General features: G+C 40.3%; 1 protein-coding gene and 1 pseudogene across 18 annotated transcripts; both read left to right on the plus strand.

Moving 5' to 3' along the window:
- The first annotated feature begins 107,388 nt into the window (after positions 1 to 107,388).
- LOC126354708 (MAP kinase-activating death domain protein) lies at positions 107,389 to 792,155 on the plus strand. 18 transcript variants are annotated; one of them, XM_050004532.1, is made up of 38 exons: positions 107,389 to 107,431; positions 188,687 to 188,751; positions 285,348 to 286,009; positions 288,257 to 288,419; positions 322,897 to 323,095; positions 342,300 to 342,326; positions 357,783 to 357,940; positions 369,118 to 369,259; positions 377,381 to 377,539; positions 381,107 to 381,238; positions 381,325 to 381,395; positions 408,634 to 408,760; positions 419,060 to 419,092; positions 424,851 to 425,255; positions 436,205 to 436,363; positions 436,875 to 437,082; positions 457,582 to 457,683; positions 476,067 to 476,389; positions 481,885 to 482,118; positions 491,435 to 491,668; positions 497,479 to 497,553; positions 504,727 to 504,927; positions 515,429 to 515,633; positions 516,557 to 516,661; positions 517,225 to 517,358; positions 539,421 to 539,579; positions 543,255 to 543,464; positions 554,804 to 554,933; positions 568,270 to 568,418; positions 571,703 to 571,867; positions 623,223 to 623,367; positions 623,502 to 623,631; positions 634,340 to 634,556; positions 660,117 to 660,389; positions 670,007 to 670,186; positions 773,498 to 773,570; positions 773,896 to 773,942; positions 787,313 to 792,155. In XM_050004532.1, the coding sequence occupies exons 3-38, from the start codon at positions 285,712 to 285,714 to the stop codon at positions 787,457 to 787,459; spliced, it is 5,919 nt and encodes a 1,972-aa protein (XP_049860489.1). In that variant the 5' UTR covers positions 107,389 to 107,431; positions 188,687 to 188,751; positions 285,348 to 285,711; the 3' UTR covers positions 787,460 to 792,155. The 18 variants fall into 18 exon arrangements, with proteins under 18 accessions (XP_049860489.1, XP_049860491.1, XP_049860504.1 ...); XM_050004538.1 differs by lacking the exons at positions 107,389 to 107,431; positions 188,687 to 188,751 and adding exons at positions 281,224 to 281,428; positions 774,077 to 774,188 and having other exon boundaries at positions 787,313 to 787,400; XM_050004534.1 differs by lacking the exon at positions 342,300 to 342,326.
- LOC126357165 (5S ribosomal RNA) lies at positions 389,442 to 389,559 on the plus strand (annotated as a pseudogene).
- Positions 792,156 to 1,153,433: the final 361,278 nt, after the last annotated feature.

The raw sequence follows: 1,153,433 nt of genomic DNA on the forward strand, positions 1-1,153,433 counted from the left end.
TGTTTTATTTTGTCATAAGAGAATGTAGATTCTATCTGTAGCTCTCTAAAGTGCGTCGCTAGGATCGCGCTTCCACAGATTCAAACACAGGACCCCTCAAACGGCTGGTGCAGAGGAGGCCACAAACTGCAGAGATGAGTTCATTGCCAAGAACCAATTCGAAATCATCTGTTACCTGTCTCCAGCTGAGCAGTCTGCTCTTTCCTTTGCACGAGAACAACATGACCACAAATGATTTTACAAGCACTCTCTGTCCACCAATGGCGTAACTGCTTCTTCAACAGAAACCCTGCCAAGAAGGTGTGTCACTTAAAAACTCCAGTCACTTCTCTAACCTCCCCACTTCTCTAAAAACTTCCCTCTGCGTGATCTGGCCTCGTGTCATCACACGTATCTTTACCAGTCTGCATTTTTTGCACCCAGCAGCTAGCCTCATTCCCCAGTCTATGGGAAAGTTAAAAAGCTTAGGCCAGCAATGTAACTTTCTCCTAACCACTATACCTTTGCCCAACTGCGGCCTGGCCCGTCAAACTCTCTCAGAAAAGCAAAGGTCAGTCCCATGCAAGGTTAAATGGGAAAATGATAACTAAGAAAACAAGTTACTAAGAATTCAAACATACAGTCTCTGCAGTCATATCTACTCTTCAAAGTTATTACTGTTAGATCCTACCTCATCACTAACTTCTAGTTGAAATTGATTACCTATTGAATGAACAGTGACAAGCTAAATGGCTTGCCGCCTCTCAGCCACTCTATTATATGGTGGTGCATTGTTGGCGTCAGTGCATACCAACCACCTTTTTTTTTTTCCAGCAAACCAGTCATTGATTTTGTGTAATATCTTCCAGCGAAATCTCTAAGCATACAAGTGTACCGATGGTGTGGCAAGGTGTGTTAGGCAGTCGGTGCTATGTTGTTCTAGAAAGAGAAGGTGGCCCAGCGTTCTGAAAACAATTTCCTTCTTTTAGTTGTGTAAAAGATATGTAACAGGGAAGACAGACAATAGTTCAGATTACCTATAATTATTATTTATTTATTTACATTGTTTAGACCCATATACGATCACATAAAGCAAATTATGACCTGCGGCTGTTATTTTTCTTGCTCTTCCAGAACTGTTTCATCATCTCGCTATGCTTAGCACGGCGTTAATCTGACCAATTTCTTCTAGGTACCTTGATGAAATTTTCCAGCTATAGACCTTATGTCTGAAGACGATTCGATCTTCGATGCCAGTCGGTGAGATTTTGGCATTTTTTAGATCAATTTGGACCTTTCTTACCCAGACTGTTGTCGTTTTCAGCTTCTGTAAGCACGTCAAAATTTTCTTTGTAAGTCGGTTGTCATCTAGTCTCACGATGTGTCCGTAGAATTTCAGTCGTGGTTTGCTGAAATCGGTTTCGATGTTGGAATATTTTTCTGTGGCTGTGTGTAATGGTAGACGGTATCCTTTCGTCTGTGAATTTTGGTACAACGATTTTTCGAATGATTTTTGTTTCAACCTTTTTGATATTTCGAGGTCTTCTTTATAATTAAGGTTTAGAGTCTCGCTGGCGTGTTTCAAGTTTGATAACAGTCGTGTGGTGTCGAACTTTTGTGTTGGTGTTCATGCATTTTTTTATTGTAGACTTCTCAATATGCTTTCCGCATTTTGAGTTCCCGTGTTTTTTGTGCTAATCTTCCTGTATCTGTAGGCTCAACAATTTCTCCTAAGTACTTGAAGTGGTTAAACTTGTTTACTGTGCCACATTTTGTGATTAAATTTTGTGTTTTGGTGTGTTTTGTGGCCATGATTTCGGTTTTAGAAAAGAAATACGCAGTCCAACTTTCTCGGCACATTATTTGAGGACTTCAATCTGATGGATTGCTTTTTGTTCATCGCCAGAAAGGATCGCAAGGTTATTAGCGAAGTCTAGGCATGTGACATCGATGTTATCCTTTTCTTTTCCTAGCCTGATGGGTCTCCAGATGTTTCGATTTTTCAGTTCTTGTTCCCATTCTTTGATGACTTTGTTTAAAACTATGTTCAAAAGTAGAGGAGCGAGGTCCTCGCCCTGCGAAGGCCAGTCTTGATGGAAAAAGGTTGTGAGATTTTTTCGTTGAATTTGACTTTCGAAGTTGTGTCTCTTAGGGTTTGTTGGACGATTGCTTTCTCTGAGTATATTAAACAGGGATTGTCGGTCGATAGAGTCTTAAGCTTTCTTGAAGGCGACAATGTGCAGATGGTTGGAAGATTTCGTGTAGCTCGAATTTTCAGTGTAGACTTCAGGTTGCAAATTTGTTCGGTGCCTGAGTTGTATGGTCTGAACCCTGCTTGATATTCACGTATTAGGGATTCGAGTTGTTATTCTGTGCGCTAAGACGCAAGCGGAGAGGACTTTGTAAGGAACGGAAATGAGGGAGATACCTCTGAAGTTATTCACATCAGACTTGTCTCATTTTTTGTGAAGTTGTTGGATGAGTGCACTTTTCCAGTCGCCTGGGAGTTCTTCACTTCGGCAAGTATCCTGAATGATCTTTGTGATTTCCTGTAATGATCGTGTTCCGAGATCTTTAACTAATTCTGCGGTGATTCCAGTTTCTCCTGATGTCTTCCCGTTCTTTAGTTTTGTGATGTGGTGTCGCATTTCTTCTTGTGACGGTGGATCGACGTAGGGTTTCGCGTGACTTGGGGATATGTATGGGAATCGTTCGGATGGTTCAGGGCAATTAAGAAGGTCGGAAAACCAGTGTGCCAGTTTTTTGCAGTTTTCTTGGTTGGTGAGTGCGAATTTCCCATCTTTTTTCTTGAAGGTCAAATTTTGTGATGAGTGCCGTTAGCGGAAGCTCTATAGAAATTTCTGCTGTTATAATTTTTGACGTTGTCCTCAATTGATTTGAGCTGTTCGATGGTGTAGTTGCGTTTGGGTTTCCTGATGGTTCTGTTTGTCTCTTTGCGGATATTGAGGAAGTGTTGTATGATTTCCGGCGATTTGTTGCTGTTGTATTTTTGAAAGGTGATTCGGCGATTGATGATGGCTTGGTCGCAGTTGGAATCCACCACGGGTGTTTTGTCTTTTTCTTAAGTGGGATTAATTCTTTTGCTTTTCTGATTATTTTATTACAGAAGTCAGTCCAGTTGTTTGTCGGTTCTTTTTCCCATTCTTCTGTGATCTTTGTTTTGTTGGGTTCTATATGTGTCGAACTTTTGAATATGTGGTTTTTTTTATGTTGTACGCTTTTTGGAGAGAATTTTACTTTAACTCGGGTGAGGTAGTGATCCTAATCGATGTTCGCACCTCTTCGGACTTGAATGTCGTGGATGATTCTGTAGTGAGCATAGAAGATGGCAACGTGGTCGACTAGCTGTTCACCAAGATATTAGATTGTGGATCGCCATGTATTATGCTTTTGTGGGGGTTTCTGAAGTGGGTGGACATAACTTTGACGTAGAATCGTTGGAATATGTCAATCAGACGTGTGCCATTGGTGTTAGTGTTTTGGTGCGCAGAATTTTTGCCGGTTAGTTTCCGATGAGTCTTTTCTTTCCCGAGTTGAGCGTTGAAGTCTCCCATTATGATTTACACGTCGTGTTGTTGAATTTCGCTCAAAGTTTATTCGAGCTAGTTCCAAAATTTGTCGACTGTTTCGGGATTTTCCTTGTTTTCGATATGGGTGGGCGCATGCGCATTGGTGATCGTATATATTTGATTGGCACTCTGTATGCGAATGGTCGTGAGTCGATTGTTGATGGGTGTGATTTCTTTAACAGAGTTGATGATGGATTTGTGTACAAGAAAGACCATTCCGAAGACTGATGCGCCTTTCGCGACATTCTGTTGTGTTTTGCTCTTGAAGATGCGGTAGTTTCCGAAGTCCATATTTTCACTGCCAGTCAGCCGTGTTTCTTGAAGAGCAAGTATGAGAATACTATTTCAGTCGATTTCTTGAGTAAATTATGTAATTTTCATGTTTGGATCTGTGTATTGATGTTTAGTGTTCCAATGAAAGTTTTCTGCTTGTAGGAAAGCTTACCAGATTTTATTTGCTGTGGTTGTCAGGACTCCCCAAACTCCGAAGGTCCATTTGCTGTCTGTCGTCGGGTGGATTGTGTACCACCTGTGATAAAGTTGAATTTGTCTGCACAGTTCACGTTTTCTCGCGTTTATTAGTTTGGCCTCATCAATATCAGGGCCGGATAGGACCAAAAGTTGTTGAGCCCTTGGGAACATAATATTTTCAGCTGAGCTCACTGAGCTAACAGATGCTGACCAGAGTACCGGTGATTTTCACTCAGACGTTTATGTTTTCATTCAGGTACGTGAGCAATTCTTGAGCGCAGTGGCGACGTTCTTTGCAAAAGACGTAGACTGGACCGTAATTTTTGTTATAGTTGGGTAATGTTTGTCTCTGATTAAGGCAGACTTGAAGGCCTGCGGCTTTGGGAGGGTAAGTTGATTTTTTACTGCCACAACGCATCTTCTGTGAAGCAAGTGCTGCATTTACTTTTGTTCCTATAAATTGCATCAACTGAAGAGTGTCCCCTTCTCAAAAACTGGTTTGGTTGACATGAATAAGCCAGCGTGACACCAAAAATTCTCAAAACTGTTCCTCATGAAGAATGCATTTAATTTATGGCGAGGCAAAACGTGTTGCGAGGGCAGGTGTACGAATTTATCGAGAACGCTTCCCACAAAGACGACTTCCTGCACTAAAGACATTTGCTGCTGTGCACCAAAAATTTGTGACATTGTAATTCTCTACTTGTATGCGATTATTATCCATTTACATCGTAATAAAGTACAGTAGTTATCTGCACCTCTGTAAATTTACGTCCGTATGCGAAACGTATCTTCTGTTCTGATATGCGCCGGCCGCGGTGGTCTCGCGGTTCTAGGCGCGCAGTCCGGAACCGGACGACTGCTACGGTCGCAGGTTCGAATCCTGCCTCGGGCATGGATGTGTGTCATGTCCTTAGGTTAGTTAGGTTTAAGTAGTTCTAAGTTCTAGGGGACTGATGACCACAGCAGTTGAGTCCCATAGTGCTCAGAGCCATTTGAACCATTTTTTTGTTCTGATATGCTTTCTGTTTTTGTTACCTCATGACAGAACACAACTGACGAGTACGTATTTAATTTCCTTAGATTGAGAGATACTGGCTCTTTTCTGCCCTGCACAGAAAGCAGAGGCCCACAACGCGCCGATCGTACATTGGACGCTGAGGAAAGAATTCTGGACCGCATCCAGGAGGATCCTTCTCAGAGTACTAGAAGCATCGCCCGCCACATGGGTATATCACACAATGTCGTTCATCGCACTTTGCAAGAGGAGCGCCTGCCGCCTTACCACATTCAACGCGTGCAAGCATTGCAAGAACAAGATTTCCCTTAACGACGTGAATTCTCAGAGTGGTTTTTGTTACACAGTGCGCAGCATGATTTTGTCAACAAAATATTCGTCACAGATGAAGCGTGTTTCACTCGCGACGGAATAACTAATTTCCATAACATGCACACATGGAGTGTACACAATCCACGCCACGTAGTCTCAACACATTTTCAGCGACGATTTTCCGTAAATGTTGGGCGGGTATGCTGGTTAATTACGTTATTCGCCCATATGTTTTACCTCCACGTTTGACTAGTAACTATTATCGAACGTTTCTAGAGGAAACATTGTTACCAACGTTGTTAGAAGACACTCCGTTAGACATACGTCATAACATGTGGTTCCTCCACGATGGTGCTCCACCCCACATTGGTCACAGAGTACGCAGATTTTTGGATAGTCGATTTCCAGGACGATGGATCGGGCGTTCGGGTCCACGTCGATGGCCAGCACGCAGCTCTGATTTAAATCCACTGGATTTTTACTTTTGGGGCCATATGAAGGAACTTGTTTATGCTGAGCCAGTAAATAATGTGGACGAATTGACGCAGAAGATTTTAGATGCTGCCAATACCATAATGGCCAATGTGCATGTGTGTGAACGAGTGCGACGAAACTGGGTTCGCCGTAATGAAGCTTGTGTAGAAGCGAATGGTGGTCATTTCGAACATTTATTGTAGTATTGGTGTAAGAGGAAAAGAAGTAATGGGTTTTCTTTTCGTTACGATGTTTCTGTACAGAAGAAAATTAATGCGAATTTAGTATTCGTTATGGCATTGCCGTAAAAAGCTGAAACAGTTGATTGTAATTAATGTAAAACTATCTACTTGGTGATTGATTGAATTTGTACTAATGGAAATATATTGTGTTTGATATTAGCTTGCCATTACTACTACGACCTTCGTCATCGGCTTGTTGAGAAACAGACTGGTTGTATTCAATTCACGTAAAGCGAATTACACATTCTTGACAACCCAAAAACCGTTTACATTCCTTTTTTCGGTACCACCTGATTATCACACCACGTCGTTGTACACGTCTGGTCGGCTCGTTGCATTTCTCTGGCCGCCCCGTCATTGTAGGCAATAAGCTCAGTACGCCGTGTACTGTCGTTTGACTATGTAAACAGAAATGCGTATATTATCTATCCTATGAACATTAGGTTTTAATAATACAAAAATAAAGTACATGATACAAGAAAAGTCATTAGACTTTTTTTTTTTTCAAGCACACCGAGACGTACCATCTGTATAATTTTGGCGCCTTATACCTTTTACACCCTATATATTCGTCACATTTTGACATGTCAGTAACGCAATGATTTTTTTTTCCGTATTGTTATTCATCCCCTCTTGGGAGGGGGGGGGGCGGGGGGGGGGGGGAGGCTGACAGCGGAACAGTTAACAGTTCTCCGCTCTTCAGCCAAGCGCATAAAAAAAATTACAGTGAGAAATATAAACAAAATTTGGGGCTGTTTGCTATTTTAAATTAAAACACATAGCAGGAAGGTGAAATTCTTCCAATAAAAAACTGAAGCACTGCACTTTCACTCAATATCTGAAGAACGTGCGCTAGGGTGGGAGCTATTGTCGGAGGAGAGAGTACACACCATAGGATTTAGGGGCGTGGGTAGGAAGATAGGTGTTCGTTAGGTAGGTAAAACTATGGAGATGAGGCGTGGGAGCTGAGGTGGATATTGGGAAATACAGAGGGTAAGGAGTAGTGGGTTGTGTGGGTAGGGCAGTGGTTGCAAGAGAAAAGGAATAGGAATGGATGGAGAGGGAAAGAAGAGAGAAGCCGTGTTGCAGGGTGGGATAGGTGGGGAAGAGTTGGTAGGAAGGACAAAAATCAGGGTGGATCTCATTGTTTGGGAGAGAGTTGGTTGAAGTTGCGTGGGGAGAGGACGTGGAGTGTGTGTAGGAGTAGAGATGGAGGGGTGTGTTCGTGCAGCAACGTACCAGGGTTGGCGATCAGAGGGGAGACAATGGGGTGATTGGAATCTAGTTTGGGACAGTATAAGAGATGTGGAGGTGTTTGATGTGGGTGAGGATGGTTGGAAATTTGATGAGATGATAGAGGCTCCAGGTGGAGGGACGTAAATGGATGCGGAAAGTGGGATGACTCCATGGCGTTTGAGGATTTGGAGGGATGTATAGAGCTTTGGTGGAGCGGAGATCCATACAACATTTGCGTAGTAGAGGATGGGTCAGTCAGAGTTTTGTAGGTGTGTTAAATATTGGAGGGGTGTAATCCCCAAGTTCAGCTTGTTAGTAGTTTTAGTCTATTGTGGGCTTTCTGTTGGATGGTGAGTAGGTGAGGTTCCACGTAAGTTGGTGGTCGAGTGTTAGTCCTACATATTTTAATGTGTTAGTTAGTTGGATAGGAGAGTTGTAAATGCTAAGGTAGAAGTCATGAAGGCAGAAGCTGCGGATGGCTCACCCTATAACTACCACCTGTGTTTGGAGAGGTTGATCTTGAGGATCCATTGGTTACACCAGCAGGTAAACTGATTGAGGTGGGTAAAACCTGGAGTGTAGGGTAGAGGACGAGCAAAGTGATGTCATCAGAAAACTGAAGGAGGTGGACTGGTGGGGGTGGTTAGCGTATAGGAGATAAAGGAGACGATAGAGGACAGAGTCCTGGGGCACTCCTGCAGTGGAATGTAAGGTAGTGAAATTGGTATTATTAATAGTAACAAAGTATGGGCAATTGCATCTACATCTACAGCTACATTGTTACTCTGCAATTCACACTTAAGTGTCTGTCAGAGGGTTCATCGAACCATTTTCATACTACTTCACTACCGTTCCACTCTAGCATGGCGCATGGGGAAAAGGAACACCTAAATCTTTCTGTTCGAGCTCTGATTTCTCTTATTATATTATGATGATCATTTCTCCCTACATAGGTGGCGTTAACAAAATATTTTGGCATTCGGAAGAGAAAGTTGGTGACTAAAATTTCGGAAATAGATCTCGCTGCAAAGAAAACCGGCTTTGTTTCAGTGACTGCCACCCCAACTCGCGTCTCATATCAGTGACACTCTCACCCCTATTGCCCGATAACACGAAACGAGCTGCCCTTCTTTGCACTTTTTCGATGTTCTCCGTCAATCCTACCTGGTAAGGATCCCACACCGCGCGGCAATATTCCGGCAGAGGACGGACAAGTATAATGTAGGCTGTCTCTTTAGTGGGTTTGTCGCATCTTCTAAGTTTTCTGCCAACAAAGCGCAGTCTTTGTTTCGCCTTCCCCACGATATTATCTATGTGATCTTTCCAATTTAAGTTGCTCGTAATTGTAATTCCTAGGCATTTAGTCGAATTGACAGCCCTTAGATTTGTGCGATTTATCGTATACCCAAAATTTATCGGATTTCTTTTAGTACCCATGTGGATGGACCTCGCACTTTTCTTTTTTTAGTGCCATTTGCCACTTCATGCACCAAACAGAAATTCTCTCTAGATCATTTTGTAATTGGAATTGATCGTCTGATGATTTTACTAGAAGGTAAATTACAGCGTCATCTGCAAACAATCTAAGGGAGCTGCTCAGATTATCACCTAGATCATTTATGTAAATCAGGAACAGCAGAGGGCCTATGACACTACCTTGCGGAACGCCAGGTATCACTTCTGTTCTTCTCGATGATTTACCGTCTATCACTATGAACTGTGACCTCTCTGAGACGAAATCACGAATCCAGTCACACAACTGAGACGATACTCCATGTGCACGCAATTTGATTAATAGTCGCTTGTGAGGAAGGGTATCAAAACCATTCTGGACATCTAGGAATATGGAATCTATCTGAGATCCCTTGTCGACAGCACTCATTACTTCATGGGAATAAAGAGCTAACTGTGTTGCACAAGAACGATATTTTCTGAATCCGTGTTAGTTATGTATCAATAATTCATTTTCTTCAAGGTGATTGATAATGTTCGAGTGCAATATGTGCTCCAAAATCCTGCTGCAAATTGAGGTAAGTGAAATGGGTCTATAATTCAATAGGATAATCCTATTTCCTTTCCTGAATGTTGGTGTGACCTGTGCTACTTTCCAGTCCTTAGGAACAGACCTTTCGTCAAGTGAGCGTTTTTATATGATTACTAAGAAAGGCGCTATTGTGTCTGCATACTCTGAAAGGAACCTGATTAGTATAGCATCTGGACCGGAAGACTTGCCTTTCTTAAGTGATTTGTTTCGCAACACATGAGACATCTACTTTTATGTCACTCATGCTAACAGCTGTTCTGGTTTCGAATTCTGAAATATTTACTTCGTCGTCTTTCGTGAAGGAATTACAGAAAACTGTATTTAGTATCTCCGCTTTAGTGGCACCATCATCGCTAACATTTCCATCGCTATCGCACAGTGACGGCATTGACTGTTTTTTGCCACTAGTGTACTTTACATACGATCAGAATCTCTTTGGGTTTTCTGCCATATTTTGAGACAATATATCATTGTGGAAACTATTAATAGCATCTCGCATTGACGTCCGCACTGAATTTCAAGCTTCCGTGAAACTTAGCCAGTCCTGGGGATTTTGCGTTCTTCTGTATTTGGCATGCTTTTTCCATTTCCTATGTAACAGTGTTCTGACGCGTTTTGTGTACCATAGTGGATCAGTCCCGTCTCTTATTAATTTATGCGGTATGAATCTATCTATTGCTGTCGATTCTGTATCTTTGAATTTGAGCCATATCTGGTCTACACTTACATAATTAGCTCTTAGGAAGGCATCAAGCGAATTTTTATCTACTGTTTTAAACTGATATATTTTGCGTGGTTTTGGTTGATATGGTTTTGAGCCTCGCTACAATTCCCTTGTGTTCGCTAATCCCTTTATCCGTTAAGACGCTGTCTATTAGTTCAGGATTCTTTGTGGCTAAGAGGTCAAGTGCGTATTCGCAACCATTTACAATTAGTGAGGGCTCATGAACTAATGGTTGAAAGTAATTCTCAGAGAACTTGGCTTTCTCCCCGTCCTTAGCTGCCATATCCCTAAGGGTCTCCATGTTTTCTGTCTACCACCGGCTTTTAACATGTATTTTCGCCAACAAATTGAGGGTAGATTGAAGTCTCCACCAATTATAACTGTATGAGTGGGGTACTTATTTGTAATGAGATTGAAGTTTTCTTTGAATCATTCAGCTATTATATCATCTGAGTCGGGGGTCAATAGAAGGAGCCAATTATTATTTCTGTATGGCTGTTGAGTATAACTTCTACCCATAGTAATTCGCAGGAACTATCTACTTCAACTACACTACAAGATAAACTACTACCAACAGATTCAAACACACCACCATCTACTTTATTTAATCTTTCCTTTCTTAACACGGTTTGCGCCTCTGTAAAAATTTCTCTCCGGCTTTAGTCAGCTTTCCGTTCGTATAACGATGTCAGCTTCAGTGCTTTCTATCAGCGCTTGAAGCTCTGGTACTTATCCACCACAGCTTTGACAATTTACAGCTACAATACCGACTGTTGCTTGGTCGATTCTCGTCGTTTATTTGCCCTGTACCCTTTGAGACTTGAGCCATTTTTGATCTTTTCCGGGACAGTCTAATCTACAAAACCGCCCAGTCCACGCCACACAGCCCCTGCTACCCGTGTAGCCGCCTACTGTGTGTAGTGGACACCCGACCTATTTAGCGGAACCCAAAACCCACCACGCTATGGCGCAAGTCGAGGAATCTGCAGCCTACACAGTCGCAGAGCTGTCTGAGCCTCTGATTCAGACCCTTCACTCGGCTCTGTACCAAAGGTCCGCAATCGGTCCTGTCGGCGATGCTGCAGATGGTGAGCTCTGCCTTCATCTCGCTAGCAAGACTGCCGGTCTTCACCAACGCAGATAGCCACCGGAAACCAGAGAGAATCTCTTCTGATCCATAGCGATACACGTCATTAGTGCCTACATGAGCCACCACCTGCAGTTGGCTGCATCCTGTACCATTCGTGGCATCCGGAAGGGCCGGTTCCACATCTTGGATGACTCCCCCCGGAGTGCACATTTGGCTTTCTCCCCGTCCTTAGCTGCCATATTCCTATGGGGCTCCATCACCTGCCTAACATTGGAGCTTCGAATGGCAAGCAATGCCACCCTCTGCGCTTGTCTGGACCTCTCAGAAAGACCGGCCACTGCCGCAACGGGTGAGGCAGCCCTTGATAGCTCAAAAGTACTTTCAGCAGTGGGCATTTCCTGAAAGCTGTTACAAAGGCGTAAAGGTACAGCCTTGCGGCGGGCAGCAACTTTTGCCTTCCGCCCAGGGATTCACGACCCCACCACGGTTCAATCACAGTCAGGCAAGTGTCGACCGGCAGGGACTTCCGAATCCGAGATTGCAATGGCATCAGAGATCCCTCGCAATGCTACAGGTTCCCGAGGCACCAAAGCGCTCGCCTCAGGTGACCCAATGTCACTGTGGCCCAGGGCAACAGCCTGGAGCGTGTCGACCATGGCCAACACACCTTCTAGCTGTTTACGGACAGTGGCCAATTCCCCCTGAATCCGTACACAACAGGCACAGACCCTATCCATCCCTAACAATTTTTTCCTCTCTTTTATCTCACAAGCCGTTCAAAACAAACAGATGACTGACGACTACGCGAATTTACACTATAAGTATACCAAAACGCGATGCTACAGCTTTCAAATACTATAATACGCCCCAAATTTTTGAATTAAACTATGCAAGTACCCAAAAACACACAAAAATTAAGAATTAAACTATAAAACAAATAAGGGAGCTAAGAGTGCTACTTGCTGCTCGCTACTGCTTATCCTATGGCGGCAGGGAGCTAGAAAGGATGCAATAATATGGACATTGTTAATTGGAAGTGCATATTCTGGAGTTTGAAAACGAGACAAGAATGCCATACACAGTTATAGGCTTTTTCTAGATCGAGGGAAACAAAAATAGCGAATTTGCAGCAATTGAGTAATGGGTTAGCAGATGGGTCAGATGCTCGAACTGGTCATCAGAGGAGAAGTTGGGACAGAAGCCACAACACATAACAGGAAGAAGATGGTGTTGGTTCGAGTGTTGATGGACGCATTGGGAGAGGATGAAATCGAAGACCTTGCTAAACACTGAGGTGCAGCAGGTAGGGTGTTAGGAGAAGTTTTCAATAGGTGGTTTGTGGGGTTTTAGGAAAATAAGGGTTTTGGATGTTTTCCATTGTTGACGATAGTAGCCTGTGGAGAGAATAGTGGTGTAAAGGGTTGCAAGAGTGACGAGAAAAGATAGGGGGCCCATCGTAAACAGCGTTGTCAAGAAGATATGTCATAAAGGTCTGTTCGAGTACACAATAGTCCCTGTAATTTATCTTCAGAATCTTCATGATCGTCAAAGGAGCTGTGTCACTAAAGTTGTGTACTTCATTTCAAATGCTGGTAATTTTAGCTCCTGCTCTTGACCCTAATCTTTTCAGCCGCTGTAACTGATTATTGCTATTAACGTTTCCCGTGTCAGACATCGTGAGGTGCCAAAGTAGGACCCTGTTTCATAAACATCTAACAGATGGCAGCAGCAGTCATTAAAACTCTACAGCCCTAAAGTAAGGCCGTCAGTCCGTTAAAGCGTCAACCGAGCAGCTACAGTAGCAGTACAGAACACAATCATGGAATCAGCTGGGTTTATTGGGAAATGGTCGTGCGGTCTGTGGGCAGCATGCGGCCCAAATCAAGAATTCATGACACCTGCGGTTCTCAGCCTATTTTACACTGAGGCGACAAAAATCATAGGATAGCAATTTGCACCAAACAGTGCATTTGCGGAGCTCTCATTAGTACTCAAGAGATTCGTGTGAAAAGGTTTCCAACGTGATTATGGGCGCTCGATGTGAGCTAACAGACTTTGGACGCGGGAGGATGATAGTTGGAGCTAATGCATGGGACATTCCATTTCGGAAACACTTGGGAAATTAAGTATTCCCAGATCCATAGTGCCAAGAGCGTACCGAGAAGACCAAATGTTAGGCATTACCTCTCGCCACAGACAATGCAGTAGCCGACGGCCTTCACTTAACGACCGAGAGCAGCGGCGTTTGCGTAGAGTTGTCGGTGCTAACATACAAACAAAAACCGTGAAATAACGCTAGAAATCAATGTAGGACATACGACTAACGTACAGTGCAGCAAAATTTGGCGTTAGTGGGTTATGGCAGTAGACAACCGACGCAAGTGCCTTTGCTATTAGCATTGGCATCGCCTGCGGTGCCTCTCCCGAGTCCCGATTTCAGTTGGTAAGAGCTGATGGTACGGTTCGAGTGTTGCGCAGCCCCACGAAGCCATAGACCCAAATTGTCAACAAGGCACTGTGCAAGCTGGTGGTGATTCCACAGTGGTGTGGGTGTGTTTGCATGGGATATACTGGGTCCAACTGAACCGATCATTGACTGGAAATGGTTACGTTCGGCTCCTTGGAGATCAATTGCCGTCGCTCATGGACTTAATGTTCCTAAACAACGACTTTTATTGATGACAATGCGCCATGTCACCGGGCTACAATTGTTTGCGATTGGTCTGAAGAACATTGAGGGCACTCCGAGCAAACGATTTGGCCAGCCACCGAGCATTTATGGGGCACTATGTAGAGGTCAGTTCATACCCAAAATCCTACACCGACAACACTTCCGCAATTATGGACAGCTACCGAGGTAGCATGGCTCGGTATTTCTGCAGGGGACTTCCAACGACTTATGCAGTCCATGCCACGTCGATGTGCTGCACTATCTCGGGCAAAAGGAGGTCTGACACGATATTAGGAGATATCCCATGATTTTTGTCACTTCAGTGAATAATTATATACATCTAGCAACTAACAGCCAAATCCAAAAATGTCAGCTACCGTTAAGAGATTCTTAAGAGCGTATTTTACTGCTGTAACAAGGAAAAATACTTACAGAGATAGTAACATGTTAAAATGTTCTTAATTTTAAATGACGTTGGTAAATCCAGCCATGAGATAAATTAAGTTCGCCGCTTACGTCAGTGGCTGTGGAATAAGTAGTGCAGCCACTGTGGGGTATAGAGTGTGATAGGGAGGTACTGTCTCTCTTGAAGTACTGACAACTCACGAGCGTGCTCGACTCGTATCGTTCAGTTGCTACGGTATAAATTTTGAACCGGAACTACCGCAGATTCGAGAATGCGCTTTATAGAGACGGTCGTCCTAAAATGTGGTGTTTATCTATAGCAAGGAACATTAAATTAATTTATAATGTTCAAGAGGGAACTCAAGACTTACGTATTAGGGACGGTATAGCCACCATTGCAGTGCCCCTCTCATCTCTTTCTTTATCCTCTCCATCATAGCTTCAAATTTTACCATTCCATTTCTCTTCCTCTAACCTGTCTACCTCTTCTATATCTCTTTCACCCCATTCTATCGTCTTATGTCTCTGCTTGATGAGAATAACTCACAAGCTGCAAGAATATAACGAGAAAATTCCCAACTAGCAACAGGACTGACATTCATAAAAGAAAAATATGTTTACTTTCATATACATAGTCATTACTATTATTATTATTATTGATTGTTATAATTATTTTTTGATTGTTGTAATTATCGTTATACTACTTTTATAATCTTTATTTTTCTTTCTTTAACATTAATGCTGTATAACATGTTTTATGTCCTTAATGTTCTGTAGAAACTGAAATTTGTTGAATCTGAGTATGCCTGGTTAGGTGTAAGAGAGGGCCTGAAGGCCCTAATCTTGCCAGGTAAAATAAATGCATAAATAAATAAATTATTAAATAAATAATACAACTCAATGAGTAGAAGAAATATGACTTTTAAGCATTTAGTAAACATTCTGTGATTTTATGTCATGTCGCACAATGCATTTAAATATAGGAAACTTTACTGTTATTACTCAGTTAATCATCAGTTCACACAAACCATGCAATAACGTGTCGTCAGGCAACCACAACTTTGAGGTCGCTAAGTGTGGTAGCAACCTGAAGCAGAACAGTCAACATGAAGTGTTCAGAGTGATGCAGATTTTTAACGATCAGTACTTCAGTGCCGCCGGCAAACTTTTGTCTTCCTTACGACAGCTAGATTGTTGAGGGCTTGTAAGATACTGATTTGTGTAGGTACCAATTAATAACAAGATCTGTACCTATGCGGTCCGAAGTGTCGCCCCACAATGTCACTATAGGCTCTTGAGAAAAAAAGTTTGACGAACGCTGGTTTCTTGCCGGGCATAACAAATCACTGAACTGAGCAACACTTGGTATTACCACGTGAAGTGCATCAAAAAATCTTAGTGTCACAGCAATAATGATGTAAATTTTCCCGAGGTTCGGCTCCAGTTTTGTGTCATGAATGGCAGCAACAAGCTACGAATTGCAATCTGACAAAACTCTTTACTTACAAATCGCAGAAAATATATAACGCAAGAGTTTACAACAACCATACCTTAAAAGTAAGCTTTACTAAACCAGAGATATAAATGTCTTTGACTATATCAATTTACAACATAGGGCTCGATTTCGTGATTCGTTTTCTTCACAAGGTTTTCCGTGATTTAGAAAGTGAGTTACATTAGAAAAAAAATTAAGGACTAATTAGAATCTCTATCACTTACGACAATAACTGAAGTACGAGCTGAACTTTGAATAATGTTTTTACTACACAGAGTGCCAGGAGGGATGATCAGTACTTAAGGGTATGAAAAGAACGGTCATTCGACGCAAAAAATAGTAAACATGGACTCTAAAATGCATACGTAAGAGCCGTGAGATGTGTTTCGCAATAGCAAAGACACACATGTGCTCATAACTCTTAAGCTATGCACTTTAGAGACAACGTTTACCGGACATTTTTTCCTGTTCTGATCGATATTACCACCATTCGAAATAAGGAAGACAAAGAGTTTGCAGTAGAAGAGATTTGTTTCACACTATCGAAAACGAAGAAGTACCCATTGCTCATAAGGTATGCACTTTAGACTCCATGTTTACTAGATTGTTTTGCCTAGAATGATCGTTGCTGGTTTAACCCTGAAAATAAATCATTCTTCGTCTTACACACTATATACTGTATGGTCCCATTCTTGTCATACATAACAGTTATACATTGACAGTCAGTTTCTTTTGCTTCCCTTCCTGAATGAAAAACTTCACAAAAGAAAAACTGAAGCTAAATTTCAATTTTCTTAGTGATATTCGTTATCATCTCAATGCAACTGATAAGAACTAATTAATTTCATGCAATTTACGTTTTCCTTCCTCCCCCCATGAATCATGGACCTTGCCGTTGGTGGCGTTCTACGGATCGGAGCGTAGAATGTCAGATCCCTTAATCGGGCGGGTAGGTTAGAAAATTTAAAAAGGGAAAAGGATAGGTTAAAGTTAGATATGGTGGGAATTAGTGAAGTTCGGTGGCAAGAGGAACACGACTTCTGATCAGGTGACTACAGGGTTATAAACACAAAATCAAATAGGGATAATGCAGGAGTAGGTTTAATAATGAATAGGAAAATAGGTATGCGGGTAAGCTACTACAAACAGTATAGTGAACGCATTATTGTGGCCAAAATAGATACGAAGTCCACACCTACTACAGTAGTACAAGTTTATATGCCAACTAGCTCTGCAGATGACGAAGAAATTGAAGAAATGTATCATCAAATAAAAGAAATTATTCAGTTAGTGAAGGGTGACGAAAATTTAAGGGTCATGGTTGACTGGAATTCGGTAGTAGGAAAAGGGAGAGAAGGAAACGTAATAAGTGAATAAGGATTGGGGGAAAGAAATGAAAGAGGAAGCCGCCTGGTAGAATTTTGCACAGAGTACAACTTAATCATAGCTAACACTTGGTTCAAGAATCTTAAAATAAGGTTGTATCATGGAAGAAGCCTGGAGATACTGACAGGTTTCAGATAGATTATATAATGGTAAGACAGAGATTTAGGAACCAGGTTTTAAATTGCTAGTCATTTCCAGGGGCAGATGTGGAATCTGACCACAATCTGTTGGTTATGACCTGTAGATTAAAACTGAAGAAACTGCAAAAAGGTGGGAATTTAAGGAGATGGGACCTGGATAAACTAAAAGAACCAGAGGTTGTACGTAGTTTTAAGGAGAGCATAAGGGGGCAATTTACAGGAATGGGGGAAAGAAATACAGTAGAAGAAGAATGGGTAGCTTTGAAGGATGAAGTAGTGAAGGCAGCAGAGAATCAAGTAGGTAAAAAGACGAGGGCTAGTAGAAATCCTTGGGTAACAGAAGAAATATTGAATTTAATTGATGAAAGGAGAAAATATAAAAATGCGGTAATTGAAGCAGACAAAAAGGAATATAGACGTCTCAAAAATGAGATCGTCAGGCAGTGCAAAATGGCTAAGCAGGGATGGCTAGAGGACAAATGTAAGGATGTAGAGGCTTATCTCACTAGGGGTACTTGAGGACAATATTAAGGAAATGGAAGAGGATGTAGATGAAGATGAAATAGGAGATACGATACTCCGTGAAGAGTTTGACAGAGCACTGAAAGACCTGAGTCGAAACAAGGCCCCGGGAATAGACAACATTCCATTAGAACTAATGACGCCGTTGGGAGAGCCAGTCCTGACAAAACTCTACCATCTGGTGAGCAAGATGTATGAGACAGGCGAAATACCCTCAGACTTCAAGAAGAATATAATAATTCCAATCCCAAAGAAAGCAGGTTGACAGATGTGAAAATTACCGAACAATCAGTTTAATAAGTCACAGCTGCAAAATACTAACGCGAATTCTTTACAGACGAATGGAAAAAGTAGTAGAAGCCGACCTCGGGGAAGATCACTTTGGATTCCGTAGAAATGTTGGAACACGTGAAGCAATACTGACCCTACGACTTATCTTAGGAGAAAGATTAAGGAAAGGCAAACCTACGTTTCTAGCATTTGTAGACTTAGAGAAAGCTTTTGACAATGTTGATTGGAATACTCTCTTTCAAATTCTGAAGGTGGCAGGGGTAAAATACAGGGAGCGAAAGGCTATTTACAATTTATACAGAAAGCAGACGGCAGTTATAAGAGTCGAGGTACATGAAAGGGAAGCAGTGGTTGGGAAGGGAGTGAGACAGGGTTGTAGTCTCTCCCCAATGTTATTCAATCTGCATATTGAGCAAGCAGTGAAGGAAACAAAAGAAAAATTCGGAGTAGGAATTAAAATCCATGGAGAAGAAATAAAAACCTTGAGGTTCGCCGATGACATCGTAATTCTGTCAGAGACAGCAAAGGACTTGGAAGAGCAGTTGAATGGAATGGATAGTGTCTTGAAAGGAGGATATAAGATGAACATCAACAAAAGCAGAACGAGGGTAATGGAATGTAGTCGAATTAAGTCAGCTGATGCTGAGGGAATTATATTAGGAAATGAGACTATTTGGAGAGCAAAATAACTGATGACGGTCGAGGTTGAGAGGATATAAAGGGTAGACTGCCAATGGCAAGGAAAGCGTTTCTGAAGAAGAGAAATTTGTTAACATCGAGTATTGAGTTAAATGTGAGGAAGTCGTTTCTGAAAGTATTTGTATGGATTGTGGCCATGTATGTAAGTGAAACATGGACGATAAATAGTTTGGACAAGAAGAGAACAGAAGCTTTTGAAATGTGGTGCTACAGAAGAATCTGAAGATTAGATGGGTAGATCACATAACTAATGAGGAAGTATTGAATAGGATTGGGGAGAAGAGAAGTTTGTGGCACAACTTGACCAGAAGAAGTCATCGGTTGGTAGTACATGTTCTGAGGCTTCAAGGGATCACCAATTTAGTATTGGAGGGCAGCGTGGAGGGTAAAAATCGTAGAGGGAGACCAAGATATGACCACATTAAGCAGATTCAGAAGGATGTAGGTTGCAGTAGGTACTGGGAGATGAAGAAGCTTGCACAGGATAGAGTAGCATGGAGAGCTGCATCAAACCAGTCTCAGGACGGAAGACCATAACAACAACAACAACGTTTTCATTGTTTCACAATGCTACTTGGAGTTCTTGTGTTGTGATTTGATAGTGCTGATTGTGGTATAACTTGATTGTATTAATTGTGATGTAAAAGATCACCCTCATAGCGTGAGTATCTGTAAATTATACAAACATACGATGTGCCAGGAGAAGCTCAGATTTCGCCCTGTGGAGGCTTTGTGGTACATTTGTATGATAACCACCTTCGAATCTCAGATTTCGCCCTATGGAGGCTTCCTGACACTGCTGTGAGATGACTGCCTCTGAAGCTCAGATTTCTCCCTGTGGAGGCTATCTGACACTACATGCATGCATCTTCTACATGCATGACTACTCTGAAATTCACATTTAAGTGCTTGGCAGAGGGTTCATCGAACCACAATCATACTATCTCTCTACTATTCCACTCCCGAACAGCGAGCGGGAAAAACGAACACCTAAGACTTTCTGTTCGAGCTCTGACTTCTCTTATTTTATTTTGATGATCATTCCTACCTGTGTAGGTTGGGCTCAACAAAATATTTTCGCATTCGGAAGAAAAAGTTGGTGACTGAAATTTCGTAAAAAGCTCTCGCCGCGACGAAAAACGTCTATGCTGTAATGACTTCCATCCCAACTCGTGTATCATATCTGCCACACTCTCTCCTCTATAACGCGATAATACAAAACGAGCTGCCCTTCTTTGCACCCTCTCGATGTCCTACTGTGAGATGGCTGCCTCTGAAGCTCAGATTTTGCCCTGTGGAGGCTTTCCGACGCTGTTGCGAGATGACCACATCCAAAGTTCAGATTTCGCCCTGTGGAGGCTTCCTGATGCTTCTGTGAGATGACCACCTCCGAAGCTCAGAGTTTCCCCTGTGGAGGCTATCTGACACTATTGTGAGATGGGCACCTCTGAAGGTCAGCTTTCGCCATGTGTAGGTTTTCTGACACTGTTGTGAGATGACCATCTCTGAACCTCAGATTCGTGCTGTGGAGACTTTCCGACACTGTTGTGAAATGTCTACCTCTGACTTTTCGCCCTATGGAGGCTTTCTAACCCTGTTGTGAGATCACCACATCAAAAGCACAGTTTTCGCCCTGTGGAGGCTTTCTGACACTATTGTGAGATCACCACCTCCGAAGCTCAGACTTCCCTCTGTGGAGGCTATCTGACACTACTGTTGGAGGCTATCTCACACTACTGTGTGATGACTACCTCTGAAGGTCAGATTTCGCCATATGGAGGTTTTCTGACACTGTTGTGAGATGACCACCTGTGAAGGTCAGATTTGGCCTGTGGGGGTTTTATGACACTGTTGTGAGATGACTACATCCAATGCTCAGATTTTGCCATGTGGAGGCTATCTGACGCTACTGTGAGGTGACCACCTCTGAAGGTCAGCTTTCGCCCTGTGGAGGCTTTCCGACTCTGCTGAGAGATGACGAAATCCGAAGCCCAAATTGCGCCTGTGGAGACTTTCCAACACGGCAGTGAGATGATCACCTCTGATAAGAAGTTTGGCTTATCTGTAGTCTCAGAGTTTCTGCAGAGAGTTCTTTTATATAAGATGAATACTGGCTACAATTAAGATCATCGCAGTAAATAGTCTGCTAGAGAAAAGAAGTGACCTTCATCACTGGTGCTTACTTATGGAGGAACACTTGGTGAGCTCTTCTTCGTGTGCCTTTATTCAATGACTGACAATTCAGTGGGAAGAGACCAGAGAGAGGCCTTAGGTCGACATTCTGAAGGGTGTGATGGAAAATCATATTATTATTCTCTTGCTGGAATATGCAATTTCCCATACTTAGCAGTTTCTTTAGGAACTTACACTGTCTATTATAGTATAGATTGATGATGACACCCAAGCTGAATTCACATCTCTGTCGGGTCTTCAGAATTTAAGTTTTCCGCAGTTTCCAGTGCCAACATCAGTGTGGAGGCACACAAAATTCTATACCGTGCACTGGGAGAGTAAAACTTCATTCGGTAGTAAGTTTAGGTTGTGATAACTATTGAACTTTATTTCTCTATGTCATAAATGTTATCGCTTCTCCTAGAAACCATATGGACTTATTTGAATGGCATATTTTGTGTTTCACTTACAGTGTCGTTTATACTGTCTGACTGAACTGAAGCACCTGATACCACTGTCTCCTGGAAAATCTTATTGCCGTAGAAAATTGAGTACTTCGACCTGATTGCTGCATGATGCACTATGCATCAAGAACTTTTCCAATACTTATTTTTCGTTTGGAATATACCTGTAATGCAGTGTTCGGGTGTCTGCTGATTGATCAGTGTCTTCATTCAGTGGACCAGTATAACGATTTTTTGTTTCATTAACAGTTGTTCAACGTAAGATAACATGGCCAGATTTGTTATGATGATTTTCTCAGTATGGTGCTTTTTACTTGGATTTGGGCTTTAGATTGATGTACATTTCTAGTTGAGTACTGAAATTTCATTCAGTATATTCGCATAGTTTTTCCGTGATATCTGATACTAATAATAATACTTAGTCATGAGAATGCCTTTAGGGAGGAATTTACTTTCTGATCGCCCATATCTTTGAACACTTTTCACTGTACTTTTACCATTAGAAGAGTTTAGTTTGTGACTGTTTCCTTCGTTCGAGAAGAGATGCGTGCTAGTAAACTGTTCTGACTTGGCACTAGTTGACTAGATTGTCCACTACAATGTAAAACTGTAAATAATAACTGTGTGTTCCGAGTTTCTTGTTTCAATATTTAATCTTTGGGACTAGAAGTAATAGTTTCCCTGGTCCACAGCGCCTAGGCCAAGAAGTATGAATACACTCTTTGATGAAAAACATCCGGAAACCGCTGTGCCCCGCTGACCTGACTACCAATCTCACGCGAGGTGGTCCCGTCAATGGAAAACAAGACGGGGAGTACTGTGTTGTCAGTAGAGAATCAGTGACAGCAGAATAAGTCAGTCAGCTCAGCTCAGTAACGTGCACTAGTCATTGGAACCTTACTAATAAATTCTTCAGGCACTTTCCAACACTTCTAAAGCTGCCCACGTCGACTGTTGGCGATGTGACTGAAGTGAAAGCGCGAAGGAACAGCCATAGCCAACACAAGATGAGGTAGACCTCTTGTAGTGACACACAGGGTCAGTGAAGCATTGTGGAGGGCTGTTTTGCAAAATCGCATGAAATTAGCCGAAGCGCTACCAGCAGCCCAGCCAGAACAATTACTATGTGTAGAGAGTGAAAAACAACAGCGTACAATGGCCGATCAGCTCCTCGTTAGTGAGCCGTGTGGCTCGTATGGATTGCGATCGGTAGACTGTATTTGTTTTCCCTCTGGTTTCCGGGCTGCACTCTTCTGGTTGGAAATGTTCGCGAGGCGGGCGAGTGTGGAATGGGCGGTCACCGTGGCACGAGAAGGAAGGATGTCGGTTGGAGCAAACGCGTGTTGTCACGCGCTGGTTGATGGTGTCTTGACCGATTCGCTCTGAAGGGACCGTTGCAATGGAAACGACTTTGATTATGGTTAGATGATTTTGGTACGCTTTCAAACACCTGTGTCCTGTTGTCGAGCTGTGTTGGGTGATCTAGTTTGAAGACGTTGGCTCGCTCTGTTGATACTGCCCTGGCTTATTTCATGCTTCCCTGCGTTGTGAATTTATGCTTTCCGGGAATTTTAGATCTGGCTTACTGTGGTCTTTATCGCTTATAGGAAGTGTTTGAGTCGGCCCACCTCTGTGTCCACTGAGCGTCCTATGTCGCTTTCCTGAAAAGTAACCTAATTGTGATCCCCAGGTGTGACGATTGTGGTGACATACCAGGTACACTGCCGGAGAGGTGTGAAATTTTCTGTGTTGGCGTCCTTGGGCTCTGTAACGCGAGATTTCTTACTTGATTCTTAGAGTGGGCCGGCGAGCCGTCTTATACAGGTATTATTAATACAACCAGGATCAAAACTGTTGTTTACAACTCATTTAAACTATGTTTGTAGATTGGTTATGTTAATATGCTTACTCTTGATACTCGCCAGTATTTAAATTGCACTATTCATAAAATTCTTAGTTTAATATGTTAATCGCTGCTTGACCATTCACAACAAATGACTGAGATTTACCAAGGCAGAACAAATATATCTACTGATTATATACTGAAATATTTTTTGCTAGATTTTGGCACACTTCATAGGTACAAGCTGCAGCTGACTTTTATAAGGAACTGTTAGACACTAGAATATAACTTTGGATGTACAGTCTGCTTCAATCAGATACTAGTATGTATTTTACTGTTTGTGCTTGTGTGGGGTTGTCAGCTGAGAACTGTGATTAGTGTCACGGAGTCCGCTTCCACATACCTTTCCCACAACAGTGACATAACTGCAACGAGCCAGAGAAAGTTTATGGCAAGGACACTGTGAGACATTGTGAGATTACTACTGCCATATGTGAATGTGCGTCAAAAATGTAGGACTTGTGTGATACAGATTCTTCCTGTGCGCTGCATAAACAGTGTAAATCACCGATATTACTTACTACAATACAAAATTTTACACACAAATTTTCAAAGTAGCCCTGTGCAAGAACGGTGTCATAGACACCATGAAACATAACCTACCTGTGGTGAATTCTGTTGTTACTTCATTCACATGTTGTTGAATTTTGTAGAGATTTTTACTTATAGTCCTTTAACTCATTAACATGTACAGCTATTTTTCTCTTAGTATTTATAACACGTTTTGTATGTTCAGAATTTTATCCTCATCCCATTCTTTCCAAAATGACCCATTGTGCACAATTCTATTCGGAGTAGGTGAACGATATGTAAGGTGGGCATGTCGTTTTGATTTTTGTAAGTTATCGATGTGCACGTCAGCGAGAAAGCAAGTTATGGTACTGTCAAACAGTGTTTGGCCTTGTTGTGGCACAGCCTTTGCCTCTGTGCAGTCTGATACATTCTTAGTTGAAGGGTGGTAGGTTGCAGTTCTGCGTTGACTTGTGATTGTATCTGTTAGATGGAGAAAGATTGATTGTAAATGACAACAACGATGAATATGATATACATACACTATGTGATCAAAAGTATCCGGACACCGGGCTGAAAATGACTTAAAAGTTCGTGGCGCCCTCCATCGGTAATGCTGGAATCCAGTACGGCGTTGGCCTACCCTTAGCCTTAATGACAGCTTCCACTCTCTCAGGCATACGTGCTCAGATGCTGTAAGTTTTCTTGGAGAACGGCAGCCCATTCTTCACAGAGTGCTGCACTGAGGAGAGGTATTGACGTCTTTCCGTGAGGCCTGGCACGAGATCGGCGTTCCAAAGCACCCCAAAGGTGTTCTATAGGATTCAGGACAGGTTTCTGTGCATGCCGGTCCATTACAGGGATGTCATTGTCGTGTAACCACTCCGCCACAGGCCAAGCACTATGAACAAGTGCTCGATCGTGTTGGAAGATGCAATCGACATCCCACAATTGCTCTGCAACAGTGGGAAGCAAGAAACTGCTTAAAACATCATCGTAGGCTTATGCTGCGATAGTGTCACGCAAAACTACAAGAGGTGCAAGTCCTCTCCATGAGAAACACGATCACACCATAACACCACCGCCTCCGAATTTTACACTACACACACTGGCAGATGACGTTCACCGGGCATTCGCCATCCCCACACCCTGCCAGCGGATCGCCACAACCTGTACGGCGATTCGTCACTCCACACAACGTTTTTCCACTGTTAAATTGTCCAATGTTTACGCTCCTTACACCAAGCGAGGCGTCGTTTGGCATTTACTGGCGTGATGTGTGGCTTATGAGCAGCCACTCGACCAAACAATCCAAGTTTTCTCCCCTCCCGCCTAACTGTCGTAGTACTTGCAGTGGATCCTGATGCAGTCTGAAATTCCTGTGTAATGGTCTGGGTAGATGTCTGCCTATTACACATTACGAACCTATTCAACTGTCGGCTGTCTCTGTCAGTCAACAGACGAGATCAGCCTGTACATTTTTGTGCTGTACGTGTCCCTTCACGAGACGGAAGTTTCGGAAACAGTGGACCTAGGGATGTCTAGGAGTGTGGAAATTTCGTGTACAGACGTATGATACAAATGACACCCAATCACTGGACCACGTTCGAAGTCCGTGAGTTCCGCGCAGCGCTCCATTCTGCTCTCTCACGATGTCTAGTGACTACTGAGGCCGCTGATATGGAGTACCTGGCAGTAGGTGGCAGAACAATATGCCTAATATGAAAATCGTATTTTTTTGGGGGTGTCCGGATACTCTTGACCACATAGTGTATTTCCTGAATATGTTTTATCGCACTAATTGACCTGCTGATATTTCTAAGCATCTCCTTGTCGTCTGAGGTTTACTTTACGAGCGCCCTACTGTTGCCTGATGGGTCACTTAACGTTTCTGTAGTCTAAATGTGCAGTTGGCCGCGCCTAACAACGGCACGACATTCCTGGAAAACATTTTGGATTCGCTTCTGCTGTTATCTTGTGTGAAGCAGCTCTACGGCGCTCTGACTGCTGTTTAAGTTTTTGTTCTCTGGTTCGCGTGGCCTAAATCTTTTCAGAGTTCGTGTATTTTTGTCTTTTGGCTCGAAATGCTTTTGGTGGTGTGCCGGGCCATTTATGGCCTCTGTATAGCTTACAGTAAATTTGTCAGTTCTCTTAAAGTACCAGATAAAATTTTGCAATGTAATTTGAAGCCATTCTGTTAACATGGACATTTAAAATTGTTTAAAAGCTGTATCTGATACTAAATTTGTGCTAGTTGATGTTAAAGGTGAGCTTCAAAGACACGTCTGTGATTTAAAACCATTACGTTAGCTTAGGAACTTAAATTGATTAAGTATTTAACACGTTACAAAAACTGCGCCAGTTATTGTTACATTTGATGTTCAAAAATTTTGATTTGTAATTAAAAGCATTTTGTTAACTTGGCACATTTAAAGTGGTTTGAACATTTTACCTATACTAAATTTCTGATAGTTGTTGTTACATTTGACCTTCAAAAAATTTTGCTTTATACACTCCTGGAAATTGAAATAAGAACACCGTGAATTCATTGTCCCAGGAAGGGGAAACTTTATTGACACATTCCTGGGGTCAGATATATCACATGATCACACTGACAGAACCGCAGGCACATAGACACAGGCAACAGAGCATGCACAATGTCGGCACTAGTACAGTGAATATCCACCTTTCGCAGCAATGCAGGCTGCTATTCTCCCATGGAGACGATCGTAGAGATGCTGGATGTAGTCCTGTGGAACGGCTTGCCATGCCATTTCCACCTGGCGCCTCAGCTGGACCAGCATTCGTGCTGGACGTGCAGACCGCGTGAGACGACGCTTCATCCAGTCCCAAACATGCTCAATGGGGGACAGATCCGGAGATCTTGCTGGCCAGGGTAGTTGACTTACACCTTCTAGAGCACGTCGGGTGGCACGGGATACATGCGGACGTGCATTGTCCTGTTGGAACAGCAAGTTCCCTTGTCGGTCTAGGAATGGTAGAACGATGGGTTCGATGACGGTTTGGATGTACCGTGCACTATTCAGTGTCCCCTCGACGATCACCAGAGGTGTACGGCCAGTGTAGGAGATCGCTCCCCACACCATGATGCCGGGTGTTGGCCCTGTGTGCCTCGGTTGTATGCAGTCCTGATTGTGGCGCTCACCTGCATGGCGCCAAACACGCATACGACCATCATTGGCACCAAGGCAGAAGCGACTCTCATCGCTGAAGACGACACGTCTCCATTCGTTCCTCCATTCACGCCTGTCGCGACACCACTGGAGGCGGGCTGCACGATGTTGGGGCGTGAGCGAAGACGGCCTAACGGTGTGCGGGACCGTAGCCCAGCTTCATGGAGACGGTTGCGAATGGTCCTCGCCGATACCCCAGGAGCAACAGTGTCCCTAATTTGCTGGGAAGTGGCGGTGCGGTCCCCTACGGCACTGCGTAGGATCCTACGGTCTTGGCGTGCATCCGTGCGTCGCTGCGGTCCGGTCCCAGGTCGACGGGCACGTGCACCTTCCGCCGACCACTGGCGACAACATCGATGTACTGTGGAGACCTCACGCCCCACGTGTTGAGCAATTCGGCGGTACGTCCACCCGGCCTCCCGCATGCCCACTATACGCCCTCGCTCAAAGTCCGTCAACTGCACATACGGTTCACGTCCACGCTGTCGCGGCATGCTACCAGTGTTAAAGACTGCGATGGAGCTCCGTATGCCACGGCAAACTGGCTGACACTGACGGCGGCGGTGCACAAATGCTGCGCAGCTAGCGCCATTCGACGGCCAACACCGCGGTTCCTGGTGTGTCCGCTGTGCCGTGCGTGTGATCATTGCTTGTACAGCCCTCTCGCAGTGTCTGGAGCAAGTATGGTGGGTCTGACACACCGGTGTCAATGTGTTCTTTTTTCCATTTCCAGGAGTGTATTGTCAGGTATCTTAGATGACCGTTATAAATGTAGGGTCTCTAATTTAAAACTATTGTTAGCCGAGTTTCATTTTGCTATCCTTGTTAAATATTCGGTCTGCTGTTCAAAAACATTGTGTTATCCAGGTATCATTTTGCTATCATTTTTGAGACGTTTGTATTCCTTTTTGCCTGCTTCATTTACTGCATTTTTATATTTTCTCCTTTCATCAATTAAATTCAATATTTGTTCTGTTACCCAAGGATTTCTAGCAGCCCTCGTCTTTTTACCTACTTTATCCTCTGCTGCCTTCACTACTTCATCCCTCAGAGCTACCCATTCTTCTTCTACTGTATTTCTTTCCCCTATTCCTGTCAATTGTTCCCTTACGCTCTCCCTGAAACTCTGTACAACCTCTGGTTCTTTCAGTTTATCCAGGTCCCATCTCCTTAATTTCCCACATTTTTGCATTTTCTTCAGTTTTAATCTACAGGTCATAACCAATAGATTGTGGTCAGAGTCCACATCTGCCCCTGGAAATGTCTTACAACTTAAAACCTGGTTCCTAAATCTCTGTCTTACCATTATATAATCTCTACAAAATAAAGAATTTGAAAATTAAAAGAGAAGTTACAGAGATAACAGCAAAATTAATATAACGTAAAGTGCGTGCTGTGGTTCAATCTCATCATTGCACCAAACGCTTTGTCAGTTACATACATGAGGAGGGTCCTGTGTATAAAAGCTAATTCCCTGTTGGGCTACTAACAATCCATTAGCTACTGAAATACTTCAGTAAAAATATAAAGGGCATATATAAGTACTTTGGTAAACAAGAACATTATATTATTAATAAGAAAGAAAATATAAAAATCCTGACAGAACTGGTAAGAGAATACATTTGGACACACTCGAGGAATTAGAAATTTTTTATTAAATAAAAAACCTTATTAAATTGCTAAATGAGGACAATGAATCCACAAGACGAATATGTCGGCTACGGTTCAATATTTCGGACGACATTTTAGAAACAAACATCATTCCACCTGTCACCTGACGCCGAATGTCTACGATGAGTGGACAATTCCTGCTGCTACTGCTTCTGTATAAAGCCGTCCTTACATGGGACATAAAAGCATTCGTGGACAAAGATCTGGTTGAGTGTTGTGAAGCCGCAGTGTGAAACTTTGCGCTCCACAGCATTCCATAGCTTGAAAGACTAATAAGACAATTCAGATTTTTGTCTCGTGGAGAGGAATGTGATAAGCGGGATGCAAAACTGTGTTCTAAGTAACAAGCAGGACTTAAGAGACGCTATATTTAATTTCGTCGTGTTGGACTGCCCATATCCGGTGGGTTTACTATTGTAACTTATTTCCCATGAATATATGCTGTTTCAAAGAACCAACACATTGAATGTGTCGTTTTTGGTACGATTTTTTAATAAGAAAAACGACGGGAAACATTGTGTTGATGGTTAAAGAATTTTTGTATTTAATTGTTTCATATTGCAACTTACGTGTTATGGAAGTACACCGTTTTAAGGTAGCAGCACAATGAAAATTTATCAAAAATGGTTCATTCTGGTATGTTTTGTTATAATTAAATGTCAGTTATTGACACATCTGACGATTAAAACAGTCAGCTTAGTAACATCGATGATATAGTTACACATAAAACCAGTTCTGCATAGTGTAGTGTACAGAGGTGTGGTGCTGTGAGAACACAGGTGGGTGGATCGCGTCCTACTGACCCTGACTATTCTTTATTAATTTTCATGTTTTGTAGAAGGTTCTGGGTCTTTCTTGTTAATTCAAGCATGTTCTGTAATATTCGATGTTATGTATAGACAATGATGAGCCAAAACATTGTGACTACCTACCTAACAAGCGCTATTTCCACTTTTGGCATGGATAAAAGCTGCGACGCACTGTGGCGTGGAAACAGTGAGGCCCTGGTAGGTCGCTGGAGTGAGTTGGCACCACATCTGCACACGCAGGTCACCTAATTCCCGTAAATTCTTGGGAGGCGGGCGATGAGCTCTGAGGCCACATTCAGTCACATCCCACATATATCCGATCGTGTTCAGATACGGCTTGCTAATGGGGCATTGCATCAAAGGAACTCGCAACTGTTTCCCTCGAAACCCTCCATCACACTCCTGGCCTAGTGAGATGGTGGATTATCTTGTTGAAAAATGCCACTGCTTTCGGGAAACTTGATTGTCATGACGGGATGTACGTGGTCTGCAACCAATATACGGTACTCCTTGGCCATCATGGTGCCTTGCATGGGCTCTACTGGATCAGTGGATTCCCACATCAATGTTCCCCAAAGAATAAGGGGACCACCACCAGCTTATCTCGAACCCACAGTACAGGTGTCAAGGACCCATTCCGTTGTTCCCCTCCCATCTGCACGATGTAGAATGTATCGGGATTCATCAGATCATGCCACTGCGCCAACATCCAATGCTGATGGTCACGTACCCATTTCTGTCGTAGATGCCGATGTCGTGGTGTTAGCAACGGCGCATGCATAGGTCATCGGCTTTGGAGGCCCATCTTTAGGAGTGTTTGGGGCACTGTGTGTTCAGACACACTTGTACTGTGCCCAGCATTAAAGTCTGATGTTAGTTCCTCCACTGTTCGCAGCCTGTCGTGTTTTACCAGTATGCCCAGCCTACGATGTCTGAAATCTGAAATTGGGTGGCCGACCAACCACACAGTGTCTGGGCGTGGTTCCACTATGTATTGAAGACACTCATCTCAGCAAACCTCAACACCCAACAAGTCGTGTAGTTTCCGAAATGCTCGTGCCTAGCCTCCGGTGGGCCGTCACAGTCTGCCCTCGGTCAAACTCAGATAGATCGCATGTCTTCCCCATTCTACACACGGGCAACATGCTCACTGATACTACATGCACCTTGTGTTTGTCTGATTAGCAGTCATTCATCGCCAGTTGACACTGCTATCGTCTGGACGGTTTTATATCGATAGTAGGTCGGCTTTCATAACGTTCTGGCTGATCAGTGCATAACAGCACACTATCTCAAAACTGAGTTTCGCCAATTTTGAAGACATGCACAGGAAATGTGGACCAGCGATTTGAAAGATTACTTTCTGCATCACTGATCGATTCGATGACAGTTCAGTATTTATTTATTCATCCAAAATACTTTCCACGTTGTGTGATACATAATTCATTTACAAATAATGTGTATGATTGTCTGACTCAAAACACACACACACACACACACACACACACACACACACACACACATACACACACACACACCACTTACGTGAAATGCAAAGAATTTCACAGTAATATTACAGTAAGTAAACGATTTTTCTTACATTATCTTCAAAAGAGATTGTACTATTTGGAACAGAATATTTTGCACTTTGTTGTTTAAAGCCTTCTATTTCACATGTTCTAAAAATTCGCTAACTTCCTTACTGTCTGAAGAAGCAACTTTCCTTCTTAGCTTATTTCATGTTCTTCTTTATATAAATCACATACAGAACATTGCAACAACAAGGGAGGAAATGTATTATTTAATAGACCTGATGTAGCAATTTTGTGACAAAACTGTGACATTTGCGAGACAGATACAGACGACAACGAACGCTGGAGAGCGCTGCATTTCGAAATTACGATGAAAAGCATGTTCCATGCGATGCATCAGCTCGTCGTTTCTGCATATGCACCAGTCCCTCTGTAAACCATGAATGATGCACTTCATGACGAGAAACAAGCGCTGTGAGAGGACAGCTTAAGGATGTACCAAGCTTGATGGGAACCATAACTGGCATACATAACAATGAGAAATATGTCCAATTTGAAAGTGGCTTAAGAGTGTACCACACGCAATGAAAAACCATGTCTGGCGTGCTTCAGGATGAGAAAAACTTCTTGTGTGAGGACCGTTAAGCGTGTACCAACCATAATGAAAACCACAACTGACATGCTTCCTGATGGGAAACACAACCCGTGTGAGTATGTCTTTTGCATGTACCAACAATGATGACATTGTCAAACAAGCTACACTATGGGAAACACGTCACATGAGACTGTGGCTTAAGCGTTTACCAATATCGACGAAAACCACATCTACCACGCTTCACAGTGTAAAATATGTCCCACGTCAAGACGCCTTCAGAGGGAAGTAGCCAAGATGAAAACCAAGTCTGGGGTGTTGCAAAATGAGAAATATTTCCCGAGTGAAGACGGCGAAGAGTATACCAACCATGATGAGAATCACATCTAGCGTGGTTCATGATGAGAAACATGGCCCTTGTGAGAACAGCAAAAGCATGTAACAACCACAATGAAATCCAAGTATGGGGTGCATCATGATTAAAACGTGTCCCATATGAGGGAGGTTTAAGCATGTTCCAACCATAATGAAAACAACGTTTGGTGCCTTTTGTGGTGGGAAACACATCACATGTGAAGATGCCATAAGCATGTAGCAATCATGATGAAAGCTTAGTCTAGGATGTTTCAAAATGAGAAACATATCCCATGAGAGAACCACTTGAGCATGTACCAACTGAAGAAAGCCACACCTCGTGAGCTTCACAATGAGAAAATGGCTTAGGTATGTACCAGTCACAATGGAAACCATGTCTGCAAAGCTCCTCCATGTGAAACATGATCTATATGACGACAGCTTAAGTGACTACAAATCATGATGATGAAATAAAATTCTGGAATGCTTCACGATGGGAAAAACGTGCCATGTGAAGTCTTAACCATGTGCAACTATAATGAAAATCCTGTCTGGCATTTATCACAAAGCGAAACACAACCCATGAGAGGATGGCTTAAGCATGTATCAACCACAATGGAAATCATGTTTGACATTGTTCGTTACAAGGAATGTGTCCTATTTGAAGACGGCTTAAGTGTGTATCAACCACAATGAGAACCCTTCTGGCACGCTTAACGATGAGAAGCACGACCCTCGTGAGGACGGCTTCAGCATGTAGCAACAACAATGAAAACCACATTGGGTATGCTTCGCAGTTCCCCGTGTGATACCTTTAGCAGTACCACATCTGGAGTGTTTCCAAATGGGAAATTCGTCCCATGTCCCATGTACAAATGATGATGAAAACCACATCCAGTATGTTTCACAACGGGAAACACGCCCCATGTGAGGACGACTTTAGTGTATGGTTTACCACTATCGAAACCACGTCTGGCGGTGTCTCATGACAAAAAGACATCCCTTGTGAACATGCTTTCAATGTATACCAAGCATAATGAAAACTGAGTCTGAGTTGTTTTGAGTGAGAAACATGGTCCATGCGAGGACGGCTTAAGGGTGCGCCAACCACAATGAAAACCATGCCTGAGAGCTTCATGATGAGAAAACATGGCTTGTGCAAGGATGGGTTAAGGCATGCACCAGTGACGATAAAAACCACGTCATGTGTGCTCCTCAATGAGAAACACTTCCCATGTGAAAACGGCTTGCGAGTGTACCGACAACAATGGATACCACGTCTGGCGTGACTCGCGATGTGAAAAACGTCCCGTTGACGACGATTTAAGTGAGTACTGGCCATGATGAAAACCATTTCTGGCATGCTACATAATGAAAACATGTCCCTTGTGAGGATGGTTTCAGGACGTACCAACCACGATGAAAGCCATGCCTGCCATACTTCATGATGAGATCCACTTTGGCTTGATGCCATAAGCGTGTATCAACTATAATGGAAACCACGTCTGGTATGCTCCTCTATGCGAAACATGTACCAGGCGACTGCTAAATCTTGTACAGTTACGATGAAAACTATGTCTCGCGTGCTTCTCGATTAAAAACACGTCTCGTGTGAGGACGGTTAAGTTGCGGCGACCGCGATCGGAAACTACGTCTGACGTACTTAAAGATCAAAACAGGGTCTGTGTGAGGTCAGCTTAAGTGTGTACCAACCACAGTGACAGCCACATCTAGTTTGCCTCACCATGAGAAACACGTCTCATGTGAGGCGACTCCAGTGTGTACCAGCCACAATGAAAATCACTTTTGGCGTCCTTAACCATGAGAAACAGACGTTGGGAAGTACAGTCCATGCAAGGAAGCTTTAAGCATGTACAAACCATGACGAAAGCCACTTCTGACATGCTCCATAATGAGAAAAACGTAGCAAGTGAAAATGGTTTAAGCCTGTACCAACTTCGATGAAAGTCACTTCTAAAGTTTTACAGCCAGAAGCATGCCTTATGCGAGGATTGCCCGAAGTAATTAACAACCACGATCGAAACCATGTCTGGTGTGCTTCACAATGAGGAGCACGTCCCCTTGCAGATGTGCTCCAACCACGATGAGAATCACATCTGGCGTGCTTCACGATGAGTTGCATGTACCGTGTGAGGATGGTTTAAATTCGAATCAACCACAAGAGAAAGCATGTCTGGCACACTGCAGAGTGAAGGATGCTGTAAGTGTGTACCAACTCCAATGAAAATGCTTCTAGCTTCCTTCCTTCCACACGTCGTATATGAGCACAGTTTAAGCGAGTGCGGTTTCAACAAGGAAATGAGTGTGAACCTGGCGAGCAGGATGGTAGGCTTCAGTTCCCTTTGATGGTTAGAAGCGAAATTTTCTGTATCATAGAAGCCAGCACCGTGAAATTTTAAAGATTTCTTTTAGAAAATATTAAATGCCAGTGTTCTAAACATATTAGTTGAGAGCTTTACAATTTTACGTAATGTATCTGCTTGTGACAAATGTATCACATTTGTATTATAAATTACGATAAATGCCGACTTTTCAATGCAGTTTTATGCATTTCATTGACTAAGTTACTTATGTATGTGCTGTGAAATTTTTACTGAACATTCTTTATTTAAATGTGTCAACATCAAATGAATAATTACTCAGTAGCCCATTAGTAGATGATCTTATTTATACCAGATTCTCGGCATAAATATTCATAACAACGTCATTTCCACTGTTCTGTGATTGAAACAGATCATGTAATTTCCAGTATGGCATCATTTTATTTTGCGCTTCCTTGCAAAACTTATGTACGAAAGTAACTTACACATAATATATCACTGCCAAGTAGCATGTTATGAAGCTTGTGGCATACATAGAAAGAACAGCTAAGGTATAGTACAGAAAGTAACTGAAAGAACTATTCAGTGGCATGAACAGAAATGAAACTTTATTGATAGACAGTAATTTCACTGAAGTCACCCTCATATGTGATAGTCCCCTGGACATTACGAAGGAGGGGCATGGTTCCTACTAGGGTGTGTGGTCACCACGGACGGTAATGCATGCTCTGTAATGTGCCCCCATTCTCGCCACAAGCTTGGTATGGAGTTTTTGTGGTAGGTTGTTCCATAGTTACATCAGTGCGGTTGACAACTGGTAGATGGTCGCTGGTGCCTTGGACCATCTGCATTCCATCTCACCAACGCAAACCAAACATGCTCGACGGATTTAAGTCAGACAAACCTGACCATTTGCGGAATAACCTCTTCGACAACGCTGGACATATCTTCATATGGGGACAGGCGGGAACGAACATGATCGTACAGACGGTCCAGGTGTTATGGTGTAGAGAGGTACAGGATTTGTACAAAAAGTAATGAGACTGAGCTTGTGAATCAATATTCATTGTAGATATCGCTACAACCACTTAGTACTCTTCAATGTATGACCCTTGAAAGTCAACAACCTGCTGCGTGCGAGATTTCCAAGCTTCAAACGCTGCCACGAACGCTGAGTGCAGGATGTCCTTCAAAGCCCTCGTCGTGGTGGCTTGGACCTCCTCCAGGGTCGCATGATGGAGACCTTTCAAGGAAGTTTTTAGTTTGGCGGACAAAAAAAAAGTGTGCTGGGGCCGCATCGGGACTGTAGGGGGGCTGGGGAATCGTTGCAATCCCTTTCTTGGCTTTAAGTCTCTTGAGCACTTCGCAATAAAAAGCACTGTTGACAGTTTGGCCTTGGGTCACAAAATCTTTATGAACCACACCCCTGACATCGAAAAACAATCAGCATGGCTTTCACCTTCGATTTGCTCATGCGAGCCTTTCTTTGACGTGGGGATGCTCCAGCTTACCATTCGGCACTCATACTCTTTGTAATCAGGTCGTACTGAAGCACCCTGGTTTCGTCTGCGGTGATAACGTTAAAAATTCTGGATCAGCTTCAAGGCTCTGGAGACTGTCTTGGCAGGTGTCCACACATGCTTGCTTTTGAACACCTGACTAAATCTTCGGGACCATCTTTGGGCAGATCTTCCTCATCGACAATTCTGTGGTGACGATAATGTGCACCGTCATTTTAACAAGTCGATGTCGTCTATTATCATGCTGACACTCATCTGCCGGCCAATGTGGTGGAGCAGTTCTAGGCGCTTCAGTGTGGAACACCGCGACTGCTACGGTTGCAGGTTTGAATCTTGCCTCGGGCATGGCAGTGTGTGACTTCCTTAGGTTAGTTAGGTTTAAGTCGTTCTACGTTCTAGGGGACTGATGACCTCAGATGTTAAGTCCCTTACCGATCAGAGCCATTTGAACCATTTTGACACTCATGTGACAGTCAGTGTTCAGTAAAATATGCACACAGTCCATGTTTTCGTCAGTTGATGGGCGTCCAGAGCGTTCCTCGTCCTCATTGCTGTGCTGGCCCTCTTTAAAGCTCTTCACCCACCTGAAAACCTGGGCTTTTGACAGGCAATCATCGCCGTAGGCTAGCCGACATATAACCAACGTTTTCGTACCCGATTTTCGCAGTTTCTCGCAAAACTTCATGGCGTAACGTTGCTTGACCGTTTAATGCATGTTGCGCCACGACTGACGACTTTGCGACATGTCCACTCAACGGACGATGCTGCCAAGACAGGGATTAGCCGAGCGGTCTAAGGCGCTGCAATCTTGAACTGTGTGGCTGGTCCAGGCGGAGGTTCGAGTCCTAACTCGGGCATGGGTGTGTGTGTTTGTCCTTAGGATAATTTAGGTTAAGTAGTGTGTAAGCTTAGGGACCGATGATCTTAGCAGTTAAGTCCCATAAGATTTCACACACATATGACCTTTTTTTTCTGCCAAGACAAGAGCCCGCAAGCGACTGGCACGCTGCGCGTTTTCGGCCAGTCACCCCCACCACCACCAATCCTCCCGGGCGAGCGCGGGGTGCGAAGTACAGTCGCGTCAGCAAAAAATCAGTATCATTACTTTTTATACACACCCCGTATAAGGCTGCATGGACGTACTGACCTACAAATGCTCGAACATAGTACACTGAGCGGACAACGTTATTGTGACAACGTACTCGTTTCCCGGGTGCGTCTTCCAGGGGTGCATTCGGCCTTGACTTCATTTTTATGGATGGCAACGCCCGACCGCGCCGAACAGTGCAGGTGGAGGAACTCCTTGAACGAGAGGATATTTGGCGAATTGACTGGTGTACCCGTTCACCCGACTTGTATCCTGGCGAGTAAGTGTGGAATGCATTGTGGAGACATATCGCAACACGTCCACATGCATGAACGATTATATACCAGTTGTCAACAGTGTTGGTGGAGGAATGGAACAGCATATCACAAGAAATCCTTACCAGTCTTGTGGGAACATGGGAGCAGGTTGCAGAGCATGCATTGGCATCCACGGTAAGCACACAACCTGTTAAGAACCACGTCCTTTCTTTTGTAATGTCCAGGGGACGATCATGCTTCATGCTGACTTCTGTGTAATTATTGCCTTCCAATAAAAGTGCCATTTCTCTTCGTTTCTCTGCGCATTTCTGCCAGTTAACTTCTGTACCACACTGTAACCGTTCTTTCTATGTATGATCCAAGTCACTGACCTCCTATACCAGGCAAAACAGAAGTTACTTTCGTCTTTAAGTTTTGCACACCAGTGTACTATATTTTACTTTATTTTAATTTTGGCATAGTTTCACACAACTTTTCTTTTAATTTTTAATTAGGAATGTCTCATACCGACCGCAGTCAGTAATAACGTTTTAAATCAATGTGATTGTGTCGGACAATAAACCATTTTCAGAACAAAGACTGTCCACAAAATCTTGTCAGTTCACTTGCACCGTCCCCTTCGTATTAGAAGACGCTTGTCTATTCTCTAACTCACAAAATTACATTCAAAATTCAGCTCAGTGGTGTAGAACAAAATCAGATTCGATTTCTGAGGTGTTGTATCAAACAGTCTCGGGAAGAACACACATCTATACAAGACAACCACGCAGCACAGGTCGATCGCGTTTTGGGAGCAAACGAACGAGATTTTAGCCCTTAACTATTTAGACGCACACAGAAGTTACAACATAGACTATTACTCTGTTGAGAGGCACAACAAACGATTTATTTCTTCACAGAGCCGTATTACAGGGCGTAATGCATACCGGAAGTAGAGTATATAGTGGTGTATATCTAAAGTTTGTATGTGCTGTAGCTTCAGAATCCCACACTGAGAGTGTGAGCAAACAAATACACACCAGGAGCTGTGAAAGATTCGTGGCAGGCTTTATGGATCAGGAGAAGTGCGGCACGGAGCACAGTAGTTTTACTTTGGAAAACGTGGAACAAAGAAGCCATTGTGACCTCGAATAATAGCCGCTGAAACTGCGCGACTCTTCTGGAAAGGGGTGCAAAAGCATCTCTCCGCCTTATTCTGCTAAGAGAGATAAAGCTCGCCACGTTCCAGACAGTTGAAGAGAGAGCCTGGCCTGGCCGCACCTGAGAATACTGAACAGAGATTGTCTAGCGCCGCCATTCCTGTGTGGCTAGACGGGCAATGCCGTGTTTAAGCCGTGCCGCAGAAAGGCCACGCATTATTTTCCGCACTCATATTTTGTAGCTAATTGTTCTTCATTCTGCAGCCCAGCTAGAATTTCTCCGATTTTTATGTTACTGCCGGTATTTTTGAAGGCTCTGCCCTACCACCTATACTGTTCAACATCTGCGTGGATACAGCAAAGGCTGACATGGAGACAGCACATTCGTGGACTCTCCTTTACGCTTTGCCCAATAAACACAGTTTCGCGGACAGACTGCCTGCAACACGTAGAAGACTGAATACCTAGAACTGCCCCACCTCCAAGCATTGGTACTATCAGAATCATATCAATTGAAGACATAAAGTCTGAAAATGGGTCCGTGATCATATTTTTGGCACTTTATTTTACAGATCCGTCTTGACCACATAAATTTTTACTTTTCACTGTGACTGGTTTCGGCTACTGCCATCTTCAGATCATAAAATATTCCGATGTAGTATCAACGTCAAACTAAACATCTAGGTACATAGTAAGTGAGCACTGTTTAGTTTGACGTTGATACTGTCACCACTGTCTCGAATATAATCGCGAAATGAAACAAGGAAAGACGAGTATTATGGTGTGAACATCAGCTTTCTGGGACAGCATAACAAATGAACCTACCGTAATAAAGATGTTGGAAATCTTAATAAACCATGGCGGGTTCGGCGCTCCATTCATTAACATCTCGTAGGCCATCTCATCCACCAGAATTGGAAAACGTTGAGAGAATGTGCGCTTCAAGGAATAACATTGCAGACTCTGAATAACAAATGAGTATATAAGGACTTAGTGGGCGCCGGGAGTCGAACTTGGCTGTGTGACACCAAAAAACCTCATATCACAAGCTGGTAGAAATCGTGGAGAGCTGTAATTGCGACCGTGGTCTTTGTCGAGTGTTTCTGAGATATGTTACATCTTGTCGGAATGGTGGAAATGTCTACTTTTATTTTCTGTATGAATATTACATATTTCTTGAAATGGGGGCGAAACCGTGCTTTTTCTACCTTTTTTCGGCTACGAAGCATAAAAATCAGACCGTAGAATTGAGAAAAATTTCCTTTGCACAGTTTAAAGATACAACCTTGTTCCATTTAAAGGCGGACCTTGGTTATTTTCTGATGACTCGTTCCATTGTTATAATGTGAAACGCATGACTCCGCGACTGAGCTTACCGCTGTAGCCATTGTGTCGGAGAAGGCACTGATGCTAAGCTTGAACTTTGGTTGGTCTCATCTCTTTAGAAATGAATACTCCTCGCGTTTGTTAGTTAAGATTTGTAAGGCAACTGTGTTAGCAGCTGCAATATACAGGCGTGGTCGTGGTGGAACGTAGTTGTCACCCTAGCGCGCCTCCACTGTTGTAATGCGCCACGAGCGCCTGTTCATCAGCGAAGAACGGCAGCTTCTTAGTCGTACTGCAGTACAGCATTGCCACATTCGGTTTTTGTTGAGAGTAGAGGCAAATAATATGGGAAATAGCAAATAAATGACAGAAATGCAAGCAGCTCACACCAAATGAGCATTTGTATAGCACATTTCAACAGCAAATGGAAAAGTCTATTCGATCGAATAAATTTTGCAGTAAAGAATAATTACTGAAATAAAACCTACCTTAATCGCTTTCCCTACTGTATGAGGTCTTGCTTCTGCTACTCCAGTCGTCTACTTGGATCAGCAACGGTTCTATTGCTATGTCAAGATAGTGGGCCCTTTGGACATAAATGTTTTCAAGTTTGTGTACATGACTCACTGAATTCCTCCACACTCTTTGGGCAACACTTTCCAAAGCGGAGCGACACGACTGTAAATTATCATTTCTTTTAAAATTCCTGTTCTCCTTCGCTACCTTGTTTTTGACAAATGCCCAAATAAGTTCAATGGCGTGCTATTCATAGTGCTCTACAGGCGACCACAGAAGTATAATTTTCTTGTCCACTGATCATAATATACTTTCCAAAAGGTATTCCAGCGCCCTGAAGCGCGGTAGCGCATCTTGCAGCAGGCCAGCTTTAGTGCATTCCTCATACGATGTGGCACTAGATGGAAGCCCTACGGTACTGTCTCCATCAATTCAATAATACAATCCTTTCGCCATTTCGTAAATGGATTTCGTGATACTGGATTTATTATTGTGTGATATGGAGCCTGATCCAAAACAATGGCGGCTCTGTTTGGTAAATTTTCGAGAAATCTCCTAAACCACTCCTCCTAGTGTCTGGCATTCATTTCAGAATGATAATCTTCGCCTCTTTTTTGCCCAGTAAAACATAAGCCAGCATTTTGCACGAACCCAGCTTCGTTCCCAATGTGGCACATTACAATCCTTTTTAAAGAACCGGACGGTGTTTTATTCTTCCTTTCCAGTCATTCCGCTCTTGAACACTTCCTGTGTGCTTATCGTATACACTTTCTAATGCACCAGGCATTTTCTGGCCCTGCAAATCAAACTTTCTGGAATGATTCTCACCGTGCCAGTGTAATAAATAGTCCATCCAGTGTTGCGTTAGTTTCGTATTTCCCGCAAGAATTAATCTCTTTTAGCAACTTTATTATTTTCCATCAGCACCGGTTTTTTGTTGAACTTTTTGTATCTGAAGCCCAATTTTCGAATAGCATACCATAAGGTTATATTACTCATATCAGAAAAATCTTCACTTTCTGTCTTCAACTTTTCTAACACGGCTGCTAGTGTTGGAAACTGATTTTTCAACATAGTAGACGTGGATTTTCTTCTTATGATTCCTGTCACCTGCCGGAACTCTAGTTTGGTGATACAAGAGTGAAGTTTATCTATATTCTCTCGAAATTCGCTTGACTGTTGTTCCACTATTACCGAGACATTCATAAGTACTTGTAGACTTTTCACAACTCTGCAAATCGCAAATCACACAGATACTAGGCAACTAATAACGTTTGGACCACTGTCTAACTCGAATACACAACAACGAATGGGAGCACAATTGTTCGCTATCTGACGGCAAGCCGCAAAATAAACACTGCAACAATAAAAATGAAGTGTGAATCGCAAATCATGCACGGTTTCACACAGTTACTAGGCAACTAATAACGTTTGGACCACTGTCCAACTCGAATACACAACAACGAATGGGAGCACAATTGTTCCCTAACTGACGGGAAGCCGCAAAATAAACACTGAAACAATAAAAATTAAGTACAAATAGTGTTCAGAGGTCCGGCAGCAAACTGCAAGCGAGCAAGCGGCGCGTAAAAACCAAAAACAAAAAAATTAAAGATGTGATATTGGCGCTTTATGCAGATTTACGTGCTCAAAAACATAACAGCCGTGACACCCAACACAGAGATTGCATTTACACTTTTCATCCTGTTAATATGTATCACCGTTAGGTGAATTGCAGCAATCTAAGCCCACCATTATTAAGATAAGACGACTAATTGGAAGGCAACGACAATTGCTCTGGAAGTTAAGTACGGTTGCATCTTTAAACTGTGCAAAGGAAATTTTTCTCCTACTTACTCTTACTTCTGTAACTCCTCTAATTTGACACTCGCCAAAAAATGGTCGAGAAATCACATGTTCCCTTAAGTGTTACCGTAATGCCGCTCCCTTTTCAACTAAAATGTGATACTCATACCCCAAATGAAAGAAGAAATTTAATTTTTTTTAAAATTCCAGTCTTAAATCACAATATGAAGTCCTTCGACGATGACAGGTTTCAGTCAGTAACGACCACCTTCAGATCTGTTATACACCATGTCCTAAGATCTGAATATGGTCATTAATGACTGAAACCGGTCACTGCTGAAGAACTTTGATGAAAAACTGGAATAAAAAACATTTGACAGTACCTGGATCACTTTTTGTATTGACGACTATGTCGCAGCTTGTAAAAGTACACATTTGCACGATTCCAGAAAGGTATAACACATCGATGTACGTCATGCAACGTGACCAGACTATGACCTCAAAGTTAAGGGTCAATCATTATGAAACAGATAATGGGGCTGATGGGTACAGGAAAAGCAGATCCACGGCGTCCTTGCACGTGGCACGAGTCCACAGCGTGCGAGAGCGAGATTGGGAGAAGCATAAGTAGAAGCTGTGAGCAGAACTTCCAAGCCTATGTGGTAACCATGGACGACGCAACGCAGAAGACAATTGGACAGAAGTAGTAGCTCAAGAAATACAATTACACAATGATGAATCACGAAGATCATCAAAACGGCGAGCCGAGAGACAGGTGGAAAGGGGAAAGAAGAGGAAACAACGGATGAAAGAAGTAAGAGGTGTTCGACAGAATGAGATACCACATACATCGTGTTCGTACTAAAACTGGGAACGAAACTCATAGAAACAACTCTGCTAGCAATAAAAAAGGATCGTTAGAGGCAAAAATGGAGATCCAAACTGAGACTACAGATGACAAAGAGCGCCGTTTTCAATAGGAGACAGAATCGAAATCCGCGGAAAACCGCGGGGCTGCTACGGTCGCAGGTTTGAATCCTGCCTCGGGCATGGATGTGTGTGATGTCCTTAGGTTAGTTAGTTTTAAGTAGTTCTAAGTTCTAGGGGACTGGTAACCACAGATGTTTAGTCCCATAGTGCTCAGAGCCATTTGAACCAAATCCGTGGAAGTGAAAACAGCACAACACTTAAAACCGAACCACAACAACGAAAATGAAACACAGAGAGACAGAATATAGACAAGAGCCACGGAGAAGGTGAGACGGAACAGACAGCCCAAAACCAAGACCAGCCAAACCCAAAGGATGCAATAAAAAAATGTGTGTGAAATCTTATGGGACTTAACTGCTAAGGTCATCACTCCCTAAGCTTACAAACTACTTAACCTAAATTATCCTAAGGACAAACACACACACCCATGCCCGAGGGAGGACTCGAACTCCGCCGGGACCAGCCGCGCAGTTCATGACTGCAGCGCCCCAGACCGCTCGGCTAATTCCGCGCGGCAGGATGCAATGTAGCACCACTTTTACAACGCAAAAAGCGCAATGAAAACGACACAGGAGTTAAGAAATGTGATCATCGGCAGCCTTAGGGCAGCCTTAGGGCAGCCTCTAATGGAAATTGTTTTAAATACTATAATGAAACAGTAGAATACAGAAAAATGTTCAAGTGCTGGAAGACAATTACCAGGCCTACCATACATAACATCTAACATTCATGGTGGTGTCTGTTAGTTCTTTATCGTGTCTCCCTACCACTTTCGCGCAACGACGCTCTGAGCGTGTTTTTTAGGGAACTGACTAGTTTGAACCTGGGACCTGTTGCTGGTAAGGAGAAGCCAGACCATACATGACATGTAGAATTCAGAAGAGTTCAGTGAGACTAGCGATGATATAACCAAATACTTAATGGTTTCAGCGTCAGCTCCACTGCACTCCCTGTAAAAGAATCTTAATACTAACTAAATTTAGTGGAAGGCGTTCAAGGCTTTCCTATTTTTAGTTAGCTTGTAAAATAACGTCGAAAAAGTAGTTAAGTTTACCATTGGATATTTTATTCTACTCACAAAACATTGTTTATAAATTGCACTATTGATAAAAGGAAATGTTTTAATACAGGATGGTAAAAACCAACTGCGTTCAACAAAAATGTGAACGAATATTCCCTGAATGGGTTTCCAAGTTCTACAATAGATTGAAGGATGACCTGTGCCATATAACATCTCTAATCTAGGTTTAAATTAAGTTTCATAAGAGAGAAAACTATCAAAATGGTCTACAGTGACCCTCAATTATCTTTAATTACTTATCTAACTTGTAAATTACAGTGGCTGATGTGGCTTCTCAATAACTATATAACAGAGAAATCATCGCGTTTCAGATTTTTACTTCAAGTGGCAAATGTGAACACCATGAGCTTTAATTGACGATCGACACTAGTATTACGCAAAAAGGGGTGTAACAGATGAGACTTCTGTAATTCTGAGTGAAGTTTTATGCGCTGTTATGCGGCATCGCGTGCGTTCATTACCTTGTCGTTGGTTAGGCAGCTTCAGGGGGGGGGGGGGGGGGGGGCAGCGGCCGGCGCAGCTCCGCTCACCTCGTCATCTCGGAACCAACTCTCGTCTCCTAACTTCTCCTTACTACCATTTACCGAAGTTGGTTTAAAAAAAAATTATCTGGCTGTGTTTTCATCTGACCAATCAGGGTCTCAAAGTTAACCTTAAGCTCCGCCTACAAAAATTCTGTCTATCCAAAGAGAAACGTTATACTTTTCGTGGTGGGGCAATGTTTTTAAAGTTTGCAACATAACAGAGACGCGAAAAAGTCTCACACTAAAACTTGCAGCTGGTGTGTTCCTTTTAGCGTTATCGTAACATTTATACTGTTCTTCTGCAGGGCTCTATCTTTTAACATGGGCTAGGGGGGGGGGGGGGGTGGTCCTTGACGTAACAGAGACGCGTAAAAGTCTCACGCTTAAACTTGCAGGTGGTGTGGCCCTAGTGGTTAGCTGGCGACGGGGGTGTCCAGTCTGTCCCTTATCGTAGGGCCTTCTAGCTTAACACGGTTCTGCTCTCGGCTTCCGTTCTCGTTTCTCCCCTCGGAACTGCGTCTGTCTCACGATGGGAAGGTATGACATGCGTTTAGTCATTCTTGTGTTAGTCTGTGGTATTCCATTTGCTCACTCGTTACTCGTATTACTTTGGTTAATTTAATGTCACGATTTGGATTTGCTTATCATGTCAGGGTTGTCACAGAAGGTGTTGGATTTGCCTGACACCTTACAAACATGATCCAACGAACTAAATAAGAGAAAGTGGTTAGCAAAGATCTGCAGCCGACAGTAAGAGCAGAATAGGTAACCATGGACTTAAGAGGACAAGTCTACGATGTATAAGATGTCCAGCAATTCAAATGCAAGGATGCAGCTATTGGAAAACTCAGACCACTCACAGTCTTTGCAATAACAATACGAAACTCACTGACGTCCGACACATGTTTCGTTGCGTACTTATATTTACTATAAGGTGCGAATCAAAGACTACTAGCCACGAGCTGAACCAGGACAGTGTAAACGTTGCCGGCGATGGCCACATACAACAAACTAATATTGGCTTCCATCACAGTGTGACAAATATGCAAAGGAACACAATAGCAAAGAATGTATGATACCAAAAGAGGCCCCAGCTCAATGCGAAAATTGTCGACAGAACCACCCTGCCACCCACCGACGATGTGGATTTTTCCAGAGAACTGTTAAACCGCCGATGAATCCTACTAAACAAGAAGTTATGCCAACATCACGAAAGTTTCAAGACAACGAACAAACGGAACTGACGAGAGACACATCGATGCAAGACAACCAACAAAATTAAGCTCCAACAGAGCTACAGAAACAATCATTGACAACGAGGACATTACAAACTCGACGATCTTACGCTAGCATAATGGCAGACCGCACGGGGCAACAACTACAGGGGATTCTTATGGACGCCGGCGTGACTTGAGTCCTTGGAGAGATCATGTCGCTCATCCAGACCATCAAAAATGGAAATCAGACCGGAGAAAAAAGAAAGAAATGATAAATTGTCAGAATTTGTAATCTTCATAGAATCACTTGGGTTCAGAGTGATCAGTAGTCCAACACACAAGAAAATATGTTATAACATGCAAATGGGGTAACGAATAGAAAAGATAGAACATCAGCTTGCAATTTTACATGTATGTAGGGCAGCGATTTGGCTCAGGATGTAACTTTACATGTATGTAGGGTAGCGATTTGCCTGCCTGGAGGTGGTGTGATGGGAGGTGAAACTGATGTACGGCTGAATGCTAGCGGACCAAAGGCTCAGGGGGTGCGGCGGCAGGTCTGGTTAGGTGACCGGAACGGGCGAGTCCTCATACAAAGACGAACAACGTCGCTGGGGAAGGGTAAATCCCAAAGCTGGGAATTTGGACGTATGTTGCTCGCATGGCTTTTGTGCAGGAGATGTACCAAAAGTAATGGTGTTAGACAAGCTTGTAACATCATAACTCTGTGGATGATCATACATTTTCTACTTGTTTTGCGAAGTTTGCTTTATTAGTTGTGCTGAATATTATTGTTGTAAATATGTTGTCAGATTACAAATTCTATTTGTTATTTAAGAAAGGGACTGTACATGGAATGTTAACATTTTGTAAGAAGACTTGCTGGCGTAGCCAGGGAAAAGCTAATGTCAAAGAGTGTATATGCATTATCGCTGGGCCTGCGAGCGCGCCAAAAAGTAGTAGCAGTTGGGAGCCGCGAGGAGACGACTGGTGTCGTTGGTTCTGTGTATTCGTCGATGTGGCTGTGCAAAAGTGTGGAAACAATAAGTTCGTTTCCGAAGTGCGGAGCAGTGAAAACTGAATAGTTGTTTCGACGGATGTTAATGTGGGCAAGCCATGGCTTTTATTAGGCACAATATAAATGCAACAAGAAAAATAAATTCACATATCAACAAGAGTACTGTGGACCCTAATTATTGGCTATGGTTTGGCAAGGATTTCTACTAACCCTCGTCTTTTTACCTACTTGATCCTCTGCTGCCTTCACTACTTCATCCCTCAAAGCAACCCATTCTTCTTCTACTGTATTTCTTTCTCCAATTCCTGTCAATTGTTCCCTTATGCTCTCCCTGAAACTCTGTACAACCTCTGGTTCTTTCAGTTTATCCAAGTCCCATCTCCTTAAATTCCCACCTTTTTGCAGTTTCTTCAGTTTTAATCTACAGGTCATAACCAACAGATTGTGGTCAGAGTCCACATCTGCCCCTGGAAATGTTTTACAATTTAAAACCTGGTTCCTAAATCTCTGTCTTACCATTATATAATCTATCTGAAACCTGTCAGTATCTCCAGGCTTCTTCCATGTATACAGCCTTCTTTTATGATTTTTGAACCAAGTTTAGCTATGATTAAGTTGTGCTCTGTGCAAAATTCTACCAGGCGGCTTCCTCTTTCATTTCTTAGCCCCAATCCATATTCACCTACTACGTTTCCTTCTCTCCCTTTTTCTACTACGGAATTCCAGTCACCCATGACTATTAAATTTTCGTCTCCCTTCACTACCTGAATAATTTCTTTCATCTAATCATACATTTCTTCAATTTCTTCGTCATCTGCAGAGCTAGTTGGCATATAAACTTGTACTACTGTAGTAGGTGTGGGCTTCGTATCTATCTTGGCCACAATAATGCGCTCACTGTGCTGTTTGTAGTAGCTTACCCGCATTCCTATTTTCCTATTCATTATTAAATCTACTCCTGCATTATCCCTATTTGATTTTGTGTTTATAACCCTGCAGTCACCTGACCAGAAGTCTTGTTCCTCCTGCCACCGAACTTCACTCATTCCCACTATATCTAACTTCAACCTATACATTTCCCTTTTTAAATTTTCTAACCTACCTGCCCGATTAAGGGATCTGACATTTCACGCTCCGATCCGTAGAACACCAGTTTTCTTTCTCTTGATAACGACATCCTCTTGAGTAGTCCCCGCCCGGAGATCCGAATGGGGGACTATTTTACCTCCGGAATATTTTACCCAAGAGGATGCCATCATTATTTAATCATACAGTAAAGCTGCATGCCCTCGGGAAAAATTACGGCCATAGTTTCCCCTTGCTTTCAGCCGTTCGCAGTACCAGCACAGCCAGACCGTTTTGGTTATTGTTACAAGGCCAGATCAGTCAATCATCCAGACTGTTGCACTTGCAACTACTGAAGAGGCTGCTGCCCCTCTTCAGGAACCACGTGTTTGTCTGGCCTCTCAACAGATACCCCTCCGTTGTGGTTGCACCTACGGTACGGCTACCTGTATCGCTGAGGCGCGCAAGCCTCCCCACCAACAGCAAGGTCCATGATTCATGGGGGAGGGGGATAACAGACATAATGAGAAAATGAACTGAAAATGAAGTGAACATTAATTTATTAGATTATCAAAACATAATTTTTCCAACTTTTGGACAATTATGTAATAATGAAATATTTGGTTGTAGTATGAATAATGTCAGAAACAGAATGATGCAAAAGTCAGTATTAATTCATTTGCTAAAAATATAGTAACTTTCATAATAAAAAAATTGATAGTAAAACTTTACGTAACTTGGACACTGAATTTCATTGTCAAAGCACAGTTCTAATTTATAGATTGTGACATAATTTGTAACTTTTATTAAAAGAAATATCAAAGTAACAGCTAAATTCAAACAATCTTTTTGCTTGCTACAATTACGACAGTCAGTATTACGGTGAGTAATGTAACAAAAAGTTTCTGTCCACAGCCAGTAAACATTCTTACTTTATTCATCTTTCAAAATTCATATGATATGTTGTATGTGTGTGCTATTTGATTATTGTCTGACTACTGTGACATGTGTGGTGTGAAGTACTTGAAAGTGTGCGTTAGATAATATTTCTACCTCATGACGCCAATAACTATTCTTACATAAGTTTGCTGACGAGTATAAAGTTCAGTTTCAATTTAATTATTCTTGTTCCAGTCAGCAAAAGGCGACCATTGGTTATTTCACTAATGACATACTTTGAAATCTTTTCTTCCAAATTTTTCACTAACTACTGTTAATTATTAAACTAGTTTACATAATTAAAAATATAGAAAGTTAACCAAACTTTGTTTCTAATCGTCACTTCTAAATTACTGAGCACTTCCAGTTCTGTTATAGCTGCATCTACTTCTCTCGAATTTGCGTTACTCTTCGGAGTAGATGGCTTTTTCCCCACAGATTATGGACTTTAGTTACACTATCGTATAGAAAAGCCTAATTAGCCGGAGAGGTAGGAGGGTTATAAGCTGAATGATGACTTCTTACAACTCTTTGAGAATCGTTAGTAATTTACACCCAAGTATTAAAACAAGTCTGAATAGATGTGCGATCTCAGAAGAAAGTGAGGCATATTGAACGACACAACAATATTTTAAATATATTCAAAACTACAGAAGTTAACATCTCTTAGTGACTAAACATTTTCATAGTGAACCCCTGGATTAACAACTTTTAAATGCTTCATGCAATTTCATAAACGATATCTCAGATGATAGCATTGCACAGTGGCTATCATCTCAGAAAGCCACTCATCTATGTCTATTTTATTTATTGGCTTATGACGTCTTTTAAAACCTTTTATTAGACAAATGCTTGTCAGAATTTCATAGAAATATACAGCATATCGATATAGCATGAATACCTCATATCTTGACATACATATGTAGTTATTTAATGACCAGTTTACTATTTTCCTAGTAACTTTATTTTAATATTGAGTGCAAGTGCCTTTAAAAAAATGTGCTATTTAAAAGTGGTCAGTTCGATAAGGTAGTGGACACCACCATCGGAAAGTGAACCATAAGACACTTGTATCAAGAAGGCATAAGGACAATTCGTTGTCATTTAACGTGAGTGCACTTGTGCAAGAATATTAGCTTACTTGTTAATGAACAGACCATTCATTATTTGTAAATATTGTCAATGATCTTAATGTGACCAAATATTTGTAATATTTCTATATTTAAATACTTTTGTAATATATTTGTTTAGTCTGGGAAGTGGTAAAGTTGAGTCAAATCGCGTCTGTGGAATTTAAGAGCAATGTATTTTTGGTGGAGACGGACTTCAACCAATGGTAAAGCAGGCAGTAGCGGAACACTGTGGTAGTCAAGTGGAGAATGGGACTTTCTGAATGAAGAGTTCAAGCGAGCGATTCCGTACACTTGGATGTTGATGCTGGAAGAAGGCAGACCTGCCCGTGGTATTGGGTGATTCTGATCGAGTGGCTGATAAGAGTCTGGGCAGTAAACTGCCACTAGAGACTTTAATTTTTGAAGATATTTTATGTGAAGAACTGATGGAAGACTGACCTGCCCTGAGGTAAAGTTTGATATTCAGTTGTGCTGGTGATAGACTCAGGGTAGTAAATAGTCGCTAGGATACTCTAACTTTTACAGGGACTTAATATTTTGAGAGGTCTGAATGACTCCAGAGTAGGATAGTAACTTTTTCCACATGTATTACGGAACTGAGGATAGACAGGGCAAGAGTTTCTACACGTCATATCACATGTATTAATTTGTAAATGATCATGTTAAACTACGAATTGATTAGAAGTGGTGACTATTTTTTGTGCTGTTATTACGAAATGGACTTGGTTTTTGCTTGTTTTAGATGACTGTTTAGTTCGGGATTTTGCTACCATACTTCTAAGGCATTAAACACAACTTCACTACATTTGATAACATTATTGTCTGCTGCGTTTTAACTGAATATCTTAGGACCAGCCAAGGTCTAGAGATTGATTGCTAACCAAAACATCCTCGGTCCCGGGTTCGAACCCTGCCACCACTTAAATTTTGAATAAAAATCGTCAGGAATGGTGGCCAAAGACTTGTGGTATGAGAAGCCATCCTCATTCTGCCAATGGCCTTGTCAAAGAAGGCAGAGATGTGGGCAGAGTTTCAGGGCATTCTCTTGCGTTTGGGGTGGGAAACTACCCCTAAAGTAGGAAGAATCAGCAATGATCAGTGGTATGAGAATTCAAAAGGTAATGGAAACCACTGCTTTAAAGACACATACAGTGTATTCACAGGACATGTGACATGTAATTGAAAAAAGTGTCAGGATGATCTTTTCATTTGCAAAAATTTCTGGAATAGACCCCATTCGGATCTCAAGGAAAGGACTGCCAAAGGGGAGGTGACCGTGAGAAAAAGACTGAATAACCAACAAAAAGATAACGTACCAGTATGGGCGTGGAATGGCAGACATTTGACCGTGGTGGGGAAACTAGGAAATCAGAAAACGAAAATGCTATGGCTCAGTCTAGATGTAAAGGGGGTCAGTGAAGTGAAACGGAAAGAAGAAAATGATTTCTGGTCAGACGAGTATACGACAATATCCACAGCAGCAGAAAATCGTATAATGGCAGTAGGATTCCTTATGAATGCGAAGGTAGCCACAGAGAGTGTTACCGTGAACGGTTCAATGATAGGTTTTTTCTTATCAAAATCGACAGCAAACCAACAGTGACAACGATAGTTCAGGTATACATAAAAACGTAAGCAAAAGAAGAAGAGATAGAGAAAGCATATGAGGATATTGAATGGGTAACTCAGTATGTAAGGGGAGATGAAAATCTAATGATTATGGGGAACAGGAATGCAGTGTAGGACAAAAGGTAGCAGAAAGGGTTATGGGAGAACATGTGGTTGATACTAGGAATGAACCCCCCATGAACCATGGAACTTGCTGTTGGTGGGGAGGCTTGCGTGCCTCAGCGATACAGATAGCCGTACCGTAGTTGCAACCACAACGGAAGGGTATCTGTTGAGAGGCCAGACAAACACGTGGTTCCTGAAGAGGGGCAGCAGCCTTTTCAGTAGTTGCAGGGGCAACAGTCTGGATGATTGACTGATCTGGCATTGTAACACTAACCAAAACGGCCTTGCTGTGCTGGTACTGCGAACGGTTGAAAGCAAGGGGAAACTATGGCCGTAATTTTTCCCGAGGGCATGCAGATCTACTGTATGGTTAATGTTGATGGCGTCCTCTTGGGTAAAATATTCCGGAGGTAAAATAGTCCCCCATTCGGATCTCCGGTCGGGTACTACTCAAGAGGACGTCGTTATTAGGAGAAGGAAGCTGGCGTTCTGCGGATCGGAGCGTGGAATGTCAGATCCCTTAATCGGGCAGGTAGGTTAGAAAATTTAAAAAGGGAAATGGATAGGTTGAAGTTAGATATAGTGGGAATTAGTGAAGTTCGGTGGCAGGAGGAACACGACTTTTGGTCAGGCGAATACAGGGTTATAAATACAAAGTCAAATAGGGGTAATGCAGGAGTAGGTTTAATAATGAATAAAAAATAGGGATTCGGGTAAGCTACTACAAACAGCATAGCAAACGCATTATTGTGGCCAAGATAGACACGAAGCCCACGCCTCCTACAGTAGCACAAGTTTATATGCCAATTAGCTCTGCAGATGCCGAAGAAATTGAAGAAATGTATGATGCAGTAAAATAAATTATTCAGATAGTGAAGGGTGACGAGAATTTAATAGTCATGGGAGATTGGAATTCGGTAGTAGGAAAAGGGAGAGATGGAAACGTAGTAGGTGAATATGGATTGGGGGTAAGAAATGAAAGAGGAAGCCGCCTGGTAGAATTTTGCACAGAGCACAACTTAATCATAGCTAACACTTGGTTCAAGAATCATAACGAAAGGTTGTATACATGGAAGAATCCTGGAGATACTAGAAGGCATCAGATAGATTATGTAATGGTAAGACAGAGACTTAGGAACCAGGTTTTAAATTGTAAAACATTTCCAGGGGCAGATGTGGACTCAGACCACAATCTGTTGGTTATGACCTGTAGATTAAAACTGAAGAAACTGCAAAAAGGTGGGAATTTAAGGAGATGGGACCTGGATAAACTGAAAGAACCAGAGGTTGTACACAGTTTCAGTGAGAGCATAAGGGAACAATTGGCAGGAATGGGGGAAAGAAACACAGTAGAAGAAGAATGGGTAGCTTTGAAGGATAAAGTAGTGAAGGCAGCAGAGGATCAGGTAGGTAAAAAGACGATGGCTAGTACAAATCCTTGGGTAACAGAAGAAATATTGAATTTAACTGATGAAAGGAGAAAATATAAAAATGCAGTAAATGAAGCAGACAAGAAGGTATACAAACGTCTCAAAAATGAGATCGACAGGAAGTGCAAAATGGCTAAGCCGGGATGGTTAGAGGATAAATGTAAGGATGTAGAGGCTTACCTCGCTAGGTTTAAGATAGATACTGCCCACAGGAAAATTGAAGAGACCTTTGGAGAGAAAAGAGAAAGCCACGGCTGCAAAATACTAACGCGAATTCATTACAGACGAATGGAAAAACTGGTGGAAGCCGACCTCGGGGAAGATCAGTTTGGATTCCTTAGAAATGTTGGAACACGTTAGGCAATATTGACCTTACGACTTATCTTAGAAGAAAGATTAAGGAAAGGCAAACCTACGTTTCTAGCATTTGTAGACTTAGAGAAAGCTTTTAACAATGTTGACTGGAATACTCTCTTTCAAATTCTAAAGGTGGTAGGAGTAAAATACATGGAGCGAAAGGCTATTTACAATTTGTACAGAAACCAGATGGCAGTTATAAGAGTAGAGGGGCTTGAAAGGGAAGCAGTGGTTGGGAAGGGAGTGAGACAGGGTTGCAGCCTCTCACCGATGTTATTCAATCTGTATATTGAGCAAACAGTAAAGGAAACAAAAGAAAAATTAGGAGTAGGTATTAAAATCCATGGAGAAGAAATAAAAACCTTGAGGTTCGCCGATGACATTGTAATTCTGTCAGAGACAGCAAAGGACTTGGAAGAGCAGTTGAATGGAATGGATAGCGTTTTGAAAGGAGGATATAAGATGAACATCAACAAAACCAAAACGAGCATAATGGAATGTAGTCGAATTAAATGGAGAGATGCTGAGAGGATTAGATTAGGAAATGAGACAAAGTAGTAAAGGAGTTTTGCTATTTGGGGAGCAAAATAATTGATGATGGTCGAAGTAGAGAGGATATAAAATGTAAACTGGCAATGGCAAGGAAAGCGTTTCTTAAGAAGAAAAAATTGTTAACATCGAGTATAGATATAAGTGTCAGGAAGTCATTTCTTAAAGTATTTGTATGGAGTGTATCGCTGAATGGAAGTGAAACATGGACGATAAATAGTTTGGACAAGGAGAGGACAGATGCTTTCGAAATGTAATGCTACAGGAGAATGCTGAAGATTAGATGGGTAGATCACGTAACTAATGAGGAGGTATTGAATAGGACTGGGGAGAGGAGAAGATTGTGGCACAACTTGACTAGAAGAATGGATCGATTGGTAGGACATGTTCTGAGGCATCAAGGGATCACCAATTTAGCATTGGAGGGCAGCGTGGAGGGTAAAAATCGTAGAGGGAGACCAAGAGATTAATACACCAAGCAGATTCAGAAGGATGTAGGCTGCGGTAGGTACTGGGAGATGAAGAAGCCTACACAGGATAGAGTAGCATAGAGAGCTGCATCAAACCAGTCTCAGGACTGAAGATCACAACAACAACAACTAGGAATGAGAGAAGAGAAAGACTAATCGAGTTCTGCAATAAATTTCAGCGATTCAAGAGTCAGAAGGGGAGGAGGTGTACTTGCAAAAGGCCGGAGATACAGATTTCAGCGAGTTTACATCATGGTAAGGTAGTGACTCCTTAATCAGAGCCGGCCGCGGTGGTCTCGCGGTTCTAGGCGCGCAGTCCGGAACCGTGCGACTGCTACGGTCGCAGGTTCGAATCCTGCCTCGGGCATGGATGTGTGTGATATCCTTAGGTTAGTTAGGTTTAAGTGTAAGTTCTAGGGGACTTATGACCACAGCAGTTGAGTCCCATAGTGCTCAGAGCCATTTGAACCATTTGAACCTTAATCAGATACTGAATGGTAAGGCTTATACAGGAGCTGGTATAGTCTCAGATCACAATTAGTAGAGATGACGTGTTAGCTGAAGTTTAAGAGACTAGTCACGGAAAATCAACACCCAAAGAAGTGGAATATGGAAGTACCAAGGAATGAAGAGATGTGCTTAAAGTTTTCTGATGCTGTAGTTTCTGCGATAAGGAATAGCTCAGTAGGCACTACAGTTGAAGAGGATTGAACATCATTAAGGAGGACAGTCACAGAAGTTGGAAAGAAAAGCATAGGTACAAAGTAGGTAACTAAGAAGAAACCACGGGTTACAGAAAAATACTTCAGTTGATCGATGAAAGAAACAAGCAAAGAATAATCATGGAAATTCAGGAAGGCAGAAATACAAGTCACTTAGGAATGAAATAAATCAGAAGTCAACGCAGAACTGCAACCTACCACCCTTCAACTAAGAATGTATCAGACTGCACATAGGCAAAGACTGTGCCGCAACAAGGCCAAATATTGTTTAACAGTGAAATAACCTGCTCTCTCTCTCTGACGTGCACATCGATAACTTACAAAAATCAAAACGAGATGCCCTCCTTACACATCCTCCACCTTCTCCGAGTAGAATTTTGCACAAGGGGTCTTTTCGGAATAGAATGGGATGAGGATAAAAATTCTGAACACTATGGATAGGAACATACAAAACACGTTATAAACATTAAGAGAAAAATAGGTGTACAAGATGAGTTAAAGGTGTACAAGTAAAAATCTTTGCAAAATTTAGCAACATGTGAATGAAGTAACAACAGAATTCACCATAGGTAGGTTATCATGTTTCATGGTGTCTATACTACCCTAAGGACATCACACAACACCCAGTCATCACGAGGCAGAGAAAATCCCTGACTCTGCCGGGAATCGAACCCGGTAACCTGGTACAATCTATTATTGTACCTAATATTTTCAGTAATTGGCATACTATCTAGTTGTATTTCATCCTTTTGTGTGTGCTCCCATTAATCAGTTTACATATAATTTCATCACACTTCTAACAAGAGCAACTGTTTACTTTATCTCTTTTGTTCTTTCTTTCATACATTCTTATAAGTTCATATTATTTAGTTCCTTTGCCCTGTGTAACCATTTGTCATCTTTGCCCTACCTATCTATTTCTTACGTTTGTCTTACTTAATCGTACTTCACCTGATATATACCCTACCTAATCATTCCATCTCACAGGTCATTATTCACAGTGTTGAGAATGGCTGTAATGTGGGGTCTGGGTTGGGCACAGTCAAATGGTGGGTGCCAAAGTGATCAGTGGTGGGGCCACTCCTGTTCCTTATTTACACTCCTGGAAATGGAAAAAAGAACTCATTGACACCGGTGTGTCAGACCCACCATACTTGCTCCGGACACTGGTAGAGGGCTGTACAAGCAATGATCACACGCATGGCACAGCGGACACACCAGGAACCGCGGTGTTGGCCGTCGAATGGCGCTAGCTGCGCAGCATTTGTGCACCGCAGCCGTCAGTGTCAGCCAGTTTGCCCTGGCATACGGAGCTCCATCGCAGTCTTTAACACTGGTAGCATGCCGCGACAGCGTGGACGTGAACCGTATGTGCAGTTGACGGACTTTGAGCGAGGGCGTATAGTGGGCATGCGGGAGGCCGGGTGGACGTACCGCCGAATTGCTCAACACGTGAGGCGTGAGGTCTCCACAGTACATCGATGTTGTCGCCAGTGGTCGGCGGAAGGTGCACGTGCCCGTCGACCTGGGACCGGACCGCAGCGACGCACGGATGCACGCCAAGACCTTAGGATCCTATGCAGTGCCGTAGGGGACCGCACCGCCACTTCCCAGCAAATTAGGGACACTGTTGCTCCTGGGGTATCGGCGAGGACCATTCGCAACCGTCTCCATGAAGCTGGGCTACGGTCCCGCACACCGTTAGTCCGTCTTCCGCTCACGCCCCAACAACGTGCAGCCCGCCTCCAGTGGTGTCGCGATAGGCGTGAATGGAGGGACGAATGGAGACGTGTCGTCTTCAGCGATGAGAGTCGCTTCTGCCTTGGTGCCAATGATGGTCGTATGCGTGTTTGGCGCCGTGCAGGTGAGCGCCACAATCAGGACTGCATACGACTGAGGCACACAGGGCCAACACCCGGCATCATGGTGTGGGGAGCGATCTCCTACACTGGCCGTACACCTCTGGTGATCGTCGAGGGGACACTGAATAGTGCACGGTACATCCAAACCGTCATCGAACTCATCGTTCTACCATTCCTAGACCGGCAAGGGAACTTGCTGTTCCAACAGGACAATGCACGTCCGCATGTATCCCGTGCCACCCAACGTGCTCTAGAAGGTGTAAGTCAACTACCCTGGCCAGCAAGATCTCAGGATCTGTCCCCCATTCAGCATGTTTGGGACTGGATGAAGCGTCGTCTTACACGGTCTGCACGTCCAGCACGAACGCTGGTCCAACTGAGGCGCCAGGTGGAAATGGCATGGCAAGCCGTTCCACAGGACTACATCCAGCATCTCTACGATCGTCTCCATGGGAGAATAGCAGCCTGCATTGCTGCGAAAGGTGGATATACACTGTACTAGTGCCGACATTGTGCATGCTCTATTGCCTGTGTCTATGTGCCTGTGTCTATGTGCCTGTGGTTCTGTCAGTGTGATCATGTGATGTATCTGACCCCAGGAATGTGTCAATAAAGTTTCCCCTTCCTGGGACAATGAATTCACGGTGTTCTTATTTCAGTTTCCAGGAGTGCAGATAAATGATATACCCTCTAGTATTACAGGTAACTAGCTTGGTAGTAAAGGATGTTGTGTGCAAAATTGGCTCTGTTTGAAATAGTGCAGTCCATGGTATAATTTCATGGCTTGTAGAAAATAAACTAACGCTAAATCACAATAAGACTCAGTTTTTACAGTTTCTGAGACACAATTCAAAAAACCCCCACGTTTTAATTTCACTGAAGGGCCATATGATTAGTGAAACTGAACATTTCAAATTTGTAGCTGTTCAGGTATTTAAAGCCCACGTTCAGGGTCTTCTTCAGAGACTTAATGCTGCCATTTTTACTATTTGAATGGTATCTGAAGTAAGTGATATCATTATCATCATCATCACCATTTAAGACTGATTATGCCTTTCAGCGTTCGATCTGGAGCATAGCCCCCTTATAAAATTCCTCCATGATCCCCTATTCAGTGCTAACATTGGTGCCTCTTCTGACGTTAAAACTATTACTTCAAAATCATTCTTAGCCGAATCCAGGTATCTTCTCCTTGGTCTGCCCCGACTCCTCCTACCCTCTACTGCTGAACCCATGAGTCTCTTGGGTAACCTTGCTTCTCCCATGCATGTAACATGACCCCACCACCTAAGCCTGTTCGCCCTGACTGCTGCATCTATAGAGTTCATTCCCAGTTTTTCTTTGATTTCCTAATTGTGGACACTCTCCAGCCATTGTTCCCATCTCTTAGTACCTGCAATCATCCTAGCTACTTTCATATCCGTAACCTCAACCTTGTGGATAAGGTAACCTGAATCCACCCAGCTTTCGCTCCCATACAACAAAGTTGGTCGAAAGATTGAACGGTGCACAGATATCTTAGTCTTGGTACAGACTTCCTTCTTGCAGAAGAGAGTAGATCGTAGCTGAGCGCTCACTGCATTAGCTTTGCTACACCTCGCTTCCAGTTCTTTCACTATGTTGCCATCCTGTGAGAATATGCATCCTTAGTACTTGAAACCGTCCACCTGTTCTAACTTTGTTCCTCCTATTTGGCACTCAATCCGTTTATATTTCCTTCCCACTGACATTACTTACGTTTTAGAGATGCTAATCTTCATACCATAGTCCTTACATTTCTGATCTAGCTCTGAAATATTACTTTGCAAACTTTCAATCGAATCTGCCATCACAACTAAGTCATCCGCATATGCAAGACTGCTTATTTTGTGTTCACATATCTTAATCTCACCCAGACAGTCTGTTGTTTTCAACATATGATCCATAAATAATATGAACAACAGTGGATACTGGTTGCAGCCTTGTCTTACTCCTGAAACTACTCTGAACCATGAACTCAATTTACCGTCAACTCTAACTGCTGCCTGACTATCCATGTAAAGACCTTTAATTGCTTGCAAAAGTTTGCCTCCTATTCCATAATCTCGTAGAACAGACAATAACTTCCTCCTAGGAACCCGGTCATATGCCTTTTCTAGATCTATAAAGCATGGATACAAATCCCTGTTCCACTCATAACACTTCTCCATTATTTGCCGTAAGCTAAAGATCTGGTCCTGACAACCTCTAAGAGGCCTAAACTCACACTGATTTTCATCCAGTTGGTCCTCAACTAATACTCGCACTTTCCTTTCAATAATACCTGAGAAGATTTTATCCACAACGCTGATTAAAGAGATACCTCTGTAGTTGTTACAATCTTTTCTGTTTCCATGTTTAAAGATTGGTGTGATTACTGCTTTTGTCCAGTCTGATGGAACCTGTCCCGACTCCCAGGCCATTTCAATTATCCTGTATAGCCATTTAAGACCTGACATTCCACTGTATTTGATGAGTTCCGATTTAATTTCATCAACCCCAGCTGCTTTATTGCACTGCAATCTGTTGACCATTTTCTCCACTTCCTCAAATGTGATCCCACTTCCATCATCATTCCTATACCATTCTACCTCGAAATCTGAAACATTACTGATCGTATTTTCACCTACATTGAGCAACTCTTTAAAATATTCCCTCCAACTGCCCAAGGCATCCACAGGATTCACCAGCCGTTTTCCTGACCTGTCCAAAATACTTGTCATTTCCTTCTTACCTCCCTTTCGAAGACTACTAATTACACTCCAGAATAGCTTTCCAGCAGCTTGACCTATAGGCTGCAACCTGTTTCCAAAGTCTTCCCAAGATTTCTTCTTGGATGCTGCAATTATCTATATGGCTTTGTTTCTTTCTTCAACATAACTCTCTCTGTCTACCTGAGTTCTAGTGTGTAGCCATTTTTGATACGCCTTCTTTTTCCTTTTACAGGCTGCTTTGACTGTGTCATTCTACCAAGCTGTTTGCTTCATCCTACTTTTAGACACTACTGTTCCAAGACATTCTTTAGCCACTTCTAGTACTGTGTCCCTGTACCTTGTCCATTCCTTTTCCAATGACTGTAATTGACTACCTTCAACTAACTGGTACCTTTCTGAGATCGCTGTTATGTACTTGTGCCTGATTTCTTTATCCTGAAGTTTCTCCACTCTTATCCTCCTACATATGGACCTGACCTCCTGCACTTTCGGTCTCACAATCCCAATTTCACTGCAGATTAAATAATGATCAGTGTCATCAAAGAATCCCCTGAATACACGTGTGTCCCTCACAGCCTTCCTGAATTCCTGATCTGTTATTATATAGTCAATGCCAGATCTGGTTCCCCTGCCTTCCCAAGTATACTGGTGAATGTTCTTATGTTTAAAAAAGGAGTTTGTGATTACTAAGCCCATACTGGCACAGAAATCTAAGAGTTGTTTCCCGTTCCTGTTGGCCTCCATATCCTCTCCAAATTTACCTATAATCTTTTCATACCCTTCTGTTCGATTTCCAATCCTGGCATTAAAATCACTCATGACCAGAATACTGTCCTTGTCCTTTACTCTAACAACTACATCACTGAGTGCCTCATAAAAACTATCCATCTTATCTTGATCTGTCCCTTCACAATGCGAATATACTGACACAGTCCTAATTTTAATGCTAGACACTGTCAAATCTATCCACATCAGTCTTTCGTTTACATACCTTATTGCAACTACGCTGGGTTCCATTTCTTTCCTGATGTAAAGCCTTACACCCCATTGTGCTATTCCTGCTTTGACTCCTGGCAGGTAGACCTTGTATTCTCCCACTTCCTCTTCTTTCTCACCCCTTACCCGAATGTCACTAACAGCTAAAACGTCCAGCCCCATCTTACTTGCACCCTCTGCCAGCTCTACCTTCTTCCCAGAGTATCCCCCATTGATATTAATAGCTCCCCATCTCATTACCATTTGTTTGCCAAGTCGTATCTTAGGAGTCACTGGTTTGTCAGTTCGAGGTGGGACTCTATCACCTCCAAAGGTCAGAGGCATTTTGCTCTGATTGTTGTCAGCATCATATTTAAAGTACCAAGGAAGCAGGTTGCTAGCCTTACTTGCCCCGAGTCCCATTGGGTATTACCCCTAACGGTTGAGGGTTCAAAATGGTTCAAATGGCTCTGAGCACTATGGGACTCAACTGCTGTGGTCATCAGTCCCCTAGAACTAAGAACTACTTAAACCTAACTAACCTAAGGACATCACACACATCCATGCCCGAGGCAGGATTCGAACCTGCGACCGTAGCAGTCGCACCCGACGGTTGAGGGACTAACCGGTGGATTTGGTAGTCTTTGCCGTATGAGCACAAAGGTGACCACGACTCAGAATATGTCCGAGATGCCCAGCCTTATTCCAAAGTAACTGGTATCCCGACTGTCGGGACCACTTACTTGGCCACTCATACGTTGTCCGTGGTTCATGAGCTAGGACATGACTACAGGAACCCACACCATGAACCACAAGTAAGTGATAATTCAACACAAATGTAATCTAATTTGCTTATTTTCATTCGCTTATGTCGTATGGTATTATATTTTGGGGTAACTCTTCCCACTCTCAAAGGATATTTTTGGCTCAGAAAGGGGCAATTCAGGCAATAAGTGGTGTAAGTTCGCGAGCCTCTTGTCGACTTCTGTTCACTAGTCGGCGTATTATAACATTGGCCTCTCAATATATATATATATATATATATATATATATATATATATATATATATATATATATATATATAGTCTATACGGTCGTTTCTTGTTAACATTATCAGCTTATTCCAAAGAATTAGCAACTTTTCCTCAGTCAATACTAGACAGAAAACCAATCTGCATTTGGATCGCTCTTCCTTGACTCTCGTGCAGAAAGGTGTGCAGTATACTGCTGCATCCATTTTCAATAAGCTACCACAAGAATTCAAAAAATTCCAGCAGTAATCCACGCGCTTTCAAATCGAAACTAAAGAGTGTCCTCATGGGTCGCTCCTATTCTGTCGAGGAATTCCTTGAAAATTAAGTTGTTATATTGTTGACTGGGTATACTTAAACTTATGGCTTGTCTTATTTGGGTTGATAAACATTTTATTTTATTTGTTATTACTTTTATGTTGTAATTTCAGGTACTGACACATTCCTTGACCTTGAAGGTTTGTTCCTCAATTTGGTCCTTTGAGACTAGACGCGTAAAATAAGTAAAAAATAAAGAATTCAGTAGACGTTAAATTTCGCATGTTTGTAGGTACATAAAAACCAGAAAAAAGTCGTTTATCAATATATTCAAGAAAATAGAGACCACCAGAAAGAAAAATCACAAGAAGTTCAGTAACAAATGCTAAAAGAGTATGTTACAGAAAAGAGTAGCAATCAATGCTGAGCCAGATCTTTGCAGAACCTTTTTTGTGCACAAATGGAGACAAAACTGCACAATTCTCGAATTACTGTAAAATTTGCGTAACACTTACATGTTGTGTTGTCCCAATGAAAGAAAAAAATGACACTATATGTTTAGTAAAAGGTTGAATAATTTTTATCAGATGATAATAAACTCCACATCAAAGAAATAACTGTGTTGTCTTAAGTGACGTTACCTTCATTCACTACTGTCATCTAGACACATCTTTTCAGAAATTTATCTTTTATGCTTGCAAACACGGAGTGATCCACACGGCATCAGAATTGTCTATAACAAGAAACAAGATCCCTATGACCCAGCCAAAACTCACTCACGTTTTCTCAAGATTAATGATCAAAATCATTGCCTCATTATATTATCATCTCGTGTACCCAACCAACATAGATCTCGGTATCTTATTACAACATTAATTCTTTTCACTGTCTTCGTCTCAACATACAATTCAAATAATAATTCCATGCCCTGCTTTCGTCCATTTATTTCCACATAAACAACACCTCATAGCTATAATTGTAAATATTTCACATGAATAAACACAACTTCACTACTTCACAACAGATCCTGAAAAACTGTGTATAGCCAAAAAATATTTCTCAAATGAACAACACATTGGTGATAGCCTGTACTTTCTCTCAGCACTGGATTAAAAAATTCTGTCAATGTTTATTTTAACAGAGATTATTTGTTCTTATGTGGATTCTAGGTGATGTTTCGAAGTTCTTATTAGCTGTTTGGCGTTCGCGTTGTGGTAGTAAATCGCGTTAAATGAGGTTTGTTGCGCGACAAAAACCTTAACAAATAGAATTATTCTATTTTTTGCTTGGTTTACGAAATATGATGAAGTCCTTTGATCTTGAGTGTCCGAATAGTTTCAGTTTCCACAATTTCCACAAGATTGTTGTGTACAATTCTACGAATCCTATCACATCCCTTACATACAAGAAAGAATTTGTGACTAAGATGCTTGCTTTTACGTTTCGTAACATTATAATGCTATGGTTTACCCGATCTTGTGTGGCGTGCAACCAGTAAGCTGACAAAAATGCTCGGTAGAAATCATTTACGCTTTGGCAGCCTCACTACTGAGTACATTGTCACCGCAAGTTCTTTTCTAAATAACCACAGAGAAATTCTAATTTATGTTCGAGTGGCCAATTTGCTGGTAAGGAACAGGAACTGATGAATCCAAACTTGGGGGTGAATTTCGTTACTGTAATTCCTGAAACACTGAATTCACGTATTGTCAAAAAGCGTTTGTAATCGTAGTTCACGTATTGTCAAAAAGCGTTTATAATCGTAGTTACCAATTTTGAGTGAACCAAGTTATTCCCTACCGTACCACATCGACGATTCAGTGAACGTATCTGAATGTGCGGTACTGTTCTCGAGGCAGATCACCTAACGCCACAAATTTATATGGTCACCAAAGTTCTCTGTAAAGGGTCAAATTCGTCCTACTCGTGTTAGCGGTTAAGGTTCCTTTCAATGCGCTCGACCTTTTTCATTCACAGTGTTCCTGTAACACATATCTACCTGTTTCATTTTCTCTTAGTTGCCTTTAAAATTTATCAATGACTGATATTCTGCTGTGTCCGAAAACAGTACTGGCATTGTGTCACTTGAATCTCTAAGTGTACTGGTTGCTGAATTTGCGAGCTTTGGGGCCCAGTCATCCATCCTTTCTTTAACCGTTCTTAACTCTTTCTTTGGTTCTCCGGAATTAAGTGTGAAGATTTCCATACGTTTGCTAATTTCATTAAATTTTATGTCAAGCTGACTGCACATGCCACAAGGCCAAAGATTGTTTAACAGTAACATAACTTGCTGTCTCTCTGATGTGCAGGTCGATAACTTATAAAAATCAAAATGCTCGTATATATAATAGGCAGAAGGAACCGGCGAGGAAGTGAAACGGACATTTTCCTCGGCCAAATTGTAACTCACAAAGTCGAAAATTTGCCTGGAATACAACAACTCGAAGCCACTGAAAGTACGGTTTGGACGCGCATGGGGCAAGTAGCCTTCGTCAGGACGCACTCAGGACCCAACGCCGCAATGGAAGACCAGTATTTTCGACAATCATTACCAAAAAAATTCTAAACTCCGTCCGAGGAGGCCTCGGAAGGTCCAGCGGGTACCGACCGACCGCCATATCATTCTGAGCCAACAGGCGTCATGGATGCGTTACCAATTACAACAAAGTTATTATTAGTAGTGACATTTAAGCGAAGCACCCATGTTGGAATTCGTGATATATCAGTCCGCAAGGTGCACAGTTGGGTGGACTAGAAAAACAGCTACACATTACAATCTTTGGTCCTGAAGCACAGACACAGATCTAAATGCTGGCGCGCCACCGTCCTGATGTCCCGCACATTATAACTACCAAAACTGTTGAACAGGATCCTGAAGTCAAAGCACTGAATGATCTCACTTTGGATCACCATGCAGGCCTTGATGTAACAGATGGAGACACAATGATTTGGACCAAGAAAGAGAGAAACAAACTGGGTCCAATATCGACGTTATCTGAATGAAATTCCTGTCCAACGAGGACCGTCATCAAGACAGATGAGACTCATGCTGCGATTGACTACATAACACAGAGAATCAAGAAGGCCAACCAGTTGGCGTCGAAAGTTTTAATCTAGGATTCAACCTCCCAAGATGAACTACCTCCTCTGGTTCAAGAATAATAATCCAGAAAAGAACCATTATCGCAATTTATGATAGGAAATGCAAAATCCACGACACTGCAGACAAACGCATCTCCTGAGACGGGAACCTGGGAACAGTTTCTTGCTAACATAGAAGACGACTGGCGACTGATGAGGAAGCTACATGACGAGAAGACATAGAAATACCCTATGAGTAATGTACAATGCCTCTCTGCGGACCCTCTGACCAAAGCAGAGGCGTTTGCCACGAAATGATGTGTATTCGCAGTTGCGAGTATGGACTACCATCAGCTGTATAATGGGATGAAGACAGTGAAAATTTGTGCCGGATCGGGACTCGAACCCGAATTCCTCGCTTATCGCGATCGGTCGCTGTACCATTAGGCTATCCGGGCACGATTCAGGGCCAGACCCAAACTTCCACATGTCGTAAACCATATGTCTACCTACAACCCGTACTCGTACATCTATTATGTATATCTCCATACTTGAGAGTCGTTTTCCTGGTGTCGGCGAATAAATACGATACTGCAGTGCCTGTATTATTTCGAATTACGATGCAAAATTCTCTCGGACATGCATGCCACCATAAGGATATGTCTCTGTTCTTCAGGACCAAAGATTGCAATGTATAGCTGCCTTTCTAATGCAGCCAATTATACACCTTGCGGACTGATGTATGCATTCATGTCCGGAGGAACTTCTCCCCGTAATTCGGAATAATACAGGCACTGAAATATCGTATTTTGTCACGACGGTTGAGGAACAAATATCACTTATACAAGAAACTCTTAACCAACAGAATCGCTGAGTGCATTCGTATTGAGGCACCAATTGTTACACCAAGACGCGCAACGTCATCCAAAGAGAGAACCACTCTCAAAAAGACAAAAATTGCCAAGGCCCTGGGCCCGGATAAAATTTTACACTTGCAATTGAAGAACCTCCTTCGAAAACTATAGTGTCACTAATCCAGCTTTACAACGCCTGCTTGCCGTCTCAATACTCCCCGGACAAATGGCAAGAGGCAAAAGTTATTCCAATAACAAAGGTGACAATAGACGTTAACATTGCGACTAATCAATACCCAGTAAGTCTCATACACAGCTTTAACAAAGTGTTGTAACGGAGGGGACTGACGACCGTCCTCGTCTTAGATGAAACAGTACGACCTGAACACTTCGGAGTCCAGACAAAGGTCTCCACATAACTGCAGCAATTTAACTCAACTAAATCAACAGCCACCGTCTTCGTGGACCCTGAGCGTGCTTGCGACAGCCTGTCAAGAGAACGTGCTCAAGAAAATCCCGGAGTCCACGAGTACCCCAGACAGTTACAACTGTCTAACTGCCAGCTTTCCTCACAAAAGACGCTTAACAGTTTACATCGAAGACCACACGCGAGACGTTAAATTTCCTACCACAGGCCTACCACAAGGATCAGTTCTGTCTCCTCCCACGCTTACAATTTGCATCCATGTCACGTCCAGAGCCCACGGGTGCAAATCCGCCAGCGATAAGGTGTTCTCCTACACCGGCAGAATGCTCGCGACCATCATCTGTCAAATCCAACGACAACTCCATTCGACTAGCGGATGGTAAAACATGGAGTGAAGTTCAGCGCAGAGGAGACAATTGCTGTCTATTTCAGTTTAAATGATCAGCGTTGTGGGACACGTTACTATTGACGCTTCTAGTATCAGAACTGGCCAAAACACTAAGGGTATATTTTTCATTATGGATGAAACACATATGAGACAAAAGAATGATGATCACAAACGTTTTTTTTTTCTTAGTTATATCCTTAATGCTTAAATATTGAAGTTCTACTATTTTGCAAAATCTGATTCACAATGACCCTATTTTTTGATAATTTAAGTTTTATCTTTGCCTTTTTTGTTGAAATTTTATTTAATTTTACTCGTTTTTGATGAAACTATACTTCTTTAAACTCTTGTGAAAAAGAACAATTAAACGAAAATAAAGTGACACGTAATTACTTTTCTTTATAGCAATAAAAAAAAGTATTTCAACATAAACTGGATAATAAAATATCAAGAAGAACATCAGAAAACTGAGGAGAACACGGACTAGCATTTTTCTGACTAAAAGTTTGTAGTTCACTTAGACCATGAACTAGTAAAAAGAAAATCACCTGCAAATAACAAGTATGTTAATAGTATCATTATTTTGATAGACACTGTGGACACATATTGAGTAACAGTGTCGTTTTAAGTCCTCAATTTGCTATCATATAGACTACAATATCAGACAAACCGTTGATGTATACTTTGGATACAGTGCTGGAACTCTCATTACCAGTGCAAGCAGTCATCACCGTTCTGTTATTTCATTGGGGTCGTCATGATACTAGTAAAAGAAAACATTTATTATTCTTACCACTCTCGCTTTCGTTGTTGTGATTTCCACTTTGTGGTGTCTCTTGATCTCTTTCTTGCACTTGACCTGCGGATTTCATCTATTGATGTTTCCGTTGAATAGCACAAGGTACGAAATCCAGGTTTTCAGTTCACCGCTCAAATAAATATACCGTGACACCACAAAATAATGAAAAAATACAAGCAGACAGGAAATAGTATTGCTGTCGCGCTAATCAGGTAAGAAGCCTGCGAATGCGGAAATTATTGCAAAAGATTGGCGTTGCCGATGTAGAAATTAAATATTATAACTTCAAAGAATATTCAATATGAATAATTTTTTGCCTACTGATATGGTCACATTGCTGCGTAATCTAACAATAAAAGATTCGAGACAAAAATGCTACGACATGAAGGTAGTTGCTCGTTTCTTGACATGGCCGGTCCTGAATTCATTGCCAGCAAAAGTTGGCCCAAGGAAGAATTTAACGCTTTGAAACACGAGGACATGGGCGATGTTAAACCCTATTCTTGTATCGCTTGATACTCCTACTTTAAATTGACAACATAAATTCATTCCCGTATATTTTGTGACATGGTCGATTTTGAGGTCAGACGCCTCAGTAAACTGTAAGATAAGAACATCTCATAGAGTCCTACTATCCGGTATCAGGGAGTATTTCTGAACCAACACTATAACAGTTATAATCCTTCGACAAACATACAGAGGACTTTCAAACGAAATCACAAGCAAAGGCGAAGAAGCTCCTACCCCTCCTCCCGAGTAACGAAATAAGAATGGCAACCAAATTTCGGCTATATAAGGGTATGATGAAATAAAAGAAATTATTCAGATAGTGAAGGGTGACGAAAATTTAATAGTCATGGGTGACTGGAATTCGGTAGTAGGAAAATGGAGAGATGGAAACGTAGTAGGTGAATATGGATTGGGGGTAAGAAATGAAAGAGGAAGGCGCCTGGTAGAATTTTGCACAGAGCACAACTTAATCATGGCTAACACTTGGTTCAAGAATCATAAAAGAAGGTTGTATACGTGGAAGAATCCTGGAGATACTAGAATGTATCAGATAGATGATATAATGGTAAGACAGAGATTTAGGAACCAGGTGTTAAATTGTAAGACATTTGCAGGGGCAGCTGTGGACTCTGACCACAATCTATTGGTTATGAACTGTACATTAAAACTAAAGAAACTGCAAAAAGGTGGGAACTTAAGGAGATGGGCCCTGGATACAGTGAAAGAACCAGAGGTTGTACAGAGTTTCAGGGAGAGCATAAGAGAACAATTGACAGGAATGGGGGAAAGAAATATAGTAGAAGAAGAATGGGTACGAAAGCAGGTGTTGACAGATGTGAAAATTACCGAACTATCAGTTTAATAAGTCACAGCTGCAAAATACTAACGCGAATTCATTACAGACGAATGGAAAAACTGGTGGAAGCCGACCTCGGGGAAGATCAGTTTGGATTCCGTAGAAATGTTGGAACACGTGAGGCAATACTGACCTTATGACTTATCTTAGAAGAAAGATTAAGGAAAGGCAAACTTACGTTTCTAGCATTTGTAGACTTAGAGAAAGCTTTTAACAATGTTGACTGGAATACTCTCTTTCAAATTCTAAAGGTGGCAGGGGTAAAATACAGGGAGCGAAAGGCTATTTACAATTTGTACAGAAACCAGATGGCAGTTATAAGAGTCGAGGGACATGAAAGGGAAGCAGTTGTTGGGAAGGGAGTAAGACAGGGTTGTAGCCTCTCCCCGATGTTATTCAATCTGTATATTGAGCAAGCAGTAAAGGAAACAAAAGAAAAATTAGGAGTAGGTATTAAAATCCATGGAGAAGAAATAAAAACTTTGAGGTTCGCCGATGACATTGTAATTCTGTCAGAGACAGAAAAGGACTTGGAAGAGCAGTTGTATGGATAGCATCTTGAAAGGAGGATATAAGATGAACATCAACCAAAGCAAAACGAGAATAATGGAATGTAGTCGAGTTAAGTCGGGTGATGCTGAGGGAATTAGATTAGAAAATGAGACGCTTAAAGTAGTAAATGAGTTTTGCTATTTGGGGAGCAAAATAGCTGATGGTGGTCGAAGTAGAGAGGATATAAAATGTAGACTGGCAATGGCAAGGAAAGCGTTTCTGAAGAAGTGAAATCTGTTAACATCGAGTATAGGGTTAAGTGTCAGGAAGTCATTTCTTAAAGTATTTCTATGAAGTGTAGCCATGTATGGAAGTGAAACATGGACGATAAATAGTTTGGACAAGAAGAGAATGAAAGCTTTCGAAATGTGGTGCTACAGAAGAATGCTGAAGATTAGATGGGTAGATCACATAGCTAATGAGGAGGTATTGAATACAATTGGGGAGAAGAGAAGTTTGTTGCACAACTTGACCAGAAGAAGGGATCGGTTGGTAGGACATGTTCTGAGGCATCAAGGGATCACCAATTTGGTATTGGAGGGCAGCGTGGAGGGTAAAAATCGTATAGGGAGACCAAGAGATGAATACATTAAGCAGATTCAGAAGGATTAGGTTGCAGTAGGTACTGGGAAATGAAGAAGCTTGCACAAGATAGAGTAGCATGGATAGCTGCATCAAACCAGTCTCAGGACTGAAGACCACAACAACAAGGGTACGGTGTTATCGAAAATACTGTAAGGTCTTTCGTTTTGGCACCTATCTTAATCGTTACGGTTCTGGAAAAGCATCTAGTCCAAAACAAATGGTAACAGTGGATTTTGAAAGGAAATCTTTGAGAGTAATAAAATTACTCCAACACGACTCTCGCGAGTAGATTCGTGGAGCCGCCAGACAACTGAAACAAATAGGAACAACAAATCCATGCCCCCAGTATATACATAGAGTTCCAACAGCGTTAGCTCGGGTGGTGAGAAACGAATCATTTGGAACAAAACGGTCGGAGGTAGGCTTAGGAACCCGCCTGTGGCTCCTCCAATCCTCCCCCAAAGTGTAATAAGTAAAGTGCAACAAATTCTTCTGGTTAGAGCCGAAGCACCGAGCACGCGTAACAGCTCGCAGCTCCTGAGGAAGATGACTGGTTCGTTCGTCCAAATATTGTGTATACAATGTAACCAACATCTCGTCCGTACACACACTAAAGCATGCGTCGAGGAAGCATGAAAGATTGCAGACGATTTATCCGTATCCCGAAAGACGCACACTGTGTAAATTAGGTTGTTAACTATATTCAAAGCAGTGGTAAATGTAGGTAACACGTATTTTTCACATTTCATTACGCCTCGTATATCTCTGAGAAATGAGAAGGGACTTAGAACATGGAACGAAGATATCGAAAAAGCAGTCGAGGAAAATAAGAGCACATCAGATATATTTACAGGCGAAACAAGAAAATAAAGAAAAGCGAAATAGAGTAAAAATCATTGCAGGAAAACAAATGAAGAATCGTGGGATAATTTTGTGAGCAGAATTGGACTCGATATCCATGAAAGATAATCTATTGCTTACAAGATGATAAAGCATTTAAATAAAACTGAGAAAGAGACAACAAATGTAGATATAATACTAGAATATAAATGGATTGCACATTATAAACATCTCTGATGTCATGAAAACCAAGCATTAGTCGAAGACCCACCCGAAGTGGATAAACCATATGATGGCGATCTCGTAACGATCCAAGAACTAAACGAGGTCTTGAATGAAACAAAAAGCCGGAAAGCAACGGGGCCTGATGGCATAAACGCAGAATTACTTAAATATGCGGTCATTTTTAAAGCTTATACTTCATTTACACAGTATGTGTTGGAAAAGAAGTCAAATGCCGAAACCATGGACAGTTGTAGATGTCACATAAATTTTTAAAAAAGGTAAACGAAATGAATGCAATAGCTATCGTGAATCACATCAGTGGCCACAACGTTTAAGATTTACGCCAAGAGAACAAAACAAAACGTCTACAAATTATTGCCGAAAATCTTTTATCCGAAGAACGAAAGGTTTCAGAAAAGCGAGATCCTATACTGATAATGGTTTCACACTTCAGTTATAGAGAAACAAAGAGAGTTCGATGGGGAACCACACCTATCAGACCAACTAGAATTTTAAAAAGAGTGAAGGGCTGCACAAGATAAACCAAGAGACGAAGACATAATAGCAGAGCTTGGGATATATGCTGCAAATGAGAAGATGAAGTCTAATCTACGAAGCTGGCTAGAATATCTACAAAGAATGTCACATTCTAGATGACCAAAAGAAGCCTTAAATTTCAGACCTTTAAGTACGGGATCCATAGGTAGACCAAGATAAATGTGGCTGGATACTTAGAAGACGGAACAGGCCTATGGCTTAGACAATGATGCGAGAAGGAGAAGACATTATGCCTCGTTCCACTCTGGAAGTGATGCATTACTACCAGGGCGTATTTTACGCGAAATCTGTACTGAAGCCTTCGCTTATGCCATTATTGGCTTGCTATCGGACTGTGGTTTTAACTAATTCTTGAACTGCAGCTTTTTGAAGACTGCTTTTCGTAGCTCAGTCATGCTTTAAGTTTTTTGTGTTATGTATCACTTTCCCTATTGGCAATGTCACTTTTCGTGTAATCTCAGGTAAGTATCTCAACATATATGTTGCATTACTTTCAGTCGAGGACTGTCCTTCATCGTATGTTTTGACGGTAGCGCCATGGCTTAGACAGTAGTCTCGTATTCAGGAGGAGGAGGTTCAAAACTCAGTCTAGTCATCTACATTTAGGTTTCCTCCGGTTACCTTAAACTTCTTCGTGCAAATATCGTAATATTTGCTTCAACTGGCCACAGCCCGTCAACCAGTTATCCGATTTTAATGATCACTGCAGCAACGAGACGTTACTTCTAAACTTTTCTTCGCTTATTTCCGACGTCTCTGCTTCATTCGTCGCCTAACAATTTTCTTTTTCTTTTGTTATGGGCAGAACTTAAAAATTTATCCCAATTATTATCGACACATCTCAGTTGTTTGCAACGGAGTTTAAACAATCAGAAAGCGGTGATACATACTGACAGAATTTGTAGGTCTCCTGGAACTCCGCCAGCTTATTTTGTGTTTGATGTGGGTCAGACCAGGTTCTGATTGTGTCTTGCTTAAGACAGCACGAGGCGTTGATTTCAGCTGTTGCAACGTGCCGCCACAGCGAATTCTCGCCAGGCCGCGTTGCCGTCAAACACACATACGTAGCCGACTTCTACGGACACTTCTATTTTAGCAATCTCTGTTAAACATTGTTGCCAGGGATCAAAGTACACGGTTCCATTAGTTGCCTTAAGGTGCCAGAAAAAATTTCTACCCGCAAATCCAGATTTTTACCGATTATATATAGCACATGTAGCACATTTAGTGTGTGCAGGTTTAAGTGCTTGGACTTGTTTTCAAATATGTCGTTAGTGACGGAGTGTGTCCGCAACTCGTGGCCTTGCGGTAGCGTTCTCGCTTCCCGCGCACAGGGTCCCGGCTTCGATTCCCGGCGGGGCCAGGGATTTTCTCTGCCTCGAGATGACTGGATGCTGTACGATCATTTCATTTCAGTGACGGAGTGTGTCTCATGTAGTTTACAACATGTGCTACTCAGCAAAGGCTCACATTAAATTTACTTTCCACCTAGACGAATTGTTAGTGATAGAATCGTATTTATCTCTAACACCAATTATATTGTGAGCTAATAAGTTCGTTTTTTGGCAGGGCTAATGTGTAAAATGCATCAAATTATACATGATGACGAAGCTACAGGCTTCCTATAATACATAAAATATAAATGTAACGGAATGCAACTGCGTTAAACATTTTTAATCAACAGTCACGACAATGGATAAATGAAAAGCGAGTATTATTGCGGGTTGTCTTTGAGGGGGGGGGGGGGGGGGACACAATCGGCGGATAGTTCGTTCTACAATTATTGAGCGGATTTATTGCGGGTTAGAGCGTTAGACACCTGGTATTTCAAAGGCTATTGAAATTGTTATGGTGAAGCTGAAAATATCAAAGAAGACAGAATGCCTGGATCGAGCCAAGGAATAATGTGTTGTTGACATACCGCAAAAGGTGATTTCGGAAGGCTTGGGTATCAAAGTTGTGTAAAGGAGTTATTGTGGTGGCGATAGGGCGGATGACTGAGCACACATTGGACTAAATGGAACAAGCCAAGGTAACGGTAAGATATCAGAGGCAGTGAGACATAAAGAAAAAACAAGAAAGGCAGTGCGACAGAAGAAGACAAGCAGTCGACCATAACTGACAGTAAGCTCTAATGTTTGGAGTTTAAGTAGGAGACCGAAAAGCTTTTTCTAGATCGAGTGAAGCAAAGATTGGCAGGTAAGCATCTGTTTATTCGCTGCGTTAGTGAATTGTTGGGGCTGAGGATCTGGTCGGCGGCGGAATTGCAGATTGACGGACCTTGCAAAAGAGGAATTTGATAGTAATGGGGCGTTGGGAAGGAGAAAGGTGCTGAGATTGAACATGACCACGGCATTATTTCGTTCAACATGGCTGATCATGTGATGCAGCTCACACTAGGAAGAAGTAAGCACACTCTCGATATGGTGGCTCCACCAGCTTGACGGGGAGGTCTGATGAGCTCTGATGTTCTTTAATATACGTATCCATCAACAGAGAAGAGTTTAGTGTTCCTGCAATTTTCTGCTTGAGCCCAAAATAAAGCAACAGAATTAAACATTTTATTCCCACTGCAGAAATTGGTGGCTTCAAGTGTGTTCAGGTTCTCGGTTTGGAGGAACATAATGTCTTCAGGAAAGCAACTGAGTTCATTAAGATTTTGATTGAAAAAGACTGTGTTACCACCAGCAGCATACATCATTTCTCGGAAAAACGCATAAACTCTAATATTAGTAACAGATGTTGGTCAAATGGAAAGGGAGAAATAATTCAAGGACAAGGGTTTGGATAATATTCTCTAGACGTAAGGATACACACGATTGACAAGTCTATGGTATCAAGGAAAAGTTTATCATCTATTGTTGTTGTTGTGGTCTTCATTCCAAAGACTGGTTTGATACGCAATAGTGTATCGCATGTAAGCTTCTTCGTTCTGAATAACTACTGCAAACTTATATCCGTTTGAACCTGATTACTGTATTCACGCCCAGGTCTCCCTCTATAATTTTTACCCCACACACTTTTCTCCATTACCTAAGTGACCATTCCTTGATACCTCAAGGTTTGTCCTCAATCTAACCCTTATTTTAGTCAAGTTGAGCCATAAAAATCTTTTTTTACGAATTAGATTCAGTAATTAGACTTTAGTTATCTATCTAATCTTACGTGTTCTCCTGTAGCACCACATTTCAGAACCTTCCATTCTCTCCATGTCTCAAGTGCTTATCAACCACGTTTCACATCCGTACAAAGCTGCACTCCAGAATCCTTAAATTTACAGTATCAATTAGCAAATCTATTCTTTCTCAGAATTGCTTTTCTTACCGTTCCCAGTTTGCTTCTATCTTCTCTACTTCGGCCATCGTCAGTTATTTTGTTATCAAAATAGCAAAACTCATGTCGTACTTTTAGTGTCTAATTTCCTAATCTAATACCTCCAGCATCGCCTGATTTAATTCGACTACACCCTCTAGTTTTACTTTTGGTGATATTCATCTCATAATCTCTTTTCAAGAAACTGTCCATTCCTGTCAACTGTTTTTCCAATTCCTTTGTCGACACTGACAGAAATACAATGACACCGGCAAACGTCAAAGTTTTTATTGTTTCTCCCTTAATTTTAATTCTCTTTCCAAATTGCTCCTTGGTTTCCCTTAACGTTTTAAGGAGGATTGAATAACACTGACGATTGGTTACAATACTGACTAACTCACTCCTCAATTAATGTCTCCGTTTCTCGTCCTTTGGCACTCATAACTGCAGTCTGGTTTGCGTACAAATTTTAAATAACCTTTGGCTCCCTGTATTCTGTCCTTGCTACCTTAAAATTTCAAAGAAAGTAGTCCAGTAAATCTGTAAATACAATAAACGTAGGTTTGTCAAGGAGATGGCGCATATGCGGACAAGTGGTATTAAATTTGATCGGCAGAAAATGCATGTGGACACTACATGATACCACAATTAGTAGAAAAACTATGTGTACCTCGGACTACATACAGATGTAAAGGCTATTTTTCCAGAATTTCAGGGCAGAAACTCGACAATATAACACATAAGACTGCGCATACAGACGCTTCCAGTTCCAGACTGCCTTTCCAGATGGTTGTGACATAGCTTTATCTCGATAATTAGCTTCGGAGCTAGCGTAATGGAACGTCGCCTTTTTACGAAGGGATAGAGATTGCACTTACGCGGGTACAAAGAGGTGTAGCTTCCATAGTGGTGGAATAGGGGGGTGCATCAGTTTTTCACGGCGGAAAATTAATAACTGTTTACTCCCTTTTATCTCTGTATTCAAACAGTGGTATTTATTGTTTCCATTTTTAAGTGCGGTAGATTACGAACCGTAAAGACTCCGTCTTCAGACATGAAATTCGGAAATTAATGTGCAGAACACCGACCAGAGTATCAGCTTAACATGCGGCAGTTCATCCATCCGTCAATAGGTGCCCCACCTGAAATACGCAAATAGAAACGATACTGGTCTATAGTTATGGGGCTCAAGCACGTAGACATATCAGTAAGACGCTCCGCTGCATTGAACTGACTGCACCTGGCCAACATCGACAAAGGTGAATCCATAACTAGAAGTCCTATAACGAATAAAAAAGAAGAATGTCAATGTGACCGGGATGTAAGAGGTATTCCTCAACACAAGGGAACGGCAAGGTATGAACAGTGTAACATTCGTATATCCATCTTCTGTTCCGGATGGAAAATGGGACAACGGCTGGTCGCTTTACGAGAATTAGTGGTAACACCAGCCGTGTGTTTAACTCTCATTATTCAAGTACGACCGGTTTCTGTGACACACTGCACCGTCATCTGGCCCCTACGTACATCAAATGTGACACCAGCACGACTCGTCCAAGAAATAAACGCCATACTGGCAGACTAAATAGTACTAAATATTCTTATGTTGATACAGAATACGACAAATTAAACACTTAAGCAAATCTCACTATCAGTTAGATGAAGAAAACCAAACATTAATCGTAAGTAAATCTGTTCGGTAATAAAATTGACTGTAAACCACAAACAGCTACAAAATAGGTCTATTGCTTAATAATAGTCAGTCGTATATATTGGGTGGCTGTAAATTACGAACGGCTATATAGCAGGACTGTTGCTCAGTGGGAGTAGCCAAACGCATGCAATAAGTCAACCGTCACGAACATGTACAGAGAGCCTCACTTTCGATCCATGCAAACTTCACAATCCAAAAGTGCACTGACTGTCTGTGAAGTCCCACTAGTTGTGTCTAGTGCGGATAAAACGTAAAAAAAATAGTTCGTAACTAACGTCAAACGTAAAAATTCAACCTCATCATCAGCATGTTATATTTCGTCGTAGAAGCTCCCCTAAGTCTATTATTAAAGCGCAAATACTCTCTGATTAAAACTGAAGTGAAGCTTGCAGCCACTGTAAATTAGGGCCAAACTACAAAACCCCTCCATGATAACTATTAAAGTGCCATCTGTACGAAATGACCAATACGGCCCTCTCCATGATATATAAGACTAGAGCACACGAATCACGACCTGCTGCCGTGTGTTGTCTCACTGAACTAGACACCACTAGTAGCCAGATAAAACGCACGTAACGACGCCAAGCCTAATGATAGCCATCTATGTGGCAAATGCATAGTAACATATAATCATCATTCCAGTTACACAGACGCAGACGAATATTGTAAGACCCTATTAAATCTATGCCTATTCTGATGTGCGTAGGAAAAAAAAAGAGAGAGAGAAAACATGTATTTGGCAGTTAACAAGTCGCATGTAGTAATATAGCGACTGTAGTTCTACCTTACATTAACAGATAGCAAGCGAGTATCTAAAACAATTAACGTAACCACAATAGTTTCACGTCATGTTTGTCATTTAATTAACTGCCAATAACTGGCACGGACGTTACGGAACTTGGTGCATACATTATGGCACAACCATAATATTACATATATGTTTAAGGTAACCTACATCATCACACAGAATACTGAACAACTCATCCCCGCTGGTAAAAATTGGACCTATAACCAACTTGGTTACGTGATATGTTATTACTGAGTGTTTCTTGGTTCTGTGTAGGTATGCTTTGGAAATTAGTCCCATCGCTGTGTGCGACGACATAATACGTGTATCATAGACTGGTTACGTTTGGGTCGTGACATGCTAGCGTTAGAAATGATGTCGTAGAACACTACCCGTGTGAACGAAGAGACGTGAGTTCGACTGTGATTGTGCGTGAGGGCTCACGCTTCATATCAAACGTGTTTGATTTTCAATCGTGAGTTTGCCTCGTCTGTGGTTGTGTCAGATTACAACATCTAGTGCTACGAACAACAAGATGGCAACTAGTGCCATTAAAGGTCGTGTGATCAAGTTGTAAGACAGTAAAATATTTGAATTTCTGGAACTTTATACTGAGCAGGTCTTGTAAGCAGAGAAGAAAACAGAGACCTAGATGCAAGAATGGCTGCTGCCAAAAGAATTAGTGATGCACTCCAAATTCCAGGATTCGGACTGAAAGAAGTAATTGAGAAATTTAAAAGTTTCAGGAGTTCGTATTGTCAGGAACTGAAGAAAATAATCGAAAGCGAACAGTCTGGAGATGGCACTGACGATGTTTATAAACCAAAAATCTTCTGGTTTGACAAGATGAATTCTTTCATTGGCCCATTCGTTCAGCAACGACCCACACTATCAAATCTGGTAAGTTTGTTTCCATATTTGAAATTTTAAACATTTTCAAAATTGTTCCTTACATTTACATTATTACAACAGCTTTTATAATGATAATACAGAATAGTTGGTATATCATAGGAACTGTACCAGGTTCTTTTAATACAACAATATCTAGCACTGTAACAATAAATTCTTATGATAAAGTATATCTAGCAATGCATTTACTTTGTGACACGTACTAATTGAAGACAACCATGTACAAAATAACTGAGCACAATATTGACACTGATGTGCTCTACGGTTCTGTACTTGGAACGTCACCGAGTAGTACATTTTGCCAGGGCACAGCACGTTCATTATTAGAGTAATCACGGTACTTATCCCGAATTTGTTGTGCCTGTCGATGTGGATGTTTGTTAGCAGGTTCTGTAGGCCAGTAATTTCCTCTTGACTCCACGATCCAGGGAAAATACGATGGTTTTCATCCTCGAAGTCAACTAAACCTCGTGAGATGTAGGCGGGATTCGTTTTCCGCAGCCAGTTGTGCAACGAGCAGCAGCCTAGTACTACTTTGTCCAGACTGTATTTTTAAAGATATTGGTTTTTCAAATACTCTAAATTTACTCACAAGTACGCCGAAAGTATTTTCTACAACTCTTCGGCCCTCGAAACTCGATAGTTGTAGATTCTTTCCTGTCGAGACATGTTACGCCGACTGTAAGGTTTCATCAGTCTTTAGCGGAAACGCATCATCCCCTACAGTAACAAAATCACTTGGCATTACAAGGGAATTTGTCTCCAAAGCGTTGTACAATAAGCTGTTTTGAAATAAACCACCATCAGATTTCTTCCTTTAGCTCCTACATCAACATACAGGAAACAATAAGCGGAATCAGCTACAGCAAGCAATACAATACTGAAACTACTTTTGTAATTGTAATAATCAGATCCAGTAGCGGGAGAGGCACGAATGACAATGTGTTTTCCGTCCAGAGCTCCTGCACTGGCTGGAAAGTTCCATCGTTCTCTAAACCCATACTCTTTTTCCATTCATCTGAACTTGCCGGCGCCTGAAACAAAATTAATGTTTAGATTGCAGGTGTCGCCAATAAACACAAATGAACACTCACAACTGGAGAAGCCACAATCCCTATCTGTAGATTTAACTGCTGTTGACGATCTCAACGAGACCACGCCAAGCACATCACAGATTCCGGCAGAAACTGAGACACCCAGGGCAGTACGAAAACGAAAAGTGCCTTCAACTCCATCGAAGCCTGCATCATCAAAAATCGGCGAAAAAGTTCTGCACGACTCCCAAATCGGTTTTTTTTCACGTGCGATTGAGAAGTTACAAGCTATTTCAAATCGTGCTGCAGCAATGAACCAATAGGACTCCTACGACTATTTCGGTAAGTTTGTTGCGTCAATGCTACGCAGTATTGGCGTCCAATTGCCATGAGACTTCAAGAATCAATTACGTCACAAATAACAAATGCGATGTGTCCACCACCAACTCCCTCCAACCAATCAACGCTACCAAGTGACAGAGAATCAAATATGAGTGCTGATTTCTCAGATGACTATTTATTTACAAATTTATAGGTCGATTTTATTTTATTACTCAAACGATTACTTTCTTTCTATGCTGGTAACATTTTTAATAATCAATATTATTATGCTGATCAACCATTTTCGTATTATTGTTTATTTCTACTCCTTAAATATTTAGACCTAGAACACTCGTACATTACTATGTTGAAAATTCAAATAAAATAATAAACGAAAAAGTTGTATAATATATGTCATTATAATTACCTGTATGTATTCCATAAGTGCCTTGTGGACGGCTTCGCAGGTTTCAGGTATAAATTTACTAATTGTGTTCTTTGGAACACGAAATAAATATTCCAGGCTTTTAAAAGAGTCCCCTGTGGCTAAATAGCTTAAAGTTTCTTGAAGTTTAAATTTTGCTTTTACTGCTTGTCTCATATTTCTGATTTTGAAATCAGAGGTGAAACGCATTCCAAAAGGTAGTCAAACTGCGCCTGAGACATTCGTAATAAATTTTTGAAATGTTCAGGGTAATTGTTTCTTAGTTTCATGTCAACCAAATTATGTGCCCTCGATGTTCTTTGAAGTATCCAGTTCCTGGCCCACCATCGTCTTTTCTTCCGTTTTTCTTGAGGTTTCACCAACCGGTTCATTCTCTGTGCCAAAACAGTAGCAAAAACCTAACTCACCACAGCACAACTCTCGATAAGGATCTCGTTCATGGCCGGCTTCGCGCGATCAAAGCGAATCACGCTTTCGTTGACACTCTACTCCGTGTGAACTGTCCACGCCCCACGACTGATAGTTTCACTCCTGTCATGGTACGAAATCAAGCACGAAAGCGTGGCACACATTCGTGCTCACGCCCCGTGGGAACCCAGCTTAATGCTGGATTTGTTTTAATATGTGTGGCCTACGGTCACTACGAGGTTGTTGTTTTTTTTTGTTTTTTTTTTTTTTTGTTTTTTTTTTTTTTTTTTTTTTTTTCCCTGCCAGAAGTAGCGGACTATTGCCTCTGGGTCATCCCGCTACGCATATCGAAAAGTGCTTACATTTCAATAGGATCTTACATATTCCTCTTCGTCTATGTAGCTGGAAGTAATTATATTTTTTCTATGTCATTATGCATTTCCCATATAGATTGCTATTCTTAGGCTTGACGTTCAGTACATGTTACCTGGCTATTAGTGTTATCTTGTTTATGGACAGAACACCCGACTTCAGCTCACCATTCGAGTGTCCTTTTCTTATAAATCATGGACAACGCTGTACTAGTCATTTTTGACTAATGATACCATGACGATTGTCTTGAAGTTGTTTCGTCTTGTGGCTCTAATTTACAGTGACTGTGTGATTCACTTCAGTTTTGATCAGAGAATACTTGCGTTTCGTTATTAACTGGAGGCATGCTTCTAAGAGGAAATATACCATGTTGACACTGAGGTTAAATTTTTACGTCTGTTGTTACTTAAGAACCATTTTTTTTCGTTTTACTTATACTAAGCACAACTAGTGAGCGCTCTTTTTGATTGTGAAGTTTGCGCGAATTGAGAGTTAGATACTCTGTACATGTTGGTCGTGGTTGACTAAAGTACTCAGTGTATACGATTGGCTACTCCGACGGAGCGACAGTCTTGTTTTATACCCGTTTGGAATTTACAGTTATTGTTATTGCATACTCTCGATGATTAACTAACTTGATACATACGATTGACTACACCTATTAAGCAACAGACCTGTTTTCTAGCTGTTCGATTTTTAAAGTTATTTTTTACTACTGAACGAATAAATTACGATTAATGTATGCATTTCTTCATCTAACTGATAATGTAACTCATGTGTCATACTGTATACCAACATACGAGCATTTGATAGAACTTAGTCTGATAAAATGTCTTTTATTCCTTGGATGGCTAATGCTGTATATAGGGGGCTGATGACGGTGCAGTGTGCCACCGAAACCGGTATCATTTGAATACGAAGAATTAAACATGACAAAAGAGATGACGGAGTGTATTCGGCAAAAGTGAGTTCTTTTGTTCTCTGGAGAACATCGTTTTCAGCCACCCACAGTATGATGTGGACATTCGAACCTCGTACCAAGAGCGGCTCGCTGTGTATGGACAGTGTGGTCAGTGGCGATCTCATAACTGGTAACAGCGAGGTGTTGTACCTCAGTGTGTTAAACTGCAACGCTGGTTTCAACAAACAACACCAGCACCGGCATCGCGGCGCGAAGCTCAGCAAGTACCCGGTCCGGCCCTTCCTGCCGCGCTGAATCGGCGCCATTGCCCGGAGTCTCACCGCATCAGCTGACGCACTACATGGCGGTCGTAACACATTTGCCAAACAGTAGCATAGCCTGAGCTGAAATGTCCGCCATGTTTTTCCCAAATAATATTCGTACTCGTTTTACATGCGAGTCGCGGGTCAAATGGCTCTAAGTACTATGGGACTTAACACCTTGAGGTCATCAGTCCCCTAGACTTAGAACTACTTAAATCTAACTAACCTAAGGACATCACACACATCCATGCCCGAGGCAGGATTCGAACCTGCGACCGGAGCAGCAGCGTGGTTCCGCACTGAAGCGCCTAGAACCGCTCGACCACAGCAGCCGGCTGCAAGTCAAGGTGTGAGTGGAAATTTCTGATTAAATGTACTGAAGAATTCGTCGTAATACGGATTCCTGCTCAGCTGTCAACTGCACTAACTATTGCAAAACTGGTGTTGGCATGTTTAGATTTCTTAATGACCCTGAAAAAAAAGAAAGTCCACAGACTGCCAGAGAAACAACTGGAAACCATCTAGCGCTCAGTTGTGTATTGTAAATAAACGCTAATAAAAGTAGTTAACATGAAACCAGTTCTAAGCAGTTGCATTTCTTCCCAGTCAAAAATTACACTGAAGCAGTTCTCCTCAAACTTTTTCGATTCCTGATATTTTCGCAACTGGCAAAGTGGAGAGGAAATTTTCGTGTATTTATATGTCTTACCAGAAACATATATACACAGACTGAATACTACTTAACGTCATTTCTTATATAGGCACGGTAGACCGAGTGATAATTCGGATATTTTTATAGCGAATTGGACATTGTGAGGGAGCCTTCACAAGTAACGTAACCTTCCGAGAACAAAGTTTTTTCCACAATTCAACAAGCAACAAACCTATCATGAAGTAGGGCCTATAAAAAATAAATACTGGCTAATTGTTAGATGAAACTGTTATTAAAAATCCGTTTTACTGTGAGCTGAAACTATACTCTCCCCCACCTTTCTACAACAAAAAAGCAACCTGTCTTAAAGTATCTCCTTTCGAATAAAAAAGAAACACCTCTTTTACAAATGGATATGCACAGACAAAACTAATAAATAGTCACAGGTTGTCACTGCATAATACCCATATTTGAAGATATTGGTAGAACGTTTTTAACTCATTACAACTAATATTTACAAACTAAGACGCAAGTTCCGAACATACGTTTCTACGTTTCTCTAGCCGTGTAATACTAGATATCAGTTTTTCTGTTATATGAAAACGGAATTCTAAATATCTGTACAACTTTTTGTTCCACTTCATACATGCAATGTCTAATATTTTATAATAAATACTGTAAAAAGCTGCGGTAATCGATTAACTTTGCTGAATCACCAGTGATCAGGAAAACGCGGCGGACGATTCAGCCAATTATATAGTAGCTCTTCATTCGCCAGTCATTGGGAGGCACATCAAAGACTGAGCAATGACGCTCAGCAATATTTTATCCCTATCTTTTCGAGTAGCTTGTCTGGAAGTAGTATCAACCTGTCATCAGTTAATCATAGGTGCAGTAGTAATAGTAGTAGCAATAACAGGTCATTAGTTTAAAGCAGAACAGCACGGACGAGCATGCGTGGGACTGTCTCCAATTTTACAGAGACTAAGACTATACTGTATTCTTTGTAATACTTGATTACAGAAGTGGTATTTAATTTATTTATGCGTTGCACTTGTAGACGTGGCAGTACTGAATACACTGAAAGTATTTAAACGTCTTCAGTCACAAATATTTGTATTATATTATAATAAAGAAGAAACTGCAAAAAGGTGGGAATTTAAAGAGATGGGACCTGGATAAACTGAATAAACCAAAGGTTGTACAGAGTTCCAGGGAGAGGGTAAGGGAACAAATGGCAGGAATGGGGGAAAGAAATACAGTAGAAGAGGAATGGGTACCTTTCAGGGGTGAAATAGTGAAGGCAGCAGAGCAGAGGATCAAGTAGGTAAAAAGACGAGGGCTAGTAGAAATCCTTGGGTAACAGAAGAAATATTGAATTTAATTGATGAAAGGAGAAAATATAAAAATGCAGTAAATAAAGCAGGCAAAAAGGAATACAAACGTCTCAAAAATGAGAGCGACAGGAAATGCAAAATGACTAAGCAGGGATGGCTAGAGGATAAATGTAAGGATGTAGAGGCTTATCTCACTAGGCGTAAGATATATACTGCCTACAGGAAATACAAGAGACCTTTGGAGAAAAGAGAACCACTTGAATGAATATCAAGAGCTCAGATGGAAACCCAGTTCTAAGTAAAGAAGGGAAAGCAGAACGGGGGAAGGAGTATATAGAGGGTCTATACAAGGGCGATGTACTTGAGGACAATATTATGGAAATGGAAGAGGGTGAAGATGAAATGGGAGATATGATACTGCGTCAAGAGTTCGATAGAGCACTGAAAGAACAGAGTCGAAACAAGGACCCGGGAGTAGACAACATTCCATTAGAACTACTGACGGCCTTGGGAGAGCCAGTCCTGACAAAACTCTACCATCTGGTGAGCAAGATGTATGAGACAGGCGAAATACCCTCAGACTTCAAGAAGAATATAATAATCCCAATCCCAAAAAAAGCAGGTGCTGACAGATGTGACAATTACCGAACTATCAGTTTAATAAATCACTGCTGCAAAATACTAATGCGAATTCTTTACAGACAAATGGAAAAACTAGTAGAAGCCGACCTTGGGGAAGATCAGTTTGGATTCCGTAGAAATATTGGAACACGTGAGGCAATACTGACCCTACGGCTTATCTTAGAAGCTAGATTAAGGAAAGGCAAACCTATATTTCTAGCATTTGTAGACTTAGAGAACGCTTTTGACAATGTTGACTGGAATACTCTCTTTCAAATTCTGAAGGTGGCAGGGGTAAAATATAGGGAGCGAAAGGATATTTACAATTTGTACAGAAACCAAATGGCAGTTATATGAGTTGAGGGGCATGAAAGGGAAGCAGTGGTTGGGAAGGGAGTGAGACAGGGTTGTAGCCTCTCCCCGATGTTATTCAATCTGTATATTGAGCAAGCAGTAAAGGAAACAAAAGAAAAATTCGGAGTAGGTATTAAAGTCGATGGAGAAGAAATAATAACTTTGAGGTTTGCTGATGACATTGTAATTCTGTCAGAGACAGCAAAGGACTTGGAGGAGCAGTTGAACGGAATGAATGGTGTCTTGAAGGGAGGATATAAGATGAACATCAACAAAAGCAAAACGAGGATAATGGAATGTATTCGAATTAAGTCAGGTGATGCTGAGGGAATTAGATTAGGAAATGAGACACTTAAAGTGGTAAAGGAGTTTTGCTATTTGGAGAGCAAAATAACTGATGATGGTCGAAGTAGAGAGGATATAAAATGTAGACTGGCAATGACAAGGAAAGCGTTTCTGAAGAAGAAAAATTTGTTAACATCGAGTATTGAGTTAAATGTGAGGAAGTCGTTTCTGAAAGTATTTGCATGGAGTGTAGCCATGTATGGAAGTGAAACATGGACGATAAATAGTTTAGACAAGAAGAGAATAGAAGCTTTCGAAATGTGGTGCTACAGAAGAATGCTGAAGATCAGATGGGTAGATCACATAACTAATGAGGAGGTATTGAATAGGATTGGGGAGAAGAGAAGTTTGTGGAACAACTTGACTAGACGAAGGGATCGGTTGGTAGGACATGTTCTGAGGCATCATGGGATCACCAATTTAGTATTGGAAGGCAGCGTGGAGGGTAAAAATTGTAGAGGGAGAGTAAGAGATGAATACACCAAGCAAATTCAGAAGGAAGTAGGTTGCAGTAGGTACTGGGAGATGAAGAAGCTTGCACAGGATAGAGTAGCATGGAGAGCTGCATCAAACCAGTCTCAGGACTGAAGACACAACAACAACAACATTATAATAAAAACGTATTTCAAGCCCCGTGCGCTTATCCTTAGTCGTATCTGTGTAGTTAAATTAAGTTTCTTCCTCTAAAGCGAGATTGATGCTTCAGAATAGTGCGTTCCTGTTAATACAAGGTTAGACATAAAATTTAGAAATCCGAATGAGTGCGAGTGGGACTCACGCGTCGAGGGTTTCGTACAGACAGGATATAAATACTCCATCCATCTCGTTGATTTTTGCTTATTTTTGATACAGATTCTGGCAAGACAACAGTCCCAGTAATTTCAAGACTTAAAAGAATAACAAAAAATATTGTTTTCGTGTTATATAATTACAAAGGAAATTTTTTTTAGGTGTTCTACTTTACTTGTGCTGCCAAACCTTGCTTCTTGCTATGGGTTTTCATGAGTGAGTTTGCTAGTATCAAAATACGGGACATAAATGGCCGCATCTTTTGATTGCATTAACTTAGTATCTCACAGTTAATACACCGCCTAAGACTATAGATCTTAATATGTTCCAAGATGCTGCTCCTGGCGGGTGTAAAATGAATTTGCGCAACGGAAATGAAGAACGTTAAACTGAATATTTGGTCCTGTCTGACTACACCCTGAAGCAGATCTTAGGATCTCTTATTTCTATAAATTACAATCTAAACATAAATGAATGATGAAGGCAACGAATCCTACTAAATGACAAACATTGTTCATGCTTATATATTTATTGTAGATAAAAACCCCATCATATTACAAAGTTTACATTTTCTAAGTAAAGTTACTGATCAGTTGCCCAACTCTGCCCCTTATTATGACTGCGCGGTCTAATATCAATAACGCTAAATGACTGACATCATCTACGTACCAAACACTAGAAGACACTACTTTCAAAGATGATCTACGGTGGTGTGGAAACTCAGTGGATATCAACTAACGTGATCACAGATGTTTAGCGTTTATAGCCCTAATAAACCGAAGCAATTTGCGATATCACCGTATGTACTGCGTCCGGTGCGTCGAAGTGATGGTTCTCGTACTCGGCTGTGACGATGGAAGACCTCCGGACACAAATAAACTGTTTCAGACAATGGGACGGCAGAAGGCGGTCCTCTGACTAATATACTCTAATACTGTCTTTTCCTCCCTGTGTTCTACAGACAAGAATCGCGAACTCTCGACCCTAAGGACGGAGTTCAGATAACGTCTCAACGTAAGTATAGGCAGAGGAAGTACTCTCAATTACTGAAAGCTGTGTGCTCAACGACGACTTCCAACCTGGAGGTGAAATCAAGAATCGTATAGGCTCGCAACAGTGCAGTTCCTATCTGTTCTCACTATAAACTCTACTGAGATCAAAGACAGGAAGTCCGTCCATGCCAACAAAGCTGATATCGAGCGACCGTCACACACAGGCGCTCACAACGAAAGACTTCGTCCCTCCACCGCTGGCCTCCGAGCAAGGCTCGGCTCTCCACCCTCACAATGCCGAAAACGAATCATATTCCTTAAACCACGGAATATTCTCCCACTCTACAGATTCTTCCGAACGCCGACCAACCATACTTTTGTCTTTTGTCGTCCAGCACGGAAGTTTGCGAGGAAAAACATATACTCGTACAATGGTATGCTTCTGAGTAAAAATCCTTGGAAATATCCCAGCCTGCGTGGTTTCCGAGGAGACGCTTCCTCTCAGCTGCGTCCAAGATTTTTGTAGCTTCGAAGTACACTCCTGGAAATTGAAATAAGAACACCGTGAATTCATTGTCCCAGGAAGGGGAAACTTTATTGACACATTCCTGGGATCAGATACATCACATGATCACACTGACAGAACCACAGGCACATGGACACAGGCAACACACCATGCACAATGTCGGCAATAGTACAGTGTATATCCACCTTTCGCAGCAATGCAGGCTGCTATTCTCCCATGGAGACGATCGTAGAGATGCTGGATGTGGTCCTGTGGAACGGCTTGCCATGCCATTTCCACCTGGCGCCTCAGTTGGACCAGCGTTCGTGCTGGACGTGCAGACCGCGTGAGACGACGCTTCATCCAGTCCCAAACATGCTCAATGGGGGACAGATCCGGAGATCTTGCTGGCCAGGGTAGTTGACTTACACCTTCTAGAGCACGTTGGGTGGCACGGGATACATGCGGACGTGCATTTTCCTGTTGGAACAGCAAGTTCCCTTGCCGGTCTAGGAATGGTAGAACGATGGGTTCGATGACGGTTTGGATGTACTGTGCACTATTCAGTGTCCCCTCGACGATCACCAGAGGTGTACGGCCAGTGTAGGAGATCGCTCCCCACACCATGATGCCGGGTGTTGGCCCTGTGTGCCTCGGTCGTATGCAGTCCTGATTGTGGCGCTCACCTGCACGGCGCCAAACACGCATATGACCATCATAGGCACCAAGGCAGAAGCGACTCTCATCGCTGAAGACGACACGTCTCCATTCGTCCCTCCATTCACGCCTGTCGCGACACTACTGGAGGTGGGCTGCAAGATGTTGGGGCGTGAGCGGAAGACGGCCTAACGGTGTGCGGGACCGTAGCCCAGCTTCATGGGGACGGTTGTGAATGGTACTCGCCGATACCCCAGGAGCAACAGTGTCCCTAATTTGCTGGGAAGTGGCGGTGCGGTCCCCTACGGCACTGCATAGGATCCTAAGGTCTTGGCGTGCATCCGTGCGTCGCTGCGGTCCGGTCCCAGGTCGACGGGCACGTGCACCTTCCGCCGACCACTGGCGACAACATCGATGTACTGTGGAGACCTCACGCCCCACGTGTTGAGCAATTCGGCGGTACGTCCACCCGGTCTCCCGCATGCCCACTATACGCCCTCGCTCAAAGTCCGTCAACTGCACATACGGTTCACGTCCACGCTGTCGCGGCATGCTACCAGTGTTAAAGACTGCGATGGAGCTCCGTATGCCACGGCAAACTGGCTGACACTGACGGCGGCGGTGCACAAATGCTGCGCAGCTAGCGCCATTCGACGGCCAACACCGCGGTTCCTGGTGTGTGCGCTGTGCCGTGCGTGTGGTCATTGCTTGTACAGCCCTCTCGCAGTGTCCGGAGCAAGTATGGTGGGTCTGACACACCGGTGTCAATCTGTTCTTTTTTCCATTGCCAGGAGTGTATAATCCTAGAGCCCGGCTACTACCTCGGCCGGTCGCGACTGTATTGTGTCCCAGCGCTCAGGTGTCAATGACGTTTGTCTAGCTACTTCCTTTGTTTAGGCAGGACCAGCACCTGTGCGGGCCTTCCACCCAGAGCTTGAGTTCTGCCTGCCGTTTCACCTCCACTGACGTTCCAACCTCAACTAGTAAAGGCAATCATTCATTACACCATTCTGATAATAAAGACACTCCATCACCTTTCATGCAATAAGAGTTAACAATGATTTAAAAGTCGTACGAGACAATGTCAGTCTCCTTTATATATTCATGTATACGATGTACAACCTATCACATGATACCTAATTGTTTTTGTAGATCACGACAAAGTATGAGGGTGGGTGCTTGTAAGGTGCCAAATTATAGGCACCTTACAATGTGACGTAAATGTCAACTTGATATGTTTTCCCGTTCCTGAGATAACGGGGTCTTAACTGACAGATGGACAGACCGACGGACTGAAAGATGGATAACAAAGTGACCCTGTAATGGTTCTGTTTTTAGCGACTGAGATACGGAATCCTAAAAATTAGGATAACTAAGAAACCATGTGAAACGTGACTGAAGAACTGAGTAAAATATTCCTGGATGTTACTGTTAGTTAGTTATTGTCATTTCCATTCGTTTACTCTTTTTTCTCTTTTCGCGATTTCTACATTTAACACATCTTCTGACAATAGAAACGCACTATTCTGAAGCATCGTCTCGCTCAAGGACATGAAACGTAATGTAACTATCTAGATGCAACTAAAGAAATTCATAGTGTAATGTAATAACATATACGCACTTCAGGTGCATAAAAGTAGTAGCCTAGGCAAGCCGATAGTAGGGAAAAAGTCTATGATATTTATTTATTCCTACATTAGCATTAGTATACGGAAATTCTTGTTGATAGTTGTTTTATGAGTTTTAGTGTATGGTCCAAGGCATATTTCTTCCCCTAACTTTTCACCTCTTAACACTAGAGACATCATCAGAGGCTATAAAGAGAGACGTCATCAGAGGCTATAAAGATTCGGAAAGTTGGCACTGTTTGCTTTACATCCTCTGTTTGTTAATTTCACTCCATGTTCTTTTCTGTTTAAGTAGTTTTTGTGCTTCTAAATTTCTGTGACCTCTCTGAACCACAATAACGATTGGATCTTGATAAAACCACAGTACTGGGGAAACAAACCTGGAAGTTTCTTGTTTTTCCTAGTTTCTATATCATCTTTAAATCCATTTTTCGTTTAAATAGTACCTTCACACCTCTGAAATAATTCTAGAGGATGGTTCAAGCGGGAAAGCTTACGAAATGAGGCACAATGTACGTGTGATACATCCTCACTACTGTGCTTGAGAAATCTTGGTCTTTTGTTACACCGCTGACGTTACGACGTTCTGCTAACGACCCATTGAATCTGCATTAGCATATACTGCGCTCTACCGGTAGGTATCAGAGTCTGTATTGCAGGATTCAACTCGGCTGTAACCAAAGCTTTGCTGATGGAAGTAAATGAAATGCCATAAGAACTACATAGGAAATACTTAACCTTCAAATTACTCTTGAAACGATTTCACTTCTAAAATGACAGTTTATTGACAAAGATGACAGATCTCATTAAAAGTGCTATCCAGGCAGGTATTGGTTTAAGAAGAAACTACCGCCCTAAGCAGAAATTTACTTCGATGCTTCGTCTTTCCATGAATACGTCGCCACCTCCCCAAATTTAAGCTGCTTCAGGACGCTCTGCCTTATCACCTTAGGAAAGCTGAATATAAGACGCACCTTCGAAGGTGCAATGAATGTGAAAAATTTTGCTGACAATCTAGCAGAATGACCATCCTCACGACAGATACCCACAGATGGGTCCAACCAAAAGGACGGGGCAGGAAGTGCATTCATAGATGGCAAAACTAATCGAGGAGGCAAATTCAAGCTTCTCGAAGTTGCGTCCATTTCAATGCACAAGTTGTTGCGATTTTAGAGGGCTTACATACGCTGAAGAAGTGCAAGAAGAACCTATCACAGTTTTGTCAGACTCGCACTCAACGATGATACTGTTAAAATGCAACTATGTCAACAATACCGAAAATTTTGTAGTCATCAGCATCATCAGCTAGTTAGATCACTTGGTGATCTGGCTTTTTTGAGTCGGCGTACAACGTAGTATCCGTGCAGATTCTACCATTCTGCCGCTCTTGTGCTTCCCGTTGCCAGTTCACTCCGACTACCTGCCTTGTGTCTGCCCCATCTGTCCCCTTGATCTTTCTTGGTAAATTGGGCTCTACTCTACTATTTGTTTTGACCGCATACAATCTTTTCATCGAGCGACATGACCAGGCTTCTGCCGTTCAAGCAAGTCACTCTTTCCATTATGTCACTAACCTTTGTTGTCCGTTTCTTCAGCTTACTCTACTAGACTTCAAAACTGAAGCTTGCCAGTCAAATTTAATTCATAGAAATATACTGTTCCCCTTTGCAGATCTGTATTTCCAACAGATATATTTCCCTCCCGTGTCTAGTCTATCGCATTAAAGAAGAAGTGTACGAACTGCCTTAATACTGTAAAACGACCATCATGTTGTGGGTGAATGCGCGCAGCGGAATAACAGGAAATTAAAAAGTAGATGCTCTGGCCAAGGAAGCCGTATGCATTGGTTCATAGAAATATCATAAAGTACCACCAGACGATCTTCTTCATACCGTAAATCCGACGATCTTCTTCATACCGTAACGACTACATCCGGATGGAATGAAAACTTGCAACGGTCTTACGAAATTAAAGGGAGAGCCGCAGTAGTACCTAATCTCCCATCACGTCCCTGGAATCAAAGTTGCAGAGGCAGTACAAACATTCTAGTGACTACAGCACTACTTCGATTCAGTCACGGAGATTCCGGCAACATCTTTACCATTTCAACACGATCGCATCTTCTACGTGTGAGCGGCTTTGAGGAAGATGTTGAGCACATTTTCTTCGACTGCCACAGGAGGCATCATGAAACAAAGAAACTGTGGGGGCCTGCTCAAAAACAGTGCCTCCGATTATGTTGTGTGAAAACTCTTAAAGTTTCTTTAAAAATAAAACATGCGTTATTAACATTCTACACCTTTATTCTTCACGTCTACATATTTGCAGCCCTCTTCTGCTAGAGGGCTCCAAACTATAGCGTATAACAAGTTGGTGTACAAAGTTAACTATGTCGGAGCAAGACAAACATCGTGTTGTAACCCAGTTTCGAATTCGAAAAGTTCACCTAACAAAGAGCACCCTTTCCAGTAGCACGACAAAGCGAGATCACACACGAGCGTTGCAACATATCCAGCAATCCGACGCCTTCGGCCCACTGTCATCGGTCACCCTCCATACAGTCCCGACTTGGCCACATCCGATTGTCGTCAGTTTCCAAAACTTAACCCTAGGACACCTAAGGGGGGGAGTGCGAGTTCACTGAACCCACAATTTTTTTTTATGTCCCCTGCTTTTGCGCAAGTAACTTTCATACTACATATTCCATTTGAATTGTTGTTTGTTGGCTATTTTATGAAACGTCAGTGTCAGTATATTTTATAGAAAATTCCTGCTTTTAAAGAAAAAATAAATAAACTTATTATGGGTCCACCAAACCCCTCCCTTAGGCTTCCATGCTATAGAAAATTTCCCTCAATAGGATTTCGTATTTCTCATCTCTACAACAATGCAAGTTAGTTTCTTGTTCGGTGATATTCTTGATATTCACAACAGTCGGTTTCCTTTCAGAGGAAGTGATTGTTGATGTCAGTCAGCTGTTATTTTTCTTTTAAACTTGCAGTGAGTTAGTGTAGTTCCCAACACGTAGGCCTCCAGTAACTTTGGTGTCCTACACAGGAAAAACGAAACCAAGTAAAAACTTACTGATGTTGCCAACAATGTACCAAGATAAAGGCACTGTTGGAGCAGAGAAGAATAAAATCGAGATAAATGCATATTATAATTCGACAAAAGCTGGAATTGATACCATCGATCAAATGGGGCGTATGTACACCTGCAAGAGGGGAACAAAGAGATGGCCTCTATCTATATTTTACTCCTTCATCGACATTTGTGCTATCAATGCAACCACCATGTTCATCCAGGAACATCCAAGATGGAATGAAAAGAAACACAACAAACAGAAACTTTATCTTCTGCAAGCTAGGATGGAACTAGTGAAATTGCAGGTGGAAGAAAGAAGTGCCAATGTAAGAGGGTTATCTAACCAAATTGTTCAATCAATGTTGACTATTCTACAAAATAGAATCAAAGAAGTGACAACAGAAGCATGTCAGCCGCCTGCAGGGAAAGGTCGGTGCCATATTTGTGTAAGAAAAGCTAAAACAAAGAAGCAGAAGTACAACAATCCAAGTAAACCAAAACAGTATTGTGGACAGTGTCATAAACATGTGTGAAACACACATTCAGAAAAAAAATGTGAAGTGTGTCTCTTGCCTTGAAGTTGAGGACTCAGAGTAGTCTATTGTTTATGAACACATCTGTATTTTGTATTTTAATATGTCCATTTTTTGTTCACTCAATCCAATATTTATACAATTAACAACATTTATAAATCGATGCCTTAGTTAAAATACGTAAACCATTTTGAAAGTTCTAATTTTTCGTCAGTAAACTTATTTAATACTTGTGGGCTCGCCGAACCCCCCCCCCCCCCCCCCCTTAGGCATCCAAGTTAGAATAAAAGGCTTAGGGGTCCTAGGGTTAAAGAACACCTCCGAAAACTTCACTTTGATAGTAATGAAACGGTCCCAGCACAGGTGAGGTTGTGGCTCCGTCAACAAACGTCCTACAGTGACAGTATCAACAAACTAGTGTCGCGCTGTGATAAAAGTGTTTGTCGCCAAGGTGACTAAGTAGAGAAATTGCATGCAGACATGAAGAATGAGGATGTAAATGTTAATAATATTCGTTTTATTTAAAAATCTTTAAGAGTTTTCATATAAAAGAATTCGGAGGTGTTACTTTCCAGTATCCCTTTGTAATTCAGCTTTTGATGACCAAGATATATTAAAAGTCTTTTAGCAACAGAAGACATAAAAGTGTACAAGCTGCTATATGGTTTTATAACAGCGGGTTAAATAATAATATGAGAAAAGAAATTTTCTTACATTACAATATAGTAAACAGGACTTCAGTTCAGTTTACATGGATGTAACAGATAATTGTTGCTTCTTATAGTCTGAAGCTGGCTGTTTTGGGCGATGCCCAAAAGCCATTAATAAAATAAAAAAAATAAAAAAATATGGGTACCTTGAGTCTGACGTTCTGTGACTGACTACTGGAGTTGATGGGAGTCAGCGGATGTAACCAGTAGCACTTTGTGTAACGGAGATGAAGCAAAGGTCCTCAGTCTATTAGTTGCAAAGAATATTTAATGAAACAACTGCGTCAGTGGAAGTAAGACAGCATTTTATAACATGTAACAAGGATTGTAGGTATTAAGGTCTCATTTTAGAATAATCAATTTTACAACACATATGAAGTTAGAAAAAAACATAATCATATGGATTAGGATACTGCGTCTTATTAGCTTCCGATGAAGGCTATGAAGAGTTGCTACAGCAAAGATTCTCTTATTTTTTGGGCTTGTTCATTATATGAGACGAGTTACCTTGTTACAAGCATGGAAAAAAGACCCTCAGGCGCACGCAGAGGTTCATTCTAGGAATTTGTCCAATGTTCCTTGCATCACACTGGTTGCGGAAGGAAGATGTAGAACGCAATGAACTACTGCAAAGGCTATTATTGTGAATAACTATCGAAAAAAAATTGTTCTTACTCGTATAGCACAAACGCTAGGATCCGAGGCTGACTGGAAGCAGGCTGCACGACCAGTTGCCTTATTATCAGGGAAAGATTGAAATCATACATTTCCGTGTATACGGTGACCTACTAACCTGAAACTTGAGGAACCAAGAAGAAAAAAACACATATCATCAAATTGTTGAGGCTTTCACGGCAGCTTCCTGACGCTCGTCTCGAGACAATAACCGTCGGCCGTTGGGTAGTTTTTCTGACGTTTCGACAGTGCAAACCAAACATTCGCTCTCCATTGCAGGTGACGGACTGGAATCGATTCTCCAGCCGGAGTTATACAGGGTGTTTGTTTTAACTTGAAGCAACTAAATATCTCGAAAACTTTGCTGGGAACGAAATAAATGTTCTCGGTGAAAAACTGATATCCGTGAAGGGGATGTCTGTCTGTGCTACAACTGGCCAGCTAATCACCACAGCTGCGTGGGTAGGGACAACTTTGTATTTTCAAGTGGGAACCCCCAAATTTTATTGCGTATTCGGATTCTACGTCTAAAAAATACATACGCTGTACTCAAACTATTGTTTTGCATTCGTAGGAGATGGAGGGGTAATCGACAAAAAGCAAAATTTACAATGTAAATGTAAACCTTTCTGTTCTAACGCTTGACAATGATATTCAAACGTTACTTCCGTATTGCAAATGCCATTGTACAGTACAAATAATATGGCTAGACACTGACATTTTTGGCATATATGCTACTTAGATGGTAATATAGTTTTCTGTTCCCGACGGGATTGATTGCGGTGACTCCCCAAACTATCGGAATGACTCACCGAAATCAAGAATCCCCAACTGAATGAGGCAAAGGTACTCACCGAAAAGAAGCACTCCAACTGTGAGAGGCAATAGGACTCACCCATATGAAGCCTCGCGATGGCAACTGGAAACTATTACAGCCATGTCGTTGTTCCTGGATCACACTAAATGTAGCTTCTAACCAGACATTGAAAGAGCTAACCGTATTGTAATGTAAATCAAATTTACAACACTAAAGTAAATTTGAAAGATAAACATCAAACGTTAAAACATAAGGTTTACATTTACATCTTAAATTAAATGTAGAACCGAATGCGTCAGCACTTAATTGTAAAAAAAAAAGGCACTCTTGATATTTGTCGACTACAGCGCCATCAGCCACGAGTCTAAAACAATGGTTTCACTGAACCGTACGTATTTTCTGGAGTATAATCCGAATGTGCAATAAAATAAAGGTTTCCCATTGGAAAATACAAAGTTGACCCCGCCCACGCAGGATGTATGGGTAAAAGAGGTGGCCAGTTGTAGCACAGTAAACCTCCGTATGAGCTTTAGTGTCTCTGATTTGTCGTTGGGGTAATTTCGCGAGAAGTGTATGGGAGGAATTAATACGTTGGCCGAGTCTTCCTGGAACGTAATCTCTCGGAACTCCAACAGTAACTACCCTTGACAGTCAGTGTCTCCCTTATAGCGTCTGCCACTGAAGTTTGTTGAATATTTCCGCGCCGACTAAGCGCTTCCGTAATGAAACACGTCGTCTATAGTTGGATCTCCACCATCTCTAGTCCCAGACTGATATGCAGTACTCAATAAAAATGGGAATAAAGCGATCGGTTAAAACCGATACCGGTATTTTAGTTCTGAATAATCGGTATTTGTTTGGTCTCGGTTACAACAAAGTTTTTTTTTAAATTAATAAACGAGTAAAGAAAACCGAATATCACTTAGTCATTGTCGCACTGCTACATTTTTTCGTCTTTAAATAAATCTTTTTTGAAAAAAAGAGTAATTTTTATTCATAAAATTTTCCTTGGTTTGATACATTCCGTTACTATAGAAAATGGAACAGCGATCAAAGCTATTTTAGCCACAATGCCAACAGAAAAGAGCAATAAACACATGCCACAAGAATTGGTACAGCATTGTTGAGACAATAACGTCGCTGCTGCCATCTGGCTTAACCCTCAACTCGCGAGGTGACATTTCTGTAACGTGGACCACGAGGTGGGTCTCTGGAACCCCTACGTTTAAACAGACATTTAAGGCAAAAATCATTTGGAATTTTTAATTTATGCTATATAACATTTATTTTCACAATTATTTAAGTGTTGTTTAAATTCCTATAATTTATTTTATTGCACTAAACAAAGCCTGCAGCATTTTGCTATTTATCACACAAAAGCACATTATATAATACGGTTCTTTTAAATAGTAAACATAAATAGACCGTCAGAGTACAGAATTTTACATTCTGAAAAATTATAGTCTCTGTAGTAAATAAATTTCGAAATAAAACTAAACTCCAGGGTCTAAATCTGCACATAAGAATTCCACCCGATAGACACAAAAAGAAAGTCTGTCAAATTGACATTCATTGCTGGGAACTACATTTTTATCACGACTCAGAACACATTCGATTTTAACAGACACTTTAAGTACGGTGCTTCATTGAAGAAACAGACAGATCCCCGTCAGAGCTTTCCTGATGTTGTTCCGCTGAATGATACTCTTGTTCGATAGCAGTAATGTGATCACTGATTAACGTAAAATCGTCGTCTTTTTCGTTTATTTCTTGATCTATGTCACTGACACCTTCCTCCGTCTACCGACTAACAATTTCATCAAACTCGGGAAAGTTAAAAACGACACATTCTTGCCAACACATTTTGAGCTATACGGAACCATATTGAAGAAAACAGGTACGTAGTTCACGAGGTGTGGTCTAGGAGACTCCTACGCCAATAAGTAACACATGTCAACAATAAACATGGAAGGCGATAACGCAACCGACAACAATACATCGTAAGCTTGGAAATTTCAGGAGGGTAGGGGGAGTATAGAAGCATTCCACCACAACAGGCCTCAAAGAGCGAGTTCGAAAATTTTCGCGCCATTTGAGAGACCACACCTCGTGAGTTTAAGGTTTGGTAGGTGTGTAGGTGTAGTGTGCAAGACTTGCCCCCACCTGGTCTTTCCGGTAGTTTCTCACTGTCCTCGCCGGACATCTGTTGTATTGCAGAATGATACCAACCCTAGTCTGCAAATATTTTATAGAAGTGACGTAGCGATGAAGTACAATGCTTCATTTGCTTTAAAAAATTGAAGATTTGTCTGCCATTTTTTATGAAATAACAAAAGAGGTAGGATATTATGGTAACTAGCATAATTCTCATTAGTTGTTCCTTCTCAGTTGCACATTTTTAATTAGATTACATGTTTCGATCACTCTGTACCATCTTCTGATCAAAGTAGCTCCTCAGAACCACATATCAGGGTACTGTACTCTGACATGTACTTCTGTGTAGACAAGACGGTTTGCTGACGCAACTACTTATTTATGGAGATGACACAGAGTAAATGAAACGTATAAAAATGGTTCAAATGGCTCTGAGCACTATGCGACTTCACTTCTGAGGTCATCAGTCTAGATCTTAGAACTACTTAAACCTAACTAACCTAAGGACACCACACACATCCATGCCCGAGGCAGGATTCGAACCTGCGACAGTAGCGGTCGCTCGGTTCCAGGCTGTAGCGCCTAGAACCGCACGGCCACTCCGCCCGGCGAAACGTATAATCCAATTAAAAATGTGTAACTGAAAAATTAAAATAAATGAGAATTATCTTAATTATACAAATAGTTGCTGAGTCGCTGAAGACACTTATGTCACTACTGTTGATTACGGTGATAAGCTAGAAATTTAAAAATAGTTTATTCACAGTCAACATTTTCTGAGGCCTTTCTCCCAGTTCAACGCAGGGTCGCTCTGTTACTCTGGATGTTTTGATGTTAGTATCAGAGGGTGGCCAGATGCCCTTCCTTTTGCCACCTCGAACCCCCCCCCCCCCCCCCCCCCCCCGAGTCTAGTGTAAGCCATGAAATAGCGCGAACGTTTTCAAATGTCTGCGAGTCGTGTAACTGAGGCGGAACATGGGGACCAGCCCAGTATTCACCTAGTAGGATGTGGACAACTGCTGGCTAGCATACCGGCCCTCGTCTTTAAACCGCCGAGCGGATTCGATCCGGGGTCGGCGCGCGTAACCGAGTACAGGGAGCAGCGCGTTAGTGCCATCGGCTGACCTGGCTGGCTAAAAGTAGTTTGATCATACAATGTATGTAGTTTATTCACAGTATACAATAAAAATAGAAAGTAGCTGATCTGCTGCCTGTATCTACTTCATACGCCTTTATCTGCTTGTAGCACTTCAAAACGGACAAATTAACACGAAAAACAGTTCTTCAACCCAAGTTTTCGCCCTTTAGGGTTGACTGTTCGTAACGCCCTAATAGTGGTGTGACCCCTCATTTCAACACGATTTTTGAGCAGAGTTTCAAAAAATTATAATCATTTGGATAACAATGGCAAATTTTCTTGTAGCATTCAACCACTTATCACTTTCCGTGAAAAGTAGGGAATGGTGGACGGAGTAAGTTTCCTTTTATTTGCCTAGTTAATTTAATATTTTGATACTATTTATGTTGAAACTGAAGTAGCCAAAATTTTTCAATATTTGTTCGATTTCTACTTTCATTATAGAAAAAAATAACAATGAAAAACCGAAAATCAGTTATTTTAGAAACATGTTATTCTGAGCGGATTTAACAGTCACACTAAACTGGCGTGGAAAATAAACGATGAAACCGGAAACCGGTTTTTTTCAGCAATAGCTACTCACCCTAGTACTCAAGAACCAGTCGAATGAGTGTTCTGTAGAAACTTCTTTTGAAGGTGAATTACATTTCCTTAAGATTCTTCCAATAGAAATCAGCCTTACATCTGCTTCTCCTACATATTGTGTTGTGAGCCGACGAAATTGCTTTTGACTGGCCAAAACTGTAGGCTCTTTGATTGCTCTGTGAGAAGGCTCATCGAACTGGAACTCATGTAATACTAGCTTTCCTTATTAAAGAAATGAATAAAAGATTTCCTTAACTTTGACGCAGTTCTTTGCCACAGGATTGAATAGTAATTTACAACTGTCACTGACTATGAACACAGCACTTGATGCACTTATTAACAAACTGTTCTCTTGAGAAACAATGTTGGACATTTAAAACAGTACAAGTTCATCAGAAACTTTAACAACTCGTTGGCCCTACACTACGCTGTTAACTCCGGTAGCTGAGGTCACGAACTGGGGGAGAGCTCTTACATGCTCGGCTCCATACTGATCTCCGAGCGAGGACGCTGGTGCGCTGAGAGGGGAGGCGTGGTCTTCAGGAGAACATCTGATTCGTCGTTGCTGTTTTCAGCGGAACTTCGCTAGCGTCTGTAGTATCAATATGCGTTGGCGAGTTTCGTGTTACACTACGATCTCCGAACGACATCACGTGGTCGTTCTGGGTTGTTTACTGTTTTACTTACTCCAGTGATTTGTCGTCAATGGTGTGATCAAACGATAGTGGATTTCTTCACTTACTAATGAGCATTTTTTTTGTTTTTAGTCATTAATCTCTTGACTGGTTTGATGTGGCCTGCCACGAATTTCTCTCCTATGCCGATCTCAGAGTAGCACTTGCAACCTACATTCTCCATTATTTGTTGTATGTATTCCGCTCTGTCTTCTTCTGCAGTATTTACCCTCTACAGCTCTCTCTTGAACCATGGAAGTTATTCCCTGATTTCTTAGATGTCCTACTACTCTGTCTCTTCTTCTTGTCAGAGTCTTGCATATATTCCTATCCTTGGCGATTCTCTAAAGAACCTCCTCATTCCTTACATTATCAGTCCACCTAATTTTCAACATTCTTCTGTAGGACCACACCTCAAAAGCTTCTGTCCTCTTCTGTTCTGGTTTTCCCTCAGTCCATGTCTCACCACCATACAATACTGTGCTCCAAACGTTCATTCTCAGAAATTTTTTACTCAAGTTACATGCGATTCTAGTAGACTTCTCTTGGCCAAGAATGCCTTTCTTACCAGTGCTAGTCTGCTTCTATATCTTCCTTGCTCCGTCCCTCATGAGTTATTTTGCTGCCTAGGTAGCAGAATTCCTTAACTTCAGCTAATTCACGATCGCCAATTCTCATGTTAAGTTTCTCCCTTCTCTCTTATCAGCTACTTCCCATTACTTTCGCCTTTCTTGGATTTGATCTCCATCCATATTCTATACTCATTAGACTGTTCATTCCATTCAGTACGTCCAGTAACTCTTCTTCGGTTTCACTGAGGATGGCAATGTCATCAGCGAATCTTATCATTGATATCCTTTCACCCTTAATTTTAAACCAATTCTTGAACCTTTAGTTTATTTCCGTCATTGCTTTTTCGGCGTGTAGATTGAACAGTAGGGATTACATACTACATCCTCGTCTTACATCTCTTTTGATTCTAGCTCTTCGTTACTGGGCTTTCAGTCTTATTGTTCCTCCTTGGTTCTTTCACATATTACGTATGACCAGTCTTTTCCCTGAAACTTAGCCCTGATTTTCTCAGAATTTCGAGCATCTTTCTCCATTTTACATTGGCGAACGTTTTCAGCAGGTAGTAAGTCCTGTGAAGATTTCTCGATTTCTCTTCAGTCTTGCTTTCATCATCAACTGCAACGTCAGAACGACCTCTCTGGTGCCTTTTCCTTTCCTGACGCCAAACTGATCGTGATCTAACACATCCTCAATTTTCTTTTCGATTGTTTTGTATGTTATTCTCGTAAGCAACTTGGATGCATGAGCTGTTAAGCTCATTGTGCTTTAATTCTCGATCTTGTTGGCTCTAGCAATCTCGGTAATTGTGTGGATGATGTTTTTCCGAAAGTCTGATGGTACATCGTCAATTTGACACATTCTGCACACCGACGTGAATAGTTGGTTTGTTGCCACTACACCCAATGATTTTAGGAATTTCGGTGGAATGTTATCTATCCCTTCTGCTTTAATTGATTTTAAGTCTTCCACAGCTCTTTTAAATTCTGATTCTAGTACTGGACCACCTAACCCTTCCCTATCGACTCCTGCTTCTTCTTTTATCACATCATCAGAGAAGTATTATCCGTCATAGAGGCCCTCAGTGTACTCTTTCCACCTATCCGCGCTCTCCTCTGCATTGCACTCTTAGGTTTCAAACGTTTCTTTTAATTTCACGGAAGATTGTTTTGATTTGACTTTGCTATATGTCGAGTCAGTCCTTGCCACAATCATTTCTTTCTCGATTTCTTCACATTTTTCATACAGTCATTTCGCCTTAGCTTCCCTGCGCTTCTTATTTATTTCGTTCCTAAGTGTCTTGTATTTCAGAATTCCTGAATTGCCCTGCATGTTTTTGTTTTCCTTCTTTGTCAATCAGCTGAAGTATTTTTTATGTTTTTCATTGTTTCTTCGCAGTTATCTTTCTTGTTCCTATGTTTCTCTCTCCAATTTCTGTGATTGCCCTGTTCAGAGATGTCCATTCCTCTTCAACTGAACTGCCTACTGAGATATTCATTATGGAAGTATCTGTATCCTCAGAACTTCAAACGCATCTCTTCATTCGATAGCATTTCCGTATGCCACTTCTTTGTGCATTAATTCTAGTCTTCTAAACTTCAGTCTGCTCTTCATCATTACTAAATTATGATTTGCGTCTATATCTGCCCGTGGATATGCCTTACAATCCAATATCTGCTTTTGGAATATGTCTGACTATGATGTAATCTAACTGAAATCTTTCCGTATCTGTAGGTCTTTTCCTAGTACATCTCCTCTTCGACTGGGTGTTGTGTGTTGTCCTTAGGTTAGTTAGGTTTAAGTAGTTCTAAGTTCTAGGGGACTGATGACCATAGATGTTGAGTCCCATAGTGCTCAGAGCCATTTTGAACATCTCCTCTTCTGATTCTTGAACAGAGGTGCAGTTATTAATAAGGTCTAAGTCCGTGCCCTTGTACCAACCATGGACTCTCTGCAGGTCTTCCTGCAATTTTCTAGTTTTCTGGCGTTTCCACCTTGCTATAGACAGCTGCGTTGGCACTGATTTTTAATGCTGCTTTCAGTGCATGTTGGTGAACGTAAGTCTGTCATTATTTTAGCTATGTGCGGTAATGGACAGAGTGAATGTCGAATTCAGTACGTCTGTCGAAAGCTAAGAGGACATTTTGAAACCATATATTTTTTCAGCGGACGATTGACCACTGCTTCTTATCACACGAACAAAATACAATTACTAACATCGTAACCACGGGTCACTCGTTCGCAGTTTGGTCAGTCGCAACTGGGCAGCACCACGCTCTTTTCTTTTGTCATGAGTCTAATTTTATTATGGACTTACCTCCGTCGACCATGTGTCATGTGCCACTTTAGTTTAGGCCGGTGTTACACTATCAAATTATCTTTGACAGAGAAATTTGATCAAATATTCTTCATATTTCATTGACATAGGTCTGCCAAGTGACGCGCAACAGGAAGTATTGCACTGTCATCGAATATTTCGTCATGGTTCCTTCACACCGCGAGCGCCAATGTCAACGCGTGTTCATGCACTTCGCGGCCATATTTATATTTATAAACACTACGTTAAACGACAAACAGCTGCACCGATGCTAGCGCTCCAAGCGGTTACGTTTCTCGATGCAGTAAACAGAAGACAAATCGAAGGCGACGCTCTAGATTTGATCAAGACCTGACGTTGAGAAAGTTCCTTAACCAAAATTTATTTGACAAAATTTTTTTGTCAAAGAGTATTTGATATTGTAATACCGGACTTAGCGACATAGACAACGGAGTATGACCTTCTACCAAGAACTGAAACAAATTCTGTATCATTACTGCAGCTGCTGTTTTTACGTGCGGACTGCTCGCGGAGAAATGCGTGATAAGAGCGTTTACGTCCCAGGCGGATTTCCGCCAGTGCTTCCCGGCTGCGGTCGGCGCATGCGCCTGCCGCTGCGTGTCGCTTATCGTCACAGGTAAGCTCTGCACACATTTTCGTCACTGGCGCCACCAGCGGTGTCCAAATAAAAATTGGCCGGGTGGCCTCGCTGCCAACGAGACACGTTTTTCCGTGGTGCGCTGCAAAATTGTTTGCTGTGTTTCACATTGACACGCAATCGCAACGGACTGGGCCTAACGTGGCTACATATTGGGCGGGCGGTGCACAGACATTACGGTTATTACCATATTATGCTGAAAGTTCGAAGATTTTAATGCAGCTATGAGAAGAATTTTTTGTTTGTTTTCGTTCTGGGACAGCAGTTTGGACTAATCTCCATGTACACTGTGCAATCTTGAGCAGTTTCATGTGATTTCTGAAGACAGTTCTCGTGTGCTGTAAAAAAACACTTAGGTTACACAGCGGTATGACACTAGACTCGCACTCGGGAAGACGGCGCATCTTATTCCCTGTAACAACTAGCTCACACTTCTTAGTAAATCTCGTTTCATTCAGTCCCAGTAAATAATGTCTTTGACTATGTATTCTGTCTCTCTATCTCTTAATAAGATTCACGATACGTTGAAGACAGTTTTATAGTTATCAATGATTTATTTTACATCTTTTCACACCAGTTCATTGGTGTACGACACTGAACAGTAATTTCCCGCATTGATCGACTGTTCCGTCGGTCCTTGGTAGAACATTTTATACATATGAATGAAAACACATACTGCACTGGTGTAATATTCTACAATATGTATTATTTATTTCACAAAAAGGTTTCGGATGTTACGCCATTATCAGGTAAAAAGATAAGTGTGTGGTGCAGTGAAATTTTTGTAGGATCAAAGATTTTAAACTAGTGCATTTACGGAGAGTCTTGGTTTCAAAAGATGTTTCATTTAGAACTAAAACGAAAGGAAAAAATTCAGTTAAAATGCGATGAAAGATTATTTAACTAAGATAATAATGTGTCACTTTAACTAATGAATTATATAACAAATTACAACAACTGTACTTAGATAAAAATAAATTGAACAGTAACCTTTGGAGACGTGTCTTCAACACGTCCTAAATTGCAAAAGGTAAGATGTACTGGTGAGATTATACAAAGTATTTTTTTTAAAAGGCAAGAGAAATTGTAGTAACTGAAATAATGAAAAAAACGGGTCATACGAGTAAAAGGCTAGATCTGAAAATTCTTTGCCAATTGGACACGTAGCCTATACGAATTATTGTTTCATATGGTAAGTTAGGTGTGAAGTAGTGGGTGTGGTGTATCTTCACGACCTACGTCTCTTAGGCTACATATTTCTTAATCCACTTTCCTCTTCTCTTGAGGAGTGACGATCATCCTAATCGCAAGGGAAGTAAGCATACTCCGCGTAGCGTTGTTGCACTTTCAACAACACAGCAACTACTTTATGGAAGGAAAATTTTTACCTCCCACCGACAACGAGGCCATTTTAGAGGGGGAGCTCTGTACATCTAAATCTACATCTGCCTCGCTACTCTGTAATTCATACTTAAGTGCCTGGCACTTCTTCGGATCACTTTCAGACTATTTCTCCACCGTTCCATTCTCTAACAGTGCTTGACTCTTTCTGTAGGACCTCTGATTTATTTTATTTTATTGCGACGATCATTTCTTCCTATGTAGGTTGGCGACATTAAAATATTTCCACATTCAAAGCAAAAAGTAGGTGATCCAAGTTTCGTGAAAATATCTCGCCGCAACGAAGAATACCTATGTTCTAACGATTGCCACCCCAACTCGCTTGCTGTACTCGTGACACACTCTCCTTGTATTTCGCGATAATACAGTAGAGCTGCCTTTTTTTTTTTTTTTTTTTTTGGACAGATCAGATTGAGGAAAGGTGGGGAACAGAATAGGATTTATCATTTTCGGCTTTTAACTCAGGCGATTTACGTAAGTCTCTGAAACCTACATCTCCTCGACCAGTCGCGGTTTGAACAACTGTTCTACCGAACATTATGTCACAAATACGCCACCTCTCTTTGGGAAAATTGCCCTATAATCGTGACATAATTTGCCGTTTAATTCACGCTACTGCAATGAATTCAGCGCGCTACCAAAGACTTCGTAACTCTCTGTAGCCGTTCAGATGAGCGCAACTGAGACGGAGGGTGTTTTATTTCTACTGTGAATCAATACATACTTGAGACTTGTTTCCGACACATACGTAAAAAGAGGTTTACCCGATAGTCGCGTAAAAAGGATTTGTTTGTTTTCATCACTGATTAAAACCCTTTAACAAAACCACGTTTTATTTGTAACGTGTTTTAAACGGTGTTTTTAACACGTGATTAAAAACACTTTATTTGAAGCATGCCAATCCTAAGTGGTATTCGGACGGACAGAGACAGACGGACAAAAAGGCTCAGTGAAAATTCACAAATTAATTTATCTTTAGTCGGCATATTATATTCAGTAAATGTCACTGAATCTTAACTTGCTTTCCAGATGAAAGATAACATTGTTTGTACCTTCCTCTGAGAAGTATGATTCAGTAGATTTTCAGTCTCTTGACATATTTGATCACTAACAGAATTCTCTTTGGTGAACAAACGATTAACTTGTTGCTCGCACGTGTGTTTCGACTTACTGGCGTGCCGCTTAACTTACGCATGATATAAGTTTTGATACAGGTTCATGTTAAACACAATGATATCGGCTTCATATGCGTTGCAGACTATCACGATTGACACACACACACACACACACACACACACACACACACACACACACAGTGATTTCGACCGGCGCAGCAGAGAATTTCCCTAATGAAATCTAACATTTTTGTGGCACTTCTTTCAAATCGTGGAATACAGGACACATGTTCAGGTAAAGTCTTCAAAGAGGCCATAAGACTGATGGGCACTTAAATATTGACTATGCTTGGCATTAATTACATAAAACAAAATGTTATCCGTTATAATACATATTCTCTCAACTAATAAGTTGGCGTGACATTTTTATAGTCGCCCCCCCCCCCCTCCCGCTTTAAATGACATTTGGTGAGATTTTGCCTCCCTCTCATCGCCCCTATTTTGAGCTCACGTAATTAATGGATGTCCTCTTAATGCTGATGCGGGCGTTGTTAGTTGTTGCGGTAAAACATCTGCAGCACTCACAAGAGAGTAGACCATCTCTGGAATTTGCATCAACGATCTAGTCAGTTGCATTGAAAACCGACAGACCATGGACAGGATGAAAACACGATACAGTTTCAAACTCGGCGCAGCGTATACACATTTCCCGCCACGCGCACCGTCTAACCACGTGTTCAGCCCGCAGCGTGCGGAACCGACTGTACACGTAGGGAACAGCTGTCAGTACGCGGTCAGCTGTCGCCTCGTGTGCCGTACGCGCTGCAGGTACGTAGCACGCCTTTTGTTCGGGGACTCGCGGGGGAATGTGTGGTTACTGTCCGCGTATGCTCTCGGTGCGATATAAAGTACCGACCACTCCTCGAGGATATGACAATGTTCCAAGTAAACAGCATATGTGATTATATGCACATGCTGGTTGTTCTCATGCAAGCATCACATGTGAAATAGATAGTGCATGAGACTAAGCAAAAACCTGCTAATTCCATTAACGTGAATTCTTAGAACAGTAAAAGTTATCATGTCGAAGGAGAAGCTAAAACCATTATATGAATTACAAACTACGAAAGAAAACAGAAAAAGACCTGCCCGTATCCTATATCATCATTTTTTTAAAATTAGTTAAGACACCTGAAACGAATTTGTAATAATTAGCGTTATTCCACTAGGAATTCATCAACGCTTTTTAAAATGTGTGTTGTTGTGTGGAAAGCAGAGTATTTAAGTAATTGGGGCTGGTATTTCACTTTTTTGCAGTGAACTGAACCTTGATGTAAACTTGTTGAAAATAAACCGAAGGATTTTTAAATGCCTTATTCGTTTTTCCAAGCATCCAAAGGAGCGAAACCTCCATTTGTTTGTCAAATAATTTACATTATATTTTCGTTTTGTAATAAGGAGTTACTTTATGAGGCAAATAATACCTAACGGCTTATTAGCTGTTCTAGAGGGAATTAGTTTCAAAACTTCTATCCAGAGCCGTACAGCAGTGTTTGTGCCCTTCCGGCTGAGCTGCAAAGCTGTCACCCGTAAAACTACGTTCCTGTAATTTTTCCGTGCAGATTTAGCAAATTTTATAGTGCAGGTAGTAGGTTTGATAGAAATGGAGCTTTATTGAACACTATTACTTAAATGAACAATATTAAAGAAAAATATGGCTCACAGAAAATCAAGTTAGCCCTTATAGTAAATAAATACCAATAGTATAATCTCTCTAAAGATATTTAAACGCAAACAAAATCTATATCCTATTGTTTATGACAGGTGCTATGCTTTGGTTTTATTAGCTTCTTCTGTTATTAATAGAGCATTAATTATTAACTAGGAATAAAAGAAAACGAGCTATAAGTAAGAATTGAGAAGCTATCCGGTTCTAGGACTTCGTTTTATCATAATTTTACTTTGCACTTCCCTGTGAGTGTGGCCGAGCGGTTCTAGGCGCTTCAGTCTCGAACAGCGCGACCGCTACAGACGCAGGTTCGAATCCTGCCTCTGGCATGGATGTGTGTGATGTCCTTAGGTTAGTTAGGTTTAAGTAGTTCTAAGTTCTAGGGACTGATGACCTCAGATGTTAAGTTCCATAGTGCTCAGAGCCATTTTTGAACTTCCTTGTTAGCAGCAAGAGTATTGCCTGGAGGGTCAAGCAAAACAGTGAGTAACATTTCCCCTCCACATTTTTTGTTTTCTTCCTCCACCACCGAGTCTCCCTCGAGCCCTCAGTCGGCAGTATCGCAAGTCCTCGGTCAAGTTACGTATTTCCTTCAGCAACTGCTCGCCGACTTTTGAGATCCTACACTACCTTAGCAGTAAGAACCTCATTGTTGAACATGAGCGAACTGTGTAGGCGGCAGCACTGTTGCCATGTAAACTGTGTAAACAAGCCGTTGCGATACCTTTTTGTTGGCTGGTAGTGGTTTCTTTATGATGAGACGCTGTAGAAATGACACTGTGACATCAGCATTAAGTTTATTGTCGCTGGCTGAGGAAAGGCTTCGTCTCGTAGACAGAAAATGGAGACTCGAGAGATTAATCCTCTTACCTTGACGCTGACCTACCCCGTCGGTATGGCCCTGCTTCCATCACAATTATGTTATGTGTATTACGAATTCACCGGCCAAGTAAGTTAAAAGCATATCAAACGAAAAGATTCCAATAAATTTTGCATTAGCTTTCTCACGTTATTAGTAAATCAAAACGTCCGTGAGTTACGAATAGATTAGTCTATCTTCATTTTTATCTTTTTTCCGTCTTTCCCTTAGTTGCTCTAAATTCGGGGATGTATGTACCGTCTATGCAACTAAATGAAGGCAGTTTGTTTATTGCCATACGCATTTCGCTTCTTTTATTTGGGACGCATTATCAGTGACCTGAAATACATGTTTCTTTTTATACATACAGTTAAAATATTAAGTGATAGGTATAATAAGCTGCTATATTACATTTTGTCGTGTTCTTCTCTTACTTTTTAGTTTAGAAGCAACTTTTGTAACACAAGTTTGTTTGTTTGGTGTTAACGATTTCCAGCGCTGTTAATACGTGTGTGGTCCTGGAGATGCATTTGTTAGTCTTCATACTCCAGGTGGTCGATTCCCGGCGATCTTACAAGCGATGTGACAAATATGGATGGAAGAACGCCAGGAACCGGCCAGCTGGAGTGTGAAGACTAACAAATACATCTCCTGGACCACACACATGTGTTAACAGCGCTGGAAATTGTAACACCGAACGGTACATTCACAATACGGAACTTGTGCTGTAAAAGTGTCTTCTAACCTAAAAAGCAAGAGAAAAACACGGCAAAATGTAATATAGCAGCCTATTATATTTATCACATAATACGTTAATTGTAGGTATAAAAAGAAACATGTATTTCAGGTCACTGATGATGCTTCCCAAATAAAAGAAGCGAAACGAATGTGGCAATAAAACTGCCTTCATTTAGTTGCATAGACGGTACATACCTCCACGAGATTAATCTTTATAATGCGTGTAGCGAGGAAATGCTATACTTATGACCGGTATTGTTTGTAATTACGTCACGTTACTTTTACGGAGCGGTTAAGGATGCCCATGTGTCAGTTCAGAGAGCACCATAAAATAGATCTGTTAATAGAGCTACGAAAATGGTGTGATGAGATGTCACACAAGCGAGCCCGCTTCAGTCTCTGGATCTTTTTGGTGGTTAAGCACACTGACTTAAGAAATTTGGAAAATAAACGTTATTTTCAAAATGTAACAAAGTAATTATATCTCTACGCGCAACGACCTTGTGATTGAACTGTATTTCAGTTTTATCCAGGTCAGTAAAATTTTTACCGAAATACCTAAGAAACTGATACACATGTAGCTCGTATTTATCTCACCGAAAGGCTCATGAGATGTCAATGTACGAGGATTCCGTCGCACTACTTGTAATGCACTCTTGCACAGATACGAATGAAACTGATAACGGCTAAATTGTCACCGTCGTGTTTCAGTTCGGGGACACTTGTACATTGTTGTTCAGGCAATAATATTTGTATAGTATCACATTCTTGTTACCAAAAATCTAGGAGGAGGTCATGAGATGTTTCTAAAATTATGCAATGTTTGGAAATAAAACTGCTTACTGATTCGCATGTGCTTCGTTTCGGAATCTTATTCTCTGACGCAACAATATTTGCACAGGTATCGGTAGCTAATTGTCTGTACAGTTAACAGTAGATCGTTTGTGTAATGTGAACCCTAGTGGATCACTATAACAATTTTTCTTTTTAATGTTGTCAGGGTGGGTAATGTTGGTAATGGACCTTGCAGCTAACTTGACAAACAGTATTTACCTGAGTGTTTCTAACAAAAGACCTGAAATGCATACATGAGTGCGCCGTATATTTAGGTTGGTACATAATGTCGTTGCCTTCTTCCATAGTTTAATAAACACGACAGATACACGTAACAGACTTGAGCCATCAATAACATAGCGTCCTACAACAGTCTGCCAACGCTACGGTAACTTTTCGACTCCGCGCGTATAGAAATTATGTGGTTTTGTGGCGAAGAACTTTTCGAGCCATGTTGGGAGCGCATTTTCGTCTGGAAAGGAAGATCATTGAATGTTGTTCGATAGAGAGCGGGAAAAGTGAAAATCTGAGGACGCAAGATCAGGTAAATAAGATGGATGCAGAACAACTTACCAACTCATCTCCTTTGTAGTGTTATTCGTCAATCTAGCAGAGTGCAGACGTGTATTACCGTGCAGTAACAGCACTTCACGCAGTTCTCCTAGTCGTTGTTCTTGGATTGCTTCTGCAAAACGTCTCAGCAGTTGACATTAAATGTCAGCAGTGATGGTTACAGCACGAGGAAGCAATTCGTAGTACACCACACCGCCGCTGTACCACAAGATGCATAGCATAAACTTTTTTGGATGCGCCCAGGTCATTGTATGTGGGGGTTACTGCTTCGTGTGGGCTCAACCATTCCTTCCTTTTCCCTATGTTAGCACAAGGATAAATATCACCAAATGGGAATTTGTAAACTAAAATAGCAACAGTGAACTAAAAATAAAAATGTACAGTCGATAAATAAACCCACAACAACCGGAATTCCAACATGCAAAATAAAAAACGCAACGAACTTACGCACCAACCTACTAGTAGCACTTTTATTACAAGGTTCCCCAAGGGTCATACTCTCAATTGAGATGAAACACATACATTAATGCGTTAGGGCCTAAGCCACCTTTAGAAATATGTGAGATATGAGAGTAAAACCGTACTGTAAAAAAAAATGTTTAAACGGATTAATGAACTGTCCTAGAATAATACCTCAAAAATTGGCCGTCGGCAATTGCAGCCAGAGTTAAAGTCCTGAACAGCCTTGAAGCGAATTGGATGGAACATGTCAGTTTTTCCATTTTCATTGGGAACACCCAGAAGAAAAGAAAAATCTACAAAAATTACACGAAATTGGCCCTGTCAGCACTCTATCCGTTTCAAAAAGATGTAATTATTTTTATGCTAATGGAATACACTGTTATTTATTCTCATTTCTTAGTAACTACATAGAAACTGTTCTTCTGTCGGTGGTCTTTCCAGGTGAGAGCTCATCGTCTATACTTATGGAGACAGTACCAGATTCAGCTTAAATTGCGTGTGTTTTTCATGACGAAATAGACACATTCTTGTGGCCCAGCAGTTACCTGTCAATGATGCCTTCCACTGAACTGCAGCTACGTATTCATTTACGTACATACTCCTCTGATCGCCATACGGAACGTGGAAAAAATACTGCCTGTATGCTTCCGTACAAGATCTAATTTCTCTTACCTTGTCCTCGCGGTTCGTACGTGAGATAAATTTTGGTGGCAGCAACATCTTTCTGCGGTCTGTCGCAAATGCTGGTTTTCTATTCTCTGTAGCGTATCGCGAGAGGACGCCTTCTTCCGTCCAGAAACATCCATTCGACTCCATGGAGCATTTCCATAATACTCAAGTGTTGATCGAACCCCCGCCTCAGAATTTCTTCGATGTCTTCTTTAACCCTGCCTGGTGGAGATCGCTAACAGTTCCGGCCTGGAGTGCAAGTGTTCTCTACGTGGTCTCCTATACAGGTGAGCTACTTTTTACCGACAATTTTGCCAATAATCCGAAGTCGACTTTCGCCTTCCCTACAAGCGACGTTGATGCTCCTTCCATTTCATGTCGCTTTTCAACGTTACGCCTTGATATTTAATCGACGTGACTGTGCCCATATCCACACCACTAAATTCTGTAATCTACTGTTATAGAATTTTTTTATACTCATCTCCATGAATTTACATTTTCCACATTTAGAGCAAGTTTCCATTTATGACAGCAAAGATAAATTCTGTTCGAGTCATGTTGTATCCTCCTACAGCCACCTAAAGGACAACATTGACCTGCACTCAAGAGCGTCATCAGCCAATAGTCACAGACTGCTGCTCGATCTGTTTGGTCACGGTAACATGAAGACTGCGCTAGTGCTGCCAGAATCGACACCGTTCGAAAGATATTCATTTGTCTGCGAGTGCTTCCGACGTACGAGGTGCATTCAAGTTCTAAGGCCTCCGATTTTTTTCTAATTAACTACTCACCCGAAATCGATGAAACTGGCGTTTTACTTCTCGACGTAATTGCCCTGCAGACGTACACATTTTTCACAACGCTGACGCCATGATTCCATGGCAGCGGCGAAGGCTTCTTTAGGAGTCTGTTTTGGCCATTGGAAAAGCGCTGAGGCAATAGCAGCACGGCTGGTGAATGTGCGGCCACGGAGAGCGTCTTTCATTGTTAGAAGAAGCCAAAAGTCACTAGGAGCCAGGTCAGGTGAGTAGGGAGCATGAGGAATCACTTCAAAGTTGTTATCACGAAGAAACTGTTGCGTAACGTTAGCTCGATGTGCGGGTGCATTGTTTTGGTGAAACAGCACACGCGCAGCCATTCCCGGACGTTTTTGTTGCAGTGCAGGAAGGAATTTGTTCTTCAAAACATTTTCGTAGGATGCACCTGTTACCGTAGTGCCCTTTGGAACGCAGTGGGTAAGGATTTCGCCCTCGCTGTCCCAGAACATGGACACCATCATTTTTTCAGAACTGGCAGTTATTCGAAATTTTTTTGGTGGCGGTGAATCTGTGTGCTTCCATTGAGCTGACTGACGCTTTGTTTCTGGATTGAAAAATGGCAGCCACTTCTCATCCATTGTCACAACCGACGAAAAGAAAGTCCCATTCAAGCTGTCGTTGCGCGTCAACATTGCTTTTCAACATGCCACATGGGCAGCCATGTGGTCGTCCGTCAGCATTCGTGGCACCCACCTGGATGACACTTTTCGCATTTTCAGGTCGTCATGCAGGATTGTGTGCACAGAACCCACAAAAATGCCAACTCTGGAGGCGATCTGTTCAACAGTCATTCGACGATCCCCCAAAACAATTCTCTCCACTTTCTCGATCATGTCGTCAGACCGGCTTGTGCGAGCCCAAGGTTGGTTCGGTTTGTTGTCACACGATGTTCTGCCTTCATTAAAGTGTCGCACCCACGAACGAACTTTCGACATACCAATAACTGCATCACCACATGTCTCCTTCAACTGTCGGTGAATTTCAATTGGTTTCACGCCACGCAAATTCAGAAAACGTGTGGTTGCACGCTGTTCAAATAAGAAAAACAACTCCATTTTAAGTATTAAAAACAGTTCTCATTCTCGCCGCTGGCGGTAAAATTCCATCTGCCGTACGGTGCTGCCCTCTCTGGGACCAATTGACAATGAACGCGGCCTCATTTTAAAACAATGCGCATGTTTCTATCTCTTTCCAGTCCGGAGAAAAAAAAAATCGGACTCCTCAGAACTTGAATGCACCTCCTAGAGCTGCCCCTGGACGTGAAGTATTATGAAGACGCTTGTGTCCAGTAATGAATAACTTCTGTAAGCAATTACTGAGGTGTTTACAAAAGAACAAAATCTTAGTGGACTTTACTTGTTAAAGTCAGTGGGGCAAGTTTATTTCAGAAGCTTTGTGCAATTACTTGTTGCAGAAGTGTAGTTTTTCTTAGAAAGCAAAGCAGCTTTCACTGTTGTTGCATTGTTACTAATGAATAAAAATCTTGACGAAACATAAAAATTAAAAAAAATTGAAAAAATATTAGACGATGGTATATTGAGGTTACCAAAAAACATTATTCAATTAACTAAAATCAGAGCGTTTCACTTACATTAAAATCTTTCAGTATGTCGTATGCAAATTTCGAACATCTGTTGTTATTGTATAATTAAATATTTGGTAACAGGAAATGTGGCGCAGTATCTCACGAAGAGACTGTCATTTAGTTACTCTTCCATTTTTGTAAGCAATGTTTACTACTTTTATCATAAATGTAATATATTTACAGGGTGTTTAAAAAATGACCAGTATATTTGAAACGGCAATACAAACTAAACGAGCAGCGATAGAAATACACCGTTTGTTGCAATATGCTTGGGACAACAGTACATTTTCAGGCAGACAAACATTGGAAATTACAGTAGTTGCAATTGTCAACAACAGATGGCGCTGCGGTCTGGGAAACTCTATAGTACGATATTTTCCACATATCCACCATGCGTAGCAATAATATGGCGTAGTCTCTGAATGAAATTACCCAAAACCTTTGACAACGTGTCTGGCGGAATGGCTTCACATGCAGATGAGATGTACTGCTTCAGCTGTTCAATTGTTGCTGGGTTCTGGCGGTACACCTGGTCTTTCAAGTGTCCCCACAGAAAGAAGTCACAGGGGTTCATGTCTGGCGAATAGGCAGGCGAATCCTCGCCGCCTCCTGTATGTTTCGGATAGCCCAAAGCAATCACACGATCATCGAAGTATTCATTCAGGAAATTAAAGACGTTGGCCGTGTGATGTGGCCGGGCACCATCTTGCATAAACCATGAGGTGTTCGCAGTGTTGTCTAAGCAGATTGTACCACCACAAATTCACGAAGAATGTCCAGATAGTGTGATGCAGTAATCGTTTCGGATCTGAAAAATGGGCCAATGATTCCTTTGGAAGAAATGGCGGCCCAGACCAGTACTTTTTGAGGATGCAGGGACGATGTGACTACAACATGGGGCTTTTCGGTTCCCCATATGCGCCAGTTCTGTTTATTGACGAAGCCGTCCAGGTAAAAATAAGCTTCGTCAGTAAACCAAATGCTGCCCACATGCATATCGCCGTCGTCAATCCTATGCACTATATCGTTAGCAAATGTCTCTCGTGCAGCAATGGTAGCAGCACTGAGGGGTTGCCACATTTGAATTTTGTATGGATAGAGGTGTAAACTCTGGCGCATGAGGCGATACATGGACGTTGGCGTCATTTGGGCCGCAGCTGCAACACGGTGAACGGAAACCCGAGGCCGCTGTTGGATCACCTGCTGCACTAGCTGCGCGTTGCCCTCTGTGGTTGCCGTACGCGGTCGCCCTACCTTTCCAGCACGTTCATCCGTCATGTTCCCAGTCCGTTGAAATTTTTCAAACAGATCCTTTATTGTATCGCTTTTTGGTCCTTTGGTTACATTAAACCTCCATTGAAAACTTTGTCTTGTTGCAACAACACTGTGTTCTAGGCGGTGGAATTCCAACACCAGAAAAATCCTCTGTTCTAAGGAATAAACCATGTTTTCCACAGCACACTTGCACATTGTGAACAGCACACGCTTACAGCAGAAAGACGACGTACAGACTGGCGCACCCACAGACTGCGTAGTCTTCTATATCTTTCACATCACTTGCAGCGCCATCTGTTGTTGAAAATTGTAACTACTGTAATTTCGAAAGTTTGTCCGCCTGAAAATGTACTGTTGTCCCAAGCATATTGCAACAAACGGTGTATTTCAATCGCTGCTCGTTTAGTTTTTATTGCCATTTCAAATAAACCCGTCATTTTTGAAACACCCTGTATGTTATGGTAAGATTAAAAAATCAGCTACAATTTAAAGACGCCTATACTGCCATTCTGCTTTCCTTCTGGTGAAACAAACTGATTGATAAACTCATTTCGCATTTCATTGACTATTAGTGCCAATTATATTCGCTTAAGTGTTCCAAGATCTTTCTTTCTGTCATTCTCATTTTCGACACTGCCATTTCTGTGTCGGTACTGAATACATACAACTTCTGTAAGTTTGAGGAAAACTTCCACACAATGACAAATTCGGCAAGTACTTGCAGCAAGATGCAAGAACGTGGAATGAATTTTCACCCTGCAGCAAAGTGTACACTGATTTGAAACCTCCTGACAAATTGAAACAGTTTGCCACACCGGGACTCGAATCTGGGGAACCGGCCAGGCGCACAGGTTTGGTTTGTCAGGAAGTTTCATGAACGAAACTGCTTTCACTAACTTGCGAATTTCCTGATGTTGACGAAACTACCGGATGTCCATGAAGGGGGTGGGAGGGGGGGCGGTATTCCAGATATGGTGGTTCCTATATTCAACCCAGTTCTGTGACTGTATGGATAATGCGCAGTACTACAGGAGGAAGTTAGACAGAAAGTGTAATAAATACGATTTCAGTATTATGATGTTAAGGCTAATTGCGAGAAAAGCAAAGCGACTGCAACGTCTCAGTGAGGAAGACTGAACTGTTGTCTAAAATAAAAGAAAACAAACCCACCTTAACAGCGTATGTGGTGGATAAAATCGCCGAGAGCGGAGGCTGTAATACGAGGTGCATGCAAGTTCTAAGGCCTCTGATTTTTTTGCTAATTAACTACTCACCCGAAATCGATGAAACAGGTGTCACTTCTCGATGTAATCGCCCTGCAGACGTACACATTTTTCACAACGCTGACGCCATGATTCCATGGCAGTGGCGAAGGCTTCTTTAGGAGACTGTTTTGACCACTGGAGAATCGCTAAGGCAATAGCAACACGGCTGGTGAATGTGCGGCCACGGAGAGTGTCTTACATTGTTGGAAAAAGCCAAAAGTCACTAGGAGCCAGGTCAGCTGAGTAGGGAGTATGAGGGATCACTTCCAAGTTGTTATCACGAAGAAACTGTTGCGTAACGTTAGCTCGATGTGTGGGTGCGTTGTCTTGGTGAAACAGCACACGCGCAGCCCTTCCCGGACGTTTTTGTTGCAGTGCAGGAGGGAATTTGTTCTTCAAAACATTTTCATAGAATGCCCCTGTTACCGTAGGGCGCTTTGGAACGCAATGGGTAAGAATTACGCCCTCGCTGTCCCAGAACATGGACACCATCATTTTTTCAGCACTGGCGGTTGCCCGAAATTTTTTTGATGCCGGTCAATCTGTGTGCTTCCATTGCGCTGACTGGCGCTTTGTTTCTGGATTGAAAAATGGCATCCACTTCTCATCCATTGTCGCAACCGACGAAAAGAAAGGCCCATTCATGCTGTCGTTGCGCGTCAACATTGCTTGGCAACATGTCACACAGGCAGCCATGTGGTCGTCCGTCAGCATTCGTGGCACCCACCTGGATGACACTTTTCGCATTTTCAGGTCGTCATGCAGGATTGTGTGCACAGAACCCACAAAAATGCCAACTCTGGAGGCGATCTGTTCAACAGTCATTCGACGATCCCCCAAAACAATTCTCTCCACTTTCTCGATCATGTCGTCAGACCGGCTTGTGCGAGCCCAAGGTTGGTTCGGTTTGTTGTCACACGATGTTCTGCCTTCATTAAAGTGTCGCACCCACGAACGAACTTTCGACATACCAATAACTGCATCACCACATGTCTCCTTCAACTGTCGGTGAATTTCAATTGGTTTCACGCCACGCAAATTCAGAAAACGTGTGGTTGCACGCTGTTCAAATAAGAAAAACAACTCCATTTTAAGTATTAAAAACAGTTCTCATTCTCGCCGCTGGCGGTAAAATTCCATCTGCCGTACGGTGCTGCCCTCTCTGGGACCAATTGACAATGAACGCGGCCTCATTTTAAAACAATGCGCATGTTTCTATCTCTTTCCAGTCCGGAGAAAAAAAAAATCGGACTCCTCAGAACTTGAATGCACCTCCTAGAGCTGCCCCTGGACGTGAAGTATTATGAAGACGCTTGTGTCCAGTAATGAATAACTTCTGTAAGCAATTACTGAGGTGTTTACAAAAGAACAAAATCTTAGTGGACTTTACTTGTTAAAGTCAGTGGGGCAAGTTTATTTCAGAAGCTTTGTGCAATTACTTGTTGCAGAAGTGTAGTTTTTCTTAGAAAGCAAAGCAGCTTTCACTGTTGTTGCATTGTTACTAATGAATAAAAATCTTGACGAAACATAAAAATTAAAAAAAATTGAAAAAATATTAGACGATGGTATATTGAGGTTACCAAAAAACATTATTCAATTAACTAAAATCAGAGCGTTTCACTTACATTAAAATCTTTCAGTATGTCGTATGCAAATTTCGAACATCTGTTGTTATTGTATAATTAAATATTTGGTAACAGGAAATGTGGCGCAGTATCTCACGAAGAGACTGTCATTTAGTTACTCTTCCATTTTTGTAAGCAATGTTTACTACTTTTATCATAAATGTAATATATTTACAGGGTGTTTAAAAAATGACCAGTATATTTGAAACGGCAATACAAACTAAACGAGCAGCGATAGAAATACACCGTTTGTTGCAATATGCTTGGGACAACAGTACATTTTCAGGCAGACAAACATTGGAAATTACAGTAGTTGCAATTGTCAACAACAGATGGCGCTGCGGTCTGGGAAACTCTATAGTACGATATTTTCCACATATCCACCATGCGTAGCAATAATATGGCGTAGTCTCTGAATGAAATTACCCAAAACCTTTGACAACGTGTCTGGCGGAATGGCTTCACATGCAGATGAGATGTACTGCTTCAGCTGTTCAATTGTTGCTGGGTTCTGGCGGTACACCTGGTCTTTCAAGTGTCCCCACAGAAAGAAGTCACAGGGGTTCATGTCTGGCGAATAGGCAGGCGAATCCTCGCCGCCTCCTGTATGTTTCGGATAGCCCAAAGCAATCACACGATCATCGAAGTATTCATTCAGGAAATTAAAGACGTTGGCCGTGTGATGTGGCCGGGCACCATCTTGCATAAACCATGAGGTGTTCGCAGTGTTGTCTAAGCAGATTGTACCACCACAAATTCACGAAGAATGTCCAGATAGTGTGATGCAGTAATCGTTTCGGATCTGAAAAATGGGCCAATGATTCCTTTGGAAGAAATGGCGGCCCAGACCAGTACTTTTTGAGGATGCAGGGACGATGTGACTACAACATGGGGCTTTTCGGTTCCCCATATGCGCCAGTTCTGTTTATTGACGAAGCCGTCCAGGTAAAAATAAGCTTCGTCAGTAAACCAAATGCTGCCCACATGCATATCGCCGTCGTCAATCCTATGCACTATATCGTTAGCAAATGTCTCTCGTGCAGCAATGGTAGCAGCACTGAGGGGTTGCCACATTTGAATTTTGTATGGATAGAGGTGTAAACTCTGGCGCATGAGGCGATACATGGACGTTGGCGTCATTTGGGCCGCAGCTGCAACACGGTGAACGGAAACCCGAGGCCGCTGTTGGATCACCTGCTGCACTAGCTGCGCGTTGCCCTCTGTGGTTGCCGTACGCGGTCGCCCTACCTTTCCAGCACGTTCATCCGTCATGTTCCCAGTCCGTTGAAATTTTTCAAACAGATCCTTTATTGTATCGCTTTTTGGTCCTTTGGTTACATTAAACCTCCATTGAAAACTTTGTCTTGTTGCAACAACACTGTGTTCTAGGCGGTGGAATTCCAACACCAGAAAAATCCTCTGTTCTAAGGAATAAACCATGTTTTCCACAGCACACTTGCACATTGTGAACAGCACACGCTTACAGCAGCAAGACGACGTACAGACTGGCGCACCCACAGACTGCGTAGTCTTCTATATCTTTCACATCACTTGCAGCGCCATCTGTTGTTGAAAATTGTAACTACTGTAATTTCGAAAGTTTGTCCGCCTGAAAATGTACTGTTGTCCCAAGCATATTGCAACAAACGGTGTATTTCAATCGCTGCTCGTTTAGTTTTTATTGCCATTTCAAATAAACCCGTCATTTTTGAAACACCCTGTATGTTATGGTAAGATTAAAAAATCAGCTACAATTTAAAGACGCCTATACTGCCATTCTGCTTTCCTTCTGGTGAAACAAACTGATTGATAAACTCATTTCGCATTTCATTGACTATTAGTGCCAATTATATTCGCTTAAGTGTTCCAAGATCTTTCTTTCTGTCATTCTCATTTTCGACACTGCCATTTCTGTGTCGGTACTGAATACATACAACTTCTGTAAGTTTGAGGAAAACTTCCACACAATGACAAATTCGGCAAGTACTTGCAGCAAGATGCAAGAACGTGGAATGAATTTTCACCCTGCAGCAAAGTGTACACTGATTTGAAACCTCCTGACAAATTGAAACAGTTTGCCACACCGGGACTCGAATCTGGGGAACCGGCCAGGCGCACAGGTTTGGTTTGTCAGGAAGTTTCATGAACGAAACTGCTTTCACTAACTTGCGAATTTCCTGATGTTGACGAAACTACCGGATGTCCATGAAGGGGGTGGGAGGGGGGGCGGTATTCCAGATATGGTGGTTCCTATATTCAACCCAGTTCTGTGACTGTATGGATAATGCGCAGTACTACAGGAGGAAGTTAGACAGAAAGTGTAATAAATACGATTTCAGTATTATGATGTTAAGGCTAATTGCGAGAAAAGCAAAGCGACTGCAACGTCTCAGTGAGGAAGACTGAACTGTTGTCTAAAATAAAAGAAAACAAACCCACCTTAACAGCGTATGTGGTGGATAAAATCGCCGAGAGCGGAGGCTGTAATACGAGGTGCATGCAAGTTCTAAGGCCTCTGATTTTTTTGCTAATTAACTACTCACCCGAAATCGATGAAACAGGTGTCACTTCTCGATGTAATCGCCCTGCAGACGTACACATTTTTCACAACGCTGACGCCATGATTCCATGGCAGTGGCGAAGGCTTCTTTAGGAGACTGTTTTGACCACTGGAGAATCGCTAAGGCAATAGCAACACGGCTGGTGAATGTGCGGCCACGGAGAGTGTCTTACATTGTTGGAAAAAGCCAAAAGTCACTAGGAGCCAGGTCAGCTGAGTAGGGAGTATGAGGGATCACTTCCAAGTTGTTATCACGAAGAAACTGTTACGTAACGTTAGCTCGATGTGTGGGTGCGTTGTCTTGGTGAAACAGCACACGCGCAGCCCTTCCCGGACGTTTTTGTTGCAGTGCAGGAGGGAATTTGTTCTTCAAAACATTTTCATAGAATGCCCCTGTTACCGTAGGGCGCTTTGGAACGCAATGGGTAAGAATTACGCCCTCGCTGTCCCAGAACATGGACACCATCATTTTTTCAGCACTGGCGGTTGCCCGAAATTTTTTTGATGCCGGTCAATCTGTGTGCTTCCATTGCGCTGACTGGCGCTTTGTTTCTGGATTGAAAAATGGCATCCACTTCTCATCCATTGTCGCAACCGACGAAAAGAAAGGCCCATTCATGCTGTCGTTGCGCGTCAACATTGCTTGGCAACATGTCACACAGGCAGCCATGTGGTCGTCCGTCAGCATTCGTGGCACCCACCTGGATGACACTTTTCGCATTTTCAGGTCGTCATGCAGGATTGTGTGCACAGAACCCACAAAAATGCCAACTCTGGAGGCGATCTGTTCAACAGTCATTCGACGATCCCCCAAAACAATTCTCTCCACTTTCTCGATCATGTCGTCAGACCGGCTTGTGCGAGCCCAAGGTTGGTTCGGTTTGTTGTCACACGATGTTCTGCCTTCATTAAAGTGTCGCACCCACGAACGAACTTTCGACATACCAATAACTGCATCACCACATGTCTCCTTCAACTGTCGGTGAATTTCAATTGGTTTCACGCCACGCAAATTCAGAAAACGTGTGGTTGCACGCTGTTCAAATAAGAAAAACAACTCCATTTTAAGTATTAAAAACAGTTCTCATTCTCGCCGCTGGCGGTAAAATTCCATCTGCCGTACGGTGCTGCCCTCTCTGGGACCAATTGACAATGAACGCGGCCTCATTTTAAAACAATGCGCATGTTTCTATCTCTTTCCAGTCTGGAGAAAAAAAATCGGAGGCCTTAGAACTTGAATGAACCTCGTATAGTCCGTTCAGCACCCTACAACTGCGATCTGAATCCGATGGAAATGGCGTGGGCCAAAATAAAACACAATTTCAGGGTGAACAATGTCACTGGTGACGTGTCAAAGAAAGATTGCAGAATTTCGTTAATGCTACTTTCCTTTCAGTTACTGCACAGGACTGGCAAGGTTAGTGCAGGTAAACGCAGCAGCTGGAGCAAGAGTATTGGACACGAGATGGAATAATGGCAACGGCCATCGATTAAGTTCTCGTCAGTACCACTTTCTCAAGCTATAGTGATGATGATGACGATGATGAAGACGATGATCTTGAATCAAACACTAATGACAGTGATGTTCAGTGACATCATTTTGACAATTCTTTTAGGAACAGTTAATTAGACTTTGTAAACATTACTGTTGTACTGTGTTTAATAAATGCTGTGTGCAAACAGATTCCAAAAGTCAGTTTTTGACTTTCGATTCATCTACTTTCTTTTTTTCATTATTTGCGATGGATAAATAATAAATAAGTTGCAGGCAAAACTCTCGTCATTTAAGTGGTCACCATTTCCATGAGTGCCGCCTCCGATTTCGTGTTAATCACAAAACGCGGGCAACGGTGTCAGGCAGCACTGCTGTAACCAGCCGACGCTGCCTTTCCGTCGGAAGCCGTACCGCGGGGGCAAGGCCGTTCCCGACAGCCACCGCGTCAAATTATCGTGGACAAACTGTACACTGGTGTCCAAAATTAAAGCAACAAACTGCTATTTCCCCGTCCTGTGTCTGATTCACGATATAATCATACAATCAATCTACAGATGTCGTCACGGTCTTGTTCTGCACGGAAGACGCCATTCCGATCAGCAGAGAGCCACGCCTGCAATGACGTCAGGGCACCTATGTAGCGGGCCGGTGTTTGCAGGCTGGTCCCACGTCCACAATCACTGTGTGCACAGTGAAGACGATGCAGTATGGCGCAGAAGAGACGCCTGCAGACGCTCTGGAGTGGAGGATGGAAGCAGGATGGTCGCAAACTGATGTGGCTCGATGGCTTAATGTGAAGTTCACTGAGGCTTTTTGCAAATGATGCTGTGGTGTATCGAGAGGTTGTGGCAATGGAAAATTGTACTGAAATGCAGGAGGATCTGCAGCGAATTGACGCATGGTGCAGGGAATGGCAATTGAATCTCAATGTAGACTAGTGTAATGTGCTGCGAATACGTAGAAAGACAGATCCCTTATCCTTTAGCTACAAAATAGCAGGTCAGCTAGTGGAAGCAGTTAATTCCATAAATTATCTTGGAGTACGCATTAGGAGTGATTTAAAATGGAATGATCATATAAAGTTAATCGTCGCCAGACTGAGATTCATTGGAAGAATCCTAAGGAAGTGCAATCCGAAAACAAAGGAAGTAGGTTACAGTACGCTTGTTCGCCCACTGCTTGAATACTGCTTAGCAGTGTGGGGTCCGTACCAGATAGGGTTGATAGAAGAGATAGAGAAGATCCAACGGAGAGCAGCGCGCTTCGTTACAGGATCATTTAGTAATCGCGAAAGCTTTACGTAGATGATAGATAAACTCCAGTGGAAGACTCTGCAGGAGAGACGCTCAGTAGCTCGGTACGGGCTTTTGTTAAAGTTTCGAGAACATACCTTTACCGAAGAGTCAAGCAGTATATTACTCCCTCCTACGTATATCTCGCGAAGAGACCATGAGGATAAAATCAGAGAGATTAGAGCCCACACAGAAGTATACCGACAATCCTTCTTTCCACGAACAATACGAGACTGGAGTAGAAGGGAGAACCGATTGAGGTATTCAGGGTACCCTCCGCCACACACCGTCAGGTGGCTTCCTTAGTATGGATGTAGATGTAGATGTAGATGTAGAATCGTTATGTTGTTTCTCGGATGTGGTTACAGTTTATAGAGATCGAAACTGTATCGTAGAGATTAGGGCGGGGCCGACCACTTGTGATATCATAAAAAGAGAACCATTATTTGGCTGTAAGGGCACGACGGTACTGCCTTAGTACAGCACAGCAACTGGTATCTGACCTCGCAGCATTCACTGGACGAGTGATGTCGAGGCAAGCAGTGTCCAGAAGGCTTCGGCAGAGTGTCCTTTATTGTCGGAAACCTGCTGTATGTGCACCAGCATCTTTACAGAAGGGAACGTCTAGTCGTCAACATGCCGCGTGGGCGGTCGAACAGTGGGGCAATGTTCTTTTCGCAGATGAGTCCCGCTTTTGTCTGGAGAGCGATTCTCGACGGATTCTCATCTGAAAGAAACATGATTGCGGAAACCAAATATTGTAGAAACAGACCGATATCGACGAGGATCCCTAATGGAGTGGCAGGAATTATGTCGACGACTAGAACACCTCTTAATGATATTGCACGGATGAATCAGCAAGATTTAACTGGTGTCAGGTACCACGAGGAGATCTTGGGATCTCAGGAGCGATTGTTGCGAGGAGGTGTGGGCCTAGACTTCGTATTAATGGACGATAATGCTCGACCTCATAAAGCGTAGGTGGTTGATGATTTTTGGAAACAGAAGATATTGCACGCATGGTATAGCCTGCTCGCTCTCCCGATTTGAACCCCATAGAGCATGTCTGGGATGCACTAGAGATATGGGTTGCATCACGTCAGCATCCGCCAACACCTCTTAAAGACTTGTGAGCAGCTTTGCAGAAAGAAAGGGCGTTATTGCCTCAACATGAGATTGATGACATCATTCAGAGCATGTCTCGAAGTTGTCGGGGCTATATTGGTGCCAGATGTGGTCACAATCCATACTGAGCACATTAACTTGACTTGACTTAATTCCTTTGGCCCTTATTGGGGCATAGGGCACCCAGGAGAACTCGCCATCCATCTCTGTCTTTGGCCATATGCCTCAATTCTGCCCAGGTCTTGCCAACGCTTTTTGCTTCCCCTTCCACTGTCCTCTCCCATGTGCCCCTTGGTCTCCCTCTCTTCCTTGTTCCCTGGGGATTCCATTCCAATGATTTTTTTTTCTGGATGGCTCCATCTGGTTTTCTCAAGGTGTGCCCCAAGCAACCCCACTTTCTGTTTCGTATCTGGTCTTCTATAGGCATCTGGTTTGTTATTCGCCAGAGCTCCTCATTACATATTTTTTCTGGCCACCAGATATACAGGGTGCATCGAAGACATCTATTTATGAAGCTTTGTAACTGGGCTGTTATCTTTTTATCCATTTTCCAGCTTTCACTGACATACACAAGGACAGCCTTTTGTATTAAAAATACAGATTTTTGTTTTGTACATGATACTTCTATTTTCCATATTGGATACAATTGTATGAAGGCAGCATTTGCCTTTTTAATGCGGTTTTTCACGTCATCTCCAGCTCCACCATCTTCTGTCACTATACTTCCCAGATACAGGAATGAGCTGACAGTCTCCACCCGCTGTTCACCTCCTTGTTCCCTGAAATTACTCTCATTTCCTTTGTTTTGCCTGTATTTATCTTGAAGCCAGCAGTCTCTGCCTCTTCTTTCAGCAAGTTTAATTTAGCTTACATATCAGTTAGACTTTGAGCTAATAAAACTATGTCGTCTGTAAAATCCAAACCCTCCAGACGTTCGTGGATCCCCCACTGGATTCCTCGTCCCCTGCCTGCTGTGACTCTTCTCATAACAGAGTCTAGAACAAGCACAAAAAATGTTGGTGACAAAATGCAACCCTGCCGGACTCCAGTTGTTACTTTTATGGGCTCTGTCATATTTTACTTGTGGAGTACGAAGCATTTGTAGCCATCATATAGATCTTTTATGATTTTTAAGATCTTCTGTAGTATGCCATACTTCCGCAACACCTGACAGAGCACTTTGTTTCACGGAATCGAAGGCCTTCTGAAAAAAAAATTGAATGCCAGGTACATGGTTGTATGGAATTCTTTCCTTTGCTCTAAAATGTTCCTAAGAGTGTTAATAAGATCAACACAAATGCGTTGTGCCCTAAAACCGGACGTCCTTCACGCAGTCACTTTTCAAGGGATTCCTTAATTCTGTTTAAAATAATTCTGGTGAGGTCGTTACTGGGCACTGACAACAATGTAATACCACGCCGTTTGTTACAGTCTGACAAATTTCCCTTTGGAGATTTCTCTTCAAGCCAAATATGTTTCAGCGAAGGATGAAGCATTTTAACAGCACTTTCAATATCGGCTTTTAAGAGCTCCGGTGCCACGTTGTCTAGGCCTAGAGCCTTTGTATTTTTTAGTGTTTGGAAGGCAATCCTAATTTCGTCCATTGTGGGACACTGCAAATTTATATCTTGATCTTTTTCGACCTCCTCTGGAACATCTCTTACCCGTTCCTTTTGGTTGTCTTCACAATTTCGCAGTTCCTTGAAGTGCTCCTCCTATCTCTGTAGCTGTGCTTGTTGAGTTGTAAGCATCACCCCATCCTTGCTCTTGACTGGTCCTTCATGTCTGAAGTTCTTCATTGACAACCGTTTGGTAATATTGTAGAGCTCTTTCATATTTCCTTCTCTTGCTGCCTCTTCTGCTAATTTTGCTTGCTCATCTATCCATTTCCTTTTATCTCGACGTAGCCATATTTTCACTTTTTTGTTCGCCTCCATGTAGTCTTTATGCGCTTTGCTCTTCTGCGCTCTTGTCTTACAAAAAATTAACTCAAGCTTTAGTTACTTCCTGTTGCTGATTTCATTCCATGTAGCATCGGAGATCCATTCCTTCCTTTGATGTGCCTTAAATCCTAAGATTTTTTCTCCCACATTTAAATAACTGTCTTTGATTTTTTGCCAACATGTTTCAATTCCTTCTTCCATAAAGTTTTCTTCAGAGAGGACCTGGAATCTGTTTTGTAGTTCAAGGGCAAATGTTTCTTTGATCTGTTGGTGTTTTAACCTTGCCACATTTATTTTCTTACACCTGTGATTGAGCTTGGCTCTATTTGTCAGTATCTTCAGTGTTAATTCCGCCAAAACTAAGTGGTGGTCACTCCCAACGTCTGCACCTCTTCTATTTCTGACATCTAACAGAGAATGTCGAAACTTGCGGCTTATGACTATGTGGCCAGTTTGATTTTCGGTAACGTGGTCTGCAGAAACGCGCGTTATCTTATGGCAGTTAAGATGTGGAAACAATGTGCCTCCAATGACTAGGTCATGTTCAGCGCATGTATCTATCAACAGTTCACCATTTACATTCCTGATCCCCACGCCATGCACACCCATGATATGTTCAACCCCTTCATTTTCTGAACCAACTTTTGCGTTCAAGTCACCCATTACCATTTTTATGTCTGTAGAATTTGTTTGTCTAAGGACTCCTTAAGCACTGTATAAAATGCATCTTTTAATTCTCCTTTAGCTATTTCAGTAGGTGCATAGCATTGAATTACAGTGACACATCGCACAAATGTTTTAAAGCGTGCGGTTATTATCCGTTCTGAGACTGGCTTCCACTCCAGTAATCTCTTCTTGCTGCTTTTAGATAGTAAGATGCCAACACCATTCCTATGCATCATGTCCTCACCTGTCTGACCCGCATACAGAAACACTCCACCATTTTGTGTTTGGAATTCCCCAGATTCTGGCCACCTTATTTTACTTAGTCCCAATATATCTAGTCGATAGTTCTCCATCTCTTTTTCGATCTGTCTTGGCCTCCCTGCCTCTCTCATCGTCCCAAAACCAATACAGGTTTTCCTTTTCAGGCCAAAGGTCATATCCTTAAGATCCATCCGGCTGTTTCTCCTTTTAGTTTCTGTGATATGTGTTTTTTTGGTGGTGCGCGTTATCAGCCCACAGCCCCCGAGTGTCCTGGTGGGGCTGCCACCTCATGGCCTGGACACCTGCCAAGGTTTTTTTCAGGGCCTTACCCCGTAAATAGCTTGTCTTCACCACGACTATAGAACGCTACCCATCCCTTCGCAGTAAGGCCCATGTGCAGCAACGTTGTCCTGGTTTCCAAGGATCTTCTGCTGTCCACATTGGGGGACTGTGTCTGCTGCCACACAATCGCAGGGAGGAAAAGGAAAGGAAGGGAGTGTATAGGATGGGACAGAACAGAAAAGGATAGGATAGGACAGGACAGGACACTAGACGGGACGTTGTGAGACACACATTGTCTGGAGCCTCTATGGAGACATGTCCGGCTTGGGAGGCCCTGCTGGTAGTTACACCACCGCCGGCATAGCCCTCCACTTCATTGGATCACACAAACACCCTCGCCCACACGGACAGTGTTTCGTTAAGGCGGTGTCTCCTGAGGGGGTCAGAATGCGTGTGGAAAGAAACGAAGAACATTTTTGTCTACCGTTATACATGTTGCAGTTGATTACGCTCTGTATTCGTTACATTGTTTCTACTTTACTGTCACCTGTTTGTACTGTTTTGTAGCAGAATAAATGCCACATTGCAAAATTTCCGTTTGTTGCTTTAATTTTGGACTCCAGTATGTAGAGAACAAGAGCGTTCCTATTACACTTCCCTTGGACACACCTGATGATACCATGATGAACACTTCCCGCGCAGGATAAAAAGCTGAGTTCTACTATTTAGAAAGTCTTCAAGCCACTTACATATTTGGGAACCTATTCCGTACACTCCGAACTTTGTTAACAGCCTGCAATGTGGCACTCTGTCAAACTTTGGCCGGAAATCTAGGAATATGGCATCTGTGTGTTTCCTTCGCCCATGTGTTGCAGGATTAGAAAAGCCCTAGCTGAGTTTTCCAAGGGCAATGTTGTATAAATCCGTATTGGTTTATGGATAGAAGCTTTTCTCTCTCAAGGAATATTATAAATATTCGAAATTAGGAATATTATACATACTCTTTACTATGATGTGAAGCTAATTTCCCACAGTGGAGGCCGGCCAAGGTGGCCGAGCGGTTCTAGGCGCTACAGTCTGGAACCGCGTGACCACTACGGTCGCAGGTTCGAATGCTGCCTCGGGCATGGATGTGTGTGACGTCCTTAGGTTAGTTAGGTTTAAGTAGTTCTATGTTAAGGGGACTGATGACCTCAGCAGTTACGTCCCGTAGTGCTCAGAGCCATTTGAACCCAAAATGGAAGTGATGGTCTTTTGACTGTGCATTAAAGGGGTCACTTCTACTGGCAGGTATGATATACTAAATGACAAGGTGTTTGGTGTTAGCTCGCCCAAATGAGATGGTTCTGATCCTGCAAATAATAATAATCAACAATAGAAACAGTATAAAATAATAATTTAAGCCTGTCATAGTCTAGCAGAAAGTTGAAGATTATCAGAACTTATTATTGAGTTAGTCTACACAACAGCAACACTGAGTACTTGTATGACTGAAGTTTTGTTCTGGCAGTTTTGATTTGGATTAAAGAACACGAGAAATATTAGATATAACACTTCTCCAGCGAGTTTTAACTGACAGAGCACGAGACTGGTATCATTAAGATAGCGATACACAGGTGCCTGGAAAACTTTCTCATTGCTGTATCGAAGGCAAAGACGTATCGTATTCAGTGTTATGATTATATGAAAAGTTCTAACATATGTACGAGTAGAACAAGCCAGAAGTCACTCAGTGCTGGTTCAGGGGAATAGGAAGCCTGAAAAACCACAGCTGTGCCGTGTTTGGCCAAAAAACTCTGAATTAATTGAGAATGATGAGCAGGTGCGTTGTTGTGGTGGAGGTGCCTATTGCCTTCTGTCAACAAGAGTGGCCGTTTGCGTCTCAATACTTCACGAAGGTTACGCGAAACTCGTGGTAGTACTCCCTATTGACAGTAGTACTTTCTGGAGCGTGCTCGTGATGGGCCACGCCTTTGGAGTCAGGAAAGGCGGCCAGCATGACTTTCACAATGCTGCGGACCTGCGTCGTTTTTTTGTGTCTCAGGGATGGTGGATGCTTCCATTGCGATTATTGGAACTTTGTTTCTGGGTCGTAGCCATAAACACAGGACTCACCACCAATGATCACTGTCTTAAGACTGTTGAGATCACTGTCCACAGTAAAATGTTCAAATGTGTGTGAAATCTTATGGGACTTAACTGCTAAGGTCATCAGTCCCTAAGCTTACATACTACTTAATCTAAATTATCCTAAGGACAAACACACACACCCATGCCCGAGGGAGAACTCGAACCTCCGCCGGGACCAGCAGCACAGTCTCATGACTGCAGCGCCCCAGACCGCTCGGCTAATCCCGCGCGGCTGTTCACAGTATCCAGCATGCACTGTGTGATCTCCGAACGAAATTTTTTCTGCTTAGTTGTTAACAGCTTCGGCATACATTTCGCTGGGATCCTCCTGAGGTCGAAATGTTTCGTTAAAATGGAGTGAATGAAACCAATACTAATTTCAACATCGTATGTAAGTTCTCCAATCGTGATTCGTCTATCCGGCATCACCAAGGCCCTTCTGTGATCAATGGCAACCTTATTTGCGGATGTTGAGGGCCTACCTGAACGTACGTCACTGTTCACTGATGAGCGGCCATCTTTGAAGCGGTTGTGCCTTTCCTTTACCTGTATTGTACCCGTTTCTTCGACCCCAAACAGTTATCGAATCTTGCGGATTGTTTCAACTTGAGAATCGCCAAGCTTAAAACATAATTTGATGCAATCATGTTTTTCCACTTTTTCATTACGATACAACTTAAAAATATAATGAACATCCGGGTAAAGCAATCGGGAGAATGGATAACTATTCCAGTATTACAAGGCGAAAAAATTTAGAAGAGAAACACCAAGTATATGCTACCCAAATGGTAAAATTACATTGTCAGCACTAAAAGTACCTCCATCTGAGTTCTTTGAATATATGAAAGGCGAAACATTAATATCAAAAGACTATTTGAAAAAAAAACTGTTGTAACGCATGCTTCCAAAAGACATCATTTGGGACAACAGCAACAACAGAGGAGCAAAGAATTGATTCCGTGTTTAGAATCCAAGGACGATTGTATCATAAAACTGTGTCATTTTTACCATTTCCAAATGAAACACCGAACTTTTTACAAGTTTACTTTGCAGGAAACGAAGATGATACAGACGACAGGCGCTTTTTGAATATCATTGGATTTAATTATGCCACAAGATGGGAACCCAAAAATCACAGAAATTTTGAAATTTTGTGGTAAGTTCCTATGGGACCAAACACTGCTGAGGTCATCGGTCCATAGGCTTACACATTACTTAATCTAACTTACGCTAAGGACAACATACACACCAATGCACGAGGGAGGACTCGAACCTCCGACGGGGGCAGCGGCGCGAACCGTGGCAAGACGCCCAGACGGCGCGGTTACGTCGTGCGGCAAAAATGACAGACTTAGCTATTAAAACAAATCTTTTTGCGTGTTAGCATACAGTTGTGAAAGTACATTTTCTTCAATGAAGTACATTAAATCTGCTCAGCGTCATAGAGTGTGGAATGAGTCGCTGGAACATCACAAGTCCGTTTACTACAATGCAAACTGATAACGAACTGCAGAACTTCTCCAGACCAAAAATAAATCCAACCTAAATATTTATATATCTCATTAATGTAAGTATAAGAGTTTGAGACAAATAGCTAAATAAAGATCAACGTTTTGGTGGTGTATATCTTTCGGTGTTTACGTATACGGAGCTGGTATTACACATCTTATAATCCACGACGACTAACAGTCTTCCAGCGTGGCCGTGTCAGGGCTACGATGTCACCAGAGTCGAGTTGGAGGGGAAAGATCTCGCTGGAGGGGTATGGTTAGCGAGGCACGCTTTGCCCGGCCTGATTAAGATGATGTGACATCTGACCACTCTTGAATCTGGTACACTGTGGTGTGGTTAGGAAATCGTCTACCATATTCTCTACATGCAACAGCAGCGTTTGCGTTTCAGAACTTGTACACAAATACCATTAACATTTGTAAATACGTGTGGCATGCTTAACCCTTCTAATACCGAGTATTTTTTGTTACACGGACTACCATTGGGGTCTTTAGTGACCCCAAAGGTATTTGGTTTTTATTAAGGATAATTTTAATAATGGTAGAATAAAATTACATTCCTCATTTTTTCCTCAATCTAAAACCTAATTTCAGTGACATTACATTAAATTAAAATGCATATATTTTTTTAATTATGTGTGTTGTTGTTGTGGTCTTCAGTCCTGAGAGTGGTTTGATGCAGCTCTCCATGCTACTCTATCCTGTGCAAGCTTCTTCATCTCCCAGTACCGACTGCAACCGACATCCTTCTGAATCTGCTTAATGTATTCATCTCTTGGTCTCCCTATACGATTTTTACCCTCCACTCTGCCCTCCAATACTAAATTGGTGATCCCTTGATGCCTCAGAACATGTCCTACCAACCGACCCCTTCTTCTAGTCAAGTTGTGCCACAAACTCCTCTTCTCCCCAATCCTATTCAATACCTCCTCATTAGTTGTGTGGTCTACCCATCTAATCTTCAGCATTCTTCTGTAGCACCACATTTCGAAAGCTTCTATTCTCTTCTTGTCCAAACTATTTATCGTCCATGTTTCACTTCCATACATGGCTACACTCCATACAAATTGTTTCAGGAACGACTTCCTGACACTTAAATCTATACTCGATGTTAACAAATTTCTGTTCTTCAGAAACGCTTTCCTTGCCATTGCCAGTCTACTTTTTATATCCTCTCTACTTCGACCATCATCAGTTATTTTGCTCCCCAAATATCAAAACTCCTTTACTACTTTAAGTGTCTCATTTCCTAATCTAATACCCCCAGTTAAATTATTTATTCCCATAAAATTTACAAACGATTGTCATGAAACTACAAACATTTTTTATTAAATTCCGAATTGAAATTTATGGCGCTACACTTACAGCAATAAAATGCAGAGTGGTTTTTACACACAGAATATTTATCGGTGAATTTTCTATCCTCAGACCTTTGTCTGTACTGTTGATGGAAGTGCTGGGGAAATGATTTTGTCTGGCTTTCTTCCGACGAGCTGCTTTCCTAATTCTATGAGAAATGCCCGTCTCTTGTAGTTGGTCCTTTCTGCCCAGTCTAGTGTAAGATGTAGCCACATGATAAATGCATTTAGTGCACTGATATCAGTCATGTTCTAAAATAATACCATTGCCCACCTTCTGCTCATCCACTTTGTAGTGTGCGTTCTAACCAGCTTCTCCATGGTATCTACTCCTGATTTTGTTTTATTATAATCCAGAATCATTACTGGCTTCCATTATTCACGATCTTCCACTTGCTTCCTTGAATGAATTGTACTGAGCAAAGTTACAACTTTTCCCTTTTTCGGACAATATGAAACAATTGAAGTATCCTCTTGGAATCCAAAAATAGATGAATATTTGACTCAACCTTTGGTCTGAGTGAAAGCTTGTGGTAGTTCTCCTTTATTTTTTCTAATTGTTCCTAAGAGTGTGAGATTGTTTTTCATAAGTTCTCTTGCCAAACTAAGGCTAGTGAAAAAACTGTCAGTTGTTACATTTCTGCCAATGTTTTCTAAGCCTTTACCATATCTAAAGCAACTCTTTTGCCTTGATCAACTTCACAAGATTCATTTTCTTGTCGACCAGTGTAAACCTGGAGATTGAGAACGTAAGGCGTTGCACAATCACATACAGTCCATAATTTCAACCCATATTTTCCTGGTGTTGAAGGAATATATTGCCGAAATTGAGATTTACCACGAAATGTCGCAAGTTGTTCATCAATTTTTACGTTGCTGTGTGTACCCACATTTCAAATATTTCTCTAATGGGAGCCAGCTTGTCAGGAGCACAGTTGTGATGTCTCACAACTGCGTCATCAAATCGGATGCACCTTGAAATTTGCATAAAGCGATTTATAGCCATTGCTTCACTAAAAATGGGTCTACCATCCTCTTTGTTCCACAGATGTGTAACTGCTTCGTTATGGGCCTTGTAAACACCTGCTAGGATCAAGACACCGATAAAGCACTTCACACTTCAGTTCAATGGCATCTACTGGTTTCCATTTACTACCGTAAACAAGACTACCCTCTTTGTTAGTCCACTTTAGAATTACATCAACAATGTTTCTCCTAAGAAACAACTGAAAATCTCATTCTATGGAGTTTATATTTTTCACTGCGAATTTTGAATGCACAACTTGAACTTCGAAACAAAAATGATAACGGACACGCAACCTACAGCAACTGGAGACCAACAAATGAAAAGAAAATTTGTCTGTATCTCTGTAGCCAATAAAAATTGGGTACTTATTATATTGAATGTTTTACTCGGTTTAAGCTTTGCTAACAACGACTAAAGCGTTTACTACTCCTTCTGAAACAACTTGTACACATTCTCCATGTAAAAATCATTCGGTATCGATAAAACACATTTACTCGCAAAAGCAATTAGCAGTAGCAGGTACTGTAGACGATCGGCGTTCTCTGCAATGCGGAAGCACTTACGCAGTGGCTGCTCCACGATGTCTAGAAGGGAGATCTTTCTCCGGAGCATGAAGAGTTCAGATACTTACAGCATACATACTAAATAAAGTATTAAAAAAGGTTAGATTTTGCTTCTGCTTGTAAATCTATCTATCGTGTTAAATGCTCTCCTGCATTTGATGACAGCATTGTGCTGAATAGAGTGGCAGTGTAACAGGGCGAGTTGTCTTTGCAGGTGTAGCTGATGACAGTAAGTGATTCACGACATACTCTACCTAGCACTGAGTGAGCCACTTTATTCGCAAGTGCTGTCATCAACAGCTATTTGTGATTGTGTCATTGCTTTGTGGAAGAAGGGAGTTTGCATGGTATGTTCTGAGTGCACTACTAGGCGATGGATAAGTCGATATCGAGGTCTGTGGGAACTGGAGATCGGCATGTAACCAAAATGGTGCATGTTGGTGTTTAGCTGTTTTTTTTCGGATCCAATTAGTACTGTGTTCGATACTCAAAATAAGCATTCTGCTGAAATCTACAGCAAACTTAAGTGATGGTGATCTGAACGTCAAATAAATGTGATGCCCAAGTATAAAACATCACATATGCCCTCGTTTGTTCTGTGCATTTTTATTTTGTGTGTTAGGTGTAGATGAGGAACCATCTGATTTGAGTTTCATTTCACCTCCCTGTCAGTCTGCACATTTCATTGTTCATCTTTTGGATGAAAAGATATAGCTGCCGCCAAAAATGTGAGAAACTGTACAATGTGTAAGTTTTGTTTCTTCAGTAAATATAGCCTGAAGGCGTGAGCAGAGCGATCGTTATGTCAGCTGTGTATGTTTGGCGTAAAGATAGATCTGCCGTAATTGTTTAAATTCCAGAAGCCACCAATGTAGTCGGTTAACAGTCAGTGTGTGTGTGCATGCCGCAGTTGTTTGCCACTGTGTGCTGTCACTTCAGTTGTTTAAACAAAGTTATGTGTTACAAAGTATATGTGTACAGTGACCAATGCTTGTCGTCAATGAATTATCTAAAATAAAATGGACATTGCACAGTTGTTTAAAATGAGCATCCTACTCTCCTGCCATCACATCTAGCCTAACTGTTTGTTGTAGTGTACACAGCTCCAGATTTTTTGCAGAAAGGGGGCCGGGGTGGAATATCCGTAGGTGAGTGCTCTGCAATAACTAAGCTCGTGTGTGTAGTCTCCTGTAAGGGTGCTGAACCCTATAGGCCAGTTGCTCTATTAAACGTGATGAATGTGCAATTGTTTACCGACATGCAATGTTGCTGCAATTGTTTAAATGACTGTCGTGATGATGGGACATATGTGGGAGTGTGAATAACATCGAAGCTTGTGTGTGTATGTGTGTGGTGTCATTGTTAATTGCACTTCGTTACTGCTGTGTACTGTCGCTCCAACTGTCCTATGGTGGTGATTATTTGCTTATTAAGTGTGTCGAAATTAGTGAAATTGAAGAAAATTAAAAAGGAGGTCTTGAACCCAGGAGCTTCTAGGTCAGCTGCACTAATGGACCCTCATCGGCACTGATGTAGGCAGTGTGGGTGTAATTCTTCACACAAGTGAGCTACACCGCCATCTTGGATTTATGGGTAGAGAGTGGAGTGGGAGAGTAATGTAAGAGGTATGGGGTGCAGTTAAGAGCGTGATGTTAGACTGTCCTGTTCATTTATTCTTTACAACAGGCAACACATGACCAGATTTTTTACATGTCGTATCGAGCCTAGACAAAAGTTCTAAGTATTTAACTTCTGGAGGACGTCGAGTAGGTGCTATAGCGTATAATGGATATTGGATCAGTTTCAGAAAACACTTTAATGATAGTTACTTAGTTTTGGTAGAAATACGTATCCATTTGAGGGATGATATACATTTGATACAATCGCATAAAACAGTGATAACTGTCTTTGTCTGAATAATAATACTGCACAACTTTGGTAAAATGTTCTAACAAATGATACTAGCTGGTTCCTGGCCCTGAACCACGATGAAGCCCCTATCAGCTGCGTGTACAAAACGTCTTGAGGGTGTGTCTTCGTCGACGTGTCTCGTTCGTGGCTCCATCTAGCAGTGACTGCCTTTTGGTTTGTGGCTACGTCGTGAGGGACCAACTTTAACAAGGGACCTCGTTCTTCGGACGACACCACAAAATGTTTTTAGTGAGTCAGAGATTCGCAGAGCAACAGTCCAACACAGTCTGTGTCACGATAGGTCGGGTTAGTGTGGGAAACATGCGCTCTTGCGTTGTGGTGGGACTTATAAATTACGAAGTTTAAATCTACCCCGAAGACTGCTGTGCCGTTCTGTTTGGTAAGCACTTGACAGACTTCCCTCGGGAAAAACTGTTGAAACAAATATCCTGGTTCATGTTCACATTAACCTGTATGAGTTGGCCCAAGTGTTGGCACGAAAAATACCCCACGAGGAACCCACAATCTACCTCTCATTGGACCGTTGGTGCTCGACACATCATGTGAAAAGACACACAGTTGTCACGTGTCGGACCAAACCATTCGCACTCTGTCGACTGTTGTCCGGCTTCTGTGCTGTTTCGTCTACTGAAGACGTGGAGATTTACATGCAGCTATGAGCAGTAGTCTCTCTCGAGGCACGCAGTTACCTTTGCAGTGTTCCCTAGGAGAAAATGTTGAGATGTACCTCCACTCATGGACGGCAGCAGTTCTTGTCGGGCTTGAAACCAATAGCCATTGTAAAGGCGAGACTGTCGTTTGCTGTCCATGACAGGATCTTTTTATGACTGTTGTCCTTACGCCGTGTTACTGGTATACATGGTGGGTAGTATGCGTTAATATACCAACAAATCAGGGAATTTCATTCGTGGTTTAGCCACAGGGCATCCAAACACGATAGCTTCTTTCTGCTATTCTGTCATGTCTCCACGTCGACTCATCTTATTGCATGGCTCATACATCACACTTCATTGTCAAGATTTAGACTGTATAGGAAATGCACAAAAACGTAAAAGAAATTCCGGAAGAATTAATTTCCTTTACCATAAAAAAAATTCTTTTTCATTACCCAAAAAGATGCATTTTTACTATCTGTAATATCCTAATTACATAGTATGTAAGGTTTGCAACTCCACCTTTATTCTATCCCATCTTGTATGCTTGACAGTTGCAACTTGTAGATGGCGCTAGATCGAAGATAGTGCGTTGACTGTAAGTCCACAGGCCAAAGTTGCTGTAGGCAGGGCTACACAAGGTAGAAAGTTGTATATTGTGTTAAACAAACTTACAAATTTTTCTCATGTAGCCGTATTTATAAATTAGTTTGCGATGTGAATGTAAAATGACTCGTTCCACATCATTGTGATTTATCGCGGAAATGATCCATGCACATGAAACTAACAAACGACAAATATGTACACAGTTAGAAGTTGCTGCTTTACGTAGATAGTGGGAATGGAGCCTTGATAGTGATATCGAAGTGCATCGTTTTCTTCTCACTTTAACCATTTAAAGAATGGACTTCATGAAAACCATTACAAATGGTGGAGTGGATACTATTATTGAGAACAATGTTAAATATAAAAAAGTAGTGTAAAGTGTCCCACTCTATGGGAAGTGTTTCACTAGAGCAAGCAGTGTGCTCCTACGCTGCCAATTTTAAAGGTAAGCTGTAGTACAGTTTATATTTGTGGTAGCGATATCTAATATTTTTCTGTAAAGGTATATGCAGTATTGCAGTAATGAAAATAGGGTGTTTTGAAAAGCTAGTCTGGCGACTTATGTTGGCTGTAGAGGTTCACATGACCGACATGTGCCACTTATGCACCCGCTCCTAAGCGACCGCTCTGCTCTTTTAAGGGGATCATTATATTTTATCTGGTGAACTGAACTCGTATTCCTTAGAAAATTTAGGACAGTCATTATTTTAAAAGTTTGGTTCAGATGGCTCTGAGCACTATGGGACTTAACTTCTGAGATCATCAGTCCCCTAGAACTTAGAACTACTTAAACATAACCATCCTAAGGACATCACACACATGCGCGAGGCAGTATTCGAACCTGCGACCGTAGTGGTCGTGCGGTTCCAGACTGTAGCGCCTAGAACCGCTCGGCCACCTCGGCCGGCTTTAAAATTTTGCTCTATTGTATTAATAATGACTGTTGTTATGATAAAGGTGTTTGTGTGTAAATTTTTCGCTAATTACAGATTAATTTTTTTGTGATTTGAATAAATTCACAGCATCTGGGTATTCCAGCTGTTAGGTGTTATTACGCAACAGCTCTGTATGATGTAGGTGTTTTTCGCAGATCATTACCGCCCAGTTGTCGTTAACCCGTTCCCTGCTAGGTAAGGTATTAACTCAAATAAATACGCAATGAGACAAACAGAAGTCATACTTTCGTTAAAAGACAATAAATACACCGAATCCACTGTGATTCATGATGGTCCACTGAACATTACAAAAGGCGAAACATTGTTCTTATTAGGGTGTGTGATCACCATGGTTAGCAATGCAAGCTTTGCAACTAGCTGCCATGCTGGCCATGAGGCTGAGAAGGAGTTCTTGTGGAATGACGTTCCATTCCTACACCAGCGAGGTTGACAATTGCTGGACAGTCGCTGGTGCATGTGTATGTGCTGCAAGAGGTCTCCACGTCGCATCCCACACGTGCTCAATGGGGATGAAGTATGGGGAACGAGCAGACCAGTCCATTCACCGAATACCCCTTCCTTTCAAAAGTTACCCCACCTGCACATCTGCACTGTTGGATGCTGCCGCTCATTGTTATCAGTGTTCAACGATTTGTAGGGAAGTGCCCATGCAACATTATGCTTCCACACACTGTAACATCCGAACCACCAAAAAGATCATGTTCGACAATGTTCTTGTCTGCATTACGTGTTCTCACCGCTCGCTATGTCAGGGTACGTCCAGAATCACCTGTTCCAAACAACACAACTCACTTAGTCTCAAGGAATGTCGGATGTTAAGATAAATATGGTTACACATGAAGGCGTCATATCTACATGTAGTTCAAATGTTCCTGAACGTACCTCAGTGTACATTCCTATTTATTTACAAAAGCGAGGGAGGTCTAAGATACGCACAGTCCATGTAGACAGCCCAACAGTCGCTATACAGCGACGATGAGGTAGCTCTCAGCAAATCTTCATCAGATGTCTTCATCTCGTAGTGCACTTGAAGCTTCTTCAGGCCCCATACCACATACATTCAACTCTAAGGAAGATTCTCATTATGGTACACATGCGGAAGTACTGAGTACGCAGCCCAGTAGAAGGACCAGTCCGGTTGTCAACAACACACCAGTCAGTGACGGAGGGTTGTTGTGCTAGGGTGGAGGGTAACAACCGCTTTGGTCTCCCAAGGACATTGCCACACCTGGCCACCCAACTATACAGCCGTAGAGGGAATGAACATGCCATTGACATCGGGAGGGGGTGTTCTTGGGATTGATAAACATTCACTGTTAAAAACATGTGGTATTATGCCTTTAGATACGTGAACTTAAAGATATAATGGTAAGAGGTGCACTTTTTACGGTTTCAATTATATGAGAAATGTGCTGTTTCTTTGAATCTGTGTATCTCGATAAGTATCTGGTGCAAAAGGCCAAGTATCTGGTGCAAAGGGCTAATTAAAGAATACAAATTGTATGAAATTTAACGCTATGCAGGGAAAGTCCAAGCGATCTTTGCCGTTGGAAATAAGGGAAAGTGCCTATGGAGGGAAAAAACTGGATAAATTGCTCCTCCCCTCCCCCACCCCAGTTAGCAAAGGGTTCTCGAGATGGAAAACTTGGATTCTACATCCTATATGTAACATACTAAAAGTTCAGAAAATTCCAACTTTTGTAACGTACCTCCTTCTCTTCTCGATTTCCTAACAATTGGCCAATTTGTACAAAGTAATTAAAATAACTTACTTTACATTCACCTTCTTTCTGTACCTGTCGAATGCACAAATACGGCCGTTTTCTTCAAGTGTGCCGGTAGGTGGATCCATTCTTCTTACTTCATCCTCCATAGGAAATCTGCCGCCTTTCAATCCACTTTTCATTCGAATGACATGGTCGTTAATAGAGGGACAGTGTTCAACATCTCTCAAGTCCCATGCACCAAATTCCGCTCAGAAAATTTTAACAGATGTACTACAACACTCAGCAGTCATATGTGTATGGTGGATCTATGGATTTACGGCCTTTGCCTCTCGAGGCACCACTGTCACGGCTATCATTTTTCAGTGATTATATTGAGAAAGTTTAACACTACGTATTTTCAGGCATCCATTACGCCGAACGAAATACGGATTATTTACTACCTTCTCGACAGATAGAGATTTGCGCCCATTGATCATCCACATCATCAAGCACTATCTTCTTGATGTACTACTTGTTTGGAATGTCGTAGTAACAAAAGATTTTCTCTTTGACAAACACACTACCTACAGAGGGAGAAATGTCACTTAACATTTTTCTGTCATTTGTTTCTATACCGAGAGAAGGCCTGCAGGCTTCCTCACTTCGCTGTGGTTTTATAGACGTGTGCAGCTTCAAGGTGCAGACAGGTGCACAGAATCCTGTCTCTGATGTATGAAGCCCACAATATTTGTCAACTTGTGGCATCTGAACTGCAGCATCATGTTACTCGGTGAGAGCGATGTGTATTGTCTTATGGTAGCGCTGAAGACATCTACTCAAAGCACTAACGAACTGGCAGCGTATGGTATCGTTGGCCAGGAGGCCCCTATTCGGGGAAGTTCGGCCGCCAGGCGCATGTCTTACTTCATTCGATACCAGATTGGGCGACTTGCGCGCTGGTGATGAGGATGAAATGATGATGAGGACACCACAACACCCAGTCCCCAGCGGAGAAAATATCCGCCCCGGCCGGGAATCGAACCCGGGCTCTCTTGCATGGGAGGCGAGCACTGTACCACCCAGCTAAGCAGGCGGACAGCCGTCGACAATTGCTCCCATTCGTACTTCTCCCTTGTGTCTAAGCGTTAAGTGATCCATATCAACAAGGACAAAAATTTAAAGAAGCAGCTCGAGGTTTGCTTAAGTGTGTACGGGGAAGCCACGCACAGAAGTTGGTAATAACGCGTTTAGTAAGAGCCCCATGTTGTAAGCTATTCCCAGAACTTTTTCACATGTGCAATGTAACGGATGTGGTATTAGCAAAAGTTGTAATTTACACTTTATATTCACGGAGCATGGGGCGCTGCAGAGTACTGGAGAACTGTTGAGAAACGCGCGGTGGTGCCGGCACTTGCACAACACTGACCACGCCAGCGCTCGTGTCACACGGGATAGTTCCGTACCTGCACGGAGAACGCCCCGCGGTGTGACGTGAGGGCTATCTTATCCGCACTTTGACGCTTACCTCGATGATAAGCATGTAATGGGGACGGGCCTGCATACATGTACTCCTAAATCCTACGTTATAATGGCATAAAGTGAACGTAGCTCTGTTCAATTTAGTCGCGCGTCTGTTGGTGCAAAGAGATTAATTTGTGTGCGTGACAGACAGATAGCGCTGTTATCAAAGATAATTTCTGTTTCTCATCTACGAGTATACAAATAAAAATATAAATAATCATTTGTTCAGAACTGTATATCTCCGAATTGTCTTCACCGGTTCCTTTGAAAAGTTGACGCACTGTTGTATTCGAATAAGTGCCTGTTTTTATATACCAGCTGGGACGCCATGTTGGAGCGCCATATGGTATGTAAATATATATATACAGAGTGTTACAAAAAGGTACGGCCAAACTTTCAGGAAACATTCCTCACACACAAATAAAGAAAAGATGTTATGTGGACATTTGCCCAGAAACGCTTTAATTTCAATGTTAGAGCTCATTTTAGTTTCGTCAGTATGTACTGTACTCCCTCGATTCACCGCCAGTTGGCTCAATTGAAGGAAGGTAATGTTGGCTTCGGTGCTTGTGTTGACATGCAACTCATTGCTCTACTGTACTAGCATCAAGCACATCAGTACGTAGCATCAACAGGTTAGTGTTCATCACGAACGTGGTTTTGCAGTCAGTGCAATGTTTACAAATGCGGAGTTGGCAGATGCCCATTTGATGTATGGATTACCACGGGGCAATAGCCGTGTCGCGGTACGTTTGTATCGAGACAGATTTCCAGAACGAAGGTGTCCCGACAGGAAGACGTACGAACCAATTGATCGGCGTCTTAGGGAGTACGGCAAATTCCAGCCTATGACTCGCGATTGGGGAAGACCTAGAACGACGAGGACACCTGGAATGGACGAGGCAATTCTTCGTGCAGTTGACGATCACCCTAATGTCAGCGTCAGAGAAGTTGCTACTGTACACAGAGTGCTACGGGAGAACCAGTTGTTTCCGTACCGTGTACAGCCTGTGCAGGCGCTATCAGCAGCTGATTGGCCTCCACGGGTACACTTCTGCGAATGATTCATCCAATAATGTGTCAATCCTCATTTCAGTACAAATGTTCTCTTTACGGATGAGGCTTCATTCCAACGTGATCAAATTGCAAATTTTCACAATCAACATGTGTGGGCTGACGTGAATCCGCATGCAATTGTGCAATCACGTCATCAACACAGATTTTCTGTGATCTCTTGGGCAGGCATTGTTGGTGATGTCTTGATTGGGCCCCATGTTCTACCACCTACGCTCAATGGAGCACGTTAACATGATTTCATGCGGGATACTCTACCTGTGCTGCTAGAACATGTGCCTTTACAAGTACGGCACAACATGTGGTTCATGCACGATGGAGCTCCTGCACATTTCAGTAAGTGTTCGTACGCTTCTCAACAACAGATTCGGTGACCGATGGATTTGTAGAGGCGGACCAATTCCATGGCCTCCACGCTCCCCTGACCTCAACCCTATTGACTTTCATTTATGGGGGCATTTGAAAGCTCTTGCCTACGCAATCCCGGTACCAAATGTAGAGACTCTTCGTGCTCGTATTGTGGACGGCTATGATACAATACGCCATTCTCCAGGGCTGCATCAGCGCATCACGGTTTCCATGCGACGGAGGGTGGATGCATGTATCCTCGCCAACGGAGGACAGTTTGAAAATTTTCTGTAACAAAGTGTTTGGAGTCACGCTGGTACGTTCTGTTGCTGTGTGTTTCCATTCCATGATTAATGTGATTTGAAGAGAAGTAATAAAATGAGCTCTAACATGGAAAGTAAGCGTTTCCGGACACATGTCCACATAACATATTTTCTTTCTTTGTGTGTGTGGAATGTTTCCTGAAAGTTTGGCCGTACTATTTTGAAAAATTTGTAATTCTCTGGGCCTCGTGTGTAATGAAAATTTTTCAAGGACACAATAAGTTTTGTATAAGCGCTATAGAAACAACGACATTGCATGGAAGTCACGACCTGAGAACATAACCTCATGGCTATATAGCGAAATACGCGTATAGTTCAAATAATATAATACTCATAGCCAAAGAAAGTAGGTGTTGACATATGTGAAAATTACCGAACTATCAGTTTAATAAGTCACAGCTGCAAAATGCTAACGCGAATTCATTACAGACGTATGGAAAAACTGGTGGAAGCCGACCTCGGGGAAGATCAGTCTGGATACCGTAGAAATGTTGGAACACGTGAGGCAATACTGACCTTACGACTTACCTTAGAAGAAAGATTAAGGAAAGGTAAATCTATGTTTCTAGCATTTGTAGACTTAGAGAAAGCTTTTGACAATGTTGACTGGAATACTCTCTTTCAAATTCTAAAGGTAGCAGGGGTAAAATACAGGGAGCGAAAGGCAATTTTCAATTTGAACAGAAATCAGATGGCAGTTATAAGTGTCGAGGCGCATGAAAGGGAAGCAGTGGTTGGGACGGGAGTGAGACAGGGTTGTAGCCTATCCCCGATCTTACTCAATCCGTATATTGAGCAAGCAGTAAAGGAAACAAAAGAAAAATTCGGAGTAGATATTAAAATCCATGGAAAAGAAATAAAAACTTTGAGGTTCGTCGATGACATTGTAATTCTGTCCGAAACAGCAAAGGACTTGGAAGAGCAGTTGAACAGAATGGACAATGTCTTGAAAGGAGGATATAAGATGAACACCAACAAAAGCAAAACGAGGATAATGGAATGCAGTCGAATTAAGTCGGGTGATGCTGCTGGAATTAGATTAGGAAATGAGACACAAAGTAGTAAAGGAGTTTGGCTATTTGGGGAGCAAAATAACTGATGATGGTCGAAGTAGAGAGGATATAAAAAGTAGACTGGCAATGGCAAGGAAAGCGTTTCTGAAGAAGAGAAATTTGTTAACATCGAGTATAGATTTAAGTGTCAGGAAGTCGTTTCTGAAAGTATTTGTATGGAGTGTAGCCATGTATGGAAGTGAAACATGGACGATAAATAGTTTGGACAAGAAGAGGATAGAAGCTTTCAAAATGTGGTGCTACAGAAGAATGCTGTAGATTAGATGGATAGATCACGTAACTAATGAGGAGGTATTGAATAGAATTGGGAGAAGTTTGTGGCACAACTTGACTAGAAGAAAGGACCAGTTGGTAGGACATGTTCTGACTCATCAAGGGATCACAAATTTAGCATTGGAGGGCAGCGTGGAGGGTAAAAATCGTAGAGGAAGACCAAGAGATGAATACACTAAGCAGATTCGGAAGGCTGTAGCTTGCAGTAAGTACTGGGAGATGAAGAAGTTTGCACAGGATACAGTAACATTGAGAGCTGCATCAAACCAGTCTCAGGACTGAAGACCACAACAACAACAACAACAGCGTAAGTGGTTATACAAAATTTATTGCAAATGAAAATGTAATATATATCACACGGCGTTGCCGAAGGTATATAAAAACATGTGCGTATTCGAATGCAATGTTGTGTCAGAATTTCAAAGACCTTTAGTAGATTTAAGAGTTTGGGCAAACGAACATATACATCTATGTAAATAAAAATGTAAAAGTTCCTCTGTTCAAAATCGTTTACCTCTGTTCCGAGAGTTCTGGAACTGTACAGGAATTGGAAAAGAGAGCAATATAAACATCATTTCCACCCTTTTTATTTGTCATGAATACCATACATTGCATGTTGTACCACCATACAGCAAGACCTTCAGAGGTGGCGGTCCAGATTGTTGTACACACCGGTGCCTCTAATACCCAGTAGCACGTCCTGTAGCATTGATGGATACCTGTATTCGCCGTGGCATACTAACCACAAGTTCATCAAGGCACTGTTGGTCCAGACTGTCTCACTATTCAGCGGCGATTCGGCGTAGATCCCTCAGAATGGTTGGTGGGTCACGTCAGAGTAGTGGTATCCATGAACAGCCCTTTGCAATCTGTGCCAGGCGTTTCCGATAGGGTTCAAGTCTGGAGAACATGCTGGCCACTCTAGTCGGGCGGTGTCGTTATCCTGGAGGAAGTGATTCACAAGATATGCATGATGGGGGCGCGAATGGTCGTCTGTGCAGACGAATGCCTGGCCAAGATGCTGCCGATATGGTTGCACTATCGGTCGGATGATGGTATTCACGTATCGTACAGCCGGTACGGCGCCTTCCATGGCTACCAGCGGCATACGTCGGCCCCGCATAATGCCGCAACAAAACAGCAGGGAAGCTGCACCTTGCTGCACTCGCTGGTCACTGTGTCTAAGGCGTTCAGCGTGATCGGGTTGCCTCCAAACACGTCTCAACCGTGCGAAGACGGTCAATACAGCGTTTCGATCACACCCGCATTGTTACTTTGTGCCAGGAAGGGCTCTCAACAAGGAAGTGCCCACGCGTCTCGGAGTAAACCAAAGCGATATTGTTCTGACATGGAGGAGATACAGAGAGACAGGAACTGTCGATTACATGCCTCGCTCAGGCCGCCCAAGGGTTACTACTGCAGTGGATGTCCGCTACCTACTGATTATGGCTCGGAGGAACCCTGACAGCAAAGCCACCATGTTGAATAATGTTTTTCGGAAGCACAGAACGTCGTGTTACGTCGCAAACTGTGCGCAATAGGCTGCATGATGCGCAACTTCATTCACGACGTCCATGGCGAGGTTCGTCTTTGCAACCACAACACCATGCAGCACGGTACAGATGGGCCCAACAACATGCCGAATGGACCGCGCAGGATTGGCATCACATTCTTTTCACCGATGAGTGTCCCATATGCCTTCAACCAGACAATCGTCGGAGACGTGTTTGGAGGCAACTCGATCACGCTGAACGCCTTAGACATAGTGACCAGCGAGTGCAGCAAGGTGGAGGTTCCCTGCTGTTTTGTTGCGGCATTTTGTGGGGCCGACGTATGCCGCTGGTGGTCATGGAAGGCGCCGTACCGGCTCTACGATACGTGAATACCATCCTCCGACCGATAGTGCAATCATATCGGCAGCATCTTGGCCAGGCATTCGTCTTCATAGACGATAATTCGCGCCCGCATCGTGCACATCTTGTGAATCACTTCCTCGAGGATAACGACACCGCTCGACTAGAGTGGCCAGCATGTTCTCCAGGCATGAACCCTGTCGAACATGCCTTGGGTAGATTGAAAAGGGCTGTTTATGGACGACGTGACCTACCAACCACTCTGAGGGATCTACGCCGAATCGCCGTTGAGGAGTGGAACAATCTGGACCAACAGTGCTTTGATGAACTTGTGGATAGTATGCCACGATGAATACAGGCATTCATCATTGCAAGAGGTCGTACTACTGGGTATTAGAGGTATCGGTGTGTACAGCAGTCTGGACCACCATCTCCGAAGGTCTCATTGTATGTTGGTACGACACGCAATGTGTGGTTTTCATGAGCAATAAAAAGGGCGGAAATGATGTGTATGTTGATCTCTATTCCAATTTCCTGTACAGTTTCCGGAACTCTCGGTACCGAGGTGACACAAAAATTTTTTTGGTGTGTGTATATAGTCGATTAATTTTGCTAACTACGCTAGGCCCATGAAGCACAAAGAAACAGAGCTATAGCGCAAATCAGGAGACCATGCGTAAACTTCATCTTTGCAAATGCCAAGAATTTCCTTTAAAAACCTGAGCTGTAGCTTTTGTCACGTGAGATACATTGTTTAGTGTTTGCCCGTACCGTGATTGTCGTCTCAGATTCTCACTCTTTCAGTGGGCAGTGAAACAACTTTTTTCTCTCTCCGCTGAGCGCTTGTAGTTTGTTGGACAATATCCTGCGCTGCAAAAAATGAGGCCCCAAGGAACTAAATCCCTGAGTCTAGCATTGCTTCTCCGACATGTGTGGTCACAGTGAGTTAACAAAAAATTTAAAAAAAAATTTAAAAAATCACGAAATCACCTGCAATGCGAAAATACCGTCCTGAGCGTTATTTTTCGATCTATACTGTATTCAAAGAATAAGTAAAATTTCGTTATTAGCAGTGCTTCCTGATGTGTCAACTTTAATGACCTGTAGTACAGTTAAACTGAAGAACCGCTACACAATAAGATTGTGTGCTTTGGACTACTGACAGTGAATAGAATGTAATCAAAGGTCAGCGAAGATTTATAAGGAGTGCTCTCCTCCATGTTCAACAACTAAGAAATGAGCAGCTGCATAGAAACGTTATCGTATTTTTCTCGAAGATGAACTACGAAGATGACGCTCCAAAACTGGAGGCACAGACGAAAACGTCGGGAAGTGCAAAATACGGCAATGGAAAATTGGCGATTACAGATGCAGAAATGTATTAAGTAGCTGATACGTATACTACGAAAGTTGTTCAGCAAATAAGGCAACAAGAGTAATATGAAAAGTACAGCATTCGATGGTAATATGGGTGATTCGTCACCCCAGTGTTTTATTTTGTTAATTAATAGTAACATTACAAAAGTTTTAGGGCCTTAATTACCTTATTGTTAGGTATTGCCATTCATATGAACATATAAACACTTCAGAGTAATTAGTAAAGTTTATTAGAACATTGTGTTTTAAGAGAAATAAGATATGAAATTTATTTTCTATGGTCACAACATGCGGGCCTACCACGTTTTACGTAAGCTATTTCCACTTTTCTGTCTTTGTCTCTAGGGCACAAATAGTGGGTCTGTTGTTTCAGTTGGCGAAGTTAGCAGCTTACTTCTTTTTGAAGTTGAAGCTTCAATCTTAGAATTATGTTCAGATTATATTTCTAAATTATCTTCCTCATTTGAAAATAAGTCATGTTCACTGGTAGCGTCGTCTTCCTCCAAAACTCTTCTACACAGTCCTTAAGCCTCGGATTATACACAATTACAAATTTCATATTGGAAAAGCTTCTAAACGCCAGCAAGGCTGGTAGTAATGTATGTGGTAGCTGGGTTGACTTACAACCTCAAGGATTATTCAGTCTCAGTTAGCGGCTCAAGGCAACTGTTTAACAGCACTACTGGCCAGTATGTTTTTTGCGCAATAATGACAAAGGAATAGCTAGGTGCGACGGAAAAGTAAAGCTATTGTTGCCACCTTTATAGAAGGAACAAACTATTGCTGAGGTGACACGTCACCCCTGTTACCATCAGAGGGTTAAATGCCATGTCTAGATAGAAGAAATGACATTACAGAACACGGTACATGGTGTTAGCTGTGCCCTTGCACTTCGAAACACCGTTTCCAAATTGGGAGTGCTAGCAAATTCATAGTTCACGACTGAAATGCGAACTGTAATAAGATTTTTGGATTTGAAGGAAACCGCCTCAGGGCTCAGTTGCAATTCTTCTCGAATTAGAGGAGCAAGTGTAATGACAGAAAATCATGAGTAGTTGCGGCGCCAAGAATTTGATAAAGACCAAACAGATATACAAGATGAGCAGGGGTCAAAACGGCAAATCAAGCCCAGCTGAGATGACAACGTATGCTGTGTCTTTGGACTGATTCAAGCTGAGACAGATGGCACACAAACTATCAGACGAGAATAGAGCCAACCAAATGGCATCGGCTCTCCATCACTTAATGCTGCATAAGAAGGAGGGTGCTCCCTTTGTGCACTGTATCATCTTAGGAGGAGAAACACTATCCAGTCATATTAATGTGTCCATCTGCAAAAAGCATGAATAACTATCTTTTGCGACAAGGGCCGCTGAAGGTCGTACAGGAAGAGAGTCTGACATCAGTGCTGTGACCAGCTGCAGTAGGTTTCTTGGGTGAAGAGCCTGAACGAGGTGGTCCCACAGATTCTCGACTGGGTTTAAACCCAGGGGATTTTGTGCCCAAGGGAGTATGGCAATCTCATCCTAATGGGATGCATACTTGTACTGAATCATTCTGCCTTTCAGAAATACGAGATCCAATGAAACGAAGAAAAAAAAAAAAGCTACAGCACTGCCACCAATTACAGATAACTAGACTGCAGAGGACTGGCTATACGCCAGCTATACATGTCCACCGTGCATCAAATCAGGGAAAAAACACTTCCACTATTTTGCTGCGAAAACTAACGATCACCGCTGAATGTGCTCGCTATTTCGAAACCGTCTTCAGAATAAAAAAAAAGCGAGAATGTAAACTCCAAAGAAAAAAATCTATATTAAACAATGTCTTTCAGTTTGATGGACAAATTACACGACGTGAGAGTGTGTCTCGCTTTCAGACCAGTGTCTGTAAGTAAACTCTCATGCAGGTGTGTATCACAAACATCTCGGACATGCGAAATGACATTACAGAACACGGCCTTTCATGCCATTTGTTCACATGTCGGAAAAAAAAAATCATTTTACATTCGATAACAACAAGCCATAATTCAAGAAGATGTTGCTGTTTTGTACACTATGGCAGGACCCGTTTACCAGTGCAATGCTATATGACACTGATGTTTACGATACAGATCGTGAGACCTCTGCGTCTATCTCTTCTGATACATCAAAACCAATTATCGTTTGCCTGATTACATTTGACATTTTTGCTCCATAATTCCCTTCTGCCGACCTGTCTGTAAAGTTTCTCTCATACAACGGACAATCATTTGCAATAGCAGCAGATACTTGTCTTCTAGTTTTGTAAGAAATTTTATCATCACAGCGTATTTCACATATTCTACTCACATATCGAGGAACGGCATTATCACTTTGAGGTTCCATAATAGGGCACAATTCATGTGGTGTCTATTTTATAATTAGAGATTATGAAGTATGAAATAACATAGGACTTGCGGTAACAAACTGTTTTTAAACATGCAGTTGTGAAGACAATAATAAAAACATTCAGGATTCAGTGCAATAGATACATCCGACTTCTATTAGTTTTGTGAGCAAATTTGGTGTAGTTTTGAGTGAACTATATGCATACAAACTTTAATCACTTGTACCATTCCATGTAAAACGACCTTCTATAAGATTTTACCAAATCTCTCTTCCGATATATCGAAAAACAAATACCATCTGTGGTTCAAATGGCTCTGAGCACTATGGGACTCAACTGCTGTGGCCATCAGTCCCCTAGAACTTAGAACTACTTAAACCTAACTAACCTAAGGACATCACACACATCCATGCCCGAGGCAGGATTCGAACCTGCGACCGTAGCAGTCGCACGGTTCCGGACTGCTCGCCTAGAACCGCGAGACCACCTTGGCCGGCATACCATCTGTCTGTTCACATGAAGCATATTAGATACGTACATATTGTGCCACTGGACAGATAAGTTTTTTTGTCGACTACTGGAGCAAGACCACGTCCCACAAACTATCAGTCACAAGAGATGGTGCCTGTATTGTTCCTTCATAAGCAATTTCATACATTGTTTTTTCGGCTGTAACACATCCTAGCATTGTACGACTACAGCTTTGTACACTACCATACCCTTTGATTTTCTGTTATGAAATAGAGATCTGTGTCAGGTTCTAAACCATCATTAGCATGTTTCAATCCATTGACCCTTACAGAAAGCTGAACATTGCAAGGTGTACACCATAAAGCTCTCACAATACACAGGTTAGTAGAAATAAAACACAGAGTTGGTGTTTCTCATTGACAAATTGTGGAAGAGATAGCAACATCTGGAAGTTGGAAGGGTAAGCTGCACTGTAGAGCATTTGCAACAGCCATCTGAAGGTGATGACCTATACACTTAAACTCATCTTCCACAGAGACAGGCTAGTGGATCTCGATGTTCTGTTTCGAAGAGCATTGTTCCTTCCTTTTGCAGTCATGTACGTGATTACTGTTCAGTGTTAGACCATCGCTGTCAGGTGCTGTTCACAACAAGCAAAAGGCAGTAGAAATAAAAAGAGGTATTGTTATCTTATTGGTGAAAAAAATATATGGAGGGCATTTCAGCAAATGGAAATAGGACGAGTCTGCAGCATTGAGGAACATCCGAAGGTGATGACCTCTACATTTAATCCTCTGCTTCACAGTGACAAGTAGCAAATATCCAGTGTTCCTCCAAGGCTCTCTCCATCTCAACCAAGTGGCGTCACTCAATTATTATGTGATAATCTACACTGTACCACTAGATGGGTGGGATGGGAAAGACACCGTTGACATGGGACAATGTACTGTAATATGCACTGCAGTTGATAGTGTGATCATTTTTATCAATTTTACCAGTTGTTCCATAATTTCAGTAACAGTCAGTGACACAACAGATTCTTTGCAATTTCTGTATCTTCGCTAAATAACCCCTCCACTACAGTGCAAGTAACATATACTAGATTGCAAATTCAGATAGATGATCATGCAGTACGTCTATTTGGCCTTATATATCAAAGTATACCAGACAGCTTGATATACTGATGCGATTAGGTTATCTACATATTTCTAACACATCGATCATAGTGCAGAATTTATGATTACGACTGGCTGTCTTTCCCTGTATACATGGGTATCACAGAGTATTCTTGCTTTTGTAGGGTAAAGTCAGAGATTACCAGATCCATCCCACATTGTCTTTGGCCAATCCTCCCTGAAACACAGTCTCTAATTTAATCTTCAATTGACCAGAAGTATGAGGGTCCTACAGCAACTACTTTCCATGTCTCGTGAAGGAACAGAGCGAGCTATATCCTTAACTGCTGTGTAGCAAAGACTGTTCTGCACCAGTCTTACCCACGACACCCATCTAAATGCACAAGTCCTCTCCAGATGTGTGATGGTTAAGAAGAAACATGTGATTTATACATGATGGAGCTCCAGGTGGATGGCTTTGAAACATTTCACGTAAATCAACTGTGGTATCAATTCTGCAGTATTGTTTCAGTGTCTGGAGTCAGTACCAGGAAGGTACCAGAATGAGAGAAATTATCATACAGCATAAACAAACACTCCTATGGCTACATGGTTCTGCACCTAAAATGCTATATTGTTAAAGCCATATGGTTTCTGAAGTGTTAATAATGTGGAATGCCACGCTATTAATACTCTAATGCAGAGTATGTTTTTCCAACACAAGACATACAGCCACCCTGCAAGTTTCCTACTACAGTCACTACAGTGACAAACTTTAAAATTGTAAAACTACTTCCTTCCACACTATTCTGGTGTCCCAGGAAGGCATCATCAGTGTATATCCGCCACTCGAGCTGCTTTAAAGCCACTTAGAACGAAGTCAGGAGAATGCTGTCATGTCTCTTAGGTAATTAATCCATTTAATACACTATTTAAGCCGGAAACGTATGTATGTTCAAACACACTTCCTGCATCAGCCATGCATATTATTAGTAGTATTGGTTTTGATGGCTGTGGCTATGTCCCACTACAAAACAGAGAGAGGAAAAAATGACATGAATATTTTCGCTAGCTGATACACTGAGGTACAACTAATGCCCTGCTGCACACAGACTCTTCCAGTTTCCATATGTTGTGATGTCTTCCACATTTCTGTCAATGAGGAACATCACCTTTGTGTTTTATTTCTACTGACTTACGCGTTGTGAGAGCTGCATAGTTTACACCATGTGATATTCAGCTTTCTGTGACACCCAATGGATCAAAACATGTTAATGTCAGTTTAGCACCTCAAACAGACCTGGAAGTCATGCTAGAAAATCAAAGTGTATGGCAGTGTTCAAAACTGTAGTCGTACACTGCTTGGACGTGTTACACAAAAAAAACCAGTGTATTAAACTGCTTATGAAGGGGCAATACGGGAACGCTCTCTTGTGATTAATACTGTTTGGAATATGGTCTTCCTCCAGTACGGTTGACAAAACTTTGCCCAGATCTGTGCAAGTGACTTCGACCTCTGGCCTTCAACTCCAATGGCGCAATAAGTTTATATGTAATATGTTCGATGTCGACACGCAGACAGTATTTGTTTTTCAATACATTGGAACAGACGGAGAGAGAGACTTGGTAAAATCTTATAGGAGGTTCTATTACATGGAGTGATATAAGTGGTTAAAATTTGGAAGCTTGTAGTTCTCTAAAAGCTACATCGATTTTTCCTATAAAACTAATAGAAACTGGATGTATCTATTCTCATGGAATCATGAATGTTTTTATTATTATCATCACGATTGCATGTTTAAAAATATATGTTACTATAAGTCTTATGTTATTTCATACTTCATAACCTCTAATTATAAAATAGACACCACATGAATTATACGCTATTATGGACTCTCAAAGTGGTAGTGCTATTCCTCGATGTGTGAGTAGAATACGTGAAATACACTGTGATGATAAAATTTCTTATAACACCAGAAGACAAGAATCTGCTGTTATTGCATATGATTGTCTGTTGTATGAGAGAAACTTTACAGACAGGTCGGTAGAAGGGAGTTATGGAGCAAAAATACCAAATGTAAATATGCAGACAGTAATTATTTTTGATCGGAAGAGATAGACGCAGTAAAATCGTATAACAAGTTCTATTACGAGACAGGTCTCTCGATTTGTATCGTAAATGTCAGTGTCATACAGCATAGCATTTGTACGAGGGTCAGTCAAAAAGTAATGCCTCCTATTTTTTTTTTCTACGTTTGTCAGGAAATTTAAATGCAATTACATAGGTTGAAAACCACAACATTGAGGATCATTTTGTCATTTTTCAATGTAATCTCCGCCCATCTCTACAGTTTTGGTCCATCTTTGAACAAGGGCATGTATCCCAGCACGGTAAAAATCACAGCTCTTCTTCCTAAGACATTGACGCACGGATGTGTTGACGGCCTCCTCATCTTCAAAATGAATCCCACGATGAGCTTCTTTTAGTGGCCCGAACAGATGGAAGTCTGATGGTGCCAGGTCAGGGCTGTATGGGGGATGAGGCAAAACTTCCCATCCAATTTTGACAATCTCGTCAGAGGTGTGACGACTGGTGTGTGGTCTTGCATTGTCATGCAAAAGAAGAACATCTGCCATTGATTTTGTTGGGCGAACTCGCTGAAGACGTGCTTTAAGTTTTTTGAGGGTTGTGACGTATTGAACAGAATTTATTGTGCATCCCTGCTCCAAAAAATCAACCAGAATCACACCCTCTGTATCCCAGAAAACTGTTGCCATAACATTCCCTGCCGATCGCACAGTTTTGAATTTTTTCTTCCTCGGCGAGCTTGTGTGACGCCACTCCATTGACTGCCGCTTTGATTCGGGTTCAAAAAAATGCACCCATGTTTCGTCCCCGGTCACAATTTTTTTCAGAAACTCATCTCCCTCCAAACGGAAGCGCTGCAATTGTTGGGAGGCTATTGTTTTCCTTGCCTCTTTATTCTGATCGGTTAACATTCTTGGAACCCACCGTGCACAAACTTTTGAGTACCCCAATTGTTTAATAATCGTGATCACACTGCCTTTACTAAGAGAAATAATGCGGCACACTTCATCTGCAGTCACTCGATGGTCACCACGAATGATGTCATCAACTTGCTGAATGTTGTGTGGAGTCACTGCACTCACCGGCCTGCCGCTCCGCTTTTCGTCAGTCAACGGTGTTTGCCCTTCAGCTTCCTTACAACGACGAACCCATCGTCTAACAGTGCTGACATCCACTGTCACAACACCATACACCTTCTTCAGTCTTTCATGAATGCGTATGGGCGTTTCACCTTCTGCATTCAAGAATTCAATCACACAACGCTGTCTCAAACGAACATCGATGTCGGCCATCTTACAAACTTCTGCTGTGCTGCCACCTGTTGACACAGAAAGTTACTACTGCAGTGGATTGCAGAAGAAGGTTTGAGGAATGGCGCCAAATTCAAATTTTTCACTTAACTTAATTTTTTTAAGTAGAAAAAAATGGGAGGCATTACTTTTTGACCGACCCTCGTAAAATGGGACCTGCCTTAGTGTACAAGACAGTAACACCCTTTTGAATTATAACTCATTCTCGTTGAATGTAAAATGAATGCGTTTTTCTGGTATGTGAGCAAATGGCGTGAAAGGCTGTATTCTGTAAAGTTATTGCACGTGTCCAAAATGTTTATAATACCCACATGCATGACAGTTTATTTACAGACATTGAACTGAATGCGAGCGATGCTCTCAGTCATGTAATTTATCCATGAAGCTGAAAGACATTTCTTAACGTAGATGTTTTTTCTTTGGAGTTTAAATTCTCACTCTTTCTTCACTCGAAATAACGAGGACATTTGGCGGTGACCAGAAGTTTTCGTAGCAAAATACTGGAAGTTCCCCCCCCCCCCCCCCCCATTTTATGCAGGGTGGACATGTATAGGATGGCGCAGTCTCGTTATATGTAATCGGTGACAGTGCCGTAGTTTTTTTTTTCACTTCATTGGATGCTGCAAAATAATGAGAAGCGAATTATATCGTGCAAACGAACGTAAAATTGTACCGATTTTGTGCTCATAAAACTAAAGCAAAAAGGACTGCATCCATTTTCATGAAAAGAGGACATTTATTATTGACGTGATTGTGTTTTCCTTTTGAATAGATGCTCACAAGAGATATGTTGACAGATGTTCTGCGTCACAGAGCGGCGGGCGCATGTGGGGGCGGGCGAATGTGGGGGGGGCAATGTGTTGGACAGTCCACTGTGTGTGTGTGTGTGTGTGTGTGTGTGTGTGTGTGTGTGTGTGTGTGTGTGTGAGTGAGTACATAACGTGGATTGAGAGTAAATCGAAGAAAGCGAAAGTAATTAGATATATCGGAAATGAGAACAGCGAGAAACGAGGATAGGAATTGGTGATCTCGAAGTAGAAGGAGTTAATGAATTCTGCTACCAGGGCAATAAAATAAGGCATGGCGGATGGAGCAAGAAGGACAAAAAAAGGGCATTCCTGGCCATGTAAAATCTACCAGTCTCAAACATAGGCCTAAACTTGAGTAAGAAATTTCTGAGAGTACTCTTTTGAGCACAGCGTTATATCGTAGTGAACCATGGACTGTGGAAAAAACGAAACAGAATAGAATCGAAGCATTTGAGATGTGCTTCTAAAGAAGAATGTTGAAAATTAGGTGGATTGATAAGATTAGGTCTGAGTAGGTTTTCCAGAGAATGGTTCAAATGGCTCTGAGCACTATGGGGCTTAACATGTGAGGTCATCAGTCCCCTAGACTTACAACTACTTAAACCTAACTAACCTAAGGACATCACACAACACCCAGTCATCACGAGGCAGAGAATCTCCAGAGATTCGTCGAGGAAAGGAATACACGGGAAACACTGACAAAAAGGCATCAGGGAAAGGCTGCATGATTCTAGAGTGTACAGGGGAACACAGAGTGTGCAATACAAGCAGGAAATAATGGGTTTCACGTGCATCAAAAATGTTTCAAATGGCTGTGAGCACTATGGGACTTAACTTCTGAGAGCATCAGTCTCCCAGAACTTAGAACTACATAAACCTAACTAACCTCAGAACATCACACACATCCATGCCCGAGAGAGGATTCGAACCTGCGACCGTAGCGGTCGCGCGGTTCCAGACTGTAGTGCCCAGAACCGCTCGGCCACTCTGTCCGGCGTTTAACGTGCTGCTCTGAGATGAAACAAATGGCACAGGAGAGGAGGAATTCGTGATGAGGTGCATCAAATCAGTAAGAAGACTTATGAGTCCAAAAAAAAAAAGAGAAACCTCGCAAAATTCCATTGCTCAACTTCTATAAGAACAGGCCTCGGAAGGCCCAATGGTGATGAGCGACCACCGTGCCATCCTGGGCTGAGAGGCGTCACTGGAAGCGGACATAGGGACATGTTGTCTGCACATCGTTCTCCCTCCCGTTGTCAGTTTTCTCAAGCGCAGCAACTACTTGTCAGTCAAGCAGCTGCTCAACTGGCCTCACAAGGACTGACTGCATCCCGCTTGCCAACAGTGCTCAGCAGACCCGAACAGTCATTCATGTAAGTGCTTGCCAAGTCCGACAGCGCTTTAACTTCGGCGGAGGCCTAAGGAGACTGCAAACACACTTCGCCGGTACATGTCTCCGTAATAGTTTCACCGTTCAGCCGCGATTCCGTAAAAAGCGGTACAGACGTTGTGAAGTATGATGGTCAAGCATTCCCGCCCTGTAAGCTGCGTTAGTTAAGAAGACTTCACGGGTTATCTTAATGAATCGCCACGTAGCATATTTCCTCCTAGCTGCTCTCTGTGAAGCTCTCCTCCATGTTATCCCTGAAAGCAGCTTTTGTGGTGCATTTGATTCTTTAGATGATGGAAGAAGGCGACCTATGTTTCTAAGTACTGATATGGGTAGCTGATATATTTGAAATAAGTCCTGCGATGCCATGACGATGCTTTTGTTTGCGAACACCGTAGAATAGTTACAGTTTAGTGCCATGAAATGATTGCTTTTAATAAGTTAATTAAGTCCGAGAGCATGGTAAATCCGAGTATCACATATGAACAGGCTCCGAGCACATCTTAACACCGACTGGCGAGCTTGGCACCCGACTGAAATTCCTTGCTTGCATCGTAAAACTATGTAGTCCTTCGTAAATCTTTGGTAAGTCAATAATATCCATTTCTGTGCTGACTTTATTAGTTTACTGCACAGTATTGCTGCAAAAAGCCTTTAACAATTATTAGTAATTGTTGAAGTAAAACCAGCGTTTTTCCCCACGTTCTTACTGCTTAGTAAAATGTGTTCTCAAAGTTCACGTTCCTCTCCCCACTGTCGTAATTCAAAATCGCCCCATTTGGTGCAGTCGCTACCTCAGCCTCCGTGGGAACAAGCCCCCTCTTATGCTGCAGTACGGCGTAATGCAGCGAATTGACTTTGGCTGTTTGCCGAGTTCTAGGAAACGTAAAATTTGTAAAAATAAATACCCTTAAAAATAGGGGAAATCTCATAAGACATTCAATATACAGTGGGTAGAGTGTGTATTTCAGACCAGAGATGGTTTAGTGATGTTTCTGGAGTGTTTCTCATACTATGGCTCGAGTCCAGATAGACAGGCTATGTGAACACGACCCAAAATGATTATCTTTCAACATTCTCGATGACCATTGTTGTCATTTCTTCTACCCCTTCAGGGTGAGTATGGTGCGGGTGGTTTCTAGGATGAAAACAACCGTCTTCACAGCCGGCCTTGTGGCCGAACGGTTCTAGGCGCTTCAATCTGGAACCGCGCTACCGCTACGGTCGCAGGTTCGAATCCTGCCTCGGGCATAGATGTGTGTGATGTCCTTAGGTTAGTTAGGTTTAAGTAGTTCTAAGTTCTAGGGGACTGATGACCTCAGATGTTTAGTCCCATAATGCTTAGAGCCATTTAAACCGTCTTCGCAGGTCAGCATGCACACGTTCATAGTTTGATGATCACTAACGCACCTCGACAGACCCGCTATATCACCTGATCTTACTTCCGCAGGAAACGTCTGGGACTTCTTGGAACAGCAGGTGGCAGTAGCAGTTGACATCCCCGCAATCTGGCAACTCTACAGGATCTAATTATCAGTTAGTGGCTTGAGGTGGCTATGGCATATCTGAAGAAACTTTGTGGAAGGGCAACAGCGGATTCCATATTCCTACATTTCCGAGAAGCATTTGTTACGGTGTCCCACTGCAGGCCGTTAACGAAGGCACGAGCATACGGAGTAGGCTTCCAGATATGAGGGTACCTCGAAGACTTCTTGACTAACAGAAGCCAGTGCACTGTCCTCGACGGCGAGTGTTCGCTAGAGACAAAACTATCGTTAGAAGGCCTCTGGGAAGTGTGATAGGACCGCTGTTATTCTCTAAATACATAAATGATCTGGCGGATAGGGCGAGAAGCAGTCTGCGGCTGTTTGTTGATGATGCTGTGTTGTACGAGAAGGTGTCGTGTTTGAGTTACTGGGGGAGGAAGCAAGATGAATTAGACAAAATTTCTAGTTGGTGTGATAAAAATGTAAATGGCGTGTGACACTAGGGTCTCCCGTCGGCTTGACCATCCGCCGGGTGCAAGTATTTCGAGTTGGCGCCACTGTGGCGACTTGCGCGTCGATGGGGATGAAATGATGAGGACTAGGACACCCCAGCACCCAGTCCCTGAGTGGAGGAAAATCTCCGACCCTGGCGGGAATCGAACCCGGGCCCTTAGGATTAACAGTCTGTCGCGCTGACCACCCAGCTACCGGGAGCGGACAGTTGGTGTGATGAATGACAGGTAGCTCTAAATGTTGAGGATTGTAAGTTATATGGATGAGTAGGAAAAATAATACTACATTAACAACTCTCAACGTGAGCGGCATCGCTTGTGTGGACTGTGCTTAGGCGGTATTCGCTCTCCTACCGCACATTAGCAAAAGTACCTGGTCTTATTGCCGCCACACACATTTGCTAAATCAGCCACACAAGAACCATACACTCGTTCTTTCACAAAACCTCACAGATATACCTTCAGTGGGGTCATGTCCGCCAATCGTTGTGGCTTTAGCGTCGGTCCGACTCTCCCAATCGAAAGCAAGATTTTGGTGCAGCCAGATTAGTCTTTAGTCTCTATAGATTCCTACGGCTTTGGCTTGCCTCCCACTAGGGGAACTTTTGTTACAGCTAAGACACAAAAATAGCAATGTAGGGCAATTTTCGAAATTTTATGTAGCTGAAACTGTCAGCGAACCGAAGGTTAGTTTAAACACCACGGCGCTTTGCTAGGCATGGTGCTAGCGGAGGTGGTATGTTATCATTTACTCTGATCTTTGAACTGACAAGCCTAGCAAGTTATAGGGTTACTTACAGCTTAACACATACTCCGAACCATGGTCCATCTTGCCATTTTTCACTGTATCAAATTTTTCCGTAGTCGAAAGTGATGAATGACAGATAGGGACCCTATAACTGACAGGGAATCCAACATGAAACTTTTGCATCGGTTGTTTGTCACATTAGCACTGAGCCAACAATAACGCAACACTTTAGGTTTACTATTTAATTGCATAAAATATTCCTATATGGCGTATGATTTAATGAAATTCTGGGATTAATAAAAGAAAGCATTTGAAATCATAAAGGTATTCAACAGGAATTTTTAACATCGCCATGACCAACCATATTTTCTTAAACAAAGGAAGAAAAAGTTGAGATTCATGTTCATGCAAATACCAGTTTTAAAAATAATATTCCAAGAAAGATTTGAACTAATTTTTGGACTGCGCTTGTCTTTTCCCTTGCGTCTGGGCCTGCACCCCTGCATTGTTTACTAGGTTAACATGATGGTTTCAAGCACCACTTTCAATTTCACTGATAAGACTTCTGGGAACTCTGCTCATGACCTGAGGCAGTGGTCTTGCGCCTTCAAGCTCACGGGGAATCCCTACATCCATCCCTCCCTTCCATTCCCCTCCCCCTCCCTTTGAGGTTCGCCGATGACATTGTAATTCTGTCAGAGACAGCAAAGGACTTGGAAGACAGTTGAACGGAATGGATAGTGTCTTGAAAGGAGGATATAAGATGAACATCAACAAAAGCAAAACGAGGATGATGGAATGTAGTCGAATTAAGTCGGGTGATGCCGATGGAATTAGATTAGGAACTGAGACACTTAAAGTAGTAAAGGAGTTTTGCTATTTGGGGAGCAAAATAACTGATGATGGTCGAAGTAGAGAGGATTTCAAATGTAGACTGGCAATGGCAAGGAAAGCGTTTCTGGAGAAGAGAAATTTGTTAACATCGAGTATTGATTTAAGTGTCAGGAAGTCGTTTCTGAAAGTATTTGTATGGAGTGTAGCCATGCATGGAAGCGAAACATGGACGATAAATATTTTGGACAAGAAGAGAATAGAAGCTTTCGAAATGTGGTGCTACAGAAGAATGCTGAAGATTAGATCGGTAGATCACATAACTAATGAGGAAGTATTGCACAGGATTCGAGAGAAGAGAAGTTTGTGGCACAACTTGACTAGAAGAAGGAATCGGTTGGTAGGACATGTTCTGAGGCATCAAGGGATCACCAGTTTAGTATTGGAGGGCAGCGTGGAGGGTAAAAATCGTAGAGGGAGACCAAGAGATGAATACACTAAGCAGATTCAGAAGGATGTAGGTTGCAGTAGGTACTGAGAGATGAAGAAGCTTGCACAGGGTAGAGTAGCTTGGAGAGCTGCATCAAACCAGTCTCTGGACTGAAGACCACAACAACAACAACATGCTACAGTGGAAGGATCATTAGCGGTAGTGGTTCCTACTTAAAAATGGAGCCTAATATTACCACAGTATACGACCTAAGACACTTTGACATTACATTATGTGGCTAAATTACTATAAATTAATGATGTCATGTCATTTTACTGCATTTTTCTGTGAGTAGCCCAGCAGTAGGTAAGTCGCGTCTGTGCTGTAACGTCTGCAACCTGTGTCGGTATGTCATAGTTTAATGTTTAACATTTACCATCATGCATTATTATTTAAAATAAACAAATACACTCTTGTTTCAAAGTGGAACTGGTCAAAGCAAAAATGTCTGTTCTAATGGAACATTTTTCCACATATATATGTAGATACATAATTTTAAATGTTTAACAGTTACAACAGCGCATTATTTTAACGTCAATATCCTGCATTAAGCAGTTTCCACACTGCATTATTTAACAACAAATACACTCTTGCTAAACCTTCTGCAAGTACGCTGACATATGACCACATCCCACTACTGCTAATTACAGTTTGTATAATTTTGTCGATTCTCAGTCAGTATCCCAAAGACATGCACATAAATCATAGACTGATCAATTACTACAGTACGATATGTAAACAATTATGTCGAGATCCTGCACAAACACATAGCACGATGTACATGCACATCCCCAAGTTAAACAAATAGTACACTGCAAAAAATACATACCAAGTCCATAAGGAACTCGTCCCTACGTTATTCCTGTGTTAAAAAACGCTGATGATGTCACTATGGAGACACCTTAGACGTGTGTGACACTATAGGATTATAGTATACTTGTAATAATAATGACAGAAAAATGCGAGTGTGTACACCTACAACAGATCGCTAAATTCACACTCTAAACAACAATTACCCCACAGGCATAGCACGGGAACAGGATAGACGAGCCCCTCATTAAAAAACTAACAAAAACTGTGAGGTTGTGTTCCGCACATAACCGTCCACGTGTGTTGTACCTGATATCTTGAATGGCTGAGGCGACACCACCAAGTTCTGAAGCACTCCTCCAAGTCGTTAAGTCGCGTCTATGCTTCAACGTCTGCAAAATCGTGTGTCGGTATCTCATAGTTTAATGTTTAACATTTACCATCATGTATTACTATTTAAAATAAAGAAATACACTCTTGCTTCAGACTGGAACTAGTCAAAGTTAAAATGCCTGTTCTAATGGAATATTGTAAGAGTCATGTAAATGATACATGTGTCATACGTAAGCACCATATTACTAAAAAGCTTGAGAAACAAATTTGGGCTCCATCTACACAACACCATCCTACGCATTATGAGGAGCCAAGGAATGCATCTGCATTTGAGCAACTAAGGAGGCTCTCATACAGTCATACAGCGTAATAAGAAGCAGAATAGCTAATGATTCTTTCATGAGCACATGGCTGGTGTATTTCAGAGTTTGAACAACTCAGTAGAAAGTTTTATGTATGGAATACGAGAGTTAATGTATACACAGACGAGTTCACGGATTTTTGGTGTAGAAGAGCACCTCCCTGTCAATCCAGACCCATTAAAAGTTATGAACTAATATCTGTCTGTCTATAGTTTTTATTATTTAAGTTGGTAATCAGTTACACTAACTCATACATTTGATGTTCTTGTATAAAATAATATACTCTGTGATGTTTACTACGGTGGACGCTTAAGCATCGGTAAGGTGAGGTGCAAATCAGTTGTGTTCTTCTGAATAAGAGCTCCCTGGTAAGTCTACTAACCGTACAGCAATACCCTAGATGAAGACAAACAATATTAGTTGTTAGACACAAATGTTTCGCAGTCTTTGGTCTGCTCTTCCACATGACCTAGACGCTGTTGTGTAGGATATGGTAGCACTTCTTGCAGCATATGGCTGAGCTTACTCACAAAAAAGACAGCACACACCAGTGTGTGACTAATGTGCCACCACCATTTTATATATGGTGTAGCGATCACAAGAGGGATTATGGTATGTGCAGTGCCATATAGAGTATCATTTTTCATCTATCAATATCATGGAGTGGAATAGGAACGAGAATTGATAATATTGCTACAACGTACGCTCCGTCATGCACTGTAAAGTTGCTTGCAAGGTTTTTGTCACTGATGTCTTTTAAATGCAAGATGTTACTCGAGAGCGAAAAGTGCAGCCTACCCAGGCTACTGTGTAGAAGAACTGAAATGAAAAATGTCTGGATTGCTTTTCTGCCGTTTTATGTGAACCAAGACGAGTGTTTTTTGACAAAATAATACAGGCAACGTAATCTTTGTTGCAAAGATGAAACTTATCCCCTCCCCCCCAAAAAAAATCACTTGAGGGAAATCTAGGACTGCATATTTATTAATTTATTGGGATCATCTTACATTGTCTCTCAATGTAGCTCATTGTGCATGTTTCAACAGAAGAGCCGTTTGCAGAGTTAGAAACTCATGTGCTAGCTACATTCGACTGGTACATGTTTGATAAATGCAGGATGTCGATCTATTTTGCTAAAATAAAGCACTGCGATAATAGTTAAAAAAATTTAAATCACGTATTTACATACATTTTAGAATGGAAACGTGGATATTTGGAGAGTAAAATTACACATCATTTCAGTGGAAGGAGGGTACGCTTACAGAAAAGTGTCGTGACATTAATTTATAGTAATTCAGCCACATGCTGAATGTCAAAGTGTCTTATGTCATAAATTACGTTAATATTTACCGTCTAAATTATAGGAATTCAGCCACATACTTTAATATCAAAGACTCTTACCTCATAAATTATGGTGTCCGTTTTTTAATTAGGATGACTCTGCTGCTAATGATGCTTCTACTATGGCGTACAGACCACGAATGATAACCTCACACAATTTCTCCGGTAACAAAATGGGAAAGGAGAGATTTTTATTGGCCTAGAGAGGAAAAGAGGGAGGGGGGGGGGGGGGGGTGAGGAAGTGATTTCCCACCATCTAACTGGCCGCGATCACTGGGAGAGGATGGCCTTGAGCGTACCAAACACAAGTGCCAGATATGAAGGGCTTACCCAGGGGAAGAAGATGGTAGTTGCCCCTAATCTTGAAGATAACAATCCCAATTGCCTCACGTGCTTGGGCAGAGTTTCCAGAAATATTATCTTATCTTACCAGTGGCTTTGAAAATGGCGCTTGAAACAGTCCAGCTACCCTACTTTTTGTTTCCTAAGTGATTCCTTCCTCGCACAGTCCACGTTTTGCCAGTTTTTAATTTTACTTTTTTCTGCGGAAGGTGTTGACGCATATCCTTCAGTCTTGTCCCTGCTTCTTCCAAATCTTTTGTATCACGCTTCCTTGGTTTTCTCGTTGGGGAAGTAACGGTAGGTACGTTTTCTCAACTTTGTAGGACTCATCCGGGCAATGTAGCTACAGGAAACAATCCTGTCTGTGATCTTTTATGCATGTGAATAAGGTTCATGGCATTAATATAATTAGTACAACCAAACAATATAATTTTTATAAAAATACATTAATATTTTTTAAACACATTTAATCTTTTGCATTTGCCAGTAAAACATTCACAGTGGTCGCATAACCTTACCATGAAAACGAGGTTCAGTAAGCCCACTTTCAGACGATGCGGTCGTTAAGACATCTTGTATGTTTCCTGTAATATCTTTTTAACGAATTAAATTAGCGGAAAATGGTTTGCTCCAGCTTCAGGGGGTCAAGAATCCGCGTCTGGCGACAGAAAGTAAAAACGTTTGTGGATCCTGGTTCGGGTGGTAAGGAGAAAAATCCGTATTACACGAAATAAAACTCACTACAAATTGCCAACATTCTAAGAACCGTTATTTTAAAATCCTTGACGATATTTCCAGTTGAAGTGGTGCACGTTTAATCGGGCACCAGTGTGAATTTGTTGGAAAGGACCACAATGAATCTTTATAATAAACTACTATTTGAGAGCCATTCTATCACGGATTTTAATATCAAAGTTCTCAGGTTCTAACTATGATTTATAGAGCACTATGAAAGTTCACGGAAATATCTCCACGCGATTTTGAAGACAGTGAGATAAAAGCTCAGAGTGTCTCCACGTGATTTTTGTATCCTTTGAGATTGAATATGAATGTTCCCCTGGACTGATTTAAACTTTAGTTCACTTTTGATAATATGAAATAGCCGCTCATATGAACAGCATGGTGTCTACCCTAAAGTTTGTTCTAGACTGACTGATGAGTTAGCCTAACTGTTTCGCACCTGCCCACTCAGGACGCGTTTGTGATTGGTTGGTTCAGTCCCCAATGGTTTATAACGTTGAATGAAATCTTTAATTAAACTTTCAGCGTGACTTCATAGTTATCGAAAACATAATTAGAAACCATCAATGTGGATAATCTCATCACCCCAGTTGGAACTCTGCACAAACATTTAAATATAGGGCAGCAGAAAGAGTAAGTATTAGGTATATTCCACGCTACCAATGCCGCCCACGTCGAGGTCTATTAAAAAACCCTGTGAGTTCCCCTTGCCAACTGTGCAAAACCTATAGCCCTGTATTCCAAGGGAACTGCAGTTATTATCTGAGGCGAAATCCGTTGTTAGAAGGTGCGTAGCGCGTGTTGTAAAAATACTTACTCCAGTTTAAGATAGCTCTCATCGCAGTTTTATATATTTTGAACTACATTAAATTATGCAACGATCTGAGTTGCAATGTAGTAAGAAAAGCCGGGTTGTGAATGAAGTCAATTTGGTGCAATGGCTGTCACTGGTTTCATTACATCCTTTTCCTTTGTAATCAGCACTATTAGACAGTTTCGGTTGTGTAGCCATTTCGAAGTGAGTCTAAAATACACAACCTTGTAACATAGTTAAAATATAAAACAATCATTTGTTCTTTTGTCGAAAGAATTACAAAAATATATGACAAAGTACTCTCATAGCATAACCAATCAAACGGACATATAAAGGTTCCAGTTTAAATGTTTATCTAGTCATACATTGTTAAAATGTAGTAGTTTGGCTTAGTACGAAAGAAACTTAAAGCCAAACAATTTTTTTTGTTAGGCACACAATGAGGCAGTATATCGTATAATAAAACATATTGCCACATTAATGAACGTTAAAAATAAAAATATAACACCGAGTGTTTCCTGAGTAGCAGTGGCGTGACATGAGTGTAGCAGAGCACTGGGCTACGTAGAGTGCTTTACATTAAACCTGGCTGTCGGCTGGCCACCCAGTCATTCATTGAAGATGCCAATAAAACTGGTCGCCTCTCACAATTTTTAAGTCCGGTCATCTGCAAGATTTGGCAACGCTATACAATGCATAAGGCGTTACCGTCTGCTTGAGCTGTTACTTCCTTTATTTCCTTTGAAACCGGTCGTGGAGTAAATTACGAAAATTCTAGCAGCTGAAGCGGATTTTTACTCTATAAATATTTAATACTGCGCATTTCGTCTGTATGCTTAAATATCGATTTGATGGAACCTCAAAAGATAATTTACTCCACTTTCTAACCCACCAGTAATAACAAAACCTTACAGAAGCATTTTCGTTAAGGAGTTTGTGGCTGCGTCAAGATCAGAACACATATCCGAGTTTGCTAGCCACCCAGCTGCCACCAGCTGCCTGACGGCAGCCGGCGTTCGCCCAAATGAACGCGATGCGATGCAACTTCGGAACGTTTGTGCTGTCCCATTCTCAAGCGTGGAATTGCTTATTATAGTCATTCAGTTTTCCGTACAAAATAACTTCGATAAATCGAGTGAACACTGTGCAGTTACGCAACGTGTGTAGGTTGCTACGAGTGTGTTGTGTGTTTATTAAATATCGTTTTTCATTTGAAGTTCTAGTATTTGTTGTAATCTAATTTAATAAAAGTTTAAATTTATTATATCTGCTTTGATTGCTTTTAATAAAGTAACGTCAAAACAAAAAAGAAATAACTCTAATAAAACTACGAACAGTGCAACGTAATATAGCCTGACGCGGACCAGCAATCAGCAAGCTAGCTCAGTACTCAGGATTTTTACGGGACCATAAATAAATTGTCTCTCTCCTGAATCCTCACATACACACTATATATATATATATATATATATGGGATCTGGATAAGCTGAAAGAACCAGAGGTTGTACAGAGTTTCAAGGAGAGCATAAGGGAACAATTGACAGCAATGGGGGAAAGAAACACAGTAGAAGAAGAATGGGTAGCTCTGAGGGCTGAAGTAGTGAAGGCAGCAGAGGATAAAGTAGGTAAAAAGACGAGGGCTGCTAGAAATCCTTGGGTAACAGAAGAAATATTGAATTTAATTGATGAAAGGAGAAAATATAAAAATGCAGTAAATGAAGCAGGCAAAAAGGAATACAAACGTCTCAAAAATGAGATCGACAGGAAGCGCAAAATGGCTAAGCAGGGATGGCTAGAGGACAAATGTAAGGACGTAGAAGCTTATCTCACTAGGGGTAAGATAGATACTGCCTACAGGAAAATTAAAGAGACCTTTGGAGAGAAGAGAAACACGTGTATGAATATCAAGAGCTCAGATGGCAACCCAGTTCTAAGCAAAGAAGGGAAGGCAGAAAGGTGGAAGGAGTATATAGAAGGTTTATACAAGGGCGATGAACTTGAGGACAATATTATGGAAATAGAAGAGGATGTAGATGAAGACGAAATGGGAGGTAAGATACTGCGTGAAGAGTTTGACAGAGCACTGAAAGACCTGAGTCGAAACAAGGCCCCCGGAGTAGACAACATTCCATTACAACTACTGACGGCCTTGGGAGAGCCAGTCATGACAAAACTCTACCAGCTGGTGAGCAAGATGTATGAGACAGGTGAAACACCCTCAGACTTCAAGAAGAATATAATAATTCCAATCCCAAAGAAAGCAGGTGCTGACAGATGTGAAAATTACCGAACTATCAGTTTAATAAGTCACGGCTGCAAAATACTAACGCGAATTCCTTACAGACGAATGGAAACACTGGTAGATGCGGACCTCGGGGAGGATCAATTTGGATTCCGTAGAAGTATCGGACCACGTGAGGCAATACTGACCTTACGACTTATCTTAGAAGAAAGATTAAGAAAAGGCAAACCTACGTTTCTAGCATTTGTAGACATAGAGAAAGCTTTTGATAATGTTGACTGGAATACTTTTTCCAATTCTAAAGTTGGCAGGGGTAAAATACAGGGAGCGAAAGGCTATTTACAATTTGTACAGAAACCAGATGCCAGTTATTAGAGTCGAGGGGCATGAAAGGGAAGCAGTGGTTGGGAAAGGAGTGAGACAGGGTTGTAGCCTCTCCCCGATGTTATTCAATCTGTATATTGAGAAAGCAGTAAAGGAAACAAAAGAAAAATTTGGAGTAGGTATTAAAATTCATGGAGAAGGAGTAAAAACTTTGAGGTTCGCTGATGACATTGTAATTCTGTCAGAGACAGCAAAGGACTTGGAAGAGCAGTTGAACGGAATGGAAAGTGTCTTGAAAAGAGGATATAAGATGAACATAAACAAAAGGAAAACGAGGATAATGGAATGTAGTCAAATTAAATCGGGTGATGCTGAGGGAATTAGATTAGGAAATGAGACACTTAAAGTAGTAAAAGAGTTTTGCTATTTAGGAAGTAAAATAACTGATGATGGTCGAAGTAGAGAGGATATAAAATGTAGACTGGCAATGGCAAGGAAAGCGTTTCTGAAGAAGAGAAATTTGTTAACATCGAATATAGATTTATGTATCAGGAAGTCGTTTCTGAAAGTATTTGTTTGGAGTGTAGCCATGTATGGAAGTGAAACATGGACGATAACTAGTTTGGACAAGAAGAGAATAGAAGCTTTCGAAATGTGGTGCTACAGAAGAATGCCGAAGATTAGATGGGTAGATCACGTAACTAATGAGGAGGTATTGAATAGGATTGGGGAGAAGAGAAGTTTGTGGCACAACTTGACTAGAAGAAGGGATCGGTTGGTAGGACATGTTTTGAGGCATCAAGGGATCACAAATTTAGCATTGGAGGGCAGCGTGGAGGGTAAAAATCGTAGAGGGAGACCAAGAGATGAATACACTAAGCAGATTCAGAAGGATGTAGATTGCAGTCGGTACTGGGAGATGAAGAAGCTTGCACAGGATAGAGTAGCATGGAGAGCTACATCAAACCAGTCTCAGGACTGAAGACAACAACATATATATATATGTATGTGTGTGTGTGTGTGTATCAAAAGTATAGTTAAAACTCATGTGCTTATAGCACCAGATAATATTTCGTATGCCAGTTCAATTTGAAGTAATAAAATCCGTAACTCCATATCGTGGTTTCGTCTCGAATACCAATATAAGATAACAAGCGCATTCTTTTGCAGATAACATCTCATATTAGATCTAGAATCCTATGACCAGGCCTTTCTGCCTGGGATACTATCTCGAAACCTTGAGAAAATCTGAAAGTGAAGTATATTAAATTATTCGTAGTGGCCACATAGCTCGTATAATCTGAAAGTTAAGTGTCCTAACCGGCGGCACGTCTTTAATATGAGCTGAAACAAAATTACTAATTATTTTCTAGTATGGCGCTTAACAATGGTCAGTATTCCGTTAAGGCCACGTCTAATCAGGATAAGTAAGGTTGAAGAATATACATTAGTGAATACCCTACACAAGTTTTAAGTTAAGAACAAGTATATTTTTTATTCGTTTTCAACTTAGACTATTACTATGAACTTCAGACAGTCGTTCTTTTCTCTTAAAGTCCAATAACAGAAGGAGACGACAAAAGAATAGAAGGATCAGACACAGAATCTCGAATGCCCGTGGAATTGTTATATAATGCATTTGTTTACTCGCTGGAAATCTTCACCAGCTATTCATACAATAATTATCGATACATGGCATTTACACACTTCACGTTCATGACCACGTCTGGAGATACAGTGCATTGTCTAGTTGTAGCGTATTGGATTTCGCTACTTGAATCTCGTGAATATTGTCCAAGCGTTATAAAATCGAGTCGCAAGTAGAAAAAGGTCTAACGTTTGCGACATATTGTTTGCTTTTGGTTTGATAGAGGACTGAAGACAGAGGGGACAGTTCGAGACATTTATATTTGTGATAATGCATTTATTTAATTAGGGAATTACGCTGTAAATAAAAATAAACCCTGCGTCCTGATTTCTTGTTTGTGTCCGTGACGAGAGTGGGATGGAAATTACACAATATGGTTCATACTGTACAGAAATAATTATGGGCTAGGTTAATCTTAAGGCAACGTCTTTCACGCTGTAATTACTGACGGTTACCAGGTGGCAGTAACGATTAGAGGAGTTCCATGGTTTAAACAAGACAATCAGGGAAGGTAGTTGGTGGTTAGGACCTGCCGGTAATGGCAGCTTAACAGATCTGCCGAGCTCCCTCACAACTCGTTGCCGTTTAGGGCGTCAATAGAAAGTATGTAGTGCCTGGCCTGGCAGCCTTCTGCTTTCTTGCAAGGATCGAGTTTTTAAATAGGATCTAGCAGGATCATCCAGCTTCACTTTTGTCGGTGTTTTGGAGCAGTTAGCACGTAACAATATGTATCCCAGAGGACCTCGTGGACAACCATCAACCACTGCCGGTTCAACACGGCGAGATGCTATCGCGTACAGACCAGGTAACGCGCCATAGTGCTCCACTGTTGCTCTTCATTATTAACATTTATCTGTTTCACTCGTCTCAGCCTTATAGGGGCTTCATTAATTACATATTTGTAACTTTTATTTTAATTTCCGCTTGATAGTATCTGTATATGATAATTAACAATGGTGAACTCTTTCCTTCCGGCCTCAGTGCTTAATAGATTTCTGTTGCCTAGCAAATCTTGAATGTGGAACACATCTCAATTAAGGGGTCGAATTTGGGCTCTTGCCATTGTTATGACTATGGATCTGCCCCTCCTGTTCACCTACATCCTCACATCGCTTTGACTAGCTGCAGCTAATGAGTGTTCAAAGTAGGAACGAATCAGATGCTACCAAGGCTACACAATATAGCGTCAACTTCGTAGATTTTACCCCGGGGTGGGATAAAGGTAACATGAAGTATGACACAGCTACGTATGACCTACACTTAATGCCATAATCGACACAGGGCGAATAAGCGTCTAAGTTAATTGCAGGCATAAAGCATGCAATGAATCATGAATCATGGTTCCTCAGATATTTCACCCAGGTCGCTGTCGCTAGTCAGAGAGTTTTCTCTCTGCGGCAGCCGTTGTCACAGGCGGGCTCCCACAGAACACTAGGGGAATAAATAGACGGGGAGCGCTTCCTTTGTGATCGTCTTCACGCCTGTGTGCACGACCAACCGCACCATGGCCTGCTGCAAAGGCGCGGTTGGACCATTTCTTGTTGAACATGGCGAAGGGCTCGATAACTTCGATCCCATTCCGTGGCATATAGATGCTATCCGGAGCAGTGCGGTGGAGGTTGGCGAGGTCGTCCGTAACGAGAAAGATCGATGATGAGTGTCGACGGAACGGGGCTAAAGCGTGAGCGTGGTGAAGGGGCAGACGCGGTGACAATCCGTAGGATTGGCTTCAAGCCATCGTGATGACCTGGGGACCGTGACGGTGAGGAAGTCTTCAGGCGAGAGTCATGATATGGTTGCGGCTGTGCCCACGTCACTCAGTATTTTGTAACTATGAGAGAAATGTCGGGTGATAAGTATGTTCTCAACGTAACATTCCTCTAACGATGAAATCATTGACTAGTTTGACCTAAACGTGGATCACCAGAAAGCGCTGCGCGTCTAGTTTGAACATGAAGGTATTGTCGGTGTTCGAACCGGGTGACGTGTCGTCAGACTGAAGGGACCGCGTCAATCCGAGTGGTTTATACGTCGTTGGTACGGGTGACGTCGCCTGAAGTCCAAGTTGGTTTTAAGCAGTTGATCGCCACAGAGGTAGGCTTACCACGAAGCAGTATGTCCAAAGTATTAATGGCTCGTCTGATGACTCTGCAGGGATCGTTATATGGCGGCTATAGTGCAGGGCAGATAGTGTCATCCCAGGACACGAAGTAGACTCAGCCTGACAGTGCATTTCGGACGAAAATTCTTGGAGAACTGTGCGGCTGTGGAGGCGGTGCCCTAAGCCGTGTGGATGTGCTGTTTGACTTGTGTGACGATGTAGGGGAGTTCCGAGGCAGAACAAAGGCTACATGCAGAGTGAATGACGCACCAAAGAACACTTATGTTATTGCATAGGCTTCCACGGCCAGATAACGTGACATAAAATAGTTCTAAATATCGTACTCCGTCATAATGCAAAAAACTATTCTGGATAAACCAGCGTTTGGGCCACAGTTATACTGGCCCTATTCTGAGCCTACGCCAGTAGCCCAGAAGGAGGCCACAGTAGACCCGGAAGGAGGTCACTGTAACCGTGGCCGAAACGCTGGTTTTTCCAGTATAGTTTTTTTTTACATTATAACGCGTCACGGAACTCGGGAAACTTTTGTCGTAGAGGAGTTCTGCGAGGGATCTATGGACATGGTCTTTGTTAGCGTTGCATACGGCTAATAACACCCAAGGTAATGCCTCCGTCCAGTGGCCGCCTTGACACATAAGGGCGCTTTAGGTGTACAGTGCCACCTTTCCACGAGACTGTTGCTTTGTGTATGGTAGGCCGATGTCCGGAAACGTCATACACTGCAGAGGTTGCATAATTCGTTAACAAAGACTGATCAAACTGTCGTTCACTATCAGCAGTTATAGGGATCAGACAGTGGAATCTCGATATCCATGTGTCGACAAATGCTCTTTCTGTTGTCTGTGTCGTAATGTTCTTGGGAAGAATGGCTTCCACCAACGTGTCACGCGGTCGATGACGGAGAGTATATAACGATAGCCTTGGGACTCAGGAAGAGAACCTACCAGGTCGAGGTAGACATGTTGAAATCGAACTGTCGGAATAAAAAACGACCCAGCGGCAGCTTTGCATGACGGCTCACTATGCTCTGTTGGGCAAACCGTGCACATACGTGTCCAATCACGGCAATCCTTTCTGATGTTAAGCCTTATGAACTACGCTGCGACGAGTCGTGTAGACGTGGTTATGCCAGGGTGCGATGGATTGTGGAATTGGTCAAAAATAATCTTCCTCATTGATGTATACACGAGACGTCTAATTCTTATTTGCTAAACGTACTTGCTTACTTGCCCAGGGTTGGATACTGTTCTATACATAAGTTGATTGTAGATTCTTGAAGGAGCAAATTGACGAATTTGGAGTGTCGTCCAAGAGGTTATAGGTGATCAGATGCACTCAGTGATTGCGAACCACTTACCTGGGTGGTCAGGTGGTATGGAGGCTGCTTAAATTGTGAAGCAGTATCGACGGTGGAGTCGTTGGTGCATGGTTGTGCTGATGACTAGGACGATGTCCTGAAAAACACGACAGATAAGTTCATAGTATCAGTATGCGGCACGGGCTTAAGTTCTGTTGCAATGTCCAAACATTTTCCAACTACACTCCTGGAAATGGAAAAAAGAACACATTGACACCGGTGTGTCAGACCCACCATACTTGCTCCGGACACTGCGAGAGGGCTGTACAAGCAATGATCACACGCACGGCACAGCGGACACACCAGGAGCCGCGGTGTTGGCCGTCGAATGGCGCTAGCTGCGCAGCATTTGTGCACCGCCGCCGTCAGTGTCAGCCAGTTTGCCGTGGCATACGGAGCTCCATCGCAGTCTTTAACACTGGTAGCATGCCGCGACAGCGTGGACGTGAACCGTATGTGCAGTTGACGGACTTTGAGCGAGGGCGTATAGTGGGCATGCGGGAGGCCGGGTGGACGTACCGCAGAATTGCTCAACACGTGGGGTGTGAGGTCTCCACAGTACATCGATGTTGTCGCCAGTGGTCGGCGGAAGGTGCACGTGCCCGTCGACCTGGGACCGAACCGCAGCGACGCACGGATGCACGCCAAGACCGTAGGGTCCTACGCAGTGCCGTAGGGGACCGCACCGCCACTTCCCAGCAAATTAGGGACACTGTTGCTCCTGGGGTATCGGCGAGGACCATTCGCAACCGTCTCCATGAAGCTGGGCTACAGTCCCGCACACCGTTAGGCCGTCTTCCGCTCACGCCCCAACATCGTGCAGCCCGCCTCCAGTAGTGTCGCAACAGGCGTGAATGGAGGGACGAATGGAGACGTCTCGTCTTCAGCGATGAGAGTCGCTTCTGCCTTGGTGCCAATGATGGTCGTATGCGTGTTTGGCGCCGTGCAGGTGAGCGCCACAATCAGGACTGCATACGACCGAGGCACACAGGGCCAACACCCAGCATCATGGTGTGGGGAGCGATCTCCTACACTGGCCGTACACCTCTGGTGATCGTCGAGGGGACACTGAATAGTGCACGGTACATCCAAACCGTCATCGAACCCATCGTTCTACCATTCCTAGACCGGCAAGGGAACTTGCTGTTCCAACAGGACAATGCACGTCCGCATGTATCCCGTGCCACCCAACGTGCTCTAGAAGGTGTAAGTCAACTACCCTGGCCAGCAAGATCTCCGGATCTGTCCCCCATTGAGCATGTTTGGGACTGGATGAAGCGTCGTCTCACGCGGTCTGCACGTCCAGCACGAACGCTGGTCCAACTGAGGCGCCAGGTGGAAATGGCATGGCAAGCCGTTTCACAGGACTACATCCAGCATCTCTACGATCGTCTCCATGGGAGAATAGCAGACTGCATTGCTGCGAAAGGTGGATATACACTGTACTAGTGCCGACATTGTGCATGCTCTGTTGCCTGTGTCTATGTGCCTGTGGTTCTGTCAGTGTGATCATGTGATGTATCTGACCCCAGGAATGTGTCAATAAAGTTTCCCCTTCCTGGGACAATGAATTCACGATGTTCTTATTTCAATTTCCAGGAGTGTAGTTGGACCATGTCATACGATACCAACAGGTCGATCGAGGTTGTGCACAGCACTGTAAGCACATCTACATCGGTGAACATTTGAGAATTCGCATGTCCAAGAAACTGGAGTAAAATATTCGAATTATAAGCATTGCAAAAGGGCTTCCCAGTGAAACTTTTGCAGCCTACTCGAAAAAACTTTGGCAACATTTGGGTAGGAATTATCCTGCAACAGAATGATGCCGTTCGTCAACATCCTGGGCATTTGTGCTTTTGAAGGCGCATTTCAGTTTTTGTAAAGAGTTCATGTACCACTGTACATTAATTGTTGGCGCCATGTTTCAGAAAGTCAATCATGATTTTCCTGCAGCTGGCGTGCCTGTTGTTTTGACTACGCTGTCGAAGTTTCACTGATAAGCCCTTACACTTCTCCATATAGTCCCGATCTGTCCTCATGCGATTTTCATACACTGGGAACGCTGAAGAAAGAAATTTGTAGCCGTCGATTTTGCTTCTGGCGAAGAGATGCACGGCTTGGAACAGTCGTAAATTCGTAGGCGACCTCAAACATTTTTCATGAAGGTATTGACCGTTTTGTCTCACAGTGGGATAAATGTATAAACAGGCGATTACTTTTGAAATATTAAACAGTTTACTCATTTTTCTTTCACTGCCTCTTATAATAAAGAAAGCAGTGTCAGTTATTGAATCTTCCAATGACTTTCTATAGTGGCAAATTCAATTTCCATCCCGACATTGATCTATTAAAACTGTTTTCTGTTAAAAGACTACTTGAAATACTATGATAAAATCAGCTACAACTGTACAAATTATTTATTTCTTAAAAGGAAAGCATTGCCCAGTTTTAGGATATATGTCCCGGCTTAAGGAGCATCTGAAAAAATTTAAAAGAATAATAATACCTACCCAAACAGAACCAACAAAAATTGTAAGGAGAAAACCTCACTATACGTACAAGGATGTTTACCTAAGGTTAAAACAGGACTTTTGATGTACGTATAGTCGGGGTTCATACTTAAAATTTCTGTTGGCTCTGTTTAGCTTTCATTATCTTAACCAGGTGTATAGTTATTGCTATTCTTTTAAAATTTTGCAGGTCCACCTGAATGGGGGACATTTCTCCTGAAACCGAGCAGTGTTTTCCTTTTTAGGAATAAATAATTTGTGCAGCTGTGGCGGATTTTATCATTGACAGCGAATAACAGTGTGGATGCCTCGTGAAGAGAAATGTGTGTCGAAAAATGGAATCTGAGGTATAATGTGCACAGAACGAACTGAAAACATGAACAGTACACACTAACGCCGTGTGGCTCGTTCACGAACCTGTGTCGACACCTCAGTAGATAATTTTGCCAAACCGTCAATACTCGACCTCTCACTCGCAGTACATATTGACAATATTGAGAATATTTTTGAGGTTATCAATACCGCTCATTAATATTTCTAGTACTGAAAACACTCCAATAAGCGCCCTCAGACGGTCAGTACAATGACACTTTGACAATATTATTGAACATGTGAGGGCCACCTGATTTGCCCCTTTGCTGGTCCCAACTTTCAGTAGGTAAGATAAAATGTTCAAATGTGTGTGAAGTCCTAAGGGATCAAACTGCGGAGGTCATACGTCCCTAGACTTACACACTACTTAAACTAACTTATGCTGAGAACAACACACACAACCATGCCCGAGGAAGCAATCGAACCTCTGGCGGGAGGGTCCACGCAGTCCGTGACGTGGCGCCTCAAACCACGCGGCAGCTCTGCGCGGCTCATCTAACAACAGGCTGAACCCTCGATAACAAACGTATGCCTTGCCACTGGTCAACAGCCGTATTCCCCAATCATCTGGTAGCGTAAGGCCACTGGAAGTAGGCTTTACGTATATTTAGAGTACTTTTGTTATCATAGCGCGAATGAAACTCTCACATATGTCAGTGGACCGCAACTCTGAAATTTCTTCGCAATCACTGAGCTGTACTTTTATTTATTTATGTATATAATGTTCTTTATGCAGACGATGCCTGTATAATTATGTTTTGTTACAAGGAAGCAATTACGTCATCGGCAGAATGGTATCATTTTAAGAGGAATGATTGCCGAGATATTTGGCGGGAACAGGTGAGCAGTCAGTTTGTGGGAAGTGGGGTACCGCAGGTGTAATAGCAGAATACTGACACACGGTAGAGACACAATTTCCACACTATTTATTGCTAAGCACAATATATACTCGTGTAATTGTTATAAGCGTCCAGAGCATACTAAACTCTCCTTGCCTCCTTTTCTCCAGTCAGAGATGTTACGTCACCACAAGTTCTTTACTGACTAGAAATTTGGATTTCGTCTCTGTTCTTAGCGCCGAACGCATCGGTGCGCTGAAGGCAACAGCAGACTGTATTGGAGAGTGGGGCCCATTTTTAAGTCCTCGGCAGAGCGGTTCTAGCGATGTACGTGATGGCAGCCAGACACGGAGTAACGGATCCGCTTATTTTGCACTAACGGTATTGGTGAGCGTAACTTGAATGTTAGGGACCATCACGAACTATAAATCGTGTTCGGATTCAGTTTCCCACGTTCGTCAGCGCGTTGTCAGATGCATGGACTTCTTGGTTCCTCCGGTCAGACAAACAAGTAATGTAATTGTGTAGGCATGTCGAGTTAAATTTCACAATCTCAGGTATATGCTCATGAACCAATTCCTATCTCCACCAATTAACTTCGCCAACCAATAGTTCACTTATCATAGTTAATATTCTTTGTTTGTAATTTTCGTCATTTCATTCTCGTGCCTTTTTGTAATAAACTAAAGAGTTTACTTAAATAATGTCTTTGATTCAAGTAGTCTCTCCCTGGTTATATATAATATTCTTCAATGATAAAATGCGTGTTCCACACTAAGTGTAAGATTCACTCCTAGGGCCACTACCCTTCAGAGCATAAACCATTCCGTTGCCTACATTTGTTCCAGCGTTGTGTCTTAAGGGTGTGTCTACATCACAATTAATTTTGATACAGTTAACTTCACTTTCTCTCTCTCTCTCTCTCTCTCTCTCTCTCTCTCACACACACACACACACACACACACACACACACACACACACACACACACACACACACGCGCGCGCGCGCATGGGGTTACCCAAGATATCTCCCACTGAGTCCAGGACAGCTGGACATCTCGTCCAGTCAACAAAATTATACGATTAAGAGACAAATTATCTATGTCCTGCTTATTGAGAGACTGCAGGAATTTTGCGCCAAATTGCTTCTCTTTATAGTCTGCATTGTTACTTCTTGATTGGTGATCCACAAACTTGTGAAGATACATTACAGGAAAGCAAAGGATACAAGTTAGTCATATATGTGGTGTGTTGTCTAGAGTGAACCCATTTGTAAAACAAGAAGTAAAAACAATTCAAACGATAGATAATGTGACCTAGTGATTTTTGTTCATATAGTTATGCTGTTAGAAACACATAAACATACACTGATGAGCAAAAGCATCACCATTTTACTTAACAGTGTGTTGGTTCATGCAGTAGAGTAGCAACTGTGCGTGCTGTGCGTGGCATGATTCTACAAATCTCTGGCACGTTTCCGGAGGTATGTGGCACCAGATAACAGGATGATGGTTTGTGAGTGCGAGCTAGTGGCTCATCGAGTTCCAGATATATTCCACTGGGCTCAAATCAGGGCCGTTTGATGACTAAGACGCAAACGTACTTCATTATCACGCTTCTCAAAGCACTGTAGCACAATCCTGGTCTTGTATAGTAACTGGAATTGGAAACGGCGAGGAGACATCGGCCGACTGGCCGAGGGCGTCTGCGGTGAGTCGCCGAAAACTACAAAAGACAACAACAGTGATTGACGTGCAATAAGATAATACGACAGAATGACCAGTCTGGAGTGTAAACCAAATCGTGAACCTAGACGTAGTAATACCTGGAACCAAGCTACACTGCGTATGAGGAACGATACAAGAGCGCAGTGGGTACACGAGTGAGATCAGGGGCCTTTTTTATTTCTTTATTTTTGGTAGTTTACAGCGTCACCGGTGTACAGTGGCCTAATTGTGTTGGTGTAGGTGTAAAACTTTTGTTTCTTAGAATGACATCACTCTATTGGTCATTGAAGAATGTGTGGTGGTGGGACTTGAGGTCCCGTAACACCCTCCGGTCAGAGGTGACACGACTAAATAGGTAGTTGTAGTGCTTGTAGTACCAGGGATCGTACATGATGAGTAGCCATATCAAAACTGATGCCAGGATCTTCGTTATCCATGGTCCGAATCCTAGTCCTCGAGCATAGTAAGAGGAACAGGGTGTCAGTGTCAGTGCCAGAGAGTCATTGTGCCAATGTGTTACAAGCCATTGACCATGTCGCATAGGGCGTCCACTTTGTTGTAGAGTCGCCTTGCCTTCTCTTGAGTGGGCGTCTTTAGAAGGAACATGTTTGTCTCCTCATGAAGGTTAACAATCCTCATGACTGGAGGGACATGCAGGTTCCACTGAAGCACCTTGTTCTAAAAGCGCTGGGGGGTCTGCATCCGGGAGCCACTAATCGTGGCCCATACAGGGAGCCATAGGCGAGGGAAGGGTGAATAACCATTTGGTATCGTCGGAGCATGATGTCTAATTTCAGTTCCTTGCTGTTTAAGAGCAGGTGCAGTGCTTTTATTAGCTTCTGCTCCTTTTTCTTTTTGGGTGGCATATGTCGGTAGAAGAGCAGTTTGTTATCCATCCAGACACGTAGATGTTTTGTATCTGGGAACCATAGGACCTAGTCACCTGCTATAGTAACGTTGTGGCAGAGGATAGGGCGCCGTTTGGTGAAGTAGACTGCGGTAGTTTTGGCACAATTGAGGGCCATCTTGTTTGAACGACGCCAGGTGACTGATACGTCCAGCTGCCTCTGGAGAGGAACAATGAGCTGGTCAGTGTTGCGGCCGGTCATATAGGGTTATATCATGGCGGAAATGTCCACGATATTGATGTAGGTTTCTGGGGTGGTCGTCTGCGTCAACATTTTTGTCCTGGCAAATTCTGTCGTAAGCGTTTTGCACGTCCAGGAAAACCATTGGCGTCGACGTGGTGGAGTTGAGCCCTTGATAACATGTTCTGTGACCCTAAGAACTTTAGAGGTATGAAGTGAAACCGAAATGTTCTGGATGGATACTCCCGGCTGCTGCCAGAGTATGGCAATCAGTTTGACCTGCTTCCTCTTTGGGGGGAGGTTAGTTGTGAGACAACGGTTCAGAATGTTTGTGAATAAGGCCAGTGGCTTGCATGGGAGCTGACAGTGGTGTTCATTCCAGATGCCATTCAATCCGGCAGCTGACTGTCCACACTTCATCTGGAGGATCCGTTGGACTTTGGCCTTCGATGTAAGTTGAGGGGCCGTAAGAGGTGGTCTGTTTCTGAAAGCAGTAACGGCTGGCAGAAAATCGCATTCATCCTGGAGTTCGTTTGGCAGGAGTTCCTGGACGAGCAGTTAATTCTGGGCCTCAAATTCATTGGCCAAACTTTGCACCACACTTAGGGCATCAAAAGTTAAGTCATCCATTGTGCAGACGTAATGGTTGGTACTCACCATGGAGCGCCTGAAGGCTTGGACAACAGCGTGTTCCGACTTACTTTGGAGGAGAAAGGTGAACATCTTGTCCTGTCATTGTTCTGTTTTCCAGTCGGCGAGGCAGTGGCAGAATTTGCGTGGAGACACCTCATGCAGTGCTTATTCCAAGGGTCACAAAACTGCTTCCATTGTTTTCAGTAGCAGTTCTTTTGGATTTCCAGTTCCCACAATAGGGGAGACAAGTCATCCAGTGGGGTTAAAGCCCTGGATACAATGTGAGTAGAGGGACTTCACTCCTCCTGGTTTTTTGTGGTTAGATAATGAATGGTGCTGAGCAGACTGGCAGGCGTTGTCAGGTTGTGGTTTTACCAGATGGTGTTGCAGAGGACTCTGGCAAATTTATCCCAGTCCCTGGTGGTCAAGGGAGAACGAAGAGGAATCTGCCCTTGTGATTAGCGAAATGAGAATGTCAAGCGAGATGCTTGGCACTAAGGTCAGCCCTAACAATGAGTCTGTTAAACGAAGCCAATGTGAGGAGTTCTGCTCCGAGAAGTGGCAGGTTAGGGCTGAAGTACGCCACAGCAGAATTGATGGCTCCAAGGCAGGTAGACACAGTGACAATGTGGCCTCTATATGTTCTAGTGGTTGGACAGCTCTGTGATTATGGACGAGTGTCTTATGTAGGAACATTGCTGTGCTGCCACCATGATGATAGAGCTGGTCTGTGTGATAACAAACTATGTTGCGAAGACGAAAATCGTCTACCCATTTGAGACAGAGTTTATGTAACAAGTAAAATGTCCACACAGTGATTGTAGAGGAAGATGTTTAATTCAGTCTTGATCTGTTTAATGCCATTAGCATTAAAAATACTGATGACTGGATCCCAAGAGTGCTAGTGGTTGTGTGGTGGGCAATTTCCCATTATAACAAAATCTGGCTAAGCCCTTCAACCAAGTTCATTGTGAGCCCATCCTTCGACCGACAGATCTTCTGAAGTATTTCGTGAATGACAGCTGGGGTTGCATGAATATGGAGATGACCTGGAGGATCTCTTGCATGTCACCCTGAAACGAAGCATTTGCCTAAATCATTGGGAGGATATCCTAGATGGGCAGCTTGGCCCTTTTGCGGTCAATGGTGCATGTTGTGACAGGTGGAGAAGGTGCAGCAATGGAGGGTAGGGCGCTTCAACTGGTGGGCATGAGGAGGCTGCAGATGGCCTTTCTGCTTGGTGAGTGTTGGTATTCGTCACAGGAGATGGATGAGCAGGAGGAGACTGAGCAGCAGCGACAAAGATAGTCATAGGGGATGGAGCTGGAGGAGGTCCCTGTGTCACAGATGTGTTAGGTGTTTGGGAATGTACAGTTTGATGATCGTTGTGTTGGCCCTGTAAGATGGAGAAAAGGGTGCAGTCCCATGGTGACGGTTGCGGTCAATTCGTCCTTGGTTTCCTTCTTGGAGGGGAAAAGACTTCATTGACTTCTGGTATTTAGGACAACCTTTCCAGGAGGCCAGATGGCGGAGGTCGTGAGAGGACCCCAAGCATTGGGCACATGTGAGTTTTTCTGAGGCTTGGAGTTTGCTGTCTTCCGATGCATGTGGGCCGGCACACTAGACACACTGCAAAGGCAGTGAGCAGTAATTACTGGAGTGCTGCAATCATTGACACCTACAGCACATGGGTGGTCCATTGCAGCCTTCATACGGTTCAGTACAGTTTTTGGTGCACAGGGCATATGTTTGATGTCTTCTCTCCAATTAAGGGAGACAACATGGATTAGGAAAGGGATTAACTTTTGGGTCTTAGGATCCAGAAACTTGAGACAGAGTAATCCATGACTGACATCTGTTTTTATAACTTTGGAGGGAAGGTCTTTGATCACAATTTTTATTCTTCCATTGCCAGAACCCCAAAGTGTCTAGTAATTCATGACCATCGACTTCATAAAGTTGATGACTATGAGGTAATCGTCCTTTGTGTCAAGCAGGTACTTAATTTTGTCTTTCTAGTAAACTGCCCACATTTGACCTGTAATAAGGCTTTGTAGTTCAGTATTCATTTAATGTAATTCATGGGACTGTAAACAACAATAGTAGGTATCTTGTCCATCTTCAGTGGGGTTGGCGATGGATGCTGAGAAATGAGGTCGGGATGGGAATCAGTGTCCTGGTTCTTGGCACCAACATATGCCCCTGGTCTGGAGGCATCAGAACCCAAACCATAGCAACTGCAATGGGCACGAGTGGATGACCATTTAGATGTTCTGCCTTGGGGGGGGGGGGCGGGGGGGCAACAGGGGTAGAGTCCCCAGAAGGCTGATGGGATGACATAGACATAACAACACTTGATGGTGTGTTGACATGGTGGTTAGTTGCATCTGTGTTTGGTGCTTACATGGTATGACAGTCAGTGGGTGAGAGGTCTGTCACCAGGCAGCCATGGAAGTCATCGGATATCGGATGACTAGGTGAAAGATTTGTCGCTTACCTGGCTGTGGAGAAGGGTCGCGTGAATTGATGTCACTGTCACTGTCGTGACTTGTGATGGGAGACACAGCACTCGTTCATTAGCCCATTCTGTGGTACAGATATCGTCGCCTCTGGCATCATGCCATGATGGACGTCATTCGGTAGGTGTCAGATTGCTGCATGGAGGGGCAGTGGAAGATTCGCCTAGCTGTGGATTCCTGTGCTTCTCCCTATTCATGTTTAGCATCGACCTGACCCATAGCCAGGGCTCCAGCCGACAAATACCCTAACTCCTGCCATCTACAAACCCCAGGAAGCCCGGGACACTTACCAAAAGTAACAGCACCTTAGAAGGCATGTCGCAGACTTCCTGGGGTTTATAGGCGACAGGAGCTAGGTTATTTGTCGGCTGGGGACCTGGCTACGTCATTCAGGCCGAGCTAAACGTAAATAGGCCCAAGGTCAGGCGTCTCATCGGGCTGGGATAACAGTCTTTATCACATGTATAATTATCATGCTGGAAGGTGCCATCACTACCGGAAGAGACACTAAGCATGAAGGGATCCATATGGTCTGGAATAATTTTTCCATCGTTCATAACTGCCATGGCGCCTTCGATTACAACCATAGGTCACGTGGGATACCAGATGAGTGTCAACAAAATCATCTATCAGTCTGCAGCCGTGATGTGGTGGGAGGCATTTGCCTAGATGATAGCGTATCCAGGCTTAACTATCAATCTGATGTAACAAGAAACGTGACTCATCTCATTGGCCAACATGTTTCCATTGATCCACAGGCCAATTTCAATTATCCCTCACCCCTGCAATCGTAATTTATGCCGTTGGGTCAATATGGAAAAAAGTAGTTCTGTGGTGCAGAACCGCTTGTTCAACAATATGTGCTGAACAGTGTTCTCTGAAACACTTTTCCCAGTATCAGCATCTTGCTCTGTCGCCAGATTTGCCGCAGATCGCCGCCTATCGTACTTAACAGAATGCACAAACCGCCGTCCCCAGGCTCTGTAACGATGTTAGGCGTCCAACACCTTGTCGCCCACGTGTCATTTCACTGCCCTTAAACTAGTTTCCATTGATGCTCATCCGAGTAGCACTTGAAACGCTGACCATCTTCAGCGTTTCCGAGATGTTCGTTCCAAGACACTGGGCCGTAACATTCTCCATTACATCGCTACTAGGCTGATCCCCCATTCGTCTCTGGTCTGCTTGTAAAGGGTGATTCCTTGATGATGTTATGGGTTTTGAGGAATGATGCTGAAGAGTAAATGTATCAATTTGAGGTGAAGGACCCTATTACAGATTCGATTGAGTCGAAAGGTATAAGCGAAAATCTACTCCATTTCCGCCTTAGCCTCGCACGGCGTTGAAGCTAAGGGGTCCATCTCCTGAATCCTGATCATGACGTAAAGAATCCCGCTACCCAATACCCTCAGATAATTTCCCCTGTTGATGGGCTAGTAACGGTACATGTAACTTGATGTCAGAGAGACCGAAAATCATACATAAGTATACAGTACAGAAATAATGAGTTAAATTTGTCTGTACAAGTTTCACAAGTTGCTACATTTACAGCAGTTGTTCTAAATGGCGTCTCCCAGCGTAAACGTATGTACAGCATTGTCGCACGAAGTTCTGTCGTACTTCTTTTAATATTCCCAGAATCGTTCGAACTGTGTCACAATGAGAAGTCTTGCCAGGAGCTTCTTTTCAGTCTCGACAGGCATCCCGTACACAAGAACTTTTCACATGGCCCCACTGGAAGTAATCAAGTGAGGTGAGAGCAGATGAACGTGCTGGCCACGAAACAGGACCTCCTCTGAGTATCCATTTTCAAGGGAATGTCTGACCCAGGTGTTCATGGATCCTCTGTATAAAGTGAGTTGGGGCTCCGTCATCCTGGAACCACATCCACGGACGAATGACAACAGGAATATGTTCCAGGAACCTGGGTAGTATGGACTCGGATAAACACTGTGTACACTGGTGCATTTGAGTGGGGAGGAAGAAGAAATGGGCTTAGTGCTCGATCACTGACTATGCCTGCCCACGCGTTGACAGATAATTTGTGTTAATGCCTCGTCACAACTGTAGCGTGGAGATTCTCTTCGGTCCAGACATGATTATTGCGACTACCTAGCCCTCCATCTCTGATGATACACGCTTCATCTGCGACATGTACATACTCAGGAAAGTGTGGATTGACTGTAAGCCGCTGCAAGAACCAACCATTGGATGAATACGACTCGAGCTCCGAGTCAAAGCACGCACTTTCTGGAGATGGTAGGAATGTAGCTGCATTCCCCGTAATATTCGTCACTCAGCACTCCTCTGCGGAACATCCATTTTACTTGAAACTGTTCGAGTACTGATCACAGGCGCCTCATCCACGCGAGCAAGCGGTGCATCTATTAAGTCTGGAGTCCGTGTTGTTCGTCGTTCCTTCTCGGACGCTGTACTGTGGTACAAATAGAAACCCAATAGCCTGCTTAATCGTAGGAGCAATCTTGGAATCCTGGTTGAGCCGATTGTCTTCTACACGATATTTGGTCTCTTACAACCTTTCCGCTTCTCTACTGCTTCCATTTTCTTGCCCACACATGAAAAACGTGTCTGCACGTTCCGTCACTGGCTACAAATCCATTTGGTTATAGCTGATCGACGTTAGTATTTCAGCTTGTAAACACAGACTGCAGTCTATCACTGTACAGTAATTAAACTTTCACAACTTGAGCCACTATAGACGGAAAGCCATTTACCTTATGGGTACCCAACTACCCAACTTAACAGGAATGATTTTTCAGACTGCGCACCGCAGGATTTGCGTTGTTAGTAGTGTTAGTGTCATGATTTGTAATTAGGCGCCGCTAGTGGTACGGCGACGTAGGATTGAAAGGCAAGCATCAATGTGCATTATAGTTGCAGTCAACGTTGGTCTGGACAAGTGATCGGGGCTTTGTTCGTACCTGGGTTGAAGAACATATTTCGGAAGTTCGAATGAACCGGCAATTTGGGAATTGCTTGCGGGAGAGAGCGACGGCCAATTGTAAAATAAATTGCTGATTGCTGAGCTGATGGGCGAGAATGCTGGACGCAATGTATGATCTTCAAGCAGTGCACGAGCTGTGTCACGACAGCTGAACATTCCATAGTCCACAGTTCGAAAAGTGCTGCGAACAATTGTGAACTGGAATCTATAGTACGGTTCCAGGCTGTCGTGGATTGTGCAGAGATGCAACTCGTCCTCACATTGAGCAACATTTGTAACCTGGAATGTAAACTTGGTACACAATTAACAAATGTTATCCTCTCATGTGGCAATTAAGACGTGTTTCCTTCAATGGTTCATTCGTTATTCCTCTTCCGATCATGTTCTTAAAAATGTCTCCCACAAAGTTTCATTGTCCTACGATAGCTCGTTTCCCATGGGAGCCCTCTCATGTATCGTAAATTTAATTACAAACACACTGTACATCAGGATTGCTAATGCCAGTAAACAGTACGCCCTTTGTATTGGAGTCGTAGAGGTTCTTATCCCATCTACACCCAAGTGCTCGCCGTGGTTGCCTACCCTACAACTTAACCAACAAAAGTACCGTTACATGTATTCCACGGTGAGCGGTATTAGAACGATTTTCGCTAATAACTGTCGACTCGGTATTTTCGGATGGGAGACACTTACCTCAAATTGATACATTTCCCCTCCTTCTTCATCCCAGAGAGTTTGTAACATCATCATGGAATCACGCATTATGTACCCGCAACGCCTTTCAATCTCACGGTGGGCTGTGGTCATAACGTTTCAGCTCGTCTGTCTTTCATCCGATGAAACGGTAATTTTATTTGCGTACTTGACATAAACACGAAGTATTTTTTTCTCTCACATATGTCTAGGAAGGACCACGAAATATAGTGTCACACAAAATATAAATATGTAGCACAAGAGGTAACGGTCGAAATTCGTGGTGAATAACTAAACTATTTACGAAATTAATTGTATTGTTCGCTTGTTTTACAGGGATCAATTATGAGGAGAGAGACGTCCTCGAACGGTTGATCCGATACAGAAACTCAGTGTTTTTGGTAAGTTTCTAATACTGAATTTGTTCATGATTTCTTTTTGTGGGCAAGCTCTGGAGTTTGCAATTACTCGGAGCGCATATACGTTTGGTATTGAGCGGTAATATTGCTCTGCTGACAGCTAAACGGGATTGAAACGTACATAGACACAAAAATTAAAGAGTAATAGCTCGACAGTATGCGTTTATTGAATAGCTTTGATTTTAATCATCTCGGAATATTGGCGAGGTTATATTTTATGATACAGTGCTTACTTGCTTGCTTCGGTAGCGGCACTTTCGAGTCATGGGCCATGGCCTCTGCTATCCTTCAGCATTCGTCTTTTGGTACGATTTTTAGGTTTACAGTTTTCGCATAACAACCATAGCAAGTCACTCGTGGAAAATGTAGCTAACTGGGCAGACGAATGGTCTTGCTTAAGAGACTATCGGTCATACGTTCACTTCGAATTCACAACTCTTACAGATATTGGCATCCTTCCCTGTAATGTATAAATTACTATGAACTGTGCGGCAGCGGGTAATATTTTTATTATAGAACACTACACAAAGAAACTGGTTTAGGCATGGGTATTAAAATACAAACAATGTTGGCAGGGTGAGTACGGCGCTGCGGTTGGCACCGCCTATATAAGACAGTAAGTGTCTGGCGCAGTTGTTAGATCGGTTACTGCTGCTACAGTGGCAGGTTATCAAGATTTAAGTGAGTTTGAACTTGGTGTTATAGTTGGCGCGTCACACGAGCGATGGGACACAGCATCTCCGAGGTAGCGTTGAAGTGGGGATTTCCCGGAAGACCATTTCACGAGTGCACTGCGAATATCAGGAATCCAGCAAAACATCAAATCTCCGATATCGCTGCGGCCGGAAAAAGAACCTGCAAGAACGGGACCAACAACGACTGAAGAGGATCGTCCAATGTGACAGATCTGCAACCCTTCCGCAAATTGCTGCAGATTTCAGTGCTGGGCCATCAACAAGTGTTAGCTTGCGAACGATTCAAAGAAACATCATAGTCATGGACCTTCGGAACCGAAGGCCCATTCGTGTACCCTTGATGACTGCACGACACAAAGCTTTACGCCTCGCCTGGGCCCATAACGCCGACATTGGACTGTTGATGAGTGGAAACATGTTGACTGGTCGGACGAGTCTCGTTTGAAATTGTATCGAGCGGAGAGACGTGTACGGGTATGGAGACAACTTCACGAATCCATGGATCCTCCATGCCAGCAGGGGACTGTTCAAGCTGGTGGAGGCTCTGTGATGGTGAGGGGCGTGTGCAGTTGGAGTGATATGGGTCCCTGAAACGTCTACATAGACAGGTATGGAAACGAGCATTTGGCGTCATTGGCCGGGAGGCCCCTTGCGGGGCAGGTCCGGCCACCTTGGTGCAGGTCTTATGACATTCGACGCCACTCTGACAGGTGACACGTACGTAAGCATCCTGTCTCATCACCTGCATCCGTTCGCGTCCATTGTGCATTCCAACGTACTGAGGCAATTGTAGCAGGACAATTCGACGGCCCACACGTCCAGAATTGCTGCTGAGTGGCTCCAGAAACACTCTTCTGAGTTTAAACACTTCCGCTGGCCACCAAACTCCCCAGGGAATATTTGGGACGCCTTGTAACGTGCTGTTCAGGAGAGATCTCCACCCCCTCGTACTTTTACGCATTTATGGACAGCGCTGCAGGATTCATGATGTCAGTTCCCTCCAGCACTACTTCAGACATTAGTCGAGTCCATACTACGTCGTGTTGAGGCACTTCTGCGTTCTCGCGAGGCCCTACACGATATTAGGCAGGTATAACATTTCTTTGGCTCTTTAGCGTATTATTATAGTTTTTACTGAACAAAGCTACGAGGTGATACTCTTCTTGTGAGTCATTGACCTGTCGTCCGATCATTGCTTCACTCACTAGCTGAGGCGTGATTGCATCGCTGGATGACAACTTCAGGGAATGACATGTAATCAGCACACCGTCGTGCTCGTCATTAATATCGGATTTCACTACAGAGTCGTCTGCTTTTTCAGGTAGCTCTTTCTTTTACTTCTGAGGAACTCCCCATTTGTCTTCATGGCACTAAATGGACCCCTTACTAGTCCTTGCGGCAGGGAAAAAAACCATAACTTCTTTAGGTAACAGGTCGCCCACCTGGCAGATAGGCGTTGTCTTAAGTATTAAATCATTCCGGGCTACTTTGTCGTAGTCGGGTGAAATTCTTCTTGAAACCCTGCCGCGTCAGTGAGAGACGTCTTCAGGGGAGGTTGTAATTTCTTCGAAGGTCCGATGAACACCTTGGCTATGTACTGACTGCAATAAAATTTCATTTCCACGTTCTCCCATATAGTGTGGTGACATCATATGTTTTGAAAACTCGAGTGCGATTGGCTGTTGTCGATTGCTGTCGCCCACTGTTGCTGTCATCTCACGGTGGTACAATGGTATACAGATTCTTCAGCACCGGAATACACATTCTATTTAATTTCACACACTCACCCTTCTGATTAAAATTACTACGGTGTTTAGTAAACTGTATGGCTTTTTATAGTGTGCAGTTGTTAGTTGCCAGCATCGGATGCTCTGAGTCTTATCACATCGAATACGGTAGTCTCCGTTTTACAAAGCATGCGCCGCAACAGCTGATCAGTTTCTCCCTTCCGTTCTACAGTTTCTTTTGTGTTCTTGATTGTTCTTTTAGTAGTACCCACGTGCGTATCTCTCTTTTTAGACACAAGAGAAGTTTAGCGTTGTAAGGCGCCTGCAGAATTCAAGGTCTTGTACGCCCAAATACCTAAAGCTGATCTGTAAGAAGACAACACGCAGTCATTTTTTTTAAATAATTGATACTGATGTTTTATGAACCCTAGTGTGTCTTGTACATTGTTATCTAAGATGTGGATGTTTCTGGGTTGAAAGGATCAGTCTTCGTTCTATGAAGTTCCCCATGGTACGATCGTCTGTTTTTATTTTTCGTGTATCCCAGTATCGTCAGGTATCGATCGGGAACGCTTGTATAACGCAAAATATCTAGGGGTGACGCTTGATATATATCTTACTTTCATGAAGCGCTGCATGAAATGCAAGCCAGAAGTTTCAACCAAAAACAATCATCTATAGAAACTGGCCGGATCACAGTGGAGTAGTCAAATTGAAACTCTGCAAACCTCTGCAATGGCACTATGCTATTCTGCGGCTGAGTATGCCTGTCCCTTGCGATATAATTCAACGCAAACCAAACAGGTGGACGTAGCTCTCAATGACACCTGCTGGATCATAACAGGTTACTTTAAATCCGCTCCAGTCGAATGGCTTTACCACCTCCCAGGAATAACAACATCACCTCCTGTTTGAAGAGAAATAGCTGCAAATCAGCAAATAAAAGAAGTGGAGTAGGAGAGAACGCATCCTCTGATTGGGCACGAACCGCATCCACAACGACTGAAGGAGGAATTTCCTTAGAACATCGGCTGCACTTAGAAAAATGGTTCAAATGGCTCTGAGCACTATTGGACTTAACTTTTGTGGTTATCAGCCCCCCCAGAACTTAGAACTACGTAAACCTAACCAACCGAAGGACATCACACACATCCATGCCCGAGGCAGGATTCGAACCTGCGACCGTAGCAGCCGAGCGGTTCCAGACTGTAACGACTAGAACCGCTCGGCCACTTCGGCCGGCTGCACTTAGAACCACTGCCAGAAAAGCTAGGTTGCAACTATGTATGCTACGACACATCGCCCCCCCTCCCTTGGCTGTAAAAGAATTGGAGAAATTCTGTCGCCTGGATATGATGAGTAATGGACGACTTGGAAGTACCTGGATAGGCTGAGGTCTCGAGTTGGCAGATCAAAGGTTAATTTGGGAAGGTAGGGCAACACTGATCAACACGATATTCAAGTGTGACTTTGGAGAAGACCAGACTGTTCAACATATGCTTCAAAGCCGAATGTGCCACCCTCCTGCACAGAAGATGAACTTCATCTAGGAACAGAAAATGAACTGGAACTGTCCAAGTTTTGGGCAAAGGTGTTATAATTTTATACTATATGTAAGTTTCTGACACGAGAATAAATAAGTTGTCGTTTAACGGTGGTGTCACTCCAGGGTTAAACTTGAGATTAGTTTCAGGAATGAGCAGGTCACTCTTGACGTATGGTGCCCTCATGGTGCAAGTAGTTGGTCGTTATGATCATCACATGAAACTCGAATCCATATCCCTATAGGCCGAAGTCATCACGGTACCCGTAGGAAACACATAAAGCTCTTCGGAAATGATGCCGCTCTAGACATAATCACCGAAGCCGCCAAACACATAGCTTGTCAGTAGTATCGTATTCTTGGGATTCACCACATTAATAGGAGAATCGTTCTCGAGGCTAAACTAAGATTCATCTGTGGCAGGATGATAATACTCTCTTCCTGATCTGTTCACCGAGGGTTATGTCACAGTGCTGAGCCACTCTTACCTTTTTGTGGGACGAATTCATTCAGGAAGTAGCAGAGCATGCAAAGCAACCTCTTGAATCCGACGATACACAATCTGGCATGAGATGTGTGACCAGCAGCTGCTGCTAGATCTCTTGGCCACGGCAAGCGCTGTATTAGTTAGTCGTCTTCAAGCACTTCCGGCAGCAGATGGTAGGGCATGGCCGCACTGTTTTTCCTGCCTCCAGGTTTTCTCCACAGTCGCGAAAAAATTGGTGTGGATGACGTTCAACTACCGGACAACCCTGCTTGGATTTGTGCTCTCCTCTAATGCGGCCACACGTAATGTCATCCAAGAGTGTGTGTTGTATCATTCAAATGTTCAAACGTGTGTGAAATCTTATGGGACTTAACTGCTAAGGTCATCAGTCCCTAAGCTTACACACTACTTAACCTAAAATATCCTAAGGACAAACACACACACCCATGCCCGAGGGAGGACTCGAACCTCCGCCGGGACCAGCCACACAGTCCATGACTGCAGCGCCCCCCAGACCGCTTTTTTTAATTTTTTTATTTATTATTTTTTTTTTCATTTTAGGGTCTCCCATCTCCCCTTCTAGCCCTTCCATTCTTCGGCGAGCTTCAGTGCCCCACCTCTTTTTGTTTTTTCCTTTTAAATGGGTTATGAAACTGAATTGCATGTTGAAGACAATGTTAGAAAATTGTAAATTGTAATCCGAAATGATTACGGTGAAAATAACTCTCTCTATAATACTATTTACTGCATTAACGAAACGCAAAATATTCTTCCATTAGAATCTAAACAAAAATGAGAGAGAAGCAAAAGTAAAAATTAGGAGAGGAAATTAAATTTCTTCAGTGATGCACGTCTTTTGCATTAGAATAGTTTTTCCCTGCTATTCTTGTGCTGTGGCGTGACTCCAGTTACTTCTTGGGAAAACATGCTTTTTCGAGGTTCTGTTGGGGCCTTCACGGCTACCGTATCGGTCCTGGGGCACACGAAGTCCCCACCGCACTTCGCCCTCAACAGCAATCCCCTACTTTGGCAGTCTATCTTGTTCGGTCGATTTCATATTGTGCCTTGTTTCTGAAACAAAATTTGCATCATATTTCCGAACTTCTTTTTATGGTCTTTGTTGCGGTATATTTTGAAGTATTCGCCTTTCATATATTCTCGATATTCTTGTAGATTGTCATTTCCTTTGTTGTTAACAACATAACTGACAAAATATCCGAATAGCCACAAGATGACATTGTTTTTTGGTGGTGGAAGGGAAATTTCTTCTGGGAAGAGTATATCGTTTAGCGTGATTTCTCTTCCATCGGTCCGTTTAAGAAAAGCGACAGTATTTTGTTATTTCTATTAGTCCATATTTTTCCCAGTTTTTGTTGGGATACTTCAGCTCCATTTTATTTTGGTTTTCGCGTGATTTTAACTTCTCTACTACTCTACGGTTACAGTTGGTGGGTACTTCAACCTACCCCTCGGTATGTTGGCAAAAATACTTGTTCAAAACCGGTGGTAGGCAGAAAACGTCTTCCGAGATTGTCCTAAATGCTTTCTCCGAAAATTATTTCGAGCAGTTAGTCCACGAACCCACGCGAATTGTCAATGGTTGCGAAAACACACTTGACCTCTTAGCCACAAACAATCCAGAGCTGATAGAGAGCATCATGACTGATACAAGGATTAGTGATCACAAGGTCGTTGTAGCTAGATTCAATACAGTTTCTTCCAAATCCATCAGAAACAAACGCAAAACAATTTTATTTGAAAAAGCGGATAATGTGTCACTAGAAGCCTTCCTAAAAGACAATCTCCATTCCCTCCGAAATGACTATGCAAATGTAGACGAGATGTGGCTCAAATTCAAAGATATAGTAGCAACAACAATTGAGAGATTCATACCTCATAAATTCGTAACAGATGGAACGGTTCCCCCGTGGTACACAAAAAAGGTCCGAACGCTGTTGCAGAGGCAACGGAAAAAGCATGCGAAGTTCAAAAGAACGCAAAATCCCGAAGATTGGCTAAAATTTACAGACGTGCGAAATTTGGCTCGGACTTCGATGCGAGATGCCTTTAATAGGTTCCACAACGAAACATTGTCTCGAAATTTGGTAGAAAATCCGAAGAAATTCTGGTCGTATGTAAAGTACACAAGCGGCAAGACGCAGTCAATACCTTCGCTGCGCAGTGCCGATGGTACTGTTACCGACGACTTTGCCGCTAAAGCGGAGTTATTGAACGCAGTTTTCCGAACTTCCTTCACCAGGGAAGACGAATAGAATATTCCAGAATTTGAAACATGAACATCTGCTAGCATGAGTTTCTTAGAAGTAGATACCTTAGGGGTTGCGAAGCAACTCAAATCGCTTGATACGGGCAAGTCTTCAGGTCCAGATTGTATACCGATTAGGTTCCTTTCAGGTTACGCTGATACAATAGCTCCCTACTTAGCACTCATATACAACCACTCGCTCACCGATAGATCTGTACCTACAGATTGGAAAATTGCACAGGTCGCGCCAGTGTTTAAGAAGGGCAGTAGGAGTAATCTATCTAACTACAGACCTATATCATTGACGTCGGTTTGCAGTAGGGTTTTGGAGCATATACTGTATTCAAACATTATGAATCACCTCGAAGGGAACAATCTATTGCCGGCCGCGGTGGTCTCGCGGTTCTAGGCGCGCAGTCCGGAACCGTGCGACTGCTACGGTCGCAGGTTCGAATCCTGCCTCGGGCATGGGTGTGTGTGATGTCCTTAGGTTAGTTAGGTTTAAGTAGTTCTAAGTTCTAGGGGACTGATAGCCACAGCAGTTGAGTCCCATAGTGCTCAGAGCCATTTGGAACAATCTATTGATACGTAATCAGCATGGCTTCAGAAAACATCGCTCTTGTGCAACGCAGCTAGCTGTTTATTCGCACGAAGTAATGGCCGCTATCGACAGGGGACCTCAAGTTGATTCCGTATTTCTAGATTTGAGGAAAGCTTTTGACACCGTTCCTCACAAGCGACTTCTAATCAAGCTGCGGGCCTATGGGGTATCGTCTCAGTTGTGCGACTGGATTCGTGATTTCCTGTCAGGAAGGTCGCAGTTCGTAGTAATAGACGGCAAATCATCGAGTAAAACTGAAGTGAAATCAGGTGTTCCCCAGGGAAGCGTCCTGGGACCTCTGCTGTTCCTGATCTATATAAATGACCTGGCTGACAATCTGAGCAGTTCTCTTAGGTTATTCGCAGATGATGCTGTAATTTATCGTCTAGTAAGGTCGTCCGAAGACCAGTATCGGTTGTAAAGCGATTTAGAAAAGATTGCTGTATGGTGCGGCAGGTGGCAGTTGACGCTAAATAACGAAAAGTGTGAGGTGATCCACATGAGTTCCAAAAGAAATCCGTTGGAATTTGATTACTCGATAAATAGTACAATTCTCAAGGCTGTCAATTCAACTAAGTACCTGGGTGTTAAAATTACGAACAACTTCAGTTGGAAAGACCACATAGATAATATTGTCGGGAAGGCGAGCCAAAGGTTGCGTTTCATTGGCAGGACACTTAGAAGATGCAACAAGTCCACTAAAGAGACAGTTACACTACACTCGTTCGTCCTCTGTTAGAATATTGCTGCGCGGTGTGGGATCCTTACCAGGTGGGATTGACGAAGGACATCGAATGGGTGCAAAAAAGGGCAGCTCGTTTTGTATTATCACGTAATAGGGGAGAGAGTGTGGCAGATATGATACGCGAATTGGGATGGAAGTCATTACAGGAAAGACGTTTTTCGTCGCGGCGAGATCTTTTTACGAAATTTTAGGCACCAACGTTCTCTTCCGAATGCGAAAATATTTAGTTGAGCCCAACCTACATAGGTAGGAATGATCATCAAAATAAAATAAAAGAAATTAGAGCTCGAACAGAAAGGTTTAGGTGTTCGTTTTTCCCGCGCGCTGTTAGGGAGTGGAATAGTAGAGAGACAGTATGATTGTGGTTCGATGAACCCACTGCCAAGCACTTAAATGTGAATTGCAGAGTAGTCATGTAGATGTAGATGTATTTACTTGTCCTCTTATTTTTGTCTGTTAAAATGCGCGTCAAGTAGCGTAATTCTACATAAAAATCCTCAATATGCTTTAGGTTGTAATTTATGCTGTGAACATCTACTGGCGGCTGCATGCTTCCGGGTTTGAGAAGGTCAAATAGAGCGGCAGTTATGCTGTGCGGCTGTGTCTCTATAAGTTTTAGCGTTCTTTTAATGAGGAGGGCAGTGTTTTTCCTCCGAAGGTCTGTCAGCCCCAGGCCTCCGTTTTTGGGTCTCGATGTAGTCGTTCCTACTGCTACTCTAAAGATATGGCCTTTCCATACGTCTCGACAGATTGTGCTCATTATAGATTTCACTATGTCTGGAGGTGTTGGTAAAATCTGAGCGACATATGCAGCTTTCGAAAGAATTGCACAGTTTATTAGTTTAATTCTTTGCTTGATATTTAAGTCTCTCGTTTCATGCAGTATTAAGCTGCCTCTGATTTGTCCCAACACCTGTTTCCAATTAGCAGCCGTTGTTCTTAATGGGCAACTGTAAAAAATTATGCCCAAAGCAGTGTGACGCTCATTGTCAAGCCCTGTAAATTTAAAAAGGAACTTTTCGTTTCATTTATCTTCACACCAGTTGTCCTGCTATAAAGCAATAATTGTCCGTTAGCTGGGTACAGTCATCATCGCTCCTTACTAGAACTCCCACATCGTCAGCGTATGCATTTGTAACCGTCTTCAGCCCAGTTATTGTTATGCCTTCTAAGGTTGTGTTCAAAAGCCGTAAAAGGGGTTCCAGAGAAACCACATAAAACAACATGGACAGGGGACTTCCCTGAGGAATTCCACTATATATCAATACTTCATTAGTATATTGTCCATTGATCGAGATTTTGGTTCGTATGCCTCAGACGATGTTTATTAAAACCGCTAAGTTGCCATAATTGAAACCTATGTTTTTCTAGGTTCTGAACAGATATCCGTAGTTGACTCTGTCAAACGCTTTAGCAAAATCAATGAAGGCAATGCCGCCAATGACGATGATGAGAAAATAGAAATAATGTCTCGATATTCACATACAGTCTTAAAAATGGTACGTCGAGGGAGACATGCTGGTGGCATCCAATGACTTTTTCTAAAATCGGTCCCATTCGTTCTTTAATTACACGTGCAACTACCTTTAATCTGAGTTCATTAGACTGATCGGCCTCATTTTAGTAATATCTTTCGTGTCCGTACTCCTTCCCTTTGGAAGTAGTGCAGTTACACTTTCCTTGAAAGCAGCAGGAATTTCCTCTCCCCTCAAGACGTCATTAATTACTTCCGTGAATTGGGAACCTGTTAGGTGCCAAAAGGTCCTATAAAACTCCACAGGCAGGCCGTCTGGGCCTGGAGACTTACGTGAAGGTGAAGATTTGAGTATATGAAAAACCTCGTCATTCGTAATTTCTAACGTTAAACCTCTGTTCTCCTCCTCTGTAACAACTGCCTCTATTTCGGAGTTCTGTAAAAACTCTTGTACTGAGTTGTCGTCAATAGCATTTCCAGAATATAATTGCTGAAAAAATCTATGTGCTTCATTTAAGATATCCCTTTGTTCTGTCAGAACGCTGTTATCTTCCGTTCTGAGGCTGGCAATAAAATTTCTTCTTCTGTTTTTTGCATGTTGTATCAAGTGGTTGATGGAGGTATTTTCTGCCTCCACCGTCGTTCTAGTGTGTGATTTGATTTGTAATCCCTCCAAATGTACCCTCTTGATACTTATCATTTTGGCTTGAACTTTTTTAATATTCATAAAGACGTCTTGAGACATTGGTTGGTCGTAAAGGTCTCTTAAGCAAGAGTAGTAAAACTCTATCGTGTGTCTTGACCACATTGCCCTTTCTTTGGCGTAAGATATCAGCGCTGCTCTTATCTTTTTCTTAGCGGCCATAGCCCACCATTCAGTAGTTGTTCTATATTTAGTACGCATCCTTAAAACAGACTGCCAAGTTTCTTGCATTTTTAAAGCTAGAGCGTTTTCAGAGAGGGTATTGATATTTAATTTCCATAGTGGGCGACCCCAATATGTCTTTTGCCTGGTTAATTTGATGTTGCACCTCACTCCGAGGTGGTCAGAGAAGGCAGCTGGTATCACCTCCATACTACTGACTTTGGTGGCTAAAGTGTGAGTGACATATATTCTGTCGATTCTGCTCTGTGTAGCACCAGTGATATAAGTGAAGCGAACCAGCGTCGGATATTTTATTTCCCATGCGTCAAGCCACTTCATGTTGGTGACCAACGCCTGCAGTTCTTGGGAGAAGTTAAAGATTGGTCGCTGATCCTTTTTATTTAAAACGCAATTAAAATCTCCACCAATGACAATTTCTGCAGGGTTTTCTTGGAGTATAAATAAAATGTCACTTTTAAAAAGGGTGCCCTCTCTCGTCTCACATTGTTGCCTGAAGGTGCGTATAGGTTTATAAAAGTGGTGCTAAACATTTTGCAGCTAATTCCCCTCCCCGACTCTAAAAGGCACACGTTTGTCATCTCGATCCCTTCTTTAGCAAGAATGGCTGTTCCACACGCGTTTTCTGGAGCCACATTCAACACCTCTTTGTACCCTGAAACATACAATTCTTTGACATTAACTTCCTGCAGGAAGGCGATATCTGTATCTGACTGATACAGAAAGTCCTTCAGTGCAGCTACCTTTTCTTGACTCTGAATTTTGTTTATATTTAAAGTGGTCACGTTATATGTATGTTCCACTGTAAGACGCTACAAGACAGTAAACAGAGGACACGGTATTGGAGCCGCGTACAATAACTTCGGGTTAGATATATATAGTGTTATTTTATTTTACTTTTATTCCATTGACGGTTTTCCTTCTTTTTTCTTTTTTTCTTCTTTCTTTTTAGAGTTCGATGTGACAATTTTTAATAACAAAATTCTTCCTCAAATGCCCCTTCCGCCCCCACTGCATCGGTCTGATCCTCCTTTTCGTCCGCCCAATTAAATCGTGGCTCGGTGATGTCGTGTCCATGTCCTTATCCAAGTCGGGTTTCATTGTCCATATCTGATGTCGGATTGTCATGCAAGGGTTCAAATGCTCCGTGTGGCGTGTCAGCCCGTACTTGTCTCTTGTTCCGATCCGAAGACTCGTCGACCACTTCCTTTTGTGTATCTTCGTCCTTCTTTTCGGTCTCCTGTATCTTCCTCAGCCGCTCTCTTAAAGGAGGGGCCAAATTCTCTGCAGCTTGACGTGCTCTTCGTCTCTTTATTTTTTGATGATTTTGGTGAAATCGTCGGTGAAACCTTTGGTGAACTTCCTGGCGACTCCGTGGAAGGTCGAGGAGAAGTCACCTGTCCCGCCTTCGTGGCGGAAGATTTTTGAGCTCCGTTAATTTCGGATTCGGCTGTTGATGCTGTTTCTACGACACGTGAGACGGGTGGTGTCATTGGTTCGTCTTCTTGCGCCCCTTCTTTTCCTTTGACGTTTCCTGAACCTGTCTGTAGTGTCCTGTCATCTGTGTGTTTGTCAGTTGTCTGCTGTATCACTATGTCCATCCACTGTTGTTCCCTCTGGGATGTTGGCCCTTTCGTGTGTAACTACCGCTTCGTACTCTTCCATGTCTACATAAGGTATTATCGATGAAGCTTGTCGCTCTTTGGAAGAGTTGTCAGACTCAGGGGGCAAGCGCGGTGCGTCCTCAGTGACGTCATTACTGGCCAGATCCTGATTGTCATCGTTAGTCAACCCCGCGGTGCTTCGCGTTTCCGTGCGCGCGTCGAAAGGTCCAGTCTGCTGGGCCATATTCTGTTGATAGGGGGCCCGGCTAGCTGCCGCGGCAGCGTGCGTCACTTGCATACTAACAACTTGTCCTGGGACAACCGCCTCGTTAGTCGGTAACTGAGGAACCCGCCTTCTACTGCACTCACTTCTGACGTGCCCTGTGGCGTTACATAACGCACAAGTCCGTGGCTGCCCATCATAAATTATGAGAGCGCGATGGCCACAGATATTCAAGTAAGAAGGGATATGTCGTACGAGCTCAATCTTAATCTGTCTAACTTCATTCAAAACCGGAAACATATACTGCTCCGACCATTTTTCTGCAATATTATAAATAACCATACCATAGGACTGAAGAGCAACATTGATTGCTCCGGCAGGGACCTCGAACGGCAGTTCGAAAACTCTCACTGTTCGAATGCCTAGCCCAGCATGGGAAACAAGAACGTCACTAACGGTTCCGTCTGCATGATTCAATTTCATTTTGCCACCACACTTGTCAACTATCGAGGAGCACAAATCAGAAGAAATCAATTTCAAAAAGACAGAACTGGAAACAAAAGAAAGATGAACGCCAATAATTTCGTCTCCTGTGATCTTAACTGTATCTGAAAGCCACCTTTTGATCTCAAAAGCCTTTGGTGTTTTACAGGTCCAGTCAAAAGCGAATCTAACCGTATCTCTTCTTTCACGGTTAATTTCGTTCATTTTGTCATTTTAAAGCACGGAAAGATGCAAAGTAAACAAAGCGCTCTACTGACCTTCGTAACAGCCACACAGCCGCTGTTTACGCCAGCCCTCCTAGCGCTGCCGCGACAGGTCCGTCCGGGTCGGCGGCCGAGCAGCGAAAAGGATGACGTTGAACTACCGGACAACCCTGCTTGGATTTGGACTCAATGCCTCTAATGCGGCCACACGTAATGTCATCCAAGAGTGTGTGTTGTATCATTCAAATGTTCAAACGTGTGTGAAATCTTATGGGACTTAATGCTAAGATCATCAGTCCCTAAGCTTACACACTACTTAAGCTAAAATATCCTAAGGACAAACACACACACACCCATGCCCGAGGGAGGACTCGAACCTCCGCCGGGACCAGCCGCACAGTCCATGACTGCAGCGTCCCCCAGACCGCTCGGCTAATTCCGGGCGGCCTGTTGTATCATTCTGTTTTCTTATCGTATACAGTGTACGAAACACGAGCAGCACACTGTAAAACCAACTGTACCCAAAATCCCTGTTCATACAAAGTTGTAGCGTCTCCGCACAGGTGTGTTACGTTTTTCACATGCTTCAATGTTGCGTCACCAATTTTTAATCCACTCAGTGCTACCATGAAACAATGTTGTTTTTTTTTCATTCCGTAACTTATGGACGAGGATGTATAACGGGTTTTGTTTTTCTTGGAAGCGTCTGCCAGCAGTTCTTAATAACATGAAAATAATCAAAAGTAAAACAAGAGTAATGCAATGTAGTCGGAGCTGCTGGAGGACTTAGATTAGGAAGCGAGACACACAAAAAAGTAGCAGATAAGTATTGCTATTTGGGCACCAAAGAATTGACGGTGGACAATGTAGAGAGGATGTAGGCTGTCTACTCACATTAATGTGACCACCTGCCAGTTGTCTGAATAAACCCATTTTGCAGCATGGTCCGCTGAGACTCGAGCAGGAAGAGTCAGTGATGTTCTGAAAGGTACCGACCTGGATATGAAACCATGCCGTGGTCGGCCGCACTAGCTTTCTCTGTTGAATGCTATAACACGATCCTTATAGTCCGACAGATTCTCGATTGTGTTTCAGTTTGGGAAGTTTGATGGTGAGGGGAGTACAGTAAACTTATCCTGGTGCTCTTTGAACCTGGCACATACACTGCGAGCTGTGTGATATGTTGCTTTCTCGTTCTGGTAGATGCCGTCGTGCCGAGGAAAAACATACTGCATGAAAAAAAAAGGCTCTGAGCACTATGGGACTCAACATCTGTGGCCATAAGTCCCCTAGAACTTAGAACTACTTAAACGTAACTAACCTAAGGACATGACACACATCCATGCCCGAGGCAGGATTCGAACCTGCGACCGCAGCAGTCGCGCGGTTTCTGACTGAGCGCCTAGAACCGCGAGACTACCGCGGCCGGCCATACTGCATGAACAGGTGGACGTGGTCCCCAAGGATAGATGCATAGTTGCGTTGCTTCATTGTGCCTTCCAGAATGACGAGATCGCCCACGGAATGCCAAGAAAAAATTCCGCAGATCTTAGCGACCCTTCCTTGTTATCTTTCAGACGTTTCACAAACGGCCATCCGTCCAATGGAGCATGAAACGCAATTCATCTGAAAAGGCCACCTGTTTCCACTCATGGATGTCTAGTTGCGGAACTGCCATGCAAATTCCAGCTTTCGTCGCTGATGGAGAACAGTAGCATGGACGCACGAACCAGGCGCCTGCTGCAGAGTCTCATACGTACCAACGCTCGCTGAACTGTCGTCAAGGAAACACTTTTGATACCCCTTGGCTCATCTGGACGGTCAGTTGCTGCACATACATATCTCCATAACCATCGTTCACCCTGCAGGCTTTCTATAATTACAACGCACCCTCCGACTCAGAATTGCAATATTAAAAGTTTTGGCTGGTTTCGTTGTCTAGGGGTTGAGATACGTAGTTGCCGCACTTCAGGCCAAATACTGCTGAGTCTACAGTATACGATAAGAATATACACATGAATTGAATGGTCGAAGGTTCCTATCACTCGCAAAATTGCGAATTTTATAAATGAAAGATTGCAATTAAATAAAATCTGCAGGTACTATCTTAACGACTTTAAATGATGAGTACGGTAGTTGTAGTTGTTTTGAGAATGCGGTATATTTCTGCAAAACACTTACTGGTGTCGATGGCCCAGCAATTAAATAAAATGTAAGTTGAATAACAGGGAAACAGTAGATTCCTAAAGCACGTAAATAGTTATGAACAACAACACAGCTCGCGAAACATTCACTTATAAAAGCACACTACGTCTTCACTGCAGAAACCACGGGAATCTCACAAGTGCACAGGTTGGCACTACGAAGTGTTTCTGTCTCCCGCGACCACGCTCAAACTGCTCCACTCCAAGTCTTTCCCGCGACTCTCGCGCCCAGCACTTCCCGTGTCCTGTGCGACTGTCCACAATTGCCGCGCTCCCAGATCTGTCTCGTGACGTCTCCGGAAACTCTCTTCCATCCAGTCTCCCCATTCACGAGCGTTGTGATTGGCTAGAGCGCTCGCGTCATGTCTTCATGCCAACGCACAGTCACAAACATAACGAAACATAATGAGATTTTCACTCTGCAGCGGAGTGTGCGCTGATACGAACTTTCCTGGCAGATTAAAACTGTGTGCCGGACCGAGACTCGAACTCGGGACCTTTGCCTTTCGCAGGCAAGTGCTCTACCATCTGAGCTACCCAAGCACGACTCACGCCCCGTCCTCGCAGCTGTACTTCTGCCAGTGCCTTGTCTCCTACCTTCCAAACTTTACTGAAGCTCTCCTGCGAACCTTGCAGAACTAGCACGCCTGAAGGAAAGGCCGAGGTCCCGAGTTCGAGTCTCGGTCCGGCACACAGTTTTAATCTCCCAGGAAAGTTCATAACGAAACATATTCGAAATACTGGATCTACATTTAAATATTTGAAATTAAATAAATATTCCTACGGCTGGACCATAAACACGCTCTAACACACATTATTACATACATAAACAATTAAATAAACATATATCAAAAGAAAAGAAGCAAAAGGTAGGCCAGTAGCGTAATGTCTCTGTGCTTTCTAAAATACAGTAAATATTTAACCAATTTATTCATGAATAGTATATATCGGATATAAACAAAGACATAGATGAATAAATATATATATATATAAGCATGCTGCTACCGTTTTTTCGTGTAACTATGGAGTACTTATGGCCTGACGCGATCTATAGTAATGGGTCACTTCGACCTCCAATAGCTCATGTATTATTTAAGTTACATGCTTGTAATTCATACCAATTTAGGTTTACACTAATAGCTTCCTAAAGACACGGCGATTGACAAAATCGGATGAAGCGTTTATACCTTGCAAATTCGTTGCTGTGTGTTACATGTATAATTTACCAACAGATACTAAACTTTAAACTAATAAAGATATAGAAAATCTGATTACACCATCAGAATCGTCGTGCAAATAATAGTAATTTACATGTTTCTTCTTGAGGTATCATGATTCATCTGGCTACTATAAATTTCTATACGAACTGTAAAATGTCTGCCATTAAGGTTTCACAAAGTCTGCCACCTTTGGTACTCCCGGCGCACAGCGTCACCATAAAATTCCCAGCCACGTGCTCGATGGACCTCGTGGTCCGGTCCTTGTGCGGCATCACGCGCTTGCTAACGAGCGGTGGCCGCCAATTCTGAACTTAGGAGTATTTCCAGGGCGCCACGACTCGCCCGTTACCTCACAACCCCTGTCATCTGTGCCCTGTGGTGCACCGCAGTTCTGGATAGCACCATTTTGCCACGCTTGGTATATTATAACCACGGATGTACGCGAACAGTCTACAAACTCAGCCGTTTCGAAAATGCTTCGACCCTTGGCCCGAAAGACTTTGATCAAGCCACTGTGGACATCAGATGCATCGCCCTTTTTCCGTTTACAACAGCGACTGAACTGTTCGTTGCGTCACCCAGACACGCTTTATATTCCTTCCACTCCCAGTGCTGCCATCTACCAACTATGAGTATTTATTGGACGTTGATGTCGAACGTAGGACGTGGTCACACTGACTGGACCGTGTAAAAGCCAAACTTACAGTAGGAAGAGAAATTATCCTGAAAAAGAGAAATATGAACAGTGATATCTAAAATAAATTTTTATGAAGTCTTGCGTGGCGGTATTTGTCTGGAAAGTAGTCTTGTACGTATGTGAAACGTGGTCGATATGCGGTTCAGACAGAACAGAGTAGAAGATTTTGAAATGTGGTGTTACAGAAGAATGCTGAAAATTAGGTGGATAGTTAGGATAATTAATGAGTAGGTACTGAATAGCTTTGGTGAGAAAAGAAATTTATGGAACAACATGATCAAAAGTAGGAATCGGTTGTAGGATACATCCTGAAGCGTCAAGGAATCATCAGCTCGGTATAGGAGGTACGAGGGAGAGCTGGGTTGCAGAGAAAGACCACGCCGTAATTACAATACTGTTAAACAGGTTTAAATGGATGTAGGATGCAGCAGTTATAGAGAGGTGAAGAGAATTGGGTGGGATAGTCTAGCATGGAGAGAATTGGGTTGGATAGTCTAGCATGGAGAGAATTGGGTAGGATAGTCTAGCATGGAGAGGATTGGACTGGATAGTCTAGCATGGAGAGTCTTCAGACTGAAGACCACGGCAACATCAAATTTTTCTTTTGTCACACTGCAGACAGTTCGTATACATAGTTTCAGTTTCAGGTAGTACAGGTATGGGAAGGGAGGCTGGGAAAGCTTATAGGTGACAGTGTAGTGGGTGGTGGTGGGAACACTCATGGAAAAATTCCTGTAGTAGTTGGTGTTAGAGGTGCAACTTTTTTACATTGAAGTCAGCTGATAGGTATACCTCCTCAAAGGAAGTCCCTCTAACTAAGGACTCACCTTCATATGACGTCATGTTTCCAAGTAGAGAAGGAATTAGCATATTTCATCAAAAAATAAGAGGTATTAGAAACAGAGTTAGTGAACTCCTTATAGACGTTGAAATTATTGGTATGTCGGAGCACCACTTAAATAATTTGACAATTCAGAGGCTTCCTTTACCAGGATACAGATTAGCTGGCTGTTTTGAAGGAGTTCCTTGCGGGGTGGGGGAGTGGCTATGTATGTAAAAAAACAGTATTCAATTTGAGTCCATAGACGTATACGGCACTGCACTGAACAGATATTTGAATGTTGTGCAGGGGAAGTTGAATTTAGTGAAACTAAACATCTAAATGCAGTTCTTTATAGGTCCCCTAACTCTGACTTCAGAGCATTTCTGCTTAAGCGAGAGAGGGCTCTTGATTCGTTTTGTAGAAAGTACGAGAAATTAGTTGTATGTGGTGACTCCAATATAAACTCTGTGTACGATGGTGCAACAAAAAGGATGTTGGAAGATCTCCTAAATTCATATGATCTGATCCAGACCGTGTGTTTTCCAACTAGGGTGCAGGGGAACAGTAGCACAGCCATAGACAATATTTTTATTCATTCTTCATTACTAGATGGGCAATCAGTTAGTAAAACGGTGAACGGCCTTTCAGACCATGAGGCACAAGTTTTAACACTAAAAGGCTTTTGTACTCAAACAAATGTCACATGTAATTACAAACTATATAGGAAAGTTAATCCAACAGCAATAGAGAGTTTTTTAAACCTCGTCAAGTAACAAGAGTGGCAGGATGTTTATAGCGCTGATAACATAGATGACAAATATAATACTTTCCTTAACACATTTCTCATGCTCTTTGAGCTCAGCTTTCAATTTGAACATTCTAAACAGGGTACTAGTAGTAATAGGCAGCCCATGTGGCTGACTAGTGGGATAAGGATATCATGTAGAACAAAGTGGGAGTGATATCAAACTGTTAGAAGTAGTCACAATCAAGCTGCAGTAGCTCATTACAAACAGTACTGTAAGGTGTTTAGAAATGTTATTAGGAAGGCAAAGAGCATGTGGTATGCAAATAGAACAGATAATTCACTGGATAAAATTAAAACCATATGGTCAGTTGTGAAGGATGTGTCTGGTCCGCAGCAGAAGGTCGATGATATATAAAGCCAGCTCGTAGTAAAAATAATTCTGTTACTGATAAGTCAGATATATGTACAGTATTTAACAATCATTTTCTGAGCATTGCTGGTGAATTAAACAAAAATTTACCTTCTACGGGGAATCATATAACTCTCTTGAAAAACGCCTTTTCGAAATTGATGTCTGAAATACACCTGTGTGATACAGAAAGGGGGAGATTGAGTCAATAATTAAATCACTGAAGGCTAAGGACTCTCATGATTATGATGGATTGTCTAGCAGAATATTAAAGTACTGTGCTCCACACGTTAGCCATGTATTTAGCCACACTTGTAATTTTTACTTTAGGAACGGTCAGTTTCCTGAACGATTCAAGTACTCAGTAGTGAAGCTGCCTAATAAAAAGGGAGAAAGGGATAATGTAGACAATTTTAGACCTATCTTTTGCCATCAGTGTTTGCTAAAGTTATTGAAAAGGCCGTATATGTAAGGATAATCGATCACTTTATATCGCACGATTTGCTGTCATGTGTACAGGTGGGCTTTAGAAGTCGTTTAACAACTGAAAATGCTATATACTCTTTCCTCTGTGAGGAACTGGATGTGTTAAACAAAAGGTTTCAAACGTTAGGCATATTTTTTTTATTTAACTAAGGCCTTTCAAGAAGAATATAATAAATCCAATCCCAAAGAAATCAGGTGTTGTCAGATGTGAAAATTACCGAACTATCAGTTTAATAAGTCACAGCTGCAAAATTCTAACACGAATTCTTTACAGACGAATGGAAAAACTGGTAGAAGCCGACCTCGGGAAAGATCAGTTTGGATTCCGTAGAAAAATTGGAACACGTGGGGCAATAATGACCTTACGACTTAATCTTAGAAGAAAGATTAAGGAAAGGCAAACCTACATTTCTAGTATTTGTAGACTTAGAGAAAGCTTTTGACAATGTTGACTGGAACAGTCTCTTTCAAATTCTAAAGGTGGCATGGGTAAAATACAGGGAGCGAAAGGCTATTTACAATTTGTACAGAAACCAAATGGCAGTTATAAAGAGCTGAGGGGTAGGAAACGGAAGCAGTGGCTGGGAAGGGAGTGAGACAGGGTTGTGGCCTCTCCCCAATGTTATTCAATCTGTATATTGAGCAAGCAATAAAGGAAACAAAAGAAAATTCGGAGTAGGTATTAAAATCCATGGAGAAGAAATAAAAACTTTAAGGTTCGCCGATGACATTGTAATTCTGTCAGAGACAGCAAAGGACTTGGAAGAGCAGTTGAACGGAATGGTCAGTATCTTGAAAGGAGGATATAAGATGAACATCAACAAAAGCAAAACGAGGATAATGGAATGTAGTCGAGTTAACTCGGGTGATGCTGAGGGAATTAGATTAGGAAATGAGACACTTAAAGTAGTAAACGAGTTTTGCTATTTGCGGATCAAAATAACTGATGATGGTCGAAGTAGAGAGGATATAAAATGTAGACTGGCAATGACACGGAGTGTTTCTGAAGAAAAGAAATTTGTTAACATCGAGCATAGATTTAAGTGTCAGGAAGTCGTTTCTGAAAGTATTTGTATGGAGTGTAGCCATATATGGAAGTGAAACATGGACGATAAATAGTTTGGACAAGAAGAGAATAGAAGCTTTTGAAATGTGGTGCTACAGAAGAATGCTGAAGATTAGATGGGTAGATCACATAACTAATGAGAAAGTATTGAATATAATTGGGGAGAAGAGGGGTTTGTGGCACAACTTGACAAGAAGAAGGGACCAGTTGGTAGGACATGTTCTGAGGCATCAAGGGATCACAAATTTAGCATTTGAGGGCAGTGTGGAGGATAAAAATCGTAGAGGGAGACCAAGAGAGAAGGATGTAGGATGCTGTAAGTACTGGGAGATGAAGAAGATTGCGCAGGATAGGGTAGCATGGAAATCTGCATCAAACCAGTCTCAGGACTGAAGACCACAACAACAACAAAGGCGTTCGATTGTGTTGATCATAAAATATTGCTCCTGAAGTTGGGCCATTATGGAATATGGGGAGTAGCTCACAATCGCTTCACCTCTTGCGTTAGCAAGAGACAGCAAAAGGTCATTATTAACAGTGTTGAGAACGGCTGTGATGTGGGGTCTGAGTGGGGTACGGTCAAGTGGAAGGTGCGCCCCAGGGATCAGTGTTCAGGCCACGTCTCTTCCTTATTTATCTGGTGTTACAGGTGACTCTAAAATATTTCTGTTTGCTGATGACACTAGCTTGGTAGTAAAGGATGTTATGTGCAACACTGACACAGTTTGAAATTGTGGAGATCATAACATACGTTCATGGCTTGTAGAAAATAAACTAACGCTTAATCACAGTAAGACTCAGTTTTTACAGTTGCTAACACACAATTCAACAAAACCTGACATTTGAATGTCACAGAATGGGAATATGATTAGTGAAACTGAACAGTTTAAATTTCTCGGTGTTCAGATAGTCAGTAAATTGTCATGGAAAGCCCATGTTCAGGGTATGGTTCAAAGACTTCATTCTGCCATTTTTACTATTCGAATGGTATCTAAAGTGAATGATCGTTCGACACGAAAATTAGGGTACTTTGCTTATTTCCTTTCGCTTATGTCGTATGGTATTATATTTTTGGGTAACTCCCATTGTAAGAGGATATTTTTGGCTCAAAAATGGGCTGTCGGGCAATAAGTGGTTTAAGTTCACGAACCTCTTGTCGATCCCTGTTCACGAGTATGGGTATTTTGACATTGGCCTCTCAATATATATATTCCTCACTGTCATTTATTGTTAACAATATTACCTTATTCCGAAGAATAAGCAGCTTTCACTGAGTTAATGCTCGGCAGAAATCAAACCTGCATTTGGAACGGACTTCCTTAATTCTTGTGTAGAAAGAAGTGCAGTATACTGCTGCATCCATTTTCAGTAAGCTACCACTAGAATTCAAAAATCTTAGGAGTAATCCATGCGCATTCAGATCGAAACTGAAGAGTTTGCTCGTGGGTCACCCCTTCTATTCTGTTGAGGAGTTCCTTTGAAAAGTATTCTGATTCTTGTTGTGTTGTGTCTACTAACACTTATGAACTGATTTTTATCGGGTTCATAAACATTTTATTTTTATCTATTATTACTTTTATATTGTAATTTCATCTACTGACACGTTCCGTGACCTAGGATATTTGCTCCTCAATTTGGTCTACGGAACTTGACATGTAAACAAATAAAATACAACAAAAATGGTAGAACCAGACTGAAAAAATGTCTTTATTGGCCCTATCTTGCACAGACCACTAAAAGATTTACGATGAATATTTTTTGATAATTTACTTGTTGAAATTATTATAAACAACAGACTCCTCTGTTCCGTGTGTGCTCTACGAAAAAGGGTAGGAAAATTTGGGTTTAACTTTCCACCGACAATGAGGCCGTTAGAGATGGAGCACAACCTCGGTTGGGTTCAAGGAGTGGGGAAGGAAATAGGCACTGCCCTTTCAAAGGAACCATCCCAGCGTTTGCCAGAGCGATTCAGGGAAATCTCGGAAAATGTAAATCCGGATGGCACGAAGCGGATTTGAAACATCGTCTTCCCGGATGTGAGTCCAGTCGCGTTAACGACTGTGCCACCTTACTCGATATAAGAGCTACACTTATTACTGTAGTTGTAACACAGACGGGAAACAAAAAGCTGACGAAGTAGTTCTTATAGAAATGCATCATGATTGTGCGATTTCCTGTGTTTTTCATGTATAATGGCTAGAACATGAACGGTAATTAACTATATCCAACTGATCAGCCAGCCTGGCGTGCTAGAGGAACACGCCAAACAACACACGTCTTACTGCTTGAGCGGATAATACACCGACGAGCGAAAGCAATATGACCATTGAGGCCTTGTAATTTTTTTTTAAATTCTCTATTCAAATTATTACAACCCACTACCTAAGTAAATTAGTGGGTCCTAATTTCAAATTATTTTACCTTTCTACAGCTTAATTTTTAACACTACAGGTACAATACTATTCTTCCTACACCACTACAGGGATCTCTAGTCTACTGTTATTAATTTATGCATGTAACTAAGTGCTAGTTGATTTTAGTTCCTCTATAACTATTAATGTTAGAATGCAACTTTGTTTACCCTATTGGTCTACACTACCTGCAGCGTTACAGGTGTGCCAGCACTCTACAAACCTATGCTATTGTGGCCTTGCCTACCGAGCTAACCCCAGTGTGCGTGTACCCATGGCACTGCGCTGGCCGTTGACTTTGTTTCGCTCCTGTACTATCCTCATAATTATTTTTCCTTTCTAATTCTACAACTAACCTATTTCTGATATCTACTGTCATAGTTGGTGTGTGTCATGTTCGGCTAATAGTGTACACCCCCGCCTCCCTAATCCAAGACATGGCAGATCCCAGCCGTAAAGTGGCTGGCCAAGTCCAGGCCCCTGTGGAACAGGGAAGGTACACGGAGTCTAAGTTGGATTTTGATTATCTATTGATTGTTCTGTAAAAATTCTGGAAATTTCATCTGAAAGTTTGTCCAAGATATAAAATGTGTCCTCTTACCTGAGCAGGTGGTGCGTGTCGTAGTTAGGAAGTTGTTGTCTAAGATGATGTGTGACATCATGAAAGAGGGGGCACTCATACACCACATAGTCTGGAGTGCCTTGCTCAGCGCCACAGTCTCACGTTGGTGTAGTCTGCTTCCCAAACCGACACAGGTATGTTGGGTATGGTCCATGTCCAGTAAGGAAGTGCAGCAATCCTCTAGATGGTTTGAAGTGTGTTAGGCTTAAGCGTTCCTCAATGTTCGGCACAACTCGTAAGTTGCCACAGTTATATCCCTTTTCTTTTAATTCCAGGTTTATCCCCAACATAAACCCCCATTATTTCCTCTATTTTCTCCCTCCTCTCCTTCTTCACCCAGTACCAGGCAGCCTGTTCCCTAATTTTGATGTCCAGTGGGCAAAGCCCCATAAGCACTATAAGTGCCCCCCCCCCCCAGGAGTTGTTCTGTATGCTCCTACTGAATGCAGGAGCATGTTTCGCGGCACCCATGGCAGGTATAACCATCATGAGCCTGTGTGCCCAGACCCCTGACCCATATCCCAGGATTGCAGTTAGGATGCTATAATGATATAATTTAATTAGGTCAGGTGGGAGATGGAAACGTCTGTGACCAATTCAGATAAGGTTATTTAGCTTATCAATGATCTTTGTGATATGGTGTCAATAGGTGATGCATACTTCCACCTCTCGTCGACTACTACACCCAGATAATGGCCCTCACGGCGCCAAAGAACTGGTGAGCTGTTTATTCTTACAGTTGGGTTCTAACAAGTTGGCCTTTGAGTAACAGATATTTGGACTTACTAGTCGCAATAGACATTTTGGCCTTGTGGTACCATGTAGTCAGCATAGTTATCGATCTTTCTACTTTTGGTTCTAAATCCTCGCAGCTACGACTGCCGTCCTGCAGGAGGAGGTCATCTGCGTAGACTATGACCTCTAGCATATCATCACTTCTCTTTAGATCATCCAGAAAGGGTTCCATATTAATGTCCCAGAAGAGAGGCCCCAGGACAGAGCCCTGAGGACACTCTTTGGTTATCTTCGTGCTGACTTTGCTGCTAGGGACTAAGAGCCAGATCTCCCTGGCATCACAATTGCTCCTAAGACAGCCATATAGCAGCCCTGGACAGTCGTGCCGCAAGCAGGAGGAGAGTAAGGGCCACCACATGTTGTCGAAGGTGCCACTGATGTCCACCATGATGCCAACGATGTACCTGTGTGTGGCAGAGTCACAGACATCCACAGTCAGGGCAATTGCGTCAGACGCCGATCGCTCTGACCGGAAACCAAATTGTCTGTCACTCATCCCACAGAGCACACGGTGTGCTGTTAGTCTGCCAGCTAGCAACCTCTCAAAAAGTTTGCCCAGCAGGTCCAGTAAACAAATGAGTCTGTATTATTTAACTTCCGCAGGGTCTTTTTCTGGACCTTTTTTGATTATAACCATATTTGCCTTTTTCCAGATGGTAGGAAATTTTCTGAGCTGTAGACACTCATTATATAACTTAGTGAGAGGTGCCGCCAGGTGGGGGGGGGGGGGACGAGAAATTGCACCACCTCCACAGTAATGCTGTCTGGGCCAGGAGCCTTGCCCTTCTTAAGGGCCTTGATTTGGGCAGCTACTTCCTCTTCGGAGAAGAGATAGACGATGTTGTTATTTTTGTAGACCCGTTGGTCTTCTCTTCTAATTCTTTGTTGCCCCTCCAAATCGTCATACTCTCTATCAACAGGCAACAGGACCCAGAGGAGAAACTCGCCTCGCCAGGTCTCCGTCATCTGGTCCCCATCCCTGATGGTAGATAGCACCATGGGTGATCTTATTTTTTCCGGTACTAGCTTCTATGGGACACCCCAAGGGTTAGTAACCAATCGGCTTTGTACTTAATGGTCCCAGCTCTTCAGTCTGACTGTCCTGAGCTCCTGTTGGAATTGTATTTCTGGTCTCTGTACACTTGCAACCATTGTTGCTTTTGTCCCCAAATGACACTTCACTAGTAATACCTCTGTGCTCTCCTTACAGCCTGGTGGATCTGCCCCAGTTTGGCTGACCATGGTAAAGCGTTGGTACAGCTCCCCTAACCGAACTGGTAACTGCTTGCATCTGTTCTTCGGCCTATTTCTCTATGTTTACATCACCATCCACCAACATCGGAATGTCACACCCCCTCGTCAAGCGATCTCAATCAATCTTGTTGTAATTTAGCTGGATCTCCCACCCCATGCCCCAGTGGCACTCCCTGTCCCCTATAGAAAAAGTTATTACATTGTGGTCACCCGTTGTAATCTGATCCCATACTGTCCAGTCTTTAATCCTTCTTGCAGGGTTTGGCATTGCCAAGGTAATGTCATTGCACCCCCCCCCCCCCCATGCGCCGGAGTAGGTGGGGGGGGGGGTTTCCCTTGCTTGTTGACGACCACTACTTGCAGTTGTTTATCCTGTCTTTTCCCCTCGATCGTCTTGAGTGTTACTGAAGCACAGGAGGGACTTGGCATTTATATCTGTGGTCACAATGAATTTGCGCTCCTGCAACGCCGTGGCTACTTGAGTTAGCTTGTCTAGGAAATCGTCTATTCCTCTGTTGTATTGAAAATACGTATTAACGACGTAAAGCACTCCTACTGGCGATTGCAATTCCACGACGTTGCTGTGGTCATCAGAGAACTGTGTGAGGACAGGAGCTCTCAGTGCTCTGTTAGCAACTATAACTGCAGCCCTCGGTTCCGCTCCACTATAAATTAATTGCCAGTTAACAGCCATGAATGGGATCCGTCCGGCTTGAGAGTATAGCTCCTGCAGACAAAGCACATCTAAACTCTTCTTCTCCACCATTCTCCGAAGTTCCTGCAGGACTAGTTTGCTGTTATGAGTATCTATCCGTCCCATGTTTAAACGGCTCACGTGGAAAGTAGGTATGAATATGTGATTCTGGCCAGTTCTTACTCCAGTCGTGTGCTAGACTTCCATTAGTGATGACTGATTGATTATACAGGTCATCGATATCGAATTTCTCCATACGTCTTTCGAATACTTTTTGGTCCCACAGGACCCGGAAATCTATGGGGAGATTCATTGTCTTAAGTTGTATTCTGTCTACAGTCTCCATTACCGGAAAGGTGATGTCTCGTCCGTACTCGTGCCTGACGCACACCACATGCCTTAAGACTGTAGTGAGGACAGCCGGCTCCTCTAGGCGAGCTAATTGCAAAGCATGCTCCAGGTTGGGGTATATCCTAGCAGGATCGATTACCAGCCCTTTTTGAGGTGGTAAGCCTGTTGGCGAACTTGAGCTTACGGCATTGACCTGTACTTGCTCTTTGATAATTGTTTCCGTATGCTCCTTCACCAATAAACTCCCTACCACAGGACGACCATGTGGTCGTGTGTGATCTTCAATCGACCTTAGTCCCCAGTCTGAAGGAGATGGAGCATCTTTCTGACCACAGGGGTCTGTCTGAATACATGCGTCTTTCATTACTACTGTGTGAAGATTCGACTTTGTAAACTGTTGAATAAATTCTCTGAATTTACTGGCCCTCGTAGCACCCTCAACCTCTTGCTCGGAGACTTCCTCTTTGGCTTCCTGTGTTCAGGTATAGCGTCAGCCATAGTCAGTTCGAGCAATGAGTCTTTGCTCTAGCATCCTGTATGTAGGGCAGTTTCTTTCAGTGGTGTTACTCGATTTCTTTCCTCTTTCCGTGCAGGGGACACACATCCCAGCTTTTCCGCAGTTCTTTCTAACTTGATCCTCTGCCCCACACCCGAAGCAAGTGGGCTTTCTTTCATCGCGCTTGTGTACATGGTCCAGGTCGCCACAAGTGTGGCATCATGGGACCACTAAATAGTCACAGACATTTATAGCATGAAATCCTGTGTGTATTCTCCCCATAGTGGTGAGCTTGTGCCACATTTTTCCAGAGACCTCGGCAACTTGATAGACAACATCCCATTCTCGGGGCCTCGTTTTAAAGTGTAGCTTGAACTCGTTCTTAAACGTGTCCCATTCCATGTCATCAAAATTTTGATGGTATATAGTCTTTTAGTGCTATTGGCACATCATAAAGGATAACAAGCAGGTTTCGCTTTTTTGGTGGTTCACATTTCAAGGCTTTTTTCAACTTGGTTTTATTCAGAATTTTGTCCCTGCCTTCTTTCATGGCTACGTCTACTACTACATTTTTTTTCGCATTAACTTTGTTCATTTTGATCTTGTCCTTCGTAGGGTCTGTGGTGGTGGCAAAAGTCTCCTGCAGCTTCTTAATAGTCTGACCAGGCAGGGGTCTCAGAAAGACCACCATGTCCGGTCTTGTCGATATTTTTGCAATAGTCTCTTTCATTGTTTGGGTTTCTGTGGCTGCTTGTGCTCCCACTTCTTTAATTGCCATGACTTCAGCTGGCTGATCTTTCGATTTTTGACGCTAGTGTCCAAAATCTGGCTGATTCTCATATGCCTTTCTAGGATATTTTTATCATTTTGTTCCCCTTCTTCCTGTGAGGTAGGAACAACAGACATCAATGCCCTCGAGATCACACTAGATTCGCTCGTCTCTGGATCAGCCATGTTTGTAAGACGAGTGAAAGAAATGAGAGCCTGTCTCTTACCCCAGACTGGCTTCTCTGGCATGGGAGGGGGGGACTGCTGCAGCTTGCCCACCGGTCTCGCCCCAAGGCCAAGAGCTTTCCTGAGCTGCCAGGTTCAGCACGCCATCGCCAGTGTACAGGTCCCCCTCGGTGGCCCCATTATCTATGATTTCCCCCTCGGCAAGTGAACCCCACACTCTGGAGAGGTGGATGCACCTCTCGTCCTTCGCCGCCTACTAGCCCGAGGTTCCATCTCTTGGCCAAGGACCCACTCCTATTCAGGTGGTGGGCCAGTCACCCAGTCGTTCAGGGGTTTGGACGCATATAACCTGGTCTAGGCGATGTCACCACCTCCTGGGTTTGGCAGAACACGCCCCGGTTACCCACGGGCGCGGCGAAGCGCCTTTGCCGACTCGCGCCGAGATCCCATGCCGTCAAACGAGGTAGCTGTCATGCAGAGCACCTATTGGCCTGTGCTCTGCAGAAAGAGAGGGAGAGGAGCAGCAGCTGTCCAGTGCGGAGGGGTCGCACACTAGGTGAAGAACACCCCCCCCCCACCCCCACCCCACTGCTTAGCAGCCCCGCTCAACTCTCCCCCCCTCCCCTCCCAAGGGACAGATCTTCGGTCCCTGGACACGGCTCTCCCTGTGCCACGCATCCTTCGCTTTCACATTGTGTTGGGTCGCAGCTCTCCCTTTTCACGCAAGGCAACACTCGGGCGGGCCCAAGAAATGCCGAACTTGACGTCTGGCACCACGGGAAGGTGGAAAGAGCCACTTGGGAAGGAAGGGGCTATGTGTGATGCATCACTTCCCAGTGTGAGGCCTGTCACGTGCACGCCCAACCAGAAGCGATGCGCCATGGTGCGAGATTCCGTGCCTTATGGCGCGCCGCCAACGTGCAGGCCAGCTCCAAGCGCACCGTCAAGCAACCAACGAACTGCAGGCTTGCGCACCCGCTCGACTCCTTCGATCTCACGCCAGACGAGAACTTGTATTTGCAAGTCGGCTGATGTCACTGCAGGCACAAGACAAGGTAAGGAATGTACACAAAGAAAGCGAATGGGACATCGTTCTCGCGAGGCTACAGATCGTAAATGGGAAAATCTGCCATAAGCGACTTTGAGACAGGGCAAATTGCGATGGCCCAACGTCTGATAACGGCCGTCTCGTAAATGCCGAAACTGATCCGCAGTTCGCGTGGTACTGTCGTGAAAATCTGTGGGAAGTTGTTGGAGGACGATGACACCACGAGTATGAGACAAGGTGTTGGATGTCAACGCCTCATCATAGAATATAGATGTGTCAGGGTTCCCTGTTTGGTAAAGCAGGATTGGTGGTGAACAGTGCGGTCAGTGGGAGGTCTGATGACAGATTACAATGCTGATGCAGGCACAAGTGTTTCTGGGCACACCGTCTAGAGCACATTGTAGAACATGGGGCTCCACAGCAGACATCCCCTGCATGTCCCCAAGCTGACCCAGTGATAACGTCTATTACTATTCCAGTGGTCAAGGGATCATCAAGACTGGACAGTGGATCAGTGGAAACGTGTCGTCTAGTCAGACAAATTACGTTTCTCGTCACACCAGGTCGACAGCCGTGTCTGGATACGATGTCGTCCATGTGAACAGGTGCTCAAAACATTCACCGTGCCACGGAAGCAGGCCATTGGGGGAAGTGTTATACTATTGTGGACATTCGCTTGGGATTCCAATGACCCTAAGGTAGTAATCGAAGGCACCATGACAGCTGTGGACCATATGAGCATTATTGCGGACCACATCCATCCTTTCATGCTTGATGTCTTCCCCGGTGTTGATTGCAACTTCCTGTGGGTATTTGTCCGCCTCAAGGCCAGAATTAAGCTACACCTTCAAATTCTCCCTGTGTGAACCCAGCGGAATACATCTGGGCAGCCATCGGGTGCCAGATCCTTGCTCGCAAACCACCAGCCCGTAATTTATGGGAACTGGGTGTCCTGCATATTGACATCCAGTGCCAGATGCCTCCGGAAACCAGCCAGCGACTTATCCGGTGCATGCCACAGAATCTGTGCAGTACTGCTTTCCAAAGATGGACAAATACGCTATAAAACAGCTAGTCATATTGTCTTGTCTCGTCAGTTAGAAAATCTTCACAGGGCCGCAGGTTTCACAAACCCTGACTCATGTAGGAAAGCCCATGAACATACCGAGAAGCTAAAACAAACCTTTGATGCCCGTCACTCAATATTTGGCCTAGAGTGTGGCCCCAGCAGACTCAAATCCAGAAGCCGTTTCCTAAGTTGCGCCTTAGATAAGCCCCCCATCTACTATCCACTAAGCGAGGACCCACCAAGCGGCGTCCCTGGTGATTGGAAAATCTGGAGAATGCTTAACCGCATCAGAACTGGGGTGGCTCTTGTGAAATCTAATCTGATCAAATGGGGTTTGTTGGACGAAAATGACGACAAATGCTGCTGCGGCACTCGACAGGAGATGGAACATCTCCTACAATGCCCTGCCTGCCCCCACAGATGCACCCTCGACGATCTATGGCTGGCTAAAGAAGAAGCATTGGACATTGCCCAATATTGGGCAAACAAATTGTAGTTTCCGGACACGATAAAGTAAAGTAAAGTAAGTCTTGTCAGTGTTGAGCTTTCAATTTATATGGACACGTGGAGATGTATCTTGATCAGTCTCTTATCTGATGTGGTATTTAAGGCTACTAAAGTTACCCATATGCCAAAATTTAAAATGAGCATTTGGAACATACAGATTAGTTTCATGCTCTTAAACTCAATTTAATTCAGTACAGTTGCTTATAACACTTTATCAACATTATTGACTGTTGAGCTTTGTAAAGGGGCAAACGAACTAGAAAATGAATGAATAACAAAAAGAACATGCATTATGTCACTTCCAGGGTAATACAGCTGTTTAATATAACAATCCGGTTCTATTTTGAATAAGAATGCAGAAACAAAGTCATATTATAGAAACACGACTGATGAGATAACAGCTCGATTGAGAGGATATTTAATAGTTGCTGAATAACGCAGTCAACCACAAGTACTTTTAAATTGTTCATTTTATTGCCATAACAGGTTTCGGGATACCATGTCCATCTTCAGATGGATAACATTTCCAACTGCATTGATGTTTTGGTAAGCAGCGTGTAGTAATAGTAGTAGTAATAGAAGTTGTAGAAGTTTTATTCATCCGTAGACCCTTTTTACGAGGATACTGCATATGTCGCCCTGTTCTTGCACTGCACTGCACTAGAATATTGGAATATTTAGAGCCACTATATGCTGTTTCATTAACAAAAACATGCTAATGTGCCTGCATTTATTTAGATGCAGTTGTATACACTCACCCTACATATGTTACAGTGGATGGCGATTTGTTTAATTATGGCCCTTATGGCTTTACATGTCGATGTGTAAGCTGTTGCGTCGCAAATTGTAAATAAATCAGTGGCACACTTCCTAATATTCTTAATGGTATTAAGGGAGTCACATATGTGTTTTACAGTCGAAGCCTTTGTTTAAGATGCAAAGGATATCTGTTACATCTACATATACATGATAACTTTGCATTTCACTCTTAATTGCCTAGCAGAGGGTTCATAGAACCACCTTCAAGCTTTTCCTCTATCGTTTCACTCGCGAACAGCGCGCAAGGAACATGAACACGTAAATCTTTCTGTGCGAGCTCTGATTTCTATTATTTTCTTATAATGACCGTTTTTTCATAAGTAGTTGGGCGCCAACAAAATATTATCTCATTCTGAGGAGAAATTTGGTAATTGAAATGTCATGAGAAGATCCTACCGCAAAGAAAAACGCTTTTGCTTTAATGACTGCCACGCCAATTCGCGTGTATCATATCCGTGACACTCTCTCCCTTATTTCGTGATAATTCAAAACGATCTAACCTTCTTTGAACTCTTCCGGTGTCCTCCGTCAATCCTATTTGATGCGGATCCCACACTGCGTAACATTCTCTTTAGCAGACCTGTTGCATTTTCTAAGCGCTCCGTCAATAAATTGCAGTCTTCGATTCGCTTTTCCCACAACATTATCTGTGAGATCGTTCCAGTTTAAGTTATTCGTAATTATAATCCCTAAGTACTTCGTTGAATTCACAACCTTTAAATTTGTGCCATTTATTGCCTAACCGCAATTTAGCGGATTCCCTTTAGTACTCATTTTTATGATTTATTCCTTTTCATTATTTAGGTTCTAAGTGCCACGTTTCGCACCAAACATATACCTTATCTAAACCGTTCTGCAAATGGTTTTGATCACCTGATGACAGTAAAAGACAGTAAATGTCTGTATCATCTGTAAACAGTCTAAAAGGACTGCTCGGATTGTCTCCTAAACTGTTTACATAGATCAGCAACAGCAGAGCGCCTATGACAACTCCTTGGGGAACGCCAGATGTTACCTTCGGTTTCCCCGTTGACTTTCCGCCAGTTACTACGAACTGTGACCTTTCTGATGGGGAATCACGAATTCAGTCCCATAAACGAGATGACACTCCATAGCGACGCAATTTGACTAGAAGTCGCTTGTGAGGAACGTAGTCAAAAACCTTCTGGGTATCTCAAAACTAAAATCAATTTGACAACCACTGTCGATAGCGCTCATTACACTGTGAGAATAAAGAGCTAGTTGTGTTTCGAAAGAACGATATTTTGTGAATCCCTTTTGGATATTTTTCTATAAATCGTTTTCTTCGAGATGATTCATAATGTTCGAACACAGTACATGTTCCAAAATCCTACTGCAAATCGATGTTTAGCGACATGGGTCTGTAATTCAACGGGTTAATCCCATTTCCTTTCGTGAGTATTGTTGTGATATGTGCAACCTTCCAGTCCTTAGATTTAGATCTTTCGATGAGCGAGTGGTTGCAAAAGATTGCTAAGGATGGAGCTATTGTATCAATACACATTGAAATGAACCTGACTGATATACAATCTGGACCAGAGGCCTTGACTTCATTAAGTGATTTAAGCTGCTACGCTAGCCTATACCGAGGATATCTACGTCTACACATGTTGGGAGTTGTTCTTGATATGAATTGTGCAACATTTACTTGATCTTCCTTGATGAAGGAATTTCGGAAAACCATATTTAATAGCTTTGCTTTAGTGCCATTGCCATTGGTATCGCGCAGTGAAAGAATTGATAACGTCTTGCGCCTAGTGTACTTTACAAACGACCAGTTTTGTGCCAAATTTTGAGTCAGAGGTTCGTTGTGGAAGTTATTAAAAGAGTTTCGCATTGAAGTTATTTCTAAACTTCGAACTTCTGTAAGAGATCGCCAATCTGGGGGATTTTGCTTTCTTTTAAATTTGATATGCGTTTTTCGTTGTGTCTGCAATAGTAGTCCGACCTGTTTTATGTACCAGGGGGATCAGTACCATCTCTTATTAATTTATTAGCTGTACATCTCTTGAATGCCGTCCATACTATTTCTCTGAATTTAAACCACTTCTGATCTATGCTTACGTAGTTAGATGGGAATGAGTACCGACTGCCTCTCAGAAAGTCGTCAAGCGACTCTTCATCTCCTTTTTTCAATAGATGTATTTTGCATTAAACAGAGACATAAACGTAACATTCATTTTCTTTTGTGAAAAGATGTAAACAGAGCAAGTAATATATGTGGAATGTGCAAATGTTAATAACATAAAAATGCTTTCACTTTCTGAGTGAACTTATTATTAATGGACTATATGACAAGTTGTTTTACTAGGTTTTTTCGCAGGAACAGAGAAAGAAAATTTTAACGAAATTTTATAAAACCAGCAAATTGTATATTATAATGTGTAGCCATGGTTATATGTATACAACTTTTGATGATCGTTAGAAGTTAAAATTAAAAAAGTTAATTATGGACATTCTTATACAGTTTTCTGACTGTCCGGGGTCCATGTTCTGTTTAATTTGCGTGAACAGCCCAAGAAAATTCTATAGAAATTGTTTGTCAACTAGCTGCACTTGCTTGTTTAGAATGCATTGTGGTAGTCCATTTTCCTGGCTTTGTTAGTAGTAGGTAATATCTGTTTTGTTGGTTGTGTGTAATATCCGTAAGTTAACTTTGATGTTGGAAACAGAGTGTCCATGCTGATCCACGTGAGTGGCTATGACAGATTTATTTAAAACTTTTAGTCTAAAGGCATCCATGCGTTCACAGTATCTTTTAGTGAAGAACCTTCCGGTCTGGACAAGGTCAAAACTGAGATAGTTGTCTCAAACAAGCTTGTAAATTCGGGTGTTAAACACATCTGTGACTATTTCATTACGAGTATTATGAAGTGTGTCAGTGTGAATTATTTACAATATGTATCTGTTTGCAACGCAAACCTGGAAAGCCCTAAAGGACCATAACAAAACAAATCGCCATCCATTACAAGATATGTAGGGTAAGGGTATACAACTTTTTCACCTTGTATCTAAATAAATGCACCCACGTTAGCATGTTTTTACGAATGAAACAACGTATAAAGTGGCTCTAAATATTCCACTATTGTTAGGCAGTGAAGGAGCTGACGACATGTCTAATATACTTGTAAAAAAGATCTACAGATTAAAACTACTACTACTATTACTACATGCTGCTGACCAAAACATCAATGCAGCTGGAAATGTTATCCATCTATAGATGGACATGGTAGCCCAAAACCCGCTATGACTTTGAAATAAAGTGTTTTAAACGTATTTGTGACTGGTTGCGTTATTCAGCAACGATATTAACATTCTTCATTTTTCATGTCTACATATTTATTTCTCAACAGAATCACCTTAACAGCATACGCATTTCTCCCAGTGAGAGGTTAATTTGATGATGCCGTCACTGTAGAATGTTTGTTGACGGACCACATCATCACCTCTGTTTTTGTCACTTCTTCACCATGAGAATGAAGTCCTCAAAGACGTTCCTTAAGTTTCGGAAACATATGAAAATCTGATGGGGCAAGTTGGTGACATTCCATCTGTGTTCTTTGCTTCAACTCCTATATTTCGTACATGTATACGTTATCAGTCCGTCTTTAGTATGGATAGGAAGAGTTGATGCCCCTCGCTCGCAGCTCCAGGTGATCAGTCACGTCGTTTTGAGTCTGTTGGTAATTGGCATCATAGTGTGTGTGTGTGGGGGGGGGGGGGGGGGGGGGAAGACATCCAGTAGGACCCATGTGTCCACTGGTCAGTGCACTACTGCCGTCACCCTGAGTACTGCCCCACACTGAGACTGATCTCTCACCTGTGGTCGAGTGGGAGATCGTTCAAATATGTGGCCAGCAGCGAAAGACCTTCCAAGGGGTTGATGAGAGGGCCTCCCCAGTTCATCTGACGAACAGGTCTCGGATACTATCAGTGGCTGATGAAGTCACTGAGTCAGATGAAACCTCTGTCTGCAGGGTCTGTTCATTAACAAAGGGTGGGATTACTGGTAGTTGGGAGCTACAATGTTAGGCGCATAATGGGGTCTCTTAGGGATATGGATGCGAAGGAGGGGAAGGAATCCAGTGTTCACTTTGTGTGTATACCGAGAGGAGTCATTCCAGATGTGGAACGGGTACTTCTGGATGCCTTGAAGAGCTCAAGGTGCAGCGAACTGTAGGTGGTGGTTCATATTGATACTAATGCTGTGTGTCGCTTTGGATCAGAAGACATTATCTCTGGTTTTGGGTGGCTGTCTGAAGTAGTTAAGACTACCAGTCTTGCTTGTGAGAAGAAAGTGGAGCTCGCCACCTGTATCATTGTCGACAGAACCGACTGTGGTTTTTTTAGTATAGAGCCGAGTGGAGGATCTGAATCAGAAGATCAGACGGTTCTGAGGCGTTGTAGATTGCAGATTCCTCGTCTTGTGCCGTAGGCTGGTGGGTTTCCGGGTTCAGCTAAATATGTCAGGAGTTCAATACACGTAGAAAGCGACTACACGGATAGCGGGGGCCGTGTGGAGAGGACTGGGTATTTTTTTAGGTTAGAGGGTGTCGGGAAGTACAGAAAGGGCTTGAGTTTCAATGAGTGCAGGACGAACACAGGAAGAGGGTAGACATAGGAGCAATCAATACTGTAGTCGTGAACTGTCGTAGCTGTGGTGGAAAAGAACCAGAGCTCGAAGCGCTGACAGAAAGCACACTGAATCTCAGATCGTTATAGGTACGCAAAGCTGGCTAAACCCGGAAATAAGTTCAGCCGAAATGTTTACAGAGGACCTAACCGTGTTCGGAAAGGACAGATTAAATATAATTGTTGGTGGAGAGTGTATTGCTGCCAGAAGTAGATAACCTTGTAGTGAAATCGAAGTAGATAGGTCCTGTGATTTAGTATGGGTCGAGGTTATATTAGACAACGGAATACATTATTAATTACTTCCTTTTACCGACCCTTCGACTCAGATGATACAGTTGCTGAACAGTTCAATGAAAACTCGAGTGTCATTTCAGACCGGTGTCCACTAATATAATTATAATTGGTAGTGACTTCGATATGTTGGCAAAAATATATGTTTAAAGTCACAAAAGCATCGTCCGAAATCGTAGTGAATGCCTTCTCAGAAATTTATTGTGAGCCACTAGTTCAGGAGCCCATTCGAAGTGTAAATGGTTGCGAAAACCATGAAAAATAAACTCAAAATATATTTACTTAAAAAAGCAGATAAAAATTCGCTTGATACCTTCTTAAGAGATAGTCTACACTCCTTTTAATCTACGAGTATGGCAACTGAGAGATATGTGCCAAATAAATTAACAACAGATGGTACGGATCCTCCGTGGCACACACAACGGGTCAGAACGCGGTTGCAGAAGCTACGAAAAAAACATACCAAATTTAAAAGAAAGCCAAATCCCCCGGCTTGGCGAAGTTTTACAGAAGCTGAAAATTTAGCGCGAACTTCATTGCGAGATGTTTTTAATAGTTCCCACAACGAAACTCTGACTCGAAATGTGGCAGAAAACGCAGAGAGATTGTAGTCGTATGTAAAGTACACCAGTCGCAAGACGCAATCAATGCCTTCACTGCTTTATAACAATGTTGATGTTATTGATTACAGTGTCACTAAAGGAGAGTTATTAAACACGGGTTTTCAATATTCCTTTACAAAAGATGATGAAGCAAATACCCCCGAATTAGAATCAAGTGAGAAACTTAGACGTAGATGTACTCGGTGTAGCGAAGCAGCGTAAAACATTTAAGAATGGCAAGGCGTGTGGTCCAGATTGTATACCAGTCAGGTTCCTTTCAACAACTCCGTACTTGGCAGTGATATAGGACGGCTTGCTCGTCGGGAGATCCATAGCTAAAGATTTGAAAGTTGCGCAAGTCACACCAGTATTCGGGGAAGGAAAGGGGAGTAATCCGCTAAATTACAGACCCATGTCACTAAAGTCCATCTGTAGTAAGATTCTGAAATATATGCTGTGGTCTAACATTATGAATCACCTAGAAGAAAACAATTTATTCACAAATAGCCCTCGTATTTGTGGTTTCATGCGTTATTCATCTAAAATCGTTAACGGCTGCTTAGTTCACAAGATCCATCATGGAGAAAGTGATGATGGATATTCAGTAGTTGTTAGAGTCACGCGGTGCCACCACAGCTTTCATTTTTCACGTGACCAACACTATACAAAAGTAATGCCACCTCCGAGTTGTACTTTTAGAACTGGTAGTTGTTAGGTTGGTGCATAAGTTTGTACGGTTTTTGTTGTACATTTTGCTATTCGCGTTCTATGGGTTTATTTGTCGATTGTCATTTTTTATTTGTAGCTCGCTGTTGCTGTTTGAGTTTACAGATTGTCATTTGGGGATAGTGAGTGGCGCCATGGACGCTAGAAAACGAAGTGAGAAGTGGAGAAACTGGAACGTTCCCGACATATTTTTCTGTTTGAGTCCAATAGAGGGATAAAAGCAGCGGGGTCAGCCGGAAACATTTACGTCGTGCATGGGGAGTACGGCAAGAAAATGGTTCCCCCGTTTTAAGCAGGATCGCTTTGACATTCGTAACTCTCCACCTTCAGTAAGACGTTCGGGATTTGATGAAGATCGTTTAAACGCATCAATCCACAATGATCCAGTCCCGTGTACTCGAGAACTGGCAAATGTGATGAACTGTGATCATTACGCCACCGTGCGACATTTGCTTGCATTGGGGAAGATTGAAAAATCGGGTACATGGTTATTGCATACTCTAAGAAAGACTGGGTTGGGAAGCTACCATGTTCCACACCCTCATTATTCATCTCATCTTGCGCCCTCAAATTTTCACCTTTTTCACATCGAACAACCTTCATGGAACATACAGGGTGGCGCACGAAATGTGTTACCAAACGTTTCTTTCACAATTTACCACGCACATTAGATATCCCGCTGGGATGTCTACAGCAGAACCAGCAGAGCTTGGAAAAACAAATGAGTTACGAAATGACGTGTAATTTACGATACTGCCGCTAGGAGACTAGTAAGCAGCAATAGCTGGAAATGGAAGACTGACGACACAGCAATAGTGTTACTTTTTCATGAAACGAAAAGCCTTGTTGTGACTCAGAGGCGTTTTCGACAACAGTTTAAAACACGATGGGTCCCTTGCAAGAAAACTATCCACAGGTTGTACGATAAATTTGTACAGGAAGGAACAGTATTGGAAGCGAAATGACCTCGGCCTAAGCCAGTTTGTTCGCCGGAGAATATTGAAGCGGTACGAGTTGCTGTACAGAAAAGTCCCGGGAAATCGCGTAGAAAGGCAACAGTGCAACTGGGAATATCCAGACGCTCCGTTCAACGCATTCTTAGAAGTTACCTCCATATGTACCCATACAAGATGACCTGTGCACAGAAGCTCACTGAAGAACACAAGCAGCAGAGACTACTGTTTGCTCAGTGGGCGCAGGATAGGGAAGAAACTCTCAACAACGTTTGGTTTTCAGACGACGCGCATTTTCATTTAGATGGTGTGGTTAACAAACAAAATGTACACTTCTGGGCCACTGAAAACCCACAAGTGCTTCGTGAACGACAAGATCATGCTCCGATGATTACAGCGTGGGCAGCAATTTCCAGTCGCGGACTTATTGGACCCTTTTTGTTTGAAGAAACTGTGAACAGCGAGCGTTATTTGAGCATGCTTCGCAATAGCTTCATTCCACAGCTTCTTGCTACTGCCTTGCCCTTCAACACGCAGTGGTTCATGCAAGATGGAGCAAGGCCACATACTGCAAACACTGTGTTGGAGTTTTTACACGAGCATTCCGACATGCGGATCACTTCACTCAGGTTTCCAGGTCGCTTCAGTGACGGACAAAATTGCTCCCCCAATAGTCCAGATCTCAATCCACGTGACTTTTTTCTTTGGGGGTACCTAAAGGAAAAAATTATCTCGAAACGTGCACGTGATTTAATGGAACTCAGAAGACTTATTCTTCAAGCTTGCAGCGAAATTACGGAAGACATGTGCCGTAGGGTAATCACTAACTTCAGTGTTCGTTTGAAGGAAGTTAGGAAACGAAATGGTGGACCTATTGAGCATGTGCTGAGTTAGAACAAATCTCCATGGACGGCTCGTCGTTGTAGTATATGTTCCTTTCAGATTGTATTGACAATAAAGTTTATATTCAAAAACAAAATGGTAACACATTTCGTGCGCCACCCTGTACTTTCCGGATGAAAATGCGCTCTGAATATGGTTCGACAAGTTCTTCGCCTCAAAACCAGAGATTTCTAGAGTCACGGAATCGAAAAGTTACAGCAGCGTTGCCAGACTGTTGTAAATAGTGAAGGAATAGCTATTATTGAAGACTAAAGTATCTGTTACGTGTATGTGTTGTGTTTATTAAACTTATGGAGAAGCGGTAGACTCGTACAGCTTTTGGCACACGCGTACCTCTAGCCTTGCATTGCGGGAGGGTGAGCAACGTGCCGTGTGGCCAGGATGAGAATTCGAGGGGCGGGCGGGCAAAGGCGGCTATCGATCGCGCGTGTTGGAAGGGGGCGGAGGACGGACTTCGACCCGTGCACAAACATGTGCCGCGAGCGTACAACAGCTGCAGGCCGTGGCGCCAGGCCGTCTGTCGCGAGTGCTCCCTCGTGCCGCAGCCAATGCCACAGTCTAAAGCGACGGTAGCGACTCTCCGTCTCGCTTTTGTTACTCACTAAGAGAGCAGCGCACCGAGTAGTCAGCAAGTGACACTTCTCAATAGAATATCGGATGAGTGTGAATACCATCTTTTATATTGATTTGTAGCATAGTTTCTATAATTGGGAGCGTTGTGGTGCCATAAAAATCGACAATAACTAAAAAATGACACCTTATTTGCCTTTCTTTAGTTTCCTAAGGATCCTAGGACGTATGAAACGCTACATACAAGACAGTTTTTTTACGATTCTCTTGTAACATACAGATATTTACTGACGAAAGTTGTACTCTTTTAAGAAAAAAAGCTAGTAAACAGCAGAAGAGCTGTCCTTTTCCAGAAAAAAACATCGTAGATCTATCCTAACACGCTAAGTTTTGTTCGCTACACTTACAGCCAAATTAGTGAGGGGGGCACGCACGAAACCTCTAAGTAATTTAACTCCTGCATTCTATAACGTACCAAAGACGCCATCACCACTATTTCTAAAGGAAAAACCCCACAGACGTGATGATAAAACGTCAAAAGCAAGAAAACTGTTCCCCAACACAGAAGAAACCAATTCCACAATTTCCGCTAAATCTGATCCACAAACTTAGTATTAAGAAAACAGTCTTAATCGCGTTTTTTCTTAATTGGTGCCGACCGGTTTCAGCCTATCGCAGGGGCCATCTTCAGGGTGAACATATGGTCACGTCTACCAAGGTGTGGCAGGAGACTGGACGCGGCGCCACCAGCAACCGACCATATGTTCGCCCTGAAGATGGCCCCTGCGATGGGCTGAAACCGGTCGGCACTAAATAAATAAAAACACGATTAAGACTGGAATGAGATTTTCACTCTGCAGCGGAGTGTGCGCTGATACGAAACTTCCTGGCAGATTAAAACTGTGTGTCCGACCGAGACTCGAACTCGGTACCTTTGGCTTTCGCGGGCAGGTGCTCAACCACCTGATAGGAGACGAGATACTGGCAGAAGTAAAGCTGTGAGTAGCGGGCGTGAGTCGTGCTTCGGTAGCTCAGATGGTAGAGCACCTGCCCGCGAAAGGCGAAGGTCCCGAGTTCGGGTCTCGGTCGGGCACACAGTTTTAATCTGCCAGGAAGTTTCATATCAGCGCACACTCCGCTGCAGAGTGAAAATCTCATTCTGGAAACATCCCCCAGGCTGTGGCTAAGCCATGTCTCTGCTATATCCTTTCTTTCAGGAGTGCTAGTCCTGAAAGGTTCGCAGAAGAGCTTCTGTAAAGTTTGGAAGGTAGGAGCCGAGATACTGGCAGAAGTAAAGTTGTGAGTACCGGGCGTGAGTCGTGCTTCGGTAGCTCAGATGGTAGAGCACCTGCACGCGAAAGGCAAAGGTCCTGAGTTCGAGTCTCGGTCGGGCACACAGTTTTAATCTGCCAGGAAGTTTCACGATTAAGACTGTTTTCTTAATACTAAGTTAATTTATATCAATCGCTGTTACTCCACAGCAATGTTGCCCAGCCGGCCGGGGTGGCCAAGCGGTTGTAGGCGCTACGGTCTGTAACTGCGCGACCGCTACAGTCGCAGGTTCGAATCCTGCCTGGGGCATGGATGTGTATGATGTCATTAGGTTAGTTAGGTTTATGTAGTTCTATGTTCTAGGGGACTGATGACCTCATAAGTTAAGTCCCATAGTGCTCAGAGCCATTTCAACCATGTTGCCCAAACATCTGAGCCACAAACGACAAGAAGCAGGTCTGTTGATAAAATATCGATATATAGACATTTTTTCCAAAAGATATCTATGTACAGCGGCGATACCTTTCCAACCGATGTATCGGTATCGAAATGACAATATCGAGTGCCAGTATTTTTGTTTTAAATTTTTTCACAATTTTCGATAAATATGTGAAGCTGTTCTTTTGAATTTGCAATAAACATAATTTTACTTTCACTGTGTGAAAAAGTCCTTTGCGTGGAACAAGTACTCGTATACAGGGTGTTACAAAAAGGTACGGCCAAACTTTCAGGAAACATTCCTCACACACAAAGAAAGAAAATATGTTACGTGAACATGTGTCCGGAAACGCTTACTTTCCATGTTTGAGCTCATTTTATTACTTCTCTTCAAATCACATTAATCATGGAATGGAAACACACAGCAACAGAACGTACCAGCGTGACTTCAAACACTTTGTTACAGGAAATGTTCAAAATGTCCTCCGTTGGCGAGGATACATGCATCCACCCTCCGTCGCATGGAATCCTTGAAGCGCTGATGCTGCCCTGGAGAATGGCGTAATGTATCACAGCCGTCCACAATACGAGCACGAAGAGTCTCTACATTTGGTACCGGGGTTGCGTAGACAAGAGCTTTCAAATGCCCCCATAAATGAAAGTCAGGAGGATTGTGGTCAGGAGAGCGTGGAGGCCATGGAATTGGTCCGCCTCTAACAATCCATCGGTCACCGAATCTGTTGTCGAGAAGCGTACGAACACTTCGGCTGAAATGTGCAGGAGCTCCATCGTGCATGAACCACATGTTCTAGCAGCACAGGTAGACAGGTAGAGTATCCCTATGAAATCATGATAACGTGCTCCATTGAGCGTAGGTGGAAGAACAGTACATACTGACGAAACTAAAATGAGCTCTAACATGGAAATTAAGCGTTTCCGGACACATGCCCACAGAACATATTTTCTTTGTGTGTGAGGAATGTATATGGCAGCAAGAAGCTGTCCGATTGCACTGATGGGTGGTGGTGTGAATGGAATAACAAGATATCCGATGTGAAAAAACTGCATACTAGTGTGCTATTTCTTCACATCGGTGTTCTTCAAAACCCAGTTGCTGACACTGATGAACAGACATCTAAATGACAAGATTGGTCTTCGCGATGAGCAGAGACGTGTGAGGGGAAGTGCTGACGTAATCGGCGCTCGATGTTACCAACAGAAACTGTGAGTTTAACTTCACCACGCAATTTTGACACTGCAACTGCTACGTCGCTGGCGTTTACAGAAATGAAAAAACAGGGAAGGTGACATGAAGTATCCAGACAAATCCGATATGTAACAAAACCGAACGACGGACGCATCGGACACCTTTCTTGTACCACTTCAGTGCAGTTACCATTGTTAGCAAAGTGGTTATCGCCAATCGTGAACGTGCATTGTTTTCCTTTCAATTCTTGCTCGAAGGGAGATAAGCAGGTTACTAGTTTCTTGATGTTCAGAATATCTAATAATAAATAAATACGTAGACAGTATACCTCTAAAACTGGCAGTATATTTACAATGTGCAGCAGATATTTTTATTTTGGCCCATACATCGATATTCGAGGGCCGATTTTGTTATTTATTTTAAATATAACACGGCCACTTTTGAAGCAAAAGAAGTTACATTCAGAAAATTGTTCATGTATTAGGAAGTCAAGTGAAACATAAGAATAGGTGAATCATTAGACTTCATAAAAAATTTTACATGTCAAGGAAAATGCCTCTCATAATAAGAACGGACAACAACAAAAAAATTAAACTTCTCATGCTTGAAATCTGTGTTTATATTCTCTTGTTGTCAGCGATATAAGCCACAATTGCACACGTTTTCGAAAATATTTCTTCATAAATAACTTGTGGCTTATGTCACTGAAGCTGTGAGATGTGGCCGTTTCTATACTACTTATATCACGATAATTCATGTCTCTTCGTAATTTCTAATGCATGGAATGCAAAAGTATAACAACGATTTCGTTAATTAAGTGGAAAAATTATTAAAAATAAACGTTATACTAACGGCGCACCTCATTGTCTGCTTTCTCATCGCTTGAAGCGCTTAATGTCGCCTCAGTTGGCAAATGCTAGCAATTTTCGCACCAGAGAGAGCCGCGAATGTACATTTTAGACTGTGATCTAACACAGTGGTAGTCAGCCTGTTCGCACTAGGGGGCGTTCCAGTTTTCGTGGAGGCCCAAGGGCATTAGATTTTCATAAAATTTTGACTGAAAGTCGTTGGTTAGTAATTATTATTGTACGCTTTAACGTGCTACAACTCTTCTTTAAAAATTTTATGAAGTAAAGTAACATCCTTACATTATAAATCACGATTACTGTGGCGCTGGTAGGTAGTTCGAAAATTTTAGTACTAACAGAGATACGAAAGTGGGCGGTAAAAAATATTGACTACCTCTGGTCTAATGTTAGATTGTGGCCGTACCGAAATGATCTTGAGCCCCTGGCAGAACTGCAAAAGACATGCAATTAGTAGACGAATAAGAACAACGTTATTTCAACATACCCCGAAAACATTCATGTCGAAATATTCTTCAGAAATGGGTGCATAAATGAAAAACAAAAACAAAATTAATAACCGTGTTTCGAATGCGGAGCGCAAAAGTGTGAAATCGATACACTAGCCGCAATGCCACCGCCTCGCTTGAACTATTTACTCGCAAAAAGGCAGGTAAAGTATCTTGAAAACTTGTGACCGCAGGGCTCCTCTTTCACTGAGCGAAGTTTCTGGGAAATATTGTTATGGTACTTAACGCGTCCTCCTCTCAAGTATTTTACTGTGTTCATCCTCGGCCCACAACTCAGGGCATCCTTTTGCCATGCCATTTTCGATAATTTTGCCAACTTATTGTGGCAACCCAAGCGGCTGCTGACCAATGGCAGAGCATACGTTTTAGCTTATTGTAAGATAAACAGAGTACAGCCGTCTACGCGCACAACGGTTATTAATTCCCGTAATAATATTAATCATTTACCGAAGACTAATTCTTGAATTCTTTTTTGTTTGCACTGCTGATCTTACCACCGGAAACTTTGGACCAGCAAAGGTTTGCTGGAGGAAAAAAAAAAAGGCTCTGACACAATCAACAATACTGTCAAAGCGTCAAGGTATTGATCGTCTGAGGGCGCGTATTGACGTATTTTCAATGCGGGAAATATTAATAAGTAGTATTGATGGCCCCAAAAATATTCTCAGTATTGTCAATATGTACTGCGCCTGTAAAGTCGAATATTGACGGTTTGACAATATTCTCCATTGAGATGTTGATACAGCTTCGTGGACTAGCCGCACGGCGTTAGTGTGCACTGTTTGGTTTTTGTTCGTCTTTGTGCATGTAACACCTCAGATTCAATATTTCAAGTTTTCTTTTAACAGAAAAGAGTTTTTGTAGGCCGTTGTCGGGTACTCACTAAATTTTACCACTTTAGAATGTACTCGCTAAATTTTACCACTTTAGGATGGTTGTCGGAGGATTCACTATCGCACTGCTTTCTTTACTAATTTGAAAACGTAGTATTTTCTTGTTGACTTACACTGCAGTGTGGATAAATGCACCTTCTTCGAAGAGTACGTCATATACGGAGTGAATCAGAGCTCGACCGATAAAATTTCAGTGGTGGTAGTATGGGCCAAACCGAGAAAAGAAAAACCGTAAAAACGCCTCCACAATGGATACCTTGAGGGCCATGAACATTTGTTCATCTTCGATGCCGTGGAACACATTTCTGCTGCAATCTCTTTGCTGTCCGTAATTTGGGCGGAGTTAGTATGAACGAAAACAAGAAAAAGATGTCTATCATAAATGGGCTCTAAAATGCATATCTGAAGAGGTGTGGACACTTGTTCTGAAGAAGGGGCGTGTTTCACAGTAACGAAGATGAACTAGTTATCATAGCGCTTAAGCTATGCCTCTCGCTAGAGACCTCAAAGATACTTCTAGTCTCTCGTCCACTGCGATTGCCTCTCTCATTAAGATGTTTTTGATCTCAGTTTTATGTCATATCAACTGTACAATGCAGGACTTAGCCGAAAATAATATATGAAATCTTTCAGGTCCGTGGTTATGATTTGTCAGCAAATTAACATGCGATCAGCGACCAGTTGGTCCTTCGCAGCCATTCCCGGATCCATTTCCTGTTTTTCGTTGTTTTCTGTTATTTCCTGCTAGCTGTAGGTAATAAAGTCGCGGCGCACTCTTCATTTTTTTTTTTGTTCGACATTATTCTTAACTTTTTTAAATCGTGTTGCCAACTGACGTCTGACAATATTGGTAATGTAGGAATCAATTCGATGTTTTGAAGCTTTGGTAAACTTGTGATGTCAATAAGTGAGGTGTCTAATATCAAAAGCGGCCAAGTCAGAGAATTCACGATAATGAGTTTGAGCTATCAATTAAAAGTAGAGGAGTGTCACCATCAGGTGAAAGAGATTGTAAATCGTGGTTTGTAGAACTATGTGCCTGGTAAGTGGATTAAGGACGGAAAAGACCAACCGACGATGGAATTCGGAGAATGCTAAGGAAGCAGAGGCTGTTGCACTGTCGGTTCAAAAGAGAACGCATAAATGAGGAGAGGCAAAGGTTAGTTGACATCCGTGAGTCTGTGAAAAGATCAGTGGCGTATTTAAGAGGGGGCTTTTGACCCTACGCCATCCACCCGAAATGTGAAATTATAGACATGTCTTTTTTTTTTTTTTTACACATCTGCACACAATATAGTCAAACTATTTCAGCCGTCTTTATTCCAAAAAGAATAAATTGGTGATCCCTTGATGCCTCAGAACATGTCCTACCAACCGATCCCATCTTCTGTTCAAGTTGTGCCACAAACTTCTATTCTCCCCAATCCTATTCAATACTTCCTCATTAGTTATGTGATCTACCCATCTAATCTTCAGCATTCTTCTGTAGCACCACATTTCAAAAGCTTCTATTCTCTTCTATTTATCGTCCATGTTTCACTTCCATACATGGCTACACTCCGTACAAATACTTTCAGACACGACTTCCTGACACTTAAATCTATACTCGATGTTAATGAATTTCTCCTCTTCAGAAACGCTTTCTTTGCCATTGCCAGTCTAAATTTTATATCCTCTCTTCTTCGACCATCATCAGTTATTTTGCTCTCCAAATTGCAAAACTAATTCACTACTTTAAGCGTCTCATTTTCTAATGTAATTCAGCATTATCCGATTTAATTCGACTACATTCCATTATCCTCGTTTTGATTTTGTTGATTTTCATCCTATATCCTCATTTCAAGACACTATCCATTCCGTTCAGCTGCTCTTCCAGATCCTTTGCTGTCTCTGACAGAATTACAATGTCATCGGCGAACCTCAAAGTTTTTATTTCTTCTCCATGAATTTTAATTCCTACTCCGAATTTTTCTTTTGTTTCCTTTACTGCTTGCTCAATATACAGATTGAATAACATCGGCGATACGCTACAACCCTGTCTCACTCCCTTCCCAACCACTGCTTCCCTTTCCTGCCCCTCGACTCTTATAACTTCCATCTGGTTTCTGTACTAATTGTGTATAGCCTTTCGCTCCCTGTATTTTACCCCTGCCACCTTCAGAATTTGAAAGAGAGTATTCCAGTCAACATTGTCAAAAGCTTTCTCTAAGTCTACAGACACTAGAGATGTAGGTTTGCCTTTCCGTAATCTATTTTCTAAGATAAGTCGTGGGGTCAGTACTACATAGTAGTATTATATATTTTGGCCGGCCGCGGTGGTCTCGCGGTTCTAGGCGCTCAGTCCGGAACCGCGCGACTGCTACGGTCGCAGGTTCGAATACTGCCACGGTCATGGATGTGTGTGATGTCCTTAGGTTAGTTAGGTTTAAGTAGTTCTAAGTTCTAGGGGACTGATGACCACAGCAGTTGAGTCCCATAATGCTCAGAGCCATTTGAACCATTTTTTGGAATATTATATATTTTCAGTTTTCTTTTAGTAACAAACACTCCTGGAAATTGAAATAAGAACACCGTGAATTCATTGTACCAGGAAGGGGAAACTTTATTGACACATTCCTTCGGTCAGATACATCACATGATCACACTGACAGAACCACAGGCACATAGACACAGGCAACAGAGCATGCACAATGTCGGCACTAGTACAGTGTATATCCACCTTTCGCAGCAATGCAGGCTGCTATTCTCCCATGGAGACGATCGTAGAGATGCTGGATGTAGTCCTGTGGAACGGCTTGCCATGCCATTTCCACCTGGCGCCTCAGTTGGACCAGCGTTCGTGCTGGACGTGCAGACCGCGTGAGACGACGCTTCATCCAGTCCCAAACATGCTCAATGGGGGACAGATCCGGAGATCTTGCTGGCCAGGGTAGTTGACTTACACCTTCTAGAGCACGTTGGGTGGCACGGGATACATACGGACGTGCATTGTCCTGTTGGAACAGCAAGTTCCCTTGCCGGTCTAGGAATGGTAGAACGATGGGTTCGATGACGGTTTGGATGTACCGTGCACTATTCAGTGTCCCCTCGACGATCACCAGAGGTGTACGGCCCACACCATGATGCCGGGTGTTGGCCCTGTGTGCCTCGGTCGTATGCAGTCCTGATTGTGGCGCTCACCTGCACGGCGCCAAACACGCATACAACCATCATTGGCACCAATGCACAAGCGACTCTCATCGCTGAAGACGACACGTCTCCATTCGTCCCTCCATTCACGCCTGTCACGACACCACTGGAGGCGGGCTGCACGATGTTGGGGCGTGAGCGGAAGACGGCCTAACGGTGTGCGGGACCGTAGCCCAGCTTCATGGAGACGGTTGCGAATGGTCCTCGCCGATACCCCAGGAGCAACAGTGTCCCTAATTTGCTGGGAAGTGGCGGTGCGGTCCCCTACGGCACTGCGTAGGATCCTACGGTCTTGGCGTGCATCCGTGCCTCGCTGTGGTCCGGTCCCAGGTCGACGGGCACGTACACCTTCCGCTGACCACTGGCGACAACATCGATGTACTGTGGAGACCTCACGCCCCACGTGTTGAGCAATTCGGCGGTACGTCCACCCGGTCTCCCCCATGCCCACTATACGCCCTCGCTCAAAGTCCGTCAACTGCACATACGGTTCACGTCCACTCTGTCTACCAGTGTTAAAGACTGCGATGGAGCTCCGTATGCCACGGCAAGCTGGCTGACACTGACGGCGTCGGTGCACAAATGCTGCGCAGCTAGCGCCATTCGACGGCCAACACCGCGGTTCCTGGTGTGTCCGCTGTGCGGTGCGTGTGATCATTGCTTGTACAGCCCTCTCGCAGTATCCGGAGCAAGTATGGTGGGTCTGACACACCGGTGTCAATGTGTTCTTTTTTCCATTTCCAGGAGTGTATATCAGATTAACATCAATGGCGAATTAAATACAAAGTTTATGAGGTCAGTCTTAGCATATTATAGTCCCCGCAAATGAACGTTAATGAATACAGAAACGATCTTCATTATAGAGGTTGTGGACACTTTGTGAGAACAAGCGTTGACTAGGAAATGTTCTAGTTTGCTTTGTACACGATTCTGTGCGTTAGCAGTTGTTAAATTGTTCATACGACAGTATTTGAAAAACCCGTGTTACTGAAGGTAGAGTAATGAAATCTTGATTTTTAAGAACTAAGATATTGCATCGCGAAACAAAAAGTGGAAACATTTTGAACTACTTCTCCAAAACATCACGATTAGAAGAAACGATTATCTGTCAGGAGGGAAAGTGGATGATCCACCACAGTTGCCGCGCTGCAGTTTTCTAACAATAGAAGCATTATTGTCAATTCAAAGTCACCCTGGGTCCTTAAGCGAAATAAACATCTTTCATTGTCACATCAACCTCTTACAATCCACCACAAGGCTGTAAGTATGGCATAAGTGCTTGTTTGTTATGAAACAACGAAATCGTTGACAACCTTAGGAAGCTACGTTTCCAAAACCTTTTTGTCAAGTTGCATGGGGAAATATTTTTGGTTAGTATACTCTTCCAAAGAGGACGGTGCCTTCTGTAAGCATTGTGCGTTTTTCGCTAAGACAAGTTAGAGTGAAGGCAACTGGAGCCCTGGTAACTTCCAAGCTTTCGAAATGGAACCATGCTCTTGAGTATTTCAAAGTCCATGCGAACAGCGCTTACCATGAGGCTGCTGTAATCGATAGTGACAACTTTGTTCACATGACGATGAACAAGACAAAAGATATGAACATTGCCATGATCATGGCTTGGTGGAGGCGGTGTAAAAAAAAAAAAAAATAGAAAACGTATACTCCCTATCATCGTGGCGCTGATTTTCTGTGGGCATCAGGAGATTGCGTTAAGGGGACATAAGGACATCGGACCTACTGAAGCTGACAATAAAGATGACAAGAACATAGGTAACTTTCACGCCATTCTAAAATACCGTGACGAAAAGCTACGAGCAAGTTTGGAAGTAACTGGTAAACGCAAGTACATTGGTGCCCCAGTCCAAAATCAGATCATCAGCCGCATCAGTAACCAACTCCTGGGAAGGACTGTTCAGCACGTTAATGATGCCAAAGGTTTCACGGTCCTTGCGGTTGAAACTGCTGACGTTGCTGTAGTAGAGCTACTCTTTGTGCCCGTACTATTTCCCTAGATCTCAAGATTCGTGAAGATTTCACGTAGTTTGTTCCAGTGTTTGATGCAACTAGCAAAGGCTTAGCATCGATAATTGGAAAAATTGTTAAAATTTGGTTTTGATGTGAGTTTTTTACAGTTACAGGGCTAAGGCAGTCTACATCACGTCAGAAAAAGTCTGTGGGGCTCATGCATTTATACAATAGGATTACCTCCCAGCTGTATATTCTCATTGTGCAGTTCATAATTTTAATTTGGTAGCCGCCGAAAGATGCAGCATTCCATTTATCAGGCATTCAGGCCGCGGTGGCCGAGCGGTTCTAGGCGCTTCAGCCCGGAACTGCGTGACTGCTGCGGTCGCAGGTTCGAATCCTGCCTCGGGCATGGATATATGTGATGTCCTTATCTTATTTAGGTTTAAGAAGTTCTAAGTTCTAGGGGACTGATGACCTCAGATGTTAAGTCCTATAGTGGTCAGAGCCATTTGAACCATTTTTTCAGGTATTCACTAGGAACACTGGAAACTGTCCGTCATTTCTTTGGGCCACCAAAGCCTAGAGAAATATTAAATGATGACCTTGAATCATAAACCGATGTTAGGCACATGCTTGAAACGTACCACACTCACTAGATGGATTGAGCGTTTTCACAAGAGGTCGAGAAAATGTATGGTTGTGTCGTTTCGTCTTTGACATCCTACGATCTCATGAAACTGTTTGCAGCCATCACCAAGGCAGACTTTGTCGTCTGCTCGGTTATACTTTCTGAACTGTTTGCACTGGGTGAGACCATCTGTCGTCAACTTGAGCCAAAATATAGATTTGTTAATCAACACTATCAAGCATCTCAAAAGGGAACTGCTGGCAGTGAGAGAAAGTGTTGCTGATACTTTCAGCTGGCTTTTCTTAGAAGCCAAGGAATTAGCTTCGGACAATGGAGTTAAAATCAAGCAACCACGCCTTTCTTCCAAGCAAGCACGTCGTGCAAACTGGTGTCCCGGTGATGACGCTGTATCTGTGTTCATTCCCTTTCTGGATACCTTCATTAGTTGACTGCAGGATATGTTCTTGGGATATTGTGAACGAAAAAAATGGCTCTGAGCACTATGGGACTTAACATCTATGGTCATCAGTCCCCTAGAACATAGAACTACTTAAACCTAACTAACCTAAGGACGTCACACAACACCCAGCCATCACGAGGCAGAGAAAATCCCTGACCCCGCCGGGAATCGAACCCGGGAACCCGGGCGTGGAAAGCGAGAACGCTACCGCCATTGTGAACGGTTTAACAGCTTTAATTGTCTTGTACCACGAAAAACTGAAGACATAAAGTGTCATTGATGGATTTACGAAACTCCATTTATTTTATGCTTCAGATCCATTAGTCCCTCCCCTCATGAACCATGGACCTTGCCGTTGGTGGGGAGGCTTGCATGCCTCAGCGATACAGATAGCCGTACCGTAGGTGCAACCACAACGGAGGGGTATCTGTTGAGAGGCCAGACAAACGTGTGGTTCCTGAAGAGGGGCAGCAGCCTTTTCAGTAGTTGCAAGGGCAACACTCTGGATGATTGACTGATCTGGCCTTGTAACAATAACCAAAACGGCCTTGCTGTGCTGGTACTGCGAACGGCTGATAGCAAGGGGAAACTGCGGCCGTAATTTTTCCCGAGGGCATGCAGCTTTACTGTATGATTAAATGATGATGGCGTCCTCTTGGGCAAAATATTCCAGAGGCAAAATAGTCCCCCATTCGGATCTCCAGGCGGGGACTACCCAAGAGGATGTCGTTATCAGGAGAAAGAAAACTGGCGTTCTACGGATCGGAGCGTGGAATGTCAGATCCCTTAATCGGGCAGGTAGGTTAGAAAATTTAAAAAGTGAAATGGATAGGTTAAAGTTAGATATAGTGGAAATTAGTGAAGTTCGGTGGCAGGAGAAACAAGACTTCTGGTCAGGTGACTACAGGGTTATAAACACAAAATCAAATAGGGGTAATGCAGGAGTAGGTTTAATAATGAACAGAAAAATAGGAATGCAGGTGAGCTACTACAAACAGCATAGTGAACGCATTATTGTGGCCAAGATAGATACGAAGCCCACACCTAGTACAGTAGTACAAGTTTATATGCCAACTAGCTCTGCAGATGACGAAGAAATTGAAGAAATGTATGATCAAATAAAAAAAATTATTCAGATAGTAAAGGGAGAGAGAAATCAAGAATAGGAAAAGGGAGAGAAGAAAACGTAGTTGGTGAATATGGACTGGGGCAAAGAAATGAAAGAGGAAGCCGCCTGGTAGAATTTTGCACAGAGCACAACTTAATCATAGGTAATACTTCGTTCAAGAATCATAAAAGAAGGCTGTATACATGGAAGAAGCCTGGAGATACTAAAAGGTATCAGATAGATTACATAATGGTAAGACAGACATTTAGGAACCAGGTTTTAAATTGTAAGACATTTCCAGGGGCAGATGTGGACTCTGACCACAATCTATTGGTTGTGACCTATAGGTTAAAACTGAAGAAACTGCAAAAAGGTGGAAATTTAAGGAGATGGGACATGGATAAACTAAAAGAACCAGAGGTTGTACAGAGTTTCAGGGAGAGCATAAGGGAGCAATTGACAGGAATGGGGGAAGAAATACAGTAGAAGAAGAATGGGTAGCTTTGAGGCATGAAGTAGTGACGGCAGCAGATGATCAAGTAGGTAAAAATACAAGGACTAGTAGAAATCCTTGGGTAACAGAAGAAATATTGAATTTAATTGATGAAAGGAGAAAATATAAAAATGCAGTAAATGAAGCAGGCAAAAAGGAATACAGAAGTCTCAAAAATGACATCGACAGGAAGTGCAAAATGGCTAAGCAGGGATGGCTAGAGGACAAATGTAAGGATGTAGAGGCTTATCTCACTAGGGGTAAGATAGATACTGCATACAGGAAAATTAAAGAGACTTTTGGAGATAAGAGAACCACTTGTATGAACATCAAGAGCTCAGATGGAAACCCAGTTCTAAGCAAAGAAGAGAAAGCAGAAAGGTGGAAGGAGTATGTAGAGGGTCTATACAAGGGCGATGTACTTGAGGACAATAATATGGAAATGGAAGAGGATGTAGATGAAGATGAAATGGGAGCTACGACACTGCGAGAAGAGTTTGACAGAGCACTGAAAGACCTGAGTCGAAACAAGGCCCCCGGAGTAGACAACATTGGAACTCCTGACGGCCTTGGGAGAGCCAGTCCTGACAAAACTCTACCATCTGGTGAACAAGATGTATGAGACAGGCGAAATACCCGCAGACTTCAAGAAGAATATAATAATTCCAATCCCAAAGAAAGCAGGTGTTGACAGATGTGAAAATTACGCGAACAATCAGTTTAATAAGCCACAGCTGCAAAATACTAACACGAATTCTTTACAGACGTACGGAAAAACTAGTAGTAGCCGACCTCGGGGAATATCAATTTGGATTCCGTAGAAACACTGGAACACGTGAGGCAATACTGACCTTACGACTTATCTTAGAAGAAAGATTAAGAAAAGGCAAACCTACGTTTCTAGCATTCGTAGACTCAGAGAAAGCTTTTGACGATGTTGACTAGAATACTCTCTTTCAAATTCTAAAGGTGGCAGGGGTAAAATACAAGGAGCGAAAGGCTATTTACAATTTGTACAGAAACCAGATGGCAGTTATAAGAGTTGAGGGACATGAAATGGAAGCAGTTGTTGGGAAGGGAGTGAGACAGGGTTGTAGCCTCTCCCCGATGTTATTCAATCTGTATATTGAGCAAGCAGTAAAGGAAACAAAAGAAAAATTCGTGGTAGGTATTAAAATCCATGGAGAAGAAATAAAAACTTTGAGGTTCGCTGATGACATCGTAATTATTTCAGAGATAGCAAAGGACTTGGAAGAGCAGTTGAATGGAATGGATAGTATCTTGAAAGCAGGATATAAGATGAACATCAACAAAAGCAAAACGAGGATAATGGAATGTAGTCGAATTGAGTCGGGTGATGCTGAGGGAATTAGATTGGGAAATGAGACACTTAAAGTAGTAAACGAGTTTTGCTATTTGGGGAGCAAAATAACTGATGATGGTCAAAGTAGAGAGGATATAAAATGTAGACTGGCAATGGGAAGGAAAGCGTTTCTGAAGAAGAGAAATTTGTTAACATCGAGCATAGATTTAAGTGTCAGGAAGTCATTTCTGAAAGTATTTGTATGGAGTGTAGCCATGTATGGAAGTGAAACATGGACGATAAATAGAAGAGAATAGAAGCTTTTGAAATGTGGTGCTACAGAAGAATGCTGAAGATTAGATGGGTAGATCACATAACTAATGAGGAAGTATTGAATAGGATTTGGGGAGAATAGAAGTTTGTGGCACAACTTGACCAGAAGAAGGGATCGGTTGGTAGGACATGTTCTGAGGCATCAAGGGATCACCAATTTAGTATTGGAGGGCAATGTGGAGGGTAAAAATCGTAGAGGGAGACCAAGAGATGAATACAGTAAGCAGATTCAGAAGGATGTAGGTTGCAGTAGGTACTGGGAGATGAAGACGTTTGCACAGGATGGAGAAGCATGGAGAGGTGCATCAAACCAGTCTCAGGACTGAAGACCACAACAACAACAACAACAACATCCATTAGTCGACGATTTAACAACGACAATGGCTGAGTTAAAACTCTTTCATCACCATCTGAGTTAACTGAAGCAGTTGTCTCAAAACGCAATGGGCGCTCTGTCTATCCGCGTCCATCAGATCTATCCTAAAGCGTTTTCGTTTCTGCAGCGCTTCGCAACTCTACCAGTGACAGCGAATGAGCGCAGTTGCTCCACGCGAAAAAGCACCAAGACGTGCCTAAGGAGAAGTAGCGAGACACGTCTGAATGGTCTCGCCTCGATAACAATTCATCGAGAAGAAAGGACTGGTGTGCAAACTGCGATACGTGATGTCGCAAAAAAGGACTGACATCTTCACTTTATACTTTAAATTTCTTATAAATGGATAAATCATTTGTTCTATTTATGTGTACTGAAGTATCAGACAATAGCAGATTTTATACACTTAAAAGTAAATTAACACGGGTCTAAACTATAAAAATATGCAATTAATAGAATCTCTTAGCGACTGGATTATTTTCTATTAAAATTATTCAAGTCACATAATCTTATAAAACTGATTTCATGATGTAATTCATAACCTCAGTAAATCCCTTTCGTAATACCATTAGTCTTCTAATTAAACAAATGTAAACCAATGATCACCTTATTTTTATAATTTTGGATATTAAATTAGTATGTATCAGTACAATTAATTTTCAGTTTGAGCTACTGCCCCTAAACACACACACACACACACACACACACACACACACACACACACACACACACACAATTTCAGTACCATCGTTTTCAAGGATTAGACCTTTTGGCGTGTTCACCCTCACGATATTTCTTTAAGGAACATCCATCGTTTCTCTTTCCTATTTGGTTATATAACATTGCTGCGTAAGTTGTCCTATTGTTAGATAACCATTAGGCAAGGGCTTTCCAGTTCAGTCTGTATTTTTCAGTTACAGGTGTAATGGGTATGCCGGCCGCTGTGGCCGAGCGGTTCTAGGCGCTTCACTCCGGAACCGCGCTGCTGCTACGGTCGCAGGTTCTAATCCTGTCTCGGGCGTGGGTGTGTGAGACGTCCTTAGGTTAGTTAGGTTTAAGAAGTTCTAAGTCTAGGATGCAGGTGACCTGAGATGTTAAGTCCCATAGTGCTTAGAGCCATTTGAACTACTTTTTTGAGGGCAAGAGGAGGAGAATGTGTACCCAAAATATTATTGTCCGCCGAGGTGATTAGCAGCGCGTTGTTTATGTTGCTCGCACACCGCGGCTGCGTATTCACTTCGTTGACGGCGGGGAACCATTATGCCGGAAGTCTATAGCCGTCCTTTCTACTGAAATTAGCTGCATACTTGGAAATTTCAACCGCTTCTCGGGTCTTTCTTCTATAAATGTTTGTTTCCTTAGCCAGTACACGTACGTTATTACAATCGATGTCAGAGCCACAGTTCTCATGCTTTCCGCTACTGCAGACTTACATGCATTAGACATGTTAATGTATTGCGTTTTTGATGTTTCCATATTTCTGTTCCTTCCCCCTCTGTCCATCACCTGCTCCCTCCTCCTAAGCCAATCTCCTCCTCTTTCCGTCTCTCTCCATCTCCTCCCTTTCTCTTTCTCTGTCCATGTCCTCTTCTTCCCTTTCAGTCCATTTCTACCTCCTCATCTCTCTGTGCCTCTCCTCCTACCCTCTTGTGACCATCTCCTCCATCCCTCTTTCTATCTAGCTCCTTCCCCCCTTTCTCTCTCCAATTTGTCACTCCTACCCCAAAAGGAGGCTGCTGGTTCTTACCCTCACAATATTTCTTTCCAAACAGTACGTAGTAAATGTGCCAACGGCCTTGCTGCGGCTACACTGGATCCCGTGAGATCACCGATGTTCAGCGCTGTCGAACTGGGTTAGTACGTGGAAGAGTTTCCGTTCTGTCTGCCGAGCGCTGTTGGCAAGCGGGGTACACTCAGCCCTTGTGAGACAAACTGAGAAGCTACTTGATCGACAAGTAGCGCCTCCGGTCTCGTAAACTGACATACAGCCCGAAGAGCGATGTGCTAACCACATGCCCCTCCATATCCGCAGTGACGCCTGTGGGCCGAGGGTGACAAGGCGGCCGCTCGGTCCCGTTGGGTCTTCATGGCCTCTTTGGGCGGAGTTTAGTTTAGTTTTTAAGCAGTACGTGTACCAAATTTGGTTGAAATCTATCCAGGGGTTGAGGAGCAGCTTTTTGTCCGTGGCTTTGTCCGCGTACGCACATTTCACATATATTCAAGACATTTCACACACACACTATGTGATCAAAAGTATCCGTACACTCCAAAAACATACGTTTTTCATATTAGGTGCAGTGTGCTGCCACCTACAGCCAGGTACTCCATATCATCAACCTCAGTAGTCATTAGACATCTTGAGAGAGCAGAATGGGGCGCTCCGCGGAACTCACGGACTTCGAACATGGTGAGGTGATTGGGTGTCACTTGCATCATACGTCTGTACGCGAGATTTCCACACTCCTAAACATCCCTAGGTCCAATGTTAGATGTAATAGTGAAGTGGAATGTGAAGGGACACATACGGCACAAAAGCATACAGGCCGACCTCGTCTGTTGACTGAGAGAGACCGCCGACTGTTGAAGAGGGTCGTAATGTGAAATAGGCGGGCGTCTATCCACACCATCACACATGAATTCCAAACTGCATCAGGATCCACAGCAAGTACTATGACAGTTTGGCAGGAGGTGAGGAAACTTGGATCTCATGGCCAAGCGGCTGCTCATAAGCCACACATCACGCCAGTAAATTCCAAACGACGCCTCACTTGGTGTAAGCAGCGTAAACATTGGAAGCTTGAACAGTGGAAAAACGTCGTGTTGAAGGGCGAATCACGGTACACAATGTTGCGATCCGATGGCAGGGTGTGGGTATGGCGAATGCCCGGTGAACGTCATCGGCCAGCGTTTGCAGTGCCATCAGTAAAATTCGGATACGGTGGTTTTACGGTGTGGTTGTGTTTTTCATCGAGGGGACTTGGACCTCTTGTTGTTTTGCGTGACACTGTCATAGCACAGGCCTACATTGATGTCTTAAACACCTTCTTGCTTCCCATTGTTGAAGAGCAATTCGAGAATGGCGATTGCATCTTTCAACACGATCGAGCACCTGTTCATAGTGCACGGCCTGTGGCGGAGTGGTTACTCGACAATAATATCACTGTAATGGACGCCTGCACAGAGTCCTGACCTGAATCCTGTAGAACACTTTTGGGATGTTTTGGAACGCGTACTTTGTGCCAGGCGTCACCGACCGACATCGATACCTCTCCTGAGTGCAGCACTCTGTGAAGAATGGGCTGCCATTCCCCATGAAATTTTCCAGCACCTGATTGGACGTATGCTTGCGAGAGTGGAAGCTGTCATCAATGTTAAGGGTGGGCAAAAACCATATTGAATTCCATCATTACCGATGGAGGGCCCACGAACTTGTAAGTCAATTTCAGCTAGGTGTCCGGATACCTTTGATCACATAGTGTATTTCAAAACAAAGTTCACGTATAACTCTAGCGAATTTTGCCCTCTAGTTTCGGTTTCATGCTTCTCAATGTTCGTTACTTCACATCTTCTGAACTATGTGTCGTACAGTAATACAATTTTGTTGGTACATTCAACGTGATATGTGAGTACTGTCCGCGAAATTCGTCGCGAATACCACTAGTTGTAAAACAGCAATAAATTAAAACGTCATACCTGACGAGGCAGTTTTACTGTGTAAAAAGGGAAAACGTAGTAAGCTATAAACTTCTTTTTTCTTTCATCGTTTTGCGGAAGGTTGTCAGTGACAGAAACTTTGGTTAAGGTTTGAAATTATGTGTAAAGTTTGTTGCGAATCACTAAGTGCTCTCATTCTCAAGGAATGGATGAATAAAATCTGGGTATTCGCATGTCTTGTGCTGCACCTTTTTTTCGTCCAACCCCTTTCATAGGTATGTGGTTCCTACTCCAATGATGATTCTTTCCAGACAGTAAGTGATATGTGTACCAATTTTGGCGAAACCAAGGTGAAACCACGTCCAGCCGTCGTGGGGTTGGGCGGCCACCCCTCATTACTGATGTCAGACGTCGTAGGCTGGACAGACTGGTAAAACAGGGCAGGCGGCGAACTGTGGCGGAACTAACATCAGACTTTAATGCTGGCCAGAGTACAGGTGTGTGTGAAAACACAGTGCACTGCACACTCCTAACGATGGGACTCAGCAGCTGACGACCGATACATGTGCGAATGCTAACACTATGACATCGACAACTATAACTGAAATGGCCACGTGACCATTAATACTGGACGTTGGCGCAGTGGCAGAGCGTTTCATGGTCTGATGAATCCCAATAATTATTCCATCAAGCCGATTGGGGGGGGGGGGGGGGGCGCTAACTCGTCGTCTTCCAGTGGAACAGCTCCGTGACACTTGTACTGCGGGCTGGAGACAATCTTCATTATGCTCTGGGGAACATTCACATGTGCATCCGTGGGTCCAGTGGAGCTCATTAAAGGCACCGTGATGGCCAAGGATTATCGTATACTAGTTGCAGACCACGTACACCCATTCACGACGACCATGTTCCGTGACAACAGCGGCATTTTTCAACAAGATAATGCGCCATGTTACAAGACTAGGTGTGTGATAGTGGTTGGAGAAACACAGTGGCGAGTTGCAACTGATGTGGTGGTCGCCCATCTCTCCGATCAAACACATGTGGGATGTGATTGGACATGACGTCAGAGCTCACCGGGCCCCTCCCTGGAATTTACGGGATTTAGGTGACGTGTGTGTGCAGATGTGGTACGAGCTCCCTGCAGCGACCTACCAGGGCCTACTGCTTCCATGTAACGACGCGTCCTCACTGTTACCCGTGCCAAAGGTGGATATACTAGCTAGTAAGTAGGTGGTCACAATGTTCTGGCTCATCAATGTACATATATACATTCTTATAATACCGAGTGATCAAAAAGTCAGAATAAATTTGAAAACTGAATAAATCACGGAATAATGTAGATAGAGAGGTACAAATTGACACACATGCTTGGAATAACATGGAGTTTTATTAGAACGAAAAAAATACAAAAGTTCAAAAAATGTCCAACAGATAGCGCTTCATCTGATTAGAATAGCAATAATTATCATAACAAAGTAAGACAAAGCAAAGATGATGATCTTTACAGGAAATGCTCAATATGTCCACCATCATTCCTCAACAATACCTGTAGTCAAGGAATAATGTTGTGACAGCACTGTAAAGCATGTCCGGAGTTATGGTGAGCCATTGGCGTCGGATGTTGTCTTTCAGCATCCGTAGAGATGTCGGTCGATCACGATACACTTGCGACTTCAGGTAACCCCAAAGCCAATAATCGCACGGACTGAGGTCTGGGGACCTGGGAGGCCAAGCATGACGAAAGTGGCGGCTGAGCACACGATCATCACCAAACGACGCGCGCAAGAGATCTTCCACGCGTCTAGCAATATGGGAGGAGCGCCATCCTGCATAAACATCGTACGCTCCACCAGGTGTTTATCAGCCAGGCTGGGGATGATGCGATTCTGTAACATATCGGCGTACCTCTCACCCGTCACGGTAGCAGTTACAAAACCCGAATCACGCATTTCCTCGAAGAAAATGGCCCGATAACGGTAGATGTGGTAAATCCAACCCATACGATGACTTTCTCGTCGTGCTATGGAGTTTCCAAGACAGTTCTAGGGTTTTCGTTAGCCCAAATTCTGCAGTTGTGGGCGTAGACAGACCCTCGGAGCGTGAAATGAGCTTCGTCGGTCCACAACACGTCACTCAACCAATCGTCTCTTCCGCCATCTTTTGAAACGCCCACACCGCAAATGCCCTCCGATTCACTAAATCGCAGGTAACTGTTCATGATACCTATGGATTTTGTACGGATAGCATCGGAGGGTACGCCTCAGTGCCACCCAAACAGTAGTGCATGGAATGCCGGTGCGACGTGCGACTGCACGAGCGCTGACTTCCCCGTGCATAGACGAACCCGCTACAATCTCCATTTCTTCCTGAACTGTCAGAGCAGCGTTACGCCTTGTGCTCAGTCGGCCACTACGGGGTCTATCGTCTAAGCAATTCGTGGCTTCAAACTTCGAAATCATTCTCGCCACAGCTGCATTTGTCAGCGGACCTTTACCCGTTCGAATCTCCTTCATATGGTGATAAGATCGTAACGCTGAACTAGCTCATTCCCCATTCTGATAATACAGCTTCACTAAAAGCGCCTTTTCAGGTAACGTCAACATGCTGCGACTGCTGGCGCATCTGATTCTCTCTCTCACTACAGTTCCTTTTATACACGATTGTCATGCGCAGTCACTGAATTTTCGCTGTCCAGCGGCATCTGTCCGACATTTTTTGAACTTTTGTCTTTTTTTGGTTCTAACAAAACCCCGTGTCATTCTAAGCATGTGTGTCAACTTGTACCTCTCTATCTACATTAGTCCGTGATTTATTCAGTTTTCAAATTTATACTGACTTTTTGATCACCCGGTATATACAGATACGGTGTCGACATTGATGATTGAAATTGGCTGTCAGCTGTCATGTTCCGGGCTCGACCCACGCGCAAAATTTATTTCTGCATCCTAGAGATCACATTCCAGCTGCTGAGAAGTGAGCAGGGGCAGGAGGCGTCTGCTATCTTGAGCATTGGAGCAACGCACAGGCGTTTGTCGGCCTGAGCCTCCCCTTCCTCTCCTGCTGTTGAACAACACCAAAGCGTGGTTCCTATTCGTCCTCAGTCGTTTCGCCAACGCAATACATAAATAGTACATATTTACTCTGTTCGTATCTACACTATTCTGTGACTTACAGTACTGTATATGTTGTGTCATTGATCCCTGAAAGCAGTGTCAAAAAGGAAGTTTTTATTTGATGCGTCAAAATAAAATAGAGGTTAAAGTATATCGATAAAATCTTTATTTATTATTGTAGTATAAAATTCAGGAATTTTGTTTCTTAAAAATAACGTAATTTAAATGCAATCCAACACACCTACGGCATTCACTTAAACGATAAACAAAATTTTGCATGTTGGCTCAGCATATAGACACTGGGACGGCTGCCACTTCAATACAGATATTTTCTTTCAGTTGCTCTAGAGAAGTCGGATTACTGACTTGTACTTTAGATCTGACATATCCCCATAAGAAAAAATCCACGGGGCTCAAATTTGGACTGCGTGCGAGCCAGTTATGTCACCCCTCCTAGAGGTCAATTTGCCAGAGAAAATTTCACGAGCTCGAAATTTAGACGCATTGGACGTGTGTGCTTCGGTTACGTCTTCTTGAAACCATGTTCTTTGTTTACAACCAGGAACTTTTTACAGTTCAGGCACCAAAAAGTTTTTTTTAACATCGTCACTTAACGTTCCGAATTCACTTTAACTGCTCGCCCGCTCTCGTCCTCGAAAAAGTGCGGGCCAATTATTCCTCGAGCTGACAGCGCAGCCCATACATTAACTTGCTTCTGTTTAGGATTCGTTGCACTCCAGTAGCAGCAATTTTGCTTATTAACGTGACCTTCACGTGAAAATGAACCTCGTTATAAAAGGAGATGTTGTTAAAAGAAGGGCTGTCACCTCATTAACAAACTGCAGCCTATGTCTGCCATCCTGAGACTTAAATTCTTGGACCCATTGGATTTTGTAAGGGTGCAATTGAAGGTCTTTTTGCAGAATTCGTTGAAGTAACGAACTATGTACGGTTAAAGAACTTGCATACTTACGAATGGAGAGGTTAGGTTCGTCACGAACAGACCCAGCGTCCGGAATTCGGTTTGGCCAGTGCTGCACCGGTCTCATCAAACTTCTTAATCCATTTCCGAGTAAGGAGAACACTTGGAGCGTCATTCACATTATGCAGCCCACAATCACTGCAAAATTTCCTCCGTGATACAGTTGCCGAATCCCCGTTTTTCTAAAATTCTCGCACACAGAACGCGCGGTCCGCTTCCGAGAAGTGCACTGTATGGACTGAATTGTTACATTGGTTCAAATAGCTCTGAGCACTATGGGACTTAACATCTGAGGTCATCAGTCCCCTAGAACTTAGAACTACTTAAACCTAACTAACCTAAGGACATCACACACATCCATGCTCGAGGCAGGATTCGAACCTGCGACCGTAGCAGTCGCGCGGTTCCGGGTTGAAGCGCCTAGAACCGCTCGGCCACCGCGGCCGGCACTGAATAGTTAAAGTACAAGCATGCGATGAACGTAACCCCCTCCCCGCCATAACTCTCCACCGATTTGTTGTGCGTGTGCAGAGAGCTCGTCAAATATAATCTTTCTTTTTAGAACCTCTGTGTTCCGAAATTTCCGTAATGACAATAGTTTAGTCATGAACGATAAGTGGTAGTTTTTTCTTATTTGTTGCAGTCAGGTTACCAATACTGTGACAGGGGCATAGCTTCGTCTGATGAACCTAGGGAGACAGACGTCGAATATGAAGTTAGTCAAGAAAATTTAAAATAAAAGTAAAGAAATTGTAAAAATTAGAGGACCGGACATTTATGGGATAGTAGACTGTATATGTGGTTGTTATATCACAAACAAATTGTACTGTTGCACAGCTAGAGCACAGTATTTTAGCGAAACACAACATTAGACAACAATTGGACAGACACTCAGTTGAAAGTAACAATGAGAAAATTTGTAAAAATCTTTACATACTCTCTAAAACTGTATATTATATTAAATTTTGTAGTACCTTTGCGCTCTCACTTCTTGGAAATCCTGAACGCAGAGAGCCATCAAATCTTAGAATTTTCCGCTGTCTTGTAAATGTCAGTGCTGAGAAGTGAGCTTCATGCTGCCCAGCCATCACCTTTCGAACCGTTTCAAAGGAATGTATTCAAAATGGTTTACTTCCTTGCACGCTGGAAGTTTTCATCACCGAGTAAGAAAGGCAACTGCTGCTGATTTTGTGTTAGTTATCAAAGATTAAATAAATGAAATTTCAAAAATTTCACAGTTTGTCGTGTTTGTGAAATAAGTTAGTCTGAGAGAAACCTGTAGAAATATTTTGGACTTTCCTTTTGGACTCCTTGTGAACATTGAAGCAGAAACGTTAGCAGAATCGTGTAAAGTAACTTTGCTGGATTTTGTGGATAAGTCAGATAAATTTACTTCTCAGAGCTACGATGGTGCATATGCTATGAGTGGTTGTCGTTCAAGTGTACAATCTCTTCTCGAAGAGCATTTCAAACTTCTTCATTTTGTCATTGCCACGCTCAAAAGTCCAGTTTGATTTTAGTTCACGCCTTGTATCTGGACACGGACAGTAGAAATTTTATTTTGGAGTTTGTGAGGTACCCAGTTTTTTCTGCAGTCCTTCACAACGAACATCTATGCTAACTGACATAGTGAACAGGAAAGTCCCTTCTGTATCCAACACAAGATAGGGTTTTAAATCGAGAACTGCGTAAGTTACGTACGAAAAAAGAGGGTCTCCTGTAAAATGCCAAAAGCAAATTGATCTTACATCTCAGCAATCTAATGCAAGTGTTCAATCAAGGGGGCTTCGTCTGGAATTAGAGCATCCAGAATTTCAGTTTTGGTTGTCTGTATTCAATCATATTATGCCAAGCCGGCCAGGGTGGCCGAGCGGATCTAGGCGCTACAGTCTGAAACCGCGCGACCGCCTTGGGCATGGACGTGTGTGCTGTCTCTAGGTTAGTTAGGTTTAAGTAGTTCCAAGTTCTAGGGGACTGATGACCTCAGACGTTACGTCCCATAGTGCTCAGAGCCATTTGAACCATATTATGCCATATATTGACGTGCCGTACAGTCAATTACACAACGATCAGTTGACCCACTGACTGTATAACAAGGGAGAGAACATTTCGAAAGGGCCATACGCAGTATGCGAGGAAGCATCAGTGACACCATTCCCACATGCACAGAGCTGCTCCGTTCTGTGAAGACGCAGAAGCAGGTAAATTCCACAAACTGCCTCTGCAAAATAAGTGTGTGATAGAATTATCCCTCGAGCTGGTAAACGCATTGACTTCACAGGACATCTCGTTGCTGCAACTTTAATTAATTACAAAAAGTTTGATTCGTACGCAAGATGATTTCCACAAACGTTGCTGCGGAGATCTTTTGAAATACGTCCCTTCCTTGAATGCAATAAGCTGAGAACGGAATTTCAGATAATACACACGGGGAATTAGTTTACCCTCTCACAGGTGCTGTCTCATTTCTAATATTCTTGCTCGAAAATAATTTGCCTTTTCGTGAAACAATGGAACTCCTGAAAACGAGTGTTACCATACCGATGACAATGTCTGAGGCGGAGCGACATTTCTTCGCTCTCCCGCGAGTAGGACATCGTACGCAGCGTCATAGATTTCAATGAATGCGTCATTGACAGACTCTCTTGTCTTAAAGAGAGCAGAATGGATTTTTCATACAATATTCATCGTAATGTAAGCGTATTTCCGTACAGCAGTTATTTTGTTATTTGTTCTTAGCCTTTTTATGTTAGTTATTTGGAACTTCATAATTCATCTCCCAGTGAACCCGCTAGAGAAGGCTCCCAAGAACCGCCACTGAGCGAAGGGCAAGGAATTCTGTAAATTACGAGCTACGTTTAAACTGGATACTTTTCAGTTGCTTGTGTAAGGGTCTTCCCACGTGGAAGGGCCAAACACCTTATCGGTAACTTTCTAGCAAGGTAGAGTCGCATATTTTGAGGCTGCGCGTACCTGCTATCAACAACAAATCCTACACCGTTCGTAAGTTCAAAGGGGGAAGCGACAAACGAAAAGAAATGAGAAAAGACAGAAAAGGATAGGTCCTCCTCCCCTTTTTTGTCATCCGTCTTCTGACTGGTTCGACGCCACCCTCCACGAATTACTCTCTTGTGCTAATCTCTTTAACTCAGAGCAGCACTCAGTTATGTTGTGTGATTTCCAATCTCAGTCTTTCCCTTCAGTTTTTACCCTCTACAGATCCCTAGCGCACCACAGAATGTATATTCCATGTCTCATCCTGTCCCTTCTTCTTGCCAGTGTTGTCCATATGTTTCTTTCCTTGTCGATTCTTTGGAAAACCACTTAATTTTCATCATCTTTTTATAGCACAACATCTCTGACGCTTCAGTTCTGTTCTTTTCCGCTTTTCGCAACCTCCATGATAACTTACTGTACACTTTGCTCTCCAAACGTACACTCTCAGAAATTTCTTGTTCATATTAAGCCATAAGCTTGATACTAACAGATTTATCTTGCCCTCTTTGTCTGTGCTAATCAACTTTTATGTTATCTTGCTTCCTCTGTCATGTGTTATGTTGCTTCCAAGATAGTAGAATTCCTTACCTTCATCGGCCTCATAGTCAACAATTTTGACGCTACGTTTATCGGTAATCTCAATTCTGCTGCTATTCATTACTTTCGCCTTTCTTCAGTTACTTAAAAACCATATTCTACATTCATTAAACTGTTCATTCCACTCAACACGTCCTTCAGTTCTTCTTCACTTTAACTCAGGACAACAATTTCATAAGTGAAGCTTATCAGTGATATTGTTTCACAATGAATATTATTCCCACCCCAGACACTCCTTTTTTCCCATCATTGCTCAGAGCCATTTGAACCATTCTTTAATGTCACAATCCCGAGTAGTAACCTTCAATGTAACAAGGTGTAAGAGCTCTTTCACCATCTCCAAGTGATTTGATGCGTATCTTAGAAATATGGTAAGTTGCTGTTTGTCTTGAATATCTGTAGATGCCTCCAAAGATAGACTCATTGCTGAATAGTCACTTCTATTTTTTTGCAAGTTACTTACAACGTCATCACAAACACCAGAAGCTAGCCTATTTATTATACGTCTAGAAGCGGGCATTTGGTCACCTAGTTTGTGTAGTTCCTTATTTTCGGGGACCGAAATAGAAACAACTCGTGCAATAATGACTTTTACAAACGCGCCCTCTCTGTAAGGTTTCGTTGATTTTGCTGTGTCAAAAGCCAAGCCAAGCCAAGCCAAGCCAAGCCAGCTGTGTTTGTTAAGCCTGTTTCTCTGGTAACCAGGGTCATAACTGTGTTCTGCTCTTGAAATGTTGCCTTTAACGACCACAATTTACCTTTCCTCAACTGACAACCAAGAGGGAAGTCTTTCCCGAAACCACTGTGGTACGTGTCACCATTGTGTATGAGATTAAGACCTTGTACTGTGTCAGTGTTATTTGACACAAAAGACGCATTAGTTTACCGTTCCTCTGCGAAAAGGAATTTATATAAAAATTCAAATGGCTCTGGGCACTACGGGGCTTACCTTCTGAGGTCATCAGTCCCCTAGAACTTAGAACTACTTAAAACCTAACTAACCTAAGGAAATCACACATCCATGCTCGAGGCAGGATTCGAACCTGCGAGCGTAGCGGTCGCGCGGTTCCAGACTGAAGCGCCTAGAACCGCTCGGCCACGTCGGCCGGCTGGAATTTATCCTCACACTCTTTATCCTCACACTCTTTAAGTGTTAGGATACCAGCAGCAATCTTAGCACAGTGGACTCGCATTCGGGAGGACGACGGTTCAATCCCGTCTTCGGCCATCCTGATTTAGGTTTTCCGTGATTTCCCTAAATCGTTTCAGGCAAATGTCGGGATGGTTCCTTTGAAAGGGCACGGCCGATTTCCTTCCCAATCCTTCCCTAACCCGAGCTTGCGCTCCGTCTCTAATGACCTCGTTGTCGACGGGACGTTAAACACTAACCACCACCAGCAGTAATCACAAGTTTACTTAATGTCGGTGCACAGAGAGAAGTAACCAAGTTATTGTGCACGAACGTGACAGGCTACTGGTTGCCACACCTCTATCGGCCCATGTACGGCGCGGTGCGGGTAATACTATCAGATCGACAAGAAGGCTGTACAGTTGACTGGTTAAGCAAGGAATCGCTTTTGTTCTAACTGCAGGCTAAGCGTAAATTCAGACGCATATAGCACGTTTGACGTGACACGACACTACAGCGCGACACGCACGTTCCGCACATGTTGCGCTGGCCCTGCGCATACTGCGACGCGTACAGGTACTGCACTCGACACCCCGGAGGTGTCGCTGTGCTTCGCACACGCCGACGCTCAGCGCTGACAGAACGGTTTTGCAGAAACTATTCACTGAAAATATTTCATTTTTGTCTTATTTGTAGCGTTCTAGGTCAGCTTCTCGGAGAAGTGCCCACCATCTAGCTATTGGCCATGCTTATTGTGATGTACACATTTAATTAAGACACTACGCAAAACTCAAACTATTTGCAACAAAAATTAGGGGTCGCTGTGATTTGGTGTTTGGTGCGTATTGCTCAATATGTTGCTGGGTATGTGATTTAGCTAACATATTGAATTTGGATTTCTGAAGGGTTCTGATATCGAAAAGGCTATTTACACCTACAGTGAAAAAGGTATTTTCTGTGATTTGTCAAAGGCATTTGATTGTCTTAACCACAACATCCTTTTAAATTAACCAGAATTCTAGAGTGTCACGGGCAGTGCTGCAAAATGGTTAAAGTCATACCTCGCTAACAGGAAACAAAGGGTGTCAGTGCAAGGGACTAGTGAATTAAGTCATCATCAGAATGGGAAGAAATTACATGTGGCGTCCCACAAGGATCCATCTTAGGGCCATTGCTTTTTCTTGTGTACATTAATGATCTCTCATCACTTACACTGCCAGAAGCAGAGTTCGTTTTGTTTGCAGATGACACAAGTATTGCAATAAATAGTATGTCGAGTGTAGTTCTAGAAAGATCTGCTAATGATATTTTCAAGGAAATTAATATATAGTTTAAAGCCAACTCACTGACATCAAATTTCGAAAAGACTCACTATACGCAATTCATAAGTATGCATAAAGTATGAAGAAGAGCAGATAGAAGAGGCTGACGGTCTTAAGTTCCTGGGATTACAACTTGATAATAAATTCAGTTGGGAGGGGCACACCACAGAACTGCAGAAACGCTTTAACAAATCTGTACTTGCAATTCGAGTGTTAGCAGACAAAGGGGACATAAAAATGAAAAAGATGGCATACTTTGCCTACTTTCATTCCATAGTGTCATATGGTAGAATATTTTGGGATAACTCTTCAAATCAAACAAAAGTTTTCAGAGTCCAAAAGAGTGTAATACGTATTATTTGTGGAGTAAATTCACGGACGTCCTGTAGAAACCTCTTCAAAGAACTGGGTATACTAACTACTGCCTCTCAGTATATTTACTCCTTACTGAAATTTGTCCTCAATAACATATATCTTTCTTCCAACAAGCAGCTCAGTTCACACATACAATACCAGGAACAAAAATGATCTGCACAAGGACTTAAAAGCACTTACTTTAGTTTAAAAAGGGGTCCACTACTCAGGAACACTCATCTTCAATAATTTGCCAGCAAACATAAAAAATTTAGTTACAAATAAAGATCAGTTTAAAAGGAGCCTGAAAGACTTACTAGTAGCCAACTCTTCTACTCCATTGATGAATTTTTCAATAGAAACAAATGATTTATTGTATATACTAATACTATTAGTATTGTTATTTCAGCTTTAAAAAATGACATCTTCCACATCCATTGGGATCTCCTCAGCACGGAACTATGGAACGAAAAACTAATCTAATCTAATCTAATCTGCTTAGACTGTCCCCGATCTCAAGAAAATGGATCCTATGTAGCTCATTCACTCCCGATCACATGCCCAAGGGAATGAAATATTCTTACATCTTCTAAACCGCTAGAGACATCGAAACGATATTTTGGCGAATTATGGTACACAAGTAGGAGAGTACTTTTCCAGTTCGTAAACACACTGAACCTTCTTATCTATGACGATATATCAGAAGTTGTACTTCCTATTTTTTTCATTCCTGTGACTGTAATTCTTTAGGAGTTATCGACACCTAGTGAGACCAGACCGACACAACGAGGCTCTTCGTAAGCTGTTGACCTCTCTGGTCGCCAGAGACACTGTGTTTCAGAATTCTGTCTCAATAGCTGCTGCAAAAAATGAGTTTGTGCAGATTATATTGTGTTTTGGCAAAAGTACCATCAAACCTGTCAATAAGAGAAATGTGGCCGTTACTAATAAATGGTGATGCTTCTTCGAATTAGAAACGGTTAACAATTCACACTAAAAAAAAGGCCAATTCTGTTAGAATTTTGGTCGAATCCCATAACCCATCGTATTTTGAACACTGAGCGACTGGAATGGAAACTTACCTAAGGGTTTTATTCCTTTTCTTCATCTGAGCAGAATAAAAGTATTGATGAAAATGTCTTGTGGCTAGGGCGGGCCGTCTTTCGATTTGACGCCACTTCGGCGACGTGGGCGTCGATGGGGATGAAATGATGATGATTAGGACAACACAACACCCAGTCCCTGAGAGGAGAAAATCTCCGACCCAGCCGGGAATCGAACCCGGGACCTTAGGATTGACATTCCGTCGCGCTGACCACTTTTTTTTCCTTTTTTTGTTTCTTTTTTTGTAATAATTTGTATTGAAGAAACTAAAAGTACATATATATTCACTATGCAAGAGTTCTTCAAGGTACCATTCCATTTAAACATACACAAATGACTGTTAGTTAAGCAAAAAAATAAATAAATACGTTAAAAAGAAAAAAAAAACATTAAATACAACAAAGTATAACATATTCTGTCTTCTTGCTTTTTTTAAATTTTTGTTTTTTGTCGATGCATGGGAACGTGGATAAGGGTGATGCATCATGTGACAGGTATGCATGGTACACCCCAGCTTTGAGGGGGGTCAAGGAAGACGCTGCGGAGATAACCGGCAAAAGTTTATCGGTAAGATGGTTTTCGGGTGAGGGTGCTATGCGAGGTCACACCTTTGTACCAGAAGTCAAGGACTGTATGCGGACCATTTTGAAAGAGGTATTCTAAAGCCAGTCCTCGAAACCAGATGAGAGTATGGTGCTTAGCAAGAGGGTAGTGAAATGTCTGGGGCAACAACAGGAAATCCGGGGTACCGTCGTTGGCGGGGCACGGAGGTAAAAGCCCACGATTCGTTGGATGAGGAGCCATACGTTTTGTTTCAGGGGGCACGTAAGACACCGCTACCGGGGCCGGACAATGAGCATACCCTTCAGCCGGAATGTCACGCACATACCTGATGCTGGCTACTCACCTACACCTTGCCAAACTGACAGTGCGTGATTCGTGGATAAAATAGTTGTTATTGATAAAAGTAAACAATTGATATGTGGCACAACACAATGGCCAGAGTTACGTCAGCAGCTGAGAATAATGCGCGCGTCAGGAATGGAGAAGTGTGCTTCGTGAGAGGAAGAGTTCACGTCGTTCGAAAAACATTGTCATGAAAGTAAATCTGCCTTTGTCAGCAATACATTTCAACAAATTAAATAAATCAAACCACCACACACTCTCACGATACTCACACTTTCATCATAATACCAAACACTATTTCATTTGTGTAGCCTGTTGTGTTACGATATTAGTTTATTAATGCTGATAGTGTGAAAGCAACCAGTGAAATGCTTTTTCTAGGCGCGACGATCGGATTAAAACGTTGTTATTCATGAGGGGTTCTCGACTGTTTCTAGCTTGCAGTGGAAAAATGATGTCCACATGCACGTAGCATAATGTCTCTTATTACATCCATATCCAAGTAATGATAGTGACACTTATGTGCTTCATATCTTGGACGCTTTTTACCAGGAGCGTTGTAGAGATACGCCGGCATACCAGGCAGCAAGTATATAACCTTGTTCTACTTTCCTGCCTTGCTTCTAGATCACATGATTTTATAAAATTCCTTACTTCCTTATTCACTACCCTCGCGATGAATCGTCTGTCCCCTCTTACGAAATATACTTCCAGTAGCTAATGTTCACCAGTTATTGAACTGTGCATTGTTCTTGACAAAAGAATAAACAAAATAGAAAGAAACACTACTTCAGGAGCTCTGCGCAAAAAACGAATAAATTCCGCGCAGTGTCGGCGCATCAGGGGAAATACGAGGTGCATTCAAGTTCTAAGGCCTCCGATTTTTTTTTTCTAATTAACTACTCACCCGAAATCGATGAAACTTCTCGACGTAATCGCCCTGTATACGTACACATTTTTCACAACGCCGACGCCATGATTCCATGGCAGCGGCGAAGGCTTCTTTAGGAGTCTGTTTTGACCACTGGAAAATCGCTGAGGCAAGCAGCACGGCTGGTGAATGTGCGGCCACGGAGAGTGTCTTTCATTGTTGGAAAAAGCCAAAAGTCACTAGGAGCCCGGTCAGGTGAGTAGGGAGCATGAGGAATCACTTCAAAGTTGTTATCACGAAGAAAATGTTGCGTAACGTTAGCTCGATGTGCGGGTGCGTTGTCTTGCTGAAACAGCACACGCGCAGCCCTTCCCGGACGTTTTTGTTGCAATGCAAGAAGGAAGGAATTTGTTCTTCAAAACATTTTCATAGGATGCATCTGTTACCGTAGTGCCCTTTGGAACGCAGTGGGTAAGGATTACGCCGTCGCTGTCCCAGAACATGGACACCATCATTTTTTCAGCACCGGCGGCTACCCGAAATTTTTTTGGTGGCGGTGAATCTGTGTGCTTCCATTGAGCTGACTGGCACTTTGTTTCTGGATTGAAAAGTGGCATCCACGTCTCATCCATTGTCACAACTCATGCTGTCGTTGCGCGTCAACATCGCTTGGCAACATGTCACACAGGCAGCCATGTGGTCGTCCGTCAGCATTCGTGGCACCCACCTGGATGACACTTTTCGCATTTTCAGGTCGTCATGCAGGATTGTGTTCACAGAACCCACAGAAATGCCAACTCTGGAGGCGATCTGTTCAACAGTCATTCGGCGATCCCCCCAAAAAAATCTCTCCACTTTCTCGATCATGTCGTCAGACCGGCTTGTGCGAGCCCGAGGTTGTTTCGATTTGTTGTCACACGATGTTCTGCCTTCATTAAACTGTCGCACCCACGAACGCACTTTCTACACATCCATAACTGCATCACCACATGTCTCCTTCAACTGTTGGTGAATTTCAATTGGTTTCACACCACGCAAATTCAGAAAACGAGTGATTGCACGCTGTTCAAGTAAGGAAAACGTCGCCATTTTAAGTATTTAAAACAGTTCTCATTCTCTCTGCTGGCGGTAAAATTACATCTGCCGTACGGTGATGCCATCTCTGGGACATATTGACAATGAACGCGGCCTCATTTTAAAACAATGCGCATGTTTCTATCTCTTTCCAGTCCGGAGAAAAAAATCGGAGGCCTTAGAACATGAATGCACCTCGTAGTTCGCTGGTGCGCAGCTCTATTTGGCGGCGTTTCCCGTTTCCCATTTTATTTCAATACCGCCCGTTATCAAGACAGTGTCTCCTGTTATTCTCATTATGACGTGGAAAAGCTTCGTAGTTTTTTTTTATTATCTTTGCTCTTTAGGCCTTACAAACTGCAAGACTCTTTAATGTACAAAAAAAAAGGGGGGAGTAATAAAAGAAGTTTGTAAATTTCCTGTACTTTACAAGCAGCCTCCAGAAAGTGTCATTTTTTACCAATTTTGGTTATAGTTTGTTTAAAAGTTGACAGAAGGTGTGCTGCGTCATCTTAAAATATTCATAAAACTTTGTTTTACCATCCATGAGACGAGGAAATAATATTCAAAACTCTCCCTGTACTGGTCTTGTTTTCCAGACAATGTGGACCCACATTTTTTTCTTCTTCCTATAAAGCAAGTGCTCCAATTCACTATTACGAAAATTAGTGGATATATTTACAACTTTTACAAACAGAAACGCAGACCACCATTTCCGAGTCACTACTAGGAACAACAGACATGCGGACGAGCCATGGTTAATCGGGAAAGTGTTTGAGCTTACAGAGGATTTTCACACTGCATCATGTCTGTTTCACATGGCATCTTGTTTGTGGGAAGTTAGTAACCTCTCTATGCGAAAGAAAATGTCCTGTGTGACAAAACTGATTGACTCATCATCGCCCAGCCCAGACCGCTAAGGACAGAAACTGGAAATGTGGAGAAGCTAAGGAGTCGTGGAAGAAGAAATTTTTCGAAATTACATCCCTAAGGGGTAGGGAGGCGAAATTTGGAATGAAAGTTTTATGAAAATTCTTTGTTATAGTAAAGAATACTTAAAGCTATATCTAAGAAAACTGTTGTTTGACTTCTGAGGAAATATGTACTAGAAAAACAAATAAAATATTTACAGACTATACAGTCTATGCGGTGCTACGCTAGTTCCGAATACAAAAATCACAACAAGAAGTTGGCTAAAAAATATTACACTTCAATGAATGGTGTTGAAAAAAGTATGCTGTCGTTTTACTTTCAACGCCATAAATAAATCACAGCCAAAACGAGGACCTTCCACAAACAACTTTCCACCACCGTCTCCTCTTCAGATTTCTCTCACTGTTCATTATTTCACTGCACAAGCTGCGATCCCAACAAGGTCAGCCATATTAACAAATTTTGGGGTACAACGCATTCAGGTGTATGCACGAGGCAAAGTATCTAGACTACCTGTATACATTGTGTGTCTATGGATAGTCCCTCTAATCCGTCTGCAGACAATCGCTCGATTTTGTGTACAACTTGTTCTTAAACTACACACAGCAGCAAACTGCGCTGCTTTGCTCCGGTAAGTGCTGCTCTGCGCCACGCATTTTTCTTTTTCTTTTTTACTGTTTTAAATTTTCTTATTTTTGTACATTATTTACATACTTCAGTTCAAGAGCCGCGTGCAACTTGAGGGCCTCGTTGTGGCCTGTCCTGTTGTACAGTAATGATCTTGGAGACAATATTCCTAGCAACCTCAGGTTCTTTTGCACATGATACATTTATTTCTAATGAAGTACTGTCTGAAAAAAGGCTGCACAAATGTTCAGTCAGATCTTGCTAAGATTTCAAAGTGGAGCGAAGATTGGCAACTAGCTTTAAATGCACATAAATCTCAAATTATGCACTATAAAAAAACGTAACATCGTATGACTCCAGTGCTCATGACGTAATGCACATTTAGAATCAGTCAACTCATACAATACGTAATTTGTAGGGAGGGATACGAAACGTGTCGCTGGTAAGACTGGTTGCAGACATCGGTTCACTGGAAGGATACTGGGAAAATAAAGTCAGTCTACAAAGGAGACTACTTGCAAATGAGTTGTGCGTCCCATTTTTGAATATTGTTCAGGTATGTGGGACCCGTATCAGATAGGGCTAACAGGGGATATTGGACATAACGATATACTAAGAAGGAAAGCGCAAATGGTCGCAAGTTTGTTTGACTCGCAGAGGAGCGTCACGGAAATGAAAAGACTGAATTGGCAAATTGTTAAAGACGACGTAAATTCTCCAACGAAAGTCTACGCACAGCATTTCAAGTGAAGAATTTAAGTAAAGAATCTAGAGACTTTCTTGAGCCACCTACGTATTCCTGTCGTAGGGACTGTGTGATCCTCCGAAACAAAATTAGACTAATAGCAACATCCAAAAAAAGAGGCTACCAGCGTATTTTCCATAAAAATCATTACCGGAGTGTGCGGGGGGGGGGGGGGGGATAGGAAGGTGGGGGGGCAGTGTACTTTCTGCCACACAAACAAAACAAATTGAAAGAAACACAATCTGTTAATTGTTGCTGACATATTAAAAATATACTTTTTAAAGAGATACTGATGTGTTAAGTAAGATCCAGAACCTGAAAATATATTTTAGCACACACTTAGCAATATCATTTCATTTTCAATAACATGGACTATCAAGGGACACTTTATGCTTAAAAAAAAACTAGAAATCTAAATTTCGTTTACTGTTGTTGACTTTTGGTTAGAACATACTTTTTAAACGAGATATTGATGTGTAAGTAAAATCCTGAACCTGAAATTATTGAATATGACATTCACTGTGGAAGTGACATCTACTACTAAGATTTAAATTTGGGTTAAGTTTAACTGAAAAATTTAAATCATTTATGAAATCTGGTAGAAGACTTAATTAAAAACAATAAATACTTTTTTCCATATTTTAAAATATCAGGTAACTGACTATATTACAGTATTTTCAAAGGGTGGACATAACGTGCATCGCCTACCTCGGTATTGCGAGGGTTAAGCAATCATTCTCCCCACGCTCAATTTGCGATTGGAACGAGAAGAAACCCTAACAGGTGGCACAATGCTAAGTACCCACTGCCATGTTGTTCATAGTGGTGTACAAAGTGTGGATGTAGATTTCCTGTGATAATTAGGCCTGTACTGATCGATGTCCTAAGTATGGTACACTCCTGGAAACTGAATTAAGAACACCGTGAATTCATTGTCCCAGGAAGGGGAAAATTTATTGACACATTTCTGGGGTCAGATACATCACATGATCACACTGACAGAACCACAGGCATATAGACAGAGGCAACAGAGCATGCACAATGTCGGCACTAGTACAGTGTATATCCACCTTTATCAGCAATGCAGGCTGCTATTCTCCCATGGAGACGATCGTAGAGATGCTGGATGTAGTCCTGTGGAACGGCTTGCCATGCCATTTCCACCTGGCGCCTCAGTTGGACCAGCGTTCGTGCTGGACGTGCAGACCGCGTGAGACGACGCTTCATCCAGTCCCAAACATGCTCAATGGGGGACAGATCCGGAGATCTTGCTGGCCAGGGTAGCTGACTTACACCTTCTAGAGCACGTTGGGTGTCACGGGATACATGCGGACGTGCATTGACCTGTTGAAACAGCAAGTTCCCTTGCCGGTCTAGGAATGGTTGAACGATGGGTTCGATGACGGTTTGGAGGTACCGTGCACTATTCAGTGTCCCCTCGACGATCACCAGAGGTGTACGGCCAGTGTAGGAGATCGCTCCCCACACCATGATGCCGGGTGTTGGTCCTGTGTGCCTCGGTCGTATGCAGTCCTGATTGTGGCGCTCATCTGCACGGCGCCAAACACGCATACGACCATCATTGGCAACAAGGCAGAAGCGACTCTCATCGCTGAAGACAACACGTCTCCATTCGTCCCTCCATTCACGCCTGTCGCGACACCACTGGAGGAGGGCTGCACGATGTTGGGGCGTGAGCGGAAGACGGCCTAACGGTGTGCGGGACCGTAGCCCAGCTTCATGGAGACGGTTGCGAATGGTCCTCGCCGATACCCCAGGAGCAACAGTGTCCCTAATTTGCTGGGAAGTGGCGGTGCGGTCCCCTACGGCACTGCGTAGGATCCTACGGCCTTGGCGTGCATCCGTGCGTCGCTGCGGTCCGGTCCCAGGTCGACGGGCACGTGCACCTTCCGCCGACCACTGGCGACAACATCGATGTACTGTGGAGACCTCACGCCCCACGTGTTGAGCAATTCGGCGGTACGTCCACCCGGCCTCCTGCATGCCCACTATACGCCCTCGCTCAAAGTCCGTCAACTGCACATACGGTTCACGTCCACGCTGTCGCGGCATGCTACCAGTGCTAAAGACTGCGATGGAACTCCGTATGCCACGGCAAACTGGCTGACACTGACGGCGGCGGTGCACAAATGCTGCGCAGCTAGCGCCATTCGACGGCCAACACCGCGGGTCCTGGTGTGTCCGCTGTGCCGTGTGTGTGATCATTGCTTGTACAGCCCTCTTGCAGTGTCCGGAGCAAGTATGGTGGGTCTGACACACCAGTGTCAATGTGTTCTTTTTTCCATTTCCAGGAGTGTATTTACGCGAATCTAATGCGCACATTTTTAACCATATTGAGTATTCAAAATAGGGATATGCATAAGATTCGATGGCGCATTACATTTAGTTATTGTTCCTTTCGTCCCAACGCATTGCTGTAATTCTGAACTTCGTTACATTATTGTTGGCCTATTACTGGATAGTATGTTTGCATTAAGGTGGTCTGGTCACATGTCGGGCCGTGTGAAGACCGAGCTTCGGACAAATGACGCCAGTGCTCTGGCCGTTCCTCTAGGAAACACACACAACCGAGACTCGTAGCATGTCTGTTGCTCCTAGTAGTGTCTCGGAAACGGTGATCTGTTTGTTTGTAAAAGTTGTAAATATATCCCCTAATTTTCGTAATAGTGAATTAGGGCATATAACACTTGAGGGCTAGTAGAAATCCTTGGATAACAGAAGAAATATTGAATTTGATGAAAGGAGAAAATATAAAAATGCCGTAAATGAAGCAGGTAAAAAGGAAGTGCTAAATGGCTAGGCAGGGATGGATAGAGGACAAATGTAAGGAGAGGCTTATCTCACTAGGGGAAAGATAGAGACTGCCTACAGGAAAATTAGAGAGACCTTTGGAGAAAAGAGAACAACTTGTATGAATATCTAGAACTCAGATGGAAACCCAATTCTAAGCAAAGAAGGAAAGGCAGAAAGGTGGAAGGAGTATATAGAGGGTCTATACAAGGGCGATGTACTTGAGGGCAATATTATGGAAATGGAAGAGGATGTAGAAGAATCTGAAATGGGAGATATGATACTGCGTGAAGAGTTTGACAGAGCACTGAAAGACCTGAGTCGCAACAAAGCTCCGGGAGTAGACAACATTCCATTAGAACTACTGACAGCCTTGGGAGAGCCATTCCTGACAAAACTCTACCATCTGGTGAGCAAGATGTATGAGACAGGCGAAATACCCTCAGACTTCAAGAAGAATATAATAATTCCAATTCCTAAGAAAACAGGTGTTGACAGATGTGAAAATTACCGAACTATCAGTTTAATAAGTCACGGCTGCAAAATACTAACACGAATTCTTTACAGACGAATGGAAAAAGTGGTAGAAGCCGACCTCGGGGAAGATCAGTTTGGATTCTGTAGATGTATCGGAACACGTGAGGCAATACTGACCCTACGACTAATCTTAGAAGCCAGATTAAGGAAAGGCAAAACTATTTCCTAGCATTTGTAGACTTAGAGAAAGCTTTTGACAATGTTGACTGGAATTCTCTATTTCAAATTTTGAAAGTGGCAGGGGTGAAATACAGGGATCGAAAGGCTATTTACAATTTGTACAGAAACCAGATGGCAATTATATAAGAGTCGAGGGACATGAAAGGGAAGCAGTGGTTGGGAAGGGAGTGATACAGGGTTGTAGCCTTTCCCCGATGTTATTCAATCTTTATATTGAGCAAGCAGTGAAGGAAACAAAAGAAAAATTCGGAGTAGGTATTAAAATCCATGGAGAAGAAATAAAAACTTTGAGGTTCGCCGATGACATCGTAATTCTGTCAGAGACAGCAAAGGACTTGGAAGAGCAGTTGAATGGAATGGATAGTGTCTTGAAAGGAGGATATAAGATGAACATCAACAAAACCAAACAAGGATAATGGAATATAGTCGAATTAAGTCGGGTGATGCTGAGGGAATTAGATTAGGAAATGAGACACTTAAAGTAGTAAAGGAGTTTTGCTATTTGGGGAGCAAAATGACTGATGATGGTCGAAGTAGAGAGGATATAAAATGTAGACTGGCAATGGCAAGGAAAGCATTTCTGAAGAAGAGAAATTTGTTAATATCGAGTATAGGTTTAAGTGTCAGGAAGTCGTTTCTAAAAGTATTTGTATGGAGTGTAGCCATATATGGAAGTGAAACATGGACGATAAATAATTTGGACAAGAAGAGAATAGAATCTTTCGAAATGTGGTGCTACAGAAGAATGTTAAAGATTAGATGGGTAGATCACATAACTAATGAGGAAGTATTGAATAGGATTGGGAAGAAGAGAAGTTTGTGGCACAACTTGACTAGAAGAAGGGATCAGTTGGTAGGGCATGTTGTGAGGCATCAAGGGACCACCAGTTTAGTATTGGAGGGCAGCGTGGAGGGTAAAAATCGTAGAGGGAGACCAAGAGATGAATACACTAAGCAGATTCAGAAGGGTGTAGGTTGCATTAGGTAGTGGGAGATGAAGAAGCTTGCACAGGATAGAGTAGCATCGAGAGCTGCGTCAAATCAGTCTCAGGCCTGAAGACCACAACAACAACAACACTTGCTTTATAGGTAGAAGAAAAAAAAGTGAGTCCATATTGTCTGGAAAACAAGACGAGTACTGGGAGAATTTTGAGTATTATTTCCTCATCTCATGGATGGTGAAACAAAGTCTTTTGAACATTTTAAAATGACGCAGCTCACTTTCTGCCAACTTTTAAACAAACTATAACCAAAATTGGGAAAAAACGACACTTTCTGGAGGCTGCTTGTAAAGCACAGGAAATTTACAAACTTATTTTATTAGTGTATCAACATTCTTTTGGGCACAAAACAGTCTTGCGCGGTTGCAAAAGCCTACAGAACAATTCTAACATGGCGTCGTCCTTCGCGTAATAAATGAAACACAACAATTTCCACCCGGCACGCTCTCGGTTGCTTGATGCCCCTCGAACACATTCCGGTCATATCTGGACCGGTACATTTACTGTAATGGTGTATTTCGTCCTCCGGGTGACGGCCGATACCCGAATGTGTGTCAGCACGGACATGGCCCGGACGCGTGTGACTAGACCCTTAGGTCATACACTTTGGCGGATAAGACGACCTTCGGATAAGACGAAGTACAAATTTCGTCAAAGATACGTAGTTTTGCTGTATGCCCGTCCTATAAGACTATCCCCAAGCTACCAACGGCCAGAAAATTTAGTTTAGAACAGTGTTCATCTGGATAATAATACACGCACTGAGTTGGGTAATAAACCGTATTATTTATAAAAGCGTCGGTCAGGTATATAATAGTGTTTTCAATCATCATCCAGTCTGGGGTTTCAGATAGCGTAATCCAATCAAATACTTGATATTTTAAAAGAAATGGTCGATTTCTGTAAGTGGTCAAATCCTATGGCATAGAAATCCATTGTCTCTTCCTCAAATTACAAAATCAAATTAATTATTTTTTGGTTGGTGTTCTAATTCTTTAATTTGTTCATATTAATCTTGGTTTGCATGCCCATTAAATTGGCAGTCTCCCTTTCACTCAGACTTCTGTGAGTGTCGATTAATATATTTCTTATTTCAATTTCCGAGACTTTATTCTTCTCCACGCTTCTTATATTTATTTTCAAACAGAGCCGAGTTTGACTGTAGAAACATGATCGAACTACTGAAAAAACTCGAAATTATTTTAGGTGGCCTGTCTTCGGCGTCAAAAATTGTTTTAATCGAATCCAAAGCTCAAGTTCTCTTCAATCTTTCTTTAGAGAAAGTGGTTCGAGAGAGTAAGTTACAGTTATACAATGGTCTCCAACTCGAACACAGTGAAATAAAACTCCTGGAATACGCAGGTGATCTAGTGTTACTCAGTAAAACAGAAGAGGAGCTGAAGGACACGTACAGATCTCTCAGGCACAGTGACAACAAAATGGAACTTTTGATAAACCAAGAGAGAACGGAATATATGGAAATAGGTCGAGTCATAAACCAAAATCCTCACTTTGAAATTGACCACCATTCTAGATTCAGAAAAGTTCATCAGTTTAAATATCTTGTATCGCGCTTCAGCAGTAAAAATATCATAACACTGGCAGAACAGTTCTAATGGCTCTGAGCAGTATGGGACTTAACTGCTGAGGTCATCAGTCCCCTAAAACTTAGAACTACTTAAACCTAACTAACCTAAGGACATCACACACATCCATACCCGATGCAGGATTCGAATCTGCGACCGTAGTGCTCGCGCGGTTCCAGACTGTAGCGCCTAGAACCGCTCGGCCACTCTGGCCGGCAAATGACAGAATAGCCTCAAGGTCAAGATGTCTGTACACTCTAAGCAGCTCACTTAAAAGTAATATATATAACACTATCGTCTGCCCAGTAGTACTATATGGTTTGGAAAGCTGGACACTTGCCAAGAAAGAAAGAGAAAAACTGAATATTTTCGAAAGAAAAGTGATGAGAAAAATCTGGGGCCTGTGTTGGAGAATTACACCTGGAGAGTTCGAAAGAACACTGAAATTTATCAGTTAAATGTAGGAGGCTGCAGTTGACTGGGCATGCAGCTCGAATGGAAACCAGCTGAATTCTTAAGAAGGCATTTGAGGGCATTCTCCCGGCAACAAGATCATTTGGCCTATCTCGCACACGGTTGATTTATGTCGTGTGACGAGGGCCTTCCGCCGGGTAGACCGCTCTCCTGGTGCAAGTCTTCTGATTTGACGCCACTTCGTCGACTTGCGCGTCGATGGAGATGAAATGATAACGATTAGGACAACACAACACCCAGTCCCTGAGCGGAGAAAATCTCCGACCCAGCCGGTAATCGAACCCGGGCCCTTAAGCCTAAACCGTACACCTATGCACCAACGCCCCTAATGTGCATACCTGTAACTACAGACTGGTTCACTTCCGACCTATTACGCCATCCACGCGGGATATACCTAGCACCCATGCGCAGCAGCAGACTGTACGAGCGAAAAGAAAATAGATCTCTTATGTCCTGAATTCTTGTTAATTTGTTCGCCCTACCGCGCGCAACTCAAGGGCGACTGTATTATACACTGAAGCGTCATACGTTCAAATTATTTATGAACTCAAGGTTCCTGTTTATAAAGAAATTGTTTTCTACCATTATGTATTAAGTAATAGTTGTTCTCCAATGTAGGTTAGTACTGTTCTGAATTACAGACGCAACAGTTTTATATTACGACACATGATTCCACAGGTCTATGTATATCGAAATTTACATTTACACAACATATTGCACATGGAGGATCCACTTGTTTTTGGAGCTATTGCCCTGGCAGTGACAGTAAATCTTCGGATTAGGGCAGAACGGCGACGAAAACGAAAAGTCAAACGTTGTTGGGATCGACCCTGGCTGACAAGGAGGGTGGAAGACAGGGAAATATATTCACTGTTAATGAAAGAACTGAGGCCCGAAGATCCGCAAGAATTTCGGAACTTCGTTAGGATGGACATGGCCTGTTTCGAGAAGCTGCTGTCTATGACAGAAGATGGAAACAGAAAGTGTGACACAGTCATGAGGGAGGCTATCTCACCTCCTAGAGAGTAAGAATTATATGGTTATGTTTTGTGATCATACCTGCCTAGATCACAAATAAAATACCGGTGAACGCCCTGTTATGTTGCTGGCTGGTTGTAACACTACATTTCCTGGCGCATGGGGAATCTTTTAAAAATGTGGCTTTTAGCCACAGAATAGCACAGCCCACTATTTGAAAAGTTGTTGTGGATGTATGCACTGCAATTTGCAACACATTAAATGACCAATACTTAGGTGACCTTGTATTATTTTTTCCAAGTTTGGACTATATTCAGAATTTTGCAATCCTCGTCTGTCGCACTGGGCAAACTGCAAGGACTTTCTGCTTTTCAGTGCCAGTTTCTCTTTTCTGGCATGTTGAAATCAAGCAAGAGGTGCAATCAAATCAAACCTGAACTTTCGTAAACTAAGGCATTACGATACAAATCGAAAGTCACCGTATAACGTTATATGCATATTCCTCAGAAAGAAACGATTTCCGACTACCTTATTATGATACAGTGGTTCATACATACACCTTTCTTCGCTGTATGTCTGATTTCAGACGCTTAATTCCTCTCTGCTCCATTTCATTTCTAGAATACGAAGCTATCAATAGAAAAAATCCTTTCACAAACAGCTAGTATATAAGAGTCTACTGCAAAAAAAGTTTATTTTCTGCATTTGTGAAACCTGTTTGCTGAAAAAAATGCAGAAGAACCCCAACGCGAAAAATCCCCAAAACGAATGTCTGAAATTAGCCACTAGACGCCTAACAAAACCAAAGAAGCAGAAATCACCATGTTACACCCTTCTGCGCATGCGCGAATTATCGCTACCTACTGCGCATGCGCAGATTGACGGCAGTTTAGAATTAGTCTATCGCGCTGACCACTCAGCTACCGGGGGCAGACCTCGCACGCTGTGTAAAGGTGACATAGAGGACATCGCAGCATTAGGAATCTCCGCAGCGTAGATAGCGACAGATAGAAGATGGAATCAGATTTAGGGACCTCCGGAGCGTAGAGAGCGACAGATAGAAGATGGAATCAGATAGTTGATGCAGTACGTGGTCTACGCGGCCTGAAAAGAAAAAGAAGAGAAAGCTCAAGAATTCTCTCAGCTGCGGGTGTTAACGACAGCCCTTTTGTTTTTGAGTGAGATGGAAGCGTCTGATGATGTACATCAACATATAAACAGAACTCTGTTTCTCCATCCTTACCGTCAGAGACAGCAAAGGACTTGGAAGAGCAGTTGAACGGAATGGATAGTGTCTTGAAAGGAGGATATAAGATGAACATCAACAAAATCAAAACTAGGGTAATGGAATGTAGTCGAATTAAGTCGGATGATGTTGAGGGTATTAGATTAGGAAATGAGACACTTAAAGTAGTAAAGGAGTTTTGCTATTTGGGGAGCAAAATGACTGATGATGGTCGAAGTAGAGAGGATATAAAATGTAGACTGGCAATGGCAAGGAAAGCATTTCTGAAGAAGAGAAATTTGTTAATATCGAGTATAGATTTAAGTATCAGGAAGTCGTTTCTAAAAGTATTTGCATGGAATGTAGCCATGTATGGAAGTGAAACATGGACGATAAATAGTGTGGACAAGAAGAGAATAGAAGCTTTCGAAATGTGGTGCTGCAGAAGAATGCTGAAGATTAGATGGGTAGATCACATAACTAATGAGGAAGTATTGAATAGGATTCGGGAGAAGAGAAGTTTGTGGCACAACTTGACTAGAAGAAGGGATCGGTTGGTAGGACATGTTCTGAGGCATCAAGGGATCACCAATTTAGTATTGGAGGGCAGCGTGGAGGGTAAAAATCGTAGAGGGAGACCAAGAGATGACTACACTAAGCAGCTTCAGAAGGATGTAGGTTGCAGTAGGTACTGGGAGATGGAGAGGCTTGCACAGGATAGAGTAGCATGGAGAGCTGCATCAAACCAGTCTCAGGACTGAAGACCACAACAACAACCGTGTACATTGAAAGATAATTAAATATTTTCGTGGTGATTATTTCAAGCCGACAGTTAAGACTCCAGCAGCGTTTGATCTAGCATTGAGGAGAATGTGAGTAAGGTATTCAATTCCTTCTACATGTTTTCCTAGTTCTTCTTTAATTTGGTGAAACACATTCCACTGGCTGCGTCGAAGGAGCCCTCCATTCGGTTAGTATTGGTACCGGCTCCACAAAAAGCGACTAATTTATCTAATGAAGTTTGCAGTTCTCATGAGTTTCTGTTGGATTCCATCAGTTTCAGTAAAGTATTGAACAACTAAAGGAAACAGCTTTTCAGCCCTTTGGTTCGATGCATTGGTGCCTATGCCGTAAAATGAAACTTCTTGCAAATGTTTTATGCATTCGGACTCGGGGTGAGGTGCGAGATTATTTTTAATAATCGCTGTCTCAGGTAGCACCTGAAGAAGACAGCGAGGCACGCTGTTGAAATATCGTGCGTGAACGACACGAACATCCGGCTGGATTCCCGAATATCCAAGATGCCAACAGATCGACGGGAAAGCATGAAGAATTACAGCTTTATAAGCTGTTATTAGTTAAGCCGCAGCAACGAGCAGTTCTTCCTGGGTATCTTCTTTAATCATGAATGTTGAAATAGGCTTTGTTATCAATGCTACCGCTGATCTTTTTGTATGGTTTCTTGTAGAAATGCGATGCCTCAATCTACCTTGCCTCCGTGAGTTACTGAGATGAAACAGCTACAAATCTCACACAGCCAGCCCTGATCCGTACGTCCTTTCTTGGCAAAAGACCACTGACCACTGTCTCTTTACATCCTCAGGCATTTTCGTAAGCTATGACTTGATAAATCCATTATACGCAAACAATCGCCAATATCGCTTTAGTCATCAAAGTACACGCCACTCATTACACTTAACTTTCTAAATACCTGCACTGAACAGACTTCAAACATTATATTAACTTGCACTCGTTCGTAGTACGTTTAGAATGAATCATTTTATCACATTGCTACTCAAATGGGAACTGCCCGATTCTGCCATGTGGCCCTTCAGCACGGTTCTTGAAGTTTGGTATTTTCTCGAATAATGGCGCTACACCTAGAAGATAAGTGCATTGTGGATACAAGATGCCCAACATGCAACGCCGTCAGTGAGACATTGTCAACATACACTTGTTGACATAAATAAAATTAACTGTGGCTGCGTTTACATGTTGCGCTAACAGATGGCGTTACTTCAGTCAGGCTTGTAGCAGTATTTTACAAAATTGGGTCTTGTCGGGACAAGAAAGTCTACAACTATGATAGCTCCGATATTTCGGGACAATTGGCAACCCTATGAGAATACCAAAAATCACATAGCACGAAGCAGTACTAAGACTGCTGTTTTATCGGGGTAGTTTGACTTCGATGCTGCAACCTTTAGGCGTCCCTCTGAATAAACCATTCAAAGACCACATGTTGGCCGATGGAACAATGGGATGATGAGTGGCGAAAAGTCGTTTCCGATAGGTGGAGCTATGCAGGCTGCATCACTTGATGTTTTGTGCGGTTTCGTGATCAGATTTCGGAAAAAGCGAAGGAGGTAGCGGTGATCAAACCATTCAAGAAGTGTGGGATATCCAAGGCTATGGATGGCACTAAGGACGATTTGTTATGGGATACTATAGACGAAGCGGAAATCGATTCACAAGGTGCCGAATGGGACCCAAATCACGGGCTTCTTAAAAAATTGAGGATGTACTTGAGGAGCTCCTTTCCATAGATGTCGAATTGTATTTTGCAGCGTTTTGAATCAATTGGTGAGTGTTTCATTTAATTCTATAGTGGTTTTAATTTATATAAATTTCAATCTATATTTTACGTCTGTCTTATAAGACGACCCCGATTTTGGGTGCATTTTTTTTATGCTGCGACTATCGTCTTAACAGTCGAAATATGCGGTAGTCACGAAATAGAGAGCAAGCAGACAACATCGTATGATGCTACTTACAAGCGCAAAGTAATTCTCTTTACTGAAAAATGCAGTAACAGGAGGACGGGACGAAATTTATGTTTAGTTGAGAATAATGCTCGCTTGTGGAAGAAACAGAAATTGGCATTATTTGCAACTACCACTACTAGAAAAAAAAAATAATAATCACTGGCCCTCGCAAAGGAAGACGTCCTAGCGTTGAAGTAAAAGTTTTGGAGTCTGTCCGTGAAAGGAGCAAGAATGGGCAATCTGTGATTTGTGACAGCATAGAAACAAAGCAAAAGAGATGGTAGGAGTTATCAATATACCAAGGCAAGAGTTTTCAAGGCTAGCGTCGGATGGGTTGATCCCTTTATGAAACGTCGGCCTTACCTCCACCACGCCGCACAACAGTATGCCAAAAGCTATCATACGATTTTGAGAAAAAACTTTGATAGTGTCAGCGGTATGTCATCACACTTCGGAAAGAGCAGGATTTTTCGATGGGCCGAATATGCACGTGCCACGTAATTACATGACTGATGAAAGCGAACAAAAGAAGTTACCAGTAAAATATCAGGTGTAAAAACCAGGGCATAACTGTAATATTGGCAATCACAGCAGATGGACGCAAATTTCGCCCTTTCTCAAACTTTAAGCGGAAAACAAGCCCAAAGACCCCTAAAAAATGAATAGTTATTCCCATATGACATTAACATTCTAAATCAAGAGAAGGCATGTTCAAATGTGTCTGATGAACTCTTAGGTCATCGGTCCCTAAACTTTCACACTACATAAACTAACATATACTAATTTATACTAAAAACCACACACACACACACACACACACACACACACACACACACACACACCTATGCCCGAGGGAGGACTCGAACCCCCGGCGGGAGGGGCCGCGCACTCCATGACATGACGCCTCAAACCACGCGGCGCGAAAAGGATGGGTGACAGAACTTTAATGCTTTACTGGCTCCGAAACGTATGGGAACTCCGTCCAGGTGGGCTTACAAACCTACCATCAGTGCTTTGTGTTGGTGCTTTTTGTGGTCATCTCAGTGACGACGCAAAAAAAGATCCACGGCCAAGAAAAGTACGAAAAATGGTTTTGCCAGCTAAACCATGAACCGACTCCGACAGGAAAAATTAAGCTTGCTGCACCCCATATAATTGCACACTGGGTTTCAGCTGTCTTGAAAAGAATCGAAGCGCCAACGAGCGTAAAATTAAGCAAGAAGTACTCGGCAATGTATTTCAAATACTCTGGACGGAAGAGAAGATGTGTTCTGGAGCGGCATCGAGGATCATTGTGGAACTATTATTTGTTTCGAATGTGGACACTGCTCCGAGCATACGAGCAACGATGTAATTAGCAACTGATGATTAATAATGTCTGTAATTTACGGGCTGTTTTTTTTTCATGTATGACTAACAATGTGTCACTTAAAAGTTGTTGTTTTGATAAATCATTGTTGTATAAAATAAATGTAGCCTATCACTAACGCACCAACAAAATCTTTTTTTTCTGATTTTAATTTTTAAAATTGGGGTGCACATTACACTCGATGACGCATTAGATTCACCTAAAGTAGTAGTACAGATGTGCGGATTCGGTTTGTGGCAATATTAATATCTGCCTATCATATCCCCCTGATGTCACGCCTATCCCTGTGCTTTGGTGCAGGAGGGACAAAGTTATGGTGCCTTGATCATTTTTAAGACCCTATCTTTAAGAAAGTTCCAGATAAATCATCATTTGCTTTTCTCTCGAACGTAGTGCCCTAACTGCAGGCACATCCGCAGTAAGTTCTGGGTGTGGAAGAGAAGTTCTTTAAGCTGTTCTTTATACGACACCATCTGCCTGTGTAACATGAAATAAATTTCTTATCACACAGCATAGTTGTTTGTGGTCTCTCAAAACTTACAGTTAAGATCGTATTATCTGCGCGATGAAGTTCTTATTTGCAGACTCATAGGTTCATGCGTGTCTCTAGTCACTGCAATGACTACAACACTGGTATATGTGCTTATTTTCAGTCGCTACGATGCAAAGTCGTTACGTACCTGACAATTAAATAAAACTGCCACAGTTGTGGAAACGCATCAAAATGTAAAACACGAACAGCAGTCACACAACGTAAATACCAGAGCAGTGTCTGCAAATGTAAAAGGACCCCTTGTTTTTTGAACAGCGAAAAACTTTTTTTTTTTTTACTGCGGAGTGAATAAGGCATTACATGAAGTGAGTGTGGAAAGGAAAGTTTTATGTAGAATTTGGCAAACATCTTTCAGTGGTGACGACTCATGCAAAAGGCCAAATGAGCAAGAGGAATCGTCTCTCATTGCTGTGAAGCTGGAATAGACATTGTTAACAACTTACAATTAGTATCAGAATAGTGGCAGTAGTACTCATAAAGTGTTGTGATAATATAGCGACTCTGATCACTTCAGAGAGGTAGCAGGTATAGTTTTTGGATTATACTTGCTGCCAGTAACTTAATTTGTCTGGTATGGGGGTGGATGCCAATGCAGTTTGATCTTTATACACAAATTCATATTTAGAGAAATTACGAAAACAGTTTTAAATTGCACTGTGAAATCTATTTGACAGTAACTAGACACAATATTGGCTATGGTTTTCTGTATGACATTACTAATCCATTGTAACAGTGGCATCAGGCATGAGGTTTTGGCACTCACAACAGGAATAAATGAATGCAGGAGCCTATATCAAAACAATGAATTAAACCTGTAGTACAGGTATATTTACAGCACAGAACATACCATCTTGTAAAGAATTAATGTATATTAGTTGATCATAATATTGTTATAATCATTATTTATTCATCTGTTTTCATTTATTACATACTTTAAGAGCAGGACCTTTATTGATTATAGGACAAGTCCAGTTTAAAATGTTAGACATTGATGTTTGTTGTATACTGTTATAAGAATGTGTACCACTTCTTTTCGCATTTCATGTGATCTGGCTTTCTCCTACATTCCTTCCTATTTCTCGCCCCCCCCCCCCCCTCCCCCACACCCATCTTTTTTCGTTAAATGTTGCAAAATCACAGTTACATTATGTTGAAGGTGGAGAATTCAAATTGACTAGGTCTGTGTATAAAGTGCTGGTTTAAGGCTCAAGCAACACAAGTGGCCACTTAGGGCACCAAGCTGAGAGGAGCACTTGTATTACCCCTAGTTCAAAACTTATGCACAGGGTTTACTGTAATTAGTAATGAAAACAGCCAATTTCCAAACTCACTAGATTAGATTTTTAAAGATCTTACCAAGAGCCCAAGGAATGGTAACCTAATGTCTGAGGGAAGAGAGGGGTGGCAAATGATACTTCACATGTTTGGAAAAGTGAAAGGCGAAGGCAAAGGGTGCCAAATGATGTGATGCATGTGTGGGAAACTGTTGTCAAACCAGCTGTGTATGTGTATCATCTGTTGGTAGATTTTGTTACTGAACAAGATATAATCTACAAATTAAAGAAGAATAATTGGATCAGTAAATTTACAATGTGCAGGTGTTAAAACCTCCCAGTTTTAAACTAAAGCTCTTTCATAATGCAGTTTTCTTATGATGACTTTTATTTATTTATAAGATCACTATGTTAACACATTAGTAGAATGCAAGCTTTGGCAATATAATTTGCTATTGCAAGTCTATAAAAGAAAATATGGTCCGGTTACAGACTTGAAGCAATATAAAAACACTGTAGGGCATTCACAAAAACTCAAAGTGAGAAAATTACTTACCCATAAAACTGTCCAGTGCAAGTTACATTGTAAAATGATTTAAACCACATCACCACAAGAAAAACATACAATGTGCTGTCAGATAATAAGTCTCATAAAATTCTGTTCATATGCACAGATGCAATCCAAAGTTCAAAATACAACAATTAATATACCTAATAAGTAAAATTAAATAAAAACATACCATTATAAAGTAAAAGCATTACAGCAATATGCCAGATGTGCAATCATAATGTATGTACAGCTTCGAATTTGTAGAATATGAACAAAATAGATACATGGCATATAATGTCGTTTCATGGGTTTGCTGCTACGTTGACTACAACAGAGTAACTGAGATCCATATGAACAGAATTTTATGGGATTATTATCTTACAGCACAGTGTGTGTTCTTCTTGTAATGGAGGGATTTAAATTATTGTGTGATGTAACTACCACTGCCTGGTTTTATGGGTACATAAATTTTGTTATTGACTTTTTGTGTATGCCCTACTGTGTTTTAATATTGGTTTAAGCTTGAGCCTTGGCATTTTTTCTTTTATAGATCTGAAGATGGCAGTTTATATTGCCGAAACTAGTAGACCACTGATGTGTTAATGTAGCAATCTCGGCAAATAAATGAAAGTTTTCATAAGAAGATTCACAATATTTATAGATTGCCTCCTGCACAAACTGATTATGTCAGGTAACCACAGTACAGGGCTGTTCCATTTGTGATACACACACATGTGCAAAACTATGGTCATTTAATTAACTCACCTGCAACTCAGTTGTTATTTGTGGGTTGGTTTCTCATTTCCAAAGAAATTAGTATAAGATGGTCAACTTCAATTAGAGAATAATTAATTTGGTGGACTCCCATGAAGCATGAACAAATATAATCTGAAAAGGAACTACTTAAGTTCCTGGTAAATGCCCATACTTTCTCTTTGTCATGAATATTTTTATGTAATTATCCTAAAAATGTTTTACTATCTGATAAGATTCTTGCTCATTACTCTTAATGAATAATTATTACTGTAGTAATATTATAAGTGACTACAAATAACAATTTATTCATTTTGCTATGGCATTTATATATAAGAAATGTTCTCGAATTGCACCTGGCTTTAGTTCTACAATATTTTCCTTAATTTACCTCAGTTTACATTTTCAATACTGTTTAACACATTGTTATGTGATGAGATTATAAATAAGTAGCTTTGTTTTTAAAAATGCATGTCAGATGTGCTGTGTGCAGTGGATCAGTACTTCAGCATGCAAGAGAGCTGCAAGCAGAAGCTACCAGATGGCAGCATACATTCCAGCCCCAGATTGTATTGATTGGTGGATAAAGGAGCAGGCTCAGAAATGGGTCAACTCCCTGATGCCTCCAGTGGCTCTCGGGCACTAGGAAGGTTGTCATGTCTCCTGGTATTTTCTCTGCAAGACATATATGCCTACCTCTTCTTTTGTACAATTGTACTTATCTTTCTCCATAGTTTTGCATTCATAAAGAGAGTGAAACATTTATATAATCTTATCTCAATTGAAAGAAAATTCTCTTTGAAATTTTAGTGGAAACCTATGTGTAAGTATTAAGAATCTTCTACTGTGCTGCAGAAATAACTATAAATTGTGCTAGAACTCAAGTGTGTAGTCACGTATATTTCAAGGTTGCTGTATTAGCTGTTGACTGTGTTTTGGAAATTTGAACATAAAATTAGTGCAGACATAAATAGAAATTTTTTTCCCCATTTGTGATTTGGTTTTTTTTCCTCCTTTGGCTTAATTTTTTTCTGTTTGATCAATTTATTTCTAGTTTTGCTTTTTTTTTTTTTTGCATTCTGATTTCAGTAAGATTTTTTATGTGGTGTTTTGTGGCTCACATGATGCCAGTAACTTTCTAAAATTTGTATTGTGCTTTAGTTATTTGTAAATGTACCATATTTATCGATTAAATAATGTATTAAATAATTATCTTGAAAGTGGTACTCATTATTGTGCTTTATACTTATTGGTTTGACTTTCTTAGTACTTATATGGTACACAGATGATTTTCTCCATCATTGGATGGCTAGGGATTCAGCTGACTCCCTCATTAACTGGAGGATTTACCAGTTGTTGGACATTTTGTTGCCTTTCCTTGAACTGGCTAACTGTGTGTTTTCCGATACCTTAAAATGTATGTGTTGTGAATGTTTCCAATTAATTCATTCAGCCCTGATTCTGTAAGATTTTTCTTGGCATTTTCAGAAACAGTAGCAGTACATGAAATATCAGTTCATAGCATCAGCAGTGTTACTGAGCTCTTCATTTCTCTTGGAAAGGGAGTTTTTGAAATGATGGTCTGCCATATTAAAGAACATAACTAATCCAGCAAAGAAATACTTGAAATATAAATAACAGACACTCAAATTAGGGACTAACCACAGCTGCATTTCTCCTTCTGCCTCTCTCCCACCCGTCTTTCACAAGTAACATACATAAATCCAATACTAGTAGGGAACATGAAGTCAGAGTGAGATAGTTTGGGGGTGCCATAGAGAGAGAGGGAAGGATGGGTGGGCGGGGAAATGATTCTGTTTATAAATTTCCCAATTAAATTTTATTTTCAACTTTTTAGTGTCACACCGCTGTTCACAAAAAAATCTTTTACAGTAAGTCTGTGCGCTAGAATTCCCAAAAAGATCTAACTTATTCCTTACAGTTTTTTGGTTTTTCCATCCATTGTGTCTGCTATATCTAATTTATGTTTATACCATTTTGGACAGCTGCAATTAACAGATTGTGTTACCTAATACATAACATGGAAGTTGGTGCTTCATTTAGAGTGAGAGTCTTTGTTTTTAATATGGAAATTTTAATGCAAAATAAAAGTTGGATTAATTTGGTACAAAGAATTGTGCAATCTATAATATCTTGTGACATGCTTTCAAGACCAATCTTTGCAAACTGCATGAACATTTGAAGCTTATGTTCAAACCAAACCATTACCTGACGATTCCAAGTCCAAATATTTTCCTATTTCCAATAAAGTGCTTCTCTGTTGCTTACTTTGCAAATGTATGGCAGTTGCAAATTCCAAAGATATCTGGACCAGTTGTCTGTAGTCAGTTGTGAATTCTTCTGCCATTATGTACTTAGTTGATATATATTAAGACTTCAATACATGTTTGTGCTGGTAGTTGGGCATATTAGACATAATTGTATAATTGGTGCAATATTTCAGTTCTTTTGTGTTTCATTTCTTGTAATTTTCTTCGAAGGAGCTTCTTAGCTAAAAACTTCCTTTGGATAATTGAAGACATTTTCACTGCTTTCATTGGCAAGGAATTTGTAAGAGTTGAGCTCATTGCTCTGAGGTCCCTATTCTCAGGTATTAGAATGGATTCCTTGCTTTTGAACTACTATCACAAGAAATACTAGCATAAGCTAAAACTGGTCACTTCATAGTTGTGTACAAAGTTAAAGGAGTGGTATAATGGATTCCCCACCATTTTCCAGCTATTTACTTCATAACTACCAGTGACTTTTGTGTTTTGTTCATAATGTATCTGTTATTTTCATTCTGAGTAGATGTAAAAAAATTGAGTACTGTATAAATCAGTTGGTGTGTGTGTTTGTGTTTGTAGCTTTATCATAGGCATACTGCAGTAACCAGAGCAAAGAACAATTAGAATTCTCCTTCGAGTTGCTCTTTGAGGTTACCTTTGCATCAGTATTCCGGCACCAATCAATACATTTTTGTATCTAACTTATATTTTTCTCTCGTAAAAATAACTTGATGCCAAAGGCAAGGCAGTTAGGCAGGTTGAAGTTTATCAGTTTTTATAATAATATAAGAATTACCATGCTTTAGTAGTCACCATCAAATAATGGTGACAGACACTGGATTTCTGACATTGATGATTTATAAATTGTCCTAGGTACCTGTGCTCTTTTGGAAACCATTTTGGGGTTAGGACAGGAATCTTTGTGTTTCCAACTTGTTCATTATGTCTTCAAATACCTCTCACAGAGGGATTGTGAGAATAGGATTAGAATAAATACTGCATGCACAGAGGCACTCAAGCAACCGTCTTCCCACACTCCGTATGTGAATGGATCAGGAAGAAACCTTAATAACTAATACAATGGGATGTAGCCCCCTTTCATGCACCTCCTTGTGCTTTGCAGATTGTAGTTGTAGATGCAGATGTTTCACCAAAGCAGGATGAAAGTGCTAGAAATTTACACAATTTTGTGTGTTGTAGTTAGGTTTAGGAATTGTGATTTGTGAGGTCCACTCAGAAGTCTTCCTCTTTCATCCAAATACTAGTCATTCTTGTATGATGGGGACGAATTGTGTTTTAAATGATGAATATTATCCACACTAGGCAATGTATTTGTAATTGTTTTCAGCAATTTCTGAATGTTTAAATTTTTATACAAAAATTTATCAGATTTTTTTGACGTGTGCTAAATTTTTATATGCTTGGCAATATGAGATTGTCCACAGAATTTTCTAGCCAGCTATCATCAGGTGGTATCTGATTAGCTTCCAAGTACAAGAAACATCTTTTCATCTTCTTTGCACATTTACTTGCAACAGAAATTCAAATTCCTACCCAGTCCTGACAGAATTTCAGAACTGCTTATTTCTTGTGTCTACTTCATAATTGTTCATGTAGTTTGTTTCTTTTCGAAATGTGTTGTTTCTGAGTGCTAATCTCTAGCTTGCTATTGCTTTAAAGTAGCATAAATTACACCATCCTGACAAAGTGTCTTTCTGAGTTAGTGTAATATATTGTACAGCTCATTGAATGGCATAGTTTTGGATTGACTAGAGTACTCACACTTTTTCTTCTACATTGCTGTGCACACTGCTACAATATCAATGCCTCTAAACAGCTTACATTCAATTGGCTTGTACCGTAAGAGGGTTTCATTTTTTACAAACAAAGAAGTGCTGTAATTGAAGGTCTTCAGCTTTGTTGGCATCCTGCTTATTTGTAAAAGTTAATATGATTCTTCAGTTTCTCCTGGTGTACTTGTTAATTGTAACACTCTTGAATGCACTGCCAGTTAATAGGGCCTAACTGGTGCAATATTTCTGCAATCAGACGTGTCATCTTTGTCAGATGTGCTGATGAACTGTGCACCTGATAATGGTGACATGTCTTATCACTGAAATATTGTGCCTGTTGTATGTTATGACCTGGCAGTACACCCTTGGACAGTTTGATCATAAAAATTAATTGTTATAAAGTCTCAAGCAACTTTAGATCTAAAATACAACATGTGAAATGAGGAATATAGACTGCTAGAAATGAAGGCTGGCTTTTTGAAATTTGAGCACAACTTGATTAGAACACCTTGTGCTAATTTCAAAAATTTTATAGTATTTGTATTATTAGCTTCTCAGTGCTTTAGTTACTTTTTCTAATTATTAATTAATTCATAAAAATGTAATAGCAAACTCCTTTCTGTTGTCTTTGGTAATAAATAAAAACACTTTTTTTTTACAGTGGCATGAAAAAGATGGAACTGGCAACACTAGACATCATAATCTGCTGTCTGACTGAAGATTTTATGCACCAGTGCCATTAACAGCTCACTTTTGTGCTGTGAAATGAATCACAGTTGTGATTATCTAGTTCACAAAAGTTGCAGAATACTCAGTAAGAAAACACTTTGGATTTTAAACCATTTCTTGAGAACATTAAGATGACCAGGAAAAGTGGAGATTTAATGTTGCATATTAATTAACAACATCCTCTTGTAAATAATAGAATTAACACAATCATGTGCTCATCGCTGCACTGTGCTGTCATACAAGAGCTCCGCCATCAAAAATTTAGTCAACAAGTGACGTGACAAATTCTGTAGACAATGTGTGACATTCAAAAAAAGTTTCTCTGTCCCCGTTTGGTGGACTACCTCGCCATTGTGGGAGCACGCCCACCAGGTCCGGGTCCAGGCTCAAGAGTGGGCTCCAGTGGCAGTACTCCTGCAGTGCAGACTCCAGAACTGTTGCGCAGGTATCCAATGGAAGACCACAAGGATTTCCCTTTGCCTCTTGACATGGTTTACTTTTGTCAGCCAGAAGGCTGTGTCTCCGTGGGACCACGCCGTACTGCTCTACGGGAAGCAACCTCTTTTGTCTTCACGTTAACTGAGAAGGATTCAGGTCAGTATTAATCTCCTGGTAATGTTCTCAAGATTTAATTCCATAAGAGTAAAAAAAATATCACTTTGACTTTGTGTTGTAATTTCTATATAACGCTAAAAAGGTGCTTGAAATAAGTGGGATATAGATGAGTGAATTGATGTTTCCATTTTATCGAACTGGTTACTTGTCCATCAGTTTTAAATTGCAGTTACAGGGCATATTTGTGGCAGACTACATACAATTATCTGTTCTGTTGTATTGTTCTGAACATATTAATTAATATCTCAACACTGAAGATTAGCCTGCATGTTGCAAGCTGCATGTCTTCTGAATACTAATAAAACAATGGGCTTTTAAGAAATCTGTAACTTTCAGAAATAACTTGCTTTGACAACATTAACTATTTTTCATTATATTTTCAAATTAGGGATTAAATCTTGAAAGATAATTTTAAAAATGACAAATTTTGTTGATTATAACAATAATGGAAATTCCTAAATGGAACAAAATGTAAAAATAAGGATAAAAATAAGTGGATTGATGTGTGGAGCACAGAAACACATAATAGAATAAGTATTCATAGTAACTTTCAAGAACTTGCTCTGTTTTTAGTAAAAGTACCCACATTCACAGAAAAAACCACACTCGTACCCAATTGTGCACTCCCATGGCCTGAATCAGAAATCCCCAAAAGTAATATCTAGCATATTGCCTTCAAACTGCATTTCAGTTAAGTATGTATTGTGGTGCACATTAACATAGAAAAAGATCAACTGCTTCTCTGTAAATTAGGCTGAAGCAAAAAGATTGGCAATCTCTTGTACGTATTATTTACAAGGATTTTGGGGCAGTGTTTTATTACTAGCACATAAGAATCACAATACTTTCAATAAAAATAAAACTGAAGCTCTGAAATTGTCCACCCTAATAATCAGGCTTTTGAAGGCTCAGTTTTTACAGATAAAATTGTTTTGTGTCTCTTTTAGGCTTCCATGTCAGTAATTACTAACATTTACCAGATGCTTATTTTCCATTTTTAATTTCCCCAGCATAGTTAGGATGCCTGGCTGACAGCCTAACCACTAATCGCAATAATAATTATAAATTTAAAACTGTAACAATATGGAGAAGCATCTGCACTGGTTGCCTGCCAGTAAACTGATTTGTAAGCTGCCAGTGCAAATGCTTTCACCTGCAGTGAGTGGTGAGGAATTCCTATAGAAATAGTCACATGGATGCTGCAATGTAATTAGCATCAGGTCATCTCCTCCAGTATTATAATAGCATGAGAGCACTCGTTCATAGCTACTTGCTTGACTTGCCTCTGATCTGACAGTGACCCACCTTTGCAGTCTGTCTAGTATGTGCTACCCAATGTCAGTTAATCACTGTGGCAGACCCAGTGCTCTTCTCTCAGCCTCACAACACCAACCACCATTTTACTATGAGAATTTGTTGGTTTAGTTGTGACACACAATAATTTTTATATCCATTGCTTTCTCTTTTTCATAAAAAATTTCTTTATAGTACATTTTCCATATTTTATAAAAACCTACATTGGTTGTAGCATAAAAATATGTTTCTCTGTGAACTGATTTATTTAGTGGCGATTCTGACAAGAGTTTATGAAAACAATGTTGAGTCACTTATCAGTTGAGATTTCTGTTTAAACACTTTTATAAAATTCATTAGTGTTGCAGTTATTGTCTGACAGTGGTGAGGGAGAACAAGTAGAAGAAACACTGGGGAGGGGGAAGAGACAGGAGGAGTGAATGGGAGGGAACTTCAGACTAATGTATCCTGATAGAATTTACACGTCAGGCATCAGATTACCTAACCTGGGAAGTATGTACTCCAAATTATTCTCAAATACATTTTCTCTGATAATATATATTTGAAGATAAATGTTTACTTTAATCTGTATTGATCAATTACTTTTTATCAAATTGTGCAATTTCTGGTATAGCAATTTTTTGCTGAATTTTTATGAGCAGTGTACATTTGTTGCCATATAAACCTGTGTTGGACTGATAATAACATTTCTGTAGATTATATTTCAGATAAAGCCACTCTATGAGTAGTATGCTAGAAACAGACTATATTAAATACAATGCCACAGCTACTGATGCTCAATAACTCCGACCTTCCATTTATGCAAATACACACCAAATAAACTACTCAAAAGGTTCCTCATGATGTTCAAAAAAATATTATGTTTTATAAACAAGATATGGACATTCATCAGTGATCCTTTTACTAATACAGGCAAGAGTCGATATGGAATCTGCGTTAATTTCTACCGCCCAATGGAACGTGTTGCACCACCTGCTGGACTTGGTGGTTCTCGCCGAGACCGTCGCTCGTCAGCATTTAGGAGAGAATCATGGAGAAAAAGTGTTGAGAAAAGCTCAGATTCAGCTTTTTCTAGGTGTGTATTGTTACCTTGTTGCATCTACATTTTAATAAAAAATTTGTCATTTGTAACTGTTGGATACATTGAACTAAAAGATGTTTTTTATGTGTTGCTCACTGAAATAAGCTTGTGTGAGCATGTTAGTTTTGGTATATGTGGTACAATAATTATGAAACAAAAATTTATGTTTCAAGCCATATTTTCCATGAGAAACAGCTTATTGACTGTGGGTATCAATTACTTAGTACAGTCTTCAACAGATTTCTAAATTTTCATACATAAAAATAAACCTTTTCCGTACAGTACAAGTAGCAAGGGTAAGTAGTGCAGATCTTTGCACTTAATTATTTATATAAAGATCCATAGGCCACATGATTGACATTAATAGCTTAATTTAGTGTTTGAAGTGTATCTTCGATCATTGATTAGTAGAATTTCTCCATGAACTAGCATATAATTTTTCTGTGTGTGCCACCATTATACGCACCAACACAAACAACTTACCGTGAAAAAAAAATAAAAAAAATAAATAAATAAATAAAAAAAAATTATGTAATTACTGAACATGCAAAAAATAATTGATTTGATTGCACATTTGTAGCGATATCTGATGGTAATATTTTTGACAGTTTGCCAAGAGGACTCTTGTTTGATTATCCTATGTCCATTCTTAGTATAGCTTCTAATCTTTTGCAACAAAATTATGTTCTACGCATATTCCACAAAAAATATGGTATAACCTTAAAATTTTGGTAGAACTGCTGGATGTCTGCTACTTGCTGCCATGGTATTTCAGTGCAGAGTCTTCTGGCCACCTTCAGGAGAATACTGACAGTTAAGGGACTGAGATTTTATATTTAAGACCCTGCCAGCACATGCATGTGCCAGTGGGATCATAAATATGTGAGTTCAGTGCTTTTTCTGTCAGTATTTAGCGGAAGAGGGCCAGAAGACTGTGCCAAAATATCGTGGCAGCAAATTGCAAACATCCAGCAGTTCTCCTAAAATTTTATGGAATGATCTATACACCAGGAAAGTTTTAAATCTCACATGATGTAACCAGTTTCAAATGTTGTCTACCAGTGCTACTTTCAGTGTTCCATTTCCTAATCTAATTTCTTCAGCATCACCAGATATGTTCTATTCCTCTTTTTTTTACTTTTGTTGGAGTTTGTATTATAATCACTTTTCAAGACACTATCCATTCCATTCAACTGATCTTCCAACTTCTTTGCTGTTTCTGGCAGAATTACAACACGATCAGCAAAACTCATAAAGTTTTTATTTCTACACTCCTGGAAATTGAAATAAGAACACCGTGAATTTATTGTCCCAGGAAGGGGAAACTTTATTGACACATTCCTGGGGTCAGATAGATCACATGATCACACTGACAGAACCACAGGCACATAGACATAGGCAACAGAGCATGCACAATGTCGGCACTAGTACAGTGTATATCCACCTTTCGCAGCAATGCAGGCTGCTTTTCTCCCATGGAGACGATCGTAGAGATGCTGGATGTAGTCCTGTGGAACGGCTTGCCATGTCATTTCCACCTGGCGCCTCAGTTGGACCAGCGTTCGTGCTGGACGTGCAGACCGCCTGAGACGACGCTTCATCCAGTCCCAAACATGCTCAATGGGGGACAGATCCGGAGATCTTGCTGGCCAGGGTAGCTGACTTACACCTTCTAGAGCACGTTGGGTGTCACGGGATACATGCGGACGTGCATTGTCCTGTTGGAACAACAAGTTCCTTTGCCGGTCTAGAAATGGTAGAACGATGGGTTCGATGACGGTTTGGATGTACTGTGCACTATTCAGTGTCCCCTCGACGATCACCAGAGGTGTACGGCCAGTGTAGGAGATCGCTCCCCACACCATGATGCCGGGTGTTGGCCCTGTGTGCCTCGGTCGTATGCAGTCCTGATTGTGGCGCTCACCTGCACGGCGCCAAACACGCATACGACCATCATTGGCACCAAGGCAGAAGCGACTCTCATCGCTGAAGACGACACGTCTCCATTCGTCCCTCCATTCACGACTGTCGCGACACCACTGGAGGCGGGCTGCACGATGTTGGAGCGTGAGCGGAAGACGGCCTAACGGTGTGCGGGACCGTAGCCCAGCTTCATGGAGACGGTTGCGAATGGTCCTCGCCGATACCCCAGGAGCAACAGTGTCCTTAATTTGCTGGGAAGTGGCGGTGCGGTCCCCTACGGCACTGCGTAGGATCCTACAGTCTTGGTTTGCATCCGTGGGTCGCTGCGGTCCGGCCCCAGGTCAACGGGCACGTGCACCTTCCGCCGACCACTGGCGACAACATCGATGTACTGTGGAGACCTCATGCCCCACGTGTTGAGCAATTCGGCGGTACGTCCACCCGGCCTCCCGCATGCCCACTATACGTCCTCGCTCAAAGTCCGTCAACTGCACATACGGTTCACGTCCACGCTGTCGCGGCATGCTACCAGTGTTAAAGACTGCGATGGAGCTCCGTATGCCACGGCAAACTCGCTGACACTGATGGCGGCGGTGCACAAATGCTGCGCAGCTAGCGCCATTCGACGGCCAACACCGCGGTTCCTGGTGTGTCCGCTGTGCCGTGCGTGTACAGCCCTCTCACAGTGTCCGGAGCAAGTAAGGTGGGTCTGACACACCGGTGTCAATGTGTTCTTTTTTCCATTTCCAGGAGTGTATTACTTGAACTTTAAATCTATTCACAAGTTTCTCTTTGACTTCCTTTGCAACTTGTTCAATGTACAAATTGATTTAAATGGGTGGACAGGGAACTACTCTGTCTTAACTCCCTTGCCAGCTACTGCCTCCCTATTCTGTCCTTTCTCTTAGTACAGTGGTCACCAAACTATGGCCTGTGGACTGTATCCAGCCCACAACAGCTTTTCATCTGATCCATCGATGGTACCTGAATTTGCTTGATAAAACATGCAGAGCATGAGACATGTCTTCCCTAGTACTGGTCTTGCTAGTACTATGAGCAGCAGTGAATCCTGACAATAGAGCTTGTGCAGCACAATGTGTGATGAACTACTGTCACTCCCTTTGGTATTTTTTGAGTAACAACTTATCTAGCAATCACAAGAACCTTCAGGTCAAGAGTTCCATCTGTAACTTTTGCCTGTTGGTGGCATCCTGGCAGACAGAGCTGGATATCTTTGCACACAAGGATCTACAGACATGTTCTCATGTCATGTTTCATACAGAACTGTCAAATCACCATTACAAATGCCATTCAGGGCTCTTGCCTGTGTCTAATTCATTCAGTGACATACACTCATTCACCATCATTTCCAGGCTTTCCTTGAAGAAACTGATTCTGAATTCTGTGACTTGGTTCATCACTCTGCAGTGAGGTGACTTAGATGTGGTAAAGTCCTTCTTTCATTCTAACGGTCTTTGAAACAAAACATATGTTTTTCTTACCAGAAAAGAGAGCTGATCCGCAGCTGTCAGATCCTGCGTAGCTTTCAAAGTTGTCATTTTTGATTGACATCGAGTCCCACCTGAATGAACTGAATTTGAAACTTCAGGTAAAAGGTAACCTATTCTGTGACCTCTAAAGTATGATCAAAGGATTTCGGTGAATGCTGTCATCATTTGAAACACAACTGGGAGAAAACTTTTGTCATTTTCATTCCCCAAATATGTCAACTTAAAAAAAAAGAAAGTTATCTGTGACTTGCTGTGACTTGAAGAAGCATTTTGTCAAGAGATTTTCAAGTCTTGACAGCATGGGGAGTGGAGTTCTTCTGTTCCACAACCCATATGGTTGTAACTTTGATGATGTGTCTTTTGCCTCTGTTATAGGATCGGTATTTGGAACAACTTATGCCTATGAGCATACATTTTCCAGAATGAAGTATATGAAGTCAGCATAATGAATGATTATGATCAGAGTTTGGCACAAATTTTCATTGTTGTCATTCCATTATACAGCTGATTGTTATCAATATTCACAAGTGTGAATACATTTAATGCATAACGAATGAGATTGACTGATGGACGTTTGAAAGCAGTTCTCTTGATTATATTCAGCAACTTCAAGCCAAAAATTGATGATATTTTGAAATACAAATGTCAGTTTCACAAATCACACTAACACTGCTGCCTCATTTGTGTGATTAAGTTATGTAACTGTCTTTTTGTTAACATCACCTTCTTTGATAATGTTTTTAGTAAATAAATAAGTTGGCTGTCATTCGTTTTTATCCTTTGCATGCCACTTGCCTACAATTAGCATGAAATAGTGAACTTAATTCCTCGTCTTTTTCCCAGAGTTTTCTTTCTGACTTGCAAGTATTGTACAGAATGATGATGTGGCCCACACCCATCATTCGTCAGTTATCCAGCCCACTGTGAAGAAAGTTTGGTGACCTATGACTTAGTATAACTATAATCAGATATTTAAGTTGTAGATAACTTTTTGTTCCCTGTTTTTTAACCCTGCCACCTTCAGAATTTCAAAGAATATATTCCAGTCAGCATCATCAAAGGCATTTTCTAACTCCACAAATGTAAGTTTTACATCTTTCAATCTACCTGTATGTCTGAGGTGAATTGTTGGATCAGTATTGCCTCAGGCATTCCTACTTTTCTTCAGAACCCAGACTAATCTTCCGTGAGATCTGCCTCTACCAGTTTTTCATTTCTTTTTGAGTAATTCATATCAGTATTTGCAACCATGACATGTTAAGCAGATACTGTTGTAATATTCAAATCTGTCACCATCTGGGATAATTGAAATCTGAAGATATTTTACTTGCCTCTTATATCTTGTGTATCTGGCAGAATAGTTTTGTCATGGATGGTGGTCCTAAGGTTCTCAATAATTTTGAGAGAATGTCATGCATTTCAAGTGCAATGTTTAACATATGAGGTGTGATTGGAAAGTTTTAAGAATGGGCTTGTAATTGTAGAATGGTGGTACTTACATGCTACTGTGATGTATCTCCTTCAGAATAGTCCGCTTCTTTCTGAACACACCAACTCCAACAACATTTTCGCTTTTGGAAACATTCCTGGAAATTCATTTCCTGAAGTGTGTTAAGGACGCTCTCCGTATTTGCCTGGATGTCTTCAATCGAGTCAAATCGCTTCCCTTTCAGTGAAAATTTCAGTTTAGGAAACAGGTAGAAGTCCTCAGGGGCCCAATCAGGGGAATGTGGCGGTTGTGGAAACACAGGAAGTTTGAATTTGGTAAAAAATTCAACAATGGAGAAGGCACAGTGAGCCAGAGTCTTGTCATGGTGTAGCACCCAACTCCTGTCTTTCCACAATGCAGGCCTATTCTTCAGCACCTTTTCGCACAAACGCTCGAGGACACAATTGTAGTATTCCTGGTTATCTGTCTGTCCTCCAGGGGTAAATTCATGATGCACAATACCAATAGTCTTGAAAAAAAAAAAATCACCAACATTGTCTTCACCTTCAACCAACTTTGCCATGCTTTTTTCGGTTGTGGTGAACCTGGAGTCTTCCACTGTGAAGACTGCACTTTGTTTTCAGGATAATATCCATATACCCATGATTCATTACATGTAATTACCCTATTTAAAAAATCTGGGGCATTTTTAGTCTGGTTAATCAGTTCTTGGCACATTTCAAGTCAGTATTGTCTCTGATCACTTGACAAAACTTTTGGAATGAATTTTACGGACACTTGACTAATGTTCAGATCTTCAGCTAAAATAGACTAAACCGAATAGAAACTTAAATGAAGCTCATCAGCCATTTCCCTTATTGTAAGTCTATGATCAGAGCACACTAAGTTGCAAACTTTCACAACATTTTCATTCGTTTTTTAAGTGGAAGGATGGCCAGACTATGGTTCATCTTCAAATGATTCGCAGTCATTTTTAAATCCGTTGAACCAGACAAAAACATTTGACTGGCTCATACAATTATATCCAAAAGCTGTTTTTAATAGTTCATAAGTATCAGAAGATGATTTCCCAGTTTTCAAACAAAATTTCATACAAACTCATTGCTACATTTTTATGTCCATTTTCATGCAGACAGAATTCGGCAGCAAGCCCTAACAGACCCGCACTCAACCAGCTGCCACAACAAACTAAATAAAGGAAACGCAGTTTCCTGTCAGAGGGCATTCAAGGACAAGACAATGACTCACTTCCCACCCTCCATGTACCTGCCCGCCAAACCAGTAAGCAGTAGTGTATCCATTCTTAAAACTTTCGGATCACACCTCGTAGGTGTTTCAGTGCCATGTTAGGTACTTCTAACATTATCCTATCCCACGTCTCATATTCATTTAATTCATCTACCATTTCCATAATGTTATGTTTAAGTTGATTTTTGTTGTGTATACTCCTTCCACCTTTTAGCCTTCTCTTCTTTGCTTTGGAATGACTTGTTATCCAACCTGTGGTCTAGGGGAAGTGTCTTTGATTAGCAATCCTCAGTCATGGGTTCTAAATCTGTCATTGCTTAAATTTTGATTAATAATCAACATTGGTGGTCGAAGGCTTCCCTTATAAGAAGTCACCCCATTCTGTGAACGGCCTTGTCAAAGATGGCGGAGGAGCGGACAGAGGTTGAGGGAACTCTCTTGTCCTCAGGATGGTAAACTGCCCCAAAGGTGGAAGAATCAGCTATGATCGACTGGATGAAGATGCAGAAGGCAATGGAAACCATTGGGTTAAAGACATGTAACATGTATCCACAGAACATGAGACCTTTAATTGAAAAAAGTGTCATGATGATCTCTCCATTGGCAAAAGATTCCAGAGTAGTCCCCCATTTAGATCTCTGGGAGGGGACTGCCAATGGGGAGGTGACCATGGGAAGAAAACAATGAATAACCAACAAGAGGACAACATTTTACAGTTCGGGGCATGAAATGTCAGAAGCTTGAACATGGTAGGCAAGCTAGAAAATCTGAAAACGGAAATTCAAGGGCTCAGTTTCGATATAGTAGGGGTCTACATCTACATCTACATCTACATGACTACTCTGCAATTCACATTTAAGTGCTTGGCAGAGGGTTCGTCGAACCAAAATCATACTATCTCTCTACCATTCCACTCTCTAACAGCGCACGGGAAAAACGAACATCTAGACCTTTCTGTGAAGTGAAATGAAAAGAAGACAAGGATTTCTGGTCAGATGAGTATAGGGTAATATCAACAGCAGCAGAAAGCTGTATAATGGGAGTGGGACTCGTTATGAGTAGAAAGATAACACCCAGAGTGTGTTACTGTGAACTGTTCATTGACAGGTTTGTCTCGTCAGAATCGACAGCAAACCAACACTGACAAAGATAGTTCAGGCGTACATGCTGACATCACAAGCCGAAGATGAAGAGATAGAGAAAGTATTTGAGGATATTGAGAGGGTAATACAGTACATATATAGAGATGGAGAACTGGAATGTAGTTGTGGGGGATGGAATGGACGAAAAGGTTACATAGGAATATGGGCTTTGGACAAGGAATAAGAGAGGAGAAAGACTAATTGAATTCTGTAATAAATTTCAGCTAGTAATAGCTCTGTTCAAGAATAACAAGATGAGGAGATATGCTTGGAAAAGGCTGGGTGATATGGGAAGATCTCAGTTAGATTACATCATGGTCAGACAGAGATTCTGAAATCAGATACTGGATTGTAAGGTCTGTCCAGGAGCAGATATAGACTCGGATCAAAATGTAGTAGTGATGGACAGTAGGCTGAAGTTTAAGAGATTAGTCAGGAAGAATCATTATGCAAAATAGATACAGTGGTAAGGAACAGCTCAGTAGGCAGTACAGCTGAAGAGGAATGGACATCTCCAAAAAGGGCAATCACAGAAGTTGGAAAGAAAAACATAGGCACAGAGAACGTTGCTCTGAAGAAACCATGGGTAACAGAAGAAATGCTTCAGTTAATCAATGCAAGAAGGAAGTGTAAAAATGTCCAGGGAAATTCAGAAATACAGAAATACATGTCGCTGAGAAATGAAATAAATAGGAACGCAGGGAATCTAGTAACTGGAATCCGACATGACTGTGAGATGCAGGCCAACCAGCCAAGGCCATCGATGATGAGTTGCCAAAACCACAGAAAGACAACACCTATTGGCAACAGTGAAGACAACAGCAACAGATATTGTTGGATACAGCAGTCTGCAAGTCCAAAGAGTAAATAAAATCTTGAGGCCAGACATAGGAAGATGAGGAACCAACAACAATGTGTACGATGAAGAACACAAGAGCACAATCGGAGCATGACCAACTACTGAGCCCCTGTGCTACCAGCTTTATAGGGCCCCTGTGAGTGCTGATAAGCTGGTACGGTGGGTGTGGCTCTTGCCCAGCACTATGGTGGCAACAGCAGCGCTCGCAGGTTATAGGGGTGCCACATAGCAGCTGTTATCTAGGTCCACACATTCTGGCAGGCTGTCCAGATTGTCAGAATGGGACACCAGAAGGAATCTAAGATGAAATGGCTGCTTGAATAATATGAAAAAATTGAAAAAAATGGTTACAGAGAAGATAGGTAGAAAGAGTACATTGAAGGCTTCTCTGAGGGGAAGATTTTACTGATGTGATAGAAAAAGAAACTGGAGGTGATTTAGAAGAGGTAGGTGATCCAGTATTAGAATCAGAATTTAAGAGTGCTTTGGAGGACTTAAGATCAAATAAGGCAGAAGGAATAGATAACATCACATCAGAATTTATAAAATCATTGGAGGTTCACATAAGTGTGTAGTTAGATGACAATGAGTTTGGCTTTACAAAAGTTAAAGGCATCAGACAGGCAATTCTGACATTTTGGCTGATAATGGAAGCAAAATTAAAGAATAATCAAGAACATTGATAGGATTTGTCGACCTGGAAAAAGCATTTGACAATGTTAAATGATGCAGGATGTTTGAAATTCTGAGAAAAATAGGGGTAAGATATATGGTGAGACGGGTAATACACAATATGTACAAGAGCCAAGAGGGAATATAATAGTGGATGACCAAGAATACAGTGTTCATATTAAATAGGGTGTAAGACAGGAATGGAGTCCGTTCAGTCTGCACATCAAAGAAGCAATGATGGAAATAAAAAAGGTTAATGAGTGGAATTTAATTCAAGGTGAAAGGATATCAGTGATAAGATATGCTGAAGACATTGCTATCCTGAGTGAAAGTGAAGAATACCTATGAAATGGAATGAACAGGCTAATGAGTACAGAATATGGATTGAGAGTAAATCAAAGAAAGACTAAAGTACTGAGAAGACGCAAAAACGAGAAGAACAAGAAACTTAAATCAGGTTTATCATGATCAAGATAAGAAATTCTGCTACCTAGATACTAAAATAACCAATGATAGGTGGAACAAGTAGGACATCAAAAGCAGACTAGCAGTGGTAAAAAGGGCATTCCTGGCCAAGAGAAGTCTACTAATATCAAATATCAGCCTTAATTTGAGGAAGAAATTTCTGAGTATGTACTTATGGAGCACAGCATTATATGGAAGGGGAACATGGACTATGGGAAAACTGGGTCAGAATAGAATCAAAGCATTTGAGATGTTGTGCTACAGAAGAATGTTGAAAATAAATTGGTCTGATATGGTAAGGTATGAGGAGGCTGTGCACAGAATTGGAGAGGAAAGGTATATGTGGAAAACACAGACAAGGATAAGGGACAGGATGACAGGACATCTGTTAAGACATCAGGGAATGATTTACAAGTACTAGAGGAAGCTGTAGAGGGCATAAACTGCAGAGGAAGACAGAGACTGGAATACATCCACCAAATAATTGAGGATGTAGGTTACAAGTTCTACTTTGAGATGAAGGGTTGCCACAGGAGAGTAATTTGTGGCAGGTTGCATCAAACCAGATGGAAGACTGAAGACTCTCTCTTCTAGGAAATCTCATATCATGATAGAAGAATCAGCAGTAAATTGAACAATCAGTTGATGAAATGATGGTATTTTTATGACTTACTTCATGATATCTGTAAGAGAATGCTGACGATCTTGTTGGAATAGGAGAAGTCTTTTGGAATTAAATACTACAGAAGTGTGGTCATGATTGTTACAACTACAGAAAGGAGAAAAGTCTGACTTTATAATAGCAAGATGGGTAGACAATAGGGTTGTACACCTATCTAGGTCATCCTGCAGCAGTGAATACATCAGTGCTGTGAAAAGATGGAAGTCTGTAGAGATGAAGAAAACTGATGTCCCATGTCCCAGAATTGTAAGACATTATAACAGATACATGGATGGAGTGAACTTAGCTGATATGCTTTTAGAACTGTACAGAACACCATTCAAATCAAAAGACTGGTATCTGTGCCTTAAGGTTTGTATTGGATCTTCATGTTATAAATGCTTGGCTTCTATATTGTTGGGGAAACTGGTGATGAGAACACATGTCTGAAGCTGTTCTGAGCAGATATTGCTGATGGTTTGATTCCGAGAGGAAAAGATTGATGGGCCACCACTGAATGCAACACGATCTGTTGAGAAGAAGAAAGAAAGAAACAGCTCCTTTACCTGCCCAAGACACTAGATATGACAATGTAGACCACTGTCCTCATTGTGGAGCTAAAGGGAGGTGCCAAGTTGGTCAACATGGATATTCAACAGTTAGATGTGGTAAATGCAATGTGTTTGCTTTGTTCCACAGCGAAATTGCTTTAAAGTTTTCCAGGAGAAGCAGTGAAATATTTGTACAGAACTGTAGGAAAAGACAGATTGCTACTTATCATAAAGAAGACACGTCAGGTTGCAGACAGGTGTGATTAAAAGACTATTACTTAGTAAAGTACTTATGAATTACAGTGAGAAAGGAGAATGGAATACAAATTATTGCTGCAGTGGCTGTGTTGGCAAATCTGCACCTCAAATAGGCAATGTTGCTTAAAAGCAACAACTTGTATTTTCCAAAAATGAAAATAAAATTAGAAAAACATCATATCACATTGTTCATATGGCAACATGCAATGAAATTAGCTGTATAAATAATTTTTCCTATAGGTGATTGTGGTTTGCTAATTAGAGGGTCAAACCAAGTGTTTGCAATGATTAAACTGTGTTGTGTACAAAATTTTACCAGATAGGTTTCCCTCTGCATCCATACCTTTCCCTCAGTCCACATTCTCCTGTTCCTTTTCCCACTATAGAGTTCCAGTCCCCACCAAAATTAAAGTTTATCTTTTTATCTTCCCAAACAAACTGATTAATTTCTTTTACCTCATTATACATTCCTATTTGAAGTTTCATCATTTTGTGGAATTAGTAGACATATACACTTGTACTTTTATAGCAGGTGTTGGCTTTGTGTTTGTCTTGGATATGATAATGCATTTACCATGCTATTCATCCCAATTCCCACTTCCCTATTTATTAGTAGACTGACTCCTGCAGTACCCCTATTTGATTTTGTGCTGCTTGCCTTGCACTTGACAGACCGGAAACCTGTTTTCCTGCTGTCACACTTCAGTAATACCCACAATATCCCTAACTTCAGTCTATCCATTTCTCTTTGCAAATCTTTAACCTGCCTACCCACTCTAAAGTGACCGAACATTTCGTGCTTGTAGAATGCCAAATTTGATTTTTTTATTTCTACAACATCCTCCTAAATAGTCTCCGCCCAGATATCTGAAGTGGGTTCTGTTTTATCTCCAGAATATTTTACCAAACAAGATATCATCATCATTACGCCAACAAAATGGAGCTACAAGTATTCAAGAAGTACAGTGGCTTTAGTTTTCCCTTGATTTTAGTCATGTGCAGTACCAACAAGGAGGCTAATGTTACAATTGGCTAATGTTACAAGGAGAGATCAGTCATACATGTATATCATTATTCCTGCAACTACTGATAGGCTGTTACCTCTCTTCTGAAGCTATATGTTAATGTGGACTCCCCACAGATTCCTCTCTACTATGGTTCCACCTATTTGTGTATTTGAGGCATCTGTATATGTTTGATTGACACATCTTAAGTTGCTCATAACTGTTCATATCATTGTAAGAAATTTTTCTGTATCTAAATGAATTTTGCTGTACACTTTATAGATGCTGACACTTTGCCATAGTCATTACATCTGAATTTTTCCCTAAGCATTTGAAAAGGTTCTTTCATTCCTTGAGGTCATTTCCAGTGATGCAACTATACTTAATTTGCAACAAATGTGAGGAGGATACAGATATTTTCATTTCTGACCCCTGTTCCACTGCGGTACATAATTTTGTTGTCACCATTCTTTACATGTTTGAGATAAGAATATTCTCTGTATGAACATGTCAGTCTGCTCTTGACCTGAACGTCCCTGCAACAATTCTTGTGACCTTATGTAACTGTCAGTTTTGTGATTGAGGTTATAGAAGTGGTAACAACAGCTCCATAAGTTTTTCTGGAAGATGTTTAGAAATGTTGGTATTTCTCAATGTTTGTGATTTAATAGTTCAGCAATAAGAAGCTACAGTGATCTGGGTTTATCTGTCTGTGTAAAAGGTAGAAAAGTAAAAACTAGAATTAATGTTTCATGCTGAAGGATAATATTTATTGCTAAATAATTTTGTGAGAGATGAAAATTTTATACCGGTCTTCACTTGATCCACACCCTTTCTTTTCATATGTGTTCCTCTTACTGACTGAGTTACCCAGGCGTGTCCCATTACTCAAGTCAAAGCTTCAGTTTGTCAATACCACTTCTCTACTTTCCAGCCTCAAGAGATACTCTCCAGGGTGGCGATTCTTCTGGAAAACCTGGAATTGTCAGGGAATTACATTTTACTTGGAAAAATCAGGGAAATCTCAGGGAATTTCAGGAATTTCATAAAATCTCAGGGGATTCTATCTTTAACCCAACATTGGAATTTAATTTTATTGAGCTTTATAAATCACAAATTGTAAAGTACTGCTGTAGATGCTTCATTTTCTGTTTTGTGGATTTGCACAGGCTCCAAAAGACCGTGCTCAGCATGAGACACATATGTGTCAGTGCCCAAATCTGGTGAAATGTGGCGCACATCGTGCTTGCCGTTTGCCTTGTTGGCACTATTTTCTTGTTTTTCACATGAGCAAATGGTGAACATCTGTACAGTGTGTTTAACACTGTGCCTGTATTACACAGTACATCTGAGGTGCATCCCAAGCTACATGTTTGAAACTGCAAACTGGTTCTTGTTGACGGATTACATAGTACATGTGGGATATTCCTTTGTACGAATCTGCGCATGCATGCTAGATGGAATAATGCTTGAAAATCGAAGGGGAATGAGTGATATTTTGTAAAGTCATTCATTTGAATTAAAAATGTCTGACAAATGAGAGCTCAAGGCTCCTATTTTTTAAAGTAATTGTTGTTCTCTTATGTAGCCGTCACAAGATTAAGTTACTACTGATCTGAATGTTTATTTTGCATTATGACACTTGTTTGCTCAAGGATAAATTATGTAAATTTATAACAGTAATGGAAGTTCCAAGACAGAGCAATACATAAAAGAAGGGAAAGGCAACTACTCACCTTATGTGTAACAGATTGACATGTGGAGTATAGAAACACTTAAAAGAAGCAGCATTCATGTTAGCTTTCGATTATTTGTTCTTCTTCCCTCAGTAGTACACAACACAGACCCTAAATTTTCATGCATACAGCATTTTGCAAATGATGGACATTGTTGTATTTTGAGTATTTCCCTGGCAGAGTCTGTAACGTTTAGGATTAAGGCAGGATGAAAGTGACAATGACTCACACTTGCAGCTCAATATTTTACAAGCTATGAATCTGATAATGTTTTCATGGAGGGAAGTGAGTGCTGAAATTTTTAGAAACTGTTTGGAAAAAGCAGGATTCCATGAGATCACAATAGTTTCTCCTATGGAAAAAGCTGGATGTCAATTGCAGGATCAAAAAATGTTGTGTGGAGGTTTCACTGTACACAATAATTTTATTAATGAGATATGGCCAAGACAGAACATGGAGGGACTTATTTGCCATTGCAGTGGACCTTCAATAGTTCTTTTAGTCCATAATTTAGATTTGGCCTTTTCTAAATGCTCTTCAGTTGTTAAAAATAATTATTTGTCTCCTAAAGAACTTAGTTCAATGACACTAAAATAACAAAACCATCAGAATGGTCTAGAGGTGCTTACATACGGTAGAATGTTGCTAACAGTGCTAAAGTTTTAAGCTCTGGGCATGGGAAGGCAGTGGTTTGAATTTTTGTGCTTCTGTCTGTTTCGGAATCAGACAGGGAGGGTGGGTGGTGGGGGAGTGATAAGACAGGTACTTTTCAGTCTGGTGGGATATCAAGTACTTTCTTTGCATTTGACAATAATTTTCTATTGAAATGACTTCTGTCTATACAACTGCTTCATCTGCAAAGAGCCTCAGAAAGTTTTTAGCAGTAGTAAATTATGGGCAACACTTTTTAAACTATGGGCAACACTTTTTGTAAAAAGCCAGTTTCTTGATGGGTAAAGCTGAAACAGAGTAAAGAAGCAACTTCTGTATGTTCAATATTAATTATATAAAGTTAGAAAAGTATTACTGTTGGTCTCAATGTTTTCATGGTACACTAAAATATTTTTCACTAGTCTGTCCATAAGAGCTGCAATGAGTGAGCTTTGTAATAATTTTATAATACATCACAGCACAGGCATATTATCTTAGATAATATACGTAAAATAGTTTTCTCTTCATAGCAGTGATCTAGTTTGAAATAGAAGGTAAATGTGCTATTAAAGGTTTGTCATTACACAGTTACTTATAGTAATTGATGTAAAAGACTTATGTTAAACATTTCAGCTCTTAAAAAATACTGGATATAGAATCTGTGTATATTGGGAAGATGAAGATTCGGTTTAGTGTTAGTTTGAAAATTTATATGAGCACTAAGTACTTATATGGAAAATTGCAAAAAAATGAGCACTGAATACTGATTTGGGAGGGGAAAGAAAGCTCAGTGACATTGTAGAGTACAGAAGTGGAGTGCCTTCTTAGCAGGCAATGAATGAATCACAACTAGAGCATGGCTGACAGACGTATTCACTTCATGGGCAATTGAATTAGGTGTAGATGTTTCCAAGACTAATGGAAGAGTTGTGTGTGCTATATTAGTAGAATTTTGTCTGTCCTTGTACTGATCCCTGGTGTGATGGCAGATGGCCAAGATATGCGATATCTATTTATTTACACATTGCCATATTGTGGGTGCCCAGTGTTTGTTTCACTACAACTCTTTTGGTATGCAGGTGTTGGACTCTTCAAGTGACAATTGCGAGATAGTGCAGCGTGTACCTCAGTTTGCAGATAACCACTGCTGTTGCTAATGAAACAATGGAAACTCAAGGTTCAAATATCAACAATATAAGGAAAAGATAGATTGCTGTTTACTGTAAAAATGAAAAGTTAAGTTTCAGACAGGCACATCGAAAAGACACTTAACATTATCTTTTGGCTGCAGCCTTTGTCTGAAAAGGAAACAATCATTCACTCAAGCAGTGCCGTTCCGGTCCATGCTGCCGAAGATGGCAGTTGTGTGTGAGCAAGGTGTGTTTGTTTGAGTGAATGAATGTGTGTGTGTTTCCAATTGCTAATGACAATGATTGCTGCTAACAATCACAAGTTATAACAGCAGACAAATGGACCTAATGCAGGAAACCACTTGCTAATTCAGTTCTAGGTACTAGCAACTGGTAGCAGCAAAACCATTCAGAACAATCTCCATATGTGGAGACAGATTCCCCTTGTCCACCTCCCACCTTCCCCTCAATCACGTACCTGCTTTCATCACACGTCCTGGAGCCAGAGCTCTGCATAGGCTCAGGAACATTACCATTGAGTGCTCAAAGGATGCAAAGAATGGAGGAGGGTCACCTGAATTGATGAATTACAATATATGTTCATACCTCTAATGGTATGATACGACTGGTGAAAACCAGAAGCCAAGAATCTTCCTTGTCAACAGGATAACGTTTAAGCTGATGGTGGAAGTAATCAAGTGTGATGCATATTGACATGGAGTGAAATGAGGCCCAAGATGCATCTGCTATTGTCTCTAATTGACAAATATTTGGGAACCCACTATATAAACATGTGCATATGTTTGTTTGCCTACAGCAGGGCTTCTCAAACTTTTTTCTCCTTGAGCCCCTATCAAACAACTGCTTTTCTTTGAAACCTCCAGTCACTGTTACAAATGCCATTAGTCCTAACAGCATATACAAACAACCAATAAACTAGTTTACATGAGTCTTTTTCTGCATTAACCCTGTCTCAATATCCCTCTTTATTGAGATTCTGATGGATTAAATTCTTATGTGAGAATTCTATTTGAGGGGAAAAAAAATTAAACTAAACATATATGTCATTAAGGAGCTACATTGAAATAGTGGATTGGACATCAATAATGAAATGAACAAAAAGAAGGACACGATAAAATTTAAAAAGACACTATTAATTAATTTATCGCTTACAATATTAACATAACATATAACATATTTTATAGAAGGCTGGAAAAGGATAAATTTACCTTTAACACAATGGATGTGACTGCTAACTCTGACACATCATCTTGAAATGTGACTAAATGTCCATCACTGTTGGTCTCATGCCAATCTCAATGTTCTGAACACTTGAGTGATATTTTGAATTAATGGCCATCATTATGAAAATTATTCACTCAGATAAGTGGAAGAAGAACTGCCATTGCTAAATCTAGCAGTACCCCAAATCCTACCTTAACACTAAGATAGATATTGTTCAACTACATATTTGAAAGTTGCAATTTATGTGAGAGATGTTTCACCTGTTTCATTTTTATGGTAAAAGTCTGGCTGAAGTACAGGTAGAAAATTATGTTCACAATTAAGCCCATCAGACAAAACATTAGTCTCACCTTTTGAAGAGTGCACTAGCCGCTTTGGAACACTGTAGTTGTGGTACTGGTACTAGGTGGTCTTGTGCTTCCCCACCATTGACATTAATCATGGGTGTGAAATGCCTTATATTTGCCTGTTAATTACACGGGATAAGCTCAGTAAAAAGTGTTGCTGTGGCGACATCACAGAATGGCAGCCCTGTGAATGAAGTTGCCTAATATGTTGGTATATGAATGTGATCTGTTACATGTTTATACAAGGAATAGTGTAGCACTCACACTCATGTAACATAGCATAAGAATTGTCATAGTTTCTTTTATATATATTAAAAACAAAGATTACAAGACTTACCAAGCGGGAAAGCGCCGGCAGACAGGCACAATGAACAAAACACACAAACACACACACAGAATTACTAGCTTTCGCAACCGATGGTTGCTTCTTCAGGAAAGAGGGAAGGAGAGGGAAAGACAAAAGGATGTGGGTTTTAAGGGAGAGGGTAAGGAGTCATTCCAATCCCGGGAGCGGAAAGACTTCCCTTAGGGGGAAAAAAGGACAGGTGTACACTCGCACACATACACATATCCATCCGCACATTCACAGTCTGGTGCCAGTGTAGGAGATCGCTCCCCACACCAGGATGCCGGGTGTTGGCCCTGTGTGCCTCGGTCGTATGCAGTCCTGATTGTGGCGCTCACCTGCACGGTGCCAAACACGCATACGACCATCATTGACACCAAGGCAGAAGCGACTCTCATCGCTGAAGACGACACGTCTCCATTCGTCCCTCCATTCACGCCTGTCACGACACCACTGGAGGCGGGCTGCACGATGTTGGGGCGTGAGCGGAAGACGGCCTAACGGTGTGCGGGACCGTAGCCCAGCTTCATGGAGACGGTTGCGAATGGTCCTCGCCGATACCCCAGGAGCAACAGTGTCCCTAATTTGCTGGGAAGTGACAGTGCGGTCCCCTACGGCGCTGCGTAGGATCCTACGGTCTTGGCGTGCATCCGTGGGTCGCTGCGGTCCGGCCCCAGGTCGACGGGCACGTGCACCATCCGCCGACCACTGGCGACAACATCGATGTACTGTGGAGACCTCACGCCCCACGTGTTAAGCAATTCGACGGTACGTCCACCCGGCCTCCCGCATGCCCACTATACGCCCTCGCTCAAAGTCCGTCAACTGCACATACGGTTCACGTCCACACTGTCGCGGCATGTTACCAGTGTTAAAGACTGCGATGGAGCTCCGTATGCCACGGCAAACTCGCTGACACTGACGGCGGCGGTGCACAAATGCTGCGCAGCTAGCGCCATCCGACGGCCAACACCGCGGTTCCTGGTGTTTCCGCTGTGCCGTGCGTGTGATCATTGCTTGTACAGCCCTCTCACAGTGTCCGGAGCAAGTATGGTGGGTCTGACACACCGGTGTCAATGTGTTCTTTTTTCCATTTCCAGGAGTGTATATATAAAAGGAAAGACCACCAGTTTGGTAACTCTAGGGGATTTAATCATCAGTGCATGGCTCCAGCTGGAATGCCATATGAGTTCATTATCAAGGTTAGAGTTGACATTACACATATAGCGAGGTGCCTCTAGGCATTGTTTAATCTTTTGTCGGGTGTGCTCAGTTTACTGTGTTTTACCAAATCAAAATCAAACTTCTTTTCTACAATAAGGTCATCTCTACGTGAAAACATCTCAAGCAATTTATTTTATACCTTATACTTAAAATGAAATTTTTTCAAGAGTATGAATTTTGTTTCATTGTAAACATATTTCTGTTTTTCCCTGTTGCTCATGATTTCCTCAAATATATCTGATAAATACCATGATTTTCACATCCAATTTTCCACATGGGAGAAATTGACATATTCAAATTTATTTAGAGACAAAAACAACATTACTTAAATTTTTGATTGTCCCCTTTGTGGCCATCGTACTCCGTGCATTAAAAATTTACTGAACCTTGATTCCATTTTATCGTGTTAATTTAGAAAAAGATGACTAACAAGTGCTCAGATCCTGCATATGCTGTTATCTTGTCAGCATAATATGTGGCATATGTTGCCATTAGCTGCTGATACTGGTCGCTGCTAATTTCCAGAATGTGTTTACCTCTGTTTCATTTCACAGGAGCTTTTTTTTAAAGTTAATTTGCAAAATGTGAGTAATTTCACTTATTCAAATTGCTACAAATAAAATGAGGTCTTTGGTATAGTACATGATTTCATATCCTTTAAAATTAACTGAGTGCTTTAATAGCATGCTAGTATCAACCAATATATGGGATTAATGGACTATTTTACATTTTCAAGTATTCCAGTAGCCCTTTGAAATTAATTGGGAAGTTTAACAGCATGCTCTTATAATCAGTACATGGGATCCATAGACTGTTTTAGTCTTTTGGAGATCCCAGCAGCCATTCAAGGAGCTTTACAGGTCTAATGGAATAAGAAATATACTCTGCAAGTAGATGTACTTTCAATTTTGCAGGTTTCAGGTTTTCACTTGCTAAGTGTTTATTGTCCTTTTGAGATTTAAGTGAGAAGTTTCATAGGATGATCTTATTAACAAATGTATATGACTGATAGACATTTATTTAGATTTTTCAGAATTCCATTAACTGTTCAAAAAACATAACAGGTGTATTGCAATGGAAAACATGTTTTGTAAGTAGATGTCTTTTCAGTTTTGTAGGTTTCAAGCTTTTGCTTGCTAAGCATTCATTACTAATGAAACACATGCCTCTGTCTTCAGTAATTGCAGAAATAGAAGTATCCATATTGCAGAACTGTTTCAGTGCATTTTCACTTTTTTGCCTGCAAAGGCACAATGTCTGCAGTTTCATCCATCTGCACATATAATTTATAGATGGGTGGTTCCAGTGCTGCAATCTGTTGCTTCAGTGTTATCTGTTGTCCTTGCTCTCCTACAGATTTAACCATGTATCAATTGCCAAGATAATTTGGATAATTTGTGGCTCTGAAACAATGCCAACCTGTTGACTGATGTTATTCACATGGTTAGTTCCATCATTGTATGCCAAAGTTGGTAAAAACACTGGATTATCTTTTATAGAATTCTATGTGAATGCACAATACTTCTAAACAGATAAAGACAGAAACTGAGAAAATAGGTGGCTGATGGAACATAGCAGGTTACAAACTGTTCCTAACCATTTGCACACCTGCTGTAAACTTCAGCACAGATACTCCACAATTGCAGTTGTTAGAACTGGATGAGATTTCTTCATACACTGAGAGTTAAATGTTCACCAGAGTAGAGGCAACAGGGTGACCAAACACAACAACAAACGAATTTCAAAATTTATCATTACTGCCAACAGTGACTCCATGCAATAAAATACAAACCAATATCTGTAACCAGTGAGTGATACAGTTTGTGTTACACTACACAATGGACAGTGTCAACACTGTTATCTACAGCAAGTGATACAATTAAAAAAGAGAAAAAACCATTTTACCCAGCTTATTAAACACTCCCAAAAATTGTCACTGGTCCTCCAGGTGGTGCCTCCAAGAAAACAGTTTGCCACCTAACCATTCATGAATTGTTTTATAAAGCTTTGAGGAACTCTCCCTACACATACCCCTGAGATACCTAACCCCTACTTAGTACACCTCAAAGAGCATCAAGTGAGATAGTGAACATCAGAGTCAGCTACAGTCAATGCCTGTGACTTGTGGGGAGTAGTTGAGTAGTCATAGCTGAGAGTGATTTCCCAACGTTTTTGTTATCTTGTGGAGATCATGGTGTGACTTGTCGCTATTGTCACTGGGGTTAAAGGGTTGCTGTAAACTATTTAGTTAGTGTCTCTAATTCATTTGCCCATGAATGTAAATAGAAAAGAAATATTCATTGAAATTTAGCTCTCTAGACTTCTAATCTCAGCTGTTACTGTAGTCAGTTCTTTATGCATCTAATTTTTTGCTTAATTTTGACTCTATAGCTGTGTATCCTTCCACCTGTCACCAATGTGTCTTCCCCACAACTTTTTCTGTTTCCTTCTTCCCTTAATGAAGAAACTGCCTAGAAATTTAATGATTAATTTATTTACTCCAGGGAAGGTTTATGTTATGAGAATTGTATCTGTTTTGAGATTTTTCTGTTTGTGTCTTATCAGCCCTGCTCTGATTGTTCATATTGCTGCATATGATAAATGGGTATTCTGCACCTATCTCAAACAGTGTTGATTTTCTTATTTCAGATTTTGAAACTGTAATCTTAATATTTATCAGATATTAGGAGGATTATGTTTTTGAGGTAGTAACTTTCACCTAATTGTTTGTGCTGCTTGTTTCTCCATGACTCTTAATATGTTTTATTGATATTTTGGTTTAATATATGTATGTGTTGTTTCTATTCTAATGAGACACATTGTTTTTTTAGTAACAACATTTCAGATTTATTTCAAATAAATGATAAGTTTCACAAACGCAGTTCTGGTTTACCAGCAACTTCATGGAGACACATTCAGGTTAAATCACCAAGTCACTGCTCCACTTCTGAGCTAGTCCCTGTAGTAGTGTTCTATATCCTGCATTACAGTTTAATTCATCATCTTGAAAGTTGGCTTGCACTCTTTGTATGTCATAGCATTTTTGCACAAAATAACTGTGGAAATATGAGCCATGCCTGATGTCACCAGCTTGCTGAACTCAGCTGTATGGTTGGCCTGCTGTTCCTGCATTTGTTTGCATACCTGTCCTATTTCTGAAATGGCAATAAAGATATATTCCCATAATGTCTGAAATAAGGTTTCCATAACTTATAGTAAATGGATGATGTTATCAGCCTGATTTCATTACTCTCTTCCAGTCTCTTTGTTAGTTGAAAAGTTATGCTATATGTTTGTGTTATGAGTAAATATGAACAACTGTAACAGAAGAAGCTTATATTAACTTTTGCCTGTGAAAAATATCTACATTATACGCTGAAACACTACAAGAAAAAATATTTTTATTTCTGGTTTAGAATAGTCATCAGCACATCAAAATGGGAACAGCTGCTGTTTTTATAGTTAAATATTGTGTTATTGGGTGCCCTTAAAGTTATAAATTAAAATAAGGGTCAGGCCATAAGTTTCTTTGTCTACATGTTTATTAAGTAGCATGCACTAGTTGTTTGCATAGTGATGTAATTTTTATGTTCACATTTTTCTTTCATAATTTTATTCTTGAATTCAGGTGACTGTTTTCAATGTCATTTTATAGTGTTTTGATATTTTTAAAAACATCAAGTGGAAGATGAAATGAAAATCACTTTGGTTTCCTTGTGAGTAGTGAGTATTTCATATTTCCAAGGAGGATTAAATACTATAGTAAACAGTTAATAGAATTCACAGTCACGTGAAAATAGTGCAACCTGTTTTGTGTTTAAAATTCAACAATGGAAAAACCTGGATGGAATGTAACAATATTATGAAAAGGATAGTTGCTACTCACCATATAGCGGAGATTCTGAGTCACAAATAGGCACAACAAAAAGACTGTGAGAAAATTAGCTTCCAACAACAAGGCCATTACAGGCAACAGAACACACACATACACACACACACACACACACACACACACACATATATGCAAATGCAACTCATACACATGACCACAATCTCTGCCTGCTGAGGCTTTGTTGGCCAAAAGTTCGTTTTCTGACAATCTTTTTGTTGTGCCTATCTTTCTTTGATTCAGCATCTCCGCTATGTGATAAGCAGCAACTATCCTTTTCATAATACTGGGTTCATGAGAGTTTTGAGAGCCCCTACAGAAATAACTTGAGTTGTTTTATGAAATGGAGAGTGAATATGCCAACCGAAATTTATCGATAACAAAATGGCAAAAGTAGTCAAGCCGAAGCATCTCCTTTTAAGAAGAAAAATCATCAGAAAGTGCTGTACTTTCAGGCTACTGACAGTTATTTGTTAAACAACTTATAGTTATTCATGATATTTTACTGGCATGCACAAATTTACCACCAGGAAAACTAACTAAAAATTGAAACTAATGGAATTTAATATAAATAAAAGTACCAAGTGTGAAAATTACGGTTTTTCATGTCTTAATACAGATTTCATGCCCATCTGATTTGTGGTGACAGAAATACAGTTGTCTCATTAAAGTACATATGTATTCATATGAAGATTACATAAGCGACTACCATGTTGAACTAATTACTATCGATACCTTTACTGTCCATATTTGATTTGCATCCACATATTCTTCAATCCACTATACTGTGCCTGGTTGAGGGAATTATCATAGTTGTTCTCTTTGCTATTCAAATCACAAATGGAGAGATGGAAAATGAATGCCTGCAAGCCCCTAAATGAGCCCTTATCTCTCTTATTTTGACCTCAACATTCCTTACATGAGCTGAATGTTGAAAGTAGTAGAATCATTCTGCAGTTTATTGGAAATACTGTTTCTCAAAATTTCTGGAATGGTATTTTGTGAAAAGGTTGTCTTCTCTCGAAGGATTCCCATCTGAGCTTACAGAGCATTTACGTAACTCCCTCATGTTGATCAATGTAACTAGAAAAATCTAATTGCAAGCCTCTGAATTGTTCTGTGTCTTCCTTTACCTAATGTGGTGAGGATCACAAACACTCAAGCCATACTCAATAATGGTTCTGAGTGTGATCTTCATAGGTGCACTACACTTTCCTAGAACTCTCCCAATATATACACATTTTACTATCATGGTTTTTGCATGATTCTGTGTATATCTGCTTATTATGTGGCTTGGACACTGCTTATACCCATTTGAAATTCAGAATAATGGCTCTGTTTATGCCTATTTGCATTTATAATATTTGCTTGAAAATTATGAATGCCCAAAATTAAATCACAGTAAATAAAAATGTGTAACTGCGTCAGCTGGTAATCCCATGTTTAACTGCTAAAACTGTGTCCTGAGCCAGAAGTTAGATCTAGAATTTTGTGTCTCAAGGACAACGTCCAAGCATTGGAGCTGTCTTAGTATACATGAGAAAATGACTGACTCAGTATTTGCTCCTACCAGTATAAAAAAGTACTGTAGTGTTTAAACTTTTAATCTATCTGCTTCAGTTATATGGGAGAATATTCCTTGTGAAAAGCAAGTTCTGATTCAACATCTATAAGGATTCTAAACTTTTCTCTTCTTACTATTTTATTGCACTGTGGCTATCCTTGTTAATTTGTTTCTCGTATTTTTCTTAACTTTTCCCTCAAATAATGTTTGAAACTTCACAATCAGTTGGCATCCTCCCTTAACAGGTACCCTACATTTTTGAATTATGAATAGTTGTATTCTAATTGTGTGTATGCAAGTAGTTGTTGGTGATAGGAGAGCGCAGTGATAGATCGCGCATGGAAGTGACATTCTATGACTATAAGTCATATCAGCGTCTACTTTATTCTTTCTTGTTGTACTAGTAAAGTTTTTAACTTTGTGGCTTTTCCTTGTCTTCTTTTCACAATAATGTAGTGAACTTGGCTGAATTTTCACAATTTAATAGAAATTTTGTTAAGTGTACGTAGAACAGTGGGAGGGGGTCATTTGTCCCCTGGCATAATTCCTTTTTAGAATATTGCTGTTCTCATACACATGACTGTATTTTCACTGCATTTTGCTTTGATGAACAATCACTGCCTTGAATGATGATACGTTGCTGGAAGTGTTTCCATTCTGGACACTGTAGTGTAATTTTTCAGTCATATTTCATTTGTTGCTGTAGTTACTTGCCTCATCAGCTTGGTAGATTTTTTAAAATATTTTTTATTTTACATGCATTTTCAGTTATGTCACATTAGTGTGGTACTGCTAATGAAAAGATTTGTGTATTCTGGAGAACTCAGATATTGAGTCAGAAAATGACTTATCAGGTTAGACTGATTTTCTGCCACAGACAGCTGACAGTGAAGCTAGTGAGAATGAGAAGAAGTTACTGTCAGTGAATATTTACCCTCCTCAGTTCTTTCCACCACTGTCTAAGGAGTCAACTGTCACAGCAGTGAAGATATCAGCTCGGGATGGGATGGAAGGTTGCTGACACACCATCACCTGGAAGAAGGGCTGCTTCGAACATCCTGAAGGAGAAAGGACAACTCACTGCATGTGCCTGCCACCAAGTGGATAATTCCATCATCACTGCCATCTGACTTCTTTTTGACAATCACTGCTTGAAGTGAAATAAAAAACGCCACTTGGACTGTATTGTTGGGGAAATTGAAAGCAAATGATTAGTATTTTGTACACCAGAGGTGTTTTTGTGCTAAAAGTGTTTCCTCGGATGACCTTTGATCACATTAGTTGCAGGCCTAATGTTAGCAGAGGTAAAATTACAAGATACAATTCTGCAAACTTTTCAGGTTCTTCCACTTTGGTGACATGTCATCTCAAGTTCAATGGAAATATGGAACTAAATCATGCAGAACTGCTTCCACTTTTACTGCAACTATGAAAATATTAGAATTTATGAACAGTTACTTCCAAGCAAAACAAGGTGCAGGAATACCCAGTTAATGTGAAAAGAAACTGACAAATATGGACTGAGGTTATGAATAGTGCAGACATGGCATCTAAGTACACTTCCAGTGGCTTTCCATACCTGAACAATGAGGAAGGATGATCAGACAAACATCTATTGTGAAAGTGTGCCATACTTCACCTCATGGAGCCATTCCTAAACCAAAGAAGGAAAGTGACAACAGACAACTTCACATCACTTCAGCTTGCCAGGAGAATTCAACTGATGAAAATACCATTAGTGAGAACAAGGAACAAGATTCACTGAGAAATCCCCATCTGTGTGAAGAAGAACGATTCGGACTTACATTCCACCATCATCTTGAAAAAGACTGATTAGCCGCAATACACCCTGATAGAGAACCAAGGAAAAAACAATAAGAATATCATCATCCTCAGCATGCTACATCCAGGTGTACCACTGAATGAAGATGAAAAGAGGGAGTTAGAAACTGTTAGTTTCTATAATGCTGTGAAGTGTAGGGTGGACATCACTGATCAGATGATTAGTAAATATTCAGCTAAGGTTGCTTGCAGGAGATGGACACTACATTTCCTGTGCAATAATCTAACAGACTCAGCAGAAATAAATGTGTGGATCATCTACAATCAAATAACCAAGAGTAACCTGAAGAGGAATGCGTTCATTCTTCAGCTGAAAAATTAACATAATAATGAGAAACAAGAAAGAACAGAACAGGTGTAAAAAAGCCAATACAAAGAGGAAGCAGTGATTAGAATGGAGAAATTCAAAATGGAAAGAAATTACAACTTGGAACGTGCAAAGGAAATGAGACGAATGACATCCGTGAGAAACCCAAGACAGTTTCCTGAGAAAAATGTGTACAGAAATCTCCAGTAATCTGCTTAAAGGGAGACTGTAATATTTAGAAACAAAAAAATGAAATAAATGAAGAAATGCTAGGAACTTATGAACTAGGTCACTTTTCTGGGTAGGCATGCAACGTTGTGTATCCAAAACAGTAGTGATGCGAATTTGATGTATACCTTTGACTGAAATGTGTACACAATATAAACATGAATGGAAAAAAATTAACTCTTATTTAACTATTGTGAATTTTTAATTCTAATCTCATTAGGGTTCAAATGTTCCATTGCCACTGTTCTGGAGGTATCACATTTTCCACTGTTCTGGTGTTAAAAATTTCTCAGTACTACACTATGCCAAACGACTATGTCAGTTAAGGATGTGTAACAGACCATTTAAATATCGATGCACCTTTGTAGATTTGAGTGTATCTCATTTGTTTTGCGCTTATGAAAACATTAAATGGGGAGTGGTATGAACATATGAATGTCATTATGTGCATATAGTAGAACAGTTCAGAGACGATGATTGTATTAGCTTAAAAATGCACCATGTCGTAAATCAGCATCTTTGAGGCAATGGTTTGTGGACAGCGACATTCCTGAAATGGGCTGGCCAGCCCATAGTACAAACCTATACAAAGTGGAACACTATTGGGGTGTTTTAGAATGTTGCCGTTACTCCAGAGCCCAGCATCCAACACCACTACCTTTTCTGGCTTCAGATCTTTAGGAAGAATGGGATCTCCTCCAATGTCATTCAGACACCTAGCTGAAAGTCTTCCAGGCAGAATTCAATCTGTCATAAAGGTGAAGGGTAGGCACAGCTCATATTAATGTCCGCTAATAGGTGTCCAGATACTTTTGAGCAGATAGTGTATGTTAACCAAGCAAGATGCAGCTTCAAAGCCTGTTAATAATTAACTATTATAAAATGCCAAACACCAGTTTATCTATGTAGGCTAGATTTAACAGAGTAAATTTATCAGTAAAGCCACAGCATACAAAAATTAATACTGCTATTCACTTGTCTTAAATAGGTAAACTTACAAAAATTGATACTACTATTCACTTGTATTAAATAGGTTCTATTTATCTACTTTTGCTTGCATATCATTTATATTCTGACACTGATATTTATCAAGAACAACAAATACCTCATTCTCTAAGGCTGGTGTTACACTATAAAATTTCTTTGTCAAATATCTTTGTCCAATATCTTTGTCAAAGATATTTGATGGTGCAATAGGAAACTTTGTCAAATGTCATCCAATATTTAATCAAATCTAGAGCCTTGCTGTAGATTTGATCAAAGAAGTTGCTTGTCTTCTGTTCACTGCAATGTGACATGTTACCACATGGAGTGCTAGCATCGCTGCATTCTTTCGTCTGTAGTGTTTTTATAAACATTGCCGGTAAATACAATTGGTGTGTGCCGACAACTACAAAATTAATAGAGATGTATGAAGCTGATGAGGTGCTTTACAACGTGAGGCATGCTGAATACAAAAATAGACTACGAAGATTGGAGACCTGACCCAACCCAACCCAACCCAACCCAACCCAACCCAACCCAACCTAACCTAACCTAACCTAACCCTGTTCTGTAGCAAGAAATCAGAGTGTTACAGTGAGCCTGTCTTCTGCAGATGTTGCAGTTCTTAAGTGAATATTGTGCTTTGTGATATGAGGATACACTTCATTGAGCACATACATAAATGTATGCTCATCCATTCTTAAGTAATTGATGTACGACTTGACATCCTCCACTATAAGCTCACGTAACAAGTTTTGTTGACTGCTTTTATTGTGTCGTCATAAAACCCTCGGCTTCACCCAGGTGTGTTTCATTTTTTCCCCCGCTTCTCTTCCACTTGCGCACACAGTGCAATTGTGGAACATGCAACTGCTGCGGTTAATAACCAGTTGTTGTCAGGCATCGTGAACTTTGACGAAAAATATGATGACAGTGTAATACTCCTTCTAGCACTATGTCAAACATCTTTGTCAAATATATTTGACGGAATATTTGATCAAATCTTTGACAAAGAAATTTGATAGTGTAATACCAGCCTAAGGGTAGAGACCTATTCACAATAAACACTTCCTCTTGTTACGGAGCTAACAGAAATCATCTGTCTTTGAATCTATATAAATTGAATTAATTGTTGAATGAGTGAATAATAAGGTAAAATCAAACAATGGAAAATCCAGAATGGAATGTAACAACATTATGAAGAAGATAGTCACTGCTCACCATATAGCGAAGATGCTGAGTCGCAGATAGGCACAACAAAAAGATTGTCACAAAATGAACATTCGGCCGACAAGGCCTTTATCAAAAAAGACAAAACACACACACACACACACACACACACACACACACACACACACACACACACACACGACTGCAGTCTCTGGCAGCTGAAGCCCGACTACAAGCAGCAGAGCATGATGGGAGAGGTTTCATGTGCTGCTGCTCATAGTCTGGCTTCAGCTGCCGTAGACTGTAGTCATGTGTGTAAGTTGCATTTGCGTCAGTGAGTTTGTTTGTGTGTGTGTGTGTGTGTGGGGCGGGGGGGGGGGGGGTGTTGTCTTTTTTCGACAAAATCCTTGTTGGCTGAAAGCTCTTTCTGTGACAGTCTTTTTGTTGTGCCTTTGTGTAGCTCAGCAGCTCTGCTAAATGGTGAATAATAAGGTGTGCTTTTAATGTTCTTATGACTTTGCAGATATTTCTAATTTTTTGTTTTGTGTTTGATGTGTACTCTAAACTCTGTATCAGAAAGCAGAACTTCTTCATATTCATACTGCAAATTCCTTTGAAGTGTATGGTAAGGAATTCTTCCTATAGTACCATTTATTAGGGTTTCTACCTGCTCCATTTGCATTTCACTTCTTCAACACCTGTGTGCACAGTGTAATGAGTCTGTTGTTGTATTCTTGGTCCCTTTAGGTATGACACTTAAGGGTCTGTAACAGGTACCTATATTGCTCACTTGATTTCAGTTTTTGGTACTCTATAAGCAGGTTTATGAGGTTAGTTGGCATCTGTCTTAAAGTGTCTGCCAGTTCGGATCCTTCATCATTTCTGTGACTCTTTCCCATGAGCAAACAAACCTATCACCATTTATGTCCCCTTCTTTGTATATGTTCAATATCTTCTGTTAGTCCTATTAGGAGAAGGATTGAAAGAGGGAGGGGGGGGGGGGGGGGGGGGGGGGAGAACTCAAGTTTCTTTTACATCTGTCAGTGGCTCCATCCAAGATGACATGGTGCATCCTCCCTACCAAGATATCCTCAATCTGGTCACAGATTCCACTTGATAGTGTGTATGATTGTACTTTCATTAATATGTGTTGCTGTGGTACTGAGTTAAATGCTCTTCAGAAGTGAAGAAATACTGAAATTGCCTGTTGCCTTAATCCCTGACTTTCTGAATGTCATGTGAGAAAAGCACAAGTTGGGTTTTGTATGACAATTGTTTCGGAACCCATGCTGCTTGGTACAGAGGATGTCATTCTGCCTTAGATACCTCACTGTGTTTGAGCTCAGAATATCTACGTTACTAAGTGACTATCCCCAGACCATAGAAACCAGACTCAATTGGAGGTTGCCTGTCTAATGGCTTCCTGGGCCATGAAAAATTTGATTTTCAGTATTTCATAAAAATGTGACCAAATTTAAAAAATTAAAATGCTGACATATTCTACTCATTAAGAGGTACAATCTTATGTGGAAAGTTCAACACAGTAAGACAAGTATTACAGTTACAAGCTTTGTGATGTCTTGAGTCAGTGTAACTCCCCATGCGGAAATACCCACGCTGTGTTTATGCAATAATTGAGAATGAGAGCACTTAGTCACCTACAACAAACTATACACATAATTTCAAATGTTCGAAGCACTTTATCTTGCTCACACCCTCTCCCCTCCCCACAAAACAATAAAACATTTGGTTCATGCAGTACAGCTGCCACATCAGGCTTGACAATTTATTTCTTCTTTACTACTAACTTTAGTGACAACACATTTTGTAGACATTACTCACTCATACCACTGAATGTACCTGCAAAATTGTATCAATCTATGGCATAGAATTTAGGAGCTATGATGTCATAAACATTGAGATACTTGGGAAAAAAAAGCTTTGGCTTAAAGCAGAGCACAAATTACCCAGGATATACTCATACAATGTTTGATAATGAGAGTACTTAGTGGTTTCCAGTGAACTTTAAATATAATTTCAAATCTTTTCTAAACCTTTTCCTGCTGACATGCTTAATGTCAAATATTTTACACATTAACTCATTTGGAAAGTAATCAGAAGTTGGAAGCCATTTTAGAAACTGTTTGACTCGGTAAAAAACCAGTGTTTTACTGGTGTTATGAGATTCTACAACAGGTGGATGCCAAAGATATTGGATAGTAGTTAGTGGACCACTTAATGCTACCCTTCTGACAGATGGATGTAATCTGTGCCGCCATCGAACTACTGGAACACAACTTTTTTTCTCCCAGAGACCTATGGTGTAGTAGGATTAATAAAGGGGATAACTCAGCTGAAAATTCTGTGTATAATCTGATACAGAATCCACCAGGTTCTGTGTGGTGGGGTTTCTCCCATCATTACATGTTGTATATATATCTACTACTTGATTAACTATTCTCCTAAGCCTTAGGCTACATACTCCCTCATTCTGAACACTAAAGAAAGAAGGCGTATAAACATGGAACTAATATTTGTGTCTGTTATTGTGGTCGTATAAATCTCAGTTCACCTACAACACATTATTATCGGAAGTTAATACACTATGCAATGATTGTAAGAATTCCATGGTAACTGAAGAGACCTCTCTCTGCAAAGAGTGTGGTCACTTACTTTACACTATTTTCTCACATTGCACATGTACTGAATTATTACTTAATTTGCTGTTGTGGTATTATTTGAGAAGATTAATCATTAAGACAAGAGCAAGTTTAAAGTATACTGACACCATAAGGTCAAAACAGTAAGAAATACTTCTAGGTGAAAAACAAGCCAAACTGAGCTTGTTGATTAGTTTCTCTGTGTTGCTACATTTTAACTTGCTATCCAGCAGAAACACAAGAAATTTTCTAATTATGTCTCGATTATTGTTGTCATTAGTGTCTACCTTATGTGCTGAAAGATCAGTTTATTTGTTTGAAGTCGTATAACTTGTCATATAATATCAGTATTTGTGAGATTAGGACTTGAACTGTTTGGTGTGAACTAGTTATAGACCTATTCAGCTGTATTACTTGCTGTGTCTGGTATTGTTGGGTCTGATATGTGATCAATATTTTCGCCATTAGCAAGTATTAGTGTTTGTGAACTGTCTTTCAGAGTCACTGGAAGGTCAACTACTTATGTGGAATTAGGTAGCACATCCAGCACCAAGTGCTGTCAAACTTCATATGTTATGTTTCCACATTCTGTGATTAGTTTTATTCCTGTAGTGCGATTTATCAATGTGACCCACTGCTTTGTCTTACGCAAGAGGTAAATAGTGAGCCATTGTGTTGATAATTCACTGTGAGACTGATTTTGTGGTAACTATGTCCAGTTCACAAACCTGAACTTCTCAAATTCCTAGAAAGAGTTTCATTAGTCAGCCTTCTCTTCCTCTGTTCTGTTGCTCTCTCCACTACCATTATTTTATATGTCTCTAAATGTTATCCATTTGAGTAGAGTTGTGTCTCTTTTACAACTGTTACATTTGCTTGAGATTACTACTAGTTCCATGATAACACTGTTGTATACCATAGCTGTTCTTGGAAATTTTATTGTAATACAACAGTTGTGAAGCGCTATTTATGTCGCCTAACTTTTCATTATGATGTAATAGTGGTGACTGGTGCTCTGATGGAAAAGAACAGCTCAGTCAGGAATTTTATGCAGAACCTTGAAGCTATACAATTAGAATGATTTAATCATTACATCTTGAAAAAGTGCTTTTAGTTTAGGTTCTACATTAACATTTATAATTGAAATTCTAAGAACACTGAAACAAAACACATTTAACTGTGTGAAATATTTATTGTATTGTGTCTGATTGTGTCTCAAGCACATACGACAATAATTATTCTGCCTGCATGTGTTAAGTTGACAGACATACTGCATGAAACCTCGGAAGTTTTTAGAAAGCTTAAAAATTATGATTCACAATAACTCAATTCATTGTTCCCCTGTTGGAAGTATTCTTGGAATAGCGATAACTTAATATATGATTTGGAATTGTAACACATCCATGCTAATGAACATGTAGTAACAATTGTGCATTTTGTGAGTTATTGAAACAGAAACCTTTAATTTACTTGCATTGTTATTGTACATTCACTTTTTATTGATTTCTTGCGTCTGAAATGTAATATTCAGTTACCAACTTATTACAACAACAAAAAAGTGAGTAGAATTTTGCCTCTGGATGGATCATAAAATTTCAGTTTACAGACACTTTTTATTTATTTTATTTAAAGGTTATGTAAGATATGGTGAAAAAATTATTGTATACAATACATTGTGTAACTACTAGACACTTCAGATTAATCATGGGTAATCATGGGTAAACACAGCATTTATGTCATCTACTGTTAATATTCTGTGTTGACTTACTCATCAGGGAATTACAGTCATTGCACAAAAGTAATTTGTATCCTTTGTATAGACCAGAATATATGATGATACAAGTCACATTAAAGAAAATGACTGTGTATTTGTCTGATGCATTGGATTTTTATTGGAATGTAATGCATGCCTGTGTAACATGGATGTAATTGCTATGTGTAGAATATTATGCAGCTTCTTTTATCCGTGTGTCTTTTTAAAAGAAGTTTCTCCATTTGTGGAAATAGAAAGACACAAGTGCAGAAAATATGAATGAAATGGTGACACAATGAAATGTTATTCCAACTTTCAAAAAAACGTCCACATTCTTTGTTTGTCAGAAAGAACATACATGCATTTGCTGATGATGCAACAGTGACACAGGTCCATTAACAAATGTTATCAGTAGTATGAGAAACAATAGTGAAGATGTACTTTGTTGCTAAAGTTATCACTTCTGACAGAAGTTTCATCATAGTGATATAGTGATGATAAGGATAATTCACATAGAAAACTAACCTGTTCATTTTTTCCTGTTGAAGATTACTGTCCGTACGTCTTCCCCTCCTCCTTCTTCTTTCTTGGATGGGTCATTTAAGACTACCCAGTATCAGCCTTTGTTGGTCTTTGTTTTGGCCCAGTATTGTTTTATGCACACTGAATGGGTGTGTTTCCATTACTCCATCTAATCTATCTTTTGGTCCTTCTGACTTCTTCCACAAAAGCTTGTGTTTCTATGACTGATTGCTTCTTGGTCTTGTAAATTTGGTGATCCTAATTTTATAATGTCTTTTTCTGTTTGTTTGTACCAGTTGGACCTAGTGATCTTATTTTTCAAGACTGCATTAATCTGATTCATTAGCTCCTGTGGGTCAGTTTTTTCATAATGTTCCATGAATTGGATTCTTTTTATTCACATTATAACCATGATTTTATAGATTAACTTGTACATCACTGCATTGAGTTTTGGAAGACATATTTCATCTTTTATTCTTCATCCTAAGTTTTTTCTCCTGAGTTTATGTTCATTTGTTTCCAAATGCTTGGACAGTAAGGGCCTTTGATGTGTAGTGCTTCTGATTTGATCACAGTTGTATAACATTGGAATTTATAGTTCCAGGAAAGGCATCTATTGTTAACTGAAATATGGTTTCTATTTTCTGAAGTCTCAGTTCTGTGACTTTCTTTTTGTTACCATTTTCAGTGCTGCATTCACCTTAGTATTTAAATTCTTTAACATGGAATACTTTGCTATTGTCAGGCTTTGTCACCATTAATTTTGATACCCGTTTGTCTATAATATCACAGTTTAGATTATATTTATTTCTTAGTAGGGATGTCAAAATTAGTTATTGTGTGTGTATTACTTTGCTCTATACAAAGAGCTGTGAAATGGAGGGAAAACAAGCAAACAGATAATTGAAACACATCAAAATATGTCCTCCGATGAAGAGAATGCACTCCTTATTTTCCTTGGTAGGTTGTAGTACTGCCACAGCATGGTGACCTACCCTGTATCATTGAGCCCTGTTTTTCTCTTGAATTTTACCCAGGAATGTATTTGTGCCTCTGTATGTATGGGTGCATGGCATGCACCCTGACCTGAAGTGGAGAGCGCTGTGACGGTGATGTTTGTTGATGACAGTGATTACCGGAGCAGTCAGGTGGCCCCTAGTGACTCTGACCGGGATTGTCCCAGCAGCAGCAGGCGGGATTCTGACAGCCAGCATCCAGCTAGTCTGCGACTGGGGGTGGCAGGAGCTGGTGTACCTGGCGGGGGCAATGATTCGGAGAGTGGTGGTTCTCATTCCCCTTCACCTCGTGCCAGCCGTCGTGCTAGACAGGTACATTGCTGATCTCTCATTACTTTCGATTGTAAATTTCATTGTTGTACCTTCCAAATTATTTTATGTTTGTGCATTAATTCTTGTTGAGATACATTGGTAAAGCATTATTGTAGATAGCACTGGGATAACATTGTTATAAACCATATAAGTGTTTGGAAATATAATTTTCTCACTGTATTTTTGAATTCTTTGAAGATTTTTACGTGTGATGAGGTCATAACAGAACACTAGTGACAATGTAACATACTGTCATATTTTCATTGAATCAATATTTTTGTATATTGCTGCAATGCAAACCAAACTTTCTTGGAAAATGTATGAAGTAATCCTTCATGAAGTTTTACTTTCTGAACCCTATTTGTATGGCCTGCAATTCTATCAGATTTGTTGTTATTGGGCTGTGCTCTCCTGTGCACTGTAATGTGGCCTCTACAGTTTGTAATCTTTTTCCTGGTATGCATGGAAAATTGTAATTCTCTGTTAATTACATTTTCTCTGAAGGAGGTTGAATGAAATGTATTAAAATGTTGCAGACATTTGTAAGTATCATATAGAAGCTTGAGAAACAGTCATTACTCTTGTGTCTCTTCTCAGTTTATTGCATCTCACAAACAACATTTTGCATGGGAGATTCTTTATATCATGTTTGAATACTCAAGTCACAGTCCTAGTTTTACTAATTTATTTTATAATAAAAATAGTCATAAAGTTTTAATTATCACCTTGGAAAGCTAAACTGTGACCATGAAGTTTGATGATAACATTTATCACTCTCTTCATATTTACCCTTCACCCTTACACATTTTCTCAATGGTGGATTACTTGATGGAGACATTGGCTATAGATATATGCATATTTGTTGGGGAGTAAATGTCCCACCTGGAAAATCATCTTGTCATTATTCTGGAAATGCCTACTGTGCAATTTTTTCATCATATGAGAAAAGAACAAGGAATCATTAGGGGCCATCTCAGGAAAATATGGGAGAGTGAAAGAAAATGAAAGACCACAGAAGCTGCATGTGTGACTGTGTGCCTCCTACACATAACGAGTCGGGGCATTGTCATGGGGAAAAAACACCCCCTTGGACATCTTCCCATGCCACATTATCTTGACAGCCTGTGATAGCCTGTGATAGTGTCACAACATGGATCACCGGACCAAGGGATAAATAAATAAAATTAATAAATAAAATAAAATAACCTCATCAGGTGATTTCAGTAATATGCTCTTTCGACAGTTTGCAGGGATGATAATTAAAACTTCATGACTACTCCTCATAATACTATTTACCTCCTGAAAAATTTTTGTTCCATGGCAGAAGTTAAAGACAGATAATTAATTGAAAAGAAGAATTCTGTAGTTGTCAAAATTGGAAACATACATACCATTTTACACTTTAAAAAAAGAAAAAAAAAGAGCTCCACTCTAAAAATGAGCAATATTTGTTTCAGACAAACAAAACTGTTCATACTTACTTTTACAAATTGAATTATATATATGACAGTGTCTTTCTCTTTTAAATTATATGTAACTGCCTGCCTGTGTTAACTTTTAGTATGCTTGTGGTTTGCAGTTTTTCTGAAGTTTGTTATACTGACATCAGTTCTTTGTGTACTGTGACATTATAGTTGTAACTTCATTTCATTTGGTGTTTGCATGTAAACCTGTGATATATTACTGGTCACACAATAGTCTGTTAATAATATGAGAATTCTGAAGCATTCCCATAATACAGCATAAAGCAAAAATTATTAGTACCACAGGAGAAACAAGTTTATATTATCCATACATTGAAGTTTCTCACTAATAGTGAAGGGTGAAATGATTGACAGAAGGACACAAAGGATTTGAATTTAGATTCTAACTGAGTCATCACAAGAAATGTTAAATTTATATAAACTCTTCATAATGCTTGAGAATATTATTTAATCTTTGAAATAGCAGAAATTTCAGTTACAAAATTTCTTGCCAATGATAATGTGAATCATAATGTAGAAAATCATAACTTCTCGGTAACTGATTTAAGCTGCGTTGGAACAGTAAAAGAATGTAATGCTGTGTATATGAAACTTTATACAAATACAATAATATTTATTTCTTCTATCACTACACTGATTTTGAATGACTCTTCAACATACAGAGATCTCAAGATTGATCAAAATATTTACCATTTGATCTCCATTGGTGATTTTAATGCACAATTACATGTTTTTCTATTCTGTGTGGTGCACTGTTTGCATTTTCTGTAGGAATATTTCCACATGCCATTGCATTTTATACATACAGCGTACCATTTAAAATGTTTATGCTACAGAACACTAATTGGCGACAGATATGTAGACAGGATCTTGACATCTTTTGTTGAGTGTTCTTTACTCTACTGCAGAGTTATGCAGCATCTTATCAAAAGTATTTCAGCAGCATTATGTATTTCAAAAACTAACTGCAGTTGTTTTATTATAATCTGGGTCCTTCCTCGTGAATGATAATGGGCCATTCAGAATGCAGCAGGCAGTAAAATTGAAATCTTTAATTCCAGTTGCAATATATGTCACAAGGATAGGCTGAACACCAATGCTGGCGGCATATTTATTGCCATAAAGAAGTTAATTATCCCTAGTGAGGTTATTACAGCTATACCAAAATTGAAATAATTTGGGGTGATGAATGTGTGTGAAAATTGGATGAACATGGTAGTTGTATGCTTTTACAAACCTCTTTTCTCCAGAGATGTTATAGAAGAATGGTTTGCAGAAAAATTATAGAATACCATGTATAAATAACCTGATCATGCTATGGTAACAGAAGGAGTTTCAAACTTGCAATCTGCAGACTGGGAAACACACATGTTTAAATCAGGTGTCAGGGACAAGTTTGCTGTAACTGTCTTTTGTAATAATTAGTCAAAGAACAGAATCGTGAATGCAACATAGTAAATATCCTGCTAACTCATGTAGCTGAAGTTCCCAGTTCAGTTAATGTAAATGAGGAAGTCAGCGACTATAAGTTTGCTGTACTATCAATGATGACAGTTGTTAAGAAAGTTAGGAAAATATTTTTGCACATTTAAACACTATCAAAACCATATTAATAAACAAAAGTTGATCAGAGGCAAAATGAAGTTTTCAATGGATTAAAAGATAGACCTGATTGATCTAACAGAAAGTCCTACAAAGTTTCAAGCTTAAATTCTGAAAATGGATCAAAATCATTTATATAATTGTGCACCTTCTTATTTTTCAACACCCTGACTGATAAATTTTAATTTAGATGTGCGGCTGCAGAAACTTCATTTCTTCAATTAATATTTTGGCCATGTACAAGGTAGAATTGGAAATTTTTTGGACTGGTGCTGTCATCTGGAAGTGGGAGTAGTAGATCTTTGCACCACTAGGTGGCGAGAGCTGCGTATCTGATGAGTCAGTGTGTGGAGTGGCATTCAGCTGGGAGGACGTGTTGCATGCCTGCAGTGATTTCCATAATACTCTGTGTTTGGTGTGTGTCGATTTTATGATGGATCCACGAACAGAACAGCGTGTGTGTATCAAATTCTGTGCGAATCTTGGGAAAAGTGCTACAGAGACCCTTGCAATGATTCAGCAAGTGTTTGGGGGACAGAGCATGAGCCATACGCATGTGTTTCAGTGGCATGCTTGGTTCAGGGCTGGCTGTTCAGACGTCGACGATGATGCTCACACTGGAACGCCCATTAGCCACACAGACATTGTTGTCAAACTTCAAAAATTGGTTCGTGCGAATTGACGTCAAACCATTCAAGACTTTGCGGATGAAGTGGGTACTGGTTATGGGACATGGCAACAAATGTTGACTGATGAATTGGGCATGCTTCGTGTCACTGCAAAATTTGTGCCAAGGATCTTGACTGCTGATTAGAAGGCAGAGCGTGTTGAAGTGTGCACATACCTTCATCAGACCGCATCTGATGATCCAACCTTCTTGTTATGGGTAACCATCGGCGACAGGAGCTGGAGTTATGGTTATGATCCAGAGACAAAGCTACAATCGCCCCAGTGGTAGAGCCCGGGCTCTCCAAGACCCAAAAGAGCAATGATCATCATTTTCTTTGATACCAAGGGAATTGTGCACAAAGAATTTGTCCCACCCAACCAAACAGTGAATTCTGTGTACTACTGTGACGTTTTGCAACAGCTCTGTGAAAACATATGGTGACGACGGCCCGAACTTTGGCATCAAGGGAACTGGTCGCTGCATCACGACAATGTGCCCTGTCACATGTCCTTGCTCACCAGGACCTTTTTGGCAGAAAACAACATGGCGGTTGTACCCCACCCACTGTACTGACCAAATTTGGCACCTTGTGACTTTGTGCTATTCCCAAAACTGAAACTCAAGTTGAAAGGCTGCTGGTACGACACTCTAGAGAGGATTCAAGAAACATTGCTGGCGGTGATAAACACACTCAAAAAACAGAACTTCCAGAAAACGTTTGACCAGTGGCAGAAGCACTGGGACCGGTGTGTATGTGCAGATGGGAACTACTTTGAGAGTGATGCTGACCATTAGTCTGAAGGTAAGGCTTTCAACAGATGGCAGCACCAGTCCCGAAAATTTTGGACAGCACCTTGTACCTTTCAGCCAGCTTCAGACTGAGCTAACAGACTGAAGCTAAAGCACTTGCATCCATTATGTTAAATGTGAGGGCATTATCACTGCACTTGTGGCCACAATACACAAGGACTAGAGATGTTGTTCAGCAACAAAAAGCTTTGTATGAGTGGAAAGACACTCAGTCCATACTGGGATATTGATTCATCAATAGGATCTGCACTGTAGTGACCACTTTTTAAGTTGGTCAAAGAAATTGCTTTGTCCAGGCTGTAAGCCCTATCTCTACGAGTCAAATTCTTTCCGACATGAATTTCAACTGCTTCTTTCACCACCGAGTTCCAGAATGATGACGTCAGTGCTAGAATTTTGACATTGTCATACAGCATAAAGTGACTACTGTTGATTCAGTGCTTTATCATAGCCAATTTATTTGTCTGTAAAAGCTGGGTGTACCTCTGCTGTTTCATGCACCTCTCATAGATTTTACACGTCGTCTGCCCAATGTATAAAAGGCCACACTTGTATGGTATCTTGCAAGCCTCGGCATTGCTTAGGATCAAGTCATTCTCGATGGAACCCAGAAGTGCTGCTGCCTTTGGTGGAGGCAGAAAGATCACTTTAACTTTATTCTTGGTTATGATATACAGAAAATTCTCCCATTGCTGATCTATACATCTTATGAGTTCTTCTTATTTTTTCCTTTTTTTGTAATGAAAGAATTGCTTAAATTTTTTGTAGCCAGAGGTACAGCTACAATTGTTAATTTATGTGTCAGCAGTGATGATTTCCCGTTTGTCTCTGCATTTATTATATACCGCCCTTAGCACATCATGAGCCCTCAATGGCACTAGATGGCATTTAATGTCATGGTAGGCAGTGGAAATAATGTTTTAGCTCATCACTGTATATACAAGGGTTAGTATAAAGTTTTAAATTACAGCTTACAGGTGGATATCTGGAGTCCTGGAAAACATTGAAATCCATGGCCACAGTACTGTAGCAACTACTACAGGAGGCAAAACAGCATATCCCATTGATAAACTGGAGTATCATGTGGTAATTTGATTTTGGCTGCAGTGGAATGTTGCAGCTCTGCCAAGCTAATCCAGACAGCTAAGAAGTCGTCTGCATTGGTCTGACACTGTTACAAAATTTTGTTTTGGTTGCTGCAGTGGCATGCTATGGTACTGTGAGTTGAGAATGTTCATGTGTACCAGGACTGCTAACAAATACCTACAAACAAATGAAAAATTATGTTGCACTGGAAAATTATGCAAGACCGCTTACCTTAGGGATTTGGGTCTCTGTGACATCAAGATCAAAGCTTCTGGTTTATATATTCTGTGCACAGTTTTGAGTGTTTACTCACGGTTTACATAATTTCATGGCTTGACTGTTCACACTTATGCCTCCACCAAGTCTTGCTCCACTGGTTGATGTTGGTCACCATAATTGTAAACTATGCCACATCAGTGAATTTTACCCTACCATGAGCTATTTGGGTGTCAATGTATTGCATCTGCCAGTACTTACAACCCAGTCTTTGCTCACTCGCAGGGGGGGGGGGGGGGGGGGGGGGGAGGGGGGGGGGTTGTCCTAATCCCATAGAACCATCGTAGCCACCTTCCCCTGGAAGATTGTGTGGAAAATTTTAGTCTGTCCATTCATTCCATGACAACAGATCTGTCAACACTACTGACATTTTTCTATAGCCTGCAACTTTATTTTTTCCAAGAATAAAGAATAATACAATAATGTGCCTGCTTGGTCATTTTGTACACTTTGTGGCTGCTGTTGATGGGGAAGACAATCACTTGGCGTTTTTCTAGTATATGCATTCTTCATACTGATGCAGCCGACACCTATCTTCCCTTCAGTACATCTTTGCCAACATGCTCAACCTTTGTTTTACTCGTAAAGCATTGGCTGATGCCAGATGTGGTGCCAGAAACTTGGGATGGCATCTTATGTTGCATACATGCATAGCACCATTCAAGTGAGAGAGCATGTGAGAGAGGCTAGATTGCAGTAATGGCTGTACAGAACTGAGGTTACATTCCTAAATGTTGAGAGACTTTCTCATGAAAGTAATACAAATAAGTTTTTCAGTATAAAGAAAAGAAGTCTGATCCTGGTTTGATAGGTGCAAGTACAGATTCAAGTCCCACTTCACTCCTCCATTTTTAACAGACATGAACACATCTACTTCATCTCTCATAACACCAACTGAAGAATGTCAGGTTGCACTGGAGTTCAGAAACTGTATTAAACATCACATCCCTTCACTACCAACTGGGACAGATCCGATTTAAGTTGGCCCATGACAGTGGGGGAGGGGTGTGGGGTTATAAAGGAGACCCAGGCTTCATTCATGGTACTACCAGGGATTTTTCCTTTTTGGAAAAACTGGTATTGGGTGTATTCAGCCTTGCAATGCCAACTGAGGAGCTATGTGACATATTAGGAGCAGTTTAGATGTCACGAAACCCATCAACAACCAGGAGAATGGTGTGCTGACCAGATGCCTTTCCATACCGCATCCAATGACGCCATTGGCAAAGAATGACACAGTGGTAAGTCAGGCCTCATTGCCTCTTCCAGGGTCAGAAGCCACTTAAAAACTGTGGATTGCTTAGTTGGCAATGGAGGGATGCATGCTGACAATTACAGAAGAGAATGACAAACACACAAATAGATGAGAGAACAGACTGGAGTAGAGTGTAACTCCAATTACAATGAAAATTAAATGAAAGTAGGTGGCCACATAGCCAGAATGGTAGATGGTAGATGGATCTAAGAAGTTCTTTGCTAACATAATGGAAAGTGAATAGATGACTTTACAAAACATGCAGGAACATGGAAGTTGAAGACAATATTCAACTGGAAAGTCTATATAAGACCTTTATCAAGCAACAGATGTCAAACTGCTGCAGCTGACTATGATGATCAAGATATTAATACACAAAAAACTGACACCTCTTCATATAGCACAACTGGCTTTTTGACGTTCAAATCTGTATTAAGAAAGAAGGTAGCTACATTGTTTTCAGTACTGTTGCTCTATGTGATTCATCTCCATGTTGCTATTCAATTATGTGTGTCTTCACAAGTCAACTCAAGCTTAGTGTGATTGCCATTTATTTCATGACAGTCATTAGGGAAATTTGGTTATACATCTCCATCTACATATACTCATGAAGCCACAAGATGGTGCATGGTGGAGGGCACTTTGTATCATTAGTAGTCATTGCCTTTCCTGTTCCACTCACAAATAGGGCAAGGGGAAGATGACTGATTATATGCTTCCATACATGTTATCTTGTCTCACAGTCATTTTACAAGATGCAGGTTGGTGGCTGTAGAATCATTCCACAGTCTGTTGAATGCCAGTTTTCTAACTTTTCCCAATAGTGATTCGCAAAAAGAACATAATCTTCCTCCAACAATTCCCATTTCATTTCACAGGCAATTCTGTAATACTCGCATGTTGATTGCACCTACCAGAAACAAAACTAACAGCACACTTCTACACCACTTCAGTATTTTCCTTTAATCTGACCTGGTTGACATCTCAGACTCTTGAGTAGTACTCAAGAATGGGGACACACAAGTACACTTTCCTAAAATTCTCCCATTAAACCAGAGTCAAACATTTATCTTTACTATTATCAACCTTACATGCTCCTTTCATTTCGTGTTGCTTTACAATGTCATGCATCGATATTTAATCAACATGACTGCGTCAAGCAGCACACTGCTAATACTGTATTTGAGTATTACATGACTGTTTTCCTTCTCATTGGCAGTAACTTAGATTTTTTTCCACATTAAAACAAAGCTGCCATTCATTACCCCAAATAGAAACTCAAATCAGTTATCCTGTATCCTACAGTCACTCAACTATGACATTTTCCCATACATCACAGTGTCATCCGCAAACAGTCACAGATTGCTGCTCACCACGTCCAGCAGATCATTCATGTATATAGAAAAGAACAGCGGTCCTACTAGAGTTCTTTGGGGGCTTCTAACAGAATTTTTGTCTCTGATAAACATTCACTGTCCAGGATAATGTACTGGGCTACATTATCTAAAAATTCTTCGAGCCACTCATATCTGAGGACCTTTACCATGCGCTTGGACGTTCAGTAACAGTCCGTAGTGTGACACTATGCCAAATGATTTCTTGGTATCTAGAACAATGTGACAAGTTCTGAATTATGAGTTATGCTTATGATGTATTTTTTACTGGTGTATCCATGTCTCATTGAAGTACACAGTAAAGCACATAAAGAGAGTATTGTTCTCTGGGGGGAAAAAAGGAAGAAGAAGAAAGAGAGCCGTTATGATTTTGTGCACTCTCAATAAATATGTAACTCTCAATAAGTATGTAACATTTCCATAAAAACTGCCCAGAGAATTTCTTTGCCATCATCAAAGATGGTGGGAATGATTAGTCACTGTAAAATTCTCTACACCACACATAAGTATCCAAAATACGAACTTTTCAGATAATTGTAACTTGGCACCATTTGTGATCCAATACGGACCGCTGGATTTTGTCAATTACAGTTTTCCAGTTAAGTGTCATGATCGACAGCGGCCCCTGATGACATATGCCAGTCTATAGCAGTAGCCCAGGAATAGCAATATCATCAAAGCCCCAAAGTGTAAGAATTTTCTTTTGCACTCATTTAGCAGTGTACTAGAGATTCAACAATAATCATCTAACACTGCCTTTACAAGGGAAACTCCTCACTATGGCAGAGAAGAATCATAGCGTTGTCAGCATACACCATAACCATGAGGGTCGTACCAGTAACAGCAAAACAACAGTACCAGAGAGGGAAAAAATAAGTACATGGAATGCGGGCTGCCCTGGGACACACACCAACTAATCATGATCCGTGGCATCAGCTGACCATTAACAAGTATCTTTACTGAAATGCCATGAAAATTAGGAAAGAACTATAAGAACCTCAGGAATGAAACTAAGTATCTCTAATAGAAGGACCAAACAACTATGAGAAACACACTCAAATGGCTTATTAAAATTCAGAAATTCAAGAACGCAATGAACAGAAATGACTGAAGCAACTGAAATCACATCCTGGTACTTCACTGTTGGAGTCAAGTTGAGTGACCAGGAAGGCAACTCTGATGTTCTCTATTTACATTTACCAACAGAGAAGATAACCTGCTATTAATTGTCCTCACAAGAGTTTTATAATCAAAATTAAGCAAAGTGAGAAGGTAAAGAGAATCTACAATGACACAGCCAGAGTATTTCAGTATTAACACTATTGTAATCTCCTCAAAGGCTTTGGGCACAGTTTTTCCCTGAACAAACTTGTTTAACATTGCTATAAACATCACTCTCACGAGGGACCAAAAGCAGATATGAAACTCTTAAGGGAGACCATCCATACCAGATGATTTACAGGAGGGCGAAGAAGCAATAAGTCTAAAACTCCTCATTCATCTGAAAGGTGGTCAGGAATTCAACAAACATTCTGAGCCGGCATGATCTCCCCCACTTAGGATTCCATGAACATCATTGGAAAAGGGCCTTACATTTTTATTCACTGCATATAGTTCCATGTATTACTGGTGGAGAGCACAAACAACATCACGTTGTGCAGTCAGTTGGTGGCCTTCAGCATCTGTGAGAATTGTAATGAAGGAGTGACGACACCATGACTGATGGCAAAGCAGTTGGTACAAGGATGTCAGTTCCCTTTCAACAAGTGACCAGGGTCTAGATTTGACCTGAAAACCCTCCACCTGATGCCACTGGAGCTGCAGATGCTTTGCTATAACACGACAAATGTTTTGGATCTGTAGAAGGACCCTTATTTTGCTGGGACAAAATCACACCTGACAAGGTCTGTAAAACTGTTTCCAAATTTTCCAATTCCAAAAGTATGGACTGATCCTGGATGTCCAGTTATGTTGTTAAAAGAGCAGTTCAGTTGATAGGTGAGCCACCATGCAAGGATTGCCCTAAATGACACTGTCGTCCTCTTTTTACCAGATTAAGCTGCTTACAGTTGTGAACTTGGACATCTATGTCTCTGTACTCTTTTTCAAGATCAGCATTAAGGAAGGGAAACAATTCACAAACATGACACCAGAAATCAGGCAATTATTGTTATTCCAAGGCATGTGCTAGCTACAACAGGAAACCCCTATAAAGTAAATGCCCTCAAAAATTTTAACAAGCTGCCTCTCACTGCTCAATCCCTGCCATTAAAAAAATTAAAAATAAATTGTGTGACTGGCTGACAAAAAGCCCATTATATAATATGAAAGAGCTCTGTGATAAGGACAATATTGACATTAATATTTAAATTATAGCTGTATATAAGATAGTTAATCTGTATATGAATTGTAAAGGTCAATGGTAATAATTTAAGTGCTACTGTAACTTCATATGATTAAGATATTACCTATCCCCTGCAGACTCCCATCTACATCAAAGACACAAACCACTTCCTAGAACGCCTCAAATCCATTCCCACTCCCCTCCCACCTGAAACCTTTCTTGTCACCATAGATTTTACATCCGTTTACAGAAACATCCCACATACCCATGGTCTCTCTGTCCTTGAACACTACATCTCCCATCGCCCACCCGAAGATCTTCCAAATACCTCATTCCTTATCACACTTACCAACTTCATCCTCACCCGTAATTACTTCACTTTTGAAGGCCAGACCTACAAACAAATCAGGGGAACAGCCATGGGAACCAGGATGGCTTCGTCCTATGCCAACCTCTTCATAGGCCGCATGGAGGAGGCTTTCCTGAAGACCCAGCAGCTGCTTCCCCTGGCCCTTGTGGTCTGGACTCATGGTGAAGAAACACTCCTTAATTTCCTCCATAACCTAAACTCCTTTTCGAATCTGAATATCACCTGGTCCTTCTCCAAAACCCAAGCCACCTTCCTGGATGCTGACCTTCATCTTGTTGAAGCTCACATCCACACCTCTGTCCACATCAAACCCACAAACAAACAACAGTACCTTCACTTTGATAGCTGCCATCCATTCCACATCAAACACTCCCTTCTCTACAGCCTAGGTATTTGTGGCAAACGTATCTGCTCCAGTTACGAATCCCTCAACAACTACACCAATAACCTGAACAGTGCTTTCCTCTCCCACTACTATCCTGCAGACCTTGTCCACAAACAGATCTTCCGAGCAATACATTCCTCACCGTCCAACAATAATGTTCCTACCCCCAGATCACACATAAGCATCCCCCCTGTCACCCAGTATTATCCTGGCCTTGAATACATCAACAGATTACTCTGCCAGGGATATGACTTTCTCAAGTCAAGCCCTGAAGTGAGATCATCCCATGACAATATTCTCCCCACACCACCCAGAGTTGCCTTCCGTTGCCCCCCTAACCTCCGTAACATCCTTGTCAAACCCTACAATATTCCCAGAGCACCTTCTCTACCCAGCGGTTCCTACCCCTGTAACCGACCCCGCTGAAAAACCTGCCCCATGCATCCCCCCACATCCACCTCCTCCAGCCCTGCTACTGGTAAAACATACACTATACAAGGAAGGGCCACATGTGAAACAACATATGTCATTTATCAGCTGACATGCCTGAACTGCACAGTTTTTTACATCGGTATGATGACAACTAAACTGGCTGAGTGCAGGAACGGGCGCAAATGAACTGTCCGCCTAGGAGATATGCAATACCCACTAGCGGAGCATGCTGTCCAGCATAATTTTAAGGGCCTAGGAACATGCTACAGCATATGTGCCATTTGGCTTCTCCCACCCAACACCAGTCCCTCGGAACTGCGGAGATGGGAACTTGTACTCCAACACATCCTTTCATCTTGCCATCCCCCTGGATTGAACCTATGTTAACCAACCTCACTCTCATTTACCCTTCAGTCTTCTCCTTTTCCTCTCTCCTCTTTAGCCATTCACGCATCTTTTCATCTTACATAGTTGTGTTTAATACTATATACCTCTTTACTTCTGTATGCATCCTCTTTGGTTTGAAGCTGGCACAGTACTTAACAGTAGAATATCTTTGACTTCCCTCTGACAGCCATGCCTCCGTCCTTGCTACCCTCCCTGTTTACCTTTCCCTGTTGCTTGATAACCTGGGTTGTGAGTAACTGAATCCCCTTTCCCCTCTTCCCTTTTTTCTCATCTCTCCTCCCTGATGAAGGAACAAAGCTCCGAAAGCTAGGAATGTAAATTTTCTGTCCTGTTTTGTGTAACTATCGGCTGTACTGAGTAAAGTACTGGCCAGCTCCTCTATCTCTTTGTTAGTATTTGTTTCACATCTTTATATGAGATTTTCCATTAATCATTAAGATATTACCTAATATTATTAAGAAAGCCTATTCTACTGTATGTGCTCAATGACAATGAAAGATTCTGATTTTGATTCTGAGGGGCGACACTCACTTGTTTGTATAGTATATTTTAAAAAGTGTTATAAAATTCATAAGTTTTCCTAAAGTTCCTCGCTCAAGCAGCACAGTACGGTATTAAGGACTGATGAAGCTACAGCGTCGCTAAATCTGTCCAGCAATCCAAAAGCGAAGAGTAATTCACAGCAAAGTGGAGGCAATGCTTCCACACAATGCCAACCATATCACCTTGTGGGCTGTCCATGAGATAGGAGACATTCAGCATCCATTGAGTCTGAAACAGTTTCGTACATTGCTGTTCAAGGCTTACAGTGGCCCCCATAGGAAAGTGGTCAGAAAAAGAAATGGATATACTGTGAGCCACAAGAACCTTATCATGTAAACAATCAGATAAATAAAATCCATTGATATGCCTACAAGAGATGGGAGTAAAAAATGTGTTTGAAACTAAGGTGGATATTTCTGCTCCCACATGTCATGCAAATGCATTGAATGGACCAGTTCACTTAAATCACTGTAAAAATTATAATGTGGGGACTGATTGATAATATGTAAAACACAATTAAAATTGCCACCTAACATAAGACACCGAGGACTCTTGCACAAAAGACAGACATACTCTTCTTTGTAAAACTGCAAATGCACCACTGTATAACCCGAGCATATAAGACAAACTAGGTGAGCTCAAAAAGATGATGGGCATCCACCTCCCAGAATCATGCATTTCAATATCAGCAGTTGGAATACCCTCATGAAAGAAAATGGTGCCACCTATTGCACATTGAGTGACCACATTAAAAACAGTCAGCAGTCCAGGGAGAGCAAAACTGCTCTACAAAACTTCTTGTAGAAGTGCAATATTGGCACAAGAATCATAAATTAATTGATGTAATGAAGCCAAACATAGATCTGAGCCAGTTATACTAACATTTAGTGTAATTAAGGTGTAACCTTGGGCTATCAAACAAAATAAGAAACAGACAAAAATGGCAAAAAAGAAAAATGACTTATTTCAGCCCTTGATTATCACAATCCATCAGCACATCCATCGACGAATCTGAGGGAGAGCAGCTAGTGCTGCATCCTATCCAACCTTTATTCTTATGTGTTTTTCCTTGCAGCAGCATGGTGGAGCTGGATTCATTGTTTATACCAGCTGTGTGGCAAGTTATATACTGCCGCTAGTGAGGTGGGAGGTTCATTCACCACTTCCAAACCAATTGTTGTTGGGCCTTAATTGGAAGCTGTTTGCATAGGATGAACCCCCCCCCCCCAAGTGAAAGTGACTGATCCACATTGGGAGTACTCTACAAGGAACCAAGGGGCTGCTTCGTTTCAACAGGTTGAACAAATGGGATATCGACACCAAGTGTTCTGACCACTGGAGGGGTTTGGAGGAAACACCTGCAGAAAGCGAGGGAGCTCCAGAACACTCTGTCTGAACTCTTGGCTTATTAGTGCTGATTACATCCTCACTATACATCCAGAGGATCAGCAGATGCATAAGTTGTGGAGAGAGGGTGAGGGGTGCCGGACAGAGGGAACAATATCAGCAGTATCCCCATCTTGTGTATGGCACCTATTATTTTCAATCACTTGAGCTTCTGTGTGTCTTCAGTCATAACAGCAGAAAATCACCCACAATGAGATTCAAACACATCCAGTGGTCATCATTAGCCCCTGATGATTTAGGGGGGCAAGGTCCACAACTGTTAACTTATGCCACTGTTCAAGGGGAGACCACAAACAGAAGCCCTTTACGGACACTGCTTGTAATATGTATACAACAGCCACAGACTTCTAAATAAGATGGAATATTCTGTTTCACCTGCATTTCTATGGAATGAATCCTACTGTGCTGTCTGGACCATCATCAAGGGAAATGGTTTTGACCTCACAATACTTCAGCAAAATGTGTTTAAGGTAAATGTTATCTACCTTGGGAGGCAGGTTGAACATATACACATTTTTGTGTTCTGTGTCAATGTTCGCAAGTAGGACTGTAGTAATTGAGACATCTCTGTGACAGACAATAACTTGAGAATCATGTTTAAGCAGTAATTTTTCAACCTGTTAGGGATTCACAAATTTAACAAAGAAAACTTAGTGTTTGGTCTCAGAATGCACTATACATACCTGATCAAACATCAAACCAAAAGTATCCACCAACTAATCATGGATTTCCGTGGAGTAGACCTGGATGCCATGGGAAGAAAGAAGAAGACAAATTGCTACCAAGAGAACACTTAAATGAACACAAAGATGAATTTAACATAGTGAAGACTCTCACTAAACACAAAAATCATAAAATATCAAACTGTGAATACTTGTAGTGTTGTGACGGAGCGCAAGTAAATGGCATCCTAATCATACAGCATCATGAGCAGAATTGCTGCAGAGGCTGACTTACTGTAGTAGATATAGAAAAAACATCTTCTCACCAAGCAGTGCCAGGAGAAAACACACAAAAATATATGGAAATGCACAAGTTTTTAGAGCCAGTGGCTCCTTCTTCTGGAAGAAGGTTTAAAGGGAAAGAAAAGAGGGATGAAGGAAAAGGACTGGCAAGATTTGGGAAATGGGGAGAGTTATGGAAAAGTCACCCAGAACTCCAGGTCATGGAAGATTTAGAGGGTGGGTTGATAGAGAATGACTGAGTATTGGTGCTGGCACTGGGCTAAGATTTGAAAACCTGAGAGTTTAAAGGTGGGAGATAGAGTAGTACGCAAGATGCAGACTACTGAAAAAACATTGTGAAAGAGTAAATAACAGTGTAAAGATCTACCTGGTAGACAGGAGCAGGAGGAAAGTAGACAGGTCAAAAACTAAAAAATAAATATAATAAAATAAAAGTGAGCGAAGAAAAGTTGGGGTTACTAAAAATAAATGCTGAAACTACAGAAATTAACATAAATTTAGGCAGGTGGTTGGTGAGAACCAAGCACATTTTGTAATGGAGGTTCGCACCTCCAGTTCTGAGAAACTCGTGTCAGGAGGGAGAATCCACATGACACATTTGGTGAAATAGGCACTGAAGTCATGACTGTGATGTGCAGCATGCACTACAATAGGGTATTGTGTGTTACCAGTATACACCATCTGCTCTGCTCATTTGTTCTTACTGATAACTCGGAGGCATTCATACCAATGTAAGAGGCCAACTCGAAGGCATTCATACCAATGTAAGAGGCCAATCAGTGTTTGCGTAACAGCTGATACATGATATGTGTTGTTTCAGAGGGAGCGCTCCCTTTGATAGTATAGATTTTCCAAGTTACAGGGCTGATATAGACGGAGTTAGGAGGGTGCATTGAGCAAGTCTTCCAGTGGGGACAGTCACAGGAGTAGGCGTCATAGGGCAGGGAAATGGGTGCATCAAGAACACAGGGTCCGATCAGGCTACTGCGGAGATTGTGGGGGGTTCAAAAAGCTATTCTAGGAGGGGCTGGCAAAATGTCAGACAGAATGGACCTCATTGTACTGCATGATGTAAGGAAGTCCTAACCTTGTCTAAGTAGCTGATTAATATTAGGTTGGTCCACAAGTCTGTAGTGCTTTTGTTTTACATGTTGATGTTCTGGATGATGTGGGTTTAATTATCAATTGTCATTTCTTATTTGTAGTTCGCTGTTGGTATTTGAGTTTGCATATTGTCATTTTGTCATCTGGAGATAGTGAGTGGACCTGTGGATGCTAGAAAATGGGGTACCAAGTGGAGAAATCAGAATATTTGTGACATATTCTTCTGTTTGTATTCAATGTATTCCTACGAACTGCTTCCCAGAGTTGTGAGACTTCTTACAGATGCAATGCAAAAACAATGACCAGGAAGACTGCATGAAGTGATGCTACTCCATGATAATGCCAACTGGCATTCTGTTAGACTGACATGAAACACTATGCAGTAGTTGGATTGGGAAGTCATTCCATATGCACCTTATTCACCTTATCTTGTGCTTTCAGATTTTCACCTTTTCCACTCTTTATCAAATGAAATTCAAGGACCTTTCTTTCTGGATGAAAATGCATTCCAGATGTGGCTCAGTGAGTTGTTTGTCACAAAACCACATGATTTCTACAGTATTGGAATCAAAAAGTTGCCCAAGTGTTGGCAGACTGTTGTGAGTAATGAGGGAGAATATATTATTTGTGACTAAAGTCCTTGTTATGTGGATCCGTTTGTTTCTTAAATTTATGGAAAAATGCTTTGTACTTATGCACCAACTATGTACCAGGACAGTCCTGAGTGACAAAATGTATATTTCTAAGTTGTGATTTTTTTTTTTAAGGGATGAGTAGTACTTGGATAGGATGTGATGGCCTTGGGGCAATCTGCTATTGAGCTAGGCTATTGGGGTAATGGTACACAGTGATGGCTGATGTACTGCTGGGAAGAGTCTGCATCCAAACAAATATATTTGACTCAAATGCCAAGGCTGTATAGGTGGAAACATTTGATGCGAAAAAGGTGGGAACTGACAGAGTGTTAAAGTACTGTTGTTTACTTGTAGCATTAATTTGAAGAGAAGTGTGTAGCTTACCATCAGTGAAGATGTGGTTAACATCAAGGAAAGAGATGAGATGCTCAGAATAGGACTACATGACATTTAATTGGGAGAATGTATTTAGAGATTCCAAAGGTTTTGACAATTCAGCCTCACCATGAGTCCATATGGCAATGATGCCATCATTGTATCTAAACCAAACCAGAGACTGAAGGCTTATTGGTAACTGGAAAGCCCCCTCTAAGCAATCCATGAAAAGGTCGGCATAGGAGGACCATCGTCCATACCATTGTAGGGAGGAGGTTCAGGATGGTGGACATTGATTTTTTGTAGACTCTATGAAATGTATAACGAAATTACCTGGTATCCACATGATCATGTAGTATCACAGGGGGGCCTTTTGGTGGTATATGATTACAATTAAGACCTAGAAATGCACCTGAAAGTGTCATCCCTGCTGCATAAAGTTATAGTAACAGTTGTTACCACACAAACTATTGTTAAGTTGGATGTACACAAATCAGAGTATTTAATCTGACATATGTTTAGCTGGTGAGTCACGCTGCTGTCCATTCTCCTAAAATGTATATGGTGCTCTAGTCTCAGTTGAAGTATGGAAGAGGGGCACCTAATAACAGGATTCTAACAATTCTTACCATACTAATACTCTGGACTGTGTCTGTTCCATATGTATTACTCTGGCCACTGAAGAGCACCCTGATTTTAACTGCCAAGAAATATTTACTCCGCTGGAAGAAGTGTCATCCATACATAAGCTGGTTGTGTTGAAGCCTCTAATCTACATTCTCTTTGGGAGATAAAGAGGCCAAACTATATAGCACATCCAGAAAATAGTAACACAGCACAGTATATTTTTAAAGAGAGAATGATAGACTAGTCAGAAAGGTCATAACGAATCTTTTATCCAAAATATGAATGAATGAGTAATATATAAAGCATTAATATGATTGTTATAGGGGATATAAAGACAAGTATTCAATTGAGTGGTGACACAAGGACTTGAGATGAGAGTAGCTTCAAAATGGCCCTGAAAACACGGCTAAACAAAGGAAGTTTACATGATGACAGAAGATCACAAAAAATTCTTACTTGATATAACAAAAGCTTGTAAATTTACTTGAAGGTAGACTGTTGTTATTCTTTCCAACATTTGGCCAACAGCCATTATAAGTATATTATCTGCATGACTGAAACCTTTTTTATTTTAATAAACATGAGACAGAGGTCCAACTATTTGAATATTCAGTAAAAAGCTTGGGTGTCAAGTGTTATTTACTTATCTGTGCAATGTTTCTTAAATTCATAATTTGACAGACGTTTGCTACTTGCCTGAATTTGCAGAAACAATATCTAACTACACTTAAATGATCTCAATAATGTGCAGTATTTTTTTCTGTGCATTGCGGAAATAAAATATTGAACAATTCAATTTATGTAAAAACTGAATGAGGTGATACACAGTGGCCCATCACTTTGATTATGCTTTATAATTTCCTTTTATTTCTTATGTCATAACTTAATGACAAAAAATCAATCATTTCTATGACTGCTTAGTCCCCATACATTACAATATTACAGTCTTTAGTTTCATTTATTGTCACTGTGATTGATGTTTTGAAAAAGAAGGTTACTAATTCATATCTGGCTATTACCCATGCAAATTAGGGAATTTCAGGATTATACCCAAATTTGGTAAGTACCGGTGTTATGTGGTAGCTTTACAGAGAATGTTTCTGAGCACATTTAAAATATTATGCCAATGGCATATACATCTAGCAGTGTAAAGAGCTTATTTTGAATAACATCTTTGTTTTAGTGGTTATTAATGACCATATTTTACGGGTATTAAAGAATTTTCGTGGTCTTGTTTGTTTTGCATGCCTTGATAGCACTGATATTTCACTACGCATTACTAAGAAATTTTATTATGACCTTTGTTATGGGAACATTGCATTGATGTAATGCACTACACTTATCTAGTATGGAATATAGCCTTTAAATGCCTTCATTTGTGAAACTGAAAGAGATGTTATAATATGTCACAGAAGGAGCAAGTAACAAATTGTAATTGTATGTAGGGCCTACTCTCAAGCAAATATTGTTGCTGTTATGTGGTATGCGATATGTAAAAATCAAGGGCATCCCCCCATTTCCTCATAATATTTGATATATCAAAAATTGCAAGGTATTGTGCATGCATATGTCACAAGCTGTAACAGTTTATAAGAGCACAAGTATGCAGAAAGTATAATGTGAAGCAAAATTAAAAATGGGTGACTGACAATTGTATCTTGGTATTTGAATGTGTGATATTTTGCACTATTACTCTGTTATGATATGACTTAGCTAAGATTACATCAGTTCAGTTTTTATGGAAGCCTAGAGACAGCAGTAAAATTTTGTTGTTCCATCACTTTCCTTTGTGGAAACATTTCTTTTTCTGGTTTGTTAGCAAAATCACATCCATTGGGTTGTGCAAAACCATTATTTTTCATTTATTGGAGTCCATGTGAACTTAATTTGGATCTTTTTGCATCAAGAAGGATTGCTCATATAACTTGTTCTTACTATTGAGACTTTTCAGCCAGTGTGGCAGTGAGAGTTAAAGCCATAATTTGGCAGCACAATACCTTACTGTTTATCTTAAACATCAAAGCCTTGTTTACATGTGGATAAACAACACTTTTTTTGTTTAGTTAGGAATGTGATGAAATTTTATGGTGCAGTGTTGCTAGAGCTTTGTCACAGCATTTGAAGTTTGATGTGTGCATTCTCTAGGAATTAAAAGCAAATGTGTGACTCTAGTTGTTAATCAGAAATGACAAGAATCCAACAAGACCATCAGGTATTATTCATAAGTCATTGTGAAATTGAGAAAAAGTGATAAAATTTGGACAAGGTCAATAATAGATTTTTATTATTGTATTCGTTAGGTGCTCATGCACTCCATAATGTTTGGCTGATTTCAGTTTCTGTCTTTCTCTGATTCTCCCTCATTCACTTTTTAGTTAAGTATCATATATTTGCTCAGGAGAGTGATAACATGGAGTAACAGGTGAAGGACATTTGTGTATAAATTCTGGTGTTATCATTTGGAGTATGAATTTCAAGTGTACAAGGAGATTAGAAATCAGTTACCAGCATACTAATGCTATAGAAGCTCTTTCTTTTTTTTATTTATTCACTTAAAATAAAAAATAAAAACATAGGTGCATACAACTCAAAATCACAGGTGAAATGTGAATTAGTGTCTTTTTTTATCAGCTATTTTGTTTTTAATTTGAATGGAAATCATAAATTTAGAAGCTGGAGTGGTGATGATTCCTTGATAAACAAGAGTGAGAACATTGCTGAACTTTCAGATCAGTCTTTCTTTGGAGCAACAGAATTTGAATTGAAATCATAAATTTATAAGCTTAAGTGGTGATTCCTTGATAAACAAGTGAGAACATTGCTGAACTTTCAGATCAGTCTTTCTTTAGAGCAACAGAATGCATTTACAGATACACACTTACACCTGCATGGCTACATTCTCCCAGATGATTACATTGCTGACCACACTGCAGCTTGACTAGTGTGGAGTGAGAAAGTGAAGAAATGAGAGGGGGAGTGAGAGAGAGCTTTGAGAGAGGGTGTCTGATGGCTGGGATAGAGAGGCAGCAGGTGCAAGGTATAGGGATGTGGCAGCACACATTTCTTAACGCAGGCTGGGTGAGCAGTGGCCAGTCCACAATTTTTGTGGAGGAGTAGGCTGGAGGAGTGGGGGAGGGGGGCAGAGAACACAGGAAAAAACAGACTGCAGAAAGGAGGATGTAAGTGCAGGTCTTCGAAGACGGTCATTTCTACTCAAGTAAATTCCATCTTCTCTTAAGTCATTTTGGAGCTATGTTTGTTAGCTTAAATCCTATTGGGCAGGATAAGTTAGTTTTAAGGCAGACTAAGACACATTTTGAATTTAAGTATTTTGCTCAGCAGCACGCATTGAATGACTTCTTGTTTATAGGGGCACAAACCAGTTGCACTCTGGTGGCAGTTGATGTGAAATCAATTCCTTCACATCTGCATATAGAAAAAAGTTTAAAGGTATCGAGTCGGAAGACCATGCTGGCCATAAACAGAGTCCATTTTCTCTGTACAATACTTTCATTAGGTGTTTTGCAAATGTGCTCACATAACTTTGCTGAAATGCATTGTCATCTATGGCCCAGCATTGTAGGTACAAATGCAAACAATTACAAGTGTACATGCTATATGTCTTAAATGAAAACACAACAGTATGTTTGAGACAAACGTGAAAAATTCCATAGCAATACCCTGAAATCCATGCATTATGTTACAAAAAATTCTCACAGCTTCAATTCTACCATTGTGAGGACTTTGCAACCAAATAAAACACAAAAAGAATAGTTTGAGCTTCCTAAGATACAGTAGACATAGGCAAACATAAGGAAAATGACAAAAACACTAACTTTCCAAAATAAGGAATCTTTTACCTACAGAGAGGGCAAATTAAGTAGGGAAGTCATTCAGCTTATGAGAAGCACATCAGGTCATAACCCGATGGAAACACATTGCTTTTTCAGTTTGTCTTACATATCCTGTGGTTTTCACTCTTCTGCACTGTGTATGTGTGGGTAGAGAGCTAAATTACAAGTAGAAAACAAAGATTTGTTGGTCAGACAAAGATTATTTACAAAAATTTCGACCAATTAATTGATATTATTGCTTTGAGATATATAAATAGGAAATGAAAATTAGATCTTAAGTTGTTTCCCTTTTAATTTCAATCGATATAAGGGGTGTTCAAGAAGAAATGAGCCAGAGTCTGGAATGTACAAACTGATGACTGGGGGTAATATCGTGGCATTTGTAATGAGGTATGGTTCTGACCAGAGCATGGAAGTTCAGAGCCCATTGATAGAGGGCACGCATGCATGTTACATGACTATACAGAGCTAGCAGCAGCATGCATCAATCGTCCAATGCTGCTGGTCGCAGGTTGTGCTGACATTCTTCTTTGACCAAGATGGCCCCCTTCTGATTCACGTCCTGCAGCATGGGACAACAGTGAATGCCCAGCGTTACTCGCAAAACTTGCCCACCCCTTGTCAAGCGATCAAATCAAACTTACCAGGCAATCTCATCTGTGGGTTCATTCTTCTCCACGACAATGCAAAGCCTCATACAGCCAACACAGTCACGGCACTCCTGCAGAAATTCAAATGGGAGGTTCTTGGCCACCCTACATACCGTCCAGACCTCTCTCCCTGTGATTATGCCATTTTTGGTTCCCTTAAAAAGGCTCTGAGGGCATACGATTCACATCTGATGATGCTGTCCAGCTGTACGTGCGGAACTAGTTGACATTGCAGCCCCAGGAATTTTATAAGACAGCTATTCTTCACCTTGTCTCACAGTGGGACAAGTGCCTCAACAGCCAGGGTCAATACTTCTAACATACAGGTACTGGTTTCTGTAATTATGCTCCCGGCTCATTTATTTTTGAGTGCCCGTTATAATAAATTATCTTTTTTTTTTATTCTACTTAACACTGGACATTAGTTTACACAGAAAGAGTGTATTATAATGCATCATTAAATTTCACAGAAGGACAAATGCTGGCACTCTATTCCTAAATTGTATACCAGCTGCATCCTAAGTGTTTCATATTGGTAATGTACTTACTATAACTGTTAAGTACCTCTGCCATTTAGCTCTTATATTCATTTTTGTATGGTTGCAAATAATTTCTTATACTCTTGGGTGAATAAAATTGAACTTCAAGATTGAAATAAGGCTAATTGTCAGTTTGTGCAGGTACCAATATGAATCTTGTTAGACATATTGGATCATACTCTTGCAAATCAACATCTCTGCCTTGCTATAAGGTTCCGCACTATGCACAAGTTTTCAAGTTTGGGGGCATTGCATTGTTGTTGTCAAAGATATGATGCTGTGGCAGGTATCCTGCACATTAACAAGTGCTGGGAGTCATTCTGCAGTCTTCATAGGATATAAATATGTTTTCAGACAGCACTAGGCAAAGCTGGATTAAGTTTCACAGAGAAACTAACTGCAGCTACAGTTAAAATGTGAGATGTATAGCATTTGAGGAACTATGCCTGTTTGAAGCAGCAATCAGATAAATACAAATTTCATCACCATTCCACCATTATTGAGGCTTGTGAAGAGCATGGATTGTAGAACAAGTGTAATACATGAAATTCATAAAAGTATTTCATGATGACAAACTCCAAAATTCTCCAAGTCAGTATTTTTCATGTAATGGCCCATTGTTTGGGACATAATAAATACTTCTGTTGAATTTAAAGAACCTTTTGTTATGCCAGTTTCATGTGGAGTCTGATAACTGCACTTAAACTATGTATCAAGTACGCCACCTCCAACAATCTGTTGCCAATGTGTAATAAAAAAAGAAAGGAGTGAGTGTTACAGTTGGTGACACTTGTCTTGACTCATTTTTACTGGCACATATCAAGTTAGGTGAGAAAAATTTATGGTCAGTGCAAGAAAATGACCCAGACTCTGAGCTAGCAGCACAATCCCACAATAAGGCTGTTATCTATGTGATAATTAGTAATAAAATAAGTGAGTGGTTGGTGTCTGATTCAACTGTGGTGTTTAATGCATTTGAGATAAGGTGCTTACAATGTGTGCACATAATGTAGTTATTATTTCTGATTCTCTCACCACACACTATGTGTCTCAATAAATGACTGAAGTACTGTGATTAACCCTCGAGTGTATTAAGTGTGCTACTCACAAGTAACGTTTGTTTTGTACTGTTCCATTGTTGTTTTACAATTGTGAGCCCATCCCTTTTCCTTCATTATTGCTGTGGGTAACACAATAATACTTTGTATTGTCATACGTGCAAGTGAGTAGCAGTAATGTAAACAGCAAGTTAGGTGAGGGAAAAAATGTATGGTTAGTGCAAGAAAATGACCCAGACTCTGAGCTAGCAGCACAATCCCACAATAAGGCAGTTACCTGTGTGATAATTAGTATCAAATAAGTGATTGGCAGGTGTTTGATGCAACTGCAGTGTTTAATGCTTCAATTGGGTCATTACTGTGGGGTAACACTTGAGTGTGCCAACAGAGTGATACAATTGAAAGCTTTTTATTATTGTTTAATAATCAGTGATTTAGCTCATATGACATTAGTTTATTTTATTGATCTTTAATTAAACTAATAGTAAACTGTAATTTAGTTCATATACGTTTACCTTTGTAACATAAAGACAGCTATTCCTTACATGAACACAAAGTGCACTGTACACCTGCTCATGTCGTGAAAAATGGCACACCAGCTTGAGGGTTAAATATTGTGTGATTCAGAAATGTACTGATGTAAGAAGAGTTTACCCAACTTCAAATGAAATGTTTATTGCGCATTTTGAAGAATATGTGCCAAACGGTTTTCTAAGTCTCATTTATATGACAATTAATGATTTGGACACTTTCGATGTTTCTCATTCTGAAATAATTTTGAGAATATTTATGAAGTGGTTCTACAGTCAGGGGATACTGAAAGTTAATACTGTTTTCATGCCTTAATGATGGCAGTTTTGGCAACAAAATGTGGACTTAGCTGCTTCCATCTTGAATAAAGCATAATTCACAAAATGGGACACTTACAGTTTTTAGATTTGCCTTATGTCTTCCTGGTAGCTGGTGATTCCTCTACAAAATTAAACTATGATAAGTTTCTTTACATTTCTCTAGCGCTGCCTGAAAACACACTGTAATTCTGTCATAACTGTTGAATGAATGCCCTGTGCAAGCTATCTGCCACAATCCTGCATTGTTGGTTAAGGTCCACAGTGCTCCCACTATCAAAAACTGTGGAATATTTTAGGAAACTAGAGGTGTTGGGACATAAGATGTGATTCAGTATGTCCAAAAGGATTGAAAATAGTAGCCTTACAAGTTGCTCAGTGTAGTTGCATATTTTTATAAAATGGGCTTCTTACTTGTACAGTAAATAGTTTGATTTTGATCTGATTGAGAGCTTCACTCAGACTTGAAATATAATGATGTATTTCTGGATACAACACAGAACTGCTAGTTCTAAATCCTATTTATGTAGATGTGTTAGACAATTTGCAACTCTGGCACATCATGGGGTTCAAGAAAATACTAACAATGTTTAATATTATACAACCATTCAATTGTAATTTATAATTAATCTGTATATTTGAAATAAAACTCTAAAAATGTTTTCTTATTTAATTAAAGCATGTTTAATATTTTATTTTAAATATGAGTAAGTTTATGCAGCACATCCTTATGACATTCAGGACTTGTTACACAATCATTTTTTCCTCTGCACTTTTCCGGCCTCTCAAAATTTATTAATCTTATTTCCTTTTGTGCTGTATGATATAAGCATTGCAAGATCCCATTTTTACATGTTGTGTATGTTTATCGTAGTTTGCAACACTACCACCATGTGTACTAAATGAGAAAGTACTTCAGTAATTGCATGATTAATTGTTAATTTATTGATCTGTGTGAAATAATGAAATATTTGGTTGTTGACTGACATTTCTTATTGGCACCTCTGTAAATATATGAGCAGTTATACTGCAAGTATTGTATTGTTATTGCATGTTTTATATGCACCAAAATTTCCAATTATTTGTAGTATCTTGTCATTTCATTACTTATTTATCAAAAAACATTGCTCTATTAAACTTGATGAAATAATACATTCTGACAGAAATCTGCATGATATTGAACAATGAGTTAATGTCATAAAATGTAAAATTATCATTGTGCACAACAAATGAATGTTGTAACATTTAGAAATTACAATCACATTCCCGCTGAAATAATTTCCAAGGAGACATTTAATTTACTTTAAAATGAATTGTTTGTACTCTAATGTCACTGAACTGTTGTCCTCTTGAGGACAATGGTTCAGTACTGTCTCCTACGATCCAGATTTAAGTCTTCCATGAGTTCCTGCTCTAGGCAAATGTTGGAATGGTTCCTTTGAAAAGAGCATGGATGATTTCCTTCCCCATCCTTTCATAAGCCGCCATTGTGCTCTGGCTGTAATGACCCATTTTTGACAGGATGTTAAACCCTGATCTTCATTCTTCCTTTTTTCATCATAAAGATAATCAGTGAAGTATCTGTTTTGTAAGGATAAAAGCAAGTTTTAGATTTATTGCTTTATGCTCCTTCGTGTAATGTGTCTGTTCTCTTCTTGGGATTAGAATCACACAACACAGCATGATCATTTGTACCTTTACATAATCAGATCATATATTGTTTCAGCTGAATTAAATAGAAATGATAGTTCTGAAGAAAGTAGAACAACAGTGAGAATGTAATGAAAGTTCAGTAAAACATGTATTATAGGAAATAATATTGAAATGGATATCAACTGGTTGGGGGTGGGTGTGTGGCTGGTGGGGAGGTGTGGAATGTGAGTGTATGTGTAAATGTAAGCACTTTTTATGTGCTTTCTGTCGTTACTCAAAATAAAGGGAAAGTCCCATTCCAAGCCACAGATTGCCCACTCATTCGCAAATCATACATTTTGTCATATGTGGTGTTCTGATAGCTGTAACCGAGAAGCACTAAACACTGGCAGGTCTTTTCAACGGAGGAGGAGGTTCCTATTATGAATGAATGAAATTTTTCAGGTATCAACAAGACTTGACAATAATGAATTAATGAGCCTTTTGTATTCAACAGATAGGTAGCTCTATCCCTTACTTATTTTTGCATCCCAATGCTCACATTAGAGTAATTGCTGGACTCATTTCTGCCTGTAATCCAATCTTAGTCTAGTTGTATCATTATTTTTGTAAGTAATACACATATCATGAAGTTCTGAATTCATTTGTCATTATGATAACTTTTATGTCAAAGAAGATAAGCTTTTTACCTGGATATGCTGTGCTCTGTCCCATCTTTTTACTTTATCTTTTCCTTACATGGCTGAAATGTTTAAAGATTACTGTTACCATGAATCTTCTTTCCCTTTATCATTTTACAGCATTTATATTAGTAAGTTGCATTAAAATTCCATGTTAGCACTTAAAACCCTCCAAAATTAGACAGTAATGAAATTCATGCAAATACAATGTGAAAATACACTCAACTATAACATGATGTTGAAATTGTATTTTCTTCAAACACCTAGTAAGTTGATTTTTATAGAGACCTAAAACATTCAATACGCTCTTCAGCCACTGTTGAGATTTTCTTAGTTTAGAGTACTTTTATATACACATGAATTTGCAAAATGACTTTAAGTCCCTTAAGATAAATTTTCAAAAACAACAAAGACTTGTTTATTATCTTACTGAAGTGAATAGTGCACTAAATTATTATATGATATGTGTAAGTAAATTACATAAAACTCTCTTTAAAGTACATAACCTTGCATCCCTTCTCATGTTCAAAGTTTTAAAAATGGCAGGGCTTAAGCCAGTTTTCAAATTAACCTAAGTCAAGCTTCTTATAAATAAATTTCTGTTATATAAATGGATAAGATACACATATTGCTTTTTTAAATGTACATTCAGAATACACATAACAATAATATACCGGAGAAATTAAATATATAGAGAAAATTTCGAAAATTAAGATCTTTACACATTTATCTTTTTTCCCAAAACTACAGTTTTTTTTTTATAGATTGCAGTGGATGTTTATTGTTTGGAATGTATTTGAGGATTTTGGTTGTGGGTCTCTTTAACTTTGTTTCATTGATTGGACACACATGATTTGATTAAGTGTGTCTAGTAGGTGGGTCTGGGATATGTGGATATGTTGGCTTAGGGACAAGAGTATGTTGAATTCCTCCTGTAATGAGTTAGAATTCCATAAGATTGAAACAGTGTTTTATCTTTAGGAACATCCTTAATGTAAGTCACTATGGAATTGGCTTTTTTTTTTTAAAAAAAAAGAAAAAAGAAAAAGTGTGGCCATAAATGTAAAATTTTCTATGGCTATAGAGCAAACTATATCTGTGCACACATGTCTTTCATTGTGTAGAGTATGTGCAATTGTCTCGGTCTTCTTTTCTTCTTTTTGCTACTGCAAAGTCACTATCTGATTGCAGAAAGGAACGTCCTCTGATAGGGAAAAGAAGCCTGATGTTGAAAAAATGCATCTGAATGCATGTAGCCATTAAAAACCTGATTACAGTGTTTTTATTGTGGCCCATCCAGCTGTCACCAGAGTTATTTAATAGTAGGTGAAACAGACATTAAAATAATGGAGGAGACAACTTCATGCTTCATCTGGACTTTCTTTAGCTTGCCTCTCATGGTGGATATAGAAGGATGTTGTATTAGTTTTCTTATTACGCACAGAAAAAACTCCAACATTCAATTGATGATAATAATGCATGTCCTAAACTGGTATCTGATGTAACCATACATTTTGCATGTAGCCAGATGTTACAGAAAGAAAATCCTCCCTCTCAATGTATAACTTTATTGCATCTTCCAGTGTTGTGTAGAATGTTTTGCTGCAGCATTTATGAACTAGTGGTTCTGCTGCAGCTACACTTTTAGCATAATCATTAAGTGAATTGCTTTTCACTTCATCACTCAATTCTTCACAAGTAATGCATCTGTGTACACATGGCCTACCAAACCTTAAATAGACATGGTTACTGTAATATCAGTGATAAAAGTGGTAAGAAATATTGTTATTAGGTTATTTGTCAAGGAACATGTATTCTTCTGCAGTTCACTGTTGAAATAGTAAAAATCAGGGTTTCCATATTAGGTTTTTTTAGTTGGAAATGAGGCAGTATAAGTATGAATAAAAGCAAGAGTATAAGTCTCTTTTGCATTCCCTTGTTTATGTTTTCTACACTGGTCTTTAGGAAGCTTGCCAATAAGCAACTGCTTACATAATCTCTTCACCTTGGGTTTGGTAACTTCAACGTTTTGTGACAGTACTTGCAGATTGTTGCTGTAAGAACACATGTTATTCATTCTGAGTTGTATGCTCATTCATGGAATTAACTGCTTCTAATAATGTGTTTTCAGTACCGAAGTTGAAACATTTTATTCCTTCAAATGAAGAATAAGAAAATACATTATAAATAAAATAGAAAGAAACTTTCCACATGGGAAAAATTTATTAAAAACTAAGATTACATAACTTACCAAACGGGAAAGCGCTGGTAGATAGACACAATAAAAAATCCATACAAAAACACACACAAAATTTCAAGCTTTCACAACCAACGGTTGCTTCGTGAGGAAAGAGGAAAGGAGAGGGAAAGACAAAAGGATGTGGGTTTTCAAGGAGAGGGTAAGAAGTCATTCCAATCCAGGGAGTGGAAAGACTTGCCTTAGGGGGAAAAAAGGACAGGTATACACTCGCACACACACACATATCCATCCACACATATACAGACACAAGCACGTCTTAATTATTAATGTCATTACTAGTGTCACTAAGCTACAACAGTGTGTAGCTCTCTTGTATTGTGAACTCTTTTTAATTCCTTTCTTTCTTTTTATCATAGTTTTCTTAATTTTCCATAGCACTAGTATGTAAATCACTGATAGACATCATTGTCGTTTTGAACTTACCTATTGCAGCTCTACCACACAAAAAAAGTAAGCTAGGCATTTTACCTACTTAAAGGTGTCCATGAACACATTAAAAATTATATTTACCTGACAAGCAAAACAACTTAAGTCCTGGACTAAGGTTGTGTAACTGGCAAACATGGATATTCAGTTACTTGAAAGTACAGAAGATATGGACTAAAAGTCTTTTTGATATTAAAAGTTGCAAGTTGGACATTCGAATGTGGCTGTAATGGTCCTCAAAAATTTATTTATATTGGCCGGTTAACAATAATAGTGAACTACATATCTAAGAATTATAATTCAAACAATGGAAAATCCAGGATGGAATGTAACAATATTATGAGAAGGAAAGTTGCCACTCACCATATAGTGAAAGTGCTGAGACACAGTTAGGCACAACAAAAAGATTTTCACACTTAAGAGCAAGCAGTGTGGTTTGTAAGGTGACAAGAGAAACACAGGAAAGAAGATAGAGAAGATGAACATAAGAGTTTAGTGATGCAAACGAAAATAGTATCAAAGGAGAACAGCACTTGTCACCTTACAAACTGGACTGCATGCTCTAAGTGTGAAAATCTTTTTGTTGTGCCTATCTGTGACTCAGCATCTCTGCCTTCTCATAATAAGAGTTATAACTCAATTTCTGTTCCTATCTTGAAAGCTTCACAAACTTTTGTCTTTCAGAATACTTAGAATTCATTCATTAATGACTTAAGTTGATTTACTTGTGTATAATTTCACACTCGCACTCAAGTCATTAACACATGCAAGTTTCTGGAAATTGTAATTATTCATGTGTGGCATTGTCATTTTTACACATACATGTATATATAATGATTTCTGCACTGGATCCCAATGACTGAACAAATTTTTTCAGCCCCTACAGCCTTGACTGTCTAGACTTTACCCTCCACAATGAATATGATAGTCACTCGTAATCACCAGCTAGCAGAATATTTAAATGCCTTTGGTATACTTGACCTGAAAATATTAGTTCACTTTGTTATGAGCCACTAAGTGGAAATAGCCTATGTTGTGGCATGCCAACTTGCAGAGCTGATTTTAGATCCATTTTTATTGTCATTTAGACAAAACATGGAGAATTTAAATGCAGTGCCTTAATGTCCATTTCTTAACATGAGTATTGTGATAACCACTGACGCCACCTTTTGAGCACTTTGTTTGCTTCAGCTAATCTACCGACATCAATAAATCTAGACAGCACATAATGTATAACATACTGATAGACCAATGGGACCAAAATCTTTCATTCAATTTGTTTGGAATGCTGTGTTGTAATAACTTTATTTCAATGGTTTAATTACCTCATTGTACAATGAGAACATAAAAAAGTCAATTACTATCAGAGTATTTATGAGTATTTTGTATCATTTTTGTAGAGAAATGCAAATATTTCCTAACATTATTTAGAACGAATGGAGAGACGGCTTGACAATACTGGCATTAAATATATGTGAGACAACATATAAGCACTGTTTCTGCTCATGCCCATAACAGTAGAAATGATGTGGTTGTTATTAAAAATATAAATCAAATAAGAATGTCACCCATATTTGAGGAGACTAATATCTCTCTTTCATAAAGGAATTAAGTTTCTTTGTTCACCAGTTTTTGAAAAATTGTCAGGTTTATTTACTTGTTTAATCAAATCGCCCACAATCTGGAACCAACATTTTTAGTTTATGATACCTGTGTGACTTACCCATCAGGTTTTCATATAGTAACCCAAAGCAAACCCAGGATCTGATCTGGGAGGCGTGACAATCCAGTTCTGTGGATGGAGATGAGATGGAGAAAAAAATCATAATTTCTTATAAAATAAAACTCAAAACAGTTGACAAACAGTGTTTTATAATCTCTGGACATGGTAGTGGAGCAATTTATAATAGGGATCTACTACCTACATTGTGCTTAACAGAATGAATATAGGTTTCATACAATTTGTACATATTATTTTGCTGTCACCACATAACATTCAAATACATGCAAATACTTTCAATTTTCACATTGTTGTTAGTTTTTAACATTGATTGGTAACTCAGGAGGGGGACAATCGAAGGTACATTGCTATGGAAGCTTTTAAGATGTGGAGCCATCTGGCAATTTCAGGTTTAAGAAGAATAGTGGCAAACTGCAAAATAGTTTTGAATTTTAATGACAAGTGGTTCCTGGTACCCCTAGCCAAAACTCCACCACATGTTCTGGCAATTTTCAAACTAATATCCAATTGATACATCTGTCTGTGAGGCAGGGAGGATGTGAGATCAGTTTAAGAAGAGAGGAGCTAACCTCCCTTGCTTCTTACTAGATACATTCTTAATTGCAACCTTCTTGATAGATTATTATAATGAGTACTTGTGTAGTGTTGTGATTATGTTGTAAATGTGATGATAGAAGAGAGAGTTTGGAACCTCATGCTCACAACTAATCCAATGGATGGATCATCAGCAATATAGTACAGCATGCCTTTCACCTTGTTGTGGAGAGAGTTACAATTTAGTGCAGGATGTTAGCATAAAATTTGGTGATCAGGAATTTTAAATGGCCACCTCTCATGCACCTGCCAGACAGTACTGCCAACAGTTTTTTCACCACCAAGATTTTAACCAGCTACAGTAATGTGTCGAGCATCTCCACGTACACTGATCAACCAGAACATTGTTACCACCTACCTAATAGCCACTTTTGGCATGGATAACAGTGGCAGCAGGTCACGGCACAGAAGCAGTGAGGCTTTGGTAGGTCACTGAAGGGAGTTGGCACCATATCTGCACACCCAAGTCACCTAATTCCCATAAATTCTGTGGAGGGGGACGATGAGCTGTGACGCAACATTCAATCACGTCCCAGATGTGTTCGATTGAGTTCAGATCTGGCAAGCTGGGGGGCCAGTACATAAAATGGAACATGCCACTGAGTTTGTCAAATCACTCCATCACACTTTTGGCCTTGTGACATGGCAACATTATCTTGTTGAAAAATGCAGCTGCCATCGGATAGCATGATCATCATGAAGAGGTATACGTGATCTGCAACCAGTGTACAATACTCCTCGGCCATTAAGGTGCATTGCATGAGCTCTGCTGGACCCATGGATGCCTATGTGAATGTTCCCCAGAGCGAAATGTAGCTTGTCTCCATCCTGCAGTTGAAGTGTCAAGGAGCTGTTACCCTGGAAGACAATAGATTATTGCCCTCCCTTCGGCATGATGATGTTATCGGGATTCATCAGGCCATGCAGTGCTCTGCCACTGTGCCAACAGCCAGTGCCAATGGTCACATGCTCATCTGAGTCGTAGTTGCCACATAATGGTGTTAACTTTGGCACATCCTCTGGTTGTCAGCTGTGGCACCTATTGTTAGCGGTGTTTGGTGCACTGTCTGTTCAGACACACTTGTACTCTGTCCAGCAATTTAGTCTAATGTTAATCCACCACAATTTTCCACCTGTCCTGTTTTACCAATCTGCCCAGCCTATGATGTCTGACATCTGTAATGGATGGCTGCCCAAACTTATGATGTTTGGACGTGGTTTCACCTTGTTTTCACCATGTGTTGAAGAGACTCACCAAAGTACTCCTTGAACTCGTGACAAGTCATACAGTTTCCAAAATGCTTATGGTGCATCTTCGGGCCATCACAATCTGCCCTTAGTCGAATTCAGATAGATTGTGCACCTTTTCCATTCTAAACACAGACAGCACACTCATTGATACTACATGCACCATGTGTGTGTCTGCCTAGTAGTCATTCCTCACCATGTGATGATGCTGTTGTTCGGCTGGGCCTGTATCCACAGCAGGTCGGTGATCATAACATTCTGCCTGATCAGTGTACATGTATTATCACAGTACTGAAATTTCCTTCCTGAAGGAAAGTTGTGGCCTACAATTCTTTTTCACAGTTTTATAGTCTTCTTGAGTGAATTTTCCATTTCATACAGTTAAATATGTGATTTCAGACTTCGAATTTGAAATACAAGTATGTTGCTTAAGCTCACAATTTATGAAGAACTGAAAATTAAGTTAAAAAGAGGTTAAATATATGTTTAAAAATTACTTGCTTTATGACCTGTGTTCGCGAAGGGTGATATGCCTAGTTTGTTAATGTTTGTTTTTGGAAGAACTTATGTCATCTTGTGTGCCAATTATGTAGTTCATTTTGTGTGTTAACTGTGTTTTTTTATATTCAAGAGATCAATTCTTGATTTGTAAATGAAAGTTTAAAGCTAGTGTAGTGTCACTCCAAATGTCTATGGCACAGAAATGTGAAAACTTATACATATGTTGGTTGGCTGTCAACACATATGCTAATTTCCTGAATGACAGATTTCAGTTTAAGCTGTCTATCATCTACAAAATGATTACTTGTCACTCATAGTTATGCCAGTAATTTAATGAATTATTTCAGCAATCAGAATAATCTGGAAAATATTGACATGATCTGTATTTCATTTACTGATTTAGCTTACCCCTCAGTTAATTTTATTTGCTTAATGCTGTTTGTTTCTTTGTTTGTTTCAACAGAGGGTCCGGAATCATTCTCTGACTTCTTTGTGCCTCTTATCTCATCACCCATTTTTCTCAATATTTCGTGAATGTTTATTCATTCTCAAGAAACTCATAGATGCTTGTAATGAGAATACATCACCGAGACGTGTTGGGGCTTCCAGGCAAATTTCAAGGTACATTTGCAAGAAAAATTATTTTCATAGTTGTTCATTGTATTTCATATGTTCCATATAATTAAGCTGTGTCTCATTTCTGCTGTGGTTTCTGGAAACAAGAATAAAAAACTTCAAATATATGTTTGCAATGTGGCTCATCTAGGTAATTGTGGCAAGTGAAACCATTTTTTGTAAACACTGCATATCATGTGGTATGAAGCACAACAGATTTTTTGGACAAATATGTAAAGTAAGAATAAGGCAGCCACTCACCATTAGCAGATCAATGCATAGAGCACAAAAACGCTAGCTTTCAAGCATTCACTCTTTTTCTATAAAAAGTAGGCACATCTATGTGCATACATGGACGCGCGCGTGCCCACACACACACACACACACACACACACACACACACACACACGAGCAGAAGCACACAGAACAGACATCCAGAAACACACTCCCATGTCCATGGCAAGTCTGATTATTGATGCCTGAGGTGATGGAGATGGTGAGGGGTAGAAACCGATGCAAGGAGAGGATAGCGGTAAAAGGGAAGGTCTTTGGACAGATCATTATGCAGTTGCACAGTAAGATGAAAAGAATATGGAGGGTAGGGCAAAAAGAGATGTAGGAAGAGAGGAATTGGGGGGGGGGAGGAAGAGAGAGAAAGGTGAAGGTGAAGGTGAAGTGAAGTTGAAAAGGGGGAAGGAAGGGGAGAGAGAAGGGAGAGGGATTGAAAATGAGGGAGAAGTGGGAGAGGGAGAGGGGGGGAGAGCCTGTATGGGGGGGGGGGGGGGGGGTCAGTGGGTAGAGAAGACAGTACACAGTCTGGACAGAGTGAAGCCATAGAAACAGGTTAGTGTAGTTGAGATAGGAGGATTGTGAGAACGTAGGATATAATGGAGAGACAATTCCCACTGTGCAGTTCAGAGAAACTTGCATTGGAATGGAATATCAAAATGGTCGGCATTGTGAAGCAGCAGTTGAAGTAATTTGTGTTGTAGTGTACAAAATGTTCATCAAATGGATGATCATTTTTTAGGTTTGCCACAGTTCGATGGTGGTCATTCATCTCAGTAGACAGTTGGTTACTTGTCAGGACCATGCAGAATGCTATATAGTGATTGTAGCATAACTCTTATATAACATGGGTGCTTTCACACATGGCCCTTCCTTTTATTGGGTGGACTGTGGTAGGAGTTAGTAGGTCAGGTCTTGCAGCTGGTCTGACTACAAGAGAATGACCCATGGGGTGCAGGATAGGGAATAGGATTGGAATGTGGATGGACAAGAATATTCTGTAGATTGGACGGATGGCAGAAAATTATTTTGGGGAATGTGGATAGGATTTTGGGTAGGATATCTCTCACCTCATGGCACAACAAGAGGTTGTCGATGCTCTGGTGGAGTATGTGGTTAAGTGCTCTGACATGAAGAATATCCTACCCAAAATTCTACGTACATCTCTCAAAGTAGTTTTCCACTGCCCACCCAACCTGCAGAATATCCTTGTCCATCCAAGTTCTGATCCTGCTCCCAGTTTTGCAGCCCATGGGAAAAAATTGTGTTTCTCTGAATCTAAAACTATGTTGTGGTCAGCCCAGGAGCAAGACCTAGCCCACCATCTCTTACCAATGTCCACTCATGGGCATTTCCTATCCAATAAAAGGCAGGGTCACATGTGAAAGCACCCATGTTATGTAACAGTTATGCTGCATTACTATAAAGCTGTTTTTCTTGTTTTGTGGCCGTGGAGTCTTCTGACCAAAGACCTGTCTCTTTCCTACTACCTCCCTCCTTGCATCTTTCCCTACCTCATCCCCACTTCCATCAGCTTAGATAACTGCTTTCAATAATCAAGCACCAATAACCATTCTTGCCATGGACATGGGAGTGTATGTTTGGGTGTTTCTGTAGTCATATGTATGTAGGTGTGTGTACTTTTGCTAGAAAAAGAGTGAGTGCTCAAAAGCTAGTGTGAGTGCTGTTGTCTGTTACATGTTTACGTACTCCACCCATCAATAGGCTGTATCTAGTGGCTATCTTTCCCCTATTTTATGGTTCCCCCATCCAGGAATTCCCACTGATGTTATACGTCAAAGATTTTCTGGACACATTTTCATTGATTTTAAGACAGGTAATGAAAATAACTGTTGCTTCTTTGAAAGCTTAATCTGAATGTAAGTGTGTTGATGAGTCAAAGAGGCAGTCAACAATGACACATGGTATGAGGTGTGGAGAGAAGCCAGCAGAATTTTGTACAAGGAAGGGAAATTATCACATAAAATAAATAATTAGAATTATCGTGTATCTAGGTAGCAAAAATCGTTGTTCTCTGAATCTAAAACTATCTAAAAATTATGAACACAGATACTTCAAAAAAACTATTCACATTCCAGAAACAACACTGTCCATAAAAGACATGTATGCGAGTTCAAGTGTTAGCAGTCTGACCCATAAATTTAAATTGTTATTAATGTTAAATACTGTGTACACTATGCAAAGTGTAGGAAATCTTATCACAACACAAATATATTAATATAGAACACTCATTCTTACAAGTGGACCATAAAAATTAATTTATTAAAGGATTCTGATTCTAGAAATGAGCAATTTGTGTGTGTGTGTGTGTGTGTGTGTGTGTGTGTGTGTGTGTGTAGACAGACATCCTCTGAAGAAGAAAGAGAGTTTACTATCATTACAGTCAACAAATTTTCGTATGTCTGTCAGGTACTCCTCTTAAAGCTCAATGGTTATCTTTCCTGTGAGCTTTATTTATTTGTGAGGGATAACTTTTTATAATTGGCAAACTGAACCTAATGTTCACCTGACTGTGCTGTAAATTAATTAATACATCCAAGTAGTGCTGCTGTATCTTTTTTTTTTACACATCTACAGGAAAGTCCAAAATAATAAGTTGCTCCCAGAAGTCTTGCTAAAGGATTCATAAAGTTTAATTTGTTATCTTATTTATAGCCTGTTTACATAATTGAAACCTAATACAAATATTTCTCATGGGAAAACAGAATTTCTGAGTTTTATGTTCATTAGCATCTGTAGTAGAAAGTTCTGCTCAGATGTCAACAACATGACGACCTGTCATCAACGATCAGTCTCCTGCTTGTGTGTTCTGAGGTGTATTCGACAATAAGGTGCTTGTCTTTGTTGTAATTATGTTAGTAGCTGTTCCAGTTTTAATTGATGTTTATCATTAATGGTGGTCAGTTTTACCTGGAATGTGACTGATGTAGAATGTGAACACTTAGCTAACATGAATGAATCGTAGTGAACTGAGTTTGTGGATCATTTCTTGGATGGTGTAAGTGCTTATGAATCATCTTTTAGTGAGCATTCTATTGAGGATTCATTTACAGATGAGGCAACGAAGATGATAGTGATGTTTGCAGTTTAACATCCCAAGACCCACCAGTACTTGTATTCAGTAAGAAGGAAGGATAGAAATAAGATTTCAAAAATTGTAAACATTAATTCAAAGTTTACCCTGCCGGTAGGAATAAATTTCAGCTGTTGCTGAAATATTTTCACTTCTCAGACAAAACATTGTGACTGAATGACTGTATCTATGAAATTAGACCAGATGTTGACTATTTCAGTAGCAGCATGACACATAACTACATTTTATACAAGAATCTCTGCATTGACAAACTAAAAACTCTATATAAACTTTATTAATCCAATTACTGAATATCTCTGAATCTAAGATTACTCTGAATGCAGGATGATCCCTTTTTTTAAACAAGCAATTACAAAAAAACGTGTATACATGTACCAGGTTTATTTTGAAATCTTACAAATGGTTATCTTATTTAAGTAACAGAAGCAGACAGTGAAAGTACCAATACACAGAAAATAAAATCATATAAAGGTCTTCTAGTCAGATATAGATGCCTCTTAGTCCTCCTCACTGTAATGGTCCACAGAATACACAGTGTCACTGTCAGTGCCATGGTTATCTTGCATTTCTTCCCAAAGCAGATCATCTTCATTTGCATGTAATGCATTTGTTTCACAGTACTTCCTAAAACAAGTTCTCAATTCATGCACTGGATATGGTATCCAAGCAGTCTAGATCCATTATGCAGTTAGAGATATTGAACCTTCATCAACTTCCTGGTAACCAAAAGCTGCTTCAGATGGTCTTTCAATGGCTTATTCAACACTCCGTCTAGCATTTTTAGTTGCAAAGTCACATATCCTGGAATGACAACAAGATCTGTGTTTAATTAAAGATTTTTGCCTTCACTGCTAGTGCCTGATGCCCCTTCAAAGCATCCAGGGTCAGAATTCCATGATTCTTTACAGTAGCACCTGGTCTCCTGCTCCACACTGTGTGGAGCCAATCTATAAGAATCTATCCTTTTCAGTTGCAACAAAATATGGCACCAGGTGGCACTTTTCCCTTTGGCATAATTTTACAATTGAGGGTGATACAGGGTCACACCTTTGTCCATTTTGATGTCTCATAGTCCCTGCCTCTTCAACCTTTGTACTGAATGGCATACCAAAGTGAACAGGATTCTTGACAGTGTTTCCAATTTGCCATAATAGGTAAGCGTCTTCTTTTCTCAATCTCCTAATGCATCACTGATACTCGACTAACTTTTCTAGATGCAATGCTGGAAGATGCGGAGAAAACGATGTTCGACTGATATTCCTTCTTTAACTTTCTTCTGCACAAATGCCACGACTTGCATTCAAGTATTTTTGAAACCTCTACTGTGTGGGCCACAGAGAGCTTTCCTAATCAGCTTTGCATTTTTCAGATCTCCTTTGTCCTTTCGCCATCTACAAACATTGGCTTCTGTGACTTCATACTTACTCAAAGCTACACAATTGTTTCTTGCTTTTGCATGCCAACAACTATGATTTTTAAATTTCTACCATAGTAATGCCTGCATCATGTTGAAAAATTTGATGTTGAACTATGTTGTTCCATACTATGAGCCATTAAACATTTAACTACACATTTTTGAAGGGGGATCCCTGAAGTTAAACAGCCACAGATAAAACAAATTGTTGTTACAAACACTTCCTGCTATTGAACAACAATACTCAAAGCACATCCTCACATTCATGGTTAAGCAGTAGGTATGCCACAGAGTAGAGTTACAAATTACTGAAAGCTTGAGGTTGTATTTGATACAGAAAAAAAACTCCACATGATGTGCTGTGAATGTAAAATGACCCACTACTTCTGGGCATGAAATTTTGAGGAAAAACCTCGTCTTGGATTAGGAGGTATACAGTATATGGAACTCAAAATAAAATTCAACTGTGGCAAGTCCGGGGAAAAGGCAGAGATGGGTGATGCATCTGGATTTTGTTTTACATCTGATCGAAACCTACTCGAACAAAGCATATGAGCATTTTCTATTATCCTGTAGCTCTGACAAAACTGTTGCTAAGTTATGGATTGTGATGTAACAATAGAATATATAATCCAAAATTGTCAGTTACACGGAAACTGAGGAAATGTAAGGTGGTATTTGAAAGAAACAGCTTTGTAGTTTTTTGCAACTGAATGGGCAAAATAGAAGTAATGTAAAACATGTAAGTTGGTGAAATGTCAAGCTTTCCAGTCAGAGTCCAATAAAATCAGAGATTACATTAATGGCAAGTCACACATTGATCACTCTGATCAAGTACTTTCCCACTCTTTGGAAAACAATTATGAGAGCCAAAAAAGATTGTTCTAAAATTACAGTAATTGGAAAGTTTTGTGGTTTATTTTCCCGTTGGGGGTGATAGGAGTGGATGTTGAAACAGTCCAGTAGTCAATATGCAACTCATGTAATTTACTGGATTTTCCAGTTCTCTTACATTATCTGTTGGTCACTGTATGGTATCAGCACTGCAAGGGTCCTGTTATGCAGTACCCTTGATCTGTGAACCAGCTTCTCCTCCATGGACTTCGATCCACAGGCTTGATGATGCTGAAAAAGACTTTTTTCTGTCTAGTCAAATAACACACACAGAGAAATTCAACTTCATATTTCCTAGCAAACACAGTCCTAACTTCTTCTAATTGATAGACTACATAGGTGTAAAATCCTTGCTAGATGTTTGAACAAGCATGTCTCAGAAGAGACTCTGAACAATAGTAAAATCTGAACATCAGTGATCATTTCTTTGATGTGATACAGGTCATGTGCACTACTTGCCCTTCACTTGTGGCCCCGCGGAGGATACAACTCCACTGAGCAGGTAGAAGCGCCAGTCAAAAGCCATCATCACAGATAACGAAGGATTGGTACAGTTCTGATCTGCACAAATTATCAGAAACCTCCGAAAAGTGGGGTGCTGCATACTTACTAATTACCTTAACTCAGGAACATCTTTCATCGGCCACTTGCAATTGAGGACATGGCATCTATCATTCTACAAATGACATGATACACCTCAAACTGAGTTCACACAATGCACATCTGTCTTACATTTAAGTAACTGGGAACTGTATGAAGTCTCTATCTTTTAGAGAAAAACTTGTTCAGACATGGATAGGGATTAAGATGATAGAAACCTGGAATAAGTTTAGGATACAAGGTAGCTTTCATTATGTAGACCCCTTACCTGCTATGGAGAAGAAAACATAAAATGTAAAATGTAATTTATTCATCACATTACATACAGTTTTCAAACAATTTGATTTGTGTGTATGTGCTCAATCTTCTCTATGTCCATCTCCTCCTCCCCCTTCTCTGTGTCCATCTCCTCGTCCTCCTCTCTCTGGCCATTTCCTCCTCCCCCATCTCTCCCTGTCCATCACACCCTCTTTGTCTTTCTCTTTCCATCTCCTCCTCTCCCCTTTCTCAGTCCATCTCTTCCCTTTCTCAGTCCATATCTTCCCTTTATCTATCCATTTCCTCCTCCTCTTCTATCTGTCCAGCTCTCCCTCCTGCCCTTCCTCTGTCCAGCTCTTCTTCCTCCTCTTCTCTGTCTTTCTCCTCCTCTTTCGTTCCTGTATCCATCCCTCCTCCCCCTCTCTCGGTCCATTTCCCCTTTCTTCTTTTTCTGTCCATCTCCTCCTTCACCCTATCTGTGTCCATCTCCTCCTAGACCCTATATGTGTCCATCTCCTCCTTCCCACTCTCTGTCTGTCCATCTCCTAACCCCTGCTCTCTCCATGTTTTATCACTGTTACCCCAATAGGAGATGGCTGATTCTTACCACAACCGTATTTTTTTTTTTTCCATGTAGTAAATGGCATATTGAGATAGATCCATGAGTTTAGAGGGAACTTTTTACCTTTGGTTTTGCTCCACGCATGCACAAGTCACATGTATTTAAAATATATTTACCCTATCTCACATGTATTTGTGCACATAGTTCATGTGTATCTCTAGCAATTTTTGAACTGCAGTTTGGTTTTCACTTAGGTCAATGTTGATGATATCGTATCTCCTGAACAATGTGCCATACAATGATAGAATTTTATGTGCACATTTAGCAGTATATATGAATACTGTCCATGAAATGTATCATGTTAGAGTTAGTAGGAAAGGAGTAAAAAATTTAAACATTGTGCATGATGTGGCAGTTTTTCATGTATCTTAGTGTATATTACATCATATCTCTGGAACCATGTGTCACATGTACGCATAATTTTGCTGGTACATTGAGAAGTGTATGCGAATAGTCTGAAAAATGTGTTGTGATTACAGCTGGTAGTAAATAATTAGATCAAAATGTCATGCCTTAACAGTGAAAATGTAGTAAACAATAAACATTTCCCCTTTCATTATTTTGTGGGGCTTGTTAGAAAGAAAACTTTTTGTAACAGTTTGAAATAATGGGTAAGCATTCTCATTCTCAAATATGCATGAATAAATTGTGCATTATGGTCTGCACTTCTTTTGCAACTTGACACATACCACTTTTATAGATATATGGTTCTTATCCTCACAGATGTTCTCTCCAGACACTGAGTGATATGTGTTCGAAGTGGCAGTTAGCACTAAACAAAGAAAAGTATGAGGTCATCCACATGTTTACTTAAAGAAATCCAATAAATTTTGGCTATACAATAAATCGCACAAATCTAAGGCCCGTCAATTCGACTAAATACCTAGGAATTAAAATTATGAGCAACTTAAATTGGAAAGACCACATAGATAATATTGTAGTGAAGGTGAAACAAAGGCAGCGCTTCGTTGGCAGAACACTTAGAAGATGCAACAAACCCACAAAAGAGACAGCCTACATTACACTTGTCCATCCTCTGCTGGAATATTGCTGTGTGGTATGGGATCCTTACCAGGTAGGATTGATGGAGGACATCGAAAAAGTGCAAAGAAGGGCACCTCATTTAATGTTATCTCTCAATAGGGATGAGAGTTCACTGATACGAGACGTGAGTTGTGGTGGGAGTCACTGAAACAAGGGCAGTTTTCTTTGTGGCAAGATCTAGTTACAAAATTTCAATCACCAACTTTCTCTTCCGAATGCACAAATATTTTGTTGACACCCACCTATGTAGGGAGAAATGATCATCATAATAAAATAAGAGAAATCAGAGCTTGAACGGAAAGATTGAGGTGTTGCTTTTTTCCATACATCATTTGAGAGTGGTATGGTAGAGAAATAGTATGAAAATGGTTCACTGCACCCTCTGCCAGGCTTTTAAGTGGAAACTGCAGAGTAACCTTGTAGATGTAGATGTAGATGAACATAATTCATAACGACATTCAGTAGTAGTAAAACATTAATTCTTTGTATTGTCTGGAGATGATGATGATTGCTAGAATAGTTACAGATGTTCTGTACTTACCAATAGAATTACATTTACCTTTCACTTTACCCTTTTTGACCATCTCAAATCCTCACTATGAGACGTAAAATTAAAAATTGAAACCTCTACGTAATTTGAAATGTCACATGTAAAATACATATCATATTGTGAAATAATAAAATTCTCATACCCAGTTCCAGCACAGGAAGACAATGCATTGTCACTAACAGTGTTGCTGATTTTCATAGAATGGCACTGAAAAACAAAGATAAAATAATAACATTTGTATACAGTGCTGAAACTTGGTGGAGAAACTGATTATAATTTATATCTATATTGTGCAAACCGCTATGAAGTCAGAGGGTACATCCCATTGTACCAGCTATTAGGGTTTTTTCCTGTTCCAGTCATGTGTGGAGAGTGTAGGAAGAATGATTGTTTGAACGCCTCTGCGTAATTATTCTAAACTTATCCTCATGACCGCTATGTGAACAATACGTAGCGGGTTGTAGTATATTCCATGATTAACCATTTAAAGCTGGTTCTTGAAACTTTGTTAATAGACTTTTCTCAGGATAGTTTACATCTGTCTTCAAGAGTCTTCCAGTTCAGTTCCTTCAGTATCTCTATGACACTCTACCATGGAAGAGACAAACGTGTGGCCAATCGTGCTGCTCTGCTCTGTAAACGTTCAATATACGCTGTTAGTCCTGTCTGGTACAGATCTCACACACTTGATAGTATTATAGAACTGGTTGTATGAGTGATTTGTAAGCAATCTCCTTTGTAGATTGATTTCTCTTCCCCAGTATCCTACCAATAAACCAAATTCTGCCACCTGTTTTACCCATGACTGAACCTACATGATCATTCCATTTCATATCCCTACAATGTGCTACCCCCAGGTATTTGTATGAGTTGGGCGATTTCAACAGTGACTCATTGGTATTATAGTCATAGGTTAATATGTTTTTTTTTAAATTTTTGTTTTGTTTTGTGAAGTACACAATTGTACATTTCTGAGCATTTAAAGTTGCCAATCTTTGCACCACTTTGAAATCCAGTCAAAATGTGACAATATTTATGCTGCTTCTTTCAGGTAGTACTTCATTACAGATAACCGCATCATCTGCAAAAAGCCTCATTTTACTATTAATATTGTGTGCAAGATCATTAATACACAAGATGAACAGCAATCGTCCCACACACTTCCCTGGGTCACAGCTGAAGCTGCTTCTACATCTCATGATGACTCTCCATCCAAGATAACATGCTGTGTCCTCCTTACCAAAAATTCCCCAATCCAGTCACAAATTTCTCTTGATATCCCATATGATCATACTTTTGAAAATAAGCATAGGTGTTGTACTGAGTCAAATGCTTTTTGGAAATAAAGAAACACAGTATCTACCTGATTGTCTTGATCCAAAGCTTTCAGTATGTCTTGTGAAAAAAGTGCAAGTTGGGTTTCATGTGATTAATGTTTTCAAAATCCATGCTGGTTGGCATTCTGTTCAAGATAGCTCATTATATTTGAGTTTCTGTATGATAATTTTACATATAATATTGGTTGTATTGTAGTTTATTGTATCATCTGGATAGTTCATTCATCAAATATGAAACTAGTGCATTTTGCTTCAGATAGGGTGAATTTATTTACTGTTGACAGTATGTCTCCATTTTCTTTATTGATAAAATTAAATAAATATTTCTAATGACAAGATTTCAAGTACTGTATTTGATATGTGAACAATATTATGAAAAGGATAGACTGCTAATCACCATAAAGATGACACTTTAAGTTTCAGACAGGCACAATGAAAACACTATTACATAGAAGCTTTTGTCCAAAACCTGCATGTAACAGTCTTTTTGTTGTGCCTGCAACTCACACTGTCATCTTTACAGTGAGTAGCAATTTGTCCTTCTCATAATATTGTTTGTATTCCAAGCTGGATTTTCTACTGTTTGTAGTTAAACTAGCTTACCTGATTTTCTGTTTCTTACTATAGGCTTGTCCCTATTGTGTTAATTTGTGAATGAGATTTACTTAGGACTTCAGAGGTTTATGTTGCCTATCACTCTGTATTTATTTCTCATTTATTATTTGAGCCATAATGATTCGAGACACTGCAGTTGTCTTCATAAATTTTGCTGAATCAATGCTCAACCAGCCACATTTTCTGAATAAATAGTTTATTTCACTGTGGAAAGAATGTGGCTGGTTGCAGTTTTTTCTTCAGTAATATTTAATGTGTGTTATTTGTACATTCGTAAACTGTTTGCACCCATTCAGTATCTAAACTGCAAGTGGATCATGGTAAGTTTTTAGCTTTCATTTTTTAGCCTGATGTTCAGCTTTCAAACAACCACCATAATTCTTTCTTAGCCTGCTCTGTGTTGTAACACATCATTTTATTCACTACCGTTGTTATTATTTTGGTAGGGATTCGGTGTGGAGTGTGCTGACTGGTAGGGCCTATGATGGTACACCATCTATTGTTTTACATGATGTACGTGAAATTGAAACATGGATCCTGCGGTTACTGAGTGCACCAGTTCCAGTGCCTGGGAAGACAAGAGTGGAGGTAAGCATGTACTATATTTATTTCAGGTTAACTCAAAAAATACATGAGGAAGAGCTCTCTTTAAACCAGAAGCAGTGCAAAATGTAGTAGAAATATAAGTTGCAAATTGGAAAAAGAAATAGAAATAAGTTTACTGACTAAAGGATCGTACAAAAAGGCATATCCCTGATTGATTAAGAGCTTACAGGCTTTAATATTCATATGTAAAGCATAAAAGTCATGGTTTGACATTATATTCAAATTGCATCCAATTTCTAATGTTCCCTTGCAAACATGAGATATCATATTCAAATACTTTTTCACTTAGTACTCCACTCATTATTTCAAGTGGTAAATGGACTTAGAGTTCCCAGTTACATTATTTCTTTGCTGTGCAAGAACTGTGTATAGAAGCAATACCATACAGCTTAATAGGAAATGACAAGGAAGAGTGACCTTGATGGTATTCTTGACCTGATTTTCCTGTTTTACATTAATTTAAGTGGGTGTTTGCATAATTTTCTTTGGCCTTAAGGGTGAAGAAAATTATGTCTTGTGCAATGTGAGAGAATATGTCTGTCAGCTGACTTTCAGCTGTTGTACTGATGATAAAAATCGATCATAAAGAAATAGTACTACTGCTTCCAGAATGAGATTTTCATTCTGCAGCGGAGTGTGCGCTGATATGAAACTTCCTGGCAGTTTAAAACTGTGTGCCCGACCGAGACTCGAACTCGGGACCCGAGCAGTTAGTGACTTCCAAAAAATGTTGATCATAATTTCAAACCTTTTATAAACTTTTTGTTGCTTACAGACCTAACATCAAATATGTAACAGATTTATCCAATTGTAAAGTAATCAGAAGTCTAAAACTGTTTTATACAGGGTAGTTCAGTTCTTTAAAGAATTGGGTGTTTACTTGCTACTTAAAGTCTGAAAAGAAGCACTCTGGGGTTAAGAATCACCTACATCCTGCAGGGGTGGGAAGAAAGAAAGGGGCTGAAACTGAAGCACAACTCAGGAACTCCTAGAGCAATTTCAACCAAATTTTCTGGGCACATGACTTTTTATTTGCATAATAATGCTGCTGGAGTAAGACTCTTCTCTATCACTAGGAATGGAGTGTGAATGAGAAGGTGTGACATAAAAATGTTTGAAACTTTCCTGTTGGTATTTATTCCGTGTAGTTAGTTGATTGGACCGCTTTCAAAAGTATGAAGTTCAGTTTGTCTCTTGTTTGTGATGTTCACTGTATCAACCAAGTACAAGAATAAGCACCACAGCAAGCCAATAATTTTGTCACCATGTTTTGTAACATAATATCAAGCCATGTGGCTGAATAACACAGATTAATTTAATGCCCTTTCTTGGTTGTTTGGTATAAAGGAGCAAAGAATGAGACATATGTGTGCAATATATGTGACATACACCTATGTTCAACCTCTTCTCATAAGCCCCTTGACCGATTTCATTCAAACTTTGTACACATCTTACTAACTATCTGGAAAGAAACACTATGGGGTTAGGACCCATCATCATCCTAAAGATGGGGTTGATGGATAGAGAGAGATGGAGGAGGAAGTGAGTAAAGAAAGGGGGAGAAAACATGGGCAGAGAGTCGAGGGAGAAGGAGATGGACTACCCTGGGTTTCTCAGTTAGTATTGACAGAAGTATGGGAGCAGCTGATAAGGTATTTTTGTACTTTGTTTTTGAATATCCTGGAATTCTCAGTTCTCTGCCTGTTGTCTATCAGCACCCTGTTACAGACTTTTGCACTCAAATATAGAACTCCTTTGAACTGGACTATTTTTTCTTACACCTATCAAACTACTATTTTCACATAGTAGTTGCATTATATCCCCCCATGAACCATGGACCTTGCCGTTGGTGGGGAGGCTTGCGTGCCTCAGCGATACAGATGGCCGTACCGTAGGTGCAACCACAACGGAGGGGTATCTGTTGAGAGGCCAGACAAACGTGTGGTTCCTGAAGAGGGGCAGCAGCCTTTTCAGTAGTTGCAGGGGCAACAGTCTGGATGATTGACTGATCTGGCCTTGCAACATTAACAAAACGGCCTTGCTGTGCTGGTACTGCGAACGGCTGAAAGCAAGGGGAAACTACAGCCGTAATTTTTCCCGAGGACATGCAGCTTTACTGTATGATTAAATGATGATGGCATCCTCTTGGGTAAAATATTCCGGAGGTAAAATAGTCCCCCATTCGGATCTCCGGGCGGGGACTACTCAGGAGGATGTCGTTATCAGGAGAAAGAAAACTGGCGTTCTACGGATCGGAGCGTGGAATGTCAGATCCCTTAATCGGGCAGGTAGGTTAGAAAATTTAAAAAGGGAAATGGATAGGTTAAAGTTAGATATAGTGGGAATTAGTGAAGTTCGGTGGCAGGAGGAACAAGACTTCTGGTCAGGTGAACACAGGGTTATAAACACAAAATCAAATAGGGGTAATGCAGGAGTAGGTTTAATAATGAATAGGAAAATAGGAATGCGGGTAAGCTACTACAAACAGCATAGTGAACGCCTTATTGTGGCCAAGATAGATACGAAGCCCACACCTACTACAGTAGTACAAGTTTATATGCCAACTAGCTCTGCAGATGATGAAGAAATTGAAGAAATGTACAATGAAATAAAAGAAATTATTCAGATAGTGAAGGGAGACGAAAATTTAATAGTAATGGGTGACTGGAATTCGAGTGTAGGAAAAGGGAGAGAAGGAAACATAGTAGGTGAATATGGATTGGGGCTAAGAAATGAAAGAGGAAGCCACCTAGTAGAATTTTGCACAGAGCACAACTTAATCATAGCTAACACTTGGTTTAAGAATCATGAAAGAAGGTTGTATACGTGGAAGAACCCTGGAGATACCAAAAGGTATCAGATAGATTATATAATGGTAAGACAGAGATTTAGGAACCAGGTTTTAAGTTGTAAGACATTTCCAGGGGCAGATGTGGACTCTGACCACAATCTATTGGTTATGACCTGTAGATTAAAACTGAAGAAACTGCAAAAATGTGGGAAATTAAGGAGATGGGACCTGGATAAACTGAAAGAACCAGAGGTTGTAGAGAGTTTCAGGGAGAGCATAAGGGAACAATTGACAGGAATGGAGGAAAGAAATACAGTAGAAGAAGAATGGGTAGCTCTGAGGGATGTAGTAGTGAAGGCAGCAGAGGATAAAGTAGGTACAAAGACGAGGGCTGCTAGAAATCCTTGGGTAACAGAAGAAATATTGAGTTTAATTGATAAAAGGAGAAAATATAAAAACGCAGTAAATGAAGCAGGCAAAAAGGAATACAAACGTCTCAAAAACGAGATCGACAGAAAGTGCAAAACGGCTAAGCAGGGATGGCTAGAGGACAAATGTAAGGATGTAGAAGCTTATCTCACTAGGGGTAAGATAGATACTGCCTACAGGAAAATTAAAGAGACCTTTGGAGAGAAGAGAACCACGTGTATGAATATCAAGAGCTCAGATGGCAGCCCAGTTCTAAGCAAAGAAGGGAAGGCAGAAAGATGAAAGGAGTATATAGAAGGTTTATACAAGGGCGAGGTACTTGTGGACAATATTATGGAAATGGAAGAGGATGTAGATGAAGACGAAATGGGAGATACGATACTGCGTGAAGAGTTTGACAGAGCACTGAAAGACCTGAGTCGAAACAAGGCCCCCGGAGTAGACAACATTCCATTAGAACTACTGACGGCCTTGGGACAACCAGTCCTGTCAAAACTCTACCAGCTGGTGAGCAAGATGTATGACACAGGCGAAATACCCTCAGACTTCAAGAAGAATATAATAATTCCAATCCCAAAGAAAGCAGGTGCTGACAGATGTGAAAATTACCGAACTATCAGTTTAATAAGCCACGGCTGCAAAATACTAACGCGAATTCTTTACAGACGAATGGAAAAACTAGTAGATGCAGATCTCGGGGAGGATCAGTTTGGATTCCGTCGAAATGTTGGAACACATGAGGCAATACTGACCTTACGACTTATCTTAGAAGAAAGATTAAGAAAAGGCAAACCTACGTTTCTAGCATTTGTAGACTTAGAGAAAGCTTTTGACAATGTTGACTGGAATACTCTTTTTCAAATTCTAAAGGTGGCAGGGGTAAAATACAGGGAGCGAAAGGCTATTTATAATTTGTACAGAAACCAGATGGCAGTAATAAGAGTCGAGGGGCATGAAAGGGAAGCAGTGGTTGGGAAAGGAGTGAGACAGGGTTGTAGCCTCTCCCCGATGTTATTCAATCTGTATATTGAGCAAGCAGTAAAGGAAACAAAAGAAAAATTTGGAGTAGGTATTAAAATTCATGGAGAAGAAGTAAAAACTTTGAGGTTCGCCGATGACATTGTAATTCTGTCAGAGACGGCAAAGGACTTGGAAGAGCAGTTGAACGGAATGGACAGTGTCTTGAAAGGAGGATATAAGATGAACATTAACAAAAGCAAAACGAGGATAATGGAATGTAGTCAAATTAAATCGGGTGATGCTGAGGGAATTAGATTAGGAAATGAGACAATTAAAGTAGTAAAGGAGTTTTGCTATTTAGGAAGTAAAATAACTGATGATGGTCGAAGTAGAGAGGATATAAAATGTAGACTGGCAATGGCAAGGAAAGCGTTTCTGAAGAAGAGAAATTTGTTAACATCGAATATAGATTTATGTATCAGAAAATCGTTTCTGAATGTATTTGTTTGGAGTGTAGCCATGTATGGAAGTGAAACATGGACGATAACTAGTTTGGACAAGAAGAGAATAGAAGCTTTCGAAATGTGGTGCTACAGAAGAATACTGAAGATAAGGTGGATAGATCACGTAACTAATGAGGAGGTATTGAATAGGATTGGGGAGAAGAGAAGTTTGTGGCACAACTTGACTAGAAGAAGGGATCGGTTGGTAGAACTTGTTTTGAGGCATCAAGGGATCACAAATTTAGCACTGGAGGGCAGCGTGGAGGGTAAAAATCGTAGAGGGAGACCGAGAGATGAGTACACTAAGCAGATTCAGAAGGATGTAGGTTGCAGTAGGTACTGGGAGATGAAGCAGCTTGCACAGGATAGAGTAGCATGGAAAGCTGCATCAAACCAGTCTCAGGACTGAAGACAACAACAACAACAACAACAGTTGCATTATTACCTTAAGTCAATCCTGTAAATATCCCTGCACAGTGACTGCATGTTTAAGCACAGGAGCACAATTTAGTAGTAGTTGCGTTATTATCTTAAGCCAATCCTGTAAATATCCTTGCACAGTGACTGCATGTTTAAGCACAGGAGCACAATTTAAGTAACCAGTACAGACACTGAAGCACAAGTATTTCTCCAGCAAGAAAATCATGCATCCAAAAATTCACCAACATGTATATTAAGCACCCTAGACATGATTAAGCATAATGACTATTGTTCTAAGCTAACACTTGCAACATTAATTGCATAAATAAAAATATCAAATGTAATCCCCAAAGCTGTCTGTGGAGCACCCAATTCCTTGCAAGTGGGCAATGGTCCTACACTTACAGTGAAAGTACATGGTAGAGATAACATGCAAGCATCCTCAAGAGACAGTGTATCAAACACAGTGAGATTAATCTTGCCAACATGGACACAACAGGGCATTTGCTTGATTAGTGTCCAAGGTCTGTTTGAAGTTACAACTTATTACCTAGATAGATCATATGGTGTTTACCCCTAAAGTTGTCTGTGGATTGCAGTGTTTCACACAAGGATAGTATGTGTACACCTTCAATATATATGTGCTCTAGACTTAAGGCGTAAGTGTCTTAGGCAGTGGGTTACCAAACATGGGGTAAGTAATTTTTCCAATGCTAGTAGTGTGGTATTACTATGATCTGTTCAGTAGAAACTGGATAAGAATCTGAGGTAACTTTAACTTGAATGTGGGTAGGTTTCACTGAGTCAGACCATAGGGCAACATTCACTGTATAGATACTTCAAAGGCAAATCTTTTGTGTTGTTCCCCAATGCAGTGGTCAGCAGTTCTCACTGTTGGCCTATTCTGACACAGTGGAATTGCTTTTTCTGTGGGCTATTTTATAAGGCAGTGTGTAGAGCTTAATGGTGGATCCCGTGACTTAACTGCATACGAACAGCTGACAGAAGGCACTTTTGACTGCAGGCTCTTTACTCTCTAGGTCAGTGCAGAACAAAATATGATTCTTTGAAACAAAACAAATAAATGTCACTTTAACAGCCCAGTACATAAACAAATTAAACTCTATGTTTCGATACCTTTGTCTTTTCATTTGATCATAGGCTGTTGTCAGATAGTGCCCTCTCATGCGTTCTTGCCGTACTACATAACTGCTCCACTTTACCACTGTTTACAGTGTCTTACTTATCTTGATATTTGTAACTACTCTATGGAAAGCAGTGGCTTCCCAATAAAAACATTAAAAGAGACTGTTAAAAAGATTTATTGAAATTTGTAATTTTTTTGTTGTTTCATATACTACGGAGAAGCCAAAAGTCATTTTACTCATAATGGCCCACTTATTACTCAAAATAAAAATGAATCTTGTAGTAAACTTACTTGTGTAATAAAAAGGAATCTTATAGTATGCTTACTCATGTAATGACTGTAATATTTATATGAGTGGGCTCATTTCTCCTGTCAATTTAATCTCTAATTGCACCATACAGAGCATTATAAAAACAACACAGAAAATCATTTTTCTCTGCATTACCCCAACCCAACTGTAAGGTATTTTCTGTGTCATACCACTATTGGAACTTTTTTTTAAATTTGTGGTAAGTTCCTATGGGACCAAATTGAGACAAGGTGCCTCACACCACATGGCTACCCCACGCAGCCCCACTGTTGATAACCATTATGTGACAGTGATGATGTGAAGAGTAAAATATTGATAAATTGAGTACTGGGTTTCAAACCTTCCTTGAATTGAATTCTCAATCCCTGTTCATAAGCTTTTACAGCATCTGTATTTTCATGGACTCCTTAATTATGTTACCATAGAAACTTGGAGCATGTAAATCAAAATTGATCTTTTTGCAACTAATTTCAAGATTATACTCCACACAATATACAAATTATGGTTTAACTCTATAAAACAAAAGTGCATAAGATCACCTGAAAAAGATGAATGGGCTAGTAATGAAAATAATGTGAACGGAACTTGTCAACACAGCAGAAAACTATGAAAATCAATGAGACTGTTAAATCATCAAAAGCCAGTATTTATGTTACTACCTATTTGTAAATTACGTGAGAATGCTGTATCATGATATGTTTTATTATGACTAAGACTGTGTTTGAACACAGCTTGAATTGTGCAGACAGTATACATCACAGTTCTGGAAATCTCAGTATGAACAGTTTATGTCACAGTCCTGGAAATCGTGGGTTCTGTTTGAACTTACTCTCTTTTGTGAATATGGATACTCTTCAGACTCGTAAGTAAATTGACAGTATATTCTGCATTCTTTTAAGGTTAGTTGTGTTTCTGAGAAGTTACTGTACTGAACACTAGAACAGTAATAACTCACAAGAAGCAGTCTGATTTTGATGTGATACATGGCTTTTAAATAATTCATCTTTGTCTTCAGACTCGTAAGTAAATTGACAGTATATTCTGCATTCTTTTAAGGTTAGTTGTGTTTCTGAGAAGTTACTGTACTAAACACTAGAACAGTAATAACTCACAAGAAGCAGTCTGATTTTGATGTGATACATGGCTTTTAAATAATTCATCTTTGTCCAAGATAAAAATGAGAGAAGTTGTTCTACTTAAAAGTTGTGTTCTTCCTGTCTGAGACAGTAAACATATAAATGGGGAATTGAAACAGGATGGCTGATGAAATGAGTGGTCTTTGTTTGAAGACATTTGTTTATGTGTGTTCTGTGTGAGTGTATAAAATGGTAATGATAGTGAGGAAGATAACTGATTTCACCTGATTACATACACAACTTAACTTCCCCTTCGCTTCCATCAGTGGTATGACAACTAATTTTGTAGTGCACTGAAATAATTACACATTGAGTAATGCTTATTCAAATGATTTTGCTGGCATACTGTCAACTACTGCAATTTCACATTAAATTTGTCAGATTGTTTCTTTATATTGTTTTCACAGGTGGAAGTCTTGTCACCAAGCATTCGTCCACCACTCGTATTTGCTCTTCCTGATCACACACGCTTTTCCTTGGTGGACTTTCCATTGCATTTGCCATTAGAATTATTGGGTGTTGATATATGTGTGAAAGTCCTTACACTCATACTTCTTGAGAATAAGGTAAGTTGCAGTGAAATATTAATGACAGTGCAAAAAATGTATCAATTTATAAGCAACATGCAATTGTACCTGAATAATTTCCACGAAGTTAATAAGCACCAGTCTAGAATAACTTTTTAGCTTGCATTTTCATCATTGTCTTGGCTGCAGTGGCTGACTTAAGGTACTTTCAGAGCATGAAATGTACCCTGGGCGTCTATTCTGTTGATTAGTTTCATTTCTGTCTCAAGGATCTAATTTTTACTGGCCCCTGTAAGAATTATGAATTCTATGATAATGTAGCTATACTTATTCGTTGTTTTGACAGACAATTTTTGGACAGGTTTAAGACATTATTCAGCTTATCTGTCCCAAAAGAAAATGTCATTACAAAAAATGTGTATCTATTGTGTAACACTCTGTTGAGACTGGATATAGATTATAGTTGTATAAGCATTAGCTGAGTATCGTACATAGTACATACAGGGTGCTTTTTTTCTTTTTTTTTAAGTGCTCCATATTCTTACAGGAGATAGCAGAGATAGCACTGCTAACAAACTGAAAGAAAGGTTCTGTAAACACATGTTCATAAACAAATACATTTTTAAGATATGGATTATTTGATCCTATGATAGCCCCTGTTGACACTATAAGGAATAGTCAATGCAGTTACCCCATTAGAGTGTGATTTGTGCTTCCACTTCTTCACACATTTGTTTCACAATCATCTTTAACTCATTCTGCCATATTTAGTGTGTGACCTGTGTGAAGTCTACCATGATCCCCTGTCTTTGTTACAAATGCCCCTGTGCCTGCAAGTTTATAAGTGCTATGTCTGCCACCCCTGTGCATGCAAGTTCATAAGTGCTATGTCTGTCAACATCATCACAGTCAGAGGATTAAATAAAATCACAAACAAAAAATGAGAAATGAATGTCAGCAGAAAGATAGCCTCCACCTTTATGTTCCAAATACTCTCGACACAAGTGTAGTGGTCCATATCTCAGCAAATTTTTTTCCATACAAGTGTTTTTGTAACTCTTTTTGGGATATTGTCCAGTATTCTCTCCTGTAAGAATATGGGTCTCTTCTTTTTAAGATGCCTTGTATTAAGCACTTTTCGCAATGGAATTTTCTTTGGTGATGATGATCACAAAACTGAGCAAAGTGCTTTTTAAAATAAAGAATAATGACAAGTTTGTAATTATACAATGAAGTTTCTAAATTACCTAAAAGGTTTTCAGCAGCACCTAGATAAAATTTGTGAATTGTTTTTGGGCTGTCTGTTTCTTACAAGGTACAACAGATTTTTATTTTTTTATTTTAACACATTTTATTTGTTTCTCTTTCTGTTTGTGATTTTAGGTTTTTCCAGTGTAGGAAAATCTTGAATAGTTCTTGGGTATTAGATGACGTATCCGAGCACTATGCAAGATTTCTGTTTTTTATGACTTTGGTCACAAATCTATCTTGAGACTGTTTTGTTTCTGTAAACAACAAGAAGTTTGCAATTAATGCAGTGTCAACATTGGGCAAGGAAAAAATGTTTGCTGCATTTGGAAAGTAGATCATGTTGCAAATCTTTTTTTCTTGCCTATTTTATGTAGGTATTTATTCCCTGGATTCAGTAGTATCAAAGGAAACTTCTATCTAGGAAACTAATGTATATGAGACAGAACTGCTGGCCAGCACTTACCTTTTAGAAGGTGAAATGTTTTGAACTACCAGTAGACACCTGCGAAAGTAGAGCTGAAGACCTCATTCTAATTTTTGGAACTATTAGTTTCTTCCTCATGAGGGAGAGGTGCAGAGGGGGGAAGATTAAAGAGGATAGGTAGGTCACTCAGACCCCAGGATGAGAGGGGCACATCAGTAGTGAGAATGGGAACAAATTATTGAGTACTGTTGTTGACCAGAGTCTCTTACCAGGTTATTTTCACTAAGAAGAGAGAGAGAGAGACAGGCAGAGAAAATATTGAAAAAAGAGCTATTTTGTACCATAACAGAGACACTCAACAGATTCCTATAGGGGATTTTGCAAGAATGTCATTATCTTCAAGAGAATCTTACTCCCACAATGTTCCAAGAGCCTATGCTCGAGGACAAGTCAAGAAGCAAAGAAGGAAAATGATTATTGTAAATAGTGACTGCTTTACTATACGTTCTGCTGTGGCTTGTGGCAAGCAAAAGTAGTTATAAATGTTACCAGACTATGATATTATATATCATGCCATTCCAAACAATGGAAAATTTAGGATGGGGAATAGACAGTATTATTAAAAGCATTTGTTGCTGCTCACTGTGTAGAGGAAATGTTGAGTTGCAGATAGCCTACTATTCCACGAACACACCCTCAGTCTTTTTTCATCCTCCTCTATTTCTCTCCTTTTCCACTCGCCCCCCTCCTCCCCCCACTCCACCTCCTCCCATCTAGCCATCTAAATGTACCTAGCTGCCCTGTCTGGTACCCATTACATCCCTGCGTGCTCCCACAAGAAACACCATAACCTCCCTGACACTACCCTGCTATCCCTCTCCCTCCCTGCCTCAGCCTCCTCCTTACCCCCCCCCCCCCCCCCCCCCCCCCCACCAACCAGATTGCTTCTCCCATTACATGCAATTGTTCACAGTCCATCCTCAGAGGCCAGAAACAGGATATGGCCTTTTGGCCGAAAGACCACATGTAATCTAAATTGAGAACTGGTAATTGACCCTTGCACTCTCTCTATATGAAAAAAAGAATATTGTTTTCTAACCAAAGAAAGCAATGCCTCCAAAACAAACATTATTGACATTGTGTATCTTTATTCTTCATGTCTACATATCTGTTTCTCAACATAATCACCCTAGCGTTGAACACATTTCTTCCAATGAGAGACCAGCTTGTTGATGTCGTCATTGTAGAATCTTTGACATTGTTGATGGAGCCACACCCTCACCTCTTCTTGCACAACTTAGGCACTATCAAAGTGAAGTTCTCAAATGTGTTCTTTAAAGTCTGAAAATTGAATGGGGCCAAGTCAGGACTATATGGAGGATGATAGATGACAATGATCCCAAGGCATCAGATTGTTGCTGAAGTCACAGCACTTAGGTGTCCTGCTGAAGGAGAGTGTGCTCCATGTGCGGATGAACTCTTCAAATTCGAATCTCGATTACAGCATGCTATTTCTAACGCACTGACATAGTTACATTACACACCACCATGTTACATGCTTCAATTTGAAGTCCTCTAGTGGCAGAGGGCAGCAAATACGTAGATATGAAAAATAAAGATGTAGAATGTTAATAACATGTGTTTTATTTAAAAAGCATCACGAGTTTTCACATAAAAAAATTGAAGGCATTACTATTCAACACACCATCATACAATACAGTGCTTTTGGGGATGCATCCTGTAGCAGCGCATCAGATGTTAAATAACAATCAGTTGTAGCTTTTATTGTATATTCTGAAGCCCTCATTTTGAAATTATGTGTCAAGAAATGTAAATGCATAATAATAGCATTCTCTATCCTAATATTGTTCCCTGTTTGTTTAATTTTAGTGGTTTTGTGAATATTATCTAATATTCATTTTATCCTGCAGCTGGTGCTACAATCACGAGATTACAATGCCTTGTCCATGTCTGTGATGGCATTTGTAACAATGATTTACCCATTAGAGTATATGTTCCCTGTGATACCTCTCTTACCAACATGTATGAGCTGTGCTGAACAAGTAAGTTATAATCACATGTTGTAGTAGTTTGATGGTTAGTCTCTTTAACATATTCCTCTAGCTGACTCTGCACTGATTTATTTCAGCTATTACTTGCGCCGACTCCTTTCGTCATTGGTATACCAGCCAGTTTTCTAATGTACAAAAAGAATTTTAGGTAAGCAGAAAACTTATGTTAAATACTCTTTATGTTGAAATTTTATATGCTGAGTGATCTCTGAATTTTTATCAAATCTTAAGGAAGTGCCACATTTCATTTTATTTTCTTGCCTATATCAACAGTCCTATTTGACACTATTATAATGGTAGTTCCCTAGTAATCTTGTGGTATGTTTATCCAGGCTATGTAGAATGTGCCATTGATTTTCATTGTGCAGACAGGGACTGTTTCAGTGGCAGGCTGAGATGTTACACAGGATCTGATGAGTGCTGTTTGAGAATGAGTTGGAAAGTTCTAGGCTTGGAACACTGAAAAAGTGCAACATATAATACTGAGTGATTAGCTGGTGGAAGCTCTAAGATAGCTGATGACATAAGGTACAACAGAGATGGATTTTGATATATTTTACATAAAGAATCATCTCTAAAATCATCTCCAAGAAAGATCTACCGCAAATGGATGCCACGTTTAATAAATGATAATGGAACCCAACAGGAAAATAAATTTCAATTTTTGAAAGAATCCAACAGTTCTTATTCACTGACTTGTTACTCTAAATCATAAGTGGACTCCCCACCCCAAGTGAGAGATGAAACAGGACTCAAACAATAATAATAATAATAATAATAATATTGCACTTCATCAGGAATTTGCATCTACTTACAAATGTGCGCTGATAATGAGAAAACTAAAGGATCTGAAGTACAAATTGTTGGAGCATTCACTGTCTTCCCCATATCAGATATCCCACATCTAATTAAATTTGTGATCAGAAAACATTTTGAGTTCAGTGAAAAGGTTGTGACATAGCTATTTTTTAGACCTTCCAGAATCACACTTGAAAAATGGGATCTGCTCACTGGAAAAAAATTTTACAAAGTCTATTGACCTAGAAGAAAAGCACAGCCTCAAGGAAATAAATGTTTGTTTTTAATCAGAAAACACAGTCTTTCTCTACCAGATTGAGAATGTTTCACATTGGCCTTGTATATGACTGAAAGTTGATTGATGACAAATGCAAGACAAATCCGATGACAAGATTCATTGTTGTATTGAAAGGTACAATTGTTATTTGGCTCAAAGTCCTTAACAGCCAAATTCATATGGTCCATAATGAAATCACTGGACCAGAGTACGAGTTACGTGTTGGTCTGTATGCACCAGTGAACATCTCTCTTGCGCATACACACACTCATATGTGTGTTGTGTGTGTGTGTGTGTGTATTTGCACATATATTATTCTTTTGGAGATTTTATTGATTGTGTTAAACAAGTTATGAAGTGTAGAAATTCATTAATTTGTTTGTTCACACTATTTCCACCATATCAGTGTGATAAATGCTCGGCGTGTAGTAGGAGGAAACAATAGCGAGATATTGTAAGGTACAGAAATTTATAATACTGAAACTGTTACAAAATAAGATAATCAGCTGATGATTAGAGAGTTGGTGTCAATTGGCAGATCATTTCAAGTGAAACACTCACAAATAATTCCAGAACTTCATGATTCTAAATTTATGAATTGTTTTCACAAGTATCTTTGCAGTAAACAGTGTGTAATGAAAACACAGAGGAATAAAATGTGTTAAAGTGGGTGTGGATCTTGAAATGCTTTAGTTCCATGTTAGAATTCATTTTCTACTTCTCTTCATGATAGTCATTGTAGGCTTAAACTTATTTGTGCTCATTTAAAATGTTTGAAAACAGTAGGCCTATCATTGTTCAAAACAATTGTTCTCTGATTTCACTGTATAATAACATGAGATATGCTTATCCAGAATTTATCACTTACCACCACAGTCAGTGATGACAACTCACAACAAATGGAATAGAAGTTCACTAAACAACTCACTGTGAATACATCTGTTGCTCGCATTAGCTATGGCAGTCACAATAGAGTGCTCAGAACATGCTGAATGTCCATTGGCTGTTGGAGAATGCATGATGTAGGTGTGCAGAGCAAGCCTAAACTTGATCGTCATCATTCATGACACCAGCTATATGTACAGGAAGCTAATTGAAACCTGAAATTAATAGCAGTGAGATTTTTGGGGAAAATTTCAGTTTTGTGACAAAAAGATAGGCTAATAGGAAATGGAGGTGTATTTGTCACTGTAGATACGAAACTGAAATCCACAAAGATAGAAACTGTAGCTGGGTCCGAGATTGTGTGGGTAAGGCTAAGTATCAGAGGGAGGCATAAGATGGTCACTGGATCCTTCTAGTGCCCACCAGACTCACTTACTGATGTAACTGAAAACTTTGGAGAAAACCTCTGTTCACTTGTATGTAACCTCCACAATCATACTATAATAATTGATGGAGACATTAATCATCCAAAAATCGACTGGAAAAATTACACTTTTGTTGGAGATGGGTATGGTAAGATATCCTGTGAAACATTACTAAATGCCTTCTCTGGAAACTACCAAGGACACATAATTTGGAACCCCATTCATGATGGAAATATATTAGATCTAATGGCAGCAAATAGACTTGACCTCTTTGAGTATGTTCACATCAAAGCTGGTGTCAGTGACCATGATGCAGTTGTGGCAACAATTATTACCATAGTACAAAGGACAACTAAAACAAGTAGAAAGATACATACTGTATGTTCAGTAAATTTGATAAAATATATGTAGACTGATATCTCAGTGAGGAACTTGAAACTTTCAGCACAGCACAGGAGTATGTAGAGGAACTATGGCTCAATTTCAGAAGAATAGTTGACTGTGCACTGAATAGATGTGTATGACAAAAGGGAGGGATACTCTATGGTATACAGCCACTGTAAAGAAACTTCTAAAGCAACAGAGACTACTCTGTAATAGGTGTAAAACAAAGCATTGGGCTGTAGATATAAATATGCTGAATGAAACTTATTTAGATGTCAAGAGAGCAGTGCATGAAGCCTTCAATGACTACTGGAGCAGAATGTTTTCAGACAGTCTTTCACAAAACCAGACGAAAATCTGGTCATATGTAAAGACTGTTAGAGGCACTGAAGTTAGTGTCCAGTGACTTGCAAATGAGACAGGAAACAAAAGCTGAAATGATTAACTCAGTTTTCAAATGTGCCTTTAGAAAGGAAAATCCAGAAGAATTGCCCCAATTTAATCCTCATACCATTGAAAAGATGGGTGAAATAAGAGTTATTATCAGTGGTGTTGAGGAACACCTTGAATTATTAACACTGAACAAAGCCCCAGGGCCCAGTGGTACCCCTATCAGAGTCTATACTAAATATGTGGCAGAGTTAGATCCTCTCTAAATATTCTATTGTAGATACTCAAACAGAAAGCAGTGACCGAAAGCAGAGATCACAACCGTTTACAAGGAAGGTAGTAGAAGTGATGATTGACGAAACTACCATCCAATATCCGTAACATCAATTTGTTGGAGAATCTTGGAGCATATTCTGAGCTTTAACACAATGAGGTATCTCAAACAGAGTGATCTTCTCCATGCAAACCAGCATACATTGATCATGTGAAACCCATCATAGGGTATCAAGTGAAATTTATGGCTGGAGTGAGAATTTGTTGGTAGGAAGTTTTCTTGAATGGAGAGTCAACAGCAGATTTATAAATAAATAACTTCAGATGTGCTCCAGGGAAGTGTGTTGGGTCCATTGCAGTTCATCTTGCATATCAAGAACCTTGTGAACAGTGTTAATAGTAAGCTCAGACTTTTTGCAGATAATGCCATTATTGTCTGAAAGAAACTGCATAAATTTTGTCAGATCTTGATAAGATTTCAAAGTGGTGCATAGATTGACAACTTGCTGTAAATGTTCAGCAATCTAAAATTATGCACTTCACAAAATGAAAAAAAAAAAAAAACTTAGTTTCCTATGACTATAATGTCCATGGGTCACAGCTGGAATCAGCCAGCTCATACAAATACCTGGGTGTAACATTTTGCTGGGATATGAACTGGAGTAATCACATATGTTCAGTCGTTGGTAAAGCAGAGGGTAGACATTGATTTATTGGTAGAATACTGTGGGAAATATAAACAGTCTACAAAGGACATTGCTTACAAATCACTCATGTGACTCATTCTAGAATGTTGTTCAAGTGTGTGAGACCCGTACCAAATGGGACAGGGGTATTGGACATGTACAGAGAAGGGCAGTATTGGACATATACAGAGAGGGGAAGCACAAATGGTCACTGGGTTGTTGTACCCATGGGAGAATGTCAAACAAATGGCGAAGAATGGAACTGGCAGACTCTTGAAATAGATGTAAACTATCCTGAGGAAGCCTACTTACAAAGTTTCAAGAACCAACTTAAAATGACTACTCTAGGCATGTTCTACAACCCCCTATGCATCACTCATATAGGGGTCATTAGGAAAAGATTGAATTAATTACAGTGTGCACAGAGGCATTCTTCCATACTCTGTATGAGAGCAGAACAGGAAGAAGCCCTAATAACTGGTACAATGGGATGTACCCTCTGTGATGCTTGTCGTAGTGGTCTTCCTGTTATAAATGTGGATGTACATATAGATTTGCATTAATTATGGGGAAACACAACTGATTTGAATCATTCTTAACAAACAGAATGCAGAGAGCTATGCTCAGTAATTCAAATAAAGATGGAAGGAGAAAAATTTTTGTGATAAGGGCGAAATCATGAAGGGAATCCCACTAGCATCAGTTTTGGGTCCATTCCTAGTCTTTATTAAGAGGAATTGAGAAAACTCATGAAATTGTGCAGTCACATCATCAAAAAAGAAAGTGTGTCAACATTTGGGCCAGCATTCTTGGTCAGTGTTTGTTAGGGCCTTATGTTCTTCCACACAAGCTCAGCAGAGAAACTTACCATGTTTTCTTAGAGAATACTCTACATTGTCTGGTAGAACACGTGACTTTATAAGTGTGACAAACACCAGTCCATGAATGGTGGTTCCTCCTCATTTCAGTGTTAATATTTGCAGGCATCTAAATAACGGATTCCATGACAGATGGATAGGGAGAAGTGGACAAATTCCTTGGTCTCCATGCTCTCTGGACCTATACCCTCCAGATTTTTATTTGTACGGGCATTTGAGAGCTCTTGCGTATTGAACCCTGGTGCAAGACGTTCAGTGTTTTCATGCCCATATTGCAGAAGACTGTGAAACAATACACATTCCTCGAGGGATACAATGGTGCATCAGGGATTTGATGGCAGGTTGATACATGTAACCATGATAATGGAGGACATTCTGAACATTTCATCTGGGAAAGTGTTACATACTCTGATACTATGTTATTTTCCTATGTGTTTACCATGATTCATGTGCTTAAGAGTTGTAGAAGCTGACCTCTAACATATACAATAAGTATTTCCAGACCAGTGTCCACATATTTTGTTCCTCTGTGTGTAAAGAATGTTTCGTGAAAGTTTGACCATATCTTTTGGTAACACCCTGTACCTACATTTCTATTTTTATGTCATGGCATGAATTACCAACACTCTAGAGTTATAAAAGCCACTGAGTAATGAAGAAATTTTCACCAGTTACACTTACGGCAAGTATTTTTATTCAAATATTTGTTTATTTGTAGAAATTTTGGACCAATGTTTTTGCTGTATACAATGTTCCATGGCAGTTGTTTTGTACTTCAGTAATTACAACATTATCGGAGACATTTGTACAAATGCAATTCTGTCTCTAATAGTTATTTAGCCAATACTGACTAGGCTTGCCATGACTTGCATCATATTCACAACCTGAGTCCACTATCAAAGTGCACAACAAATACAAGTTTCCACCTTGCTGGATTCCTAGAGATAAGTGAAATTGTCATTGATAATCCATCCAAAAGCTTAGTCTTGCTGGAGTGAGCTGAACAGGTAGTTTGTGGTAAGGCAGTACTATTTACCTCAGGTCTCAAGAGGCATCGCCCCTGATGTGTGGTGGAGATCTCCTTGGAAGTAATGAAGAAGGCCATAAAAAATTAAATTTTGTAGTTTCAGTTATTATGCCAGCAATATGAAATTGTGCTTCAGTGTGGAAAAATCAAATATTAGGTTTTGCTTCCAAAAGTATCACTTGTTTAACATTGGCATTGCCCACTTCAATTTTATCTTTAACTGTTTTCTTGGTGGTATTCTGCTGTTTTACTTTTCCATCATTCCTTCTTGATCATGTTGGATTCACCAGTCAGTGAAATTATTTCTTATGTTCAGCAATCTGTTCTATGCAATTTGATGAGGTTCAAATGGTTCTGAGCGCTATGGGACTTAACATCTGAGGTCATCAGTCCCCTAGAACTTAGAACTACGTAAACCTAACTAACCTAAGGATACACATCCATGCCCAAGGCAGGACTCGAACCTGCGACCATAGGAGTTGCGCGGTTCTGGACTGAAGCGACTAGAACCACTCGGCCACCGCAGCTGGCTTTTGACGAGGAAAACACTGTTTCTTAGCAACACTTTTCTATTTCATAGTAATATACAGCTGTTATTTTCATAAAACAAAATATAGTCTAGGTAACATAATTTATGGATATTTGTTCTTTACAAGTTCATGTATAGCTTTTTGAAATTCAGGGAAAGGGATTGAATCTCCTCTTCTGACACCATGTCCTAATTTTTAATCAGCCTAATTTATTTGAGGCACTGTAAAGTTTTTTCCAGCTTTAAATGCGAACATTTTTAGGTTAGGCTTTACCGTGACTGTTATTGACATTAAATGAAACAATAAGTTTACTGTTACCAGTCACTGTTTATTTGTTTCCACGACGCGTTTCGAAGGTTTAAACCTCCATCATCAGGTGGATATACATCAGTTAATATGGCATTTGTGTGTATGTGTTGTGTTACGATTTCTTAGGAGGAAGTTGTGACACTGTCTAGTGGAGAAAACAAAACAGTATTTCAGAACTTGGTCTGTTTTGACAAAAATTGAACTTGTATCTAGCAGTAAACATAAATTAAGTAAGATAAAGTGACCACTGGAGGTACTTTATCTTACTTAATTTATGTTTACTGCTAGATACAAGTTCAATTTTTGTCAAAACAGACCAAGTTCTGAAATACTGTTTTGTTTTCTCCACTAGACAGTGTCACAACTTCCTCCTAAGAAATCGTAACACAACACATACACACAAATGCCATATTAACTGATGTATATCCACCTGATGATGGAGGTTTAAACCTTCAAAACGCATCGTGGAAACAAATAAACAGTGACTGGTAACAGTAAACTTATTGTTTCATTTTTTCCATCTATTGTTTCAACCAACTTGCCATACCCCTTGCTTCTATTGTTCAGTTAACTGTCTCATCTATAACCATCATGCACCACACTTTTTGGTGTCTAAAATGATTGTTTACTAGCTGATATTCATACTCAGTTTCAGTTTTGTGTCTAATGTCAGATTTCCCTCCATCCATTTTTCTTTAGCATTTCTATATGCCCAATTAATTTCACTTCTTGGTGACTAACATATTTACATTTTTGCTGTCTATTTATCAGTCACAATGTAGTACTAGTATGTCATCTGTTATCCAAAACTGACTCCTTTTGTGCCATTTTGAATCTTACTTTTTTTTTTTATAACACCGCTTGTAAACCCACTACATTAATTTCCTACAGCAATAAATTCTTGAAGTGTCATTACTTCTTTGTTACATGTTCTTGCAAGGCATCCTGAGCCTGTAGATCCTTGAATTTATCTACATTCCAAAGTTTTGGCTGCTTTTCCTTGAACTTTTTGAATTTCATTTGACATTTAATTAATTTTAGGTTATGAGCCCTGTAAATGTAAGCTTGTGGCAAACTCTCCTTAACTTGATCCCAGAATCGTTTTATTTCCCAAAGTATACTCAACTGAGTATCATTCTTTGATCTCCTGAAATCTTCCACGTATTCTTCCTTCTCAAGGCATTCTTAAAAAGAACATTTGTAATGTCTAACTAGTGCCAAATACCGACTTCTATTAATCATTCTCCATTTTTGTCACTTGGGGAGACCAATTTCTCCCTTAATTTTGTGCTTTCTACCTTTGTATTTCAGCCTCCCATTATGATTAAATCAGCCAATGGCCATGCCGCAGTGGTAACACCGGTTCCTGTCAGATCACTGAAGTTAAGCACTGTTGGGCTGGACTAGCACTTGCATGGGTGACCATCCAGTCTGCTGAGCGCTGTTGGCAATCGGATTGGACTCAGGCCTTGCAAGGCACACTGAGGAGCTACTAGGCTGAAAAGTAGCAGTTCCGCTCTCGTAAACTGACATATGGCCGGGAGAGCAGTGTGCTGACCACATGCCCCTCCATATGCGCATCCAGTGATGCCTGTGGGCTGAGGAAATGTGGCAGCTGGTCAGTGCCATTGGACCTTCCAAGGCCTCTTTGTACAGGGTTTAGTTTAGTTTTATTATGATTGAATCCTCACTCCCATTGATATATTTCATGACACTATTAATATTATCGCATTTTCTTTCAATTTCACTTCCATCAACTTCTGTGGATGGCATATAAATGTAACTTTTAAAGTGTCTGTTGAACATCCATTCAGTTCCATCATCAGTGTTCTTTCTGGTTATTGCTGATAATCTTTTGCTGTTCTCTCTATTCAGTACTACTACTACTTCTTCTCTTGTTCTACCATTATCTGATGAAGTAGGACAATGCTCTGATCTTCATTCTAAAACCCCCTTTTCTGGCCATTGCATCTCACTCTTTCCTACCACCATACAATTATTTAAAATGAAAAATTGCTTAAGCTTTGCTATCAGACCAACTGTTGCTAACTTCCAGCAGAAGCAGATTCTCTTTAATGGCTCAGTTGGGATGACGCTGCAATGGTGTCAGCCAACCATACACCATAATTACATGTGCTTTAGTTCTAATTATTCTTTATGTAATTGTAAACTGAGCTGAAGACCAGTTTCAACCAAGATTAGCAATAGTAGGAAAGCTCAAACTATGGGAGCTCCAGATAGGAATATCAACAATGTAGGAAAAAAATCAATTGCTAATTACCATAAAGAACACATATTAAGTTGTAGACAGGTACAATTAAAAGACACCTACACAAAGCTGTTGGCCACAGCCTTCGTCAGCAGAGGAGAAACATACACCACTCATACACACAAACAAGCACACCTCACAAACACACATGACTACCAACTGTGGCAGCTCAGGCCAGAATGCCGCTGAAACTGGTGGCCCTATGTGCATGAGGTGTGCTTGATTGTGTGTATGAATGGTGTGTGTTTCTCAGCCACTGATGAAAGCTGTGGCTGAAAGCTTTGTGTAAGTGTCTTTTAATTAGGCCTGTCTGAAACTTAACATGTCTTCTTTGCAGTAAGTAGCAATATATCTTTTCACTGTGAATAGGGAAAGCGTGCAGGGACTAGATGGGGCAAGACAAGACTGCCAGACACATCATTGGGCGGTTATGGGGTTGTGAAGCAGCAATTGAAATCAAGTACTTTATGTTCAGCTGCTTGATGTGCCATTGGGTGGTCTACCATGCTCTTGGCCAATGTTTAATGGTGGCCATTCATCCTGGTGGACAGCCGGTTGGTAGTTATACCAATATAAAAAGCTGTGTAATGATTGTGGCATAGGTAGTACATTACTTGGCTGTTGTTTTCACATGTGGCCCAGCCTCTGATGGGGTAGGATAGGCCTGTGAGAGGACTGAAATAGGAAATGCTGGGTGTGTGGATTGGGCAGATCATGCACTTGGGTCTTCCTCAGTGATATATTTCCTGTAGTAAGGGGCTGGGATTGGGAGTGGCATAGTGATGGACTAGGATGTTGTGGAGGTTAGGTGGGTGATGGAACACCACGTTAGGAGGGATGGGAGAAACTTGGGTTGGATATCCCTCATTTCGGGGCTTGATGATAGGCAACCAAAACCCTTATGAATCATTTGGTTCAGTTGTTCTTGTCCATGGTGGTGCTGGGTAACGAAGGGGCACTCCTTTGTAGTATGTTCTTGGGGGTTGTGGGAGGATTGGGGGTATAAAGGGAAATGCCACAGGAGGCCTGTTTGCGTGCTAGGTCTGGGGGATAGAGCCTGTCTGTGAAGGCCTTGGCAAGACCTTCAGCATACTAGGCAAGCGATTCCTTGTGACAACAGATATGCCATCCCAGATGGCCAGGCTGTATGGCAGAGTTTCTTTGGCATGGAAGGGATAGCATCTCAAAATAAAGGTGCTGTTGATGGTTGGTGTATTGAATGTGGATGGAGCCATCAGAGAGGAGGAGGTCAGCATCCAACATCATACTAGGTTGAGGGGGACAAGGTGAAGCAGATTGGAGAGAAAGTTTTGAGGTTGTGAAGGAATGTGGAAAGGTTGTGTTAGTCCTGAGTCTATATCAAGAAGATATCATTAATGAACTGAACCAAATCAAGGGTTTGAGGTTTTCAGAGTTTAGGAAGGTTTCCTGTAGATGGCTCATAAACAGATTGACATAGCAGGGTTCATCCAGGTGTCTAAGGCTGTGCTGCAGATTTGTTTGTATACCTGCCCTTCAAAAGAGAAGTATTTGTATCTTAGGATTAAGTTAGTAAGGTGTATGAGAAAAGAGGTAGTGTGTTTGGAGTCAGGAGTAGTACTCAATAGCAGCAAGACCATGGACATGAGAGATGTTGTATAGAGAAGTGGCATCAACGGTGATGAGTACGGATCTGGGAGGTAAAGGGGTGGGGATGGTAGAGAGTTGATGAGGAAAGTGGTTGGTATCTTTGATGTGGGAGGTTATATTTCAGGCGTTTGGTTGGATGTGGTGGTCAGTGAGGGTTGAAATTCTTTTAGTGGGGCAAAGTAACCATCTACAATAGGGTGTCCAGAATTGTTGCATTTGTGGATTTTGGGAACATGTAGAAGGTGGGTTGCAGGGTGTCATAAGGGTGAGTAGGGAAATGGATCCAGAGGAGAGCTCTGGGAAGGACTTAAGGCTCTAAACAGGGATAGGAGGTTATGTTGGACTTGCGTGGTGGGATCACTCTGGCAGAATTTATAATTGGTAAGGTCTTATGGGACCAAACTGCTGGGGTCATCAGTCCCTACAGAATTTATAGGTGGAGGAACTTGTTAATTGGCAGAAGCCTTCTACCAGGTAGTCATTTAAATTCATAATGACTGTTTGCATGTAGGATGATTAAGTCAAGATTTGTTTTGAGGTTGTGTCTGGCTGCCCTTCTTCTGCTGAAAGGTTGGTGTTCTTAGGAGGGAACTTATGGAAGGAAGGATGATGAGATGAAGTTGGAGATAAGGAATTCTTGTAAGATGACCAGCAGTTAGTTAAGTAGGAGGATGGAAGGTTAATGGTTGTATGGTGTGAACTGGGAGAGGCAGCATTCAGTGTTAGGATTACATTTGCTTTGCTTGGAGGGACTGGTGGGAAAGAAGTGTTTCCATTTTAGGGATCGTGAGAAGGAGAGTAGGTCTTTGATTGGTGGTTAAATTTGGGTATGGGGCTAAATGTGAGGCCTTTGGGTAGGCCTGAAATTTCTGTGGGGCTGAGGATTTTGGTGGAAAGGTTAACAACGGTGTTCCAGGAAGTATGCATCAGACCTAGTCAGCAATCGTCTCCCATGCCATTTTCCCACACGCTCCCAATCCTCCCATCATCCCCAGGAACCAGCTTCAAAGGAGTGCCTGCCCCCATCGTCACCCAATACCACCATGGAGTGGAATAAAGAACCACATCTTTCATCTTTGAAATGAGGGACATCCTACCGAACATCTTTCCTACTCCTCCTAAACTGTTGTTCCATTCTCCACCCAAACTTAATAACATCCTGTGCCAATGCCAATTCCAACCCCTTGCCACAGGGACTTTTTTCATTGTGGAATTCCCAGGTGCATGACCTGCCCAACATACCCATGCAGCACTTCCTATTCCAGTCCCCTCCAGGCTTATCCTACCCCATCGGAGGCTGGGACACCTTTGAAAGCAGCCATGTCATATATCAGCTCTGCTGCACACATTGCAAGCTTTTTATACTGGTATGACTACCAACCATTTGCCCAGCAGGATGAATGACCACAGCCAAACATGGACCAAGAGCATGGTAGACCACCCTGAGGTACAACATGCATTTGAATGTAACACACTTGATTTCATTGGCTGCTTCACAACCTGGGCTATCTAGGTCCTCCCCTCCACCATCAGCTTTTCTGAACTGCATAGAGGTGAGTTATCCTTACAACACAACCTCCATCCCCAAATTATGGTAACCTTTTGTCCCTGCACCCTCCACCCAACAGTTCCTGCGTCCTCTGTCCTATCACCTCTTCCCTGTTCACGCCCCCTCATCCTCATTGTGTGCTCCCAACTGCCAGTTCACTCGCTCATCTTTTTCCTTCCCTCCTCCTCTCCTTTCTCCTTCCCTGCTCCTCTCCTTTCCACTCCACAGTCGCATCCACCCCCCCCCCCCTCCCCTCCTTTCCACTCCACAGTCGCATCCACCCCCCCCCTCCCCCCCACCTCCCTCCCCGCCTCTTTGCTCCACAGCCTCCCAGTCATGGGTCTGACAGTCTTGTCATGCCTCATATAGTCCGTGCATCCTCTTACAGACAGTGCTCCTCCCTCCCTTCCCTCCCCACCTTTACTCTGCTATCTCTCTCTCTTCTCCACATAACTTTAGATTGTTGCTTCTGCTGAATATGACCATTGCATTCTGGTCTGAGCTGCTGGAGATGGTGATCATGTGTGCATGAGTTATGCTTGCTTGTGTGAATGTGTGTGTGTGTGTGTGTGTGTGTGTGTGTGTGTGTGTGTGTGTGTGTGTGTGTGTGTGTGTGTGTGTGTTTTCGTTTCCTGATATTCCATCCTGGAGTTTCCATTGTATGATTTACCCAAGATTAAGTAAGTAATCTCTTACAGGTAGCCAGTTCTGTTGGTGTGCCAGTATTGTTTATAAATGGCAATTGAACTGGGCTGATGTGAAGATAGGTGGGCTCAAAACATGCAAAAACAAAAATCTCTAGAAAATAAAAATTGAGCCGAATGTTGTTATGGTGCACATCAAGTGGCTGCATTCAATTTGAGGTGTATTAAACTTGTTTCAGATATTGTCAACAGAAAATATTTTTTATGTTATTATCTTTTCAATCAACTGACATTCTCTTGAATGTGAAACTACATATATAAATGAAAGTAGAAGAATGTCCTGCTTTGATTGAGATATCTATTGTTTTTACTCATGCAAGAATAATATTGAAAGGATAAACTGTTACTCAGCACATCTGCATGTCGCTCTATGGCTGATGATGACATGGGGCTGGTCAACATTGCTTGGACTGTCAGGGCCTGGACAAGGAGCTCATTTTCCATTTACTTTTCTCCCTTCCTCCCATAGCTCACTAATGCTGCCCTATGCTCTCCCTATCATGCCCTTGTATGCTCCCACAGGTAGCATCTTCCTCCATCCTTATCTGTTGTTCCTCCCTCTCCCCACCCTACGCCTCCTACTAACATGCATCACTGTCCACAACTTATTGCTGCTTAAATAGACACAATCACAATTGGACCTCAGCATCCAGAGACAGTAGAACTGTATGTGTGAGTGTTCTACTTCTGAGAAGGCTATGTATTTCTAGTATATTTTTCATTATACTTGTCTCTGAGTCAGTGTCTCCTCGATCTGGTGACTAGCAATCTATACTTTCCATATTGTTGTTATTCCATCCTGGAGTTTCCATTATTCATCCATTTGAATCAGAAGCAAATACATTAGGTTGTTATTACAATTCAAAGCAAATACTGTGAATCAGTGTGACCAGCCTTACTTGTGATGTTAAATACCCTTGCTGAACAGATGGCCCCTGTTGGTCCGAAATAATAATGAAAATGTCCCGTGTATGTTTAACTGAGAGAGTAACTGGCCACTTTAGATGTCCTCATGTTGAAGATACATAAAAAAACAGATACTGTTGCAGAGTATTGTCCCTTTAGACCTCAGTTGACAGAGTACCCCTTAAAATGTATACAGTAGCATACATTTGGTTAACATGATATTGTTTGGGACAAGAAAACTGACATTGTTGTATCCCTCCATTTCCATAATACTGGTATAGTTTTAACATCTCCTTAGGGCATTTCATAAATGCAACAGTATACAGGAAGTCTTTGTCCAAAGGAGCTGTTGAATTCATTCTTAGTAGTTTCATAGTGGTATGACATTTGCAAGGTCTATTCAAAAAATTCCAAAATGTCCCTAATTTTGCGACAGTGGTGAGTTGGAACAAAATGCCAATGGCATGCCTGTGCATGTCTGTGTTTCATGTGTAACTACCAGAAGTTTCATTGTTGTACGTCTGTTAATTATTGTTCAGTGCTGTATTGAGTAGAACATTGGGTCAAACATTTTGCAAATTTTGAGATGGCAAAGTTAGAGAAGCAAATGTGTCAGCATTAAATTTTTGTTGAAACTCATGAAAACCTTTACAGAGACACCCCAAATAATGCAGGAAGCCTAAGGTGATGAGTGCGTAAGCCATACTCAGTGTTGTGAATGGTTTACATGGTTTAAAAATGACCAGATGGAAGTTAAAGATGGCCTTCCTTCAGGCTGCCCTTCAACATCTACTGACAATGCTCATGTCAGGAATGTTAACGAAATTGTGTGTGCCAATCGGAGACTTACTCTCTTAGTGACTGCAGAAGAATGTAACATTTCAGTTGGATTATGTCATGAAAGTGTGACACAGCATTATGGAATGCACTGTGTTGCCATCAGTTTTGTCCTACAGTTTATGAGTCGAGAGTAGAAAGACCTTCACTTCACAATCTGTGAAAAGCTTTTGGATTGCCTCAATCAGAACAAGATGTTCCATAAGAAAATCATAACTGGTGATATGGTCTGGGTCTATGGCTATGATGTTGAGACCAAGGCTCATTCTTTTCAATGGGTTGAGAAAGGTTGTCTGTAGGCTAAAAAAGCTCATCAGGTTAGGTCAAATGTCAAAGCTGTGCTGACAGTTTTCTTTGACTTTGATGGATTAGTTGTTAATGAATTGATGCCACAGGGACAAACTGTTAATCGATGGGACTCTCAGGACTGTGTCGTGATGCCTGCAAGAAAACGTGAGAAGGAAACAGCCTGAAATGTGACGAGACAATTCATGGCTCTTGCATCATGATAATGCGCCTGTACATTCATCCCTGTTGGTGTGTGACTATTGCACAGAAAACAAAATCACTGTGCTGCCTCATCCTCCCTACTCTGCACACTTTTTTTATTTTCAAAATTGAAAACCCCATTGAAAGGATGAAGATTTGCAATAATAGATGAGGTAGTAAACAATTGACAGACGGCACTTTGCGCAATCCAGTAAGAGGCATATCACGACTGCTTCCAGAAATGTAAATGACATTGGGGGTGGTATATCAATTGTGGAGGAGAGTATTTTGAAGGAGACTATGCACAATAAGTAAAACTTAAGCGTAGAAAAATTTTGTGGACAAAGTTCCAGAATTTCTTGAACATATCTCATAATCATGTTGCTCACTTTTTCCACTACATTTTGTCTGTCAGCTTGATGTTTTATTGTGGCTCTTGGGGATTCATTAACTTATGGGAACAGATTATTTCATTTTTTTAATCTTCAGATTCTTTGAGATGCTACTTTATGGCTGTGCTTAAAACATCTGAATTTGAGAACATGCAAGCCATTCAGCATCCTTTTTCTCTTTGCACCAGGACATTTGATGTGAGCAACTGCAGTAACATTTTCTAGTGCATGAAGTTTTCATTTTGTGCCACCTCTAAACTGTGAATTTTAATATCTTATACAGAATAAATCATGAAGCCTTTGGCTTTATAACAGGAACTTTTAAAGGAAACACTGAAACAGCATTTTTTGGGGAATTAGTCAGCCATAAATTTGTGCATAATTCAATAGATTTTAAAATCAAGTGCATTCCACATCTATATGCCATGTGGTGTGCATGAGTGTTTTCACATAGAGCAGAAGTATGCTACCATCTGGTTACTCATAAATTTAGATACAGTAGCACCTTCACTCTGTGTTATGCTTGTAAACAAATACCTTTTACTATGTTCCTGAACTCTGTAATTGTGTTATTTTTGTTGCATTGATGGAAAAAGGTGGGACACTGTTATTAGCTGTGCTCTTTCCCCCTACAGTATATTCAAATGAAGTTACCAAATGAATGTATTGTATGTAGGTGGATCAAAACAAAATGTCCAGACACTCTGTGACCAAAATGGTACTGAAACAGAGGATGACAGACTAAAGGCCGAATTACTAAATGTCTTCTTCCAAAGCTGTTTCACAGAGGAAGACTGCACTGTGCTTCCTTCTCTAGATTGTCGCACAGTTGACAAAATGGTAGATATCGAAGTAGACGACAGAGGGATAGAGAAACAATTAAAATCGCTCAAAAGAGGAAAGGCCGCTGGTCCTGATGGGATACCAGTTCGATTTTACACAGAGTACGCGAAGGAACTTGCCCCCCTTCTTGCAGCGGTGTACCGTAGGTCTCTAGAAGAGCGAAGCGTTCCAAAGGATTGGAAAAGGGCACAGGTCATCCCCGTTCTCAAGAAGGGACGTCGAACAGATGTGCAGAACTATAGACCTATATCTCTAACGTCGATCAGTTGTAGAATTTTGGAACACGTATTATGTTCGAGTATAATGTCTTTTCTGGAGACTAGAAATCTACTCTGTAGGAATCAGCATGGGTTTAGAAAAAGACGATCGTGTGAAACCCAGCTCGCGCTATTCGTCCACGAGACTCAGAGGGCCTTAGACACGGGTTCACAGGTAGATGCCGTGTTTCTAGATTTCCGCAAGGCGTTTGACACAGTTCCCCATAGTCGTTTAATGAACAAAGTAAGAGCATACGGACTATCAGATCAATTGTGTGATTGGATTGAGGAGTTCCTAGATAACAGAACGCAGCACGTCATTCTCAATGGAGAGAAGTCTTCCGAAGTAAGAGTGATTTCAGGTGTGCCGCAGGGGAGTGTCATAGGACCGTTGCTATTCACAATATACATAAATGACCTGGTGGATGACATCGGAAGTTCACTGAGGCTTTTTGCAGATGATGCTGTGGTGTATCGAGAGGTTGCAACAATGGAAAATTGTACTGAAATGCAGGAGGATCTGCAGCGAATTGACGCATGGTGCACGGAATGGCAATTGAATCTCAATGTAGCGAAGTGTAATGTGATGCGAATACATAGAAAGATAGGTCCCTTATCATTTAGCTACAAAATAGCAGGTCAGCAACTGGAAGCAGTTAATTCCATAAATTATCTGGGAGTACGCATTAGGAGTGATTTAAAATGGAATGATCATATAAAGTTGATCGTCGGTAAAGCAGATGCCAGACTGAGATTCATTGGAAGAATCCTAAGGAAATGCAATCCGACAACAAAGGAAGTAGGTTACAGTACGCTTGTTCGCCCAATGCTTGAATACTGCTCAGCAGTGTGGGATCCGCACCAGGTAGGGTTGATAGAAGAGATAGAGAAGATCCAACGGAGAGCAGCGCGCTTCGTTACAGGATCATTTAGTAATTGCGAAAGCGTTACGGAGATGATAGATAAACTCCAGTGGAAGACTCTGCAGGAGAGACGCTCAGTAGCTCGGTACGGGCTTTTGTTGAAGTTTCGAGAACATACCTTCACCGAAGAGTCAAGCAGTATATTGCTCCCTCCTACGTATATCTCGCGAAGAGACCATGAGGATAAAATCAGAGAGATTAGAGCCCACACAGAAGCATACCGACAATCCTTCTTTCCACGTACAATACGAGACTGGAATAGAAGGGAGAACCGATAGAGGTACTCAGGGTACCCTCCGCCACACACCGTCAGGTGGCTTGCGGAGTACGGATGTAGATGTAGATGTAGATGTATTTTAGACAAGGCTCTGAGCAATCCTTCAAGCACTAGAACAGAATGGACCACCTGCAATAGAAAAATTGTGACTTGTCAGATCAACTGTCATTTGTGCCCAGCTTGGAACGTTCACTGGCATAGCCTTGTTATTTTGTGAAAGCACATCATAGTAGTTATAGTGACACAGAGAAAAATCAGCAAAAGATTGGCTTAGCATACCACCCTACTGATCATAGTTGTTTTCCATTTTAGTGTGATGTAATTTGAAAGTGAACATAATTTAATAAAACAGAATACTTGACAGAAAAATCACTTCTTTAATTGGCTAAGAATACATGATGCTAATTCTTCTCCTTATAGAACGCTGCCATATTGTCACATAGAGTCCAGAATCTAGTATCAATTAAGACAGAAGGATCATCATCAACTAACACTTCATACCAAAAGCGTATTTATCAAGCACACATGAAAATATAGATGGAGCTGAACTGCCTGCCACAGCACAAAGATTCTCTGAATTATACAGGGTGTCCATAATTAACGTTCCAGTTTCAAAACACTGTAGAAAGAGAGCCATTGCTCACATTGATGTATAATTTGAACAGTGTATTATTGATACACGAGGAAAGTCATGGATTTTTCTTTTTTAAGTATACAAATATTTTTCCACTAGATTGTGCTGTAACCGTCTTAATGTAAATGGGGCCGGCTGCAAATGACTAATGAATCACAATACAGCAGCTATGGTTTGAGATGCACATTACACCATCCGTAAAGTTGATTGGTCACTATTAGTTAGGTAAGACCACCATGGCAAGGTCATACTACATTGGACAGTAAGAATCTTTTTTTAATTGTGCTGAGGCAAAAATTGCTATGAAACAAAATGACATCAGTTTTTAATTGTCCTGGGACCAAAAGCTGCATAAAAAGCAAAATGACATTGGTTTCTAACTGTCATGAGACTGGCTTGTGACATGTTCATTATGCTGTCTACCGTTTTCTGCCACAAGTTGAAATCGATGAACGGCATATTCCACAGTAGATTGGAGTGTTTCAGGGGTCTTGTTCAGAATGCATTGCACAGTGCACACTTTCAATTCAGCTACTTTAATAATTGGAGCACTGAACACATCTTTTAGATGACCCCAGCCAGGAGCCACATGGATTAATATCAGGTGATCTGGATGGCCAGGCTGTGAGGAAATTATGGCTGATAATTCTAATATTTCTGAAATATTTTTAACCAAGACATCTGTGAAAAACCCAGGAATTTTTTTCCTTGTCCATAGATACACCCTGTATAATAAAGTTGTATAATATCCAAATGTTATGTGTAAGTGTAAAAATTCATACTAGATCCCCTGGATTATAGCTTACAATTGAATGTTTGGCATTATAATGTTCACAGTTCTTATCCTTGGGATGCAAGGTCTGTATTTGCGTCAACAATCTTACTTCTTCAGGCTGTAATGGAAACAAGGTACCTATCATTGTTTCAGTCTTTTTACAGCGTACTGAGAAAGCTAGTGCAAAACCTGTAATGTCAAGCTGTGCCCTATTGGATTTAAATGTACTGTGAGCATATCTTCCAGCATCTTATTAAAACTTCTACGGGACATTTTGCTTGCAGGTGAAAGTCATCCTGTAGTTGGTTTTGCATCATATAGTTATTTCAGACACCAGTCTTGCTTGAAGCACATGCCGAAAATCAGAGATCGTTACAGGTGGCTCTCCATGCTTCAAAATGAACTTTAATACAAGACACCTGTTGATTTCTAGAGCTTTGGCTGTTGTTACAATCTTCATGATGACATTGTAATGAGTAAGGCACAGAATAATCCAATTATTCTTGTCAGTTGACTTGGGTAACCATCCCAAAAGGTCATCTCCCACCCAGTGAGACGGAGCAGCTGCAAGAAGAGTTAGTACTAATTGTCCTGTTGCTAACTGAGGCACACACTAAACATCATTAACATTGCATACAATGACTTACACAATGTCTGACACATCAGTAGAGACCTGCCCAGTGAAACTTGCTTCTGGTTTCATCAGAAGCCATTGCAGATCTCAGATGAGCTGATGTTGGAGCTTCACAAAGACACTTCAGTAAATCTAACTCCAAATGAGCTGGGATGACAAGAAATTATTTCCATCCAACTGGTTTGTGATACCTTTTTACAATGTTCCAGCTTTTAATCTGAATTTGCCTTGGACAGATTCATCCTCGTGTGAGGCCTTTGTGGTCTTCTTTAATGCTGACTTTTCCTTTTGTTACACTGCAATTTTTGTTAGTGTAGAGATGACTGGGTTCTTGCCAGTGCTTGTGATTGTGTGTAGTTTTCTATACTACTGCAATGTAATATTGCTAAAGCTCTAAGGCAGTGTTCTATCATTGATATTCTCACAACACAAGTTACTATTGGCAAGATGTGTTGCAGCTTTCAGCACAGTGCCTTTAAATTTATGAACATAATCTATTTTAGTTGGCAATGACAACCAGTGAAAGTTATGGCCCACAATTTGCTCGTGCCTGTACAGGTTGATCTTTGGTGATGACTTCATGTGTTTTCCCAACATTTCAGGAAATCTCATCCATGGAGCATTTTCATCGGTGATGTCCCCACCTCCATATATTGTCGTCTCATTTATTTTCTGATTTTGGCAGTTGTGTGAGCAGATAAAACCTCTGTATGGTGACACTGAATGGCTGGAGACCTACCTTGACCAGGGTATGGCAATGAGCTCCATCCAGCAGATCGGCTGTAGTCTTCTGCAATTACATGCTATACATAAACTTATCTTGTTGTTTGATGTCTAGTGGGACAACAATTGTTGAAAACTCTTCTTGTCTCTCTATAGTTGTGTATAATGTACATAGAGTGTACGCAGTGGAGAGATAATTGTGCGTTTTCGACAAGTGTCAATTTCTCTGCTTGGTGAGAGAAGTGGTGTGGGTACCAGTTGCTTTTATGTTGTCGAGAACCTTGTGTGTTGTATGACCACTGCAACATAAGTTATAGAGTTTCAAATTTCATTCCTCAGTGTTGGCATGTCTTCTAGAGATTGAAGCAGATGATGAACAAACCTCTTCTTGAATTAGTCCTGGATTACAATCGAGTGGCACAACGGAGTATAGTGGAGCTGTGCATGGGGGAGCTGCCACACTTCTGCTTCATTCCCAGGTACATTGGGAGCAGGAAACAGTGCGGCAGCAGGCAGGCAAACGCACAAGCTTGCCAGTGTGTAGCCTTTCTCAAACAATTTAAAAGAAACTTCTCAGTAAAAACAAGTTTATTCCCACACATCTCATAGCTTTATTTTTCAGCTTCATGGTGAACTGCTTATAGTTTCATTAATAAGCATAGTTATTGTTTTATTTCAAAACCAAGCAAACCACTTTAAAGAAATCAAATAGTCTGCAATGAAAAATTGATGTCACTATGAAGTTTTGTTTGGTGCATGTTAGGTCATATGTTGCTATGTACCAGGTGTAGTTAACATTGAAGTATTCTTTAAGCTAACGACGGAGTCTTTAACTCCCTCCATTTTCAAGAAAATGGATTGTATATAGCACACTTCATTCCACTCACCTGTCCAGATGACAAAGCGAGAATGAAATACTCATAACATCCTTGTTTCTCATAAATGGTTTGCAATGTAGAAACAAGATTTTGGCAAATGATAGCACGCAAAGAGGAAGGTGGTTTGCATGTGGTTACTGTGTGTAACTTCCTTACCTAGTGCAATATAAGGTAACTGCAGATTTTTTCAACTTAATAATGTAATTTTTTAAGGGTCATCAACAGCTGATGAAATGAGGATTATTACAAGTTCATGGAAACCAGGAGAAGTTTTCAAGACATGGCTCTGACATTCACAGTAGGATTTATAACCATTCTAAGAATTGTGGAGTTGTGGAGTCAACTACCAAAGTACTGTGGGGTCGCCTCTGGCCACAATACATGAACACCTTCTGAAGATGATTTTCTAATTACAGTAAATGTTTTATATAACATACAAAATTTTCCAAATGCATTTGGTGATGTTGACAGAAACCACACTTATCTAAAATGCTCAGAAAATTCTGGTAAAATGTTTATAAAACATTTTCATTCTTTGATCCTACACCAGTTGCAGGTCCTCACAGGAAATTCATTATAATTAATGTTGGGTGACATGGGAAGGGAAACGAAAGTGATAGATTTCATTCTTATAGTGTATTTCAAGGCATTTTATCAACTCTTATAATCAATGGGTTTTAGATCCAAGGAAAGAATATTTCAACAAATTATTTTCTAGATTATAATGATTAATTGAATGTGCTTTACGAATAATGATTGCTAACTGGAGCATATTTTGGAAGCCAAAACAAACCTCACAAAAATTTGCGGACAATATTGTGAAATGTACATGTTCTCCACAACACTGTCATTGGCCTATAAGAATCCCTCAGTGTCAATAAGAAACATACAGTAGAAATTGAGTATTCAATACAAGGCACTTAACATACAATATGATATGTTAGCAGAGCTTCAAATGAAGCTGTCCACACGGGATAGTTTTGAAAACATTTTTCACATAATGAAACATGATTTTCAAGTGTTTATTAGCTGGGCTACTTCAGTTTAATTATTGCCTATCATTTTAAGACAATGAAAGAAATGAGAGAATAAGGAAATGCATTCTATACTTCTAGTTTGTAATACTGCTGCCACATGTAGATGTTTCTCTTGTTCCATAAAATACGCTGAGTAGAAACAGCTGCTATTATGGCTGTTGCTGATACTACTTTCTTAAACAGTACAACAAAAGAAACACAAGCACTAACAATAGTAGCGACTGTGCTACCTGGTGCAACAGTGAAATGCTGCTAGCATTGCCTGAATGCAGCTGGTCATCTCACTCACAAACAATTTTTTTGATTCACTCATAGCCTCTCTGTGCCACTCCTCTGTGCACAGTAGTGCCTGCAGCATCACAATAATCACATGCACTGAGCAGCACTGGTTTGGTTCACCAGTGTTGCTCTAGTCGCTGCACCATGCGGCTCTGATTGTGTCATGTGGCTCCACTATAACCACAGCTGTAGTGATGCTTCCGATCTGGCTGTTTTCAACAGTCAATAGTGCTGCTTCTGGCAATCTAATTTTGGTATTAGAAGATTGCATGAAATTTTATATCTCTTCTCTCACTATTTGCCATATTAGCAGTGCAAGTTCCTAAGGGTCTTCTATGATTGCCACCAGTACGACATCCAGAAAATTGTAGAATATCTCTCGGTCTACTCTGTTTTTCTGCTGCAGTCCCTCAGTGTACAGGTGCTTCTTGGTGAAGTCCTCTGCCATGCCCTTCATTAGGTGTGAAACTTTGACAACTACCATCATACTCAGTTTCACTGTGTGACACAGAACTGGAAACTGTGTATGTGACTTCATCATTTCCCTCTGGCATTAAGTTTTGTCCAGTTGTACTCATGCTATGTAGATCTGCTGCTAGTTGTTACCAAATGTTTCTTTTATTTCTAGCTTTGATCAGCTCTTGAGCTTATTCTTGTTGTCATGCCATTGCTGGACTATATCACCCAAGTGAAAGTAGACACTGGCAAAACACATCATGTTAATAACATGTTCGAATTCCTATAGTCATTTTTTTAGATTCTGGCCACCATCTACAAAAAATATAACTGAATTCCTGATGGGCCTCTGGGTCAGAAATAATTTTTTATCCATTGGTGCCTTGGTGATGCAGACCATAGGAGGAATTTACAGTTTTTGTTTTATTTTATTTAATTCTCCTCTCCCTGGGTTACTGCCAATGAAGCTGACAACTTTCATGTATTTTTATTGGAGCCATAGTGATGTCGATGTCAGGGCTACCTGGCATCTTCAGCAAACTGTCAGATATAATCTGGAATTGTGTTCCAACTATGATAGAATTGTAGTAAACAAGAGCTAACACTTCACACTGAAAGCATATATTGCAAGCAAGCATGAAAGTACAGACAGCTGGACTTTATAAAATTACTGACCTGGGTTTTACCTTTGAAGTAGTGATGCTACATGTTAATTTCTTGCTTCTTGCTATAATTTGGTTTTAATGACCAGTTATTTAATGACAAACACAACACTATTCTTTGACAGAGTGGTGTTATTTTTACATTAAACTTGACTATCATAAATTTGCCTGACTCACAAATTAATTGTACATTTCGACCGAGAGATGATATCAACTAGATTACTTAGTGCAGACTGCCATAGCATTTTTCCTGTCCATCAGCTTACAGGTGAACATGATAATAAAATTAAAAATTGTTATTAAACTGAAAGACAGTAAAATCAGTGTACAAAAATTATAATGAGCAGAAGAACTTCCTTTAACTATGAGTTGGTTTATAGGGAAATTAACAAAATTTTAGGATCTGGGTTGTAAAATCAATTTCTACCTCTTTGGGAATTACTGTAGCCCTCCAAAACTTGTTTAATAATGAAATTATTAAAATCAAATAATTAACAGACTAACAAGTTCTTCTAGTAAAAGTGGACATTTTTAGAAGCAGAGATACAGGGCTAGAAAACTATGGGACTGAATTTAGGGAACAATAACAAGTTAAGAATGAAACATTCTGGAACACAAAAACTTTAATTCTGAATAATTATTTAAATAGTAAGATGCTCGTTGAGAAGAAGAAAATGAGGGATTTTTGATGAGCTGTAGCAAATAACCTGAAAACATCTATTAAATCACGGCAGATTTCACCTGTATGTATTAAATCACTGCAGATTTCACCTGTATGTGTTTTTGACCAACTTTAAATTATGACTGCTTCTATAAGGCAGTTAAATCCAGCAAATTAATTATATTTTTATTGTTAATGTTTGAGAAAATATATCTTGAACAATTAATTCTGTTGAAATAAGATCTGAGTATGAATATAGCTTTTTGATAATATTATGAGAAAGATAGTTGCTACTCATCATATAGTGTAGATGCTGAGCTTCAGGTAGGCACAACAAAAAGACTGTCAAAAAGTAAGCTTTTGGCCAAAAAAGCCTTCATTGGAATTAGACAACACACATATATGCAAGTGCAACTCACCCACACATGACCGCAGTCTCTGGCTGCCGAGGTCAGACTGCGAGCAGCAGTACATGATGGAAGAAGCAACTGGGTGATGGATGTAAGGAGGAGGCTGGGATGGGGAGGGGGAGGGATAGCAGGGTGGGAGTGGGGGGGGGGGGGGGACACACTAGATTGGTGCTTGTGGGAACATACAAGGGACTGCTCCCAACCCCTTGCCACATGGGTCATATCCGTGTTCCATACCTCCTCCCACCCCCACCTATTCCAGCCTAGTCACAAGCATCACTTATCCCATCAAAGGCAGGAAACCCTGTGAAATCAGTCATGTAATCTACAAGCTAAGCTTGAACCAGTGTACTGCATTTTATGTAGGCATGACAGCCAACAAGCTGTCTGTCTGCATGAATGGCCACCAACAAACAACAGCCAGGAAATAGCTGGGCTACCCAGTTGCTGAGCATGCTGTCCAACATGCCGTTCTCCACTTCAGGTTTGACAGCCTATGTCATGTGGATCCATCCCACCAACACCAGCTTTTCTGAATTGCACAGGTGGGAACTCTCCCTGCAATATATCCTATGCTCCTGTAACCATCCTGGCCTCATCCTTAATTAGTCATTGTTCTTTACCTACCTATCCCCTTCCCTGTTCCAATTCCAGCACTACACAGCTCTCTGTTCCATCAACACACCCACACTCTTTTTACCCTTCCCTCATCCCCAGCCTGCTCCTTACCTCCACCACTCAGTTGCTTCTACCATCATGTGCTCGCAATCTGACCTTGGCAGCCACAGACTGTGGTCATGTATGTGTGAGTTGCACTTGTGTTCTGATTAAGGCCTTTTTGGCCAAAAGCTTACTTGTTTGACAGTCTTTTTGTTGTGCCTATCTGTGACTCAGCACCTCTGCTGTATGGTGAGTAGCAACTATCCTTTTCATAATGTTATCAGTATTCCTTCCAGGATTTTTTACTGTCTAAAATTAAATATTTTGTTTATTTGTCTCATATGTGTTGTTCACAAAATGTGATAAAATGCAGAAAAAATTAACGTCAGGAGTGATATAAGAACATGTGGGATGACACCATCTCACTATGTGACAACTTCTTGCCTCAGCAGAGTAAGTTCCTACTGACATTTGTATAGGATATTCTAGTATTTTGCAATGGGAATTAAACCATTGTCCTGCTCATCGCCAGCTAGCAAATAACTGCCACACTACACTGGATGGTTTACAGCATATGACAGTATAGTAAAAATCTCCTTTCTTCGTCAAGAGGGCTTAACACTGTGACTCTTGTGGCCTAGAACTTTTCACTGATTGTGTATGATACTATGACCAAAAAGGTAGCCAGTGGCTTGTCCTTCATTTTGTGCTACAATTAATTGAGGCATTTTCCCTCCAAATTCTCTTTGCTAGAAGTGCTTACTATATTTTTTAAAAATTCTCTTTACTTCTTTCAGTGGTTAGTCACAAAAGTGTTGATTTTGTAATTGCAAATTTTTCATTTTGTAGTCTTTTATCTGTTCCATTATGTTTCATTGCTGTGTTATTCCTTTTCAGTAGAGTCAGTTATTAGATTTATTACATTTGTTATTAAATATTTGCAGCATATGTCAGTGTTTATTTAAAAATCTAGAACTGCTGTGACAATAACAAACAAATTATGTGTGTCATAGGTTTAGTCATTAAATATTCACAGGTTGTATTCCATTACCTGAAAAAGTTAGGAGCACAAATAAATGTTTCACTGACTTCTTGCCATATCAGGTTTGTAAGTCTGTGAAGCATTTATTCAGTTCACAAGTTACAATTGTGTATGTAAATTTTTGTAATAAATGTTTTATGTGTGTATCTAAAACATAATTGATATGAGGGCCACAGAACAACTGTGATGTAATACCGATTCTAAAAATGTGAATTTAGTAAGAGATATGAAGCATTAACCTGAAGATAGTTGAAAGAGCAAGGAAAAGGAAACAGTATAATAAAGAACTGTCAATCAAACAGTGGGTCAGTTAATAGTTTCTTAAAATTATAAATCGAAATCTAGAAACAGGTTTTATAATTTGAATTTATTCTCACATCAAATATTTGTTGCCACTCTTAACTTCGTTTGGTTAAACATTATGGAGAGAAATTGAATGACATATTCTGCACTTTGTTCTCATTCTAAATTATTATTCCAGTCTGAATATACTTTTACATTGTTTATTGGTGCATTATCAATGATTGATTATAAAGGAAAGTATTAATCATAAATGTCATAGCAGATTTACAGAGACATTTGACTTTATGAATTAAAGGCTTCCTGATGACATCTGGCTGGTTGACTTGGACTCTAATAAGATAACACCACCATCTGGAGCAACAGATGAACTACCACCATTACCAGAACCTGAGGGGACAATTTTGAAAAACCATCTTAAACAGGTAGGAAACTGAGACAAATGTTAATATTAACAGCTTAACACACCCACACACACACAGCTTTGTACATATACTGACATATGAAAAGCACATGAAGTGTGTTAATAATTAATGAGAAGCACAATAACACAACCTTTTGCCATTTCCCAATGTATTTGTGAATGTTGAAGTATTGAAAAATAAATGAATAAAGGTAAAACTGTGCTCCAGAATAGCATGTACTGTTTTCAGGTTTTATTTGTACTTGACATACATAGAAAACTGTAATTAGGCTAGTGCATAATTGTAAGTTGTTATTGTTGATATACACATAAACTCAACGAAAGACAGACCTTGTACAAGTTATGTTGAGTTAGTGTTTATGGCTTGCTTGTACTCTTTGTGAAAGAAGAACCCATTCACTTATTTCCTGCATCAAACTATTCTTAACACAAATAGTCTTAAAATTTAATCATTTATGTTAACCAAAGGTATTATAGTCAGTGGAATGGCAGCTGCATAAAGAAGTGGATGTTTTAATTTGAGCTGTCACATATGAAGTATATCACTTAAGAATTTTAACAAGGTTAAAAAAAGAGTTTGGCAATGTGACTTGAAGAAATGGCATTTAGAGGATGTAAGGGTAATTCAGCTGTGTAGAAATCACTCTCTGATTTTGAGTGGCAAATACAGTAACACATATCAAAGAAAAAAGTACTAGGAAAGACATACATAATGGTACTTTTTACACATTAGTTGTAACTGATTGTGATACATATTTGAATTCACAATGTCTGTTGTTTGGACTCCAAGGTCATACTTAGAGTATTTCAATGACTGGGAGAGAAGGCTGCGATCAGCATTGCTAACAGAATGTAAATCAAGCTCACACTCTGGAGCACCATCCCTAGAACTGATATGGTTCCGAGCCAAACATTGATTCTCCAAATGTTACTCTACAAATTATATCACCTTCTAAATGCCAAAAAGCTGAGGTCTAGGTGCGTTACTGTTGAACATGAAAAGGAAGTGAAGTGGGAAAAATTTACTGTCATTTGACACAGGTTGATCTATAAATGCATGCACAATATCCGTGAATGTATTCAGCAGTGCATCACCACTAATGGCTACCAGCAGAGTGACATTATTGTTTAGAATCAGCTGAAAAATGTTATCACCAATAACAGAAAATAGTTATGTTTCTGTTTTGTATCTCCAGTCATTCCAAAAATTTTGTAAGTAATTTCCAAACAAAAGAATTCTTCTTACCCAGCCATATACAGGATGTCCCAAATTTCTACAATACAAATTATACAAATGGTAGACAATCCTACATGAGTATTTTGCAATGAGAAATTATTGATTAGAATTTAATGTTTAGTTTATTTTACATTCATCAGCCAATTAAATTTTACAGCAGCAACTTAAGCTCATAGCTGTTTTTCAGACTGATGATTACCAGTCTTTGGTTGGATTAAAATGGCTCATATAATTTTGATGCACATGCTCACATATACCTGTTGCCTGTTGTACAATAAGACAAACAGCTAGCACCCTGCAAATCTCTGCTGATTTTGCTGGGTTTTCATGACCTTCAACTTTTCATAACCAACAGGGGGAAAAAGCAATAGAAATGAGATCCGACGATCGCGTTGGTATCAGCCAAAAGCCATAGTAAGGCTAATTGTTGTTAGATGCTCCCACACATTAATAATAAAATGGGATAGTGTACTGCCATGTTGAAAACACACTATCTCATGGTCAAGAGATACAGTTCTAACAATTAAGCCCACATACCTGAAAGGAACATGAAGTATAGGTCACACAAGATACGGTGGCTGAGGTACAGTGACCAGTTTTTGTCCAAAGCTCTGGGTGAGTTCATTCATTTGTTCAGAAGGGGAGTTTGACAAGTGTTTGCAATCGCTCAGCCCGTTGGCAATGACAGAATTGCTGTGCAAGCCCAACAGTCTTACAATTTTAAAAAAACTATTCGGTAAAAAATTTAAGTTTTGCTTTACTTGTAGCTTTATATGTCAGGTTTATTATGATGTGCCTATCATTTCCTTAAAGATCAAAGTTATTGTGATATTTACATGGAAGTAAGAGAATGTGTGAAGTTTGAAAAAGTTTGCAATGAAAAACAGGGCTCATTATAATTTTGTGTTCGGTACATATTACATAATATGTTGCTGCGTATGAAATTTAACTAACATATTGAATTTTTAATTAGACTTCAGTGGAGGTCTCTGTCACCAGTCTTGAGAAAATTGATCTGATGTAGTGCACTCATTTGCAATCACACCATGCCAGCAATGAAGCCAGAGTGAAATATCCCCAACATTCCTCAAATTACATAATCAGATTGAGGGAATGAAATGAGATTTTGGCAAATGATGGCACACAAAGGGACAGTATTTTTTCATATGGTTACTATGCAAAACTTCATTGTCTACCTGTTATTCCCCAAACTACATTCTTTTCTGATGAAAGAATGCACTTTTTAAGGGCCATCAATACCTGGTGAAATGAGAAATGCTATGAGTTTTTAAACAACTTATGTGAAGTCATTACACATTTGTTTTATACCAAGGATGTGCTTTTTTCTCAGTTACTCACTTAATAAAGTTCATAAACTACTATTTCAGAATTCTCATGTAATTGCATCTGCACAACATGTTAGTGAGGTGGGACTCTGTAATGTAGGTTTTACTCAAAATTCCCCACTTGTGACACTTCTCTGATAGTTACAAATGGTAAACAAGCCAGGTGAAAATAAATCACTGTGTTTTTGGCAGAATTCTATTTAGATACTAACCAAAGAAGAGTGTCAGATCTTTTTGAATGGTCACCTTGCAAGTGTGGACATGAAGGGTCCCTATGTAAGATTTACAAAAACTGTGAGTGTAGGTTTCAGTTTTAAAATGACACTTCCCATCCTGGGCTTGGCACTTCCCCTATAGCACTATAACATGCATTATTCAAACAGTGTGTCAGCAAATACAGTCATTTTAGTTCACAGCGTACATATACAGCCCACAGCTTGATAGAGAATCAGTGCTGGTGAACTGAGATCATTGTGGCATATGGATTTTCATCGCTCCAGGTGTGGCTGTTGCATCAGTCAAAAACTTGCTTCTGATTGAAACAGGCCTCATCCCTGAGCTGTGTAAGCTGTATGAAGTTTGTTACTGTAGTACTCTGCTGGATAATCTATTATTGTAATGGACCTGTGGGTTCAGAAATATTTGGCCCATCATTGCCCGTATATGTTACAAATGATAGTCATGTAATTATTGCTCGATTAGTACTCTCAACCATGTTTTCTTTTTTAATTGTGCATTTAATAGACAAGTTTATGAGTATTTATTGATGAATCTTCTCCCACATAGTGCAACACCATGTCTTCAAATTCTATTTTATTAACAATTCCTTGTTGAGGACTCTGGCCCTGCGTCTGTGGCTTATATTTCTATTCATTGCAATTTTTTTCCACGTGTTGCAAAATTTCTCTCTGTGCATTTGTTGTCTTGCTGTGTACAGCATCTTATTGCCTTACACATTAAAATGTATGTCTATAAGCTCCTGTGATGAGTAATACTCCCATCTTCTGCAAACAGTGATTACTGTGAGCAGTGGTAAAATCTACTGTGGACATGTTACAGACAATCTGTATTGCCTTTGATGGTAACACTAACAACAATGATGTAATAGGAAATTGCTTGTTATGAAACATAAACATTTTACACTGAAGCACCAAAGAAACTGGTACAGGAATGCATATTCAAATAGCAGAATAGTTACTGCAGACAGCAATGCGTATGTAAGACAACAAGTGTCTGGCACCGTTGTTAGATCAGTTTCCGCTGATACAATAGCGGATTATCAAGATTTAAGTGAGTTTTAACATGGTGTTACAGTTGGTACATGAGCGATGGGACAGAGCATCTCTGAGGTAGCGATGAAGTGGGGATTTTCCTGCATGACCATTTTATGAGTGTACTATGAATATCAGGAATTTGATAAAGCATCATATCTCCAACATCGCTTTGTCCGGAAAATATCTTGCAAGAATAGGACCAACAACAACTGAAGAGAATCATTCAATGTGACAGAAGTGTGACCCTTCTGCAAATTGCTGCAGATTTCAATGTTGGGCCTCAATAAGTGTCAGTGTGTGAGCCATTCATTGAAACATCACTGATATGGGCTTTCGGAGCCAAAGGCCCACTTTTGTACCCTTGATGACAGCACCACACAAAGCTTTATACCTTGTCAGGGCCCATCAACACCAACATTGGACTGTTGATGACTGGAAGCATGTTACCTGGTCAAACGAGTCTTTTTTCAAATTGTATCGAGCAGATGGACATGTATGGGTATGGAGAAAACCTCATGAATCCATGGACCCTGCATGTCAGCAGAGGACTGTTCAAGTTGGAGAGACTCTGTAATGGTGTGGGGTATATGCAGTTGGAGTGATATGGGACTTCTGATATGCCTAGATATGACCCTGACAAGTGACGCTTATGTAAGCATCCTGTCTGTTCACATGCATCCATTCATGTTCATTTTGCATTCTGGCAGACATGGGCAATTCCAGCAGGGCAATGCAACACCTCACATGTCCAGAACTGCTAGTCCTAGGAACACCTTTCTCAGTTTAAACACTTCCGCTGGCCACCAAACTCCCCAGACATTAATATTATTGAGCTTATCTGGGATGCCTTGCAATTTGCTGTTCCGAAGAGATCTGCAGCCCCTCGTACTCAACGGATTTATGGACAGTCCTGCAGGATTCATGGTGTCAATTCCCTCCAGCACTACTTCCAACATTAATCAAATCCATGCCATGTTGTGTTGCAGCACTTCTGCGAGCTTGTGGGGACCCTACATGATATTAGGCATGTATACCAGTTTCTTTGACTCTACAGTGTACAAACCTGTTCCTCATTTGTATAGCTTAATCATGTCTTTGCACTGCCTGAAATTACATTTCCAACCATCGGTTCCTTATTATAAAAATAGTCAGTTTAGGATCCACAAATGTCTTTATAATTTTTACACTAAAAATATAAACGAAAGGGGTCTATTGGTAATCAGCCATGCATTGTGCACAAAGAGGTAACAGAAAGACAAAATGTATTAAAGGAAATAATATCATTCTTGAGTGGAGATAGTATAAAGTTGCAAACATTTGAGTTTACTGTGATGTACTGGAAAACAGACAGAGAGTAGATGGACAAGCAAAGTATGGGGCTACAAGCCAATGTTTCACTTGAAAGAATATAGTGGAGAAGCATAGGAGAGACTGAAGGGAGAAAGATGACAGGAATTGCTTTAAAAGCTATGAATATCATTTAAGAATATATGGATGACGAACAAGAGTCATGTAAAGAGAGACCTGATATGCATAGTGCCACTGCTTTGTTGCTGGGCATTATGTAGCAGAATTATACACTACCTTTTAGCTTAACAGGAGTGAACCAGAATTTCATAAGTATGCAGAGCTGTCGGACAAATGTGCTGTTTGCCTTGCGTTCATCTGCAGACTTCTGTGTTATTGTTACAAGCAGTCAGATGTGTGGTCTTGTTCGCTTCCTGTGTCTTCTGGTCAGTTTCTTCTTCCTCATATGAGTATTATGTTCTTTTTATCATTTATGTTTTTTTTTCATATAGCTCTTGCTACTGAGTGCAAGAAAAACTTTATCATGGCTCATATTAACAGATATCATGCCGTATATAGAAATGCTTGTTCAGAATACTTCTGCTTTATATCAAAGCACAGGTTTTTTGAAGTAGGACCATGAATCTCATATGAATGTTTCACCTCTACTCCATTTCTGGGAATACATTCCACAAATCAAATCTGCAGAAAAATAAATTAATTCCATCATCAGGTGGAAAATTCATGATAACAATGAGGAAAATAAAATAAATTTTACTTTCTTTTCTTTTTTTGTATGTTTACCCAAACGAAATGGCATAATTTCGTTATGGATAAGAAAAATTATTTAACTATGATGAATTAAAATAATACATTGGCATCTAATATAAAATTCTTGTTAACTATTGGGAAAAGATAGCTTCATGGATTTTTATTTATGTTGTAAGTAACTTAGGAGTAAAGGTAACAGCTCACCGAGTAGTAGGGAAACTGAGTTATCGACAGGTACTCGGACAAGACTGAAAACTACACTACCTTTCAGACAAATCCTTACCCTTACTCCCAAATTATTTATGTACTGCCAGAACTTTTGATTCCATCATATCATTTAAGTTATTTACTCTCAATCTACAATAATGTTCATAATAGAAAAATAATTTGTCATGAACATATGAACATTTGCTGCTAAGTGAGTATTTGTTTGTTAAAATTTGACAGTTCTTCTATGAAAAGAGAGTGAGACCTTGCTATAACTCTGTTATTACTTTCAATTGCAAATTTGTGAGCCATTATCAAGAGATGTATGACGTGGCTCTAAGGGCAGATTAGGAACAATAACTGAATTATTGATTTACCAGAGTGTCACTACCTACCCAGCTAGTTCTGGTGTTTAACTGCCAGCATCCAGCATATGGGGAGGTGCGTCAATCCTGGATTGAATCCACCTTGCAAGTTAATGATTTGGGCCAGTTCGCAGACCAACCTGGATATGGTTTTTAGGCAGTTTTTCACATCAACCTATGTAAATATTGAGCTGGTACCCAAATCTCACTTCAGACACACAATTAGTAAGCACTTGATGTCACATTTGACAGCGACATTGCACTAGATGCAGATACTTGTATACAGTTATGATCAGTTCTCCATGAAACTGGAGAAGGCCCATACCAGTCCTGTCCCAGTATTGGCAGAATACAGGTCACTGGAAAGGAAGGAAGTAATATCTCAGTAGAAATCACTGGCCACTGTAGCCACACAGAATCATTTTAAAGTGATAACTGTTATAAAAATTCCAATGAAGTATAAAGATACAGAAAAGGTAAAAAAGAAAGAGAATAGTAGAATTGATCATTCACCGTGTTTTAAGGAACAAGAAGTGGACATCTAAAGAAGCTCGTGCTGTAGACTATATTAAAGATAAATAGCATTGACAAAAGAGAGAGAGAGAGAGAGAGAGAGAGAGAGAGAGAGAGAGAGAGAGAGAGAGAGAGAGATTTTAGAGATTTTGAAATCAAATGATCTTCCTTAAGAGACTAAGAAAAAACAGAGTGATTTATATTAGATTAGATGTACTTTTCATTCCTATAGATCCTCCAGGATGCAGAGTGTGCCAGAAAAACAGTAACACGCAATAAATAATTACAAAGAAAAACAAATGTGCTAATGTGCCTTCTGCAGATCCCAAGTAGAATAGTCCAAATAATGAAAAAAAAAGCTTAAATTTTTTAAAAATCGTCATTCTTCTGACTGGTTTGATGCAACTCACTAGGAATTGTTCTTCTGTGCTAAACTTGTCGTAAATTATTTGTTGGATGTATCCCAGTCTCTTGTCTTCTTCTATAATTTTTACTACCTATTGTTCCCTCCAGTACCACGCAGGTTATTTCCTGATGTCTTGTCACGTGTCTGTCATCTCATCCCTTCTTCTTGTCATTGTTTTCCATGTGTTCCTTTCTTCGCCAGCTCTGCAGAGAACCTCCTCATTCCTCATTTTATAATTTCACCTATTTTTCAACATTCCTCCACCGCACTACTGTCCTTGATCCACCACCATATAGTGATGTGCGCCAAACATACACTCTCAGTAATTTATTCCTCAACATAAGGCCTATGCTTGATACCAGTAGACTTCTCTTGGTCAGGAGTGACCTCTTTGCCTGACTTTTTATGTTACCTCTGATTCACCCATCGTGGGTTATTTTGCTTTCAAGGTAGAAAATTTTCTGAACTTTGTTGGATTCTTGACCATTAATTTTAATGACAAGTTTCATGCTATTCTTATTTCTGCTGCTTCTAGTTATCTTTGCTTTTTTCTGACTTACTTTCAGTCCACATTCTGTACTCACTCTTCATTCTATTCAACAGGTCCTGTAATTCTTCTTCATTATCACTGAGGTTAGTAGCGTCATCAGTGAATCATCATTGATAGCCTTTCACTCTGAATTTTAATTCCACTGTTGAACGTTTCTTTTGTTTCCATCATTGCTTCTTCAGTGTGTAGATTGAATAGGAGAGGAGAAAGACTGTGTACCTGTCTTACACCCTTCTTAATTCAACCACTTGATTCTTTGTCTTGTAATGTTATTGTTACCTCTTAGTTCTTGTACATATTGTATATTGTTCATCATTTCCTAGAGCTTAATCCAATTTTTCTCAGAATTTTGAAAATTTTGCATTGTTTTACATTGTTTAACCCCCTTTTTTAGGTTGACAAATCCTTTGAGATTCTCTTGATTTTTCTTCAACTGTGATTCCACTATCAAGTGCAACATCAGAACTGCCTCTCTGTTGCCTTTATGTTTCTTAAAGCCAGACTGATTATCATCAAACAAATCCTAAATCTTCTTCTCCATTCTTCTGTATATTTTTCTTGTCAGCAGTCTGGATGCATTTACTGCCCTCGCTATATTCAGAAGGATGTAGATGATATTTTTCTGAATGCCTGATAGTACATCGTGAGTCTCATAGATTCTACATACCAACTTAAGTACTTTTGGTTGCCATTTACCCCCATGATTTAGTTCGATCTAATTTCTTCCAGAGCTGTTTTAAATTCTGACTCTAATACTGGATTCCATACGTCTTCTACATCTTCTTCTAGCTTGTCATCTCCTCCTCGTAGGAGCCTTCGATGTATTCTTTCCAGCTCTCCATTCTCTCTCCTCTACATTTGATAGTGGAATTCCCTGACCACTCTTAATGTTACCATCTTTGCTTTTACTTTCATCAAATGTTGTTTTGACTGTTCTTTATGCTGAGAGCTCCTGACGATCATTTCTTTTTCAATTCCCTCACATCTCTCCTACAACTGTTTCACCGTAGTAGCCATGAATTTAGTATTAATTTGATTCCTAATGGATTTATATTATTGCATCCCTGTCTTTCCCTGAACATTTTTCTACTTCTTTCCTTTATTGACCAGTTTTGTTTAAAAGGCAATAAATAACTCGAGACAAGACATGTAAATGTTTAGTACACTGAGGTGCATATTATAATTCTTAGGCTATTGTAGCCAGGCATCATTAACTAATCCAGCAAAATTTTTGTCAAGAAATAAACTAGAGAACAGTACAAAACCAGATCTATAATTTTATTATTTCATTACTAACCAATTAAGTAATTGATTAATCATCCTTAAATGTAGGGAAGAAAAACAAATGGTGAAGGAACATGAGTCAGTGGTAAAATATTGAACTTGTCTTTGGGATTAACTAGATTCATATTCTCCCCTAATTGCTGTGGTTTAGATTTGCCTTGGTTAGGCTAATTCTGCATCCTTCTCCAGTACCTGTCAAAGCTAAGCTAATGCTTTTAATAAAATGATTTTTTGTTAGTAGGAGATCAGACAGTAGCCACAGGCTATCAGGAGAGAGGTAAAGACTCTGACTAAACAACTGGAATTCTGGAACACTGCAGACAGTTAGCAGATTTTTTTTGGTTAGCAACATCATCACTCTGTTAACAGATGTCTAATGAGTACATGTATCAGTAGACATTAAACATAATAAGGGAAGATGATTATAGCATCTGGAACTACAAAAAGTGATTGATGCAATATAGGATGCCACCCAAAGAAAGGAGTTACAGTAGTTGGTCTTTGTTTATAATGTCAAAAGAAGGACTGTCCTCTGAAAGTGTAATACAAAATAATAACTACATAGAAATTTACATATTGCCTATCATATACTGTTGTTTGTTGTTTGTTCTACTGGAGGTGTGTGACTGATATGTTTGAGGTAAGATTTAGTGTGGAAAATGAATTTACTCTGTCTTAAAATTCAGATTTAATTTACTCTCTCTTAAAATTCAGATTTTTAAGTTGTAGCCATCAATTTTAATGAGTTAATATCATTATTATTTTCATTTGGTTGCATTTTATTGTACTTAACTTTATTCTTACTGTTATCTACTGTGTGTTTCTTCAATAAAATACTTTGATATTGATAACTGTTTATCATCTGGTGATTAAAGAATGAAAATAATATGAAATTAATCACTTATTGTTTTATTCTGTGAGATATAGAGATGTTTCAAACAATACATAGATTAGTATTTTCTTTTTGAATAAATGCAAAATGAAAAATTTTATCACTGAACTCCACCTGTCTTACCCTTGGCACAGTTTCTCTTTATCTCTTTCTTCTCTAATCTTAAAGGCTATGCAACTGATGGATCAAGTTGGCGCAGGCGTAAATATTCTGCTTATTTCATCTCTTGATGCTTTTAAATTTCATTCATAATCACATTTTTACAACTAAAGATGTAGTGAAGTGTCCTTGTTTTAAAACTTTATGAGTAGCAAAATTCCACTATTTTAAAATTTTAGGATCATTGATAGTTTGAGATAGACAGAGTGTTTTTTTCTTATATGCTTGTAGACTTTGAATGAGTTATGTATATACTTATGTACATTTGGCTCTTTTTTGTCATTAAAATTATTTTCCATATGGCATTTTGTATTACAGAATTTTGTTTAACTATTTTTGCAATGCAGTGGTGGCTTAAACATGCATGCTGCTGCTCGCCTCTAGAAAGAAATTGCCGTAGTGAATTCATAGGCATTTAATTAATGTCTTTCTCATAAGAGTGTAGAATCTTATTTGAATTGTTTGTAAAACCTCATTTAGTTCCACGTGGTTGTGCAAAGGGAATAATTTTTAGTTAATTTAGTGGTGACTAACTCAGACATATTCTGTTTTCTTATTATATAAATGTAGCCAGCATGTTTTTGTTTTCTCATTAGAACTGTCATGACCGAGTTCTTTTAGCCATATCATTTGTTCTCCATATTCATAAAAAAAAAAAACTTAATGTGGTTACTATACAAATCGTGTCGTCCATAATATTTCATTTGCTAAGATTCAATGAAAAGCCGGTTAAAATATTGTTACCTCATTAATTTTATGTACAGCTTTGTACCTTCATCTTTCTGACATTCACACAATAGGGTATATTTGATGAATCATACACATCACTGAGCTGCAGCCAGAGGGGGTGCTTATTTGAAAATGATTAGTGTGACTTATATATTTTTAGTTGTCTTGTGTATTTAAAATGATATGACTACACTATGGCTCTTACAATTATCACTGCTTTGCATACCTATTACTGCCTTTCCTGCTACTCTTTCTCACACATTATAAAAAAACTATGTGTGGGAGATGCTTTTGAAATTCATGCAACTCCATCAAATCGTGCAAAATTTCAGAAATGTGATTCACACATTGTCCTCTGTTTCATCAGCCATAAAAATAAAATCTTGATCATCCAGCAAAAATGTAAGAGTAGTTATATGCATAATTTTAACCACATTTTAGCAAAAATGTTTCAGTTTGTTCTTTGACATGTAAAATTCATGGTAATGCCAAAAATAACACATAAAAATAAGAAATTAGAGTTTCTTCCTTTTGGAACTTGTATATTCCTTATATTTCTTCCTCAGAGAGGAAATGGAGATGTGTTTAGGTTGGTTGAAATGAGGGGCTGATCACTTGGGCCATAGGTGAGAGGGACCCACCTTTTGTGAGAATGTCTTACAATTAACACTCCTCTTCTTGCATGATGTTTTATTCCTTTTACCTGAATTTTTAGTTTGCTCCATTTACTTCAGCTCCACAGATTTTTTGTCGTATGTATTATTCTTTCAAGTAGCTGCAATTATAGCAACAGGTACATTGTTATACTTTAGATTTAACAAATTGTGTTTAAAGCAATTGTTAGGTGTCACTTATTTGTAATAGATATGATTACAATGTTTGACATAATACTTGCAGGAGCTCTAGATTGTCCAATTTCAATTCATTATGGGTATCATTTCATAGAGGTTAATTGTGAAAGTATATTTCATGCACAAAAAAACTAATCCATTATGATAATCAGAGACTCACTCATGATGTAAACAAATTTTTTTCTCATTCCTGATTGTTTCAGGTTGTGTAAGGAATTTGATTTGTACTTTTGAAATTGTTGACACCTAATCCCACTCCCTGTCGGTATTTCATGATAACACCACCACCATTCCAACAGGCCTTAAAGGCTCAGTGGTACCATCCACCTGCTGTATTGTCCTCAGTCCATAGGTGTCACTGGATGTGGATACTGAGGGGCATGTTGTCAGCACACCACTCTCCCAGCCTTTGTTTATTTTTGTGACCACTGTCACTACTTCTCAGTCAAGTAGCTTCTCAATTAGCCTCACAATTGCTGAGTGCACTTGGCAGACCTGGACAGTGACCCAACCAAGTGCCAGCCAAGCCTGACAGTGCTTAACTTCGGCAATGTGAAGGGAACCAGTGTTACCACTGTGGTAAGGCCATAGGTGGTATTTCATGGTACAGGAAATTAAATCTACCAGGGATAACAAATATTTTACTCAAACTTCTCTGAATAAAAGGGGAATAAACAGAATTTGTTTTTGTCAGACTGGATCTGCTGGTATATATTTCTTGCAGTCTATTGGGTTTTTAGGTTCTTTGCCTTTAGACTGCATTTATAATGTGGGTAGTCCCAGCCTGTAAAGATAGGGCTATATTTGAAGTTTCTGAAGCACATGACATACTTGACAAATAATATTCAGAAAACCACAATTTTCTTGTAAATAGATCAAGCCATGTGTTCCCTCAAATGAATACACAGAACACCAACAGCACTTACATCAGTTAATATATTATACTGAGGTGATAAAAGTAATGGGATTGTGATATTCGCATATCCAGATTCCTGTAGTATGGCGCATACAAAGTATAAAAGAGCAGATCATTGACAGAGCTGTCATTTGTACTGAGGTGATACATGAGAAATGGTTTCCTATGTGATTATGGCTGCATGATAGAAATTAACAGACTTTGAACATGGAATGGTAGTTGGAGCTAGACAATAGGACATTCCATTTTGGAAATTGTTAGGGAAGATTCACAGTGTCAGGAGTGTGCTGCGAATACCAAATTTCAGGCATCACTTCTTACCACTTTCAATCTAGTGGCTGACAGCCTTCACTTAATGGCTGAGAGGAGCGTTGTTTACGTAGAGTTGTCAGTGCTAACAGATGAATGGCACTGCAAGAGATAACCACAGCAATGAATGTGGGACATACAACAAATGTATCCATTAGGGCAGTGTGGTGAAATTTGTGTTAATGGGCCATGGCAGCAGATGACTGATGCAAGTGCATTTACTGAAAGCACAACACCTGCAGCACCTCTATTGGGCCCATAATAATATTGGTTAGACCCTAGATGGCTGGAAAACTATGGCCTGGTGATATGAGTGCTGATTTCAGCTGCTAAGAGCTACATCTACATCTACATTTATACTCCACAAGCCACCCAACCGTGTGTGGCGGAGGGTAGGATGTGAGTGGAGCACAGACCCCATGAAGCCATGGACCCAAGCTGTCAACAAGGCAATGTGCAAGCTTGTGGTGACTCCATAATGGTGCAGGCTGTGTTTACATGGTATGGACTAGGTCATTTGCTTCAGCTGAACCAATTATTGACTGGAAGTGGTTATGTTTGGCTACTTGGAAATACCATTTGCAGCCATTCATGGACTTCTTGTTGCAAAACAATGATGGAGTTTGTGTGGATGACAATGTGTCATGTCAACAGGCCACAGTTGTTCACAGTTGGTTTGAAGAACACTCTCAACAGTCTGATTGAATGATTTGGTCACGCAGATTCCCTAGCACTAATCCCGTCGAACATTTACGGGGTATAATCTAGAGGATATTTCATGTAGAAAATCCTGCACCTGCAACATCTCCGCAGATGGATGGCCGTAGAGACAGCACGGCTGAATATTTATCCAGCGCCTTTTTGAGTCCATGTTACATCAAGATGATGCCGCATGCCAGGCAATAGGAAGTCCGACCCAATTTTAGGAGGTATCCTATTACTTGTGTCACCTCAGTTGGGTTGTTTGGGGGAAGAGACCAAACAGTGAGGTCATCGGTCTCATTGGATTACAGAAGGAAGTCGGCCGTGCCCTTTCATAGGAACCATCCCGGCATTTGCCAGGAGCGATTTAGGGAAATCACAGAAAACCTAAATCAGGATGGCCGGACGTGGGATTGAACCCTCGTCCTCCCGAATGCGAGTCCAGTGTGCTAACCACTGCGCCACCTCGCTCGGTGTGTCACCTCAGTGTATGTTAATAGTAACAGTGGACACATTAATAGAAATATCTTCATATAGGAACCTTTATACAGCACCGAAATGCTAAATATGAGTATCCCTTTATCAAACATTTTCTATATTTTCTTCTCTTTTATTTCTTATTATGTTAAAGAAGAATTGCGATATCTATGTGAAACATTTATGCAGTGCTGAAATTTTCTGAGTCATGGGAGACAACATATAGCTGTTGAAGAATTGCTATGCATCTTTCCTTTGGTCCATGTTCACAAATTACCATGAGTGTGATGAAATATTACTATTGTAAATGCAAATGTGAATACATATAGGTATAATGTAACCTGAAACTTGAAGTGACTGCAGGACATTGTCATGTAGGCTGCTGTGGTTTTAGTGAGTGTGTTATGTGCAGGAATGCACGTTAGTTTAGAATTTCTCATATACAGTCTTACTTTCAAGTTACTATGACAATATGAACATCTTTGAAAACTCAATATTTGAATTCAGTAGTATTTAATCTTCAGTGAGAGCATAAGTAGTTATTGGGATTTAGAACTAGTAATATATTTTTTACATTTAGTTTATTAGTTAACATAGCTTTGTAAGAAAATACATGCAATACATATTAAAGTATTTATAACTTTTTAATTACAGTATGTATAAAGTAACTTACACAAACATATACAGATGAGTGATCATGTCCACTTATAGTGACATTTTAATGTAGAGAAACAATAGTGATCTTTCAGACCCAGACATCTCATTTGTGCACTAATAAAAGGAAGAAGGAAAGGTAGATATTTGTAGAAATTATTGAATAAAGCACAAAGATCTCAGGGAGCAATTAAGATGAATGTAGTACAGCTTCAAAACTAATTACTGAAATGCTGTCATGACAAAGATGTAGTCTGAAAATTATTGTGTTCAAATAGCAGAAGGGGTAAAAATAACTCTCTCTCTCTCTCTCTCTCTCACACACACACACACACACACACACACACACACACACACACACACACACACACAGAGAGAGAGAGAGAGAGAGAGAGAGAGAGAGAGAGAGAGAGAGAGAGAGAGAAAGAGAGAGAGCTCTAATGATGTGCAATTAGTCTCTAGGTTCTCTTATTTGGAGATAAAAAAACTACTGCAATTCTGTCCCTGTGTTTGTGTTGTTGCAAAAAGAAGGATACAAAGTAAGATAACAGTAGAAGAATAAATTACTCAGAGTATGGAAAAAGTGAAAATAAATGAAAGACCCAAATACTGTAACCTGAAAACAAAGCAGTAATCAGAACTGAATCTCACATTACCTGAACATAAGTAGTGCATCAAGATGATACTGTTACTTGGCTAAGACTTCATTAATCTTGAATCTGTTCTAACAGGGTTGTGTGGTAGCTTTAGTATGCAATACCAATAATGAGTCTCACCCCTCATGAAGCAATATCTGCTGTCTCATTCATGGAATCAAAGTCTTACTGTGTACTTTCGATGTGTCATTGTTGTGCGTCATAGTGCACCATAGCATTAAGAGTATTTTTACATTTACAGAGTGGGTAAAATTTTTTGTGTTAGGACTAATAAGTTCCAGGAAATGACTTAATGGTTAAAAATTTAGGCTATGAACTTCCCATCAAGCTAAACATACTTAAATTTGAACATTTCTCAGCTGTATTTTGGTTATTTTTAGGCAAGATATTTGCATGATCCTTTTATATTTTAATCTCAGGTCCTTCATTTTTTCTGTCATTCATTTCATATTGTATATTAACTTTTTGCATAGATTCATCAACAGTTGATATTTTTCATTTGACAGGCACTGTCAAGTATGTCACTGGCAGCACCAACGGTAGTAGTTCCGAGAGAAGAATCCATAACCACAGAAGCACATCAGCAACATCCCTCTCAGGGCCAGTGGCAGGGTAGCTCTGCAGCACCACCCCAGCAATATTATCAGCCTCACCAAGTTCAACAACATCATCAACTGCAGCAGCAACGGCAACAGCAACAGCAACAGCAACAGCACCACCACCAGCAGCAGCAGCAGCAACAACAACAACAACAACAACAAATGAGCTCCATCCCTAGGCCAGGAATGGGGGCTCCTAGTGGCAGAAGAGAATCACATGTTCCAGAACCTTTACATGCTACAACAGGATTCAACCCATTCATATATGGAAATGATGTTGACTCTGTTGATGTTGCGACAAGAGTAGCAATGGTACAGTAACATTTACAATTCACTTCATATTAAAACAATTTAATACAGTTTTCAAAACTTTGCCCAACCATTTAGGCGCTCCTCTTTTGACACACAATATTTCAGTGTGTGAGATAGCCGTCTTCATCATGTGCTAATTGATGCTCCTATATGTGATCACTGTCTAGACTACAGTCAGACTGCTTGATATCCAGGCAACACATCTAAGGCCTTAACTGCCACATGAAGGTGTCTCAGTCAGTTGTCAAAATATTGGGCATAAAAATTAAATTGAGGCAGTAAGCACATATGAAGGGGTTTATGGCATAATGGTGGAAGTCCATTTTGCTCATTTTCAGAAATTGAACATTTTGTAAAACATTGTACAGAAAAGTCGGGAAAGATTAAAAGAAGTACATATTTTGTCATATAAGGGGTAGTGCTAATACTGGAGCATAAATCATGTGTAGCTGTATTAATATTGTTATCATAATTATTATAAATTCCATAAATTTCACTTTGAATTAACAATACTTGAGCACAATTAAGTGTAGTAATATTAATATTATCATCATAATTGTGTATAAATTGCATGATATTCAGTTTGAATTAACACAAAAACACATCTCAGTCATCTTCATCCTGAAAAGTTTCTTTCAGAGAATGAGTTCAACATTTTCCTTTTCCTTCAAAACACTGTCTAGTTGTTTTTTACTGTATAGTGCTTCCTGTTTTATAATGTTGCACTGGACTGGATGTCCCTTCTTTCCTCTTTGTATGGCCAAGGTGAAAAACTTCACATCAGCATTCATAGTTCTCTTCTAATGGTTCTTTGTAGGTTCAGCTCTTCTGTACTGCAACCACTGAATCTGTAGCCAAGATACTGGACACTTTAATTCATTAGTTTTGCAGTACCTGCAGCCTTCTACAAAGTTACTGTTGGTACAAATTATTCTTGCTTCACCTGTACTACTGTAAATGGCTACTTTCTTTGTGACTGGGCAATCATTTTTTAACAGTCTGATGGTGTGTAGATAGGTTTTCCTTTTACCTGAAGTTCCATAGAGTCAAAATCAGGATCATCTGGCAGAAAAATATGGTCAAGAACATTCACTTGAAGTAGAGGATCTGTCACAAGTTTCAGACAGAAAAGAGCCATTTTAAAATTTATATTTTTCCCAGGGATCACAGTAAGTTGTTATGTGTTTTCTTGTACTATCCACTTCTGTTAAGTTTTTCACTATGGATGATGAAATTTCCTGTGATCCTCTCAAAAAGCTATAGTTTCATTCCATATAAACATGAAAGCAGAGTCAGTTCTGAAGTCATGTCAGCTAAGATTATATCAATATACTGTAAGACCACAATAATCTGGCATTTGATATTCCAGCAGACCCAATAGTCTGGCACACATCAGAAATTTTCTCATATTTTTAGCTTGGCATGGCAGTATAGTCGGACACCTTTGAGGAACCTCAGAACTGGTTGGTATGGTGCCTTGTCAGTAACAATTGTCTGCTTCACTGGTCAAAGAAGTTCAGATGGAAAATGACACAAATGATGATCAATCATCAACTGATTGCTGTGAAACTGTACCAGTGATAAGTTCTGCAACCATTAATGAACTGAGCGCAATTTTCAGCAGAAGAAGTTGACGAATGGATTGGTATTGACAGAAATTCAGCTATCAGAGCACAGCTGACTGATGATGTGATGTTACAAAGTGTTTTCAACCCACAGGAGGCACCAGAAACCGAGAGTGGGGGAGAAGAAATTTCTACAACATACATCTCTTGAGTGAAGGATCCAGATGTGTTAAACACTATTATGAAATTTACTGAGACAGCCAACAAAATAACACTTCTGAAGTTATTGATCTGCACATCATACAAAACAAATTTTGTCAAAAAAGTTTTCAATTCAGGATGCAAGTTAGCATTTCTGCAGTGTTTCAGACAGCTCAGAATAAAACTTCGGCTTAACCATCAGTGGTAGACACCAGCCCACATATTCCACACCATGAACAATGTCAGATATCTGTGCTATTCCTAAAGACAGTGATTCCATTTAAACTGCACAGAATTCTTGGTAGCAATTTTTATTCATTACCTTGTTCTTGGATTTTTTCAAGTCAGTGGTGCTTGTTTTATTTTGTAACAGGCATACATAAAATTATTTATGTGTACTGAACTTTATTGTGACCTCTCCTGTCAGCTACCTGATTTTGCACATTAAAACTACAGGTCTAGCTTACAGCCCTGTTTTTAAACCAGGTTTTTAAAATGACGTTGATAATTTGGCATATTTGATAATATGGCATTGTCAAATCCCTGAGCATGATGGATTATCAAGATCCTACTGTAATTGTGTTTATAATACGCTACTATAGGTGAACTTTGGAAATGCCTCAACTTTTTCCAAATCAAATACAGAAGCATGAACATCTTCAGATTTAGACTTTGGTAATTCCTTATGCACTTTTATCGAATTCCATGCAGATTCAGTTCTGCTTGAATGTAAGTCATGTTACCCTTCTAATTTTTTTTCACCTTCAGCAGCTGATCACAGTATCTAGTTTTAACCACATATTGTGCATGTATTTCTTCTTGGCAGATGGAAATTTAGATTGAAATTGCGATTTTTCTATACAAAGCTTCATACACTGGTTTAATGTTATCTTCGCCAACTTTTTCTTTATATAAATTCTACATAACCCTGATGTTAAATTCAGGACTCACATAAAATCTCTTAGTGTTTCCTGATCAAGATAATGTGACTGACGACATAGAAAACTTTTAATGCAGGAATGAATGTGACTAGCTGTATCTTCTCGAGCTTTATTGCTGACCTCTTAAATCGCTGTCAGGCTCCTCTCATTGAGTGATCCTGCCATCAGAAATTTGAGAAGTTCAACAAAAATACTTTTCACAGGTTTTAACTGAACAATGCTGAACTTTAAATGGTATTTGTTAATACAAGCCTTTGAAGGTTGAGGTTTTGTTCATGGTCTTCTTGCTCCAGAGGATTCTGATTTGATTAGTCCTCATAGGCAGCCATTTTGAGAGTTAAAAGGTTCAATTTGCCAAAAACTGTTATAAATACCTTTGCTTTCTTCTTTGGTTGTTTTTGAAGCACATTGCATCCACAGTGGCAATCATCATTATAAAATATTGTAGCAGGAATTATTTTAACTTTTCTAGTGCTGTATGTTTTACCTTGATTCCTTTTCACTTTCACCTCTTGTCTTCCATCTTCTCCCAGTCATTTTCTTGTATGATTGCTGTTGCTCATCTTCTTCATTAGTCTCATGATATTCTGAAGTGCAATACAAAATTTCTCCCTCTTCATTCATGATTTCTCTAAGCCTATCTGAATCAGTCATATTATCAAAAACATAAGCTCATACAAACAGCAGTAACAACTGCCAAATAATTAAGCTCTTTGTTTATACAACAATGAAATAATAAAATAGTATAAAACTTGTCTGACAAAAGTTACATGAAAACAATTTGTTGGACAATATTATAATACAAAACGTTACATGAAAACAGTTTTGATAATTTTAGAATGAAAAAATGATCTGCAAGTTGTTGCTAATAATAATAATAACAATAATGATAATAAACAGGAAAACTTCCCAGTGGTGGAACAGAAAACGAATTTAGTTTCATGGGATTACGGCATAAGTCAGATTTATTTCACTTTGCCGTGAAATGTAAATAGAAAATCTAATTTTGTTTAATGGATGTTGTGGTCCATATTGGACGGACTTCATTTTACTTGTGATCCCATCTGTGATGCTATTGCACATACAAAGTCATGCATCACTATGCCATCCAAAAGAATGCAGTTTATACTACATAACATAGTACTTAACTCATTTTTGTTAGTATGTGACTTACATCATTATGTTGTAAATCCCTTCACTGCTCCCAGCATCTGATGAAGATGATGAAGATTATTGTGTATAAGTATGAACTCATCCCAAATGTACCACCTGTTCTCTTACTTATTATTTGTTAAATGTCTGTGTCCTCTTATAAAACCAATGAACCATGATTGGAATCCAACTGCATCTTGCTGCCCAATTTTATATAATCACAAATTGATGCTCAAAAATTCTAATCCATCAACGTGACTTTAAAAAAAAATTGAGCATGTTAGTGCACATAAACATCTGTTGACAAAAGTGAAGAATGAAACCATGAGTGCATCTGAATTACACCGCTGCAATAAGTTAGAAAAATTAACAAGAGAGATACTTTTGTTACAATGAATATGCAAAATATGGGTAGAATTGACAATACCTCCAAAACCTTCAACCACCACTTGCTGGTTTTTGTGTCTGTTGCTGCCTTGGGTTCCCCAATACTGCACAATATTGGTTGTACAATGGTTGCTGTTGTGGTTGTGGAGATATGAGTGTTTGATTGGGTTGTGCTCACCAGGACTTTTATGTCTCCTCTGCATCACAGTATTTTTCAGGGGAAGAATTTGAGACGTTCTATGTTGTTCTTAAACATTTAGGGATATTAAACTTCCTGGCAGATTAAAACTGTGTGCCGGACCTAGACTCAAACTTGGGACCTTTGCCTTTCGCGGGCAAGTGCTCTACCATCTGCGCTACCCAAGCATGACTCATGACCCATCCTCACAGCTTCAATTCTGCCAGTACATCGTCTCCTACCTTCCAAACTTCACAGAAGCTCTTCTGCCCGCAAAAGGCAAAGATCCCGAGTTCAAGTATTGGTCCAGCACACAGTTTTAATCTGCCAGGAAGTTTCATATCAGTACACACTCTGCTGCAGAGTGAAAATCTCATTCTGGATTTAGGGATATTCTCATATGTTCACAAATATTCTAGAATATTCCCAAATTTTCTAGATGGAAACTGAGAAGTGGCATGTATCATGATCCACAATCTGCTAAAATCGTCTTAACCTGAATCGTGCGACATAGTAAAGACAGAGAACCAATTCAACAAAAAGGTATTGTCACTAATGGATAAAAACTACGTAAATGAAGAATGGTTATGTGAGTAAACAGTTTTAGCAAATGAAGTAATTCAATAAGCAACTCATCGAATGCAGAATATGATTCCAGGGGAAGCAACACATTTAAATCTATTGATACAGCATTAACCAATGAAATTTCCAAAAGAGCTCTTACATTTGCACTATGTTCCTGATATGCCCTCAAAAAACAGCTTCTAAATAACATCATATGAACCAGAAAACAAAATGGCAAGTCAGTATTCTTACCACGAATTCAGTTCATTTCATCTACCTTACCATTCACTTTTAAAATCTCCCCATAAGATACTGATGGCACCACTTCTGATGATCCTTTGGCATGGCCACCTTTTGTTTATTTGTTGTTTATATGCAATTCAGTAGACTCTTCTTTGTTACTGAGACATAATAAATGTTGTACCTTTGTATTCCTGTGTCTGAATTTTGATTCCATGAACCTTAATAGGTTACAGGCCTAGTTTATTCACAAAATTTCAGCACAGAAGTTTATTATGTCTTTTGTTTGATATGTGATTCAAGTTACCTCATGTGTTATTTTTAGTACCATGTAGAATGAAGGAATTTCAAGAAGCCATTGTGAAAGTTGATAGATGGAATTTCCAGTAATGGAAATATCAAATCCAGGCTTTGTTTAACACCTACAGCATTTGAGATGTGGTGGACAGTCAGAGGGCATAACCCAAGATTTGATGACATCTACTGGAAAACTGTGGGTAAAAGACAATGCTTGTGCCATGTGTTGCATTTCACCTGTGATCGAGTACTTGCAACTCAAGTTTTTGATAAGGTGCACTACTGCTTGTGAAAGGTGGGAGAACAAACATCCAAAGTGAACAAACTCTGTGTTATGAAGAAGTTTTATGAGTACATACGAGTGATTCATTATTGCGGCATATTGCAAAAATCATGAACATTCTGAGCCATCTCAATTACTTAAAGGTGAAACTGTGTTGGACCCAGTGATTATGGCCAAGATCCTTGGAAGCCTTATGATGGAGTTTCATGCCATAGTCACGACCTGGGACAGTGTGATTCTGAAACTGCAAGAGTGACTCATCCCTGAAGATAAATGATTGAATTACTTGGAGGAGGTATCCATTATCCTGGCTGTAACTTCATCTCAAGGCTGGAAGAAAGAGCATACAGATGTGAAGAAGAAGAATCTGAATCAGGCAGATTCAAGGGGAAAATTTACTTGTTAGACATTTGGGAAGGAAGGCCATCTGTAGAGAAATACCCATTCTAATAAGAAAAAAAAATAGGGATCAAAGTAGAGGTGACATAAATGCATTCATTGTTACTGACAAAGGATCATGCAAAACAGGTCTGCATGATAAAGTGGTTTGTGAGAGTATGCTGAATGCTGATATGAGCAAAGTCTCAATTACTGACTGTAGGCGATCATTGCACATCATTTTTCAGTGAGAATGGTTCAGTGAAATTCATGAGTGTCAGAACATTGAAGTTTCACATGCAGGTAATGCTAAATGGATGTGAAGACAATCATATCAACTAAAATAAAGAAATTCACAAATGAGTATGGAGAAGATGGACAAACTGATAATGCAGTCTATAACCCAAAAATGAGGAAGAGTTTATTATCTGTCAGTATTTGCATGACATTTCTTGAGAGGGGGATGTGTCATTATTGAAGGAATAAAATATGGAAACAAATTTTGCCGATTGTTTTTTGTATCAAACACCCAATATGGTGTGAAATTATCATCCACAAATAACCTCAAAACTGGCACGAAAGATTGGGTCTTGTAAATGTGAAATTGATTGTGAATTTGATCAGAACAGATCTTATCAAGGGAATAAACATGTCTGATGCAGCATCATTCTTTTGTGAAGTGTGTAAATATGGAAAGTGTCATCGTTTATCTTTTAACAAGAAAATCAAAGCGGGAAATTTTTGTAATCAGCAATTTTATACACAGTGCTGTGTGCAGACAAATGGTGATTGAACGAGGTCAGTGGTGCATATTATTTTGTAACATTCACAGATGATTCATCTGGTTTTTGTTGTGTCTATTTCTTGAGGAATAAGTCTGATATTTTGTATCGTTTCATGGAATTTGGGATGACGATGTTGAACAGGCTGTCTAGAAGTATGAAGACCTTGAAGATTGATTGAGGGATGGAATACTTGAACAAGAACATGAAGAGCTATCTCATTGAATGTGGGATGGAATTTGAGACAGTGGAATTGTATACTTCACAACAAAATGGGAAGGAAGAACGCAAAAACAGGACCATCTTCGAGCCCACAAGTCCCATGCTCATTGGGGAGAAAATGTTCTGAAAATTCTGTGAGTGGAAGTGGTTGACACTTCTGTTTATATGTTAAATCTGACTTCAGTCAAAATGGGAAGAAATGTGACATCATACGAATTATTTTTTATATGTCTGCTTGTGTCTATGTATGTATGGATGGATATGTGTGTGTGTGTGTGTGTGTGTGTGTGTGTGTGTGTGTGTGTGTGTGTGTGTGTGCGCGCGCGCGAGCATATACCTATCCTTTTTCCCCCTAAGGTAAGTCTTTCCACTCCCGGGATTGGAATGACTCCTTACCTTCTCCCTTAAAACCCACATCCTTTCATCTTTCCTTTTCCTTCCCTCTTTCCTGACGAAGCAGTCGCCGGTTGCCAAAGCTTAAATTCTGTGTGTGTGTGTGTTTGTGTTTTATTCATTGTGCCTATCTACCGGCGCTTTCCCGCTTGGTAAGTCTTGGAATCTTTGTTTTCAACACTTTTTTTGATTCTTTGGACACCCAGAGATCTACATTTTAATTCTACCAGGATTTGGTATTATCTCACAAATTATATGCCAAGAAAGAGGGAAAATTGAATCATTTGGAATGTTAGGTATAGCTTATGCCATACTATCAGTTGGATTAATAGGATTTATTGTATGAGCACACCATATATTCACAGTAGGAATGGATTTTGATACATGGACATACTTCACATCAGCTTTTTCAACAAAAAACAAAGCATCAAATGTATGATAATTTATTTTGAGCAAGTTAGATGCTAAACTGTTAGGTGGTCAACATCCACATTTTTTTCCAATTCTGAAAATGAATGGAAAAAGTACCAAAGCCAAATTTGTCATTTTCGGATAGTGGATAATATTCTCTGCATGAGTGACTTTCTTAGGTCAGCTGTAAGAGGAAGCTACACATTTTGTATCAAATACAAAGTTTTGAAGTGAAGTGTAATTGCTGTGTGGTAATTTTTCCACTATGTGCAGTGGCTAGAAACTTACGAGGCCTCAAACCACTTGCTAAACCAACCATTTTTGTGAGTGGGCTTTTTATCACCATTAGACTAATTTTTGTGTGTCAGTTTAATTTCATCTGTTGATTTGTGTTTGTGAAATGATCCAGTGGTCTTTCAGAAGCATTTTCCATAATTAACCTAAGCTTAAACATATCTATTGTCATGGTCTTCATGGCTACGATAAGATGTATTTTCAGTTTATCCAATGTTTTTGAACATAGAGGGATGGAAATTCATTGGTGAAACCCTGCATCATGAAACAGCAAATTGAGATACCTGATCAGAGCAGAAGGTGATGACTGCAGCAGAAGCATGACTGCTCTGTTGACTTGGCTGATGTTGAAATCAAAAAGATTCTGAAAACTCGTATTCTCGCCTTGTCTGTGCTGCTAATTACCCAGGATTCACTTCCATGCAAGACCACACTCCAGACACTACTTCCTACTATCTCAGTTTATATTAGGTATTAAAATACTTCTCTTTTTTTGTAAATGTATTTCTCACCATCACCATTCTGCATTTTATATCCCCTCTACTTTTCCCATTATCATTGATTTTCCTGGCCCAATAGCAAAATTTATATATGATTTTAAGTCTAAGAAGTATTAGGAAGAATTTCCTGCAGGTATTTGTATGAAGTGCAGCTTTGTGCGAAAGTAAAATGCAAATTATAGATAAATTCTACAAACAGTAAGACAAAAGGGGCTTTTGAAATGTGATTCTGCAGGTGATTAGATGGTAGATCACATAATTAATTATGCAAATTTACTGAAAGAAAGGCTATGTTGATTTGAAACATCTGGAAGCATCAAGGAATAGTTTTTCTGATTATCAGGGGAATGGCATGGAGGGTATAAAAATTGTTGAGGGGAATGAAGGTTCAATTACATTAACCAGATACAAGTGAATGGTGACTGTGGTAGTTATGTAGAGATGACGAGGGGTTTCACAAGATATTAATTTCATTCATCATGATTGATAATTTTGGAAAGCTTGCAACTGTGTCACTTATGATTTAAATAATGAAAGTACATGAGTTACTTTTGTTTCCATCATTAGCGCAATGCATTTTAAGACATTATTCACATTGCCAAATGCAGTTACATACATGACTATTATATGAGGTGCTTGAATGTGTGCAATATAAATCTTGGAATTTGTGCTTATGTGCAGATTTCAAAATCAGCATTTTTATCTGTCTGCTTTCAGACATTGTGCCTAGTCCAGTATGCAGAATATCACACACATGCAGTTCATAACTCGCTGTTTGATGTTTAAGACAAAATATGTTGCAAAGAGATTATGACAGTATGGTTCCACAGGAAATTTGGATACAGAGGTTCTATATTTTCTGTGGATTACATTATTTATTTACATAAAGTTGGCACTTATAAAATTATTTTACCAATACTATTACTGACTTTTAAATTATTGACTATACTTTATATTTTATTTTGTTGCAAATATGGAGTAGAGTCTCAGAAAAAATTAGCAAATTTATGGAGTTTACCATAGCTGTTACATACAGGACAAAAATTTTCAAAAATTAATTGATTCACTATCTAGCTTGCCCCTGAGAATTTTTTCTCCGTGATTTTGGTGATGTACAAAAATTTTCAGCTCCTCCATTAAATACATTGTTTGCAATTTCTTAAAGTGATGGATTATCATAAGATCTTCTTCTATGTTTTTCAATGGATGGCCAGTGTTTGTGAATTGGTTATGTGTGTAACAGTTGATTTGTTCAGTACGTCCAGTATAATAGTTTCTGCCAGTTGTCCTTTGTGATAGCTTCATCAAGTTTTATAAGTGATTTTGTATATTCCTGAGCCTTAGGCTTTATTTTAAAGTATACACTAATTTCTGTTGTAGTTTGCTGAGAAATGTTACCTTCATAAGGTATGCTGGCCACACATTTGATTTTATTATTTGTGCCCTTTAAAGAGACAGGAACTTCTTTCTTTTTTTTTTTGCTTTTTCTGTATTTTGTCTACCATTGAGCTGGGGAAATCATTAGCCACTGCAGGTTGCTTAATGATGTCTAATTTCTTCTCACCGTTCTCTTTGTTCAGTGGAATTTTTTTTCTCTGTATATCATTGTTTTGTAAGCAGCTTTTGTATATGTGTCTGGGTGACATGATGTGGCAGGGATTATGGTGGTGGACATTGTCTTTTTTCTATAGATCATGAAATTGTGTCTGTTGTTTTGATCTCTTATGCACAAATGTAGGAAATTACACACTATGCTATCCTACAAAGTCTTCTCCAGAAAAGAAGGGAAAGTAACCACACATTCACACAAGCAGACAACACTTCCCATGCGCGTGACCTCTATCTTTGGCTGCTTTAGCTGGATTGGCTAAAGCAGTCAGAGATAGCAGTCATGTATGCATGAAGTTTGCTTGCTTGGTTTTAATCTGTGTGTGTGTTTTCCTTCCTTTTCTGAAGAAGGCTTTGGCTGAAATCCTACTGTGTAACAGGGTTTTCATTGTGCCTGTCTATAACTCAATGTGTGACCTTTACAGTGAACAGCAATTGATCCTTTTCATAAGTGTTAAATATATGTTGGTGCTGCATCACCCATAAACACAATTTCTATTGTGATAGGCACTGAAATCAAAATTTTCTAATGATCCTTTTAATTTCTTTGCAGGTGAGATTTTTCAACTCCCAGAATCTTCTAGCAAATTTTGCTGAACACACGAGAACACTGAGACTCTATCCAAGACCTGTTGTGGCATTCCAGATTAATAGTTTCTTGAGATCCAGGCCTCGAACAACACATTTTCTTAACCGCTTTGCTCGTACTCAGGTAAGATGTCTTAACATTATACTGTTGTATGGCTCAGATTTTCATGATTACTGTAATAATTTTAGAGTAAATATATGTGTTTAACAGTATTGTCATATATATGTCAACTTATCATTTAAGTACAACATATTGGAAATATGCAAGTGCATCAGAGGTGATTAGAACATTTTAGACTTTAAAATAGTGTGTTTGCTAACACCTGTTACAATAAAATATCCTTGTTTATATGCAGATGGTCTGTCTCATCCTGAGGTCTGTGTGACCCAACCTGCCTTTTTGTCCTTCCCTAACCTTTCCCTCTCTCCTCCTGGGGGTACTGACCAGCAATTCTGTCTCATAATTTATTAGTTTTCTTGCTTCAATATTCCTTTTGATACAATTCACTACATATTATCTCCCTGCAAGAACTTAAGAGCATTGAAGTATCTCATATGTATGAAGTTAGTTTTGTTTGAATAATTGAAGTTTATTTTGTTTGATTAATTGTATTTTCTTGGTGATTTATTTTCAGGCTGTGGAATTTCTGGCAGAATGGTCTCTAACTCCTAGCAATGTTGCATTCTTACGTGTGCACACTGGGGTGTTTGATCCTACTCTTATTGGAGATAAATCCAAGTGGTATGCACATACTCTGGAACCCATTTACTTCAGTGTGTGGGATGAGAGTAGTTCGCTGAGTGGGGCATTACGATCATTACGTCAGCAGGAGCAACCAACAGGTTAGGAGTGTTACAGAAGTTAATACAATGATAGTACTATACAACTATTTAGTAAGTACCCCTTGAGAATATTTGTCAGAGTTTAAAACTTTCTTTGAAATATTTCATTTTTCAAAAATGTTTAACTATTGGTATCAAGCCATCTTACCACTTAACACCTTTTGATATAATTAAGAGTAGCAGCATCCCTTAATATGAACTGCATGACTTACTTGACTTGACTTAGTTCCTGTTGTTACCTATGGAACATAGGGCCGTGAAGGAATTCCTCCACCTGGTACAATTTCTAGCAACTCTCCATTTTTTCCCACCCTCTGCAGCTTCTCTCTCTCTCCGTCATCCTTTTCCAGGTCTGTTTGGGATGACCACATTTTCTAACTCCTTGAGGGTTCCAATTCAATGCCACCTTTTCAACAGGGCCATCATATTTCCTCAATGTATACCCAATCCAGTTCCATTTTTTTCCCTTGATTTGTATATTGATTGGTTGCTGATTTGTCTCCCTCCAAAGATCTTCATTTGTCATTGTATCTGGCCATCTCACATTTAAAACACCTCAGAGACAGCAGTTGATAAAAACTTGTAGCTGCTTTTTGATGTGGTTAGTTACCTTCCAAACTTCACAACCCAACAACAGAATAGCCTTCACATGGCTATTGAAAAGCTGGAGTTTGGTCTTCTTTGCAATGTTCCTATTTCTCGAAACATGGTACAGTTGTAAAAACACACCATTTGCATTGCGGATGTGACTACGAACGTACTCCTCAGCACCTCCTGTAGTCGTTACTATACTTCCGAGATAGAAGAAAGATTGGACCTATTCTACGTCCTCACCATCAATGGCCAGCCTATTTGTGATGGTCAAATTATCCACATTTTTTTTGGTTTTGTGAAAATTTATCTTGAGGCATACAACTTCTGCCTCTCTCTGCAACCTGGTCAGTTTCTCTTTGATGTCTCGATATTGTTATCCCATTAAGCAGATGTCTGTGAAATCTAGATCTTCGAGCCTATCCCGTATCCCCCATCGCACATCTCTCTTCTGTTCCCCCATCACTCACTTCATCATGTGGTCCAATACCAAAAGAAATAGTGTTGGTAAAAGAATACAACCTTGTTGTATGCCCGAATTATCTTGGAAAGGCTCTGTTAGTACTTGGCACTCATAGTCTTCATACAACTCATTGATGATGTTAATAGTCTTCATTGGAATGCCATATTTGCAAGTGTATCCCACATGACTGTTCGATTGACAGGGTCAAAAGCCTTTTCAAAGTCAATGGAGGTACTGTAGAGGGTGTGTTGCCACTCTGCACTTTGTTCCAGAATGATTCTGAGAGTATTGATAAGGTCCACACAGCTTTGATGTTTTCTAAAACTTAGGTGAGTTGTGCTTACACAGAATCCTTAATGCAGTTTAGAATGATCCTTGATACTGACAATAGGGTAATGCCTCAGCAGTTGTTGCAGTTAGTAACATCTCCTTTTTTGGGTATTTTCATGATAATACCTCGTTTACAATCTGTTAGCTGTTTCTCCTCTCTCCATTTCTTCTTTAAGATGATATACAATAACTTGACAGTGGTGTCCAAGTGTGTTTTAAGCATCTCAGATGTTATTATCTGGTCCTAGTGCCTTCTCATTCTTGATCTGCTTCAGTGCTATCCAAATTTCTACTCTCGTGGGTGCATTTACACCAATACTGGGCCTAGGATCATTGTATTCCATTTGTTCTTGTTCTTCTACCTTACCCTCAAGATCTCTATTTAGAACTTTCATAAAGTGTTCCTTCCACCTATGTGATTGTTCTTCACGTGTAGTTACTATCTCCTCTTTCTTATTCCTTACTGGTCAGTTCCTCCTTTGAGAGGACCTTAGTCATATCATATAGTTCTTTTACATCCCTCCTCCATGCTGCCTGCTCTGCTCTATCAGTCTGTTCATCTATCCATCTTCTGTGGTCTCTTCTCACACTCCTTTTCACTTCCTTATCTGCTGCTCTATAATCAGCTTGTGTCTGCTTTTTTTTGCCTGGTCCTGCTCTGGTTTACTCTTCCCTTGGCCTCTTTTGTATGGGTGGTCTTCCTCCAGGTATGTTCAGACATCCAATCTCTCCACAGGCGATTTTTAAAGCCATGTTGTCTCTCACTCACTTGCACAAAAGTATTCTTAACTTCTATCCACATTTCCTCCATGTCCTTATCCTCAGCCATCTCTTGTTCCAGCACCTGGAATCTGTTCCGGAGTTCCAGCTGGAATCCCTCACTTATCTGTTGATCTTTCAGTTTACCTATGTTGAATCTTCTATTCCTTGGCTCGAATTTCTTTCTGGGAACACCCAATCTTCATTTGGAAACTGGCAGTAGCAAGATGGTGGTCACTACATGTGCCTGCTCCTCTTCTATTCTGCACATCTTCCAAGCTCCTCCTGAACTTCCTGGACACTGCAATGCGGTCAATTTGATTTTCTGTAATATGATCTGGAGACACACATGTTACCTTATGACATCTCTGATGAGGAAACAAGGTCCCTCCTATTACAAGGTCATGGCTTGTGCAGAAGTCACTAAATCTTTCCCCATTATCATTCATTTCACCCAAACCATGTACCCCCATTATCTGTTCCAAAACATCATTGTTATCTCTCACTTTGGCATTTCTGTCTCTCATAACAATGAGGATGTCTTTCTTGCTCACTTTCCTTACTGTCTGTCATAGCAGGTAATAGACCTCCTCCTCCTTCTCAACCTCTGATGTCTCTGTGGGGGCATAGCATTGGATGAGCGTCACATTTCAGACCTTCGTCTAAAATGTGGCAGTCATGATCCTACTGGACACAGGTTTCCATAGGTTTCCATTCTAGAAAGCTTTCCTTTGCTGCCTTGATCAAAAATAGCCCAACCCCATCCCAGTGTTCCTCTTCCTCTTCACATCCTGAATATAAAAATGTAATTCCATCCGATGTCTGCATTTCACGAAACTCTGCCCACTTCACTTCACTCAATCCCAGGATATGAAGCGCATAGTTATTCATTTCCCTTGTCACTTGTTTCAGCTACTCTCCCTCAAGATTCGTATATTCCAAAAACCAATTTTTGTTTTCCTTTTCATGCCAAAGGTTGTTACAAGTTTATCCATCTGGTTTTGTATTCTCATCTCAGTTTCAGTAATCAGGTTATTTAAGAAGGGTGGGTGACTGGCCCAACACTTCTAATTGCCTTTGTGGGGCTGCCATCTTATCACTCAGCCACTGATGATTTGCCAGATGTTCGGCATAAGGGCTTGGCATTTCCTCCATACCCCTATACATAATTTAACCACCAGCATCAGTTAAGTGGGGGAAATGGGAAGGGAAAGAAAAAGATTGGGCTAGGGATAGGAAAAGGATACAAGACAGGTTTTCGATAGGTTGTTGTGGGACCTACTTATGTTGGCTCCTCCCCATTGGCCTGTCTGGCATAGGTGGCCCTGCTGGTAGCTATGCTGCCACTGGCATAGCCCTCTGGACCCACAGCATGCAAGTCTCCTCACCTGCACAGACAGTGCTACATTAAGGCGGTGTCCCCTGAGGAGGATGAATTGCATGGAAACCAGATAAATCAGTGAATTTGAAGAAGTCTCTGTTAATATAAACTGTAAATACAAGAAAAATCTTCACAAAATCAGATTTTATCTTGGGAAGCACCACAGTAAAAGAAAGGCAGACTGGTGTAGGCAAACTGAAAATTTGTAAATTTACTCATTAGAGATATGCTAGAAAGAGAGTGAGATGGAATACAACTGTGTAATTCTGCATGCGCTCTTCTGTCTTTATGACCCTAATTTCCGTTTTGTCAGTGTTACTAAATTTTTACTTTTTGATCTTCTGTCTTTTCTATGCTGGATATAAAGTCTTTGTGAATTCTCTTTGTGTGTATGTGGTATCAATACCATCAGTTTTTCCAGAAAAATGTGAGTGTATATGTACATATATACAGGGTGGTCCATTGATCATGACCGGGCCAAATATCTCACGAAATAAGCATCATACGGAAAAACTACAAAGAACAAAACTTGTCTAGCTTGAAGGGAGAAACCAGATGGCGCTATGGTTGGCCGGCTAGATGTTGCTTCCATAGGTCAAACGGATATCAGCTGTGTTTTTTTTAAATAGGAACCCCCATTTTTTATTACATATACGTGTAGCATGTAAAGAAATATGAATGTTTTAGTTGGATCACTTTTTTCGCTTTGTGATAGATCGTGTTGTAATAGTCACAAACATATGGCTCACAATTTTAGATGAACTGTTGGTAACAGGTAGGTTTTTTAAATTAAAATACAGAACATAGGTACAGTCGTGGACAAAACGAGCGAGACCCCTCGCCTGTTCGTTATGCTGATCTGCACAGCTTTAAAGTCTGCTACACGGCATAACAGGCAAGGCGACCAAGTGCTACCAACATACTACGCACAGGTGTGAAATTGAAACACTATCCGAACTTTGTCAGACTGTTTTCAATCATGTGTAAGACTATACTAATGCTGATTAGTGTGTTAAATGCAACACATAAATATAAAATAGAAATGAAAGAAGAAACACTAATTAGTATGAACTGAACTAATAAAAATGAATTTCAACTTATCTAGTAAGACATAGTACCCTAGATCGTTATGAATTAGCAAAATATTTTGCGCATTTGGCCGCGAAATGGTTTGTGTCAACTTTCAGACTAGTCATTAGTGGATTACCATTGCTGACCTACCATGAAAGTGTGCAAATTTAGCAATGCGTGAAGATTCATAACGAAATTCAGTTAAAAATCATTCAGTGCCACACAATAGTCAATTCAATTATTCACAGAAGCGGAAAAAGGAAGGCAGTAACAAGTATGAAATTCTACAAGAGTTTCATATTAACATCAACAGGGTGCCAGTACAGAATAAATGTATCAATAAAACGTATTGGGGGCATGAGAATTTCTTAAAATTGCTTTACTGACAGTCTATCTGCTTCCGTCGAGATTAGAACCAAAAACAAACGCGACCCCCCTTGCAATAGCAAACACCTTTCACTACCCTAGCACACAACCCAGGCAAACAGCCCTCTATTATTACCTCAGACAAGAATAAGCCGGCAATTTCGCAATGAAAATGGCAAAATTATCAGCAGTTTCTATTGCATAGACTCTAAAATATGAATTTTCTACCTTTATGTCACCGCTTACGTGACAATCATTCAGGATGTTTATCGAAATAACAAAATACTGTTATTAGCGAGTAACGGCAACGGGTTCTCCACAACGCTGGTGACTACTTTGTAGGACAGTAACAGGTGCAAACATGTAACTCTTTTGTATCAGTTGTGAATAAGTTCCAACCCTCGTATAGCCTTACATATGATTGAAAACAGTCTGACAATTTTGGATAGTTAGTCAGTTTCATGCCTGTGATGGTATGTTGGTAGCACTTCGTCGCCTTGCTTGTTATACTGTGCAGCAGACTTTAAGGCTGTGCGGATCAGCATAATGAAAAGGCGAGGGGTCTCGCTCGTTTTGTCCAGGACTGTACATTTGAACATTTTTATTTCGGTTGTTCCAATGTGATACATGTACCTTTGTGAACTTATCATTTCTGAGAATGCATGCTGTTACAGTGTGATTATCTGTAAATACCACATTAATGCAATAAATGCTTAAAATGTTGTCCGTCAACCTCATTGCATTGGGCAATACGGGTAACGACATTCCTTTCAACAGCAAGTAGTTCACCTTCCATAATGTTCGCACATGCATTGACAATGCGCTGACGCATGTTGTCAGGCCTTGTCGGTGGATCATGATAGCAAATATTCTTCAACTTCCCCACAGAAAGAAATCCGGGGATGTGAGATCAGGTGAATGTGCAGGCCACGGTATGGTGCTTCGATGACCAATCCTCCTGTCATGAAATATGCTATTCAATACCACTTCAACTGCACGTGAGCTATGTGCCAGACATCCATCATGTTGGAAGTACATCGTCATTCTATCATGCAGTGACACATCTTGTAGTAACATCTGTAGAACATTACGTAGGAAATCAGCATACATTGCACCATTTAGATTGCCATTGATAAAAGGAGGCCAATTATCCTTCCTCCCATAATGCTGCACCATACATTAACCCACCAAGGTCACTGATGTTCTGCTTGTCACAACCATCGTGGATTTTCCGTTGCCCAATAGCACATATTATGCCGATTTACATTACGACTGTTGGTGAATGACACTTCGTCACTAAATAGAACACATGCAAAAAATCTGTCATCATCCCGTAATTTCTCTTGTGCCCAGTGGCAGAACTGTATACGATGTTCAAAGTCATTGCCATGCAATTCCAGGTGCATAGAAATATGGTACGGGTGCAATCGATGTCGCTGTACCATTCTCAACACCGACGTTTTTGATAGTCCCGATTCTCATGCAATTTGTCTGCTACTGATTTGTGGATTAGCCGTGACAGCAGCTAAAACACCTACTTGGGCATCATCATTTGTTGCAGGTCGTGGTTGATTTTTCACATGTGTCTGAACACTTCCTGTTTCCTTAAATAATGTAACTATCCGGTGAATGGTCCAGACGCTTGGATGATGTCGTCCAGGATACCGACCAGCATACATAGCTCATGCCCATTGGGCATTTTGATCACGATAGCCATACATCAACACGATATCGACTTTTTCCGCAATGGATAAATGGTCCATTTTAACATGGGTAATGTGTAACGAAGCAAATACTGTATGACTGGCAGAGTGTTATGTGATACAACGTACTTACATGTTTGTGATTATTACAGTGCCATCTATCACAAAGCGAAGAAAGTGGTCCAACTAAAACATTCTTAGTTCATTACGTACTACACGAATATGTAATAAAAAATGGGGGTTCCTATTTAAAAAGACGCAGTTGATATCTGTTTGACTTATGACAGTGCCATGTAGAGGGCCAAGCATAGCGCCTTCAGGTTTCCCCCTTCAAGCTAGACGAGTTTCGTTCTTTGTAGTTTTTTCGTTTGATGCTTATTTCATGAGATATTTGGCCTGCTCACTATCAATGGACCACCCTGTGTGTGTGTGTGTGTGTGTGTGTGTGTGTGTGTGTGTGTGTGTGTGTGTGCGTGCGTGTGTGCGCGCGCGCTTGCACACATGTGTGTGACTGTCTTCAGAGAATCAAATTATTCTTTTATTGTGTCTACTGATAGTGCTGAATTAATATCAGTTTGCAAAAATTCAAAGGGTTTAATTTTAATATTGAATCTTATTTTTTATTTTATAGTCGTAAGACTATTCTAGTGTTGGGAAAATCAAATTAAGCTATTTTTTGCATACATAACAGATGTAGAAAAATGTTTATAAATGTTTTGGAGACAAAATAAAAGCTAGTTTACTTGCACCATACAGTTTTAAGATTTTATGTGAAATATACTGTTTGGAGCAGAATAAATATTAACTGCAGTAGCAAAGCTATTGGACACATGTATGTATATATCAAGTCTTTAGACTGAATTATAAATAAAAGAGTTGTTTTATCTTGATAGTACTCATTTATTGCAGAGGTAGGCAAAAAAATTTGAACACACACCTTATATTGTGCATGGCCAACTTTCATGTCAAAAACAAACTGAATTCTCCTGTAAATATATTCTTATAAATCATGAATGTTTTTCAGTGAGTTTTATATGAAGTATACTGGGCTATCAATTACATTTCCAATAAAGACCTGAATGGGTTGAGAATATTCAAACCCAATTATTGTGGGTGTCAGAGAAGACCTGTTGTTTCACCCTCATATTCATAAAAATATTGTTGATATGTGCAGCCTTCAACTTCACTGTCATTATGGAAGAGGTGGTCCATTGCTAGGAACAATTTCTTCAAAACTAAACAGAGTCTCTGTATGGTGTACATAGAAACTTTTTATCCTCACTTGCTTTGGTGGGTAGCCAAACCACCAGGAAATGAATACATGTTGCTATAAGTCGGCAACAGATGGAGTTCATGCAGTGAAAGTCCAGGAGGTAGTGAAGTCGGTGTAGCAGTACGATGGTCTCAGACTAGTAACCACTCAAGACTAGAAACAAACTAAGTCCACTCAATTGTGCAGAGATGCTTTATGGACAGCTAGAAAGTACAGCAAGTGGTGTGGCATGCTATGAGCCCAGGCCACAGGCTCAGCAGCAAACAGTTGCTAGTGGGTGGCACCATGTGATTAGCTTATCTTGGTGGCAACTCCATGCCATTGCTCCTGTTGCTTCTCAATACCTGCTTCCCATAAATGCACTGGCGCAAAGGGCAGAAGGGGAAAGAGGAGGTCCAGAGGCTGGTTTAGTTTTGGGACGAGTCCACCAGTGCTGCCCCATCAGTGCCTAAGGAGGATTCAGATGTGGCATGTCAAACTGTGGGCGGAGTTGATTGCAGTGATGGACCAGGTGCTCCTGGCCAATCACCACCTTGAACATCTGTTGCCCCTATTGAAAAACATGATACCCTGGGTCCACTTGGTATTTTGGCTAAACATACGGCTCCCATCATGAGAGACAGCATGATAATACAGAGTGGTGTGGGAGGCATGGAGCCTACACTGGGAATGCAGGAGGTCAAACAATGTACATGGTTGTCACTCAAGCAGAATCTTGGCGGGGCTATGTCCGTTGACAAGGGTGGATCAATACATGGCCAGGCAGCTGGTGAGTTCATCCATTGACTTCGCCAATTTCAAAGTTTTTTTCGATTTACAATTTGAACATTCTGACCAGCCGCTTGGTTTCTGAATTTGATGCTGAGTGAAACAGGGAGGTGGTCAGGTGCTCAAAACAATTTCGCCTTCAGAAATCCTGGAATGCCAAAGCCATACATTGTGGTCATTGTCAACAAAATTCTAAAATTCCTAAGCCACAAATTGTGGGCCATTGTCAGCAACCAATGTAGCTGGGCCCCCTTCTATAGCAAAGATAGTAGATAAGGCACAGGCCTTAACCCTGGAGGATGTTGACATCTGCACTACATATGGGAAATTTGAAAGGGGTTGGGTGTCAGGATGGGGCTGTAAGCTAAAACGCTGTGCTGAGTTCAACACCTTGCAAATGCAATAGGTTTTTCATGCTGTTAACAAATTTATGTGACTGGATGGGACCAACACCACAGTCAGGTGCACCTGTGGCCAGTGTTAATTGTTCGACCGGTTGGAACGTTGCCTGCCTAATAAATGTTAGTAGTCATCCATTAACTACAAGCAAGGTTAATTGCTGAGCTAAGTTTTTGTACTTAGCTTGTATCCTGATTTGATCCTGCAGTAGGACCAACTGGCTGCTGTACGTCAAAACATTGTGTGGCGATCCACACAGTGGCAGGGAGCCAATGTGCCAGGAAGTATCCCCGTTAATTAGGGACACAGCTAAGCTGGTGTCCAGCTGGAAGTCTGCCATCACCCTACGGACATCCAGTTGCGACATGATATGCTGCATCCCATCTGCTATTGTCCCTGGCAGTGGCAGGATAGCATGCAGCTTGCTAGCAGCCAAAGTTGACACCTGCTTGCTGAAGCAGACACTCGCAAGGTGTTCAGGCTGACGACAAACAAAACAGATGATGTTGCAGTACAGGCAGTGATACTGTTGATGGTGAAGGCCACACTCTGGATATGATTTGACAGCATGGCTTGTGCTGGAGTTCTCATACAATGACGGAGAGGAAACTTTGTCAGGAGCCACTGCTTGTTTTGGGAGACATTGATGGTGAACAAATCGCTTTCAACTACTGAATATATTGGCACTAGGTGCACAAGAGTTTGGTCAACCAGATGATGACTTTGACTGAGAGTCATTAGTTGAATGACAAGTGCAAATGTGATTAGCTACTGAAGCCTGTGTCACCTGATTACTTGACACTTAGATGATGACCTTGACTGGGAGTCATCAGGTGATCAATGGGTGTGATGACAATTAATATTCCTATCAATGTCAAAACCATAACAATCTTCAATAAGAGCTTGTGCCAAGGCAGTAACTTTGTACGCCTTAGCAATTTTTAGCGTACCATTGAAGTTGAATGTGAAGTTTCTAAAACCTTTACACTACCCTCATGATCTGGGGCCTGGCAGATTATAAAGTTCCAAATTAACAAATCTGTGTAAGATGTGTCACACTTGTGGGAGGAAAAATCACACTTCTAAGCACCTTATAAATCAGCAGCCCATGCCTTTCTTTGCTTAACACAGCGATTCAGCTTGAACCTAGCTGCAATGAAATGCATTTGGTGACTGTAGTATTCAGTCAGCAAACTTCAAACTTCAGGAAACTTCAAAGTTCTGGGATCCGAGACTGTGTGTAATTTTTGCACCCTTTCATACAATTTACTACTAGATCACAGTAACAGTACAATGTGGCATGCAGGATCATAAGTTTGATTTGCTGTGCTGTGCAGTTCAAAACACTGTAAACAGATCGCCCAACTCTCACTTACCTCATCAAAAGAAGTTAATGGTAGAAGGAGAGGTGCAGAAACAGCAGCTGCTTCCTGTTGTTGATTCTGTAGAGACTGTAACAGCAATGTGTGCAGTTCCTGCTGCTACTGCTGCTACCACAACTTGACAAATTCAGGATCCGTTGTTCACTAAACGAAACGGTACGGCGAAAAATTCCTCATTTCCTGTTTTTTATCACGTGTGGTGTAGGTAGAAACATGTGTATCGCCACTTGGTCTGCTGGGTACACCGAACCACTGAGAAACAAACACACATTCCTATAAGCCTGTAGTGGACTGAGTTCATGAAGTGAGCGAAACACTAACAAGTCTGAGACATAGCATAGTTGATGTATCAGTACAACAATTACAAATTATTAACCATTTGAGACCAGAAACAAGCTAAATCAACTTGGCTGCACAGTGGTGTGATATGAACAGCTACAAATACAGCAAGTAGTGAGGGGAGCCATGAGCCTGGAAACAGGCTCAGTGCCAAACGGTCGCTACCAGCTGGTGCCACTTGACACTCATATCTTGTCAGTGGCTCCATTTATGGCAGCAGCCTGCAGCCGCTGCTAACAGCCTTAGTACCTCTACCATGTCCACATCTGTGCTAGGCAGGGAATCCAAATCACTGTTGGATTGAAAAACATTGGTCTCATAAATGTTTCTAGGTGACTTTCATGTAATGTGATTGCAGGGCCTCTTTAAAGAGGCTTAGTAGCTAGTGACAGCTAAAGTGAACAGTGGCTCTCTTCACATATTATTCCCAAACATTACTCAAATAATTGCAGAATCTTGTTCTGAAATTACTGCAGCTGTCATCAGTGACCAGTTTACTCAGCACTGCCTAGTATTTCTGTTGGGGGTTGTTGACACACAATTATTTCATAATAATTGATCTTTTTCCTTCTTGTGTCTACATTGTTAAAATTGCTAAATCATGATGGTGGGGTTGTATTTACTTCTATATCTACCTACATGCTCCACAAGCCACCACACAGTGCATGATGGAGAGTAGCTTGTACCACTGCTATTCATTTCCTTTCTAGTTAAATTTGCAAATGGAGCAAGCAAAAAATGACTGTCTACATGTTTCCATATGAGCCCTAATTTCTTTTACCTTGTTTTCACACTCCTTACAGAAGTTGTACATTAGTGGCTGTAGATTCTTTCTGCAGTCAGTCACAAATGTTGGTTCTCTAAACTTTTTCAAATGTTGTGGAGAAAGAATTTTGTCTACCCTTCAGGGATTCCCATTTGAGTTCATGGAGCATTTTCATAATAATTACGTGTTGATGCAACCTATTAGTAATGAATGTAGCAGCACACCTATGAATTATTTGGATTTTTCCTTTAATGTGACCTAATGAGCATCCGAACACATTAGCAGTACTCGAAAATGGGTCACACAAGTGTTGTATATGTAGTCTCATTTATAGATGAGCTACACTTCCCTAAAATTCTGCCAATTAACCAGAGGTGAACATTTGTCTTCCCTGTAATCAGCCTTCATGTTTCTTTGCAGTGTTATGCATCGATATTTAATCTATGTGAGTGTGTCAAGCACCACCCTCCTTATGTTGTATTCAAACATTACAGGATGTTTTCCCAACTCGTATGCATTAACTTATATTTTTCCACATTTAGAAAAAGCTGCCATTCGTCATACCAAATAAAACATCTATTCCCTGTGGGACCCATGACGATACCATTGTCTCCAATGAACACTCTTTTGATTTGATTTGATTTGAGTTTTTATTGGCCCAGTTTTCTCATATAGCACAAATAGTACAATTGATATTGGACAGGTCAAAGATAAGTTACAATAATACATATTATTAGCAATTATAATTAGGTACCTACTAAAATTAATTTTGTTACTTATTCAGAAATTCTCTGACAGAATAGAAACAGTGCTTTATTAGAAATGCCTTTAGTTTAGCTTTAAATGTTGGATGAGTAGTATTTTTTTTATTTCCTCTGATATCTTATTGTGTAGTTTTACACCAATGTTAATTATGCTCCTCTGATAGGTGGTTGTTCTGTGATATTTTTTATGCATATTTGATTCCCTTCTGGTACTATAGTTGTGTACACTTTTGTTCTGTAGCAGTTTGTTTGTTTTCAGGAGGTAGTCCCTTGTGAACAAGATAGTTTCATAAATTAATAAACTTGGAACATTTAGAACACCAAGCTCAGTAAAATGGGATTTACAGAACCCCATCTTTTTAAGGCCACAAATTATTCTTAAAGGTATTTTTTGCTTCCTAAAAACCTTTACACTATGAGCTGAGTATCCCCAGAAAATGATCCCATATCGGATCAGTGAGTGGAACTGTGCATAGTATGCCTGCAGTACTGTTGTTTTGCTTATTGTAGTCTTTAAAATTCTTAGGCCATAGCACACAGATGATAGTTTTCTATACAAGTTATTTATGTGTGTGTCCCACTTTAAGTCTTGCTGAACCCAAAGACCCAAGAGTTTTGTGACACTTACATTTTCTAGGGTATCATTGTTTAATTGGACTTGAATAGACATTTGATTAGCTGGAGGAATTAAATGAAAATCGACACACACAGTTTTTTTCCAGTATTTATAATGAGTTTGTTTTTTGTGAACCACTCAGAAAGTCTTTTCATAAAACTTTCTGCTGTGGACCGCAAAGTTTCTGGATTGGATCCAGTGAGCAATATGCTGGTGTCATCGACAAACAGGATAGTTTTTGTAGGACTCATATATTCAACTAAGTAGTCCACATAAATCAAGAAGAGTAGTGGACCTGAGATTGAGCCCTGTGGTACACCATATTGTATTGTAATTCTCTAGAAAGAAAGGAGTTGTTTCTTGTTTTATTCATTTTGATGAATTCATACTGAAGTGGTACCTTCTGCCTGTGGTTTTTTAGATATGAACACAACCACCTACGTGCTACACCTCTTACTCCTCGTCTTTCTAATTTGTCAAGTAGAATGTTATGGTCCAGGACGTCAAAGGCTTTTGATAGATCTAGAAAAATACCTGCAGCTAATTTATGTTGATCAAGGGATTTTAAAATGCAGTCTAAGAATTCGAAAATTGCTGTCTGTGTAGATTTAGACTTTCTAAAACCATGTTGTTGTACTGTGCTGGGCACTGTACTGTGTTTTATTACTTAGAATTTCTTCATGCCACTCACATATCTGTGAACTTTTAATGTGCTCAAAACTTTATTAATAGTCTTTAGTGTGGTGCTGGGTCAAAAACTTTCTGGATGTATAGGAATATGGATTCTGCATACTGTGCTTCATCCATGGTTCACAATATACTGGGCGAGAAGGGGGTGAGCTGAATTTTCACATGACTGATACTTTCTGAATCCATGCACATTTAAAAAAAGAAGACTTCTGCTGGAAACTGACATTAAGGATATTAATATATTAAGGAATTCTACTATTGCTTGGGACTGAGTGAGAAATTTTTTGGCTAGAGTGTAAGAGCCCTCCCTGTAGAACCAAACTGAAATCTGATCTGGATCTGGTGTCTTATTTGTTTTTAACTCTTTCATTCAGTTCTCAGTGCCATGCACATCTATTTCTGTCCCCTCCATGTTGGAGTCTGTGTGGCGGTCAAACGGTGGTGTATCAGTACAGTCCTCCTGTGTGAATGATTTCTTAAATGCAGAATTTAAAACTTTGGCTTGTATTGCCACACCAGACTGATTGATGAGTGGCTGAACTGAAGCCTACCACTTGCTTAGTGATTTTACATAGGACCAGGATGTTCTCAAGTTCTCAGAAAGATATTTTACTAATGTATGAAGGTGGAAGTTATTGTATGCTTTGCACATTGATCTTTTTATAGGTGTGCAGATTTCTGTTAACTTTTGTTTCTCAACATTTCTGCATTATTTTTTTAAGCAAGAGAGCAACAATCTCTGTCTCCTGAGCATTTTAATAATTTTGTTAGTAAACCACTGTGGGTCTTTTCCCTCCTTAATCCACTTACACAGCACATACATCTCCAGAGCATGATTCACAGTCCATTTAAACTTTGCATGTAAGTCCTCTGTGCCCATCATTTTGGAAGTATTAAATGATGCTTATTCATTGTCTAAGTAATAACTGCTTATGCTCTTTCCAACATAAATACTCTCCTGTTCTTGATTGATTTGTCCTGTCTCTATACTGTCACTGGCAAATAAGTTCAGGCCTGTTTGTAGCTACCAGGTCTAAAATATACTTTTCATATGTATTGTTGAACTAGCTGCTCAAGATAGCTTTCAAAGAAAATGCCCAAAACTACTTCACAAGACTGTCTGTCTTTCACACCTGAAATTAATCGATAGACTTCCCAGTGTATATTCGGTAGGTTAAAAATGCCTCCAGCTAATATTATGTGATTCAGGTGCTGCCAATGTTATTGACAGTTGGCTTTCTTTGAATGAGTCTACAGCTTTCAAAGAAAATGCCCAAAACTACTTCACAAGACTGTCTGTCTTTCACACCTGAAGTTAATCGATAGTCTTCCCAGTGTATATTCGGTAGGTTAAAAATGCCTCCAGCTAATATTATGTGATTCAGGTGCTGCCAATGTTATTGGCAGTTGGCTTTCTTTGAATGAGTATACAGCTTTTGCTGCAGCATTGGGTGGCCAATAAAAATATCTCATGACTAATTTGAGTTCTAAAAGTTAAATAGAAACAGTCCTGATTGCATTTGCAGATGTTTTATTTGTTAGCAACTGATTTCAGCCCTTTCCTCAAATGATCTTCAGGCTTTTTACCACTACTTTGGCTGCTGGTCTCGGCAGACAGAGTGAAATCAGTAGAAGTGACAACCGTAATTCTATGGATCTCTCTCCATCTGTCGCCACCAGCAGCCATAATGGTGGTAAAAAGTCTGAAGAAGGTCTGAGGAAAGGACAAAACCAGTTGCTAACAAATAAAATGTCTGAAAATATGATTGAGACTGTTTTTATTTGATGTTTAGCATTTTATACTGATCGCTGTGCTCCAGTCACAGAATGATTTCTAAAATTTCAACTCAAATTCACCTAGTTTGGTGACTCACACCCAGGTAACTTCGCAGTCAGACTCAATTTTGACCTCGGTAGATAATATTTTTATTGACAGCAGTGAATACTCCCCTTCCTGTGACATCTAACCTGTCTCTTCATTATATGTTTCATACCTCATTAAATATTTTGGAACATTGTACTTTGGGTCTGATCCAGTGGTAAATGCAGTGATTTCGGTATGAATATATCAGCAATTTACTGTTAATATCGTGACATTTGAGCTTTGCGATCTGATTTTGTTCTGCATTAATTGGCTGACCTGTGTTCATCAGAGGATGCCAAAAATGCACTTAGCTTAAAGAACTACCATGTGCATTTCACAAGTACTCTGCTACCTGAGTAGCTGCTTCTTCTGTGCAGTGCATCCTGTGCTCCTGTATTGTAGGGAACTCCTACAGTTCTTCACCCCATAACACAGGTCCATAAATCTGCAGCCAATACCGTTACAGAACTGACTGAGTTGAGACCCTAGATAAATTCTGTTTATGATACTACAGGTTGTAAGCTCTGCTTGCACCATATGGTCTTTACTGCTTCAATGAGCCACTCGAAAGAAATGAGGATGGCCTCAGAACCCAAGTGGCGGGCATCATTGGTGCTGGCATGAGCCATAACCTGCAGCTGACTATGTTGTGTGCCCTTGATAGACACAAGCAAGGCCTCCTCCACAGCTGAATGGTTGATATCTTAGAGGCCAAACAAATCTTCATAACTAATTATTCTTCTTGAGGGAATGATGAGTGGTAAATTAAAGTTCCTGGTTAACAAATCTGTAATAATGGTCACATTTTCCCATAGCGTCATATACAATCAGAGCAGAAATTGTAGTTCATGAAGTACCATCTGTAGGTCTCTCCTCGTACCATGCTGGAACATGCCTTACCTGTGATTCTTTGATTGCCCTCAGTAGTAAGTAGTCAGATATCTGTCATCTTGCTGTAATCTGGTTTTATAATGATTACTTAACTGTTTACACAATGCAGTTTTTAGTTAATTTGACTGGTTTTCACATTTATTATCACTCACAGAAAAACAATCTCCACCAAGTCTATAAGATATCATAGAACACTAGTCACAGGTAGACATTTCCAATAAACTATGGAACATTTGGACAGTTTCAAGATTTTTACAGTGCACTTTCATGAGTGAGTTCTGATGGATGAATACAGCATTGTATGAATAGAATTGTCAAACTGCTGTCACATCACAACTAACATTTGATTTCAACATCTTGACACCATTTATGATCTTAATAAAGCAGTGACAGTTACAAAACAGTCCACTAATGATTCAATATGGACATCTTATCAATCTAGACATACTTGAAAACGCCAACTAAGCCAAAACAGTCTCTCCAGTCTGTCATGAATAAAGATTACTTATTGTAAGCAGCTATTGATTGTATCTATTCCAACAATCACAAAGTTGGTTTTGATTATACAGTCTTTGAACACAATAGATTTTCTGATAACCATTAGCAATATGCTGATGTTCGTGTTGTTGACATGGAAAAATTAATAAAATAAACTAGAGAGACTTTATCTTAGAGATGATGACCAATTGATAATTAGGCAAAGGCAAGTGACAGTTTCCGACTGTGGACTCTCAGTGAGACAGAAACCACATGTTTAACATGAGAAATGATGCGGAGATGCTGCTGGACTGAATTCTACCTGTGAACTCTGACATTAAGAAGTTAATCAGTCAGGAGCTAAGTACAAACTCTTTACATAAAAGAGCAGATGCTGACACGAGATGTTAACTCAGTGAATTCCAGCTGCCTGAGGACTCAGTTGTCTGGAGGGAGAGTATGAAGACATTTGTATGGATATTTTGTAAAACTGGTAATTATGTTTTAGTTTATAATACTGCTGGCATCAGATATAGCAGTAATGTTGATCTTACCCCAACCATTGTTTGGTTTAATTGTATGGTAGATAATTAGAAAAGTATTAAAGTCCAATGTACAGTCAATTTTGGACGAGCAGTTCTAGGTGTTACAGTCTGGAACTGCGCGACCGGTGCGGTCACAGGTTCGAATCCTGCCTCGGGCATGGACGTGTGTGATGTCCGTAGGTTAGTTAGGTTTAAGTAGTTCTAAGATCTAGGAGACTGGTGACATCAGAAGTTAAGTCCCATAGTGCTCAGAGCTATTTGAACTATTTTGAACAGTCAATTTGAAAACAAAGTGGCGATTTACTGGGTTTTGTGTAAAATTCCTAAGTTAATAATTTCTCTAATTTAGTCAGTTTCTTAATTAGTGACTTATTTGAACAAACAAATGCATTATCTGATTCAGAAAACTTAGTTTAACAGAAGTATAATGCCAAATGTGAGAAATAAACCAACTTTAGGTCTGAAATGACAAAAATATTTTTTGCTGTGGCAAAACATTAATTGTGAATAATGAATAATTCCATCTTGCTTAATTCCAACAAACATGTACTCACTTGCACATGCGTGCACACGTGGTTGTACCTGTCCCTGTGTGCTCTGAACGTGTTTATGCATGCCACCTGGCCTTCTACCTGGTACTCTGAATGCATAGACACATTCAGAGTACCAGGTAGAAGGACTGGTGATGCGCGTAAACACGTTCAGAGCACGTGTGATAACTCATCCAGCACAGTTAAAGGGTTAATATCATAATAATACTTTTCCATGATAAAATGAAGATTAATTTATTATACATGCTGTAATTTCCCAAAGCTTTAGCAAGTGGCACCAGATACAATACTATGTGGCCTTTCAAAATGTTTTGTGCATCTTTCATGATTGTACCACATCTGAAATCACAGTTGTAAGATTTTATTGATACTGAATAAATTACCAGAACCCTTCTTGAACAAACGATACATGGAAGACATCTACCAGCACTCACAAACAACATTTAACACACTTGGAGAGTGGCTCTGTAGGCAACCCTGTGTTCTTTGTTTCGTTTTTGCTAATCAGACATTGAGAGTCTGTATATTGTTAAATTGCTGTTTTGTGTGGCCTTTGTGTTTTAATTAAAGAGTCCAAAATGGGTAATAAACAAAAAAATTGTTGTGACTGTGAATCATGAACTATGTACCGTAATGAGACCAGTTTCTGGGGTAGAACCCAAAACTTTTTCTTTGGAGTTAGGGGTAGGAAAAAGCACTGTTTGAGACTGCAAGAAAAATATTGCACAAATTGAGATATTGTGTGCTTCCCAAAGTAGTGGAAGTGAATAAAAATAAGGAAGACAATGTTGAAAGGTAAGCATAAAGGAGCTTTATTTTTGTGGCATGAATATTTTAGAGGAAAAGATGTGCTCATTACTGGTCCAACATTGCAGAAAAAAACATTGCAGTTTCAGTGCCAAATAGAAGGAGAAAATTCAGAATTTACTGCCAGTGATGGATGATTGGCTCCGTGGAAAAAATAGTTAACATTAACTACTGACAAAAAGGCTATGTTATTCTTTAAAGACTGTCTTTTAAAGTTAATTGACTAAGGGGAATTTATGGCAAACAAATGTACAACTGAAATGAGACTAGTTTAAATTATAAGATGCTCCCTATGAGAAGGCTTGCTTAAAAAAAGGATGCTGCAGCACCCAGATACGAGAAAAGTAAGAAACAAGCTACCATATTGGCTTGTAATAATGCAACAGGCAACCACATGCTTAAGCTTACATTAACAGGGAAATCGCAAAACCTAGAGCTTTCAAAAACCTGAAAAATCAGGAATCACTGCCCCTATGGTTCATTCACCAAAAGAAAGCATGGGTGAATTCAGAAATATTTTATACTAGCTGTAAAGAAACACTTGAAAGACAACAGTTTAGTGGGGAAAGCTCTGTTGCTTTTTGATAATGTGCTATTATGTCCTGCCAGTGACAAACTCAGAGGTGGAGATATCAAAGCATTATTTTTACCACCAAATGTGACAGCTCTTTGTCAGCCAGTGTACCAGGGCATTCTTGAAATGCTAAATTAGTAGTATCACTGCCGTCATACTAGTTTGCTGATATCAGCAATTGATAATAATGAAGACTGTGTAACCATTCTGGAGAGGATTAACTGGCTAGATGTCCCTAAGGTGGTCGGTGAAAGTATGGGAAGAGATTCTGAACATATCACTTTTAAGGTCCTGGAAAATTCTTTTAAATCATGAAGATGGACGTTTTAACTTTGAATTCATGTGTGAAACTGAAACCGGAGATGGAAGTGATGGTATTTTTATTGCTCAAAATTGTACCAGACTGTCAGGATGTTGATGCAGATGACCTTACAGAATGGACAGCAACTGATGAAGTTGATGAACTAACATGCAATGATATTGTAGAAACTGTGATGTATGGGTAAGTAATACAACAGGAGGAGATAAACTTAGGTGACAGGAGAATCCCATCCCAAATTCAGAAGGGTTCAAGACAATTGTGGTAGTGCTGCAGTACATTATTGATCAGGAGGAAGCATCGCCAGCTGATTTCATCTTTTTGTGTATGTGGAGGGTTATTGCACCACAGAAGAAGGCTGAAGGAGGGAAACATTCATCTGTTAAAGTCTTAAAAAAACACTAACCTGTAAGTTTCATCTTTTCTGTTAGGCCTGGCTTTTCACATATGTATGATCATTCATTCATACTTGCAGATCATTTTATGTTTCCCATAATAATTTTTGAAGGGTGCAATATGTACATAGCAAACATTGCTTGTACTATTATGCACTATTTTACTTTTTGGATGTGTGCTTGCAAAGTTGGTTCATCCACTTCATTTCCAGTTTGAGTGTTATAGTGAATTTGTTGGCTTTCATAAGCAGCTGTAGAAACAACTTGTTATTATACTACAATTAATTTTATTGAAATATTATCTAATATTATTCTCAGAGATAACACGACATAAGGAAAAAAAAACAACAACATAAAAACTGTATTATGTGATAGTTTAGTCCTGTCTCATATGTGCTAAAACTGTTTGTTTCAGATGAAAGTGGTTCTGATTCAGAAGGAGCTGAGAGCACAAGCTCATCATACTCTTCTCTCAGTGACTTTGTATCAGAAATGGTATCATCCGACTTATCACCAAGTAAGTGTGTCAACAGTTAGGCAACATTCTATACTTTCCACAAGTTGCACTGTGCATTATAAGTTTTAAATAAAGCCAGTGAGTGTAGATTGTGAATTTGATTATAAGTGTATGTGAGAAATATGTGTTTTACTAAAACACAGTTAAACAGAATGCTCATCTATTTTGAAATCTAAACTATCATCCTTATGTAACAACCAATCCAGTGATCTATAAGCTATTTTCAGTCTCTCTCTCTCTCTCTCTCTCTCTCTCTCTCTCTCTCTCACTTTTTTCTCTTTTACATACAATAGGGATTTATTTTTACTTTTAATCCAATAGTACATAGAAATATTATCAAAACTCTCCAGTCATAGAACTCTACATGTTTTATACATAGTGCTCCTCAATATACTCTTATTAAATTAACAAATTTGTAAGTAAATGATAATTGAAGTATAGTGAAACAGCTATGTATGTAAAAAGACCAATATACATATTAATTATTGGATTATGAAGATGTTACTGTACTTACTTCAAAACAACTTCCTACATACAACTTATACAACACCTCTTTCATTGCTCCCTTGTTGTCTTCTTTGTGTTTCTCCAGACCATTCTTCTTCCCATCACCATAAACTACATTAAGTTACTTCTTTCAATATAGACCATGCAAAAACATTACACAAAAATCCCCATGCCCAATAGTCCTGTCATCCTTTAGTCAGTTAGATATTTGCATGTCATTTGGATTTGACAACATACGGACTAGGTACACAATTTAGTAAGGCTTTCTTTTCTCATTTTTCTCCATGCATAACACCTGTTTTATGTTTAACTGTGTTCAATGTCTCTCTCTCTTCCTCTCTTAAAAACACACACACTCTTGTTGCAAGAAGACACACACACACACACACACACACACACACACACACACACACATCAAACTAAACACCTTCAGAAATTATTCTGTAAAACAGAAGTAATTTTCATTTGGATATGACTTCAGTTTGTGTTTCAAGTTAATTTTAGTGTCAATTGCATTCTTTACATCACTCTGTAGTTGGTCAAAGACTTTTGTGCCTGAATACCTCACTCCTTTCTGTGCTGCACTAAGGCTGAGTGATGGATAGTGTTTCTCGTCTCAGGTTTATATTGAGAATGTTACTGTTTTTTTCAAATCTTTGGTTAATCATTGACAAGGAACTTCATAAGGGGCACTTGTCAGTATGCTCAACAGTGTAATGAGCTGCCTGCGAAACATACTCTCTAAGGCAAAAAGATGGTGCACCATGGAGAAATTATCTGTATGGGATGGGAATCGGTAGATGTGATATACATATATAGACAAACAAATGATTGCAATTCAGAAATATTGGATGATTTATTCAAGAGAAAGAGCATGCCAGTAATGTGATGGTCCACCTCTGGCCCTAATACAAGTAGTTATTTGGCTTGACATTGATTGATAGAATTGTTCGATGGCTGAGGGATGTCGTGCCAGATACTGTTCAGTTGGTGCGGTAGATTGTCGAAATCCCATGCTGGTTGGAGGGAACAGCTCATAGTGCTCCCAACATTCTAAAATGGGGAGATATCCAGTGATAGTGCTGGCTAAGTTAGCATTTGCAGGGTGTATATGCCCCAGGACAACCAGGAAATCCATGAAAAATGTAGGAATTTTTTTCTCAGGGAGAAATCTGGGAAAAACTCTGGTTATCTTGTAGACTTCTGGGAGCTTTCCATTATTTTAGTTTTCAGTTAAATTTTTCTGATTTTGACAGGTAAGAACAGAGAACTCATACAAAAAGTTTTATTGCAGAATAATGGTGCAACAGTAAAATGTAAATGAGAGAATAACACCAAAATAAAACTTTAGTTGCAAAAAAATGCGCCATTTTCAACAACAAAACACAGTGCACACACAAGTGCCTGCTGACAGCAAAATGTGTCAAAGACTATGCATTACTTTGTAACAACAAACTGCTTTTGATGCATCTTTCTTGTGGGCCTTGTTTTGATGAGTGTGACATCACAACTGTTCACATTTGTAACAGGTTGCAGAAAAATATTGCAAATGGTGATTTGAAAAGTATTACTTTCAAAGTAAATTTCCCTTTACATGTGAGAATGTGTGATGAATTTCATAAATCATGGATTGTTAGCCTCTCATTCAAAACATAACATTGAGGACTAGCCACTTAGAAAAACTTCAGGCCCAGAAGACCAGCCATTTAAATTGTTAATTAATGTTTTACTGGTACATTTGTCTTTGGTACATCTTAAAGGATTACATGTTTAAAAAAGACCAGATTTTTAGGTTAGTTTTTCATATTTATTTTATTTCTTTCATAGATTACAGATTGTGCAGTTAGAATGACAAAAAAGTATTACATTCCTTTAAGTATGTGTGAAGTGAGTTCTTGAGCAGTTGCACATGTGATTGACTTTCCTATGGAAAACTCAAAATGCTTGATGGAACATTTATTCAGCCAAGTAACCCATGAAATGCCCATATGCAGCAGTGAAATTTATAATCATACTTAGGGGCCTGCCTAATCATACCCTTTTTTTGGGGGTGGGGGGGGGGGAGGGGGGGGGGGGGCAGGTAAAAGTCTTCTATGACTGATATTACATCTACATCTACATGGTTACTCTGCAATTAACAGTTAAGTGTTTGGAAGAGTTTCATTGAACCATTTTCATACTACTTCTCTACCATTCCACACTTGAATGGCGCATGGCAAAAAGGAACACCTAAATCTTTCCATTTGAGCTCTGAGATTTCTCTTATTTTAGTATGATGATCGTTTCTCCCTACATAGGTGGCTGTCAACAAAATATTTTTGTATTCAGAAGAGAAAGTTGGTGATTGAAATTTCGTAAATAGATCTCGCCACAAATAAAACCGCCTTTGTTTCAGTGACTGACACCCCAACTTGGTATCATATCAGTGACACTCGCACCCCTATTGATCGCTAATATGAAATGAGGTGCCCTTCTTTGCACTTTTTCGATGTCCTCCGTCAATCCTACCTGGTAAGGATCCCATACCACACAGCAATATTCCAGCAGAGGACGGACAAATGTAATGTAGGCTGTCTCTTTCGTGGGTTTGTCGAATCTTTTAAGTGTTCTGCGAACAAATCACAGTCTTTCTTTCACCTTCCTCACAATATTATCTATGTGGTCTTTCCAGTTGAAGTAGGAAGAGAAAGTTGGTGATTGAAATTTCGTAAATAGATCTCGCCACAAATAAAACCGCCTTTGTTTCAGTGACTGACACCCCAACTTGGTATCATATCAGTGACACTCGCACCCCTATTGATCGCTAATATGAAATGAGGTGCCCTTCTTTGCACTTTTTCGATGTCCTCCGTCAATCCTACCTGGTAAGGATCCCATACCACACAGAAATATTCCAGCAGAGGACGGACAAATGTAATGTAGGCTGTCTCTTTCGTGGGTTTGTCGAATCTTTTAAGTGTTCTGCGAACAAATCACAGTCTTTCTTTCACCTTCCTCACAATATTATCTATGTGGTCTTTCCAGTTGAAGTAGCTTGTAATTTTAATTCTTAGGTGTATAGTCGAATTGACAGCCCTTAGATTTGTGTGATTTATCATATACCCAAAATTTATCAGATTTCTCTTACTACCCATGTGGATGATGTCACACTTTTCTTTGTTTAGTGGCAATTGCCACTTTTCACACCATACAGAAATTCTCTCTAGATCATTTTGTAATTTGAATTGATCATCTGATTATTTTACTAAACGGTAAATTACGGTGTCGTCTGCAAACAATCTAAGGGGGCTGCTCAGATTATCACCTAGATCATGTATGTAAATCAGGAACAGCAGAGAGCCTATGACACTACCTTGCGGAATGCCACATATCACTTCTGTTCTACTCGATGATTTACCATCTATCACTACTCTGTGACCTCTCTAAGAGGAAATCACGAATCCAGTCACAGAACTGAGACAATACTCCATAAGTATGCAATTTGATTAATAGTCACATGTGAAAAACGGGATCAAAAGCCTTCTGGAAATCTAAGAATATGGAATCGATCTGAGATCCCTTGTCGACAGCACTCATTACTTCATGGGAATAAAGAGCTAGCTGTGTTGCACAAGAATGATGTTTTCTGAATCCATGTTGGTTATGTATCAATAAGTCATTTTCTTCAAGGTGATTCATATCATTTTCTTCAAGGTGATTCATAATGTTCGAGTACAGAAAATCCTACTGCAAATTGAGGTCAGTGATATGGGTCTGTAATTCAGTGGGTTACTCCTATTTCCTTTCTTGATTATTGATGTGACCTGTTCTATTTTCCATTCTTTAGGAACAGATTTTTTTCTCAAGTGAGCAGTTGTATGTGATTGGTAAGAAAGGCACTATTGTGTCTGCATACTCTGAAAGGAACCTGATTGGTATACCATCTGGGCCAGAAGACTTGCCTTTCTTAAATGATTTGAGTTGTTTCACAACATCCAAGATATCTACTTTTATGTCACTTGTGCTACAGCTGTTCTGGTTTCGAATTCTGGAATATTTGTTTCGTCTTCTTTTGTGAAGGAATTACAGAAAACTATATTTAGTAACTCTGCTTTAGTGACACCATCATTGGTAACATTTCCATTGCTATTGCACAGTGACTGCATTGACTGTTTTTTGTCACTGATGTTCTTTACATATGAACAGAATCTCTTTGGGTTTTCCACCCTATTTTGAGACAATGTTTCATTGTGGAAACTATTAAAAGCATCTCCCATTGATGTCCGCACTAAATTTCAACCTTCCTTGAACCTTAGCCAGTATTGGGGATTTTGTGTTCTTCTGAATTTGGCATGCTTTTTTTGTTGATTCTGTAACAGTGTTCTGACATGTTTTGTGTACTATGGTGGATCAGTCCTGTATCTTATTAACATACGCAATATGAATCTGTTTATTGCTGTCGATACGGTATCTTTGAATTTGAGCCATATCTGATCTACACTATACATAATTAGCTTGGAAGGAATGGAGACTCTCTCTTAGGAAGACATCAAGCGAATTTTTATCTGCTGTTTTAAATATATATATTTTGCATGAGTCTGTGTTCAGTAATCCCTGTATCTGTCTCGATGCCCTCTATTAGATCAGGGTTATTTGGGGCTGAGAAGTCAAGTGTGTTTTTGCAACCATTTACAATTCATGTGGGCTCGTGAATGAATTGTTCGATGTAATTCTCAGAGAAAGCATTTAGTACATTTTCGGAAGAGGTTTTCTGTCTTCCAGCGGCTTTCAACATATATTTTCCCCAACAAATAGAGGGTAGATTGTAGTCTCTACCAATTATATCTGTATGAGTGGGGTAGTTATTTGTAATGAGATTCAAGTTTTCTTTGAACCGTTCAGCTATTATATCATCTGAGTCAGGGGGTTGGTACAAGGAGCCAATTATTATTTTAGTATGGCTGTCTTACTGTTGTTGTCACCTATCAGCAAATGGCAGAAGCAAAGTTGTACACCTTTTACTTTCCTTCAGAGCTGTAAAACTTATCAACCATTTGAATGGTGAAGGTTTTATACACCAGCATAGAACTTTTCCGGCACTTTAGGAGACAAAACACAGCCAGAAACAACATGTTTTCCAAAGATCATGGTTGCACGGGAGCATTTAGATTATATACGTCCATATTATGGAAGTATAAAGAGGAATTCCACCAAATACATCTCAATAACTTTTGAAGTACTGAACTTGAGATTGTTGGCTAATCATAGTTCATATCTTATGATCTCACCAGGCAATGACACCAGATATTCAGAGCATAGGGCACATGATATAGACAGACAATAGCAACATCAATGTTAAGTAGCACAAACACACGGATAGGAAAAGTTAATGGTTTAAATTAATATAAATACAGAATAGTTACAAGAAAAAAAAGCTTTGTTTTGTAGTTTAATTGTTAATTTCTTTGTGTGTTTTTGGGTACCTGCATAGTAAAATGCACAAATTTCAGGCATATTATAGTATTTGAGAGCTTTAGCATCACATTTTAGTACCTGAATGGTGTACTTGCATAGTGCCTCCGCCACACACCGTCAGGAGCCTTGCGAGGTATGGATGTATATGTAGATGTAGATGTAGAAATTCACATAGTCATCAGTTATCTGTTTTTGTTTTGAACGGCCGGTGTCTGTTGGTCACAGCCAATGAGCTCCTTGCCGCCATTGGATAAGCAGCAGCCAGCAGCAAGTCACATTCTTAGCTCACTCATTTGTTTCATAGTTTAAATCTTAGTTTCTTTGCATTTTTTGGGTACTTGCATAGTGTAATTCACAAATTTCAGCGTATTATTATATTTGAGAGTTTTATCATCATGGTTTAGTACCTGAATAGTATAAATTCACGGAGTCATCAGTCATCTGTTTGTTTTGAACAGCTTGTGAGATAAAATAGAGGAGAAAAATTGTTAGGGATGGATAGGGACTGTGCCTGTTGTGTACAGATTCAGGGGGAATTGGCCACCATCCGTAAATAGCTGGAAGCTGTGTTGGCCATGGTTGACAGCCTCCAGGCCATTGCCCTGGGCCGTGGTGACATTTGGACACCTGAGGTGAGCACTTTGGCGCCTCTGGAACCTGTAGCATCACCTGGGATCTCTGATGCCGCTGTGCCCTCAGATTCGGATGTCCCTGCTGGTCGTCACTTGCCTGATGCTGATTGGCGAACCATGGCGGGGTCTTGGATCCCAGGGTGGAAGGCAAATGTTGGTGCTGGCCACAAGGCTGTGCTCTTACACCTCTGTAACAGGTTTGAGATACTGACCACTGCTGAAAGTACTTCTGAGCCAGCGTGGGTGGGCTTCCCTGTTGCAGCAGTGGTCGGTCTTCCTGAGAGTTCCAGACAAGCGCAGAGGGTGGGATTGCTTCTCATTGGGAACTCCAATGTTGGGTGGGTGATGAAGCCCCTTAGGGATATGGCAACTAAGGATGGGAAGAAAGCCAATGTGCACTCCATGTGCATACCGGGGGGAGTCATCCAAGATGTGGAAAGGGTCCTTCCGGGCGCCATGAAGGGTACAGAGTGCAGCCAACTGCAGGTGGTGGCTCATGTTGGCACTAATGGCGTGTGTTGGTATGGATTGGAAGAGATTCTCTCTGGTTTCTGGCAGTTACCTGAGTTGGTGAAGACTGCCAGATTTGTTAGCAAGACGAAGGCAGATCTCACTATCTGCAGCATTGTATACAGGACTGATTGCGGACATTTGGTACAGAGGCAAGTGGAGGGCCTGAATCAGAGGCTCAGAAGGTTCTGTGACCATTTAGGCTGTAGATTCCTTGCCTTCGCCACAGGGCAGTGGGGTTTCAGATTCTGCTAAATAGGTCAGGTGCTCACTACACACAGGAGGCAGCTACACGGGTAGCAGGGGCTGTATGGCATGGAATGGGTGGTTTTTTTAGGTTAGACAGAAGAATTGGCATGATTAGTGGGAGTGACACAGCAAGCCATTTCAAAACATCTCAAGGCTATGGGCCCAATTCAGAAAGAAGAAACTTGGGTCCTGTGTGAGCTGAAACCAAGAGACGTTGAACGGCATTTGGGTGTTTGTGAACAGTTGTTTCAGAGGCAAAACGGAAAGGGATTTTTGCATTGCATTGTGATGGGGGACAAAAAATGGGTTCATTACGATAACCCTAAATGCAAAAATCATGGGGATATCCCAGCCATGCTTCCACACTGACAGCCAAATCGAATATTCATGGCTCCAAGATCATGCTCTGCATTTGGGGGTACCAGCTCGGCATCGTGTACTACGAGGCATTAAAAACCAAGTGAAACAATCACAGGTGCTTGTTATTGAACACAATTAATGTGTTTGAGCAGAGCATTAAAAGAGGAATAGCCACAAAACAGTGAGAGGCACGATAAAGTGATTTTCCAGGACGATAGTGCTCGGTGGCGCGTTGCAAAAGAGGTCAAAACATACTTGGAATTGTTAAAATGTGAAGTACTACACCACCCATCATATTCTCCAGACATTGTTCCCTCTGACTATCACCTGTTTGAATGAATGGCGCATGGTCTGGCTGACCAACACTTCTGATCTCATGAAGAAGTCACAAATTGGATCGATTCGTGGATTGCTTAAAAGATGAACAGTTTTTTCGATGTAGGATTCGTATCCTGCCTAAAAGATGGAGAAAGTAGTGGCCAGCAATGGAAAATACTTTGAATGATACATGTATAACCAATTTGTTTCATTAAAGCCTCAAAAACTTGCGGAAAAACTGGTGGAAGCAAAGTTGTTCACCTTGTATGTTGTCATTTAACATGGAGAAAATATATTTTCACCAGGCTGTAGTGTACTTGCCCTATGGAAAAAGTGTATTTTTATGAGGCAAATCTGGGCAAAATCTATGAATTTATTTTTTCTTGTTCCCATTTACGCCCTGGGTTTGGCAAACAGGAAGACAAGCAGTAGACACTTTCGCGGTGTGCAGGCTGGCATTATCTTCCAGAAATGTAAGCCCAGGATGGCTCACTGTGAAGGGCAACAAAACAAAAATATCTTCGATGTACTGCTGTGCTGTAAGGTGCTGCAGATGACAACCAAAGGGACCCCGCAACGAAAAGAAGCTGCACACCACACCATCACTTGTGGTTGTTGGACCATATGGAGGGTGAGAGCCAGGTTGGTATCCCATCGCTGTTCAGGGTGTCTCCAGACAGGTCTTAGTTGGTCATCAGGGTTCAGTTCAAAGTGGGAATCATCACTGAAGATGATTCTGTTCCAGTCAATGATACTCCAGTTAAAAGACATGTCTGGAGATGTACGGACAGTGGTGGGATACCAACCTGACTGTTGCATTGGCCAGCAAGATTGTTGGTCCTCTTCCCAGTTGGGAACATTTGGAGTATTATGGGCAGGGCTCTCCAACCAGCTCGGGATTTTGACAATCTAACATGCCGTTTGGACAGAATTTGGCATGAGATCCCTTGGGAGGACACTGAACAGCTTCCATCAATTAATACGAAGCTGAATAACTTCTTGCATAAGGACAAGAGGCAGATCAACACATTATTGACTTGCTCAGTTCTTGGAGCTCTTTCTCCCAAACAAAACATACAATTTTTCTGAAATTGTAATCATTTGTTTCTCTGTACATAACATCTACCAATTTCTGCCCCATTTGTATAACTCCTTCATAGTGTAGCCTCCCCTCCCCCATTTACAGTGTATATGACATCCGAAGACTTTGCGAGTGAAGATGAAAATGATGAATCAACTTTTTAGCATTTCCATCTCCAAAATATGATATTAACTCTGATGCAAAAGTTGTAGAGCTTTTACATCTAAGAGGATCTGTAACATTTGACTTCCAGTTAAAGTTCATATCACTATAATCACCAAAGAGTTTAGAATATTCTGTTGTATTTACTGTACACCTGCACTAATATGTCTAATCGTGTGGTCACTCCCTTTATATTACTACATTTCATATGTAACTGAATACATTGCATATATTTCAGGATTTTAGCAGTTTACTTTATATATAATCAATTCTTTGAGAAATTTTGATTTTGAGAGTGTTAATTACATTCTAAATTTCTTTGACAGGGTAATTATTGTCATTCGCTTGTTTTTATGTGGAATTGGTTCTTGTGTATATTCTATTGCTGTATGGTTTGATTTCTCTGTACTCATCTTCTGCGCAACTTCAAAGGATTGCTAATTAAATACTTTGTCTATGTGACTGCTATCATTTTTATCTGGCTGTTTTCTTTAAAAATAATATTCACACATTCCTTAAACAAAAAAACTTGGTTTCTCTTGTAACTATTTCACATTTATATGTAATTTTATTACCAGAATTATTAATTTCACATGTCATGTAGGTCTTTTTATAGTTTTTCATTCTCTTTCCTTAAGACAACATGGTATTCCTTGTGATATGTAATCAGTCCTAATTCTCTGTTTTTCCTAACTATGCCAAACAATTTCCTTTTCCTTACACATGGTGCTTAAATTTCATTTGAAATATTAGATTATTTTGATGTCTTATTAGTGCCATACATTATTACTTTGTTAAGGCTTGCACTAGTTATTACAGTACTAATGACCTGATGCATTAATCCTAGTCATTCTTGCAACTGTTACCCTAGATTCCTCCCAAGGCTGCTTCCAAGCAGCAAGAGCTTTCTTTATCTGCTCAACTCAGTTTCTGATATGTCTTTTAAATTCTTATTAATGGTTTGGTGTGCAGTATTTCCTTCTACAGCAAAGTGAGGCTTCTCTCCTTCAGCAGGTAACAGGGTATGTCTGCCCTTTAACTCAACAGTAACAGGTCTGTCCAAAATTTTCCCCTTTTTGACCACTTCCTATTACCTCTTGCCACATTCCACTTTCTTTTTTGCTCCTCCATGTGCTCTAAATCGATTTTTCGATTTTTGTTCTTTGATTGTCCTATCTTTTACACAAAACCTATATAGTTAGTTGGTTAGTTAGTTAGTTGCGTGTTCCATTGATCAATTGATGGTACGCATATATCTGTATATATCCATGAGAGGGCCTCACTAAAGTGTCATACTTTTATAAATAATTACATAGTAAGATGCCTGCATGTGTTTGTATGGATTAGTGACTTGTTACAGTTGTTTTTATATTCACAGATATGCATAAACAAATTAGGATTACTGGTCACATCTTCTAAGATTTAATAACCTTACATGAACGTACACAAAACCAAATCTACATTAATTCCTGATCATGAAAACATAAGTTCTCTGATGCTTATTAGCCTTTTACGTAAAATAGAAACAGGAATAAATAAATCAGTGTGTTGTTTATCCCACTTTTATTGTAAACAAAAGTAAACCTGAGTGTGTAATATCCTTTTTTATCCACTTTCCACTTTTAATGGTCAGTGTGACTGGAAATGTGTAATTTTTTCTAATATGAAGTGGAAAGGGCAGTAGTACACTTGGGTGTCCAAACAATCCTCATTAATAAACCATGTGGCAACAGATATAGAATGAAAGCACTGCAGATTACTTGTTCAGAATCTAGGCACATGAGATCGTCTCCATCAGATATTAAAAGCAAATATTTATGGAGAAACGTCTGCTGAATTGAGCGCTTCCAAATGGTCCTCTCAGAATGAAACCTACATCAGTTCTCATTACAGCTAAAACTTGAAAGGTGGGCGGTAGTATATGTAGAAACAAATGTCAATAAAAGTTTAATAAGTTCATGACAGTATTTAAACCAAATTGAGGAAACATTTCCCCAATTAAATAATAAAAAAAACCCACAGGGTTAGATGATGAGATCCTAGTCACTATCCTGAAGAAATATATAAACATCATAAGAACACCATTAACAACAATAATTAATGAATCTTTCAGATCTGTCTGCTTTCCTGAATACCTGAAACAAGCAAAAGTAATAATAGTACTAAAATAATGGTGATCCAGAAAATGTAAAACACCACAGACCTGTAGCAAAAACATAAAAAAATATTTGCTAAATAATAGCTACTACACTGTAAATGAATATTTAAATAATCATAAATTGTAACTTTGTGTTCATGAGTATTGTACTGTGTAACAATTTTGATATGATTAGAAAAGTAGAAATAAGAGTAGGAGATATAAGTACTGCAACAGGAATGTTTATTTTAATAAGAAATATAGTGCAAACATTTGATGACATCCATACAATGTATATTGTTCTTCAGATGAGTAAATCAATCAGTCAGTCAGTGAGTCAATCAAATCAATCAATTTACTAAGTGGTATAGAAGAATATTAAAACTCAATTAACAGCTTCACAGCAACCTAAAATGAGAGCTAGCACTGAAAGAATATTTCAAGTCAAATAGTAATAATAATAATAATAATAATAATAATAATAATGTTTTAAGTCAAATAGTAATAATAATAATGATTTTGCCATTCTTTCTGAAAACCTAACAAATGCTGGAATACAAATCAATCTCTTAGGAGAAATAGCCAACAAAGCAGGTTTAAGAATATCTGTAGAAAATACAACATTTATGAGAAATATAAAAAATGCTCCAGAATCCCTAGCAACAAACATTGGCCAGATAAAGAAGGTAAATAAATTTAAATATTTGGGAGAAATTATCAAAGAAAATGGCTTAGAAAAATTCACAGTAAGTGAAGATACAGCTCTACAACACAGCAGTAAAACCAGAATGTCTTTATGTAGGTGAATGTTTAGTACTGAATTACAAATTACACAAACTTGAAGTCCTAGAAAGAAAAATCATTCGAAAAATAATTGGGCCACCAAAATATATAGAGGTATGGAAATTAAGAAGCAATGAAGAAGTTTATCACAACATAGAAAACATAAATGAAACACTATGAAAGAGGTGACTGCTATTTTTTTGACACTTATACAGTATGAACAGCAACAGGTTAACCAAACAGATTTTTAAATATCTTTTGGACAAGGGGTCAACAATAGTCTGGATTCAAGAAGATAGGAAAGATTTGCAAAGAAACAACCTAAGTGAAAAAGATGTAACAGAAAGAGATTTTCAAGAGGTAAGTGTTAAAAATGAAAGAATTCCAAGGCAAGAGAGAGGGAGAAGAAGAAAGACTCAAAATGGTCCGAGGAGAAACAAAGGATACATAGTGAAAATATGAATGAATACTGGAGGAAAAAGAAAGAACAACAAAGAAGGAAGCATTGAAATTTGTGCATGGTCCTTAGATGACCCAAACGAAGAAAGAAGAATAATAATTGGCAAGTTGTTAGTAGAACTTACGCACTGAGGGTTCTGTACAAACTTCATTATGTATATAGACAGTTCATCCACTCCATCTCAACCATTTTTGCCTATTATTGATATTGATACTCAGAGGGTATCGATCCCAGGGATTCTAAGGTTTTCGAGAATGTTTTAATTTCTGTAATATAAATGTAACATAAAGTCATGCAGGAGGCAGGTGACCATTATAATAATCAGTAGTTCTCCATTCAGGCTGACTAGGTTGCAATGGTAAAACTCGTTCCCTGCCTGATGTTTGACTTTGTTGCTCATATGATGCGTTTCGGAATTTAACCCTCATCAGATATGCAGGAGTGGTTAATGCATGTAGATATGACATTTCAAGCTGTATACGAAACAAACATTTGCAGACTTCACCACTGTGACCCTGTCAGTGTCAATGGAGAAGTACTGATAGTTTTAATTTCAGTATGATGGCAAAGAACAAATGACAAAAATATTTTTTCCTTGTGTTATAATTAAAAGTTAACAGTTTTCCAATTTTTTCCATTACATGCCAAATTTCTTCTTGCCAAATTTCATCATTGTAGATGTATGGGAAGTATGCTATAGGTTCTGATGAGAGAGTTTCCGACTACCAAAATATGTAACATAAATGGCCGTACCTTTTGATTGCATTGTCTTAGAAGCTAACATTTATTCTTCCACCAAGGGACCATAAACATTAGTATGTGGCATAAATTTCAACTTGATGTATATATCCTTTCCTGAGTGAAACAGGTCTTAACAGATGGATGGATAGACAGTCAGTCTGATAACAAATGACAATTTTTTTCATGTGATATAATTACAGATTTACAGTTTTTGGATTTTTTTTGGTTTGGTTGTACTATGAAATCTTCCTTTGGGCCAAGTTTCATTACTTTAGGCTAATGAGAAGTATCCTATAGATTTTGATGGGTGAGTTTGCATGTATCAAAATATGTGACATAAATTGCCATATCTTTTGAATGTGTTGACTTAGAAGCTTCCTTTTTTGTACACTGCCAGGGGATCATATGCCTTTGTGTGTGACATAAGTTTCAACTTGATATGTGTATGACATAAATTTCAGCTTGATATGTTTACTCATTTCTGAGGAAAAGGGTTTTTTATCAGGCAGACAGACAGACAGAAGGATGGACAACAAAGTGATCCTATAAGGGTTCTGTTCTTACCTATTGAGTTACAGAACCCTAAACATGCACCTTTTTTATGTAGCTCCATTTTAGGTTGATGCATTTTGTACAGAGTTTTTCTAGTATTCTATCATAGAATTGTCACTATGAACAATGTACTAAATACACAGTTATTGCTGCCATAACTACTTTGGAAACAAAACATTCTCCAGCAATGAGTAACATTAGATGTGGCAATAGGCCTACCAGATCTGGTGAAAAGGTCATATTTTTCAATAATTCATACTTCTGTTCCTTAAGTTTTTCCTTTCTCAAAGCACCTTTGAGAAAAAAATTATTGACCTGACAAATGTTGATCTTTTTTATACAAACATTTTTTTCTATCCAGTAAGCCCAAAAGACTTGTGTACCACTTGCCAGGTGTTGTTTTACCAGTGAACAGTAATCCAAAAGAGCAGTCACATTAGCATTCCAAAAAGTGATGACCATAACCTTATTGGCAGATTAAATTGGCTGTCCTTTCCTTTATGTAAGGTGGCCAGCTTCTGCCAACTGATTTGATTGTTGTTTCTTTTCAGACTTGTATCTGTGGATCCTTCTATTGTCCATAGTAACAAACTGGCACAAAAAAGCAGTTGAATTCAAATAGTCTGAACATAATAATAATAATAATAATAATAATAATAATAATACATTCAACTGGCTGAAGAAGTCAAGGGCATGTGGCATCAGGATAAAGTTGACATTATACCAATTATACTATCAACTACAGGAGTCATACCACACAATATCTACCAGTACATCAACGCAATACAGCTACATCCAAACGTATATATACAACTACAGAAATCTGTAATTATTGATACATATTCAATTACCCAAAAGTTCCAAATGCAATGTAACATATACCATACAGTTAAAAGGAAGTCACTCTTGATCAAGGTCTGCGTTACTTTCCATTTTCAACCAGACATAATGTCTGAGAAAGGAAAGAAATAATAATATTTATTCAACATTGAATAATCAAATACAATCCCTAGAAATAATACAGTTTCAGGACATCATACAGATTATTCTTCTGAATACATCAATTTATAAATTACAAACTAAAGATTTGTTTGTATTAATAAATTTTACATTTTGATGGCTTTTACATTTGGTAGTCTACAATCACAATACTACAAATATTGTTTTTATCAACATTATATTAGTTGTAGGTTACTTAAAACTGTGAGGCTGACATACCTATGAAGCACTTTTCATACAGATATAATACTTGTCTAGGGAAAAAAAAAGTGTTTTCAATTAGAATTCTTTTTAGCTGATCTTTTAATTTGTTAGTAGGAAGGGTTGTAAGACTTTTTGGTAGGGCATTGGCTCGCTTCAGCCCAGCATGAAGTGAATTTTTTTCATATAAAGCTGTTCTGCAGCAATTTACATGGTATCTGAACTTTTGCCTTGTATCGTACTGATGCAGGTCACAGTTGAAATTTGGATTTATTGTTTTCACAATCAATATAACTTTCAATGTGTATACACCTTTAATGGTAAGCACACCTAATTTTGGGAACAGATTCTGACATGATTCTTGAGGTTTGGCACAACAAATAATTCTGCTAGCTTTTTTCTGTAGTGTTAATAATGTGCTTGGGTTGACTTGAGTTGTTGCACCCCATATTTCTACAGCATTTAAGTTTGATGAGAATAGGGCATGATAAGCAGTTTTTAGTATGCACATGTCCTTACAATATATGCTAATCATATTTATAGCAAACACATTCTTTGACAGCTTACATGCTAAGGAATCAATATGCATGTCCCATTTGAGGCTGTCCTGAATTGTAATTCCCAAGAACTTTGTCCATGTTTCCTTTTTTACAAAGTCATTTCCTATGGATAATTTCATATCAAATTCTATTTGTTTCCTTGTGTTAAATTCCATCATTGCAGTCTTTGAAGCACTTACATAACTGATAAGTTCATCGTTTCATTTGTTTGTTGTCAGCTTTCAGCTAATGTGGCTATCATCTTCCTTAAAACTTTCTCATATTTAATTCTTCATATAAAAGGTACCTTAGTCTTTTTTTCTGATACCATATGCCCTTGACACTATTCTGTACACATTTCATCACTGATAGTCAAAATTAACCAGGATTTGTTGCCCAGTTCTTCAAATTTGAATGAGTTTATGGGTGTTAACCAGAAGAACACTGAAGTTAAGTGCAAATGGCAACTGCGTCAACATCAAAATCAACCATGATTGTACACAAATGTGGCAGTAATCAGTAATCATACAGCTTGACAGAGGCCAAGGAGAATCCACAATAGTCACATTCCTTACACAGCAAAAGTTGAGACATTCTGGCATCAATATAAAGTGGTCAACCAAAACATTATGACCACTGACCTACGATCGATATAAACCTGTCCAGGCAATAGTAACATCACCTGGTGAGGAACGACTGCTAGTCAGATACAATCGCGGTGCATGTACTATCAGTGAGTGTGCTGTCTGTGTGTACAATGGGGAAGGCGTGCAATCTATCTGAGTCTCGCTGAGGGCAGAATGTGATGGCCCGGAGACTAGGCACAAGCATTTCAGAAACTGCACAAACTGTCTCGTTTGTGAGGAGTGCTGTGTTGACTGTCTTCAGCACATGGTAAAACTAAGGTGAAACTATGTCCAGACATCATGGGGTTGGGCAACCATCCCCCATTACAGATGTTGGATGTAGTAGGCTGGGCTGGATGGTAAAACAGTACAGGCAGCGAACTGTGGCAGAACTAACATCAGATTTTAATGTTGGGCATGATACAGATGTGTCTGAACACACAGTGCACTGAACACTTCAAGCGATGGGCCTCCACCTTCAACGACCCAGGAATATGCCAATGTTAACAACATGACATCAGCAACTGTGACCTAAATGGGCACATGACTGTCAGCACTGGACATTGGTGCAGTGGCAGAGCAATGTATGGTTTGACGACTCCCAATAACATCTTCATCATGCCGATGGGAGAGCACTAATACATCATCTTCCAGAGGAACAGCTCCTTGATGCCTGTATTGTGAACGGAAACAAGCTGGCAATGGCTCCATTTTGCTGTGGGGGAACATTTATGTGAGCATACATGGGTCCAGTGGAGCTCTTACAAGGTGCCATGACAGCAAAGGCGTATTGTACACTGGTTGCAGACCACATACACCCCTTCATGACAATGATGTTTCCCGATGGCAGTGGCATTTTTCAACAAGATAATGTCACCATGTCACAAGGTCATGAGTGTGGTTTGAGGAACACAGTGACGAGGTCTAATTGATGTGCATATCTTGCAACTTGCCAGATCTGAACCTGATTGAACACGCCTGGGATAGGACTGAACAGGGTGTCAAAGCTCGTCGCTCCCCTCTCCGAAATTTATGGAAATTTGGTGATTCTAGCGTGCAGATGTGGTGCCAACTCCCGCCAACAACTTACCAAGGTCTCATTACTTCATGCCATGATGCATCACCACTGATATCCATGCCAAAGGTGGACACACTGGCTATTAGGTAGGCAGTCATAATGTTCCGCCTGATCAGTGTATTTGATTGTGCAATCCATGAATCACATGATAAAAGTCGTACTTACTCTTATGTTATTATTGAATTCAATACATTATCATATTTAGCAGGGTGTGTTGTGTATTCCATTTTCTTTACTGATTTCATATGAACTTGTTCCTTGCCCTTTGTCTTTCAGGATTTTAGTAATATTATTGTGTCATAAATTGTATGTAACACACATGACTGTAAAATAATTTATGTAACAGAGGATTGTGTATATTACAGAGTAATCTTCGATTCAGAATGGAATAATTCCACTCCTTTCTTCTCTTTTAAGATTTTTTTCTGGGATTCAGAAGCTCCTTCAAAATTGCTATTGACTTTTCTCCCACAGAGATGTATAAGCTCAATGCACACACAGTCAGGTAAAAGGGTAAACAGAATGCAGTAAATATACATGAAAGATTCTTAAAGTCTTAAATTTCTGAGTGAGACACTTCTTGTTCTACTAGACAATTCCTTCTTTTGTAAAATCGGCGTAGTATACACACTTCCACTTATAAAGTGTATCTTAATTAACTGATCTACACCTGTCCAAATTCTCCTTTTTTTGCTTGGATCTACAGAAGGTAACTTGGTGGTTGTAATCATTTCAATGCACATACTCAAGTATGTATCAGTGAAGTAAGTGATGAAATAATATTTAAAACAGTTATGACTGAATTACTTGATTTTTATTGAAATTTCATACAACAAAATAGGAAGATACATTTGTGCCACAGTTATTCCCTGTAACTGACATTAAGCACACATGATCTGTATTTACTATATACATCAGCCTCAGACACATGCTGTATAAGGTCAGTTTTTATATTGATGGATTCATTTGCACATTTTGCCTCTTATTACTACAGGTTTCCCGCCAACATCAGTTGATCGTACAGAGCCACCACCAGCTGCACTGACCATTCAGCCATTAGCTCTGTGTAGTGGCCTTGACCACCGCACTGTATATAATCCACCAAGCAGTCTGCAGTTTCCTGGTTCCATGATGCCTGCTGCCAGTGCTCCAGCAACATCACCTCCAGGCTCAACCTCTTCTAGCAGAAGTGACCTCAGCTCCCCTTCCCTGAATCGTGATTCTGAACTTGATTTTGCCTCTGCTGTTGCTGTTGCAAATAGTAGTCAGGAACAATTACCAGCTGAATCATTGCAACCTCAGCGACTTGGAACACTGGTGAGTAAAACTTCTTGGACATTCAGTGGTGCATTTAATGGTAGGTGTACAGGCTCTGCATGTGGGGGCCCCAACCACTGGAGTGAGGAAATGAAATTTTATCAGTTTTGTTCAAGGGTGACTCCATGATAACATACATAACAGTTGTACAATTGGCATTGAAGTATGGACATGAAAATAATAAAGACAGGCCAGAATATGAACAATAGACAGCCAATGTTTGATAAAGCAAGCTGTGTTCACTTGCCACTAAACAAATGAACAGGAAGTGATACAAACATAATTGAACTTTCACTTTTCTTGGAATAACTTTCAAATTTCTGGTTTAACTCAAATTAGACTAAACAACTTGCACAGCTTTTTCAGTGAAGGAGTGAGGCTGTTTAAAGATTACATAAAAGCAAAATGCAGTAAAGTATGTTTGCATGTTGCTTTTAAAATATTCTTTCACTATATTGAAGACTCTCTAGTCTTTTCCCTACCACCTTTGAGACTTGTGTTTCTTACCACAAAACTTTTTTTTACTCTTTCTTCAAATGCCACTGGTATATCAAATCATAATGTGTGCATGAAAAAGTAGTGCAAAATATTGGAGAATACGTGCATCTGTATTCCACAAACTTTGCAGAGGAGGGTTTCATTTCCCGTCCTTTCCTGCTGAAATCCTGAGTGACCCAGATGGTGGAGAGGAGGGGGGGGGGGGGGGGCAGATCAACTATTGGGGTGAGCCTTCAGATGAGTAAACAGTGCTACTGGTGCCTTTTAACGGGGGCTGTAAATATGACTGTTGTGAATGTATAAGTGGTCTTCAAGGTATGCAGTGAAGGAACTTCTCTTTCAAGTGAAATAATTCAGAAGACAGATTGTGAGAACATACCTGAAGAAAGGTCTTGAAATGAGGTCAGCTACGGCGAGACCAACAAAACTCATCTCACCTTCCAGGAGTAATGTGCCCATCAGAAGCTGCATGTCATCCAGAAGCATGAAAAGCAAAGGCAATGCCAGTATGAGAACTGCAAAGGAAAGCCAAGAACTTATTGTGGGAAGTGTAAAGTTATGTCTCTATGCAATACTTTCCCAAATATCATATCAGGCCTTAATGAAACGTCCATTTTGGAAGAATTTTTAGTTGAGTTTATTATTACCAATTTCTTTGTCCCTTGTCATTTTTCATAATAAACAGTGTAATGACAAAATAACTGACAACCACCCAGCATCCTCAAATGAGAATGGCCAAAAATCTCACATTTAGGCAACAAATGAACAAAATTTCTTCATATTTCAATAAAATGGGTCGCCATGACGCAGTTTTCCAAAAATACAAAATAAATGTTAACTAAAAATAGATTGAGTGTCAGTGAGTTAACTGAATCAAAAGTTCAAGCTTGTTTATGACTAGATCTGAAGTATTACTTCCTAATTACTGTCCCAATCATTTGTCTCCCTGGTAAGTTGAAATCTTCCCCCTGCTATTGCAATACAAAATGTATGTGCAGTCTTCTCCAAGTTTTCATGAAATGTTCCACCACTATGGCTCCTGAAGCATAGGGTTTATAAAGGCTTCTAGTTATCAAATTTGGCCTACTTGTAACACTTTCCTTCATTCAAATTATTTCACATTCAGAATCTGTACTATCCTCACTAAATTTTATCACAACATTGGAAATTCCTGTACAGAATAATACTTAAAATACATAGGAAGTGACCACTCACCTGTAACAACTGATGTGTGGTGCGTAGAAACCCACAACAGAATACAGTAAAGGGTGTTTCAAAAAGGACTTTACAACTTTAAAAATTCATATAAATATATTGAAAGAAAATATAGAGCTGGTTTTAGTGTTATTTCTACATCTACATCTACATCTACATCTACATTTATACTCCACAAGCCACCCAACGGTGTGTGGCGGAGGGCACTTTACCTGCCAATGTCATTACCTCCGTTTCCTGCTCCAGTCGCATATGGTTCGCGGGAAGAATGACTACCAGAAAACCTCCGCGTGTGCTCGAATCTCTCTAATTTTACATTCGTGATCTCCTTGCGAGGTATAACTAGGAGGAAGCAATATATTCAATACTTTATCCAGAAATGCACCCTCTCAAAACCTGGACAGCAAGCTACATCACAATGCAGAGTGCCTCTCTTGCAGAGTCTGCCACTTGAGTTTGCTAAACATCTCCATAATGCTATCACACTTACCAAATAACCCTGTGATGTAAACGCGCTGCTCTTCTTTGTATCTTCTCTATCTCCTCTGTCAACCTGACCTGGTACGGATCCCACACTGATGAGCAGTACTCAAGTATAGGTCGAATGAGGGTTTTGTAAGCCACCTCCTTTGTTGATGGACTACATTTTCTAAGGACTCTCCCAATGAATCTCAGCCTGGCACCCGCCTTACCAACAATTAATTTTATATGATCATTCCACTTCAAATTGTTCTGTACACATACTCCCAGATATTTTAAAGAAGTAACTGCTACCAGTGTTTGTTCCACTCTCATATAATCATACAATAAAGAATCATTCTTTCTGTGTATTCGCAGTACTTTACATTTGTTTATGTTAAGGGTCAGTTGCCACTTCCTGCACCAAGTGCCTATCCTCTGCAGATCTTCCTGCCCTTCGCTGTTCTTTTCTAATGCTGCAACTTCTCTATATACAACAGCATCATCTGTGAAAATCTGCATGAAACTTCTGACACTGTCTACTAGGTAGGGAAACACATAAAGTTTTTTTACCTTAAACTAAAGATGTTGTATGTAGCTTCCATTGGTTATCCTGCACACATCTCATCGGAAGTTATTTTCTTCCCAAGCTCGCTCTAGCATTGCAGGTGTAACTTGCTCAGTGGCAGTGTAAATTGTTGCTCTAATTTCAGGTAGAGAAGCTGGCACAGGAGGCACAAACATGATATCCTTGATTAATCTCCATAGAAAAGAATCAAATGGTGTCAGGTCTGGGGAATGTGGGGGCCATGCAATTGGAGCATCATGGCCAATCCATTGATGTGGAAAGCAGTCACTGAGAAAATCCTGGACATCAGCCAGGTAGTGGGGTGGTGCACCATCGGGCTTGAAGTAAACATTCATTCTTGGTCATCCTCGTAGATCTGTGGTATCAAAAATTGTTGTACCATATCCAGGTATACTATCCCGTTGATGGTTCTCTCACAGAAAAAAGGAGGCCATACACTTTGTTCTTGCTCAATGCACAAAAAATGTTCAGTTTAGGGGTATCACAAACATGTTCAATAATTGATGTGGATTTTCTGCCCTAAATCCTGCTTAAGTGAAAAGTTGACCCCTCAGAAAAGATGATTAATTTGTCCAAGAAATGTTCATCCTCATGTAATCGATGTAACATATACACACAGAAGTTCTTGTGAGCAAATTTAGCAGTGTGTTTTATTGCTTTTACAATTGTCAATCTTTATGGTTTCAATTGCAAACAGTTTCTCAACACATGCCAAAAAGTTGTATGTGGGTTGGCAGTTCATGAGGTGCACGCTGGGTTTATTTCTTAGGGCTATTGACAAAACATTGTCTCACTCACTCAACAATGTCGTCAGATGTGCTTGAATGAACTGATGATTTCCCGCATCTTACCAAGCAAAACATTTATACCACTCAAAAATTGTAGACCTACTAGGAGCAGCTTTAGCATACTTGGTTTGGAAATTGACACTACACTCGCCTATGTAGGTACTATGAATTAATTTATACAAATTTTCAAAGTTCTAAAGTCCTCTTTGAAACAACTTGTATTTACACTAGTTTTTGAGCACTTGCCCTTTCTCTAGCAAAAGTAAATACTTTCATACATACAGCCACAAAGACATCCAATTGCTCCCACCTGCAGCTGTGGCAAGACTGCCTGTTTATTATTGATTATTAGGGTAGTTGTCTGGGTCAATGGAGGTGGGGAGGGGATAGGGAAGAATGCACAAAGCAAGGATCGGGTTGTGGAATGGTGTGAGGTAGATCTCTGACAGAAGAAACAGTGACAACACAACAAGATGAAAAAATTTGAGAGGTTTGCTCATATGAGTGGTAGCGAGAGGGAGGGGGGCAAAAAGGAAGGGGATGGAAGATGATGAGGGTAGAAATGGAGGGAGAAAAAGGGAGGGTGAAAACTGAGGAGAGGGAGATGGTGAGAGAGATAGAGATCAGAGGAATAGTATTCTAGCAAAAGAGAGAGAGTAAGAATGTGCCTTGCATGGTGGAGGGGGAGAGGGAGGAGATGGCAGCATGTGATCTGGATAGGGAAAGAGGATGGAAAAGAGACAATTCCCATCTGCATAGTTCAGGGGAAACTAGTGCTGGAAAGGTACAGTAGATTCTCTGATCCCTTTCTGCCTCTCCATCTTCCCCCCTTCTCACCCACATTTTCCACCCCTCTCCCTTTCTCTTTTCCTTCCCTATCTCTCACTTCATCTTCACCTTTGGCTCCTCTCCTCCCCTTCCTTTCCACCACCCCTCCTTCTTTCTCTTACATGCACTACCCCCAGAACTCTTTTCCACTTGTTACGCAGCTCCTGATTCATCTGTTGAAAGACCTGAGTCACACCATCCCGCTACCCACTCCTTATCATGTGCATCCTTCCCTACCTCCTCAGCACCACCATGAACTCAGGCAACTGCATGCAGAAATCAAAAATCAAACCAGTCTCACGGCAGCTGCAGATGTCATCAGTCCCCTAGACTTAGAACTACTTAAACTTAACTAACCTAAGGACATCACACGCACCCATGACCGAGGCAGGATTTGAGCCTGCGACCATAGCAGCAGCGCGGTTCTGGACTGAAGTGCCTAGAACCGCTTGGCCACAGTGGCTGACAGCCTTCTTTAGCTTGAGATTTTTTCTATTACTCGACATTGCACTATGGAATACAGTGTGTGTGTGTGTGTGTGTGTGTGTGTGTGTGTGTGTGTGTGTGTCTTTGCATGCACTTACGTGCACATGTGCACATGTTTCTGTCTCTCTCCCTTTCTCTGTTATGTGAGTGTCACATTTTCAGTGCTGATTTTTCCACCTCCCTCTCTGTCATCTCCCATTACTACCTTACTTCCTCCCCCCTCTCCTCTTGTCACTTACATCCTATCCTTTCCTGGAGTCACATGGGCATAAACTAAATGTAAACAGAATGGTCAATGAACTGATCTACTCCTCAGAAAATATTTATCACATTGGGGTTCTCTCATGAAGTTGTAAGCAACCAATCCCCTTTAAAAGCCTGTCAATGTTTCTCAAGTTCTCTGTTGATATTGATAGAGGAGTGGCCAGTTCCAAATGGTAAAATCCAACTTTTGTATTTAATGTGTTGATATTCTGTGTTTTGTTGTTATATTTTAAAATGACTGTTAAGTACAAGCACTCTTTGCATTTTCAGTCTCTTCAGTTTTGATTCTGTAAAGTTGACCTACTTGTATTTGTGTCTGTTTTCTCTAAATGCCACAACAAAACTGTTTTTTTTCTTTCTTTCTTTAGGAGAAGGAAGATATAGCAAGCCCAGGTGGAGAATCGGATTCCAATTCGACGATGACAACAGCTACCCCTAAGACTGTACTAAGTCAACAGTCATCTATACCCCACCGATCTCCTACTCCCAGCCTTGGTAGTGAGGGCTCTGGTTCACTCTCACTAGGAGGTTCATCAGATAGAGAGAGAGATAGGCCTGGCACTCCAAGAGCACCTCATCGTCCACCACGACCTGCCACACCAGTGAGTCAAATAATCTGTTAAATGTGTAGCATTGTGGAATCTGAATTATTATATGCACTCAAAAGGTTATTGTGTGCTCTTTTGTAAGGTATAAATTTGTGGAATAATCATTTCGAAGCCTATTAGTTAGGTATGCTTTACACTGGTCTACAGTACAGTGTTTATTATTGATGTACAGTGCATCTTTTGTTTTACAGAAGTGACTGTAAAGACTCTCTTCTTAAGTGATAATCATTTAGTAAGTTTGTTATATAAACACGTCAGGAAAGTCAATTTTGGTCATGTGTAAAGTTGATTATTAATTTAACACTTTGACTACAGCAGACACCCTTGTTAAGTGCAACAGCAGATGCAACTGTTAGGTGCCACATTGAGTGCTGAATTGTAATCACCTAACCATGCTATCTCTGCTGAGAGTCTTGTATTGCATCTGCATTGAGTTTCTTCACCAAAACATATCTACTGCAATTATTTGAAACAGGTGCACAGTTGATGACTGGCTGTTAATTTGATTTATAAATGAACTAGCAGAGAAACCCTTTATTGCCCAGGTATTTATTTATAGCTGTGCATCCACACCTGTAGCATGCAGCATCTGGCCTTGTGCTTAATGTTCATGACATTGTATCTCCCTGAATGTATTTCATGCAATGATGTAATTTTATTGGTATATTCAGTGGCATATGTGGATACTGTCTGAAAAAGGTGTTGCACGTTGAGGTAGTAGCAATAGAGTAATAAATTTAAGCACCATGCATGATGCCACAGTTTTTCACACTCCAATTGTTTATGATGTCATATCTCCTGTACTTTGTAACATAAAGTGATATAAGTTTGCATTTACATTCAGTGGTATATGTGCATACTGTCTACAAAACATGCTGTGAATGTTGGTTGGCTTGATTTGGAGGAAGAGACCAAACAGCGAGGTAATTGGTCTCATCGGATTAGTGAAGGATGAAGAAGGAAGTCGGCCATGCCCTGTTGAAGGAATCATCCCGGCATGTACCTGAAGCAATTTAGGGAAATCATGAAAAATCTAAATCAGGATGACCAGATGCGGGATTTAACCATTGTCCTCCCGAATGCGAGTCCAGTGTGCTAACCACTGCTCGGTACTGTGAATGCAGTTAGTAGTAAAAAAAGTAATAAATTATAACATCATGGGCTTATGTGGTACTTATACCGCATGAACTGTGGAAAAGAAGTAAGCGATAAACATTTTTCCTTTTGTTATTTTGTAGGGACTGTCTGCCAGAAATTTTTTTTTTTTTGTAATGGTTTAAAATTGTGTCTGAAGTTTTTTACAAGTTGCTAAGTGCTCTCATTCTTAAATACGGGATGAATAAAGTTTGTGAATCCACCTCCACCCCTTTGATAGGTAGGTAGTTCTAGTGCCCATAGAGATTATTGCCTGAAATTAAGGTATACGTGTACCAAGTTTGGTTGAAGTCAATCGACTTGGTTTAGGAGGAGATGTGGAGTTTCTTACATTTTTATATAAAGGGCAAAAACATGAAAACAAGACAGATGGAAAAAGTATATAAATTGTTTAGCAATGAAAAATCCAGGATGGAGTGTAACAATATTATTATAGACCTAGATGCAAGACCTGTCCCACACATCCTTCAACCAACACCTACGCCAGTCTGGTCACAAAGATCACTTATCCCATCAAAGGGAGGGCTTCATGTGAAACAAGTCATGTGATATACAAGGTATGTTGCAACCATTGTGGTGCATTCTCTGTGGGTATGACAACCAACAAGCTGTCTGTCCACATGAATTGCCACTGATAAACTGTGGCCAAGAAACAAGTGGACTACCCGGTTGCTGAGCATGCTGCCAAACACGACATCCTTCATTTCAATGACTGCTTCACAGTCTGTGCCATATAGATCCTTCCCACCATTACCAGCTTTTCTGAATTGCACTTGTGGGAACTTCCCCTGCAATGTATCCTTTGTTCCCGTAACCCACCTGGCCTCAACCTTCATTAGTCATTGCCCTCAGCCACCCAACCTCCCTGCTCCTATTCCAGCACTATAGACCTCTCATTGCACCATCACACTCAGTCTTTTTACTTCTCTCTTTTTCCGCTACCCCCTCTTCCCACCTCTCCACTGCTCTCTGTCTAACCTTCCGACTGCACATAGCTGCCCTACCCTCTCCATCTCATCCCTGCACACTCCTCAGTAGCACTGCAAAGTCCACCACCTCTACCCTACTATCCCCCCCCCCCCCCCCCCCACCTCAGCCTCCATGTTACCTCCACCCAGTTGTCACTCCCATCGTGCACTGGTGCTGCTGCTCACACTGTGGCTACAGTCACATGTGCATGTGTGAGTTGTGTGTGTGTGTGTGTGTGTGTGTGTGTGTGTGTGTGTGTGTGTCTGTTGTCTGTTTTTAACAAATGCCTTATGGGCCGAAAGCTTTATTTGTGACAGTCTTTTTGTTGTGCCTATCTGCAACTCAACATTTTCACTACATGGTGAGTAGCAACTTTCCTTCTCATAATATTCTTAAGTAAATTGTTAATTATTTCAAAAGTAATTGCCATAACTGTTAATACATTTATCATACCATGAGAAAATATGGCCGGTGCCTTCATGTGAAAATGTTTGAGAAACCATGATGGTACCCAGACATAAATCTCTCTGTCTGAAACAAATCAATGGGCATGAATGTCTTTTTTCAGTGCTGCAGAAATATGTCAATCGCATGAGGAGAGATTGGTACTGTACGAAGATGTGTAAGGGATTTCCAGTAAAACTTCTGCAGTGTAGTCAAAACGACCTTGGAAACATGTGCAGGCCAGTGCATTAATAGTTATGGTGATTACTTTTGAAATAATAAACAGTTTAGTTACATTTTTCCAGCTGACTTATTTTCATTTAACCGCCTCTTATATATATGACTAGGCAGTACTAAGAGTTTTGACTCTTGGAGGTAATACTGGGCAGCCATTCTGTCTCAGAACATTATTTTGTCAGTAACTAGTGTGTTCGAAAAACATATTGGGACCAAATATCACTAATTTTCAGCCTCTTTACCTGATAAATGAGAAGGAAAATAGCAATGTGATTGGATGGATAAAAGATATACTCTCCAAGAGACAGCAGGAGAACACACATGTAAAAGAAAAGTATTTAAATTTGCAAGCTTTTGGCACCAGTGCTACTTCTCCTCACAGGATGGCTAAAGGGGAAGGAAGAGGGTTGAAGGAAAAGCTGTGATGCAGTTTAGTAAATGGGGAGAGTTTGGAAAAGTCACTCAGAATCTCTGGTCATGGACGACTTATCAGATGGTATAAGAAGGAAAGACTGATTGTTGAGGACTGCACCTGACAAGACTGGGAAGCCTGGGAGCTTAAAGGTGGAAGATAAGAGATGCTAGTTAGAGATAACTGACAAAGCATCGTGCATGAGTTAATGAGAGTGGAGAGCTAAGTGCATTGTATGCGGTAGAGCTGAGGAGGTGGATAGGCAGGTCAGAAAATAAAAGATATAGAAAATTAAAAGGGAATGAAGAAAGGAATAGCTACTGAGAAGAAATGCTGAGACCAAAGAAATTAATGCTAATTAAGGCCAGATGGGTGTGCAAGAGCCAAGGAACTAAGGCCATGTTATTAAGCCAATTCTCACCTACAGAGATCTGAGGAACTGATGTCTGGGAGAAGAGCCCAGATGGCACATGTGGCAAAAAAGGTTCTGAAGTCGCAACTATCTTGTTGTAGAGCATGCTATGCAACAGGATATTGTCTGTTGCCAGTATACATTCTCTGCCTATGCCCATACACCTTAACTGATAACTTGGTGGTAGTCATGCCAATATAAAAGGTGAACACTATTTACATAACCACTAGTACACAACATGTGTTGTTTTCCAGGTGACTCTCCCTTTGATTGTATATATTTTGCCAGTTACAGGGCTGGTATAGGTAGTCTTACGAGGGTACATAGGGCAAGTCTTGCAGTGGTGACAGTCACAGGGATAGGGGTCATAAGGTAAGGAAATAGGTGCAGAAGGAGCATATGGTCTGAAAGAGATGTTGTGGAGATTGAGAGGGTGACAACAAGCTGTTATAGGTGTTCTGGGCAAAATGTCTCATTTCAGGGCATGAATTTAGGATGTCATAGCCTTGTTGAACTAACTGATTAATACATTCAAGGCCAGGATAATACTGAGTCGCAAGAGGTGTACTCCTAAGTTGTTCCTGGAGAGATTAGCAGTCCAGGATTTGATGTGATGATCTGGAAAATCTGCTTTTGGTCTAGGATAGTGGGGTAATTACATCCAGTGCAGCTGAGATGGGAGTGGTTTTATTTTGCTGTAAAGAGTCTGCATCCAAACAAATACATTTGCCTCGAATGCCAAGGATGTATGGGAGGGAACACTTTACATGGAAAGGATGGCAACTGCCAAATGTAAGTACTGTTGTTTGTTAGTAGGTTTAATGTGGATAGAAGTGTGTGACTGGCTGTCGGTGAGGATGATGTCAATATCAAGAAAAGTGCCATGAGATTGAGAATAGGACCATGTGCAGTTTAATTGGGAGAATGTATTGAGAGATTCTAAGAATTTTAACACATCAGCCTCAGATTTGAAGAGTTGTAAAAGGTCAGCCTCACCATTAATCCATATTGCAAAGATGTCATCAATGTGTGTAAATGAAAACAGGGGCTGTATGCTCATGGATCCCAGGAAAGGCTTGTGCATCCCAGGAAAGCCCCCTCAAAGTAACCCATGAAAAGATTAGCATAGGAATGAGCCATCCTGTTTCCCCTGGGTGTGTCCCTGATATTTTTATATGTCTGCCCCTCAAAGGTAAAGTAGTTGTCAGTAAATACTAAGTTAATTAAGATGAGTAGGAAGGACATCATAGGTTTGGAATCACGTGGGTACTGACTGAGGAAATTTTCAGCTGCAGACAGACCATGTACATGGGGGTGTTGGTATAGAGGGAGTTGGCATCTGTGGTGACAAGCAGGTGTATGGTGTGAGTAGAATGGGCACATATTTCAGATGATCTAGGCAGTGATTGGTTGAGCAGAGTGGTTTGGACATAACATGAAAGAACCGTGTTTAAGCAAGGTAAGTGGAGTGTTCAAAAAAAAAAATTGATATCAAATTTGCAAATAAAACAGCAGAAGACAGTCAGGAGAATATTCTGTGATGTAATGAATTGCAAACAGAATGTTAGTTGCAAATTCATAAATAACAGTGGACTCATCTATGTGCACAGAAATCAGTACTAGGAAAGCTGTGGGGGAGGATGTTGGTCAATACAATAAACAAGCAAGCTAGCACATAAGCTAGAAAAGAGATGACAGTTTGTATAAGATAGATGACAATTAAGACTGACAAAGAAGTGGCTGATTAATACATTTGAGACCACAATAATATTGTATGATGAAAGGTGTACTACTAATTAATTTTTTGGAGGCTTCAGCAGTACCAGGATTGTATATGATGGCCTAAGAAATATGCTTGCATTAATTTCTTCAGTCTTAGGATTTCTTCTTAGTAAATATTCTCTTTTAATTTTCTATATCTTATATTTTCTGACTTGCCTGTTTTTACCCTCTCCTATCACCCCACCTCAGCCATAAACAATGCTCTTAGCTTTCCACTCTTACTACTTCTTGCACGATGTTTTATTGATAACATTGCTCTTGTGAATTACCCTCTCTTCGGCCTTTAAGCTCTCAGGTTTTGCAATCGTGTCTCAAGCAGTCCCCAATTATCAGTCTTTGCATCTCATCCTCTCAGATAAGTCTCCCTTGGTCTGGGGTTCTGGGCAACTTCTCCGGACTGACCCCATTTTATAAACCCCACTAGCACTTTTCCTGGGGTTCTGGGCAACTTCTCTGAGCTGACACCAATTCATAAACGTCACCAGCATTTTCCCGTCAACTCTGTTCCTTCCTCTTCAACCTTTCTGCCAAAAGAAGGAGCCTCTGGTTCTGAAAACTTGCAAATTTGAATATATTTATATGTGTATTCTCCTGCTGCTGATTGGTGAGTAGATTTTTATCTCTCTAATTACATTTTTTTTTCAGAAATTGATTTTTTTGTAGATATATTTTGATAATCATGGATTCACTAGTCTTGTGTAGTTGCCGTGGCATGTGAATAATGTGCATTAATTTGATTTGCTATAAATTCATCATATGTTGTATTAGAAATGACCTAATAGTTGACTGAATTCTTGTACCATTACCTAGTAGATACTTTCGTACTGAGACAAAATCATCTAATGCAAATAGAAATGTATGAAAATTACCTTTTCCTCTCAGTTATATGTGTCATAAAAGGCATGCTTTCTTCCTAGGAGATTCACAATCTCTCTTAGATTTTCAGGAACGGTCAACTTGATGTGTTTCCAGAATGAATTTTCACTCTACAGTGGAGTGTGTGCTCATTTGAAACTTCTTGGCAGATTAAAACTGGGTACTGGACTGGGGAGGTCAACTGAGGATTCAATCCCAGACCTTTGGATTTGTTGTCTGTTACTTAATGAATGTCTATAAAGCCTTGCACAATAAAAAGCAGTTAATTTAATTAATTTTGATTGAGTTAAGTTCATATTAAGAAGTCAAGATCATCTTCCAGTCTTCTTTTTATGGCATTCACTCCTACCACAGTAGTACAAGTTTATATGCCAACTAGCTTCACAGATGACGAAGAGATTGATGAAATGTATGATGAGATAAAAGAAATTATTCAGATAGTGAAAGGAGACAATAATTTAATAGTCATGGGTGACTGGAACTCGACAGTAGGAAAAGGAAGAGAAGGAAACGTAGTCAGTGAATATGGAATGGGGCTAAGGAACGAAAGAGGAAGCCGCCTGGTAGAATTTTGCACAGAGCATAACTTAATCATAGCTAACACTTGGTTCAAGAATCATAAAAGAAGGTTGTATACATGGAAGAATACTGGAGATACTGGAAGGTCTCAGATAGATTATATAATGGTAAGACAGAGTCAGGAACCAGGTTTTAAATTTTAAGACATTTCCAGGGGCAGATGTGGACTCTGGCCACAATCTATTGGTTATGAACTGTAAATTAAAAAAAAGAAACTGAAAAAAGGTGGGAATTTGAGGAGATGGGAATTGGATAAACTGAAAGAACCAGAGGTTGTAGAGAGCTTCAGGGAGAGCATTAGGGAGTGATTGACAATAATGGGGGAAAGAAATACAGTAGAAGAAGAATGGGTAGCTTTGAGAGATGAAATAGTGAAGGTGGCAGAGGATCCAGTAGGTAAAAAGACAAGGGCTGATAGAAATCCTTGGGTAACAGAAGAGATATTGAATTTAATTGATGAAAGGAGAAAATATAAAAATGCAGTAAATGAAGCAGGCAAAAAGGAATACAAACGTCTCAAAAATGAGATCGACAGGAAGTGCAAAATGGCTAAGCAGGGATGGCTAGGGGACAAATGTAAGAATGTGGAGGCACATATCACGAGGGGTGAGATAGATACTGCCTACAGGAAAATTAAAGAGACCTTTGGAGAAAAGAGAACCACTTACATGACTATCAAGAGCTCAGATGGAAGCCCAATTCTAAGCAAAGAAGGGAAAGCAGAAAGGTGGAAGGAGTATATAGAGGGTTTATACAAGGGCAATGTTCTTGAGAACAATATTATAGAAATGGAAGAGAATGTAGACGAAGATGAAACAGGAGATATGATACTGCGTGAAGAGTTTGAGAGAGCACTGAAAGACTAAAGCCGAAACAAGGCCCAGGGAGTAGACAACATTCCATTAGAACTACTGACAGCCTTCTGAGGGCCAGGCCTAACAAAATGCTGCCATCTAGTGAGCAAGATTTATGAGACAGGTGAAATACCCTCAGACTTCAAGAAGAATAAAATAATCCCAATCCCAAAGAAAGCAGGTGTTGACAGACGTGAAAATTACCGAACTATCAGTTTAATAAGCCATGGCTGCAAAATACTGACATAAATTTTTTACAGACGAATGGAAAAACTGGTAGAAGCTGACCTCGGGGCTGATCAGTTTGGATTCCATAGAAATGTTGGGACACGTGAGGCAGTACTGACCCTACGACTTATCTTAGAAGCTAGATTAAGGAAAGGCAAACCTATGTATCTAGCATTTGTAGACTTGTAGAACTCTTTTGACAATGTTGACTGGAATACTCTCTTTCACATTCTAAAGGTGGCAGGGGTAAAATACAGGGAGCGAAAGGCTATATACAATTTGTACAGAAACCAGATGGCAATTATATAAGAGTCGAGGGACATGAAAGGGAAGCAGTGGTTGGGAAGGAAGTGAGACAGGATTGTAGCCTATCCCCAATGTTATTCAATCTGTATATTGAGCAAGCAGTAAAAGAAACAAAAAAATTCGGAGTACGAATTAAAATCCACGGAGAAGAAATAAAAATGTTGAGGTTCACCGATGACATCGTAATTCTGTCAGAGACAGCAAAGGACCTGGAAGAGCAGCTGAACGCAATGGACAGTGTCTTGAAAGGAGGATATAAGATGAACATCAACAAAAGCAAAACGAGGATAATGGAATGTAATCGAATTAAATCGAGTAATGCTGCGGGAATTAGATTAGGAAATGAGACGCTTAAAGTATTAAATGAGTTTTGCTATATGGAGAGCAAAATAACTGATGATGGTTGAAGTAGAGAGGATATAAAATGTAGACTGGCAATGGCAAGGAAAGCGTTTATGAAGAAGAAAAATTTGTTAACATCGAGTATAGATTGAGCGCCAGGAAGTCGTTTCTGAAAGTGTTTGTGTGGAGTGTTGCCATGTATGGAAGTGAAACATGGATGATAAATAGTTTGGACAAGAGGAGAAGATAAGCTTTCAAAATGTGGTGCTACAAAAGAATGCTGAAGATTAGATGGGTAGAACATACAACTAATGAGGAGGTATTGAATAGAATTGGTGAGAAGAGAAAATTGTGGCACAACTTGACTAGAAGAAGGGATAGGTTGGTAGGGCATATGCTGAGGCATCGAGGGATCATCAATTTAGTATTGGAGGGCAGTGTGGAGGGTAAAAATCGTAGAGGGAGACAAGAGATGAATACATTAAACAGATGCAGAAGGATGTAGGTTACAGTAGGTACTGGGAGATGAAGAAGCTTGCACAGGATAGAGTAGCATGGAGAGCTGCATCAAACAAGTGTCTGGACTGAAGACCACAACAACAACAAGGCATTCATTTGTGTTCTTTATGTCATATTACCATTTATTAAACTACATTATTGTGTTGACCATAAAATGGGATCTCTTTCATTCATTTTAGAACTTCATTTGCATAGGTTCCTCCTTCAAGCCCAGGCCCACAGCGTCAAACAAGCTTGGGAAATGTTCTGGCACGTACTGCTAGTTTTGGTTCGGGAAGCAGCAGGGACAGTGGCAGTGGGAGTAGTGGCGTTCCACGACAGGGTAGCCAAACATCATTGCTGGAACAATTTGCTGTTTCTGCAAAGGAATTGGTGCGAGAAACTACACGGCAGAGTAGTCAGGATGGACTCCTTGCACATATGGACAAGGTAAGGTTTGTCATTATTTGCTCATATTTCTGACAGGCAAGTAGTACACAGTTTTAACAGTGTTTTTAGGTTTTCCATTATTTTAAGAATTTACCAGTGTGCTTCCTTCAGATGTAGATGTAGAGTTGGTTATGTACGTACAGATTCTTACATACAGTATATTCCATAAAATGGGAGTCAATTATAACATCCAGAAAAATAGGAACAATTGTCATAATATGCTTGTATGAAACATTGGAGAGTTCAAGTTGGAATAACAATATTAAAAGGTTAGATTTCTGATCACAACTTAGAGAAAGCATCGAGTTGTAGACTGGTACAATGAAAAGCTTGCTAGAAATCTTCAGCTTTCAAATTACATCTTTCGTCACAAGTAGAAAACACACATTCACATGATCACATCTCATGCAGACATGGCCACATCCATCTCCAGGTGCTAAGACCAGACTTCTGTTGTGTCTGAGGTGAACAGCAATGTAGCAGCGATAGACCGTAGGGCCATGGAAGAGACATGGGTGGAGAGAAATGGGGTAGCACGATGAGAAAATGGTAGTGCTCCCTGTAGTACAGAGACATGATGGGGCAGGATATGGTTGCTAGGTGTAACATTGTGATGCTTTGCTACCAGAGGGTAGAGGGAGGGGGGAGAGGTTCAGAAGGGGAAAGGACTACATACATACACTGGTGGGATAGAAAGTGCGTGAGTACTGGTGTGGGAGCAGGGAGGGGGGGGGGGGGGGTGATGGCAGTTGGTTGTAGGACAGGGACCAGCAAAGGTTGTGGCAAGGGGGGAGGAGGGGGGCTTATAAGAACAAAGGATACATTGCAGGGAGATTTCACAAGTATGCAATTCAGGAAAAAAATCTGGTGTTGGTCAGAGGGCTCCCCATGACACAGGATGTGAAGCATTCATTAAAGAGAAGAGCATCATGGTTGGTGCATGCTCAGCAACTAGGTGGTCCACATTTCATACAGATTAGCCAAACTTGGTCACTACATCTGTGCTGATGAGCAATCCTTCCAAATATGGGAAGGATCTCCAGAGGTTTCACGAATCGAAATTACTCTCTGAACCGTGTCCAGAAACAGATCTTCCCAACAACATATCTTTCTCCCCATGCCCACTGTTTGGACACAAAGAAGCATTTGTCTTGTGACTCAGTATGGCCCTGAAATGGAACAGCTGAGTGACATTTTCCTCTAGGGCTTCGACTACCTTTCATCATGCTCTGAAATGAGGAGTAGCCTTTCCCCTATCCAACTCACTCCTACCACATCAATATTTCACTGCCCACTCAATGCGTGCATACCCATGACAATCCCTATTCCACCCCTTCTCCCAATCCCTTGTCATGTGGCTCATATCCCTGCAGTAGACCTAGATATAAGATCTGTCCCATACATTTTTTGACTTATCACCTACTCCAGTGCTGTCACAGGCATCTCTGACCCCATCAAAGCCAAGGCCACCTGTGAAAGCAGCCATGTGATCTAAAAACTGAGCTGCAATCACTGTGCTGCATTTTATGTGAGTATGACTACTAAGAAGTTGTCTGTTTTCATGAATGGCCACCACCAAATTGTGGTCAGGAGACAAATGGACCACCTAATTATTGAGAATGCAGCGCAACATAATGTGCTGCACTTTATTGACTGCTTCATTACTGTATCTGGATACTTCCGACAACACCAGCTTTACTTTATTGTTCAGCTGGAAACTCTTCTTGCCATATATCCTTTGTTCCCGTAACCCCCCTTCTCCTCCTCCTGGTTGCAACCACCACTAGTCCCTGTCCTCAAATTGCCTATCCCCTTTCCTGCTCCCGCTCCAGTACTATAAATGCCTTTTATCCTTCAGTGCATTTATGTACCCATTTCCTCTTCTTTACTTATCTCCTGGCTCCCACCCTTCCCCCTCCTGCAGCACAGCCTCCCAATGTTACACGTAGCAGCCTTATCCTGTCCCCATTGTGTTCCTGTACTCTATTATAAGCAGCACTAGCATCTTCCCCTAAACCTGCTCTGATGTCCCTTCTCTTTCCCACCTCATGTCTCTTGCATATACCCACTGCCTATTCCAGCTGGATTGGTGCTCACCTCAGACACAGTTACAGTTGGTCCTTAGCACCCAAGACAACAGTGGCCAGTGTGAGTGAGTTGTGGTTGTGCAAATGTGTGTGTGTTTTTTACTTCTGATGGTGGTTGCGCAAAATCTGAATGTTTTTAGTATTCTTTTTCATTGTGCCTGTCTGTGGCTCAGTGCCTTCTCTATGTAGTGAGTAGCAGTCTTATCATTTTCACATTGCTGATGTGTGATTATGTTATCGTATATCAAGCTACCATGCCACAATCCAGTTGCAAAATGTGTAGTTTTCAGACAGCTACATTTTTAGAATAGCATGTTGGTTTATGCCATGATAAGGTGGGGTAGACAATTAGGAACTTCATTAAGTGATGCTGAAGCATCATATATTGTATGAACGATGTTGGATAGCAAATTGGAGGCAAATTACACTTAAAGATATCCAGTTGGTTTGTTGTTTGCATTTCTGACATATACAAATTGTGACAACAGTTTCTAACCAAAGTCAAGACATGATGTGTGGTGCTGTCCAATATACGCTATTTTCTGTTGTAACCTGAAGGAATTTGATCACATTATAATTCAAGTCTGGCCTTCCTGTTGCAGTACTGCTCACTGAAGGCTTTATGTACATGTTGTATGCAGAAGGCAAGAAGTAACAGGATAATACTCTTTGGAACACCGGAATCCATTATCTCTCACCAAATATTAATGAAAATGATACCTTTTGATTAGCCAGTCTTTGTGCAGGAGTTGTTATATTGTTAAATAGATGAACCAGCTTTCATATGTTTTATGTGGAACTGTGTCTGCATTGGTTTGTGCAGTGATACCCATGACAGAATTGATGTTTCCATACCAGGGTAACAGTTACTGATTTCACCATAAAGGATAAAACTCAGTCACACCAGTTTTATCTGGTGGGCAGACTTGTTCAACTTAATACCATAATTGTACACATCATCTTTTTAATGTTTTCAAGAGGCATGTTTTTGCTTTGCAGTCTTCCTCCACAGACTGTTGGCACACTGGGAACTGTTTTGCAAAAAGAATAGCTTACACTAGCATTACCATACGGTTTAACCTGCATACTGAGGAAGCGATGAAGAAAGTAAAAGAGAAGTTCAGAACTGGATTTTATTTTCAGGGTGAAAAGATATTAATGAGTTTTGCTGATGACAATTTTGGAAAATTGTTTCCCTTGAAATTCTTGTTCACACTACGGTACTAGGGGAGATTTCAATGTAGTAAACTGTGAAACTCATGTGGTCAAAACTAGTGGAAGATTAGGGACTCATGTGATAGTATAGTGAAAGTTGTATTCAAAATTCCCTCCGTGATATTGCTGTGGTGGGGTGGTTTGTGTACCTCAGCAATACAGATAGCCAGCTATACGTTAGGTGCAACAACAAAGCAGGGCTATTTGTGGAGAGGCTAGATCAATGGGGCAGTTCCCTTTTCAGTAACTGCATAGGCAACAGTCTGGATAATTGAGTGATCTCGCCTTATAGCATTAGCCGGCATGGTGTTTCTGTGCTAGTACTGCAGACAGTTGAAAGCAAGGGAAAGCTGCAGCTGTTATATTTCCTGATGACATGCAGTCTACTGTATGGTTAAATGATGATAGTATCCTCTTTATCACCACCATTTAAATCTCTGAGCATGGAATATTCAGAAAGATGTTGTCATCAGGAAGAACAGAATGTGCAGTCTCTGGCTCAGAGTGCAGAAAGTTAGATTCCTTAATTAGGTAAGTAGATTAGCAAATGGATAGATTTAAGTTATATATTGTGACAGGAAGAGCAGAATTTCCAGCTAGATGAGTACAGGGTCATCAAAAAGAAGTAAAATAGAGGTATTCAGCAGTGGGTCTAATAATGAATCAGAAAGTAGGAAGGTACTATTGACAACATAGTGAACACACTATCATAGCCAAGATAAATACAAAACCAACAACCGCCACTGTAGTGTGAGTTAATATGCCTACCAGCTCTGCAAGTGCCAAAGAAATTGAAAAAGTGTTTGATGAGATAAAATAATTTATTCTGATAGTTAAAAAGCACTCTGTCTTTGGGCCACAAGCGGCCCATCAGGACCATCTGACCGCCATCTCATCCTCAGTTTAGGATGCAGATAGGAGGGGAGTGCGGTCAGTACACCGCTCTCCCGGTCGTTATGATGCTTTTCCTTGACTGGAGCCACTACTATTCGGTCGAGTAGCTCCTCAGTTGGCATCACGAAGGTGAGTGCACGCCGAAAACTGGAAACAGTGCATGGCAGACTGGATGGTCACCCATCCAAGTGCCAGCCACACCCGACAGCCCTGAACTTCAGTGATCTGAGGGGAACCGGTGTATCCACTGCGGCAAGGCCATTGCCCATTCTGATAGTTAACAGAGATGAAAATTTTAATGAGGAAAATAAGAGAGAGAAAAATAGTAGGAGAACATGCTACTGGAAGAAGGGATGGGAGGGGAAGCCTCCTACTAGAATCCTGCACAAAGCGCAGTTTCATCATCAATAGCATTTGGTTAAAGAATCACGAAAGAAAGTTTTCTATGTGAAAGAGACCAATAGAAACCAGAAAGGATTGCATAGATTTATAATGGTAAGATGTTTGAAACTAGGTTTTAAATGCAAAACATTTCAAGGCGATATATGAACTCTCATCATAATTTATTGATTATGAACTGCAATTAAAATCGAACAGATTGCAGAAAGATAGGAAATTTCCGAAGATGCAACATGTATAAATTAAAGAACCAGAGATTGTTGAAAGATTAAAAGGGAGCATTAGGCAGTGCTAATAGACTTATTGAATATAACATGCTTGATATTATGAGGGGTAGTCATAAAGTTTTAATTGTCACATCGAAAAAATCAAGTTGCTACCATGGTGTTATTCTTTCTGCACATGTTCTCCCATCAATGTTTTACAATTTTCTGAATGATAGATGACTTGTCAGAGACTTTGATTATAGAAATCTGTCTTTTCGGAGATAAAGAAATGATCTGACATGGCCCAACGCTGCTACAACATTTCTACTGCTGTCTCAGTTAGGTGAGCTTTTTGAATATGTGTGAGCCAGTGTGGAACACAGCGAGTGGTGACCTCCCTCTGTCATCTTCAAAATGTCATGCAACATGTTAAAAGTTGATATGACAATTTATGACAGTTTTGTCTTGTTCAGAATGCCATAAAGATGTTGAAAACTAATTCATGACTTATCTTCTGGTTTTACACTATTTCTTCAATTATGATACACCAGTTATCAAGCTAGGGGGACCTCATCAGACACAAAAAATGAATATACATAGCATGATAATCCTCTTTACCAATCAACACTGGTAGTTTGTTTTGGCCCCATAAGTGGTTTGCTACAGTGCTGTGGCACAGGGACTTCCCTGTACCAGGACTGCAAATATGTACTTGTGAACATACAAAAAATTGCACGTATAATTTTATTTTTTTAGATTATAGAAAACTGTATAGCTACCCCTCATAGTCCATGTAATGTACTGAAATAAATGTAAGTAGACCTAAATAAAGATGAATACAACAATGAGACTTGTATCTGTATTTCTCACCTTACTTTATGTTTTTTTTTTATGCTGGTATTCTAACATACTGCTAAAGAAGTATGTGATCTGTGTCTCAAACATTCTGAAGTTGTTTGTATTTCGTATTCTCTGTTTCTGGTGCCTTCTAATTTTTTGATCACTGAAGTTGAAACTGCAAGCCAAAGAAAAAATCAATGAGGCAACTCATGAAGAGGGAAGCTTATTTGCACCTCTTGAACAGGTAATGTAATTCCAATGCAAAGGTTCACTTTATAGCAGTCGTGGAATGTGCTTAATAGCACTGCCAAACATCTAAATCATCAGTTATCACAACTGAGTGGCAGTAGTGAGTTATGTGATTTCCTTAGAAGGAGGAGTTAATATAGTTATCAAATTCAATAATATTCCCAGTGAATACTGGTAGTGTGCACAAGTAGCTAGATAAAGAATATTTGATGAATGAAGTTAGTTAACCATTTATTTGGTTTCATTAGTTTTTCTTTTGTTTTCTGTTGTAGTGGCAGAAGCAATTTTTCTAATTTTGTATCACAGTAATTTCAGATACACGTAAAGTGCAAGTAAAATCTTTAGCACACATTCAGAAACCAGGGTTCCCTTGAAACGTATAATTGTATTGACACATACAAACCAGTATTCTTATGTTGGTTAAGCAGGAAGCCTTTTCTTTAGTGCTGTGCAGCTAATTAATGTCATATGCCCTGAAACATGGAGATGTATAATATTTTTTGGTGCTGCTTGTTTTTATTTTATAGATAGTGAAAACATAAAGATAAAATCATGTACAGTACTTTATTAATACAATTGGGAACTGTATGGATCATTAACAATATTAGCAATTATTAATACCCAAAATGATTATCTTTGATTCAGAAAGTCTTTGCTTTTCCGCTGATAGTTGCAAATAAAAAGGAGATTTTTGCATGCAAGCAGAGATTTAGCTTTTCTCTAGATATATCTGCAATCACTTCATTTTGAAAGCATTTTGCTTGGCAGTAAGAAAACTAATGAATTGACATATAAAAATATTTTGTTGCTAAAATAGGTTGAATTTTCCATACATTACTTTATGATGATTGTAAGCTGATTAAAAATGGACATTGATGATACTGCATGAAAAATGTCTGCAGTTAAGCAGAAGAGAAAAAATCATCTCGCAATTATTTCATTACAGTGTTATTTTCTTTCTGCAATTGTGTTTAGAATTACTGTGATAAGTTAAAAGCTGACAGTAGATTATCAATTATTCAAATAGCATATATAAATTAAGGGGAATAAATATTAAGAAAAGGCATATGATATTTATCAGTTGGAATAATACAGACCAGCACCATTCCTTAAACACTGATGTGACACATGAGATAATTCCATTATCAGCATATAACGTTAATTGCCTTCTTGCTTCATTTGAAGTGTTCTTTCAGCCTTTGATCACCGATTAGTGCTTGATAATAGGAATTTTCAATGAACATATTAACTCTGCAGATACATGAAGTACTTTACAATGTATTTATTTCATCACCTACTCTGAAAGGGCAATCACATTAGAGTTACACATTTGTCAGTTGTTTTTTTTTTAAATCACTTATAAGCCAAGGACTTATATAGATTCATATTGAGTCTAACATAATTCTATGAGTGGCAATATTAACATAACGATATTATGAGAAGCAAACTTGCTACTCGCCATATAGTGAAGATGCTGAGTTGCAGAAAGGCACAACAAAAAGACTCTCACAGTGAAAGCTTTCAGCCATTAAGGCCTTTGTCAACAATGGACACACACACACACACACACACACACACACACACACACACACAGTCTCTCTCTCTCTCATGCAAGTGCAACTCAAACATGACTGCAGTGTCAGGCAAATGAAACCACACATATTAACATAAGGTCTTCATAGCACATTGATTAACCATTAGTAATTGGTTATGACTGAACGTCTGGCTATGACTGACTGCTTGGAGAAAACTGAATATTGTTTGGAGGAGACTCAGTGTGACTGTTTGCTGTTGAATGTGTAATGACAACTACATTGGCATTGTTTACTAGACCTGTTTATAGAGTCTCATAGGAAATTGCCAACAAAATGTGCATCTTCATATTCTCACGGCGCAAACACTGATCCAAAAAATTTCAGGCATGCAGCCACATTCATTCGACTTCTTCTTCTAATATTTTGGCTGAATAGCATCCAGCCATTTTCAGAGTGGGGCGAGGTGATTTATGAACAAATTATTTACTCTCTGCTAAAATGCAAATCAATTACATTTTCCAAAATAACATAACATACAATAATTACAGATAATGTTCACACACATTCAGAAATGAAATTATTTTGTTTAGCTATTGAGTCAATACTCTATTCTTTAAACAAGTTTTTATATTGGATTCGAGCTGAAAGGGTGTATTTTGAAGAGTGGAAATTTCTCCCACATTTTGTATTAAAGCCTTCCAAAATTACTCCAGAAACAAAACATTATAATTAAAATCTTTGTGTGTTGAACAAGATACACTGCCTGATTAAAAAAGTGAAGCATCCAAAAGACATGGCCAGATGTCAATGTAACATCCTACACATATACACCATTGGCAAGTATGTAAAGGATTAGAGCTGCAGTTATCTGTGACAGATAGAAAGACCACCAGAGTGCATTAGGGTTGTTTATGTTTAGTGTTATTACCAGATCCGGTAGAGTATGTACTAGACACAAATAGTGTCAGATATTGAGTGATCACTGGAGATGCTACATCCTCTTGTGAGACAGCATTATCAGCACCTGAAGAGTTTGAAAGGGGTGTCATTGTGGGTCTCCATTTGACCAACTGGTCAAATTATCCAGTATCTGTGGGGCATTCAGATGTGACAGTGGCCCCATGTTGAATTATATGAGAACCTAAGGGAAGGCATATTTGTCATCAAGGTTGTGGTTGACTGCATTTGAGCACAACAAGGAGATGTATCCATATTGTGCACCAAGCATTTGATATCTGTGCCCGCCATCGGAGAACAAGAAATGGACTCCCTGCAATGTTCTGGGTCATCCCACACAGTTTTTTGAGAGTAGCAGCAGCTGTATAATGGAATTACTATCCATGTGTAGAGTGCCATTAACACTACAACACAAACATCATTTTTGAAGTGGTGCCATGTTCAGGGAAGCATGAACTGCTGATTGCATTGTGTTCAACAATGATTCGCAGCTCTACACTACCATGAATGACCATCATTGGTGAATAATTGGCAACTTGGGAAGAGGTCCTATTTTCTTTTAATGTTTTGGAGAGACATAGTGGTGTTACCCCTGATGTCATGAAGCAGGGAGCCATGGGATATGACATCAGGCCACGGCTGGTAATGATTGAGAAAACTCTTGACAGTGCATCAGTATGTCACTGACATTCTGCATCCTCGTGTTAGGTCTCTATGAACTGTTTGCATCATGTTGAGGTATTCTGTTGCCAGCAAGACCCACAGATTAGTCCCCAATAGAACATGTTTGAGATCAGATTGAACATCTACTCTGTCCCAATGCTAATAACCAAGATATTACGGACAAGTCACAACAGTTGTGGGTCAGCTTGCCTCAGGAGAGGATACAATGGCTTTAAGACATCGTACCCAACTGAAACAGTGTGTGCATCCAGGACGGAGTGTGTGCATCCAGGACGGAGGGGGGTTGTAACATCACAAGTGATCTCATGCTGCCAATTCTTCGTAAATTTGACTCTAATTTGTAATCATTGAAATAACATCACATAATCTGTCAAACTGTGAAAATTCATTTATATTTCTCTTTCCTTTCTGGGTGCTTAATTTTTTTTGTCAAGCAGCTTATTTTAATTTACAAGTCATTTTCTCAGCATAGTTTTTAAATAGAAAGGTTTTGTAGAACATTCCCACAAGTGTAAGAACATGCCAGAATTGTCACCACTTGAGATACTGTGGACGAGAACTTTCCTTTTTACTTCTGGAATTTCTGACAGCAGTATTGAAAATTTGTAAATCCCTAAACCTAAACAGAATTTACTCTCATCTTAAGACAGATAATTGGTTAGAATATTATTAGTCTGGTCTCAGGTTGAGCACTTTCTATGGGAAGGATTAAAATAAATTTAATTTAAAATAATATTTAATGGTCATTAAAGCAATGAATTTGAATACATTGCCATATTATGGATTCTACCCCCAGCCAGTCATATAATTTCTTTCTGTCTTTTATCTCTTATTTTACCTCTGGCAATGGTTTGTATGTGAAAAATAGCAAGTTGCACTGTAGTTGTGAGTCTACAGTAAACTGTTGTTCCTCCTATAACTTTGAAAGTCACATGAAGGCAGAAACATACCACCTCAAATACAACAATACCTCGTGAAGCAGTATAGTATTCAAACAAAACTTTTGGTTGAGGACAGCTGAGTTTTATCGTTTCATTTAAAGAATTGATGATGTAATCATTACTATTTTGAGCTTTTAGTGAAGTAATTTGCCAGATGACAGAATTGGTCTATAGGAAATGTTCAGTTGTTGCTAATCTTGTACTCTTATAAGTTGAAATAACAGCAATACTAAATTCTGGTAAGTCTACCAAGTTGACCTCAAGATTACATGCTTCATATGGGAGGGGAGGACTATTCATTTCTAATTTTGTACTTATATCTGAATGATGAAGTACGCAAGAATTCCTATATAACTTACACTATATGCTGCTTTGAATCTATTTTCTATTCAGATAAATTGCTTTAACATTCTCTCATATGGGGAAAAAATATTGTGGTTGATTACTCCTAGAATTCCATTATTTGAGCATATGTACTTTAAGTTTTGTCTATAGTTATATATATGTTATTACTTAGAAGGTGCTTTGGTTATTGAGTTTTTTGTGGTTGGGTATGATTTATCATCCCCCATTAGTACTTAAAGTTCTCCTTGTGTTTTATGATTTCATATGTCTCACTGATAATTTTCTGGAAGATTTGGAGCCTACCCCTAAGCATATTATGACCTTTAGGTTTCTGAATTTAACTAACATATTGATTATGATGAATAATTTGTTTTTGTAAAAAATAAAGAACAGTAATTGATGCTCAGTCTCTATGATATACTCTAACATTTTGTTACCAGTTTGATGTGATTGAAATATACTATGGATAAATTAAAATTGCACTCACCAAATGCCATCTGGAGAAAGCACATAAAAGATCTGGAAACATGCAAAGTTTTGGAGCCAGTGGCTCCTTGTTCTGGCAGAAGGGTTGTAGGAATAGAAAGAGAAGTGAAGGAGAAGGACCGGTGAAGCTTAGGAAATGGCAAGAGTTATGGAAATGTCAACTAGTACCTCTGATCGGAGGAGACTTGCTGGACAGCATGAAAAACATTGAAAATATGATTAAAAGTGTCAGAAGTTTGTTAATTTTTTTGCCAACAGTGAAAGCAAATTACTTGCAATTGTTGATAATTGGAATACATTTGCTGTGATAAAATTATTTAAACACAAACAGAACTGAGTAATAATTTTGCAACTGCCCTAGACCCAGTGTTGTAAGTTGTCTGAGGTTCCTGATGTAACATTTGGAAAACTGAATTGGGTTTACACCACATTTTTTACGGAAACTGTAGTTTTGTGCTCTTGTTAACAATAGCTTTTCGTAATGTAGAGGGAGGCCAATGTCAACAGAAACAGAAAGTATCTGAAGAGAGGTTGTTTGATATTACCCAACCATAAAGTCATTTTAAGCATTGAGTGAGATTCACCTCCTTTTTCTCCATAGTGCAGATAGGAATAACCCACTTAAGACAGAATATAAGAGTGTAGTGTTGTGTAAAACAATAAAATACAGAATCAGTGTACAATACATATTTTACCAGTATGTACCAAGCAAAGTTGAGAGGTGAGAAAGACCCCTGTGGTTCAGCAACCATGAACAGAGATTCATCACAAATTTAACTGAAGTCAAAGCCTAACTGAAAAACATAAGCTGAACATAAAAAAACATGAGCTTAAGTAGATCAGTGCAAGAAGCTTTCCATTCATTTGCACATAAAATTTTGCAGTTTTCTTCTTACATAAACAGATAGAAACCATCCATTCAGTTTCTTTGTGCTATACTGTCTCCAAAAATGAAGATGATAGAAGGGTGAAATACTGAATTTGGTGTTCTAAAATTATTTTACTGTTTCATATCATAATATAGTTATTCCTTTTACTCAACACACAAGTTCCAAAATGGCAGATATTGAGGTATGTGATTATGGAACAGAAAGTCAGCTAAAATCACTAAACTGTGTCAAGGCATCTGAGCTGTATGAGATACCTATGGAATTCTACAGGTTTTGTGCTAAAAAAACTTGCTTCTTTCCTAACAGGAGTTTATTATAGATTGTTGCATCAAAGCAGAGTACCAAGCATTTGGCAACACTACTCATTCCCATTTCCAAGAAGGGTCTTTGGATAGATGCACTTACTGACACCTTTCTGTTGTAGAATTAGGGAAGGAGTTTCATGGTCATGCATTATGATGTTTTTGGAGAACAGAAATCCCCTTTATTATAAAAATCAACATGGATTCCACAAAAAGAGGACTTGCAAATTTAATGTCAGTATCCGATTGCCCTTGAGAGCCGGGATGCCATAGATAGTGCAGCCCATATTGATGCTGTGTTCCTCTACATTAAGAAGGCATCCATTGCAGTTCCACACTGTCATTTAGTGAACAAATTAAGAACTTACTAAATGTAGGACCGGATTTGTGACTTGTGTCAGGACTACTTACCAGATATAATGGGCCAAATTTGTCTGATGGAAAGTTGATTTCAGGAGTACCCTACTTTGTCCATAGTGATGTAAAGTGGAATGATCATATAAAATTAATTGGCAGGAAAAGAAGATACCAGGCTGAGATTTGCTAGAGGAATCATATGGAAATTTAATTCATCCACAAAAGAAATGGCTTACAGAAAATTTCTTGAATATCCATGTTTTTGCAAGGGATTGTTTAATGGGCATTATGGAGATGCTCAGCAAACTCCAGTAGGAGACACAAGAAGAGGGGTGTTGTGCACGACAGGTAGTCATTCCTCCCGTGCACCATTCACGAATGTATCAGGAAAGGGGAAGTTGCTTAATAGTGATACCAGAAGAACTCCCACACACTGTAAGTGATTGTAGAGTGCAATGTAAATATAGACCTGGACACAGCAAAACAATATTTGTGTTTTAAATGACAAGGATGTGAACAACAAGGTGATACATGTTTAATTTCCCAGTCAGATGTTGTACAAGTAGATATTAAATTGTACAGAATGTTTATTAAAATGTAGAAATAAAATTATTAGCAGTATTGTTGTTTTAAATTCCATTTTCATGATGTTTATGTATGTATATATGCAGCTTACTATCCAGGCCAAAAAAGCAGCTGAAGAGGCTTCAAAATCCGTCCAAGAAGCATCTAAGACAGCTCTGGAAGCCAGTAAGACTGCAGCTGGTGTCAGCAAGAATACATTTGAGGATTTGACCTATGTTGGAAAGAGTACCTTGGGTGATCTAACAAAAAGTGCCAAACAGGCTGCAGCAAAGAAAGGACTTATTAAGGTAACATTTCATCTCGTAATCTTGTATACACTGTAAATCAGGGTCAGTTAACCTTTTTTTCCTACTGCCCACTTTTGTATCTCTGTTAGTAGTAAAATTTTCTAACTGCCCACTAGTTCCACATTAACGATGTTTTATAAAGTACCATAGTGAAGTATCTTTATGAAGTTTATAAAATAGATTTACAGTAAGTTAAGCATTTACCAAATAGTTTATGACAAAATTGTATGAAAACCTAATGAAAAGTTTTTAAAACTTCTACCACCATCTGTGAATTGTGAAAGCTGGAACACCCACTAGTGGGCAGTAGGGACTAGGTTGACTACCACTGGTGTAAATTATAAAAGACTATTAGTTTTTGCAATTGAAATGTAGTACAGTCGTCTTTAGACTTGTGACACTGTCTTGTTTATGAAAAACAATTCTTCTGGTTGGTTGTGCAGTTTTCATTTTTAATTTATGCTTCATAAATGAGTCTTGATTTTTTAAAAGTCATTAGTATTTTAACTGTTTTGATGCTGGCCGCCCTCATTCCTACTGTGTGCAAATATTTTCATCTCTATGTCTAACTGCTTCACAGAACATACACAAAATCTGTTTTGCATATTCTAGTCTTTGCCTGCCTCTGCATTTTCCTCCATGGTTGTCCTTTCTGGTACCAAGTTAAGCATTCCTCGATGCCGTTGCAAGAAACCTAACCAATCTGCTAACTGTTCCCTTCTTCATTCCTTTCCTCCTCTATTTTTTGTAGTATTTCTTTATCTCTTTCCTCTTAATTTTTAATATACTTTGGTAGTATCACATTTAAATGTTTCCAGTCTCTTTTTCTCTGGATCCCCAACACTATACATCTTACTTCCATACAGTGATGTACTCTAAATGAACACTTTCAGTGTCTTACTCCTTGTTTCCATGTAACAGGCCTCTTTTTCCATTTAAGCTTTTTTCATTTGTGTCAGTCTCCCTCTGGTTCTTCCTTATTTTTGTGGCCACCCTGCCTAATATTGTTGTCCAGGTAAGCGAACTATTTCACTAAGTGAACTATTCCACTAATGTGTCATTGCATATTTTTATGTTAGGCTTGTTGTTATTCTTCTTTTTACTACTCTTATCATCTCCATGCTTTCTTTGTCCTTGAGCCATATTGTGTGCTAGGTATGCTGCCAATTTGTTTTAACATATTAACCAGTTTTTATCCACCTTCGCCCATAAGAGCTGTATTGTCTATGAATCTTAACATTTGATTCAGCTCCTGTTGCACACAAGATATGAATTAATTTATTTTGTCTCTTCACTTGTGTCCATAATGACCATGTTGTCTAAGAATCTTAACATTTGACTCTGCTCCTCTTGCACACAATATAGGAATTAATTTTCCTTGTCTGCTCATTACATACCGGATGATCAAAAAGTCAGTATAAATTGGAAACTGAAGAAATCACGGAATAATGTAGATAGAGAGGTACAAATTGACACATGGGGTTTTATTAGAACAAAAAAAATACAAAAGTTCAAAAAATGTCTGACAGATGGCACTTCATCTGATCAGAATAGCAATAATTAGCATAACAAAGTAAGACAAAGTAAAGATGATGTTCTTTACAGGAAATGCTCAATATGTCCATTATAATTCCTCAACAATAGCTGTAGTCAGGGAATAATGCTGTGAACAGCACTGTAAAGCATGTCCGGAGTTATGGTGAGGCATTGGCGTTGGATGTTGTCTTTCAGCATCCCTAGAGATGTTGGTAGCTCACGATACACTTGCGACTTCTGGTAACCCCAAAGCCAATAATCGTACGGACAGAGGTTTGGGGACCTGGGAGACCAAGCTTGATGAAAGTGGTGGCTGAGCACATGATCATCACCAAACGACGCACGCGAGAGATCTTTCACGTGTCTAGCAATATGGGGGGGAGCACCATCCTTACATTCCAGCAGGTGGTTATCAGCCAGGCTGGGGATGATGCAATTCTGTAACACATTGGCGTACCTCTCACCCGTCACGGTAGCAGTTACAAAACCAGAATCACGCATTTCCTCGAAGAAAAAAGGCCCGATAATGGTAGATGTGGTAAATCCAACCCATACCATGACTTTCTCGTTGTGCATGACAGTTCGAGGATTTTTGGTAACCAAAATTCTGCAGTTGTGGGCGTTGACAGACCCTCGGAGTGTGAAATGAGCTTCGTCAGTCCACAACACGTTACTCAACCAATTGTCATCTTCCACCATCTTTTGAAATGCCCTCACCGCAAATGTCCTCCCCTTCACTAAATCGCCAGGTAACAGTTCCTGATGCCAATCGATTTTGTATGGATAGCATCTGAGGGTACGCCTCAATGCCAACCAAACAGTAGTGTATGGAATGCTGGTGAGACATGCGACTGCACGAGCGCTGACTTCCCTGTGCATAGACGAACCCGCTACAGTCTCCATTTCTTCCTGAACTGTCTCAGCAGCATTACACTTTGTGCTAGGTTGGCCACTACGGGTCTGTCGTCTAAACAACCCGTGGCTTTGAATTTTGGCATCTGTCGGATATTTTGTGAACTTACATATTTATTTATTTATTTCCCCTAATAAAGCCCCATGTCATTCCAAGCATGTGTGTCAATTTTTACCTCTCTATCTACATTATTCCGTGGTTTATTAAGTTTTCAAATTTATGCTGACTTTTTGATCACCCAATAGCTGAACATGCAATATTAAATTCACTCATAATAATGTTTCACTTCTCATCTTTCTCCAGTCTTCTAATGACGTCCAGTTTATAGTGGAGTTTGAACATCAAATGTTTGCATTTTGCTGTTTTAGGCATACTTTTGCTCTGTTTGGAAAATATATTCACAGTATGTATAAAACTTTTACTGTACTATAGGCTATTTAATAGTCATACACTGAAATGCCAAAACAACTGGTACAAGCATGCATAGTCAAATACAGAGATACGTAAACAGGCAGAATACAGGGCTGTGGTCGGCAATGCCTATATAAGACAACAAGTGTCTGGCACAGGTGTTAGATCAGTTACCGCAGCTACAATGGCAGGTTATCAAGATTTAAGTAAGTCTGAACGTGGTGTTATAGTCGACGCATGAGGAATGGGACACAGCATGTATGAGATAGCAATGAAGTGGGGATTTTCCCATATGACCATTTCACGAATGTACCGTGATTCTCAGGAGCCCAGTAAACCATCAAATCTCTGAATCCCTGTGGCTGGAAAAAGATCCTGGAAGAATGAGACCAATGACAACAGAAGAGATTCCTTCAAGAGATTCCAGTGCGACCCTTTGGTAAATTGCTGCAGACTTCAATGCTGGGCCATCAACAAGTGTTAACATCTGAACCATTCAACAAAACGTCATCAATATGAGCTATCAGAGCTGAAAGTCCACTCGTGTACCCTTGATGAGTGCATGACACAAAGCTTTATGCCTTACCTGGGTCCATCGACATTGACATTGGACTGTTAATGATTGGAAACATTTTGCCTGGCCAGACAAGTCTCAAATTTTATGGAGCTGATGGACATGTACGGGTATTGAGACGACCTTGTGAATCCATGGACCCTGCTTGTCAGCAGGAGACTGCCCAAGCTGGTGGAGGCCCTGTGATGGTGTGGGGCATGTGCAGTTGGAGTGGTATGGGGCCTCTGATACATCTAGATATGATTCTTGACAGGTGACACATACATAAGTGTCCTGTCTGATCACCTGAATCCATTCATGTCCATTGTGCATTGCAACGGAATTGGGCATTTCCAGCAGGACAATGCGACACCCCACACGTCCAGAACTGCTACAGAGTGGCCCTAGGAACATCCTTCTAAGTTTAAATACTTCCGCTGGCCAGTAAACTCCCCAGACATTTACATTATTGAGCATACCTGGGATGCCTTGCAGTGTGCTGTTCAGAGGCGATCACCACCCCCTCATACTCTTACAGGTTTATGGACAACCCTGTAGGACTCATTGTGCCAGTTCCCTCCCTCACTACTTTAGACATTAGTCGAGTTCATGCCACATCGAGTTGTGGCACTTCTGAATGCTCGCGGGGCCCTACATGATATTAGGCAGGTGTATCAGTTTCTTTGGATCTTCAGTGTATAAGTAGTGGAATTTTGATGTAATACACTGACTTTATCAAAAAAACTATAAAATTGAATCTCACAACACTCATGCAAATGTAGAGTACTGTAAATTTAGGTCTACTGAATAAAGAACTGTTGATACCAATTAGAAGCTAACAATGCAACAGATTTGTCTTGGCGAGACTACATTCAGTGAGGCAGACAATAGCTACTGATGAGATGCCACATGAATGGTTCCGATGTTTCTTGAAGATCTCAGATTGCACTGTCAACTGTACCAAAGATGATTTCCTGATGCATCACAGACTGCCAGGTCTGCCAGATTATAGTGTGTCGGGTAGTCACGGTCTTAGTGTAGTTTGCCTGTCTGAAAATCACAGAATTACAGGAATGTTAAACACAGAGGACTGTAAAGCTGTGACCCAGTTTTTGAAGGGAAAATATGGAGAAAGAAGGAGTTGTCATGTGTAACGCAGTACCGGTCTATGGACCTCCGTAGTTTCTGTGTACATCAGCAATTTAAAGCTTGTGCTTGTGAATTGTTGCTACCAGAATAGTAATTTTTACTTGTTACAGTGAATAGATCCTGACTGGAAAACTGTCAGATATTATTACTAGAAACTGAGTTAACAGTCAAAAGAAAACAAGTGATAGTCTTTGGGGATTTCAATATTAATTTTCTGAGAGATTCAAATAAAAAGAACAACTTAAGGCTCATAATGTGTTCTGCTGTTAATTTTCTCACCAGAATTACATAGGAAAGCAGTACTCTAGTAAACGCACGTCTGTGGGTGATCACCCAGTAGGGAATAGTCTTTCTGACCGTGAAGCATGACTGGCTACAATAAACAACTAATCTGATTAAAATGAAGTAGTATCATGGGAATGGAGTAATTAATGAACAGCCAACAGAAAGTTTCAAGGCAGCCTTACAGGAAGCTGAGTGGAATGATGTGCCATATATCAGTCTCAAATTAATATATTTATAAATGGATTTCAGTCAGCTAAGTATGGCACTACTAAGACATCAGCTAAGTACTAGGTTGCATAAGGGATCATAATATCACGTGCAAGGAAATGAATTTTTATGGAATGGCAAAGACAAAAAGAGAAATAGAACTGATTTTACTGTTTTAAAGAAAGTGATGAAAAATTAAAAAAAGGTAAAATAACATACGAAAACAGTAATTTAGATAGTAAAAGGTAAATCTAAATGGGCAATACTGGGAAGAAAAACCGGGAAATCAGTTAAGGAAAGTATTGTGTTTGTTGTTAAAGGAAACAGCCAAATGATATAATTATGGCAGTCAGATAGACAACATGTTTAATAATTACTGGTTTGAAATAGCTCTGAGGATTGGTGTGGATAGTTCAAGAGATAAACAAATTGGATATATACAAGAAGCAATGCCTCATACACTGAGGCAAATTACGATTACTCTTATTATCTGCCAAAGAAATTAAGAGTGTAATTAACTCCCTCAAAATTAAAAGCTCTCATGGAGTTGCTAATGTCTCAGGTTTATTACTAAAATTTTGTTCTTTACTAATATGGAATGCTTTCAGTCACAAATTCAACACATAAGTGTCATGGAAGATGTTTCAAGACAGACTGATAGGTGTTGATGTCAGCTCCATTTGGAAAAAATAGCAGCAAGATTGATATTAAAAATTACTGACCAGTGTTGCTGCTTATCTCTTCAAAGGTACAGGAAAAATTGTGTATGCAAGACCAAAAGACACTTCTCTAACAATATGAAGGATAACCCAAAAATAACCTGCATTTCCTTGTAGAAAGCATTTTCTTTATTGTTTTTCAAATCAACATTAATCTTCTGTAAAGTGCTGTTCATTAGCGTTAATTCACTTGTCCAAATGTTCATGCCAGTGTTGGAGGCACCTTTTTAATTCATTCTCTTTGATGTCTGCTAGCACCTTTGTGACGTGTTGTACATATTCAGTATCAGCAAAACACTTAACTTCCAAGTCTCTTTTCATTGTCAGGAACAGGAAGAAGTCTGGGGGAGCTAAATCTGGCAAATAGTGCTCATAGGTCAAGGTAGTTGTCTTTGTTGAGGCCAAAAACTGGTGAGCACTGAGGGCTCTGTACACGGTTATATCGCTGTGATGCAGGAACTGCTTGCCAGACTTCCACATAGTGGGATGTTTTTGCTCCAAACTTCTGTGAAACCTTTTTATAACCTCCATATATAATGGTTGATTTAATATCTGATTTTGAGGGACAAATTCTGAGTGCAAGAACAGGTTGATGTCATCTTTGTATTTGATTTCACCTGCCGAATTCTTTTTGGATCAGGTGAGCCAGTTGACTTCCATTGTTGTGACTGTTGTTAACTATCTGGATCATACCCATAGCAGTATGCCTTGTTGCCTATTCTGTGACAGGCTTGAACACTCAGAGGGCCTTAGACACGGGTTCACAGGTAGATGCCGTGTTTCTTGACTTCCGCAAGGCGTTTGACACAGTTCCCCATAGTCGTTTAATGAACAAAGTAAGAGCATACGGACTATCAGATCAATTGTGTGATTGGATTGAGGAGTTCCTAGATAACAGAACGCAGCACGTCATTCTCAATGGAGAGAAGTCTTCCGAAGTAAGAGTGATTTCAGGTGTGCCGCAGGGGAGTGTCATAGGACCGTTGCTATTCACAATATACATAAATGACCTGGTGGATGACATCGGAAGTTCACTGAGGCTTTTTGCAGATGATGCTGTGGTGTATCGAGAGGTTGCAACAATGGAAAATTGTACTGAAATGCAGGAGGATCTGCAGCGAATTGACGCATGGTGCACGGAATGGCAATTGAATCTCAATGTAGCGAAGTGTAATGTGATGCGAATACATAGAAAGATAGGTCCCTTATCATTTAGCTACAAAATAGCAGGTCAGCAACTGGAAGCAGTTAATTCCATAAATTATCTGGGAGTACGCATTAGGAGTGATTTAAAATGGAATGATCATATAAAGTTGATCGTCGGTAAAGCAGATGCCAGACTGAGATTCATTGGAAGAATCCTAAGGAAATGCAATCCGACAACAAAGGAAGTAGGTTACAGTACGCTTGTTCGCCCAATGCTTGAATACTGCTCAGCAGTGTGGGATCCGCACCAGGTAGGGTTGATAGAAGAGATAGAGAAGATCCAACGGAGAGCAGCGCGCTTCGTTACAGGATCATTTAGTAATTGCGAAAGCGTTACGGAGATGATAGATAAACTCCAGTGGAAGACTCTGCAGGAGAGACGCTCAGTAGCTCGGTACGGGCTTTTGTTGAAGTTTCGAGAACATACCTTCACCGAAGAGTCAAGCAGTATATTGCTCCCTCCTACGTATATCTCGCGAAGAGACCATGAGGATAAAATCAGAGAGATTAGAGCCCACACAGAAGCATACCGACAATCCTTCTTTCCACGTACAATACGAGACTGGAATAGAAGGGAGAACCGATAGAGGTACTCAGGGTACCCTCCGCCACACACCGTCAGGTGGCTTGCGGAGTACGGATGTAGATGTAGATAGATGTAGATCTCCAGTGACAAGTGTCAGCATGAACTTTGCTGCCCCTCTTTGCATCCTCAATCAAGAGTCAAAATGGACTGAATTGAGCTCCAGGACAACCTGGATAAGTCCGCAAGTTGGTTAATTGTCCTGCATCAATCTTTGTTGATCAGATCAAGGATTTTTCTGATGTTGTCCTCACTTTGAGCTGTTGAAGGGTAAGCAGAATGGGACTGGTCTTCACAGACTATTTTTCCATTCTTAAACCAGGAAAACCACATGCACACTTGAGTTTTACTAAGAGCATGTTCTTTGTAAGCTGTTTGCATCATCACAACAGTTTCCACTGCGTAGCCATTTTCTCTTGTAACTTCTGCACTGTATTCATGTTCACAGAACTGCCAGAGTAACCACGCTAGCCACATTTTGATGACACCTCCTGGTGGAATTACCTGGGAGAGGTCTTGCAACAGCCCTCTTGTGGCCCAACCTGTTGTTACAAGTACACAGTGCACAGCATTACAATTCTGATTATTTTTGGGTCCTCCCTCATAATATTAGTCAGTCTCAACTAGGAATTCAAAAGTGTCTCTTCACAGTACATGCAATTTTTCAATTCACAAGTCAGATGATGTGGAACTGAAATGATGAAATATTGACAATTTTTATATTCTTTGACTTGTTATAGAACTTGACTGTGTAATTTACAGCAGAGAAGTTGAAATATTATGACATCAGAGTTACTGTTAGTAGCTGTGTTATGCCGTCTCCAAGGTAGCCCCTGCGAGCCGGCAACACATCTAAGACCACACAAGACTGAGGTTGTCTATGCCCAAGGCGTAAGCAATGGTAAACATTGGCTGTTTTGGAAACAGACATTCCGTGTACTACTTCCTGCAGAAGGAGTTCGAGATGGCCTGCAGGAAGTATTACTACACCGACATATGATTGGCTGGCCAATACTATTTAAAGGCTAGAACCAGCACTGGACGTCAGTTCACATTGAATACCGACCTCTAGGATGTCTCCACAGAAGACTACATCTTCGCCATCAGAATAGGACTTGGAATTAAGTGTATGTGTGTTACCTCGGACTCTTGTGGGGAACTTAGAAGTTATCTTTTGTTGCCTCTAGTAGGAAATTCTTTCTGGCTTTGTGATTGTAACTTATTGCTGTTATTCAGTCATTTCCATGTAGACTCACGTAAATAAAAGTTGTGTTGTAAAAACTTTCAAAATTGTCAGTTACAACAAGCTGGATTTCATCCTATCTAACTAAATGGATTCAGAGTGTTGTATTAAGAAACCCAAGGAGTGTACACAATGAAACAGTTTCTTCAGAATTTGAATAATCACTACGTGTGTATCACAGGGACAGACATTGGATCTGCTTTTCTTTTTGTTACATGTACATGATTTTACGTTGTACAGTCTAAAAACAGAAAAAGGTGCCTTTATTGATGATGCTAGTGTTACAATGAAATCTAATCAAGCCTAAGTGAGTCACTTCAGCAGATGAAATGTAAATATTTTTTTTAATTATTGGCTGGATCTGTGCAAACAGACTGTCACTGAATTTATATAAAACTCAATACATGCAATTCAGTACTGTGTGAGTCCTGAACACACCATCAGAAATAATACAGGAGGGTATATCATTAAATGAAATATATGCTTTAAACAGTGGAAAATATTTTCACATTATTGTCAAATATATATTTTAAATTTGTGGGTGGTTGTATCAGTGAGAACCTGAACTAGAAGTCACATGTTTCAGAACTTAAACATCCAAGCTCTGCAGCTTCTACAGTTCATATATCAGATTTTAGACATTGAATATATCAGAAAGTTGAATTATCTTTCCTGTTTTCATTCACTGGTATCTTATGGCAACATATTCTTGGGTAAATTAGCAATGAAGAAAAAAATTTATGTTGCACAGAAGTGTGTGTAGTAAGGATAATGTAGAATCTCATGTAGACTGCTTTGTAAACAGTTGTGCATACCAACAACAGCCCACAGTACATTTGCTCTCTGATGAAATTCTTTGACAACAGTCACTGATTGGAAGCAAAATATTTTACAATATAGCCAGTATGTAAATTCAGATTCTAAACCTGTTCCTAATAAGTTTGTATCTTATTTCACTGCACAGGGATTTCTGTTTAGTTCAGATACTCCCTCGTATGACTACTCTGTAGGCTCCTGACCACTATTAACCTTACTTGTGGTTTGTTGCCTGTCTCATCAGATTGTCCCTCTATTCATTGGATTTCCTTTGTCCACAGCCTCCAGAGCACTGAAGATGTAGTTATGTAGATGAAAGTTATGAGGCTAACAGCATTTCTTGTATCTGTTGCCTGATCTTGCAGTTGAACCAGGGTCCAGTCATCTGTTCTACTTCTAATCTTACTACTGCCAGCTGCAGCTCTCAAATATTCTAATTCCACCTATGCTCCTGCTAAGTCAGCTTTGAGTTTTAAATCAGCTGCTGCTCCTCGAAATCTGTGGAATGATAACTTAACTACTCTAACACCATACGCCAGCTATATCTCCTTCCAAACAGATTGCTTCATACCCTCCAACTTGGAAAAAGCATAGACAGTCTTCACATTTTTAGCCATTTTCACAGCCTGTGGCAGTTTGTATATTTGTCCATTGTCCCAACATTTATTTAGCCAGGACATATTATTAAATATTAACTGCTCAACAAAAGTAGTATTGCATGATATTTTGTTGTTATAGTTAATTTAAAATGACTGCTTATTATACATATTTTATATAAAAACAGATTTATGGCCCTAGTCTTTCTGGGTAAATAAAGAAAATAGCTGACGTACCAGATGTAAACTGTATTGCAACGTTTTCATATAACATACATTCACAGCCCAACCAACAACAGCAGCACCAACAGCAACAGCAGCAGCAAGGAAATATCCAGACAGCTACTGGACAGCCAGGAGGTGGTCCAAACAACTTATTGGTTCAGCCTGATCTAGGCCGCACTGCAGGCAGAGACTTCTTCTCCAATGTCAGTTCGGAGCTGAATGGCATTGCAGCCCAGACCTCCAGCATGTTCAGTGGCTTCTTTGGTTTGTGCAAAATTTCTACTATATAAAATAAATCCTGAACATAACTAAATGCTAAAAATGAAATACAAAAGTTACCAAAAATAGCAATTGTAAGGTTAATGTAACACAGGATATATTAGAATGATTCAGATAGAAGTGTTAAAGAATGATGCTGAGTAGTGAGCTTTTAAATTACAGAAACGTTTAGAACACATCAACTAACATAAAATGAAGAGTCACAACAAATTCAGTTTCAGGTACTATCTAGGAAGAGGTTCAAAATAATCCTCATGGTAATGTATGTTTGTTGTGTAGACTATTTCTGTATGCACTTTCACATTTACTGTCAGCTCCATCATCCAGCCAATAGCAAGAAGTTGGATTCCCTTGATAAATAGTATAGACAATCTCATGAACATTATCTCTTTGATAATGCAATTCCTTCCACTAATGAGGCAGATACACGTAGCAAAGCAGCAGCATAAGATTGCGTAGAATAAGTTTCGAACTGATGACTGTCACAGGGGTATGAATTATATAACATTTAAATGGGTTGCAGACATACTTAAAATCTGAACAGTATGATAATGAGTATAGGAGGATTTGTTTCAATACATGAGATAAAAATTACAGGCTTAGTGGAGAAAATGATAGATATGTTTCAGGAAGGAATACTAATAAGATATACATCTACATGTTATGTTTGATATGACTTGTTGGTTTTAGGTTAGAAAATATGCCAGAGGAAATAAACATTATGAACATTATGATGTCAAGGGTCTGTGCAAGAAAGTTTGTGCCTAGTTTGTCACTGTTAGTTCCAAGAGACAGTTTTTGGTATTTGTTGTAACAATGTTTTTTACTTAGTTGTACTTATTTATATTTAACTCTTTTGCTAAATCTGCTTATTACAAGAAAACATTTTACAATATTATTTGTTTCAGGATCAAAAAGTTCTTCTAGTCCTAGAAGCGGTAGCCCTGGAACGGCAGCTGCCACTGTCACCAAGCCCAAAGAAAAGGCACAGCCATTTGGTCCTTTTCCTAAAGGTAAAATGTGATAAACCTCTGAACTAGCATAAAATAGTGTTTTGTCCAGTATCCCATGAAAATGTTTATTGATCTTGTTTTTGTCTGAATTTTTCGTATTCTCATAAAAAAATAATTTTTTTTTCTATCTCTTAATACTATGTACTTCAAAATGTTCTAAGACCGTAAGTTTTGTTGAAAAAAACTTTAATCTGGCTATATTTTTGACAAAAAATTAACTGTTGTAATTGTGTACATATTATACCATGTCATAAAAATGATGCATTTTTGTGTCCCTGCATAAAATTGTTGTTATTTCTATACAGAACGGGTTACTTTGCCAAGTGTTTTACAGAGAAGGTCTACTTCTCTTGCTATGACAGAAAACCACAATCAGTTTGGTTCTTAAAGGGAACTTATAATACTTGTAGCATGAAATATCCAGAAGTTAAAAGGGAATCACAAGCATAGTTAAAGGTTATTTGTTTACTGTTCTGTAAAATAATGGAGCACCCACAGTGCAATAACATAGATTTTCTTTCTTTCATAATTTTTAAAATGTGCTTTTTCCATTTCTGTATTAGGCCGTAAGGGATTGGTAGAAAAATCATCTCTGATACGACATACAACTACAAAAAGCAGGCAAGAAGAATTGCAAAGAATACAGAGTGCTGAACGTTCCACCACAAATTCTGAGAACCAAGCTTTCCTGAAGGATGTAAGTACTTTCCTTGTTTATGCAGTGTTTTTCAGCATATTTTTTTAAATTTAAGCCACAGTAATTATAATTTACTCTCAAGGCAGCAGAAACCATTCGTATTTTTTTTATTTATATCACAAGAATTGTTACTTATCAGCAACATGACAGAAACTTTGAGATAATAATCATAATTTTACGCATTCATAATTTTTAAGTTGATGATCGGTTGGAAAGTGAGAGTGACTAGGTAGCAAAAAGTCACAAATATCTTATGAGCATTCAGACAGGTTCAAAGGAGGTTGACATAAGAGCAAATTCAATAGTGATCAGTTGTCATTTGTGGATAAACTGTAAACTGGTGAGTGAACTTGATAGAAGGCAAGATAATATGGAAAGAAACAGAAGGATAAATAATAAGGAGGCTGGGATGAAATGGAGATGGAGGGTAAAAAAACAAATAAAAACAGAAACACGCCATAACTGTACATAATTTGGTAAATACTCGTACACTTGAAACAGAAAAGTTGTTGTATTAAGAAAAAAGATGGAGAACATAATGGAGAAATTGAACAGAAATGCAGGCATTAAATAATTGTCTCATCATAAGAAAATTCATATGAGAGTTGACCTTGCGTTGACTACCTCATAGTATTCTGAGTTTATTCAGTAATTGTATATTGCAGATAACTGGAGAAAACATATACTACCAGTTTAACAAGTATCTTGTTCACAGTAATCTTGAAAATGAAAGGGGGGAGTGAATTTCAGAGTTGATACTGGCATCTGGTACTGTCTGATAGCAGCAAGATGATCCACAAGTTTAATATTTGAAGCTGTCAGTTAATTCTGTTGACAGTCTCTCACAATCTTATTTGGTTACTCTGAGTATGGAGTGATAGCAAACTACAGCGAGTTATTTTCATGCAAGATGAAGATTCCAGAATGTATGTCACTGTCTCTCTCACTTGGCCAAAGTATTTGAATCAATGTTATATTTTATGGCAGCTGCAGATTTGTGATACAAGGACTAGTGCTCAAGTCCATAATAGTAGCCTCAAAAGAAGGGTGTGTGTGTGTGTGTGTGTGTGTGTGTGTGTGTGTGTGTGTGTGTGTGTGTGACATCTCTTCATGAGTGTTCCAAACATCTTTTTCCATGTTGTAGATATTTAATTATTTGTAGTGCAAATTTCTATTATTATGTTCTTCCTATATGGTCATTACATTTATATATATTTTTATCTATTATATTCTTTAATCATCCAGCTTTAAACTTTTTCTTAATTTCTTGATTCTTTTTGTTGTACCTGATTTTGTACTTTGACAGTATTATGGAAAGGATATATTGTTACTTACTATATAGCAGCGATGTTGAGTTGCAGACAGGCACAATAAAAGACTATTAACTATGTGAGCTTTCAGCCAGAAGGCCTTTTTCTGAAATAGAAAGCCTGTGTCAGGCAGCGAGAGACAGTGTTTGTGAGTGTATGAGCTGCATTTGCAAGAATTGCCTAGGTCTCTTACATTTCATGTCACTAAAATAAATTTTCACTTTATAAAAAGTTTCTTTTTTTTAACACACTTTGGTTGTCGTCTTTGAAGCCTGTCTGAATATACCTTTTGAAGCTGTTCAGTTATTAATATGTTCTTATTATAGGAAACCATTCTGTAGTTGAGTAAATCATACAAATGGGTTGCCGTCGTATGGTTTGTTTATTTTTGGGCTTCTTTCCTACTGAGCCTTTGAAGTGGTCATATACACCACAATAGAAATCTCTTCACTAAAAGCATTGGGAGCGTATCCAAGCAGATGCAGTCTTCTAAAATTGTCTCATGGTAGCCAATTCCTGTGAAAAATACTGTGAACATTAGCTATATTACATTTTGATTTATTATCAGCTGTGGGTTACCAACAGGAGAATAAACAGTGCTAATGTACTATTAATTGGAACATAGGATGTCAGAAGCTTGGATTATGTGGTGAACATGAAAATCTGAATAGAGGTTAGATAATTACATGGAGACAGAATGGTTTGACAAAAATTACCTAAATATGGAAGTACTGTTGACAGAAACACTTAAAGTGGAAAATACTTAATCTAGTTTTCAGATTTTGTAAATTTCGTCTTCTGGAAGGCTAGAGGGATTTGTTGGGAAAGTTCAGAAAAAAGGAGCAGCTCGCTCAGATACTCCTTTCAACATTAAGTTTTTGCCAAAAGTACTAGAAATTTCATCACTTGCAGATAAGAAATAGCCAGCCATTATGCCTCCACTCTTTATTGACTTTTCCCAGTGATACACTTGAGTTGAATAATTGAGAAGAATTAATTAAGTGAAATGAAAAATCAGTCAGTGAACAGAAAGACTGAAATCCAGATTAATTGTCATGTTGACAAGGCCATAAAAATTGTGGGCAATAAAAGTGAGTTCCTTTTCAAAGAGACAAACCCAGCATCTGCCTTATGTGATTCAAGGAAACCATCTAAAACGTAAATCCTGGTGTTTGGATGGAGATGCATTGTAAATGTGAATTCGGTGTATTAACCACTGTTCCATCTTGTTCAGTCAGTGGGTGAAGGACTGAGATCAGCTATAAAGGTAATATATAACTCTCTAATTGAAAGTAAGCAGTAATTAGAACTGTAACACATTGAGTGTGTATGACCACTGGTGGAGGGGTGGGATGACATTCTTCTGTTTGTATGATGGCACAGCTGTTTCCAATGCAGAATGTGGGCATTGAACAGTGGTTGTTAGTTTCAGTTTCTAGTTAGCAAGATGACAGTAGCTGAGTTGAACTCTTTTGTTAACAATTTAGTACATAGGACATTTAGTACATAGTTGGAGCAAAGAATGTGCTCACATCGTGCCAGTGCGGTGTGGAATCCACCTCTGGACTACGCAAGTGAAGTGGTGGCAGCACACTGCTCACAGCAAGAAGCCCAAAACTCTGACATGAGCAATATCACTAGGGTGGTTGTGTCTCACACAAGTACTACGAGAAACTTCAGCTGCTGATGGCTCAACAATGGTGGCTAAAACTACAAGGGGCAACTTAACATTGCAGTCTGTTCCAGAAGTCAACATGCGATTAGCAAATAACAAACAAATAATGGCTCCTCAGTGGATAGTTAATTGATGGATCATCTGGCTGCACAGAGGCCAAAAGGCTTGACTGAATGACGTATGCTTTGATGGCTGGATGGGCATGTATAAATTGTGCCTTTGCTGCTGCTGTTGATGGTGTCATGTAGCAAGGTTGGTGCAATACTCATTTGGCATCCTGTATGTTGGGTTGTCATAAGGCCAATAGTCAATGCTCTGGTGATGTCACATGTGAGGAAACTCCAGCTATGGGCATGAAGTGTGATACACTCCTCTTCCATTTAGAAAGCTAAGTCTACAAACTCTGCATCACAGCTATTTCTGAAGACTTGTGCAAGGAACTGAGAATATGTATCTACAGTCATACATTTGGACTCCAATAGTTACCATAATAAACATTTTTCACTTTATTTCAACCATTTATGTGACATATTTAAATTAATCTTAGCCCAATAAATGCTTAGATTCTTCATGTCAATTGTTTGCTTAAGCTATATTGTTGTTATAGACCTGTATGCAAAAGTATGGTGAGGGTGAGATTTGAAAATATTTTCCATCAGTAGCAGACATGAGCTCCACCTACCGTGATCAGGACCCACAGCTGAGCAGTTGACTGATGAGGAGATTCCCAGCACGATAAGTAGGTACTGGCAGTCTCTGTAGTAATTGTCCCACACTGATACATTTATTTTGAGTAGGGCTTAATTGGTACAGGGAAAGGGAAAAGTTGGGTCTAGCGGGGCAGTAGGTGAAATTTTCGATGATGAAGATTTCAGTCGGGAGAAGTTCAGAGGCACAGAGCAGGGAGCATGTAATTTTTTTGCTTTCTAGGCACCATTCAGTGTCTTCCCATATTTGCAATAGCGTACCCCATGACCTTAATGAACACAGAGGGTTGTGTGTAGCTCCAGGAGGAACTGGATTGCTTCACTGTGCCATTCTTCTCCTTTGTACCATTTCCCTCCTCCCTCTTGATGTAGCTGCTAGTAGTGGTAGCAGAACTTCTGGAGTGCCTCTAAGAGGTCATATCTGCTCCACATGTACAATAGTGGTTTGAATCAGAAGTAGTAATTTAACATTAATCAGAGATGTCACTTCCGTTTCATAGGAGGTTTACTGATATCACTTGTTAAACTTCTTTGGTTTCATGGTAGGAGAGTATGCACTAGTTAGTATCATACATGTACCAATGTGGAATTTTGGCAGTGTGACTTTCCTTTGTAGTTTCTTTTTAAATCATGTACACTTTATTTGGAAGCAATTGCAAATAAGGTTGACAATAAGGAACGATTATCAAATTTGAGTGTTAGGACATAACGACAAATTAAAAAAAAATTAAGCAAGTTGCACTCATGGCTGAAGGCCTTATTGATCAGAAATTCAAATTATTTGTCAGCTGGAGGCCCCAATAGTAATAACTCTATAAACAATTTGACACCTGAAGGCCTGGATAACAAATACTTAAGAACCAATTAAACTTCTCCAAGAGATACTAAAATATTTTTAAAAAAATACAATCATCAAAATTTCACTGTTAAGAGACAATATCTAATTAAAAATTGCGCTCATGGCTGAAGGCCTTTTTGACAAGAAATACAAATTATTTGTGAGCCAAAGGCCCCAATAGTAATAACGCAAAAAAACAGCTTCACAGCTGAAGGACTGGATAGCAAATTTTTGAGAAGCAATTAAACAGCAACGGACTTGGAAGAGCAACTAAACAGAATGGACAGTGTCTTGAAAGGAGGGTACAAGATGAACATCAACAAAAGCAAAACGAGGATAATGGAATGTAGTCGAATTAAGTCAGGTGATGCTGAGGGAATTAGATTAGGAAATGAGACACTTAAAGTAGTAAAGGAGTTTTGCTATTTGGGGAGCAAAATAACTGATGATGGTTGAAGTAGAGAGGATATAAAATGTAGGCTGGCAATAGCAAGGAAAGTGTTTCTGAAAAAGAGAAATTTGTTAACATCGAGTATTGATTTAACTGTCAGTAAGTCTTTTCTGAAAGTATTTGTATGGATTGTAGCCATGTATGGAAGTGAAACGTGGACGATAAATAGTTCAGACAAGAAGAGAATAGAAGCTTTTGAAATGCGGTGCTACAGAAGAATGCTGAAGATTAGATGGGTAGATAACATAACTAATGAGGAGGTATTGAATAGAATTGGGGAGAAGAGGAGCATGTGGCACAACTTGACTAGAAGAAGGGATCGATTGATCGATTGGTAGGACATGTTCTGAGACATTGAGGGATCACCAATTTAGTATTGGAGGGCAGTGTGGAGGGTAAAAATCGTAGAGGGGGACCAAGAGATGAATACACAAAGCAGATTCAGAAGGATGTAGGCTGCAGTAGCTACTGGGAGATGAAGAAGCTTGCACAGGATAGAGTAGCATGGAGAGCTGCTTCAAACCAGTCTCAGGATTGAAGACTACAACAACTACGAGAGATAGTTAAGGAACAATCATCAACATTTCAGTGTTAAGATATTTTGTCTAATTAAAATTTCTGAAGACAAGTTACACTCATGGCTGAAGACCTTACTAACAAGAAATTGAAACTCTTTGTCAGCTGAAGGCCCAAACAGTAATAATTCAAAATTAATTTAAAAAAAAAACAATCATTATAATCTGACCAAATCAAGAGAGAAGTGGGCCTTAGACAGTGCTACAAGGATACACCCGGGGAAGTCGCTCAACTTTGTAAACGATGAGACAGGCAGCCAGGAGTTGTATTCACTTAACCGGATGGCAACTCATACTAGTGACAGTTTAAACACAGACCAACACTCCTGCAAAATCTACCTAATGTCTGATAACCAGTACAATGATGGAATAACCCAGGCAAGGCGGAACCAGCGGACAGCACTGCATCTTCAGAATCTGGTGTTCAGAACATCCAGAAGCAGAAGAAATCACTACGACCAAAGTAGTCCAAAAGAAACAAAATATCCAACCACAATCAAGGAGGTTGTCAAACTTCATGCCTTACTCGACAGCAGCGGCAAGGTGAGGAAAGGTACACTGCCATGAAAATAAGCTAACCTCCAGGGCAGGTAACCAAGACATTAGCGGCCACTGGTTGAACTTCATCAATAATAACACAAGGAATTCAGTGATTAATAATAAGAAGTGGAGGCTGGCTAATTAATTTCACCAACTCCAAACACTCTTCATCTCAGCAACCCTGTTAGCAGCAATGCGTGAACAAATGGCATGATCTCAAAATAGTGGAGATTTTACTACTGGGTTAATGTTCACTCAACTCAAACATCCTGGGTCTGTTGGACAATGAGGTTGTGGTCATTGCAACTACAGCCCCTATATCCGGCAGTGCCTGCATGCTGCCAGTGGTCCCAGCAAGTCCTTGCACTGCCGGACCTCACTGCTGCTCCATCCCAACCGAACTCTCTGACACACTCTGACCAGGAAAAACACTCGATGACCCTCCAAAGATAGTACCACCATACTAGATATCGATAACTGCTGTTGCTGCCACTCGTGGACAGACAACACTAGCAAACATTGTGTCGCTAGTAAAGACAAGAAGAAAACATTGTGCCCCTATCTCTGTTAGACCATGTCAACCTACCAGCAGCAACAAAGTGAGCCGCAACACAGCCCAGCAGACAGCAGGGCTTTTGTAAATATTAAGCAGGCCACCTCCATGCCCACGCTCTCATGGTGCCCATTCAAAAATGTCTGTCATTGTCTGTTAACTATTTGTAACTTTCAGAAAAGTGTCATGAGTGGCAAATTTTGAGTAAAATCTACACATTTTTCCTGTTGCCAATTTACTTCTTTTACCAAAACGCAGTGTAGTTTAAACAGTCTCATCTCACAAACATGTTATGCAGAAACAATAGTGAGAGAATTCTGAAACAGTGGTTTACCAAGTTTATTAAGTGAGGAACTGAGGAAAAAGGGTTAGTATCTTGTGTCTACATCCACATCTTCATGGATACTCTGAAATCACATTTAAGTGCCTGGCAGAGGGTTCATCGAACCACCTTCGCAATTCTCTATTATTCCAGTCTTGTATAGTGGGCGAGAAGAACGAACACCTATACCTTTCCGTATGAGCTCTGATTTACCTTATTTTATCATGATGATCATTTGTCCCTATGTAGGTCAATGTCAACAAATATTTTCACATTTGGAGGAGAAAGTTGGTAATTGGAATTTTGTGAGAAGATTCCTCCACAGCAAAAAATTCCTTTGTTTTAGTGATGTCCCTCTCAAATTCTGTATCATTTCAGTGACACTCTCTTCCCTATTTTGCGATAATACAAAATGTGCTACCCTTCTTTGAACTTTTTCAATGTACTATGTTGTCCTATCTGGTAAAGATCCCACACTGTGCAGCAGTATTCTAAAAGAGGACAGGCAAGTATAGTGTAGTGCAGGCAGTCTTCTTAGTAGATCTGTTACATTTTCTAAGTGTCCTGCCAATAAAACATAGTCTTTGGTTAACCTTCCCCACAACATTTTCTATGTGTTCCTTCCATTTTAAGTTGTTCATAATTATATTCTGTTGTAACTTCAAGTTGAACAAATATATTTCAAGGAAGATGCAGTACATGAAAGCCACAGATCAAGTAAAACAGAGTAAGACGTGTGTACACTTTAACAGTCAAATCGTAACTGAGTCCAAGTCTAGGGGCCACTGGCTGGCTGGCCGCTTAGGTGGCACTGTTGCTGCATGGCTGGCAGACAGTGCCGCATGTAGAGGACGCGCGTAACTGCACAGTGGCACTTTGAAAGATCGACGAGTCACAACAAATTCCTAGATATTTAGTTGAAATTACTGCCTTTAGATTTGACTGATTTATCAAGTAACTAAAGTTTAACAGACTCCTTTTAGCACTCAAGTGGATGATCACACACTTATCATTATTTTTAGGGTCAATTGCCAATTTTTACACTATAGAGTTATCTTTTCTGAATCTTTTGTGATTTTTTTTGATCTTCTGATGACTTTACTAGTCGATAAACAACAGCATCATCTGTGAACACCCTAAGATGGCTGGTCTCCAAAATCATTTACATAGAGAAGGAACAGCAAAGGGCCTGTAACACTACCTTGGGGAATGCCAGCAATTACTTCTGTTTTACTCAATGACTTTCCATCTGACTTTCCTCTCTGACAGGAAATCATGAATCCAGTCACATAATTGAGACAATATTCCATAAGCAAGCAATTTCACTACAAGCTACTTGTGTGGTACAGTGTGAAAAGCCTTCTGGAAATTCAGACATATGGAATCAATTTGAAATCCGTAGTCAGTAGCAATCAGCACTTCATGTGAGAAAAGAGCTGGTTGATCAAACAATAGAAAATCCAGGATGGAACGTAACAATACCGGAGAAGGAAAGTTGCTACTCACCATATAGCCGAGATGCTGAGTTGCGATAGGCACAATAAAAAGATTCACAAAGCTTTAATTGTATGAATCTTTTTATTGTGCCTATCGTGACTCAGCACCTCCGCTATGTCTAAAGAGTTAGTTGTGTTTCACAAGACCAATGTTTTCTAAAACCGTGTTGACTGTGTGTCAATAGACAGTTTTCTTCAAGGTAATTCATAATGTTCGAACACAATATATGTTCCAAAGTCTTGCTGCATATCGACGTTAATGATATGGGCCTGTAATTTAGTGCTACTACCTTTCTTGAATATTAGTGTGACCTGTGGAACTTTCCAGCCTTTGGGTTGGATCTTTCATTGAGTGAACAGTTGTATATGGTTGTTAAGTATGAAGCTATTGCGTCTGCATACTCTGAAAGGAACCTAATTGGTATACAGTTTTGACTAGAAGACTTGCTTTTGTTAAGTGATTTCAGTTGCTTCACCACTCCGAGGATATCTATTTCTACATTGCTCATGTTGGCAGCTGTTTTTGATTCAAATTCTGGAATATTTAATTCGTCCTCTTTTGTGAATGCATTTCAGAAGGTTGTGTTTAGTAACTCTGCTTTGGTAGCACTGTCTTTGATAGTATCTCCGTTGCTATCATGCAGAGAAGGCATTGATTGTGTCTTGTCGCTATCATGCTTCACGTACAACCAGTATGGCTTTCGATCTTGTGCCAGGTTTTGAGACAAATTTTGTTGTGGAAACTATTACGTGCATCTCACATTGAAGTCCACACTAAATTTCGAGCTTTTGTAAAAGGTTGCCAATCTTGGAGATTTTGTGCCTGTTTTAAATTTGTCATGGTCGTGTTGTTGTTTGTGCAACAGTGTTCTGACCCATTTTGTGTACCAAGGGGGATCAGCTTCATTGTTTGTTAATTTATTTGGCATAAATCTCTCAATTGCTGCAAGTACTATTTCTTTGATTTCAAGCCACATCTGGCCTACACTTATATTGTTGATTTGGAGGGAGTGAAGATCGTCTCAAGGCATCGAGTGAATTTTTATCTACTTTTTTGAATAGGTATATTTTTCATTTATTTTTGGAAGATTTGGGGGCTACAATATTCAGTCTTGCTACAACGACCCTTTGTTTACTACTCCCTATATTCATTTTGATGCTTGTTATTAACTCATGATTATTTGTTGCTGAGAAATCAAGTGTGTTTTCACATCTGTTTACTATTTGCATGGGCTCATTAGCTAACTGCTCAAAACAAATCTCAGAGAATGCATTTAGCACAATTTTGGATGATGTTTTATGTGTACCTCTGGTATTAAACATGTATTTTCACCAACATATCAATGGTAAATTAAAGTCACCACTAAATATAATCGTATGAGTTGAGTACATGTTTGAAATCAAATTCAAGTTTTATTTGAACCTTTCAGCAACTGTATCATCTGAATTGGAGGTCAGCAAAAGGATCCAATTACTGTTTTATTGCCAGCAATGAAGTCTGCCATACTAACTCACAAGGACTGTCTACTTCAATTTTGTGATAAGATAAACTACTTCTAACAGCAACAAACACACCATCGCCAACCACATTTAGCCTATCCTTTCAGAGCACCATTAGGTTCTTTGCAAAAATTTTTCTCGAGCTTATCTCCAGCTTCAGCTGACTTTCAGTGCCTGTAACAAGTTGAAAATCAGTGCTTTGTCTTAGTGCTTGCAGCTTTGGTACTTTCCCAACACAGCTACAACAATTTACAACTGTTATACCTATGGTTCCTTTACCTATATTCTTCCTGTGAAAATGCACATCCCTTGTGCAAAATAAATGTGTAATATGTTAACTTATGTTCTTCCAAAGCCAATAACATTTCGTGTTTCATCCTTAAAATTACACTCTTTCATCGAAAAATTCTGTAGATTGTGGAATAAAATGGTAGATAATAAAGTTTTGCATAATAAATATTTCACTCTGACTTTATCGCTGGTGCGGCATGATCGCAAGTGAGTGTGCTACATCAATCAGTTTTCTTTAGATTGGTGACAGAGAGACCTCCACTCAAGTTTAAAGAAAACTTCAATATTTTAGCTAAATTTAATGTGCAGTAACATACTATGTAATATGCACCAAACACAAAACAGAGTGACCCTTATTTTTCACTGCAAACTCTTTCGAATTTGGCACAGTGTCTTACTTCCATGTAAATATCACAATAACTGTGACCATTAATGAAATATTAGGACTTTGTTTTTATGATCTGATGATGGTCATTAAAGACCGAAACTGGTAATCTGTTAACAAAAAGTTTGTGACCATAGACGTAAATTAAAGGAAACTCATTATTGAAATGATGGGGAATTATCATGAAGCTGACATTATAAAGCTACAAGTGAAGCAAAAATTAAATTTTTTTAGCAAATAGTTTCTGTAAAGTTGAGGAAGATTGCAGAGTATGTGCCTTGATTCTGTCACTGGTGACCAGCCAAAAGCTGAAAGACAGTGCCAGCTTTCCCTACCAAGCAAACGAATTAACTCACCCAGTGGTTTGGATGAAAATTTGTCCCTGTGCATCAGCCACCATATCCTACATGGACTTTAAACAGAGACTGTCAAGACCCATTGATGACTTAAGTTCTACCATTTGTGTGCTAGATACACAGTATGACAACATACTTACAGCAGTCAAACATTCATATAGTAATATGACAAGCCTTAACAAAAAATACTTACAGCAATAAAAGATTGATATATATGTGGATCTTTTACAGCTGTGGGCAACTTTTTCTACATGAAACACAGTCAAGTGTCTTTATTAGTTCATGAAATGAACTGAAAGAGAGCTTCATATTACACTCCTCCAATGATTTAATACTGGACTCTGGGTGAGATTTCAGTTCAGTGGCTTTCCTCTTGTCCTGTTTCTCAGAAGGACCTTCTCTTGTTCCTGGTATCATTTTAGAAATATGTGAAGAGTCTTTAGAAAATTGGCAAAGACTAGCAGTTTTCTTGAGCTGTGGGTTGATTAGCAGTGTAGTTAACATAACCTCAGTTTCAGTCTATGGCTGGTGTTTCCCACAATATATCACCTTTGGAGAAATGCAAGTGATAAACCTATGAAGTGAAGTGAAGAAAATTGTACTGTAAGCATATTGTCGAAACTTGTGTTGCTAACCAATGTTAAACAGCTAGATACATTCATCAATCTATTGCTATCAGTGTGCAATGCTTAAAATCAAAGCTACTTACTACTAAAATATTGCTAGAAATGAACAGTATCCCTCGTGACTGCCAATAACCATTTCCTATGTCTCTCTTCATTGGCTGGAAACTTATAACTTTCTTCTTCTTGCCATAATTACTGACACAATCATGAACACAACACTTGTTCACTACCAAGTTAAAAGTTACTGCCAAATTTATACAGACAGTAGACACCTCAGCAGCCCATTAAAGAGGAAAAAAGAAAACAATTTCACAAATTAATTCACTTCACTAGCAATGCTGCTATTCATTGGCCATTTAAAGGCATTGCTACAGACAACGAGATAGTGCTGCCACAGGCAGAAGGCACTATGTGTATGCCTAAAGTTGCAGAAAACTGTAAGGCCTTGTAATATTGGTGGTATTTGCCCAACAAAAATAGTTTTCTGTGACCTGTTGTTCCATTATTGATTGTAGTCTGTGCCTTGCCAAGATAGAATCATAGACGTGCCTCAGTACTTCATTGCATAAACTTGCTTGTACGACTATACCTTGCCCGTGCATGGTTTGTTATACAGTATCGTGTCATTGGCACAGAATTGTGTTTGATGTTGTGAATCATGGACAGTCTGGGTCAGGACCCTGTGACGTTCAACATTCTTCAACAGAAGTAGCAACACTCTCTATGTGGCACACTTTTCAGCTCAGCCCATTGGTGTTACTATGAGTTTTCCTGAGGTGGTATATAACTTCAAAGACAAAATCACTAAGACATAATGCTGTTTGAGTCAGATGGTTACTTAGATCCTTCAGCTCATAAGCCATTTCAGTAATGCATGAGCAGCTACCACTTTGAAGGGTCTGCCATATAAATAGTAATGGAAATATGTGATACTGTAAATCAGACTCAGCATCTCTTTTTCTGGCGTGGAATTGTTGTCTCAGCCTTGTTCAATTGCCCAGAGGTATAGGCTGTCAGGCATTCTGTTCTGTCTACCTATCTCCTTAATATTTACCTTAAGATTGAGTTGATATCATTGTATGACAGTATTAACTGCCTCTGGTAATCCAGTAAAGCATGGATGGGGCTAGTGGTAAATAAATCTTTCAGCTGCACAGAGGCTTCTTAGCAATCCAGTGTCCAATGAAACTGCAATCCATTCTTCAGAAGATATGTCAGAGGTTTCACTATTTCCACATATTTTGGCACAAAGTTTCAGCAAAAACCTAAAAAGGACTATAGCTCCATATCTGTATCAGAAGAAGGAAATCCTCATGTTGCTTGTATAAGCCAGGGTTCTGTTCACACACACCATTGTGGTCAGTAATATGGTGTAAATAATAAAATTCTTTTAGGATGAAATGTCATTTCTTCAAACTTAGTGTTAGCTGTGTTGCTTATGATTGATTAAATGTGCCCCATGATAGTACTGAGTGCTCCTGGATATCCTTGGAAGACTGTGAAATATCACCCAAGTACACCATGCACTTTCTTGGTTTCACGCCTTGTAGCACGCCATCTAGCAAGTCCTGGATTATCACTGGTGCATTCTTCAATCCAAAAGGCATTCAGCAATTTGGTATTGGCTGATAGAACCATAAATATGGTCTTGGGTCAGTCCTCTGTAGCTACTTCCAACTTATGGTACCTGCTTCACAAATTGATAGTTGTAAAATATATTCATTGCCCCAAGTTATCAAAGATTCTCATGAGAGTGTGCACAGGATACACATTTGTGACTTTGTATTGATTTAAATATTAATAATCAAAGCAAAAACAATAAGCTTTACTCTCATTTGTGCTTTTCTTGGGTACAATTAACACTTGTCCATCTCCAAGGGCTATTACTTTCTTCAATAATCCCATTGTGGAGCTGCTGATTTGTGAACTCTTCCATCACCGATTGTGCGTAATTAGAACATGGTATGGCTTCTTGTACACTGTGTGGTGGGAATTCTTTACTGTGATACTGGATTTGCTGGCAGTGGTCCAGGAGGGCTAAACAATTCTGTATATTCCTCTAAATATTTGTCCATTCCCTCACTATTACTTCCCTATGAATGCAGTGTTCTTTCCCTGCAGTGCATCTAAGTTAATGACTTATCTGCCAGTACCTAAGTTGGCAGTAGTGCACCTCATGGTAGCTCTACTTCTACTGAAATGAGTTTGTTTATGCTGATGGAAACTACCTGATTCCTATCAAACTATTCCACGTATCACATTCTGAATCACATAAACATTGTGCTTTGTGTGATTCCTCATGCTCCTCTAAAGTTTTCACTACACAAAACATAGTGACTATCAGTTCCATTCATACATCCACCCAGACTAGTTTCCCTGTACCCTGTGGTATTTTATTTTAACTGTTAGGGACTGTGCACATAATTTCGTTGGCTTTCCATGGCATAGGAGTGTTCCTTGTGGGAGTTTGGTATTTTCAACAGTAGTGCCTCTATTGTCCAACCCTATTATGTACCATGCCTTATTGATTTTAATGTGATGTTGACACAGAAAATTCAGTCAAAGTTTGACATCGTAACTCCTGCCAACTTGAAGAAAAATGTCCATGCAAGCCATAAGTCTTTGTGTCCCAGTAGAAACTTCACTAATACTGAACCAGTTTAGTGCATATTACCTCCACCTACTTCACTCTGCCTACACTGCGGCTGGTGTAAAATTCTTACTCCCAATACCTCTAGACAGATACTTGTGATGCTACATTCAATAAAACTTAAGTAACCTTCCCCTTACACGGCTGGTCATACAATTATCTGCTTCTGATTCTGCCCAGGAGTTTTGTATGCTCACACTTAAGAGGAACACTGCACAGTGGTTGCAACATCTTCAGTTTTGTGTAATGGCATACAACAAAATCAGCCCCATGTCAATTTTCACTTCATACACATATACCTTCATTGACATTCCAGCACTTAATGGCCATCCTATCTACAGTTAAAACTCCATGGTTCTATGCAGTCACATCAGATGTGACCAGTCTGACTGCACTGTTGACATGGTATGTCAGTGTTAAATAGTACACTCTTCTCTTTTGGTTTTCTAACTGCCTCTGTTTATGTTAGTGCAGTTGCAGTTGCCATGACTTTGTTCAATAATTTCAGAAACTATGCTCATAGCTTATAGGAAGCTTTGGTCATAACCCCCCTCCTCCCTCTCCCCAGGCAGGAATGTGTCTACTGACCACTTGATATTAACTCTGTCAATGTCTGATGTCTGCAAATTCATAGATATTGACATTTTCTTTTCTGATCCTATCTATGGGGTTTTCTATGGGATCTCCTTATCTCTAATAATTGCTGTTCACCCAGTCTCAATAGCACCTAGATGTATTTTTTCCTTAACAGCGCTCCAATAATCCTTCCTGCATATCCTGGAAGGAAGAGGCACTTCATAACTTTTCAAGGTAAATAAAATATGCCCTTGTGTCCTCTGTTAACCTTAACTGAGACATATGTGGTAATTGTTCATTATTCCAACAACTTAACTATGTGGTTGTGTGTAGGTTCCCCATGTAGGTCAAAACATCTTCCCCTGATTTACCAGAACAATACTTATCTAATGTGGTGATGCTACAATCTAGAAAGGAAAAGGAAACATTAGAAGGCAATTCCCTTCCCTCTTCCCACAGCCTTTCTAACTTCTTATACAACTCAATATTACAGTTGAGCAACCTGATCAAGCAAATGTTGGATTACTTAGTGGGTAGTCACATCCCCCCCCCCCCCCCCCCCCCCCTTGTCAGCACCTGGAGCCATTCTGATTCCATTTTACCAGCATCTGAAAAGAAAGTAAAAAAGAGAGATACAGAAGAAGTGGAAAAAATGACTCTACAATTTCCAACCACCCATGTCTTTCATTATATCACTAAATCGCTTACTGTGTATTCCAATATGGTTCCTTTGAAAAGGCAAGGCCAATTTCCTTCCCTATCCTACCCCTACCCTACCCCAATCTGAATTTGCACTTCGTCTGCAATGACTTTGTCATCAGTGGAACAACAAACATTAATACTCCTTTCTTTCCACTGGGAAAGTCTACAATCAGAGAAAAGAAAATTTATGGAATACTTAGTTCTCTCCCAACTGCAAAAAGGTGGGAATTTAAGGAGATGGGACCTGGATAAACTGACTAAACCAGAGGTTGTACAGAGTTTCAGAGAGACCATAAGTGAACAATTGACAGGAATGAGGGAAATAAATACAGTAGAAGAAGAATGGATAGCTTTTAGGGATGAAGTTGTGAAGGCAGCAGAGGATCAAGTAGGTAAAAAGATGAGGGCTAGTAGAAATCCTTGGGTGACAGAAGAAATACTGAATTTAATTGATAAAAGGAGAAAATATAAAAATGCAGTAAATGAAGTAGGCAAAAAGGAATACAAACGTCTCAAAAATGAGATTGACAGGAAGTGCAAAATGGCTAAGCAGGCATGGCTAGAGGACAAATGTAAGAATTTAGAGGCACATATCACTAGGGGTAAGATAGATACTGCCTACAGGAAAATTAAAGAGACCTTTGGAGGGAAGAGAACCACTTGCCTGAATATCAAGAGCTTTGATGGAAACCCAGTTCTAAGTCAAGAAGGGAAAGCAGAAAGGTGGAAGCGGTATATAGAGGGCCTATACAAGGGTGATGTACTTGAGGACAATATTATGGAAATGGAAGAGGATGTAGATGAAGATGAAATGGGAGATACAATTTTGCGTGAAGAGTTTGACAGAGCACTGAAAGACCTGAGTCGAAACAAGGCCCCCGGAGTAGACAACATTCCATTGGAACTACTGACGGCCTTGGGAGAGCCAGTCCTGACAAAACTCTACCATCTGGTGAGCAAGATGTGTGAAACAGGCAAAATACCCTCAGACTTCAAGAAGAATATAATAATTCCAATCCCAAATAAAGCAGGCATTGACAGATGTGAAAATTACCGAACTATCAGTTTAACAAGTCATGGCTGCAAAATACTAACGTGAATTCTTTACAGATGAATGGAAAAACTAGTAGAAGCTGACCTCGGGAAAGATCAGTTTGGATTCCGTAGAAATGTTGGGACACGTGAGGCAATACTGACCCTATGGCTAATCTTAGAAGCTAGATTAAGGAAAGGCAAACCTATGTTTCTAGCATTTGTAGACTTAGAGAACGCTTTTGACAATGTTGACTGGAATACGTTCTTTAAAATTCTGGAGGTGGCAGGGGTACAATACAGGGAGCGAAAGGCTGTTTACAATTTGTACAGAAAGCAGATGGCAGTTATAAGAGTCGAGGGACATGAAAGGGAAGCAGTGGTTGGGAAGGGAGTGAGACAGGGTTGTAGTCTCTCCCCGATGTTATTCTATCTGTATATTGAGCAAGCAGTGAAGGAAAAAAAAGAAAAATTTGGAGTAGGTATTAAAATCCATGGAGAAGAAATAAAAACTTTGAGTTTCGCCGATGACATTGTAATTCTGACAGTGACAGCAAAGGACTTGGGAGAGCAGTTGAATGGAATGGATAGTGTCTTGAAAGGAGGGTATAAGATGAACATCAACAAAAGCAAAACGAGGCTAATGGAATGTAGTCAAATTAAGTCGGGTGATTCTGAGGGAATTTGATTAGGAAATGAGACACTCAAAATAGTAAAGGAAATTTGCTATTTAGGGAGCAAAATAACTGATGATGGTTGAAGTAGAGAGGATATAAAATGCATACTGGCAATGGCAAGGAAAGCATTTCTGAAGAAGAGAAATTTGTTAACATCGAGTATAGATTTAAGTGTCAGGAAGTTATTTCTGAAAGTATTTGTATGGAGTGTAGCCATGTATGGAAGTGAAACATGGACGATAAATAGTTTGGACAAGAAGAGAATAGAAGCTTTTGAAATGCGGTGCAACAGAAGAATGCTGAATATTAGATGGGTAGATCACATAACTAATAAGGGAGTATTGAATAGGATTGGGGAGAGGAGAAGTTTGTGGCACAACTTGACTAGAAGAAGGGTTCGGTTGGTAGGACATGTGTTGACGCATCAAGGGATCACCAATTTAGTATTGGAGGACAGCGTGGAGGGTAAAAATAGTAGAGGGAGACCAAGAGATGAATACACTTAGCAGATACAGAAGGATGTAGGTTGCGATAGGTACTGGGAGATGAAGAAGCTTGCACAGGATAGAGCAGCATGGAGAGCTGCATCAAACCAGTCTCAGGACTGAAGACCACAACAACAACAACTTAGTTCTCTCTGGCCATACTCAGAAGACTTTGTGACTTTGTTGTCAGGTATGCTGGCTTCTTAAATGCAACAAGGCTCTTAGGTGCCTTCAATTTCTTGTTGTCTCATGTTGTGGTTCTCAGTTTCCTCCATCAGATATGCTACATATTTCATTAGTGCATTTGATTTCTGGTGCTGAGAGTGAAGTTTGGTGTAGTATCTACTCCTTTTTTGAATCAGATGATTTTTTCCTCCATCACCAATATTAAGTGATGTGCGGAAAAACTCTGACTATATTTAAAAAGCAGCAATGTGTTTGTTTATTTGATTTACAACACCATAACTTAATGAAATAGATAATTACACTGGCTCAGAAATTGAGAACATGCACAACAGTACTCTTGCTGTTTTGTCATATTCGATTACTGTAGACAGCCAGAAAACCCACGTAATTGTCTGAGGTATCTGTTTTGTAGAGCATAATACCAACAGAGTGTAGCAGGAAAGGTTCAAAGCAGACACACTGAAGTCCAAAATTTTCATGGAAGAAAACTGTGAGATAACTGAGAATTGTTATTCTGCCAAAATAAACAGAACAAATATATTCATACCATGATAAATCAGCATTATGTTATAGTTCAAGTGCTAATGACTGTGAAGTGGGTGCATGGAATTCCTTAACCATTTGCAGAGATACTTTGTTGTGCAGTTTTTTACCTAGTTTCATCAGTGATGGTGGACTAGGAAATCTGGATTGGATTTTATACTTTAAAACTTTCTTTCTCTCAGATGCTGTCTATGCATTACTGGCAACTTTCTGCACTCTAACTGTGTGTTTTTATTCCTAAGCTCACTGAAATGTGACAGTGCAAGATTGATTGAAAGTATACAACAGATTCTGACTGCTGTATTCCCTAGACAGGGAAAAAAGTTGATAAAAAGCAAGAGGGATTTTTCTTTCCTTATGAAGCACATCAATGAGAATATATATAGTGCAGTGGATGTAAGCATTTCAAGCTTCTTAGAAAGATTCCTGCATCTGGCTCTAGGATGGACTCCACACATGATCCTTATGGCTCTTTTTTTGTAAACACTGTACTTTTTTAGCCAGTAGCTGATTTCCCAAAAATATAATTCCAAATGACGTAATTGCATGAAAGTAGCCATAATATGCTGACTTCATGGTTTCCATATTTCTATAAGAAGAAACAACTTCATGGTTTCCATATTTCTGTAAGAAGAAACAATCGCAATGCGTATGTTGCTGAACTTTGTCTTTTTCATTGTATACGGTAGAGGTGGGAGAGAGGGAATAGACTGGTCAGATGACGAAAGATGTAGAAAACTGAAAGAGAGTGAAGAAAGGAATAATTACTGTGAAAAAAAATGCTGAGACAAAAGAAATTAATGTAAATTAAGGCCAGGTGGCTGGCAAAAACCAAGGACATGTAATGCCAGTTACCACCTGTGGAGTTATGAGAAACTGGTGTCTGACAGAAGAACGCAGGTGGCACATGTCGTGAAACAGGCACTGGGGCTACAACTGTCATGTTGTACAGCATGCTGTCAGGTTTTCAAATCTCGTCCTGTGCAGTCCCCAACAATCAGTCTTTCCTTCTCACCCCATCTGATGAGTGTGCCATGACCAGTGGTTCTGGAGGACTTTTTCTGAACTCTCCCCATTTCCTAAACCTCATAAGTTCTTTCCCTTCACCTCTCTTCCTTCTCTTCAACCCTTCTGTTAGAAGAAGCAGCCACTGGCCCCAAAAGCTTGCAAATTGAAATACCTTTATATATAAGTTCTGCTACAGCTTGGTGAGTAGATTTCTTATCTATCCAGTTACATTATATTTTCAAAAATTATTATTTTTGTTAGTGTGGAGCTTCAAATAGTAAGTCAAGTGCTTTAAAATATCATAGTGCTAGGGCCCCTATCATCTTTATGTCAATAATTTAAATAAAGTAAACAGTGGGATATATTAGACTAGGTATCATGAAACAGTAAGTGCAGACAAAGATCATCAACTGATGGTTGTAATAATACGTAGCCACATTGTGCCACAATTCCCTCTGGATTCTTGATTTCTTTTCTATAAAAATAATTTTGTATTTTTAGTATAAAAAGGTGTTACTATAATGAACTTGCTTAAATTAAAGATTCAAGCACACATTGATGTTTTATAGTAGCATAAACTGTATATAATAGCAAATGTAAACTTGGATAAGCACATTTGCTATTTTGCTTTTAATGTCTTATTGTAAAGGGGACTATTTTGTCAGGCATTTCTTAATTAAAAATTTTATGCTATTTTTAGATATCTTTTTATGCAGTCACTTTTTAAATGGTAAAAAAGAAATGAAACTCTGTACATAGGGGGCACTCTTATCATTTCTGGTCACAATTAGCATCAATTTAAAGCTGAAGAGTGACCTTTTATTTTAATGTATGAAACATTACTTGGGAAACAAGCATGATGAGTGCATGCCATGGGTAAGGGGCAGCCTATGAATTTTAAGGTCACTCCATACACCGTTTTTTTGCTGTCATACAGAATAATATGTTGTAAGTTTTTACACATTATTATTGCAACTATGTAATGGTTTTGTACTCTATAGGATGACCTTAAAATGGTACTGTATGTCAAAATCAGTAGTTAGTAGGCAAAAATAAATAAACTGCAACTGTAGACTAAAAGCACATTATTTTCCAGTATTGTATTGATCATTGTTCCACCATCAGTATCTTGGGAATATGTATTTCAGTGTTACGTAACTAATAGAAAAATAATAATGTTACAAAAATGATAGATCGTTACTCACCATGTAGAGGAGATTTTAAGTCACAGACAGGCACAACAAAAAGACTGCTATAAATGTGAGCTTTTGACCAAAGGGCCTTCTTTAAATGTAAGAAAGACACATACATACATACATGCATCCAAGCATAGCTCACACACATGTGAGCACCCTCCCTCTTTAGAGTGGAAGGCACAAGGATATTTATTATATTGTAACTTATTAATGAACTTCAGTCCTTTGCATTTCATTTTCTTCAGAGACACTCTACCTGAACATTGGACAAGTTCATGCCACTGGTGGATAATATGGAAGTAAATGAATCCAACTAGTGAAATTAGAATTCTAAATATTAAAATTGGATGGAGTAGGCTTGAAAACAGGAGAAGACATCACACATAGTATTAACAATATGAAATGGGATAGATTGATACTCACCACATAGAAGGAGGTGTGGAGTGGCAGAAAGGTACATTAGATGTTATTAACTACTAGACAGAGCCCTTCTCCAGGTGTAGAAACACACACAAACACACACACACACACACACACACACACACACACACACACACACACACACACACATTCATACGCGCACATCTCTCACATGTATGGCCTTTGTCATCACCAGGCATTAATGCCCATCTGCACACATAATATGGTTAGATTAAACCATCAAAAAAAGCTCCCAATTTTCTAATCATGTAAATTCTGGGCATTAAGCATCACAGTGGTAACTACCACCCCCAGAAGCTAATTAACTGAAGTAATGTTGAACAGAAAGGATATGAAAATATGAGAAAAATTAGTTATTCTAAAACTTGAGGCTCTGAGGTCAGCCAGGTAAATGAACACAAGAACTTCGTAGTGAAATGGTTCACTTCACTTTATTTTAGTTGCAACAGTGTCTGCAGGCATCACAAATTCTCTGAATGGGAAAAAAGCCACACTCATTGCCCCTGGATAGACTAAAATGTCTGTCTGAAATAAGTTTCCTGGTCTGATGTAGGAGAGGGTCTTACATCCCTAATTTGGCTGGGCTAAATAAACAATAAATTAATGAAGGAGTATTTCAAGCCTGTCAATAACAGCTATATTTTTAAAATGTTACCACTGTTATTCAACATACTTTTATTTCACATTAATACTCTAGTTACTATATTGTGTTACCATGCTTCACTTGTAAGAAAAATACAGATTATAATTGTACAGATTTGTTTACTTGATTGAGCAGTTATTTTTATCATTGTGTCTTGTATACATAATTGTGCAGAAAATGATAACTCATTAAAATGTTCTTTGATTGGGAAAATTTGACTAGTCTTCCTGTGTTTCTTTGTAAGCATTAGATAATAGTTATAGTTTGTATCTTACTTCAGTTAAGAATTATGTTTCAGGTTGTAAATCAAGTTTTAGACGGGGAAGGTGTTGGATGGTTAAAATTAAATCGCCTGAAAAAGCTTATGGAGGATGAGAGCTACAGAAACTTTGTAGTGAGCAAGTTGAATCGTACTCTGGAGAGAAAAATCAGTCCAGATGATCACATTGATGATGTTGTAAGCATATTTTCACTTCTTACTGTCATTTTTTTACTAATAAAGTGAAACTACCCTGTGTGTGTGTGTGTGTGTGTGTGTGTGTGTGTGTGTGTGTGTGTGTGTACGCACATGCACGCACGATACATTGGCAAAAGTTGTATCATAAGAGTTTGGAGAAACAACAGTGCATGATAATTCAATTTATTTTTACTTTCCTGTGAGTGTTTGTATCATGTACAAAATACTGAATAGTTTTTGACAGAATCACAGATAATATATAGGTTTTTGTTTCACAGTGATCTATCATTTCAACAGATTGCTTACCTGTAAGTTCCTCTAAGAAACACAGATGACTCCATACACATTTTCAAGCTGTTGTTAAGTTGTGAATCTTGATTACGGACTATTTAAAATCCAAGAATTACCAGAAAAGAAAGTAAAGATACAAAGCTTACTAAAATTTCTGAATGAAATATTTTTGCATCAATTTGGTGTTTGTTTGCGAAATATCAGTAGTTAGTATCCCACCCATGTTCATCCATGTATTCACCATATAGAAGAGGCATTAAATCACCGGCAGTTGTAACAAAAAGACTGATATACATATGAGCTTTTGGCCGAAAGGCCTTCTTCTAAAGTAGAAAACACACACACATGTGACCACTGACACTTGTGAGGCTGGACTGCCTCAACAGCCAGTACAACTCTCATACACATTACCACTGGCACATGTCCACTCTATGTTGAATATCACTTCTTTCTTCTCAAAATGCATGGTACAGTTTTCGCACATGTTGTCCATATGTAACTTACTTTCCACGGGTAGCAAAAATAGGTGCTGAATCTTATGAGCTGTTTTCTGTTCCATGTGCCAAAAATTAATCACAGCATCAACTTCACTCAGTTGAGATTTTTAATCAGCTCAGTTATTCTGAAATGATTTTTCATGCTTAATATGCTTCCCCTCAGATGTACTTTGTACTCCATCAGATGATGGAATAGTTTTTAGAAACACTTTAACTTCTTGAAATGTCAGACATTTTGTTCATTCATTCTTTCATTCATTCATTCATTCATTGTGAAGGAGAGCTTTCAGGGAAGTGGAACAGATGAATGCATAAATTAACAAAGTGCAGCACCTGTTCGGATCTGCATTAATTAGTAACAATGTAACTGTGTAAATTTAGCAATTAAGTGCTTCATTGATATTAAAACGAAAAACTCACATAGCTGTCTCAGTTTTTATTAAGAAGCTGTGCTGTATCTCCTTCCAGACTAATATGCACATGACCACATTGATATTCATTATAGACTGACAGTTACATACATGGCTTAAGAATAAAAGGCTATTTACAATGAAAACTCATACTGACTATGGAGGTAACAGGAATCTTCAATTGAGATGGGTGTAGGTGGTGACTGTCACATCAGGAAGCAGAATTTCACTCTGAACCTAGACAAGGAGGCAAAGTCTACATGGAAATTATTTACCAGTCAAGCACTTAAACCAGACTGAACTCATAGCTTACAAGCCAAAAACCAGTTCACAGCAAATTACAAAATAGACACATCAAAAAAAGTTTTGCATCACTCCGGTTCCCAGAACTCCTGAAGATAGTCATTGACTGTAGATATTGTATCACAGACACAGTCCCTTTGACTGTTCAGAGATGTCACTAAACCCACCCAAAGATGTAAACAACAGTGCATGAGCAGTGCCTATTGGACAGAGGGGATCGACAGCTGATCCGTTCCAGTCATTCCACCAGGAAGGAGGTACATGGCTTATGTCATGAACAACAGAGTTCAACCATGCCTAGACAGTCAATACCATGGTTTGGTCACATCCATATTGTTACTTTGTGCCAGGAAGGGCTCTGAACAAGGGAAGTGTCAAGGCATCTCAGAGTGAACCAATGCAACATTGTTTGGACATGGAGCAGATACAGAGAGACAGGAACTGTCAATGACATGCCTTGCTCAGGCTGCCGAAGGGCTACTACTGCAGTGGAGACCACTGCCTACGGATTATGGCTCTGAGGAACCCTGACAGCAATTCCACCATGTGGCATAACATTTTTCGTGCAGCCACGGGACATCGTGTTATGAATCAAACTGTGCGCAATAGGCTATCAGATGTGCAAGTTCACTCCAGACATCCATGGCAAGGTACATCTCTGCAACCATGACACAATGCAGTGCGGTGCGGATGGGCCCAACATGGGTTGGCATCATGTTCTCTTCGCCGATGAGTATCGCATATACCTTCAACCAGACAGCTGTCGAAGACATGTTTGGAGACAACTTGGCCAAGCTGAGCACCTTAGTCACACTGTCCAGTGAGTGCAGCAAGGTGGAGGTTCCCTGATGTTTTGGGGTGGCTTTATGTGGGGCCGACGTAAGCTGCTGGTGGTCATGGAAGGCGTTGTAGTGGCTGTACGATACATGAATGCCATCCTCTGACCAATAGTGCAACCATATCAGCAGCATATTGGCGAGGCATTCATCTTCATGGATGACAGTTCATGTCCCCATCATCCACATCTTGTGAATGACTTCTTTCAGGATAACGACATTACTCAACTAGAGTGGCCGGCATGTTCTCCAGACATGAACCCTATTGAACATGTCTGGGATAGATTGAAAAGGGCTGTTTATGCGCAACGAGACCCACCAACGTGACCCACCAAACATTATGAGGGGTCTATGCTGATCGCCGTTGAGGAGTGAGACAATCTGGACCAACAGTGCCTCAATGAACTCGTGGATAGTATGCCACGATGAATACAGGCATGCATCAATGCAAGAGGACGTGCTACTGGGTATTAGACGTACCAGTGTGTAGAGCAATCTGGACCACCACCTGTGAAGATCTCACTCTATGGTGGTACAACATGCAATTTGTGGTTTCCTTGAGCAATAAAAAGGGCGGAAATGATGTTTATGTTGATCTACATTTCAGTTTTCTGTACATGTTCTGGAACTCTTGGAACCGAGGTGATGAAAAATTTTTTTGATGTGTGTATGTTGTGGAACATCAGTACTGTGCATTTCAGCTTTAAATATGTCTTTATATGTCCAAGTACTGATGGAATATTCTGTAAATCCATATGTGGAAAAAAAACTAAACATGCACAGATGCATTATCAAAGTGCTGCAGTTCTACTGAGGTAAGGTGTTGTGTTGGATGGAGTAGGTGAGAGTGTCAAGTGGGAGTGGACAGGCAAGGCCACTGTACGCCACAGAAAAACTACCTCATTTCAGCTATGACCAAATAACAAATTTTCTTATTCAATCATTGCAGGTTCTAATATGGCAGTTCATGGCTTGATAAATATACAACTGAACACTCAATATTTATAGCACCCATATTGATAGTAAACAGCACGTAACGTAGTATGAAGTTCACAGGAAAGCAGCGCAACTTGGATGGAAATGGAGAGACAGCCATATCAAAGTATCACTTAGAAAGTGTTCTATAAGATGACATTGCTTTTCAGAGCTGTTAACATAACAGTGAAATCAACAGCCCTTCATTATGTTTTTATAATGATTTTTGGTCAGGGAATCAGAATATTTAGTATTCTGTATAATGTCTAACTCTTTAGTGTTAAATGTAATAGAAATTATTATGTTCTTAGTGGTAATAGAAAAATCTTAGACCAATTACTTTTGCATGCAACTCTCATACAGTGCGTCAGTCGAGCTGTCTGGAAAGGCATGTTGAAAACATTACAAGCTGTGATATACGGCTTGGAGCAAACATATTCAAACTATGGTTTGGGTGGCATGGCTTCAGCATTTCAAGTGCTGGAGATTGCACATACACATTACTGGACAAAAGATTTATCGGAAGCTCCAGGCATGGATCTTGCTGCTAGCAGTACCGCTGCAATGTCACAGGCAAGTGAAATTTTCCATTCTTTAAATAATTATTTTAAATTGTACATTGAGGTGAGTTGTAGGTGGTTTTGCAGAGAGAGAATAACATCCTTGAAACAACTAAATTACTGAGCTGTTTGGCTGAAGTAGTGTCCTTAACAGTAACTGACTTCAGACTAAAAACACACATAATGAACAAATTAAATGAGTGTATATCCCTGGAAACTCAGTGATCCCACTGTTTTACTGATTTTGTTAATCTGTTTACAAGTTTTGCATGCAGATGAATAAATCTCTCTTTGGTTAATGCTTTGGTAAACGTATCAGTGAGTTATTCTTTGGTAAGTACCTATTCTGCTTTTATCTCTTTATTTCAAACTTCTTGTGCATAAAATGATACTGAACATCAATATGTTTGGTGCACTTTTGATATTCAGAATTTCTTGATAGTCAAGTTGTGCTCTGACTGTCAATTTTTAATGTTTTTCAGACTCGATCCCTAGACCATTGGGTAATTTTCTCAGCCAGATTTCTTGTTTTGCAGTAATAGTAGTGGCTGAGCATTCAGATTTGGTTCTACATAAAGCAACAATTTTTTGTCTCTGGGCAACTGAGCTTACTAGTTTGCCTGCCAGAAGAAATACAAATCTTGTTGCTGATTTTTGTAAAATAAGACCATCTACCATCGGAAAAACCTACTAATTGTACTTCACTCCTGCTGCTGAAGCACTCTGCCCCTTAATCTTCTGTTTTGATCAAATACCAGAAAGTCCTCTATAATGCATGCCAGCCTGCATTGTTATGATTGCTCAAAAACCTGCTTACACTGTTCACTGCAAACAAAATATCTAGTCATAACAGACAGAAACTTAAGGGTAAGGTATATTATCAACCTTGGGTTTTTTTTTCAGCAGGTAATAAATCCCTTCCAAAATTTTCAATTATTCATCTCATGTATGTGTGCTGATGTGTCAACATTTTCTTTACTACATAATGAACACTAGCGGCAGTAGTGTTAAAGAATGCTGCCTTCACTGGACTTGAGCTTGCTAGCTGTGATTTTGGTTTGAAGAATCGAAGTCGGTGACAACAGTTCAGCATAATTTCCATACCAGCTACACTAAAGATACTCCTAGTAGGCCTACAACTAATGAGTGGCATATATGTTTTGTAGAAACAGGGTGCTTGGCAAGACATGGGAAATGCACATCTGGTGATGTTGTTGAGCGAGTGAGACAATATTTTGTAAACAACCCTACGAAATTGACCCGGCATGAATCTCACAAACTTGATGTTGTACAAACAATAAAAGGCACTGATAAAATTGCTCACATGAACTTCTGTGAGGATATGTTAGTCCGATACATGAGGATGAATACTTCTTGGACAAAATCATCTTTTCTGAGGAGTTGACTTTGTGCTTAAGTGGCAATGTTAACACACATAACTGCAGGATTTGGAGGAGTGAAAAACCCACATCAAACAATGCAACATGTTCATGATAACTCTAAAATGAATGATTTTGTGCATTGAGCAAGAAGAAAATGTACAGCCCCTTAAGCAAAATAACCAACAGAAACCGCATACAATCTTTAGTTTAAGGTAAAAAAAAACTTGATGTGTTTCCCTACATTATAACACTAAATCCAGTTCTATATCTTCTTTCAATAAATTTTTATGAATTTTTGAAGTTTTAAAGTCCTTTTTGAAACATCCTATATTTGCTTGAAAATTGAACTGCAGAAGAATGTCTAGAAACTTTGTTTCAGCCTGCTTGAGCCCATATGGTGATTTCTCAATCTTACAGATTGCAGGATTATTTGTGTCAATACCAGCCACATGGGTATTCAATATTGATTTCTTCTTCAAGGTTGCATATAGAAATAATGTGAGTATAATGAACTGTTTGATTTCTAAATATTTATATGTGACAGTTGCCAGGAAAACTCCTAACATGTTATACACTATAACTGTTGAGGTCTCATCGTGTTTGAAGCCTTGCCACAAAGCCTTGCTTTCTACCAACTAATCTTGCCATTTGCATCAAGCATACCTTGAAGACCAACTTTGAGTCAATAAGTTGCTGGCTGCTGGTTTTTGTAATGATCTTCATAGTTTTGTTCTCCTTGTAAACTTTCAGTTTCTCAGCAATAACCTCTTTTCAGTGTTTTGAGTCAGCACCAGAAATTGTTTCCTTGAAACTATTAGGAGTATAATGTTGGATGAAATCAGCTTTGTGTCTTGCTGAGTTGTGGCTGGTAGCTATGTTAACTGGAGTTGACTAGTTGACTCTTCCATTAGCTCTTGTGTTACTGTTACATAGTTTTATGGAGGCTTTTTCTTTTTCTTTTTATTTACTTGTAATGGTCTGACCTGAGCTTACTTGCCATGAGACATTATTTCTTGTTCTTCAGCACCCATGATCTTTATCTTCTTCAGCTTCTGGTGTTGTGCTGCTGCTCACCCCATTGATGTGACATCTGAAGATGCTAACAGTTTCAGCTTTGTTGGTCAAAAAGTTCATAATTTGTCAGCTCTCCTTGGTACCCAAAAGCTTAACTATTTGGGATTTGGCATTGAACTTTCTTCAAAATAATTTTGTCACTTGAGCAAAAGTATCAGGTCCAAAGATACCAAAATGTTCAACATAGGGCTTTTGTCTCTTCTACAGTTCAAGTAAAGTTTGCTACAAATTGTGTTTTCTTGGAATCCTGTTAAGTATGTGGATGGTAGTGTTAACTGCTTCTGCCCATAGAAATGTTAGAAGAGTTTTGGCTTTCAACATCATGCACTTGCTTTCAGCAGTTATTCAGCTCTCTCTCTCAGATTTGGAATTCTGGTCTACTGTGTATGGAGCACTCACTTCCAGCTAGATTCCAAAATTTCTAAGATGCTATTTCATGTCACAATTAATGTACCCTGTACTATTGTCCACATGCAGTACTTTCATTCTTTGACTGAACGTATTCAGCAAAAGAGCTTTTATTTCATGAAATCAATCAATGAAATTAAATTTTTGTCTGAGAAAGTAATTGGCCATATGTTGATATGAGTCATATTTAAATGTGACAAAAGAACTTTGTACCACGACTTATTCATCTGACATTGGACTGCAGACATCCAAATGTATGAATGGGTTTGTAGAACAAGTTGTATCTGTATTGTTGAACTTAAGACAATTTGATTGCTTAACTGACAGGGTTCGGGAGGGGAGGGGAGGGAAAGGGGGGGGGATGTCATCAACTTTTGTTTTTAATTACTTTAAATCTATTGGACTACAATTTCTTTGCAAGCAGTAATATAATAGGGCAAATACACCCTGAGATAACCAGAAAATCTGAGAAAAATCTGGAAATTTCTTCATCCGGGAGACATCTGGAAAAAATGCAGGAATTTTTTAGAATTCTGGGAAATTTCCATTGTTTCAGTTCTCAATTAATTTTTTTTTAAATTTTGCCTGTTAAGAACAAGAATTTTTCTTTAGTCTGCTACTGCAGAATAATATCACAGCAATAAAACATAAATGAGAGAATAACACCAACATAAACCTTCAGTTGCAAAGAAAATGTAACAACACCAAAACACAGTGTACACACAAGTGTCTACCAACAGCAAAATGTTTCACAGACTATGCAGTACTTCATGACAACAAAGCATTTTTGAAGTGTCTTTCTTGTGGGCCTCATTTTGATGAACTTGTCGTCACAACCATTTACATTTCAAACAGGAGGTGGGAAAATAATGCACATGGTGGTTTGAGATGCATTACTTTCAAAGTAAATTTCCTTCAAAGCAGTATGAATTATGATACGTGCAAAAATGTGTGATCAGTTTCTTTAATCATGGAGCATTAAATTGTGATTCAAAATTTAACAGTGACTTAGAAAAATTTTGGGCCTGAAAGACCAGCCATTTATGCCATTAATTAAAATTTTACTGACCCATTTGTGTTTCATATCCTAAAGATTAACACATACTAAAAAAGACCAAGTTTGAAGGTTAGTTTTTCATATTTCTTTTAATTCTCTCATACTGATAAATATTATATATGAAAGCTTAGCTTTCCTTGTAGCTATATGTATGCATATTAATGTAAACCATTAATTTTTCTCATTTGTTGCTCGCACTACTTACCAAAGGCATTGCTATTGGTGGAGTACATCTCATATCCTATCACTCTGAATACCTCCTGCCATTAGCTGGCAACATTGCATGACATGAGCCATAATTGGCTGACAAAAGTGCGTCACAGTCTAGATTTCAGTTGTTCAGAAGCTGTTGTCCTGTATTTGGTGGAATTTGTGTTTATACTTTTGTCATATGAAAATATGCACTATAAATGTTGCCACACATCAAAGATTTTTACAAAAGATGTTGGCTCTTGCTGGGTTTCTTTTGCTAAAGTGGCAGGAATTTCTATGCTGATACATAAAACATTCACTATTGAAAGAGAAAGTATATTGTCACTTAAATGGAAAAAATGTACTTTCACCTGGGAAAAAGTGAATTTTTACCCAGGAAAAAGTGTATTTTTAACAAGGAAAGCTGGGGAAAATACCGGAATTTTGTTTACAGTTTATTTGAAACTTTAAACTGTATGTGCAAATGCACACAGAAAATAGGATTCTTAATCTTCATATTTTTGAAACATATGATACTGTAAAACATCTCTTTAAAGGCAATGAAATAATGATTACACAATAATTTCTTGGAGGTAATAATTTGCTACTGCCAGTACATAAATCTTTATGTTCTATAAACAGCTTAAAAACAATTATTTTTGACAATACATAAATACATACCACATTTGACATGCGTGCCTCTTATTTTTGTTTTGGATTTGCAGTGAGGTTTCCTGTATTTTGAGGCATTCCTTGCCTCAACAGATTTTGCTAGTTGACAAATGTTGTAAAACCTAATACCTGAAATTGGTTGCAACACAGCTCTTCTTGGCTTTTTATTCACCTTTTCTACAGCACCTACATCTTTGCCGTCAGAGGAATTCACTGTACAATGCTGTACTCTTTGTCTACCTATTGACACATCACCTTAATATTATTATGATTTACCATCAGTGCTCATCAAGCTCAGCAGTCAATCTTCTGTCAATACAAAAAATTCATCATCTTTCCAGTCAGATAATTGCACAGTGCTGTCACTAAGAAGAACTTCTAATTGCTTATCAGTTGATATTTCATGCATTGCTATAGAGTGTAGAAATAACAGTTATTTCAGTATCTCATTATCTAAGATCAAATAGAAGTTAGCAAACATGCATTGTGACCCGAGGCCCACATATGAGGACCATTAGAAAATGTATTATTTCATAGTAATGAACAAAATATATGCAAACTTGAATTAATTGTCAATATAGAGAATAGTTTGCAAATTTATGTGAAAAATATGCATTCTCAGTGCAATATTTAAGCATAATAATTGTTCACATATAATTTCAACCTTTAGAAGTAACAGGTCTGTGTATGACCAGCTGTAAACTAGTGCAGAAATTGTTGCTTGCAAGGTGTTACACTGTGGTTTTAAAACTAAGGACTAGAAGGTCCACACTCATGGACCATTAGTCTATAAGCAAAAAAGTACACCTATTTATGGAGAAAAAATAGGGAGTGAAAGTCGTTACATGTTGACTGAAGGAACGAAGAGGTTATTGAAGTTAGTGTGTAGAATCTTTTATCTACACAATCCTAAAGGTAGCAAAGGCTGATAAATGTGAGAACTGCCGCACATTCGGATTAACAACTGTGTATCCAAGCTGCTGCCAATAATTATATACAGAAAATTGATGATCTATAAAATGGCCATAAATCTGAGTTTAGGAACTGCATCTGTGCACCAGAGACGCTGTTCTTATGTAGCACCTGATAATAGATGTTATACATACGAAAAATCAAGGCATGTACATATGATTTGTCAACCGGAATCCAACAAAAGAAATTTGGTGGGGGGGGGGGGGGGGGTGATTACAGAGGACCAAAAGAAGAGAGAAGTTCTTGGGTTAAGAAGGCCGCAGGCTAAGGGTCAAGTCTTGCTCCCAACTATGTACATCAAAGGACAATGACAGAAATAAAACAAAGCTTCAAGAATGATAAATTCAGTGTGAAAGACACTAACTATAAGTTTTGTTGGTGATATTGCTATATTCAATGAAAGTGAGGATGAATTACAGGAGCTGTTGGATGGAATGAATAGTCTACTAGATGAACATTTAATCAATGATATAAATGTTTATCCTGTAGTGAATAGTCCCTCTGACTGTAATGCACAACTAGCCATAGTTCAAGAACTATCTGATGACAATGAATTTGCATCATATAAAACATTTAGATTAATTAATAAACACACAACAGAAAGTTTCAAAGCAGCCTTACGGGAAGCTGTCTGGAAGTACTCTGATGAGCCAAAACATTATGACCACCTGCTTAATAGCAGATGGGTTTCATAGGATTTACATTAGGTGAGTTTGGTTGCTGAGACATCAATGTGAGTTCACTATAATACTACTCAAGCCACTGTAGCATGGTTGTGGCTCCGCATTTGCAGAGATTACCATCTACCTAGTGCAGCAAAAATATGATTCACCTGAAGAGCCTACACGTTTCTGTTGACCAACAGTCAAATCCAGGTTGTCTTGTGCCTACTGCAATCTTAATTGGCATTGTCATTGAGTCAACATGTGAACACCTCATGGTGGTCTGCATGAGAGCTCCATGTTCAACAATGTACAATGAACAGTGTGCTCAGAAACCAACATGGTGCTCTTTTATCAGAGATTCCACAGATCACCATGTATTGTACTTTACAGACCAGACGAGCTTTCAAACCCTACATTCTGTGAAGAATTGTTGATGCCCAAACATTTAACGCCTAGTGGTAGTTTCAAAGTCATTATACATCTTTTCATAGGTGGTTGTGACTTTAGCACATGAATATTTGACCAGCTTCACTGTTTTTGGGATACCTGTTCACAGGCTCTGATAATGACAATCTGCCCATTGGCAAAGTCTATTACCTCAAAGAATTTCCCCATTTGCAGCCCATATTTTTGCTAGGGTGATCCTCTGTCTGTGTCAGCTCTGCTCACATACTTTTGTTACTACATCACGTGCCCACATCACCACCGTGCTGCATCCAGCATCATGGTGGGCAGTGGTCAGAACATTTTGACTTATCAGTGTATGTGTACAATGAGGCAGATGTCAGTTCCATATTAATGTATTGATAAATGGGTTTCTATCAACAACATATGGAATTAATAACAAGTAGGACTGATTTCATATTGCAAAAGATACTGTGTTGTCTAAGAAAGAGGATTAAAAAATCAAGAAGGCTCTGTATAATGTCAAACACTAGTAATTCCAATAATAAAATTAAATATGTGTGGACAGTAGTTAAAAATATAAATGAGGAAATCTGTTAATGTATGTGAGAACTTTCTTATTAAAGAAAAAGCCAAATAATAAATGGTAAGAGTTAGATGGCCAACAAATTTATTAATCACTTCCTTAAAGTAGCTCAAAAGATTGGCATTGATATTTCAAGGGAGAGTGCAATAGAATACATGCAAGAAGGAGTGCTATGTACATACAGGCAAATAATTATTGCATGACCTATCAAAGACATTAAGAAGCCCTTGAAGGTGAGTCTCACTTGGAGTTGATAATATGTCAAGTGAAGTTCTAAAACCCTGTTCTTCATGTGTATCAAACCTATTTGTCATACATGTGATATATTATTATCACAGGGGATATTACCAGATAGGCTCCGTTTCAGGTAACATAATAAGACAGATATGAATAATTTGTGAACAGTATCAGTTCTTACCTTGTTCTTGAAGGTAATGGAAGAAACTCCAGGACTGGAAAATGAAAATAAAATTTTCTTGAATTTTAATAACTGGTTCTTTAAAAATTGACTCAAACTGAACTTAGATTAAATGAATTGCACACTGTTCTATATTGTACAAGCTATGGCCACACCATTAGAAGTAATGAATGAGGATAAATCAATAAATGAAACAGGAAATTGTATACCCTTGGATGTTAATATTCATAGTAAGCTGTACTCAAATCACACCTTAAAACTCTTCTAAAACATTGAAGTTCTATGACCTTTGCACTATGGATAATACCAGATCCTTGGAGGGGGAGGGGGTGTTTCCATTCACTAACTACTTATAGCATTTTTCTGGGGTTACTTGTCATTGACAAAGAACCTGTGTGGTACACTGAAGTGTATAATAATAAAAATATGTGGTGTCAACTCTAGAGCCTCTTCCAGATAGCCATTTAAACAGTTGTGTTTAATGGTAAAGCCTCAGAGTCCATTTGCTTCTTTATGAAGTTTGTTATTAAGAATCAAACACAATTAGAAAACAATAATAACGTTCATAAATATAATATTAGAAGGAGAATTGACACTATCCAACACTCAAACTGTGAGACACAGAAATGAAACACACATCTGCTCAATAGTTCCTTTTATTCTACAACAGAATTTCTAAAATGGAGGGGGAGCTATTGAACATAGTTATGTGTAAATCACAGCTAAACACTATTTAGCTCAAGATAATCATATAAATGGTCAGTACATTGCCACATTTGTGCTGAAAAAAGTATTGAAAATGTAAAACTTAGATGTTTTGGTTGTCCTGTTCTGGTGTCCATGTTCCACTAATTGGTACACAGATTCTTCTATTTCATGTAATATCAAGGCCATTTTTTAAACATGTATGTTTGTTAGGTATTGGGGGGACAAAAGGAAAATTTTAAGCCTAGAATACATTCAGAATAAGAGTGACATAAAAAAATGTATGTTGGATTTTGGGAATCAGGTGATAATTATTACAAGGAAACGCCAAAAACAAAAGTGGATAAATGAGAACTAAGATATAATCCAAAGTACTAAAGTTTGATTAAATCAATGCTTGAATTAGGCAGTTTCAGCCTAGAGTACAACAGCAAGCCATGAGTATTTGATTTCAGTGTTGAGACACTAGTTTTTAGAGTACTACAGTTCACACATGGCTTTATGTGCTGGTTTGGGGAAACACATTTATAATTTCTTAACTATGTTCTAAACACATGCTACACAACTATTTAAATCCTACCTGTATACATAGAACAAGATCATAGTACTCAAGTAGGTAAAATGTTTGTCTTTTATTAACTACAACAAACTGGAGGTGGATAATATTGACTGCTGCTCATAGTGCCCAGTGGGTAACACGATTTGTGAAAGTACAAGCAAGGGGTAAAATAGTAAGCGGGAGAGGGTGGACTGTCAGAGTCTATATGCTCTGGGACAATTGGGAAATCTGGGAATTTTTCCACCCAGGAAAAATCTGAGAAAAACCCAGGAATTTTTTAGAATTCCATGAATTATTCATTGTTTTAGTTTTCAGTTAAATTTTTGTGGTTTTGACTGGTAAAAACTAATACTCTAACAAAGAATTTTACTTTAGTCTGCTACTGCAGAATTATATTACAGCAATGAAACATAAACAAGAGAATAATGCCAAAATAAAACTTTCACAGCAAGATGTGCAAAAGGCTTTAGGATGAAGACCATGCAATTCGTCATAACACCAAACTGCTTTCGATTAACATGATATCACAACTGTTTACATTTCTAACAGGTTGCAGTAAAATATTACAAATGGTGGCGTGAGAAGCATTACTTTCAAGATAAAGTTCCTTTTACACAAAATGAATTATGTTATGTATGAGAAAGTGCAATGAGTTTCTTACATCATGGAGTGTTAGACTATGATTCAAAACTTATAACTGTGGATCAGCCACTTAGAAAAATTTTTGGCCCAGAAGACGAGCCATTTGTGTCACTATTTACAGTTTTTCTGGCATGCTAAAAAAAGACCAAGATCAAGGTTAGTTTTTCATATTTATTTTAATTCTTTCATGGATTACAAATTATGCAATAATGATGCCAAAAAATATAATAATCCTTTTAAAAATGTACAAAGTGATTTCTTAAGTGGTTTCACTTGTAACTCACTCTTCTGTGGGAAAGTCAAAGTGCTTGACGGAACATGTATTCAGCCAGGTATCCCTCTAAATGTTCAGTGCATAGCTGTAAAATTTATAATCATGCTTTTCAGAAATATCCAGCTGTGCTCTTAGGATCTTGCCTAGCCACACCCATGGAAAACAATGGCTAAAAAATTTTGACAACCAATATTATATCTGATAGCTTAGCTTTTGTTGTATCTATACTGTATGAATATTAACTCAAACCATTAGCTTCGTCTATTTGTGTGTCCGTGTTACTTCACAGTGATGTTTGCTGTTGGCTGATTACGCCACATGTTCTATGCTCTGAATACCTGCTGTCATTGATTGGCAAGATCACATGACATGAGCTATGATTGGCTGACAAAAGCACATAAAAGTTTCGATTCAACACCTGCAGTGCTGTATTTTGTGGAATTTTTGTTTATACTTCTGTAATACAAAAATATGCAGTGTAAATGTTGCCACTCATCAAAGATGTTTCTGGAATGTGTTGTTTTTTTGCTCTGTTTCATTTCCTAAAGCACTGCGAAACTTTATGCCGATGTGTAAAACATTTGCCATTCATAGAATTGATAAGGTTTACAGCTCTAATGGAAAGTGTATTGTCACTTAACATGGAAACAACATACTTTCACCAGGGGTACAGTATACTTTCACCCAGGAAAAAGTGTACTTTCATCCCACAAAAAGTGTTTTTTTATCTGGGAAATCAGGGAGAAAGCCAGGATTTTCTTTAGTTTGACTGTGTGTACCCCCCAATAGTTTTATTTACATGACAGTTACATATGTTCATATGTGTGTGAAATCTTATGGGACTTAACTGCTAAGGTCATCAGTCCCTAAGCTTACACACTACTTAACCTAAATTATCCTAAGGACAAACACACACACCCGTGCCTATGGGAGGACTCGCACCTCCGCCAGGACCAACTGCACAGTCCATGACTGCAGCACCTTAGACCGCTCAGCTAATCCTGCATGACAAAATTATATAGTCTCTAATAATTTATGTTTTCCAATAAAATGTTATGCTAAAGTCTAGAAAATAAATACGAAACAGAAATAATAGACATAAAGGAAACAGTGCTCTGTAATAGATGCTTGAAAACTTCTTTCATTGACTTTTGCATAATCTTCAGATTCTGTAAGGTAATGTCTTATCTTAAAGTGCTTTGACTGGTTTATACATTCATGAACTTCTAATGTAGTTCGTTAGTTCATGGATAAACTGACAAACTCAAACTGTACTCGGAACTAGCATTTTATGAGGCAGTAGTGCTTTGTTATGACTAACAGACTTCCATTCTGTTCCAGGCATCAAGTCCATTTGGAAGTCATGAAAATCTGAAGTCTCCGCAGAGCCCACATGGTTTCCAGCTTCCCCCTCACTCCGATTTTTATCCTCCAGACAGTTCTCGGAAGTCATCTCAGGCTGGTATTTATGGTGAGTGGCATCGAATGCACAGCTTATTTGTCCTTCATTTCAGTTTATTGATTATGAATTATTTTTGTCAAAAATGTCATCTTTCCTCTGTAGGGTTATTATGAGAGTATATTTTTCAAAAATGTTAATTTTTTGGCGATATTCTTATAGTACTAAATTGATTTGTTATATATATATATATATATATATATATATATATATATATATATATATATCCTCATCACTTCTCTCTTTCTTTTCCTCAATTGTTTTTGTCTTTTTTTTCCATACTGATATTTTATTTTACTTAGTTGATGTGCTGCATCTTTTTTTCCATACTGATATTTTATTTTACTTAGTTGATGTGCTGCATCTATCTTTCTTACTTTATCAGCTATTTACCTCATGCGCCTTTCCATCTTCATTGACAGTGATGTGTTTTGCAAAACCTGTGTCTGTAACATTATGTCCTGTTGCTGGCAACAAGTACAGTTTGTTTGTTTTCTGTTTTGCCTGTCACATGGATTCCTCATGATTTCCACTATTTACACTTTTCAGTATTTTAACCCTCTCATTTTGAACATTGTATCTGATTGATCAGTTATGATGGAAATTCCCTAACAAATTAAAAAATCTCTTTGTTATGAGTGACCTTACGTTACATTTTTGGTTAGTAGCAGAGAAGTAACTAAATTTCAAAATGGTTATCCAATGTGCAATTTATCCAAGTATAAATTGTGCTCTTCCAATTGTAAATTGCACTGTACTGTGTATCATGAAGCTACAGTTCTGCAAAATAACTGATGAAATCAGAATAGGAAACAGTGTTATCTGCAATTACAGGTGAGGCAACTAAGACTGGCTACCTCCAAATATATTCGTAATGAATAAATATATCTAGGTGCAATTTTTGCCACATTATAGAGGACCATATTATAAATTTCCTGATCTTTGCAAGTAATTTTTATCATTTAATATCTCAAATTAGAACATTTACTTTGTTTTTATTGTAACGGAACTATAATTTTTCTGTGACATTTGAAAGAACCTTCTAAGAGAACTTCAATGACATAACATGTGTAGGATTTGATCAAATAAAATCAAGATAACAGCACCACAAACAAGTGACCTGCCTTCAGATGAAGAGGTTCTGCAAGCATCTGCCCTATTTATACCAAATGTAAGTAAACATGTACCTTAAGTATGGTTCTTGGGTTTACCTGTGTTCTTGGAGCCCATCAGTCTGTGTTCTGCTGTTGCAGCAATTAGATCACTTGCCCGTAAACACGTTGAGTTTTTGAAAATGTATACAACGTACATGACAGTCGAAAAAGTGAATATTATTCATAGTAAATCTCATCAATCTGTTAGAGCAGTGGTGTGGTTGTTTATTGAAGTGTATGCCAGGCACGAACAGTCTGTCTATGGATATATTATAAAAAAAGGTTCTAGAAACTGGATGTGTGGAGAATAAAATACACCAAGGTAAAAGAGGAGCAACTCATGTAATAAATTATGATTAAAGACCATATTATATGCATCATAAAAACCTTAAAATATGCATGAAAATGTTTAAAAATGCATGAAAAGTGTTGAAATATGCAAGATCAAATAATTAAACAAACATGGTAGTTGCTGTGTGCATTATATCTCAAAGTTGAACCTATGCATATCACTTATGAGGAAGAGTGCCGGCCATGCAAAAAATCAGTACATTTAGCATGCTGATATCATTTTCAGAATACTTTCTGGTAGAGTTTAGGAAAGGGGCCTTTCTGGGATTATTTTCTGAAAATTTGCATACCATGTTTTAAGAATTGTTCCTTCTTTGCTATTGTTGTTGGTAACAAGTGGATATGATGCGAGTGAGTTGCAGCAAAATAATCAATATGTACAGAACTAACCTTGAGATATATCACATGCAGAGGGGCATGCTCAAAAACTCCATAATATTTTATTTAATAAACAACATACAACCATGAAGTTTTTGGAACAGCATTAACTTTTAATTAATACTATTGGACCAAAGCACCATTTATGATTTATTTTATGTTTTTCTATTATTGTAAACATGAATGATCAAGTACTGTTCCAAATGTTCAGTAGTAAGATTGTGTGTTTGATAATCAAAACAGTTTTATAAGCAGAAAAGGACCATTCTATATCAACTGAGGTATCTGGGCAGTATTTGAATTTGGGTTTCTTTGTTTCTGGTAAAAGTTCAGCGGTCCCATTAATAAAACTATTAATTTGGCACCAGGGTCCAATGCCTGGGTTATTGTTTAAAATGTTTTCAAACTTTTCTTTAAGTTTTCTTCGGAATACCTCTAGCAATGACGAGTTCACTAGAATATTTTCATTTGTTAACTGAATAGATTCATTCAATGGCAAATCTTGAGTTTCAAGCTTTTTAATACTTGCAGGTATATGGGAAAAATGAGTGCTAATCACAGCAATGTCTTTTTTAATATTGCAACCATTAAAAGCTTCCTTGCACTAGCAAACTGCCAGAGCCTCTACATTATCAATGTCATTTATTACCCCTCTAATGGCCTCGAAATGTTCATTGTAGAAAAATACAGCTTCCATGTACCCAAACAAGTTACCACTGGTTCAGGAGGTAGTTTTTCTTTGTAGGTCTTGATGTGAACACGAGTGTTTAGAAATACTTTCTTTGTGGATGAAATCAGTTTATTTACATTCACAAACATGGAACGTACTTCTTCAGCAAGGCAATATACTCCATGATCAAAGCACATACCATGAATCAAATTGGGATAAAATACTCAGAGGGCATTTCCTGCTTTGATCATACAGGGAGCAGCATCTGAAATAAACACGAACACCCTTTCATCTGCAGAAGTTCTAGAAATATTTTTCTAATATCCTCATTCACAAATCTGGCGATCGTAGAATGATTTACTTTTTCAAGTTCTTTGCAGGCCACTAAATAGGAGGAAGAAAGCTCTTCTTTTAAAGCACCAACAATTAAATTTGCGTTGTAATGGCCATAAGTGCCTGCAGTTTTTTCAACTGAAATCCAGATAATGCTGTCATTGAGTTTATTGAGTATTTCTGCCAGAGCATTTGCATAAATTGTCGGTGTGTAATTTTTATGCAATGTTGATTCATCTGGTATATTTTGATTTAAGTATTATTTGCACAGTTAGCCTTTGAGGACAGGGTTTGTAAGTTTGTGAAGAGGAATATTGCTTGCAATGAATGCTTCACATAGATCCATGTTAAACTGACTGTTTTGTTACCTTTGGACAAATCCCTGCTACTGCAGCTTGCTGTTGTCAGAAGTTGTTGTTGTGGTCCTTTCTTTGCATTCCTGTGATATGAAGACTTGTCTTGACAGGCTGGTCTATTTGAAACTTTTTTTTTTGTTGCATGAAACGTATTTTTTGTAAACTTGGCAGTATATAACACTTCCATCATATGTAAATGTTCCAGGATGGTCACCTATCCACAAAACAATTTCTTTTTTCAGGTGGCATGGTGCACAACACATTACACACTACATGTTGTTAACATTTTCAACTGTGTAAAAGTAAATAGAAAACTAAACTGAAACAATGACGTGTGACTAAACATTGTGTAGCTCAATCTAATTGCTGCTGACACACATAGTATGACAGCAGAGGGGATTGACAGAGGCACAGACACAGGAGCATTGACTCTGTCTGCCTGTTACTGTTCCTCTTATGTAGTGATTTCGCTAGGCAGTGACCTCTTGGATAGTGATTGCACGCACTTCTAGGTTGCCGTCAATCTGTGAGACACCAAAACCAGATCGAGCTAGAGACCACTCATCTAAGTTTTTAAAATATTGTAAACATAGAGCAAAAATATGCATAGTCACTAGTTTTTAGTTAAAATATGTAATAACCAATGAAAGTGATCCAAGTATGGAAATGCATGTGCTACATGCAGATGCATATAATCCGGTCTCTTATGACAACATTATATGAGTAGTAACACATAATGCAAATGTCAATAGGAGGCATCACAGTAGTTTGAGAGGGATCAACCAAATGAGTGTTTTGTGAGCACTTCATTTCATAATATTTGACACCCTTCACTTTTTGGTACATCTACAGTTGCGTAACAGTGGCTTTCAAAATGGGTTACAGTTTTCTGAATGTTATGTACGAAAAGTGAAAATGTTGCAGCATATCTCTTCGGAATTTTTTCTGATTAACAAGTATTGTTTACAAATGATGGGCAAGTCAGTCTTTGCAGTATGCACCAATTGTCAGTTGAAAATGCCTACTGACTCCAAGAAATAGATAAAAAAATGTTTTTTTGTCTCTCAACATTTAGTGAATGTCAGGGAATTCGCCATATTTTCCACTATAACTTGGCAAAAACTGCACCATGGTATATTTATTCATTCTGTGTACATTTTTGAGGTGGCATGTCTTAGCTCTTTCACCCTCTATTTCTGAATATATTATAACATGCAACCCTTTGAGTGATTTATCTGTTGTTTAAATTATGTAAATCTCTGTGGCTGAACACTATTTATCCTAACCAAATAAAAGAATCTGATGAATTTAATAAATATGTTGAAATTTAATTAATTAATGCAGAAAAAGTGGAAAATGCCACATTCTTTTAATAAATTCATTGCCGTGGTATCAACTGTGAAAAAAAAAAAAAAAAAAAAAAAAAAAAAAAAATTGTATCTGATTCCCTTGACTGAATTAGTGTAATTGAATTACTCAACACACCTTCAACACACAGCAGATGCCAATCATAAAATTTCTTATAATCTACTGTGTATACAATGTGTGAGTGTGGATTGGCCACCAGCAGTTTATTATAGGGCCATATTTACAGTTTTTGAGTGTGGCTTTACACTGTGCTGCTATGAATGACAACCCAAATTGCATGAAATAACTGATGATGCCCTACCTGTATGAAATGCATCATTTTTGAGCCAACAAAGAGCTTTCTGAAATCTAAGACTGTTTTCAATGTCAATTTAGATTAAAATAACTTAGAAACAATGAATGTTGAAAGTACTCGTGGTAAACAGCTACTAAGTAAAATAAACATAGCAGTTGAAAATTGGTTATGTTTTGTGTAAATCTGGAAAATAATTGATGAAACTTTTGGTTACTTTTGATGAATAATGACATCAAAATGTCAGTTTCATTCCTAGGCATAACAACATTTGCTTCAGTGGAGACAGTGTGAAGTAATTGCACATTATTATTATGATGTGCCAAGTGATAAAATATCCGGTTCTCTTCATACACTAAATCATGGCCAAGTCAGTTCATTTAACAGACAACCTATATGCCTATAATAACCTCCTACATATCATCATTTTTATTCCTAGCTTTAAAACTGAATTACACTAATTCAGTCAAGGGAATCTGATACAATTTTATTATTTTTTTTCAGAGTCGGTACCATAACTTTAAAAGCAGCATAGTGTAAGGCCATGCTCAAAAACTGTAAATATGGCGCCATAGCAAACTGCTGGTGGCCAATCCACACTCACACAGTGTATACACAGTGGATTATGAGAAATTTTATGATTGGCACCAACTATATGGGCTTTTGGAGCTAGTGCACCCTTGGCGACTGCACCACACAAAGCTTTACACCTTGCCTGGGTCCATCAACACTGACATTGGGCTGTTGATGGCTGAGGTGGGGCTTTACCATGGGTGTTATCAACATTAATTGTAATGTACAAATCATATACAGTATGGACAATCCAGGTAGAATCCGAATAATTTATGGAGTATAGGAAGCAACTCACTGAAATGTAAGAAGTGCAGAACTGTTGAAAGGCACATGTAGGCACATATACACTGAAGTAGCAAAGAAGTATAGGCATGCATATTCAAATACAGAGATACGTAAACAGGCAGAATACAGCTCTGTGGTTGGCAGTGTTCATATAAGACAACAAGTGTCTGGAGCAGTTGTTAGATCTGTTACTGCTGCTACAATGGCAGCTTATCAAGACTTAAGTGAGTTTGAATGTATGGCACACAAGCAATGGGATACAGCATCTCTGAGGTAGCAGCAAAGTGTGGATTTTCCTGAAAAACCGTTTTACGAATGTACCATGAATCATAGTATGAAGGCTTTCACGACCGGATGACATATCTTCCGGAAGGTTTACCAGAAGATATGCACCATGAATATCAGGAATCTGTTAAAATATCAAGTTTCCAACATTGCTTCAGCCAGTAAAAGATCCTCCAAGAACAGGACCAATAATGACTGAAAAGAATCGTTTAACATGACAGTAGAGCAACCCTTCCACAAATTGTTGCACATTTCAATGCTGGGCCATTAACAAGTGTCAGCATGTGAACCATTCAACGAAACATCAACTATATGGGCTTTTGGAGCCAAAGGCCCACTAGTGCAACCTTGCACCCTTGATGACTGCACAGCACAAAGCTTTACACCTTGCCTGGGCCCATCAACACTGACATTGGACTGTTGATGGCTGGAAACATCTTGCCTGGCCGAGCAAGTCTCATTTCCAATTGTATCAAGCAAATGGAAGTGTATGGGTATGGAATCTAGAGATCCTGCATGTGAGCAAGAGACTGTTCAAGTTGGTGGAGGCTCTGTAATGGTGTGGGGCATGTGCAGTTGGAGTGATGTGGGACCCCTGGATAAGACTCTTACAGGTGCCATTGCAGGGAAGCAGCTTACTCACGCCGTATAAAATTCACAGCAGTCTTTCCATTGTGTGCCAGCCAGTCCACTGTAACAAGCTCTGACGTCATAAATGTTGTGCAATACTTTAAAAATCAAGTAAATAACCTAAAACGTTTCTAGCATGTCAGGAGTAATAATAAATCAGCATGTGTTGAATATCAGTTCAATAGCTTTAACCATTTTCGAGATTTGGACGTTTTTCTGTAAAAATCATTGGCACAACAGAAAAGAGCTAGTAACTTAAAAATTTATATTTAGATTCCGTTTGCATAATAATTTAATAGAAACAGTGTTCTGGATCCCACAAATTAAAATTTTAGTTGAAATTCATGATTTTCTGTTTTTGTCTTAAAAATTAAGGAAGCAAGATAAATTAAGTAAGTGAATAAATAAAGCTAGGATGTTTAAATTTAAGTAGAAGGGAGATCCGCTATAATCATAAAGATATGAGAAGTTTCAACTGAACAACTATAAAACTATAGCGATAGCGTATCTTCAAAGGGCAAGTTCAGAGCTCGTCTACTGCGTGTAGTGTAATTAAATTAATTCTCTCGCCAAAAATATTGGACTCAGCCACGTCAGACTTTTATTATGATTACTTACCTGTGTGCTGATTGCACATTTAAATTGAGAGCTTCATGGGCCATCAGCAAAGGAAGCAATGATTTATTTAATAACTTAAAGTGGTGCATTACTAGACCAGTGGCTAGTCGGGAGAGCCGATTTAATCAGGCATTCCCTTAGCCGTCTGTACCGCAACTTTCTATATAAGAACGGTGCGCAAGAAAAATAGGCCCCAGTTCTCTCCAGATGCTGATCAGCGCACCATCTGTGCCGGGAGTCGCATCGCGTCGGTATCATTGCTATAAACAGCCTCGGATGCCGTAATAAGTTACTCGGGATACACGTAACCATGAAATCATTTTCGAATGTAGTGTTAATTCTGGGATGACTTTGATGATCTATCTTCAGTTTGTGTATGTCGTATTTTCACGTGCCACCGCGGGACAGACATTCTACCATTATTTAGCGTGGCGTTTCATGAACATTATCATCAAATTATGGCGAGCATTCACTTAAACATTTAATTTGTACAGTTATAGTTGCATCAGTGCATTAGACTCTGAAATGCTCTGGTAGTTGGATTGTGTGGATTCTTTTTGGTCTGTGACTTTCAGAATATAGTGAACATTTTTGAAAGAATCGTTTTTGATTATGAATCCCAGACAATCTCCTAATTCCTCAGAGCTATAAACTGTAGCTATAAGTGTATTTCTCAGTTGAAGTGGGCACTAGGAATTCTAATTACAGGCTTCACATTTTGCTAATCACTTTCTGGTTGCCAATATTGTAGTTAGAGAGCCGGTGTTGAGAACGGCAAACAACAGCATTAAATAAATCATAGGAACATTTCATTAACAATTATTTCCATATGCAGCCCCACACATGGTGCATCGTTGGGAAAGACATTCCACATTTATTTCAATAACAATAATTCCTCACGCCACCCCACACCATGTACATAAGCATCCTGTCTGATCACCTGCGTCCGTTCATGTCCATTGTGTATTCCGATGGACTTAGGCAATTCCAGCAGGACAATGTGGCACCCCACATGTCCAGAATTGCTACAAAGTGGCTCCAGGAACATTTTTCTGAATTTTTCTGCTGGCAACCAAATTCCCCAGACATGAACCTTATTGATCATACATGGGATGCCTTTCTATGTGCTGTTTAGAAGACCTAATATTCTTACGGATTTATGGACAGCCGTGCAGGATTCCTGGTGTCAAATCCCTCTAGCACTGCTTCAGACATTAATCAAGTCCACACCATATTGTGTTGTGGCCCTTCTGCATGCTCGCGGGGACCCTATACAATATTAGGCTGTTGTGCTGGTTTCTTTGGCTCTTCAGTGTACAAGACTGAGAACTTTTGTATTCTTTTTCATGACTATGAAGCACACATACTTACAACACTGTATCCACACAGGAGAGAGAGAGAGAGAGAGAGAGAGAGAGAGAGAGTGTGTGTGTGTGTGTGTGTGTGTGTGTGTGTGTGTGTGTGTGTGTGTGTGTGTGTGTGTGTGTACTCTGTAGCTGTGAAAAAGGATTTGTTGAAAAACTAGCAAAGTTACAGTCTTGTGTGTGTGCCATTTGATGTCTCAATGCCTCTACTGTTTGGTGGGTTGATACTTTACTCTTTAAATTATTTATTATCCCATACGTGAGAAATACTTGGTGAAGGTGTTGTTGATTTCTGCTACCTTTGTTAATAATCTTGACTATTGTTCTGTAATTTTCTAAAAGCCTCTTTCTGGTTTTGTGTCAGTTTCATCCCCCCCCCCCTTTTTTTAATTTTCTCTGGTAATGAATATCAAATAAACAAGCCATGTAATATTTTCTTAGCACCTATTGACTTGTAATGGTTTCTGAGTCAATAAATTTTTGATTGTTGAAATAGGTGAAGTCGCTATTTCATTCAGCTCAATATGAATCCAGCTACTCATTCTTCATTACATTCAGTGAAGATTTCATCAAGTATTTGCTTAGAACAAAAATGAAGAACGGTCAATACTCAGCTGTAGCTGATTTCAAAATAGAATGTATGTTATGTGGAAATGATTTAAAAATAAAATTTATAGTATTTGGAAATGATTGACTATGTCACTGCATCCATAAGTAGAAGTGTTTGATTATCTGAGCCTATTAACTATAGATGAGTTGTGGCCTTGGCTCATTCTTGATCATTGATTATCGTTTTCTTCCTGGAATTTCCATTATTGTAATAAAAAACTTATTTAGACTTTTAGCAAATGGAACCTTCACTTGGGAAAACCATAAAATCCCAGGAAGACAGAATTAGTGACCTACTTTATCTTCAGAACGTGAAATTTTGGGTACTTCTGACAGACTCACATAAAACTGCAAAGAACTATCATAGCTTTCAGAACAATTGTTTGCTTCCTTGGGAAGGAAAGAGAGGTGGAGAGGAGAAGTGTAGATTGGAGGGGCAGGTCACAACTACTGTTCTGGGAACAAAGGGAGACAAAGATGAAAAGGATGACAACAGAGAGAGGAGAAGATCAAAGATATTACATTGGCATTGTGGTGGCTTCTCTTCATAGGTGACTGAAGGATAGAGTGAGAAGTAAAGACTGATTAAGACAAAAAAGAGAAATGAAATTAGTGGTGCTATTAAGAATTAAGAAAGTGGGAAAGGAAATGGAGGAAAATCAATGAGTTTGAATGGTGGGAAGGAGGCATAAGATAATGTATTTTGTCTAGGATAATCGTTGTACCAAAATACGTCTGTTTGATGTACGCACTTAATTATAGTAAGTTCTTTTGGTAATCAGGGTTATTTTGTGTATGATTCACATTGTATTGTTGCATACAAGATTATGCAAGTTATTGCAAATGTAGATGAATTTAAGCAACCTTTTTCGTAAACATATTTCATAAAAGAAATGGAAGTAACATTCAATAGTGCCAATAGAGTAATAAATGTACTCACAGCTCTTTAAATGTCTAGAACATTCCTTGTCCCCATCACAAGTACTGAATAATTCTAAAGCTAGGTCTACAAATATTGTGTCCATGGTGTAACCCTAGGCATGATCAAAGATGATTTAGATGTTATGTATTTAAACTTTTGGATTTTGATGCCCTTGGTTTTTGCATTTCAGTTATTTTTCTGACAAGATTCTTTGTCAGTGGCATCAGATTCACTTCAATACATTGCAGCACTCTGGGCACACCATTATGTATATAGTTTCATTTTGTTTGTACAATTCTGCATGCTTAGCAGCTTTGTATCATGTATACCTGTAACTGTCACATTCTTGAATGGCATTATGTTTCCTCAATGATTCTGAGCCCCACTATTTTAAAAAAATAAAGCACTTATTTGTAAACTTATACATACGGTATGGGGGAGAGCAACTTGCCTATTTGCATTTGGCACCCTGAAGCAGAGGTCGCTCTGAGAAGTTTGGGGTTAGGCACATTCGAGAGGGCAGAGTGTAAAGCTGTAGCTTCAGTGTTTCATTTAGTATCATGGAGTGGACAAAACTGGAACATATTTTCACTATTGATGCATGCTTTTGTAATGGTCACTCTATCATTGCCATGCGATGAGCATTGCATATCCATTTCAATAGCATGCCTTGAGTTTGTTCCTGGCTGGCAGTTACTTGTTTCATGAGTAAACAATTTCAGGGAAACTGGTGATGAGAAAGGAAGAGGGGGGAGGGGGGGGGGGGCTTCCATGAGCAGCAAGGTCACCCCAGAACATTGGGTAGATAAGGGTTTCTGTTTTGTGATCCTCCAGTGCTCTATCCACAAACATGTGGCTTCTCTTGGGTTGTCTTCTCATTCTGTGGGGTGAATCCTTTATGAAGAACTAAAATTTCATTCCTACAAGTTAGCTGTGGTGCAGGAACTATATCTGCAGACCCGGAAATTATTAGAAGGAAAAAAAAGTATGTCTATGAGATTTTGTTGCTTGAGAAAATGTATGTGAGGTGCTTTTTTTCGCATGCCTAACAATGAACTTGTTCTCTTCACTGATGAGTCTCACTTCCATCTTCTGGGATCTGTAAATAGGCATAACATATGCTATTGGAATTCACAGTGTCCAACTATACCGTATTAAAACTAGCAATAATTGGTTCATGATTTTTTGAAGAATATTGATGGGCAGTTTTGGTGACTTGTGACCATTAAGTCCACATAATTCGGGAGTTTTTCCTGCCAACACTCAATGAGTTGGATGTGGGCGGCATATGGTTCAACAGGATGATGCTTCAGCACATACAGAGTGTGTTTCAGCAACTGTTTTGTGACACCACTTCCCAGGGTGCCTCATCTTCTTGAGGGGTGATCTGCACTGGCCAAGATGGTGACCTGATTAGCTCCATGTGACAGTCATGCTCTGTGCCTCATGCCCCATGTGACAATCACTTTTTTGTGGAATATTTCTAGTTCCGTTCCTCATATGAAGAACAACATTCATCAAGATGTCACCAATATACTCCTTGATATGCTGAAGAGAGTTGAAGAAAACTTCTGGTTTCAATTAACACAGTGTATTGAGAATAATGGACAGCATCTTCTTGATATCGTCTTTAAAATTGTGCAGAAAGATAGTACTGAAATGTTGTACTTGGTGCTGTTCAAAGAAATAAATATAAATCTGCAATACTTTTATTAAAATTGAATTTTTAAATAAGCCTGTTGCTCTGCCCTACTCTGTACATTATTGGTGTATATTTCATAAAGTTAGAAGCATATATAATTCCCTAAAATATTCATTTTATGTGTTTCTTTGGCAGTTATAATTAATTTTGAACTTCTAAACACACAGAAAATTGTATCTGGGACAAGAAATAAGAAAAAAATGAAAAATGTAATAGTGCATTGGTACTGAATATTGTTCTGGAAGACCACATGGGTGTAGTGAACTTTGTTGACTGATTTCAAATAAAAGATTAGTGAAGTGGCGTAACAACTGTGGTTCAGAATATATGTTAAAATGTAGATTTCCAATTTAATTGACTATGTAAATCAGCTGAGAGGTTGGAGGAAGGAAAATGTATAGGACAAAGGCTAGTAAAGTAGTGTGGTACCAGGGAATAGGACCATGCCTATTACAGTAATCCAGTGTTAAGACAGACTTCAGTTTCAGCACAGCTGTGCATTTTAATGAACCACAAACAAACAAGAAAAGTTTTCATCATAATTTTATATTACATGTGAGAAGAAATGGAGAAAGTAGGGTGGGAAGGGAAGGGGGAAGGGGTACAGTATTGGTTAAGTCATCCTTATCTTACAGGGCAGCTAGGGGTGGTAACAACATACAGCTACTAGAGCTGAAGGTGGCACAGCCATGCATGTTGAGGCTTTCTTACATCTCATACTATTATAAAACTCCATAAATTGATCTCTGGCCATGAAATGCTGATTTAATGGGCAGCTGTGTGTGAGAAATAGTTTACAGGGAAGGACATTCAAAGAAAAAAGCAAAAGTAGGTGTGTTTGAAAGGCTGCTGATTGAAGTGCTGGATGGAATAATGTTGCAGAGCAGGGTGACAAAGAATGTCTGTAAAAGAACAATTAGAATGTTAATTAACTGTTATACTGGACATTTTGTTCCCGGTGAGTTGTTCTGTACCAGCTATCATTTTGTTGCACACAGAAACCGAATACCTGTGTGAGTTTTCTGGATTTGAGATGCTGTAGGAAATTCAGCTGCCATTTTCTGGTATTCTGTTTCAGCGTTTAGTTCATGCAACTAGTATTTGTCTCCTGGTGTCCCTAGGGTTATTTTCATGCTGCTAAAACACATGGAAATATAATAACAACAACATGTTTGATACATAAAAAAATTTCACCTTGTCCAAGTCATTACTTTTTGTTTGCATATATGCCAGATGAATAATGTAGTTACTGTTGTACAGAGAATAAACTTATTTTAATATATCTGGCAGCTTTGACAGTATGTAAAACGTGAATTGTCAGTATGTTCTGAAGATACAATGACTACAGTAATATTTATGCCACACCCTGAAATGTGTCATATTGCTTTATGTGTTCATGAGTGACACATCAACAAGTCTGGCACATAAAATAATATAATGAACTATATCTTTAAACAGATTCACCTCCATCAGTGCGGTTGATTCAGGATCCTCAACAAGGAACAGAAGAAGGTGGTGATGGACAGTCTACCACTGATATGCTCCGCGATTTGCTCAATCAGAAAAGGCATTTGCTTCTATCTAAACTAACCTCCATGGACTCTGAGGTAAGCTACAATTGCAGTGGTGTAAGGAGAGCAGGGATCTTGTTCTGAATTTTATCATACCAATAGTTTCAAAAATCCACAGAACTATAGGAGCATGTTGATCTCCACTTTTCCTGCAAGTGACTTTCCCACATCTCTTCCCCATCCCAAAACCCACATTAGTTAGCTGCAAAATTAAGTAGAGTTTATGATTTGGATTATTGCTTGTTTCCCATATAATTCATTTATTTTCTTTGATGGACACTACATACCATGTAATACAGTAATCATATACATACACATCATAGCTGCCCTTACCTTTTATGAAAGGCATGATTTCTTTTGTTCCATTCCTTTTTCTTTCTGTATTTGGTGTAAAGCAGTTACAATCACTTATTTGGTGTATACTACCCATAAAAACTTTGCACATGTTTCTGATATTAATAAAACTCTGCTGTTCTTTTTATTGATATGTGCTCTTGATTTAATAAAGGAAAAAGTTATTTCATGAAAATTTATCTTCCTTATTGTGAAGCAAGAAAAAATCCATTTAGCAGTTGCTAACGCCAAAGAATCTATGTAGGAAAAGAAAGTTCTTGATTGACTAAAATGTAGTCAAGAAATTCCAATAGAAACCTATAAAGTTCCTGCCAAATGGTTGAACTCTGCAAAAGTTCAGTGTTTGACAAATATTTTGTGGTGTTGAAGAATGTTCCAAAAGCAGATGCATGAAATTAAAAAGTAGAGACTTTTAGACACTTGTCTTAACTTTCATGTGTTAATATTAGCAATAAATTTGTACCATATTACATCTATCCTTTGGTAGGCAAAAAATATATGAATTTACATTTTTTTATGGACTGTCCATACAAATATTTCTTACTTTCCACCCTTCAAAAATTTCTGTGCTTATATTTCAAAATATATATATTTGTAATCTAGTGTGTTCATACTTTCTTCCCTATTACGTAGATTCACCCATGCCTTATCTTTTCAACCTGTAGTAGAAGTTATAAAGCTGCAGTCTTGTAAATATTCATCTTATAATATCCTGTTTATCTTTAAGAACAGATCATTATGCCTATCCATTCAGTCCTTTAATTTGTGTCATGTCTCACATATTCCAGTAATTCATGAAAACTGTCAGGAACTTGAATGGATTAGTATTGAGTACATGGGGTGTCTAAAAGTAAAACTTGCAACACTTATGTTGAATATCTGTTAATCATTCAAGTTTTGCTAATGTCGATATCAGAGATTTGCAAATCATTGTGGTCATTGTGTTCTTATCTCTTTCAGTTGGTTTTTTATTTTGTAATATTTGATTTCTTGTGAAGTTTCTTATTCAGGCATTAAATAATCTTATATAGACATTATTAATTTTGTAAACTCAGTGTAAAGCATGATTAATGTTTTGTGTGGTTTTTAATTGTTTCAAAACACAACAAGCATTTAGAGTTTTGGAATGAGAACAGCTGGCTGGCCTATGTTGAAAGAAAAATTTTATTTATTTGATTGTTGTCTCAATCTTAATTCCAGATAAACAATGAGTATGAAGCCAAGTTACTGCATGCATGCTGTGTGATTGTTTTATGCTGTCCATTTCTGTATTAATACATTATACTTATTTTGTGCTTTATTATTCGGGTACTGTTCCTTATATTTCACTATGAGTCTCTGTAAGCTTAATACAGTTTTACAGTTTCTGAAACAATTTTTCTAATTTTAGTTCTTTTATCAATTTACTTTCAGTATTAATGAATCTTAAAGGAACAAACCTTATCAGAAAATTGCAGTGGGTAGTTTTTTAGACTATTTTAAGAACTTTGAATTCCAACAAACGGTGCACATTATGAACATTTTTACATAGTAAACCTATGTTGGTAACAAATTTATCAGTTAATGTGCAATACACAAGAGCTACAAGACATCAACAAGCAAGCTTGTTATGTCAAAAAATACATCAATGGTATGAGTAAACAGCAATTTATAGGAAAATAACATACATTTATTTTTATTATTAGAACACACAATTGCTAAAAATTTGCTTCATGATGCTTGAAAATTCCTGTTATGTGACAACAGTACAATAAAAAAGAAATAAATGGTTGGCATCCCAGACATTTGTGTATTGTTATCTGGTATAAATGTACTGTAATTGAAAGAGAAAGTGCACTATCTGGTGACCAAACCACTGTTGCTATCTATTCTTGGACCTCTACCAGCTAATTCGCATTACATCTGTGTAGTGACTCGCAGTGGCAAACAAAAATTAAATAACAAAGTACCATGATAATTAATAAAGCATATCATCAGCTGAAATTTATTCATATAGATTTATGTAGCACAGATACAGTTGGAAATTATTAATGTGACTGCATATGATCTGCACAGTTTCATATGATTGATCTGAAGCAAAATGATATAACAATGTCCATAAGCAACTTAATAACTTTTCTACAGACTATGCGAAATAGATTGGTGTGATGCTGAAGATTCTCATCAGTATAGATGAGAAATCATACTAAGCTTTGTTGTATCAGAAATATTTGCCATTAAAATACTATCGTGCCTACTGAACTTTGCACTTTGAGCTGTTCGGAACACTGGAATCACAAAAAGTCACAATAGCTCAAACAAATGGAAAGCAATTTGTACCTGAAGACCAAATTCAAACAGCACACTAAAATTTTACAATTTTTCTGCATAAAAATGACTAATACAGCATATTTTAAGCAGTCATAATGAAAGCTTTGAGGAACATATTCCTATATGGAATGTTATAATGAACAATATTGATCTACTTCCCCAGTTTTGAAGCCATACCTTATGTTAACAGACATGACTACATGAGAAATATTTTGAAATGTTGGGTGTGGGAAATCCAAAATAAATTTATTTAACAAAGTAATGTCAAGAAATAATTTTGTCAATTTGTGTGATCTAAATGATAGAAATAAAAGATTAGCTAATGAGGAAAGAGCTTCAAATACCCAGACTGCAGTGAAGTTAAGTTACAAATGGGGTATTGTTCAAACAACAATGAACTGATGGTATAAATAGTATGCTAATTTTCAAACCTTGTGGAATGTTTCCTACCTAGTATATATTTCAGTGAAGAAATCTTAGGCAGTGAGCTACACTTTATATCAAGAATAGTATTCAAGTTTTCTATAAAATTTGATGGGACGTGGAAAGTAGGGTCTCCAGATGAACTTGTGAAATTTTATTGCTTTTTGTGCTACCGTATTTCTTTTGTTACTTTCTTCAAAACTTCCCTTTTCTTTTGTTCTTTTGTTTTTTAGGGTGGGACTGAGAACACTTTACATGGCTCAACTGAGGGTGTGGCTTCTTGCAATGCATCCGATGCTGGCAGTATCATCACAAACCCGGCATTCACAAGACAAAGGGCCGGTCACCAAGCTTCGTTCCGTAGTACTGTTTCTGATAGTGAGATAGAACAGGGCAATGTGAGTTTTTGCATTTTTGTATAGCCACATTTGCCATGCTTTTTTCCGTTGTTTGCCTTCTGAGTCGTACCTATATTTGCAGTTTAGCTTTGGTTCTGCTGCATGTTGCATGATTTTTCTTTTTGTAAAGGGTCTACTCTATGATAGCCGAGTAATTGATGCCCCGTATAGCTCTCGAGCAATAATCTAAATCACTGGTTTCCAATCTACAACAATAAAAACTCTGATTGATCACTTGCATCATAACCACTCTTTACTTTTAATGATTGTTAAGAATCAACGGTGTTCTTGTATATTAGCTTTGGAAAGTCATAAACGTGTTGAATGTTACTTTTCAGTACCAGATGAGTGGATAAGTTGTTTCTTCATTCTTTATAAATACCCTAAGGTTCTGTAGATTAATTAAGAAAATTGGATTTCCACTACCAGCTAACTAGATAAGGTACTTTTCCTTTCTTTACAAGAAACTTAAGATTTGGAAGGTTACAGTTTGGGAACTACTGATTTAGATGAGAGTTTTTATACATTGTGCAACTGAGATATATGATTTGGAGTATTTTAAACTAGATTAAAATAAAAAGAATAAAAACATTTTAGCCTTGATGGAGAGAACTTACTGCTTGCAAATTTGTGTACTCCCCATACTAAACTCATTAATTTATGTGATTTTCATTTATTAAGGAAATTCTTTACTCAGTGTTGTGTACACTGCTGGCCATTAAAATTGTTTTTCCATGAGGGCAGCATGCAACAGATGTCAAACTGGCATGAAGCATACAAAATGCTTAGATACACAAATAATTACCATTGCAATGCAACTGTTCAAAGTAGGTAGGACTGACACCAACTATGTTATATATATAACAAAAGACTATGCTATTGGTTTCTCATTCAAAAATTACATCTCAGTGTTGTTTGTTTGTGAGAATATTGTGTTAAGCTGCATCATAGAAGGAGAAACACATACTATCATGTGTCGGAATTTGACTATTGAGGCTTTAGTTTATTATTCTGTGATATTACTTTTCGGATTGGCCAAGATCTCATTGGAATACGTCATTGATTGGTTCAGGAAGGCCACAATCAGTGCTGTGCAGGACCTCAGTTGCCCCACGTGGTTGAAATAAGGGTGCATGAAAATATAATGAACAGAGACAGTTACTGCATCTCTGTGATGCTTGGGATGATGTGCCAAAAATGGATTGGATGGACAGGTGTCTCCAGAACGCAATGTTTGGCCACTCCCCCAAAAACTCTACCACTACTGTTCAGGACTATTGCTTCTGATAGCAAGTTATGTCTAACGATAACATCCCCAGTCTTAAATTTTCAGTGTTAATAAGTATTCTACAACAAGTTATAGATGGCTGCAGATGACAAACTGTAAAAGGCAAACAAATGTAATGCAAAGTATGAAAAACCACAAACCTGCATGATGTGATAACGAGGTCCCATGACCATGTGTCTGGAAATGCATCATTGCCATGGTAGATGGTACTGATGAATGACCATGTGCTGTGTGTTCCTTGTGTGTTGGAGTCTGTGCAATTGACACAATGGACTGTAGGCAGCAGAATGTCCACTTTCATGTTGGGTGCAACCTGTAATGTTGTTAGTATACAGCCAAGCAGATGGAAATGGTGAAAAGGAGCACAATGTGAAGCCCCATGCAGTTTCATCCAAGTGTGGATAATTGTTTTGCCCTTAAAATTGACTGTGAGTGGCATTTGCATTCATTCATAAATGTGGGTGGGCAACCGTGTGTAATACAGTACTCAGCATACAACTGGAGTTAATGATAAATTCTTCTCGGGTTGACAGCCAAGTCAATGCGTTGTTCTCCAGCAACGTTTCAGCAAGTTTCTTACTTGCCATCTTCGCCTGTAGATGGCAAGTAAGAAACTTGCTGAAACGTTGCTGGAGAACAACGGATTGACTCGGCTGTCAACCCGAGAAGAATTTATCATCAAGATTCGCCGAGAAAGCCTGCATTCTCATATAACTGGAGTTAATCACTCTACCAATATCAAGACAAGTACTCTATCAGTTGAAAATAATTGTTGCAAAAGGAATTACTGTTATAAAGTCAATACCATAAAGATGTATGCACAACTACTAAAAAACCAACTCTAAGATGATGACATTTACCAGTTTGGTGACTAATATGGATAGGCAACAGACATAAAACCATCCAGTGTAGATTTCAGCACAGATATAAGTATCAAAACATATGTTTGATGCTAAAATACATTAATCATGCAAACATTAACTGCAGTATTAATGTAATATCCACTGTGTGATCAAAAGTATACAGACACCCCCCAAAACATACATTTTTTCATATTAGGTGCATTGTGCTGCCACCTACTGCCAGGTACTCCATATCAGTGACCTCAGTAGTCATTCGATATGATGAGAGAGAGCAGAATGGGGCACTCTGTCAAACTCATGGACTTCAAACTTGGTCTGGTGGTTGGGAAACATGAAGTGACATGTACAGCACAAAAGTGTAAAGGCCGACCTTATCTGTTGACTGACAGAGACCACTGACAGTTGAAGAGGGTTGTAATGTGTAATAGACAGACATCTATCCAGACTATCACACAGAAATTCCAAACTGCATCAGGATCCACTGCACATACTATGACGGTTAGCCGGGAGGTGAGAAAACTTGGATTTCATGGTCGAGCGGCTCCTCATAAACCACACATCACACCGGTAAATGCCAAACGGCACCTCACTTGATGTAAGAAGCAGACACATTGGACGATTTAACAGTGGAAAAATGTTGTGTAGAGTGATGGATCACAGTAAACAATGTGGCAATCCAATGGCAGTCTGTGGGTATGGCGAATGCCTGGTGAATGTCATCTGCCAATGTGTGTACTTCCAACAGTAAAAGTCATAGGCAGTGGTGTCATGATGTGGTTGTATTTTTCATGGAGGGGGCTTGCACCCCTTGTTGTTTTGCATGGCACTATCACAGCATGGGCCTACATAGATGTTTTAAGCACCTTCTTGCTTCCCACTGTTGAAAAGCAATTCAGAGATGGCAACTGCATCTTTCAACACAATTGAGGAACTGTTTGTAACACACAGCCTGTGGTAGAGTGGCTACATGACAATAAAATCCCTGTAATGGACTGGCCTGTGCAGAATCCTGACCTGAATTCTACAGAACACTTTTAGGATGTTTTGGAATGCTGACTTCATTCCAGGCCTCACCGTCCAACACTGATACCTCTCCTCAGTGCAGTACTCCATGAAGAATGGGCTGCCATTCCCCTAGAAACCTTCCAGTACCTGTCTGAATGTATGCCTGCGAGAGTGGTAGCTGTCATCATGGCTAAGGGTGGGCCAACACTGCATTGAATTCCAGCATTACCGATGCAGGGTGCTATGAACTTGAAGTCATTTTGAGCCAGGTGTCCAGATTCTTTTGATTACATAGTGTAAAAACCTAATAAGCATTGAGTATTTTTAGCCACTGTGGCTGTAAATTTTGAAATGTGTACAACTGTTAGATTTAAACTTACGTATCTCTTTGACATAATTTTCTTATATTAGTTTGAAAACCTTTTGTAAAATTATGCATGTTGCTTCAGTATCCACCACAGTACATACTTTCTTAATACAAAAATATTTTCTGTACGTTTTGTTGTCTTCATCTGCTACACAGCGTCCTATTCATGCTGCTTGTTCTGGTGATTTTCGCTGGTAAACATCATTTACTTATCTTACTTTTTTTTCCATGTATTCACCATAAATAATTAATGCTATAACTCACATTCAACCAGCAAATGTATCTGAAAAATATTCTGCTATAATTATACAGTTTAGGGAACAATTATTGATGACCTCAAAGCTTTTAATGAAATAAGGAAACTGTTAAAGCCATTCGCTTTGTATAAAAGTCAGAAAAATATATTACTTAACTTCTATATTTTGTCAGTGATCATGGTTTTCAAACATGGATTCCTATCCCACAGTAAATGATACAATAAACTTCACAAATGAAATTATACTTGAGTCTTTTAGTTGATGGTGAGCACAGTTTATCACCCCGAATGAGGAGTGCTACATAAAGAATAATTTGCAGCAAATAATAGTGGCTCCACAATTGTAGTATTTATTGTTACTATCCTAGGCCAGTACAACATTTCTTGAAGTTGCACAGTACATGCAGCATGCCAGTATACACTTTTTTCCAAATTGGCAGATTACATTAGCCACTTCTTCTTACTTGGAATTCTGCTGCTAAAAATTCACTGTAGTAATGTCAATAGCTACTTTTAACTCATTCATCCAAGACGTTCTTCATAAAAGCCCATTTTACCCCTAAACACAGTTTTATGTATTCGCTCTTATAAAGCCATAATCGAACTGTACAAAGCCTATCCTCCTAGACAAAAGCAGCAGTAAATTTTTTTGCTGCCAATTCATAGGTGGTGGTTCCCCTCATCTTCATAACTTAATATTAATGCCATGAACACTCACACAATTCTTTACATAGTCACAGTATATTTAAATATGGAAAAACTCTTTCACAAAATATATTATGCTTTAAACACCTGATTACTTAAACAATAACGTTTCTAAATAGTTATCAGTGTTTAGGTCACACTCTCTTCTTTAGGTGGCAGCACCCTTCAGCCACTTCTATGCATTTTGTTTAGTTCTGTACTGTGATGTACGTACATCAGATTTGGAGGATTGGGTGCTGCTTCTCAACTGTTTCCGTCTGCTTGGGCATATACAAACACCATCCTGGCTTGTTCCTGACATGAATACCCCTGCTGCATCAATCACACAGCCTGCAACGTACAAGGAAAACATAGCACATATGGTCAGAGGACTTTCATTTGTCAGTACCATGTATCATACCATTGATGTGTTTCTGAACAGACAGTCATAGGTCATTTTTTCCTCCAGTTCCAATAAGAAGTATGTCCTTGCAATTTTATTAAGTTCATCCACTATAAAATTTTTTGCCTGTTTTCAAATTGGTAAATACTTCATTTAAAAATCAAATTTATATATGTAAAGGTAGTAAAGAGCATTTTTCCTGTTGTTTAATAGAACAAAAATAAAACTCACTGATGATGCTGTAAATTCACTGAAACAAGTCTGGCTAAAAGAAGGATAATTTGTGTTTTGCCCAGAGAAGATCCCATCCAAAAACGAATTCGGCCTTGGATATTGGAAAGTTAGCTATGCCCTCTTCAAAGGAACTGTTACAGCACTTATTTTAAGCAGTTATTGAAGCCGCAGAAAACCTATGCGGCATGGTCAGAAGGAGTATAACCCATGACATCTTGAATGCAAGTTCAACCCAATGCTGCTGTGCCTACCTGGCTCAGTACTTTATAATGTTGTTCTCTTTGTAGCAGAATAGCACCTGGAAACTTAATCTAACATTCAGAATACCACGCGTACTCTACTCTTTTCTGCTTGGACCAAATGCCTTATTTTATAATTATTAAAGAACTGATTCTCATTACAATTTGGTTGACCTGCTACATTTACTGAAGTGGTGACTTGTTTCTCTCTTTTCAATGCCTCCTTTCATGATGGTTTACTATACGAAAAGATCCACTACTTCTGCAACCTCTACCTCCTACGTCATTTAGCTCCACTGTGTTCATCTGTTTCCTGTTGTTACGAGCCCCCTGATTTTAGCTGAAATCATGTCAACAATATTTATGTACCATCTGTCAAATTCACATACTATCCTCAAAAAGGTATCAATATACTTTTACTGCCCAATGTATAAGATGTTTTATGAACTGGCAGTTTCTCCATAAATGTGTCAACCACAGCTCTATCATCAATTGGTTGATCCAAATACTTCCAATCACAGGGTTAAATTTTCGTTATATTCCTTCATTCCTTCATAGATCTTTCTATGTGCATATTGAAATTAAGTACACTTGTAAAAGCGGTTTCTTTCTCTTTACTACAGTATTCCAATAAAAACCTCTTAGTAAATTCATGAGAATGTTCATAGCCCTCTGGTTGGTCTGAATCTCAACCAATACTGTCTCCATTCAGTAAATCTCTTGTTTGTCAAAGTTAACCCTTTTTGACTAGTTTTCTATTAATAAATCCCAAATAAATATGAACTTAGCAATGTCAATGGCAGGCATCAGTTTCATCGCCTTTGCAACACTGGAAGATATGTACATCAACAGCACAAATTTCCCATGAAAGGATATACACAAAGGAACCTGGGTGTTACCAGATGGTGAAACAGTTAATTAGATTTGTTACATTACAATTGACATCAAAGCAAAGAACTAAGTGATGGTTGTAAAGACAGCATGGGGTGCTAAGTGTGGGAGCAGAAATTTCCTAGCAAAAAAGCTGACTTCAATATAACTGAAACGCCAGAATCAGAAACAGTCTTAAGAAATCAGTACAGTACCATGGATATACTCAAAGACATTGCACAGAAAGATGAATTTCAGACCCTCCTCTGCAATCACTTTGAAATCCTGCAGGAAGAGCGTCCACAATAGATCTCAGAAAAAAATATGGAAAAAAGTTCAAGATATAGTAAAGGATGTGTCTCATGTGGTCATCAAGAAGCAAATCAGCAGCAAGAATATTTTGTTTCAGGATGAATGCATTCAGGCATTAGCCAAGAGAACAGAAGCCAAGGAGAGCTGGCTATGAGGCACAGATTTTACACAAGGCAAAGCACAGTTTGGAGAAGTATGGAGAACTATCATTGCAAACCCTGAGGAGAGCAAACAGATGTATACCAAAGAAATGATAGAGGAGGCTCAACAAGGTTTCTTGGAAAAGACGTTCAAAAGATGGATTGTGAACTTAACTTCTTTAAGAAGGGATTCCAAAAGCACCAAAAGTTTGTCAAGATAATGGGACCATACTTACAAATAAATCAACATTCCTGAGGGATGAAAACTGTATTCCAGGGAGCTCCTCAACTGTGATGAATTCCAACCTCCTGGCGTAGATCTAGAATATCCACCACCTACCCTGGAGAAAATAAAGAAACTGGTAATGAAGCTGAAGGAGAACAAAAGCTCCAGGCAGAAGTAATTCAAACTGGGAGAGGTAGAGACACCACAAGGGTAATCACCAACTAATCAAGAGAATATGGATTGCAAAGGAGATCCCAGAAGATTGGAAGACAGCATTTATCAGCCCTATACAGAAGAAAAGTGACAAAATGTAATGCACCAACTAGGGAGCCATTGTTGTCTGAACGTCCATTGTAAGATTTTGTCCAACTGTGTATTGGATAGAATCCAGGCATTTACAGAAGAAGTGCTTGATGAATATCAGGATGGTTTCAGAAATGGCCATATGACTGTGGTCGACATTTATGCACTGTGAAAATTCACCAAGAAGATGTAAGAATATGATGAAGGTCTTCATGTGCTCTTCATGGATTTTAAGGTGTATGACAGCATTCAATGGGAGAGCCTAATGAACTGACTAACCAAGTTTGGAATACCCAAGAAACTTGCCAGCTTCTTGTGAGTCTGACTCACTGATTCAAAAGGCAAAATGAAACTTGGGAGCCAAGTCACAGAGATCTTTAACTTTAACACAGGTTGAGGCAAGGAAATGGTGTGTCACCGATATTGTTCAACCTTATGCTCGAAAAGGTAGCGAGGGACGTTTTCCATAAAAATTTTGAAGGGATTGAGATAGAAAGTAAGGAAGTCACACATCTTGTATTTGCTGACAACGTGGCCCTATTGCTCAACTCTAAGGAAGAACTGATGTAGATGAATCACAGTGTGAAAGACAGTGACCAAGCTTGGTATCCTTGTGAATGGATTGAAGACCAAGCACGTGAGTGATAAACAAAACACAGGCTTGCTTAAGAAATGCACCGAATGTGCTAGTAGTTGAAACATGATGCTACAAAAGGGTTCATAATTTTAAATATCTGGAGATAATCTTTACAGGACACTTATTGTGAGGTAGAAATCAAAATTAGGATGCAGGTTGCAAGCCAATTGTACTTTATTCTGAGTCAGCTATTTAAATTGCTCAGTCTGTCAAGAAATTTTAAACTCCAGCTGTACAAAACAATGATCCAACCCATGAGGCTACAAGGTTGCAGAACTTTGGAGTGTCTGGAAAAAGATCTATGGTATGATAAAAGATGAGATCACTAGGGATTAGAGGATACAACATAATTGTGAGCTGGGCAGTATCTACAACAGACCAAATTTTGTAGGCCTGATGAGATCCAAACAGCTTGTATGGGCAAGGCTTGTTAGATGGATAAACACAAATTGCCTTTGAAATTCATTGATTAACCCCCCTCCTATGAAAGAAGACACTAGGCTGACCAAAGAAAAGCTGGAGAGCTGGAATCCATGAGGACTTGCTGCAGGTCAGCATAGAGTGTGATTAGCAACAGAAAACAGAAAATAAAATCCATTGGAAGTGAGGCCATGTAGTTGCACACAGTCCTCTGGTCCTGATTGCATAATTTAAAATAGTTAAGTTATAAATGCACTTGAGTAAGAAAAATGGTTCTCCCTTACAACTATTACAGTATTTGTGGTGTAATTACTACCCCTATGCACTGTACTTTGTTCCCCTAGTTCTCTACTTGTACTGATACCCCTGATGAAGCATCCCCCAATTCTTACGATTTTCCATGAAAACTTTCAGTCTGTGTAAAGATCAGATGACCACAGACATCTTTAATTTTATTGTTTCCTTTATTGTGCAGAAGAACCTAGTGTCTTACAGTATTATCCAAGGCTTCTGTCTTTTTTGGACTGTCTAAATCTGATATTCTACTATTCATTTGTTTTTTATCCTTTCAGCTGTTTAATTTATTTCAGTTTGAAAGTCAGTCAAGTTTTGTGGACATTTTCATTTGAATACAGTCACAAGTATGGTCTGATACTTGGGAAACACAAATTGTTTTCACTAAACAGCAATTTGGGAGAGGGTTAGATGCCTTCCTGGAGTTGAGTAACATGGCAGCAACCTTAGCAATATTTTCAGTGATGTGGGCCCATGAAGGAACAGAGTGAGCTGAGCTTCACAAGATCTCTATTTGTGGGATCTATTTTAGTTTCTATAGAGGAGATTTTTGTTCTCAAAAAATGTCATATTAGCAATAAACATGTTCGATAATCTTACAACAGATAGACATCAATGAAATAAGTGTATAATTATGTGCATCCACCCGCTGACCCTTCTTGAATATTGGAATAACCAACACTTTTTTTTCAGCCATTAGGTACATTTTGTCACTCCAGCAAATTACAATAAACTGCTGTTAGAAGGGAAGCAAGTTATTTTGCCTATTCTCTGTAGAATATTATAGGTACCTCATCAGTTCCTGAATCCTTTCTGCTTCAAAGTGATTGTAATTGTTTTCTGTTCTGTGAACAGTTATCTCAAGATCTGCCATTTCGAAGTCCGTACAGTAATTGAAGTTAGGGAGTGTACTACAATCTTCCACAGTGAAATAAGTTCACCAGACCAAATTCAGTATTTCAGCTGTCCCTCTGTCATTTTCTGTTTCTTTGCTGTTATAGTCACTAAATGACTGAACAGATCGTTTTGAGCCACTTACTGATTTTACATAAGACTAAAACATAGGATGCTATTCCGATCAGTTGACAAAATTTTACTTTCAGATTCAGTGAAAGCTGTGGTGCCCCGCTGTAATGTTAAGCTCTCTCTATACAGCTTAAGTGTTTTCGTGGACTTACTTGTTGAAGAATACTGGTTCTGCTTTCTTGCAGCACCAATGTCTTCTGCTAGCACCAGTCACTTCTCTGAAGATTTCACTGCTAGGAAGGGGAAATATTCACTCTCTGGCTCTCTCTCTTCTTATTTAAAAAATACATTACTCTTGGAATATCATTCAATGCACCAGAATATATTTATTTCCACTTTGTACAAAAAAACAACTAAACTTTATGACGTAAGCCCACACATTACTGGGCACCCAGAATCAGTTAATTACCCATTTTTGAACACAATTCATACATAAGCTTTTATCGTGGCTGACTATACATGTCAAGTCCACGTACTCTCAACAGCAGTTCAACGCCTAATAAACAGTCACTATTCTGAAACTCTCCATTTGTTTTTCAACAATACAAATCTACCTTACTCTTTGCAGCCAGCCACAGAGCTTCCGGGCCGTATTTGTTTATTCTTGGCAGGTCGCTCTGAACACTTGCCAGCGCCGATGAATTATCTCCCTTCCAGTTTCACCTACACAAACAATAAATGGGTGCAGTATCCGTTGCTCATCCTCACGCCCTGCTTTAAAATAACGCGTGTTTGAAACGGGTGGAACACAAGTGCCTCCAGACTTTCGTAAAATTCTGGGGGCGCTACGAAGCTTTGCTCATCGCTCTTCTAATCCCCCTTATCATTTTGTCCAGCTTTTGCTTGTCATCTAGGTTTTGCGTTCTCTTGAATCTGTAGTGAAGCTCTTTTTGTTTTTGTAGGAGTGTTCTAACATGACTGTTACTCCATGATTGGTCTTTTCCATCGCTTAAGACCTTGCTTGGAACATAGTTGTCTAAGACATAATGAACAATGCTTTTGCATTTTTTCCATTTGTGCTCACATTTTCACCTGCAGCACTCAGTATTTGATTTTGACTACTAAGATACTTTGCAATTTGTATCCTGTCACTCTCGATAAGCCAAAATATTTTTCTACATTTCTTAACATTCCTTTTAATATCTGTAGTCATCGTTGCTATCACAGCATTATGACCAAGTGAGGTGACACAGTGGTTAGGACACTGGAGTCTCATTCAGGAGACTGGTTCAAATCCATGTCTGGCCATCCTGATTTAGGTTTTCCATGATTTCCCTAAACCACTTCAGACAAATGCCAGGATGGTTCCTCTGAAAGGGCATGGCCGACTTCCTTCCATAATCTGATAGGACTGATGACCTCACTGTTTGGTCCCCTCTCCCAGACCAACCAACCAATCAACAGTTAATGGTCGCTGGTATCTTCCTCTGTGTTGACTGATTCTAGAAATTCAGGCTCATTTGTTGTTGGGATGCTTAAGACATTACCCTTATGTGTGGGTTCTTTAACTATCATCTTGAAGTAATTTTCAGGCAAGACATGCAGAATGATATCACATGAATGCCTGTCTGTGACACTAGTTTTGATGGCGTGACTCTGCAATCTGTACCTGGCAGTTTGAAGCCACCCTCTATTACAACAGCATAATCAGGAAACCGGTTCCAAATATTCTGCAAGTTCTCTCTGAAGTGCTTACCACTGCACCTCCTGACACAGGTGGTCTATAAAAGCATCTGATTACCATTTTTGATTCACATTTTATGATTAATTTCACCCAGATTAACTTACATTTGGAATCTGTGCTAACTTCATTACATATACTGAATTAATTATGGTGATAAACACACTGCTACCATTGGTGACTGATCTATCCTTACAGTAAATATTCCAGTATCCACTTCCAACAAGCTTTCTGTTACTAATACTATCCAGGCATTATAACCTTCAATAAGCAATACTAATTCTTGGACCTTACCTTGCATATTCCTACAATTTATTATTGTCATATTAACTTTTTCCATTTTTGATTTGCATGGATGAGCATTCTCTGAGAATAAAGATGCTGATGTAGCTTCGATTCCAGCTGGCAATTCTTCTCTGATGCCAAAGGGGGGTTCTTCTAAACTAAAAAACCTCAATGTGCTTGACACATGTACTTGGCTACCCCAATAGCTGCTTGCTGCATGTAGTGCATGCCTGATCTAATAAGGGGAACCCTACAACTCTTAATCCAATAGCAGATATTGAGAAATTGTCATCTGATACCATCACAGAACTGCTGAGCCTCTGGTTTAAACCTTCCACTCTGTTCCAAACTAGAAGACCATGATTGATCCCAGGTACTATGCTAAAAATCATGAACTCCTTGTGCACCGTGTGTTTGGCTAGCCATCTTCACCAAATCAGCCAGCCACATGTAGGAACTGCAAATGACCTCAGAAACCAAGTGGCAGGTGTCATTCGTGGCAACATGACTCTTGATTTGCAGCTAGTTGCACACAGTGCACTTGATAGCCACCAGCAGAGCCTCCTCCACATTTTGGATGAGAGCCCCCACGAGACATACTAAGTACACTTTGGCAGTCTTTCTTGACCTGCCTAATGTTGGAGCTTCCAATGACTAGTGTACCTGCCCTCCCTACTTTTCAGTACTGGGTAGGAAAATTGGCAACTAGCCCAACAGCAGAGACATCCTGTGCTGGGTCAGAAGTGTCATCAACACTGGCTAGAACCTCATGCCTGTTGTTAAGACATAAGGAGTTGGCTGTATGGCCAGTTCCCACTTTCACCTTCCCCCCAGAGACTTGCTGTGAACCCACTACTGTTACTCTTGAGAGAAGACAGACCAGTCAGATATAACTTGTCAGAAGTACAGTGACAACCGGGTCACAAGTGGATTCCAACAGCACTAAATCTTTTGCAGGTCTTGTCTCTGATGCCCAAATTTGCCACAACTTTGGGCGGTAGCCAGAAGCCTATTGACCATGGTCAATGCAGCTTCCAACTGTTTATGAGCACTGGCCAGTTCTCATTGTGTCTGCACCCAAAAAGCATAGTCCCTGTTCATTTCGAACTGTGGAAAAAACTGTATGAGATCTTTATTTACATTTGGTAGATTTAGATGCTGCTAGTGTTGATGGTGAGCACAGCAAGTACACCGACATGGTGTCTCTTGTCATGCCAACCTCCAGCCTGGCCTGATAGGTGTAGTACCAACAGTGCATTACCGCTACCATTATGACTCCTGAGTGTTGATGGTGTTTTGCTGTACGCAACCCATAGGGGATTGGCCCATCATTTCTGCAGTCACCAGGAATATGGCCTGTTATGTGTCACCACCTTAACACAGGGTGGAGGTGTCCCTCCTGGAAACCTCACAGAGGCGAGCATGGCTGGACAGCAGAGTGCTGAGCTGTCCAACTGCCCAGCTGGTTAGGCAGCAGACAGGGGTATGAGGCACAGTGATGGTAATGCCATCAATGTCATCATGATGGCACTGATCATTGCAATGGCATTAATCAGCACAGACTGGACATCATACTAAGCAATGTCTATTACACGTAAGCAGCTCAGTTTGTGGTTCCTATAGTGTTGAGATGGCAGTGATGTTTTGTACACTACCTTTCCACCTGGTCTAAAATGTCCTCCATTGGAATGCAGCCATTTTGCACAGATAACATCTGATCTAGAGAGATGACCAGAATTGGCTCTAAAATATTAATGAACTAAGTCAGGTTTTCAGCAGGTAGGATCTCAAAGGATAGATTGGGTAGGTAAATTAATGTGTGACTGATATTTAGGGTGATGGTTCCAGCAGTGGTGGTCAATAATCAGAAGCTTGGTCCAGAAATATCAAATCGGGTGCTATTAAGATACTACTCTTTGGAAGAATTCTGTTTTATGGTAGTTATCTCTTTAGGACATTCCACTTGTGCTTGCTGTAATGCTTTATTGATCTTTTCTAGTTCTTTGCCTCCTTTGAGCCAAAACAGTTTTCAAGATTTGATCATCTTCATCTAGCCAACCCCTTTGTTGTCACACTCGAAGGACTTCAGTGTAGGTGCCTCTGTAGTCATGTAAAAGCTGCCTGTAGAAACTGATGTTCTCTATGTGTATTGTTTAACCTTGTCTGATTATTTTTACTTCAAATGAATTCATACCAAAAGCTCATCATTGGTGATGAATGTCCACATGAGTAGTTAACGTTCATACTAAAGAAGATATTTGATGAAAACTTAATCAGACTTCAAACTGAGATATGGGTTCAACTTTTTAATAACAAGATAACTAATGATGGTGTGCTTAAGGCACCTGATTGTTGAATCACCAAACAAGGTGCTTCTAGCTTAATTTAAACAGCCAGTAGTAACTGTTACATGGTAGTCCACAAGTAGGAAAACCATTATTCAGGGTTATTTAATTAGGTAAAAGAGTTCTTATGAAGGTGTTGCTGGAAATGGAGGCAGCACCTCTGGGGTTGACTTAAAAGGGAGAACACTATTTACATGCACTGTTGATGTTCAGGTTGGTAGTTGCAATATAACATGAACATGGGGTGACATTTCTAATGGTTGCTAAGCATCACCCATCATCCGACATGATATTTTGGTGAAGTAGCTTTTCTGTGAGTACTTTCCTGTCTGTCCAAGGCTTTGGTGTTCATCTTTTTATCTTGATGTCAAATATTTTTAATCATTTAGAGAAATTTTGAACTGAAGAAGTGTCTTTCCCAGAGAGGGACTTACATAACTCAAAAGGAGGTGGCATGATGTAACTAAAAACGGTGTTATGTGGGGATAAGCCTATAATCTCATGGGTTTTTAGGTTATACACCTTTACAACACAAGGAAGTAGGGTGTCCCTGTCATTGTTATGAGTGTTAAAGTAGTAATTTAATGTTTTTCCTATTGTGCAGGGTACTCTTTCAGTTTTCCTGTCAATGTAGTGCACTGGTCCTGAGTTTCTTAGTGCATAATAATCAGCACAAATGCATTATTAAGTGGGACATAAAATTCATTTGTTGGTCCATCATCACAGCCTTAACTGTTCTAAATGTTAATTTCCAGTGGTTAAACATTGCCTGTGCCACTGTTTCTGCCTGCTTGTTAGGTATGGCCAAAATGGAGACTGAATGTGAAAAATGATGCATTATCATTAGCCCATAATGGTCTCCTTCTGGCAACTGAGGAAATATTCCAGGTATATCCATAGCAATCATCTGAAATGATTTATTGCCCTCTGGTAGCCTTTGTAATACAATCTTTTGATGACTGAGTTTCACTCTTTGCAACATGGGCTACAATTTTTGACATCATGGTTAACATTTTTTCACATTTCATCCACCACTAATTTTGTGCAGCTCTGTATTCTGTGTCTGACTAAAACTGAACTGTGTGCCTGCCTCAATATCTCATTTCATAGTTTTGCTCGTACCACTATAAATAACCCATATCTTGTGTTTGAGTATGACACTCCATCTCTTCTGTGCTGACTTGTGGCTGTTTTGTGAATTACTGTTAGCATTATTTGCAACTAAGACTATCTGTTTTTCTATATGGTTTACCCAGTCAGTGTGCTACTACAAAATCAAATTCACTCTGTAGCAACGCCTGTCTATGTAAATGATTTGTTGGATCTTGTGCCACATATTCAGTTATAACTTTGAAGCATCATCTGTAAAAATAACAGCAGAAGTAAGTTTTTCCATTTACACTGCAAGAAAAAAAAATTAATAACTATAAAAAAATTAGTATGCCTGGAAAGACCATGTTAATTTTATCTGATGATGGATTATGCCATCTGGGGGATGGTAGATATACTGATAATGGTTTTGACATTGTCTGCCAACAGGTAGCATAGTGGCATAGCTACTAGAGCACCATTCACAAAGGATGGGGCCCCTCCACACCCACACCAACGTGGTGACCAAACCAAAAGTTCTCCTGTCACCTCCGTAAACATGTTAGTTTTTTGAATCCGGCATCACAGGATGCAGGCTGTGATGTTATCCATGCGTCTGGGTAAGATTACTCATTAACATGGTCCATCGGGAGACGGAAGTGGTCGAAAACGATTGAAGGGTAGCGGTTATAAGGGCAGAGGAAAAAAAGTGCCAAGGCAAGAGCCAAGGGAAAAAAACCTCTGCGACATTAGGACGGGTAGTAAGGGCAGTAGTGGCTTGCTATCTGCGACAGTGCATGCAAGGTGTGGTTGTGTTAGTTCGAGGTATCGCCCATCGTTACCTTTGTCGCTGTTGGAGCTTGTTGCGGCGCTTGCTGCGCTTGCTGCATCCCTGCAACAGTTCAAGGTCATTGTAGATTAGTGGGCGATCGGTCATAGATCGGCTCACAGACGGTGTAGAGGGTGTGTGTAGCTGGTTTGCGTGCTGTGTACAGTACGGTTTCCCTGCGGTTGCCTGATTTTCTGCTGGTTGCACATCTGGGTTTCCAGTAATAATTGTGTTGCAGGGGCTCGCCAGTACTGTCGTGTTAGAGTTCTATGGACCATAGATGTTTAGTTCCTAGCCAGTAATGTCGTTGGTCTGTTATGCTTCCATCTATGGTTGTGGTCGTAGTTACACAGAGAAAGAATAAACGGGTTGCGCGAGTGTCTCGTGTTATTGTACAGTCGTGTGGAGAGTTTTTGGAATACCTGCAAGATGGTATCTAGCCAGTATTCCCGGTGAAGGTCCGCGATGTGTGTGTAGCGCGGAGTGTTGCTTATGATTTTGAGCACTTTGTTCTGTATGAGCTGCAGACGGCACAGGCGAGTTGGCGCAGCATATCCCCAGACAAGGGCTGCGTACGTCATCAGGGGTTTAATAAGTGTCATGTACATGAACCTAGACACCCTCCTGTTCAGTGTGCTACGCCTGTTAAGCATAGGGTAGAGTTGTTTGAGCCTCGCGTTAGCTTTGTTGGTCAGGTGTTGGATGTGGTCCCCCCAGAGTAGTTTCCTGTCCAGCCAGACACCGAGGTATTTGACCTTCTCGCGGAAACGTATTGGGCATGTGTGTAGTGTTATTGGGTTGCAGTACTGGTGTTTGCGCAGTTGCTTTGGTCTTCTAGTGAACAGAACCGCCTCGCACGTGTCGACGTTGAATCTAAAACGCCATTTCACCAGCCAAGGATCCGCCGTTCTGAATGCAGTCTGTAGTCGTGAGTTAATGTTAGATGGCTTCCAATCTTGTGTGAGGATGGCAGTGTCGCACCATCTGTGTCTACCCTTAAATAGGATATGCTGACAGCCAGAAGGTTCAGTGAAGTGCAGATGCATGAAGCAAGTTAGCAATCATGCTATGAAGATGCGCTCATGCTTCCTACAGCCAACTGAGTCTGAAAGGGGTAAAATTGTGGCTTTCTGAATGGTGGGATGATCCTTTTGGATGCTACATCAGTTGTGCAAAGGTGCTGGTATCAGTGAGCACATGAACATTTTCACACCAATAGCTCGCCGAGGTTCTGGACATATAAGCAGCACAGATGCCCACCAGGATTGTCATATTGCAAGGGCACCAGTGGCAGATTGTACAGCTGCCACAGCATAGATAAGAGGGTTTGTGAGCTCAGACATGTCAACATGAATTATTGTGAACTGGTTATTAGTGGTGGGAGTACAACATGCACATCCCTAGCCCGTCTTCCATTCACAACACAGCATCGACATGCATGGCTTGACCTGTACTGCAGCAGGATCGCTTGGAAGATGTAATGGCATGCCATGGTCTTCAGCAATGAAAGCAGATTCTGCAAGCATGCAAGTGATGGTTGTTTGTGCATATGATGTAGACCTGTTGAACTCTGCCTCATAGAGTGCACTGATCCAAAACATACTGGCCACACCCGAGACCTCAAGGTCTACAACTCTTTCACCATTGGTGTTTCTGGAGGGGATGCTAACAAGCACTTGGTACGTGCAGAATGTTGTTAGACCTGTCATTTTCCTGTTCTGCAGACAGGAAGGAGATGTATGGTTCCAACAAGATAATGCTCACCCACACACTGCCTGTGAAACTCAACATGCTCTGCAAGACATGCAGCAACTTTGCTGGCCAGCACAATCTCCAGGCTTGATCTCAATTGTGCGTGTGAGGAATATGATGGGATGAGAAGTGACTCATGTGACTTTTCAACCATCTCTTACAGAAGTACATGAACCGGTTGAATACCATGGAATTACGTAGGAGAGTATTCACCATCTACACAGATGGATGAATGCCGGAGTCAGTGCGTGCTACATCATGTACTAATACAGGTGTTTCAGCACGGCTCGATTCCTGCTATCTAACAGCCACTTGTGCTATTGATCTGTAAATGTGATCATTTCACATTCTTCATTTGCAATGTTGCAATAATAAATCTTAAATGAATTGGGAACCTTTAAAAGCATGTACTAATTTTTTCTGGAAATGTATTAGCTTTATCATTTCTTTCTCAGTAGTCAAATAATTGTTCTCTGCCTTACTAAGTTGTCTTGATGCATATGCTTTTAGATGTCCATATCCATTTACTTCCTGGTTAAAATGAAACCTAAGGTAAAAAACACTGCTGTCAGATGAAAGTATAATTTTCATTTGGTAGCTAGAAAATAGGTGAATGGACAGGTAGTTAATAACTCTCTCAGATTTACAAATGCTGTTCTGAAATCCAGAGAGTATTGAAATTTTACTCCTTTCTTTAATAAATGTCTGTGGGGTCATGCAATTTCAGTAAGTTTTGGAATAAATTTTCTGTCGATATTAGTTAACTCTAAATATGACTGCAATTAGTTTTCAGTAGAGGGTGTCAGAAAATTTCTTATGCCATTAGTGAGTCAAAGATGAACACATACACCATCCTGGCTGATCATATGGCTAGAGTAATGCAGTTCTTGTCATATGAAATGCCATTTTTCCAGGCTGAGAATTGTGCTGCACTTAAAAGGATAAACACTGCATGTAAAGGCATTACGTGTCATCTAAACAGACCATGCACTGCTTTGGTTTGAATCATCCTAATACACCATCTAATAGATAGTGGAAGGTTGATGGCAGATTTTAAGTCCAAATGGAATCCAGCATTGATAATTTTCAGACAGAGTTTATTTAAAATATGTCTTTTGGATGATCTTCATGTGGTAATTCTAACTTACGGTAACCACATCATAGCTCTGTAGTTGTAAAACAATGACACTCTTCTGTATTACCTTAAGTCTGTGTTATAGTGGGAATAGAGTAGGAACTTGTAACTGTCTTTTCATTTAAGTAATGGTAGTCACAACAAAATGAGGTGCTTAATTGCCATATGATGATTTCTTCGGGACAGTGACAACAGGTGTGATTGAGGGACTATTACTTCCATTTGTGATCCCTTCTTGAAATTGTTGACTGATAAAGTCTTCCATAACAGGTTGCAAATGCTGTAAAACTCTATATGACATCTAATAGACAGGCAATTCATTTCCTTTGAGATAATGATTCAGAGTTAATGGCACGGCAGGCAGTGGTCCAGGAAGATAAAATAACTCTGCATATTCTTTCAGCAGTCACTCCATGTACTCCTTATACTGTCCCTCTAGATATGATTTTTTCCTCATTAGTGCTGTTAAACTGACAAACTGTTTCAGTCCTGAATAGCCTGATGTGAAATCCGTATGTAACTCATCCTTGTCTGGCAGGTCTAAGCTGGTTATCAAATTATTACTTGGTACCTTCACTCCTTCAGAACTAATGTTATCAGTGCTGATAGGCACAACTCTGATTCCGTCAGTTTCGGGCACAACTCTGGTTCCGTCAGTTTCCTGTACACTGGGCAAACCACGTTGTATAAAACATTGTGCTTTATCTGACTCTTCATTCTCAGGCTAAGGGTGAATCTTATACAAAGAATTAACCACCAGAACAGTTCCTGTGCCTGCCTAGTAAGTTTTTCAGTATGATTTCACACAAGTTGACTTTAAGGGACCTTGTATGCAGTTTAGTTGGCTTAACTTATGTCTCACGTCCTTCTTGCGACAGTAATGGTTTTGGTAGCTGTAAAACTGTGATGAAATGGTGCTCTGTCCATTTCTACTGTATGCCATTTTAAATCAACTTTGGTGTGATGTGCAGCTGAGAAATATAAACCAAATACGACTTTGTAGCCACCGAAAACTATAAGGAGAACTTCTACACTCGCATAGAAGCTTATTCTCCCCACTCAGAATCCTAGCACTGTCAAACCATGTGTGGTGCATTCATTTCTACACCACCCCCTGTACTATTTAACAGTGGGGTATGAGAACCACCCTGTGACCACCTTCCCTTTCTCTGTGAACATTTGCATGTAGAAAGTAAGCAGCTACTCGGGTAGCAGAGTACTTGTTGAGTACACATGGGAGCTTTTTGGGCTAAACGGTGGTTTGAGCTGCTCTAATGAACACCCACCAGTCGATTCATAGCATGGGAAGTCAAATGGCGGTCAGAATAAGAACACTTCAAGTGTCACAATTTTATCAGTAAACTGTCAAAGTATTCATAATAAAGTTCCTGGATTTACTGCCCTCTAAGAACTTCTTCTGGGAGAGCCAGTCCTGTCAAAATTCTACCACCTGGTGAGCAAGATGTATTAAACAGGCGAAATACCCTCAGACTTCAAGAAGAATATAATAATTCCAATCCCAAAGAAAGCAGGTGTTGACAGATGTGAAAATTACCGAACTATCAGTTTAATAAGTCACAGTTGCAAAATACTAACACAAATTCTTTACAGACGAATGGAAAAACTAGTAGAAGCCGACCTCGGGGGAGATCAGTTTGAATTCTGTACAAATACAGGAACACGTGAGGCACTAATGACCTTACAACTTATCTTAGAAGAAAGATTAAGGAAAGGCAAACCTACGTTTCTAGCATTTGTACACCTAGAGAAAGCTTTTGACAATGTTGACTGGAATACTCTCTTTCAAATTCTGGAGGTGGCAGGGGTAAAATAGAGGGAGCGAAAGGCTATTCACAATTTGTACAGAAACCAGATGGCAGTTATAAGAGTCGAAGGACATGCAAGAGAAGCAGTGTTTGGGAAGGGAGAAAGGCAGTGTTGTAGCCTCTCCCCGATGTTATTCAATCTGTATATTGAGCAAGCAGTAAAGGAAACAAAAGAAAAATTCGGAGTAGGTATTAAAATCCATGGAGAAGAAATAAAAACTTTGAGGTTCGCCGATGACATTGTAATTCTGTCAGAGACAGCAAAGGACTTGGAAGAGCAGTTGAATGGAATGGACAGTGTCTTGAAACGAGGATAGAAGATGAACATCAACAAAAGCAAAATGAGGATAATGGAATGTAGTCGAATTAAGTTGGGTGATGCTGAGGGAATTAGATTAGGAAATGAGACACTTAAAGTAGTAAAGGAGTTTTGCTATTTGGGGAGCAAAATAACTGATGATGGCCGAAGTAGAGAGGATATAAAATGTAGACTGGCAATGGCAAGGAAAGCGTGTCTGAAGAAGAGAAATTTGTTAACATCGAGTATAGATTTAAGTGTGAGGAAGTCATTTCTGAAAGTATTTGTATGGAGTGTAGCCGTGTATGGAAGTGAAACATGGACGATAAATAGTTTGGACAAGAAGCCTTCGAAATGTGGTGCTACAGAAGAATGCTGAAGATTAGATGGGTTGATCACATAACTAATGAGGAAGTATTGAATAGGTTTGGGGAGAGGAGAAGTTTGTGGCACAACTTGACCAGAAGAAGAGATCGGTTGGTAGGACATGTTCTGAGGCATCAAGGGATCACCAATTTAGTATTGGAGGGCAGTGTGGAGGATAAAAATCGTAGAGGGAGACCAAGAGATGAATACACTAAGCAGATTCAGAAGGATGTAGGTTGCAGTAGGTACTGGGAGATGAAGAAACTTGCACAGGACAGAGTAGCATGGAGAGCTGCATGAAACGAGTCTCAGGATTGAAGACCACAACAACAACAAGAACTTCTTGTGCTCAAATTATTATTGGGACTGACAGCTGGCTGAAACTTGAGGTGGAAAGCTCTGAGATATTTACTGAGTCGTGAAACATATGTCAGAAGATAGAACAGAGGCCATAGTGTTCATTGCAGTTGGCAAAAATGTTGTCTCTATTGAAGTCGAAGTCAAGTGTGACAGTGAAGTCATCTATTTGCATATAACAGGTGTAGATGAAACTAAGTGAACTGTTGGATTTTTTTAATGGTTATCCAATTCTGCTGTGACAGTTGTAGATTCATTCAAAGGCACATCAATAGCATGTAAATAACCAGATCATGCAATACTAGTTGGAGGCGACTTTAACCTGCTGAATATAGACTGGTATGTGTATGGATTCATTGAAGAGCATACAGACAGACAGTCATGTGAAATAATTTTGAACATGTTTTCTGAAAACTTGTCTTGAGTAGCCAGCTTGGGAGCCCACATGCAATGGAAATATCTTAGATGTTGCAGCTACAAATAGCCCAGATCGTATCAACAATTTCAGTATAGAAATGGGAATTCGCAATCATGATGTCATTATAGCAGCTGTGATTACAAATGTTAATAAATCAGTGAAGAAGGAGGTTGTGTCTGCTAGACAGAGCAGATAAGCAGTTATTAACAATTCACTTAGTGCATTGGCATCACTTGGTTTCAGTAAGATAGATGTAGAGGAATGATGGGCAAAGTTTAAGCAGATTTTAAATCATGGCTTGGAGAGTTACATGCCTAGTAAGTGGATAAAGGGTGGAAAATACACACCATGATTTAATGATGAAATCTAGTGGATGCTGAGGAAGCAGAGGCTGTTGCACTCTAGGTTCAAAAGGGGATGCACAAATGACAACAAGCAAAGGTTAGTAGAGATATGTGCATCTGTGAAAAGATCTATGCGTGAAGCATACAACTACCACCATAACACCTTAGCAAAAGATCTGGCAGAGAACCTGAGAGAATTCTGGTCATGTTTAAAATTGCTAAGCAGTCTGGTGTGGCAGCTGAAGATAGCAAAATGAAAGCAGAAGTTATAAATTTCACATTCAAGAAATCATTCACACAGGAGAACTGTACAAACATGTCATCATTTGACCATCAGACATGTCTTATATGGACAGCATAAAAATAAGCATACCTAGTGTAGGGAAAATTGAAAGATTTGACAACAAATAAATTACTGGGCCCAGGTTTGATTTTACAAAGAGTACACTACAGTATTGTGATTCCAGTATACAAGAAAGGAAAAAGAATGGACCCACAAAATTATCTTCAGTTTGATGAGGAATCCTTGAACATATTATCAGTTTGAATATAATAAACTGTCTTGAGACTGGGAAGCTTATGTCCACAAATCAGTATGGTTTTAGAAAGTATTGCTCATGTGAAACTCAACTTGCCCTTTTCTCGTGTGGTATACTGAGAACCAAATGTGAAAGGCAGATTCCATATATCTAGATATCCAGAAAGCATTTACCACATGGCCCCATCACAGGCTGTTAACAAAGGTACAAGCCTATGGAATAAGGTCACAGATATGTGAATGGCTTGAAGGCTTCTTAAATAAAGGAAACCAGTATGTTGTCCCCAAAGAAGAGAGTTCATCAGAGAGAAGGATATTGTCAGGTGTGCCCAAGAGAAGTGTGATAGGATTGCTGCTGTTCTCAATATACATTAATGATTTGTTGGACAGGGTGGGCAGCAGTCTGCAGTTGTTTGCTGATGATTCCATGGTGTACAGTAAGGCGTCAAAGTTGAGCGACTGTAGGAAGATAGAAGGTGACTTAGACAAAATTTCCAGTTGATGTGAAAAATGGCAGCTAGCCCTAAATGTGGAAAAATGTAAATAAATGTGAATGAGTAGGAAGAACAACCTGTAATGTTCAGATACAGTATTTCTAGTGTCCTGCTTGACACAGTCAAGTCAATTAAGTATCTGGGTGTGACATTGTAAAGCGATATGAGGTGGAACAAGCATGCGAAAACTGTGCTAGGGGAGGCATATAGTTGACTTAGGTTTGTTAGGAGAATTTTAGGAAAGAGTGGTCACCTGTTAAGGCGACTGCATATAGGACGTTGGTGCAACCTACTCTTGAGCACTGCTCGAGTGTTGGGGACCCGTACCATGTCAGGTTGAAGGAAGACAGTGAAGCAATTCATAGGTGGGCTGCTAGATTTATTACTGGTGTGACTGAACAACCTGTAAGTGTTACGGAGCTGCTTTGGGAACTCAAACTGGATTCCATGGAGGGGAGACAATTTTCTTTTCAAGAAACACTATTGCAAAAATTTAGAGAACCGGCATTTGAAACTGACTGCCTAACAATTCTACCACTGCCAACATACATTGTGCGTATGGACCATAAAGATAAGATATGAGAAATTAGAGACCATACAGAGGCCTACTGACAGTCATTCTTCCCTTTTATTTCCGAGTGGAACAGAATGGAAGGTGACAAGTAATGATATGGCATACCCTCCACCATGCACTGTACAGTGGTTTGTGGAGTATCTATGTAGACATAGATGTAGCTGTAGATGTACGATTCCATTCAGAGCATCTACAATGTTTACATGCTTGGCATTGCTATTCCCTACAGTTACGCTTAATGTGATCTGTATGACCACGTTCAAACACTCGATATCTGTATTAAATATCACTCTTTTTTCCAGGGGTTTGGGGACCATCTCAGTTTCACCTAACGTCTCTGCAGTCATTAAAGCTTCATTCACAGTCTTTGGGTATTCCAAATGAACAATGTTTATGATGACAATGTACATAAAAATGCATGTAGTGCTCTCTGTTTGGCTTCCTGTAATATGGCCTTATTAACAAATCATCCTCAGTGAAATAATATGCACAGATATTAATTTTGCGAATGCAGTCCACACTGCTGACACTCTGTGTTTCTGAAATATTCTGTTAAGCTGCTCACGGTAGTAATTTAAAGTATTTTTGCTCCTATATGTTTCTACCAACCCCTCCATCAAGTCATAAAATGATGGTGTATCCCTTAATTTCTCGTGGCATTATACATATCCCCTAGCATCTCCCACTAATATTAGTCAAGCTATACTCAATAATTCCTCATTATTTCAATTGCCCAATCTGGCAGCTATATCCAAATTATCAAAAGACACAAAGATTTCAGCCATTGATTTCCTGGAAAATGGAGTAACCAAGAAAGCTGTGTTAGCCCACGCCTATGATGTAGTGGCTCTGCATTTATGAGCACATTGGCCTCATTATTCAGACCTGTCAGTGTTCCTTGTCTTGCTGTGATAATACATAAGTATTGTGGGTTGCTGAGTTCAGTTCTTTCTACCTTTGATTTTGGAGTGGTGCTTGGGTGGTGAAGTTGCATAGCATTACCTCACATTTTATAACATGGCAACACTTGTGTTTCTGCCTACCTTTCTGTAAGGTCTGTTGCATTGACATACATCTTGTTGACATTCCATTTGGCAAGTCTGCCTGCTTCGCTGAGTGATGACGCATTTACCTACCGTACAGTGGGGCTGGGTTTGATTCCTGGGCAGGATGGAGCTTTTTCTCCATTTGTGGACTGGGTGTTGTACTTTCCTCATAATCATCCCATCATCACTGACATGCAAGTCACCCAATAAAGCATCACCCAAAATAAGACTTTCAGCCGGTGGTCAAACTTCCCTGGATGGGGCCTCACGGCCATCAGAACCACACGATCATTTCATTTCTGTTTGGCTCACCAGGCCAGAGCTAACCCTCTATGTTCTGAGCTTGTCTCATAGAACTTGTAAAAAATTTAAACATGTACAGTAAAATTATTCTGTCATACTACAGTATCAAGGATAGGTGCACCAGGGTGTGACTGCAGCCTCCTTTCCTCCCTTGATTGTCCATATTCTGCATGCAACTGAATTACCTGATCAAGAAAATTCTGAATTACAACCTGAGTTGGAACTCGTTTAGAGGTATTACTTTCTTGCTATCACCACAAGTATACAGTATTCCAAAAATAATAAGGGAGAAGGAAGTGTAGGAAAAGAACAGTACAGATGATTTTTTTTTTTTTTTTTTTTTTTTTTAAAAATTGGCACTTAGTCGTATGCTGCATAGGACGCTCGTGCAGTAGAAGCATGGAACTGGTTGCTGTCTTCAAGTAGTTCTCCATCTTAATCTACAGTAGATCTTATAACACCAATTATAGCGAGGATGTGCAAGGCTGCTAGTTGTAGTTGATGATACTCCACTGCAGATGGGTGCAGATAGAGCAGAGAAGGCAGCTTGTGGATATGAGAAACCCTTTAGAGCTGTGTATTTTCATTCATTGGTTTTGATGGCAAGCACAGCAAATACACCGACACAGAGCCAATCTCCAGCCCAACCTTGTAGACTGTAATTCTGACAATGCACTACTGCTATCACTGCTATTGAGTGTTGATGGAATCCCGCATTACCCAGCCTGTAGCTGGTCAACCTGTTCTGGTTGCTGTCACTGGGAATACCATTGGCCACATCTTATCCCCAGTTTCACAGGGTGCAGGTGTCCTCTGTGATAACCTCAACAGAAGCAATGATGACTGGATCCTCACTTCTTAGTCCTGTGGTGGTGGCAGACTGCTGAGCTGCCCAAGTGTCTAGGGTTCAAGGCCCAGTGGCAGTAGTAATGGCAGCATTATCAGGATGGCACTGATCGGAGTGACTGGACATCATACTGTTTCCCAGCTGTTTTGAGAACTGTGGACTGGCCTCTGGGGATTTAAATCCAGCTGCCTGGGGCTGACTGCATGAAAGGGACCACGTGACTGTCACATAGAGATGCCTGGAACAGAGGCCTCTAGCAGAGGTCCACGGCTACCTCACTATGCTGTGTCAAACTGCGGAAGCTTCCTGAATGTTAGTCAGGGTTTCAGGCTGTTAACACACAGCAGTGGAGGCATGGAAGCAGCTCGCTGTTGCTGAATTTGTTGAACAGACTGGCCATTGTCCAGTGGTGGTCAGTACTTGGGAGCCAGTGCTCTGTCTAAGGCACTGAGCACAGGCTATGTACTATTCCATAACTTAACATGTATGTCTTATTCCATAACTTAAAACATATTACTAGATTTCAGGTCTACCTATGTCTACCTATTATTCATCCAAACAACTGTTTTTTATGTAAACTCAAAGATGTCTCAGCACCTTTGCGTCATCATCAGTGAGTAATCTTTATTCAGTTGTGTAAATGTAAACATGTGTTAAACAATACCTAATTATTGTTATGACATTAGGCCTGGAAACAGTTTTTGTCTGTTGTCATTATTTTTGGGTTATGTAGACCCTGCACATTGCTGTGTATTGGTAGCTTGTCGTCTCCAATTGAATGTTAGTGTGGGTTTGGTTGGTGAACTAATGAATCATTTTACCCATAAACATAATTTTGTTGTGTGAATGTATTTCACAATTATATTTTACTATTATTTATAGTTAGTTTCAAAATATCAGTTCTCACCTGCATTCTCATGTGGTGTTGACAGAATCATAACTCAAGTTTTGGAGAACTTCTCTCACAAGTAAGACTTCTTCACTTTTCAAAACACAGTATTTATGTTGCTATGTGACCAGGCGCTGATGATGTTCACCTGTTCTAGTATAAGTCTGGTGATCTGTTTCTGATGTCTTTTCTGTGCAGCTCCTGTAATGTATTAAATGATGTGCCATTACATAATATAGTGTAGTCATTTATAATCTGTTTACCTTCTGCTACTAATGCCTTTGTATGTGGCTGTTCTCTTCAATTATAAGTTTATAAATCTGTTCTACAAACATAAACAGACAACACAATAAATTTTCTTGTTCTTTCATGTAAAGAAAAACAACACAAATTATTTCACAATATACAGGAAGCCACTGACACCCAAAGATGCAAGTTTTAGATTCATGCTTCACAAATTACGCAGAACTGCTGTAAACAAACATAACTACACACAGGAGTTAAATACAATAAATAAATAACAGTGGATAATGAAAATAAAGATTCCAAGACTTACCAAGCGGGAAAGCGCCGGCAGACAGGCACATGAACAAAACACACAAACACACACACAGAATTACAAGCTTTCGCAACTGGCAGTTGCTTCGTCAGGAAGGAAGGAAGGAGAGGGAAAAATGAAAGGGTGTGGGTTTTAAGGGAGAGGGTAAGGAGTCATTCCAATCCCGGGAGCGGACAGGTGTACACTCGCACACACACACACACACATATCCATCCGCACATATTATGCGTACATGATTATGATAGGGAAGTCCATCTATCACAGAGCTGAAGAAGAACAACAGTGTTGTGATATTACAAGTAAACCAAGCAAGGCTGCTATCTTGTACACCATGTAATATGAAGACGAGATGAAGGAAGCATTAGTTGATCCCATCTACAATGACTAAGGGCTGACCCTACAGCCAAGATAATTTGAAAGACACATACCTCAATTAAGGACTTGAGAATTGACACTGACACGACCAAAGGACTCATTCCTGAATACCAATAGCTCGTAGAATGTATGGAGGAGGGGGGGGGGGGGGGGGGGGGGGGGAACACGTGGAAAGTTATCTATGAAGGGATCAGCTCACCTATGTACAACTTGTCAAAATATCTAGCCTTTAAATTAAGACCTCTAGTTAGCAAAACAGATGCTTATGTGAAGAACTCAGCACACTTCACAGAATGAATAAAGGGAGAAATGGTTTTTAACAAAGGAAATCATGTTCAGTTCAACATAAAGTCAGTATTCACAAACATGCCAGTAGACAAAATTTTCACATCCTACAAGAGCATGTCATACTAGCCATATGCAACCTCACTGAGTTATGTTTGTCTTCAGTGTACATAAAATGGGAAGGAAAATACGATGAGTGGGCATAGTGTGGGATCTCCCTACACCATTAGCATCCAACATATTCATGAAGGACTTTGAAGCAGTAGCACTTTATCCTGCTCCTTTTACATCCACAGTGCTGGCCTAGATAGGTAGATGATATGTTCATCATATTACCTCATGGTGCAACAGAGGTTCACAGATTTCAGGAATGGTTGAATAAAATACATGGGATGATATAGTTCACAGTCAAGACATAGAACAATGGTGCTGTTCCATTATTTTACATGGAAGTGTACACAACAACTGAATACTCTCTAGGACACAGAGCATATCAGAAGCCTACACTTATGGGCAGATATTTGCACACTTAATCCAACAACCATGGAGTCATGCTTCTTTTACTACCCATATGCACTGCCTAAGTGATCCTCGAAACATGATACAAGAGTTCAAAAGGCTGATTACAACATTCTCATCCAAAGTTACAGCCATAAATCAATCCAGACAGCCATAGCAGTGAACAAAAGGAAACAAGACATTCAAGAAACAGACAAACTGCAGCCAGCAGCATCCTTACACTATGTGAAGAATGTCACTGACAGGACTGACAAACACCTTCGCTGGGTTGGTGTCCAGCCTATCTTCTACAGTAGCCACTAGATCCAGCATGTACTAGGCTCCATCAGAGGCAAGGTAGGTGCTTTACACACTGCTGGTGTGTACAACATGGAATGCCAGTGTGGAGAAGTATACATCGGTGAGACCAGCAGGTCAAAGGCAATTTGCATACAGGAACATGAGTCCCACATTCATGTGGGGCAAAACAGCAAATCTGGAGTGCTCAAGCACCGGCAAGAATTTGGAAAAGAAATAAAATTTTAAAAGTTCTGCATGCTTACCAAGCAGCTGGGTTTGATAAAACTCAGTTTCAGAGAACCCAGTGAAATATTAAAACACTCTAACAACAAGAACAGAGAGTATGAATTCACGCTTACCCCGCCATGGCTGCCAGTCCTTAGAGTCCCATAGGCCACACTAACAACACTAAAAATGAGTGCTACTTGTGAGTAAGTGCCTCCATGCAGCCTGTGACTCATTCACCAATGACCACCAAGCCTGGCACATAATGCAAGAAATAATAGACAATGACAGATACACCTTCCTCCATTGTAGTAACCTAATACAATGAAGCTCCCACTCTTTCTGCTGTTATATTAAGTGGAATTGAGAACTAGGTATTAGACTTAGCTTAACCGCAATAACTACTGTACTATTAGTTGCATTCTATCTCGTCTCCATAAACTTTTGAGAATTTCAATAATTTGCTCCTAATAGCATCATGAAAACATCAATGAAATTTTCTTTTCACAGCTGGATCTACTCTCAATCTACTGAACATCAGTTTCTTTATATCATTTTCCTTACCTCTTCTTGAATAAATTTTGGGCTATTTCCCCTTGAATAACTTACGACCTAGATGCAGGTTCAGCTACAAATGTTGTATATGGAAATACGACATAGGCTAGAATCTAGCATATCACAAAGGGCTTAAGAAAACTATTTCACATTTGTGTAGCCTCCAAGATTTACATGAGGTAAAAAGGATAAATCAGCTGTTCATTCTTCAAAAATAAAGAGGTCTTATACACTGCAGAAAGCAACTACTGCATTAAATATCTAATTGTTAGAGGGAGGATTTGAGCTACCTTTTCCTGTACATGGCTGTGTGTTTCTTAGTGGTAAAATATGTGCTGTCAGACAGCTATCTCTACCTTCACTGCTCTAAATTATATCATATGGGATACATTCGTTGAAGTAAATGTTTTATTAAAAATACTTTTTTGACCACTTGTACATTACAAAATAAATATTCTTCTTAATGAAACATCGTTTCATGCTGAACATAAGCACATAATTACAGTGTCACGAGCTATGTGCAATACACACTATTGACTTATTTGGCACTGGAGTTCAGTTTTGTACACATGTAAATTAAATAAACAGTTTACTAACAATGATTTGGTAATCACACAAATCACGTAAGATAAATACTGTCTCCTAAAAAAATAAATTTATCCTTTAATTTAAGAGTGTGTTCAAACTGTTGACCATGGGCTTAAAGACACATTGGCAGTTGTTGTTTGCAAGAATGATAAACACATGTAATTACATTGATTGATATATTAGAGCATCCACTAGTGATTTGATGACACATATTGTCTGGCATAATTGGGACTTCATCATTGACTGCATCTTTTAAGTACTCCCCAAAGAAAGAAATCAACAGGAGTCAAATTGGGGGACCTCGCAGGCCAGCTGACAATAGAATTTTGTCCTATCCAATGTTCAGGAAAGATCTCATTCAATATTTGCATTGCAGCAGGGGATGAATGAGCTGGACAATCAAAGTACCTCCTCTAGAAGAACTGATGGAATGTTTGTCAGAAAGTGTGTGTACGAATATCCATTTGGAATGCATGAGATGAAGTAATGTCCCACAATGTAATTTACTATCATGTCGCACCATACGTTTACACTCCACGGTCATTGATATTGCACCTGGCAAAGCCAGTGAGGATTTTCGATGCCTAGGTGTACATATTATGCAAATTTACTTTAGTGTGGTTAATAAATGTTGCTTCATCAGTAAAGACCACATATTGGAAAAATGCAGGGTCATCTCTGTTGCTGAAGGGCAAACCGACAAAATTCTGTATGACATTCAAAATCACGGTCATCAGGTGCTTGATGTAGCGACAGATGATAGGGATGGAAATTCTGTCAATACAGGATGCAAATGACACTTGTCTGGCTGATTCCACATTCCTTGGTATTATGTCTCATACCACAGTGTGGATTCATTAGCATTGTAGCCAGAACAGCTTCTTCATGTTCTCTGTCAATCGCACTTTTCTTTATCGTCCTGTTTTTCACATACAAGCAGCTTTTTTGCAGTAGTGTCTTAATAATTCATGCACTTGGCTGATGTGTCAGATGTTGGTGATCCAGATAGATAGCCCTATATTGCTATATTATTTTTACACCATTTATTTTACATATCCAATTTCTCCTTCTTGATGTACTTGTTTACATGCAATGACTGTTGAAGCAGAAATGAGCAGCCTGCAGTGCAGACAAGTAAACAGGTAAATGTGTTGACATTCTGGCACAGGATAGCACAAGAACTCTGCTTGGGAGTGTTTGCACTGCTAATGCAAGTAGGACCACTGTGCTATCAAAGTCAAGGACATTTCTTGAATTTTTGTGTGATTAGTTTCAGTGTCAGTATTAAATTCTACACCACTGTAACTGTCTTCTCAAGCGCTATCAAATGCAGTTATAAAAAGTATGGGGTTCCATTCCAAAAAAGGTTAAAAAACATACTTGCTTAAATATCTTCATTGATATCAGCACTAGAAACATTAACCAAACAAATAAATACATCCTCCTCAATGCTCTAACATTCTCCGAAAGTCGTGTTTCGATATGTGTAGCTGTTCACAAAGTAAAAGTGGTGTTACATCTTATGTGGCTCACCCTGTATATACCTTATGGAAACTCATGTGAATAGTATTGTAGCTGCTTTTACATTATTGAGATAAGTTTGGAATAACTTCTAGTTTTCTCGTTCCATTTGTTTACCTATTCTTGAAATCATATTCATTATATGGGATACATGTTATTGTAAAATATGAAAAAGTGTTCCGGTTGCAATAATTTTTATGTTTATTTGAACTGTAAAAGACAGCATGTACATGACAAGAGGAACCAATTGTAAATTAAGTCCCATTACAGTCTGGAGTATAACATTTTAAACAAAATTAAAATTATTTATGACATAAATTGGTATTCATAAATTCAGCTACCCCCGTGAGCCACAGACATTATCAAGGTGGGTGACTTGAGCATCTCAGTTGTACACATAACTGTACTGGAAGTGCAACTATGTCAAATAGGTATCTGCGGAGAGGCCAGACAAACATGATTCCCAAAGTGGGGTAGCAATCTTTTCAATAGATGCAGGAACAACACTCTGAATGATTGGCTGTCTGGTTTTGTAACATTAACCAACATGGCTTTGCTGTGTTAATAGTGTGAATGGCTGAAAGCAAGGGAAAACTACACCTGTTATTTTTCCAAAAGGCATGCAAGTCTTCTTAATGGTTAAATGATGATGAGATCCATTTGGTTAAAATATTCCGGAGATAAAAAAGTTCCCCAATCAGATGTCTGGATGGGGAATACTCGTGAGGAAAGTCTCATCAAGAAAAACAAACCAGTTATTCTACAGGTCAGATAATGGAATGATAGATCCCTTCATCAGAGAGGAATGACAGAAACTTCAAAAAGGGAAACTGATCGGTTGAAGTTAGATCTAGTGGCAGTTAGTGAAGTGCAGTGGCAGGGAGACCAGGACTTCTAGACAGATGAGTACAAACTTACAAATACAAAATCAAATGAGAGTAATGCAAGAATAGGTCTAATAATGAATCACAGAATAAGAATGTGGGAAGCTACTATGAATACCATAATTAATGCATTACCCCAAACTGGTCACAAGCATCACCCATCCCATCAAAGTCTGGAAAATCTGTAAAAGCTGTTACATGATCTACATACTAAGCTGCAAACCACTGTGCTGCATTCTACAAGAGCATGACACCCAACAAGCTGTCTATCCACATGAATTGCCACTGATAAACTGCGGCCAAGATATAGCTGGACCACCCAGTCATGCTACCCAACACAACATTCTCCACTTGAAAGACTGCTTAAAAGTCTGTGCCATCTGAATTCTTCCTACCAACATCATCACCTCTGTATTGCACAGGTGTGAACTCTCCCTGGAATATATTGTATGTTCCAGTAATCCCCTTGACCTTAACCTTTGTTAGTCCCTGCCCTTCACCAACCTACCCCTTCTCTTGGCAGCCTGAGATAGTGGTCATATTTATGATAGTTGCAATTTTGTGAATGTGTGTGTGAGTGTTTTGTCTACTTCATGAGGAGGCCTTTTGGCTGGAAAGTAAAGACAAGAAGACCATAAGAAATATGTGGACATTATAGCTTCTTTACAAAACAACATAAAATATGTAAAAAAAATTCCAAAACCCAAATGTAATATATACGGTATAGAATTAAATTAATGTCTTCATGAGGAGAATTATGCCAGTACTCAGCTGCACTCTTTGAAAAATTGTCGTAATGGAATCATAAAACATTTGATTCTTCGTAATCAGTTGGCTATTAAGACCAACTCTATATACATGAAAGTGTTTCACAATCTCTAATTTCTCCAGCAATGTCAATTTTTTGCTCTTGGTTGCACAATGCAAAATTTGGACTGATTGAGTACATGTCCTGCATGTCTGTTAGCTTTTAAATTCTCAGTGAATGAAGAATTATTTTCATTGTACCTATTTTAGTGACCATATGCTCCAGAGTCTGGCCTCAGTAGCCAGAGACAGTTGCCATGTGTATGTCAGTTGTGTCTGCCTGAATGTGTGTGTGCATGTTGTCTAATTCAGGAGAAAGCCCTGTGGCTGAAAGCTTACTTGTTTAGCAGTCTTTTTGTTGTGCCTGTCTGTGACTCAACATCTCTACAGTATAATGAGTAGCAGTCTATCCTTTTCAGAATATTGCCATTATTCTTATTTACTGTACATCTACATATCCACAAGTCACCATTCGATGTGTGGCAGAGGGTACCCTGTACCACTACTAGTCATTTCCTTTCATGTTCCACTCACAGATAGGACGAAGGAAAAATGACTGCCTATATGGCTTTGTATGTGGCCTAATTTCTTGTATCTTATCTTCATGGTAAAATGGAAATGAGTGTATGGCGTTAGTGGCTGGGAGTTCCCAGACGGGAAGTTCATTCGCCAAGTGCAAGTCTTATTGAGTTGCACGTCAACAATGGGGATGAAATGATGATGAGGACAGCAAAACACCCAGTCCCTGAGGGGAGAAAATCTCCCACCGCAGCTGGGAATTAAACCTGGACCCCCGTGCATGGCAATCCAATGTGCTGACCATTCAACTAATGGGGCAGACATCTTCACGGTCCTCATTTGCAATATATGTTGGCGACAGTAGAAACATTCAACAGTCAGTTTGAAATGCTGATTCTCTAAATTTTCTCAATATATATTTATTTATTTAGCAGCTTATGATGTACATCTATGGAATAAGTCCAAGTACATATCTGCTTTGTCAGTTTTCCAATAAAATACATTACCTTTACTGACTCTAGCTATAGTTTTGCTAAGATAACTAATAAATTTTAGCCACAATATTTTTGAAAATAACATCATAGTTACAAAATTTTAGATGCTGTAAAACTGAACGGATTTTATGAGGCATACATAACCTATGTACCTAAATTACAGAACATTTAATTACAATAATTCTATGCTATGGGTCCATCATTTTATACATCTACATCTACATCCATACTCCACAAGCCACCTAACAGTGTGTGGCAGAGGGTGCCCTGAGTACCTCTATCGGTTCTCCCATCTATTCCAGTCTTGTATTATTCGTGGAAAGAAGGATTATCGGTACGCTTCTGTGTGGGCTCTAATCTCTCTGATTTTATCCTCATGGTCTCTTCGTGAGATATAGGTAGGAGGGAGCAATATACTGCTTGACTCTTCGGTAAAGGTATGTACCGAGCTACCGAGTGTCTCTCCTGCAGAGTCTTCTACTGGAGTTTATCTATCATCTTCGTAATGCTTTCGCGATTACTAAATGATCCTGTAATGAAGCGCGCTGCCCTCTGTTGGATCTTCTCTATCTCTTCTATCAACCCTATCTTGTACGGATCCCACACTGCTGAGCAGTATTCAAGCAGTAGGGGAACAAGCATACTGTAACCTACTTCCTTTGTTTTCAGATTGCATTTCCTTAGGATTCTTGCAATGAATCTCAGTCTGGCATCTGCTTTACCGACGATCAACTTTATATGATCATTCCATTTTCAATCTCTCCTAATGCGTACTCCCAGATAATTTATGGAATTAAGTGCTTCCAGTTGCTGACCTGCTATTTTGTAGCTAAATGATAAGGGATCTATCTTTCTATTTATTCGCAGCACATTACACTTGTCTACATTGAGATTCAGTTGCCATTCCGTGCACCATGCGTCAATTCGCTGCAGATCCTCCTGCATTTCAGTACAATTTTCCATTGTTATATATAGTATAATACAGTCACATAGCACATACATATTCTAGATCCCATTTGTTTACATTTATAAAAAAAATTAACAGTAATAATACTGGATAAAAACAAAACCCTTAGATAAAACTATGCTTTTAAGACTTTAACACATTTTACTTATTCTTTTCCTCTATACCTGTGTACATTTTTCTTTTAGTGCACTATGCCTGTTTGATTCAGTTATTTTTGTATGAAGAAATTCTCTGATTGAGTATAAGGGGGTTTCTAGTAGCTGTTGTTTGACTGACTGTTTAAACTTATCCTTCGATTTGCCATTAGTGATGTGTGGTTGTAAATAGTTGTACATCTTTACTGCCATGTAACCACTGCTTCTATCATATTGAGTTGTGTTATGCTGCAGATTCCTTAATTTCTTGGTGTTTCTAGTGTGATGGTGGTGTACATCTTCATTTTTGTTGAATTTATCTTTATGATCCCAAACAAGGAGCAGAATTTTGTATATATACAAGCTGTAGAAGGTTAGAATCTTATATTTTTTGAAAAGAGGCTTGCAACTATCTGTTGTTCTTTTGTTTCCTATTATTCTAATTGCTCTCATTTGTAATTTAAATATTTTAATTGCCTCAGTCGAGTGGCCCCAGATTTCTATACCATAGCTCATTATAGCATTAAAGTATGAAAAATACACCATGCGCACATTGCACTTAATTTGTCACAGAGCAAAAGCAGCACTGCTAAGTTTATTGCTTATATTGGAAATATGATCTTTCCATCCTAAACAACTATCCATGGTGATCCCTAAAAATTTAGCACTCTTACATCTAGCTCTTGCAAATTTGTTTTTCTTCTGCTGTTCTTAAATAGGATTGCATTAGTTTTCTCTTAAATGAGAAATAACCTGTTCACTTCAAACCAGTGGGTGATCATTTCAACTGTTTGATTACTTTTACTTATGGCCTTCTGTAAGCTCGATCTCACAGTTATGCTTGTTGTGTCATCTGCAGAGAATATCAATTCGCTGTCTACGTTACAAGGAAAATCGTTTGCGTATATAAGGAAAAGGAGGGGTCCTAGAATACTACCCTGTGACACCCCATGTTTTATATCTTGTAGTTCTGAAGCTGTTTCCCTTGATTGAGTGACACTTCCATTGCTTGTTTTCTTTTCTGCAGAAATGAATTTATGATATCGAGAGCAGTTCCTCTAATTCCATAGTGGTGTAGCTTCATTATTAATATGTGGTGATTGACAAGATCAAAAGCTTTAGATAAGTCACGAAAGACACCAACTGGGATTTGGCCTTGATCTAGGTCTGCAGAGATTATATTAATAAGTTCAAATGTAGATTTTTCCTTCTGGAACCCAAACTGTCTACCATTTATGATAGAGTTTTTATCAAAAAATGCAATTAACCAAACAAATATTATTCTTTCTAGGATCTTTGACAAAATAGGAAGGAGGCTAACTGGTCTGTAATTATGTGGGCACATGTGATCACCTTTTTTGAATAGTAGTAGTACTCTTGCAATCTTCATTCTGTCTGGGAAAATTCCTGTTTTAGACATGAGTTGAGTAAGTGACAGAGGGGTTTAGCAATTTCCCTCATAGTTAGCTTCAAATTTTTATTTGATAGGCCATTTATGCCTGTGGATGCTTTATTTTTTAGTTTCTCTATTTTTTTTTCTTATCTCTTGTTCAGTTGCTGGGATACAGGTAACATGAATCACTGGGTGACTTTTGTTTATTCTTATCTAGTTTTTGGGCCTGCAGAGAATCACTATTGTTACACTGTGTAAGTTGTTGGCAGGTTCTAGTAAAATACTGGTTGAAAGTGTTGCTAATGATTATTGGATCTTCTGTTACAACATTATTGATTTTTAGGCTTAAGCTTTTATTGTTATTTCCTGATGACTTTCCTGTTTCTCTGTTTATTATCTTCCATGTGCTTTTGACTTTGTTGGGAGCTTGTGTAATAACATTTCCATTTTACAGTTTTTTTGCAGCTATTAAAGTTTTATTGTAAATCTTTTTATAGGCTCTATAATATTCAACAAAATGAATAGGTCTATCTGGAGCTTTCCAAATTGCATGAAGAAGTTTCAACTTTTTACTGTATACTAATAGACAATTTGTTAGCCGTGGCAGATTTCCTCGATTTTTCTTTATTGGTTTAGTTTTGGTTGGCAAACACTCTTCAATGATTTTTAAATAGATATCTAGGAAACTGTTATATTTATCATTAACACTATTAGATAAATACATTTCTGGCCACTTTAATTTTGTAGTTTTATCTTTAGGTATGTTATGTTAGAACTTCTCATATCTCTGTAAGGGATAAAGCTGAGTGAATCTAATTTACCTACTTCTTTTATTATTACAGTCTGTGAGTTGTGATCTGATAAACTCATGTTTTCTATAAGAAAATTATATCTGCCCAACTGAATATTTGTAATTATGTGATCAATGGCAGTTTGAGTGTTCATACCTATTCTCGTATAGTTTTGAATTGTGTTATGTAAACCATACATTATAAGTAAACTCTCTAGTTCTGTTTTATATTTTGATTCAGATAAAGGGGTCAATTTTCAAGTCTCTGCATAAAATTAACTTGTTCTTCCAAAATTGTGATAGCAGCCTATCAAGGGTTTTTATGAACACAATGAAATCACCACTGGGAGCTCTGTATAAAGACATTATTACATAGGTTACATTTTGCAGTTCAATTCTTATACCACTACACTCAAAAGGTTTTTCAGTTGCATACCTTTCCAAAGGAATTGCTGTTACACGGCAGGAGGTGCCATCTCTAACAAATATGCAGCTACCACCATTTTTTAAATTCTTTCTGCAAAAGTATAATAGTAACTTATACTTGTCTAAAATTATACAAGTTATTTCATTGTTTTTTAGCCAATGTTCAGTTACACAGAAAACATTGGGTCTTATACCAGTGCTTTCTATAGCTACTTGTAATTTTAAGAGTTTGTTTCTTGAAAAGACTGTTGCCTTCCCCCCAGGGAAAACCATTTGGGTTCTTGAAGCATCTCTGTAACACTTACATGTTGTTAGAATCTACTGGAAACAAACCTAGCAGCCTACCTATGAATTACTTCGATGTCTACCTTCCATCTGGCCTGGTACGGATCCCAAACACTCAAGCAGTACTCAGGAATAGGTTGCACCAGCATCCTATATGTGGTCTCTGTTACAGGCGAACCACTCTTTCCTAAAATTCCCCTAACAAACCTAAGTCAGCCATTTGCCTTCCCTAGCACAGTTTTTGCATGCTTGTTCCACTTCGTATTGCTTTGTAATTGTACGCCCAGATATTTAATTGACTTGACTGTGTCAAGCAGGACACTAGAAATACTTTATCCAAACATTACATATTTGATCTTCTATCTTGCCCACATTAACTAACATTTTTCCTCATTTAGGGCTAGCTGTCATTCATCACACCAACTGGAAATTTTGTCTGTCTTATATCTTCTACTGTCACTCAACTTCAACACCTTATGGTACACCACAGCGTCATCAGCAAACAATTGCAGATTGCTGCCCACCATGTCCACCAAATCATTTATGCACATAGAGCACAACAGTGGTCCTATCACACTTCTCTTGGACACTCCTAATGATGCCCTTGTCTTGATTAACACTCACCATCAAGGTCAACATACTGAGTTCTATTGTTTAAGAAGTCATCAACACACTCACAAATTTGTGAACTTATTCCACATGCTTGTACCTTTGTTAACAACCTGCAAAAAGTCTGTAAATTTATATTAAAATTACCCTGTAATATGACTTCCTTACCTTTGCATTTATGGAAATAGAATGCATTTTCAAGTCTGCTCCAAAACTGGGTCATGTTGCCATCAGGTTAATAGTAAATTCACACTGTTGTTCCCAGAATGAATTATGCATTTTGAATCTGCAGTCGAATAATTTGGAACTTTGTTGCAAATGTAAACTGTGTGCCTCAAACATGGGACTCTTGCAGCCTTAATTTCACCAGTACCTCATCTCCTACCCTCCAAATTTCACCGAAGTACTTTGTGGGTATAGGGTTTGAATCATCCTTTCTAGGAGTGCTAGTCCTGGAAGGCAGAAGATGAGTACTGGCAGAAGTAAGGTTGGGGACATGGGTCATGAGTCATACTTGGAAAGCTCAGTCAGTAGAGCACATGTGTACAGAAGGCAAACTACAGTGTCATCAGTAGCAACATTTCAACAAGATTCCTACTCATCATCTTCAGGCAGAGTCACCTGGTATAAAGGTGACAAGTAGGATACGTATTGAAACATTGCTAAAAGAGGATTCTGCCTCTCAGCTGATATCCTTGGTAGATGCTGCTACCAACTGTACAATTTGTGAAGCTGACATATGACAAGTTTTCATTTTTGATCCAGTGCAAATAACATCAATCTTGAAACAAGTGGCTGACAAGTATATCACAGCTTGTAACTGTTGGTTGTGTAGTGATTAGATATTATGATAACAGGTGATTGCTTATAGCCTGATTTCTACCGGGAAAGCATTTTTAGTTACCTTTTCTCTTTTTACCATTATCTTCTGTTTCATTTCTTGGTCTAAGCATGTTTTATTCATCTCATGTAGTTTGAGCTAGTGTTCACTGTGTGTATTGCCATATTCATCCAAGTATAAGATGACTCTGAATATAAGACAATGCCCCCTCCCCCTTTTTTTAAGAGGCTCTTTCAGAAAAAAATATTTTCGATGTATTCTGAGTAATCAAAATTACCAACTGTTTTATTTATCAAAAGTATCTGCCAAAAAGTTTACTTTATACTTAGTGTAAACTATTGCTTTTCACTGTGTACAGTAACATTTGCACTAAGTTCTTTCCTACCTTTTTTGCTTACTAACCTTGTAGTCATTGGTATCACTACTTTTAAACATCTTCATAATCATCCTAATAACACATCTGTGAAATTTATATCTTCATTGTCACCAATATATGGTCATTTCTTCAGGTTGCCTTTATGTTGAGATCTGAGAACACAGCTGTTGTGTTCTGAATACTTTTGCTTCTATACTGACATAAGAATATTACAACAATGTGTCTTATTTCCAAACATATCGCCTGCCCGCCACTGTCTCGTTGGCTTGGCCGTGTAGAATCAGCTGACACACCCCCATTAATTCCCATCATACATCATGATGAGTGTTGACAACATTGCAGCAAGAAACACATACACTCTGTGTTGGCCCACCCTTAGCCTTGATGACAGCTTCCAGTGTCGCAGGCATATGTTCAATCAAGTGCTGGAAGGTTTCTTGGGAATGACAGACCATTCTTCACAGAATGCTGCACTGAGGAGAGGTATCAATGTCAGTCAGTGAGGCTTGGCAAGAGATCAGCTTTCCAAAACATCCCAAAGGTGTTCTGTAGGATTCAGGTCAGGACTCTGTGCAGGCCACTCCATTACAGGGATGTTATTGTCATGTAACTACTCTGCCAGAGTCTGTGTATTATGAACAGTTGCTCGATCATGTTGAAAGATGCAATCGCCATCCCCGAATTACTTTTCAACAGTGGGAAGCAAGAAGGTGCTTAAAACACCAACGTAGGCCTGTGCTGTGATAGTACCACGCAAAACTACAAGGGGTGCAAGCCACCTCCATGAAAAACATGACCACACCATAATGCCACCGCCTCCAAATTTTGCTGTTGGCACTACATACACTGGCAGATGACATTCACTGGGCTTTCACCATACCCACGCCCTGCCATCAGATTACCACATTGTGTACTGTGATTTGTCACTCCACCCGAAGTTTTTCCAGTGTTCAATCATCCAATGTTTATGCTCCTTACACCAAGCGAGGCATCATCTGGCATTTACCTGCGTGATGTGTGGCTTATGAGCAGCTGCTCGACTATGAAATCTAAGTTTTCTCACCTCTTGCCTAACTGTCATAGTATGTACAGTGGAACCTGATGCAGTTTGGAATTTCTGTGTGATGGTCTGGATAGATGTCTGCCTACTGCACATTACGACCCTCTTCAACTGTCGGCGGTCTCTGTCAGTCAACAAACATGGTCAGCCTGTAAGATTTTGTGCTGTACGTGTCCATTCACATTTCCACTTCACTATCACATTGGAAACAATGGACCTAGGGATGTTTAGGAGTGTGGAAATCTCATCTACAGATGTCTGACACAAGTGGCACCCAATCACCTGACCACGTTTGAAGTCCGTGAGTTCCATGGAGCACCCCATTCTACTCTCTCACGGTGTCTAATGACAACTGAGGTTGCTGATTTGGAGTACCTGGCAGTAGGTGACAGCACAATGCACCTAATATGAAAAATGTTTATTTTTGGGGGGGGGGGGGGGGGGGGGGGTGTCCAGATACTTTTGATCACATAGTGTAAGTACACCATTGGCCCCTATGTAAACTTTTACTGCTTCCTGCAGACATGAATACTATTGTTGAGTATTTGTCCAATTTTGAAGTCAGTTCAATGACGACTACAAAAGGATTCAGGCAAATTGCTGTTTAAACATGGCAAATGTTCATAAAAACCCAATGCACAGGTCTTGTCACTATAATTTATTCTGAAGATGAGAATTACATTCAGTTTAATATGATGTACTACCCTTGTTACACATTTCATTCTGGATTAAATTTCCTTCTGTTTCAACTGAACACCACCATCATGTTTGCAATCCACTTAGTAAATTGTTACATTCTCTCATAACAAAATAAAATATTGGTCTGGGGTTGTGAATAAAATACTGTTTTTTGAAGGACAACATTTCCATCTTTGAATTTTGTCTTTACTTAAGCAGTGTCATTAATGTTTGCATATGGTATCCATATAGGTATGAGAATGGTTATTGCAAACCTGTTCAAATACAACAAAAGTTTCGAAGATGATAGAACTGAATACTATTTCCTCCCATGTTTCAGGAAATTGTCAAATTGTAATCAGGGCAGTAGATTGTTGTAGTGGTTAGTTCATAGTCTTTTGGGTATCTGTTACACTAGTGCCATGCTAATCAGATGGTTGTTCGAGCAGCATCAAGACTGTATCAAGCCCTTTGGCATATCTGGAAAAGTAGACTGTTGAAATGTGAGTATCACTTGCCGACCCTGCCCTTCCGAATTCTTCAAAATAAATCTGAACATGAGCTCAATTAAGAAAGCTTCATCTCACAATGTTCAGTGAATCCTGTAAATGTAAGACTGTCCCTATATACTCTACTAAACAATGTAAAAATGTTGATGTCAGCAGCAATATTGTGATGCGGGAATACTGTTTGTGCAAAATAAGTTGGCACTTGGCACTATAGCTGATGTGATCAACCGTAAGTGCATTCGCCATTTATGGTCACTTTCATCAGCCACTATGCTGAATGTCAATTTAGTCTGCATGAATTGTAAGATGATCCTTAATTTTTCAAATGACATATTTGGGGGAAAGCCTTGTCTTGTAATAGGTTAAATACAGTACTTACTTTCATCTCTTTAATATTAACACAAAATCTGCTACTGTCTAGATTACATCTGTTATTTTACAAACATTGTTAAACATTGTGTTTAGTATTTCAGAACCACGCTTTTCTAAATGCAACCGACTTTTTTTTCTGACATGCATTGCATGCATATATTTTAGGATTTGTAAATATTATGCTGAGTGTGTCACGCTGTTCACTTATATTATTACACATTTATTCTATGTATTTATGAGATGCTAAATGTCTTTTTATGATATTAAAACAACACAAGATTTTGGAAATCCATTTTTTGCCATCCTAATGAGATTATGGTTGTCTTTTATTAGTTATATTTTGCTGCCGTGCCAAAGTGAGTGTGTGGTCACATGAATGAAAACACATTGTCGGTGTTTACTTATTTTGTGTCTTTCTACATGAGTGTTTTGAAGATGAGCTTTTAATTGATAGGACTTAATTGCTGGTTGTTCACATGCCTAAGTTTCATCACAGTGCCCAACCCCACACAACTGCCCGAACTCAACTAAAAATACAGGAATGGTTCTGGACGACACTAGAACAGCTTCCCTACAGTCCAGTCTTGTTGTCCTGTAATTTTCATTCATTTGCACTACTATAAGAGGTAGTCGGAGGACACAAATCTGATGACAGTGGCCCTGTCAAAGTGTTTATGTACAACTGGCTGCTGTCAGAGCCACATTCATTTTACAAAAACGGGGTCAGGAAGCTGCCAATCCACTATGTTCACCATCAGCATGCTGAAGATCCATATTAATTGCATAATGAAGCTTTGTTTGGCTTCTGGTGGAAGGTGAACACAAGTGGTGTATGCCTGCATCTACATGCATACACTGCAAACCACTGTATGATGTATGGCATGTACCACTACTAGTAATTTGCTTTCCATGGAGCAAGGGAAAAGTGACAGTCTATTTGTTTCCATGCGAGCCCTGATTTCTTTTATCTTGTCTTCTTGGTCCTTATGCAAAATGGACATTGGTGGCAGTAGAGTTGTTCTGCAGTCAACTGCAGTTACCTGTTCTCTAAATTTCATCAGTACCATTTCGTGAAAAGAATGTCATCTTCCCTTGAATTATTACCATTTGAGTTCATGAAGCATCTCCATAACACTTGCGTGATGGTCAGATCTACTGCTAATTAATCTAAGAGTACACTTCTGAATTGCTTCAATCTCTTTCTTTGATGTGACTTCGTGGATATCCAAACCACTCAAACAGCACACAAGATTGGGTAACACAAGTGTTCTATATGCAGTTTGCTTTGTGGATGAAGTACACTTTCCTAAAACTCCCCCAATAAATTGAAGACGAATATTCTTCTTCCCTCTCATCAAACTTATTCGGCCTTCCCATTTCATTTCATTTTGCAACAGTGCACCTATGTATTTAATCGGTGTGGCCTTGTCACGCAGTGCACCACTGACACTATATTTAAACATTACATGATTGTTTTTCCAACTCATCAGCATTAACTTACATTTTTCTACATTTAGGGGAAGCTTCCATACATCACACCTAATTGAAATTCTGTCAGAGCCATCCTGTATCCTTCTACAGTCACTCTACTATAATACTTTGTCACTACTACAGCATCGTTAGCAAGCAGTTGTGGACTGCTGCTCATTCTATCTGTCAGACAATTTACGTATATAGAAAACAAGAGTGGTCCCGTCACACTTCTGTGGGACACTCCCTTGTCTCTGATGCACACTTGCCATAAAGGAAAACATACTTGCTTCTAGTACTTAAAAAGACTTTGAGAGCCACACACATATTTGGGAACCTGCTCCGTATCCTCAGACTATCATTAACAGACTGCCATGGGGCACTGTGTCAAGCATTTTCCAGAGACGTAGATTTCCACAGTTTGCGGAATATCAATTGAGAAAAAGGCAAGCTGAGTTTTGCACAACTGATGCTTTCGAAATCTGTGCTGATTTGTGGACAGAAGCTTTCCAGTCTCAAGAAAATTAATTATATTTTAACTTACATATACAGGAGTTACTTGTGTTTGTTTTCAGCTGCTTGGGACTTTGTGCTGGGCAAGAGATTTGTGATAAATGCAAGCTAAGTAAGGGATCCATGCCTTAGGGGACTCTATGAAAAGGAATTTGGATTCCGTTCAGTCATGGCGACTTATTTGTTTCCAACTATCTCACTTGCTTCTCAGTGACAGGGACGCACATTCTATATTGGATTATGTGCAGTGGTCAAATTTTGATATGTGTATACAGTCACCTGTATGAATGACTTTTTAAGCTTTTCGTTTTACTGTCTTCTATCACACACCAGACTGGTCGACAAGTGACTGGACAGGACCCTGACACCAGCTTAGTAATTTCACTTAGGACCAGAATTTTATGGGGTTCACACCAAGATCCTTTGCTATGTTGTAATGGTGGAAGTTATTGTATGCTTTGCACATCATTCTTTTTATAAATGAACAAATTTCTACTAACTTCCACCAGTCAACATTTCCATGCCCTCTTTCGATCTGAGGGAGCAACAATCTCCACTTTCTCAGCATTTTCTGAATTTTATTATTAAAAAACAGTGGATCTTTTCCACCCTTAATCCTTTTACTCAGCACATACTTTTCCAGAGTGAGATATGCAATTAGTTTAAACTTTGTTCCTAATTCTTCAATGTCCATCATGCTGGAACTAAATTATGTTCATTCACTGTCTGAGTAGGATGCTAACAATTGCTCTACCTACTCTCCTATCTTTCTCAATGGGTTTTGTTAACTTTAGAAACCAGTGTTGCTATGATGATTTCATGATCTCTAATCACTGTTTCTATATTGACACTATCACTAAGGTCAGGCCTGTTTGTTGCTACAAGGTGAAAAACATTTCCATTTTGTGTGAGTCGTGAAACTAGCTGCTCAATACAGTTTTTGGTAAATGCATTCAGAACTACCACACAAGAACATCTGTCTGTATTGCCTGTAATAAATCCATAGACATTCCAGTCCGTACTCAGTAGGTTAAAGTAGCATCAAACTAATACTGCATAATTAGGATATTTGTGTGCTGCTGAGTACAAACTTTCTTTGAATGACTCTGCAGCTGTTACCAGGAAATTGGGTATGGTCTCTGATAAGAGTAAGTGTCTACCTTCAAGCATGTGTCTAGACTTTTTGATTGAACTTACAATACCTAGAGCTGGCAGTCATATGTTGACCAATTTGCTTGTTTCGTTGATCATTTTTGTTGCAGAATGCAGGATGTTGCCAGTCCTGTTCTACACTGTTACACACTAGTACAACTCCAGTGGCAGTTTCTGATGTGTATACTGTAACTATGAGAAGTGCATCAGACAGAATATAAACTAATAATGTAGCTTATGCAGTAGTAGCTTTCACTTTCATGAGGGATGCTCTCCTTTCATCAGTTCACTATAACATGCCTCTGTGTGTAGCTGGATCTTTTTGAATTTCATTTAGAGACACTGCAAGCAACACATAATTGCACACAAAATGTTCATATAAATTTTCCAAGGCCGAGAAATGGCATAACTCACATATTGTAGTGGGCTGTGGAAATTAGGAAATAGCTTCAGCTATGTCTTCATGTGACAGGATTCTTTGTTCATTGATAAGGTACCCTAAAAATTTTACTTCAGTAACTCCAAAGACACATTTTGATAGGTTATTTACTAAGCCATGTTCTCTTAGTCTAGTGTACAGTTGCTGGACATATGCTAGATGGTCTGCTTCACTTGATAACATTACAAGCTGGTCAATTATAGATGTAACAGAGCTCTTAAATCTCTAGTTATTGCATTCATGATCCATTGGAAAGTCTGAGTGGTATTTCATAGTCTGACTGGCATCTGCACAAATTCAAAGATTTCATATCGATATTTTGTCTGGTGCGATGAGTGTATAACAAAGAGCATGGGCAAGGTCTGCTGTGGAGAAAAGTGTCTCACTATGATGTGCATAGCTAGGTGTTTGGTATGTTGACAGGGCTGTGATCAGGTATTGTTTTGGCATTAAGTTGATGATAGTCACCACAAGGCTGCCATCCACTGCTCTTGTTAGAGACAGTATGAAGTGGCAAATCCCAATTACATTCTGAAGAGCAATAGAGCACTTGTGGTAACATGAAAGAGAACTCTTGCTTTCTGATGTTGGGTTTGTTTCGAAGCAGACTATGAGACTGTGAATGGACTGGTGACAGTGAGATGTGTCACTGAGTGTATTACTTGTGCTGGAGAAAACAATGGATGGGTCACTTCAAAGAAATGGCAAAGCAGGTCATCATTTGGTGAATCACCAGCAGTCACTTACATGCCAGCATAGTTGACATGGCATGGCTTGACAAGACAAGTGTCCATGGCTAGGCAGCTGTGTTGTAGAGTCAAGCAGGTTTTGAATAGGAAAAAATCTTGGAGGAGACAGTAAAATTATAAGAAGTCTGCTCCAACAATCAGATATAATGCATCAGTGACGTTGAAGCTCCATATGATTTTGCATGGAAGATTGAAGTTTGGATGTAAGTTGACATGGCTAGAAGTCCTGGTGGAAGACCCATTCATAGCATACAGGTGACTGCCATCGGTATTTTGCTGTGGAAGAGGGATAAACTGAGAGATCAGCATTTCTATCAAATTTGCTGGCAGATTGAAACTGTGTGCCGGACCCAGACTCGAACTTGGGACCATTGCCTTTTGTGGGCAAGTGCTCTACCAACTTTGCTAGTGTGAGAGTGCCCTGAACTGTGCAACATCACCTCATCACAAACAAATCAGAGATAAACTTGTTGACAGGCAAAATCTATGTATGATCTACATTATCTAAGACATTAATACATGTGTTAGTAATGCAAGAAAGCATGACTTTCTCTTTACTCCATGTATGAGGTTCATAACTGTTACTTTTGAAATATGAATTTTTACTATAGTAGCATCTCTTTAACAGTTATTACACAGAGTTTACAATAATAAAAACGAAGTAAGCTCATGTACAGATTCCCATCTTCCTTATTAGAAATAGAGCCATTAGGAACATCAACATAAAATGGTAACATACATGAGTATTTTCAAGACATTTTAGTACGACATCATATGTAATAATAAGTACAGATCAAATCCATGCTAACCTTCATGAACAATTCTTTAATGCAGCAGTCAAGAAATGGTCTCTTGATAAAAGTATTGAACTACAAAGATAAAGTATATAAAATTATGTAAAAAGATAAGAGTGTGGTCTTATATCTTTATATGACTTGGGCATCTTATCTTTATGTAAGGAACCAACAAACATGCTCATATTCATTGCTCTTATCTCTAATTAAGTATAGCAGTAAAATGACTCTAATCTCTGAAAAGACAGGAGTAAATAAAATAATGAAAATAAATAATAAAGGCAGGTGGCTATATATATTTGTATATTTTTATCACAGCTTTCATTAGTAAAAGAGAGACACACGCCATTCACACACAGAAGCAAGCACACTTCATGCACATGTGACCGCCAACTCCAGTATTTCAGGCCGGAACGCAACTGTCAGATTGGATAGCAATCTGGAGGGGGCAGAGAAGGAGAATGAATAGTAGTGTATGAGTGGGGAGAGAGACAAATGCTGTGTAGTGGAATGTGAAGGGATTAGGTTGCCAACAGGCTCTGCATTTGGAGGTTATGGGATATGGAAGTGGGGAAAAAAGGAACAAGAAAGGAGATGAGTGGGGAAAGATGGGTGGATGAATTAGCAGAGAGCTGCAAATAAATAGGGTGGGAGACAAGAATGGGGAGGAGACAACAGGATAGAGGAGATGGAACCACACAGGTTTGTGTTTGACTTGTTTGCACAAGATGTTGCTACACACAGTTCAGTGCTTCCTTGCTCTGGTAAATGGTTTGGCTGTGTGCTGCTGTTTGTACAGAATTGGATGTCATGGCTAGAGTTCTCAACCCATTAATATGGTGAACCATTTTATTACATGAAATTTTTAACTATTGCGTACTTACCAGTTTTATCTGTACTTAAAAAGTGTTCAGGTCTACTTTATTGTATATCAGGGTAACCACACATAGTCCGTAAAATTATATAACTGTAACCGAAAACATGCACTTAATTTGCTAAACACTGTATGTGCACTTTTCATTTCATGTTATTCTTTTCTTTATTCTGGCTACTATAACCAATGGTTGCTTTGTACTTTGTATTCTAATTAATTTTGCTGATATGTATGCAACTGTTTCAAAATAGCTATTCAGCCAAAACACTGTAGTGTAGAAGATAAAAATAAAATAGATATAAAAACAGGCAATGCAGAAAACTAATTTCTCTCAAGCTGTTTAATATGACTGCGGTCCCTGTTGTAATTAGTGACCTGGACATTGTGAGGAAAAAAAGAGGGAAAAAAAAGAAAGGAAGTAAGTTTTTACCTGTCTCATAAAATTATGTGATTCTCCTGATTCTAAAAACACATATTTTAGGTATAGTACCCCTTCATTTTTATGTTTAAATGACTTTCTAAAGCAGATGTGTTGTGTGAATGCTTTGGTGTCACACTACTTTCAAACAGAAAACCTTGCATACAACGTCCCATTATTTAATTTTGGTGCCGCTATTTCCATAGCAACTTGACTGTGGAGGCACACTCACTGTATGGGGCTACAACATATATGACATGTGCTGAAGAGAATGAGAGCAAGACTTAGGAAACTCTGCAAGGATATGACAGCAAACATATCTCTGATGGTACAGCAATTGGTGGACAAAGCAGGATCACCAAATCAGAAATAGAAAACCTCACAGACTATTATGATCTAGCCATCATGAGAAACAGCAAAAATGTCAGTGAGATGAGAAAAGTAATTTGGCCAACTATGTTTCACAGAATACCAGTGTGCATACAGACCATAGCCTCTGCCCAAAAGGAATCATTGTATGGTGCAAGTGTAATAGGTGTGAAGCAAATGAACAAACACTTACACATGCATACCCCATGCAGGAAACTGTTATGGTGCAACTAAAGCAAATGTATAGAGATTTTTCAGCTTCTCAACTTGTGCAAAAATGTTTACATGGTAAATTACAGAATATGACTAAAAGCTTCAGTAGTATAATTTTGGAATGCTTGCCAAAAACTTTTGTTGTGATGTCAGCTTTTCATATTGGTGTGATGGACACCATAATGTTTTAATGATGGAGTAACAAACAGATTAAAAATCATGAGCAGATTAGGCATTAAAAAAAGGGGAGCATTTTAAGTGGGCTGCTATTAGTGGACAGGAAACGTGTCGCTGAAGTTGAAAAGTCTACTGAAAGCATGACAAAGCAGGTCAGAATACCAAAGAAAAGAAAGAAAACCAAAAGATGATAAGGACACTCAGAATACACAAAATTATGGATCTGGAATGTTTTGACATGTTATAATTCAGAGTGAAATGACTTGCAAATCTTTTGTTTCAGTTTTGTGTAACCAATGTTTTTGCATTCTTAGGTATCATGATCTCATCCAGTTTTAAAGCTGCAAAACAAAATTTTGCATGAATAATAATATAGTGCTTGCCTACACAGTGAACCACCTTATTCAACAAGGCATTAAATATTTTAAGATGGAGCATGTCTTAAATTATTAGGAAAAAAATGACTTCCAAAAAACCTTTATTTTAAAATACACAAAACAACAGATTGGTAAATATTTCTGGTTTACTGTTTCAACAAGTTTAGTGAGTAAAAGACTAATATTTGTTTTGAACTTTTATTATAGTGTGGAAGTACAGTGTACCTGAAATAAAAATTACATTTAATTCAGTACGTAAGATAAAAGTCAATATTCATTCCACTATGTTTTTAAATTTTTTTCACATTGAGCTTACAATACACTAATTATTTTGTTAGTGTTTCAATCCAACATCTGCTGAGTTTTTGTTATTAAATTTCAAAATACTAGTAAAAACTACAGGCCCTGATTGCCAGGTCCCCTTAAAACACAGTAAGTATTGGTATTATTTGGTGTCTGAGCTGTTCCACAGGAACAACAAATGTCCACTGATGTGTTAGTCATATTGATAATCAGTACATTTCACTGCATTAAACGTCTAACCCTCCAACCCTCCCTTCCTCTCTCTCTCTCTCTCTCTCTCTCTCTCTCTCTCTCTCTCTCTCTCTCTCTCTCTCTCTCTCTCTCTCCCCTCTCTCTCTCCCTCTCTCTCTAACTCGCACACACACACACACACACACACACACACACACACACACACCTAATTTTTGTGTGTTTATTACACAAATACATTGTTGAGTTTAAACTGTCTAAAGTTGAATGTTTGTTTGCATTTAGTTTCCACGCCAAGCAAAGCAACGAACACCTAGTGTCTGGTCGAGCAAATCATCTCTTAGCACTGGATTTCGATATCATGGTGGAAATATGATCAACACTTCAACAACGCCAAGTCCTGATACAGGAAGAACATATCTCTTTGAAGGTACATAAATTATATTCTATTATTATTAATATATACGAGCCATCAATTTATGACATAATTATTTTATCTACTCGCAACAGTTTTCACCATAGTAATACCTGTAGTTAAAACCTAGTCGTATTTTTGTATCACAGGACTTATTGGCAAGGAACGCTCCAGCCTGTGGGACCAGATGCAGTTTTGGGAGGATGCCTTCCTTGATGCAGTTTCACAAGAAAGAGATATGGTTGGAATGGATCAAGGACCAGGAGAGATGATGGAAAGGTAATTCGGTATTCTCATGATGATGTTAATACTCTATGAGTAGCAAGTGAGCCACTGAGTTTAATGACTCATTTGATTGATGGATCAAGACGAACAGGATCATTTATCCTCAACATATCAGAAATTCTTAGCGTATGCAGAATTTCTAACAAAGAGATAGAGGGGCTGGCCAGTACTTACCTCAGCTCAGTACAGCCGATAGAAACACAAAAAACAACCGAAAATTTAAGTTCCTAGCTTTCGGAATAAATGTTCCTTCATCAGGGAGGAGAGAGGGGAGAGAAAGGGAAGAAGGGAAAGTAGATTTAGTTACTCACAACCCAGGTTATGAAGCAACAGGGAAAGGAAAACAGGGAAAGTAGCAAGGATGGAGGCATGGTTGTCAGAGGGAAGCCAAAGATATTCTACTGTAGGTACTGTGCCAGCTTCAAACCAAAGAGGATGCATACAGAAGTAAAGAGGTGTATAGTATAAAGATGTAGGATGAAAAGATGCATGAATGGCTAAAGAGGAAAGGGAAAGAGGAGAAGACTGAAAAGTAAATGGGAGTGAGGTTGTTTAATGTAGGTTCAGTCCAGGGGGATGGCGGGATGAAAGGATGTGCTGGAGTGCAAGTTCCCATCTCTGCAGTTCAGAGGGACTGGTGTTGGGTGGGAGAAGCCAAATGGCACATACGGTGTAGCAGGTTCCTAGGTCCCTAGAATTATGCTGGAGGGCATGCTCCGCTACTGGGTATTGGGCATCTCCTAGGCGGACAGTTCGTCTGTGTCCGTTCATGCGCTCAGCCAGTTTAGTTGTTGTCATACCAATGTAAAAGGCTGTGCAGTGCAGGCATGTCAGCTGATAAATGACATGTGTAGTTTCACATGTGGCCCTGCCTTGAATTGTGTATGTTTTACCAGTAGCGGGGCTGGAGTAGGTGGTTGTGGGGGGATGCAAGGGGCAGGTTTTGCAGCGGGGTCGGTTACAGGGGTAGGAACCGCTGGGTAGAGAAGGTAGTCTGGGAATATTGTAGGGTTTAACAAGGATGTTACGGAGGTTAGGGGGACGACGAAAGGCAACTCTGGGTGGTGTGGGGAGGATTTTGTCAAGGGATGATCTCATTTCAGGGGTTGACTTGAGAAATTCAAATCCCTGGTGGAGTAATTTATTGATGTATTCGAGGCCAGGATAATATTGGGTGACAAGAGGAATGCTTCTGTGTGGTCTGAGGGTAGGAATATTGTTGTTGGACGGGGAGGAAGCGTTCCCCCTGTACTCTGCAAACTACCATGAAATGCATGGCAGAGAGTATGTCCCATTGTATTAGTTATTAGCATATCTGCCCATTCCAGCCACTTATGGTATGTGGGAAGAATGATTGTTTGGACACCTTTGGGTGTGCTGTAATTATTCTAATCTTGTTCTCACAGTCCCTATGTGAGCGATCCATAGGGGGTTCTAGTATATTCCTAGAGTCATCGGTGAAAGCTGGTTTGAGAAACTTTGTCAATAGACTTTCTCGAGATAGTTTACGTCTATCTTCAAGAGCCTTCCAGTTCAGTTCCTTCAGTATCTCTGTGACACTCTCCCATGGATCAAACAAACCTGTGACCATTTGTGCTGCCCTTCTCTGTATACGTTCAATTTCCTCTTTTAGTCCTATTTGATACAGGTCTCACACACTTGAGAAATATTCTAGAACTGGTTGCAAGAGTGATTTGTAAGCAATCCCCTTTGTAGACTGGTTGCATTTCCACAGTATTCTACCAACAAACTGAAGACTACCATCAGCTTTACCCACAACTGAATGTATGTGATCATTCCATTTCATTATCCTTACACTGTGGCCGCCCCTGGTAGTTGAGTATGACGGAATGTCATACCTAACGGCCCAAGTTTGATTCCCGGCTGGGTGAGAGATTTTCTCCACTCTGCTCAGGGACTGGGTGGTGTGTTGTCCTTATCACATCATTTCATCCCCATCGATACACAAGTCGGCAATGTCGTGTCCACTTAAAAAACTTGCACTAGGCAAAAGGTCTACCCAATGGGAGGTCCTAGCCACACGGCATTTCCATTTCCACCCCTACACAGTGTTACACACAGCTGTTTGTATGAGTAGGCTGATTCCAGCAGTGAATCATTGATATTATAGTCAGAGGATAATACATTTTTTCATTTTATCAAGTGCACAATTTTAAATTTTGGAACATTTAGAGTGAGTTGCCAATTTCTCCACCTCTTTGAAATATTATCAAGGTCTGACTGAATATTTATGCAGCTTCTTTCAGATAGGATTCCATTACAGATAACTGCATCATCTTAGAGAGGCCTGTGGTTACGATTAATATTGTCTGCAAGGTAATTAATTTACAACATGAACAGCAAGGGTCCCAACATACTTCCCATGGGCTCACCTGAAGTTACTTCAACATCTGGCTGTGACTCTCCATCCAAGATAACATGCTGTGTTGTCCCTACAAAAAAGTCCCCAATTTAATCACAAATTTCACTTAATACCCCATATGATGAAACTTTTGACAATAAGCATAGGTGTGGTATTGAGTCAAATGCTTTTCAGAAATCAAGGATACTGCATCTGCCTGACTGCCTTGATCCAAAACTTTCAGTATATAATGTGAGAACATTGTGAGTAGTGTTTCATGGCCAATGTTTTTCGAATCCATGCTGGCTGCATGGAAGAGGTTATCCTATTCAAGATACATAATTATGCTTCAACTTAGAATACGTTCTAAGATTCTATAGCAAATCAGTGTCAAAGATATTGGATGGTAGTTTTGTGAATCACTACCACTGCCCTCCTTGTAGAAAGGTTTTATCTGTGCTTCACTTGGAAGTTCTATTGGCTTGCTATGTACATTTTTCTTCTTTCAGCTTCTCATCACCAAGTTATTCTTCATACGTTTGGACCTTTTTAAAATCTTCTCTCTTCCCATAAGAAACCTTGTTTACCATCTGTATTTAATTTCTATGTTCATTTGTACCATATTTCATACTTGTCTTGATTCTTGATCATTCTAGTTCTGAATTGGTAGAACTCAACAGAACTTAAAAGACTTCAGGTGTTTGGAAATTGCCAGCATTATCACTTTTGCCAGGTTAATATTGTTTATGCATTGTAGTAGTCATTAGATAGAGAATGTTGTGTTGGGCTATCAGTTTGTAACCTTCAGCTACAGTAAAGAAGCAATTTCTGATTCCTCATGGGTACTATGACCCCTCAGAGAAAAAGAGTTACAGTGCACAGTAAAGTTTCTGTCACTTCTGCATTTGTAGATATTTATTATGAAGCCCAAAGTACACAAGTAATACTAGCACTGTATTAGGAATGCAGTGCTCATTCACCTGCAAATTGCTCCTCTCCACCTGGCAGTTTGTGTGCTAGGAGCTGGTTGCATCTTATGCTCTGTACACCTACTTCTGTTAGCAATCAGGGAAACTACCATAAATAGTAATCTCTTTAAAATTGCCCATGCTGGTTTATTCATGTCAACTTTAACCTTTTTTCCTTGTTCCATCTTCTGCTTGAATATTCTGTTGTAAACTACTAATTGTATTGTTTTAAGATGTTCTCCTGCTACTTTGGAAATTTTATTTTGTATTCTCAAATAAGCTTACCTTCATTTCTTGTTTTACATTTCATCATTCTTTCAAGTCAGACTACAGTTGCCATAAATGTTTGTACTAAAATTGGGACAAAATCCACAGAAATCCAGTCACAAGATTAGTATGAGGAGGAACTTCAAATGCCTGGAAAAATTAACCTATGTGTTACTATGGAGAATTATACTTGTACAAATTTTTTTGGTATAAATATATTTGAAAATCACAAAGTATAATAAAAGTTACTTGTGTGCACAATGTTTACACAGATTATTTGATGGACCAGTCATACTTCTCAGATGATTTGACAGCTTTTAGAAGATCAGTTTCTTTACATGCATGATTATAAATCTCTGCACATCTCATTTGAAATTACACCTTAAGACACACTCATTTATTGATACGTCCAAACAATTTCATTCCTTAGTGCACTCAGCTCCTGTTAGTGAAAAATTCTCAGCATTCGAATTATGTGCTACAACTGAAAACATATATTGGTGTGTCTTTTGCAATTCAGAGTTCTGAAGGTTGAACTCTGTATTTCTGAAAAATTCCAACCATTTGTCCTGGGCAGGTAATACTACTGACTTTATGCTCTGAAAGTGAAGCCAGAGAATTCTCCAATGTACATACTGATCAGAACATTCCTGACTCATAAATATCTACTGTCTTTCCTTTTAAATAAACCAATGTCCTTTCTATGCCTTCCCATTCCACTAATTTAGTCAAAGACATCCAATCAAAAATGTCAAAACCTGACAGTTGAAGAGACCATTCTGCAAAATAAGTGATGGCAGTTTCATAAAAACTCTTTTAGGTCACTGTGAAATTTTTAATGGTTATTTCAGAGCAACGATCTGTATTTTTAACATTTCTTTGGTTTTTCATACCTAATGACAACAGTTTTATTTCTCTTGTAATGAAATTATTGTATTCTGAGTAATGACCTTCACTTCAGTCACAGATATGCTACTACTCTCAATTTCCTTTATTTGTTTACTAAAAATCTCAACCGATGGTGAGTAAACCAAAAGTAAGCTTCACTTGAAGGGGCAAAGAAAAATTCTGCTAAGGTCTTTGACGTTTTTTCTTCCAAGAAGAAGACAGTTGTAAGTTTCTCTTGACTGCAGGAATGAAAGACAACCATTTAGTTTTAGAATGTGACAAACATTATCTGTAGCAAGTATGCACAAATCCACAAAAGCCAACACATTCTGATGTTCTGATTGTTTAGATGGAAAAATAGTTAGGAAGTTTCACCACAGTTATGGTAGTGAGATACCTATACATATTATAAAAATCAATGTATCCACATAAGTGTGTTCCACATCTCCTCCTAAACCAATAGACTAATTTCAACCATCTTGTTAAACCTATCACTTACTGTCTGCAAATAATCACTGTGTGTGTAAGAACCACTTACCTATAAAAGGGATGGGTATGAAAAACTAGTGTAGTCCACAATACATGAACAGCTGTACTTTATTTATCCAGTATTTGAGAATAAGAGCACTTAGTGGCTTGCAGGAAGCTTTACAAGAAATTTCAAACCTTTATGGAACTTTTTCTTGCTGACAAAGTGATGAAAGGAAAGAAGTTTATCAATTAATATGTATTCACTGTACTGTACATGCAGCAAAACTACCACATGAAGCATTATGTTTTACTTCATTACTTCTTTACTACTTACTATATTCATTACACATTTTGCTGACAGTGTTTACATATACAGCTGAATGTACCAGCAACATTATTTCATTGTGTGACACACAGTTCACAATGACATCATAAACTCTGAGATACTTGAAAAACTGTCACATTGTACTTGGTATTTGAATTTTTTACTACTTTGCTACTACCTTCATTCACAACACTTTTTGCAGACAGTAGCAACATACACCAGTGGATGTCATTGCAAAATCGTGTCACTGTACAACCCATTGTTCAAGAGACAAGATGTCATAAACTTCGAACTCCACGAAAATGAAACTGCGGACAAAATTTGATAGAGATGTCTACAAATATGTGTGAAACATATTTGACATATACATGTTCAAAACCATGGGTCAAAAGCTCATCCTAAATTCTTAGAATGATTTGAACAAAATTTGGTTCACATATTCAATATGATCTGGAAAGAAATACTTTCTTGATAAGAATCATAAGGATCCTGTTGTGGTGGTGGTGATAATGTGGAGAAAGAAGGGGGGAGGATGAGATGGATGGACTAAGAGGGAGAACAAGGAGATGAACACAGATAGGAGAGGAGGAGGAGGACATGGACAGAGAGGGGAGAAGGAGATGAACACAGAGGAAATGAGGAGGAGATGGGCAGAGACAGGAGGATGAAAGAGATTGACAGACAGAGGAAGGAGGAGAAGATGGACAGGGAGAAGGGGAGGAGGAAATGGACAGAGAAAGGAGAAGACAGGCAGAGAGATGGGAGGGGAGGAGATGGACAGGAACAGTGGGAGTGGATGTACAGATTGGGGAGGGAAGAGCAAGTGACAGAGGGAGGGGTAGAAGGAGAAACATGAAGAGAGGAGCAGGAGGATATGAACAGAGAGTGGGGGGGGGGGGGACAAGGTGACAAAAGAGAGGATGGAGGTGATGAACAGTGAGGAGAGGGGGGGGGGGGGAGGAGATGGACGGATAGATGACTAGAATAATACATAACTGGGCAATGCCGGCTTGTCACCTAGTCACAGAAACGTCTGCAGCAGCTGAAAAAGTGTTATATAAAATGTATGCTGGACAGTCACTCTTCCATAAGTTTACTTTTTTGGCAACTGAATATGTTGTTTTCATCTGTACGGTTAAACCCTCTGAGACTGATGTTGCAGTTGGGAGTGCTGAAGTGCATAAGCTGGATATAGTCTCTGATGTTTCATTTTATACAGTATCCAGCTTAATTAGTGTAGTTTTCATCCCTTCGCCTGAATCACAATACTGAACTACTATAGGAAATAATTTCATTTCACTATCAGTTGCAAGTCTGTACAGTGGAGCTTTATCAAATCCAAAATGCAAATGGATACAGAATAAAGAACAAGAATATGTTTGTTTAGTACTGTGGCTTTTGTTCTTCCAACATTTTGCTTTTTAGAAATTGCAGAATCAGCATACATAACAGAACACAGTTTCATTTTGCAATTAAGTGACTTAAATGAATGGTGATGTTTACAGTTCTATATGCTGTTGTTAGTTTAGCAGTAGCAGTGAGCATTTCATCTCCTGTGTGTGACTGAAAAAAATAAGTTAAGAGTTTTGAACTGGATGTCTCTCATTGAGTTGGCGTGCTTCTTTAATATTTTTGGGTCTTATGTCATGATTTATGTCAGATTTTGCACTCCGCTTAATTGAAAAATAATGGTAACAGAGTTTTTCAGAATGCTTACTTATCTGAGTTGCCTCTTTTTATGAAAGACCATATTTCTGTGTATCCATCACTAAAGAGCTCTTTAATTTAGTTTTTGGCACCACAAAACAATAACAATCCACACATTATAATAACACATAGAGGCCCTGCAGCAGTACGCGAATTTGTATACCTCAAATTAATCAAGTGAATATAAGGGTTACCAACTGCAATCAAATAAACTACACCTAGTATGAGAGCAAGCCTCAGGTGGTTGCATATATGTTATGTACCATATTTACTAGATTATAAAATGAGATTTTTTCCCATATTCGTCATTTGATACATACAGGGTTGACTGATATTTACAGATTAAACTACTGCTGCTGAGGTCAAGGTTTTTACATTGTTTATTAATGTATATAGGAGTAGTCTTACATTTATAGGAGTTATTGTACATTTAGAGATGAATTGTTGGTTATTGAGTTCATGTGCAGATTTATTTTGAAGAATTCAGAAGGGCAGGACTCAATAAATGATACTCACATTCCAAGAGGCTTGATACTTCTGGATACGCCAGAGTTCTTGATACAGTATCAACATTGCTTGAACAACTAAGTGACATTGACTCACATGGTGCTAGTGCAAGAGATATGTGAAAAACTATGAACTAGTCACAACGACAATGTACTGCCCAGATTAAAATTTGACAATTTTGTGGAACACAGGAGGAAATAGCATTCAGTTCTATCATCTCACAAACTTTTGTTTACTTGAATATATTTGCAATAGCCATTCTTATAAATGAATGGACACCACATACAAACATTGAAGCTCTGCTGTTAAGATAAAGGCAACATTCAAAAACGGAAATGTTGTCATTCAAAAATAGTAATTGATTCAGAACTGGAACTAATATTTTATTTCATTACAAGAGACTGTAATGATTTACTAAGTGGATTGCACATGAGAAATTAGGTCACTGTTCATGTGTTAGAGCACTGGGAAAATTGTTAGAACATGACAGTGACATTCACTTGAAACAGAAGGAAAGTTACCCAGAATGAAATGTGTAACAAAGGAAGCACATCATATTAAACTGAATGTTATAGTTATCTTCAGAATAAATTACAGCGACAAGACCTGTCACAGAGACAGGACCAACAGACATCACTTGATTGTGAGATGAGCAAAGTTTAGGAAATGGGACTGAATCGTAATTGTGATATTTTACAAATGTGTTCTGTGGTGTTGTTACATATAACCTGTATACTAGAAGATATTTCTGTGTGAATTTCCACAGTTGCTCAAGCTCAGCACTATGAAAGGAATCACTGACACCAGCTTGACTGGGAACTACAATGATTGTGGGGAGGGGAGCAGCGAGCGAGCAGCAAATTTCATTCTGTTGCTAACGATGAGAGTCTATACCATGTACTGCTGCTTGCCTGAATCTGTTTGTAGTTGTAATTGAACTGACTTTAAAATTGGACAAATACTCAACAACTGTATTCATCTCTTCATGAGACAGTAAAAGTCTACACAGGGGCCAATGACATACTTGTGTGTTTCTTGCTGCAATATTGTAGATGCTTGCTGTGTTGTATGATGGGAATGAATGGGGGCAAGTCAGCTGGTTGTACATGGCCAATAATAATCATGATCTGATGACAGTGACTGTAGCAGAAACCTCCCTTCTGCTCATTGCACTGTATTACAACAGCTTTAATGTAATTTCACAGTCATTTATACAAATGAACTATGCTTTTGAAGATGGCTGTCTCTATAATGGGCTTTCATGAACTGCTGTTACTTCTGTGTGAGATGCCCTAATCTGAACTAGGTTTGCAGTCTTAGGTTAGTACGATCTGATGTCAGATGTAAACATTCCTCCTCAAGATGCTCTGTAACATGCTGAAAATTTCCACCATTTCTCTCATCCAGGACCTCCTTGAACCGAGTGACCTTGTCAGCAACAAGCCATAGATTTCACACTTATTGTCCCCATTTATGAAGACTACCACCTTAAGTGTTTTAATCAGTATTATGTCACAAGTTTTATTTGCCATGATTTTATAATGATTATCAACAATAAGTCTCACATTAGAATATGAATGTCTTTTTCGTGTGGTTTCAAAAAAGGCTTTTGCTTCCATGGTTTATTTACACCATCGGACATTAGCAGAATGAAGAGGGAAACCCATGCATGTGTTTGCATGTGTCAGCACTCTGCCACTGCCTTTACACATAACTGCAAAGGCAGTGGCTCGACACATAATCACAAAGGCAGTGGCTGATTGCTAACATACACAAATGCATGTTTCCTTCTTTGTTCCAATAATGTCCAGTGGTGTAAATAAAACATGGAAACAAAAGTCTGTCATGAAACCAAATTTAAAAGGTATTGATAATCATTATAAAATTATGGTGCATAAAACTTGTAAATAATACTGGGCAAAACATTAAAGTTAGTGGCATTCATAAACAGAGAACAATAGGCAAAAAATTTATAACTTGTTGTGTTTGCTATGCTTTCCTGTAATTTTATGCTTTCCTGCAGTTTACACTTTTTTGGGTCAGTCCACTGAAAAGTGTAAAAAGAAGGTTTTACTGTATTCAACTAAAATCAGTTGCATGAGAGAGTTGTCAGTTGCTTGCATCAATGTAAATAATGTCACTTCAAACCTTCTCATTGAGCGTAATGGCACAGTGTTAAGACATTGGCTTCCAATTTGGGTGGATAATGGTTCAATTTCCAATCCAATCATTCCAATTGAGGTTTTCAGTGGTTTCCTCAAACTGTATAAGGCAAACACTAGGATGGTTCCCCAACATAAAGTAAAGATCTCATGACCCCATCATCAATGGGATGTTAAAGCCTAATATTCCTTTTCCAAACCTAGTCCATCTGGATAACGTAGTAAACCTTACAGATTTTCATCAGTACAAAGATTTTGATACAGATGAAAGTTGTCACAGATGTGAAACATTCTCAATAACAGCACATGCAATCCTGGAACATAATTTTATTCAAAACTTGTGTGTTTGAGCATGCATCTCCTGGCCAACAATTTCTAATTTTCAGCAATGAAATCCTTCGAAGCCTGTATATTTCCATCTCAACTGTTGAGAATGCTCTGAATTTAAACTACTTGCTGCAGTAACATATAAATAAAGGTGGTTAGCTTCATCTTTTATGCTTTATGTACTTCATATATCCTCTCACATGCTGCCGCCGTTCCCCCCCCCCCCCCCCCCCCCCCTAATCCCACTCCCAATGGAAAATTATTTCACAGTTGTATCGTAACTCCACCATTTTGCTATTACATTCAGAATCATGGAATTGTGATGTACAATCAACTACATCTCGCATACAAACATTACTTATACCTGCTGATGTACACAGCTGACAGTGCTTGCTCCAAATTTATGTAGAAAATTCATCACTGTTAACAGTGTCAGTGTGAGTGCGGGTTTTGAAACAACTCTCTGAATCTCGTCCTCATGAGTGATCTGAACCAGTTATTGGGAAATAGTATCAGAAATGATATTCTTCCAGTTAACTGAAAAACAGTCCCTCCAAATATGTCTACTGCACTGAGGAATCAACTCAGATCCTGAGTAAATATGTCTACAGCACTGAGGGAAGACATCCTGGCACACTTCGATGACTCTACCGCTACCAAAGGGTGAAATGTCATGCTGTGCCTTTGTCAGTGATATGTCTTCTGTATTATATTTCAGGTATAATTCTCTCAGTGACACAGAAAGGAAAAGGTTGGAACATGATGAAGATCGACTTCTTTCCACAATGTTGTATAACCTGGTAGCAATCATGGTCATGATGAATGTCAATAAATTAGATATAAAGCGTAAAGTGCGCAGACTCCTCGGAAAGAGCCATATTGGGTTAGTCTACAGTCAAGAAGTTAACCAGTTACTGGACCAAATAAACAACCTGGTAAGTACAGTATACAAATATACGCCTCAATAAAATGTAGTAGATCATATCATTAAATTTTTTTGAATATTCGGGTGTTCTTCCACTAGAAACCTTGAATTTACACGTGTTAATCCTTCTGGGAAGTGCTGTCCAATCCAGGAAACAAGATTCTATCCCCATAACTTCAGATTGCAATTTGTAATGTTTGCTCTTCTGACAAAATGGTATCAGATTATGTTTGAGTTAATGCTCTTATAGACACACCATTTTACCAGGGTAAAGGCAGGTTAACACATATTCCTTCAGGGGAAAAGTTAACACTACCATTCATAAGTGCTAACAGTAATTTAGGAATATAGTTTCCAGAATTAATTAAGCTGTAGTAACACCCTCTATAAGCTGCAGATAACCATTTTACTGTTTCCAGTTTCATACAAAGGTTTTTGGAGAAAATGGCCCATGATGGAATGCTGACACATTTTTTTGTGTAGGATGTATTAACTGCCTCTATTTTGGCTTTCACAAAGGATTCTCTAGTGCGAATGCTTACTGGACTTTATAAATACATTTCTTGAAGAGCTAAACAAGAGAGTTATCCTGTTTTTACATTCTGCAACCATGACCTTGCCAAAGACTTGAAATGTGTGGACCACAAAATGTAATGACATTAGTAATATCCAGATTGAGTGGATAAAGTGTTACCTTTGTAACAGAAAACAGGAGCCACAATAACACATAATTGCACAGGTGTGAAACTAACTTCAGAATGAAAGACCGTAACAAATGGAGTTTCACAAGGATTCCTCTGGTACCTTGTTCTTATTACTGATGACACAAGCAGACTAATTAATGGACAAAACTCAGTCTCAGCAGACATGGTTCGGTTGTTAATTAAACAGTCCAACACCTGGTTCACAGCAGGAAGTTTTATTTGTTTCTTGCATTATTATTGTTATTCACATTTGGCTCCTGCTGGACCACATGAGGCATTTTCAGCATCATGTTTTAGCTTTTCTTTGTGCCCATATTACTTTCAGTCTCTCAGAATGGGCTATTTCCACTTCACCAGACCAAATTGTTTTGTGCCAGGCCAACTGGAAGTTTCCTGTCAGAATATTTACCTGTCATGTATATCACATTGTGTTATTCCTTATTGTTTTGATTTTTGTCTTACTGCAAGTTTCATAGAATTCCATGGCCTGTCCATACAATTTTATGCTGCATATTTTCATATTAAAATACACATTGATTTAATTTTCAGTATCTGTATTTATCCTTAGTGTGTATGTTCCTTCTTCAGTATAATTTAGAACTAAAGTTTTCCTGATTGTTTTTTGTTTTCTCTTTTGGAATTCTTCAGTGTCACTTTCTGTTTACAATGGATGCTTCAGTCCCATGGAGATGTTCTGTTTTGATGGCTGTATAATAATGTCTCAGTTTCATATATTTTGAGATACATTTTTTCTGTAGTTGTCTCATGTAAGCCTGATAACAAATTTCGTAACCAGTCTTTTCCAGGTTAGTTTCCTCAATGGTTTCACCTAAATATTTGAACTGAGAAACACTAGATAGATCACATAACTAATGCACATTTTCTTATTTGTTACTATTCCATATTTTGAATGCCTTGTGTCAAGATTTTAGTGCCTGTTCATATTCTTCATTTAACCATGGATGTTTTTTATGTCTTTGTAAGGGAATTTGGTTTCAGACCATTTTGATAACCTTGTGTTTGAGCTGTTCCCAATTTTGTGTTTGCGTTTTGTCAAATTCATTTTCTAATAGCAGCGATGGAATTTCTGGCATCAAATTTAAAAATTAATGACATCCTTTTGCTTGAATTTTTGGGCTTTAAATTTAGCTTCACGTGGGTTAGGTTGTGGTCTGTGTCAAGATTTGCTCCTTTGTGTACTTGAGCATTGCGGTATTGCCTGTTATCCAGTTGGCCACACTTTCAAATATGTATGCTGCCTGTTACACTGCCAGATTTCCTGCAGCTGTCACTGCAGCATGAGGGGACTGGCATGAACAATTATGCCACTGCCAATGAGATGTAAGCATCCATCTCCGAGTTGCAATGGCGGGTCTATAAGGGGTGTTCAAAAAGAAATAAGCTGGAGGCATAATTACAGAAACCATTACCTGTATGTTAGAAGTAATGTCCCTGGCTGTTGAGTCACTTGTCCCACTGTGACACAAGGCAGTAAATGGCTGTCTCATAAAATTTCTGGGACTGCAATGTTAACCAGGTCCACTCGTACTGCTGTATGTCATCGTCCAAGGTGAATTGTTTGCCCCTCAGAGCCTTTGTAAGGGGACTAAAAATGGCCCACTTCTTATTCACTTCCTGCAGCACAGGAAAACAGTGAATGCCCAGCTTTACTCACAAACCTTGACCAGCCTTCGCCAAGTGATCAAATCAAAACGACCAGGCAATCTCACCTGTGGGGTCATTCTGCTCCACAACAATGTAAAGCCTCATATGGCCAACACAGTTTCAGCACACCTGCAGAAATTCAAAGGGGAGGTTCTTGGCCACCCTCCATACAGTCTGGACCTCTCTCCCTGTGATTACTCTGTTTTTGGTCCCCTTAAAAAGGCTCTGAGGGGCAAACAATTCACCTCGGACGATGATGTCCAGCTGTACGTGCAGAACTGGTTAACATTGCAGCCCCAGAAATTTTATGAGACAGCTGTCTGCCACCTTGTGTCACAATGGGACAAGTGTCTCAACAGCAAGGGTCAATACTTCTAACATACAGATACTGGTTTCTGTAATTATGCCTCCAGCTCGTTTCATTTTGAATGCCCCTTACACTTAAGTTAGCATATCCATGAACTAAGTTCATTTTCTGTATTTGCCAGTTGAATAACATTTACAAATTTTTGTAGTGGCCAGGACTCAACATCTTCTGAATAGACACTGTATTGAAGAGTGAGAGATTTATGGCTCATTTGTGTCTGTATATGTTTCTGCATTCAGAGCTACTGTTAGTGACTGACACTGCAACAACAGCAACAGAGTTATGTATTATTTTTACTGTTTGATATTAGATGTGGAATAAATTAATATCTGAAGTCTCTGTTCATGAATGGCATCTGTTCCTCACTCCTGTATCCACTAAAGAACCACACAGTGCACTAGGAAGTCATAACAAGCATTTAATGTCTCCTTGTGATAAAGGTAAGATATTTCAGTATGATCAGTTTGGAATTCACCTACATTCTTGTTGGGTGATTCCATGGTTTTTTGTGAAGATTTTTCTTAAAATGGGTTGACATCAATCCCTAGCTGTGTGTTTTGTAGATTTTTCACCACCTCCCATGACTTATTTATTTTTATAGGTTTGTTTGATTGTCGTGGTTGATCAGCATATGTGCATTGTGTACTTCGCACATTTTATTTGCACATTTTAAGGAAATTGTCATTAGTCTGTTGTTCATAGGTTTTACTTTGATTACGGAGCTGAGAAGGTCTTCTGGAACTTTCAATGCAATGCCCAGATGGGGTGTATTTTTAAGGATTCTTTCATTTGTATTACTTTTGAACAGTCTGTAATTCCCAAAATCCATGGTATTCACATCTGGCAATCTTGTGTCTTATATGGCTAAAATTTTAATTTTTTGTTTCTTTAAGTGTTTGTCTTAATTTTTAGAGCTTTCCTGTGTTTGAGAGTGAGTTATTTTTGATTGTTCTAAAGAAGATTTTTGATTTTGAACTTGGGTTAGCCAGAGCACTCTGATTTCCTCTGACTTGGTGATATAGTGTCTCACTAGTCACACTAGAATCCAATAGTTGTGCCACTGCTTGTGGAGGACTTGTTGCCCCTTGATAAATTAAAAAAATACTCCATTGTTGGGCTTGGAATTGCATGGACAAGATCATAAGAAAACTCAGTGGGCTTGGAAGGCTTAGTTCCAGAAGTTTAACTTCTGACCACATCTATGGTCAACAGACACTAACCATTGCCACTTTATCCAGGTCAGATGCAAAAGTGGGTTCTGTTCAGTGAGATGCCTTGTCTGGTAGTTCTGCTGTATCTGGATCCATTCTCTTCACATTCACTATCATTGAGGTCTTTGTTGTCACACCAGCAAGGACCCTCACAGGATTTTGTCACCAAGGCCAGGTGAAGCCTGATTTTTTTAATGAGATTGTTACTACTCCACTCTCCTCTTCCCTCACCATTTGCATGATGAGGCACTGGGCTTATTAACACTCCTGGAAATGGAAAAAAGAACACATTGACACCAGTGTGTCAGACCCACCATACTTGCTCCGGACACTGTGAGAGGGCTGTACAAGCAATGATCACACGCACGGCACAGCGGACACACCAGGAACCGCGGTGTTGGCCGTCGAATGGTGCTAGCTGCCCAGCATTTGTGCACCGCCGCCAGTGGTCGGCGGAAGGTGCACGTGCCCGTCGACCTGGGACCGGACCGCAGCGGCGCACGGATGCACGCCAAGACCGTAGGATCCTACGCAGTGCCGTAGGGGACCGCACCGCCACTTCCCAGCAAATTAGGGACACTGTTGCTCCTGGGGTATCGGTGAGGACCATTCGCAACTGTCTCCATGAAGCTGGGCTACGGTCCCGCACACCGTTAGGCCGTCTTCCGCTCACGCCCCAACATCGTGCAGCCCGCCTCCAGTGGTGTCGCAACAGGCGTGAATGGAAGGACGAATGGAGACGTGTCGTCTTCAGCGATGAGAGTCGCTTCTGCCTTGATGCCAATGATGGTCGTATGCGTGTTTGGCGCCGTGCAGGTGAGCGCCACAATCAGGACTGCATACGACCGAGGCACACAGGGCCAACACCCGGCATCATGGTGTGGGGAGCGATCTACACTGGCCGTACACCTCTGGTGATCGTCGAGGGGACACTGAATAGTGCAGGGTACATCCAAACCATCATCGAACCCATCGTTCTACCATTCCTAGACCGACAAGGGAACTTGCTGTTCCAACAGGAAAATGCACGTCCGCATGTATCCCGTGCCACCCAACGTGCTTTAGAAGGTGTAAGTCAACTACCCTGGCCAGCAAGATCTCCGGATCTGTCCCCCATTGAGCATGTTTCGGACTGGATGAAGTGTTGAGTCACGCGGTCTGCACGTCTAGCACAAACGCTGGTCCAACTGAGGCGCCAGATGGAAATGGCATGGTACGCGCCGTTCCACAGGACTACATCCAGCATCTCTATGATCGTCTCCATGGGAGAATAGCAGCCTGCATTGCTGCGAAAGGTGGATATACACTGTAGTAGTGCCGACATTGTGCATGCTCTGTTGCCTGTGTCTATGTGCCTGTGGTTCTGTCAGTGTGATCATGTGATGTATCTGACCCCAGGTATGTGTCAATAAAGTTTCCCCTTCTTGGGACAATGAATTCACAGTGTTCTTATTTCAATTTCCAGGAGTGTATTTATTCACCCAGGAATCATCTCTCAATGATATATGATTCGTCATCATAATACAATGAAAACAATAGCTCCAATATGTATACAGACGGAATATATAATATTGTTATTGAAGATAAGACAGATGGTCAGCCATGGTCTTGCTGAATGACCAATTCCAGCATTTGCCTGAAGTGATTTGAGGAAACCACAGAACACCTAAATCAGTATGGCCAAACAGAACAAACTCCACCTTCACAAATACAAAGTCAGTGTCTTAACAACTCAACTGTTGTCTTATTTGGTTGATGCCTATTACACAATGTTCATTTTATCATACATAATTTGAACCAAATATGTTATAATATAAAAATAGTTTTGGCCTTCAACACTCTACACACTATGGTTGCCTGCTGATGACTCCTGGACCATGAACATGCTTGTTTCCACGTGTTCCCTTCATTCTGCATGGAAAAATAAGTCAGCATTCCCTGGTGAGTGAAATGTTGAGCTCAGGCAAATGACAACAGATTACTTTCATGCACTGTATTGTGACTATGTATTTTTATGTGACAGAATGTCATAGTGGTCCCCTTTCATTACTAACCAGTACTCTGAATCCTCCAAATAATCTTTAATTTGCAGTAAGCATTAGTTATGAAGTAATTATATTTTTTAAGAACTGCATCTTTAACCATTGGCTGTATATATAAACCTTTATTGTCTACTGAGTTTGGTCAGTCAGATCATTTTCACTGGAAAAATACATTGGATGGAAAAGAAATTAATCTTTCTATCAAATGTTTCGAAAGTCGTCTATGTCATAATATGTGGTGCTCACCCACGAGTGCCTTGTAGACATCTGTTTAAAAAGAATGAGATTTTCACTCTGCGGTGGAGTATGCTCTGATATGAAACTTCCTAACAGATTAAAACTGTGTGCCAGACCGAGACTCGAACTCAGGACCTTTGCCTTTCGCGAGCAAGTGCTCTACCAACTGAGCTACCCAAGCATGACTCATAGCCTGTCCTCAGAGCTTCACTTCTGCCAGTACCTCATCTCCTGCCTTCCAAACTTTACAGAAGTTCTCCTGCGAACCTTGAAGAACTAGCACTCCTGAAAGAAAGGATATTGCAGAGACATGGCTTGTTTCCAGAATGAGATTTTCACTCTGCAGCAAAGTGTGCACTGATGTGGAACTCCCTGACAGATTAAAACTGTGTGCCGGACCGAGACTCAAACTCGTGACATTTTCCTTTTGTGGGCAAGTGCTCTACCAACTGAGCTACCCAAGCACGACTCACGACCTGTCATCACAGCTTCATATCAGTGCACACTCTGCTGCAGAGTGAAAATCTCATTCTGGGAACATCCCCTAGGATGTGGCTAAGCCATGTCTCTGCAATATCCTTTCTTTCAGGAGTGCTAGTTCTGCAAGGTTCACAGGAGAGCTTCTGTAAAGTTTGGAAGGTAGGAAATTAGGTACTGGCAGAAGTGAAGCTGTGAGGACGGGCCGTGAGTCGTGCTTGGGTAGTTCAGTTGGTAGAGCACTTGCCCGTGAAAGGGAAAGGTCCCAAGTTCGAGTCTTGGTCCGGCACACAATTTTAATCTGTCAAGAAGTTTCATCTGTTTAAGAAGTTGAGCATTCGGACTACTACTTCACAGTATTCCACTTATTCCATCAAGAAGTTTGTTGTAAATCATATACATGGTGGAGGTGTATCTAGTCTGACATTTCATGTTGCTATCAATTGCCATCTCTTCTCTTGCTGTCTGGTGTATGAGAGAGACAAGTTGATGGTGGTCTTCCACAACTGCCACAGGGACCAAATTCGAGAGTCAGTCATACTTCCTTCACCCTACTCTTTTTCTGTTGCTTTTGCATGGTGTGCTGGCACCACTTGATGCATTCCTCCATTGTTATGATGTACTTTATGAGAAGAGCTTGGTACATGTCTTCTGTGATACCTTTCATGAAATATGAGATTTTTTGTTGTTGTCACATTTAGATTCACAATGTGACATAGGGCCAAAACATTTTGTATGTAAGTCTTTTGTCACTTTACCATGCTTCAGTTGTATTTCTGCAAAGTGGACTTGTTGCTTATTGTCCCCAGATGTTTTCTTCAGTCCAGCCAGGAATTTGCCCCAGCTATCGAGCTGATCATCATTTCATCATTGCTCAATGCTTGGCATTACCATCCAAGTAGGTGTACACTTCTGCCAAGCACATCAAGTCATCCCACCTGTTGTGTTTGGTGATTCAGACAATTCATTTCATCCACTTTGTGGCATCCTGAGCAGCATCTCTGGAAATTAGTGGTGGATGTCTGGTGTTCAGCTGAGTTACTGCTGATTTGGATCCATTGATCTGTTGAGTATACAAACCTTGTGAGTGATTTACTGATTGTATTCCTGTTCCTTTTCCTGCAAGTAACAGCTTTTGTATTGCTTTATACAGGCCACAGTGATGTAGATATCTTGAAGTACCTGGTACCTCCACCAAACAATGTCAAATAACCACATTCAAGTCCAAATCTGAGAGCAGAGTCATCAGTGAAGAACTTAGGCCTGAAAACACTGTATTATGTAGGCCAATATACAGACAGAACAGAACTGCATCCTGGCAAGAGAGTGTTGCTATTTATGCAGCCACCAAACTTTCCAGAATATGCAAACATTACAGGCATAAGAAATTTTGAGAACCTTTCAGAAAAGTTAAATACTAAATAACAAATACTTTTTGCTGATTAAATTTGAAATGGCAACTTGCAGCATGCCAGTGAGCAATGCAAAATGCTACTCAACATTGTATGAAGTACAGCTCATGGCAATGTTCTATGTACTGACTTGGCAGAAAATCCTAAGAAATTTTGGTCCTATGTCAAAGTGGTAGGTGGATCAAAACAAAATGTCCAGACACACTGTGACCAAAATGGTACTGAAACAGAGGATGACAGACTAAAGGCCGAAATACTAAATGTCTTCTTCCAAAGCTGTTTCACAGAGGAAGACTGCGCTGTGCTTCCTTCTCTAGATTGTCGCACAGTTGACAAAATGGTAGATATCGAAATAGACGACAGAGGGATAGAGAAACAATTAAAATCGCTCAAAAGAGGGAAGGCCGCTGGTCCTGATGGGATACCAGTTCGATTTTACACAGAGTATGCGAAGGAACTTGCCCCCCTTCTTGCAGCGGTGTACCGTAGGTCTCTAGAAGAGCGAAGCGTTCCAAAGGATTGGAAAAGGCCACAGGGCATTCCCGTTTTCAAGAAGGGAAGTCGAACAGATGTGCAGAACTATAGATCTATATCTCTAACGTCGATCAGTTGTAGAATTTTGGAACACGTATTATGTTCGAGTATAATGTCTTTTCTGGAGACTAGAAATCTACACTGTAGGAATCAGCATGGGTTTCGAAAAAGACGGTCGTGTGAAATCCAGCTCGCGCTATTCGCCCACGAGACTCAGAGGGCCTTAGACATGGATTCACAGGTAGATGCCGTGTTTCTTGACTTCCGCAAAGCGTTTGACACAGTTCCCCACAGTCATTTAATTAACAAAGTAAGAGCATACTGACTATCAGATCAATTGTGTGATTGGATTGAGGAGTTCCTAGATAACAGAATGCAGCATGTTATTCTCAATGGAGAGAAGTCTTCCGAAGTAAGAGTGATTTCAGGTGTGCCGCAGGGGAGTGTCATAGGACCGTTGCTATTCACAATATACATAAATGAGCTGGTGGATGACATCGGAAGTTCACTGAGGCTTTTTGCAGATGATGCTGTGGTGTATCGAGAGGTTGCAACAATGGAAAATTGTACTGAAATGCAGGAGGATCTGCAGCGAATTGACGCATGGTGCACGGAATGGCAATTGAATCTCAATGTAGACAAGTGTAATGTGATGCGAATACATAGAAAGATAGGTCCCTTATCATTTAGCTAGAAAATAGCAGGTCAGCAACTGGAAGCAGTTAATTCCATAAATTACCTGGGAGTACGCATTAGGAGTGATTTAAAATGGAATGATCATATAAAGTTGATCGTCGGTAAAGCAGATGTCAGACTGAGATTCATTGGAAGAATCCTAAGGAAATGCAATCCGAAAACAAAGGAAGTAGGTTACAGTACGCTTGTTCGCCCACTGCTTGAATACTGCTCAGTAGTGTGGGATCCGCACCAGATAGGGTTGATAGAAGGGATAGAGGGGATCCAACAGAGAGCGGCGCACTTCGTTACGGGATCATTTAGTAATCGCGAAAGCGTTACGGAGATGATAGATAAACTCCAGTGGAAGACTCTGCAGGAGAGACGCTCAGTAGCTCGGTACGGGCTTTTGTTAAAGCTCCGAGAACATACCTTCACCGAAGAGTCAAGCAGTATATTGCTCCCTCCTACGTATATCTCGCGAAGAGACCATGAGGATAAAATCAGAGAGATTAGAGCCCACACAGAAGCATACCGACAATCCTTCTTTCCACGTACAATACGTGACTGGAATAGAAGGGAGAACCGATAGAGGTACTCAGGGTACCCTCTGCCACACACCGTCAGGTGGCTTGCAGAGTATGGATGTAGATGTAGATGTTATCAACAACATCAGATAATGGAATTGTTGTGTAAAGTTGACTTCTGCACATCTTCAGTGCAGTAATGTCATCACTGGAAATAAATGTTGTGAACTGTTTTGTGTTTGGTGAAATCTGGCTGTAGTAGTGAATTGTAAATATTTTTCAGACTTTTTGACTTAAAATATTACATACCCATGAGAATCATTTCTCTTAGGACCTGTAATAGATACATTAGCATCTATCTCTCTCTTCTACAAGCATATATTAAGTTATTGTGGTCTTCAGTCCAAATAACGGTTTTACACAGTTCTCCACACTAGTCTCTCTCGTACAGACCTCTTCATCTCTGCATAACTACTGCAACCTACACCTACTTGAACCTGCTTACTGTATACAAGCCTTAGACTTACACTACAGTTTTTACCCGCTGCATTTACCTCCATTACCAAACTGATGGTTCCCTGATGCCCTAGGATATGTTCATCGAATCATCCCTTCTTTTAGTCAACTTGAGCTGTAAATTTCTTTTCCTCCAGTGTCATTTAGTACCTCCTCATTAGTTACTGATCTACCATCTAAACTTCAGAATTCTTCTGTAATACCACATTTCAAAGACTTCTATTCCCTTTTTGTCTAAATAAATCATCTGAAAAAAACTTTAATGTCTCATTTCCTACTGTAATTTCTTTAGCTTTGTCTGATTTAAATTGACTATCTTCCATCACCCTTGTTTTACTTTTGTCAATGTTCTTCATATAACCTCTTTCCAAGATGCTATCCTTTCCCATCTACTGTTCCTCCATATCCTTCGTTTTCTCTGAAAGAGTTGCAGTGTTAGCAGCAGTTTTTATTTCTTCTCCATAAACTGTGATTTCCTTTCAAAGTTATCCTTCATTTGCTTTACTGCCTGCTTGATCCACAAATTCAATAGCTTCAGAGATTACAAACTTTTCTTATCCCATTCTTACCCATAACTAGTGTCTCATTTGTGTGCATTGCATTTAACCTATTGGCCTTTATATTTTATCCCTGTTATAGTTGGAATGTGGGAGAGTGTATTCCAGGAACATTTTTCAAAGCTTTCTCTAAATCTACAAATTCTATAAATGCTGCTTTTACCTTATTGAACATACCTTTTAAGATAAGTAGTAGGATTAGTATTGCCTTGTGTGCTCCTACATGTCTCCAGAAACCATATTGATGTTTCTTGTGCTTTAAGTCTACCAGTTTTTCAGTATTTGTAAATAATTTGTAACAGTATTTTGCGACTATGACTTATGATGAAACTACTAGTGTAATATTCCCACCAGCCAGCACATTCCTGCTTTGGAATATGAATTAGTACATTCTTCCTGAAGTTTGAGAGTTCCTCAGCTGTCTCATATATCTTGTAAGTAAGTGGAAACGCTTTTCTCATGATACAGTTTTTCCACGGCTGGCTCTCCAGAGAATCCCAATACTTCTGAGGGCAGGGACATTGTTTCAACTTAGTTCCTTAGCAGTCTCTCAGATTATTCTTGTAGTATTTTATTTCCTATCTCATCTTCATCTATTTTCTCTTCCCTTTCTATAATATTGTCTTCAAGTTCATTTCCCTTGCACAACCCTTGTGTATATTCCTATCATCTTTCAGCTTTTGTTTCATTGCTTAGTACTGGCTTACTATCTGAGCTACTTCTCTTTTGTCCAGATGTCTCCTCAATATTTCTATAAGCAGCATCTATCTTTCGAGTAGTTAAGCATGCTTCTACAGTTTTGCATTTGCCTCCAGCCGTTCTTGCTTTGTCATTTAGAACTTTCTGTTAGTTTCATTTTAAGATGTTTGTACTCCCATTTGTCTGTTTCAGTTGCTCCTGATTTATATTTTCTACTTTAATCAATCAAAAGCAGTATATCGTTCATCATCCAAAGATTTCTACTGGGCCTTGTCTTTTTGCGCATTTGACCCACTGCTGGCTTCACTATTCCATTGCTCAGAGCTACCCATTCATCTTCTATTGTATTCCTTTCTATTGTCTCAGTCACATGCAGCATAATGGTACCTATGAAGCTCTTAACAATCTCAAGTTCTTTTTTCTCAGTTTGCATCTCATGAACTTATTTTCCTGTGTTTCTACAGTTTCTTTAGTTTCAATCTACAGTTCATTAACAATAAATTATGGTCAGAGTCCACAACTGTTCCTGTGCAAAATTCTCCTCCAAAATTGCCCTGTTGGTAACACCAGTTACTGTCAAATCATGAAAGATAAGCAATGTGGGCCCAGTTAGTACCTGGATGAGTGACTTTCCAGAGAAAACCCAGCTGCTGCTGCCTGAAGGGTATGCCAAGTAAATTAAGTGGTGTCTGGAAGACTTGCATCAATCATCATCATCATCATCATCATCATCATCATCATCATCATCATCATCATTCACCATATGGTTTCCCCTTTCATTCCATGTCCCCAGTCTATGCTCTACTATTTTTTTTCCTCTCTTCCCTTTCTTATCAGCAAATTCCAGTGCCCAAGTCCAATCAAACATTCATATCTCTTAACTATCTTCTTAATTTCTTTTATCATCTCATACATTTATCAATCTCTTCATCATCTAAAGAGATAGTGGACATATAAACTTGTATTGCTGTGGTGGGTATTTGTGTATATCTTGGTTACAGTAAAGCAAGTGTTATGATGTTCATAGTAGCTCACCAACATTTCTATCTTCTGTTTCATTATTAGTCACACTCCTGCCATACTTTATTTTCTGTTGTCTTTATTACCATGTACACATCTGACCACAAGTTCTCTTCTTCCTTTCACTATATATTATTAATTCCTACAACACCTAAGTTCACTGTGGTCATTTCCCTTTTTACATTCTGTAACGTAATTGTCCAAGTAAGGTGTCTAACATACCACATTCTGACCTGTAGAATGTCAGTTTGTTTTTTCTGATGGCAATATATTGTTGAATAGTCTTTCCCCAGAGATATGGCTAGGGGACTATTTTACCTCTGGAACATTTTATATAAGACAACACCATTATCATTAAGCTTTACAGTAGAGCTGCATGCCCTCATGGAAATACGATCTGCTTAGTTTGCCCCTGTTTTCAGTTGTTGGCTGTAACAGCATAGCAATGTCATACTGGCTAACGTTACAAAAACAGGTCTGTCAGTCATGCAGTTTATTGTGGTCTGTCAATCATCCAGATTATTTCCCCTGCAACTACTGAACCACAGACACCCCTCCAGCATAGTTGTTGCTGCAGTGTGTCTTATCTGTATCACTGAGACATGCAAGCCACCCCACCTCACATAGCTCCATGATTCGTAGGGTGAAAGCATTATGTATCCTTATTTTATGACATCCATTACATCCTTGGAGATTTCCTCGCAGTAGATCTATGGAACAAAAAGTATATTAAACTAATTCTCTAGGAGTGGCTAAAATTGTCTTTCAGCAGCTATAGCATAATTTGATATTTATTGCAGCCAGATGACTAGTTCCTGGCTATGCCTTTGTAATTGCATCCAGTTTTTCAGAGTTTGTTGCTACAGTATTTCATAGCCCCATTAAGAAGAAGAATCTAATGGAAGTGGAGTGAGCCAATTAAAAGAAGACTTGCAGATTATAGAAACTTAATCTGTAGACTGTATTTAAAAAAACTGCATTGTACTGCTTAATGCTAATCATGATTGTACTGGCTAAATTTTATCTAGTAAATTAGAAAGGAAGCTACTTCTTTGAGAAAAGGCTGCTACCTTGTCAATTAGTAGCTTAATATTTACTTGATTAAATTTATATTTTGCAAACAAGATATGACTAAAAATACTGTCAACAGTACAGTACTACTTGTCATGAGCATTACCATGAACACTACAACTTTCCTTCTAGTTAACAGAATTTTCAATTCTTGAATCTGTATGTTCAGGTAATTTGTAGAAATTTTGACACATGAGGTATATTTTTCATTCTTTTTTGAACTGGTTGGTATTCTCAGTTTGCTGGTCTATGCTAGATGGCAGAGTGTTGAATAAGTTTGTGCCAGAGTACTACTCCACTCTGAACCCTAGGCAAGAAGCCAAATACTGCCTGAAAATAAGTTTTATGACTTTGTAGACAAAAGTTCAGCTGAAACCTTTTTATCAGCTACAAAAGCCACTAAAGAGTAAATATTGTGGGAAGCAAATGTATGAATTCCAAGGGCACTGGCAAGGTTTCTGCTTGAGGCATCCCAAACTGGTAAGAGTCATTCAGCTAACTTTAATTAACACAAATTCAGAGGTCAAGTTTAAAGGAGAAACATCAGAGGTTTTCACAATAAGAACAGGACTCAGACAAGGTGATGGACTGTCCCCTTTGCTTTTCAGTGTGGCCCGCGATTACTTGATGACAATCTGGCAAAAAGAAAATCCATGTAAAATCAAAATTGGAGGAAAACTAGCAATAAGAGCAAACTGCCTTGGGATTGCTGATGATTTAGCTGTCTTAACCCTTGACATGGAAGAAATTCATGCTCAAATCACAAGTCTCCAGAAAATTGCTTCCAAAATAGGATTACAAATATCCTTTGAGAAAACTGATATCATGCCCATGAAACCTCTTTACATAGATCAAATCTTCGTAAATGATCAAGCAGTTAACATAGTTCTACAACTGAAATATTTTGGAGAAATTATTTTGCACAGCTTAGATGAGAAAGCAACATGGATAAATAGAACCAACAAAATGAAAAAGCACAATTTCTAACCTGGTCAACATATAATAAGAAATGCCTGTCAATAGACACTAAGATCCAACATTTCAAACCTGTAACCATCCTGGAAACAATTTATGGTTGTGAAACTCTATTCCAAATTAAAAATGAGAGAAGAACTGATCAAATCCTCAAGACTGAACAAAGAATTCTCAGAACATGCATCAATAAAAAAACACCAGGTTGACGGAGTCTGGAGAATACTCCCTAATGGAACTGTCTATTGTGAGATTGACCCAATCACCAGCACAATGAAGAAGAAAAGAATCTCATATTTCTTTCATGTCTTACAACTGCCTGACAACAGGACTTTAAAACAACTAGTGGTGAGAAGTCTCGGAAAGAAGACAGGAGACAGTGGGTCAAAGAAATTCAGCAAGATCTTGAAGCAGTTGGACTCAGAATTACTGATGCAGAGAACAAAAATAAAATTAACACTCTCCTTATGAATCGTAAATTTTCAAAAGAAGTGACGCACAGAATACCGGTAGGGATTTCAGACGAGTTAATAAAATTGCATTCGGAATGAATGAAAAAGTACTGGGCTTAGTGCAAGAAGCAAATAGTCCAATCTTCATAGAGAAAGTTAACATGAAATGACTCAAGTGGTCCAATGTGACCTAAACTCATTGATTAGTTTATCTATTTGTTGACACAATTTAACTACTGATCCAAATGGACATCAAGGAATTTTACATGGTATGTTCAGTTTACTATATGACTTTCAGTGCTAGCAGGTCATTTGACTGCATTATGAAACTTTATGAGTTTTTGTGAGATTACCACTTAAACTGTTAGATTTGAACTACTTGTAGGCTTGTTCAGTTGTCATATGAGCTGTTTTCCTAAGATTGAATTTGGACTCTTTTAATGTTGATTGACACTTGTGTCATATGCAGACATTACAGGTTCTGAATTGCCATTTAATGTCATCAGAAGATCATTTGTGTAGGTCAAGAACAATAGTTGTCCAATACTGATATTTGTAAGATCACACGTTGTATGATTGTGCTTTATGAGATTATTTCATGTTTGTGACAATGTGTGTCAAGGAGACACTGCTTTCTGTTATGAAGATAAGAAATCACATTTTTTTATAGGGATGCCATTCATTCCATAATATGTAATTTTGACAAGTAGAGTTTTTTGGGCTGCGTATTCAGCAACTTTGGAAAGGTCACAGTATACACCAACAGGATATTTTTTCTTGTTTGGCTTTTGTTAGGGCTTCAAGACAGGTCTTGTACTGCTTGATGAATGCTAGACTGTGATGCATTTAACAAACGCTACTAAGTTAAATGAGTCAGTATTCTAGAATAGATCTGTTTCTCTAACACTTTTGAAAATACTGGTATGAGTGACATAGGTCAGTAATTAGAAAGTGTTTGGTTATCTTCATTTTTTGTAGATTGGGTGTTACTACAGAGAATTTGAATCTGTCAGGAAATATGCCATAAGCCATGACTGATTACAAAGATAACTTGAGGTTGGTTTGTTGATTTTAATACTTTGTTCCAAAAATTAACCTTTTTTAGCAACTTAATGAATTTAGTAATCTCTTTAGAATATTGTATTTTTTTAAACTAACGGTCATTAGTGATGCATGCAATGTCTGCACAAGACAGTGTATCTCTATTTGATTTTTTATTAGTGGGTGCAATGTTTACTGCTATTGTGGGACAGTAATGATTGATTTTGGTGGCCAGCGATTTGAAAGTGCCATGATTTATGTCAGACTTACTGTATTTTCTGGAGGTTAAATTTCAGTTTGATTGATATTTCTGTTGGTTTCTTGTTTAACAATGTTCCAAGTAGTTTTTATCCCATTCTTGGTGTGTTTTATTTTTTTGAGCAAGGCGCAATGTGTGTCACTTTCTCAGTAAAGGACTAAAGGATTCTACAACACTGGAGGCAATGGCATTTTGGTTCTTGACTACAGCTTGTTCTCTGAATGTGGTAGAGCTTTCCCATCCCAGTACAGGATATTTTAACCATCTGTTCAGTTTCACTCTTGTTTGTATTAGACGTAAAGATGTCCCAAAATGTTGTTGTAGTATGTTTTCCATCTGCTCTGTCTACCTTATAAATTTCTCCTCAGCACTCCTCCCATAGTTTCTCTCTAAACACTGTGACTGAGCCATTATTTATGATTCTGGGAGTCTATGCTTTCCTTCCATGACAAGTGCCTGACGAGTCTGTGTCTGTTACTGTTATCATCTGAGCATGCTCAGAAAAAAATCGACTATTGGTTTCACAGTTAAGTTACTAATATTTGTTGGATCTAATATCATATTGTCAATTTCTGTTGCACTATCTTGTTTTACATATTAACTGCTTCAGTTCTCAAAGGGAATTAGTAATGGTTTTAGATTAACAGATCCAGGAACTGATAAAGAAGCAGCAGGCTTATTTTTAAAACTATTTTTTACTATTCTGTAAAACTTTGCACCAGCCACAATGCAGCCCCATTGTGGATGCTGTTCTCAAACACAGGATGTGTTAGTTGACATTCGTAAACAGTGGAAATCACCTTGACTGTTGTCAAGTGATTGGAAGCTGTGATGAATAGGTGGATTGTAACAACTCCCAAGAATTGTGTACCTGTGCTACCAAATATCTCAAGTACAGTCCTCTCCTACGGATCCTGTCATCCCTATGGGAAGTATAAGTCTATCGCAAATTTTTACTACACTGTGAGTGATATGTCTTTGTAAGGGTTATACAGAGAAGATAGAAACCAGGAAGAACGGAGGCTGTTGTACCTGTCCCCATAACCAATAAGTTCAAGATGCTGTCTTTTACTGAAACCAAAACTGAGCCGCTGAGGCTCGCTTTACTTTTTGCCAAACCTGCTGTGTCCTGTGTCAATAGGAGTCAAATGCAAAAAAAAGGTTAGGCATCTATTAATTGTCGGCAGCTCAGATGTATGGTAAATGATGGTACCCATTGTGGAAATGGCAACAAGGAATGGTAATGAACAGCAGGTGCACTCGTTGTACATGCTCGAGGGCTTCATTCAAAATATTTAAGAGACTGTTCTAGCTGTCCTTGAGGGAACTGGGTGCAGATAGTGATGCCCATTGGAACAAACAATGCCTGTTATATGGGCTCCAAAATCATACTTGGATCATTCCAGTGACTGCCAGAGAAAGTTGAGAGGACCGGCATTGCTCACAGATTTCCAGAGATGCTGAAAATTTGCAGTACTGTTTCCAGGACTGATCATGGCCCCCTCATTCTGAGTTGAGTTGAAAAATTGAGCCATATTCTTCAAAGGTTCTGTAACAAGGTAGGATGTAACTTCCTGGTCTTCAGCCTTTGGAGTGAGAACAGTATAGCCTCCAATGGGTCTGGTGCACATGGCTCATCAGAATCTGCTACCCATTTAGCTGACTGTGTGTGGAGCACACACAAAGATTTTATAAAGTAGGTGACTCACCATCCATCCCAGTTAACAATAGCTGTAGGGGACCTGAAAGCATCAGTGTAGGATCCAAAGAAATGCTCCATACAGGTGATAGCACTAAAATCATTGAGCTCACATAATACTAGATATAGAAAGCTACTAACTGGGACATATAGCAAATCATACAATTCTTGGGGCAGGAGAGGGTGATCAAAGTTAAACCAAAGCTATACTCATCAAAAAATCCACGGGTGTACTGCCGGTCTATAGTGTCCAACAGGCACAATATTTCGGTGATCAAACATGTCGCCATCATCAGGTGAACTGACGGACTTAGGTCCTGTGAACGTGCCGGCACGGAGATCCGTACGCTATGGCTGCTCAGGGGGAACTGGGTTCGGTCGCGGCGGCGGCCGATTTAAATACCCTCCGCCCGCGGCGCGCTCCCTCCGCCGTCCGCACCCCGCGCCACGGTAGCGCAATGGAACAGATTGCGACGGTGTCTGAGATGACGTCGGTGTGATGGCTCTGTCCACCGTGGTCGTCACAACTATGCGTTTGCTCGATTTACTCTTGATTAACCCAATTGCTGGTTCCCAAGCCTTGCTAAGATTATAGCCACAGTCACGGTTTATGAGGTCGTTATTGGTGCGAATTTCGATGGCCTCTCTAACAACGCTGTCCCAGTATCTCGACGTCTATACCAGAATCCTCGCGCGGTCACACTCCACAGCGTGATTTTCCGACAAACAATGTTCAGCGACCGCCGACTTGCTCGGATACATCAGTCGAGTGTGCCTCTGGTGTTCACGGCATCGATCCTCGACGGTACGCATTGTCTGACCAAAATATGACTTGCCACATTGACACGGAATCTGGTACACGCCGGCCTTCCTCAAACCGAGGTCATCTTTGGCGCTCCCCATCAGTGCACGATTTTTATTCGGAGGACAAAACACAGTTCCGACCCAGTGTTTCTTCAGAATGTGGGCGATTTTCCCTGAGAGTGCTCCTGTGTATGGAATAAATGCAGTGCCTACCTCCTCCCTTGTGACTTCATCCATCTCAACAGGTTGTGATGCAGTGGTTGGGCGGAGAGCACGTTGGATCTGCCACTCTGAGTACCCATTTTTTCGAAATACAGTTCTCAGATGTTCCAATTCCTGGAGTAGACTCTCTGTAGTACCCCATTCCTCTGTGAAGGGTGGTGGCAGCTGTCTGCGTGCAAATACAGATCAGGGTGTGTTGTCTTTCGATACACCCCATGACCTAGGGTGCCGTCAGCCCTTCTCCTGACCAAGACGTCAAGGAAAGGTAATTTACCCTCCGTTTCAGTCTCCATAGTGAATTTGATGTTGGGGTGTATGGAGTTTAGATGTGTAAGGAAGTCAAGGAGTTTATCCATACCATGTGGCCAGATGACGAACGTGTTGTCCACGTAATGGAATAAGCAAGTAGGTTTCCATTCAGATGACGACAGGGCTTCCTCCTCGAAGTTTTCCACTCTCCTGCCCATTGTCAGCTTTGCTGACCTTTGAGCCACTGCTTCTCATTCAAGTAGATCCTCAGTTGACATCTCGAGCCTGAGTGAAACCTGTTACAGTACTGTCACCAATGAAAAATCTGTGGCAGTAACAGGAATTGAACCCTAATACTTTGGATGGCAATCAGCCATGCTAACTACTCAGCTATGGAGGCGACTTGTATCAGGAAATGCTACTTTAATGTCAATTCTTAGCTTGTGTAATTGGGGTTCATTTATATACTATTGTCAATTTTTTTCACTGTAATCTTTGCTTTTGAAAAATGTTGGATCCTCTTTGTGAGTCACAGAGAGTCACTTTTTGGAAAAAAAGAAAAAGAACTGACTTAATTTAACTGATAAGTCCAGCTTACTGCCATTAACAAACTTTTACAACTGCTACTCTATTGTACAGCTTTCTATGAGCATCCTTAACTACTGCCAATTAGCTGCCACTCATTCTGCTGTTACAGCCATGGACACTTATATAAAGCCTTACTAATGTAGTCAGTTTTAGGTATAATTATAAACAGCATTTTATGTCATTAATGGCGGAGAAAAACTTATACAGAAGCAGATTTTGTTGCAGGGGGTGCACTTTGAGCAAAACACAATTTTGTGTTTTCTTCTATTTCCCTGACATGTTTTGTTGAAGTTTATGCATCAGCATCATCAGTGAGCTCTTATTTTGTGTTTTGCTCTAGGCAGACTCCATCCAATAATAAATCTATTTGTAAGCAAACACAGACAAAAGAGATTCAACTTCAAGATGGTGTGTGCCAGTATGCTTAAGGGAAAACTTAAATATAATTGGAACATATAGTTTTGTAAACTACCAAGTGTTCCAAATATAAACTCCATAAAATATATGCAGTAAACACTTAGTTATAAAAAACCAAATTTCCACTAAATAATGCAGTCTTTTTGATTACTAACATTTACACATCTCACTTAAGAATAACATTTGTTTTTCAGTAAGTTGCTTTGTACTTTGTGTTATATGTTACTAAACTATCTTGATATTAATATGCCCATATTCTGAAACTCTAAAAAGGATAATTTTATATAAAGATAACTGCACTACAAAACTTAATTAATGTCCTTTTGAATTAACAATTTAGTTTTATGTGATTCTTCAACTTCTCCTGGCGTATTTCTTGCTCGAACAGTCCATGGGTGTACTGCCCGTTGGACACTATGGACCAGCAGTTCACCCGTGAGCCGTTCGAGCAATTTTATTTTAGCTCACTCTAAACTCATAAACACATTATTACAAATTATTAAAATTTTTATTTCTGTTGAAGATGTGCTGTGTTTGCTGTCAGTAGGTAGATAATGTGCAGTTTCTCCACACAACATTAAATAATGGATAATAAATGTGAAATGTTATCGTAAGGTAGTGCAATAACCAATAACATGTACCCAATAATACATTAAAAGCTGTGTATCACACATTCCAATAAGAGATTTGAGACTGCTAAATTACACCTTTCACTAACTAGGTAACTATCTAGTAGAACAGTTCATGATAGGAGGGACCCTCCATGGTATATAGTTACTATAAGGAGACTACTAAAGAAACAAAGACTAGTGCATAAAAGGTGTAAAACAAAGCATAGGGTTACAGATAGGGAGATGCTAAATGAAATGCATTTGGCTGTGAAGGGGCAATGCACGAAGCTTTCAATGACTACTATGGCAGAATATTATTGCAGGATGTCTCTCAAAACGATAATAATTTGTGCTCATCTTGAAAGACTGTAAGTGGTACCAAAGCTAGTGTCCAGACACTCATGGACAAGACAGTGATTGAAACTGGAATTATCAAAGCAAACACATAAATGCTGAACTTAGTTTCTACAGTTTTACCCCAGTTTAATTCTGACACCACTGCAAATATCCTATCACAAGAAGTGAAGTTGGTAGTGAAATGGACAGAAAATGCCCCTCTAAATTAATGATAAATGGTAGAGCTGTTACAATCCCAGCACCATTTGTGAATCCTTCAATGACTTCTTCATTAGTTGCAATAAAATTGGTGACTGCTTACTACCAAGTACAAATCCTAGTATGTCAGAGAGAAGTTCCTCTGGTTTTAAGTTTTTTCCATATTTCCAGCTCTGATGATACCAAAAGTAGAATGTCCCAAAAAAAATTTTAACCCAATGGGTTGGGATGAGATTCCCACTGGGATAATAAAAATATTCTGTTATAATACAAAGTGTACAACTTTGCTTCTGCCGATTTTTCACCAACATTTGAGGCTTTAATGAAACAAATTGGTTACACATGTATCATTCAAAGTATTTATTTTCCATCACTAGCCACTACTTTCTCCCATCTTTTGGGCAGTCTACAAATCCTGCACTGAAAAAATTGTTCATCTTTTGAAGCGATCCACGAATCGATCCAATATGTGACTTCTTCATGAGACTGGAAATGCTGGACAGCCAGGCCCTGCACCATTGATCTAAACAGGTGATAGTCAGAGGGGGCAAAGTCTGGAGAATATGGCAGGTGGAGTAGGACTTCCCATTTTAATGTTTCCAAGTACTTTTTGACCTCTTGCGGGGTTGAGCATTGTCATGCTGCAAAATAACTTTACCATGCCTCTTGCTGTATTTCGGCCATTTGTCTTTTGATGCTCTGCTCAAATGCATTAATTTCATTTAATAATGAGTACCTGTGATTGTTTCACTTGGTTTTAACACCTCATAGTACCCGACACTGAGCTGGTCCCACCAAATGCAGAGCACGATTTTGGACGCATGAATATTCGGTATGGCCATCAGTGTGGAATCATGGCCGGGATATCCACAAGATTTTCTGCATTTAGGGTTATCATAATGAACCCATTTTTTGTCCCTGGTTACAATGCAATGCAGATATCCTTTCCGTTTTTGCCTCTGAAGCAACTGTTCACAAACACACAAACGTCCTTCAACATATCTTGGTTTCAGCTCACATGGGACCCAAGTTCCTTATTTCTGAATCGTGCCCATAGCCTTGAGATGTTTTGAAATGGCTTTCTGTGTCACTCCCACTAATCAGGCCAATTCTTCTTGAGTTTGACATGGGTCTCCACTCAGCAATGTCTCCAATTCTGCATCTTTGACAACATTCTCTCTTCCACCACTATGCTTGCCTACAACGTAAAAATCACCGTTCTTGAAATGTTGGAACCAATCATGACACATTCTTTCACTAATAACATCCTTACCATATGTACTTCAGAGTATCTGATGAGACTCAGCTGCTGTTTTCTTCATATTGGAACAAAACAGTACCACCTCCTGCAAATGACAAGAATTAGGCTTGTAAACTAACATTTTAAATCAAGAACAACTTTATGATGCAGACACAAATCAACTGATGTTTGAATGAGGTTCTGTTGACCAAGGTCCAAGCTAACTGCCTAACGTCTGTGATCTGTTTCTTTCGACCGCTACTTACTGTTGTAACCATCTATCGGCAAAGGGAGGAAGCAGAGTTGTACACCTTGTATTGCAGATTCACTTTCTCTCATAATCAATTAGTCTTTTGAAGAAGGGTGTTTCCCAGATTGATTGAAATATGCTAAAGTTCAGCCAATTTGTATAAAGGGCAAAGAAGATGAAATGGGAAGCTATAGGCCTATCTCATTGTTACCCATTTTTTCAGTAATATGTGAAATTATAATTTATCCCACAACATTCTTTTACACAGTCAGTATGGTTTCAGAAAAGGCTGCTGCACAGCCCATGCAGTAAATGGTCATGAAAGTAAGCTGAGATCTATGTTACAGAATGTGCACATTGGGCATCTTTTGTGGACTTAGTAAAGCCTTCAACACTGTAAATCATGACCTGCTGCTCCAAAAACTGACAGAATATTGTTTTTCAGGAAAATCTCTAAGTTGGATGTTTTCATACTTGGCAAGGCGAGGCGTGTGCAGAAGCGCATGTGTGTTTGCATATTTAACTCTAATTTGTCTAAGGACAACTCTGAAAACTAACATATTTTTTTCTCTTGTGTACCTATCGATAACTAAGTGCCTCTTCTTTTGGTGAATGGTCTCCTTTAATTCTACAGTATCTATTTTCGTCAAGGACTTTCCTACCACAATTTGAAATCAAGCTTTGCAAAAACACAAGTCTCAGCAAACTGTGTCAAATTCCTGTTTGTATTAATAAAGAAAACTGATAAATTTATTTGCTTGCTTATTCATCCAAGCATCATCCCACAGTAATATAGGAACTGTGATGGTAATACGATCAAAATCAAAATCAAAAACTCAGAATACACACACACACACACACACACACACACACACACACACACACACACACACACAGAGAGAGAGAGAGAGAGAGAGAGAGAGAGAGAGAGAGAGAGAGAGAGAGAGAAAGAGAGAGAGAGGGGGGGGGTACCCTTTTTTATGGGGATAGGACAGGTGGTTGGCCATGGCCTCGATAAAGGAACCGTCCCAGCATTTGGCTGAAATTATTTAGGAAAACCACAGAAAACCTTAACCAGGATGGCTGGACAGAGCAAACTCCATCCTCCTGAACATGAAGTCAGTGTCTTAGCAGGTGAACTGTCTTATTGATTTGGTCCATGTTAAACATCGTTCTTTGATTTACATACAGTTTGAGTAAGATGACATGTAGCACAGAACATTGTTTTTCTCTTCATCACTGTGCGCACTAAGGATACCTGCTGGTGACTCCTGGACAATGAACATGCTGCCATGCCCCTTGCATATTTAACTGATTTCATTGACTCTAATGGCTTACTTATGTTGGCACATTTAAAGAATATCATACTTTTTTTATCTGGTTATGGGCTTTGCGTTGCATTATCTTGAGAGTCAGATGCCAGCTCCTGCACACAGCAGTAATCATTTGTAAGTCTTCATGTATTTTGCAAAAATTTTCTGCTAAAGGCACCTTCCTATGTGTAAGGAGTCCCAGAGACCATATGAATTATATACTGGCACTTGTATATGTTGTGAACAGTCAAGATACTGTCACATGTTTTGGGAGACAAGTTGGCTTCAGCACGTTTTTATCATTTTAGAGGATGATGTGATAGACATAAAAATTCTTTTTTATTTTCTTCGAAAACAGTGAACTGTTTCTTTGAAACTGAGTATCACTCAACTTTGATTAAAAACAGAGCATTCTATTTCATTCTCCACATGATTTGGTGCCTCACTTTTTGCATTAACAAATACCCTAAAAGAAAACTCATGAGTGAGAAGGAGACTACAAAATTTTCAAGTGTGGCCGTTGATGAAAGTTGAACCGAAAATTAGTTATGCAGTGTCTGAAATACTCAGGTTCTCTAATTTTGTGTCATGAGTAAGAACAGATTTTGGACATGTAAATGAAAAAAACTTTTTTTTGCCCATAATATCATAGTACACAATCTTTTGGGCCAACTCTACATTGAAAAAGAAAGCATTTATTGCACAAAAACATTAAATCAAAATACATAGTGTTCCTACTTAAAGTTCTTGAAATTAATTTGGCATTCTGACAGCACCACTATACAATGTCCTCCTTATGGCATGTGGAATCATCTAAAGAAATAAAGAAACCATCATATAGGCATAACAGTGAAAGGAAAAATGACTCATACTATAAATTACTCATCCATTACAGAATGGGGTGATCGTGCAGAGATAAAAAGCTCTGAACCTTTATACTGTGATCTGTAGAGTTGAACAGATAATAAAATTTACTATAACCAAATTAAAATGCTATCTGCTTGACAAATTATTTTACATTTTATAAGAAAATTAAGTTGAGTTATTGTTAAAATAAAATAATTAAGTCTTTGTACAACCTTGTAAATAGATAGAACTTAACATTACAAACATGCAAGAAATGTGTGATATGAGCATATTGAACATACAGAGCTGAAGCACTTTTCTCAATATTACTTTTACAGCATGGCAATGACATTGATCTGAAGCCACTGGGCTCCAGACAGATGCACCGACAAAGCTTTACAGTTCATGCAGGTGTAGATCCTTCTGGTGATTTACTGTTCCTTGAAGTTCGTGAAGATGGACTTGTCTTGCGTTCTGTGAATGGTACAATTGTTGAGCGGTGGTGGTTCGAACGGCTTGTTAACATGACATACAGCCCAAAAAACAAGGTGCTGTGCCTTTGGAGACGAAATGGTGGTCAGACACAGTTGCATAAATATTATACAAAAAAGGTTAGTAGAAACTCAAACAATACAGTATTTAATATTAAAATGTAGGTTCCTGCATTTTAAATAAATATTAATTGTGAAATCTTAACACACAGACTTGTAGGATCCCATAGTTTGGATATGGAAGCAATGCGCTACTGACTTACTGCAGTCACTTCTCAAAGGCTTTCCAATGTAGACTGTATTCCCTCTGATTATTATAAAATACATTTTCATGTTGTATACATACAGTATAAGTTAAAGTCTTATCTCAGTTATTACAGTAATTTTATTCTATTAGATGGTGTTCTGTTTTATTGTCTCAGATGTCTTTGCCTTTCACTGTTAAAAGTTTTCTCACATTATAAGCATGTGCGTTCAGTAAAAATTATGAGTTAAGACAAAAATAGCTGTAAATTAATTTTAATGCATCAGCAATTGGCAGCATTTATGGAACTATTAGTCCTTTTTTGGTTAAATCAACAATGATACTATGATAAAATTGTAAATGTGAAATTAAAAGATGTATGGATAGGCTTGCCATATTTTTTTGTGTCCAACCCAGAATATATTTTTATAATTACTTAGAAATTGTAACAGTTTACTGAAACTTCATTCTCATTCAGTGGATGCAATGCAGCTAATCAATGAATTGTCAATGGGCTGCAAATCATGTAGTGACCCAGCACTTGTCCAACATTTGTTGGCATTTGAGGAAAAGAAATTGCTTCCTCTGAATTGTTTAACAGGAGTGGCATCCATAGTGGCCAGCTGAGTATCCCCGTGTGTGATGTGTTGTTTGTTGCACATCGCCTTCTTTAGGGACACCACTTTTGGGGATGCTAGTCTGCGATGAAGTGTGAACAATATTAAGACCACACACTGTATTAAACTGTGAAATGAATACATGCAACACTAAAAAGAAGATACTCACATCCCCTTCTTTAGGGACACTACTTTTGGGAATGCTAGTCTGCGATGAAGTGTGAACAATATTAAAACCACACACCGTATTAAACTGTGAACTGAATACATGCAACACTAACAAGAAGATACTCGCTATGTTGGACACTGTGGAAAACCAAGTACACAAAGAAAACATGAGTTTAGAAAACAAAGATATTGTACACGTTACTTTTTCTGATAGTCTTAGACTAATTGCCTTGCCACAGTCTATTCAGATCTGCATGGATTAATTTGTCAATAATTGTAGATCAGTTTACTAGCTGTTTGGTTGATATTCTAAGCATCTTCCCTAATGCACCACTATCACGAAATTCGACCTTATAACTTTATATATTTATGTCAATTTTCTTGGTTGTGTCCACATTGTAACACAGCCAGGCATCAAAATAACTATAATTTTTGGTCTCTCATTCACAAATGCTGCACAAAGTTTCATAAGTACAGGTACAAGGATTGAATGTTTTACGATCACACTTGTAAATCCAAAGTACCTAGTTTCCCTGTGGCAGTTGTCCTTTTGCTTCTCCCTCTGCCAGCTAAAGGTAGAAACCTGTAATGCTATCAGTTATCACAGGCTGGGAAACTACCCACACAATGACAGATATGAGCAACTGATAGATATTAAAATACATTGTACAATGACCATAAAGTAAGCTGCACTGTTTACACTGATTTAACATATTATCTTTGAGATCATTTATTGGCACTTCAGCGGTGTAGTTAAAGTATATTGAAGTCTGTTGTTGAAACATTAATCACTCAGTTCAAATACTTGGAACACAAACACAGAAAACTACTGTTCAAATTAGACTGGCAGCACAAATCTTGCAATTACCATCATCCATTCTAGTGCCATTACTTATTATTTTCACAAGCGTACTCATGACTATTTGTGACAACGCAGTTTCAGGATTTAGCAGTATGAAGTCTGAACAAAAGGTATCTATGCTCGTGAGGTTTTGCCTGATGTGTTAGAATGTTCAATCAGATCTAATCAAGTCCACATTACTTGTTCTGTAACCATCATGATGCAGTTTACTGTTTTCTTGGAATTTATCACATAGTTTTGGAATTGTAAATTCTCAAATAAATCACCAAAAGTGAGCAATCAACACTGATGCAAAGTACACAACTTCCATGGTAAAAACTTTAATTACTCCAACAAAATATTGTAATTTGTGTTCTGCAAGCAAACTGTCAGCACTAAAGCACATACACATTACGGAAGCCAAAAATGCCTCTCATCAATTGTGCTCTGCACTTCACAGAGAGGTGATTATTGATGTAGGCATGTGGATAAGGTAGAGATACTACAGTATGCTTACATTCCTGCATAGAAATGTTTTCAAATTCTAGAAAAGAACCAGGAAAAGCAAGAAACAAGCTCTCTGTGATAGTATTATTATGTACTTAAATGCCATACTCGAAATAAAATAAATAAATATTAGGCAAGCAGGTAAGGGAGTGATACAACACTGTGCTTACATTCTCGCACAGAAATGTTTTTGGATTCTGGAAGAGAATTGGTAAAAGCAAGAAATAAGGTCCCTCCGATAGAGGTTATTTCAGAGGGAAGGGGGATTTAGTCCATCTCACAGATACAGATCTAACTAGATAATGACCACATAGTAATATCATGAAGGTTAAAACAAAACATAAATCATAATATGATCAGTTTTTACATCACAAAGACAAAAGATAGCATATATAAGAAAGCACAGCATTATTTAAGTCCTTAAGTCCTTAAAAAATAAAATGCTTACATAAGCACTACAAAGGATGCAGTCATGTTATACACCACCGAATATACCTAAAAAAAAAATCATGCACTCTCACATCAGCTTGACAGTCCTCCCTCACAAGAAAAATGTTCGTAATTCATAGTACTGCACCTTTGCAATGCTCATTAGACAGATAATTGGGGAGGGGCTGTTGCATTATGGCACTGCCCACTCACAGTTGCAGGCTACAGATGCTGTTACAGCATATGACAACCACAGTACCCATTCATCAGACTGTCCTCTTCACCTTATGGTCCTCCATCTATAGCATACATGAAACAATGTGGCTGTGCCCCATCAGTACTGACCTACTCCTGGCCTGTAAATCATACATTTAGCTTATGTCCAGCAGCAGTAGTCCTTACACTGTACTCAGCTAATTTAAGCAGTGCAAATGAAATTGAGTAGCTAAGAGGAATTGTCAGTGAACCCTTGAACATCACAGATATTGTGCTCATACAATAAAAAAGTAAGTAATATCTATGTCAGGGAAAAACACTCCAACGTGGAAACATGTTGTGAGACTTTAGTTACAAAATGGAAACTTGAACCATCTTGCTACTTCAGAGCAAAAATAAGTACATGAAACAAATTTTAGTACCATATGTATACAGACCATAGCAGATTGTTGGATTATGTAGGATAATACCACTTATCAGTACTACAAAAAGTTTCACTCTTTTTTTAGTGTACTCATTTCATAGGTCTAAACACACAAAATGCTCTTACATTTTAATATATAACCGTGAGTGCACAAAGATAGCTATCCACAGAGTCACATGCGTCACTAAATTATGTTACACTACATAGTAGTTAGAAACTATGATCGTATTAGTCTCTTCACAATGATAGGGCTTGATGGTCTCCACATGATGTTTACTCTCATGTTTACCAGATTTCATGGCTTCCAACTCGGCAGTATTCTGACACTGAATGCCTATAATACAATACTAGTCTCTTGTGCTCATGATGAAACTTCTGTATTTCTTCATTCACCACACATGCAGAGATTCTTACAAATCTTTCTTTTCATTAAAAAAATATACAACTTTTGTCTGGACCAAAATGAGCGTTACTGAAAATCATAATGATGAATCAAATAGTATTTCCTCAATGTCTCTTACCCTGCACAATGTACTTCACGTTGTTGTTGTTGTTGTTGTTGTTGTTGTGGTCTTCAGTCCAGAGACTGGTTTGATGCAGCTCTCTGTGCTACCCTATCCTGGGCAAGCATCTTCATCTCGAAGTACCTAATGCAACCTACATCTTTCTGAATCTGCTTGGTGTATTCATCTCTTCATCTCCCTCTATGATTTTTACCCTCCACGCTGCCCTCCAACACTAAATTGGTGATTGCCTTGATGCCTCAGAACATGTCCTACCAACCTAATCCTACTTCTAGTCAAGTTGTGCCACATATTCCCCTTCTCCCCAATTCTATTCAGTACCTCCTCATTAGTTATGTGATCTATCCATCTAATCTTCAACATTCTTCACCTTAACACTCTTCAATGCCGGATCCTCATTTTGTTTCCCTTGAATATTCTTAGGTAATATTGTCACACCTGATTCATATTGTACTCCTTTGAACAAATTACTCCACAATTCCTTAGCCTCAGTACTTGATGTCTTGCTCAAAAGTACATCTAGTATGGCATTTTTGTTTACAGGTTAGTAAATAACACTGAATTGGTATTCTTGCAGGGAATATGTACATCTGGTGAAGCAGTCATGATATAGTTTGTGTTTGTGCAAAAAAGACAATGTCTTATGGTCCATTACCACTTAGAAACACAACCTGTTAAATAATATCTAAATTTTGTGAGTCCCCCACGATCACACGTGCTGTCTCTCAGTTGTGGTGTATTACTGCTCCCACTAAGTCATGATGAACCTCATCTACTTGCTACCGATGTACACCCAATCAAAAATCCGGTCTGTCACAGGCCAAGTACAACTCTTTATTCAAGTCTGTGTGTGAAAGTGTTTGCAGATTACACAGTTGTCATTTAATTTCTTCAAATCCCCATTGACATTCCTCAGTCCATTGCTGTAACACGTTGTTTTTTAATTAGTTCATCAGATGAGGGTTGGTAAGTAACTGAACATCCAGATAGTCCAAGAAATACTCTAAGCTGATTTTTACAATGAGATACTGGAAAATGCTTAGTTGCTTGCAGTTTTAAGTCATCCAACTAGGTTCCCTGTGCATTGATAAAGTGTTCCAGAAACTTAATTTCATCTTTTCCTAATTCCAATTTCTCTAAATTTGCAGTTACAGCTGCCTATTCAAAATATACAAGTGCCTCTTCAGTTATTGTCACATGTTGCTCCAAAGTCTAGTTTGTAATTATAATATCACATACTCATGTGGTCACCTTGATTAATGGACTTAAAAAATACTGAGGTAGAAATTTTTAGACCAAACGGTAATATGCAGCACTGACAGCTACTGCCTCCATACAACAAGGCTGTGCACTACCTGGAATCCCTGTGCAGGAGCATCTTCCAGTATCCTGACCACATGTCATTCATACTACTAAACACCTTCACTCCATAAACTTCTGGAGTAATTCTTCTAAAAGTTTGGGTCTTTCCCACTATGCAGTTGTTACCTTGTTCACTGGACATGCATCCAGTACACTTCTGATGTTGCGTTTCTACCATAAATAATCAGCTATTATACTCTCTGGTTGACTGTTCAGTAATTCCCATCTGTAACATCTTCTGAATCTCCTCTTCTATTGTTTCACATTTTGACTATGGGATTGCACATGGTGGTTCAAAATAGGCTTCACATTCTCTCACTTGAAACTTATATTCAGCCTTCTTTATTACTTCTGGCTCACTTGAGAAAAACCTGCTGATGCCTTCTTCAAATCTCCATCAGCTGTTTCCCAGTTTTGATGTTATGTGATTTGTATTTTCTATCAATTACAAGTTCAAGATCTTCTTTGTCTGCCTTGCCTTTCTATCTCCATTGCTTCTTACATAATGCTGCAGAATCTGCCTCTACAGTTTTCTGCAGTGCTAACTGCAAATTGTACAAACAATATAACACAGTGACTCTTCCCATTTCCCTAATATCAGGTCTCCCTTTAAAATCAATGACAGCTTCCTTTCCTTTCATTTACACTTCTACAAAAATGTCAAATGAGCTTTGTGGTCCATCAAACAGTCAACACCTAATACTAAGGCTACTGCTAACACAGACACCACAAGTACCTATACATCATAATCTTCATCATAAAGCCTCATTGTAATTAAGATTTTCTCTTTAATTATCTTGATTTTTGCACCTGCAGAAAGTATAATACATATTCCATTCCATGGTAAGTTTGGTGTCCTTTTTTCGTGCTCTAACCATTTCATATACAGCTTCTGCGGCACAGCATTGACTTTTCTACTAGAGTCAAACTAAACATCTTCCCTGGTTCCAAAAATATCTGCTTCTGTTATAGGCTGTATGGTCTCATCAGGCATTTCATTATTTTCCTGCATCCGTTTATCAGTTGAGGCAGCTGTATCTTCAGTCTTGCATGTTGACCTAACCACTGGTCCTATATTATCTGTTCTTGATTTGATTGCCTCAGGAATCTGAGATTTAGCTTTCCTTGTTCCCATCATGCCACAGCATGCCAGTGTTGCTTACATTCTTTTCCCTGTCAGCTGACTAAACTTACTGTGTAGTTGTGCGAACCGTGCTCTGGTGTCCATAACCAACATGCTGTCCGCAGTAGTCTCTGTGACCTAGAAAACACATTCAAATTTTCTGTTGTTCTCTTTATCCAGTCGATGGCCATTAATTGTGTACCAGCATTCCTCTTACTGCTTCCATATAGCCCTCTATCATATTTGGATTTTTTGCTTCTTCAGGATTCATACAACTTATCTATTTGTCCCAAGCTGACTTTGTTGTTGTTGTGGTCTTCAGTCCAGAGGCTGGTTTGATGCAGCTCTCCATGCTACTCTATCCTGTGCAGGCTTCTTCATCTCCCAGTACCTATTGCAACCTACACCCTTCTGAATCTGTTCAGTGTATTCATCTCTTGGTCTCCCTCTACGATCTTTACCCTCCACGCTGCCCTCCAGTACTAAATTCGTGATCCCTTGGTGCCTCAGAATATGTCCTTCTCAATCATTCTTCAGAAATGTCAGCAACTTTCCCGAACTGTTATCAAGAATTTACATACAATCAAAGATGCTATTGCCTCTGTTTTGATTGGTTGATCTAAATACAGGTTCCTTTCATAATAATCCTCTATAGAATCTTCTGCTTTGGTGTAGATTGTTTCACACACCTTCTGGCTTTTGTATGGGCCAATACTGTTTTAAGAGCTCTTTCTCACTGTCTCCGGTAGCTTCTGCAGTGGATTGAGGAATGGCAATGGTAGTTTGAAGAGATTAAACAACAACTGTGTAATACACAATTACTTTCACATCAAGACTTGAATAAAGAGTTGTACTTGGCATGTGCAAAAGCAAATTTTTCATTGGGTGCACACCTGTACCAAGTGGATGAGGCTGATCCTGATAATATGAAAACCATTGCATTTGCAAGCAGGACTCTATAAGTGAGAGGGGCAGTACACCATAACTGAGAGAGAGAGAGGGACTTGCATGCCTGTGGGCATTCACAAAACATGATATCACCACTGACATTTCCTCAAATTTTAATAATTTTACAGCCAAATGTCATATTGTAGTGTTACATGATGCTGCGCAGTCTGAGAACAAATGAACACTTGCATCAAGCACATGTGAAACATTGTCCATTCCAAAAGTACCACTCATTACTTCACATAATTTGAATCTCAGCTGTTACATGATAACATGTATCTTGTTTTCCCAATGAAATCATTTCAATAACAACAAATCACTGTTTACTCAGAGTGATATTGTTCAAAGCATCATTGTTACTGATGGGAGGTATAACTATGTGAGAAAATCCTGCACTTGATCTTTTGTACAATGAAAGACGAGATGGAACTTCAAACAGATTTATTAACTCTCCAGATTCACAGTAGTGTACAAGTGTTACAATAACAACAAGAGTCACACAAACTCTCCAAAAAGAGTAAAAATAGGTAGTTGCTCTGCTATTCTAGAGCAAATGTGGCACACCACTACAGGCGAATCACCGCACCCCTAGCGGTGCAAACGCTCAGCATAACGATGGCACTCTTCTTCCTTCATTTTGCTCTCACGCACAAACATCAACGCAAGTGACTGTCGCACATTTTGATTGTAGTGTCAGTGTGTAGTAGTCGCTACAGGAGCCCCCTTGGCGAGAGCAGAGCGTGGTAAGTCTTCTCTGTATCCCGCAGGAAAATGAATGTGTCTTCCTGAGCAAGTCAAGCATTTTGCTTCATCTTGATGTGGTTGATGGGTGGCTGGATTGTTATTCCTTCCTTCTCCTCTCTCAAAATCTTTGGCAGTGTAGTTGGTGCCTCTTTGAACAGGTAGGCCAGTTTAACTCTATTCATTGAAAGGAAAGTGTACCTTGTTTTCCATTAATGCGAATGTCCATGGTATGTAAGCTCCTGTGCAGCAGACCAGGCTTACCCCCCCCCCCTCCCCCCCGCCAATTAGAAGTGACATATGTAGTAGAAAAATATATTTAAGATATGGTTTGTTTCAGAAATATTCATAATAGAGCACACGACCTTGCAACCTTTTTTTTGCTTCAAATGACAATATCTGTTATTTTTGCAAAACATTAATCTTTGCTGCTGTGATATACTCTGTTTTAACAATTTTGTTGATTAGTTCTTCTTTAGAATCATTCAGAGGGCCCTGTGAAAACCAGTGCATTGGACCTTTATGACTCATACCTAGACAAATCATCCCAACATAAATAAACCATACCTCATGCTACACAAACAGCAGTTGTAGCATCAAATAACCCCGTATGATATAATCTCTTTAATCCATGGCAAAAAATACATTATTTAGGGATGAGTTATTTATGGAGTGTATTTGCAAGTTTACACACACACACACACACACACACACACACAAAGAATGTGTAATGAACTGGTACTGACACAGACAAAGTTTCTATGTACCACTGTTTACATTTGTTATTCAATATCCACCCCAAATTGCTTTAAATTCTCCTGTTCAGTGAAGTTCCAATGTATCTTACTTTGCTACCTTGTTCCAAGATTGTAGACGCAATCGTCACAGTGTTTTTGAATCTTTTAATTATCCGTCTCCACTGTCATTTGTCATAGACTCGTGTGATGAATTAATTTTAATTTTTAATCCAAATCAAAAATGTTTAACACAGACTAAGAAAATGTAGTCATAGAAATAATAAAATAAAATAAGACCAGTTTAAGAACATTTTGAAATTTCAATGTTTTTGGAAAGTGCACCACAGAATACCAATGTTCATAGATGAGCCAGCAGGGCAAAGCAAGGAATTATTGAGATTTAATATTAATGTTGTAAAAAATGCCTCTTTGACTACTAAAAATAGGAAAGGAAATATTTTTCGAAATTTCCATGTCTCCATTTCCTCTTTCAATTCCAAAGGACTACTGCATATGAATAAATGAAAAAAAGGTCATGAGATCACTATCATATTATGTGAACTGAAAAAAATTACATTCTGGAGAATGGAAACATTTCATTGCATTTTATAGCTATTATGTCTGTCTTGGTAATCATTTATTAACCTGATTTTATATAGTCTCCTCTTCAAAAATTGCTTATCAATTGGGACAGTCATGTCAGTTTATGTTCTGAACTTACCTCTTCAAGTCCAGTTTTGTTGTCAGAGTATATGGTTGCAGTCACGTATTTTGCTCTGCTTTTCTTGGTTTACTATTCTAAGGTGTTTGTATTAACAGTTGTATTTTATCATGAAATGTATATTTTTTGTCATAGTGTAAAGATCTTTACTACTGCATAAAAGAAGCAATGGAGCGGGCAGCAGCAAGAGGTAGTGGTGCTCTGGCTGGAGTAGAACTTGGAGGGGAGTTCCCAGTACAAGATATGCGAACTGGTGAAGGTGGCTTACTGCAAGTGTGTCTTGAGGGAGTTGGTCTGCTTTTTGCCAACAGCAAGGTATGTGCATAAAACAGAACGTCAGTACTTTGTCATTTAAACTATGTGTACAAATGAATGTATTGAAGAGTTGAAGGGGAAAACACAGACAAAAAATTTGTTATTGTGAATTCCATTTACAATGGTGACTGGTAGTTGCTTTCCCAAGAAAAACTGAGTTCTGCAGATGTCGTAGACAAAAATGTGTAACTTTTAATCCATTGACTTACTAAAATTTTTCCCCATAGTCAGCCCTATATTTACTGTTTAAATTTTTAAAAAGCCAGCATATTTTGTCTTACACATCTGTATCAAAATTATATAATTTTTTTGGATAGGCATTCTTTATAAATCTGTCCTGACTATTTATGAAGTGATAGGGATTGAATATAATACTGTTTTAGAAGTTTTTTTTTATGTGGTGTTCTCGAAAAAATACAGGCATGTGCAATGCGACTGGGAATTTCTCACACTTATACCATGTATTACTTTTTGTCTTCCTTGCTTGACACATTATACAATTTCTGGAGTTTTTTTTTTCTTGATGGAATGATTGCTTTTCATTCACAAAATATCAAAAGAAATCAAATTTGTTATAAACCACCCAATAGATTGATTTCTCAGCTTTCCAATGGTATATAACTTGTCATGATCATGATGTCTGCTGATAGTGGGTGTACTGTTACATTATGAAATAATGTGTGTGTAGTGTGTGCATTGCTCAGTATTGAGAAATCAGTGCATAATGTAGCACTAGCTTTTTACATGATTGAATAGCTTCTCTGCAGTACTGTATAATAAAAGCAGTATTGTACACTAGGGATAAACGAAATGTGGTTGCAGTGTTTTAAACGGACTGGAGGCTGCATTCTCTGTCTGACCATCCTGTTTTAGACTTGATGTGATTTCATAAAATTATTGCAGGTAAATACTGGAATTGTTCCTACTGTAAGGCCACATCCAACTACCTGTACATATCTTCTTAAACTGTGAGATCACATGTCCAATATCCTTGTAAAACTTTATATACTTTAGTAAAACTTGTGCTATTGCTACTGTTTGTGTGTCTGTCAACAAATCAGTAAGATCTTTTTGTCACTGTTTAATTGAATTTAAGTTGGTAAAAATTTGTTTGAGATATCTGATATTAAAATGCAGGCTACATAGTCATTTGATAGGCTTTATGAAATTCCAGAATGAGATTACTTATTTTAGTGCCAGGGTGTTCACTCTTTACCTACATCTATAATTCCACTACACTTGCAGTCTTTTACCACATTTTTGAAAACTCATATATGAAGGAGTGGAGAAAAGTCTAATGAGCTTCCATTTTCATGTCTATATTATATTTTTGCTTGCAATGAATATTTCTGTATTGTCAGTAGTTCATTAGTATTCTGAAACCGTAGTAAAGTTTGCAGTCAGCGTACAACCCAGAAATGTATTTTTCTGTTATTGTGTAACATAATGTCCCTCCATGGTACAATCCATTACAATTTAGTAGGCACAAAACTGTGTTATTGTCATCAGAAAATGGACAAAAGTCACTGAAGATGCTTCATAAATTAAAAAAGGGAAATACGTATGGCAGAAAATAAACTGCAAAGATGGAACATACATCCGTGAATCTACATCTAGTGTCTAGATAGCATTTATCTCACAAAATTTTGTAAATAATTTTTGATGACACTGTACCATGAACATTACCAAACTCATAGACAATTCATGATGTGTTTGTAGGAAGTAAGAGTCTGTTATTCAATGGCAGTAACATCATGAGAAACAAGTGTTCACTTGTAGGAATGGTCCTATCTCTACAATAAACTTAAAAGTGATGATGTTTATGATAAGCAGACACACAATATAATTCAGTATTTTTATTAGACCCCAGACTTCAGACTTATTGTGAAGGAAATGAAGTGTAGAGAAGAAGAAAGATGGAAAGATAGATGGAAGAAAGAGGCAAGAAATGTTTAGGGCAGAAAAGGTTTGGTAAACTACTAGGGACCAGCAGATAGATTTAAAAATGGTTGTTTCAAATGTCAGTACTTAAGAAATGTATTTGAACTTCTTATTGGACTATATACATACTACTGCTGATAAACAATGATGGCCTTTTTATAGCTTTCAGAACTATTCGTTATTTCTTCAAACTCAGTACAGGTGGATTCCTCTCACACTGGGGCCTGGGAGACCTGCCTTTCTCTTTTAACCCTCCCTGCTCGAGGAAGGAACTGATAGGTCCAAAACCTAGGATAGTATTATCATTTTTACTTTCTTTTGTGTCTATTAACAATGTCAAATTGTCACCTCCTGAAGGTAATGGCCAGAATTTCTGTCTCATAATTCATCATGAAGTCCATACCCACCACAGTAGTGCAATTTTTTAAGCCAACTAGCTCTTCAGATGATAAAGATGCTGACGAAATATATGATGAGTTAAAAGAAATTATTCAGAGAGTTAAAGGAGATGAAAATTTAATTGTGGAGGGGAGTGGAATGCGATAGTAGTTAAAGAAAGAGGAGGTAAAAAGGAAAATGAATGAAAAAGGAAGCCGCCTGGTAAAATTTTGCACAGGGCATGATTTAGCGATCACTAATACTTGGTTTGAGAATCATAAAAGAAGGTTGTGTATGTGAAAGAGACTTGAAGACACTGAGGAGTTTCTGATTGATTATGTAATGGTAAGACAGAGATTTCAGAGCCAGGTTTTAAATTTTAAGATATTTCCAGGAGTGAATGTGGACAATCTATTGGTTATGAACAGAGGTTTAAAACTGAAGAAACTGCAAAAAGGTAGGAAATTAAGGAGATTGAACACGGATAAGTTGAAAGAATCAGAGGTTGTTGAGTTTCAGAGGGAGCATTAGACAGTGATTGACAGGAAATGGTTAGAGGAATACAGAAGAAGATGAATGGGTAACTTTGAGAGATGAAATAGTGAAGACAGCCGAGGATCAAATAGGTGAAAAGACAGGGCCTAATAGAATTCCTTGGATACCTCAAGAGATATTGAATTTAACTGATGAAATGAGAAAATACAAAACTGCAGCAAATGATCCAGATGAAGTGGAATACTAATTTCTAAAAAATAAGATTGATAGGAAGTGCAAAAAGGCTAAGCAGAAATGGCTAGAGTACAAATGTAAGGATTTAGAACAACATATCACTAGGGGAATTATAGATACTGCCTACAGGAATATTAAAGAGGCTTCTGAAGAAAAGAGGAATAGCTATATGAGTATCAAAAGCTGAGATGAAAAACCAGTCCTAAGCAAAGAAGTGAAAGTTGAATGCTGGAAGGAGTACATAGTGGGCCTATACAAGGGAGAAGACAATACTGTAGAACTGGAAGAGGATGTAGATGAACATGAGATGGGAAATATGATACTGCAGGGAGAATTTGATAGGGCAGTGAAAAATCTAAATTGAAATAAGGCCCCTGGAGTAGACAACACTCCGTCAGAAATACTGATAGTCATGGGAGAGCCAGCCATGACAAAACCGTTTCATCTAGTGTGCAAGATACCTTCCGACTTTAAGAACAACATAATTCCAGTTCCAGAGAAAGCAGGTATTGACAGTTGTGAATATTACTAAACTGTTAGTTTAATGAGTCATGATTAAAAAATACTTACGTGAATTCCTTACAGAAGAATAGAACAACTGGTAGAAGCTGACCTCAGGAAGAGCACTTAAGATTCTGGAGAAATGTAGGAACAGGTGATGCAATACTGCACTATGACTTCTCGTAAAAGATAGGTTAAGGAATTGTAAAACATACATTTATAGCTTTTATAGGCCTGAAGAAAGCTTTTGCCAATGTAGACTGGAATACTCTATTTGAAATTCTGAGGATAGCAAGGGTAAAATACAGGAAGCAAAAGGCTATTTACAATTTTTACAGAACCCAGACAGCAGTTATAATAGTTCAGGGGCAATTGAGGCAAGCAGTAGTTAAGAAGGGAGTGAGACATTGTTGCAGCCCATCCCTGACATTCAGTCTGTACATTGAGCAAGCAGTAAAGAAAACAAAAGAAAAATTTGGAGAAATAATAAAGTCCAGGGAGAAGAAATAAAAACCTTACAATTCTCTCAGAGGCAGTAAAGGACTTGGAAGAGCAGTTGAACAGAATGGACAGTGTCTTGAAAGGAGGAAATAGGATGAACATCAACAAAAGCAAAACAAGCATAATGAAATGTAGTGGAATTAAATCATGTGATGCTGAGGGAATTAGATTAGGAAATGAGACACTTAGAGTAGTAGATGAGTTTTGTTATTTGGGTTCATGATAACTCTGAGCCAGGACGGGATGCTTTTCCTGTTGGGCCAGCAGCTGATTTTCCTGTCCAGTGCAGAGGTTGGGTATGCTTGTCATTGGCAGCTCCTATGTTAGGTGTGTTATGGAGCCCCCCAGGGAAATAGCAGGCAAGAAGGGAAACTGTTCACTTGGTATGTTTGCCAGGAGGGTGATAGTGGGGGGGGGGGGGCTCCTCTGTGATGTGAAGGAGAGCCTGCCCTATCGAGCACGCTGGTTGCAACCAGCTGCATATAGTGGCACATATCAGTACCAATGACACCTGCTGCGTGGGTTCTGTGGGCATCATTGGCTCCTTTATGTTTTTGGTTGATTTTGTGAAGACAACTACCATCACACACAGGGTGCGGCTAAGCTGTCTGTTTGTAACATTGTACCCAGGGTTGATTAGAGTCCTCTGGTTTTAAACAGAGTGGAAGGTCAAAACCAGCAGGTCAGATGACTGTGCGACGGTATTGGATGTGAATCTCTCAACCTCCACTATTGGGTGCTCAATAGATCAGGCATGCACTGCACACAGGAAGCAGCTGCTAGGGTAGCTGAGCCTGTGCGGCATGCACATGGGGGTTTTTTAGGTTAGGGGAACCCTCCATTGGATCAAAGGCGATTTGCCTGATAAATTAGCCACAATGTCCTCAGAGAATGTTTGTCCACACAGATCAGAGGCAGAAAAAGTTAATAGCATTTTAGTAAACTGCAGGAACATCCAAGGATAGGTCCCAGAATTAATATCACATACTGAAAGTTATAATGCACAGGTAGTAGTAGGGACAGAAAGCTGGTTGAAGCCGGATGTTGATGACAATGAAATCCTAAGTTCAGACTGAAATATTATCATAAATATTGGTTAGTTGCCAGTGGTGGTGGCATGTTTATTACAGTAAAGAATTCAATAAAATCTAGCAAGGTAATCACAGAATCTGATTGTGAATTAATCTGGGCAATGTTAAGTATCAAAGATTGGTCAAAAATGGTAATTGGAAATTTTTATAGACCACCTGGGCCAGGAGCTGGTTATAGAGTGCATCAGACAGAAATTGCAGAATATCGTTAATAACTTTCCTGATCATGCCATTGTAATACCGAGTGACTTCAACTTGTAGACTGGGAGTATTATGCTATCAAAACTGGTGCCAGAGACAAGGATTGTTCTGGATATCTTGTCCAAAAATAAGTTTGAGCAGATGGTTAGAGAACCAACTCATGGAGGTAGCATCTTAGACTCCTAACAAACAGACCTGAATTTATTGAATCAGTTATCACAGAGGAATGTATCAGTGATCATAAGGCTGTGATAGCATCTATGACAACAGGTCTTACAAAGAATGTTAAGAAGGTGTTGTTGTTGTTGTGGTCTTCAGTCCTGAGACTGGTTTGATACAGCTCTCCATGCTACTCTATCCTGTGCAAGCCTCTTCATCTCCCAGTACCCACTGCAACCTACATCCTTCTGAATCTGTATAGTGTAGTCACCTCCTGGTCTCCCTCTACAATTTTTACCCTCCACGCTGCCCTCCAATACTAAATTGTTGATCCCTTGATGCCTCAGAACATGTCCTACCAACTGATCCCTACTTCTGGTCAAGTTGTGCCACAAACTTCTCTTCTCCCCAACCCTATTCAATACTTCCTCATTAGTTATGTGATCTACTCATCTAATCTTCAGGATTCTTCTGTAGCACCACATTTCGAAAGCTTCTATTCTCTTCTTGTCCAAACTATTTATCGTCCATGTTTAACTTCCATACATGGCTACATTCCATACAAATACTTTCAGAAATGTCTTCCTGACACTTAAATCTATACTCGATGTTAACAAATTCCTCTCCTTCAGAAACGCTTTCCTTGCCATTGCCAGTCTACATTTTATATCCTCTCTACTTCGACCATCATCAGTTATTTTGCTCCCCAAATAGCAAAACTCCTTTACTGCTTTAAGTGTCTCATTTCCTAATCTAATTCCCTCAGCATCACCTGACTTAATTCGAATACATTCCATTATCCTCGTTTTGCTTTTGTTGATGTTCATCTTATATCCTCCCTTCAAGACACCATTCATTCCGTTCAACTGCTCTTCCAAGTCCTTTGCTGTCTCTGACAGAATTACAATGTCATCAGCAAACCTCAAAGTTATTATTTCTTCTCCATGGATTTTAATACCTACTCTGAACTTTTCTTTTTTTCCTTCACTGCTTGCTCAATATACAGATTGAATAACATTGGGGAGAGGTTACAACCCTGTCTCACTCCCTTCCCAACCACTACTTCCCTTTCATGTCCCTCGACTCTTATAACTGCCATCTGGTTTCTGTACAAATTGTAAATAGCCTTTCGCTCAATGTATTTTACCCCTGCCACCTTTAGAATTTAAAAGAGAGTATTTTAGTCAACATTGTCAAAAGCTTTCTCTAAGTCTACAAATCCTAGAAACGTACGTTTGCTCTTCCTTAATCTAGCTTCTATGATAAGTCTTAGGGTCAGTATTGCCTCACGTGTTCCAACATTTCTACGGAATCCAAACTGATCTTCCGCGAAGTCGGATTCTACTAGTTTTTCCATTCGTCTGTAAAGAATGCACGTTAGTATTTTGCAGCTGTGACTTATTAAACTGATAGTTCGGTAATTTTCACATCTGTCAACACCTGCTTTTTTTGGGATTGGAATTATTATATTCTTCTTGAAGTCTGAGGGTATTTCACCTGTCTCATACATCTTGCTCACCAGATGGTAGAGTTTTGTCAGGACCCTGTTCTCCCAAGGCCGTCAGTAGTTCCAATGGAATGTTGTCTACTCCGGGGGCCTTGTTTCGACTCAGGTCTTTCAGTGCTCTGTCAAACTCTTCATGCAGTATCGTATCTCCCATTTCATATTCATCTACATCCTCTTCCATTTCCGTAATATTGTCCTCAAGTACATCGCCCTTGTATAGACCCTCTATATACATACTCCTTCCACCTTTCTGCTTTCCCTTCTTTGCTTAGAACTGGGTTTCCATCTGAGCTCTTGATGTTCATACAAGTGGTTCTCTTATCTCCAAAGGTCTCTTTAATTTTCCTGTAGGCAGGATCTATCTTACACCTAGTGAGATAAGCCTCTACACCCTTACATTTGTCCTCTAGCCATCCCTGCTTAGCCATTTTGCACTTCCTGTTGATCTCATTTTTGAGACGTCTGTATTCCTTTTTGCCTGCTTCATTTACTGCATTTTTATATTTACTCCTTTCATCAATTAAATTCAATATTTCTTCTGTTACCCAAGGATCTGAAACATGTCAGTATGTCCAGGCTTCTTCCATGTATACAGCGTTAAGAAGGTAAGAAGATATATTTGCTTAGCAAGAGTGACAGGATACAATTTTCAGAGTACCTGAGCAGTCAGCATCAAATATTTGGAGATGAAGATGAAGATGTGGAGTTGTTGTTGTTGTGGACTTCAGTCCAGAGACTGGTTTGATGCAGCTCTCCATGCTACTCTATCCTGTGCAAGGTTCTTCATCTCCATCTCCCAGTACGTAATGCAACCTACATCCTTCTGAATCTGTTTAGTGTATTCATTTCTTGGTCTCCCTCTATGATTTTTACCCTCTACGCTGCCCTCCAATACTAAATTGTTGATCCCTTGATGCCTCAGAACATGTCCTACCAACTGATCCCATCTTCTGATCAAGTTGTGCCACAAACTTCTCTTCTCCCCAATCCTATTCAATACTTCCTCATTAGTTATGTGATCTACCCATCTAATCTTCAGCATTCTTCTGTAGCACCACATTTCGAAAGCTTCTATTCTCTTCTTGTCTAAACTATTTATCATCCACGTTTCACTTCCATATGTGGCTACACTCCATACAAATACTTTGAGAAATGACTTCCTGACACTTAGATCTAATCTCGATGTTAACCAATTTCTCTTCTTCAGAAACATTTTCCTTGTCATTGCCAGTCTACATTTTATGTCCTCTCTACTTCGACCAACATCAGTTATTTTGTTCCCTCGTTTACATCGTTAAGGGTCTCATTTCCTAATTTAATTCCTGCAGCATCACCTGATTTAATTAGAATACATTCCATTATCCTCATTTTGCTTTTGTTGATGTTCATCTTATATCTTCCTTTCAAGACACAGTCCATTCTGTTCAGCTGCTCTTCCAGGTCCTTTGCTGTCTCTGACAGAATTACAATATCATCGGCGAACCTCAAAGTTTTTATTTCTTCTCCATGGATTTTAATTCCAACTCTGAATTTTTCTTTTGATTCCTTTACAGCTTGCTCAATATACAGATTGAATAACATCGGGGATAGGCTACAACCCTGTCTCACTCTCTTCCCAACCACTGCTTCACTTATAGGCCCCTGGAGTGTTATAACTGCCATCTGGTTTCTGTACAGTTTGTAAATAGCCTTTCGCTCCCTGTATTTTACCCCTGCCACCTTCAAAATTTGAAAGAGAGTATTCCAGTCAACATTGTCAAAACCTTTCTCTAAGTCTACAAATGCTACAAATGTAGTTTTGCCTTTCCGTAATCTATTTTTTAAGATAAGTCGTAGGCTCAATATTGCCTCACGTGATCCAACATTTCTACGGAATCCAAACTGATCTTCCCCGAGATCAGCTGCTACCAGTTTTTCCATTCGTCTGTAAAGAATTCGTGTTAGTATTTTGCAGCCGTGGCTTATTAAACTGTTAGTTCGATAATTTTAGATCTGTCAATGCCTGCTTTATTTGGGATTGGAATTACTATATAGTTCTTGAAGTATGAGGGTATTTCGCCTGTCTCATTCATCTCTCTCACCATATGGTAGAGTTTTGATAGGTCTGGCTCTCCCATGGCTGTCAGTAGTTCTAATGGAATGTTGTCTATTCCTGTGACCTTGTTTGGATTCGGGTCTTTCAGTGCTCTGTCAAACTCTTCACGCAATATCGTATCTCCTATTTCAATTTAATCTACATTCTCTTCCATTTCTATAATATTGTCCTCAAGAACATTACGCTTGTATAGACCTTCTATATACTCCTTCAACCTTTCTGCTTTCCCTTCTTTGCTTAGAACTGGGTTTCCATCTGAGCTCTTGATATTCATGCAATTGGTTCTCTTTTCTCCAAAGGTCTCTTTAATTTTCCTGTAGGCAGTATCTGTCGTACCCCTAGTGATATGTGCCTCTACATTCTTACATTTGTCCTCTAGCCATCCCTGCTTAGCCATTTTGCACTTCCTGTTGATCTCATTTTTGAGACATTTGTATTCCTTTTACCTGTTTCATTTACTGCATTTTTATGTTTTTTCCTTTCATCAATTAAATTCAATATCTCTTCTGTTACCCAATGATTTCTATTAGCCCTCGTCTTTTTACCTACTTGATCCTCTGCTACCTTCACTATTTTGTCTCTCAAAGCTACCCATTCTTCTTCTACTGTATTTCTTTCCCCCATTTTTGTCATTCATTCCCTAAAGCTCACCCTGAAGCTCTCTACAACCTCTAGTTCTTTCAGTTTATCCAGGTCCATCTCCTTAAATTCCCACCTTTTTGTAGTTTCTTTAGTTTTAATCTTCAGTTCATAACCAATAGATTGTGGTCAGAGCTCACATCTGCCCCTGGAAATGTCTTACAATTTAAAACCTGGTTTGGGAATCTCTGCCTTACCATTGGAACAAATGGAAAAATTTCAAACACATCATGCTGTATGCTCTAGACTAGTACATTCCAAGTGATGTCTTAAGGCACGAGAAAGACTCCCATGTCAGGAAACTGCCACCTAAACAAAGAGAACTTCATCGCAAATTCAAGAGAAGTAAAAACTTAGTTGACAAAGAAAAGCTTAAAAAAGTGAAATGAGCATAAGGAGATCAATGAGAGAAGCTTTCAAGGACTTTGAAAGTTAAACTTAGTCAACTGATGTGAGTAAAAACCTTATGAGGTTTTTGTTGTATGTAAAATCAGTAAGTGGATCAAAATCATCTATTTATTCACTCAATGACCATACTGCACGGAAATGGAAGATAACAGAGAAAAGACCAAAATACTACATTCAGTCTTCCGAAATTTTTTCACTGTGGAAGATCATGACGTGGTCCCTCCTTTCAATCATTGTACAAACAATAGTAGAATGGCATATATTGAGATAACCAGTCATGGAAAACAAAAACAACTACAATTGCTTGGTAGCAGAAGGGTGTCTGGACCAGATGAGATACTGATAAGATTCCACAAAGATTACACGAAAGAACTTGCTCCCTTTCTAACATTAATTTACTGTCAGTCGCTTGAGCAATGAAGGGTACCTATTGACTGGAAGAAAGCACAGGACGTTCCATTTTTAAGAGTGGCTGATACACACAGTTATAGACCTATATCATTGACAACAGGCTGCTATAGAATTATGGAACATGTTTTATGCTCTAAAAAAATCGACATGGATTCCACAAACAGAGAGCCTGTGGAACTCAGCTCACTCCATTCCTACATGAGATCTACAGCACCGTAGACAACGTAACTCAGGTTGATGCCGTGTCCCTTGACTTCAGGATGGCATTTGACACCATCCCACACTGTTGTTTAATGGAAAACATATGAGTTTATCAAGTATTGGAACAGATTTGTAACTGGATTCAAGATTTCTTTGCAGACAGAACTCAACACATTGCTCTTAACAGAACAAGATTGACAAATGTAAGGTAATTTCCAGAGTACTCCAAGGAAGTGTGGTAGAACTGTTACCATTTGCAATATATATAAATGATCTAGTAGAAATGTCAGATGCTGTTTCAGATGTTGTGGTTGTCTGTAACAAAGTAGCACTGCCAGAAGATAGTAAAGACTTGCAGAATGACCTCCAGAGAATTGATGGGTGGTGCAGGCTCTGCCAGCTGACCCTGAACATAAATAAATATAATATATTGCACATATGTAGGAAAAGAAATCCACTACTTTACAGCTACACTATTGATGACGAACTACTGGAAACAGTATCTACTGTAAAATATGTAGGAGTAATTATGCAGAACAACCTCAAGTGGAATGATGACTTAAACCAAACAGTGGGAAAACCAGATGCCAGACTCAGATTCGTAGAAAGAATCTTGAGGAAATGTAGCCCATTCACGAAGAAAGTGGCGTATAAAGTGCAAATCGACCAGTTCCTGAGAATATTTTATCTATCTGGGATCCCTACCAGGTAGGTCTGGTAGAAGAGATAGAGAAGGTCTGACGAAGAACAGTGCATTTCATCAAGGGATTGTTTAGCCAGCATTAGTGCATTATGAGGGTGCTCAACAAACTCCATTGCCAGACATTACAAGAGAGACATTGTGCATCACAGAGAGATTTACTATTGAAATTTCAAGAGAGCACTTTCCGGGAAGAGTCAGACAACATATTACTTTCCCCAATGTTCACCTAGTGTAATGATCATAAGTAGAAAATTTGCAAAATTAGAGCCAATGCAAAGGCATACTGACAATCATTCTTCCCATGTGCTATTCACCGAATGGGACTGGGTGGAGGGCTCAGTTAGTGGTACAAAAGTACCCATCAATACACACCATTAGGTGCGGAATATGATGCAGATGTAGATGTAGATTCTAACCAGAATTTGCATATGAATTAGTTGTGGTTTTAACCACATAATATTGTAGATCACTTGAACAAAAATCTGTGCCAATTAGTTGGAGAAAAGCACAGGTCGCACATGTCTACAGGAATGGTGGCAGATGTCATCATAAAGCTGCCATTCAGTATCTTTGATATACATCTTTTGCAGAATCTTAGTACATATTCTGAGCTCATATCTCAAAAGGTATCCCAAACAGTATGAACTTTTCTATACTAACCAACATAGAATCCAAGAATGTTGGTTATGCAAAATCCAACTTGTACTTTTAAACACATGACAGATTGAAAATGAGGCATCAAGGCAATCATGTAAATGTAGTATTACTTCAATACAAGTATTTGATTCTGTAATACACCCATGCTTGCTAACAAAACTGTGATCATGTTAAAAAGCTAGGTGTTTGCTGTTTTATAGGTTCTTTGCCATTACATTTTTATGCGTATTCTGAATATTATGTGTGTGCATTAGTACAATAAAATGTTTCTGTGTGCTGCTTCAAACTACAAGTGCTTTACTTAACCACTTTACTGAATATTAAAGCAAGACCAAGAAGTTATGTTGTCAGTAAATGCAGTTTACTAAAAATTGCTAAGCAGAAAACAGCAGTATGCTTTGATGCAAGCTTACCAAAAGCATATGTGGCACAGGGGAGGGGTGGGGGTGGGGAGAGTGGGAGGGTGGGGGAGGGGAAGCATCCTCTACAGCTTAGTAGTTTACCTACAAAAATATTTAAAAAGCATGACACAAAAAGAAGCATAAGAAAACCAAATCTACAGTATTGAAGAATAGGCATGAATGGAATAAGAAAAATATTGAATGCATACTCATAGGTTACTGTGAGCAGAATAAGGCATATCAGCTACTCCAACCCAATCAGTGAAAATTAATGAAAGCAAAAGATTTGATATTTAAAGAAAATACCGCTCAGATAAATGTTAATAGAATAGTGTCTATAAATTCTCAGGAACCAGTAATCATTTCCAAAATTATGCAAGATGTATTTTGTCTGATAAAAGCAGCTCTGATAAAAGCAATGCAGAACATTTAGAGTCATCAGGTGCAAATCAAAATTCTGTGCCCTTACAAACAAAACCAAATGCTTAGAATATCATCAATAATTCCAAAGCTCATAAGGATGAATGATAGTATATCCTTTTATTCTACAGAGACAGAGAATTCAGATCTATGATTATTAGAAGAAGCTTTACAAAGTAAAGAACTGTATAATTGGCTTCAGGCAATTAAAGAATAATTGCAGTCAAATGCTGAAAATCAGAAATGGAAAGAGGCAATTTTACATTCAGATAGAAAATTAATAGGCACCAAATGTACTTCCAGGACTAAAAAGAATCCCCAAGGACACATTTTTCGATAAAACACACATCTACTATTAAAGAATGTGCACAAAGTGTAAAAAGTTATGCCTCAATGATTCACTACAATTAATTAAAGTACCTGTTTGATTTAACTTTTAAACATGACCTACATGTAGATCATTTAGACATTGTCACAGCACTCCTGCAAAGTGATTTGAAAGAGGAAATTTATTTTAAAAACCGGACATTGATTTTAACACTAGAACAGTTAAGGACAAAATTATCATGACACTTTACACTTTGTAGAACAAGCGTGAGCATAGCTCAGGCCACAACCTTGTGGTATAAAGACCGAACCAGAGTATAGGTTGAGCCATGATTTTCTTGATGTGCAAGTCATCTATTGCTCAAAAGTGGACTCCTTGCCTATTAGAACAACATATAGACATCTCGCTAATTTCTAGGTCTTGACACACGAGTCATATATCACTCAAAAACGGACCATTGCATATGAAAATGGTGCATGGACATCTCATTACCTTCTATATCTTGACTGGTGCTGCCATCTGTTGTCAATTTCTAGAATTATTTTGGAAGAAACATCACTGAATGCAAAGGCTGCTGTCACTAATAGCTGGTTGTTTTCAATAAGTTTCATAGTTCACATAATTCTGCTACAAATACGTATGTTTAGTGAGTGAGCAAGAATTTTGGAAGATCAAGAGGAAGAAATTGCTCAATAACTCATCTCACACTTTCTTCTTCTCCTCTCTCTCTCTCTCTCTCTCTCTCTCTCTCTCTCTCTCTCTCTCTCTAGAGTGGGGGGATAAGTATACTTCCTGTCATTGTGACTTTAAAATTTGTAAATTCAGAAAGTGTTTTGTGACTGTAATGGGCTGTGATTTTTTGAGGATTGGCAACTTTGCACACTAGAGGGGAATCCCCTGACCAGAGTGAGCATTGCATGAACATGATAGTACATTGTAGTGTTCAGTTGCTTGAAAGATGTCGGTAAGAGTGCAGCCACATGCTGTGATTCACTTCCTACTCATGGAAGGAATAACACTTATTGAAATTTTTTTGCAGCTCAAAATGGTTTACAGTGAAGGTGTTACGAAGAGAACAAGTGTGTGTAAGTGGTGTAGGGAGTTTAAGGAAGGTGAAACAAATGTTCATGATGAACAGAGGAGTGGAAAACGTTCCATTTTGACTGAAGAGTTGGTGCACAAAATCGAGGAAACAGTTCATAAAGACTTTCATTTGATAGTGGATGAAATTTCTGCAGTGCTTCCAAAACTCGCCAGAACTCTCTTATATGAAACACTCACAGAAACACCGGATACCTGAAACTGTGCGCAAGATGGGCCCCAAAACAGCTGACAGAGCAGCACAAGAAAAATTGGGTTAATAGTGCCTGCGAGTTTCTTGAGTGACTTGAATTGGAAGGTCAGGATTTTCTGAGCTCTATTTGGAATGTAGATGAAACATGGATGACTCATTACAATCCTGACACAAAAAACAGTTATCACAGTTACATCAAACCATCTGACAAAAAAATTTAAAAATCACGATTTCGGGGCAAACAAATCATGGCTTCATTGTCTTGGGATTGAAAAGGCATAATGTTGGTCTAATTTCTGTGTCAGTGGGAGACCAAAAAAGCACAATATCATGAGACCCCCAAAAAACTAAAAAGGAGCATTAAAAACAAATGGAAAGGAATGCTGGTGAGAAGAGTGTGCTTATTGCATGACAATGCCTGACCTCACACAGCCTTAGCCACCAAGGCACTTTTGGACTCATAGGGTGGTATGTTTTGAACCATCCCTGTATGCCACTGACTTGGCACCTTCAGATTATCATATTTTCAACTCTCTAAAGGCACAAGCAATTGGAATTAAATTTTGAGGTAACGAGTAGGTGCAGAAATAGGTTCTGAAGTGGAGAAAGGAGTTGGCAGGAGAGTTCTTCGAGGACGGCATAAAGAAACTTGTGCCACATATGGTATATGCATTGAATGGGATGGTGATCATATAGTCAACAAGTGTATCAACAGTATCCTGTAATTTTTTCAAGTACATATTTTCTAAAAAAAAAAATACAAAAATTTAGTGCACTTACTGTCTGAACATGGCTCATATTAAAGAACTGGAGTGAAGATGAAAAATAAATCTTGAAGCTTGGTATTTTATTTAGTGTGTATTACTCTTGAAGATACATCAATTACATATGTGCCAGTAACACTTTAATATAGCGGTTTGTGTATTAAAATAAGCTAGTTGCAATCGGAATATGAAGCCAAATGAAGCACACTTGAACTCTACAAGAAGTGCAGCAAATCAATGTGTTTATCAGAAGGGTAATGGAAGTAACATATTGATTGTTGAAATTTACATTGATGGTATGTTAATTTTCAGTGATAACATGGAAGAAAAGGAAACCTTCAAAAATAAAATTAAAGGGCAATTTAAATTGATAGAGCTAGAAGTACTGTGAGGCTGAAAAAGGGGCCTATTATGGATGGATCAGTCTCACTACATAGACCAAATATTAAATAAATATGCATAAAGGACTGCTATCCAGTGTCAACAACAATAAAATGCTTACATGTGATATGAGCCCCAAGAAAGACGATGGGGAAAATGAGAAATATTCCCTACAGAGAAAATATAAGTAGTTCAATGCACATGCAGTTGGGAACCAGACATGATTTTGCATATGCTATTGCAGTTGTAAATCACTTCAACAATGATCCAGGCATGCCTCAGTGGCAGGCAGTCAAAATAATCCCAAGGTACTTGAAAGTGGCTAAGGACAAGCTGCAATTTTCTAGGGAAGAGAATGAAAATGTCACTGGATATAGTGATGCAGACTAGGCAGTAGGTAAAGAGAACAGGAAGTCAATCACTGTTTGTTTTGTTTTAATCAGAAGGAACTATTATTTTCTGGAGCAGCAAGAAACAACACACATTAGGCTCATAAACTACTGAGGCTGAGTACATGGTGCTGACCTCATCTTGTCAGGAAGCACCCTGGCCACAGAAGTTAAAAAAGGAGATCTCTCCATTCCCCAAAGTGACGCCATTAAACTTATGATAACAAAGATGCTGTTGATTTATGCAAAAGTGACTGCAGTGGAAGAATGAAACTTATCAGACATCATTTTACTACAGAAAATATAGACTTCGCTCAAGTTATAGTGGAACAAATCCCAATGGAGCAGATGCTTGCTGATATGTTAACTGAGTCATTGACAAAAACAAGACATCATCAAATGAGTAACGAATGTGGACTGAAGTTTTATTTTATTAGGTATTTAGTCTAGTGTGAGATATGAGAATCTATGCCTTTGCTGTTATACAGGTCTTTGATGTTAATTTCTATGTATGTTGTTTCTCATTCATGTATGTGTTGTGAATATTATGTGTGCATGAAAGCAGTAAAATATGTTTTTGTGCCACTTCAAACCATGATCAGTTTACTTAATTGTTTTACTGAATATTGAAGCATAAAACAACAGTTTATATTGGGTATCAAATGCAACTCATGACTGGATTTGGAATTTCTTGCTAAGAAGGATGTAGATTCTTGTGTTGGATAGAGGATCATCAACAGGCATAGAAATAACATCAGATGTATCCCAGGAAGTGTGTTGCAACCTGTGATGTACATTAATGATCTGGAAAATGATATTAATAGCAACCTTAGGCATTTTGCTGATGATGTCGTTATCTATAATGAAGCTGCACAGGTATGCAACCCTATCTGAGAAAGATTTAAAATAGGTGCAAAGATTTGCAGTTTGCTTTAAATTTTCAGAAATGTTAAATTGTGCACTTCAGAAATGCAGAAATGCAATTTCCTACATGATTACATGAGTTACAACTGCAGTCAGTCAACTCATACAAATACGTGGGTGTGACAGTTTATGGTGGTATAAAATGAAATTATCACATTATCTCAGTAATAAGTAAAGCAAGTGACAGACTTCAATTCTTTGGTGCAATCCTGGGAAAATGCAGTCTGTTACTTAACACTACTATGGCCCATCCTACAGTATTGTGTGGTGTGGGACACATACTTTATAGAATTGACAGGGAAAATTGAATATAAGCAAAGAAGGGTGGAAGAAATGTCTACAAATTTGTTTCAGTAACAGAAAAGTTTTATGAAAATGCTGAGTAACCTGAAATCAAATTAGATAAATGTCAATTAGTCTATAAAACCTATTTAAAAAGTGTCAGGAAGCAGTATTATGTATTATACTTATGAATATGTTTACATCTCCTTCTTATTACTCTCGTAGGTACTATAAAGATAGGAGTAAAGTAATTACAATGTGCACAAAGCCACTAAAGCATTATGAATGGAATGGGGAGGAACACTAGTCTACATCTACATTTGTACTCAGCAAACCATTGTGAAGTGCACTGGCAGAGGGTATATCCCATTGTATGAGTTATTAGGGTTTCTTTCAGTTCCATTCAAATATGGAGTGCAGGAAGAATTATTGTTTGAATGGTGCGTGCTATAATTGTTCAAATCTTTTCCTTACAATCCCTATGTGATTGATACATTGGGGGTTGTAGTATATTCCTAGAGTCATCATTTAAGGCCAGGTCTTGAAACTTACTTGGTAGACTTTCTTGGTAAGTTTACATCTATCTTCAAGACTCTGTCACTTCTGTTTCTTCACTATCTCTGTGACACTTTGCCAAGGATCAAACAAACCTGTGCCATTCGTGCTGCCCTTCTCTGTATACATTCAATATCTCCTGTTATTCCTATTTGGTGTGGGTCCCACACACTTCAGCACTATCCTAGAACTGGTCATATGAGTGATTTGTAAGCTGTCTCCTTTCTAGACTGACTGCACTTCCCCAGTATTCTACCAAAGTCTACCACCTGCTTTAGCCAATGGCTCTGCCACAGTACTATCACTGCTTCTTGTTAGATCACCGAAGTTAAGCACTGTCGGGCTTGGCTAGCACTTGGATGGATCACTGTCCAGGTCTATTGAGTGCTGTTGGCAAGCGGGAAGCAGCCATTGTGAAGCCAATTGAGGAGTTACTTGATTGAGAAGTAGTGGCACCACTCACAAAAACTGACAATGGTCATGAGAGTGGTGTGCAGACAACATGCCCTCCATATCCGCATCTGAGCTGAGGATGACATTGCATCCGGTTGGTACCATTGGGCTTTCAAGGCCTGTTCATATGGTATTTCGTTGTGTGTCTACCATCTGCTTTATCCACAACTCAGCCTGTGTGATGATTCCATTTCATATCCCTACAAAGTGTTAAACACAGGTATTAATATCAACTGGCCAATTCCAGCAGTAACTCATTGATATTATAGTCATAGGATACTGTGTTTCTTTTTTTGTTTTACGAAGTGCACAATTTACATTTCTGCAGGCTGTTGTCACTGAACAGTTTCTGGAAGTCCTTCTACATCTACATCTACATCTACATCTACACTCCGCAAGCCACCTGACGTTGTGTGGTGGAGGATACCTTGAGTACCTCTATCAGTTCTCCCTTCTGTTCCAGTCTCGTATTGTTCGTGGAAAGAAAGATTGTTGGTATGTCTCTGTGTGGGATCCAATCTCTCTGATCTTATACTCACAGTCTCTTCACGAGATATACATAGGAGGGAGCAATATACTGCTTGACTCCTCGGTGAAGGTATGTTCTCGAAACTTCAACAAAAGCTCTTACCGTGCTACTGAGCATCTCTCTTGCAGAGTCTTCTACTGGAGTCTATCTATCATCTCCATAATGCTTTTGCGATTACTAAATGATCCTGTAACGAAGCGTGCTGCTCTCCATTGGATCTTCGCAATCTCTTCTATCAACCCTATCTGGTACAGAACCCACACCGATGAGCAGTATTCAAGCTGTGGGTGAACAAGTGTACTGTAACCTACTTCCTTTGTTTTCAGACTGCATTTCCTTAGGATTCTTTCAATGAATCTCAGTCTGGCATCTGCTTCACCGATGATTAATTTTATATGGCCATTCCATTTTAGATCACTCCTAATGCCTACTCCCAGATAATTTATGGAATTAACTGCTTCCAGTTGCTGATGTGCTATATTGTAGCTAAATGATACAAGATCTTTCTTTCTATGTATTAGCAGCACATTACACTTGTCTACATTGAGATTTATTGGTCATTCCCTGCACCATACGTCAATTCATTTCAGATCCTCCTGCATTTTAGAACAATTTTCCATTGTTACAACCTCTTGATATATTACAGCATCATCCTCAAAAAGCCTCAGTGAACTTCCGATATTATCCACAAGGTCATTTATATACATTGTGAATAGCAATGGTCCTGCAGCACACTTGAAATCACTCTTACTTCGGAAGACTTCTCTCTATTGAGAATGACATGTTGCGTTCTGTTATCTAGAGACTCTTCATCTCTCTATTGAGAATGACATGTTGCGTTCTGTTATCTAGAGACTCTTCACACAATTGTCTTTTCTGAAACCCGTGCTGATTCCTACAGAGTAGGTTTCTAGTCTCCAGAAAAGTCATTATACTCGAACATAACACATGTTCCAAAATTGTACAACTGATTGATGTTAGAGATACAGGTCTATAGTTCTGCACATCTGTTCGACATACCTTCTTGAAAATGGAGATGACCTGTGCCCTTTTCCAATCTTTTGGAATGCTATGCTCTTCTAGAGACCTACAGTACACTGCTGCAAGAAGGGTGGCAAGTTCCTTTGCGTACTCTGTGTAAAATCGAACTGGTATCCCATCAGGTCCAGTGACCTTTCCTCTTTTGAGCGATTTTAATTGTTTTTCTATAACTCCAGTGCAGTCTTGCTCTGTGAAACAACTATGGAAAAAGACATTTAGTATTTCTGCCTTTAGTCTGTCATCCTCTGTTTCAGTACCATTTTGGTCACAGAGTGTCTGGACCCTTTGTTTTGATCCACCTACCACTTTGGCATAAGATCAAAATTTCTCAGAATTTTCTGCCAAGTCAGTACATAGAACTTTACTTTCGAATTCATTGAACACCTCTTGCATAGCCATCCTCACACTACATTCCACTTCGTGTGATTTTTGTTTGTCTGCAAGGCTTTGGCTATGTTTATGTTTGCTGTGAAGTTCCCTTCGCTTCCGTAGCAGTTTTCTAACTCGGTTGTTGTACCATGGTGGCTCTTTTCCATCTCTTATTATCTTGCTTGGCACATAATCATCTAATGCATATTGTACAATGGTTTTGAACTTTGTCCACTGATCCTCAACACTATCTGTACTTGAGATAAAACTTTTGTGTTGAGCCATCAAGTACTCTGAATCTGCTTTTTGACACTTTTGCTAAACAGAAAAATCTTCTACCTTTTTTAATATTTCTATTTAAGGCTGAAATCGTCGATGTTGTAACCGCTTTATGATTGCTGATTCCCTGTTCTGCGTTAACTGTTTCAAATAGTTTGGGTCTGTTTGTCACCAGAAGACATTCTGTAGTGCCCAAATGGTTACTGAGCTCATTGTTGATGACATTGGAAGGATGAAGGAAAGTCGATTGAAGGCACTGATGAGCAGAAGCCATAGAGTGTTCCAGAAGTGACCCAGAAAATCAGCGTGAATGTCTTGTCGTGGCACTGAAGGTTGCAGCCAGCTGAAGAACTGCTGCAGGGGCACTGTGTGGTTTTCAGAACATATGCGACATTGTCAAATCATGCATTTGATGTCACAATTTATGCTGGTCCAGGAGCAATGCTGACAGGCGAGTTGCTTAGTTCTCACATCAACCCATTGTTCTTGATGCAGCAACTGGGAAACTCTTTGGTGCAAAGACTGAGGGATGATGACACATATCTGATCATTCTCCATGTGCAGGAGGAGGACCACCAATCAACTTGACAAGAGGTGACGGATGCTGAAGAAGTTTCAAATGCCGGAACTGTTGAATCAAAGATCTCGAAGATGGTCATCCATCCCGAATGTAATGGGAAGCCATGGTGAGGTCAGAATCCTTAGCTGACTCTCGAGCAATAAGTTTGGTGTCCAGTGGAAATACTTGAGGGCTGACTGTTTTGCATCTTCAATTTGGAAAAACATGGCATCCAAGGAATCGAAGGTTGCATCCTGTCATACGTGGAGCCTGGAGAGGGTGTCCATATTGGCATGTTTTGTGATAACCCGAAACATAATGTCATACTGACAGTTGGACAATAAGTTACCTCTTTTGTTGCATTGAACAAGGATGTCAGTGGCTTGTGGTCAGTGAGTAAGTACAACTTTCAGCACTACAGGTATTGATGGAATTTAGTCCATATATGATCACTGATGTCTCTTCGTGTGTCTGAGAATAGTTTTGTTGAGTGAGTGTGAGGATCTTAGATGCAAATTTGATGAGGTGTTCTACACTATCAACTTAGTGAGAGAAGACCACCCCTATGCCATAAGAACTTCCATCAGTTGCCAAAAAAAGCAGCTTGTCCAGATCATAACGCACAAGACACAGATCAGAGAGAAGAGTTCGTTTAAGGTGCTAAAATGCCTGGTCACACTCGGTAGTCCACCTGAACAGTACTCCTTCATGGCAAAGCCTGTGAAGTGTGCAGCGATTTGGGCAGGTCCAGGAGAAACTTGATGTAGTAAGACAGTTTCCCATAAATGCCTGGAGTTCAGAAGCAGTCATAGGTGCAGGAAGATGGTGGATGGCTTCCAAATGATGATGACTCTGATGGATATCCTGTCCAGTTATTACATGTTTGAGATACTCAGCTTCAGTGGCAAAGGACGTACACTTTCTTCTCTTGCAACGCATACCGGTGTCAAACAAGACCGGAAATAACTGTTCTAGGTTTGATACACTACTGGCCATTAAAATTGCTACACCAAGAAGAAATGCTGATGATAAATGGGTATTCATTGGACAAATATATTATACTAGAACTGACATGTGATTACATTTTCACGCAATCTGGGTGCATAGATCCTGAGAAATCAGTACCCAGAACAACCACCTCTGGCCGTAATAACGGCCTTGATACACCTGGGCATTGAGTCAAACAGGGCTTGGATGGCATGTACAGGTACAGTTGGCCATGCAGCTTCAACATGATACCACAGTTCATCAAGAGTAGTGACTGGCGTATTGTGATGATTCAGTTGCTCGGCCACCATTGACCAGATGTTTTCATTTGGTGAGAGATCTGGAGAATGTGCTGGCCGGGGCAGCAGTCGAATATTTTCTGTATCCAGAAAGGCCTGTACAGGACCTACAACATGCGGTCGTGCATTATCCTGCTGAAATGTGGGGTTTATCGAATGAAGTGAAGAGCCACGGGTCATAACACATCTGAAATGTAACGTCCACTGTTCAAAGTGCTGTCAATGCAATCAAGAGGTGACTGAGACATGTAACCAATGGCACCCCATACCATTACGCCCAGTGATATGCCAGTATGGTGATGATGAATACATACTTCCAGTGTGTGCTCACCTCAATGTCGCCAAACACGGATGTGATCATCATGATACTGTAAACAGAACCTGGATTCATCCGAAAAAATGACGTTTTGCCATTCATGCACCCAGGTTCGTCATTGAGTACACCAGCGCAGGCGCTCCCGTCTGTGATGCAGCATCAAGGTAACCAAGGCCATGGTCTCTGTGCTGATAGTCCATGCTGCTGCAAACGTCATCGAACTGTTCGTGCAGATGGTTGTTGTCTTGCAAACGTCCCCATCTGTTGACTCAGGGATCGAGATGTGGCTGCACGGTCTGATACAGCCATGCAAATAAGATGCCTGTCATCTTGACTGCTAGTGATACGAGGCCACTGGGATCCAGCACGGCGTTCTGTATTACCCTCCTGAACCCACCGATTCCATATTCTGCTAACAGTCATTGGATCTCGACCAATGCAAGCAGCATTGTTGCGATACGATAAACCGCAGTAGTGATAGGCTACAACCCAATCTTTATCAAAGTCAGAAACATGATGGTACGCATTTCTCTTCCTTACATGAGGCATCACAACAACGTTTCACCAGGCAACGCTAGTCAACTACTGTTTGTCTATGAGAAATTGGTTGGAAACTTTCCTTGTGTCAGCACGTTGTAGGTGTCGCCACCGGCGCCAAACTTGTGTCAATGCTCTGAAAAGCTAATCATTTGCATATCACAGCATCTTCTTCCTGTTGGTTAAATTTCGCGTCTGTAGCACATCATCTTCGTGGTGTAGCAATTTTAATGGCCAGTAGTGTAAATGTTCCTCAGGAGTTCTACCAAATGCAAGAATGTCATCCAGATAGTTTGAGGAGGATGGAACCTTTGCGATCTGCTGCTCAAGAAACCATTGGAATAGAGCCGGGTTGGACACTGACCAATACCAAAGATGTTGAATCTGAAAGAGTCGCACATGTTATTGATAACCATGAACTGTTTGGAAGATATTTTTCAGTGAGATCAACTTTGGAAAAATGCTTTCCTCCATTCAGGCAGTCCATCAAATCCTCAGGTCAATGGAATGGGAATGAATCAACAGCTATGTGTGGATTAACCATTGCCATGAAGTCTGCACAAAGACATAACTTTCCAGTCTGTTTCTTTATCACCACCACTGGTGATGCCCACTGAGATGCTGAAATAGGCTGAATGGTGTCGAAGTCCTGTAGCCTGCGCAATTTAACTGCAACGGCATCTGCGAGCACATGCGGTACTTGCCAGGCTCTGTGAAACTTAGGCTGCCCACACTGTTTAAGAGTGATAGAGGCTTCAATCCCCTTAGCTTTACCCAGTCCCTCTGGGAAAATGTAGGAATATTTGTCACAAAGTCTTGAAATTTGGTCCTGAAATTGCTGTGGGGATACGTGAAAAGCTACCTGAAGCACGTTGTCCACAAGAGAAAACCAAACAGTTTCATTGTGTCCTTATCAGTAATGTAGGTAACTCAAAAGATTCCAACACTGTAAAACAAACTATGTACATCTGACTTTTGCAGTGCACAGACAAACTACAAGTACCTAAGACTGGGATCGATCCACCATTGTATGCAGACAAAACTTTCATACAGGGAGACAACTATGGAGAACCGAGGAGCTGATATATGTGCTGGTTCAACAAGGTGGCCGTAACTCCTGTATCCAATTGCCATTGCACCAGTAATTGCAGTCTTACTAGATAATAGAACAACTGACGTCAGCTGTGATTGAACTTCATTTCGAAAGGCGCTGTGATGTAACTTTAGATATTGCATACCTGACTTGACTTGTAAAAGGGTGCGATGATGTTGTTCACACTTGGAGCTTACCACATTAATTGCAGCTTACCACATTAATTGCAAAACTGATAGCCTGATCTGAACCATTGCTACCTGACATTGACATAAATTCACAATTGAAAGCATTGTCTTGGAGAATCATCATCGGAGTCTACACAACCACAACCAAGCAGGTTGGAGACAAGAGACTGGAGTCTTGGACCTGCCACGTCACCTGTGATGGAAGACATGAGTTCTGATACTGATCTTGGTGTAACTACTGATTGATGTATGGTGGCCTTGTGACACATTAGGGATACACCGGGCAACTGAATCCAACTGTGGAAATTCGAGCCCAGTTACTTACAACACATAGGCATAGTTAGGGCTAGGAACCTCTGAAGTGACCTGAACACTACTCCAAGAGACAGTATCGATGTTCGTATACCGCTGTGTGCGATTAGGCTTACTGGATTGACAAATGGTTGAAACATGGCCCCGTTTTGTGCATGTAAAACGTGTGTAGTGTTAGAGAATTGACAGTCCTTTCTGTTATGTTGGATGCCACACTGCATACAAGATTTCTTACTGTCAGTACAGGACTTTGAGAAGAACCCAGGCACAGTTTCAACTTGTTTACATGAACTGCAGTGTGTGCAAGTATCGCAAATCGGTGCAGAGTGTTTACTGCACTGACACTTGCTTTACATGCGTGAGAACCACACCTTGTACTATTACATGACACACAACAAACAATTTCTGAAGACATGTCCTGTTCCACATTGAAATTGACTTCATGGCTGTCAGTAATGTTTAGTGCATCCTGGAGGGAAGAATTTTGATGCTGTAAGATAGCTGCACATATTCTTGAGTCTGACAAGTTCTGCACTATTGCATCACGCAGCATTTGATCATAGAAATTTTTACCACAGCCACAATTAGATTGACACTGTCGTAACAACCCTTCAGTTCCATGACCCACTGACAAGTCAACTGATCAGAATGTTTATGTAGAGGAAAAACTTGAACCATGCAGCTGCTAATAACACTTGTTCAGAATAACTGTCTAGCAATGAGAGGATACAGTCCATTGAAAGTTGATGAGTACAATAGTCAGGACTGAGTTTCAGACAGAGGTTATAGATATAGATGTCAACAACGGATAAATTTTTTTTTTTTCATACCTGTTGTAATGCATTATGGATACCAAGCTGTGCCTCCAGCTGGTGTTTATATATATATATATCCCATTTCTCTTGCTGTTTGTCAAACTGGTAATTGACTGTCACTAAGTATATTAACATGAAAACTAAGAACAGGAGAACAAAATACACAAGCAACAACAGAGAACAACAGAATAGAGGATGAGTGCAGCATGAAGAAAAGAAGAAAAAAAAGGAGAGAGAGAGAGAGAGAGAGAGAGAGAGAGAGAGAGAGAGAGAGAGAGAAAGAAAAGAAAATCCAGTCCCTTAACTTGTCACCAGAGAACTGACTAGAAGTGTGGGAAATTTAATGTGTCCCAGGTACAAATTACAAAGTGGAAAGTCAGAATCAATTACAAGTTAGAAAATTATTATGAAAATAAGGTGAAACATAACTCAGCGTAATCACTTGTGTCCAGGACTGTAGCCCAAAATTTATCTCCCATAAACACTATTCAGTAACAGCATTGCGACTGAGAGGTGACCTGCTCCAAAGTCCAGGAAGCCCACCAGACAACCCCCTTCCTGGCCATGACAATGCGACTCAATCACTTGGGGCTGCATCCTGATTGGCTCCCTCAACTCCAGCGGTACAACTGCTACATCTCTTGTAGCACCCACACTGTGAGCACTTTGAAGTGTGCCACACTACTGCCACTGGACCATTGGTGCACAGTGCTCGAGAAGGCAGTGGCCATGTCATGCATGCTGAGTCTGCACTGTATGAACCCATGATACAACAATTAATATACAACATGAACAGAAAAGATGCCAGCACACTTCCCTGGGGCACAGCCAAAGTTACTTCTACATCTGATGATGACTCTCCTTCCGAGATAACATGTTGCTGCGTCCTCCCTACGAAAAAGTCCTCAATCCAGTCACAAAATTCACTTGATTCCTTATATGATCATATAAGCGTGGGTGTGGTACTGAGTTGAATGCTTTTCAGAAATCAAAAAATAGTGGATCTGCCTAATTGTCTTGAACCAAAGCTTTTGGTATGTCATACGAGAAAAGTGCAAGTTGGGTTTCACATGATCAGGGCAGCTCATTGATAAAGGCCAGAGGGGCCCAGCCCCACCAGAATTTTGTGATATGATTTTATTCTGAATTTTTTTTCTCTCCAACATTACTTGAAACAGTTTGAGTATGACATGATTTTGGTGTAGCAGTATAAAATGATTTTGGTCTATTTCGGGTGGCGGAGACTAGAGGTAATCAGGTGCAATTTCCATAGCTCTGTTGCAGGAACACGCAATGTTACTCTGGGGTGCCAGTAGCAGGACCAAGTCTTGCCACTGCTCTTCCTCACCACTCCCCTCAGCCCATCATTCCCAGTGACAGAACTGTTTTCCTTTCCCCATCCCACTCAGCCAAGAGCCAGTGCTCATGGCCCATATCCCCCCCTCACACACACACACATTTCTGGCTCAGAAAACTGCAGTTGTAGTAACATGAACAAACAATTTCCCTTCCTCCACCTTGTACCTGACTGTAGAATGGCTTGGGGCCACCTCAGATGGGCCTAGTAGATGGACCAGCTCATGCATACCCTCCTTCCCTGCACCTCGGTGAGCCCTGCTGTCTGTCACTTTACCATTCTCCCACCTATATGCACCTTTACACAGTGCCTGGGGCCAACCGGCTGGGGGCTGTAACTGGAATTTACACCTGCATCACTTAGTGTATCTCCCTGCAGGCCAATGTGAAACGTCGCAGACAGCAAATGTGACCTTCTCTCAGTAGTGTTCTGTATTCTGGAGCTTTGTGGTTGAAACTGAAGTATTCTTATGGTGATTTCAAAATAAATTTAGTGGATTGTTTGCTGAAAAACACTTTAATTTATTAACAATGAAGAGAAGCTAGAAAGCAAGCAGTCATGTTCACATCAACCAAAACGTTTCTTAACGTCTCAACCTGATGGAAAGAAGAACACAAGTTTCTGCAAAACACAGTTCTACAAAACTTTGTGCATAATATCAAGTAAAGAGAAACAAACTTTAATTTCTATGGTGTTTTATTTTGAGGTGGAAGATTTCGGACAATAGTCAGCTGTAAGGATCTAAAGCATTTAAGCGAACAGATTAACGCACTTGGGGAATGCAGACTACATTTTAAAATGCTTGTAAATACAAAATGTTTGGCACCATTAACATTGCTGCTCAGGTTTATTTAGCATATAAAATGTCAATTCAGAAACATAATGAACCATGAACTATGTACCTTGCTGTTGGTGGGGAGGCTTGCATGCCTCAGCAATACAGATAGCCGTACTGTATGTGCAACCACAACGGAGGTGTATCTGTTGAAGGGCCGAACAAATGTGTGGTTCCTCAAGAGGGGCAATAGCCTTTTCAGTAGTTGCAGGGGCAACAGGTGGGATGGTTAATTTATCTGGCCTTGTAAAGTTAACCAAAATGGCCTAGCTGTGCTGGTACTGCGAGTGGCTTAAAGCAAAGAGAATTTACAGCTGTAATATTTCCCGAGAGCATACAACTTTACTGTATTGTTAAATAATGATGGCATCCTCTTGGGTAAATTATTCTGTAGGTAAAATAGTCCCTCATTCAGATCTCTGTGTGGGGACTAATCAGGAAGACGTCATTATCAGGAGAAACAAAACTGGCATTCTACAGATTAGAGCATGGAGTGCCAGATCGCTTAATCGGGCAAGTAGGTTAGAAAATTTGAAAAGGGGAAATGGACAGGTTAAGGTTGATATAGTGGGAATTAATGAAATTCGGTGGCAGGAGGAACAAGACTTCTGGACAGGTGAATACAGGGTTATTAATACAAAATCAAGTAAGGGTAACACAGGAGTAGGTTTAATAATGAATAAAAAATAGGAGTGCAGGTCAGCTACTACAAACAGCATAGTGAATGGATTATTGTTGCCAAAATAGACACGAAGCCCATGCCTACCACAGTAGTACAAGTTTATATACCAACTAGCTTCGCAGATGATGAAGAGATTGAAGAAATGTATGATGAGATAAAAGAAATTATTCAGATAGTGAAGGGAGATGAAAATTTAATAGTCATGGGGACTGGAAAAAGAAAGAGAAGAAAAAGTAGTAGATGAATATGGAATTGTGGTAAGGAAACTGACTGGCAGAATTTTCCACAGAGCATAACTTAATCATAGCTGACACTTGGTTTAAGAATCATGAAAGAAGATTGTATACATGGAAGATGCCTGGATACATTGGAAGGTTTTAGATAGATGGTAAGACAGATTTAGAAACCAGGTTTTAAACTGCATGACATTCCCAGGGGCAGCTGTGGACTCTGCCCACAATCTATTGGTTATGAACTGCAAAAACCTTAGAATTTAAGGAGATGGGGCGTGGATAAAACTGAAAGAACTAGAGGTTGTAGAGAGTGTCAGAGAGAGCATTAGGGAATGATTGGCAGGAGCAGGGAAAAAAATGCGGTAGAATAAGAATGGGTAGCTTTGAGAGATGAAATAGTGAAGGCAACAGAGGATGAAGTAGGTAAAAATATGAGGGCTAGTAGAAAGCCTTGGGGAACAGAAGAGATATTGAATTTAATTGATGAAAGGAGAAAATATAAAAATGCAGTAAATGAAGCAGGCAAAAGAATACAAAGTCTCAAAAATGAGATCAACAGGAAATGCAAAATGGCTAAGTAGGGTTGGCCAGAGGACAAATGTAAGCATGTAGAGGCATATATCACTAGGGATAAGATAGATACTGCCTACAGGAAAATTAAAGAGACCTTTGGAGAAAATAGAACCACTTGTATGAATATCAAGAGCTCAGTTCGAAATCAGTTCTAAACAAAGAAGGGAAAGCAGAAAGGTGGGAAGAGTGTATAGAGGGTCTATACAAGAGCGATGTACTTGCGGGCAGTATTATGGAGATGGAAGAGGATGTAGATGAAGATGAAATGGGAGATATGATACTGGATGAAGAGTTTGACAGAGCACTGAAAGGCCTAAGGTGAAACAACGCCCCAGGAGTAGACAACATTCCATTAGAACTACTGATAGGCTAAGGAGAGCCAGCCCTTTCTAAACTCTACCATCTGGTGAGCAAGATGTATGAGTCAGGAGAAACACCCTCAGACTTCAAGAAGAATATAGTAATTCCAGTCCCAAATAAAGCAAGTGCTGACAGGTGTCAAAATTACCAAACTATTAGTTTAGTAAATCACAGTTGCAAAATGCTGACACAAACTCTTTACAGATGAATGGAAAAACTGGTAGCAGTTGACCTTGTGGAAATCAGTTCAGATTCCATAGCAATGTTGGAATGCGTGAGGCAATACTGACCCTATGACGTATCTTAGAAGATAGATCTAGGAAAGGCAAATCAGCATTTCTAGCATTTGTAGGCTTAGAGAAAGCTTTTGACAACATTGACTGGAATACACTCTCTCAAATTCTGAAGGTGGCAGGAGTCAAATATAGGGAACAAAAGGTTGTTTACAATTTGTATAGAAACCAGATGCCAGTTAAAAGAGTTGAGGGGCATGAAAGTGATTCAGTAGTTGGAAAGGGAGTGAGACAGGGCCGTCGTCTATCCCCATTGTTATTCAATCTGTATATTGAAGAAGCAGTAAAGGCATAAAAGAAAAGTTTGGAGTAGGAATTAAAATACATGGAAAAGAAATAAAAACTTCAAGGTTTGCCAACAACATTGTTATTCTGTCAGAGACACCAAAGGACCTGGAAGAGCAGTTGAATGGAATGGACAGTGTCTTGAAGGGAAGATATAAGATGAATATCAACAAAAGCAAAATAAGAATAATGGAATGTAGTCTTACTAAGTAAGGTGATGCTGAGGGAATTAGATTAGGAATGGGACACTTACAGTAGTGGATGAGTTTTGCTATTTGGGAAGCAAAATAACTGATGATGGTCAAAGTAGAGAGGATATAAAATGTAGACTGGCAATGGCAAGGAAAGCATTTCAGAAGAAGAGAACTTTGTTAACATCAAGTATACATTTAAGTGTCAGGAAGTCATTTCTGAAAGTATGTGTATGGAGTGTAGCCATGTATGGAAGTGAAACATGGACAATAAATAGTTTGGACAAGAAGAGAATAGAAGCTTTCAAAATGTGGTGCTACAGAATAATGCTGAAGATTAGATGGGTAGATCCCATAACTAATGAGGAGCTATTGAATAGAACTGGGGAGAAGAGGAGTTTGTGGCACAACTTGACAAGAAGAAGGGACCGGTTGGTAGGACATGTTCTGAGGCAGCAAGGGATCACAAATTTAGCATTAGAGGGCAGCGTGGAGGGTAAAAATCGTAGAGGGAGACCAAGAGATGAATACACTAAGCAGGTCCAGGAGGATGTAGGATGCAGTCGTAACTTGAAGTTGAAGATGCTTGCACAGGATAAAGTAGCATGGAGAGCTGCATCAAACTAGTCTGGACTGAAGGCCACAGCAAAAACAACAACAACGACAATGAATTAGTTGCAAAGAACAGGCACGTGGTAAGTATAGTAACAGAGTGCTTAATTTTTTTGAGGAATTCATGAGTTAGCATTAAGGTTTCAGCTAACTGTTGAAATTTCTTAGATTTATTATCTTTTCAAGGAAATATTGACAGTGTGTTAGATGGTGACCTAGACAGCTCTAGTACCTCTGTCTGTAAATTTACATCACAAATTATACAAAATGAACATGCAGACTGTATTATGAAGTGAACCTTGAAGAACTGATTAAAGTCATTATTGCTGCCACTTTTCTTTCTGTGTAGGCAGATGAAACAACTTATATTACTGTATGCAAAAGTCAGTTTGTCATTGTACTGCAGCACATTAATGGGAAGAAACCTGTTGAGAGATTCCTTTCCTCTGACATAAATGACAAACATGAAGGTTATGTAACAACAATTCAGAACAGTACTGTTAAGTTTATTATCTTTTTATCTGGGCTCCACCAATGAAAATGGGCACAACCTGCCATGGCATATGATCAATGTTTTCAAAATACATGCTGTTTGACATGGAGGAGGTAATTTTTTTGAAGATACCTCATTATGTTTGAGCTCTGTTCCAAGAGCCCACAACAAATCGATATCATGGGTATTGGGTGGTAGTTTTGTGGGTCTCTTCTTCTACCCTTCTTGTAGATGGGAGTGACGTGTGCTTTTTTCCATGAACTAGGCTGGATTTTTGTGGGAGGGACCTAAAATGGAGTATAGTTAGAAGAAGCACAAACTCAGGCGTAAATTTCGAATAGAATCTGATAGGGATTCCATAGGGCCCTGGAGCTTTGTTCAGTTTTGATGAGTTCAGTTGTTTCTCAACAACATTGACACTGACACTTATTTCTCTCATCTTTTTATTGGTATTAGGGCTAAATTGGGACAATTCTCTTGGGTTTTCCTTTGTAAAGGAATGTTTAAAAATGGAGTTAGGCATTTAAGCTTTTCCTTTGCTACCCTCAATTTCAGTTCCTGTCTAATTCGCTATGGACTGGACACTAACTTTGATGCCACTAACAGCCTTTACATTAGACAATAATTTCTTTGGGTTTTGTGAAAGATCATTTGACAATATTCTTCTATGGTAATCATTGAAGGCTTCATGCATTACTCTCTTGAAAGCCAAACATGTTTCATTCAGCATCTCTCTATTTGTAGCCCTATGTAATGTGTGATGAATGTAAAGTACCCTTTGTCATGTTTGTCAAAGTGCTTTACAGTGTATGGATTTAGATATAGATGTAGATGTTATATAGTACCCCACCCATTAAATCAACAATCATTCTGTAGCTTCACATTTTAAAAGCTTCTAATCTTTTGTTTTTTGTGTGTTCTATTTACTTCCACATTTCATCTTCATATGAGGCTACATTACAAATGACAAAAATATTCTGTCAGAAAAACATCCTAACACTTAAATTTGTATTCAGTCATAACATATTTTGCTCTACAGAAAAGCTTATGTTACTACTGTCAGACTACATTTTAATGGCTTCTGCCATTGCCAGGTATTTAGTTGCCCCAATACAAAAACTTGTCTGCTACTTTTGACCTCACATTTCCTTGTGTGACTCACTCAGCATCATCTAACTTGATGTGATGTCACTGCTTTTCTCTTATTTTATTTATGTCCATCTTTTATCCTCATTTCAATTCTTCCATTCTACTAATCTTCAAAATCATTTGTCATCAATGATGCCAAAATTGCAGTGTCACTAGGAAATCATAATATTTTTATTTCTTCTCTAAGAGCTTTTTCAGTGCATTGTCAAATTTTTCTCAAAGAATTATATCACCCTTTTACCCTCATCCAGTTCCTCTTTTCTTCTCAAAAATGTACAGGAGAAACAATTCTAACTTTTGCACAAACTATTTATTATAACAACAGTTACAAAGTTTTCCATTAATGTACTTTCCCTATGAGCATACGAAATCTGCTCCACATTATGTGGTTTCTTTGGTTTGCCATCTGTTTTTTTGACTGGAAAACCTTTATACCCTTCCAAATCTCACATTTGGCTGTCTTGAGAATAATTTAAATTGATGTGTCACTTAGCCAGGGTTGCATGAATTCACCACATGACATGATCATCTTCCTTTCAGTGAAATATGGTGCACAATAATTTTGATTTAACTTTCTCTTCAGTTCACTTAACAGCATAATGTCATTTATTTTACAAAAGTGTGATTGTTTCATGTTTTGTAGTGAATGGAATTGCTTAAGTCTCTTCCATCACTCATCTTAAAAAGAAGTCCATTTCTTATTTGAAGATTAACATAAAATTGTTCTTTAAGATGTTATGATCACTCCCGAACCATCTTCCTTATCTTGAGCTTTGCTGACTGTATCTATTAAATCATATCTGGAATCAAACAGTACATTCCTTGGTGACTTAAAAGCATATACATGCTTCATCCAAGCATCTACATGTTTTATCATAGAGCCATTTCATTGTTTGAAACTGTAGGAACATCCTTTCAAGACTAATATCCATCTTGTTATTCTTGGTAACAGTTCCCTGTTCAAGGTATTTTGAAGAGCAGCGTTGCCTTTTATAATTTTAAAATGTGTTCCTAATAAATAACAGTGAGTAAGACTTCAAGCTCATGATCGCTATGTTTTTCCTATTGAGGCAATTGTTTTTTTTATTCCTGTAAGTGAGTCAATGTAACTTGTTATCTCTGGAGAGTTTTGTAATAACACAGCATCAAATCCTTGTTTGCTTACATCTGTGTGTAGTTCCATTATGAGTTTTTGACTGTAGATTTTTAACATTTTCAGTCGCAGACGCCCCGCAGAATGTATGTCGTGTAATCCCAGACAATCTCTATATCTCTCTAAGTACTTACCTTTTCATTGTCACATTGTGTGCAAAGATGAAACCATATTTTGAAAGAAGGAATTATATACAGAGATTTTTGCATTATCATTATCATTTATTGTCCCCGGTCACAATGTGATGCAGAAATCCCTTCTGGTTTTGCCTCTGAAGCAGCTGTTCACAAACACACAAATGCCCTTCAACGTCTCTTGGTTTCAGCTCACACGGGACCCAAGTTCCTTCTTTCCGAATCATGCCCATAACCATGAGATATTTTGAAATGGCTTGCTGTGTTACTCCCACTAATCATGCCAATTCTTCTTGAGTTTGAAACAAGTCTCCACTTAGCAATGTCTCCAATTCTGCATCTTTGAAAACATTCTCTCTTAGACCACTATGCCCATCTAAAATGTTAAATTCACTGTTCTTGAAGCATTGAAACCATACACAACACGTTATTTCACTAATAGCGTCCTTACCATAGGTACTTGAGAGCATTTGATGATACTCAGCTGCTGTTTTCTTCATATTGAAACAAAACAGTAACACCTCAAGCAATTGATGAGAATTAGGCTTTTAAACTGACATTTTCAATCAAGAACAACTTTGTGACGCAGACACAAATCGACTAATGTTTGAATGAGGTTACGTTGACTGAGGTCCAAGCTAACTGCCTGAAGTCTGTAATCTGTTTCTTTTGAGCGCTACTTACCATCATCACCACCTACTGGCAAACAGCAGAAGCAAAGTTGTACACCGTGTAGCATGGCGACTCTGCAGAAGGCAGGATATTTGAAGAACTTGATTGTTAGAAAGTGTATTGTTATCACTTTTGGAGGGGGAATTTCATCTGAAATATAATTTAATACCTGATTTTGCAAGCAAATTAATGTAAAGTGTTATAATGTCAGTATAAAAATATTATTATTTTTGTACCTTAACTGATTCAGATATAAAATCACTTTGCAAAACTTTGGAACAAGAGTCATCACATGGTTCACTCGAAAACTTACTGATCCCATTATCAGTTGAAAATTTTAACTTACAAATAAGAAAACATGTTAGAAGCAAAATGAAAAATAAATGAAAACTACAACAGGACATGAGATACATTCTGCCAAAATTTCTACAAAGGTATAGACGGTGTTTAGAAAGGATAGATTGCATGCAACCAGTGGTGGAGTGTTCGTCGCTGTTAGTAGTAGTTTATCCTGTAGTGAAGTAGAAGTGGATAGTTCCTGTGAATTATTATGGGTGGAGGTTACACTCAACAACTGAGCTAGGTTAATAATTGGCTCCTTTTACCAACCTCCCAACTCAGCAGCATTAGTGGCAGAACAACTGAGAGAAAGTTTGGAATACATTTCACATAAATTTTTTCAGCATGTTATAGTCTTAGGTGGAGATTTCAATTTACCAGATATAGACTGGGACACTCAGACGTTTAGGACGGGTGGTAGGGACAGAGCATCGAGTGACATTATACTGAGTGCACTATCCGAAAATTACCTTGAGCAATTAAACAGAGAACCGACACGTGGAGATAACATCTTGGACCTACTGATAACAAATGGACCCGAACTTTTCGATTCTGTAAGTTCAGAACAGGGAATCAGTGATCATAAGGCCGTTGCAGCATCCATGAATATGGAAGTTAATAGGAATATAAAAAAAAGGGAGGAAGCTTTATCTGTTTAGCAAGAGTAATAGAAGGCAGATTTCAGACTACCTAACAGATCAAAACGATAATTTCTGTTCCGACACTGACAATGTTGAGTGTTTATGGAAAAAGTTCAAGGCAATCGTAAAATGTGTTTTAGACAGGTACGTGCCAGGTAAAACTGTGAGGGACGGGAAAAATCCACCGTGGTTCAACAACAGAGTTAGAAAACTACTGCGAAAGCAAAGAGAGCTTCACTCCAAGTTTAAATGCAGCCAAAACCTCTCAGACAAACTGAAGCTAAATGATGTCAAAGTTAGCATAAGGAGGGCTATGCGTGAAGCGTTCAGTGAATTCGAAAGTAAAATTCTATGTACCGACTTGACAGAAAATCCTAGGAAGTTCTGGTCGTACGTTAAATCAGTAAGTGGCTGGAAACAGCATATCCAGACACTCCGGGATGATGATGGCATTGAAACAGAGGATGACACGCGTAAAGCTAAAATACTAAACACCTTTTTCCAAAGCTGTTTCACAGAGTTCCTTCTCTAAATCCTCGCACAAACGAAAAAATGGCTGACATCGAAATAAGTATCCAAGGAATAGAAAAGTAACTGGAATCACTCAACAGAGGAAAGTCCACATGATCTGACGGGAAACCAATTCGATTCTACACAGAGTACGCGAAAGAACCTGCCCCCTTCTAACAGCCATGTACCGCAAGTCTCTAGAGGAACAGAAGGTTCCAAATGATTGGATAAGAGCTCAGGTAGTGCCAGTCTTCAAGAAGGGTCGTCGAGCAGATGCGCAAAACTATAGACCTATATCTCTGACGTCGATCTGTTGTAGAATTTTAGAACATGTTTTTTGCTTGAGTATCATGTCATTTTTGGAAATCCAGAATATACTCTGTAGGAATCAACATGTATTCTGGAAACAGCGATCGTGTGAGACCCAACTCGCTTTATTTGTTCATGAGACGCAGAAAATATTAGATACAGGCTCCCAGGTAGAGGCTATTTTTCTTGACTTCCGGAAGGCGTTAGATACAGTTCTGCACTGTCGCCTGATAAACAAAGTAAGAGCCTACAGAATATCAGACCAACTGTATGGCTGGATTGAAGAGTTTTTAACAAACAGAACACAGCATGTTTTTGTCAATGGAGAGACGTTAAAGTAACCTCTGGCGTGCCACAGGGGAGTGTTATGGGACCATTGCTTTTCACAATATATATAAGTGACCTAGTAGATAGTGTCGGAAGTTCCATGCGGCTTTTTGCAGATGATGCTGTAGTATACAGAGAAGTTGCAGCATTAGCAAATTGTAGCGAAATGCAGGAAGATCTGCAGCGGATTGGCACTTGGTGCAGGGAGTGGCAACTGACCCTTAACATAGACAAATGTAATGTACTGCGAATACATAGAAAGAAGGATCCTTTATTGTATGATTATATGATAGCGTAAAAAACACTGGTAGCAGTTACTTCTGTAAAATATCAGGGAGTATGCGTGTGGTATGATTTGAAGTGGGATGATCATATAAAATTAATTGTTGGTAAGGCGGGTACCAGGTTGAGATTGATTTAGAGAGTCCTTAGAAAATGTAGTCCATCAACAAAGGAGGTGGCTTACAAAGCACTCGTTTGACCTATACTTGAGTACTGCTCATCAGTGTGGGATCCGTACCAGATCGGATTGACGGAGGAGATAGAGAAGATCCCAAGAAGAGTGGCGCGTTTCATCACAGGGTAAGTGTGATAGCGTTACGGAGATGTTTAACAAACTCAAGTGGCAGCCTTTGCAAGAGAGGTGCTCTGCATCGCGGTGTAGCTTGCTCGCCAGGTTTCGAGAGGGTGCGTTACTGGATGAGGTATTGAATATATGGCTTCCCCCTCCTTGTACCTCCCGAGGAGATCACGAATGTAAAATTAGAGAGATTAGAGCGCCCACAGAGGCTTTCAGACAGTCGTTCTTCCCGCGACTGGAATAGGAAAGGGAGGTAATGACAATGGCACGTAAAGTGCCCTCCGCCACACACCGTTGGGCGGCTTGCGGAGTATAGATGTAGATGTAAATGTAGAACTGGCCACAATGAGGTGTGCTTGGTAGTTGGGTTTATGGATTCTAGGTAACGTGTAGAAGATATAAGTGTGGAAAGTGGTAAGGGTGAGAAAAGAGATAGATCTACAGGAGATGTTCTGAGATGGGCCTGAGAATTTGAGAAGGAATTATGTTGAATTTCTGGAATGGTGTCAATGTGGCATAGCCTTTATGTGGACAAATCTAAGGAGTCCTGCTGCTATGTAATCCTGGTGGTTCAAAATCGAAGTGGTAGAGTGCATTTAGGTGAGATATGACCAAGTTCACCACTGTTGTTTTCATCATTGCAAATGTTTGACCTATGATTGGTTGAACCACAGGTAAAACACTTTCTGCTTGAGTCCCAGGCTGCAGTTTGGTGATGGTGATACTTGAGTCGTTTGGGTCTTTGTTACTGAAGGTTCTGAAATTTCCATAGCTGTAACTTCTGTTATTCGACACTGACATTTGTAATGCTACCTTTTCACCTTAAACTGTCATATTTCCTACTCTATAAAGTAGAATGTTTGTGCCTGAGTCACCGTCTGTCCCATCTGCCACATACTGTAATAGTGAGTTATTATCAATATAAAATCAGTTGACAGTATCTTTAGTTCCAATAGCATACTATTGAAGAGAAAGCTGTTTGTATATTTACGCAGCACTTGTCTTCATGGTGAATTCATAACTGAAACCTCTTTTCGGCAGAGACCACAATTCAAGACCCTTCTCACCCTGAATAAAACGCTCAGTCAAGCCTTCAGTTTCTTTCTAGAAACAGGCAATCTGTTGCAACCCATCAAAAATGCTGCATTTTCAAAGTCCAGGGTCTACTTTTTAGCTGGGTATCTATCATTGCCACGAAATGACTTTAAGACCACTCTCAACATCTCAAAGTGGTAGGAAAAAAATACATTGGTCATATGGATGTGGAGAGAATTGTACTTTACTTTTATTGTCTGTTTTTTTATCAGAATCTCTTTTTGTCTTCTTCCCTAGTAAATTCAATTTTTTATCATTACTCATTTGGTCTGCATTGTCTACTTCATCATCAGATCAGCATCATCCCATTCACACTCTATGTTGTCATTAATTCTAAATGCAAGATTTTCTATGTTGAGTGAATAATAAATATTTCCAGTATCATTTCATTTTTTATCCCACTAGATTGCAACCAACTCCACTCCTGAAAATGAGTCTTCAGTAAATGATTTCTCAGCTTCATGTTCACCTGTTTCTGAAATAAAGCAAAAAATTCTTTCAGATATTTTCTATTGGTTTTTGTCATCTGGAAGCATTACAAAAGTTAACTTAAGGAAAGATTTAATAGCTTTGACTGGTGCAAATGTTATATTATTATTCAACTTGTCATTTCTAAATATTTAATGAACTTGTATCAAAATTAATGTTTAGCTAAATTTGTCATTGCAAATTTGTATTTGGTGTTTCAGATGCAAACGTATTTCCTTTTATAGATTTTGTTTTTTCCGTTATTTCCCCATTTGTCATAACTTATAAAACTTCTTCTTGCATTGTTCTGCTAGTGCTAATTGTTGTTAAAATGTGAATTTTCATCTAAAATCCAGACTCAACATGTCACTATTTAATCCCAGGCAAAAGACACTCAGAAATATTCATAAAAATCATTGAATATGGCCATCAACTACACAATCACACATTCAGTTTATAATGGTAGATCTTCCAAAATTTGTTGGTAAATCAGTTCCAAATTACAGACAAATGTTTTATCATCACCTCAGTTACAAATTCTAATGATAATTTTTTTTTGTATTATCAGCATGAAAAATTGATGACTTCCCTATTGAAATTCACAGTATTGTTACCAAGTTACTTCCATTTACAAAATTCTTCTACATATTAATTCCACCTTACAGTCTCTTTCTTGGTAATGGATTTGCTTGCAATCAACATTCTTGATGAAACTTCCTGGCAGATTAAAACTGTGTGCTGGACCAATAATCGAACTCGGGTCCTTTGCCTTTCACAGGCAAGTGCTTTACCAACTTAGCTTCCCAAACCCAACTCACAACTCACTCTCACAGCTTTACTTCTGCCAGTACCTTATCTCTTACCTTACAAACTTCTTGTGCGAAACTTGCAAGACTAGCACTCCTGGAAGAAAGGATATTGTGGAGATATGGCTTAGACACAGCCTGGGAACTCATTCTAGAATGCTCTTGATGTTCATATGACTGCTTCTCTTTTCTCCAGAGGTTTCTCTAATTTTCCTGTACGTGGCCTTTTCTATTGTCATGAAGAGTTCTACAGACGTGGACTTGGAACGTAATTTGTTGGTTATGAACTGCAAATTCAGACTGAAGAAATAGCATAAAGGTAGGAAATTAATGAGATAGAACTTGGATAAATGAAAAGATCCATATATTGTTGAGACTGAGAGTTTAAAAGGGAACTTAAGCAAACAACTGAACTGGGGGAAGCCACTGCCCCCACCCCACCCCCACTCCCATGAACCTTGACACATTGGGGTTGCTTGCATGTGTCTGTTATACATATCGCTGTGCCACACATGCAGCCACATGGGAGTATCTGTGGTAGCCAGGCTAAAATAATTATAGTTCCTGGAGAGAGACAGCAGCCTTTTCAGTAGTTGCATGGTTGATGGACTGATCTGCTGAAATCAAAGGAAAACCACAGCAATTAAATTTCCCAAGGACATGCAGTGGACATGGAGCTCTGTTGTATGTTTTAATGATGATGGCACCTCTTGGGTAAAATATTATGGATGTAAAAAACTCCAGCATTGGGATCACCAAGTATGGCTACTCAGGAGGATGTTATCATCGGGAAAAACAAAACTGGCATTTTGTGGACTGGAGTATGGAATGATAGATCCATTACGTTGGTAGATTAGAGAATTTAGAAAGGTGAAGGAATGGGTTGAAGTTTGATAGGGTGTAAACTAATGAAGTGTGATGACAGGGAGAGTAGGTCTACTGATCTAATGAGTCATGGACAATCAACACAAAATAAAATATGACTAACACAAAAGTAAGTCTAACAGTGAATAAGAAAACGGAAATGCAGGCAAGCTACTACAAAAAATATACCGAATGACCTAATATAGCCAAGACAGATACAAAACAAAGACACACCACAGTAGTACAAGTTTATATGCATGCTGCTAGTTCCACAGCTGATGAAGGGATTGAAGGAATGTACAAGGAGATAAAAAAAATTGAATAGTTCAGGAAGATGATTTGCAATTGGGAACTGAAATTCAGCAGCAGAAAAAGGAAGAGAAGGAAAAATAGAAGGAGAATATGAACTTTGGGGAGAGAAATGAAAGGGGAAGTCACATGGTGGAATTTTGCGCAGGTCACAGTTTAACCAAGGCTAGCACTAGGATTGAGAATCATGAAAGAATTTGCATTCTTTGAAGTGACATGGAGGCACTGTAATATTTCAGACACATTATATTATCATAAGACAAATATTTTGAAGCCAGATTTAAAACTTCAGAAGATTTCCAGGGGTAGGTGTAGGCTCTGACCATAATTTACTGTGGAATGGTAGGAAGTGAAGGAGATGGGACCTGAATGAATTGAGAGAACCAGAGGGCATTGAAAAGTTTCAAATGAAACATTGGCCAGTAATTGATTGAAACAGGGGAAAGGAATACAAAGAAGACAAATGGTTAGTTTTGAGAGGTGAAATACTGAAACCAACAGAGGATCAAATGAGGTGTGAAGATGGAGTGATAGTGGGAGAGGAGGTGGGCAGCCCTGTTGAAACCTTTGGGTAGCACAAGAGGTACTGAATTTACTGATGAAAGAAGAAAATGTAATTGCAGCAAACAAGTGAAGTAGACAAAATAAAATACTGGTGTCCCAAAAATGAGATGGATAGCAAGAGCAAGATGATTAAGCAGGATGGTCTAGAGAAGGAATTAAAATAGTAAAGGCTGAAAGGTGCAACAAATATCTGGAAAGGCTGTTGTACGAGAGAAACAAATTTGGGGGCACTATTATAGAAAGGCAATGAGCATATGATTTTTTTTTATCTAAGAAGAGTAGAAGAAGAATATTCATCTGAAATTCTGAGTGTATCATGGATAAAATACAGAGAAGGAAAAATGTCTAGAGCTTGTACAGATGCAAGACTGCAGTTGCAAGAATTGAAGGTAATAATTGAGAAGAGAGTTTTAGCTTATCCACAATGTTATTCAGTCTGCACCTTGAGTAACATGAAAAGAAAACAGGAGAAATTTAGAAAGGGAATTAGAGTTCACTTAGAAGAATTTAAAATATAATAACATAGTAATTCTGTCAGAGATCGCAAAAGACGTGGAAGAGCAACTGAACATAATAGATAGTGTCTTCAAGGAAGGCCTTAAGATGAATATCAATACAATTAAACAAGGAAATACAGTTGATTTAAATCAGGTAGTGCTGACTCCATTGATTAATAAATGAGTTATGAAAAGTACTAGATGAGTTTTGTTGTTTGAGCAGTAAAATAACCGACAGTAACTGAGGTTATAAAACACAGACTTGCAACAGGAAGGACAATAGCTCCAAAAGAGATAAATTAATTAACACAGAATGTAAATTTAAATGCTAGGAAGTCTATTTTGATGTTACATTTCCAAATTGTAGCCTTGTTTGGAAGTGCAATCCTGGTGGTAAATAGTTCAGACAAGAAGAGAATGGATATTTTTGAAACACAGTGCTGCAGAAGAATGCTGAAGATTACATGGGTGGATTAAACAACCAGTGAGGAGATAGTGAGTCAAATTTGAGAGAAAATAAGAGAGAAAATAAATTTATGATACAGTTTCACTGAAAGAAGCAATTGATTTATAGGACACAGCATGAGTCATCAAGAAGTCATGTTTCATGTTTGGTAATGGAGAGAAGTGTGGAGGGTAATAATTTTAGGGCAAGACCAATGGTTAACTACGGTAAGCAGGTTTGAATGGATGTAGGCTGTTGTAGGTAAGTGTAGATGAAGAGGCTTGATCAGGTTAAACAAGCCAGGAGAGCTGCAAGAAACCAGTCTCCAAACTAAAAACCACAACAATGACAACAACAACAACAACAATAACAAGGGGATAGGAATAAAATATAAAATAAATGAAAAGTTTTGAGAGATTAAATAGTTAAAGTACCTTAGGAGCAACTAGGCAGAAAGGCAAGGCACAATAGAAATTCTTATGTAACATAACATATTGAATTTAACTGACAAAAAGAAAAAAAAACTATAAAAATGAAGCAGGCAAAAGCAAAAACTGTCTAAAAAGAGATATGTGACATGTGATATGTGGTTTATTCATTCATTACATACAATTTTCAAATCATTTGATTTGATGTACAGGAGACATGTCAAGGTTTACAAAAGAAACTTTTTTCACTTTTTTTAGAGAAATACAGAAGTTTACATTATATTTTACATTTCTAAGTTACATGTACATAAAATAATAAGTGTAATACAATCCCTGTGTTCAGATTGTGAAGCTGTCCTAAATGAATTCGCCAGAATAATAACACTTTTCCACCAGAAGAGTAAAGAGCAATCTTTTCAGTGAACCCATTTCCATTTTAAATATATTACTGCCTTTTATTTTATTGAAAATTTTTAACCCCATATACTCTGGCATTTGGGCATAAAGTTTGAAATGATGTGTTGGAAGTTTGAAGTTATCTCTGTGGTGAGTGCTGTAGTTTTGGTCAAAACGGAAAGTGTCTAGTGTATGTTGATTTCTATATAGGAACGCAACCATCTCATATATGTAAAGTGAGGGGATAGATAGTATTTTCAAATTTTTTAACAGTGGTCGACAGGATTCCCGTTTTTTTTGCAGCGCACATGTTTCTAATTACTTTCTTTTGTAATACGAGGAGCCTAGTGACATTTGCTGAATTTCCCCAGAAGATTATGCCATAACGAATAACTGACTCAAAGTAGCAGTGATAAAATATCTTTCTGGTATCCATGTTTGTGGCACCTGACAAAATACTAATTGCAAACGATAAGTTGTTCAGTTTATTTGCTAAGTAATCTATGTGTACCTTCCAATTTAAATTTTTGTCAAGATTTAGGCCTAAGAACTTCATGTGGTTTGCTTCTGTGATATCCTGATCATTGCAAGTTATCTTTATTTCACTCCTTTCTACTGATTTAGCATCAAATTGCATCGTTTTGGTGTTAGTTACATTTAGTTTTAGTCCATTTTGATATAACCAAGATTCAAGTTTTTCTAAAGTATTTTTGGCTTTTTCTGGAATATTTTCAGATACCTCATTTTCAATTAGAACTGATGTATCATCAGCAAATAAGACTGAATGAACATCAATAGCAAAGTGGTAGGTCATTTACGTAAAAAAGAAACAGATAGAGACTCAATGTCAAACCTTGTGGGACTCCTTGGGGAACTGTTTTCCAGTCTGATGAATAATTGTTTCCATTTGAAGTTAAAATTACTCTTTGTTTCCTACCTGACAGGTAAGAGCTAAACCATTTTAAAGCAGTGTCTCTGATTCCATACATCTGTAATTTGTGGAGGAGTAATGCATGGTTCACCGAATCAAAAGCTTTAGTCAGATCACAAAATATACCTGCGACCTTTCTACCTTTATCTAACATGGAGCATATTTTTTGGATAAACTCATTTATAGCATTCACAGTGCTTTTACCCTGTTGGAATCCGAACTGGTTTTTAAAAATTATTTCATTTACAGTAAGAAAGTTATTAATTTGTTTTGCTGCAATCTTTTCAAACACTTTAGAGAAGACCGGCAAGAGAGAGATAGGGCGGTAATTGCACATATCTTCAGTCGATCCTTTCTTAAATAGAGGTTTGATCTCACCATGTTTCAATACCTCTGGAAAGCATCCCTGTTCAAAAGACTGATTTAAAATAGTTGACAGTGGTTGGGAAATAATATTGTACACATACTTGATTACAGATGTTGTTATTTCATCCCACCCACGTGAGGTTTTGATTTTTAGACACAATATATCCTTTTCCACATCCCTTTGGGTGATTTTTTCAAATTGTTTAAAAGATGTGTTCTGGCTGTTTTCCAAATTTGTGGTGCCCTGATAGAATGTCATATCCACATCCGATCTTACTACATTTAGGAAGAATTCATTGAAACAACTTGACATCTGAACAGGGTTTACTATAATTTCATTTTCATGTCTAATTTTCAAAATCTCATGAATTTTTACTTTGGCTCCTAGTTCGGACTGAACAACTGACCACACTGCTTTTGTCTTATTTGTGTGTTCTCGTATGAATTTATTATTTGCCATTTTTTTAGCTGCCACCACAACTTTCCTAAATACAGCTTTATACTGTTTGACATAAATAACAAAATCTGGATTTCTGTTTGATTTTAACTCATTGTGGAGCTCTCTCTTTCTGGCACAGAATGTGTAAAATGGTGAAGCAGGAATGCCACAGACAGGAAAATTGAGGAAACTGTTCAAAATAAAAACAATACATGAAAATCAATAGCCCAGATTGCAGGTCAGCACTAAGCAAAGAAGTGAAAGCAGAAAGCTAAAATGAGTATGTGGAAGTACTGTAAAAAAGAAAACAAATTTGAAGACAATATTATGGATATGGAAGAGGAAATAGGTGAAGTGATATGGAAGATTTTATAACTGTACTATCAATTTGACAGAGCACTCTCAAAACGTGGCACCTGGAGTAACTGATATTCCTTTGGAATGATTAAGTTCATTATGAGAACAAACCATGATAAAAATGTTTCACCAAATGTGTAAGACATACTAAATACCCCCAGACTTCAAGAAGACTGTAAAAATCCCAATATCAAAGAAGGAAGATGCTGAGAAGTGTAAATATTACCTGACTATCATTTTAATAAAGCATTATTTGCAGGAGGATGGAAAGCCTGGAATGAAAGAATATCCACAACTTGTAGTTCCAGGTTTTATGGTCTTTTCATGAAACAAACAGTAAAGGAAACTAAGGAGCAATATGAAAATTGAATTAAAATTTGTAGATAGGAATAAACACAACAACAGTAGCCAAATACATTGTAATTCTGCCAGTGACAGTATTAGACGTGGAAGTTTATTTGAGCAGGATGGATAATGTTGTGAAAAAGAGTTTCTGTGATGAAAATCTACAAACACAGAAAATCAAGTGATCCTGAGGAAACTAGATTAGGCAGTTCTAAAATGAAATAAAGTTTATTTTATTGATGTCAGCTACATTACCACAACAATGGAATACAGTACATGTACAACAATTCAGTGTTTATGGCTTATCTAAGTCAAAGTGGTTTCAAAGTGCCACTGCATTTTGTTGCTGAAAATGTTGTTAGTCAGAAACTTTAAATGTTTCTAAATAATTAAGATACAGTTAATTTAAAAGTATGGTTGTCAACAGACATGAGAATTAAAGTTCAGTCAATTGTTTACTGTCCTCAGACGTTTGTGCAGAGTCTGATGGATCATAGGACCAGTTGGACTTAACAGACTCACTGATTGTAAATTCTACCAAGTCTCAAAAAAATGTCTTAACTTTTGAGGTCACCAGTCCCATAGAACTTAGAACTACTTAAACCTAACTAACCTAAGGACATCACACACACCCATGCCCGAGGCAGGATTCGAACCTGCAACCATGGCAGTTGTGTGGTTCCAGACTGTAGTGCCTAGAACCACTTGGCCACTCCTGCTAGCCTACCAAGTCTCATTGTAGACACTGAAACACCAACTAATTATTCTAAGTCCTAACAACTTTTTAGGCATAGAGCCCACTTACAGCACCAAGTCCATTCAAAAGTTAAAGTACTACAAGTAGCTCATGATACACCAAACACAAAGTCCCTGTGAAAGTTCAAGTCCTGGCTCTAACACTTCTCATGCAAATAATTTATCAACATGCCTAAACTGTCCATACCAACACTGCTAGCTCACATAGTTACATCTTTTACAGTACATTTTTACAGCCCATCTGGGAACCATCATTCTTCAAGTTTGGATGCCCATATGGTTCTCAATGGTTAGATTTGTCCCACACCAAGCCTATGATGGCCTCCTTTGGGGTCATGTAAGGCACCCCATCTCCAAGAATGTGTAGTTTTCAGCAAACTGCTTGCTGTTCCACATGAAATCAGGATTCTGAATAGGTCAGCCCTCATCTTATGATACAGTGAGATATAGATGAAGCCTTGTTGAAGGAAGTGCTTAGTTTTTCTATGCCTGTTTGAAGTGGCCGAGAAGACGAGTACTGCTCAGTGAATAGTTCACACTAACACTGGGTTTGCTGGATTCATACTTTAGAACAAAAGAAATCTGTTTCTGGACTAGCTGAACAACAGACAGTCTGCAAGTTTGTCACCATTATTGGGTAACTTAATGTTCTCACAGATCATACAGTGTTCTCAGATGTCAAACCTGGAGGGAATGACTTTGTTGATATGGAAAGGGAGACAGTTGACTATATGGAGGTGCTGTTGGTTGCTGCTGTGTTTGATGTTGGTAAATGTTTTTATGAGTCCACCATGAAGCAGAGATCCCAGGAAGGTAGCTCATTCCGGGCTGCACTTATCGTAGGCCCCGTATCATGTGTCTGAACCAGACAAGTGGTTTGAGGTATTTCCTGAATAGGAAGAGTTCCTCCAGGAGACCCATCAAATAATTAGTCTAAGAGGTTTCAATGCAAATACCCAAGGTAATAGAGACCTTTTTTTCCTTGATTTCAACTTTGAAAGAGAAATAATTATTAGTCATAAAGAGGTTGGAACAGATTGTATTGCATGACAGGATGTTACTGTATAGGGATTCTGTGTTGGTGAGGATTTTAGTGGCAATGGTGCAGGAATGATGGAATGGCGGTGGAGAAAAGATTAGTGTATCAGATATAAGAAATGAGAGTGTAAAATATCAGTTGCAGATGCTGGTCAAGCCAAAGGGTGTTTCTCTGACTGTGCTATAGCCAACCATCTTGAGAAGTCCATGAAAGAGACATAAAGAGCTGATTTGTTGAACTTTGGTAGCAGAAAAATTTGGATGTACAGTCCGTAGATAGTGTGAGGAGGGAGGTGGATTCAAGTGGCTGGTTCTAGGATGTCTTTAATGTTTTAAAATACTATTTGCATTATTTTCTGATCTATTACATGTGTCAATGTGCCACCCATCACTTACAAGCAGATGACTATTTGCCCTTCTTCTTTTTCATTTTTTGTTTGCTCTTGTTAGAATGTATTCTCTATTTTGAAGACATCTTTTCACCCTCTGTTGTCTGTCAGAAATTATAACTAAAGACTTGTAAAGGATTTTGTAAGCACTGTAGTATTTAATTTCATAAGCATCATATTATTACTGAGAAGATCAAAGGCTTTTGATAAACTCAGAAAGAGCATACAGTGTACTCGTCTTGAAATTCAGCAGCAAGGACATGTGTCAGGAAGTATCTCATGGTTTTTTCAGTTGATCAGCTTTTCTTGAGAACACTTTGATTCTTAGACCTAACTGTACTTTTTTATTGTTGTTGTTGCTGTGGTCTTCAATCCAGAGACTGGTTTGATGCAGTTCTCCATGCTACTCTATCCTGTGCAAGCTTCATATTCTCTGAGTAACTACTGCAACCTACATGCCTCTGAATCTGTTTAGTGTATTCATGACTTGATCTCTCTCTATGATTTTTAACCTCAGCACTTCCCTCCAAACCTAAATTTATGATCCCTTGATGCATCAGAACGTATCCTACCAACCGATCCCTTTTTCTAGCCAGGTTGTGCCACAAATTCCTCTTCTCCCCAATTCTGTTCAGTATCTCCTCATTAGTTACATTATCTATCTATCTAACCTTCAGCATTCTTCTGTAGCACCACAATTTGAAAGCTTCTATTCTCTTCTTGTCCAAACTATTTTTCGTCCATGTTTCAGTTCCATTCACAGCTACACTCCGTACAAATACTTTCAGAAAAGACTTTCTGACACTTAAATCTATACTCGATCTTAACAAATGTCTCTTCTTCAAAAATGCTTTCCTTGCCAGTGCCAGCCTACATTTTATTTATTTATTTAGCTATCCATGGACATTTTAAAATGTATGGATGTTGTCAGCTGCGTACATTCATATATTTATACTGTTTGTTGTTACATGTAGTTAATCATTGTGACATATAAGCTATTTACAACCATTTTTGCTCCTTATCAAAATATTGTGAAACAAAAGCTATTTACAATCATTTTGTACTAAGGAATTCACTTATAGTGTAAAAGCAGTGTTCCTGCAAAAACAATTTAAGATTTTTCCTGAAGCGGTACGGTTATCTGCTTCTCTTATTCTCTGCAGCAGTTTATTATACAGTTTTACACCTTCATACAAGAAGCTGTTTTGAGTCTTATGTTTATTCTTCCTGTCTAGGTGAAGACAGTGACTTGTTCTTGTACTATAGTTATGAAAACTGCTATTTGTGCTACAATTTTCTATATTTTTCTTGATGTACACTATGGTCTGGAATATAAATTCACAAGGAACAGTTAGAATTTCTAATATTTTGAAAAGTTCTCTGCAGTGGGCGCACTTACTGCTTTTTGTTATAATTCTTACTGCTCTCTTTTGCATTTTAAATACTGTTTGTAAATTATGAGCACTGTTTACTCGGAAAATAATACCATAACTGTTTACTGAGTGAACATAAATAAAATGTACAGTTTTCAAACATTCACTACTGCATGTGGATACAAGGACTCTAAGTGCATACCATGCTGTGGATCTCTTTTTTTGAGAGCTTCATAGCATGTTCATTCCACTTCATTTGACTGTCAATGTGCAACCCTAAGAATTTTGTTGTAGGTATGTCATCTATGGAGATGTTATCTAGTTTTAAATTTAAGGGACTCTGTTTTCTGTCCATGCTAAAGCATATTGTGTTTTTTTTTTTTTTACGTTGAGGGTTACTTTGTTTTCCTGAGACCATTTGTGAATATCCATCAGCACTTTAGTAGAATTTTCCAACATTTGTGCTGGTATCTTACTGGTGATTACTATGTTGCTGTCATCTGCAAACAATATCTTATCTTCATGGCTGATATGTTGTGGGAAATCATTTATATACACCAGAAATAATACAGGACCTAGTACACTTCCTTGAGGGCCCCAATATTGGTATATTGTGCATCAGATATATGTTTCTCAATGTACTTTGATCCACTGGAGACCTGTGTGATTTCTATTGGCTGTACTCTGTTTTCTAGATATGAACAAAACAATTGAGAACCACTCCCCTTACTCCTAGTGCCTCTAATTTATGCGACAGCTTCTGGTGGTCAACTATATCAAATGCCTTAGACAGGTCTAGGAAAAGACCAGTTACATAGCTGTTCTCATATAGTGCTTCTAAAACTATTTTTGTAAATTGTGCTATTGCAGATTCTGTACCTCTACCAGGCCTGAAACCATGCTGGTCATTGCAGAGGAGGTTGAATTTACTTAGATAACTCAAAAGCCTGTTTTTCATCATTGTTTCTATCACTTTGGAAAAACATGACACTAGGGCCATTGGTCTGTAGTTCTCAACGCTTTCTACGTCACCTTTCTTGTGAACTGGTAAAATATTGGCATGCTTCAGATAGTCAGGGAAGCAACCAGTTTTGAAGGATTCATTTATAATTTCTGTTAGTGGAGCTTTGATACCGTTTATGCATTTTTTCAGCACACACATTGGGATTTAATCTAAACCTGCCGAGTTTTTTTTTTTTTTTTTTTTAATTGCCATACAACATTGCATACTTCCTCCTCAGTAGGTGGAAGCAATACCATTGAGTTTGCTATATGCTTCTGTATTGGTTGATTAGCACGTTTTGGAAAATTTTTCTGTAAGTTCGTTGCGCTGCTGCTAAAGTAGGTATTCACATAATTTGCTAATTCTTTCAGGTTACTTTCTAAGTTTTCCTTGTTCCTGATTTGTGTGTTTGTACCTCTCTGCTTCACAGTTCCTGTTTCTTGTTTCACTACAGCCCATGTAGCTTTACTTTTATTATTGGCTAAATTTATGAACCTATCGTTGGTTGATTTTTTTTTTCCCCCTGCAGTGTTGAGTACCTTCCTGTAGATCCTTTTGTAGTTTTTGTTGTAGTGCAAAAAAACTGGATCACTATTGTCCATTTTAATGGAGTTTTTCTAATTCCTTTAGTAATCCATTTATTGTTGGTGGGTGTTCCAATGGGAGTGTTGGACATAGGCTACAACCCTGTCTCACTCTCTTCTCAACCACTGTTTCGCTTTCATGTCCCTTGGCTCTTATAACTGCCATCTGGTTTCTGCAAAAATTGTAAATAGCCTTTCGCTCCCTGTATTTGACCCCTTCCACCTTCACAATTTGAAAGAGAGTATTCTAGTCAGCATTGTCAAAAGCTTTTTCTAAGTCTACAAATGCTAGAAACATAGTTTTGCCTTTCCTTAAACTGTCTTCTAGGATAAGTTGTAGCATCGGTATTGCCTCACGTGTCCCAACATTTCAAGGGAATCCTAACTGATCTTCCCTGAGGTCAGTTTCTACCAGTTTTTCCATTCATCTTAAAGAATTCATGTATGTCAGAGACAGCAAAGGACTTGGAAGAGCAGTTGAACAGAATGGACAGTGTCTTGAAAGGAGGATATAAGATGAACATCAACAAAAGCAAAACGAGGATTATGGAATGTAGTCAAATTAAGTCGAGTGATGCTGAGGGAATTAGATTAGGAAATGAGACACTTAAAGAAGTAAAGGCGTTTTGCTATTTGGGAAGCAAAATAACTGATGATGGTCGAAGTAGAGAGGATATAAAATGTAGACTGGCAATGGCAAGGAAAGCGTTTCAGAAGAAGAGAACTTTGTTAACATCAAGTATACATTTAAGTGTCAGGAAGTCATTTCTGAAAGTATTTGTATGGAGTGTAGCCATGTATGGAAGTGAAACATGGACGATAAATAGTTTGGACAAGAAGAGAATAGAAGCTTTCGAAATGTGGTGCTACAGAAGAATGCTGAAGATTAGATGGGTAGATCCCATAACTAATGAGGAGGTATTGAATAGAACTGGGAGAAGAGGAGTTTGTGGCACAACTTAACAAGAAGAAGGGACCGGTTGGTAGGACATGTTCTGAGGCATCAAGGGATCACAAATTTAGCATTAGAGGGCAGCGTGGAGGGTAAAAATCGTAGAGAGAGACCAAGAGATGAATACACTAAGCAGATTCAGAAGGATGTAGGTAGCAGTAAGTACTGGGAGATGAAGAGTAGTGTGGAGAGCTGCATCAAACCAGTCTCAGGACTGAAGACAACAACAACAACATTTTGGGTATTTTATTATGATAAAATAAATCAATACAAACACCATTACATGACAAGTTGCAGTTTCTTATAAACGTATTCTACAGGGTGGTTAGAAAGTACCTGAAATGCTTGTATAGATGTTGCAGGGCAGGTTGTACTGAGACATAAATGTTAAGAAAAAATGCAATACATTGCACCATTTCTGAGTTATTTAGAATTGAAGTTAGCCAACCAAGTCTTTGCACATGCAAATTCAAGTTTCAGTTAACCAAACAAAACACTTGCTGTGCAACACTACCTCTGGCAAGTCACTTGAATGTGAGCTTGCGATGCCCTGATTGGCTAAGAAAACACATGGAATGCTAACACAAAGCATTGTGTTGCTTCATGATAATGTCCCATACTGCTAGAGTCACTCAGAACCTTGTTCAGCAGTTTGGTTGGGAGCAATTCGATGGTCCACCATACAACCCCAATTTTTCACCATCTGACTACCATTTGTTCTTGATTTGAGTCATGCTTTTGGAGGTAGGCACTTTGATAGCAATCATGACGCAAAAACCAGTGTAGTGACTACCTTTACTGGTGGCATCTTGCTATGAACAGGGCGTAGAAAAGTTGGTTTCTCATCATGAGAAATGTCTAAACAATCATGGCACCTATGTAGGAAATTAGCTTAAGAAATGCTCTTTCTTGTATAAATAGATAAATAGATAGTGGGAGACAAAGGCTTGACTCAATTAAACTGGTCAAAAAGAATGTGGATTGTAGTAGCTATGCCCAGATGAAGATGCTTGAATAGGATAGTGTGGAGAACTGCAGCAAAGTGTTCTTTGGACTGAAAACAACAGCAACATCATTATGGGGCATCATTTCTCAGTTTTTGATCTGTGTCACATAATAACAAACCCAGTATTCCCGTGTGTAAAGACTAAATGAATGGGCTACATCTCATTTGTTCTTCACTGATATTTTGTACATTTATAGCACACACTTAACTGCCATATGCTGTAAAGAAGCACTGTCTCAAATCTGTTTGTCAATAATATTTGATCAGTTAGTCTTTCACACATACAAGTATGTTCATATTTGCTGGTGTTATGTATAATTAGTGGTTATTTTCATCATGGCAGCAACAACAGCAACTGTTACAAAATTGTTGCAAATGAAAAACAGCATACAGTTGCACTAAATTATGTTTATTTTAAATCTTGACCATGTTTTCTGCTATAATAATATAGCCTTCTTCAAAAGTCATACACGCTAATAAACGAAAAATGTCTTAGCCCAGCAGCTGCATCAAGACCAATAAAATAACTTCAACTGACATAATCCTCTTCTGAACATGAGTAAAATTACATATGGCACTGTATGTCCTCCACCACTACCACTGTTATACTAACTTCAACAGACATAAGCCTGTTTCAAACATAAGTAAAATTACATATGGCACTGCCTGTGGTAGTGGCGGAAGACATGTGGTGCTGTATGTAATTTTGTTTATGTTCGAAACAGGCTTATGTCTGTCGAAGTTATTTTATTGGTCTTGATGCAGCCACTGGGCTAAGACATTTTTCATTTATTATTGTGTATGACTTCTGAAGAAGGCTATATTATTATAGTAGAAACCATGGTCAAGGTGTAAAATAAACATAATTTAGTGCAACTGTGAGCTGTTTTTCATTTGATATATTTAGTGGCCCAAATCTATTTGTCACTAAACATCTGATCAGTTGTTCTTTCATACAAACAAGTATGTTCGAGTTTGCAGATGTTATATATAATTAGTGGCTGTCGTGTGAGATGAATAGCTTAAACATTTGATGCAATGTTGTACTTTGGTTTTTGAACACTCAAAGATATTCTACTAACATGAAAGGCTGTTAGAGGCACTTAAATTAGTGTCCAGGCAGATAGGTATAAGACAGAAAATGGTATTTAGGACAGCAGTAGAGGAATTTTGCAAAGCAGAAATGATGAACTCTATTTTCTACTGTTCTTTTGCAAAGGTAAATCTAGCTGTTCTGCCCCATTTCCATTCTCACACCACTGCAAAGATATTAGTGGCAGTAGCTATAAAAACTGCTACACTCACAGAAATTAAATAATATTTTTTGGATTGATGGAATTCGTATCCAGTTCTAAACTGAATTTGAATCTGAGTTAGTCAGTCCTTTTACCATTATACTCTGTTGATCCCTTGAACAAAAAACTAATACAACTAGTTGGAAGAAAGCACAGGTCACACCCATCTACAATATGGGTGGCAGAAGTTATCCAAAAAACTACCATCCAATATCTTTGACATCAATCTCTTGTAGAATCTAAGCACATATTCCAAGCTCAAACATAATGAAATGGCTTATGGAATGACAACCTCGATGCTTGCCATCGCAGATTCTGAAAACACTTGTTGCGCAGAACCCAACTTGCACATTTTTCACATTACATTCTGAAAGCCATTATTCAAGGTAATGTGGTAGATGCGGTATTTTATTGATTTCTGGAAAGGATTTTAATCAGTACCACACTAATGCTTATTAAAAAAAAGTACCATCACATGGAATATCAAACAAAATTTGTGACTGGGTTGAGTATTTTTTTAATTAGGGAGATGCAGCATGTTGTCTTGGATTTAGAGTTGTTGTTGTTGTTGTTGTTGTGGTCTTCAGTCCTGAGACTGGTTTGATGCAGCTCTCCATGCTACTCTATCCTGTGCAAGCTTCTTCATCTCCCACTACCTGCTGCAACCTACATCCTTCTGAATCTGCTTTGTGTATTCATCTCTTGGTCTCCCTCTACAATTTTTACCCTCCACACTACCCTCCAATGCTAAATTGGTGATCCCTTGATGCCTCAGAACATGTCCTACCAACCGATCCCTTCTTGTGCTCAAGTTGTGCCACAAACTTCCCTTCTCCCCAATCCTATTCAATACTCCCTCATTAGTTATGTGATCTACCCATCTAATCTTCAGCATTCTTCTGTAGCACCACATTTCGAAAGCTTCTATTCTCTTCTTATCCAAACTATTTATCGTCCATGTTTCACTTCCATACATGGCTACACTCCATACAAATACTTTCATAAATGACTTCCTGACACTTAAATCTATACTCGATGTTAACCAATTTCTCTTCTTCAGAAACGCTTTCCTTGCCATTGCCAGTCTACATTTGATATCCTCATTAGTTATTTTGCTCCCCAAATAGCAAACTTCCTTTACTATTTTAAGTGTCTCATTTCCTAATCTAATTCCCTCAGCATCACCCGACTTAATTCAACTACATTCCATTATCCTCGTTTTGCTTTTGTTGATGTTCATCTTATATCCTCCTTTCAAGACACTGTCCATTCCATTCAACTGCTCTTCCAAGTCCTTTGCTGTCTCTGACAGAATTACAATGTCATCCGTGAACCTCAAAGTTTTTATTTATTCTCCATGGATTTTAATACCTACTCCAAATATTTCTTTTGTTTCCTTTACTGCTTGCTCAATATACAGATTGAATAACATCGGGGAGAGGCTACAACCCTGTCTTACTCCCTTCCCAACCACTGCTTCCCTTTCATGTCCCTTGACTCTTATAACTGCCATCTGGTTTCTGTACAAATTGTAAATAGCCTTTCGCTCCCTGTATTTTACCCCTGCCACCTTTAGAATTTGAAAGAGAGTATTCCAGGCAACATTGTCAAAAGCTTTCTCTAAGTCTACAAATGCTAGAAACGTAGGTTTGCCTTTCCTTAATCTTTCTTTATGATAAGTCGTAAGGTCAGTATTGCCTCCCGTGTTCCAGTGTTTCTACGGAATCCAAACTGATCTTCCCCGAGGTCGGCTTCTGCTAGTTTTTCCATTCGTCTGTAAAGAATTCGTGTTAGTATTTTACAGCTGTGGTTTATTAGACTGATTGTTCAGTAATTTTCACATCTGTCAATACCTGCTTTCTTTGGGATTGGAATTACTATACAGTTCTTGAAGTATGAGGGTATTTCGCCTGTTTCATACATCTTGCTCCCAGATGGTAGAGTTTTGTCAGGACTGGCTCTCCCAAGGCCATCAGTAGTTCCAATGGAATGTTGACTACTCTGGGGGCCTTGTTTCGACTCAGGTCTTTCAGTCCTCTGTCAAACTCTTCACGCAAAATTGTATCTCCCATTTCATCTTCATCTACATCCTCTTCCATTTCCATAATATTGTCCTCAAGTACATCGCCCTTGTATAGACCCTCTATATACTCCTTCCACCTTTCTGCTTTCCCTTCTTTGCTTAGAACTGGGTTTTCATCTGAGATCTTGATGTTCATACGAGTGGTTCTCTTATCTCCAAAGGTCTCTTTAATTTTCCTGTAGGCAGTATCTATCTTACCCCTAGTGTGATAAGCCTCTATATCCTTACATTTATCCTCTAGCCATCCCTGCTTAGCCATTTTGCACTTCCTGTCGATCTCATTTTTGAGACGTTTGTATTCCTTTTTGCCTGCTTCATTTACTGCATTTTTATATTTTCTCCTTTCATCAATTAAATTCAATATTGACATATAAAGAAAGGAAGTATGTTGGCACCCTTGCTATTCATGTTGCATATTAATGACCTGGCAAACAATATTAATAGACTGAAGTGACAGATGTCATGGGATAATGATATGCACATATACATATGCCAGTAGTATCATGCACACTGAGTATAAAAGGGCAGAGCATTGGCAAAGCAGTCTTTTGTACTCAAATGATTCATGTGAAAAGGTTTCTGATGTGTTTATGGCTGCATGACTGATTTAACAGACTGTGAACGTGGAATGGTTGCTGGAGCTAGACACATGATACTCCATTTTGGAAATCATGAGTGAATTCAATATTTGGAGATCCAGTGTCAAGAGTGCACTGAGAATACTAAATTTCAGGCAGTGCCTGTTACCACAGGCATTGCAATGGCTGATAGCCTTCTGTTAAAGACTGAGATTAGATTCATTTGCATAGAGTTTTCAGTGCTAACAGACAAGCATCACTGTATGAAATTACTGCAGAAATCAGTGTGGGACATATGATGAACATTTCCATTAGCACAACACTGTAAAATTTGCCATTAATGGGCTATGGCATGAAATGACCAACCCAAGTGCCTTAGCTAACAGTATGACATTGCCTGCAGCACCTCTCCTGGACATGTGGCCATATTGATTTGACCATAGATGACTGGAAAACTGTGGCCAGATCAGATGAGTGCTGATTTTAGTTGGTACGAGCTGACATTAGGAGTTGAGTGTGGCATAGACCTCAGACACCCCTGTACCCAAGTTGTCAATAAGGCACTGTGCAAGCTGGTATTGGCTCCATAATGGTGTGGGCTCTGTTTTCATGGAATGGACTGGGCCATCTGCTCCAAATGAACCAGTCATTGATTGGAAATGGTTATGTTCAGCTTCTTGGAGACCATTTGCAGGCATTTGTGGACTTCATGTTCCTAAACAACAATGATATTTTTATAGATAACAATCCACCATGTCACCAGGCCACCATTGCCCACAATTGGTTTTAAGAACATTCTGGACAGTTAAAATGAGTGATTTAGCTGCCCAGGTTCCCATAGAACTTTTATATGACATAATTTAGAGGTCAGTTTGTGTGCAAACTCCTGCACTAACAACTTTCTCAGTTGTGGATGGCTATAGAGGCAGCATGGTTCAGTATTTCTTCAGGGGACATCCAATGCTTTATTGAGACCATGCCATGTTTAGTTGATGAACTACACCAGACAAAAGGAGGTCTGACAATATTAAGAGGTAGCCCATGACTTTTGTCACATCAGTGTAGTAATGCCAGGTCTTTTGCAGATGATGCAGTTATCTATAATGTAGTAGACATACTGACCTGGAAAAGCCTGAAAAAAATGTTCAATCCAATCTTGATAACATTTAAAAGTGATGCAAAGATTAAAAACTTGCTTGAAAAGTGCCGAAATTTGAAACTATGCACTTCACAAAATCATAGTATTCGTTGAGTACAGTTGTCTATGAGTCACCATTAGATTCTGTTAATTCCTACAAATACTTATGGAAAAAAAACCTCATGTGATCCATCCTGGAATAATACTCAAGTGTATGGCACATGAAATTAAACTTTTGTGTTGACCAGAAGACCTTATTATATTCTTTAATCCATATACTTTTCAGAATTAAACAATTTTCGGTGTAATTAAGCCAAAACAAAAAGCACATGTTGAGAAGCGTATAGGGAACACCAGTTGAACATAATATGTACCAGCAAAATTTGCACATACCTGTATGCTGTTGATTGAAAGTACTGTGCCAAAGGTAATCACATGATGCATAAATGCAAACTGGCTTATGTTTGACCATGGAATGATAAAGAAAATAGCTCTACCAGAGGGCAGTACCATACAAACATGACATTCTCGTACAATGAATATATTTTTTTTAATTTACAGAAATAAGAGTATACATTTTACAGTCATATACTAATATATGTGCATTTACTTACTGACGTATAGAATGTTTATGAACAAAAGACATTACTTGAAGTAGACATTTTATTATGCAATTAGTTTGCATAAAAATTACATGAATTACAAAAGAATATTTAAAATATAAGAAACAGCTATAAAAGAACTAAATGTCTTATAATGTTGATGTTAAGTGGGAGCCACTATAGGTATTTTTAGTATGTCACATTACACATCAGTATGCAGTGCCTTGCACAACCAGAGCTCACGTAGCTCCTAACAACAGCATGAATGGGGTGAAGCAATGCCTAAAAATAAAGATGAGGTAAGATGATGGTAAAAACAGAATCAGAGGCTAGCTGTCACTGTTTAAGGTCACACCATCAGAGGATTACATTCTCAATCATTATTCAGTCACTGTATGCACTAATGACGCAAACCACCCAGTATTGGTAGCTTAGCAAGCTGAATTTACTAAAACAGTAAGTGTGCATTCTATGGTCACCTAAACACAGTAGCATATATGCATTCACTTAATGTTGTGTGTGTGTGTGTGTGTGTGTGTGTGTGTGTGTGTGTGTGTGTGTTTATATTTACTTTTAAAGAATAAAGGGAGGCACTATGAGTATTTCTGGTGTGATGCATTGATCCTCAGCATGTGAAGGCAGCTTGCTAACTGATGATACCATATGGTTTGCCTCATCAGTGAGGCCAATTGATGACTCAGAATTAATCACATGACTGCACACCCTTACATAATGACAGCTAGCTATTGATTCTGTTTTATCATTCATCTGAATCTTTAGGCATTGCTTTAGGCATCATGCTGTTGTTATGATTTATGTGTGGACTGATAGTGCAAGGCACTACATATCAAGCTCAATACACTGTACCAAAAATGCTCCTAGTGCCTTCCAGTTATCACATTGTGTAGATTAGCTTCTGTTTCGTTTATAGCTGTTCTTATATTTGTTTTTATCTTATTTGTACACAAATGTCTACTTCATACAGTGCCTGTTCTTCTTTAAAAGAAAATTTTTATAGTGTTTTAAGAGAATGCATACGTGGTACTATGTGTAGATGATTGTAAAATGTACACTTGTTATTTTTGTAAAGGTGGCTTGCTAAGCTATGGAAACTGGATGGCTTGCCTCATCAGTGTGCCAGTGGCCAAATGATGATTAATAATTTAATCCTGTGACAATGTGACCTTAAATAGCAACAGCTAGTCTTTGATTCTGTTTTTAGCTTTAATCTTACTTTTCAAGCATTGCTTCAGGTGATTCATGCCATCATTAGGATCTATGTGAACTCTTGTGATGCAAGGCACTCTGTACTTACGCGTAATAAAATATATTAAAAATGCCATTAGTGGCTCCCAATTAATATTTAATACAGATTAGTTTCAGCTTTTCATATTTTTTTATTTCTTATACTTGTATGTAATTTATACACAGAGTAATCACACAACAAAATGTCTACTTCATGCTGTATAGCTTGCTCCTTAAAAAATCTGTATGACATAAACATATACATGTATACTGTTGTACTTACGTGATTATAAAATGTATGCTTATTTCTTTGTAAATGAAAAAAATGTATTTGTTCTAAGACAATGTTATCTTTTTATGTTAGTGCCATCTGGCTGTTTTCCTTATCATTTCATGGTCACGCATAAGCCAGTTTGCACTTGTGCTTCATGTAATTACTTCGTGCCAATAGCATTTCTGTAGTTGCAAGTTCTTCTGTTACATATTCTATTCAGCTGATGTTGCAAATTTGTTTTTCAGTGTGTGTGTTTTCTTTTCATTTAGTTCCTCTGAAAATGGCTTAATCTTAAGTGTGTAAGGATTAAAGAAAGATAATAAATACTAGTGGTCAAGACGAGAGTTTCATTGTAAGTGCAGACTATGATTGCCATGTCTCACATAACTTTTAAACAGTAGGTATCTGTGTAGGATGTATATTAAATAAGATTACCAGGGGATGTTGATTGTGTACTAAGAAGGTCAGCACAAATTGTCACAGACGTGTTTTGTACAAGTCAGTGTGTCCTGAAATTCTGAAAAACCTGACTTGGCAGACATATGAAGGTAGACACTACTTATCCATATAAAGCTTACATATAATGTTTGAATAACCGCTATTAAATAAGGAAGCTAGGCATATGCTAGACCTGCATATATTGCTCTCATACTTAACTCAGAGACAAGGTTAGGCTAATTACAGTATAGTTTGAGACATTCAAGCATTCATTCTTCCCTCTCTCCAAATGCAAATGAAATGGAAAGACACCCTAATACGTAACACAAGGAGAAGTACTTTCAGTAATAAACTTCACATTGGTTTACAGAATATAGCTGTAGATGTAAAAATCACCAGTCAAAATTGTGCAGTTTGATGGACTTTTAAGCTAATTAGAAGCCATTCTTCATTTTTTAAACAAAAAACAGAAATATTGTTCTACATTTACGTCTACATACATACTCTGCACACCACTGTTGAATGGTGTAGGGCACCTCAATATGCTTCCGTATGAGTTCTAATTTTTCTTGTCTTTTCAGTCCTTTCACAGACATACACTGGTGACAATAGAATCCTTCAGTAGTCTCTTACAAATACCAGTTATCAGAACTTCCTCAGTAGTATCTGATGAAAGGAACATCTTACCACCAGGTGTTTTCAGAGAATTTCCATAATATTCACATTGTATTGATTGAACATACTGGTAAGAAATATAGCACCACACATCTGAATTGCTTAGATGTCTCTCTTTAATTGGATGTGGTGGGGATCTTGAACATTTGAGCAGTACTCAAGAGTGGGTTGTACAAGTGTTATGTATGAGGTTTCCTTTATAAGTGACCTACACTTTCCTAGAATCATCCCAATTAACTGAAGACAGCCATTTGTTTCCCCTAAATCCAACCTTAAGCCCCAAATAATGTCCCTTTGCAACATTATACCTGTGTATTTAATTGGCATGATTGTGTCGAACACCATGCTAATAATACTGCATTTGAACATTACAGATTTATTTTTCCTACTCATTTACATTAATGTATATTTTTCCATATTTAGAGCAATCTGTCATTCAATATACGAAATAGAAATTCTGTTCAAGTCATCCTGTATCATCCTAAAGTCACTCAACAACAACACTTTCCTATATGCTACAGCATTGTTAGCAAACAGTGTGCTCACCCATCCATCAAATTGTTTATGTATATAGAGATCAAGAGTAGCTGTATCACATTTTCCTGCGGCTCTCCTGATGATACCATTGTCTGTGATGAACTATCACTGCCCAGGGCAAAGTACTGGGTTATATTCCTTAAAAAGTCTTTGAACCAATCATAGATTTGGGAACTCATTCTGTGTGCCTGGACCTTCATTAACAGTCTATAGTGTTGCACTGTGTGAAATTTTTTCTGGAAATCTAGTAATATAGAATCTGGCTGTTGCTCTTCATCCACTGTTCATATCGTATTATGTGAGAAAAGAGTGAACTGAGTTTTGCGTGAGTAGTGCTTTCTAAATCCATGCTGATTTGTTGACAATGGATTTTCTCTCTCATGGACATCTATTATGTTTGGACTTGGAATACACTCAGGAATACTGAGTCAAACTGACATTAACTAATTCTGGGTGTCCATTTTTTTATGTGTCATATACATAGGAGTCACCTCTATCTTTTTTGAGCCACTTGGGACTTTTTGCTTGGCAAGTGATTTATGAGAAACACAAGCTAAGAAAGGGGCCAATGCTAAAGAGTACTCTTTGTAAAACTGAACTGGGATTTCATCCAGACTTTATGATGCATTTGTTTTCAGGTCTTTCAGTCCCCAATCTGGACCAGAAGACACATTTATAAAGTGATTTTAGTGATCAAGGATATCTGTTTCTAAGTTACTCATGTTGGCTGCTGTTCATGATTCAAGTTCTGGAATATTTACTCCATCTTCTTTGATGAAGTAATGTCTGAAAACTGTGTTTAATAAGTCCACTTTAGTGGTGGCGTCATCAGTAATAATACCATTGGGTATCGTACAGTCAGGATATTTATTGTTTTGTGCCACTGTGTACTTTACATGCAACTAGAATCTCTTTGCATTTTCTGTCAGATTTCAAGACAGAGCTTTATTGTGGATGCTATTAAAAGCTTCTCACTGTGGTGCTAAGTTTTGAGTTTCAGAAGAACATAGCTAATCTTGGATACTATGTGTTCTTTTAAATTTTGCTTGATTTTTGCATTGCTTCTGGGACAAGATACCATCCTTTATCAGTTTATTCAGTATAAAGCTTTCAATTACCATGGATACTATTTCCTTGAATTTAAGCCACGCCTGCTCTAGGCTTACATAGTTGGGAAGGAGTGGCGACTGTCAGTTAGCAGGGCATCAAGTGAATTTTTATTTACTTTTTTCAGTAATTCTATTTTGTGTTTACTTTTGTTGGATTTGGGTGTTGCAGTGGTCAGTCTCACTGCAATGACCTTATGGTCACTGAGCCCTGTATCCATCATGATGCTCACTATTTTTTCAGGATTATTTCTTGCTAAGAGGTCAGTTATGTTTTCAAAACAGTTTACACTTTAATTGGGCTCCTGAACTAATTACTCAAAATAATTTTTGGAGAAAACATTTAATACAAATTTTGATAACGTTTTACTCTTTCGATAGACTATGAACATTCTTTTTCGCCAACATATCGAGGGTAGATTGAAAACATTGCCAACTATAATTGAATGACTGAGGTATTATTTGAGATTATATGCTGCAATGCTTTCTATTAGCACTTGTGCCATAATCAGATTCACTGACGAACTGACCACCGAAGGCACATGGCTTATTAATATCTCCCCCCCCCCCCCCCCCCCCACCTCCTGCGGTCTTCTTTTAATGCAGCCTGCATACAAGGGCAGCTGAAGATGCGACGGTATTAGTGAGGCCCAGCAGTACGCTTGGCTGCAGCAGCATGGACGTAGGCACTCTGTCTACCCTGGCTTCCAGATTGTGAGTGCCTTCTCCCTAATGAGGCCCAATGCTTGGAAACTGTCTTAATACTATAACCTAAATGAAATCAGTAACTAAAAATGAGCCCTGTTGTGTTTTAGACAAAAATTTATGACTACCAACCTTCTTAAATTCCAAATGTATGCTACTAGAAATCACTGAGCCTGTCTCTGAGACTAGTTCAGTATACACTTGCCAACAAGAAAATGTGAGTGTGAATGGTTATGTTACTCTGCTTAAAACTATGTGACTGTCGTGCCACAGACAGTGCTAATATACACTACAAAAGTAAGAGCTACAAAGAATGCAAACAATAAATGAAAAACAAGCCCTGGTGTCTTTTGGAAATGGATTACACAACTAAACTTCTTAAAATCACAAATGCTAACTGCTAACATAGGACTGTCACTTACAGTAGTTCACTGAACGATGGCAGGCAAGGAAGTAACTCATGCACTGTTGTACAATATTGCTTTCAGTAGTTTTTGAGCAGAACACAGTTGTCGCGATTTGCTATGTTCAGTTTGCTTAAAGTCACAGGGTGATAACTGTAACAGAATAGCTAATAATGCCGTTAGTATGATTCTATTCTTGACCTTTTCAAATATTGATTATCAAGGTGGAAATTGAAGTTAATTGTAAGTCGCATTGACAATAATATAACTATTAACTGTTTCTATTGGGGTTTGTGGTCTTAGGTTAATAATCAAGTTTTCCCGATCATCACCTGATTCAGACACATCAGTCATAGCGTCACTCAAAGATAAACTCAATAGAGTGGAAATACCCAAAACATACTGTAATAGTAGATAGTGATTTTAACCTTCCCAGTACTGGCTAGGAAAACTATTGACATATTATCTGTTGTAAGGAGAAACAGCCCTGTTAAGTAATTCTGCAGAATGTGACTGCTAATTGTCTCAAACAGTTAGTTTGACAATACATGCATGAAAGAAGCATTGTAGACCTCCTAGCTACTTTTTAAGTTTGTCACCAATCAGAGGGGGATTAACAACCACAACGATGATATTACAAGAGCAATGGTCACCAAGAGAAAACAGGCCATCAAGAAACCTAGAAGAGTATTTGTGTTTGGTCAAACTTAAAGAGAGTCATTATCAACTTACTCAAAAGGTGAACTGAGAACATTTAGTTCAGATTAGAAAAAACATGGAATTATGATGCATAAAGTTGAAGGACATTATAAAGTGCAGTTATAAAGTGCAGTGTGGATAATTATGTTCCAAGTGAGGTAATAAAAGGTGGCAAAGGCCTACCTTAGTTCTATGGTACCATTCAGAGAACATTGTGAAAAGAGAGATTATTATAATTGTATTGCAAAAGAGAGTGGAGGGAGACTGACAGAGGAACGTTAACAGCAACTCATGCAACTATAACAAGGCCCATACAGGATGCATACATTAATTTTTGCAGTCTTATCTTGATGAAAGATCTATTAGAAAATCCTAGGAAATTCTAGACACACAGAGATAATTGACTTTTCCTGTATTTGGAAATCATAGATTGTATTTCATGAATTGGTATTGCTCCTGAAAGTGAAATAACGAATGTAGTTGCAGTCACAGTGACAAATGTTACTGTTGCCAAGATTTTTGGTCACTGTTGTGATCATTTGTGGCTGGACATTCATTAGATTAAGAGATGAATTAAGATGCCACTTATTAAGGAAATAAAGATAAAATCTTGACAGCTTGTATCAAGTAAAAGAAATCAGTAATTAAAACACATATTGTAATACAGACAAATTTACCTTGATACCATTTACGACTATGTCTGATAAAAGAACAAACATGAAATAGTGAAGGTAATGAATGTTAGGTTTTGGACTTGCTATTCTTCTTGTCAGTGTTAATGGCAGTGCAAGACTGGAACTTAAGTTTCAGGAAGATATACTTTTGTACTCTTAGGCTTCAGCGATATCCTCCCAATTCGTACATGACACATTCAGAATTAAAAAATATTTGGCTTTAGAAGCTTGTGATTTATCATCATATGAAATTTTTTTTATTTATTCATTATTTCCTTAATTTAGGTTACAGGTAAGTAGACATTTTTCTTACATTTTGTTCCACTTTTGATTTATGTATTTGGAATTTATAATTGCAGTTTACCTGTGTTCATGTCTGTGAAACATGGATTTTAATTTGTTGCTATTAGTGAGTTGAAGTGAAGTGATATACAATAGTATGATGTGCGTATCTTGTTGATTTTCTTGGATACAACTTGAATTTTTCAAAATGACTAACATGCTGTTTGATACTAATAATAAGAGTGACATTGTTTTTATTTCATTGATATACCTTCAACTCTTCAAATATACATTCATATGTATTTCACTAAAACTGACAATTTACTTTTTGAGGAACAATTGTTATAATTGCTCTGTGTGAAACTGGAGTTCCTTGTTCTTTTGGGATTTTTGAAGTTTTGTTGCTGTCAGTAATGAGTATGTGTGTTGGGAAAAAAAATAATTGTGTAACTTAGATTGAAACTAATTTTCTAGTTGTGACACTTATAATGATAATAAAAATGTAGGTTACTATACTGTCTATATGATATGAATTGTTTTTCAATATATATACAAACTAAGAACATTATAAATGCAAATAAAATGTTACACTGGTACATTTATTGAGCTTGTTAATAAATTTAAAGTACACACATTAAAAAAGTGTGCTAAGTGGATAAACAACTTATGACATTGAATTACACAATCACTTCCTTATCAGAATTAGAGGCAAAGAAATTGGACATGGGGGAGGGAAAATATTTAAAAATATGCGCCTTTCATCCTAAAAAAATTCTCTCTGATTCATATATTACAATAAAATAGTGGTACATCATGGCTACAGTATTTTATCGTGGAAAGTTTGTGACTAATAGTAATACTGAATATGTCTTCAGTCAATATTCTGATTTTTGTTGCACTGGTTTCCAGAATTACCGGAAAACTTAGAAAATTTCAGATTAACATCCAGTCTTTCAGGTTTAAAATATATTTCATAAAAATAAGAAAAACAACTATGGTATGCTATAAGGAAATAAAACAAATTTGTGGTACTGTGAACGTTGTTGTATTACAGCATGGATACATTAAGTTTCACAACAGGGTCTGCACTGAACATTCATTTTGTGATGAAAGAAATTACAATACCTTTCCAAACTGTGTGCCTCATACTGACTGAAGACTTTTTGGCTTGGGGTATTTGTGCAGCCTGTTTGATATGAGCAAAATACATTTTGTCAAAAGGCTCAGTTGAAGCTTATTCTGTCTCTGTCTTTCTGTCTATCTCTTTTTATTATAAATTTTTTAACTGCCTCATACATGTGCTGGCCTGGACTGTTGGATGTTTCTCTACTGGATGTCACAGATAATTGCAAGGACCTCTCAAAACATTCCTGCTACTCGCTATATTAACATTACTGTGTTTACTACTACTACTGCTACTAGCATTGACTGAATGTTACGTATAACATTAAATTATGCTAATACCTCATCCAGGATCCATAATCCAGACCTCTATTCCAACTTTCTTATGAATTTGTTGATTTATTTGATTTCATCACATAACATACATCGTCTTAAAACAGACAGAAATTTTACAGTTTACTGGGAACAATGAAAAATTCTCAGCCCATTTTAAGGGAAGGTAGTAATTTTTCATTAATTCATATAATTATATACACTCTTTATTTTTATAGAAAAATTTATTTCATATCATTCATTTCAGTTCACTTTTGATTATTTTACTTGATGGTTTTGTATCTGCATGATATTTTCACTAATGAACTTTTTCTAAGCTCCATGTCATGAAAAAAGTCTGTAAATTAAGCTATTATCTCATTTCCACCTTTTCATTCTTTCTCTTTAGTATGACATTTTTATTTAATAAGATCATCCACTTACTTTTGAGTTAACACATAAATTTTCTTTAATCCTCTCTTTTGAATGCCGTATTTCCTGTCTCTATCTATCTGTCATCTCTCTCTCTCTCTCTCTCTCTCTCTCTCTCTCTCTCTCTCTCTGCCTGTCTCTCTCTGTCTGTTTCTCTTTATTGAGTGGGAAACGTATTTTATATATATATTTATTATATATATTACTATCATAAAAAGACAGCTTAGGAACTTTTGAGATGGTCCTTGAATACAAGAAAAGCAGTAGTAGTAACCGTTTGCCCATATTGTTGTTAATCATAAAAAGAGAAGAAGAAAACATACTATATATTTTCTTCTGCCTACTAATTGAAAATCTACTTTGGTGGGTACAAAATACATTTATATAATATGTATTTTTGTTTCCTTTTAATTATATATTTTTTCTTATCTCATCTTTACACGCATCCATACATGATGCCAGGATTTCGAGGTATTTTGAAAAAAGAAAATATAAAATCACACAGTTGTGTTCATTCTCACTGCTTCACCTACTCTCTAGTTTGCTATAGATCTGTTTAGTATATTATCATTGTTTATAAATCAGTAACAGCAAACATTATTAGTAGAATTGGTGTTCCTGTGTTCATATATTCTTTTTGTGTCAACTTATAGAAAGCATATCCTAAAATATGATTTACATTTTTTTAATTTATGAACACATTGATTATTAAGTAACTGAACACATTCAGTTTCACAGCATGGCACACTTATATATTATATTTCTAGCAAAATAATAAAACTACATAGGTATGCACTGTTAGCTGTACACCATATATGTACTAATCTGATAGTGAATATTTCTAAAATATAATGATACTTTGTAGACCGACCATCTCTTAAGTTACCTATGCAGATATGTTTAGAGTTCTGTAGCAGTGTGCTCTTAAATTGGGTGTTCTAAATTATTTTCATATTCTGTATTTGGTCTTGGATCACCAGTTGTTTGATTTATGTTCACAGTTGTTTTTCTTCTAGTTGCATGCCCTTGTACAAGTACTGCTTGCATGAAAGTGTTGCATGAGCTGTCACATTCAATTTGGTGCTTTGTTTGGCTTACTTGGAATTTTAGTAACTCGTAGACATTACATTCTGTCATTAAACTGTGTTGAATTAAAATGTTACCTTATCTGAAAACAATACATTTCTGACACAGCTTATCATTATCATTTCAATCTTTATCAGTTAAAGTGACATAAAAGCAGAGTACTGTTTCAATTAATACGTACCAACAAAATTCCTGAGATATAGATGACCATTGCTGAAAGATGTGTTGGGTTTGGCGGTGTTTTAGTGCAATGTTCAAAGTAAAACACATTTTCTGGTAATGGAGTGATCTTATGGGTCTTTGTATTGCCTTATTTATGTATTGAAAGGTAAAACAGAATTACTTTACTTGGGTGTTTTATAAAAGAAATAATCATGTATATGAGCCAGAAAGCTTAACACATAGTCAAAACTTAATTCAGGGTGTATAAATGAGGTACAGTTTCATAAGTTAAATAATCATATAACAGTAAAAGTCCTACATCTGTAACATACTTGAAGTACTAAAATTCTGCATACAGAGATATGGATATAGACTTGATGAGTTTCCATAAGTTATTTTAAAAAAATGTGGATAATGACTTTCATCCAACAAGACAGATTGAAAAGTGGTGTTACTGTTGGTATGCAGGTCCTCACTGTTTGCAGTTGATGTTCAGAACTTGTTATTAGTTCACTTAATACTCCCTGAAATTGACAGTGTGACTTGTTGGCTTGCAAGGTACATTTTGAATAATTTGTGGATTCACAATGCCAATAGCCTTGCCGCAGCGGTAACACCAGTTCTCATCAGACCACTGAAGTTAAGAGCTGTTGGGCTTGGCTTGCACTTGGTTGGGTCATTGTTCAGGTCTGCCAAGTTTTGTTGGCAAGCGACGTGCACTCAGTCCTTGTGAGGCCAGTTGAGGAGCTACTTCACTGAGACGTAGTGCACTGGTCACAAAAACTGACAATGGCTAGGAGAGCAGTGTGCTGGTCACATTCCCCTTCCATATCCACATCCGTTGATGCCTAAAGGCTGAGGATGACAAGCTAGCCAGTCAGTAACATTGGGCCTTCAAGGCCTGTTCGGATGGTGTTTTTTGTGGATTTCCAATAACTAGATTTATTTCCATTAATAAATGTCCCCTTCATGCCAATAATGCTCTCTTAAAAATTAAGAATGCCAGCCTAACAAATACAAACAGGTTTTCACCGACATACTTTACAGAAGTGATGTGCTTTATGGGATTTCCATTGTCAAGCAGTATTTTAAATTCAACAGTAGAGTCTAAAAAATAAAAATAAAGTAAAATAAAATGAGGCAACAATGGGCACCAACTTGTCTGGTTTGCAATGTGAACCATATATCAACTACATAGAAGACAGGACTTTTTAAGTCCTTACCAACAATCTCTAAAAAATTATTTATAAGTGTATATATGTAGACATTTCAGACAAAAACATGGAAGATGAGACACATAAATTTCCTTGAGAGCTGCCTGAATCATGCAGGCATATGCAACCCCCCTTCCTCCTTTCCACATGCACGATCCCCCCCCCCACACACACACACACGCATGCACGCACGCACGCACACACACACACACACACACACACACACACACACACACACACACACACACACACACACACACACACACACACCACTGTGTTGATACTCACTTGCCTCTGATCAAGTACCAGGACAGTATCATTTCAGATATACTGACTTTCTACAGTAACTCCACCATAACATTCAAGAAATACAGACCACAGCTGTAGGGTACCATTCAAGCTATCAATTTTTCCATGACTCTTCTAAATGGCTTGAAAGTGTTATCAAAGTGACCCTGTACAAACCTAATATCTTTTAGAGAGCTCTTTAATTTTTGGGTGAAATGCACCTCCTACAGAAGACCACTCCATTGCAGAGTGAAATTTTATTCTGAATCAGAACCCATGTAATCTTGACGGGCTCATTATTATTTATGTGTAGAAAGTGCAGTATGTGGCTGATATATATCTTGTATACCAGAAACCATTAGGTATCATATGACACACCATCTGAATGCACCTCTCTCCTCTCTTCCACTCATAATTCCCCCCCCCCCCCCTCTCTCTCTCTCTCTCTCTCTCTCTCTCTCTCTCTCTCTCTCTCTCACCCCTCTCACAGTCTTCCATTCATCCCTCTTTTCATCATTGCTCTTTCCCTCTGTGTCCACTTCTTAGTACTCCCGCCCTCTCACATAGTATGGTAAAGTAAAAAATGTTTGTTATGTGTAACTTATTGCCACTACACTTGCTAACTTTTAGTAAACAATCTCTGTATGTCAGTTCATGAAAAATGAAGCTTGTATTGTGGATGCAATTGGATAAAGAGCCTGAAACCATGGCAGTGTATTTACACACATAAAAGGTTGCGAGAGTTCCAGAACGTGTACAGAATATAGGAATACAGATAAACATAAACATCATTTCTGCCCTTTTTATTGCTCATGAAAACCACACATTGCATGTTCTACCACAATACAGTGAGACCTTCAGAGGTACTGTTAGATTGTCCGCCCCCGGTAGCTGAGTGGTCAGCGCGACGGACTGTCAATCCAAAGAGCCCGGGAGGCCCTCGTCACACGACATTTCATTTCATTTCACTGTTAGATTGCTGTACACACCGGTACCTCTAATACCCAGTAGCATGTTTTCTTGCACTGATGCATGCCTGTATTCGTTGTGGCATACTATCCACAAGTTCATCAAGGCACTGTTGGTCCAGGTTGTCCCACTCTTCAACAGCGACTCAGTATAGATCTGTCAGAGTGGTTAGTGGGTCATGTCATCCATAAACAGCTCTTTTCAATCTATCCCAGGCATGTTCGGTAGGGTTCTTGTCTGGAGAACATGCTGGCCACTCTAATTGAGTGATGTCATTATCCTGAAGGAAGTCATTCACAAGATGTACATGATTGGGGCACAAATAGTCATCCCTGAAGATGAATGCCTTGCCAGTATGCTGCCAATACGGTTGCAATATGAGTCGGAGGAGGGAATTCATGTATTGTACAGCTGTGTCTGAGGTGTTCTGCCTGACCGGGTTGCCTCCAAACAGGTATCTGCCAATTGTCTGGTTGAAGGCATATGCAACACTCTTCAGTGAAGAGAACATGTTTCCAATCCTGAGCGGTCCATTTGGCTTGTTGTTGGGCCCATCTGTACCACACTGCATGGTGTCGTGTTTGCAAAGATGGACCTCGCGTGGACGTTGGGAGTGAAGTTGTGCAGCCTATTACACACAGTTTGAGTCATAACACGACGTCCTGTGGCTGCACAAAAATCATTATTCAACATGGTGGCACTGCTGTCAGGGCTCCTCTGAGCCATAATCCATAGGTAATAGTCATCTGCTGCAGTGGTAACCCTTGGGCAGCCTGGGTAAGGCACATCAACGACATTACCTGTCTCTCTGTATCTCCTCCATGTCCAAACAGCATTGGTTTGGTTCACTCTGATACACCTGGACACTTCCCTCATTGAGAGCCCTTCCTGGCACAAAGTAACAAGGCAGACATGACCCAACCACGGTATTGACCGTCCAAACATGATTGAACTACAGGCAACACGAACTGTGTACCTCCTTCATGGCGGAATGACTGGAACGGATTGACTGTTGGGCCCCTCCATCTAATAGGTGCTGTTCATGAACATCTTTGGGCAGGTTTAGTGACATCTCTGGATAGTATAAAGGGACTTTGTCTGTGACAGAATATCCACAGTCAGTATCTGTCTCCAGGAGTTCTGGGAACTGGGATGATGAAAAACTTTTTTTGATGTGCATATGTTGCCATTTATTTATGTGATGTAAACATCCACACAACTATAAATTTTCAGGTCTGCAAAGCAAAACATTTTTGTTTTCACTTATGCATCCATAGAGAGCGACAAACAGCCCAGAAGATTGAACGTATAAAATCAGTCTCTGTGTCATATTAGTTTTCACGGAAGATTTGGTTGCATGATTCTCCAAAGCAATAGTGGAATAATAAAGAAAGTTACTGTTTCCTCATATTGTGTTTTTCAGTTGTATGTTGAACACAATTATTTTCGTCCTACAAATAAAGATTTAGTTTTGAAAGTCATAGAATATTTGTTATTTTCTTGATGTTCACAGAAATGATGTGTAGAATGTTGTAAAGTGACATACTTGCAAAATTACTTAATAAGGTGACAGACTGAAATATATGGAAGTAGATTTACATTTTGGTTTGCAAAAAGAGGCAACAGCAACTTATTAAACAATCTGTGAAACACATTGTTGAGACATTTATTGTATTTACCATAACAGAATATTCAGAAGTAGAATAACCCACATGCAGAATTAGGAATTGTGGCTGTTTCCCCTTCTTTATTCTTCACTAATTGCTTGGCCTCCTGCAGAAAGTACATTTCCACCAAAAATTAAAAGAGCTCTCTAAAAGATAATAGGTTTGTACAGGGTCAGCTTGATAACACTTTCAGCCATTTAGAAGAGACAATACACATATTTCGATATTTCATTTTTTTTATTTTTTATTTATTTATTTATTTATTTATTTATTTTTTTGCCTTAAGGTCCATAAATAATTGTCTTTACATATTATTGTCAAATCAAAATTCTATGCAGCACATGAAATGAATGGAAGAAACTTACACAAATTATTTAACAGCTCTAATGTCCGGCATTTATACATGATTCTTTCCATTGGCTTCATGCTGAGACAAAGAAAGATTCCATGGTTGAAACTAGTGCATGCCTTGATTCAATAAATGCAATCAAATAAGTGACAGAAAATTTGTCCAGACTGGAAGGATGATGTGTCACAAATCAACTACTAATTTAGTTGAATCCCAGAAATAAAATGTAGGTTGTAATTTAATATTTGATAACACTGTTTGTGGCTAATAACTTGTATTTATTCTGTTTGTGTGGATTTTTAAGGCCTTAGGGAAGCTGCCTAAGACCTGGTCAGATGAATCCCAGTTTCAACTGTTAAGAGTTGATGGTAGGTTTCGAGTGTGATGCACACCCTAAGAAGCCTTGGACGCACACTGTCAACAAGGCACTGTGCAAGGCAGTGGTGGCTCTCTAATGGTTTGGACTGTGTTTGCATGGAATGGACTGGGTCCTCTAGACAAACAGAACTGAACATTGGTTGGAAATGGTTATCTTCAGCTACTTGGAGATCATTTGAAGCCATTCATGGACTCCATATTCCCAAACACTCATGAAATTTTTGTGAATGACAGTGCTGCAAACTTTCACTGGGCTACAATTGTTCATGACTATTTTAAAGAACATTATGGACAGTATGAATGAATGATGTGGCCATCCAGACCACCCAACATGAAGTCCATCAAACATTTATGGGATATAATAAAGAGGTCAGTTCATGCACAAAATCCTGCACTGGCAAAACTGGGCAAAAAGATATCCAGCAATAAATCAGGACGTATCCCATGACTTTTGTCACATCAGCGTATATTGTTGTGCCCAGCTCAAAATTCCAGTTCATCCTCGACAAATTCATCCACTGAGTAATAGCATTTCAGTATCACTGCCTCCTACAGCTTTCTTTTGAGTAGATCTAAATTTATCTGCATTAACTTGTTCCTTTTAAATTTACTATTAATTGTCATAGCCCTGTATTGAGGGGTGTAGGCATACAGTTTGAGGCTGTAGGTGGGAAGCATGAACTTTCCTTTGTTTCTTGTATCACATGTTTAAACAAAATGGTTTCCCCTCAAACAATTCCTGTTTAGTATACAAAAAGATAATAGACTCAAAAATACATAAGGGTGGGGGAGCTAATATTTGAAGTTTTCAAAGTAATGGGCAATATGGCTCTTTGTGGTATACAGTACACATGTTCTAAGCAATGTTTCTGTGTCTTTATTATCTGCATTATGTTAACCAAGTTTCCCCAAAAACATTACTGTACCTAATGATACATTCAAAGTAGCAGAATTAGAAATACACGTGTTCTCTGAAAGAAGAATTTATTCTGAGATTTTTTTTTGAAGTAGTACTCATTACTATTAATAGAGGTGATTAATTGAATGATGATGGTTTCACAGGTATACTATCAGCTCTAAATGTTGAATCATTGTACTTTGGTGAATGTCCATTTGACCCTCAAGTGATGAACATTGATGGAAAAACAATTGTTTGCTGAAACATTATTGACATGTAATGTCTTGCATTGTGAGCATATAGGGAGCAGTTTAAGCAGCAAGTGATATGGTATATCACAAAAAGGTTGTCAGTAGAGAGTGAAACTGTTAGGTAAACAAAGACCAGTTCAGCTACTGAAGGAGTTATGGGCAGGAGTGGCCAGGGGGCAAGTTACAATGAAAAGGTTGATAACAACTTACAAAGAACATTGTAAGCTGATAGAGCATCAGTAACTTACAAAAATATACCAGTAACAATGCACTGATTGAAAGAATAAACTAAAGAGACAAATAGAAAGGAAACAAAGAGGGTTGTTGCTAAGAAGATTGGAGAACTGAAGAAAAACAAAAGTAATAAAATCAAATCTGAATGAGAGAGGAAAAACTGAAACAGTGAAGGAAGATTTTGTCAGCTTGTGATTTTTCATATTGCCATTCATACCAGTGGTGGATACAGTAAAACCTCAAGGAGGGGACACTAAAGGTATCTTGAGCTACCTATACTTTTACTGTAATAAGAAATGCTCTAGTCACATGCAAGGTTTAAGGGAGTTTTATTTAAACTGATTATACACATATACAAGAAAATGACTTCTTTTTATATAAAAAAAGTTGCATTTGTGGTTCTCTCCCTTAAATGATGGATTGTATGTGCCTACTCTTCCTGGCAGATTGGTAATTACAGCCCTGCAAGGGGCAGGGGAGGGGGGGGTGCCCCTACATGTATCTGCCACTGATTCATACTGATAGGCACCTGTTCATAAATATCAACATACGATATTTATTGCAATACCATATGAACAATAACAATATGATTGAGAATGAAACTGAAACTTCCTGGCAGATTAAAACTGTGTGCCGGACCAAGACTCAAACTCAGGACCTGCAGGATGCAAGAGAGCTTCTGTGAAGTTTGGAAGGTAGGAGATGAGGTAATGGTGGAATCAAAGCTGTGAGGATGGGTCTTGAGTCGTGCTTGGGTAGGTCAGACGGTAGAACAGTTGCCCGTGAAAGGCACAGGTCCGAAGTTTGAGTCTCAGTCTGGCACTCAATTTTAATCTGCCAGGAAGTTTCATATCAGCGCACACTCCACTGCAGAGTGAAAATTTCATTCATCTTCAGAGACTCTAGTTGTCTTATTCACTGGTTCCATATATGTTCGTTCACATTTAACATTCAGATTCATGAAGAAACACTCACATGATGCAGCTTACAGTAAAAATGTGGGTACTGTTAAACAAAATGAATGCATCTCAGATTTAAAAAAATAAATGAATAAATAAATACTATTCTGGGGTAATTCACACTGACGCTAATGGAGGTAAACTGGAGAAATCAATGAAAATCTACTAGGTACAGATACTAACATTTAACAAAGAATTAAATGTCTGTGGATGGCATTGGTGGATTCTCATTGATTTATGTATGTGTTAATAACAATAACCATTTTGATGTAGTTAATAGATTTAAGATGTTTGCTGGACTGAGCCTTGAGAACCTGGTCGCTTAGCTTATTGTGGGCAATGCATTGTGTTGCAGATGGGACAACTTTTTTTGTGGGAATTCACTGGTATTATTGATTGCTTTATGATGGTGAAAGCTTGAATCCAAAAATATTTACAGGGCAGATACATCAATGTGGAATGACAGGAAATTTTCAGGTGGAATGTGATTGCTTGTTATTACATTTAATGTCAAAATAACCATAATGACTCCACTTTTCATCCAAATAATGACAATAAAAAAGATGAAATATAGTCATTGAATGACTACATGGATTTTTTCTTGGAAGTCATTATAGAAGGTCCCTCGATACAGTTTGAAGGCAGATTTATTAAAAAGCCATTGTAATTAACTTAAAATCCCCTTAGGACTAGTTTCTAACTGAACCGAAAACCAGATATCCATGCCTCTGAAACATTTGGTAACGTCACAAATATTTAGGTAAGTATAAAAATGAATAATGCGGTAAAAGAGTGTTCCACGTGATTTATTCTAGTGATCATTTTTCCACTGTAAACGAGACTGGGTATTTGTTACTAATGTTTTGGATAGTGACATCATTGCTGAAAAACATAAAGTTATTAATGATTGCAATTCATTTACTGCTATAATTAAATTAGGAAGAGATAGATGTCAGAGTGGGAAAGTTATTAATGATTGCAATTAATTTACTACTATAATTAAATTAGGAAGAGATAGATGTGAGAGTGGGATGATAGCTAACATATCTGAAAATCAAGTGAAATATCCTGACAAGGATAGAAGACAGAAAACATCCTCTGAATTTATTATATGTATGTGTTGCCTTCCTTTGTGTTACATATCTATAATCCAAGTATGTGGTTCATTTAGTACAGGGTGATTCAAAAAGAATACCACAAATTTAAAAATGTGTATTTAATGAAAGAAACATAATATAACCTTCTGTTATACATCATTACAAAGAGTATTTTAAAAGGTTTTTTTTCACTCAAAAACAAGTTCAGAGATGTTCAATATGGCCCCCTCCAGACACTCGAGCAATATCAACCCGATACTCCAACTCGTTCCACACTCTCTGCAGCATATCAGGCGTAACAGTTTGGATAGCTGCTGTTATTTCTCGTTTCAAATCATCAATGGTGGCTGGGAGAGGTGGCCGAAACACCATATCCGTAACATACCCCCATAAGAAAAAATCGCAGGGGGTAAGGTCAGGGCTTCTTGGAGGCCAGTGATGAAGTGCTCTGTCACGGGCTGCCTGGCGCCCGATCCATCGCCTCGGGTAGTTGACGTTCAGGTAGTTACGGACAGATAAGTGCCAACCACCTATCAGGAGGTTTAACACCATACTTCGTTCGAAATGCATGCTGAACAACTGTCGTCGATTCACTTCTGCCGTACTCAATAACACAAAAAGCTTTCTGTTGAGCAGTCGCCATCTTAGCATCAACTGACGCTGACGCCTAGTCAACAGCACCTCAAGCGAACAAATGTACAGCTGAATGAAACTTTATAGCTCCCTTAATTCGCCGACAGATAGTGCTTAGCTGTGCCTTTTGTCGTTGCAGAGTTTTAAATTCCTAAAGTTGTGGTATTCTTTTTGAATCACCCTGTATAATTATTTGCCTCATGTCTTTACCTACATGTTAGAACCCAGAGATGCCTTTCATCACTCTTTTAACTAATTTTAATTTTTTCTTGAACATTTCATTTGTTGAATCCTCACTCAACAATAGTATGGGGACAACATAACAAGAACACGAATTCTCCACAGTTCTGCCAATAATGTCACAATGTCTCTGACATAGTGCTCAGAAGTTCTTGTTATTGGCCAACTATATGAATTTGACAGATGTTCAGTGAACTCTTGTGTGCTGCCCTTGTAGTCAGTTTCAATTTCTCTGTGTGTCTGAGTCACTTAATTTTACTTTGGCTGTTTGAGTTTTATGATTCCATTTGTTTTCATTTCTTCTTTTGCTGTACATTCTTGTGTAGCAAAACTCAAGTTCATTATATGCAACTGATGTAATTTTTCAACTTTTTTTTTTTTTAAATAAGCTTTCTTTCAATTTTTGTTAACATCTATACCCTTATGTCCTGCTATATTCAGTGCTGTCATCTGCTCATATATTTTGAGCTTGATCGATATTCTTCTTACAAGTGATTTGGCAGGAAGTAAAGCAAGATAAAACAACTCTTTGGGCAGTAATAGTGAAAGTAAATTGCAGCAGGAATGTTGCCTCATTTATTCTGAGTAACTTTTGTATGAATTTATTGCTTAATTTGTGATGATAATTACCAGACGATGAGAGTATCATCCAAAAAGCTAAGATTCTTCATATGCATTACAAGAGTCTTTTTACCTTCTTATATGGTGTACTTCTGTATTTACATTTGTTTCTTGATTAGAGAATTGATGTGATTTAGCAAGACTGCAACACAAAATTATGCATTCATACCTTCATTGTTATTTCACATGCTGTAATCAGAATCTTTTGTATCATTAGGAAATCAGCTAAAGAAAGAAAAAAACCCTACAAAAGTGAAAACTACAGTTTGACATTGGAGCAAGATTTCAGTAGAAATCAGAGGGAGAAAAAATGAAAATTATTTCATGCAGTGATGTATCCTATGCAACCCACTCTACTTGGTGTGTGCTATAGGAGGGTACTTTACACTATTATAAATGACGTATTGTAAGTATTGTTGTGAATACGAGGCACATCCAGCAAAGTAAATTTCCTTATGTTTCCTTTATAGTAGATGCATTTAGCTGGAAAAATGCACATTCACAACTGATGTACGATCATCAAATGCTGGCCAGACTGGTTCACCTGGTGCCAGTATTGTGGCAGCAGTGACTCAAAATGGCATCTCTTATTCGTTCTCCTGCTGCCTGCAAGGTTTGGTCAGTGATGAGGTTTCCTAATGCACAAAACATAGCACCCATCAAAATTCATCACCTGCTCTGTCAGTCTACAGGCAGAATATCATGAGCAAACAGCTGATGCATTGCTGGTGTAGGCTTTTTTCCAAAGGTCATCAAAGTGTCCATGATGAAGAGCGCAATGGGTGACAGTCCCTCATCAATGATCACCTGGTTGAGCTGGTGTGGCAGCACATCCTGGAGAACCGTCACTTCATGATTACAGAGCTCAGCAGCTATTTTGTACAGACAACAGTATCCTTGTAGCAATGAGATTGCCACCAAGCACCTGCTGTTCAAGAAATTGTGTGCCAAGAGATTGCCAAAAACCCTGCCACCCGAGCACAAAACAAAATGCTTTGGAGCAGCACTGACATTTATGCAGTGGTATCATGATGACAGGGACAAGTGTGTCGATAGGATCATTATGGACAGTGAGACATGGATTTCTCACTTGACCCCAGAAAGCAAGAAGCAGTCAATGCATTGGCATCACAGTGGAACTCAGATCAAGACAAAATTCAAACAGACTGTGTCAGTGCATAAAGTGATATAAATGGTGTTTTGGGACAGGAAGGGCATTTTTCTCAATGACTTCCTTACTGCACAATGCCATTCAGAACACACAGGTGGCAGACTTCTATGACACAAGAATATAAAGTTGATCCCAAATATGACAAGTATCTCAGTTCTTTTGGTGGCTTTTTCGAAAAATAGCTAAAATATCATTGTACCTGTTGCCGATAGAGTTTTCCATATAATTTTATTGTCTTTGTTTAAAAAAAGACAGAGAAACTTACTTTCTGGATGTGTCTTATACTTGCAATTTGAGGAAAAACATGATGATGTGAATTATATGTACTGAATACATTTAAAAAAATATGCACAAGGAAATTAGACAATTTCAGGTCATATGAAGCAGTGCAGTAAGAGCACTTGCTTAATCACTGTAAATTGATTCCAGTCTGATGCTAAGTACTATAGCCGTACCGTTCTTACCATACTGGTTTGCTTTGTGTTTGGAAACAAAGGTGTAAAAGTGTTCAGAACTATTTTTACACCATACTAAGCTGTTGAGAGAAATACATGAGTCATATTGAAAGTGATGCATTCTAATTTTTCACGAAAGGCATAAAGGGTTCTCTAAATAGCATAACACACTTAAAAACAAAAACACCAGATTTTTAGCTACTTGTAGCTGTTTGTCCTGGTAATCACCACTACTTGTACATACTTTTGCCAGCAGTGAATGAGACCCTATGTGCTGCACTTGCTAAACTGTAATGCAGCTGACATCAGCCACTTCCTTAAAGTTTCAAAGATGGTATTTCATTGAATGTATTGCTCAAATGGTCAATATATCAGAGACATGAAGCAGTGAAACTGTTAACAAATGGTCAATATATCAGAGACATGAAACAGTGAAACTGTTAACATATTAAATACTGTTTTCATGCTGGGTATTGTAGAACAGTTCAGCCTAATTTGCTAGATATTCTATAAAGGCAAAACTTCTTTTATCATGATACACGGAAAAAGTGCTCTCTCTTGAAATGTAGTTCAATCAGAATTCAATTTCCACTGTCTCTGTGCTCAAATACAGCTCAGAAAATTACAGATTGTCTACCTGTACTCTAGACATTTTGCATACACATGCATGTACCTTATAACTTCAGTTTTGTGAAAATGTACATGGAGTTTGGCTCTTGATGATGTCATCTCATCCACAAAGACTATTATAGCCAAAACTTTTGTCACCTTTCGGTAATAGGTGAAGACGGACCTTCATTCAGAATTTTTCTACTTGCGTTTAAACATCTATGTTATCACCTTTACAAAAATCAAATTAATTCAAAGCTTTCACAACCTCACATAGTGTTATAGGCTACACTAAAGTGAGTATAAAGCTCCTTGTCAATCTGCACATATTACTTGATTGAAAAATTCTTCATTGTCTGGAGTTAAAAAGGCTGAGCAGGGCACCCCAAACCTGGCTTGTCATTAACATTATTTTCACCTTTGAGGAAATTCACTATTCACTGTCCAACTCAAATCCATTATGTAAACTTTATATCCACGGCAAATATTTGTGGATATCAGAGACTGCAATTTGTCCTTACAGTGAAGAATTCAGTGATACACTTTTCTATGTTGTGTATAATTTTGCTACAGTAGCTTAGTGTTACTCTCTGCCACATGATAATGAAACCAACAGTGCAGAGATAAGAAGATTCAACCTCTCCTACAAATCAACAAACATTAAATTTAATTGTTGCAGGTAAACACAAAAATGTGAAATCATTACTTTTGAAGTGATGTTCATACATTCTAAAGTGGTTTATTAGTAAATTTTTTGACATAATGTCCCAGTGATTGTGTCTGATAAGTTTGAGTAAGCAAGCAAGACTACTGAAAATATATGCTGCCAATTTTGATGACACAGTATTAGAATAGTGACTGGTATTTGGGAGGAGTGGCCATCTAGGTGTGTTTTGTGGTTTCCTTAAACTGCTTTAGGCTAATGCCCTGTTGATTCCCTTGAAAATCCAATGGCCGATTCCTTTATCTATTCTCATACACTTACACTAGTGCTGCATCTTTAATAACTTTGCTTTTGATGCTGTATTGAAGACTGGTATAACCACAAATATTCTTTACAGTTTGTAACCATTGGAACTCATTTTATAGACAAAGGTTTCAAAATAGCTTATTAAATCATGCAAATTGTTTATTGCTTCATGCCAGTAACTCACTGTATGCATTTATCACTTGTTTAATATCACCCAACTGATTCTCCATGTGAGACCCCTTTTGTCCAAATATTAAAACAAATTTGTTTGGATCAAAGTGAAAAACTTCTTTGGAATTGTCTATAATTTTGAAACTTTTTACAGAGGTCTCTTATCTTTGATCATGTGGTATTCATTTGGAAAAAAATGCAAACAACTATTACTAAAACTTACTGTATAAATACTGTCATAATTTGGCAGATTGGCAGAGTTTCAGCACTGATTACCTTGTATCTACCTACATATATACACCTGTAAGGGAATTGACATGAAATGCTTTGTGACAGGCACTATTCATTCTCCCTGAAATTAGGATTTATAGCTCCATTCATGATGTGTGGTTGTAATCAATGCTTATATTAATTTATAAGAGGTGTAATGAAAGCATACTGTTGTATCTTGAACATTCTTCTGTTGACTCATAAAATGGGGGCAGTTTTATTATTTCATGACTTTGACAAGAGATTGCATTTGAATCATAGACTTCTTTTGCCACTGAAGTTCTAAATAGGTTCTGTATATGACTGCAAAAATCGTTATTATCTGTTTTGTAGAAGCTTGCTGAGAACATATAGAGCAGTCATTGCATGTTGGTTGGTGAAAATGGAAGAGAAATGAATTTCATATTCAAATAAAGCATTACTTTTTGTGTGGTAAGATAATGAAGGAAATGGAAAAACAGCTGAAAAAATTACGGGGGCTCTGTTGCATCTCATGGCATGGTCCACAAGTAGTTTATAGAACTCTGATGTCGGTGTTGAGAGATGCCACATACACACAGTGCCAAATTAAGGTTGCAACAGAAGGAATTTTAACCAAGTCACATTATATTGGTTTGGGATGCCACCAAGTGAAAATTTGTACAACAGCCAAGACCACAAACATCTGAGATACATTATGGTATGAGAAAGGTGTCAGCAAGATAACTGCTCACAGTTGACAAGTGGAAATTTGACCATTTCACGGGATTATTTGAATATCTTTCAGTGAAATTCAGATGAGTTTTTGGCAGTTGGTGAAACATGGATACATTACTTTCAGCCTGAGGTAAAATAACAATCCAAGCAGTGGCCTTTACCTAGTGATTATCCTCCAAAGGAAACAGAAACTGTGTCATCATGACAAATGACTTTTGGGATTCCTAAGGCAAGATAGACTACCTGGCAAAGGATATAATGATTATAGGTTCATAATATGCTGCGTTACTGGATCAATTTCAGAAGAAATTGTTAAGGAAACATCCTCATTTGATAAAGAGAAATCTCTTAGACCAGGACAATGTTCCTTGGAACTCCACTAAAAACTGCTATCTCTTTCTCCCTGTTCACCAAAACTTAAGAACTGGCTCAAAGGGAGTGCACGTAAGTCCAGTGAAAGCATCATAACAAAACCAAATTTTACACGCCCTTAAAAATTATATTTTGAAGAGTTAAAAAAATTTGAGAAATTTTGAGGAATGTGTGGTGAGCTGAAAGGAGACCATGTTGAGAAATAAAATTGTTGTTTTTGGAAAATCGTGTTAATCTGTAGAGAACGTCACAGACTTATCAACTTTCCCTCATATATGCCTCCTTTCAGTATTCTCCTGAGTAAAAGCCAGATATGTATCACACATATTAAAGCAATGTTCAGGGATAGGTTGTAAATGAGCTTTGTACATAGTCTCTCCACTAGAAAAATTGTAGTTTATCCCACTGATTAATCAAGACTGCGATCTGGCTTACACATAAGTGAATGTTTATCATAGTTTAAGTAATACCACTTGATATTCTTACTCCAAATATGTTTTTAAAGACATTGCTGTTTCCTGTTATGACTCATTAATTCCATTTTCAAAGGCAACTACATATAACATTTAATGAAATTGACAACTGAATTTTCCTGCATCTTGGATAATACAGTTTGTCAAACAGCTCTTCTTCATTGGACTTGGAATGATGCAGTACACAACAGTTCAGGTCAAACTCTATTACTGTAAACAGTTATTACTTCAAGAAAAGTTGGACAAAATCTTTTCACTAATAGCAGCTTCAGTGTTGGAAATCTTTTTTCTACATCCAGCTCATTCCCACCATTATTTTTACATTAGGTACCATGGGCCATTTTTTGATTAGAGAGTCTTTTTGAAGCACAAGACGGATCGAAAACAATGAAATTCATCAAGTTGCTTTTTATGTTGCAATGACACCAAAAATATTTGCAGTGTTCTAGTATGTACACAACACAAAAATTTAAATTTGTGCCTATAAACATGTGATAGTGTAGCTAGGTAAAAGAATTACATATTGCTCAAATAATCCATGACAAAATGGTTTAATAGTCTCCAAGATAACAACAATTGATTTGTATGTGAGGCAGTCCATTTGTGTACTTCGTTTGTTATCAACATAAACTACCCATTCTTGTCTGAGAGCAGTTTTTGCAGTGTTTAGGATAGGGCCTGTTGATTTCTAAATGATTAAATGATCTATAAATGCTGAATGCCAGCATGCTGCCAATAATTCAATAATTTTTATGCATGTGCTATGTAAAAAGTGAGTATGTTTTGATGATTTTGGAAATGTACAGAAGTTTTTAAATTTTTTGCATGCTACATATGATAATCACTCTTTTAATTTCAGAGATATTATTATTTTTATTATTAGTATGACTGACTTATTTTATCAATATATGTTAATTTCATTTTACTTTTTGTTTTGTTAAGTTGCTTTCATTTTTCTCCTAGAGCCAATAGCCATTTCTGTTTACCTAACTCAAGGAAATGAAAGCATGATACAAATTCACATTCAGGCTGTTTTTCACTTCATACCAGTAGAAAATATTTGCAATGAATGTCAAAAGACATTTACTGCAAAACACACGACACAAGAGGACATTCATATTTTGCATAAACATGGTCCATCTGAAGTTAGGGGGAAAAATATTTTTATGTAGCACCTTGAAATATGATTTTTTGGCAGATAGATAGTAACTATGCTTGCATCCTCAACATGTCTCACAATAATGGATGGGAATTAATGAAATGAATAAAATGTATTGTTAAAGATCCATTTTATAAGACTGGTTGTAAATATCAAGATCTGAGAAATGGCTTCAGCTAATCCCCATATAAGATTATTCAGAGTAAATATCTTGTATACACACATAATTTTATTTTCATATCTTTAACAAAGTAAAATCTTGATAGTTTTGTGGTTTTGTACATCACTAAGTAAACACTGTACCTTTAAACATGAGAACATTAAATGAACATTTTCCTCCAGCAATTGGAAGAATCAGTGAACTACTTCACTAATCAATGTAGGCATTTGTCACCCATGTCCTGGGTTCTGATACTGTATCATACTTTCCATAATCTTTAGATCTGACATTTCTGCCCTCTTGTTGAGGCGATCTTCTGGGAACTGACTGCACATTATTTTACAGTGTTAAACATTTACAAATTTAAGGAGAGTATTCATCACGTTTATTGCTGTAAATATTCATTATCAGCAGTTGGAGAAAGTGTTCACTGGTTACTACTGAGTGAACTGTGGGGAATGAGCAGTGCTTGGCTTGTGTTTCTATTTATGGCCTGCATGTGGACTCTTTGTGGAGATGACAACAGCTTCATGTTACCAATGGCTTGGCTGAAAGCCTTCAGTGCCACAAGGGCAAGACCTATACAAAAATAAATGCAAATGCAAACAAGGTGCTGGTCAGACCCCACCACCAAGCAACTGGGGAATCCTTCTTCCACTCACGGAACACTTATGAGCACATTGATCATTTATAGTGATAATACTCTTATCAAATTTGTAGAAGTTTAACAGAGCACAACAGTGTTTAGCCAGTTCACAGAAGGAGGCTGAATTGTTCAGTCTGAATGTTAAAAAAAGAAGGATATGCTACAAAAGCCCAAGAACTTTTAACTTCTTGTTAAACACTACTCATTCATGTCTTCATAATTTGGTAAACTGGCTCTTGTCAAGACAAGTGAGAAACATAAAAAATGTTGGAAAATAACTGTACTGTAACAGTAGCACTAAGAATGATTTTGAAAGGGACAAGACAAGAAAGAAAATATGTATGGAGTTAAATAATATCAATAAATAAATTAACAGAGATAATCAGTCTTTCAAAATTTTATGTAATTGGATTTATATAAAAAATCTACTGACCAAGTATCAGTGGGAGAAAACACATATAAATGTATTGCTCTTAGAGCCAGTGGTTCCTTCTTCTTGCAGAAAGAATGAAGGGCAAGGAGGGGGGGGGGGGGGCGGAGGGGACAAGGAAAAGGACTGGTGAGGTTTATAAAAAACAGGGAGAGTGTAGAAAAGCCACCCAGAACACCAGATGAGGTGAGAGTGAAAGACTGATTGTTAGGGACTGCATCAAATGAGATTTGAAAACTGAGAGCTTCAAGGTAAGGAAGTCAAGAAAGGAGTAGTTACTGAGAGGAAATGCTGAGGCCAAAGAAATTAACATAAATTAAGGCCAGGTGGGCGGCAAGAACCAGCAACATGTTGCAATGCCTGTTCCCACCTGCAGAGTTCTGAGAAACTAGTGTCTGTGGGAAGAATCCAATTGGCATGTTTGGTGGAACAGGCACTAAGCTGTAAGCTGTTGTGGTTTGTTTAAGCAAGTGACATGACAAGATGGCCATTTCACCAATGCACCATTGATATATATTGAAATAATTTTTAGCCTTACCCCTTATTTTTTCATTAAGATATTTTTATTCCTGGAAGATCTTCTTTATTATGGTCAGAAAGTATATGAAATGTAGTGTTTAGAAACATGAGTTTAATAAGAGTGGAAAGTTAAGTGCATTGTATGTGGTGAAGGGGGAGAATAATAGACTGTTCAGAAAATGAAAGATATAGAAAGCTAAAAGGAAGTTGAGGAAGGAGTAGTTAGTGAGAGGAAATGCTGAGGCCCAAGAAATTAACATAAATTAAGGCCAGGTGTGTGGCAAGAACCAGTGACATGTTGCAATGCCTGTTCCCACTTCTGGAGTTCTGAGAAACTGGTGCCTTTGGGAAGAATCCAGTTGGCATGTTTGGTGGAACAGGCACTAAGCTGTAAGCTGTTGTGGTTTGTCTAAGCAAGTGACATGACAAGATGACCAACTCACCTATGCAGCATTTATGTATATTGAAATAATTTTTAACTTTTCCCCTTATTTTTTCATGTGGGCTTTTTTTATTCCTTCTTCATTTATGGTCAGAAAGTGTATGAAATACTGTGTTTAAAGTCCTAAATTAGGGTTCTCATTGGCTATGTGATTACTGTTAGCCTCTTTCAAGGTTAGCAGTTATGATTTAGGAGAAATCATACCTCTCTGTAATGCTATAAATCATGCTCTGCAGCAAGATATTTTGTGTTATCAGTGTACATCCTCTGCCTATGCCCATTCATACTAATTGATAACTTAGTGCTAATCATACCAATGTAAAAGGCTGAACAATATTCACATAATAGCTGAGACACAACATATGTCATTTACAGATGGCTCTCCCATTGAGAGGATATATTTTATCACTTATAGAACTGGTATATGTAGGGCAGGTCCTACATTGGGGGCAGTCAAAGGAGTAGGGGCCATTCTGTAGGGAAATGGGTGCATAGGGTCTGACAAGGATGTTGCAAAGACTGAGAGGGCAACAAAAAGCTGCTCCAAGTGTGGTGGGCAAAATCTCAGACAAATGGACCTCATTTCAGATTATGATTAGAGCATGGCTGCTAACTGTTACAGATTGTATGTAATTGTTGTAGGTTTAGCTCCTTCATTACAGAGCTACAGGATGTTACTAAGAAATTATGGAAATAGATATTTTGCAATTTGAGGTTTAAAAAAACCAGAAAAGGTGTTGTTTACATTTCTGTTAATCATATGCTACTAAAATGTTGTATAGACTGTAATGATTTCCTCCCTGAGTATGTATCAAACCTGTCTACAAAGGCTTTTGCCACCATAACTTACTAAAACCAATTATGGTGTGTTACAATGAAAATTTTTCATTCATTTGTGTCAGCTTAAATGATAGGAATAAAACTGCTTTCAAACCAAGTGATGTCACCAGTTCAAGGCATTCGGCTGTAAGCTGTTGCGGTTTGTCTAAGCAAGTGACATGACAAGATGACAAATTGACCTACGCACCGTTGATGTATATTGAAATAATTTTTAGCCTTTCCCCTTATTTTTTCATTTAGTTTTTTTTATTATTCCTGGAATATCTTCTTCATTTATGGTCAGAAAGTGTATGAAATGTAGCGTTTAAAGGCCTAAATCAGGCTTCTAATTTGCTACACAATTACTGTTAGCCTCTTCTCAAGGTTAGCAGCTATGATTTAGGATATCATAGCCTTGACACAGAAGCTGATTAATACATTCAAGACCAGGACAGTAATGAGTGAAAAGAGGTGAACACCTAAGTTGTTTATTGGAGGGAAAAGCAGTATCAGGATTTGATGTGATGGCCCGGGCACTACTGATCCCTCCCAAAAGCAAATTAGGAGTATACCTCTTGTCAGTCAGTATTATCCTGGTCTTGAATCTATTAATCAATTCCTTTAACAAGGCCATGGTTTTCTAAAATTGTGCCCTAAAATGAGAACTATTCTGTCCAACATTTGGCCCACCACATCTAGAATAGATTTTCATTGTCCTTCCAATCTCTGCAACATCCTTGTCAGACCCTATGCTCCTTCTGCACCCATTTCCCTGCCCTATGGCTGCCACCCCTGTTACTGTCCCTGCTGTAATACTTGCCTTATGCACCTTCTTACCACTGACTATACCAGTCCAGTAAGTGGCAAAACAAATATTATCAAAGGGAGAGCCATCTGTGAAATGACACATGTTGTGTACCTGCTGTTACGTAAGCACTGTTTAGCCTTTTGCATTGGCATGACTACAAACTAAGTTATCAATTAGGATGAATTGGCTTAGGCAATGGGACAGAGGGTGTGTACTGGCAACACACAATATCCTGTTTTAGAGTATGATCTACAACATATATTTGTGATACCAGTGCCTGTTTCACCACACATGCCATCTGTGTTCTTCCCCCAGACACCAGTTTCTCAGAATTATGCAGGTGGGAACAGTTGTTGCAACATGTCCATGTTTCTTGCCACCCACATGGCCTTAATTTATGTTAATTCCTTTGGTCTCATTCCTTTTTTCACTCACTATTCCTTTTCTTTCACTCCTTCCCCTTCCCCTTCAAACATTCTGCCAGAAGAATGAGCCACTGGCTTCAAAAGCTTGCAAATTTCAATATCTTTATATGTGTTTTCTCCTATCGCCCTGCGATGAGTTGATTTTGTATATATCCAATTACATTATATTTTCAATAAATAAATCAGCATCTGGAAAACATCAGTATGATGTAGGAAAATCTAGATGTCTGCAATAAGTGTAGGAAACCAGTTTATGAAAAAAACAGCCTTTTGGAATATAGCAGACATCATAGTAATGCAAATGATTCCTGTTAATAACTCAGACAGCAAATGGGTTGAATATAAGTTAGGCAGCAGGGGGAAAAGTGAGTGACTTAAAAAATGATTCTTTGTCATTGAGATCCTGATGGTCAGATAAAGACAATGAGTGTAAGTGAGGTAGTGCCTTACAATATGGTTATTCCTCAGTGGAAATCAGTTAAAATAATGAATGACTCCAGAACAAATGTTTTGAGACTAATTTACAAGAGGTCACCTGGGATGAAATTTATAATGAACTAAACACTAACATAAAAATTGATCTATTCGATGTTAGATTAACATCATTATTTGAAAATATCTTTCTGCTTAAGCTAATCAGAAAGGGCATTAAATGGCCATGTAAAGAAATAATGGATCACTAGAGGGATTAAAGTATCATGTGAAAGAAAAAGGGAATGGAATCTGTTGGCAAGAACAGGTATAGATCATGCACTAGTTGCAAACTACAAAAACTACACAAAGTTACTAATAAAAGTTGTTACAAATCAAAGAATATGCACATTATGCCAGAAATAAGTAATTTCAACAACAGACTGAAGGATATATGGAATACAATGAAGGCTGGACAAGTGGCCAAAGAACAGAATAATATAATTTTGGCTTAAATGGAAGGACTATAAATGATAAGTCACAGACAATAAATATGTTTCTTATAATCATTTCTTCAATATAATTGGAAGTATAGGGGCAAGCGGTTTAAGAGAAAAAGCATAGCAGTGTGTTGAATAAGCAACTCTCATAAAATTCAGTCATATAAATGTATCACCAAATTCTACTTTTGAAATTAAGAAAATTATATATTCCTTCACAGATAAAAGCTCATATGGATTTCACAGTGTTTCCAGTATAGTATTAAAGACTTGTTCCCATGTAATAAGCTTGTCTTGTCTGAAATATGGAATGTATCAGTTACTCAAGGTGTTTTTCCAGAGAGCTTGAAATATGCAATTGTTAAATCTGTCTATAAAAAGAATGATAGGAGATATACCACTAACTACTGACAAGTTTCACAGCTGACATCATTTCCAAAATTTTTGAGAATGTGTTGTATCTTAGAACAGTATAACATCTGAGCAACAATAAATCCTCAGTAAAGCACACTTAGCATTTCAGAAGAGTTGCTCAGCTGAGAATGCCATTTACACTTTCACTCAGCAAATTTTACAACATTAAATAACAAAATAGCACCAGTTGTTATTTTCTGTGATATATCTAAAGCATTTATCTAGTACAGTTTGCATTTCAGAAGAGTTGCTCAACTGAGAATGCCATTTACAGTTCCACTCAACAAGTTTTACAAGCACTAGCTGTTATTTTCTGTGACATATCTAAAGCATTTATCTATGTGAACCACAATATCCTCCTGAATAAACTGAGATTTTATGGAACTGGTGGTAGAGCCAATCAGCAGATAATGCCATACCTAACCAAAAGAAAGTAATTCAACACAAAGATTCCAAGACTTACCAAGCGGGAAAGTGCCGGCAGACAGGCACATGAACAAAACACACAAACACACACACAGAATTACTAGCTTTCGCAACCAATGGTTGCTTCTTCAGGAAGGAGAGGGAAAGACGAAAGGATGTGGATTTTAAGGGAGAGGGTAAGGAGTCATTCCAATCCCGGGAGCCGAAAGACTTCCCTTAGGGGAAAAAAAGGACAGGTGTACACACACACACACACACACACACACACACACACACACACACATATCCATCCGCACATACACAGTGTCTGTGTATGTGCGGATGGATATGTGTGTGTGTATGTGTGTGCGTGCGAGTGTACACCTGTCCTTTTTTTCCCCTAAGGGAAGTCTTTCCGCTCCCGGGATTGGAATGACTCCTTACCCTCTCCCTTAAAATCCACATCCTTTCGTCTTTCCCTCTCCTTCCTGAAGAAGCAACCATCGGTTGCGAAAGCTAGTAATTCTGTGTGTGTGTTTGTGTGTTTTGTTCATGTGCCTGTCTGCCGGCGCTTTCCCGCTTGGTAAGTCTTGGAATCTTTGTTTTTAATATATTTTTCCCATGTGGAAGTTTCTTTCTATTTTATTTACATTATATATATATATATATATATATATATAATCATTTAAGACTGATTATGCCTTTCAGCGTTCAGTCTGGAGCATAGCCCCCTTATAAAATTCCTCCATGATCCCCTATTCAGTGCTCACATTGGTGCCTCTTCTGATGTTAAACCTATTACTTCAAAATCATTCTTAACCGAATCCAGGTACCTTCTCCTTGGTCTGCCCCAACTCCTCCTACCCTCTACTGCTGAACCCATGAGTCTCTTGGGTAACCTTGCTTCTCCCATGCGTGTAACATGACCCCACCATCTAATCCTGTTCATCCTGACTGCTACATCTATAGAGTTCATTCCCAGTTTTTCTTTGATTTCCTCATTGTGGACACCCTCCTGCCATTGTTCCCATCTACTAGTACCTGCAGTCATCCTAGCTACTTCCATATCCGTAACCTCAACCTTGTTGATAAGGTAACCTGAATCCACCCAGCTTTCGCTCCCATACAACAAAGTTGGTCGAAAGATTGAACGGTGCACAGATAACTTAGTCTTGGTACTGGCTTCCTTCTTGCAGAAGAGAGTAAATCGTAGCTGAGCACTCACTGCATTAGCTTTGCTACACCTCGCTTCCAGTTCTTTCACTATGTTGCCATCCTGTGAGAATATGCATCCTAAGTACTTGAAACCATCCACCTGTTCTAACTTTGTTCCTCCTATTTGGTACTCAATCCGTTTATATTTCTTTCCCACTGACATTATTTCGTTTTGGAGATGCTAATCTTCATACCATAGTCCTTACATTTCTGATCTAACTCTGAAATATTACTTTGCAAACTTTCAATCGAATCTGCCATCACAACTAAGTCATCCGCATATGCAAGACTGCTTATTTTGTGTTCACATATCTTCATCTCATGCAGGCAGTCTATTGCTTTCAACATATGATCCATAAATAATATGAACAACAGTGGAGACAGGTTGCAGCCTTGTCTTACCCCTGAAAGTACTCTGAACCATGAACTCAATTTACCGTCAACTCTAACTCCTGCCTGACTATCCATGTAAAGACCTTTAATTGCTTGCAAAAGTTTGCCTCCTATCCCATAATCTCGTAGAACAGACAAATTGCTTGCAAAAGTTTGCCTCCTATCCCATAATCTCGTAGAACAGACAATAACTTCCTCCTAGGAACCCGGTCATATGCCTTTTCTAGATCTGTAAAGCATAGATACAGTTCTCTGTTCCACTCATAACACTTCTCCATTATTTGCCGTAAGCTAAAGATCTGGTCCTGAAAACCTCTAAGAGGCCTAAACCCACACTGATTTTCATCCAATTGGTCCTCAACTAATACTCGCACTTTCCTTTCAACAATACCTGAGAAGATTTTACCCACAACGCTGATTAAAGAGATACCTCTGTAGTTGTTACAATCTTTTCTGTTTCCATGTTTAAAGATTGGTGTGATTACTGCTTTTGTCCAGTCTGCTGGAACCTGTCCCGACTCCCAGGCCATTTCAATTATCCTGTGTAGCCATTTAAGACCTGACGTTCCACTTTATTTGATGAGTTCTGACTTAATTTCATCCACCCCAGCTGCTTTATTGCACTGCAATGTATTGACCATTTTCTCCACTTCCTCAAATGTGATCCTATTTCCATCATCATTCCTATCCCATTCTACCTCGAAATCTGAAACATTGCTGATCGTATTTTCACCTACATTGAGCAACTCTTCAAAATATTCCCTCCATCTGCCCAAGGCATCCACAGGATTCACCAGCAATTTTCCTGACCTGTCCAAAATACTTGTCATTTCCTTCTTACCTCCCTTTCGAAGACTGCTAATTACACTCCAGAATAGTTTTACAGCAGCTTGATCCATAGTCTCCAACCTGTTTCCAAAGTCTTCCCAAGATTTCTTCTTGGATGCTGCAATTATCTGTTTGGCTTTGTTTCTTTCTTCAACATAACTTTCTCTGTCTACCTGAGTTCTAGTATGTAGCCATTTTTGATATGCCTTCTTTTTCCTTTTACAGGCTGCCTTGACTGTGTCATTCCACCACGCTGTTTGCTTCATCCTACTTTTACACACTAGTGTTCCAAGAGTTGTTTCCCGTTCCTGTTGGCCTCCATATCCTCTCCAAATTTACCCATAACCTTTTCATACCCTTCGGTTCGATTTCCAATCCTGTCTTTGTCCTTTACTCTAACAACTACATCACTGAGTCCCTCATAAAAACTATCCATCTTATCTTGATCTGTCCTTTCACAATGTGAAAATACTGACACAATCCTAATTTTATTGCTAGACACTGTCAAATCTATCCACATCAGTCGTTCGTTTACATACCTTACTGCAACTACGCTGGGTTCCATTTCTTTCCTGATGTAAAGCCCTACACCACATTGTGCTATATATATCTGGCAGGTCGATAGACACACAAACAAACACAAACTTACAAACAAAATTCTAGCTTTCGCAACCAACAGCTGCTTCTTCAGGAAAGAGGGAAGGAGAGAGAAAGACGAAAGGATGTGGGTTATAAGGGAGAGGGTAAGGAGTCATTCCAATCCCGGGAGCGGAAAGACTTACCTTAAGGGGAAAAAAGGGCAGGTATACACTCGCACACACACTCACATATCCATCCACACATACACAGACACAAGCAGACATTTGTAAAGGCCTTTACAAAACCCATATCCTTTCGTCTTTCCCTCTCCTTCCCTCTTTCCTGAAGTAGCAACCGTTGGTTGCGAATGCTATATATATATATATATATATATATATATATATATATATATATATATATATATATATATAAAACAGAAAGAAACTTCCACATGGGAAAAATGTCTGCTTGTGTCTGTGTATGTGCGGATGGATATGTGTGTGTGTGTGCGAGTGTACACCTGTCCTTTTTTTCCCCTAAGGGAAGTCTTTCCGCTCCCGGGATGGGAATGACACCTTACCCTCTCCCTTAAAACCCACATCCTTTCATTTTTCCCTCTCCTTCCCTCTTTCCTGATGAAGCAACTGCCAGTTGCGAAAGCTCATAATTCTGTGTGTGTGTTTGTGTGTTTTGTTCATGTGCCTGTCTGCCGGCGCTTTCCCGCTTGGTAAGTCTTGGAATCTTTGTTTTTAATATATATATATACCAAGCGGGAAAGCGCCGGCAGACAGGCACATGAACAAAACACACAAACACACACACAGAATTACTAGCTTTCGCAACCGATGGTTGCTTCTTCCTGCATCCTTTCATCTTTCCCTCTCCTTCCTGAAGAAGCAACCATCGGTTGCGAAAGCTAGTAATTCTGTGTGTGTGTTTGTGTGTTTTGTTCATGTGCCTGTCTGCCGGCTCTTTCCCGCTTGCTAAGTCTTGGAATATATATATATATATATATATATATATATATATATATATATATATATATATATATATATATATATATAAAAACAAAGATTTCCAAGACTTACCAAAAACAAAGATTTCCAAGACTTACCAAGTGGGAAAGCGCCGGTAGATAGGCACAATGAATAAAACACAAACACACACACAGAATTTGAGCTTTCGCAACCGGTGGCTGCTTCGTCAGGAAAGAGGGAAGGAAAAGGAAAGATGTGGGTTTTAAGGCAGAGGGTAAGGAGTCATTCCAATCCCGGGAGCGGAAAGACTTACCTTAGGGGGGGAAAGGATAGGTATATGCTCGCGCACACATACACACACACACGCATATCCATATATATATATATATATATATATATATATATATATATATATATATATATATATATATATATATATAATAGTAAGAAACTTCCACGTGGGAAAAATATATTAAAAACAAATATTCCATGACTTACCAAGCGGGAAAGTGCCGGTAGATAGGCACAATAAATAAAACACACACACACACACACACACACACACACACACACAGAATTTCTAGCTTTCGCAACCGACGGTTGCTTCTTCAAGAAAGAGGGAAGGAGAGGGAAAGACGAAAGGATGTGGGTTTTAAGGGAGAGGGTAAGGAGTCATTCCAATCCTGGGAGCGGAAAGACTTCCCTTAGGGGAAAAAAGGACAGGTGTACACTCGTACACACACACACACATCCGTCTGCACATACACAGACACAAGCAGACATTTGTAAAGGCAAAGAGTTCGGGCCCGAAAGCTAGAAATTTTGTGTGTGTGTTTGTGTGTTATTTTATTGTGTCTGTCTCCCACTTGGTATGTCTTGGAATCTTTGTTTTATATATATATATATATATATATATATATATATATATATATATATATATAACAGAAAGAAACTTCCACATGGGAAAAATATATTAAAAACAAAGATTCCAAGACTTACCAAGCGGGAAAGCGCCGGCAGACAGGCACATGAACAAAACACACAAACACACACAAAGAATTACGAGCTTTCGCAACTGGCAGTTGCTTCGTCAGGAAAGAGGGAAGGAGAGGGAAAAATGAAAGGATGTGGGTTTTAGGGGAGAGGGTAAGGAGTCATTCCAATCCCGGGAGCGGAAAGACTTCCCTTAGGGGAAAAAAGGACAGGTGTACACTCGCACACACACACACATATCCATCCGCACATACACAGACACAAGCAGACATATTTAAAGGCCTTTAAATATGTCTGCTTGTGTCTGTGTATGTGCGGATGGATATGTGTGTGTGTGTGTGCGAGTGTACACCTGTCCTTTTTTTCCCCTAAGGGAAGTCTTTCCGCTCCCGGGATTGGAATGACTCCTTACCCTCTCCCCTAAAACCCACATCCTTTCATTTTTCCCTCTCCTTCCCTCTTTCCTGACGAAGCAACTGCCAGTTGCGAAAGCTCGTAATTCTTTGTGTGTGTTTGTGTGTTTTGTTCATGTGCCTGTCTGCCGGCGCTTTCCCGCTTGGTAAGTCTTGGAATCTTTGTTTTTAATATATATATATATATATATATATATATATATATATATATATATATATATATATACAAGACATACCAAGTGGGAAAGTGCCGGGAGACAGACACAATAAAATAACACACATATATATAATCTTCCATTTAATATACAACCAGTAGAATTAGGTCATTTTGCAGATGACACTAGTACTGTAATCAATCAAAGCACATTTATAGCAACAGAATAAGTGGTAATCAACCATGTCTTCTACCTTTTCTTTTTATGACATGTACTCTAAGGATCTTAACCTCTTCAACAGGTTTCCTCCATCCTGCTCTCTCCAACACAGTCCTCTGCCATCCTCTAACTGTGAGCATTTTATGTCTTCTTCCACATCATCTATCCACTGCTTTCATGGCCTTTCTCTCTGACTTCTTCCAGTTGGCCTCCATTTAAAAACCATTTAGTTGTTCATCGAGCACCCACCTTAAGGGCATGTTTAAACCAGGCTATTCTGCTATTTCTTATTGTTTTTACAATGTCACCTTCTTGTATGAGATGATCTAGCTCAATGTTCATTCTAGAGCTGTAGACACCATTTTTATCCTGAATTCCCCATAGATCTTGTGGAGAATCTTGTGTCCAAATATCCTAAGCTGCTGCTCATCAGCACTCATTAATGCCCACGTCTTAACCATGTCCTTAACTGGTTTTATTTGAATGGTCTCGCTCTCAGTTTTAAGAAGATGTAATATATACAGTTCTGGACATCTAGAGGTACTACACCAATGAAAAGGATAACACATGGTGAGGAAATAATAAATATCAATGTTATTAGGTGTCCATATTGATGAGAATATACACTTGAAAAAGGACATTTTAGAACTGAAACAACTTAGTTCGTCCACTTTTCCATTTAGAATCATCACAAATTTTGAGGAAAGACAAATCAGTAATTTGAGATATTTTGAATATTTACATTCAATAATGTCATATGGAATAATATTCTGTGGTAATTCATCTTTAAAAAAGAAAATATGCATTGCTCAAAAATATGCTCTAAGAATAATATGTAGACATCTGTTTAGGGAGTTCGGCATTCTGACTACTGCTTCAAAATATGTGTATTTTCTCATGAAGTTTGTTGTAAATAATCCACTGGAGTTCAAAAGGAATAATGACGTTCATAATTATAATATCAGAAGGAAAAATGACATTCAATACTCTACATTAAGGTTGTCAAGTGCACAATGCTGCAACTAATACTTTTGATATGGATAATGATCCATGGAATGTGAAAGTATCTAAATAACTCCCACAAAAGCTTTTGATTTGGTCAACCATGCACCTCTCTTGGCAGGACTGAGAACATGCATATCATGAACACATCTCTTGAACTCCTTTCTATGTACCTAAAAAGCTGTAAACAATGCACAAATATAAATTATCAAAATGGAGTGAGAAAGATGAACATTCAGCGTATGAGACTGAAATAGTGATGCAGGGTGTGCCACATTGGTCAATACTGGGATCATTTCTTTTCCTTGTGTATGTATGTGATATTGTACAACCTTCTTATTCCAAATTAATTAATTATGATGATAACAGCTCCCTGCTGATTCATGTTGACAATGAGATGGATGTAACATTTGTTTCAACAGTGGGCTGTCAGAAGTTACTAAATGTTGTAGTAACTAGGGCCTAGAAATCAATACCACAAAATAACAGTTACTGGAGTTCAAAGCAGGCAACCCTTGCCTGTAGAATCATTTGTGGAATTTCATGTGCAGACAATGAAGACTGTAGATATCTTGGTCTGTACTCACATGTCAATCCTTTATTGGAAAACAATGTTAACAGTGTATGCAGAAAAATAACAAGTGTATTGTACTTGTTTAGTCAACTCAACAAAATTGTGTATAATAAAATGTTGAAAACAGTATATTGTGGGACAGTTTTCCTATTTGTAAGGTATGACATAAAACTGTGGAGCTTTGCCACTGATACACACTTGAACAGAACATTTATGCCACAAAAAGAGAGCTATTGGGCAAAAAGAGAGCTATTGGGATGATATACATGGTCTCTCTCTCTCTCTCTCTTATACAGGAGCTGCTAAGTCGCAGAATGGGCAATGAAAAGACTGTGATATATTTAAGCTTTCAGCCAGAGAGTGGTCGTGTGTGTGTGTGTGTGTGTGTGTGTGTGAGAGAGAGAGAGAGAGAGAGAGAGAGAGAGAGAGAGAGAGAGAGAGAGTTGTGCTTGTGTGAATGTGTATGTGTCTTCTGTTTTAGATGAAGGCCTTTTAGGTGGAAACTGAAATGTAGTAGCAGTCTTTTCATTGTGCCTGTCTGCGAATCAACTTCTCTTTTATATGGCGAGTAGAAATCTATCTTTTGATAATATTGTTAGTATTACATAGTGGAATAATAAATAATAAAATTAAAATATTTTCTTATAAATGAATGTCTGTATTCACTTTTGAACATGATGTGTTATGTATTAAATGTATGTACAAAAATATGATACATACTATACCTTTGTAAACAGTAGGGCACTTCCAAAAGTCATCATATTATTACTATATTCAACAAGGAATGTGAATAAAAATAAAACTTTAAAAAACGTAGACTGTTGGGAAACTGGTCTGTTACAGATGAACTAATGAGAATATTTTGCAGCGATTTCAGTATAAGCTTAGTAAAGTTGATGCTATACAACATGAAATAAATGTAGAGGAAAGGTATTACTCATGAAGTAGTCTGCATGAATCATTTGAGAAGAACTCATTTCAGTGAACTATATTTGTTAAACTGTTACCAGGTTCTAGGTAATAATGTGTAGCAACAAATTAACACAGTATGTACTATTCCGAACACTATTTACAACATAATAACATGATCCCAAGGCCTAAAGTTTAACTTGTGGAATACAGTATACAAATGTTTGACAGTTCTGTGTAACTGTTCGAAAATTGAGAACGTTGTCTTTAATATTATCATGTACTCATAAATTTGATCAAATTGTTTGTACACTTATTTCATCTGCTGATTTGAGCTCTCTCATTCTGTTTCTCTATCTGTATCTTAACTGTTGTTTACCTCTGTTTCATACACTTCTGTATAGTAATCCCTCTTCTGTATAGTAATCCATTTGTATAACCACTTTCTTGTATCCTTAAAATATGTTATGCTGCTGGTTAGTCATTGTCTTCAGCAGAATTTTGTTTTCCTTTGTCCTCCCAACACAGTTCCATTATATCTTTCTATATTTTTCATATTATTTTATTTTACTATCTTAAATAAGTAGCTACTTTTTCAGAAGTTTTTATGAAGACTGTTCAAGCACTGTGTTTTACTCCATCTTCCTCTGTCCTGAGTGTCATCTACATTCAACATATGTTTTACAATATCAAGAACACATATCATCTCATTGTTTGATGTGTCTCAATGGTTCTTTATTTTTCTCTGAGGGTTATTTTCAAGTTTAGAATGATCAAGCTCTGACAGTTTCAGCAAGGAAATTGTTTCTTAATAATTTGAACAAATCAATGATCTTCATCTTTGTTGAGTGAGATTCCTGGCTATGAGTGTGCCTTTATTGTCATTTCCTTGACTTGGATTTTAACTTTGTGCAACAAAAGAAACATTCTGCATACAATACTAGTAGTTTTCTAAATACCTTTAGTGAAAATACCCCAAAGCTTGTATTGTTTGTTCCTGTTTGTTACATGGATTGTCATGTAATATGTTTCTGGCTGTAGTACAACAATCAGTACCACAGAAAAAAATCTCAAGGTGATTAATAAATGCTACTTTATCCAGTCAGAAAAGAGATGTCATGTAATTTTAATGAATATCTCAATGAGTTCAGAGGATTTCTTACATACATCTCATTCTCATTAATGTAGACCACCATACAGTTCCAGTTGTGGCAAAGTCTTATGTCTACCAATTTGATAGCTTTGCCAGCCTTCTCATTGTCTTTTTTATCTTTTACTTCGTATCTTGTTTTAGAAACACCTGACTGGAAATATATGATAGATTTGTTTTTAATATACATGACATCGATCTATGAGTCAATCACTTCCATCTTCTAAGCAATGTCTTTATTACATTATAATACCAGAAACTTTAATGCTTTAAAGATTGTTATGATATCTCAAATACATTAATGTTGTTATTGATTAAAAAAACTGTCCCCCCTCCATCCAAAAACATATGTACAATAAGAATTACACAGGATGTAAAAAAAAAATTTATGTTTGAACTTTCAGGAAACACTCCTAAGGCATAGATGAAGGAAATATGTTATATTTAAATGGGTTCATAAACACTTTATTTCTGTGTACTTCCATTCATAATCACATTAATCAAGGGATACACAACTGGTTTGAATCATACTTAACAAACAGAATGTAAAACATTGTGCTGAATAATTTAAATAATGTTGGAAGGAGAAAAATTTTTGTGACAAGGGACAAACCATGAAGAGAGTCAACAAGGTTTAATTTTGGGGCCACTCCTATTACTTATTATGGGGTTATGAGAATCTTCATGAAATCACTTGATCATAACATCAACAAAGTTTTTCTGTCATTTGTGCGGGAACTGTTGGTGACTGTCTGTTAGGGCCTTGCGTTCTTCTACCCAGGACCAGTGAATAAACTTACCATGCTTTCTTAGAGAACACTTTACATCTTCTGCTAGAGCATATTCCTTTAAGAGTATGACAACATGTCCTTCATACATGATGGAGCTCTTCAATTTTAGCATTAATGTTTGTAGGCTTCTAAATAACGGATTCCATGATGGATGGATAGGTAGAGTGGCATCAGTTCCTTGGCCACCATGCTCTGTGGACCTAAATCCAATAGACTTTTTAGTTATGAGGGCATTTAAAAGCTCTTGTGTATGGAACACCAGGACAACATGTGCAGAGTCTTTGTTCCTGTATTGTGGAAGGCTGTGAAACAATACGCAATTCTCCAGGAATACATTAGCACATCAGGGATTTAGTGCAGTGGAGTGTTCGCACTCATATTCTTGTTAACAGAGATTGTGTTTAATATTTAATTAAGCAAAGTACTTCATTCTTTGCGGATACATACTTTTTCTGTGTTTCCTGTGATTAATGTGTTGAAAAGATGTAGAAAATGAGCTTAACATGGTAATAAAGTGTGTTATGGACCCATGTCCGTATAACATATTTTATTACTCCTGTGTGAGGAAAGTTTCCTGAAAGTTTCTGCCTCACCCACTATCCAATTATATGGATGTACATAGTTGGGATGAGTTTGCATTAAGTGAGCTCATGATGTAAGAAACAATGTTTAGTAAAGATACAGAAAGATAGTCAATAGTTAGTGTAATTACCCATAGATAGGTATAATTGATTTAATATACTTTATGAAAATAAAAGAGAATGTAATGAGAATGGTATAAAATTAAACTGAATACATTTTCTGCTTTTCCATGTGAGTAAAAGAAATAAAAAAACATAACAAAAAAGATTGAGAGCTTTTCATTAGTTTGTACTCTAACTATTGATCAAATCTTTTCCCTAGTAATGTGGTTAGCAGGAAATCAACATAATATCAATACTCATAAAATATGTAGCTATTTTGAGATTTGAATCTTATTATAATATTGTTTGGGAGTGTTACACATGAATAGACCTTGTAAAAGAATTGGAACTGTCTAAAAAGAGAGTCAGGTTGACAAGTACATGATACCTATTCTGAAGTGATGTACGGAACTGATTCAATTCCTCATTGACATTCACAGATTTAGAAGTTAGCAGAAATTAATGTGTTAGCTTTTTCGGAAGAGATAGGAGGGATGAAAAGGAGCACATGAATAGATAAAATGAGAGAATGAAAGAGAAAGGTGAAGTAATGTGGAGAATGAATGAAAAAGGTGAAAAAAGAAGGGACAAAATGTGAAATATACAAAGAGGAAGAGAGTAGAGGATGAGATGAATTGAGAAGAGATATAGGGAAAGAGATGTGATTTATAAGAGGTGATGGCATGTAAATATATATTAAATTCAAATATAACTGTTTATAAACAGCCAGAAGCTTAGCGACATTTGAAAGTCAAAAGAAATAGCATAATAATGCCTCTATTTGCTCTTTATATTAGTTCCCACCTTTCTCCTTACATCACTTAGAACATTATTTCTTTAATTAACAGGAATTTTTTGTGCCCTAAAAAGAATAAATAATAGTACCATGTATCAACAAAAATGTTTGTTGTGTATCTGCTTCTTCCAGACTTTTCATGACTGAAACATATAACAATTTTTATACAAATGCAAAATGATTGTCCTAACCACAGTTCTGTGAAAGACAAATACAACTGAAGGGTGTAATATCTTCTATGTCTGGTAGTTAGTCAGAATTCCTGCGGTATTTTGTTGTGGTGAATTAATAGTGGATGCTAAATCTTAAACTATACATTCTTGAACACATAAGAAAAAACTTAAATACGTAAACTTACTTGTAACAATGATTTCTGATTTTTTTGGCATAACTGAGTGTAATATCTTTTTAGATTCTATCTATGCTGACGATTCCATTTTCATGTACAATATTTCAACTAGATCAGTCAATGAAATATTGTCCTTAAAAATGCCATTGTGAACTTTATTGGAACTTCTGAAAGATACCACCTGTATTTGTAATAGTTGTTTACTAAATTACAAAAACATACATTCCTGGATAAATCCCTAAGTACAGTACTCTGCATTTATTACACTCTACTAAGTATCTGTTATATCTGACTAGAGATAGTCAATATCAGTAGTTTGTATCATAACAGAAAATGTGTTAGGTCACATGGCTAAATGCTCTTGAGTTTGTTGCAGTGAATCTATACACATTTAACTGGTTATGTGGTTCAATAACCACTTCATTTTATCATACTGTGGACTAATAATTTGTCTTTTGCTTGCACCATCTAAAGTTGCTATTGATTAAAACTGTTTCTTGCAATAAACTGATCTTCCTCTCTTTTTCTCCTATCCAGTTCTTTGTACGGTTGGATCACATTCGCAAATGCTTCACTCAGAAAGGTGGAATCTTCGTCTTGGAAGAATATAGTAAGTGAATTAAGTTGTAGAAACATCCAAAAGACTGGCTTTGCTTGCAATTTCAAAAACATGTGCCGATTACTATGTTTGTTCATCACATTAAATATTGCTGTTCTTTCTGTTTGTGTATCAAAAACAACGGTGTATTTGGAATATTGAGTAATTTTTTCGAGGACTTTGTTATTTCATGTGTGTTGTGGATAATCATCATACCTGTTTTTGCTCTATGTTGACAGCATGTGCTGATTTTGTTGGTAAAAATATCATTCATGTTCTTTAATACATTGTAATAGCATACATAATAAGTTATTTGTTTGCTCTCTTCAATTCACAGACCCCAAGACAAGACAGGTGATACAGAGGAGGTACAAGTCTTCAATGGTAAGTGACAAAAATATTCTTGCAACAACAACATGTATACTTTGATTTAGCCTCTTTTTGTTAATCTGACTTACTGACCTTGACTTCCTTATTTGTGTTTAGTTTACATTTTAGACTTTTCATTCTGATTCTAGGATAGTGAATTGAACCTGGCTGTCCATCGTGTGATATCTGTAAAGGTTGCACAAAGCATGCTGCTCTCCGAACGACCCCTCGCATGATATATGAAACTGCTCTCTCATTGTCGTAAGCTTTTCTGTTTTTGTTGTTTATATGCACTAGCACTTTCTGTTTGAATGTATTATATTTTGTATTATTTTGCATACTTTCTGTTTTTCCTTGCATTAACTTCAAAGAGTTTTTATTTTCATATATATTAATCAGGTTGGGAGGGGGGGGGGGGGGGGAGAAAAAAAAAAAACACTATATAAGGCACTGGTATTCCATTAATTACTGGATTTCCAATTGGTGTGCTTGAGTGTCGATTAAGCATTATCAAAAATACATTTAGTGAACAATACAATATTTAAAAAATGCTTATGTGGAAAAATACCAAATGTTAAGGCAAATTAGAATATCACATATGACTTGAGAAAAATCTGAAATGAAAGAAGGGAGTGGAAGAAAGGAGACATCATAAATGCTTTAGTTACTTTGAGCATGAATTTTTCGTGTATCAGTTTAGTTATTGCCTTTAGCTTATTGATGAACAATGCAGGAGTGTGTGAGCAAACACGCGCGCGCACGCACACACACACACACACACACACACACACACACACACACACACAATGGTAAAGACATTTTAATGCATTAACCAGACAGTGCAGTCAAGAATCTCCTTAATGTAAATTAAAATTTATGAAGGTACTTTCTTCATTCATTATGATTGTGTTAGGTATCAATGTCTGCAGTGGCAGTCTGCTTGAGTAGTGCATTGTACATTCTCTGATTCTGCACTACTAACAGATCCTGTAAAAAGTTGATGGCCATGCTTCACAAGTTTGTGTATGACTCCCATAAATTCATGTCATTTGGGGCACTGAAAGAAAATATAATCTTTATTACGCCAGTGTCTACAGGTTTTACCAAATATGCCTATTTTAAGATGAATTATTGAATAAACATGGAGCATACAGACAGTGTGTAAAGTTTTTCACTGGCTGAGAGCATTGGATGTTTTTTTTGTGTAGTTCTTCCCTTTGTGTCTAGTTGCATTCTCCCACTCCATTGTCAGTATTCTATGATGCCTCTAAACAGTGCCTGCCTGTTATCTGTACTTGTGTTCTCAGTCTGTCATTTACACTGCTTCTGCAGGACACTAGCAGAGGAAGAAGTATTCCAAAAATTGACCATTGTTTCCTCATCCCACCAAAGTCCATCCACTATACTGTGCATTGTAACCCAAGTAAAGTTACAGATTTTGCTTCTTCTTACATTGATCCGAGAACTTCGCTAAACCTGTGTGCAATAAGGTTTTCCATGTTTCTGACAAGATACTGAAGTTTGTCTGAGATACTTACACCAGCTATTGCTATTTGACAAAATAGCATTTGGATCTATTCATCGTATTATGTGATCATGCTCGCCTTGGCCTATATACCAAATACCCTTTATGATGACTCAGAAATGAGTAATACCCATTTTATGAATAAAGCGACAAAATGATTGCCAAGTGGACTACTTGACAGTAATAAACATGTAAGCAAGAAATCCAGTCCCCTAAGGAGTGCCAGATCAACCATTCTCTCCTGAGCAAGACAAGATTTTGCAGATTCTACTCATATTCTGATACTCCTCTTAATCTAGCATCACATGTGGTGATGTCCATTTCAATGAAGAGCTTACATCTCTTCACATAAGGTGAGTCGACATCCTATATTTTCAGGATTGTTCCTTACTTAGCTTAAGTGTTCCATTGTCCTGACAAAATGCATATGGAATGCATATTGCCCTGTTCTTCATCACTCGTCCCATATGTTTTGAAGCAGTATGTTTTCAAGTAACATGTAGGATAACAATGTGGTCATATGCAAAAGTAAATGCACTCTTTTATTAAACCAAACTCCATTAGATCTACCACTTTCAACTTTCTTGTATCTCAAGATATCTGATGCAAGAAACTGTAGCCCATTACTGTGTTTGTGCTAGACCTACATGGCACTAATGCTGCTGCAGAAAGAATGTTCCTGTTACAAATGCTTTATGGACTGATGAAAAGAATAGTTTTGATGTGGAAACTCAAGGAAACAATTTCAGGATACTTCAGTTGTTGGTTTTTATAAAAGAAACTATCAAACTCCTGAATGACACATTCTTCTGCAAAATATAATAAAAAAGACTTTTCAGGAACTACCCATGACAAAACTTCCAGGCCAGTTGATGGTGTGAAATAAATAACCTAGGTAACTAATAATCATTTCTGTTCCTAGTTAAAGATCTCATTTTGTTAAAGTGATAGAGTGTGTTTTCATGTGACATGAACAAAATGATAAAATATTAACTTGATTAATAATGCAAGTAATTCGTTTTTTTGTTAGTTTGAGTTTAAACAAAAAGGTATAGTGATACATGTTGGTGTAGCATAAATCAACACAAATCTACTATCTAGACACAGCATTAATGAAAGTTTCCACAAAACAAATATTCATTTTAGCTGTTAGCTGGATTCCATATTTTGATTTTGGAAATCTGGTCACCCCAACTTCACGTTACATTTTCTTAAAAATTGGAATGTTGGTCACTGGTGGATGTAACTGATATTTCGTTAAATATTTCCATTTATATTATTCAGACATTCAGACATGTATACTAACAAAAACTGTCAAGTTTTGACAAATTAATTTAATTCAATGGTTAAAAAATCTACTCACCTAGCGGCAACAGAACACACACATAAAAGAAGGTTATAATTAGGCCAGCTTTCAAAGTCAGTGGCTCCTTCTTCAGGCAGAACAGTTGAAGGGGAAGGAAGTGTGATGAAGGAAAAGGTCCATAGGGGTCTAGGAAAAGGGGTTGATTTTGGGAAAATCACCTTGAAGTGTGGGTCAGGGGAGACTTACCAGAAGGGATGAGAAGGAAAGACTGATTGTTGGGGACTGCATTGGAAGAGATATGAAAACTGGAAGAAAGGGTAATATCCAAGACAGAATTTACTGTGTAAACATCATGCATCAGTTAATAAAAGTGAAAAGCTAAGTGCATTGTATGAAATGGAGGTGGGAGGGGGTTGCGGTGAAAAATATGTGTAGATAAGACAATGAAAGATGTAGAAAACTGAAACAAAGTGAAGAAAAGAGTAGTTACTGTGAAGAAATGCTGAGACAGAAGAAATTAATGTAAATTAAGACCAGATAGCTGGTAAAAACCAAGGACAGTTGTAGCACTAGTTTCTGCTTGCAGAGTTCTTCGAAACTGGTGTCTCGGGGAAGAATCCATATGGTGCATTTGGTGAAAAAGGCACTGAGGTCACATTTGTCATGTTGTAGAACATGCTCTGCAACAGGATATTACTTGTTGCCAGTAAACACCCTCTGCCTATGCCCATTAGTTCTAATTGATACGTTGGTGGTAGTCGTGCTGATGTAAAAGGCCTAACAGTGTTTAAATAATAGCTGATATATCGTATGTGTTGTTTCACAGGTGGATCTCTCTGTGATAGTATATGTTTAGCCAGTTACAGGGCCATTATAGGTGGTGGCAGGAGGGTGCATAGGGCAAATCTTGTAGCAGGAAGGTCACAGTGGTAGGAGCCATAGGGTAGGCAGATGGGTGCAGAAGGTGTTTAGTGCCTGACAAGAATAATGCAGAGATTGGGAGAGTGACAAAGAGCTATTCTAGATGTGGTGGGCCAAATTTCAGATACAATGGATCTCATATCAGGGCATGGATGCAGAAATTGGGAGAGTGACAAAGAGCTATTCTAGATGTGGTGGGCCAAATTTCAGATACAATGGATCTCATATCAGGGCATGGTTTTAGGAAGTCTACATCTTCAGCTACATCTACATATATACACTGCTAGACACCAAGTGGTGTGTGGCGGAGGGCACAATTTGCCCCAAAGTTAGATCCCCCCCCCCCCCCCTCCCCTTCTGTTCCATTTGCCGATTGGGCAATAAAAAAACAACTGTCTGAATGCCTCAGTATGAACCGTAATTTCCCTTATCTTTGAATGGCGATCATTGCGTGATTTGAAAGTTGGTGGTAATAATATATGCTCTACATCCTTGGTGAAGATTGGATTTCAGAATTTAATGAGCAGCCCCTGCCGTTTATCAAGTCTATCTGCAAGTGTGTCCCACTTCAAACTTCCTACGAGATTTGTAATGCTCTCACAATGCCTAAATGTACCAGTCACGAATCTTGCCGCTCTTCTTTGGACCTTCTCAATCTTTTGAATCAGACCCAACTGGTAAGAGTCCCACACAGACAAACAATACTCTAAGACTGGATTAACTAAGCTATTTCCTTTGTTGAAGGACTGCAATCGCTTCAGGATTATATCTATAAACCACAATCTAGAGTTTGCCTTACCCATTACTTGTGTAAGGAGTATAGTGTCTGACAAGAATAATGCAGAGATTGGGCCCACCACATCTGGAATAGATGTGGTGGGCCAAATTTCAGATACAACAGTCACACCCAGATACTTTATGGATGTTACCACTTCCAAATACTGGGCATTTATTTTGTACTCATTCATTAATGGGGGTTCCACTTACTAATATTGGGAGATAACTGCCAGTCATTACACCACATATTTATTTACACATTGATTTGTTCACAACTTTCATGTGATACTACTTTCCTGTGACTACAGCATCATCGGCAAATAGTCTAATGCTGCTGTCAGTACCATCAACCAGATTGTTTATGTACATCGTAAAAAGCTGTGGACCTATTACGCTGCCCTGGGGAACACCTGAAGTTATGCTTGTTTCTGTTGAAGTCACCCCATTCAGGACAATATGCTGCTCCCTGTCTGTTAAAAAACTTTCTCTCCAACCACATATGTCATCAGATAGACCATAAGTGCGCACTTTTTGTAGCAAGCGACAGTGCGGAACTGAGTCTAACACCGTTCAAAAGTTGAGAAATATGGCATCAACCTGGGATGGCATCAACCTGGGAGTCAGTATCTAGAACATGTTGTATATCATGCCCAAAAGGGGCCAGCTGTGCCTTGCATGACTGCTGTTTCCTAAAACGATACAAGTTTCTTCAGAAGAGCTTCTCAGAGAATAGGAAGGTCATTATGTCTGAACACAAATGTGTTTCATGGTTCTACAACAAATTGATGTCAGTGAAATTGGTCAGTAAGTATGTGCATCCGATTTTCTACCCTTTTTATAGATTGTTATGACCTGGGCCTTCTTCCAGTCCCAAGGAACTTTCCACTGTTCCAATGTTCTTGGTAGATGACGGATAAGAATGGTGCTATATTTGTACCATATTCAACATATAATCTTACAGGGATACTGTCTGGGCCAGATGTGTTCCTGGCTAAGGATCTTAGTAGAATTTCAGCCTTCGGTTTATCATAATCAGTTACATTACACATACTGTTAGCAAGAGAATGTATTGAATTATTTGTAGCGTTCATAGATTTTATGTATGACCATAATTTTTTGGGGTTATTTTTAGAATCTGCTGACAAAATACTGCTTTCAAATTCGTTAAAAGAATCTCTCATTGTCCTTCTGACAGCTGCTTTCATTTTCGTAATTTCGTTTTGTCAGCAGGACATGACTACGTTTAAAACAACTGTGTAAAATTCTCTGCTTTCTCAGCAACTTCCTAATATATTTGTTGTACCAAGGTGGATCCTTTCCCTCTCCTATATTTTTGCTTGGCACATACGTCTCTAGCACATGGTGGACAATACTTTTAAATTCCAACCAAAGATGTGATATCTTTGTGTCCCACGGTGAATGCTTGGAGATGACTATGAAGATATTCATTAATGACACTTTTATTTGCTTTCTCAAACACGAAAACTCTACACTGTCATGGTATTGTCGAAGTAGGTGATTGATACATTGATGCAGTCCCTATCAATCAATCTTTCCTTCTCATCCCATACAGTAAGTCTCCCCTGACCCACAGTTCTGGGTAACTTTCCTGAAATCTGCCCCTTTTCCTAGACTTCTCCAGTCCTTTTCCTTCACCCCTCTTTCTTCCCTTTCAACCCTTCTGCCTGAAGAAGGAGCCACTGACTCTGAAAGCTTGCCTAATTATGACCTACTTTTATGTTTGTTTTCTGCTATCGCTTGGTGAGTAGACTTTTTATCTACCCAATTAAATTTCAGTGTATACAGTTATGTTATGCATCTTAGTTACTGCAAAGACTACTTTGCCATCACCTTCATTGCCTGGAGGTGCCCTTTGATGATATTTATTAGTTATCCAAATACTCATACTGTCACCCTTTTTTTATGTTTCCGCATAAATATCAGAGAAATCTTTCTCTGATCACCAGTACTGTTCTTGTCTGGAATATATAAGCCTTTGTGCCATATGAGAGTACTCTTCTGTAAGAGTTTTGCAAATTCCAACAGAACCATAATTTTTTGGGGTTATTTTTAGAATCTGCAGACAAAATATTGCTTTCAAATTCGTTAAAAGAATCTCTCATTGTCCTTCTGACAGCTGCTTTCATTTCATTTTGGTTATCAATATACCGTAATAATCCAACAGAACCTCTTTCATTACACTCCTGAAACCCATTTCATTGAAATTAACTGTTGTATTTTAGTGCAGAACGTAACTTATGTTTGTTTTAATTACTATGATCTCAGTACACACCCGACAAAAGAAAGTGAAGTACCCAAAAGACCTTGTCACATGTCAATGTAACTTTGCACATGTATACACTATCAGATAGTATGTGAATGACTTAAGTTGCAGTTCTCTGTGAGGGGTAGTGACCACCAGAGTGCATTAGTGTTGTCCACATTTAGTGCTGTTACCAGGTCTGGTAGTTTATACAAGGGGCATGAACAGTGGCAGATGTTGATTGATCACTGTGAACGACACAGAGATGTGGTATATCATGTGAGAAAGCATTATCAGCACCTGAGAGAGTCTGAAAAGGACCTCATTGTGAGCCTTCATTTGGAGGTTGGTCTAATTGTGTGATACTCAGATTTTTGGGGCGTTTTGTTGTGACAGCAGCCCAATGTTGGACTTCTTGAGAAAGTGAGAACAGACTCTACTCATTGATGAGGTTTCAGTCGACTATGTCTCCCCAGCGCAATGGAGGTTTGGCATATCATGTACTGAACACATCATAACCCTTCACATCTGCACCTTCCATCCAATAACAAGTAATGAAGCCACTGTAACACTCATTGTCATCCTTCACCAAGGAGACTAGCAGCAGCCTCATTACAAATTACCCACCCGTGTATAGGCTGCCATTAACACCATAACACAAATGGCTGCATTTGGAGTGGTTCCACGCCTGATAAGTGTGGGCTGCAGATGACTGGCATTGCACTGTGTGCAGAAATGAATCACGGTTCTGCGAGACACTGGATGATTCTCGTTGGTGAGATGGTGGTGATCTCGAGAGGTTCATTCTTGCAATGTTTTGGAAAGGCATTGCGGTGTTACTCCTGGAATCATGATTTGAGGAATCATTGGATATAATTTCAGGTAATGGATGGTAGTGATTGAGAGAACTGTGATGGCTCAAGGGTATGTCATGGATATCGTGCGAACTCATGTATTACCTCTCATGCAACAGTATTGCGGTGTCATTTTTCAACACACAGTTGCTCATCCACATGTAGAATATTCTCTATGAAATGTCTGTGTGATGTTGAGATGTTTCCATGCACAGCAAGATTCACAGATCTGTCCCATAGAACATATGTGGGACCAGCTCAGATGTTAACTCCATCCCAATGGCAGTATCCAAGATGTCAACGACCAGTTAAAATTTTGTGGTCAGCTTGCCTCAGGAGAGAATATAACAACCTTATGGAACTCTTCCCAATTGAATCAGTGCATGCATCCAGACCAGAGGGGGGTACATCTGGAGGGGGTACTGATAAATGCGTTCATACTGCCAAGTTCTTTGTAAAAAATTGCCTCAGTTTTGTATGACTGAAATAATATCACATAAAGTTTCATTTCCTTCTCCTCTTCTGGATGCTTAATTTTTTTGTCAGGCAGTGTATTTTTTATGAGGGATTATATGGATGCACTAATGGAAAAAGTCAAAATAAATTAATCAAGCCAACTAACTATGAGCAATGAATGTGTGTAAAAATTTAGTTTCACCTTACACTGTAAACAGGAAGAATTGAAAATCAGTATGAAAGGAAACTGTACCAGTTGTAATGACCAATGAAGAGATATGATGGTTGCTGACAACATTTAACTCAGTTGTTACTGTTTCAGGAAATTGTCCTCATGCTATTGTGTTGAGAGATCTTAATTCTGAATCCTTGTCATTGTCATCATATCCTATGCCACATTTGCTGCGATTTTTGCATAAAATTTGACTTTGTATTCATTGCCAGTGGCAAGTTAAACTCAGCTGTCTTAAGATGAATGCAACTTTTTTGCCTCACTAAAGCAAGTAAATTATTTTTACAAGAAAGAGATTTTTTTAAAATCACGTATCTGGCTTTTAATCTCTCTCATTCTTCCTGTGCTACGTTATTAGCTGCTTTATAGACAAGAAACAAAGGAAACTTTACCTGAAAATGGAGATGGTCTATAATGGAATGAATAAAACTAGGCAAAGGGCTTGTTGTTGTTGTTGTGGTCTTCAGTCCTGAGACTGGTTTGATGCAGCTCTCCATGCTACTCTATCCTGTGCAAGCTTCTTCATCTCCCAGAACCCACTGCAACCCACATCCTTCTGAATCTGCTTAGTGTAGTCATCTCTTGGTCTCCGTCTACGATTTTTACCCTCTACGCTGCCCTCCAATACTAAATTGGTGATCCCTTGATGCCTCAGAACATGTCCTACCAACTGATCCCTTCTTCTGGTCAAGTTGTGCCACAAACTTCTCTTCTCCCCAATCCTATTCAAAGGGTTTAAAGAAAGCAAATGTCGTGAATGTCTATAGTGTTCTCTCCATCTAGCCATAAGGCTGTAGGCAGAACTGTAGTGTCAACACATGGTCTGTGCTATTGTGAGCTCTGTACTCTGAGAGACAAGATACGAACTGTGGCAATTCATTAGCTGTAGCCATTTGTGGAGACTATCTGTCATGATTTTATAATAGTTTGTTGTGGGTGAACCACATTGAAAAGGGCTGTTGAGGCATTTAATCTCGTCTAGCATTCATTGTGCCAGGTCAGAGCTTTCATTAGCATAGTTCCCAGTGGTGGGTTTAAGCAGTGCCAATAGCTGTGTGAGCATGCATGGACACATAATTTCACAATGCTTTGAATGTTCTTTGCTGAGAAGTAGGTTGCCTGTGATAATTGCCAAAGGGCAGAATAGTTCAACAATAACTAGTCAGCTGTGTTCCACAGGAACATATCAACTGTGATTAACACAGCTGAGAATGCCCTCAAATGTCCAAAATAGGGGCAGCTGGCATGCTAATTTGTGCATGTTTTCCAAAAATCGTAGTCTTGTAACAGCAATTGAAATTATTCTATATTGTGTGTAGCTGTAAGATTCCAGCTTGAGTTGTTTACTCATGAGGATATTGTTGTAGTATATTAAATCTGTATTCATACTATGTATTCACCATAGCATTTAGGTAGTTTGCTGAAAATTTAATCCAAATAGTTCACACTCACCAATATGTTTTTAATGATTGTTCAAATAAATGATGGAATATGGCAGATTGAGGAGAAAATGCTGATACTGACCGAGGAAACAAAGTATCCATGTAATAAGTATATTCCTTTTTTACTTAAAAATACAGGAGGTGAGATCTGTAATTATCAATATGATCTGGCAACCAAGCAACATTCAGTGGCATGTGTTCATCATCTTCCCCACGTCCCAAAAATAGTAGGCTGACAAAATCAAAGATTAAGATGATATTGATCAGCTTTTTTGAGGATGTGGGCTTGGACCATCATGAATTTCTACCTGAAGGTCAAACAGTCAACTTGGAAGATTGTAAGGGAGTTTTGAAATGGCTGCTGCAATGCATCTAGAGGGTGCTCTACTGGAGTGGAAAGTGGACATTTTTCCGCAATAACTACTATCTGCGCACAGTGATCTGCATGCTCAACTTTCATGTTTAACACCCACCTTATTCTCCAGATTTGGTACCAGCAGACTCCTTTTTGTTACCCCACCATAAATTAGCTCTGAAAGTCTTACACTTTTGCAGGTGCTGCAGATATTCAACTACATGTGACATCGTTGCTTTGAACAGTTCCACAAGAAGTGTTACTGACAGTTTCCAATAGCTTTACAACTGATGTCAGAAATATGTTGTAGCTAATGGTGATTACTTTGAAGGCTGGTAAAGGTATTTTGTTCATAACTCTTGTTTTCTTTATTTCATGATACCATTCACCAAACATTTCATATCCAACTTGTATGGAACTTCATTCATGTATCTGTCAGTCCCATTGAACTGTGAAGGCAAAATTAGTCTAATAACTGCATCTACAGAGACACATAAGCCATCATTCTTTCCATGTTACAAGCATGAATGAAACAGGGAGAAATTATAAAATGTGGACAATATTATTTTTCATGTATTGCAGATTTGTATAAATTTGCGTGTTGATTTTCAACCGTCACAAGTTTTCTCATTGATGGGATTTTCTTACACTATAGTAACAAATTTGCTAGGGTGCATCCTTGAAATTGGCTGTTTCATCGTGTGTGTGTGTGTTTTTATTTTTTTTTTATTAAAAAAGAAAAAAAAACAAAAAAAAAACATAAAACCACACACAGGAAAGAAAGAAACTGTGAGAATCTCCCTCAACATTATTTGAAATGAGAGATATGGAACTGAATATTACTGAATGTTGTATACTTGTTTTGACAGATGTCTTCATTCTTTTTTCCCTGGTACTATTATTCTATTTATCACTGGTGTAGTACACCATCCCTCTTGATATAGTCTGTACTAACATCTTCCAGTTCGATGATGTGACATATATTTTCTGCCCCTTCCTCCTGCTCTTGTTTCCATCTTTTGGATACTTTTTTTCCACAGACTTTGTTCCCCTTCCTGTCATTTCTTTTCCATTTCTGTTTAGCATTGTTTACATCCTTATTTAATCTTACCCTAGTAGTAATTATTTCCCCGCTTTTGCTGTGTGAATGTTATCTCAAATAAAAAAGTAGTTCGGGCTACCACAGTTGTACTTCAGTTTTTATAGTTGTCTAATTTTTGTTATTAAAATTAGTAGTAGTAGTAGGAGGAGTAGGAGTAGTAGTAGTTTTATTAGTGGTAGTAGTAGTAGGAGTAGTAGTAGTAGAACAGAACTGGAATTTAAGAAATATTTGTGGATTCAGTTATGGTCCCTAGCTGAGGCCCATTTATCTGCTTACAAGAATATTTTTGATGGAAGTACTAAAAAAATCATTGCAAGAAACTACTAAAACACATATTATGTATCCCATATAAACATCGAAAGCTATGTGCACGTGCAGAGACAGTTTTGTCAACCCAGTATTTTTTATACCTGTAGATTCACCAAGCTCACTTTTAGATTTTGCGTTCCCATGTGAACTGAAAGATGCCAAAATAAAACAATTTATTTTCTAGATGGATACTTACTTGGGATCAAAAATGGATTTCCTGCAATATTTGTATGTTTTTGTGTAATGTTCCATGGGCAAGTAGGTACAGCAAATGATAATGTGCAAGAGTAAATACGATGTTCAAGGATGGTGAAGTCACACCCATATACCTTGTAAATTATGACATAAGGTCAGACGATTAATGAAAGATGTCCAAAGTCTAAAAAAGAGTCTCCTTGTGCTACAACAACGCAAGAGTCTTCTTGATTAAAATGTGCATGGAACTATGAGTTACATTTGACTTTTTTTCTGGAATGCTTTGTCTCATTGTCAGTCTCTGCATTCAACAAACTTCGTCCCTTTGGTTAATGCATTTTTACTATTCTTGGAGATATTTCTAAGCAGATTAACTTTCACTGGTAAAAGATCATTAAAAAAGATATCCAGTACATTTTGTAAATAACCCAAAAGTAATAAATGAATCAGAAAATTATGTTGATAAAACAATGACAAGAAGTTTTTGACATAACTATCGGATATTTGTGTGGCCATATTCCTCTTTCGCACTAGATGACTTATGTCACCACATAAGGCACTTTTAAATGTACCTATGCTTTGTACGTAGGTTATTCATGAAGACTCTAGTGAATGCTTTTAACACCTTTTCAAAATTTCTGTAAAAGATATAAGGACTGAACAGAGTGATAAGTTCAGTCAGAAAGGCATAGTAGAATGAAGAACAAAAGACAGAACAATTGTGCATTAAGTTGAAAAACTGGGATTATAAAATATATATGGGAGAGAAAAATGGACAGATAGAGATCTCTTTAGTAGTTTTGTAGTATCATAAATCACTCCTCATCTATACTGTCTGTGAATGGAATAGGGAATAATTAAATCTCTGAATGTTTTTTGAGCAGCATTCATTTAAATCGTGTTATGCAATTTGAATCAGATCCTCTTTCTTTGGACATAATAACTTAAAAACCATTTGAAACATTTTGGTAAGTCAGAGATAACCAAACAGTCTTGTGAAATAACAACATTGTCTTCAGTTCAGTAATTTCTGTGTAGCCTCTCAAAGCATCTCTTATCACTTTCACATTGATTGAACTCACTGATTATAACCTTAGTTGTGACTGTATCTTTCTTCAGTCAGTTCTGGACATTCCAAACATTTCAACAGTGCTCATGAATAGATTCCTTTAGAACCTTGACTGGGGGCCTCTTCTGCAGACTCAGTAACCAGAATTGTCACACATTAAATATTCCAACAGTAGCTTGCAAGAAATTATTGAGAAGAAAGTAGACACCATCTGCCTATAAGCTGAAACATATGTGTGGACAGAGATGTGTATGCTCATATTTATGTCAGGTCAGGCTCTGTTTGAATACTGAGTAGTCTACATAGGGATTTTTTCTTTCATTTTGAATACATATTAATCCAGCAACACAGTAATGATTTTGCAGAATTGGAGGTGTAATAACATAGTTCATACCCTGTAATTATTTGTTTTCATATTTGAGTGTGATGTGCTTGTAAAGATTTCATACTTTTATTATTTGTTTAGTGTGATCCAGACTTTATAAATGGCAAATCTTTGCTTTAATAACTTTATTATCTGTGCTTCTTTATTGTGCATAACAAAATAAAACTAACTGCCTGGTTCTTCTCTTATTTCAGTCAGATCAGATTTGCTACTCGGTGCTGTGTGTTTTCTCGTATGTCGCAGCAGGACAAGAACACAGGCATTTGCAGCAAAGCCAAGGAGATGGGGTATCTCTTCCATCACAACAACACTCGTCACACTCCCCACAACACCTTCATTGAAGTTCTGATTTCTATGCTACCTTGATTTCTTATTGATTCCAAAACTATGCATTATTACAGTTTAATATTGGAAGCTTAATAACACAAATAAGAAGTTCAAGTTATGTACAAGTTTTGTATGAAATGTTCAGGTTATGCAAAATGAAATGAATGTTCAACTTTAAAAGTAGTTATAGCTATTTGTTTAAATTCTTATATTACATAAAACTTTGTGTTCTCCTTACCATTTAACGTACAGCTATGCAATGTTACATGAACATGAACTCTCTTGAAAAAAAACAATGTTTATCAGTTAGTGCCCATACAGCTTTTGATGGCACAAGGGCTTCATTATCCAGAACAAACGTGAAATGCTAATTCTCATTTGATTTCATTTGGTCATTAGTTTTGGTCCACATTGTTTACCCAGCAGCCTCTTGCAAATGTACTTGGATAATTTATAGTTCCACTGCATCTTATGGGACAAATGGGGTATTTAAAATAAATACCAAGTACAACTAATACAACACCAAATAGAACATTAATGAGATGTTATGTAGTCCCAATATATAATTTCTTTCTAGTGAACACAAATTAGAAATCTACCTCTATCTCTCTTTTTTAGTTTTTTTATAAAAATTGTGTATGCCTCATGGATCAGATTCTTTTTCTTTGCACATAACAATTTAAGAATCATGTGTAATATTTTGCTACTTGCAAGAGACATGATAATGTAAGAATACAGTTATGTAACACTGAAAATACTGAAACGGAAAACTGATTCAAAAGTAAATACAATTATGAGACAATGTGTAGGTTGTGCATTTGAGCTGTTTGTTAGTGAACAAAGTCTTGGGATTTGTGATTATTTAAGGACAGAAAAACTTCTTTTATGTCGGTAATATGTGTGAGACAGTATCTGTTAAAATGGTGTGGGGATAGCTGTGCTTGAAGCAATCCATATATGAAACAATTACTATGGCATTATTATGAAGATGTGACAAGGCAATAATATAGTTGTGGTGTTGCATAAATGCAGGTGATATGTTAGATACTGTTGTATATGAGTAAACACAGGCTATGAATTTTATATGAGACAGTTTGTATTGTTTTGTAATTCACTGTGACTCAGAGTGATATTAATTTTTGTAAATACAATGTTGCCATTAACTAAATTTTAAGATTTGTATATCTGGTTGTAACTGAACTGTATTGCAATATATAGATCTGTGTGTTGGATATTATAGCCATAATTTTCTTTCCCAGAATTACAGTATGTATTGCCAATAATTGTTGTGTCATATAAAGATAGTTTTTCCAGAATTTTTACAATAATTACTATAAAAAGCAATAACTGCAGTTCATTGTTGAGATAAAATAATCAAATGGTGATCATAGTTGTGTTTTAAATTTTGAAGCTGTTTAATGTTAAATAAAATATAAACGTGTGGAACTGAGAATTTGTTTACACATTTGCCTGTTCTTTGTAAGCAATTTTGAACACCATGGTAGTGACCACTAGTGCTACAATTATAAATTGTTCTTTTCTTTAAATGGATGTTGTGAAAATCAAAATGCCATAGACAATTTTTAATACTGTTCACAAGATTCTTTTGTCTTGAGAAGCATGTTGGAAAATGGCTCTGTTTCATAATTTTGTTTGTTGCGCAACCCTTCCTACTATAAATGGAATTATGGTTATTGAACAAAATATAAGGTGCAGTAATTCAATGAAGACAGAAATGAACTTCAGCTTACTGAGTTATAGCAAACATAAAATACTTAGAAAGTCATGTTAACACTACCAGTGAGCTTTGGCAATAGAGGTAATATACCTGTAGAAAGTGAGGACATTCAGGATTTAGGAAGTGAAGTCAAAACAAGTGTTCTGGGTCAAGAGAGATACAGAAAACAGGATGATGACAAAATCAGTGCACGATACATACCCCATTTTTCAAACTAAGTACATGTTACTTTCTGTTGTTGCCCACATCATTTGTTGCCATGTGGTACTATGAAGTTTTTACTTTTTTTCTTTATTTTTCTCTAAAAAAGTGTCATTTTGAAAATGCTTTCTTTAAAAGTGTAAGGTCTAAACAATAATATTTTTCTTTATATCACTAATATATTTTTCTCAGATAATCATCTAGTTCTTGAAGTTTACTGTGCATTATATATTGCAACAAAAATCATGCCAATACAGCCAAATGCTGTAGAAGCAACATATGAGGTACTCAAATAACATTAAACAGAATTATTGGGCTTTACTCATAGGGCTCTAATCATATAGGCAGATTTAACTGCAACTGTAGTTAACAATGAGTCTCAAACTATAAGAATTGGTTGGAACTTGAGAAAAACAAAATGCAGTGTCTCTCACAAAACAAAGATATTTCTGGGATCAACTATTTGTGGAAATATTAATTATTGATTTTTATTGTTATTTGCAAGTAATAGGCGACTTTATATTTTTATTGCGCACTTTTTATACATAATAGCATACCAGTAATTATGTCTTTTCTGAAATCTTATAATTTTTTTTTCTTTTCTGAAATACTCTTAACTCACTATAAATAGCAATATGGGGTTATGTCACCTGATTTCTCAATGAAAATAGTTTGTATCTCTGCTGGAGTGCTGATAATGCTGCAGTAATGTCTTAAAAAATATTGTGGTTTTGTATCATGATTTGCTTCAAATTTCAGTGATCAGTTGTAGTAATTACACGTAATAATTCTCTGCTGGAAACATTTTCTTCACATTAACAGCAGATATAAATGTTATAGGTTCTTCTTTATGCTGTTTACTGGATGTCTCTTTCTCAAATTGTGAATGTGGTGATGTATTACATATGTGTTATATTTCTCCTGCATCTGTCAGTTGATTGAAACAATATTCTAATTATATGACAGAATGCCAATTGAACAATCAACGTACGTCTCACATTACCATGGGTGTTCCATCTGCTTCATATGCAGATTAAAATATTTAGCACATATTTGGTTTGAACCACATCTTAATCCACAGGTTTCTAAAGAAACCTACATTTAGTGCAAGTATTATTTTGTGAAGCTGTTCATCCTCACATAAACACAATTTTTTCAAACACTATTGATATTGTAATATGTGCCTGCAATTGTTACAGAAAATGTGTATGTCCATAAAGAAACTCAAGACAATGTTATATTTATATTAAATTTAGAGTTTTTGTAGAAATGTGTGTGTTGGGAAACATGTAAGAACCATCTGTGGTACTGTAGTGTGTACTTGAGAATGTGAGTAGTTTGATTTGTAAATATGTATATAACATATTAGGAAATATTTTTTGTAGCTTTAAGACAGATTGTAATTTTCTACGTTTCTAGCACTGATGCTTTATTATTTGTTAAATCCATTTGTACTTCAGTAAGGAGTTTCATATCATTCCAGATAACATTCTGAATGTACTGTATGAGGTGCTTCCTCATTTTTTGTTGTAAATAAAATTAAGTATGAAATGTTACATACATCTGATGTACATGGTGATGTACTGCTTTGCAGTTAAGTAATATCTTCAATGTTGTGCCTCCTGTTTAAAGTGCAAAAGTAGTGTGAGTGTAAAATAGCATTGTATGTTTGAATGACATGAATAATGAACTACTTTCTGTTACTTGCTTTTGTCAGAAAATAGAATTTTTAATTTATTGGCACTGGACTAATTGCAATTGTTTGTGTGTTTCTATGCTGACAAAGTTCAGTCACATTTTCTTTTTTTTTTTTTGTTGGTATTGTGATTAGACTTCCATAGCATTAGTAGAAGCATTGCTTTACGTAAAATATTTCAGTGCCATTACTTTCTCTGAATTTCCGATCTTCACCAAATTTTATGTGTTGTGGCCGATGAAGTTCTACACCCATTGACTGCTGATGAGTGCTGAAAACTGAATACTGAATATTTAGTTTTTGAAGAAATGTTACATGTAAATATATTGTACACAGAACTGTGGATCAACGAAAGTATCTAAAATGCAGGAAAGAGGGGGTCATAAGAAGAATATATTGTTTTCAGAAATATAGTGCTGGTTGTTTAATAAAAAAAAATTACTTTAAATTTCAGCTGAATTCAATGAGTGTGAACTTATCTACCATGTTACATTAATTGTCATACAACTTGTTTTCCTATCTCAAATTTTAAGCTTCATGGTAAACTTTGACTGTTATAATGAGGACTTAACAAATGTTACACTTTATGCATGTAAATTGTAACAGAGGATGTGCTAAGTAACTGTATTGGCAGATCCACTAATCCTATTGTAAGACAGTATAGCAGAACATGGCCTGTGATGCTTAATGTCATAATACTGGAAATTCCTCCAGGAAATGTATTTAGTGTTCCTTATGAGATAACAATTTATACAAAGTTTGTAAGAAATCTTTGAAACCATAGCATGCATTTGTGATCCATTAAAAATCATGTTGTGTACATTTTAGTTACATATTTGTGCAGCAACCAGAATGAGAATTTGGCTAAAATGTCCATTTTGATGGATTGTACTAATTTCCAAGGAGAGCCATAAATTATATTATGTATTCCAGTATTACATTGAATCTTGTGGTAAATCCTGAAGAAACACATGTTATCTTATTTAGAATAAAATTACCATGTATTAATTGTTTGACTCCCCATTTTAGAATTGTGCTATTTTTTGAAAATAAAAGGCATGTTTTCCAACAGTTATTGTTCAGTGTTGTGATTAAACCCTGTGTCTGCATTGACTTAGAAAAAATATCACTAAATTGAATTAATAGCTATACATTAGATTCAAAGACGCTCTTACATGTAATGCATGAAATTATAAGTAATCTCTCATGGAAAATGGATCTGGTTTAAAATTTTTATTCACTCATAAGTAACAGTGTATACTGAGTCCTTAAGAAATGGTTAGACAATTTAAAAAGGCAAATTCTGTAGCCATATATGTGAACTACTTTTATTTAATAAAACACACAAATAGTGTGCAACACATAAAAAGAATTAATCATATCAGCTAGATTTGGAAAATAATGTGATTGGTTTGAAAATCATTGTATCTGGAAATACAACTTTGCATTGCAGACCAGTATCCACGGTCATGCCATGTATCTCTATTTGATTGTACTTCACTGCAGCTCAGACTTATTCTCACAACTCTTGCGAGGTGTGAGGCCAGTGGCATAGACTTCCTACTTCAAACACCAGTACAAAAAGCAGTCCCCAAGTGGATAGCCTAGGGTGGTGTGAAGAGCAAATATCACCCCCATTGCAAACTACATGGTCCCATGGAAAAAATGGAATGGGAAATGCTCATTAATACTTGTATTTACTGAGCAGCATGGTCCCATGGAAAAAATGTAATGGGAAATATACTTGTATTTATTGAGCACCACCTTGCTGGAATATTAGACATCATTTTGTAATATAAAAAAGTAAACTGTGTGATCAGACCCAGAAGACACAACAGTGCTGAGAAACTACTATGTAGTCCTCTGCCATTGGGCAACATTAGTGGCAAAGGGTGGCAGGATGTTCTTATGTTACCACCACTTTGTCCACTAGGACTGAATTTGTGTACTGCATCTTGTTTCATCTAGTGCTGGCTCATGTGAAAGTAAGCCAATGTTTTCTAAATATTTGCAGATCATTTAACTGAGGCAAGATGTAGGTACCAGCCTAGTATTCATCTTGTCGGATCAGGAAAACTGCCTATAAACTACATCCATGCTGGGCAGCATACCATCTCTCATTGTTAATCCAGCAGGTGTATTTGATCCAGAGGTGGTGTGCCATCCTGAATCCCAGAAGTGGCATGCTAATGTGCACGGATTTCTTGGAAGTTCACCTGTAGCTTAGATGCATGCACTGATTCAGTTAGGAAGTATGTCGTAAAGCTGTTGTATCCTTTCCTGGGGCGGCTGACCCACATGTTTTCTAAATGGTTCTTTATGTAATGAGTACTTGCACTGGAATGGAGGTGATATAGAACCTGTTTTCATAGATGTTCTATCAGGGGCATACTGTGGGATCTAGCTGACAGTTCATGAAGACGTGCTGTGTGTGGACGAGCATTGTCTTATTGAAAAATGATACCTCAATACTGTCCCGTGACACAGGACGTTTTTGATGTGCCATTGTCCCATAACAATTTCTTCAGTCACTTTCAGCCATGTTGCATCTTCTGATGAAACCCAGTACCTTCTTCATCATGCTGAGTGGAGGGTGTGAATCAGTCATTTTCGAAGGCAACAACTGCTTGACACCTTACTGCAGGATGGAGACAAGCTGGTGTTGGCTCCATTATGCTCTGGGGGACTTCAATGTGGGCATCCATAGGTCCAGTGGAACTCGTGCAAGGCACCATGACAGCTAAAGAGTATTGCACACTGATTGCAGTCCACATGCACCCCTTCTTGATGATCACGTTTCCGATGGCAGTAGCCTTTTTCAACAAGATAATGCTCCATGTTAGAAGGCCAGGAACTGCTGGAGTGGTTTGAGTAACAGAATGGCAAGGTCCAGTTGATATGCTGGCAAGTTCCAATTGATATTTTGGCTGCCTGACTTGCCAGATTTGAACCCGATTGAACATATTTGGGATGTGATTGAATGAGGCATCACAACTCATTGTGTCCATCCCCAGAATTTATGGGACTCAGGTGACTGAGTGTGCAGATGTGGTGCCAGTGACCTCTCAAGGCATTGTTTTGATGCCATGACTCATCACCACTGTTATAAGTGCCAAAGGTGGACATACCAACTGTAAGGTGGGTGCTCACAATGTTGTGTCTGATCGGTGGATGCTACCAAGTCAACTAACAACATTACATATAAAGAAAACTAACAGTTTTGTGGTCGTTCTACCTGTCACAGAGAATTGCAGTTATAATCTTCTACATGCCCTCTGATGGTGTGTATGTGTACAAAGTTACATTGACATCTGACAATGTCTTATCAGTGCTTCAGTTTTTTTCCCAGAATATTCTTAATTCCCTTGTTCAATCTGTTAAGCTAGCAATACTTTCAGTGAACCAACCTCAATGTTAAATATCGTCATCATCATCTCAGCCTTTTCCCACGTCATGTGGGATCAGTGTTACTTTGCTGGATCCTTCTCTTCCATAAATGCCTATCCAGTACTTCTTCTCTGAGCCATCATTTCTCCCATAGGTCTCCTGCTACCTTGTCTTTCCATCTCAGTTTTCGTCTTCCTCTTGTTCTTGATCGTTCGATTTCTAGGTCTTCAACTCTTCTCCCCACGTAGTGCTCCCCTCTTCACTGCCCATGTCCATACCATCTTAGCCTGCTTTATTGGATCTTCTTCCCTGTGGGCCCCACTTTTACTGTTCCCCTGATGTACTCATTCCTTAGTCTATCTTTACATTTCACCCCACTCATCATTCTTAACATTCTCATTTCTGCTACTTCCACCTTTTTCTCTTGGGCTTTTGTAACGGCCAAGTTTCTGCACTATGCAGCATCACAGGTCTCACCACAGACTTGTAAAGCTTTCCTTTCATTCTGCAGCTAACCTTCTTACCACACAGTAGTCTGCTCGGTTCCTACATCCTCTATTTATCCTGTGCTGTATTTCAGCCTCCACTCCTCCATCACTTTTCATATAAGAGCCTAGGTATTTAAATTTCTTGACCAGCATCAGTTGTTCTCCTTGCATGTTCATGTTAATATATAGATCTTTGGCAACCTTTGAACATATATGCTCTGTTTTCACCCTGATAATTCTCATTTCCCTTTCCTCTAGAGCTTTTCTCCACTGTTCGAGCTTGTCTTGAAGTGCCTCCTGGGTGGGCTCATAGATTACAACATCATTGTCAAACATCATTCTCCAAGGTGCCTCTTTTTTTACCTCTTTGACTAGTACATCCATGACAAGGTCAAAGACTTATGGGCTGAGAGTAGATCCCTGATGTAGTCCTACTCTCACTGGAAATGCCTTTGTTGCACCTGCACTGCTCCTGACTTGTGTCATTGCACCTTCACACATCTTTCCTAGCACCCTGATATATTTTTCTGGCAGGAATTTACTTCTCAGACATCTCCATATCTCTTGCCTTGGCACTCTGTCATATTCTTTCTCAAGATTGATAAAGGCCATATGCAGTTCAGCTTATACTTCTCTGTGCCTCTCCATCAGTTGCCTTAGTGCAAATATTGTGTCAGTTGTTCCTCTTCCCCTGATAAATCAAAACTATTCTTCACATACTTCAGTTTCTAGACACAACCTCTTCTCAGTTATCCTTTCCCAGATCATCATTGTGTGGGACATCAGTTTTATCCCTCTATAATTGCCACTGTTTTGGTTATCCCCTTTTCCCTTATATATGGGAACCAGTATACTGCTTCTCCATGCATGCAGCATTCTTTCTCCTTTCCAGATCTTCTGCATTAGATCCCAGAGAATATCAGTTCCCTATTCTCCCAGACTTTTCCATGCTACAATTGGGGTTTGGTCTGCCCTTAGGGCCTTCCCATTTTTCATTTTCTTCATCATGTGTTCGACTTCTTCCCTACTTATACTTTGGGTCATTCCTTCATTTATATCTCTGTCCTCATACTTCTCTCATACATTTTCCTCATTCAATAGCCTTCCAAAAGTACTCCCACCACCTATTCAGGATTTTCTAACGGTCATGCAATACTAAACCTGATTCATCCTTTATCTGCCTCATTGATGTTATGTCCTTGGTCACCTTATCTCTTGCTTTAGCAATCCATGGGAGTTTCCTGCTGTCCTGTCTTCTTTCCAGCTCTTCATATGCCTCTTCCATTGACTCAACCCTTGCTTTTGCCACTGCTCTTTTTTCCATCTTTTTTGCAGTCTTGTAGGCTTCCCCATCCTCCTGTATTCCTGTTAAGTCCCATTGTTTTTTGCATTTGTCCTCAATTTTATCACATTCTGAACCTCCTCATTCCGCCACCATGCCTCCTAATCTTCTGGTGGTCCCTTTCCTGTTGTTACACCCAGCTTGTCTTTTACAGCTTTTGCAATTACACTGCTATTATAACTCCACCACTCCTGTACATTCTCTGGTAATTTCACTTCTCTTAATACTGTTTCCTTGAATTTTTCTCACACCACCTCTTCTTTCAGTTTCCACCACTTTATTCTTTGTTCTCCTCACTTGATACATTTACTTCTTTTCCCCACCCCCATTTCATAATCGGCCACTATGAGTTTGTGTTGTGCAGCCACACTTTCCCTGTATATAACCTTGGTATTCTTTATTTCCTTTATGTGTTCCCTTCAGGTCAACAAGTTCTCTAACTGACTTTTATGGTCGCCGCTCCTGTACGTTATAAGTTGTTCTCTTCTATGATTGAAGTATGGTATTGGTGATCATTGGGCCAAACGATACAGCGTATTCTGCAATCTTGTGGCCTGCAACATTCCTTTCTCCATAACTCCATCCACCATGAATTCTACCTTCCCCCCTCCTCCTCTCGGCAACATATCCATTTAAATCTCCCTCAATTTTCACTCTTTCATTGTCTGGTATTTCCACTGTTACCCCATCTAGTATTTTTCAAAATTCATCCATCTCTTCCTCTGAACACCCTGTCTGGGGTGCATACACACTTAGAACTGTGATGTCATCTGCTATAGAACAACTAGTATCCTTCTGCCAATAGTTTGGCTTTGTCACCCTTCCACCTGGTCTCTTGAAGCACAGGATATTTACCTTCCTTTTTTACACCATGTCTTCAATCTCTCGACTCTCTCCCTTCAATGTCCCAATGTTTACAGTTCTGACTGAGTTTGTACTTCATTCTTTCTTTCACACCCTTTCTTTTGTTGGATTCTACACAAAATGTCTTCCCTGGAGATCCGATTGGGAGACTATTACTCCATAACATTTACTTTGAGAAGTATTCATCATTGTTTTGGTTTTGGCAGGGTTTTTTCTTGCTGGATGCCCTTCCTGATGCTAACCCTCCTCCATTATCTGGGCTTGAGACTGGCAACAACAGTTAATGAGCTACTCAATCCACTCATTACCTGTTGCAGGCAGAGTTTCAATGTTAAATATATTACTACCTTTAATTTTGTTGTAAATTTGCAGTCCCGTGTACTTTGGTGTTTAGTTGTGAAGATTTAAATGGTGTGTCAGAATCTTACAATTCCCTCTGTGGCGAGTGCTGTCACGGTGAAAATGGAAAGTGTCAAGTATTTAACTTTTGTTGTCCTGCCATTCACAGATGTGTGTGACATTACATTACGAATTGTTACTCTGGGTTCATCTAATTACAGCTGAACTATAACTTTTTAGCCCATATAGACTTCACCTTTATTATTTGGCTGTTGTAAATGTCATAGATGCTTCTCTGCATATGTTCTTGTTAAAGTTTTGTTGCTGTTCTTCTGATTAGTTTCATTCTTAATTTAATTAACACAGCACTAAGAAATGAACTCCCATTTGCTTCATGATGTTTTGAATGTTGTATCAACTTGGCAATAACCTCCAAAACATCTTCATTCACTAGTACTGTGTGAATGAAATTAACAACAGCAGATGCAGAGCAGCATCTACAAAATTTCCCTCTAATCATGCCTTTCAGACAATAAAGGCAAAACATGTGTGAAATGAAAGATTTGTTTCATACAGTTGCAGTCAGATGAACACAAAGTGATAATTATTAACATAATGTCACATGTATTTTGGTTTTTATATAAGAAAATGAACACTGCATATGTGTAAAGGGAAGGAATGTATAGTAGTTTTGACTTTTTTAAAAGTGGTCAATAGGATACTTGCTGTATGGTCAGCACATGTTTCCAATTAATTTATGTTGTAATATTAAACTCCTCATGATATATTCTGAATTTCCCCAGACGATAATGCCATAATGAATAGCCAACTCAAAGTAGCAATAATAGACTACATTTCTGGTGTCCATGTTAATGGCACATGACAAAATACACATTGTAAACGCCAATATTTTCAGTTTATTTGCTAAGTAGTCTATATCTGTCGTCCAAGTTTTTGTCAAGATTTAGGCCTTAGTGCTTTACATGGTTTGCTTCTGTGCTATCCTAAGCATAGCAAGCTATTTTTATTTTGTTCCATTCTAATGATTTAGTTTCAAATTGCATAATTTTGGATTTAGTTTCAGTTCATTTTGATGTAACTAACCAGATTCTAGTTTTTCTAATGTATTTTTGACAATTTCTGGATTTCTTTCAAGCATATAATTTTCAATGAGATCTGGTGTATCACAAGCAAATAAAACTGAATGAATATCAATTGAAGTTACAATTATTCTTTGTTTCCTGTCATTCAAATAAGAGTTCAACCAATGTAAAATGGTGTTCCTGATTACATATATTTGTAATTTGTAAGATGTGGTTCAAAGAACTGAATGCTTTTATTTGTGGGATGTTGCTGTGAGCTTTTTATCCATGTCTAATATGGATCATATGTTTTCAGCAGACTGATTGAGGACATTTATAGACCTTTTTCTTGTTGAAGTACAAACTGGGTTTTAACATTTGTATCATTTATAATAAGGAAATTTGAATTTGTTTTGCTGCAATTTTTTCAAACACTATGGAGAAGACTGGAAGAGGCAGCTAGAGCACTAATTTCCCACATACTCTGTTGATTCCTTCCTACATTTAAGAAAAATTCATTGAAATAGTTGGACATCTGAACAGGATCTACTACATCATTTTCAAATTCTCTTGACTTTCAACTTTCAACTTTGGTTCCTGATTCTCACTGAAAAACTGACACACTGCTTTTGCCTTATTGTTATGCTGGAGGTCTAATATTTTTGATGACTACGAGTGTGTGAAGTGCATGTGCGAACTCCACACTTCTCTTACAAGAGGTGACTTACTTGGGGATGTGGAGCCTATCTTCTTCTCTGGATAGCCGGCTTTTGGAATTGCTACAAACATTGTCTCTGAAGAATGATGCTAGTCACAGGAACCTTCAAGACTCTCTCTCTCTTTGTGAAATAATGAGGTACTCAAAGTATACTTTTCAACAACTATCGGTATATTTGAACTTCCACAAAGAACAAAATTCCCACTTCTCACATAAACAATTTACTTCTTGTAAGTCACGTGTGTCGTCTCACATTAGAAACAATTAAGTTACATTTACAGCAGAGTAGGCTTGCTAACCATGGCTCTATTATACAGGAATTATACACATGTCTTGCCTCTAGTCCAAATTAAGATATTTTTAAAAGTCCTCTCAAGTAAAATGTTATTTTGTCACTAACAATAGTCACAGTTACAAAACAGCACAGAATAACATAGAAGTTCCTTGGTGCTGCTGTGTGCTTTCATTACGACTTCCATGGACTGCCACGTCGATCTTTTGCTCGTGACTGATTTCACATCTACACACACAGAAAGGTGACGCGCAGTAGATAGGGTTCCTTTCTCCCACTCACATATGAAATATCATGTGTTCAAGACAGTGGAAGGCCGAGTGGTTCTAGGATTTATGTGGAAATTCTCAAAACACTACAAATTCGCCCCCACCCCTCAAATCGGACCCGCGATATCATATACATCATCTTTATGTACATAACATCACTCACTACATTTCATATCATAACAATATACTTTCCTCACATATGTTTCTACATACATCTTTCACTTCAACAACAATTTTTTTTCTTCTCTAGAACAATTTTTAGCTGAGCGTTCCTTCATTCTGTTCTTATTTCACCTTGACATCAAGACCAGAACGTTTTTTCATGTTTTTAGTCATCTTTTATTATATTTAAGAATTGTGAGGACTCTTTCCTTATTTCCAATCATAAACTGCAGGTGTTCATGACACTTGAGTATTGTATTATTTCTAACCTTTGTAGTACCTTTTTTTTAGTGTGTACGAGCTTCATTATCTATTGTAGTCCGGAGGAACTGTGGACAAAATGAAAGTGTTCATTTTGACACTCGTGAACTTACATAAAACGTAATGATGCTCACTGAGCATAGAATCCAAACTTTCCAAAATAATCCCCACAAACTTTTGTGACTTTTGTTACAATACTGTCCCTTTCCCCTAGGATCAGTACCTATACCTTGCCTGTGGGTTGAGAGCACTTCCTCTTTCCATTTTGGTAGGTACGCCTCTTTATAAAACATTCCTATTTATTCAGGTCACAGATGGTCCTATCTCCAAGTAGGTACACCTGCCCCACATACTTGGCAAATGCCGAGTACGCCCCCTTATCCTGTCTGAGTAGGCGTCATGGTTCATTACCCCAGTATAGGTACCTATGAATACTATAATTAAGTATTTTTGCGTAAAGTTACAAATCTACTCTACACTTTGCATATAATTCTTAATACTTCATATAATTCCTAGAGTCCTCCTCTACTTATCAACTTCTATACTTCCAGTAGATACCATGTCTGTATACACTACTTAGTAGACAATATGCATACTTAGGCTATTCTAGTCCCACCATCCTACAATTTGTCAAATTGTCCTAATATATATTACCCTTTAATTGTTGGTATGTCTGGCCTTCGAAAGTGATGAAGGGAACAGCCATGGGCACCAGGATGGCCCTCTTGTACGCCAACCTATTAATGGGTCGCTTAGAGGAAGCCTTCTTGGTTACCCAGGCCTGCCAACCCAAAGTTTGGTACATATTTATTGATGACATCTTTATGATCTGGAGTCACAGTGAAGAAGAGCTCCAGAATTTCCTCTCCAACCTCAACTCCTTTGGTTCCATCAGATTCACCTGGTCCTACTCCAAATCCCATGCCACTTACCTTGACGTTGACCTCCATCTGTCCAACGGCTAGCTTCACACATCTATCCACATCAATCCCACCAACAAGCAACAGAGGTTTGAGGGGATGAGGAAGTGGCTCTGGTTATTTTCTTCTGTACCAGGTCGGGAGGGTAGTTGCGGGATGCGAAAGCTGTTTTCAGGTTGTTGGTGTAATGGTTCAGGGATTCAGGACTGGAGCAGATTTGTTTGCCAGGAAGGCCTAGGCTGTAGGGAAGGGACCGTTTGATATGGAATGGGTGGCAGCTGTCATAATGGAGGTACTGTTGCTTGTTGGTGGGTTTGATGTGGACAGATGTGTGAAGCTGGCCATTGGACAGATGGAGGTCAACGTCAAGGAAAATGGCATGGGATTTGGAGTAGGACCAGGTGAATCTGATGGAACCAAAGGAGTTCAGGTTGTAGAGGAAATTCAGGAGTTGTTCTTCACTGTGAATCCAGATCATGAAGATGTCGTCAATAAATCTGTACCAAACTTTGGGTTGGCAGGCTTGGGTAACCAAGAAGGCTTCCTCTAAGCGACCCATAAATAGGTTGGCATATGAGGGGGCCATCCTGGTACCCATCGCTGTTCCCTTTAATTGTTGGTATGTCTGGCCTTCAAAAATGAAGAAGTTGTGGGTCAGGATGAAGCTGGCTAAGGCGACGAGGAAAGAGGTTTTAGGTAGGGTGGCAGGTGATTGGTGTGAAAGGAAGTGCTCCATTGCACCGAGGCCCTGGACGTGCAGGATATTTGTGTATAGGGAAGTGGCATCAATGGTTACAAGGATCGTTTCCAGGGGTAACAGACTGGGTAAGGATTCCAGACGTTCGAGAAAGTGGTTGGTGTCTTTGATGAAGGATGGGAGACTGCATGTAATGGGTTGAAGGTGTTGATCTACGTAGGCAGAGATACGTTCTGTGGGGGCTTGGTAACCAGCTACAATGGGGCGGCCGGGATGTTTGGGTTTGTGAATTTTAGGAAGTAGGTAGAAGGTAGGAGTGCGAGGTGTCGGTGGGGTCAGGAGATTGATGGAGTCAGGTGAAAGGTTTTGTAAGGGTCCTAAGGTTCTGAGGATTCCTTGAAGCTCTGCCTGGATATCAGGAATGGGATTACCTTGGCAAACTTTGTATGTAGATTTGTCTGAAAGCTGACGCAGTCCCTCAGCCACATACTCCCAAAGATCAAGTACCATGGTCATGGAACCCTTGTCAGCCGGAAGAATGATGATGGATCGGTCAGCTTTCAGATCACGGATAGCCTGGGCTTCGGCTGTGGTGCTGTTGGGAGTAGGATTAAGGTTTTTCAAGAAAGATTGAGAGGCAAGGCTGGAAGTGAGAAATTCCTGGAAGGTTTGGAGAAGGTGATTTTGAGGAAGAGGAGGTGGGTCCCGCTATGATGGAGGACGAACTATTCCAGTCAGGGTTCAATTTGGATAGTGTCTTGGGGAGTTGGATCATTAGGAGTGGTATCAGGATTATTTTTCTTCATGGCAAAGTGCTATTTCCAGCAGAGACTACGAGTGTAGGACAGTAAATCTTTGACAAGGGCAGTTTGGTTGAACCTTGGGAGTGGGGCTGAAGGTGAGGCCTTTGGATAGGACAGAGGTTTCGGATTGGGAGAGACGTTTGGAGAAAAGGTTAACTACTGAATTGGGGTGTTGTGGTTCCAGATTGTGTTGACTAGAATTTTGAGGTGTTGGGGGGAGTGGAGCTGGAAGTGGGAGATTGAGTAGATGGGAGAGACTGGGTTTGTGTGCAATGAGAGGAGGTTGAGGTTTGTTTTGGAAAGGTTGTGGAGGGTGAGTGAGTTGCCTTTCCGGAGGTAGGAAACCAGGAGATTGGATAGTTTTTTGAGGTGGAGGGTGCATACTGTTCTAATTTGTGGTTGGCCTGTAGGAGGATGCTATGAACAGCCGGTGTGGATGTGGGAGAGGAGAGATTGAGGACTTTGATTTGGGATAGGAGTTGACGGGTGTGTTCATTGGCCGAGTGGATGTATAGGTGAAAGATTAGGCGGGTGAGTTCTATGGATTGTGCAGTTCGGAACTGGTATAAGGACTGTTGGAAAGAAGGATTGCAGCCAGAGATGGGAACTTTAAGTGTGAGGCCTTTGGGGGTAACGCCAAATGTCAGACAAGCCTGAGTAAATAAAATATGGGAGCGTAATCTGGCTAGAGTGAAGGCATGTTTGCGGAGGGAATGTAAGTAAAATTTAATGGGGTCGTCGTAGGGATGTTGTGAGGTTGACATGGTATTAGAAGGTGGAAAGGGTAATATGAGGTTAAAGTGAAAATAAATAGAAATATATATAGGGAGAGATTAAGGTGTGAAAAAAGTCGAAAAAGTGCTCGTTTGAGATGAGCTATGTTGATCCTGTGCTGAACTTAGGTTGGTGAACAACAATGGGTGCAAAGGTTACGTAGTTGTGTTGTCTCCAAAACACGTTAAAGGGTGGGGAAATTCAGGAAAATGTCGAAAAAAATTTTTCGAAAAAAGTCTCGAAAAAAAATTTATCTAAAAGAATTTTCCGAAAAAATTTTTTTGAAAAAAAATCGCGAAAGAAATACGTGTAAATGTATTCAAAGGACTGGTTATGTACTGGCAGGTTATGAAAATGAGGCTAACAATTGTTTGATGAAGAAATAATAACGTTTAAACCTTTGGGAAGCTGCTAAAAAATGATCGGTTATGTGGGAAAAATGGGAATGGAAATAAAACGAAAGTTGTTGAAAATTGCTGAGATGGTTGTTTAATGGGTAAAAGGAACTGAAGCTGTGAAATAGTATTCACGAGTTTACATGAAATGTTTGTAAACTTGGAACAGTGGATTTTATAGCAGCGGTTATGTTGAAAGCGTTAACAATTTTTAGGTTATGGTTTGGAAGTAAATTACGTATTATTGAGTGGTAGATTACGGAAAAAGGGAAGATGAATACAAAGTGAAACTACTTGTACAAACAAAAAGAGAAAGTAAGATGATGGAGAAGATTTCGAAATGCAACAGAGACAATAACAAACGTAATTGTTCGGTTCAAATTAATGATGATGTAAATAAAATAGAAAGAAACTTCCACATTGGAAAAATATATTAAAAACAAAGATTCCAAGACTTACCAAGCGGGAAACTACCAGTAGATGGGCACAATAAATAAAACACACAAACACACACACAGAATTTCTAGCTTTCGCAACCGACGGTTGCTTCTTCAGGAAAGAGGGAAGGAGAGGGAAAGACGAAAGGGTGTGGGTTTTAAGGGAGAGGGTAAGGAGTCATTCCAAGACTTACCTTAGGGGGAAAAAAGGACAGGTGTACACTCGCACACACACATATATTCATCAGCACATACACAGACACAAGCAGACATTTGTAAAGGCAAAGAGTTCGGGCAGAGATGTCAGTCGAGGTGGAAGTACAGAGGCAAAGAAGTTGTTGAAAGACAGGTGAGGTATGAGCGGCAGCAACTTGAAATTAGCGGAGGTTGAGGCCTGGCGGATATCGAGAAGAGAGGATATACTGAAGGGCGAGTTCCCATCTCCGGAGTTCGGATAGGTTGGTGTTGGTGGGAAGTATCCAGATAACCCGGACTGTGTAACACTGTGCCAAGATGTGCTGGCCGTGCACCAAGGCATGCTTAGCCACAGGGTGATCCTCATTACCAACAAACACTGTCTGTCTGTGTCAATTCATGTGAATGGACAGTTTGTTGCTGGTCATTCCCACATAGAAAGCATCACAGTGTAGGCAGGTCAGTTGGTAAATCAAGTGGGTGCTTTCACACGTGGCTCTTCCTTTGATCGTGTACACCTTCCGGGTTACAGGACTGGAGTAGGTGGTGGTGGGAGGGTGCATAGGAGGAGGTTTGGTGTTAAATCGTCTCCTATAGAACGGACATTCCCACCTTCACCATGGAGGTCCCTGAAGGAAATCTTAGCAACCCTATGGAAACAACAAATGGTGAAGAATCAGTTACACTAGTTTGTGAGAGTTGTCTGAATGGTGTGATGTGTGTCTTGTGTTAGCCATGATTTATCAGTTTGTGTAAATCATGCTTTACAATACCCACCCCTTTCAAAATTGATACAAACCCTACCATTTACACCACATTGCATGAAAGGTATAAAGTATCCTATACAAAATAGAAAATTATACACTACAGTATAGTCTTTCAGTTCATCACATTATATTTTTCACAAACATAATATTCTCATTCGAAATACATGTCAAAATAGTTTAAAATTCGAAGGGAATTCGGTGTGGGAAAACTATTTTGGAAGAAACAGGAAAACATATTGGGATCTGCCGGTTGTCACTCTGCCTGTTAATTCAGAATGTTAAAGTCCCTGGTGGATATATGACTCTGCCCTTGTCCCATGGATCTGATATTAATTTTTCTTGTGCACTGGCAGACCAGTATTTCTCTTTAAACTTCCTTTGGAAGTCTCCCCACTGCTAATCAGTCACTACTTCACTAGTTAACACCACATTAACTGAAGTTGTCCATTTTTCCACTTTGTCCTGGATAAGTTTGAATTCTTTCCACAAGTCATCTATAACCTTTCTGGTATCTGAAAGTTCAGAAGAAACAATAAGCAACATGTTCCCAGATATCATTCCCTAAGTGACTTTTTGATCTATCATCCCTTCAGATTGTTCCTCCAAACTACTTATATTTACTATATCAGAGCTTGCTATCTTCTCTTGGAAGCTTCTTTCTACATTATCCACTCAAGTACTTAGACCTGTAATTTGCGATTGAATTATTGGCCTTATCTTATCTTGCTTTTCAACACTCTCTTTTCAAGTATGCAATCCCTGCTTTACAGCATCAAACTTAACATTGCTTTATTTACAAATGACCCTAACTTTTCATTAGTTTTGGATTCGACCATATTACATTTTTCCTCAATATCAAATTTTAATTTCTTTGTCAAACTTTGAAATTGATCATTCTGTTTCTGAATAAAGTCTGTGTGTGTATGGATGGATATGTGTGTGTGTGTGTGTGCACGCGAGTATATACCTATCCTTTTTTCCCCCTAAGGTAAGTCTTTCTGCTCCCAGGATTGGAATGACTCCTTACCCTCTCCCTTAAAACCCACATCCTTTCATCTTTCCTTTTCCTTCCCTCTTTCCTGATGAAGCAGCCGCCGGTTGCGAAAGCTCGAAATTCTGTGTGTGTGTTTTATTCATTGTGCCTATCTACCGCCGCTTTCCCGTTTGGTAAGTCTTGGAAAATATATATATATATATATATATATATATATATATATATATATATATATATATATATATATATATATATATATACCAAGCGGGAAAGCGCCGGCAGACAGGCACATGAACAAAACACACAAACACACACACAGAATTACGAGCTTTCGCAACTGGCAGTTGCTTCATCAGGAAAGAGAGAAGGAGAGGGAAAAATGAAAGGATGTGGGTTTTAAGGGAGAGGGTAAGGAGTCATTCCAATCCCGGGAGCAGAAAGACTTCCCTTAGGGGAAAAAAAGGACAGGTGTACACTCGCACACACACACACATATCCATCCGCACATACACAGACACAAGCAGACATATTTAAAGGCAAAGAGTTAAGGGCAGAGATGTCAGTAGAGGTGGAAGTACAGAGGCAAAGAAGTTGTTGAAAGACAGGTGAGGTATGAGCGGCGGCAACTTGAAATTAGCGGAGGTTGAGGCCTGGTGGATATCGAGAAGAGAGGATATACTGAAGGGCGAGTTCCCATCTCCGGAGTTCGGATAGGTTGGTGTTGGTGGGAAGTATCCAGATAACTCGGACGGTGTAACACTGTGCCAAGATGTGCTGGCTGTGCATCAAGGCATGTTTAGCCACAGGGTGATCCTCATTACCAACAAACACTGTCTGCCTGTGTCCATTCATGCGAATGGACAGTTTGTTGCTGGTCATTCCCACATAGAAAGCATCACAGTGCAGGCAGGTCAGTTGGTAAATCACGTGGGTGCTTTCACATGTGGCTCTCCCTTTGATCGTGTACACCTTCCGGGTTACAGGACTGGAGTAGGTGGTGGTGGGAGGGTGCATAGGACAGGTTTTACACCGGGGGCGGTTGCAAGGGTAGGAGCCAGAGGGTAGGGGAGGTGGTTTGGGGATTTCATAGGGATGAACCAAGAGGTTACGAAGGTTAGGTGGACGGCGGAAAGACACTCTTGGTGGAGTGGGGAGGATTTCATGAAGGATGGATCTCATTTCGGGGCAGGATTTTAGGAAGTCGTATCCCTGCTGGAGAGCCACATTCAAGGTCTGATCCAGTCCCGGGAAGTATTCTGTTACAAGTGGGGCACTTTTGGGGTTCTTCTGTGAGAGGTTCTGGGTTTGAGGGGATGAGGAAGTGGCTCTGGTTATCTGCTTCTGTACCAGGTTGGGAGGGTAGTTGCGGGATGCGAAAGCTGTTTTCAGGTTGTTGGTGTAATGGTCGAGGGATTCAGGACTGGAGCAGATTCGTTTGCCACGAAGGCCTAGGCTGTAGGGAAGGGACCGTTTGATATGGAATGGGTGGCAGCTGTCATAATGGAGGTACTGTTGCTTGTTGGTGGGTTTGATGTGGACGGATGTGTGCAGCTGGCCATTGGACAGATGGAGGTCAACATCTAGGAAAGTGGCATGGGATTTGGAGTAGGACCAGGTGAATCTGATGGAACCAAAGGAGTTGAGGTTGGAGAGGAAATTCTAGAGTTGTTCTTCACTGTGAGTCCAGATCATGAAGATGTCATCAATAAATCTGTACCAAACTTTGGGTTGGCAGGCTTGGGTAACCAAGAAGGCTTCCTCTAAGCGACCCATAAATAGGTTGGCATACGAGGGGGCCATCCTGGTACCCATGGCTGTTCCCTTTAATTGTTGGTATGTCTGGCCTTCAAAAGTGAAGAAGTTGTGGGTCAGGATGAAGCTGGCTAAGGTGACGAGGAAAGAGGTTTTAGGTAGGGTGGCAGGTGATCGGCGTGAAAGGAAGTGCTCCATTGCAGCGAGGCCCTGGACGTGTGGGATATTTGTGTATAGGGAAGTGGCATCAATGGTTACCAGGATGGTTTCTGGGGGTAACAGACTGGGTACGGATTCCAGGCGTTCGAGAAAGTGGTTGGTGTCTTTGATGAAGGATGGGAGACTGCATGTAATGGGTTGAAGGTGTTGATCTACGTAGGCAGAGATACGTTCTGTGGGGGCTTGGTAACCAGCTACAATGGGGCGGCCAGGATGTTTGGGTTTGTGAATTTTAGGAAGTAGGTAGAAGGTAGGAGTGCGAGGTGACGGTGGGGTGAGGAGTTTGATGGAGTCAGGTGAAAGGTTTTGTAGGGGGCCTAAGGTTCTGAGGATTCCTTGAAGTTCCGCCTGGACATCAGGAAGTAATCCCATTCCTGATATCCAGGCGGAGCTTCAAGGAATCCTCAGAACCTTAGGCCCCCTACAAAACCTTTCACCTGACTCCATCAAACTCCTCACCCCACCGTCACCTCGCACTCCTACCTTCTACCTACTTCCTAAAATTCACAAACCCAAACATCCTGGCCGCCCCATTGTAGCTGGTTACCAAGCCCCCACAGAACGTATCTCTGCCTACGTAGATCAACACCTTCAACCCATTACATGCAGTCTCCCATCCTTCATCAAAGACACCAACCACTTTCTCGAACGCCTGGAATCCGTACCCAGTCTGTTACCCCCAGAAACCATCCTGGTAACCATTGATGCCACTTCCCTATACACAAATATCCCGCACGTCCAGGGCCTCGCTGCAATGGAGCACTTCCTTTCACGCCGATCACCTGCCACCCTACCTAAAACCTCTTTCCTCGTCACCTTAGCCAGCTTCATCCTGACCCACAACTTCTTCACTTTTGAAGGCCAGACATACCAACAATTAAAGGGAACAGCCATGGGTACCAGGATGGCCCCCTCGTATGCCAACCTATTTATGGGTCGCTTGGAGGAAGCCTTCTTGGTTACCCAAGCCTGCCAACCCAAAGTTTGGTACAGATTTATTGATGACATCTTCATGATCTGGACTCACAGTGAAGAACAACTCCAGAATTTCCTCTCCAACCTCAACTCCTTTGGTTCCATCAGATTCACCTGGTCCTACTCCAAATCCCATGCCACTTTCCTAGATGTTGACCTCCATCTGTCCAATGGCCAGCTGCACACATCCGTCCACATCAAACCCACCAACAAGCAACAGTACCTCCATTATGACAGCTGCCACCCATTCCATATCAAACGGTCCCTTCCCTACAGCCTAGGCCTTCGTGGCAAACGAATCTGCTCCAGTCCTGAATCCCTCGACCATTACACCAACAACCTGAAAACAGCTTTCGCATCCCGCAACTACCCTCCCAACCTGGTACAGAAGCAGATAACCAGAGCCACTTCCTCATCCCCTCAAACCCAGAACCTCTCACAGAAGAACCCCAAAAGTGCCCCACTTGTAACAGAATACTTCCCGGGACTGGATCAGACCTTGAATGTGGCTCTCCAGCAGGGATACGACTTCCTAAAATCCTGCCCCGAAATGAGATCCATCCTTCATGAAATCCTCCCCACTCCACCAAGAGTGTCTTTCCGCCGTCCACCTAACCTTCGTAACCTCTTGGTTCATCCCTATGAAATCCCCAAACCACCTCCCCTACCCTCTGGCTCCTACCCTTGCAACCGCCCCCGGTGTAAAACCTGTCCTATGCACCCTCCCACCACCACCTACTCCAGTCCTGTAACCCGGAAGGTGTACACGATCAAAGGGAGAGCCACATGTGAAAGCACCCACGTGATTTACCAACTGACCTGCCTGCACTGTGATGCTTTCTATGTGGGAATGACCAGCAACAAACTGTCCATTCGCATGAATGGACACAGGCAGACAGTGTTTGTTGGTAATGAGGATCACCCTGTGGCTAAACATGCCTTGATGCACAGCCAGCACATCTTGGCACAGTGTTACACCGTCCGAGTTATCTGGATACTTCCCACCAACACCAACCTATCCGAACTCCGGAGATGGGAACTCGCCCTTCAGTATATCCTCTCTTCTCGATATCCGCCAGGCCTCAACCTCCGCTAATTTCAAGTTGCTGCCGCTCATACCTCACCTGTCTTTCAACAACTTCTTTGCCTCTGTACTTCCGCCTCGACTGACATCTCTGCCCTTAACTCTTTGCCTTTAAATATGTCTGCTTGTGTCTGTGTATGTGCGGATGGATATGTGTGTGTGTGTGCGAGTGTACACCTGTCCTTTTTTTCCCCTAAGGGAAGTCTTTCCGCTCCCGGGATTGGAATGACTCCTTACCCTCTCCCTTAAAACCCACATCCTTTCATTTTTCCCTCTCCTTCCCTCTTTCCTGATGAAGCAACTGCCAGTTGCGAAAGCTCGTAATTCTGTGTGTGTGTTTGTGTGTTTTGTTCATGTGCCTGTCTGCCGGCGCTTTCCTGCTTGGTAAGTCTTGGAATCTTTGTTTTTAATATATTTTTCCCATGTGGAAGTTTCTTTCTGTTATATATATATATATATATATATATATATATATATATATATATATATATATATATATATATATATATAGATATCAGTCAGAACATTATGAACACCTATTGATATAAACCTGCCCAGGTGATAGCAGTGTCACCTGATGAGGAATGATTGCTAGATAGACTAAGCACAATGCATGTAATATCAGTGAGTGTGCTGTCTGTATATAGTATGGGGTGGCGCACAATCTATCCGAGTTTGATTGAAGTCATATTATGATGGCCTGGGTGCTGTGGTGAGTGTCTTCAACTTGTGGCAACTAGGTAAAACCATATCCAGATGACTTGGGATTTGGTGGCCACCACTCATTACAGATGTCAGACATCGTAGGCTGGGCAGACTTGTTGAGTGTTTGAGGAGTGCTACGATGAGTGTCTTTAACATGTGGTGAAACCAAAGTGAAGCCATGTCCAGATGACATAGGATTGTGCAACCACTGCTCATTACAGTTGTTGGGAATTGTAGGCTGGGCAGACTGGTAAAACAAGACAGGTGTTAAACTGTGGCAGAACTAACATCAGATGTTAATGATGGGCAGGGCACAAGTGTTTCTGAACTCACAGTGTGCTGAACATTCCAAATGATGGGCCTCCATAGCTGACGACCCATGCATGTGCCAATGTTAACACCACAACATTGGCAACTACAGCTGAAATGGGCACCTGACCAACAGCAATGGACGTTAGCACACTGACAGAGTGTTGAATGGTCTGATTAATCCCAGTACCTTCTTCATAATGCCAGTGAGAGGGCCATTGTCTTCCAGAGGAATAGCTCCTTGACATCTGTACTGCGGGAAGAGAAAAGCTGACGATGACTCCATTATGCCCTGGGAAATATTCATGTAGACATCCATGAGTCCAGCGAAGTTCGTGCAAAGCACTATGATGGCCAACGAGCATCATACACAGGTTGCAGACCACATGTACCCCTTCATGATGTTTATGTTGCCCAATGGCACTGGCAGTTTTCAACAAGATAATGCTCCATGTCACAAGGCCAAGGGTGTAATGGAGTGGTTTGAGGAACACACAGTCAAGTTCTAATTGATGTGCTGGTCCCCCAACTCGCCAGATCTAAACCTGATTGAACACATCTGGGATATGATTGAACATGATGTCAGAGCTCATTGCCCCCCTCCCCATAATTTACAGCAATTAGGTGACATGTGTACAGATGTAGTTCTCTGTTAGAGAAGAAAGTTAAGTTTTCATGGAATACATAGTTTAGCTCATGCCTGCTTTAGTTATTATTTAAGAAGCAGAAAGCACAAAGTTATCATAAGCTATTAGAGTAATATAAAGGAGAGGAACTCCCCCATCATCTTGCATTATGAGAAATCACAATGGGTCTCTTACTACAACTGATCTTGTTTATGGTAATTGTTTACTAGTTTATTTGAATCAGGAGGGAGAATTAGTTCCGTATGCAGATGATATTAGCATTTTTTGAAGCCAAGTAAAGAACCATCAATAGAGAAAATAGTAAATGATCTTTTTATGAAACTTACTGAATGGCTTTGTGCAAAAGGGCTAGCTTTCAACTTTGAATGAAGCATAGCTCATCCAATTTTGTATTATCATAAATATTTCACCTCCTGTTAACATGGCATATCAACAAGAAATAATAAACAATGTAGATAATTCTACGTTCTTAGCTGTAAATATGATGAAAACTTGAACTGGAAAAACTTAGTAGCAGCCTTGCAAAAACATTTGGGTTCAACTACTTTTTCCATAAGAACCACTGCCAACTTTAGTCACACTGAAGTGAGAGAGTCATCACATGTTGCACATTTTCTTCCATTCTTATGGGATAATACTTTGGGATAATGCTTTGCTTGTATGATAAGTATTCATCATACAAAAGGAAGTAATTATAATTATGTATGGAGTTCGTAAATCTAAAATACAGGGCTGCTGTATGATATGTCAGGCCAAGAAAGACATTCAGATATCTACAGAAAGGTAACATGCCAATAACTTATTTAGTAAGCATTTATAATAATGCTGATACAATCTGACAGCCTCTGACTAACAGAGATTTTTGTAGTGTCATGCTACGTCAATGTACTTTATCATTTCAATCCTCATTATGAAAGCTGATAGAAGGGGGTTCATCCACTGAATCTGAGGTGAAGTTCTGAGTGCAGCTGCTTAAAAAGATGTACTGACCAGTCAGGGTCACAGAGAGGTGATGTCAAGTGAATTCAGTATGCATGTATGTGTAGCATTGGAGACAGCAAGCGATGAAATATTGAGGTCGCTGGTGGCATGCTGGTGGAGGGGGGGGGGGGGGGGGGGAAGGTGCCACCTCCTGCATAGCTGTGTGCAGTTCATTGCACACTGGGTGCAGTTGACAATACCACTTTCTTGCTCCTGAAATTGCACACTCTGTCTGCACACAATGATGAGGGAGAGGTTGGTGCTATGGTGGAGTTGATGGAGTTGGCTATGGTTTCATCTCTGATGGTAACTGACCAAACTGCTTCCGAAATTGATCTTGTGAACCACCAGGAGCAGGCGCTGAAAAACTGGAGGTAGGACATCCATCGAACTACACGGCTGGGTGCAGCATTGATACTGATGACGACACAGAAGGCTATATGGCTGATGAAGGCTCAATGCCTATGACTGTCGTCACTGTGAACAACGACAGGGGCAGTCGGTCAAGGGTGGGGAGGGGGCAGGGGGGGGGAGTTAATGGGGGGTGGGATAGGGTTTGGGAGAATGCAAAAGGAGAGTTGGGGTTCTCTACCGACAAATTGGTAAAATTTGGTGTTGCTTAAAGTAGTTTTTGGTAACTGTTTTGGAGTTCAGGGTAAATAATGTATATTAATGAATATTATTGGTTTAGGTAGTAAGCTACTTGCTGCTCTTATTCTTTTGTTAAAATGTGTTGGAATACATTGCATCATATATTGCTACATAATTGTAAAAAAAGGTTGTTGAATCTGCTGGAGTAATATATTCGCTGATTTCTAAAGTCATTTTACCCAGTGTAATATGATATTCCATGGGGCGGGAGGGGGGGGGGGGGAGGGCTATAGCCTCCCTTTGCCACCACCCCTGGTGGCTGTAAAGGAGGCAGCAGCTATGTTGGATCAGTCTCCATGGAAGATTCGTTGGAAGACCCACGCACTTGGACGTCAGGCACCAGCAAGCCCTGCTCAAGGCAGTGGGCTGGGTTGCAAGCAGTATGCCTGAAAAATGATCATATATGGCAGGATCACCACAATCACAGAAACAAAGTTAGTTTTGGTACTGTAGATGAGTGCCCGATGTGCTGTGAATGATATAATGAGCACAACCAGATGTGTGAATGCATTGCTGGATTTCCAGAAGTGAGGCTTATTGCAGTCATGTTAGGAATCTTTGTCTTTCATGCAGAACTTCGTTGCAAAAGGTAACCTCTTGTTACATATCTGGTCTTTCTTGAAACTAAAATTTATTCGAACTGGCCATGAATAATTCCTGTATTTCATATAGAATCACGAATTCCCGTTTTAAGGCAGAGAAAATGAAATGAGAGAATACTAAGAGTCAATGGAATAGAGTATTATATGCAAAGTAACAAGTGACTTTATTCAAATAGTTCCTAACTAAAGTCCCTTTTGTTTCACAAGTACCATATAAACCCAACGCACTTATTGTTGATGTCTTTAGCGTCTGGGTGCCTTTGGTGTCTGGGAGTCTTTGCAATTTGAGATTTTAGTGTCCGAGTCTTTACGGTCAAAGTCCTGAATAATTCGAGTTCATGCACCACTGTGTGAAATAGTTAACTTCATTGGAAGCCAAGATAATTAAAAGTACATTTCGGTTCTTTTAATTTATTGTCAAAAATACGAAAACTGACAGAACTGAGATAACGCTAACATTCACCAAACAAATCATTAATTCCAATTTCAGAACTTCAGTTGTTGCCTTAGTTACTATTCAAACACTGCGTAGTCCACAGAGACCTGGTAGGACCACTCTCAGATTCTAATGAACACAAGTACATCTTATCAACCATAAACAGGACAAATCTGACTGATACCTTGGCTAACACCGTCGCCTGAGCTTTCATCATACTAGGGATTGGTCACTTCGGCTACCCAGAGTCCCTGACAATGGACCAGGGCCAGCAGTTCGAATCAGCCCTGTTCTTCAAGCTCCACCGCCTTGTGGGTGCCACCAGTTCCACAAGACAACCTACCATCTTCAATCCAATGGACTTGTGGAACTGTGGCACCACACCATGCTACGACCAGAGTGGATGGAGGCCTTTCCGTGGTTGATGCTGGGCATACAAGCTGCCTACAAAGATCTGGATGCCTCACTGGTAGAGGTGCTCTATGGGGAACCAATGACCCTCCCAGCAGAGTTCCTATCACAAACCACCAACCCCGTGGATGTCAACTTGCTGCACCTATTGATACATGTCAGAGATCACGTCTCCACATCTGCATTCCACCGCCATCCCACCACGCCAAACCAACCATCTTTGTGCACAAGGACCTCTAATCGTATACACATGTGACTCTGAAGACTGACGCCATCAAACCCGCCCTCCACACAGTGTACAGTGGCCTGTAAAGGTGTTGAAATAAGGGCCAAACACTTTTGATATCTTTCAAGCTCGAAAGACGAAACAGTGTCACTGAAGCCCCTAAAACTGGCGTGGACTTCAACAGACACGCCCTGTGTTTACCCTCCAATAGCCTCCAATAGCTCCAGGCTCCTCAAGCCAGTTTACAGTCGGCCTAGACCTGTGAGACTGTCTCCAAGAAGACATTTCTGTAACACTGCAGGACTCACTACTCATGGGTATGGCCAAATTCGACAACAGACAGTCAGGCTACAGCACAGTCTCAAGGTCACTGGAGCACTCTACAACTCTTCTGCCTATGATCGAGACAGCAGGTCTGAAATGCACTCTTTCTTCAGACAGCTACCTGCTAGTATCGGCCCCGAGGCACTTCAGAGTGAAGACTGACATCACGGACACCGCCAGTGGACAGACAGTCTTACCAACACCAAAAGACGCAACACCAGCCACCAACACCGCAATGGACACCGCCACCACCTCATCGGATCCACCACGGACGTCACGGGCTGGCCACCCTATGACAGACTATGATATGTTTCCATCACCAGGGGACGATACATCACGATTTACATCAGTCACTGTGTTCCGCGCTTGTGGTGGGGTGTGTTCTGTGGGGATGTAGAACCACTGACTCTATCACCCAGTAATATCGCTGCCCAACAGAAGAACAACTGTATTTTTACCCGATCAGTTCGCTGTAGTACATGCTCTAAGTTACATGTGTTGTGTATACACTTCGAGAATAAAGGTATTCATTGTAATAAATGATGGAAGTGCGAGTGATTATTTATCGTCGTAATTCCCGCACCCGCTCCCCGCTACCTATAGTCTGTTTCTTCTCCCCTCTCGCTGACCTTGAGCTTTGTTCATTATTATTGCCAATGAAACCTTGATTGGGAATTGAAGTTGCTTAAAATGAAAGGATAATCAATGGAATCATTGGTATATTGTGAATCAGAGACCTTTTCTGCTGCTGGGTCTGTGAGGACAGTAGCTTCAACAAGAGTATTTTGCGAAGTTTTAATCTGCAAATGGGTATGATTACACAGTTCAGGCGATTCAGATCCACATTAGTATTCTGATCATAAGCTGATAATCCATCAATACAGCTTCTGTGTTTTCTGTTAAAACTGACTTCCAGAAAGACAAAAAAACAAAATATAGTTGTGAACACAATTTTTGTTAAAATTATATATAAGCAAAAAGAATACACACACACACAACAACACACACGCACACACAGTGAAGTGCCAAAGAAACTGGTAGAGGCATGCGTATTTAAATACAGATATATGTAAACAAGGAGAATATAGCGCTGAGGTTGGCAACGCCTAGACAACAAGTGTCTAGTGCAGTTGTGAGATCGGTTACTGCTGCTACAACGGCAGGTTATCAAGATTTAAGCTAGTTTGAACGTGGTGTTGTAGTTGGCGCACTAGAAATGGGGTCTGCAGCTCGTGGTATAGTGGCTAGCATTGCTGCCTCTGGATCACGGGGTCATAGGTTCGGTTCCCGGCCAGGCTGGAGATTTTCTCCGCCCGGGAACTGGGTGTTTGTGTTGTCCTCATCATTTCATCATCATTCATGAAAGTGGCGAGACTGGACTGAGTAAAGATTGGGAATTGCACGGGCGCTGATACCTGCGGAGTTGAGTGCCCCACAAACCAAACAAACCAAATTGCTGCAGATTTCAACCTGGGTCATCAACAACTGTCAGCTTGGGAGCCATTCAACGAAATATTATCAATATGGGCTTTTGGAGCCGAAGGCCTACTTGCGTGCCCTTGATGATTGCATGACATATAGCTTTATGCCTTGTCTGGGCCTGTCAACACCGGCATTGGACTGTTGCTGACAGGAAACATGTTGCCTCGTCGGACGAGTCTCGTTTCAAATTGTATTAAGCGGATGGACGTGTGTAATTATGGAGACAACCTCACAAATACGTGTCAGCATGGGACTGTTCAAGCTGGTGGAGGCTCTGTAATGGTAGGGGGAGTGTGCATTGAAACCAGTCTACAACGTGCTGACATTAGGAAAGTTTCCAACCGATTTCTCGTACACAAACAGCAGTTGACCGGCAATGCCTGGTGAAACGTTGTTGTGATGCCTCATGTAAGGGGGAGAAATGTGTACCATCACGTTTCCGACTTTGATAAAGGCCGGATTGTAGCCTATGGCGATTGGGGTTTATCGTATCGCGTCACTGCTGCTCGCGTTGGTCGAGATCCAATGACTGTTAGCAGAATATGGAATCGGTGGGTTTAGGAGGGTAATACGGAACGTCGTGCTGGATCCCAACGGCCTCGTATCACTAGCAGTCGTGATGACAGGTAACTTATCCGCATGGCTGTAACGGATCGTGCAGGTACGTCTCGATCTCTGAGTCAGCAGATGGGGACGTTTGCAAGACAACAACCATCTGCACGAACAGTTCGACGATCTTTGCAGCAGCATCGAGTACCAACTCGAAGACCAAGGCTGCGGTTACCCTTGACGCTGCATCACAGACAGGAGCGCCTGCGGTGGTGTACTCAACGACGAACCTGGGTGCACGAAAGGAAAACGTCAGTTTTTCGGATGAATCCAGGTTCTGTTTACAGCATGATGATGGTCGCATCCGTGTTTGGCGACATCGTGGTGAACGCACATTGGAAGCGTATATTCGTCATCGCCATACTGGCGTATCATCCGGTATGATGGTATGGGGTGCCATTGGTTACACGTCTCGGTCACCTCTTGTTCGCATTGACGGCACTTCGGACTTTACATTTCAGATGTGTACCGACCCGTGGCCCTACCCTTCATTCGATCCCTGGGTAACCCTATATTTCAGCAGGATAATGCACGACCGCATGTTGCAGGTCCTGTACGGGCCTTTCTGGATGTAGAAAATGTTAGACTGTTGCCCTGGCAAGCACATTCTCCAGATCTCTCACCAATTGAAAACCTCTGGTCAATGGTGGACGAGCAACTGGCTCGTCACAATACGCCAGTCACTATTTTTGATGAACTGTGGTATCGTGTTGAAGCTGCGTAGGCAGCTGTACCTGTACACGCCATCCAAGCTATGTTTGAGTCAATGCCCAGGCGTATCAAGGCGGTTATTACGGCCAGAGGTGGCTGTTCTGGGCACTGATTTGTCCGTTTATCATCTGCATTCCTTCATGGTATAGCAATTTTGATGGCCAGTAATATATATATATATATATATATCATCAAAACATAATTAATGTAGAGTAATGAAATTCCAGGACTATATTTGTGTAGGTAACATATTTAACTCATTAACATTGCAAGATCACAGGTTAGTGTAAAAGCGAGATAATTCATTGCAAATGTGGAATATTGGCGCATTTCTATAACTAGTGTAGCCGCCAGAATTTTGAATTCAAGCAAAAATCGATGCATTGCGTTGTACAGTTATTGGAAATCACTGTGTGGGATGTAGTTTCACGCCTGTTGCACTTAGTGAGTCAATACTGCTTTGGTTAATGCAGTTTCTGGATGCCGCTGGAGTTGTCATTTGATGATGTCCCATATGCGTTCGATTGGAGACAGATCTGGTGATCGAACAGGTAACATGTCGGCACTCTGTAGAGCATGTTGGGTTACAACAGCAGTATGTGGGTGAGCGTTATCCAGTTGCAAAAACCCCCTGGAAAGCTGTTCATGAGTGTCAGCACAACAGGTAGAATCACCAGACTGACGTAGAAATTTGCAGTCGGGATTACGAGATAGCTATTGGGAGTACTCCTACTGCCATACGAAATTGCACCCCAGACCATAGCTCGAGGTGTTTGTCCAGTGTGTCTAGCACACAGACAAGTTGGTTGGGGGTCCTCTGGTGGCCTGCTTCTTACCAGCACACGGCCATCACTGGCACCGAGGCAGAACCACTTTCATCAGAAAACACAACAGACCTCCGCCCTGTTGTCCAGTGAGCTCTTGCGACAACAATGAAGTTGTGAGAGGCGGTTGTTTGGGGTCAGTGGAATGCATGCTACATGGAATGTGGCTCAGTGCTGTCCTTTAAGTAATTATTTATAGCAGTATGTCGTGCCACTGTGGTGCCAGCTGCAGATGCAGTACGATGCGCTACCTCTTGGTAGTGCCACATGGCTGTCCAGAGGTCGGTCTTCTTGCGGCCATACATTCTCGTGATCGGCCCTACCAGCAGATTTATTTAGGACCCTAGATTAAATATATGAATATGTACAAACCTAGAGTAATGCGTAACTTTACTCTCATGAGTGTACTATAAAACTCTGTCGTATTGAACTGAAGGTAGAGTCAGTATACTATCATTGTTTCTCCTGTCGTGAATCCACTGTGGAGCAAGGACATGGAAGTTCTTTTGAGAATAGCAGACGGACGACTGGCATGTATGATACTGACACGTCTGTGATATGTTGGGACTGGATGACAGAATCCGTGCACCACGATGCTGAATCGTCTCCTTTATGTAGCTCGGTAAGGGCTGAATGACGAAGCGACAGACGAAGATGAAAGGCACTATTTCGGCACTGTTCAATAAAATAATTTCAAATGTGTGTGAAATCTTATGGGACTTAACTGCTAAGGTCATCAGTCCCTAAGCTTACACACTACTTAACCTAAATTATCCTAAGGACAAACACACACACCCATGCCCGAGCCTTAGACCGCTCGGCACTGTTCAATAAAGATTTATAACCAGTTTGACTGCAGAACACGGCACTAACCGAAGTCGCAGCAGTTAATCATCATAAATTCTCCTGCACAGAGTGGCTGCTATGAAAGCCCTAAGACATAGAGGGTGAGGAAGCTAAGTCGTAACACCCCTTGTATCTCCCCAACCGTAATAGATACAAAGGTGCCGTTTGAACAGAGAATTGCAGGGACAGGCGCTACTTGAATACATCACATTTCATGTTTGTGCTATTTTTTTATTACGGTGATATGAGGCCATCTTTGTTTTTTTTTAAAATTGAACCCTATGTTAAATTTTAGCGTAACATAATGGGCTTAAAAAGACGGTTTCAAATATGTGCGTATAATAATATTTAGGCGAATAGTTTTTGAGACACAGATATGGTCTCGTATCGTGTTCGTCCTTCGAAGCGGCGTTGTCCAATGCGACCTATCCCGTTGACCACTGAGGAACTTAACAGGGAACGTTGTTTTCCCGCTTCTCGATAACGCCGCAAGGTGACGCACGAGGTAGCTGGAGAGAAAGGTATACATGTGCTGCTGGGGTACTGAGACATCGCATTTCCGTCACAGTTTCTTGGAGCAGATATGTACACCAGCGAAGAAATGTTATATATGCTTCTAGTGTATGGTGAAAGCAGAAGAAATGCTGTTATAGCAATAAAGCGATATGGAGAGCTGTATCCTGATCGTGAGCGTCCCACGCGCCAGCTTCTTACACGTATTCGCAAGAAACTACTGGAATCGGGATCATGGAACGCCATACAGAGGTCTAGGCAGAAGAATGCAACTGGCGAGGTACATGAAGAGGGCGTTCTAGCGTTGGCGCATAACGATCCTACTGTTTCGTCGCGACGTATCGCCTCAGAATGTGGTGTAAGTCAGAGAAGTGTTCTACGCATATTGCACCGGCATAGAGTTCACCCGTTTCACCTCTCGTTACATCAAGCACTCACCGGTGTGGATTAAGAACGGCGCCAGGAATTCTGCCGGTTTGCTCTGCAGCGCCTACAAGATGATCCAACGTTTTTTCAACGGGTGCTTTTTACTGATGAAGCGACTTTCACCAACCATGGTAATGTGAATTTGCATAATATGCATTACTGGTCAATAGAGAACCCTCATTGGCTTCGACAGGTACAGCATCAGCAACCGTGGATTGTTAACGTGTGGTGCGACGTCGTCGGAAATGTCATTGTGGGGCCGTACGTCTTTCCGGGTAAACTAAATGGCAATAACTATGCACAGTTTGTGCAAAACGTTCTGCCCATTTTGCTGGAAGAGGTACCACTAACTACGCGTCAGTGTATGTGGTTCCAACATAACGACTGTCCTGCTCACTCTTCCCGTGTGGCCACAGAGCTGTTAAATGAAAAGTTGCCGGATTGTTGGATAGGACGACGTGCTGAAGTGAAGTGGCCAGCACGGTCTGCTGATTTGACCCCTATTGATTTTTTTTTTTCTGTGGGGAGCAATCAAACATAAAGCGTATGCTCAAATACCAGCTACGCCAGATGATATGACGCAACGTATCATCGAAGCGTGGGCTGATATATCACGTGACACCATCGCAGCCGTTCACAAATCATTCGAACGGCGACTACAAATGTGCATTGCAGCAGAGGAGAAGCATTTTGAGTACATACATCACTAAAGTTTTGTATCATATACAGTATGTATTTTGCATCTTTGTGTGTGTTTGCTTCGTATTGTGATCAATAGTAAATATTTTCAAATAAAAACAAATACGGAAGAAATAATTGTGACCAATAAAGGCCTCCTCGTTTACATTTGTATTTCTGTTACTTAAAATTGTATTAACATCTTGTAGTATTTTAATACTGCATGTTATCTATTATTTTGGTATCACAGTTTTCAAATAACTGAATAATATTTGCGCGACGTCATCAGTTAATTTTTGCGCAAAATATCGCAGTATGTATTACTATTGTCGGGTAAACGGCCGTGTTTGTGTAAGGACGGACTCGCGACGTTTACCATGTACTCTACACAACAGGAAAGGTCACACTGGACAACGGCGCTTCGAAGGACGAACACGATATGAGACCATATCTGTGTCTCGAAACCTATTAGCCTAAATATTATGATATACACATATTTGAAACCGTCTTTTTAAGCCCATCATGTTACGCTAAAATTTAACATAGGGTTCCATTTAAAAAAACCAAAGATGGTCTCATATCTCTGTAATAAAAAATAACACAAACGTGAAATGTGATCTATTTATGTAGCCCCTGTCCCTGCAATTCACTGTCCAAACGGCATCTGTGTATCTATTACGGTTGGGGAGATACAAGGTGTGTTATGAGTTAGTTGCCTCACCCTATTTAATGATAACGAGAATTGCAGTATTTTCTGTCGTGGGTGGCAACGTTAAATCTTCGGTTTCGTGGAATCACAGTAAGTGATTGCTAGAATTCTATAGCGAATAATAAGACTGTACCCAGATTCAAAGAGGGGCAGGTGCCCCTACGTGCTACATCCCCTTCTCGTTGCGGACGCCAATGGTTGGAAGCACAAAATTAACCTAAGTAACAAACGTCTGTATTAACTAGATCAGTTTCAGATTATTAAACGTTAAAGTCTGCTGAAGAAGCCATCTCAGCAGCCCAATGAACGATAAAAGAACTCTGAAAGCCGAGTCATATTATACTGCAACAGACGTCTCCATTACGACCGGCATATCGTTCATTTTATATATAAGTGGAAATCTCGTAAGCTTTGTCATATGGGTTACATAAATGCTAAATATTGCTTTGTTCGAGCTGTTTTAGCAATACTTTCGATAGAAGACGGAGGTATACCCTTGTTCATATAGAGACGTCTCAGAGGAAGGAGACTGCATTATCGGTGCTGTTCTTTCTTACTGAGCTCTTACAGAATCTGCATACCGAATAACGTTTTGGGCTGACACTGAGTTATAGTGTACTCTGAAAGCAAAACATCAGCCAGATGAGTTATATTGACAGAAAAAAATCGCAACATCAAAACAGAATTAATGTAGAGTAATGAAATTTTAGGAATATATTTATGTAGGTAACATACTCAATTGATTAACTTGGCTAGATCACAGGCTAATGTAAGTGCGAGATAAGCCATCACATATGTGAAATGTTGATCGTCTTTAATAACCAGTGTAGCCGCTAGAATGTTGAATTCGATCCAACACCTATGCATTGTGCTGTATAGGTAATGCATGTCAGTGTGTGGGATGGAGTTCCATGCCTGTTGCACTTGGTTGGTCGATACTGGGATGGTTACTACTGTTTGTGGATGACGCTGAAGTAGTCGTCCGATGATGCCGCATATAAGCTCGACTCAGACAGATCTGGCGATCGAGCAGGCCAAGGCAACATGTCGATACCCTGCAGAGCGTGTTCGCTTACAGCAGCCCTATGTGGGCGAGCGTTATCCAGTTTCAGAACACCCCCTGGAATGCTGTTCATGAACTGAAGCACAACAAGTCGATGCACCAGACTGATACACAAATCAGCAGTCGGGGTGCGCGGGATAGCCGCAAGAGAGCTCCTGGTGTCGTACGAAACCACACCCAAACCATAACTCCATGTGTAGGTCCGATGTGCCTAGCACACGGACAGGTTGGTTCCAGCCCTTCAGGTGGCTTCCTCCTTACCAGCTCACGGTCATCACTGGCACGGAGGCGGAACCACATAACAGACTTCCACCCTGCCCTTCAACGAGCCCTCGCTTTATACCACTAAAGTCGCAAATGGCGGCTGTCCGGAGTCAGTGGAATGCACGCTACAGGACATCTGATTCGGAGCTGTAATTGGAGTAACGGACTTCTAACAGTTCGTTGTGTGACTGTGGTGCAAACTGTTTCTCAAATTGCTGCTGCAGATGCAGTACGATACACCAGAGCCATACGCCGAACACAATGGCCGTTCCCCAGTAGTGCCATATGGCTGTTCGGAGCCCAGTTTTCTTGCGTCCATACATTCTCGTGATCAGCGCTGCCAGCAGTCATGTACAGTGACTACATTCCTACCAAGTCTTTCTGCAATGTCGCAAAACGAACACTCAGCTTCTCATAGCCCTATTACACGACCTCATTCAATCTTAGTGGGGTGTTGTAATGGTGTCTGCCTTCTTGACTAACATCAAATCACCACGTCCAATCTCAAATGAATGAGATGACTAACGCTCACGATCGTTAGAGCGTGTATTTAGAGCAAACCTGATCTGCGTCGTCAAAGTGGCGCTGCTCGCACGAAACTCGAGTAATCTTTCAGATATAGAAACATGCCTACCAACTTTTGTTTATGTCACACAATTCTTTCTCGGTGATGCGATCTTTTATTCTGTCAATATGCACTGATAAGCCAAAACATTATGACCACTGCCCAACGCGACGTTGGTTGCCGCCTGTTGGCGTTGCGGGCACTGACACGGCAACTTAAGTACGTAAGCGGAGCAGACGCAGACAGGGCATCGCGCTAGCAAAGATATGGGCTGAAAACGGGGAAATCCATTGAGAAAAGCGACTTTGACAAAGGGCGGGTTAGTATTACGTAGAGCTTGTGAACGTTGTCTCGAAAACAGTGAAGCTGGTCGAATGTTCATGTGCTACTGTCATTAACATCTACGCGAAGAGGGAAAGAGATAGAAAGGACAGTGAAACTAGCAGTAAGCTCTAAATAATTGGACGTCTACGATTCTTCACAGAACGTGGGGTTCGGGGGCTTGCCCGCTATGTAAAGTTGAATAGATGGTGATCTGTGGCATCTCCGCCGACAGTGTGCAATGCTGATGCACGTACAATTGCTTCGGAGCACACCGTTCATTATACATTGTTGAACATGGAGCTCAGCAGACCACACCTACGTCTTCACATATTCACCCAATGAAATCGTCTATTACGATTGCTGTGGGTACAGGACCATCAGGATTGGACCGTCGATAAATGGAAACGTGTCGGCTCTTCGGGTGAATCACATTTTTGCTACACGACGTCGTTGGTCGTCCCCACAAACGCCGTCATCGGGGTGAATGGCGGCTCGAAACGTGCAGCGCGCAATAGGCACAAGTTGGTGGGAGCAGTGTTATGCTATGGGAGACGCTCTCCAGAGTTTGCATAGTAGTTATAAAAGACAGGCTCACTGCTGCGAACCACCTGCATCCCTTCATGCTTGATATCTGCCCCGATGTCACATGTCGTCATTCAGCAGTATAACTGTCCGTGACTTGGAGCCACAACCGTGATGCAGTGGTTTCAAATGGTTCAAATGGCTCTGAGCACTATGGGACTTAACATCTGTGGTCATCAGTCACCTAGAACTTAGAACTACTTAAACCTAACGAACCTAAGAACATCACACACATCCATGTCCGAGAGGCAAGATTCGAACCTGTGACCGTAACCGTCACGCGGTTCCAGACTGAAGCGCCTAGAACAGCACGGCCACACAGGCCGGCCGCAGTGGTTTGAGCAGCATTATAGCAAACTCACGCTGATGTTTCAGCGACCAAATACGCCTGATGTAAATGCTATGGAAACCATCTGTGTCGCTATCGGGCTATCATTGCGTACGCAAATCAGCAGCCCGTTTTTTACGCGAATTACATGTCCTGTGCGTAGACATCTAATGTCACACACCTCCACAAATTCACCAGAAAAATGTCGGATCCCAGATACTCAGAATCAGTGATGTATTTCTTTCCAAAGACGGACAACAAGCTATTAAGGAGGTTCTCATAATTTTTTGGCTCATCGTTGTATATTGTTTATGAGCTCTTTCTCCTTGTCCTCAAGTGCCTTCGAGGAAGCCTGTGTCCTTTGACTAACACCTTTATCTTTTCTTCCTGTTACACAAAGGTAGTTACTCAGTGTTGTACATTATATTTTAGCTCCTTATTCCTTATACGCTTCGAAAGAGGATCGCTCGTAATGGCTGCAATAAATTCTGGCAGTTTATCAAAAGAATGGCCACGGAATTCTGAGCTCTGCTCTGAGTCAGAGATTCTCTCTAACACTGTGTGTAGGGAGTGGCGTAGAGTAGCGTGGTTGAGACGGTGGGCAGAAGAGAGCGCTACAGGAAGTTGTGGGCTCATCTTATATCGTGCGTAATTAATAAAACACGAAAATCGACCTATTTCCGAAAATTATAGATTTCGGAGAATAGAATATTCCATGCAGGAAGTGCTCCGCAGCTTGCATGTAAGCACATATAAGCATACTGAAAATAATAATAGTCACTCAGTTAAAGAGAAGTGCACTGGTAACCTTGGAGCGTTGTAAATGGTGCTAAACTGGTACTAGGATGTCATGTGACCCTCCTCAGCTGACGGATGTCATGATAGTGAAGTGGTGTGTACGTACCAGTCGGATCTTTTGAATCATTGCAATAAGACATGTGGAAAGGGTAGATAAACAGGCAGAGAACGGCTACAGGGGCAAGGGGAATAGGCAATCTGACAGCGCTGTAACTGATAGTTACAGCAGGTTACCAGTGGGTGCTATAGATCTTTTTGGCCTTTACACTTCCGGTGTAGGGTTACACACTTGGCTAGTTATATTTAACGTCACTTCTCTCTACCGTCTCACCCCGCTCTGGTGAACCACTAGCAGTTGATAAAGGTCTTTCAGGGGCACCCCGTACTGCCCACACACCTTAGGAACTTGTTTTATTTATTTATTTATTTATTTACACGTCAAGTTCCCTAGATCCAAATTGAGGAGAAAATCTCCAGTGTCATGGAACATGTCAGTACATGAAATTACAACACAAAAGTAATAACAGATAAAAATAAAATGTTTATGAACCCGAAAAAAGTCAATCCATTAGTTTAAGTAAACGCAATCAACAATACAACAAGAATCAACTCCATTTTTCAAGGAACTCCTAGACAGAATAGAAGGAGTGACCCATGAGGAAACTCTTCAGTATAGATTTGAAACCGCGTGGATTACTGCTAAGATATTTGAATTCGAGTGGTAGCTTATTGAAAATGGATGCAGTAGTATACTGCACACCTTGCTGCACAAGAGTTAAGGAAGTCTGATCCAAATGCAGGTTTGATTTCTGCCGAGTATTAACTGAGTGAAACCTGCTTATTCTTGGGAATAAGCTACTATTGTTAACAAAAAATGACTGTAAGGAATATATATATATTGAGAGGCCAATGTCAAAATACCCAGATTCGTGTACAGGGGTTGACAAGAAGTTCGTGAATTTACACCACTTATTGCCCGAACCGCCCGTTTCGGAGCCAAAAATATCCTTTTAGAATGGGAAGAGTTACCCCAAAATACAATACCCTACGACATAACCGAATGAAAATAAGCAAAGTAGACTAATTTTCGTGTCGAACGATCACTCGCTTCTGATACCGTTCGAATTGTGAAAATGGCAGCATTAAGTCTTTGAACAAGATCCTGAACGTGGGTTTTCCACGACAGTTTACTATCTATCTGAACAACTAGAAATTTGAACTGTTCAGTTTCCCTAATCAGACGCCCATTCTGTGAAATTAAAACGTCGAGTTTTGTTGAATTGTGTGTTAGAAACTGTAAAAACTGAGTCTTACTGTGATTTAGCATTAGTTTTTTTCTACAAGCCATGAACATATGTCATGAACTGCACTATTTGAAGCCGAGCCAATGTTGCACACAAGGTCCCTTACTACCAAGCTAGTGACATCAGCAAACAGAAATATTATAGAATTACTCGTAATACTAGACGCCATATCATATACATAAATAAGGAACAGGAGTGGCTCCAACACTGAATCCTGGGGCTACCCCCACTTGATGATACCCCATTCAGGCCCCACATCACAGCCGTTCTCAGCATCGTGAATAATCACCTTCTGCTGAATGTTGCTAAAGAAAGAGGTGAACCAATTGTGAGCTACTCCCTGTATTCCGTAATGGTCAACTTCTGGAGCAATATTTTGTGATCAAACGCCTTAGTTTAATTATAAAAAAATGTGCCCATCGTTCGAAACCTTTCGTTTAACCCACGCAGTACCTCACAGAAAAGAGAGAATATAGCATTTTCAGTTCTTAAACGACTTCTACAGCCGAACTGTACATTTGACAGCAAATCGTGTGGTATAAAGTGATACATTATCCTTACATACAAAGCGTTTTCAATAACTTTAGCAAACACTGATGGCATAGAAATAGGTCTAAATTATCTACATTATCCCTTTCTCCCATTTTTTTTAAAGCGGCTTTACTACTGAGTACTTTTGTCGTTCAGGAAACTGACCATTCCTAAAGGAAAAATTACAAATATGGCTAAATACAGGGCTAACATGTACAGCACAGTACTTTAATGTTCTGCTAAGCATTCCGTCATAGCCATGGGAGTCCTTAGTATTCAGTGATTTAGTTATTGGCTCAAGCTCCCCATTGTCGGTATCAACAACGAGTATTTCAGACATCAATCTCGGAAAGGCATTTGCCAAGAAAGTTATATGATTACCTGCAGAAACTAAATTTTGATTTAATTCACCAGCAAAGCTCAGAAAATAATTATTAAATACTGTACATATATCTGATTTATTAATAACAGAAATATTTTTGCTATGAACTGACTTTATATCATCGACCTTGTGCTACTGACCAGACACTTCCTTCACAACTGACCATATGGTTTAATTTTATCCTGTGAATTAGCTACACTCCTGGAAATTGAAATAAGAACACGGTGAATTCGTTGTCCCAGGAAGGGGAAACTTTATTGACACATTCCTGGGGTCAGATACATCACATGATCATACTGACAGAACCACAGGCACATAGACACAGGCAACAGAGCAAGCACAATGTCGGCACTAGTACAGTGTATATCCACCTTTCGCAGCAATGCAGGCTGCTATTCTCCCATGGAGACGATCGTAGAGATGCTGGATGTAGTCCTGTGGAACGGCTTGCCATGCCATTTCCACCTGGCGCCTCAGTTGGACCAGCGTTCGTGCTGGACGTGCAGACCGCGTGAGACGACGCTTCATCCAGTCCAAAACATGCTCAATGGGGGACAGATCCGGAGATCTTGCTGGCCAGGGTAGTTGAATTAAACCTTCTAGAGCACGTTGGGTGGCACGGGATACATGCATTGTCCTGTTGGAACAGCAAGTTCCCTTGCCGGTCTAGGAATGGTAGAATGATGGGTTCGATGACGGTTTGGATGTACCGTGGACTATTCAGTGTCCCCTCGACGATCACCAGAGATGTACGGCCAGTGTAGGAGATCGCTACCCACACCATGATGCCAGGTGTTGGCCCTGTGAGCCTTGGTCGTATGCAGTCCTGATTGTGGCGCTCACCTGCACGGCGCCAAACACGCATACGACCATCATTGGCACCAAGGCAGAAGCGACTCTCATCGCTAAAGACGACACGTCTCCATTCGTCCCTCCATTCACGCCTGTCGCGACACCCCTGGAGGCGGGCTGCACGATGTTGGGGCGTGAGCGGAAGGCGGCCTAACGGTGTGCGGGACCGTAGCCCAGCTTCATGGAGACGGTTGCGAATGGTCCTCGCCGATACCCCAGGAGCAACAGTGTCCCTAATTTGCTGGGAAGTGGCGGTGCGGTCCCCTACGGCACTGCGTAGGATCCTACGGTCTTGGTGTGCATCCGTGCGTCGCTGCGGTCCGGTCCGAGGTCGACGGGCACGTGCACCTTCCGCCGACCACTGGCGACAACATCGATGTACTGTGGAGACCTCACGCGCCACGTGTTGAGCAATTCGGCGGTACGTCCACCCGGCCTCCCGCATGCCCACTATACGCCCTCGCTCAAAGTCCGTCAACTGCACATACGGTTCACGTCCACGCTGTCGCGGCATGCTACCAGTGTTAAAGACTGCGATGGAGCTCCGTATGCCACGGCAAACTGGCTGACACTGACGGCGGCGGTGCACAAATGCAGCGCAGCTAGCGCCATTCGACGGCCAACACCGCGGTTCCTGGTGTGTCCGCTGTGCCGTGCGTGTGATCATTGCTTGTACAGCCCTCTCGCAGCGTCCGGAGCAAGTATGGTGGGTCTGACACACCGGTGTCAATGTGTTCTTTTTTCCATTTCCAGGAGTGTATTTTATTTGGGTACCACATACCCTTTGCCTTCCTGATAACATTTTTAAGCACCTTACAGTACTGTTTGTAATGGGCTATTGTAGCTTGATTATGACTACTTCTAACATTTTGATATAATTCCCACTTCATTCTACATGATATCCTTATCCCATTTGTAATCCACCCGAGCTACGTTCTGTTGCTAGTACCCAGTTTAAAACGTTCTAATGGAAAGCAACTCTCAAAGAGCATGAGAAATGTGTTAAACAAAGCATTATAATTATCATCTATGTTATCGGCACTATAAACATCCTACCACTCTTATTCCTTGACAAGGTTTAAAAACTATCTATTGCTGTTGGATTAACTTACTTCATAGTTTGTAATTATATGTGACATTTGTTTGACTGCAAAAGCTCTTTAGTGTTAAAATTTGTGCATCATGGTCTGAGAGGCCATTCACCCTTTTACTAACAGAATGCCCATCTAGTAATTGTAATAGGTGTAGTGATCGTATGTGTAAATATTAGTTATAAAATTTAGTAAAGACTTGGTGAAGGACGTTACAAGGAGTCAAGCACGCTAGCAGATACACGGAAGTAGAGCAGGACCGCGGAGAGGTAATCGTCCGATCGAGTATGCGAACCAAGCAGTCAGTAGTCTACTGGGGGCGTCGTCCGGAGGACATTGCCCGCCCCGTTGGAAAGCAGTGCAGGCGGATCAGGAGCCAGCATAAGTCACGTGTACGATACACGAGGGAACCTTCTAGCATCGAACCACAGAGGTCAGTCACTGTGCTACAAACGTTACGCCGTCAGCAGGAACACGAAATAAATACCCCGGAAAGAGGCAGCTCCCTCTCGAAGTTTGCAGCTTCTTCTGAAGTCTACTGGGAGTCTGCTCGAAGTCTGCTGGAAGTGCTGGTCAACTTATGGAGTACGCTTGTCATGTTCCGGAAGCCTCGTGACGTTTGCTGGGCGTGCTGATGTGCTCCCGACGGTACGCATGAAGAAGAAGCGGCAGCTATGGAGGTCATAGGACAGCATCGAACCTGATAGCAGCGTCTAGGACAGCTTCAAACCTTATAGCAGCGTCTAGTTACCACGACTTACGAAGAAAGAAGAAGATGTCGTCCCTTCGCCAGTAAGTCACAGAAGTCGAGTCTTCGTTCTGAGTCAAGTCATTAAAGTCGAAGTCTCACCTATAGCAACAGAGGGAGACGTATAGTGAATAACCCGGGTGATTGGTTCGGACGAAGGGATGCGGCCGAACCAGTGAAGTCACCCGTGAATTGGGAAGAACTCCATTTCAATGGACGCCGCCCAGAGCCGCCGAATCTGAGAACACGGGTTCGCTCCTAGCACGGGACAACTTTCGCCATCGCAGTGGCCGGCCAGCCGCTCGGAATTGCAAGCCAGTACACTCGCCGGCACACAGTCTTGCCGCGTAAGCAGCGCTCGCCACGTGCGGCCGTCGTCAGCTGCTGCCTCTGGGGCATTCCTTGCAGTCTACGTTAGCATCTCCCGCCGCCGCCAGCACCGAGGCCACTACGCCGTGTTGCTACGGAAGCACTGAACCAAGCGAGTAAAGTAAACCGGTTGAAGTCCGCTGAATGCACTGTTGTCAAGGAAATGTTTGTCAATAAATAACTCTTGGAGTAAGGGATGTTTTATTGTACCTCATCCTCTGATTCAAGGGAAGAACCCATGTAGCCCATCTCTCCATGCCTGACAAATAATAAGAATAACAAGAAAGAAATAAAAAGAGACTCTACATAATGAAGAATGAATATAAATATTGTCTATGGCTGTGCTACTGTTCCCCTGCACCATAGTTGGAAAAAAACACAGTCAGCATCAGATGATACTAATTTAGGAAATCTACCAACATCCTTTTTTTTTGCACCATCATATACAAAATTTATATTTGAGTCACCACATATAACTAATTTCTGGTACTTCCTTCAAAGTGATTCAAGAACCCTCTCTAGCTTGAGCAGAAATGCTCTCAAGTCAAGAGTTAGGGGACCTATAAACAACAACAATTAGAAGTTCAGTTTCACTAAATTCAAGTGCCCCTGCACAGCATTCAAATATCTGTTCAGCGTAGTACCGTGATACATCTATGGACTCAAACAGAATACTGGTTTTTACGTACATAGCCACTCCCCCACCCCGCAAGGAACTCCTTGTAAAACAGCCAGCTAATCTGTATCCTGGTAAAGGAAGCCTCTGAATTGTCAAATTATTTAAGTGTTGCTCCAACATACCAGTAATTTCAGTGTCAACATCTATAAGAAGTTCACTCACTTTATCTTTAATACCTCTTACATTTTGATGAAATATGCTAACTCCTTCGCTGCTTGGAAACATGACGTCCTCTGAAGATGAGCTGATAGTCAGAGGGTCTTCCTTTACACAGGTATACCTATCAGCTGACTTCAATCTAAAAAATGTGCAGCTCTAACATCAACTACTACAGGAATTTTTCCATGGGTGATTCCACCACCACCCACTACACTGTCATCTATAAGCTTTGCCAGCCTCCTCTTCCCATATATGTTGAGGAGCAGGCCATGCCTAGAGAAACCCAATCTACTGATAGATCCAACTGGCACCACTGGAATTTAACCCATGCCCTCTGCCACCATCGCTCTCCCTAGCCCCATGTTAACGTGCCTAACAGCCGCATTAAGATGAGGTTGGACGAAATACACATTGGTGCCAACAGTTTGAGTTATATTCCAGGTCATGACGTAACTCGATACCAGTCGCATGGTTTTCCTTGTACTACCCACGCATCGTACGTAGGTGGACTGTAGTCCGTTTAAAATTACTTGATAGCTGACATGTGTTACTTGCAGCAACACTGTTGCCACATCAGCTGCCGGCTACAGCTCTATTACAGACAACATACGGCGATTCACTTCACAGGTGCTTTTAACAATCCTGCACATGGTCATTATTTCTTGACAATTCTAGTTTTTCAGGCCTTTAAGATATTAAAGCGATCCTCACTCCATCAATAATATTGTCAGTATTGTCAGTGTGCAACGCAATTTTACAAGATTATATATGCTTGACAGTATTTCATTCTGGGGAAGATCTATATTGATATGAAAATAGAAGTAACAAACTTCAAATTGCCACAACCTCCTTAGTAAAGCGTTTATTCAGATTTCCGACTTCGGCAAACTATGTCGCCATAATCTAAATAAATGCTCTGCCAAAGCAGCGTTGCTTCTGTTTTCATCATTTTACAAGGTTAAGATATCGAACACGCAAAAGAAAGCGTGTGCCGCAATTATTTTAGCTGTAGGGGGCAACGAAAATGGGGCAATACGTCCGAGAATGGTAGAAAAAGGAGCTACTTTTCGTGTGTTAATTTATTAACTAAAATCTTAACGTCGGAAACAAAAGACGTCAAACAATTTTCGTATGAGTACTTCATCTTACGACAAATTAATAATGCCCATACGAAGTAAAATGGGCACTGCCGCGTGGGATTAGCCGAGTGATCTAAGGCGCTGCAGTCATGAACTGTGCGGCTGGTCCCGGCGGAGGTTGGAGTCCTCCCTCGGGAGCCGGCCGGGATGGCCGAGCGGTTCTAGGCGCTACAGTCTGGAACCGTGCGACCGCTACGGTCGCAGGTTCGAATCCTGCCTCGGGCATGGATGTGTGTGATGTCCTAAGGTTAGTTAGGTTTAGCTTACGTAATTCTAAGTCTAGGGGACTGATGACCTTAGAAGTTAAGTCCCATAGTGCCAGAGCCATTTTGAACCTCCATCAGGCATGGGTGTGTGTGTTTGTCCTTAGGATAATTTAGGTTAAGTAGTGTGTAAGCTCACGGACTGATGACCTTAGCAGTTAAGTCACATAAAATTTCACACACATTTGAACATTCTTTGAACGTAAAATGGGAAAGCAAACTTGGTCAGTGGGAGAAGCAATCGCAGTCGACGAGATTACGTATAATTAAGATTTCTGGCAACAGGCAGGACATTCGAATGCTTGAAATTTAGTCTGTAATATCGTCATACACAAATTGCAAAAATGTTATTGAAACCTTTGAAGTAATTATATCTTTACTGCAGTGATATATTCAAGTAATTAAGGTAAATAATATGACGAGGCAGATATGTATTTCACAGCAACTGCATGTGCAGTACATGGCGAGGCCTACTATGTTTGTAAATTAAAGAACAAAATAATGCCGCTGAGAATGCTCGATTGATCACTGTAAAGTGATAAATGCGACTACTGAATAGTTCTTTTACAACTGTTATCTGTTAAAAGACTGCTAAAAAAATTGCATCTGAGAGATATTATGCTCAGATACATGAAAAATGCGCATTATCACTGTGTGGCGGTTTCATGATCTTCTGGCAACACCTGAACGGCGAATACTGTCAAACCTTCAATGCTCGACCCCACACGCTCAGTACGCTACTAGAATATTTTTGGAGCCATCAATACCCTCGTCAGTATTTCTGGGATTGACAATGTCCGCTCTCCGGTGGTCAATATATTGATAATACTATTGAACGTGTGAGGCCCACTTTTCTTAGTGTGATGCGAAGCGATATTGGCAGTGGGCGTTTTGAGGTGTGAAGGGAGACGGAAATGCTCTGTCGACAGCTGATTTTAACTGACTGAACTCCTATCATAACCACAACTTCGTGGTAGGTAATGTATCCGATTAGACGGCAGTCAATAACTTGTGGCAGAGCTATTCATCACGCCCGCTATGTTCACAGCGATTAAACTGCGAGCAAACTCAAGAGAGAAATCGATGCCAAAAGCAAACTGCAATTTCTCGCTTTCATTAGTTACGTGGAACTATCCTCACACCGTTACACATTATAGGCTACACAGGCACGGCACATAGAAATAATGTACAATGTTTAAAAGTAAGAAACTTTTTTATGTACATACCTCCACTGATTGCTAGCTGCCCTCAGCTGCGCTGTCCAAAAGAGGGTGGGTGCCAGTCATGACAGTCAATTGAACTTTCCGAAGTGGATGAGTAACTGGAGGTAATAATAAGTTCCGTAACACTATCTTCGAGAAGACCTTCATTATTCCACGCGTTGTCAAATACTCGCTTCGTATGCATCACAACAGCCCTCCAGTCCATTTCAGTGACATTTTCCAGCCCCTGGATAGTCAGTTTCTTAACTTCACTCAGAGTAAACTTATTATTTTCGCGAGCAACATCCCTTCACTTGCGCCCAAATAAGTTCAATAGTGTTAAAATGGAAGTGATAAGATGGTAATCTTATGATTCTGTGTCCATATTTCCTCGTCGATAACAAAGATTGAAAACTGTGGATTGTGAAGTGATACGAGTTCTAATAATTCTACTTTCTTCAATGAATCATCAGCACTTGCTCTGTGTTGTCGTAACCAATAAATAATTTCTACCTTTCGAGGCGCTAAGGTTGGAGTCTTATCCTCTAAAACTGAATGGTACGGGGCATTGTCGATAACCGTTACTGACTGATTTTCTAAATCTGGTAACAACGTATTTTCGAACCAATATAAAAATGTTTCATAATTCATTTCCTCGTGGTACTCTGACGTTTTGTTGCATCTGAAAAGCGTTTGACAGTCGCGAATACAGCCATGGTATGTACTAGCATGCAAAAGAATAATTCTACCACCTTTTCCAATACCTTCTCCTATGTCGTCACAACAATTTTTCATAACAGTAATATCTGCATGCACCCTTGAGTCATCGAGCCAAACAATGTCCTCGAAATTAATATCTTTCGTTTCACGCAAAACTCTGCGTCAGCGTGCGGCTATGTCTTCTCGTTCCATCAACATTTTACGGTCTGAAATATTTTTGTACGAGGTCTGTTCAAAAAATTCTGGAACATTCGTAATTTCTCCCCAATGGTGTGTTGGAGCGAAATGCGGTTGGCATCCCTGCATACGACGGTGTTTAATGTGTAACTTCCGGAAGTTTCATTGTCATATGTCTGTTAGTTATTGTACGTTGTAACGCACAGTTTGCGAATTTCGGAAGAACAATTTGCGAATTTCGAAACGGCAGAGTTAGAGCAGCAACACTGTGTTAAATTTTGTGTGTAACTCAGGAAAACCTTTACAGAGACACACCAATGATGCATGAAACCAACGGTGACGAGTGCTTAACAAGGTCGTTGGCTGAACAACAGTGACTTCCTACAATGGGAGTCTTCACCAGCCATTGACCATAGATCTGAAACGTCCCCTTTGGAAAATTATGAATTACTGAGCTGGAAAACTTCCACGTTATTTGATACAAAGACAGCTGGGTAAAACTGAACGTACTCAGACAGTTCTGTCTTTACATATTCTGATCATTACTAAACTGACACACAATATTTTTAGCGCAACGCAATCTGACTTTCAGTAATCCCTACAAAAAAAAATGGCCCTGACTAACAATAATCTATACCTTTCTTGAATCACTTACCTCACCAAAGTCTTCCTTACTCGAGCTTCTGCAATACAGCGAGCGCCAATACTGCCAGCTAAATAAAAGATTCTAGGTACTGAAGGCTCTAACTACTGTTAGGCATAGTTAGCAAATGAAAAATTTTGATGGAGAACAAACAATGTATATACCTTAATAATATTTAAAAGTCATAATATACACTCCTGGAAATGGAAAAAAGAACACATTGACACCGGTGTGTCAGACCCACCATACTTGCTCCGGACACTGCGAGAGGGCTGTACAAGCAATGATCATACGCACGGCACAGCGGACACACCAGGAACCGCGGCGTTGGCCGTCGAATGGCGCTAGCCGCGCAGCATTTGTGCACCGCCGCCGTCAGTGTCAGCCAGTTTGCCGTGGCATACGGAGCTCCATCGCAGTCTTTAACACTGGTAGCACGCCGCGACAGCGTGGACGTGAACCGTATGTGCAGTTGACGGACTTTGAGCGAGGGCGTACAGTGGGCATGCGGGAGGCTGGGTGGACGTACCGCCGAATTGCTCAACACGTGGCGCGTGAGGTCTCCACAGTACATCGAAGTTGTCGCCAGAGGTCGGCGGAAGGTGCACGTGCCCGTCGACCTGGGACCGGACCGCAGCGACGCACGGAAGCACGCCAAGACCGTAGAATCCTACGCAGTGCCGTAGGGGACCGCACCGCCACTTCCCAGCAAATTGGGGACGCTGTTGCTCCTGGGGTATCGGCGAGGACCATTCGCAACCGTCTCCATGAAGCTGGGCTACGGTCCCGCACACCGTTAGGCCGTCTTCCGCTCACGCCGCAACATCGTGCAGCCCATCTCCAGTGGTGTCGCGACAGGCATGAATGGAGGGACGAATGGAGACGTGTCGTCTTTAGCGATGAGAGTCGCTTCTGCCTTGGTGCCAATGATGGTCGTATGCTTGTTTGGCGCCGTGCAGGTGAGCGCCACAATCAGGACTGCATACGACTGAGGCACACAGGGCCAACACCCGGCATCATGGTGTGGAGAGCGATCTCCTACACTGGCCATACACCTCTGGTGATCGTCGAGGGGACACTGAATAGTGCACGGTACATCCAAACCGTCATCGAACCCATCGTTCTACCATTCCTCTACCAGCAAGGGAACTTGCTGTTCCAACAGGACAATGCACTTCCGCGTGTATCCCGTGCCACCCAACGTGCTCTAGAAGGTGTAAGTCAACTACCCTGGCCAGCAAGATCTCCGGATCTGTCCCCCATTGAGCATGTTTGGGACTGGATGAAGCGTCGTCTCACGCGGTCTGCACGTCCAGCACGAACGCTGGTCCAACTGAGGCGCCAGGTGGAAATGGCATGGCAAGCCGTTCCACAGGACTACATCCAGCATCTCTACGATCGTCTCCATGGGAGAATAGCAGCCTGCATTGCTGCGAAAGGTGGATATACACTGTACTAGTGCCGACATTGTGCATGCTCTGTTGCCTGTGTCTATGTGCCTGTGGTTCTGTCAGTGTGATCATGTGATGTATCTGACCCCAGGACTGTGTCAATAAAGTTTCCCCTTCCTGGGACAATGAATTCACGGTGTTCTTATTTCAATTTCCAGGAGTGTATATCTATCAATTCATGACATCCATCTTTACAAATTTCCTTTTTCTGGAGGACACACGTCCAGATCGTCCGCTTACAGTAACCTCTCAAAACTCTGGCATTACTCTCTCCACATCCACCACTGCTGGCAGCTCACCTCCAACTGCCCAAATCTACGCGCTGTTCACATCCAGCTGACCAACACTACACAAGCGAATATTCCCACAATGCCACAGACTGCACACAGCACAGTCAGTGATTTTCACACAGAGCGCTACATGCCGTTACCAACATAAAAACCTAAACAGCCTACTTACAACTTGTCCGTTGCGCTATAAATGAGACCAAATGGGGCTCTCACGACAGGCTCTGCCGTCGTATTAAGACTTTCGTTGTTTCCTTCTTTCCACAGGAACTGTTCACTCAAACATAAGTATTACCCACATTCGAAACAGTATTTTTTTCTAAGCGCCTTCTGATAAGATAGATATCAGCATATACAAGCGATGGAAAAACATTTGGATACTTCGAGAACATATCACATTATCTTGCCTTATAAAGTATAGGAAAAACTGTGGCATTCAAAACAATCGACTCGAAATGGATAAATACAGATTCTGTATGGTTTCCAAAAGAATCGTGTACCGTTCTTTCTTCAGAGCAGTGGCAAGTGCAGTAACGATGATGGACGTGTATAGCAATCACGCACCATTCTCTCCGAAGTGGTCCACAAATCCTCAGTAATGTTGAGATCTGGTGACTGTGAGGGCCAGGCGAGATGCAACAATCAAAAATGTTTCAAATGGCTCTGAGCACTATGGGACTTAACATCTGAGGTTATCAGTCCTCTAGACTTAGAACTACTTAAACCTAACTAACCAAAGGACATCACACACATCCATGCCCGAGGCAGGATTCGAACCTGCGACCGTAGCAGCAACGCGGTTCTGGACTGAAGCGCCTGGAACCGCTCGGCCACGTCGGCTGGCATGCAACAATCTATCCTGGTGTTCACGAAACCAGTCCTGGGCGGTATGAACTGTTTGCACAGGGACCTCGTCCTCTTGGAACACAGCATCACCATTGCGGGACAAATACCGTATCGTGGGACAGACCTGACCAGTCACAACTGTCACATATTCCTTGGCAATAACATGACCTTCCAGTGTAACTATGGGTCCGGTGGAATACCACATTATGGCTGCCAAATGGCCTACCGAACGCCCCCCGTGTTTCACGCTTGCGACATCAACTCGGCAAGAAGTGGGAAACGGTGTGAAACAAGACTCATCCGAACGAACGACATTCTTCCATTGCTCTCAAGGCCAGGTTTTACGGCTTAGGCGCCACATTTTCGATTTGCTGGCAACTGCACAATGATTAGGGGTTTTGGAATTCCAGCTCACCGTGCAACTTCCTGTTTCTAGATCTCCCTTCGTGTTGTTTCGGTGGTGGAAGGTTTTCAAATGTTACATACAGTTCTGCAGTCGCTTTTACAGCCGTCGTCCTGTTATTTTTCGTCACAATGCTCTTCAGTAACCGCCTTTCACGATAACTCAACACTCGCTTTCGTCCGTGTTGTGATTTACTGGTTGATGTTTTTTCTCCTTTCCCTGTATTCAGTACAAATCTTCGAAACGGTGGCTCTTCGAATACCTATACTTCAGCTACCTTGGCGGTGTAACGGGAAATAGCGGCAGTTATGCCATGATTCTTAATGCCTCAGAGTGCAAATGAGAAGATAAGACAAATTATCTTAAGGTACCGATTTCTGAATTTATTTTCTTACTCAAATATGTTGTTTGATATTTTTTTATATAAATGATTGTTTCAGTTAGTTTCATGTTGTGAGGAAGGGTGCTGCAAAGCGTCGACTGCATCATCTTCGTCGCTGCCGCCAAGTACAATAAGCCGACCACTACCGCACAGCAACCGAAGAAGAACATGCCGACCACTGTTGCCGGTCTCTTGTCTGAATTGAATTACTTAAGAAAAATACAACAACTGAAATATAAATGAATATCGCTGTGGTAGTTGACTGACATGTAATGAGATTGTATATCAACATCACATCTTACCGTCAAGATCTGTTGTCTAATTGCTACGTCGAAATAAAGCACACAAGGAGTGAAATTATTTTGTTCGACGTTTCTCAGAGAAGAAGCATACAGTGATTTTTTATTTTGCAAGGGCTGACTAAAATTTACTTTCCAGCTTTGTTTGATGCTTCCTGCAGGAATTGAAGGTAGTTTGAGATTTGTTACATACGAAAATCTGCCAGGCTCCTTTCAAGAGACAGGCTTTATCTTTGTCAATTAACTGTGAAGTTAACAGTCTGCGACGGTACCGAACGGTTACTGCTACTGTAGTTGCTCTTCCTAAACAGCATTCATACGAGTAAACAAGCTTCGTTTTTACTAGTAATTCAGGTACTTGAATTAATAAAATACAGAGAAATACAAAATAAAAGTTAAATGAATAACTGAATAACAAGGGTTCTATTCTCACTTCTGTAATTGATGTAGACGACAGCGAATTATGGTGAATAATGTTTATTCAAGAAAGGACATATCAAATGAACTGGAAGTGGTCCTACGATATTTATTAAAAATATAGACAAAAAATGCCACTATCAAATGCAGTAAAGTTACGTTGAGAGCGTTACGAGAATGAGAGAAAATTCCCCAGACTAAATAGTCATCAAAGATACTGAGTCAATTTCGTAATCACAATACAGGAGCATTCACCAGCTCAAACCAGTTCAGAGTTCCACATGATGATTCACAAATTAAAACATGTGATGCAAAGAATAGTAACCCAAACTCTGGTTGTTTTCAGTTTCGTAATTCAAGCGGAAAAGGTTATGGTCCCACTCTGGAACATATTCAGCCCTCTCGCATTATAAAGTCCCTTCAGAAGCATGATTGCGGCATTTCAGCGTCCAGAATTAAGCACCTCCACGATGAAACGACGCATGCTACCGTATACAGATCTGGCTTTTTTAGGAACTCGACAGTGCCTCGAATAGCTCCCTTGAGCACGCCGCTCGAAACGTCCGAGTCTCCACTTGACTCCAGCAGTGTTCCGCCAATGTCCAACTCTCATTGGCTGAGAACCATTCCCACCAAAAATACATCGTTCTCAAGTTCTAGAGACGTAATTTGAGTTAACATGCCCACTTCCCGGACTAAACCAATATGTTATAGCCATATTTAAATGAAGAAATGTTAGAAATACTTGGTTACATTCAAATAATTTACAGTAATTGTAAATAAAGGTTTGCCCTTAAATAAATGAGGCAGTATTCTTGTGCAGTTGTGTTCACAATAAATGACAACAGATTGGCAATGTGTATTATTTGCACAATTATTTATGCCTTATTGAAAGAGGCGTCTTTTATTACTGTTTTTAATTATGATATCTGCTAACGCAGGCGATTGACCACTTTTATATTAGCGCAGCTTTTAAATAGCACTTGCAATCAACATGTAAATAAAGTTACTGCCAAAATAGTAAATCGTTCATTAAAAAATAACCACAGGTATGAGAAAAAATGAGGTATTCATGTTCATTCATTTGCAGTGTAAATGTGGAATACGATGTTCTGAGAAACATTTGTGTAGTGAAAAAGATATAAAAGACGTGGTAAAACAATAAATAAAATAGATACAGATATGTATAAACAGATTTGAACATACATTGTTTTCGACATTATGAATCACTTCGAAGAAAACGGTCTATTAACACGCAGTCAACACGGATTTAGAAAACATCCTTCCTGTGAAATACAACTAGCCTCTTTACTCACACTAAGTGCTGAGCGCTATCGACAAGGGATTCCAAATTGATTCCGTATTTCTAGATTTCCAGAAGGATTTTGACACTGTACCACAGAAGCGGCTTGTAATGAAATTTCGTGGCAACATAATATAGTCTCGTTTATGTGACTGGATTTGTGATTTCCTGTCAGAGAGGTCACAGTTCGTAGTAATTGACGCTACGTCATCGAGTAAAACAGAAGAGATTTTTGGTGTTCCCCAAGGTAGTGATATAGGCTCTTGGCTGTCTGTAGCTATATAAACGATATAGGAGACAATCTGAACAGCCGTCTTAGATTGTTTGCAGACGACGCTGTCGTTTATCGACTAATAAAGTCATCAGAAGATCAAAACAAACTGCAAAACGATTTAGAAAAGATATATGTATGGCGTGAAAATTGGCGATTGACTCTAAATACCGAAAAGTGTGAGGTCATCCACATGAGTGTTAAAAGGAATCCGTTAAACTTAGGTTACACGATAAATCAGTCAAATGTAAAGGCCATAAACTCATCTAAATACCTAGGAATTACAATTACGAAAAACTTAAATTGGAAGGAACACACAGATGTGAAAATTTATTAAGATTTTGCGAACTAAATGAGATGGTTCTAATGAACACATATTATGAAGTTCTGAAAATAATACGCTACACACAGGAGACACCTGGTGATAGTGAGAGATATGTGACTGAATACGCAACAGTAAAACAGAGATACAGGAAGCACATAAAATCTACCACAGTTACCCTAGTGCTCATACAGAGGGTGATCGTACACTTTTTGTGGCAAACTGCAGTATCAGATTTAAGAGGCAATGTAACAAAGAAATGGGGAGCATATACATTGAAGGATGAAAGGATTGTGCAGGAATTCAAGCATGCAACAATGGGATCAAATAGGAAATATAAGTCAAATTAAAAACAAATGCAGCCAGAGATGTATTTGGAATAAGAAATACAGAACATAGGAATCTTTGGATGACACCAAAAATACTGTAGATCATTGGCAAAAGTAAAAGACTAAAAGAAAACATCCCTGATCAATATAAAGCAATGATAAAAAAGATAACAATGCTCTGTCTGGAGTAAGAAAAATGTCTGGGAAAAAAAGCAAAGAAGTCGAAGATAGTATTTAGAATGAGACAGGATGAAGTTTACTCTTACAATAAACTTTTGCAGCACAGAGAGAGAACCAAGAGTAACGAAGTGCGAGATCATAAAAGGGGAAACTGTTGTTTCACATAAAAGATGTAAATATCAGATGGAAAGAGTACCTCTACAGTGGTGCTGAAAGAGGAAGTTTGGACTAGTGTACTGAAGACAAAAGACAAACTGATTAAAATAATAAGAGACCACAATAACAAAAGAAAAGTTCTTTCTTGCGTTAAATAGTTTAAAATATCATAAAGCGATGTGTTTAAATGACACCTCTGTAAAGCTCCTATGAAACGGCAGTGACTACATCAACGTATCAACTGACTACAAAAAATAGAACTCTAACATTACACAAGAGGACAAATCCAAAGGACTGTATGAATGTTAGAGCACTGACTATCTTGTCACATGCAAAAAGCAACTTCTGTCAGTAATTAAAGAGGGGCTCGAAAGTAAGTAGACTGGAATTTAGCCAATGATGAACTCGGCTTTAGACTAAGAAAAGGAATGGGGTTACAATATTGGCACTAGGACAAATTTTGAAAAGAAAGTTCGAAGTGAACAACAACACATACACAGCATCTATAGACCTAGTAGGGGCCTTTGATATCGTAGACTGGAAATTGTTATTTAAAGCAATGCGCAAAATAAGATTTGACTGGAAGAACAGGCGAATAATTTTCAGTACAAATAAAAATTGAAGTACTGAAGTGAATGATAATGGCAGGAAGAAAAAGTATAAATTAGTAGGGGAGTAGACAGGGGTGCCCTCTATCACATATTTATTTAATACATTCATCAAGGAGGCAATAACAACAACGAAAGGAAAAATTGATGGTATGCATATTTGCCGGTGGCACTGCAACAGTGGCAGACTCAAAGAATGAAGTAAATAAAATGCTTCGGGTCTTAGAGCAAAAGACACGAAAAATAAAGCTAAAAATAAATACGAGTAAGGTAAATTTGTGTACAACCACTTCATGGAAAGTTTGTTGCTGTCATCAAACATCATGGCTATCCGATATGTCAGTTGGTATGGACAACTCCTGCGCTTGTCTGTATTTAACGATTTACTCATGTTACAAGTGTGAGTTCAAAGCTTACATCGTCTCTCTCTCTCTCTCTCTCTCTCTCTCTCTCTCTCTCTCTTTCTTCTTTTTTGTATAAAAGGTATAGGTTTGTTACGTTTGGAATCATTAATGAAAATATTTATAAGTCGTGACGTCGCGTATATTTTGCACACTTGTAGTAGTGGCGAAAATATAAGCTAACAACCATCAACGTTACTACGTAGGCAAACAATTCCGAGTAAAGATACTAGGCTGGGTTGTAACAATTTGCTTATGTAGTCAAGACACATGGCTAGCTCAAAAATACGCGTGGCTTGTTTAAAACTGCACTAATTAATGCCAGATAAATAAATATTGTTGCAGAGAGAAACACGATGTACTCACCTACATATCTGCAATATTGTTCTCAATAACGTTAATTATTTATTAAACACTGACCTTTTGTACTGTTAATTATGATTTAAATATTATTTATGGCAGTTAAAACAAGATTAAAACATTTGTACCAGTCCGCCATTTACTAATAAGCACGCATGTTCCTTGTATTGTTATTTATTATCTACATCTACATCTACATCCATACTCCGCAAGCCACCTGACAGTGTGTGGCGGAGGGTACCCTGAGTACCTCTATCGGTTCTCTCTTCTATTCCAGTCTCGTATTGTACGTGGAAAGAAGGATTGTCGGTATGCTTCTGTGTAGGCTATAATCTCTCTGATTTTATCCTCGTGGTCTCCTCGCGAGGTATACGTAGGAGGGAGCAATATACTGCTAGAGTCTCCGGTGAAGGTATGTTCTCGGAACTTTAACAAAAGCGCGTACCGATCTATTGAGCGTCTCTCCTGCAGAGTCTTCCACTGGAGTTTATCTATCATCTCCGTAACGCTTTCGCGATTACTAAATGATCCTGTAACGAAGCGCGCTGCTCTCCGTTGGATCCCCTCTATCTCTTCTATCAACCCTATCTGGTGCGGATCCCACACTGCTGAGCAGTATTCAAGCAGTGGGTGAACAAGCGTACTGTAACCTACTTCCTTTGTTGTCGGATTGCATTTCCTTAGGATTCTTCCAATGAATCTCAGTCTGGCATCTGCTTTACCGACGATCAACTTTATATGATCATTCCATTTTAAATCACTCCTAATGCGTACTCCCAGATAATTTACGGAATTAACTGCTTCCAGTTGCTGACCTGCTATTTTGTAGCTAAATGATAAGGGACCTATCTTTCTATGTATTCGCATCACATTACACTTGTCTACATTGAGATTCAATTGCCATTCCGTGCACCATGCGTCAATTCGCTGCAGATCCTCCTGCATTTCAGTACAATTTTCCATTGTTGCAACCTCTCGATACACCACAGCATCATCTGCAAAAAGCCTCAGTGAACTTCCGATGTCATCCACCAGGTAATTTATGTATATAGTGAATAGCAACGGTCCTATGACACTCCCCTGCGGCACATCTGAAATCACTCTTATTTCGGAAGACTTCTCTCCATTGAGAATGACATGGTGCGTTCTGTTATCTAGGAACTCCTCAATCCAATCACACAATTGATCTGATAGTCCGTATGCTCTTACTTTGTTCATTAAACGACTGTGGGGAACTGTGTCAAACGCCTTGCGGAAGTCAAGAAACACGGCATCTACCTGTGAACCCGTGTCTAAGGCCCTCTGAGTCTCGTGGACGAATAGCGCGAGCAGGGTTTCACACGACCGTCTTTTTCGAAACCCATGCTGATTCCTACTGAGTAGATTTCTAGTCTCCAGAAAATACATTATACTCGAACATAATACGTGTTCCAAAATTCTACAACTGATCGACGTTAGAGATATAGGTCTATAGTTCTGCACATCTGTTCGACGTCCCTTCTTGAAAACGGGGATGAGCTGTGCCCTTTTCCAATCCTTTGGAACGCTTCGCTCTTCTAGAGACCTACGGTACACCGCTGCAAGAAGAGGGGCAAGTTCCTTTGCGTACTCTGTGTAAAATCGAACTGGTATCTCATCAGGACCAGCGGCCTTTCCTCTTTTGAGCGATTTTAATTGTTTCTCTATCCCTCTGTCGTCTATTTCGATTTCTACCATTTTGTCAACTGTGCGACAATCTAGAGAAGGAAGCACAGTGCAGTCTTCCTCTGTGTAACAGCTTTGGAAGAAGACATTTAGTATTTCGGCCTTTAGTCTGTCATCCTCTGTTTCAGTACCATTTTGGTCACAGAGTGTCTGGACATTTTGTTTTGATCCACCTACCGCTTTGACATAGGACCAAAATTTCTTAGGATTTTATGCCAAGTCAGTACATAGAACTTTACTTTCGAATTCATTGAAAGCCTCTCGCATAGCCCTCCTCACACTACATTTCGCTTCGCGTAATTTTTGTTTGTCTGCAAGGCTTTGGCTATGTTTATGTTTTCTGTGAAGTTCCCTTTGCTTCCGCAGCAGTTTTCTAACTCTGTTGTTGTACCACGGTGGCTCTTTTCGATCTCTTACGATCTTGCTTGGCACATACTCATCTAACACATATTGTACGATGGTTTTGAACTTTGTCCACTGATCCTCAACACTATCTGTATTTGAGACAAAACTTTTGTGTTGAGCCGTCAGGTACTCTGTAATCTGCTTTTTGTCACTTTTGCTAAACAGAAAAATCTTTTTTTTAATATTTCTATTTACGGCTGAAATCATCGATGCAGTAACCGCTTTATGATCGCTGATTCCCTGTTCTGCTTTAATTGATTCAAATAGTTCTGGTCTGTTTGTCACCAGAAGGTCTAATATGTTATCGCCACGAGTCGGTTCTCTGTTTAACTGCTAAAGGTAGTTTTCAGATAAAGAACTTAAAAATATTTCACTGGATTCTTTGTCCCTGCCACCCGTTATGAACGTTTGAGTCTCCCAGTCTATATCCGGCAAATTAAAATCTCCACCCAGAACTATAACATGGTGGGGAAATCTACTCGAAATATTTTCCAAATTATCTTTGCCTTCATCGCGTATTTTTAATGAAAACTTTTCTGCAAAAAATATTTTCTTTTCCTGATACCAAAAATATTTAAATTATTTTTTCCTATTATCTTGTGGATAAAGTCCGTAAATCATTTGATTAATTATATTTCACATAATGTCTGCCAATGGGCCATACAACAAAAGAATATCAGGTGGCCAATGATAAAATTTGAATTATAGTGATAATTAATTATTTCCAATTGATTATATATTCTAAAAAAACTTATGTACAATTAACAAAATCATGCGTTCAGAAGCAATCTCATATAAAAGCGTCTAGTAGGTTCGATAGTTGATAACAGAGTGATCACTTTTTCATCCAAGTCCTTATCGAATAGTTATAAATAAATTCCTTAACATGATATTTTCATAGTCTTTGTTATTCTTAGTTTTTTTTTACACAGAAATATATTTTTTTATTGATACTTTTATGGTCAAAACACTTAACATGGGAGGTTTTCTCGTTCAAAAATAATATGCCACCAGACAGCACATTCACATATATAAACAGCCATAGTTTTGCACATAATTGACACAGTTAACTTGTGGTTACCGTAACAATTGACTACGATTTGTAGAAGGCTTTCCAGGAGAAGATATAACCTGACACTCCGTTGCGTTGTTAACAGTTAATTGACAATGTGTCATCTTATCTTAGACACTGCAATGTATGATTTGGTCTGAAGATTACCGGTAATTGTCGAAAGTAGTTCTCAAATGTCCTATATGCGATGTTGGCTAATCGAGATTTTATTAAAAAAAGAGAGAAATCAACTTCCATTGAAAGTCATGTTCACAGACAAAAAAAGGAAGTGGAGGTAATACTTTATAAAATAATAGTAGAACTCCTGCATTACAAAAGAGGGCAAATTCAAAGGACTGTGCAAATTATAGATCTCCTGTCCTCCTGTCGCATGCATAAAAATTTTGCTGTCAATAATTAAAAAGATGATTAAAAACAAAATATATTGAAACTTAGCTTTAGTTTACGCAGGTGACTCTACAATGGCAATATTCAACAGTGTTAACGCAGGTACAGAGGAACGATGACTTGGTAACAGCTGGGGAAAAGAACCACCTGACTGGAACAAATTAATTTTGCGAATTGAACTATGGAAAGTCGAGCCTCTGATCCACGTAGATACGAGCACAACAATATACTCAGCACAGAGCAGGCACTGTTGGCTAATGACTCAGGACACTACAACTCCTAGTACAATGCACCAGCCTAGGTACGCAGTGGTTTAACTTTGCAGGGTCACTGGTCGGCCCCGCTTAGTGCCGCTGTCAAGCAAACACTTCCGTCAGTGGATCTGCCCATACGACATGACCCCTGCGCCCTCCATGGCAGATTCTAGAACTACTCTGCTATTCTATCCATGTCTGCCCATCTGCCTCCCTTGTGACGTCTGCTAACAGAGATACTAAATTCCTCCCCACTGAAAAGGCCATATAAGCCAGAAAACAACTGCCGATCTGTGTAGACCACCGCGACACTGGCCACCCCAACCAGTGGCCGATAGGCAAGTCCCAAACAGTACCTACAGGAGAAAAACGTGGAAGGCCACAGGGCTCTATTGCTTGCGACTCAGGGTGCAACAAATGCAAGAGACCCTGCAGTTGGCGCCGATGCAAACATTCCATTGGGCTGCCAGAGTCGTCCAGAACATAGCCAGATAACTCGACATTGCATAATCGTGGGAAAAGGTAGACATGGGCTTCTTCATTTGGGTCTTCAATGTACACGCAAAGTGCTCCACCTTAGAATTAGAAGCCAGGTTACATGGGGTAGTAGTCACATGCTGAACAGCATTGCAGCTGAAAAAGTCTTGAAACTCCCATGACATAAACTGCCTACCTTTCTTGGACATGAGGGTACAAGGGGAACCCTCAGTGACAAAAATAAATGACAACGCGTGAACGGAGGCACTCGATGACGTGGATGACAGCTTGGCTATGCATGGAAAATTCTACAATACGTCGACCACCAGCAAGCACAGACTGCCCAGAAATGGACCCACGAGTTCGACGTGCACTCAGGTTTGCTTCAGGATGGGCCAAGGACAGAAACTGCACAGTAGTGAGACCTCGTCGTGTGCATAAACCCCACAAGTTCACACCAGATGTTCAACGTCATGTTCAATCACTGGTCAGTAGACGTGATGTCGAGCCAACGCCTTCATCCGAGTTGTACTCCAGTCTGATGCATAAGGCAACTGGAGAACGTGACGTCGCAATGCCAGGGTGCCACCACTTGACAACATTGCTTCTCTATGGCAAGCATGAGGACCATATGGACAATGTTGAATCGAGCACCTAGGAGGAAGAACGTACGTCACGCTGGATCCACACGCAAGACACTCTCTGGTCAACTCATCTGGCCTGCTGAAACGATTTTTGTCAAAAGGTCAGCTGCTGTGGTGGTCATGGACTCCCATGCTGCCAACCAAAAACCTGACAGGGTTTGCTGCAAGCACAGAGCCTTCTGCCCACACTACTCTGGATCTGGCTCAAGTGGCAGCTGCGAAAGTGTATCAGCACTGGTGTGCTGGACAGTGGAGTGGTAATGGAAGTCATAAGAGTAGCCACTGAGAAAGAGGACACACCGCTGCAATTGGTGGACAGTCCTGTATTGCATTTTGAATGGGGGCCAAATAAGGGAACCATCAACTCGTGGCTTGTTGGTAGGGATGATGAGGAACCTCGACTCATACAGGAAGATGTGGAACTTCTTAACCTCCCGAAAATGATAGCTAATGCCTCCTTTTCCACCTGTGAGTAGCTCCTCTTGCAACGGCACTTTCGCGTTCTCGTCAATACGGCACCAGAACGTTTAAGTTCTACCACTGTAAAGACGGAAGACCTGCGATTCGGAATGTCAGAACTGTGCAGTAAGTAGCGGCAGGAACACCACCACAAAATCACTAGCACTAACACTCCAAACCATCGACTCTCGGAGAAAGATTTTAACCGTGTTCAACCCAATGGTAAAGTATCAAACTATCTTTCTCCAAATACAGTTTGGGGGAAAAGCAGTGAGAATAATTACTTTTGGAAACCTTTTATCAGTCAAGGCCTATTATAACAATAAACTGTTTCGCTTAATTTACGGTCGCCAGCCCAAATCTGGCACAGTGTCTACACAAAAAGATGAAGTCAATTTTCGACACTGAATAAATAACTACTTTCACTTACTACGGTCACTTGGCAGTAAGTACTATTAATCCCACTTTCTGTTACTAATGGAATTTATCACTATACTTCAGTAACTATCTAAAGAAGACACACGTATGTTTCAACAAGGATACAAAAAATATTAAACTTATAGCTATCATTCATATGACTAAAACTATTATTTAACACGACTAAATTTCATTTCTTTAGGACTGTTATTTGTTAACGTTTTACTGACACCAATATTCGTCTGGCTTTCTTTGACATGGAGAAGCAACACGATCAATTACTGTTAAGATTGTTGCAGTTAAACAATTATGTTACTTTACTTTCAGAAATACTATTGAAAACTTATCCTCACGGCCACGCAAAGCGGTGGCCCTTAAACTGATACGTGCAAACTTTAGTATTTAATAATGATTTTCAGAATTTACTACTAAAACTGTACTCTTGCCGGTAATTTACTATTATTCAATCTTCAATAAACATCAGGATACTCGGAATAAATTCGTTTAGGTAAGGATCCTACTGAGGTAAATGACATAGGAAAATTACGGTTAAACACAAAGGTACATTTAACACATATTCCACTGATTGAAGAGGGATGGTTCATACTGTGATACACTTCTAAATAAAGTACTTTGCCTGTTACTGATGCCGAAGGTGGCGTGGGGCGGTGCTGCGTAGTAACACTTGCGCAGGTACGACTCTTGATGTACATAGCTCTGTCTTCCTCTTGGTGGCAACGATAAAATTATAAATTTTTGAGCTATTAATTTATTGCCGTACTGCGCCAACCGTGTAGAACACGTCCGAGACCAAAAACCCAGTCTTGCAGGTAAATTCGGGGCCTCTAGTGCTTCACCATCGTAATGCGTGTTCACCACTTGTAGGGCAGCTGCCGACTGACTGAGCCACTTGAGCGCCGAATCTCACTCGCGCGCCCCACCACCTTTTCCATTCCACCACAGAACGGAGTTCCGTTCTACCTATGATCTCTACACCTTTCAAATTTACACTGTTGCTTACAAAAACCCTAAGTATGAACCATCTACAATTGCATGACAGCATATACATACAAAATCGACATAATTAATAACAGTTGTATTTGAAATATTACATAATTATTTACAAAATATGTTTTAATACATTTATTCCACCTACGTCAAAGAGGTTATTTTTAAATAGATAAAATACACTTAACAAAAGCTTACTCTCGTTATAGTATTTGCTTGATTTTTGAAAATTATTATGGAACAAAATTTTTTTTTCAAATATACAGATTAATGGCAGTATTATACACTCCTGGAAATTGAAATAAGAACACCTTGAATTCATTGTCCCAGGAAGGGGAAACTTTATTGACACATTCCTGGGGTCAGATACATCACATGATCACACTGACAGAACCACAGGCACATAGACACAGGCAACAGAGCATGCACAATGTCGGCACTAGTACAGTGTATATCCACCTTTCGCAGCAATGCAGGCTGCTATTCTCCCATGGAGACGATCGTAGAGATGCTGGGTGTAGTCCTGTGGAACGGCTTGCCATGCCATTTCCACCTGGCGCCTCAGTTGGACCAGCGTTCGTGCTGGACGTGCAGACCGCGTGAGACGACGCTTCATCCAGTCCCAAACATGCTCAATGGGGGACAGATCCGGAGATCTTGCTGGCCAGGGTAGTTGACTTACACCTTCTAGCGCACATTGGGTGGCACGGGATACATGCGGACGTGTATTGTCCTGTTGGAACAGCAAGTTCCCTTGCCGATCTAGGAATGGTAGAACGATGGGTTAGATGACGGTTTGGATGTACCGTGCACTATTCAGTGTCCCCTCGACGATCACCAGAGGTGTACGGCCAGTGTAGGAGATCGCTCCCCACACCATGATGCCGGGTGTTGGCCCTGTGTGCCTCGGTCGTATGCAGTCCTGATTGTGGCGCTCACCTGCACGGCGCCAAACACGCATACGACCATCATTGGCACCAAGGCAGAAGCGACTCTCATCGCTGAAGACGACACGTCTCCATTCGTCCCTCCATTCACGCCTGTCGCGACACCACTGGAGGCGGGCTGCACGATGTTGGGGCGTGAGCGGAAGACGGCCTAACGGTGTGCGGGACCGTAGCCCAGCTTCATGGAGACGGTTGCGAATGGTCCTCGCCGATACCCCAGGAGCAACAGTGTCCCTAATTTGCTGGGAAGTGGCGGTGCGGTCCCCTACGGCACTGCGTAGGATCCTACGGTCTTGGCGTGCATCCGTGCGTCGCTGCGGTCCGGTCCCAGGTCGACGGGCACGTGCACCTTCCGCCGACCACTGGCGACAACATCGTTGTACTGTTGAGACCTCACGCCCCACGTGTTGAGCAATTCGGCGGTACGTCCACCCAGCCTCCCGCATGCCCACTATACGCCCTCGCTCAAAGTCCGTCAGCTGCACATGCGGTTCACGTCCACGCTGTCGCGGCATGCTACCAGTGTTAAAGACTGCGATGGAGCTCCGTATGCCACGGCAAACTGGCTGACACTGACGGCGGCGGTGTACAAATGCTGCGCAGCTAGCGCCATTCGACGGCCAACACCGTGGTTCCTGGTGTGTCTGCTGTGCCGTGCGTGTGATCATTGCTTGTACAGCCCTCTCGCAGTGTCCGGAGCAAGTATGGTGGGTCTGACACACCGGTGTCAATGTGTCCTTTTTTCCATTTCCAGAAGCGTATTTACAATAGCATTACAGCCTCTGTAGCAGAAAGCATCATCAATGCGTAAGCGAAGGGCTGTTCGGTGCTGTCCAGGTTTTGATGGGCCAGCACTGACCAATACTATAATGGGTTGCATCACAGGCCAGGGTTAAAGGTCACACAGGGAGCAGGGCAGAAACGTTGCCAGAGAGACTGTAAAGCCCGTCGGAAAGCCACAGACCAGACACAATGTCCTAGCGAAGCTGGTTAAATGGCTGTCAGACGTTTGCAGCCCGGGGGAAGGAACTGAGCGTAATACGAAATCTTACCACAAAAGACTGGAACTGCTTCAAGTTCTTGGGTACTGGTAGTTTGGCAGTGACCTTAATGTGGTTGTCTGTATGGATGAGACAACCTTAACTAAGCACATGAACCAAGAAATGCACCTTTGCAGAGAAGAAGCTGCACTTTTCCAGCTTCCAATGGATTCCATTCTCCAGGAGGTTGGAAAACTGACTGAAGGTTCCATAAATGCTCCTCCGAAGTTATGGTCAATGATTCATATGTCATCAAGGTAACTGAAGCCACAGGGAATATTCTGAATCAAATACTCGAATTATTGTAGCTAAATTACTGGTGGAGACGAAATTCCAAAAGCAAGTGATTAAACTGGTAAATCCCAAAGGGGTTGTTGATGACCGAGATGTTCGAGAAAGTGCTTCCAGCGACAGCAAGTGGAAGTGATAAAAATAGTGTCCACCCCTCGCCCCATTCACAACACTGCCAAAAACTCCGCCTGTTGCAGAATGGGACACGAATTCGCGACACATTGCGTGTTGACCATCTGTTTATAATCGCTGCGAAGGTGCTCAGCGCCACCAGGCGTCTGAATCATCACCGAAATAATGGCCCACTGACTCGATGAAGTTGGAGAAACAACATTCTGATATTGCTAACACTCAATGCAGCCTTTACCTTGTTGTGAATGGTGAAGGGAATGCGGCGGCAGCGATACAATTTCGGGACCGACGATGGCTTAAGAGAAACATGTGCCTCGAAATTTTCTGCCGGGCCCAAATTGTTGTCAAACAGAGACCTGTAGCATCGCAGTGAGTCCAAAAAGTAGAAAGGAACAGATTAAAGCACTAAAAGTTCTTTGTCAATGACCTGATAGCCGAACATAGAAAAGGCTTTGAGCCCCAGGATATTTTGCGTCAATGGTGAAGTGACCACATTCTTGTATCGGTGGAGACGCTGAATTGCCCTCTCAAGGGAATGCACTATTTACTATAAGACGACGTCTGAGCGGCCGTTGCAACTCGGGGCACCCTAAGATCCTGTTCACATCAAAGTTAATGAGGCTGACTGACGCTCCCATGTCTACTTGAACTTCGATTGGCCGCCCATTCACAAGGAATGACACAAAATACACTGGAGTGGCACATGTGGGGTGTTACAGGCAGCCCCAGAGTCCAGGGAAAAACACTGGGGCATCCGACGGCTGACTCACAGCACGCCGACTATACAGACAGTCGTCAAATGTGCTATCTGAGGACGTGCCCTTCGCATGACCTCCACGCACAGGCAGTCTCGGTGAACAGTCAAATGGATTGGCGTCTTGCCCAATGCTGAGGACCCAAAAACTGCTGCAGGCGGAAATTATGACGCTGTGGGCGGTGCGAACCTGCCGAGCTCGGCGCAGGTGGAGAGGGGCATCGACGAGACGCTGTTGCAACAGAATCGTCAACACTGGCAACGGCGAGGCCGCCTGTGTTACCCCATGCACACATACGGTAATGATGCCACATGCCAATTATCAGAAAGGACATCTCAGGCTGCTCCTGTACGCTCATATCATTGCGCAATTTGGGCAACGTCGGCTAAAGAAAAGTCAACCTCGAGATCAGGAGCTAACCGGCCAACCACGAATCTGCATAATTTGGGACACTCAAACCGACACCTGTGCGAGAAGCCCTGCAGATCGCCCATCCAAGCCACAAGTGGAGGGACTCAAAATTTTGGACGTCATACAAACTTGGGCTGATGGACAACAAGAAGGCTGCCTTATCAACCGGATCGGTGGAACGCCTTACCTGACAGTGCAGCCAGAAGCGGTGCACGTAAGTCTCCCGCCTTCCCATAGACTCATCGAAACCGGCAAACAGGATCGTGAGCGACGGGGGCGGAGAAGAAAACTGCCCCGCGGGGGAGAGGATCTCCGCACTGCAGAAGCACCACGTCCATCGTAGGCTCAGGTGAGCACTATGAAAATGGGGAAGAAATAAAACTGGGGCATCACACGTGTAAGACCGTCGTTCGTCGCAATTTCAATATCTGCGTATGGCTTGACGATGCCTCTACACAACACAGTCAGCGCGGGTACTTGATAGGCCGTCGCTGACTCGGTAAGACGGGAGCAGATACCTGCGCGTGGGACGTAATCGCCATGCGACCTGAACATGCAAGACGCCCCCTCCCCACTTGTACTAAACCTTGAGAAATCTCTCAGTTTAGCAAGTGAGTCCGTAGAGGATGGTGTAACAGGCGTACATTATGATTTGCCCTGCTTTTCCAACAGAATTTTGCGGAGATTAAGACAATCCGTTCTCGGACTGTCTTAGTGAGTTGTAGCGTAGGATTCTTTCTACTTATGTGGCCGAGAAGATGGCATATCAGCGCCGTCGGGCTCCCTGTGTAGTGCAATTCTACTTCCTGTGATTCTAAGGAATGAAACGGGAAGGTATATAACTCTACTCAGCGTTCAGAGGGAGGGACGCCATTATGATTTATTTATTTAATAAACACAATAAATTAATAACGAATAACTGGAAACTAATAATTTCCTAAGAGCATAGTCTTAAGACAGAACTACACTCCTGGAAATGGAAAAAAAGAACACATTGACACCGGTCTGTCAGACCCACCATACTTGCTTCGGACACTGCGAGAGGGCTGTACAAGCAATGATCACACGCACGGCACAGCGGACACACCAGGAACCGCGGTGTTGGCCGTCGAATGGCGCTAGCTGCGCAGCATTTGTGCACCGCCGCCGTCAGTGTCAGCCAGTTTGTCGTGGCATACGGAGCTCCATCGCAGTCTTTAACACTGGTAGCATGCCGCGACAGCGTGGACGTGAACCGTATGTGCAGTTGACGGACTTTGAGCGAGGGCGTATAGTGGGCATGCGGGAGGCTGGGTGGACGTACCGCCGAATTGCTCAACACGTGGGGCGTGAGGTCTCCACAGTACATCGATGTTGTCACCAGTGGTCGGCGGAAGGTGCACGTGCCCGTCGACCTGGGACCGGACCGCAGCGACGCACGGATGCACGCCAAGACCGTAGGATCCTACACAGTGCCGTAGGGGACCGCACCGCCACTTCCCAGCAAATTAGGGACACTGTTGCTCCTGGGGTATCGGCGAGGACCATTCGCAACCGTCTCCATGAAGCTGGGCTACGGTCCCGCACACCGTTAGGCCGTCTTCCGCTCACGCCCCAACATCGTGCAGCGCGCCTCCAGTGGTGTCGCGACAGGCGTGAATGGAGGGACGAATGGAGACGTGTCGTCTTCAGCGATGAGAGTCGCTTCTGCCTTGGTGCCAATGATGGTCGTATGCGTGTTTGGCGCCGTGCAGGTGAGCGCCACAATCAGGACTGCATACGAGTGAGGCACACAGGTCCAACACCCGGCATCATGGTGTGGGGAGCGATCTCCTACACTGGCCATACACCTCTGGTGATCGCTCAGGGGACACTGAATAGTGCACGGTACATCCAAACCGTCATCGAACCCATCGTTCTACCATTCCTAGACCGGCAAGGGAACTTGCTGTTCCAACAGGACAATACACGTCCGCATGTATCCCATGCCACCCAACGTGCTCTAGAAGGTGTAAGTCAACTACCCTGGCCAGCAAGATCTCCGGATCTGTCCCCCATTGAGCATGTTTGGGACTGGATGAAGCGTCGTCTCACGCGGTCTGCACGTCCAGCACGAACGCTGGTCCAACTGAGGCGCCAGATGGAAGTGGCATGGCAAGCCGTTCCACAGGACTACATCCAGCATCTCTACGATCGTCTCCATGGGATTATAGCAGCCTGCATTGCTGCGAAAGGTGGATATACACTGTACTAGTGCCGACATTGTGCATGCTCTGTTGCCTGTGTCTATGTGCCTGTGGTTCTGTGATCATGTGATGTATCTGACCCCAGGAATGTGTCAATAAAGTTTCCCCTTCCTGGGACAATGAATTCACGGTGTTCTTATTTCAATTTCCAGGAGTGTAGATCGGAAGGTATCGGCGACTGACTAGTATGGCGCACAGCCTGTTCCTATTACTTACATTCTTGATACTCTATGGCTGTTTTTTCATTTTCGTTAGCTGAAATATTCATTTATTTATTGAGACGATCGATTTCTGACGTTGTAATATTGTTGTAATCAAGTACTATTGACCTGTAGGCTTCTCCTAACATCTGTAATGGAATAAGCGACTTTCATTAGCACGTATTTTTTGAGTAAGATTACTTGCTTCTCACCAGCTGACGCACCGGGGATTATTATGTCTAGCCACAGCGCCTCACACCACCTTCTACTGGCAATGCCAATGGTGCACCCCCTCCGTCAGACAGTGACAGAACTGAAATCTTTCTCCCGACAGTGGCGTTCTGCAGTACCGCTTTACTCACTCAGTGCTACAGGAAGTCTGGAGACGCGATACAAATTTGTAAAACTGGAAAATAAAGAAACAAATTGCGGCTCGAACAGAAAGGGTTCCATAGATGGGCGCACGGCAGTATACTCGTACTAAGCACGCTGCTGACGTGGGCGGCTAACGACTTGCAGACAAACCTGCAGATGTCAGACAGTGAAATCCGTACCACACGTTGTATGTCGGCAGAAGAGTATCAATCAAAACTACGATACCGTTTCTGCTACGAGCTGTCGTCCAGGAGGACGTGCACAAACGGTAAATAATAAGCAACACAAGACCTAAGGAGCACACAAAAAGCACAACTGTGATCGTCTGCCGAGTAGAGCTTCCGTGGGGAAGTTGGTATAGCTTTAGTTCGTAGTACCCATTGTCCAGAGTTCGAGCCATGCAAGCTGCCATTTTTTCTACTATAGTACGAGTGCAACTGTTACATGCGACATCACGATCCTGACATGTAAAAGGACTGTTCGTAGTTTACAGCAATGTTCTATTCGCAGTGTGCTTTCGCTTCGTTTATTTAAAGGAAGCAGACCTGTAGAGTACATCTGTAGTTCCACAGAATAAACACGAACAATCGGAATAGAAGAATAAAGAAGGAACTGCACCATATGTGCTGAATAATAATAATAATAATAATAATAATAATAGTAACACAGACGTGGAAGCACTCAATACACTTACACGATGACAATGCCACAAGTATAGAATGCATCACATACATTCAGCAACAGAAAGATTCACATTCAGCAGAAAGGAAGGAGGAAAGGGATTTATCGACATAAAAAAACCTACATTATGGACAGGTAGACAATTTAAGAAAATTCTTTATAGAACGAACAGAAACTAGCAAAATACACAAAGCAATCACTCGTATAAATACATCGGCTACACCATTGCAATTTCATAACCACTTCTACAACCCTTTAGATCACATAACATCAACGGATACAAAGAAAGTAAATTGGAAAAATAAAACACTACATGGCAAGTACCTGCATCATCTAACACAGCTACACATCGATCAAGACGCATCCAACACATGGCTAAGAAAAGGCAATATATACAGTGAGACAGAAGGATACATGATTGCAATACAGGATCAAACAATAAACACCAGATATTATAGCAAGCATATTATTAAAGATCCCAATATCGCAACAGATAAATGCAGACTTTGCAAACAACAAATAGAAACAGAGGACCACATCACAAGCGCATGTACAATACTAGCAAATACAGAATACCCCAGAAGACATGACAATGTAGCAAAAATAATATATCAACAACTTGCCATACAACATAAACTAATAAAACAACACGTTCCCACATACAAGTATGCACCACAAAATGTACTGGAGAATGATGAACGAAAATTATACAGGAACAGAACCATTATAACAGATAAAACAACACCACATAACAAACCTGACATCATACTCACCAATAAAAATAAGAAATTAACACAACTAATCGAAATATCCATACCCAATACAACAAATATACAGAAGAAAACAAGAGAAAAAATTGAAAAATACATCCAACTGGCTGAGGAAGTCAAGGGCATGTAGCATCAGGATAAAGTTGACATTATACGAATTATACTATCAACTGCAGGAGTCATACCACACAATATCCACCAGTACATCAACGCAACACGAGTACATCCAAACGTATATATACAACTACAGAAATCTGTAATTATTGATACATGTTCAATTACCCAAAAGTTCTTAAATGCAATGAAACATATACGGTACAGTTAAAAGGAAGTCACGCTTGATCAAGGTCCGCGTCACTTTCCATTTTTAACCAGACATTACGTCTGAGAAAGGTTTTCTCATAATAATAATAGTAATAGCAATAATAAGAATAATAGTGTGTTACATGGCAGCAATGCCATACATGTATAAACTCTGAACGGTCCTTTCACATATCAGGAACAGGCTGTCTCATATACCAGTTTCACACATAGTATGGTACAAAAACTGGCGTGACGCGGGCTCGAACCCGAGGCCCTTCGCAAGACTAATGCATTATCAACTTCCCCAATCGACGGAGGCTCACGGTTACGCTTTCCCTATGCCCCGTAGATCATGTGGTACTCATTACATCCTGTTTACGTACGTTCTCCTAAACAACAGTGCATAGCACAAACTACACTGTCAAGCCAAAACAGTATGACCACTTCCCACCACTACGTTCGATGCCGCCTGGTGGCATTGTGGGCACGTGACGCGGTAACAAAAGTATGTGAGCGGAGCTGACATGGACGAAGAAGTGCGCTGTAAATAGGGAAATACATTGAGATGAGCGACTGAGACAAAGGGCTAATTATTATTACCCAGAGTGTCTCGAAAACGGTGAAGCTGGTGGAATTGCTACGTGCTACTGTCGTGACCCTCTACGGAAAGAGGTGGAACGGCAGTCACACCACTATCGGGCGTTAAATGGCTGGACGTCCACGACTGTTAATAGAACGTGGATGTGTGCTCTATAAAGTAGCACAGTGGTGATCTGTGGCATCTCTGCCGAATGCTGGTGCACGCACACTGTTTCGGAGTACATCGTTCATCGTACATTGTTGAACCTGGAACTCCGCAGCAGACCACCCGTACGTACTCACATATTGACCCAACGACATGGTCAGTTACGACTGCAGTGGGCACGAGACCACTGAGATTAGGACGTCGAGCAATAGAAACGAGTCGACTCTTCGGGTGCATCACATTTTTGCTACACTAGGTCACTGGTCGTCTCAACAAACACCCTCATCGAGGTGAACGGCGGTTCGAAACGTGCAGCGCGCCACGGATGCAAGCTAGTGGGAGCTGTATTATTATTATTATTATTTGAGTCGTAAGTCTTGCAACTGGTTTGATGCTGCCCGCCAAGAATTCCTCTCCTGTTCCAACCTCTTCGTTTCAGAGTGGCAGTTGTAACATACGTCTTCAATTATTTGCTGTCTGTATTCCAATCTCTGTCTTCCTCTACAGTTTTTGCCCTGTACAGTTCCCTTTAGTACCATGGTAGTGATTCCCTCATGTCTTAATAGATGTCCTACCTTCCCGTCACTTCTCCTTGTCACTGTTTTCACATATTGCTTTCCTCTCCGATTCGTCTCAGAACCTCCTCGTTCCTTACCTTACCAGTCCACCTAAATTTCAACTTCGTCTGTAGCACCCCATCTCGAATGCTCCGATTATCTTCTGTTACAGTTTTCCCACAGTCCGTGTTTCACTACCATATAATTCTGTGCTCCAAACGTACGTTCCTAGAAATTTCTTCCGAAAATTAAGCCCTATGTTTGACACTAGCAGACTTCTCTTGGCCAGGAATGTCCTTTTTGCCATTGCTAGTGTACTTTTGATGTCCTCCTTGCCCGTCCACCACTGGTTACTTTGCTGCCTAGGGAGCAGAATTGCTTAACTTCATTTACTTTGTGACCATCAATCCTGATGTTAGTTTCTTTTTGATAATGGAATTACATTCTACCAACCAGCATCAGATTCCAATCAGACGGACGAGAACGTTGACCGTTGGCATTATTTATAAGCCAGTGACCGATCTCAAAACTACGCAGTTTGCGTAATTACATTGCTCGGATACTGATCGAAGAGATCGGTAAAAGAGGCCTCAGGGACTCCGAAATAAAAGTTTAATAAAATAAATGGCAATTGAACGCTAGTAGCTTTCGGCTGTGGTCACCAAAAATGCGTGCGCAACTCTCCTTCAATGCAGCCCGATAAAGTTCTAAAATGCAATATAATAAATTGAGACTAGCATTAATGGAAGAGGAAAGTACGTTCCTAGTTCAAACACTGCTATTGTAATTAAAGTAGCGTAATTATTTAACCAAAGTTACAGATACGAGAGCGATACTTACATTTTGTGAAATAGCCATCGAAAACAAACGCAAGATAGAGAGAGACAGAGAGAGAGAGAGCTCACATCTCCTAATTTTATATAATCCAAAAACAAATTACGACGCTTGCCTTCAACTAGCTTTACAGAGCGAAAAGTTTCAATATATAAAATTTTCTCTGGAATATTCTTTATCGGAACAGCAAAAAAATATGTTCCTTACATTAAATCGTGATCTTTTCTCCTTACTTTACAGATTTGTTAACACAGAAAAAACTTTACTCTTAATGTATTTTAGCCTTTTTTCTTGGGTCATCAGTCTTCTGACTGGTTTGATGTGGCCCACCATGAATTCCTCTCCTGTGCTAACATTTTCATCTCAGAGTAGCACTTGCAGCCTACGTCCTCAGTTATTTGCTGGATGTATTCCAATCTCTGTCTTCTTATATAGTTTTTGTCCTCTACAGTTCCCTCTAGTACCATTGAAGTAATGCCCTCATGTCTGAACAGATGTTCTATGATGCTACCCCTTCTCCTTATCAGTGTTTTCCACATATTCCTTTCCTTTCCGATTCTGCGCAGAACATCCTCATTCCTTACCTTATCACACTAATTTTCAACGTTCGTCCGTAGCACAATATCTCTCCTGTTTCGATTTTCCCACAATGTATGTTTAACTACCATACAATACTGTACTCCAGACGTATGTTCTTAGAAATTCTTCCTAAAATTAAGGCCAATGTTTGATACCAGTAGACTTCTCTTGGCCAGGAATGCCCTTTTTGCCATTGCTAGTCTGCTTTTGATGTCCTCCTTGCTCCGTCCGTCATTGGTTATTTTACTGCCTAAGTAACACAATTCCTTAACTTCATCAACTTTGTGACCCTCAATCTTGATGTTATGTTTCTCGCTGTTCTCATTTCTGCTACTTCTCATTACTTTCGTCTTCCTTCGATTTACTTTTAGTCAATATTTTGTACTCATTAGATTGTCCATTCCATTCAGCAGATCATGTAATTCTTCACTTTCACTCAGGATAGCAATGTCATCGGCGAATCGTATCATTAATATCCTGTCACCTTGAATTTTAATTCCACTCCTGAACCTTTCTTTTATTTTCATCATTGCCTCCTCGAAGTAGAGATTGAACAGTAGGAGCGAAAGACTACATCCTTATCATACACCCTTTTTAATATGAGCACTTCGTTCTTGGTTGTCCACTCTTATTATTACCTCTTGGCTGTTGTACGTATTGTATATGACTCGTCTCTCCCTATAGCTTACCCCTATTTTTCTCAGAATTTCGAACATCTTGCACCATTTTATGTTATCGAAGGCTTTTTCCGGGTCGACCAATCCTATGAACGTGTCTTGATTTTTCTTTAGTCTTGCTTCCATTATCAACCGCAACGTCAGAATTACCTCTCTGGTGCCTGTACGTTTCTAAACCCAAACTGATCGTCATCTAGCACATCTTCAATTTTCTTTTCCATTCTTCTGTATTCTATTCTTGTCAGCAACTTAGTTGCATGAGATGTTAAGCTGATTGTGCGATAATTCTCGCACTTGTCTGCTCTTGCCGTCTTAGAAATTGTGTGGATGATATTTTTCCGAGGGTCAGATGGTATGTCGCCAGACTCATACACACTACATACAAACTTGAATAGTTGTTTTGTTGTCACTTCCCCAAATAAATTTTGAAATGCTGATGGAATGTTATGTATCCCTTCTGCCTTATTTGATCTTAAGTCCTCCAAAGCTCTTAAATTCTGATTGTAATACTGGGGTCCCTAACTCTTCTAAATCCTCTTCTATCACATCATACAAATCTTACCCCCCCCCCCCCATAGAGGCTTTCAATGCATGCATTCTTACGACTTATCCGCTCTCTCCTCTGCATTTAGCAGTGGAATTTCCGTTGCACTCTTAGTGTTACCACACTTGCTTTTAATGTCACCGAACGCTGTTTTCACTTTCCTATATGCTGAGTCTGTGCTTCCGGCAATCGTTTCTTTTTCGATTTCTTCACATTTTTCATGCAGTCATTTCATCTTAGCTTCCCTGCGTTTCCTATTTATTGCATTCCTCAGTGACTTGTATTTCTGTACTCCTGAGTTTCCCGGAACGTTTTTTACTTCCTCCTTTCATCGATCAAATGATGTATTTCATTATGTTACCCATGGTTTCTTTGCTGTTACCTTCTTTGTACCTATGTTTTTCTTTCCAGCTTCTGTGATGGACCCTTTTAGAGATATCCATTCCTCTTCAACTGTACTGCCTACTGAGCTATTCCTTATTGCTATATCTATAGTCTTAGACAACTTCAAGCCTATCTCTTCATTACTTAGTAGATCTTATCCCACTTCTTTGCTTATTGATTCTTCCTGACTAATGTCTTAAAGTTCAGCCTACTCTTGTCATTGTGATCTGAGTCTATATCTGCTCCTGGGTACGCCTTACAATCCAGTGTCTGATTTCGGAATCTCTGTCTGACCATGATGTCATCTAACTGAAATCTTCCCGTAACACCCGGTCTTTTCCAAGTATACTTCCTCCTCTTGTGATTCTTGAACAGAGTATTCGCTATTACAAGCTGAAACCTGTTACAGAACTCAGTTGGTCTTTCTCCTCTCAAATTCCTTGTCCCAAGCCCATATTATCCTATAACCTTTTCTTCTACTCCTTCCCCTACAACTGCATTCCAGTCTCCCATGACTATTAGATTTTCGTCTCCCTTTACGCCCTGTATTACCCTTTCAATATCCTCATATACTTCCTCTATTTCTTCATCTTCAGCTTGCGACGTCGGCATATATACCTGAACTATAGTTGTCGGTGTTGGATTGCTGCGATTCTGATAAGAACAACCCTTGCACTGAACTGTTCACAGTAACACACTCTCTGTCCTACCTTCCTATTCATAACGAATCCTACTTCCGTTATACCGTTTTCTGCTGCAGTTGATATTGCCCTATACTCATCTGATCAGAAATCCTTCTCTTCTTTCCATTTTACTTCACCGACCCCTGCTATGTCTAGATGTAGTCTTTGCATTTGTCTTTTCAGATTTTCTAGTTTCCCTACTACGTTCAAGCTTCTGACATTCCACGCCCCGATTCGTAGAACGTTATCCTTTCGTTGATTACTCAGTCTTTTTCTCATGGTCACTTCCCGATTGGCAGTCCCCTCCCGAAGATCAGAACTGGGGACTATTCCGGAATCTTTTGCCATTGGAGAGATCATCATACACTTTTCAATTACAGGCCACATATCCTGTGGATACAAGCTCGTGTCTTTAATTGCCGGCCGCTGTGGGCGAGCGGTTCTAGGCACTTCAGTCTGATACCGCGTTACCGCTACGGTAGCAAGTTCGAATCGTGCCTCGGATATGGATGTGTGTAATGTCCTTAGGTTACTTAGGATAAAGTAGCTCTAAGTTCTAGGGGACTGATGACCTCAGATGTTAAGTCCCATAGTGGTCAGAGCCATTTTTTGTCTTTAATGCAGTGGAGTCCATAGCCTTCTGCATCCTCATGCCGTTGATCGCTGCTGATTCTTCCGCCTTTATGGTCAGTTTCCCACCCCTAGGATAAGAGAGAGCCCTGAGGCTCTGTTCACTCCTCCGCTCTTTTCGACAAGGCCGTTGGTAGAAGAAGGTGACTTCTTATGCCGGAAGTCTTAGACCGTCAATCCTAATTATTAATCAGAATTTAAGCAGTGGAGGGATTCGAACCCGGGAACGAGGACGTTTTGATTACTAATCTAAGAAGCTACCCCTAGACTACGGGTACCACAGAGCCTCTTGTACATAGTGTATATTGCCCGCCTCCCCCAACATCTTACCTATATTTTTATCAGAATTTGTAACATCTTGCACCATTTTACATTGTCGACAAATCCTATGAACGTGTCTTGATTTTTCTTCAGTCTTGCTTCCATTATCAAACGCAACGTCAGAATTGCCTCTCTGGTGCCTTTATATTTTCTAAAGCCAAACAAATGGTCATCTAACACGTCTTCAATCTTCTTTTGCGTTCTTTGTGTATTATTATTGTCAGCTACTTGGATGCATGAGTTGTTACGATGACTGTGCGATAATTCTCGCACTTGTCAGCTCTTGCAGTCTTCGGAATTGTGTGGATGATATTTTTCCCGAAGTCAGATGATATGCCGCCAAACTCATACTTTCTCCACACCAACGAGAATAGTCGTTTTGTTTACACTTTCCCCAATGATTTTAGAAATTCTGATGGAATGTTATCTATCCATTCTGCCTCATTTGATCTTAAGTCCTACGAAGCTTTCTTAAATTCTGGTTCTAATACGGGATCCTGATCTCTCCCAAATCGACTCCTGTTTCTTCTTCTGTCACATCAGACAGATCTTTCCCCTTCATAGAGGCCTTCAATCTACTCTTTTCACCTATCCACTCTCTCCCCTGCATTTAACAACGGAATTCCCGTTGCACCCTTAATGTTACCAACCTTGCTTTTATTTTCACCGAAAGTTGTTTTGACTTATTCGAGTCAGTCCGACAGTCATTTCCTTTTCGATTTCTTCACATTTTTCATGCAGCCATTTCGTCTTAGCTTCCCTGCACTTCCTACTTACTTCATTCCTCAGCGACATGTATCTCTATATTTCTGAATTGCCCTGAACATTTTTGTATTTCCTTCTTTCATCGGTCAGCTGAAGTATTTCTTCCGTTACCCTCGATATCTTCGCAATTACCTTCTTGTTACCTGTTTTTTCTTTCCAAATTATGTGATTCCCCTTTTTCGTGGTGTCCACTCCTCTTCGACTGTACTGCCTATTGAGCTATTCCTTATTGCTCTCTCTATAGCCTTAGAAAACTTCAAGCGTATCCCGTCATTCCTTAGTACTTCCATGTCCCACTTCTTTGCGTCTTCCTGAATAGTCTCTTAAACTTCACCCTGCTCTTCATCACTCTACCTTGTGATCTGAGTGTATATCTACTCTTGGGTACGCCTTACAATTCAGTATCCGGTTTCGGAATCTCTGTTTGATCATGATGTAATGTAACTGAAATCTTCCCGCATCACTCGACATTTTCCAAGCATTCGTCCTCCTCTTGCGATTCTAGAACAGAGTATTCGGTATTATTAGCTGAAATTTATTTCAGAACTCAGTTAGTCTTTCTCCTCTCTCATTTCTTGTCCCAAGCCCACATTCTCCTGCAACTTTTTCTCCTACTCCTTCCCCTACAACTGCGTGCAAATTTGCTATGACTATTAGATTTTCATTTCCCTTTACGTACTGTATTACGCTTTCAGTATCTTCATATACTTTCTCAATCTCTTCAGCTTCAGCGGACTCTCGACATGAAGTGCCAAGCTAGGTCAGCGGCCGTTTAACACTGTAGGAGCACTAACCTGCTCCTTTCCAACCACTCACAAGTAGTCATTTCCGTCAGCAGGTCTGCCCATGTGACAAGACGCTAGGATCCTCCATGGGTGGTTTCCGAACTTCTCTACTGTTCTGTCCATGCGAGGTCATTTGCCTCCATCGTGACGTCCGCTAGCGGGGATACTAAATTGGCCAATGATCAGTTTGTCTTCAGATCAAGGAAGGGAATGAAGTGAACTATAGGCAATTTGGTCTCACATACTGCGAAACCAAGATGTCAGCAATGGAGGGGAATGCTCGCCTCGAAACTGCCGAAATATGGTTCTGAAGGAGAATTACAACTACCTGTATTGACAGAAAAACGAATGACATTGATCTACAAGAAACAAGAAAGAAGAGAGAACTACCGAAAGCTAACAGGCTTACGCAAAACGAATCTAAGCAGACTCTTAAGTAGAAGCGACAATCTTTTACAAAACATTTGCGGAGCCGACATGTAAGAAAGCAAATATGGGGACGACTGAGAACATACTGTTAAGAAAATGTAATAGGTGAGATGGGATGTTCTTCATTCGTAGTCACGAAAAGGACTGTTCGAGAGAGGAAGCTGTGGCTGCAAAGATACGGCTTAGACTTTCGAAAGAAGACGTTTCTTCTTCGTCCTTCATCATGGTCGAGGATATAGACCTGTTCCATCTTCTAAGTATCCAAACAAATTTTTCTTGGTCATCCTATGGATCTTTTACCCAAAGGTCTGAAATTTAAGACTTGTTTTGGGTAGTATTGAATCTGGGATTCTATACAGTTGTTTTAGCCGGCTTTGTCGATCAGACAAGATGTATGCTATTTGTAGCATATATGCCAACCTCATGTATCTTCGTTTCTCAGTCTGTCTAATCTTGTGCCTCTCTTAACCCCTCTTAGAAATTTCATTTCTGCAACTCGATTTCTACTTTCTTGCTTTTTAGTAGCTGCGCAAATTTCACTTCCAAGTAGCAACGAGCGAGTGTCCATTACCTCACAAACTTGATTTTTGAGTTTTTCTCACTTTGTTTCTCGATGTTCTATTGATAGTTCCGCATATAACTCGATATTTCTGCAGTTTGTTGTCAGTGTGGAGTTCACGATTGTAGCTTATAATATTTCCTTGGTAATTAAAATGACTAACTTGTTCAACGGTTTTCTCTCCTATTATAATCTTAATCCTCAGCGGTTTTGTCCCTTTGAAAGCAATCAGTTTTATTTTTGGAATGGATATTTTCAAATTACATTTTTTTGGAAATTTGGTTTAGTTTATAGATTGATCTTTGTGGCAAAACCTATCTACCGTGTATGACGGAAAGGTCGTCTGCAAAAAGCATATTTTTTCAGCAAATTCTAACTCCTGGTACGTGAACAGAGCCGCCTGTGTAACCGAGAGCGCTAATGTGCTGCATCCTGGACTCGGGTAGTCGCCGGCCCCGGATCGAATTCGCCCTGCGGATTAACTACGAAGGCCGGCGTGCTGGCCAGCCTGTATGTGGTTTTTAGGCGGTCTTCAACATCTCACTAGACGACTACTGGGCTGGTCCCCACGCCACTTCTCAGCTACACAACTCGCAGATATCTGAACACGTTCGCACTATTGCATGGATTACACTAACACACAGGCAGTTGGGGTACAATAATTCTGTCCTGGGGCGTGTGGGGTGGCGGCAGGAAGGGCATCCGGCAACCCCTTAGCATTAACTTCGCCAAATCCATCACCAACCATGTGGACCCTGTGAAACTGCGGGATACAGGCACAAGCAAACACTGGAAATTTGTGGTAATGTCTTGTGGAACCACATTGCTGAGGTCATCGGTCCCTAAGCTTACACATTACTTAATCTAACTTAAACTAACTTAGGCTAAGGACGACACATACATCCATGCCCAAGGGAGGACTCAAACCTCTGGCGAGGGTAGCCATGTGGACCGTGACAAGATGCCCTGTGTAGCTACAGGCACAAGCGATAGAATAGATAAGTACGTGAACAATGTACTGAAACTTTTTTTCGGGGAACTACCAATTAATGAAAAGACTTACGGTTAATTCACGGAGGACAATGCAAGACCACACAACTCCAATGCTTGTAAGATAGTATTACGTGGTCTTTTGAGGATATGATAGTTGATTGGCCTCCTCCTTCCACAAATCTAAATCCATTAGCTCTTACTTTATTTGTGGTCTGGTGCCCAAACAACGTCGACACTCTCGTAGAGTCAGAGGACAATTTTAAACATTGTGGCAGCGAAATTCGATGAGTATTTGGAAATGTGTTCTGAAGATGAGAAGTTGCTCCTAACTCGTAGGGACGTCGATTTGAGCACCTGCTGTAAATAAATGTAAGGTTAATTTAATCACATTACGTCTAAATTTACAGTAATCAGCAAATTAAAGTACGCTAGAAAGCAGCTTTGGCGGAATAAAATGACGCTTTTTAAAACGTTGTTAGTAAGATTCCTTTTGAACGAGATTCTCTAATTTTTGCCATCATGGCCTTTTTACAAGAGATACATTGGAGGAAACAATATACTGTTTGACTCTTCTAGGAACGTAGGCTTTTGAAGTTTTAAGGGTAAACGATTCCTCGACGCACAGTGTAAGTAGGCTGTTTAGGTTTTTTTATTGGTAACGCCACATAGCGCTCTGTATGACTGCTGTGTGCAGTCAGTGGGTGGTTGGCATTGTTGTCTGCCATTGTAGTGTCGGGCAGCGGCAGCTGGATGCTAACACCGCGTAGCGTTGCGCAGATGGAGGTGAGCCGCCAGCAGTGGTGGACGTGGGGAGAGAGATGGCGGAGTTTTGAAATTTGTATGACTGGATGTCATGAACTGCTATATATATTATGACTATTGAGGTAAATACAGTGTTTGTTCTCTATCAAAATCTTTCATTTGCTAACTATGCCTATCAGTAGTTAGCGCCTTCCGTAGTTTGAATCTTTTATTTAGCTGGCAGTAGAGGCGTTCGCTGTATTGCAGTAGTTCGAGTAACCAAGATTTTTGTTAGGTAAGTGATATGTGAAACGTATAGGTTAATGTTAGTCTGGGGCATTCTTTTGTAGGGATTTTTGAAAGTCAGATTGCGTTGCGCAAAAAAAATATTGTGTGTCAGTTTAAGAACAGTCTTGTATAATTTTTCTAAGGGGACGTTTCATATGTCGACCCTTAGCCGAGGATACCTCATTGGGATCTTTTGATTTTTTCCTTGTAGTTTGTGTAATTAGTGTAGATTTTGTTTATTGCTATCGCGTAATTGTAGAGAGAATCTCCTTTGTAGTTGTAGTCTTTCATTGTTGTACAGTAAAACAGTTGTGACATGCATGTAGAGTTGCACCAAGTATTTCGCAGCTGCGCTTGCAATTAACTAGATATTATTTGCTGTGTTAATGTGTTCTCTTATTTTTGCTCTTCAAATTGTGTTTTTCTGTGTTGTCCTGTGAAATATTGTGACAATAATGGCGTGTGAAAAACGTAGTACTAGGCTCCAAAGTAAACTGAGAAATGACAGTGAAGACGAAAGCAGTGTGTTAGCGCCATCATGTAATGAATTAACTAATGTTCAAAGTAGTAATTTGGTAATAGTGCATAGGGAAATGGAGCGGGCTGCAAATAATGGTGTAGGCAGTGAAACAGTTATTGAGCAGGGAAGCATTATCGATCGATCGGTCGGCAACAGCTCGCGTGAGGAATCCAAAATGACAGGACACAATCTTGCAAATACTGTAGATTCAGGTTTTGCGTCCTCACCGTTTTCTCAAATAAGTAAAGACACATATTCTGCTTGTCAAAATGTGAATGTTGCCGGTGCAAATGCACTGCCGAAAAGCATAGAGGAACAGATTCCCGACACTAATACATTATTATTGCAATTAATGCAACAAATGGAACAAAATCAGAGACAAACACAGCAAAAGCTTCAAAAGTTAGACACAATAGAACAACACCAGAGACAAACACAGCAACAGTTGGACACAATGGAACAAAATCTTCAAAAGTTAGACACAATGGAACAAAATCAAAGACAAACACAGCAAAAGCTTCAAAAGTTAGACACAATGGAACAAAATCTTCGGTAGTTAGACACCACACTTGAACAAACACGTGAAGATTTCACTACTGAGTTACATAACATTGAATCGAAATGTTAAAAAATCTGTAATGACGTAAAAACACAAATTGGTGAGAAATTTCAACCTATTTTTTCGCGGCATGAAAATGCATTACAGAAACACGAAGCAGCCATAAAAGAACTGCAAACTATTGTTCGTGAAAATCACGACACCTTGCAAGCTGAAATGGACTCAGTTGCATCCACCGATTCGGTTACGCAACTTGCAAGAACTCAGGAAAACTTGAAGGACACAGTAGATGCGATTTCAACGCAAATGGACACTCTGAAACTTGGTTCAGAAAAACACACTGAGGAAATGTGTTCACTATCGGAGAAAGTAGGCGAACTTTCGGATCAGTTCACTAATTTATCTGAAAAGGTAGATGATGATCTGAATAACACAAGACCTGTAGCCATCACTGACACAAGAGTATGAACAAATTAAGAAATTCAAACAAAATCAGAATCAAATTAATACGCAATACAAAAGAGAAATCCGGGAAGTACAAGATCAGTTGACGCAGGTAATATAAAAATTACATATTTCAGAGGACACTCGCGCTCCAACACGGGAAGAGGAACTTAGAAATACGGAAAAGCCACAAAATAATAACACAAGGCATTTCGAAAATCATGAAAGAAATTGGCAAGGTGCACCGAATTTTGAGATGAAACCGCCGACACGAAGTAACAATGACCGATATGCTACTCGCGGACACGATGATTTTGACTATAAGATGTTCATTACTGCACGTAAATTCAAAACATTTAAGAATTCTGGCAACGACATTCATCCACAAGCGTGGTTCCATCAACTCCCTCATTGTTTTCCTCCCAACTGGACATTAGAGCACAGATTAGAATTTATGTGTGGCTACTTGGAGAATGAACCAGCTGTAAGAATGCGATCGGTCATTCACGATTGTCACAGTGAAGGAGAACTTTATCATGCCTTCCTCTCAGCATATTAGTCTCAAGCTACACAAGACCGAGTAAAACATAGCATCATTATCATGAAACATTTCGAACAATCTGAATTTTCCAGTCTCGTGAAATATTTTGAAGACATGTTACATAAGAATCAATATCTTTCAAACCCATACAGCCCCTCAGAACTCATCCCCATTTGCTTAATCAAATTACGTGAACATTTACGACAGATTATTTTAGCAGGGCGTTGCAAAGACGACATTGAAGCTTTTCAGGGACTGTTACAAGAACTGGTAATTGACACTGACAATCGCGGAACGCGAAAACAGGAGCACAACAATTACAGGTCACATGTGTCACAATTCCACGATGACAGACATAATACACGACAAGGCTATTCTTACAACGTAAATCGTGACCAAAACAGACACCACCCGTATGACAACCGTTGGCAGAGTAGTAATAATTACAGGGAAAGATCACCTCTCCGCGGTAATGACTATCACAGACACTACCATAGAAACAGACAATATGGGAACCAAAACAATTATTCTTACGGGAGACAGAATAACTTCAGGCGCAACGGTCCACCGTGCAGTGATAATTCAGGGAGAAATTCTGCACCACGTGACCGACAAGAAATTAATTGCAGAAATTACTGACATGACGACAGACGATATGATCGTAACGACAGACCTGAATTGCATCAGAACTGGCGAGCTTCAAACAGGACAGGGCCTTCTCGTCAAGGTGAATTTGTAGACGTTAGATCTCCTAATCCCAATAACGGAGCGCGCCAACAAAGAGACAGACAATGACTCGCACCGCAGGCAGTCGCGTGCGCCGGCTGGCCCAGAGAAAAATAACGTAGACGCTAACATTGAGAAAATTTTTAGCATTCCTTACCGACGTATACAGCATGATAATTGCTTTGCAGTTTAAACTCTGTCCACTAGGAAGAGTAAAAGATTGCACCACATTTCACATGTAATACCGCTTATTGAAAGATAATCTGCTTTTTAACTTCGCCTTTGCCATAAAACTTTTCACTTCACGTTACTAGTATGCTTTGTCAGACTTAGAATCTATTAACATGCAACAATGTTTGAAGTTAAATATCCAGTCAACAGCCAAGAGAACTTATTTAAACAGAAATTACGAATGCATTGTTATTGTGAACAGACGACACAGTGTTATTGTGTGTACATTCTTGTTTGTTAGTTGCACGATTACGTAACGACTATCAGGCTTACATACTTAGAACATATACTGGTACTGCTAATGAGATTTTAATGCAACATTTTGGTTTACTTGAAAATACATTCTGGATTTAAAGTACTTTCTGCAAGATACCAGATGACACAGTGGTTAGTTTATTTGACAGCTACACGATTATATCACGACGCTACTAATGAGTGACACAATTTATTTTATTGCTTTTGCGCTGTATGTGTTTTATAACTGCACAGTTTTTCTGAATTCTTCTGGAAAGTAACACATGTTTCAGTAGTAACTTTTGTGGTATAGCCACAATGAGACAGCCTTTTCCATAGCACAACAATACGTTACAGTACAGTACTTACTTCATCACGGCAATAAACGTAGTAACTACGATATCTATATGTAAAGAATTTCACTTTTGTTTATCATGAGGTAAGTACATTGACTTCTGCAGAACTTAGCTTTCGGAGGACAATAACTACGACACTTCCACAGAGATTGTCTTACAGCAAGACGCACATTTAGCGCTACAGGACACGCATTTGAGTGATTAAGTTTGTACTTAAACCATTTATTTTTCAACATATTTGAATTACAAAGAAAGTTTTCTGTGATACATTTCATTCCATTGGTGTAATCTGTAATACCTGAGGATATAATTACATTAATCCTCAGGGGGTACACGCCTACATTGTGTACTATGTGTCTGGCAAACAAAAGGAGCCCTAGCTAACATGGTATTTGCTTATACAATTTTACACATCGGTACCATATTTCTCTAACACAGAATTACACAGCTATTTGATTATTTAACAGACAAACAAACATTTTTTTACTACATCGGTGACACATGTTTACGTAATTACACCGTATATAGCAGTTCATGACATCCAGTCTTACAAATTTCAAAACTCCACAATCCCCCTCCCCACATCCACCACTGCTGGCGGCTCACCTCCAACTGCGCAAAGCTACGCGATGTTCACATCCAGCTGCCGCTGCCCAACACTACAATGGCAGACAACAATGCAAACCAGTCACAGACTGCACACGGCACAGCCAGTGATTTTCATACAGAGCGCTACGTGGCGGCGGCGTTAACTGCAGTCCAACCCAAAACTTTGGCTCCAGCCAAAAAAAAATCCTATCCTAGCATGCTTTCTGTATTCTGTTCACATCCTCTTTCAAAAATAGTTTTTCTCCGCTGTACACTACTTTTTTGGCCAAACTATTTTCTTATACCTTCTCAATGCTTTTCTTCCAATTCACCATAGTTAGTTTCTTATATAGTCTACCCCCTCTTAAGCTAACTTAAACCTACTGAGCTCAGATGCTAAACTAAGGGACGACGCAATGCAGCAGGACAAAACAATTAACACAAACAGCAATGACAAAAAATGCAAATTGGCAAAAAAAGGCAGCAATATAGGACTTAGCAAAGCAAATACAACATTACAACTAATATGAAGCAATGAACAGCAACAAGAAAAATAAATCAGTAGTAAAACTGGCTTAACAGAGTAATACAAAGTGAAATTCAGTAACACTATGCCTGACAAACAGCAGCAGCAAATGCAGTAACTTATATCTAAACATGACAAAGCTCAAGCAGAAAAAATATTACAGTAAAGACAACAATGCAGAAAAGGGCTACCATATATGAGGAATTTAATTATGTTACATATTTCTTATGATTAAATATTGAAGAAGTGTCGACGAATATGTATATGTGTAATAAGGTAAGGAATAATGAGTAGTGGTTAAGGACTTTGGTTTGTGAAAAAGGATGTTGGAAACCGAGAATCATACTTCAAGAGTTATGAAATGTGTGAATGTATCACTATGCTGGCGAAAATTTTTTGGACACTATTATATTTAAAGGATTTTGTTTCTACAGATTTGTAACGCAAATTCTTGACCTGTGAAATATTTTTATATGAGACTGTCACTGTAGCGGAAACTCCTGTCGTAAATATTTCGGTAAGAAAGTTAAGTGACCACCTGCGCATAATGCGTCGTGGCCACCCAGCTGCCCGACAGACGCCTTAAAAAAAGCCATTAGCGTGTGCCTGTCAGAGGCACAGGTGGAGAGAAAAAAAAGAGGCCATTATCCTCGCTATTGACATTTCTTTGTAGAAAGCATCGTAAATACGACACCCACAAACTTGAAAACATGATTACACTCAGTAGATTAAAGTTAGCTTAAGATGGGGTAGGCTATAAAAGAGAACGAGTTGTGATGAATTGGAAGAAATGCATTGAGAAGCTATAAGAAAATGATTTGGCCAGTGTACAGTGGAGGAAAAATATTTTTGAAAGAGGATGTGAACAAAATACAGAAAGCAAGCTTGGATAGGATATTTTTGGTGGAAACAAATGTTGAGATAAGACGAAAGATCTACAGAATGACGTTTTGGGTTGGACTGCAGTACCAAATGTTACACTAAAAACAAACCCTGTCCTGTATTTTGTGCTATTACGCTATGTGAATCTGTGTTTGTCCTGTCTTTATGTGTTTAGGTAATAAGATTTCCGTTGTAGAATTTTTCTGGTAATATGTTATTTTATTTGTAAAGATGTTTAGACTTTATTTATTCTGTTCTGTTTTAATGCTCATGTGTGAAGTTGATGTTTCAATAATTATTCTGATCTTTTATGTATTTACTTACGTCATAATTCCTGTAACACTGATGTATATGTTTATTTCTATTCTCTTGTAAAGCCTGTTTTACTACAAATGTTATCTGTATTGTTACGTTCTTTAATGATGTACTTTGTACCTTTGTTATTGTATTCTTATGTTATAAAATTGTAATTTACAGCAGTTGATCAAATTAAGTAATTTGTAAGTTACATTTCACTGCACACATTTCTGTTGGTCATAGTATATGGACAATATGTGAAAAGTAGGGACTGTTAGTGTTTGCACATGTGTTGATAATTCAGCAAGGGACTGGTTAACAGCGTTGCTGGTTCTAAGGACAATTCCAAAAACTTTGTGCGTGCACAAGTGGTGGTTGATGGACTTGCTATATTCTCCGCAAGACTCTTTGATGGTGATTGTGCACCTGCACAGTCTCAACAGATGGCTGCTGACTATCTCTACAAGGACTGAAGTGGGTCTACACCTTTGATGACTCACCAATACCATTATTTCTACAAGGACTGCAGTGGGTCTGCACCTCTGGTGGCCCACCAATACCGTAATCTCTACCAGGACTACAATCGGTCTACTCTGTGTTGACCTACCTACCAATATCCTTCAAAACTTCGACTGACTCTGCTGTGGGTTTGCTCTGTTGTGGCCCATTACCTGTCTGCATGTCAAGAGTCAGCACTGTCTTTCCGTTGGAAGGACAACACTACTTCTTCAAGACTGCATGGAAATCCACTACTTCCGTGTGCATTTTCTTTTACTACTCAGACTTTGAGAAAAACACTGCAATTTTTCTTTGATGAATGATCAGGACTGTCTTTATGGACTGTGAGAAAATTTTAGCTTTTGACCAACATTGTATCGATAAGTGTGTGCATTTCATTTTTTGTTATTGTAACTATGAAAAAATTTTTCAAATCTGTATTGGCCACTGCCCAAAACAATTTGTAAATTTTATTGTGGGGAGCCTGGGGGCTATGTAAGTAGGCTCTTTAGGTTTTTTTATTGTTAACGCCACATAGTGCTCTGTATGAAAAATCAGTGGCTATGCTGTGTGCAGTCAGTGGGTGGTTGGCATTGTTGTCTGCCATTGTAGTATTGGGCAGCGGCAGCTGGATGCTAACACCGCACAGTGTTACGCAGTTGGAGGTGAGCCGCCAGCAGTGGTGGACGTGGGGAGAGAGATGGTGGAGTTTTGAAATTTGTAAGACTGGATGTCATGAACTGCTATATATATTATGACTATTGAGGTAAATACATTGTTTGTTCTCTATCAAAATCTTTCACTTGCTGACTGTGCCTATCAGTAGTTAGTGCCTTCAGTAGTTTGAATCTTTTATTTGGCTGGCAGTAGTGGTGCTCGCTGTATTGCAGTAGTTCGAGTAACCAAGATTTTTGTGAGGTAAGTGATATGTGAAACGTATAAGTTAATGTTAGTCTGGGGCATTCTTTTGTAGGGATTTTTGAAAGTCAGATTGCGTTGCGCTAAAAAAAAATATTGTGTGTCAGTTTAAGCACAGTCTTGTATAATTTTTCTAAGGGGACGTTTCAACAGCACCTCTCTTGTAGAGACTGCCATTGGAATTTTATAAGAAGCTCCATAACGCTGTCGCGCTTGCTTAACGGTACTACAATGAAAAGCACTGCTCTTCTTCCGACTTTCTACATTTCTTCATGTGTAAGTTTTCATGTCCGGTCTGCAGTTGCTGAGCATTCTTCTGATGAATCTGTTTTGCATCTACATGCCCTGCGATTAATTTTAATTAGTTTCGTCAGTTTTTTAGGCATCGCCTTTGTGACATCGGGCTCCATTGATTATAAAAACTAATAAGCACAGTGTAGAAAGCAGGAAGATATTGACTTATGAAGCAGCTTTCGTCGCATTTTAAATGAGTTTTTTGTTTCGGAAAACGAGGAAATTGCTATGGTTAGCGTTTGTGACTGAAAAAAAAAGGAAATGTGAACTGCCTTTTGTGTGTGATTCCCTTTTTGCAAACGATCCAATTAACGTTAGTTAGCATCTGAGTCTTTCTGTGACCTATGTAGCTCTGTTGTCCGTGCGTGATTAGTCCGTGGGTTTCCGATTCTCTGACGTTGATTGGACCGCTTTTCATTATCTCAGCAAATTTTGAAAGTGGTTTAAAGGCATCCTGTTTACTGACAACTTTTGTTTTTGTTTCCAACGCGTTTGCGTAACATCTGCTAATGTATCTGCACAATAGAAAAATAAAATCTCGCAGAATAAAGATGTGTGGCATAACGTGTCAGAATAACTAATATATTTTTTTACATCGCAGTTGTTACGCCTAAATAAGGAGGCATCATTTAGCTAGTAGCGCGATGAATGAATGAAAGAAAAAGGTTACTGAAACAACAAATTTTTCTTCGAAATAAATCGCTCCAGTATTCAGTTAAATTGTAACTTACTCTCACAATAGGTTTCAATTCAGACACAAATCATTCTTAAGTCTGTTAAGTGGTTATGCCGAGGACAGCATGAATCAATGAAATATATGCTGCTGACTAAAAAATTAAAACACCACGTAGACTTCCTGCAACAAACATCAAATTGGCAAGAAGTGTAATACACTCCTGGAAATTGAAATATGAACACCGTGAATTCATTGTCCCAGGAAGGGGAAACTTTATTGACACATTCCTGGGGTCAGATACATCACATGATCACAGAACCACAGGCACATAGACACAGGCAACAGAGCATGCACAATGTCGGCACTAGTACAGTGTATATCCACCTTTCGTGGCAATGCAGGCTGCTATTCTCCCATGGAGGCGAGCGTAGAGATGCTGGATGTAGTCCTGTGGAACGGCTTGCCATGCCATTTCCACCTGGCGCCTCAGTTGGACCAGCGTTCGTGCTGGACGTGCAGACCGCGTGAGACGACGCTTCATCCAGTCCCAAACATGCTCAATGGGGGACAGATCCGGAGATCTTGATGGCCAGGGTAATTGACTTACACCTTCTAGAGCACGTTGGGTGGCACGGGATACATGCGGACGTGCATTGTCCTGTTGGAACAGCAAGTTCCCTTGCCGGTCTAGGAATGGTAGAACGATTGGTTCGATGACGGTTTGGATGTACTGTGCACTATTCAGTGTCCTCTCGACGATCACCAGAGCTGAACGGCCAGTATAGGAGATCGCTCCCCACACCATGATGCCGGGTGTTGGCCCTGTGTGCCTCGGTCGTATGCAGTCCTGATTGTGGCGCTCACCTGCACGGCGCCAAACACGCATACGACCATCATTGGCACCAAGGCAGAAGCGACACTCATCGCTGAAGACGACACGTCGCCATTTGTCCTTCCATTCACGCCTGTCGCGACACCACTGGAGGCGGGCTGCATGATGTTGGGGCGTGAGCGGAAGACGGCCTAACGGTGTGCGGGACCGTAGCCCAGCTTCATGGAGACGGTTGCGAATGGTCCTCGCCGATACCCCAGGAGCAACAGTGTCCCTAATTTGCTGGGAAGTGGCGGTGCGGTCCCCTACGGAACTGCGTAGGATCCTACGGTCTTGGCGTGCATCCGTGCGTCGCTGCGGTCCGGTCCCAGGTCGGCGGGCACGTGCACCTTCCGCCGACCACTGGCGACAATATCGATGTACTGTGGAGACCTCACGCCCCACGTGTTGAGCAATTCGGCGGTACGTCCATCCTGCCTCCCGCATGCCCACGATACGCCCTCGCTCAAAGTCCGTCAACTGCACATACCGTTCACGTCCACGCTGTCGCGGCATGCTACCAGTGTTAAAGACTGCGATGGAGCTCCGTATGCCACGGCAAACTGGCTGACACTGACGGCGGCGGTGCACAAATGCTGCGCAGCTAGCGCCATTCGATGGCCAACACCGCGGTTCCTGGTGTGTCCGCTGTGCCGTGCGTGTGATCATTGCTTGTACAGCCCTCTCGCAGTGTCCGGAGCAAGTATGGTGGGTCTGACACACCGGTGTCAATGTGTTCTTTTTTCCATTTCCAGGAGTGTATATCTACGTCATACTCGGCAACGGTGTGTGGTGGAGCGTACTTCTGGTAGCACTAACTGATCCTCGTTTCCTGTTCATTGGCGAAAAGCGCGAGGGAACAGCGACTGTCGGTAAGCCTCTCTATTAGCTCTTAATTTCTCGAATTTTCTCGTCGTAGTTATGTCGCTAGATGTATGTGGGGGGAAGTAACATGCTGTCCGACTCTTCCTGGAAAGCGCTCCCTTCAAATTTCAATAGTAAACCTCTCCTTCATGCATAACGCCTCTCTTGTAGCCTCTGCACTCTAGAGTTTTGTTGAGCATCTCTGTAACGCTCTCGCGCCAACTGACTGACCCCGTGACGAAATGTGCCGCCCTTCGTTGGAACCTCTCTCTCTGCCAGTCCTACCTAGATGAACAGTACTAAGTGATCGTGTGGCCGCAGCTCGTGGTCGTGCGGTCGCGTTCTCGCTTCCCGTGCCCGGGTTCCCGGGTTCGATTCCCGGCGGGGTCAGGACTTTTCTCTGCCTCGTGATGCCTGGGTGACCATATTCATATTATTTTCACATTTCACTTACATTTGGTGATAAAGGAATACGAAACGTAATGTCTCCTCGACGTTAAGATGTTGCGAGATCGAGGCCCAACTTTACTGGTGAACGATTGAAGCCGGCCGAAGTGGCCGAGCGGTTCTAGGCCCTACAGTCTGGAACCGCGCAACCGCTACGGTCGCAGGTTCTAATCCTGCCTCGGGAATGGATGTGTGTGATGTTCTTAGGTTAGTTAGGTTTAAGTAGTTCTAACTTCTAGATGACTGATGACCATAGCTGTTAAGTCCTATAGTGCTCAGAGCCATTTGAACCAGGGATCTGTCGAGCAAGCCCCTCGTACGCCACTTCTTTCGTGGATAAGTTACATTCCCTTAAGATTATTCCTATGAATCTCAATCTGGCATCTGATTTCCCTACTATTTGCTTTATATGGCCATTCCACGTACAGCTGCTCTGGATACTTACTCCTGGATATTTTGCGGTAGGTACGGTTTCCAGCAGTTTGTCATCGGTAGTGTAGGTGTGCAGTAATGGATTTCCTTTGCTATATATGCGCAATATGTTGCATTTCTTTACGTTCAAGATCAGCTGCCATAGCCTTCACCATTCATCAGTCCTCAGCAGGTTGTTCTGCAAATCGATACTTTCTTCTGGCGTTGCTATTTGTTATAGACAACCGCATCATTTACGAACAGTCTTAAAGAGCTTCCGACGCTTCCTATTAGATCATTTATATACATTGTAAACAGTAACGGCCCTATCACACTTCCTTGGGCTACTACGGAAATCACATTTACATCTGTCGATTTTATTCCGTTGAAAGCGAAATGTTGAGTTCTCTCTCCATGGAAGTCATGAGTTCAGTTGCAAATTTTGAACATGTAAATGATTAGGAATGCAGCACATCAGCACAAGTAGGTAGGAGTATCCATAGCCTGTTTATAAAGAACGATCTGACTGCGGGTTTATCACTCAAAAGTGGGGTACCAGTTGCCTCGTTCAGCCTTCCTCAGCACCTTTAAAAATTTTGGCTTGCGAACATATTCCGTTTTTTATGCTGAGAGAGAAAGAGACAGTGGCAGTGGGAAGGAGACAGAAAAGTGAAAAATACTGAAAAATAGCAGACGGTGGTTGTGGTTCGGAAAGAGTGAAGAAGACAATGACAGAGGGACACGGTGGTAGCGGAACGTAGTTGACGGTGACAAAACAGTGCTAGGAAAAGAGTGAAGGAGACAGTGCCAGGGGAGAGAAATAAAGAGGAGGAGAAAGTGGAAACGGATGAGAGTCAGTGACAGAGAGGGACACAGACTATGACATTGCCGAGGAACAGAGAGGTAGTGACACAGAGAAGAGATGACAGCAGTGGAAAGGAATAAATGAGGTAGTAGCAGTAAGAGAGAGCAAGAGGGAAACGGTGACAGTGAAAGGAGACAGTAGTAGCAGAACAGAACGCAGTAGGCTATGAGACAGGAGGACAGGAGACAGTGACAGAGAGACACAAAGAGATAATGTCAATGAGTTGGGCCGAATGAGTGAGTGAAAATGGGCAGGTGGGAGTGGATTGCTACGAGCGACTTACAGCGATGGACAAGTGGGTGTGACCGGGTTACAGTCACAAGCACTTGTGGGAATGAGATGTGACTTGCCTGTTAAAAAGAGCATGAGTATATTCGCATACCAAAATTCCTGGAAAAAATTTTAATGGTGGCGAGGGACGTAAAATAGTGTAGTTGGTACCCCACTTCTCTATCAGAGCACATTAATCTTTTGTGTGCTGTGATAGTATTTTTCCGCTATTTCTTAGATGTTTCGTTACTTTCACTTCAGTACCGTCCTCCCACATGGTAAGGCAGCTGATCTCGGCAGTAATAAGGCCGTTTGCACATGAAATTGAGTTATAAGACTACTTAGCAGTGAGGTCAATTTCGGGGCAGCTCTATGCTCTGCAGAGTTTATTTTGTCGACACACTAACGCCATCGACGTCCTTTCGTTTGCCGTCCTCGGTGTGTTGTGCGTGGTAGTTGAAAAGAAAGGGACTTTACACCTACAAAGTGAAGTGGAATTTGCCGACAAAATTAACTAGATCTCCGAGGATGAAACGATATGGAGAGTAGGAGTGTGATTTGAAGTGGGTTTTTACAATTGATAAATTTGATATTGATGTTCGCTAATTTTATTTGTTACATATGGCTGTCTGTTTTTCGTCAATGAGGCTAAAACTAAGATCAGTGCCAATGGCGGCCACGATGTGATGTCACATCATGCAGGATGGCAGACTATTATCGCCACATCAGAACTAACTTATTGATTGGCGACTCTACGGAGTGTTCTGTGCACCACGACCAGGTAATGGATATAACTGGAAGGAGAAACAGCGTTGGTCGTATTTTTGTTTGTTTTATTATCCGCAAAATCGATTTTTGGTCACTTAGTGACCATCCTCAGTGCTGTAAGATAAAATTAAAATTGTTAGCCACTGGTACTAACAAGCTTAGAGCGATCTTGTTAATACCAGTGCCTAACAATTTTAATTGTATCTTAAGCACTGAGGATGGTCACTAAGTGACCGAAAATCGATTTTGCGGATAATAAAACAAAAAACAAAAAATAATTCGACCAAGGCTGTTTCTCCTTCCAATTAGAACTAACTTAGTTAGAGGTTACCAGGCCTTTGAAGATAACAAAAATATTGATTAATACTGACTATAGTCTAATTAGTCCTTTTACGTGTGTTGCGAGAACGAACGAGAGATCTACAGTCACATCTACAACATGATTACTGTGCTATTCTCAATTAAGTGCCTGGCAGAGGGTTCATAGAATCACCTTCAAGTTATTTCTCTACCGTTCCACTTTCGAGCAGCAGGCGGGAAAACGAACACTTAAATCTTTCCGTGCGAACTGTGATTTCTCTTATTTTGTTGTGATGATCATTTCACCATATGCAGGTGAGAACCAACAAAATATTTTCACACTCTCAGGGTAAGGTTGCAGATTGAAATTTCATGGGAAGGTCCTAGAGCAACTACACTCCTGGAAATGGAAAAAAGAACACATTGACACCGGTGTGTTAGACCCACCATACTTGCTCCGGACACTGCGAGAGGGCTGTACAAGCAATGATCACACGCACGGCACAGCGGACACACCAGGAACCGCGGTGTTGGCCGTCGAATGGCGCTAGCTGCGCAGCATTTGTGCACCGCCGCCGTCAGTGTCAGCCAGTTTGCCGTGGCATACGGAGCTCCATCGCAGTCTTTAACAATGGTAGCATGCCGCGACAGCGTGGACGTGAACCGTATGTGCAGTTGACGGACTTTGAGCGAGGGCGTATAGTGGGCATGCGGGAGGCCGGTGGACGTACCGCCGAATTGCTCAACACGTGGGGCGTGAGGTCTCCACAGTACATCGATGTTGTCGCCAGTGGTCGGCGGAAGGTGCACGTGCCCGTCGACCTGGGACCGGACCGCAGCGACGCACGGAAGCACGCCAAGACCGTAGGATCCTACGCAGTGCTGTAGGGGTCCGCACCGCCACTTCCCAGCAAATTATGGACACTGTTGCTCCTGGGGTATCGGCGAGGACCATTCGCAACCGTCTCCATGAAGCTGGGCTATGGTCCCGCACACCGTTAGGCCGTCTTCCGCTCACGCCCCAACATCGTGCAGCCCGCCTCCAGTGGTGTCGCGACAGGCGTGAATGGAAGGACAAATGGAGACGTGTCGTCTTCAGCGATGAGCGTCGTCTCACGCTGTCTGCACGTCCAGCACGAACGCTGGTCCAACTGAGGCGCCAGGTGGAAATGGCATGGCAAGCCGTTCCACAGGACTACATCCAGCATCTCTACGATCGTCTCCATGGGAGAATAGCAGCCTGCATTGCTGCGAAAGGTGGATATACACTGTACTAGTGCCGACATTGTGCATGCTCTGTTGCCTGTGTCTATGTGCCTGTGGTTCTGTCAGTGTGATCATGTGATGTATCTAACCCCAGGAATGTGTCAATGAAGTTTCCCCTTCCTGGGACAATGAATCCACGGTGTTCTTATTTCAATTTCCAGGAGTGTAAAAGCGCCTTGCTTTAAAGATTGTCACTTCAATCCGTTTGTCATATCCGTGGCACTTTCTCTCCTATATCGCGATAATACATAATGAGCTGTCCTTCTTCTGACTTTTACGATGTCCTCCGTCTGTCTTACCTGATACGGACCTCACACCACACTGCAATACTCCAGAAGAGGCCGAAAAAGTGTAGTGTAATCAGTCTCTAGAAGGAGATATGAAACATTCTTACATACTGTATATACACACATTTTGTTGTGCTCTTCAATCCGAAGACTAATTTGGTGCAGCTCTACATGCTACTCTATCCTGTGCAGGGCTCTTCAACTCTGAATAACTACTGCAATGTACATTCTTTTGAACCTGCTTAGTGTATTCACTCCTTGGTTTCCCTCTAGAGGCCTCACTCCCCACACTTCCCTCTAATACTAAACTGGTGATCCCTTGATGTCTCAGAATGTTTCCTAGCAACCTATCCCTCCTTTTAGTCAAGTTGTGTCACAAATTACTTTTCTCCCCAATTCTATTCAGTAGCTCTTCATTAGCTACATGATGTGTCTATCTAATCTTCAGCATTCGTCTGTAGTACCACGTTTCAAAAGCTTTTATTCTCTTCTTGTCGGAACTATCATCCACATCTCACTTCCTGACAAACACCTTCAGAAAGGACTTTCTAACACGTAATTCTGTAATATATTCTGTGTTAACAAATTTCTCTTTTTCAGGAACATTTTTTTCGACATCGCAAATCTCCATTTAATATCCTTTCTACTTCGGCATTGTAAGTTTCTTTGCTGCCAAAATAGCAAAACTCATCTACTACTTTCAATGTCTCATTTCTTAGCCCCATTCCTTCAGCTTCACCTCATCTAACTCGACTACATTCCGTTATCCTTGTCTTACTTTTGTTGATATTCATCTTATATCCTCCTTTCAAGACAATGTCTGTTCCGTTCAATGGCTTTTCCAAGTCTCTGACACAACAACAATGTCATCCGAAACCTTCAAAGTTTTTCTTTTCCCTGAACTTTGTTTCCTACTACAATTTTTTCTTTTTTTTTCTTTACTGCTTGCTCATTGCAGAGATCGAATAAAACATTGGCGATAGGCTACAACCCCACTTCATTCCTTTCTCAAGGACTGCTTCCCTTTCTTGCAGCTCGTCTCTTATAACTGCCGACTGGTATCTGTACAAGTTTTAAGCCTTTCTCGTGTCGTATTTTATCTTTGCTACTTTCAGTATTTCCAAGAGTGTATTCCAGTCAACATTGTCAAAGGCCTTCTCTTTGTCTACAGATGGTATAAACGTAGATTTTTCTTCCTTAACCCACATTCTAAGACAAGTCAGTATTGCCTCGTGTGGTCCTATATTTCTCTAGAATCCAAATTGATTTTTCCCGAGCGCGGCTTGTACCATTTTTTCCATTTTTCTGTGAATAAGTCTTGGAAAGTATTTAGCAACCATCACTTATTGGACTTATTCTTCGGTAATATTCCTGCCTGCCAGCCTCTGCTTTCTTTGGGACTGGAATTATTACTTTCTCTTTGAAATCTGAGGATATTTAGCCTTTCTCATACATCGTACATACCAGGTGGTACAGTTTTGTCATTGCTGGATATCAGTAGTTCTGATGGAACGTTCACTCCAAGAACCTTGTTTCGACATAGATAAAGTTCTTTTAGGAGGGTCATTTCTTCCATCTCATCTTCGGCTGTATATCCTCTTTCCCTTCTGTAATATTGCTATCAAGTTCATTTCCCATGTACAGCCCTCTGTATGCTCCTTCCACATTTCAGATTGCTCTTCTTTCCTTAGTATTGGTTTCCCATGTGAGTTCTTGACATTCATACAGCTACATCTCTTTTCTCTACAGACCCCTCTAATTTTCCTGTAGGCACCTTATTTCTCATTATCACACGTGTTTCTATAGATGACATTTGTCGTCTGGCGACTCGTGCTTAGCCATTTCGCACTTCCCGTCAGTCTCATTTTCCGACGTTTGTCTTCTCTTTCGTCTGCTTCATTTTTATATTTCCTCCTTTCATCGTTTAAATTCCATATATTCTGCAAAACTGTCCTCAGTGTTTGTGAGGCGAGAAACTATGTTCCTCCCAGGCTAAATCAACAGGCTGTGTCTACTCTCTAAGGCTGAGCTACTTGTACATTGTTGCCCTCAAATGTTCCGCAGAACTTCACTAACACTGCTTGTAGCTCGTACTGTCTAGTCCTGAGATATTACGTGATTGTTAACCCAAATATGGGTGATATCAGAGCCTCGTGAACATACACAGGTGTTCACAGTAAAATGGCTCTTCCAGAGCCACGACAATGCGGGATGCGCTCCGTCCAGCACATGGCCCTTCCAGCAAGAGAGTGACCTCACTCGTAATTGCCTATAATATATTAGCCTTGTCCCACCGTATTGTGGGTTTGCCTCTTGCCACAATTAGTGTCCCCCTATTAGAGCTTTTGCTGCAATTTTCGTCGTTTCTTTGCCCAATGGGGTTCAGAAACAAACTGGGGCATTCACTAGTTCCACACAGTCCAATAAGCGTTCGCCAAACAGGAGCTGTCCACAGTTGACTTCAAGCATTTTTCACGCCCCTGTCATGTAATATGTTATGTTCACAAATATCCCTGAGCGCTTTCTTAAGTTAAAAGGCATTGGCAGAGCAGGTGCAGTTCTCATACCTTCTACATGTGATTGTCACGCGAATTTTATTTTTTCAAGCTGATGACCACTTGCTGCATTCTCACGTTTCTGCGGTCTCCTTTGAGAGCAACCAAAAGTGGATCTCCAACTGCATTAAGATATTTACTTCAGCGCAGGTGAGAGTCAGAAGACTCGCCCAACTATGAGTTATCCCCGTCAAAAACGCCAAGTGCGGTCCACGCGTTGCATCCCTAATTGATCTCCCGTGGCGAGGGTTCGCTGGTTTACGTCTTTCCAGAGTTGAGTTCTGTGTCACTGTGCCCGTGTTGGCTGTGGAGCCTCGCTTAACTTAAGTCCACTGTTACACAAATGCTACTTGTCTATCAACATGCAAATTAGGTAAATTTTGTTAATATCGAGTAAACGCGAGTCACACATGAATTAATTACTCTTTGTACTCTGCAAATAACGCGATTCTAAGGAAAGTATGGCTTGTGGGGCATCAGTTTCATTAGGTCAATGAATGGAACCGGTTTCTCGATATAAAAAGAAAGTTAGGTGGTAAAAATTATTCTGGCACCTTACAGTCTTGCACACATTTTAATCCAATCATTTGATTCTAGGTCTTCTAATCTTATTGTTACCTCTTAGTTCTTGTACATGTTGTATATTACTTACTTTTTCGTAAAGGTTAATCCGATTTTACAATGTCAAACGCTTTTTCTAGGTCGACGAGTCCTATGGGTCGCTCTTGATTTTTCGTCAGTCTTGATTCCACTATGAAGCGCAATATCAGAACTGCGTCTGTGGTGCCTTTACCTTTCCTAAAGCTCAGGCTCCAGGTCTCGACTGATTGTGAACCTTTGGAACCAAACTGCTGAGGTCGTCGGTCCCTAAGCTTACACACTACTTAAACTAACTTACGCTAAGGACAACACACACTCCCATGCTTGAAGGGAGGACTCGAACCTCCGACGGGGGGAGCCTGACGGACCATGACTACACGTCTACTTCCCCGCTCGGCTTCCAATCCGTCGCAAATTTTCATTTATGTCTTTTCAATAAACAACTGATAGTTTTCCATACTCGCAGCTGTGAATACAGTTCGTGTAGATTAAAATTATTCTGGGTGTTGTTTCGCGTGATTGTATAAAATACTTTAATTGTAAACTTAAAATAAGCGTTTCGGCCGTATTACAACAGCCTTCTTCAGGGAAATACTCCGGTTTTAAGATTGTAAACCCTGAGGAAGGCCGTTTTAATATGGTTGAAACGCCCCAGAGCTCTCGGCTAACCCGCGCGGCACTGATACGCGAGTGCGACTACTGAGTGGCAAGTTAAATGTTTATTTTTTCTGTGTTTTCCTAGTAATAAATTTATTAAATTCCGTGTGTATTTCTCTGTTTAAGAGGCTTAATCTAGTGCTTTTGTAAGTGTAAATTCACTCAGTGTGTAGCTCATTAATGCATCAGCGTCCACTGGTGACACATCAGGAGGGTAGCAAGTTGTATGTCTAGAACTGTCTGCTTTTATAGGTCACTTCTTCACTTAGTCTTGCTAAGATGGCTACGATGTTTGCATGCTTTGTGCGGACGCAAGAGTAGGTGGCAGCAGTTTGCGAACAGCTGAATGTGCTTTTGGCTACAATCAGACACCTTCAGACTGCTACCTCGAGGTGTAGCGGCAGCATAGAATCTGGCACCTTGCATGGGACACCTCAGATGTCGCTCATGGGGTCTGCTTCCGAGGCACTCCCTAGTGCACCCGATTTGGTGGATCTGCACTCACAGCAGGGTGATTGGCGGGTGGTAAAACGTGTAAGTCACTCAAGGCACAGGGCCAATGTGGAGACTGGCCACCGGCCTCGCCCATTCACCCTGTACCCTGTGAGCGGACTGGTGGCCGCTCCTTCAGCATGGTCTGAGGCGGCACACGGGGAGGAAAGGTCTACTAGGTACTGGGAGCTCCAGTGTTAGTCTTTTTGTGGAGCCCCTTAGCCAGACAGCGTTCAGGGCTGGAAAGAAAGCCAACGTGCAATTGGTACGTCTGCTTGAAGGTCTCATCCGAGATGTGGAGGCGGCCTTGCCTGTGGCTATCGAGCGTGCAGGGTGCAGTCGTCTGCATATTGTGGCTCACGTCGGCACTTTCAACACCTGTGGCATGGGTGCGAGCTGATCCTGAGTTCGTACAGGAGGCTGGCAAAGATGATGGAGACTGCTGGCCTCTTGTTATGGTTTCAAGCAGAGCTCGCAGTTTCCAGCGTCTCAATCGGGTGCTTTTGTCTGGAGCCGAGTGCAGTGTCTCAGCCAAAGGCTTCATCGATTCTGTGATGGTATTGACTCCAGATTTCTAGTCCTGCGTACCGTGTGGTGATTTGTAGATCGCCCCCTGGATAGGTCAGGGATTTAATACACAAAGGGAGCAACTACTCAGGTAGCAGACTACCTATGGAGTGAATTTGAGGGTCTTTTAGGATAGGCAGTAGTTTGAGATGCTCTGATGAACGCTCGCCTTTCGATATGCAGCAAGGGAAGTCAAACGATGTTCAGAATAAAGACACTTCGACTGTCACAATTTTATCAGTAATCTGTAGAAGTATTCGTGATAAGTTTCCAGAATTTATTGTCTTCTAGGAAAGTTCTCCCACTCAAATTATTCTTGGGTCCGAGAGCTCGCTGAAACGCGATATTTAGCGAGTTGTGGGACGTATATCGGAAAGACAGATTAGAGGCCACAGAAGGGGAAGTGTTATTGCAGTTGGCAAAAATATTGTGTCTATTAAGGTCGAAGATGAGTGTGACAGTGAAGTTATTTGGTAGTGGATAACAGGTGTAGGTGAAACCAAGTTAATTGTTGAATGTTTTTACCGACTTCGCGATTCTGCTGTGACAGTTCTCGAGTCATTCAAAGAAAGTCTACGGCCGTTAGCGAGTAAATACCTAGGTCATGCAATACTAGTTGTGGGAGACTTTAAACTACCGGGTATAGACTGGCATGTCTATGGATTCATTGCGGGGGTACAGACACAGAGTCACGCGAAATTGTTTTGAACAGGTTTTCTGAAAACTGTCTTGAGCAGCTAGCTCGGAAGCCCACACACAGTAAAAATATCTTAGAACTTGTAACTACAAATAGGCTGCACCTTATCGACAAAGTGAGTATAGAAACGGGGTTTGGTGAGACTGATAGAAACTATGATTACGAAAGTTAATAAATTGTAAGAAGTCTAGGAGAATGTTTCTGCTAGATACAGCAGATAAGCAGTTATTAACATCCCACTTAGGGCATCACTTAGTTCCAGTAAGATAGATGCAGAGGAATTATGGACAAAGTTCAGGCAGCTTGTAGATCGTGGTATGGAGAGTTATGTGACTAGCAAGTGAATAAAGAATGAAAAATGGCCACCATGGTTTAATAATGAAATTTGGCTGATGCTGAGGAAACAGAGGCTCTTGAACTCTCCGTTTAAAAGGAAACTCATAAATGACGACAAGCGTGTGTCTGTGAAAAGATCTATTCGCGAAGCATTAACTACCACCGCCACACCTAGGCAAAAGATATGGCAGAGAAACCGAGAAAATCCTGGTCTTACGTAAAATCACAAAGGGGGTCTAAGGCTTCCATTCAGTCCCTTGACGACCAGTCTGGTATGGTAGTTTAAGATAGCAAAAGGAAAGCCGAAGTTTTAAATTTTACCTTCAAGAGATCGTTCACACAGGAGAATCGTACAAACATACCATCGTTTGACCGTCGGACAGACTCCTGTGTGGACGACATAGTAATAAGTATCCCTGGACTAGAGAAACAACTGAAAGATTTGAAAGCAAATAAATTACCAGGTTCTGACGGAATCCCAGTTCGATTTTATACATAGTACTCTACGACAGTGGACCTTTACCTAGTTTGCATTTGTCGTGAATCTCTCGCCCATCACGAAATCCCAAGCGCAGATGACTCCTGTATGTAAAAAGGGTAAAAGAAGTAACTCACAAAATTACAGAGCAGTAGCCCTAACTTCTCTTTGCTGCAGAATCCTTGAACACATTGCCAGTTCGAATATAATAAACACTCTTGAGACTCAGAAAGTTAGGTCCACGAATCAGCAAGGTTTTAGAAAGCCTTGCTCCAGTGAAACTCAGCTCGCCCTTTTCTCACATGATATACTGCGAACAGTGGATGAAGGACAACAGGCAGATACCACATTTCTAAATTTACGAAAGCATTTGACACGGTGCCCCATTGCAGGTTGTAAACGAACGTACGGGCATACGGAATAAGTTCACAGCTATGTGAATTGCTCGAATATGTCTTAAATAATGGAACCCAGTGTGTTGTCCTTGATGGCGAGTGTTCCTCAGAGACAAGGGCATCGTCAGGAGTGCCCCAGGGGAGTGTGTTAGGACCGCTGTTGTTCTCTATAAACGTAAATGATTTGGTGGACAGGGTAGGCAGCAATGTACGGTCGTTTGCTGATGGTGCCGTGGTGTACGGTAAGGTGTCGAAGTTGAGTGACCGTAGGAAGATACAAGACGACTAAGACAGAATTTCCAGTTGGTGTGATGAATGGCAGCTAGCCCTAAATGTGGACAAATTTATGTTAATGCGGATGAGTAGGAAGATTAAACCTGTAATTTTCGGATGTAGTATTACTAGTATCCTACTTGATGCAGTCAAGTAGCTTAAATATCTGGGCTTAAAGGTGCAAATCGATATGTGGTGGAACGAGCATGTAAGAACTATGGTAGGAAAGGCGAATGGTAAATTTCGGTTTATTGGGAGAATTTTAGGAAAGAGTGGTTCACCTGTAAAGGAGGCTGGATATAGGATGCTGGTGCGACCTATTCTTGAGTACCGCTCGAGCGTCTGGGAAACGTACCAGGTTGGACTGAAGAAAGGTATCGCAGTGGCTCAGAGGCCGGTTGCTAGAATTGTTAACAGTAGTTTCGAACAATATGTGAGTGTTACGGAGATGCTTCGGGAACTCAAATAAGGAATCCCTGGAGGCGGGGTGACATTCTTTTCGAGAAACGCTATTGAGAAAACTTAGAGAACCGGCATTTGAAACTGACCGCCGAACGATTCTACTGCCCCAACATACGTTGTATAAGAACCACGAAGATAACTTACGAGAAATTTGGGCTCATAAGGAGGCAAATACTATTTGTTTACAGCTTTCATTTAACCCGCGAAGTACCTCACAGAAAAAAGAGAATATAGCATTTTCAGTTCTTAAACGACTTCTACAGCCGAACTGTACATTTGATAGCAAATCGTGTGATATAAAATGATCAATTATCCTTACACAAACAGCCTTTTCAATAACTTTAACAAACACTGATGGAATAGAAATATGTCTAAATTATCTACATTATCCCTTTCTTCCATTTTTTTAAAGCGGCTTTACTACTGAGAACTTTAATCGTTCAGGAAACTGACCATTCCTAAAGGAAAAATTACAAATATGGGCTAAATACAGGGTTAGCATGTGCAGCACAGAACTTTAATATTCTGCTAAGAATTCCGTCATAGCCACGGGAGTCCTTAGTATTCTACATCTACATCTACATTTATACTCCGCAAGTCACCCAATGGTGTGTGGCGGAGGACACTTTACGTGCCACTGTCCTTACCTCCCTTTTCTGTTCCAGTCGCGTATGGTTTGCGGGAAGAACGACTGTCTGAAAGCCTCCGTGCGCGCTCAAATCTCTCTAATTTTACATTCGTGATCTCCTCGGAAGGTATAAGTAGGGGGAAGCAATATATTCGATACCTCATCCAGAAACGTACCCTCTCGAAACCTGGCGAGCAAGCTGCACCGCAATGCAGAGCGCCTCTCTTGCAGAGTCTGACACTTGACTTTATTAAACATCACGCTATCACGGTTACCAAATAACCCTGTGACGAAACGCGCCGCTCTTCTTTGGATGTTCTCTATCTCCTCCGTCAACCCGATCTGGTACGGATCCCACACTGATGAGCAATACTCAAGTATAGGTCGAACGAGTGTTTTGTAAGCCACCTCCTTTGTTGGTGGACTACATTTTCTAAGGACTCTCCCAATGAATCTCAACCTGGTACCCGCCTTACCAACAATTAACTTTATTTGATCATTCCACTTCAAATCGTTCCGCACGCATACTCCCAGATATTTTACAGAAGTAACTGCTACCAGTGTTTGTTCCGCTATCATATAATCATACAATAAAGGATCCTTCTTTCTATGTATTCGCAATACATTACATTTGTCTATGTTAAGGGTCAGTTGCCACTCCCTGCACCAAGTGCCTATTCGCTGCAGATCTTCCTGCATTTCGCTACAATTTTCTAATGCTGCAACTTCTCTGTATACTACAGCATCATCCGCGAAAAGCCGCATGGAACTTCCGACATTATCTACTAGGTCATTTATATACACTCCTGGAAATTGAAATAAGAACACCGTGAATTCATTGTCCCAGGAAGGGGAAACTTTATTGACACATTTCTGGGGTCAGATACATCACATGATCACACTGACAGAACCACAGGCACATAGACACAGGCAACAGAGCATGTACAATGTCGGCACTAGTACAGTGTATATCCACCTTTCGCAGCAATGCAGGCTGCTATTCTCCCATGGAGACGATCGTAGAGATGCTGGGTGTAGTCCTGTGGAACGGCTTGCCATGCCATTTCCACCTGGCGCCTCAGTTGGACCAGCGTTCGTGCTGGACGTGCAGACCATGTGAGACGACGCTTCATCCAGTCCCAAACACGCTCAATGGGGAACAGATCTGGAGATCTTGCTGGCCAGGGTAGTTGACTTACACCTTCTAGAGCACGTTGGGTGGCACGGGATACATGCGGACGTGCATTGTCCTGTTGGAACAGCAAGTTCCCTTGCCGGTCTAGGAATGGTAGAACGATGGGTTCGATGACGGTTTGGATGTACCGTGCACTATTCAGTGTCCCCTGAGCGATCACCAGAGGTGTATGGCCAGTGTAGGAGATCGCTCCCCACACCATGATGCCAGGTGTTGGCCCTGTGTGCCTCGGTCGTATGCAGTCCTGATTGTGGCGCTCACCTGCACGGCGCCAAACACGCATACGACCATCATTGGCACCAAGGCAGAAGCGACTCTCATCGCTGAAGACGACACGTCTCCATTCGTCCCTCCATTCACGCCTGTCGCGACACCACTGGAGGCGGGCTGCACGATGTTGGGGCATGAGCGGAAGACGGCCTAACGGTGTGCGGGACCGTAGCCCAGCTTCATGGAGACGGTTGCGAATGGTCCTCGCCGATACCCCAGGAGCAACAGTGTCCCTAATTTGCTGGGAAGTGGCGGTGCGATCCCTACGGCACTGCGTGGGATCCTACGGTCTTGGCGTGCATCCGTGCGTCGCTGCGGTCCGGTCCCAGGTCGACGGGCTCGTGCACCTTCCGCCGACCACTGGCGACAACATCGATGTACTGTGGAGACCTCACGCCCCACGTGTTGAGCAATTCGGCGGTAAGTCCACCCGGCCTCCCGCATGCCCACTATACGCCCTCGCTCAAAGTCCGTCAACTGCACATACGGTTCACGTCCACGCTGTCGCGGCATGCTACCAGTGTTAAAGACTGCGATGGAGCTCCGTAGACCACGGCAAACTGGCTGACACTGACGGCGGCGGTGCACAAATGCTGCGCAGCTAGCGCCATTCGACGGCCAACACCGCGGTTCCTGGTGTGTCCGCTGTGCCGTGCGTGTGATCATTGCTTGTACAGCCCTCTCGCAGTGTCCAGAGCAATTATGGTGGGTCTGACACACCGGTGTCAATGTGTTCTTTTTTCCATTTCCAGGAGTGTATATTGTGAAAAGCAATGGTCCCATAACACTCCCCTGTGGCACGCCAGAGGTTACTTTAACGTCTGTAGACGTCTCTCCATTGATAACAACATGCTGTGTTCTGTTTGCTAAAAACTCTTTAATCCAGCCACACAGCTGGTCTGATATTACGGCTCTTATTTTGTGTATCAGGCGACAGTGCGGAACTGTATCGAACGCCTTCCGGAAATCAAGGAAAATATCATCTACCTGGGAGCCTGTATCTAATATTTTCTGGGTCTCATGAACAAATTAAGCGAGTTGGGTCTCACACAATCGCTGTTTCCGGAATCCCTGTTGATTCCTACAGAGTAGATTCTGGGTTTCCAAAAACCACATGATACTCTAGGAAAAAACATGTTCTAAAATTCTACAACAGATCGACGTCAAAGATATAGGTCTATAGTTTTGCGCATCTGCTCGACGACCCTTCTTGAAGACTGGGGCTACCTGTGCTCTTTTCCAATCATTTGGAACCTTCCGTTCCTCTACAGACTTGCGGTACACGGCTGTTAGAAGGGGGGCAAGTTCTTTCGCGTACTTAGTGTAGAATCGAATTGGTATCCCGTCAGGTCCAGTGGACTTTCCTCTGCTGAGTGATTCCAGTTGCTTTTCTATTCCTTGGACACTTATTTCGATGTCAGCCATGTTTTCGTTTGTGCGAGGATTTAGAGAAGGAACTGCAGTGCGGTCTTCCTCTGTGAAACAGCTTCGGAAAAAGGTGTTTAGTATTTCAGCTTTACGCGTGTCATCCTCTGTTTCAATGCCATCATCGTCCCGGAGTGTCTGGATTTGCTGTTTCGAGCCACTTACTGATTTAACGTAAGACCAGAACTTCCTAAGATTTTCTGTCAAGTCGGTACACAGAATTTTACTTTCGAATTCACTGAACGCTTCACGCATAGCCCTCTTACGCTAACTTTGACATAATTTAGGTTCTGTTTGTCTGAGAGGTTTTGGCTGCGTTTAAACTTGGAGTGAAGCTCTCTTTGCTTTCGCAGTAGTTTTCTAACTTTGTTGTTGAACCACGGTGGGTTTTTCCCTTTCCTAACAGTTTTACTCGGCACGTACCTATCTAAAAAACATTTTTCGATTGCCTTGAACTTTTTCCATAAACACTCAACATTGTCAGTGTCGGAACAGAAATTATCGTTTTGATCTGTTAGGTAGTCTGAAATCCGCCTTTTATTACTCTTGCTAAACAGATAAACCTTCCTCCCTTTTTTTATATTCCTATTAACTTCCATATTCATGGATGCTGCAACGGCCTTATGATCACTGATTCCCTGTTCTGAACTTACAGAATCGAAAAGTTCGGGTCTGTTTGTTATCAGTAGGTCCAAGATGTTACCTCCACGAGTCGGTTCTCTGTTTAATTACTCGAAGTAATTTTCAGATAGTGCACTCAGTATAATGTCACCCGATTCTCTGTCCCTACCACCCGTCCTAAACATCTGGGTGTCCCAGTCTATATCTGGTAAATTGAAATCTCCACCTAAGACTATAATATCTGAGAAAATTTATGTGAAATGTGTTCCAAATTTTCTCTCAGTTGCTGTGCCACTAATGCTGCTGAGTCGGGAGGTCGGTAAAAGGATCCAATTATCAACCTAGCTCGGTTGATGAGTGTAACCTCCACCCATAATATTTCACAGGAACTATCCACTTCTACTTCACTACAGGATAAACTACTACTAACAGTGACAAAAACGCCACCACCAGTTGCATGCAATCTATCCTTTCTAAACACCGTCTGTGCCTTTGTAAAAATTTCAGCTGAATTTATCTCTGACTTCAGCCAGCTTTCTGTACCTATAACGATTTCAGCTTCGGTGCTTTCTATCAGCGCTTGAAGTTCCGGTACTTTACCAATGCAGCTTCGACAGTTTACAATTACAATACCGATTGCTGCTTGGTCCCCGCATGTCCTGACTTTGCCCCGCACCCTTTGAGTATGTTGCCCTTTCTGTATTTGCCCGAGGCCATCTAACCTAAAAAACCGCCCAGTCCACGCCACACAACCCCTGATCCCGTATAGCCGCTTGCTGCGTGTAGTGGACTCCTCACCTATCCAGCGGAACCCGAAACCCCACCACCCTATGGCGCAAGTCGAGGAATCTGCAGCCCACACGGTCGCAGAACTGTCTCAGCCTCTGATTCAGACCCTCCACTCGGCTCTGTACCAAAGGTCCGCAGTCAGTCCTGTCGACGATGCTGCAGATGGTGAGCTCTGCTTTCATCCCGCTAGCGAGACTGGCAGTCTTCACCAAATCAGATAACCGCCGGAAGGCAGAGAGGATTTCCTCCGATCCATAGCGACACACATCATTGGTGCCGACATGAGCGACCACCTACAGATCGGTGCACCCTGTATCCTTCATGGCATCCGGAAGGACCCTTTCCACACCTGGAATGACTCCACCCAGTATCCACACGGAGTGCACATTGGTTTTCTTCCCATCTCTTGCTGCCATATCCCTAACGGGCTCCATTAAGCGCCTGACGTTGGAGCTCCCAAGTACCAGTAAGCCCACCCTCTGCGACCGCCCGGATCTTGCAGACTGAGGGGCAACCTCTGCAACAGGACAAGCAGCCATCTCCGGCCGAAGATCAGTATCAGCCGGAGACAGAGCCTGAAACCGGATCGTCAGACAAACTGGAGAGGCCTTCCGTTCAGTCCTCCAGAATGTCTTTCGCCCCCTGCCACACCTCGAGACGACCTCCCACTCTACCACAGGTGAGGGATCAGCCTCAACGTGGTCAGTATCCCAGGCAGCCACAGCCGTAGTCAGATCGGGGGATGCGTGGGACGAGCTGGCCGTCCCCGACAAACCCCTATCCGGACCCCCACAGTGATGCCCATTGGCAACAGCCTCAAGCTGTGTGACCGAAGCCAACACTGCCTGAAGCTGCGAGCGAAGGGATGCCAACTCAGCCTGCATCCGAACACAGCAGTTGCAGTCCCTAGCCATGCTAAAAACTGTTGTGCAAAGAACGTCTGAATTAATCTACAGAGATCACAAACAAATCTACACAAAATTTAAACGGTTATTAAAATACAAGATTGCCTAGTAAATGCCGTAATGCTGCTACTTGCGCACTGCTGACACACTGCTTGGCGGCGGAAGGAAACTACGCGATTTTACACTATTCAGGTACTAAAACGCGTTGCTACAACTCTCAAATAGTATAATACGCCCGAAATTTATGAATTAAACAATGTAAGTACCAAAAACACGCAAAGAAATTAAGAATTAAACTACGTAACAAATGAGTGAGCTAGGAGTATACGACTTGCTGCTGCAGCTGCTTATCCAACGGCGGCAGGGAGCACACTGTGGTTTAATTATTGGCTCAATCTCCCGCCTGTCTGTATCACCGAGGAGTATTTCACACATCATTCTCGGAAAGGCATTTGTCAAGAAAGTTATATGATTCCGAGCAGAAACTAAATTTTAATTTAATTCACCAGCAATGCTCAGAAAATGATTGTTAAATACTGTACGTATATCTGATTTATCGGTAACAAAAATATTTTTGCTACGAACTGACTTTATATCGACAACCTTGTGCTGCTGACTAGGCACTTCCTTCTCAACTGACCATATGGTTTCAATTTTATCTTGCGAATTAGCTATTTTATTTGCATACCACATACTCTTTGCCTTCGTAATGACATTTTTAAACACCTTACAGTACTGTTTGTAATGGGCTACTGTAGCTTGATTATGACTACTTCTAACATTTTGATATAATTTCCACTTTGTTCTACATGACATCCTTATCTCACTTGTAATCCATCCGAGCTACCTTCTACTGCTAGTACCCGGCTTACAACGTTCTAATGGAAAGCAACTCTCAAAGAACATGAGAAATGTGTTAAGGAAAGCATTATAATTATCATTTATGCTATCGGCACTATAAACATACTGCCAGTCTTATTCCTTAACAAGGTTTAAAAACTCTCTATTGCTGTTGGCTGTTGGATTAACTTTCCTACATGTTTGTAATTATATGTGACATTTGTTTGACTACAAAAGCCCTTTAGTGTTAAAATTTGTGCATCATGGTCTGAGAGGCCATTCACCCTTTTTACCAACAGAATGCCCATCTAGTAATGAAGAATGAATATAAATATTGTTTATGGCTGTGCTACTGTTCCCCTGCACCATAGTTGGAAAAAACATAGTCTGCATCAGATGATATGAATGTAGGAGATCTACCAAAATCCTTTTTTTGCACCATCATATACAAATTTTATATAGAAGTCACCACATATAACTAATTTCTGGTACTTCCCATTAAGTGAATCAGGAACCCTCTCAAGCTTGAGCAGAAGTTCTCTGACGTCATAGTTAGGGGACCTATAAGCAAAAACAATTAGTAGTTTCACTAAATTCAACTGCCTCTGCGCAGTATTCAAATATCTGTTCAGTACAGTGCCGAGACACGACTATGGACTCAAATGGAATACTTTTTTTTACGTACATGACCACTCTCCCACCTAGAAAGGAACTCCTTGAAAAACAGCCAGCTAATCTGTGTCCTGGTGAAGGAAGCCTTTGAATTGTCAGATTATTGAAGAGGTGTTCAGATATACCAATAATTTCAGAGTCAACATCTATAAGCAGTTCACTAATTTGACTTCTAATACCTCTTATATTTTGATGAAATATGCTAAGTCCTTCTCTACTTGGAAACATGATGTCCTCTGAAGGTGATTTCTTAGTTAGATGGACTTCCTTTAAGCAGGTATATCTATCAGCTGACTTCAGTCTAAAAAAAGGTGCAGCTCTAACACCAACAGCTACAGGAATTTTTCCATGAGTGATTCTACCACAATCCACTACACTGTCATTTATAAGCTTTGTCAACCTCCCCTTCCCACACCTATTGAGGTGCAGGCCATGCCTAGTGAAACCTGATCTACTGACAGACTCAAGTGGCACCGCTGAAACTTGACCCATGCTATTTGCCATCAGCGCCTTCTCCAGCGCCATGTTAACGCGCCTAACAGCAGAATTAAGATGAGGCCGATCATGACGCTGAAACAGTTGCACGAAATGCCTATTAGTGCCACGAGTTTGAGTAGCTGTCTTTACCAGTTCACCACCTACATTCCAGTCTTCGTCCCTATCAAGACTCTTCCCTGCCCCACCCACTATCACTACGTGATCCTCCTTCGTAAAATTCCTACAGAACTCCCCTATGCTGTCAGTCACCTGAGCGAGCCGTGCACTAGGCTTCACGATGCTGGTGACCGAGTACTCACTCCCCAACACTTCCTACAACTGCTGGCCCACACCTCTACCGTGCGAACTACCTAGCAGCAGAACCTTCTTCTTTCTGTTACACTTTGCAACTGACTTAGGCTCCCTTACTGTTGAGGACTAATGCATGTTACCTGCACATAGAGCTACAGGAGGCTCCTCTCCACTCAGCTCTGACAGTTGGTGAATTCTGTTGCATATACGCAAAGTATAGCTATCTGAGTACGTCCTCCTCCTAGCTGCCTTCTTTCCAACTGCTAGTTCCCCTTCCCCAGGACCCTACACCCTTTCACCCTACCTAGTTCCCCTCTGAGTGTTGTAACTGCACCTGAAGGGGACAGACCTTACGCACCTGCTCCTCCATCAACTTATTTCTACTACAGATTATGCATTCCCAGTAGAGGATCCAACTGGCTTCCCCACTGCATTCTCCCCCAATGAAAATACCTTGAACAAATCCCACACCGTAACCACTACTAACGCACCTACGATGGAGCCCACATTTCTCACTCATGGTAAAACTTTGCAGTTACTCAAGTAAACTATATGTCTACGTTACCTAAGTTCAGTTAACCAGTAGAACTATTTATAGAAATAACAATAGAGGTCTCGAAATTCTTTCTCTACTAAGAAAGCAACTACTAATACTACCTAATCGCAACTAAGACCACAACCAACAAAACTGCACAAAATTACTAGCTAAAACCAAAAATTCAAGCGACCACCGGAACACTCAACGAAGTTAAAACACTGAATGAAAATTTTACTGCAATATTTCACGAGAAAAAATAAGGAACGTCAGCTGAAAACTAAAACACGAAATTTACCAAATGACTTCAACGCACAGAAAACTGTAGAAAATGCAACGAGCGAACGTTTCCAAAAGTTTATTAAATCGTTATTTCGCCACAAACAGCATCAAACACCTCTGAAAACTATTAAATTTAGTAACTGTATAATAGTGTACAAATAACTTTGTCGGTACTTAACTTTATAACCGCTACAGCTGCAACTCCACGCCGCAAAATGTAAACACACTACTGAGGCGTGCCGGCCTGAGTGGCCGTGCGGTTCTAGGCGCTACAGTCTGGAACCGAGCGACCGCTGCGGTCGCAGGATCGAATCCTGCCTCGGGCATGGATGTGTGTGATATCCTTAGGTTAGTTAGGTTTAAGTAGTTCTAAGTTCTAGGCGACTGATGACCTCGGAAGTTGAGTCGCATAGTGCTCAGAGCCATTTGAACTGAGGCGTGAGACTCTTCCATATATTATTCTGATCAGCAACTTGGATGCACGAACTGTTAAGCTGACTGCTATAAATATCGCACTTGTCAGCTTTTGCTATCATCGGAATAGTGTGGTTCACGTTTCTCCGAAAGTCTGACGGGATATCGCCATGCATTCGACATACCAATGTGAATATTCGTTTTGTTACCACTTCCTCCAACTATTTTAGAATTTCTGGCACAATGTTGTCGATCGCTTCTGCCTTAGTGGATTTTTAGTCTCTCAAAGCGCTTTTTAATTCTGACTCTAACGCTGGATCTCCTCTCTCTTCCCCGTTGACTTCTGCTTCTTCTATCATGTCACCACACAAATCCGTCCCCTAACAAAGGCCTTATATGTACTCTTTCGGTCTATCCGCTCTCTCCTGTGCATTGAACAGTGGAATTCCCGTTGTGCTCTTAATGTTACTGACAATGCTTTTAATTTTACCGAAGGTTGTTTTAATTTTTTCTCGAAGATGCGTCATTCCTTCAGTCAAACATTTATTTTCGATTTATTCAGATTTTTCATGTAACCATTTTGCCATAGCTTTCCAGACCCTCCTATTTACATAAATCTTAAGTGACTTCTGTTCCTCTACTCCTGAATTTCTCTGAAGATTTTTGTACTTTCTTCTTTAGTCAATCAACCAATGTTTTTATTTCCAACTTCTGTGAATGCCCTTTTTTCTAAACCAACTGATCGATTATACCATCTTAGATTCCATGCTCCGCTCCGCAGAATGACAGTTTGGTTGTTCTTGCTGGTGGTAGGTCCGCTGTTGTTTGCTGTCTACACAAATGGTCTTTGGACAGGGTGGATAGCAATGTGCGGCTGTTTGCTGATGATGCTGTGGTGTACAGGAAGGTGTCGTCGTTGAGTGACTGTAGGGGGATACAAGATGACTTGGACAGGATTTTTGTTTGGTGTCAAGAATATAGATAAATGTAAATTAATGCAGATGAATAGGAAAAAGAATCCTGTAATGTTTGAATACTCCATTAGTAGTGTAGCGCTTGACACAGTCACGTCGATTAAATATTGGGCGTAACATTGCAGAGCGATGTGAAGTGGGACAACCATGTAATGGCAGTTGTGGGGAAGGCGGATAGTCGTCTTCGGCTCATTGGTAGAATTTTGGGTAGATGTGGTTCATCTGTAAAGGGGACCGCTTATAAAACACTAATACGACCTATTCTTGAGTACTGCTCGAGCGTGTGGGATCCCTATCAGGTCGGATTGAGGGAGGACATAGAAGCAATTTAGAGGCGGGCTGCTAGATTTGTTACTGGTAGGTTTGATCATCACGCGAGTGTTACAGAAATGCTTCAGGAACTCGGGTGGGAGTCTCTAGAGGAAAGGAGGCGTTCTTTTAGTGAATCGCTACTGAGGAAATTTAGAGAACCAGCATTTGAGGCTGACTGCAGTACAGTTTTACTGCCGCCAACTTACATTTCGCGGAAAGACCACAAAGATAAAATAAGAGAGATTAGGGCTCGTACAGAGGCATATAGGCAGTCATTTTTCCCTCGTTCTGTTTGGGAGTAGAACAGGGAGAGAAGATGCTAGTTGTGGTACGAGGTACCATCCGCCACGCACCGTATGGTTGATTGCGGAGTATGTATGTAGATGTAGATGTAGATGTAGATGACATCCTGAGTAGTCCCTGCTCGGAAACCAGAGTGGGCGACTGTTTTATCTTTGGAAAATTTTACCCAAGATGGTGACATCATCATTGAAACATACAGTAGAGCAGCATATCCTCGCAAAAAATTATGGCTTTTAGCTGTTTGCAGTACCAGTGGAGCAAGAACATATTGGCTGCTGTTACAAGGCCTGATCAGTCAATTATCGGCCTTGCAGCTGCTGAAAAGACTGCAGCTCCTCTTCAGGAATCATACAATTTTCTGGCCTCTCAACATATGCCTCTCCATTGTGGTTCAAAAATGGTTCAAATAGCTCTGAGCACTATGGGACTTAACTTCCAAGACCATTAGTCCCCTAGAACTTAGAACTACGTAAAGCTAGCAAACCTAAGGACATCACACACATCCATGCCTGAGGCAGGATTCGAACCTGCGACCCTCTCCATTGTGATTGCACCTATAGTGCGACAGTGGTATTGTAGTCCCGGTTCTGGATACCCAGACACTTCAACAGTACTCACAAAAAGGGTCTTATATGATAAGGAGATTAACAGATTCCACTGATAAGGACATCTGGTAACTGACGAGGCAGGAACGCCCAGGGTATCATGTTACATACTGAGGCTGTTGGACAAGGTTACCCCCTCCCCCCCACACACCTTCCTGCCCCCCCCCCCCCCCACCCCATCCACACTCCCAGGGTACGACAACCCAGATCACACACCTTAGGCAACTGGGTGAGTTATATTCAACACCACACCAACCCAAACCCCATTCTCTACATTCTCCCCACCCCTCTCCCCTAGACCAATAAGATTCAAGACCAACTCTCCCTCTGCACTTAGATTATAACTAGATTAATGGAGAAGAATGCATCATTTGAGTAACATGGTCTATAAGAAGAGGATCAGGATTGTCTGAGACCAGAGTGTGGTTATTTATCATAAGCAATAATAATACAAAAATAAATTCTACTATTCATCCAGTTACATGAGTTTTGTCATTTGAGGACTCCGCAGAGACCAGCCATCATTCCAGGGCAGTATTAGAAGGCATGTAAGTAATCTCACAATTAGTTGCTATTTTGGGTTAATTGTTGATGTTCTTACAATATTTTTAAGATGTAGACATCTCTATCACTAACCAAGTATAGATGTGCATAATTTAACAACAAATATGCTCTTGCAAAATCTTTAAACGAAGAAGACACTGCACTCTATGTAAACAAGCAGACTTTTCATAAAGCATCCTTACATTACAAGTGTATGCATTAAAACGAGCGTATTCTCCTGTTAGTAGAAATAAGTGTGTCACAGCATGTTATGCAAACTAATTGCAAATATTAACGTAATTTATTACGTAAGCTGTTATGACAATGCAATGTGTGGCTAAGTTAATGATATCCTTATATGCAGGTTGATTATAATTAAAGTTAAACTTTCAAACCGCTGTAGAAATAACACCACTATTCAGAATGATGTCAAATGGCAACGGAACTGAGCCATGTATCGACTCGTGCTACACCTTGTGTTTAGATTGTATTGGTTTGCCTTTTATTCCCATGACATGTTTGTTTGATATGTTGTCTAAGTGGTTGCTTGGTTGTCTTTTCCCTCTGCTATCAATATCTGCGTTTTTGTTTCCGGGAAACTGCTATCTTTGACCGATTGGAACCTCGTGTGATGGCGCGCAGAGAGAGGGTGGTGGACACAAAAGTGGCAGTGTGGCTCTCCAGCGCGAAGCGGGCAAGATCGGTTGTACCGAGTCGCGACGCGATGTATGTTGATTGTGTGTAACGAGCGGGTCGAGTTGACGGAAGAGCTCCCCGCGGGTTGGCTGTATACAGAATCGCCCCACGAGTGGTTGATGTTCATTTCGCCTTGGTGGGACGTTAACAAGCTTCTTTAAATCCTCCGTTTCAACACTGGAGTTTAAAAGGAGACACCTAACATGAAGGAGTGGTCACTACCCGTCAACGTTGCAGAGAAGACCTGAACTCCGGTGACAGAACGTGTTGTCGCGTGACCGTGGCGTGCTGGGTACGCTGCCGACGCGTGCGCGGTCGGATGTGTAGATCCTTGCCATCGGAGGTCGTGTATTACCTGTTCGAGCATAATTGCCAGTTAAGTTCGTGGAAGGTCTAATCTTTTTTTTTTTGGTCATCAGTCTACTGACTGGTTTGATGCGGCCCGCCACGAATTCCTTTCCTGTGCTAACCTCTTCATCTCAGAGTAGCACTTGCAACCTACGTCCTCAATTATTTGCTTGATGTGTTCCAATCTCTGTCTTCCTCTACAGTTTTTGCACTCTACAGCTCCCTCTAGTACCATGGAAGTCATTCCCTCATGTCTTAGCAGATGTCCTATCATCATGTCCCTTTTCCTTATAAGTGTTTTCCACATATTCCTTTCCTCTCCGATTCTGCGTAGAACCTCCTCATTCCTTACCTTATCAGTCCACCTAATTTTCAACATTCGTCTATAGAACCACATCTCAAATGCTTCGATTCTCTTTTGTTCCGGTTTTCCTACAGTCCATGTTCCACTACCATACAATGCTGTATTCCAGACGTACATCCTCAGAAATTTCTTCCTCAAATTAAGGCCGGTATTTGATATTAGTAGACTTCTCTTGGTCAGAAATGCCTTTTTTGCCATAGCGAGTCTGCTTTTGATGTACTCCTTGCTCCGTCCGTCATTGGTTATTTTACTGCCTAGGTAGCAGAATTCCTTAACTTCATTTACTTCGTGACCGTCAATCCTGATGTTAAGTTTCTCGCTGTTCTCATTTCTACTACTTCTCATTACCTTCGTCTTTCTCCGATTTACTCTCAAACCATACTGTGTACTCATCAGACTGTTCATTCCGTTCAGCAGATCATTTAATTCTTCTTCACTTTCACTCAGGATAGCAATGTCATCAGCGAATCGTATCATTGATATCCTTTCACCTTGTATTTTAATTCCACTCCTGAACCTTTCTTTTATTTCCATCATTTCTTCCTCGATGTACAGATTGAAGACTAGGGGCGAAAGGCTACAGCCTTGTCTTACTCCCTTCTTAATACGAGCACTTCGTTCTTGATCGTCCACTCTTATTATTCCTTCTTGGTTGTTGTACATATTGTATATGACCCGTCTCTCCCTACAGCTTACCCCTACTTTTTTCAGAATCTTGAACAGCTTGCACCATTTTATATTGTCGAACGCTTTTTCCAGGTCGACAAATCCTATGAACGTGTCTTGATATTTCTTTAGTCCTGCTTCCAGTATTAGCCGTAACGTCAGAATTGCCTCTCTCGTGCCTTTACTTTTCCTAAAGCCAAACTGATCGTCACCTAGCGCATTCTCAATTTTCTTTACCATTCTTCTGTATATTATTCTTGTAAGCAGCTTCGATGCATGAGCTGTTAGGCTGATTGTGCGATAATTCTCGCACTTGTCAGCTCTTGCCGTCTTCGGAATTGTGTGGATGATGCTTTTCCGAAAGTCAGATGGTATGTCGCCAGACCATATATTCTACACACCAACGTGAATAGTCGTTTTGTTGCCACTTCCCCTAATGATTTTAGAAATTCTGATGGAATGTTATCTATCCCTTCTGCCTTATTTGACCGTAAGTCCTCCAAAGCTCTTTTACTTTTCGATTCTAATACGGGATCCCCTATCTCTTCTAAATCGACTCCTGTTTCTTCTTCTATCACATCAGACAAATCTTCACCCTCATAGAGGCTTTCAATGTATTCTTTCCACCTATCTGCTCTCTCCTCTGCGTTTAACAGCGGAATTCCCGTTGCACTCTTAATGTTACCACCGTTGCTTTTAATGTCACCAAAGGTTGTTTTGACTTTCGTGTATGCTTAGTCTGTCCTTCCGACAATCATATCTTTTTCGATGTCTTCACATTTTTCCTGCAGCCATTTCGTCTTAGCTTCCCTGCACTTCCTATTTATTTCATTCCTCAGGGACTTCTATTTCTGTATTCCTGATTTTCCCGGAACATGTTTGTACTTCCTCCTTTCATCAATCAACTGAAGTATTTCTTCTGTTACCCATGGTTTCTTCGCAGCTACCTTCTTTGTACCTATGTTTTCCTTCCCAACTTCTGTGATGGCCCTTTTTAGAGACGTCCATTCCTCTTCAACTGTGTTGCCTACTGCGCTATTCCTTATTGCTGTATCTACAGCGTTAGGGAACTTCAAACGTACTCGTCATTCCTTAGAACTTCCGTATCCCACTTCTTAGCGTATTGATTCTTCCTGACTAATGTCTTGAACTTCAGCCTACTCTTCATCACTGCTATATTGTGATCTGAATCTATATCTGCTCCTGAGTACGCCTTACAATCCAGTATGTGATTTCGGAATCTCTGTCTGACCATGATGTAATCTAATTGAAATCTTCCCGTATCTCCCGGCCTTTTCCAAGTATACCTCCTCCTCTTGTGATTCTTGAACAGGGTATTCGCTATTACTAGCTGAAACTTGTTACAAAACTCAATTAGCCTTTCTCCTCTTTCATTCCTCGTCCCAAGCCGATATTCTCCTGTAACCTTTTCTTCTACTCCTTCTCCTACAACTGCATTCCAGTCTCCCATGACTATTAGATTTTAGTCCCCCTTTACATACTGCACTACCCTTTCAATATCCTCATACACTTTCTCTATCTGTTCATCTTCAGCTTGCGACGTCGGCATGTATACCTGAACTATCGTTGTCGGTGTTGGTCTGCTGTCGATTCTGATTAGAACAACCCGGTCACTGAACTGTTCACAGTAACACACCCTCTGCCCTACCTTCCTATTCATAACGAATCCTACAGCTGTTATACCATTTTCTGCTGCTGTTGATATTACCCGATACTCATCTGACCAGAAATCCTTGTCTTCCTTCCACTTCACTTCACTGACCCCTACTATACCTAGATTGACCTTTGCATTTCCCTTTTCAGATTTTCTAGTTTTCCTACCACGTTCAAGCTTCTGACATTCCACGCCCCGACTCGTAGAGCATTATCCTTTCGTTGATTATTCAATCTTTTTCTCATGGTAACCTCCCCCTTGGCAGTCCCCTCCCGGAGATCCGAATGGGGGACTATTCCGGAATCTTTTGCCAATGGAGAGATCATCATTAAGTAATAATTTTGTGTAACCAGCGTCTCTTCAGCATTGTGGCCTCCAGCGACCGGATTTCCTGTCCCTGGCACCACTGTAATTGAAGACAATGATCTCTCCTCCTCCTCTCGTTACTCTCCGAAGGGAGGTGTAGTTTTGGCAGTTTAATTGTTTCGCTATTCTGTCGTGGGTTATGAGTAAATTCATGCTTCTTGTTGGTTGATCGTGAGCTCGCTCATTCAGGACGGTGTGGTGTAATGTTTCCTTGCACGAGGTTATCTCTAATTCTGTCAGCAAGTTAAGCCATCTTGTAACAAGTTTTCGCTGGCTAAAAGTCGGTGCAGTGACCAGCATGAGAGTGGCGGTTGTGTTTACGGGCGTATTTAAATTGGTCAGTACTCTGTCTAGCCTGAGCATCCCTGAGTGGGTGATTTGTGGCCGCCTTACACCGGTCGGTCATATCTGTTATGTTCTAATGATATTCCAGGACACTTTTGTTTAAATTTTTTTAAAGTTCCTCCAAGTTTCTAAATTTCTTTTATTGCCATTATTGTGTGTTTGCTGAGACCTGGTAAATTTTTTTTAATGGCAGTGTTGGTAGCTTCACTACCTCACCGTACTATATTAACAAAGTTCTGTATTTACTTTATTAGCCTGTTTATTAATGTTCTTAGAATTTTTTAAGTTGTTGTATTGCTATAAATTACTTTGATTGGCGTTAGCGGTGTGTTTTAAAAGGTAGTTTATTGCCGTACCGCTAGCTTCTGAGTTTTCCAAAATACAATTTTAAACTGTTGTATTGCTATAAATTACTTGATTGCCGTTAGCGGCGTGTTTAACAGGCTGTTTATTGCCGTATTGCTAGTTTCTGTAAGATACGAATAAAACATTTGTGAAAATCTCAACTCGACAGTAAACTACTAGAAATTTGGCCCCGTTTCCCAACTTGTGGTGTGGCTTGTAGTAACCATAACCACTGTGTGTGTCAGGAATATTATCTGAGAAAGGGGAAAAAGTATGGCAGAAGAAGAATAAATAGTTACTAAATGTAGCAATGGATGGCACTGTAAGCATCATAATTTAATAGTGGTCGACTACAAATAACAAATGAATCATACAACAACGCCTAAGGTGTACATTTGACGCTAAACAAACTGTACTACTAAATGTTCATGGGTGTACAGGTGTGTTAGCGACGTAAGCCCATCCATGTCACATAGGATGGACAAAATCGATTTTCAATTGTCCTGAGGTCAAAAACCGCATAAAAAGCATCAATCACATCGGCTTTTAATTGTCCTGAGGCCAAAACTGCATAAAAAGCATCGATCAAAATCAAATCGGATTAGTAATTTCCGTGTGACTGGCGCAAAACATGTTCAATATGGTGTCCACCGTTGGGTGGCTTACCGAGTATAAATGTAGATGTAAATGTAATTTTAAATTATGACTGTCAGAAAAATTTAGTCCTTCCAAAAGTCTCAGATGAGGCGGCTTATTATTCCAGACAGATATCTACGAGCAGTCAGGCAAAAGACAACGTGACCTCGCTTGTTTGGATGGAGAACGAACTTGCAAATGGGTCGAATCAGATTGCTTCACCTTTTCATCATCAACTGCTTAATGCCAATTGGCATGGTGTCACCAAACTACGCCTCTTTTCGGATGGATGCGGTGGGCAAAACAAGAATGCAAAAATGTTTGGATGTTGATGTACACCTAGAGAACGTTTAAGTGTGGTTCCCGATCGTCGGTCATTCTTTTATACCCCCTCATAGAGTTTTTGGAAACATGGAGAGAAAATTTTCGAAACTGAGCGTAATCGAAATCCCTGTAGTACACGACGGCATAATGGAAAAATTCGCCACAGTGGTGCAATCTGGGTCGGTCGACTGCAAAGTGGAAGAAGATGGCCACTGGCGTCATCAATGCTCCTGGATCCTGGCACTTCCTGTTTCAAAAGTCGAAGAGAATATCACGAAGACAGAAAACAGAAAACTATGCCTTGTGCAAGGAGAAGCATTGTTCAGTTTTGAAAGTGGAGAGCCGAAATCTATTCTTAAAAGAGGCAAACGTATCACGAAAGAAACTCCTGAAACTCTTCCTGAGGAGATTCCAAAAGGCTTCCCACTGAAAAAAACTAACATTGTGGACGTCAAGCGGCTCTTAGAACTACACTGGGGATGGACATGGCCCGAGGATGGAAAGTTACAATTCTATACTGATGTTCTTGAGCAGCAGATCATGGAAACAGACGAATGTCAAATCGGCGAGGATGAAGGGCTTGATTTTGAGCTCTTAGATGACGACGGTTCCCTGGACATATCTTAAACGCTGTACATTTCTTTTTACCTTGTGATCGTTTTTCTGCAATATTTCATTTTCCCAAGATTGCCGGCCGATGTGGCCGAGCGGTTCTAGCTGCTTCAGCCTGGAACCGCGCGACCGCTGCGGTCGCAGGTTCGAATCCTGCCTCGGGCATGGATGTGTGTGATGTCCTTAGATTAGCTAGGTTTAAGTAGTTCTAAGTTCTAGGGGACTGATGACCTCAGATGTTGAGTCCCACAGTGTTCAGAGCTATTTGAACCAAACCATTTGAACCCAAGGTTTGTTTCCAAAGATTTATCACTTTCATGACAGATGTTAAGATTGGATTCAGTGATGAATTCTGAGTATTATTAATATTGTAGCTTGTAGTAGTTTTTTAATTTAAAGATTTCAATCTTTTTAAATATTTAAAATTCAACAACAACTCACAAGGCTGAAATGGAAGCTGTAGATAGAAGATGCAGAGTAATGTTGAAGCTAGTAGCTGTCATTGCGCGCGCACACACAAAGTAGATCAGCACTTGGCTAACAACCCAGTGACTTGTAAAAGGGGAAAGAAGTATTACAAGAAAATATTTTTCCATCTCATAGAACTTGCTTTGTAGAATGCATATGATCCATAAAAAAGAGGAGGTAAAGAAGTCCTCTAGAGTTCTCTCTTTCTGCTATTGAGAACATGATTTCAAAACACCAGAAGAGGGGATTGCTTCAGAAGTAGCAGGGTGTCCCTCATAAAGTGCAGATCCCAGGTGATTGATTGGCCAACATTTTCAGTTCGTTTGATTTTCTTCCTTTCGGATTATTTTAGTATAATACTGTAGTCAGCCATTCCTCCCGACATAGCCAGATAAACACAGGAATTAATTTTTCGGCCGGATTTGTAGCCGACTGCATTCCATCATGGCTGGCGATGCGGTTGCAGAAGCGGCTAACTGGCCCATTTAGTTGCAGAACGGTCTAAGTACAAATTTTTACATAAATATACTAATAATGGGTTAATGTAGGATTATACAGACATTTATGATTTGGTCGCTGTGTTTTTCCCTTTTTTTTTTTTTTTTTTGAGACATTAACCACCGTTGTAATATTGCTGTGAGAGCAAGGCTATGTTTTCCGGCGTTTCCCAAAAATCTTTTAAAACTGACTTAGCCGCTTTTGCAAATGGGCTACTCATATACTGATATAAACAGCGCACCTGGCTAATGCAGGTAACACTCACAGCGCCTCTTAAAAGGACAGCCGCCCAGGAACATATCAAGCACGTGAACATACAGAGACGCTGCTGCACTCTCTGAGGCAGGCACCAAAAGTAGTATGCAAGCGGCTTTAAAAATGTTCTAAAATTACTTTTATTATGTGGTTCATATATACCGGTGAGCTCTTTCATGAGATGCTGCATTTGTCCACCAAGTCCCACCTAGGACAGTGTCATTGAACATGAAGAACAAATCATTCTGTATTCGAGTCATACGTACACATCTAACCCTCTCGATACATTGCATCAAATAGATTTCTTGCAATATTATCGACAGAGAAAAATGTATACCAAATACCTTCTGCTCTGCTATATGACTACCAAATTATGATGCAACAATTACTCTGTTTGACAGGAAGTTGGGTTACAAGAAAAATGATTTACATAGTCATTCAGTACAGCTGTCCAAAATAGTGTAGTTTGATTTTCGTTTAATCGGCCTATGTTCACAGATATATTAAAAAACTTGAAGAATATCCAGTATCACCGACACAGAAAATACGTAAACTTATAAGTCGATCCTTCTGTTACAACATCCTTATGCAGACACATAATATTCATCTGTAACCTTCGTATAATACTTTACTATACCAGACTTTAGTATTTAGACATGTAATACTGAATATTAATGTAGGGAGACTGTCAGTCTAATCATATCTTTTTTATGGCTCTACAATTAGATCTGCTCCTTACTGCAATTCTTTTAGCCGAGAGCATTTGTAGTTTTAACTTTATCTCTTATTTTCTGCATAATGATGTTGATGAAGTCCCATACTCCGTGACAGAGCGTAGCGGAACGATGCGGGAGACCCGCACCGCTGTACTAGGCAAGGCCGTAGTGGAGGTGGTTTGCCATTGCCTTCTTTCGACCGTAATGGGGATAAATGATGATGATGACACAACAACACCCAGTCATCTAGAGTCACGGAAAATCCCTGACCCCGCTGGGAAGCGAACCCGGGGCTCCGTGCTCGGCAAGCGAGAACGCTACCGTGAGACCAAGAGCAGTGGACTTCCTGCATAACATCCAATCTTTCTTGGTGTACGTAGGCACTTCTGCCTCAGATTAGTTGTGTCATGGTGATAGCCTGACCACAGTGATGGGATCATTAAAGATGTGCTTAGTTTAACCACACAGTGCTAAACTACGATCGTTGTTCCACACAACATCCTGCAAAAAGTGTCCGCACATGGTCTTTACGATGTACTGTTGAGCCCTGTTACCTACGAAGAAAAATGAAGTTCGAAATAAATATTAATAACATGTTAATGTCATTCTAATAGGATCAAAATAATTTTACGTAGTCAGTCGATACAATAGTTCGAGATTGATTCAAGCGGTATATAGCAGAGTGCTAAAACACAGGTAGTTACATATACATATACACATGTGCATGCACACATGCGCATGCATGCACACATGCGCATGCATGCACGCGCCACCTACTGAGGAATGATGTTTAAATATTAGCTTTGCATATATATATACACACAATTCGGTGACATTAATGTGACCATTGCCTATGTTGACTATCAAGTGCAATATCCATTCACAGAGTGCAGGCGACAGCACTAGCGGCGGAGGGTACGTCAAACATGTCAGGGGTCGCATAGAACGGTGTGGTCGCTGTCGTAATGCGGAAAAAGAAGGATTTATCTGACTTCAGAATGGGCATGATCATTGGCTTTCCGGGCAAGTGTAGCAGCATATTCGAAATAGCTAAGTTTGTCAACTGTTTGCGCGCTGCTGTGGTGAAAATATACTGTGTATGGAAAAACGGCGCTGTCTAAAACTGACGCCGAGCAAGAGTGGTGCATCACAGGCCATAGATGATAGGGGTAAACGACGGCAGCGGAGACGTTTACAGTGAACAGACGTGCCACCGTCGCTACCTGCTAGAACTTCATTGACACTCTTCCTGCACGTCTGTGTTGAAAAATGCGGTTTTCACGCTTTTGAGCGATGGTCGCATTAACGTGACTGTAAAGCTATACGTGTTGCAAAACTCAAATTTATCTGTACCGTCTGTTCTACGATAATGGCCCTCACACAGGAAATTACTGGTTAACAGATGAAGTATTTCGATGGGTGTGAGAAATGTGATGAGAATGTCTGTGGCTAGCACCGAGCCGTTCTAGGCACTTCAGTCTGGGACCGCGCGACCGCTATGGCCGCAGGTTCGATTCCTGCCTCGGGCATGGATGAGTGTGATGTCCTTAGGTTAGTTAGGTTTAAGTAGTTCTATGTTCTAGGGGACTGATGACCTAAGATGTTAAGTCCCATAGTCCTCAGAGCCATTTTTTTTCTGCAGCTAGCAAATGGTTCCTTTGTTGACGACGATTGTGCGTTCCGGTAGTAAAAAATGTCTGGGAATGTATAGCTGGTGGCAGGAATAGCTGCTGCTCCATCACCATAAATGAACATGTTTCCCAGTTTTGATCAGTCGGCTACAGAACAAAGATCCGACCCTAGAAAGATGGCAGCGAAATAAAACAAACTCTCGTTAAAGATAATAATTCTACAGGTTTGGTAAAAACTCTACAACTAGTCCCTACAGCAAATGACAGTAAACCAACTTATTAATTGTAACATCACAGATTATCCTCGTTGTGAAACGCATGTACGGGGTAGGGTAAAACAATGTTGCCACACACACCCTTTACTTCTAGCTATGTTTCGTACTGGGACTGTCTAGCACAGTTAAATAACGAGCGGACTCTGATAAGTAATGGCTCCCAACTTTGCTTATCTGAAAACTCTTAAAGTTTTTTTAAAATAAAACAAACGTTGTCAACATTCTACATCTTCATTATTCATGTCCACAAATTTTTTTCTCAACGTAGTCACCATGGTGACGAACACATTTCTCCCAATGAGAGACCAGTTTGTTGATCCATCACCCTGCTTCAACACTATCAAAGCGAAGTCCTCGAAAGTGTCCTTTACGTTTTGGAAACAGATGACCATAGGGTGGGACCAAGGCACGAATGTGTAGAGGATGTTACTTAAGGAGCACCTACACCTTCAGCATGACAACACCAGACCCCAAACGAGAGCTGCGGTGTCTGTAACAACCCGTCTCTTTTGTTTCAATGTCATTGTAGTCATCCTCTACACTTTGCAAAAACAGACATAATGTCTTATGAGATAACAGCAATCAGTGATTTTATAATGTTACTTAAAAACCATCTTAATTGCAAATTTTTTATTCATATGACCGCTTTCGGTACATTCCATTTGCACATACCATATTCAATAGATTTTTTTATTAATTAAAAATACTTAATTAAAATATGTAGATGTCAAGGTTAAAATCTGTACTTGTCAGCATTAATAAAAAACAGTAAAATTATCATTTTTATACGATCTAAAAAACATAGGGCGATTTATATATCTAGGGTGATGGTGTGAACTTGTTTTCCTCTACGGTCTGCTCATCCTTTGTTAATTCTATCTCAATTAAGTTAACGACTCTTTCACAAAAAGTATGCAGCTTTTTATACGCCGTTTCGTTATCAATATTAAAATCTACACCTAGGTTAAAAAGTGTCTTCCGATGTCTATTTAGAGTTAATTCTCGCTCCCTTTCAATTCTATTTTCAATCTCTCTGCTTACGTATGTGAACTGTAATGGAGATAACACCCGAAAATCAGATTCACCATGGAATTTGAAGAAAGCAACCGTATAGATTACTTAGATTTAACACTAATGAAGAAAGATGGCAAGCATGAATTTAGCATATTCAGAAAACCTACGTGTACAGATCTCGTTATCAATGAGAGCTCTTGTCACCCACCGCAGTACAAATGGGCATATTTTACTTCGATGGTATACAGGCTACTAAGATTGCCACTAAGCCAACAGGAAGTAGAAAAGGAGTTAAGTGTTTTAAAACAAGTGGCCGTAGCGAACGGATATACGTGTAAGCAGGTGATGAATATTTATAGGAAGATAAAGAAGAGGCAAATGGAACAAATAAAAGGAAGTCAAGTAGCAGTTAAGAGGAACAACAAGAAAAAATATGTAGCTCTCACTTACAGTGGAAGAATTACAGATAAAATTGAAAGATGCTTTCGTAAATCCGACGTTAAAATAGGGTTCCGAACAAATAACACGTTAAAATTGAGGCTCCGGCATAGAATATGTGATAGCACGAATAAATTTCAGGATTCAGGTGTATATAAGATCAAATGTAATGACTGCTGTAAACAATATATAGGGCAGACTGGTAGGAACTTTGAAACCAGATTCAGGGAGCACACCTACTCTCAAAACAAAACAGCTTTTGGGACCCATATGGTTGCGACAAAGCACTCAGTCACGAACATTGAACACAATTTAGACATCCTGCATAGAGCCCATAAGGGACGGTTTCTTAACAATTTGGAAGAAATTGAAATATACACCCACAAAAATAAAGATCCGGATTTAGTCCTCAACGAGCAAAGCGAATTCAATCATAACGCCTGTTTTAGCATTTATGACGACCTACTAAGATGACAACTGTTGCGTGTGGAGATCCAGGCCGAGGGATGAGAGATGGTGCGCGGTGGAGAAGCCGGAAGACGCGTGCAGTGCCTGGCGTCGTTGACGGGGCCCTCCTGTGCGGCCCTCTTGCCCGCGGCGATGGACATAAGACGACTGAGCGGACCGCGGCACAACACCGAAATGGCGGGAAATACGGAAGCAGACCGTAGAGGAAAACAAGTTCACACCATCACCATAGATATATAAATCGCCCTATGTTTTTTTAGATCGTATAAAAATGATAATTTTACTGTTTTTTAATAATACTGACAAGTACAGATTTTAACCTTGACATCTACATATTTTAATTAAGTATTTTTAATTAATAAAAAAATCTACTGAATATGGTATGTGCAAATGGAATGTAACAAATGTACCAGACGCCACCTGTCGGTAATAGTGTGTAAGAGGTCCGTAATTAAAGATATGTTGCTAGCGCACTCGAGCTGATGTAATTTCGATGTATTGCTCACGCGCTGCCTGCGATATGTAAGCTAGAAGAGAATCTGAGACCAAAGAGCAGTATTGACTGCAGTAGGAACTGTGTAGCAGTAGGAGTAAGTTGTTGCTAGCGAGCAGTCTGGTCTGGTGTATCGTGTTGGCTGGGCCGGTCGTGTGCAGCGATGGCGGAGCCAACACGATACACCAGACCAGACTACTCGCTAGCAACAACTTACTCCTACTGCTACACAGTTCCTACTGCAGTCAATACTGCTCTTTGGTCTCAGATTCTCTTCTAGCTTACATATCGCAGGCAGCGCGTGAGCAATACATGGAAATTACGTCAGTTCGAGTGCGCTAGCAACAAATTCTTTAATTACGGACCTCTTACAAGTGTTATAATTAATATAAATGACGTGCACTCTGCCAACCAATTTTATGTGACGTAGCATGTGAAAATTGCTGGATTTGGACGGGTTACTCCTGTAACTGAAATATCAGGTACGCTCTGGTCCATTTGATGTTGATTAGATAGGATGAAAAAGATTTGCTTCCGTGAAATAGTAAATTAGTATCATTATTTTTACAGATCTGAAGATGGTTCTGAATGAACCGAAACCGGTCATATGAATAAAAAATTTGCAATCAAGATGGTTTTTAAGTAACATTATAAAATCACTGATTGCTGTCATCTCATAAGACATAATGTCTGTTTTTGCAAAGTGTAGAGGATGACTACAATGACACTGAAACAAAAGAGTCGGGTTGTTACAGACACCGCAGCTCTCGTTTGGGGCCTGGTGTTGTCATGCTGAAGGAGTAGGTGCTCCAGGTGAGACGAAATCTTTAAATTAGAAATGCGTTGACAGCACGCTGTCATAGTTACGTTACACACTGCCTTAGTAGAAGCTACAGGTCGGAGTCACCTAACGGCAGAGGGCTGCAAACAATATAGACATGAAAAATAAAGATGTAGAATGTTAATAACGTTTGTTTTAAGAGCGCTCATATAAAAAAAAAATCAGAGGCATTACTTCTTATGTCCTCATATAGCAACTAACAATCCCTTCTCCAAAGGCATTGAAATAATCCACACTATTGATAACCAATATTTAACTATATATATAGTTATGTATACAATACACCTGTCTATAAAACATCATGATGCATCCATTACATATTTTTCCTTCTGAACTAATACACACAACACTTCAGCAGGTAGTAGAGTCCCCATGCAGACCTAAGGAAATTTCCTGGCGCATTGCCTTACTTAATCATGTGCAACGAGCCTAAGGGAGTGTTTCATTAAGTTTCGGTTGTGCAGCCGCAAGAATTCTCCTTCTTCTTCTAATATTTCGGCCGTATAACGTTCAGCCATCTTCAGAGTTTCAGCAGGTAGTATTGTCCCCATGCAGACCTAAAGAAATTTCCAGGCGCATTGCCTTACTTTATCATGTGAAACGAGCCTAAGGGAGTGTTTCATTAAGTTTCGGGTGTGCAGTCGCAAGAATTCTCCTTCTTCTTCTAATATTTCGGCAGTATAACGTTCAGCCATCTTCAGAGTGAGCCGCAAGACTGCCACTCCAATGCTCGCTTCGTCCCTTATACTTGCGTACCGCGCAACTGCGCATGCGGCCACAGATGCAAATGTGCCAGAGACAGTGATCTCTATACTAACAGGATGGCGAACTTCGGCTGTCACAGCGTGCCGTCGTCTGGTAGCGCCGCCATATTGCAGTTAGGCAAGTAACTGTATGTGATATTTTAGTTAGAAAGGCGGCACTCGTTTTCGTTCGGAAGTATCTACATTCTTGACGATAATAAAACTAACTAGATTAACATTAAAGCAAGGAACAACCAGTTTCGTTTCACGCTCATGAGCTCTAAAGTCTACTGTAATATCGTAAATATAAAGTACCTAAAAGCGAAACAATATTTTTCCCAGGCGTAAGGAACAGTTTTATTCACCTATGTAATGCACTTATCAGTGGCGACATCATCTTTGGCGTCGGCAAAAAACGTAATGGGGTTTATTTAAACGTGAATTTGGATATCTACAACAATACGCTAATTATTGTTAGGCACCATATGAAACAACCAAAATTACATGTGACACTGACTCGAAAATTGTTCTCTTCTGTTACTGGACTAATTCACGTGTACCGGCGTGCCAATTGCGATGAAATCAGCTAGTTTAAAGTGCATATTTAACTGAGAACTGACGTATATAAACAGTTCAGTCAATTTGGGTAACTTTGCACCACTTTTTCCGTCTTTTTTAAGTACTGCTCACACAATCTACATCACAACAGACACCAAAATTTCACCCGTATTGCTAAGGTGAGCTTGGCATTGAGGAAATATGTACTAGAAACGCTCTCTTCGGGTAAAATTTCAATTTTAATACTGGTACAAAATTACTCAGTCATTCTGGGTAACTTTAGTCTTAAAAAACATAATATTTTTCCCATATCTATTTTTCTGAATAAATTTACATCCCAACAAAAGGAAATCAGGTGTTAACAAGAAGTAAAAACAGTGTTGATTCAGTTTCCAGATTTACTTCGAAATATCAAGATATTTGTATCAACCTGACTTTGTTCAACTTAAACCACTGTCAGAAGCTCACTTCACAGTCAAAGCAATTAAAGAAAAGTCACAAGCCTAAGAGCTGTTAGGGAGGTGGAAAGATATCTGAATGAATCACAGAGGTAATAACAACGTTACATTTGGTACAAAATAATACAATCAAGTGGGACACCAGCCATTTGAAACAAGAATAGCAATTGGTACAAAGATACTATGATTAGTTAAAAGTTACCCTGATTGTAATGTTCCATGAAACACCTTCATATGTCTATGTACTTTTTTATCATTTGTAAAAAGATGAATACTGTAAACATAAAGCATGAGCAAGGGTATTGAAATAAGAACACAAAAACACATTGAAATACGAAATTTATTTTTGTCATTTCCATACATTTTTAACCACTGCTACAATGTTACAGGCACACACTACTGAATAAAATAATCTTACTGAGTTTTTGTCTTACACTTGTTGTATTGTGACCTATTTTCTCAAGTGAAAACCTTTTCTCATATGTTTCCAGCCGCACCTGAATGCACCTGGATGCAATCTTACGTACAAGCTGTGTCTCATGCAAATATTCAGTTTCGCATTCATTATGGAAGTCATGGTCAAGTTTAGGGAATGAATAGTTCACAATTTTTTTAAGAACACACATGACAATCTTACTAGTTAAATGCTTTTGCCTCATGTCACCATTGACAACAAACATTTGAAACAATTTTTCTGAGTGATCCACCACAGAGTATACAGCATTACTTGTTGCAATAAGCTTGCCTCAGCTTACAAATTTTGTGAATGAGCTCTTTTCTGCTGTACTAAGAAGTGTATATGTTGCGTCATTACAAACAACGGGTGGCCTAAGAATGTAGAAGCAGTCTTTACATCTAACTTGTTTTGAAATTGAGAGGGCAACATACCCCGCAATGTAGTACAAAATGTTCTGCTTGTATGTGGAAGCCGGCCGCGGTGGTCTCGCGGTTCTAGGCGCGCAGTCCGGAACCGTGCGACTGCTACGGTCGCAGGTTCGAATCCTGCCTCGGGCATGGATGTGTGTGATGTCCTTAGGTTAGTTAGGTTTAAGTAGTTCTAAGTTCTAGGGGACTAATGACCACAGCAGTTGAGTCCCATAGTGCTCAGAGCCATTTGAACCATTTTTTTGTATGTGGAAAACAGAGTACCCTCTTCAATAAGTGAGCACCATTTTTCTACTTCGTCTACAAATATACAAGTATAATCTACAAGAGGACACTTTTGTGATCGGAAATCATACAGTCAATAGGTACCATTGATCACATGTTAAAATTTGTACAGTTTCCTCCATCAATGCTAACATTAGTGCTTAAAAGCAACTTTCGCAAAGCACACTTCAACTGATATGAATTTGGGTCGTTATTCCAACCCCCTCTAGATCTCACACATGAGAAGAAGAGTTCAATGTGATCTTGGGAAAACTTATATGTCAATAAATATTGCAGAGAAGAATTTTCCCTAGTCATTATCTCCAGTGCAATGGCTTTAATCGAATGCATGTTCAAAATTTCTTGGGTGCTGCAGGAGAGAAACACCATTCACTTTTAAACTTCTTATATAAGATTCTGTCTGATGAAAAATATCAAGTCAATATGCCTGATTACTGTGTTTTAGGCTGGCTTTATATCCTGAAGCTAGAGGATTTCGTGAGTTAAAGACATCAAAAATTCTGTATATGAATCTCAGAAACTCCACTGTTGCCTCACTACCATGGAATCTGGGATTGCCAGCTCTTCTCAAAAAATCTATAGTACCTGCAACACGAGCTGGGTGTTTGTACTGCTAAGCTGACATTCATCTTTTTACTAACATAATTAATATGTTGTCCTGACAGCTTGTTAGCAAATGTAATGCCTTCCTCAATTTGCAACTCATTTAGTTCTTTTAAGTACTGCCACTTAATATGGCCATTTGTAGACTCTATAACACCTACTTCTGCTAATGCACTTTGAGCAAGTTTCACTAAATGTCACATATCCAAAATACAGTAAACATTGTGGTTTGAATCTGGGTGAAGGAACTGAGAAGAAAAAACGTTTTGATGAAAATGAATACTGCATCCCATTGCTCGAAGAGTACTTATATTTGTCCTTGTGCCATCACAAGTGAGTGCCCAAATTCTGATGCCTGAATTGCTTAGCCTCTCCAGACCAGAGTCTATTAACTTCGCCTGCACACTACCATCAAAGCCAATCACTAAAAATACGCTACAGGACATTTAAATTTACCTTTTATGGACACAGGCACAAAAACTAATGCCTCTGAAGCTTCTTTCATTTCATTTGATTGTTCAACTTCTCCTTCAAAACCTACAAAACCTGTATACCTCTTAGTTACCGCCGGCCGGAGTGGCCGAGCGGTTCTAGGCGCTACAGTCTGGAACCGAGCGACCGCTACGGTCGCAGGTTCGAATCCTGCCTGGGGAATGGATGTGTGTGATGTTCTTAGGTTAGTTAGGTTTAAGTCGTTCTAAGTTCTAGGGGAGTGATGACCTCAGAAGTTAAGACCCATAGTGCTCATAGCCATTTGAACCATTTGAATCTTAGTTTCCTGGTCCCACACTACCTGTTTTTGTCTGTTTTGTACCTGTTTCCCTTGGATGACACACTATTACTCAACAAATTGCACACTAATTCCACTTGAGTCCCTGTTTGTTGATTCAGGAATTCATGCAGCTTCTCTGTTAGATGGCCCTTCTTTCTCATAGAACTTATGTCTTTCATCGAATAGTTTTTCTTCTCTCTTCTCCTAATTTTTTTCTGCAGGCTCTTGATTTTTCTTCTCAGTGTCTCTACATCATCTCGTAAAAAATCTGCGTGTGTCAGTGGCCTTGTCAATCATTTCTATTTGTGTTTGAGATCCACATTCCTGTTTCACAATTCTGAGAAAACTGAAACAAGAATATAATACAAGTAGTACAGGCATGAAACAGAGTTTGGCAAGTACTTATGAGAAAACATGTTTGTTTGAAAACAGAAACAATGTTTATGTGAAGTGACGAACCTGTTCAATATAATCATGAGTTTCTACAGTAGGCTGTTCAGTTGTTATTCTAATCTGTCGCCTTGGTTGCTTTTCCTTGGGCAATAAATGCGTCGGAAACGCAAACTGTGATGGCACTGCATCAGGCTTGAGGTGGCTTTTCGAAGTACCAGGCCTTACTAAATAATCTTCTCCCAAGAAGTGACCTCCACACAAGAATCTAGCCCTTGTAGGCGTGAAACCTTTGCGTTTAGCGGCAATGACCCACTGTTTCAGCAAATCGCCTTTTTGCAGAGGAAACCTGTCCAAAACAGAAGACACATTGTATCATGCAAGGCAACGACCAAGATATTTACGAGATTGCTGTCATTTCTTGACATTCAATTATTACCTGTGGAAAGTTAAATTACTTTCCTTGTTCCACCGGTTCGTACAGTTGTATGCAGAGCACGAAATAAGCATTGTACACTCACAACATACACTTCGTTAACACCAAGAGTAACTTTTTGCCTAACTAAAAGATGGCGGACGATATAAACAAACACTCCTGAGACTCCGCAGTTGATCTGTGTTGGCATGTCGATATATCATTGTGAGCCGCACTATGACGGCGTCTTTGTGAGTTTATTACAGTAAGTGCCGGATTCCATGATTTATCAAGGGTGAAGCTACTATCTCTATTAATTAAATTCGACGTCAAGCGAACTTTAATTGCCTTCTTGACTATCGAGTCCCAAAAACATGATGTAGTTGACAAAATTTCGACGTTGTCATACAACATACTGTGACCACTGTCAATATAGTGTTCTGCCACTGCCGACTTGTTAGGTTGTAAAAGTCATGTGTAAAAAATGGTTCAAATGGCTCTGAGCACTATGCGACTTATCTTCTGAGGTCATCAGTCGCCTAGAACTTAGAACTAATTAAACCTAACTTACCTAAGGACATCACACACATCCAGGCCCGAGGTAGGATTCGAACCTGCGACCGTAGCGGTCGCTCGGCTCCAGACTGTAGCACCTAGTCGTGTGTACCTGCGGTGTTCAGTACGTCTTTCTTAGACAGTGCGGGTTGTTTGTCCAATGTAAGAAACGCCACATTCACATGCAATTTTGTAAACTCCAGATTTTCGGAGCAGCAAATCATCTTTGACGGAGCTCACGAGTGCAGCTGTCTTGGGTGGAGGAGGAAAAATCACTTTTACTCTGTGTCTGCTGAGAATCCGTCCAATTTTTGATGAGCAGCTACCTACATATGGCAGGAAGGCCATCGATTTAAAGGTTTCTTCGTCTTCTTCTGCTTTCTTTGTGGCCTCTTTCGGTTTCATTTTCAGTGCCTTCTGTATTTGCTGTGGGGAGTACGCATTTTCCACAATGTTCTTTGTAAGTGGGAAAGTTCGTCTTGCAGACTGCTTTCGTCAGAAATAATATGCGCTCTGCGGCTCGTTCTGAAGATGGTTGAACATTATAGGCCGAAATATTACAAGAAGAAGGAGAATTCTGGCGGCTGCACACTCGAAACTTAATGGAACAGTCTTTGCGCCGCCAGAACCTGAAGATTCACATCGAGCCTAAGGGACTTTGCCTAGGGTTGTCCTCCATGACTAATGAACCGTGGATGTATCTTTGACAGTACTACATGATAACTATATCGTCTTTGTTAAAAAACTCTTCTTCCTGCTATGTTGTTGTTGATTTTGTTGTTGTTGTGGTGGTGGTGGTGGTCTTCAGTCCGAAGACTGATTTGATGCAGCTCTCCACACTACTCTATCCCATGCAAACTTCTTCATCTCCGAGTAACTTCTCCAACCTACATCCCTCTGAATCTGCTTACCGTATTTATGTTTGGGACACTCTCTACGGGTCCCCCCCCCCCTGCCCCTCCCCCTCCCACACACACACACTTCCTTCCAGTACTAAACTGATGATCCCTTGATGTATCAGGAAGTGTCCTACGATCCGATCCCTCTTTGCACTCAGGTTATGCCACAAATTTCTTTTCTCCCCAGTTCTGTTCAGTGCCTCGTCATTAGTTACATCATCTAATAATTAGCATAATTCTGCAGCACCACATTTGAAGATCTTCATTCTCTTTTTGTCTACACTGAGTATCGCTCATGTTTCACTTCCATACATGGCGACACTCCAGGCAAATACTTTCAAAAAAGACTTCGTGGCACTTAAATCTATATTTGGTGTTAACAAATTCCTGTTCTTCCGAAACGCTTTCCTCGCCACTGCCAGTCTATATTTTATATCCGCTCTACTTCGACCATGACCAGTTATTTTGGTACCCAAATAGCATAACTCATCTACTACTTTAAGTGGGTCACTCCTAATCTAATTCCCTCAGCATCACCTCATTTAATTCACTTCTTGCCATTATCCCCATTTTGCTTTTGTTGATTTTCATCTTATATCCTCCTTTCAACACACTGTACATTCCGCTCAACTGCTCTACCAAGTCCTCTGCTGTCTCTCACAGAATAACAATGTCATCGGTAAACCTCAAAGTTTTTATTTCTTCTCGCTGGACTTTAATTCCTACTCGAAATTTTTCTTTAGTTTCCTTTACTGCTTGTTCGGTGTTCAGATTGAATAACATTGGGGATAGGCTATTCATCGACTCGTATAACTGCCATCTGGTTCCTGTACAAGTTATAAATAGCCTTTCACTCCCTGTATTTTGTCCCTGCCACCTTTAGAATTCGAAAGAGAGTATTCCAGTCAACACTGTCAAAAGATTTCTCTAAGTCTACATAGGCTGTTACAATATTCCATTAGAACGCTCATCTTTTAACGTCGACCAGTTCTCCTTTATAGCGCGAAGTCCGGAATCGCGCGACTGCTACGGTCGCAGGTTCGAATCCTGCCTCGGGCATGGATGTGTGTGATGTCCTTAGGTTAGTTAGGTTTAAGTAGTTCTAAGTTCTAGGGGACTGATGACCATAGATGTTAAGTCCCATAGTGCTCAGAGCCATTTGAACCATTTTTTCTACTTTATAGCAAGAGTATGTTTCGTTATTTAAAAGAAATAATAGCGCATGGTGGTAAAATGTTAAGCGTTGAACCCACAGGACGGTGACAAGCACTCGCTGACTGACACATAATACTGGATGGGCCTGAAGAATTAGCTGCAACAAACCTAACCTTCCACATAGCAGTAATGTGATACGAATGGTGCTTGCGCTGACAACATTTACAGTCGTCTCTCCCCAATATACGTTCACTCTCCACCAAAACAATGAACTGCATAAATATAAGAAGCAGTAACCTATCACTGATACTGCTGTATAGAACAACCGAAAAAGTGATCAAAATTATGATAAATGGCTTAAAAAATTAGGCAGTCGCCAAGCAATAGTATTAGTTGTTAAGCTAAGCCATGCAGATAGAATGCGTGCTAAACATATTGTGTAGAGAACACTTTTATTCTCTATTAGCAAAGTATCGGCGGTTTCATCTTTATTAGCTTCTGTATGTGATCTATGTGTATCACTTTTTGATTTGTGGAATCATTTCACTTTATAGTGCACCTGAATGTTTTACAATTTGAAATTCATTTGAATTGCAGCCCACGTTTATTGGGAGATAATGCTACAGCATTCACATTTCAAACAAGAGGTTATCTTTCAAATAACACTCCACAGTAATAAAACGACTCGAGATATAATGACTTAGTGCATGTCAGCGACCCCTTTTCACCCTATATTCTTATGTACAGAGCTACCAGTTTAATGACCGGATGGATGCCTACCACTTTACGGCGCAATAGAATATTATAGCTGAAAACACATCGTAAATACTGCTAGGTATTCATAGTACACCTTGTATGACACTTATGTCACAAGTGTTAACGATCTTACCCTGTTTTATTTCTATAGTGCGAATTGGGAGTAACATTACGACTTTCTTACTCACACAGAAATTTTGAGAATATGACCATTTCGTCTTATCACCCTGAGGCGTAGCGCCGTATACCGATCTTGCCTTGGAGGCGGTTAAGTGGGAGATGTGTCTCAGAGCTGGATAGTGACAGATGGTGACGCGAGACTGGACGCGCACGTAGTTTATGTATCATTCGATAGAGGACAGTAATGGATAGGGGACTGATTTAGTTTCGATTGTGCCCACTAGAGTGCACTAAAGTAATAGAATGTTTTTCATAAACTGTTCTAGTATTTTCATAAAGTGTTATTATGTCTTTTGTGTATGTAAAATGTAATAAATGTGTTTTGGCAGTATGAATGATGCGTGAGTGTGGTTTAAGGTTAATATGAAGATAATTGTTTAACGAGTTATGTAGTGGAATTTTGTGTGGGAACATTTCGAAGGAGTATGGATATGGACAAAGGGGATTTTTGTAGAAGTTTTGTAAAGTAAGTTTATGGCAAAGGGAAAGTTAATTCAGGTATAAATAACAATAGTAAATAACTTTATGCATAAGAAAAACTTCAGCATATTAGATAATTACGTCGGTAAAACGTGCAGTCGTTAGGTTTACTATTTTGCTATTGGTTATGGATGAAAATGGCGGACTGACGCGGAAAAATGTTGTTTTGCTATTGGCTGTTGAGTAAACTGACCAATGGTAAAGCAATATTCTTCGCCTGCCTTTCTCTGCTGGAAGAGAAGACAGAGCATTCTAGAGAAAAGTGGGAGCCTAGCCATGAAACAGTTCGGATGTGTAGTAATAGTTACGCTGGAAATGAGAAGTTGCCGGATGTAGCAGTGTTTCATACATCAAAAGTGTTGTAAAGTGACGGCATAACAATTTCGATGGGTGTGTAGAAATTTTGGAATTTTTAAGTGAATTTTGTGGCGAGAAAAGACATACATTCCGTGTGGCGTATTGAGCAGGTCGGTGGCTATAAACTGTTACTGCATTTGGTACCGACAGACTTAATATTTGGCGAGCATTATCAATCAAAAACAATCAGTATTTTTGTAGCTATTACGTTCTCGGGAAATGCAACACCATAAACTTGCTAACGTGAGTGAAAGGGATTATGAGTGACTGTGTTAAGACTAGCACAGGCTTGGCAGTGATACTTGTTCACCTAAGTTTCAGAATATATTAATTCAGGACAAAACTTCCAACCTTTCATTTGTGTGAAAACTTTCTCCCGAAACGTAGATTAGTGACTTAAATTGCAGCCAGGTTCACGTCGAAGTACAGTAAGTTTCACTCGGATTTCCTACTGATGATCTGCTGAGACAATGTTCACAGGTAGGTGCAGGTCCATCGTAAAGGGACGGAAGGAACCGCGCCGCCGCAACCCTATCTCCAGCCTACCCCTTTTTCCACTATTAAAGCATATATATGCGTAGGTGGCGTCACTCTCTTTCCTGAATCTAGTTGTTACACTAAATGTCTACAGCCCCACTCTACACACATTCTGGTTACTCCATTTGTATATTGCTTTTATCTTTAATTTCTGAGTATATTATTAGGTCTTTTCTGTGCTATGGGTGCATTCGACTGTTCGTGTATTTTTATTGTAGCTGTTAATATACATACCAGTTAAATGGAACTAGAAAGCGACAATTTTGGAATAACTTTATCGAATCACTATGTAAAATTATTTTCTTCATCATGGAATGACTTTATCATGTTGTTATTATTTATTTCGATCTTTATTTTTATTTGTAAGTAACAGGATTTAATATTACATTGCAGGGACCAGCATGTAGACATGTCTTGGAGCATGATATATGGCACAACGACCACATTTTACTGCTGTATACGTAAACTAAATACATATTTAATGAGCCCATCATGGTGGTCAGGCTGTCACTACGACACAACTAATCTGGAGCGTAAGAGCTGCTAGTGTACATCCAGGAGGATGTGAAAATTAAAATCTACCAACGTTGTCCGCTAAAAGAATTGCAATAAGGAGCAGGTCTAGTTGTAAAGCCATAAAAAAGATTCTTTTTGACTGAAGCACACTCCCTGTTTTAATATCTAGTATTGTGTGTCGAGATACTTACGTGGAGTACAGTAAAGTATTATTGTAAGGTTATAGATGAGTGATACGCATATGAATAAGGGTGCTATGTAAGGAGCATCGACTTTGGAAGCTGACATTTACAAAGGGTGTTCGCAAATTCCCCTTACAACGCCACAAGACTTGTAGAGTGGAGTGAGTACATAATATTTTAAATAGGAACCCATGTCCTGGAAGAGGCGAAATCAACATATCACATCCCCCCACATAAGTCTTGCAAAATGACCACATCAAGAAAATTAGAGCAATTAGAGCTCCTAAGGAGATTCACAAACAATATCTATTCCCACGCTCCGCTCACAATTAGAACATGGAAGGGGAGAAAAGTAGTGGTAACACAATCACCCTCTGGCATATACTGTACGTTGGCTTGCAGAGTACACATTTAGACGCAAAACTAAGGTCCATCATCAGCTTTCCAAGTGTGATCTTGAGAAATTTCTTGCATGTCTGAAAAACATGCTGAGTTAGTTCAGAATATGCCCTATGGATGGCTAGTTAGTGGATCTGGCTGGACAGTCAAGGATCTGCACATTCCTCACGGTCTTTATCATAACTGCGGTGTGGGGTCTTGCATTATCCTGGAGCAATATGTCATTTAGTACCCCGATCATGAAGCGTGTATCAACAAATCATTCTTGCCATATTCTATTGGGTATTTAGACTAGCTTCAAAAATTACGAAATCAGTCCCGTTGTCATATCCAATAGCTATATGCACAGTAATTCCAGGATTTTGAGAGGTATGAGTCTCGAGAACAGCTGCTTCAGAGACTTTTCAGCACTCCGTCTTTGGACATGTCGGCGTTGATCTGACAAAGGAAAGCAAGACTCTTCGCTGAACACCATGGACCTCCACTCAGTCTCCCAGTTGACTTCGGTTGCACGCCATGCGAGTTTCTGTCGTCTGTGGTATGCTTCCATCGGTAAACGACGCATGGCAGTTCAAAATCTCGTCCAGAATCCAGCAATCTGTTCCTGGCGGGTCATGAGTTTCTCTGACTAACCTTCGACTAGATTTCAACGGCTTTCATCCGTCTATTCGACAGCGACTCTCAAGCAATTCTGCAATCTTCCTGTGGTGCAATCCTTCTGGAAGGTCTCACACACAGTCTGCTTGCCACACTGTGGCTCTAAGTCCATCACGTCCCTATTCTTTCTATAGTCAATAGAATACAGCCAACTGTTTGAGCTGTATATCGGTGTGATGCTCCCATGGCCTCCACGGCAAAGATTAGATCTTTCTCAAAGTCAAAAATATCACTATAAGCCAACGAGCACCTCCTCTGGTGTATTGTTTTGCAAACTGCACCTGAAAACTTGTAGTAACGTTAGGTACTCATACCATTCTTCACATGTAGCCATGTCTTGTTTCTGTACTGAAAATACAACTGCAGAAAGATAATATTTTAATCAGCATATCCCACAGATCTATACATATTATATGAATATATGCATATACGTGTGTATTTATGTGTGTGTGCAGTGGTGACAAATTGTCATGTGCTAATGTGCTAAAATAAACTGTAAATATCGCTATTACTCCATTTCTCTTCAATTGCGAGCTGGAAATCAACATAAAATTACGCCGTTTCTTTTCAAATGTGAGTCGGAAATGGCACTAAAATTACGCCATTTCTCTTCCAATGTATGCTGGTAAAAACTGTTCTTTAGTACTCTCTCCACTATAACTAGACAACAGTGTCGAGTGCTGAAATGGTGGTCACCCGTGCTGCGATCACCTCAGAGAAAGGATGCAGCTGCCTGCTTTCAACTGGGCATGCTGCGATGTTATCGTCATCCCTTCTGGCACTATGAGTCTTACATTGCTCACAGCACCAGATCAGTATTTTTGTTTGAAGCTGATTGTAACATACTTTGCAAGCATAGAGTATGATACGTGTTTAAGAAACATATGCCATGACGACACAGAAACCAACTGGTCAAGTGCACCAACTGTCATTTCAGTGGTATAGTTCGGTTCCCATTAGTACCATCTGTTTACATTTTATTTTATTCGTCACAGTGTTAAATGATTAATTATAAAATTTAAACGTATTATAGGAGTTTAATTTATATAGGTAAAAGCAATACATTTAATTTAGTTCCGATTACTACCCTTGTAAGTCAAAAGGCTGTAAGACAGCACGTTGTAGCACATTGTAAAAGTTTGCACACGGCACCAATGTATGTATGTGTGTGTGTGTGTGTGTGTGTGTATTTGTTTATGTACGTATGTGCATCTATGGATGGATGTATGTATGTCTGTTCCACATCTGCTCCTTCCTAAACTACTGGATCGTTTTCAACCAAATTTGGTACACGTATCACTTACTACTTCTAAAGAATTACCATGGGGGTTATTAACCACATACCCTCAAAGGGTTGGGAGTGACTATAGAGAAGAACCGTAGTTCACAAGTTGCAAATAGCCAGACTATATTTCTCCAGTATTTGAGTATGAAAGCACTTTGTGACTTTCAACAAATGTTACACATAATTTCAAACCTTAGCAAGACATTTTATCGCCTGACACTCCCCACAAAGTGATGAAAGCAAAAAGTTCATCACTAGCTACATTTTCTATTTTCCTGCAGTAAAACTGCCTTATCAGGCGTGACCTTTTACTTTAATTGTTCTTTACTGGTAACTCTATGCGCAGCACATGTGACACACAAGATTCCCGTATACTGCTGAATGTACCTGATGGAAAATGTAATTGTACTGAATTGTATTTCACATCATAAATGTAGAGCTACGTGAAAACGAAACAGCAAATCCGAAATTACCTAGAGATAGGTGTGAGGAAAAGGTCAGCATGAGTCACAACACACAGCTGCTGTCACCACTCATATAACGAAACACCATACTGTGGCAACCTTTCTGTCATGCGATTTGCAGTGCAGACGATATGAACTTACAGGACAAGGAATTTACGCAGCTGTCGCTAACGCTGCATCTATGCACGACGGATATTTTTACAATTGCTAGCTGTCCATTAACACATCGCAGATAACGTTAAAGAAAACTGACACATTTGTTTTATTCCTCCATGGGTGGAGAGACAGAAATAGTCTCACTTGCTTGGAACTAGGACGTCATCGAATAATATTGATACAAACCGATATACGTTAAAAATACATGCAATAATAGCGATAATTTACAATGTGGCGACCCTATCACAGGCTCTGTCAGCAAACAACGACACCTCCACCTTGCAATTTAAACCAGACCTACATTAAAAGCATATAGAAGGGAAATATATATATCTTGTTAATGTCGATAGGAATGGTTTGTTTAGTGTGGAAACATCTGATGATATAGTTTTGCCATGATTTTTTTAAATTTATTATACAGTCAGATAATGAAAAGTGTAGCGTCACACTGCTAGGCTCTAACTACACTGTAGGGGGTAGTTCAGCAGTATAAATCTCTGTCTGCCTAGATGTCGTCATAGTTCAGGGTGACTATCTCTTAGGTTAATCGCTGTTGTGCATTGCTATGACATAATAGGAAAAATGTCTTGACTGACCCGGTCAGCCGAAACCTATAGATCTGAATACAGGGCTGGTGGTTGCGTCGTGTTACAGTTGTGCAACTGAACTTCTCTTACAATCTATATATGTCAGCCTTTATAGATACTCGCATGTGAATGTTAGCTTCGACTATTTTTTTTTATTTGAGTCATCAGGTTTTATCTTCTAGACCTCTCTCTGTTCCATGATATCTTAACAGATGTCCTATCGTCCTTTCCCTTCTTCTTGTCTTTGTTTTCACCAGTCCACCTAACTTTCAACATTCTTCTGTAGCTCCATATCTCAAATGCTTCCAGTCTTTTCCGGTTTTCCCGCAGTCCATGCTGCACTATCATAGAATGCTGTGCTGCTAACATACATTCTTGGAAATTTCTTCCTCAAATGAAGCCCTATGTTTGATACTAGACGACTTCTCTTGGCCAGGATTGTCCTTTTTGTCAGTGCTTGTTGTCCTCCTTGCTCCATCTGCCTGACTACGTAGAGGAATTCCTTAACAAGTAAGTGATCACCAATCCAGGCCGGCCGGTGTAGCCGAGCGATTCTAGGCGCTTCAGTCTGGAACCGCGCGACCGCTACGGTCGCAGGTTAGAATCCTGCCTCGGGCATGGATGTGTGTGATATCCTTAGGTTGGTTACGTCTAAGTAGCTCTAAGTTCTAAGCTACTGATGACCTCATATCTTAAGTCCCATGGTTCTCAGGGCCATCACCAGTCCAGACGTTAAATTTCTCGGCGTACTCATTTCTGCTACTTCTCAAGACTTTCGGATTCCCTCGATTTACTCTGAGGATAGCAACATCATCAGCAATCTTATCATTGGTATTGTTTCACCTTAGATTTTAATTTCAGTCTTCACCATTTTTTTTATTTCCGTCATTGCTTCTTCGTACAGAGTGAACAAGAGGGGGTGAAAGATTACAGCCTTGTCTTACACCCTATTTAATCCACGCACTTCATTTTTGGTCTTCCACTCCCATTGTCCCCTCTTGGCTCTTCTACATATTGTATATCACCCGTCTTTCACTCTAGCTTACTCCTATTCTTCTCCAAATTTGGAAGATCTTTCACCATTTGACATTATAGAACGCTTTTTCCAGGTTGACAAATCCTATGAACGTGTCTTGAGTTTTCTTTAGTCTTGCTTCCATTATCAATCGCAACGTCAGAACTGCTTCTCTGGTCCTAAAGCCGAACTAATCGTCATCTAACAGATCAATAATTTTCTTTTCCACTCTTCTGTACATTACTCTTGTCAGCAACTCGGATGCGTTAGCTGTTAAGCTGACTATCCGAAAATACTCGCACTTGTCGGCTCTTGGAATCTTGAGAATTGTGTGGATGATGTTTTTCAGAAAGTCAGGGTCCATACAAGGGCGATGTACTTGAGAACAATACTATGGAAATGGAAGAGGATGAAATTGGAGATACGATACTGCGTGAAGAGTTTGGCAGAACACTGAAAGACCTGAGCCGAAACAAGGCCCCGGGAGTAGACAACATTCCATTAGAACTTCTGACGGCCTTGGGAGAGCCAGTCCTGACAAAACTCTTCCATCTGGTGAGCAAGATGTACGAGACAGGCGAAATACCCTCAGACTTCAAGAAGAATATAATAACTGCAATCCCAAAGAAAGCAGGTGTTTACAGATGTGAAAATTACCGAACTATCAGTTTAATAAGTCACAGCTGCAAAATACTAACACGAATTATTTACAGACGAATGGAAAAACTGGTAGAAGCCGACCACGGGGAAGATCAGTTTGGATTCCGTAGAAATGTTGGAACACGTGAGGCAATACTGACCTTACGACTTATCTTAGAAGAAAGATTAAGGAAAGGCAAACCTACGTTTCTAGCATTTGTAGACTTAGAGAAAGTTTTTGACAATGTTGACTGGAACGCTCTCTTTCAAATTCTAAAGGTGGCAGGGGTTAAATACAGGTAGCGAAAGGCTATTTACAATTTGTACAGAAAGCAGATGGCAGTTATAAGAGTCGAGGGGCATGAAAGGGAAGAAATGGTTGGGAAGGGAGTGAGACAGGGTTTTAGCCTCTCCCCGATGTTATTCAATCTGTATATTGAGCAAGCAGTAAAGGAAACAAAAGAAAAATTTGGAGTAGGTAATAAAAACTTTGAGGTTCGCCGATGGCATTGTAATTCTGTCAGAGACAACAAAGGACTTGGAAGAGCAGTTGAATGGAAAGGACAGTGTCTTGAAACGAGGATATAAGATGAACATCAACAAAAGCAAAACAAGGCTAATGGAATGTAGTCGAATTAAGTCGGGTTATGCTGAAGGAATTAGATTAGGAAATGAGACACGTAAAGTAGTAAAGGAGTTTTGCTATTTGGGGACCAAAATAACTGATGATGGTCGAAGCAGAGAGGATATAAAATGTAGACTGGCAATGACAAGGAAAACGTTTCTGAAGAAGAGAAATTTGTTAACATCGAGTATCGATTTAAGTGCGAGGAAGTCGTTTCTGAAAGTATTTGTATGGAGTGTAGCCATGTATGGAAGTGAAACATGGACGATAAATCTTTTGGACAAGAAGAGAATAGAAGCTTTCGAAATGTGGTGCTACAGAAGAATGCTGAAGATTAGATGGGTAGATCACATACCTAATGATGAAGTATTGAATACAATTGAGGAGGAGTGTGTGGCACAACTTGACAAGAAGAAGGGACTGGTTGGTAAGACATGCTCTGAGGCATCAAGGGATCACAAATTTAGCACTGAAGGGCAGCGTGGAGGGTAAAAATCGTAGAGGGAGACCAAAGAGATGAATACACTAAGCAGATTCAGAAGGATGTAGGTTGCAGTAGGTAGTGGGAGATGAAGAAGCTTGCACAGGATAGAGTAGCATGGAGAGCTGCATCAAACCAGTCTCAGGACTGAAGACCACAACAACAACAACAACAACAACAACAGATTATATCGCCAGACCTATAGATTCTACTCACCAACGTGAGTAGTCGTCTTGTCACCAGTTTCCCAGATGATTTTAGAAATTCTGGTGGAATGTTATCTATGCCTTCTGCCTTATACGATCTTAAATCTGCCAAAGCTCTTTTACATTCTGATTCTAATACTGGATCCCCTATCTTTACTATATCGACTCCTGTTTCTTCTTCTCTCACGCCATCAGACAAGTCTTTCCCCTCTTAGAGGCCTTCACTGTATTCTTGCCACTTATTCACGAGCTGTATATACCACTGAAAAGTAGTCAGCTAGTGCATGCATTGCTACACTACAAAATCTCACGACGAACGGACAAAGGATTTCCAGGACAGTGTATAAAGCTTTGTCACAACGAGATCCCAGAAGTCCACGTCAGTGGTGTGGTAATTGACAGGGATAAGAATGGGTGTGGCGCCGGTGAAATACCATCTGTCTCACTGTACTGGGCACAGGGTAGACAAAGAAGCAGTTTCCTTTCTAATTAGTTAGTAACTGCACAATTTCAGCATCAGTTTTGAGTCAAGTCTACTCCATTGATGTTGAACAAGTACACGAAAGAATCACATGCAGTTCCTCACTCAGTAAACGATACCTGACAGCAGTCACGACGGAGAACGTATTCATCGAAAGCTTTCTGCTTCACTATGTGTTTTACATTGCGTACTTAACATAAAGCGTTACCATGTGATATCTAAATGAAGACGCCCGACACACCTAGAGCAAATCATTGTATTTTCACGTCAGTTTCTCACATAAGCTAAATGTAATCTTTATAAGCAAAAGTGCATGTTACATATTCCTCTGTCAGTTTAATAAAATATGTATGTATTATGAAGTGTACAATCAATGTTTGACATTTTGCAGTTATGTAAAAGTGACAGTAACAGAAATCACCAAATAGTCAACGGTGAAAGTTAATAACACTTTTTATTGTCCTGTTACCTATAAGGCTGGCCATTGTCTGGCCAATGCTAACTGCGATGATTCTGTCGATTGAAGATGAAACAGTTCGATTACACCTTGTTGCCTGTATAACCAACTGGCGTTCATATGGTGCTATGCTTTACACATTTGTACAAATATTTGCAGTTATTTCGCTGCACAGGTTCTGTTAGCTGACAAGAAGCAATTGATCGATTCAGTCTTTGTTTCGTAAATAGCCGTTCACGTTCTGCTGATTTCTGTTATTGTCTCTTTTGTGTACGGTAATTGTAACGTGTCAAATATCCATGCATACTTCATTGTACGTATTGCCAGAAGAATATGTGACCTCTACATCTACATGGATACTCTGCAAATCAGATTTAAGTGCCTGGCAGAAGATTCATCGAACCACCTTCACAGTTCTTTGTTACGCCAATCTCGTATAGCGCGCGGAAAGAACGAACACCTATATTTTCCCGTACGACCTCTCATTTCCCCCCCTTTTTTTTATCGTGGTGATCGTTTCTCCCTATGTAGGTCGAAGTCAACAAAATATTTTCACACTCGGAGGAGAAAGTTGGTGACTGGAACTTCTTGAGAAGATTCCGACGGAACGAAAAACGCCTTTGTTTTAATGATGTCGAGCCCAAATCCTGTAGCCGGCCGCGGTCGTCTCGCGGTTCCAGGCGCGCAGTCCGGAACCGTGCGACTGCTACGGTCGCAGGTTCGAATCCTGCCTCGGGCATGGATGTGTGTGATGTCCTTAGGTTAGTTAGGTTTAAGTAGTTCTAAGTTATAGGGGACTGATGACCACAGCAGTTGAGTCCCATAGTGCTCAGAGCCATTGAACGAAATCCTATATCATTTCTGTGACACTCTCTCCCATATTTCGCGATAATACAAAATGTGCTGCCCTTCTTTGAACTTTTTCGGTGTACTCCGTCAGTGCTATATGGTAAGGACCCCACACTGCGCAGCAGTATTCTAAACGAGGACGGACAAGCGTAGTGTAGGCAGTCTCCTTAGTAGATCTGCTACATTTTCTAACTGTCCTGCCAATAAAACGCAGTCTTTTTCTAGCCTTCCCCACAACATCTTCTATGTGTTCCTTCCTGCACTTTTACTTATAATGTTGCAATTTACCATTTAGATTACGCAACTCCAATTTCATTTTACGACGTATGACATACTTTGACCTACAATTTAAGCTTAATGTTTGTTGTTAATAACAGCATGCTGTCGTAAATGAAGACGACGCATTTGCCCCTCTATTTCAGCTTGTGTCAGGCCATCATAGATTCTATAACATCACTGATCGATAACAGTATTTATCGATTCAGGTTTCATCTCCTCACTTGGCGTCCTATTAGCCATCATTGGACTACCTGTAGCTATTGCAACCTCCGACAGCGAGCAGGCCACGTTGACATACCATACGTTACGGGATATTGCTTCCTTTCGATTCTCTATCGTAATAAAATTTCTTTTCATTTTATTATTCATATCTCGCCTCATATTTATATTTTTGTTATTAAATCTATAATAATTACACTTTACTGCAATCCTGTTATGAAATTATGCCTCACTCCTTAAACATTGGCTGCAAATGACGTCATGCCGGAGACAATAGGCAAAGCCTCTGCTACCTAACCGCAGTGAGGCCCTGCGAAGCGTTTATCGTTGCTACACAGCGGGCTGCCACTCGCCACTCTCTGCAGCCGTCTTCGTGCGTAGATATTGTGTCGTACCTTAAATTAGTTATATTATTTACATCCGTAACTAAGTCTTGTCTTCTGAGAATTTGTATCACTCTTTTAACAGTGTTTTAATGGTGCCAAGATCTAAACCGGTCACCTAATTAACAAAGTTTAAATTTTAACGACTTGCATATGACCGTAGACTGTTTTACTTTAAAAACTTTTATTATTGAGTTCAGATTAGCAGAACTCCCACATGTTGCCTTTACCCCTATTGTGTGGTCGATTCTGAAGTTACTTTTTCTCATTACTGTTGTTTCAACTGGCACCATTATTTCGGTAACAACATGGCGCCGAGTTTAGAGAGAATCGTAAACAAATACGCGGTCTGGTTCACATATGTGTACGCCGTTCGGCCTAAATTATTCTTGTCTGATTTAATTTTAGCAACATTACTCATATTAATACCAAAACTATCTTTACATGCAGCATGTAATCTACTACATGGTAGCTGCCCTCGCATGAGATGAATTTTGTTCTTGGTGCTTGGCCAGTAAAACACCCTTGCACCAAATTACCCTGACCAATTATTACACCATTACGTAAGATACATCTTATTTCTGAAATCGCACTACTTATCTACGCTGTCAATCTGCTTTTGAAAGTTAACTATTATACGTTGAATGTTTCCTTCAGAAGTAGTTACTCTGTCATTAATAGCTCCGATTCCTGATTATATGATTTTATCCCACTGTTTACACGCGATTTCATGCAACCCAGTCTGCCATCCTAAACATTCTTTGTTTCCAATTTCTCTTAAAATCAGTAATTCTGTCATGAATGCCCGTTAGTAAATCCGTATTTTCATCGTAAAGATCACCTGTTAATTTTTATGTTATCAAATTTCTCGTCTGTGTTTCGCACATTACCTTTAACGTTTCCCAATTTTGTCTCTAACATCGTACATATTATGAGAATGTAGGGATGTTCCACGTTTCCTCTTAAAGCATTGGACCGATTTCAACCAAACTTGATGTACACACCCCTTACCGTCTAGAAAGAATTGCTATAGAGGTAATAACTTGCCTATCAAAGGATCGTAGCCCACAATGAGTGAATACTCATTTTGTATTCATCCAGTATTAAAATTAGAGCACTTACTTACGTGCAACAAACTTTAGCATAATTTGAAACCGTCACAAAATTTACTGTCGCTAACAACCCCCTCAAATGATGAAAGAAAAAACGGCACTCGATTATAACATTTTCACTGGTTGCGCCGTAAAACTAACGTATGAAGCATGACGTTTTGATTTGTTACTTCTTAATTACTAACTGTGTTCGCATGCACCAATGAATGTAATAACAACGTAATTCGGGATGTACGACGTCCAGTGCTGAGATGCGTAAAACAACTACTGCGTTATTGCATTATGCATGACGCTTTCTTTTATTACTTCTTTGCTATTAAAACTGTTCACAATACATTTGGCAGCCAATAGACACATATACCACCGGATGTACCTGCAAAATTACATCACTGTACAACAGACAGTTCTGGAGGTGCGACGTCATAAACATCGAGCTGCCCGAAATTGAAAGTTATGGACAAATTTCGCTAGAGATGAAGGTGAAATATCTGTACATATAGGTGTGAAATATTTTAAATACATGTGACATATATTTAAGAAGCGCGCACACGGACAGGCGAAGAGTAAAAAGTTCAACCTAAGCCCCTAGAACGATTTGAAGCAAATTTGGTTCACACGGTAGTTACAATCTGGAAATGAATACTGTGGTGGTAAGAACCAACATCCTCCTATTGGGGTGGGAGTGACAATGTGGAGAGAAAATGGGATGGAGAAGACGAACAGAGAGTGGGGGGTGGGTGTATGAAGTGGTCAGAGAAATGGAGGAAGTAGAGGAGGTACGCAGAGAGGGGTAGAGGATTGGAGAGATAGACAGAGGGAGGAGGAGAAGGACTAACAGAAGACTGGAATAAATACATATACGGCCAACGTCGGGTACTCATTTAGTTACTAAATAATCCATGTGACAGCGCAAGGACCCTCAGGTTGCATGTCCCCACTTGACCTTGGACTTGTAGGATCTCTTTCCAGCCAGTGCAACCAGTAATCACTGTTAGACATCAATGCCAGTTCATACCATCCTCTCCAATACAAAAAGGCCTTCATCTCCGGGATTCACCGGCTCCTTCGTCTACCTTTGGCTGAAAGCAAAATACCGAAAGAACTCAGCATTTTAAAGCAGACTGCGATAGCTAACGGCTTTTCTGTAAATGACATCATGCGCCCTTACAGTAGGCTAAAGAAACGTATAATAAACAGGACGCACATACACACTCACAAAGAAAATAGAACCAGTAAAGAAAGAACGAAAGCCATTCCTACAAAATTTAAGGGCAAAATGTCCCTGCCAATAGAAAAATGTTTTAGGTCCTCTGGTGTCAGATGTCGCTTTCTGGTCAACAACAGCCTAAAACTGCCAGTGAAACATAAACTGAAAAGAAGGTATGACAAATTTGATGGATCTAGAGTATAAAGGATTGATTGCAATAACTGTGACAAATATTATGTCGGTCAAATTCGCAGAGAGATTATGTGCCCATTTGCTAATTTCGGACAATGTTCTATTTTCATCATTTTTTTCCTTTATTGCATTTCGATTCCATTAGAGCAGGGAGGGGGGAGGGGCTGGCTGCAGCTTAATATGCCGCTCTTTAGCCTACAGAAGAGTTAAAAACACAGTGAGAAGATAACATAAAATAAAAGCAAGCGATAAAACGGTGACTTTTTAAAAACTGTAAAATGGCAGGAAAGATGTGGAAGTTAAAATACAAAAACACAGGGCTAACAATGCTAATTAAGGCACACACAGTAAGTAGACAATCACAATTAAAAAAGAAAACACAACGAAAATCTGATTTCTGTTTGCAACACTTAAAAAGGGGGATGCACAACACTGAACACTCATGTAAACACAGTACCATATAGTAGACACAAAGATGATACACCATAGCCTAAGGCCGATGGGAGGGGGAGGACTCAGACAGATGAGGGGGAAAAAGGGGGGAGGAGGGGAAAAAGCAAAAAGGGGGGAGCTGATGGAGGGAGAGGACACATAAAAAGGGGGGCAGGGCAGATAGGAGAAGGAATGGGGAAGGAAGTGGAGGGGAAAGCAAAAGGACTCTGGGGGGGGGGGGGGAGAATGGAGGAAAAGAGAGGGTAAGAAACTTACTGATAGACTAAAACTGTGTGAAGGACCAAGACTCATATGTGGGGACTTTTCCTTTTGCGGGAAAAGGTCTGGCACACAGTTTCAATCTGTCAGGAAGTTTCATATCAGCACACACTTCGCTGCAGAGTGAAAATCTCATTCTGGAAAGAGAGGGTAGGCAAGAGGCAGCCTAGGAAAAGGACAGAGGTAGGGAGGGGGAGGTGAGGATCAGAGTTGACATGAGGTATAAATGGAGGGAGAGAGAGCATCATCTAGGAGGGGGAGTTGATGGAAGCCACCTTGGGAAAGGAGATGAAGGATGTAGAGCTAGAGGGTGGGTGGGATGCAACGGTGAATGTGTGGCAGCAGGTGGGATTTGGAGAAGAGATGAGTAAGGAAGGGATGGGGGGGGGGGGGGGATCAAGTCTGCAGGAGATGTAGAGGACTTGGATATGTTGGAGGAAAAGGAGGAGATGGGGAAGAGGAATCATGTCATAGAAGATCTACTTTCATCTTTTTTTCGTTTTTATTCTTTACTGTAAATTACTGCCCCATATGGGCAGGGGGGGTGGATGGAACCGGTACAGTCCATCGCTATTCAGCCAAATGGCTTTAACAAAAATACATGAAAAGGGAACTCTTACATAAAAAGGGGACATAAAAAATACAGTAAATGGAGATGATGGGATCTAAAATATACACTAATATGGGGACATTCACTGGGGGACAGTTAAAAAAAAGTCGACATAAAATTAAAAGAATGCAGCTGGCAATTCATTGCGCACTTGAAATCACTACGAGTTAAAAGTCGGCCACAGTATAAAAATCACAAAGAGTGAGACATTTAAAATAACCACGGGAAATGATGGAACACTCACGAGGAATAAAAATCGCTGGGAGGGACCTGCTGAAGGACTGGAAGCTGGGGAGGAGGGAAAAAGAGGTGAGGAAGATGCGGTGGGGGCCCTGTGGGCAGGAGGGGGGCAGGAGGCTCACCAAGAGGCAGCAGATGGACAGGCCGGGAGATAAAGAGGGAAGACAAGGCAGGAGGGAGTGCAGAGACACAGAAGGGATGGCACAGGAGAGGGAGGAGGTGTAGAAGTGGGAAAATCGCTCAGGAGAACGGAAGGGGAGGGGCGAGGGAGCCCTGAGGAGTAGAGGGGAGGAATGTGGGGTTAGAGTTGGTATGAGGGGTGATCTACTTTCATCATTTTTTTCTTTATTGTATTTCAAAGGCCCACATGGGGTAGGCTGGGAGCAGCATAGGTGGTGCTCTTCAGCTGAGAGACATACAGTAAATAGAGAACATGGAGACATTTAAACAAACAGAAAGGAGGAAATACGGCTAAACAGACGTGTAAAATGGGAAACATAATGGAAGAAAAAGAGGAGACTGTAAAATGGTGATAAAAAGCTGAAAACTGTACACAAAAAAACCGCACACTGTTATGATTAAAAGAAACAAAAGGCAAAGTACGGTTGGAGCATAAAAGTAGCGATCGGCAGTATAGCGCGTAACAATCACTTACAGTAACACTACATAGAAGTCCAGTACACAATTAAAATCACAGCTCTTCACATCATGGGACAACAGCACCAAACACAACACTGACATAACACACCGATGATGATGACAAACTGAGAAGATCTGCCAGGGGGATGAAGATGAGGGAGAAGTAAAGAAAGGTGGGGAGATGGGCAGGGGGACACGCCAGAGGGGGCTGGGGAGGGAAGGGCATGGAAGGGAAACAGTCGAGGGGCAATATAGAGATTTGGGGGGGGACGAAGGAGGAAAATCCCCTTTGGGAGAAGAAGGGGACAAGAAAAAAAGGCGGGCCCTGGGGAGGCTACAATTGGTAGGAAGGGTAGATGTCACAGTGAAGTTCAAAATCTGGGAGGGGGAGATGCTGGAAATTGCCCTCATGAAGGAGATGCTGGGTGTGGAGGTGGAGAGAGAGAGACAGACAGTGATAGAGGCATGGCAATGGGCAGGGGGTGGAGAGGAAGGAGGAAATCAGAGGGTGGAGGAATCAAGCCTGTGGACAGTGTAAAGGGTGCAGATATGTTGCAAGAAAAGGAGGAGATGGGGGAAGGAGATGAGATCATATACAAGTCGTGTGGGGGAAGAAAGGTGGATGTGGAAGATGAGGCAGAGTACACGGCGTTCTAGGGTTTGGAGGGCCTTATAAAAGCGGTGGGGGGGGGGGGCGGGGGCAGTCAACGCTGGCATAACAAAGGATGGATTAGGTATTTGTAGATGTGGAGGATGGTGGAAGGATGCAATACCCATGTGCAACTAGATAGGAGTTTCAGGAGGCGGAGGCAGGAATTGGCTTTCTGCTGGATGGTCAGGAGATGAGGGGTCCAGGTGAGGTGAATGTTGAGGGTGAGTCCAAGGTATCTCAGGGTGGGGGTGAGCTGGATAGGACGATCATAAATGGTTAGGTAGAAATCATGGAGATAGAGGAGAGGGTGGTGTGGCCTATGATGATTGCCTTGGTTTTTCACCAAGTGATGAATTGGTCAAGGTGGGTTTGGAGGGTGTGATGGGACCATTCAAGGGTAAGATAGGGAGCCAGGAAGGCAGTGTCATCAGCAGATTGGAGGAGGTGTACAGGTGGGGATGGCTTGGGCATATTTACAGTGCACAGGAGATAGAGGAGAGGGGAGAGTATGGAACCCCGGGGGGACACCAGCAGTGGGATAAAAGATATAGGAGTTGGTGGCATGGAGGGTGACATAGGAAAGACGGCATGAATACTTTCATCACTGAACGCATCTGTTTTATATACAGAGTGCCCCAAAATAATGTATACACTCATTGAAACAGAATATCTCTTTAATTAAAAGAGACAGAAACACAATTTTTGTGGGTAATAATTTAGAAGACGGTGAAGAACATAAGAATGCTTTCGTTTGTTTCAGGATTTTCAGCAAACATGACGTTATCGTTTGGTCAACGGAACTGGTTGCTGAAGTTTTACTGGAAAACAGACAATGTAAATGCAATATGACGACGTTGGAGAGTTGAATTTGGAACATGACCACCGACAAGAGTAACAATTACAACAATCAGAGATAAGTTTGAAGTCGAAGGAACGATGCACGATATGAAGAAGGGACATAGCGGACGAAAGAGAAGTTCAACAGACAATGAGAGTGTTGATGCAGTAATCCGTGCATAGGCACGATCCCTGAAGAAATCTGTGAGGCAATGCTGTCGTGAGACTGGGATCAGCAGAAGCAGTGTTTATAGAACTTTAAGCCTTAATTCCAAGACTTCTCGACTCTCTTAACGAGCAGGATCCTGATAGGCGAAGGGAATTTTGTGAGTGGTTCATTAACAGATGTGAAGAAGAGCAACGTTTCCAAGATCGAATTCTATAGTCAGATGAAGCGACGTTAAACTTGATGGAACTATTAAACGCCATAATTCCGTGTACTGGACCAGGGAGAATCCATACATAACCGAGCAAAGGCATGTTAATCTACCAGGAGTAGCAGTCTGGTGTGGTCTGTCTTCTTGAGGATTTATCGGGCTGTACTTCTTCGACACCACTGTCACGGGCGACTCGTACTTGGAAATGTTGGAAGTGATAACTCCTAGTCTTAGCGTTGTGTTTGGAAATGAAGATTATTCCTTTCAACAGGATGGGGCACCATCTCACTTTCACTTGGATGTGAAGGCATTTCTCAATCTTGCACTCCCTGCCAGATGGATAGGATGACAAGGGAGTGTGGAGAATTCCGCTCGATCTCCAGATTTAATTCCTCTAGACTTCTTTCTGTGGGATACTCTCAAGAACACAGTTTACACTGCGAGACCACGCACACTGCAGGATCTAAGAGAGCAAACTGAGCAAACCTGTGATGCTATTTCATTGGAAACAATAAAGTTGGCATATCGTTCAGTAGTTAGTCGTTGTCGACAGTTTATTGTGATGGACAGAAGCCAGTGTGAACATTTACCACATTGATTCGGACCATGAGGCACCTAACAGCACTAAAATTGTATTTCTAATCCATTTCATTAAAGAGATGTTCAGTTTCACAAAGTGTATACATCACTTTTGACAGCCCGTATTTTGCTAATATTTCACCTAGTATAGAGTGCCTCACATATTTACTTCGTTTTCTCATGTTGTGCACATAACTCCAAGTGATTTTCGTTCCTTCTGTGCTTATATAATACATTTCATTAACTAGGTAAGAGATTTCATCATTCTTTTCTTGCAATGGCGTGCCGCGGGGTACGAGGGGCCCTATGGCAGTCAAGTTCCTCTTACTACTTCTCGCCTCTGCGGCATTCTGGCCTTAGCGCTAACAGAGGGCGCTCATTATGTGCGGCAGTCTGTTTTATTTTATTGTGGCTTCTTTAGCTATTTGTATTATAATTTTTATATTATTCTGTGCACTCTGAAGGCTGTTTATTATCTATGCCATTATCTTTAATATTGCCACTTGAGCGTATGTCAGTTGCTGTCTCTTAACTTTTTCCTTTTTGACAATCTAGCTTTCGTTGTGTTTTATTTCGTCGCTTTTAATTACTATAATGCCTCCTACACCTTATAAGCCCATTACAGACTTTACTGATTATATCCCCCTTTACTTTACATTGCACAATTAATCGTTGAAGAATATGTATATGCCTACAGTAGTGGCATCTGGTGAACTTGCAACACGAACATTTTGTGGCTACTGGATGGCAGTTTGTTTTGAACAGTAGTGCTCCTAACAAGATTAGTCTAACATATGCTTTAATTTATATATATATATATTTCACGATGCGGGTGCTGATTTTGGCTCCAGTGTATTAGGACAGGTTTTTATAAGACAGGGATGCCTCTTCATACTAAAGCCAGCAAATGCACATGTGTGTCAGTAATACTTTTCACTATGGTCTATTTTATTGTTTTAAGCTGTAGACAGTCTGCTAGTGTGCTTGTGTTTTTCCCATATTTTGCTGCAGATCTGAAGATGTTCATTATAGTCCGAAACCGGTAGTCTGATGACAAAAAAATTTGTGGCCGTAGACATGAAGAAAGGAACTTCAGACCATCCGGCTAGCTGCGCGGTCTAAGGTGCAGCTTCCCTACTGGGAACGCACGCCGGTCCCGGACAGGAATCAGCGTGGCGGATTAGTGTCGAGATCCGGTGTGCTGGCCAGCCTGTAGATGGTTTTAAAGGCGATTTTCCGTCTACCTCGGCGAATGCGAGCTGGTTCCCTTATTCCGCCTCAGTTACACCGCAAACACTGTCTCCACATACGTGTACACCTTATTACTCTACCACATAAACATTTGGGATTACACTCACCTGGTATGAGATGTTGGTGGGGGGAGGGGGGGATCAAATGGTTCAAATGTCTCTGAGCACTATGGGACTTAACTTCTGAGGTCATTAGTCCCCTAGAACTTAGAACTAGTTAAACTTAACTAACATAAGGACATCACACACATCCATGCTCGAGGCAGGATTCGAACCTGCGACGGTAGCGGTCGCGCGGTTCCTGACTGCAGCGCCTAGAACCACACGGCCACTTCGCCTGGCGGGGGGGGGGAATCCACTTGAGGTCGGGTGTGGGGTGGCTGTGGGGTGGGTGGACTGCTGTGGCCTGTTGTAGGGTTCTGAACCACTGAGGGCTATGGTGGGACGAAGCCTCTCCGTCGTTTCTACGTCCCTGGATTAATACACACCACAAAGGAACTTCACAGTTAGACATATTAACAATTTCGCCCGTCCCCGAAGAATCAGACCACTTGTAACCTCCCCACAGAAAAATAAAATAATATGAATAATATTCTCATTTAGTGTCATTACCCAACAGTGAAAATATAATACAATGTGACAAACCTATAACCTTACAATAATTGACAGTCAATTTAACCTGGTAAATTTTGGACGTCAGCATTGCTGCGTCATGGCCCTGATACATCATTCCGAATAAGCTGAAAAATCTTACCTTAATTAGATCGCCGGATAACGCGTATATATCTGCTCCTATAAGAAATTTTCCTGGCGCAGCTAAGTGCAATGCTGGCCGATAGATCTGTCTTATAAAAAAGGAAAGAACTGACTTTTCTTTTTCAATAATCGGGATTGCCAAGGATTGGAGAAATTAGTGAATTCTTTAAATTGAGATAAATGTCAAAAGTTACTTTTTATGAGAAGGATTATTATTAACAGATTTAAAAAAAAAAACATTTACATGGGTCTTGATATAACAATACTATATATGCGCGAGGCTGCTTTTACCTTATCCTACAACGCTCAGGCTCTGCCATCGCTGCACACGACCGGCCCAGCCAACACCATACACCAGACCAGACTGCTCGCTACCAACAACTTACTCCTACTAAGATACAGTTCTTACTGCAGTCAATACTACTCTTTGGTCTCAGATTCTCTTCTAGCTTTCATATCGCAGGCAGCGCGTGAGCAATACACCGAAATTACATCAGCTCGAGTGCGCTAGAAACAAATTCTTTAATTATGGACCTCTTACAAGTGTTATAATTAATATAAATGACGTGCACTCTGCCAACCAATTTTATGTGACATAGCATGTGAAAATTGCTGGATTTGGACGGGTTACTCCTGTAACTGAAATATCAGGTACGCTCTGGTACATTTGATGTTGATTAGATAGGATGAAAAAGATTTGCTTCCGTGAAATAGTAAATTAGTATCATTATTTTTACAGATCTGAAGATGGTTCTGAATGAACCGAAACCGGTCATATGAATAAAAAATTTGCAATCAAGATGGTTTTTAAGTAACATTATAAAATCACTGATTGCTGTCATCTCATAAGCATTTAACTAGTAAGATTGTCATGTGTGTTCTTAAAAAAATTGTGAGCTATTCATTCCCTAAACTTGACCATGACTTCCATAATGAATGCGGAACTGAATATTTGCATGAGACACAGCTTGTACGTAAGATTGCATCCAGGTGCATTCAGGTGCGGCTGGAAACATATGGGAAAAGGTTTTCACTTGAGAAAATAGGTCACAATACAACAAGTGTAAGACAAAACCTCAGTAAGATTATTTTATTCAGTAGTGTGTGCCTGTAACATTGCAGCAGTGGTTAAAAATGTATGGAAATGACAAAAATAAATTTCGTATTTCAATGTGTTTTTGTGTTCTTATTTCAATACCCTTGCTCATGCTTTATGTTTACAGTATTCATCATTTTACAAATGATAAAAAAGTACACAGACATATGAAGGTGTTTCATGGAGCATTACAATCAGGGTAACTTTTAACTAATCATAGTATCTTTGTACCAATTGCTATTCTTGTTTCAAATGGCTGGTGTCCCACTTGATTGTATTATTTTGTACCAAATGTAACGTTGTTATTAACTCTGTGATTCATTCAGATATCTTTCCACCTCCCTAACAGCTCTTAGGCTTGTGACTTTTCTTTAATTGCTTTGACTGTGAAGTGAGCTTCTGACAGTGGTTTAAGTTGAACAAAGTCAGGTTGATACAAATATCTTGATATTTCGAAGTAAATCTGGAAACTGAATCAACACTGTTTTTACTTCTTGTTAACACCTGATTTCCTTTTGTTGGGATGTAAATTTATTCAGAAAAATAGATATGGGAAAAATATTATGTTTTTTAAGACTAAAGTTACCCAGAATGACTGAGTAATTTTGTACCAGTATTAAAATTGAAATTTTACCCCAAGAGAGCGTTTCTAGTACATATTTCCTCAATGCCAAGCTCACCTTAGCAATACGGGTGAAATTTTGGTGTCTGTTGTGATGTAGATTGTGTGAGCAGTACTTAAAAAAGACGGAAAAAGTGGTGCAAAGTTACCCAAATTGACTGAACTGTTTATATACGTCAGTTCTCAGTTAAATATGCACTTTAAACTAGCTGATTTCATCGCAATTGGCACGCCGGTACACGTGAATTAGTCCAGTAACAGAAGAGAACAATTTTCGAGTCAGTGTCACATGTAATTTTGGTTGTTGCATATGGTGCCTAACAATAATTAGCGTATTGTTGTAGATATCCAAATTCACGTTTAAATAAACCCCATTACGTTTTTTGCCGACGCCAAAGATGATGTCGCCACTGATAAGTGCATTACATAGGTGAATAAAACTGTTCCTTACGCCTGGGAAAAATATTGTTTCGCTTTTAGGTACTTTACATTTACGATATTACAGTAGACTTTAGAGCTCATGAGCGTGAAACGAAACTGGTTGTTCGTTGCTTTAATGTTAATCTAGTTAGTTTTATTATCGTCAAGAATGTAGATACTTCCGAACGAAAACGAGTGCCGCCTTTCTAACTAAAGTATCACATACAGTTACTTGCCTAACTGCAATATGGCGGCGCTACCAGACGACGGCACGCTGTGACAGCCGAAGTTCGCCATCCTGTTAGTATAGAGATCACTGTCTCTGGCACATTTGCATCTGTGGCCGCATGCGCAGTTGCGCGGTACGCAAGTATAAGGGACGAAGCGAGCATTGGAGTGGCAGTCTTGCGGCTCACTCTGAAGATGGCTGAACGTGTACTGCCGAAATATTAGAAGAAGAAGGAGAATTCTTGCGACTGCACACCCGAAACTTAATGAAATGCTCCCTTAGGCTCGTTTCACACTATAAAGTAAGGCAAAGCGCCTGGAAATTTCTTTAGGTATGCATGGGGACAATACTACCTGCTGAAACTCTGAAGATGGCTGAACGTTATACGGCCGAAATATTAGAAGAAGAAGGAGAATTCTTGCGGCTGCACAACCGAAACTTAATGAAACACTCCCTTAGGCTCGTTGCACATGATTAAGTAAGGCAATGCGCCTGGAAATTTCCTTAGGTCTGCATGGGGACTCTACTACCTGCTGACGTGTTGTGTGTATTAGTTCAGAAGGAAAAATATGTAATGGATGCATCATGATGTTTTATAGACAGGTGTATTGTATACATAACTATATATATATATATATAGTGAAATATTGGTTATCATTAGTGTGGATTATTTCAATGCCTTTGGAGAAGGGATTGTTAGTTGCTATATGAGGACATGAGAAGTAATGCCTCTGATTTTTTTTTATATGAGCGCTCTTAAAACAAACGTTATTAACATTCTACATCTTTATTTTTCATGTCTATATTGTTTGCAGCCCTCTGCCGTTAGGTGACTCCGACCTGTAGCTTCTACTAAGGCAGTGTGTAACGTAACTATGACAGCGTGCTGTCAACGCATTTCTAATTTAAAGATTTCGTCTCACCTGGAGCACCTACTCCTTCAGCATGACAACACCAGACCCCAAACGAGAGCTGCGGTGTCTGTAACCAACCGTCTCTTTTGTTTCAATGTCATTGTAGTCATCCTCTACATTTTGCAAAAACAGACATAATGTCTTATGAGATGACAGCAATCAGTGATTTTATAATGTTACTTAAAAATCATCTTGATTGCAAATTTTTTATTCATATGACCGGTTTCGTTTCATTCAGAACCATCTTCAGATCTGTAAAAATAATGATACTAATTTACTATTTCACGGAAGCAAATCTTTTTCATCCTATCTAATCAACATCAAATGGACCAGAGCGTACCTGATATTTCAGTTACAGGAGTAACCCGTCCAAATCCAGCAATTTTCACATGCTACGTCACATAAAATTGGTTGGCAGAGTGCACGTCATTTATATTAATTATAACACTTGTAAGAGGTCCGTAATTAAAGAATTTGTTGCTAGCGCACTCGAACTGACGTAATTTCCATGTATTGCTCACGCGCTGCCTGCGATATGTAAGCTAGAAGAGAATCTGAGACCAAAGAGCAGTATTGACTGCAGTAGGAACTGTGTAGCAGTAGGAGTAAGTTGTTGCTAGCGAGTAGTCTGGTCTGGTGTATCGTGTTGGCTCCGCCATCGCTGCACACGACCGGCCCAGCCAACACGATACACCAGACCAGACTGCTCGCTAGCAACAACTTACTCCTACTGCTACACAGTTCCTACTGCAGTCAATACTGCTCTTTGGTCTCAGATTCTCTTCAAGCTTACATATCGCAGGCAGCGCGTGAGCAATACATCGAAATTACATCAGCTCGAGTGCGCTAGCAACAAGTTCTCTATTTATGGACCTCATACACACTGTACGTAGTACAACTGCGCCTGCTTCTCACTGTCAAACTGTATCTGGCGTACGCCGCTTCTCCTGCTTCCGAAACCGCTGCGATGCAATGCCGCTGTTCAGGGCGGCTGCAGTGCGAAGCCACTACAGCCTGTGTGACGTGCAGCCGTTGCCTGCTGCTGCCTCTGTGATGTGGAGCCATCGCGCCTTACCACTTCTGCGGCGCGGATCCGTCAGCGTTGCGGCGACGTGAAGCGAACCGACACTCGTAGACTGCCCTCTCGATGTGAAGCGATGCGATCTGTGCGCCCAGTACCCCTCTAGTAGATTCGGACATGCCGCTGTCAGCCTCAGCTGCCTGCCACGCTGCGGATCCAATGTGTAGCGGCGGTCTAACGCCGCGCGTCCGTTGTAGACTGCCGTCTCTTTGTAAGCATAGCGATGTGTGCGCCGCGCAGTGCCGCATGGCTCACCGAATACGCCACTGCTCGCCTCTCATATCGTCTGTTGCTGCGTGCGTGCACTAGTTTCTAGTTTCTTCAACTGCACTGTCTGCGCACTGTTGCTGCTCCTGCATTACTAACGCCCTCGAGCCCACTCGCTAAATGCCAATCTACTACAGGTTACGATCGTTCTTTTTTGGGAAATCCAATCGCAAAAATAGTTTCTCAGTAATAAATCACAAGTATTAAGCATGGAATTACGTCTATAAATTACAAAAAAACTTATTTGTGGTTTCAGTCCCATACGAGTCCACAATTACGAATGCTCCAACGATTTTAAATCCACTCTTTGTGTGGGCAACGTACGATCTGCATTAGTGGCATTGCTCTCTTCAATGTCATAGGGCGTTGGCTTGATCTTTTTAAATAACGACTCTTAGGTCGTTGTAATGCAGAAGGAAGATAAGCGAAAAATTTATGCAATCTATTTATTTACAGCTCGTATAAATAGATAGTTTTTCAAAGTATTACTGGCCTTCAAAGTAGTCACCAGCATTGTGTATAACCCGTTGTCAGCGACGTGGAAGTCATAGGGTACTCTTAGCAGTATTAAATTCAAAATTAACAGCCTCAGTTGCGGAGTTACCTAGATTTACCTAGGTTTCAATTGGGATAACCCAACCTTCTTCAGAATTACACTTACTAATGTTTGTCCATAATGGACATTGTCAAACTAAAAATACAAATACACCAAGTGTCGTCATATTTTAAAAACTTAACTGAAGCTGCCTCAGCCCCACTTCCCGACCGCGATGGAACTAATTCCAGTACAACACTCGTGGCTGCTTCATCGCGGTCGGGAAGTGGGGCTAAGGCAGCTTCAGTTAAGTTTTTAAAATATGACGACACTTGGTGTATTTGTATTTTTAGTTTGACAATGTCCATTATGGACAAACATTAGTAAGTGTAATTCTGAAGAAGGTTGGGTTATCCCAATTGAAACCAAGGTAAATCTAGGTAACTCCGCAACTGAGGCTGTTAATTTTGAATTTAATATTTATACAGTTGCTGACAGGGCCGCGAAATGCTGAAAGTATTGAACTCTTAGCAGTGCCAGTTGTGTTGACAGTTCGAGGGGCATCGTCTATTGCCTGACGAATTTGTAGCAGTTCTGAAGCGAATGAGTTGGAGTGTTTCCTTCAGTTTAGAGACCGAGTTGAATTCACGAGGGTTTAAATCACGGGAGTGCAGTAGGTGGTGTAGCACTTAGTAGCTCCATCAGTCAAACAAAGCAGTAACAGCTTTCACTGTACGTGCCTGGGCATTGACACGCAAAATGATGGTCAGGTCCTGCAGAAAGTGTCATCACTTCTGTCTCTAAGCTAGTCGTAAGTTCTGTTCCAAAAATGAACAGCATAGAGACAGAGGTGATGTCACTTTCTGCAGGACCTGACCATCATTTTGCATGTCAATGCTCAGGCACGTACAGTGCAAGCTGTTACTGATTTGTTTGACTGATGCGACTACTAAATGCTATACCACCTACAGCACTCCCGTGACTTAAGCCCTCGTGAGTTCAACTCGGCCTCTAAACTGAAGGAAACACTTCAACTCATTCGCTTCAGAACTGCTACAAACTTCTTGGGCAATAGATCGCGCCGCCCGATCTGTCAACACAACTGGCACAGCTAAGAGTATCCTACGACTTCCGCATCTCTTTCTATAACAAATACAAAAGATGCTTAATCTAGTAGGGATATCTTTGTCGACGGGATGTTAAACACTAATCTCCTTCTCCTCTCGCCCCTCCCTGTACTATAAATGACATTTTAGTTACAAATTTGGTTTTTAATAAATAACTTGAAAACTAATAGAGGTAGCTGATTTGTGTCACTGACATAAGGTTTTGGCTCAAACTGAGGTTACATACGAATTTTCATCTTTCTAAGTCTTAAACTTAGTGCCATCAATTTTTCGTAAAATAGCCGATTCTGTACAAAATATTGTTCTTATCAAGGTGAGACTTGTAACTTTCAGTTCTGTTCTCAATTTACATCTATGGGAGGCAAAACACATTCTATAAACCATTTTCCTTCTCCATTTCAAGTAAACAAATGAGAAGTTATCAGAACGTATTTTTTTAAATTTGTTATTTAAAAACAATTACTAACTTTTTTCAAATGATTAGTGGCAATAAATCTCTTCAAAAAGTCGTGGCATTCCTGTAGCTCACTTTTACTAGCTTATCTTCTCTACGGATTCTTCGATTACTTCTTGGTAGAACAATTCTGTACATAAGGTAGAATAACAAGTACACAGTTTTTTTCTACTGATTTTTGTTTATATCTAACTAGTTTTCGGCTTAGTAGGTAATCATAAGGAAAAAACTGACTATCATCTGGAAGGGATACTGGTTTCTAGTTAACCAGTGACTTGCATAGAGTGTTGTGCATCAGACATGCTTCTTCACATTCAAATTACTCTTTACACAATGTACTATGTTAAGCGCAATAAATATTTAAATTACACAATAGTACAAGTCAATTGGATTTTTTCTAAGATAATTTTAGACTGAGTACTTTCATCTATTTTGTGCAACAAACATTTTTTTATGTTGTGAACTAAATTCTAGGTAATGGACAATAATATGTACAATTATTACAAAACATAATCTTACATTATTACAAGGTATATGGTTATGATGCTGTAACTGAACACTAGCAACTTGTACTGAGAAACAAATATGTTTCAAATTGTATATAACATTTTTATACAGTGGTCAATACTGAACATAGTACATGTTTAAAACACACAATATTAATATATTACAAATTATATTGTTGTAGCTTGTGTGGTAAGGAATGGGAAAAATCTGTTATGTTTTAATTTTGTGTAGCAGTAAGCATCATTGTGTCAGTTGGTGAATATGCGGCTGGTTGATAGCTTCATGTGAAACTTAAAACTGGGGAGTGCTCAGCTGTAGTTGATAACTTAGCACCAGCTGAGTATTTTGACCTAAATGTCTTTTTACTGAAGTGTTTCAAATAGGCTTAGTTTCCTTCTTTTGTTGGCTACTCGTATTCTGTCTCTGTGGATTTGGTACTGTGTCCTTCCTTCAGTATGTTCGGCAAAGGTGGAGTCTTACTGAAATCAGTCTCCAACTTCGTTTGCTTTCAATCAGTCTAGTTGTTATGGCCTTGGATGTCTGACCAACATGAAGTTTGTTACAGTCATTGCAAGTGATATTGTGAACATCACTGTTACTTAATAAATCTGTTTTGTCGTTGCTGTTGAATAGGATATGGGTTATAGTGCTTCTTACATAAAATGAAGTTTTGTAATTTCAAGATTTGTGGGTTTTGGCTAATTTGTCAGGCAGCTTTCTTAAATGTGGGATTGTGCAACAGTTCGTTTTAGAGATGACTGTTGCTGCAGAAGGGGTATACACATAGGGTAACCTTTTTTCTGTGCTTTTCGTGTAAAATTTCAATTAATTCAGGGATACAGCCACTGATTGATGCAATACATTTGGTAGTGTCTACGTCTGCTTGAAAATTCTGTTTTGACATTGATATGGATGTAAGACGATGTACAATTGCATGGAAGGCAATATGTTTGTGTGATACTGACTGTTGTGAACATGAGGGTAAAATAGTGTCTGTTGTGGTGGGTTTTCTGAAAATTTTGAGACTAAGTATATCTGCAGTGACATCTACTTTGAGGTCTAGGAAATTAAAGGATTTTTCACCAATCTCCATGGTGAACTATATGTTTTTGTGTTGTGAATTTAGATATTTAAGAAAAGTGTTCAGCTGTCTTTTGGTGCCAGTATACAGACAAAGTACATCATCTACACATCTATACCAATATTGAATATTATCACTGAGAGGCTCATTATTTAGGAACTGTTTTTGGAAACAGCCCATGAAAATTTCTGCTAAAAGGGACTGAGCCGAGGCCCAATGCCAAGCCATCTATCTGCTTGTATAGACTACCTTCAATTGAAATAATGGTTTGAACACATCTCTGGTTGGAGAGTTTTATGTCTTCTACTACTATGGGGCTTACACCTGCCCAGTAGAACAGTTCTGCCAATGTACTGAGGAACTCTTTCACTAGATTCTTTTGTATATAAGTTGGCAATATAGAAAGGTATTAGATATACACAATGTGGAATAGAGGGATCTATAATTTTGTTAACAAGGTCCATTAAATTTACAATGCTCAACTTAGATTTAAATTTTGTCTTTGTTTTGAAGCAGAAATATAATTTGTAATTTTGTACTGAAATCACTTTTACTAGTTACATCATTATTAAACTCGGATCACGAACTTTGCCATTTTTTATAGAGTTATTTTTATTTATAGCTATTATGCTCTGAAAGTCAACAGCAGTTTTTAATTTGGCCTGGTTTACGATTTATTTCATTACATTAGATGTCGTTTTACTTAGGAAATGTAAAATCATTTATAATTTCTATTTTCATGTGGCTCAATTATTGTACGGATTAGTATGTCAAAGAAGTCATTTGTTCGACAGCAGTTTCTTTGCTTCGTTATACACACCATTAAAAAGCTGTTTTTATTATAACATACCAATACAGACAAATGGAAAAAACTGGTTGAAGCCCACCTTGGGGAAGATCAGTTTGGATTCCGTAGAAACGTTAGAACGTGTAAGGCAATACTAACCTTATGACTTATCTTAGAAGAAAGATTAAGGAAAGGCAAACTACGTTTCTAGAATTTGTAGACTTAGAGAAAGATTTTGACAATGTTGACTGGAATACTCTCTTTGAAATTCTAAAGGTGGCAGGGGTAAAATAAAGGGAGCGAAAGGCTATTTACAATTTGTACAGAAAGCAGATGGCAGTTATAAGAGTCGAGGCGTATGAAAGGGAAGCAGTGGTTGCGAAGGGAGTGAGACAGGGTTGTAGCCTATCCCCGATGTTATTCAATCTGTATACTGAGCAAGCAATAAAGGAAACAAAAGAAAATTTCGGAGTAGGTATTAAAATCCATGGGGAAGAATTAAAAACTTTGAGGTTCGCCGATGACATTGTAATTCTGTCAGAGACAACACAGGAATTGGAAGAGCAGTTTGTAAGTAGGCTGTTTACGTTTTGTTATTGGTAACGCCACGTAGAGCTCTGTATGAAAAATCACTGGCTGTGCCGTGTGCAGTCTGTGGCTGGTTTGCATTGTTGTCTGCCATTGTAGTGTTGGGCAGCGGCAGCTGGATGCTAAAAGCGCGTAGCGTTGCGCAGTTGGAGGTGAGCTGCCAGCAGTGGTGGACGTGGGGAGAGAGATGGCTGAGTTTTGACATTTGTAAGAACTGATGTCATGAAATTAAGGTAAATACATTGTTTGTTCGCTATTAAAATCTTTCATTTGCTAACTGTGCCTATCAGTAGTTAGTGCCTTCCGTAGTTTGAATCTTTTATTTAGCTGGCAGTAGTGGTGTTCGCTGTATTGCAGTAGTTCGAGTAACGAAGATTTTTTGTGAGGTAAGTGATTTGTGAAAGGTATAGGTTAATGTTAGTCAGGGCCATTCTTTTGTAGGGATTATTGAAAGTCAGACTGCGTTGCGCTAAAAATATTGTGTGTCAGTTTAAGCACAGTCTTGTATAATTTTTCAAAGGGGACGTTTCATATGTCGACCCTTAGCCGAGGATACCTCACTGGAATCTTCTGATTTTTTCTTGTAGTTTGTGTAATTAGTGTAGCTTTTGTTTATTGCTAGCGCGTAATCATAGAGAGAATTTCCTTTGTAGTTGCAGTCTTTCATTGTTGTACAGTAAAATAGTTGTGGCATGCATGTAGTTTTGCACGAAGTATTTCGCAGCTGCGCTTGCAATTAACTAGATATTATTTTCAGTGTTATGTTAATGTGTTCTCTTATTTTTGTTCTTCAAATTGTGTTTTTCTGTGTTGTTGTGTGAAAAGTTGTGACAATAATGGCGTGTGAAAAACGTAACACTAGGCTCCAAAGTAAACTGAGAAATGACAGTGAAGACGAAAGCAGTGTGTTAGCGTCACCATGTAATGAATTCACTAACGTTCAAAGTAGTAATTTGGTAATAGCGCATAGAGAAATGGAGCGGGCTGCACATAATGGTGTAGGCAGTGAAACAATTAGTGAACAGGGAAGCATTATCGATCGATCGGTCGGCAACAGCTCGCCTCAGGATTCCGAAGTGACAGGACACAATCTTGCAAATACTGTAGATTCAGATTTTGCGTCCTCACCGTTTTCTCAAATAAATCAAGACACATTTTCTGCTTTTCAAAATGCGAATATTGACGGTTCAAATGCACTGCCGAAAAGCACTGAGGAACATGTGTCAGACACCAGTGCACTGTTATCACAGTTAATGCAACAAATGGGACAAAGGCTACAAACGTTAGACACAACGCTTGAACAAAATCAGAAACAAATGGGATAAAATCTTCAAAAGTTAGACACAATGGAGCAAAATCTTCGGAAGTTAGACAGCACACTTGAACAAACACGTGACGATTCAACTACTGAGTTACATAACATTGAATCGAAATGCCAAAAAATCTGTAATGACGTAAAAACACAAATTTGTGAGCATTTTCAACCTATTTTTTCACGGCATGAAAATGCATTACAGAATCATGAAGCAGCCATAAAAGAACTGCAAACTATTGTTCGTGAAAATCACGACACCTTGCAAGCTAAAATGGACTCAGTTGCATCCACCGATTCGGTTACGCAACTTGAACTCAGGAAAATTTAAAGGTCACAGTAGATTCGATTTCAACACAAATGGACACTCTGAAACTTGGTTCAGAAAAACACACTGAGGAAATGTGTTCACTATCGGAGAAAGTAGCCGAACTTTCAGATCAGTTCACTAACTTATCTACAAAGGTAGATTATGATCTGAATGATACAGAACAGTGCGAACAAATTAGGAAATTCAAACAAAATCAGAATCAAATTAATACACAACACCAAAGAGAAATCCGGGAAGTACAAGATCAGCTGACACAGGTAATACAAGAATTACTTATTTCAGAGGACACTCGTGCTCCGACACGGGAAGAGGGACTTAGAAATACGGAAAAGCCACAAAATAATAACACAGGGCATTTCGGAAATTGTGAAAGAAATTGGCAAGGTGCACCGAATTTTAAGATGGAACTGCCGACACGACGTAACAATGAACGATATGCTACCCGCCGACACGATGATTTTGACTATAAGCTGTTCATTACTGCACGTAAATTCAAAACATTGAAGAATTCTGGCGACGACATTCATCCACAAGCGTGGCTCCATCAATTCCCTCATTGTTTTCCTCCCAACTGGTCATTAGAGCACAGATTAGAATTTATGTGTGGCAACTTAGAGAATGAACCAACTGTAAGAATGCGATCGGTCATTCACGATTGTCAAAGTGAAGGAGAATTTTATCATGCCTTCCTCTCAGCATACTGGTCTCAAGCTACACAAGACCGAGTAAAATATAGCATCATGATGATGAAACACTTTTAACGATCTGAATTTTCCAGTCTTGTCAAATATTTTGAAGACATGTTGCATAAGAATCGATATCTTTCAAACCCATACAGCCCTTCAGAACTGATCCGCATTTGCTTAATGAAATTGCCGGAACATTTAAGGAATATTATTTTGGCAGGGCGTTGCAAAGACGACATTGAAGCTTTTCAGGGACTCTTACAAGAATTAGAAATTGACACTGACAATCGTGGAACGCGAAAACAGAAACACAACAATTACAGGTCACATCCGTCGCAATTCCACGATGAAAGAAATAATAACTGGACACGACAAGGCTATTCTCACAACACAAATCGTGACCAAAACAGACACCACCCGTATGACAACCACTGGCAGAGTAATAGTTACAGAGAAAGATCGTATTTCCGTAGTAATGAACATGACAGAGACAATCATAGAAACAGACAATATGGCAACCAAAACTATTATTATCACGGGAGACAGAATAACTTCAGACGCAAGGGTCCACCGCGCAGTGATAATTCAGGGAGAAATTCTCCACCACATGACCGACAAACAAGAAATTACAGAAATTACCGACATGACGACAGACGATATGATCGTAACGACAGACCTGAATTGCATCAGAACTGGCGGGATTCAAACAGAGCAGGGCCCTCTCGGCAAGGTGAATTTGTAGAAGTTAGTTCTCCTAATCCCAATAACGACGCGCGCCAACAAAGAAACAGACAATAACTCCCACCGCAGGCAGCCGCGTGCGCCCGCTGGCTCAGAGAAAAATAACATAAGCTAACCTTGAGCAAAATTCCAGTGTTCTTTACTGCCGTATACCACATGATGATTGACTTCAAGTTGATTTGCTGCATGCTGAGGAAGAGTAAAGGTTTACACCACATTTCACATGTAAAACCGTTTATTGAAATATAATCTGCTTTTTAACTTTGTCTTTGCCATAAAACATTTCACTTCACATTTCTAGTATGCTTTGTCACACTGAGAAACTGTTAACATGCAACAATGTTTTGAAGTTAACTATCCAGTCTAGAACCTAGGGAATATTTTTAAACAGAAATTATGAATGCATGGTTATAGTGAACAGACATCACAGTGTTATTGCGTGTGTACATTCTTGCTTGTTAGTTGCACGATTACGTAACGACTGTAAGGCTCACATACTTAGAACATTTACCAGTATTGCTAATGAGATTTTAATGCAACATTTTGGTTTACTTGAAAATACATTCTGGATTTAAAGTACTTTCTGTGAGATACCAGATGACACAGTGGTTAGTTTATGTGACACCTACACGATTTTATCGCGACGCTACTAATGAGTGACAATTTACAATGTTGCTTTTGCAGTTTATCTGTTTTATATCTGCACAGTTTTTCTGAATTTTTCTGGAAAGTAAAACATGTTTTAGTAGTAACTTTTGTGGTATAGCTACAATGAGACAGCCTTTTCTGTAGCACAACAATACGTTACAGTACAGTACTTACTTCATCACGGCAATAAGCGTAGTAACTATGATATCTATACGCAAAGCAATTCACTTCGTTTATTACGAGGTAAGTACATTGACTTCAGCAGAACTTTGCTTACAGAGGACGATAACTACGACACTTCCACATAATTATCTTACAACAAGACGCACAGTTTATCGCTACAGTACACGTATTTGAGTGATTAATTTTGTACTTAAAACATTAATTTTTAAAGATATTTGAAGTACAATGATACAAAGGTTTTCCGTCATACATTTCATTCCATTGCTGTAATCTGTAACACCTGAGGATATAATTATATTAATCCTCAGGGGGGTACACGCTTACTTTGTGTACCATGTGTTTGGCAAGCACAAGGAGCCCTAGCTAATATGGTATTTGCTTATACAACTTAACACATCGGTACCATATTTATCTAACACATAAATTACACAACTATCTGGTTATTTAACTGAGAGAGACAAACATTTATTTTACTACATCAGTGACAGATGTTTACGTAATTGCACCGTTGGATAACTTCACACTTATGAAATTGTATTTTGTCTGTACTTTGTGAACAGTTCATATTTTTTCGGAACCATTGCGATATTATGAGAGCTTTGAATGATGTATTTGGTATGGGATCATTATTTTTAAAGTACGTTTGAGATAGATGACACTTTTGACATGAGCAGAGAATTTTTTTAGGTTTTGAAATTAGTGGAGGAAGCTATGACGATTTTGAGAATTTGACTGAGGTGTTATGATGTTGTTATTACGATGACTATGTGTATTATGCTGTTGCGGTATGTTTATGATCAATAAGCTGATGCTATATGAGTTATTTGATTATGCTACGTATCTGTTCTGATGAAATATTGAAGAACTGTCGACGAATAAGGTAAGGAATAATGAGTAGTGGTTAGGGACTCTGGTTTGTGAAAAACGTTGTTGGAAACCAAGAATCGTACTTTAAGAGTTATGAAATGTATGTAAATGCTTGAATGTATTACAGTGCCGACTAGCATTTTTTGGACACTGTTATATCAATAGGATTTTGTTTCTACAGATGAATAAAGCAAATTCTTGACCTGTGAAATTTTTTATATGAGACTGCCACTGTAGTGGAAACTACTGTCGTAAATATTTCAGTAAGAAATGCGTTGTGGGCACCCAGCTGGGCGACAGCCACCTGGAAAAAAGCCATTAGTGTGTGCCTTTCAGAGGCACAAGAAAAAAAAAGGGAGGCCATTATCCTCGCTATTGACATTTCTTTCTAGAAAGCATCGCAAATACGACACGCCCATTACTTGGAAAGATACTTACATCTGACGCCTGATTATAACAAACGTCTTTCTACGAGAGTTGAGAGAATTTTACTAACTTATGAAATGTCACATGTCTATTGAATGATATTTTTATGCTTTGTACATAGATGCTTATTTCATTTGATATCTGTTTTCCAGCTGTGTTGCAGCATTGGTTTTATAAAATAAAATTAAATGCATTTGGTAATGTGAAAACTTTCTGTCAACAGATCTATTTAATAATTATTTTATGATCCACATTCTTCGAAAAAGGAGCTCTTTGAATGGAAAGAGCAATAAGAAGCGACTAATAACAGTAACTGTATATATAATTTGTTGTAGCATTAGTTTCTGTGGTGCACCACTTTAATTTCATAGACATTAAGATGTGAATAGACATTGTCCTTATATGCATTGTTGTCTTTAGCGTAACATTTTTCTGCTTGAGCTTTGTCATGTTTAGGTATAAGTTATAGCATTTGCTGCGGCTGTTTGCCATTCATAGTGCTACTGAATGTCACTTTGTATTAGTAGGTTAAGCCAATTTCATTACTGATTTATTTTTCTTGTTTGCTGCGCATTGCCTTATATTAGTTGTAAAATTGCTGCCTTTTTTTTGCCAATTTCCATTTTTTATCATTGCTGTTTGTGTAAATTGTTTTGTGCTGCTGCATTACCTCGTCCCTTAGTTAAGCATCTGAGCTCAGTAGATTAAAGTTAGCTTAAGAGGGGGTAACCTATATAAGAGAATGAGTTGCGATGAATTTGAAGAAATGCACTGAGAGGTTATATGAGAAAAGTACAGAAAGCAGGTATAGATAGGACTTTTTGGAAATAATGAAGAACGAAGGGAAATCTCCGAGAAGTAAAGAAAGTTTTGTTTGCAAAATACTGCAGTAAAAGAAACCCTGCCCTTTCCTTGTGTTATCCCACTATGTGTTTATGTACCCTTGTGTATTTATGTTCTTCCTGTCTTTATATTTTTATCTGATAAGACATATGTTGCAGAATTTTTCTGATACTAAGCTACATTCACTATGATGAGGAATACTGTTATCCTCAAATATAATTTGCATTAATAACATGTTATTTACTTTGTAAACATGTTTACACATTAATTATTCTGTTTTGTTCTAATGCTCATGTGTGAAGTTGATGTTTCAAAAGTTATTCTGATCTTTTATGTATGTACTGATGTCGTAATTTTTGTAACACTGATGTATTTGCTATTTCGATTCTTTTGTAAAGCCTGTACTACTACAAATGTTATCTGTGTTGTTATGTTCTTTAATGATACATTTTGTACCTTTGTTATTGTATTCTCGTGTTATAAAATTGTAATTGACACAAGTTCATCAAATTAAGTAACTTGTAAATTACATTTCACTGCACACATTTCTGTTGGTTATAGTATATTGACAATATGTGAGAAGTAGGGACTGATAGTGTTTGCACGTGTGTTAATAATTCAGCAAAGGACTGGATAACAGCATTGCTGGTTCTAAGGATAATTCCAAAAAGTGGGCAAGTGGTGGGTTATGGACTTGCTATATTATCCGCAAGACTCTTCAATGGTGATTGTGCGCCTGCACAGTCAAACAGATGGCTGCTGGCTATCTCTACAAGGACTGAAGTGGATCTACACCTTTGATGACTCACCAATACCATTATTTCTACAAGGTCTACAGTGGGTCTGCATCTCTGGAGGCCCACCAATACCGTAATCTCTACCAGGACTACAAGGGGTCTACTCTGTGATGACCTACCTACCAATATTCTTCAAAACTTTGACTGACTCTGCTGTGGGTTTGCTCTGTTGTGGCCCATTACCTGTCTGCATGTCAAGAGTCAGCACTGTCTTTCCGTTGGAAGGACAACACTACTTCTTCAAGACTGCATGGAAATCCACTACTTCTGTGTGCATTTTCTTATATTGCTCAATCTTTGAGAAAAACACTACTATTTTACTGTGATGAATGATCAGGACTGTCTATATGGACTGTGAGAAAATTTTAGCTTTTGACCAACATTGTATCAATAAGTGTGCGCATTTAATTTCTTTGCTATTGTAATCCTAATTATGAAAAAAAATTTTCAAATATGTATTGGCCACTGCCCAAAACAGTTTGCTAATTTTTTTGGTGGGGAGCATGGGGGTTATGTAAGTAGGCTGTTTACGTTTTGTTATTGGTAACGCCACGTAGCGCTCTGTATGAAAAATCACTGGCTGTGCCGTGTGCAGTCTGTGGCTGGTTTGCATTGTTGTCTGCCATTGTAGTGTTGGGCAGCGGCAGCTGGATGCTAACAGCGCGTAGCGTTGCGCAGTTGGAGGTGAGCCGCCAGCAGTGGTGGACATGGGGAGAGAGATGGCGGGGTTTTGAAATTCGTAAGAATTGATGTCATGAACTTATATATATATATATATATATATATATATATATATATATATATATATATATATATATATATATAATGATTATTAAGGTAAATACATTGTTTGTTCTCTATTAAAATCTTTCATTTGCTAGCTGTGCCTATCAGTAGTTAGTGCCTTCCGTAGTGTGAATCTATTATTTAGCTGGCAGTAGTGGTGCTCGCTGTATTGCAGTAGTTCGAGTAACGAAGATTTTTTGTGAGGTAAGTGATTTGTGAAAGGTATAGGTTAATGTTAGTCAGGGCCATTCTTTTGTAGGGATTATTGAAAGTCAGATTGCGTTGTGCTAAAAATATTGTGTGTCAGTTTAAGCACAGTCTTGTATAATTTTTCAAAGGGGACGTTTCAAGTTGAATGGAATGAACAGTGTCTTGAAAGGAGGATATAAGATGAACATCAACAAAATCAAAACGCAGGTAATGGAATGTAGTCGAATTATGTTGGGTGATGCTGAGGGAATTAGGAAACGAGACACTTAAAGTAGTAAAGGAGTTTTGCTATTTGGGGAGCAAAATAACTGATGTGGATATAAAAGGTAGACTGGCAATGGCAAGGAAAACATTTCTGAAGAAGAGAAATTTGTTAACATCGAGTATTGATTTAAGTGTCATGAAGTCGGTTCTGAACGTATTTGTATAGAGTGTAGCCATGTATGGAAGTGAAACATGGACGATAAATAGTTTGGACGAGAAAAGAATAGAAGCTTTCGAAATGTGGTGCTACAGAAGAATGCTGAAGATTAGATGGGTTGCTCACATAACTAATGAGGAGATACTGAATAGAATTGTAGAGAAGAGGAGTTTGTGGCACAACTTGACAAGAAGCAGGGACCTGTTGGTAGGACATGTTCTGAGGCATCAGGGGATCACAAATTTAGCATTGGAAGGCAGCGTTCAGGGTAAAAATCGTAGAGGGAGACCAAGAGGTGAATACACTAAGCAGATTCAGAAAGATGTAGGTTGCAGTAGGTACTGGGAGATGAAGAAACTTGCACAGGATAGAGTAGCATGGAGAGCTGCATCAAGCCAGTCTTAGGACTGAAGACCACGACAACAACCAATATTTTAGAATCAGCATTTATTAACACATTTGTTTAACTTGTTTACAATTTATTTGTTAATTGGCCATCTGCCTTAAGCAAGATTACACGTTTCTCCGCTTGTTTTTTGAGATGACAGGGAACTGCATACCAATTTTCAACCATTTTACAATATATGTTGAAAGTATGAGAGATAAAATTGTTCCAAAATAATTATTCAACAAACCTGCATCTGACTGTGTCTGCGAACTTGTTTCAGGCTCTCCTCCATTTTGCCAGTAATGAAACATGTATTTGACTCAACAATCAAGTTTAAGAGAATAATGCCATTTGTGCAATGGCATTAAGATGGTACTGAAAAATTAACTTTTGGCCCTCATATTTACTTAATGAAATTACATCTTGACTTGAATAATGCCAGTTGTGCAATGGCATAATATTTGTTATTTGAAAGAACTTTGCTCTAATAACTTCAGTTATACCAAAATCGATTTCGAACCAGAAATTGCACATGTATATTGCATAGCAGCCTCATTTTCTTTACATTATTTCATTTGGCGGGTAACTTTATTTTACTACTCATTTTCAATTGAATACAAGCAAAGGATGTGGTTTAATATTCAGGCTGTTAGATTTAAACTATTCAGAAAATAAAGTCGATAGTTGCCAACTGCAAGGGGGAATGAGTAAAATATCTTTTGAGTAGGAGGATATTTGATAGTTAAGAGAGCCGTGCACACACCGAAAAAAATGGGGTCACACCTAGGTGCCTGGAGGAAGCAGAGGCATCACAAAGTAACAGAGGTGATCAACCAACAAAAAATAGGAGCAAAGCTATCATGTAGAAAGTATCAACATAAATTTGATGACTGAAATTCTCAACTTCAAACACCAGTATGAAAAGAGTATCACAGAAGACAATAATGTAATTTATCAGCAATGTACAGAAATAATCCCAGTTTATTACAATAAGTAAGAAACCTCTAAGGCTCAGGAAAGAAATCAGGTAACACTACTAAGCTGTCTCCAGAAAAAGATGTCTCCCAACTCATGTCTGTATCATAATGCCAGAACAGAACACAGATAGTGTTATTTGGAGTTTTTGCACGGGGAAATATTCTTAATGCTTGCACACTGGAAGGAAATGCATGTGACACAGGCCTAACGACATGAAAAAAATTCTGTGCCGTTCATGTTGTTTGTTGGGGCTACGAGTGGAAATATACCTGGATGACCGACCACCTGCTGTGAATGGTATTCGAATAGCACAGGCCTAACGACATGAGAAAAGTCTGTCCCACCAGTGGTGCATGTTGTATCCACTGTCAGAGATATAATCGGTGGCCTACCGCCAGCTGTGACAGGAATTTATGCAACCCAGATCCTAATGAGGCTTCCAGGCTACTGACACAGAGGTGCTACACGTCCGCAAACAATGCCTGGGACAGGGAGAAATAATATAAATAAAACAGCTGGACATACATAGCTGGGATTTACTGTAATAAACCAAAGTAGTCAAATCCAAAATATTCCCAAAGAAAATAGTACTGTATATTCAATGTAATGTTTGCAGTTTGTGATATGATGTACACCATGCAACTTTTCTGTATGTAAAGTTTGGATTTCAAGTGCATTAGGATGTGCTGTACGGACTACTTGATATGGACCATTATATAACAGAAAGAATTTTTGACATAGATTGCGGGCTTTATGGGATACCCTGTGGGAGTGGACCAGAACTTTGTCTCCTACCTGAAAAGAAATATTCCTCTTTGGTGACTGCAATTGGCACAGCCATTGGTCAGCACCTCACTTAATATTTTGTAATGCAATTTGAATAATCTCGTGATGCCTTAGGCAGCGAGACTGCAGGAAACGTATGATTTCTTTAATCTTGTCAGGCGGTTGTTGATTCTTTAAAACAAGTGGTGGAGACAACTGTGTGGAAGTATTTGGTAATGAATTTATTACACCCTGAAATATGTGAAGGTATTTGTTCCAATCACTGTGTTTTGCATGACAAAAGATCTTAAATAATTTTACCAGTTCCTTCATTAACCTTCCTGTGGGATTCGATGAAGCATGGTATCTGTAGATAAAAATGGGGGAAATTTTGTGAGTCTGAAGAGGACGTTGCCAAATGCGCCGATAGAACTGTGGCCTACTATCGGAGATTAATGATGCTACATGACCCACTTATTTCAGAAAATTTTTATTGAAAGCACGTGTAACAGTGCTGGCCATAGCTTCACGTAATGGGGTCAAAGTGACGAATTTTGAAGTTAAATTCACACATGCAAAAGCATAGGCGTAACCCCTGTTTGTAATGGGAATTGGGAGAAATAAATCAGCGGCCGCTAGCTGACAAAGACGTAAAGGGATGATGGGGAATATCTGAGCATCAAAGGATACAGTAGGTGGTTTTGCTTTTTGAAAAAGTCTGCATTTGAGAGGACTTGGCGAATATGTTTTTCCATGTTGAAAAAGTAAGATGTTTGTTTGAGCAACTGAAAACATTTGCACCGTCCATAGTGTGCGTAGCTAAGGTGAAGATACCAAATGAGTTTGTTAATTAGATCTTCTTGGATACAAACCGCCCAAATTGTCGTATCAGGATTGATACGGCGGAACAGAATATTGTCATGTATTAACTAATACTGTCACAGAGTGGTGTTATTAACATCGCGCCATTGTTGTTCAACATCTTTCCAGACAGAATCCTTATCTTGTTCTGAAGCAATGTTGTGCAAAGTTTTCAAATGCGACCTGGTGCATGCATAGCAATCTGAAATTGTTATGGCAAAAGGTGTTGGCTGGATCAGTATTGTCAGTGTCTAAAGTGCTTGACAAAGCGTCAGCAACGACATTTTGAGGTCCTGGTACATACACAATGGAAAAAGAGAATTCTTGTAACAAGAGATCCCATCTCGCTAAACGGCCATGAAATAGTTTAGCTGACATCAAAAATTCTAGTGCTCTGTGATCTGTGTATACTGTGGTGTGGCTACCAAAAAGAAAAGTCTAAAATTGGAAAATGCCCATTCAACAGCCAGAGCTTATAATTCCGTGATGGAATAGTTTCTTTCTGAAGAAGATAATACTCAACTAGCACATTGATGTTTTTTTGTACTTTAATTTCAGTTTCAATGAACTTCTGAAATAGATGAACTCCAAGGGCTGTGTTTGAGGAATCAGTTGAGATGCAAAAATCAGTTGTAAGATTGGGGTGAGATAACAAGGGTGTATCTATAAGAGACTGTTTTAAAGTCTCAAATTCCTATTGAGCAGTATTATCACAAATCCATACAGAATTTTTCCTATTAATTTACATAAAGTTGGCGTATCTAAAGCTTTGCTGTTAATGAACCTGCGAAAAAACTTTATCATTCCAAGAAAACTGCGAAGTGCCTTTTTAGTGCAAGGAACCTGGATGTAATGGGTTGCTTTTAGCTTAATAGGATCTGTTTGAACTCCGGATGATGAAATTAGATGGCCTAAATATTTTCTTTGGGCTTGTCCAAAATGAGATTTTACTAAATTCACTGTTACACTAAAGCTAGAGAACAAGTGAAGGAGTTGGGACAATATTTTATTATGCTGTTGCCAGGAAGAAACAGCAATGAGAATATCATCGACGTAAGTGGTAATCCTGTCATTCAAATGAGGTGGCAACACAGTATTTAGTCCACGGATAAACTGTGTATTTGCGGCAGTTGTGGTGTAATTCTACTTCAAAAACTGGACCGAAGATCTAAGGAGGAAGAAACAGATACGCAGTGAAACTGTTGTAAGATTTCATCCAAAGTTAGCGGCCTATCCATCTTTGGTATGATAATCGTATTGATCTGTCTTGAATCCAAACAAGACGACTTGAACCATCCCGTTTAGGCACAACATCCATTGGGAAATTGTATTAACTGGTAGCAGGTTCAATAATATTGTGAGCTAACATAGATTGGATTTCCTGTTTGACTTTGCCACAGTGAACTAACGGTATCGGATAAGATGGAATAGCAAAAGGGGTTTGGAGTTTTACTTGAAATTCATATAAAAAATCTTTGATTGTGCCTGGAGCAGTGCCAAACACGTAGGAAAACTCAATTAAAATGGTATGTAAATCTTCCTTTTCTTGAACTGAAGCTGAATCAACTACATTGATTTTATCCTGAATAACGTCACTACCGTCTAGTGTCGTATTGTCATCGTCAATATTTGGGGAAGGAACAAAAAATGAAGTCAGTGTTATGTCCGATGGGAGCTGAGACTGAATGAAATTAATTTTGTTAAGGTCTTGTTCTGCTTTCGACAAATGTTTGTGAAAGTCCAAAAAGAAGCAAACTCCATCATCACAAAGACGAATCCATTGATCTTCAAAATCTAGAATTGCTTTATGTTTGTTCAAAAAATCAATCCCGAGAGTGACGTCTGTAGTGAGAAGCGGAACTATTAAAATGTTCCATATAAAAATATGTATCGGCTTGAAATTGCAGATAACATTGCTGTTTAATATCTACACTTTTGCCAGGGACAGCACCACTGACCTTAGTATGCGAAAGCGGAAGTGATGGAATGGTAGAAACTGTGGCACATTTTTGAAAAGTGGCTTCACTAATAACAGAAACGGGAGAACCCAAATCAAGTACTGCAGAGAATCTGTGTGTGCTTATCGAAATATTAATGAGGTGATGATGAACAATTCCTTGTAGTTCAATTTTTTCCAGTAGAAGGTCCTCTCGTATATCGTCACAATGGATAACGTGTGGTGTAAAATTTTCAGAAGAATTATGGCACCGCTCGCGCTGCAGCGAGCACGCGGTAGGCAGAGCAGTTAGTAGGTATTGTTGGTGTTCTGTTTCACTCTGCGGATCTTCATTGTTTCGTGGATGAACTTCTACTACCTGATGAATTATTGAAGTCATGTCTGAGGTGGAAACGGTAGTCAGGTTGATGAAATGGTACTCATCCGTTATTGCCACAATTTTATCAGCTGTCATTGGTTTGTCTCTGGTTATGACTTGGATAATTATCATTGGTTCCGTATGGTTGATGGCGGTTCTGGTGCCACATTTGGTTTCTTTGTGCGAAAGAAGTGTTGGTATTATTCCGCTGATTCTAGTTGTTACTGTACCAACAATTATTTTGTGGGGTATTGCCATATTGACCATTGTGGAGCGACATAGATGGAAGGGGATGATAATTTTGATTCCTAGATGGGCAGACATTCACAACATTCTGCTGATACTGGGCTGCGGAATAAAGCGTCTTGCATTTCCATATTGAGGTCTATTATTCGGAAACTGCGTGCCGTTATCAAGGAAACGGTTGTCTCTATTCTTTTGTGTTTTCGGGAAAGAGTGTTGACTAGATCGTGTATTAAGTGTTTCATCCAGTTCAAGAAGCTCTAAGGCATAACGAAAAATGTTCAAGTTTTCTGTGCGGCTGCCTGTCAGCAACGGAATTCTCAATGATCTAGGTAATTATAAAATACAAAACTAAATGAGACCGGAAGAGCTGTAAGGTTCAGTTAAATGTTGAGTCTGTTGAATCATGTGGTCAAAATATTGTGTCAAAGTGCCCAATTGTGAGTTATAAAAAGGTGGTATATTTAGCGACTGTTCTTCTACAGCACGCTGTGAAGTGGGATACCAGTAAACATCAAGAAATTGTTGTTGGAATGACTGGAAAGACAAACATTGCTATGCAATGTATCTCATTCGTGTTGCAGCTTCGCCCTCCAAGAAACTACAGACAAGTTCTAATTGATGTGCCACTGGCCAATTCGGAGGAAAAGTGAATGTAAATTGATGAATCCAATCAAGAGGATGTAAATCATTGGGGTTATTCCGGAACGTTTACGTTTCTTGATTGGCAGGAAGTGTTTGTAATCTACATTGTCTTGGCGTGGAAAAGAAGGAGCATCATGGGGTAAAGGAAAAGAGCCAGGAAGGTACTACTTTGTACAGGGTAATCTCGTGCAAATGGAGCCTGTGAAGATAAGAATGGGGGCTGTTGTTGCTGGTATGCAAACGGTTTTTTCTGCTGTTCTGGGACAAAATTACGAGGTGCACTGTCGTCCTGTAATTGTTGCTGAATATCGGCAAGTTTACTATGAAATGAGTTGAGTTCTCGTTTTTGTTGTTCATTTATAGTGATTTGTTTACTCTTAAATTTAGCCAGAGGTTGGTGTTCAGTTGTCTCGGAAAGGGGAACTGGGGTTGTCTGATCTGATCGATTTTTTGCATGAGTTTACAAAGCTACTACTCTTTCCGTTATGTTTTGTCGTTGTGAGTGGAATTGCTCACCCTGGTCACAGACCTATGTTTTAAGTTGAGTGACGTCAGATGTCAGGGATTCGGTACATGATTCTAAGGCCTGTATGTGCTCAGAATGGGCAGCAGAAGTTTGTTGCAACATATCAGTAGACTCAGGTGGAAGTACTGTATTGATTCTGTCCCTAAGTTCAGTAACGTCGCGCTTATGCGTTTCAGTGATATCCTGTAATTTATTGTCAGTTACTTCTTTAAATGTGTCGATAGTTGGGTTAATTTCTGAATGTAACCGGTAAGCTATTCATCATTTTTTGCGTTCTGTTCATCACGCTTAGCACTGTTAAAACATAAAGTGTCTAATCGTCCTGTTAATCTTTTGTCACATACTGCATTGTCTGCACGGTATTGAGCAAACTGTTCATCATGCTTTGCGTTACGTTCGCTCAGTAGTCGAAGAAAACAATCTAATTTATCTTCAATTAGAACTGGGGATATCACCTTGGGATTTGGGGGTTGCAACTCATATTGTTGGGGAGCGCTGCAAAAAACTGTTTGAGAATTCTTAGATGAAACAATTTCTCTGTCTGTGGAAGAATATTGTGAGAGAAATTGGTTGTCGGAATCAAGATTGAATTAACATGAACTACTCGTTGGGAAACTGTTGCTAATTGGCTTACTGCGTTCTGAGAAACCGAAGGCAGAAGAGGAACCGATCCGGAATTTCGTGACTCTGTGGCGTCATTACTTGCCGCAGCTACTTACTCTGCAGGATCCGGAACAATGACTATAAATAAAAGTTTTGACATCTAACTGACTGATATATTTTTTAAAAGTTCACATGCACAAAATTAAAATATTCTTGATAATAATAATAATAATAATAATAGTGTCCCTGTCGGAAATAGCACTATTAACAGTTCAGAGGTGACCTCTTGGGGCCATTTCAGGTAAAATGGTCCATCCCTCTGACTTCTAATCACCAAGAGTCAATTGCCCGCCTTAAAAGTTGAAAATAATCTTGCCACTTGTCACTCGGTTTTGTCAACAACGCGGGCGACACACAAACAGTTACTTCTGTGAAAGCTAAGCGTGGCAGGACGGTGTACAGTCCTCGCGATTTCACTTCCTACTTCACCGAACACGCTTTTTGGCAGCTACCTGGCTGTCACGTCATCCGAGGCACAGCGCACGCAGGAATTTGACTGCGAGGACAGATTGATGTCTTGGTGGGGAATGTCTCTTGCTACCGCCTTTGTGGCTATACTTATGCAGTGGACCGCCGAAAGAAACATCTGCTGTCAGATGTCCTAGGCATGGGTAGCAGCATCTAAATGGCCCCTTTTTTCGAACACTTAGCAATTAATATTTCTGTGGTTTAACAATTTACAGCATTCTTAATTTTTGTATAATCATAGTTAAGTTGGCTTTACTGAAAAAGTTTCAGCTCGACTGTACTTAAACTTTCCCGCTAGAACTTTTAGAATAGAGCTGACGGTAGAACATGACCTCTGAACTACCCCTTTAAGATTCCTTGTAATGATTGTTACTTAGAATAAAGTCTTGAGCTTGGTACAGCTGTATTATTCCATCAGCGCAATCGAATACTGTAATTAGAACTTTCTATAATAAATGCAAATGATACTTAATCTATTATGAATAAGAACGTTTTAGTCACAAATCTGGTTTTTAGCAAATAACTTTAAAATTATAGAGGTAGGTTACTTGTGTCAAAGACATAAGGTTTCCAGATGAAACTGTTCTTACATAAGAATTTTCATCTTTCTGATTCTAATATTTAGCTCTTCCAATTTTTCGTAAAAACACCGGTTTTGCCAAAATATTCCTCTGATGAAGTTGAGACTTGTAACTTTTCGTCGTGACATACATTCTGAACAATTTTTTTAGCATTCTAGCTTCATTATTTAGCGCCACTAATTTTTTTTTTACTAAAAAATGTATTTAGTGAAACACAATCATTTGATCATTCTACGGCTTCGCAGTGTTAACATGAATATACTGGAGCACAAATGGGCAAAGTTTTGAAAAGGTATTTTAATGTTTAAGTTCACTCTTAGTTTACGGTGCAATCCTTTGTATGCTAAGCACAGGCGCGATATGATGACGTGATGCTGTGAAGTGGGATAAGCCCCAGCACAGTCGATCGTCTCTCTGCCTCTTACCATGAGACAGCGCTTGTTCTGCCTCGACTCCAGTGGTTCAGTTCTTATTAATTCTTATAGCACAGCATAATAATTATAATTAAAACAGTTATTAATTCATATAGTACAGTATAATATTCATAATTAAAAACACTTTTGAAGTTTTTAGCACTAATCATAGAATAAGCTTACATTTGCAATGTGATCATCTCATCGCCATCCATTTTTTTAAACTGTATTTCGTGTTTTGCGTCACCTTTGTCAGGTATTTACCGTAATTTTCCCTGAAAATTCAACATTCATCTTCTATTTCGTTCACTGTAGTCGCTATTTTCTCTTCATCAATTGACCATCGGTGAGAGTGATTCCCCGGGGTCAACCCTGCTCGGTCGCTGCACTACCGCTGACGGTTGACGCCTCCTCACCCACCTCTGTCTCCGACTACTCATAATTTCACAGTCAGTGCCTTCACATGGCCTGCTAGAAATTCCACATGTGTTCGCTAAAACTGAGGTCAAGCGTTCTCCACGCCCAAACAGTGACCTTCATACATGAGAGCGCTCTTGAAACCATTCCGAGCTAAGCTATCATTTCTTATCTCGTTTCAGCTACATAACCCTTGAGATATTCTGCAATCAAACAAATGGATACACTTAACTGGACGGTAGGTGTGTGTATTACTGGATAATGAGAGATCACGGCATTCGTATCAGGCTCCTTATTTCATCCTATGTAAACATCCCTCACATGATTTTTTCCTTCACCACTGACCTTTTGTAAACAGATTGCCTAGCACAGCTTTCAATTTACCCCTATACTGCTATCGGCGTAAATCGAAATATACCGCAATACGTCAGTCCAGTCTCTCATTACTTGTGCGTTGGTCATCAAACGACGCTGTTCCTGCAAGTAACCTAATTTCTACGCTTGTGATGTGCAATGAGCAAATACGCAAAAGGGGGAGGGGCATATTTTCTGTAATAAACTACAAAGAGGTGGTTCTGGTTCTGGAGTGCTGCTGTACCCTCCACTTAATTAGCTATTGTTTCGTTCTGTTGCCTGTCGTCGGCCGGTGTGGCCGAGCGGTTCTAGGCGCTACAGTCTGGAACCGCGCGACAGCTCCGGTCGCAGGTTCCGAATCCTGCCTCGGGCATGGATGTGTGTGATGTCCTTAGGTTAGTTAGGTTTAAGTACTTCTAAGTTCTAGGGGACTGATGACCTCAGAAGTTAAGTCCCATAGTGCTCAGAGCCATTTGAAACATTGGTTGCCTGTCATCAATCTGTTGCTACCACAGTATCTCACTGGCTGCAGAGGTTTTCTAGTATTGGAGTTTTCACAGTCTCGCCTCCGCACTTTTTATGTGACGCGCTAAAACTGGGTGACTTTGAGACTGAGATTGTAGCTGGTCACAAAATCATTTTGCTCGCTGTAGATATCTTTAAAGCTTATTAGTGATACGGACAACCATGAAGAGGTGACTAACTGAAGATAAGTTAAATGTGCAGACCATTTTGTATGAGAGCTAAATTTTTCAGGCATTGTAAAGCTAGAAAGCTATTTGCAAAGATTGTGGGGGTTACCCTGCGACAGCACACATTCCTACAGAAACAAACGTGGCGATTGACATTGTAGATAACAAGTTTCATTAATGAACTTGATGACATTTGTCAACAGTGTAGTAAAAGCGCCAAGGTTTTATTTCGCATTATAACTATATATTACAAAAACCTGTGTGTGTATGTATTAACACACACTAAGGTGACAGAAGTCAAGGGATAGCGCACACACATATACAGGTGTCGATAGTATTGCGTACCCGAAGTATAAAATGGCAGTGCGTTGGCGGGACTGTCTTTTATACTCAGGTGGTTCATGTGAAAAGGTCCCCAACTTGATTTTGGCCGCACGACGGGAGTTAACAGGCGTTGAATGCGGGACGCTAGCTGGAATTAGACGCATGGGGCATTCCATTTCGGTAATCGTTAGGGAATTCAATATTTCGAGATCCATAGTGTCATGAGTGTGACAAGAATACCACATTTCGGGCATTACACTTCACCACGTACAACGCATGGCTGACGACCTTCACTTAACGACCGAGAGCAGCGGCAATTGCTTGCAACAATGCATGAAATAAATGAAGAAATCAATGTGGGACGTATTACGAACGTATCCATCAGGACAGTGTGGCGAAATTTGGCGCTGATGAGTTATGAAAGTGGACGACCATCACGAGTGCATTTGCTAACAGCACGACATCGCCTGCAGCACTTCTCCTGGGCTCTTAATCATGTCGGTTGGACTCTAGACGTCTGGAAAACCGTGGCCTGGTCACTTGAGTCCCGATTCCAGTTTGTAAGAGGTTCGAGTGTGGCACTGACCCCACAAAGCCATGGATACAAGTTTTGAAGAAAGCACTGTGCAAACTGGTTGTGGCTCCATAATGGATTTGCTCAGTATTTATGATGGGGACTTCCAACGACTTGTTGAGTACATGCCACATCGAATTTCTGCATTATACTGGGCGAAAGGAGGTTCCATAGGATAATAGGAGGAATCTCATGACTTTTGTCATCTCAGAGCATACTCGGCCGACCGGTGTACAGTGTAATTCTAACAAATTTCTGTTCCACTCTTAACGCGTACTGAACGAAGGAAAAATACCTGTCTGTATCCTAATCTCCCTCATCTTTTTCTCATGACCCCTATGCTAGGTGTACGATGGAAAGCATTACGGCTGCAAAGTCTTCTTCGGAAACAAGTTACAAGTTCTCTAACACGGTTTTCGTGAAAACTGCATTGTTTTCCTTTCGAAGATAAATTCAAGCAGCATCTCTATTACAACCGCAATGAACCCTTCAATGAATTCAAAACTTTTTCGGCTATAAATTTCTTTCCTTGTAGTAAAAGGTGGAACAGAGAAGGTTTAGACACTGGCGAACTGAGTGAACGTAGCAATAAATCGTATTTCAAATCTCTTTGTCATCGTACTGTCAAAGCACCTCTCTAAGCGTTTAAAGCGTACTGATGAACAGTTTTTTTGATTTTTTCTGCAATTAGGGGTATGTATTTTTGTTCATCTGTTTGGCGCACAGGCTTCCGCTTGTTTTGACATGCACAAAGTTCCCAATAGCATGAATACCATTTTAGAAAATAGCGACGCATTGAACCGACATCGAGTTTCGGTGCAGCGCCTCCGGCTTCCAGTCAGCGCTTTGATCACCATTTTGTTTCTAGTGTGAGGAGGCCAGTACGTATTTCGTCAAAAGCAGCAGATCAGTGCAAAAGATTGTTCGGTTTCTTTTCAAAGCAATCGAAATCTTTTTCCGCATTTGCTTTCGGTCAATACTCGATAAACGCTACGCCTACCTTGTACAAAGCTTTCACAGAATTAGCTTTACATGTACAAATGACTGTGCAGTTGTCTGTTATTCCTATGGTGACAGATATTTCACTTTACTATTATTGCCCTTTTCGTCTTTTGTTATTGATTTGTTTCGCTCTACACGTGTAGCACACTCAAACCGATGCAGCCACACTTAAATGCAGTCGCTCATTTCTTAATCGTTGGATATGAAGCACCGCACTCTGTAACATTCAACTCTTTTGCTGTTTTATTAGTACTGTCGCTGGAGAAAACCATGTTCCCTTCTAATCATAGCCTTCTGTCGGAATGTTCGAATCGGTACCTCCTATAGGAATTCCCATAAAATATACTTCCAAAGAACATTCTAAATCTTACATTCGCTAAGTTAACCTTATCTCTTTTACAAGAAATTTAAAAGTTTGTTGTCTGTGTAGTCTGTGTCTTATGGATGCAAGTATCAGGCTACTATTTCGAATCCTGAAGATGTTCCAGTATAGAGCAGTATTACAGCTAATCGGAACTTTCACGTGGTCAAGAATATTGTAATCAATCGCCAGTCTAATTAGTCTCGAAGTTATCTTTACTGGATTATTCTAAAATACATTTGTGATTAACTTTTTTATATATACCTTACTGTAATTGGGAAAGTAGAAATAGTATAGGACAACAGCTAACTTTTATTTTTTCTCTGTCAACTCCAGAGGAATTATACTGTAGCACTCAAATACGTTACCACTTTCTCTATTCTTTGTGTAGATAATATTATTCAAGTTAGGCAAACAAAAATCGACCATAAGGGGTCTCTTAATTGAGATTTCAAGAACCAATTATTATTCTAAGTTGTTACTTTACTTGAAAGATGTAACCACCATTTAACTGTACAATAGGTTTTATTCCTCAATCTAGATTTCGGCGTAACAGCATTTTTAATGTAACAAGTATCAAAAATCATTAAACTTGGGCAGTACACAATTCACGTCAGACATGTGTCTCTGCTTGTAAAAATCCTCCAACCTGCCCTTACTGCAAAGCCTCTCATTTTCCCATCAGCATCCCAACCTTGCCTCCCCTTCTTTCTGCAATACATGTAATGAAGCCCAGTCCACCTATTTCTTTAACTGTATGGCAAGACCCTCTCCCACAAAACCAGAGCTCACAATCTCTGTACATCCCATTTATCAACCCCTCCACCCCAACAACGCACTCCACCCATCCCCACAGCCAAAGACATCATATGGTTCCTTAGAATAATTGTCCTTCAAGACATCCATCCCTCCAACGCCCACACATACTCAAGGAGATCTTCATCACCACCTGTTATGTTTTTCATCGGAACACCTACTCCACCTACTCCCACAACCAAGCTAACTTAGTCTGTAGCCACCTCAACACCTTACCTAAGCCTCTGTCGGCCCTCCTCCTTTCTCTTCCTCACTCACCATCCTGGCATAACGACATTATTACCTCCTTTATCAAAACATCCGCTCCTTCCCTGCCAACAAGCCTGTGTCGATGCAAACCGTGTCCCAGCAACAGGTTGACACTTTCATCCTCACTGAAACCTATCTCCAACCTCACCACATTGTGCTCACCTCTTCCTATGTCCTTCACTGTACCGATAATCCCCTCCCCTCAACGTGAGATGGGATCGCCATTGGCCACCATAAGCATATCCCTGTCTGTCCATAATCCCTATGAACAACTTATCATCACTGTCACCTGTGCTACCATCTACATATGTGCAGCTGCTCCCATCCCCTCCCATATTGACCACACCTTCTCCACCTATATGACTGCTGCAACCTTATCATTTGTAGCCATGACCCTGCCATCCTCCAGCAGTGGCCATCAGTTCCTTTTCTCCCTACAAAGTGACCTTGTCTTCCTCCCTCAGCACACACGTCCTGAAAGTAGCACCATCCCAAATGTTGTCCTTTCTTCCTCCAACCTACTTTAGCTTATCACTGTAGAAGTTCTAGATCCCATTGGCAGTGACCAACTCCAGTCCTTCTGAGCATCTCCTTCGCCCTTCACCCTATCCTTCCCTGTTGCCCCTCCCAAGGTCGTTCATGACTACCACCATGCCGACAGGAACACCTATAGGGAATCATTCCATGCCCAGAAAAGAAGCCACCGCCTCCCCTTCCACCATCCTGATGACGTCGCCCACACCTCATTCTTCCTGCAGAAGGCCATCTGTGATGTTCTGGTGGCCCATGTTCCGTCAAACCAGTCCATCGCCACCATCCTACCCTTCCTCCATAGGCCATCCTCCTCCTTCGTGAATTCCACTGGCTCTACTGTTCCTTCCTCTACACTCGTGACTGGTACACACTCCTCCACGACCAGCAATTGCAAAGACACCTTTGAAACCTTCTGACAGCAAAGAAACGTCAGGACTGGCGCCATACACGAACACAACTCAATGCTACCCTCCCTGTCAGTTCCTCCAAGTACTGATCCGCCTTCCACTGCTTTACTGGTAGCCATCCCAGCCTGCATTACCCAATCCTCCATGACAACCACCCATTTCGTGACAACCACAGTAAGACTAACGATTTTGCTTCCCACCTCTCCGAAGCCTTCTCCATACCTGATGGTCCTCACTTTGATTGCTCCTTCACTTTGATTACTCCCTCTTCTCCGATGTCCTTGACTGCAATGGTACCACTGTCCTGCCACTTGCTCCCACATTCCAATACTTGGACCGATTACTGCCATCAGAATTGAACACTCCTGTTACAGAATGTGACTTTAAACTCATCCTCTGCTCCAAACGCAACACCAACCCTGGCCACAAATGCATCTCCTACCACCATCTGAATGATTGCCCTCTCTCTTTCCTTCTACATCTACATCTACATCCATACTCCGCAAGCCACCTGACGGTGTGTGGCGGAGGGTACCCTGAGTACCTCTATCGGTTCTCCCTTCTATTCCAGTCTCGTATTGTACGTGGAAAGAAGGATTGTCGGTATGCTTCTGTGTGGGCTCTAATCTCTCTGATTTTATCCTCATGGTCTCTTCGCGAGATATACGTAGGAGGGAGCAATATACTGCTTGACTCTTCGGTGAAGGTATGTTCTCGAAACTTTAACAAAAACCCGTACAGAGCGTCTCTCCTGCAGTCTTCCACTGGAGTTAATCTTTCATCTCCGTAACGCTTTCGCAATTACTAAATGATCCTGTAACGAAGCGCGCTGCTTTCCGTTGGATCCTCTCTATCTCTTCTATCAACCCTACCTGGTGCGGATCCCACACTGTTGCGCAGTATTCAAGCATTGGGCGAACAAGCGTACTGTAACCTACTTCCTTTGTTGTCGGATTGCATTTCCTTAGGATTCTTCCAGTGAATCTCAGTTTGGCATCTGCTTTACCGACGATCAACTTTATATGATCATTCCATTTTAAATCACTCCTAATGAGTACTGCCAGATAATTTATGGAATTAACTGCTTCCAGTTGCTGACCTGCTATTTTGTAGCTAAATGATAAGGGACCTATCTTTCTATGTATTCGCATCACATTACACTTGTCTACATTGTGATTCAATTGCCATTCCGTGCACCATGCGTCAATTCGCTGCAGATCCTCCTGCATTTCAGTACAATTTTCCATTGTTGCAACCTCTCGATACACCACAGCATCATCTGCAAAAAAGCCTCAGTGAACTTCCGATGTCATCCACCAGGTCATTTATGTATATTGTGAATAGCAACGGTCCTATGACACTCCCCTGCGGCACACCTGAAATCACTCTTACTTCGGAAGACTTCTCTCCATTGAGAATGACATGCTGCGTTCTGTTGTCTAGGAACTCCTCAATCCAATGACACAATTGATCTGATAGTCCGTATGCTCTTACTTTGTTCATTAAACGACTGTGGGGAACTGTGTCAAACGCCTTGCGGAAGTCAAGAAACACGGCATCTACCTGTGAACCCGTGTCTAAGGCCCTCTGAGTCTCGTGGACGAATAGCGCGAGCTGGGTTTCACACGACCGTCTTTTTCGAAACCCATGCTGATTCCTACAGAGAAGATTTCTAGTCTCCAGAAAAGACATTATACTCGAACATAATACGTGTCCCAAAATTCTACAACTGATCGACGTTAGAGATATAGGTCTATAGTTGTGCACATCTGTTCGACGTCCCTTCTTGAAAACGGGGATGACCTGTGCCCTTTTCCAATCCTTTGGAACGCTTCGCTCTTCTAGAGACCTACGGTACACCGCTGCAAGAAGGGGGGCAAGTTCCTTCGCGTACTCTGTGTAAAATCGAACTGGTATTCCATCAGGCCCAGCGGCCTTTCCTCTTCTGAGCGATTTTAATTGTTTCTCTATCCCTCTGTCGTCTACTTCGATATCTACCATTTTGTCAACTGTGCGACAATCTAGAGAAGGAAGCACAGTGCAGTCTTCCTCTGTGAAACAGCTTTGGAAGAAGACATTTAGTAATTTCGGTCTTTAGTCTGTCATCCTCTGTTTCAGTACCATTTTGGTCACAGAGTGTCTGGACATTTTGTTTTGATCCACCTACCGCTTTGACATAGGACCAAAATTTCTTAGGATTTTCTGCCAAGTCAGTACATAGAACTTTACTTTCGAATTCATTGAAAGCCTCTCGCATAGCCCTCCTCACACTGCATTTCGCTTCTCGTAATTTTTGTTTGTCTGCAAGGCTTTGGCTATGTTTATGTTTGCTGTGAATTTCCCTTTGCTTCCGCAGCAGTTTTCTAACTCGGTTTTTGTACCACGGTGGCTCTTTCCCATCTCTTACGATCTTGCTTGGCACATACTCATCTAACGCATATTGTACCATGGTTTTGAACTTTGTCCACTGATCCTCAACACTATCTGCACTTGAGACAAAACTTTTGTGTTGAGCCACCAAGTACTCTGAAATCTGCTTTTTGTCACTTTTGCTAAACAGAAAAATCTTCCTACCTTTTTAATATTTCTATTTACGGCTGAAATCATCGATGCAGTAACCGCTTTATGATCGCTGATTCCCTGTTCTGCATTAACTGATTCAAATAGTTCGGGTCTGTTTGTTACCAGAAGGTCTAATATGTTATCGCCACGAGTCGGTTTTCTGTTTAACTGCTCAAGGTAGTTTTCAGATAAAGCACTTAAAAATATTTCACTGGATTCTTTGTCCCTGCCACCCATTATGAACGTTTGAGTCTCCCAGTCTATATCCGGCAAATTAAAATCTCCACCCAGAACTATAACATGGTGGGGAAATCTACTCGAAATATTTTCCAAATTATTCTTCAGGTGCTGAGCCACAACAGCTGCTGAGCCCGGGGGCCTATAGAGATATCCAATTACCACGTCTGAGCCTGCTTTAACCGTGACCTTCACCCAAATCATTTCACAATTCGAATCTCCGTAAATTTCCTTCGATACTATTGCACTTCTTATCGCTATAAACACGCCTCCCACTTCACTGTCCAGCCTATCTCTGCGGTATACATTCCAATCCGAGTTTAGGATTTCATTACTGTTTACGTCTGGTTTCAGCCAACTTTCTGTTCCTAGTACTATATGGGCGTTGTGACCGTTTATTAATGAGAGCAGTTCTGGGACCTTTCTATAGACGCTCCTGCAGTTTACTATAAGCACATTAATATTGTTATTCCTTGTTGCATTTTGCCTACTCCTGCCTTGCCGCGTCTCAGGAGGCGTCTTGTCGGGCCTAGGGAGGGAATTCTCTAACCTAAAAAAACCCCTTGTGCACTCCACACGTACTCCGCTACCCTCGTAGCCGCTTCCGGCGTGTAGTGCACGCCTGACCTATTCAGGGGGACCCTACATTTCTCCACCCGATAGCGGAGGTCGAGAAATTTGCACCCCAGCTCTCCGCAGAATCGTCTGAGCCTCTGGTTTAAGCCTTCCACTCGGTTCCAAACCAGAGGACCGCGATCAGTTCTGGGAATGATACTACAAATAGTTAGGTCTGATTCCACCCCGCGAGCGAGGCTTTCCGCCTTCACCAACTCCGCCAACCGCCTGTACGATCTGAGGATAACCTCTGAACCCAGACGGAAGGAGTCATTGGTGCCGACATGAGCTACAATTTGCAGTCGGGTGCACCCAGTGCTCTCTATCACCGCCGGTAGGGCCTCCTCCACATCTCGGATGAGACCCCCCGGCAAGCAGACAGAGTGAACACTGGCCTTCTTCCCCGACCTTTCCGCTTTTTCCCTAAGGGGCTCCATCACCCGTCTAACGTTGGAGCTCCCAATAACTAATAAACCCCTCCCCCCGTGTGCCTGCTCGGACCTTGCTGAAGGAGCAGCCACATGTCCACTCACAGGCAGAGCTGCCCTTGCCACCCTGTACAACATCACCCTCTCCACTGGTCTTTACCCTGACCTTTGGAAGACATCCCATACCCTGTTGTTCCTTAAACCCAGCAAACCCCCTTCCAACACCTTCTCCTATCACCCCATATGCCTCAAATCTATGTTCAGTAATGTCTTGTAGTCTATCCCCACCTGCCATATCCATCACCTCCTAACTCAACACCACTTTCACCCACTTACCCTCTGTGGTGTCTGGTCCTCCTTCTCTGTGGCCAACCAGCTCCTTAACCTTACCCATCTCTTCTCCCTCCACTTTCTGTCAATCTGCTATTTTTGTTTCCCTCGACCTCCAGAACGCCTATGACCGCTTAAGGCATTCTGGGATCGTTTTCAAGCACCAGATTTATGCTACTCCAGTCAACTTGATCTGTCTCATTGCCTCATTCCTGTTCCACTCCTATATCACCATCCATAATACCAAATCCCGTACCTTCTACCCTATGACAGGTATGTCCCAGGGGTCCATTCTTTCTCCTCTGCTTTATCTCCTTATACCGTCAATATGCCCAAACCACCCCCACCAGTCTGTCTGCTCCAATATGCTGATGACACCGCCTTCCTTGCCCTATATCCTACCTTACAATGGTCCCAGCACTCCCTTCGAAATAACCTAGACTAGCTTATTGGCTGATGCAACCAGTGGCTCCTTTGAATCAATCTTTCCCAAACCCAGGTAATTATAATGAGATGTACCGCCCCTTCATGCCAGCTCCATGATTTCCACCTCTCCATCTATGACAGTCCTGTCCAACTTACTCTCACCTTGCCCCCCCTCCCCTCCCGATCTCCTTAACATCCAGTGCAAAGCCCACAATAGACTCTGCATCCTGAAACTCCTATGAGTCGACAGTCGAAATGGGGATTGCGTTCTTCCACCTTCCTTCATACTTACAAATCCTTGATCCAACCCAACCTTTTTTACACCAGTGTCACCTGGATCTCCACCCCTCCTAAATTCTATAAAGCCCTCCAAATCCTTGAATACCATGCACTCCACCTTACTTTCCATATCCACCTTCTGTTCTCCATGAGGATCCTTTATGACCTTATCCCTTTGCTACGTCTCCTCCTTTACCTTGAATGCATCCATATCCTCTACAACAACTGCCGCTTGATCTCCCTAACCCCCTGGTGTCACCTTTCCCACCCCTCTGTGCCTGCTGTCAGGCCTCTACCAATGTGTTCCACCCTCTGTCCATTTCCATGCCCTCCATCTGATCTCCCAAAGAAACTTCCAGTGTCTTCCCATCCTGGATGATGTGCTTCATCCCGATATTTATCCATCCTTCCAACTCTGACCCTCCTCTTCCTCTCCTCTCCTGCCTTGGGCATCTTCTCCTTCCCCTCTCCCTCTGCTGTTTCCTTCATCCTACTCCTGCCCCTCTGACTTCTCTTGCACAGTACTTGTGCTCGTTACTGGGTTGCGCCCTCCCCATGTCCTGGCCCTTGGTGTGCTACCGGCTTCTCCCCTTCCTGCCCCTCTCCTCTTCCGACACCATTCTCTCTTTCCTCTCTCCCTCCATTGACCTCCCCTCCCTTGGCAGGTCCTACCAGTTTTAACACCTCTGAGTAGTGTCTTGGTGCTCGCTATGTATGTTAAATAAGTACAATGTGCATTCTGTGCGTCGTCCCACACTGCGAACGCCGTTTTTAATTGTACTATTCGTGCCTCCAGTGTTCATGTGCTACGTCGTTGTGGGGTGTCATTTTGATTATATATGTGGATTTTATGTAACCGTGCCTTCATATCTGAAATTTAGTTAAGACTGCCAGTTAGAATTAACGGACGTAGAGTTTGTTTGTCAAACTACCAATTTTTTGTATATTTTAACACCCCCTCTCATGTATAAACTTCATACTGGGCAGGGGTATGATAAACAATAATGAAAAAATAATTATTCCGTCGGTTAATTTCAGCTGCCAGTCTTAACTAAATTTCAGGTATGAAGATCGTGGTACCAGAAAGAAACAAAATTTATTCACTGTGTTAAGTGACGAGAAATATCTTGAGAAAGAGTGACACAGGTTTAGACTGCCTTCCTTGTAATTAACGTATTGAATAACATTGGGGATAGGTTACAGCCCTGTCTCACTCCCTTCTCAAACAACTGCTTCCCTTAAGGTCCCTCAAGGTCCCTCGACTGTTATAACCGTCGTCAGTTTCTATACAAGTTGTAAACAGCGTTTCGCTCCCTGTATTTTACCCCTGCTACCTTCAGAATTTCAATGAACATATTCCAGTCAGCATTTTCAAAGCTTTCTCTAAGTCTAAAAATGCAGTAAACATAGGTTTACCTTTACTTAACTTACAAAAGAAGCGCAGGGTCATTATTGCTTTGCGTGTTCCTACATTTCTCCGGAATCCAAACTGATCTTGCTTGAGGTCGGCTTCTACCAGTTTTCCATTCTTCTATAAAAAATTCGTCTTACTATTTTGCAACCATGACTTATTTAACTGATAGTGCGGCAATATTCACACTTGTCACTACCTGTTTACTTTGGAATTGGAATTACTGTATTCTTCTAGATATCTGAGAGTATATCATCTTTCTCATGCAACTTGCGCATCAAATGAAAGAGTTCTGTCATGGCTGGCTTTTCTGAGGTTATCAGCAGTTCTGACGGATTCTCGTCTGCACCTGAGGTCTTATTTCGACTTAGCTCCTTCAGTGCTCTGTTAAATTCTTCTCGCAGTATATCTCCTGTCTCATCTTTATCAAAATCCTCTCCCATTTCTATAATATGCCCTTCAAGTGCCTCTCCCTTGTATAGACTCCCTACATAGTCCCTCCACCTTTCAGCCTTTCCTTATTTGCTGAGTTCTTCTCCTTCCTCCTAAGGCATATTTAAGTTTTCTGTGAGCGATATCTATTTTCCCTCAGTGGTATATGCTTCTAAATCCTTACATTTGTCCTCTATCTATTTCTGCTCAGCATTTTGCACTTCCTGTCAAATTCATTTTTATGCGTTTGTATTTCCTTTCGCCTGCTTCATATACTGCATTTTTATATTTTTACGCTTCACCAATTAAATTCAAAATATTCTGTGTCATCCAAGGATTTCTAAAAGGCCTTGTCTTTTTACATATTTCATCATGTGCTGCCTTCACTGTTTCATCTCTCTAAGCTACCCGTTCGCATTCTATTGTATTCATTTCCTCTGTTTCAGTCAACAGTTGCCTACTGCTCCCTTTGAAAACCCGAATAACCGTGATTTTTTCAACGTATCCACGTTCCATCTCCTTAATTTCCTATATGTTTACAATTTATTAGTTTTAATCTATTGTTCATAACCAATTAATTGGGGTCAGTGTTCACATCTGTCCCTGGAAACGTCTTACAGCTTAAAATCTTGTTCCGAAATGTCATCTTACCCTTTTACAATCAATCTGAAACCTTCCATTGTATGCAGATCTCTTCCACCTATGCAGCTGTCTGTATCACTGAGGCAGGCAAGCCTCCCAACAAACAGCAACTCAATAGTTCATGGGGGCGGTATTAAGGGTATTTTTCCAGTTAAATATCGCACGATATTTTAAGAATCACAATATCATGCAAGGACATAGAAACGTACGTCAATATTTTCTTTCATTCAGCTCGTCGTGAAACTATACCGCCAGTCTCTGCATCACTTACAGATGCGTCACAGAACTGTAAGAGTGTAAGTGGAAACACAGAATGTACCATCCGGGTCCTGCCAGCCAGGAATGAAGTGGTGTTAGGAGCTCAGCCTGAGAATTAGTTCAGTTAGCAGGTGGCGCACACTTTGGACACTTCACTATTCAATCGTTCTCCAGTGGAGTTGAGCCTCCATCTCGCAACATCTTGACGTCGAGGAGACATTACGTTTCGTATTCAAATGGCCCTGAGCACTATGGGACTTAACATCTATGGTCATCAGTCCCCTAGAACTCAGAACTACTTAAACCTAACTAACCTAAGGACATCACACAACACCCAGTCTCACGAGGCAGAGAATATCCCTGACCCCGCCGGGAATCGAACACGGGAACCCAGGCGCTTGAAGCGAGAACGCTACCGCACGACCACGAGATGTGGACACGTTTCGCATTACTTTGTCACTAAATATAAGCGAAATGTGAAAATAATATTCATATCAACTAAAAATTTGGGCAACAAACATTTCAAGTGATCTACACTCCTGGAAATTGAAATAAGAACAACGTGAATTCATTGTCCCAGGAAGGGGAAACTTTATTGACACATTCCTGGGGTCAGATACATCACATGATCACACTGACAGAACCACAGACACATAGACACAGGCAACAGAGCATGCACAATTTCGGCACTAGTACAGTATATATCCACCTTTCGCAGCATTGTAGCCTGCTATTCTCCCATGTAGACGATCGTAGAGATGCTGGATGTAGTCCCGTGGAACGGCTTGCCATGCCATTTCCACCTGGCGCCTCAGTTGGACCAGCGTTCGTGCTGGACGTGCAGACCGCGTGAGACGACGCTTCATCCAGTCCCAAACATGCTCAATGGGGGACAGATCCGGAGATCTTGCTGGCCAGGGTAGTTGACTTACACCTTCTAGAGCAAGTTGGGTGGCACGGGATACATGCGGACGTGCATTGTCCTGTTGGAACACCAAGTTCCCTTGCCGGTCTAGGAATGGTAGAACGATGGGTTCGATGACGGTTTGGATGTACCGTGCACTATTCAGTGTCCCCTCGACGATCACCAGAGGTGTACGGCCAGTGTAGGAGATCGCTCCCCACACCAAGATGCCGGGTGTTGGCCCTGTGTGCCTCGGTCGTATGCAGTCCTGATTGTGGCGCTCACCTGCACGGCGCCAAACACGTATACGACCATCATTGGCACCAAGGCAGAAGCGACTCTCATCGCTGAAGACGACACGTCTCCATTCGTTCCTCCATTCACGCCTGTCGCGACACCACTGGAGGCGGGCTGCACGATGTTGGGGCGTGAGCGGAAGACGGCCTAACGGTGTGCGGGACCGTAGCCCAGCTTCATGGAGACGGTTTCGAATGGTCCTCGCCGATACACCAGGAGCAACAGTGTCCCTAATTTGCTGGGAAGTGGCGGTGCGGTCCCCTGCGGCACTGCGTAGGATCCTACGGTCTTGGCGTGCATCCGTGCGTCGCTGCGGTCCGGTCCCAGGTCGACGGGCACGTGCACCTTCCGCCGACCACTGGCGACAACATCGATGTACTGTGGAGACCTCACGCCCCACGTGTTGAGCAATTCGGCGGTACGTCCACCCGGCCTCCCGCATGCCCACTATACGCCCTCGCTCAAAGTCAACTGCACATACGGTTCACGTCCACGCTGTCGCGGCATGCTACCAGTGTTAAAGACTGCGATGGAGCTCCGTATGCCACGGCAAACTGGCTGACACTGACGGCGGCGGTGCACAAATGCTGCGCAGCTAGCACCATTCGACGGCCAACACCGCGGTTCCTGGTGTGTCCGCTGTGCCCTGCGTGTGATCATTGCTTGTACAGCCCTCTCGCAGTGTCCGGAGCAAGTATGGTGGGTCTGACACACCGGTGTCAATGTGTTCTTTTTTCCATTTCCAGGAGTGTAGATTGGGCCGCGCGGAATGTCCGCAGGGTTAGAGGCGCCATCTCACGGATTGCGCGGCCCCTCCCGCCAGAGGTTCGAGTCCTCCCTCGGGCATGGGTGTGCCTGAATTGCTCTTAGCACAAGTTAGTTTCAGTTAGTTTCAGTAGCGCTTAAGTTTAGGGACCGATGCCTTCAGCAGTTTGGTCCCTTAGCAATTCACACATATCTGAAAAATGGCTCTGAGCACTATGGGACTTAACATCTGAGGTCATCAGTCCCCTAAAGATTAGAACTACTTAAACCTAACTAACCTAAGAACATCACACACATCGATGCCTGAAGCAGGATTCGAACCTGCGACCGTAGCAGTCGCGCGGTACCAGACTGAAGCGCGTAGAAGCGCTCGCCACCGCGGCCGGCACATATCTGAACATTTGATCTAGTTTGTAAGGGTATATCCGGTATTCGAGGGATTGAATCTGCCCCTTGCGCTTCTTTCCTGCAGCACAGCACGCCTCTTTAATATGGCACAGCGGCATCGCTGATGGGAATGCCCCGTACTTCTGGCTGGCAGGTGCGAATGGGCGCCTAGAGATCAGTTTGCGGGAACAGTGAGTCAGTTGCCCTCGAGCCATATCCAGGGTCATCACGTGGGCACGATGCGAATATGTATGAAAGCACGATCGCGGGAACAGTCTTAAGAATATTAATTTGTTGATTATGAAATATTTAATGCTGAAAAGGAGACTGTACAGAAAAGAATGGCAATGGCAAACTCATTTTCCATCGTGAATAATGAACATATGCAAGTGCGGCTCGAAACCGTGTTAAAGATATTTCCAATCAAGAAGCGTGTGTTCCGTAGAAGTAGTTATCTGGTTGATAACCTGAATCAGTAGAATTGTTTTGCGTCAGTGTGAACAGAGCAGATAGGGCACGTGTGGTAGACTATAGAGCTGAGACTCTACCGACACATGTATCTTGGGAGTAAGTTTGTCCCTCAAAAAAATTGGCTAATCTAGATGTCCGACGTCTTTAAAAATATCAAAACTTTCCAGCAAGTTTACATGTGGCGACACGTGAAAATAAAGACTGTAAGGCCCCTAAGAAGAACGAAGGAAGCAACAGCTTTCAAAACATTTCGGTTACGACGAAACATCTGTTGCAAGAAAGAAGAAGAAGCCAGACTGACGAATAACGGGTCAAGCAGATGCAAAGATCAGCAGCCACCAGCAGAAGAACTACAAGTTACTGCAGGGCATAAAATAAACAACAAAAAAGCGGTGCAGTTGAAACTGAGCAGCAGTGAGGCGGTAAGTATTCAGTGTTAGGTACTGTACAGGCTATCAAGTATACGTAAAACTGCGTTTGGCGAAATAGTGAAATTTTAGAACTGCGAATATAACCAAATTTGGGATATTATTCAGAAAAATAATAGTTAATTTGAAATAATGTAAAATGGGGACAATATTGCATATACAGGAAATTAAAAAGTAAGTGTTTCAGATTATACTGTTTATCAGTCAAATGTAGAGGAAGCGGAAAACTGGTTGGCTGGTTGTCAGGGATTGAAATGAAACAAGAAAATGAATCCGATGGGGAGAAAAATTCAACAGATAACTCAACAAAATTATTCTTTGAAGAAAGAATGGAGTGCGAAAGCGCGGGAAGTCAGCTGAGATCCCAAGCAGAAACGGAGAGGCGGGAAGCCGTGGGGGCAAGCTAAGATAGTGCGTATGACGTTCTCGAAGAAGCCCTGAAGCCAAGGGGAGGAACTGATTTTCGTTTGAAATTACTAATGAAGGCACTCAAGGAGTTAGATGAAGAAGCAGATAGGCGAACAAAAGAAATGAAGTCATCAATACTAAGCGAACTTAAATCAGACATTACTGCCCTTAAACAAGATCAGGGGAAAACCATTTACAAGTTTTGAGGCAAGGTTTAAAGCGTGAGAGGGAAAGATGGATAATGAATTGAAGAAAGAGAAGAAGAACAGAGGAAAGTAAGCTAGGAAATGAAATCGCAATTGGGAAGACACGAAAGGAGACAGGAAACAGTAGTTAAGCAAATAAAAGATTAACGCCATAAGTAGACGCAATGGCGGTTTTGACAAATATAAATTTACAGGGACGAGTATAAACTAATATATGGGTAGAAGATATCGAGAAGAAGATAAAAGTCACGGGGGATATGGTAGAAACAATACAGAAAGTACAACAAAATATGGAGCACTAGATCGAGCGGGTAGTAACTGAGAGATTAAGTAACGAAATAAAATCAAGTGGCCAAACTGCATTAGTTGCCAAAATCATCGGATAAAAGGACAAAAATTGCTTTACGTCACAAATCAAATGGAGGACGAAGCACATAATTGGGGTACGCATCAGATAAGGAACATTTAAGAAGATATTCCTAAATAAGAATTGCTTCAAAAGGAAACAGGATGACATATGTATTTATCTCTATATGTAGTTGTCCATACAATAGCAGAATGGACGGAATTTACAGCGAGTTCTCAGAAAAAGGTATTAGAGAGGAATCAGTATCTTGATGTATTGTATGCTGAGAGAAAAGTATTGCGATACAAAGGCTGCCACGCCAAGTACGTAGTCACAACTATTTTACGGTAGGTAGTACAACGAGTGCACCACCATTCCTCCTTGCTTAAATGGATGGTAATACGAAAAAGGTATCACTTAAAAGGAAATTCCTTACTCATCCAGCGTGAAGTATGTTTGTCGAATCAGCCATTGCAGATGATGCGGTAGTTCCCACTACGACCGAGAGAAGTCAGAAGAAGCGTTGCTGCATATATTCAGTCTGCGGCGGCTGTTATTTCTCACGGTGTTCACAGCGTTGCTGGTCTTGGTCCACTGCAACCGATGGCGTAATTGCTTCCGTCTTTACGTCATATGTTATTAATTCAGCTTTTTATTACGGGTATGATAATGACCTACATTCATTCAGAATTAACATATTGTTTATGGTTCTTAGATAGATTCTATAGAAGACGATTATTTCACGAATAGCTCAGAATTAAAAATATGAACCACCATGTATTAACGTTCCTACTCTACGTTAGATGCTGCGTGGAACATCGAATAGTATTACATGTTTGGTGCATTGTTTGCGCTGTGAAATTGCATGAGGTGATAAATGAAATTCACATATGTAATCCGAGACATTATTTTCAATTATAGTTTTTAATGAATCGCTGTAGTCAAGTATTGAAAGATGAGACCATACTCCATTCTGAAATACCTCCAGGTCAGGGTTCATCAGACGGCGATACAGGTTGTAGGAATGACGAACCAGATTACATGCCAGCTGCATATCAAAGCAGGGAGAGAAGACCTATGATAAGCTGTACACGTTACGACCATTTTGTCGATGGTGGGTGACAGTTTCAGAAGTCCTTATCATCCAAGTCATAATTTTACGTCTCTTGTTGGGAAAAAGCTAGTCATGCTTCCAAGCCTACCATGCAGAATGAAGTGTTTCACACGGCAGGTCTCTCTATTTCTTGGAGAATAAATGTTGAGTCGAAACTGCTGCGTAACTGGAAGAGCGATGGTACACATAACGTACCACCACTGTTTTCGGAATTTTTTTTTGAAACACGCAGTAATGTTTGTTAACGTTCTTATTCTAATGTAAGTGGAAAACGTTTCACCAGCTTTCTTTTTATAAAAAATTTCAACAAATTAGCCTTCTGCAATAAGAGTCGAAAGTTGTCTCGTATCACTGTGCCTGAAGGTCGTAACTGGAATCGTTATTGATTCCAAGGATCAGGCCGTGGTTATATTTGCACACTTAAGAGTGGGAGGATAGGCCTCCAGAAGGGAACAGCGACAGTTTCAGTAGCGCAGGAGCGCAGCACCGCAGCGCGGTACACGCTACCACTAGGAATGATGAAAACAAACACAGAGACGGTAGAGGCCGAAGACGCGGCCATTGTGCTTTTAGAACTTTCTGTGAGCAAAGGACAGCCGGAACTAAGGCGCGGGTCGCACGAAGGTAGGTACAACGGGTGGAGGCAGAGAGGTGGAGGAGAACATGACGAGAATGGACTAACGGAAAACGTGTATACGTTCCAAGACCAGAAGCATACACGTCGGGACCAGTGAACACAGACTGAGAAGAGGGAAATACACTCCTGGAAATTGAAATAAGAACATCGTGAATTCATTGTCCCAGGAAGGGGACATGATCACACTGACAGAACCACAGGCACATAGACACAGGCAACAGAGCATGCACAATGTCGGCACTAGTACAGTGTATATCCACCTTTCGCAGCAATGCAGGCTGCTATTCTCCCATGGAGACGATCGTAGAGATGCTGGATGTAGTCCTGTGGAACGGCTTGCCATGCCATTTCCACCTGGCGCCTCAGTTGGACCAGAGTTCGTGCTGGACATGCAGACCGCGTGAGACGACGCTTCATCCAGTCCCAAACATGCTCAATGGGGGACAGATCCGGAGATCTTGCTGGCCAGGGTAGTTGACTTACACGTTCTAGAGCACGTTGGGTGGCACGGGATACATGCGGACGTGCATTGTCCTGTTTCAACAGCAAGTTCCCTTGCCGGTCTAGGAATGGTAGAACGATTGGTTCGATGACGGTTTGGATGTACCGTGCACTATTCAGTGTTCCCTTGACGATCACCAGAGGTGTACGGCCAGTGTAGGAGATCGCTCCCCACACCATGATGCCGGGTGTTGGCCCTGTGTGCCTCGGTCGTATGCAGTCCTGATTGTGCCACTCACCTGCACGGCGCCAAACACGCATACGACCATCATTGGCACCAAGGCAGAAGCGACTCTCATCGCTGAAGACGACACGTCTCCATTCGTCCCTCCATTCACGCCTGTCGCGACACCACTGGAGGCGGGCTGCACGATGTTGGGGCGTGAGCGGAAGACGGCCTAACGGTGTGCGGGACCGTAGCCCAGCTTCATGGAGACGCTTGCGAATGGTCCTCGCCGATACCCCAGGAGCAAGTGTCCCTAATTTGCTGGGAAGTGGCGGTGCGGTCCCCTACGGCACTGCGTAGGATCCTACGGTCTTGGCGTGCATCCGTGCGTCGCTGCGGTCCGGTCCCAGGTCGACGGGCACGTGCACCTTCCGCCGACCACTGGCGACAACATCGATGTACTGTGGAGACCTCACGCCCCACTTGTTGAGCAATTCGGCGGTACGTCCACACGGCCTCCCGCATGCCCACTATACGCCCTCGCTCAAAGTCCGTCAACTGCACATACGGTTCACGTCCACGCTGTCGCGGCATGATACCAGTGTTAAAGACTGCGATGGAGCTCCGTATGCCACGGCAAACTGGCTGACACTGACGGCGGCGGTGCACAACTGCTGCGCAGCTAGCGCCATTCGACGGCCAACACCGCGGTTCCTGGTGTGTCCGCTGTGCCGTGCGTGTGATCATTGCTTGTACAGCCCTCTCGCAGTGTCCGGAGCAAGTATGGTGGGTCTGACACACCGGTGTCAATGTGTTCTTTTTTCCATTTCCAGGAGTGTATTTATCCAATAAAGGCTGAATAATTAAGGCTGCCCTCGCAGTGCCACCGAAAACTGTCGTCAGACACCGTCGCGAGAGGTCGCCCGATAACATCGGCCGACAGTGTGGTCTTAGTGCGTCCGACCTCCTTCGCCAGTTTTTGGCAGGGTCAAGGAGCTTAGCCGGCCGCTGTGGGCGAGCGGTTCTAGGCGCTTCAGTCCGGAACCGCGCCACTGCTACGGTCGCAGGTTCGAATCCTGCGTCGGGAATGGATGTGTGTGATGTCTTTAGGTTAATTATGTTTAAGTAGTTCTAAGTTCTAGTGGACTGATGGCTTCAGACGTTAAGTCCTATAGTGCTCAGAGCCATTTGAATTTGAACCATCAAGGAGGTTAGGTTAGCTTAGATTTCAACTTCCTAGGGTGGGGTGGATACCAAGACGCTTCTGTGCCTGGATACAAGTGCTGCATAGTGCATTCTTTTATTAAAAAGACGCCGAAGGCATGTGAATGAGCTTTCCTGTCTCGTAAAGAACGCACCGAGCACTGTATTGGTCCTCAGTTATCAAAATAAATAACAAGCCTTACGAATATATGAGATGACGGGAGAAACGTTCTGTTACATTCTCCAGATAATTTGTGGTGACCTACAAAACCAAGTTATAAGCACACGGTTTCTCTGTATGTATTTAAAGTTGTTCATACTTATGTCAATTAACCTTCAACGAGTGCCCTTTAGCACACGAGTGAAAGACGAGCATAAAGTGTAGCATAACCTAAAGCACTTACAAGAGGAAATACATACCGGATACCGCATTTACAAATCACTCCATATGAACAGAATCACTACCCTACTAGCATAAAACGCCAGTAAGCAGTAATAATAATCTGTAGACAACTGATGACAATCCCACATAAAAGAACAGTAAACTAGCTACAAGCATATGAGATGCGCCACCCTTTTCACTTGAACAGATTAATTTTTGATATTATAATCTACGCCTAAAATTTTCAATAAAGATTTTGTCCATTTGAGGTTTTGAATAAACCTGAGATTTCAGTCCATAGATTCCGAACTATGTCCCGAATATGATATTCTCAACCTCAGGATGCCACAAACTCACTCTTTCCTGGACTAAACTTGTCAGTTTCATACGCTCCGTATTTCGTGTGCGAGGACGTCGGTTGGTTGACCGAAAAAAACAAACTGATCTGAATTTCACCGATTGTCGTCTGAAGTCTGTACATTCGGGAGATAAGATCGGCTGTAGTATGACCGCGCATGTAGTGGCGTACTGATTTGAAAAGAACGGCCGTCTCCGGTCTATGTCGATCGTCGGCGGGATCCACCGATATCGGAGCCACTGCGACCGCAGCCTCAGTGACAAACAAAAATATCTACGAGAAGAACATGTTCTAGTAAAATATAACGTAGTAGTTGTTTCGATAACTGAAATTAAAATAAAGGGGAGTGCAACTAGATCTTAAGTCTATTCGGGAATCCAGCTGTGTGCCATACCTAACAACGTTTATAATGACCTGCTGCTATTAGTAAGCAACACACAGAGTTTACCGTTTAGTGGATTCAAAACAGAAGGAGCTATTTGTGAATACTGACTGTGAAGTAAGGTTGGAGGTTGAGACTGAAGGAGATGTACACAATACGGACGCAGTAATCGTGCTTAATTTGCAGTAGAAAGTCATTAGAGGGTTTGTTTGGTTGACGTAGCAATACGTAAAAATGGATTATGGAGAAAATGAGATGAGATTTTGTAATGGAGAAAAAGAGGAGTTTCAACGACAGTAGACAGAGGTTTTTCCCACATATACGGAGTAAATGTGAAAATGTAATGGGAGAGGAAAATTTAGTAAACCATAGCTGGAAGAGTATAATTTCCGTCAGTACGGAAGAAGCAAGTCAGCTCACATGGGAAGAAGTAAGCAGCAAAATACAAGGGATTAGGAACACTGTTAGAAAAGCAGCTGAGAGGTTATCCACATGGATCGAAAGACACAGAAAAGCTTTTGGAAACGGACCAGTTTGATGGCCACTTCCATTGTGCTCCTTTGGATAGCGATTGTCATGATTTTTGCTGTGTGGAGTAATATTTATTTGATTGGATGGATGATCTTAGAATGGGTTTGCAACTTTGGCTGTTTGTCATAATGAGACCAGGAATAATAAAAGACCCACCATATTGTACAAAAATAAAGCCTTATAAGCCATATTTTGAAACACTTTATCCAATACCATTTGCAACAAAAGAAGCAGTAGAGAGGGAATTGCAGAAGATACCAACAAATGAAGTAACAGAGCGAGCTCGACATCAATACAAGAGCCCACTGTGGCTAAGAAGAATGGGAGTGAAAGGCTTATGTTGGACGCAAGACAAGCCAACAAGGTATTTGAACCAGAAAGGGGCCGACCAGTCAACGCTGATGAACTCTTACAGAAATTTAAAGGAGCAAAAATATTTACAAGTCTGAATTTGCCGTCCGGAAACCATCAAACACTGCTGGACCTAGAGTAAAGGGTATTTACAGCATTTTCACTCGAGGGAAGATGTTATCAATAAGTGCTCCCTTCGGGCTAGACATACACTATGTGATCAAAGGTATCCGCACACACCCAAAACAAATGTTTTTCATATTATGTGCCTTGTGCTGTCACCTACCACCAGGTACTCCACATCAGCGACCTCAGAGCGACCTCAGTAGTCATTAGACGCCGTGAGAGAGCAGAATGGGGCACTCCGCGGAACTCACGGACTTCGAACGTGGTCAGGTGACTGGGAGTCACTTGTGTCATACGTCTGTACGCCAGATTTCCACACTCCTAAACATCCCTAGGTCCACTGTTTCCGATGTGATAGTGAAGCGGAAACGTGATCAGACACGTACAGCTCAAAAGCGTACAGGCTGACGTCGTCTGTTGACGGACAGAGACCGCCGACAGTTGAAGAGGATCGGAATGGATAATAAGCAGACCTATCCAGACTGTCACACAGGAATTCCACATTGCATCAAGGTCCACTGCAAGTACTATGAAAGTTAGGCGGGAGGTGAGAAAACTTGGATTTCATGGTCGAGCGGCTGCTCATAAGCCACACATAACGCCCGTAAATACCAAACAATGCCTCGCTTCTTGAAAGGAGAGTAAAAATTGGACAATTGAACAGTGGGAAAACGTTGTGTGGATTCGCGAATCACGGTGCACATTGTGGCGATCCGATGGCAGGTTGTGGGTATGGTGAATGCCCTGTGAATGTCATCTTCCAGCGTGTGCAGTGCCAACAGTAAAATTCGAGGCAGTTGTCTTATGGTGTGGTCGTGTTTTCAAAGAGAGGGCTTGCAACCCTTGTTGTTTTGCGTGGCACTATCACAGCACAGGCCTACATTGATGTTTTAAGCGTCTTCTTGCTCCCCACTGTTGAAGACCAATTCGGAGATGGCGGTGCATCTTTCAACACTATCGAACACCTGTTCATAATACACGGCATTTGGCTGAGTGGTTGCACGATAACAACATCCCTGTAATGGACTGGCCTACGAGCAGTCCTGATCTGAATCCTATAGAACACCTTTGAGATGTTTTGGAACGCCGGCTTCGTGCCAGATCTCACCGACCGACATCGATACCTCTCCTCAGTACAGCACTCCGTGAAGAATGGGCTGCCATTCCCCAAGAAACCTTCCAGTACCTGATTGAACGTATCACTGCGGGAGTGGAAGCTGTCATCGAGGCTAAGGGTGGGTCAACACCATATTGAATATCAGCATTACCGATGGAGGGCGCCACTAACTTGTAAGTCATTTTAAGCCAGGTGTCCGGACACTGTTGATCACGTAGTGTGTCTATGTCTGCTTTTGTTAGAAAGTTAGACCACGTGCTACGAGAAGACTTGCTGAAGAAAATTACGATCTACGTAAACGACATGTTAATATCTAGTGAAACATGGGAGGAAGACTTAACGGCTCTAAAGGAGATTTTAGAAATATGTGAACGTGCAGGTGCTAGGCTGAATTTTCAGAAGTCAGAATTCGAAAGACCGGGAACACTTTTCCATGGGCACGTTATCGGGCCAGAAGGAATAAAACCAGATCCAGAGAAGTTGCAGCAATAAGAAATTCTCCGATACCAAGAAATAGGAAGCAGCTGAAACCTTTCATCACTCTCTGTGGATTCCACCGTCGATTCGTCGATGAGAAAACATTAAATAACGAAGTACTGAATAGGTGGCTGACGAAAAGCAGCACACGGTCCTGGACAGAAGAGTGTACAGAAGATTTTGAAAAAATAAAATATAAACTTTATAATGCTTTGATACTAGTTCATCCAAATGTATCAAAGACGTTTTTATTAGGGTGTCACTTGTCGGATTATGGACCAAGGGTCCAATTACATAAAAAGGACAAAGAACAAGGAAAAGAAGTTGCTTTTGGTTGTCGGGTGTTGAATGTACTCGATAACAGTCAATGAAGCGTTAGGAGTAGTATATGGTTTCGCCAAATTTAGATATTATTTGGCAGAACGAAAATTTATTTTAGTAACAGATCATAAGGCTTTGTCATTCATGTTAACCTGCGAACCGCAACATAGCAGATTAATGAAGAGGATGCTTGCTCTACAAGAATTTAATTTCAATATTCACTACGGGCCAGGAACTTAACAGACAGTGCCAGAGATACTATCTCGGTTGCCTTCAGGATGAGACGGACATTGTACTCTCCTTTGCGAACAAAACGCGGTATTTGTGTGATAAAAGGGGTTGCACATGAAGGGACAGTACGCAGAGTTATAGAGAACATCGGAAGAGAGCAAAAGGAGGATGAAAAAGTAGTGCTAATAAAGAAGAAATACAATAGCGCTGGGGAAGACAAGATCAAGGTGCATTAGCTCTTGCACGATGGCTTGCTATACCATAGGAACAATTTAAATGAAGAGGAATGGAGGGTGTGCATTCCGGAACAAAGTATAAACGATGTCATATCTACATCTACATCTACATCCATACCCCGCAAGCCACCTGACGGTGCGTGGCAGAGGGTACCCTGAGTATCTCTATCGGTTCTCCCTTCTATTCCAGTCTCGTATTGTTCGTGGAAAGAAGGATTGTCGGTATGCTTCTGTGTGGGCTCTAATCTCTCTCATTTTATCCTCATGGTCTCTTCACGAGATATACGTAGGAGGGAGCAATATACTGCTTGACTCTTCGGTGAAGGTATGTTCTCGAAACTTTAACAAAAGCCCGTACCGAGCTACTGAGCGCCTCTGCTGCAGAGTCTTCCACTGGAGTTTATCTATCTCCGTAACGCTTTCGCGATTACTAAATGATCCTGTAACGAAGCGCGCTGCTGTCCGTTGGATCTTCTCTATCTCTTCTATCAACCCTATCTGGTAAGGATCCCATACTGCTGAGCAGTATTCAAGCAGTGGGCGAGCAAGCGTATTGTAACCTACTTCCTTTGTTTTCAGATTCATTTACTAAGGATTCTTCCACTGAATCTCAGTCTGGCATTTGCTTTACCGACGATCAACTTTATATGATCATTCCATTTTAAATCACTCCTAATGCGCACTCCCAGATAATTTACGGAATTAACTGCTTCCAGTTGCTGACCTGCTATTTTGTAGCTAAATGATAAGGGATCTATCTTTCTATGTATTCGCAGCACATTACACTTGTCTACATTGAGATTCAAGTGTCATTCCCTGCACCATGCTTCATTTCCATGCAGATCCTCCTGCATTTCAGTACAATTTTTCATTGTTGCAATCTCTCGATACACCACAGCATCATCTGCAAAAAGCCTCAGTGAACTTCCGATGTCATCCACCAGGTCATTTATGTATATTGTGAATAGCAACGGTCCCATGACACTCCCCTGCGGCACACCTGACATCACTCTTACTTCGGAAGACTTCTCTCCATTGAGAATGACATGCTGCGTTATGTTATCTAGGAACTCCTCAATCCCATCACACAATTGGTCTGATAGTCCATATGCTCTTACTTTGTTTATTAAACGACTGTGGGGAACTGTGTCAAACGCCTTGCGGAAGTCAAGAAACACGGTATCTACCTGTGAACCCGTATCTAAGGCCCTCTGAGTCTCGTGGACGAATAACGCGAGCTGGGTTTGACACGACCGTCTTTTTCGAAACCCATGCTGATTCCTACATACTAGATTTCTAGTCTCCAGAAAAGTCATTATACTCGAACATATGGTACACCCATCTCAGTTGCGAAAATATTATTCCGAGGAACTGTATGGAAAAGTTACGGTGAGGTCGCTGGTCTTTCAACATGACAAGACGGATAATTGTACTGGTGAACTGGGAGTCATGTCAGAACACAAAGACTGCTAGACCCGGCAGAAAGGGTTTATGGGCGCAGTACTGCTGAAGGAATTCAAGGAAGCAATTTGCGAAGGATCTCCTGGACGCACCCCCAAAGTCTGGTGGTGGAATGACATACGTATTAGTGGCATTTGATGTATTCTCTGGATATTTATGGTTGTACCCTTTGAGGAAGGCAACAGGAAGCAAGATGACAGAAACGTTGGTTAAAGACTTTTTGTAATGTATGCTTGCCAAAGCACATAATCAGTGACAATGAGGGACAGTTTATCAGTACGGCATGAACCGTTCTGTCGAAGCAGTATAGTGTAAAAGCAACATATACAGTATATCCAGATATAGGTCTGCTTCTAACCTGGCAGAGAGTATGCAAAGTACAGGTGTATTGCAGCGCGGAGTAGGCGCTTGGTCTATAGCGTCTTGCCACGGTTCGGGTGGCTCAAGCCCGTCGGAGGTTCGACTCCTGGCTCGGGAATGGTTGTGTGTGTTCTCCTTAGTTTAAGTTAGTTTAAAATAGATTAAGTGGTGTGTAAGCCTAGGGACCGATGACCTCAGCAGTTTGATCCCATAGGAAGTTAATAAAAATTTCGGAATTTTTTTCCAGAGAGTATTGTCATAACAGGGGTAGTAAGTAGGCCAAGTGGATTAATACGTCTGAGTGTGTCATCAACCAAGTTGCTCATGATTCCACGAGATACGCTCCAGTAGATATACTGTTCAGTCAAATTCCGATCAGTCTGATTAGAGATAAGATGGAAAACATACCCCACAAGTACTTGACGTGGGAAGAAAAAAACCGGTAAGACCAAACAAATGCTTATTACTAGGGCTGAAACACGAAAAGGACAATTTGACAAGATTGTGCACCCTGTAGAGTAGAGGCTTGGGGACCTTGGTTTAATACTTACCTATGTTCAGTCGTAAAAAAGTTACACCCTGTATGTAAGGGAAGCATCCCAATACTTTGGAACTTTCAAAATGTAGAGAAATACTTTACCAGGAAACTGTGTTTTTCTTAAGAGAAAGAGGAGAAGAGGGGAGAAAATGATTAGTGTTACAAAAGAAGTTTTTAAAGTGTAATAGCAGTGACTGTTAACTATAATTGGTAGTGAGACGTAGTTGTAATGAAAACGTTCTTTCAGAAAAACAAAGCTCTATGGAAATAATAAAAGTGATTAAAAACAATAGAAGAAGTGTTAAATGTATATTGTTTTAATAGTGCGTTGTGCACATAAATTTATGCAGCCAAGTATTTAGACCGTTGCGTTTCAAAGCGCAATATTGAGAGTATTAGGCGGTAGGCGGTCGTTACACTCGCGACACTTGCTAGAGTGTGCAGCAGGTGCGAGCATTGTTGTCGTGCCACTTCACACGTGCTATACGTGTCTGAATTTGCGCTTGGCCCAACGTCGCACGAACTGGCACAGGGGAATGTAGCGTCCCCATCGCGTCGCGTCCCAATTTGCGCGCTCCTATTTGAACCTGTGAAGTTACAAAAATGCGTGCCGTCCTGCGCCGCTCCATACGCGCTATACGCCCCTCAATTTGCGCCTAGGGTAAAGCGCGACGCGTACGTTCTGAACGCACCGCGCAATTCCTGCGCATATTGAGATGCGTACACATTCCTCACCCACACCGGTTGGCGAAGATCTGCGCTGACAGTATCAAAGCGCTCGACCTGTAAACTATTTGGTAAAAATATTTGATTTTGCGTTACTTGTAGCATTTTATGTCAGCTTCGTAGTAAAGTGCCCATTATCTCACTGATAATCATACTGATTGTGATATATACATTTAAGTAGGACACTGAGAAACTTCGGAAAGTTTTCAATGAAAAATAGGGGTCGTTATGATTTTGCGCTTGGGTGTATTAGACCATACATTGCGGCAAATGAAATTTAGCTATCATATTGAATTTTGTTTAGAGTTGGGAGGAGGTCTCTATCTTTCCCCAATCTCGAGAAAATGGATCGTAGGTGATACTTTACTCTCCATCGCATGCGCGCGGTGAATGAAAGATTCAGAAAATCCCCCATATCTCCTCTAAACCGCTCGAGACTTCGATAGGTGATTTTGGCGAATGCTATCACGCAAGGGGGGTAGTATGATTAATAAACAAAGTAAGAGCATACGGACTATCAGACCAAATGTGTGGTTGGATTGAAGAGTTCCTAGATAACAGAAAGCAGCTTGTCATTCTCAATGGAGAGAAGTCTACCGAGGTAAGAGTGATTTCACGTGTGCCGCAGGGGAGTGTCGTAGGACCGTTGCCATTCACAATATATATAAATGACCTTGTGGATAACATCGGGAGTTCACTGAGGCTTTTTGCGGGTGATACTGTAGCATATCGAGAGGTTGTAACAATGGGAAATTGTACAGAAATGCAGGAGGATCTGCAATGAATTGGCGCATGATGCAGGGAATGGCAATTGAATCTCAATGTAGACAAGTGTAATGTGCTGCTAATACATAGAAAGAAAGATCCTTTATCTTTTAGCTACAGTGGGGCAGCTCAGCAACTGGAAGCAGTTAATTCCATAAATTATTTGGGAGTAGTCATTGGGATTGCTTTAAAATGGAATGACGATATAAAATTAATCTTCGATACAGCACATGGCAGACTGAGATTCATTCTAAAAATCCTAAGGAAATGCAATTCGAAAGCCAAGGAAGTAGATTACAGTACACTTGTTCGCCCACTGCTTGAATACTGCTCACCGGTGTTGGATCCGTACCAGATAGGGTTGATAGAAGAGATAGAGAAGATCCAACGGAGAGCAGCGCGCTTCGTTACAGGATCATTTAGTAATCGCGAAAGCGCCACGGAGATGATAGATAAACTCCAGCGGAAGACTCTGCAAGAGAGACGCTCAGTAGCTCGGTTCGGGCTTTTGTTGAAGTTTCGAGAACATGCCTTCACGCCGGCCGGCGTGGACGAGCGGTTCTAGGCGCTACGCTCTGGAACCGCACGACCGCACTGTCGCAGGTTCGAATCGTGCCTCGGGCATGGATGTGTGTGATGTCCTTAGGTTTGTTAGGTTTAAGTAGTTCTGAGTTCTAGGGCACTGATGACCTCAGAAGTTAAGCCCCATAGTGCTCAGAGTCATTTGAACCATACCTTCACCTAGGAATCAAACAGTACATTGCTCCCTCCTACGCATATCTCGCGAAGAGACCATGAGGTTAAAATCTGAGAGATTAGAGCCCATACAGAGGCATACCGACAATCTTTCTCTCCACGAACAATACGAGACTGGAATAGAAGGGAGAACCGATAGAGGTACTCAAAGTACCTTCCGCCACACACCGTCTGGTGGCTTGTGGAGTATGGATGGAGATGTAGTTCGCCAGTTCGTAAACACACGAAACTCTCTTATCTGTAACTTCCTATTTTTATTCCACTCTAGTGACTGCAGTTTTTTAAGAGCTGACAGCTAATGAAACGAAAATTTCCTAGTATGAAAATAAACGCGTTACTGCAAACCAACACAGCGAGGTTTCCCGTGACCTATGCCATCTCTGTTCGCCAATTGCTTGTTTGATGAAATACCCTGTTTCAGAATTCTGTTGCAATAGTTGCTGCGAAATGAGTTCGTGCAACTTGTATCGTGTTGTTGGCAAAAGAAGCACAGTTAAATTCGTCAGCAAGAGGGGAGACGCTTCTTCGAATGGCGGAGCGTCAACAATTCACACAAAAATAAATTACCAATTCTGTTGCAATTTTGGTTGATTCCCTGTAACCAATTGTATTTTTTACACACTGAACAATTGAAACCGAAACTTAACAAAGGATTTTATTCCTTTTCTTCATCTGAGCAGTATTAAAATAATGGCGAGCGTACCCTTCAGGCGGAATGATGCGCACTTGTCAGATGCTAGTTACTCACCTACAGCTGCCAAACCGACAATCTGTGATTCGCGAGTGAAATAGTCGTTATTGAGAACAGTAAACAATTGACCCGTCACACAACAAAATGGTCAGCGTATTGTCAGCAGCAAGAGAATAATGCACTCGATAGGAACGCAGAAGGTAACCAGGTGTCCCTTGCGAGGGGAAGAGCTCACGTCGTTCGCGAAACATAGTCCTGGATACAGGTGTACCTTTGTCAGCAATACATTTCAACAAATTAAATACATCAAATCACCATACACTTTCAGAATACTCAGACTTCGTAATAATACCGACAGCTTCTTCGTTTTTTATGTAGCAGGTTATATAATTAGTTTATTAATGCTGGTAGTGTGTATGTGACCATTGAAATGCTTTTCTTCGTCACGAGCCAATTAAAACATTTTCATTCGTGAGGGTTTTGTCTACTGTTTCTAGCCTGCAGTGGAAATGTGATGTTCACGTGTACATAGCATAATGTCTCTTATTATCTCCATATCCAAGAAATCAGAGCGAAACTTCCGTACTTCAGATTTTGGACGATTTTTTACCAGGAGCACAAAGGGGTCATACCTGTGGAAATTACCACTTTCAGACTTTTTGTGACTGATCGTAGAGATACGCTACCATAATAGGCAACAAGTAGAAAACCTTCATTTACTTTCCTGCAGTGTTTCTTGATCACATGATTTTATAATATTCCTTAATTCCTTATTCACTACCCTCACGAAGAATTGTCTGCCCCTTCTTATGACATGAAAACATGGTGGAAGCAGAAAATATAATCGCAGTGGCTAATGGCTCGCCAGTCAGTATGGTAGTATTTTTCGGATGGGCAGTACTTACACTGCCCATACACGAAGTGCCGAAGTGAGCACACTGCAGGACTGCTTTCTCACTCCTCGCCTCACCCCTCTCTTAGTGCCAACGTGGCGCGAGAAACAATTGCCCTCCTGTATGTTTACTATGCGTTGCGAAGATATTCTTACACATGCGTGAAGTTGTTGTGTTTCGTGTATAAGTGCTGTTTTCCTTATAGCAAACTGGAAATTTTTCTGTTTCGGCTTGTCTGTATTGTCATTTATGTTGATCAGATTCCAATGGAAAAAAAACCACGATTTTAAAGGCTCAGGATTATTCTTGTGTTGTGGATCATGGTTTTTTTTTTTTCTAGGAACATTGAAAATTTCAGAAAGTTTTCAAACTACCAAATTGTAATTAGCATGTTTATTGGTTTTTTGAGAATTTGTTACGTTCATATGACTGATTGCTATGGTTCTATTAATGCATTTGCCTACAAATGAAGTACGTACTTTGGTATAAATACGAACAGTTTATAAGTTCGTTGATCTCATTTGTGACTTGATCCTGAATTTCAAGATTTGTTTTGTGCTATTCTTTTTCAGCTTGAAAGTGTTCCCCAAAGAAGCTAAGGCGTAATGGCTGCATGATAAAAGTGAAGAAACCGAAAAGAATAAGACGTCGGAGGATCTGACGCGCATACAGGAATGTCAAAACAGCCTTCAGTGAAAATAAAAACTAGGGTGGTAACATTAAAGGTGCAACGGGACTTCCACTGTTAAATGTAGAGGAGAGAGTGAATGGGTGAAAAAAGTACATTGAAGGCATCTATGAAGAGAAAGATTTGTCTGATGTGATAGAAGAAGAAACAGGAGTCTATTTGGGAGAGATCAGGATCCCGTATTAGAATCAGAATTTAACAGAGCTTTGGAGGACTTAAGATCAAATAAGGCAGAAGGGATGTACAACATTCTATCAGAATTTCTAAAATCATTGGGGAAAGTGACAACAAAACGACTATTCTCGTTGGTGTGGAGTCTAACTTTTGGAAAAATATCATCCACACGATTCCGAAGATTGCAAGAGCTGACAAGTATGATAATTATCGCACAATTAGCTTAACAGCTCATGCATCCAAGTAGCTAACAAGTATAATATACAGAAGAATGGAAAAGAAGATTGAAGACGTGTTAGATGACGATCAGTTTGGCTTTAGGAAACGTAAAGGCACGAGAGAGGCAGTTATGACTTTGCGGTTGATAATTGAAGCAAGACTAAGAAAAATAAAGACATGTTTATTGGATTTCTCGAACTGGAAAAAGCGTTCGACAGTGCAAAATGGTGCAAGATTTTCGAAATGCTGAGGAAAATAGAGGTAAGCTATAGGAAGATGCAGATAATATACAACATGTAAAAGAGCCAATAGAGATTAATTAATAGGAGTGGACGACCACGAAGTGCTCGGATTAAAAAGGGCGTAATACAGGGATGTTGTCTTTCGCCCCTATTGTTCAGTCTATAGATTGAAGAAACAATAGTGGAAATAAAACAAAGATTCAAGAATGGATTTAAAACTCATGGTGAAAGGATGTCAATGATAAGATTCACTGATGAGATTGCTCTCCTCTGTGAAAGTGAAGAATAATTACACGATTTTCCGAATGGAATGAAGAATCTAATCCGTACAGAATATAGACTGAGAGTAAATCGAAGAAAGACGAAAGTAATGAGACGTAGTAGGAATGAGAACGGTGAGAAGCTTAACATTGGGGTTACGGTTACGAAGCACATAAAAATAAAGAAGTCTTCTATTTACGTAGCAAAATAACCCTTGACAGACGGAGCAAGGACATCAAAAGAAGAATAGCACTGGCAAAAAGGACATTTCTTCTCAAGAGAAGTGTGTTGGTATCAAATATAGGCCTTAATTCGAGGAAAAAATTTCTAAGAATGACCGTGTGGGGCACAGTATGGTAGTGAAACATGGACTGTTGGAAAACCGGATCAGAACAGATGTGGTGCTTGACGAATGTTGAAAATTAGGTAGACTGATTAGGTATGGAATGAGGAGATCCTGCACCGAATGGGATAGGAAACGAAATATGGGAAACGCTGACAAGGAGCAGGATGATAGGACATCTGTCAAAACGCCAGGGAATAAATTCAGTGGTACCAGAGAGAGCTGTAGAGGGGAGAAACTATAGAGGAAGACAGAGATTGGAGTACATCCAGCAAATAATAGCGGACGCAGGTTAGAAGTGCTACTCTGAGCTGAAAAGGTTGACACAGAAGAGGAATACGTGGCGAGCCGCATCAAATCAGTGAAAAGACTGCTGATTCAAAAAAAGGATTTTCTAAATTAGTCGATAGGGATGAATATGGGAGTATATGAGACAAACCTACTGTTACTGAAGAGAGATTTTGTCTTATGGCAGGGGCACCATTGGCATTTTCGATTAAATTGTTATTAGGGAGTTTACTTTTCGGTATCGAAGGTGACTTCTTGTTTTAAAAATCCTTGTTGCATGCAGATGTTGGAAAAAAAAAATGATGTTGGGGATTGTAAGGGTGCAGATGTCGATCCGGCATTCCATGCATCGAATGTGCCCCTTGTGATTCTTTGCTGCTCCACACATGGGTCGTATGTCACACAGTTGAGACTCTAATTACCGACGCATGTACCTTGGGAGTCAGCTTGTTCCTCAAGAAACTGCCTAATTTAGATGTCTGATGTCTTTAAAAACATCAAACAGCCAGACTGAAACATTTCCAGCAGCTAATATAAAAATGGGGGTGGGGGGTGGGCAGCTTACAAGATGTTAGGTTTACCATAAAGATAGCTATCATGTTCGATGTAGTGCACATTTGGTGGATCAGTGTCGCTGATGTTTGAGATACGAACTAAGGAGAAACTTACCGCTTTCCATAAGGCGCAGCGGCAGGAAGGGGGGGGGGGGGGGAATTTGCCATAGTTCTGGAAGGTGCGAATCGCCGCCTAGAGATCAGTTTGTGGAAGGTAGTGAGTCAGTCGTCCTTGAGCCATACCTGGAGCCATCAAGTGAGTAGGAGGCGAATATGTGTGAGAGCATGATCGCAAGAACAGTCTTAAAAATAATAATTCGTTGATTATGAAATATTTAATATTGAAAAGGCGACCGTACAGAAAAGAATAGCAAATGGCTAACTCATTTTATATTGTGAGTGATGAGTATACGCAAGGATGGTGCGAGTGCAGTTAGAAACCGTGTTAAAGTGATTTGCAATAAAGGAACGAATAAAAGCGAGTGTTCCTACCAAGTGTGTTAGTTAATTTACAACACAAACCACTTTCATAGATTTTGGATGGGACCATTTTGTGTTGGTGTGAACGAGCAGATAGATCGTGTGTCGTATGTCACACAGTTGAGACTCTAATTACCGACGCATGTACCTTGGGAGTCAGTTTGTTCCTCAAGAAACTGCCTAATCTAGATGTCTGATGTCTTTAAAAACATCAAACAGCCAGACTGAAACATTTCCAGCAGCTAATATCAACTGGGGGGTGGGGGGGTGGGGGTGGGGGCAGCTTACAAGATGTTAGGTTTACCATAAAGATACCTATCATGTTCGATGTAGTGCACATTTGTTGGATCAGTGTTATTGCTGTTTGAGATACGAACTAAGGAGAAACTTACCTGACCTGATATCGTAATGGCTGCATCTGTTTACTATTACCACCACTCGAACGACAGGGTCGATGTTTTCCCTAAACTTCTCCCAGTAATTCTGTAATGAGTAGCTGGGGTAGATGAAAAACTATATTGTGTAACCTTGATATATTCGAATAGTCGCCAAAGTCATAGTAGGAATGTTGTTAATGGGAAAGGGAAATGTGGTCAAATGAAGATACATAATATTTTCCAGTCTGTCACAAAACATTTTACTTACATTTTACGTGTGAAAGATCCCCAAGTGTTTTACAACCATAGAATCAGATCATTTTCCATGAATTTAATGTACTGTACAATTTAAGCATCATTTACAGGCGTCATTCATGACTTTCGCATGTCACAGTCATACCAAAATTATTCTGAATATTTCAGCAAGTGCATTCTAGCTCTGGAGACCGTATGACGTTCGATTAAGAGTCTGTGCGTAGAAAGTGCAAGGAATAGCCTCGGCTACCGAAAGAAGGCACGAACAGTTATGCTCGACAGCGTGCAGGAGGCAGCAAAATGGCGAATTACCAGGGGAGAGGAAAGGGATAGCGACCGTCTGGGCGAGAGATGCCTGTGCCCCCTCTGAGATTAAACTAGACCTGTAGCTCCGAACCTCCTCTCCTCTTTCAAATGGAATTCTACTACTGACGGTTTATGCAACTGGAGAAATGTTGACGTTATTAATACTTAAGAAAGGCGAGGAATAATTTAAATACAGTAATCATCCAGAGACAAGCAGAAGCCGTCTATCGGGACGGAAGAGAGCGGGAGGCTATAGATCGTGAGAACGTCGCCAGATCTGTCAGAGAAGTTACACGTAGAACACATAGAACGTCGTCCCAGATTTTCGCCTGTAAGGTGAGATTTTGATGTCACTGTAGGCTTGTTGGTTTTTAATGCTAGTTTTTACGAGAGTTTGAGCAACATAAATTTAGTTGACGTTTTCTTTCATGCTTACTTTTCCACTGACTTTTCGCTTAACTTTCTGTGATGGAGAATTATACAGTAAATCGTTCTGATACGCAGTCCTTTCGAGAAGAACGAGGTCGACTTCTGCGTTAAACGAAAAGAATATCAGCTTGATCGTCTTGCCAGCAAGGGTCTGCATCCTACTAGATATAGCGCCAAGATTGCCAGCTAGATAGTGGTAGAAGCGAAAAACAGATGCTGATTTTATAAACTTACTGCACTGGCTGTACACGATTTAAAGATATCAACAGAATCCACTGTGGAGAATGAGGTTTGTAGGATATTAGAAAATTTCTGTCCATACCTCCTCACCTATCCCGTGCCATTCTATTCCTTACACTCCTTCTTCCCTCCAACTTATTTTACGACATACTGCACAATCTTTAGCAGCAGTCCTGCTTTATCTGGCTAATGAAAATGTCACGTAACCACATGCCGCTGAACTTGCACGGTTATTTGTAAATAATATCACGCTCGGAGAACCAAGCGACATCGTCTACTACTGAGTAGTTACGTGACGGAATCGTGTTGTATTTCTCTACTGTATTCGTAAGCGGCAGTTGTATTTCGTGGTAACCACGGAGAGCCAGCAAAAACTATGCCCCCCTGTGGTCATCTGCCGTCTGAGAATAAGTTAAAAACTTCAGCCAAATCCTACACTTTACATTTGCTCTTCACTATAACATTTTATAAGAATATAAGTTACTGGCACACTGTTGGTCTGTCGTGAATAGTAGAGGACCACTGTGAATACAGGACCGAGAGTTGCTGAAATCAGCACTCCTGGAATTAATGATATCAGTATTAGCATTCTCAGAATTGATGATATCAACATCAGCATTCCCAGAATACTCTTCCCTTCCACCCCTCCTCCAGTTGCTATGGCGTTAGGGGCTACAAATGGCGTGCCCCAGGACACCGAAGGCATGCAGGCTCAGCACCAAGTGTCAACAGCCAAACAGGACTCTGATCCAACGCTAATGGAACTGCTGGATCCGTCCATGGATGTGTTCCGCAGCTGAGTACTGGATGAACCATTGCAGCAGCAAACCTCTGCAGCCCAAGAAGCCTTTGATGCAATGGCAACAGAACAGCTGGGCAGGGTCATGCGAGTGTTTCATGATGCACTATTGTCAGTCACAGCAGCAGTGGGAGGAACAGCATACAAGTGTGGAAGACGCATTGCTGGACTGGATGCTTCAATACAATCAGTGAAATGCATGAAATGTATTTGCAGTTGCGAATATGGACAACCGTCAGCTGTGTAATGGAATGGCGACCGTGAAAATTTGTGCTGGTCTGGGACTTGAATCCAAATTTTCCGCTTATGCAGGTGCTCGCCTTACTGTTAAGCTATCCGAGCATGATTGATGCCCAGCCCCAAACTTCCATATGCAGTCACTACATGTCTATAGCGTATACTCGTACATCCATTATCTATATCTATATTCCTATGCACGGGAGACATTTTAATTGAAGTCGCTTGCCCAATGTCGGTGGATGGGTAGAATATTGCCAAGCCTGTGTTTGTTCCGACGTACGATAGAATTTTCCTATGCATGCACGTTCAAAGGAACAGCCACTGTGGTGAATACAGTCGTTGTGAAATAATTGAAATGTATTTGCAGGCGCAAACAAGGACAACTATCAGCTGTATAATGGAATTGCGACAATGAAAATTTTTGCTGGATCGGGACTCGAAGCCAGATTTACCGCGTATCACGAGCTGTCACCTAACTATTAGGCTATCCGAGCACATGTCATGGCCAAACCCAAACTTCCATATGTCGTCAGCCATGTATTTACAACATGTGCTACCATGTACGCTATGTATATTCTCGTACAAGGGAGTTGCTTGCCTGTGGTCGGCAGATAAACACGATTTTGCATTTCAGGCACTGCGAATCATACAATCAGTGGAACTCACTGTAACTGAGTGATTGTAGATGATTCTAAATCCCTTGTGTCAAATAAATGTGCCAAACAATCTCTGTGTATGTCCAGGTCTCATGTGCTCACGTTTGCGAATACCTGATTTGCTATAAACATAAATATCCTCAGAAGTACCCGAACGATCTGATGTTATCATACAAGCATCACATCGACGTTGCAGAGCATCGTGTCAGCGTCACGCCAGCATTAACGTTGATAATTGATTTAGTGGTCAAAAGTATCTGTCTGTCGTGCACTGCTGCTGAGGCTCTGGGTGTGGGTACATGTAATGACAAATGTTTTTTTTGTTGTTGATTATGCGATTCTGATAGTGAGCGGAGAAGCTTTAAGACTACTAACATAAGGTACTTTGACAGTCAATCACAGTAAATTCTACTAAAAAAAAAAAAAAAAAAAAACCGCTCTACAAAAACTGCGTGCGACTGGAGGCAAAAAAACTGGTTGCAGTATTACTATAATTGATGGCATTTGTAAGTAGTCGGAAAGCACTGTATATTTGTGGAATTGTGTAGCAATTGCTACGAGGAAAAACATCTTGCACATTTGCATTGAATATTCGAATTTTGTGAATATGCGTCAGTGGTTGCGTATGACCTGTAGAGTGTTTATTCGGTGTAATATGTCGATTAAGAGGTAGCAAGATCGAACTGCAAGTTTCTTTCTGTCAGGAGTTGTCGCTATAAAATTGTAATATGTAAATCAATGCTGATGCCTTGATGCTTCTACCCCCAGCAGAAACTACAGAATGACCTGTCCAGGGTATCAATGGAGGTGTATACAGCCAGCACTATTTGACTCAGCAACTGAGACATATACCCTAGGCATAAACTGACTTCCTACTAATGCATCAGCACCGCTATATAGTCTTACAAAAAATATCGATAATCATACAACACTACGTAGCTGTATCGAGTTGATCATTTCCTTGTCTGCACTGCAGAATTAGGGAGGGGCACCACCACCTACAGACAACCCTCTTCTGTTTCAGGCACTCATGTGAATTATTAGATCAATATTTGTACAGACAGCTGCTTTAACAGCAAAAATATATGGACTATGGCCATATGTCAAACTACATAAAATGAAAGTCATGGTATAGCAGTATATACAAATACAGATGGCGGTAATATAGCGTACACAAGGTATAAAAGGGCAGTGCAATGGCGGATCCGTCATTTGTACACAGGTGATTCGTATGAAAAGGTGTCCTACGTGGTTATCGCTGCACTACGGAAATTGACAGACCTCGAATGCAAAATGGTAGCTGGAGCTAGATGTATGGAACATTTCATTAAGGAAATCGTTATGGAATTCAGTATTCTGAGATCCACAGTGTCAAGATTTAAGGTATTACCTCTCACCACGGACACAGCAGTGGCTGATGGCCTTCGGTTAACGACTGAGAGCAGCGGCGTCTGTGTAGAGCTGCTAGTGCTAATAGACAAGCAAAATTACGTGAAATAACCGTAGAAATTAATATGGTATGTACGACGTACGTATCCGCTAGGATAGTGTGGCGAAATTTGGTGTTAATGAGGTATGAGCTCGCTACCAAATTGTTTGATCCTTGACGACTGGAAATCCGTGGCCTGGTCAGATGGGATTTGAGTGTGACACAGACCCCACGAAACTATGGACACAACTTGTCGACAAGGCAATGTGCAAGATGGTGGTGGCCGTGTGGAGCCAGGTGTTCTTGCGACCGTACATTCTCGTGACAACTGCTGCCTACACTCCTGCCAAGTCTGCCTGCAGTACCGCAGGAGGAACACCGAGCTTCTCATAGCCCTGTTAGACTAGCTTGTACAAACTTAGTGCGGTGTTGATGACAGCTTCTTTTGTTTTCTCAAAGGAATTCTTGACTGACATCAACTTACCACTTCCAGTCTCAAAGGTAACTGACACTCGCCACTGTTATGGTGTGTATTTAAAGCAAACCTGATTTGCATTCCCTTTGTGGCGCTAGTAGCCCCATTCTTATCTGAGATTCGAATAGACATTATCTTTCAGATGTAGAAACACGCCTATAAACTTCGTTTATGTCGCACAACTCCTGAGCGTTGCGATTTTTTTTTCCATAAGCGCACGTGATGTGTTTGTGTGAAGACTGTTAGGCGTAGAGAAAAATCAACACACTATCGTCGTTACATATTAATTTACCCATGATTACAACATCTTCACTTATGACTCTTATCACGCTGCATATACCGAGAAAACATATGGCGACAATGCTACTAATGTGCATGCTGAACATTTTTCAGGGTACGGAAGCAGCCGGTGCACATATGCGCATTTTTGGGAACCCTGATCACGTCACAAGGTTCTCACTGTCCAGAGTGGAGCGTACGCAGTACAGACAGTTGTGTGCATATACATAATTCTGGGAACTCAAATCTGCTCTCGGGATCAGTCAGCCACTGCTAACATGTACATGCCTTGCACACAAGCCCACTGGTGTAGGATATAGGCTCTATAAAAACAGTGTACGGCCCAGGTGAGGTGTGTACATCAATTCACACTCGAAATGACTGGAAATTTTCCACATACAGAGATGCTCAAATTGGAATATTGCAGTAAGGTGCCATCGACATGTGGCGCTTTCAAAAACTTATTGGAGTTTTTCTAAGATTGTATGCCCTGTGTTAGTATCAGTGTAGTAAACATGGTAACCGAGTTTTCACTATGTTCAAAAATGTTCAAATGTGTGTGAAATGTTATGGGACTTAACTGGTAAGGTCATCAGACCCTACGTTATACACTACTTAACCTAAATTATCCTAAGGACAAACACACACACCCATGCCCAAGGGAGGACTCGAACCCCCGCCGGGACCAGCCGCTTGTCACTACGCATTGTACATTGACCATTCCTTGCAACGTGACACTGTCAGAAAACCCACAGTGTTGAGGAAGACAGGTATCGGTATGTCACTCACGACATGAGATCACATCAGCGTTCCGCATTTATGTGTGAAGACACCAGCACTCGATATTTCTGCTACCGGAAGTATAAGTTTTTCAGCAACATGGACAGTGTCTATATCGGTTCAGATGTAATCGGCTGAAAAGAGATTCGCGGTAGTGACGGGATTTTTTTGTCACACATGCACCTTGTTCAAAGACAGGCCACCCACTCGTATTACACACAGGTGGGAGCCAACCTTAGTCTCTCAGCGGCTAGAAAAATGAGACGAATTCAAGATTATCTCAAATTGCATTTTATTTCAGCCCATTCTGCAAACATCTGGAGTGGAGAGAGATGGCCCCATCATGTTCTGGTGAGTTACTTGACATTATTTCAACATGTTAGTTTAATATGAAACATGTTTTAATGTGGTTTGTAAATCATTATTAGGTCACAAGTGCAAAGAGACGTCAGCTTCAATTAAAACTGCATGTCCAGAATAGTGAACTGTGTTATTGTATAACATCCACATGTTTCACTTAAATCTGAGCTTAAATCTGAGATACACTGAGGCTTAGATTCTGTGGAACTGCTGCATTCTGATCAGTATGCATCGACGTTCCCACACTAATGTCAAGTTTTCTCGCTCAATATTCCATTCTACAGGCGAACACGACATCCACACTCACGTGTATGTGATAGTAAGAATACGATTGCAATTAATCTGCTAAAGAGTGGCATTTTGTTCAATGGCACACCATTTCAAGGATAAGAGATCTCATCGTTCTATGTGTTGTTGGCCTTCGCTTAGAAGATAGATTAGGCTGTGATACATGATATTTCTCTGGTTTCGCTAGTATGTGAATGTGTCTCAAGAATTCTGACTTCTGACGTAGAGCTCTACTCACTACGTATGCCAGTAACATGGGCTCCACATTGACGGTCTACCAATACGTTAGATGCTGCTTTAGAATGACGGAGTGCATCCATCCAAGCCATAAAATGAATTTCTGACAATGTAGAGTCTTAACCAAAATGTTAAGTATCATACAAGGCTACACTGCAGAATCAAGTCTTTTTCTTTATGTCCGCCTGCTTAGCGGAGTATTAACGTGCTTGTCTGCCATGCAGCGAGTCTGGGTTCGATATCCGACCGGGTTGGAGATTTTCTCCGCCAGTGCACTGGGTCGTCACCGAAGCGCAAGTCACCCAATTTGTCGTCACCTGAAATACGAATGTCTGCTTGTCTGCGCGGCGAAATTAATTAGAGTAGTATTACCATAGGCAGCCCATTTCTGCTTCAAGCACTCACATGGATTATTGTTAGATTGCTAATGTGAACAGACATCAGCTTCAGCATAAAAGAAATGCACGTTGAAAGCAATGAACCGCATTGTTGTGTGATTATGACGAACTTAATTTATCTAGCTGTGTAAGATTTGAGACTCACAATGCGGAGGCTTTCCAATTTTAGGAACTGCATGAGATTCAAATGGTTCAAATGGTTCTGAGCACTATGGGACTCAACTGCTGTGGTCATCAGTTCCCTAGAACTTAGAACTACTTAAACCTAACTAACCTAAGGACATCACACACATCCATGCCCGAGCAGGATTCGAACCTGCGACCGTAGCAGTCGCACGGTTCCGGACTTCGCGCCTAGAACCGCGAGACCACCGCGGCCGGCAAACTGCATGAGGAGAGGAGGTAAAAAACTTTAGGACCAATATTAGTTCAGTTACTGAAAGCACAAGCGACTAAACTGGTTAAAGTTATACTCTAACCCTACTTGCATTTATTGTGATCTATTATTCTGTGATCTACTATTATGTGAGGTTTATATATATAATTTCCTAAGGTCCTTCACCGATTGCTTTGGAATTTTGACACAATGCTGCATTGGAAGTGCACGTGTTTTTCTGTATCTACTGGAGCGCCGAATGATATACAAATAAAAAATTGTAAATGTTCGTTTGTTCAAAAACTTGAAACTTTGACACAGCATTCCATGCCAATAAGCACAAGCTTTTATATAGCTTTTTGTTAAAATATATAAATAAATATGGAATATGTAAATGGTTAATGTTATTACAAAATAATCACGAAAAGTTCTTGACCGATTTGCTTCAAATTTTTATAAGTAACTGATGAACATGCAGACAGACAGTTTCAAAACGCTGTGGAAAGAGAACCTCTGCTCAGAATGACGTCAAATTTGAACAGCGGGTATACACACCAACGAACGCGCGGCTCATGGCTGTTTCTTAGTTTGCGTCAGAGAAATTCAGCGTGACGGTCTGTACGAAGGATCGCGCATCGCGCCCTGCTGCTACAGCTCTTTGACAACAGCAATGACTGTGCGCCAGTAGCTCCGCAGAGCTCCGGACGCTGAAGGGCATGAAATAACATAATGGTTCGGTGTCTGTTAGGGGTCTGGAGGAAATGATTACAAAATACGAAAAGACAGGTTCTTTTGAAGTGCAATGCGGCAGAGGTAGGAAACCAGTTGATACCACATCTGTTGAAGATATGCCCATAGGATTGCAAGAGAGATGGAGCGGTTGTGTGCAAATATGTAGTGCATGGGGAATAGCCCGAACGTTGGACATGCCTGAGAGCACTTTGCATAAAATCCTACGAAACATCCTGCGTTGCTACCCATACAAAATCACCCATGTTTGGAAAACGGTTCAAATGGCTCTGGGCACTATGGGACTTAACATCTATGGTCATCAGTCCCCTAGAACTAAGAACTACTTAAATCTAACTAACCTAAGGACATCAAACAACACCCAGCCATCACGAGGCAGAGAAAATCCCTAACCCCGCCGGGAATCGAACCCGGGAGCCCGGGCGTGGGAAGCGAGAACGCTACCGCACGACCACGAGATGCGGGCTCCATGTTTGGTAGTTGCTTCCTGCTGACCTGCTACAAAGACAAAAAATAGCTCTCGAATTTCTTGCTCACACAGAAGCTGGCAACGAATGGTCATGGAACATTCTGTGGACAGATGAAGCCAATTTGCATCTCCAAGGACATGTGGATAAGCAGAATTGCAGAATACGGGCAACAGAAAATCCGCACGTAATCAACCGGTGCCACTTCATTCTGCAAAGGCATGTGGTGCAGGTTGACAAAATCGGTTATCAAAGCACCCAATTTTTTCTAGGAGATGAGTCCTGCGGGCCCTGTTAGCTGTACCGTACTGGTACATTCTATGAGGGACTTTGGCGCACCACCGTCTTTCCAGCCTCTCAACAACGTGGAGGTGTATTAGGGTCATTTTTGTGCAAGATGGTGCTCCCCCGCACATTGCACAGCCAGGGCAGTAGCTGCTGCAGAGTCATTTAGGAACTGCTAGAATTATCAGACATCATTTTCCTACAGCCTGGCCGTCCAGATCACTTGATCTTAATTCATGTAGCTTCTGGCTGTGAGGTTATCTGAAGATGTTGTGTTCAGTGCCCCAGTTACAAATGTAGCCGAACTGAAGGCACGCACGGCGCAACGCACTCTGAACGTTAGCATAGAGGCATTGCGATCTGTTGCGGAACATACCATTTTTTAAATTCAGCTGGTGGCAGGAAACGGCTGACAGCATATTATACATGTCTTCCGCCCGTCTCGCGATAGTTAGAAACTGGTGTTCTGTTGCTGATTATGTGTTTTTAGCACCAGGAACCGAAGTAATTTTGCTTTTTATGAGGTTTTTGGCCTCAGGGCAATTAAAAACCGATTCTTCCCATCCGATGTCGTACGATATTGCCGTGTTGCATGAGCATACTTAACTAACAGTGCAATTGACTGCCAAACTTGTGCTGTCATGCACGGATGGTGTAATGTGCAGTTCAGAGTGTATCCGACGTATTCCAATTCATGTGTCATTTGCAGCCGATGTCTCTTACGTTAAGACGCTTACAGCGCCAACTACTGGTGAAACATTCGTACAGTTTATGTACCATGACGTTTCACCCAGCGTCAATAACACGTTTTACCCAGCGTCAATAACACGCTGCTCATTCTGAACAGCGATTCTCTTTCTACAGCTTTTCGAAACTGAAACTTTAATTGTGGACGCCCTGTATATACTGAAGTCATACATTAGAACAAATAATTTTTGAAATTACTTTGAAATAAATGTTTCTGGTCGCACACTGATTTAATGATACTAAGCGTGGCAGTGTACTAGTCAAGCGCACAACCTTTACATTTTATTAGTGTGAATCTTCTCGTAACTTATCACAAAAATTAGGAGGTGTTGTTCAGTGTGTGAGTACAAGAAACTCATTTCTGTACGTGTGGGTTCTAACATTGCTCTCTCTTTCTATTACATCCTTTTACCTAAATACGTAATATATTGAAACTTGAAATACATTCTCTGACCTAATAAGACCGAATAAAAATAAACCGTTACAGTCACAGAAACGGACGTTATGGAAAGTCTATGGCAATAGTGCACTTCCTCCCCAATAGAACTACTAAAAAGTATTTCACTGGAACATACATCTCAGTAACAGTACTGCCACAGATAATGAAATAATAAGATCAATGCTTATTGCAATACTCACATTTAACATTTTATTTCCTGTTAATCTCACAATCAGCGTACAAAATGGACACTTATTGGCTGTAACAAAAATTCACGTCTTACTATGCCAATATGGCAATACTTGAAGATCCAATAAAAAATGGCTCTGAGCACTATGGGACTTAACATCTATGGTCATCAGTCCCCTAGAACTTAGAACTACTTAAACCTAACTAACCTAAGGGCATCACACACATCCATGCCCGAGGCAGGATTCGAACCTGCGGCCGTAGCAGTCGCGTGACTCCGGACTGAGCGCCTAGAACCGCTAGACCACCGCGGCCGGCGAAGATCCAATAAAATTTATTTTGTTTTCCTCTATCAGATCTGAATCGGCGAGTAAATTAACGGTGCCTGTGGTGTAGCACACATACGCTGTTAGATCAAAGACTTCATTTACTTCTAAGGGGGTATACGAAAGGAGCTTCCGAGAAGATAGCGATCACCTGCGATGCCAAAAGCGGTCGGGCGCATCCTGGGCGTCGTCAGAATATGATTCAGAACAATCTGACTGCTGATCCTTTCACACCGGAATCATATATACCAGAGCCATTGTCAGAACCACGATTAGCGATTATATCTATTAACATAGAAGGCATAACACCAGCTAAAGAAGAACTGCTACGAGAACTATGCTGTCAGCACCAGTGCCATACAATGTGCATACAGGAGACACATAGAAGTTGTGACATGCGAAGACCAAAAATAGACCGAATGCGTCTCGCCATCGAAAGACCACGTGATAAATACGGATCTAACCCACAGCGTTCACGGAGGAAAACAACACTGAAATTCGCCCTCTAGAAACAGTTAATTGCTTTATAAACCAACTGGTGCTGAATCATAGTTAACAAAACGCCCAATTTTCAAAATAAACATGTGCAGATTGTGATCGGCGATTTAAACAGCCATAGTACCGTTTGGGGCTATGATCATGAAGACGAGAATGGGATAGCAGTACAAGTATGGGCAGAAGCAAGTCACCTGACTGTAATCCATGACAGTCGCAGGTGGAGGCGAGCTTAAAATCCTGACCTAATCTTTGTTAGCTGCAGTATCAGCCAACAATGCATAAAATATGTCCGCTCCCCAATACCCAATTCGCAGCATAGACCAACAATGTGTCAATTTTTTGCTGCTACAAGACGACAGAAGGTCTTTTCCGAAGAAAGTTTAATTTTAAGAAGGCTGATTGGTCAAGATTTACGGAACTGCTGGACATCGAAGTATCTTATATAGAACCAATGCCCGAACGCTATGACCCCTTCACGGCGGCTGTGAAGAGACGTTAGAGAATGTCTAACCCTCGCTGCTGTCATACTTCTTATATCCCCGGGATTACTTCAGATCAAGCCACCCTACTAGCGGAATACAGCTACTTATTTGAAGAAAACCCTTTCGTTGGAAGCAGGGAAGAAACTTATTTGCTCTTTAAGGGAGACATAAAGGGACAATTATAGAAAAGTTTGGTCTGAAAAAGATACAGTCATAAATCTTCGAGACTTCTGAGACGCCTAAACAATGATTCGACAAAGACCATTAAACATCGTAATATCACTGTCAATCAAATAGCACATCAGTTGCTGATGAATGGGAAGCCAACACACAAATCACAAAAACCGAAATTGCAAAGAGAAGAGCCAGTGGATAGTAATGACCTTACATCATCATTCGGCATGGAAGAACTACAAAAGGCTATCAAACAAAGTAAAAGTAGCAAATCAGCTGGATCGGATGATATATGAACCGATCAAATTAAACACTTTGGCTTAAATACAAAGAAATGGATTCTCCAACTTTTTGATAACTGTGTAAGCAGGAACTAAATTCCATAGTTATGGCGGAAGAGTCGAGTGATTGCTTTGCTGAAACATGGGAAAGAAGGAAATGATTCAAAGAATTTTAGACCAGTTGCACTACTTTGTCATCTTTACAAAATGCTGGAAAGACTGATTTTAAATCGCCTGTGACTTGCAACTGACCTCTCTCTTATACCTCAGTAATCTGGATTTCGTTCAGGTAAAAGCTGTAGTGGACAATTGCTAAATTTCACACAGTTTATAGATGATGGTTTTGAAGCTCGGAAGGTGACAGGAGTAGCATTTGTCGACTTATCAGCTTTGTATGATATGGTCAATCACCAGCTACTACTAGCCACGGTCTACAATCTGACCAAAGATTAAGGTCTAACCAGACTCATGGCCTCCCTTCTACAGAATCGCAGGTTCTTTGTCGACTTCCATGGACTGTATATTCGATGGAGACTAAAGAAGAATGGTCTCCCGCAAGGAAGTATCTCGGTTTCCAATTCTGTTTAATATATACAAGAACGACCAACCTATAGCCCCAAATACCAAGAAACTGTTATACGTTGAGGACATCGCTCTAGCCACCCAGGGCACAGATTTTGAATCAGTGGAGAACAACCTCACGTATGCCCTTGAAGATCTATCCAGATACCACAAAATAAACCAGCTTAGACTAAACCCTTCGAAGACCCAAGTATGTGCTTATCATCTGATAAACAAGGAAACCACTCGCAACTTGAAAATAGTATGGTCGGGGGTCGAACTAGAACACTACGAAACTTCAAGGAGTGACGCTTGACAGATCTCTCACTTTCTAAAAGCACTGTATGAAATGTAAGTCGAAAGTTTCGAGCAGGAATAATTTCCTACGGAAACTGCCCATATCACAGTGGAGTAGTCAACCTGGAACAATCGGAACATCTGCAATGGCATATGCTATTCTGAGCCAGAGTTTGGAGCTCTCAACGAAACCTGCAGAATTATAACAGGTTGCTTGTAATCCACTCCAGTCGAGTGGCTTTGCCATCTCGCAGGAATAGCACCAGCACCTGTTCGAAGAGAGATAGCTACGAACAAGGAAAGAAAGGCAGTGGAACAGGACATCACCCATCCTCTGCATGTCAATGAACATCATCAGCAACGACTGAAGTCAAAGAAGAGTTTCCTTAAGACATCGGAGGAACTTAGAACCACTGCTGAAAAAGGTAGGTTACAACTATGGAGGGCCACGCCTTACCTTGCCCCTGGTTGGAAATGAGTTGTTGAAGCTTTACCTTCAGGCCATGACAGGGAATGGACCACTTGGAAATCCCTGAAGAGGCTGAGATCCGGAGTTGGAAGATCAAAAGTTAACTTGGCAAGATGGGGATACACTGATCCAAATGATGTTCGGTGTGACTGTGGAAGAGAACGGGCAGTCCAGCACATGCTTCGGTGTCGATTGTGCCCAGTCTCCTGTACAGAAGATGACCTTCAACGAGAGACAGAAAATGAGCTAGAAGTGGCCAAGTTTTGGTCAAAAGTTATTTAATCAAAACTGTGTAAAATGTATGTACGTGTACCGCTATGTTCCTGACTCGAGAATAATAATAATTTACTTATATACTAAAGCATCGCATTGTTAAGTATTTTTTTATTGATACGCTACAGGCCCCTGTTTCCACCGCAATTTCGACATAATTGATTTCCAAGTCAGTTACTGTTTATAAAAGACTAAAACCTAAAACAAAGAGCATGATAAAGTACAATTAAAATCAAATTATTTTTCAGGTAAAATTCCGAGATTTCTAAAGGTATTCTAATAAACTGTAATTTTGTTACGTAATTTTTCATGGAAACTTTGTACATGAGAGAGCTTAATTAGTTCAGTGTACTTGATGTGGTTCGACGTTGTTCTTGGATGCTGCATAGGTGCAGGCCTCATTACAGTACTTACACTTGCAGATGAGTTGAAGTTGCTGTATATTTTACGAAAATGTGGCTCTCCTCACAAATGAGCTGCTAGTGAGAGGCTCTTCCTCTACATTACAGAATTTTCTCGCAAATGTGGCTTGTGTTAAATGACAGCTGTCATCGGCATAACACGGGCATCCTTAATGCGTTTTGTTTTATTGATAAACTGGTCTCGCGGCCAAAACATAAGCTAGTTCAAAATATTACCAAAATTCAGTGATAACAGGAAACTTAAGAAATAACAATGGAGTTATTTACATTTGCCTGTGGCTGTACATATGTTCACCACATACGAAGTAGTGGTATGTGTTATAAAGACGTAGTCTTCAAATGTAATGCTTATATTCGAATTTTAGATGAGGTGGAAGGATGTTTGAAACTGATTAAGGTACATATGCATCCTCTGTGACTGTGTATACCGCTGCAACTATGCACGCAACATAGTGTACAGACTATAAAATGTAACAGGTGTTAAAATGCAGCTACATGCTGCTGAATATGGCACGTAGGCCGACACTGCTTCGGCTTATTTATGAGTAAATAGCCTTGTGTGTCACTTTTGTTTATTTCCGAATCGCAGTAATGTTTCTTCTTTCCAGTTCTTCCCAAACCGTCATCTGTGCTAATGACACTATGTATGCAGCTAATATTCTATACATGTTATACTCTGCAATTAATCCATAAATTAATGGGGTTACCCGATGGATATCTTCAGCTGATCTTTTTTCCAGTCCTTACCGAAAAACAGTTAATTCTGTGGTTCTAGTAATTTCGTTATCATCAATAAATATTTTTTGAATATTTCGAAAGTACATGACAACCGTTCGTAAGGTACATGTTTGCTCTTCCACGAGATATTCCTTAAGCAAATGGTCAGTCCCATGTGTATACATCCGGGCTTAAGTTCCCCAAGATGCCTCTAAATTACAAAAGGCGAATGTAGGCATGGTTACTTCTAAAACTTTAGGTTTTCTTCGCTTACCTTTGTCGAACACATCATGTGCTTCACTCTCTAAGTACCAAGAGCTCGACGGAATGTTCAACGATGGTGTTTCTTCCTTTCACTTTTTCCACCTGTAAAGGCTTGTCGTGAGACTGGGTTGATTTTGCAGCTGTCTTGCATGAATCTCCTTACTATTACCTGAAGAACTTGCAGTAGCAGTGATGGTGTACCTTTCTTCTTCCTTCTTTCTTTCTATAGTGTGACAATTACTGAACAACTTAAAAAACCTTAATTAGTTATAATACACGGCGTACACACACTTTATTCAACATGTAAAGTCACTATAGAATTCGGATTTAGGCTATGACATGTTCGATATGCCTATCATCATTGGTGATGATGTGGCAAAGTGTTCCTGTATATTGGCCGAACATGTCCCTGGTAAACGCGTTCTTTTTTTATATCCCCAGACTCAAAAGTCACATGGATTCAGATCAAGTGATCTTGCGGGTCATGCATCACTGGGCGAGCGACGTGAGGTGTTGCCCCCTCTTGCATGAAATCAGTGGTTTCCACACTGCTGCGCTTTTCCGAAGCAAGCACCACATGTTGTACCAGGAGGCCTCAATAACGTATATACGTCACGGCAACCCTGACTGGCCCTCTGGGTGTGTTCGCTTCAAAGAAGACGTCACCGAGAATAAAGGTGCTTGTGAATCCACAACACTCGGTCAAATATGGCGACTGCGACGACTATCCGTGCAAACCGGCTACTTAACAGTGCCCTTAATTTGGCAGTTCTGTGTATTCACCGCAACCTGTGGTATAAAATGTGCCTCGTCACTCAACAGAGGACAGCCTGGCCACATGTCATCAACCAGTGCCAGAAACCGAAGACCAAATACAGAATGTTGCTGTCTATAATGAAGTTTCAGTTGCTGCACCGTCTGGATCTTGTACGGGTACCAGACTGCAAAACATTCTCTAAGGTTGACCATGGGATATTCCATTCCTGTGACACTGCTCGAGTTCTCGCATTGCCCGGAGTATGTCTTGCATGGTCACTGACAGCAACGGTAACCTCGTCAAAACTTCCACCGGGATAGGACGACTTCCTATTCCTGCTACCATACCAAGCTCACCCGTGTTTTCGATTTTTATTATTATCTTCTTTAAACCATTCAATGACACTGAGCCTCTCCACAGACCTCTCAGTCGGCGATATCCTCTCACTCTCTCAGTTCAGCAGTGTAATTGCTGCCGTCCACATAGAACAGTTTAGCTAATAGCGAACGGCCTCTCTTCTCGATAACCACACTATTCACCAAAATTATGACTATGGATGTCATATCGTCATACACACAGTGTAGAAGGTCAGATTTGCATCTGCTGGCCGAAAGTGGAACAATTGGAGCTAATTTTTTCCCAGCGTAAATCGCATACCTACCAAGTATCTCCACCATACGATAATTAGACCCCACACTGGACGTCCTTGAGTAGCTGCACTTTACTTACAACCACCCGGTACCTACTACCATCTCTTTCGAAAAGGTATCGTCTATCTCAGCCTGAGTCAGGTTTAGTTGGTGATGAGTTTTCTGATCTCTTGATTTCTGCCTCTTTCTAAGCACATTCCTGACTGCAGGAGGGAATGGAAAACCAAAATTACAGAGCAAGGAAATGGAAAACCAAAATTTCTGACATTGTCAGAATTTAGATTGATAAGTTTAAGGAGGGCTCAACAAGACCCGCGCAGATACACTATGTGATAAAAGTTATCCAGACACCCCTAAATACATACGTTTTTCAAATTAGGTGCAGTGTGCCGCCAGATACTCCACATCAGCGACCTCAATAGTTACTAGACATCCTGAGAGAGCAGAATAGGGCGCTCCACGGAACTCACAGACTTCGAACGGCTTCAGGTGATTGGGTGTCACTTGGGTTATACGTCTGTACTCGAGATTTCCACACACCTAAACATCCCTAGGTCCAAGGAACACATACAACACAAAAGCGTACAGGCCGACCTTGTCTGTTGACTGACAGAGACTGCCGACAGTTGAAGAGGGTTGTAATGTGTAACAGGCAGATATCTATCCAGACCATCACACATGCATTCCAAACTGCATTAGGATTCACTGCAAGTACTATGACAGTTAGGTGGGAGATTTGGATTTCATGGTGGAGCGGCTGTTCATAAGCAAACATAAAGCCGGTAAATGCCAAACGACGCATCGCTTGGTGTGAGGTGCATAAACATTGGACGATTGGACAGTAGGAAAACGTTATATGGAGTGACGGATCACGGTACACAATGTGGCGTTCAGATGGCAGGGTGTGGGTATAGCGAATGCCTTGTGAATGTCATCTGCCAGCGTGTGTAGTGCCAACAGTAAAATTCGGAGGCGTTGGTGTTATGGTGTGCTGGTGTTTTTCAAGGAGGGGGCTTGCACCTCTTGTTGTTTTGCGTGGTACTATCACAGCACAGGCCTACATTGATGTTTTAAGCATCTTTTTGCTTCCCACTGTTGAAGACCAATTCGGAGATGGCGAGTGCATCTTTCGACACTATCGAACACCTGTTCATAATGCACGGCATATGACGGTGTGGTTACACGACAATAACATCCCTGTAATGGACTGGCCTGCACTGAGTCCTCACCTGAATCCTACAGAGCACCTTTGGGATGTTTTGGAACTCCGACAGCGGACAGAAATTGACACTTCTCAGCCAGCAAGAAATTAGGATTTTTGAAATGGAAAGCTCTATACCTGAACAGCAAGCTTGTCCAAATGAAGTTTTTGAAGCAGCCAACCCCAGCGACGCTACTCCTATTGACAATCCTATTGAAAATCCTATTGAAAATCGAGGCAGATGTTATGAGGAGGGGCAAGATGAATTTGGTGATAATGACCAGGTACAGCTAACTGAAAGACACATAGATTACAAAATCTACAACGTCAAACCCGACATTTTACTGTCAGACAATAGTGATGGGGGTTGCGTGAGCTCGGAAGAGGAGATAGAAAAGAAAACAGAGCACATTTCTCCAAAAATCTCGGAAGATGACAGCCATCTTTCTGAAGAATACCTACCTGACGTGACAATTAGTGAACAATTGATTAAACAAAGTTCATTAGTCGATGAAACTGATAGTAATATTGTGGTGTTGAGACCAAAATAAGTTCAACTGCAGCAGGATAGACAAATGGAGATCAAAAAGTTCAAACTCAAAGAATTAGAAAACCGCCAGATAAACCGCTGTCGGCATCGAAACCGGACGGATATTTCTGGGACGACCTGGATACAGATGAGGGTTTATTGTGCGAAGACCAAACCATTCATTATGACAGGTGTAGACAGATTGTAGTGCCTGTTAATATGCATGGCTTACAAATGCAAATATTAATTGATACAGGGGCATAGTTTAGTGCTATGTAGGGAAAAACTTCTGAATTACTGAAAGATAAACCAGAAGTAGTAGTAATGCCAGCAGTGGGAGTCAAAATAATCGGTGCTACTGGAAGTGATTGCAAACCGATAACAAGTCAAATATTTGTATGTTTTGAGATTCAAGGAGAAGCGTTCGAAAAGGAATTTGTCATTGTGACAGACCTGTGCACCGACATTATTGTGGTTTTAGATTGGTTGTTAAAATATAACGCAATTATTAACTGCAATAATAAGACCACGAAGTGCATTTCCAAAGACAAGACCGAAGTAAATGTGAGTTTTGATGAGACGAGTGACGATGTGAGTAGTGAATACAAACCAATTCACCTTGTTACTTGTCCTAATGAGATTGGTTTAGGCAGAAAAATGGAATACTACAGTACCCACAATATGAACATCGACAACTGTTTGGAAGACGAACTAGAGAGCATTGTAGACAGAATGCGAAAGAACTGTCCTCCACCGAAGCCTAGGAAACAGTTAAAGAGTTTCCTAGGGCTCTCAGGATTCTATCGCAAGTTCGTGCTGAGGCATGCATTCAACAATCCAAACCTGACCAACTTGTTGCGAAAAAATACGTCATTTGTGTGGACTGACGATTGTCAGGCAGCATTTGAAAGACTGAAAAATGAATTACTACAGAATAACATATTGTACCATCCTGATCTTGCGTTGTCATTTCATGTGGGAACGGACTCATCTAATTATGGCTTAGGAGTAGAATTGTTTCAAGAGGTAGGAGAAGGAGAAAATAAAGAATACAAAACAGTCGCGTTCGCAAGCCGAACGTTGACGAAGTGTGAGCGAAACTGTACGATTTCTAAGAAAGAATGCCTCGCTATCGTATGGGGTTTGAGGAAATTTAAAGGTTATTTGTGGGACCGAAAGGTCGCAATTCACACAGATCACAAATCGCTCACTTATCTAAAGAACTGTCGTTTACTGCAAGAAAGATTGACATGATGGTCTCTTTTCTTACAGCAGTTTACTATGACATTTGTTACGTGAGAGGATCAGTTAACTGTATAGCGGACGCGCTGTCACGTTTGCCTGAAACCGATCATTGGCTTGTGGAGGACGAATCTGAAGGCATACTTAAATTGTACTGCTTTCAAGACGTAGAAGGTCCTAAAATAGTAGAGAGCACCTGCAAAAACATGCATCGTCATCAAAACGAGGAGGGCAGTCTAATAATAGTTAAGAACAAGTATGACGAAAAGAGTTGAAACATCCCCTTAGAAAAATTTATTAATTACTGTGCTGATAAACCCCTTACATTATTTGACTGCTGAGTAAAACTGAAAGTACACAGACATTACTCTCTTTACTTATTCTGATCAACACTAAACTGACACACAATATTTTTAGCGCAACGCAATCTGACTTTCAAAAATTCCTACAAAAGAATGGCCCTGACTAACATAACCTATACCTTTCATGAATCACTTACCTCACAAAAATCTTCGTTTCTCGAACTACTGCAATGCAGCGAGCGCCAATACTGCCAGCTAAATAAAAGATTCTAACTACTAAAGGCACTGACTACTGATAGGCATAGTTAGCAAATGAGAGATTTTGATAGAGAACAAATAATGTATTTACCTTAATAGTGTTCAAAAGTCATAATAGTTCATGACATCCAGTCTTACAAATTTACTGTCTCTGATGAACACACGTCCAGTCATCCGCTCTCAAAACTCCGCCATCCACCACTGCTGGCTGCTCACCTCCAACTGCGCATCGCTACGCGCTGTTAACAGCCAACTGCCCAACACTACAATAGCATATACTCCAACAATGCAAACCAACCACAACATTCAAACAGCACAGTCAGTGATTTTCATATAGAGCGCTACATGGCGTTACCAACATAAAAATCTAAACAGCCTACTTACAGAGTAAATAAGAGGAGAAACTGAGGAAGTATCACAAAATATAAAACCATATCTTGTACATATGTAAAGGTGAAGATAGCAATAACTGGCGAGTGTGTTGGTCAACCAAGTACATCACAGAGATAATTGGCTACCATCATTTAGCTTATGGTCATTGTGTACCAAGGAAGTGCGCTGAGAAGCTAGTGGAAGTTGTAAGTATTAGTAATATGCAAAAAAGAGTTGCTGAAAGAATAAAGGCATGTGATAAGTGCCACAGGGTGTAGGTAACAAATTGACGAACTGTGGCTCCATGCAGTGCATAAGAACTAACGACGATACTGGATTTGGTTTGTACGGACCTCTATGGTCCACTGCCCAAGACTTCAGGGAATTTCGCGTACATATTGGGGGATACACTCTGGAAGAAATACTATTAGACCATTAGTCTAAATGTTTAGTGGATGAAGTGATTGATTTCCTTCTGAGAGTTGATATTAACCTTGAAGTAACAAAAGAACACCTACAAGAAATGATGGAAAAGAAAGCTGAAGCGCGAATATGGCGCCATGACGCTAAAGCGCGGTTTACCAAATTTGCTATTGGCGACCTTGTACTTGTTAAAGCACACAAAAAGTCAAGTTAGATCGACCAAGAAATTTCAACATTTAAATTAATTTACAATGGACCATTTATGAGGGTGTAGTTTGTGTTGTTGCCCCAGTTGGTGATTACATGAATGTTTTGTCAGTATTTGCAATCAGTGGGTCCTTGAGGTATGGCAATACGCGAACACGAGAAGTAAGTTTAAACAGTTTTATTAACAAAGGCGGATTACAAAAGACGCATGCTACGCGTACCCATCATCACTGTGTCTGACATCCTAACACTGGCTAATTTCGGTCGTATGGAAAGGCTGCATGGTGAGCTGAGAAAAGAGACATATTCGCTCCTGAGGCCGCGCTAGTTAATACTGCACGCTGCGGACGGTGTCCAGTCGCGTACTCTCCATCGCAGTGCAGCTGGACGCGCGTCTGATGACCAAGCAAATTGTCAGCATTCCAGACAGATCGGCTGGCGAGCGCGTGTTAGCGTACCGTACGGCTGCGCGCAATCCGTAGATCCTTACATCACTTTCCCCAGAGAAAAAGAGCAACCATTGGTGGCTCAAAGCGACCTCTTGGACGTTATGAAAATATTCCGCCATTTGTGGCATCAGAAGGCATTTCAACATGTATTTCATTTGCAGACACAGTAACGTTCGGTACAGAGAAGCGTGCCTTCAAGACGTCAATTTTATACACATGACAAATGCTGTTGACGAAAGACAAATTAATAAAAGGAATAAAAACATAATACTGACAATCAAGTACGCATTAACATTACTGGAGGAATCGAAGGACTTAACCCTATTTGCTGCTTCAATGAAATTTAACTCATTATTGGAAGAGATTACCTTTTCATGGATGTCCTTAATTAAATTATTATCTTCAGAAAACTTCATAAGGAATATGTTAATATGTACGAATAATTATAATAAACAGGTAACATTCTAGTTAATGGCAAATGTCCAGTTGCATGAAATGTAGTTGGCAACACACTAGGCATATCAAATAATTCGCATGAGAAATCATAATGTGTCGCATTCAAGATTAATCCACTATTATTCAGTATTAGTGTAAAGGGTAGCTCAGGTGTATCATAGTTTTTACATGTAAATGTGAAATCAAGGGTGAAGTTAAATGAGAAAATTATACCTTCAGAACAGCGTTTAAGAAATGGGTGACAAAGATGGGTTAAAATTCTAGGGCAGTCATCTCTTGGGGGATGATTCATAAATAATTCTTTCACAGAACTGTACACTATACTATCTAAAAATACTGCCGATTCAGGGCAAATTGACTTATGACTACATTTGCACATATGCAAATCATTTTCATTTAGAGACACAAAATAACTTTGATCCTTGCTGATCAGTAGATAATCATTCAGTATGTACTTCACATGAGTACCTGCCTATCTCCATTTCACAGGATAGGTATAAATCTTATACATTTCAAAACTATTCTTTGATCTAGCAATGGGTATAGAAACAATAAAGGTTAATTCATCTTCAATCATTAAAGAGTGTGTGGTGGTTAACTTGCAGTAAGCATATAAACTGTAAGAGTTAATAGGGTAAAACATAGTATATGTTGCATCTAGCTATCGTTCAATTGATCGTAGGATCTGTAAACATTGTTCTGGAAGTAGTAGTACACTGCTCAAACAATCATTTGAACCACTTTCTAAGGTTGTTCTTAAGTTAAGGGCATCAATTCTAGCATTTGGTAAACTATCAGCAATCCTTAACAAAAGAGTGTTTAAATGTAAGTGTGCACTCACAGCATTTAATCCTTGGAAAAGTTCTTGGATATTTGCGTTCGCTTCATCACGACGTACGTGGAAATGTGAGATAAATTGCTTTACAATCTGTTCAATGAAAACTGTGTGGTTTGTAATGGTTCTTTGCATATTTTTTAATACGATAATTTCATTAGAGAGGTTAGTTGAATCTGTACTGGACTGTTGTTCAAGAGTTAATATTTTGCCTTTAACTTCCAGCATATCTCGACTAGTTAAAGTACCAAATACAGTACGAAGAATATCCCCTCCAAAAACAAACCACGCACGTATGTGCCTAATTTAAGTTTTGTGTGGCAAAAGCTGTAAAAACCGGTAAACTCTTGTACACAATTAGCAAATATAGGCTCTACCTGCATTTTGGCTGTGATCCAGTTATTATACCAAGATGTACCCATTTCCAAAATTGTATCATTGCCCTTAATAGAACGAATTAGGTCAATCTGCTTCTTTACAGAATTGAACTGTTGGTGAATTTCACTCAGATTGTACTTGAGGACAAGTTTTGCATTGCTTGTTGAAACTACCACGTCTGATCGTGGTTCAAACAAAACACCTGCACTCTGTGGTACTTTTACTACAGTACTAATAGGATCGCTATCATAGCAAGCATTAGAATAAAAATGTACATGGTTAATTAGTTCTAAATACTAGAGTTAACAATGAACATAAAATAAATGAGTTTTTTTTGGTAACCTGTGGAATAAAACGTTTAGTTTCTCTTGTGCACTTGTGTAATAGCTTCAATACTAGATTTTCACAACACATTCACATAAACACATGGCTCAAATAAACACAAGCATTACAATCTCACACACTGCACACATTTACGCATATTGTAGGGAGGGGGGGGGGGGGAGGTCTGGAACACGATCGCTCAGAACGTCGCAATGCCTCGTCCTCGAAGTCTGGACTGGAACCTCGCGATTCTCGTTTCATGGGTTTGAGAACAGCAGGTCAGTCCTCGTCGTCTTGCGATACTACAGGAAATCTACCCAGAAATGGCTTTACACGATTGACATGAATGGCAATCGAACGAAAGTGCAGTTGGAGCTTAAGAGTGATTGGCGACAACACGTCCAAGATTGGATATGGTCCTTTCCAAAACTTCTTAAACTTTTTGACTTGACTCTTCTTTAACTCCACATTGCTCAGATACACAAGATCACCAACTCGATACTGTGGCACTGCTGCTTGGCGGTCGTGTTGTCTTGCTTGCCGAACAAATGATTGATAATTTCGCTGTTTCACTCCCCTCCATGCCTTCTTTAGCTTGCGTGATAGATCCCTTACGTGTTTATCGCTGATTCCGGCAGCCGATCGTGCAAAGTCCAATGGTGAATGCATTCTTCTTCTGTAGACTATCTCATATGGACTGAGGACAGTTGAGCTGTGCATTTGGATTTGTAACAACTTACCAAGTACGGTAGACAGACATTCCAATTGTAGTATTTGCTGCTCACATAATGGCTAACCATTTTAATAATTGTTCTGTGGACTCACTCGACTCTTCCATTTCCTTCAGGGTGTGCTTGTGTAGTCCTTAACTGGGTTATTTGCTTGAACTTACAAGTCTGTTTAAGTAATTCAGTCATAAAATTCCTTCGTTGATCACTAGTTATACTTAATGGTGATCCAAACTTAAGAATCCATTCTTTTACAGAACCTTTAGTTATAGTCTCAGCGCTCTTATCAGGTGTTAGTATCATGAGAAGGTATCTAGATAAATGTCCTAATATTGTTAATATGTATTTGTTTCCATCTTCAGTCTTAGGCTACTCTTTCAAATAGTTCACTTGTTTCTGGCAGTTCTTGCAAATGGTGCTTTACTTTTATCTACATTATTCCATCTGCTACAGGAATCACATTGCGAAACGAACTGGAAAACCTCAGCTTTGCGGCTCGGCCACCAAAACATTTGAGCTATTTCAATGTTTGTTGCTTTTTACCGCAATTTCCTGATAATAAGGAATTGTGATGCTCTCTGATGATTTGCTCCTTCATGCTTTCTGGAATAATTAGGCGGTTTCCTTTACTAGTGATATTGAACAACAATCCATCTATTTCGACAAAACCTTGATCATTTTTCCATAATTTGCATTGTGGATCTTCTTCCTGAACTGCCTTTAACTCTTCTTCTCGACTAATTGTAAAACAAACATTGACTTTTCGACTCATTTGCATCAGCATTCACATGTTGTTTGCCAGGTCAGTGAATAACATTAAATTGGTACTCACTCAGTCTTAATGCCTATCTAGTTAATCTAAAACTTGGATCCTTTAAGCTCAACAACCATTTAAGTGCGGCATTATTGTAATAACTGTAAATTCTCTTCCTGTTAAGAAACATCTGTTACGTTTAATACCAAAATCCAAAGCACAAAGCTCCTTCTCAGTAGTAGTATAATTACATTCTGCTTTGTTTAATTGTCTTGTAGCAAATGAGATTGGATGCTTATGACCATCAACAAGATTGCGCCTATGGCAAAATTGGATGCATCTGTTGAAAGAATAAAATGTTTACTGAAATCCAGATAGGCTAACACTGGGCTGTGGTTAGAGCAGTTGTAACCATTGCCTTGTTGCATTCTGTTGACCAGTTAAATGTGGCTCCTTTCTTCAGTAGCTGAGTCATTGGATGTGCTATACTCGCATAACCGGCTATAAATCGTCTGTAGAAATTTGACAATCCCAAGAATGATTGTAGTTCTTTGAAATTCTGTGGTTCAGGAAAATTATTTACATCTTCAATTAATTTTGGATCAGGTCGAACACCTTCACTGGTTATAACATGACCAAGATAATTAACTTTACTTTGTGCAAAATGACATTTATCTATTGATAAAGACAGGTTTGCCCTTCTTATATGCTCAAAGGCAGCTTGTAGTCTCTCAGTACGCTGCTTCATGTTTTCACCAAAAATGATTATATCATCAAGGTACACAAGTGTCTGTGTTGGGGTGAACCCTCGTAAAACTGAATCTATCAGGCGTTGAAATTTAGCTAGAGCGTTACGAAGTCCAAATGGCATTCGAAGATACTTTCATACTTCTGTTTCTGTTACAAATTAAGTTTTTTCTTGATCATCTATATGCACTGTTAACTGGTGATAACCACTTGTTAAATCACAAACTGAAAAAAATTTGACACCTGTCCAAGTAATCCAAGGTTACCACTAAATTTGGTAAGGGGTAAATGTTGGGTGTGGTCACGGCATTCGAAGATCGGTAATCAACACCAAACTTTACAATTATAACAGGCGAACACCACAGTGGTTTTATAATTCCGGCTTCTAATTGTTCTTTAACCATGTCTTCTACCAAATCTCTGTGACTAAATGGTATTCGATAAAGTTTCTGTGTGACTGGGGCTGCATTCCCTGTATGATTACGATGCTGAACTAAATGAGTGAGATGTAAATTTGCACGTTCTCAGAATAAATCTGCATACTCCAACAAAACAGGCGTTAAAATCTTCTGTTCATCAGCTGTCAAATATTCTATCTTTTTCCAAATCTTGCGCTTCACTTCATTATTAACTTCGCCTCCTCGTTGCAATTTTGCGGTACTGTGTTTATAACTGCAGCATTTGTTACTTCATCTGGAATCTGTATTACTTCACTTTTACTTATGTTCGACACTTCAGCAACTTTTGTTCCTCGTGGCAAAACAACATCCTCATTGCTCATATTCGTTATTGTAACCGGGACTTTTGCAACATTCTGTCTCACCATTGTAGCGACACCTACACTTCTAGCAACATGGCAATACATTCTATCCAATAACTCACTTTTCTCGGATCGCTCAATTAATAACAAAGTATGAATTTGAACATCGACTCCGACGGTCTGAACTGATGCATCGTTTGGGCGGTCCATTCCCATGACGACAGTATTGCTGCTCCTTTGAGTACGATCTGAAGAACGATTTCCTAGGCTGTAGTTACTACGGGCTAGTCGGATCTTTCTTACTGGGACAAATATCTGTGCCTCGTTAGCGGACAAGAAATCAAATCCAAGTACACCGTCATAACGCGTTTCGTTATTTGAGACTACTTGCAACCTTGCTGTGTATTTATCTTCATCTTTACCTTCATCTTAGCCTTGGCCAAGAATTAATTCTACGTCAATTTCTCCATAGTTACGTAGCTTTGCTCCATTTAGCCCTCGCACTTTTAATAGCGGCGGTTTCAATTTATCGCGTTTATCTATGCAACAACACATTAATGAGGTGTCAATAAGTTGCTTGATGTTTCTCTCACGATAAACAGCACCTATCAAGAAGTCCTTTTCGGTCTGATTTTCGCGCGAACTAACAGGAATCACTGTGTCTGGCAAGGGGCGGACGGAGTGGTGTCCCGAACGTCCCCGTACTCGTTTAAATATCTGGCAGATTGCCTGTTATTCGCATAACATTTCTTCTTGCTGCGACGATCTCTCGAAACATGACCCTACATCCCGCAGTGATAGCAGATTCTATCATATTTACAATCCTTACGCTTGTGACCCAGCTTATTGCATCTGTAGCACTTGTACTGTTCTGTTGAAAACACTGCGTTCATGTTTCTGCATCTCATTCGGACATCTTATTGCTTCAACGAAACCAACGGCTGATTCTACTGCTTCCTGAAACGTTTTACGTCGCGCCAATCTAACAGCTTTGCTTACTTCCTCTCCGTGCAACCCATGAATGAATGTATCCCAGGATCTCTGGTCGGCTTCGAACAACTGAATGCGATTTTCATTTTCATCTTCTACTAACTCACACGTCTGAGCGTTGATGTTTCAGATTCTGTCGGCAAACTGCTCGACAGTTTCGTCTCGTAGTATTCGCAAACTGTGAAGCTGCTTTCTGTAAAATCTGATCGCGTTTTTACGTTTACATCTGTGAACAACAGTCGTTCTAAACTCATTGTAATCTTCTGTTTTCACGCAAGTAGGCTCCGCGCAAATGAAATCTTGTGCTGATCCCTGAATTCTTAATTTGGCAACCACTAGCTTATCGGAATCTGTCCATGATCCTAACAGGGCGGCACCTTCAAGTTTATGAAAAAAACACCATATCATCTTACGGTTTCCCGCTAAACACTGGTACTGATGGCAATAATGAAAAATTCTTTATTGTAGTTGTACCTGTACTGCATGAACTATCATTTGACAAGTCTCTTGGAATGTTACGCTCGCTTGTTTTTGCTTTTAACTGCAGAATCTGTTCTTGCAGTTCATTAATAACAGTTTGTAGATCGACAACGTTACTCTGACCGGATTGCGACATTTCGTCTAATTTAACGCCAATGAGTCACTCAAATGTAAAATAAAAATCCATCACTGCCTTATGTATTCTAGACAAACTGGAGTAGACTAACCTGAATTTCAGGCTTGGAAGTCCCCACATGGTCAGAAGATGTTCACGCTGCTGCTGCTCGAAGTTCACATTGCACTGCGCCTCTTCAGGACTGTAGATTTTACATAATTATCCCCATGCTGACAACACTTCTGTAAGGGGTAGTTTGTGTTGTTGGCCCGGTTGATGATTACACGAATATTTTGTCAGGATCTGTAAGCGGTGGGTCTTGACGTACAGCAATATGCGAACACGAGAAGTAAGTTTAAACAGTTTTATTAACTAAGGAGGATTATAAAACACGCACGCTACACGCACCCGTCATCAATGTGTCTGACATCCTAAACTGGCTAATTACGGTCGTATCGAAAGGCTCCATGGTGAGCTAAGAAACGAGACATAATCGCGCCCGAGGCCGCCCTAGTTAATACTGCCCACTGCGGACGGAGGCCAGTTGCGTACTTTCCGTCGCAGTGGGGCCGGACGCTTGTATACTGACCAAGCAAATTGTCAGCATTCTAGACAGGTAGGCTGCCGGCGCGTGTTAACGTACCGTACGGCTGCGTGCAGTCCTTATACCCTTACACATTTGAAATTATCATTGTACCTCATACTTACTAAACTTACTTACTTACTTACTTACTAAACAAGCTTTTCCTAAATCAGGCAAGCTGTTAGGTGCGCATAATATTGCCGATTTAAAATTGTACCAGTCAAGGGCTAATTAATCCGAAATGAGAAATGAGAAACCAAGCCATTATGTGCTATTCTAGTATTAGTGAAATGTGAACTTTGTATATGTACGTATTACGTTAAAATTTTATTGTAATCTGTGTGATGTGAGTTATTACCGATGCACTTAGTCGAACTGTAAGTTTCGGGTTTGTGTACACATGTGCAATGGCGGACAGTGTTGAGTTATCCACTGTGACGGAATTAAAAGAAGCCCCTTTCAGATTACTCTGAAATGAGTAACAACAATTTGAGACAGGTGGACGTTCTGGAATGCCACAGCACACACAAACACGGAGACCTAGTGTGCTGCTATACTGTACGCAACAACGCTCCGCTTCAACTGAGTTGTTACCGGCTCTTGTAGCCCTGCAGCAGTCTTTGTGAATGTGTGTGTGCAATGTGAAACATTTTTTTTCAGCGCCTCCTGTTAAAAGTTTCGACGTAAATGTTCATGTTTGGTATCGGCGTTATTTACAACACACCCACTCTCGCAATGCGAGAGGACACTTGAAAAAACTTCATGTTTATTATACACATTTATGTAATGAATTTTTGTAATTACTATTTCTTATCCTGTTTCTGACTTTTTTTTGCTATTCTTTATGTATCTTTAAATAATGCTTGAATTTTTCTATGCCAAAATTGAGCATGCTTTTCTTGATATTTGTAGAAATTTTACACTTACTGATTTCTTGAAGGAAGTGTTTGTTTTTAAGATGTGTTGTCATACTATAATGTTTTGAGAGTCATAATGACACAGGGTTCTCATGTAAATAATGTGCCCCCTACATAACTGCAATAATTATTTGAATTGACAATCTAGCGATGAATGTATTTTATTTAGGCGAAACTGTTCAACTGCATGCATCTGTATTTCCGTTTGCTTAAATCTTAGGACATTCCCTGAATTTGTGTCCCTCCGGAAAAAAAGTCTTGAAATGTAGGGCACTTGTAACAACGAAAATACAGGATGCTGCTACCGAATTATAATTTTTTTTGTATGTAAATATTTGTATTTTAAATGCTTTCTTGTAGTAAGTAAGTACATTCCTTCACTGTATGTGTGAATTTAGGTAGAAGTCTGTTGACATTTCATTGCATTTATCTGTGTCTTATGTGAAACTTATAAGCTCTGGGAAAAAGCCGAAGGAATTGTTATTTGCATCGACTACCAACGATAATAGCAGTGCTTGTGCGTTGTAAAATCGTTGGGTAAGTGGTTGTTATGCTGAGCGCGTTGAGAGGGAGAGAGATGGTTTTCAGCGCTTGTAGGGTGCGGAAGTGTGGTGTTAACGCTCTCGCAGTAGAGAGTACCATTTCGGAGGCATCATGTACGCGCGTCGGCCAGATGTCTAGTAGCTTGAGTAAGGACAGTGAAACCGCGGAAGAAGCTGTATTAATTATGATTAGTCGTTCCTGTAATTAGCCGTACTCCACAAGGTGCTACCGTCTTCAACAACAGTAACAGTTCCAGCAACACAGATTTCTCATCGGCTCCGACTTTCATCTACTTTCAATTAACTATTGTACAACAGAGGCTGCAGTATATGAGTAAAGTGAAGCAGTTTCGTTTTTTCAAATTTGAGAATCAATCACTGGAAAAAATTCACATCTAAAGAAATGCACAAATTAGGAGTGGGGAAGTTTTATTTATTTTACATATAGCTTAGAGCACATGGCTGTTTGGTTTGGTACGTATTCTATTGTTTATTTCTGTACAAGTCAGTAAAAAAGTCTCACCTGTTCAGACAATAATTTGAAATCCAATTTGCAAAATAAGTACCGGTAACTGCAAAGTAAAAGTGCTTGCTTTCTTTTTCTAAATTTCTTTGATTACGTTACGTTGAGGTCACTGAAAGTCATCGTTCACGTAACGAAGTTCAATACTTACCTACAGTTTAATTGCATAGCTTCAAATCATTACTCGACTGTATTTTCTTCAAAATTTAGTGACAAACATAACGTAAGAGTGATTTCTCAGTTTTCTTTATCATTACATGCTCAATTAAAATTAGTGTCAAAAAACGTGGTAACCTTCATTTGCCACGTCAGTGATTAATAATACATGTTTTTCTTTCCCATCACCTTGTACACAATTTTCGATGTAAATTACCCTAGTGGAATGGCGACTGTTAATTATTTCCTTTTCATTCATTAGTTTAACTTTTGGATTCATGATCGGTGATACCGCTTTTCTATCCAGTGTTGTTCGTGAGTGACTGTACAAAGTAACATTCATTTTTACAAATTATAATCCTGTTCAGTTTAATTACTTTTTATTTTTAGTAGACTCTTCCAACATAGGGGTCTGTTGTACACTTTCCTCCCACTTATCGGTATTATTTCTTCAGGAAAGATTGCCTTATACAACTAGTAAAAATCCATTAGGTATACATGCGGTCCACGGTCATATTTTATATCGCAAGCAGGATAGGCCGATTAGTAAGGAGGAGGTTACAATCTGCGGAGCTAGTTGGCATATAAACATGTACTACTGTGGTAGGCGTGGGTTTTGTGTCTATCTTGGTTACAATAATGCATTAACTATGCTGTCTGTAGTAGCTTATCCTTGCTCCTATTTCTTTATTCATTATTATAACTACTCCTGCAATACCTCTATTTAATATCATATTTATAACCCTGTATTCACCTGACCAGAAGTCTTGTTTCACCTGCCACCGGACTTCACGAATTTCCACTATATCTAACTTTAACCTATCCATTTTGCTTTTTAAATTTTTTAACCTACCTACCTGATTAAGGGATCTGACATTCCACACTCCAATCCGTAGGACGCCAGTTTGGTTTCTTCTGATAACGACGTCCTCCTGAGTAGTCCCCACCCAGAGATCCGAATGTGGGATTCTTTTACTCAAGAGGACGCCATCATCATTCAACCACACAGTAAAGCAGCATGCCCTTGGGAAAATTACTGCTGTAGTCTCCCCTTGCTTTCAGCTGTTCGCAGTACCAGCACAGCAAGAGCGTTTTGGTTAATGTTACAAGGCCAGATCAGTCAATCATCCAGACTGTTGCCCCTGCAACTGCTTTAAAGGCTGCTGCATCTCTTCGGAAACCACACGTTTGTCTGGCGTCTCAATAGATACCCCTCCGTTGTGGTTGCACATAACGGTATAGCTATCTGTATCGCTGAGGCATGCAAGCCTCCCCACCAATGGCAACGTCCATGGTGATACTAAACTGTATTTGTGATTTTACACTGACTGAGAATAAAATCTCGTGTTTTGAAAACAAGATGTAGTTCTTCAAGCTTATCTTAGCATCAGAGTAGGGCCTACTCGGTGGAATTAAAATGACACAGGCTCCTAGAAAGTGACGTCATTTACAATTAAGTAAATTGCTTTTTATCAAATGTGATGATGTCTCTCTTACAATGCAAATAAATTGTCATTACAGTGCTGCTAACTCACATGGAATGTCAGCGAAAGTAAAATTTTCTACATACCATATTACGAGAGAATCTTTACAAACCTCCTCACTTCTCAATATCCTTCTGTAGCATCACATATCAAATGTTTCGACTCTCTTCTTTTCCTGCTTTCCCACAGTTCCAGAATCACTTCCACAGAAATGCTGTGCTCCAAACGCACCTTTCCAGGAATTTCAAACCCAAATGAAGTCCAGTGTTTCATTCTAATAAATGTCTCTTCCCCAGGAATGTCATCTTTGCGCATGGTTGTGTGCGTTTTATATCCATCTTGCTTCATCCTTCACGTGTCTATAGAAGAATTCCTTCTCGTTGTGTACTTCGTGATCCTCATTCACGATGTTAAGTTTATTGACAACCTCATTTCTGTTACTCCTCACTACTTTCGGTTTTCTTAGGTTTACTCTAAATCTGTATTCTGTACTCATTACACTTTTATTCCATTCACCAATTTTGCAACTCTTCATCCCTTTTACTGAGGACAGCAACATCATCAGCGAATTCCATCACTGACATCCTTTCACCGTGAACTTTAATTCCACTCCTGAACGCTTCTTTTAATTCTATCATTCCTTCTTTAATGAACAGACTGAACCTTATCGGTGAAATCTTACATACCTATCCTATACTTTTTCTAATCCGAGTACTTTGTTCTGGGTCTTCCTTTCGTATGTTTCCGTCAGGATTACTGTAAGTCACCCGTCCCTTTAGCTTACACAAATTATCCTGAGAATTTCGAACATCATGCAACATTTTACATTGTCGGGAGCTTTTTCTTGGTCAACAAATCCTACGAACTGTCCTCTCTTTTGTTGGGTCCAGAATGATGTACCAAGTGCAACGTCAGAACTATCGTGTTCTTGCCTTTTCTAAATCGAAAGTGAGCGTCGTCTAACAGATTCTCAATTTTCTTTTGTGTTCTTCAGTAAGTTATTATTGTCAACTAATTAGATGTAAGACATGTTACACTGACAACGTGATGTCTCACTTATCTGCTTTTATTATTTTCAGGACTGTGTTCTTGATATTTTTCGAAAGTTTAATGTGTTGCTGCATCGACCTCAGGCAAATTGTCCCAACCAATTGAGTGGTATGTAGGCTAATTCTGCAGCTGGGCACTAAAATAGTACTGGTATAGCGTTGTACCATCAGCGGTAGGTGGTATGGCTGTGTGTCATTGTTTTCGTATATATGACGCAACACAAGAGAGAAACCACATCGTCTGCGGTGGTTCTTAGGCCTACTGTGATGCAAAAGTCGGAGTTTGTACTCACGCAACTGGAGACGTTTGTGCACCATGTCGTACATCGTCGGGTACAGAGAGGTCCATAGTAACTTGTCTGATGAGTTTACATGAGCTTTTAGCGAATGATTCGCGCATACATTCCACAGTATTTTCATTCATACATTTTAGGAGGTCTCCAGTATTTTAAAGTAAAGTTCCCGTTTCCAGACGAGTTCTGTCCCGCTGGTAAATGGTTTTGTGTGTGGGAGTATCTACGTTCCATTCTCTTCCTGCACACCGGCTGAATACGTGTTACCATGGCTAACTATACCACACCTACACCTTTCTTTGTGACGTCCACATGTTGACCGTCAGGACTACTTCTGCCTGCTGCGCAGTCAACGTCTGTGAGCATGAGGCATACGACTCGGAGCTGTTCATGAAATGGAGAGGATCAGAGCTTGCAGTGTGTCTCTACTGACTGTGTATTTACCCAACAACATAAATGTCGATTTCTGCATTTGTTCGTGTATACCTCTAGCCCAGACACTCAGTCATTAACAGCACTTGGATCTCCGACTTCCACTGGCGCCATGGCACTCTGGGTCAAGTACAAGCCGCCAGGGACTGCCTGCACTGTACTCCAGTCCAGCCATCAGCTATCTGGTTGACGAACTGACTCCAGTGTTACATCAACCAAGCCACACACCCCGGCAGCGGCCGTTTTGTATATCATACTGCTTCCTGAGAGTACATACTTATTGCACCCTAAGTCATGGCTGGCTGCTGGGTGCAGTCGTTGACTTGCTGTACCAAAGCACGGTTAATAAAGAATATTTTTGAATCATTATAATTCTTCTGTGTCTGGGACGGCATTTCAGTGTGTGAAACTTCTGACGTTGAGGTCACTATTGCATGTGGCTTTCCTCAGGGTGGCCTGATTTTACTTCTTTTTTTTTTTCAAACAAAGGCACCCTGAGGGACGCCACCTGCAATAGTGACGAAAATGTTGGGTGTTTTACATATTGCTGTGACGATGGCAGCGGCGGCCTACACTTACAAGAATATAGCATATCGCGCAACAAGCTTTCACCGGACCATTTCAATTGACGTCAGACAGTTACATATGTGACTCCAGGCTTCTTATCTATAAATAGCCGTTTCATTACTACTTGCCCCAATGATTTTAGAAAATCTGAAGGAATGTTATATGTGCGTTATGTTTTATTTGATGGCAAGTCTTTCACAGTTGTCTTCAGCTCTAATTCTGATACTTTCATGTACTGTGTGTGTGTCTCCTAAGAGTCGTTTCTGGGAGCCTGTAGCTGGAGTCAGCCCATACAATTTGATATGTCTGTGTAAGCAGAAGAAAATAACGATCAAAGTTCAAAACAATTTATTGGACCGTTCAATTAACCAGAAGAAGTTCTCCAAGCATAACACCAACACAAAACAGTGATCTGTTTTCGAATCACAACTACATACAAGAATAAGGTTGGAAACAACTGAAATAATTTCCTACTAGTGTCCGCCAGAGACTTCTCCGATGTACAAAACCTTATCCAGAGATCAGCGAGAAGATCCAAGCCAGGCTGCCCGGGCGGCAGCTATCCAAGTCTGCTGGCGGTCGGTGAAATGCCGATGTGCGCTTGTTTTTTTTTCTTTATTGTAATTTTAAAACCTGTACAACAGGCAGGCTGTCAGCAGCGTTCTATGCTGCTCTTCAGCCATAGGATACAAAATGAGAAAAAACAGAAAGATTACACATAGGTTACAGAACGGTGGGCAAGAAAACAGTTGACACAGAAAGACAAACACGGGGCCGTTCACACTCGACGATAGTCCACACTTGAAACTGTTGACACGATGCACAAACACGGAAGACGGCGATGGCACAGGTGAACGATGGAGTGCGGTCAACACTGAACACTAAACACGACGGCACACACGAGACACTGATGGCGATGATCTCCGGCGCGCGAAAGTCCACGTAGCGTGTGCGAGTCCGGGGACCTGCCAAGAGGGGAAGAAGGGCGGGGGGAAGGGGGGAGGTGGGAGGGGGTGCGGGTAGGGGGAGGGAGGGAGGGGGTAGGGGGGGATGTGGAGTGGGGATGGGGGGAGGGGGAGGGGGGAATGTGCGCTCGAGCGCCGGTCTTTATAAGCGCTTCGGCGGATGAGTACCTCGGAACTATTTTCCATCAAGTGGTTGACGTGTGAAAATAGTTCCGGGATCTGCAGCGACCTCTTTCTTATGTTTATGTGGGCCGGTAGTGGCCCCTGGTGGCCACTGGTGTCTTTGCTGTGGTGTTGTTGTTGTGGTTGTTGCTGTGGCCGTTAATGAATATTGCCTGTCGGTTGTGTAGTGTTTCGGTGTGCCTGCAATGGCGGGCAACCGGTGGCTGCAGGCTGTCAGTTTGGTTGCTGATACTCTAGGCGCCGTGATGTTTGGTGGAGAAGGCCACAGCAGAAATGTTGCTCGTTACTTCTTTCAAGCGATGGCCAGTGTCAACAGAAAGAGCCTGTTCGCCGCCCATTACAAACAAAATTATTTTTAAATTGGAATTTTAGGTACCCATTCGGTAGGCCAATGCCAAATTAATCTAGTGCGATATTAGTTTCAACTTTATGTACTAACAAGACACTAAAACACGAAGTATAACTAGCACTCCAGCAGCGACGCAGCGCTGCAGGCCTGACGGTAGCAGTCAGTACGGGATACGGTAGTGTTGCCGCTGCTGCAGTAATGGTTATTCTTTTAACTTTGTTGTCTCTGTTAATTCATTTCGATAAAAAGAGTATCGCACTAGACTAATCTTGGACCGCTCTGTCGAATGGGCAAGTATAATTCCGCTTTACTATATAGCTTCATCAGATACAGGGCGGTTATAATTAAACTTTCGCCCTGAGATTTAAAACTTTCCTGGCGTACAAATTGTTCCATAAAATTTCGGGAAAACTGCTGGATGTCTGTAACTTGCTGCCACGATATTTCGGCGCAGAATGTTCTGGTCATCTTGAGGTGAACACCTACAGGAAAGTCACTGTGCTAACGTATTTAAGACCCCGTTGGCACATGCGTGGTGTGTGCAGTTGGCATTGCGCATTCCCTGTTCGGAAGTTTGTGCGCTTGAACTGTTCACAGCTAATCACTGCATACCCCTCCAGAACCCCTTACCTTCTTTCCATTTCGCTTCATTGATCCACACCATATTCAGCCTGAGAACTGAGCTCGCCTTCTACAGTCCTACAAGCACGTAATGGCTAAAACTGTATTTCCGCTGAGCATGCCAGTAATTGTGGGAAAGCATACATACTGGCAATAGTCTTATCTTGTTGAGATTCATTGGTCAAGCAAGCTGTGGAAATAAATTGGCATCTACTTGCTTAACTGAGACTAGGTTTTCCAGGACGACTATTCTTGGAAACCTTTCCTTTCACGTCTGCGGTCTCTCAGGAATTATTATTGCGGGGCTTCACTGCCTGGCACGCCTTCATCAGCCATCCATTTTAATAATTAGCCAAGTAACTGGAAATCACTGTGTATTTGCTGTATTTTATTCTTAGGCCGAGTGTACTATTGACTGCGCATTTTAATCCACAGTGAATTATGGTGTCAAGTGGATGTAATTCAGTTGTCGATTCCCCACGAAGATGGCTGTGCGGTTAACAATGCGGTTAACAACCGAAAAGATGCTACCCCATATGCATGTTCGAAAGTTGAAGAAAGACTGTATTCATATACATTTACATCTACATGGATAGTCTGCAAATCACAATTAAGTGCCCGGCAGGGGATTCATGGCACCACATTCATAACAATTTTCTATTATTCAATCTCGTACAGCGCATAGAGAAAATGAAAACCTATAGCTTTCTGTGCAGGCTCGGATTTTCCTTATTTTATTATGATCATCGTTTCTCTCTATGTTGGTCGGCATCAATAAAATATTTTGGCATTTGGAGGAGAAAGTTGGTGATTGAAATTTTGTGAGAAGATTCTGCCGCAACGAGAAACGTCTTTGTTTTAATGATGTCCACCTTAATGATGTCCACCCCAAATATTGTATCATTTCTGTGACACTCTCTCACCTATTTCGCTGTAATACAAAACGTACTATCCTCCTTTGAACTTTCTAGGTGTACTCCGCGAATCGTGTCTGATGAGGATCCCACACCGCGCAGCAGTATTCTAAAAGGGGACGGACAAGCGTACCGTACGCAGTCTCTTTAGTAGATCTGTTACATTTGCTAAGGGTCCTGCCAATAAAACTCAGTCTTTGGTTAGCCTTCCCCGCGGCATTTTCTATGTGTTCGTTCCAATTTCAGTTGCTAGTGATTGTAATTTCTATGTATTTAGTTGAATTTTCGGCCTTTATATTTGACTGATTTGTACTGTAACCGAAATTTAACGGAATCTTTTTTAGCATTTATGTGGATAAGCTCAAATGTTTCATTATTTAGGGTCAACCGCCAATTTTCGACATCTTTTCGAAATCGTTTTGCAATTTTTTTATATTCTGATGACTTTAATAGACGATATACGACAGCATCATCTGCAAACAACCTAAGACGGCTGCTCAGATTGTCTCCTAAGTCATTCAGACAGATAAGGAAAAGCAAAACGTCTATAGCACTATCTTGGGGAAGGCCAAAAATCATTTATGTTTCACTCGATGACTTTCTATCAATTACTACGAACTGTGACCCCTCTGACTGGAAAACACGAATACAGTCACATAACTGAGACGACATTCCATAAGCACGCAATTTGACTACAAGCCGCTTGTGTGGTACAGTGTCAAAAGCCTTCTGGAAATCTAGATACACCGAATAAATGTGAAATCCCTTGTCAATAGCACTGAACACTTTATGTGAGTAAAGAGCTAGTTGTGTTTCACAATGAAGATGTTTTCTAAATCTGTGTTGACTGTGTGTCAATAAACAGTTTTCTTCCAGATAATTCATAATGTTCGAAGACAATATATATTCCAAAATCCTGCTGCATATCAATGTTAATGATATGGGCCTGTAATTTAGTGGATTACTCCTACTGCCCTTCTTAAATATTGGTCTGACCTGTGCAACTTTTCAGGCTTTGGGACGGATCTTTCCTAGACCGAACGGTTGTATATGATTGTTAAGTATGGAGCTATTGTATCAGCATACTCTGAAAGGAACTTAACTGGTATATAGTATGGACTAGAAGTCTTGCGTTTGTTAAGTGACTTAAGTTGCTTCACTAATCCGAGGATATCTACTTCTACATCACTTACAATGGCAGCTGTTCTTGACTCGAATTCTGTAATATTTACTTCGTCTTCTATGGTGAATGAATTTCGGAAGGCTATGTTTAGTAATTCTGCTTTGGCGGTACTGTCATCTATAGTATTTCCCTTGCTATCGCGCAGAGAAGGCATTGATTGTGTCTTGCCGCTAGCATACTTCACATACGACCAGAATCCCTTTGCATTTTCTGCCAGAAAAAGAACATGACCACATAACTTTGTAAGTTAGTGTATTATAAAGATTTTCTATTATCATATAATCTGGAAATCATAACTCAGTTGTACGAGGAGCGTTCAGTAAGTAATGCAAACATTTTTTTCTGAAAGAAGGTTGGTATTGTTCAGGACTCCAATACACCATATTATTTCCCACTCTTCTTGCTACAAAAACCTATTTTTCAACAAAATCTCCGTTCAATCTGATGGCCTTATGCCATCTTAGTGGAAAGGCCTCTTTTCCCTCTGTGATCCATATGGCTCGTGTGTGGTATTATTAAAAACTATCACCCATGTAGCTTGTCCTCATTTTCTTATCTGGAGCAATATAAAAGTCCACAACGAATTTTCACTCCGTAACAGAATGTACGCAGGTATGAAACTTCCTGGAAGATTAAAACTGTGTGCCGGATCGAAACTAGAACTCGGGTCCATTGTCTAGGTCCCGAGTTCGAGTCTCGGCCCAGCACACTGTTTTAATCTTCCAGGAAGTTTAATATAAAAGTCATCTATTGTCTCTCTCGCAGCCCAGTGTCAGATACCTAAGATCCGCAACTTTCCGTGGTTGACTGGTCGAGAACACCAGAGAATTATTTGGAAACACTTCCTCTGGATTTGTAAACTTTCTTTTCGGTCGCCTCCGTATGGGAAAATTAATGAAGCGAACACACGGAGTATTGGACTAGAAAAATTCGTTACTGTAGTAGAAACACTGTTTATCAGTAATGTATGCTTCCTACATCATTTGTAATCATAAAAACTATAATTCCTTTGAATGTTGGCTCCATAAGGTTCCCTTTCTGTGCACCGACGTGGAACATAAAATTATAAAGAATGTAGCAACCAGTCGCGGAAACATAATTTATTTATATATATATATGTTTTTGGATAGGGTCCGCCTTTAGCAAAACACAGTTTTGTTTTATAACCCAAACATGTTTCACTGCAGTTGCAGCATCCTCAGTGGGCTTTTATTTTCCATCTGTTAAAGATAAAGAACGTTCTTTGTTGTTTTGTATACATGTAGCTATTAGTTTAAAAAAATGTAATTATAGATATTTGAAGAAACACGTAAATTATGAAAATCCATACCTTTTTACCACATGGTGTGGTTTTTCTGACGGTTTGTGTTTCTATAGTGACCGACAGTTTGTCATCTGCAACCACTTATACCTTAAAGTAGATAAATTGTTTAAGCCAAAATTACGATTTGAAGAACTATGTTATTATTATGCCTTAAATTGTTTAATTCCATGTGTGTGTGTGTGTATGTGTGTGTGTGTGTGTGTGTGTGTGTGTCTATTTACATGGTGTTTCACTTACTCTTTTTTCGTCTTCATCACTGTCAAACACTGAATATTGAGTTGCCACTGCCACTGTCACTGTCACTCACTGTTTCACTGTTTATCAGCTATGAAAACAAAACATGGCTGGCAGTGGAACAGCTGGACGTGTAAAAACAAGATGGCTGACAGTGGAACAGTTGAAGGTGTTCCTGGCGGTTGTTTTGAACCTTTCAGAGGTGACGGATTTTTTTTAGTGTGTGTGTGTGTGTGTGTGTGTGTGTGTGTGTGTGTGTGTGTGTGTGTATGTATGTAAAAGGGGAGACAGAGAGAGAAAGAGAGGGAGAGAGAAAGGGAGGGAGAGAGACATTTTAGGTTTCAGGATTTTTTTGTGGTGTGTGGGGGAGGGTGGTTAAGATCTCTTTAGGTTGGTTTTGTCTGTTAATTCTTTGAGGGCAGAGAACAGAGTGCCATTGCAGAGAGCTGTGTATTCATTTATCATTTGTTTGCCTTCCACTATGGCTTTTTGTATCTGGTAATTTTCTTCGATTATCAGTTTTTGTGAGGGGCTGTTGCTGCATTTGAGAATTTTCAAATCTGTGTTGATGTTTGTTGGGCTCTGTTTCTTGTCCATGATGTGTTCAGCAAATGTTGAATGACAGCTGTTACTTTTTAATGCTCTTTTGTGTTCTGTATATCTGATATTAAAGTTTCTGGTTGTCTGTCCTATATAAACTTCTTTGCAATCCTGGCATGTTAATTGGTAAATACCAGATATGTTGTGTTTGTCTGTGCTTGTGTTGGTTGTCCTTAGTTTTTTCTGTGTTGAGTTGTCTGTCCTGTAGGCTATTTTTATCCCTTGTTTTTTGAGTATGTTGCCTATTCTGTGTACTGTTTTGTTGTTATAGGTGAGAGTGAACCATCTGTTTGTCATTGTGGGTGTTTCCTGTTCATGTGTGTTCATTGGTGGGTTCTGTGTGTTTGTAGGTTGAGGCTTTTGTTTTTGATTTTGTATGTTGGGTGTCCTTTTTAATTTTGCTTTAATTTTGTGGTTTAGTTTATCTATAGTGTTTGTGTCATATCCATTCTCCACTGCTATTTGTCTGATTGTCTGCAATTCATTCTTGTAGTTGTTATCAGTGAGTGGGGTTCTGTTTGGTCTGTGTAGCATATATTGGAAGCCGGCTAGTTTGTGTGTAATCGGATGATTAGAGTCTTTGTGAATGGTTGTGCTAGTGGTGGTCGCTTTCCTGAATATAGAGAATTGGTGTTGGTTGTTGTGTCTGTATATTGTGAGGTCAAGGAAGTTTAGCCTTTTGTCGTGTTCTGTTTCTATGGTGAATTTTATTTTTGGGTGTACTTTGTTTATACTCGTATCACTGTGGAGTTGTTGGATGCGACTTGGTGTTTCATCTATAAGGCATATGATGTCATCTACATAACGGTACCAATATATTATCCGGTATTGTTTGGGTCTAACTATTGTTTCGAATATTTTATTTTCAATGTGATTGAGAAAGATGTTGGCTAGGACTCCACTGACTGGTGACCCCATTGGAAGCCCATCTTCTTGTGAGTAAAACTGATTCTCAAAGGAGAAGTAGTTTTGTTGTGTGATAAGTTTTAGGATGCTAGCTATTTCTTTTATGTGGGGTTCGGGAATTTTGGCTTGTTCTTCTAATTGTTGTCTGATGATGTTGATGGTTTCAGTGGTGGTGATATTGGTGTACATGGATGTGATGTCAAATGATGTGAGTGTGGCTGTTGTGGTTATGTTGATGTCTTTGATTTGCTGTACCAGCTCTTTGGTGTTGCGTATGCTTCTGTTATTTGTGTATATGTAATGTTTCTGTATGTATGTGTGAATTTCTCTGGCTAAGTGGTATGTGGGTGCACTTCTGAAATTGACTACTGGGCGTATAGGAATGCCATCCTTGTGGAGCTTTAGTAGGCTGTTCAGTGTGGGTGCTTGGGGGTTCTTTAGTTTCAACCATTTTGCTTTTTGATTTGTGAATATGTGTGAGATATTTTTTAGGAGTGTTATTGTGTTTTTCCGGTACCTTTGTGTTGGGTCACTGGTTAGCTTTGTGATGTTGTTGTCTTCCTGGAATTTTAAGGTTTTTTGCTTGTATTCATCCTGTTTTATTATTATCATGGTGCTGCCCTTGTCTGATCTTGTGATGAATGCCTCATTGTTTTTAAGTTTGTCCTTTATTTTTCCAGAGGTTTTTTCTTCTTCAGTTTTTGTTCCTGTCAATATGTTGTTTTTGTTTTCTTTTATTATGTATTTATTTCTTCTGTGATTAATTCTCTTGTCAGACCTGCATTGAAGTTTTGGTTATTGTTTCTTTCTTGTTGTTTTATGATGTACTCACTTTCTGTGATAAGATTCTCCACTGTCTTGTGTGTGATGCGTGTGTTGACATTGTATTTTTGGCCTTTTTCTAGAAAACTTATTTCTTTGTTGGTTAGTGGTATGTCAGTAAGGTTTACCAGACGTTTGTGGAGTGTGTGGTTTGCTTGCTTTCTATTTTTATGTGCAAAAGCTTTGTTTTGTTTTAAAAGAGTGTTTAGTTTTTGTTGTTGTTTATTCCATTTTGATTTTATTTGTGTTTCTGTGTTTTGTTTGACTGTATTCATGATATCGTTGAATATTTCAGAGACTTTAATGTGGTTTCCTAGTTCCAGGTGAATTTTGAATAGTTCAACATTAAGTTCTTGCTTTTTTGTATGTAGTTTTCTAATTTCTTGCTTCAGCCACTCAATTTCAGCTTTGTGTTTGGCATGACGAGCTGCAGGTGACATACTGTTTACATTTACATGTATATAGTTAGGTATTACATTATATGAAAGACAAAGTCTATTGAATTTTATATTTAAAGTAGTTTGATGTAACTTTGCTGTAATGTTCCGGAATTTGTTGTAGAGCTTGCTCGGAAATGCCTGGCAAGGCGTCGAAATAATCATCTTGGTATTGAAGCTCTTTTTTTCCGTGTTTGCTTTAAGAATATATATGTTTTTGGATAGGGTCCGCCTTTAGCAAAACACAGTTTTGTTTTATAACCCAAACATGCTTCACTGCAGTTGCAGCATCCTCAGTGGGCTTTTATTTTCCATCTGTTAAAGATAAAGAACGTTCTTTGTTGTTTTGTATACATGTAGCTATTAGTTTAAAAAAATGTAATTATAGATATTTGAAGAAACACATAAATTATGAAAATCCATACCTTTTTACCACATGGTGTGGTTTTTCTGACGTCTTGTGTTTCTACAGTGACCGACAGTTTGTCATCTGCAACCACTTATACCTTAAAGTAGATAAATTGTTTAAGCCAAAATTACTATGTTATTAATATTATCTTGTTGCAAATCTGTTTCGACTGATATCAGTCGAAATCGATTTGCAATAAGATAAATAAATTTTGTTTCCGCGACTGGTTGCTACATTATTTTTTTAACTTTAATTCTATTTTTGAACATTAAAATTAATGGCTTAGTTGAAAAATATTGTGCTACATTTATGATACCAATGAGATATGAATGCACGTACAGAATATTTGCTGATCATGCCGGAAGAAATTTTACATGAAAGAAAATACAGCCTGTGGTATTTCTTTCGGGCTACAGAGGGCTACTTTTTGAGTATTACACATTAAGTTAATAAATATAGTTGCCCTCTTTAAAGAAGCAATTCAGCAATCTCACTGTTATTAACAAAACCAGAACTGTTCTCAGTTCTAATGCAGAACAAAATGTTGTCTTACTATTGTTAAGTAATAAATTAATTTAATTTAAAATTAATTTTGTTAACTGATCCTCATTTTCATAAAACAGACACATTGATTAATATTTATAGCCGACAAAAGACAACGAGCAAGAAAATTGTGTTGTAGGCACTTTTTTTTGTATGAGATTCGCTTAAACTGAAATCGACTTCTTCATCAGCTGAGGATAGATACTGCTTGGAGGCGGTTTATGGTTTTTAGCGGAGTGTTTCATTATAACAGTGAAGAATGACGAAACCAAAAAACATTAATTTGAGAAAGGAAGTAATACTTTTTTGACAGCTTGGATCACAATTTTGCTGACATGTTTTTCGAGATAAACTCATGGTATTATAAGCCGAAGCCAATGAGTCATATCATTACTTACCAGTACGAACAGTCTGCTATTTGAGAATACTGAGTTGAGTATAAGTGTAATGAATTTGTCGATGAAGGTTGTTACATACGTGTTACAAAAACATAAAAACATCGCAGAACTATCAGTAGTCAGGATACTGAGAGGAAACGTTCAGGTGCAATATTTTATGTATGTGTAACAATTTCTTTTTTACTTCATACATCGTACTGAGAATCTGTGCAGACACATTGAATATATCTGTGTTCTAATATCCAAAAACTCAATGAATGACATAAATTTTGAGTCGAGAAAATGTCGATGTCTGACCAGTCATCTTACTATTATTTCAGTATCTGAATCAGATTTTGTAAATTTCACGTCTACTTTGTTGTAAAAATCGGTCATGACTGATAAAACCGAAGCAAACATAATTTTGTGTTTATCTTTCAGAAATCGATGGAAAACGAAACGCTTTCTACCAAACTGATATTTCGTCTCCCTGTCACGTGTGAACGGCGCATCGTATGATGTACAGTGCAGCAAAAAAGTGGAATCCTTAGACATCGCATAAATATGGGAGTATCTCAGAAATTACTCTAACTGCTGTGCTAAAAATGTCATTGAAGTTCTAATCAGGGGTCACTTGGCCCTTGTATCTCAAAGGTTGATTCGAAATAAAAATGAGAGAAGCTGCGTCAGCTTCAATTTTCCTAGCGAATAGTGACATGGTCTCAGTTTTATTCCACCTGTCACATAACTTTGATGTTGGTTTCAAAGTTCACCAAGACAGATATAGGTGATGATGATGATGTTTTTGTTTGTGGAGCGCTCAACTGCGCTGTCGTCAGCCCCTCGTACAAAGCACCAATTTTTCCACACTTCAATTTTTTACGCAGTCCACTCTAGCCACTATCACGAATTATGATGAAATGATGAGGACAACACAAACACCCGGTCCCCGGACAGAGGAGATCCCCAACCCGGCTGGTAATCGAACCCGGGACCCCGTGATCCAGGGGTAGCAACGCTAACCACTAGACCACGAGCTGCGGACGTAGATATAGGTGTGTGCGCATTCTATATGTGCGCTATCTGATCAACAGTATCCGGGTATGTACTGCTGCACATTAATAAGCGGTGTGTCCATCTTTATGACTTACTGAACTCTGCTGCGAACACTCAGTGAGGTGTCTGAAAGTCTGTGCTGAAACTGCAGCCCATACTCTCTCAGGAACCGAAACCAGAGATGGTAGTAATATAGGATGCTGAGGTCTGCAGCGAAGTCAACGCTCTAATTCATGCCGAACGTGTTCGGGTAAGGTAGGGATTCTGGGAAAGCTAGCCTATTTCAGGAACGTTTTTGTCCACAAATCACTGGCTCACAGGTGTCCTGCTTTATTGTCACGCTGATAAGAAGAATCCGAACTGATCCTCTACTGTACCCGCATCTAGCATTTCCTGAAGCGTAACAAGAGGTCCAATCCCATCTACGAAAAAAACCGCCGTAACGTAACACCACCTCCTCCGTATTTCATTGTTGGCAGCACTCTGAAATTCAAGAGTGATTCCTTCGGCTGATTTCAAGCGATTTCGCACTTGTTCGACTGTCTTCATCCATCAGTACTTGAGAGCTGTCTGGTCTTGGATGTTCCTTAGTTTTTACAGTTCACTATCGCATCAATAACAGTCGACTCAGGCAGCTTTACAAAGGTTGTAATGCTCCCGATGGATTTTGTTACCGAGGTGACGGCTAACGACTAATCCACATTCTAAGTCGGAGAGCTCCCCTGCTGTTAGTGCTTCTCTAGTGACAGCAAAATAATCCCTGCCTACTTTATACTAGTGGGTTCACCTCTCATGACACCTAGTGGACAGTTATGCATTACGTGTGTGTGGCCGTATACTTTTGATCAGATCGAGTACCTACGGTCTAAGAAGTATATATAGTGGTTCCGGTTCTTGAAAGTAGCTTGCCCAGTGTAATGGATATGCAAGCACAGGTTGTTGACACCTGGCTGACAACGTATGGAAGTTTGGGTCTGGCCGTGAGTCGTGCTCGGGTAGCCAAATGGTAGGACGACCGCTCGCGATAAGCGGAAAATCAGGGTTTGAGTACCCGTCCAGCACAAACTATTGTTTTTGTAAGAAAATGAACGTCTACAGCAGTCCTTTTAATCTTATTTATCGTGCAAGTAACTGTTTCGGCGCTTTAATGCGCCATCTTCAGGCCGTAGTTATTGGTGAAAGGGTTAGAATAGAGGAATAGAAAAAAGTCAACTTGTTGCGCTGACTACCAGTAAACCAAGTGCTCATACCAAAGTTAACAGATCGCCTGCTTAATCAGCTATGTCGGCCACTGATGCGCTATGTATATAGATCATGTTAACGCCTTCAGTATCAACTACGACGTGAAGATGGTCCATGAAGCGCCGAAACTGGTAGCTACACAATAAATAAGATCATAAGGACGGCTGTGGCGTTTCATTTTCTTACAGTAGTGATCAGCCGTGGTCCGAAAGACTCACAGTTAAAAGAGTGGACGTCAAGAGGGTGGACATGCAAAAACTATCATTATCGTCCTTTCGTTATACAACTGATGCTTATCCGTACACGCAACTGCGAGTACATTTAATGTACTTCATAACAGCTGCAGTCGATGTAGTGCCTATTCCTTTGGACATGCATGCATATCCGATGGAACGTTTCATTGTACGAGGGCTGTTCAATAAAGAATTATCATATTTTTTTTTTGACGACGTACCTTCCCTTACCCTCATAATTTTGATGGTCCTGCTTAAAGAAGACTCCCATGAATTCGATGCACATGTCGCAGCGTTTCTGACTGTCTTCAAATACATGCTGGAAGCACGTTTTTGAGAGGTCCTTCAAAATCGCCTCTGCAGCCTTTACCACTGCTTCTAAAGATTGATAATTCCTCCCACGAAGGCGTTTCTTCATGTTAGGGAATAGAAAAGAGTCACATGGAGCTAAATCTGGACTATAGGGAGGGTGACGGATGCACTTCACGTTGGCAATATGCATCCGCCCGTTATCGTGGTGCAGCATACCAGTCTGCTTCACGGAAATATGGTCTTTTGAGCCCGATATGGACTTGCAGTGTTTTCAGTACATTCCTGTAGTATTGTCCAGTTCCTGGTGTGTGTACAGATACAATGGTTCAAATGGCTTTGAGCACTATGGGACTTAACTTCTGAGGTCATCAGTCCCCTAGAACTTCGAACTACTTCAACCTAACTAAGGACATCACACACTTCCATGACCGAGGCAGGATTAGAACCTGCGACTGTAGAGGTCGCGCGCCTCCAGACTGTAGCGCCTACAACCGCTCGGCCAGTCCGGCCGGCGTGCAGATACAACATGCTGATGAACCATTCCATGACCGTAACTTTCCTAGCAGAAGCAATCAGTTCTGCTTTTTTGGGGGTTAGTGATTAAGGAGATTTCCACATTGAGCTTTGCTGTTTGCTCTCGGGATCAAAATGATGTAGCCAGGTTTCATGAGCAATGACTAAATTTGACAGAAACTCCGGATCTTCCTCTAACATCAACTTTAACTGCATGCAGACCTGCACGCGAATGTCCTTTTGTTCGGGAACCAACAGTCTTGGAACCCATCGCGCACAAACACGTGCTTGTGCAAGCTTCCTTGACCGTGTGTGGGATAAATTAGCGTAAGCATAAGGCTTGCGCAAGCAGCTTGACGCCTGACCGAATTTCGATTATGCGTGCTTATGCAAGCCTCCAAGCGTGTCCATGCTTGCTCGTGTGTGCCTACAGTAGGGAGGCTTGAACAAGCACACATCTGCCATTCGGACACAGACTGTGGAGAGCGCGCGTTTATTTAGACTTTGGGTCGTTTCCTTCTTCGTTATGATGTCGGACAGGGAAGTGTTTGAGGAATTTATTAGGTGCTACGAAAGACACCCATGTTTATGGAATATTAAAAGTAAAGAATATCACGATAAAATGAAAAGAGACGCGGCATATGAGGTGCTTCTCACTGAGTACAAAGAAATAGAGCCATCAGCAACTAAAGATACTATTCTTAAGAAAATTAATACATTACGAACGAATTACAGACGAGAAAAATGGAAACGTGACAGCACTTACAAATCAGGGGCTGCAGCAGACGAAGCTTACAGACCTGTTATGTGGTACTTTGATTTTTTCAGCTTCTTAAATGAACAGGAGACACCAAGATGCTCTTCGAGTAATTTAGAAGGAATAGAGGTAAGTGAGATAGGTTGGCAGTGGTATTTAGTTACAGTAGCACTTTTACAATTCAGATACATGCCTATGATTTTATTTGTTTAATCTATACTGCAATACACATTGTTTTCTTTTATATTTTTCTTTACTGCTAATGCATAAAATTATGTTGCCAAGGAACTTGTCCCTCATTCACAAAGTAGTTCATGAATTCCTCTCTCAGATGTTTGGCATGAAGTGGAATGTTTCCTGCAGTAGACCTTTGTAATGGTAGCATATTAGAATCCTCTGTTGTTAAGCCATTATGGAACAAGCCATGTTCTATGTCCTCCAAATCAAGATAATCACGCGGGGCTTAAGTTTGATTCACAGTAGTCATTAAATAACTATGTAAAGCAACTGTTACTTTTACGACCTTATCGATACGGCCGACTTCCAAATTAATAGCTGCGTGGGAAATCCTAAAGCGTGCTCCCAAAACCCCAAATACATTCTCAACAATGTGCAGAGCTCTGCATAATCTGTAGTTGTAAACTTTCTTTTCCATGCAGTTCAAGGCACTCTGCCGGAATGGTTGCAGTATATTAATCCTCAAAGGAAATGCATCATCCACTATAAATACATATGTTAGTTTTCGTGAACCATTTGCTACTTTTTTCTCTTTTGGAATGTTGAAGATGTTACTTTGTAGTCTTCTAAAAAAATCAGTATTCCGAAGAACATCGCCATCAGATATTCTGCCATTTGTGCCAAAATCGAACAGAATAAATATGTAATTTGCATCAGCTCTTGCAAGTAGGACCATACTGTGTGTATGTTTGTAACTGAAATAAAATGATCCATTTCCAGCTGGAGGTATAATCTCCACATGCTTTCCATCTATACCTCCAAGACAGTGTGGAAAATTCCACCTCCTTTCAAAATCCTTTGCAATGTTGGCCCATGCATCCACTGTTTCAGGAAGCTGAAAAATGAAAAACCGTAATTTGAGACATGTTAGCTTAAAACTACATTATTATGAAAAGTACTGTATAGTATTCTTACATCTATAAAATTTTTTGGGGCCATAAACACATGTATGTGACCTCTCCCCCCACCCCCACCCTCCTCTGCATGAAACATTTTTATCTACATGAAGGTAATATTTGCCCCTATTACTATATTTACATTATAATTGCTATCTCGTTTGATTTCCAACAATGCATGCATTGTTCTTCACTGTTTTATAAAAAAGATTATTTTATGTAATATAGCTACTTCTTTGCATTTTCAGTGTTCAATATTCATGAGTGTTCAATATTATTTGTAGAATGAAAGTACCACAGTACAACTCCCCATATCACAGTATATGGAGGAGAGCTGGAGGTGGAAGTAGAAATTTCCACTGTCCCATCTACTAGTGATGGAGGGTCACCAGAAGTTTTCCTTTCAAAAAGTAAACAGAGTAAACCAAATAGTAAAAGAAGGGGTACTAAAATGGACTATGTTCTGGGAGTTATAAGCGAACATTTCTAAAGACAAAAACAAAAGAAAGGTGAGGACCGCCATGAAGTTTATGGGAAATCGATTTCTGCTAATATAAGAGACATATTGGAGCACAATCAAAGACTGGTGACAGAAAAAAATTCTAAATGATACGCTATTCATGGCTGAAATGGGCCAGTTGAAGCCCACCCACACAATTTGTGATTTGAGTGTAGACTCCACTCTGCTGTACAGCAATTACTGTGCAACCGTAGGCAGAAGCAGTTCAGAGTCACTTGCATCATTTGTCAATAATACCAGTGACAAATAATATGTAAAGTTATTCATTTTTTAAATAAAAAAAATTAAAATAAATTACAATTTTTCATTGACCACAAGTTATTTGTGCTTTAAGAGCAAAATTTAAATTTTTAGAATTTTAAAAAGTTACATTGTCTTTCTGATTAGCTGTAACCCAGTTTTAAAACATTACTTTTCCTGTATGTAATGATTTGGGTAACTGTAGGCAGTGCCAAAAGAAAAACGAGTGTCAGTAATAAGTAAAGGCATACAGTATGTTTCAATATTCAAGATTCGCTTTGAAATGTCAAGATATTTGTAATGAATGATCTGCAGCTTTCCAGTTGAATTCACTGTCACCAAAGGTCTACCAAATAAAGTAAAGCAGTTGGGTACTACAACAACTTTCAAACTTTCAACTTTCAAACTAAAGCAAAAGGTACAAGACAGCTGTCATCAAATGGCTATAAAATAAAAAATGAGGTACACAGATAGCTGTTGCCAAGAATATACTGATGAAAAATAGTTTGCTAGCATATGAAATGTTTTCATTTCAAGTCCAAAAAATGCGTAGTAATTTGGCGTGAATAAGTATTACAATATTTATAGAGTAGGGACTGTAAATGCTATGGGCTCAATAAGGTACCGCCTTCAAGAAGTTAAAGTACATAAACCAAAAGTACTTTCAGAGGTAAGAGACAAACTTCATAATGAAAAAACAGTGTTTCACTTAGCTATAAGAAATTACTTTTGAGCACCTCTGGTAGCACGTCAGGTTTCAGGCACTATGACACTTAGAGCATGTGGTGAAACTACACACGTGTGTTTGAGGTCTTCATAACTCCTTCCTGTTTCGAGAAATCATAATGCTGCTGTTAGCCTTTCGTGTGGTGTTATAGGGGCCTCCCGGCCAACAATGTCATACGCTCATTTCATTTCATAGCCCCCCGCATGACTGCATCTTGCTTCTTTATCAAAGGCGTGACGAGGGACAAAAGATTGAAATACGTTTCCTAATTCATTCTGAGGTAATTATGCCAATCACAAGGATATATATCCAATTCACTCAGTAAATTTGTATGAGAAAACGATTTTCGTTTTTTAAGCCATTCTTTACTCCACATATCGCATTTCCTCTTTTTTCCGTAAAACAAGCAAAAAGGCTGCAACAGCAAGCGCATCGTCGTCTGTGCTCGACATTTTCCTATGTAAACAAACTGATGCTTGTTGGTGCGTACTTGAGTCGTGTGGTGTCACGAGGAATTTGTGCACGCTTAAGCAAGCACGCTGGAGCACGGGGTAGACCTTCCTTTGAAACTGATTGTCTCCCCTCTTTAAACATTTTAAACGACCTTCGAGCTGTGCTGTAGGGAAGAACAGACTCTCATAGGCCTCCTGTAACATTGTATAGGCCTCAGCTGAAGATCTGTTGAGATAAAAGCAGAATGTCGAAGCCGCATATTGTTCCTCGCGTGTTACCTCCGTTGCAGCGGTAGGCGATACTGAACATGTCTGACCTTGCCGGTCTCTAGCCGGTGGGAACCGGGAGTCCCAACAATGATTACTACGGCGTGTTTGTTGCACATTAAGTTAACAGAATATCATAAGATTAAATTTTAGCGCGAGAAATTATAACCATAAAAATTTATGATCACTCTTTATTGAACAGCCCTCGTATTTCGGCATAACAGAGTCACTGCAATATCGTCTGAATAAATTAAAGTCAAATGAATAGGTAGTTTTCCAGCTGTATCCCTATAACCATTAAAATGCGGAATGCTTTACTCAAATTAGTTTACAGTACCACCTCTTAAAACATTAATAATTTCTTCTGAAAATCCCTAAGTGGTGTAGAAAGTCTCAATTGGATCTTCCACTCTGTGTAATGTTTGTCAAATGAGTTATAATTTTATACATGTATTGTGTGCTCTTCCAATCCGTGTAATGTTGGTCAGAAAAACCATAATTTTATATATGATCTGTGGTGTCTGTTCTGTTGAACATGTCCGACAGAACAGACACCAAACTATTGTTGATACAGCGGCTGTAAATATCAGATGCTGAAGAAATGACGCCAACCGCAATCGGGCGTCAAAAGAATTCCATAGTTAAAGTGCATAATTTATGTCATACCAGTACTCGCTCCCGGATTTCCCGCTTAGCCCGAGCTGTTGCCTTAATTGCCTCGACCACCCGGACACGATTCCTGTTGGACCAAAATTTTCAGCTCATCACACGCTAGTAGCGCCCACTATCCATTCACTTCCTTACTCGCAGCGAGTCCTATATTCCCGCAAGAGGCTTAAGCCGTCGGCACTCGGACCGTGTATCCGAACGTTGAGCGTTGAGCGTGCCGAGTTTTTGACGTCATGGCGTGGAGTAGCATGTTCGGGAGTCTTTCCGAACGTGCAGAGTCGGATATTCTGAGCGTGCGTCTGAGCGTTGACCAATCAGGTGGCACAACGCCACCTACGTCACATGTACGCCACCTCCCTTCAGCACAGGTTGGGAGGCGCCATATTGGCATTCAGTTCAAACCTATACGTATATGTGCCGTTTCTGAGAACGAGCAAACTGAGAATCACTTTCAAACTCATTGTTAACTGTGTGATCCGTTGCAATAAAGAAAAACATATTCGTTGCAAAAGAATTATTATAACTTGCGTATAATGAGAGTATGTCATTTGAAGGTAGCGACACACTGAGGATTCCCTAAAAACACGTTGTTCTTGGTACAATTTGTCATAATTAAATTTCTGTTAGTAACGGAGCCACGATTAAAGCAGTTAGCAAGTGGTGACATGTTAGAATTGTCCATGCTTAAATTGTTGTTACTTTAGCGTAGTGAGCAGCGCTAATGATTCACGACGGCATGCGTGATATGGTGACTGTTCGCGTTTTGCAAAATATAAATATTTTTTCCTAACTTCGCATATTTAATAGGTTCTGATGCTTTGTTATTAGTTTAATGTAAGCATTTACTAAAATATTTGGTGTTATGTAAATATAAGTTCACCTTTTCTGTGGAGTGGGTTGTTCAATTGTCTTAATCTACAGGACAGCTTCCGCTACTTATATAAAGACGTTTTGTTTCTTCTTCTTTTCAGTTTCGTAATTCACATATTGTAAAGACTCTACTAATGGGGAGGAACAGTGATCCAGTAAGAATGACGTTAGCATTTTACTAAAATGTGGGAAAGAAAAAATAATGTTTGTCTTATGTGGAGAACTGTGCAAATTTGTGTCGCACTGTTTGTAATGGAACTTTTATAAGACTGTGTCCTTATTAATTGGAAATGGTACTTTCCTTTTTGTCTTAAACATGTACATTGTGGTGTCACCGCCAGACACCACACTTGCTAGGTGGTAGCCATATTGGCATTCAGTTCAAACCTATACGTACATATTCCGTATCTGAGCACCAGCAAACTGAGAATCACTTTCAAACTCATTGTTAACTGTGTGATTCGTTGCAATAAAGAGAAACATATTCGTTGCAAAGGAATTATTATAACTTGCGTATAATGAGCCGCGGTTCGTTAGTATACGTCGGACCCGCGTGGCGCCACTATCAGTGATTGCAGACCGAGCGCCGCCACACGGCAGGTCTAGAGAGACTTCCTAGCACTCGCCCCAGTTGTACAACCGACTATGCTAGCGATGGTTCACTGACAAAATACGCTCTCATTTGCCGAGACGATAGTTTAGCATAGCCTTCAGCTACGTCATTTGCTACGACCTAGCAAGGCGCTATTATCAGTTACTATTGATATTGTGAATCATGTACCGTCAAGACCGCCGTTCATCATTAATGGATTAAAGTTAAGTATTCCACCAGCTACGTCCGTTTTTCTACATTCTAATTACCTTGTCATGTTCCAGACCTCACGTCAGCCTGCGTGAGCTAACACGCGAGCATTTCGGCCTCCTTTAGTAAAACGGTGTTGGCTGTCTTTCCAACCACAACATACATCAATATTGAAGTTTTTATTTGTGTATATTACATAAAGAACAACGTGACGAGGATATGGACCATGGAGGAAATGTGCGTTTTAATAGAGCTGACGTGGGAATTTTAAGCGGGCCCGTTAAGTAAACAGTGTGATTTATGAACTAGAAACATCCCACAAGTTCCGCTGGAGTGCGTTGCGATCGCGTATACCACGTCGGGGCCCACGTACCGTGTGCATAAGTCGCATCGTTCCTGAGCGTTCAGCAGCATGTTGAACTCGGCACTCTCACAACGTTGACGTTCAACAGCACGGACCGTGTGCTGACGGCTTTAGTCCCTGCAGTCATGCCCTACAGATACTTTGTAACGTGAGCACCACCTATGGTCAACGTCAACGTCCAATAACCTCTCACAGACGGCAAATGGCAGCACTAGCAGTGGAAAATATATAAAGCTTATCGGGAGAGGAGAGAGACGCAGAAAACAGTGCCGTCATTGTCGCAATGTGGAACCCAACGGATTTCTCTGACGTGCAAAAGCGCATTATCATTGGCTTTCGGGCCAAAGGTGGAGGCCTTTCACAACGGCTAAGTCTGTAATCCGTCGTCGTGCAGCCCTGGTCAAAGCGTATCGGGCATGGCAAAATGGCCTATACAAAACAGGCGCCGAGGCAACAGTAGTGCACCACCGGCCATAGATGACAGGGGTGAACGGTGGTTGCACAGATGCGTGCAGACGGATAGACGAGCTACTGTTGACAGATGAGCCAAGAGGGTACCAAAAATGTTTCGTCAACGATCGTTCAGCGACTGTACTGATTTTTTCATTATTATACATGTGTAAAGAATCTGAAAACTGAGTTTCGAATAACGCCTGTAGACAACAGTGATTCACTTTATTTACTTATTACTTAGTTCACACCGAGGTTAAATATACCGCCGAGGAAACTAATGCTTAGAAAAACTTAGTGGTTCACGTATGTCGTCATCAAGGGGGCTATGTTGTCGCAATAATAAAGTTCGAATATGGCATAAGATGTTACCAGCCAGCTAAACAGGGTGCCCAATGGAAACAGTCAATATTCCGGGATATGGCAGGAACGAGCTTTCGATGCAAAAAGAAAAAAAAGTAGCTAACACGGGCTCTCCCTCATCTCTCTTATGTTCTTTGCTTTCCTTATTTTGAGAGGTGGTAGTAAGAACCAAAACAAAAAAAAATGACCGGTAAACGTGGGTTCTAAAGTGTGTACCTTAAGGGCGATGATCACTTGTTCGACTTTACTACTTGAGGTATGCGTTCTAGAGCCCGTGTTTACTAGAATTTCTTTTCTTATTTTGATCCATATAATCCCCTCCGAAGATACGGAAAGCGAAGAGCTTGCCTTAGAAGAGATTTGCTTCACAGTACTGAAGATGAAGAAGCGCTCATACCTTTTTGCATTTTAGAGCTCATCCTTACTAAACTTTTTGCTTAGAATGATTGTTCTTGTCATATCCCTGAATATTGGCCATTCTTCCAGGGATAGTCTGTATGGGATCACGACGACACTGTGCGTCCCCGTAAAGACTGTGAAACAATATGATTCTTAGTTGCGTTGAGCATCACCATCAATCCTTTAGCAGAGTTATGAAAAGAACATCGTGAACTAGTATTCCACATGTGCAGCACAAAATTAAAGATTTGGTTCTTAATTGGAGTCTCTAACCACTGTACAGTTTACTGTAGCATTTGCGTGATATTTGGAAATGCAATGCTTAAAGGCAATAACCATATAGAAAAATGTTCCCTATTCGGAATTTTTCGCATTTTCTAAGATGATAGACCGAAATCACGGGCCAGAACCGGGCTAGCACGGGACGAAACAAAACTTTTTGCGCTCTCCAAATAAATTATCCAAGAAACAAATAAACCTTGCAGCTTCAGAACGATGTCTACACCTACGATTAACAGATACTGCTGACTTCAGTTGAAACGTCCAGGCTGAGAGGCCGTGGTCGATGTATAAAATTTCACCTAACGTTTCGTTTCCATCTGCGGGAGACAACTTCTGAGGTCGTCCGGCTACTGCCACTGAGACTCCAGGTACTCTCGTATTTATAGAGCGCATAGAGGGCACCACCATTCTTCACGTGATGCCGACGTTATGCCTATCTTTGGAAGGCTTCATCAATGTCGATTAAGAGTAATCATTCTGCTGGCGCAACGTCGACATCCATATTTTGTCTAACTTTAAAACTTCCTCTTTCCTATTAAAATTGTTATGGTGTTTGTGAACCTCTATTGCTCAACTATACATGCGCGCATAATAATGGGTTGTTAGTGCTAGAACGTTTGTCTCATTAAATTTAATTTCGTGGTTTCCATCTCGAAAAACATGCTCAGCTACGGCCGATTTTTCGATGTGTCCTAAACGATAGTTTCTTTTATGTTCGGCTAAGCGGGTGTTTACGCTTCTCTTCGTTGTTCCAATATATACTTGTTCACAACTGCATGGAATTTTGTATACCCCTCCAAGTACTCTCGCATTTAGACAAAATATGGATGCCGACGTTGCGCCAGCAGAACGACAATCGATTACTCTTAATCGAGAATGATGACGTCTTCCCAAGACAGGCATACCGCCGGCATCACGTGAAGAATGGTGGTGCTCTCTACGCGCTCTATAAATGCGAGAATACCTGGAGCCTCAATGCTACACTTCCTATCAACTCGTCAAAGTACTGGTCTGCCTTCTGCCGCCTTACCGTTCTAAACCCCTGCCCCCTACTACCCTCTGCTTCATGATGAACAACCCTTCCCTGACAACCTTAGTAAGGACAATCACTTTGCCTCCTACCTTTCCGATATCTTTACCTCCCTGACGATCCCCAATTCGATTACTCCCTCTTCCCGGATGTCCGCGATTGAACTGCCGCCTGTGTCCCTCCCCTCGCCCCTGGCTTCCAGTACTTGGACAACATTACACCCAACGAACTCAATGCCCCCATCACTACTCAGGATATCATCACTACACTCCGCACGAAACGCAACACCGCTCCCGTTCACGATCGTTTTACCTATCGCCACCTCCATGAAGCTCCTGCCTTCTTCCTCTCCACCCTGGCCACAATATACAATGTGGTCTTGTCCACCGGCTACTACCCTGGCATATGGACAACCTCCCGTATCCTGACGTTCCTCAAACCCGACAAATCGCCATCCGCTGTCTCCTCCTAACATTCCATCAGCCTTCCCTCAGTCTTCAGCAAGGTCCTGGAATCCATCCTTACCTGACCCATCCACCAGCATCTTCACCAGCACCGCTTCCTTCCCGTTACCCAGTGTGGCTTTCGACGACCTTCGGTCTCTACCAAGACCTTCTCCTTCGCCTCACTCATCTTCTCCTCGAACAGCTCAACTCCCGTCACTCCCCCATCTTCCTCTCCATCGACCTTGAATGCGCCTACGATCATGTGTGGCGTTCTGGTCATCTCTTCAAACTCCAAACCTTCACCCTTCCTATCAACTACGTCCATCTGATCGGATCCTTTCTTTCCCAACGTCCTTACTATGTCACTGTCCATAACAAGGATTCCTACACCTTCTACCCCTCAGCCAGTGTTCCCCAAGGTTCAGTGCTCTCCCCTCTTCTATACATTCTGTGTACGGCGGACATGCCACTGCCTTAACCCCCCCCCCCCCCCATCCACCTTCACCAGTACGCCGATGATACCGCCTTCCTTGCCCTCACCCCCACCCTGCAATGCTCCCAACATCTTCTCCAATCCAATCTTGACTGGTGTAACCAGTGGTTGCTCAAAGTCAATCCTTCCAAGACCCAGGCGATCACTGTAGGCAAAAACCACTCCTTCCTTCCATCTCCTCGACTTCTGTCTCACAATTTATGGCCGTCCTGTCGCCCTCACCCCCACCCTTAAGTACCTTAGCATCACCCTTGACCGTCGCCTCTCCTGGACCCCCCCCCCCCCAATGTCCAGACTATCCAAGCCAAGGCACACTCCTGACTCTGTCTCCTCAAGCACCTTTCTGACTGCACATTGGGTCTGGACCTCTCCACCATCCTCCACACATATAAATCGCTTATCTGCCCTATCCTCTGCTATGCTCATCCCACCTGGATCTCCACCCCTCCTAACTTTTACAAAACCCTTCAAATCCTAGAACGCCATGCACTCCGCCTCACCTATTGCATCCGTCTCCCCTCCCCACGCGGATCGAATATGACCTTATTCCATTGCCGCACGTCCTCCTTTTTCTTTAATGGATACAGATCCTCTACACCTCCTGCAAACTTGATCCCCCTCATCTGCTTGTCTCTCCCATCCTCTCCCACCCCCGTCCCCTGCCACGCCTGCATTCCCACATCCCACCTGCTCTCCATCTCTCCACTCTCCATACTTTCACCCAAGGTGGCTTACACCAACTCCCCCTCCCCCCTGATGATGCCCTCATCCCCTCCATCTACCTCTCCGACGAACTTTGATCCTCCTCTACCGCACCCAGTGATTTTTCCTGAGGGCACCCTCTCTCCCTTCTCTCCCTCCTCCCTTCCTCCCTCCCTCCCCCCAGGCTTACTCTAATCCCCTACCTTCTTTCCTCCCCCTCCCATCTCCTCTGCCACTGGCATCTACACCCTCCCCTCTCCCTCATTCCACTTTTTTTCCCTTTTGGAAGGACCTGGACTCATACATGTCAAGTGAACTTTCGCTCGCCGGAGATCGTCACCAGTGTTTTTGTGTGTGCTATTGTGTTAGTGTTTCAGTGTTTCGTCATTTGTGCTCCTTTGTTCACGTATGCCTTTCTGTCATCTCTGTTAGTGCCTGAGTGCTGAACGTTTTTTCTTTGGATGCGGCACTTGTCAACGACTTCATGTATTTTTACATTTTGTGTGTCTACTGTTGTCTATCCACCATGTTGTTTCATTTTTCGATGTCTCCACGTGTAATCAATGTACACTCCTGGAAATTTAAATAAGAACACCGTGAATTCATTGTTCCAGGAAGGGGAAACTTTATTGACACATTCCTGGGGTCAGATACATCACATGATCACACTGACAGAACCACAGGTACATAGACACAGGCAACAGAGCATGCACAATGTCGGCTCTAGTACAGTGTATATACACCTTTCGCAGCAATGCAGGCTACTATTCTCCCATGGAGACGATCGTAGAGATGCTGGATGTAGTCCTGTGGAACGGCTTGCCATGCCATTTCCACCTGGCGCCTCAGTTGGACCAGCGTTCGTGCTGAACGTGCAGACCGCGTGAGACGACGCTTCAACCAGTCCCAAACATGCTCAATGGGGGACAGATCCGGAGATCTTGCTGGACAGGGTAGTTAACTTACACCTTCTAGAGCACGTTGGGTGGCACGTGATACATTCGGACGTGCATTGTGTTGGAACAGCAAGTTCCCTTGCCGGTCTAGGAATGGTAGAACGATGGGTTCGATGACGGTTTGGATGTACCGTGCACTATTCAGTGTCCCCTCGACGATCACCAGAGGTGTACGGCCAGTGTAGGAGATCGCTCCCCACACCATGATGCCGGGTGTTGGCCCTGTGTGCTTTGGTCGTATGCAGTCCTGATTGTGGTGCTCACCTGCACGGCGCAAAACACGCATACGACCATCATTGACACCAAGGCAGAAGTGACTCTCATCGCTGAAGACGACACGTCTCCATTCGTCCCTCCATTCACGCCTGTCGCGACACCACTGGAGGCGGGCTGCACGATGTTGGGGCGTGAGCGGAAGACGGCCTAACGGTGTGCGGGACCGTAGCCCAGCTTCATGGAGACGATTGCGAATGGTCCTCGCCGATACCCCAGGAGCAACAGTGTCCCTAATTTGCTGGGAAGTGGCGGTGCGGTCCCATACAGCCCTGCGTAGTATCCTACGGTCTTGGCGTGCATCCGTGCGTCGCTGCGGTCCGGTCCCAGGTCGACGGGCACGTGCACCTTCCGCCGACCACTGGCGATAACATCGATGTACTGTGGAGACCTCACGCCCCACGTGTTGAGCAATTCGGCGGTATGTCCACCCGGCCTCCCGCATGCCCACTATACGCCCTCGCTCAAAGTCCGTCAACTGCACATACGGTTCACGTCCACGCTGTCACAGCATGCTACCAGTGTTAAAGACTGCGATGGAGCTCCGTATGCCACGGCAAACTGGCTGACACTGAAGGCGGCAGTGCACAAATGCTGCGCAGCTAGCGCCATTCGACGGCCAACACCGCGGTTCCTGGTGTGTCCGCTGTGCCGTGCGTGTGATCATTGCTTGTACAGCCCTCTCGCAGTGTCCGGAGCAAGTATGGTGGGTCTGACACACCGGTGTCAATGTGTTCTTTTTTCCATTTCCAGGAGTGTATTTTCTGTTGACGAAGAGCGGCGTAGTATTGTTGCTGCCTGCCTACCTTTGTATAAGGTGTCCAAACCCAATAAAGAAAAAAGGCCTCAGTGGCAGTAGCCCGACGACCTCAGAAGATCTGTCCCACAGATAGAGACGAAACGTTAGGTGGAAATTTTTTACACCGACCACGGCCTCTCAGTTCGGAAATTTCAACTGAAGACAACACCAACTGTGTACGTTTACTTCCCTGCTACGCTGCCGGGACACCGCGACACTGCCGAAGTTTCTGAAGGCGAGGGAATGTTTCACGTGGCTCAAGCGAACCGTATTATGGAACTAGCGATGCCACGGGAACGAATTCACCAGACGCGGCGAGAACAAGCGGAAACTAGCAGTAAGATGTTATATCTCCGTTTATATATCAGTAACATAATGCAGTCTTGTGATTGGAATAAGGTGGACTGTCTAACGTTCAGGACCATGGAGCTCAGTGCAGAAATGGCCACAAATAGGCAGAGGAGGAAATTCGATGGCCTACAGAAAAGTTAAGTGAAACATCAGTCGAAGGCAACATGTCTGGGAGAGAATTAACAAAAAAGGAACATTCAGTTCTATCGAAAGGAGGCAACTTTGCTGTCACGCCACTAAAGGTTCCTATGGAGGACATTGTCGCGAATGTGGAGGCAGGAATCCGTTTGTTATCATCGCATACCGTGGATGAAACCAGGACTGAAACAACCATGATATTACGCCAAGCGAAACCACCTACCAGCAATTTGTCTCAAGCGGAAAGGAGAGATCAATGTGGATAAGAGCATTATTGTACTTGCAGCTGATAAAGGAAGTGCTACGGTTTTGCTGAACACCGAAGATTCTCACAAGAAGATTAATGATCTTTTGGTTCCCACTACTTATAAAAAGCTTCAGAAGGATCCTACAACCAAAATTTTGAGAAATACCAATCAACTGGTGAAACAATCTTCCCTTTCTTCGGATGATAAAAAACAACTCTGCAAAACCGAAGCTTATCCACCCAACCTATATGGACTCCCACACATCCCGTTGAGACCGATTCTGAGTGCCATAGTATCTCCAACACAAGAGGTGGCCAGATATCTCACCTGCTTGCTGCAACCATACATTAAAAACTCGGCGCATTTTATTGAAAAACTCTGGGAGATTAACGTCAGCTCAAGTAATATTCTTGTGAACTTCGATGTAGTGTCACTGTTTACCATGGTGCCTGTAAACGAAACTATTTCATGTATAGCACATATTTTTCCGACTGACATAGTGGTATTATTTAAACACTGCCTGACGACGACTTATTTCCAGTACAACAACGAGTTTTACGAACAGATCGATGGGATGGCGATGGGAAGCCCTCTCAGATCAGCTGTTGCCAATTTATTTATAGAGATCTTCAAACAGCGAGCGCTGCAGAGTGCCAGTAAAAAGCCAGCTAAATGGTACCGTTATGCTGATGACACATTTTTAGTGTGGGCTCATGGTGAAGAAGAGCTGGATGTCTTCTTGGTGCACCTGAAAAGTATTAAACCGTAGATACAGTTTACGATGGAGAAAGAGAGCAACGGTCAACTCAATTTCCTGGATGTGTCGGTAATTAAACGTGTGGATGGGACTCTGGGCCCCAAGGTATATAGAAAGAACACTCACACGGATCGATACCTCCACAAGGAATCAAACCATCATCCTAGGCAAAAAGGCGGTGTCGTGAAAACCTTGGTCGGCAGAGCCAAGAGAATCTTACTTACAAGATTTGTAAGTAGGCTGTTTAGGTTTTCTTATTGGTAACGCCACGTAGCGTTCTGTATGAAAATCACTGGCTGTGCTGTGTGCAGTCTATGGCTAGTTTGCATTGTCGTCTGCCATTGCAGTGTTGGGCAGCTGGATGTGAACAGCGCGTAGCATTGCGCTGTTGGAGGTGAGCTGCCAGCAGTGGTGGATTTGGGGAAGTGAGATGGCAGATTTTTGAGAGCGGATGATCTGGACGTGTGTCCATCAGAGACAGTACATTTGTAAGACTGGATGTCATGAACTGATATATATAATATGACTTTTGAACAATATTAAGGTAAATACATTGTTGGTTCTCTATCAAAATCTTTCTTTTGCTAACCGTGCCTATCAGTAGTTAGTGCCTTCAGTAGTTTGAATTTTTTATTTAGCTGACAGTAGTGGCGCTCGCTGTATTGTAGTAGTTCGAGTAACGAAGATTTTTTTGAGGTAAGTGATTTGTGAAACGTGTAGGTTAATGTTAGTCAGGCCCATTCTTTTGTAGGGATTTTTGAAAGTCAGATTGCGTTGCGCCAAAAATTTTGTGTGTCAGTTGAAGCACAGGCATGTATAATTGTTCAAAGGGGACGTTTCATATGGTGATCCTACCAGGATACCTCACTGGAATCTTCTGATTTTTTTCTTGTAGTTTGTGTAATTAGTGTACCTATTGTTTATTGCTAGCACGTAATCATAAAGAGAATTAATTTCCTTTGTAGTTGTAGTTTTTCATTGTTGTACAGTAAAACAGTTGTGGCATGCATGTAGATTTGCACCAAGTATTTCGCAGCTGCGCTTGCAATTAACTAAATATTATTTTCAGCGCTATATTAATGTGTTCTCTTATTTTTGCTCTTCGAATTGTGTTTTTCTGTGTTGTTGTGTGAAATATTGTGACAATAAAGGCGTGTGAAAAACGTAATACTAGGCTCCAAAGTAAACTGAGAAATGACAGTGAAGACGAAAGCAGTATGTTAACGCCACCATGTAATGAATTAACTAATGTTCAAAGTAGTAATTTGGTAATTGTACATAGGGAAATGGAGCGGGCTGCAAACAATGGTGTAGACAGTGAAATAAGTAGTGAACAGGGAACAATTATCGATCGATCAGTCGGCAACAGCTCGCCTCAGGATTCCGAAATGACAGGACACATTCTTGCAAATACTGTAGATTCAGGTTTTGCGTCCTCACCATTTTCTCAAATAAGACAAGACACATTTTCTGTTTTTCAAAATGCGAATATTGCCAGTTCAAATGCACTGCCGAATAGCACTGAGGAACATGTTTCAGACATCAGTGCACTGTTATTCCAGTTAATGCAACAAATGGGACAAAGGCTACAAACGTTAGACACAACGCTTGAACAAAATCAGAAACAAATGGGACAAAATCTTCAAAAGTTAGACACGATGGAACAAAATCAGAGACAAACACAGCAAAAGCTTCAAAACTTAGGCACAATGGAAGAAAATCTTCCAAAGTTAGACACCACACTTGAACAAACACGTGAAGTTTTAACTACTGAGTTACTTATAATCGAATGTCGAAATGTCTGTAATGACGTAAAAACACAAATTTGTGAGCATTTCCAACCTATTTTTTCGCGTCATGAAAATGCATTACAGAATCACGAAGCAGCCATAAAAGAACTGCAAATTATTTATTGTTCATGAAAATCACGACGCCTTGAAAGCTAAAATTGACTCAGTTGCATCTACCGATTCGGTTACGCAACTTGCAAAAACTCAGGAAAACTTAAAGGACACAGTAGATACGATTTCTACACAAATGGACACTCTGAAACGTGGTTCAGAAAAACACACAGAGGAAATAAGTTCACTATCGGATAAAGTAGCCGAACTTTCAGATCAGTTCACTAACTTATCTACAAAGGTAGATGCTGATCTGAATGACACAAGACCTGTAGCCTTCACTGACACTGAAGAGTATGAACAAATTCGAAAATTCAAACAAAATCAAAATCAATTCGATACACAGTACAAAAAAGAAATCCGGGAAGTACAAGATCAGTTGGCACAAGTAATACAAGAATTACATATTTCAGAGGACACTCGCGCTCCAGTACGGGAAGAGGGACATAGAAATACGGAACAACCACAAAATAATAACACAGGACACGTCGGAAATTATGAAAGAAATTGGCAAGGCGCATTGAATTTTGAGGTGGAACCGCCGAAACGAAGTAACAATGAGCGATGTGCGACTCGCCGAAACGATGATTTTGACTATAAGCTGTTCATTACTACACGTAAATTCAAAGCATTTAAAAATTCTGACAACGACATTCATCCACAAGCATGGCTTCATCAATTCTCTCATTTTTTTCCTCGCAACTGGTCACTGGAGCATAGGTTAGAATTTATGTGTGACTACTTGGAGAATGAACCAACTGTAAGAATGAGATCGGTCATTCACGATTGTCACAGTGAAGGAGAATTTTACCATGCCTTCCTCTCAGCGTATTGGTCTCAAGCTACACGAGACAGAGTAAAACATAGCATCATAATGATGAAACATTTCGAACACTCTGAATTTTCCAGTCTTGTGAAATATTTTGAAGACATGTTGCATAAGAATCAGTATCTTTCAAACCCATACAGCCCATCAGAACTCATCCGCATTTGCTTAATCAAATTGCCTGAACATTTAAGACATATTATTTTAGAAGGACGTTGCAAAGACGACATTGAAGCTTTTCAGGGACTGTTACAAGAACTAAAATTTGACACTGACAATCTTGGAACGCGAAAACAGGAGCACAACAATTACAGGTCACATCCGTCACAATTCCGTGACGAAAGAAATAATAACTGGACACGACAAGGCTAATCTTACAACGTAAATCGAGAACAAAACAGAGACCACCCATATGACAACCACTGGCAGACTAATAGCTACACAGGAAGATCGCATTTCCGTAGTAATGAATATGACAGAGATAACCACAGAAACAGACAATATGGGAATCAAAACAATTATTATCAAGGGAGGCAGAATAACTTCAGACGCAACGGTCCACCGCGCAATTACGACTCATGGAGAAATTCTCCACCACGTGAGCCACAAGAAAAAAATTACAGAAACTACCGACATGACGACAGACGATATAATCTTAACAACAGACCAGAATTTAACCAAAATTGGCGTGATTCAAACAGAGCAGGGCACTCTCGACAAGGTGAATCTGTAGAAGTTAGACTTCCAAATCCCAATAACGACGCGCGCCAACAAAGAAACAAACAATGACTCGCACCGCAGGCAGCCACGTGCGCTGGCTGGCTCAGGGAAAAATAACATACATGGTAACCCTGAGAAAAATTTTAGCATTCCTTACCGACGTATACAACATGATAATTGCTTTGAAGTTGAAAGTCTGCGCACTACAAAGGGTAAAAGATTGCAACCCATTTCACATGTAAAACCGTTTATTGAGAGATAATCTGCTTTTTAACTTTGTCTTTCCCATAAAACTATTCACTTCACATTACTAGTATGCTTTGTCAGACTTTGAATCTGTTAACATGCAACAATGTTTGAACTCAAATATCCAGTCTAGAACCTAGGGAACATATTTAGATACTAATTCTCACATACTTAGAGCACATACTGGTACTGTTAATGAGATTTTAATGCAACATTTTGGTTTACTTGAAAATACATTCTGGATTTAAAGTATTTTCTGAGAGATACCAGATGACACAGTGGTTAGTAAATTTTACAGCTACACGATTATATCACAACGGTACTAATGAGTGACACAATTTATATTATTGCTTGTGCGCTGTATCTGTTTTATATCTGTACAGTTTTTCTGAATTCTTCTGGAAAGTAAAACATGTTTTAGTAGTAACTTTTGTGGTATAGCTACAATGAGACAGCCTTGTCCTTAGCACAACAATACGTTACAGCACAGTACTTTCTTCATCAAGGCAATAAGCGTAATAACCAAGATACCTATAGGCAAAGCATTTCAGTTTTGTTTATGAGGAGGTGAGTACATTGACTTAAGCAGAACTTCGCTTAAAGAGGACGATAACTACGACACTTCCACAGAGTTTATCTTCCAACAAGACGCACAGTTTAGCGCTACAGTACACGTATTTGAGTGATTAATTTTGTACTTAAAACATGTATTTTTAAAGATATTTGAAGTACAACGATACAAAGGTTTTCCGTGATACATTTCATTCCATTGCTGTGATCTGTAACACCTGAGGGTATAATTACATTAATCCTCAGGGGGTAAACACTTACTTTGTGTACAATGTGTTTGGCAAGCACAAGGAGCCCTAGCTAATATGATATTTACTTATACAACTTAACACATCCGTACCATATTCCTCTAACACATAATTACACAGCTATCTAATTATTTAACAGTGAAACAAACATTTTTTTTTACTACGCCAGTTACAGATATTTACGCAATTACACAGTTGGATAACTTCATAATTATGAAATTGTATTTCGTCTGTACTTTGTGAACTGTTCATATTTTTTCGGAACCATTGTGATACTATGAGAGCTTTGAATAATGCATTTGGTAAGGGATAATGATTTTTGAAGTACGTTTGAGGTAGATGACACTACGGAAATGAGCAGAGAATTTTCTTTATGGTTTGAAATTATTGCAGAAAGCTACGACGTTTTTGAGATTTGGCTGAGTTTTTATGATGTTATTATTACGATGACAATGTGTATTATGCTGTTGCGGAATGTTTATGATAAATAAGCTGATGCTATATGAGGCATTTGATTATGCTATTTATTTATTATGATGAAATATTGAAGAAGTGTCGACGAATATGTATATGTGTAATAAGGTAAGGAATAATGAGTAGTGGTTAGGGACTTTGACTTGTGAAAAAGGATGTTGGAAACCAAGAATCGTACTTTAAGAGTTATGAAATGTGTGTGAATGCGTGAATGTATCACGCATTTTTTTTGGACACTGTTATATTTATTTGTTTCTACAGATTTGTAACGCAAATATTTCGACCTGTGAAATTTTATTTGGATCAAACTGTCACTGTAGCGGAAACTGATGTCGTAAATATTTTGGTAAGGAAGGAAGGTCACTGTAAGCATCCAGCTGCACGACAGTCGCCTGGAAAAAAGCCACTAGTGTGTGCCTTTCAGAGGCACAGGTGAAAAAAAAAGAGGCCATTATCCTTGCTATTGGCATTTCTTTGTAGAAAGCGTCGCAAATAAGTCACGCTCAAACTCGAAAACATATGATTACACTGTGGAGCTCTTAATTTATGATATTTACTAAAATGCCTAATGAAATTATGAGAAACATTTTTACATCTATTGTCTTTCTAGTTGAGAGATTTCTAGCTGCAGTGCAGCATTGGTTAAAATAAAATTTAATAGCTGTACTAATATAGATATTTTATGCCTACAGACCTGGTAAAGAAATAATTTTATGATCTACTTCCAAAAAAAAAAAAATAAAAAAAACGAGGGAGCACAAAAAGACATTTCCCTTCACAGGAATTGAATAGATAATTTTTGTCAATGACTTGGTAAATTGTTCGTACAGTAAGTAAAGGTGATGCATCACTCTAGTGTTAAGATGTGACATAGGTATTAGACGTGGTCATCTTTATATTTTTTATGCTTGAGCTTTGTCATAATTAGATATAAGTTATTGCATTTGCTGCTGCTGCTTACTTTACCAATTTGTATTTTTTTGTCATTGCCGCTTGTATTAATTGCTTTGTGCTGCTGCATTGCCTCGTCCCTTAGTTTATGCACCTGAGCTCAGTACATTTAAGTTAGCTTAAGAGGGGGTAGGCTGTATAACAGAATGAGTTGCGATGAATTGGAAGAAATGCATTGAGAAGTTATACGAAAAAAGTACAGAAAGCAGGTATAGATAGGACTTTTTGGAAATAATGAAGAACAAAGGAAGATCTCCGAGATGTAAAGAAAGCTTTGTTTGCAAAATACTGCATTAAAACAAACCCTGTCCTTTCCGTGTGTTATCTCACTATGTGTTTGTGTACTCTTGTGTATTTGTGTTTTTCCTGTCTTTATGTGTTTAGCTAATACGATTTATGTTGTAGAATTTTTGTAGTACTAAGCTACATTCACTATGATGAGGAATACTGTTATCCTCAAATAAAAAATGCATTAATAATATGTTATTTTCTTTGCAAAGGTGTTTACACATTATTAATTCTGTTCTGTTTCAATGCTCATGTGTATAATTAATGTTTCGAGAAATGTTGTCATTATTTTATATGTTTACTTATATTATAATACCTGTAACATTGATGTATATGTTTACTTATATTCTTTTGTAAAGCCTGTGTTACTACAAGTGTTATCTGTACCATTATGTCCTTTAGTGATGTATTTTGTACCTTTGTAATTGTGTTCTTATGTTGTAAATTTATAATTGTATAGAAACCAGTTCTTCAAATTAAGTATCATTTTACTGCACACATTTCTGTTGGTCATAGTGATGCACAATATGTGAGAAGTTGGGAATGTTAGTGCTTGCATGTGTGTCAATAATTCAGCAAGGGACTGGATAACAGCATTGCTGGTTCTAAGGACAATTCCAAAAACTTTGTGAGTCCGCAAGATACCTGCACAGTCGCAACAGATGGCCGCTGGCAGTCTCTACAAGGACTGAAGTGGGTCTGCACCTTTGATGGCCCACCAATACCATTATTTCTACAAAGACTGCAGTGGGTCTGCACCTCTGGTGGCCCATGAATACTGTAATCTCTACCAGGACTACAGGGGGTCTGTTCTGTGATGACCTACCTACCAATATTCTTCAACATCGACTGACTCTGCAGTGGGTTTGTTCTGTTGTGGCCCATTACCTGTCTGTATGTCAAGAGACAGCACTGTCTTTCAGTTGGAAGGACAACACTACTTCTTCAAGACTGCATGGAAATCCACTACTTCCGTGTGCATTTTCTTTTACTGCTCAGACTTTAGGAAAAACACTGCAATTTCATTGTGATGAATGATCAGGACTGTCTTTATGGACTGTGAGAAAATTTTAGCTTTCGACCAACATTGCATCAATAAGTGTGTGCATTTGAGTTCTTTGTTATTGTAATTATGAAAATTTTTTTTCAAATCTGCATTGGCGACTGCCCAAAACAATTTGTAAAATTTTTTGTGTGGAGCATGGGGCTATGTAAGTAGGCTGTTTAGGTTTTCTTATTGGTAACGCCACGTAGCGCTCTGTATGAAAATCACTGGCTGTGCTGTGTGCAGTCTGTGGCTAGTTTGCATTGTCATCTGCCATTGTAGTGTTGGGCAGCTGGATGTGAACAGCGTGTAGCGTTGCGCGGTTGGAGGTGAGCCGGCAGCAGTGGTGGATGTGGGGAAGTGAGATGGCAGATTTTTGAGAGCGGATGATCTGGACATGTGTCCATCAAAGACGGTACATTTGTAAGTAAGACTGGATGTCATGAACTGATATATATATATATATATATATATATATATATATATATATATATATATATATATATATATATACACCTGGAAATTGAAATAAGAACACTGTGAATTCATTGTCCCAGGAAGGGGAAACTTTATTGACACATTCCTGGGGTCAGATACGTCACATGATCACACTGACAGAACCACAGGCACATAGACACAGGCAACAGAGCATGCACAATGTCGGCATTAGTACAGTGTATATACACCTTTCGCAGCAATGCAGGCTGCTATTCTTCCATGGAGACGATCGTAGAGATGCTGGATGTAGTCCTGTGGAACGGCTTGCCATGCCATTTCCACCTGGCGCCTCAGTTGGACCAGCGTTCGTGCTGGACGTGCAGACCGCGTGAGACGACGCTTCATCCAGTCCCAAACATGCTCAATGGGGGACAGATCCGGAAATATTGCTGGCCAGGGTAGTTGACTTACACCTTCTAGAGCACGTTGGGTGGCACGGGATACATGCGGACGTGCATTGTCCTGTTGGAACAGCAAGTTCCCTTGCCGGTCTAGGAATGGTAGAACGATGGGTTCGATGACGGTTTGGATGTACCGTGCACTATTCAGTGTCCCCTCGACGATCACCAGAGGTGTACGGTCAGTGTAGGAGATCGCACCCCACACCATGATGCCGGGTGTTGGCCTTGTGTGCCTCGGTCGTATGCAGTCCTGATTGTGGCGCTCACCTGCACGGCGCCAAACACGCATACGACCATCATTGGCACCAAGGCAGAAGCGACTCTCATCGCTGAAGACGACATGTCTCCATTCGTCCCTCCATTCACGCCTGTCGCGACACCACTGGAGGCGGGCTGCACGATGTTGGGGCGTGAGCGGAAGACGGCATAACGGTGTGCGGGACCGTAGCCCAGCTTCATGGAGACGGTTGCGAATGGTCCTCGCCGATACCCCAGGAGCAACAGTGTCCCTAATTTGCTGGGAAGTAGCGGTGCGATCCCCTACGGCACTGCGTGCATCCGTGTGTCGCTGCGGTCCGGCCCCAGGTCGACAGGCACGTGCACCTTCCACCGACCACTGGCGACAACATCGATGTACTGTGGAGACCTCACGCCCCACGTGTTGAGCAATTCAGCGGTACGTCCACCCGGCCTCCCGCATGCCCACTATACGCCCTCGCTCAAAGTCCGTCAACTGCACATACGGTTCACGTCCACGCTGTCGAGGTATGCTACCAGTGTTAAAGACTGCGATGGAGCTCCGTATGCCACGGCAAACTGGCTGACACTGACGGCGGCGGTGCACAAATGCTGCGCAGCTAGCGCCATTTGACGGCCAACGCCGCGGTCCCTGGTGTGTCCGCTGTGCCGTGCGTGTGATCATTGCTTGTACAGCCCTCTCGCAGTGTCCGGAGCAAGTATGGTGGGTCTGACACACCGGTGTCAATGTGTTCTTTTTCTATTTCCAGGAGTGTATATAATATGACTTTTGAACAATATTAAGGTAAATACATTGTTTGTTCTCTATCAAAATCTTTCTTTTGCTAACTGTGCCTATCAGTAGTTAGTGCCTTCAGTAGTTTGAATCTTTTATTTAGCTGGCGGTAGTGGCGCTCGCTGTATTGCAGTAGTTCGAGTAACGAAGATTTTTGTGAGGTAAGTGAATTGTGTAACGTGTAGGTTAATGTTAGTCAGGGCCATTCTTTTTTAGGGATTTTTGAAAGTCAGATTGCGTTGCGCTAAAAATATTGTGCGTCAGTTTAAGCACAGTCATGTATAATTGTTCAAAGGGGACGTTTCAGATGAATTAAATCACTTATGGTCAGCCTTCATAAAAACGGATATACCAGCAAGGAAATTGATTGACCCTTCCATCAAAGAAGAAAAGAAGCCAGAAGTCCAGAGCAAGAACGGTCACATACTGGAAAAATTTTCCTACCGTTCATTAATAAAGTCACGGTCCGCATCGGGAAAGATCTGGCCAAGTATGGGATCGAAACAATATTCAGACCCACCAAGAAGATTAAGTAACATTTAAGAACTGCAAAAGACCCCGACACCACCTAACAACACTGGAGTATACAAAATTCCATGCAGTTGTGGACAAGTATATATTGGAACAACGAAAATAAGTGTAAACACCCGCTTAGCCGAACATAAAAGAAACTTCGCTTAGGACACATCGAAAAATCGGCTGTAGCAGAGCAGGTTTTTCGAGATGGGTACCACGAAATTAAATTTAATGAGACAAACGTTCCAGCACGAACATCCCATTATTATGTGCGCATGTGTAGGGAAGCAATAGGGACTCAAAAACACCATAAAAATTTTAATAGAAAAGAGGAAGTTTTGAAATTAGACAAAATATGACAGTCGACGTTGCGCGAGCACAATGACAATCGATTATTCTTACTCGACAATGATGACGCCTTTCAAAGATAGACATACTGTCGGCATCACGTAGCGAATGCTTTTGCCATCTATGCGCTCTATAAACGCGAGAGAGTATCTGGAGCCTCAGTGGCAGTAGACGAACGACCTCAGATGATGTCCCCCGCAGATGGAGACAAAACATTAGATGGAAATTTTATACATCGACCACGGCCTAGTAACTACTCACGAGGGTCAGTGTACTAGATCAACCGTTGTTAATCTGCAGCGAGTATTTGATCCATTATGGTCTTACTTCCCTTCTCATAGGCCAACGCGCTGTGCGATAAGTTATACGAGGAGGTCACTCTAGAGGGAATAAACAGGCAATTTTGAGAAGTAACTGGCTGCAGCACATCATGAATCTAATTAACTAGTCCCCTAGCGCATATTGAACCCTGTCTCGTCTCTGAGACCTATGTATCAATGGCTTCCTATAATGAAGTCGTGACGAGTGTATCGGCGATACAAGTTCTGTCATGGCATCCATAGCGCTTAAAGATAATACTTTAACACTATCCATTTTGTCTAAATTAACAAATGATGGAGGTAATTTAGACGAATTTATATACCGGATGCCTCTTCTATGCGTCACTATTATTTTGGCAGATATTTGCAATTCAATTTTTGCCACGTGTGGCTGGAGTCAGCGCAAACAAATTTCTGCTCATCAGTCGTTTCATACGACGCCCACCGTCGACACAAAGCGTCGGTTTGTTTCGCATTACAAACAAAAATGTGCAAGTAAAATCCCACTTTAAAAAGCATTCTGTTTGTAAATGGAAACAAACCGACGCTTTCCATCGACGCTTGATGTCGGGTGAAAAACATGATCATCGGTATTTGTGTGCGCTCACTCCAGCTACACGTTGCAAAAAAAGACATTGCAAATGTCCAACGGAAATCCGGAGAAAATGCGTGTGACGACTCTCGGGAGAGATTCTGTATAGATTCCGCTTCAAGTCTAAAATAAACATTATTTTAAAATACTGGATACTTCAAAAAGATTCAAAACGTTTTTACTAGAATGTATCTATTCCATGAACGAAAGATAATGTTGGGTTGAAGTTTAACTTATGTATAGGTCTGAAAAGTTTTTATTTCCGAAGGTACCGTCCGTTTTTACAAAGGTATATTTTGTACACTTGTAGTACCACGTAAATGTTAAAACAGGAAGTTGTTCCGTAAGAAGACATCGAAAAGTACCAGAGAATTATGCTAGTATCGAGCGAGGTATCGCAGTGGTGAGCGCACTGGACTCGTAGTCTGGGGGACGACGGTTCAGACCCCATTTGTCCATCTAGACTTAGGTTCTCCGTGATTTCCCTGAATCGACGCAGACAAATGCCGGGCTGGTTTCTTTGAAAGGTCACGGCCGATTTCCTTCCCTACCCTTGAAACATCCGAGCTTGTGCTGCCTCTCTAATGTCCTCGATGTCGACGGACGTTAAAGCTAATCTTCCTTCCTTTCCTTTAGTTATGCGGGCGAATTACAAAAATGCTGTGCACCTTCTTCTTTCTCGCGGCTTTAGCAAAAAATAAAAAGTATTATCCGCCATATTTTTCTATTCTCTTCAGTAGTGGTATTGTACGAGTGTGGAGCTAATAAACGTTAAGTGTCAACAAACTGGCGCCGTATTATGTTGAATCGTAATGTAATGAAATAATGTTATTTTTACCATGTTTGATCTCGTGAAATCCGCGGTCTTTAATCCTACAAAAGATTCGTTAATATTATTGTTGCTGACAAATATTAATAACATACTTTTTAAAGACGTATTAATGAGTAAGTAAATTCCAGAACGTGGAAATCTATTTTAACACACTCTTAGAATACAAACGCATTCTCAATAACGTATACTACCAGGAGGGGGAGGGTTTACTTTATGACCACCACAAAAAAATTTAAAAATAAAAGTTTCGTTAATTGCTGTTGACTTTTACTCACAACATACTTATTAATGGAATACCGATGTGTATATGGTCCTGAACCTGAAAATACTGAACTGACATTCACTGTGAAAAGTTACATCTACTAATGCCTTAAATTTTTTCGTTCAATTTAACTGCAAAATTTAAAACATCTGTCGAATTTGCTTGAAGAGATCATTGTAAAAAACAATAAATATTTTTTCTAACTTTTAAAATATTTTCAAACTGAGAGATTATAGCACTCTCTCTTGGATATCTGGAGGATTAATGATGGTTGGAGATTTGCGCAACCAGCCACAAATGGCTTGAAACTGCTTTATTTCAATGCCACAACCGGTTTTTGGCTACCATACCCTTCTTCACATGGATAACATTTCTAATTGCATCATGTTTTGTTCTGCAGCTTGTCGACCGCACCTGCAATGCACAAGAACACTGAAATATTTAGAGACAGTTCATATGTAGTTTCATTAATAAAACATGCTAACGTGCCGGCGATTAGTACTGTTGTGGTCCTGCTGGTTATTGTATTTACACCTGTACTTCACCCCAATATACTGTAAATCAGCAACTGGAGCTAGCCCACAAACAATTTCTGCATAACTTTCTTGGGTAAAAAGTAAACACAACATGGGACCCATCAATCAGAAATCTGCACAAGAATATCCGCAATGTAAACGTGGAACACTACAGTACATAAAATCCTAACAACTGCTAAACAAGAAAAAGAACAGTCACCAAAATCAGCGCACTCAGACTAGCATAATAACAAATCCTTTAATTTTTAACACTTCCTAAACAAGCTGCAATGTAACTTGAAAAAAAAAAAATTATATTCGAATATAAATATGAAGTCCAATGTTAAGCAAATTTTTGCCATAGTCCTACCAGTTCCTTTTTTATTTCGCTTAAGAAACTTATGAAATGCACTGATTATCAAAATTTCTCTACATATAGCACACACACACACACACATACACACACACACACACACACACACACACACACACACATATATATATATATATATATATATATATATATATATATATTTCATAGTAAAGATTATATATGGCTTTGTAATATTACGTTAAAATTTCCACAAGCGGCTGTCACAAAAAAAAATTAGAACAGATTTTCCATATCTCTTCAATATATAAGTTCACTCTCGGAGCAGAGCATAAACATTTTTCTGTTATTATCATATTGCATGTTGTATATCCCACACATCTTCTTTTCTTAGTTAACATCTTTTCTCAATAGAAAATGAATTGATTTCTTTATATCTTTGCGTAATCGAGACCCCTTGCAGAGTAAACAAAAACGTGGATCGAGTTGTAAAGCACATACATGCTGGTCTGACTACGACTAGGAATATTATAAAGTGTGCCACACTGATTTATTCACAATATGCACATTGTCTGCGGTGCAACAGCGTATAAATCGCCTTTGATAACCATCAGGACCAGTACAAAACAACCGTCATTCACTGGAAAATGTAAGAATATAAAAATACTTCACTTTATATGAAAGTAAAAGCCGACACATCATGTTTTTGTTAATGGAACACCATATGAAGTAGTTCTAAGCATTCAAATATCCTTGTGCACTGCGCAAGCAGAAGACATGCTACTGATCAAAACATCAAAGTAACTGAAATGTTAGCTATGTGAAGATGGACATAGTAGTGCAAAACAGGTTATAGCATTGAAATAAGGCAATTTAAATGCAATTATTGCTGGTTGCTTTCGTCATCGATAAATTAGACGACCTATTCAATTTAAAGTCGACTTCAGTGGTGTAACCACAGTCAACTATGCCAGTGATATATATTTTAAACTATATTTCTTCTCAACATTGTAAATACTCATTTGTATAGTACCCGTAAAGAGAAAGAAAAAGTGAAGTCAGATAACGAAATGTTCAGATGAAATATTGGGAGAGAAACGTTATATAACTGTGTGATCTTACGCTACTGTGCACTTCAGGGTGGCTGCAGTTTGTTTTCTTAGTGCTACCTCTTCATATGGTTTCAGTGCACGAAAAATAAGGATGTGTTATTTGAACTCCACAGGGAAAGGAAAGGCAGTGCTCGTAACCTCTATAATTGAAAAAAACTGCGAAACCACAAGAAACCTCTTATCTCAAACAATATTACATGACGTCGCTGAGTGCTTTCAACATAATTTATAAATCTGTTTGATTAACTTTAATAATTCAAGTTACAAAACTACTGTGTACAATGTTTGTGAGGCAATTATGACAAAACAATGCAGGTTTCTTTTCATGTGCTTATTCTTTGATAGCTGCCTTTTTATGCCCTAGAAAATTGTGGCAATGCTCTGATACTACCCGAAAAACATACTGCTACTGTTGCTCGTTTTTTGTAAATAATTTATTATAGTTATCCATGGTGCTGAAGCCTCTTTCTACTGGATCACATACAACTTTCAGTTTATTGACTAGTTCTGCAGTGTTGATGAAATATTCATTTTAATATAACTGCGAAATATCCGTCTTATGGAACACATTACTAAAGCCAGATGTGAAAAAATAGTACTGTTTTCCTAGAAACGAAATGTTCGACACCATTACTGATGATAACAGAGTTAAATCGAACCCTACTTTTTAGTACTTTTTTCTGACAGTTCTGCCTCATGATTCAATGTTTTGCCAAGTTTAGTTTTAAATCAGAAGACAAATTAGGATCAAGGAATGTTATGTTGGCAGCATGAGGAGACAGGCACGATAAATAATTTTTCTTTTTGCGTAAAGCCACGATAGAGATACCATAATCGACAACGTGATATTTATGTAGCTGCGGAAGAGGTTGAGAACTATGCCTCGTCGTACACACTAAAAAAAGTGTCATTATGACACACTGGATTCTGCATTGGCTTGTTACTTTAAATTCATCCCTGAACCTTTTCAAGCAACAAATGGTTTTTGCCATCCAATTCGCATAAAGAGTAACCTCTGAAGCAAGGAAAAATACCCCACGAGATAGTTCTTTGCCACGAAACACCACAGTACACTGAGAGAACAGTAACATTGAGAGGATTATAGGGAATTTTTTACAAAATATCTCGAACGAAATCTGGAATTCGTAACACATCGACTTTATTGCATCGTTTCTGTGCTTTTCCGTATCGAACTACAATTTGGAATTTATTAACATCGATTCCACACCAAACGTTTTGAAATTTTTGATGATTACTGTAGATGGAGCCACTTCTCCTCAAAAAAATTTTGATATTGAGTTCATACTTGTGGCGCAAGTTTTCGATTTCTTGATCTATCGCATCGGTTGTACCTGTCATAAAGCATACTGCTTCCCTGCCACTGATTTTACATTTATCAAAGGCAACTAAAAGAGTGGCAGTCATTACTCCTTGACGTCCTCTTCTCTTCTATACCTCTCGTGATGTAATTGTCAAGGAAGTGTCATCAGTCGATGTTCTACATATACATCTACATCCATACTCCGCAATCCACCTGACGGTGTGTGGCGGAGGGTACCCTGAGTACCTCTATCGGTTCTCCTTTCTATTCCAGTCTCGTATTGTTCGTGGAAAGAAAGTTTGTCGGTATGCCTCTTTGTGGGCTCTAATCTCCCTGATTTTATCCTCATGGTCTCCTCGCGAGATATACGTAGGAGGGAGCAATATACTGCTTGCCTCCTCGGCGAAGGTATGTTCTCGAAGCTACAACAAAAGCCCGTACAGAGCTAATGAGCGTCTCTCCTGTAAAGTCTTCCACTGGAGTTTATCTATCATCTCAGTAACGCTTTCGCGATTACTAAATGATCCTGTAACTAAGTGCGCTGCTGTCCGTTGGATCTTCTCTATCTCTTCTATCAACCCTATCCGGTACGGATCCCACACTGGTGAGTAATATTCAAGCAATGGGCGAACAAGTGTACTGTAACCTACTCCCTTTGTTTTCGGATTGCATTTCCTTAGGATTCTTCCAATGAATCTCAGTCTGGCATCTGCTTTACCGACGATCAACTTTATATGATCATTCCATTTTAAATCACTCCTAACGCCTACTACCAGATAATTTATGAAATTAACTGCTTCCAGTTGCTGATCTGCTGTATTGTAGATAAATGATAAAGGATCTTTCTTTCTATGTATTCGTAGCACATTACACTTGTCTACATTGAGATTCAATTGCCATTCCCTGCACCATACGTCAATTCGTTGCAGATCCTCCTGCACTTCAGTACATTTTTCAATTGTTACAACCGCTCAATACACCACAGCATGATCCCCAAAAAACCTCAGTGAACTTCCGATGTTATCCACAAAGTCATTTATGTAAATTGTGAGTAGCAACGGTCCTACGACACTCCCCTGCGGCACACCTGAAATCACTTCGGAAGACTTCTATCCATTGAGAATGACATGCTGCGTTCTGTTATCTAGAAACTCTTCAATCCAATCACACAATTGGTCTGGTAGTCCATATGCTCTTACTTTGTTCATTAAACGACTATGGAGAACGGTATCGAACGCCTTGCGGAAGTCAAGAAACACGGCATCTACCTGTGAACCCGTGTCTAAGGCCCTCTGAGTCTCGTGGACGAATAGCGCGAGCTGTGTTTCACACGATCGTCTTTTTCGAAACCCATGCCGATTCCTGCAGAGTAGATTTCTAGTCTCCAGAAAAGTCATTACTCTCGAACAAAAACGTGTTCCAAAATTCTACAACTGATGGACGTTAGAGATATAGGTCTATAGTTCTGCACATCTGTTCGACGTCCCTTGTTGTAAACGGGGATGACCTGTGCCCTTTACCAATCCTTTGTAACGCTACGCTCTTCTAGAGAACTACGGTACACCGCTGCAAGAAGAGGGGCAAGTTCCTTCGCGTACTCTGTGTAAAATCGAACTGGTATCCCGTCAGACCTAGCGGTCTTTCCTCTTTTGAGCGATTATAATTGTTTCGCTATCCCTCTTTCGTCTATTTTGATATCTACCATTTTGTCATCTGTGCGACAATCTAGAGAGGGAACTACAGTGTAGTCTTCCTCTGTGAAACAACTTTGGAAACGACATTTAGTACTTCGGCCTTAAGTCTGTCATCCTCTGTTTCAGTACCATTTTGGTCACAGAGTGCCTGGACATTTTGTTTTGATACACCTACCGCTTTGACATAAGACCAAAATTTCTTAGAATTTTCTGCCAAGTCAGCACATAGAACTTTACTTTAGAATTCACTGCACGCCTCTCGCATATCTCTCCTCACACTACATTTCGCTTCGCGTAATTTTTGTTTGTCTGCAAGGCTTTGGCTATGTTTATGTTTGCTGTGAAGTTCCCTTTGCTTCCGCAGCAGTTTTCTAACTGAGTTGTTGTACCACGGTGGATCTTTTCCATCTCTTACGATCTTTCTTGGCACATACTCATCTAATGCATATTGTACTATGGTTTTGAACTTTGTGAACTGATTCTCAACACTATCTGTACTTGAGACAAAACTTTTGTGTTGAGCCGTCAAGTATTCTGAAATCTGCTTTTTGTCACTTTTGCTAAACAGAAATATCTTCCTTCCTTTTTAATGTTTTTATTTACGGCTGAAATCATCGATGCAGTAACTGCTTTATGATAGCTGATTCCCTGTTCTGCGATAACTTTTTCAAATAGTTCGGGTCTGTTTGTCACCAGAAGGTCTAATATTTTATCGCCAAGAGTCGGTTCTCTGTTTAACTGCTCAAGATAGATTTCAGATAATGCTTAAAAAAATTCACTGGATTCTTTGTGCCTGTCACCCGTTATAAACGTTTGAGTCTCCCAGTCTCTATCCAGCAAAATAAAATCTCCACCCAGAATTATAGCATGGTCAGGAAAACTACTCGAAATATTTTCCGAATTTTCCTTCAGGTGCTCTGCCACAACAGCTGCTGAGCCAGGGGGCCTATAGAGACATCCAGTTACCATATTTGAGCCTGATTTAACCGTGACCTTCGAAAAAATTATTTCACATTTCGGATCTCCGTCAATTTCCTTCGATACTATTGTACTTTTATTCGCTAAAAACACACCTCCCTCTTCACTGTCCAGCCTGTCTCTGCAGTATACGTTCCAATCTGAGTTTAGAATTTCATTATTGTTTACATCTGGTTTCAGCCAACTTCATGTCCCTAGAACTATGCGGGCGTTGTGACCGTTTATTAATGAGAGCAGTTCTGGGACCTTTCTATAGACGCTCCTGTAGTTTGCTATCAGCACATTAATATTGTTATTTCCTGTTGCGTTTTGCCTACTACTGTCTTGTCGTGTCTGAGGAGGCGTCTTGTCGGGCCTAGGGATGGAATTCTCTAACCTAAAAAACCCACATGTGTACTCCACACGTACTCTGCTACCTTGTAGCCGCTTCCTGCGTGTTGTGCACGCCTGACCTATTCAGGAAGACTCTTACATTTCTCCATATTCAGGGGGACTCTTACATTTCTCCACCCGATAGCGGAGGTCGAGAAATTTGCACGCCAGATCACCGCAGAATCGTCTGAGCCTCTGGTTGAAGCCTTCCACTCTCCTCCAAAGCAGAGGACCGCGATCGGTTCTGGGAACGATACTACAAATAGTTAGCTCAGATTCCATCCCGCTAGCGAGACTTTCCGCCTTCACCAACTCCGCCAACCGCCTGTGGGAACTGAGGATGACCTCTGAACCCAGACAGCAGGAGTCATTGCTGCCGACATGAGCAACAATTTGCAGTCGGGTGCACCAAGTGCTCTCTATCGCCGCCGGCAGGACCTCCTCCACATCTCGGATGAGACCCCTGGCAAGCAGACAAACACTGGCCTTCTTCCCCGACCCTTCCGCTTTCTCCCTAAGGGGCTCCATCACCAACCTAACGTTGGAGCTCCCAATCACTAATAAACTAATAAACCCCTCCCCGCCCCCGTGTGCCTGCTCGGACCTTGCTGAAGGAGCGGGCACATGTCCACTCACAGGCAGAGCGGGCGATGCCACACGGCCAGCCTCCACATTGACCCTCCGCCTCGTACGCCGCGAACGCCGCTGAACCCGCCACTCCCCTTGGGGAGAGGGTGGCCCAACCGTGCCCGGTACCCCCGAAGATGTCTCGACGGCAGGGACCGTGGGTGAAGCATGTAACACATGGGGTGTACCACGCGGCGCATCAGACTCCCAACTGCCGCGACACTCCGAGGCAGCAGCCTGAATACGGCTGACGGCGGCCATCAACACGTTCAGCTGTTAGCGAACAGTGGCCAGCTCCTGCTGCGTCCGTGCACAGCAGTCACACATCCTATCCATCCTAAGATATCAATTTACTATAGAGAGTTAATGAACTTTTAACTAGACTGCTAATTCACTAAAGGCGGCTGATAGTTCACTAAACTGTGGTTGCTAGACACTTCTTTTTGAAAACAACGAAAATAAGCACTACCTGTCTCTGGACTGAATTCAAAACAAACGCTAGCACTACTAGCACTACAGTTGACTAAAGGGGCTCTCTCTGACTGTTTTCAAAACAAACAAAAGTCTATGGAACACTATTACTAGTACTCGAAAATTAAAGCTTCCTAAAAGCAAAAACAAACGGAAGAAGAAGTGACAAGTAAGAAAAATACAGTTAATACTTAAAATAACGTAGCTTGCTGCACAGCAGATGTGAAGCAGGCGGCAGTTACGACGACACTGGTCCTGGAACTTCCTCAATAGCAAGTAACTCTGACACACTAGTTGTGGGTGGAGTCACCAGGTTGACCTGTTTGTCTGAGAAAAAGTAATAAAAGAGATCTGACTGAGTGCAAGTCGAACAACAGAAATAAGAGCATAATTATCACTGTTGAATGAGCATTGGATCTCTCATTTTGTAAGCGTGTTGTCATATTTGCTGGCTTGGTTGCGGAGTGTTTTTGCGAGCGGCCGCGTTTTTGCTGAGTCGAGCAAGGGACACGGAACTGTTATGTTGTGTTGTGGGTAGCTCTGCATGTGAGAGGCATTGTTATTATGGAAGTTCAAGTGTTACTAAAAGTGCTATTACAGTAAGATGATGAAATATAGATGTGATTCAGAGGAAGGTGAGTAATGATGTAATTAACAATGAGCAGTGCCGCCAATAATGTATTTGTGTATCCTCTCGTTGTGCGTTCGGTCTCTCAGAATGAACTAATGTGAAGCAGTAGAAATTAGTTACCATAAAAGAGTGCAATCAAGTGCCACTGTCTTGTAGTGAGTGTGAGAAAGTGCGTTCGGTCATCGTGTTCCGCAACATCAACAATCATCCACGCGACGACGGTTACGCGCACGCTCGTACAATTGTGAACTGTGAATTGTATTTTAACTTTATGAGCAGTGTTATATCATTACTAGTGTCAAGGAGGACTGGTACCAAAAGAGTTCTGTATATGCGCGGCGAACGTAAAAACTTTCGTTCTATCATTTGGCTTTCACATCATTAACAATCATCCGTGCCGTGCTCGATTACGCGTACGCTCTTCCAAGTGATATTGTGGACAGATAATTATCTAGAAGTTGGCATAAACACTTGTGACTTAGAGTGTAAACAGTGCAACCTGTGATTTTCATATTGCCTCAGAATATAGGTGTCCAAACCAGACGTAGGACAGTGTTGTGTTTGACGTTGGGTGGCTCCCCTAACCTGCTTGCATATTTAGATACATAATTACACGCAGGTCGGTCAGCAGTGTGGAGCAGAACGATACGACCGCCGCGGGATTATCAGGTACGTGGTGTGGACAGGGCACAGGGTCAAGAAGCAGGAACCAATCATACCAATTAAGGGTACCCCGCCATTTGTACCCCTGGGCGTGTTACATGGCGACGTGTAACAGGACCTTCACTTTTCGGATAAGAAATGCCGTATAATTAATTTGGAGAGTGAACTATTTCTGCGTAAACAGTGCCTATTAATTTGGATTGTTGGGTGACGTCACGCGAGCTGTAGGAGGTGTACGCCAAGGAACTTGTGACACAGTGGATATACTCGTCCGATTCTTGACAGTGCAAAGAACTAGTGCAACGAACTCTAGCGGCACCTATGTGTGAAATTGAACACTTATTTGGCAGCCATAAAGGTAGATGACGCTAGTGGCACCTATGGGCAAAGGTGAAAACTTTTTGACAGCCATCACCGCATACAACGTGAGCGGTGCTTGGTAGCGATGCTGGAAACATTATCACGCTTTGTAGAGTGGGTGCTGGCCACTGTGGCCGAGTGGTTCTAGGCGCTTCAGACTGGAACCGCGCTGCTGTCGCCGGTTTGAATCCTGCTTCGGGCATGGATGTGTGTTATGTCCTTACGTTAGTTAGTTTTAAGTAGTTCGAAGTCTAATGGACTGATGACCTCAGATGTTAAGTCTCAAAGTGCTCAGAGCCGTTTGAACCATTTTGTAGAGAGGGTGCAGTGCTGACAGCGGCACGGCGTCAACTAGGTCGGCCCTACGGAACAGTTGCGACTACGGGGCCAGAAGACAACGCTAAGTAAGTCGCGCATCACAAAATTATCTCAAGCAACTGAAGCAACAAGAGTAATTAACTGGTAGTTTAGATTGCGTTTTATAATTACGTAATTACAAACAGTAACAGCTGAAAACCTTTTGTTTCACAAAATTACTTATTGCCAGACCCTGCTTACTTAGTGGTCTAAAATTTTAACAACAGTTAATACAATTGCATAACTATATTTACTTTAGCTTACACTTCATTCTTTTTCTTCTGTTACGTGATCTTGTATGTTATATGTGCTTCTGAGCACGAATTACAACGTTGAATGCATATGGCGTTGTAGTTTGGTTGTGGTTATTGCTATTCATTCTGTGCTACGAGTGCTATTGTGATTTGTTTATTGCTCACTTGAGTGACTTATTTGTTGTTCAATATGGAAAATAATAGCGGTTGGCGCAACTGCACTAGATAGGGAGTTGAAAGCAGACTTTTTAGGTGAAAGTAATCAGGTGGAGACAAAAACAGAAGCAAGTAGTAGTGAAACGTCGAAGGATTCCGGTATAGGGGACAGGAGTCTATCATCAGAGATGGGAAGTCCTAATGAAGTGTCATCATCAATCATGGAGACGCCTAGACGGGATGAGTGTAAACTTAGGTCTGACTTGTCCATCACTGAAATACTCAAAACATTATTGAATGATAACAAACAAATAAAGGAAGACACTAAGCGCCAGGGGGAAAAGATTATGTCCCTGAAAGAAGATATTAAGCGATCGATAGCGCATGATTACAAACAATTAAGGGCAGATATTAAGTGATCAGTAGAGCAGATAGACAAAGAACTCAGTGAAAAGATGGATGAGACTAATGAGGCTCTAAAGAAGTTGGCAGAATCAAGTCATCACAGGATAAATGAAGTTACCATTCCGCTTGAGAAGAACGTCACAGGCAATACTAATTGTTTTGAAAAGGTAGAATCTGATGTCAAGGAAGTGAAGGAAGAACTTACTAAAAAGGTTGACGTTTACGACGAGCATTTCGAACAACTGAATGAGGAAGCGAAACACTGTAAACACAGGATATCAGCTGTTGCGCTAAACCAGGATGCCTACGCACGGTGAATAGAACAGCTGTACAATGAGGTAGGCAAGGCTAAGGATCAGGTTGGTCAACATGTGGAAAACCAGATGAAATCACTATTACATAATGGAAGCATTGCGTGGGGTGGCCTAATTGGTATACAAAATGATGAAGTCTTTCTTGGTACAGGGCATTTTATGAACTTCGAACCATGTGGAAAATGGCATCCCAGAGATTTCCTAGATCAATTTAAGGGCGTGTTACCAGGATTATGGACGGGCAGAGAAAGGTACGCTTTGTTGCAGCAAGATTGGAAGGTGAAGCTAGTACATGGGAAACGAGAATTGGACATAAGTGTACAACCTTTGCTGAATTTGAAAAGGAATTTTTGCAACAATATTGGTCACAATGGAAGCAAACGGAAGTATGTAACAATCTATACCAAGGTAGAAAGTTTTAGAGAGGGCGTGACCAGAACTGAAAGAAATTTTTTCGGGATTATTATGAGATGAACTTGTATTTAGATGAATCAATGACGAGGGAAGCAATAGTGTCCCTTATCATAAGTAAACAACCAACTGGAGTTCAGGATAAGTCGCTACCAGTTCCTACAGATAACAAAGAGACAATGAAGTCGGCCTTAGGACAATTAGAAACATTGTATGAGTCACGGGGAGCAGAGGGAGGAGAAGATGACAGGAGAGTATCAGGGAACAAAGAACCCACACAACCATTCAAATGACAACAATAGACAAAGTGGACGACATTGGAATGATACTAATGGCAGGAGACATGGTGATAGTTTCCATGGCCATGGTGGCCACAGAGGACACAGTGGCGACTAAGGATATCAGAACTCAGGGGACTATGCATCGGATGACTAGGTGCGAAACTGGAAACATAGCAAAGCGTATATAACCTGTTTTGAGGGTGTAATCAGCAGCATACCTCATGCCACGAGGGCAAACACCATGTGGAAAACATTAAACTATGCTATAGTTAGCAAGATTAATGACTGACTGATGTATTGTGATGTGTGGAATTTTGTACATGTTATCTGTTATTGTCCTTAAGTACAAACATTCATTCTGATTATTATGAGGTTTTATGAGGACACTCTAAGGGAGTGAGGTCTAACTAGGATGTGTTCCCATCACATAAAATATCATTTTTTTCACTTTTTATCTGTTTAATCTAGATTATATGTATTACATTTCTTCTGGCCCACACAGTAATATGGTTGGAGTTATTACTACTGTCTGTAGGTTGTGCAATCTGAAAGGTTTTTCATTTAAAAATTTCGTACTACTCCTGCTTAATTATTGATATTATTTTTTATCAATTCACTTAGTAACTAAATTTAACATAGAGGATATCCAGGTACTCTCTTGTTATTAGCTCTGTGATTATCATGTCATATTGGACATTGTAATGTCTACTGTAGTAGTAACAGACTGTGAGTAAGTTGAACAGGCATTGCTAGGACAACAATGAGAGCGTCATTAACCTGTTTCATGTAGGTACGCCAATGGACGGATTACCGCGAGGTGAGAGAGGCGAGCAGACGACTGTACTGCCCACCCGCCGATCCGTTGCATCGACGCTACAGTCACTCCCCACCCCCTTTCAGTGCAAAGAACGCTCCCTTGTGACGCAGTGTTCTGAGTAGTGATTTTTTTTTTTTGCTGGATTTCTGACGGCCTAGTGCTGATGGAGGTTCTCTAGTTTATGCCTAATAGTGTCACCAGCGATATTTTCGACAAAGAGTAGCAGCGAACATGTGTGTGCCGGACAGAGTGGCCGTGCCGTTCTAGGCATTACAGTCTGGAGCCGACCGACCACTACGGTCGCGGCTACGAATCCTGCCTCGGGCATGGATGTGTGTGATGTCTTTAGGTTAGTTAGGTTTAATTAATTCTAAGTTCTAGGCGACTGATGACCTCAGAAGTTAAATCGCATAGTGCTCAGAGCCATTTTTGAACATGTGTGTTATCCACTATTTTTATTTTTTTATCCCCTCCTTTCAGGCACCTTCCTATCATATCTAACCTATTGTATCTGCAAACTTTTCTATTTCATGGAATTAGTATTCTTGTATCTTTTTGTATTAACTCTTGGTTCGTCCACTGTATTGTAAATGAGTTTTGCTATACAGGTTGCCCTGTCGGTAGGGTTCTATTATTATGTATTTTTCCTCATGTGACAGCTGTTTACTTCCTGTTCTTTATGTTTCTATGATTAGTGAGTGACTCATGTCTGGTCCAAAATGTGACAATGGGGCAGTATACCTCCTCGCCTCACACCATCTCTTTAACCCCCTGCAGGAGGGAATAATCTAGATTTCGATATTCTGTTAGACAATTCGAAAACTTTTTCTCGCAGAAACGCAAACATATCGTCGTTGGCTTGGTTGCGGAGTATCCTTGCGAGTAGCCGCGTTTTTGCTGAATCGATCACAGGACGCGAATCGTTACGTTGTGTTGTGGGCAGCTCTGAATCTGAGAGACATTGTTGTTATGGAAGTTCAGCTGTTACTACAAGTGCTATTACAGTAAGGTGATGAAATATGGAAGTGATTCAGAGGAACGTGTGTAATGATGTAATTAAAAATGAGCAGTGCCGCCGATAAAGTATTTGTGTATCCTCTCGTTGCGTGTCGCACAGCATCAATCACCTGCGCCGCGTTCGGTCTCTCAGATTGTACTAATTGGAATCAGCAAAAAGTATTTACCATAAAAGAGTGCAATCAAATGCCAGTGTCTTGTAGTGAGCGTGAGAAAGTGCGTTCGGTCATCGCTTTCCGCATCATCAACAATCAACCATGCTGCGACGGTTACGCGCACGCTCGTGCAACTGAGAACTGTGAACTGTAAATTTAACTTCGTGAACAGTGTTAAAATTTATTGCTAGTGTGAAGGAGGACTAGTACCAAAAGAAATATGTGTATGCATGGCGATCGTAAGAACTTTCGTTCTATCACTCAGCTTCTGCTTCATTAACAATTATCTGCTACGTGTGCCGTTACGCGTACGCTCGTCCAAGTGATATTGTGGACAGATAATTATGTAGAAGTTGGCATAAACACTTGTTTCTTACAGTGTAAACTGTGCAACCTGTGATTTTCATATTGCCTCAGAATATGGATGTTCATAGCAGACGTAGGACAGTGTTGTGTTTGACGTTGGGTGGCTCCCCTAACCTGCTTGCATATTTAGATACATAATTACACGCAGGTCGGTCAGCAGTGTGGAGCAGAACGATGCGACCGCCACGGGATTATCAGGTACGTGGTGTGGACAGGGCACAGGGTCAAGAAGCAGGAACCAATCATACCAATTAAGGGTACCCCGCCACTTGTACCCCCAGGCGTGTTACAATTGCATTTATTTTCAAAGTATTTATATGTAAAGTTTATTATAAATTCACAAATAAATAAGTTACTGAACTTACTGGATGTCGTATTCGTTTCACAGTTGCCTCGTCCCATCTGCCTCCTCTCGCTTAGGCACTCGTCTCTGCTTCTCTAGTAGCTGAAATAAATTCCATGTGTGAGTCCTGGTTGTACTTTCAACTGTTGAAGAGTCAAAAACTGTTTATCTTCTTAACTGTTTATCTTCTTCGGCTTAATTATTTTCAAAATACTAGCGTATGCTGTATAAAAAATTTCATCACGTTTTAGAAGGACAAAATCTGTTTCTTTTCTCTTATGAACTGCTGATGATCTTACAACATGTTTTTATAGTTGGCTCCAATGCTGTTACAAAGTTTTTTATTTTAGTACGCTCTTTCTCATTTCTTGGGTCGGAATTCGTTTACTTTCCAATAAATCATCACTTCCTCACAGCTAGTGCAACATTTTGATGCACAGTGAATGTACACATTTGCGAATTGTAAAGGGAAACCATTAACATTTGTTTGACAAATGTCAGTTTTCTTACAATTATTTGTTAGTAATATATCAGAAAATATGTCTCTCTCGCCCATTGTCTATGTGGTGTCTGCGTGCTACTGGGGCAGGGGGTATACTGGAATGCGATACAGTTCTTCTAGCTGTAACTAGGCGGTTACCCGTGAAAAGCGTCCGTTGGCCGTGGCAGCAATTTCCTCCAGCCAGCTACCAGGTACATTGTGCGTGGATGGTAATATGTGGCACGCCAACCACAATATTTAGTTTTTAGATGAAGTTCTTGTGTAGCCCATTCTCATGCTACTCTTCTACATCTACATCTACATGACTACTCTGCAATTCACATTTAAGTGCTTGGCAGAGGGTTCATCGAACCACAATCATACTATCTCTCTACTATTCCACTCCCGAACAACGAGCGGGAAAACCAATACCTAAACCTTTCTGTTCGAGCTCTGATTTCTCTTATTTTATTTTGATGATCATTCCTACCTATGTAGGTTGGGCTCAACAAAATATTTTCGCATTCGGAAGAGAAAGTTGGTGACTGAAATTTCGTAAAAAGGTCTCGCCGCGACGAAAAACGTCTATGCTTTAATGACTTCCATCCCAACTCGTGTATCATATCTGCCTCACTCTCTCCCCTATAACGTGATAATACAAAACGAGCTGCCCTTTTTTGCACCCTTTCGATGTCCTCTGTCAATCCCACCTGGTAAGGATCCCACACCGCGCAGCAATATTCTAACAGAGGACGAACGAGTGTAGTGTAAGCTGTCTCTTTAATGGACTTGTTGCATCTTCTAAGTGTCCTGCCAATGAAACGCAACCTTTGGCTCGCCTTCCCGACAATATTATCTATGTGGTCCTTCCAACTGAAGTTGTTCGTAATTTTAACACCCAGGTACTTAGTTGAATTGACAGCCTTGAGAATTGTGCTATTTATCGAGTAATCGAATTCCAACGGATTTCTTTTGGAACTCATGTGCATCATCTCACACTTTTCGTTATTTAGCGTCAAGTGCCACCTGACACACCATACAGCAATCTTTTCTAAATCGCTTTGCAACTGATACTGGTCTTCGCAAGACCTTGCTAGACGGTAAATTACAGCATCATCTGCGAACAGTGTAAGAGAACTGCTCAGATTGTCACCCAGGTCATTTATATAGATCAGGAACAGTAGAGATCCCAGGACGCTTCCCTGGGGAACACCTGATATCACTTCAGTTTTATTCGATGACTTGCCGTCTATTACTACGAACTGCGACCTTCCTGATAGGAAATCACGAATCCAGTCGCACAACTGAGACGATACCCCATAGCTCCGGAGCTTGATTAGAAGTCGCTTATGAGGAACGGTGTCAAAAGCTTTCCGGAAATCTAGAAATACGGAATCAACTTGAGATCCCCTGTCGATAGCGGCCATTACTTCGTGCGAATAAAGAGCTAGCTACGTTGCACAAGAGCGATGTTTTCTGAAGCCATGCTGATTACGTGTCAATAGATCGTTCCCTTCGAGGTGATTCATAATGTTTGAATACAGTATATGCTCCAAAACCCTACTGCAAACCGACGTCAATGATACAGGTCTGTAGTTAAATGGATTACACCTACTACCCTTCTTGAACACTGGTGCGACCTGCGCAATTTTCCAATCTGTAGGTACAGATCTATCGGTGAGCGAGCGGTTGTATATGAGTGCTAAGTAGGGAGCTATAGTATCAGCGTAATCTGAAAGGAACCTAATCGGTATACAATCTGGACCTGAAGACTTACCCGTATCAAGCGATTCGAGTTGCTTCGCAACCCCTAAGGTATCTACTTCTAAGAAACTCATGCTAGCAGATGTTCGTGTTTCAAATTCTGGAATATTCCATTCGTCTTCCCTGGTGAAGGAATTTCGGAAAACTGCGTTCAATAACTCCGCTTTAGCGGCACAGTCGTCGATAACAGTACCATCGGTACTGCGCAGCGAAGGTATTGACTCCGTCTTGCCGCTTGTGTACTTTACATACGACCAGAATTTCTTCGGATTTTCTACCAAATTTCGAGACAATGTTTCGTTGTGGAACCTATTAAAGGCATCTCGCATCGAAGTACGTGCCAAATTACTGTTTACAGCGTGTATTTGGCGACTTTGTATAAGTGTAGATGCGTTGATTTTTTTCCATCGTTATTTACGAGTATACTATAATACTATAGTTTCAGACGCCTCTAAGGCATCCTTGTAGTGACGTCACACACTAATAATGCAGGGACATGACTTGATGTGTATTTGTCAGATTGTGGTAATTGTTTGCTCCCGCATTTACGTGTGCTTCTTCTTGAAAGCGAGAGAAAATTGGCGGCATTGCAACGAACTGTAAAGAGCTTCATACTATCGGTGTGCTTCCAGTAGGTACATAACGGGAGTGTATTTGTTGTTGAATAATGCAGTGCAGAAAATTATTAACATTTGAAAATTATCTATTTACATTTATCTTAGGATAGGAATATAGTATCTTTAGAGAAAATCGACCACAGTTGTAAATAGCAGTTGAAGATGGTGTGCTTATGCCATTGTTTGCAACAGACTATGTCATCACACATTAATAACACAGCAATAGGGCCGGCTTGTGTGGCCGAGCGGTTCTAGGCGCTTCAGTCTGGAACCGCGTGACCGCTACGCTCGCAGGTTCGAATAGTGCCTCGGGCATGGATGTGTGTGATGTCCTTAGGTTAGTTAGGTTTATTAGTTCTTAGTTCTAGGCGACTGATGACCTCAGAAGTTAAGTCGCATAGTGCTCAGAGCCATTTTTTTTGTTAAGTCCTATAGTGCTCAGAGCCATTTGAACCACAGCAACAGGTTACTCGTAGCATTGTAGTATTTGCATAATGTCGTGCTCAGAATGGGTATTCGTGCAAAAATTGGTTGAAACTGTAAATAGCTGCGCGAGGTGAAATGTTTACAGAAAATACCCAGTACTTTGCTAATTGCGTTAACTTACACACGGAACTTGAAGGTGACCATTTTTGACCCTTAATTATGGTATCATTTCTAAGTAGGATAATACTCTGTCATATAATTCGCCTAGACGATTGGATGGTCTATCGTTTTCCACCATTTTGCAGACTACACCAACAAGTCATAAAATTATAGTAACTTATCACACACTATAACTGCAAAGTGTCTTACTTCATAAATGATAGTAATATTTGCCACCATTTGTTAAGTAGGATAACTCTGATGCTGGTGCTCCAAGATCCTTGCACTCTCTACCACGTGCGGAACAAGAATGACGAAGCCCACCACATTCGCTGTAGTAATAAAAGGGGGAGGAATATCTTAATTCTTTTTGGCCTAGAGAGAAGAGGGGTGAAGGTGGAAGGGGACCTTGAATAATAACAAAGAATTGCTGCAGGTGCGTGGGTCGCCACATTACCAGTATCGGGTTACATCATGACCTTGACGTAACACACGAGATGTGATGGGTTTCCTGAGGGCGGAGGGAACGAGGGGGGGGGGGGGGCGTCCTTAAATATGAATAGCACACCGAAGACTGTGCTCATTGTCTTACAGCGATGCTACTCTACATATGCAACAGTAGTACCACTGTGACATACCAAACACATTGCGTGAGAGCATTACTACTGGAAGAACATTGACGAAGACATTGAAACGGTTCTAGAAAAATGTGATTTATGTCAAGAATACCAATCAGCTCCACCTCAACTATTTTTCAGGGGCGGCAGGCAGAAAACTCATGATCATATCTGCACAATGATTCTGCAGGACTACTGGCTAATCCTCACAGATACTTTCTCCAAATTGCTATTTTTCATACATATATCATTAATATCTTTAACAAAGGCTATTGTAGTTCGCTACCTGGCCTTAAGAAAAGCTAGAAGGAATTTGTAAGAAGCCTACAGTGAAGAACTTCGTTACCTACTGCTGGCATGTAAATACAGTGTGGTGGCATAAGGGTTATGGCAATATGAACGCAACAGGATTGCAAGACCGACCAGCCGTGGCGAAACCTTCACCTTGCAGTGATAACAGCCATAGTGGGAAGGATGTTGTCGCCAAATCAGAGCAAGAAACAAGTTATGAGCTACGTGACAGGGAGATGGGTAATACTGTAACAAATGTGCCGCAGAGCCGTACAAATAGCTGCGAATTTCCAAGCACATTTGTTTGGAATCCACGATGCCAAGGTCACATTAGAGACAAGATGGCTGGGCACCGCCCGCTGCAGCCATAGATTCGCGATCAGGTCAGGCCAATTGCCTTCCACACTGAGTCCACACTGTGGTATTTGGTGTGCAGTGCAGTCTACTATCCGTCGCACGTAGCGTCCCTAGACTCACTCCAGGGGACAGTGGGTTATGTCCCACGAAGGACAGTCTCCCTCGTCTCCAAGGTGCATATGAACTGGGCCCGAGTTGCCTGGGCACGGGTATCCCCCAGCAGAATGCAGTCTCAATACAAAGAAGTGAGTGCTGCTGACATCAGCTAACTATCAGCCTGTTGGTTTCTGCTAGCCTGATGTCAATGTCACAGGCTGCTGACTCTTGTATCTTTTCGTTGGCTGGGAGCAGCCGTCTGCTGTCCATTGCCAGCCTGCCATGCCACAGTGGTGTGTGTCTCCTTCGCGTTTTCAATAACGAGATGTGTAACTCAACTCTAATAAGATATTCCTCCCGACCACCAGCCTGCCAATGGGCCCCACCGGCTCGTCATTCCACTGCTCGCCCCACAGTGTGGTGCCTGAAACTGGCGTCACTTCCACAGAGTAGTGACAGCAGCCATCATCACCCCCACTTTAGAGTGGCGTCAGGAGAGCTGGCTGACGTCACTGCCAGTGGGCAGCGAAGGTTGAACCATCCCCTGCAGCTTTACGTCTCAACCACAGACTGTGGTGTCTATACTGTGGTGAGAGTATTGTTCGTTTTTTAGCGACAGTCAAGGAGTCGTAACTTTAGTGACGTCGTAGGAACCGGTGGATGTCTCCCAATTTAAGAGTAATTATGGGTTTCATTGGTTAGAGCCTGTGCTACGTGCACAGTGTAATTTACTTGGGCATTCTGCCCCTTGTGCCTAATCTGTGGCAGTTACCTGTTTCAAGTACTAAAGGGTACAGCAGTCGGTCGAAAATGATGTTTAGTGAATATCTAGATTTCAGTCACTGTGTAGTTATCTTCATTGCTAAAAATATGTGAAGAATCAGTTACAATAAGGTAACATGCATGCCTTATTAAATGTACAGTTGTATAAGCTTTGCATTTAAGTTTGTCATAAAATACGTAACTGTAAGTGTAAGGTTGGCTAGTTAATTTGGAGAGGGGAGCAAACAGCAAGGTCACCGGATCAGGGAAATATGTGGAAGGAAATCGGTCGCAACTTGTGGGAAATTGTGCATGAAGATTCAATTAAACTGTGCCTCAGAACATTCCCGAAGCATAGTCTTCATCCTGCAGCATTTCTTCATTTTCAAGCTTCCTCTTGGCATTACTTTTAGCACTTCTTGCGTCTTTGGTAACTTGAAGGGCGAATATTTCTCCTTCATGCACCAGTTGTCTGTCACACGCAAGCAACTGATCTTCCATATTAGAAAGACATTTCATTCCTAAATTTCTCAGGACTTCCAACCTTTCTATCACTCCATCACTTAAACATATCACTGCATCTAGTACACCAACTTTTAATGTATTTAGTCCTACAAAGCCATTCTTCGATAATCTTTCCCATATGCATTGGTTGACACTTTCCTTTGTATCCTGAGTGCCCCGTGAAGACATTTATTAAGCAAAACAGGGTCACTCAGGTCTCTAAAAATTCGTTTTATTTCATTCATAACAGGCTCAGGAAGAGACTGCTTATGATGGTATGTATGACCACTTTTTTTTTATTTTTGATAACCACACCAAGAATCTGCTCCTTTAGGGCAACGTCCGTGAGCAGGGTGGTCATTTGTGGACAACTTATGGAAGTAGGTAGACCATACAGCTTTTATCATTGCTGTAACATCATTCAGAGGTGCAGTTCGTTTAATGGACAGTCCATAAATTTCTGAAGAAGTTCTGTTTCAGTTTCTGTCAATCTGCCTCGGCCAGACAGAGACTTTCCATCAGGTAGCAACTTACCTCTCATTTCTCTTCGTAGCTTCCTCAATCTAGCACCCATCCTCTTTTACACATGTCCACAACACTCTAGTTTTTTTAACAAGGTATCAACATAAACATTGAACTCGTTAATTTTATTGAAAGTTTTAGAGTCCCCATCGACTAGGTACTTCGTATATCTAACGTTATAAACGGACACCGACCTCTGAACTATTTGTAGAGCTCCATCACATTCCATATCTCCATTGTAACCATCATAATTTTAGAACACTAATGTTCAATATATTCGTCAGTGCTACCATGGCAGGTGTGGCAGTACTTAGATAAGCACTCAACATCAACACTTTTCCATTTTCGAGAGAAGTAGCACTTACAACACCATTCAAGGAATGATGTCCTCGACGCTGCCATGTCCCATCAAGTGCAACAACAATGTCCCTGGTTCCACTAATATTTACAGATTCTCCTAATGCACGTTTCATAGACGCTTTAGACAAAACAGTCAAGGCACCTCAAAGTATTTTTATGTACTTGCTGAACCTACTGGGAGGATGAGGAAGGTCCATCAATCCACAAAACGTTAGAGCAACCTTTTTTTCCTTTCCTTATTGCACGCATTGCATACACAAACTTCAAATGCACATCATATGAATTATGCACAATGTTCGAAGTCATTTTCGAGGTAGATTTATTGCAGGATCTACACAGGCCAACTAATTTTGACGCTAAATGCTTCCTGCTACTTTGTTGTTCAGTTACATCCAGACAGTCTACACCATGACATTGTTTACATTTCGCCACTTCAGAAATGGTTCAAATGGCTCTGAGCACTATGGGACTTAACATCTGAGGTCATAAGTCCTCTAGAACTTAGAACTACTTAAACCTAACTAACCTAAAGACATCACACACATCCATGCCCGAGGCAGGATTCGAACCTGCAACCGTAGCGGCCGCGAGTTTCCCGACTGATGCCACTAGAACCGCTCGGCTACCGCGGCCGGCTTCGCCACTTCCTTTATCAAAGAAGATAAGGTGCCAACATCAATAACAACAAAGCCACTACAAACAGCGTCATTGTTAACACAAAAATTAGAAACACCAGGAGGCGTGTCATGTGGGAGTTTCTTCCCTGAAGAACTGATGCGTAGGTTACTTTCAACCGTGTGGCTTGCTTTGTTTGTGAACTAGTTACCACGGATTTTTCTGTTATTGAATTTCTTGATGCGTGGTATAGTTCGTATTGAAACGTCCCCTTAGAAAATTAATGAATTTCTGTGCTGATAAACCTCTTACATTACTTGATTTTCAAACAGCTGAGCAGAACTGAACGTACTCAGACATTTCGCTCCTTACCTATTCTGATCAACGCTAGACTGACACACAATATTTTTAGCGCAACGCAGTCTGACTTTCAATAATCCCTACAAGAGAATGGCCCTGACTAACATTAACCTAGACGATTCACAAATCACTTACCTCACAAAAATCTTCGTTACTCCAACTACTGCAATACAGCGAGCGCCACTACTTCCAGCTAAATAAAAGATTCAAACTACTGAAGGCACTAACTACTGATAGCATAGTTAGCAAATGAAAGATTTTGATAGAGAACAAGCAATGTATTTACCTTAATAGTGTTCAAAAGTCATAATACATATTTCAGTCCATGACAACCAATATTACAAATTTACTCTTTCTGATGGACACACGTCCAGATAGTCCACTCTCAAAATTCCATAATCTTTCTCCCCACTTCCACCACTGCTGGCGGCTCACCTCCAACTGCTCCAGACTGTAGCGCCTAAAACCGCACGGCCACTCCGGCTGGCAAAGGATATGTACTTCCACAAATATATGTAGCGGTTGGGCAACAAACATTCAGTAACACGTGAAAAAATTTCTTCAGCGAAACAAAAGTAAATAGTAGCAAAGATAATCATTTACAGACACTAGAAACCGACACTGTTACCTACATATACAATGTATCATACGTATAATCGCTGGAAACCGGAAGTTCAGAGTTCTTTTCGAAATAACACTGGTTTCTGTAACAGAAATAAAGGGGGCATGGCGGCATACATGACAGTAACGTTAAAATTTGGTATGCATAGGTCATTTTTCATCTGAAACCCTATAATGTATATATCAATGTAATCAGGAAAGACTGTAGTATTTAATAAAGTCATAAAAAATTTAGATTTTTGCTTCATTTATAAGTACCCTGTATCCTTAAGAAATGACTAAAATATACTTGCAACCTGTGATTCATCATTTGTAGTCATTCTTTTCATCTGAATTACTGTTTGTGGTTAGTTGTCATGTCTCTCGTTCCACTACATTCCAGGTAGCATTAAGTCTGTCACTACTGATTTCTTACGTCCTGTCACGTCCCTTGATTTTTAAAAACTTTTCGTAATGGTTTTGAGTAGTTTCTGTAGTGTACAGTTACTCCAGAATCTCTACTTGTTCTTGCCAACAGATACATTTGCCTTTCAGATGATATGTCTAGTGATCCATGATTTTTTATATGGCTGTTTCTGATTAGCTTTCGTGTAAAGCTATTTTCAAATAATGATATTAATTAATCATTGAACAGATAAAATCTATGAGGAGCTTCAGTTGTTAAATCCGCAGAGTCTGGGGGCAGATCCAGATGTTGTAAACCTTGTTGCTCCCTATTCTGGTTGCTCATCCAAGGATGTGTTACGGTTTCTGGAGGATCTTTTAACATCAGTTGACGTAGGGAGTTGGATAGACAAGATGTTGTTGGAAATAGCTAGATTACGCCTTTTGGGAGAAGCGAATTGCTTTGTACTATGCACAGAGGCACTGGATTAGGCAGAAATTTTTGAGCAGCTGAGGCAAGGACTGGTGCAACAAAATAAGAAGAAGGACAGTGCACTCTGTTCCCATGAGCAATTAAGTGTTATTTATAAGAGCCTAATGAAGCCATAGGGGATTTTGTGGACAAGATTAGAAACATTAATTTGCATGAGTATGAACTGACGCAGAGTGATGAAGCAAACGAGGTATTACGTGAATGCGTGGTGTCTGTTTTTTCAGACATGTCTGAAAAACAGACACCATGTATTCATATAATTGGTTTGCCTAGACGCCAATGGATCCACCTTCTTCAGTGCGGATCCACAAGTATGTCCGATCTCCTACGGGAATTTCTGAGTAGCGAGCATGGAGGAAATGGACAGGGTCTATTGATAAGTGGCGCTCGGTGAGAGTGTGGGTCAACAGGGAGGTGTGCTAAGGCAGTCCGCGCAGTTGCGATAGCATTGTGTCGCAGATGGTGCAGTGGTTGACACACATGCCTAGTAAGCAGGAGATCCGAAGTTCGAATCCTGGTCTGGTACACGTTTTCACTCGTCGCCGCTGATTCCGCGTAATGTTCCGATGCCGCTGACATCAATAATCCCTTCCCTTTCCTTTCACTTCCCACTTCCACATTCAGTTTGCATATAAACAAGGTATTTTTACAGGAAGCTGAGCAACGGTCACTCGATGCTTTCCTGAGGGATTTAGCAACGGAAATATCTACAAGGATGCACACTGGTGTACCTATGGATCTCCATATAATACCTGGGCTAGCAATAGCATTTGAAGAGCTTGATGTTAGGACAGGGTAAGAGATCGACGATATGTGTTTGCAGCGAGTATAAGGTGGTTTCATTGTAGGCATATGGGCATGAGCAGAGGCAGTGCCGCCAATCATGGAATTATAAGGGTGGTATGAACCATCAGCTGTTTTGTGGGAATACCAGTGCTTTGTGGTATCAACCAGCAGCAGTATTATGGGAATAATGGTAGAGGTCATTTTGGTGGTACTAAACACCAATTAAACTCAAAAGGGAACCCCAGAACCGCCGAAAGCGTTCACACTAAAGGCAAATGTAGCAAGTATGAACACAGAGTCGATTTGTGCCATAGTGGGTGTAATAGATGGTTAAAAGTTTTTGTTGGACTCAAGGGCGCTTGTGTCAGCGGCCTCGACAGATTTTGTGGGTAGGAGAAATGGGACCTACCGTGTTATAATTTGTATGCGATTGGGGATAACGATATAAGGTCACAGGGATCTATAATGCGAATTTTCAGATGGAGGACAAGACCTGTAGCATGACCCTAGAGTTACACTTCCAGCACCAGCCACATGCAGTAATTGACCTTCCACTAGATGTAGTGAAACTTAGTGGGAAGACATTCCGGCCAGGTGAGGCTGTTGTCAGTGTTGATCTGCTGCACAAGGAAACCCTGTTAAACCATGTGCAGTGACATTAAGGCTTAATTAGCATGGTTATGTGTCCACTGACACTGGAAAATCGCTATTGGTAAGTATGGAGCTTGACTTAACAGTTGATATTGGAATTGTTAGAGAATTGTAATGTATTAGATGCAGCACGTTGCTTAGTAAGATGAAGTATTGTATGTGTGCAGGAAAAGGACAGAGGCTAGGTAATACCCATCAATGAGGATAATTTGGCGCCGAAGGATTAAGTTGGTAAATGGAACGTTAGCGGCAACGTTAGAAACTCCAGAAGAGGAAGACTGTTGCATGGAACGTGTAAGCTATGAAGATGCACAGGGAGCCACTGAAACTGCATTGCATGAGAAGGCCAAGCATCTGAGGAGAACTTTAAGTAAAGTTTCAAGATTTGTTCTTTCCATGGGGGCGGGTAGGGGTTGCGTTGCCGGCGACGCCTAAGACGCAGCACAGGATACCTCCGAGGCAATACAGAATACCACGGTCTCTGCAGCCGATTTAAAAAAAAAAAAGGTTTATCAATCAGCAGTCAGCTGTTGGCATAATGGAAGAGACAAGTAGCCCCTGGGGTCCAGGAACAGTTCTAGGAAGTATCGATACTGCTGCGACTACACGTATTGTTTGGAGAGCAGCGTGCTGAATAACAAATGCTTGCTTCGACAAACAAGTAAGGGGGTAATGGATTCCACCACAGCATCCAGTATTACTCTAAACTGGGATTTCGAGGTAGTTCAAGCATGGAAGAAATTGTTGGATGCCAGATTAACACTAACAAGACTGTTGCAGTCACTAGGAGGCAGTATCTGGGGCACAAGAGAGGGGTTACCCAGCTTGCAGGCAACCACTCATCAGGCACTGTATGGGCAACAGAATCTGATCCTATTGCCACTAAAGTAACATGTCACGGGACTGTGGAAGGTGCTGAAAGAATTACCATCGGAATTACAGATTGTATCAGAGCCTAGGCGTCAAAATCTGTCTTTCGACTACCATGAAGTAAATACAACTGCGGAAGTAAATATGGAAAACGATTGGCTATACACGACAGTGAAGGTACCGGTAGTGAAGAAGCATGCATTTTGTAGGAATTACACGGTGCACACCTCTCCAGTGAGGCTATAAACAGTGAGGAAGGTTGAGGAGATATTAGAAGATGGGGTGTTATTGACAGTGGAAGACAGAGATTGTAATGTGGTATAATGTGTTCATCATGAGAATAAACCTGATGTAATCATTGCAATATAGATTCTTCCGCGTTTGCTGGAACCTCATTGGATTTACGTTTCACGTGGAGTGCAGCCAAACTGTCTCAAGTACTGTTAAGTACGATAATAGAGGTACGTTTTGTGCTGCGCGTTATGCGCACATCGACTTAGCGATAATACGGGACAACAGCTTTACCGGCGCATTTAACTTGGACAGAACTGGCCGGTCAGCTGGTACGGCTAGCCTGCAGTGACATGGCCAGTTGCAGTTCACAGGTGAAAAGAGACGAGCAGAGCAAGTAATACAGCTTAGAATGCCATTTAATTTTTAAGCAGAATGGAATAATACACTACAAATCTCTCGCAATACGCTCCTTAGACTACTAGACGGAAACCACAACAAGTTATCGTTTTTAGCTAATGTACTATTGTAATTAAAAACTAGAATGATGAAAATTCATGACTTAACCACAGGGTAACTTTTCTGCAGAAGCCGCGTGTAACGTAAGAGAGTATTGAAAGGTTTCACCGTATAGTTAATTACGCGTACTGAAGCCACTGAAGGTATTACAGTCAGTCGTCTGGTAATCTCTTAGCTCCTTCCTTGTCCGAATCCGAGAAATACATTTCAGTTCTGGAAGTGTCACCTGCTACGTTGATAACGAGCCTATCAACAACAGAATCAACCAAGTGAAACAGGCGTACCATTTTCTCTTCTTCCTTTATGACAAGCCGTTCTATATCCCGCCGGCGTTCGGCAGTGACGTTTGAAAAAGCTGCGTGCGTTAGTTCCAGTGCGTCTGGCAGCTTAACAGCCTTGTTACTTCTTGGGCCGAATCCCGCAGCTTGGCTCCAGATCAATTCTGTTGGGTTCATGTCACAATGGTACATTAGAAAGTGTAAAAATGCAGCATTTGTATGATGTGCTCGATGCTGTGAAAATGATTGTTTTTCATGTTTCTACGATACTTATCTACCTCTGCGGTATAAAACGATGGACGTAGTCCAACTAAAGAGGATTTGGTTTTTCATTTTTATCTTAAAAATTAAATTGTTATGTTTTCTTCATTGAAACAACTTTTATGAACAGTCTTTCATGAAATATCTATAATTAAGAATTTGTATTTGAAATGGAAACAGGAATTTCGAGTCCGATTGTAATTAAAAACAAGAAGATGTGCATTATTCACAAGAAATTATGATGAGTTTTATAAGTACGAGATGCGGGTATTTCATATTGAATGAGAAAAAAATGATTTTGGGGAGATTTGAACTAACGCAAAAATAACTTTTTCTTATTGTTTAAATCTCATGTTGTTCTATATCGTTCGTTGACTTTGTTCGTGGAGGACGTCCGATGACACTCGTTCAGGCTGTTCGTTGATCAGTTCACTCTGTTTTTTATTACAGATGGTAGCTAAACCCTATGACCGAACACGCTGAGCTACCGTACCGCCAACTATCAACTGCGCTACACGTCCATTGAGAGGTTATCAGCTGCATGATATACAATAGGGGAAAACTTCAAAGCCCATAATCTCTGCAAAATTATGAAAAACATTCAGAACAGCGTATTTCTCGGTACTGTTTAACCGTGTTCGACGCGCGTATTTCACTACGGAACAGAAAGCAGCCCCAGCCATTTTTATACTGCGCATTAACAGCGCACCAATCAGCACAATGCTACAGAGGCAGTGACTGTACATGGTTTTTGAAATAAAAGCTACGTACCTATAGCATGATTAAGAAAACGTTGGTGGCAGTTAATACACTTGAATATCTTAAAGTTTCATTTAACGTAACTTAGTAATAAGATATCTAATACATAAGTAGGACTTACTTCCAAGAGCTTAGCAACACCAGTGTACGTGTGCTACGGCTTCTTACCAATCATCCCGTTTGTGTTTGTTTACATTAGGTATATTCTTATGATGAACGGATTATATACCTGCGACAGAACTACTGAAATTCCTAATCAAGCTGGTCTCCAAACGTACTACTCGCGAGATCCAGACGGGAGAAAACGCATGCTCCTTGTAGTTCAGGGGCAAGGCAGATGTGTATTTCTCTCGACCACTAATCCGTCACAGGGCTCCACCGGCCCATCACTTCACTGCTCACACTATGGAGGCCGGCCGGTGCGGCCGAGCGGTTCTAGGCGCTACAGTCTGGAACCGGGCGACCGTCTCGGTTACAGGTTCGAATCCGGCCTCGGGCATGGATATGTGTGATGTCCTCAGGTTAGGTAGGTTTAAGTAGTTCTAAGTTCTAGGGGACTGATGACCTCAGAAGTTAAGTCCCATAGTGCTCAGAGCCATTTGAACACTATGGAGTGGCACCTGAAATCAGCGTCACACTACAGCGTGGTGCCAACAGATATCGGGCTCTTCTCTCTAAAGACATTGTGAAAGATCTGCTCTACTGAAGGACTGCCGAAATTTATTGCTGATTACAGCGCCATACAATTGTCTTCTCAGGAATTTAAAATATTTTAAGACACCAATGGCATTTTACAGTTCAGAGCTGCGCCGTTTCATATTGAGGCCAATAAAAGCCCTGAATAATTCGTTTGAACTTTCAAATCAAGCATTACAAAGCTTGTTACAATACAGTAAACGCATTACTTTAATGAGCTTTCTTTCTCAGTACAGAGCCACTCCATACATCACACGGTCTTCAGCTGAGAAACTTCTTGGATGAGCACCTTGAACATTAATATCAATCTTAACACCACTCGTGCTACCACATGCCGAGCTTCGATACCAACTCAAAACAAATTTTTTTTTCAACCTTGAATCGTTGCGCTATAGATAGCTCGCGCCATTTCTACTGGAAGACAATCTTTGGCGTGAAGGGGGCGTGGCACCTTTTGTCGCGAGTGCCACTGAGGCCGTTATTCCGGCAGCGGCAGCACGGACAACGCAGCTCTCCGGGGAAACTGGCCAGGGTGGTTTGGTTGAGCATCTTCCGGACACGAGGGACGTGCATCGGAAACTGGAGTGGACTCATTATTCTTTTGGCTGACCAGTTCCGGCGTCGAGCAGTAGGTTGTCATCCATACAACTGGCGGGTCCAAGTTTCTCCGTTGTTTGTCGAGGCACAGCGCCTTTGCATGCAAGGTGAGCTACTTTTAGTTCGTTGCTTCGGTGCCGAGACCATGCACCTTCCAGAATTTTGCTCCCCTATGTGAGCGCCAAAATTGTGACTGGTTCGCTTTCTCCGCGTGTTTGTGCCCTGCTACTTTTGCAACGTACTCTCACTGAAATATTTCATAACATTGTTGATCGGTTATCAGTAATTGCCATTAAATTGTATTAAAGTTGCTTTCCCGAGGGTGTCAAAAATCTTGATGCAAATGATGTTCAGCGCTTATTTGGTCCCGTCCTTCCACTTCCAGGCAACATTGCGCCAACAGTGCGTACCAAACTGAATGATCTGGTATTCATTTGAGCGTACAAGTATGAGGAAAAGACATGGGTACCAGGCACAGTCACACAGCAGAACTTCGAAGTCATTCCTAAAGGTAGTTTTTTAAATGGAGCTACATCAGGCCATGAAAATCAGATCAAGCCGCACCGTGGTCACATGCATAAGGCAGAATTCATTGGCTGTTTTCTTTTACAGAAACAGAAGACTTTTACACAACCAACTGTCCCACGGACCTTCCGATATAGCCGGCTACCTTCTCCAGCAGCAGGGGCCAGCGGCATCCAGCCAGCGATAAATCGAAGGAAGTTCACGTCAGGCATGAGGCCTCAGACCAGCCTCTGGATGTCGAAATGCAAACACTTGGCCTGTCGCCCCGTCATTGTACTTTTTCGTTGATTTCCCAAGGGGCCGCGTATGAATTCCTGGGTAAGCAGGTGCGCACCCACCAAATGCCCACACTGGTAAGCTTGGAAGGAGGTCACTGTCATCAGCTACCCTACATCTCCCCCCCCCCCACCCTCCCCTATCGCACGGACGGAATGCTGCGCAATAGGATTACGAGGTACAGAACAATACTACGAGAGTCCTTCACCATACAGGCACAACCATATGCCAGGATCTCTCAATTCTGAGCAGCTGCCTCGTAGATGGCGCTCGCTATTGGATATCACTTTGTGCTTCTGCCGCCATGTCCCTCAGCACGTCATATTCCCCCACAAATAGTAATGCCAGCTGCCAAAGTCGGTACTGTCAACTGGGGACTATATTGCTGCTGCTTGCTACTGCAGAGATAACCTCTGACTGGCAGAAAACACGATACCACGTTGACACTCTCTAAGTTTAGTGCCTACAATCAGGTCTGTGCAGTACGTGCAATTACGCTACGGAGCACATTACCACGAGTTACGTTCAGAGGACAACAGTCTCGCTGTTTATGGACTAACGGAACATTCAAACGAGTGTCTGCTTAATTACTTTCAGTCATAGTGGCACTATCATAGACTGCCAACAGGCAGTAAAGTTCTTTAGGTGACATTTTATTAGGTGTAGGACACAAAGTACCATATGTCAAACTGTAACCAATGTTAAGTAAAGTTTGTAACATACTCTTAATAACTATTATTAGTTGTTTATTATCGTCATCCTGTCAGGCAAGCGGTTAGCTAGTGATAATACTAGTGTGCAAACTACCACCAATTTTAGTGGACTGTGATAGAAACAACTTCCATGCTATCATCGGTGTTTGAGCTGAATTAATAGTAACATTCAGTTACAACATAGCAACAAAAATAGATATGATGATTCCAGCTATTTGTTTCTTTCTTATGTTCATATGAATTTATGAAAATGTTTATTCTAAATATATCTCTGCAGGACAGTATAGACCTCCCTTTTGAGAACTCACATTAAAATATTAATTATAATAACCTCCAATGATTTGTTTCTTTCTTAGCCAAAGTGGATCTTAGAGCATTGTTTTTTTCAGAACAAAGTTTGTATGCAGCTACATACCGAGAGCATCTGATATTGCATTAGATTCTGCAAACGACTGAAGAGATTTGCAGGCTTGTTTTATAGAAATCGCCTTGCATAGTTTTTTAGTGCTTCATCTTAAGTATCTTTCAGAAAGAAAGCAAATAAATGTATTCCAAATATTCTATCTCTCTTAGATATTTGACTAGCAACATTTTACTTTGAACTTACCTGGTGCTGCATTCTACACTGTTATGATCGTAAATACGTACATAGTCTGTCATTAGACCTACAAAAAACGGATGTACAAATGAGAATCATTTTTCATTTTCCTGGGCATAGGGACAGTGCACAACCAAAGGAGAAACGTTCCTCAACAGACGTGGCACGTGGCAAAAACTGAGCATGCTGAGCTCTGTAGTAAAGCCGCTGTATAAAAAGGGAGAAAGGGATAATGCAGATAATTTTAGACCTATTTCTATTCCATCAGTGTTTGCAAAAGTTGTTGAAAAGGCTGTGTATGTAAGGATAATTGATCTTTTTATATCAAACGATTTGCTATCAAATGTACAGTTCGGCTTTTGAAGTCGTTTAACATCTGAAAATGCTATTTTCCCTTTTCTCTGTGAGGTACAGGGCTAAACAAAAGGTTTCGAACGCTTGGCATATTTTTTGATATAGCTAAGGCATCTGATTGTGTTGATCACAAAATATTGCTCCAGAAGTTGGACCATTACGGAATACAGGGAGTAGCTTACAATTGGTTCACCTCTTACTTTAGCAACAGGCAGCAAATGGTCATTATTCACAATGATGAGAATGGCTGTGATGTGCGGTCTGAGTGTGGTATTGTCAAGTGGGGGGTGTCCCAGGGATCAGTGTTGGGGCCACTTCAGTTCCTTATTTATATAAATGATATGCCCTCTAGTATTATGGGTAACTCTAAAATATTTCTGTTTGTTGATGACACTAGCTTGGTAGTAAAGGATGTTGTATGCAACATTGGTTCAGGTTCAAATAGTGCAGTACATGACGTAAGTTCATGACCTGTAGAAAATAAACTAACGCTAAATCACGGTAAGACTAAGTTTTTACAGTTTCTAACACAGAATTCAACAAAAGCTGACATTTAAATTTCACAGAACGTGCATATGATCAGTGAACCCAAACAGTTCAAATTTCTAGGTGTTCAGATAGGTAGTAAGCTGTTTTGGAAAGCCCACGTTCAGGATCTTGTTCAAAGACTTAATACTGCCCTTTTTACTATTCGAATGGTATCAAAAGTGAGTGATCTTTCAACACGTAAATTAGTCTACTTTGCTTATCTTCATTCGCTTATGTCGTATGGTATTATATTTTGGGGTAACTCTTCCCATTCTTAAAGGATACTTTTGGCTCAGAAATGTGCGATTCTGGCAATAAGTGGTGTTAGTTCACGAGCCTCTTGTCGACCCCTGTTCACGAGTCTGGGTATTTTGACATTGGCGTCTCAATATGTATATTAGTTACTGTCATTTATTGTTGACAATATCAGCTTATTCCCAAGAATGAGCAGCTTTCACTCGATTAATACTCGGCAGAAATCAAACCTGCATTTGGATAGGACTTCCTTAACTCCTGTGCAAAAAGGTGTGCAGCATACTGCTACATCAATTTTCAATAATCTACCATTCGAATTAAAAAATCTTAGCAGTTATCCACGCTCTTTCAAATCATGGGTCACTCCTTCTATTCTGTTGAGGAGTTCCTTGAAAAATTAAGCTGATTCTTATTGTATTGTTGACTGCGTTTACTTAAACTTATGGACTAACTTTCGTCAGACACAAAAACATTTATTTTTATCTGTTATTACTTTTTATGTTGTAATTTCATGTACTGACACGTTCCATGACCTTTTAGATTTGCTCCTCAATGTAGTCCTACTGAAATTGACGAGTAAATAAAATAAAAAATATGGGGGTGCCGTGGCATGCCATACATCTGAGTTACGTCGCGTCAGTCCTGTAGGGGCTGCGCGATTGGATCATCTGCGTTCCGTGCGAAGTTGCAAGCTGGGACGCGTGCTTCGTGCCATGCCACGCACCTCACCATTTGCCACGTCACTCCGGCGAGCGCACGGCCTTACATGCAGATGCCAGTTTGTGGATGCCCTGCTCTGTGTATATTTTCTTGGGAATGACAGAAAACATGCAAAATTTTAGGGGAGCTTTTTCATGCCCGACTGTGGTATGTGGCTATTGTGTGCGGAAATTTTTACTTTCTGGCGGTTCTCTTTTGAACTTGGATGGATCTGAGCCTTACCACTGTACATTAAATGTGAAAGTAAGTTGCTATAACCCGTCTCCAAGTTACGAGCGACTACAGAAAATCCTAGATGTTGCTTTCCACCGTCACGAAGAACATGTGGCAATTATGTCCTGTGGTTAAAGGCACAAACGTCTCCATCAAAACACGCCAAAGTGATTAAGTCTCTGCTGGCATGACGAGAGGACTATAGAGGACTATGTGCAAAGGTCTGTGGAATGCGCTCTATTGTTTGAACCAGGACACTTGGGGAACCTCTGGTTTTCAGCCTTACACAAACAACCAGCGTTTTGAAACTGCTGGTACTATTCTTAAATACTTTGGGCTATAGGTGAGAACGTGCTGTACACTAGACTAGTATCAGGCAACGACACTGTTAACAGAATCGGTCCTATTGCAACGGAGAACGCAAATGCGTTTTATTGCTGCATCATTGTCATCTCAGCTCTACGTTTTCTGGGTGATGAACCAGATATCTGTACCAGAGAGACCCCTACCGACAATTTCGTGAACCTGAAATTTAAAAATGGTGTAATGGACAACTTATAGTCTTGATGCGCAAGTTAACATTCACCCCAAGTTTCGACCTTCATTCATATAGTCTTGTGAAATTCGATGAATCTTTTTGAGGCAGCCAGTACAGCAAATGACGTTACGAATACTCTGGACAATCTAGCTGTTTATGTAATAAACTGTATAGACTGACACATTCAAGAAGTGAATTAGAGCGCATGAAGGTGGATTGATTGGGTCAGAAATAAAATCATGCATAATTTAATTTAAAATTAAGCTTTTTTGTGACTGAACGGAATATACTTGTTTTCTTCCTTTTTTTGTAAAAAAAAGGACGACCACGAAGGCATTATCAGAATGGGACGGAAATCGGTAGATGGGAAATAAATGTACAGACAAACAAATGACCACAATTTCAGGAAAACTGGGTGCTTTATTCAGGAGCAAGAGCATCACAAATTGAGCATGTCAATCTTGCGCTGGTCCGCCTTTTATGCAGCCAGTTATTCGTCTTGGCACTGATTCGTAGAGTTTCTAGATCTCCTCCTGAGTGGTGTTGTATCAAATACTGTTAAACTGGCTCGTTACATTTTGAAAATCCGAGATGACTGGAGAGTTCCGCCCATGATGCTCCAAACTTGAAAATGGGAAAATATCTCGCGACCTTGGTGGGTAAGCTAGGGTTTGGCAAGCATGATGACAAGCAGTAGAAACTACCCCCCCTCCCTCCCATGTGCGAGTGGGCATGCCACGGATGAAAATTAATCATGATAGGAAATGGCACACCATACCATTACTAATGGTTGTCGGGCCACATTGTGAGTGTCAGTCAGGTTAGTATCCCATCGCTGTCCACGTCGTTTCCAGACACGTCTTCGCGGTCGTCGGGGATCAGTTCGAAGCGGGACTCATCACTGCAGACTTTCCTGATCCAGGCAATGAGATTCCAGGCCGAAGACGAGTCTGGAGGCGCCCGAAGTGCGGTGGGATTTCAGTCTGCGTTTCGCCCGCCATACGGCCTGACAACCAGAAATAATGGTTTGGGGTGCCATTTCTTGTCGTAGCAGGGCCCCCCTGTGGTTTCACAATTGCAGCACAACGATATGTCGACGACACTCTACGCCTCGTTTTGTTGCCCTCCCTGTTAACACATCCTAGGGTCTCATTTCAGCCATATAACGTCCAGCTGCACATGGCCAGAGATTCTACTGCTCGCCTTCGTGCTTGCCAAAACCTACTTTCGCCACCAAGGTCGTCGGGTATCTTCCCAACTGGGAACGTTTAGTGCCTTATTCGCAGGGTTCCTCCTACCATCTTAGTATTTTGATTGTCTAAAGCGCGAACTGGATAGAATTTGGTACGACGTACCTCAGGAGGACATTCAACAAGTGTACCAATCAATGCGAAGCCGAATAACTGCTTCCATAAGGGCCAGAGGTGGTTCATTTTGTGAAGCTCTTTCTCTTGAATATATCATCCAATATATCTGAAATTGTAATCAATCTTTTCGTCTGAATATGAACATCGCATCTACAGATTTCCATTCCATTCAGATAATTCCTTCGTGCCACGTAGCTTTTTTCTTTTTTTTGTCTTAAAGTGTACATTCAGCTGTTCTGATCTGATTTGGCACAACCAGTCAAGTGATTCTATCGGTCCTCAAGTAGCTTTTTGTTCTCGATCTTATGGCGCGCAGCGCATATCAGAGCGATACAGCTGACGTGACATTTTTTTCCTCGCTGACCCATACGTAGTAACCGCATAATTATATGAGAAGCACGGTGAGGGGAGCCCGGCGATATTCGCCGCGTTACCAACGGGGAAGTGCCGTGGCAGCTTGCAGACTGGCCCACCCGGCGGCTACAGCCTTGACCTTTGGCCAGTCGCTGTCTCTCATAAGGGGGCGTGTTGCCGGCGTAGCTGCTTTTCTGCCCTCCCCTCATCATCCAGGCTTCGCTGCGCTGAAACTCGGCAAATACCCAGCCAGCCAGCAAGAGGTGGCACTAATAGCAAAAAGCACTCAGTTGGGCTAAGAGTGACTACGTCTCTGTAGCACTTCTTCACCTGTATGCAGCAGTCGCAGTGACATATATGTAACAAAGCACAGCAAGAACGAGGGTTTCAGGGACGACGTCCTGGAATGGAAAACGTGACGGTAAAATTCGTCTACTGTGTTATTAACAGCGTTTTTTTCGCCACTCTGGTTAATAATGAATAAACGATTGTCCATTTCTTTAGGTATAAGCTGTGTCCACTAGCGTATGTGACTGAAACCGCTACCTGTAAGCACTTAATTTCGAGCACGCCCTAACATCCGACCGTAGACCCATATAAATTTGTACGTTAAATGCGTTCGAATTTGTGAATATGAACAACCAACACCCGTATTATTGGAATGACGACAATGAAAGTTTGCGAACCAGGATTTCCCTCTTATCTCGAGCGGTCGCCTTGACATTCGGCTATCCGAGCACGATTCACAGCCACCCAAACATTTATATGTCCTCAACCAAGTGTCTATAGCCGGCACTTGTACATCATTATGTTTATTCCTGTATAGAGTGGGACAATTTAATTAAAAGTCGCTTGTCCCTTATCGGCGGATAAAACAATACTGCAGTGTCTGTGTTGTTCAAAAGTACGACGAAATCTTACTTCAGACATGAATGCATGTTCGAAGGAACAGACACCACCTCGACTACAGCTGCTATGAAATACATGAAATGCCTTAACTACGAAGACTTCCGCGACTGGTCTCATGCAGTTTAAAATTCTTCTGGGTGCTTGCAGTGTCATTGTATAAAACACTTTGATTATAAACTTAAAACCAGCGTTTCAACCATATCAAAACGGCCTTCCCCAGGGTTTACAAACTTAAAATCAAGAGACTGCCCTGAGGAAGGCTGTTGTAATACAGTCTAAACGTTGGTTTTAAATTTATAATTAAAGTATTTTATACAATCACGCGAAACAGCACCTGGAAGAATTTTCATCTACATGAAATGTATTCACAGTTGTGAGTATGGAAAACTATGAGCTGTATGTTGAAAAGAGAAAAATGAAAATTTGCGACGGACTCGGAGCTGAACTCGGATATCCCGCTTATGGTAAGTGGTCGTCTTACAGTTAGGCTGTAAATACAACCAAATTCTGAACAACCCAGGCACTGCAATATCGTACTTATCCGACGACACTGACCAAGCGACTGTCAATTAAAATTTCTTCGCTGTATGGTAATGTACATAATGAATGTGCAAGTGCAGGTTGCAGGCAGATGTTTGACGATATATCGAAGTTTGGCTCTGGCTGTGAGTCTTGCTCAGATAACCTAATGGTAAGGCGACAGCTGGTGATAACTGGGAAATCAGGGTTAGAGTCTATGTCCGGCACAAATTTTCATTGTTGTCATTCCATTATAGAGCCGATGGCTGTCGATAATACATTTAACGTACTTCATAACGGCTGCAGTCGCCGCAGAGCCTGCTCCTTCGGAATGCATGCATGTCCAAAGGAACATTGCATTCTACTTCTGAACATCACAGGCACTGCAGTATCGTATATATGAATTTGGTTTCAAGAAACTGCTATAGTGCGGCGATCTCTTAGTCATTTTGCTTCATCAATCATTCTAACGAGGAACTCAGTAATATTCGAGAAAGAAGAATCACTATACTGGATACAGTTTCAGAGACTGCACTGTCATTCGTCGTCTTCATACATCATGATGTAGGCACAACTCGCCTGCGTGCATCTTAGATTAAAGAAAACAAAGAGTACAAACGAACCAAACCTCGGCAATCTACGGTCGAAGGAACCAAAACTAAACAAAACCACTTCTGCATTTAAAGTGGAACAAGAATTTTTATTTTTGGATTTCCAGCATGCTGGGTTAATAACTGGCAAGCAAGTTGTGTTAGGTGTACAAAACAGTCCAAGTTGCGAAATTCAGCTCTTTTTATTTAATCGATGACCGGGTTTGGGTATCAGAACCAGTTCTCAGGTCATCATTTGACAATGGATTCTGCTACCCGAAACTGGTCATCAATTAAAGAAAAAAAGAGCTGAATTTCGCAACTGTGATTATTTACAGCATCAAAGAAGAACTTTTGTATTTTGAGCCAATATACTGACATATTTGTACTGTATAGATTAAAGGTTTTTCTCTCATATTTAATGAAAAACTTATTTTAGAATCAGTCTAGGAGGCGAAAATACTTGCTATATATACTTAGTGCTTAAGTTTCGCCCGTGTTGTAAGAGCTGACGATCTATAGTCAAAATACATTACATTAATACTCGCTGCACAGATCATGAATATGACATTTTCTAAAGATATAGAATGCGCCAGTTTAACATAAGTTTTCCCCCTTACAGTTAGTACTTGATATCTAAAAATTCATCTATTGAGTAGAAGGCTGTCATTCAGAAGTTCTTTTAATTTGTTTTTAAGTGCTGGTCGGCTATCTGTCGAACTTTTTATGCTGTTTGGAAAATGACAAAAGATTTTTGAGGCAGCGCAATTTACCTCTTTCTCTGCCAAAGTCACAAAGTAGTGGAGGTCATCCTTTCTTCTAGTGTTGAGCTACACACTTTGCTATTAATACTGAATTTGTATGGTATTGTGTTGTACTGTATGTTAACCGGGGGCCTAGAAACGACGGAGAGGCCCCATTCCCACCGCAGCCGCAGTGGTCCACAACCCGACGACGACTACCGCAGTCCACTTCACCCCTCCTCTGCCCCACACCGAACCGCTCTTTCAGGATTATTGTGCAGTATGGCAATACTGAATTTGGTTGGGTTACTAATAACAAATTTCGTAACTGAATATATGTATTGTGAAGGATCTGTGAATATCCTGAGGTTCTTAAATAAACGTCTGGAAGTGATCTTGGGTGGGCTCCTGCTGTTATTTTGATTACACACTTATATGCAATGAATACGTTTTCTGTTAATGATGAATTATCCAAAAATATGATGCCACATGAAAGCAGTGAATGAAAATAGGCATAGTAGGCAAATTTATTGATATTTATCACCACAGTTTGCAATAACCCAACAGTATAAGTAGCTGAACCTAAACGTTTCAGCAGATCACTAATGTTTTTTTCCAAATCAATTTCTCATCAGTGAACACAATCACATATTTTGAACATTCTACATTAACGACAGACTTCTGTTCAAAGTCGGCATTCGTCAGCAGTGTTATGCCATTTATGGTACAAAACTGTATATGACCCAGTTTTCTCAAAATGAAGTGATAATCCATTTGCAGGAAACCACTTAATAATTTTTTGAAAGACATTATTTATAGTTTTCTCAGCTAATTCTTGTTTGTTTGGTGTGATTACTATAATTTTATAATCTGCAAAATTAATTAACTTTGAATTTTCATGAATACAGAGTGTCAAGTCATAAGTATATATTAAGAACAATAAGGGACTCAAGACTGAACCCTGGGAGCACCATTCTTGATACCTCCGCAGTTAGAGATCTCTCCTGATTTTTGCAGACTAGCTGTACTGTTAAATTTAAACTTCTGCATTCTTCCAGTTGAATATGAATTAAACCATTTGATCAGTGTTCCATTCGTACCACAATACTTAAGCTTATTTAGAAGAAGTTAGTGATTCACACAGCAAAAGCCTTTGAGATATCACAAAAAATCCCAATAGTGATGTTCAGTTAACCAGAGCATTTAATATTTGATCAGTGGAACCATATACAGCATTTTTTTGTTGAAAAGCCTTTCTGGAAAAAATCTAATTTCTGTTAGTAATTCATTTTTACAAATATGTCGAATTCTATCCCCTTTTTTATGCAGTGGTTTAACAACAGCATGTTTCAGTCTGTCTGAAAAAATGCCCAGTACCAGTGAACTACAACATATGTGACTGAGAATCATACTTGCCTTTTGGGAACAGTCGGCCATTGTGGACGAGCGGTTCTAGGCGCTTCAGTCCGGAACCGCGTTACTGCTGCGGTCACAGGTTCGAATCCTGCCTCGAGCATTATGTGTGTGATGTCCTTAGGGTAGTTACGTTTAAGTAGTTCTAAGTGGGATGTTAAGTCCCATAGTGCTTAGAGCCATTTGAACCATTTTGTTGGGATCAAGCATTTAGTATTCTGTTGGAAATGCCATCAATTCCATGGGAGCTTTTACTTTTGAGTGAATTTATTACTTTCCTAATCCAGGTAAGGGAGTTGGGTTGAATTTCAATTTTATCGAGTTGCATAGGTATTGCCTCTTCCATACACACCTTTGCATTGTCTAATGAACAGTTAACAAACAATTCCTAAAAATATTTTCTACTTCTGACTTGATGTTAACAAACTTTTCATTGAGTTTGATAGAAATACAGTCGTCCCATGCTCTCGGTTGTCCCGTTTCTCTTTTAACAATATTCCAAACTGTTTTAACTTTATTATCATAGTTGCTAATCTCAGACATAATGCACTTACATCTGCGGCTTTTTAATAAATTTTCTTAATACAGTGCATTAGTTTTTATAGTGTTCGACACTTTCTGGATCATTGCTCCTTCTAGTTATAAGATACATTTCCCACATCTGTTTACGAGATTTTTTAATCCCTTTGGTAAGCCATGGTTTTTTAGATGGTTTCTTACAATTATGTTTCGCTGTTTTCTTAGGGAAACTGTTCTCAAATATACTGACAAAGGTATCATAAAATAGATTAAATTTTAAATTACTATCAGGTTCCCTGTACACTACATCCCAGTCTAACTGTTGCAAGATATCCTTAAAATCTGCAGTTGTTAAATCGTTAATTGAATGAACTATTTTAGAGGACGGTTTTGCATTACAGTATAGAGCTATGTCATATATTGCAACTAGCTGTGCATCATGATCAGAAAACCACTCTTAACAAGACAAGTTTTTATTTTATTGTATTTATCTCGGTGAATAAAAGCATATCTTTCAATTTGCTGCTTTCCTGTACTAACTAAGCAGCAAAATCAATAAGTGATATCCAATTGAAAGAACCAAGTAATATGTGAAGGTCATGGTTTCTGTCAGACTCTTTGAGGAAATCTGTATTGGAATCCCCACAAATAATAAAGCGCTTCAGTTTATCTGGCAGATAGCAGAACAAAGAATCAAAGTTTTTCAGAAAGAGCTGAAAATTTCCCAATGGGGAACAGACACAGCTACAATTATAAAAGTTCCATTACTTAGTTTAAGCTCACAGGCACATGCTTCTGCATGTTCCTCTACACCATTTTTTGGTTTTTAAATTTTTCAGACTTTTATAAATTTTAGCATTTATGTTAACTCCTCCTCTCTCCATAGTGTCCCTATTTACATGTAGTGAAAGCTTATATCAACCTACATTTACCTTTTCCATATCTGTGTCTATATGGTGTTAAGACAAGCATAGTACGTCTATTCCATCCTTAGTTTCTAAGACTTCTAAACGAACAAGAAGCTCGTCTACTTTGTTTTTTAATCCCCTGATATTCTGATGCAATATACTAATTTCATTTTTCACTGTACTTCTATGTGAACCTTGTGACATTCTAACATTGTTTTTCACTGTGCTTTTATGAGAATCATGTGGTATTTTAACAGCTCTAGTAACTGCCTGTCTTAGCCTCTCATTAAGCTTAATTTCACTGAATGCTGAATCATTGGACACTGATTATAATCTAAAAAGGAAGTACTCCCATGAGTTTCAATGCCCCCCTCCCCCCCCTCGCAACCCCTTTAAAGATGTTTCTATCACCCTGGCTAATTTTCCCTTCCTATAAGCTGCATGTATCTCGATGCTGGCTGTATATTATGCTAGAATTTTGTGGCAAGTAATAAACTCAATTTAAACGTGTTGCGGGTATATTTTACTAGCAGACCTGTTCAAAATTATGAAACAGGTATGGATACCGTGTATTTAAATCTTTACGTGTGTATGAGTTTTGAATGGTGTTTTGCCAAGAATGAAGTTGAGAAATTGAAGAGCATTAGTAAGGAAGTAAAATAAAGTAGATTACCGATAGAGTTGTACTGCTACAGTGCCTCGGCCTGTGGGACTGTTTAGCTCCTAAGGTTGGCACCGGGCGAAGACATTTCATACCATCCCAGAGACATTCGACTTTCACCGGTTCTTTCGCTGTGACAAAAGAGCCTATTTGTACAGTGCTTAATTTACACATCGCTTACACTCTAACGTGAATACTGTGTGTATTCAGACAGCAAAGTTATCAAAATTCGGAAGCTAATTTATTGTCATATTCAACAGAAATAAGAAAAAATTGCAGATTCAGATTTTTGACAAAGCAGTGAAGGCCCCTGCTTACAAACTTAAAGAAACTGTGTATTAAAATGTATACTGATGAAGTAAAAAACACTAACAATAGAACAGTAAACGAATTTTACTGCTAAATATCCACTCATTTCATTGACTCGGCTACGCCAAGAATAGCCGCAATGACTTCCATGACAGTGGTTTTAATAATTACATATTAAGTTCAAGAGTTCGTCATAAGACATACAAGCTGAATTTTGGCGTTGTCTATCAGCATCGAGGAAGAACTGTTGTCGAGGAGACGTAGATATTTTATGTATGTTTCTAGGATGAAGGGGATTAGTGTTTAGCGTCCCGTCAACAACGAGGTCATTAGAGACGGAGAACTAGCTCGGATTAGGTAAGGATTGGGAAGGAAATCGGCAGTGCCCTTTGAAAAGAAAAAATCCCGGCATTTGCCTGAAACGGTTTAGGGAAATCACGGAAAACCTCAATCAGGATGGCCGGAGACGGGTTGGAACCGTCGTCCTCCCGAATGCGAGTCTAGTGTGGTAACCACTGCGCCACCTCGCTCGGTGTATGTTTCTGACTACACAAATCTAAACGTGATCATAAATGCTTCCAGTGTTCTCGTGTGTTCTGCAGGATCTAGCCATCGATGGTCCACGGTATTTCGGCGAATAACCATTCCGCCATCAGATGGTGGTGTTGCTGGAATGACGTGTTTGCTGCGTGCTGACGGTATTTTTGGCTGTCGGTCCAAAGTTTAGGGCTCTCCGGTCCCGCGCCTTTCTCAATGATGATGGAGGGGGACGAGCGGTTTCTGCAGCGGTGGTTGGAAGACAGAGTCTCAGTGCCTTCCGCCTACCGTCCCTTCCACATCTCGCTTCCAGGTGTCGCGTTATGCATTCATGGCTCACAGTACTGCCTCCCATGTCTTGCTCAGTTGGAAGTCCGTGGCCCTGTTGATTAAGTTGTCAGTCACACGGATTTCAGTCGCTTCTTCGAAAACGGAGTCTCAAAATTTATCACTGGTAGTCAGGACTTTTGTTTGCTGGTAACTCATATTATTTTCATTTTCAATGGAGTGTTCTTCTATTGCAGGCTTGTTGAGCTGTATTAAGCGCTCGTGTTTGGCTGGCGGGCGGAAAACTGGCGTTATGTGGTGTTTTCACAGTAGTCTACCAGTTTTTAACGATACTTTGCCAGCAAACGATATGGAAGCAGTCTTCTTGTCGTCTCCTTCCTCTTTTCGGCCTCCGTGTCATTCTTGGAGCTCTTGCGTCGCAGCGCCGTCCGAACCTGTGGACTGCTGTATCCATTCTCGCGGAAGGCGGATTACAGGTGCCGCAGCGCTACCATCTGACTTTGTTCAATAGAGTGTGCCCGTTGACTGGAGTGTTGAGCACCCCGTTCTTCTGCGAGAGGTATTGGTAGCTGGTTGCGATGGAAATTTAAATCCATATGCGTTTTCTTATAGTATCCACTGTGGGAAAGAGAGCCTATGCTAGACTAGAACTCCGAGAAAAGGAAGATTGTCATTTTTTTCTATTTCCAAGGTAAACTGAACGTTTCCTGATGGAATTCGTATGTTCTAATGTAAGTAGGCTGTTTAGGTTTTCTTATTGGTAACGCCGCTTAGCGCTCAGTATGAAAAATCACTGCCTGTGCTGTGCGCAGTGTGTGTTTAGTTTGCATTGTTGTCTGCCATTGTAGTGTCGGGCAGCGGCAGCTGGATGCTAACAGCGCGTAGCATTGCGCAGTTGGAGGTGAGCCGCCAGCAGTGGTGGACGTGGGGAGAGAGATGGCGGAGTTTTGAAATTTGTAAGAATTGGTGTCATGAACTGCTATATATATTATGACTAGTGAGGTAAATACATTGTTTGTTCTCTATTAAAATCTTTCATTTGCTAACTATGCCTATCAGTAGTTAGTGCCTTCAGTAGTTTGAATCTTTTATTTAGCTGGCAGTAGTGGCGCTCGCTGTATTGCAGTAGCTTGAGTAACGAAGATTTTTGTGAGGTAAGTGATTTGTGAAACGTATAGCTTAATGCTAGTCAGGGCCATTGTTTCGTAGGGACTTTTGGAAGTCAGATTGCGTCGCGCTAAAAAACTATTGTGTGTCAGTTTAAGCTCAGTCGTGTATAAATTTTTCTAAGGGGACGTTTCATATGTCGACCCTTAGCCGAGGATACCTCACTGGACTCTTCTGATTTTTTCTTGTAGTTTGTGTAATTAATGTAGATTTTTTTATTGCTAGCGCGTAATCATAGAGAGAGTTTCCTTTGTAGTTGTAGTTTTTCATTGTTGTACGGTAAAATAGTTGTGGCATGCATGTAGAGTTGCACCAAGTATTTCGCAGCTGCGCTTGCAATTTAACTAGATATTATTTTCTATGCTAATGTATTCTCTTATTTTTGCTCTTCAAATTGTGTTTTTTTTCTGTGTTGTCGTGAGAAATATTGTGACAATAATGGCGTGTGAAAAACGTAATACTAGGCTCCAAAGTAAACTGAGAAATAACAGTGAAGACGAAAGCAGTGTGTTAGCGCCACCATGTAATGAATTAACTAATGTTCAAAGTAGTAATTTGGTAATCGTGCATAGGGAAATGGAGCGGGTTGCAAATAATGGTGTAGGCAGTGAAACAATTAGTGAACAGGGAAGCATTATCGATCGATCGGTCGGCAACGGCTCGCCTCAGGATTCCGAAATGACAGGACACAATATTGCAAATACTGTACATTCAGGTTTTGCGTCCTCACCGTTTTCTCAAATAAGTCAAGACACATTTTTTGTTTTTCAAACTGCGAATATTGCCGGTGCAAATTCATTGCCAAATAGGACTAAGGAACATGTTTCAGACACCAGTGCATTGTTATTACAATTAATGCAACAAATGGGGCAAAAGCTTCAAAAGTTAGACACAATGGAACAAAATCTTCAAAAGTTAGACACAATGGAACAAAATCTTCAAAAGTTAGACACAATGCTTAAACAAAATCAGAAACAAATGGGACAGAATCTTCAAAAGTTAGACACAATGGAACAAAATCAGAGACAAACACAGCAACAGTTGGACACAATGGAACAAAATCAGAGACAAACACAGCAACAGTTGGACACAATGGAACATTATCTTCGGTAGTTAGACACCACACTTGAACAAACACTTGAACATTTTACTACTGAGTTACATAACATTGAATCGAAATGTCAAAAAATCTGTAATGACGTAAAAACACAAATTTGTGAGCATTTTCTACCTATTTTTTCGCGGCATGAAAACTCATTACAGAATCACGAAGCAGCCATAAAAGAATTGCAAACTGTTGTTCGTGAAAATCACGACACCTTGCAAGCTAAAATGGACTCAGTTGCATCCACCGATTCGGTTACACAACTTGCAAGAACTCAGGAAAACTTAAAGGACACAGTAGATTCGATTTCAACACAAATGGACACTCTGAAACTTGGTTCAGAAAAACACACTGAGGAAATGTGTTCACTATCGGAGAAAGTAGCCGAACTTTCGGATCAGTTCACTAATTTATCTACGAAGGTAGATGATGATCTGAATGACACAAGACCGGTAGCCTTTAATGACACAGAAGAGTGCGAACAAATTAGGAAATTCAAACAAAGTCTGAATCAAATTAGTACGCAACACCAAAGAGAAATCCGGGAAGTACAAGATCAGCTGACACAGGTAATACAACAATTACGTATTTCAGAGGACACTCGCGCTCCAATAAGGGAAGAGGGACATAGAAATACGGAACAGCCACAAAATAATAACACAGGGCACTTCGAGAATTATGAAAGAAATTGGCAAGGTGCACCGAATTTTGAGATGGAACTGCCGACACGACGTAACAATGAACGATATGCTACCCGTCGACACGATGATTTTGACTATAAGCTGTTCATTACTACACGTAATTCAAAACATTTAAGAATTCTGGCAACGACATTCATCCACAAGCGTGGCTCCATCAATTCTCTCATTGTTTTCCTCCCAACTGGTCACTAGAGCACACATTAGAATTTATGTGTGGCTACTTAGAGAATGAACCAGCTGTAAGAATGCGATCGGTCATTCACGATTGCCACAGTGAAGGAGAATTTTACCATGCCTTCCTCTCAGCATATTGGTCCCAAGCCACACAAGACCAAGTAAAACATAGCATCATAATGACGAAACATTTCGAACAATCTGAATTTTCCAGTCTTGTCAAATATTTTGAAGACATGTTACATAAGAATCAGTATCTTTCAAACCCATACAGCCCCTCAGAACTCATCCGCATTTGCTTAATCAAATTACCTGAACATTTACGACAGATTATTTTAGCAGGACGATGCAAAGACGACATTGAAGCTTTTCAGGGACTGTTACAAGAACTGGAAATTGACACTGACAATCGCGGAACGCGAAAACAGGAGCACAACAATTACAGGTCACACCTGTCACAATTCCGCAATGACAGAAATAATACACGACAAGGCTATTCGTACAACGTAAATCGTGACCAAAACAGACACCACCCGTATGACAACCGTTGGCAGAGTAGTAATTATTACAGGGAAAGATCACCTCTCCGCGGTAATGACTATCACAGAGACAATCAGAGAAACAGACAATATGGAAACCAAAATAATTATTATCAAGGGAGACGGAATAACTTAAGACGCAACGGTCCAACGCGCAGTTACGATTCAGGGAGAAATTCTCCACCACGTGACCGACAAGAAAGACACTGAAATCTACCGACATGACGACACGATATGATCGTAACGACAGACCTGAATTGCAGCAGAACTGGCGGGATTCAAACAGAGCAGGGCCCTCTCGACAAGGTGAATTTGTAGAAGTTAGGTCTCCAAATCCCATTAACGACTCGCGCCAACAAAGACACAATAGGCAATGACTCACACCGCTGGCAGCCACAAAACGTACGCATGAAACTGACGACGCAGCTGCCGAGGCTAGTAATTACGTAAAAATGGAAGACATTAGGGACATCTTACTCCAGGAACAGGACGTAAAACATAACAACATTGCATATCCTGTGATTCACATTACAGTAAATGACGTAAAATTTACGGCAGTACTTGACTCAGGCAGACCCATTTCAGTAATTAGTGAAACAGCTTTTAGTAAATGCAGCAAATCGAAAGATTGTCCCACACTTCCGTTGCGCAAGATTAAATCCTCAGGGGGGTACACGCTTACTTTGTGTACCATGTGTTTGGCTAGCACAAGGAGCCCTAGCTAATATGGTATTTGTTTATACAACCTTACACATCGGTACCATATTTCTCTAATACATAAATTACACAGCTATCTGATCATTTAACTGAGAGAGACAAACATTTACTTTACTACATCAGTGACAGATGTTTACGTAATTACACCATTGGATAACTTCACACTTACAAAGTTGTATTTTGTGAACTGTTCATATTTTTTCGGAACCATTGTGATACTATGAGAGCTTTGAATGACATATTTGGTATGGGATCACGATTTTTAAAGTACATTTGAGGCAGATGACACTTTTGACATGAGCAGAGAATTTTTTTTTAGGTTTTGAAATTATTGGAGGAAGCTACGGAGATTTTGAGAATTTGACTGTGGTGTTATGATGTTATTATTACGACGACGATGTGAATTATGCTGCTGAAGTATGCTTAAGCTGATGCTATATGAGTTATTTGGTTATGCTACGTATCTGTTATGATGACATATTGAAGAAGTGTCGACGAATATACATATGTGTAATAAGGTAAGGAATAATGAGTAGTGGTTAGGGACTCTGGTTTGTGAAAAAGGATGTTGGAAACCAAGAATCGTACTTTAAGAGTTATGAAATGTGTGTATATGCGTGAATGTATCACTATGCTGGCGAAAATTGTTTGGACACTATTGTATCAATAGGATTTCGTTTCTGCAGATTTGTAACACAAATTCTTGGCATGTGAAAGTTTTTATATGAGACTGCTACTGTAGCGGAAACTGGTGTCGTAAATATTTCGGTAAGACAATTAAGTGACCACCTGCATGTAATGCGTCGTGGGCACCCAGCTGCGCGACAACCACCTGACAAAAGAAAGCCATTAGTTTGTGCCTTTCAGAGGCACAGGTAAAAAAAAAGGGAGGCCATTATCCTCGATATTGACATTCCTTTGTAGAAAGCACCTCAAATACGACACGCTCATTACTGAGAAAGATACTTACATGTGACACCTGATTATAACAAACGTCTTTCTACGAGAGTTGAGAGAATTCTACTAACTTATGAAATGTCACATGACTATTGAATGATATTTTTATGCTTTGTCCATAGTTGCTTATTCCATTTGATATCTAGTTTCCAGCTGTGTTGCAGCATTGGGTTTATAAAATAAAATTAAATGCATTTGCTAATGTGAACACTTTCTGTCAACAGATCTATTAAATAACGATTTTATGATCTACATTCTTCAAAAAGGAGCACTTGGAAAGGAAAGAACAATAAGAAGGGACTAGTAACAGTAACTGCATACATAATTTTCTTTTCAAGTACATGGTAATATTTTTTTTACAATAAGTTGTTATGGTGCACCAGTTTAATTACATAGATATTAAGATGTGAATATACATTTCCCTTATCTGCATTGTTGTCTTTAGTGTAATATTTTTATGCTTGAGCTTTACCATGTTTAGAAATAAGTTACTGCATTTGCTGCTGCTGTTTTCCTGGCATAGAGCTACTAAATATCACTTTGTATTACTCTGTTAAGCTAGTTTTACTACTGATTTATTTTTCTTGTTTGCTGCGCATTGCCTTATATTAGTTGTAATACTGCTGCCTTTTTTGCCAATTTCCATTTTTTAACATTGTTGTTTGTGTAAATTGTTTTGTGCTGCTGCATTGCCTCATCCCTTTGTTAAGCATCTGAGCTCAGTAGATTTAAGTTAGCTTAAGAGGGGGTAGCCTATATAAGAGAATGATTTGCGATATATTGGAAGAAATGCATTGAGAAGTTATACGAAAAAAGTACAGAAATCAGGTATAGATAGGACTTTTTGGAAATAATGAAGAACGAAGGGAGATCTCTATGCAAAATACTGCAGTAAAACAAACCCTGTCCTTTCCTTTCGTATTATCCCTCTATGTGTTTATGTACCCTTGTGTATTTGGCTTTTTCCTGTCTTTATGTGTTTAGCTAATAAGATTTATGTTGTAGAATTTTTCAAATACTATGTTATTTTCTTTGTAAATATGTTCAGACATTATTTATTGTGTTTTCTTTTAATTCTCATGTGTGAAGTTGATGTTTCAAAAGTTATTCTGATCTTTTATGTATGTACTTATGTCGTAATTTTGTAACACTGATGTATTTGCTATTTCGATTCTTTTGTGAAGCCTATACTACTGCAAATGTTATCTGTATTGTTATGTTCTTTAAAGATGTATTTTGTACCTTTGTTATTGCATTCTTATGTTATAAAATTGTAATTGACACCAGTTCATCAAATTAAGTAACTTGTAAATTACATTTCACTGCACACGTTTCTGTTGGTCATAGTATATGGACAATATGTGAGAAGTAGGGACTGATAGTGTTTGCACGTGTGTTAATAATTCAGTAAGGGACTGGATAACAGCATTGCTGGTTCTAAGGACATTTCAAAAACAATTTTTCTGAGTGCACAAGTGGTGGTTATGGACTTGTTATATTATCCGCAAGACTCTTCAGTGGTGATTGTGCGCCTGCACAGTCAAACAGATGGCTGCTGGCCATCTCTACAAGGACTACAGTGGGTCTACACCTTTGATGACCCGCCAATACCATTATTTCTACAAGGACTACAGTGGGTCTGCACCTCTGGTGGCCCACCAATACCGTAATCTCTACCAGGACTACAGTGGATCTGCTCTGTGATGACCTACCTACCGATAGTCTTCAACGCCGACTGACTCTGTTGTTGCCCATTACCTGTCTGCATGTCAAGAGTCAGCACTGTCTTTCGTTGGAAGGACAACACTAATTCTTCAAGACTGCATGAAAATCCACTACTTCCGTGTTCATTTTCTTTTATTGCTCAGTCTTTGAGAAAACACTACTATTTTACTGTGATGAATGATCAGGACTGTCTATATGGACTGTGAGAAAATTTTAGCTTTTGACCAACATTGTATCAATAAGTGTGTGCATTTGATATCTTTGTTATAGTAATTATGAAAAATTTCATCAAATCATTATTGGCCACTGCCCAAAACAATTTGTAAAAATTTTTTGTGGGGAGCATGGGGGCTATGTAAGTAGGCTGTTTAGGTTTTCTTATTGGTAACGCCGCTTAGCGCTCGGTATGAAAAATCACTGCCTGTGCTGTGCGCAGTGTGTGTTTAGTTTGCATTGTTGTCTGCCATTGTAGTGTCGGGCAACGGCAGCTGGATGCTAACAGCGCGTAGCGTTGCGCAGTTGGAGGTGAGCCGCCAGCAGTGGTGGACGTGGGGAGAGAGATGGCGGAGTTTTGAAATTTGTAAGAATTGGTGTCATGAACTGCTATATATATTATGACTTGTGAGGTAAATACATTGTTTGTTCTCTATTAATATCTTTCATTTGCTAACCATGCCTATCAGTAGTTAGTGCCTTCAGTAGTTTGAATCTTTTATTTAGCTGGCAGTAGTGGCGCTCGCTGTATTGCAGTAGCTTGAGTAACGAAGATTTTTGTGAGGTAAGTGATTTGTGAAACGTATAGCTTAATGCTAGTCAGGGCCATTGTTTCGTAGGGACTTTTGGAAGTCAGATTGCGTTGCGCTAAAAAACTATTGTGTGTCAGTTTAAGCTCAGTCGTGTATAAATTTTTCTAAGGGGACGTTTCACTAAGAATTTCTGTAGTTTTCCAGATCCACGTGACAAGATGACAAAATTGCCATCGACACACCGAAAGATACAAACAGGTAGGTATTACTTCGACGATTTCCAGTGCTCTGTCCTCGAAGTACTCCATGAACAAATTTGTGACAACCGGCGAGAGGCGGCTGCCCATGGCTACGCTTTCAGTTTGCCCATTTTATTGAGAACTGAATATAAAACAGATCGATGTCAGAACCTGTCTGTAAAGTTGTATTAGCTCAGGACTAGACTTAATCAGTTTTGATCTGCCAAGGACACTCAACTAAAAAGTGAGACGGCACCAAAGCTGACCATAAATCGGACTCCTTCAACCGACCGACGAAATTATCCGAGTTTCGTCTGTGACATATACACTTGCCGACGTGACGCCCCAACAGATAAGCCACATACTTCGCCAGGGGGGTATGTTGGGGCCCCAACATTGCTCACTGTTGGTCGAATGTCTTCTTTGTGGGTCTTTGGCTGGCCATACAATCTAGGTTGTACAGCAGTGCGCTGGCGAAGTGATTTGCAAAGTCGTAATTGATAGCCCCGATCTTTAACAGAGTGGAAGTGCTTTGCTGCACTTTCTTGTTTGTATCTTCCGCTGTTTTCCGGTATGGTGGATCCTCCAGAAGTGCTAATATTTTCGGCTCGAAGTGGTAATGTTGGAGGAGAAACGACAACAAGTTCTTTGCCTGCTCTGAGATACGAAGTTCTCTCTTTTCTGTTTCGAGACATTGATTGCTTCGAGTGGAACACTATCTCATGCTGAGCAAGGCTTCGGGGGGAACATTAAGATGCGTTAAAGCAAAACGCGACATCCGGACGCGAGATGCGACAGGGCCAGCGAGAGGAAGACAAGTGAGACCCTCCTTCCCATCCCGAACTCTGGACCGTCAGGCATAAATACCACCAGCCCGTAGCAGACACGTCTTCCCATCAGCATCACCCGATGGTAGTGGGAAAGTTATTCGCTCAAGTATCGTGAACCTTCAGCCATTGGACCCGGCAGTACACCAGAGAACCTTGGAAGCAGCATGTACACCGGGAAAACCTGGAAACCTCAGAACACGTACGATTGTAAATCATTAATGTGTGATGCGGTAGCAGTAGCACGATTTAAAACTAAGGGAAGCAGTTGTCAACACAAAGATACACTTCATCGCAACTGTAAGTCAAATGGAACTGCTACTGATTTCCTTCATCCTAAGGTTATCAGCTCAGACAGCCAGTCACTTGAAAGTAAGATTAAAGCCAAATGTTTTGGTAGCTACGATGTCAAAGATGGGGGTTAAAATTGGATTCGACGATCATTAAGGCGCAAGGTATGGCCGGCTACTTTTTCTAAGGAACCACACGGGTTTTGTCCTAAGTGACTATGATAAAATATGAAAAATATAAATCTTAATGTACGACCTTGGATTTGAACCCCACTTCAGTACTTACGTACGTAAGTGGTGTTTACACTCGTGATTTACTGTCGGAAACTAGCCTGAATTATGATGCTATGATGCTATCATCACGTATGTCCGTTACACAACGTTTGCAGTGAAAAGGACCGCAACAGCGCAATTAGCCATTTACATTATGAACAAGACCACTGTCACCAAAGAACGCAAGACCAAAATGTAGTAATGCGAAGAGACATTATAGGTGAATTGAAACCTGTGATGGAATTTTTGAAAATTCTCCTTATATGTTCGTAATTACGATCTATTTTGTTAGTAATTAAATATGAAAATAAATATTTTTGACACTATCCTGCAAAAAACTAATTTTGTCTGTCATGGAACCAGTTGTGTAGCTCGTAAGGAAGACATTTCAAAAAATTTTCAGTAACCTGTCTTTTTGAACGCATTATTTCAGATTCTGTCGAAATGATATTTTTAAAACAATTTATACAACTTTTTGCTGGTACTTCAATGTAGTCCTTTCGATGACTGGCACAAAAAATTTAATGAAAAGACGTCGGGCGGTAGAAGTCAGGTTTCTAGATAAAGATTGTGTTTTGTGCTAGAGTCTGCATTGGAACAAAATGTGTTTTCATGCATCGGGGAACGATACATTTCGACACTGTAAGATATATTTTTGTATTAGCAGCTCATTTTTCCTCATACTGAATGAATAGTGGTTTAGATCAATGGTTCCTTATTTACCGGGTGATCAAAAAGTCAGTATAAATTTGAAAACAGAATAAATCACGGAATAATGTAGATAGAGAGGTAAAAATTTACACACATGCTTGGAATGACAAGGGGTTTTATGCAGGATGGCGCTCCACCCCATATTGCTAGACATGTGAAAGATCTCTTGCGCGCGTCGTTTGGTGATGATCGTGTGCTCAGCCGCCACTTTCGTCATGCTTGGCCTCCCAGGTCCCCAGACCTCAGTCCGGGCGATTATTGACTTTGGGGTTACCTGAAGTCGCAAGTGTATCGTGATGGACCGACATTTCTAGGGATGCTGAATGACAACATCCGACGCCAATGTTCATCATAACTCCGTACATGCTTTACAGGGCTGTTCACAACATTATTCCTCGACTACAGCTATTGTTGAGCAATTATGGTGGACATATTGAGCATTTCCTGTAAAGAACATCATCTTTGCTTTGTCTTACTTTGTTATGCTAATTATTGTTATTCTGATCAGATGAAGCGCAATCTGTCGGTCATTTTTTGAACTTTTGTATTTTTTGATTCTAATAAAACTCCATGCCATTCCAAGCATGTGTGTCAATTTGTACCTCTCTTTCTACATTATTCCGTGATTTATTCAGTTTTAAAATTTATACTGAATTCTTGATCAACCGGTACTTTACTCTTTCATCACTGTCCACTTTGCTCATGAAGAATTATTTGTAATCATTTATGCTATGTCGTTATTCAAGTTTTATATTGAATTGACTTTTGGGACCATAATTTAATAGTATTATCCAGGAACTACTCGTGTTCATACTCTGTCAAAGATTCTGTCAAAGATTGTGTCAAAGATTTGGTTCTTTAACATCTTTAAACGAATGTCATTATGCGCTACACACATGAAATTGCACGTAATACGTCGATGTAACTGAATATTTCAGTCTTGTATATGTAAGTTACTTTTAGTCTAGAGTTAAAATCTTCTCAAAGCCAACAGTAAGCAGGGAAGGAGGAGCACACCTAATAGCTTTAGAATATTTATTCGTGCTCTGAACTAAGAATACAGTTCATGTGTACGGCTCTTGCTGTATTAGGATCTTTTAACTTAGCTGTCTTAGCGCTGTAATGGTTTACAAAGATGCACGACTTTCAGCTTGCAATGCACCCTCCAAAGTTCCTGTTGTGTAGTGTAACCTTTGCAGGCTGCAAAACGTTTACAAATTTTTGTCCGAGGAAACTCCGTTGAGCGTTACTTCAAATAAAGCGTCTTTTCATGCCTACTTCGTCATCGATTGACTGTTCTACGTGGTGTTTAAGTTATCGTTTCTAAGTAACTATCTTTCATATGAAAAAAAATAATATCATTTCTTTGTCATCTATGTTCTGGAAATATATTTTCACGACGTTCTTCTTTCACACTATGTACATTATGAACTGTTAATCTGCTTACATACTGCACGTGGCACACAGATAACTCAACATTATTGTAGAAGTAAACTGAAATCCATTGTTTTCTTTCAAGCTATACTGATAAAAACTCTAAGGCGGCTTTCATACAACCCGTGGCGTTCTGATAAATATACATATAAGAACATCCTCGAAAAACGTTAGTTTTAAACCTCGCTCAATTAAAATGTTGCTGCTACGAACCAGTTTAATGGTCAGGTCTTTTTCCTCCAAAGCATTTTTGTTCTCTACATTACCTGTTGCTTTTAGGAATAAAAAGTTATTCTATTTGATTTTGAGCACTTCGTTCTTATTGGGTGTGAATTCAGTGTGCAACACAACGACCCGCCATGCATGATGTTAGGGATTCTCAAATTTCTGTTTTCTGTAGCACCTGTCTGCGTCTTGTTCCATGACCTCTTGTACTTATTTTTAACAACACAGTATTACACTGAAAATGTACAGGAATTAGGCTCAAAACAGATAATGGTATAACATGTATGTTATAAAACACTTGTGTAAACTTCATAGTATTGTGCAGTATTGCACCGAGCCTACTGCCTGCATAGAGAGACAATACGGCGTCGGAATGACGTGAAAGTTACAGCGTGGCACCTTGGTGACATGGCCTAGACTCAAGACATCGCCCATATCAAAAGTTTGCTACTGTCTGTATAAAGCTACAGTATAAATGGTAACACAAATTTCCGTGACAGGGAATGACTGAAACGGGCTACGCAGGAGCTCTCTTGTGATGGAATGGTATTGAAGGTCCGGGCCACTAGCGTCAGTTTGATTGCTGGGGCACAGCGAACAGTTTTATCAGTGACGGCTTTCACCAGTTACGATAGTTATTTCACAAATGTGGCCCGGTCTGTAGTACAGTTGCATACGTGCATTGTAAGTAATTAAAATGTCGTCTGTCTGCGATTGCAGAAATATTGATGCATCTTATCATTTTGTGTAAACGTGTTAAGTGTACACTGAACTGTGATGTGATTAAAACCACGGAATCATTAAAATGCGTCTCTTAAAAAACTATGCGTTATTCACCGCAAGTCAAGTAATTTAGGATTTCCTCTAAATATCACCATTTATAGCTCTGCGTCTGCCACTTCTAAAAAAGCCCACAACCGAGCACTTCCACTGAAGCAAAGGACCATCTATGAAGATGTGAGATTAGTAGAGTTCAGGAAAACAGTGACATGTGACAGATTTGCACATCTTCAGTGACAACCTCATATGCATGGCCACGCTACTATAACAGAGACCAGGAGCACCTTAACCAATGCATACATTGTGGGGATAAATATTGGTGGATTTAGGCTGTAACAGAAAATAGCTGAACTGAATAGTGCATATATGACAGTAGCAGCCGGTAAGAATAATGTCAAGTGTCGGATGTGCAGTGACGGTTAGTACTAGTCCTGAAGAGCACAGTGTAGTATAGGTAACAGTGAATGAGAGAGAAAAAACTGTGATAGTGACTGTTGGAAAAATTTATGCAGCATTCTGCAACAACGAGTGACAATTTACTAGCGGATAAAGTATGTTCAGTGCAGAGGACTGTGAACTAGGGTGTCAACAAGACCAGAAGACTGCGAGACTTTCATATGATGCCTCCTGAGAAACAGCAGGGATGTACGCGCGGTTTTTTAGTTTTTTTTTCATTTGAAGCTACCCTTTCAAGTGCTGTACAGAGTGTTAAATCGCAAGGTTCGGCAAGTTTGCTATGTTACAAGTATGAGTAGTCAACGGGGTGTGTATCCATTTTCTCATTCTTATTTCCTTTTTCTTTAATACAGTAACCTTCTTTCCGCTTCTTATGACAGTTGTAGTTCAACTTTTAGTTGCAGTGAGTCTGTCTCTTAGCAGAGCTGGGGCCGCGCGGGATTAGCTGAACGGTCTATGGCGCTGCAGTCATGGACTGTGCGGCTGGTCCCGGCGGAGGTTCAGTCCTCCCTCGGGCATGGGTGTGTGTGTTTGTCCTTAGGATAATTTAGGTTAAGTAGTGTGTAAACTTAGCAGTTAAGTCCCATAAGATTTCACACACATTTCAACATTTTTTTGAATAGAATGTTCCTTCAGTCCGCTATGCTGAGATGCTTTTTCCCCTACTGCACTGACAGACCAGAAGCCGCAAGAAAACTTGTCTTTGATTCCTCTATACAGCCTATACTTCACAATCAAAGATAGCCAAACATCCGACTCGCCACGGTTCTCCTCCCCCCCCCCCCCTCCCCAGAGGAAGCCACACTCGTATCAAATCCCTGGGGTCGAAGATGAAGGGCGACTACCAAAGTCGACATCACCCAATAAGCCTCCACGGCGCAATAAATGCAAGATTTGACAAACGTCTACTTCCGATCATTGGAAAGCACATGGGAAAACTTTTGTTTGCCAATCCACGTTAGGGGAGCTTTGGGTCTAAGTTCGGGTTTATTCAGAAGCTTCGCTGAAGATCACATGTTTTATCCTGCCGTTAGAATTTTTTCCTTTACTTTGTTTTGAATTTTACACAAGTTTAACAATAGATTTTGCTCTTTATTTTGATGCATACCATCGTCGTCTTAAACGATCGTTATGAAAATTTTTCAGTATAGGTGTAGTGGTTCAACTATCGCCATATTTCCCTGCAAGCACAGGCCCAGTATGCAGAACGCACTTCGACCAGCGCCAGTCGTCTAAGCCATGGCACTGCAGTACAGTCACTCCCTATGGTAAAGTTAGATTCAGCCCTTGCATCGTAGGGAAGTCAGGTGGAAAGACTCACCCTAATTTCTTTCTGTCTGATAGTTTTTCTTCTCTTTAATGTACGCACAATTTTCGTTAACATCTATAATGAACATTCATTATTGTTCGGGAAGGACAACTTGTCTCGCGAACAAGGAGTAGGAAATCTGGTGGGTTGTATTCCCCCTCCTTCCACATGCGAGCACAGATCAACTAATTAAATTAAATTAGTTCCTGTTTATCTAATAGAGCTTTTGGTTCATGTTTAATGTGATGAGCAGTTGTTGAAGCCATGCTAACGTCCGTTTTTATGTGGTGACAATAAATGGTATTCATTGAAGTTTTGCTTCAAGTAATAGCACCATTCATTCTTGAAAGTTTCGTATGCTAGGAACACAGAAAAAAGTACTAATTTTAAATTCTTGTACGTCAGATGCTTTATTCCAAATAGATAGGAGAAGGAGTAATTTGTACTAGATGCCAGACCTGAAAGTAAATGACACAGCGTGAAATTCATTCCTTTAGTTGCGGTTTTCCAGACCGTTGCATGGGTTCATCAGGCATTCAGCTTGAGGGGAGTAGTGTGCCATTTCACACATGTACACATGATCAGTGGACAGTTAATAAAATAGTAACTCAAACAGGTATTTTGCACTTTTTAAGACGGGCGATGCCGGCACCAGGCAGACAGATACGCAGCAACAGACACCAGCAGAAGCAGCTTCATCGGCGTGGGCGGGAGCGACAGGGATGCGGGACTCCATTCACATCAACAGGGCAGACTAACCAAGCCTGCTCACCACTGGAGCCAGCCTCTGAAAGCAGGTACCTGTACAAGGTGCAGCACACGCCTTTTAGAGATGGCCTTGTGTTGTGAAACACTGTAAGAGTGTCAGATCTTACGTCTGAAGGGACAGCTGAATAGCAAGGCGCAGACACACAACAGCAGCATCAGAACAGAGGACAGCAAAGGGCACTTCTGCATTGCCGTTGACGCGTGCGCACAGCAAATCAAACGTGGGCGACAACAAAAACGTTGTGGTCTTGAGGGGGAACCAGGGAGTTACATTACCCTGCTCGTAGAGTAAAAGGATGAAATTCTTAATTTAATTTCATCTTTAAGTGTTCGTTTATTCTCCTTAATAGAATTTTTGATTGCTTGTTTAACAAGATTTACATTTACTTTTTGCATGACTATCAGTTTTTGACTGAACTTTCTGAGAAACCTCGTTACATCGTCTTTGTTAATCATTAACATTTGTTGTAGTCTTCAGTCCTCAGACTGGTTTGATGCAGCTCTCCATGCTACTCTATCCTGTGCAAGCTTCTTCATCTCCCAGTACCTACTGCAACCTACATTCTTCTGAATCTGCTTAGTGTATTCATCTCTTGGTCTCCCTCTACGATTTTTACCCTCCACGCTGCCCTCCAATACTAAATTGGTGATCCCTTGATGCCTCAGAACATGTCCTACCAAACGATCCCTTCTTCTCGTCAAGTTGTGTCACAAACTTCTCTTCTCCCCAATCCTATCCAATACCTCCTCGTTAGTTATGTGATCTACCCATCTAACCTTCTGCATTCTTCTGTAGCACCACATTTCGAAAGCTTCTATTCTCTTCTTATCCAAACTATTTATTGCCCATGTTTCACTTCCATACATGGCTACACTCCATACAAATACTTTCAGAAATGACTTCCTGACACTTCAATCTATACTCGAAGTTAACAAATTTCTCTTCTTCAGAAATGCTTTCCCTGCCATTGCCAGTCTACATTTTATATCCTCTCTACTTCGACCATCATCAGTTATTTTGCTCCCCAAGTAGCAAAACTCATCTACTACGTTAGGTGTCTCATTTCCTAATCTAATTCCCTCAGCATCACCCGATTTAATTTGACTACATTCCATTATCCTCGTTTTGCTTTTGATTATGTTCATCTTATATCCTCCTTTCAAGACACTGTCAATTCCGTTCAACTGCTCTTCCAAGTCCTTTGCAGTCTCTGACAGAATTACAATGTCATCGGCGAACCTCAAAGTTTTTACTTCTTCTCCATGAATTTTAATACCTACTCCAAATTTTTCTTTTGTTTCCTTTACTGCTTGCTCAATATACAGATTGAATAACATCGGGGAGAGGCTACAAGCCTGTCTCACTCCCTTCCCAACCACTGCTTCGCTTTCATGCCCCTCGACTCTTATATCTGGTTTCAGTTCAAATTGTAAATAGCCTTTTGCTCCCTGTATTTTACCCCTGCCACCTTTAGAATTTGAAAGAGAGTATTCCAGTCTACATTGTCAAAAGCTTTCTCTAAGTCTACAAATGCTAGAAACGTAGGTTTGCTGTTCCTTAATCCAGCTTCTAATATAAGTCGTAGGGTCAGTATTGCCTCAAGTGTTCCAACAGTTCTACGGAAGCCAAACTGATCTTCCCCGAGGTCGGCTTCTACTAGTTTTTCCATTCGTCTGTAAAGAATTCGTGTTAGTATTTTGCAGCTGTGACTTATTAAACTGATAGTTCGGTAACTTTCACATCTGTCAACACCTGATTTCTTTGGGATTGGTATTATTATATTCTTCTTGAAGTCTGAGGGTATTTCGCCTGTCTCATACATCTTGCTCACCAGATGGTAGAGTTTTGTCAGGACTGCCTCTCCCGAGCCTGTCAGTAGTTCCAATGGAATGTTGTCTATTCCTGGGGCCTTGTTTCGACTCAGGTCTTTCAATACTCTGTCAAACTCTACACGCAGTATCGTATCTCCCATTTCATCTTCATCTACATCCTCTTCCAATTCCATAAAATTCTCCGCAATAGATCCTCTATATACTCCTTCCACCTTTCTGCTTTCTCTTCTTTGCTTAGAACTGTGTTTCCATCTGAGCTCTTGATGTTCATACAAGAGGTTCTCCTGTCTCCAAAGGTCTCTTTAATTTTTCTGTAGGCAGTATCTATGTTACCCCTAGTGAAATAAGCCTCTACATCCTTACATTTGTCCTCTAGCCATCCCTGCTTAGCCATTTTGCACTTCCCGTCGATCTCATTTTTGAGACGTCTGTATTCCTTTTTGCCTGCTTCATTTACTGCATTTTTATATTTTCTCCTTTCATCAATTAAATTCAATATTTCTTCTGTTACCCAAGGATTTCTACTAGCCCTTGTCTTTTTACCTACTTGATCCTCTGCTGCCTTCACTACTTCATCCCTCAAAGCTACCCATTCTTCTTCTACTGTATTTCTTTCCCCCATTCCTGTCAATTGTTCCCTTATGCTCTCCCTGAAACTCTGTACAACCTCTGGTTCTCTCAGTTTATCCAGGTCCCATCTCCTTAACTTCCCACATTTTTGCAATTTCTTCAGTTTTAAACTACAGGTCATAACCAATAGATTGTGGTCAGAGTCCACATCTGCCCCTGGAAATGTCTTACCATTTAAAACCTTGTTCCTAAATCTCTGTCTTACCATTATATAATCTATGTTACACCTTTTAGTATCTCCAGGCTTCTTCCATGTATACAGCCTTCTTTTATGATTCTTGAACCAAGTATTACCTATGATTAAGTTGTGCTCTGTGCAAAATTCTACCAGGCGGCTTCCTCTTTCATTTCTTTGCCCCAGTCCATATTCACCTACTACGTTTCCTTCTCTCCCTTTTCCTACTACCGAATTACAGTCACCCATGACAATTAAATTTTCATCTCCCTTCACTATCTGAATAATTTCTTTTATTTGATCATACATTTCTTCAATTTCTTCGTCATCTGCAGAGCTAATTGGCATATAAACGTGTACTACTGTAGTAGGTGTGGGCTTCGTATCTATCTTGGCCACAATAATGCGTTCACTGTGCTGTTTGAAGTAGCTTACCCGCATTCCTATTTTCCTATTCATTATTAAACCTACTCCTGCATTACCCCTATTTGATTTTGTGTTTATAACCCTGTAGTCACCTGACCAGAAGTCTTGTTCCTCCTGCCACCGAACTTCACTAATTCCCACTATATCTAACTTTAACCTATCCATTTCCCTTTTTAAATTTTCTAACCTACCTGCCCGATTAAGGGATCTGACATTCCACGCTCCGATCCGTAGAACGCCAGTTTTCTTTCTCCTGATAACGACATCCTCTTGAGTAGTCCCCGCCCGGAGATCCGAATGGGGGACTATTTTACCTCCGGAATATTTTACCTAAGAGGACACCATCATCATTTAATCATATAGTAAAGCTGCATGCTTCCCCTTGCTTTCAGCCGTTCGCAGTACCAGCACAGCAAGGCCGTTTTGGCTATTGTTACAAGGCCAGATCAGTCAATCATCCAGACTGTTGCCCCTGAAACTACTGAAAAGGCTGCTGCCCCTCTTCAGGAACCACACGTTTGCCTGGCCTATCAACAGATGCCCCTCCGTTGTGGTTGCACCTACGGTACGGCTATCTGTATCGCTAAGGCAAGCAAGCCTCCCCACTAACGGCAAGGTCCATGGTTCATGGGGGAAGCATTAACATTTATGATATAAAAGTAACTGTAGGCGAAAGTATGGGCGTATTTTTCAACATAATCCATGATGCAAGTTAAGTGTTAGAGAAGGAAGAAAGGGGTATTAGTGTGAGGAACAAGATCAGGACAAAATCATATTAGAAAAACACTATGAATACAGTTTGTATCTCATCGTAGCTAACGTGATAGAAACTAATTCAGGTGATGGATCGAATCAAAGCGATGTTGAATTTTGCGAACAAAAATTATTACAGTAGCTGACATTAAAAATCCTCAGAGGACTCACAGCTGTTTTGCGGGAAAGTAATTGGTAAATATAGGGCCAGAAGCTAGTGCTGTTTCCTTTATTTTAGATTTCTGCACTATTGTCTATTCTGATACTGCTGTAAATCTATCAACGTTCCCTTTGGCTATTAATCTATGAAGTGGGAAGGTGAATAGTATGTAAAACTCATTTATAGAGTCAAAGACACTCTAAGACAGTAAAAGGAGAAGGTATCCTTAACTATGTAACAATAAGAATGCAAAACGTTTAGAATATGTGAAAAGCATGAACCCGAAGCAGTTCATAAAGTATAATAATATGTAACAGGTGCGGAGATGTGTAATGCTGACTTAAAATGTTTGGACAGGAGTTATCACAGAAAACACATAAAATCTTTTAAATATTGTCAATAACAACTAAGGACTCATTATTACTGTAAGCAGACATAACATACACTAAAATTTGAATGAGCATACCAAATAAACATGATCGGTATGGCTATTAAAAGTTGTGAGTTGAAAGAACAGGTATGTCAATAATATTATGATGGTAAAATAGATACTCTCGTCAGTATGTCAAGAATGGTAAATCCTGTCAGGAAACCAGCTGGAGCAGACATCCCATATAAATAAAATATTAAGTAATGTGAGCAGCAAATAATGGGTCACAGATTAAGATAAGGAAAAACTGAGAGAATATGAAAAAATGGAGGCAACCGGTAAGAGGTCAGAGATTATTAAGGTTTGTATAGAAGAAGAAAGTAAGAGGACATTAAATACTGTAGTTAACTCTAAGGTGGCACAGATAATAAAAAAAGAAGAGTGACTTATGAAGGCAACTGATAATAGGCTGCATTTGTTTTAATAATTAGCTGAATAGGTGAAGTAATTCTGTTGTAAAAAATGAACTCGAAGTAAGCTGAAGTTGGAACATAATATTGAACTTTTCAAGGCAGGTACACTCGAAGACACCAGGAGCAACACCAATAATCATTAGTCAGCGAAATGATAATAAAAGTATAAAAATATGGTAGCATGGAACAAACGACCTGATAAAGCGATCCAACATTACATGATAGTTGCATCTCTGTAGTGATAAACGAAACTAGAGCGAGACACATAGCAAGTACTGAATTGCGTATTGAAAACAGGACACTTGCATTCAGCAGGAATATACAGCCAAACAGAGTAACACATAGCAATTACGGTTTCGCAACAATAAGAAATATGTTAATTATATGCGAACTCATGCAAACTGGCAGGGAAAAACATATACCATGTTTGGTCAGACTTAAGTAAGGTAAGATAATGGCTTTTAGCAGCTACTGGCACACCGACCCTCCACTGTGTGGGTTCAAAACATGGGTCCAGCCTAACTCCATCCATGTGGGATGTACAAAAAGTTATGAGGCGTAGATCTGTTGGCTTCCAACCAGAGGAAGACAAGAAGTAAACAACAGCAACCTTCCATCAACATTGTTTAGTGTAGTGTAAAGTGGCAAAGTGCTGAAAGGTAGATGTAACGTTGATACATGTTGCATTAAAATTAATAAGTGTTTGCAGACCACAAAACTCCTGGTAGTGATAACTGTCCTTAACAGAGTAAGGTGCTGAGTTATGAATAACAGACATTATAAGTGAATTTAATAATTTTACTTTCAAATATCAGAATAAAATCACTAAAAACATATTACTTTTATGCAGGCAAATACTCCTAGGAATTAAAGTAACAAAAATACGTATAATGTAAATGGTATGTAAGCACTATTGGTAACAAATAACGACTGTTGCTTAAGTCAGTCCAGAATTGAAAGGAAGACAGATAAGCAACACAGTTTCAGTCTTCATTTTGAGGCTTTTCAAACTCGTCTTTGTCTATTAGAATTTCCCATTTTGGAAAACATTTATGGGGGGACTTAAAACATGTATGTTCCTTCACTTCCTCTACTTCAGTGATGAGCAATTTTGAATTTGCGTTTTTTGATAACATAATTTCTGCTACTCCTTTTACTGTTATCTTTACTCAGTTTACTCCCTACAAATAATGTGTCTTGTTTAGATTGTTCACTCAGTTAACAGGGCCTGTAGTTCTTCCTCAGTTCCACTGAGGACAGTATGTAACCAGCGAGTCCTTTCATTCACAACCCACTCCTGAAGTGTAATTTTTCCTTCAGTGTATACATTGGAGTGTAGTGGCAAGACATTATATCAATGTCTTCTAACCTTCCTAATCTGAACGCTTCATTCTTCTCTTCCGTTCTTATTTTCACCCCGTTTTGGTTTTCGTATATACATTCTGTATTGCCTATCTTTCCCTATAGCTTACCTCTTTCTCCTACGGACTTCCAAGGTTTTTCAGCATTTGTCGAACAGTTTTTCTAGATTGACAAGAACGCTTACGTTATCAAAGGCGCCAGAACTGTACCTCTCATGCTTTTACCTGTCCTAAACAGATCCTCAGTTCCAAACGTCTGATGTTCTGTGTATTTTCTTGCCAGTAACTTGGATGCATGAGCTAACAGCCGATCTACGAAATTTCTCGCATTATTTGCCCTTTCTATCTTCGGGATTGTGTACAGCTAAAGACTCAGATTTTACAAACCATCTTGAACAGTTTTTTGGTTGATACTTCTGCCAATGATTTTAGAAATTTCGTCATAAAGTGACGCCTCCTCCTTATTCGATAACAGGGCTTTGAAAGCTCAGTTTAAGTCTAGTACTGGATTTCCTACGTCTTCCATACAGGCGTTAATTTTTCTCCTGTCACATCAGTCAGCTCCTTCCACTTGTAGACAGCCACACTGTTCTGTCCCCTAGGCATTAAACAGAATAATTTCTTTTGCGCTTTTAATGTTGGCACCTTTGATGCAATTTCGCGGAAGACTGTTGTGCCTTTTCTGTAGACTGAATCAGCACTCCCGACGAGCATTTCTTTTTCCATTTTTTCAACATTTGTTGCAATCATTTCGCTTTAGTTACCCTGCTCTTCTTGTGTTTCAAACCTAAGTGACTTACACTGATGTGTTACTATCTTTTCTTACATGTTTGTACTTCTTCTTCCGTCCATCAGTTGAAGTATTTTTTCATTATCCGACGTGTCTTCTCGGTTTCCTTCCTTATACTATATTTGTCTGTCCAACTTATGTGTTTGCAGATTTTAGAGGTGTCCATTCGTCTTCAGCTGAACACTGTTTACAGACTTAGATAATTTCAAGCGTCTCTCTTCATTCCTCAATACTCCATTAACCCGCTTCGTTCTGCATTAATTCTTCCGGACGATTCTCTTAAACTTCATCCTAGAGTTTATTATACTAAATTGTGATCGGAGTGTACATCGGCCCCTGGACACACCCTTCAATGCAATATATGCCTTGGATTCTCTGTTCAGCTGAAATCTTCCATTGTTTCCATGACTTTTACAAATGCACTTCCTCTTCGTTTTGTTTTTGAACAGTGATTCGCTGTTACTGTCTGTAATTTATTGCAGAACTCCTTTCTCAATCCTACTACCGAGCCCATATTCTACTTTACCTCAGTTTTGTATATCTTCCACTTTTACTGCAGTCCATTCAAATAATTAAGTTTTCATCACCCTTTTCATACTGAATTACAATTACAATTTCAATGTCCTCATACCATCTATATTAGGCTCTTTTTGTTCTCGGACTATGATGTCGACATCTATACCTAAAAATTGTTATTGGCGTTAGTTTGCTGTCTATTCTGAAGAGAATAATCCCATCACTGAACTGTCCACAGTAGCTCACTCTCTGCCCTACCTTCCTGTCCATGACAAGTCGAATTCCGATCACAAGAATTTTCTGTCGCTGTTGATATCATCCTGCATTCGTATGACCAGTAATCTTTATCTTCTTTGCACTTCATTTCACTTTAACCCATTATAGCTAGAATTCCTGGGATCAGAATAGGAGATAAATCCAGAAGATTTTCCTAATGGAGAGAACGTCATTAGACCTCGTCAATTACAGGGCACAGATCCTGTGGACACTCATTAAGTGTGTTTAATGCAATAATTTACATTGCCTTCAGACTCGTGATGCGTGAATCTTCACCCTTGTTGGGGTAGTTTTCCACACGAAGAGCAAGTAGGTGCCAGGAACATTTGTACGTTCCTCTGACCTCTTTGACAGTGCGTTTGGCAGAATGGGGGTCACTCCTTACACTGACAGTCTTCTGCTACCATGGGGGGTGATTTTAATTCACAATTTAATCAGTGGTCAAGGCCCAAGGCTTTGATTACTAGTCGAAGACCCTACTCCTGTACCAAGGTGACTCGTAACATAACAGGAACACCAAAACGACTCGAGGGGACGGATACGTATTAGTGTACGACTTATAATACTGTGGTCAAAATAAGTACAAACACTGGAGTGCAAATTTGTTGTAGGCAAGACGGAAAAAATCCACGTTTGTTTTACAACTGCATCATTTCGAAGTGTTGACACGTGTCGTCGTGAACCTGACTGAATGGGAACTGTACCTCGTGTTACGTCGAACGAGACTGTACGTGGCTGGTAGCCACAGGATGTGCTCCGACGTTGAAGAATTGTGCCATTACCAAACGCTTAGCCTACACCAGGCACATCACATATATAGCTGCTGTTCATGGAGACGTTTCTCTCCCATGTTTAGGTAGCCTGTCTGAAGCAGTTATTAGCTGAGGAAGTGGACAGTGGTACATGGAAGTCTGAGATGCGTATTAAAGTCGCTACTCAATCTTCTGCTGAAGATCTGCACACGACATGGCCTTTCCAGCCGGGTGAGAGGAAACTGACACCTGTTGAAATGAGTGATACAGAATACTGCTCTGTGATAAACCCAGAGAAGTAGACGATGAGTACCAGAAGAGGAGTGCAACAGCATGGCTGGGTGCGACGCACTAGCGGAAATAGCGAAAGAATCTCCTGTTGGAGATGATATCCTCCTTTGATATTCTTATCTGAGGCCTCTAGAGATTTAACGAACCTTCAGGTAGTCAAGGAATGGAGATTTATATCAGAGATAGTCATGGAATGGGGATCGATATCTGAATGTTACTCAGCAGCTTTAAATATTAGCTTGCTGGAAAAAAGCTAACAATAATCCTGATAGTCAATTTCTGTTGGTTACAATTATCTTTAGGTCATCTATTATCTTTAGTACTCCAGCATTTCAACCGCTAACAAAAGACAATGATATTCTATGTACAAGGGATAGGCAAAATAATGTCAACAACTGTAGTTACTTGGGACTGGTTTCTTAATAAGGTGTTGGACCCCCATTTTCCCGCAATACAGCTGCGACTCTTCTTGGAATACTGGCATATAATGACAGTATAGTATCCAGTGGAATTTTATGCCACTCTTTGATCACTACCTCTTCTAACTCCTATAGTGACGAGGGAGGCGGAAATCTGCTCCGGAGTCTGCGCTCCAACACCCCCCACAAGGATTCGATAATGTTCAAGTCCGAGGACTGTGCTGGCCGGAGAAGACGCTGCAGTTCAGTTGAATGCTCTTCATATCACGATTGTACTGTCCTGGCTGTGTGAATGAGTGCATTATCGTCCTGAAATATGGCTCATTGCTGGGGAACTACACTACTGGTCATTAAAATTGCTACACCACGAAGAAATGCAGATGATAAACGAGTATTCATAGGACAAATATATTATACTAGAACTGACATGTGATTACATTTTGACGCAATTTGGGTGCATACATCCTGAGAAATCAGTACCCAGAACAACCACCTCTTGCAGTAATAACAGCCTTGATACGCCTGGGCATTGAGTCAAACAGACAGCGTGTACAGGTACAGCTGCCCGTGCAGCTTCAACATGATACCACAGTTCATCGAGAGTAGTGACTGGCGTATTGTGACGAGCCAGTTACTCGGCCACCATTAACCAGACGTTTTCAGTTGGTGAGAGATCTGGAGAATATGCTGGCCAGGGCAGCAGTCGAACATTTGCTGCATCCAGAAAGGCCCGTACAGGACCTGCAACATGCGGTCGTGCATTATCCTGCTGAAATGTAGGGTTTCGCAGGGATAGAATGAAGGGTAGAGTCACGGGTCGTAACACATCTGAAATGTAATGTCCTCTGTTCAATGTGTCGTCAATGCAAACAAGAGGTGACCGACACTTGTATCCAATGGCGCCAGTATGGCGATGACGAATACACGCTTCCAGTGTGCGTTCACCATGATGTCGCCAAACACGGATGCGACCATCATGATGCTGTAAACAGAGCCTGGATTCATCCGAAAAAACGACGTTTTGCCATTCGTGTACCCAGGTTCGTCGTTGAGTACACCACCACAGGCACTCCTGTCTGTGATGCAGCGTCAAGGGTAACTGCAGCCATGGTCTCCCAGCTGATAGTCCATGCCACTGCAAACGTCGTCGAACTGTTGGTGCAGATGGTTGTTGTCTTGCAAACGTCCCCATCTGTTGACTCAGGGATCGAGCCGTGGCTGCACGATCCGTTACCGCCATGCGGATAAGATGCCTGTCACCTCGAATGCTAGTGATACGAGGCCGTTGGGATCCAGCACGGCGTTCTGTGTTACCCTCCTGAAACCACCAATTCCATATTCTGCTAACAGTCATTGGATCTCGACCAACGTGAGCAGCAATGTCGAGATACGAAAAAGCGGAATCGCGATAGGCTACAATCAGACCCTTATCAAAGTCTGAAACGTGATGGTAAGCATTTCTCCTCCTTACACGAGGCATCACAATAACGTTTCACCAGGCAACGCCGGTCAACTACTGTTTGTGTATAAGTAATGGGTTGGAAACTTCCCTCATGTCAGAACGTTGTAGGTGTCGCCACCGGCGCCAACCTTGTGTGAATGCTCTGAAAAGCTAATTATTTGCATATCACAGCATCTTCTTCCTGTCAGTTAAATTTCGCGTCTGTAGCACGTCATCTTCATGGTGTAGCAATTTGAATGGCCAGTAATGTACATTTGAATGATGAGGTGCACATGATAACCTAAAATGTTCGCATTATCGTTGGCTGTAACACGGTGTTTGAGAGTAATGATGGGACCAGCAGAATATCATGTTATGGCTGCCCACACCATCACACTTTCACCTCCATGTTAAACCGTTGCATTGGAGTCAATCAATCATGATTGTAGGATTATTTTGGCATTCTGCTGACGTAAACCCGGCCCGATGTTGGAAATAACGAAAACTTGCACTCGTCGGACCACACTATGTGTTTCCACTGATCAGTCGTCCTGGATTTATGCTCGTCACACCATGTTTTACGCTTCTTTGCGTTGTTTGTCGTCACTAATGGTATCAGTATAGCAGCTCGTCCATGAATATTCGGTTTATAGAGTTCTCAGCGGATAATGTCGATAGATACGGGGTCTCGAAGATAGATATAGACTTCTGTAGTCACTTTAGCAGCCGTAGTTTTGTGCTGTTATGACACAATTCTTGTTTGCATACGACGAACTCTGTCATGTAGTTTTGATTTGCGCCCATTTTACGTTTACACAATGACGTCTTTTCATGTTTTGTGTAGACTGTTATGAGTGTTGAAACAGTTGCTCCCGAAACATTTGGTAAGTTGGCCGTCTTAGTTATTGATGCTACAGCCAATCGGGCGTCCACAATCTGCAATTTTTGGAACTCTGTCAGGTCTTTCGTTGAACGTCGACCTCGGCCTCTGAATGCAAATACGAAGTGTGCTCTACTCGTAAACGCACTGGTGCCTAGTCCGTTCTGAACACGCCAAGTCCAGAGCGACACTTGCCTCATTTCTATTCTTGATCGTCAAACACAACCATCCCATTATT

This window comes from Schistocerca gregaria, chromosome 3 (assembly GCF_023897955.1).
Source record: "Schistocerca gregaria isolate iqSchGreg1 chromosome 3, iqSchGreg1.2, whole genome shotgun sequence".
Taxonomy (NCBI): domain Eukaryota; kingdom Metazoa; phylum Arthropoda; class Insecta; order Orthoptera; family Acrididae; genus Schistocerca; species Schistocerca gregaria.

Coding starts and splice junctions, on each gene's coding strand:
- LOC126354708 (XM_050004532.1), top strand. CDS start 285,712: ATGTGTGACATTCAAAAAAAGTTTCTCTGTCCCCGTTTGGTGGACTAC. Junction 286,010..288,256: donor GTTAACTGAGAAGGATTCAG/GTCAGTATTAAT, acceptor TTACTAATACAG/GCAAGAGTCGATATGGAATC. Junction 515,634..516,556: donor CATGTTCAGTGGCTTCTTTG/GTTTGTGCAAAA, acceptor TATTTGTTTCAG/GATCAAAAAGTTCTTCTAGT.